Source organism: Podarcis bocagei, assembly GCF_964188305.1.
Source record: "Podarcis bocagei genome assembly, chromosome: 3".
Taxonomy (NCBI): domain Eukaryota; kingdom Metazoa; phylum Chordata; class Lepidosauria; order Squamata; family Lacertidae; genus Podarcis; species Podarcis bocagei.
In genome coordinates, this window is record NC_138127.1 from 51,088,253 (window position 1) to 52,134,478 (window position 1,046,226).

The window sequence follows — 1,046,226 nt, forward strand, 5'->3', positions numbered from 1 at the left end:
TCAGTGGGATGATTTTCGTTGCTGCCTCCTGTATAATGTTGTGAGCCTCCATCCATAGTTCTTCAGGCACTCTGTCCACCAAATCTAAATCCTTAAACCTGTTCCTCACTTCCACTGTGTATTCATAAGGGATTTGATTTAGATTGTATCTTACTGGCCCAGTGGTTTTTCCTACTTTCTTCAGTTTAAGCTTGAATTTTGCTATAAGAATCTGATGATCTGAGCCACAGTCAGCTCCAGGTCTTGTTTTTGCTGACTGTATAGAGATTCCCCATCTTTGGCTGCAGAGAATATAATCAATCTGATTTCGATGCTGCCCATCTGGTGATGTCCATGTGTAGAGTTGTCTCTTGTGTTGTTGGAAAAGAGTGTTTGTGATGACCAGCTTGTTCTCTTGACAGAACTCTATTAGCCTTTGCCCTGCTTTGTTTTGAACTCCAAGGCCAAATTTGCCAGTTGTTCCTTTTATCTCTTGACTCCCTACTTTAGCATTCCAATCCCCTATAATGGGAAGGACATCCTTCTTTGGTGTCATTTCTAGAAGGTGTTGTAAGTCTTCATAGAAGACCCCTGCTCTAAACTAACAGAGAACTCCTAATTCAAGGATATGACTGTGCAAGCAAAACACTTGACTTGGAAACAGATATTACACATGCATTCATGCTCATCTAACAATATATTATCTAAAAATAATAAGAGGTTAAACATCTGAGAAGGGTATTTGAATGTCAGAGTTTTCTTAACAACCATGGATTTCTTAATGGAATGCAGTCCCTGCTTCCCTTCACCAAACCACTCGGTGTCAGTTTCCAATGACTCCTCTGTGGCCCCATCCTCCTCTCTCTGTGTCAACATTTGTAGTGGCCACAACAGTTTCTGCAGAACTGTCGAAGGGTTGTGCAATGTGTGCACTGACCAGGTCTATGGGTTTCAGCTGCTGCAATATTTTTTCAAGGATACTTGTGAAAACTGAAACCTGCTGCCAGGACTAGGCCATAAAGCTGAACTGTAGGTTGTACAAATATGTTGTATGGTGGAAAATCGTGTCATGTGCACTAAAGACAGCCAAAGTCTGAAATCGTATCTGAGTTCTGAACAGACCAGGCCCACTATTAATCAGAAGTAAGTCCTGTCCCATTGAATTGGAGCTGCTGCTTGGTGAGTGTGCTTGAGATTGCAGCCTTTGCCTACAGAATATTATACACAAGATTCACAGAACTGTCAACACAGACAACCTTGCATTATTATTAATTCTGCCCCATCAGCTGATGTCATGAGTGATGGCAGCTGATATGTAGGTGGGTGTGGTTTGGGGGAAATAGTCTGGTGCGAGAAATTGGACTTCATCTGAGGCCCGTCTCCATGTGCTCCCTCCGAGGGAGGTGCAGAGGGAGATTACACAAGAACAGGCCTTCTCAGTGGTGGTTCCTCTTTTATGGAAAGCTCTCCCCAGGGAGGCACACCTAGCACCATTGCTATCTGGTTTTAGATGCCTGGCAAAAATGTTCTTTGGATCTTAATTTTGGATGCTTATCTTTTAGTAGTGTTGGATCTGTATATATATTACTTGTGTGTTTTAGGTTGTTTTATCCTTGAGGGAAGTTGATTCATATAATATAGGGAGGAATTCATTGTTGCACTATTACGAGCCGCCAAGACCACATAACACCAGTCTTGAAAGACCTACACTGGCTCCCAGTACGTTTCTGAGCACAATTCAAAGTATTGGTGCTGACCTTTAAAGCCCTAAACGGCCTCGGTCCAGTATACCTGAAGGAGCATCTCCACTCCCATCATTCTGCCCAGACACTGAGGTCCAGTGCCGAGGGCCTTCTGGCGGTTCCCTTGCTGCAAGAAGCCAAGTTACAGGGAACCAGGCAGAAGGCCTTCTCGGTAGTGGTGCCTGCCCTGTGGAATTCCCTCCCATCAGATGTCAAAGAGAAAAACAACTACCAGACTTTTAGAAGACATCTGAAGGCAGCCCTGTTTAGGGAAGCTTTTAATATTTAAAAGACTATTGTATTTTAATATTTTGTTGGAAGCCGCCCAGAGTGGCTGGGGAAATAATAATAATAATAATAATAATAATAATAATAATAATAATAATAATAATAATAATAATAATGTGAGTGCAGGCATTTCTGCTTGCCAGACGGAACAATCTTCCCTCTCCACGCCCCCCATGCACTGTTCTGAGAGTTCTCCTGAACCACCACCACCCCGTGTCAGTTTGTGTGTGTGTGTGTGTGTGCAGGGGCATATGGGGGATAAAACACTGCTGCCTAGCAGGACTTGTGCCAGCTCCTGCTAATAATAGGCAGCACATGAAGTGGTTCTTAGTTGATGCAAGTTCCTGTTCAGAGGAATGGGGTGTCACTTCTTTGCCAATATCTTTTGAAGTAGCTAATATAAATACATTCTACCTGAACAAACTGATCTGTAACAGCCCTCCAGCACAGTCTTCTATCAAAAATTAAAATGTAATATAAATGGGCACTGAAATGTGAGATGGCAAAAAGTCAAAACAGAAATAAAATTGCAGTTTTGCGTCCTGCTGTCCCTTTCCTTACTGGCAGAAAAAGAGGAACACCAGCAGTCTCTTTCCTTGCCCCCCTGCCTTTCCAACTAGTCCATAAGAATGGCCTTAGGATTTAGTGTTAAACTGAGCCCTTTTATTTTAAAATTATGTAGCAAATTCAGTTATGTTGGAAGAAGACTGTGGGGACTAAATAAATGGATTAAGTGATATCAGTAGCTGTTATAGATTGAGATCCCTGCACTGTCAGCGGTACAGGCTCATCACAACTGAGAGATGCCCACAGTGTGCAATGTTTCAAAGGCACCAGTTCTGCAATCCTAAGGCCTGAGTGTGGTAGTGGAACAGAATGTGGTTCTCCTGCCTTATTCAGTACTCTGCAGGGCTCCCACTGGCACCGCAGAAATTAGAGCAGAGCACAACTCTTGTGTTCGTCCATCCTTTAAAGAAAAAAAGTTTCAAAATAAACAGGATTGAATTACTCAGCTCCTAGGCTGGTATAATTTTCTCCATGGTTTTTTTTGGGGGGTGGGGGGAGGTCAGATGATTGGGGAAACTATCAATTATTCTTTTGATTTATGTCTTCCCTGAGCTCTGGCCTTACTAGCTAGGAGTGATGGGAATTGTAGTTCAACAACATCTGGGGACCCACAGGTTGAGAAAGGCTGCATCCTTCTCCGGCATACCCCCTCCAGTATTATCTTGTTATGTGGAAATGCCCTATGTACAAGAACATCCCTTGGACTTTACTACTATGGGAAAGTGGACAGTGTAAATCCATGCAGAACCAAGAAACCACCTTTTTCTGCACCTAGTACTCCTCTAAGCGGAACGCTTTTCAAAAGCCCCTTTGCCTTACATCTTTCGCTGTTGGGCTATAGGGAAGGGCCATAGCTCAGTTGGTAAAGCAAATGCTTTGCATGCAGAAGGTCATAGGTTCAATCCCTGGTGTCTCCTGCTGGGGCTAGAAAAAGCTCCTGCTTAAAACCCTGGACAGCTGCCAGTCAATGTGGGCAATCCTGAGCTAGCTGTACCAGTGATCTGACTTAGCATGAGGCAGTTTCTCATGCCTCTATGAAGCTTGTTTCTGCTGAGTTCTATTTAATAATGTTTGACAATATGGGCAGATGTAAGGGATGTTTCCTGTAAAAAAAAAAAAAAGAGGACCAAACCCACTTCCTTATACCATAACCACTTATGCGTCACTATAAAGGAAGAAGTGCATGGTCAAAAAAAAAGCTCAAAGGGGGGCAGATTTGCATAAAAAGGAATATGGATTGAAATTTAGCCATGGTAATGATACTTTAAGTATAGGAAGGTGTCAGCATCTGCTGTCCAGGTTCCGGCTATTAATTGGCAACTCTGCTGTTTCTCCTTCTTTTGGTTCTTTATCTTAAAACCAGATTGGACCTGGACAGGCCTTCAAATAGAGGACTGCTTCAAACAGAAGATTGTCCTCTGCCTCTGACAGCCTTTCAAATAAAGGACTGTCCTCTGTGAAGTAGGACACATGACCACCCTGCCTCTTGTAAAATCAGCCACAGAAAAACTTTACCCAACCTTATTTGGAAATAAGTTTGAATTAATCTATGCTCTCTCTTCCTCTCTGTGTGCTGTTCAGATCTGCAGCTTTGTTTTGAGCAATCTAATTGTATCTGGGCCTGACTGCTCCACAGATTGAACTGTATATACTCCAATTAGTTTGAGGCCTCATAGGAGGGGGAGGGGGAACGTGCAGCTTGACACTAAATGAGGACCATGGCTCCATATCAGGAAGTAGTGAGGGAAATAACACATGTCGCCACAGTACTTGTCAGCTCCATGGCCTGGTGATTGGAGGCAGTGTTCCTAAAATTGGGGCAAAGAGCCAGATGAGAGACAGCCTCCAAAATGAGTTATGAAAAGCCTGTTAATTTCAGACAGTTCTGGTTACTTTGAAAAAGGCACTGTCGCTGAAACAAAGGTATGGCTTCTATTTATAAACTGAACAATATTTTCCAATTCCACAAGCCTTCAAACCCCAATCACAATTGTATAGCAACTCCAAGCTTGTGTGATTAAAAGAAAACCCAATAAACAGAGTGACGCAGGGAAGCAATTGTGGCCTGCAGGGTCCTGGGTCGAGTCGTTCCTTCCTGATTCTTCATCTTATGCACAACATAATTGTTTGGATTTATTTCAGAGGGCGAGATATTTCTTCTGAACTATTCCTTGCCTCAGGAAAAGCATCTATTTGCTTCTCGTAGGCCAGGCTATCACTGGGGGCACAACCTGGATAGGGCCATAGCAACATCAAATCCTATAACCATTTATATTAATTCTGATAAGAATTATACCATATTTCTTAATGCTTCTATCCTCTCAATGGTGGCCATTCACTTATGAAGCGCCAAACCAGATCTGAAAGTCAAAGTCACATGTCCAATCCTAATTCCAACTGCGAAATAAAATGTCAGTTTGTATACAATACATCCATACAATTACTACGCTGCATGCGACTTTTCCAATCTGGTCATTTACAAGGGATGGAGCTGTTGGAACCTAGTATTTATAACTGGCAGCTGCCTCAAACTCTGAGCAGCAATTTCTCTGGCTGTTGTCAAGCATGTTTGATGACTTACCATACAGGAAGCCTGCAGGAGAAACAGGCACTTAACCCTCTGTCAGCCCTATGGGAACAAACGTATACAATGAAAGAAGAATCGATCTTGTTTTGTTAGTTTGCGACATCTTTTTCCGGTCATGAATTTGATAAGATTTTGTACTCTGAAATACCCCCCCCATCTCTGTTACACATATGCACATATAAGCCCAAACAGAAAAAGAGGGTAGCCTACTTTGATACTCTGTAATAGAGAAGCAAATTATTTACAATATTATTTGCATTTATCAGGCATGGTACGTAAGCTGAGAAAACTAAGCATGTGCCCTGTTTGTTATCTTTGTGTCCATCATAGCTGTCAACATCTCTCTTTTTTTAAGGGAAATTCCCTTATTCTGAATATGATTCCTCACAAGAAAAGGGAAAAGTTGACAGCTATGGTGCCCATGAGTCACTTCTGGCGAACCAGGTTTGCTTCCCTGCTCCTCCACATGCAGCTGCTGGGTGACCTTGGGCTAGTCACACTTCTCTGAAGTCTCTCAGCCCCACTCACCTCACAGAGTGTTTGTTGTGGGGGAGGAAGGGAAAGGAGAATGTTAGCCACTTTGAGACTCCTTAGGGTAGTGATAAAGAAGGATATCAAATCCAAACTCTTCTTCTTCTTCATAAAGTGAGTGTTCCAAAGAGTTCCAAGGATCTTTGGCACAATATTAGAGTTTGCAGGAGTGATGTTTTATTGGCAGTAGCATTCTAACAAGCTGCTCTATCCTGTGTAGAATGTTCACATGGAAGCAAGACCCACTGCATTTAGCTGGAGTTGTTCCTGAGTAAGTGTGCATAAGACTGCAGCCCTAAATGGGGGTGGTAGATGGGGCTTGTGTAACTGATTTGGGTCTGATACTAGGTAGTTAGCACATACTACTTTAAAAACAATTTGTTTTAGTAAATTGTAGGTTGCACTTTCTGTAACTCTGCAGCTTCTATATTTTTGCACATGAAGTAAAAGTTGCCAACACCATCCTACTGTGGATTGTAGGCTGTGTACATGTAAAACCATCCTACAGAACCCATAACAATGGAAATGGAAGTGGCAGAATGGTTGCCTCCTCTGGAATGTGCTGCCCAAAGTGGGTAATTTCACAGCATCGTGGTAAGTAAGCCAAGGAATGGCCGATAGTCTCATTTCTGGGTTGGAATGACTCAGAGGAATTTTGTCACTCCCAAGTACTGTACCATGACGTTAAATGTTATGCAGTCAACTCTCCCATGACCAATTAAAGCTGAAGCCCTAAACACATGTTTAACAAATTGGACTTATATAAACATTCTTAGACTTAGACTGCAAAAAAGCTAAGTCCTGAATTCATAGCTTGGATAAATGAAAGCTGAAAGAAGAGTGATGTTTAACAAAGGTTCTGTAATCACTTGTTGGTCATTAAAGCTCAAAGAAAGAAGAATTACTTTGTGCTATTCATTACTGATCTGGGTAATTTTGGCTAATTGGTGGAAATAAAGGCCTTTAGCTTCAGTGCTCTCCATTAGAGCAAGCTTATAACAGATGCTCACGTTTTGACTAGCTGAGCAAAATACTGGAGAACCAGAAACAAGGGCACCATTTTGGATTTTGATAGATGGAACAAAGAACCATGTCCCTGGTTCTGAGCCTTGAGCTGGTGGTCAGGAGGCTTCAGAATTTGAACCAGGACCGCTGTCATGACCTTCCCTTTGATTCACTTTAGTTTTGTACTCCCACACCTGCCCAGTGGCACAGGGAGCACCTGCCAGAAGCACTTGTCTTCAGGCCAGGAGGTTGGTTCTTAAGGATTCACATTTTCTATGCAGTGCTTAGGAAGGGTAGGCTAGATGGAGGCAAGGAATGAAGTGAAGTATATTAACAAACAAACCCACAAACCTGTTTTGTATTGGGTTGCACTCAGTTTGAAAAACCAGGTTCATCCTTTGTGGGTGTTATTGAATTCAGCCTTGCACTTGTATGCACCGGAGGCAGTGATGGCTTGGAACCAATTTGCCCAGCTTAAGGTGGTGCACTAACTACACCCATTACTGAGGAGATGAGATCTGGTTATCGAAGCACATGCATTCATTACAGTAAGACTGGGTTACTCCAGCACACTCTCTATGCGGACATCTTTGAAGAATCTTTGAAAACATCAGTTGGATGGGATCATATGCCCATGAGATCCTGCAACAGCTACCCAACAATTCAATTTTGTCTTACTGAGCAGCTGACATTTCATCTGGATAGATTGTTTTATCTATGCAACCTGCCTCTATCCTTTTTTGTGTGTGTTTAAATGTGTATTAAAACAAAAATGAAGTTTTGTTGTGGATATGTAATCCGCTTTGTTGCAAGCCGCCTTGAGTGACGTGTACTCATTAGATAGGTGGGGAAATTCTCATATAAATACAGTGGTACCCCGCAAGACGAACGCCTCGCAAGACGGAAAACCCGCTAGACGAAAGGGTTTTCCGTTTTGGAGGCGCTTCGCAAACGAATTTCCCTATGGGCTTCCTTCGCAAGACGAAAGCCCATAGGGAAATCTCCGGGACAGCGGGGAAGCGCAGCGCTTCTTCCTCACTGTCCTCGGACCTCCTCCGAAGGCTGGCGGTGGGGCGGAAAGCCCTTCTCCCCGCGCCAGCCTTCGGAAGGCTCCTCCGAAGGCTGGCAGTGGGGCAGAAAGCCCTTCTCCCCGCGCCAGCCTTCGGAAGGCTCCTCCGAAGGCTGGCGGTGGGGCGGAAAGCCCTTCTCCCCACGCCAGCCTTCGGAAGGCTGTCCTGAAGACTTGCGGTGGGAGGAGGGTTTTCCTTCCCACCGCCAACATTCAGAATGCTGTTCTGAATGTTGGCGGTGGGGAGGAAAAACCCTCCTCCCACCGCAAGCCCCGGGAACAGAGGAGAAGCGCTGCGCCCCTTCCCCTCTGTTCCCGTACCTGTCCTGAAGGCTTGCGGTGGGGAGAAAAGCCCTTCTCCGCACCGCCAGCCTGGCAAGCGGTTTCCATAGGAACACATTAATTGATTTTCAATGCATTCCTATGGGAAACCGTGCTTCGCAAGACGAAAAACTCGCAAGAAGAAAAAACTTGCGGAACGAATTAATTTCGTCTTGCGAGGCACCACTGTAAAATGTCTGTAAAGCTCAGTCCACCTCCAGCCTTTGCTGGAGTAAGTTGCTCGCTGGGAGCTTTCCATGGTGCTGGCATCACTGGCCTGCCTTGCTTCATGGGTGTCCAGTTGCAGGTGGGTCAGAACAGCCTAGTCTTCATACATGGCACTGCTGACTTGATAGAACATTTATATTGCCTCTGACATCCATTATGCTGTCCAGCTGTTTCCCAGAGGAGCTGATGGAATATCTGTGATTGGTACTCCTACAGCTAATTTAGTCTAAACAATAGAATACCAACAGTCTGGCACAGGCGTGGTGACACTGTGCATGAATGAATAAGCTGTTTCTATCCAAACTGATTAATTAAATTATTGGCAGAGTGGGAACATCAGCCGAATATGATGAATAGCTGTAATACATTTTGCATCGCCTTCTGTTGACGTTCCTATCGCCATTTGAAGAAGCCTGCTTTAAAAGAAACATGGATGTTCTGTAGCTTCTCTGCTTTTGCAGCAGTAAAATGTATTATATTGCGGGGGAAACAGACTGCTAGTTTTATTTAAGAAGTTATTTGCACGTAACAATATAGAATGGGTTTTTTAAAGTACTTTTCAAATGGCGTTGAAAATGTCACCAAATATAAATAATCTGCAACAAAGAAGAAGAATCTCACAATGTTATTACCATGCTGCATTACTAAAATGGGAGGCTTCATACGTTTCACACATTCTGTCAGTACAATTAAATTTAAGTGCCAATTAGGCCTGAAGCACTCAGTGGCCCCAGTCCCCAAAAGCACTGGTCCCAATGCACGGTGCTACTGTATGAGTAGCTGCATGTGGATAGGAATGGGGATGTGTATACAGACTAGAATGTGCATCTCAGTCAAAGTAATGCAGTGCAGTCTGCATCCTCATTTTGGATGTGCAGCTATTTTGTGTTCATAATTTCAAAATGCATGAATCATGTTAGCTGAATTAGGATGGGTCTTTCCACATAACAGGTGTGGCCAGCTTTCATATTGTTAGGGCTAATCTATCAGGGGTCAGCAAACTTTTTCAGCAGGGGGCCGGTCCACTGTCCCTCAGACTATAAGCCACCCCCCACTGTCTCTCCCCTCTTTTCTCCACAGCACCGGACAAGCCCTGGTGGCTGCTTACCTGTGTCTTGTGAGTGGCAGGAGCTGGCAGTGGTAGCGGCGGAGGGGCAATGAGTGGCTCACGAAAGGGCTCCAGAGAGGGGCTGCTTAAAATGACGGCCGTTTGAGTACTGCTGCTGCTGCTGCTGCTGCTGGCACCAAGAAAGCCCAGCCCCCTTCCTCCTCTAGGCAGGGCGGGGAGAAGCCAGGAGGAGGGAGGGAGGAGGCACCGCCACCGCTGTGTGAGGGAGAGGGAAAGAACACGTGCACTAGCAATCCACGTGGCGATTCCTGGACCGTCCGTGGGCCAGATCCAGAAGGCAATTGGGCCTGATCCAGCCCGCAGACCTTAGTTTGTCGACCCATGTACTAGCTTACTTGGATATGAGTGATTGTCAAAGAAGAAGAAGGAGGAGGAGGAGGAGGAGGAGGAGGAAGAAGAAGAAGAAGAAGACTTAGCTGAAGGCCAGAAGTAAATTTTCTTAGGTCTCCATGAGTGGTCAGTTAGGCTCCATAATAATAGAGGTGTGATAAACCAGTAAAGATTCTGTGGAAGATGTGTTCTTAGCAATAGTATTACAAATTTGCAAATTGGTACTAAATGTATCCCGCAAGAGCTAACATATTGAAGTTTGGAATATGCTCACTCAGTCTGGAGGCTGTGCATACCTAAAAAAACAACACCAGAGGCAGCTGGTGGGCATTGGTGGCAAACAAATCTAATATGGACATGCCAGGGTCCACTTTTGCACATTTAATTGATCCCAGGCCATCCCATTTTCCATTTCTAGACAAGGTGTCAATGGAGATGTTTAAACTGAAATGATTGTGCAGGGATCCAAAATGGAGGTGAAATTGTAAAGTTGACAATGAAGTTCAAGCAGATATGCTAATCAGGACTGGGGGACTGGCAACCATTTGGAGCAGCAGAGAAAAGGGCAGACACACTGGCATTGTGAAGAGGACTCATTTGGGGAAGTTGCAGTGATTCAGTTGGCTGTGGAGCTCCAAGGCACTTATGCAAGTCTAAGGATCATCTGCTGAGGAAAGGAAGAAAAACTATGTTGATCACGGTTCTTGATTACTGTTCCGTTCCTCAACTGAAAACAAAATGAAGATAATGTATTGCTCAAGAAGGTTATTATTATAAGTCATGTGTCAGATTCAGGATGTGGGCTCTGGGACTATCTTTTGTAGGGAGGCCTTAAGGAGACATTGCAAATTGTCTATGAAATCTGCTGAAGCTATTTTTAGAATTGTAGAATATCCTCCTACACTGCCAGGGAAGCCTGTCAAAAGCACTTCTTGATTTGTTCTGCTCTTCCAATTCATGCTTGTTTGAAGTAATGATATTTATTGACCAAAGGTGGGTGGTGGAGCTTCTTGGCATCAGTCTTGGCTGATGTGAACTTAAAAATGCAGCAGCTCTTTCTGAAAAGTAATCTGTGTGATGGAGGCCAATCAAGATGAAAGGAAGAAATGCAGATGACAGCCAAGGGTCAATAGAAAACAAAAAAAAAAGACTGTATAACAATAAAAACTCCAATCCAGCCTTAATTTAAGGTAGGATGCATATAGCCCCAGCCTATTGATTAGTGTTTTATTTTGTATATAAGGGTCTGGTGACTTCTGTTTCCGTGTATCTGAAGAAGGGTGCATGCACACAAAAGCTCATGCCAGTAACAAACTTAGTTGGTCTCTAAGGTGCTACTGGAAGGAATTTTTATATTTTATTTTATTTTGTATTGAAATTATAGTGTTTTGTTTTACAAAAAAACGGCAGCAGCTTGCAATGTCAAATGAAAGTGGCATAAAAAATTAAATTAATAACAAAAATACTAACATCATGATGCTAGGAGTAGATACAGTTGGGAATATTTAAGGATGACCATCTGACCCCCCCCCCCCCAATTTAAGGCCATTTTAGAGCTACAACAGCAAGCTTTTAAGATCGTTCGTGAGGCCAATTTATTAACATTTAAGTGTCCACAATTCCAATCATTTGTGGTGTCATGCTAAAATTCACTTTATTGACGCATGACTATATGACACATACCAGCCTCACGGCACTTCTGCTAGTAGCCACTGTGTGGCAAAGTCACTTGTATGCAATCTATATAAGACCCCATTCAGTTGTGCAGAAACTAACTGAAAGTGAATCTGTACGGTAGCTTCTTCATCCTTTCATGTGAACTGGTTGGCTTTCTGGGCATGTCATAGAGACCCAGCACCCAAGCCATGTGGCAAGTTATGCATTCAGCACTTTACCATGTGGTGGCCTCCAATGCCACTCTAGTGCTTATTATGTGGAGAGCATGAAAGCATTGTGCTGTGCTGGAGAGCATTGATTTACATGTCCTTTCAGTGCATTGTTGACCACCTACTTTCTAGCTGTGGCCTTTTCTGTCACCTTGAATTCTTGTATGCCCCTGGTGAAGCAGTCATCGGATCTCTCAATCCCCCCGATACAGCATGCTGCTGCTAAACAGATTTTATTGTTGTTTTTGTTTTCAGAATGATGATGAATAAGAATTTGTGCTTATGACAGTGTTTGGATGACCGCTTTAACAAGAGCATGCTGGAATCCAGGCTGATGAAAATGTCAGCCCCGAGGGGGGGAAAGTGGCTGGCTACATGCCCCAAAGGTTGTGTGAATTGGCCCTGAGAGCATTCCTAATTATCAAGCTATTGTCAGGTTGAATCAATCTCTCAAGATGGTGCTATATAAGCGGTGCAAGCTAGACCAATCTAAGCTTCCAGGAAGCTTATGTATGGTTCTGAGAGTTCAGTGATGTAGGAGTGTGATGCTTAGCAGACATTGCTAATACTATGCCTGGGTACAGCGCATTGGTGAAGAGGGTGTGACATGAGATGTGAAGTGCTGCCTTAGCCTCATTAGGAAGTCTTAAAGTATTTTTCAGCCCCAGCCTTTCTATCTGCAGTATGGGGATAAATACTGACATATCTTACAGGATTGTTGTTAAGGTCTAAAAGGTAAAAGGTAAAGGTAAAGGACCCCTTGATAGTTAAGTCCAGTCAAAAGCGACTATGGAGTACAGCACTCATCTCACTTTCAGGCCGAGCGAGCTGGCGTTTGTCCACAAACAGCTTTCCGGTTCATGTGGCCAGCACTTCTGGTGCAACGGAACACTGTGATGGAAGCCAGAGCGCACGGAAATGCCAATTACCTTTCTACCACAATGGTACCTATTTATCTACTTGCACTGGTATGTTTTCAAACTGCTAGGTTGGCAGGAGCTGAGACATAGCAATGGGAGCTCACTCCATCAAGGGGATTCGAACTGCTGACCTTCCAATCGGCAAGTCCAAGAGGCTCAGTGATTTAGACTACAGCACCACCCGCGTTAAGGACTACTGAGACACTGTAATGTGAAACACTTTTGAATATTAGAATAAAGTGCTATATATGTAAACAAATATTATTAAAAATTATATCCCTGTCTAAAGCAGTAAACAACCTCTTCATGCTTTATGCCCTGACCCCCATGGATGGTAAAAAAAACTGCTTCCATGTAGGGGCATTGCACATGTGGGATTGTGTTTGTAAGCTTCTCCAGTGTCACATGTGCCTAGTAGCCAGTGTAAGGATATTCCATATTTTTCAGTTTTATTTATTTAATACATTTATATTCCATCTTCCCTGCAAGAAGCTGAAGGTGAAATATGTGGTTCTCCCTCTCCCCCTTTTATCCTCACAACAACCCTGTAAGATAGGTTTGGCTGAGAGACCGTGACTGGCCCAAGATCACCCAATGAGCTGAATGGAGACTAGGATCCCGTGTTCCTTGGACTTAGTCCAACACTCTAACCACTACCCCACACATGTCAATATTACAGTCCCTACATAGAGCACCACACTGAAGTTTGGGACATCTTCGCCATGGGCACTACAACACACGATGTGCTCCAATAGGCCCTGCTAGCTTAACTGTGCATGATGTGAAAAACTACAAAGTCAGCAAAGCAAATCTGAAATGAAGGCCTGCCTCTCATTTCTGCTCAAGAATGAGAATGGAAACAGCAGGAAATGTATACAGTCAAGTGTAAAGATTCATCAATTTAATTCAAGCAACACTATTTTTATATTTTTCAACTTCAACACATACATCACAGCCTTATATACTTAATTAATGTGATAGTGCCCACATTACTTGGCAAAATGGCTGTTTTTCATCTGGTGATGGCAGTAAACAAAACAAACAATAATGCAATTAGATCTACTTTCCCGAAATAACATTAATGTCATATTTTATCTTGAAGATAACCAAAAGCATCAGAATATACATAATTGCAGCCAATTAAACTGTCTTGATTAGATGTTTTCATGGAAAACTTCATTGAACACACACTTTACAGCTGTACTTCGGAAGAAGCTTGCCTTAAATAGCAGCTTTATTATATAATACAGGATACTCACCACCTTTAAAGAAATATACACAGATTGATTTGCACTTCGGCTTCTACATTTTGTTATTGGCTGCATAAAAAAACACCTTCAGGTGTTGGCATAACGAATCTTAAATATTTTTAAAGCACTTAGCAAAGAAAACACAGTCGAATTCAATATTGTGCTAATAGGATAATTAAGAACGCAAGTAGAGTATTCTGGATTATAACTCTTATAGTCCAGCATCCTGTTTTCACTGTTCTCACAGTGGGTTGGACTAGATGATCTTCATGGTGTCTTCCAACTCTTTAATGCTATGATTCTATACTGGTTCCAACAATAACCAACTAGGTATTTCTAGAATGCCCACAACCAGAGAATGGTGGCAACATCCCTTCCCCATTGTCCCCCCTCCACCCCCGGTTGGCATTTGGAAGCAGTCAATTTAACTGTCCTGGTTAATCACCACTGATAGATGTATCCTCCATGAATTTAAAGCCATCTGAATAAGTGGCCATCATTACAACTTGTGGCAGAAACTTCCATAGATTAATTACAGGCTTTGTGAAGAAGTACTTTCTTTTGCCTGTCCCCTGAATCTACTGCCAATTTCACACTTGAGTTCCTTAAATACTCTCTGGTGCATGCTGTCCAAAGCCAGTGACTTGTTAATTTTTAATTCATCAATTAGTTCTTTAACTTCATTTCTTGTCATCTCGACTTGACTACCTTCTTCACCGGGTCTTCTCTGAAAAGTGTTTTGAGGAATGGGTATCTGTCCAACATCTTTGGCCATGAAGAATGGTAAGGTATTTATTTAGTGTCACAGAAAGCATCACAGTTTCTAAACAACTACTTTACTATAGCAGAGGAAGATATAGAAGAATGTCTACATGTTTAACATATATTGGGGCTTTCCCTTCGTTATCCCATAAACTCTTCCAGCAGGGTGTGATTAATAATGATTAGGCCATGGTCTCAGCCATAAATATATAGGTTTTGATGAGTGCCCCACTGGTATCAGTGATCCAGATTCCTCCATAATCCAAATAATTTAAGTGTGCCTAGGTTCTGGCTTGTAAAATTATCTCTAGACTAGTGATACAACATAAAATTGCCTTAATCTCTATCCTTCTAAATTCTGTCATTGGGAGAATTATCAGAAAACAATTAGAAGGAAGGATATATGCTGGATATATATGCCACTGACTTCAGAAGGACTTTTACCAAGTATGGTACTTAGCACAGTGGCCTTTTCCTGATTACAATCAAATCAGCAGAATCAAGTTGTAAAGCTCCCCCCGCCCTCCGGATTGCATCTCTTCAGGCTGTGATGAAGAACGAAACCTTTGAATGCTCCACCTAGGTGTGGGAAACTCCTTGTGGTAGAAGAAAAGGCTATGCTAAGCCTTCTTCCTGGCACAGTAGCTTTCTATATGCAGAGAGGGTTTTTATTAGAGTTTTTTAATGGAGCATTCAAGTTATATACCACCACCCAAAGCTACACAGGAAAAGCTTCTCCACTTGACTCTTTGGGTGTACGATCTGACCTTGACCTGGAAATAGGAATCAGTGTATTATTTTGTGTCCAGTGGTGGACAGCATGGTGGGTGTTATGTACTGAAGTTCTCACCCTGGGCCAGCAGGAGGATACTGTAGATAGTTTTCACTCAGGTTCACATATGCAAATAAGGGATTGAAAGTGACATTCAGTGATTGGATAGTTACAGAAAATGGTTACTGTTGCATTGTAGTGGAGCTCTATATAAGCAGGCTGGCTGAACCCTTCAGTTCAGTTCAGTTCTGGCCTGTGAATAAACAAGAGCTGTTTCAAGAATTGTGTCATCTGATATGTTCACCCACAACTTAACAGTGAGGGTAGCAGTGCTCACCTGAAAACTGAAATGCTGCTGCTTACCAAGAAGGAGAAGGGCAAGGTGGCAAGGGAGTTGGCATGGTGAAAGCACAGCAGGAGGCACACCAGATTGTCTCCAGTGTTGTATTTGCCCCACACTGATTCCTCCGTCCATTGCCTTTTCCTTCCAGTAAGCAACACTGACTCTGCTGTTGGGAGGTTGGATGAGCGCCACAACAGCATTCAATACCAGCTGTGTCAAACTATTTACTCTCAAGCAGTTCCAATGGAACCAGGGGCACAAAAATTACACACCCCAAAGAAATAAAAAGTAATTCAAATGTCAAATCATAGGAGGATCAAATTATTACAAAACCAAAAACAATCTGCAACAAAATTAGTTTAGGGAAGTTTAGGAAGTAAAGGTGAACATCCAAAATGTCATTTTGCAATAACTGTAAAGGATCACAAATTATACTGTACTTTTCTTTTTAAAGCAAGTAAAGTGAACAATTTAAGATGATTGTTTCATAATTCTAATCGTAACTTTTATATTGCCCACAATGATACTTTTATAATGAGTGATATTACGGCTTTCTCAAAGTGTATAAAACATGCCTAAAACTCTTTATCAAAATATCAGCAAAGAGAGAGATCATTTTGATGGTTTCAGATGAGCACTTTGAAGTTCCAGCTTATAATGCAAACACATAAACCTCTCCTTTCTTAAAATAGCTTCAGATGCCAACCACCTTGCAAATTATTACCTCACTAGAATATTCTCAGAATCTTTAAAAGGTGGCTAAGGTTCATATTCATGAGTGTTTGCATTCTGCTGCTGTCCTTGCTTTAATAACTGCATGGACCTGTTCCAAGTGGTGGCTTCAGAAAACAAAGAAGAAAAAGAAAAGGCATGAACTATCTATTCTTCTTTTCATATAATAAAGTTTAGCGTTATTATCATGATTTTATTTATTAATTAAATTTCTATACTGCCCTTCATCAGAGGACCACAGGGCAGTTTACAGCATAAAAACACAAAAATACATAACTTTGTAACAAACGAAAACAATAACCCCACCCTCCCACAGTTTAAAAGGCCATAGATTATTTAATTAGCTAAAGGTGACAGTTTTATGATGCCCATTACAGGGGGCCCATTTGCACCTATTCCTAGATGCATGGTTATATAAATGAAGTTGCCTTTTAATTAAAATATTATTTTTAAAAAGATAAATGAAGGTGCAATGTATATATATCTAACAATTACAACATGCATTGTTTGTGTGTAATGAATTTTGTGGGGGGGGGGTTAATCAGCAAAACAAATAGTAAACATATAAAATATATGTTTGGATCTTAGTTTTACTTCCATGATCAGAATTCATGGGATTACTGGGAACAAGGGTTTCCTACTGCTCTCTTCCCATTGTAGCTTTCTGCAGCCCCAGAAGAGCAACTTAGGATCCAAGCCATTGTACTCAGGCGGGGTGGAGGATGGGGAATATTTTCTCCCTTGTGCTCTCAAGAATTCTTACTGCTGAAATACTTGTGTCTCACAAATAATACTAATTTGAACTGTACTTTAAGCTAGACGTAGATCACTATCCTGGAAATATTGCACAGATAAAACAAATCTGTTGTTAATAATAGCTTTCCATGGGGGGGGGGGTCAAGGCAAACACACTGGAGAAATGTCAACTTTCTATTCTAGAGTTCTAGTACAAATAGTTATAAGATATTAAATGTCAGATGCTGTGTTTGTCAATATTCAAACTTGGCAATTTTGAAATTTATCCCCCACCCCCAGGACCCTACACAAAGAAAAGACTTTTACTGATTTGTATTAGTTGGAAAGATAAGTACCGTATTTTTCGCCCCATAAGACGCACTTTTTCCCCTCCAAAAATGAAGGGGAAATCGGGGTGCGTCTTATGGGGCGAATGCCTGCAATCCTCGCGCGCCCGGCAGGAGGTCCCACCGGGTGCGCAAGGCTTGGGGCGGCAGCCTGTCGCCCGAAGCACGGGGAGCCCTCCGGAGGGCTCTCCCTGCTTCGGGCGAATGCCTGCAAGCCTCGCGCACCCGGCAGGAGGTCCCGCCCGGTGCGCGAGGCTTGGGGCGGCAGCCCGTCGCCCGAAGCACGGGGAGCCCTCCGGAGGGCTCTCCCTGCTTCGGGCGAATGCCTGCAAGCCTCGCGCGCCCGGCAGGAGGTCCCGCCCGGTGCGCGAGGCTTGGGGCGGCAGCGGACTGCTTGCGCGCACCTAGAAGCTTGGGGCGCGCTGAGCTCAGCACGCCCCAAGCTCCTGGTGTAGCGCAGCGATCCGCTAGCCCTGGGAGAGCCCCGCGGCTATCCCAAGGATAGCGGACTGCTTGCGCGCACGCAGAAGCTTGGGGCGCGCTGACCTCAGCTCGTCCCAAGCTTCTGGATTAGCGCAGGGGTCCGCTAGCCCTGGGAGAGGCGCCCAGCTCTCCCACGCTAGCGGAGACCTTGCCTGCACGCAGAAGCTTGGGGCGCGCTGAGCTCCGCACGCCCCAAGCTCCTGGTGTAGCGCAGCGCACCTGGGGGGGGGGGAAATAAAAAATTTTTCCTTTATTTCCCCCCAAAAAAACTAGGTGCGTCTTATGGGCCGGTGCGTCTTATGGGGCGAAAAATACGGTACTCCTCTAGCCATTCAGATGGCTATATATCATTATCACAAAGGATTATCATCTTGGAAAGGCATATCATAGTCAGAAAAGATCATGGAGAATAGTGTGTGTGTGTGTTTGTGTGTGTGTGTGTGTGTGTGTGTGTGTGAGAGAGAGAGAGAGAGAGAGAGAGAGAGAGAGAGAGAGAGAGAGAGAGAGATGCATATACACTGACACTTTAAAGCACATTCAAAAGACATTTCCCCCCTCAAGGAATTCTGGGCACTGTAGTTTACCTCTCACAGAGTTAAAATGCCCAGCAACCCTTAACAAACTACAGTACCCATAATTCTTTGAGTGGGAATGTGCTTCCAACATGCTTTAAAAGTAAAAGAAAGACACAGAAGAGGATGGAATTCCCTCTGTCAGCCACGACTGAGAGAGATTATTTTCACAGCAAAGACTGGGTGAATCACACCAGGTTTTCTGAAATTAGTCACTGTGCTGTGATGCAGTTTAGTTCAGCAACATACCTAAAATAATTTACATTCAAATAATCCCAAATATGTACCATTGAAATATATGGGGCCTCTTTAAGACTTTCGTTACATTAGCCTATGCATGCTTACGCAGCACTAAGCCCCACTGATTTTATTAACAGGAGATACGCCCAGCAAATGCACATGGAGTTGCAGCCTTAGGGAGTAGTTGCATGGAACTGTAGCCATAGATGATGTTGGCATGTTTTGGTTTTTTTTTAAATCTAATGTATTATTAATCTTGTTTGTTAAACATACTGGAATTATTTTGTTTATGGTTCAATTAGCTGTTTGACATATCAGGAGTGCTTAGGGTTGATTTTCTATTTTTTCACACTGGAATATTTCACTCTTAAAAGTACTTTGTTTTTTGTTTCACAAACCATATGTTTAGTGTGTGTGTGTGTGTGTGTGTGTGTGTTAGAAAGTTGGTGTCCTGCTTACCATTTTTATTACATAGTTGCACAAAATATTCCTTGTGTCCAATGTGTGTTTTGAAAAGCATAAAAATGCTTTCACATATCATGAGTTGCTTCCATTATGCATGGAAAACAAATCAGAAAGTAATGTTTTGTTTTCCTTACTTTCCAATTTCAGCCATGAATGGCTGAAATGGATCTTGGTTTTTATTATGTGGGTGGACTGGTGGAATTCGTTTTTACATTATTTGAAGTTGGAATACAACCTGTCACCCTCTGGATGTTGCTTGACTCCAGTTCCCATCAGCCCCAGCCAGCATGGCCAATGGTCAAAAGATGATGGGAGCTGTAGTCCAGCAATAGCTGGAAGGACACAGGTTTCTCATCCCTGCTCTAAGGTTCTGTGTTTGTTTATCTAGAGTGGACCAAGGGTCCTCTGAGTTGCCCAGAGGAGAAGTGCAGTAGCCTGGGAGCAAATGGGTAGGCAGGCAAAGGTTCAGAGCACAATCTTCCTCCCAGTTGATACAATACTGAGACCAAGGTGGAGAAATCTAACAACCAGTGCTTTCCCTGGACTGGTTGTATGTAAGCATGCAGGTGGTGGCTGGTGGAGAGCAGAGTGAGATCATTTGCCTTACTGGACCAGTTTCCACTGTAGGTCCTCCAACACAAGCTTCTGTCACATATTGGGAGGTAATGTGTCCAAGGCCAAACCGCAAATCTGTGGCAGATAATCTTTCAACACAAGCAGCCTATGACAGTTAATTGCCATATAAATAATGGGAAGTAAGGCTGTGGGGAAAAGATTTGTCCACTTGTTTTATGTAATCTTTTTGTGAGTACCCAAAAGGACTCTAGGTGCTTTTTTTCAGCACTTCCACAGAAAGACTGCAAAAAGTGAGCTGTAAAATTGAGGTGAGCCAAGGTGTTTGCACATCACTAATACCTGAATGAATGTGTGAGAAAGGGAGTCTGTCTTCTCATAATACCAAAGAGGATCAACAGAAGTGCTAGAAGTCACAGCCTTACAGTTTTAATCAGAAGCAGGACGAAGCAAGGCATTTTTACTGAAGGATAGAATGTACTTTCTCAGTTAATCCACTAGAGCCTGCATTTATTGACCTTCAGGTCATGTTGCCGAACTAATATCTTACCCAGGCCTTCCTGTAGCCAAAAGGCTGCATTGAAAAATCAGTAGATTTCGAAGAGCATTGAGTTGTGAGGAAGATTCATATTTGGTCCTCATTGCATATTTGTTCCATGTCAATGCACCTACTTGAAGAGTACGTTAAAGCAATGCTGAGGGAAAAAATTACAAGACAAAGCAGGTTTGCATCCTTTTTGTGGGTTTCCATCCTGCTCACTGTCAGCAGAATACAAGATCAGGCCTCCTGGCATCAGTGCAAAAGATCACATAATCCCTTGGCTCAGGCAGCAAGAGAAAATTGTGTCCCCTACACCAGTCATGCCACTATAGGCTCTTCTTTTTGTTTTTAAGGGATGGAGGGAGCAATAGTATAATAATTATACATGATTTGAGGCTAGAAAGTTGCAAGGAGGCTTAGACATGGTTTCTTATTTGGCTTGGCTTTTAACCTGAGATGAAGAATTCAGAATTCCTGATATTTTACACAAGCATCCATAGGCACCAACTATAGGGGGCCCTGGGGGCTCAGGCACCCACAAATTTTTTTTGTGGGTGGTTGACACCCACTGTGTGGGCTCTGATGCAACTTCCTGTTTGTACTGATAGTCACGTTGGAAGCCCAATGCAACTTCCAAAGCAACGCTGGAGGTTCTGCCAGGCCTCCGACGCAACTTCTGGTACAAACAAGAAGTTGCATGGGAGGTCTAGTGAGGCCTTGGGCATGATCTCCAAGGTCCCACAAGGCCTCAGAGATCACGTTGGAGGCACTGCCAAACCTCAGAAGCGCTGCTGGGCAGGTTGATGTAACATGACCTCATGATGCCATGAGTCACATTACATCACGGGTGCCATTGGGTACCCATAACCTGGGGCTCAAGTTGGCACCCCTGCAAGCATCGTAACACCCTCCCCCCAAACAAATTGCATATCAGTCAAGGAAGTACAAGTTTCATCAGCTTCTCTGCACTTAGATGTAGAAAGTTCATTTGAAGCCGCTTTAATTCACATATTAAAACCCCATTATGTTCCCATCTTCCAAGCAGCTCAGGTAATACATGATTCCTTCCCCCCCCCCCTTCCTTTCATACATGAAACTATCAAGTGAGATAACTCAGGCTAACAGACTTTGTCTGAGATTTGGACTGACGTGCGAGTTTAGTCCAACACTGGACCACACTGGCGGGAATACAAAGTTAACAGTAGCAATGTCAGGATCAAAAGGTAGTAAGCTGTAAGTGCTTTGCACACTTTCCACACTCTGTCTGTTGACCAGCACAAAGATACCTATCCTTATCTTAGCTGCCTCAAATGACACAGGAAAGTATTTCTCCTAAGTTCTATGGCACCCATCCAAGCAAATAACTTTTAGAGATGGTTATCAAACCTTCTGGTCCTTCCTTCACATACACAAAAAATCTCAACATGAGGGAGGTCACATGCAGAGGACCTTCACCTAAATCCATCTTTTTACCAATACTATTCACTTGTATACAGCTGATCTTTGTAAAACACTAACAGCAAATGTTGTTGATAGTCATTACAAGAATATCATATGCAGAGAATATTCCCAGCAAAATACACACAATCCATTAACACTTCACATACTAAAGGTGAATTAGCAGATCTCTTGACAACACAGCTGCAGCCTGCCTGGAGTTTAATACTGCTTTATACGTTAAACTGAATTAGAAGAATGGTCTCTTTTAAAGATGAAATGAAGAACTATTTCTTTTGGCATTTTAGTCTTCTCACATAGTTCAGCTTCAATACTGCAATTTCCATATTTGTAGTTGGAGACCTTTTGCCGATTTCTTCACACTACTCCTGATCAAGGTCTGGTTGCTATGTAACTTGGAATATTTCACATCATTAATATCCTGTCCCTGTATCATCTTAACCTTCTGGTTTTGAGCTACTCACAATCAAAACTTAAAAGCTGCCGCATAATATTTTAGTGAATAATGTACTGGAATCCCATTGGTATTTATTTTATGGACAGGTATTACTAAAATATATCAACATATACTGAATTGACAGTGCCACAAGACTTTGACAATGAAATGTGTTGCAATTACAGTGAAAATAATATAATGCTAGATCTTCCTTTTCATGTAAGTAGTCATTTACAATGTATCACCAGTGAATTATTACCTAGAATTATACAGTTTCTGTAAAATATTAAAAAGTGATATGAACAATGCTTTCAAAATGCATCATAACAGTCACTTAGAATTATATAAATCAGGAAAATCTTCAATACTTTTGCTTACTCCACTATGAACTAATTTCTTTTTGGCAAATATATCACACAGGTTACAGCATTTTATTACACCCAATTAAGATGTATCATATATATTATCTGGGCTTGTCCACTGGAATTTACTGTGTTTTGTCAGCTGTTTGCATTCTCATTTAATTTGCGTGGGCCACATGACATTACCCTCAACCAACATCAACCTCAATGATTTCCTCCTGCAAATTTGGTTTTTTTTGGTTTGATATAATCCAAAAAAATGGGGGAAATTGGGCTCCATACAGGATTGCAGTCAATTTGTTTTGGTGTTTCTAGATAGGTGGATCAATTGTCATTTTTTTCTACTCCCCTTTCCATGCCCACTACTCCTTCAATGCTTTTATTTAATTCCCAGCAGTCCTTGTAACAATTTCTAGTGCACTCCTGAATGGAGGATTTTTATTTCTTTTGATAATGCAGCTTTGCACTAAACCAGAAAACTACACAAGCGGGCCACATTAAAAATTTCCGCACTGGATATATTAGGCAGTAATCTGAAAAGTGTTTGTTGAGAATTTACAATGGCTTTAATTTCTTTTCCAGAAAAGGGCACTTCAGATTATCCCTCAGATTTGCACAAAACAGAGAAAATTTAACAAGCAAATTTAGAATGGTATGACTGTGTGTTTTTGCACACATCTTGGATGGGGAATTTAAGAACAAGCAAGCAAACAAAAGAAGGTGCGCACAACTATTTTTGCACATGCCCTCTTGGTACTTAGTTGACATAATAGAATCAACAATTTAGAAGGCAAGGACAAATACAAAAAGGAGCACCTGCTTGTAGGAACACAAAAGACCAATGTTGCTCCTCATATACAAGTCCAAATACATGTGGGTGTGAACTACTCAAGTCTAATTCAAATGAGGGGAATAGCTAAATAATGCTTATATGTGGACAAGCCCTCTGTCTATAAAGCAACCTTCCCCACTCTCCAAACACTGTGTCACAAAAGAAATGGATCCAGAGCAGAGTTAAGCAGACCGGTACTAGCTTGGTGTGGTCTTTACTTTTCTCCACGCCCTGACATTGTAGAAGTCACGTGGGTCTAGCTACTCCAGCATTACTACTGGGACTGAAATCAACGTAAAACCACCACTTGTCACAACAGGCTGGCTTGACCAGAAAGACTGTTATATATTATGAAGAAGAGTTGTTGCTTTGGTTGAGAGATCTACCTGGGCTAGCAAGTGAAACAAAACTCCATCCAGTTACAGATAGGTAGCCGTGTTGGTCTGCCATAGTCAAAATAAAAAAATTCCTTCCAGTAGCACCTTAAAGACCAACTAAGTTAGTTCTTGGTATGAGCTTTCGTGTGCATGCACACTTCTTCAGAAGAAGTGTGCTGCACACAAAAGCTCATACCAAGAACTAACTTAGTTGGTCTTTAAGGTGCTACTGGAAGAAAACTCCATCCAATTAGTGTATGTATACTTAGAATCATGTGGAATGTGGAATCAGTTTAATTCTGCTTATAGCAGATTGTGGAAGTGTAAAGCTCCTGCAGTCATAAAATGGGCCCTAGGCTATAATGGACCTGACTCCCCAAACTGTGAACTGCATTCTCGCTGTCTCTCCCCATCTCCCACACCACTCTTCTCATCTGGAGGGATATCACCTCCTCCAAGAGAGATACCCACTCCAACTGACTATCATCCACATTAGCTCCTGTTAATGAAACATCAGCTGATCTACCTGGAAAATTAAATTTCAATTCACTAAATGAAGGAATGCTTAGTCCATAACAATGTTCACCTATTTTGACTTATCCTTGGTATTATGGGCAGGCTACAATAATAAAGCAATGAAATATCTAAAATACAAACAAGAAATATAAATAAAATATTCAGAAGTTCCAGTTCCTCCCTCTTCACATATGTTGATTATAATTTCTCCTCTTTTTTTTAATGTGTTTTTAAAAGTACATTTGGAGGGTCATACTCCCAGTTTTTTGAAAAATCCAAATTATTCAGCCAGATTTGCAGTCACTGAATTTATCTGATGCAAATTTTGATAATGTGATAAGGCAAGCATAGGCTTGTATACATACTCAAAAGTAAGCACTACTGAGTTCAGTGGAACTTAATCTTGGTTAAGTGTGTATAGATTTCAGCCTTAATTTGATGATTTGCTTGCAGAAACAGGTGTAACCAAGCAAAACAATTGCAATTTTCAAATCCAGCCTTATTGGACAAGTGGTGGCTACTTCTAAGATGTGCTGAATTATACATATAAGATGTGCACAACTGAACTGATAAAGGCATAATATATGTTAAACAAAAACTGAAGGTTATATCTAGACATTGCTGCAGTTACTCACAAAACTTCTATTATCTGCTTTTGGAGACAGGAAAGGAAGCAGATATTCCCTTGAAGAAGCTGTCCTTGTCAATTTCAAGCTGGCCCAAGCTGATATTTAGTGGAACACAGAACAGCAAGCAGAACTCAATGGACTATGTGAACAAAAGGAAAGGAAACAGAGTACTGTGCATTTTTAGACTGGAGGAAGGAAATTAATTAAGTCCTTGCACTGGCCTAAAGAAGATTTGGATAAGCAGAAAAATAAATTACTCCTTCAAACAGTGATAGAATTACAGGAATAGCCAGAGTCAAACCTCAGGGAATTCACTGCAAAGGCAATCAAGCTTAAATCCTGAGGAAAACACTGAAAATAAGGGATAAATTGAGAGGGCAAAACAAAACCCCGAATAGAAGCATACAGCCTGATGTTCCATGTATCCCCTGGCCTAGGCTAACACAAAACAATTTGTTTTTTCTGAGTGGGGGCGGAGGATACACATTGCTGCTGTTTTGGCCATTTTGATAGTTACCTACATGCAATACAAGTAGTCTAAAGCAAACATACATGTATTCACGACACTGTAGTCTAACTTAGCTGCCAACCAGGCTCGTCTGCTTGCTTAACCACCATGGCTTCACATTCATCTTCTCCAATTTCACCACCACCACCACCACTTGTCAACATCAATATGACTAGGGGACTCCAACAGTTATCTCACTGATCTGTATACATATGACAGGGATCAGTCACAGATACCATTTGGGCTACATGCAATATGCTAGCATCTCCACCTTTCACTGCTCTCTCCAAATGCACATGCTTCAAGATAAAAAAACAAACCTTTAACTTCATTGTAACCTTACAGCACCCTGATCCTCAAGAACAGTGAAGTTCTTCCTGCCCTCTTACCTTCAGCTGTAGCTGAAGATGCTTCCTTTGTTACTAGAATAAATGTGGCAATCTGAAGAAGCTCGAAGTCCATTCGATATCTGTATCTGCAATGGCAAACTGAACGGCTTCTGCTGTAACAATGGCAGCACTAGCCTCTGCTTGGTAAGTGGGCTGTCTGTTCAGTTCTGCTACCCATCAGTTGCAATGACACTGTAAAATGTTACTACTATACATTTTTAGTGTTGTAGTGTTGTGTCAATGTCATAGTTCCATCATGGTCAAAATGGCTTTATGCAATCGGAGAAAGGGGCATCATAGCCTTCTTCTGCCGCATTCAGCATTATGTCAGGAAATGCATGCTGTGACACTATTCTGGCACTGATCCTCCTGGCACAGGAATGCCGATCTACATTGCTGTGCCCACAGGGAACCCTCAACAGGCTGGCGACACCTGTGCAACCTGACAGGTTGTGATGCGTTGTGTAGCCAACACTGCTCTGTCCTAAACATTTTTATTTTTCTAGTGCAATAACTTGCAAGGCTAGATCAATTTCAAGTTTGAAGGTACATATGACTACACAATCTTGAATTTTAATGCCATACAGATATACAAATAATATAGCTAAGGGTAACAGCTTCCATTAAAATACACAGCATTGGTGTATGTTCAGTACAGGCACATTAGATTCATTCTCATTTTTTAAAATGGCAGGCATAATCAGAATTCCTATTGTGGCCAATAGCTTTGTGTTGTTTTTAGTGTAAATGGCCCAGAAGACCTTTATTACTGGGTGGTATATAAACGTAAGTAAATAATTACCAATTTCTACTCTAAAAGATGAGGTGGTGAATTTAAAAACAAAACAAAAATATATTATTCCAAGTTATTCATCAACTGAGAGCATAGGAAGAGCTATGGCTATTAGTCTTTTGACAAGTAACCAGGGGTACAAAATATTCTGGATTTAGCATACTGTGTTGTTATTGCTTTACATTAACCCTACTTCTCTGTTCCAGGGGTGCAGCACTTACTCAGGTTTGCTCCCCTTTGGAAAGAGGTTCCTAAATGCTTATTGGCATCTTGTAATATTTGCATTATATACAAATGTACAGGTTGTACCTAGATGGAGTCATATCTAGGTCACTGCTCCCACATCAGATCTCCAAGGAGAGAGTCAACACCCTAATATGCTTAGAGAGCTCAGCTCTCTGTCTCAAACTGCCATTTCTCTTAATTGTCATTTATTTTATTTTCCGTATTTATAGGCTATCCAGTAACCGATGTTCTCTGTGCAGTGTACACTAATTAAAACCGGTTGTATACAAAAGCAAAACCACAAAAATACAACAGAGCATAAAGCGAGCCACAGAAGCTAGCAACTACAAAATAAAACTGACAGCTGCTCCAAAGCTTCCAGGGAAAGGTTTTTTGCGTCACTAAGTTTCATCCTATACCTGTACTTATTTAGGAAGTGGGAATAGGAATGCAGCCTAAAATATATTAAAAGTCGAGGGGCTGAAATGCCTTGGAAACGTAAAAGGTCTTCACCCAGCACTAAAAAGAACACAACAAAGGCACCAAGCTAGCCTCTCTAAGGGGTTGTTCCATAACTGAAGCACCACTGCTGAAAAAGGCTTCCCTCTTTAAGTAGCCACACCTCATTTAGCAAGGGCACCTGGAGAAGAGCCTCAAAACGATCTCAGCACCCAGATAGGTATATATGGGAACAGCCAACCCTTAAAATAACTTGTCTCCAAACCTTTTAGAGATTTCAAGATTAATACAAGCACTTTGAGTTCAGTCTGTACGCAGAATAGAAGCCATTCCATTGCAGATGACAAACCACTAGCAGAATCATGGAGTCATCCACTTAGAGCACCTCAGTCCTGTCTGGATTGAGTCTCAGTTAATTGGCCCCTCCAATGTTGTGCTTAGGCAGTGATTCAGAACACCCACTGCTTGACCTGGATTTGATGAAAAGGATAGAGCTGGGTGTCATCATCTGCATATTGGTTACACCTTAGTCCACATCTCCAGATCACCTCTCCCATTTTCTTCATATGCAGGACTAGATGATGAAAGCCTTCTCTATTGTTGCACCCATGCTCTGGAATGCCAAGCCTATGAAGATTTGTTTTGCACCCTTCCATTCTGGCCTTCTGCCAAGTTTCTTCCTAGAGAAGCTAGACTGGCTTCCTCCTTGTACCCCTTCCCAACAGGCTTTGGGAAACTGGCTGTCTTTGTAAGGAAAGGGCTTTAAATAGCGCAGCACTGCTTTAAACATCTGTATTTTAAAAGATTTGGGTTTTTAAAAAAATTCTATTATAATTTGATTGCATTTTACCTTTCCGTATGTATAGTTTTAATTTGTGCAAACTGCCCTGAGTCTGGAGAAATGGCAGGATATAAATGAATGAATGAATGAATGAATGAATGAATGTAACAACACCTACTTAGGAAGGCATTTGGCATTTAGAGGCTGGGCTATTATTATTGCTGACTACCATAGTTATATGTAACTATTTTGCTTTTCTAGTCACTCCTCACCTTTTCTTTTATCTTGTTTCTTTCATGATCTTTACAGGGAACTTTTAAACTGTTTTACTGCTGGCTTTTATAGCTGCTTCTATTGTACAGTACTGTTTTTTATTGCATTATATTTTACTATTTTTGTAAGCCGCTTTGAACCATGGAAGGAAATACAGGATGTAAATGTTTTATCTAAAAGTAAAATAAGAACATAAGAAGAGCCTGCTTGATCAGGCCAATGGCCCATCTACTCCAACATCATGTTCTCAAGCACAACCCAAGAACAGGAACATTCTCCCCTCCTATAGAGGCAAGAGCATAGCCATCATGGCTAGTAGCCAGTGAATAAAATAAAATTATGCAGGGAACTTTCTTTCTTTGCCATGGCTAGAGTTAGCGGGGGGGGGGGGCAAGTCAGTCTAAGACTATTATTATTATTATTATTATTATTATTATTATTATTCATTCCTGCCCCTCACCAGCAGGATTTAAATTCAGAATTAAAAAGTTAAAACAAATCACAGTGATGAGAACAACACAGGTCCTGAAAGCACAGACCTCAGATGTCAAATGTCAGGGTAAAGAGGTGAATCTTCAGCATTCACCAAAAGCTAGAAAGCTAACAAATGCACCTCTCTAAGAAGGGACTAGAAATTGCAGTGGACTGCTTAGAAGCTCAGGTAGGCACATGCTACCCACAATACAGTTTACTAGGATGAAGAGCTAAGCATGCTTATATTAGTTTACATGCCTGTAATTCTGTCTTGGATTGTGGCCAAAATGTCCTGAGTCACCAGGGTACAAAAAAAGGTTTTAATGACAGAAGTGTAATCCTTAGCCACATCAACAGATTGAGGTCATTGTCACACATGAAGCTTTAACTAGCTTTGCTCCAAATTGGTGTATAACATGCCCTGTGCCAAAATGTAGTTTGGATGTTTCTTTCAAATTCCAAATTAACAGCACCTACACATGGCACAAAAATCTAGAGAGGTTCAAATGTGTTTCATGTAGTCCGACCCGATACGCGTTCACTCAGAAATAAGTCCCACCACGCTCAATCAGGCTCGCCCCCAGATGGTCACATAATGGCACATCTGAAAATGCCCTGAGATTCTGTGGGTGTTCGAGATGTTTTTGCCATTCAAAGAAAAGGTCTTGCAATAACCTTGAATCACCACCACTGAAATATCTAATGTAGTTCTTGTTTATAATAGCAACAAGCCTCAATACTCAGGCTTAGTCTTTACAGTTTAAAAATGAATTGCTACTTCATTTCATTATAAATCCGTACAGTTGTACCTCGGGTTAAGTACTTAATTCGTTCCGGAGGTCCATTCTTAACCTGAAACTGTTCTTAATCTGAAGCACCACTTTAGCTGCCGCCGTGCTGCCGGAGCACAATTTCTGTTCTCATCCTGAAGCAAAGTTCTTAACCTGAAGCACTATTTCTGGGTCAGCGGAGTCTGTAACCTGAAGTGTATGTAACCTGAAGCGTATGTAACCTGAGATACCACTGTATTTTAAATACCTTTTGGCCTTAAGATGTGGTGGGACACAAATTTATGGGAAGAAAACAATAACTAGCATCCATGCTTGGTCTGAAACAGAACCAAACAGTTATTCGGCATTGCCTGATGAAACACAGTAGGGTGACAATAACATTATCAGGATTTTCTGTAGCTCTTTTCAAAGCACCAAGTGTTACACACCTGCAGAGGTGTACCTAGGCTCCCTTATGCCCTTGGTGAGGAGCTGTATCAGTGCCCAGTCTTTTGTGCCCTTAATGAGGGGTGCCCTCCCATCCTTTGTGTACCTGCCAAAGGCGCCCCTCGGACTGCACCTATGGTGGGGGCCAACCTGGTGAATCCTAGGTGTGCCTCTGCAGAACTGTTCTCTCACATTACTTCAGACTTAGGTGTTTTGTCAAAGTTTAGAGGAAGGGTTCATTTAACCCCACTGTCTCGTTTCGCTTCTACAAAACAGTATCTCGCCACAATCAGAATCCTGAAGGACGCTCTTCTCTCATGTCAGATATACATTATCCCAATCATAAAAAACTAGAGAGCAAGCAAAAAACGCCACTGTATTCGCTCTTCTTTTGCTTTTCTCTCGGGAAACTTCTTCCAGTTCAGCTTGAGCCACCTCAAACCTGGAGAAGCGTGGAAAGCGGAGGAGGGGCGTGTGTGGAAAGCAACGGGGAGAGGGGATTACACTCTCTACTACTGCGCGGAGTTTAGAATACGGAACAGATCCCCGGGCTCTCCTGGGGACCAGCGGAGATCACCTCCAAGGGCCGTCGTACTACTCTGTAGCAGTGGCGGTGGGCGGACGTGGAAGAGAACGTGCTGAATCAGCAGACCCAGACTCTGGGGGCGGGGGATTTAGATGAATAGCTGCCCCAGCTGATCTGTTTCTGAGCTGGCCCTGCGCTGCTAATCCCTTATTTGAACAGTTAAGATACAGCCCGCTCCTATGCAGTTTCAGCTAGGAAACAAGTCCCGCTGCGTTCCATGGGGTTTACTCTTAGGTAACGTGCGTAGGACTGGAGCCGTAGCTATTTAAGCCACATCAGAAGGGAGAGTTAGCGCGAGAGAGTGGGGCCAAACCCACCACACGTGCAGCTGGATCTAATCATGCACGTTAGGGGGGCGGGTGTCTGTGTTACTCCCTGAGTAAGTGATTGCGGCCCTAAAGGCCTTCCTTGCACCGACCTCGACCAGGCACTAAGGAGCAATAAATAATTTGGGGAAAGGGGGGGGGGTAGATGCATAAGTAAATAAAGAGGGAAAGGTGGGGGAAAGCAGTGACATCCGGGTGCTGCTGGAGGCCTTTGAGCGCGCATGCTCCTCGTTACTCGCTCTGGCTTTGCCACCACCAGCAGTTTAAGGAGGCAACAGCGGCAGCTGCCACAGTGGTGGCGTGTGGAGAGCGGGTGGGGGAGGGAGGAGGAGAAGGAAGGCGGCGACAGCAGCAGCAGCAGCAGCAGCGTCGTTGCCGCCGCTGTTTTCTCACGGCGGGGGCTGAATTTCCGTGTTTGTCGAGCGAGGAGGGGAATCGAGGCTGGGAAAGGGTGGAGGAGGTAGCGGAAGCCCGGCGCAGCCTTTGCGAGAGGATGGTTGTGGGGGCGTGTGACAGCCGGCGGCACAGCCGCCGCTACCACCACTGCGAAGCGCCTCAGGTGACGCTCCCGGGGCAGGAGTCGCACTGAGGGGAGGCCGGCGTCCGGGGCGGGCGGAGTTGCAGCGGCGTCTGGGGCGCAGAGAGAGAGAAGGGGAGGAGGCGGCGGAGGAGCGGGGGGCACATGGCGGGATGACAGCGGCTGCTGTAGTTGCTCCCAGTATGCGCGACTGGCAGGAGGGGAAAGGGGTGGGAAGCTGAGGCTGCTGCTGCCGCCGCTGTCACTTCTTGGTGGCTCGCAGCCGCACGAGCGCGGGGGGAGAAGGCGGCAGAGAGAGAAGCAGCGAGGCAGACGCGCGCTCGGCTCGCTCGCTTGACAGGCGCGCAGTAGCGAGGGGGGTGTGCGTGTCGTGTCGTGTGTGCGTGGGGAAGGGACGGGCCTGAAGCCAGTGGCGGAGAGAGGGCCCAGGATTAGGGCTTGGGCGGCGAGGCGCAGCGAGGCAGGGAACGGCGAAGCCTGCAAGAGGCTGCCTGGGAGAGGCCTTCCAGGAGGAGCCTTGGAGGGAGAAGCGAGGCGGGAGGCGCTCCGACTATTCCCGGCAGAAGGAGGGTGGGGGAAGCCGCCGCTGTCTCCCGGCTTTCGCTTGCCTGAGAGTGTGTGTGTGTATGTGTGTCTTCCGTGCGCGTCTGGAGGAGGAAGCGCTGCTGCTGCTGCGTTAACCTCGCGCTATATTTATTTACTCCGTGCTCCTTCCTTCCTGTCGGGCTCTTCCTCTTCCTCGGCCAGGTCCACTCCCTTTCCCTACCTGGCGAGGGTGTCTGTGCTCTGCCCCCTCCGCCTCTGCGTCTGGTTCTCGGTCCCCTCCATGCACATCATGGTGGTGGGGATGGTTGGATGAAGGGGAAGGTGGGGAGAGAGAGAGCAGGGGAGAAAGAGGCGTTTGTTTCGGTGCCCCCCCCCCCCGCTTCGACCCCGTCGGGACCAGCCGTCCTGCCCTCCCGCCTGCCTGCCTGCTTCTTCCCTTCTTCGGCTCGCCTCTGCTGTGCTTTGCCTGAGGTGCGTGTGATAAGGCGGGAGCAGGAGCCACGGCAAGAGGCGGGTGGCGAGGGGGAGGAGGGAGAGGAGGAGGGAGAAGAATAGGGTGCGCCGCCGGAGAGACCATGAGGAAATTTAACATCAGGAAGGTGCTGGACGGCCTGACGGCGGGCTCGTCGTCCTCCTCCTCGGCTGCCGCCTCCTCGCAGCAGCCGCCGCCTGCAACCCGGGAGAACGACATCCAGGAGACCCTACAGTCCGAGCACTTCCAGCTCTGCAAGGTGAATGCTGCAGCCGTTAACAGCCGGTTGGGAAGGAAAAGGGGGGGGGGGTGGAGGACGATGATGTAGCCATGATGGGCTCTGCAGCCTCTGGACTTTGATGCTTCCAGTTCCAAAGCTGTCGATTTGCATCTATCTTCCTCTTCTTCTTCTTTTTTGATACAAAAATTATGGTGGTGGGGGAGGCGACGCCGATGACGCCAATGCTATGATGGACTCTAGGCTTTTATTTAGCAGCATCTTTTCCCCTCCAACCACAATTCACCCGCTTGCGTTTCAGGCTACAGTATTCCTAAAATGCACTCGCGGATCTTGAGATGCCTCTCTCTGGAGGAGAAACATCTAATGGGCTCATCAGTGCTGTGTTCATCAGTGTTATAAAAAAGGGGGTGGATAACGGGACCTGGCACCGAATTCTCCTCATCATTCCATGCACAGGCATTTTAACAAGCTTCAGCGCAATCAGTTCATTATAGAGGAATAGTCTTTTAAAATTTTTAGGATGGAGTGCTTGGTTGGATGAATTAGTAATATTTCTATCCAGACACAGCACAGTATATGCAGTTGAGGTCTAAATTCCAAAAGGATGATGCAGCAGTTTAATTCACCAGCTGTGCCAAATTGAAATAAGAAATGATGTGGATGTTATGCTCATCTCTACCTTTGCAACACCTGTGGCCGAAGCTGCTGTAGTTTGACTTGTTTGTGTATTGAACACTTTCTCTTAAAAAACAACAACAAGGGGGGGGGTTGATCCTAAAGATTAAAACACTTTTAGTGTTACCTGCGTTGTATTCCCCCCCCTTTCCCCTGCAACTTCCCACCAGCTAGCCCAATTTGATGATTCAGGTGTGACACATGTATTTCACTTAAGTATACTTTTATTTGCAGATTTCCCCCTACATTTTAGTGCCACAAAAAGCTGAACTGAGATGCACATTTATTTTTGTAATTATAAGGCATGTGGGACATGCACTTGAGACGGAATGTGATAGAAAGTATTTTTTCCATCTTAATTTATTTGGCTCAGATATTGCAAAGAAGGGGACTGCTATTGCAATTTCTAGTTGCGGGTGTCTGTGTGGGTAAGAGTTTTTTGAAAGCTACCCTGGGCTGGCAAGCTTATGTCATTCAGGGCCTGCTTCAGAGAAATAGTGATGGCTCTCTGAAGAGCCATTTTAATAATTAGTGGTCATTTAATTTACAGAACTGGCTGCATCATCACATTTCCCAGGGACTCTTGATTCTAATTCAGATGTCTTAACCACAGCTATTTATGGAAAGAATTGCAGATTAGGCTAGGAATACAATAAAGGTGAGAGGTGAATGGGTAGATTGTTTTGTTTAAATATACATGAGTAGGGATAGAATTAAGGTTTCATTTTAGCATATCCATGTTCAGTGAGGTTTGAATTAATTATTTACCCTTTTTTAGATAATTCTGCTCTTTCATATACTTGTGGTTCCTTTAATTAAGTGAAAGTAAAATGACATTGCTTCTTTCTCATTTGTTCTTTGTTTTATTTTTCTTCTACTGCCCGTTGCACCATTGCTTCACCACTCTGACATGACAGACTGTACGCCATGGTTTCCCCTATCAGCCTTCGGCCTTGGCTTTTGATCCTGTTCAGAAGATACTTGCCATCGGGACTCAGACTGGCGCTTTAAGGCTGTATCCTTTTATTGTATTTCTTAAAAGAAACTTACTAAGAAGATTGCCATTGCCTACTGTGCTGTGCTGGAGTTAGTGTCTCAATTCACTCTGCAAGTCAGGTATGCATTTGAGTGGGGGAGGGGAGAAGCTGCTGTTCCTTTGCATTTACTTCTGTTTATCTGATGTGCGTGTACTAGCAATGGAACCAGTACTTTTATTTTCCTGGGAAACCATCCTGATTATTTTTGCAGTATCCCAGCTAACAGCCTGTCTAGTTTATTTAGCAGTGCTTAATGCAGCTAAGTTAGTTTTTATCTTGTAAACCGGAAATATGACCCTTATGTCTATCACTCCCTTTTGTTGCTGTAAGCGTTCCTTGCTTTAAAGCAACAGATAATGTTTTCAGTGTAGAATATAAGGATTCTGTATAGCAATCATTATTTTACAAATTGTAACTGGAAATGAATTTGAAATGGGGGGGGGGATAACACTATGTATTTGGCTACACGGATAAATCACTTCAAGGTGTTCCTTTACAAGTAAGACACAATTTTACTGTAAATGAAAAAATTGTTTTGTGTTGATGTGTGTCCTTAAAATCAAAATGAACAAATATTAAGCCCAGATCTTTCATAGCTAAATTTGAGAAAATAGAAATGATTCAGAAAATCATTGAATAATTGCATATGCAATATGGCACAGGTAACCATTGTGATGATCTCCAGCTCCCTCATCCCTGGGCATTGGTCATGGTGACTGGGGATGATTGGAGCTGCATCCAACAACTTCTGGACAGCAGCACAGTGGCTCTCCTTGCATATGACAGGCATAGGCAAACGCCGGCCCTCCAGATGTTCGGGACTACAATTCCCATCATCCCTGACCACTGGCCCTGTTAGTTAGGGATGATGGGAATTGTAGTCCCAAACATCTGGAGGGCCGGAGTTTGCCTATGCCTGCACTATGACTTCGCTACTAGTTTTGATGAAATGCACATTTTTTAAGGGAAAGCTTTAATGAATAATAAGGGTAGTAACCCGTATTCAATGCATAGCAGCATAGCATACCCTCTTATGGAACAATTTTGAGTGGCAGGGATGCTAGCTGGATTATATATGAGTTTAGTAGAAAAGAGTTGTTAATATGGTGGTGGTTGATCAGTAGAACTTTTCACTATGGTATAAATAGGGGTTGGAGTAAATTTTTAAAAATAGTAAATAGTGAGTAACAATCTCTTCTGCTGCAACAGCATGTCCAGTGATAAAAGCTGCAATACTGTGCACCCTTAAATGAGAGTAAGTGGTATTAAGAAAAGAAATATTTTATTTTTAAAAAGCCAGCAAACATATGAAAGAATTCCATTAAGGTCACTCAGTGTATATTCAACATGCAGTATGCTTTGATGGTCAGAGGTAGATATAAAGGAATGGGGCACTATATTCCCCTTGGGTGTTGTTGGAGGTCTGGTGGCCTTACGTGACCTCACTTCAGCCACTATCCTGAGTTGTGCTTGGGCAGGAAGGCTTCTGGAGCCACAGGCTGAGGTTGAATAAATGAGATTTGTTGGTCTATTCCTGGCATATTGGCCATAGCAAAGGAATTTTCAGGTTGTGCACTCAAAAGTGATGATAGTTTCATGATTTGGTTGCTTGGAATGACTATAAAGGGTTGTAGTTTCTGAAGTAGGAATGGTTAGCTTGTGGCCTTCCAGATGTTATTGAACTACAGCTCCAATTGGTCCTAGCCAGTATAGCCACTTATTAAGAATTATGGAAGACATAGTTCAGCAACATATTGAGAGCTACAGGGTGGCCATTCCTGTCCTAAAGACACATGCAGTGCTAGGGCAGGCGTGTGCCACACGTCTTTTTCTTACAAAATTCTGCCGGAAAGACAAGCTTTTACTAGCCACAAAATTTACTTCTGAGTAAGCTTTGATAGAATCTGTCTGCCCATCTAATAGAAGGAATAGTTTTTAAAAAGTGGGTGTTTTTTGTCTTTGTTTGCGCTGCTTATTTTGTTTTTAGTTACAAGTTTAGATTCACAGTGTTGAATCTGCATATGGCTTTTTACATCTTAAAAAACATTTACATTTCACAATGTGAAGCAGTTTCTTTCTGAATTTTTAGCAGTAGCTTCTTTTCCTTAGCTGAAAGAGTAGTTGTTGCCAGAGTCAGCAAGGTGTGGCTGTTGTTTATTTTTTAATTGCTGATTTTCAAGGGTGAACACCAGGTTCCATGTATTGACCCACCCAGATTGAGAATGGATCAATGTGTGGAGGCTGATGCTCAGTATGGGGTGAGACAAACAGGAAGTAAGCTCTTTAAGGCATATCCTTCCTCTGGCACTGCTTCCTGTAGAAGGGATTCTTGTTACTTAATTTGGAATGTTACAAAAAAGTGAATGAAGACTCAAATCAGTTTGATAGTTGGGAGTGAGTTGCTACAGATCACTCCTTAGAGGAGAAAACAGGACAGAACAATAGACATAGTAAAAGCTCCACCACTGTGTCTTTTACCCAGACTTGGTCTTCAAATACTGCTCATGACAATACCTTGTAGCACTGGATGAAACCACAAAGACTCATGGTCGAACTGACTGTCAACAACAATGGACATAGGCCGCTTTTAGCAATTTGCACCTATGATCAGTCTGTCCATTGGGACTGTGCTGGTGAGCATTATATTTTATATATAACATATTATATGCTTTTGCCGTCACATTTGTTGAAAAAAGTTTTGGATTATGAAGAGAGTGCCCTAGCATACTTTTCAAATCACCCTAAACAACTGATGAAACATGTAAGCACAGCTTGATATTGTCATCTGGATTATTGCCCTCTTCATTGCCCTCTTATTTATTTGTTTACCTCCCCATCTTCGTAATGCAAAGGAACATGTGTGTACAGCAGGCCTTGAAAGTCTAGGACAGGGGTAGGCAACCTAAGGCCCGGGGGCTGGATGTGGCCCAATCACCTCATTCCGGCCCGCAGATTGTCCCAGAATCAAGGTGTTTTTACATGAGTAGAATGTGTTCTTTTATTTAAAGTGCATCTTGGGGTTATTTGTAGGGCCTGCATGTTTTTTTTAATATGAGTAGAATGTGTGCTTTTATTAAAAATGCATCTCTGGGTTATTTTTGGGGCATAGGAATTTGTTCATATGTATTTTTCAAAATATAGTCCGGTCCACCACATGGTCTGAGGGATGGTGGATTGGCCCATGGCTGAAAGAGGTTGCTGACCCCTGGTCCAGGGAAATGTCTTGGAGCTAGGGAAGAGAAATTGTATTCATCTTACATTAACCTAAAGGGGGGCTATCAGCACCTTCCCAGTCTTCAGATTCCTAGTGCAAATGTTTTCACAACCATCTATCCAGCCACTGTTGTAGTAAGTAGCCTGTAGTCCCAGAACTGTCACTTCACAAATAATGACTTTCTTGAAAGTGTCGCTTCATTTGCTAAAACAACTTCATTTGCGAACACTAACAGTTGCAAATAAAATGAAAATTTCTGTTTTAACAACTATGTTAAAGGAAGTAAACGCCCTGCCAACTTTTAACTTTAATATTTCCTTAGAGTTTGTAGCAAAAAACCTACTCCCCTCCCCTCCCCATATTAACCTCTTCCTCTTGACCTTCTGGCACAATGGACTCAACTGACTTTACCTCCTTTTAAAATTTCAATAGGTATAACAGATTAACAAACTTACAAGCTGCTTTTGTTTCTTTCGGATGCTTTGCTTGCATATATATGACAAAGTGGTATCAAATCTTAATTGCTTTTCTAAAAATGTCTTTGCATTATTGAGTACATAAACCATATTTAGCATCAAATGTAAGCATTTTGTACTTTGATCTAAAATCAATTTGAAAAAATTTGTCAGTTCACAGCACAAGTAAAATGTACAATTAGCCTTTCCCATTTATTGTTTTCCCTTATGAGAGTAAGTTTATTCCAGTCACTTCTAAGAGTAATGTGCCCCTTAGCTTGTCTTCTTTCGGTGTGGCAACCACCAATTTCCCACATTTATAGTGCTTGTATGTTTTACACTTCTGAGTCACCATCAGCCTTCATCACCTGACTTCCCTTTTATAATCCAGAAATTCTATTTTGTATGAGGATATTTATTATGTCTAGGTGGCAATATCCATTGATTTTGCTAATAGAAACTGAGATGAAACTTCATAATCTTTGTCATCCGTTCAGGCACTGATTAATTGCTAGAAATCTTTGCACCTATAAAGAAAGGTTATTTGAGATCTCCCTGTGAGATCTTCCTATCCAGTATCTTGCAGCACTGAAAACCTCATAAACAGTGGATCTCTGCAATTTGAAGATTATATATAAAGCAGTATGTCCAGAGTATCTCTTTTTAGCCATCTCTTTTACTTGCTTGGTGATTTTTCAACACCACAAGTGGTTTGTGTTACCATCTTCTTTGAATTTCAGTGTCTTCTGCAAATGAATAGTGTGAGGAGGGCTTTTTTTTCAGCTGGAACTCACTGGAACTCAGTTCCAGCACCTCTCAGGTGGGCGCACAAGTAGGTGTTAATGGTGATTTCTGGCACCTTTTTGAGCTGTTCTGCTCCTCCTTACTAGAAGGCAGGGGCAGCAAACCACAATCCTTGGTGTGGTGTTATATCCAAACTGGAAGTTGTGATTTCTTTTGCACCAAACATAGCATTATCTGTAGCTAAGGTTTGTTCTTCGCTTACTGATTCTGGTTTCTTTGGACTGAAACTACTCACAACCTCCAATTTTGAAATAACGCTAATCCATGAATCAGTCACAGGTTTTGTGTAAGTTATCTGCTAATAAATAGGTAATCTAGGTTGTCATTAGGGACACAAAATTTCTGAAAAATTTGAAACCATAGAAAAAACTACGCCCTCCAAATAAAACAACATTTTGAGGAAAAATGAGATGTAGGCAATACTTAAACAACAGCCATCAGATTATTCTACCGCTTTAAGAGCCTATAGCACATCAATTATAATTTAGTTAATAGATATAATTGTACTATTTGGTATATTTTTAAAATGTAAAAGTTCTGTGCATATTTCCTCATAAATAAACCCCTGGTTTAATAAACCTTATCCAATGTATGACTAGTACCTCAAAAGTAGAAATGTCTTAGTTTGTACTAACAAAATTGTGAATATACCCAATACTCAAGAGTAAGTGAGTGAGCTGAAAATAGTAGCATGCTATCCAAGTACATGTTTCCTAGTTTTGTCATTTGATAGATGGGGGAGAAAAACTAGGAATGCTAATTTTGTAGTAAACGAAAGACAAAGTTCCTTCTCATAAAGAGACCTTTTAGGTCAGAGGAAGCTAATGAGGTATTGCTGGACTACAATTCCCATCACCCCTGACCATTAGGTGCCTGTCCTTTGTACGGGTCTGGAAACAAAGCCTTATGAGGAAAAGTCGAAGGAATTGGATATGTTTAGTCTGGTAAAGAAGAGACTGAGAGAAAAATGCAACCCCATCCAGGGTTGTATCCTAGATTTGGGAACTACTCACCCACAAACCCTGTCCTCCCATGATTCAGTTTATTGGCCCTCATCCAGTCCACCACTGCATCCAGGCACCAGTCCAGGTCTTTCATACCCTCTCCTGATTTCAATGTAACTTGAGAAGCAAGATGGGTGTCATCAACATACTGATGACACCTTGCCCCCAAACTCCCAATAGATTTATATAGCTGCTGAATAGCACTGGGGAGAAAATAGTGCCTGTGGGACCCCATAACATAGTGGCTATGGGGCCAAAGAGCATGACTCTGCAATATCTATCCCATGGACTTGGTCCGCCATAGTCGGTGGTATCAAAAGCCACTGAGAGATAGAGTAGAAGAAGCAGGCTTGCACTCCCACTACCCTTATCCCAGTAACAATCATCCATGAGGATGACTGAGGCTGATTCAGTCCTGAATCTGGGTCTGAACATACTTTGAAATGGATGTAGGCATTTTTTTCTCTCTAGGAACACCTTTAGTTGCTCTACCATGACACTCTCCACCATCTAACCCAAAAATGGTGTAAACAACTCCAACAGTTGGATGCAAATGTTCTTTTGACCGTCCCTATTTAGTAGACAGCAAGCTATTTTTGTTCAGAATGCCCTTTAAATGTAAGCTTCAATAGTTTTCAGTATAACACCTGAAATGTGGGTACCGTATTCTGAAGACATCATCATCAGTTTTTTCACATGCAGGATTCTGCTTTGGTTCTTGAGAATAGGGTGATTTGTGACACTTAACAGACCGGTAGCAAATTATTCATTTTAGTTTGTAGAACGTAGCCATATGTTTTACATAAAAAGGTGTTTTATTTATAAATTGAAACATCTGTTTGGTTTGTTCTGGCATTTTCTTTTTGTTATTGCAAGGGTAAAGCAGACCCGTACTCTGTCTTGTGGTTAAAGTCATTGCAGAATGTGCAACCTCCTTCTGGCACCACTCTGCTCAGTTATACAGGAGTATCCCTACATTTCTTCTGCTTGGTGCTATTTTATGGTGCTATCACTATGCAATGTTCTAACTTCAGTCTCACTCGAATCTGAGCTTTGCTCTTCATGTTCAGTCTTCCTTTGGAGGAAGCTTGGAAGCTCTTATATTTTCCAGTCCTTGTTGTGGTTAAACTTGAGTATGATGCCATTATAGGTATAAATATACACATATGCAGGTCACCATGCAAGTAGTGCAATGCCAAGATGTTAGTGGACCATTTTCCATGGTTGAGGTTTAGCAGTTGCTTCAGAAGGATAATAGTGCTGGAGTGCTTTCAATTCCACCCAGGTAGTTGACAGAGTTTTTATTGGTTTGGTGATCTTATGTTTTAGAAGCTTCCTACTGGGACTGAAACCATATTTTAACCGTTAGTTTGGGGAGTTTGATTGTGGTATTTCTTTGATAATTAATATGTCCAGGAGATGTTTCTACACATCATGTGTAATTGCTCATGTTATTCTAGTTTCCATGTGATGCAGTATTGTAATTCTGTGCCGCGTCACTCTCAGTTAACTTAGCGTATTTATCAAGCTTATTTAAAATCTCTTTGTTGATAGTGTAAAAGAAACTATAAGCATTTCCTCAAGCAAGTTAGTTTTATTTAAATTGCAATCTGTTTTCTGGAAACGTTTGTTAATAGTCTGTTCACAGCAGGCTTGTATTTCTAGCTTTCTAATTTCAGCAGTTTTCTGACCTTAGTCTAGTTTCTCCCTTGTCAAGGTTTTGGCACCAGAAGTGTCATAGCAGCTTTAGGTCTTAGAACTTTGGCTTCATAAATGATGACTCTGTATGCTGAGCTTTTTAAGTGTAATGTGAGGGTTCCACATTTTTGCTTGGCGTGTTTAGTGTGCCACTGACCCCTGGCAAGACTGTCACACCCCTGTTGTCGTCCTCCCCCCCCCCCAAAAAAAATTAGGAATTGCATAGGTGGGTGTGTATTGTCTGGGCAACCACACCTGATCCCAGCCCAGCAAGCTTCCACCTTCCTTGTCCCTTATGTAGCCAATATGCCTGGAGTGCCTCAGCCACATAACAGTTAACAGCACAATCCTAACATTGCTTACTCAAAAGTAAGTCCTGTTGACTTCAGTGGGGCTTACTCCCCCCAGGTATGTGACACTAGGATTGCGGCCTAAATGGGAAAACCTTCAAAAGTGCTTTCTGAATTGAATCCAGTCTGGGGAAGGGAGCAGGAGTTATCCATTTCCTTGTGTGGATGTGCAGGGAAGGGTCCTGGTGATCACATTTTTTTTGGCATAGCTAATAAAGTGAGCCATTTTTTAAAAAAACCCTTGTACAAGTTGATTTAGTTACTAAAATTGGGTTTTACTAACCATACTAATGGAAACATTTTCCTTAGTTGTACAGTGGTACCTCGAGTTACAGACACTTCAGGTTACAGACTCCACTAACCCAGAAATAGTACTTCGGGTTAAGAACTTTGCTTCAGGATGAGAACAGAAATCATGCTCTGGCAGCGCAGTGGCAGCAGGAGGCCCCATTAGCTAAAGTGGTGCTTCAGGTTAAGAACAGTTTCAGGTTAAGAACAGACCTTCAGAACGAATTAACTTCTTAACCCGAGGTACACTATACTTGCAATACTTTTTGTGAGTTTAAATTCATCTTCAGGTAACATGTCAATTCATCCTTGTATTTAGCTGTTTGCCTAATTGCCGTAGGAGGAGCACATCGGTCTATCCTTTTTTTACACTTTTAGACTGCAATCCAATACACATTTACCACGAACTAAGTCCCATTAAACTCAGTGTGACTTACTTTTGAGTAGACAGGCATAGAATTCCGCTGTTAGAAACCTTCATTTAATGCTATAAAACAATGATTTGCTACCTTTGGGGCATCTGTTCCATAGGGTGGTATTTATATTTGAATCAATTAGGCAAATGATCTAGAAAGTAACCTAATTGTAATTATACCTGGCTTACTTCAACTTGGTGGTGCAGTTTTACAGAACAATCAGATGGATAATGTGCCTTAGTAATTTAGTATTTCTGCTTCTTTGCCATATGTAAATATAGCAAGGTTCTTATAACTACATTTATGTTTCATAGTTGAAATTGTATCTTTCATAGTTGAAATTGCCTTACCAATAAGTTCAAAAAAGTTGTTGATCAGACTTTTCCCTGTATGCCTGTGCTAATATTTTGGGGAAGGTTTAGTGGCATTTGTTACACTTAATGATGGACAAGGGCAATGGATTTACAAAAGCTTGTCAGCAAATTTACCTGGAAGTTAAAAGAGCGAGAGTTGTTGCAGACACTCTGGGCTTGTCATCAGCCAGGAGACCAGGGACTATTAGGAGGCAGCTTCCCCTGCCACCCAGGAGGGTGTCTCAAGGGAAGTACCAGCCTAGCTTACCCATTACCAGAGAAGGAGCAGCTGCAGGAAGCGTACTGTTCTCCCAAAGAGAGGACATTCAGTTCCAACTGCTACTTGCACTGGGATTCAGGAGCAAAAGGCAGGCACACACTGGCCTCTGTTATTAGCTGAGTTGAGTGAGTGTTTGGCTTACAACAAGTTTCAATATTCTGCCTTTATTATCATTTGATAGACAGGTGATTTTAAAAAATAAAACGATTCATTTTTAGCCTGGCTGATCAACAAACCTGAGCTATATTTTCAAGAAGCTGTGCACAGATTCTGGAAAAATCCCAGATCGCCCTGGGTTGGGTCCATCTGGGGCTGTCAAAAGGGAGGTGAGTGGACAAGCACATTTTTAATTAGAGTTTTAAACCCTAATTAAATCAACTGTGAGGGGTGGAGAAGGGGGAGAGACAGACAGAAGCTCACCTCCTCCCTCACTGCTATCCACGTTTAATTAGAATTTAAAACCCTAATAAATTAAATTAGGAATGTGCAAGGCCCCCAGTTCAGTTTAGGTCATCCTGAGGCTGATCCATGTTGCTGATGGGCTCCAGGTTGTGGTGGGGGGAATGCACAGACCTGCTGCTTATATTTTCTGTTTGAACATTGCTCAGACAAAAAAACAAAACATAACATAACTTGGTACTTGCCCCAAATGTAGAGGAAGAAAGAGAGTAATAGTAAAAATTAAGAGGATAATAGGAGTGGTGGCAGCAAGCTGCTTTGTCTTTACACTCCTTAATCTTTGAATCGTAAAACCGGTAATACGTGTATGTCTAGAATTGGAAAAATTGCAGAACACAGTGAGGAATAAGTCGTAAGAGGTTGTAGAGATTCCTTTAAGCTGACAACTGGATGTCAGCATTTACACAAAGATTCAGTTGTTTCTGAACCCTTATCCAGTTTATTTTGTAGTAGCCAGGATGTAAACAGATAATTTTAAACATCAGCAGATAACAATGAACACAAATTGACACAAGGTATTTGTCAGAGGATGTTCTAATCTCCAAACATGATATAAAACTGATATATTAACCTATCCTCGTTTCACAAATTGCAGGGTACACTATATGTTAGGCCTGTGCACTACTACTACTACTACTACTACTAAATACTGTATGGCTTTGCAGTTTGAATGTTGTGGGCAGGCAGCTCAGCTAAAATCAAGAAACCATAAAACATAGCCTATTATGAAGAGATGAAGCTACAAAATTTGAGACAGACAGCTACAAGGGTTTAGGGTTTTTTTAAGAGAAGCTTTTTAAAGCTTGCAGTTTTTAAACAGGACTCTCTCCCTCCCTTACTATATGGAATTTAGTGTGTTCCTCTAGGGTTTTAGTCTAATGGAAAGTCTTTTCCCTTCAGATTTTAAAGAAAGGTTTAAAAACCAGTTATCCTTGACTTTCCATTGAAATATTTTATTATGTAAGTGGTTATGGGGTATTCACTGGTACTGTATTTATTGAATTTTATTGTACTAGGCATATGTAAACAGGCTGTTCTACTGTGATTTGAATGGTATGATTTAATGTTTGCTTTTTAATGGACTTGTATATAATAATGTAGTGGGAAGCCTATTGTCTTGAAAACAGCTTAGAAATATCTGACATTTAAATTCTTTGTGTGGCTTTGTAACAGTGTTATAGTACTGTTTGGTGGACACTGTAAAGCCCTACCTGTATGTAAAAGCCCTCTGAGCAACTACTTTTTCAGGCAAAGAAAATGTTTGGGCCCTTTTTACTCTTTGTTTCAGAGCTCAGGAGCTCAGCTCACTACTGTGTCTTTATGTTAAGAGCACTAGGTTGTGATAATTTATTTCTATGTCCCATCCAAAATCACTGTGGTGAGAAGCTGAAGAGCAGCGTTGGCAAAGCTATTCCATTCAGGGAGGAACAGCAGGATATAAATGTAACAAATTCCTGGTTGGAAACCACTGCTGTCAGTCAGATCTACACCCCCTGTCCCAACTCCCACCTCCTCCACTGGTGTTGTCTGGAGATGTATTTTTTAACCTGCAGGTGGTCAAAGTCCCTTTAAAATGGATCTGTATCCTTGGGACTGGCACTTTGCTCTTAGAAAGACTGGGCTACAAACTGGGATGTGTCTCATTCAAATCTCTACCATCAACTTTTTGAATGGCCTTAAGCTCTTAACTTCCACCAGCCCCCCAATAATCTTTACAGGAATATTGTGAGGATTAAAATAACAATATGTGAACTGCACTGAAAGCTCAAGTACTGTACAAATGCATTAATATCTGTTGTTAAAAAATTAATAGACTGCTATACATCCTGTACATTTTTATTATTACACACTGTTCTGAGTGAAGTGCTGGAACTGAACAATTGACCAAACATTTGTATTATACTTGAGCTTTGTTAAAGCTCATCAGTGTTTTCATAAGTATTTTGAGATATAATAATCAGCAAGATGCAGATGAAATATACCAAGTGTGAAGAGTATAAAATTAATATGTGTAAATAAGCAAGATTGAGCACATACTTGGAGGACAAGGTAGGGTCTGTCTAGTTGTTTGGTCCTAACATTTAGTGTGAATACTATAGTATTAACTGATCATTGGTGCGACCAAAGGATGCAGTCCTAATCATATTTTATTGGAAGAAGGTCCTGTTAAACAAAATGGAACAAATCTGGGTTAATATACTTCGGAATATGCTGCAAACACATGAAAATGCTATTTTTTCTTGTGATTGGATCGTAGGAGATACTGGTTCCTAGTAACTGTGCATCTGCAGTTGTGCATTATAGTTTCAGTGACATGGTATCAGTTACTATTTTTATAAAAAGAACATACGTTGGCTGCAAGTTAATAGCAGTAGAAGTCGACAACTGGATTTTTACTGCATGATAAAGGCATGACTCTGCTAAATCATAAAGCTGCTTATGTAAAAGCAGTAATGATAATAGTGTGTTGCTCAGTGCTGAATGAATGCTTTCACACTGAATAATGTATTAATTTAACTTTTGCTTTCTGCTTGAGTTGTAATCAGTGAAATATTTCATCAAATATGAAATTCAGGCTTGGTTTTCATTTGAGGATATTTTGAGAGAGATTAGGAGAGACTGCAACAGTCCACCATAATATAGGGGAGTAAGTTCATTAAACTTGGAGCCATACAAGACATTATGTGATTCATAATCAGAATCTTCCAATGTGTCTTTTCTTAACTTGTTAGCAGACCTATGCTTTGAAACAGCATGAGTGTTTAAACTATCTGTACCTGACTCTCCCCCTCCCCCCCAGCTAATAATAGCCTTAGGAGACTATTTAGATCAAGGGTCAAGTTAAATATCTTCTCCCAGTGCTCATCTAACTTGATCTTAAAAGCAGTCATGGGAGCTTGCTATTGAAAACAAAAACCCTAAAGCAGGAAATGTCAACCATAAGTTGGATTGTAGGATATCTTTATAGATTTGTGTCTGGCTAAGCCCATAGTTGGTAAAACTACCATATAAAACATAAATCACATAATTTACAAGCATACAATATACCTAAGCCACTGTATGTGCTGGCATTGGAGAGTCAATTCACTGTAAAATAAGACTGGCTTTATCAAGGATGATAGATTCTCTGATATCTTCCTTACATCTTTTATCACTTGGCAAATTAGATCAATTAAATTGTTTCTTTTGAACATGATTTATGAAGCAGTGCGCAGTGAACCCAATGCTGGGTAGATTTTTGTTTGAAATGTTTAATTGGACTGTACTTTCTCTAACAGTATTTTTAAAACTTTAAAACACCATTAGTATGCTGCTGTCTCCTAATCTTGCCAGATATTACATTATTAACCTCAAAACTGATGAGAAAGCAAGTGATTGCCTTGATGCTCCTTCATTCACGCTTAACAAGCAGCATGTTGGCACATGTATTGAATCACTCCTATTTTGGTTGTCCCGCCAGTAGGAACAGGGTAAACAAACCAGGAAGCATTGGCTTTGTGTTCCAGGGAACATGGTTTGTTCCCACCCCCCACTCTTCACAAGTTATGATGATTACCTGAACTCTTGGTTTGTTGACTTGCTGATTGTGACTTTTTAAAGAGCAACCATATATGCTACTTGTTCTCAGTAAGCCAGGAAGTTTGCCTTACCATTGGATGCCAGTGCTGCCAATAGAATGCAGTAATCTGTCATTGAATAGACTGGCTGTAGTTTAGTTTTAATTTACAGATGCAGTTTGAAACTATTGTTGACGATTGCATCCAGTGATGTGGGTTTCCTGGAAAAGAGAATTTTTTTGGGGGGGGGGGGATTGATTGCCTAGAGTGATCTAGTTTAGGATGTTGACTAAAGACAAGTAAAACAAAACTAAGTGCTTTGAAACTGCCAAGCTTGCCTAATACTGTATTTGCAATCTATTATTTGTTACTAATGAACTTATGAAACAGAAAAAAGCATTGCAAACTTTTTGACCATTACTGATTTCATTTCTCACAGAATTCTGAAGTTTGAATTACGTTTATTAAAAACTGTAGAGACTTAAAGGACTTTAGCTACCAATTTTGGAAGTATGGGGCAAGGGCACATTAAATGACTCAGGGTCCATGGGGAATAAATTTAAAGACCAAGCTCCAAATGAGTACCAGACATGACAAGCACACTACTCCATTTTATTGACCTTTCATGGTAGGTACAGGATCAGGCCCCAAATTCCAACCTGCCTTTCCCAGACAGTACAGTCATAGCTTCTGAATAGCCTTTCCCCAAAAAATTCAGTGTTTGGAGTGTGTGGGTGTGGGTGAGAGATCCAAAGGCTCTGCTGCTAGCCTTTCCTTGGAATTACCTTTAGGATACTAGCATGTCCAGGACTTCCCAAACCTTATTTCAGTAGGACTGGGGAACTGAAGTCGTCTTCCCTCAGGGCTCCTTGTGCCTCAATGCAAATGGGAGAAGGAATTGTAGTGAAGCCAAGAGAAGGTGGTCTTTGCCTCACACCAGGAAATCACTACTATTGTATGTATGGATAAAATGCAGAATTGTTAATGCCAACATTTCAGAGTCGGTGATCTTGGTTTTCCAGATAATTTGGAAACAAATTTTTAAATGCCTTAAAATTGATTAGATCTGAATCAGCATACTTGATAGTAAACAAAATTAAAATGTGCGATGCTAATTTTACTAGTGCATGTAGGGTTTAATGTTCAGATAAATTCAGAACTTTACTTGGAAATCATCTTCATTGTATTACTTGTTAACTTACTAATTTTAGCATGCCTGAATTTCTCTGTGTGATAGTTCCTAGAGATAATCACCTGGAAAAAGGTTCCTTGGAACTATGAGTTTAAATTTCTTTTCCTGTTCTATTCGTTCCAGTTGCCCAGCTTCATTTGTACAGTGGTACCTCGGGTTACAGACGCTTCAGGTTACAGACTCTGCTAACCCAGAAATAGTGCCTTGGGTTAAGAACTTTGCTTCAGGATGAGAACAGAAATTGCATGGCAGCGGCACGGCAGCAGCGGGAGGCCCTATTAACTAAAGTGGTACCTCAGGTTAAGAACAGTTTCAGGTTAAGAACGGACCTCCAGAACGAAATAAGTTCTTAATCTGAAGTACCACTGTATTGTATTTCGTTATTATGTTGGTAACTTAATGAGGATGAAGTACACTGGCAGTCTGCTAGAGCAGAGCTGATGGAAGTCTCAATGTGAATTTGATCAAATGGATACAAGACTATAGTCACATCTACCTTGGGACAGTGGTGGCAACAAAGAGAACACACTTTTTACATCTTCAGTGAACTGCCCAGAAGAGCTGTTTAGAATGACAAATGGGCAGGTTTCAGACTTGTGCGGTATCATTAACAATGGACCACTCAGTAGCCAGCTGTGATATTTGTAAGGCACTTTGAGGGCAAAATTTCTTGGATTTGTGCCAAACTTGATGCCGCAATTAATGTAGTTTCATTTGGAGGTCCTTGGAGCATCATCTAGTTTACAGCCTGAGAGATCAGTTTCAGTTGTCATGGGATTGGGAGTTAGATGCGCTGTGTTACAGTGATTCTGCTCCTACCTGCAGAAAAGGAAAGTAGCACTAGGTGACTATTGCTCTGTCCCATTGCTTTGGGGCTGTGGGATTTCTAAGGGGTTGATTCTGTCTCCTATACTATTCCACATAAAACAGTTGGGAGCTATCACCTGGGGGTTTGAAGCGTGTGTCATCAGTGCAATGCTGTGTCCCTCTTAGCGCATGTTCACTATAAACTTTGTAGTTGGTGCCATGTTTTTACCCTGATGACTTTTTAAATAAATATTTTAATTAGGGCCTAAAATTTCTGGCTGCTTAAAAAATTACACTAAAAAATACGCTAAATATTTAAAATATTAAAGATGTGAGATACCCCTTAAAGAGTGCTTATCTTGCTATTTTTTAAAAAAAATAAAAACCTGTTTGGATACCACCATTCCACAAAATTGCTAAAATGATGTTGATTGAAAGCCTTTTTCATAGGCTTTCATAGAAGCAGCCAGCCCTTCATAGCATTGTAATATAATCAGCAGACAGAAAGCATTTGGATTTAGCAGAAGCTTCTGTCAGTAGGACACAGGAGATTCTGATTCCCACTCCTTTTACTGGTGGAAGGAGCATTTGGAACAGTGTGGGAAGTCACATTAATGTCTGCAGGCAGAGGCAAAGGGATGGAAATCATTTCCCTCATTGTTCTGCTGATGGAGGCACATATTAAACGTTCCCCTTGACCTAAAACAACACATTTTCAAAAACATGCAATACAAGGAGAGCAATCTTTCCAGAAGCAGCATACCATGAAAATCTATGGACGAAAAATGCAGAATCGTGGTCAGCATCCCAGTGTCTCGGCAAACTTTAACTTGATTAGAATAAGCCGTTCCTTATCCTTTCTACAACAAATTTGGCACATACCATCCTGAAAGATACCACTCTTATGCTGCTAAATTTTAAATTAGTCTGTTTAAACCATTTGCTAACTGTAAGACACAGAACAGGGGTTGCCGACATGGCACCCATGGGCAAACTTTCATTGGTTTGGTTTTTGTTATGTACTTTGCGTTTCTCATTTTGTATTTTTATGTTGTGAACTGTATGAACTGCCATGGGATCTTTGGATGAAGGGCAGTATATACGAATTAATTAATTAATTAATTAATTAATTAAAGTATCACACTCTTCTAGAAATAAAGTTATGGGGCAAAATGTACAGGTGCCTGCTAAATGATTTTTGTGACATAAGTGGTGTTGCTACCTTGTATAGCTATCCTAGTGCTGAGGAATACTTCTTGTTACTAGACAGTGACACCATTTGTGTGTGTCTGTAATTAGTATTATGTGATCTCCACAATCAGGACATAGGTGACTTCCAGTTGCATGCGTAACGTTGTCAGGGGTGTTTTTCTCTAACTTTGACTTATACCCCCCGGCCCAATGCCTGACATTTTGTTACTGGTTTCCCCAGCACTCTCCCAGAATTCAAAATGCACGTCCTGACAATAGAACTTAAACTTCCGCACCCCAGATTGATTGTTATTACGGCAGAATATGATTCAGCTGACTCATCCTTAACATTGCATCATTAAACTCTTTGCAGCATTCCATAGACTTGTTTTCTGTAATAGTGCTTTTAGCATTAGTTTTTGAAGCTTTGTTTAATTACCAGTTTTTGCTAGTGAGTGTTTTCCCTATCTACCCCCCACCCCCTGTTCTTGTGTTTGCTATTCTTCAGTTATTACTGTGGTCAAAAAGAAAGACATTAATGTACTTATGTCTACTTCTAGTTATTTTGGGGTCATGTGTTCTCGTATCGTTTGTGAGGAACACAGATTTTAACTGTAGTTAACATTGACATGGATTCGTTGAACAGATCAGTTGCATTCTAAATATACCTGTAGGTAAAATTTGATGAAGAACATTGTGGCTACATGACAGAAGGAAACACCAATTTCAGAGTGTTAATTTTGACCAGTCCTTGACTAAAACAACTGGAGGCCCTGGGCTGGGAGACCTTGGGAGGCCCAAACTTAATAGCATCTAATCATAAGAAACAAAACTTCATTTTCTTCTTTATCTGCTTAATGAAAGTAGAACGCTATTGATTTTTTTTTAGCATTGATTAAAAGATAGTTTATAAATTTATAACCTTTAATAAAGTTTACAAAAGTATCTAATTAAGACATTCACAAAGAACATTCATAGGGGAATCATAGCTATGTTCTGAGATTACACTATAACGTCAGATCAGTTTATTTTGAGCTCTTTTGGTTATCAAACTTACCAATTATATAAATCAGTAAGTCACAACTTATCATTTTCTATGTAGAGAATGTTTGGCTCAGACAACCGTTCCTGGGTTGACCATATGACTATATATCATTCTTTATTCTTTTTACTTTAAAAAAGATCTTTCACCAGTACAGTTTGTAACCCTTAAGCACAGGAACAATCTGAAAATTGTTTCCACATTTGGAAAAACTGTCTGAATTTTCTCCTGGAATATTATGATACATATATTGGTGGCTGAATACATATCTTTTTTAGGGTGAGGTTATTTTTACATACATGTGGAAGTACAAGAGTTCACTGACTAGGCTAAGGTCAACGTCTTTTGGATACTCTTGCATCAGCATTTCGACACCATTGTAAATCAGTTCTTTGGTTGCTTGCAGGTTCACCAAAAATGAAAAAAAGGTCAGCTACACTCCTGTACACTATTGCTCTTCTGTCTAGGTTGACTTCAAGAGGATCAATGACAAAAGGGATAAATGAACTTACTCAAAACTTGTCTCTTGGATAAAGTTCTTCTAAGGCTTAGGGCGCTGCCCCATCATTGTTTTGGTTTTTTAGTACTCTGCCTTCTTTTGGCAGTTTTGTACTTTACATCCATTAGAGTAAATTTAGCTTAAGTGGTGGATACAAACTGCAATCGCCAGCTGTAAATATTTGCATGTGCTCGATGAGATTTGCAGACTTTGGATTGCCTTGCTAACTTCATGAAACTGGTCTTGCAAATGTGTCCAAAAGTGAAGCATGAAAATGAATTCAAATTCTTCCATTTTCTGCAGAAGATTTTCAACCTGTCATGTAATATCTCCTTTTTCAGTTCCATCACAGTAAATAAGACTGAGGGTTTCAACAATGTAAATATGACTTTTGCTAATAGCTGTAGTAGCTTTGGTGTGAGCCTCCCATCTTGTGTCTGATAAATGTTTAGGAACTTCTGATGCAAGAGTCAATAATTTTTTAGCACTTCCCATCTTTTTGTAGAAGCAGAGAAAAAACAATAATGCTCATTTATTGTGGTAAAAAACTTCACTGCATCCAGGCACAAGTCAACTTCAGTTCATCCAGCTAGATTTAGGGAATGTGCAGCGCATGGAATAAAATTTGCAAACTTGTTCCTTTCCATAATTTTTTGGTGAATGACATTTTACTTTCCAGCCATATTGTCTGGATTGTCATATGATTGTCCTCCACATTTACTGAAATTTATTTCAAGAAATTCAGAATCAGCTCAGCCATACTTTCACCGGTGTGATTTTTCAGTTCAAAAAACCTCAGAAAACATTTGACTGGTAACCAATTACTAGGAGAAACATATCTAACAATGACAGTAAGTTGATCAACATGGGAAGCATCAGGGGATGAATCAACTGATAAACTAAAATAACCTGCCTGCCTGATGTTGTTCAGTATAACTCAAAATCTATTAGCCATCAACTCACATATGGTTTTGGATAGGTACAATGACTGACTAGAGTGTTTACCTCCATACTGATTTATGTGAGCACACAGGAAGGGATCAAATTTGGCAATTAATTCAAACAATTACAGAAAGTTATCATTGTTTGGTGAAGCAAATGTTTCATTATCTCTGCTAAATGCCAAGTCATTTTCTGCTGAGAGGGAAATCACTGCAACAACATGCTCTAACGTACGTGCCTCCGGTAATCCTACTCTGATCTGCACTTTGAGTTTTGATGTGAGTGTTTGACTATGCTTTCTTGTTAAGTATGTTAGCATGGAGTTTCTACAATTTTATAGTTTGCATGGATTTGAGCAAGATAAGTGTGATGCCAATCATCAAATTCAGTACAAGGTAAAGCTGTAGTTGAGGTAGTTTGGTTAGGGAAAAGTGTGCACACAAAACCGTAGATTTTCTGGGAGAATGCACTAGCCACTCTTGAGGATAGGTTTCTCCATTTACTTTGGTGGAATAGAATAAATTCTTAGAGCAGAACTGGGCTTGGTTCTTGTATGTTTGCTTCAAATTGGTAAAAGGGCTGCCTCAGTGTTGATATTACACTAGACCTTTATCAATCCAGAACAATACTTCCTTGTTATTCAATGTGGTCCATAAACCTACATCATTATTTCTGAAAATCACTAGTGGCATGAACAGTTGGTATTTTTATGTCTGCAATGTTAGTGTTTTCACTGAAATAATTTGCTTTGTTTCCAATTCTTTAAGATTCTTTAATGATCTTCAACTGCTTTTTCTTTTTTCTTTTTTGCATAATTATCTCATGGCTTGTTCCTTCAGCACCTTGTGTTAATTCTTTGGCTTTAGGTCCTGTCACTTCCTTGTCACTTTGTCCAGAAGTATCGGTATTTGTAATGGTAGTTACCGACAACAGTTCTCGAAGTTCTTGGAAGGTTGCGTTCTGTATATAAACTGGTTGTTCTTCAGACTGCTGTGTAGTCTACTTGATATTCTTCTCTTTGTAAACACAATTGTTCTGAATGTGAGGGATTATGTCGGGATGTTTCTGCCTGCTGTATAAAATCATATGACATGATTGGCTTTAAACATTTGAGTATTTCCTTCTTTTCGTCACTTTTCATTTACTACAACCACTTTCATATTGCTTACTCATTATCATTTTCACAAAAAGTCAAAATTATTGTGATCCACAATCATATAAAAGAATCCTCACTTGTTCTTAGAATGCATGCTATATCGATAGACAGTGATCTGAACACTTGTACAGTCATACCTCATTGTTACATCTGCTTCATGTTACGTTCTTTCAGGTTACATCCCGCGGTGACCTGGAAGTACCGGAAAGGGCTACTTCCGGGTTTCGCCGCTTGCGCATACACAGAAGCGGCAAATTGCAACCCGCACATGAGCAGACGCACCACTGCGGGTTGCATTCTTTTCATGTTGTGAATGGGCCTCTGGAATGAATCCCGTTCGCAACCAGAGATACCATTGTGTTGCTTCATTGCTGACTTTAACATTTGATTCTGAGTAGCTTTAAAGCCTCCATGAATTTTACTAAACAGTAAGTACTCACTTGTGTAACTGTTATACAGTTGCATAACTGTATATACAGACTCATACGGCACATGCTTAATGTTACTAAGCAACTGCACCTAGATAGTAAAAAATGCCTGTTTTATTAAAATAAAAAATGGCAAGAGGCCAAGGTCCTCCTAGATTATGAGTCCCTGGGCTGCAGCCTACTCAGCCCATTCGTAAATTCAGCACTGATTATAAAAGATTTGACTGATTTGTTTAAGGAAGTTTGTATTTATCCCTTCCACTGTGGTCACAGTGTTCAGGACTTGTTCCAATATAAAATTTCAAAACATGGAACCAGACAAAATATTCCTACACATACACACATGTGCATGACAGTAGCCCAATACACTTTCATTTTTATTTCTTTATTTCTGGCATTAAAAGCCACTTTGGGAGGATTAACTTTGAGACCGGACAATTATCCATGGCCTGTGTAACCTTCCAGCTCAATTACTGCAATGCATTATATGTGCCTTTGAAAATAGTCTGGAATTTTCAGCTGGCCCACAGTAGAGCAGCAGTATTATTATTGCTGGCTGATAGGTATCAGTACATCACTCTAGTCCTTTGTGATCTGTACTGGCTTCCAGTCCACTTCCAGGCCCATTTCAAAGTACTGGTATTAATATTTTATATTGTTATCAGGCATGTGCCGTCACTGTACTTCCATAAAACATTTTTGTTTAAACAAGCCTATGCAGGTTTCTAGAATACTCATATATTTCTAGTTTATTGCTGGTTTAAATTTTTTGAAAGTTTAAAATAGTAGTTTAAATCATTTCTGCCAATAACTTGATCATTTTATTCTTTTTATAAACCACTTCATAATCAAGCAGTATTTATTTATTTTTTGGAAATAAATAAAAATATACCTGTAAATAGCTTGGGGTCAGGATGCATGAAGGATTGCCTATTTGCTTACCAGGGCTGTAAGATGTGCATCAGAGACTCTCCAGCCTAATAAGGTGATGGGAGGCTGTTTGGTGAGAGGGCCTTTTGGGGTGGGGCACCCTAGGTATGGAATGCTTTCTCCAAACAAGTTTCCCTGGCATGTACAGTAGGAATTTTTTTAATGCTAGGTGAATACCTTGTTTTCATGAGTGTTTTTGGTTTGTAGAACTATCTCCAGTCTGTCATAGGGTTTCAACACTATAGGGTTGAGTGGATGATATCATGGGCAAGGGAAGATTAAGTATACCTTCCTGTTGTTAGAAAAAATGGCAACTGTGGCACTTGTATGTAACATGTACTTTACTGAAAATGTGCCTTTTGGACCTAAACGGAGAAGAAAGAAGGCATGTACTTTGAGCTCACTGTGAGTGTAGTTTTTCATGCATGTTTCTCATTTTTTTAATTATTCTGTCCTACTGAAAATGAGATACAGTGCCTTCTTGGTGATGGTACTGAGGTTTTTAAAAGGCTTACCTGAGTTCCTTGGCTTTTATACTGAAATTTTGGAAACATTTTATTCAAACACATCTTTATATTTAAGGAAGAATTAACATAGCAGTAAGGCACTCATTCCACCAGCACAAGCTTCTCAGCTTGATAGTCGAAACAACCCCCTCTCCTCTTCCTACATGCTGTTCTGGATCTTCCCCAGAGCCAATTTCAGGGGGAGAACCCCATTGCACTAGCAGAACTTGTCAGCTGAAAGTTCACCTCAGTTCTGCTGTTTGTAAATTTTGTATTAAAAATCTACAGATTTAAAGTGCTATGTTTTAGTGTGCTTTTCATAAACAACCAGAGAAATCACTGAGTAGAAGAGGACAAAAATAATGGTAACAATTAATAATGATAGTGAGCTATCCACTTACTACTTGGCTCCTGGGTGAAAGTTCACATGCTGGGCCTCCCTATACAGGGTGAAGGAATTGTGGGCGGATAAATGATTTGGCCGCAATAAAACAGGCTAACCCTTGGTTTTTCTAGCACATCTTTATGTACCCATGCAGGAGGAATAGGCACTCTTTACTTGCTTATTTATTGTTGAAAATATTTATATCCCAGCTCTCTAAAGACTGAGTTTGCTTACAGAAAACTAAAACAAATTGGTCACAATACAAACAATTTAAAACAAGAATAAATAATTTAATTTATTAAATCAACAGCCGGAAGCCTTTCATTTCAGAAATGGAAGGTGATGTTCTTCCATACTGAAAGGATAGCAGCGTGTTGATCTAGCAATTTTCAGCTAGCTTTTGATGTGTTAAGATCACCTTAACATTTCATTTTCCTGTGGTTTAAGTATTCCTGCAACAGTGGTCCTATGTGAGAAATTCTTCACAGCATCTAAGTAGTGATGACAATGAGGCTTAAATTGCCACCAGGCTCAGTATCAAATTTTCAAGTATGAACTAGAATTCCTGTCCAAAACAAATGTTGGGGAAATAAATTCTTTAGCGCTTGCTGATTTTCAGTGTGGCTTCTATAAAAGGTTGCACCGTGGTATAACTGACATATAGAAGCTGTTGCTTAGCATAATTGTAAATAGAAAGTTTGATGTGATTATTTGCTTCCCACACAAATTTATATTGGCTAATATTCCTTAATGAAATTAAGTTTTGGTCGGCCAGGCGTTGAATGCTACTGCCAACATGACAGTGGTGCTGCAGTAATCCAGCTTCAGTTTCTGATCAATGAGGTTGGTAAGCTTGTGATACAAACATTTTTTTAAGATATAATTTTATTTATAGCTTTCATTTATACACATTTCAGTAGCTTAACAATAGTTGTAACATTTCAAACCTCGACTTACTTCCTCCTCTTTCTGCTGTTCCTTAAATTAATTTTTATCATCTCCTGCATATTCTAAATTTACTTAACCTTTCTTTTATTTATCTATTTTGATTATATATTCTTTTGAAACTGCAGGTTATTACAATAATCCTGCAAATGTCTTTCTGTTTACAATTTGTTTGTAAATATTCAATAAAGCATTTCCATTCTTTTATAAAGAGTTTGTTATCTTGATTTCTTACTCTTCTGGTAAGTTTCGCCATTTCTGCATAGTCCATAAGTTTTTGTATCCATTCTCTCATCGGAGCCGCTTCTTCTTTCCATTTTTGGGCATGATACATACAATTTTGTGTGTATTAAAAGTAGAAGGCAATCTGTTCAGTGCAAATGGTTGCGACTAAATTGACTGGAATGATGAGTTGTCAGATTACCTGGACAATAAAAATTGAAAAATTAAAATTAAAAAACTTAATTAAGAAAATTAAGAACTTATTTATGCTAATTACTGCATTCAAATTTAATGACAAACCATGTTTTTGCTGTTATGTGTGCAAACAGCCTTGGGCTTGCATTCTTCTCCCGTTTTTTTGAGCACAAGTTGAAGATGATTGAAAGCTCCCATTCCCATTTTTGGGCAATTTACCATTTGCTGGTTTGTCCAGCACTGACTCTCGGTACTGATACAGTCAAATTGATATAATGGAGCAAAGACTAACAGATTTTTTTTTAACCTAGCTTTAATGACAATAATGTATAAATTGTCATTTTCTGCTGCAAAACTGAGCAATGATATGTGGAATATTTTAAATGTGTTTGAGTGTAACTTGACTGACTCTTGAGAAGCAGTTCTAATCCCTTTAAAAATATTGAAATCACCATAATTCCAAAATATTTACAGATTCCCTTGACAAAGCTTTCCATTTTCTTTTAAGGGAGCCCTTGTGAGTGCCTTGGCTGATGATACCTTACATTTATGGAATTTGCGTCAGAAGAGGCCTGCTATACTGCACTCCCTAAAATTTAACAGAGAAAGGTAAGAATTATTTGTTGTTGTAATATTTTACAATGTACGTCAACTTTAGCTCATTTTCACACAATAGGGTGGAGGCAGCAAATGCTTTCAGTCCTGCGTGCCCTAACCATACTCTAGCCTGCTACTTCTTCATGAGCAATTTACTTGCAAATCACTTCTTCTATTGTCTTGGAGGACGTGGGGACTCTGTAAGAAATAAGAAGATAAGTGATGGTGATGGTACATTTGCTTGCTTACTGTTACATAGCAAGCAGGTGCCAGCCCAGCTGGGAAGTGGGAGGGGGGAAAAGGAGTAACAACATGGGCATTGGACTTTTCTTTCTTTCTAGTTCTTTCTATATTTTTGTATTCTCTTGCTTCTCTGCCTCTTAGAATTCAACTTCAGTAGCAGAAACGAAGAAGCATTTTTAGGCCCCATTCTTGAAAATGTATCTCAAATACCTAGCAGTGGGTCAGCTTTTGCTATCTAGATCTATGTCTGACCAACATAAATACACAAACAGGAGAGTCCTTGTTCTCATCTGTGAAGTGTTGGCTGGGGTAGGGTTGGAGATACTGTTATCTCTACTGTCTCCAGTGCCTCCCACCTCATTATCATTCGTCCCACCAGAGGAGTGCTTCTACTCTTGAGGTTCTCCTGACACTGTTCATCTGTCTCCCATCTTTGCAGCCACACTTTTCCTACCCTTAATGTTGTTCACCTATTTAAATCTGACTAAAAGACAAGAGAAATAAGGCTTCGTAGGGCTGGGGCTGTCGATTACTCTCTTCGGTTTCTCCCTTCCCTGTTAGCAACTCAGCTACTGGCTTGCCTTTGGTTCAATACTTCTTCTTTTTTCATAAAAATGGACATCTCATATCATTCTTTATGTCCATATGAAAAGAGGATTCCATTCTAGGCAATCCTTGAAATACTGGTCAGTCCACTAAGAAACAGATAGGGTGTATCTGTGTGTATGCTCACAAATCAGCCTTTTGTAGAAATCAGAGGCAACATGCTGCCTCGAGTAGCAAAATGTCTTGGACCAGTTGGGCAAGCACAAATATATATAAAATAATATATATATATAATATGCTTTTGTGAAGGATGGAAGCTTCCTAGAACAGACCTACACAGCATATGCTCTCCTCTAAGTCAAATGGAGCCAACTAACCCAGCAGATACTAAAGAAATTTCCTGTGTTTGCTTGCCTGTTTAGAATTGTTTAAAAGCCTGGGGAGAGAGGGCTAGTCAAATGCCTGGTACATGACAGTTCAGTTGAAATTTGTGTAGTAGCTCACAAGATAAGCATGCCAGTTGTGCTAAATTTTTAATCCTTGTATCTATGAGGCAGTTAACATTTTTGTTGCTCAAGAAGTAGTATTCTAGTCCCACTACCACATTTTCCCAAGCTTGTGCAGAATCCATACACACCTCTATAAATACATAATGAAATAAATGTGGTCTTATCCTGTAGTGGATTTTTATGAATACACTTGGCTTATCTGTACATCTCCAAAATGTCAAGCTTACAATGGGAATTTCTTCATCCTCTTGCAAACTCATTCTCTAAGTGTGAATCTTTTGTCTCCCAAATAGCTCCACCCACATACAAAGGTATTGCCAGACTTGAGAACCTCAACATTTGCAGAAGTAAAAATTAATTATAATGAGGCTCAATTATATGCCAGCACTGTGGGCCTTGGGGAACGTAATTGGATTTCATGTGCCTTGTTGCTGGCCAAAATACTGGAAAAAACATATGTCTCCCCTGCCCATTGCTCAGTAGTCAGAAGATTTACCTACTCCAGGAACATATTAAAATGTTACCATCCATAGGTGGCATGAATACAATAAACACTCAGACATTTGGGATCCATATTTAGAATTGTTTGCATAAACAACATGCCCAGCTCTGCCGGAGCTTATACCCCCCACTTTTCTTCCACTCCCTTCTCCCTTTAAGTTTGGTCTGATTGTATTTACTTTAATTGTAAACAACAACAATAACCCTTAAAAACGCAGCTGTAACTGTTTTGCTGTCAGCAAATGTGACCGGCAGATGCAGTTCCTTTTATTTCCTTTTTTCAATACTAAAGTAGTAAGATTATTTGTCAGGTTCTGTTCACCTTTGGCAGGGACAACTGAAGGTTTTGCGTTGATTGCAGAAGATAGGATCTTGTACAGTTGGTGCACCCACAAGGGCATGAATAACCAACTTAATCTCTGTCCTCTCAGCCTGATTTCACATACATTAATTATAAAATTCACCAGAATGCTTTTTAGTCAGAGACTGTGGGCAGATTCAATCATCTAGAGGTAGAGAGGAACAGAGATGGTGTTTGTGGTTGTGTTCTGGTTCCACACAGTCCAAACTGGTTGTAATAATTTAGGAAAGATGGTGAGCTCTTTCAGTGCCTAGAGATCTTCTTGGTCAGGAACACAGTCCACCCAGATCTAGGGTGATTGTGACTCTTCTGGCAATAGAAAGAAGGGGCCTAGAATGTTAAGGCTACAACAATAGTGTTGTTGTTGTTTAGTCATCTTAGTTGTGATTGACTCTCCATAACCCCATGAATCAGAGCATTGGAAACTATCACTTTCTTCTCGAAGCTTCTCCTTTTTTATGTCCATGGAGTTTTCTTGGCAAAATACTGGAGTGGTTTGCCAGTTCCTTCTCGAGGTGGATCACATTTAGTCTAAACTCTCAGCTATGACCTGTCCATCTTGGGTGGCCCTGCACGGCATAGCTCATAGCTTCTTGGAGTTATTCAAGCCCCTTCACCATGACAAGGCAGTGATCCATGAAGGGGTAACAATAGTGTAGTGGTTACCTTTCTGGCGTATACTGTAGAACTTGAAAATATTGCATTCATTAGGTAACATGTAAGGGTTTGTGAAGGGATGCCTGTGTTTCTGCAGTCATACTTGGATCAGGGGTTGCCTCCAAACACCCTGAAGTGGATAGTCGTGGTATTATGCTCTGCTCTGTCTTGTGCTGCTGGAGCATCCCTGGATTGCCACTCCCACATTGAGTGCTTCTTACAGGGGAAGGCTTTGCTTAAGCCATCTCCAGTTCATTGCTATCCCACCTGGGGTCTTCATTAAGTTCCTGATGAAAGCACCCTTTGAACACATGTGCACAGTGCCTCTGAAGTGGTTGAGCTGAAAGGTGCTGTTTTCTGGTGTCAGTAACATCAGTCCTTGGGGGATCTGAGCTTGTGGGCACCCTCAGCACTTATGGAATTGTGTATCTTTCTTGAGGACTCAGTGGTGCTTTGCATGGCTCAGCATATATGTCCAAGGTAAATTCATTTATTTCCCATAGAGCTGGTGCTGTCTGGAGCTCACACTTCCCAAGGAACATAAGTGGCACTCCCTGGATATCGGCTGGGCCTTATACAAATAGCTTAAGCATACAAGAGACTTTAGTCAATAGATTACCCGCTTGTTTCTGTCCAGCCCAATACAATGGGAAATAAGGTTTTGTTGGCTATGTAGTTATCATGGATTAAGGTGTATCTCCAAGTGTTATGATGTTTCTGCTGCTGCTGTGCCTGGTGGGGTTGCTGCCAATTATACAAAAAAGTGCTTCTTCCTCTTCTGCCTTTGGGTCTAATGTTCGGTTGTGGGACATTCAGTTGTGGGACATTTGCAGAGCAGCCACAAGCTAAAAATGTGTATACATCTGCTGAAGCATCTTTTGACTGGTGTGTATTGTAACACATAGTTTGTAAGTAGTTTCCAGGCTACAGCATACCTACCTGAGATTGCTTTGGTATATTCCTCCTCCACTGCAAAAATATGGACTTACTGTGAGAAGTTCATTTTCAGCTGGGAATGGAAGGGATCTGAGCCACCCTGTGATTGGTGTCACTGCAGTGGGGAGAAGTGCTGTTGCCAGTACAATACAATGCAGTCACTTGCAAGACAGGGAGCTCCAAGGGCTATTCTTCACCCCTTATGGTTTTGTTTGTTTCTATTGCTACAGTGGTACCTCGGGATACAGACCCTTCAGGTTACAGGTGCTTCAGGTTACAGACTCCACTAACCCAGAAATAGTACCTCGGGTTAAGAACTTTGCTTCAGGATGAGAACAGAAATTGTGCGGCGCCACAGCGGCTCCATTAGCTAAAGCGGTATCTCAGGTTAAGAACAGTTTCAGGTTAAGAACAGACCTCCAGAACGAATTAAGTTGTTAACCCGAGGTAACACTGTACCTTGTTCTGTTTTTATTGTTGCCTTGTTATTCTTGGGGTGCTATTCTGTTAGCTTTGGCACTTACAAACCAAGCCCACCCAGACTAAATGCCGGCAGTTTTTATAATCTTGCCTGCCTAGTGTAGAAAGTGGGGGGGACAGCCCATCCAAGGGCCTCCTTTATCCCTTGCAGAAAATGAATTTGTCATGGTAAACCAATATTCTGCACTAGTAACATAGATAAAATGTAACACTTGATTACTAGCAATTTAGGAAGTGTGGAAAACCAATTTACAAGAAGAGCTAAAATTTTAGGGTGAAAAGTCTACCAAACAGACGCCTAAACATTTTTCCTTGAGAGAAGCCTTGTTTTTTCATGTCACTAAGAAAGGATAAGATTAGAGGCTTCTGTTGTCTCTTTGCTTTTTTCTCTGTCAAACAGAGCATGGAACTTATTGCCAAAATTAAACAGTGTGGCAACTTCATTCTCTTAACTCAGAGATTATATTTTCCTTCCTAACGAAGAATGTGAGAATATCCTTTAATTTAGTTTCTTCTGAACACTTTAATGTCCTGAAGAATTAGCTAAATAGTGCAACTTTTGTTATACTTTTAGTACTCTAAAGAAACGTTAGTGAACTGATATGAAGGAAGAATGCTGAAGAAAAAGGTGCAATTGTGACCTAGTTTACAGTATTTTCCATTAACTAACACTGTACATAGATTTTTAAAAAGATGCATCATAAATGCTTGACTATGCATTTTTAATAAATCAATTAAAATACTCTTTACTACGTACCAGGCACTTCCATAAGTTATTAACATAATGGCTTAATGTTAAATTTAAAACATTAAGTGCAAGCTCTTGTCTATATTAAAGTGCATTCAATAAAATAATGCTTCATGTTCCAAACTAGCCTTTTCCCTCTTAAATGTAACTCTTGGAGCCTGGTTAGTTTTCTGTTCTGTCCATTCAGAAATCTCACTAAACCATAGTTTTCACTATTTGTTTCCATGAGGCTGTGTCTCTGTTGAATTTCTAGATAAGGAGCTGAAAAGATGGTGCCATTTCAGTGCTGGGTGGATACAAATTGTCCATTTAGTCCAGTTTTAGGCCTGAAAAGGAAATCCATGCTTACTGTAGTGGGTAATCTAAACAGGGAACTATTGGGAGTAGACCTTGTTGAATCTTTTGGAGCTCTGTTACATTTTTATACCTTTGACAATGCAGTTCAATTTGTATTACAATAAGATATCAACATAACAAATAATAGAAGAAATAAAATAAAAAATCAATATGAATACTTTGTATGGATATACCAGACCATCTACCGGTAAATAAATGTTCTGCAGACCACATTTTGGGAACTTCTGGTCTAAGGCATAGCATCATAGATATATGCCAGATGTCCAGAGGGAGGAAATTCCACAAAATAGATGTAGCAATGCCCAAAAATAAGGCATAGCCTTGCACCCTTGTTCCATTGTCACCTTTCAAGAAATTCTCGAGCTTCCTAAAGATGTGATGCCGTGTCATTTCTTCCAAAAGAAGTCTTAATTTCTAAAGTACATTGTTTATTGAACAGGGTGACTCTTTTGTCTTTCACCATTCTACTTTATGCTTAAATTCTGTAAAACCCGTATCTCTTTGATGTTTTCACATATTCTTTCCTATCTGCCTGGCCAATAGTAGATAATTTGTCTAGGCATACCTAGACAAAAAGCGTAATGCGTTTCTGTTTTTTCTGTTGTCTTGAATCCCTGGGTGGCTAGTCTTCCAGATAGCATTGAATGTACTGGAACAAAATACATATTAAGAAATCATAGGATGGTTAATCTCCTAATTTCATCAGGCCCTTGCATAGTCACCCCAGCAGCATTTATTGTGGGGAGCACATAAATGGTGGTTGTAGAACATTTGGACTGTGCAAACCTTTAAGTGACACAACAAGGTGAATGCCTGCATTTTGGTTATAGAACTAAAGCAGATTTGTTTGTCAATACCTTTTACATTGTTGCTACCTAGAAGCTGGCAATATTGCTCTATGCAAAGCAGCTGTGTGGAAAAAGTAATGTTTTGCCTTGTACAGCTATGGACACAACTACACATTTCTGAGCCATTGCAGTTGCATGAATCACCAATGGGAAGGAGCAGTAGTAAATGTGGATGTGCTGAAGCAGACATTGCAATCTCCATAGAATTGCATCCACAGGATTACTTGGGATACTTGTATAGCAGGATTCTGACATCCCAGCTGTATAATTTGTCTGGGAAAAGGGAAAGAGATATCTGTTTTCTCAGGTTTTCTTTCCTGTTTATTTCTTGATGAATATGCTCCAGGAAGAGTCTGTGTCAAAATTAACAGATTTTAGCCATTTTATTTCAGCAGGCCTTGGGTAGCTTCGACCTTTATGGCCAGACTGTGTTGCCAAGTCCATCATGTGGCAGCTGTTTGGAAAAAGAGCTGCCATATGTGTGGATCTCCTTCATAATCTTCCTCCTTACCTTTTTATTTACCATATCTCCAGGCCACCTGTCAAATAGAAAATTGCCCAAGGTGGCATACATCATTAAATAACCAGTTAAATAGCAAATAAAAACAAAAACAGTATGGCTGAAATAAATAGCTTGACACAGATATAAATTAGTACAACTCTTTTGGCAAATTAAAAACCTTGGATTAAAATAATGAATTAGGAAAAGAGTGAATTGGCTTTTCACTTGAAGCATCAGTATTTGAGATTTTTACAATGAACTTCTTTTTGGGAACAGTGCAAGTTTGTTTAATTGTTACACACTACGCTAAGTTTTACAAATCATGATAAAGGTTTTGCTTAAGTAGCTTTGACAGTTTTATCAGAGGAGACATATGGCCTACAAAGGAAATCCTTTGCAAGTATCTGCAAATTGCCTCTCAAGTGACCTTCCTTAACTATTAAGACATTTATGTAAGTCATTATGCAAATTGTGCTTAGATTCAATAGGTGTTTAGCAATGTTTACTTGGATTATGGCTCTGCTGTAGCACTTCCACTTTAGGTGTACTCTATTTTGTTAGTCTGGGCCATGTCCCGAAATACCAAGACAAGATCAAGCTTTTCTTCTGAAGATGATAAATAAACAATAGTAAACAGTATGTGAGTTCTACTTACTATTAAGCAATTTAGGATATTCTCCTGTGCTCCTGGATATTGTCTTCCTCCTTTTCTGCAGATGGTCTACCAATGCAGGTCTCTTCAATGGGCCATGGGAACCTTCATGGCTATCACACCATCCATGCTATACTGGTAGGGAGCGAAAGGGTGTGTGTCGGTGGGGGGTTGAGAGAGATAATATCCTTCCCTGTATCCAAAGCCCTCCCCTCTCCCCACAACCTCTCCCCCCTAGAGGACCTCCAGCCCTAGAGCTTTCCCTAGTAAGGGTCTGGATTTGATGGTGGTTCTGCCATAGATTCTCACGTCCCTACAGCCAAAATAATGTCATTTTTTATGTACCCAGCTACAAAGTCTGTGATGCCCTTTATTGCAATTATAAATTACATTCTCTATAGAATGCTATTTGACAAAACTGCAGCTTTTAAGGAAGGAGAAAGTGAAGATCTTGGATAGTAGTTTGCTCTCAGTACTTGACAATAAATTAGATAGTTGTGAGAAATGTGGATCCGTGTGCCTTACAGATATCCTCTGACCTAAACCGAGAGTGGCTATGGATAAAATTACTGTTGCACAGCAGATCTTTGAAACAAATTCAGAATAGTGGGCACTTCAGATTTTTTTTAATGGAATGAGTCTATTCTACAAATATTCTCCATTGTTGAAGTAAAATAAAGAGACTCTCTCTCTCGGCTAAGTGGTTGTCTTTTGCTCTGATTTTTTTGTGAGAGCAGAAATGTCTTGTATACTCTTGCAGAATCATTCATCATGGATTTTCTAAGTTGTTTCATTTGTTATTTCTCATGTTTGTATAGGAACAGTTCTCCATTTCATCCCATTTTAAAGGCATAGAGACCTAGCATTCTATATGTGTTGCAGATGGGCAGCTAGTGTTCCCGTTGCATGTGTTAACAGAACGACACATTCATAAAACTGTTTTGGAGATACGGTTGAGAACTAATGATCTGTTATTGAAAAGCAGAGACCTAAGTTAGAGAAAATTTGATTTACCTGGGTGTGAATTAAACAAGCTTTTGTGAGCATAAACTCTAGACATGAAGTGCAATAGCGTGCCTTCCTTGATATTTATCGTCAATTTTAGGGTTTAGATAAGGTGCATTTTTTAATTCAATTTTTTATGTTTTGTCTTTCAGGATAACATTTTGCCATATGCCGTTCCAGAGTAAATGGCTGTATGTGGGCACTGAAAGAGGAAATATACACATTGTAAATGTGGAGTCCTTCTCTCTCTCAGGCTATGTCATCATGTGGAATAAAGCCATTGAACTGTGAGTATGGTGTACTTGAAAATAAATGTAATTTATTTGGGTATCATTCTTTTTGGCAACTATATTCTCAATTGACACAACACACAAAATGTAGATGTGTTTCTTTTTTTGGTTGTGAAGCCCTGGTTTCTGACCTGTTATGTGTACAGTGGTACCTCGCAAGACGAATGCTTCGCAAGACGAAAAACGCGCAAGACGAAAGAGTTTTCCGTTTTTTGAGTCATTCCGCAAGACGAATTTCCCTATGGGCTTGCTTAGCAAGACGAAACGTCTTGCGAGTTCTTGCGAGTTTGTTTCCTTTTTCTTAAAGCGCCTAAGCCGTTAATAGCCGCTAAGCCGTTAATAGCCGCTAAGCCGCTAATAGCCGTGCTTCGCAAGACGAAAAAACCACAAGACGAAGAGACTCGCGGAACGGATTAATTTCGTCTTGCGAGGCACCACTGTATATGTATGATACCCAGCATTAGTCATACTCAGTGCAAACAAACTGAAATAAAATGAATTTAAATAACGAAAAGCATTGGTGTCCATGGATCTACTCAGTGACTTAACTGGCTATCTCCCTATGTTGGCTAAAGTGGTAGAAATTTCCTTGGAAAATAATACTCCTACTGTTAGAATGTGTGGCACATTTCTATCCTATGGGTTTATTCAGAAATAGTATGTCTCTCTGCATTCATTGGATCATGCATGTGATCCATAGTGTAGCCAGCTGTAGGATTACAGCCTTAGTCATATGATGTAGAACACAGAGGAATTCGACGTAACACTATGGCAATCATTCCATCACCTTTTTAGCTTGCCAGATGGAAGGAGCCACTCTATCCTCCCTCCACCTGCTGTTCAGGGTGGAAGGAGGTCTCATGCCCCCCAAGCCAGTTTGGGGTGGTGCGGGAAAAGGAGAGGAGGAAGACCCATTGAACTGGTGGAAGTCCTTGTGCAAGCTTCTGCTAGCAGGACTTGTTAGTTGAACCCTGGCCAGGATCCTAGTTTCAGCATGCCAGCAAAGTAATATTTTAAACATTTGGTATGTTATTTAGATAAAAATATATTCAGTACATAATGGAATCCCTTGAAGTTTTGTTTTTTTTAAAAAAAGCACTGATAGTATTTGAAGCGCGCGCGCACACACACACACACACACACACACACACAGAGTATATATTTGTTGAGTGTCTCAGAAATTATGCAGATTGGTTTCCCTTGAATATATTAACTGGAAGGGATCTACCCATACCCCTCCAGCTCCATTATTCTCATTCTTTTGATATTTAGTGAAGTATGATTGTAATTTGGTATACTGGTTTGCTGTTCTTATTTTATACTGCAACTCTGTATTATTAGTTTTACTTTTTTCTGTTATTGTTTTTTTTGTGAGTGCATTCGTTTGTGTGCAACAGTAAAATTCAATCTAGTTTAAAGGAAGAGAGTATAGAACAGGCTGCATTTTATGATTAAGCATAGTTTCTCAAACTTCTCTTCCACTTTAGTTTCATATATGATAATAAATATCTCCTGAGTTTGACTCACATTTGTTTCATGTTTCCTTACTTATTTTTAATAAACTCCATATACCACTTGATTGCATACAACTGCTAAGTGCTTTACAAAAATATAAAATAAAAGGTTAAATTTATTGATAAAAACACTTTAGAACAAGTATTTAAAAATATTCAAAAGATAAAGTGAACAGTCACTAAAAAGAAATAAAACAAATGTAATTCTAAGCTTCATTTTGTTTATTTAACTAAACTCACTTATCATGTAATTTTTAAAACAAAAAGTTATTGAAGAGCAAGTGAGTTGAGACTGATTCATGTTGCTGCCTATCTTAGTAAGTGTATTTTTATCAGACTTGCTTGGGACATGTTTCTGTATGCCTTTGAAACTTACTGTTCAGAAAAAAATGGTATTCGTGAACACCAGTTGTGAAGAGAAAATATGACTGTAGGACTGGGTGAGGGAGGCTCTGCATTGTGTCCTGTGTCCCAGGCTCTCATCTGCAAGAGGATAGGCTGCTGTCAGTACATTGGAGTTGGCCCAGAAACTAGCATGTTTTCAGAGATGACACTTCAGGCTTTCTTAGTGGATCTCAAGGTTCTTGTAAAAAAAAAACTAACTAACTGTAGCCCAATACATACAAGATATTCAGTTAGAATTAAAGAATTCTGAGTTGAGGAATTGGTTTGATTATCAGACCTGAGCTGAATGCATTATTTGTGCCTTCTGGCTGCCTTCCCTATTTTTCATCATTTTTAGCAGTTCAACTTTTTCCCATTGTTTAACAACCAGGAAGCAAAAAATATTTCCAATTTGCTTTAAATCACCCAAAGAAGTGTTAGACTGCAGTTTAATTTTTGACACCCCTTCTGTTGGTAGTGGGGTGCCTTTAAAAGGTACTTGGGAAGGGAATAACAGATTGTATCAGAGCTTCAACAGAAAAGGCAGACCTTCCATGTGTCCGTATTTTCCAGGGACATCCCTGATTTAGAGAAGCCGTCCCGGTTTCTGATTTCATATAGGAATGTTCTGTTTTTCCTTAGGATGTCCCTATTTTCATTGGAGAAATGTTGGAGGGTGTGGAGTTATCCGACCCCCGAGCCAGCTGAAGGCATTCCTGTATAAGGAAGGCTTTTTTAATGTTTAATGTTTTATTATGTTTTTATATATGTTGGAAGCCACCCAGAGTGGCTAGGGTATAATAGTAAAATTATCATTATGGAATGGGATGTCCCTATTTTCATAGGAGAAATGTTGGAGGGTATAAAAAGGTTTACTAGGGGAGAGTAAAACCAAAGGCAATTTATAGGTTAACTTTTGCAGACTAGACCAGACAAGGAGGGAAATGAGAAGGGACAGTAGTAAGCCCAAGAAGAATTTAGTGTCAGAGGCAGGGACCCAAAACCAGGAGCTCCAGGGTTCAGTTAGACTGAGTTTATCCTAGTTTGGATTTGATATGCTACTTTATCACTACCTGAAGGAGTCTCAAAGAGGTTAACATTCTCCTTTCCCTTCCTCCCCCACAACAAACACTCTGTGAGGTGAGTGGGGCTGAGAGACTTCAGAGAAGTGTGACTAGCCCAAGGTCACCCAGCAGCTGCATGTGGAGGAGCGGAGACGTGAACCCGGTTCCCCAGATTACGAGTCTACCGCTCTTAACCACCACACCACACTGGCTGCTCTCTTGAAACCAAACTAAGCTATATTAGAAATGAACAATATGAAAGACTAAGGTAGTCATGGAAAGATGATTTATCAGTGAACCAAGAAGATTTTTGAATATCCTGTTAGTAGCCAGTTGATAGTGCTGTCTTGATTGAATTAGGAAGTGGAGGAAGATAAAAGTTTCCATTTGCTTTTGCTAAACCTGTGAGTTCCCAGGCCAGCATGCAGAGGGCTGGGGTATTCTTTTCCATTTGGTATAATGTGGGAACCGAAAAATATACTTCTAATTTGTTAGACCTTTCCAGACAAAATGGAGACTTTTGAGCCAAGTTGATATGTTGGGACTCAGAACGGTGAACTCTGTCAACAATATGTATTGTCTCGGTCACTGGACCGGGGCCATTATCTTGCCAGTTTTTAAAGACAACCCACACACCGTGCCACCCTTAAATTAGATTTTACAGCAATTTGTGAAAACACTGGAGGACTTTAAAAGTAGCTTATTCAGGTGTAATTTAACACCCTTTCATTGGTAGCATTGTCTTCCCAATAATTTTGTTCATAAGGTTTTGATGACTGTTCCTACTCCTCCATTCTCCACGGGAAGTCCTCCACTTAGGAAGCCTATTCCATAATTTCATATTGATGTGCATTATCACCTGAAGCCAGTGTCTTTTGTTCAGTTTCTTGAATCCTTGGATTCCTTTCTTGGTGTAATAAGTAAATTTGTCTGATTTTGCTACAGGTGGTTAAGGGAACAAGGAAAAAAATGGAGCTAAAGGGGGGAAAGTCCTAGATGTTAGCTTATGTATTAGGAGCCAGCAGTCTTATTGTGGAGGTTTTTATGTTGTGGTATCCAGTGCTGAACCACTGAGGTTCCACTCCCAAACTCTGCTCTGGTGTCGCCTTCAACCCTCTGGAGCTGATTGGGGGGAGGGCCTGAAGGGGAGAAAGTTTGATTAGTGATCTGATTAATGCAACAATACTGCATAGCCAATAGTTCATTTCCCCCGAAGTTTTAGGCTAAGTTGCCCTTTATTGTTCAAGTTTGATTATTCCAGTAGATATTGATTATAATCAATAATTATCTATGCCCTGACTGGGTAGAAGATAAAAGTGTGACTTAATTGCTTTAGTCTGTTTCATTCATGCATGCATTTGTCTGGAGGCAGGGGAAGATTTTCATAGTTGGTATCAGCCTGAATCGTCGTGAAAGCATAGCACATCAGCTGCTAGACCCTCATAGGCGATGTTGCTTTGCATGTTTCCTGAAGAAACTCCCCCAGAAAATATTGATTCTTACCTGGAAATGAGTTGCGTTGAGTTCGGTGAGGCTTGCTTCTGAGTAGACATGGCAAAATTGTACTGTGAGACTGGTTTCCTGGTGGCAATTTAATAGAGCACATATTTAGCATTTCTAATTGGGAGGGTCACCTGGTTATTGGTTTAATTTTAAGTTTGGAAAATACAGTCAAGATCTCACTCAAGTAGCAGAGCTCTGTCTGTTTTGTACTGCTGCATTTATGGAGCTGAATGTTTCAGCATGCAAGGCGTTTCCTTTACATAGACAACTGAGCTAGATGTTGGGCAAAATGCCAAGCTACAGCTCTTCTCACATGTCTGAGAGAAATTTTGTATGGAAGAGAATTCAGTCATGTGTGCTCTCACATCGTTACCACCTAACTTGAGTAGGTAGATCTAGATCTAGTAAGTGCTAGATCAGCACCTAATGTGTGACTTGTTGCAGCCATATGGATCTTTGAAGCCTCTCTGCTTAAGGGCTTTTTAAAGGAAGGCTTGAGAGTCCTGTCAAGCCTAAAATTGTGGCTGATTTAAATACAGTGATGCAGATCTTTTGAAAATTGTTATTCTACCCTAAATCAATGTTGATTTCTCTAGTTTAATCTATGGCGCTTTACATAGAACAATTTGACAGATCTGTAGCTGAGGAGCTCGTAACCTTGCACGTGTGTTTTGATTTACTTTTAGTAAAAACGACAACAAAATATTTCAGGCTAACTTTGTGCTGGATGAATATCTTAAAAGATTTCCAATAGGCCAGCGGTTCCCAGTTGGTGGTCCACAGACCCCAGGAGGTCCACGTAACCCACACAGGGAGTCCATGGAACCATTCACATAACAAAAACTACCATGGAGATGTCAAAATTTTCAAAAGTAGGGGTTCCATGGCTTGATTTTTCAAAAACAATACTTAGCTAATAGGGAACCATTGCAATAGCAAAAAGTATTTGAAGTGAAGTTTGTTGAGGGAGGGGGCATTCGGTAAAGTGGACAGAGACTTGATTGGCACATAACACTATGCCAAACCTTAGGGAAGTCAGAGCACATGGGCACCTACAGGAAAAAAATTGTGGCTGATTACTCCTTCCCTAGTCTGGTTTAGCATTTTGTGTGAACCTGGGTTTTTGGTTCTTGTAGTTTGGCAGCAGGAAAACTGAAAAGAAGCAGCCACTGTTTTTACTGTGAGTATCTACATGCTCATGTGTAGCCATGTTTTGGCGTAGCATTATATATGAACTTGGCCTTACTTGGTTCAAATATTAGTTTCAAAGAAAATGGAATCTTCCCTGGAAATTTCTTTATGTACTTCCTAGAGATAGTACCTGAAAGAAAGCTAATTACAAGTTAGATTTTAGATTTGACTACTACTTCAATTGCACAAGTCATCATGTTTGGTGTTTACCATCATATTACTATTTAATTTTAAGAAACACTACATTTCTAAACTCAGAGAAAAAATTCACTCAGTCACTGTTTTAAAACAGGTCTCTGGAAGTCACTAAACTGGCACTGTACATTAAAATATCATCATATCAGAGTGCTTTGCAAATTGATCTATTTCCTGAGAATGCTGAGAGTGCTCTTAGTTTCTAGCTTCTCTGTTGTCACTCCATTTCTATTACTGTTTATAGCTGCTTCTTTTTAAACACTGAGTAACTAGTCTCGTGAAATTGTTACAGCGAGTTTGTTTTCAGAATATAAATATTTTTATGGACCCTGAAGTTTTATTAGTTAAGTTGATAACTAATCTTTCACAGAGTGCCATGGAACTCTGGACTTGCATGTATACGTAATTTCATTTAATAGGCATTTTCTGTAATACTTCATTTGTTTATCAGTCTGGCATTGCCAAAATATGAAGCAGTTTTCCACTAACAAGTATTGATTAGTCTTAAATTCTGTCAGCCGTTGTGATTTTAAAGAGTTTAGTTGTTCATAAATGTGATTAGAAATGTACTTTGTTACATTTTTTAGTTTTGGGAATACTCAGACAATTTTGTACTTTTTTTAAATAAAGGTTTCTCTTTTAAAGACTTCTAATTCTGTGACACTGAGTTTACACACCGAGAATCAATATCATGGACAGCACCTAATGAGTCCCATCAGTGGGAGCTATTATTAATAATAATAGTTTGAGTTGTACCTACTACAATAACTGTTCAATTTGTAAAACCATTATTTTCTAAGTACCTCAGTCCTTTCTAACTGGACATGCTTAGTCTTTAATATTATGTGCTTCTACATAGAATGGGCTTTTTCATTGGCATTGGTGCCTGCTTCTTTGTGTCAATATTTGTGTATTTAGCGTGCCCCCATTCCTGTTCTTAATTTGTAAAAAATAGATATTGTTTATATTTTCAGGTCATCCAAGTCTCATCCAGGACCTGTTGTCCATATTAGTGACAATCCAATGGATGAAGGCAAGGTATGTTAAAACTTGGAAATGGGGAAAAAATTGTTTAAGAGTTGAATTGTTTCTTAACATTAACTTATTTCACTTAGCATCTCTGTTTTGGATGCTAATAGTTTGTAAAACAATGTGAGGTGTCAGGTGCATTAGTGGCAATTTCCGACTTCAAACAGTAATATTTTGTTGGGAAAGACTTTGGTGGCCCTAGGTGAGAGAGGTACGGAAAGTGTTGTTGTGTTGCTCTGGGTGAGAGATGGCTTTTTCGTTTCTATTCTTTTTCTTATTTTCTTATTCATTGGGCTTTCTAATGTTGAAGTGCTCTTATTCAACAGAGCTATCTTTTTGTGCATGCCTATTAGTTGTTGCTTGTTTTATTGAAGGGAGAACTAAGTGGATGGTGTGGTGCAAGGAGAGTGTGAATGCTTCCCGATTGGGGGTGACAGCATGGCTCCTGAATTCTTGTTTTTTATCATGTTAAGGGTTTTTTGTAATAGTTATGAGATTTTCTTGATATATGCTGCAGTTAGGTTTTATTTTGATGTTGTGTTTTGATGTATTTTGGTGTTTTGTATAGGCTTAAATTCTATGGTATATATTTTATTTATGTGCTTAGTTACATGGTTCTGAAATCAATTGTTACTTAAAATGTGGAATTTACATTTATTACTATCAGTAACGGTTTTGAATATGAAATTCCTGCATTTTTAGTTTTTATTTTTGTTGACATACATAAACTGTTTAGAGATTTATGTTGAAATATGCATGTTAAGTACATACATTTATTAATAATAGGAATAGAATTTGGAAGTTCTGGTGAGAACCATCTTTAGGTGTAAATACCTGTGTCAAGATGCCTTTATTAATAACTATTTGGATGAAGTGTTTTATATTCCTTTGCAAAAGTGGCCACACAAACACACACCTGGGGAAATGTGTAGACTGCATTGGGAGCCACACAGGGGTCACTGCTGTGGGCTAATTGAAGCAAAAAAAAAAAAATTTCCAGTGGGGAATGGGTTAAAAAATTATCCCCTTCATTACTTTTATACTATAAAGCCCTGTTTCCCCACTGAAGGACATGATAGGGCTTAGAAACCTATTCTTACTGAAAAGATAAGGTCCTTATTATGAATTAACATTAAAAAAGGTTTATGTCCATCCTTCACGTTTCATTCATGTATAATTTTGTGCTCTTCTAAGAACAACTGAAGTGCCTTGTCATATGTCCTAGAGACTGATCCCCCAGAAAAACGGTAGTTAGTGGCAATGAAATCATCTCCAGCATCTGGACTATTATGCAAGCATCGCTATTGGATGTTCATAAGTAGCGGCTTATGACACAATGCTGTTTCAAAATTATATGTATAAAGCATACATAGACATCTTGCCAATGTAAACTCATACTTATGACATTTTAGTGACATTTTTAGGCAGTATACATAATTTGTATACAAGAAAGAGATCTAATTTTCCACATTTACTGGATTAAATGGAATTTAGTACTCCAGAATGCTTTTTTTTAGTAGGATTATGATATAAATCTTAAATGTTAGAAAATCCTCTCGATATTCTGATACTAGGATTAAAAAGGGATCTTAAAGATATTTCTGTGCAAATGTGGGTGGGGGCCTTACATAATAACAGTTTTGACACGGGTGCATACCAGATTGGTGAAGATTATTTCCAAGCGGCAGGAGGCATTTTATGAAGTGTGCAGTAAAGTTACGACAGATTTTCCTCTTTAATACCTTTGCTGTGAAAAAACCATGACTTTAAAAAAAAAATTGGTTCTTTTAGAGTGACTTTTTAGGACTCTAGGTTTCCAGTTTTGAAATTTTTACGTAGTGGATTTTTAGAATGGCTTAAAACTTTTTTTCTCCCTAAATTATTCAGTCAAACATACATTCTGTGTTTGTATAGGGTATAGATGGAGGATTATCTGTGTCTTCAGTTACAGTTCTCATGCAGATGAACATACTATCATGTATTGCTTTTCTCCGTAATAGTAGAAGATGATAGTTGGAAACGTTTATTTTTTAGAGTACCACACCAGTCAACCAACTAGTTTGATCCTGATGCTGCCTTCTACTCTTATTTCTTGACCCTTGCCTAATAGCTGACTGTTGTATAGGGGAATCCCTGCTTACGCGAGGCTTCCGTTTGTGGCCACTGCACACATCAGTAGGATGTGCGCAAGTCCTTCCTGTTCTGCTCCCACCCCCATTCCACCCCCTTTTGGCACCAAAAATGGTGCGTGTGTCACACATGTGGTGGTTATGCACAAGTGGGGAGCTGCCTGTATTTCACTTCAAGAGCTGATTACTTTAGGTGGTCTGGTTTTACATTTCATCTGTGAAAGACTGCAAAAACTTCTAGTTCAATACCATGTTCAGTCTCCATGCTAAAAACTAATATTCAAGTCGATGTAATATGGTCCACCTTAAATGTACCCAAACTACAAAAACAGAATTATTATTTTTGAGTTCTCAATAAAGGAGCATTGTACAAAATTAAAACAAACCACTTCAGGCACAGGTGAGATATTTTATTTTAGTTTTTCTGTGTCTTAAAAGGGCAAAATGCATATTAGAACTGTGTCTTAAAAACACAAAAAACCACTTTTCCTGTTACATAGCTTTTATCATGCAATGTGGTGTGTTTTTTTAGATGGAGTTGCATTTGAATATTCCTGTATTTGTACAGTCTAGGGTGTATCTTTCTGCATATCTGAATTGATTCTTATTTATTTACATTAGGGTCAATCTTTTCCTTTGACCCTTTTGGTAGTGAGTCATTTAGAATATTCTACGTTTTAAGTCCAATTGCAATGTGATAAGTGGCAGGTGACCCTGCATACTTGAAGAAGAGGAGACGACAAACCATACTGGGGAATTTAGTAATTGTAGTAGCAGCAGAAAAACATCTACTTCTGCTTCATTGACTACTGTGTCGGCTACAGCAAACTATGGCAAGTTCTTAAAGAAATGAGAGTGCCTGATCACCTCATCTGCCTCCTGAGAAAACTCTATGTGGGACAAGAAGTTATAGTTAGAACTGGATATGGAATAACTGATTGGTTCAAAATTGGGAAAGGAGTACGACAAGGCTGTATATTGTCTCCCTGCTTATTTAACTTACATGCGGAATTCATCATGCGAAAGGCTGGGCTGGATGAGTCCCAAACTGGAATTAAGATTGCTGGAAGAAATATCAACAACCTCCGATATGCAGATGACACAACCTTGATGGCAGAAAGTGAGGAGAAATTAAAGAACCTTTTAATGAGGGTGAAAGAGGAGAGCACAAAATATGGTCTGAAGTTCAACATAAAAAAAACGAAGATCATGGCCACTGGTCCCATCACCTCCTGGCAAATAGAAGGCGAAGAAATGGAGGCAGTGAAAGGTTTCACTTTCTTGGGCTCCATGGTCACTGCAGATGTTGACAGCAGTCACAAAATTAAAAGATGCCTGCTTCTTGGGAGAAAAGCAATGACGAACCTAGACAGCATCTTAAAAAGCAGAGACATCACCTTGCCTACAAAGGTCTGTATAGTTAAAGCTATGGTTTTCCCAGAAGTGATGTATGGAAGTGAGAGCTGGACCATCAAGAAGGCTGATCGCCGAAGAATTGATGCTTTTGAATTATGTTGCTGGAGGAGACTCTTGAGAGTCCCATGGACTGCAAGAAGATCAAACCTATCCATTCTGAAGGAAATCAGCCCTGAGTGCTCACTGGAAGGACAGATCGTGAAGCTGAGGCTCCAATACTTTGGCCACCTCATGAGAAGAGAAGACTCCCTGGAAAAGACCCTGATGTTGGAAAAGATTGAGGGCACAAGAAGGGGCGGAAATGGTTGGACAGTGTTCTCGAAACTACCAACATGAGTTTGACCAAACTGCGGGAGGCAGTGGAAGACAGGAGGGGCTGGTGTGTTCTGGTTCATGGGGTCACAAAGAGTCGGACACGACTAAACGACTGTACAACAACAAGAAGTAGCAGCAGCAGCAGTATTTATACCTCACATTTTTCCCTGATAGGATTCAAGGTGCCTTACAGATTATAACAAGAATTGATAAAAACATAGAAAAAGAATAATTAAAAAACCAATTAAACATTAATAGAATTAGGACTATATACATATATAAAATCTGTTTAAGGCATACAAATAATTGCAGTAAAAGCATTGCAGAAAATCAAATAAGGACTCAGGTAATTTATTTTTCCTAATCAACCTTGTATCACGTTTTAAGATTAGTGTTCCTTCAGGATAATAATCAGACTGTGCATGCAAAATAATTCAGTTCACTACACTGCATCTGCTTCATATAAATGGTTTGCCACAAGCTGGGAGTTTCAGTCTGTGGTGGTCTTTATTTCCTAGATTTAATACCTCTGTGTGTTCATCCATGGGTGGATTCATTTAATTCGATTGAGACTGAAGCAACCATGAGACTATTTGTCTGTCTTTTTCTGACAATTCAAGTGTACTTTAAACAGTCTTTGAAATTGCATATCATAGTATCTGTATATTTCTTTTATGTTGGAATAGTCTGTCAGTAGGCATGTCCTAAACACTGGGTTTAGTATTTAAAATATATTTCATCTTTTGGTGTCTCTGATAGTATTGTTACAATTTTAGGATATTGTTACCTTTTAATATTATGCTTCTATAGTTGTCCTTAACATTTGCATTTTAATCCAGAAATTTTTAGAATTGAATCACATGTATTCAGGTACTAGAAATAACTCCTTTTCATCCCCAGAAAATTAATATTTTCTTTGGTTATTTATTACAGCTATTGATTGGTTTTGAATCAGGAACAGTAGCATTATGGGACCTCAAATGCAAGAAGGCAGATTACAGATACACACATGACGAGGTAACCGAAGTTATTAATCTGGCAGGTTTTTGTACTCATGATATTAGAATTAAAGCAGTTTTGTAGTTTAATATTAGAAACATACTTATTTGCTTGTGTTTGTCTGGAACGATCTCCCCCAACCTGTTGCATTTAACATGTTTTAGACCACAACTCTCATTATAGCTTACCATTAGCTGTGCTGACTGGGATTGACAGGCGTTTTCATCCATAACATCTGGAAGGCACTACAATTCTATGATTCTATTCTATATGTATATGAGTTACATTAACACGTTGAAGCATTACTGAAAAATACTTCATAAGATAGCAAATGTCTTGAAATTGCTAGATTGCATACAGATTTGGGAATAAAGCTCCTAAGGTTGCTAAACTTGCATGTGCTATATGGACTTCAGTGTAGTGTGTGTATTTAATAGTTCTTAACTACAGCATCTGAATGTTAATGTTGAAGACATGGGGGAATGGGGGTGGAGAGATTAGGAGAGAAATGCAGGAAAATGTCAGAGGTTTGGATAGACCAACCTCCCCCCTCCCACAAGAAAGTGGCTACAGTAAAGATTGCACATGTATGCTTCTCTCATGCTGCTGTATGGTGTTGTGTTCATCAGACAGCAATGCACAGGCTTCAGTCTAAGCAGTTTTTTTTTGCCCTGCAAAAAGGGATGAATAGGGAGATTGGCTTCTAAAGTGACTATGGAAGAGGGTTATATATTTTTCTGTAATTAAATGTGTATGAACGTCAGAAAATGAGGAAAGCTTTAGCAAACCATTATGTGTTTAGGTTCAGCAGTGACTAGTTTGGGCCAGCAACTGTACATTTGCATTTTAAATGAAGTGACATTTTTAGATCTGGTGGAAAAGGAACTGATTATCTTAAACACCATAATTGACTCATCCATTCTGCTCTCTGGATTAATGAAGTAGGGAATTTGAAAAATGCTTTTCTGTTAATTGTTGGCTATGTGCTTCTAGGCATGGTTTTGGGGAGCAATTGGCACAAGGAGAATGGGGATTAAACATGGCCATAATTTTACTGATCACAACATATTGGAGTTTGTCACAGCAACAGGCAAGAATCTGTATCGGGCAGATGGCCTCCTGGCATACACATCTCCCAGCCCACCTACTGGGCAACCATGGCTGCTACTGTGAGTCCTGCTATCAACCTGGGTGTGTGGCAGCCATTCACCCATCCTACCCCTCTGAGCCTGGAGCCATAGTCTTTAAAGTGCCCTCCTCAAGACCCCATTGGGGTCCCCTCATAAGCTTCAGATCCTGTCCAATGCACTGCCCCACTCAAAAAAACCTGATATGGCTGAAACATAAATACGGCTGCTTCCTCTCTTTGAGGTAGGCAAAAACCTAGTTAGGCCAATTAAGACAGTATAATGTCTTTCCAACAAACGTCCACAGCAAAATCACACCTAGCAAAAGGAACGTGGGTTGGAAAACTGACAATTCCAATACTAGTGCTATAAAAGGCAAAGGGACCCCTGACCATTAGGTCCATTCGTGACCGACTCTGGGGTTGCGGCGCTCATCTCACTTTACTGGCCGAGGGAGCCAGCGTACAGCTTCCAGGTCATGTGGCCAGCATGACTAAGCAGCTTCTGGCGAACCAGAGCAGTGCATGGAAACGCCGTTTACCTTCCAGCCGGAGCAGTACCTATTGATCTACTTGCGCTTTGATGTGCTTTCGAACTGCTAGGTTGGCAGGAGCAGGGACCGAGCAACGGGAGCTCACCCCGTCGCGAAGATTCAAACCGCCGACCTTTTGATCGGCAACCCCTAGGCTCTGGTTTAACTCACAGAGCCACCCACGTCTGAAGACATCTTCAATTTTGACTGATTCTAGTTCTCTCCAGGTATACTTCAGAATTCTAGCACCCTAATCCATGCAAACAGTAGTTCAGACCACAGCACCACCCACGTCCCTATAGCCTGGGCTTTATTTATACCATAGGAATGGACCAGCAGGAATAAATTATCACGTTGATCCATTTCACAAGCCTTCTCCCTGAGGTCAGGCAGGCTGTTGATTGGCCTCCAGAGTCAGGCCAGGTAGAATGCAGTGTGGCCAACCACCCAACCAGGGAGGGAGACCTCCCCGCAGCTTTTCCCCATGTCAGTGGCACAATGCTGCCTCACCACAAAATGGTGGAGAGATGGGGATTCTGTTTCTTTTTTTGTAGTACTTAGGTTATGTAATTGTATCGTATTCTTATTACCAACTGCCCTAGGATATATTCCTATAAAGGAATACCATAAATAAATACCTCTCAACAAGTTCTCTTCCGGTTCATGTGCATAAACTTTCAGTATTCTGATTACACTGCTGACTTGCAGCTATCATCATAATCCTCTCTTTTTTAGTCAGTTTACCTCATAGCTTGGGACACTGAGAACTACTTCACACAGTACTGCATATACCCTGTTTGATACTTACTGCTGTAAATGCGTAAAGGGAAAACATGTACAAGACTGAACTTTGTGAGCCAGTGTGGTGTAGTGGTTAAGAGCAGTGGACTCGTAATCTGGGGAACCGGGTTCGCGTCTCCGCTCCTCCACATGCAGCTGCTGGGTGACCTTGGGCCAGTCACACTTCTCTGAAGTCTCTCAGCCCCACTCACCTCACAGAGTGTTTGTTGTGGGGGAGGAAGGGAAAGGAGAATGTGAGCCGCTTTGAGACTCCTTAAAGGGAGTGAAAGGCGGGATATCAAATCCAAACTCTTGTATTGCAGTTGAACCATTTCTTTTTTCATTGGGAAAATGAATATATATTGTGATGCTGAATAATGTGTGCAATAAGTATTTTTCAATATTCTAGGAGTCCTCAATTCACCTGTTGTGTTTATAGTATCCTAAGATTAAAGTAATTATAGTTTAAAAGTCTGCAGTCTGTGCAGGAAGTTTAGATATGAAGAAGGGAAATAGGAGCACAGTAAAATGACAAATTGAGGCCCTATGATTACTTTTTTCTAATGGTTAAATAATAAATCTATATAAATAACATGTGAGCTAAAAGGGGAGATGTTTTTGGTTTTTTGCTGTGTATTTAAATTTAGCCAAAGACAGGAATTAGACTCATCCTTGATGTAGCCTATGAGGAACAAAGCCATGGGTCATATTCTCCATTTCCATTCACTGTTTCTTTTGTAACCACAAAGAGACGCTTTTGATTTTCAAGTAACCACAGTTCCCCTTGATGTCCAAACATGGAAAAACTTGTTTGTTTTCATGACTAGAGAAAACAAATTGGTTTAGACCCATGATTTAACATCCTGACTTGTTTTCAAACCATAGTTTAAACAAACCCCCATTTTCTAAGTTTGGATATTGTGAGAAATTTCAGCTAAAATAGAAAGCAGGAGCTTTGAATCTCCTTGCAGGCAGAAAAGAGGTAAAGTGAGGAGGTTCACCCTCATTTTTTTTATAGCAGGAAACTTTAAATTCTAACTTGTCCTGTCTTCTTAATCAACAGATAATTAAACTTTGTCTTTCTAAAATATAACTTTTTGGTTGCAGAATATTAGGCTTCTGATTACATATTGTCGTGCATGCCAGCTATGGAAGTTAGAGTTGCTGTAACAATGCAGTTACTTCTTTTTTTGACAGTCAAGAATTTCTTATGCTGTATTTACTCTACAAAAAATGTGACACATAACTATTTTACTACTTCATTTCACATTTCTTGTTCTATGTAATGTCACAATTCTGTGTGGGATTTCAGATGCAATTGGAAACTGCCTTAGTAATGAGTAATTTTAAACTTGCAAATGAACAGTAGAAGCAGCCTATTTGAAGGGTAACATTCATATTTCTGTTTGGATGCATGGTTTCTGGTAACATTATTTGTACTTAAAGTAAAAATAAGACAGCTATTGAATCATTGGCTGCTATGGATTCTCACTTCATGAACATTGGCTAAGGGCAGTTTCAATATTCTTCCAACATGCAGATTGCAAAAAAAAGAAAAAAAGCCATGCAGTATCTAAGAAAGTGTTCATGTGAAGGTGGTAGTAACATTTGTAAATTTTCCTTATTGTATGAGTGTTGCTGTGGACACTTGTGCCAACATAACCCTTGCGATGACCAAACTGTTGTGCATATATTTGGCTTGGATCCATAATGCCCCCTTCCAATCTGGGATATTTTATTCTGTATTGTGGTATTAAAATGTTCCTGTCTTAGAAGGGGAGAGGAATAGAGGAAGGAGCCCCAATATGTGCAGCTAGGAGGAATAACACCATTTTAGAAAACTGATCATTTTCTACCTGAAGTGCTTTATTATATTCAGAGTGGCATCACTACCAATTTATCACACAAGAGCAACGCTCCAGCAGCAATAAGAGCTCTAATCTGGAAGCAGTTTATGAATATTTGTGGTGCTATTTCTAATCTGCTTGTTATCCCCACAGTAAATTTTGGCAAGTTGGACTTATGAGTTATGCTGATAAGCAGGGACAAACCTTAGCAAATACCGCATGTTTATCCTTTGGATGAAGATGCTCTCAGGTGGGGTATGAGCTCCCTCTAGCACTTGAAGGGCAGGATTGCCGCTGAATTGGAGAGTTTTGCTCCCAACTGACCAGCCCCCAGCAGTTTTTTATTCCTGCCTTTGTGCTGAGATGTTGTGTCCCAAACTCTCCATTCAGCTTGGCTCAGACTTGGCTGTGTTTGTCTGTGTACCTGTGTTTCTGGAGTTTGTCTTTGTGCTGTTGGTATTGCTTGGTTTTTTCTAAAAGGGTTGTGTCTGTCATGTTATTTGTGTGAGGCAAAAGCTAGTGTGAGCTATCTCTCATTCTGAGTTTGGGGTGTCTTGCGTAGTTTAATGTTTGCATCTTGCAGGGGTATTGTGTTGATTGTGGGGAATTTGGTTGTTATTTCCCACTACGTTTTTCCTTCCTCTCTGGCAACTTGGTTGTTTCTTTTTGACTTTTTCCTTTTGGTCATATTGCTTCCTCTCCCCCTTTTCTTATATAGGCAGCATAGTGGTCTGTGGCTGTGTGAGGAATTTTTAACAGCTGCTCTGTTCTCCTTCCTGCCATTTTTGAAGCCCCACCAGAGCTCTGAACTATCAACCACAGCAGATCTGCACTTAGTTAGATCACCTATCCTGCAAAGCAATGGCTAGCAACTACTGTATTATGGTTCCCCCATTAGTTCCAGGCAATTTGCTGCTGCAACTTTGAGGAAATAGTGGGCCATGGACAAGAAAACACTGCTGAAGGCTAAAACCCTTATGGCAGTGTATAAGTCCCTACTTAATCACTGCATTTTTTAGTTGGCATCAACTTCTGGTGTGCAGGGTTATAGCTCTGAGTCCATTCTCACTGGGTGAGGCTACTACCCTTCATTGTGTCCCAGGTACTATAACTGCTATGTCTGTCGCTGAGAGAGCCTCTAAAGCTGCCATGTCAAAGGCAGCCCACCAATGGGAGTCTGGTTTAATTTCCCGCTCTTTTCTTCAGGCTTAGTTACACAAATATCAGTCCTGGTAATCAAAACTGTCAAGTATGCCTAGTGCTTCATCACTACTGCTATTTCCCCCTGACATACTATTGGCGTGGCTCTACCTCAGCTTTAGCTGAATACTGAAAAGCTTCAGCAAAGAGGCACTGTTGTCAGACTTATCTAAAGACTTACCTGGATCTGTCCAGCAGTCTAAACACCAATTTCCATCTCTTTGACATCCTGAAGTCCTGAATCAAATAAATGGAACTCTCCTTTCTGGTTTATCGCAAAAAAGCCCAAAAAACCTCAAAGGAGTTCCAACGTTGGGGTATAAAATATTCCTATTCTTTCAGCTGCTTTGGTTTACTTTCTGGTTGCCAGGGCTGTCATTCCCCGAGGAAGTTCCTCTCAGATGGCCATTGTCTGAGGAGGTTAGAAGTAAAGTTTCCAGGTTTTCTGGTCAGCCCTGAGTGGAATGAAGCTTTATAGTGTAGTCACTTATATGTAAGGCTCCTGCCTTAATGGGTGATGTACATTCCCTTTACCCAGAGTTCCTCAGCTGGATAAAAAGGATGCTACTCAGGAATTTGGGGAGATTGCATCAGTCACACAGGAGGTATTCATAAGACCCCCAAACAGGAGTTAAGGTATCATATTTCTTGTCCCCCCCCTAAAATTTCAGGGGCCAAGGAGTGAAGCTACTTGATTGTGTAGCATAAACACTGTCGCATCAGGGTAATCTGAACCGCCAGAGTGTTCCTACTGTGTTGAGTGGTTATAAAGTTATTTCCTCCAACCTTTTCACACTAGAGATTAAGTGTGCCCATTCCAGACAGGGATATGAACCCTTTGGTTAAAGACAGGGGATAGTCCTCAAGCTGAGGCGTTTTCCCACTCTTTCTCTGAAGGCACTAGAATATTAGGTTAAATGTTTCTCCTTACAGACCTGAATCTCCCCAACCTCTGAAGAGCCAGCAGGGTGTTGCCAAGGTAACCACAGACAAGTCTGTTGACTCCTCTGCAGGGCCAATTTCAAATCGGAATATGAATTGCTTCATGAGTTTGCATAAGGATGCAAAGGTTTTCTCTAAGAGATGGAGGCATTTCCAAGAGTTGCAGCACAGAGCCTCAATTTCCTCTTCTGACCAGCTGCAGTCCTAAATGAATGCATAGAATTATCTTATGTATCCATGAGGAGTTTGAAGGGGTCCCTTAGGGGTTGGCCATGTAGATACCCTGTTCGGTGAAATTAGAAATGAGTTTGTCTTTTTTTAAGTTTCATCAGGCTTCAGCCGTAGCCATCACTCGCTTTTTGCCAGGGTTCACTGGCAAACCAGTTCATTGGTTTAAGGAACGCCAGGGATATTCACCTTCAGTAGAGATTAATTCTCTCTACCAGTTGTAAAACTTAGCAAATGTTTACCGAGGATGACAGAAGTTTTTGCTACCTACATCTAGGCAGTTGAGTAATAAAAGAGGTACAAACTTTAAATGAAATAATAATAATAATAATAATAATAATAATAATAATAATAATATACCCCACCCATCTGGCTGGGTTTCCCCAGTCACTCTGGGCATCTCCCTTTATTCCTTTATATGTCAGGTAAGTCTTTTGGACAGTTTTGAAGAGGAGAAGGTCTCTAAGCCTTCTGTTAGTCCTTGGTGTCTATTTAAACTGCAATCTAAGGTTACGATCACTGTCATGGTGCTTGTTTTCATAGCAATGCAATACTCCGGCTGATTTCAAAGCCTTCAGGGCAGTTGTTATTGAAATTTTCTGATGTCCTGTAGTAATGCTCTTTCTCCTATGAACACAGGATAGTGAGCAAGTATCCCTATCCCCACATTCCAGTGGTTCAGATACTTAATCAAAAACATTATTGGGTATTTATTCCATTTTCTTTGTTGTTTACATATGTAAACTTATGGAGGCTGAGTTGTGTAGCTATAGTATCTTTTCCAGAGTTGCCCTTTCACCTAGCAAATTAACATTTTACAGAATAGTTTGTGAAATAAGCGCAGTAGAAGGAAACTAATACTGATTCTGTTATTGGTTGTGTGTGATGTTACATAACTTTTTTCTGTTGCTTTTTTGTATGCTTATTCTCTGCCAAATAGTCCTTTTTCTTTTGAAGTTCCATACAAACAGTCAGAAACCCACTTTTAGGCATATGGAAATCATCACGACTACTAAGATGCTAAATTGTTCTCAACTTGTTTAATCAGAATGACATTTAAAGACAAATACCAGTTTCTGGTATTTCATTCTAGATGCTGCCCTGGTAACCATGATTACTCCAAAACGAGGAGCATATTGGCTAATTTAAGGGAGCATTCTATAAAAGAGAGAAAATATTTTCCTTTTTTAGGACATCTTATGACGAGTCTTCAGTCCATTCAGGAGGCAGAAGCCTATTTTTGATGTGTGATGTCACTAATGTGGCCCCCTGCTGTAACCCCAAGACTGGAATTTGCCCTACACCCAAAGGTTAGTGAGTGTGATTAGGCTAGGAGTTAGTTGCATTATAGTTGATAGCCTCATGGGCAGTCAGTATAGTCTATAGGAGCAGACTTTGGATATGTTTTTCTCCCTAGAAACCCTACATTTTTTTTAATCGTTCTAAAAGGAAGGTGTGGGGGAACTTCTGAATTTAAATATCAATACATGTGGTGCAAGTTGGAAATTTCATTTTCTAAAGCTGATTTCCAACATGATTTGCATTAATGTAGTACCCATTTTAAAAAGACAGCAAAAAGCAAGGATGCTTCTGGAGTTCCTCTCACATAAATGCTGAGCACTCTAGGTGTGCAGATACTCAAGGATTCATTCTCACAATTCTATGAAAGTAGCACTTTGAAATTTATGGATTAGAGATTGATTTTTCTCAATTTAAAAATACTAGTCTTTAGTTGGAAACAGAGGCTTACCTAGGGTTCCTTGTGCCCTTGGCAACGAGCTGTATTGGCACACACACCCCAGAAGAAAAACACTTTACCACAACAGCCGAATTAAAAATTACTATGTTTTACACAACCCAAGTAGTCAAAGCATCTGGAGTGAGGGTGAGGTAAGGAGGAAGGGCAAAAAAGTCTGCACACCTTTCTACCATGGTGCGAGAAGGATGGGGAACTTCTCTTGCATTTGAGCTGGCCACGATCGCAGCAGCAGCGCGTCACTGCACACATATACGCCATACACTCCATAGTCTTGATAGGTGAATTTTGTGCCCCTGGGCAGGGGCCGGGTTCACCAACCCCTAGGTATGCCTCTGCTTGGAAATAGAGGGTAGAATATATATAACAAGCACATAAATCAATATTTTGAGTTGTATCATTTTTAGGGTTTTCTACATGTCTGCCATAATATCTGTGTCCAGGAGGGAAGCTGCTAGTTGAGTGGGATGTATCCTCATTACTGATTTCCATTGGCAGTGGATACTTTAGGAGACGTTTATGAATTCTTTGAGTCCCAAATATAATTCTTGTTTTGTGCCAGTGTGAACAATGGAAACATTTACATGGTATTACTGAATGGTTACTCTGGTGTCAGTTATTTAGCACTAATAATTCTACTTAAAATTTTAATATTGAGAAAAATTTGTAAAACATATCCAGGTAGTCATCTAAAAATATTGTGGCATAATAGCTAGTGAACTTGCTACCAACATCCCTACAACAATGGCAGGTCCGGGAGACTACCTCCCCAGCCCCCAGGATTTTCAGTCAGTGACACGCTAAATCATCAGCACTACCTTTCCCCCTCGTTAGTTCCTCTGAGTGGAAGCAGGTTATCTATTGTGAGTAGGGTAAAGGTTTTGCCCATATTACCACAGTATTCCCTAGGGACAAAACTCAACTGTTCTCCAAAGGAATGAGTAACAAATCAATCATAGAAAAAATGTGAGAGCAGTAAAATCTGATTAAGTTAACAGCTTTTATAAGAAATAGATAAAATTATCAATTGGAACTAGATACATGGCAGCTGTTAACAGCTTACATAAAAATAAAATTGAAAATATTGGTTGTGGAGTGCACATTTTTGTGAAGATATAATCTATAGAATGAGAAAAAACGGTAAGTGTAAATAAGTTGTTTCTATTTAGCTGTTTCAGTGTTAAAATTAAGGCATGTATGAACATTGCTATTTAGTTGGTAATGTTATAACCAAATCTATTTTGGTATGTTTTCATGTAATTTTTCAAATATAGTTAAAGCTGAAAAAGTAGCAAATGGAGCATTTTTCATGGGCTCAAGTAGTTCCTTTGTATATGGGCTCAAGGCATGTACTCAGCAACGTTGGGGAAGAGGCGAAATCTCCCACTCTCCCAACCTCTAATTCCCATGTTTCAGTGTGAATTTTTGCCTTCTGCAACAAGTCTGCCTGATGATAAAAAAGGGGAGGGGCAACACCAATCAAGAAACACCTTTTACACATTACATCTAATTATGTGCATCATCCACCATCTCAAATAGTGGTGATATTGGATGATAATTTCGTTTATTTTCATATTTGATATAGTACGCATATTCTTACATAAGGATGTTTTAATATTCAGCGTTCTTAATATAGTACTAGTTATCTGTTTTAGTTATCCTGAAGCAAGTATTCTTTGGAATATGTTGGGTCTATTAGATAGCTAAATAAATTCTTTGAACTTTACTTTCCCTTTTTTCATTTCCTCATTACTGCCCATTTGTGTTATGAACTGATGAAAATCTCTTTTTTACAAGTTGTAGTCCTGCAGAGGGAAAACCCAACGATTGACTATATTTTTATATTATACACAGAAGTCTTATGGGCTGTACCTCTGGCAGTGTCATCAGTGATGGATAGGAACCTAGCTCCTTCATGCAGATTTGCACTTGTTTCACACTTAGAATACTAATGTCACAAATGTAAAAAATAAATACTTGTTTCCCACTTTGCAAGGAGCTTGGTTCAAGTGGGATAAAATTCTTTACTTTTCACAATCCTAACTGAATCCAGCTCCTCAGTCTGGAGAATGACAAATAGGTTCAAAATGCACCACTTCTTTCACTTCCAAAACTAGGTCCCCAGTTTGGTGGGCATGTATCTTGGATGCAGTGTCTTCCCCGCTTCAAGTGGTTCCAAGTATTTCTATCTCTCTGCCTATTCGTAGAATCTTATAGTTGGAAGGGACGCAAGGGTCTTCTAGTCCAACCCCCTGCAATGCAGGAATCTCAGCTAAAGCATCCATGACATTTCCATGTGACAAAGAATGTTGGGAAATGCCTATTGGATATATTCCCAAAAAATGGGGTGTAGGTGAAAGAAGGGGCTACATATTGCAGGGACCCGAAGGGCTACAGTTTGTATCTTCTCAGCTTTCTGTGTCAGCCCTGCTAATGGAGTCCACCCCCACAGATGGATTGCACCAAGTGATGTGCTTTAAAATTTATATATCCAACTCATCATCACTGAAGAGGAAAGGAGCACTGTACACTTGTAGAAGTTGAGTAATTGCAAACCAGGGTCTTAATTTGCAGTTGGTATTATTAAAGCATATAGGCTGAAAAGCTCCCCAGATTCCTGCTTTTCCCCCACCCCTGTTGCATTCTAAATTACACTGTTCTTGCTCATGAATTTGGGAAAGGATCAGTTGTCAAGAAGCTGACAGATAACAAGCAATATTTTCATGATGGGAAGTGTGAGGTGGTGGGATTTGATTACAGGTAGGTAGCCGTGTTGGGCTGCTTCAGTCGAAACAAAAAAAATAAAAATAAAAATAAAAAAATCCTTCCAGTTGCACATTAGAGACCAACTAAGTTAGTTATTGGTATGAGCTTTCGTTTGCATGCACACTTCTTCAGATTTTTGATGTGTAGCGGAAGGCTTGGCTTGGCATCTCTTCTACCCAAAGCTCCAGGAAATGTATTCTTAAGGGTGCTTTCTGTTATCAAAGAATCATTTAGAACAAGTTCACAAAGGCAGAACAGGAAAATACCGCATTTTTCGCACCATAACACTCACTTTTTTCCTCCTAGAAAGTAAGGGGAAATGTCTGTGCGTATTATGGAGCGAATGCCTACGGATGGCGGGGGGATCTGCAGTTGTGAGCAAAGGATCCATGGTTCCCCTTCCTTCCTTCCTCCGTGGCTCGCTTTGAAACAGCAAAGCAAAGCGGGAGAAGAGCCGCTGAGTGAGGAGGAGAGAGAGACAGAGAGTGTAGTAATGTTGTAAAGCCTTCCCCCCAGCTGCCCCTCCCTCACCTGTCTTTGCTCTCCGGCCAGAACAGGTTTCTTGAGCAGGCTGGCTGGCGAAGGTTTACTTTTCAAAAACACAGGCCGAAATAACACCGGTAGGGCTGCCACCACTCCCTTTGTTCAGAGGAACCCAGAGCCACAACCCAGGGAGAAGGGTGTGTCCTATTAACCTGGCAATTCCCCCCCTCTACAAGCTGAATCCACAGACTTGCAGACAGAAATTCTACGGTAGAGCGTAACTAAGCGGAAGGCTAGGATTTAGCTATTCCCTCGGAAAAGGCACAAATACCAAACAGGTTCTTCTTTAAAAGTTTATTTTAAAAGAATAACAGAAAACATGTTGAAATCAACAGGCACTTCTTTTGAGTCTTACAAACAAGAAAATAAAAACGCTGTATAATCTAACTAGCTTACATACTCACAAAGACACTCAGTTAGGGTAGTCAAAGTCTTTTCAAGCATCTGCGTACTGAAGGTGTTTGAAGATTTCCATTTCAAAAGACGAAACGACGGCTATAGATGGATGTTACAGCCGGGCATCTTTGCAGTTGCAGAGCAATGGCAGAGAGCAATTCACAAACAATTCCTTGATCCTTTTATTTACAATTCTTACTTGGCGTCGTAACTTTCTAGCCAATCAAAAGTCCTAATTGACCAGTTTACTCTTTTGCAGCTGGGTCAATTTTAGGTTTGAACCCTAATCAAAGAATCTTCCTCCCATCTGTGGAAATTAACCAGATCCCCAATTCTCAGCAGTTTAAAGACAAATAACCTCCGGGAGGGGAGAAGAGGTTCACACTCCCAAACCCAGGTGTCAGGCCTTTCATTAAATCAAGGATTCTTTTCCTCCCATAAACCTCTCACACCAAGGAGCCGGAGAGTCTAGAGTTTAAAGATACACAGCTCCCTTTCCCAGGGTCCTTGCGGCTGATAAAATACCCGCAAGGCCACATTTCTTTTGCTTGACCAAGGAATGATTTTCTAACCGTTATAACTTTACTACAGAGAGCCTGCTTGCTTTAAAGGAGCAAAGCAGGAGAGGAGAGGAGAGGAGCCGCTTACATGAGTGTAAGTGGCTCCTGTCCGGTTGGCTCCTTTAAAGCAAGCAGGCTCTCTGTCTCTCTCTCCTCCCCACTCACTATAATAATAATATAATAATAATAATTTATTATTTATACCCCGCCCATCTGGCTGGGCCTCCCCAGCCACTCTGGGCGGCTTCCATAAAAACCAAAAATACAGTAAAATGTCACACGTTAAAAACTTCCCTGAACAGGGCTGCCTTAAGATGTCTCCTGAATGTCAGATAGTTGTTTATCGCTTTGACATCTGCTGGAAGGGTGTTCCACAGGGCGGGCGCCACTACCGAGAAGGCCCTCTGTCTGGTTCCCTGTAGCCTCACTTCTCGCAATGAGGGAACCGCCAGAAGGCCCTCGGCGCTGGACCTCAGCGTCCGGGCAGACTGATGGGGGTGGAGACGCTCCTTCAGGTATACTGGACCGAGGCCGTTTAGGGCTTTAAAGGTCAGCACCAACACTTTGAATTGTGCTCGGAAACGTACTGGGAGCCAATGCAGGTCTTTCAAGACCGGTGTTATATGGTCTCGGCGGCCGCTCCCAGTCACCAGTCTAGCTGCCGCATTCTGGATTAGTTGTAGTTTCCGCGTCACCTTCAAAGGTAGCCCCACGTAGAGCGCATTGCAGTAGTCCAAGCGGGAGATAACCAGAGCATGCACCACTCTGGCGAGACAGTCCGCAGGCAGATAGGGTCTCAGCCTACGTACCAGATGGAGCTGGTAAACAGCTGCCCTGGACACAGATTTGACCTGTGCCTCCATGGACAGCCGTGAGTCCAAAATGACTCCCAGGCTGCGCACCTGGTCCTTCAGGGGCACAGTTACCCCATTCAGGACCAGGGAATCCTCCACACCTGCCCGCCTCCTGTCCCCCAAAAACAGTACTTCTGTCTTGTCAGGATTCAACCTCAATCTGTTAGCCGCCATCCATCCTCCAACCGCCTCCAGACACTCACACAGGACCTTCACCGCCTTCACTGGTTCTGATTTAAAAGAGAGGTAGAGCTGGGTGTCATCCGCATACTGATGAACACCCAGCCCAAACCTCCTGATGATCTCTCCCAGCGGCTTCATATAGATGTTAAAAAGCATGGGGGAGAGGACAGAACCCTGAGGCACCCCACAAGTGAGGGCCCAAGGGTCTGAACACTCATCCCCCACCACCACTTTCTGAACACGGCCCAGGAGGAAGGAGCGGAACCACTGTATAACAGTGCCCCCAGCTCCCAGCCCCTCAAGACGGTCCAGAAGGATGCTATGGTCGATGGTATCAAACGCCGCTGAGAGATCCAGCAGAACTAGGAAACAGCTCTCACCTTTGTCCCTAGCCCGCCGGAGATCATCAACCAGTGCGACCAAGGCAGTTTCAGTCCCATGATGAGGCCTGAATCCCGACTGGAAGGGATCCAAATGGTCCGCTTCTTCCAGGCGTGCCTGGAGTTGTTCAGCAACCACTCGCTCAATCACCTTGCCCAGGAATGGAAGATTTGAGACTGGGCGATAGTTGGCCATCGTGGCCGCATCTAAAGATGGTTTTTTAAGAAGCGGTTTAATAACCGCCTCTTTCAGCGGGTCTGGGAAGGCTCCCTCACGGAGGGAAGCATTCACCACCCCACGAAGCCCATCGCCCAGTCCTTCCCGGCTAGCTTTTATAAGCCAGGATGGGCAAGGATCCAGGAGACAGGTGGTTGGTTTCACTCGTCCAAGCAGCCTGTCCACATCCTCGGAGGTAACAGATTGAAATTGATCCCACTCAACTTGACTAGACAGAACTCTAGCACTCTCCCGCCCCGGCCCTGCTCCCACGGTGGAGTCTACTTCTTCCCGAATCTGGGCGATTTTATCTGCAAAAAACTTTGCAAAATCATTGCAGGAGAACATGTGGCCCGTACTGGGCCCCGATGTTGCAGGTGGTTCCGCTAAATTGTGAACCACCTGAAAAAGTCTCCTGCTGCTGTTTTCTGCAGATGCAATAGAGGCGGTGAAGAAATTCTTCTTCGCCGTCGCTATCGCCACTTGGTAGGCTCGACGTTGAGCTCTAACCTGTGTCCGGTCAGATTCGGAATGAGTTATCCGCCACCGGCGCTCTAGCCGTCTCAACGATTGTTTCATTGCCCTCAGATCCGTGGAAAACCACGGGGCTGTCCGGGCTCCATGCAATCGGAGAGGGCGCTTCGGAGCCAAACAGTCAATAGCCCTGGTTAACTCCACATTCCAGCGGGCCACCAGGGAATCGGCTGAAAGGCCATCAACATGGGATAAAGCATCCCCTACCACTCTCTGGAAACCATTTGGATCCATTAAGTGGCGGGGGCGGACCATCCGAATTGGTCCCACCTCCCTGCAGAGGGGATGGGTCGCAGAGAAGTCCAGTTGCACCAGGAAGTGATCTGACCATGGCACTTCTTTCATTTCGCTTTTACTTAGTGTCAGATCACCAACATCCATAGAGGTAAACACCAGGTCCAAGGCATGTCCACGGCTATGGGTTGGGCCAGACTTATTCAGGGACAGCCCCATGGAGGCCATGCTTTCCACGAAGTCCCGAGCGGCCCCTTGTAAGGTCGTGTCGGCATGGATGTTAAAATCCCCTAGGACGACCAGGCTAGGTGTCTCCAGGAGAACATCCGCCACGACCTGGAGCAGCTCGGGCAGGGAATCCTTGGTGCAGCGGGGAGGTCGGTACACCAAAAGGAATCCTGTACTGCCCCTATTGCCCAACTTCCAGAACATGCACTCAGAAAACTGGGTCTTCCCAATAGGACGCCTGGTGCAAACTAATGACTTCCTAAAAATCACTGCAACCCCCCCTCCCCGCCCACGTGACCTGGGTTGCTGTGCGTAAGAGAAACCTGGTGGACAAGCAGCGGCAAGGACAGGCCCATCTGCTTCATCCAACCAAGTCTCTGTTACACATGCCAGGTCAAATCCTCCATCCATGATCAAGTCATGGATGGCAGTGGTCTTACGAATCATTGACCTGGCATTGCACAGCAGCACCTTCAGGTCACGTGGGTATCCCTTGCTGATTCTAGTATCCATCCGGACAGGACCAGACCCGGAGGCAGGGATAGTCCTCAGACAACGACTAAACCTGCCTCCTCTGTAATGACATGGTCTGGTCTAAATAACAGCAAAGATTTTTCAAGCAGGCTCTCTCTCCTCCCCACTCGCTAAATAACAGCAAAGATTTTTCAAGCAGGCTCTCTGTCTCTCTCTCCTCCCCACTCGCTAAATAGCAGCAAAGTTTTTTCAAGCAGGCTCTCTGTCTCTCTCTCCTCCCCACTCGCTAAATAGCAGCAACGTTTTTTCAAGCAGGCTCTCTGTCTCTCTCCCCTCCCCACTCGCTAAATAGCAGCAAAGTTTTTTGCAAGCAGGCTCTCTGTCTCTCTCTCCTTCCCACTCCTCTTCTAAGAGCCTTCTCCTCTTATACCCCTCTTCTGCATTATTAACAGCATCCTTCTCCACCCACCCCACGCGTGTCCCTTGTTCCTTGAGTGCTTTTCTTTCCCTCCCCACTTAAAACATGGTTACAAAGCACGGATCCACACGGATCCTCGGGATTTTTGCACTGGGTCACCCCAAATTCACCATCAGATCACATAGCATGTCCGTGGCTACAGCTTGCACCCAAAAAATCACGCACCCACTGTTGCCTGGGGCCGCAGTGGTGCAAAAACGTGGTTACAAAGCACGGATCCACATGGTTCCTCAGGATTTTTGCATTGGGCTACCCCAAACTCACCGTCAGATCACATGTCTGTGGCCACAGCATGAACCACAAAAATCATACATCCACTGTTTCGTTTAGAATATTTTTTTTCTTGCTTTCCTCCTCTAAAAACTATGTGTGTGTTATGGTTGGGAGCGTGTTATAGAGTGAAAAATACGGTACTTTAAATTTCCCCCTTAAACTTTATGGCTTAAAAGGACCGTTCAAGCCCCAACAGTCAAAGTGCTGTGCACCACGGCTTTGAGATGCAAATGATCAGTAGTGCCTACAAAACCCCCTTTGGACCAGTCATGTCTTTACTTGCCCTACCCCTGACATGATATAGGCCAGTGGGTGTGGCTTGGGCTTTAGGCCAAATGGGGAGGCCTGGCAGACCTAATTAGAGGCTGGAGGTTCCCTGCCCCTGCAATCAATACACAACATTTCCTAGCCTGATGATTCCTGTCATGATATACTTTCACATCACTAGTGTGCAATTAGACCCCTTCCAGAATGAAGAGGGAAATCTACTTTACAGTTCTACAGCAGAAAATTTCACCTTTCCTCATGCAGTTGCCTTTGTTCATTTTTGTTGTTCCTTTGAGACCGACATTTAGCACAGAGACAATAAATGTTTCCACCACTTTCCTGTGTTATTGTTGAGTCACTTCTGTTTCTCTTTCTTGACCCTGACTTTTTCTTGACCCTGACTTTTGCTGTGATACATAAAAACATGGTCATGTGGACTTTCTGATGCTATGAATGCACAGTTTATGAAGTCTTGTATCAAAGTTTTCTGATATTGCAGCAGAGTGATAGAATAATTTGGGGATCTGTACAGTGGTACCTTGGGTTAAGAACTTAATTCATTCTAGAGGCCCGTTCTTAACCTGAAACTGTTCTTAACCCGAGGTACCATTTTAGCTAATGGGGCCTGCCACACCGCTGCCACGTGATTTTTGTTCTCATCCTGAAGCAAAGTTCTTAACCCGAGGTACTATTTCTGGGTTAGTGAAGTCTGTAACCTGAAGCGTCTGTAACCCGAGGTACCACTGTATTGATAGAAGAAGTAAAAAAAATACAGAGAGGATACATTTGCTTCATTTTATACCATAGCTAGAAGTAGCTATATAATGTGGGGAAATAAAAATGACATCAAAGAAACCTAGAAAGGCATCTGGTTTCACAAGCTACGCTACAGGCATTTTAGGAAATGAGCAATTCCTTAACTTGAAAGAATGTTTTCTTCAAAAAATAAAAGTAGTACATTGTGGTTTGCTTTGTTTCATAATAGTTTAATGCAGGATTATTGCTGTATACTTGGCTGGAATATTCAAGTCACAGGACTCATTGTTAATCTGATTTTCACCTTGTGTTTTGATCTGATGGACTAATTTCAATTTACATTTTAATGCCTTTTCAAATGTGTTGTATGTAAAATGGCCTTGAGTTTTTATAGTTAAAAATTTCAAGTCTATGTGTAATTAATCCAATAGTCAATATAGCATATAGCACTTTTTACAAAGTATGTTCGGGGAATTCTGGAATTTCTTGACCAGTTTAGCAGTGAGAAGTTCTAATCTAGTGGAAAACTAAAAACCAAAGGTATAGTGTCTGAAGCTTTATCATTATATAGCATGGGTGACTAGTTTGTGGCCCTCCAAATGTTGTTGGATTACTACTCCCATAATCCCTAATAATGGACAATTGGTTGTTCTGCGTGGTGCTGATGGAAGTTGAAATTGGACGGCATCTGACTGGGCCACAGATTATTACTCTAGTGCAGGGATGGCTATATTTCTAAATAAGTTTAAATTTTAGAGCTGCTTTTCTAGTAATAGTACTTGTTTGTTATTTAGCATTGCTATGAATTGTCTAAGCACTCCCAAATTACAAAAAATTCAATAGTATTAGTTGTTACATTGCAATTATTTTGAAGAATTACTCTGAAGTATTTTGCTGTGTTAGCTGATGATTGCTGCATACAACAAAACTCTTATTACTTCCACTAGTCCTTCAATCCTAAAAAAACCTCAACAACTCTGGCCGTCTTTGAAAAAAGTTTGGACACCGCTGCAGGATGTTCTAGTCAAAGAAGACAATAATAAGATATATATTTTATACATGTGTTTTAATGTAGTAGTCTTAGTAAGTCTAAAAACTGGATTCATTTTTTGCTTATAGCAAAGCCTTTATGGAGTGCAGATCCCATTTATTACATGTCATATCTGATTCTCATTTTATTATAAATCAAGTTTATCATTGCCTTGTAAAATCAAATGTCACCTTTTCAGTTGTGCATAGTTGGTGAGATGTTGATGAATGCTGATTTACACCAGGAGAATTCTCGGTTCTTGACTAATAGTACATTTTTAATATAGCATGATGTGAAAGTTTTATGATTTTCATCAGATAGGAGGTTGACCGATTATCACATGATGCAGTTCCAGTTGACCAGTCAGACTTCCAAAATCAATTGTATAGGAAACATTTTGTAGGCTAGCTCACTTCCACATGCGTTGATTATGGCAATTGAATCTTGATACAAAATGCATGCTAGCTAAAAAGATAAAAGAGTACATTGCTGTAGGGAAGCACAGCATTGAAACAAAGTCATTATGAAAATTGTGTCTTTCACCAATACTGCAGACAAACATGACAGTACAAATGTTGCAATATTTTAATTGTACCCTTGTCAAAAGATACAGATGTTCTCTTCAGTTTAACAGACTATAGTACACCAAAAGCAATTGGAAATATATATCTATATATTTTTCTCATTTGCACCACTGTACTATACCATTGTATTAGGTTTTCAATAGCAGTTTTAAACCAAACAAAGTGAGATTAAATAGTTTAACTGCTTTTGCAACACACGCAAAATGATTTGTTAAAGAAAACTATCTTCAGAATCAGTGTTACAGTTTTGCATTAAAATAGTATTTTATCACATTATTTAATCACATAGATGGAGTGTTTAAGCAATATTTGAATGAAATTGTTAAGATTTCTGCTTATTGCTTTGAATAAGTTCTGATTTCCCCTCCTTTGATCAGGCAATCCATTCTGTAGCTTGGCACCACGAAGGAAAGCAATTTATCTGTAGCCATTCGGACGGCACCTTGACTATATGGAATGTAAGGAATCCTACCAAGCCATTTCAGACAATCACTCCACATGGTAAGTTCAAAATGGAAGTGTGTTCTAGTCAACATTGTGTATACATTATACTTTAGAGTGATTTGCAGGCTAAGTCATCTAAACTGCTTACTGGTGGCTGCTACTTCATGCCACTCTATTCTTGAGGACCATGTGCTGAAAGAAGGTATTAAACTGTACCATATATTTGCAACTCTGCTGCTGCTTATATCACCTGCATTGTCTCCTGTAGTCAGGATTTGGCTTTGACAGTCCATTGCTTTGGAGGCTAAGTGTGGAGTTGTTTATTAATCAAGGCAGTATTGCAAAAGAAAACTAGTTCAGGTGGCCCAAGGTAGAATAGGACCAGGCAGCTTTTTCTGGCTACATTTTTTATTAGAGTTGTGAACTAGCTCAGTAAGGGGCAACAATATTGTCTCCTCTGTTGGTTTCAACAAATGCTTGATGTGCAGAAGGCAGCAGGTGAAGGTTTTCATGCCGTGGAGCTAAACACTGATGCCTGCAGAGCTGCTTCAAAAGTTAGCTTTCCTGGCTATTATGGGCATGCCAACTACTAACCTATTGTGTGAGGGGGTGGAAGGAGTCAGCATATATCAAACTAGCACAACACTATTGTAATCCAAGATTACTTTCACCCTAAGTGCAGGCACAGTAGTACATTTATCATAAGATTGCCAGGGAAAATCCAAGGCTACACTGTTGTACACCTTTGTGTACACCTTTCACAACTTTAGGAATTTTGATGTGTCGTGTGATCATAATCTTACTATTGTATGTCCAAAAAGATGTCCAGTGGCACCTTATCAGACTTGTGCATTGGCGTAAAAATGTCTAGATTTTACCTGCTTTGCAGTGCTTTGCAGTTTTGTATAGCTTTCTTAGAAATTAGCAGAACATGTAATTAGCCTATTAGCCCTGAAAAGGTTCTCACTATTTATGTAAATTAGTAACTGTAAAACGTTCTAATCAGTTTATACTGTGTTTATATAGTGGAGATGATTTTTTGTGAAACTGGCAATTTGCTGGTCAAACCTGCTTTCTTTTAAAATACATCACGACCAAATGTTGAAATAAAGTAGTTTTTCTGACAGCAATACAATGAAGGGAAAAGAATTCTTTATTCTTCATAATTCTCCAACTCAGTCCTGTGCATGTTTATGTGGGAGTAAATCCCATTGACTTCAGTGGATTGAGACTTTCTCCCAGGTAAGAGAGCACATGGGGTGTTGGTTATTACTGCCAAATATCTACTGTTTATAAGAGAAGCAATTGAGTTATTTGCATTAAATCTGCAAGGATAGTATGATGTACACTTGGTAGTGTTTATATAACCTTTTAAATATTTGGGACTATTCTTAAGATTTTGGTGTGATTTCTGAGATTTATCAAATTATTTTTAAATGTAAATAAGAAAATATTTTGTTTTAGGAAAGCAGGTAAAAGATGGAAAGAAGCCAGAGCCTTGTAAACCTATTCTTAAAGTGGAATACAAAACTACCAGAGCTGGGTAAGAATTAGGAAACAGTTACTTAACTTTGTTTTGGATATTTGTAGAGAAAAAATAAGGACTTTGCAAAGCAAAATAATCTAAACAGCTATTGAAGTACTTCCATGATTTTAAAATGTGACAAACCCACCACCACTTTGTTTATTCATGAAACCTTCAGTTCTATTCATCGTTGTTGTTGTTGTTACTCCATAAAAGTAGACTGGAAGCAAAGATGATTGTGAAAGTAAATGGTTTCTCAAACTCCCATGCACTTTGTCTTCATACAACCTTCATGCAAAAAATATTTATTTGTTAAAATTAATTGAATGAGAAATCTCTTAAATTCTTGCAACAATTTAAATTACAGATTTGTTATATGTAGGTGTGGAATATGTATTAAAATCATTTGCTGCTGTAGTAAAGTGGATGTTACTTTGGGCAGGAAAAATGTCATTGTGCATATACAAGGGGAAAACTAGTTCCAGATACACAGAAAAACCTCAAGGGAAATTTTAACACTGAGCGGGGGCTAGTAGAAAGTAAAACAGGGAGCAAAATTAACATAAAACACCTTACATTTTACAGTAATCTGGAAATGGGAGAGGCTAAATGATTAACCAAAATTTCTTCTCAGTTTAGGGTTTGATGAGTTTTTGAGGGCTCTTTGATCCCTGTCATGGGTTGAATCACAAAGGAAGTGATTTTTATTTACTGGTAATCCTAACTTATTTCACACATGTGCAGGCTCTGCATTGCCCTTGCAAGTTTAAAGAATCCTAGAATAAGGAAAGGGAATGGAATTAGGGTGTGGCATGCATTTTTAACCTGTCAGACTTCCATACATCATGTGCAGGGGAAATGAATTATTCCCACACTACTGTTCTGATTCAGGATTATGATCAGATTTATCACAAATATATCACTTTGTGGGTCTCCATTTGTATGTAGTACATATCTAAAAGAGAAAATAGTGAGTCTTTATTGCAAGAGGTCCACAAGATATCGCTGGAGCCTACTGCTGCAGCCACTTGTTGCTTCTCTGGTGATGGCGGGTGGGGCGTCCTCCCTGCCATGGCAGGAGTGAGGAGAGGCAGTTTCAGCAGCCTCCAGGGAGATCTTGTCAGAACCTGTAAGCTGTCACTGCTTCTTCTCTCTTCTCTGGTGGCAAGGGGCTACAGCACCCATGGCAGCACCAGAGAAGTGGCGGCTTCCTGTGAGATCTGACAAAAGGTTTGCGAGGTCTTGCCAGAAGCTGCTGTTGCTTTTCCTGTAGAGGCAGGTGGTGCATTCATTGAGACACTGACCCTTGGATTCTGCTGCCTGAGGCAGCTGTCTGGGTCCACATGATGGATGGGCTGGTCCTGCCTAAAAGTGAATTTTGAGTTTCACACTTGTATGACACATCTAAGGAAGGAAAAATAAGTTTTAGTAAGATTAGTTGCATTTCTTGGCAGCATTTTGCATATGCATCTTTCTGAATAAGTGGGGAGGTGTACTGAATCCTTGACAATAGTTTGTCCAACTGCTTAAAATATGGTTTAAAAGACAAGCAAGTGCCTCTATTTACACAGATCAACACAATGGGAATGGATTTTTTCAGCTAGTTGTTCGGTCTGTTGGGCAGACTTGTGTTCTTGCACTACTCTTAAGCCAAGCACACCTAACACAAAAGGTTAGTGGTATATTGTGCCACATATACAGTGTAGAGTGCTATTGGTTACTCTCTTGATCTCGGATGATAAGTCTCCTAATGCTGTCTCTCATAATCTTTTCTGTTTTTTTCTTTCCAGAGAACCTTTCATCATCTTGTCAGGTGGCTTGTCATATGACACTGTAGGAAGAAGACCCTGTTTAACAGTTATGCACGGAAAGAGCACTGCTGTTTTAGAAATGGATTATTCAATAGTTGATTTTCTAACCCTCTGTGAAACTCCATACCCTAATGGTAGGTTCTGAAAAAAAAAATCTTCCCACTTGTTTGACTGCTTAATAGCAGTTTTTTGCTGCAGCAATTTCAGAATTTTATTTACTGTTCATATGATTTCATGGCAGGGTTGGGTGGGGCCATTCCAAAAGGTTCCTCAAAAATGTTGAAAGATCGTAGATAGTTTTTGAGTAATCTGAGGAGAACTTACACGTCTCTAGTACCATCCTATCTGGACAGCAAGATAGCATTTATGAGAAAGAGTAGACCTCATATTCTGGAATGTCTTCCATGGGCTGGTGGCTTTGCTGTCTAATGCATAACCTAATTTTTTGTGTGTGATCATTTTTCTTTTGACTAAAGATGCTCTCAGGTGGTATGTGAGCTCCCTCTAGTGCTTCCAGGCAGCATTGCAGCTAAATTAAAGTTGTGCCAACCCCCACCAGTTTAAACGCCTCCCTTCATGCAGAGAAGTCTCCTTCTCCCTTGGCTCAGGCTCCCTTTTTTGACTGTTCTTGTCAACTGGTCTTGGTTGTTTGTGGCTGTTCCTTGTGTTATTAAAGGGAGAGAATAAATGTAGCATCTTCCATGTGTGTGTGGAATTGTTTGTGTGTCTGCCTCAGGGTTGTTTTTTGTGGTAGTTTAATGTTTGTGTCCTGGAGGGCGGTGAGTTGATTGGTTGTGAGTTTGCTGTTTTGTTCACTTGGCTAGCCTTGTTTTTCCTCTTCACCTATTTAAAATAAATTCTTTTTCACTGACTATTACTTGTACTGATTTTGAGCTTTTCGCCCCTTTTGGGTTATTGGAGTGTATTTCCCTCAGCCAGGTTCTTTGGCAGTTTGTTGTTGTGCGCCTAGTTCTTTAGGCTGAACATGTTTGCCTTTGCTGAGGCACTCTTTTGACAGTGTGTGTTCCAGCCTACGCTTCCAGGGTTACCCACCCTATCTGTTGTCATCTTGGGCATGTCCCACCTGACAGGAAAAAGAACTGTAAAATATATTTTTCATTACTCTGGGCTACCTAGTTTTTTTTTATTTGGTCTAACTGACTGTACTTCTACACTGCTTCATACATCCAGAGAAGCCCTGAGCAGTGTATGTTCTTGTTGGTGTTACTTGTTGCTATTTTTATTCTTGTGTTGATTGCGGGTGGTGGCAGCTTGGACAGTTGTGTAAAACCCTGTAAGAGCTCGAAGGAGCTTAGATCCCAGCTGAGAGCATATTTTCACTCCAGCACACTTTTTATATATGTAAGCCCAGTGGCTCTTTTTAGTGTGATATGGGGGCTTTTGAGGTGCCTAGAATATTCTCAAGTAACCCCCCCCCCAATTTTTCCACTGTTCTATTTGTTCATGTACCCCCCCCCCCCCCGCCGCAGCAACTTCTTCTTCTTAACAAACTGGTTCTCAGCCAGTCACAGGTCATATTGTGAATATGAGGGTGCCACAATACCAAACAGCCAATCATATTTGTTGTTGTAGCTGCATCATGTATGTTTCTCAGAATTGGCAACAGCAATGCTTCCTGCGTTTCATTGCTGTCAATGGCTCTGGATGGCAGGCTTATTGTTTACTGGAGAAGAAATCATCCACCAAATAAGATGAATGAGACTTTGCAGGACTGACCCCCAAAGTCATCAGCAGTGGAGGTCCCTCTTTGCTTGCATATTCCGTGGATCTCTGGAGTGGGGAGCTCCTTCTATTTGCCACTCTCTTCGAAGTTGTTCTGCAGGCAGATGAAGACACTCCTGTTGTATTTTTTCAAAGTTGATTCCTGCTGATGTCCTTAGATATTTTATGGCCGTTTAGTCATTTTTTAATTGCTCAGTGGTATTGTACACTACGTTGGGACTACTGTTTAGGAAACAGTTACAAAGATTTGGTGAAAAGTGGTACACACACACACACACACACATATATATATAATATGTTTATGGCATTAATCTGTTTCCCTCCCATGTTGCATTAAGCATCAAAATATTAAATCAGCAGTGAATCAATGTTTGCTTTTATTAAATTATTAATTAGGCTTCCTCTTTGGTTTCATTGTTGTCTCTGTCTTAGATTTCCAAGAGCCATATGCTGTGGTCGTTCTTCTAGAAAAAGATTTAGTACTTATTGATCTTGCACAAAATGGGTAAGAATTCAGAATATAATGAGGTTATATAAAGGTGTGTTTCTCGTAGGTATCATGGATGGAGTTTACCAATCAAGGTTGTTGCATTTAACAAAACACTAAGTTTTCTATTGTGATTTGCTTGTAAATAGCCCCTGAGTGTGTGTGTATTCCTAATGGTGAATGAAGAAATGAAGATAACTCACGGTGAATTCTTCTTTACAGTAATCCAGTGTCCACATTTGTCTATCATGCTAAACTATAACATGATCTCCTCCTGCTGTGTGACCAGGACAATTCCAGCAGCTTTTGCTTCACCACAGTTTGATAAGCACGCTTTCAGGTCCAGATGTTATAGCAAGCTGCACTTAAAGGCAGAAGCTTCCAAACACATAATCCTGGCCATGCAGGAAGAGGATTGGGAAGTACCCAAGACCGAGGCTCACTGTAGTTTGTACCTCTTCATTTTTGTAATTCTATAAACCAGTGTTCAGCAAGATGTGTGAACTTGGCCAGTATGGCACACTGTGTGATATTCAAACACTCAATATACCTGATAGGGAGAACATAGCTATGGCTATGTGTTGTGTTATAGCTGCTAATTTTCATCTTAAAAATAATATTTAGTTATACATAAAATTAGGTTAGATCTTTTAATGACAGCAGGAGTTCATATTAGGGTTGGGATATTACAAGATAATTTCTGAAAATTCTTGATTTTTGAGATTAGCAGTTTACCAGCATTCTGTTGAAGTGATAATTTTCTGTAGAGTATATTTCACAAGCAGTTTACAATTAAATCTTTACTAATGTGTTTCGAGTATACTAGTATTCCAAAGTGATTTATATTTATTCACATAGATTATAAATATTTGAGCTCCTTTCCCCCTTTGCTGCTTTACTTTGTACTCGCTTGTATTCATTTACTATATTTTCTTTTTTTGCATTGGCATTTTTATCATTGTTTAATACCAAATTTTATTTATCAGCTAACTAACTGCTTTCATGTTTTCATCCCTTCATTAAAGGTATCCTATATTTGAGAATCCCTATCCCTTAAGTATACATGAATCTCCAGTTACCTGTTGTGAATATTTTGCCGATTGTCCTGTGGACCTTATTCCAGCACTTTATTCAGTTGGGGCTCGCCAGAAACGTCAAGGTTATAGTAAAAAGGTACCAAAGGGAGTTAATATCTTTATTACAACCATATTCCATGTGTTTGGATTTAATCAGCTTGTTTGTTTTAAATAGGAATGGCCTATCAATGGTGGAAACTGGGGTTTGGTCACACAGAGTTATCCAGAGATCATTATTACTGGGTAAGTAATAAGACTACATTAGATTGGCCAAGGCTGCCAAAGTAAATGTGGGGATAGGCATCATTTATGCATCATTATTCATAAACTGGTATATTGTAACCTACACATATTTTAGGGTAATTTAGATAATTGTCTGTCATGCTTAAAGTAACATTATGAACTAATTTGAGGTGGATGAAAGGCATTGCTCTGCCTTGCCCCTTTTTAGGGGAGGAGAGAAATGTATTGAGAGAAAAGAAAAGAAAAGGACTTACAGCCCCAAAACCACCTGCTGTGTGACATTTCACTGGCATTTACCATCAGCTTTTATTAGAAATATAAATGTAGAGTTAGGGCTAGTGTTGAAAATTATAATAGCGGAAAAGATTACTTTATGATCCTTGATCTGAGGCTAAAATTGCATTGTGGAGGACAGGTACTTGTGGTGCAGAGGGATATTATTTTTCTGATTTCTGTCATCCTAATGTATAACAGAAGAGTTAAAATGAGCAAGCTAGTAAAGGTTTCCCTGCTTACTTGAGAGCAATATCTGCAACAGTGGGGATACTTCTCCAGTGGCTTTCAGCCTCCACCTTTCTTTGCAATAGCTTACACATTTGTAGCCATGTTTGTATCAGGCATTTAAAACATTTAAGTAAGGTCAGCTGGTGGTTTGAGTTATTTTAAATGTTGTATAATTTATCTAATGAGGTTTTCTTGGACGTATGAGGTGCTAGCTAATTTGAGCAGAGAAAATCTGAAAAATCAGCATGTATATCTGTGAATTTAAAAATATGTTGCTTTCTGTTATCTATTGAATGTGAAACATTTCAGACACTCAGTGGGTTCTGTGGGTGGTTACTGTGAATAATATGTTGGCAATAATGCTGGCTTTTAAGTAGTGTTGGTGTTGATACCACTACTTCTTTTTGTTTTTCTTTTCAACATATCAGAAAAACAAAGAAAAACAAAAATTAGCTTTGATTATTTGTTACTTGTTTGATTATGGGAATGGTTTTCAACATTTACTGTACTCTCTCTGTCTAGATCCATAGTCCTCAGACAAAGAACAATTTTTTAAACAATTAATTATATAAAATATGGGTAGCCAATGTTGTTGAGTGACAGCTTGCATGTTAGCTGGGGCTGATGGGAGTTGTAGTTCAACAACATCTGGAGGGCAACACTTGGGCTATCATGTTCTAAAGCAAGATCTAAGACACAAGTGAATTTCAGAATTTTTAAACCATGCACATCGATATTAAAAGATGAATGGAACTAAACTGTTTTAAAATTAGAAAAGTCCGCATAAAACCAAATCCTATCATACTTCTCTTAGTGAGGTAGTGAGGAGAATTAGCAAGTGCCCTCACTTGATGACACCAGCTGTTGGTGTTGCAATGCATGTGGGATGGATTTGCAGCACAGTCCTATTCACATTTATGGAAAAGTAGGTCCTGCTGAGTTCATTGAAGCTACTCACTAGTAAATGTTCTTAGGATTACAGCCTTAGTTGCACTGGAAATCATTTGGTTCTATAGAGCAAAATAAAAAACCTACAATCTGTTGCCCCCTCTCACTTTGTTAAGAGAGGGCAAAATCCATTATTCATCCCAGATTATAAAGTCACCATGACAAGAGGTTGAGTTTAGCACCAGTCTTGGTGGTGTCTTCAAGTACAACTCTTTACCTCTTCCATATAAGTGAAAGTCTGTTATTTAGTTCTATTGGGAAATGTAAAACTCTACATTTAGCAACATGATTATAGAGTATCACGCCCATTATGCTTGATACTGTATGACTTAGGCAGCACCAATGGGATCTTCTTGGAAGTATTAAATGTCTCCTCATTCAGAGTACACATAGATGCATTGTATCTTCCTAGGACTTCCTTCAGCAAGCCTTCCCTCAACATGCAGCTCACCTATGATAGGCTAATACTAAGAAGAAAATAGGAGCATATGGGTTTGTTACATCAATTTAACATCACTAACTAAATCTCATCGGCCTTGCTATTCCTTTTCTAAAGAGATTTTGCTTTAAAAAATTCTTGTTTTGATAGGCATGCAGATGGATCGATCAAGTTTTGGGATGCCTCTGCAAGTGAGTGTTTTGCTTAGTTGTGGAAGAATTGTTTAAAAAGTGCTGCTGTGAAACTGTTGCCTTATAGATGACATCTTTTGGGGTTTACTCGCCTTGTTTGCTCAAATCTCCTGTACTTAATTCCCATTGGAATGAATGGTCCTAAATTAGTTGTGACCAGGAACAGCCAGCATCTGCAGAACTGCCTCTCCCATAAGAGGTGGCACTGCTTCTTGCCAGATTGCTGTAGGGGATGAGGCAGGGTGGCTGTGAGGTTCAGGCTGTAAAGGCACACCAGCAGGAGAACCGTATGGGCTCTGCTAGTGTGCCCTTAACTCCACAATCCCTCTGCCCTGCCTCTGTGACTAAATTGTCTGCTCAGCTTAAATAGGACTTGAGTGTAATTAACCTCTGAGCCAAAAGTTTGATATGAAAGACAGGAAGTGAGGAAGGTGATGGAGGAGATGAGGTTTCAAATCATACATGATAGTTAATTGATATCTCATAAGCAACCCATATCACATCCTTGAAACACAAATTGAAATCCTGGAGCATAGAAGGTGCTGTAACACTATTTTTGATTATATATTTTGTCTTAATGCCATTTCATAATTGAGGGCACAATCCTTCTCTGCATAAGGGAAGGCTGCCAAGCCTTTCTGCTTCTGTGCCCTTTGGATTCTGGCCATAATACACAATGCCCAGGATCCAAAGGGCTGCATGCAATGATTTGCATATAAATTATCAGCCCCCTCCTGGCCCTTGTCTTCCCACTGAAGTTCCTCAGCATCCTGAAAAGTGTTATATTTTGGAACCACATGTGTGTGGAATGCAAATTGATATCTATCTCAGTAGCAAACATGTACACATCACCCGCAGAGGAACTTTCAATCAGCGTGAATGGAAATGTGAGCACTGTATTACCATTGTTTCAGAATGGCCTTATTTGAACAATATTTTTGTTTATAGAATTACATTGGTTTGTACATTTAACTATCTTTATTTTTTATTTTATTCCTAGTCACATTGCAAGTGCTGTACAAACTAAAAACAGCTAAAGTCTTTGAAAAATCAAAAAATAAGGACGACAGACCTAGCACAGACATAGTAGATGAAGACCCATACGCCATTCAGATCATCTCATGGTGTGCAGAAAGCAGGATGTTGTGCATTGCAGGAGTTTCTGCACATGTCATTGTTTACAGATTCAGCAAACAAGAAATTACAACAGATGTGATTCCGGTAATTGACAGTTACCTATATTGGACATGCATTTATATATTTGTTAATCCCTATATTTAGCCAATATATAAACTAGTAATACTAACTTGAACATTTTTTTGACTAGTTTATTCCATGCTCAGTGGTTATGTCACTTTCTGTATACTGACAATATGTATTTTAGCACATTCTTGGGAATAGGATTTGCGGCTTACTCATTACAAATACAATTAAAATTTAGCTGAAAGTCATTTTATTTTGAAAATGATAAATTGAAATTAGATTGAACAATTTAATCTTGCATTAGATGCTTGCTTAAAGGTAAAATCTCATAGTAGCTCCTTGGTCACATGTGCTTTATACCTGGCCTTATGAAGAGAGTGCAGCTAATATTTTTATACAGGTTTGTTCAGTTTTTTCACCCATTAAATCATAGACAGTGGTTGGAGGGTTTCATAAGTTGTTCATAATCAAATCAAAAATTTGATGGATGAGGCAGACTGTTGACCCATATCAGTAAATATTTGGGAGGGTTTGAGAACACCGTAATGCTTTGGTTGTCTTCATCTAGATTTGAACAGGGAGGGTATAACTTGTTCATTATCTGTATTGCCAATATAGTACAGGCATAGGCAAACTCGGCCCTCCAGATGTTTTGAGACTACAATTCCCATCATCCCTGACCACTGGTCCTGTTAGCTAGGGATGATGGGAGTTGTAGTCCCAAAGCATCTGGAGGGCCGAGTTTGCCTATGCCTGATATAGTATCATGGTATTTGATCAAATTTTCTGGATCAGTTGAGATGGATGTCCACAGTGCTCTTCAGCTATGGAGGGAGAATGTTCAGCAGTTCTTCTCAATATACACATGTCGCCCAGCTTTGTTTCCATCAAACCAAGAAACAATTGTTTGTGCATTTAATTAATGCCTGAACATATGAAGTTATGGACTGGACGAGCACTAACAAATTGAAGCTTATTCCTGATAGGAATGATGACAGGACCATGATGACAGGACAATCTAGGTCTATAAAGATGCTGCTATTTCCTCTCCTAGATGGGGTTACATTGCCTTTAAATGAGAAGGTGCACCACTCTGAAGTATTTCTTGATCCTGTGTTACTCTCAGTTCTGAGGAGGTGGTCACAGCCCACAGAATCAGCTGCAAGTGTTTCTCTAAAACAGGAATGGCAAATCGGTGCCGTTCTAAATGTTATTTACCTGCAGCTCCCAGCATCTCTCAGGATAGTGTCAAACAAACCTCATAGTACTCTTGGTACCTTATTGTCTGGTATTTGATTGATACATTGCAGCTTGATACTGTGGTTGAGGCCATCCACTTGTCTTTAATAAGACGTTTTGTATTTAACTTTGTGGAGGTTGTTGAGACCAAAGTAGTGAATTGGCAACTGCAAAATTTGCAGTGCAAAGAACTCTCGGACTGTGTCATGTCTTCTCCATTGTCATTTGCAGATGCTTGAAGTACGGCTATTGTATGAAATAAATTACATAGAGTCTCCAGATTCTGAGCAAGTGCCACCACTGCCTACTCCAGGCACAGGTTCCAACCCTCAGTCCATTGCTCCCCAGTCTCATCCATCCACTAGCAGCAGCTCATCTGATGGGCTTCGGGATAATGTTCCATGTTTAAAGTAAGTGTAAGGCTAGTATTTCTAAATACTGTATCTCACCTTCATAGACTGCTTAATCTTATTGTAGAAAAAACTTTTGGCTTTTGACATGTGCTGCTTTGGGATATGGTTACTCATACCTCCTCCTAGCTTTACAAAGGTGCGCTAATAGAAGACACATGTATTGAGCTTGTATCAATGTACAAAGTAATTATATATTGCTTACAGGAGCCTATGAAACTACCTATGTGTTTCAATAGCTGTATTTGCCAAAGTTTGATATATAGCAAGTGCAGCTTTTCTTAAAAACAGCATGCCCGTTCTCAGTCCTCCAGAGAGAACCGGATGCCAAATGCCCCCAACTACACATGTAACTTAGAATCTCCTGCCTTATCTCACTTTCCTGTGTCCTTTCCTGTACTGTTTCCTATTCCTTCATATTTGAGATAAGAGATTAAGTTATGAGCCTTCAGATTCCTGGTTCAAATTTCAGTTGAGCCATGGACTCAATAGATTAATTTAGGTAAGTTACCAACTCTCAAGTCTAGCTCACTAGTCATGATAAGCCACCAAATTCTACTTTATTGAGACTTAGCAGAGAGCAGAACTAATTGCACTGTGAAATGCTCTTTCCTCTGCCATATGTGAAGCATCAGTTGCTTTAGACACTTTGTAAAGACATACCATTTTGTCCTGCCAGTCCCTGACTCATAAGATTGGTCTCTATTATTACTGAATTTCTGCTTTTATAAATGATTTATAAATGCTTTAAATTAAAGAAAAATAAATGTATAATAAGTATTGTGAGTCCTTATGGTATAATGCTTAATTTTCCAATCACTTTAGCAAATTATAGTTTGCCATTTCATCTTAACTAAGCAAGCTCTGCTGTGTGCAAACCATCATTTACATGCCAGGATGGGAAAATATGTTAAAATGTGACTGATTAAGCAATTTATGTACACCGGGACCGGGGTGCGGGGGTGGGCAAATGTGCTCTCCAGTGCTTGCATGTGATCCTTCTCAACATCTGAACATGGCCACTTACATTAAAAAGTCTCCTCCACATCATATCTGTTCCAGTTACAGATAGGTAGCCGTGTTGGTCTGCCATAGTCAAAATAAAAAAATTCCTTCTTGGTATAAGCTTTCGTGTGCATGGGTATCTGAAGAAGTGTGCATGCACACGAAAGCTTATACCAAGAACTAACTTAGTTGGTCTTTAAGGTGCTACAGGAAGGAATTTTTTTATTATATCTGTTCCAGAGTAAGCATTTGAAGCTGTACTAACTTGTAGTAAGAAATACAACCAGTCATGAAATATGCCCACTCTAATAAAATTTATTGGCAGACTTCCACAAGGATAAATGTTGTCTACCTTTCCTGTATATTGCAGAGTTAAAAACTCTTCCCTCAAGCAGTCTCCAGGCTACCAGGTTGAGCTGGTTATCCAGTTAGTATGGGTGAGTGGAGAACCACCTCAACAAATAACAAGCCTTGCAATCAACTCTGCCTATGGCTTGTAAGTATATTTGGTGCTGTGCTTTCTCTTCGTTAAATCCCATTGTCCTACTGCAGAAGGAATATGAAGTTACTGCTAAATTACTAGATTCATGTTGTTTTGATATGCTACTTGTTACCATGTTTTCAGTAAAAAGGTACTTAAAGGGCCTTCTCATTTATTGTGATATTCAGCCACAACACATTTCAGTCTTTGTCCAAGGTTCCCTTTCATTACAATAATGTTGTACCATCTTTGTATATTACATGGGGAAAAGAGCTTCTGCTGTTAGATGTGTACACAGCACTTTCAGAAAAGTCGACAAATGGTTCTCGGCACAGAACACAATCTTCTGCGCCATCTCTGATTTCTTGAATGTCTTGTATATATTTAGACTACCAGCCGTTTTGTGAAGAGGCTTTTTTTTGTTTAGTTTTTTGGTTGTATCTGGGCTAGGTGGACATTCAGAAAGAATATGGGAGAATGCAATAATGTGCTTCTGTGACAAGCAGATTAGTCAATTGTTGGAGATTAAAACAAGATGGTGAGAATGAAATAATTGAATGTTGGTTGTACAGTGGGGTATTCATTTGGGTAATTGTAGAGCAGAAGGTTAGATGATGTGGCTAAGACAATCAGACCAGCATCCGAAACCTCTGGGTGAGGCATGGAGGTGTAAGACGTTTTGTAAAAAGTAGAAGTACAGAGTCATCAGTGGTGATGAGGCAAATCTCAAGTGTAGCAGCCAGGAATGGGGAAGATTATATTTTTGTATTCTTCTGCAGCCAGATGGTGGATTGTCTCAGCTCCCATTATATAGATGTGAAAATGCTTCTTTGGTTAATCGCAACAGTTCAGAATCAAAAATCTCCTGTTGGTGTTTCCAGCTCATTCTGTTGTTTTTATCTTGCTTGTTGTTTAGAGTTGCATACTATTACAGTATGTATTGTTCTTACTGCCTATTTACTTAAACCTGTTTTATAAGAAATAAATCTTAATGTAAAACCATGCCAAGCACAAACGCATGTCAAGGACAAACTAACAAGGCAGCTATTAGCTTCTTCCCGCACTGCAACAAAACAGTTACCCTTGAGTAAGCAGTGGACAGTAATCATTTTATGTCAGGTGGAGGTTTGCTATTTAGCAAGGCAATAGTGTATTGGTTTTATTCTCAGCAACTACTACTAAAATAAATTGTTCTTTGAATAGTTTTTCGTGTAAACTTACATTTCTAAATGTTATATAAGAATAGATTTTAGATTTTGAAAAATAATCAGTTCAACTAGTTCCTAAAAATGGAAAGTAAAATGTTGTACTTAACATAAGCATATATTTGGATATCAATCATTCATTGCCATCATATTCTTTCTAATAAATTTTCTTTCAGAGTAGTTTTTGGCAATTGTAATGGTATCGCAATGGTTGATTACATCCAAAAGACCACACTTTTAAACCTTGGCACCGTTGAATTGTATGGTTCCAATGATCCTTATAGGAGGGAACCCCGATCTCCACGTAAAAGCAGACAACCATCTGGAGGTAAGGTCATACACTGGATACTTGCTGATAATTTTTTGTATTGGTCTTCTACTTACTGGACTGCAAGCTGATTAGGAGTGCATGCGACTAGCTTTTTCCTTGAAAGTACAGTGGTGCCTCGCAAGACGAAAAGAATCCGTTCTGTGATTCTCTTCGTCTAGCGGTTTTTTCGTCTTGCGAAGCAAGCCCATTGACGGAATAGCGCTATTAGCGGCTTTTAGCGGCTTATCGGCTTATCGGATCAGCTGATAAGCGGCTTAGCGGCTTAGAAAAAGGGGGGGAAGGAAAAAAACCCCGCAGGAACTCGCAAGACATTTTCGTCTTGCGAAGCAAGCCCATAAGAGATTCGTTTTGCGAAGCACCTCCAAAACGGAAAACTCTTTCGTCTAGCGAGTTTTCTGTCTTGCGAGGCATTCGTCTTGCGGGACACCACTGTAACTTGCGCAAACCAAAAGGTTGATATGTTGATAATATTCTGTAGGGGCTTCTTTTTAGAAAAAATCATCTGATTATGGTAGGCAAACAGTCTTCATTTTATGAGTATTCCAGACTGCCAAATTTAGCATATACAATAAGCACACATTATTATTATTATTATTATTATTATTATTATTATTATTATTATTATTTATTACCCCATTTCCCCCAGCCACTGTGGGCAGCTTACAGAACATATAAAAACATAATAAAATGTCAAGCATTTAACATTTCCCAATACAGGGCTGCCTTCAGATGTCTTCTAAAAGTTGTGTAGTTCTTTATTTCCTTGACATGGGGGGGGCACATTCCACAGTGAGGGTGCCACTGCCTAGAAGGCTCTCTGCCTAGTTCCCTGTAACTTTACTTCTCACAGTGAAGGAACTGCCAGAAGACCCTCTGAGGAGGACCTCTGTGACTGGGCTGAGTGATGGGGATGGAGATGCTCTTTCAGGTATACTGGGCTGAGGCTACTTAAGGCTTTAAAGGCCTTCAAATACTTTGAATTGTGCTTGGAAATGTACTGGGAGCCAGTGAAGATCCTTTAGGACCAGTGTTACATGGTCCCAGCGGCCACTCCCAGTCGCCAGTCTAGCTGCCACATTCTGTATTAGTTGTACTTTCTGAGTCACCTTCAAAGGTAGCCTCCCCAGTATAATATTCTACTTCATTACTTTCTATACAAAAAGTGTTATTCTTTACCAAGGTTTATGTGCTCACATCAACCATCTTCCATTGTCTTGCCTTTCCCTGTTTGAGATTTACTTTTCGTCTTCCTTTGTGCTATCACACCCTGTTATCATAAATGCCCTGTTAATTTATTCTGAACTAACTGCTTCACAGAACCACTCAGCACTTAACCCCTTCATTTTTGGACACAATTATTTCAGCATGCTGTATTTGATCTGTTAAGGTATGTATTGGCACATGGAAGCAAACACATAACTTCAGCAAACCACAAGCCTAAAATTCTCAGAGGAGGAAGCGCATATGAACAGAAAATTTTGGAGGTGCTTCATACCTGAAGATGTGGACAAGCTGCTTGAAGAAGTGCAGCCAATCAGCTGCCCTTTGATGCTTGCCCACCTTGGCTTCTGAGAGCTAGCCGTAGACGGTTGGCTGGGTTTGCAATGAGTGATTAATGCTTCACTTGAGGAGAGGGACTGACCACCTGCCTGGAAGGACGTGGTGGTGTGGCTCCTCCTTTGGAAGACATTTTTGGTCCCAGAAATATTAAATCACTATTGCCCAGTACCAAATAACTAATTTTTGGACAACGCTTGAGAGGGTTGTGGCAGTACAGCTTTAGACATGCCTGGAAAAAACTCTTTGCTTAGATCCATTTTAGTCTTGCTTCAGGCCCGTTATGGTACTGAAGCCACCTTGGACACCCTGGTTGATGACATTTGTCAGGAGAGAGGTGAGAAGAGTGCAAGCCAGCTCATTCTCCTTGACCTCCCACTGTCCTTCTGGATCATCTCAGGGAGGTGGGGGTTGGGGGCACTGTACTTCAGTAGTTCCAATCCTTCATCCAGGGCTGTTTCCAGAAAGTAGTTATGGGAGGCTACTGTTATGTGCCGTGGTGTCCTGCAGTATTCTATTTTGTCCCTGGAACATCTATATGAAGCCACTGGGAACTGCCATCAGGAAATTTGGTGTCACCAATATGCAGATGATACCCAGTTCTGTTTCTCTGTTGCATATGAATTGGGAGAGGTAGTCAGGATGTTAGACTGATGCTTATAGGTGGTGATGGACTGTGTGTGAGCCAATAAACTGAATCAGAATCCTGAAAAGAAAGCAGTATTACGTGTTCCAGGTTCTTGATTCTGGGATGTGGGGACCTGTCATGGTTGGGGTTGTACGTCCCTGGAAGTAGCATGCCCATAGCTTGGGAGTGCTACTGAATTCAGCCTTGTCATTGGAGGCTCAGTTGGCCTTGGTAACTAGGCATGCCTTTTTCCAGCTCTGGATGCTTCACCAGTTACAGTCTAATTTGCAGAGACAGCTTGGCCACAGTACTCTATGCTCTGGTAAGCCAGCAGCCAGACTCCTGACTAGGGCTCCCTTTAGAACTCACATAAGCCCTGTTCTAAAAGAGCTGCACTGGTTGTTGGTTTGTTTCTGGGCTTAGTTCATGGTGCTCACTTCGTCCCCAAATATCTGAAAGACCACCTCCTTTCTACAGACCTTCTTGGGTGTTAAAATCAGCGAGGTTGGTAGTTCCACTGTCCTTAGAGGTCTCGGAATGTGACCTGAGATAAGAGCATTCTCTGTGTGGAATACCCTCCCCACAGAATTATATCTGTCACCTTCATTATACAGCTTTTTGTCATATGCTTAAAGACACCTGTTGTGAGCATAGTTTGTTTTAATCTTTTTTGAATGCTTTATGTTCTATTACCCTGGGACCTTTTGGTGTAACCAGCCCCTGGGACCTTATAGTATGCAGTAACCACAGTACACCATTCTTCCACAGGAGGAAGAATGTGAAAGAAGTAAAAGTGTAGTGAGAACATGCTTCTTCCCCCAAGTGTTTGGGGATATATGTCTCTGCTTCAAATGCCACGTTTAATGTGGCACACTTCCTGTGAAGGTCATTGGTTGAGTATTGGCTCCACCTGGTGGTTGAAGGTGGGAACAGAACTTGTGGGAAGTAGGCAGCTCCTAGTTGACTCTTGCCTTCATCAAAGTAGTCACATTGCTTTTGAGCTCCTGTTCTTTCTCTCCTCAGGTTTTCTAAATTCTACTTTTTCTGCTTCGTTCCAGTGTTTGCCTTCCTCTTAACTGTTTCTAAGCCATCCCATTCTCCCTTCAGTATACCAGGGCAGTATGGTTGTCGCTCCTAACCTTCTCTCCTCCTCACAACTGCTCCAGCACTTTCTGTCTCTTGTCCCCATAGCCCTTCTTTCTTGGCTGTTTTCTACATTCTTTGCTGCCTGCATCTCTCCTATAAATAGAACCCCTTTGCCTTGCCTGCTTGCCTTTTCTCTCTCATCCTGATTTCACCAGTAACTGCTTCACTGGAGGATGGAGGCAGGTTTGTTGGTATTTGAACCTCGGCGATTCTTCTTAGCTGTTTTGGACCACTGCACCTTCTGGTTTGGTGTGTGCTATGTATCCATGCCTCAGCATTCTGGCTTTCTGAAGAGTAGGGATGGCAGTCAGTGTGCTCTCTGGTGGCAATAGCCATGCCTCCTGCCCAAACTCAGCCTTTGAATAAACTTAAAAGTGCCTGCTAAGGCAGCTTTTCCTTCTTCCTCTAAATGTAAGACCTTTGCTCAGCATTTGCCTCATAAACAAGCACTAAGCATCTCATAGGCAGCCCTTATCCATAGAAAGGGATGAATCCATTTATTATATCTGTGGACAGTCTGGACCTTTAACAACATTTGCCTTCACCATTGCCTGGGCCTGATGGGTTTTATCTCTCATGACTCCCACTATGTGCCTTTGCTCTGCAATGGCCTTAGACTTCATTGCCCTCCTGCAGAACTTACCTCAGCACCATTTAAGGGGGCATCTGTTCTTGTTGAACCAAAATCCTTTACAAAGTCCATACCATTTCCTTCTACTTTTAAAAAAGATCCTGAAGGCAGAGAGGGACTCTGCCTCCTTGTAGTATAAAAATATGTTTCATAGTTAATTAATACTATAGTTTAGAGCCTATTAGTAGAGGTTCAGTAAACTGCTGTCTCCTTGGGCCTGGGCTTATTGTACACCATTCCTTGATTTCTGATCTTACCTGAGTCCTTCATAAAATCAGGGAGGAAAAGCCACAGTGGTCCTTTTAGCTTCCTTCTGGCCACAACGTCTGTGGCTGTTGGAGATCCTGATCATGGCAGTATCTCCATGGCACCCTCTTTGCTGTCTGGATGTCAGAACTGCCTACTTCTCACAAGTTCTGTTCCTGCCTTTGACCATCAGATATGGAACCAATATTCAACCAATAACATTCATCAGGCACTGAAGATCTGATCTTCTGGTAGTAACCAATGGAACCTTTTGTGTACTCATATGCAATTATGAATTACTATAATAGCCACATGGAACACTGCAAATGTTTCAGATATAAACTGCAATATTCCATGAATTACCACTTCGTAATGGTTGTAAAACTATTTATGGCTATTGAATAAGCAGCAATTCTGGCTCTTGCTACCTACCTTTCCTGGTAGTTCCATATTGAAGATGGTTAAATAATTGTAGTTGTATTAAAAGAATAAGTACAAGTAAGTCTGGCTATTTTATATTAGTAATATATTCTATTAAATGAAACCGTTAAACAGCTGAGTAGGGATAGGTTTGTTTTGTCATTAAATTGTTAGTAGTATTAATGGGAAATTTTATAAATATTACGTAAGACAACAAGTAAATTATATTACACTGTGTGAATTCTGGCACATGCATGATTTGTTGTATTTCAGTTGCTGTCTAACAATTTCCCACAAATACATTGTTTGCTTGGATATTAAAGTTTTTCTACAGATTTTTTTTCTTTCTCCAAATATACTGTGTTGGTGTTTTTGTCTTTCCTTTCTCATTGCTTCAATAAGGCATGCTGGCTGTGGCTTCTTGCATGTGTGGCCTCTCTAACTTATATTCAGAGTCTGTGAAAAAACTTCGCACCTCTTATATAAGTAAGTCATCTCATAAGAATAAAGTGTTTTAGCATCCAGTTGATTAGGTTATATGCATTCATCACCCTGAATATTTTACCATAGCCTTTACTTTTCAGCTTCTTTCACTAACATATCAGCAGAGATTAATTCTATATTAATATAATTATAGACTGTTACCTGAGATACTATCAATATGGAATGTTGGGTACAATAAGATCCAGATTATATCCTTTATCTATTTTGCAAGCAACAGTAAAAAAGTGGCATTAGTAGATAATAGAATACAAGTCACAAATGTGCAGTGGTGCCCACAAATGTGCACAAATGCGTGCAGTGGTGTCCACAGAGACCTTCATTGGTGCCCTTGGACAAAGGACCAAGACTCTGAACTTTCCTTTTTATTTTTAATAAAAAAGTAAATCTCTAACCCTCCTGGAAAGAAAGTTATGAAGCAAAAATGTACAGGTACCCTTCTAAGCAATTTCTGTGAAATGAGCTAGCCTGGCTGCCTCTGTCAGTCTGCTCTGTCTGCTTTTTAGCCAGTGAGTGAAGTCAGAGCTGTGATTGCTGAGTGTGTTGTATGTACACCAGACAATATTAGTATTGGTATTACAGTTAATTTATTAATCACCTTCTAAACCACTGTCTCAAGGTGATTTATATATAAAATAATTTAAAGTGGGTAAAAACACAAAAACAAATCAATTTAAAACAAACCTAAAACTTGTTATAAAGACCCATTTATCCAGCTGGGAAAGCCTTCTGTTTCTCCTTTCCATTTAGTGCACTTTTCCTGCTTGTCTTATTTGCTAGTAGTCCCTGGAATCTCCGAAGTTTATCCTTCCTTTTTTCCTAGTGACCAGGATGCATCTTTCTTGTGGTGGGTTCTACTGAGATCAGATAGTGCCTAGAAGTTATTTTCTGCAAATACTTCTACACAATAAGTGTGGGTGAATTTTAAAGCATCCCCTCCCTAAATGGCAAAATTCAAAATGTGAACTTTGCAAAAGAGGTTTAGGTGTGTCTCCTGTTGTGCTGGACTTAAAGCCAGGCACTCATTAAGAATTCACTGTATAGTTACCGTATTTTTCGCACCATAAGACGCACCGGCCCATAAGACGCACCTAGATTTTTTGGGGGGAAATAAAGGGAAAAAATTTTATTTCCCCCCCAGGTGCGCTGCGCTACACCAGGAGCTTGGGGCGTGCGGAGCTCAGCGCGCCCCAAGCTTCTGCGTGCCGGCAAGGTCTCCGCTAGCGTGGGAGAGCCGGGCGCCTCTCCCAGGGCTAGCGGACCCCTGCGCTAATCCAGAAGCTTGGGGCAGGCTGAGGTCAGCGCGCCCCAAGCTTCTGCGTGCCGGCAAGCAGTCCGCTAGCCCTGGGAGAGCCGCGGGGCTCTCCCAGGGCTAGCGGATCGCTGCGCTATACCAGGAGCTTGGGGCGTGCTGAGCTCAGCGCGCCCCAAGCTTCTAGGTGCGCGCAAGCAGTCCGCTGCCGCCCCAAGCCTCGCGCACCCGGCAGGAGGTCCCACCGGGTGCGCGAGGCTTGGGGCGGCAGTGGACTGCTTGCCCGCACCTAGAAGCAGCGCGCCCCAAGCTTCTAGGTGCGCGCAAGCAGTCCACTGCCGCCCCAAGCCTCACGCACCCGGCAGGAGGTCCCACCGGGTGCATGAGGCTTGGGGCGGCAGCGGACTGCTTGCCCGCACCTAGAAGCTTGGGGCGTGCTGAGCTCAGCGCGCCCCAAGCTTCTAGGTGCGCGCAAGCAGTCCGCTAGCCTTGGGAGAGCCGCGGGGCTCTCCCAGGGCTAGCGGATCGCTGCGCTACACCAGGAGCTTGGGGCGCGCTGAGCTCAGCACGCCCCAAGCTTCTGCGTGCGCACAAGCAGTCCGCTAGTCTTGGGAGAGCCGCGGGGCTCTCCCAGGGCTAGCGGATCGCTGCGCTACACCAGGAGCTTGGGGCGTGCTGAGCTCAGCGCGCCCCAAGCTTCTAGGTGCGCGCAAGCAGTCCGCTGCCGCCCCAAGCCTCGCGCACCCGGTGGGACCTCCTGCCAGGTGCCCGAGGCTTGCAGACACTCGCCCGAAGCAGGGGGAGCCCTCCCGAGGGCTCCCCGTGCTTCGGGCGACAGGCTGCCGCCCCAAGCCTTGCGCACCCGGTGGGACCTCCTGCCGGGTGCGCGAGGCTTGCAGACACTCCCCGCACGCGCTCTTCCGGCTGGGGAGGTGACACGGGGCGGTAGAGGTTCCTGCCATAGCCGCGTGTCACCTCTCCAGTCGGGAGAGGGTCGCGGGGCTATGGCGTCTTCGCTCCATAGGACGCACACACATTTCCCCTTCATTTTTGAAGGGGGAAAAATGCGTCCTATAGAGCGAAAAATACGGTAAATGATGATACAATATTATACATGTCATACGTTTCATTCAAGTAAAAGTGACCTTAACTGTTCTTGGGGTGCAGGTGCAGACATGTCTAAACAACAAAGGTGTACCGTATTTTTCGCCCCATAAGACGCACCGGCCCATAAGACGCACCTAGATTTTAGGGGGGGAAATAAAGGAAAAAATTTTTATTTCCCCCCCAGGTGCGCTGCGCTACACCAGGAGCTTGGGGCGTGCGGAGCTCAGCGCGCCCCAAGCTTCTGCGTGCCGGCAAGGTCTCTGCTAGCGTGGGAGAGCCGGGCGCCTCTCCCAGGGCTAGCGGACCCCTGCGCTAATCCAATAGCTTGGGGCAAGCTGAGGTCAGCGCGCCCCAAGCTTCTGCATGCCGGCAAGCAGTCCACTGCCGCCCCAAGCCTCCCGCACCCGGCAGGAGGTCCCGCCGGGTACGCGAGGCTTGGGGCGGCAGCGGACTGCTTGCGCGCACCTAGAAGCTTGGGGCAGGCTGAGCTCAGCGCGCCCCAAGCTTCTGCATGCCGGCAAGCAGTCCGCTGCCGCCCCAAGCCTCGCGCACCTAGAAGCTTGGGGTGGGCTGAGCTCAGCGCGCCCCAAGCTTCTGCATGCCGGCAAGCAGTCCGCTGCCGCCCCAAGCCTCCCGCACCCGGCAGGAGGTCCCACCGGGTGCGCGAGGCTTGGGGCGGCAGCGGACTGCTTGCGCGCACCTAGAAGCTTGGGGCGGGCTGAGCTCAGCGCGCCCCAAGCTTCTGCATGCCGGCAAGCAGTCCGCTGCCGCCCCAAGCCTCCCGCACCCGGCAGGAGGTCCCGCCGGGTGCGGGAGGCTTGGGGCGGCAGCGGACTGCTTGCGCGCACCTAGAAGCTTGGGGCGGGCTGAGCTCAGCGCGCCCCAAGCTTCTGCATGCCGGCAAGCAGTCCGCTGCCGCCCCAAGCCTCCCGCACCCGGCAGGAGGTCCCACCGGGTGCGCGAGGCTTGGGGCGGCAGCGGACTGCTTGCGCGCACCTAGAAGCTTGGGGCGGGCTGAGCTCAGCGCGCCCCAAGCTTCTGCATGCCGGCAAGCAGTCCGCTGCCGCCCCAAGCCTCCCGCACCCGGCAGGAGGTCCCGCCGGGTGCGGGAGGCTTGGGGCAGCAGCGGACTGCTTGCGCGCACCTAGAAGCTTGGGGCGGGCTGAGCTCAGCGCGCCCCAAGCTTCTGCATGCCGGCAAGCAGTCCGCAGCCGCCCCAAGCCTCGCGCACCCGGCGGGACCTCCTGCCGGGTGCGCGAGGCTTGCAGACACTCGCCCGAAGCAGGGGGAGCCCTCCAGAGGGCTCCCCGTGCTTCGGGCGACAGGCTGCCGCCCCAAGCCTCGCGCACCCGGTGGGACCTCCTGCCGGGCGCGCGAGGCTTGCAGGCATTCGCCCCATAAGACGCACCCCGATTTCCCCTTCATTTTTGGAGGGGAAAAAGTGCGTCTTATGGTGCGAAAAATACGGTAATTGCAAATGGCAGGATAGAAGATGACCCAATAGGGTGTGTACTGGCCCCAGTATTGTACTGTGCATTTCTTAAAATTTCTGTCTCTCTGTGTTGGTCTGTGGTCTCTGGATTAATCTGTAATTCAGGTTTTGAGCAGATCTGTAAAATGAAGCTCTCTGTTCTCTCTTCGCTATGGAGGGTAATGGAGGGCAGTGCAATTCATTGGTTCTGTTCCTGCTCCTAGGGCTGTTTCCAGAGAATAGTTTGGGGAGGACCATTGTTTGGCACCATGGGAGTGGAGCTGTAGGTTTCATCTTTTCCTCCATGCTATGTAATATCTATCTGAAAATGCTGGGCTCTCATCAGGGGGTTTGATGTGAGGTGTCACCAATATGTGGGTGCTAGACCAATGCTTGGAGGCAATAATGGGTGGGATGTGGCCCAATAAGTTGAAGGTGAATCGTGAAAACACAGGTATTATGTGTTCTAAGTTGTTGAGTCCAGGACGTGGGGGCATGGTGTGTTCTGCACAGCTTGGGAGGGGAGGATAGTCCAGGATCCAGTATTGTCATTTGAGGCTCAGTTGGCCTTGATGCTTAGATATACCTCTTTCCAGCTTTTGACTGGTTTACAGCTCTAGCCTCTTATGAACTGAGATGGCATGATCATCATACTCCATCCACTGATAACTTCCAGGCTGGATTATTGCAATGCACTCTATGTGGAGCTGCCTTTGAAGATGACTTGGAAACTGCAACTGGTCCAAAATACAATAGCCAGGTTACTGGTTGGATTTCATTTAGAACACACCTCTTTACTCTGGCCTTTGATACCTGAAATACATATTGTCAGGGAACTGACATCGGAGCTAGAGGCGGAGGGAAGGCTCTCAAATGATGCTGGAGAAGGGCCCAGCAGGGGGAGAGGCAGCTCCGCAGATGGGGAAGCAAATCAACGCAACACCAGGGATATAGAGGGGCTGATGGGGGAATCGGCGAGAGGGCTCCAGGACTCTTCACCGGACACCAGCAGGGAGAGCACGGGTCCTCCGCTACCCACGCCCACCCTGCACAGAAGACTTCCGTACAGAGAGAGTAGGAGGAGACTGGGTGTCAAACAACTTTTATGTTGGAAAAGATTTAAGAAACGCCCACTGACGGATTCTGCTAGCGACTGAGGCAGCCACGAAGTGAAGGGCTGCCCAGACTGAAAGGTTTAGCAAGGCAACAAAGCCTGGAGAGGCGGCAACTTACGCACGAGCAACCCATACACATTACACGTATTTTAGATGTAATCTGTTTTAACTGTTTTTAACAAGGGCCATATGGTGAATGGTGTATAATAATAACTAATATTATAATAGAAAATCTAAAAATGGAAATAACCCTTTCCACTTTTGGCCAAAGTGGATATGATTTACAGGCACAGGAGCCCGTCTGGATTTAAGGCTGCCAAACTACAAATAAATGGTTGGTTTTTTTGTGGGGGAAATTAAAAGGTTTTACTTTTCTCTGTATGGGACGCGGGTGGCGCTGTGGGTTAAACCACAGAGCCTAGGGGTTGCCGATCAGAAGGTCTGCAGTTTGAATCCCCGCGACGGGGTGAGCTCCCGTTGCTTGGTCCCTGCTCCTGCCAACCTAGCAGTTCAAAAGCATCTCAAAGGGCAAGTAGATAAATAGGTACCGTATTTTTCGCCCTATAAGACGCACTTTTTCCCCTCCAAAAATGAAGGGGAAATGTGGGTGCGTCTTATGGGGCGAATGCAGGCTTTCGCTGAAGCCTGGAGAGCGAGAGCGGTAGGTGCGCACCGACCCCTCTCGCTCTCCAGGCTTCGCGGACCTCTCCTCAAGCAGCGGGAACGTTCCCACTGCTTGGGGAGAGTTGCCGGCATCCCGAAGCCTGCAAGCGCTGATCCCAGCACGTGCAGGCTTCGCGGATCTCTCCCCAAGCAGCGGGAACGTTCCCACTGCTTGGGGAGAGTTGCCGGCATCCCGAAGCCTGCAAGCGCTGATCCCAGCACGTGCAGGCTTCGCGGATCTCTCCCCAAGCAGCGGGAACGTTCCCACTGCTTGGGGAGAGTTGCCGGCATCCCGAAGCCTGCAAGCGCTGATCCCAGCACGTGCAGGCTTCGCGGATCTCTCCCCAAGCAGCGGGAACGTTCCCACTGCTTGGGGAGAGTTGCAGGCATCCCGAAGCCTGCAAGCGCTGATCCCAGCACGTGCAGGCTTCGCGGATCTCTCCCCAAGCAGCGGGAACGTTCCCACTGCTTGGGGAGAGTTGCAGGCATCCCGAAGCCTGCAAGCGCTGATCCCAGCACGTGCAGGCTTCGCGGATCTCTCCCCAAGCAGCGGGAACGTTCCCACTGCTTGGGGAGAGTTGCAGGCATCCCGAAGCCTGCAAGCGCTGATCCCAGCACGTGCAGGCTTCGCGGATCTCTCCTCAAGCAGCGGGAACCACCGCTGGGCTCCCACGGCTTGCAGAGAGCTGCCTGTTTGGGGGCTGGGGTCGGGGGAAGCTCGGGCTGCCCCAGCCCCGCGCCTGGGGGGGAAATAATTTTTTCCCTTTATTTCCCCCCCAAAAAACTAGGTGCGTCTTATGGGCCGGAGTGTCTTATGGGGCGCAAAATACGGTACCGCTCCAGCGGGAAGGTAAATGGTGTTTCTGTGCGCTGCTCTGGTTCACCAGAAGCGGCTTAGTCATGCTGGCCACATGACCCGGAAGCTGTACGCCAGCTCCCTTGGCCAATAAAGCGAGATGATCGCTGCAACCCCAGAGTCGGCCACGACTGGACCTAATGGTCAGGGGTCCTTTTATCTTTCCCTTACTTTTCTCTGTAATCCATATTAGGGTGGTACCTTTATTAGGCCATTTAAAACTCCCAGATCCATACATTTAACATTTTGGGGGGAATGGGAGCAATGGCCTGGCTCTTTGTCAGGAATACTTTTGCTTCTCTTTTTTTCGCCCCACCAACTTTTCCAATGCTTGTGTGTATCCTCTCATAGGTTTTACAGATCTCTGATAGGTCTTCCAGCATGAGGCTGCCTAGCTGCCTGTGGAGTTCTGAAGAGTTCTAGATATTAAAGTAGAATAATGTAGTTTTATTTATAACTAACACACACACACACAGTGTGTGTGTGTGTGTGTGTGTGTGTGTGTGTGTGTGTGTGTGTTAAGAAAGCCTTCACTCCTGTGATTTTACAAAGAAAACCAAGAGCTCTTCAGTGCCTAGCAAGCAACATTATGGACAGCTTTGTTTATTGCAAAGCCCATGGACCTAGAGAAACCTAGAACTATAAGATAACAAGCAACAGATTGACATGAGGCTTTGTGAGGCTTTGTACTTCTGCCTTTCAGTGTCACCTTTCATAACAGCATCTCCTTCCAAAGCAGCCCAAGTATTTCATCATCTGTAGTGATGCCTGTTGTTGCTACTTCGGTTTTGTACAGTGCTTTTTTTATCCTTATCAACGGTCTAGATGCCAAAATCACATGTTGACTGTCACTTTGATTGAGCAAGAGTTCCAAACAACCACCACAGTCCTGGATTTTTCACCACCATGGTGTTTTCTGAAATTAGTGGTTTCTTGGGCCTAGAAGGGCACAGGTTATCAAATAGAATAATATATTTGAAGTATGTATTTTTAGGCCTTTCATCAAAATTTGATCTGTTTTGACAACACTGTTAGGCAAATACTTAAACATGTTAAATATTACTAATTCTAGCTTGCTTTTTATAGTCTATGGTGGTTTTTAAATGTAATCTATTTGACCTTACATGTTCATTCTTATATTCAACTTGGTTACCTTTCTTTGTAATATACTTGTTTACAGTACAGGTAATTTTGCATTAATCACATATATTACACAGAAAAATCACATTGAAAAATGGCTTTCATGCACATCTATACCAACTCCCCTTTTCCCTGAATCTTCATAATCATCCTGTTCCCCAAAGAAGAAACACTGATACTTTGAACAGCAAAACACGTTTGTCAAAACTCTTAGTTAAAAATATAATTAAGTATCGGATTTGATTGTTTCCCCACTTGGCACAAAAATACCTTATGTGTAATGTTTGTGTCAAGAATTAAAAGTGGTCCACAGCTGTTGAAACCTGTTGTGTTCTTTGTATTTTACAGCAGGTCTTTGTGATATTAATGAAGGTACAGCTGTACAAGAGGATCGTTGCAAGTCACCCACCTCAGGTAATGAACTGTTCTTGGAAACGCTTTAGAACTAATAGTACTTCAAAACACCTTGTAGCAGGCTTCTCTTCTCTTTTGTTTTCATGCTCCAGAAGGATTTTTACTATGCCACTGAACTTTACAGTGGTTTTCTCAAATATACACAATTCAGACAAGTACATACAGCTGAATACTTGGTTTGCCTCAAAGCTATTCTTATATATTTGTCATTATTTGTTATTTACAGTGTTTAGAATGCATTACTATAGGAAATACTATATTATAAGGGGAATGTGTTTTATGTCTCTTGGGCTATCTGTTTCAAGAAGAGATTATTCACAGTAGAAATGTGTTCTAACTCCTACTCTCATCACGATCTTTTATTTGTAGGAGCTTTCATTGTTCTTTGGCAGAGGTAATTTAAGTGGGAAAAGGTCATCCCACTTTTGTCACTTCTGCTGCTGTTATAGTAAAATTAACCAACAGGGTGGAAAGTAGTATAAGAATAGGAAGCAAGGAGTGAGTAGCGATTTCATTAAACTTTAGAATCTTTATTTCAGCTATGCAACTTAGCAAGTTGTTATCTTTTTCTTAAATAGGAGTTGAGACTTTTTCAGTGGATTAGATTTTAATTGGACCTAGCAAAAAAACTCCTCCCTCTGCTTCCCTGACTGCTTTTTCAGCGGCAGCAAAATCATCATCATCACAGAATCCAAGGAGCAAGCGGGGGGGGGGGGGCTTACAGTGTCACCACAGGAGTGTGAACAGGGGCTTTTTGTGTACAGTAAGCCTGCAACTTACACACATTTAACTTGTGCAGATTCAGCTTTATGTGCATGGCAAATTTATTTATTGATTCTTAAAAAGCAGGCAGAGTTCTGGGGAAAATGACTCTGGCAATCCCACCCACCATTAGATTTTGATTAGACACAATTTTGCCTTTAAGTGTGATCCCTGGATTGAGCCATTTTTTAATCATGTGTATTAATTTGCTGAACCCAATCATGAATCTGACTTGGGTAGGGAGGAGAGTGCCTCCCATCACTAGAAGAGAATGAATGTAATATTCCCAAGGAATTCAGCAAGTATTCTTATTGAAAGTAGTAGTTCCTGATATCATTTGTATCATTAATTTTTTTTTCATCTGTACAATGTTGGTATGCATAGAGAAGGGAGGGAAGGTTTTTTATGTTCTTAGTTAAAATGTAATAAATATATGCATACTGAAAACTATTTGCAAAATTCATTTTTACAGGTAAACAAAGGATGTTATTTCCAATTAGTTTTTAAAGTAATTAATAGCAAAACAACCACACTTCAAATCTTTTCTCTTTTAGATTGAAATACAGAGAATTGGCAAAAGTAGCTATATTTTCATTTGTTATTACAGAGATAAGTGCACTGGAACACGCTTTAGACCTAAATGAAGCTATTTCTTCTGAATTATTTTGGCAATATTGATAATACAAAAATTGACATTTAAAATGTGAACTAGAATCCCTGCTATTATCATGTGAATATTTTTGTTAATCTGAACACAAGCAACCTTTCCAGACTGTTTTGTTTCCCAATTCCCATCAGAAAATACGTATCTTCTAGGCTTTCCTTTGGTTGTGTAGTCTCATCTGTACTAGAAAATTGTAGCACCAGCATAAGTTCAAAAAATTAAAGCTGTGTATGATGAAAGTAAAACATGGGAGATGCAAAAGTTATCTGTCTCAAATGTAGGTGTCTTTATGCAAATTCTAAGGGCATAAAGCCGGAGATATAGGTGAATACTCCCTCTTTTTTTCCAGGAAAAAAGCCTAGAATTATAAATCATCCATAATACCCAAAGAGGTGTTTATTTAGGGGTTTATTGTTGCATATGATATGGATTAGGATATATAGTCTTTCTCATTTTGTCATCTGTCATAATTTTTTTGTATGCATCCTTTTTTGTTAATATCCATTTCGTATGTCCCTTTCATTCTTATCTTCACTCATTTAGGTTCTGGTTCTCCCAACAATTCTGATGATGATCAAAAAATGAATAATTTTATAGAAAAGGGTATAGTATTTTTATTTTTAAGAGAATTATCATAAATTTTCATTAGCTCATATTTTTAGTAAATTGACATTTTGTATTGAAATATTATTTGCAGTGAAGACCAAAAGCAGAAAGTTTTCCAAGATGGTAGCCAATGATATAGGTAGGAACTAGAAAAATTCTCCTTTGCTCCTTACCTGGGACCTTATTCTATGCAGCGCTTAACTCTGCAGCAAAACAAAGCACGCTGCATTATATTTGTTAAATTAATATTCTCCTAACCATAAGTGGTGTTCCTTTGGGCTGCTTCTCTGCTAATATACTGTACTCAATTATTAACACAATTCAAGAGATTGGGCTCTTAATTTTCTCTAATTGTATATGCACATCCTTCTACAAAGGTTTTGGTTTCTATTCAGAAATACTGAAAGGGTTCAATCCTTTGAGCAGTGCCGTATAAAATGGTTTTAACATAGGCTCTCAAAGTGTTAACGCTAATTCTGAAATGCATGAACAATGGTTTTAGCTTCTTGGCAATAAAGTACGTAACATTTTAATTCATGTATTTCAACAATAAGTGTATTCTCTCTGAATCCTTGTTGCTAATTGATCTTTGATCACTGACAATTAAATTGCAAATTACTTATCAAGTTTGCAGTACATGCATAAGGTGGATTGAACCCTTCTGTTGTAAGAGCATAAGAAATAACCTTATTGCTTGGATATGGTTGTTCTGCTTTTTATTTTAGAGTATATCTGTTAAACCTATTGGTCATCTGTTTGAATGGAAATTAAATTACTTAGCAGACTTTCTCCCATTTATCATTATTTCTATCTAATTGTTTACTTGTAGTGAGATTTTACTAATTATGTGTAACAATATATATTTCAGAGTAACCACAGTAGCTTATCTCTCTTCTAAATTTGCATATTTACAGCATGTTGTCTAATGGTTATTTTCTTGATCATGTTTCTTCTTTAATATCTTCAGTTTATCACAACGTTCGGTGTCAAAGGGAATTTTATAGATTTAGTTTTAATGTGTTGAAACAACATATCTGTTAATCTGCAAGTTGTGTGCAAGTCACTACAAATTAAGTGCTTCTTTTCCACTGTTACTCTTCCTGTGTCAACAAGACTGGCTTCTAGGATGCTGTGATGCCCATTCTATGTGCTGCTTTCATTCAAATGTCAAGAGAGCAATGAGGTATCCAGCCACAAAGAAGTCACAGCCATACTGCTCTAGTATGGTTGGGAAATAAAACCAGAAGCTTCTCAAATTAAGGAAGTTTCTACTTGCTGTCTTTTGACTTGACTTATTAGCATAGTAAAAAGGAAATGACGGGGAGATTCGCTCTCACAAAAACTGTCACCCACAAGCAGTTCTATGATTAAAGGAAGCACTTGTATAATGGGTAACTAACCAGCTAGCCTGTGTGGCATTGTGCATAAGTGTCTGTAAAAAGAATCCTAGAAGATGCCACAAATTTATTGATGTGTGCTAGATATGCTAGTCCAAAGTATTAGGTTCATTTTCAGAGACAAACTCTGGATGGAGATGGATGTTGCCATCATGCCACTAGTTCTCCAGCTGTGTTACTTCATGATATGCATGACACACCTGTATGCAGCACCAGTTACCTCCAGGTAAAAATCTGCTGCTTTGCCATTTTGTGCAGTCAAAAGAGAAAAAGAAATAACAAAGGAGGGAGAGAAACTGAAGGTTTGCTTCACAACTCCACCAGCACCCAGGGACACATGAGTGGTATTGGTTGGTCTGCTGCATTAAATGGCAGTGATGGATGCTGACAAGAAAAGATTACTTCCCTCCTCTCTCCGCTTGAGATGCTAGCCTATCTCTTACCAGTCAAGGTGTATGTGCATACAATATCCATATGGCACATGTGCCTTACCAAACATCCTATCGCCGTGAGATAGTGGCAAAGCTAAATCCAAGGAAGAGCAAACTGTAGTTCAGACTCTGCTCTAATTGTGGCATGAAGGTTAGAACAATGTGAGCATTTTATCTGCAAAGTGACTAGTGAAAATGTCTGACTTGGTTACAGAAGATTCTACCTTCTGGATGAATGAGGGAACAGAACACCATTGACCTCTGGAATAAATCCACCATAAGGCTCTGCATGGATGCAATAGGGCAAAGAAAATCTTTGGCAAATTACCACTTTTGAAAGTGGCCTCTGCTATGTCCAGTTGCAGTCAGTAGTAGTATTCTGCTGTTTGCTGAAGCAGCCGAAAGACTTCAAAGAGTGTAATCTTAGTTACTCTGTATACAAAGAGGAGGCATATTATCAAGAGGGCTCCTGGAGGTTAAGTCTGGCTCATGAGAACTATTCATACTTTTTTCATCAGCTTTATCTTAAGATAAGACAGAATAGCAGTCTTGCAGACTTCTGTTGGACAGTCCAGGAAGTTTGCCATGCTCTTTCTACAGGTCTTCAGATTATCCAGGACTTGTGCAAGATTTACCCCTAGGCAGGTGATCTGTTCCTCCAGCCCCTGCACCTCCTGGGTAGGCAGTCTATTCCCCACCCCATGAACCTAGCAGATGGCTGCCAGCTGGAGGAAGGATGCTGCAGAGCCATCCATTTAAGTGAGAGGACCTTGGGGGGAAACCAATTGTTCTGGACCAGGTGAGCTTCTTCCTGGGCAGGCACAGTATTCTTGCTTTAACAGTCTAGGCACTGAAAGGAGATGTAGTGTGCCAGGTGACTCTGTGGTGGGCACAATATTTCCGAAATTTGATCTACTTTGACTTTAACGACCTCATCTTTCAGTTCCAGGCTGGGCAGCTCTGCAGTGGCTGGCATCCTTTTTTCTCTGGGCCTCACCCAACATAGCAAGGATATATTTGGAGGAAACTCAAAGGCACACAAAGATTCAGCTGTTTGGCTTGCAGAAATGAAAAAAAGCATACAAAGAACGTTAAAATTATTGTTATTTTAAGATGATATATCTCAATTTTGTGTTGAACAGAATTCATGCAACATAAAAAGAGATAAATAATAAAGTAAGCAGAAAATAAACCCACAGCAATAGAAGAGAGTTGCCAAGGGAAATAACTATTAGTTATCCCAAATACCCTCTGAAACTGTGTGTGTCATGAACATGGGGAGCCACAAGCAAGCCCTCCTCCTCAGTAGAAGGTATTTTTTGGTGGTGTGGACTGCAGATGCAGTTTTGCTAGAGGAGATGATTAACTATATGAACTGCTTTCAAAATGGTTCCTGTAATTAATCAGGCACCATTAAATGTATAGCTAGTTAATTTTGCCTACTGATTTAAACTGCTGTTAAGTTGGTATGGCACAAATTCTGCAGGCATGGCAAAGAAGTAAAGGAAAAGAGACAATTGGTTTACCCTCTGAGTTGTTGCTTATATGCTGTTCTCACTGTGTCAGTTTTATCTACACGCTAGGCTGATATGCCCAATAATTACAATTTATGAACTCCTTTCAAGAGGTACTGTGTGAATTATACTAATTTGTCCATAACAATTGCTGCTTCTATGGCAAATGTCAGTATTTTCAGTGAGCAGGATTAGATCACCTGCTTATGTTCTGTGGTCATGTCTCTTGGTACAATTTTAAATCTGTATTGGTCATAATTCAGTACCAGACTCTTTAGATGTTATGTTTGGCCTTCTCAGGTAGATTCTTCTGATAGTGGCTGCCTATTTTAAACAATGAGTGGTGACTTTGATTTAAAAGAATTTAATTTCTGATTTGCTTTTATCTACAGTTCATACATCTGTGTTTAGTGAGCCACTTTCATTGAAAACACCAGTAACATTCCTACTGTAGGCATGTGTGCATTGTCCCTATCTGATGAGATCTAAAGCTTTGGGGTTTGATGCGTCCTAGATGGGATTTGTCTGGGGCTCTTTGAGAGCTGTTTGTTGTGGTGCCTTTCACTGAATACTTCCTGTTGGCTGATGCGGAGTGCAATTTTGATGGGGAAATGGATTAAAATACTCCAGTAATAATGAGTGTCTTTATATATTCTTCTGACCAGGTCTTCAGTACTCACTGAAATTTGCTTGCATTTTTAATATGGCTACAAATTTCTTTGTGTGTGCATGTGTCGTTGTCTGTCTCTCCTATGGCTGTCAAGGTCTCCACTGTGACCTGGGTGAATAAATACATTTTTTACCAAGCAAATGCAAAACTAGCAAAATTTTAAAAATCAGACTTGTAAGTGGCCTTTAAAAATCAACTTGTTCAAAATGATATCTAAATGTAATATGTGACCATATTAAAGTCTACACTAAATCTCTCAGAACTGGTTTTTCAACTAGCAAGGTTAAAATCAATACCATACAAACAAAACATAAAGCATAACAATTTTACATCACATAAAACAAAATAAAATTTAAAACAGCATCTTACAACAACCGGTATAAAACAAACTAAAAAAAAAGCAGCAGCAACCCTTTCTCCTGTCTCCCCCATCATCCCACTTTAAGCACATCTAAACAAAATGATCTTAACCTATTGAAAGAAACAAGAGCCAAACAAACCTTCCTGAAGATGGAATTGCATACTTTTAGACACCATCAATGAAAAGACCCCAGGAAGGGCCTCAGCTTCAGAGTGGGGCATTTGAGCAAGTTTGTATGGAAAATGTAGTCTTAAAGGCTCACCAGTCCTAAAGTATACAGGCTTCTCCAGCTATATTTGGAGTTTAGGTATCAACTAGCACAGTATGTTCTTTGACTGTTCCATCACCTCCTCACTTTTCTGTCCAGTTGACTTGCAGCATAGTATTACCTTGCTTTATTTATTTAGAACATTTATATCCTGCTTTTCAGCAAAAAATTCTTAAAGTGGTTTGCATATGTCAAGACAGCTTACCAATATGTATGAATCTTGTTGTTTGCATTCTCAGCAGGGTTGGCTTCCACATGTAGATGTTGTATTCTAGAGCACAGGACCAGACTGCTTCAGGTTCTGTTTGTCTCTGCCTTGTCCCCGCCCAACTAGAGGAGCAATGGTACCCTAATTGGGTCAGGGATGCTTCTTCCACATGGTTCTTCCTTCCGTTGAACAGTGCTGTTTGACAGCAATTAGATTCCTTGCAGGTAGGGGCTTGATGGAGTTGCCCTCTGCCAATGGTGGTTCTGGCTAACTTGGCCTCATCAGTGGAGAAAAGAGTCCTTCCCCAGGAACATAGTTCATGAACTTATTTTCTATACAAATTTGTCTCCAGTATATTCCCAGTAGCCACATCCACTATTATGTGGTCTTTAACTTTACAGTGTATTTCTGTGAATTTTTCTAAAATATATCATTTTTTGTGGTTCAGCGGTTTTTTATTCTTTTTGTAGTGTTAGTATTCCATTGTTTGGGGGAGGTGGTTGGAAAGATGCTTAAGTAAACTTGACTCAATTTTTAAAACCATTTAGTGCCAGGGAAATCATACAAAATAATGACTTACAGTGCACTACAATAAAGACATCAGAGATTCTGAGAATTTTAACTACTAATGTTCTTAACTGTTCATACCTCCAAAGAAGGTACACGGTCATACTCTGACTGCACACTTGTCACTAAAACCTGGTACAAATATATGTGTAAATGCGCATACCTTCCTTGCTTACAACTGTTGTATATGATTTCTTATTTTGGAAACAAACAGCTTAAATTCTTAGTTTCATAAACTCTTTAAAATGTGATCATTCTAGCTTTATTATAAAACTATACATTATTTTTCAGCAAAGATGTCTAGAAAATTAAGCTTACCAACTGAACTGAAACCTGAGTTAGGTAAGTGTTTGTTCAAAGCCTGTATTAATGATGTTTACAATTTTTGAAAAGGCTGCGGAAAAAGAAACACATACAGTGACCTAACTACTAAGTAGGGGGGAGTCCATTTAATTTCCATTGTTGTATTCCAAAATTTGACAGTATTTAATGCATGTGAGCAAAATGCTTTTCCATCTACTTGGAGCCACTTTTATGTTCTTATCTTTTAAAACCATGGGAAATCTACTGAAATAAGACATAAAATTTTCTTCTTAGGTTCTTGTTTTTTAATCACCATGTTTCACATTATTATCAGTTTGGACACTGTATGGAAAACAAGAATAGTTTAAGGAAAGCCTATATACCTCTTTTCATAGCCAGTGTGGTGTAGTGGTTATAAGAGTGTTGAGTTAGGACTTGAAGATCCAGATTCAGATCTCTATTGAGTCATTCAGCTCACTGGCTTACTTGAGTCATTCACTTTCTCTCAACCTAACCTATTCCACATGACTGTTGTGTGAATAAAAGAGGCATCAGAGGAATAACGTGTGCTGCCTTGCGCTCCCTAGAGTAAAAGCAAGATATAAATGTAAAAAATAAATTGAATAAATAGGCTGCTGCTTCAGCTACATAATATTTCTTAAGATCTAATCAATCACCTGAGTCTTAAAACAAGTATTTAATCAACTGCTATGTGCATCACAGTGGGGTGTTGCAACTGTATACACAGTTTGAGAAACTTAGGCAAGAATACAAACAGCTGCCTTTAAAACCACCATTACTTTTAAATATAGTTTGCTATTCTGGAGTAGTGGGATACAATTAAAAAAACTTTTTAAGTACCCTTAGCAAATGGAACTTCATAGTTCTTCAGATCATGGCCTCAGTAGTGAGGCTTTAGGTTTTAAGATCCATGGGGATATAATTGTGTGTCGGTCTTTATTGATTTTGATTGGACCATTAGCATATAAAACTAAAATCATATATAGATATTAGTAGTACAGTAGGCATACGCTCATGTTTAAATCTGAATGCCTTTATGAAATCATCCTGTTTTCTTGAACTATGTCTTAGCAAATTTACGTGTCCATTAAAGCCCTTGCTGTTTTACTAAGGAAATAGTACTGTAGAGTTCTCTATCAAAAGAAAGGTACAAACTAAAATTCAAAGAGGCAGAAATCAATGTCAGGCACATCCCCTACTTTCAGTGAATTATAAGGTTTTTGGTTTATCTTATTTGTTACAGATGTGCATGTTAATCTTGAAATTTCAGTATTTCTTCACACTTTTCTGATCCTTCTGCTTTTTTGCAGTTCTTCTTTACAAACATGCTTACTAAATGCAGCAAATCACTATATAATATCAGGTTTAAAAGTCTGGTGTTCGTATGAAAATGAGATTTTAACATACTGTACTTTTGAAAGGGACAGTATGACCAGTATGGCAATTTAATAGGTCAGAAATCATTTTCATACTTTCAATGGATCTAAAATATGAACAATATATTTACATGGACTGAACTGTGTCATAAAATCTCAGTGTGTTCTTCCTCTCTCCTTCAAGATGCCTTCACTGCTCAAATATTGGCAAAGGATAGGAGGAACAATGCTATGTTCTTGCTACTTTAGCATAGAGAGTTGAGTGCATTCAACATGGTGGCTTAACTTTTCAAGGCACACTTCAGCTCCTCTTGGGACACACAATTTGGAAATCTCACTGTTTTACAAACTTGAGAAGTATTGAGTTTTTGTATAAAACTTTCTGTCATAAAAATAAAACCACAATTTTGAAAGTACAACTCAACTTTAAAACTAAGCAATAAGATTAAGCAATATAACAAAATAATAGAAGCATCATCAACATCATCATCAATAACAAAAGCCCTACTGGAAACAAATAGCTCCTGATAAGCTTAATAGCATCAAAAGAGATGGGCATGCATTGACCTTCTTATGCAGTGGCCTTCACAGTTAATGCTACTGCCATAGAAAGGTCCTGCCCTGTACCTTTATCAAATACCGTCATTGTGTTGCTAACCGTATACTACAGATACACTAAAGCAAACACCCATAATTAATCTTATCTAGACAACTGTATCGTACTCTACCACCATCCCCTTCCCTATCTCTCCACATTAAATACACATGTTCAATAGATCCTGTGGCTGGGTGGTCTATGAGAGTATATATTTTAAGTGTCTGGGCTCTAGTTTTTAGCTCAGAAATCTGACCTAACATTATATTGGTGTTTCGGGGGGGGGGAGTACATTTATGGGTTCATCTAATTTACATAAGCAAATAGATCCTCTGTCCTAAAGTTGCAATAACTAGCCTTAAAAAATAGTGAGAACTATTAATCTGAACTAAAAAAGAAATCAATAGCTCTCTGTGTGTAAGTGTGTATGTGTATGTGTTTGTGTGTGTGTTTGTAAAAGAACTTAATATATGTTTACAACATTTTCCTCCATAGTGCATAGCATCTCATAAAACTAGTCAGAAAGAAAATGACCAAGCTGGTCTGAGAAACGGCGCATCATGCAACATTATGATATATATCTTTTTTTAAAAAAATTACTTGATCACAGCTGTGTTGTCCTATCTAAAAGATAAATGTAATTATGATAAAGTATGGTATATTCTGCAAGCCACTTTTCATGTACAGATACATAGATTCACTTCTTTGTCGATACTAGTAGACCATGATGGGCATATATGTGTATGTTCAAACACATTTCTTTCACACTTGTTACTTAAGTGTTCACCTAAGACATGCAATGTGTGAAATTGACTTAACTGTAGTGAATTGAGTTTTTATAGACGCCTTATAGCTAAACTGTCCTTTAAAGTGAAGATGGACTATTTTTCATTGTGTTTAAATTAATATTAAATATTTCAGATGTTAGAGACAACTCCTTCAGCAGATCCAGGAGTTCTAGTGTCACCAGCATTGACAAGGAATCTCGAGAAGCAATTTCAGCTCTTCATTTCTGTGAGACTTTCACACGAAAAGCTGATACAGCACCTTCACCCTGCTTGTGGGTTGGTACTACGTTGGGTACAGTTTTAGTCATTGCATTGAATTTACCCCCAGGAGGAGAGCAAAGACTACTTCAGCCAGTAATTGTATCTCCCAGTGGTATGTATTTCACAAGGCAGAGTATAGAATGTGCAAAATACTATGTGCTTTTAATTCTTAATGTGGTGTTGTGATTATGACCGTCATCAGCACAAAAGCAAGAAGGCCGTTTGTTGGCTTCTTCTGGCGTATTTTGCCAGAAAAGTGAACTTTCTTGTGAGAATTGCATTTGTTGGCTTCTCTTATAGTGCTAAAGCTTATATATAATCAGGTATATATGAATTCAACACAATCCTTTTCATCTGTAAAATTTCATCTTCACATGTGTAAAAGGAAAATAATATCTTTCATAAACTGCAATATTTCTAACCATATGCCTCAAGTAGATTGTGCTTTGTATAAATGGACATGTCATCTTGATTTGGAAGCACAGGATTAGAAAATCTGTAGATTTGGCTATCCTGTACAACAGCATTTGAGGGCAATTGTGAGCAAGTCCTTTCCCCTGAATTTTATTATTCTTTATCTATAGATTTCTGTATTGTTTTCTCCTATAGATGGAAAGGACCTCTGAGGGATGCCAGAAATCCTGCTTTTTTAAAATTCTCCACACCCCCCCCAAAAAAAAGATAAGCAGGAACTGTAATTTGTGTGTGTGTGCTGCCATCATGTTGCCAGCATTATCTTATTTCAACACAGGGTTAAAGAAAGAGAAAAGATGTATAAACGAAGTGGTTTGATCCAGACATGTGATTCATAGAGTTACACTATATGGGGGGGGGGGAGACCATTTTAGCTACTTTCCTCTCTCCATCATCGCCCCTATGATCTCTGAAAATCTGTTATGGTGGTTTCAGCAACTGACATGAGTGCATAAGAATAAAAGAGCCCTACTGGATCAGATTAAAGGCCCAGCATCTTATGCTCACAGTGACCAGCCAGATGCCTATGGGAAGCTCATAAGCAGCAACATGGGGAGGCTAGAGGAAGAAGGAACGGGGGGGGGGGGGGATTCCTTCCTCCAGCATAGACCCTCTGCTGGATCTCAGTATCTTCTGCAAACAGGAACCCCCCCCTTTTTTTCAGAACAAATTCAAGGCAGTATTTCATTAAAAAATTAGCTTCCAAACATAAGTACATATAAATGTACTTTCCTATGGGTTCTTCAGTATGATCCTTCATTAAAAAACAAGTTATGTGCTTACATGTATTTCTTGAAGACTTCGTTCCAGAAAGGACTCTTGTTTAGGAGTGACCCCTAAGCACATTCTACATGTCATGGTATTATGGAGGCAATAGTTTAAGAGTGCTTTATAAATTAGGAATACATTTCAGTTTATTAGGCTGGACATGTTTTTATTAGTCAAAAATTGTACAGATATTTTAGCAAAGTTCTCTATTTCTGTATCTTAGGAACCATACTAAGGCTTAAAGGGGCAATACTGAGAATGGCTTTTCTGGACACTACAGGATCATTAGTTCCACCAGCATATGAACCCTGGAGAGAACCCAATGTTCCTGAAGACAAGGACGAAAAGGATAAGGTGAAGAAACGCCGGCCTGTCTCAGTGTCTCCATCCTCCTCTCAGGAAATCAGTGAAAACCAATATGCAGTGATATGTTCTGAAAAGCAAGCAAAAGTTATTTCACTGCCTTCACAGAACTGTACTTATAAGCAAAATATAACAGAGACTTCATTTGTCCTTCGTGGAGATATAGTGGCACTGAGTAACAGTATCTGCCTTGCTTGTTTCTGTGCCAATGGACATATAATGACTTTTAGGTAAGATATTCAATACTAAAAGGAGGCAATATAATCAGTATAGATATGTTCGCTGAAAATACATAAAATGTACAAAGACTTTAAGAAAACAAATGTTATATAGGTGAATAAGACTGCAACTACACAGGGAAAATGAAGGATTTGATGGGAAAATATTGTTGCAGCTGTAATATATTTACAGTATTAAAATAATATACTTCTTCTATTATTATTAATTTATTTTAAAATCCGTCAAACAGATGCTGCATATTTTATCTGCAACAGAGCCTAGAACAAAGGATTCTTCAGTTCACACTGAAGCTGTACAAGTGATGGGGAGAACATGCAGTCATAACATGCATACTTCATATGTAACCTGTATGCAGGACTGCTGATAAACTAGCCACTTGTTTACCTATTTATGTGATTTAATGCAGTTTTTGAATGACTTTGAAGCAAAAGATAACTTTTGCCATCCCTTTGCTACATGCATTTTTCTTCTTTTGGCTTGACTAATTAACATTAAGAATGCAGTTCACAGCTATTTAAAATCATTTTGTTTGGAATTATGACTTAATAGGGCTCTGCTTAAATATCATTAAAATCGTGGCTTGTGTTAACCATAGTTTAGAATCCAAACAATACTCTTGGTTCCAAAAATGCCATTACTGCTTGTTATTCTCTTGATGATCTGGTGCAGTGCCTCAGCTGCAAATTTTGCCAGTTGAATCATTGTACCAAGCCATCATAAGCAAAAAGGCTGCTCAGTGGAATGCTTACACAACTGATCTTTCCACTCCTCTGCAGCCCCCTGCACCCCTGAAAGGCTGCTCCAGACAGTAAAGGTGGAATCTCAACTGTAGGGTGTCTCATGGAAGGCTGCAGTGGGAATGCCACCCCAAATTAGGCAGAAGACTCTTGCTGCAACAGATTGAATGCTAGCTGTGGAGCTCCCCTAATGTATGTTTCCTCAACCTGATTTTGGGTGATTCCCCATTCTGTGACAGCCTCCCATGATTCGGCCCATACTGTTCTGGAGTGACTCCTGGAAAGAATGGGAAGGAGGGGAGAATGATCAATTCCACAAGTGGTCTTGGGCTTGCAGAACCTTTGGATCTGACCCCATGTTTTGTTACCTATTTCAAACAGTTGCTTATTCTTACTTGCCAGCCAGATGTAAACTAGTTTGTCAATTTAAACATCGTGTTAACTTTGGTTAAACCTTTTTGACCAAGATTTAGTATGATATCTGAAGAAAACCAGTATCAGACGAGCTTGCTGTGATTGAGAGATTGTTGTTTCATTTGTCAGCTGATAGGACCGGGAGAAAGGAAACAGTTGTCTGCATCATGAAAGGAACTGTGCCCACATATGCTGAGCATATCTTTGGGTGGCAGCTGCTATTGCCATTAAAAGTAGAGGCTAAATTTTACAGATCTGTCTCTCAAAAGTGTCTGCTTTCCAGCTAGACATGACTAAATTTGAATTTAAAACACACAGAGACAGTGTGAACAGAGGAAAAGTGCAATCTAATAGTAGGAGGGAAAGATTTCATATGGAGTTGGATTTCTAGGTCATCATCTTCCCTCTATGGATTTATGGGGCATGTAGTATTAGTTGTAAGAGTTTGGCTTCTTTGCAATGGTATTTTTGAATTACTTAAACTTACTCACCTGCATTAACTAACTAACCTGGGATCAGAAGCTTTGAGTGGACTGTGCTGGAACAGGGATGCAGGCAGGGTGCCTCTAGGGAGGAGGAAGATTCCCCAGTGCAGGAGATAAACCCCTGGAGGAATGTGGCACAAAAAAACAGGACTTTCAGGAGCCATGCTGTGTCTCTGGAACTACAAAATTGGTTCCATGCCCTCATCTCGAACACCAATTCTCAGCCAGAGGACCAGGTGCAGTGGCTGCAAACCTCAAACATACCAAGGTGGTAGTGGAAGGTACAGTGTACAGAACGATTCCTGTCACTCCCCAGAAAAGGAAGAGATTTGTAGTCGTGGCAGGTGACTTTCTATGGAAGACGACAGAGGCAGCAGTGTGCAGAAGAATAACCCATAGTTTCAGTTGCCTCTACACAGTTGACTCTCTATACTCTACATGCACAGAATATGGGAAACAAGCAATTAGAACTTGATCACTTAATGCAGGGTGGCAAATATGACCTAATAAGCATTACTGAAACCTGGTGGGATGAGACTCATGACTGGAATATAGAAATTTAGGACTACAACCTGCTCCAAACGAATAGATCAAACAAGAAGGGAAGAGGAGTAGCATTATATGTTAAGAAAATGTACACTTGTGAAGAGATCCATGACTTGGAACATAGAAGGCAGATTGAGAGAATATGGGTAAAAATTGTAGAAGTGACCTTACTAAACATTCAAAAAGGAAAGGTATAGTAGTCATGGGAGACTTCAACTACCCTGATATCTGTTGGAGCTCAAACTCTTCCAAGCATGCAATTCCTCAATTGCCTCACTATTTCATTTCCAATAGGGTGGAAGAAGCAACAAGGGTGTCATCTCTCTTGGACCTGGTCCTCACCAACACAGAGGAACTGATGGACAAAGTGAAAGCATAGGGAACCTTGGGAGGAATTAATCATGTTCTTTTGGGTTATATGATACCTAGCTACAGGAAAGCTGAGTGTAATGGGACATGCACTCTCGACTTTAAGAAGGCTGATTTCAAAAACCTTGAGGAACTACTGTGTGAGGTCTCATGGTCAGAAATACTCTTAAGAGAAGGGTGTCCAAGATGGATGGGAGTTCCTTAAATGAGAAATATTGAAGGCATAGACAGTTCCAACAAGAAAGAAAAGGGAGAGGCACCTAAATAAATGAATGTGGCTTCATAATGAACTTACAGATTAGCTGATATGTAAGAAGGGAATGTATAAGGGAATATATAATAAATGGAAGAAAGGAGAAATCACTAAGGAAGATTATACATGAGTTGCAGGGAGGTCAGGCAGGCCAAAGCTCAGAATGAGCTCAAGCTTGCAAGATAAATTAACAACAGTAAAACAGGTTTTCTTTGGCTATGTTCAAAACAAGAGAAAGAACAAGCAAGATCCTCTGATTGGAGAAGACAGAGAAATGCTATTGGGTGACAGAGAAGTGCTCAATGCCTGCTTTGTCTCTGCACCCAAAAGAAAAGCAGTGCCCAACCTGATGGTGACAGAATAAATGATGCAAGGAAGGAGCTGCAGCCAAAGATGGGAAGAGGTGGTAAGGGAACACCTAGCTACTTTAAATGAATTCAGATTTCCAGGGCCTGATGAACTATACTCAAGGGTACTAAAGGAAATTTCGGGAGTAAACTCAGAGCCTCTGCTTATAATCTTTGACAATTCTTAGACAACAAGTGAGGTCCCAAAAGACTAGAGGTGGGCAGTTGTCCCCATCTTCAAAACATGAAAAAAGTTCCAGATAACTACCAATAGGTCAGCTTGACATCAATACCAGGAAAGGTCCTAGAACAGATAATTAAACAGTCAGTTTGTGAGCATTTATAAAAGGACACTGTGATTACTACGACCCACCATGGGTTACTCAAAAACAAGTCATGTCTGATGAATCTCATTTCTTTCTTTTTGATAGTTACAAACTTTGTGAATCAGGAGAATGCTGTGGATGTAGTGTATCTTGATTTCAGTAAGGCTTTTGACAAAGTCCCTGTGATATTCTTGCTGAGAAACTGGTAAAATGCAGACTGGACTAGATGACTGTTAGGTGGATTTGTAACTGGTTCACTGACCAAACCCAAAGAGTGCTCACTAACGGTTTCTCATCATCCTAGAAAAAAGGAACATGTGGAGTTCTGCGGGGTTCTAAAATCTTTATAATGACCTGGATGAAGGTATTGAGGGGACAGACTCCCATGAGAGGTGGTGGACTCTCCTTCCTTGGAGGGTTTTAAGCAGAGGTTGGATGGCCATCTGTCATGTATGATCTAGTTGAGATTCTTGCACTGCAGGAAGTTGGACTAGATAAGCCTCAGGGTCCCTTTCAACTTTACAGTTCTATAATTCTATATTTTCCTAAACAATCTGCATTGGCATATGCCATAGAGCTATAGAGTTTGTTTATAGGATTCTGCAAGTAGGTCAAGACTGTTTGTTTGATTAAAATAGTATCATTTTGTTCAAATAAAGAAGTATACAGGAATTCTAGAATGTGCTGCCAGAAAAGACTCAGTACTGGTAACTTGCAACATATGCACATTTAACTTGTGTCCATCTGCTTTACACACTTGGCAAAAAAAATTACAAAGGGATGGGCATCCTAAGGGGGTGGCATTCCCATCCGCCACTAAACCCTATATGTTTTGACTATACACGATTTTGGCTTTATGCACTATCCCTGTAACGTAACCCCATCATAAGTTGAATGTCATCTCTATTGTGTTTTAATATTCTGATACAACTTGTACCAAGATGATAAATTTGTTAAGCTACTTTTTGATCAGCTTATACATCCAAAATATCAAAATTATTCAAACATAAATGGTACTCATGAATATCTTAGATCATATTTATTTGACAAATGTCTTTTCCAGCCACCTATGAAGTTGTCCTTAGTTTCTGCCAATCTTTTGTCCTCAGCGGTCCTGTTCAAAGAAGAGTTGGTGTTTGTGACCTATAAAATAGGTTCAAGCTCATACCCTGAAGATCACCAACTCCTCTGTTTCATGATCACGAAGAATGACTAACACAATATGCTTCACAATACCCTTTGTATACTATATCTGAAAAAGTGCAGTGAAGTTTAATAATTTAGAAGACATAATTTGGCCAGCTGCTATATTTTTTCAGTATTGTAGTTTACCTTTTAAAGTGTTTTTTATTTCCAGGCAGGACTTAGCAGTGGTTGTAGTCATTATCTATAAGAAGAGACTCTGTTCTTTTCCCCCCTGTGATACATCTTTTAAAAGCATCTGCTAAGTTTAGTGGGGTCTGTGGTTGGTGTTCCAACCTTGGAGTTACTGAAGGAAATGTGTCCTAAATTAGAAGCACTATTTGGATTTTTTGTACTGTCCAGGATCTGAGAAACTTTACAGCTAGTTCTGTGTGCCCAGTGGGGCTTTGCAATTGCATTGCTCTAAAAACATCCCCCATGCTACATAGCAAACTTCTTTTGAAACCGATGAGGCTCCAAAGTAACTTATGAGACCATGGTGTGAGGGTAGAGGGCTACTGTTCAAAAGAAAGTAGGGAATGTATCTAATGATTATGTGGCTGGAAGGCAGCTCATGATGCAACCAGATTCTCTCTTCCCCTCCTCATCCTATTCTCCCCCAAAGCCCCTTGAACAGTGGAAGCAGTGTTGTACATGGTTGCAGTATGAGAGGAAAATCGCGTAAGATCAGGAGGGGAAATTCCCGCTTCACACTGTAGCCCCATACAACAGTCTTGCATTGTTCAGGCAGTCCACAAACCTCTAGAGAGCATTTTCAGGAGGCTACACTGGGGATGGCGGGAGAGAGTTTGGTTGTATGAACTGTCTTCCAATCACACACTGCTTTCCCCTAGATGCAACTCAGAGTCATAGGAGCCAACTCCTAGGGGCCAAGGTCCTCAATAAAATATTTGAGGAGGCCAGACCCCAACAAAGTTGATGGGGTTTCATTGAAATGGTGTGTGTGCATTGCATCATGTGCGTGCATTGCATCATTGTGATCGATTATGTGGGGTGGGGCTTACTTGCCCCCCCAATATTTTATTCAAGTTGGTACCCCTGCCCAAAGTAAATATAGCAACTCTTTGCTAGCTTTAAGTGTACATTTAATAGTTAGATTCTTTGTCTGAATGTTTCTATTGTGTATAAGATATAATATCAACATCTTTTTCACAATGATTTTTCATGCCCTATTTAAAAACACAAAATAAAATCCCAAGAATCAAACTGGCTACCATTTTTGGAGACGTACAATGCACCAATTAGATGATATATATATCCTTATGAAAAATAGTTTGCATACATTTATATTTTTACTCTTTCAGTTGTGGAGGACTTAGGGTAGGTGGGCTAGGAATCTGCATAAGCCTACATAGTTCTGAAAAATGTAAGCTTTTAGGGGGGGGTTAAAGGCATTTTATGCACTCTACCAAGCTTTAGAAAAGTAGATAAAGTGTTCATATCCCACCTTTAACATTTTTTCCTTTCTGTTTTCTTAAGTTTGCCAAGTTTAAGGCCGCTGTTGGATGTATATTACTTACCGCTTACCAACATGCGGATAGCCAGAACATTTTGCTTCACCAACAATGGGCAAGCTTTGTACCTTGTCTCACCTACAGAAATCCAGAGAATCACCTATAGTCAAGAAACATGTGAAAATCTGCAGGTAAAGTATAAAAGATTCTTGCGTAATTATTTTTTAATGTAAAAGCATTATTTGAAGAATAGACTACTTTTGTCTTTTAATTTATAGCTGTTGTTTTTGAAGGAGAGATGAAACAAGTCCAGATGGGTTTCTCTAGCATGGAAAAGAGACCTGGGGGCAGGGAATTAGAATTGAATCAGATTATTTTTTTTCAGAAAAACTCTGTGTTCTCACAACCCATATACATTTAGTTGGGCTGTAGAGGTTGCACCTGATCAAATGCATACTGAAGAGATGTCTTCAGTATAGGTATCAAGTGCCCTCAAATGGTAGCAGGCAAAATCACAGCTCCAATGCCATTTTCAGGTCCCCACCCTTGTTTGCCGAACAGTTTCGTTTTGCATCTTGACTCCGTCTTCTCTGTTTCGTCCAGGCTTGTAGCTTTCTTACTTGTCTTTGTCAGTAGCTTTAATAGTTAGTTTGTATGTATTCCGTTAAAAAAAAAAAAAGAGGGACAGAGCCATTCCCTCTACGGTTTGAATTTCCCCATGCTTTTTCTAACCGCTAGAAACAGCATGGGAGGTGACTGTGGAGCCTAAAAGGGAGCCCCGCTGGATCTGTCTCACTTCCACAAATGGAAGGAGGAACAGCAGGTCAGGATACAACCCACTTTTAGTCAGTGCAGAAAATTGTCAGTATGTTTCTGTGTGTCTGTTGTCAGCTTAATCTTTAGTTTAATACATTCAGTAAGACCAAATGTAAGGTATTTATTTGAAGGCAGTGTATTGTAGTAAGTGAAGAACATTTAATGTTGAAGAAAGTGAGGCAAGTGCAGAGTTTAACCGCAACTCGAATTTCCATCTGAGTTAAAGGTGATGTAAAGCTATTGTTGCGACTTAACAACTTTTCAGTTAAGCTAATGCATGCTAAATTGTTTGAAGCAAAATGATAAAATCTACAGGGGGAACAGTATGGGCACTTTGAATTCTGAAGTCAAGTGAGAATACAATGAGAGTGCATTAATAGTACTTTTGTCCTTTGTTATGAAATCCAAATAAAATTTCAGATATGACTGAAAATGATTTTTCTTTGAAGGAAATGTTGGGTGAACTCTTCACACCAGTAGAAACACCAGAAGCACCAAACAAAGGGTTCTTCAAAGGCCTATTTGGAGGTGGTGCACAATCACTTGACAGAGAAGAACTCTGTAAGTTCATTACATTTTTTAAAATAAAAGAATAGAAAATGAGTAGAATATATTTATTGAGTGCAGTCCCAAGTTGTAAAATGAAACACAAAAATATTAACTAGAAACTAAGATTAGTGCAATCTATTTCCTCGTATTAACTACTTGTATATCATTGTACATACCTTCCCGTTAATATGCCCATTATCTGAGTACTATCAGTTTTCTGAATTAGAGTAGAATATTAAAGATAAAGCTTTTTTCTAGCCCTATGCAGAATTACTTATTAATTTATACTCAATGGTATATATTGTAGTCATAATACACAAGGCAGATTACAATATTAAAATGGCAGATAAAATAATAGGTTGGATACTGACTTGCGATTACTGGAGTTTTGCTGGCTCAGTAGAAAGATTACTCCTGGTGGTTACAATAAATCTAGGCTAGACTAAAATCAATAAAAACCAACAATAAATAAAATAACATAGTGTAAAAAAAATCAACTAAGTAGTGAAGTTACATAGTTATAAAATTACAAAATGCATAAATAGCTGGTCCCTTAGTCCTGGTCTAATATCTAATCCACAAGTACTTGGCAAGAACAAAAAGGCTGATATCAACAATGAAGCAGCAGCTCAAGATGAAAAGACATCATGCTGGTTGGAGCTGTTAGAAGCTGCAGTCCTCCAACATCTGGAGGTTCACAAGTTTTCCATCCTTGGTGCAAGAGAACTATCCTACCTTTGGAGTTAATTTTTAATGTAGTATCTCATGATGCAATGCTGAGAGACCCACCCACTTTATAGGCCATCAGAGAACAGCAGACGTGTCTGAAAAGAATACTTTATAATTTATCAATCTTTAATGGAACAGATTTTTTAAAAACAACTTAATACATCAACATAAAGAGATGTAAAATGACAAATGCAGTGAATCACAAGGCAAAATGATGCAATGACATCTCTACACATCAATTTCTGGCATTATAGTCATGAAACCAATAGTAAGCTAAGCTGGCACTCACCTACCCAGCTATTTATAGCCTAATTTCCATACAGATTCTCAGTACCTTCCTAGCTCATTGCAAACCAGAAAAGAAAAAATAATTGATTGTATCAGAATAGTTTGGTTTTTATGTTAAATATGTTGTGTAATCAATCATAAGATGCACAACACTTTATTTTCTTTTAGTTTTATCCAAAGTTTATGGCATTTCCACTTTTAGTATTGAGTTCAGCTAGCTAGTGACCGTTTTTTGTATGCAAGGATCCTGAATAGAATCTGGTTGATTTTCTTTTTTCATATTCAGTTGGAGAATCAGCTGCTGGAAAGGCATCAAGGAGCCTTGCCCAGCATATTCCAGGTCCTGGTGGTATTGAAGGGGTCAAAGGAGCAGCATCAGGAATAGTTTGTGAATTGGCACGAGCCAGAATAGCACTAGATGAAAGAGGACAGAAGTTGGGAGAACTGGAAGAACGAACAGCAGCCATGATGGCCAGTGCTGATTCTTTCTCAAAGCATGCGCATGACGTAAGTAAAGTGTCAACATGGTTCCCAACTATGGGCATGGGAAAGATTATGGAATAAAGAATGGAGATTTACAGCCTGTTATACACTAAAGGAAAATCTTTTGAAAATGTTTTACAGGTGGTACATAACTCCCAGAAAACTATCCAAAATGTATAAAACAAGATCTAATACATGCTGGAGGTGTAAACAGGCAGAAGAGACACTGTTTCATATGTGGTGGGGTTCCAAAAAAATTAAGATTTTGGGGAATATTATAAATGAGGAATTGAAAAAAAATGTTTAAGCAAACTTTCATAAAGAAACCAGAAGCCTTCCTCTTAGGCATTTTTGATTCAGATATTCCTAATGTAAAAAAGAGAATATTCTTATATGCTACAACAGCAGCAAGAATATTAATTGCCAGAAATTGGAAAGGAGAATTAGTACCAACAAAAGAGGAATGGCAGGATAAATTATTTGAATATCTCGAACTGGCAAAAATGACGGAGACAATTAGGAGACAGCTAAACCCAAAGTTCAAAAAGGAGTGGGAAATTTAGAAAGAATGTTTTTAAAAAACCAACAACAGTGCCCTCAAGTTAAAACCTGGACATGCTTTGATTAATTTTCACAAACCACAGTATGGATTATAAGTATAGTATTCAGATAACAGAAAAAATGGCCAAATGATTAAAGAAGCAGTTTATTAAACAAATAAGACAGACCTGAGGAAGAAGGAAGTCTATTGGGGAAGATAAGGAACTGTGAATTAAGAACATGGTGGCATAAGTTATTTTGTAAGAACATGTGGATTTATGGAAGGATGGAATTTTTTTGGTTATTTTATCATTTTTGTTAATTTGTGTGTGTGTATTAAGAAAACTAATAAAAAGCATATTTTTAAAAAAGAAAGACATTTAGCTCTTTCTCTCATACACTGGGTGAGTGACCCTTTCACTAGACAAAGTGAGGTGTGGCAGCCACAGGTGAGAGATGCTGACAGGCAGGAAGCAGCAACAAGGTGTTGAAGGACAGAGCTGTGTGTGCCACTTGGCCTGCCTTGTGTCCCATAAGCTAATCTCCTGCTCTCCAGGTGCAGTGGAAGACACTGGCAATGACCAGCTTTTAAGTAAGATTGAATTCTTAGGTTAAATTGCCAGGAATGGGGGAAGTTGGTGCCATCTTGTATCACTGGGCGATAGCTGGTTTTCAACAATATATCACTAGCTAAATGTCACAATATACCAATATATCACAATGTCTGAAAAAAGGATGGAGCTATGTAGAGGCCTTGGCTGGCTTCATGGTTTTTCCCATATTGTGATTTTTGCACAGCATCCACACACATACATCATGATTCACAATAAATTCCCAGGTCAAAAATTAGAAAACCGTTATCATGATAATGGACTTCAAACTGGTTTTGGATAGTATTATATATTACCCAGCCTTAATCTTGTGATTCACCTCAGGCAGCAAAATACTTTAGGGTCGTTCTGCTTTCACACCAGAATCCAGCAGTATGGGAAATAAACTTTATATTGTCACAGGCAGATGGCAAGAAGGCTTATTCATGCACAACTTTTATCCACTTGTTCATGTAATTCTGATCTCCTTAATCGTTTAGTTATTCATCTTCTTTACTTAATAGGCAGTTCTCTATTCTTAGAATTCCCTCCTTACACCAACTTCAAAAGTGAACTGTACAGTGTACCATACCTTATGCGTAACTATGTTGTGTTCCTCTCTTTCATTTTTAGATGATGTTGAAATGCAAAGATAAGAAATGGTACCAGTTCTGACAACGCATTTCCAAATGCATCTATATAACTTTACCTTGAAGAAAAATCTCCTTTTCATTAACTTCTGCAGGACCAGCGGAAGTGCAAGGGTGTCAGCCAATGGATACTGATCTTTCCTAGCACAAATCACACACTGTTTTACCTCAGTCATGCAGCTTTAACTGAGGGTCATTATATTTAAAACTGGCACCCACACAGTGTGTGTGTGTCTTTACCTGTGGGCTGACTAGGAGCTTGGGAACAGTCAACAAGAGAACACATGGACAAAAAGGAAACTTTGGTATCAGATGAGCAGGGGCAATGCAGGATCTCTCCTGTGTTAATATTTCATATGCCAAAAGTTTTTGTGCTATTGTTGTTGCTGCCAGTGTTTCATCCTCCTGTAGGAGGCTGCAATAAATCAGGGGTCCAAGAGCTAGAATAAAGTTGTTCATCTTAGGGGACTACTAGTAGCTGATCTATACCTTCCCTCCTTAGAGCACGCCATTATAGCTGTTACTAGAAATGACTTGATGCCACCAATTTTCTGATCTGACAAAAGAAGTATGCGAGCTCCATTCTGAATCTATACATAGTTAACATGCACATAGTATCTTCTTGGACCCCTGATCTAGTATTCTTGTATTTGCATCACCATACTGTGGCTGTGTTTGGATGTCATTATAAACCATAGCTTATTGTGACAGAAATGAAAAGCAGCAAGCATTTGGGCTCTTGCACTCTCTCTCTCTCTCTCTCTCTCTCTCTCTCTCTCACTCTCTCTCTCTCTCTCTTTCTTTGTTGTAGCTACAAGGAGGTCATTGGAAGCTTTTGATTAACCGTAGCTTGTCTATTTTATCTGAACCTGACATAATGTGGTTAATTTTCAGTATGGTTTATTTGAAACATACTTTCAAACCATAGATTATAAAGCTGGCCTGTTTTGATGAACCATTGTTACACTTAACCATGGTTTAAGGTTTGGACCTGACACGATATAGTTAATCCAAAACAAAGCAAAAGCTTTGGAACTTCTCGCAGCCACACCAGAAAGAAAAAAGGTGACACGTGAGGCTTGCTGCAGCTCATTCCCATCACAACAAACTGTGTCTTAGCGTGACATCTGAACACAGCCCATGTCAAGTGCAAAGCAAGAGAAGTTTTTTTGCATTGTAAAAAAAAGTGATTCAACTGCACATCATGCTGAAAGTTTTCATTTGTGTTATGGCTGTGTAGTGTAAAAAGTAAAAAAAAAAAAGTCTACCACAATGAGGAAAAAAAGGTCATCTTTCAGTCAACCCTACCTTTTTTATTTTCCTGAAAATACAGTTAGTCAATTTATAAAATATTTGTAATTGGTTTTGAGTTTAATTCATGCTGTACATCTTCTTTTGTGTGTTTAAGAGAATGTATTAGTGCAGGCACTTAAACAGGATCTATCAGCTAGCTTATATGCCCAATCAGACTTAACTACCAGGTGAAATAGTCCTTAGTTCAAGCAGTGTTGAACTCTGGGATACAACTTGATGGCTAATAGCAATCATTTTTATTACTTGCATTAGATTAAAACGGTTCTTGGGGGTTTTTCTCCCCCCCCCCCAATACAGTTCAAAGAACCTGCTTAGCAAGTTAAAAAAAAAAGCAGCAAAGAAGCTGTCTCCAGAATTTCAAGCACATTTACTTGGGAGCAAGTACTGTTGATTTGAATTGACTTTTCCTCCATGTAAGTGTTCTTAAGTTCACTGTATGAATTGCCGAGTGACATTAACGTCAGAATGGATTGTTTCCAAAACTTGGCATTTAATATATGAATATTTTACCACTTTAGCAACTGGTAGATTCCTACTTTGATTTGTATGAAAGGAGGGATTTAAGATGTGCCAAATTGAAGCAGTATATTTTAGCTAATGAAGGTTGCACCAAAGCCATAGTGTAATAAGAGTATATGAATTTATTTTAAAAATATATTTGTGAAAATGCATAAATAATAATCTTAGTCATGTTGGAAGCTGGAAATAGTATGAATTTGTGATAATTTGCAAGCAGCCTAAACTAGTTGAGACTCTTGTCTGTAAGAAAGTGCCAGAGGTTTTGGGTTTTATTTTCCTGAACTTGGTGGTGCTGTGCACATGTTGAATGGGTTGTCTTTAACTTCTAACATTGTGAACATAGACTGCAGTTTGAGCCAAAACAAAATTCCCTAGTGTGGGTTCAGCATTGGCATTTAAAAATTGTGTTCCCCGTTCGTTCCCTAAATGTAATGTGCACTCCAGGTTGAAAAAGTTACTGGCTGGTCCTGCATAGTGTGTTTTGCTATATATAGACTTGCCTCTAAGTAAATGTGATTAAGATAAGGTTATAACCCTTCAAATTTGATTCAACTAAATCGCTGCAGCATGTTGGTTGCAACCAAAGGTCACTTGGGGGTGGGAAACTCTACAATCTGCAAGAATGTTTGAATCTGTGTTTCAGACTGGGGCTGCTAGATGGTGTGTTTTAGTACTGTACTTATACCAGCTTTTTGTCTCCCTGCAGTGCAGCTTTGGGTAGAGTGCCATGATATTCAATTGTCCATATGAGAAGCAGATTCAGTTCTTTCCATAACCACACAGTGCTCTAAGCCTACAGAAGTGATTTTGGGCAGCAGCCAATCCTCTACAGCAAATATTTGAGTCAAAACTAAAACAACTTGTTTAGGGACTAGTTACTCACTTTTTCATTCTGCTGCCTGGAAACAGATTTTCTGTTTTAAACAAATTACTTTATTTGCATTTAGCTATATGTGAAAACACTGAGAAAAATCAATAAATCAAATAATAAAAAATTGTTAAGTGATGTGGACATTCAAACGCAAACAGTAGTAACTGTTCGTTATGATAACTTCTCTGTGCATTAGAAATTTCATTTTTTAAATGTTAAATTCTGTCTTGTGTATAAATGGCATGATCCAGCCTTAGATAAGCACTTTTAAACCCCACTGATTTCAAGTGGAGATACATACCTTACTGATTTCTCACGGCTAATCTTCATATGGATTGTGTCAAATATGTATTTTGTAATTGGAGTCAGAAGCACAAAACGTAATAATGAACCTAACATAATATTGGTTTATTTTTTTAAAAGGGGGAAGTCTGTGTTTCCATACAAATTAAAATTATAGTGAATAATTACTTTTGCCCACTATGGAAAATGCCCAGAGCAAGAGAACTCTATAGTAAATGAAGATTGCTGCTATCCACATTCTTTTGCAGAAAATCCCCAAAGTGGTACACTCCTTGTGAAGCTGAATTATTTGAGGCAAGATCTGTAGCTTTCTGAGCAGCAAATTTTTGACACCTAACAGGAAATGAAGAATAAGGAAGTTCATACTAGCACAAAGATTAGCATGGTATCTATTATAATGTGTATGTGTTCTCACATTTTATACCATAAATAAAATAATTTGCTTTTTTTTAAAAAATGCAGAAATTAAATAGTAGCAAATCGTTGGGCTGTTTGTCTAGTTTGGGCAATTCAGTAATGTCTGTCAATCTCACTGCAGCAAGATAAGTTGTACGAATAGGAAAATTTACTTTGTATAGAGTTTGTTTGGCATGCTGTTGGGGAAAATCCCATTATTCTCTTGGCTGGAATTTGAATTTGATTGTTTGATCAAACTATCAAATAAGGCTGTGTACAGATAACTTTTAGATACTGGGAGGCAGTAGTGTAGAGCTGCTGTTGGCCATGGTAAACACATGTTCATTATTTTATTTTATTTTTTAGGCCTCCCATAGTTTCTGGTTAAACTGCTACTGGAAGTTTTTTGTAGTGTTGTGCTGAATTTTCTCAGGGTTTGAATTTTGACTTGAAAAAGGGAATAGAGGTGGGGGATGAAGTTTGCTGAAAGGGTCTCCCATCTTTTTCATGCCAGTTTGATGCTGTTCAGTACACCAAAACATTACTACTGGAATATGATTTTTTAATTTAACCTGATTTCTTCTTAGAAATTAGTGATATCATGTTGCTATACAGATTTGGCTAGGAGAATTTTCCCCATAAGATTTGTTTCCTTCTGGTTACATAAGTTCCCAAAAGTTTGGTTTCCCTTTCTGTTCTACAGAAGTAATTTTTAATGGTGCTGAAGCAGCAGTTAATAGTGGCTGTTGCAAGAAACTTTTAAAAATGTACTGTGGAGGGGGAAACTGAAGAGGATTGTGCAGCTGCTGTACTTTCAGAGGCACAGGAAGACTTGCCACTTTCGAGCCTCTATCTAAAAATTGGCAAGATGTGGAAACATGTTTTGTGGCAAGATAAAAAAAAACCCTCATGAAATGTGCATATTTCAATTTAGCCCCCCCCCCCCCAATACACACTTCAAGTTATATCCTGGAAAAGCCAAGATAATCCTTCAGAAACATTACCAGCAATAGGTAATGAAGTGCATTTTGGCAAACTGTTGTAGATACCTATTGGCTATTGACCATAATTTCACAGACACACATGTACATTCTCTTGATTTCTAGATTGCTCTTGGACTTAGTAAAAGTTGATATTTTAGTATATCAAAGCATGGAGTCCACACCAAGCACTCATAGAACCTTTTAAAAAGGGGAGTACAGTTTTCCTTCAGAGTAAAAGACCTACTTGTGAATGTGACTAGAGGAAGCTGCTGCACTTAGGAACTACAAAAATAAAGAAGACTCTGCCCAAGCAAGGCTCCTTCTCCAATTACCATTTGTACAATTATCAAGCTGCTGATGCTGGGTCAGGGCTCATGCCACATTAGCTGGGTTAATTTGCTGCCAGTGCTACAGAGGAATGAGCATCTAAACTCAGCCTAAACTTTTTTTATATATTACTAAAATGCAAACAAACTGCTGCTACTTGTCTTTCATGTAATGTTACTGTGTTTAATTATAATTAAACTAAAGACATGTTTCTTTAGGAAGAAAACTGCCAAATTGTAACTTTTGAATGTTACTTCATGTAAATAATTGTGTGTATTCCAAGCAAGTCTGAAAGTGTGACACCATCAACATTCATTACATTACATTACAGTACAGTAGGTATAAAGTTAGTCAGCTGATTTCCATCTGCACTTGTATGGTTTTGTTACACATTTTTGCTCAAGGCGCCCCTCATCTGACAAATGCTACATTAGAAAGCTATAGCCAAAGGTGATTTTTGATGCAGTGATGTTTTCTTTTTGCTTTCTATAGCACTGATCTAATCTGAACCGTAAACTTGAATTTCTTTTCCCTGCACCTTAAGTAATGCAACCTTGAGTACTTAAATCCTTTCACATACATCAGAGTCTTGAATTAACTTATCTGTACATAAAATAGTTTGGAAAGTTCTTTCTGTACACAAACAGCTTTGCACCCTTTGCATGGACAAATTATTTTATGGGCAGGGACCTCCATGCCTATAAAGGAAGAGGATCTGTGAGAATAAAGACTGCATACAGGGACCTGCTTCCTCATTTGAAATAAACAGGCAAGTTGTCACAGGTGCTAGAGTTCCAGTGCTAGATTTGGAAGATTCATAAGAACGGTAGACAATTTCTCTGAATATTTTATTTATTTCTAAATTACTGAAACACTTTCAGATTTGTTTAATAATTACACAAAACTGCAATCTTGTTCACAAATAATATGTGCTTTGGTTCTATGGATATGAGTGAGAGTTAAGCACAGGTAACCATAGCTGGATTGCAGCCACAGCGATATTTATACATTATGCTATAAGAATATAGTTTGTTACCAAATTAAAATATATGCTCTGTCTTTTAATTTTAAAAAAACCTTATGTTAAGTTTGTCAAAGAACTTAATGTATATATATTATGCATACAATTAAGCTTATAATAAGAAATAAATTCATCTCATATCGAGATAACAGTAACAAATTAACCCATCTTGATTAATTAGAAATACCCTAGAGTTACTAGCTTAAAATAAACCTATAGTTTAATCTAAAAAGAACTGCTACAAGAAGAAAGTATACACACACACACACACACACACACACACACACACACACACCTCAGTTGTAAAACTGTTTGAAATAGCTGCAGCTTGTTGATGGACATTTATCATAACTCTTCTTTTTCATGAGTATATATAAAATTCTAGATTTTCAGGTATTTTCTTCAGCCTTTTAAAATTTCCAAAAATTAAAAGTGGATTCCATGTATTTTTGTCAATTAAAGCTTTCCTTTTGTATTTTGAAGTTCTGGTTTCTGCATATATTTTATACTCATTGATTGTTACTTGTCCTCAGAATGTTTTTTAAAGTGCATATTCCTGTGGTTGGTGAACCATCCTATTTGTTAGTGCTCTGATGCATACAGATAAGAATATGACTGCACTTGTAGTGTAGTTGTGGTGTGCCCAATGATTGAAAATGCTCATTGTTTGCCTTTGTTTACTGTACAAATTCTCAGCTGCACTTGCTCCCACAGTCTAGATATTTATCTGTGAAGTATTGTGAATTCTTTCCCCCTGTGAATGTTAGTGACATTACTGCCAAAAGAAATAAATAAAGATCCTGTTTGAATGAATTTTATAGTTGGGGGTGGTGGGCGGTAAACAAAGCTAAATGCCCAGTATATGTGAATTATCTGAATTTTTAACATTGTTTAACATGCATTGAGAATCAAACCAAGAAAAGTGCATGGCTACTACTATACATGTTTCCTATATAAATCATGTTTGTTTCAAGTTCACCAATGAGTGTAGTTTTAATTTTAAAACTAATTTGAGATATAGTTTTGATTATAGAAATCAAAGATGCAACTAAATAAGTATTAACATTTTTTGATAAAGCACTTAGGAAATTGATCTTTCTAAACTTCAAGCAACTGCAGTTTGTTTCTTCTTGACCACTACATTTTTTAAAAATATGAACAAGTTTTGATTTTTTGATGAAATCATGGCATCATCCATGGAGCTGCTATTTGATATTGGCTAATACAAAATGGGGAAACTGTTAAGTGTTAACAACCCTTTCAAAATTTGTAAATAAATTGTACTCATTTTACTTTAAACTCATACACCACTATTCATAATGGTTAGACCTAGGAGGAGCGGCTTCTGGTAATGCTACTGTTTCATTATGCAAGCATCATTGCAGGGGTGGGGTGGGAGTTCAGGGGGATGAACATCAATAAATGTTTCTCACATTACTCATTGGGTAAGCATGCTTGATATAGAACTTCTAGCTTATATGTATCTTAGTCTCTGTGCATTGTGTCTTTTTTGTTTTTAATTTATTCCTCACTTCCACTTGTTAATTTCAGTCTTGCGGAGCCCCACTACGTGTTCTGAAGATGAAAATGGGAAATGCATCTTAGGATAGGGTTGCAAATTCATCTGTCTACCAATATAGTTTTGTATGAACTCCAATCCATACCGTTACAAATGGAAATGTTAGACTTGCATAGTTATTTTACTTTATGTACTTGATCCTAAAGTATGTCATTACAAACATTAAAATTAAGTATGGGATATTTTTGTAAATAAAAAAAAACCTGTGCAGCTGGTATTTTAAAAGGAAAATGTACTATACATTAATGTTTCAGAAAATACTGTTCATATGTGTATATGAATGTGTCATTATGCTGAAGGGCTCTGAATGGGCAAAATAAACTATTCAAATCTCTCCTGAAACAAAACAAACCTAGTTTTTGTTTCATGTAATCATTTTCCCTCTTGATGCAGTCCATGCTTGAGGGTATTTCTTACTGTTAGAAGAAATGCAAATGTTCCTTCAGGGTTTTCCTATATTCATCATCTTAGATGTGTTTAATTTGTACTTTGAAAATCTATCTGATTTTCACTTTCATTGATTTTGCTGGTGATTATGTGCCAGATTATGGTGCCAGATCTCTGTAAGAACCTGTCGTGTCTTCTAGCAATAAAAAGAAACCTGATGGTCAGGGAAGTCTCTTTCCCACCATGCATGGTCCATGCTTTATACTATAATGTTGCACAAGCTTCAGGACTTCTTCTGTGTTATATGATTTGGAAGATAAAATTTATTATTCCATGAAGAACAGAATGATAATGTGCTTTGATGTATAAAAGTTAAAGGACTGCTGCCTCTGCCTGAGTAAATCCTATAATTTCCACCTTCTGTTTGTGCCCCCTTCTTAGTGATTATGGCCCAGATTGCATGTAATGCTAAGCCAAACCATGACTCAGCGCAAATGTGCAGGTTCACAGAGCAGACTCTGTCTAATGTGTTTCACCCCTGGCCCTGCTAATGACCCAGGCTCAGCCATGATTTGTCTTAGTTATGTGCAAACCCACACTTGTGATTTCCCCCCCGCCGCCGCCCAGACAAACCACAAGCACTAAACTTGGGGGGGGGGGGCTTTTTTGCAGCTTGTGGTTTGTTGAGTGTGACAGACCACAAGACTGGGTTTTATTGTAATTCTAAGCCAAATCGTGATTTACATCCTGGTAGCATGGCAGCAGCAAGGCCAGGGGAGAAATATAGCACATGTTCATTCTGGAAACCCACACATTAACATGTTCACACTAAGGGATGGTTTGGCTTCCTGTTACATGTGAATTGGGTCATTGCCTATGTAGGGGTATAGCTGACTCTCAATTCTTCAAATAATGGTTTATAGCAGTCATGTTGTTTGATTTATCACACAGGAAAGATGGTTGAGATGACCTCAGCATTTTCAGAAGATGACCACCTTCAGACACAACCTGCCTCTGATTTACCAGGTGCTTGAAACACACAGTGGATGGTCATTATTTTCATAACCTGCTTATCAGATTCTGGGTGCATTGGCTTGATTACTGTTAGAATTTTAGACTAAATTGAGATTTAATTTGGTAACTCTTGAATATTTTAATAGGATGGGTTATAAGCGTCTACAGTGTAATTAATGAAATAACAGTTTTATAACAGGAAAAGATTGTGGAAGAATTTAATCCATACATAGCTAGTAAAATGCTCAATTGCTGCATACATTAAAATCAATCCAATTAAATTTGGGCAATAACTTTGGTTTATCCATACATAGCTTTAGAAAGTACTATGCACACCTGCACTCAGGACCAATATGTTCTTGTAAATATTGCTAGGAGTGTACTAAAAATATCTAGAACAATTAATTTTCAACTATCTTGATAATTTTGGAGTCCAACCACTATCTTTACTTGGAAGTAAGCCCTATTGTTGAACAGGGTGTTTACACAAGTAAAGTTTCATAGTATTGCAGTCAGTGAGACTGCACTATATAGAGAGCCAGTGTGGTGTAGTGGTTAAGAGCGGTAGTGTCGTAATCTGGGGAACTGGGTTCGCGTCTCCTCCACATGCAGCTGCTGGGTGACCTTGGGCCAGTCACACTTCTCTGAAGTCTCTCAGCCCCACTCACCTCACAGAGTGTTTGTTGTGGGGGAGGAAGGGAAAGGAGAATGTTAGCCACTTTGAGACTCCTGAAGGGGAGTGAAAGGCGGGATATCAAATCCAAAACTACTACTACTACTACTCTTCTTCTTCTTCTTCTTCTTCTTCTTCTTCTTCTTCTTCTTCTTCTTCTTCCCAGTGTATGCATTTTCTGCCTTTGAGAATCAGGTTGGAGCCTGCCAAAGAATAGCACTAGGTCTTAGGCAGAGTATCCTCAGAGTTGTTACCTGATCAGATGGGACTTCAGAAACCCCATCTATTACAAGAAGGCATGGCTCTTTCCTAGTATCAGCATCACCTTACTGTTTAGATTCAATTGCAATCTGTTCTCCATGATATGTGACTAATCTCCAGCTGCTGGTGGTTCATGCCAGAGATTGCTGCTGCTGCTGCTGCTGCATGCTTAGTTAAACTTAAGGCTGGCATCCACCCCAAACCATAAATGAGCCCTGCAAACAGTGTCACATTGATGTAAGATTGCATTGATGATACGACAAGTATTGCAATGCTTAGTGTTAACTATCAATGATATAACAGCCTCCCTACTTCTCAGCCTTTAATTTCTAGTACTGTATACAAAAAACAGACCTAATCAAGAGGGCACACAAAAATTAACTGTATCAAAATATATTAACATGTCTCAGCCAATATGAATGTTCTGTTTTTTGCCACAGCAATTCAGTACAGTACTTGGAATAGGAGTATTCCTCTCTTTGAACCTCACTTTGGTTTCCAAAGGTGCATGGCAGCTGTCAATGGGAATAGAATGGCTGCACTCCCCAAAATAGGGGGTGGAGGTCTCCCTCCCCCAGCTATGGTACATGGTGGGCAATGGGCTCCCCCCCGGGCCGCCATCTTTGATGATGCCATGCAGCTCATGCAGTACTGTATATAGACGCAGCACTGTGGGAATAATAAATGCTGCCCACTCAAAGCAGATATTTCTGTAAATATAAGCTTGTGTAGACAATAAACCAAACATTACCAAAATGATATAATTGCCACTGAAAACTGCACCTGTATATTATAGGTTCTAAATGAGGGTGGCAATGGGGGGAGAAATTGATGGGAAAGGGGGTTACAGAAAAAGAGAAGTGGAGGCCCTGCCTCATAGGCAAGTTACCTGTTGCCTTCCAAATGCTGTTCTTCTACAACTCCCATCAGCCTTTGGAAGGCTCGCCAATGGTCAGAGATTTTAGGTCTTGTAGTTCAACATCTAGAGGGCCACAGGTTAGACACCCTTGTTCTGCCCACTTTTGTGTCCTGCATCCCCAGACTTTGCTCTTGTCTACTGCCAGGATGTGACCTCTAACAATTCTCCCCAAGTGAATGCACCCCTTGAAGGGAAAATAAATGCTTCTCACCACTGTTCTGTGTGTCTGTAGTAACATTGGCCCCAGATATTGTGGTGTGGGTATTTAGTGCACAGTATAGTTTGTAAACATTGAATTTTTCAGTTTTCTAATTTTCAGGCATTACTGCAGTGAGCTGGAGCTCAGGACAAATGAAAGCTATTTTTAGTGGCAACCACATTGCTATAAGACTGGTAATATTTATATTTGTCATTTAGAGTCAGTACATCAAAGAAACTGGTAAACAAAAGACAAAAGGCATTTCTGAAAGCTGGTAAGAGACAATTTAGAATCCCAGAACTAACTGGAATAATAAAGGAATCTAAAGGCAGGGCTGCTAACTGCGGGGTATAGGGATTGTAGAATTATAGAATTGTAGAGTTGGAAGGTACCCCGAGGGTCATCTAGTCCAACCCCCTGCAATGTAAGAATCTCAACTACATCATACAGATGACCATCCAACCTCTGCTGAAAAACCTCCAAGGAAGGAGAGGCCACCAGCTCTTACAGAAGTCTGTTCCACTGCTGAACAGTTCTTAGTATCAGAAAGGTCTCCCTGATACTTAGTTGGAATCTCCTTTATTGTAACCTGAAACCATTGGTTTGGGTCCTACCCTCCAGAGCAGGAGAAAACAAGCTGCTTCCATCTGACAGCCCCTTAGATATTGAAGATATGACAACTATCTCCTCTCAGTCTTCTCTTTGCCAGCCTAAACATACCCATTTCCCTCAACTGTTCCATTGGCTGCCCTCCTCGGCACACACTGCAGCTTGTCAGTATCTTCCTTAAATTGTGAACTGGACACAGTACTCAAGGTGTGGTCAAAGCAGAACAGAACGATTCAATTTGCTTGATCAGGGCACTATACTGATGCAGCCTAGAATAGTATTAGCCTTTTTTTGCTGCTGCATCGTACTGTTGACTCAAGTTACGCTTGTGGGTCGGCTAAGACCTCATATCCTTTTCACATGTTCTACTGGCAATCCAAGTGTCCCTCATATTTGTGCAGCTGGTTCTTATTGTCTTAAGTGTAGATTAAATAAACATGTAGCAGGCCCCAAGCTAGCAAGGGCGTACTATTTAAAAAAATGAAAGCTAAGTCAATCAGACATTTATAAATAAAACTAAAAGACAAATCATGGAAGCACCATTCTAAAGCTGCAGATACTGCTGTTGCTAAGCATGCATAATAACTTAATCAGAGGAAGGGATGCTAAGCAGCTTACCTGGGAATCTGGAGGGCAGCATCCCAAGGCAGCAGGGGAAAAACAGGAGAAGCTCATTGTTGCTGCTAGCCCATGGGTAGGCAAACTAAGGCCTGGGAGCTGGATCCGGTCCAATCACCTTCTAAATCTGGCCCGCGGACGGTCCACGAATCTGTGCTTTTACATGGGTAGAATGTGTCCTTTTATTTAAAATGCATCTCTGGGTTATTTGTGGGGGCATAGGAATTCATTCATTTTAATTTTTTTCAAAATATAGTCCGGTCCCCCAAAAGGTCTGAGAGACAGTGGACCTGCTGAAAAGGTTTGCTGACCCCTGTGCTAGCCTGATGCTGGATGCAGGAGTGGAGTTGGCTCTGTATATTGGAGTGGTTTTTTAAGTACTTTCCACCTTATTTTGTTCATCCCTCCCCAAGTATGCTACCTTGGCTAGCTTAGGTATGTTTTACTCAAAGATAACATACTTTAAACAAATGAGGCTTCCTTCCTACTGAAAAAAAAAGTATTGCACTCCCCTCTCCCCCTGATTTTCTATGTCCCTCCACACAACCACTACTGGTATTCATGTCTTTACTGGCTATATATATATATTTAATATACAGTAACCATAAAACAAAAATATAAAATGAATCCTAAAATACTAAAAGAATCCACAAATACAATAACCAAATGCCATGCAGCTACAGCAAGTTAAAATTCCTATAGATTGTACTTTTACACAAGGATATCTTGGGCATAGCTGTCAACTTTTCCCTTTTCTTGCGAGGAATCCTATTCGGAATAAGGGAATTTCCCTTTAAAAAAGGGAAACGTCGACAGCTATGACTTTGGGTATTGCTGACAGTTGTGAAACTGCACATAAATTTGAGTATATGTTGCTCCTTGTTGTATATTTGTAAGTAGCATTTCCTCCCAGGAGCTCACGGCTGTGTACATTGCCTTCCCTTCTCTGTTTTTATCTTCACAACAGCCCTGTGAGGTAGGCTAGGCAAAGGGTTTGTGAGTCAGACTCCAAAACTGTGAAACTGAGTATTTTTTCTTGTTTTAAGGGTTGCCAAACAGTTTTTGTTTAACTATTTAACTAGGTAAAGGTACCCCTGCCCGTACGGGCCAGTCTTGACAGACTCTAGGGTTGTGCGCCCATCTCACTTAAGAGGCCGGGGGCCAGCGCTGTCCGGAGACACTTCTGGGTCACATGGCCAGCGTGATGAAGCTGCTCTGGCGAGCCGGCACCAGCGCAGCACACGGAAACGCCGTTTACCTTCCCGCTATAAAGTGGTACCTATTTATCTACTTGCACTTAAGGGTGCTTTCGAACTGCTAGGTGGGCAGGAGCTGGGACCGAAAGACGGGAGCTCACCCCGCTGCGGGGATTCGAACTGCCGACCATACGATCGGCAAGTCCTAGGCACTGAGGTTTTACCCACAGCGCCACCCGCGTCCCTCAAACTATTTAACTATTTTGCTGTAAATAGCAGGACTATGAAATGTGGCAGTTAAAACAAGAGGGGCTGGCTTCTGGCTTTGTGCATGATTATTTTTTATTTACATAAGTGGTGATATCTACTTGTATTTTGCCTTTCCACCCAGGAGCTTAAGAATGTGTACATTATCTTCCCCTCCCTCCTTTTATCTTTGCAACAGCCCTGTGAGGTAGGTTAGGTTAAGTTAATATAGCTACATAAGCAACAGTTCTGACCAATAAATTAGTGAGGGAGATTGCGGGGTGGGCAATACACATACAGTATACTGGGCCCAGGAAATTCTGTTAGTATCCCTGAGTAAATGAACCTAAGAATACCTTTTTAGATTAGCTGTTTTGTCCATACTTGGATGTGAACTTCCCTTAATTGCTGTTTACCACGAGCTTAACAGCCCAGTTATCTCAGTATCTATTCATGTGATCTCAAGGCTTTCTCTTTTCATTTGTCTTTCCTTTCTATCTTGCCCAGCTTTCTATTTTATTATATCCAATCGTATCTGCTTATTATGAAATAGAGTTTCATATACAGTGGTACCTTGGGTTAAGAACTTAATTCATTCCAGAGGTCCGTTCTTAACCTGAAATGGTTCTTAACCTGAGGCGTGCTTTCACTAATGGGGCCTCCTGCTGCCGCTGCGCGTGATTTCCGTTCTTATTCTGGGGCAAAGTTCTTTACCTGGAGCAACCACTCCCTGGTTAGCAGAGTTTGTAACCCGAGGTACCACTGTAATTAATGTCAAACAAATCCTTCAATTCATATTTTTTGCCACAGGGTGGCAGCCCTACCTAACCATCATCATCAACAACATTGTTGCCTAAAAAGCACATTGTTCCTGGTGAGGAATTTACTTTCCTTATAGAGGACTTTACATGTCCTACTTGCTTACATCAAACAATTCAAAAGCACTACTCTAAAATTTAAATTATAATATACGACTTGGCTAGTGGAATGGTAATAGTGAGCTAGATAACATGAGAGTTACACACTGAGATGTTAAGTAAGCTGCAAGTACCTAATTGCATCCCAAACCTTTTACAGCTTTGTATGTTAATATCAGTACTTCAAATTGGTCTCAGAAGCAAACGGGAAGCCTTTGCAGATTGCAAAGAATAATGCCACTCAATAATTCAGAAGCAGCATTTTGCAATACTTGTCTTTTCCAAACAATCTTCAACAGCAGCCTTATGTACAGCACATTACAGTAGTTTAGGCTTAAGCTTCAGGTGTTTGTTTTTGAAAACGTACTTTGGAGACTAACCTCAGTGAAGACTGGGCTGTGCATTTAAGAACTGGAAACGGTCACATGAAAATTAGAAGTGGCTAGGAGGTGAATCTTAGTATCAGCAGCTCCATATTCCTATGTGGTCTATCAAATCAATACTATGTGCTGGAAAGAATTGTTCTGTTCTTATGCCTTAGACAGAATTATTCTGAATTATTAAGAATTATTAAGAATTATTCTGTTCTTATGCCTTGCAGCAGACTTATATGAAGAGTTGCTGCTGGGGCTGTTGAATGGCTAGTTTCTCACTCTCAGAGAGTGAGAAAAAATGTTTATACTGAAGGGATTATGATATATGGCTGGTAAATAGAATACCATAAACATATCTGTCCAACTTCTGCCGTAAACATTTTTGTTTCAGAGACAAATATAAAATAGGGCTTTCAATTTCATAGTAGAAGTTCTTGCTCTTTTTAGAGCAATTCATTGATTTAATAAACAACAAATCTTGTTGAAAGAAGTACTTTTTGAGAAATAGATTTGCAGGTACTGTTGGTTTTTTTGTGCCGCTTCATTGAGTTGAATTTTATCTTTTAAAAAAATACATGGGTGGTAATTATCTATATCATGATTTTCTAGAATGATGTGATAGATAATAGAGTGCATTATATGGTTTTTAATAGAAGGCGGAGGGGGAGAAATACATTATTTGGGGCTATAAAAGTTTTGTTTTGCAAAATTTTAACTGAATACCAAGTTTTCTGATAAATACAGTAACTAAGAAGTAACACCAATGGTAATTTATCTAAATTGCTATTATAGGTTGGTACCTCTTACAACCCAAACATCACTATCCCCCTAGCTCTCTAACAATAAAACTAGTTCGCCTGTCATCATACCTTATGTAGCTCATGAAAATTCTCCTGTGAATGTCACTCATTCTTTAACCCCTTTCACTTTTCACATGTCTTCAGAGTTCCATTATGCAACTGGTGTAAATTAGATAGCATTGTCAAATTGTGCCACACACTTTTCTGAAATTTAAAAGCATCTAATTCATTAGGATAGAGGCTATATGACATTTTCATTAATAGATGTAAACAGTGCTTGAATGTACAGCACTATGCCTATTAAAAATCTGCTGAAAATCTAGATTTCTATTTCATAGTTGCCCCACGGCCGTGTGGTACAACTGCAATATTTTCCTCTGTATTTTCAAAAGATCATCCTGAATGGCTTACAGAGTAAAGCTACTATATTTTCCCTTCTCACCTCTCAGTGTTTACAACCCCTGGCCTTTAAATTACCTTTTCTACTCACAAACAATACTGTGGAGTCATCTACAGCAGTGCAAATACTCGAGGGGGGAAACTTAAGCAACATAGAGAGCAGTTTAGTTTTGACAGGTCTTCAGTTTAAGTAGAATATAAAACAGCTTAGGGGGATTTCATAACTAACATTTGCTCAGGTGAACAATGCCTTTTACTCTACATTGCTTCATTGCTGTGTATTATGAGATAATATAAAGTTGCGAAGTCGATACAGCTAGGGTGTGGGTGTGGTACAGAGCCCATCTGGGCATAAGCATAGATTCTGCCACGGAGTTAACCGTGGTGAGGTTATCTCCAAAGGGGATGACACAAGGGGATTTTTTTTTCTTTGGGTTGTCACTTCAGGGAGGTACAGGGACAAGGGCTTCCCCCACCATTAGTCAAGATACAGAATTGTAAGCCAGGGACTGCAGGTGGCATGCTTGTGACCATTACCTAGGGCGAGAACCAGGCAGGAAAAGTATTATAGTGGCATTACTGTCTTCTGTCTGACAGCGTGTGATGAGCCTACTACTGTGCCTTAGTTTATTATCTGTGGCTGTAATCTCCCAGTTGCATATAGTGTTACCAGGAGAAGCTGCGGCATAGCAACCCTGCAGCAGACCTTTTTAAAGAGATCGCCCAAAGTTGTTGAGCTGTTTTTAGGAGACCGGCCAAAGTCGTTTCAGCTTTTTGGGGCAATATCTCCTTGAGGGATAGGCAGTGGCTCCGCTACCCTGCAACACCCATGTCGCCCAACAACTGCCATGCTGCCTGGTGCGCCCCACCCCTCTCTTTCTATGCTACCGAGGAGAAGGTATAGTCAGAATGGAGGAACTAAACAACATCTGTGGTGGTGTCATGTAATAGGGCATTCTCTGTGATGATACCTTGGCTGTGAAATACCATCCCTAGACAAACATCTGGTGCTAATGCTTGGTAAAAGGCAAATACCTGTTTGACTGGTCATTTATGGCATATTAGCCACTACTGCAACTGTTATTACTATGACTGAATTATGTTTAATTTTATTAATGCTTTTATCTGTTCTTAATTTGCTAGAATTGTTTATTTTTAACTATGAGGTAACCTGTCCTGGGATCAAAAATTCTTACATAAAACGAACAGCAATAATAAAATTTCTACTATATCTAAAATAGAGAAAAACTGAAAACACCAACTGCTGCTCATTCAGAGCTTGGCTATCCTGGGGCCTGAAGTTCAATAGAGACTGCAGCAGACAAGCAACTCTAAGGAGGACTCAAAGCAGTGGTACTGCTCTTATCACTTGTTAAGTGCAGCTGGAAAAGGGTTTTATTCTAATTTTAAAAATAAATAAAGAAATGGGGTCATAAAGTAACACCCACCACAATACAGTGAATACGTACTGAGCTTCAAATAGTCTCACTCACAGCAATCACATCATGCCCACTGATGTGGACAGAACATAGTGGGGTGGACAAATAGAAAAAGCATCATTCTCCTGATAGTGTTGAAAATAGAAGAAGCACCATTCTCTAGATAGTGTTGAAAATCAATTACAATTCCTTTTGCAGCTTACAGTGGAAAAGCAATGGCTAGGATGGCAACAGAAACCATCCATCTGGAAGCCACCTCTGATAAAAATGTTTGCTTTCCTTAACAAGTTTCCATACAATTTATTTTAAATAAGTAAGACATATTTTTAGTTTATTCAATAGATAAGCAGCACTCTGTAACAGTACTGACCATAAGGGAAGAAGAAGAGAAGGAGGAGGTGGAGGAGGAAGAATTTGGACTTGATATCCCACCTTTCACTCCCCTTACGGAGTCTCAAAGCGGCTCACAATCGCCTTTCCCTTCCTCCCCCACAACAAACACTCTGTGAGGTGAGTGAGGCTGAGAGACCAGAGAAGTGTGACTAGCCCAAGGTCACCCAGCAGCTGCAAGTGGAGGAGCGGGGAAGCGAACCCTGATCACCAGATTACGAGTCCACTGCTCTTAACCACTACACCACATTGGGAAGCAAACACAGATAACTCTGCACACAGCTTTGTAATCTAGAATATCTCATCTGAGTGAAGTTTATTTCTGAGTAGGCATGTGCACATGGGATTTGCTCCTGCTTTTCCCAGCTTGGACCAGATGTCTGCATTTGGGTCATCCATAATTTTTTTAATGCACACAAAAGAACCCCAAACCATTAGGATGCACTGAAGGATTACCACCGTTACTGAAATGGAATGCGTAGATAAAACAAAGGCCTTGGAGACTAGGCATACATTGTTAAAGATGCTGAAGTGGAAGTAGTGTCTAATGCACAGCATTTTTCTCTTCTATTTTTATCCTACCAGAGTCCCAATTACTCTTTTTAACTAGTTTGGGTCAACCAACAACACTAAAAAAAATAAAAAAATTGCAACTTCAGTAAAGTGCAGCTGCACCTAAAAGGAGTAAGAGCCTATGAAAGAAAGAACAAACAACAAGAAAGGAGGCAAACAAGTTTCTGTGAACTGTTTTAAATTATGTCAAGGTTTCCAAATTATTTCAAAATGTACTTCTAGTTCACCTTAAAAGTTCAAGATGGTCAGTAGAAAAAGTGCATACACAAGTTCGCAATAATACATATGCTTTTTAAAAAAATCATCAAAAAGGAAACAAGCAGCAGAATGCCAGCAAGCAGATAAAAAAAATTACAAACTGACATTAAAAAACAACCAAGCTGTAGGCCTCCCCAAAAAGGATAGTCTACACGTAGCACGGCAAAAGAGCATCATCACCCTAGGCAGCGGCTTCCAAAACTTGAGCCCAGTCTCACTCCAGTCAGGTGCAAAATTGGGACACACAAGAGAGCCTCTTGATGAACTCGTATGGAGGAAGGAGTTCACTGTACAGTATCATTTCCTGGAGCAGTAGGCTGCTATGTGTAGAAGCGGACCTTGAAGTTAAATGCTTTACCATACAGTTTGATGTAGGAAGTTGTGTATGCACTGCTGTGTGTGAAGAACGGGAAGTGTATCTGTTCCAAAGCCTACGCATGGAATGATTCACGTATGGCGGGCTTCCAGCAAAGAAGCATCCCTGCTATGGATGGGACGTACGTGTGGGTATGGGGAACGCATAATATGTTGTATTTCAATAAGAAGCCTTTAAGGAAGGTGAGAGGACACTGGTTTAAGGAGCCAGTGCTGCACTTTTCAGAAGAAACCGTCAGGGGGCACTGTGACTCCAGGGTTGGCAAAAGAAATGAGAGAAAGCGGCGCTGGGAGGGTGCTGGGCTGAGGGGAAAGGCGTTGGGGGGAAGCTGAGGATTGCAAAGGACGCCACTGCTTGCTGCTTCTTGCCCCTCTTCTTTCGACACAGGCGTTTCCTGACCCTTGCCATTCCCTTTCTTAAATCTAGGTATGCGCAGGCAAGACCCCGTCTCCGCCTCTCCCACGAGCATTTCCTTTACACGTCGAGAGAGAGGGAGAAAGATAAAAGCATCCACGTCCATAATCACCACAAGGAAGCGCCGCCGGGCTTACCCGACTCTCCTCCAGCCTTTCTGCGTGAGAGGGGATGGGGGGGAGCCAAACCCGAAGGGCCTCAACGGCCGCTACACCCAACCAAACGGGAGCGCGAGGGGAAACGCGGCTGTTCTGCGTCACGTGGAGCCAATATGTTTCTTTTAAGAAGGCAGAGGCAAGGGAAGAGGAAATAATTTCTCAGAGAGCGAAGGCAGCGGCACTTGGAAAAACTCCCGGGGGGGGGGACAACGGAGGACCCCCCCTTCCTCCCCGCGAAGTCTGGGCGCTCTTGGCCCCGCATAAATTCTGTCACGAAGTGGCCGTTGGTAAAAAGGTCAGTCGCGACCCCGTGTCGCCCCCTTAACCGCCGCTGGCTTTGCTACTCCGAGAAGGCCTGTTTGGGCAAAGGGAGAGTGAAGGAGCTGGTAGGCAGGGAGTGGGAGAGAATTACAGGAGAGGGAAAGGGCAGGTGAGTCAGGGTGAATAAAGGGTTGAGCATACCTGAAAGCTGGTAAAGAGAGAGGAAGTAACCCCTGCTTTTCTGTGCTGGATGTGCTCTTCCCTGAAACAGAAATAATGGGCATCAAATCCACTGCTAAGGGCGGGACAGTACAGTGGTACCTCGGGTTACATACGCTTCAGGTTACAGATTCTGCTAACCCAGAAATAGTACCTCGGGTTAAGAACTTTGCTTCAGGATGAGAACAGAAATCGTGCGGCAGCGGGAGGCCCCATTAGCTAAAGTGGTGCTTCAGGTTAAGAACAGTTTCAAGTTAAGAACAGACCTCCGGAATGAATTAAGTACTTAACCCGAGGTACCACTGTATTGCCATTCTAAAGTGGAACAGCCTGCTCCCTCCCCCCCCCCTGGTATATAGAAATAAGTCATGGGCCCACACTCTGATACTAAGACTGCAGCTTACACCATCCCAGACCCAGAGCTGGTCCACCCATGAGGCAAGGGGAGGCAACTGCTTCAGGCAGCAGAATCCACAGGGGCAGCAGATCCTCGTGTAGAACTTCATTCCCTACTCTTGTTCCTGGTGTAGATCTTCATTCACCCCTTCTTCCCTAGCGGGAAGGGGAAACACCTGAGGTTCGCCTCAGGTGCCAAAATGTCTTGGGCCACCCCTGTCTCCATCACTGCCGTCACCACCTGCAAGAGGACTCAACAGCACACGAGCTTGACTATGTGATCGGAAAAGCATGCTGAAGAGTGTCACCAGCAGCTGGTGAGAATGAGGTAAATAAATACCTCTACATTTCTTCCCTTGCCCTGTCATTGAGACTAGAAAAGAGCAGAACTCAGTTACTTCTGGAGGGAGCAGGAAAGAGCAAGTTCCTCTTATTTTCTTGCCTTATTTGGAGACTGCACATTGAGAACTGGCCCCATGGTACTATTTGGAGATAAAAGACAAGCAGCTACTCATTCTCTCTCTCACTCCCCTCTGTGGTACCAGACAGAGCGGCCTCACTCTCCTGCACTCTGCTGCTGGGTATGCTGTTATACGTCAGTGGCTCCCTCCCTAGACCAATGTTTCCTGCTGCACACCCCAAAGAAATGGGCCATGCAAGCAAAGAGAGGCAGCAGCAGCTGTCCCTGGCCCAATTTCTGCTGCCCAGGAAGGAAAGGCTGGATGTTCCTGCAGCAGCAGCTGTCTTGCTGTCCTTGCTCTGCCCTGAAGCTGGAAAGGAGGGTATGAGAGATTCTGCTAGGCTTTCTGGTTGGAATTCTGCCACTTCTGAGGAAGACAGGGAAGCTTGCAAACAGGGAATGACAGAGGTTGCTCCTGCTTCCTCTGTCTTGCTCACCTCTCTGGGTGCCACAGGCATGAGGATTGGACCTTTGATGCTGCCTGCGAGAAAGCAGAAGCAGTTGCTTTCTGTCTGGGTGGTACAGCATGGAGAGCAACATAGGAAACTGCCTTATACAGAACATTGGTCCATATAGCCCAGTGTATTGCCTACACTGGCAGCAGCTCTCCAGGTTTCAGGCAGGGGACCCTCCTAGCCCTACCTGAAGATGCCAGGGATTGAACCAGGCACCTGCATGGAAGGCAGATGTTGTGCCACTAAGCCAGTCTCCCACAGGTTTGGTCATGGAGAGAGCAAGCACATCATCCTTTCACCTGCTTTCTCCGTCTGGGTGGTGCAATTGGACTCTTGGGAGTCCAAGCTACTGTGCAAGGGTTGAGTGATCACTCAGCAATAATGGGCTGGGAAGGGTTCTAACTCAGTGGATAGAGCATACGTTTTACATTCAAAAGATCCCAGTTTCAATTCCTGGTGTCTCCAGGTAGCGGTGGGTGAGACTCCTTTCTGAAACCCTGGAGGACTGCACACCTTGCACCCAGCGGCAGCAGCTCTGCTGCCAGGTCACTTTTGACCCAGCAGCAGAGAGCATCCCACCTCAGCCACAGCGAGATGCACCCAGCCTCAGCAGCCCAACCTCCGCTGCTGGGTCAGGTCTGACCCAGCGGCAGAGAGCAGGAGGAGAGTGGGCAGCAGCTTCCCCGCCCCTCTCCTACCCTGAACTGTGGCACAGGGGAGGGCGTTCTCTGCGGCACACCCCTCTTGGGGGCCCATCCCACCCACCCAGGTAGCACAGGCATACGCTCCACCACTGAATATACATTTCAAGTGACAAAACCTAGGGTAAAAAGGTGTGCCTTCAGCATTTATCAAAAGCTGTGTAATAAAAGTGCCAGACTCACCTCTGTGCAGAGGTAATTCCGCAGCTTAGGGGCTACTGTAGAGAATGTGCTTTCCCATTCCCTGACCCCTGAGTCTTTAAAGGTAGGGATACTGTTTAGAGGGCTCCCTCTGTCTATCTCAGCACCCAAGAGGGTCTGTAGGGAATGGGGTAGTCTTTCAGATATTTGGGGCCTCTGTACATTTTGGGCTTTAAACGCTTAACATGAACACTTTGAATTGGGTCCAGAAATGAACTGTCAACCAGTGCAAGTGTTTTAAAATGGGTCATATGAGATGTAAATGAAATCCAAAACAATACTCTGGCTGCTGCATTTTGGACCAACTGAAGTTTCTGAGTAATCATCAAAGGCAGTCTGACATAGAGTGCATTGCAATAATCCAATCTGGAAGTTATCAGAGTATGGAGTGCAGTGGCCAAATCATCTCTGTCTGAAAGGGTTTCCCACTCTTGCACACCAGGGTAGCTACATTTAGTCCAAATCTCACCAGGTTATGTTCCATCCATTATATTAGTGTGAGCCTGCCAGTCAACACAGTATTATGAATCTGCTCTGACGTGAAGGCTAAGTTGAGAGTATGCCCAGCCAGCTACATGTGTAGGACCATTGATGTACTGAGGAAACCCCGTGGTTCTCATGGAGGCCATGAAGTCCTGAGCTGGCCCATTTGATGCAGCCTTGGCATGTGTGTGTATGTGTAATTGGGTTTTATAAACAAGAATAATGTTATACAGTACAAATAAGTATATCAAGTTTTCTCATGTCATTTGTATATCACAAAAATAGCATAATAAATGTAGAAAAATATCTACAACATATGTTTCATTATTAGTGGTCAATATATAATTTATTGGTTCATGAATTGGTTTAAACAATTTGGAAGAAGGGGAAGAGGAGGAGGGGGGATGGTGAGTGGGGTGGGGTGATTATGCTATTATTCTACTTAGTGGCATGTATATTGAAGTCCTGCAGCATTGGAGAACCATTTGAGGGTTCTCCAACATCTCTACCAGCTCTATCAAAGGATGGTTGCTGCTTGCTCTCCTCACTCACACATCCTTTCTCTTTGAATAGTACAGAAAGGTTTCACCCTGTGGAGTCATCTGGAGCCTAGCCAGCAAAAGGAGGAGGCTGCTACTTGGGCAGGGCAGGAGGCAGGCCATGATCTCTGCCTGTTCACTTCTTCTGTTCACTCTTTCACTGGGCGGTATGGTGGGGAGGATTGGGCACAGGCAGCCCCAATTCCCACAATGGTGCCTCTCAAAGGTGAGAGTGAGAAAGAAGCAGCTTGTCCTGCAGGGTTGGCCCTAGCACTATACAGAATGAGGTAGCTACCTCAGGTGACAGGTGCTCAGGAGTGCTGGTAGACTGTGTGTACTACATAGTTTGCCCTTGGCGGAAAATGCTGTCTCTGCCTTGAAGTAAAGATGCAGCAGCCACTCTTCTGGGGAGCTCCATTTTGCCCTTTGTCTCAGGCAGCTGACCACTGCTATCGCCTGTAGTGCGCCACCTGAAGAGAGTGGACAGAGGTTGCTGCTTCTGGTTACCCTCTGCAACCCTGTGGGGCCAATCCGCCATGAAAAGGTGAGCAGGTGAAAGGAATTAGGAGCAGGAGCAGCTGCCTGCTTTCCCAGTCTTGCCCCTCCCTCCGACCCCATGAGCAGCCAGAGCGCAGAACGAGAAGCCCCGCCGGGGAGGTCTGAGGGGTGCTTCCCGCCATTCTTTCCTAGCTGCTGCTACAAGGCAGGGAAAAGGGGAGAGAAACAGCTGTTTACGGGTCCTCTCCTCACGAGCAACAGCTGCTGATTGGCTGCTCTTCCTTCAAAATAAAAGTGGCAGTCTTAAGCACACTTTTTTCAAATACTTAAGAATGAGACTTGTCGCCGCTGAGGAAAACGCCTCCCTCCCTCTCCCAAGGCTTCAGGTGAGACATTATTAAACGCAGGAAAGGCGGGAGCCTGGGAAACTGTTGAATTTCTGGGCTTCACTCTGTGAGGTACCGCGAATGTCAGTTGCTCGCCGCCTTCTTTCCCTGAGGGAGAAGCAGGGCGGATGACTCGTCAGAGGCTTGGCGAAGTGTGGCGGGCTGGGTGGACCTGCGAGCCGGAGGACGAGGCGAGGGCTGAGGGCAGCGTGCTCTGTTTTCCCCCTCCGGCTGACGCGAAGGCACAGAAGGCGGCGAGGCTGCCGCACGCGCCGGGAGAGCGTGCTGGGGTCCTCCCTCCCCACCTTCACACGGGGCGAGATTAAAATCCAGGCGCGCACCCAACCTCGTCAGCCAGTCCACAGCGTCGTTCCGGGCAGAGGTGCAGAGGCAGGTGAGACTGACGAGGGGAAAGGAACTGCCAAAGCCATAAAAGCCACAGGAGGGGAAAACAAAAGCCAACCCAAGGGGAGGCAGCGACACGAGAGACGGGCAGAGAGGCAGTCACTGGCGCGCGCTCTGGAGATGGGACCGGGCAGAGAGCTCTGGGGGATGGGGGGCCGCTCAAGGGAGCCCTCCTGAGAGCCAGAGGTTTCCAGGTTTGGTGGCTTGGAGGAGAGCGACTGCAGCCAGAAGGTGGGCTTAGCAGGCGAGTCGCCTCAGGGCTGCTGCTGCTTTGGGATTTAACGTTTCGTCTCTCCCCGGGGATGGTGTTTTGCTGACCGAGGGCTTCGTTGTTTTCTCTCCACGGATGTCTGTTGCATCTGGATTTTTTTCCCTGGGGGTTTATTTTTCCGCCAAGGGAGCTGCTGGAGTCCTGCGAAGTTGCAGTTTGTTGCTGATTTCTCCTTCCAGCCTCCATCCATCATGTGCGCCAACATAGTCTACGAGTGGCTGAAGACCCTGAAGCTCTCTCAGTACGCGGAGTCCTTTGTGGATAACGGCTATGACGACCTGGAGGTGTGCAAGCAGATCGGGGACCCGGACCTGGACGCCATCGGGGTCTCGCTGCCACAGCACAGGCGCCGGCTCCACGAAGCCGTGCAGAGGCTGAAGGAGGAAGACGAGACCACCGCCGGGCTTTACTTCACCCTGGAGCCTCAGCCGCCCCAGCCCAGCTCGCCTTCGCCAGAGATCTATACCAGCCACCTGGTGGAACAGTACGAGGCCAAGGCTTGGAAGGAGCCACTTACTAAACCCCGCCATCCTCAGGGGAACAAGAAGGGGCTCCCTCGGAAAGTGGGGACCCGCAGCCTGGAGCTGATGACCTACCCCAAGCTCAAACTGAAAATCATGATCAGGGACAAACTCATCCGGGATGGGATCAACCTCAGCAAACCCCCCTACTCCAACAAGGTAAGCGCCTGCTGCAGTTGCACCCAGGGCCGGCCGGCTCTTTAGGCAAGAGAAGACGGCTGCCTCAGGCGGCAAGTTGGGGAACGCGGCTGTACTGCCGCTGCCACATACCCGCGACGCGCCTGCTGTTCACCGCTGGGCGCCCGCCGTAACAAGTGGCAATAGTAGCCAGCTGGACAGAGCCTCCAGTCCAGGCAGCGGCGAATAACGAGCCACCGGTGCCGCCTCGATGGTTTGAATCTGTTCAGCGGCGGCTGCCCGGCTGTCGTCCTTGTGGCGAGAGGAAGTGACTGCTTTCAAAGTGCCCCCCACCTCCTGCTGCCTCGCCAGGAGCAGCAGCAACACCACTGTCCAGCACCACCATGCTCACAGGAGCCCCCAGCGCCGCAGCCTTCTCCTGCTGTTCCACGACCCCTCTGGCTGCAGAAGCGCGCTCCTTGACTCGCCCTGGACCACCGTCTTCCTCCTCGCGCTCTTCGAGGCAGCCCGGGAGCGAGTGGAGCAGCGCGCCTCGGCAGCCGCCCGGGTGGAGCAGGAAGCGGCGGTTGATGCGCCGGCAAAAGTGGGTTGGCATGATGCGCTGGGAAAGCGGCCCTGATGCTGGTGGTGGTGCAAGTGTGCAGCTGAAGCAGCGGGAGTTGCCGCTGAACAAATTCAAGCAGCAAAGGAGGAGAGTTCAGCTCCATGTCTTTGGGCGGGGCGCTGGGGAGAGAAGCAACAGGCTATAGAGAGGAGGGCAACAAATGACGCTCCCTTTCTGGCAGCTAATGAGCAAGAAACGTGCGCCTTCTGGTCGTTTTCTTCCTTGTCACGCCCACGCCCCCCCCCCCCCCGGATATAATGGAGGTTGACTTAAAGTGGTAGATAGACGAGGGAGAAGAGCGCCTGCGCTTTAATGCTAAACATGCAAGTAAACTGATAACTTTGTTTGGGGAAGAGATTTCCTGGTTATTGTTCATGCTTCACCCCAGGCCATTGGGTGAAAGTGGCAGGCACGCTGTGGAAATAATACAACTGAAACATCTCGAACAGTGTAGTTGCGCCTGGACACCTAGAAAAGGAAATCTGTAGGCAGGAATTCATATAAACGATACCTTACTTTATATGGCAAATGTGGGTAGATGTAACATTTTAAAACTTTGTTCTACCATTCAAATGCACATACAGTCCATTGTCGTAATCTCCATGTTGAAGGGAGAGCATGGCTGAGAGACTTTCCTGTTAAGTGCCATATGTACTTTAAAGAGCAGTTCCTTATTTGAATTGTGTTAGGGAAGGGGACAGATCTCTTATTTCATAATGAGAAACCCAACCCATCCCATCCATGTTTATTTAGTAAATGACAACTCTGCTAATTGAGGTTTACTGCCATGTAAGTATGCATAGAGCTGTAGCTTGAGGCTACAATCCTATACTTAAGTTACTTATGAGTGAGTCTAATTAAATTCACTGCAGCTTACTTCTGAGTAGAGAGTCTTAGGAATGTACTCTTGACTTGATTACTGTTACAGACAGTAGTTGAGTACTATCTCAACTAATATAAAAATTGGTAAATCCATTAGTATCCAAAAGTTGCTTCATGGCAGTCTAGGATTCACAGCAGAAACTTTTGCATGCTTACTCAGAAATATGTTCAGCTGGGCTTACTCACAGGTAAGTATGTATAGGGTTGCTGTCACAGGGTCTCTGTAAAATTAATCTCATAATTGGATATTAGATGCATTTTATATGTGTGTGTACACACTGTATGCATACTGCAAGGCACCATGCAATGCAAAGGTGGTCATTTTGCATTCTAGGGCAGGAGGACTTGTTTTGAACTTTACTTCCCCTGCACACTTTTTCCTTACAACAATCCCGTAAGTTGGTTAGGGTGAGAAGTTGAAATTGACTCAAGGTGACCATCTGAGTTTTACAGGGAGCAGTGGCGTAGCGTGGGGGGTGCAGGGGGGGCCGGCCGCACCGGGCGCAACATCTGGGGGTTAGGGTTAGGGGGCGCAAATCCATGGGTTAGGGGGCGCAAATCCACGGGTTAGGGGGCGCAAATTACTTGCCTTGCCCCGGGCGCTGACAACCCACGCTATGCCACTGACAGGGAGGTGTGATTTGAACCTAATATCTGAGTGTGTTACTATGTGCATTGGGCAGGTGGGGTGGGGTGGGGCAACACAATGACCCTTGGTATCAGAATTGGAATGCAAAAAGCTTGTTAACATCTTGAAAGTTCGAGGGTTCATGGGGGGGGGCTCCAGAATGGTGTGTAGTGGAGTCATATTTAGAAGTTTGCCTTTGTATTTTTTTTCAGACAAAGCAAAAATTATTCCACAGCATCACCTCCATCTCACTAAAGAGACTGTGGAGGGTGCCATGGCGTGGTTCATCTCAAAATGTTTGGACCAGCTCTGGCTGTATGTCTTTTCATTTTATAGAAGTTCTCTTGCGTTTCTCACTCTAATATCACAGGTGGCACATTTTGCAAAGAGTTAACTAGAACTTTTTTTGCTTCGTCACTGACTTGATTTTGCATGTTGGAAGTTTGTCTGGAGTTTGAAAGTGGGATTTGTATTACCCTTGTACTCAAGCTGCTGGAAAATCTGTGGGCATGATGAATGGGGGTGGAGTTGTAGTGTTTTAAAGCAGGCTAAAAGTTTTCTACTGTGTGAAGTTTGGTGACAGAACTTGAGAGGAGCGTTGTTTAGTACTGTATGTATGTATGTATGTAGGTCTTATTATACTGCTTAGATGACTTTTTGCTTTAGTGCTTTTTGGAATACTTGTGAAACAAGGTAACAGTTACTGGTGATGCATTTCTTGTTTCTATTTAGTTCTTGGTGGTGGGAAATGTGTCTGGTAAAAGTCTGCAATATTATTTTTTTAAAATTCCATGCGATGGTAAGGGTGCAGGATCCAAACATTTATTGAAGTTTGAAACTAATTAATGAAATCAAGGAAAAATATATTGTAGGACAAACTTATCTGGCATTCTGAAGGACTCCTCTAAAACACAAAGTTGTACTATGGATTTTCAGCTGCTCCTGGAACTTGCAGTACATCCTATCCACGCTCGCTCAGAAGTGATGCTAAATCCAGTGACTCTTATTCCCAAGGAAGTGTACATAGCTAAAGTGTTATAATCCACCTTTTGTGAGGGAAGAGGTCAATGTTAAATGTCTGAGGAGACACTGAGACTAGTAATAGCTGATACATGCTTTAATGATTTTTAAGACAAATGCCAACACCTGCAAGTTTTCCACTGAGTTCAGTAATTGCCTTGAATTCTTTGCCTTTTTGAAAATCATGCTTTTGCAAGAGAAGTAGACAACAGCATAATAGGGTTTCCTGATTATCAGAACTGGGTTATGCAGAAACTTCAAACTAATTTATTTTCACTGCAAAATTGGTTTATATGGATGACAGGTGAAATTGGTATCTGTAATCTGGTCTCTGTAATGCAATAATAGTGTAAGCTTCTCTTAGCCTTTTAGCTCACAAAAATATTTTTCACAGTCATCATGGACAGTATAGTGGATGATGACTGGCCAACTTGCAGCAAAAACAGTTCTAAATGCAAATGGATAAATGAATGCATCTGGAAATATAAATTTTTAAGGGAGGGACAGTTCATAGTGTCAGCCTATAAAACAATGGTGCACCCAATGGAGATATGCTATTGGCAATGCTGGCCATTTCATATTATGAAAGCTGTTGATCAAATGAGGTGTCAAGTAGGAGCCATGCTGGTTGTCAAATGTGTGTCAGAATTGAATGCAAAATAATAGTTGCATGTGCACACACATGCAAAAACCTAACCACCTAATTTTTAAAAGTTGTCAGAGGAAAGACTTGAAAATTAGCCAGAGCAGTTATCAGCATAGTTTTATGACTATGCAAACTATATCACTCTAGTAGGAATAGGGTATTATGTATAATGGCATTTAAAAATACAGTGGCTATGGAACAGTCTTTTCTTGTGTTCCATGATATCGTTGCATAGATTGGTTTTGTCAGTAAGTAACTTCTGACAGCAGCAGCAGCAAACCACATTCAGTGGACTGGAAGTATAAATATAATTGGCAAAGACAGTGTGTGAATTTCTGTCCTCTGCAAATAAATGGCAAATAAATCTAGTGTAAGGCTGATTATATTTTATATTTTAAGTAAGTTTGTTTAAAACAAAGCCACAAGAAGCAAACTGTCCCTGAAAGTTTATTTAAAAACAGAAATGCAGTCCTTTTATTGAAACAAAATATGTTATTGTGGTCTCGGAAATTCTCCCTGTAGAGATAAATTGCCTCCTTCCTTGATGACATCTCTCTGTTATGGTTAGAGAATATAAAGTTCTTTGCAATTTCAGGTTTGTGATTTTCATATGAATGCTTTTTTCACTGATTTCCTTATATATGATAGTGATAAAGCAACTAGGCAGTATCCAGAAAATTAGAGAAATATTGTGACTTATGCAGTTTTAGTACTCTATAGCTTCATATAGGAGAAATGAACTCACACTATAAGACAACCCTTACTCCACTTGTGCAGCATTTACAGTTATGTGTGGTCTGCTGGATAAAACAAGGAGTATTTAGCTTAAACGTAGCACCCAGCATGGGAATATAACAGTTTCATAGATCAGCTTAAATGTATCAACATATACAGTATTCTTTGGCTCTATTATTTCTAATATTTGAAAATAATGTGTTGTGCTGATATCTCACATTTCATGTCTTCAAAGCACTTGAGCGCTTCATATACTTTCTCAGTATAACTTACAACATCCCTGTAAGGTAGCTGAGGCAGTATCATTATTCTTTCTACGTTGCAGATACGGGGCTGAGAGGCTTTGTACTCAGTCTGGTCAATGAAATAGATCCCGTAGTTACAATGTTCTTTAGAGCCCCAATAAATGGGATAATTTTTACCTGTGGCCAAACACCTCTGATTAGCTGCATGTAGAAGTTGCATGTTAAAGAGCCTCTGAAAAGTAACTCTAGTTTAGTGCTACAGCTGCAGTTGGGGAGGACTATTTCTTGTCTGCAGCGCATTTGCTTAGGAACGGCAGGTAGAGATGACAGGGGGCCTGAATTTGTAGGAGGCCAAAGTGAAGCTAGAGAAGCAGTAGTGGGTAGAGACAGGTGCCTGGGACCACCAAGTATAAATAGAAATGGGTTACTTGTAGCTGCATGCTGAAATCCATTATATCATTCAGGAATGGAGAATCTGTGGACCACATGGGTCCCGAATTGGCCTGTGAAGACTTTCTCTGAAAATCATGCCCACCTGCCTCACACCTAAGATCATGAAGGACATGGTTGCATCAGAGCAACCATCAGGAGCTTAAAGTGAATTTCCAATAATTCCTTTGTAAATGGGACTTGTTGACAGTGCTGTATCTCACTGGGATCAGCTGCACCTCACTGAGATCAGATGCATTAGATTTTATAGATATCTGTAGGGGCACAGATTACCCTCCCCTGATTTAGAGCACACAGTTGTTTGTTCTGTGCTAATGCATTGCACCATGCCTAGTACAACCTGCATTCACTTGATGTAAATGCAGGTCTTTAATGTAGGCCCTGTTTTTCATATTCCTTTTTTCAATAAAACACATGTTCACAAATCTCTGTGTGTAGTTTGTATGTATATACATTTACTGTGAGTTAAACCACAGAGCCTAGGACTTGCCGATCAGAAGGTTAGCAGTTCGAATCCCCACGACGGGGTGAGTTCCCGTTGCTCGGTCCCTACTCCTGCCAACCTAGCAGTTTGAAAGCACCTCAAAAGTACAAGTAGATAAATTGGTACCGCTCTGGTGGGAAGGTAAATGGTTCTGGCTCTGGTTCACCAGAAGCGGCTTAGTCATGCTGGCCACCTGACCTGGAAGCTGTACGCCGGCTCCCTCAGCAAGTAAAGTGAGATGAGCGCCGCAACGCCAGAGTCGGCCACGGCTGGACCTAATGCTCAGGGGTCCCTTTACCTTTACCTACATTTACTGTGACATTTGGGAATGCAGCTTTTAGACTCTTATGTAATGTATTAAGACTGCATCTAAATAGTAGCTGAACATGAGATTGGCTCTAGGCTACTCATGTGCCCCTAGACATGATCCAGCTGCCTTGCTGCATGTACATGATTTGTAATTTGATATATGGGTGCATTGGGTTGCACATTGTATGGACCTGTGACTTAAAATATGTTACTAATTGTAACTTACATGTCAGTATTCTCTCTGTGATAGATATGTTCTCATTTCTTGGTTGTATTTGCATATGCCTTAAGACATACTGTTAATAATACATCTTCTACAAGCAACATGGTAAGTAGCCTTAAGGCTTTGATACCTGGTTGGGTTTCTTTCTTTGCCCCAAAGTTTTTGAATATGCTAAAACAGTTTTTAACACACAGCCAAACTAGCTCCTTCCCATTTCTGCACTGGATTGTGATATTTTCTAGGTATGGTAACTCAGTGAAGAAGACTTGTGTATGCGCCAGTTAAAAAGCCAACAAAATGCTGCATTTTTATTGCCATACACATTTACCAGATTCTTGTATTGTAAATAAAAGGGGAATGTTGCTGAAGTTAGGAAGTAGCGGCTGAATGACAAAACAAACTTTTCATTTACATAGCACATAATCATTAACATTGTAGGATCTGAAACTTTACTAAACACACTTATATGGGTGGCATGAATATCCAATCAGTATTTATGCATATAAACTTTTCAGCATTTTTAGAGGATAGAAATATCTGTACTTCAAATTTAAAAGTGCCATTTGAAAATCAAACTACTTACCGGTAAGTATGCACAAAGGGAATCTCTGGAAGTTAGTTCCATGTACTTGTTTGGGATGCAAGCAGTTTACAGTTGGAGTGCATATGTGCTATTCTACATTTTCAAAACATGAGGTAATGCAATGTCATAACCAGAAGAATGAGCCTTGGAATTAAACTGGCATAACACTGTATATGGCAAAGAAAGAAAGAAACCAAAAGAAAATTATTTAAGAAGATTTTCTCTTTGGAGGAAAGGCAGGATATAAATGCAAGAAATAAGTACAATTAATGACCTAGTGTAGGATGTTCCTCGGGAAAATAATTGAATAATAATTCCTGATAACTGCTGTTTAGTTTCATTCAAATTATTCCATACCCCCAAATGCATCTAGCATACAAACAACAAAATAAAGCTACTGAAAAGATAAGAATTAGGGTTAACAATAAAATGAAAATCCTTTAAAAAATCTAAACCCTATATACCATTGTAAGCCAGCTGCTGGTGGGACAAAAAGGTATTTACGGTACTTGGAATAGGAAAAGAGCCTTTTTGACTTGGTTCAAGGTGCTGGTTTTGGTATATAAAGCCCTATGCAGCTTGGGACAAATATGTCTGAAAGATACTCCAATAATAGGAATTGGGTCTTCATTGTCATGACGCACCTACTTTTTGGAATTTCCTCCCTTTAACTATTAGGTATGTTCTCTGTTGTCTTTTTGGTGCCTACTGAGGACCTTCCTCTTTCAACAAGACTTTAACTTTCCCATTTTTCATCTGTATTGGAATTGTTCTTAAAATGTTTTTATTGTTTTATCACTTCTTATTTGCTGCGAGGGGTTCCATGGGAAGCTTTCCCCCCCATTCTATTGGGCTTCATATGGCATCAAGCTTGGGCTGTGGCAGGACTCTACTATAACAGAGTAACTAGGTGAGTTGCTACGGTCTAGCATTCCATGAACAGGTAGGACATAGGTACAGAATGGGCTCAAAATATGTATGTGTGGTAAATTTTACGGCTGTGACTTTTGCATAACACATGGAAAAGAAGATTGCCAGTGAAATAAGAATTACACTTCAGGGCTGTCCAGATGAACTGAAAACGGATATCTTTCTCTAGAAAATTTAGTACTAAGAATGCTATATATAAATTTTCATTTTGGAGACAAAAGATGGGGTTGGTAATGAACTTCACCAATCAACCGCCTAGGTATGGTGAGCTCAATTTCATTCTAGATCAAAGCATGCTATTCCATATTGTATCTGAAAAGTAGCAGTGATAGGAATCTGCACAGCTAATGAATTATTAATTATACAGCTAATAAAGGATTACTAAAATGTCTGAAAAATTATTCAAACTGAATAGAATTTGGGGGTTTTAATGGCCATATCTGAAAGTCAGGGTTGCATAACTGTGGGACATGTCAAGAGGAATTAAGCATTCTATTTATCTTATATAAGGACTAACTGATATCTAATAGTTTAGTGAAATTTCATTAGTGCTTCTAATTGAAATAAATGACCTGACCTGACCCTTTCTTGAGGAACTTTATTCAATTTTTGTTCCACGGAGAATTGTTCAGAGTACTGTATGGGCAAAATGAAGTAGCTAAATCAGAAGCACACATTTTAAAAACACCTAATCTTAATAATTATGATTTGTTTGGCCGCAGTAAACATAAATCAATGGACATATCACTGCCTACTGTGGAGAGATCTTATAAAACTAAAATTGAGGATTATGTAAAAATTCAGTTACATTCACAACATTGTTCAATAAATTCTGATGGTTAGGTAACTTTGAGAGCACACACTGAACTATATTTAGACCTTAAATGATAAAAATGAAAACACATGCAAATTAACACAAAAGCATGAAAACAAATCCAAACAACTGGCCCTTTTGGCACTTACTTGCATAAGTGGAGGCTAGTCCATTAGGCCAAATGGGACAAAGACTCGTTATCCTTAGTCTGTTTTCAGTTAGCCCTTATAACCAGTTCAGTAGGTGGCACGGCTACCAGCTTCCTCCTCCTCAAGTTTGTACAGTGTTGTAGGGCTGCAACTCAGTGGTAGAAGATCTGCTTTGCATGCAGAAGGTCCCTAGTTCAGTCCCCAGCATCTCCAGCTAGGGCTGGGTTTGTCCCCTGCCTGAAATCTTGGAGAACTCCTGTCAGTCAGTGTAGACTGAGCTGGATGGGGCAGCAGCCTGACTTAGTATAAGGTTTCATTTGGCTGGGGTTGATAGGTACCATTGTCCAATAACCACTGGTGGGCTATAGGTTCCCCACTCCTAGTTTATATAAAATACATTTTTTCAGAGATAAAATCTTAGATGTATTTGTAGCTGCTGTCAACAGTACATTAAAATGGTTGACTTAAAACTTGGACAAAAATATAAAACTTTCATTGTTTCCTATAAGTAAAAGAAAAATTCAAGTGCACTGCTATGCAGAATTTAGTGTTAACCTTTTCTGTGGCTGAATGTGAAATTTCTTTCAGAGTTGGCCCAGATACAAGTATTTCATGTTCTCAAATGTATCTTGGGAAGTCTTTCCATTGACAATAGCAGCTGTGCATAAATAGTAACAATACAATATTTTCTAGGAAAATGCTAGCAGTGTTTACAAAGCTAAAAATAGTCTCAGACATTCCCACTAGATACCTTTAAATAACCATATTCCTTTCTCTTTGTATATGTATTTTATTTAAATATAGCACTCTGCACATTCTGCACTGGATTTAATTCCTGTACCATATTTAAATCCAACTGTATATTGCATAAACAGAAAATCTGAAGAAAGCAAGCAACCAGTACTTGCATGCTATTTATTTATTTGAACTATTTTTTACAAGATTGATTGGCATAGCTAGGCTTTACAATAGCCTTTGAAAGCTGCTTAGTTACACTTCAAAATTATCGAGTCTGATGCTGGTTCAGTGATGAGGACCCTGAGAGGGTATGTCAGGGATCAGCAAACTTTTTCAGCAAGGGGCTGGTCCACTGTCCCTCAGACCATGTGGTGAGCTGGACTATATTTTGGAAAGGGAAAAAAAGAGAATGAATTCCTATGCCCCACAAATAACTCAGAGATGCATTTTAAATAAAAGGTCACATTCTACTCATGTAAAAACGCGCTGATTCCCGGACCATTCGCAGGCCAGATTTAGAAGGCGATTGGGCCAGATCCAGCCCCCTTGCCTTAGTTTGCCTACCCATGGGGTATGTCTACTGTAAAGAACCAAGAAAAGAGTTGCTAATTCTGTGGCATGCTACTTTGTTTCCATCAGTTTTGCAAAAATCTTTCCATGAATATATTTTAGGAATTGAGATACAGTGTATGACACAGAAGAACCTGAAAAACTTAATGGGAAGAAGCTATAATGTGTGTCTCTGTCTTGGTATCTAATTTTGGCTACTGTATTTCTTCTGTAAGTTATGCCGCTCTTTGCCATAAGCCGGCTCTCATATATCCATACAAATTTAAAAAACCTGTAGCAGCCCTCCTCAACCAAATGCTGCTGGGTTACAACTCCCATCATCCCTAACCATTGGTTATGCTGGGTGGGCTGGTGGGAGTTGCGGTTCACAACACCTGGAAGGCTTCAGGTTGTGAAAGGGTGCAACAGTTTAATAGGAGCTATTAAAATCTCTCCTATAATGTCTGGTTCTGTGACCAACATTTGGTGTCCACTGGGGGAGGGGCATCTAGGAGACACAGCTACACTATATTTAGGATAACTTCAGATATTTTTCAATATTTAGGCATTTCATTTACATTACAGAGTGGCTGGGGAAACTCAGCCAGATGGCCAGGGTATAAATAAATTGTTGTTGTTAATATTAATATTAATATTATTTAACCTATCACTTGTCATAAAAAACTTTGTTGGCTTGCACTGATCACAGATGCCATGCCAGATTCATTAGTATTAGGAATTCTATTTCCTACAACCAAACCAATCTGTAACAGAAAACCAAAATACTTCATATCTAGTATTCAGAGATGAGAGATGTGTAGGATTTTTGGGGCATCCCACAGTTCATGGTGCTTTGGTGTTCTTAACTTGCAATTGCTGAGAGTTGAAGTTAATTAATGAAATAGTTCATGTGTACTGACTCTCTAACAAGATATTGTCCTATTCACTATTCCACTGGAAATCTGCCACCACAAATACAGAGAGAACTTTGTGATATGTTTTTGAAAATAAAAGCTGAAGTGAAGGCACTTAGAAGTATTTTGCCCTTAATTGTGTTTCTAAAGAAATAAAAAATGGCGCACCCAATTCTCAATCTCAGGTTTTTGTATCATTTGCTTATTGGCTCTATTTGCTTTTGAACTGAATTTTCCTGTAGGCACCATGAAAGTTGGTCAGTGGCTAATAGACTCTTTTCAAAATATGCAAGGCATATGCTTTGTGGCGTTTTTCTAGAATCACAAACATTACAATCACTAGCAGGATTTGTTTTGTGCACCACTAGATAGTGTTGCCATGCTCCCTAGAGCACTTAGTGAGATTGAGATTGAGACTGAAGAATGAAGAATTAATTTCAAGTCTGAAATTCCCTTTGCTTGGTCAGTTTAAATTAGGTAGTTATTTTTAAAATAGCATAACTAGGTCAATCTTTTTCACTTGGATAATGCTACATCATACATTAATATACTCATCTTGACAAATTGTGGAGATTGTGTACTCTGTAGAGATTCCCATTTATTAAAACATCATGGCAGTACTATGTTTAGCAGAGGTGTTCTATTTTAAGACCTACTCTGCAGCAGAATGTGCTGGATGTGTAAAACACTCCCAGATCTGCCACTTTGCCTGTACACTAGAGCTTTAGTGACACTGTTGGCAAATAAGGTTTAAATGCTGTCATTACAATATATTATCTTGGCTCCGTGGACTATCTTTTATAGTAAAAACCCCATTCTTTACATTGTCCTCTGTATGTCTGGAAGACAGGAATAGTACTGTAGCAGCTATTCCCAGATGAGAGAAAGGACATAATGTGCTAAATTAATGAAGAACATATTACTTGCCTGGTCTATCTTTTGTAGCATGGCCCAAAGACACTAACCTATGTCTTTTTATCAAACCAGATGATAGGTTAAATGTATAAACATATTTGGCACACATTTTTTAACTTGAAAAATGAGCCTTGCGGGAAGAGGGGAAGATCAGGTCCCTTCCAATCTCCCTTGCTCAGCTCAGGATGCATTGCAGGATGCAACTGCAGCATCTGTGACGAATGACCATCCAGCCTCTGCTTAAAGACCTCTGATGAAGGAGAGCCCACCAGCTTCTGAGGCACTAGTAGTCCACCCCACTGTCTAACACAGGCTTCCTCAACCTCAGCCCTCCAAATGTTTTTGGCCTACAACTCCCATGATCCCTAGCTAGCAGGACCAGTGGACAGGGATGATGGAAACTGTAGTCTCAAAACATCTGGAGGGCTGAGGTTGAGGAAGCTTGGTCTAACAGCTTTTACTGTATGGAACTTTCTCCTAATACTTAGCCAAATCTGCATCACTACAATTTCTACCCACTGGTTCTAGTCCTGCCCTTTGGAGCAGTACACAATAAGTCTTCTGCACCCTTTGCATGACGATCCTTCAAAGCAATTCAAAGATTGGTATGCCACCCTTTTTCTCTTCTCCAGGCTAAATGTACCCAGCACTTTGAACTGTTCCTCAATTTCCAGGCCCCCAATTTCCTGTCATTACCTTTGGTTACCCTGCTCTGGGGCTGCTGCAGTTCTGAACAAAGATCCTTATGTACATCATAGTTCACTCTGAACTCATGATGATGATTTTATTCATACCCTGCCTATCTGACTGGATTGTCCCAGCCACTCTGGGCAGCTTCCAACATATATAAAAACATAGTAAAACATTAAAAACCTCCCTATACAGGGCTGCCTTCAGATGTCTTCTAAAGGTTGTATACTTATCTCCTCGACATCTGATAGTAGGGTGTTCCACAGGGTGGGCTCCACTGAATGATGGGGGTGGAGAGGCTCCTTCAGGTATACAGGGCCAAGGTACAGGTCCTTAGCTTGTTGTATGGATCCTACAACAATTAGAGGCAATGTGTATGACTCAAGCTACAATGAAGGAGCATCTCCACCCCCATCGTTCTACCCGGACACTGAGGTCCAGCACCGAGGGCCTACTGGCGGTTCCCTCACTGCGAGAAGCCAAGTTACAGGGAACCAGGCAGAGGGCCTTCTCGGTAGTGGCGCCTTCCCTGTGGAACACCCTCCCACCAGATGTCAAAGAGAACAACAACTACCAGACTTTTAGAATACATCTGAAGGCAGCCCTGTTTCGGGAAGCTTTTAATGTTTGATGTATTATAGTATTTTAATATTCTTTTGGAAGCCGCCCAGAGTGGCTGGGGAAGCCCAGCCAGATGGGCGGGATATAAATAATAAATTATTATTATTAAATTATTATAGTGATGTAGAGCTTTCATTTGCCATGTTATGTTAGTTTTTAAACAGAACACCAATTTAGTAATATAGGGTGGTACTGAACTAACTTTTTGCACTGGCAAAGGGGGATTCCCTCATCTTCTTCCTTTGTGCATGTCCAGCCAAAACTCCTCTGTCCTTCTTTCCTCCTTTCCCAATATGAGCAAATATAGCATTTTCTTAGTAGGACCAGGGAAGAACATTCAAGAAAAGATCATTTTAAATGGCTCTTTTTAAAATAGTTCTAAAACCAAAAGACCTAGTCCTTGGGGATTAAGGAAGAAGAGGCAGAAGTTGAAATAAACTATTTTCCTTGCAGTCTAAAAATTATACAGTAATCCAGCTTTGCCACAAGAAAGAGGCTGTAAAATTGAATTGGATCTCACCCATTAAAATGACTTCTACACAGACAAATTCTGAAGCCATAGAAAACCCTTAAAATATAAGGCTGATGGAGTGTCCCAGTTTCCAAGGTCAAATTCATGCTCACATATGTAGCAAAGGGGTATAATAAAATCCTCAGGGGATAGTTTTTCTTCCATGAGAGTAAATGATCAGAATGTGAAGCAGTAGTATGAAGAATAATTATACTTGTCAGTTATATATTTTATGCTATTTCGATTGCTTTCTTAAGAAGAGGGTTTTTTAAAAATATATATGAAAGAGCTCTTAATGTTTCCAAATGTACGTATGTATAAATGATAAAGTTACTGCTGACATGAGATGTTGCAATTCCTTATATTAACAACATTTCACCTTTAGACTAGGCTAGAAACATTAATGTCCTCTTATAAGATTATCTCTGAGAGGAGTTCCATTTCAAGTTTATTATTTAGTAATAAGTGGATTTATATGTCATCAGGTATCCTGCATGTGTATGTGGGGAATACATTTGGCATATGCTACTGAATACAGTATTCAGCTTTACATTTCATTTGAGATGAGCTTTGAAAGGACAAGTGTGTCCCCTGATTTTTTAGGTATACTTATATTATTTCTTTTAAATGAATGGTTATTGCTGCTTTATGGCTTATTTGTAAATTATGTGAGGACTTCAAAGCTAAAGTTTATCCTAGGTTTGCTTTGCTGAATCATTAATTCTTGTCCAAATGGGCAAGGAATCCCTAAGTTTAGGGTCTAATATTATTTGAGGAAAACACCACTGTTCACTGTCATTATGTTTTCTGGGACAGCATATCTATGCTTAATATGTCTAATGTTTTATGGCAGTTTAATGCTTATCTTTTATGGGACGTGGGTGGCGCTGTGGGTAAAACCTCAGCGCCTAGGACTTGCCGATCGCATGGTCGGCGGTTCGAATCCCCGCGGCGGGGTGCGCTCCTGTCGTTCGGTCCCAGCGCCTGCCAACCTAGCAGTTCAAAAGCACCCCCGGGTGCAAGTAGATAAATAGGGACCGCTTACCAGCGGGAAGGTAAACGGCGTTCCGTGTGCTGCGCTGGCTCGCCAGATGCAGCTTGTCACGCTGGCCACGTGACCCGGAAGTGTCTGCGGACAGCGCTGGCTCCCGGCCTATAGAGTGAGATGAGCGCACAACCCTAGAGTCTGTCAAGACTGGCCTGTACGGGCAGGGGTACCTTTACCTTTAATGCTTATCTTTAGAGAATGATGAAAACTGCAGAGTTTTGGGGACTGTGAGAATTTTCTGTTAGGGATTTCTGATCACTCACAAAACTACAGTTGTCATGATTCCAATTCACTGGAGAAAGAGAGTGACAAACAGCAGTAGGATGGGTATGAAAAGATACTGCTATAGATATAGAATATACCGGTATCTGCCATAGAATAGATCTTTACTTCATTTACTTCTAGATACCCTCAATAATGATCAAAGTATTGTCTACACTAGGGACAGGGTACCTGTGGGCATTCAGATGTTGCTAGACTACCAGTCCTGTCATCCCGGATCACTGGCCATGCAGGCTGGAGTTGGAGCCCAACAGTATCTGGAGAATGTTGAACCTCTACCCCTGGTCTACACTGTCTACACTGTCACTTCTCTGAAGTCAACTGATTCAGGCTCTGAACTAGACTGAGATATTTTTCTACCAAGTCACTTCTGACTCTGATCACCACCAAATTGAAGCAAAACCAGTTATCTCAGAGGAACTGGTTGCATAACTAGGCCCTAAAAGGAGATAGAGTTCTTACCATTTGGAATTGATTCACTTTATATCGCAAGAACCAGGAATGTTCTGCTGATACAGGAAACCTAATTTCATCTAACATTCTAAGTTCTCCCCATTTAATTCCAATTTAATTGCATGTGGAAAAAATCTCTAACATGGCATGTTTTCAATTTATGGCTTTGTATCCCACCCAGCATTTGTTTCTCTATTTCTCTTTTTGATGACAAAGAAAATGAAAATGTTAAAATAACCGAGGAAACGAGTAAGTTCTGAGAATGAACCTAGAAGAAAAATCTGAAAATAAAAGCCTGGTAGATAATATCCTTATTAGCAGTTGCTGCCACTGGGTAACTTTTTCCTCTAGATATTCTTCTTATCTTAAGCTGGGAAGGAATAATGTCATCCCTGCTTTAGCTTATTAGTTTTCTGCGCCTGAAGCAGGTGACATATTTCTTCATGTGAAATTTAAAGTATCAAAAGGCACAATAAATCTCCTCTAGTCTTCATAGACGCTTACTTTTTTCCACATCCCTGGTTAGGATTGTTGTAGAGTATGTGAAGTACAAAAAAGGAGGAAGGGTACAGAAAACAAAGAACAGAAATAGAAGAAACCTTTTTCTCAGAAGTATTAGGAATCCATTACAGCTCAATATGTTTTGAAACACAGGATCCTTCTTCAGGAGCAAGCAATCTATTAACAACTAAGACTATAAAATTCAACTATTGACATATGAGCAATGATGTGTAAAATACTATTTAGAGTACTTGAAATGACTGAAATATAGCTATTATAAAAGGGTGTGTATGTGTAGTAAATCAGATATTTGGCCCTTTTGACAAAATGATTCTCCATTTGGAGTCCTACATAAACTTGCAGCCAGCATTAGTTTGTCTAAGAGAAAATCTTCAACAGAAGTGGACAGAATTGGTTCCTGGATAAGGTGGCATCCCAGATCATGGAATCATGATTGCAAATCCACTTATTCACAACCAAGTTTATGGATGTAGATTGTACATTGTAGAGCATCTGCCTGGATGATGACCACAGTTCGCTTTGTCATTCAAACCTAATGGTGTGGTAGTAGCTGAGTGGATTAAGGCAGAACATAAGAACAGACTTATTTGAATGAGCATGTTTCATAAGGATGATGTCACGTTCCACTCCAGTTGGAACTTTCTGACTTTTAGAAGACATCTGAAGGCAGCCCTGTCTAGGGAGCTTTTTAACGTTCAATGTTTTATTGTGCTTTTAATTCTGTTGGGAGTGTGGGATGTAATCCACTGGGAGCAGTCAAATACAACATTCCTTATTTTCCTAGAGTGGACATGCAAGGGAATGTTTGGTCCAGCCAGTTGAAACTTCCTGTTCCTCCTGGCCTGGAGCATCCTTCCTTGCATGTGACTAGTAGGTGGGCATGACCTTTCCCAGACCTGGTAAAAGGCCAAGTCACGCAGCCACCTCCCTCTCTTCGATCTTCTTTTTCGTCCTGTGAACTTCCTGATTCACCTGGACTGATTCCCCAGGTTATCTCCCATATGGGGTAAACCTGTTTGTACATGTTTGTAACTTTAAGCCTAAAGCCTGCCTTCGGGGATCACACTGCTCTGTCTGATCATGAGTAAAACTACTTTTTGTTACTTAGGAATAAGACTGTTGTGTCTTTATTCTTTTAGGATAAAAGAATAATAGGGGTCTTACCAGGAATAATAGAACATATCTCAATCTGGTCAAGACAATTGTTTATTGTCTTAAGAGGCTCACACGAGTCTGCAACCAGTTTTCTGCTGCGTAAGAAGCTAAGTGAAGAAACTTTCTAGCCCAAGTTAGGAAGGATATTAATAATCAATATATCCTCTCCTGCCACCCTCGACATTCCCACAGGGAGCCACCCAGAGTGGCTGGGGAAACCCAGCCAGATGGTCAGGGTATAAATAATTGTTGTTGTTGTTGTTGTTATCTGGGCTGGAATTCAGAATTCTGACTGGAACAGAAGCATTTCTTGAGCAGATCCAGAAACTGCTATTTTCCAGCTGGATTCTTAGCTTGCTCAAGAAATAGAATGAAGTAGCCATTGCACAGTCAGTATGCATACCCAGGCTTTGCTATGCCTACCTTACATGCCAGGGTGCCCTGCGCGCCGGGCGGCAGGCTGCTATCCGCAGCCTAGGGAGCCCTGCGGGAACTCCCTCTTGCACCGACCCCTCTCACTCTCCAAGCTTCAGCGAAAGCCTGTATTTGCCCCATAGGACGCACACAGATTTCCCCTTCATTTTTGGAGGGGGAAAAGTGCATCCTATAAGGCGAAAAATACGGTAATTTGTTCTTTGCATTTTGCCAGCCAGCTAATACCTTCCTGCATTTTCTTCCTCTTCTTTCTAATTTTAACCTTCGAATAGACTGCCCTTCAAATGCTGCTTATCCATTCTTCACCAATAAGAAAATATACATTTAGAGATAAAATCATCACAATTATATTCTGTTTGGAACTTCTTTACCTGTGTTATAACAGCATAAATTCAACAAAAGAGGTGGTGCCCACAAAGCAAAATACCAGAATAATGCCGGTGTTGGAAAAGAGCAGCATGCCTCTGAGCACATGTAGAGTGCTTCCCCACCACCACCACCGCTTGCAGCTGAGCAGTCATGTCTCCTCCCTCAGGGCAGGAATCAGAGGAAAACACTTCCACAGATATGCAAGCTCCTGACACCTCCTATCTTTTTAGAAATCAACTACCTGCATACGTACTCAGGGCATTCCCCTTGTTCAAAAGTTTTAAATTTTTTGCTTGACCTGTCCATTGCAAGACACAAGTCTTGCTCTCAAGTAAGTGCTGGAGGTGCCAGAGAATTACAGTGGTACCTCAGGTTAAGTACTTAATTTGTTCCAGAGGTCCGTTCTTAACCTGAAACTGTTCTTAACTTGAGGTACCACTTTAGCTAATGGGGCCTCCCGCCGCCACGGCCGCATGATTTCTGTTCTCATCCTGAAGCAAAGTTCTTAACCCGAGGTACTATTTCTGGGTTAGCAGAGTCTGTAACCTGAAGCGTATGTAACCTGAGGTACCACTGTAGATAGTTGCTGTGAGGTGTATTGAGTGCCCCTTTGAGCCTGTCACTTCTCCACCTCTAAGAGACTTGCTTGGAACCAGTAGTGGTGCACAGGGGAACAACACACCCCTAAATCTCTTTAAATCATCATGAATTTAATACTATTATGTACAAAAGCTGCACCTACATACTTCACGTTGAATTTTGCATTCTCATAGTAATGTTTTGTGTCTAGTTAGAAAGTATGTCATTGGATATGAGTGCATAATCCAACTAAATTGGGAGAACCCCCCCAACCCCCCCAATAATATATTTTGTACAAGAGCCTGCAGTACCAGCACCATTTTCTAGAAAAAAGCACTGGGACTACTTCAATAAGAACAATATATATTTTGTAAACATCATCATCATCATCTTCTTCTTCATCATCGTCATCTGTGGAGCAAAGGAGGGGGATTTTAAGCAGAGTATTTACAACAGAGAGCAAATATTTCAAGAGCAAATTGGTATAGGAAAAACTAGACAAGCTAGCTTGTGAAACCTGACTCTCAGGTTTTTAGCTGTTTACCATTGACAAGTGAGTGTTTAACTATTAAATTATGTCTTGTACTGAATTATGTATTGAAGTTTTCATATTTTTGTTCAAAATTTAGACAAAACTTATCATTACTTTTTTTGAATTGCAGCATAGAAAAGACTTTGCAGCATGAATAGCACCCCCTCTTGCTTCCGCCAGTTGATATAATTTCTGCATTGCTGCTGCTTGAACAATCTCACTCATGTTAAACATAAGCTTTAGAGACAAATCACCAAGGTTATTTGTACACTTTTAGCTTATCAGAACACCAAAGTCCTGCTGCCACAACCACTTTGCAAGACAAAGTAAATGTTTTCAAAGTCATTTCTGCACGACAGCAATTCCTGGCATCAAAATAAGTTTGAATACTGGTTAGGAAATTTATGGATTTCAATTACAGCTTGTACTGCATCATAATTCCAGCTTTATACCCTGTGCAGTGCAGTGTTTTGGATTTTTAATGGGTCTTGAGCAGTAACCATAAAAGTGATTCAAATGCACCCAGTAATTATAGAGATTTGCTGTTGCTTTTGCATTAAAAGTGATGATGATTTACATTCCACAAAACTGCAGTCTAAGGTTGTAGTTACAGTACTCCTGACACTACACTGCTTATTAGTTATGGTCAAATGATTTAAAGCTTAAGAGGTACACATTAGAAAGCTGTAAAATTATTTATTTGTTAATAGATAATAATAAATTTGAAACAGATGTTATATTAATTACAACCTTGTACACTGAAGAACACATGTATCATTTTTGCATCTCCTTTTGTTATTTTAAATTAATTGAAAGTTAAAGTGAAATGAAGGGAACCAGTATGGTATAAATTACATTGTCTTGTGAATTATTTCCACTTTGCAAATGTTGAGATTGCCTGCATTAATCTGCACAAGAAGCACATTTTCATACTTTTATTGTTATGCTTGTTCCTGCCTCCTAAAAATACCCAAAGATTCTGGATTGTGTTAGGGTGTGGGTGGGTGGGTGGGTTGCATAAAATGCATTAATGAGGAATAGTATTTTTAAAAGGTCATATATATTATATGATGTATTTGGAACTGGAAATGTGAATGGGATTTTTGCAGTGCAATCCTGTCACTGAGTTTTGCCTCCTGGACAGAATGAGATTACTCCTGAACCCTCTTTTGCTCATGAAGCAATGCTACAGCACTACTGTAGTGATGTCCTTGTGCTATGTTGAGGTTGCCTTGCCACTTAGTGGAGGTTACCATGTCTCTTTCACACTTTCCTTCCAATTCTTTCATCTGGAAGTTTCTAGAGATTATGTGTTCGTTATTATTTGTCATCTGGATAACAAATTATGCCATCTCTATTCAGCTGGTAAAATGTAAGGTACTTAATTGGTTTTCTTAGCTGATTGGTTTAGTTTGATTGAATAGCACAAACTGTTTTCTAGATGTTTGCTTTTACTAGAATTTTCCTGTAATGTATTTTGTGCAATTTGAAGGGAAGCAGACATACCTGTAGTAAAATGTCTGTTGTTGCAGATGCAGCTGAAATAGGTTTTCTGTATCCTTTTACAGTAGTTCTTCAGAATTCATATTGCCTAGTCACCACACTTTTTGTGTTTACATTCATGGTTCTGTCAATTTGTCATGTCTAATGCATTTGTAAGGAGAAATGTCATAGAGATTTTCAGTGCCCACACAGAAATTGCAGCAGTGAACAGTTTTGTTTAGACTAATTCTTTAATTATTGCCTGTCATATCTAGTTAACACATTAGTCTGCAGAGTTTTTTCTTTTGTTTCTATGTCCTTATAAATAGCATACCAAGTGGATGACATATGTTTTAGAAACATAAATATATGCAAAAAACGTTAGCCACCTTCTGAGACCTGCAGGTATAGGGCAATATGTTGTTGTTGTTGTTGTTATATTTATGTATGTATGTATGTATGTATGTATGTATGTATGTATGTTGGATGAACAGTTTCGGTCTGTTGTTACTAGTATTAAAATATATATAATATTCCAGTATTTATTTTAAAATGTAACCAGAGTGGTTTATCACCCATAGTTAAAACAATAAAAACACAATCCCAGAATAATAAGCAGACTATGCTAAACTACCAACCACGTTCTCAGACTGATTTGCCTAAAACGTTGCGGGGTAGGTTTCTTTGGTTTGTGGAAGAGAGGGGAGTGCAGCCAATCACATTTGTTTTTTATTGGTAGTAACTACAAAATTTATCAGTGTCAAGCCTATCAGAATCAGCTGAAAAGTGCTTTATATAGAGAGGCATAGTACAAAATGTAAACCTAATGAGTTGTATCCAACACTGTCACTCAGCTGATGATGAAAATGCTTTTGCCAGTGGAATGGGGGGAAATATCTAATCTACTTCAATTTATTTGGATCATAGCAATCCTTCCTCACAGGTTTCTTCAGAAGGTTCTGTTCAGACATATAAATGGTCCTTTCTTGATCCCACAATTGTGTTAGTGAGAGTTGGGGGACATGAAAGCACATAAATGTGCGCTTCTGTGATCATGGGCTCAGTTGTAGTTTTTGTCATTTGCTTCCATCTGTTCATCTGACATCAGTACATGAAAAAAAAGTCACTTTACCCCAAGAACAATGTGACAAAAAATAAGCAAATTACTTTAAGTACTCACTTCTGAGTAGATATGCATAGGCTTGTATGTTTAGTCCTTTACTTCATACTGGGAAGAGTTAGGAGACAACAGAAGTACAGATTATTTTTTAAAAAGTAGTGCCCTAAGTCTTGTTCTGTTTCTTCATGTGAACAGGTTTGCTGCCAATAGTATAAACTTCAGCATTAATGCTTCAGTTCCATATCACTTAAAATGTTGAAATGCTCATTTTAGATGTGAACATACACTATACCAACCTGGGTTCCATGGGTGGAAATGAGTACCATTCAGCAGCCACATGGATGAAGGAGAGTTGCTGAAAGCCAGAATAATTTATTACAGTCAATCAGAGTTGTTCATTTTGGTTCCTGGAACAGGTGTAATAAATCACTAGTTGCCAAGGACATCTCATGTATGAGGACAATATAGTAAATGAAAAAAATGCATCCAAGCTTTAATATACACTCAGATATAAATACCCTGTAGTCTGTTGCTATATAATCCTGCATAAATTATTAACGTTCTTCATGAAATTTGGAGTTTATTCTCAAGAACCAAAAAATAAATAAATTATATGATAAATTAAATACTGTTGCATATCTGTGCACACCTAGAAAGACCATTGTCAGCTGTCAGTATTTCAAATATATATTCAGGGATCCCCTCACTTACGTGCATTCTACTTGTGCGCAACTGTGTATATGTGCCGTGCCAAGAAATAGAAAAACAAAATCAAACCACGAAATGGTGGGAGAGAGCTGGAGTCCTAATTGCTCGCAGGAAGACCTCCCTGGAGCCCAAAGAGGATATCCAGGTGAGGGCAGCAGAAGCCCTGAATACACCTGAAGTGCAACCGGGCTTTGTTTAGACTGCTCAGCCTCCCCGCCTAACGGTTGATGTTGTGCATAGCACAGAAGCAGCAGCTTTCCCTTGTGTCCTCTAGCTGCCTCTTGGCCCCAGAGGTTCAACTCTAGAAATTTGGTCTGGACTGGAGAGAGATTAGGGGAGAACACTGGAGAGTGAGAAAAAACAGAGGTTTTTTAGATGGTACTCTACAGTTGATGTGATTTCACTTATGTGCATGAGGCCCCAGAACGTTAACCCCCCAAGTAAATGGGGGGGATGGGATGCCTGTACTGTCCCAATGAATTTTTCTTTTGTTTCCTTGAACTTATATGGATCAAGTGCAAACAAGAATCTACTTTATACGTTATAGATGTGAAATGGACTCTACATGATTAAGGCACAGCAACACCGCCTCTGCCCTTGATTCTCATATCTACTCAGAAGTAAGTCCCAGTGAATTCAACGATACCCACAAAACAGTTCCCCACCCCAGTCTAGAGATAATTTGATAATTTCAAAGAACCATATGAAAATGCTTCTCATTCTTAGCAGTGGAAATGCCAGAGAATGCAGGACATGACCGAAGAAGTGGGAACTTGAATAATGTTTTCATTAAGAACAGGCCAACAAAATTTTTCCTGCATGGTCTGGATTCATTATAAATTATTGTAAAGAAGAAAACTACTTGGTAGACATGGTCCATGTTCTGTAGCAATGAAACTGTGTTCATTTGAAGGGTGGTATGTAAATGTAGTAGTAGTAATAATAATAATAAATAATTCAAAAATATGTAAGTAATCTGTAAAGGGTATGCTGAGGTAGTGTGTTTGTGAGTGAGTGAGTGAGTGAGTGAGTGAGTGAGTGAAAAAAAAAGGGAGAATAGCAGATAGTCAAAAGTGGTGTACTGGAAGTTTATAACATTTCATTTTTTAAAAATACCCAGGACTCCATAGGAAATAATAAATGGTTCTCGTATTTGGGCTTTGCTTCTCCGTAGAACAGTACCCAACATAGCAAAAGTTCTGTGGCCCTGCTTCTAAAACTTGGCAACCTCAGAGACTTTCATTTAGAATTAATTCCTTGTAGATTTCTATAGGTCTCACATCATTCATGTCCATGTTTCAACAGGCCTCATAGCATTGTACTGCCAATGTTGCACCTATAACAACTGCAGCTAGATATGTAAAGAAAAGAAAATGAAGATTTTCCCAACTCATAGGAAGACATAATACCTTGAATCCTTCAATGAAACTTCTCACAAAACACAGCATCCTAAAAAGAAACCTGTTGCAGCCCCCTAAGGATTGGGGGATTATCTGGAATGGTGTGGTATGAGGTGCAGAGGGCTGCAATGGCAGAGGAAATTAGAAATTGGGGTAAGCCTAGTTATGTTATTTATCTCTTCATCTGGCCTTTTTAGACAGAACATTCATCTGATCAGGTTGTATTCGTGTCTCTAATTTGTGCCCTTTTCATTTAATTTTGCCTTTATTTATTTTATTTATTATTTATGCTTTTACAGCAAATTGGTACATCCATTTCACAATTCTACATTATTCAGCTTCCCCATACCTCCCTCCATGGGTTCCTTTTTACTCTTAGTTGTGCCACATATCTTTCTACACAACCTAATCAGTTTAGCTGCTGTTCATATATCTAGTACTATACTTGGAGATTTATGTAACTGTTATAATTATTTTTAATTGTTCATCCTTCCTCAGACCATAAGTAGTATTTTCACATTTTTTTCCTGTCCTGCTTTTAGCCCCCCCACCCCTTAATCATGCTAGGTCTTTCTAGTCCAATTTATTTTTCTAGTGAATGGTGTATATAATTTGTTATATATGTAACCATTTTTAAAATCAGTTTCAAAGCAGTCAGGTTTCTGAACAATGTCGAAGGTGATTTTTATTTTAAATTGGTAGAATAAATATACCTAAACAGTTTTGTCAGAGGCAATATGACCCTGAATGCCAGTTGCTGGGAATTACAAGTGCTGCTGTGCTAGTCCAGCTTTTGAGCACACTGATAGACATCTGGTTGGCCACTGTGAGAACAGGATGTTAGGACTAGATGGGTTGTTGACCTGATCCAGCAGGGTTCTTCCTGTGACTTTAGTTTTTCAGCTTTTGCATTAATCAGTCACATTTTAAGATGGGATGCAGCCAATGATTTAGTGAGGTCAGCCGAGCAGAGATATAAAAGAACTGAAAATCCTACAGAAGACAGTGATAATCTGCTGCTCCTGTGTTCTTGGTTATCATGAATTATATATTCATTTTTTATAGTTACCACTGGTTTTTTAACTATTGTAGTACTCAGAGCCAATGAGTTCAAGTTAGTATTTAATGTTCCAGTGGTCAGGTTTTAGGGGATTTGAGAAAGTGGCTGTTAGGAGTTGATTAGTTTCTTGGCTTTTACATTTTTCCCAGACATGTTTTTGAAGCACAAAGATACACAAATTACCCCAATTACTTTTCAATTTTGTTAGATTAAAAACAACAGCTACTAATTCAGTTTTTTTCCAGGCAAGTTGCAAGTGAGTTAAGAAATAAATGGTGCTATTTACAATGAAATTGTACTTTCCTAAATCCAAGATTTTTAATATTGGAAGCTTGTTTAAAAATAATTATCTACAGATTTATTCTCCCAAAGGCTCATGGAGTGCTTTTTATTATTTTGTCTATCCAACTGCTGGGGTTGTTGAACCAATTAGGAAGAGATATTGGAATATTTTAATTATTTGCCACTAAAATATGAATGGAAATGTGCCAGATCTCTGATATTACTACAGTGGCTGCATCTAAAAATAACACTTTGTCTGCATTAGAAAAGTTAAAATCAAAGTATCTTATTAAAATTATCTCTTCTTCCTTCAAATTTTAAGTAATTATGATTAATGAGTTATATCCAAATGCAACCCAACACTCATGGAATGCTCTTTGCTCCAGTGGAGGATTTGATTAACGGAAGAGGGAGGTGACTTTTACAAATTTCACCTTTCTTCTGAAGCAACTTCTGATGATGTTATAGAGATAGTTACCCAATCCTCTGCAACAGACTTCTTTGGGGTTGGGGTTGGCAATGGGCCTCAGTATGCTATTGTGAACGTTGGTGAAACTTATCCAACATATCTTCCTAATTCAGCAGCTGCCTAGTTGTAGCTGGACAAAGGAGTGGTGAAGGCAGAAAGCATGCCCTCCAGCTGTTTTGGAATCAGCAATGGATGCAGTGCCAAAACTAAAGGCATTTAGCCAGGAATTTTGCCTGGGGTGAAGCCTCCAGAGGGCGCCATTGATGCTCTCAGTCTGCTAGCCAATCCACAATGTGCCTGGGCTGTCTGGCCACACACACCCATAGGTCCAAAGTGGTTTCACTTTTGTCTTTGTTGGCTCATCCCATCCTGCCCGCTGAGACAGACTTCCTTTCTTTCTCTCCCCACTCAGCTTGCCTATTGCAAAGGGAATTGTCCTCTCCGCGCCTGTGGGGTGCCCAGGACATCTGTGTCGGGCTGTAGTGCTAGCCCCTCCTTCCACACACCCATCCACCCTTTCCACACACAATTTCACCCAATTTTACTGTCTGGGTTTATTTCCCGCCCCTCCTCTCTTTCCCAGGCGCCCTCCCCTGCAGTCCTGGGACTCCCCTTCATCCCCAAAGCCAAAATGAGGAGCTTATCCAACCCCAGGAAGGAAACACCAGTGCAATCTTTTGGAAAGAGCAAGGCAACACACACACACCTAATGGAGAAGGCAGGTGTCATGGTGGGAAGCCGGCACATGGCTAACTGCTGAGAGAATCCACAGAGAGAGAGCTGCTTTTCAGTACGTTTATTGGAATCAAGCAGAAATACATGGAGATCATGAAATGTACTCCCTCAAGCTGGAGCTGTGGCCTAGAGTAATCGCTCCTCCCCCAGTCGCTGACTTCCTCTACATCTCAGACACTTCCTGCTGCCTATGGTGGCCAGCAAGGGAATCTTTCTGTCTGTATTTGGCTTTGTGCTCAGAGACATGAAGGGCATGCCTGGGTCTAGGAGAAGGAGGAGGCCCTACAAGGCTTTCAAGTGACATGGTCTCAACTGGCTTCTGTACAGTTTCTACCACATCTGACTCCTGTCTCTGTTCAGGACTAGGGCATCTGCTAGCTAGCTCCTCTTCCTCGCCCTCCATTATTTCCCAACTCTTTTCTTCCTCTTCTGTGGTGTATCCTGTCTTAATCCACCACGATCCTGGGTCCATACTCTCTCCCTCTTCCTCCTCTCTGGAAGGCTCTTGTGTGTGGGGGGGGGGTGTCTGCCACTCCTTCTCATATGCCCAGTCCCTGACAATGGGTTAGGAATTGGCTTGATACAGTATACATTATATCTCTGAATACTGTAAAAAATGAATACTTTTTATTTTATTTATAAAAACTTATAAGTTATGTTGGTTTTCTTGTGTAAATTATGCTGGAAATCAGTAAAAATATTAGTAAATATTATATTTAAAAACTTTGTGTTCAAATAATATTTTGCCTACTTTTATGCCCTCTTAAGAGCAAATGTGTTGAGGTGGGTGTGGGTGTACGCACGCATGCACGTACATGTGTATGCAAACACCAGAGTTTATGCCAAACTGAGTTTTTTATCCAGGTGAAATAAAGCCTGGTTTTGCCCCTGGATGGATGCCTGTGGTTCTTTATTTTGTACTATCATTAGGCGTGTGAGAGGGAGGGAGGGAGGGAATAAAAGACTCCTGAGAGATAGTTGCTGGCAGAACTGTGAGATTGGCATTAAGTCAACTTTCAAGATTTTGGAATTGGTGCTTCTGTATACTCAGCAGTGAGGACACAAGCTATGTTCCCTGTTCCCTGTGTATGTGCTGCTGACACCCCTCCTTCCCTGATTGAAGTGTGACTTGATATCTGATTCCTCCAGGCTTTAATCCGTCATTTCCCTGACTCTGAACCACAGCTCTTTATGGTTGTCAGTTTGTGTTCTTCTAAGGTATTTCCGCATGGAAGCATCCATTGCTCCCTGTTCAGTCCTTATAAGAGGCATATTGAAAAATAGTGAACCTGTCTTGTACACTATCATTCTGTTAGAGCTGAATAGCTTAATATAATCAATGATATTGCCCAATCTGACCCTGCAATGCCTTGAAGGCACATCAGCGTAACAAGATCATCCTGTTAATTGTACCCTAACAACACACTGGCATCAGCTAGCAATTATACAGCTAAGATTTCCTTCCTTTTTAATAGAATAATTCTGGTTTTATAAAATTTTAATGTTAGATTGAAAGAGCTAAAAAGAGAGATCATTGCTTTGAATATATCTTGGGCTAATTTTCTAAAAGAAACAACTACAGTCTTGTAAACAAACTGGGAAGTAAGGATTTGCAGTGTGTCATACGTTATTTGATACAGCACATGTAATTTATAATCCCACCATGGTATCTAATTAAAACACCAGACTTCCTCTGAAATGCTTTATCAAACTGTTCCTTGTAATTTTCCATAGATATTTCTTTCTACTATGCCCATGTAAACTCTCATTATCAGCAGCTTTAATGTTGCTGCTTTTCTCAAAAAACAATAAAAGCGGTAAAGGAGTGAAGCTAATTTTTTCTAATTAGTGTTTGCCTTTTATTTATATTTAATTTAAATAAAATTATTACCCACATTTAAAAATATACAAGGTGGCAGACAAGACACCTAGGGCAAATGAATAGAATCATACAATCATAGAATATATATCAATCATATATACTTTAAAACTTTAAAAAGCAACAACACTAAAAATAAATACAACAATACTGTATTGGGTGATTAAGTTTTACTCAGAGTAGACCCATTGAAATTAATGGACCTAACTTAGACATGTTGATTAATTACAGTGAGTCTACTCTAAGAAATACTTAGTTGAATACCACACATTAAAAAATCCAGTAAAAACACTAAAAGATCAAGCAGCCCCAGTACAACCTTAAAATCACAATACTATGGTAGTATTACAGATTTACAGATTTCAGCAGTCCAATTAAAATATCAGGAAAAAGTCACAATAGCCTTTCATGGCTCCCTTAAAGACTTGTTTCTGTGCCAAAAGTGGGTCTAAACCCCAGTTGAAATAGATCTAGAAAATAAATTTTCTCCAAGAGTGCCTGGATCTGGTCCATGTCCATCCGCTCAAGAACCTTGCCCAAGAAGGGGAAATTGGCAAGTGGCTGGTAATTATCTGGATTTTCCAAATCTAGGGAAGGTTTCTTGAGGAGTGGTTACCACAGCCTCCTTGAAGCAGGCTAGGACCTCCCCACCCCCCTTCATCTTTCAAAGAGGCATTAATGACCTCCCTGGTGCTTGGATCAGTCAGAGTGACCACTTATGATCTGGATCTGAGAAAGAAGAAAAAGTGGTTTTGCTTTAGTCATGTACACTACACGCTTCAGATGCTGGAAGTGTCATTTACCCTCCCCCAGTTTGAAAAATAGATAACAGAATATCTATCTTTAAAAAGCAACTGAATATTCCATGGACAATTACAGGCGTCTTACACTATTTCCCCTTGAGATCAAAATGAAATCAATGATGTCTAAAGTTTAACACAGCTTGTTTTACATATGAATTTTTTGATAATGCTGATAATGCATTTGGAACTCACACAGAATTAAGGAGTGATTGATTGTACCTACTTTGCATATTTCCACCCTTCTGTGCCCATCCTGAAGAACCATAAAGTTGAATAATAATAATAATAATTTTTTATTTATACCCCGCCCTCCCCAGCCAAGGCCGGGCTCAGAGCGGCTTACAAGCAATAATAAAAACAAGATGAGTGATTACAACTTAAAAAACAAAAATAAAATACAACATTAAAATAATGGAACATTAAAATATTAAAATGGAGCCTCATTGCAGGAGAAGGAAAAGAAAAAAGAAAAAGGGGGCGGAGGGAATCAAATTGGCTCCAATCCAAAGGCCAGGCGGAACAACTCTGTCTTACAGGCCCTGCGGAAAGAGATCAGATCCTGCAGGGCCCTGGTCTCATGAGACAGAGCGTTCCACCAAGTTGGGGCCAGTGCTGAAAAGGCCCTGGCTCTGGTTGAAGCCAATCTAACTTCCTTAGGGCCTGGGACCACTAGGGTGTTGTTATTTATGGACCTTGAGGCTCTCCGTGGGGCATACCAGGCGAGGCGGTCCCGTAGGTACGAGGGTCCTAGGCCGTGAAGGGCTTTAAAGGTCAAAAGCAGCACCTTAAATCTGACCCTGTACTCCACCGGGAGCCAGTGCAGCTTGAAAAGCACTGGATGAATATGCTCCCATGGCAGAGACCCTGTGAGGAGCCTCGCAGAATGGATACTATTATGTTAAATAACCTGTAGCAATCAAGTTTATGGCACTTTAGGCATATTTTGTTCATCCTCTGCTAGCTAGATGAAACCTGAGTTTTTGCATTAAATCAAACTCCTCTATTCCCTAATCAAAATAGTAGCTGCTATTTAGACTGTATTGTAATCAGCAGTAATGAGTTTATTGTGATTTCAGTTTAGTAGGAAAGTTCTTCTAAAATGCAGCTTTGGTTCTCTATCATTTGTTTTGTTTTAAGAGCAAATTACTTAATGTACCTTTTTGGATTTTGATGTGATGTGCCAGAGAAATTGTTTTGAAACTGATCTGAATATAGTAAAAATGGCTCGGATATTCTTCTTATACAGTGGTATTATTTTAAACTGAAGAACTGTGGTTTACTGGGAGTGTACAAATGTACAGATTTCTGGAGAGGAGCTCATACTGCTTTGCTCCTCCCTCTTTATTTATTCTTGTGCTGCACTGTGCTAAGGCTAAGGTTCAGTTTAAAGTATTTTCTGAAACTTAGCTTGTAGTTAAGCTCTGTGCTCCCTAAACATGAGCTGTAGCTCTTCATTTTGTTGTGTTCCACATTTTCCTCAGCAAAGCTATCAGAAGAAACTGTTTTTTCTCCTTGAGAAGGAAGCATAATTGCTTAATTACTATTTGTCTAATAAGAACATGCAATTAACCATGCTTACAAGAAAATAAGTTGTTCAGCTCAGTGGGACATTTGCAGGGTAGGCTTGTACATCTCTGTTTCTGTATCTAGGCGGATGAAGAATTTGGAATATGTCTTGCCCTGTGTACAGCAGGTTATTGTTTGGCATTATCCACAGGCATTATAATCAATGGGAGTATATAGCCATCATCAAGGCGAAGCCATGGAGAACTATCAGTCAGGAGCTGAATCAGGAGACAGAGCTGAGGGGTTGAGGGTGAGGGAAGTCAAGAGTCAGAGTCAATGAAAATAAACAAACAATTTAGAGCAGGAAGACCTTATTGCTTAGGCAAGATCCTAGCTCTTCCTGTACAGGATTGCCCAATAGCCAGTCTGAGTAAGCAGTCCAGAGCCTGAGAATATGTTACTGCCAGGAAGACGATCCAAGAGGAAGATATGATAGATTACCATACTAGGCAACAACTTACACAGAACTGAAATTTCAGAGTTCCAGCTCTGGTAGCTTCTGACAGCCATTGCTTTTTGAAGAATGTAGATTGCAGAGGTTTGAATTGTATGTATGCACAGCAAGTAATGGCTACAAAGAATTTTAGTCAGTGTAGCAATGGCTAAGTACAAGCATTTCTGCTTTTCCAACAGAATAATATCCTCCATCCTCCTGCACGCTGTTCTGGATCATAGACAGCATGTCTTTGAATAACAATTAATTGATGGGGCCAATAGTGGAAGTGGGACATCACCCTCCTTGTAGGTTTCTCAGAGGCATCTGTTTGGCCACTGCTGGAAATAGAATGATGTACTAGATAAGCCTTTGGTCTGAGAGTTCATCTTATGAAAAGGACTATCGATTTTCATCTATAATATAGTCTCAAGGGGTGTGTGCATGTACGGTGGGCTTACTCTACAGTTTTTGTGGAAATTTCAATAGTGCACAATTACTTGGCTTCATCATTTTAACAAGGGTCAAGACAGGTTTGATTTTATGACTTGTCATTTGATCTTTCCAATATAAGTTAGCAATATAAGTCTGTTTGTGATGATTTATTGACTGGTCTAGAGCTTTATTAATGTATAAGCTCAGGTCTGGCTGAACCTAACCCAGAAGGGTAAAATTGGGAATTTGTATGTCACAATAATGTGGATCCCCCACCCTTTCCACTCCCCTAATTTTGATTTTTCTTTACCTAATAATTTTTGCTTTCATCAGTGGAAAGTAGTTAGAACATTAAAGTAGCTTGCTGGACCAGGCAATGACCCATCTAGTCCAGCATCCTATTGCCACAGTGGACAACCAGCTTTGTGTGGTAAGCATGCAAGCAGGAACTGAGCACAACAACACGCTACTCACCTGCGATTCCCAGCGCCTGGTATTCAGAAGCATACTGCTGCTGACAGTGGAGGTGGAATATGGTCATCATTTAGAATTTTAGAAACTCTTGAGTAGTCATTTGGTATTTTGCCTACTGTGTAAGCTGTTCTGAATTCTTTGCAACTTCTTTTTCCACATTTGCAGGAAGAAGGTGTGTATGTGTGTGGAAAACTAACGAGCATGCTGTGTGAGACATAAGCAGCAAGCTTCCTGACCTTTTAAGGGTCTAGTCAGAATTAAGTCTCACTGACTCCTGCGGAAACTTGCTCCCAAGGAAGAGTTCATTGGAGTGTAGTCTCAAACTTATTGGCCCTAGCCCAGTTGTACTTAACTTCCCCTGGATCAGTGCAAATAGCACCATTATCTTTTGGGAAAGGTTGCTGCTTGTGGAAGGGGTGGGAAAGGGTGTGTTTTGGGGGGATGGGGAGTGACCTGCTTTCCTTGCAGTCTTGTACTTCACCTCCCACCATATTCCAGAGAGTCCTCCCAACATCTAGAACAGTGTTTCCCAAACGTTTTTGGGCAACGGCACACCTGTTTACTGAAAAAAAATCTCGCGGCACACCACCATTAAAGCCCCGCCCCGTGACGTCAGCGCGCAGCGTCACTCCGGGAGGAACGCACAAAAGTGAAAGTTTTTCCCCTCCCCCTTGCCGGGGAACCTCCAAGCTTTGGGCAGGCAGGCAGGCAGAGCTGGGAAGGGTGTTTCCAGGGGACACGGCAGCTCCTCGAAAGGCTTCTCTCAGCTGCGCTCAATCCTCCTCGGAGAGGATTTCCCCTCCGGTCCCATGCCTTCGTTTGGGGCATCGCTCCGGCTGCTCCCTCTCCCGCCGCGCAGGAGCGATGCCTCTCTCTGGCTCTCCCTCCGCGCAGGCTGAGGGAGGGAGGGAGGTGCGCGTGTGACCCGTCTCTGCTGGGAGACCAAACCCAGCGAGGCAGAGTCGCGCGGAGGCGCCCAGGCAGCGCTGCCGGCTGCGAGGAGGAGCGCCAGGCAGCAGCAGGAGGCACGGCCTCTCCTCGCCGCCGCCACACCGCCTCTCGCCGCCCGACTCGCCCGCCTCCCTCCAGGCATCTCGCGGCACACCAGCCGATGTCTCACGGCACACTCGTGTGCCGCGGAACACCGGTTGGGAAACACTGATCTAGAACAGTGTTTCTCAACCTTGGGTCCCCAGATGTTGTTGGACTACAACTCCCATCATCCCTGAACTCTGGCCTTGCTAGCTAGGGATGATGGGAGTTGTAGGCCAACAACATCTGGGGACCCAAGGTTGAAAAAGGCTGATCTAGAGGATGTGTAGAGGTTGAGGGGAAAGGGAAATTAGATAGAATTGTCCACTCCCTGCATCCCTTTCATAAGTGGGATGTTCTGCAGGTGAGACTCTGTTACAGAATATTATTAAGGGAGCATATGTGAATTTGACAACAACAAAATATCCTACTTTATGTTTCTATAAATAGGTTTATACCCTTTCTCCTTTGGACTTCAATCCATAATATAGTGGATCTCTCATAGTCCCTAGCAGAACAACTGGAATTCTTCCTGAGTAAAGTTACTTGGTGTCTTAATTTACCAATTCTCAAAACGTTCCTGGCAGATGGTTGGACGATATGACTTTCTGAGGTTCCTTCCAACTCTTTGAGCACAATGTAACCTGTGCTAGGTTAGTGTAGCTTCTTCTGAAACTGACTTTAAAACAATTCACTTGAGTTTATAATTAGTCTAATATTTTACTTCACATTACATTATAATTTACACTTTGTGCTATTAGAGAGATAATTTCAATTTTAAAAAGCACATATGATTTGGTTTGTTCCAGAGAAGATGATAAAGAATGTTAATTATGAATATGAAAATGGTGTTAACTCATTAGTATGGTAATCCCATGATTTGATTGCGGTCAGTAATCACAGGGGAATAACCCAGCTGCTAACTCTTGCCTGATGTGTTTAATAAGGGCAGACATGATAATGGTAAGTCTTAGTTCATATGGTTATGTGCACAAGATGAAATTAAAAAGACCAAAAAAACTTGCTAGATTTTAGAAGTTAATGCTAGGGATTTTTGAATGGAAAAAATGAATAGGTGTAAATAGGACAACTTTATTATTTGTTCTTTTCTACTTTGTTTATCCCAGCACCTGCTGCTTGAGATGCCTACGTTGCTCTACCCAAAGAAAGCCTAAACTTCTTTGTAATTGAATCATGGGAAGCAAGGAAAAGGAGGGTTTCTTCCTTGTCGGTGGCTAAAAATAATTCGCTAGAAATGAGACTAGGACAATCACTAGTGAAAGCTTTCATCCCAGGACTAAAGTAGTTTGTGTGGGGAAGTTGATTTGGAGGGGGAAACTACAGGAAGGGGTTGGTTAATGTCCTCCATTTGTACCATAGTAAGTTCTGCAGCACCTATTGAAAAATTATTGTGCATCTTAGTTGCTTACACACCATAAATTCATAATCTGTCTAGTCTTGCCTGAACTGTTTGCTTTAATATGGTAACTCAGAAACTTCACTTATGCTGGGATTGGTGGTGCTGGGAAGATAATAATGTGGAAGAAGCTTGTGCTGTCAACTTGCAAGTCATGAATAAATGATAGAAACTGGCAAATGCATGGAGTGGAGATGCTGTGCATTAAAATCAAAATGGACAATTATCTCTAGTTCTTTCTTTCTTTCCAATTGAATTGAAATATTTAATTAACACAACAGGCATCTATTTAGGCATTTGCTGTGGGCCTGGGACTAGGGTTGCCACCTTTGTTCTGGCAACATGTGGGGCGGGGTGGATGTTTTTTGTTTTTGTTTTATCTGGTGCTGAAGTGACTTCAGAGCAATCCATTACAATCTATTGCAGCCTAACAGGACTGGACTTTGTCAAACATGCACACACGTATACATGAATTTGTAAATGTGTCTGTGCTTGGCTACCTGGAGCTTAAATACATGACTTTTCACACACCCTTTCAAACTCATGTATTTGGACAGGATCCCTAACTTGGGAGAGAGGGAAAGGGAGAAGGAGAAGGAGAGAGCCAGTGGGTCCTGCCCACCTAGGATACTCTTGTGTAGGCTATGGAAGCCTTCACAAGAGCCCATGCAAGATTGTCCCAGAGCCTGGAAAGCAAGGCAGGGAGCTTTAAAGCTCTTTTCAGCTTTCTGACTTGCTTACTAGGCTCTGGAGGCCTTCACGAGATACTGTGCAATGTGCAAGTCTACTAATCACATTCACTTGCAAGCAGTGCTATTTTTCTAGAAAAAGAGGTGCCAGAATTCAGCATCAACACCTCCCTCGTTCTCTTAGAATGGCAATGGTGCCCACCTGAGGAGTGCCGGAACTGAGTCCCTGTGAGTTTCCCCTGAAAAAAGCACTGTTTGCAAGCAAGCAGAATCCTGCAGATGATTCAGGACTCTGATAAAGCAGGGACCCTGCACAGTGCGAGGTGTTCTACTTGCCTACATGAGAATGTGAGGACAAGCACCCTTCACACCTGATCACCTTGGGAAAGGTCAAGATACAGAGCAGGTGGTGTCATGTTTATGAGGATGGTGGGGGTCGGATCTTGTATGAACACCCATGCCTCTGTCCACAGATTCTGCTATGTCATAGCTGTCAACTTTTCCCTTTTCTTGCGAGGAATCCTATTCGGAATAAGAGAAGTTCATTTTAAAAAAGGGAAACGTTGACAGCTATGTGCTATGTGTCTTAAAGTGGACACCTGAATATATATACCTTTTATTACTGAAAAATGTATAGGAGAACTTTCAGATATGTCTTCCTTTAAAAACCTGACAGACAAATTTATTCCAAGTTTTAGAAGAAATTTATAAGGTAGTCCAGCTCATACTGAGCATATTATTGAAATGATATCTTTACCTTAGAACCAGTTTAAAACTTGCTTAAAGGGGGACAAATAGCCTGTTCCTCTTTAAATTAAATTAAAAGTCTATAAGAAACAGAATAACTGATCAAAAATACCCTATGAGGAATTGAACATCAAACTACATGCCTTTAATGAAAAATCTATGACTCCTTCTATCAAATGAAAAAATGCACAAGTGTATCAGGGGGAGGGGAATCTTGAAGTTCAGTTACCTTTTATGATGGTTAATCTGAGGAAATATTGCTTATGAGTTTTTTTGAAATGTTATCACTAGGACATAGTGATTATAGCAACACACATTTACAGGTGAATGCCTCTGATAATGTAGCAATTTTGCACAATTAGCAGTTTGGCCTTTAAAACGTATTTACTTGAAAGTAGGAATAGGGTTTCCGTGAGCTGCTCTGGTTCGCCAGAAGCGGCTTAGTCATGCTGGCCACATGACCCGGAAGCTGTACGCCGGCTCCCTTGGCCAATAAAGCAAGATGAGCGCCGCAACCCCAGAGTCGGCCACGACTGGACCTAATGGTCAGGGGTCTCTTTACCTTTACTAGGGATAGGGAGAAGTTAAATTCAGTTTGCGTTTAATGGTGAATCTACCTAATTTGTAGCTTCTGAAACAATATGCAAACCAAATACAGCCATCCTTTGAAATTCACACTTGGATGTTTTGCAGTGCAGTTCTCCAGCTAAGTAATGTGTACAAAGTATATACTAGGGCAAAGTTGGCATTAAAATGCATATATACTGTACATGAAAACTGCAAGCAAAAATGCATTATATTAGGTGAGATTGGTTTTGCAAACTTTATATATGAGGCAAAATTGCATACAAAGATGTATCTATTATGATAAATTCACACTAAAATGTCAATGAAGTTTCATGAGGGCTTTTTTTAAAAAAAATGCACACTGATGCAGAAATGTAGAAAATTGAAATTAAGAGCAGAGAAATGAGAGACTGAAAGCTGCCAAAATTGGCAGATTCACGCATCCCTGCCAGAAAGTGGGATACAGCAATGGGCAGTTTTATAAAGTAAACTAAAAGTTTCTAATAACTCCTTTTTAACTAACTCCCAAATCACCCTCAACAAGAAATAAAGTGGGGGAAAGGGCCAAAGTTAAGGCAAGCAATGGTATTCTATGAAAGAACCACTGAAATCCTTTGTTCCTAGAGCAGCAAGAGGCATACAGCTTTCCAATTAATTAAGGCAGCTCAGCTGTCAATCAGATGGTTATAAGCCAACTGTTTTAGAACGAGCACATGCTTTGGTTGTTTTACCACACTGATCATATGATTGTAGCCAGCATGCTTTCACAACCGCTGTTGGCAGCCCTTGACACATTGGCATGGTTCTTTGATTTTTGGGCATGCAGCCCATTTTCTTTCCCAAAGCAGAGTGGTAGGAGAGAGGGGAAAAACCTCTACTTTTGGATGCAAATTTCAACTAAAAAGCATATGATGCTATATTTAAAAACCTGTTAAAAATTATTGAAAGCATTGGTATATTTCTGGACATGTCACAAAATCTATACAAAATGCAAAAGAAGGCAAAATGTTTTTACATAAATTCTGAAGTTAATGGGAACATAGAAGCAAAACTATAGATAAATAAGCAATGTGTATATCATGGGTAGGCAAACTAAGGCCCAGGGGCCAGATCCGGTCCAATCCCGCGGACTGTCCAGGAATCAGCGTGTTTTACATGAATAGAATGTGTCCTTTTATTTAAAACGCATCTCTGGGTTATTTGTGGGGCATAGGAATTCATTCTTTGTTTTCTTTTCAAAATATAGTCCGGCTCCCCACAACGTCTGAGGAAGAACAGTGGAAAGGCCCCCCGCTGAAAAAGTTTGCTGACCCCTGGTGTATACCATATATATAAGAACTGTTCTTCTGGATGAGCCCAAAGAGCTATCTAGTCCAGCATCCTGTTCTCACACTGGCCAACCCAGAGGCCTATGAGAAGCCCATGATCTGGACCTGAGCAGCGTTCTTCATCATTTGTGATGCCCAGCAACTGATATACTGAGATTTACTGTCTGTTGATAATAGAGTAGAACATAGCCATTGTGGCTAGTAGCTACATGCAGCTTAATCTTTTCTAATTTCGTCCCATTCTCCTTTAAAGCTACCCTGGATGGTAGTTATAACTACATCTAGTGGGAGTGAATTCCATTGGTTGGTTATTGTGCAGCATGAAGACTTATTTCTTTTGTCTGTCCCGGATTGGTCAACATTCAGCATCAGTTGGCCCTAGATTCTAGTGTTACTAGCGAGGGAGAGCCTATGCATAATGTTATGCATCTCTGTTATATACCCCCTTATTTTCCTTTTTTATAAATTAAAAAGGCCCAGATGTTCTAACCTTTCCTCATGGGGGAATTGCTACAACCCCCAGTCAATTTGGTTGGCATTTTCTGAACCATTTCCAGCTCTCCAGTATGTTTTTTGAGCTGATAATTACTTTTTGTGATGATAACTATAGTGATGCCTGGGTTGCTCAGAGTAAGGCTGCAATCCTGTATTGATTTACATAGGAAAAAGGCCCTTTGAACTAAATGGGACTTGCTTCTGAGTTGACATGTATAGGATCACACTGTAAGAGTTCATATTTGGATGGTTTTAACCCAATCCTAATGAGGCAGGCAGGTTTTCAGCTTAATAGGTAATAATTTTTACTGCCTGTTGTGTTCAAACAGGATCTAGGTAGCTTTTCGGTCCTGTGTTACTTTTAAAATGTATTTTATCAGTCAGCTTTTTTTGGGGGGGGGGGCAGTTCTGCAGCTATTTAATTACTTGCAGAACCAAGAGATAAAAAAATGGTATTTGCATCCCAAAGGCTGTGACTGTGTGAAGGATTAGCTGGCTTCAAGAGGCTAGCAGTACATGTAGATATTCTGTTCGATTTTTGCTTTGTGGGATTTTAAAGTTGGCACTCCTGCAGAATTTTAAATGCAATTGATTAGAGATGTAGGACGAATGTGTGCTCATCTTAGACATATACCATTGAGAGGAAAAACAAATGTTTTAGAGTGAACATGAAGACCTGTATTCTACTCTTTAATATCTGTAGGCTCTGTAGAAAATGCCAGTGGCTATGAAGGCAGAATTCAGAATAACATTGCATTATTGAAAAACATTTCCCCTTTAGATCAATAGATTCTTTGATTTTCATTAGGACTGCAGCACACAGGGAAGGGATATTTAGCTCTAAACACACATGCCAGTGCAGTCCCACTGAACTTTGCCCCTGTGCCATTGTTAGCTCCAGAAGAGAGAGAAGGGTTAAACATCCCCTCTCTGCATGCTGTGTTCTGTATAAGAACCCCCCATTTCCAGCTATTCGTTTTTGTAAAACTGTCAGGTTTCCCAGTGATGCATCTTGTTTGGTGTACTTCTACAGTAATTAACATGGAAGGTTTCTGGGATATGTATGTCTTCAGCTCCTTCTCCCATAGTGGTAGATTGTGGGTTGTGCTTTCCTTGCAAATCAGGGTCTACATGGACAATTTGATCTGGTTTCAAATCATTATTTATAAGACAAGTGCAAACTATTGTTTCCTGGTTCAGATGAAGCAGCAAAATATGGTTTTGCCATACAGTATATGGAGTGAGGAGAAGGAGTCTTATGGAGGAGTATATGTGTACACATGGGTCATTTTAAAGCTTGTTCATGTGCTACCAACTTCTGGTTTGGCATTTTGTCTCTGAACCAACTGTTTGAATCAAATTGCTACTGCGAGCAGCTGGCAGGAAGCTTCAAGTAGGAGACCTACTTAATGGAATTGAGAGGAGAACTTCACTTCTCTTCAGAGTAGTTTGTATCCTACCTTTACTAATGGCGAGCAGAAGTTGGTTTTCCCTTACCATCACAATAAGAGGGAATTGGGACTAACCACTATCATAATATGAGGACAGATGACACAAACTCTGGGATTCAGGGAAACAAAATTAGGATAAATGGGGACAGAAAAAATATTTAAAGAATGCAGTTCATTAAAGTGAATAGTCACTTTAAGTCAGTTGTACTCCAAAATATATACACATTAACCATTCATTAGCTAATTTATTCAAGTTTTGAACCCACCCTATCCCATGGGCCCAAGCAAAAAATATTTCAAAGCTTTAAACATTATGTTACTACTGCAGACCATAATGCTGTGAAGATGGAGATGAAACTAACACCAACTGGCTCCTTCAGATGGAGGATGAATGACACTTTATTTAGAGATGAAGAAGTGACTAAGAAGGCCCAAAAAACCTTGAGAGACTATTTCGAGATAAATATGAACACTAATGTTGAAAAAAGAGTAATCTGGGACGCAAGCAAAGCTGTTATGAGAGGTAGTAGATAGGTAGCCGTGTTGGTCTGCCATAGTCAAAATAAAAAAATTCCTTCCAGTAGCACCTTAAAGACCAACTAAGTTAGTTCTTGGTATGAGCTTTCGTGTGCATGCACACTTCTTCAGTATCTGAAGAAGTGTGCATGCACACGAAAGCTCATACCAAGAACTAACTTAGTTGGTCTTTAAGGTGCTACTGGAAGGAATTTTTTTATTTTGTTATGAGAGGGTTCTTGATACAACAGATAGGCAATACCATAGGCAATGTTCAAGGATGATGGAAGTTGTAACCACCAACAGTCTGACCCAATATAATATATTCTGACTGGCAACAAATAGGTCTTCAGGATTTCAGACCAAGAGAGGCTTTTTTAAATCATTTGTTTTAATGAATGCCAAGGACTGAATCTGGTATCATTTGCATGCAAAGTATGTTCCAATGATTGAGAGGATTTATGCATTGCCCCCCCCCCCAAAAAAAAGAAAAAAGGAAATACATCAAAGTACTTTTGAAAATTCTGCCCAGGCACCATTTTCTACGGTCGAATCCTGGCTATGTCCAGGAAATTCCAGACATATGGCAGCCCTACTAAAATGAAAGTGTACCAATAAATCTCATTATTTGTCCAAATATGGCATACAATGATGATTATGATATAATAATAATAATAATAATAATAATAATAATAATAATAATAATAATAATTTATTTATACCCCGCCCTCCCCAGCCAAGACCGGAGGATTTAGTTTCAGTCGGCTCCCACAAAACCATCCAGCCACAGCTTCCAAGCATCTGGTCAGTGTGTTTGGGGCCGAGTCGGTGTGGCCATCCATCAGCAGATAGAGCTGAGTGTCATCAGCATATTGGTGACAGCGCAGCCCAAAGCTCCAGACAATCTTGGCAAGGGGGCGCATAAAGATGTTAAAAAGCATTGGGGAGAGGATTGTGCCCTGCGGCATTCAACACACCAAGGAGTGGCGTGACGACATCTCCCTCCCTAGTGCCACCCTCTGTCCCTGACTAGAGATAAGAGAGCACAGCCATTTTCGGGCTACGCCCTGTATCCCCACGTCGGCAAGGCGGTGGTCCAAAAGGATAAAGGCTATTCCTGAGGCTTACTCTCAGAAGATTAAGATGGGGTTTTTGTTTACTGAATCAGAAAATATTGTAATATTGTAGATAGAAACTATAAAAATGACTTCTGGATTCATAAAAAAATAGTTTAACTGTGGATATAACTGTTTCCTCAGAAGAGAAGGTCCACAATTGCTTGAAACATTTAGGCAGATTTGCAGCACTAAAGAGTTCTCACAAATATATTTCTCCCTAGGTCTTGCTATATTTCCTTTCCATTTATATTTTCCCATATATAACAAAATGCATTGCTTGTAAACTTCCTATGATTTGTAGAAAAACCAGATCAAGGCCTGTGGCAAGAAGATAAACATTGCCTGCTGAGCTGTCTGTCCTGGGCTCAGGCCAAACCAAATTTCCTGTGTTTAATAGTTATTCCATAATTTCACCACTGTTAAATAAAAATACAATTTCAGACCAATAATTTTTTATAGGGTTATATTACTAGCTTTCAAAATTATTAGGTATAAAGGCATAACAGCTCATCCCCTTTAATGAAGGAACAGGGTGTTATTGTCATGTTCTGGTCTGATACCAGATTCCAAGGAGAAGGCAGCAAGGTTGATCAGAGATTGCATGACCAGAGGGGTTGGTGCTAAATACGTAATTAGTTCCAAAAAAAGGTTGATAACAGACTGAGCCTTTTCACCTTTCCCAGGCTCTACTCCACTTTTGACTAACTTTAGATTCTTAAATGGCCAAACCTCTGGCATGAAGACAGACACTATTCTCTACCCTTCCTCCTGCTGTGTTCCCTGCACCACTGAACTGGTGAAGTGCTGTGTGAGGCATTTGGTTCCTCATGGAAGGTGTCCATGACATTTTGGGCTCTGAGTCTACACATATGGAAGGTTCTTCTAGGGGCTCATGGTCATCAACCACAGCCTTGGTGATCTCCTGATCTCCAGCAGAAGGTTCACAGTCCTGTACTTAGTCTGGCTCCTTAGCTGGAGATTCTGTAGCCTCCGACTCTTACATTATTCTAAATATGGAACCTTTTGACCTTTTGAGATTAATCCAAAGAAAATTATTATTATTGTTATTGTTATTTATTTATTTATTTATTACTTATGCTCCACCCATCTGGTTGGGTCTCCCCAGCCCCTCTGGGTGGCTTCCAACAGGAGATTAAAAATGCATTAAAACATCAGTCATTAAAAAACTTCCCTAAACAGGGCTGCCTTCAGATGTCTTCTAAATGTCAGATAGTTGTTTATTCCTTTGACATCTTATGGGAGGGTGTTCCACAGGTCAGGCACCACTACCGAGAAGGCCCTCTGCCTGGTTCCCTGTAACTTTGCTTCTTGCAGTGAGGGAACCGCCAGAAGGCCCTTGGCACTGGACCTCAGTGTCTGGGCCAAACAATGGGGGTGGAGATGCTCCTTCAGGTATACTGGGCCGAGGCCCTTTAGGGCTTTAAAGGTCAGCACCAACACTTTGAATTGTGCTCGGAAACGTACTGGGAGCCAATGAAGGTCTTTCAAGACTGGTGTTATGTGGTCTCGGCGGCCGCTCCCAGTCACCAGTCTAGCTGCTGCATTCTGGATTAATTGTAGTTTCTGGGTCACCTTCAAAGGTAGCCCCACGTAGAGCACATTGCAGTAGTCCAAGCGGGAGATAACGAGAGCATGCACCACTCTGGCGAGTCTCAGCCTGCGTACCAGATGGAGCTGGTAGACAGCTGCCCTGGACACAGAATTGACCGGCACCTCCATGGACAGCTGTGAGTCCAAAATGACTCCCAGGCTGTGCACCACCTTGCCCCATTCAGAACCAGGGAGTCCCCCACACCTGCCTGCCCTCTGTCCCCCAAAAGCAGTACTGCTGTCTTCTCAGGATTCAATCTCAATCTGTCCCACCATCCATCTTCCAACCGCCTCAAGGCACTCACACAGGACCTTCACCACCTGGAAATAATGTTTCCAGTTTCCTTATTTTGACAGGTGTATATTCATTTTATATTTGTAATTGAGAGCAAAGCAGATTTGTTCTTTAAACTAATCTTGCATACCTGTTTTCTAAAGCAGAATATTGTTTGTTTAAAAAGGTGGCTTTCTTAACCTTCTAAAATGGCAAAGGTTTTTGTTGCTTGTACACAATAGCTCAATCTCTTGAAGTTATTATAGCCAGCATAGAATTGCTAGATAGAAATTTTCAGCTCTCAGTTAATGTATTAGGAAGAGCAGCAGTACTTGCCTTATCCATCCTTATTATGGTAATTAACTTGCTTCATATACCATCAGAAGCCCATGGTGTTGCCTTGAGTTCTTGTTCAACAGGCCAGTTATCATCTCCTAATACTGACCAATTACTCAAGCTCTAATGAATTCAATTTTAGTGAGCATTTTTTCCTTGAGAGTATTATCATCCACTTAAAATGCCCTTTCTGTTGCATCTACTTGGCGCCATCACAGAAATCTCATTCAGTTTAAGGCTATGACCAACTTCATATTCACGCTCATGGCATCAATACTTACTCTATTGTATTGTTTAGACACACAGTAATTTTAAAAAGCTTAAAATTTGAAGAGAAATGGAAATGTGATCTCAAACTGATATGGGTCACTAGCAATTCATGCACTTTGTACTTCTGGAAACTATTATTAAACCCAATGCCTCTGCTATTTAGAATAACAGGACTATTCACTGACGTCTTGACCCTGATATCAAATTGTATTACAAATTGCATTTTCTGAGCACATCACATTTCCTGTTTTAATTTTTTTAATATATTTTTTAAAGACATTATTGTGCCCCTTTCCCAAATACTCAAGAAACGTCTAGATAAAACATGATCAAAATAATGCTTTCATATAAGCATTACAGAAATTAAAACAAATGTAACTGACAGTAGGAACAAAACACAGCAAGGTCATGGTAATCAAATTCATGTTGGAACATAAAGGCTTTGAAGCCCTTTAGGAAAGGTTTCTTCTGGCTTATTATTCCACAGTTTAGAAGACATAGACTAGGCTTCCATGATTGGAGCGGGGGCAGATCCCATCAGCAAAGAAGCAGTTGTGACCAATTCCCCCTACTACCTGCCAACTACTTTTCCTTCCTGAAAATCTGCTATGGGGGATCTTGTGGAGCAACATGAGACAGAGGAATCAGCAAAAATTGTCTTCCCCCTTCTGCTGGTGGGATAATCTACTATATCTTGGGGCCATCTATGTATGGGAGAAGCCCATTGATTATTGCTCGGAGAAAGGCTGATACAGGGAAAGAAGGCCCTCAAATACATAATGTCATAAATGACATTAAAGGGCAAAGCCAGAACCTTGATTTGATCCCAGAAGGGCATAGGCAGCCAGTGCAGTTGAGGTGGTATTGACTTATTATACTTACATATATGCCTTCAACTTACAACACCCATCAAAAAATGAACAGCAGCATTCTGCACCACTTTCAGCTTCCACTTCATTTTCAAGAGCAGCCCGACATAAAGTGCATTGCTGTAGTCAATCCTCTTACAAAAGAAAGGATCAGTATTGTAAGATTCAAGAACGGGGTGGAGCCCATGTAACAAATAAAAGGTGCAATGAGCCACAATACCTGCTTCTCAGAAAGCATGCCCAGGTTGAGGATAACTTGGTCAGATGGGGATATGGCTTTTCTAGTGATCAGCAAAAAAGTGATACTCTTCCGTACTTAAATAGGTTCCCAACAGCACTATCCCACCTTGTCTGAATTCATCCTTAATCTACACCAGACATTTCTTGAGAACAAAGACAGCAGCTTCTTTGTATTTTTACAGTGAAATTTGGAGCAGGGTGCCATCAGATCTTTATTGTACATAACCCAATCCCAGATAATGTCACTCAGTTGTTTCATATATTGATGACTGTACCAAAACCCATGCAACTGTACTCATCAGATCACAAGTAGTTGAGCTGGCATCCCCAGTGGCAAAACCACTGGAGAGCCAGCCCTGAAACCCTCACTATAAATATTGAATCTAAACAATTTGAAATAATAACACAGTTCACAACATTTAAATCCAGGAACTGAAGGAACAGTGAGGTTTCCACTATTGATCTCCAACCATATATACCAAAGATGTTTCTGTCTTGTAACCAGGTCAGAGGCCACTTTGGAAGGACTTGCAGAATGAGGTTCATCCTGGAATACCTGGAGCTGTTCTACTACCACATGCACCACAAACCGTTGCATAAAAGGAAATGTTTACATGAACCTATAGCTGGCTATTTATTTATTTATAAAGAGAGTGCAGATTACTGCCACCTTCAAGTACTTTTCTCCCAGTGCCCCATTGACATCCTTAGTGAGAATAGATCAAAACGATCCAAGCAACTATGACAAGCAAATGCTTTGGTCACCCTCTGGTGTAGAGCTAACCACTCACCTAAGTCAAACTGGATCTGAGTGACTTTATAAGCAAAGATTGTGCAAAACTGTTACAAGTAATTTGCCTTCTGATGGATTGATCCTGAGGCATAACAGCCTCTGAAATAACTCAGGTAGACACAATTCAGCTAACTGATGGTAGCAGAGAAGACAGACTTGCATAGGCCATCAAACTAGCTTTCTGCCATGTGCGGTTAAACTCCATGTGACTTTTCTATCAGCAGATCTTTCTGTTTTCAGATGCCCATCTGCTCAGTAGGTTGCTGGAGATCTTCAAAACTGGGAAGGAGAGGATTGTCAATGAATCTGGTCAACCTACTACAATTGCATATCTAGATTAGGGTAGTACCCTACATCAGTAGTGCCAGTTACATGCTGCTGTGACCAGAAGGCACCCCTGTGGAAAGCAAGATGATCAATAAACTTCTTGAGTGAACAGTACTTTGATTGTGGTCAAATATATAATAACTGATGGAAGAATATTGACCTGGCTTGTTTGAGAATTGGACCAGGCGTAGGCAAACTCGGCCCTCCAGATGTTTTGGGACTACAACTCCCATCCTCCATCCTCCCTAACAGGACCAGTGTTCAGGGATGATCGGAATTGTAGTCCCAAAACATCTGGAGGGCCGAGTTTGCCTATGCCTGGTTGGACAAGTCACTACCCAGCATCTATTGAGGGGGGAAGCTCCATCAATAATGGAGGTGGACATGCCTTGTAGTGCCTAATAGTCTTGCTGAAGTGTCCATTATTCTCAAGGGCTGCTTCAGGCCTTTCTGCATATCCAGTTCCCTGCTCTGAATTGAGCTTTTTTCAATACCGCTTCACTACTAAAAATATTCAAGAACCATACATGTTCATTCTCTATCTATAGATGCAAGATAATCTTACACACAAAAGAGCTGCCACAGGCAAAGTGGAATTCATGTGATGTGGCTAACACTTGGAAGTGTCTCTGCTGCCTGTATATCTAGCTCTTTCCTTGTATGTAATATGTGTGTGTTTGATTATAAATTATTTTGAGGAGGAACTATTTATTGCTTTGTTTATGTACAGGGCCTTGCACAATAAGCATCCAGTTTGGACCTGCAGCTCAGTTACAATAAACATGATTGATAATAACAGAAAGCCAAGCATTTGAAGTCAGGAGTTAAGGGAATCTATTTTTAAAAGAGCTATATCATTGATTTATTCTTCACCAGTTTACCCAGCTGGCCTATCTTTCTGAGTTTCATTCAGTGGTCAATCTAATGCAAGCAATAAATCATGCTATTTTCTCTTAATTCTTTTTATGCTTGTCAAACATATTTCTGCAGGGATATTTGTTACTGCGAGACTAGTGATGAAATACATTTATTGACTGCACTCACAAGACTCTAAATAGGTGCCTGTCTTTGCTTAACAGCACAATAATAAGACATAGGGAAAGATATCCTTGAAATAACCCTTGCATCAATGTTCCTCAACCAAATCTGAAATTTTCAATTTCAGAATATTGGGAAAGTCAGCAAAGATCATTCCTCATATGATGACATTTTCTATCTTGCATTTCATTTATTTTTGTTGGGAAGGGATAGTGTGAAAAAACATCTTTCTATAGTTTACTATTGTTATTAGTCCTGTGAGGAGAATACATGCCCTTTATTGTAGCTTTTGAATTATTACTATTTTGTTTCAAATCTTGAACTGTTGGTGTCATAACTTTTGATTACATTTTGCCCAAGTACTGAGAACAACATATTTTGTTGACTTCTACTGCTACAATCAGTGGCATAGGAAGGGGGGTTGCAGTGGGTGCGGCCTGCCCCGAATGTCATCACTGAGGGTGAAATGAGTGACAAAATGGCAAAAATAAGTTTTTTTAAAATAAGAAATTCCCATTACGAAAAAGGTTATAAGTGCTTATGCTCACAACGTTAAGTAAATAAATCAGAAAATAACACTTGCAACTTTAAGTATCTTATTTTTCCTTCTTTCAATAGTTTCAATGTTTGCGGGGGGGGGGGGGAGAGAGTTAACAAGAAATTTTCCACACCGGGTACCACCTGACCTTGCTACGCCACTGGCTACAATGTCCTCTGCTCAGTATTGTTTTGCTAGTCCTTTGATTATTCTGGGCTGCTTCCAAATGCTGCAGCTGCAAAGGTGAACCATGTGGTCATGGCACACCTCTACCACCTAGAGGCTAAAGTGCATATAGTTCAGGCATGAATTCGTCTTTCCAGTGAAGACTAGACCCTAGTCACAGACCCTAACTGCTCACTCTTTCAGAAGAAGGATATGCCTCTTTAGCAATCTTAATAGCTGCTTCCTCCATCATTGTCTTATCCTATTTCAGGCAATTTTTAACTTGTGGAAAATTAATATATCTTGCATTAGATGATTAGAAAAAAAGCAAAGAAAGAAAGAAAGAAGAAAAAAGAAAGGGAAAAGATAGTAATGGCATGAGTGGAACTGTTGAGAAACAAAATACTGTTTTAAACAGTAGAGATTGGAGGTGAATCTCTCCCATGTAACTTCCATTACAAAGAAAATAGGGATACTTATTGTTACTTTTCTGTATTAAACCTAATAAACTCGCTGTGTTTGTGTATTAAAAAACAAGCAAAAGCAAATCCATCTTTTGTAAACCTTTTGGTGGCAAGGGCCACCCTACCTTCTATCTTACGATGACATGTATGTATTAATATTACAGTGATAACATTAATTAAAAATAGAGCCTTATTTATTTATAAATTTATGAGTTACATTTTCCAGCTTTCCTCCCAAAAGGAGTGATATAGAAGTGATCCTTAGGGGAGGTAACATCTTGCTGCTCTATGTCCAAACGTATTCTTATTGTTTGTTTTAACTTCAGTTTCCATATTGCTGTAATTCTGTAAAATCTTTAAACATGGAGATAGAAGCATTGTGCAATCACAGTATATCTGTTCCTGCATGTTAAGAGACAAAGGTCATGACCCCTTCGACAAGGGTTCCGCAACAGTGTTGCTGTTTGACATATGGTGCTTTAAGTCAGCCTATCCTTATCTAGTATGTTTCCAAATAATGATGTTAATTACACAGATGGGCATTTAGGAAGTCAGCATTTTCTCAACTATAAGGTTGATAATTTTCTTTAGGATTAATTAGTAGGGTTATTAATCCAAACAATTAAATTCTCTTTTAACAGTACAGCTGTCTAATTAATGAATCTATTAATTAATCAGTGAGTTTTCCAGATGTCTACTTAGATAAAGTCCCTTGAGGAGCAACATTAGTTGTTGGTCTTTTATTTTAAAAAAAGAACTCTATGAATCAGTTATCGTTTTAGCTGAACAGTAAATCTGCTATTACCTGCTGCCTTGCGGGAAGAAAAGGGTAAGGAGTAAACCCTACACAAACTGGAGTGGAGTCCCTAAGGTGGTTGGATAGTGTCTTGTACACCAGCTTCCAGCAACTCCTGCAGCCAAGCTGGTGCCAAATGTATTGTTCTGCTTTCCTTTGGACAAGCATCAGTTAGGTGGAGAAGGGGATTGTGTTGTTTGGGCAACTCCGGACCTCCATACACACGAACCAGTTTGCGCCCCAGGGAGGTCACTGATGCTGCTAGTGCAGCAAAAGCAATGCAGGAGGCAGCAGTTACAAGCTACCTATCTCTACAGCCACAGCAGGCACTGTGATTCTCCAGCAGTTTGGCTTCACCCCCGGAGGCATGCTCTATTGTCTCTCAAGACAGATGATGCCAACAATATAATCTGCTATAACCTTTAATTTAGGACATAGAGTTGCTGGATTTTCTGTGAGCAAATTCTGTTTTAATTATTCTAGGTTTCTCTTTGCATTCACACTGGCGTTGTTGTGAGATAAAATGTCCTTGAACTGTGATAATACCTTGCTTGCCTGGATGTAGGGATGTGGGCATGGGTGTGTCTAGAATCATCTGACTTCTGTGTGGCTACAATGAAGCCTGCAATTCAAACTAATCAAATAAATTGCTCTTCCCACTTGTGCTCCTTGCTCTTATCAACCATTGGCATGCATCCCCTGAAAGGTTGCTTAGAAGGGAATTCATCCCTCAACTGAAAAGATTTCCCACACCTGCTTTTAAAAACTCACGAGTTGGACATGACTGATTAGTTAAAAATTGAAAGTGGAAACTGTCAATACAGAGGAAGAGCCACAGCTTGTTCTTACAGAAAAAAATTATGGGTTCCTGTTATGTGTGAACTGAGCCAATATCTCACCATGTTTGTATACTACCCTCATCTTAATCAACTCTGCAGAAATTGGAAGAATGGGTTCTGCCAAACTATTACTAACTTTACCACTGTGTTCTTGCACAGTTTGCGTTCAAATTCAGTGAGGCTTGCGCAAGAGAACTTCCCAGCAGAATATGTCCTTAGTTAATGAAAATGTAATAGTATTAGTGAATTAATTTGTCTTTTCCTCTGGGACCCGCATAATAGTCTCAGTGGGTTGTAAACACAGTTTATAACAGCACATACCATTTTAATGGTGTTAAAGAGCCTGTTTTTAATCTTATATGAAATTCTACAGCTATTAAACCCAGGACATCTGCTGTTTCCGGATAGCTGTACACAGTAAATAAAGATACTTCTTTTCATAAGATAATGTTTATTTATTTTCCATGATCAGTTATCACTTTCAGGATACAGTGGTCTGCAATTCTACACACTCGTACCTGGAATAATGTCCATTTACTCAGTAGGAGTCATTTTTTAGTAAATACGCATAGGATTGCATTATTGTTGCATTACTGAATATTTTCATCATAGTTAAATAGAAAATCTGTGTCAGGGGCTGTCTGTTTCTGAATACTGAACCAGAGGGCAGACATAACCAAAGTCTTCATGTCCTGGTTTTGAGCTTCCAGCGACTATGTTAGCAATTCTTGAGTTAGATGGACTTTTGCTTTAATACTGAAGGTGATTTTTTTAGTATCTGGAAAATCAGCAATTAGCTGTGTTACTTGCTGGGCGCTGACATGGGTTCTCTTGCCAAGAAAACACTGGTTACCATTCAGCTGCTATCAGTAACAATGACTGCACTTTGTGTAACAGAGCAAAAACTGAGAAAAGAAATACTGAGTGAATAAATCATTAAATAAATGAAAGTTAGAATATAGTAATCTTAGAACTGCATGCATGAGTCTGGTTGCAATGGGTGGACAGTTGCCATGTGGTGCCCACAAAAGTTTTTCTAGTTTGCAAATGTTTCCCTAAAAGTTTGGTAACCTATACTGTAAGGGACTCATGCTAGCCAATCCACTTCTTCCACTACCCCTCCTCACACTTTCCGTTTTTCTTTTACATCTGATACTTGCGGCTCCTGAAGGAATTGAGATTGGAGGGGAGGATTCCCCCTTTGGTTTTAATGCTGTCTATTTCTTCCACCTCAGGTTTCATGCTGAAACACCCTTTTTAATTTTCTCAGCACCCCTACTTTGATCCAGTCTGGTTGACACCCAAATACCTGAATTTACTGTTCGAGAGAATTTTACTGTTATAGTATTAAAACGTTCAGTGGGTAAACCTGCTTGGAAATAAGAGACAGATAAATATAAACTTATTTGTTTTGCCCTATTCAGCTTACCTGAAGGATGCACTCGTAGGACATTCCCAACTGTGATATTTAGAGCAGTTATATTATGTGAAATATGAGCTCATGACCCCTAGAGTGCCAGCTAATCACCTCTTGGGTCCCACTATTGTTCTCCTGCTGCTAAATTGTGCTAAAAATTGCTAGTACAGAGTCATTATCATCATCACTCTTTGATGGTAGGTAGCTACTTGTAGACGTCAAAAGAATTCTTAATGCAGGTTATAAAGCAGTCAATGGGGTGCAGTGACTAGACCTGTTGGAGTTAGATGTAAGAAGCAGTTCAAATCACTGTTTAGCAAAGAAAATCAGTCTTCAGCTTTGGGTAGATCACTGTCCTATGGTATACCCAAAGCACAGAGGTTTTTGGGTTGCTAAAACACTACTGTGAGGTTAGACTGGAGAGCAAATTTCGGGAATATCAGAAATGCCAGGTGAAGTTTTCAAGCAAAAAGGAATTGTAATGTTCCGCTCTATTACAAATTAAATTTCCCTAGAAGTTCTTTTCATAATTGGAAGTTAAAATGAACATAGGCACAGCATTATACTGAATCCAACCATTATACGATCAAACTCAGTATTGTCTGCACTGACCGGCAGCACCTCTCCAGGATTTCAGACAGGGAACACTCACAGCCCTACCTGGGGATGCTGGGGATTGAACATGGTACTGCCTGCATGCAAATCAGATGCTCTACCATTGAATTACATCCTTTCCCCACGAGATACTGAACATGCACGATCAGTGTTCAGGCTGATAAAATACCTGTGAAGATACATGTACAAAAGTTTTTTTAATATTAATCCCTGACTTTAATGAAACACTCATCGATTGATGAGAACTACATAGGCACACCACCAGATAAAGTAGCCTTTTGACAGGTTAAAAACAGAAAGCTGTAAGTGCCCATTTTCAGAAATTAATTATAGAAATTACCTATAAAAAATGGAAGGACAGGCAAACAGACCTGGCATAGTCAATCTTCTGATAATTTCTGGATTTGAAATGCATGAATTCCATCAGACCATAGTATTAATACCTTTGAAGAGCCACTCATACCACTTTGGACTTCCATTCTTATACTTGATTTCAGCCTTCCAATCACTTTTAGTATTTTATCATGTTTTAATCTATTGTGTGATTTTTTTATATTTGTAGTATGTATTATTTTTGTTGAGTCTTCTTATTTTGTTATATAGCAACTAACCAATCATAATAATTAATAATAACAGCAAATAAAAATGTTCTTCCCATTCTGTATGTAAAACAGGAACAGTGCAACAACTAATAACTTTCACTTATGATATATTTATTAGGAGTTTACAATGGTGAATCTTTGTTGAATGCTGATAATGCTTTCAAAGAATTGTGCATACCATCTAAACCTGTCAAGCTGCACATTCATATTTTTTTGCTGATTGAGTTTTCAAGCAACAGTCTTTTATATCTGAATGAGACTATAAACTGGGGGGTGAACCATTTTGGAAGGGAAATATCGCTGATTAACTTGGAATTTCAGTTAGGAAAAGCAGCGTCTCGCATCTGAAGAGTGGTCTCACTTGAAATGTGTCAGATTTTATTTTGTATTCCTAGGAAACTACCTCTGCACCCACATAGTTGAAATTCCTCCCTGGAAAGTTTTGTAATCAACTTCATATGGCTCTGTTGTATATCTATATATTTCCAAACCTTTGAAAATAAACTGCATTCTTATTTATTTGCATATGAAGTTAAATTTAGTGGCACTTTGACTAAAACCTAAGAATAAAATGTTGAACAGTGAACCAGTTGTTAAGAGATAAAGTGCTGTCTGTTAGAGTACTAACATGTTTTGACAGTTTTAACTATTTTTGTTTATGAGACAACGTATTTGACTTTTATCTTAGTGGGAAATGTTTGTTGCCGTTTAGAAAGAATGCCTTTATAGATGTGAGATAAAGTTCACAGGTAAGAAAGACGTCATAAGGCATGCCCTACAGGTCTGTAGCATGCAAATGGAGGTCTTCCATTTGAAAGAACATCAACACTGCCTTTTACATCCTATTGAGTTCTTATTGTTATTTCACTGATAAAGTGCACAAGAGTCAACACTGAGCCAGTGGATACATCAGAATTCGCCTGCAATCTGCTCCAAAGGGTCAATCAACAATCTGTAGCAGAATTGAGGGGGGGCACACAAAGGTGACTGCAGGGAGTGGGGTTGGAAGGATAAGTCATGTCACACAATTTATTCCAATGTAGTCGGTGCCTTGTTTCCTGTATTTAATTCCTCCATATGAGTTATTAGCAATCATATCGAAAAATGCCTAACACCTGGTAGTAATATTCAGCCACCTCTTAATCGGGGAATGTCTGAAATGATTTAAAAAATTCAATTCCTGACTCAACATGAGGAGGAAGCAAGTGCTGGGATCAGTATCTGTTACTGTCTCTTCTGACTATCCTGGGACGATAGATGTTTCTTTGTTCTTACCAGATCTACCAGACAGATGTCTGTAGGAAGCTCACAAGAAGGGCAAGATGAACTGTTCCCAATTTCCTGGTCCTAGCATTGGAAAATCAAACCTAGGTACATTGCCTCTTAACCTAACATATAGAGGTTTCATTTGGTGATTATGAACATTAAAAGTGAGGAGCCCTAATGGCTCAGAATCCTGTTTCTCACAGTGGCCAACTGGATGCCTGTGGAAAACACAACCAGGACATGAGCACAATAATAGTGTGCACTGTCGTTGCTCTGCAGCAAGTACCTTTTGACCACATGAACTTTCTCAAATGTTATCTGGGTCAGCTTGAAGTCAAGACTATTTCTATTTTAGACTGAATAAGTCAAATTATGCCAAAATCATCTTAACATTTCAAACCCAGTGGCATTTGAGAATCACTGCTCTCCTTGAAAAAGATTACTACCTATAGCATGTGGTTTTTTAAAGAAGCAAACTATGAAGAGGTGGAAAGCACTAAAGTGAATGCTGTTGATATTAGGGGAGAAGTTAAAGCTTGTCTATATATATGGGTCAGTCAGGCTGGGTGCCAGTGGTTGGCCAGCAGTCTATGGCCCCAATCCTGCTCAGAGGGGCCTCTAATCTGCTTGACCCACCAGTGCTGCCAAGCATTGCATTGCATTTTGTGTAAAGTAGAATGGTGAACAGCCCCCATGGATGGGAGCTGAGCCTGGCTCCTGTTAAACAGCAGAAGCACTGTGAGCACAATGATACACTTTGCCCAGAGGCCTGGTGAAGATGAAAGAGTGTTCCTACAGTGGTGGCAGGTTTTTGTTTTTTTAAAAAAATGTGTCTGCATTGGAATGGCGGAGTGTGTTGTGGCATGGAGGCCTCATTCACGGCACCATGCCAAGGAGCCCTTTAAGTCTAGTGATACCTCTGGGGTCAGTTCTAAGGATGCACAGCTTCCTTTTAAAAAGTAATTATAAAACGTTTTAAATAACTTAAATTGCTTTCAGTTTTTCTGGTTTGTTAGCTGCTAGTTTTTAGAAAGGCAGGGTAGACACGATGAAAATAAATATGAAGAGATTTAAAGAACAGTCAAGTCAATCCAGTACTTATAACTTGACATTGCAACAGCAAATTGGAAGCTTCTTGCTCATATGATATCTATTTAGTCACAAAATATGCTGCTAACTTTTAGTAAGGTTATTTGGAATTCTGCAAATATTAAGTACTACAGATATTACCAATGTAAGCTTCATTCAGGTGGTCTGCATCATGTCTATGGATTTGTAGTTGAAGAAAGGAGACAGTATATCTATCACGTTAAATATTCATATTGGTTTAATTATTATGTATGTTGTTGCATTAGAATGTAATTTATATGAAATTAAAATTATAGTACAATAAAATACAATACAAGAAGTATAAGATGTAATCAAAAGACAAATAAGCAATAAAAATGCACAGTGCATTATAATTGCTCCAACTAGCAGAAAAATCATTAAGTTGTCTGCAAAGACCCTCAGCAATTTTCAAGTGGTCCATGGGGGAATTGTTTGAGAACCACTGTTTTAATGTTACCTGTATATAACTTGCATGAATCACAAGAAGGTAGATGTGGCAGAGCAGCATTTGGACACCAGTCCTATGATATGGAATTATATATGCAGAAACAAGCTACCATGCCAGTAGTCTTATCAATTTCTACCCAAAAGTAAGTCCCATGGAACTCCCAGATAGTCTGCAATCCTATATATCTGTGTGGAGATCAATGGTATCATTAGTATCTGAAATTCTCCCTCACCACCTCCCAAGTCCCATGTTAACAAGCATTTTATCGTTTGTGAGACACTGCAAGCATGTATGAAACATTGTATTGTAGCTACAGCTTCTTGGATTATAGCCAAAGGTGACTGGTACAAATATAAATACATATTTGATTACAAATGTATTTAGTACTTGACATGGCTGACTTTATTTGTGACACTGTGTAGAATGTTATAGAATGTTTGCCAACTTAATACTGTATGCTGGTTAGCAGACATACATTTAAATAATTGTTTTGGTTGGCTTTTCTATAAGCTAAATGGAATGCTAAATAACATGGAATGCTAGCATGAACAATACGATGATGTTCTGTTAGTTTGATTTATGCCCTTCCCCAGTTAATCAAGTCTTACAAATTTTCTGCCCACCAAAACTTAAATGAAGCTTTTAAGACTTAATTCATGAAGAACATACATTGTTACCATGCAAAGCCCCATGTTACTAACTTGCAATATAGCAGTTTCCTGGGTTGACTCAGTGGAGGTCGTTGTGGGATCTTGCGTAAGTAATGCATCTTTAGAAAATAAAATTAGGTCACTGGCACAAATTTGAAACTGACTTGATTAAAGCTGAGAAACTGGAATGGCTTTTTTTTTTTTTTTTTACTTCCTCTAGGTTGGAAAAGTCTTTAAGACCCTAAGGACCCTTCCTGAATTTTCATTTTAGACTGTATGTCATAACTACTACTTTTTCAGCTTAAAGTGATTGGATGTAGCTTTCCACAGAGAAAGTGCATTTGCTTCCCTTTCCTAAGGGAGCATTTCTTTTTTCTCACTGTAAGTATTGCAGTGAATCTTTCCATGTACTCGATACTAACTTCTGTCTATAATAATAGTAGCAATAATTAATATCAACACTCTAATGAACACAATATTATTATTAATAATAGTAAATAATTTCAACACTTTAATGAATTCCTAACATAAAGTCTCTCATGACCACAGGCACAGTATGTATAGAGTATTTTTACAATTTGCAGTCCTGTGCATATTTACTCAGAAATAAGTCCCATTTTTCTAAGTGGAATTTACTCCCAAGCACTTGCCTTGCAGTAAGTCTCAGTGAACTTAATATTTACTTCATAGTAGGTATGTTCTCTATTTAAAAATATCATTCAAGTACTTACAGTTCAAACGATACAACTTAAAGCACTGCTTTTCAATAAGGCATTGCTGCACTTTCTGTTTACTATCAAGTAATGTAACAGTGATGATAAAATGTGTCCTTGCATCAGTGCAAGTATTTAGTTTCTACCTTGCACCACAATCGGCCCAACTAGTGAACTAGTAGTGCAAACTAAATTGTGCAAGATCTTACACAGAGTCCAAATGGATAGAAACAAGAAATGGCATAGGTATAGTAATGCTTTTTCACACCCTATATGCAATGACAGGATTAGGACTGATGTTGCATACAGTCATACCTCGGATCTCAAATGCCTTGGATCCTGAATAAATTGGCTCCCAAACGAATGAAACCCAGAAGTGAGTGTTCCGGTTTTCAAACAGTTTTCAGAAGCTGAACGTCCAGCGCGGCTTCCGTGGCTTCTAATTGGCTGCAGGATCATCCTGCAGCCAATCGGAAGCTGCACCTTGGTTTTTGAACGGTTATGGGAGTCGAACGGACTCCCGGAATGCATTCTATTCGAGAACCAAGGTACAACTGTACTTTCGAAACTTTAATCTTAACTCAAAAAGCACAAGAGTAATGAAGATAATCAGTGTATGTTCTCATTGCCACAAGCACACGTGGTTGAAATCAAAACCCACCAAGTACACAGTGCCCCCTGTTTGCATGACTATTTACAAAATAGAGTCACTCCACAATCTCTTCCTATTTCCTACAAACACATGGGGAAAGCCAAGACACTCAAGATACAAGGATGGGACAGTAGAAAAATTCAGTGAAGTAGCATAGAAGACACAAGCAGGCAAGCTATATATATACACACACAGTCCTAGTGCAGTGAAATTTATAATAGCAGTTATGCAGTGGCTGCAACCTCAGTTATTTATTTGTTTTTTAAAAATTAGGCCACCTTCAGGAAGTCAATGGGTGGCTTGCTAACAAAATCAGCACATTGTCATAAAATAAGGATCAAACAGAACATACTACACACAGTGGGGGCAATCAGGACAAAAATTCCATATAGTGTTGCTAACAAAGCTAATTCTATAGCAACAGAGCAGAATTGGCCTTGAATACTATTGTAATATATTATAACATGCTAATATGTAGATTCTGACAAGGAAATTGTTAAGTATAAAACTGCCTAATGCAACTTTGTTTCAAAAGGCTTTCACAGCCTATTTTATAAAATAAGTACATGAAATTGTGCCGTGTAATGTAACTGACATGATCTTTAATTATATTTTAAGGCATTGAAGTTTTGTCTATGCTCATGGTGTCATTGTCCCATTCAAGTGCTAGGTTGTGTTGTCTTTCCAGCCTGAAGTCTTGAGTAGGAGAAACCTCTGTTTGGTAGTAGTATAACACAAAATAATGGTTAATAAAATAATCAAGAAGACAAATACCTCAAAAATACAGTTCATTGGGGACTGATTATGCTCAATAGCCACTAAAGTTGGCTGTCAGAAAATGGGGAGTTAGGAGTTAGCTTTTCACTTTCTCCCTTGTTTTTCAGGTTCTATCTTTTAAGAAGAAAATGATCATTGGGAGAATATGGTATCTGATTTAAACAACAATGTCTTATTAAATTTCAATTTTACAGTTGTACCTTGGAAGTTGAACAGCTTAGTTCCCAATGTTTTTGTTCCCAAACGTCACAAATCTAGAAGTGACTGTTTCGGTTTGGGAACTGTTTTTGGAAGCCAAACTTCCAACAGGCTTCTGCGGCTTCCGACTGACTGTAGGAGATTTGGAAGTCGAACAGACTTATGGAACGGATTCTGTTTGACTTCCAAGGTACAACTGTATTTTGAACTGAGGAAGATGGATTTTCACATCTTTAGGAGTGATTAGGAATTTCCGCTCAGCCATGCTAAATCTTATGTAATTTTTATTAATTAAAAATTGGAATAAAATTAATCTTTCAGGTTTGCATATCTAAGTTTTACAGACAGAATATAAAGTGAACCACATTTCCACATCACAAAGTTCCCTATTTAAATTCAGTATTTTAGTGCAAATTTTTACTAAAATGCACTTTTTTGTATGCAATTTTGCTTAATATACATAATTTTGCAACACAAATATATAATATAATAGTTTTGTATGTAAGCTTCATAATATGTGCATTATTATGCATACTTTAACCTAGTACAGTGGTACCTTGGGTTACACACGCTTCAGGTTACAGACTCCACTAACCCAGAAATAGTACCTCGGGTTAAGAACTTTGCTTCAGGATGAGAACAGAAATCATGCTCTGGCAGCGCGGCAGCAGCCCCATTAGCTAAAGTGGTGCTTCAGGTTAAGAACAGTTTCAAGTTAAGAACAGACCTCCAGAACAAATTAAGTACTTAACCCAAGGTACCACTGTATATGCATTTTGGTGCACATTACTTAACTTACACTGGAGAATATTGCAAAATTTGAAAAGTGTATATTGAAGAATGGCTGTGTTACGGTTGCGTATTGTTTCAGGAAATCTGTATTAGGTAGATTCACATTTAAATGTTGTGAATGGAATCAAATTTCCCTCCCATCGCTAAGGAATGGAAAACCATCTGCAGCTCTTCTTCAGGAGTCCACATGTCTGCACAAGCATGGTATGCCATATTTTGGTTTAGCATGCTGTGCAAACCAGGTTTATGGATAAGAGCTATCCTGTTGTGCTCTGAATGTGAAGAATTTGCTTTGTAAACAAATGATCAGGGGTTGCTGCTGCTGCTGCTGCTGCTATCTATCTCGCCTTTTTTTGCTGGGATATTCAAGACAGCTTGCAGCAGAAGATTTTTTTAAAAAATACAGATACATAGTATAAAACTACAGTCCTGATATGACACCAATAGAAAAGCTAGAACAGAATAAAACAACAGGTTAGAACAGAAAATTAAAAAATAAGTATTAAAAAATGAAGTTCAAAAAAGCCTTCCCAAATAAGATTGTATTCACCACCCATTTAAAAACAGACAACGATGGAGTCAAGTGTACCTCACATGGGAGACTATTCCAAATCCTGGGTACCACAACTGAAAATGGTTAGCCACCATTGTACATTTGCTGTGAGCCTCAAAGGTGGAGTGGACTTCTTGGCAGACTCATAAGTCAAGTCTTAAGATTTTCTGATTCAAAAGCAACACTGGTGGCCATGTTACACTTACTCTACAAAACTGATACTAAAATTGTTCAGTCTGCACACCCAGGTCTCTGCAGCCTCTAAATACTTTCAAGTTGTTGTTTACTATTAATGCACCATTAATTTTCAGTCATGTAACAATAACATCAAATTGTCTCAATTTTTGCTTGCCAAGCAGTAACAACTGAAACAATATAAGAAAGCCCTTACAATTGCTCAGTAAGGTGCAAATTTCTTGGCTCTTTCTTGGCATTATAATCTTGTGGTTTCCTTCTCTCTCTCAAAAAGAAAATGATTTCCTCTCCAGTTCTAATACTAGCTGCTACATTAAAGTGTGTAAATCTCCTGCTGAGTAACTAATGAAACATATATGTACACACACACATACAATTTTCTAACAGTAATCTATATGAACAGCATAAAAGGACTACAGTATAAAAGCATAAAAAGACTACGGTATAAAATCATTCATCAAACATAATTACATTATGGTATTTTTCTCCTCTTCAGACTGTCAAATTAAGAGTAAATTGAGAATAAGCAGAAATAGTATTGACAGGTCATCTTGTAAATTCTTTCTAGCCTTTGTGAGGGGAAAAAACTAATCACATTTGACCTTTCACAGTTGGAATGGTTTCTGACACCTTCATATTTTTGTGAAGATGGATATTCATTCCTGGACTGTGTTTCTCCTCTGTGCCTTAAAGTCCGCCCGTCCGCCCCCAATTCCACATGAATCTATTACTGCTGAGTATTAAAGGCAATGCATATGATAATAATAAGAAAAATATTTGCATTACTATGCTTAATAAAGGTATATTACCTTTCCCCCCCCCCCGCTATTTTCACGTATTGTGTTTCAGTTCTAAAGCTAACTGCATGCAATTAAGTGTCATTGGCTTTGATGGAACTTAGATTCAGTTAAAATTGCCTAAAGATCACACGAGTAATTTTGAATCAAGCTGAGCTGTATGTTCATGAGTTCCAATTTTGTGCAGAAATGCAGAAGTCTGATGAAAGAAAATTATTTGTTCAGCAGCTAAGCAAATTGCATGAAAACTGTTTCTCTGTTTTTAATCCAAGTCCTGGATACTAATCACAATTGCAGTTGGGCAAAGCTGTCCAAACGATTCAAAAAGCTGTGTTTTTTAGGACTTCAGGAAATTATGCAGTCTCCTAGTATTACATGTCTTTAGGGCAGTTCTTCCCATAGTGTGGTATGCGTACCCCTAGGAGTATGCAAAAGAGTTTCAGAGGGTACACGGCAGAATTTATTTTACTTCCTCGTAGGTTTCTTTTAACTGCAGAAAACAATTCAAATATAAAATAGTATTATTAGTTACCTGGGCCCCAAATTATATTTGCCTGAGAAGGGGACTCTCAGAAGAGGTATATGATTATTCTAAGTTTGGGAAACACTGCTAGAGGATGTTCCTGCTAACCATTTGAAGGGGCATGGAGTGCTATTGTTACAGGCCACCCCAGTCTCTGCTGAGTGGTAACAGGATTCCAGGGGTCTTGGCACTTAACCAGGATTTGTGTCTCTTTTCAAATATCTTGGCCTTGTTTTCCAATCCACGGGGTCATGGGGAGCACACCAGAAATGTGCAAAAGAAAGAGCGTTCCAAAGCACCAAAACTCTGACATGCTTTTTCCACACAAAAGGTGGCAAACATATACCTTCAGTCCTCAAAGTGTTCCAAGCTAAACTCCTAGCACAGTTATTGTATGGGGCTCAGATGTGGACTGGCACTTACCTTGGTTCTTTGGAATCCTTCTATGGAATACCTTCTATAGAATAAAAGTTCTTTAAGGCACTTTTTTTCTGTACCACCCGGTGTCCAAAACGCATCATTTCGCCTAGAGACTAATCTATAGGTAGAATTACAGATCTGGCATAGGACACAACTTTTGGATTCGCCTAAACTCAAATCCCCCCGGTCTAACATCCCTAGTGCTGCAAGATTGTCACAAGAGTGCTGTGCAATGTGCACATATTTGGCATGCTAGGACGAAAAATAGCATGCCAAATATGTGCACATTGTGCTCTTTGAGGGGAGGAAGAAGAAACTGAGTCCATCATCAGAAGTGCCTGGTCTAAAATTGTCTATCAAAAACTTTACTCTTGTGGTTTATCACCACAACAGCTACTCACCTTGGGTTTTAGTAAAGCAAACAGTCTCATTTGTCAGTACCTAAATGATATTGAGCGTCAGAACAACTTGGCCACAGTAAGGAAATTTTGCCCATAGTATGATTATTTTCCACCTGTCTGCCATTCCAGACATTCCATTTCTGATGTTCCATTTCGACTGTCTGGCACCCTATCTGCATAACCCAGCAATTCCAAAATATAGACGTGCTTTTATCCTCGCAAGATTGAATGTATTGCCCTTGGCTGTACTTGAAGGATGATTCCAGCAGATTCCACATGGAAAACGCTTATGTCCCTGTGGAGATGGCAGTACTGAATCAGTGGTGCACACCCTTTTGGCTTGCACTCTTTATAAGGACTTGAGGAATGAGATCATCACCCCTCTTTTATTGTCCATTCTGTGTCACCCAACCACAGTGTCTTTTCTCTTGTCAGATCAAGATGAGCGGATGATAGCAAAGGTTGCAAGGTTGTTAGCTGGGGCAATCAGAATAAGGTCCACTATTTGACTGTTGATTCAGGACCCAAAGTGTGTTTTATATAATTGACTTTTTATTTCTGCTCTTTGTATATTGCATTGTTCTTTTGTTGCTATGGCCACTGGCTAACACAAATAAAGATTCATTCATTCAGATTCCAGGGGTCTTGGCACTTAACCAGGATTAGTGACTCTTTTGTGACTAGTGTCTTTGTGAATTATGGTTTATTCTCTGATGCTGAATGTCTCATCTTTTGCCAGGGATGATTGTGCTATCACCTGTTTTTGTTCTTGGATGGCACCTCTCTAAACCTTGTTCCTGAGGAATCTGGCTTGATTTCAAACCCCACATTTACAAATTTCAGGAATTATGGAGAGAACCTCCCATCCTGGAATTTTAGGGGATCCTTGCCACCTGCAAACCCATAGCACGATGATCACAGTGATCTTTGTCATATGGAGTGCTGTGCTTCATGGGCATGATCTCAATTGTTGTTTTCACAATTAATCTAATTTGTTAATTTCTGAAGCAGCAGGTATCTAGTTTTCTAATAAAATGAAATCAAGTGTCTTATCCTGGTGTCATATCCTGGAGGGTATGGTATAGGTCCAAAAATAATATGAAAGGGTTTGCTAGTGTAAAGGTAGGCTCTGTTTCTGATTTTTATTTGTAAAAGAAGTGAAAGGCAATAACTGCCCTCTTATAGTTTACTTCCCAGTATAATTACAGCAAGGAAAGACATACTGGGAATTGAGAAAAGAAACATTTTTTAGATGTTTGAATTTAGCATGGGTCCCTTTTGTGGTCAGGCTGCCTTTTTTTCTTGCTTCCACCCCCTCTTTCTTTCATTTTTTAATGTTAATTTTAACAAAATAAAATAATAATAATAATAATAATAATAATAATAAATAAATAAATAAATAAATAAATAAAATGTGCACTCCACCCTGAGACCATTCCATTGTAACTATCCAACCTCCCAAAATTTCAACACCTTTTGCAATAGTTTGACACCTTTCCGTTTTAACAGTACAAATTCTACAAATACCTTTCATATCTCCTCAAAATCATTTTTCCTGTATATTCCCCATCTTACTTTAATAGCACATGTTAATTTATCATTAATAGCTATATCCCACACCTCTTTATACCATTCTTCCATTTTATATTCACCTTTCCCCTTCCACTTCCTAGCTATAATAACTCAATATATTTGTGAGCAAGTCTTTCATAGCCTGCAAACCTTCCACCCCATCGTAAATTGATAACAGGGCTACCTCTGGACCTTCGGTCAGCTTTAACCCAGTTATCTGTTATATTTCTGTTATCTTCTTAAACACCCTTTGCCAAGAAAATTGTACATATTTACACACCCACCACATGTGAACATAAGTCCTGGCAGCCCCTCCAGCATAACACCAAATATTCCTTGTTTATTTGATTTTACTGGTGTTAAATACCATCTCCATACTAACTTATAGTAATTTGATTTTATAGGCAACGTTTTCAAAGTGTGTTTCTCCCATATTTCCCCCCAGCTTTGCCTATTTATCTGCTCTGGTCAGGCTGCTTTGTATGCTTGTGTAAATCCAGGCCATAATTCAGCATGTTCTGTTTATGTACCAGTAACAGTTGGTAATGATACATGTATTGGGAGATGACATTTGGTTTCAATCTCATAAGAATTATGTGGGGAAGTAGTGTACTGTGTTTATACTAGAGTGTATTTCACTATGTAATATCTGGGTGGTCCTTTAAAAGGGAAGGAAACTGAAAGGAATACAGGCAATATACTCAAAACAAACGGCCAAACTGGTGATAAATAACACTCTCACAGATACATTCCAAATTGAAAAAGGAACCAGGCAGGGCTGCCCCCTCTCCCCGCTTTTATTCATTATAGTATTAGAAGTCCTGGCAAATATAATAAGATCAACATCTGACATCCGAGGAATCAAAATAGGATCAAGGGAGTTTAAACTAAAAGCCTACGCAGATGACTTGATGTTATCTTTAGAGGAACCGGAAAGGAGCATCGAGAAGGCGTTAGAAATATTAGAAGAGTACGGCAGACTAGCAGGATTTAAATTGAACAGATCAAAGACCAAGATATTAACAAAGAACTTGAGAAATGAGATAAAAGAAAATCTAGAGAGACAACATGGAATTGAAATAACCAAGAAAATAAAATATTTAGGTATTTGGCTTACGCCCAAAAATATAAACTTAATTGAAGATAATTATACAACAACTTGGAATAAAGTTAAAAAAGATTTGGATGTTTGGAATAGAGTAAACCTCTCGTGGCTCGGCAGGATGGAGGCAATAAAAATGAATATCTTACCTAAGATGTTGTTCCTTTTCCAAAATATCCCGGTCATTAGAGGGACTAAAATATTCAAAGACTGGCAGAAAGTCCTCTCAAGGTTTATATGGCAGGGAAGGAGGCCAAGGATTAGATACAAACTACTCACGGACCGAAAAGAGAGAGGAGGACTGGCGATACCCAACCTAAGATTGTACTATGAAGCGGCCTGCTTATGCTGGGTGAAAGATTGGATAACTCTGGAAAACAAGGATCTACTGGAACTCGAAGGGGTGGAAAACAGGTTTGGCTGGCATGCCTACCTTTGGTCAAGTAAAGGGAAGGTACATAAGAGTTTTTCGAACCACATTATCAGAGGTCCGATATACGAAGTTTGGGAAAAAAATAGAAAACTGCTTGAACCCAAAACACCCTGGTGGCTGTCCCCAACAGATATTCTATCAATTAAGAAAACTAACTTGGACGAACAAAGTTTAACATATGAAGATTTACTGACAAGTTCCCAGGAAGGCTGGAAATTAAGACCATACGAGGAGTTAAAAGAAAAGTTGAAGGGCTGGCTACATTACCATCAAATTAATGCAAGATGGACGGAAGACAAGAAAGTAGGAATGAGCGAAAAGAAATCAAAATTCCAAATCGAAATAATTGAAAGTAAATCTAAGTTACTATCTAAATTGTATAATATTTTACTAGAACATGATACAAAAGATGTAGAAATTAAAGAAGTTACAGTAAAGTGGGCAAGAGACTTGGGGCACAATATAGAACATGAGAAATGGTTGAAATTATGGAACGAGGGTATAAAATTTACAGCAAGTGCGGCAATCAGAGAAAACTTAGAAAAAATGATATACAGATGGTATTTAACCCCAGAAAAACTAAATAGGATGTATAAGACCGGTAGCAAGGCCTGCTGGAAATGCAAAACAAATGAAGGGAACTTCATACATATGTGGTGGACGTGTGAGAGAATAAAAAAATTCTGGAATCAGATATATGATGAATTGAAGAAAATATTTAGATTCACATTTCCCAAAAAACCAGAGGCCTTTCTACTAGGGATGGTGGGAAAAGAAATACCAGAAAAAGATAAAACCCTCTTCCAATATGCAACGGCCGCGGCTAGAATGCTAATTGCCCAAAATTGGAAAAGTCCAACGTTACCAACGGTGAAAGACTGGCAACTGAAACTTTATGGTTTTATAGAAATGGCAAAAATGACACAAAGAATTAGAAATCAAAAAAATACAAAGTTAAAAGAAGACTGGAATAAATTTATGGTATATATTGAAGGTAACCTTACTAACTTACCAACTACAGTAGGTTTGACCTAAATCTTCCAATGTCATAAACTAAAAATCTACACCAGCTGTTTGAGGAAATCATTAAAGGTAGAAATCCGAAATCAGGAGGGAAGGAAGTCGTTTTTAGCAAATTGTTTGTATGTACACTTTTTCCTTTTTTTTTTCTTTTTTCTTACTTTTCTAACTCTTTATTCTTAATTAATCTCTTTTTAATGTGTACTGGCTGTGTTTATTCTTGGATGTGTGTGATGAAGAAAATTTAATAAAAAGCATTAAAAAAAAAAAAAAAAAAAAGGGAAGGAAACTGTAGCCTGTATTGTGCAGCTGTTTTTGAAGCACGGCAACCTTTTGTCTCCTGGGGAAAACAGAAAGTGAAATAATTCAATTTTGAAATAAATTCAAGGAATGGCTTAACAAGTACTCAGAGATGGGGGGATTTTCATGTTAATGTATATTCTGAAATAGTACAATATCAAGCCATATTACAGGCGTATGCAACCTGTTTGGTTATAAATAATGGCTTGCAATCTCAACTTTTTCTGGATTGGCTCATAGTACAGTGGTACCTCAGGTTATAAACACCTCAGGTTACAAAGACTTCAGGTTACAGATTCCACTAACCCGGAAGTAGTACTTCGGGTTAAGAACTTTACCTCAGGATGAGAACAGAAATCGTGTGGCGGCGGCAGCGGGAGGCCCCATTAGCTAAAGTGGTACTTCAGGTTAAGAACAGTGTCAGGTTAAGAACGGACCTCCGGAACGAATTAAGTTCGTAACCAGAAGTACCACTGTACCTTTATATTATTCCAAACCTCTACATTCATACTATCAAATGTTTTGTTTTTATATCCTCTTATATAAATCTTATCCTGGCAACATTTTCTATCAATTTATTTCAAGTGAAGATAATTTAAACAAGTGGACTTCTATATAATTTTATTTCCTCTGCCACATTTTAAGGTGAAAGCAAGCACAAGAAATTACAACCTAAGACCTAAATTTCTAGAATGTTAAAGCTGGGCTAAACTAGAGTTTTATCATGCAAATCCTTTCTCGACCGTAATGTTGCCTGCTGATACTATAATCCATAAACCCATGTGCTATTAGATGCAAACGAAGAGCTTGTCTTCTGTTTTGTTGTGCCAGTGCAATGCTGCAGTCACAATTTATTCATAACACAATTGTTTTAGCTGTTACCCTGCAGCTTGGACAAAGCATGACAGTTTAAAACAGCTGGAAGATCTTTACTATTTAGTGTCAATCAATGTATACAGATTTCTGAGCAGGTTCTGATGTCAAATAGAAGTCTAAGTAATTAATATTCACTTATCTGCTAATGTATTATTAGACAGTGGCAAAAAGTTTTTCTTACAGGAAGCCAGTTTATTTACTTATTTTTATGTGGAGGAGATGATGGCAGCAGTTATATCAGGGCTGAATGCAGTCCATTTGTATTTTTTTAAAAATAAAAAAATTCCTTCCAGTAGCACCTTAAAGACCAACTAAGTTATGTATTATAAGTATTTTTTTTAAGCCACAGATAGCAAAAGGAATAGGGTGGATACAAAATAGTTTATCTTTTGTTTTGTTCCTCCCTCCCTTTCTCCTTCTCTTTCTTTATTTCTTTGTGGTTCCCATGATTTATTTTCCTATTAGACTACTTTCATTGAAGGAAGTAATATAATTTAGGAGATCCCTGGCACCATTCTTTGAAAAACAGGATCCATTGTGGAACAAAAGGAAGAAAGGGAACTGGTTTACCCATTTATTTCTGACAACATTGTGCTCACTAACCATGTCTGATATTTGAAAACATAATGGGGCTACTATGATTGAAAAGGGCAGAGCAGACGGTGATGGGAATTGCTTTGGGAAAAGGGCAGCATTGACCAAATAACTAATAACATCTAATAGCCTGCTTTTTGTTTATGATTTAAAGAGTTCACAGAACTGTCTTCAAAGCAACTAACCAAGAGACAACCACTTCCCATCAGAGCCTCCTGAAGCGCTGTACATGGAAATGAGGAGCTTGAGGGGAAGAGAATGTCTAAATTTAGTCCCAACAATATATTTTAAGTTACATTCAATATATGGAAGGACATGAAAGCTATCTGAAAACTTGAAGAAGCATTTCGTTTTTAATTTTTGTTGGTAATCTAGGAAAATGTCATGAAAACTAGAAATTTTCACAGACTGCATTCAAATGTAGAACTAAGCTATGACTTCTTTAGATCAACTCCTATTAAAAGAGTGGCCACAGTGACTTCTGCAGTAGTGACTTGTCTATGGTTTTAGGTCAAACTTCCACATCCATTAAAATAGGAGAAATGCATAAGTCGCATTGACATTATTATTAAGTTTTATATTTATTCTTTGTTGCATTTTTAAATTATTTTTATATTAAGTAAAGTGGTTACCTCTGAAAGTAAACCTTTCTTGAGCATAAGAGTGAAGTATATTGGTAATATCCAATGATGTCTTGCTGGTTCGGATGCGGGTGGCGCTGTGGGTAAAACCTCAGCGCCTAGGACTTGCCGATCGTCAGGTCGACAGTTCGAATCCCCGCGGCGGGGTGCACTCCCGTTGCTCGGTCCCAGCGCCTGCCAACCTAGCACCCTCGGGTGCAAGTAGATAAATAGGGACCGCTTACTAGCAGGAAGGTTAATGGCGTTTCCGTGTGCTGCGCTGGCTCGTCAGATGCAGCTTGTCACGCTGGCCACGTGACCCGGAAGTGTCTTCGGACAGCGCTGGCCCCCGGCCTCTTAAGTGAGATGGGCGCGCAACCCCAGAGTCGGACACGACTGGCCCGTACGGGCAGGGGTACCTTTACCTTTACCTTCCTGGTTCAACACTGCTTGTGAAATGTAAATCCACTTGGTTCTCTTCTTCCAATGCCAGCTGCTTGTACTTCCAAAATCTGTTCTGGATCTTTCATTAACCCTCCAGAGCAGATGGGAGGTGGTATACAGGGAACTGCAGTCAGTTGGTTATTACCGTAATTTTGAGGTGAATTGGAAGCTACTTGTTTTTCCTTTCCCCCTTTATTGAAAAGAAACAAAGGAAAGAAGAAGAATGGTGAAAATGAGATATTGCATTAGTTTTGGGATGTTTTTTGGTTGAGGTAGCAATATAATTATAGCACCAGCAGCATATCTTAGATGTAAATGTTCTAGCAAGTCTCATCCAAGGGAGCAGCTGCATCAGAAGCTTCTCCCATTCCCTTTTATAAACTGGCAAATAAGCAGAAGTTCAATCAGCAGGCTGTTGAGAGGTGGGGGATAGTTTGATGTGATAACAGGGTATTCTCTGCCCACAGCACTTGCTAATTGAGTGCAAAGCCTTGTAAAGAACTGCACACAGCACAAACTATTTGCCACGTGGACAGGTGGGAAACAGAAATGGGTACAGCCAGATGCTACCTGGTTTCTGTGTCTTGCACTGTGTTGAATGATAACATCTGAGGCCTGAGAAAGGTTTGTGCAGAAGCATAATGACTTCAGTTTTCAGACATCGGTATCACATAGAATTTGGTATGCCGAATATATTCTCACATTTAGAATATATACATTCTACAAATCCTGTGAATAATTATTTTTATACTGCACTAACTTCTTTAGACCCAATATATACAGATCACATAGAAATCTATTCCAGGCAATATTCTCCCCTTTTCAGAACACATGACCACTACTGTATTCCTTCTACACAGTTACCGGTACATTTTTGCAATCACTCTGCAAATGAATTTCACAAAGTTTTATATTTTTAAGGGATCCAGAATGTCACTTGCTCTGTGAGTGCTATTCTTTTGGTTAGCCTGGCCATCAAAATTGTGCTACTGAATCACCTTCAGTTTTCATTTTGGCTTAATCCACAGCAACAGTCAAGTGAAAATTCATTGCACTTCCCATGTGTCCCATTATACTATGAAATCACTTAGTTTACATGGAGATGCACTGATTCTCATTTAGTCTCAATTGGACCTCTAGCTGGAACTGTATACTGTAATAAGTTCAAATCATAGTTTGAGTCAGCCTTGTGAATAATTTTTACAGAGAGTGAGATGGAGAGTGCAACCTTTCTCCTGTTTCTTGATCTCTTTGTGGCTCTTGATGCCATTGACCATGGTATCCTTCTGGACTGGCTCCATGGGAATTGGAATCCAGAGAATAGCATTGGGATAGTGCTTTTTGGCCCACTGGTAGTTATGGGTTATGTGTACCACAGGGCATAATTTTATCCCCAATGCTATTTAATATTTATATGAAGTTTCTGAGGTCATTAGGAGTTTGGGGCCTCTGTTTCTTGAGGTCCTAACTCTGCAGGTCCTAACTGGGTGCAGTGATGGGGTATATGAGGAAAAATAAGCTGAGCTTGAATCTTGGCAAGATGGAGGCACTGTGGGTGAGTGGTTCTTGGGTCCAAGAGATTGATTAATTGCATGCCATAGACAGGGTTAGATTACCTCCGAAGGAGCAAGTACAGACTCAGGGGTGTTTCTGTATCCAGCTCTATAAGTAGAGGCCCAGGTAGCCTCAGTGGCTTGAAATGCATTTTACAAACTGTACCTGGTACAATAGGTCTCACCATTCCTGGACGAGAAGAGCTTGACCACAGTAGTTCATGCATTGTTGACTTCAAGTTTGGATTATTGTAGCGCACTCTATATGGGGCTTCCCTTCCACTTGAACCAGAAACTGCAGTTAGTACAGACCTTGTCAGCATATAATATCTATGCTCAGAGATCTGCACTTGCTGTTACTCCATATGTGCTTACTCAACCGCTTTGATGTGTGGAACTGGTATTGTTACTGTTGCAACATAATACTCATTCTGTAGCTGTAAAAAATGGTGGCACCAACACTTTGCAATTCCCTGCCCATTGACATCAGGGAGGTGCCTTCACTGTGCTTTTTGGGGGGTATCTGTTTAAAACATCTTTCTTTTGGCATGCAAAGCCAGACATGTAGATATTGGTGTGTTTTAATCTTTTTTTTACTGTTAATTTTAATTATTTTTCAATGGTTTAAACTGGGTTTTTTAAAAATTCATAATTGTAATATTTATTGTAAACTGCTTAGAGGTTATTTTGTTAAATAAAAATAAATAAATAGAAGGGATCTGCTGTTCTTCCTATAGAAGCCCCCAGTCAGACATTTGAGTCCTAGGGAGAAACAAAGCTAAATGAAGCTGAAGGAAACTGTAGTCTTTGAACACTTTTGAAGAGCTGAAGTGGAGTCTTCCTATGGCACCAGAATCCACTGTTAGCATAGGAAAGGAAAAATTTGCAATGAGAAAGACGTAATATCCTTACTATTTACATCAAAAGCTGATGAAAATACGACTACTGGTGGTTATTTATTTATGGCTTCTGAATGAAGATTTTATTTTTGTGGCTGAAAATACTCTAGCGTCTATATTGGCCAGGGTTTTTTTTAGCCAGCAGGTGTGCTGCTTACTGATATGGGCATGGAATTTGATGATGAGTGTGCATTTGGGATTGCCACCGGTGAAAAGTCTTGGCTAATGAGGGCCTTTTTTCTACAAATCAATTAGCAGAGTACCATGCAGAAGACATATTCCCCCATCTGCTTATTACACTGCTAGACTGTGCTGTTTAGCACATTTGCTTTGGGGAGCCTTGGTTACATCTTAACAAGAGGATAATGAAAATTCTGTTCACAGGAAATTATGTTTTAGTGGGTCTGCACTGCTTCCACTTGCTGGCTTCTCTCCCCCCCCCCCACTAAACTGTCCAATGTTTTGAAGACGGATAAATGTTTTTTTAAAAAAATATTCAATTTCACTTGCTTATGGAGTTACCTTACCAACATAGTTAAGACATTTCTGCAATAGACAAATGGAATTTGGTACAGATAATTATAGGCACTGTAACTAATTAGAAAAGTTGGATAATTTTGTAATACTTACATGTTTCATTTTTTATTTACAGCAACTAGCCCAATATCTTTCTAAAATGTGTGTGTGTGTATCACACACACACAATAAAGCATAGTGAAATGCCTTCTAATTCTTTCAGTTAAAACTACTTTTATGGTTTTATCATTCTTTCATATTTAAATTAGCAAATCCATTTGGCTTCCTTATTCTCCCTTTTTAAGAGATATGGTTCTAATACTGTGAATTTCGAATACATTAAGACTATATAGCTCAATTCTGGTGCTTTGTATAAACTGTGTAGAATTCATTAATGTGCAGCTAATTTATCCACTGTTAACATTCAGTGATTTAGATTTTCCTTCCATTTTAGTTTTCCTGCATGTTGTTATGCATGTTGTTATGCCAAATACATTCTTCACAGTATCCTAATTAATAATAACCATTCAGTATTGATTTGAATGTATGGATTTTTGTTTCTGTTTACTTAATTCTAATAATTATTGTTCGGTTGAATTATATTCAAGATGCAAAATTAATCTTGAAGGCAATCTTTTCAGAAAACAATATATGATTACATATCCAATTATCGACTCTGTATTATTTAAAGTGGTTTGTTTATGTTTTTAATTCTCTACATACATAAAAGCTATACAGTGGTACCCCGCAAGACGAATGCCTCGCAAGACGGAAAACCCGCTAGACGAAAGGGTTTTCCGTTTTTGAGCTGCTTCGCAAGACGATTTTCCCTATGGGCTTGCTTTGCAAGACGAAAACGTCTTGCGAGTGTCCCGATTTTTTTCCGCTTCCCCCCTTTTTCTAAGCCGCTAATAGCCTTTTAGCCGCTAATCTGCTAAGCCTTTAATAGCCGCTAAACCGCTAATAGCGCTAATCCGCTAAGCCGCTAATAGGGTTGCTTCGCAAGATGAAAAAACCGCTAGACGAAGAGACTCGCGGAACGGATTAATTTCGTCTTGCGAGGCACCACAGTATATTGTTTGCTTCAGGGACGTGGGTGGCGCTGTGGGTTAAATCACAGAGCCTAGGATTTGCCGATCAGAAGGTCGGCAGTTTGAATCCCCGCGACGGGGTGAGCTCCCGTTGCTCGGTCCCTGCTCCTGCCAACCTAGCAGTTCGAAAGCACATTGAAGTACAAGTAGATAAATAGGTACCGCTCTGGCAGGAAGGTAAACGGCGTTTCCGTGCGCTGCTCTGGTTCGCCAGAAGCGGCTTAGTCATGCTGGCCACATGACCCGGAAGCTGTATGCCGGCTCCCTTGGCCTATAAAGCGAGATGAGCGCCGCAACCCCAGAGTCGGTCACAACTGGACCTAACGGTCAGAGGTCGCTTTACCTTTTATTGTTTGCTTTTAAAATGCTTAAAAGTGGCTCTGCAATTTCATTTTACTCACTGGATAGATTAATCAATTTAATTAGCTAAACAAATGTATCCACACAGGGTGTGTGTGTGTGTGTGTGTGTGTGTGTGTGTGTGTGTGTATTCAAATTCAAGTGCTTATATAAACTGAAACTAGCAAGTACCATTCACCATTTCCTTTCTCTCACTTAGAATGCAGGGGATGCATTTTCTAAAATGGTGTGATATGTGTGTTATCTTAAAAACTAAAGGTAGCATCCAGTTGTGGCAGTCATTCAACACCCATTTTTAGCATACCACAACAGCCAAATACAATAGTTGTTCTGAACACGTGAAGATCATTACACAACCCCTAGTGCAACCATTATTTTACTTCGTGACAGGTGAACTTTGTGTGCCGCCTGTAGTGCTGCAGCTCATACAACTTAAATGTTACTGTTTGTTGTAGATGCTGTGTATAAATCACATTTCTGGCTTGTTCTCATCAGTTCTAAGTAGTTCCAAATATACTTTCTATGATGAAAAATTAAAATGGCACCTATAGACATATGCCAGAAACTGGTGTTCATAGCAGTGAAAGTTATTCAGTCATTTTCCTTGACCATTTTCACGTATTCTTCACAGTTGCTCCATTTTTATATTTGTTTTCAGTGATTCGGGTAGGCTCATTTTCTGTCCTAGCACTGAAGGTCTGCAGGCTTTGCTTCACAGCCACTTAATTGCTTAGGTCTTTGTTCCTGCACCCAAGATTAGAGGTAACCATTGAATGTGAAGTCTTCAGTGCCCATTGATATACAGCATGCAGCCTTAGAAGTAGGATGAATTTGTCTGGCTTCATGGCTGCATGCTGTTCACTTCAATTTTCCATTAAATGGCAATTTAAAGACATGGCTCCAGGCCGATTCAGGAGAGAGTTATAAAAAGAGTTTCATTAACAGTTCAAAGTAACATAATTTGAAGCTGAGTAGGTTGTAGCCCACCCTATTTTTTGTCAGCATTTATCATTTCCATTGACTTGCAAATCAGAGCATATTTCATCTTGAGGAAAGGGATCCAGAGTTTAAGAATCTTGATTAAATTTATGTGCCTTGGGGCCAAGTCATTAAATAAAGGACAGGTGACAATTCAGGTATGCCTGTTTATATGTGTTTTTCTAAAAAATGAATACTGTATCAAGTTGGCATCACTCATGTCCAGCCAATACAGATTCCCTACCTGATCACGTAGCGGACTATTGTTTATTATTGTTGTATATTTTGTGTTTCTTCCCATGTGGCATCCCAAAGCAATTTACAATATAATAAAAACTCATATAAAACAGTTACAAACAAAAAAAAAACAGTTAAAACAATTGGGGGGGGATTCAGTGTCATACTCTTCCAGTCATTCCTCCTGTAAAACATTACCATCTTGCCCACATGCTGTTCTGGTCATTCTCCCAACACACACCATTTCAGGGGAGGAGGGGGAGAGGGGAAGCCCTGTTGCACAAGCAGAAGTCCTTGTGCAGGGCTTCCACTGACAGGGCTTATTAGGTGAATCTCGACCATTGCTATTTTAAAAGAAAGCAATTGTGTATAGAAAACAGTTTAAAACAGCAGCAGAAAATACATACTATCAATTCACATCCAGTATAGATATCAGCTGGGAAATCTCCAATTAGAAGGCTCATTGAAAAAGCGATGTATTTAGCAAGCACAGAAAACACAGCAGAGAAGGTACTGGGAGGGTGTTACCACACTAAAATCCTGATTCTCACATCATGTAGAAGAGGCCTGCAGATAAGACAGGTGCTTCCTCCTGCAGAGTGCAGTGATCAGTTGCGTATGTAAGCTATGAAGCAGTTCTTTTACATATCCTGGTTCCAAGCCATATAATGCTTTGTTCACCAACACCAACACCTTGAACTTTTCCCAGTAGCTGGTTGGTAGCCAGTGCAATTCTTTCAGTATTGACGCAACATGATGGCAATCAGGGGTGCCACCTTGAATAAAATATTGGGGGGCCTAGGTAAGCCCCACCCCACATAACTGATCACAGGATGTGGTGCATACACACCATTTGAATGGCAATGTTCATCAGCATTGCCCAGCCCCCTCAAATATTTTATTGGGAGGCGAAGACTCCTCAGCACTTAGGTGTTTGCTCCTATGATGACTGCATTCTGTCCCAGTGAGCAGTCCCAACTGCTGCATTTTGCAGTAGTTGCAGCTTCCAGGTCAGCCACGAGGTACCCGCACATGGAACATATGACAGTAAAGATGTAAGCAGGCATGAGGTGTGCACAAGATACACACTAGGTTTTCAAAGAAGAATAAAATGGTGGGTGCCCAATACATTTATTCATAATTTTCTTCTCTTTACTACTGCTTGTCACATTTTCAGTACAGTTGGAATGGAGTCGAGGATCCATATAGAAAGATCCTTGATGGGGCCTAGCATTTTGCTTTGGATCTGCCAGTTGTGTAAGAATAGCAGTTGATCCAAGCCCCATTTTCATTTTGCCCAGTGCACTAAATAGCAATGATATGCTGTAGCTAAACTTTCATGCATCTCTGGAGTACATTAGCTAATCTGACTAATGTTCTTCGGGGGGGGGGGAAGCATGTTCTTTTGGAGGAAAATTACAGGTTCCAGCAATTCCCTTGCCCTCCTTTTTACATCTGCCTGTTTGAAAGGGTAGCTTTCTTGATACAAAAAGCATCCCTAACAGTCTTCAGCTCAGAACGATTTTATGTCACAGTGTCTTGACCTTTCCCTGGGAAAAATATTACCTAAAAAGGAAAAGAAATGTGGTTTCCTTCAGGGTTTTAAAGATTCCAGTGATTATTGTCAGCTAACTATCCTTTCTGCTTAATGCGTTGTCAGGTTCCACTTACAAGAGCCATGTATTTGGTGCATACCATATCTTATGTTCCAACCTGCAAGGTAAATTCCCCCCCCCTTTAACCTTTGTTGATCTCTTTTGCCCATGCAAAGGGTTTTACCATGTATATATTCAGTACTTTTTTATACATAAAAATGTTTAGAGGTACTTTAATTTTCCTACTCATTGAAATCTGCCGCTCAATGAGGCCAAACTTAGATTCATAAAATGTTTAGGGGTATGCGTACCCCTGCATACCCCCAGAAAAAAGCACTGTATATTTTCTATTTTACCTAAAATGCTTCAGAGATTTACAGAAGTAATGGCTGAATTACCTTAGGCTTTGCCTTATAATTAATTTTTTAAAAAATTTCTTTGCAGTTAGCAGTATTGCAGGTTTTTTTATTTCTTTGCAGTTAGCAATATTGCAACACATTTGAAACAAGCAAAACAAACACAAAGTCATTCAACTTTCTACTAGCATATTTTACAGAAATATAGAGTAGATGTGTATGCAGAATCAATTTAGATCCACTTTTTAAAGATGCAGCTAAAAGCAAGCTACGCACACATAGGCATTTTTCAGCTGGGTAGGAAATAAATTCATGAAGCAGTTATTCATTTTTGTGATACTAAAACAGCATTAGTAGTAACTAATTATCACTATCACAACATTTATATAATTTGTTAATTGCTGTTCAGGTTCTCCCTTTCTCTCCAGTTGCCATGTCAGATAAACAAGAAGGTTGCAAACACCTACACATTTTGTATCAATTTAATTAATTTGCATTGCACTCTAGCAGCAGGAGTCTGCTCAATAAATGTTAGCAATGCTCTTTGAGAGATTGAGTAGGCTGATGTATCAAATAGGCTTTTTATTTCTTGTTTTAATGCTTGTAAGTCTACTGGACAGTAGACTTTACATAGAATAATCAGGTTCTGACATCAGGTTTGTGGCATCATGTTTACTTGGAGATAATTGGATAAGGATGAATTTTTTTTTTAAGGTTTATCTCTAAATATACTCTAGCTGGGTTCATTCAACATATTTGCCCAATGAATAATATGTTTGTTCCCTGATCTATATTCCATCTGGTATTACTGCAGGCTAAGCTGTTAAATTTCAGTTATCTGCTGAGGCTGTTTGTTAGAAGTGATTTTTGTTTTGTTTTACAGGATACAGAACTGCACACAACTAGCCACTGGTGTTTTGTTTTTAAAATATACCGCATATTTATGATGCACACCACACTGTTTAATCATCTGATATACTACTCTCAGTTTTAAGAAACAACCTGAACAGAATGTATTACCTTAGATTTTACCATATATTAATTTTGCATCCAGGACAACCCAAGAGAATGAACCATGCTCTGTTGTTAGTGCTGTCACCTGGCAGGAAACTCATTAACCCAATAATGTCCCCTGATGAATGGCATCGTCTAGCTGTCCCCAACCCAGGTCATTTCTTATGTTTTTAAAATTTCAACACAGCTCAGGTGGAGAGGTGGAGTGAGGAATTATATACACTCTACTTACTAAGCTCCAACCTATCCCTTTCTTCTTGCCACCATTTTGGGGATGTTCAGTAATGCATTGTATGTACACCATGCACCCTTGTCTGTCCAACCTTTCTTCCACACAGAAAAAGTACAAATCAGAACTACAGGAGTATCCATTTTCTCCTTTGTATGTCTAGATGTGTTCCTTCTTTTGTCTTTGAGGCAAGACCAGTGCTTCCATGAGTTGAGGTGGAGCAATTTCCCTCAGGCAGCAAACCCCATCCCCATCCCCTGTTGCACCACTGCCAGCCCCACCACCACCACCACTGCAGTGTTCTTGTCCCCACTGCTAATAATATGCCCTCAGCACTGTGTCATGAGGGTGCAGTTGTGGTAGTGAGGTTGATGGCAGAACAGACACAATGGTGGGGGCAGAGAGGGAGTGCTGTACACGGAAGCAGAGAGGGAGATCTGTGGGGGGTTGGTGTTGTGGGGCAGTGGGGCATTTTGTCTATAGCAGCAGAATGTCCTGGGCCGCCCCTTTTCTGAGGAGGCGGGATAAACTCAAAAGTGACAGGTAGGAAATGAAGACCAGATAACACCAAGAGTTTCTCTTCCGCCTAATCATTCTTGGTCTGTTTTTATTTCACCATTTTTCCTGTTGGTTCAACAGAAAGTTTGCCAGAAAAGTTGATTCAATGTACAGCTCTTCCAACAATATGCAAAATTATTTTGACTAGTAATAAACTTTAGTCATCATTGATTTTAGGAAAGCATCACTGTCTCCTGGGGAAAGATTTTTATATTAAGCCATTCTAACGTAAGTGGAGAACACCATTATATATTACCACCTCTATCTTTTGCATTTTCCTAGCAAGCACTCTATATAAATAGGTGTACATTCTGCTTCACGGGAGTTATTTAATGTATTTCACCAATGTAGTGTCTATGAGTCCTATCAATGGTACAAGCACCAATAGTATTTTTTCCTGGTGAAACTACTTTTAGTCTGTGTAGTAGTAAGTAATACTGATTTATTTATTTTTTGAAAAAGATCTTAATTGATGCAGTTACTCTTTTCCCATCAAATTTGGGGAATCTGAATGTGCAATTTGTTGCTTTTATGCCTGAACGGCAACTTTAATCTTAAACCTGCCCAGGCCACACCTCAGTACCACTTCCTGTTCTGAATCTGGTATTAAGTAATGGGTATAGCAAAATAGGATTATGAGTCACTTACACAACAGTCAGTCTTATGCATGGCTGGTAAAGATATCTTCAGGCAATCAGTAAGTTTTTATTTACAACAAATCTAATGTTAAAGTTTACAGTTCCATTTATTTCTCTGGGGTGTTTAGCCATTTGGTATGTGCGCAGAAACAGTTTGTATGAGTTCCTATCTGAGGGTATGTTAGATATCTCTGAGTGTGCTCTGTATGGCCACTTACGTTGAACAGAAGCTCAAAGTGAGTAGGACGAAAAGCAGGAAGTCAACAGCTTTCTTTTTCTTAAGAGGAATTGAGAAGTAATAACTGTTCTCTTGGATGTCTACCTTCAATTTCATTACATCTTGCAAAGGCACTTCCGAGAAAGAAAACCCCAGGGTGTTGTGCCCAGGTTTTTAAAGTGAAAAAACATGACGTTTGTTAACAGCATCATTTTTTCCTTTCATGTTAAAAGGTTTAAACAAAGTGTTGGTGAATGTTGGAGCGAAGTGAAATGTGAACTACTATACTGTAAGCTTTTATACTAGGTTATGTTTTCCCCTACAACCATTTATTTTTCCTTAGTGCTCTCCACTCTATTTGTTGCAGTCCTCTTCAGTTGCCTATGGGTATTGTGGATTGTTGTTTTAAGAATTAGAAAAGGCCACGTTGGCTTATAGAAATAACCCTTAAGGAAGGGTAATGGAAAAGACAGGGTTGGCCCTTTTCATTACAATAATGACACTTGATTTCAAGGTTGTCATGAACTGACATGTGGCTTTGCATTTCACATAGCACCTGCTCATTGTGACCAGAAGGCTTTAATTTAACATGACATTGTGCCCAATGTGGAGGCAGGGAGAGGAAAGAAAATACAGGGTAAATATGCGGCTGAGGAAGAACTCAAGATGCATGATGATCCAGAAGGTGGGGGAAACATAATCATGGTGGGACAACCACATTCTTTTACTTATAAATGTGTAAAAATTATGAAGATATAAATATATTTTCATCCTGTAGTAATAATGATATCATTATTTTAAAATAGTTTAAGTACAAAAATTATATCATATGTTGCATTTTATAGAACAAGAAGATATGTCATTTAATGCTGGAGGGCTGTGCGTCTGGGCCTGTCTCTGAGGTTATGCAGTTCCCAGCTCCATTCTCAACATTCTTGCTTTAGATGTGAATGTCTGAGCCAAAAAAAAAAAAAAGCCCATGCATGTAGGTTTCATTGAAAGCTGGGAACCTGATTTAGTGTTCTTCATATATTGGCCTCCGAGATTAGACATCCATGCTCAATGTGTGGATGCCAGGGATGGGCCCAGGGAGGCATGTGGTCCCATTCAGCACATGGACACCCCCTTGATGAAGTTAATGCATGAAGGGATCCACATTCTGGCTATAATTAATTAATTAATTGCGGTTGCCATACATCCATATTTTCCCAGACACGTTATCTTTTTTGGAGGTAAAATAGGGGTCTGGGAGGATTTTTTTAACTTGGCAAAATGTCTGGGTTTTTTTGTTTGGTAGCAGGCAAACGGTGGGAACATCAGGGCACCTTTGCGCAGCTCAGCTGGGGAGTGGGATGGTTCCCAATCCCCAGCTGAACCAGCTCCGGTGCTCCCCCAGCTCCCCCTAGTGCTCCCCCTGCTGTCCTCTCCCCCTCCCTTCCAAGTATGGCAACCCTAGTATAACACCCTTCATCATAGATCTCAGAGTGGCTCACAGCATAAGAATACAAGTTTTTTTGAGTTGAGAATAAAGACTAAAGTAGCACAGGGACGTCACAAAAAGAGATGGTAAGCCATAAATGTGACTGGTATTTCAAACAATTGTTTTTTGTACACAGTTGTAGCACAAAAGCATTATAATGTGATATGTCTCTTACATTAAAAAATGCAGCTGGAAAAACACTTTAGTGCTTTTTTTTAAAAAAAGGGGGGTATAAAATATTGCTCATCACAAAGGTTATATGACTGCGTCACTGCCAATGACACCCAATCTTTTTAAAAAAGATAGAAGAGTAGTGCTAAAGGCTTCTGTAGCTGTGGAGGTTCTACTACCCTTCCATTCTTCTAACAAAAATAGTTAGAAAGAACACAGGGAAAATACAGGATGAGAATGATGGCATGATAGCCTCACATGGGTGCTCAGTAAAAAGCGAGTGAATGAAAAATACCTAGTGTCGAGGCTCCCTTAATCAATTTGCTCAGGGTTATTTCTGAAACAAATTTTAGAGGGTCCGTCTATTCAAGTCCCTTGTCCATGTGTCTAAGAGATAACAAAATGCTGTGCTCTATATTATAAATGCAGAGGAAGACCACAGCAGCTACAGAAGTGTGTGCAATTTGTTCTGCATTTTTGATAGGCTTTTGTGGCATGTAGGGATGAATGATAATAAACTTGCCATTTTTTTATAAAAAAAAATCTAAATATGCTGAGGCACAGCCAAAGGAAAAGCATACAGATGTGTTGATAAAGCATATGGCCATCCATATGTAAAAAACAACAATCAAATTAATTCATGGTTAAATCCCTGAGGTGTAGCATATGCAAAAGGGTTCACTGAAATGTTCCCAACAAAGCTGGAAAAAGACATTCAAACGAAAGGAAGGAAATAAGTAAGAAAGATGCACTTTGAGTTTTTAAAATGAATATATTTATTTAATTATTGGAGTAAAGCAAGGGGTTTTTTTTAGAATTGCCCAGATCCACTGTTACACACATGCAGATAATTCAGTTAAAAGAAGGATTGATTGATTCAAACACAAATCTTTTCAGCACACCTATTTACACTAAATAGCTACTAGAGTTATTGTAGTAAAATCTTGTTGATTTTTAATGGAAACATTTTCTTGAAAGTATGGTTTTGCTAAATATTTTAACTGCAGTGCCTTTATTGGGGTGGAGCTGAGGGAGGGCTGTGCTTACTACTCACAGTTTCTAAATTCTCTGCACATTTTTTGGACTATAATGTGTGTGTGAGGGGGAGCTGTGGCAGCAACTCTGTATGTTTTATCAGACTTGCACACACTTTCTCCCTTCTCCTCCTTTGTGACCAGAAGAAGGATTTTTGAAGCTTTGTGTTTAGTTAACCATGGTTCATCATTTCAGCTCATCTGGGAATTGTGGGTTTAAACCAAATATGGTTAGCTTTCAAACAAATCAACTTCAAACCATAGTTTATTAACCTTGTTGTTCAAATTAACCATGGATAATGTCAACCCTAGGTGCTCATTCGGATGTATTATAATTAACCAAAATCAGAAGTGATAATTTCTAACTCCCCCTTTTGGCTCTGTAGGAGGAGAGAAGGGAGTATAGTATGCCTGTTCACACCAGTTAACATGAAACTTGGCCACAACTTCAGTTAAAACCTTCAGCACCTTCAAACCCAATAATCTACAAATGTAAGGAAGATTGGGGAAGGGCTATAGTTCAATGGCAATGTATCTGCCTACAGAAAGTCCTAGATTCAATCCTTTGAATAACCAGGTAGAGTTGGAAATTCCTTTGTCTGAAACCCTGAAGAGCCCCTCCCAGTCAGAGTAGACAACACTGATCTAGATCAGAGATGAGCAATCCCAGGCCCAGGGGCCAACTCTAGGTCTCTTTATCTGGACGCTTCCCAGGCTCACAACCTCTGCTTCCTACCCCTAGTCTTGTTGCCTGGCTGCAAAGTGTCACTGAACTCTGATCAATACTCTTGCTGGCCCAGAAGGAGGATAAAGAGGAATGTGTAAGTGTGTGCAGAAACTAACTTACTGTAGAAAGGCAAAATTTACATCCAGTGCTCATCCCATTTTTGCCTCTGTCTCTGCCCCCCGACTAGCATATGCCCCACCAGAAGGGAATGCGGTTCTTGGTCTGAAAATTGTTACCCATTCCTGAGCTTGATAGACCTGATTCAGTATAAGACAGTTTTCTATGTTCCTATTATATTTGGGCGGGGTGAGCTTTTGAATTTATTCATAGCATTCAGAAGAAATGAAACATGCATGCTTATTGTTAGATATACATAGTAATGTATAGATAATTTTTTTGGCATGCAATGAATGATTATTTATACCTTACGAAGGGAATGATCAGTCTTGCCCATTTCTGTGGCGCCTCCATTTTGCTCCAGAGAAGGTTCGTAAATTATGCTGTCAAACATGCTGTTTATTAGGGAGGCAGCTTACCATGCAAAAGTGTGTCCAACTGTTAGTTGAAACAAATAGGCAAATGACACTTTGCCCCAGCCCGTGACTGAAAAGAAATTGGGCTATGTAAAGTTCATGTCACAATTTGTTTTGCCATTTGTTGGGTGTAATTAATCTAATATAGAGAAATTGTGTTTTTCCCTCCTCCTTTTCTTCCTGAATTGGAAACAAAATATCAAATCCAAGGCCAGAGGTACAGTCCTAATTTTACACCTTATAATTATTTCAACTATTGGTTATAAACAAGTACAAATAATGTTCCTTTTTATATACTTTTAAGGGGGAAAATGTGTATGATCAGGTTGCAAATGTTACAAATAACTTTTGTTTCTATTGTAAGCTGATGGCCATTGTAATAACTTATCAGCTCTCTTTTGAATGCTAGTTTATAAAATATGAATTGTCCAGAATGAATGAATGCTTTCTCTGCATAGCATAGCAAAGTTTTTTGTAAGATTTTAAGAGAGGAGTTCATAAATACTTGCAGCTGTCTTTGGACAACAGAGAAAGTGAAAGTTAAATAAAAGGGCTAGGGAAGGATGACACCCAATTATCCAAACAGACATCCCCATTGCATTGCATTTGCAGTTAAGGGGGAAATCCAATATGGAACTAAGCTTTTGGTCTGCAAGATTGATTAATTTTCAAGTCAGCCAGCCAACTGTGTTTTTCTGGGGAAATTGGAGAATCCATCTTACAATGTAAGAATAGTACTGAACAACAAACATATGCATGTATTAGTATTAAGTGTTCATTCAATGTGCATGTATGTACACCAAGTACCCTTGAATTTACACTTATTAACTTGAATGAGTTAACAAAAATCACTGTGTATTCCATAAGAAAAAACAAGTGAAAGTCAGCAAAAAGGGAGAACTTGAATTGGTAAAATATATCATTAGTCTGAACATTTGGCATTCCAAGTAGAACATAATTTATTATGCCCCAGTATTACTTGTTCTAATAAATGATGTTGAAAGCCTCTGATAGCCTCTTTACACAAGCAGTGTCTTTGCTGCTACCTGAGATGACTTAGAAAATACTGTCCATCAATTCTCCTCATTTGTTATTGGCCTATAAGCATATTATAGCACTTGCCTCTAATTTTATAAAAAGGAAGTTAATCATGAATGCACCACATAAAATCAGTCCCATGACAAACATACTGAGAAATGTACAATACTTTGCAATGTGATTTCTTATCTCCATCCCTGTTTCATTATTGTGAAACATTATGAGAAATATTTATATACTCTGTGTGTATATAGTGGGTGTTCACCACAATTTATGGAAGAGGTATATGATAATATTGTAGAACTGTCCACTGAAGACTCCTTTGTGAGTATGACAGTGCTGTACTGACCATGGCCTTTATATCCTTTATGTCCTGCTCATTGCAGGATGTGATCTCTTCTAAACAGCTGCATTTTGGAACCACTTGATCCTAGTTACAGTTGCCACACGTCCAGAATTTCCCAGACATATCCAAAATACTGCAGCTGCAAGCAATGTCCAGGTGGAAATTGACAAAATGTCCAGGAAAATCCAGGTGTACAGCAGCCCATGTCGGTAGTGCCATGTTTTCCACTCTTCCTCCTCAGAAATCGCTCAAAAACATCCAATTTCTTTGTGATTTTGCAAAAATAGCTCAACAACCTTTCTGTCCAGGTTTTCATTTTTTGAAATATGGTAACCCTATCTTAGTTGTCTTCCTGTTTCCATTGCAGAAGAGTTCTGCTGCTTAACAAAATAAAAACCAATCTGGAGCCCTCACAATGTCTTCACATCAGGATAACTCAGCTTGAACCAGAACTTGTTCTTTCTTTCTCACCCCAGGCAGCTATCAAATTTATTGCCTCCAAGATCCATATTACTTCCAAAGCTTGTCTTCATTCCCTAGCCTTGGAACACTGTAATTATTTCTACCAAAGACAATTCCATAATCAAGATAACACTCCTGGTGTTCCTGTCCCTTTTCTTTGGCTTTGAGCTTCAGATGAATTGAATCCAAATATTTTTGTCCCCGCTCAGATGCTTCGTTCTATGAAATGGTGGGTGTTTCCCACATAGCTTTCCAAGGGAAATCTTATTGCAGATCAGTATGGGGTTGTGGCAACAAGGCTTTGCTCATAGGGTTCTAAACCATTTTCATTGAGTTACTGGTTTTATTTCCCTGTCCAGAGATGCACTGTTTCCCCGCCGCCGCCGCCGCCGCCGCCCTCCTCCTCTCGTGAAATTGGAATTATGTATTGTGTGAATTTTTGTTCTTGTTGATGGAAGGACAGCCAGACCCACCCTCTGTTAGATTGAATCTAGGGGGGGGGGGCCAGCCTTTTCATGTTCAAGGTTTTTCAGTATATCTAGGTGTCAATACAATTCCTTGCTAGCAGTGCTGATTTTCATAGTCAGATTCTTTTTATTTGCTGAAGAAATACTACATATAATCTAAGTACAATATTAAACTATAAAATCAAACAGGATTAAGGAGTCCATTTGAATCATGTCCTATAGGTTTAATAATGAAACTTAAAAAACAAACAAACCAGACATGTGTTTTAACATCCCTATATGCAAGACAGCATCAGACTGATGTAAATATAAGATGGAAATCACTAAAAGAAAACATTAAATTACTGCAGACATTTATGATAACCTTTTACAATGCAAGATGATATTGTTCACATTTATGCTTCAAGTCAGAAGTAGATAGTCAAGTGTGCACTAAAACTGAACATACCTTTCATATTTGCTTTAAACAGTACAAAATCCATTTAAAAAGAGGAAAGAACTTCGGCAATATTGTCACAAAAAGAATAAAGCACCCCACTGTTAGAACATTTTAACCATTTTTATTATAAAAAAGTTTACAACCATGTGATATGAATAGAAATTATTAGCTGCTTTAAAACATCAAATACTTCATAACAGCTGATAAAAGTGGTGCATTTTTATGGTTTGCAGATTAACTGTTTGTTTTAGTCCCTTGGTAAGACTTTTGCTACTATATAATCCAGAAATTCTGTGTTGTTTTTTTATTTTAGGATTAACATTGGTTCCTTCTTATCCCTTGTTTTCTTCCTAATAATGTTAATATAGCTTTGATTTATCATTCCGCTAGTCTGAAGAACAATTTCCAATAATCACATTAAGCATGTTGATATGCCCACAGTGATGAGGCTCCACTATCACAAGCTGAGACATGTTGTCCCATCAAGAAGTTCTTGCTAATGTTTAGTCTAAAACTATTTTCATGTACTTTGAAACCATTGGTTCCATTGCTACCTTCTAAAGCAAGAGAGAACCTATTTCGTCCATCAGTTTATTTGGCAGCCCTTCAAATATTGGAAGATGGTTATCATATCACTTCTTAATTGTCCAGGCTAAACATACACAAGTCCTTCAACTTGGCCTCCAGGCCTCTCACCATGTTTGTTGTCATCTTCTGTATATGTTCCGGGGAGGGGTTGAATCACTGGTTGCTAACCTGGACACAAGTGAAGAGTAAAGTTAAGTAAAATATTTTCATTCCTTTCTTCATTTACCATGACCTCTTCTTCTCCTTTCTTTGTCATGGGTTCCATGGTGCCAACCAGACTGGGATAGGGATGACAAAATCTGGCATAGGAGGAGGATCCAGAGTTGAGAAGTAGGGAAAAGCGAAGCAATGACTTGGGCGAAGTTCTTTATTGCTAGACATCACAGAAGGAGAGAGGGAGCTGTCTGAGCCAACCCCTACTCTATACCTTGAAAGTGAAGTTCTTACGGTAGCTGACCAGCCAGCAGGGTTAAGTCAGAGGTGGTTGAAGAGTCAGAGGAACTGACTTTGTCCCCAGTACCAAGGAACAGACATGGCCTACCTGCAAGAGCACACACTTTCAGTGTAGTCTTATCACTGGAGACCACATGAATGAATCGTCCCACCCTGTTCTTCAGAAGTTGCGTGGGACAGACTTCCGGGTTGGCGCCATCGCCGAATGGCGGACTCCCTCCGAGCTCCGGAGGGAGTCTGCTCGGCAGGGGCTGGGTCCTACCGCGCCAGCGACGCGGGGACCCTTAAAAACCACGGGCACGGAGCCCGTGGACATGGTGACTCGGCTGGCACCAATAGCGCCCTCCCGACTCGTGAAGGAGCCTTTTTAAAGGCTTCGGATCGGGTGCCGGGGAGCGGCGTGGTGCTGTGAGTCCTTCGCTTCCCCTGCCGAGTGCAGCCGCATGCCATTCGACGGAGAGTGCTGGCTTCTTCCATTGGAAATTCGGACTTTTAACAACAACCCGTGAGTAATTGGGAAACCGGGTATAAAAGGAGAAAAAAAGAAATTTTTTTCGGATTCGGCACGAGCGGGGGCGATCTAAAAAGGAAGTCAGTCCCCCCCTGATTGTAAACATGCTAAAACAAGGACTGGGCAACCAAGATCGATCCAGAAGTTTATTGCTGATAAAAATTATTAATTCCACGATGCGAAATTACAAGAATTGTGCTGGAGGAGAAAAGTGGAGGGTGAGAGGAAAAGGCAACCCCCCCTGGGAACCGGGGCGATTCGTAGAACCTGGCGAAGAGAGACTGAGAATTTGACAGCTGTCAAAGTAGCTGTCAAATCTTGAGAATATAAAGAGGACTTTGTTACAAGTATTTTGCTGGTTAATTCTGTTACAATTTGATATAATATGGATACAAACTGTTGGGGGGAAAAAGAAACAACAATTTGAATTTTGGATTAGAGGATACAAAGTTACTGCAATCCCCCTAGAGGGGTTTCGGGACATTACAAGCGGTCGTATGTGGGAAACTACTCTGGGATGTGCATAGGTCTTATCTTCTGGGAAAGCTGCAAAACTGAAATACTATTTTGTCTACAGAGGTGTTTATATTAAAAGGAGACAATAGAATTTTCTATTGAAGAAAGGAAGGGACTGGACGTAAGTTTTTGTTCCTGAATAACAAACCTCTGTAGAGATACTAGATTTTGGAATAAGAACGTTTTAGCAGCTGAACAAGACAAGAAACCTGAGAAAGTAAGGAATAAGAAGAACAAAGGACCAACCACGACACGGAAAGAACAATGGGAGGAGCAACAAAGACCAAGGAAACTAAAGGCCTCTATTAGACTGGATTTTTGAAGTTAAACATCAATAAAACAAATAAATTTAAAGAAAACCGGCAAGGTGGAATGAGAAAAATTTGGCTGTGGACTTGAGACCTCCAGGCCGATAACACACAGACTGATGGACATGGGGAATTCAAACCGGGGAAGGGAGGGGGAATCTTGGAATCCGAAGGCTATGTAACCAACTTTTTGAATCTTCTTATATCTTTTATCTTCTATTTCTTTATATAATTTTGGTATCTTGATTTAACATGTTTTCTTTAAAAAAGGGGGGAATTCGTGGAAGGAAATTGGGGCAGATCTTGGGGGGGAAATCTTTTTTCTATTTCTGTTAAAGATGAGGAGTGATGGTAAGATTGTATAAATTTAAATTGGCTAAAGGGTTAAACATATTAGGTTTTAATTGGGAATGAGAGCTTGTGGAACCAACCTAGGGAAAGGGGAATACGGTCGGGAGGGGAAGGAGGGAGTCCTGGAAAGAAGGTTATGAAAGCAAGAATGTAAATTTGTCTTTCTTTTTCTTTCTTTTCTTTATCTTCTCTATTTTTCTTATTCTGTTATTATTGGAAATGCTAATAAATATGATTATAAAAAAAAAGAAGTTGCGTGGGACAACATCTTTGAATTGGGACAATGGCTTGGCTATCTTCTAGCCATTAATTTTAGGACTCTGCTTACAGATTTATGAATCATATATCCTGTACTTTGAACTAATGCTGAGACTGTGCACTGATTTTGTGAACAAAGTTTTCATGTTTCCTTGAGCTCATAGTCCAAGTATGGTGTCTGAATGCGGAACGTTCTTTGTTTTGTGTAGGTATAAACTGAAGAGGACAGCTGTTTCTGCTTTAGGGGCAAAACTTTTTTTTTAATGTAGATTACTCTATTTTTGTTCTTAAATTATTCTTGTGGGCAATAGGGAATGTTTTGATTCATTTTTATAATAGTGAGGTTTATTTTTGCTGCTTTAAGTTTGTTTAGGAGTGCATCCATGCAGCCTAGATATGTTTATTTGGAAGTGGGCATGGATGTGTCAGTCTCTGTTCTCTCAGTTTCTTACTTATCTAATCTTAATTTCAGTTTTCCATATCTTCAGCAATTTGCAGTTTTTTAAATGATAAAAACATCTTCATGAAAATTTCCTCAGTATTTTAGTGTGAATTTATCCTAATAGACACATTTTTATATGCAACGTTGACTAATGTACACATCTTTGTAAGCAATTTTTCCTAATATAATGCATTTTGTAGGTTATTTTTTAACCAATATCATGATCTTTATACACATAATATATGCATTTTTGTAAACATTGGTTGGAGAACTGCATTGCAAAATTTTGAAAAGTGAGAATTTGTGTTTTAACCAGCATATTGCTTTAGAATGTGCAAATTTGATAGATTTGGCTTTAAATGTGTACTGAATTGAATTTTTCCTCCATCCCTACTTAGAAGTAAATTCAACCAAATACAATTGACCTTGCTCCCAAGTGTTCCTGAAAATGCAATCTGAATCAACTAAGAATACTTATACTCAGAAAAGTCCTTTTATTTTAAAAAGAACATATCTCCACAGCAACTTATTTTAAGTGGACTTCAACCTAACTGACTTCTCAAATGATCTCTTGAGTGCATGTGTGTGACTGCCTCTCTTATCTTCTACTTTTGTCCCTTGTCTTTCCTTCACTTCTCTGCATTGTAATGGAAATTCAATGAGGGATATGAGGGTGCTGGTGCACAATCTTTCACCTCTGACAACATGTACAGTAAGCTGCACACAGCTGTCATGATAATGACAAGTCTGGTGCACCAGGATAATTGGGTACTTGAAGAAGATTCATAAGGCAATATGCTGCACAGCAATGTGTTATGCCCTGGGGCAAGGTGGAAAAGAGAGAGGGTACCAGATAGGGTCGGAAATCTGCTCTTGATAAATAATAATCTAGTTACATGATGCAGTGATGTGATTTTGTTTGTCTGTAAAGTATCTTCCTGTACATTCTTTTTTTGACACAGAATTATTTTAAGGGTTCCAGAGCTGTCTTGTAGTACATATAATATCAAATTCCATTTTGCAAACAGTGGAATCAAAACATCCCAGTGGAATGACTCTCATATCTATTAGTTGCCTTCTGAGAAGAGGAAGTTTGACATCTAAGCAAACTGTGGCTACTCTGACAGCTTGTTATTAAGAAACAGCAAGCTCTGACTTTATTAGTATAGCGTTTCGTTGTCTCATCTGTAAATTAGTGTATTTTGTTCACTTGTTACAAGTTCTGCCTGATTTTGAGAAATTTGTCATTGCTAAAGAGATTCATATTTTGTGAGCATTATGTGCACTATATCAGAATGTGTTTCCTTTTCCTGTTAAGGATACCATTCAGCTTTACTGAATATATTTGTCACATACATAAACTCTAATTTCAGAGTCATGTATTTTGTTTGTTGATGGCTGCCAATCACTTACTAATAAATGTTAGTGCTGTGCTGAAATGTACCCTCAGTTTCTCTGAATTGGCATCACTTTTTCTGCATCATTTTTGGAGTGCTTTATCATTTATTATTGTTGTTGTTGTTGATAGTTTTATTGCTTTTATTTGAGATGTGTGATAGTGGAGTGCGTTTTGCTTTATATTCAACATTTCTCCAGTTTTCTGCAGTCTCCCTGGTTGCCCATGCTTCCTCATCTGAAGAAGCCCCACAGGAGGAGCTACCTCGTGATATATTACAGGGGTCAGCAAACATTTTCAGCAGGGGGCCAGTCCATTGTCCCTCAGACGTTGTGGGGGGCCGGACTATGTTATTTGGGGGGGGGATGAACAAATTCCTATGCCCCACAAATAACCCAAAGACACATTTTAAATAAAAGGACACATTCTACTCATGTAAAAACATGCTGATTCCCGGACCGTCCACAGGCCGGATTTAGAAGGCCATTGGGCCAGATCCAGTCCCCGGGCCTTAGTTTTCCTACCCATGATATATGATGAGCTTTAATTGGAGTCCTAGAAGCTGGACAGGTTGACTGCAATGTACCTGAGCTTAGTATGCAAACTGATTTTGTTTTTTAAAAGAAAGTTCTTCCTTTTACCTTATACAGTGATACCTTGGGTTAAGAACTTAATTCATTCTGGAGGTCCGTTCTTAACCTGGATTCCATCTGTTGTTGGATTCCAATTCCCAGCTCTCATGGCTGATGCTCAGGGCTGATGGGAGCTTTGGTCCAGCAACATATGAAGTACACTATGTTGGCTACCCTTCTTCCTTTTTTTAAAAAACAGTCATAATCACTGGTTCCTTTAAAAATGACCAGAATGCTCTTTTTAAAAGCCAACACTGGATAGCTATCTTGAGCATAATAGACAGCCTCTTCATCTCCTCAGGCTTGTAGTAAAGCCAAGTGAGGACATACTGGGGTCTTCAAGAAGCATGGGCATATGGGAAGTTGGCAGAATGCAGACCAGTGAAGTAATTGTTTGCAGAATGAAAGGGCTCTCAGCAAAGTCCTTGACCGCTTGAAGAAAAAAAATCTCAGTAGTAATATACAAACAACAAAAGCTCTGCAGCACACCGATGAGAATGTCATTGAATTTTTATCACCCCTTCTGTAATTTTCAAATGCATTTTCTTTTGTCATAAATTGAGGGGGAAAAGACTGAACAATTGTTCCATCAGTGAAAGTATTTCTGCTTGCCAAACTAAACAATCTCCCTTTTCCACCCATCCCCATTCACTGTTCTGGGGGTTCTCCTGACACACCAGAGCCAATTTCAGGGGGAAATCCCTGTTCCACTAGCAGCACTCATTGGTTGGCTGCCACTAGTGCAACTACTTAGTCAAATCTGGCCCCATGTTTTTACAGGGAAAATGAAGGGAATTGGAAAACCTGGGATGCACCTTATAGACTAGCGAGAAAAGTACACTTTGATTTGAAACACACTGAAATCAGCGGCATGCTGTTAACACCATGCACACACCAATTAATTCTTAAGTATTTACTTTTTTAAAAGATGAAACATGTAATTGAACTCACCACATCACTCATCATAAATAAATATTATATTTTTATATAGTGTCATATACAGCTCAAACATCTTCTAAATTGTGAATCTCCCAATTATAGCTTTTGCATACCAAAGCTGATACTATGTACCAGTGACAGTGCTCGAAAGCAATAAACCATTTACTGTTACCCAGGAAAAGGTTGTATGCTTGAGTGACTATTTTAGCATTACCAATTTGCGCTATTACTGAAAATGAAATTTGTATCAAGGCAGTCTGATTCCCTTGAGACTAATGAGCCTGATATGCTCCATAAAGTACAGGGAACACATTTTAAGAGCCTAAATGGTGAGGTGGACTGTGCTTGCTTTACCCTTCACAAAGGAACACAGATACAGCTTACTACGCAAAACTGAGCTATATTTGTGTCACCCAACTGCAACATTTGGTAAAGTGCTCTGTATCATTCAATCTGCACCCATATTATGCTTTTCAATCACAGATTTACAAATAACAGCATGGAGCAAACCTATTGTCACGTTGCCCCACTTTTGTCCTCATACTTCAATTTTGTCTGTCTCTCAGCAACAAATGATCAGACACCACTGCTTGTTGAAATGGAGAGGAGAATATCTTGGCACCTGAATGACCTTCGCCATAGAATACCTAGATGTGCTAAATATTTTATCCTGCAGCCTAATGCAATCAAAGCCACTCCCTGCCACTAATCAATTGGCAGTACTGAGAACATTTGCTGACCTTCTACCTAGCAATTACAACACTCATTAAGTATCTACTGCCTACTTTTCATCTCCACCATTTTCAGTAGACACCCTTTTCTCTCTTCACACCCACCAATACACACACACACACACACACACACACACACACACACCCTTCCATTCCTGGGCAAGGTGACTAAGCGGGTGGTTGCTGGAGGATGTGAACAATTTGGATTCCTTCCAGTCAGGATTCAGTCCCCATCATGTGACCGAAAGCACCTTGGTTGTGCTGGTTGATGATCCCCAGCAGGCTAGGGACAGAGGTGAAAGCTGTTTCCTGGTTCTACTGGATCTCTCAGCAGCTTTTGATACCATCAACCATGGAATCCTTTTGGACCGTCTTGGGCAGTTTGGAGCTGGGGACACTGCTATGCCGTGGTTCCACTCCTTCCTCCTGGGCTGTGTCCAGAGATTGGTGTTGTGGGATGAGTGTTTGGACTCCTGGGCACTCATTTGTGGGGTGTCTCAGGGCTCCATTCTATCCTTCCTCTGGGAGAGATCACTGGAGGTTGGGGTTGGGCTGGGTGTTCACCAATATATGGATGATACCCAGCTGTACCTCTCATTTAAATCAGGACCAGTGAGGGTGGTGAATGTTCTGTGTGAGTGTCTGGAGGCAGTCGGAGGATGAATGCTAATGGATTGAGGTTGAATCCAGACAAGACAGAAGTACTGTTTCTGTGGAACAGGGGGCGGGCAGGTGTGGGGGACTCCCTGGTCTGAATGGGGTAACTGTGCCCCTGAAGGACCAGGTGCACAGCCTGGGAGTCATTTTAGACTCACAGCTGTCCATGGAGGTGCAGGTCAATTCTGTGTCCAGGGCAGCTGTTTACCAGCTCCATCTGGTACGCAGGCTGAGACCATTGAGAAAGGACTTACCTAGCAGGATAATGTTATGAAAAGAGCCACATCCATGTGTACATCTATCCAGAGTGACTAGTGTAGTGACCAGTAGCCTCACTCTCCCAACAGCCTGACCCATACAGATCTCAGAGGGTGGTATCCAACTAAACAGTTCCACTAGTGTAAGCAGTTTGCTTGCATAATGGAACTTCCCTCCCTATCCTCTCCCCATGCACCCTCAGCCCCGCTCCTTAAACCTTTTTTTGGTTTCCCCGCAACCATCCAGAGCAGATTTAGGGGGTGTGTAAGAAGAAGCAGATGGGGAACTTTTGTTGTGCAGCCAAAAGTACTTGAAGGAAAACTGTTTAGTTGCATACTGGCTAGAATTTATTTCACTTTGTCCAGCCATCCTCATCTGATTTACCCTTCTACTTGTGTTGCTAGGAGTCAGTTTGTCTTCCCAGGAAGTTGGTCAACCTTTTCGTACATGCAAATTCCCAGCCCTGCCAGGATATCCTGCTGGCTCTTTCCAGTGTGTGTCTCATCATGATCTAAGGTGATCCACAAGTATGTTGGAGAATGAGAAGTGAAGCAGTCAAAGATTTTTTTCGAATGGTAATAGTGGAGCTAATATCTGTGCTCCTATCAAAAACTAGTGGGAGATAGAGAAGCAACAAGTACATGTTCCACTTTCACTGCATATGCATGCCAGATGCACCCGTGTCTGTCACATACTTTTAATAGCAACAGGAGGCCTGCAAGAACTAAAAGGCTGGCAACCATTTTCACAAATAATTTGTTATCCACTGGGGTGGATGTACTTGTGAATACTGCCATAGGCACCAGTTGTGATCTGTATCAGATTGGACAGAGTTTGTCCTTCTGCTAGCATTGGACAGCTGCCTGGTTTCTTGTATGAGTAAGAGAGACATGAGAATAATGATGAATAATGGGTAACAGCTGCAGCAGCCAATATAATTTTCCAGTGCTTGTTAAATATGATATTGAGCAAAAGGTGCTAACACCTCTATGCTTTGCCATTCTATATGCCACAGCCAAGCTTCCCAGTGTCCTACTGGGTGTTCATACATCTGGTGTCTTTTATTTTTCTTTAGGAATATATAATGCTGTCAGTAAGACAATGCTCACCCACATAGGGACATTGCGGTGGAACTCATTCTCTAGTTACATTGGTTCTTCATCACCTGTGCTGGTTCAAATCTTGCAAATAAGAATGGGTCATAAGTGTGTGGCTAGCAGTATCAATAGGTGGAGTAGCATATCTCCTTTTCACCAGTCTCTCTGATTAATCTCGTCATTGCTTGTCTATATGCAGTGGGTTGTTTTGGCAGCCCTAGTTCCTGCAGTGGAGCTAGTAATCCTTGGAAGGGTGTTTGTGTTTGGAATCCTATCATAAAGAATTTGTAAGGATTATGTGATTATTCATCTGATCTTCCTACTGTGGTGTAAGTCTTGGTTGTTTGCGGTTGTACAACGTAATCTTTCACCACATTGCCCCATCACCACTTGTGTGTTTGTAGCCCTATGGATATTGGATCTGAATGTTGTAGTCCTGTGACTCATGTCTTGATAGAGTTTCCAATCTAGGGTTTATATATTTCTCATCTTCTCCTATGATTTGTTGCATAATTAGTTGTGTTCATGCAAGGCAACAGGACTGAGAGGGTAGAGTTAGCTGTGTGGGTTTCTCCACTGAATTCATTGAGATTATTTTAACCCATCCCTCTCTGTTTGAACAAAAGAGGCTTGATTACAGGTCTGTGCAAAATAAGTTAATAGGTTAAAAGTCCTTTGTGAAGTCTCAGATAAGTTGGGAAGATATTTGAGACCTAGCCTATGCAGAGCACCAAAAAGGAGGCTTCTGGCTAAATTGATAACAGGAATGTCCTAATTTATATGGCTTGTGTGCACTAGGAAGGGAGTTCTGCTAATCATATCACCTTTATTTAGGTCCTTTCTAGACTCTTAACATGCCGTTTCTGTTCCTTAGTAATGCTGGATCCATTACATTTTCTGAGAAGGAATTGCTTATTTTGGAGTTCTCTCCATTTATTAAGAAAGTTGAGTTTTTCCATATCAGTACAACTTATAGTTAAAAATAAACAACACTATGTCCCAATATTCAAATTATAATATATTACTACTAGGAAAATGCAATTATTTCTAGAGACAAGTGTGTGTCTTCTAGAAACAGACTGGTGCATATCTCATGGGCATCTGTTTCATTGTGCTTGTGGCATGAGAAATAATATGCACCACAACTCTCATATCTGTAGAATATTATGACAGCACTAGCTGGGGATTTACACATGAAATTAAATATTCACATCCCCATGCATAGGCATAGGCTGAGTCTGATACAGGGAAAACTGAAGGCTGATTAAAATATTAGAGCCCCCATGTGATAAACACTTACCTGTCAATGCTCCACACAGCCAGAATAACATTTAAAAGGCACTAAGTCCATGCAGTGGTTATACACATGCTGCATTTGCATGCTAGCATTGTAGAAGAAGAAGAAGAGTTTGGATTTGATATCCCGCTTTATCACTACCCAAAGGAGTCTCAAAGCGGCTAATATTCTCCTTTCCCTTCCTCCCCCACAACAAACACTCTGAGGTGAGTAAGGCTGAGAGACTTTAAAGAAGTGTGACTAGCAAAAGGTCACCCAGCAGCTGCATATGGAGGAGCAGATACGCGAACCCAGTTCCCCAGATAACGAGTCTACCACTCTTAATCACTACACCACACTGGCATACTCCTGGCATATACTCCTGTATATATGTATACTCCTGGCAATGAAAACACTATAATGCAGAAGATGCAGGTGTAAATGCAACTGTATTATATAGTAATGGTCTTTTAAATATTACTCCTGTCATGTGACAGGGGTCAATCTTCATGTGTGAGCCATAATATATAACTCATACCTCATATAATTTGCCAAGACTTGTATTTTCAGTTTCTGTACAAATTTTCTCTTTATATTCTAAGAGTCTTCTATTTATCTAGCCTTTTAAAAAGCTGGAGTGAGAGGGAACCTTAATGACTACATGTGGCTACTTCCCCACACAGCAATGTATGAAATTGTTGTGGTGTGATGTTGAATTTCTTTCATTTTAGGACTTGTGGTTCTGTCTTGCAAGTGCTAATGTACAATACAAGCATGCGTTGAACTGACTTGTTTTGGATAAACCCTCCACTTGGGACAGATTGAACTATTCGTCTTCACTTTTTATCATTTCATCCTCAAAGATTGAGAATTATTAGCATAAAGTAACAGAAGACAGGTTGGGAAAAGAAGCAAAAGACAGAACTGTTTTATCATGTTGGCACAAGGTTGCCGTATTTCAAACAGTAAAAACCCAGACAGAAAAGCTGTTGAAATCCTGGATGTATGGCAACCCTGCACTAGGTAAAGGAGTATTTAAAAGTGAGATAAAATGATGCATTTTGTACTTGGAAGCAATACTATTGGAAATGATTGTGATAAATGTGGTTTCCTAGTGGTAAATTGAAATAACTGATTAAATTATGCTACATCTCTAGCTAATAGATTAACTGGGAAAGCAGTCCAGCAAGTTGTGAGCACAGCACAGCCCTCAGGCATAAATAAAAGTTATGTAATTGATGAGTGGGGTAAATCAGGATGGAAGCAAGTGGCTTGTTAATTTGTTTGTGTGTGAAATCATTTCCAGCTTGTTAGAAAAATACTTTACTTCTGCCTGGTTGTTGAGTGAAGCTACATTGATTGTGGCTGCTTTTACCACCCAAAGTGTATGGTCTGGATATTATTTTGGAGTATATAGATGTGGAAAAGAATTAGTATATTTGTGATATACAAAAGCTTAAACCAATCTTGCTTGTTTTATCTCTATCTTTAATCTAAAGATAGGTCTATAGAAACCTATGAAAAACCATGCAATATATGTTTGGGTGACAAGAGGAATATCTAACATCACTTGGCTATAGAAGCCCAATGCCATGGCCTAAACACTCAGAAGTAGAAGAGGACTGCTACAAGGTATCTGCAAAATTGCTTGGCAACATAAGTCGTTTTTTTAAAAAAATCTCTTTGTGTCTGTGTACCTCTACTTTACTGGTGCCCTAAGCATGTGTTTAGTCTGCCTATTCGGTAATCCGGGACTGGCTGGCAGACTTAACTAGAGCTGAAAAGTCAGCATGGCCAACTGAAAATGTCTCTTTCCTGTGAAGACATAACTTATTTCCTAGACCAAATGTACCACATACTTAGATGAATGCTTTTGCTACCTATTTATTCACCTTTACTGTTGCTATGGAAGAACCAGTAAACAGCTCCCTACTTTGTGATCATCTGTGTTTCCACCCTATCAACAGCCAGGGAACACTTCTTGCATTAACTTGTCTGCAAGGAACCTTTGTACATCTGTTGTGGATGGCCTGTGCTTTGCAGAGTACCTTGTGACATTATCTACTGTTCATATTAATTTCATATGAAGCAGTAGCTGTGTCTTCTGGGCTTCGTCATTGTACTTTGTGAGCTAAGAATATTCTCATAACACATCTCTGGGGCAAATTTCTTGTTATCCTTAATGCATAGTACAGTGGTACCTCAGGTTACATATGCTTCAGGTTACATACGCTTCAGGTTACAGACTCCGCTAACCCAGAAATATTACTCTGGTTAAGAACTTTGCTTCAGGATGATAACAGAAATCGTGCAGCGGCAGCACAGCGGCAACGGGAGGCCCCATTAGCTAAAGTGGTGCTTCAGGTTAAGAACAGTTTCAGGTTAAGAAAGGAGCTGCGGAACGAATTAAGTACTTAACCAGAGGTACCACTGTACACAGTTATCAGAGGCAGATTTAGGGAAGCGTGACCTACACTTTGTTACACTTGACACAGAACTTCAGGGGCACTGCAAGTATTATTTAGAATGGAACACAAAAGGCGAGAAGGGGGAGTCAAATTTTGGCATTGCTGAAATTTTAGACTGCCACTGCAGCCACATCTCTTGTTTTCCTTAAATTAATTACAGCTGTCAGTGGGTGGAAGAGCAATTGCAGTTGGGATCATAGCACATGGAGAGGGGAGATTTATCTCTTTCCAAAAATCATATCTCCAAAATGGCTATATTGGTTAGTTTAAAAGTTCCCATTCCATCAATATATTTACCAAACCTTGTAGCCACTCAGAGGGTCTTGATTCTCAAAGACATATTATTTTTACCTGTCACCAAAATAAATTAACAACATCAGAGATGTATAGTTAACACCACAACAAAATTAGCATGCTGTCAAACAAACTCATGACCTAGGAAACTATTTACTCCTGGTGTAAGTGATCAAGTACACAAAAACGCAGCATTTAAAAAGAGCAAAGTCGAGACTAAAAAAGGAGGCCTATTAAGAGTGACTAATTAACCTTCACAAATGAAAAAACACATACTTAAGAACTTCACAACTTAAAAGTCAACAAGCAGGTAAAGGAAGTGGGAATGACAAATGAGCTCTACCACTACAACATATAGGGCGAGTGATGATTCATTGTTTGTTTTTTAAATGCAATACAGGGAAAATCATGCTCCAGATTCCTTTCCAATTAGACCTCCCCCATTTGCCTGTGCTTTTGGTTATAAACAAGAAATTCTGGTGACAGTGTATCTGACCTGGCATCATTGGACTAGTTCTAATACCGTAAATGTGAGAGTAAATTTTGCACACTATATTTTCATTGCTTTTGAAAAACAGGGAACCATATGTACAATGGAAGATGTGAAACAATTGCCACATTAATGATATACGAATATGCAAGTTACATATTTTAGGATTATTGATCTGGTAACTATGATCAACTTAGAGAGACACTTCTTCACAGTGTTTGATCTCTGACATTTAGATACTTCTGTATTTAACCTCCATTACTCAACAATCATGAGCCAGCGCATAGACATTCTTCATGATCACAGCTTAAGTAAAATCTTGCTTAAGTTTCTATTAAGGAATACTAGTAAAATACTTCTTTTTGTGGAATGGTTTCTAGAATTGGTTTGAATTTCCATTAAGGGCAATTAAGGCTGGATTTTGACTGGACATGTCATGTGAAAGGAATAATCAAGAGCTATTTTAGATGTCTTAAATGGAAAACATAGTGGCCAAAATAATGGTTTTCAACATTTGTTTTGTGGCACTCCCTACAAATCTCCTACTTGATTACTTGACGTAAATTTTACGATGTTGTTATTTTGGATCAATCATTCAGGTGCATGTGACACTTGCTGCTTTGCTTTTTATTATTCGTGGTATTTCTGTAAATTAAACTTTGTGTATAAATATTCATGCTTGGAAGGCTGCTTCAGGCTTAGTTCAGGTTCAGCAATAATCCCCCAAGAGCTTGTGTGTTTATTGCACTTAAATCCAGACACAGACAACCACATGCCCCATGTAAATCAAAGTGAGAAAAAAGCTGTTTTCACAGGAACTGTTGTATTTGAAGAAAGACAGTACTGCAAGATAACACTGGCAGGCACTGAAAAAGTGCTGTCTTCAGATCTGGTGCTTTGGCTTTTCACACTCTAAGAGAGCTGGAAGGGTCGAACAAGGGGGGAGAGAAACATCCTTGTCCTGACAGACAGAAGTGGCAGAGGTTTCCAAGAAAGGAAGAAAAGCGGGCAAACAAGCTTTCTTCTCTCTCTTTCAATGCAAAAGCTTCAGAAAAATCCTGGGCTGCTTTTACTGAGACAGCTATGTCCTACCCTTGGGACTGACTGCCTGAAGTATCAAGATAACCTTATTGAATTGCTTCACCCGCCTTGTTGAACTTGGCACATCAGCTAAGCTGATTCTGCTCAGCACTTCTGGGATCCCTACCAAGTGTGTTTAGCTTTCAGCACTGACAGGTCTGTAATGGACATGGAATCTTTGGCCTCCCTTTGGCCTCTGGTGCATATGTGCTGTTTATCTGATTCCCTTCTGATTAACATCAGGTTTTTTTTCCAAGTAATTAAAACCCTGCTCCTTATTTTGGAAAAAAGAAATCTGAGCAATATTTATATCACTGTAATATTGAGGGAATGCCACATAATTGTTTTATATCCTTTGCATTACAAGTAGCAAATATGCCAAGATTAATTTGGTGTTAATCAGTCAAAATGCCAAAAAGAGGGAGGGAGTGGAGGAGGGAGACATATACATAGAAAGAATGAGTGTGAGGGAGAAAGAAGCTTAAACATGACACAAAAGAAAATATATTCCTATGGGTAGCCTGCGAGATTGCTTGGTGTTGCTGCTGTGTAATGCAGCTACCCAATTATTGATTGAAGTTTAATTATATGCTGTCAATTGTTTTAATTTGCACCTGCATATGAAGGATTTTAGAACTTAGTGAGGAAGATCAGGGTCACCATTCTGGACAAAACTGGGGTGAAAAGATAGTTATTATGCAGGTTATTATGCTATATAAATACGTTATTATGCTATATAAATATGTTATTATGCTATCGTTTGTTCATGCCATAGTAATATCTACATCCTGAAAGTGCTTCAAAAATACATACTGATTGCACTAGTACATCACTGTAAAAGATTGAGAACAGAACTTACGTTTTTAAAATTTCTATTTCATCTTCAGAGGTTTATATTTTGCTTTTTTAAAGTTTATGCCCTTATGATATGTAGTGTGCGTAATCTTATAAGGATATTCTGTGCTATATTTGATACTTTTAAAAATAGCCCTCATTACATTTTTGTCAGTTTAGGATCAATTCCAATAGTGCAAATATACATTTTAAAAACTTAACAATAAATACATAATTATAAATCACAAAATGAAGCCAATAAAACCGAGTCAGGTATTGTTACAGGAGATTTAAAGCTTTCCTAAGCAAAAATGCCTTTGCATGCTATTTTAAAGCAAGCAACAATGAGCCAACAAGGGAAGGGAATTCCAGAGAGGTGGAGTTATTTGCTGTAGGTGTGCTGCTTTTATATCTAAATAAGGGAAAATATAGATGGCAACTAGGACTTCAAGGTAACTGTCCTCCTGCACTGTAGCTTTCCAACAACTGTATTCTGCAGCACATTTCCTCAGAACACAGAAGTTCCTTACAGTAATTATGACTAGTAATAACCAGACCCATCAGGTTTGATCACTGAACTTACGGAATGAATTTACAGCCCTCTAGATGTTGTTGGATTACAACTCTCATCATTTCTGACTTTTAGCCATGTTGACTGGGGCTGATGGAAGCTGGAGTCAAGTGACTTCTGAAGGGGTATAAGATCCTCATCCCTGATCTAGCTAGACTAATTTACCCTTCTGAGGCAAGTTGCTTTTTTCCCTATATGGTGAACATACAGATACAGATAGTTTCACCCCATTTCCCCCTTTGAACATACTGAATGTCCAAACTTCCAGCTCTTCCCGTGCCAAACAGGGGGTAGGTAAGCTCTCTAAATTTTCCTTGGATTAATTCAGAAGTTACCTGAGATCTTCTGGAGGAAACTGAAAATCTCTGGGCACTCTTTCAAGGGGCCCAGAAAATTACCTGCTCAGCTTCATTGTCCCTTAAAGCAGTTCCAGCCACCCACCTCAGGCACATTTCCCACTTCCTTTTCCTTACCTTAAATCAGTGGCAGCAAGAGCATCATTGTTGTTACTTCATGCTGGTTAATAGTATACTGGGTGCGTAGAATGATGTGGTTTTCCTGTGGTACATGTGGAACACTGCTGGCTTCCACAATCAGCATGGTGCTTTTGCTCCTCCTCCTACCACTACTGATCTAAGGGGATTGAAAAGTATCATTTTGGATAGCGGTTAGTAGTGACTGGAGGGTAATAGAGCTGGGTGGTTCAGAGCTTAATTCAGGCTTGAGCAAAATTTTGGATCTTTTAAAGCCCATCTCTTGTTTTATGATGAGGTTTATGAGCTGTACACGTTCATTTTTGAACCTGGCATGGGTGAAAATCTCTACTTAATATTGTAACCACACTTCATAAAACCTAACCAGGTTCACTCACCTTTCCCACAAAGACTGCCTTAAAATCTAAAGCCTATGAATTTCTAAACATGAAAAATGTAGCTCAAAAGCATCACAGATTATGTAAATATGTGCAGTTTCAAAACATTTAGCATGGTGCTTTAAACTACTTAGGTGTTTCATTAAGATGTAACTGCATTTTAAGAAATATATTGCCACAATTATAGGCTATGTTTTTGTTGATTAGAAGAGAACACTGCTGTAAGTACTAAAAAATAATTTCACAGTGAAAAGCATTATAAAAATTCTAGAGCAAGTAAGTCGGGCAGAAAAAGTCATTTATGATAAATCTCTCCTGACACACTGAATGGTAAACAAGACATTTTGGTTCATCCATACCTGTACTCTTACCACATTTAGTTTCAGTTTTGTTTCTCCATTGTTATTCTAGTGCTAATCTTTGCATATTTTCTATAGATATGCACTCTCTCCACACATTGAACTGGGGAAGATTTCATTCCTCACCAAATAATGCTGAATTCTTGCAATGGCAATTATACATATCCAAATAAATTTCATGCAGTGTTCTGTACACATAGTGGGGCTGGAATTGTGTAAGTTATTAGTAGGCTGTATGGATACATGGAGTACAATGGTGCAAACCCAAAATCATTTTTGAACACAGGATGTTATCCAGTTTGCACTGCTACAAATTCCAGTGTGTCAGCGGTCCTCTGCAGCCCCCTGGATTAGGTGGAGAGTATTATTAATAGCAAAACATATAAACAGTATGCAGTCATAACTACCAACTAATGTTCTCTGGCAAGCTATGCCCAATCATTAGTCCTAATTATAATGAATTAAATTGTTTTTAGGAGGTCCTAACTCATATGCTAGATGAACATCAAATATCTGATAAGGGCAGATATTAATTGGTCTTGGTCAAAGGATAATGCCGTACACTTTTAACATGTTCCTCCACCTGCATAAGTTGTTCTGCTCAAACTTGTTCCAATGACATATGTTGGATAAACACTGGTACTTACAAAGCACTGGGTTCGCATTATATCCATGCAAAAGGCAGGCCTGATTTTCAGCCTACCAATCTTTATGAATTGTGTACAATTAATCTTACTCTTCACAGACTCCAGTCATTAGGGACCGGACTGGAGAAATTCATCGTGAATTCTGTCGTGCTAATATATTTGAAATACAAACAAGGCACTTATTTTGGCATTAACTGTCATAAACCTTTAGATTTTATTTCTTTTTTGCAATGACTCAAAGGAAAACAAATTAGGCAGGCATTTTATGGTTCTGGCAAAGAAATTTGGTGTGGCTACCCAGTAATGTAGCAGCAATGTTGCTGAATAGTTGGATTTTATTTTTTTAAACAAGTTACAGTATTTTCTTTTAGCATTCATCAGGGAACAATTTAGGATTGGGCATCAAAAATAATTATGTTTAACATAAAACAGACTCCACTAGTTGTTAATTTCTGTGCTGCCATTTAGAGCCTAAGAAGTATTTGCATCTGGTGATAGAGAAACTCTCCCTCCAAAAATCCCAAAACAGGGCTGGCACTACCATGAGGCAGAGTGAGGCAGCCACCTCAGGCAGCAGGTGCAGAGGGCACAGAGGCACAGTGAGGTGCTGAAGAACAGAGCTGTGTGTGCCATGTCCTGTTACCAGCGTTAAAGAAAAAACTGATGGCCACTCTGGTTTGTTGCGAGACGTAAAATAGTGGTGCAGAGGGTTGAGTGTGATCTTGTCCTTTGCTTCAGTCAGCAAAATATCTTCATGCAGTCCCCATACCCTTCATCATGTAATCACAGAGTTCGACAGGACAGTCAGTTATCTAGTTTGGTAAGTACTCTAAGTGAGATATGTCATATAGATAATCATATGGTTTTAGAAATTCCAATAGATGTAAAATGTGAGTTGTAGCAAAAAGTCTCAAGTTACTGTATTCCTAATGTTTTCTAAATTACTGTTGTGAACCTTCAAGGAAGGCTATTTCACCACTACCTCAGGCAAAATTATACCATTTTGGAATAGTTTTTCATAGTCTTTACAATTTGTTACAATCAGTAATATTAGGCAAGTTACTGTATACAGTGGTACCTCGGGTTACATACGCTTCAGGTTACATACGCTTCAGGTTACACACTCCGCTAACCCAGAAATAGTACCTCCAAGAACAAATAGACTAGCCTCCTGCACTCTTGTCATCTTAGAAAACAGTTTTTATAAATTTAATTTTAAGTGATGTCAGAGATGTCAAATTACTTTTTTCATGTACAGTGCTTTACAAAAACATATGGGGAAAGGGGAATAAATTTTGCAGGTAAAACCATAGTCACTGTTTCTATAAATTTAATTTTAAATTGAATGTGAACTTGGGGGGGGGGGGACGACGACATTTTATCAGTAGATAAGCAAAGAACTTTGCTTTTCTAAATGGTATCCACCCAGACACCCATAGGTTATCTGTCAATGTTGTTTACTGCATTGAATTGGCTGCTCACAACATCAGTGATATTGACAAAGTTTTAATTACTTCTCTACTGTAAGGAATGTGGTTCAAGAATTGTGTATTGCTTGGGTAGAACAACAACAGAACAGTGTTCATCTGTCAAATTAGAATCAAATGAAGAGTTAATAGGGCATAGGTGATATCTTGATTGCATATTGAGTTACTAGTACCAGTATGGATTAATGATAAATGCTTCTGCCTTCTTGATAATAAATTTCTAGCTGTAAAGCAGGCATTTTATATAATTTCTATAACAATGCAGTCAGGCCATTGCTATGATTTTGTTCAAGTAAATGTCTTTTGGCCATCTGCATTAGATTCTTGACCACTCAGATTTGGCTGCTGTTGGTAGGACCAGGAAAATACAGAGCATGATGATACCAGGGACAGAACATGAAGTAAGTTGAGCTCTATGTTATGGAGGACCAGGGAACAAACTTGCCATGGAATCAGCATTTTCAACATCTGTCCCATTCTTATTGTAACATGTAGTTATGCTCTCGGATATTTATTTTAGAACTCATTTACAACCATTCCATATACATAGTTGATATATTCTTCAAGACAAGAAGCTGTTGTAGTATAAATATGTAATTCATTAATTTCAAAACTTACTACCTGCCTTTTTATAGAATATTAGAGATAGCTTATTAAACAAGAAAAAATTCAGCCTCCAAACAGACAAATTACAAGTTCACTCAGGGGCGCCATCTTGCCCTCAGGATTGTGGGTGTCTGCTGCTGCATGTGGACGTGCGACGTCACACATTCACGCCTGCACATAGTGTGTGTGACATTACACAGCCAGTGAGGCACTCTTTTCCACAGGGAGGGAATTGGCCTTGGAGGCAAAGTGATTGCCCACCCCACCCCTGGAAAAAGAGGCCTTGCTCACTGGCTACGGAGGACGGAGCTGAATTGCTTCTCTCCCTGCTGGCTTTTTTCACTAATTTTACGGGTGCCCGCCCCCACAGTTGTATTATTGTAGGTGCCCAAGCACCAACAGCCCCCTAGAGTTGGATCCTATGACATCACTAAATTCTGACATACCAATAAAATAGCAGCTGATCAAATATTTTTTTTTGGGGGGGGGGAAACACTATATGTGATACATTCAAGAAGAGAGCTCAGGAAGATCCATGTAGCGCCTGTTAGCCTGTTAAATATAAGATCTTTTGCAATGATTGTGAGCCTTCAGATTTATAGATGTACAGACCTTAATTTGAGTTTTCTAGCTAAACACAGTTTTTACAGGTACATTTGAAGAGCATGTTATTTAAAAAATAATAATGAAGAATGCTGAAGAGAGATGAATGTGAAATTATGGCAATCGGATAGAAAGCAATTATTTGAACTCCAGTGGAATGTAATATTGCTGAAAGCAATATTAGATTTGAAGGGGGGGGTGGAAAAGGCTGGCAGCAGATGTAGCCTGTTTTGCTTTGTAATTGAAATTTCCTGAGCATCTGAACCAATTCTATGACCCTATTGAAGAGAATTAGTGATTGCAATCATATCCAGCTAATCAAGCCTTTTGCAATGAACCATATTTGAAAACCTTCTATGTATGCAGCATGTTTCAGTTGGCTTCTTAAAAAAAATCATACATTCCCACACAATGGCTTAGCATAACAGGTTTGCTAATATTCTCTAATCTCATTAAATGGAGCATGGCAATTTGTATGAGCGAGGCAGCTAGGAATGAAATAACGTTGGAGAGTTTGGAAAACAGCAATTCTGCCTAGGTGAATATCAGTTCACTATGTTGCTTGGATATAAGAAAAAAAAGTTGCCATTGTAGCTCTTTTGCAGATGCTCCCAAATAAATAATACACATTCATAATATAGAAAAAGATGTTATATGTTCATCAAACATGTGAGAAAAGTCTAATTTTGAAGAATTATTTTATCTCCATATTAATGGGAGATAAATGGTTGGCATCCATCTGTCTTGAGAGTCAGTGGAATGTGCCTCTGGGGGTGAAGTCAAACTACTGCATTAGCAATACTGAATGGAACTCCCCAGGGTGCAAGGTGGGGCAGTGTGTATGAAGGTCCTGGGCTGCTCAGATGACAAGACCGCCACTCTCTCAGCTTCACTGATGTGGTCCAAAGGAAAGTAGAGCAATACATTTGGTACTAGCTGGGCTGCAAGAGTTGCCAGAAGGAGGCATGCAAGGTCCTAGTCAACTGCCTTAAGGACTGCACTCTGAATTTGTTTCTTCCCTAGCCGTTTCTTCTCCCAAAGATATCCCACAAGGGGTGGGATTAGGTTCAGAGTTTTCTTTCATCTAGGTGGGCTACCTTCCCAGGTTAATGAGCCCCACTTCTGTCTACAGTATGTGCATAAACTGCCTCCTTGATTATTGGACCCACTATTGGTCTCATCTGCTCAATCTACTGGACCCTGTCTTTGCATGCATGCAGATGCTTTGCATCTATCTCACTGAGGGTTTGAGACCCATCAGCTACCCTCACCTGGTTTAGCCAGCCAGTCAAAACTGTTCCCAGGATGTGGCTGCTGTCACATGCTGACAGCTTCTAGGAGCCACAGGTGAGAACTGAGTGCAGGGTGGGGACCAGAGGTGGACCCCAAAAGGAGCACGACACCCCATACTCCCCATAAAAAGGATTAATATGTCCTTCCCATCTCCTAACACCCAACATACCCCATAACTAATATTAATATCATAGTATATATAATATTAAGGAAAAGCAAGTAACTAGGGTTGTCAGACCCCCAGGGATGACCTGCAGTGTCTAGGTTTGCTTGCCCACCCGCAAGTGCCAGGGAGTGGGCTTGAATCTCCAAGAGTGCCTTCCAGAAGGTGTTTTTTTCTTTAAATTAAGAGCACAGCATGGAGCTTGCAAGTTTCAGCCCAGCAGGAGTTGGGTGCAAATTATTACATAGGGTCTCTGAGGGAGTCTGCCATACTCTCCTCTCCTAACTAACTTCCATCTCAGCAAATTATTGTGCAAACTTTGGCAGGGTCTGTCATCCTATCCTTTCCCAGTTATCCTGCATCTCCTGGGCTCAGTGGCGGAAGGGAGGGCAAGGGGGGGGGGGAGTCAGCTGGGCTGAAGAAGGGGAGCGTATGTCAGTGTATGCATACTCGGAAAAGGTGTAGGGCTGCCCAAGTGAAAAGTAGCAGCAGGAGCCAACCCTGGCTGCTTCTATTGCCTGCAGAAACTCCTGAATGACATTTTGTTCTTACTGAGCAAATCAAAGGAGGTGAGGACATAAATTAAATGAGGGGAAATGGAGTGCTGAGAAACAGGAGTGTGAACTGAATTGTCTGTGGTATTTATTATTTACTGATGCATGGGACTGGATTGATCTTCCTTTTGCTATAATGGTCTTGTGAATCAGGGGAAGTGCTTTTTCATTACATTTATATCACACATTTTCTATTCTCCTCCTCCCCCTTCCATTTTTATCCTCAAAACAACCCTGTGAGGTAGGTTAAGCTGAAAGGCATTGACTGGCCCAATACCACCCAATGAGCTTCATGGCTTAATGGGGATTTGAACCCTGGTCTCCCAGTTCCTGGTCCAACACACACAACACATAGTTATATTAAGAAAGTCATTCCCACATGATGTGGTAAAAGCTACTAACTTAGCCTTAACTAACTAGCTTTAAAAGGGGAGTAGACAAATTGGTGTCTTCTGCACTGGACTTAACTGTCCATGGGTCCTTTACCTTTTACCTTACCTTACATCCAGTATCAGAGGTGGTTCACTTCTGAATAGCAGTTGCTGAGAAACACACGTGGGAGAGTACCATTGTGCTCAAGTTCTGTTTGCAGGCTGCCCATACACATCTGGTTGGTCAGTGCTAGAATAGGATGCTGAACTAGGTGGGCCTTTGGCCTTAACTAGCAGGGCTGTTGTTCTTCTGATCAGTCAGTTCTGACTAACTGGTCCACAGTATAAAGGGGGGAAATGGTTTGTTGAATTTTTTTTTGATGAGGATACACAATTTATAATAGGCAGGATTATTCAGCATTCCCAACTGGGTACAAAATCACAGGCATTCAGAAGGGCATTGTTGGTTCATTCAGGAGCTTGTAACACAAGTTTCAGCTCCCTGAACTCATTATGAGCTAAGCCCAAATTTCATACTGAGTTCATTGACACAATCAGGAGTCCCTGCCATCCAAGTCTTTCTTCCCCTCCCGGTAGTGAACTTGATGGAGCAAAAATTATTGTTATTATTAATTAAATTTGTATACCACCCTTCATCCAAAGATCCCAAGGCAGTTCACAACAGAAAAATTTAGTGATTAAGTGGTGGAAATAATTCATTTTAGCTGTGCAAATTCTGAGTCAGGCTGAAGGGAGTTCACACATCACTAGTTTTAGATACATAGCTAAAACTCTAGAGTGAGAATTTGACAAGCATTTGTATCTTTCAAGTACAGTAATCATTGAGCAGTTATGAATTGAGGCTCACAGTTGAGTATACATTCTGTGGCAAATCAAATTTGCTGTCATGTAATGTGTGAAATGCTATTCAATGCTGTAAACACATATTTCAACAAAACCATCAATGGTGAACTCTGGGTTGTCCTCATAATGGGTGTGTGTTTTTGAATGCAATCACATTGTGTCTCCAAATCTCACCATCCTCCAAATTACATTTTGCAAAGCTGAGGGTTATAACATAAGTATTATTTAGAACTAGGGCACTGGAATAATTGAAACCACCAGTCTAATTTCACTTCGATCTTTTTTTTGCACTTGACTGATCAAAACGTTTTTTAGCCATTTCACGCAGAACTGGAATCCCAGAGGTGAAATATCAGTGAGTAATCCACTTAGCCACCAGACTCTCCTGGTGGAATTTTGATAGCCGTTAACTATTACTGAACTCTCTATACTTTTATCACCGCATTAGTAAAATTGCATTATGCGAGTAGCTTCATTTCTTGTAGGTGATCAGAACTTGCTGTAAAAATTCCCAGATGCTGAAAACTGAAATAACAGTTTGAGAGCTGATTAATCCCCCTCCCTTTTTATTGCTGTAGAATGAATCTTTGGCTGCCAGTATCATTTCTTGTCTTAAAACAACCGTTGTCTAACTAGACAGGAAACCTTCAGCAAATATTACATTTCTTCTGAAAAAGGGGACTCAGCAGCTTTTGGCTATCCTATTTTTAAACAGGTGTTTTCACTAGGAAGAAGGCTCTGGGTTAAAAATGTTGGGAATATCAGCCAAATTGTAGTCTTAAAATGTTTGTGGAAAAGCAACAATAAATATTGAAAAACCCAAGACAAGATAGCAAGCCTTTGTATTTAATACGAAAGTGCAACCAAACAATTATTCACTGGCTAACCAGATACAGTGGTGCTCCACAAGACGAATGCCTCGCAAGACGAAAAACTCGCTAGACGAAAGGGTTTTTCGGTTTTGCGTTGCTTCGCTAGACGAATTTCCCTATGGGCTTGCTTCGCAAGATGAAAACGTCTTGCACTTTTTTTTTAAAGCCGCTTGAAGAGGCGCAGTTGCGACGGACCGTGCTTCGCAAGACGAAAAACATCGCAAGACGAAAAGACTCGCGGAACGAATTCTTTTTGTCTTGCGAGGCACCACTGTACAGAAAAAAAATGCATGGAAATTAGTACCAAGCTGGTTTAAGACAGACATAAGGAATTATTGCTCCATGCAACACATAATTTGTCTTTTAAATTTATTGCAGCAGAGTGTTGTGGTTTGCCACTGTAACTCTGAAAAGTAATTGCGTAATTATAAGACATACGAGTTTATTGGGGCTGGCAGTCATGATATCCAAAGGGCAACCTCTATGCTATCTCTCACTGACAGATGAGGGGGACTAAGTACAGAGGATGTATATATCACTTAGGGGATAGATAGAGCAGTATACTTTTGGTCCATGTCAGTGCTTCATATCATTATTCATAAGTCTGTTCCATTCTGTTTCCATGTGAACATTTGTATTTAAATACAAATATTTATATTTAAATAAGCATTTTATCACAAAGCATATTTTTAGATAAATAATGTATTTCTTTACATATTTTTGTTTTCTAAGCCAATAAATATATTCCAAAATTCAAAAAACTGTGACATTAAATGGATAAATATATTCTAAGCCATGTGTTAGGCCAAGAAGTACAAACTGGGTGGGTTCACTTAAAAAGGTGGACCAACAAAATTATCCTCCATTCCTATTCTAATCTTCAACATGGAATCTAGCTACTAATACAGTGGTACCTAGTGTTAAAAACGCTTCAGGTTACAGACTCCGCTAACCCAGAAATAGTACCTCGGGTTAAGACCTTTGCATCAGTATGAGAACAGAAATCTCGCAGCCGTGGCGGCGGGAGGCCCCATTAGCTAAAGTGGTACCTCAGGTTAAGAAAGTTTCAGGTTATGAAAGGACCTCTGGAACGAATTAAGTTCTTAACCAGAGGTACCACTGTAATTGAAGTGATCTAGCTAGACTATTATTCTGGAGTTCACATGGCAATTGTTGTTTTCTTTTAAATCTATTATTTGTTCCATGCCAATACAACCTGAGGCGTTTGATTAGCACACCTGAGCATCATCCTAATTAGATATTTATTTAATGGAAAGTGAACATTCATTTCAGGAAATTGTCATGCATTACTGAAAAAGAAGCCTTTCGTATTACCTTAAAATCATTAATGGTTTCTGGATGGTTTTAAAAGAGAGAAATTCGATTATTTTTAAGTTGACAAACTTTGATCAATATTCAATTATTGCTTTGTTAATTAGCGGATGATTGTCTCTATAATTAGCAAATGCTGGAAGCTGATGTACTTTCATGTTTTATTTTAGTTTGCCCATAGTGACTGCCAGCATAGCAGTATGTAGAATTAACTTTTTACTACGTACTCCTTTTTAAATATTTGAATAGCAAAAACCTCTTTTTTTCAATTTAAAAGAAGCATCTCTTCAATGGAATTTATATCTAATTCAATGTATGTCCAAGAAGATAGATACCACCAATGGTATTTTTACTCCCCTCTCCCCATGAATAACCCCATGACCATTTAAACTGGGTGCTAGTCCACTAGGTCTATTGTGGCATAGCCATTGTAAGTAGAATTGCAAGCAAAAAAAAATATCCCCCCCTCAAATAAAATAAAAATAATTAAAGCCACATTCTTTGCTGTCCTCTACACAAATATGCTTCCACCTGAAGTCATAGCTGTCAAGTGTCTCTTATTTGAAGGGACAGTCCCTTATTCCAGCGCCATGTCCCGCTGCTGTCCCTTGTCGATAAATGTCCCTTAAATGTCCCTTAAATGATGTCCCTTAAATTTCAAAGGAAGCAGCTCCTCTCCCTCCCTCCCTGCCGGCCAGGGAGGAGGGATGCTCCAACTGTGTTGCTTGGCTGTGTTGCTCACCCAATAAGAAGTCTAAGAACGACTGGGGGGTGGAGCTTGTATGCCTTGTGTGTGGCTAGTTAATGCAAGCTGAGGGGGTTTTTGAATGCTGGACGCCATTTTGTTGCACGTGCTGCTGCAAACTTTGCAGTGCAAAGCCAGGCCGGGGAGGCATCTTAAGTTGAGGCTGCATAGGCCTTGTGGTGCATGTGATTCAGATTCTATTCAGTTGAACCTCTGGTTACAAAGTTGTTTGGACAGTGTTCTCGAAGCTACCCAGCATGAGTTTGACCAGACTGCAGGAGGACAGGAAGACTGGAGTGCCTGGAACAGGTGAGGCTGCAGGTCCCTTATTTTGGCTGCTGGCCCCTTATTTTCAAGGCTGCTGGTACCTTATTTTCAAATCTGTAAGTTGACAGCTATGCCTGAAGTTGGATAGACTCCTGGAGACATTGCTGCAATCTTCCATTATCTAACCAATCAATTTTCTATGTTTTGAGTAGTGTTGATTATATTAATAATCAAGCAGGAAACAAAAAACTTTATTTAAACAAACATGCATTCAACTGCCGTATTTAGGTTTGCAAGATTATAACAGATCCACAGACTGAATTAAAATATTTCACTTAGGAAAACTATATACAAAACCAAAACATCAGCTCCCATCTGGTCTCACCAGAACTACTGATCTCCCCTATACAACCATTTCTAAATCACTTCAGTTCCTACTCGCATTAGAATAGCAACTGTCAAACATACACTTCTCTCTATATATATGACAGTAATTAGAGATACACTGGTTAAGCATCCATGGTACTTGTGCTCAGTGCTTTCTCTGCCTTGTTCCTTAGTGATTGATCTGTTTCTATCTAAGTCCATAGATAACAAACACTTTATTTTTAGAAAAGAATGTGGTGCTCTAGGCTTCCATCAACCTTAGAATCTCTCATTGTCAGAAATGTTGCCAGGATAAGTAACATTAATAAAACAAAACTACTAAAATCAGAACATGGTGTTAATCCATTATCTCTTCTTGAGAGCTTAATTATGTAGGACAAAGCAACATTAATGAAAAGTTTAATGGTTTGAGTCAAATATTATTGATAGATGCTGTACTTAATCCATTAATATTTAATTTTAAGTCTCCCAGATAATACAGTACATGATAACATGTTGTATCAGAGTACATTAAATCTGTTTGTGAAAAGTACTATTTTAAATACCTATGTAGTCATAAAGACTATATTGTAGGTAAACTGAGTATATTCTTCTTTGAGCCGTTCTGCACATAGGCAACCTGAATGAATAGCTTCAAAACAACAACAACAAACAAACAAACATTCAATAGGGTAATGGTATTAAGCTTGCATTGTTAAACATATAATAGCTACTCAGTTTAATAAAACACATCTCTGTAGCAGAGTTTGAATAATGGCTTTTCCTTTTACTCACCTGTACTTCCAGTATGACTCATCCCTATTATGGATCTATCTAGTTTGCTTGTCATCTTCTCTGCCCTCCATTCCTACCTTAATAAAAACCTACTTTGTCATTATTTTGTATTTTTTGACATACTGAGCATAAATTAGGCTGTTTCAACTGAGTCTTGCTCATTTTTCATCTTAGTTGTTAAGGGGTTTGTCTAGGGCTGCCATATGTCCGGATTTTCCCAGACATTACTGGGATTTCAAAAGCAGAATTGATGTCCAGGGGGGATTTCTGTTGCAAGCTCAACAACTTTCAGGGTGTCCTGGTTCTTATTTTTTGAAATATGGCAACCCTGGCATTTGTCCCTTTTTTCTGTTTTAAAAAATCTATGCACATACACACATGTTCGCATCTGGTTACAGGCTGCATGCTGAAAAGGCAAGGGCTGCAAGGTGAAGGTGACTGGGGAGATAAAGGGACTGTTTTTACTCATCAGAAAGCCACTGATGTGTGACCCACAGGAGCTGCAGCACATTTTCAGACAGCTTTTTAACATGAATACTCAATATCTCCACCTTTTACAGAACTAAACTCTTTTTTATTCTCAATCCCTACTTGGTGTGTAATTCCACCCCCCATATGATTTAGCTGGGCAACACTTAATTAAACTCCATTTCCTCTCTTTACGCTTCAGGTATTATTATGCAGTTCTCTTCAAGAGGTAATTTGTGTGCTGTTTATTGAAGCTGTGAATTTAATAATTTCAGCCCCATGCTATTGGATTCTACCTTTAAGGAGATGTATTGACATGTCCTACAAACAGATTTTCCCTACATCTTGTTTAGCTTGTGAATGGGCATAGGCAATGATATGACAGGCTTTTCTAATAAAAAATAGTTATTATAGCAAGATGACTCCAAAGATTCTACTCCTTTCCTAGTCAGTGACTGTAACTGCACAAAAAATAAAGCTACTATATTAAAAACCACTTTTTTACAATAGGTATGGAGAAAATGATTACATGTTCTGAGGCATATTATATTTTGATCCACACTGAAACACTTTGCAGGGTGTTAAGCTTCAAAAAATCTACCATTTGCCCGATAATAAATGTTGGAAATGTAATGAGACTGAAGGTACATTCTTTCACCTTTGGTGGACATGCCCAAGGATTAAGGCATTCTGGGAGATGATTTATAATGAAATGAAAAAGGTATTTAAATATACCTTCCTTAAGAAACCAGAGGCCTTTCTCCTGGGCATGGTCGGCCAATTGGTGTTAAAGAAGGATAGAACTTTCTTTATGTATGCAACAACAGCAGCAAGAATACTCATCGCGAAATATTGGAAGACACAAGATTTACCCACCAGGGAAGAATGGCAGATGAAGTTGATGGACTACATGGAATTGGCGGAAATGACTGGCAGAATCCGAGACCAGGGAGAAGAGTCGGTGGAAGAAGACTTGAAAAAGTTTAAAGACTATTTACAGAAATACTGTAAAATTAATGAATGTTAGAAAGATGTTGGAAGGAAGTTATATGACTTTAGTAGAAATGTTATAAGGAATTAAGTATAAATAGATTATTAGAGCATTAAAGGGAAAAATAAGGTTAGAATGTGTTAAGACAATTATAGGATAGAAAATAGAGGAAGATGGAAAGAAATTGCTGAAACAATTAATAGAAGTGGAATACAAAAAGGGAGGTGTGAGGAGGTCGTGGAAATTAGTGAAAGAAAGATAAGATATTGAAATTGGACTGTGTTTTAAATGTTTTTGTTTTGTTTTGTTAGTTGTATGTTAGTGTTTTGTAGTTCTTTTTTTGTATTGTATTGTATTATTGTATGTTTTTTCTTTTTTGGTTTTTTGTAGTGTTGTGTTCAATTTGTTGGAAAACTAATAAATATTATTATAAATAAAAAAATAAAAAATTGTGCCACTTACTGTAACAACTTCATGGTGAGTACCAGCACCATTTTATTTTTTTACTAGATCACAACACTAAGGATACAATACCAGGGTTTCCCAGGGACCATAGAATTTTGCAAATCTTTCTTTCCGTAGGTGGAGAGAAAGGTCTGTACTTTGAAAAGCTGCCCTTGGAGTCCTCCTGTAGGCCACCATGGAAACGGTTGCCACCACTGCTCCTCTGCTGCCAGTGCTCTGATTACAGAAAAGGGTTAAAAGGGAGGGCATGTTGTGCATGGATTGTGGGAGGTTTAGCGTTACAAATCCCTCCCATTCTCCTGACGCATTCCTGTTGAAATTTCAGTTTGAAGTTTTAAAGAAGCCTAGTGTCTGAAGCTAGTAGTCAAGCAAGTCTTGTCTTTACTAGGGTCTTAATGGGTTTGGGGATCTGAACTGTCGCTTTGAAAACAAACCAAATTTATAATTCCAAAATAATGTTGATTTGTGTGTTGCTGACGAGCTATCCATTCACCCAATCCACATGTCACATTAAACCATACTGTAATGTGGATGAACAGTCAAGAACATTAAGCCAAGAACAAACCATTGTTAGCAGCTAGAAGCTGGATGACATAAACAAGGCTCTGGCTTGTTTAATCGATGGTGCAGTAGCAGCAAGAATGAGGGAGTAGTTCTGTGGGAACATTTCAGAAGTGTGTGCCAGTATGCTGCTCTTTCACATTAAACTATATTTTAAACTATTTTATTATGTGATTAGTGAACCAGGTCATTGTCACATTTCACCTTTGTTATTTACTGCTTATTATGATGAGAACTATATTCTGTGAGTGAGAATGCTAATGTTATGCATGCAGGCATTGTAGGCGGAAGGCAGGCTGTATGCATTCATGCCTAGGCCTTCAGGCCTCCTGGAGCTCAGGAGCGTCATCTGCATAACAAAAGACAGAGAGGATTCTAAAACCCTCCAATTACATTGTTAGTAGTTGACAGGCTGCCAATCCTTGCTGAGATAGGGCCAGTGTTGTGATTCGTTAATTGCAGCATTAAGGCGACCTCTCACAGGCGGTGTGTGTGTTTTGCCTGGGCCGGCTTTGGGTATATATACTGGGCCAAGTGCCCCTGTTTGTCATTCGTGTTCTTCTTGTTCCTGATGTTCCAATAAATCCTTTTTGAGCTGAATCTCGGTCTTGGGTCATGCCTGATCCCACCTACACTTCAGTTAACATGCACTCGTCTTGAAGATCATGCACCATGAAAAATAAGATTTATCATAGAGTTGTTCTTGTGCACTGTATGACCAGTTTTATTTTGTTAACGTCCACATAATATAAAATCAGAATATAAATAGTTGTGGCTCCTTTAAGATGAGCTGTTTTTATTCTGATTGTACGTTAGCTGAAAATAACAGGGGAAGTGTAATATTCTGCATACCAGGAGCATTTGGATGGAACATCCTGGACAGGCAAAGAATTACCCTCCAGCCAAAGGGAAAGCATTGTGTTTGTTTTAGTAGTATAGCCCAGCTGTTATGTTGCTACCTTCTTCCATTTTAATTGACTAGCATGAATATAGCAGTCCTTCAGAGCAAAATCAGCAGAATTTGACCCTTCCCCTTCCCACTTCTGCCTTCCTGTTTAGTACTTGTTTAACAGCTTGATTTTACTGTTTGGGATGTATTTCTAGGATTAATACAGAAAAAGCTGCTCAGTTGAAGGCAAAAACAGGAGAGTCTCATTGCTTTTAAACTAACTAGATGAGAGGAAGCAAGCTGTAAGTTGTAAAGCCTACCAGATGTTTGGGGAAAGAACTAGTCAAGCAAAAAGAGAAGCCTGTCAGAGCTGTTGCCTCTAGGTACAGAAAAGGGAGATTTTGGCCCTATGGTTTTGTAAAGACACCACACACCGTGTACTGAATGTACAATTTTGATTGCAAAAGCACCACTGGTGTACATGTTATATAAACCTTGGCATTTTAGATTTTGTTTGGTTTGTGTCTTAGCTCCCAAAGTCTGATATGGGTGATATGGGAAGCAATTCATAAATGAAATAAATACTATATCCAGTTATGTCAGTACACAAGTGGAACAGACTTCTATGAATGCCACTGTTTTCCTCTTTCCCTGCAGCCTCCTGCCTGCCTGCCAGATCTGATTCAGAGGGTTGGGGGACCCTGTAAAGCAGTGTTCCCCAACCTTGTGCCTCCAGCTGTTTTTGGACTACAACTCCCATCATCCCTTGCTAGCAAGACCAGTGGTCAAGGATGATGGGAATTGTAGTCCAAAAACAGCTGGGGGCCTAAGGTTGGGGAACACTGCTGTGAAACATCTATGGGGTGCATCTAGGGGAGGGGCCTTCAGGCAAAAGGAGAGAAAGGGTATGTCCTGTCACACTAGAGGCATTTTGCTCATGCAGTGTTGGATATCACTGATAGACTACAAGAGTGCTTTAATATCTATGTATTTATTATTAAGACAGTGCTTTCAGTACAGCATAGGCTTCTAAAGCAATATACCGTTAAAATGCACACACAAGTACAAATCTAATAGGGATATGTGGGAGTATGTATGGCAGAAATCTCTGATGCCTAGCAGTGATGACCTCTTTTTAGATCCCAGGATCTTCTCCCATGATGGAAGAAGCAGAAGGAATTTGACACTATTCTAAAACCTTTCAGCAGAAGGGATTACCAACCCTTTTGGGTCAGTAGACACATTAGGAATTTTGAGAAAGTGCTATGGACACAAACTTGATGCTGTGGGAGTGTGGCACAACACAAAATGGCTGCCATATTTTAAAAAGTAGGGGTTTGGATTTGATATCCCACTTTATCACTACCCAAAGGAGTCTCAAAGCGGCTAACATTCTCCTTTCCCTTCCTCCCCCACAACAAACACTCTGTGGGGTGAGTGGGGCTGAGAGACTTCAGAGAAGTGTGACTAGCCCAAGGTCACCCAGCAGCTGCATGTGGAGGAGCGGAGACGCGAACCTGGTTCCCCAGATTACGAATCTACCGCTCTTAACCACTACACCACACTGGCTCACAAAAGAAGCAGGGCCACAAAATGGGGTCAATGAGTGTCCACCTCTATATTCCAATGAAATAAGGTTCTGTGTTGCAGAGGCTGATCCAATACAAACAGGAACTGAACAGAAACAGCAAACAGTCTCTCATGCATTGTAGATTGTGGAGGGGGTTGTTTACTGAGACCTTTCACAATAAGTGGTGGGCACATTGGTACCCATAGATGTTTAACTGGCAGCTCCCAAAATTTACAGCAAATTCAATAGATTCTTTTTCAGACCATGGTATACATCCCCTGCCTCAATGTATCATTAAACTTTTATTTCCTGAATTGGCAAGATAATTAACAGATACCAATTTATGGCCGCCATTTGCCATTTTTCTAGTGTCTAGCCCAGACAGCAATGTGGTCCAGTTCAGATTAGGATCTTTCAAGCCGCCCCATTTCAAAATGGGAGTTTCAATCTAGGAGTTGCTTTGAGGTTTCAGGAAAGGAGAATTTAATATTGAGAAAAATCCATAGGGAGCATTTCAGTTGTGACTGTTATGCTCTATTGCAGTAATGCCAATTGTGTAAGCATTATTTTTAATTGTATTTTTGTGTCTCTGCTGGCATTCAGCACAGAATAATTTGGTTTACTGTCCACTCCTCTGTGAGAAGATTTTAAACTGAGTAAGACTCATTGTAGTAGTGAAATATATAACTTCTTAGCTAATCTGCTCATTGTTTGTGTGGGGTAGGCAGAACCAGATCTAAAGCATAGAGAAATTAGCATAAGAAATAAAATGCAAGAAAGGAAGTAAGTTGTTTTTATTTTGGCCATCTGCTTGGTTTCCGCATTCCTAATTGCCTGCAGTATACCAGACAGTCTTTTATATTCAATGCATGCTTAACTGCCCCAAAATTAATTACCTAGCTCGGCAAACATTCACTTGTTTAAATATATAAAAAAGGCCTAATATTAATATAGAGCAAAAAGCTTTTTTGGTTATTTCATAAAATAATTATTCTGGCTTACTTGAAATTGAAGACTTTATCCTAGAATATTGTGGTTTCCTTTTCCTGATGTGAACCCCCAAAGATACAGAAAACAAATGTGCTCCTCATTGCATTAATATAATTTAATGGCAAGACAACCAGAGCAAAATTAAATCTGTTGATAGTCTGTTGTTAGCCCTCTGTTGTTAGATGTCTTTCCATCCACATTTTGATCTTGCCATGCTAAAATCTAGAAGACCATGGATTTTATTCTTCTGTTTATATAATCTACTTTGCTAAGTGTGATGTGGTTAAATGGCATACACTCTAGCAGTTCTATGGTTTTGACTTTAATGGATTGGAAACAAAATATGCAAAACAGTTGCAGCTGTCCATCCTTATGACACAAGGACACTTTGTCCAATTTAAAATTGCTCACCTTTCTGTAAACAATTATTAACTTGCACTTGATTACAACAGATAATTTTGCTCCATTGTCATCCCAAGAGACTCTTTTAATTTCTTTGTTAATTGTTTTTGGGATTAAGAAGGTAAGTCCAGGCTGTGCACGTGTGTGAAGTCTCCCTAGGGTCACACCCACACCATACATTTAAAGCACTCTTATACCACTTTAAATGTGCAGGTGTCGCCAGAGTCTAGTGGTGAAAGGAGCATAAACACCAGTGATGAGTTTAATTCCTTTGTGCACTGTGCTAAGCTCCCCAATATGTGGAACATACATACATACAAATTTGGTTTCAGTGGTCTGAATGCAAAGAACCTTGAATGGAATGAGAAAATGTATTATTGCTGTTTGCACAAGCAGGGATGGATGAATTATTCATTGTCATCCCCCCAGCCCATGTCACTTTTGCATGTGTTCACCCATAGATCTATTTTGCCCTGTTTCCATATTAGTATGTGATTTTCTTTTAATCTCCACACACAAAATCCCAATTAAATATGTATTTAAAACTTATTCTAAGACTCAGTATACACATCTCTAAGCACATTTGTTCTGAAAATGAGCATTTAAAAACATAATTACATTTTTTGTGGCAGGGGAGGGGGAAGCAGCTTTTGATACTATTTTGAGCCAAGAACTATATCAAAACATTTGGAAAATGCAAAAGCAGTGGATAGATAAGTTCCAATCTGCAGTTTGCATCTTATTCATCAAGCTAGTATAATGCTTTTCACAGTGGAACACCACATTGTACAGTGGTACCTCTGGTTACGAACTTAATTAGTTCCAGAGGTCCGTTCTTAACCTGAGGTACCACTTTAGCTAATGGGGCCTCCTGCTGCTGCCGCACCGCTAGCGCACGATTCCTGTTCTCATCCTGAAGTAAAGTTCTTAACCCGAGGTACTACTTCCGGATTAGCGTAGTCTGTAACCCAAAGTGTTTGTAACCCGAGGTGTTTGTAACCCGAGGTACCACTGTATTGCAATGAATTTGCAGGAAATGTTTTGGGATTAAAGTGGGGAGGGGTATACATTGTCCCTAAGGCCCTGCATGTCCTGCTGTGGCTTGGAGCTTACTGGGAAAGCTGAGCTTGAGAAATTGTCCCAGTGAATGACAAGATTCATCTAAAGGCTTAAAGAGGCTGCAAGGGCTTCATTTCCAGTGGCTCCCCACCCACCCACCTCCTGATTACTGTCTGCCATCCTTAAAGGACCTATATATATCTGATTCTGCAACCATATGATCCTGTACGGCTCTGGTGCAGGAGAAGTTACAAGGGAGTCATCCTCAAAGTCTGAGGATAATGGGAGCATTCAGAATATGATCTCAGAATGGAAGATAGCAGGATCCCCAAGGATGTGCTTTACAGGAGCTGACTTCAGGCACCAGGCCTGCTGGCAGACCAACTCTGTGTTATAACGATGTCTGCAAACGTGGCTGGCATCCAGTCACTCCCTGACAATTGGCCATGCTGGCTTGGGCAGATGGGAGTTGTATTCCAATACACCTGGACAGCATCAGCTTTGGGAAAGCTGGTTTAAACTACAGTTTGTTTGAACAATCTAATATCCAATCATGGCTTGTGATTATAGCTTGTTAATTAAGCCATTGTTTAAATTAACCAAAGTTCCCTTAGTTTGGCTGTAACAAGAAACTAGGGTAGTTCAAAAGTGGAAGTGGATATTTCCAGTCTATTGATCACACCAGAAGTGAAAAGGGCAGAGGGATGCATAGATTACTCCAACAATTACCATTCTATCTGAAGTGGGACATCGTATTTCCAGCTACTTCCTTCCTCACCATATAGTTTTGAGTCCATTTTTCAGGCAACACTGATAGATTGTTGTTCAACATGGAAAGTAATAACTATGGAATTGGACAAATACTATTGGGGAGGAGACTTGGAAACTATGGTTTTGGAATTGCTGCATAATAATAATCTTATTGTATTATTATTTACAAGAATTGGGTATTATTTAGGCACAAAACTACATTTTAACCACAGTATCCCTTTCGGGATGAGACAAAATTGACTCTGGCAAACGGTGGCGCCTGTGGTAAATCTCACTCTAAAGAAGGCTTAATTCAGCGGCAGCTCTGAGACTCTGCAACATTTAGTTAGAATTTAAATTTCTTGTTATAATAATAAACTGTACTCAAGGAGTTACCGATTACTGTTTTGTGCCTAGCAAAGTTCACCGGGTAGAATAACATTGGAATGTCTTTAAATTTAAGGACCAGGATTCTGAAAAACAATGTTACTGCTGCTAAAATAACTAGATTTGAGGAGTGTTTATTTGTTGCAGCCAATGCAATTAAAAAAAACAAACTCATGCCAGATGGATAACCTAACTGAATCTGCCATGTTATTGTAGCCTATAACTCCATGATGTTGCTCCTTATTTGTGCCCATAGGTTAGTGTCAGTCACCATATTAAGGTTTAAGGATTTAAAGACTGAAAGTACAGAAAAAGGGGACAAGAAACCACGAAGCTACACAAAACAGGGCATTAGCTGAACTACTATTGTAAAAGCATACATTTTGCTCAAAACAGTTTAGGTTAACCCTTTTATTTGACAATTTGGTGTAGTAGAAAGGATAGTGTTTTCATGGATAAAGGCTGCATTCACATGACAGTTTATTCCATTTTCCTAACTGTTAATTTCTGCATTATATTTGAGCTTTCACTGATGTAAAAGTCACTTCTGGAAATCTAGTGGAATATTGTGCAAGTTAAGAGCTCATTTCCATGTTAATCATATCCATAAAAATTCTGTTTGCGACCCCATTATTCCAGAAAATAATGAGAGTAAAGTGACAAAATATCAGGCTGTATACTGGCATACAGTTCTTCCCTGCCATTTTCATGGGTGACTTAGGGGGAAACAGAAGCACACATGCAGTTTTATAGTCTGAGGCAAAAAAAAAAAAAATTGCCTTTCACCATATTTATACCCCTCCTTTTCCCTCATGGGCAGCTTACAGATAAAAACATGGGGAAGGAAACAATGATTTAAAAACTATTAAACTGCTAAAATTAAAACCATATACATATATAAAATCTGATTAAAACATACAAAATAATTACAAAAAAACTATATTCAAAATTTCATTTAGTATCTCTGTAGATGACTTGTCACCAGCTATCTTTTCCAAACTGAGTTTTTAAAACTTGTTTCAGAGATCACAAGTGCATGTCCACCCACATGAGGACTTGTTTGCCTGGCTGGCACCAGCATTGCAGTAGAAGTGTTTTGTGCAATCTGGTTTGAGTTTTGCACAATATTGTCACCTGAGTTGTGCCATCTATGCTGTCACCTGATCGTTCCTGTGAGCTTTGTGAACTGTTAGAGCTCAACAGATGATTTGTGCAGTGGCTGGGTAGACATACTTAGGCAGCAGGTTTTCATTTTTAATACAAGTTGTTGTTGTTTAGTCATTTAGTCGTGTCCGACTCTTTGTGACCCCATGGACCAGAGCACGCCAAGCACTTCTGTCTTCCACTGCCTCCCACAGTTTAGTCAAATCATGCTGGTAGCTTCGAGAACAAGTACAGTACACTACTTATAAAAACTGTGTTTTGCAAGCACCTTCTTGGAGCCTTTCTATTCTGTGTATGAGTGAAGAGGATTGCTTCTTCTGAGATGATGCTGAATGCAACATCTAAAAACAAAGTATGCATTTTTATAAGTATATTTAATGCAATTTTTTGCAGATTTTAAAGATTACTTCAATAAGGGGAGACCTGCAGTGAAAATGCCCCTATGTTAGATCTTAAATATTGTTTAAAGATCTGTTAAGTAGCAGCATAATCCTACACCTATCTACTCAGATGTAAGCCTCCTTGAGTTCAGTGGGGCTTACTCCTAATTGTGCATAGGATTGCAGTCTAAATTACTCATAAGAGACAAAAACAAGTCTAATCTTATGGAAATTAGAACAGATGTAGCTTCTAAAAATCTAATTACCTGAGTAAAATGAAAACATATTATTTTATCCAGTATCTTAAACCATTTCTCATTTTACAGTGTTTTCCTAATAGTATAAATTTTATGCACCAATACACATCAGTTTGCATGCAAAAGTGTTCTCCTGGAATCTTGCTGTATGACAGCTTTATATGAGAGTCATAATTTATAGTCATTAATATGAAGATGTTATATCAGTTACCTAAGCAGAAATACCCTGCAGAATTTGTTTCCTTTAGTTATTAAAAAAGTGGTGACTGTCCTAAATTAGTTATTGGAAGTAAGGAATTCATCAATGGAAATTAATCACTGTCACATCCCAGTTGAGTGGCTGAAGGATGCTATATGATGAAATGCATTTATTCTAAAAAGGGAAAGTAGTGTTGTTGTTGCCTTAATAGGAAAAAATAATAGAAATCTTAATTTAAAAGAGATCTAGCAGTCATAAATCACATTGGCACTGTGCCGTGTAAAGCAAGCAAAGCTTCTTGATAAGTATATGGCATAGGAAGGATGTATCTTATAATGGTAAGGAATGAAGGTGCTAGCCAGTTTTATTTATTGACACCAATGGTGATGTAATGGATTTCCATAAAGAAAAAGATTTATAACATTCTTTATAATAAAATGACAATATAGTTGAACTATATTTCTGTTTTTACAGCCAGTTATCTCCCCGTTTATAAATAAATCCCATACTTTTTATCATTTACTTGGATTTGTAATTCATTCTCGTTTTATTTGGGAATCTTTGGGAATTTATGCTGCAAAAAACTTCCATTAATGGAAAAGCACACACAATGCTTTGGGTGGAGGGGGCAAGACCAACAGCCAGTGCTTGTCAATGCATAATTCCCTGCTTCCGAAGTGTGTGTGTGTGTGTGTGTGTGTGTGTGTGTAAAACTCTATAAATACAGTGATTCCCACCAAGGGAAGTGTAATTCAGTCATGTAGAGACCAACAGACTTTGTTTTGATGGAACAGATTGAGTGCACTTCTTCTGAACCATAGAGGATGGTCACACTATAGATGCATAATAAGGGCTTTTTTAAACTGGAATTTATTACTTTTGAAAGACATCTGTTACATATCTTGTATTCTTTTGAGGAAAATAAGGATTTTGGAACCCTCATTTATATGCTCTCTTCCTCTTAGATTGGCTACTTCAAGTTTTATATGGAGCTGCCCTAGGAAACAAGATGCAAAACATAGTTGTCCACCTCTTGGAGGAGGTGAAGACACAGAAGCATACACAAACAATATTGTATCAAGAGTAGTGGCTCAATTCAGTGTTGTCCCCCTCCCCCTTCAGAGCCTGGGACTTGCATGCCTACAGAATCATTTTTTAGTATAATCTGCATGGCTATTTGGCATGTATATTGCTCCATGCCTATCACTGTGTGGACCTCACAAAGAACCAGAACTTTCCCACTGGTTCCTCCAGACCTATGAAACAGTCCTCTGGAGGAGGTTGTCATCCAGCCCTGATGGCTTTCACAAGGGGTTCCAAGACCTTTATTTGGAAAATTACCGTATTTGGAAGTTGAAGTCAGTTGTATGGGCCATTTACCGTATTTTTCGCTCTATAACACGCACCTGACCATAACACGCACGTAGTTTTTAGAGGAGGAAAATACACAGGCATGCCACCCGTAGGCATTTCCTCCATAACACGCACAGACATTTCCCCCTACTTTCTAGGAGGAAAAAAGTGAGTGTTATGGTGCAAAAAATACGGTAATTGCTGCTGGTTTACATTTTATTGCTTTAATAGATATTCAATGGTTTGAATTGTAAATTACCTTGAGCATATTACTGGGCATTTAAATATAAAGCAGCATATATTATTAAACAAATAATATAGTGATCCATGTTTGTGCCACACAAATATATCAAATTGAATAGATTATAAGGAGTGAAAATTTTTCATTTGAATGATACTCTTGATGCTATACTTTGGACTAATAAAGGATGGCAGTGTGGCAGACTGTATTTTATGGGGAGAGACAGTCATTTTTCTGATTTAGGTTTGCCACTGACTGAAGCACCATAGGGTCTATTTTTGAAACACTGATATGCCCTAATCATTGAGTTGAGGGCAAAGTGCTAGTCATACAGGCTTCCAGAGTTCATGAGACGTGTGTAGAAAAATATATCTCAAATATGGTTTTTGTTGGTGGATTGAAGGGACCGGAGGAAAGATGGGGGTGAGGAGGAAAGTATAAACTTAGATTATATTGAGACTCACTGAGACACAATAACAGCTTAATGGCCCTCTAAACAGCGGCCCCCTGGACACTACTTTCTTAGACATAAGACAGGCAGGGGAGCTTACTATAGATTTTCTCTCTTTACTGCCATTCACATTTTTATTTACAACAGTGCTTAGTAAAACACAGCAGGCTAGATTCTTTACTTGGGTCATTATTTTATCCTTATGAAGTATCCAGCATAGCAGCAGCTAACAGTATAGTTTTCTTGTAAGAGTGTGTGTGTGTGTGTGTGTGTGTGTGTGTGTGTGTACATTTCAACTTAATGTATTGGCAAAATCTAGTCTTAGTAATGTGTGAGATAGCCTAGTCAGGGTGCAATGTCAGGAGGCAGTTTTTCTTTTTGCTTATTTTATTCCCTATCTGGAAACAGAGTCTTCAGATAATTTATTCATGTCTGGCTCCTTCACAGTACAACCGCCAAACAATTTCCGCAATTTTGAGTTTACTGGTAGGTTTGGAGCCAGACATAAAACTTAGTCTTACAAAATGGTTCTGCCTGTATGGATACACAGAAATAAACATCTGCAGAATATAATATGGGAAGAAGTAAATGTTGTCTGCTTTCCGTCAGGACTCTTGTGTCATTAAAAGCTACATAGATTTCTGGCACAGTGCATCTTTCCCCACTGGTCCAGTATTTCACATGCTAATTTTTGCCTTAGGCAGCTTTTAGACACACACATACACACCCACACCCATAAATATATAGTATCAGGACATCAACTAAAGTAGAGAATGACACATACTGTATAAGCAAACCTTCGTCAATTTGGTGCCTTCCAAATGCTTTGGATCACAACTTCTATCAGTCTCTACCAGTGTAGCCGTGCTCACTGGGAATGATGGGAGTTGTAATACAAAGCATCTGGAGTGAATCAGGTTGGTAAAGGGTGATGTAAGACATTTATAATATGTAGTAGTCTGTGAGTACTGACTGGAGAGAAGAATCTGTACTGTACTGACTGGAGTACTGACTGGAGAGAAGAATCTGTACTGTAAATAATCTTACAGCACAGGCATAAAGAAGTTTACTCTGTTGTAAGTCTCATTGGAGCTTACGCTGTAGTAAGTGTGGTGAAGATTGCAACAATAGACACTTTTTATTCAATTATATTTTAGGAAATTTATAGTTACGCAAGTGAATACTGTAGGTTGATCTTATTTGTGAGTGGCAGGTGTAGTATATCTCGGCAACCTTCTACTGCTCCCTCTCTTTACCTTTTTTAAAGAAGTGGGCAGTGCAAACGCACCTTGAATGAGTTTGATAAAGTGCAGTAGTACAATGGAAACTTGCCAAGCCTGTGGCACTAGTATGTTATAGCAGGTGATGTTCACTAGCAGAGTTATACCTACCAGTGGTGGCTACTGAATCCGTGATGGTGAGCACTGGTTAAAGTTGCAGCACTAGCATGAAAATACAAACTGGGATTCATATTGGATTCTGTGGGTGATTTTGTCACCATAGCAGTTCATAGGATTCAGCCATGTATGAACCTTCAACCTTGCCCCACAACCTTAAAAGACGGTGCAGAAGATGAATAAAATATAAACCATTTTTCTCACCTATCTATACCATATCTTATGACCCAGTTTGAGTTGTATTACAAAAATATGGGGAACTAGCACAATGCACAGCTAAAAAGAAACACTATCTGGCTCCAGCCCCTCTAAATGTCAAATAGATTGCTCTGAGACTAACTTTCTGGTTGGTTCAGTAAGAAATTGCATAGGATATATTTTAAATCCTAGATAGTGTCTTAATCTATCTAACTATTTGTACTCAGCATACTTTACTATAATAAAATTTGGGGCAGATAATAGCATTTGAAATTTACTGTGATGTTTTGATGTTATGTCAGGACACCAATGCATTTGAACTTACCACTGAATTATTATTACATGGATAAATCTTCAGTAATTTATATAGCATACTAAATCATTATGAGTTGGAAACAGACCAGGTAAATGATTGAAATGGCACGTTTCATTCTTGCCCCCTAGCTAATGGGTCATTTTTAACTGTATTCCAACTACTATGCAGTATGTTCCAAGTTGCCCTTCAGAGACTGCAGAATTGTGTTACATTAAGGCCACAGACATCTTTACTTTCTTCCGCTTCAACATGTTGTACAGAAAGCAATTCAATCATGTAAGGTCTGCCTTCCAATTATTTTACTGATTGCTTGTGATGTGGAGAATGGACTGTTATCTTCCACTTTTGAGATGCTAGGTGACTTGGCTTTATCATTCATTTTACAGTTTGTGTACTCTTTGCAGATGAATGCAGCTATAGTTCTGCAAACCATCCTTCCTTTGGGGTGCTTGCATGAGGGAAAACCATAACTGCCCTGTTGAAATTGACTTGTTCTGTGCGTGTCAGCATATGTGTAGTGTCTGTATGTGGTTTTATGGGGTCTTACAACAAAATCCTTCCCAAGAAAGGTACCTAATAATTGGAAGGAAAAACACTCTGTAATATACTTATAGATTAGTTATTTTTAACTTATGCTTAAATGTGTGTTATAGACTGTCTTCAGTGCCATGTTCTAAAATTAGGCTGCAAAACAATAAAATTAGATCTCCATACCAAGAATGTATCTGTGTGCTTTGCTAATGTTTACATAGATGATATATCTAACAAAGCAGTTTCTGTTGATTTTAGGGTGTGTAATTGCACCTACCGTATTTTTCGCTCTATAACACGCACCCGACCATAACACGCACGTAGTTTTTAGAGGAGGAAAATCCGTAGGCATGCCACCCGTAGGCATTCCCTCCATAACACGCACAGACATTTCCCCTTACTTTCTAGGAGGAAAAAAGTGAGTGTTATGGTGCAAAAAATACGGTATGTTGCAAAGCTAAAGCTATGCCTGCTTACATGAGAGCAAGCTCATTGAAATAAACAGGATTTGCTCCCATAGCTACCTGTTTATTTTGCTGCAGACACCCTCTTTGTAGTGGGAGTATCTTTAGGAGTGCTTTCTTTCTCTGTGCCTATGGCGTGACCTCCTTGCCCAGACGTATAGAGAGGGATAGCTGATGTTAGGGTTAGCTGATGGACCCCAAATTGAATGAAGCAGCCTCCAAATGGTTCCAACCTGAATACAGCTGTTTTATGATGTACAGAATTGGCATCTTAACCAAATCGTGTGATTGGTGCAGATCCCTAGAATATTCCTGCTTATTTTAATGCATAGTGATATATATAAAGTTGTAAATCTAATCTACATTATATATTGTGAGTGTCAAGAGGACTGAACCAGTTCTGGTTTAATATCCTGGAATATGGTTTGTGTGTGTGTGTGTGTGTGTGTGTGTGTGTGTGTGTGTGGTTTTGTAAATGTGGTACTACACTACTTTATCCATAAAAATATAGATACAAAATACAAATACATCTTTAAAGTCTTTAATGGAAAAATCAAAAACCATAAAAGAAACAATAAATTTCCCAGTCCAACACTTTATCCTCTCAGTACCACCTGAAAGAGTAAACACATAGCCAACATTTGTAACTTTATACAGTGGTACCTTGGGTTACAGATGCTTCAGGTTACAGACTCTGCTAACCCAGAAATAGTACCTTGGGTTAAGAACTTTGCTTCAGGATGAGAACAGAAATCACACGGCGGCGGCACGGTAGCAGCAGGAGGCCCTATTAGCTAAAGTGGTGCTTCAGGTTAAGAACAGTTTCAGGTTAAGAATGGACATCCAGAACGAATTAAGTTCTTAACCCGAGGTACCATTGTATCATGAATAAATTTAAACAGAACAAACAGGTTCCAATCTTACACAATAACTGAATTGCAATAATTCATCTAGAAGAGACATGTATAATTACAGTAATCTTGTTCATAATGAACCATGTTTTCTGGAGCTGTTTTTTCACAGATGGTATCCTAATAGACTTCCAGTGTATTCTACTCACTAATAACTTGTTGATCATCAATCTTTTGTTTTTACTGTTGTGGTCCCCCCTCAGAGCATTTGAAAGATCAGTTTTTGCAGAAAAAGCAACCCCCTCTCAATTCTTCTTGTAGCACTTTCTCCACTGTATTCCCAAAAAGTTCAGTCTTGTTAGAATTCCATATATGCACGAAATCAGTAGACCTAGCTTCACAATGCCAGCAGGGCAAGTTCTATAACCCATAAACTCTAATAATAATAATAATAATAATAATAATAATAATAATAATAATTTATTATTTGTACCCCACCCATCTGGCTGGGTTTCCCCAGCCACTCTGGGCGGCTTCCATAGAAACCAAAAATACACTAAAATATCACACATTAAAAACTTCCCTGAACAGGGCTGCCTTAAGATGTCTTCTGAATGTCAGGTAGTTGTTTATCGCTTTAACATCTGATGGGAGGGCGTTCCACAGGGCGCGTGCCACTACCGAGAAGGCCCTCTGCCTGGTTCCCTGTAGCTTTGCTTCTCATAGTGAGGGAACCACCAGAAGGCCCTCAGCGCTGGACCTCAGTGTCCGGGCAGAACAATGGGGGTGGAGACGCCCCTTCAGGTATACTGAGCCGAGGCTGTTTAGGGCTTTAAAGGTCAACACCAGCACTTTGATTTGTGCTCGGAAACATACTGGGAGCCAATGTAGGTCTTTCAAGACCGGTGTTATGTGGTCTCGGGGGCCGCCCCCAGTCACCAGTCTAGCTGCTGCATTCTGGGTTAGTTGTAGTTTCCGAGTTACCTTCAAAGGTAGCCCCACGTAGAGCGCATTGCAGTAGTCCAAGCGGGAGATAACTAGAGCATGCACCACTCTGGTGAGACAGTCCGCGGGCAGGTAGGGTCTCAGCCTGCGTACCAGGTGGAGTTGGTAGACAGCTGCCCTGGATACAGAATTGACCTGCGCCTCCATGGACAGCTGTGAGTCCAAAATGACACAGGGGCACAGTTACCCTATTCAGGACCAGGGAGTCCTCCACACCAGCCCGCCCCCTGTCCCCCAAAAACAGTACTTCTGTCTTGTCAGGATTCAACTTCAATCCATTAGCCGCCATCCATCCTCCAACCGCCTCCAGGCACTCACACAGGACCTTCACCGCCTTCACTGGTTCTGATTTGAAAGAGAGGTAGAGCTGGGTATCATCTGCATATTGATGGACACCCAGTCCAAACCCCCTGATTATCTCTCCCAGCGGCTGCATGTAGATGTTAAAAAGCATGGGGGAGAGGACGGAACCCTGAGGCACCCCACAAGTGAGAGCCCAGGGGTCTGAACACTCATCCCCCACCACCACTTTCTGAACACGGCCCAGGAGAAAGGAGCGAAACCACTGTGTAACAGTGCCCCCAGCATTAATATTAATGGAATCGTTATATTACTGATTCAGAATTGTATAAAATTGTTCTTAACAGCAATATTCATAATATGTTTGTACTGCTAGTCTTCGACATATATAGTAGAACCTTGGTTTTCAATCGTCTCTGTTGACGAACATTTCGGAACTTGAACGCTGTGAACCTGGAAGTAAATGCTTCCGTTTTCAAATGCACCTTGGAAGTCAAACTTCCGAGGCAGCTTCCTGTTGCAGTTTTCCGTATTAATTTTTCTGTTTTATTTTTTTAAATATGATATTTATTGAAAATTTTTTAAATTACAAAGAAAAAACAAAGCAAAAAAAGAAAATAGAAAAGACAAAAAAAACCCAAAAAACAGACCACATCATTTTTCTGTTTTAAGGCTTCCGTAATGAGTTTTAGGTTTTTGAACGTTTCGGAAGTCGAACGGTCTTCCGGAACGGATTATGTTCGAAAACCGAAGGTTCACTGTATCACCTTTTGTAAAGAGTACAACATTTTAATTCTCCACGTACCCCACAAAGCCTCTCCAAAATGTTGAGGGGCCCTTCTGGCTAGCATGTACTGTTTGGCAGGGGGCTTGAGTAGGAAGGAAGGATTTCCCAGAGTTTGGTAGAGGAACATTGTGTAATTTGGGGCAATGTTCCCATTCCCCTGCAACTCTCAGATGGTTTTCAAGGAGCCACATTGAGCCACAGAGGGGGGGACAAAAGGGGAAAGATTATTTTTGAGATATGGAATTTCTAAGGCATTGTACTTTATGTACCACTTAATTATAAGATATAAAAAAATGGTAAGGCAGGCATGAGTCACAATCTCTCACAGTAGACAAGAAAAGGAAGCCAGAGAATATACAGGCTGCAGACACACAACAATTTATTCTAGAATCAATGGAGACTGAGCACTTGTTTTTTAATGTCAGCCAGCCACAATCTAGATCAGGGGTCAGCAACCTTTTTCAGCTGGGGGCTGGTCCACCGTCCCTCAGACCATGTGGGGGGCCGGACTATATTTTTTGGGGGGAAATGAATGAATTCCTGTGCCCCACAAATAACCCAGAGATGTATTTTAAATAAAAGGACACATTCTACTCATGTAAAAACACGCTGATTCCCGGACCATCCATGGGCTGGATTGAGAAGGTGATTGGGCCCCCGGGCATTAGGTTGCCTATCCCTGATCTAGATCTATTGCATATTCTTTGCCCCTGAAAAGCAACTGGTTTATTTTTGACAAATGGGTTTATTCCGAAAGTAAAAGCTAATTGCAGATTGATTCTGCATTACCTGCCCGTGTGTTCATTTGAAAACATATGCAAGAAGTCCCAAAAGCTAAGCAAATCTTGCTCTGGGTGGAGATTTCCAAAGAACCCTATGTATGTCACTTTCAATTTCACTATGGAAGAAAGGTTGGGCTATAAATGCAACAAATTATCTGCAAAATGTGTTAATGAACACTTGTTATTTGAGTTAACCTGTGAGGGAGAGTTACTGCTATTTTCTATAGCACAATATAAGATATAAAGTGTTTGCAAATTTTACTTAATTTTGATCCCAGGTTAGAAGTTAGTAACTTTTACAATACATACCCTTTTCATTGCTTTTGCTAAGATCTTCCACTGTGGCTGCAAACAGAGAAGGAAAGAAGGCTTAGAAATGGTTTTTTAAAAAAATCTTTCAAAAGTGTATACGACTGCATTCCTTTCTTTTGATCACCCAACAAGCTGAAATGCATTCATGTGTATCTGCTTAAAAGTGCAGTTTGAAATGAAAGATGCCATAGTGGGAATGACATGTCTAGATTTAACTACAGTATGGATTATAGTACAATAAAACAGTAATCCATCTCCACTCTGATGGCTCTAATTTTTAATTCCAGCCATGGCATGCTTTATGATGCAGTTTATCTTGTGCTTTCATGTTGTCATGGATCTGATAGTTGTGAAATTGGCAGATGGCATCTGATGCTTTACCAGTAATCGTAGTATCAATCCTAGTGATTAAAGAGACTGCTGATTTGCTTATGTGAAAATATTAATAATAGGCATCAAAGGCTTTGTTTTTGAATATATACATATCCATGTCACATAATTCAGTAAGGAGACAAAAAGGTGGACTGGAACTAACGTAGTGTTAGGACTGCTGTAGAGAAAAATATTTCACTGTGTGTTCCTGATTCAGCAATTGCTCACTTCCTGATGGGAGTCTGAACTGGCAAATAAAATGCTGCACCACACACTATTTTAATCAGTGTTTTTTTTAAAAAAAATGATGATGATGATTATAATAGTAATATCAAAATAAATCAAAATGGACTCACATCTGTACAGTTTAATCCAAATGAAGTTAGTATGATTGAATACTTTTAAATCCTATTGTTTTAACCTAACTTTATTTATATGTTGGCTTGCTACCAGGACATTAATAGAATTTCAAACTGTGAAGATTATCTAGGATTTTGGAAAGCCAACATAGGGTTTTTTCACACAAAGAAGGCAGAACCATACAATTACGATACTTAAAGAGTGTACAGTGTTATTTTCTGGCTAATGTTTAAGATATACTTGTACAGATATGCTGTTTGTGTGATATATGATTCCATGTGGTATATACATTACAGCTGAAAATTCTGCAGCCATCACTATTCTGAAATGTTGGTGGCCATGTAGTGCGAAGGCATCTGCTCACACAAATTTTGCTTTCTGATGACTGATTCACATATGAAGTAGAACCCACATCATCATATCAGCATTATTCAAGGTTGAGCTGCATACATGCAGGTACCCCTTGTGTGATGTCAACTTCCCTAATTTCTATCACAGCTTCTTTGATACCTATAGAGTGGTGATTCAAAAAAGGTCATACCTGCTCATGCAGTCACACTGGAAATGCCTCTGGGAGTGAACATGTTACATGTGAACTACAATTCTTCCACAAACATAGCTACACAATTATAAGGTATTTCATTTTTAATATATAGTTGTTGAACAGAAAGAGATAAATGGAATGGTTTCAGAGCTGTAAACTCTCCAGTTTATAGCTATAAACAATGGTGACTGGAAATATTTACCCAGCTAACAAAACAAGCAAGTCCTACTTTCTGTCAGAATAGATAAGATTCAGGTTTCTGCAGGCAGTTGACATGAACAAACTAGTGACCTAAGTAACACCTGAGCAATGAATGCACTTGGTTGTCGTGTCCCGTCCCCCCCACGTATATATTGTTAGTAATTTATGGCATCATGAAAGCAATATCTTTTCCTTTTACTTAATACTTCCCTCTATAGCTGAGCTGCTTTTCCAGTAGTTACTCATTTGTTGCCCCAGGTATTTTCCTGTTGACACAAAGAGAGTGAGTGTTTAGGAGCAAGCATGCACTAAAGAAAACATTAGCATATGGAAGGGCAAGCAACTGAGACCCATAGGAAAAGCTCATTCTTCTATCCTTGCTTTCATTAAAGGCAGGGGAGGCACTGAAACAGCACATTCCTGGCATTTGCACTGTAACGGCTTGATGTAATGCAACATTTCATTAACCTTCTGTGGGAGACATCCATCTAGCACACGCAGCTTTTGCTATATAGTTATTTTCCAAGGCCAAGATATATAATTGGTTAGTTCTAGCATGATTTGTGTGTGTATTCGAGCACACGGTTCTCAATAAAATGAATTGTGCATATTAACAACAATGTAGGGCAGAGAGGTACCACGTTTATGTATGGTTTTGTTAAAGACTGCCTGGTCCATTTGTAAATATGCCTGTATCTTCAGTGAACTGAACTGGATCTGAAGAGCAGCTCTCTTCCCCCCCCCTTCCGCTACATCCCAGCCTTGAAGCCAACACATTTTTCTTTGTAGCTTTACTGGCAATCCACCAAAGACAAACACTTTGTAACCTCCATACAAGCCCCTTTGGATAAAGGTTATAAAGAGATTGTGCTTGGAAGATTACACCTATTGCTCTTTTGTCTTGAAAGTGGTAGATAACTCGGGCTCCTTTTATCTTGTTGCAAGTTATACATAAATGTGGTCAAACAGCAGTGATGTTTTTTTGATCATGACAGAAACTGATGAAGTCAAGCCAAAATATCAGTGTTGCTTTAGACTGATCCATGCACTTTCAATAACTAATGAAATACAGGTTTTTTAGAAATTGGTATATTGTATTGAAAAACTATGTGAACAAATTACTAACAGAAAAGTAAATTCTTCATGGAACACACTGCTTGGGGTTAGCCTTACGTTTTTTGGAAACCCATCTGCTGCTGCATAACTTTATGGCCTAAAAAAAAAACCACTATAGGATGCAATTGATAAATTTATTCCAGTTTTATTTTACAGCCTTTGTGCACTTACAATGCATAGTAACATAGTTGCTGTTTGATTTGACGTTTCTAAGAGTGAATTTGGAGCAGATTGTCTACAGCTTTGGTCACATGTCGCAATTTAGCACTTCTGTACATGCGCAACCGTTCCGGTACTTCCAGGTTTTGGCAGTCCGTAACCCCAAAAAACACAACCTGAAGCAGCTGTAACCCAAGGTATGACTGTATATAGAAAGTATTTGCTCAACATGTAACCATTGGGTTTTCTTCTGAGGTTTTCTGTTCTACACAGTATGTTCTCTCTTGGACTTTTATATGCTGCTTCTGTTTTAAGCCTGCGTGATCTGAAAGAATTTTGTCTGTGCTGAGTTCAGCTGCTCAGTTCCCAATCAGATGCTTGGTGCAAAAGTGAACTGGCTCTTCACCTTTGAGCTGACAGGGGTTTGTTGCCTTTCTTTATGCAGAACAATGTAGACATGCAAAAGAGTAGCTAACTACATAGATGCTATCTTTTCCAGGCCTTTCAAAAGAGATCTCCAAAGAGCCTTTTAATAATAAAAAATGAAACCATTTTAACATCTTTTGCTATCTTGCTCCCTCAAAACTGATGCTCAGCTCATGTGTTTATTTATTGACTATTGCATCATTATATTGAACTGTTTTAAGATGATATTGTGCATTGCCTACAGGCTGCAGCATTAGACAGCTAACAAATCTAAGGTAATATTGTACTGAATGATATCCACTCATATGTGCAATGGGTCTTCCAGATTTTCTTCTTCCCCCTCTAGCAACCAACCCTTGGAGCTCATTTCGGGTCACATAGGAGCCTGCAGTTAGGAGGAGATGAAGCTTTGTTGCATTGCCAAATACCTATTTGCTTTACTGTGGAGCTCAAACTTTAAGAAATTAATAGACAATACATTTCAAATAGTCTGACTATAGTTAAATACTGGCTTTATACATACAGTAGAAAAGGAAACATAATCTTCTATTGTCTATTTCAACATCTGTAAATCTCGCATTTCAAATGGCACAGATATCTAAGGACTGGAGACAAGGTGAAACACAAGTCTTTCCTCTGACTTTAATAGAAGTAGGATTGTTAAGTTAAAGTGGTTTTCTTTTCAGGTGAGGCTTTATAGTGTAGTAATGAAAAATATGTGATAATAAAAGTTACAGATTTATTTTCCTGTGAATAAAAGACTACTGCCTTTGATATCAGAGCTTCAGCTGTAAACAGACCTTTTAAAATAAAAATATAGCATAGGTAGATAAGATGGTTTATTTATGTCTGTCAAACATTCATGATAAAGAAAATGAACTAACATTATGCAGAACAGCGGGCCCTGAGGAACTGTAGTACAAGCAGGTGGATTAGTATATAGAGCACAACAAACACCACTCTGTTTCCTCAGCTTAAAAAAGGTAGCAGTCACAAAGATTCATAAAAATTATGGTGTAAAACCTAGATTGTGGCAATTTCAGACATTGGATTAAGTGAAGCTGATGCAGGCCAAGGACTAATGGACATGAATAGAAATTTAAGGAGATGTGGAGAAGATACAATTATATATAAAAGAAGCAAAGCACTTGGATCTCTCACTTAGACGAAGCCCTGAATTGTCATTGACAGTTTTCTCAATCTTGTCAGTAACGGTGGGCTCCCACGGTGCCAGCAAACTGTGAACAATTTTCTGTGGTAGCTGTTTCAACCAGATTGTATTAAGATGAACTATTGTCATGAGACATATGTACACAGAAGTTTTTCCTTGCTTTTGTGAGATGTAGGAAGTGTATTTTTTTTAGCTATTTGTCCACTTTATGTAACAGAGAGTCTATTCCTTGAAAGGAATAAATGTTGTGGCATTTCTGTTTTTCGCGTCTTTGAAACATATTGTTACAGAACAAACTAAATCTGTAAGTGTAAACTTAATTTATGAAGGGTTTGAGATCATGTGGACATGTAATATGATAACTACAATATAATTTGCCATCATTACTAGTTATATGACATAACTAATGTCATAAACATATTAGTTATATATCATAACTAATGATAATTACCTGGTTTCAAATCTGAAACCATGGGGAAGGTTGGGAAGGTGATAACAACAATGTCTGCACTTAGCACTTGCCCATCCTGGATCATAAAAAGGTCAGAGCTGACCTGGTTTACATGGGGTTTGAGTGTTGTGAAATCCTCCTTAAAGTTGTAGTTACATCTAGGCTTATGATAGCTGTGGTAAACCATTACAGGCATAATTTGTTTTATTGCGCTTAATTGCGTTGCTCAGGTATTGCTCCTTATGTGGAGTTGCAGGCAGCCAGACCACGCAGGGGAAGGAAGCTCCCTGCTGCCCCTCTTCTGGCCATGGGAGTGGAGCTGGCTTGAGCTAGAGCTCCACAGCGACGGGAACCTGGCTTAATAGTATATTGTAATCATATATATGTGTATACAGTGCATATGGAAGGCATAGAAACATTGGTCCCAGTGGGAGTGAGTTGCCTATATATCACTTCCATAAATCAGTACAGTGGTACCTCAGGTTACATACGCTTCAGGTTACAGACTCCACTAACCCAGAAATAGTACCTCGGGTTAAGAACTTTGCTTCAGTATGAGAACAGAAATTGTGTGGCAGCAGCGCAGCAGCAGTGGGAGGCCCCATTAGCAAAAGTGGTGCTTCAGGTTAAGAACAGTTTCAGGTTAAGAACGGACCTCCAGAACGAATTAAGTACTTAACCCGAGGTACCACTGGTATACTCAACATGTAAGCCTGGTAGGCTTTCATCTCAGCATAGACATGACATGAATACTTTATAGCAAAGAAACCCAACAGCAACAAAACCCCAGTACAGAACAGTTAGCCATTATAAAGCTCTGTTAATTCCAAAGGGATTGAAGCAGTGAACTATGCAGTGGCTTGTGGTCACCCAAAGCCACTCCTGTTATCATGTGTGCACAATTCCGCCTTGCACATATGGAGCACACACTGCTCGGTCAAGAAGACTGATAAGCTCTTGCACGCACAGAGTTCTATGCATGCATTGAAGCTGCTGGAGAACAGCCAAAATGCAGATTTATGTAAAGGACACATGGTTACAAAACAGATTATGCTGATTATGCAGAAATAAACTTGACTAAATAGATTCAAATTGCAGACCAGAGAGGACAAATAAAAGTACAAATTCATTTACAAAAAGATAATGAACTGAATGACAGATGCCTTTACTAGAAGCATGCAATTTATGTTGAAAACCACTGCAATATTTTGTCTTTTAAAACACCAGGACACTCAGATTTACAGCAGGCCTGCTTCTGTGTAGGAGTTTTAGCTATTTTGAATTATAATGAAATGCAGCCTTAATTATCATTAAATCTGAAGGCAAGAGGAAGCCTTCAAGGCCAATTAAGTTTAAAGTAAAGTACTCCACAAGGAAGTTGCTTAAGATCCCTGGTGCACCAGTTTATTTTTATATCATATTTGAAACAATCTTCTAAGCATAGAGAATTTAGATTTTGAAATTATTATTTTTTTGTTGAAGCACACAAAAATTGTTCTGTTTGGGACTTTAGCAGTTAACAAAATAGTAGCATAATTTTTATTTCTTTGCTGCCCTCTCAGCAGCTTTTCATTAGCACAGTTTACCTAACCAAATTGACTGAATACATCCTTTCATCTTTTTGGGGATTAGACTGAAGAAACTGCTCCATGATCTCCCTCTGAAATGTCTTATTGAAGATGTGAGAAAGATTTGGCTATGTGGCAATGTCATAAAACCAATTCAGAGTGAGGTCAGAAAGCCTTCATTGCACTTATTGAAAGAAGACGGAGGGGCACCAGCTGCCATTTCTAGTAAGATGGATAAGACACTTTGTTCCTGTTCACAGCCCCAAACAACAACAGTAACTGAATAATAACTTCTTAATAAATGAAATGGTGGTAGGTTTAAAACTCCCAAGTAGGTTTTTGAAGTCAGATATGTGGCTTCAGCACAGCCCTAGTATTAACCAAGGAGGTGTGACAGAATGGTTCAACTTTGCTGGGATTTTGATGCCAGGTTAAAAATATACTTGTTCTCCTGGACATTTGTTGGAATTTAACTGAAGTTGCTCAATGTTCTTAAGATATTGTTGGGTTTTGTATAATGCATTATTTTGTATTATTTGGAAACAGCTGTGATTCTTCTGTAATCTCTCCCCCTCCCCAAGAATAATTTGCACTGTCATCTATTGCATTATTTCCCTAGATAAGTCAGATTAGTGCAGAAATTCCCATAATAACCAGTGATGCTTATTGTGAAATTGCTATTGTGGGCACTTAAATGCTGCTACTGCCTTTAGTAGTAGCAAAGTAATACTACAATAATTCACTCACTGGAATGAGCCCAGAAGTTACTGATGGAAAAATAAGGTGAAAGCTCAGGTGTTACTTCCCATCAATGGGTGACTAGAATGTTGGCTCTTAAGGACAGGTAGATGTAAAAAATGATTGACTGCAAGATTAAGCCTCTCTGCAGGATGCTAAAAAGATATCCTGTCCAATTTTAAAAGATCAGCTGCCATAACCACACAAAGTCTTATCCCTTGATAAATTTGATGCTGTTGTTAGTGAAAGAAAGTGGAATTTTAAGCAAAGAGGTCAGCAAATGTTGTGAATACTGCCCTAATGCCATATAGTGCTTTTTATTGTTTAACATATTCTCCTTTACAAATTAAGTAACTGATTGAGTTGGGAAGGTAAAGGGATGATGTAGGAGATCTTCCATTTTGAAACATTTGCAGTAAATTCCAGACTAATCAGTTTCATTATACTTTTCTTATTGGCTTACTATGTTATAAAACTTTAATTAGAAAGTGCAAATCTACCTAATCATTCACCCATTTGCAGGCACTTCCAATTGATTCTGAATCCACAAGGGTTTGCCTGCAAAGTATTTTTTTTTTACTTAAACTTCACTGCTGTTTTGGAAACCACAGCTTTTCTGTGCCCCTAGCAGCTCTTTGACTTCTAAGACCATCCAAGGTTTCATTTGGCAGGCCATGGACATGAGCATGCTTTGTAGTGGGTGCTTGCCAGTGGATCTGTGCCAACAGCTGTTACTTTGTTCATTTCAGCTTGAAGAGGTATTACTGAGAAATAGCCAATATCCACACAGATAATGAGAGTCCCAAAATTTCTATCCAGGTTTCATCACATGGGGGAAATAAATTGTTTCTCCCAAATCTCTCTTAGCATCATAGAAAGATGGGTGGATTGGTGCTTATACATGTCCATTAGCGCACAGCTGAAAAACGTAACTGCTTGTCTCTGGCAGGGTCCTTTTACAATTTGGTTGGTGCATATTTAGGATTGGAAATGTCAGACTGTCTGCTGTTCTTGTTTTGTCCTTTATTTAAAGCCTGGTTTCTGACTGAAACGTTCAGAACAAGATAGTTATTACACTCTGTAAACTTAATTCAAGAAAGTATTGTGTTTTGTGAATAGTTTGAAAACATACACAAAAACATATGGCTAGAGAAGCATTTCTACTTTCACAATGCATGCTTGCAAAGAATTTGATGGATGGAAGTAGTGAACAAGGCAGATGGGAAACGTGGGTGGACAGAGATGGGAATGGAATTTTGAGCACCACCTTTTGGGAGGGTGTGCAAATCTAGGCTGTTAAAGTAGATTTATCACAGTTGTGCCTCAGAAATCATGGTGTGTGTGTTGTGGGTGTGTTGGTGTCTGTGTGTACCAATTGGAAGTTAGATATTGATGTGGTCTGTAAAGCTGCTCTGTAGCTTTTCTCCACATATATTATCATATAGTGGCTGAGCAATTTACAACATAAATTTTGTACATCACCCATTTAGCCTGTTGTGATTAATTTCCTGCAGGGCCATGTCTTTGAACCTCAGGCAATCAATGAAGTACAATAGTAGATGTTACCAGCAAAAAAAGGAGCATTTGAAAGAGATATTTACAGCCATGTGTTTTATAAGAACAAATACGATATTTTGAATCGCAGGTATGGAATCTAAAGCCTATGCCATTATGATGACAACAGATCTGTGTTTACACAAAGAAATCTGTGTTTACAACAATTATTTAGATTTGTTAGGTTATTCAGAAATGGCTTTATTCTATTATGTCAACACATTTTAATGCACTGAAACACTTGTCCTGGTTTTTCCTTGAATAAAAATACATTCATTTGGGGGCATTCCACTGCATCACTGGTCACAACTACTATATCTTTCCATAATTATTTGATTTGTATTTGTTATTCTGTATTTTGCTTTATACTAAAAAGTCTCAAAGCAATTTACAAGTTATACAATAAAACATACAAACACATTAGAACAATAAGCAAGAAACAATATAAATGCAGTAACAATTATAAAAGAAACACTAACCCTTCAGCTATAGCATCAATATAATTAAAGTCAGTTTAATATAGTAGTTAGAGTACTTGACTAATACCTGGATGAGGAGGGTGCAAATCCCCACTCAGCTCTGAATTTCACCAGGCGTGCTGAGTTGCACCGTGTTTGGACTTCCTGTGGCATTTAGATAAATTTATTGTCATTGTCAGTATATACACAGTATACACAACAACGAAAATCAAACACCCTTGGAATGAAACCTGATCTATCAAACAGATTTTGTACCTGAATTGATTCCCTGTTTTTGACCCTGGTGTGTTTGGACTGCACACCACTGGAGTATAGTTCCACTGGAGGACAAGTCAATGATACAATGGGGGGGGGGGCTTACACTGCCAGAGTAAGCTCAAGAATGAGCATGCACTTGCATTTGGTTTTATTTGTCTAGAGTCTTTTATTGCATTCTAGCTGTTTTCTAATCTGCTTCATCAGGCTCAGGCTCATCAGGCTTTATCACAGATCTTTCCAGGCTGGTGAAGTGGAAGAGGGCATGGCAGGATGCATGTGTGTCAACCACCCAAGTCATCTCTGATTTCCTCAGATTGACCTAGACTTTGACAGTATCACTAGACTTGTCAGCTGGGAAATCCCCCAGAGCCCTTTGGAAGGCGTCAGTCTCTGAGGGCAAGGTATTTTAATTGCTAGTTTGCAACTGGCAGGATGGAAAATGCTAATATGAAGGGTTTCTTCTTAGAAAGCAGATGGCTACCTCTCATGTATAAACAAAGATACTATTGGCATCTGTAGCAGACAGTATGGAGGGGGTGGCAGTATACACTGATTTCCCATTGGCTGAGTTGCTGCCCCCATACCAGGAAGAAGAGGATGAGGGGTGAGGTGGCAGGCAGGTCAGCACAGTGCAAATGCACTAGCAGGAGCATCAGTTTAGCACATTTGCACTGTGCTGACCTGTCCACTGCCTTGCCTCTTCCCCTCTCCTTTCTGGTAAGCAGCAGCAACTCAGCTGTCAGGAGATCAGGTGAGTGCTGCACACCACCACATTAACTGATGGGCATAGTTGAAAAGAGCCCTACTTTTCTAACATTCTCATAAGCCGAGTTTTACACTTGTACAATTCTGTGCAATATTTAGGTAGCACCTTAATTTACATGCAAGCCTCTTTCTTCTGATTTGGTTAGGCAATACGGTTCATTGTTCTTCCATGCCATCTTGGCTGCATTGTTGCTGAAATTCTGCCTTGGTGCAAAATTGTAAAACTGGGAGTAATGACCTAGAGGAGGTGTGTTAGCAAATGGGCAGAAATTGCAGGGAAGCAGATTTCAGCTAAAACATTGGAAGGATTTCAACGTCATGCTAAGATGATCATTCCATCAGGGCAAGCATTTTGGCTTGCCATATGGAGCATCCCCCTCTCCTCTGTCTGCACACTATTCTGTGGGTTCTACCAATCCATCCACCCCAAGCAAATTGTGGGGGGTGGGGCTTATAGTAAGGTTACCAGATTTTTTTCAATGAATCCGGGGACACTTTTCAACTTCAATGGATTTTATATGGGGACTGTCCCTGGGAAACGGGGACGTCTGGTAACCTTAGTTTATATGGGGAGGAGAGGGGGAAACCCCATTGCATGAGTTGAAGTCCTCGTGCGGGACTTTCATTGACAGAACTGATTAACTGGCTTCCACTCTGGGAGAAACCTCTTAATAGTACGAGCTGTTTGACAAAGCAGCATAGTGTCTTGGGAGGTAGTGAGCGATCCTCTGCTGAAGGTATTTAAGCAGAAGTTGCATGACCATCTGTCAGGGATGCTGCAGTTGCAGCCTGCATTGCAGATATTGGACTCAGCAGAGGAAACTAGGTGACTTCTAAGGTTCATTCTATTTCATACCTTGCTTTCTGACAACTGGGTTTCATAACAATGATCGTTGTCACCATTCCAAATTTCTCTTCCTCAGTTTCAACAGCACTTGGACATTAGGGGTGTCTTGTTGGATTGTAGGCTACACTTGTAGCACAGCACAACTAGTGGACTCTAGGTTAACCTGCCCCAAGCTGTAATTGACAACTCCAGAGGCAAGGGAGGGGTGTGAATGAGCAACTTCTGCGACAATGGGAATCACAGCAAGGCTGCTTGAGACTGTGATTATCTACTCCTCTCAACTTATTCCCTTGTCAGAAAATAGCTGGCAATGGTAGTATAATAACACTCACCCTTTCATTCTCTTTCTCTCTCTCTCTCTCTCTCTCTCACACACACACACACACACACACACACACACTTACTTTTGTCCCTTTGTTTCTTTTTAGACTAGCGGAAAAATCAACATTGAGCTATTTGTTAAGAAAATATGAAACTTTTTCTATGTGAAACCATGCAGAATATCATTTGTCAGACAAATATCCTCTCCAAATCCTGTTACAGAAACACAATGTATAGTTTAACATCTGCCTTAAAATGCATTAAAAGCCAACAACTCAATGTCATTTTCAACTGACTTTATAGTATTGCCTGCTTGATTATAGCTCTCGCCGGGAGAGTAGAGCGTTTTGATATCATCCAACCCCCCAGAGACCCATTCAGACCAGCTGGTTTACTATATATTACATAATTACCCAGCACCTGGAGCAATTTTGAATTCTTAAGAGGCACTGGGGGCCCACTTCTCAAAATATTTACAGCCTTTTATTCTTTTCAAAACAATCATTTACATATTAAAACATGCTATATGCAGATTTGCTTTATTTTTGTTTTCCTTTTAAAAAATTCCCAGATTGTTTTCAGTGGTTAACAGATTTTTTAAAAAAGGCAAAAGCAAAGAAATCTCTATATGCACCGAACAAAAAATTGTGTGCTTCAATAAAAAAGGAACTATTAGACTACTTTATGAAAATATACTGTATGTAGAATATTTCTACAGAGTCTGAAGCTACATCACAAGTCCTTCTTCCAATATCCAAAATATTTTCACATGAATTCAGATAGGGACCATATGCTGATGGAGTAAGGTCCTACAGCTGCGACTTCCGGGACAGCGCCATCGGCAATGGCGGAGTTCCTCTGACAGAGAGGAACCCGCTCCGTGAAAATCGGGTCTTGCCGCGGCGGCGAAGGCGGAGACCCTTTAAAAATCCCAGGCGGAGGAAGCCTGGGAACGTGGGATTCGGCTGACACCAGGAGCGCCTCCCCTACTCGCAGGGAAACCCTTTTTGGGGGGTCCGAAGCGACGTGGGGTGAGTGGTGCGGTGTTTTGAATCAACCGCTACTTTTACGGAGAGAAGCCGCACAGCCGTTGCTGGAGAGCGCTGACTTTTTCCTGTGGACAATTGGACTCTCAATAAGTACCCGTGAGTAGAACGGAAAATTGGATTAAATATTAAGAAATATTTCAATTTGGCATTGAAACGGGAAGGTTCTGAACAGGAAGTCCGCCTCCCGTTTTTTGTAAATAGATGGAAGCAAAAACTTTGTAAGCTAAAGTCTGGAAAGTTGTATATAAAGTTCTAAATTTCCTTCATTCATCACCACCAAAACCCCTCTTGGAAGCAGGAGAAAAGAGGGAGATTTTTGACTGTTTAAGCCTGCAGGAGAGAGAGTAAAGAAAGATAAATTTTCCACCGTCTCAAACCTGGGAACAGGGTGTCAGAGACCGAAATTTATGGGGAAAGTTCATCGACTGTGAACGGAACGTCTTTTGACAGATAGTAAAAAAAGAGAGAAATATATTGATTCCAATGTTGCTTCTTGCAATCAAAAGAAACAAAGTATTTGAAAAGTGAAAGTAATTTTTCTTTGTTGGCCTTGCTTTTAAAAGATGGATACAAATAGAAATTGTCTCCTCTAGAGGGAGCTTGTTAATTTGTTGCCGGAGCTGATCTGGGGACCTCACAGCTGTATGATTAGGATCGTGAGACCAGACTCTAACCTTGGGGGAAAAAATGTGTTTACAAGAAGTCTTGGTGCTTGCTTTTTGCAAGACAAGTGCCTTGCTGGAGCAGATGCATGAGAAGATGGATTTGATAACTGTTGCAGTTAAAAACTTTGGACAAACAGTGAATACCCATATAGAAACCATTCAGGAACCAGCTCAGGAATCTGCTTTGATAGGGCAAGCGCAAGGGCAGAAGAAAATGGAGGAGGTTGTTGTTGAACCTCAAATAACACAAATGGAGAGATCCGAGGCCTTGCAGGAGTATAAGCCGCTGTTCTTGAAGTTCAAATCTGGAGTGGACCAGGGGGGGTCTGGAGTTGTGAGGGCTCTTAATTTTGGAAAGACTTTGAAACATGCTCTTAAATATTTTTTGGATTACAGTGTTGACTGTGAGGAATGGGACTGTGGGAAATGGGCTGATCTGCTGAGGAGAGATGGAGATACTTTTGGATTGGAGTCCTCCCGAGACCTACCCCCCAATGAGAAAGGAAAGAAAACAAGAAAAAGATCAACAAAAGATGAAGTAAAGGGCAGGTATAAACAAGAAGAAGACCTGCGGAAGGGACATGGAAAAGATTTAAGAGCCTCGGACATAAGAGCACCAGGTTGATGGACTAGATAGACGAGAAAGGACTGACAAAACTCGAGACCAGGAAGAAGAGACGATGGATGAAGATTGGAAGAAAGTTTCAAAATTTATTTAGAAAAGTATTGTAAAATTAATGAGTATTAGAAAAATGTTTGAATGAAATTATTTGGCCTTAGCAGAAATGTCAAAAAGAATTATGAAAGAATATGTTATGGTTAAAAGAATTTGGTATATATAAGTTTTAAGTTTTAGAGTGTTTTTTAGGTAAGATAAGGTTAAAATAGATTAAGGTAATTTAAATGACAGAATATTGTGAAAGATGGAAAGGATTTGCTGAGATAATTAACAACTAGAATACAAAAAAGGGAGGTGTGAGAAGGTCGTTGAAATAAGTTAATGAAAGTTAAAGATTTGGGAATATTAGACTTGTCTTTTAATTGTTTGTTTATTTTTGTTTTTTGATTTAGATGTATTGTGTGTTTTGTTACTTTTTTTTACTTTGGTTTTTATTGATTTGTATTGTTTAATTGTTATGTTTATCTACTTCTTTATCTCTTCTTCTCCTTCTCTTGTCTTTTCTTTCTTCTTTCTTTGTAACTTTAAAATTCTCAATAAACATCATTTTAAAAAAAAAAAGGTCCTACAGCTGCAACTGCGTTCCCTGATCCATGGGAGGATGAATTTTGAGCATAAACTAAAAACAAAAGCACAAGGAAGAAAGGAAGGAAGAAAATATTCTGGCAATCAGCTGTTCAGGAGTGGGGAGCAAAGGACTTGATTCCCCTTCCCACACTAGACAGCTGCTTAATGAGAATTCTACCTTTTTCTTTTTATTTTTAAAAGGTACTTCTCATGGAGCCTTGGATACTCCACCCACACTATGATAAGTCTCAGAGTCAATATATATTTGTTTAAAACATGCTTAGGTGAAAAGCAAATGCAAATGTGAAATACTGGTCAGCAATCATTTTATTTTATTTCTCTTGGGGTGATAATTTTTGTTCTTAGACTGCAAATCTATCAAACGGGGATATGTCCTTAAAAGTGAAATTGTTGCCACTTGCCCTGAAGAACATCTACAAATATAGATCAATAATTGCACTCAAAATATATCCTTGTCAATGACTGACTAATCTGCCTGTCAGTTTACAATATGTGTGATACACATACACCCCTTCTCTAATATGTACCTTAGAGCATTGTATACTGTTGGGCACTTAATAAATGTTAAATAATGGTCACAGCAGCAGTATTATTGTATACATTACTGTATTATGATATATTAGGTTCTTTCTAACTAATGACAAAAATATGCTACTTTTAAGTGCAGCACCTATTGACTTTCAGAAATTGGGTGGGGGAGTGAAGCAAGTGAAGTGATTATTCTTATAATAACTATACAGAGCCAGAAGGAAAGTAGTGAAAAGAGCATTAAAAAGCTAACGTGAAGATTTGTAGAGAGAAATGAACCCACTCCGTAAAATAGATAATTGACAGCTGAAGATGGAGGACACTATGATTTTCCAGCACTAAAAATATTTTTCTATACCTTTCTGAGGGAACAGCTATTACTCTAGATTCAGTCAAAGTATGCTGCCAGTGCAGATATTCCACATGGTTTAGTCTCTTTCATCTTTCTTGGGGTATCACCTTAGATAAATGAATCATAATTGTTAATTTAAAAATATTAATTGCTCTTCATCTGAGTAACACTACAGTAGTTTGCAAAATACAATAAGGTAAATAAATATTAAAACTGCCATTTTGGTTGCCACCAACCTTCCTTTTAATTTTTTTTAAATTTTTGTCACAATTGGCCTACCTTATGGCAGCTCTTCCATGGTAATGTCTTTGCTCAGGCCTGATGATCTGATGAAGAAGACAAGGCATGAAATCTCTGAATATAGTTCTAGAGGTTTGCTTTAACAAACCCTAGAAGTCTTCTATTCTGGCATGTGGTTGAATGGAGGCAATAAGGGGGCAAGAAATATTTTCATTACATTTTGTTATTGTTACATCTGAACTGACCCAAAATGGCAAGTGAGCAGATTTATTAGCAACTCTCTCTATGCGTCAAAATCAAGATTGCAACCCTTTTCCTTATTATTATTATTATTATTATTATTATTATTATTATTATTATTATTAGGAAAATGGTTGCAATCTTGATTTCAACACATAGAGTTGGTAATCATAAAAATGATTATTATTTGTACTCGGTCAAATAATTATTATTTGTGCCCCAGCCACTCTGGAAGTCTTCCAGCATACAGTGGTACCTCGGGTTACAGACGCTTCAGGTTACAGACGCTTCAGGTTACTGACTCCGCTAACCCAGAAATAGTACTTCGGGTTAAGGATGAGAACAAAATTGCATGACGACGGTGCAGTGGCAGCGGGAGGCCCCATTAGCTAAAGTGGTACCTCAGGTTAAGAACAGTTTCAGGTTAAGAACGGACCTCCAGAACGAATTATGTTCTTAACCTGAGGTACCACTGTATATAAAAACATAGCAAAACATTAAACCTTAAAAAGCTTCCCTATACAGGGCTGCCTTCAGATGTTTCTTAAATGTTATATAATTACTTATCTCCTTAACAAGGGAGGGTATTCCTACATGCCACTACCAAGAAGGCCTTCTGCCCGATTCCTTGTAGCTTCACTTCTCGCAGTGTGGGAACTGTCAGCAGGCCCTCGGTGCTGGATCTCAGTGTCCGGGCTGAACGATGGGGATGGAGACGCTCCTTCAGGTATACAAGGCCGAGGCCGTTTCCTTTTCCTTACAAGATGGGAAAATATTCCTCCTTGGTTCACCTTATTAAGATATTATTTAATTATACATCTTTTGCATGTAAGAGATGTCAACCTCTTTTCTAATAGTTATCTTTACGTTTTAAAATGTATCCTCATTGTAGAGAACAAGCCTATATTGGTAAACAAACAGATCAACATGGTCTTGGGTGCAAATTATGGCTCAGCCATCCATTTAGACATGGTGTCATTAATGGAAAAGATTATTCCCCTAATATTCCTGCAATGCGCTTTTTTTACTCCTCGTCGGAAGAATCTATATATCTCTGGTTAATTAATTCATGGAGCGACCTTTTCTTAAAAAAATAAATAAATAAAGTGCATGGGCCAAGGCATGCATACCAAAGCACATATTCATTTCCTTCAAGAAAAGCGGGAAGAGTTGTCTTGTGTTTACAATATAGTGACATTAGGGTATCCCAACCATAGAGGCAAACTAGACAACCACCTAGGGTGCCAAAATTCTAGGGGTACCAGCCTTACCTATATAAATGTGTTGCTTTTGGAAGAGGGTCACAGAGGCAGCTTTGCAATTCACTAACTGGGTTGATGGTATCTTTTGCATTCCAGGGGATATGATCAGAACTATCTGATATCTACCTTCTGTGTCAGGAGTAATGAACCTGTAGGCTCAAATACAGCTGTAAAGGAAGTGTAAGAAAGCCAGATATTAAAAATGGGAAAACAAAACAAAACAGTGCCCTAGTGAAATGTCCATCTCTTCATGTTGACAATATCCAGGAGCTTTGAAACATGCTGTGACTCTTCCCATACAGACACAAAAGTTGAAATGGAAATGTGTCCATTTAAATCAGGGATGGGAAACCTCAGCCCTGGGAGTAAAATGCAACTCTCTTGGCCTCTCCCAGGACACAACCCAGGCAACACACCTCATTTGCCCTGCTTTGTGCCTTCTTTGAGTAGTTTTGCCTGGCAGAAATATGTCCTTGGACTCTGATAATACCTGGATGGCAGAAAGAGAGGGGTGGGAGAATGTAAACAAACTAGTTACTGTACACATTTATTGATCCTTTGGCCCTGCCCACCACTGACATGTGTATTCAGAAGGTTGCCCAGGAGGGAATGTGGCCTTCAGGCTGAAAAGGTTTCTCCACCCTATTTAAATCATAGAGTGTATATTTTAAGACTGATGTTTTGGAAGTTTTATAGAAGTATAATAACAATAATAGAAGCAGCTCACATACCAGAAGAAAAGTGGCTCATGTTTTTAATGGCAAATTAGACATTCATTCTTTTTATAAAAGCTCATGCAAAAGGCAGAGAAGGTTGGAAATTAACTTTCACTTTATCATTTGAGCCGCTGAAGATCACATTTAGTTCAACCCTGATAATAGCTTTTACTCTAAAACAAATGAAATGGTGACTCCCAAATTGAAATAGGCCATGCTTGCCTCCTCCAAGTCATCCATTTGATGTCAACTCCCATTTATAGCATTGCCTGCACAAGCAGCAGCATTCCTGACCTGTAATAAATAATTTTGGGCTATCATCATTGTTTTATTACAGTACTATCAGCCTTTATATTTATTCCCATCTATCAGCGAGTGTTCTGTTGTTGCTGCCAGGTATGTGGGCACATTATTACTTCCAGCCATTGGTAGCTGGCTTTGAACCAGCCACTGTTGTTGCTAGCAGTATGGAGACTCGCTGCATTATGGTTTATTATTAATGTCTTGTCAATCATTTTCAGCTTTGGAAAAGTACAAAAGAAGCCTATGCTGCTTATAAAGGAGCTTTAATCAGATCATTTTCCCTAGCCAACCAAAGGAATGTGAGGGAAAAGTTAAACAAGCTAGAAGAATTAGAGCGAGCAAATGCATTCTGAATACATTTAGATGAATTAGCAGAGAGCTGAAATTGAGATTGATTATTGTTACTGAACCAAATTATGTGGATCATGAGAATTTGGCACGATATGGTTTAAAATCACTGAATGAAATTTTGCTGGCCTTGTACACATGGAACAGCATTAGGGACTGACCCATATAAGTTTTCTCTCCTGCACCAGGAACTTCCATATTGGAAGCATCCTTTGCACCCAAAGTCAAAGCGTTCCCTGCAAGAATGCACTAGTTTATACTTTCCAAGAGCCTCAGCACATAGGCTACATCAGTGAAAGCAAGAATACATCTTTTTTGCATCACCCTAGATGTTCCAGGAGTGGGATGGAATGCTTCACCTTGTAACTTGGTTGTGATGCTGCATATCCAACAGCATGGTGGAAGCCTGAATTAGACCTGACCCTGCAGGTGGATAAGAGTAGGATAGCCATTTATGCATTGACAAAAGAGAGAGAGAGAGGATAATATGTTTGTCTAAAATTGAATATGCTGATTTACATGCGTAGATGCACACTTAGAAATAATTTTAGTTTAGGGCTTGAGAACCTGTGACCCTCCAAGATGACTGGGGTTGGGAATGATGGGAGCCGTAACCCAAAAACATGTGGAGGCTCATAGGTTCACCATCCCTGCCATAATGCATGAAACTGAGGGGGGAAATGCATGAAACTGTGACCAGGTACCACATGTCCCTGCTCAGTCTGCTGTCCAGGTGCTAACCATTAATCGGAAACTTCAGGGCCCCCACTCTACCTTGATCTTTAAACTGTACTTGGATTGAACAGCCCTTCAGATAAAGAACTCTAGGACTGTCCTATCTAAATCATGACAAGTGGCCATCCTAGACTGGAGAGTTATGCTAATTTAGATGAATGACTTGTGCACTGCCCTATATATATAGGGCCATCAGGATTGTTCCTGCTCCTCCTCCTCTGTGCTAGCCACCCACGGCAAAAATAGCTGGAGGAAGGCAAGGAAGCAACTTTCTTTCTTCTGCCTTCCTTCTGTCAGGTGATGGGGGCAAAATGTAGCCTCACATTGGGTGCCATATTATCAAAGTCCAACCCTGCTTCAGACCCCCTGCCTTGAACTCCACTCTCTCACCCCCACAAGACCTTCAGCTTCTTAACTTCTTCCTTCATGCCTGCCATTTCCCCATTTTGCTCTACTTAACAGCAGGCCTAGAGCCTTCCAACAGGTATCCCTCACTTTCTGCAAAGCATCACCAGGGCTCTTCTCATTTATGTCAGCCTTGATATGGAATAGTAGTGAAGAGTCCCTGCACCAGGTCTACATCTATCCATCGCTTGGGCCACAGGTTTACACATTTGACATGGAATTTTCTGTGATTTCCTACTGTGTATTAAAATGTTAAGAACACACAAATATGAATATTCAGTGAGCAAGGGACGCGGGTGGTGCTGTGGGTTAAACCACAGAGCCTAGGACTTGCTGATCAGAAGGTCGGCGGTTTGAATCCCCGCGACAGGGTGAGCTCCCGTTGCTTGGTCCCAGCTCCTGCCAACCTAGCAGTTTGAAAGCACATGAAAGTGCAAGTAGATAAATAGGTACCGCTCAAGCGGGAAGGTAAACGGCGTTTCTGTGCACTGCTCTGGTTCGCCAGAAGTGGCTTAGTCATGCTGGCCACATGACCCGGAAGCTGTACAGCGGCTCCCTCGGCCAATAAAGCGAGATGAGCGCCACAACCCCAGAGTTGGCCACGACTGGACCTAATGGTCAGGGGTCCCTTTACCTTTACCTTTATGTACAGAACTTGTGGCAAACAGTATGATGTATTTGAAATTCAGGTTTTAAATGTAGATTCTGTACCAGCTTATATTCACCATCACTTTGTAAACTGTTTGGAGATGATTTTTTTTTCTGTGTTCTATTCTCGTGAGAGTGGTTTCTTGCAAGAATCTAAAACCATGACAGTCGAAGAAATTATACTTTAGGACTTGAGAAAAATTGTGATCAGATAAGGAAAAAATCCAGGCACTAGTGGAAAACCCATGTCATTGTTATGATTGACTTTGCAGTCGTAGCACTGGTTGAATATGAGTTTGGTTTAGATACATATATTGTGTTCACCTTGCCAACTGCATTTTACATTTCCTTTGATTCTATTCTTAGCCAGCATCAAAGTGCTTCCCAACCTAGTCATCTGGGAGCTTGGCTACAGACATTTCTTCATTTACACGGAAAGGTGAATTTTGACTGACAGTGCATTGGTGCTGGGCTGCTATCTCCAGAGGTTTTATACATTCTCACAGAACAGGCTACCACAGGCACTGGCATGGAAAAGTTTCTCATACATTGCTCTCAGAATATCTTAAGTTTGTTTTTTCCCCCCAGAATGAGAAATGCTGCAGTATTCCCCATCCTGGGGGAAAAACAACCTTAAGATAAACTGAGCACTGTAATATTGCAAACGCCACATATTTATGAATTGTTAGCCAGATGCAACTATTAAATATATATATATTAGTTTTGGTATTTTGGATAATTGCACTCTAGTTCATTGGTGTTTTTAATAACTATTTGTTACAATATTTTATTCTGTCATTTTATAAATGCACATTTGTAACTGGCTGAATCTTTTGTCTTTTACAAAGGTCTCTAAACAATATTCAGCAGTGTGTGTTAGCCAGCATCTAACTAGATTGTATTAGGAGGTGGAAAAATCCATAATTCATTACCAGCCTAGTGATACTTCTTTAAATTATTTTTGCCTCACTATGGGCACAATCGAAAAAGTGATCTTCTCCTTCACATGCTCCGTTCCAATGAATGGTAGCTGCAGAGTTTTACACTTAGGCAACTGCTATCAATTTCAACAGAGCTTGACCTGGAGATGTACCTGGTGAATTATGCTCTGTAACTTAAACGTCTGGTTGGTAAAGTCACTGTTACCACAGTGTTTTAAAGGCAGAATGTAAGGAACCAACATGCAAGTCTTATGTCAGTATTTATGTTAGGTGTGGGGGACCATGTTAAACTCAAGTGCTACATTCAGTTCTGGACAACCTTCCAGGATCTGCATGTCAGTGGTATGTGGGACCAGAGACAAAGGTATACAGGGCAATGAATGTGAATGTTACCTTTGTACAGTAGATTTGTTTCCACACAAATTCCTACACCACTCTTTATCCTCCGTCCAGATAAGCAAGAGGTATTATCAGAGTTCAAGGACACATTCCAGCCAGGCAAAAACCTTTGGGTGGGGAGTGTGGCTGAAAAGAGGGTGTGACTTGAGAAGAGTCTTGAGAGCCTGGATAGAGACCCCTGGGGGGCCACATTTTATTTCCAGGCCCGAGGTTTCCCATCCTCAATTTATCCCTGTGAATGCATCATAGTTTTATCTGGAATGAAAAGAACCATGAAACTACTTCCCTGAACTGAAGAGGGCTTTGAGCTTATATTTCTCAAACAGCAATCCCCCTGACGAACTGAAACGGGGGGAAACCGAAAAACAGTTTGTCTGAAGCATTCAAAGAAATAAAGTTTAAAAATAATAACCACAAGGTCCAACTCATTGAGCATACTTAAAGTGGCATTTTCAAGTCTGGCCAACACATAAAATGTTCACCAGGGCTTTGTTTGAGCTAAGGCTCCCCAGGCTCAGTCTTGCCTGCAGCTATTTGTCAAGAGTCAATCATCATTTGACATCACAGATTCTCCCAATGCTGCATCATATTTACAAAGTATTGGGAATTCATTTTTGGGGCAGGCAGGTCCTTGGATTTTGACACAGCCTAACACTGCTTGGCAGAATTTCTGGGATCTTTCATGACCAGAACAGAAGGTCACAACAGCAGCATTTTCAGAACTTGTAGTTGAATCCATTTATGAAGGAAGAAGAACCCATATTGCCAGTACTAGAGCAGTAAGAATGGGACATAATTTTTAATGCCATGGTTTCAGCCTAGGAAAGAATGTTTCGACCCCCTCTGCCAAGTCATTGAGCCAGTCCCCATATAATGAGGTTATGGGGCAGGAGTTCTACACAGGTTGTGGCTTTCAAGCAGCCTTGAGTTCAGACACCACTCTCTCTCTTTAAAAGAAATTAACCATTCTTGCGTGTGTAACGTCAGAAGAATTTTCTGGCTACTTCTACAACCTCTTAAAAATAAACTCTAGAGGCAGGAAATATCATTCCTTTTATCTGAACAGCAAAGTAAATTAAAACAATTTATGAAAGATCCAAGTTTATTACTTTTGTGCTGTGCCAGGTTTGCTAAAATAAAAGCTGGCAGAAACATCTACTTAACACTGGAATAGCCGTCACTGGAAGCAGCAATAAAATGAAACAACTTATATAAATAGTGAGTTAGTATTGCCTTTCTCTTTTCATTTTCTTGCCTAAACCATAATACTGTATTGCTCTTAATTTTAATTGAATTTTTTAAATGTATTCAACCCCTTAGTGGTGCACTTATACGCTCTGTGTAAACCACACATTATTTTGGGATGTGCTGAATCTTTCAATATTGCCAGGATTATATCATTCTTTAATGGCTATTACATTCTGCTCACTTCCTCTGCTATCAGCCTGACCTTGGGCTAGTCACACTTCTCTGAAGTCTCTCAGCCCCACTCACCTCACAGAGTGTTTGTTGTGGGGGAGGAAGGGAAAGGAGAATGTTAGCCGCTTTGAGACTCCTAAGGGTAGTGATAAAGTGGGATATCAAATCCAAACTCCTCCTCCTCCTCTTCTACTTCATGGTTTTTAGTGCAAATTTCAGTCGTTTGTAGTAGAAGATTTTTAAATATTGGCTTACCCATGCATGCTTGCTCCCCAGGTATAATTATCATGTTTTAAGAAATAGTTTTTGAAATTTATTTTTTTAAGAGTGATAACTATATGAGAAGCATGCTAGCAAGAAAAAGAGATAATCAGTCAACATGAAATCTTAAGCCAATCTGTAATTTTGAGTAAGGATTTTGTAATCTCATATCCATGCCACTAGAAGGTTAATCTACACTAGCTGTGCTTGTGACTATTTTATATCTATCTATATTTCAATATCTATATTTGAAAGATCTCAGGTAAGTGAGGGGTTTCTCTTTGTATGTAAATTGTTCAGACTGTGCATAGGAGCTACATGAAAGTTCAAAGAAAGCTATTCATTTCCCTGTCTGTAGTGCAGAAGAGCAATGAGGAGCATGGCTAGGTCAATGCATGTTGTCAGAGCAGTCCTAGATTCCATTCACCAGTACAAGCTGTATCTTATTTTTCTTTTTGTGGAATGTGGGCCTGTACAGGTTATCAGAGTAGATGTTCTTAATAGGTTCACATGGGGTAACATGCAAACTGGCTCTGAGAAATAGGACCCAAAGTGAACAATGAATGTGGAGAAGGATTCTAGGCTTAACAGGTTTAGTTCCCACCCCAAAGCTATCCTTAATTATGTATCTTGACTTTTCCCCATATAACAGATCAGCTGTCATTCATGCCTATGAGAAAATATGAAGCATTGCACTTGTGGACATTGGCATAAAAGTAAAAATTATCCACTGTCTTACATTTGGAAGGCTAGTCTCAACTCCAGAGAGGGGGATTGCAATGTGTTTCTTTTCTAATAAGTCCTTGTCTTTCAGTAGCATCCTACATTAGTTCAATGAGTCTTATTCCAAGGTAAGTTTCTATAACATGGGTCACCAATGCAGCAGGCACAGATGAATCCACAGGGTATTGTTTTTCCTGTTCCCCTTGTAATTAAAATTAGGATTGAAAAAGGTCTTCTACCAAAGGCTACACATTTGGTTCATTAAATGGACATAAGATTGAATAGGTAAAGGCCTGTTATCCAGGAGATACTTGGAGATACTTTTTATAGTAAGAGGTTTTTATAGTAAGTGGTATATGTTTTATCATTTTACTGTTTTAGCCGCTCTGAGCCCGGCTTCGGCTGGGGAGGGCGGGATATAAATAAAATTTATTATTTATTATTATTATATAAATTGATTAAATAAATAAATAGCAGCTAAATCCTCCACCAATAAAGAGAAGCGGTACTCAAACTCCTACATCTAAGTATACTCATGTACCAAACCCCTTCCCATTTGAATCCCCACATGTGCTCATCTATATTCTTCATATTTTTAACACAGAAACTGATTCTATATCCTTATCCAGACAACTATGACTAAAACAAACAATCAGTATAAATATTAAAAAGCACAATTAAATAAATAACATTAAAAACAGCCCTGCAAACACAACCATTAAAAGCACACACACATGTGGATGTACAATATCCACCCACAACAGCCAATTTCTGGCCAAGGGTCTGTTTGAACAAACAAACAAAATTCTTTGACTGCTTGTGAAAGGAAAGCAGAGAGAGGGCTGCCCTAGCTTTTTATGGAAGGACGTTCCACAATCTGGGAGCAGTTCCTGAGAAGGCCCTCTCTCATGTTCTTGCCAAGTGTGCCTGTGAAGGTGGTGGTATACTAAGAGAAAGCCTTCACCAGAAGATGACTTAATTTTTCATAAATATTTATCTGTGCCTCTAAACTTAGTGAAAAGGAAATGTAATTGTGTATGTCCCAAGATGGCAATCAAATATTTAAAACATCCCAATTATCTGGAAGTAAAGCTCTAGCTGCAGTGAAACTAACAGTATATGTGTTTATATTTTTCAAAGTACCTATAGGAAAATACAAAGCCATACATGTTTTCATTCAGAAAATAAATTTCCCTTAATAGAGGAAATGGGGGGAGAAACCATTATTTTTACTAGACAACTAATCTTTATCCTGTTGCATAGGTAAACATACATTACTCTCAAATTAGCAGCATTCCATAATAAAAAAATCCAGTTTCAGCAAGTTTATTTTCTGCTGAGCATTATGAAATTTAATACAGAGGTAATGTTTTATTGACGCTTGTTTTTGGTGACCTTTTATGTCTTGCGTTTGTGACATATTGGTCCTCTGTCTCCAATACTATGGAATTCTAATGGCTAGAATGGAATGGGTCAGATAATGAAAGTCTCTGGTACATTAACTTTCAATTTCATGAATGTCTGAATACTGTATGGAAGATAAATAACAGGCATTTTCTTGCTTGTACATGTTAACATTTTATAAGCTGGTTATATTCTCTGCTGTATTACTTAACAGCAGGCTGTATGTTATGAGAGTAAAATGAGTATGTACATTTTTGACAAGGATAAGATTGCATAATAGCTTGTAACTTTTAGGAGAATCCAGTAGGAGAATATGCTGAGTAAGGTGTTCTAAATGTACATTTCATTTTGCTTAATGTAGGTGAATATTGTCCTTACCTATTGCTCTTTGCAGGAAAGTTTTGTTTGGCTTGAGAGACTGACTTGGTTTTGACACTTTTCATAGTGTATTTTGGGCTGGATGCTAAACCTTAAAGAATGCAAAAAATGTAACTCAGTTTCTCAATTAGAACAAGTCAAAGGGACAGTAAAATAATATATATTTTATGGACCAACTGAAATTCATAAAATGCTATGTGAGCCTTTGAGTTGCACAGATCACTTCCTTTGGCTGAATATAAAAGAACAGCAAAAATAGATATGGAAGTATTACTTCAAACTTGAAATGGTAGCAGAGAAAACCAAAATAACGCAGACCTGTGATTGGTATAATGAATAAATCTCATTGCACAGAAATATTCTGAAACAGGAAAGCAAAGGCAAAGGGGGGCTCTCACTTTAGACAAATCCATAGCTGCTGGGGCACCTGGCAGGAGGGAGTTCCCAATATCTCTTAGATGAATCCACTGAGCCAGGAAGCATCAGAAATTTTATTGCCGCAAACACCAATCATAGTCCTGAGCTGACAGGACTATCAGTGCCCATACCTTAAATATGAGGTCTTAGATACTGGTGGCCTCAGATTGTGAGGTCCTCTTCAGTAAGCCTCTCTGCTAGTTCAAGAAAAGGGAGGATTGGCAGGGAGTGCTGCAGTGCCATAGCGAGCAATTATGAATTAGTCCAAATTCAAAAGGTTTTGTGTTCAGTTATAATTTGCCCCTGTTCCACATTTTGTCACCATCGCCAGTCTTTTTTCAGATCAGTTTTTTTTTCTGGTCACCATGAATTCTCTAGCTTTATTCAGGAATTCAGCTTAACATGTGAGGGCACAAACTATGTAGGAAGCATGTGGGCACGTGTGCTAGTCCTGTTCAGCATCTCTTCACTCTTCATTTGACAAGCCTGTCCCCTTCACTCCTGACCTTTACACATTCAGTGCAAAGGTCTGATTAGAGCAGGGGTCGGAAAACCTTTTAAGCAGGGGGCTGGTCCACTGTCCCTCAGACCTTGGGGGGGGCAGACTATATGGGGGGGGTGAACGAATTCCTATGCCCCACAAATAACCCAGAGATGCATTTTAAATAAAAGCACACATTTTACTCAGGTAAAAACACCAGACAGGCCCCACAAATAACTCAGAGATGCATTTTAAATAAAAGGACACATTCTAAACATGTAAAAACACGCTGATTCCCGGACTGTCTACAGGCTGGATTTAGAAGGCAATTGGGCCAGATCTGGCCCCCAGGCCTTAGTTTGCCTACGCATGGATTAGAGGTTTGAAGGCGATCTTTGCATGTAATCAAATTTACTAAGCCAAACAACAGTTTAGCATGGATATATACTGGTTCCTGGAGAGAAGATTGCAGCTACTGAGCTCCCTCCTCACTACTACTGCTGCTACTGTGTTCCCCAGACAAACCATGAGTGGTAAACTAAGAACAAACCTTGGAGAGACAAACCTGGGGCCCAGGTTCAGACACAGGGCAAAGCCATGGCTAGCGTGCCCTGGGCTACATGGGAACAGGGGAAGAAGTGCAGTGACCATAATCTTCTCTCTGGAAAACTGCACATTTGCTTGTTCTTCCAAAATCATGGTTTGCCTTAGTGTTACATGCAAGTTGAGAACAAGTGTGTTCAGTTGAATACATGTAGAAGCCTCCTCATGAGTCACAATGGGGAACTTTGCTAGGGCCTCAGACATCTCACATTTCCTACACTGTTTAGCTGAATGTTTGACTAGAGCTTCTTTTACGTCCCAGGTACATGTCCTGAATTACAACTACCAGTAAAGCAAACGTTGTGCCTGCTATTCCTGTGTCAAATCCTGTCCAACTTTTGTCCTACATCTGATTTTACATTGGAACTGATCAAGCCAAGGGTTACTTTCCTTGAACCTAATGAACCTAATTCCACATGTGTCACATGCACTGATTGACATCTGACACAAGTTAATTGTTTTTGCACATGTGATGATACTACAAAAAGTGTGACAATCTGTTCTACCTTTAGATTTAAGGACACACTCTTATTTCTGATTCCTTAAAGCGCAGATAAGGGGAAAGACTCCCCAGCTCAGCTTCTTTCCCTTTTTTGGGGGGGGGGTAGGTTTCCAATCATGATAGATTTATACTGTTTGGATTACTGTTGGGTGCCAGTGTCTTCTTTCTTAAAATCCTGACTTTCCAGATTAGATGAAAAATGTAGTCAGATGTTAGAAACTTTTCAATAATGAACAAGGTCTCCTGTTGACCAGCAGAAGTTTGCAGTTGGACTGCAATAATTCTTTAAATGCATTTTTTTGGGGGGGGGTGTAAAGTACTTTATTTTTAACTATAAAGAAATACATACATATATACAAAAAAATTCTGTGTGTGTGTGTATATATATATATATATATATATATATATATATATATATATATATTTCCTTTACACTTTTGAATTCATTGGTATTGGACAGCGACTTCCTTAAATGTGCATTCCTACAAGATATATTCAGAGCAGTTCCACAATATATGCATGTTCTGTGCTGAGGCAAGGTTTTCTTCTGCATATTCAATAAATGCAGGTTGTACGTCATGCAATTTGAGTGGCTTATCTCCCAGTGACAGTATGAGCTTCATCATTACCAGTCTTTCCCATACTTAAGCAAAACAGAAATCTAGAGCTGTCCTCATTTTTTCCTTTTCCAGACAAATGCTGTTGAACATTTAGGTGTAGTATTTTAATTTAGAATCTTGTATTTGGGTTGGTTTGCTAGGTGGGTTTCCCTGGTGTCATTGGACCCTTTCTGTAAACTCCCACAAGCTCACATGTGTCAGCTATGCTGTACTGTAGCTTAATGGAGTGGTGTGCGATCACATGCGGAGATAAACAGGTTATCCCTTATTACAGGTCAATTATAGGTGAAGCAAGGAACTATTTTTAAAAGTGCCCAAGTGTCTTGGACACTCCTCAGGCAAAGGAATGTACATGGCCTGTAGTTAATCATTTATTGTCCGAAGCAGCACTACTTACAGTAGTGAGTACGCATGCACACAAGTTCTAGCATCTAGGCGGCTGTTCTCAGTCCGCATCCAAGGGAGCAGTTAAAGTTACAGGGTATCACAGACTGGCTGGATGCAGAGGAGTGTCCTTCTGGCCAAATTATTATCCAGGAACTACTGTGTATCCCTGGGAGTAGCTTGATTGCGCAGTTGTATGGCAGGTATGGTGGCAACTTGTCTGCCTCCTCGTAGAACACATCCCTGAAGAAGTGGTACTCAGGTGGAAGTTGACTCTCCTAGCCTGTGAGCAGCCTTGGTAGAGTGTTGGCCTCAGATCTTCAGAACTCTGTCTGCCCACTCATGCAGCCCATGACTCCTTGTGGCTCTTTGCAGCCCCCCATGACTCCTCACAGCTCCTCAGGGCTTCCTGTGGCTGCAGCAACTCCTTGTGGATGTTCACACCACTCTTCTGCATGGCAGTGGCTCTGGCAGCGCTCAGACCCAAAGACCAGTGCTAGCCCCAGGCGATGCAGGGATCATGTTGAGTGAGCCAGGTCATTCCCAGCACCAGTGGGCAGGTGACCAGCTTGGCCAAGGAAAACACAGCTTCCTCGCAATGTGCTGGCAACTTGAGAGTTAATGGAATGGTCAGATGCATGGCAGTCGTGGAGACCAAGTAATCCTCAGCAGTCAGGAGAATTCTACAAAACCTTTTGATGTTAGAAAACTTTGTGAAGCCACATTTGAAAGCAGAAGATGCTTTTATGTTCAAATGTTCTTCTTACTCAGCATTGAATAGATAGTTGCTTAATATCAAATAATACCGTCGCTGCAGAGTCATCAAAATATTCCCATTGAGAACCATGTTTTGCTAAGAAGAGAAGGCATAGTGGGTGGGGAAAATCTGATGCATTCATTATAGCCTCATTCAGTGCCCGCATCTTTAAAAAAAACACTGGATGCAAAGTGATTAGCGTCAGTACTAGTTTCATCCTTTGAGACTGATGGATCTGAATGAATAGGGTGGTTAACAAGCTGGGAATTTGGCCAACATGCAGTGTCTAAATAGAAATTGAAGTTGACTTCCTCATTACAGGGAGGTCTTTGGTTTCTATAGTACATTCTGAAACCAATCCAAGATGTGTGCGTCCCCTCAAGGGAGAAAAAAGGGGTTCTGAGTTTTAAAAAAAGTAACCTCGAAGGGTTTATATTAAATGAGATTCCATATAAGATTGTATGAAACATGATGCCAACAGCAGGGTCATTCACTTCGGGAATGTTTCATCATTTTATGGTGGCAGCAGCTGAGTCAGTTCACCATGCATCTCTGAGACAAATTATATGTCACATTTTTCAATTCACACTTTCCAGCATTATTTATGATGTTGTATGAGAATCCTAAACATTCTGAGACTGGGTGGACTTCAGCTCATAGTGGCAGCTAATTCTTTTTTTAAAAAGCTTTTTTAGTGTGGAAATGAATGCAGGACATTAGGTTTGATCATTGTCCGACTGATGTTGTTGCTTAGTGAATATAAAAATCTGAAGCAAAAAAATAAAAGCAAGATGTAGCAGTTGTGTAACATGTGCCTTTTAGGAAAAGTAAATGTGATCCATTACATAGCAAGCTGGAGCTCTAAGAGACCCTTGCCCTGGATGCATGTAGCCTGGGTCACAGTCTTTGGTCTGTGAAATGACAGTAATAGTAATGTGCTGCACTTGGGTGGTCCCAATATAGTTTGTATAACACAATGGCTGCATATGATGATGAATAATTGTAATTTATATAAAAATCAATATTAAAAAGGGAAGAAATTGTAAAATCTATTTTAGCAGAGATTTTAAATTTTAGTTGATATGTTTCTTTTAGGGCAAGCCTTCACAAGGCAGTTTAAAAAAAAATATTGTTGACTGGACTAGTCCACTTCATCCCCTGCCCCAGGCTGCAAATCAAAGTCCTGCCACAAGTATTTATCTGGGGATACTGTGTCTTTTTCAGGATCAGTTGGCCCAGTCTACCCAAATTGGTGGCCAGGAATTCCCCTCTCTGCTTACTCTCAATTTCTCTCAAACACCTCATGGGCCCAAGCAAAGAGAGGTAACCCTCCCAATGACTCCTGTCTGCCAAACTCATGGGACCCTGAGTATCACTTGTTGCTGGGACCTGCTTAAAGGCTTCACTCAGTATAGAGACTGGTCTCCACCTCACAAGGCTATACAGTGGTACCTCGGGTTACAGACGCTTCAGGTTACAGACTCCACTAACACAGAAATAGTACCTCAGGTTAAGAACTTTGCTTCAGGATGAGAACAGAAATCACGCAGTGGTGGTGCAGCGGCAGCGGGAGGCCCCATTAGCTAAAGTGGTGCCTCAGGTTAAGAACAGTTTCAGGTTAAAAACGGACCTCCAGAATGAATTAAGTTCTTAACCCAAGGTACTAACCCCCACAATAAAAACTTACAACACTCAGTTAAAAAACAAAACAACTGGAAACATAATAAAAACAGTACCAAAGAAAATAATATACAGATGGCCCCATTTTTTTTTTTAAAAAAATATCCTTTGTATATTCATAATCATCATCACTCCTTAGGGCATGGGTAGGCAAACTAAGGCCTGGGGACCGGATCCGGCCAAATCACTTTCTAAATCCAGTGTGTTTTTACATGAGTAGAACGTGTCCTTTTATTTAAAATGTATCTCTGGATTATTTGTGGTGCCTGCCTGGTGTTTTTACATGAGTAGACTGTGTGCTTTTATTTAAAATGCATCTCTGGGTTATTTGTGGGGCATAGAAATCCGTTCATTATTTTTTTTCAAAATATAGTCCCGCCCCCCACAAGGTCTGAGGGACAGTGGACCGGTCCCCTGCTGAAAAAGTTTGCTGGCCCCTGCCTTAGGGTCTGCTTTAAGAATACAAGAGAGGCAGCCATGCAGACATCGGGGAGAGGAAATTCTACAAGTGTGGAGCGACCACTGAAAAGGTCCCTGTTACCCACAAATCTGACTAAACTTAGTGATGGGCCCAATAATCTTTCACCATTTTTGCTATATTCATTTCCCCAAATGTTTGCTTGTCCTCCTTTGCTCAATATACCAAGGAGGTAAGAAGGCTCTATGGGTTTGGGTGAGAATATTTGGAAGCAATTACTTCAGTGCCCTGTGCCATCACCTCACTCCAAGGAGATGCTCAGTTCAGAGGAGGATCAAGCAGGAAGAAATAACCCTAGACGTTTATATGTGCAAGCAGGGAGAAAACATGCAACCCAACATAGATTTTGAATATTTTTACTGCAGCCAGTTTTAAATAGAAAAGGTGATTGGCTGCAGAAAAAAGAAAACCCCTCACTTTATGCATGCTTCTTCTCTGCCTGCTCAATAGCTCTGTAGGATTGTAGCCTAACTCTGAGTCATTAGAGGAAATTGCATACTTCAGCAACTAGGCCTACATACTAGAAGATCACTGCCCACTCTTCTTAACAAATTGAAAAGGATAGCTAATGCCATTATTTGTGACTGATGGCATTTCACACAGCCAGGAATTCAAACTCTAGCAACTGAAATGGGAATGAAGCATCACCTGCAGTAAATTTGATCTATTTGCATTTTAAGTGCTGAGTGTAGCAGATTACATTACTCAGCTTTGACCTACTGGTGGCATAGAACTATATTTAACTGCTACTGCTATGATTACTATTATCATTAATTGTTATTATTTTGCACCACAAAACATTCTAGCACATAATTAGTAAAGAACAACTTATTACTCAAAGCAGGTATGGGGTAACTGTGGCCCCCCAATTATTGCTGTGCCGCAACTTCCATGAGCCCCAGTCAACATGGCCAATGGTCGGGGGTGACAGAAAATCTAGAGGGCCACAAGTCAGAAACCCTATTAGATAGTATGCACTTAGATATACATTTTTTCTCTTTAACACTATTTCAAACCAAGAGAATAGACAGCAACATAACTGCAATGGGTTCTGCAATATCTGACATGCAGTATAAATATAGTGACAGCAATTTAGTTGCCTGTATCCCTCAATATATATCAAGAAGTTGAGATTTTTCCAAAGATGATTGGTCTTCCATGTCATAAACAGGCATAACATCTGGGCACCCAGTTTTGCCCTTTAATTAAGGTGTGCTTAATTGCGAGGATAACAACATTTTTCTCATTTTGTTTGAGGTTCTATTAGCATTAATGTGTTGGACTGTATTAATGTGTTGAACTAATTGAGATGATCTACTTAAATGAGGCTATCAACAAATAGCATTAAAATGAGACAGAACAGTTTGGGATATATTGCAATAAAATTAACAGTGGGGAGATAATCAATGTTTTCAGCGTTTATTGATTTATTTTAATAAATACTCATGAGTCCCCCTACATGGGACTGTCAAAATAAGCAGCTCTTTATGTATAAACTGCTAAACATACCTGGATATGGTTTATTTACCTCAATGAAATTCAGTGAGATAGTAATAACTCTGAGTATACATTGCTAGACGCCCTAGATAGCAGGCATCAATTTATTTACTATGTCCAAAAGTAAATTAGAAAAGGAAATAAGCAATTCCAAGACAGACAGGAACACACTTGGGTTGAGTTAACAAGGTGACACTTCTGAATTAGACTGTGGTTAATGCCTCTTGTTTTCAAGAAAGTCTAAGAGAGATCAAAGTCCAGTTTTCAAGAAAGGCTAGCAAGTGAGATACACAGGATATTCAACTAAGTTTTACTGAGAGTAGACTTACTAAAATTAACAGGTTTAATTTAGTCATATTAATTAATTTCAGCGGCTCTACTCTGAGTAAACCTTAGTTGTATGCCACCCATAAAAAGCTTGCCTAAACAGAGTCAAACCATTCGTCTGTCTAGCTCAGCACTGTCTGCACTTGCTGGCAGTGAATCTCTTAGGGTTTCAGGCAGGAGTCATTCCCAGTCCTAGCTGGAAATGCCAGAGGTGGAATCTGGGACCATATGTGAGCAAAGCAGATGCTCTACCACTAAACTATGGTACTGAGCTACTGGATGCTGTGTGTCTCAATTCCTTTAATAAGTATGGTCTTTGCAACACATGCTATCCAAGCAGGTTTTCATTTTGATGACCCAAAACATACTTGATTTTTAAATTTGTTGATGACTTTTTTGGGTGCATGGGGTGCTAGGGGATGGCATGGGACATGTCATGCTCCTTCTGTGGTAGTTTGTCCACATTGGTCCCCTCACTGCACTCAGCTCTCACCCGTGACTCCTAGAAGTCAGCATGCGACAGCAGCCACACCCCAGGAATGCCTTCAACTGGCCATCAAAACCAAGTGAGGGTAGCTGATGGGTCTCAAACCCTTGATGAGTTAGGGACTTCCCCTGCATGTTCTGGTGGAGTGAGCAAAAGAGACCAAGAGTGGGTCCACCAGCCACAAAGGTGGTTTCTGCACTTACTTTACAGGGAAGTGAGGGGTAGGTGGGGGTTGTCAACCTGGAAAGGTAGCCCATCTAGGAGATGAAAAACTCTGATCCTAAACTTACACTGCCTTCTGGGATATCTTAAGGAGTAGAAAAGGCCAAGACCTACACAAATCTGGAGTGGAATTCCTAAGATGGTTGGATGGCACCTAGAATGCCTCCTTCCAGCAACTCCTGCAGCTAAGCCAGACGTATTGCTCTGCTTTCCTTTGGACCACATCAGGGAGGCCAACAGGGAGGTCTTTTTGTCTGGGCAGCCCAGGTCATCAAATAATAATAATAATAATAATAATAATAATAATAATAATAATAATAATAATTGTACCCCGCCATCTGGCTGGGTTCCCCCAGCCACTCTGGGCAGCTTCCAACAGAACACTAAAATCAGAATAAAACTTCAAACATTAAAATTTTCCCTAAACAGGGCTGCCCAGGCTTGTGCCCCAGAGAGGTCACTTTGGTGCTGCTAATGCAGAGGTTTGACTTCACCCCTGGAGTTGCACTACATTGTCTCTCAAGGCAGGTTGATTCCAACCATGATGAGGGTATGGATATTTTCAGGCATATTCTAGTCATTCCTTTGTTGAATGTCAAATTTATTCTGTTTTAGGTTTGCTTTGTGATACCATCTTTGCCTGCAATTTCTGGGATTCATATCATGATGTGAAAAATGTGGGGTTTTGAAACTTCTCATCCTTCTAGAACAGTGTATAAGACAAACATGGAAAACAAGGATAATCTGACACATAAAATGCTGATGTAGCAGGATTTCACTCCTTCTCCAAACTCTGTTATAGAGTGCCATATAAAACATTTTTACTTTTCTGGGGATGAGTGCGCGAGTAATTCTTTAATAGATTTGTTGATGCTGGCTGTTGCTCATTCAATAGCATTGATCCAAAAATGCCAGAGCTTATGATTTTGCATATAGAAGGATTCCTGCCATTTAGTGAAGATAACACTGGACTCAACACACCAATAGTCTGGCATAGTATAAGGCAGCTTCCTTTGTGGTACTATGTGGTTCCTATGTAGTACCTAAGCTTGACCTAAGCCTTTTGACAGAAAATGTTTTTATTTATTTAAGACGATCTTCATCATCCCGGTGCCCTCCAGAGGTTTTGGATTGCAACTTGCACCAGCCCCAGTCAGAATGGCAAAGTCTGATTTAGGATATTTATAGATTGCCCTTCCTTGGAATGAATCTAATTCTAAGAGATAAATGAAGGAAGCTACTGTAATCTCCCTCTTTTCCTAACCAATGCACCATTCTGTTAGTGACAAATACATTTCTTGTGAAATGATAATGAGAGGAAAGGGCATTAATGTTGTTTCACTGATCAGTAGTGTCCCTCTTCTTATCTTGGAATACAATTCGGCTTTGTGAAGGATAGTCCCTCCTTTGAAGGAAAGCTTAATAAGATTTCAAGCTCCCATTTCCCAGCAAGATATGTGAATCTCCATTTGCTCATGAGAAACATTAAGGCAGCAGTTTCTTTCAGAGAAAAATCATATTTGTTTCATCTGCCATCTGGCATGTCCAAAATAAAATACCGATACATATAAAATCTGAGAAAATGGGAGGGGGAAACATGATCAGTGACTATAGGCAGCTGTCATAAAATTCCTTTGTCTTGACTATTCATTCTGTAGCTGGAGTTAAAGAACTATCTAAGGGACTTTAGTCTCCCATTAGCTCAGGCTAAACTTCATTGCAAAAGGAAACATTTAAAGCTTTCTTTCTTTTTTAAGCACACCCAAAACAGGAAATACTCTTCTGACTTGTGCCTGTATTTAGAAGAAAGGATGAGATATCAGTTTAATAAAGAAAAACAATCTGGTTGGAACTATTAATGTTTTCCTCATCTCATTTTAAGTTTGACCACCTCTGTTTCTCAGAATGTATAGTTTGGTTCCATTGGCAAGTAGCTTATTTTGTGTTGTTTTATAGTACTTTATGTTTTATTGTATTTGTATATACTGTTGTGCACAGCTTTGATATACTTTTATAAATAAAATTAAAATAACCTGGTTATCCAGTATCTTCAAAAAGAAGAAAACTAGGTAAGTTCTGTCTTCAGCATTATGAGACAGCAAACTATACCCACATTTAATTGGTTTAGAGATATCTCATCATAGAAGTCTGAGTAAATGACTTCTTAAGTGATCAGATCAATAAGTAATACACAAGCCAAAAGACAGATCTCATGGGCACTGAGAATGAAATGTTTTGAACATTCTACAGTGATGCGGCTCTTTGTGGGAGTTGCTGGAATTTCTGTCGTTCATCGGAATGAAAGCTGTTAAATAGCTGGAGGGCTAACTTCTACCTACTTTTATATAAATGATTCTTAGCATTGGAATATGCATACTTATGAGATTTAACTTGGTCTTTTGTGATGCTCCTACCAGGAAATTGGAAAATACCATTATAACTATAGAAAACTTCTGCCCTTTGTCTGACTGTCACACCTAAGTAGCAAAAGAGACAGGTGTCCCTCAAAGAAGAGGTAAATTATAGGACTGTGTGGTCTTGCAATAAATAAATGTGGAACAATGGGAAGATAAAGAACAAGATTGGGGTGCATTATTAGGAAGAGCTTTATAAATATTCATTATCTTTAATATTCACTAACTGATCTTAAGCCAGAATAGGTTAATTCTTAATAAGAAATACTAAAACCTGTATTTTTGTGCATTTTGCACATTAGTCATTCATTAAAAGTTCCATCCCATGTTGGACTGCTGGATGTTCCATGTTAATTAGTTTAGAATTTCAGAAATAATGCTGGGTATACTATTTGGGTAATTTTATACTGCAAGTTTTCTGAGCAGGAAATTCTGTGTTGATATCATGGTCCCAGAGCAGGAACCCTCAAATGCAGAGAACTTGTACTGTGGTTGCTCTAGGGAGAAACAGACAGTGGTGTAGCATTGGGGGGAGCACAGAGGGAGTGTTACGCACGCTGTGACACTGAGCTGCAGCAGTCCTGAAGGTACTGCAAGACTAGGAGGGAAGTGACTCCTTTGCCTGGACCGGCAACACATGGAGCATGCAACACAAGCATCTCTCAGGCATCCAGGTGGGCTCCAAGCAGGAAGGGGAAAGCTGGCCAGCCCCACTCTTGTCAGAATGGAGCACCCTCTGGCTGCCTGTCCCCTTCACCCTCAGCTCTGCGTCCTTTGCTCACAGGCACTGCAAGCCACATGCTTCTTGTGCCATGACTGGTGCTGGCACCAGTGGCGTAGCGTGGGTTGTCAGCACCCGGGGCAAGGCAAGTAATTTGCGCCCCCTAACCCGTGGATTTTAGCACTCGAGTGCGAGCGCGCCCCCCAGATGTTGCGCCTGGCCCCCCTGCACCCCCCACGCTATGCCACTGGGAGGGGGGTGAGCAAAGGAGCCAAGGACCCTCCCCAAAGGCTCAGCAGGAATTTATTAAATTTATTATTTGCGGAGCCCCCGCGGGCCGAGGCAGCCGAAGCCCCCTCCCCTCGGGCGCCTCTCCGCCCCCTCCTCTCCTTGGGCTGTAGGTGGAGCTCCAGATCCGGGCTTGGCGAGTGCCTCTCCTCCTCCCGGCTGGGTCCGGGGGCTTCCAGCCATGCTCTGTCCTCGCCCCCCCCCCCGCGGCTGAGACTTGCGCTGAGAGCCGGAGCCAGCGGCGCCCCCTTCTGCTGGGAGACCCTCGCCCGCCCGCCGGCTTCCTCTCGGAGAGTTTTGGGGAGCGCAGGGCGCGGCGAGGCCCCTCAGAGCTCTCCTCCCTCCCAGTCGGCAGAAGCAGCCGCCTGTGGCTGGGCCGAGGGGATGGCAGCAGCGTCAGGGTGCGGAGGCTGCCCGTGCCCGGCCAGGCGTCGGTGGCGGCGTCGGCGCTGCTGCAGCGGCTGCTCCTCCTGCGAGCAGTGAGTGGAGCGCAGCTGCAGCGGCGGCGGGGGGGCACGCACGCGCCAGGGTGCAAGGCTGGCGGTGGCGGCGGGGAGCCCAGCGGAGGAAGGAACTTGTCCCTTCCCTCTGGACTCGCGCCCCCCCCCCAGATGTTGCGCCCGGTGCGGCCGGCACCCCTGGCACCCCCCATGCTACGCCACTGGCTGGCACCAGGCGTGTCAGGTCACTGCTGTGCTGGGTGGCCCTCTTGGCTCTCTCCTGCCCCCACTTTGGGACAGAAGTGGTTGGGGCCCCTGTAGCACTGCAGAGCCCACAGCCCAGGCTCCTGTATGGTAGCAAGCAATCCCAGGCACAGTGGGGCACCACCAGAGTGCTTAGCAGGGGTGAAGAAGTGGGTACACGAGCCATGACTGGCAGCATACTGGTTCCTGGGTTGGACTGGTAGAGCTTCCTGTGGGTGCACTATGGAGAGCTGAAACAGCTGGAGGGGCTCCAGTTGGGTGGTTGGAGTCCACATCTGACACCTCCCAGCCAGCATCTCAGAGGTTGTGCTAAAAATGAGGGAGGAGGACCCATGGCAACATGCTAGCCCCCTTCCCCATGTTGATGCAAATCCCTTTTGCACCTTGCCCCAGGTATTGGCAACCCACACTACACCACTGGATCCACTTCCTCTTCTTTCCCATCTGGAACTACTGCATTTTATCCCACATTTTGTCCTTAAACTCTTAGCTGACACCCCCACTACTGGACTCTGAAGTCTGAGCCACAGACTCCCTGGAGGATTAGGCAAGACCTGAAAAGCTTAAATGAAAGATTAAAAAGGACGTTCTTCTTGCTTGAAACACCACTGCCTAGAAAAGGGTGATAGCTGAAGGAAAAGGCACTGACCATTTAACTAGCCATGTGCATTACTCATGGATGGGATTTTAATCCTGACTACCTAGCCCAGACTCTAAAGCTCCATGACACTGTTGAAACAACTTGCTCATTTAGAGTAGGAATGCTAACTGTGGTTTTGAACCAGCACCTTGGGCCTTGTCCAAGGTCCTGAGCTTCCCTTATTTAATGTTCCCAGCCTGTTCCAGAATCCTGGGCTCTGATCTCTATCTTGCTTGGGCCACCACCTTCCCTTGGTTCTTAAAGCAATCATTTTGAGGTAGACACTATTACCTCCATTTTGCAGATAAATATTTATTTAGCTCAAGCCAGTAAAGTTATAGTTAAGGTGAGATATGAACTGGAGACTTCCCAGACCATGTTCTCAGTAAATACACCAGCTCTAAGATAATTGTTGTTCATATTTCTTTTACAAAAATAATGGATAATAAGAAAGTGTCTTGTTCTGGTGTGAGTGAACTAATTGGCTTATGAAATGTGCCAGGTTTTTCAAGTGATAAATGATTTCTGTACTGATTTGTGGGTTTTGTTGCTGTTGTTAAAGATATATTGCCAAAGCAGTAAGATTTTTTATTTTATTTTAGAGTAAGCATTTAAAAGCCAATAGATTTCTTGAAATGGACCATCAGATGCTTTGATGTCCTGGGAATCAGCAATAAGATTGAAGATGTAAATTTGAATGGGAAAGATTTAATTAAGTGTGGACAAAGGATTTGGGTGTCTGTAGTTTCTTTGGACAAGGCTGTGATGAATCCTGAAGCATGGTGCAGAGTCTCATTAGCTGTGTGCCAATCACTTTCAATCATCAGAAAAGGAGTTTGATGTGATTGCCTCCAGCAGAGCACAGAAGGTCAGCTTGGGCCAATACCCTCAGCTAACAGAAATATAGCAAGTCTAGAGAGTAGCATGACAGCTAGCTCCAATAATCCTGACTCCTGTGTCCAGATGAGTTGCTTCTTTGGGAGAAGCCTATTGTCGGCTGCTGCCAAAGGCACTTGCCATTTAAACTCCTGCAGCGATTTGATTTGATTATCAGCTGACATTTCCATGATAGCCTACATGACTTAGCATTATTTAAGGGAAAGGTAAGGTTCAATTAGACGGTTTAAAGGCAAGGACATGGTCTGTGAAGTTGTGTGTATCTAGTTCTGTTTCTCTGAATGCATCGCTGCTCTCTAAGCTTTAATGCAATTTCATTTATTCCTGTATAGATGGGAGCAGAGTCCTACTTCGTGGTATACTAATGGGACTTGTCAGAACTGAGTGGTTTACTGTTTACTTCCTATGAGGTCAGCAATACTGACAGAGCAATCTTAAATAATTTATTTTACATTTATTTATGGGTTTTCTCAATGAAAAGCATCCCAGGGAAGTTTCTAAATAACTAATAAAACACAATTAACATTGGAAGGTGGCGTCTTTCTTGATCCAAAGCCTCAGATGTGTATAGGTTTCCCCTGGCTAGCTGTGGGAGAGAATCCTATCAGATGCCCAAGTTTAGTTTTAAACTGACAATCTGCAGGAAGGTATATGTGCTCTTTTACACATATACAGAACAAATTTAGCACTGCAGGGGTGGTGGTAAGCTGTGGCTCCAATGAAGCTTCCCTGCAATGGATTTCTTGTTCTTCTTCTTAGGTGAAATACAATAGTTTTCTCCTAAAGTAAAATTTCATGCACCTAATGTATAACAATGTTGCTAGCTCTTCTAGTAATGCTCCTCAACATGTGATCATATACGTTGATTCCCAAACTGGATGTTATTAAATAACTTTTTTCTGTTTAAATGCCACTGTAGAGGGATTGGAAAAGCTAACTGCAGTGTGGAAAATAGTTTTCTGAATCTACTACTGGTTACGTTTTTCAACAGTAATCACAGAATCTCCCTAACTCTTTATCAGTAAACCACTTAGTTAATTACTTTAGTATTATCTTGCATCTTTGGAGTATGTATCCTTGGGGCTTGCTTCTAAGAATTTCTGTTCTGTATTTGTTGATCTCTTTTTGGTTGCTATAGCCCATGATTTATGTCTGTTTAGTGAGCAGATTCTGTAGAATGTCAAAACTAATTGTGCTGTGGACGAGAAGCAGCATTAGAATTGAACAACAAAAAGTCACTGCCTGATATTAACAGATGTTAAAAGCAATAGGCAAGCAACGTTATTTGCATTTTCTAAGTCAGAATATTAATCCCTCCAGAAGTATCAAAGATTTATTTAAGATTATGGGAACATTTTGTTAGAAGAGTCCTTTAGGACTTCCTTCTGCTTCTGATCAGAGCATGTAGCTGTCATATTGATCAACGTTGCATTTCCATGAGAATGAACATTATTGAAAGAATAAAAGTTTGGATAAACTTTGCTTGAAGGACTTGACCTTGAGTTCCAAAACCAACTATATTATGCTTTTAAGTTTGTTTTTTTCTGGACACACTGATGGTTTACTTGAACTGATTTTTCATTTTAAAAATCTCCCCACTATTGTGACTAAAAGGGGAACAGTATCTGAGTATCCAGAGCACTCTTTTAAGAGCTGAACATTAGAATTGGTTCCGCCCACTCCTTGAAAATATTTCTGATGTGATATTGACAATGAAAGTTAGCTTTCAAATGCACAATTTTCATACGTACATGGATGGTTTGGCTCAACTATTTCTGAAAATGGGATTTTTAAAATATCATAACAACTGAAATTCAAGACCCTAAGTATCTCTCGTAACATCAGCTAGCACAGCACAGAGAAAGATAAACAGTACATGGACAGAATGCAGAACAGGGTTCTCCCATCATATGCCCAAACTAGCCTCAGATTGAGGAATGTGGCTTGTAGCAATATCTATAATACTAGCAATATCTACTAGTATCCTATTTTTGAGTCAATTCAAATCCACCCAGATGTTTGTGGATGTTGCACAATACCCCTTCTGTGAGTGGAGAGGCATGCTGCCACTTGGGGAGGCTTTAGCTTTTCCTAGTTGTGCTGAGTGGCCCCAGCTTTGCAGTAGTTGGTGGAAACCTACACCTAAAACTGCACCTAAAACAGGTGTAGACTGAAGAAGCCCAGTCCTGACTCAGTCCTGACTCTTCAGTGGCACTAATTTGTAGCTGGCATGCTGAAAAATCAAGAAGAGTAAGCAATTCCACCCTGAACTGCTGCTCTGATTTGTTGCTGTAAGTTTGTCAAATATTTTACACAAAGTACTTGCTTGTATCAATTATTCTTAATCCTAATTTTTAAAAAGTGAGCTAATTTCCCAGCTGATGGTCTGGACACTGTGACTTTTATCTATCTGCCGCTTAGGTGGGCATTGCTTTTTCTGAAGCATGACTTTGCTGTGCCCTGTTTGAGTCCCAACATATGTTATTTTTACAATATTTGCTCCTAGTTTGACATACTGTAGCCACAGCTCTTACATAGAGGTGACCCATAAGGTCAGGGCTTCCAGGTGTTTATGGACTCCAAATCTTTGCAGCCCCTGCCAGCTTGGCTAATAACCAGGTTGAATGAACCAGGTTGTGGTTCAACAACATCCGGACAGCCATAGGTTCTTCACCCTTGAGTTAAGCAGTATACAACTGAGGAGTGATTAGTGGGAAGGGGATCCACCACACACCTGGTTTCCCAGCAGTGGAGTTGCTGCTGCTCATCAGGAGGGAGAGGGGAACGGGCAACATGACAGTGAGGTAGGCACTATTTGGCACATCAGTGGGAGCACTGGTTTGGATCTGCTGAAGTGCCCATGCAGCATCAACCCCTACCACTACCTTGCCTTTCCCTCCCAAAAAAAGCTGGTGTGATTCCACTGCCAGGAGACCATCTGTACAGTGGCATCTCTCTTCACTAGTCCTGGTACAATTTATGTTAAAATGGCGTGGAAACATACAAATTACATACCTACATCTTTCTGAAGCCATTGGCATTGTTTGGGAAATTTCAAGTTTGAAATTAGTCCTTGGAATAAAAGTGGTTAAAACACATATAACATAACTAATAGGAGATGCATTTGCTGAATCTTTCCTTGATTAAGGAGCTAGATAGTCATAATAATAATAAATTGTACAATTTAACCTTTGTGTAAAGTGCTGATAAATGTATGTTGATTGGGTAATTTATATTTGCCACTAATATATGCTTACTTAAATTTTACACTGGTATGAATATTTAGTGAACAATATTCCAATGAAAGCAGTTTTGTATACTCCTATAAATTACTTTTTGGTTCCTGTAAATTTTGTCTGATGTCATTATATGGATAATTTGTTCCTTAGTAAAGTAGTTTGTCAGGTTACGAAACATTAATCCTCCAATAGGTTTTTAATTAGTACAGATGAACTAAATAATTCATAGCACGACTTGGCCTGAAAACATTTATAATACTCAATTATACAATTTTACATGCAATGACAAATTGTTTTTGTGTAGTGTGGAAACAGTGGGACTTAATTAATTACCTTCAAGGTTCTGGACATCTGCTGTGGACTCTTTAAATGCATTAGACTGGAAATTCAGAAGAGCTAAATATAGAGTTGAGACCCTCAGGACTGAGAGACGGGAAGAATGGTTCTAAGAATGAAATGTGTGTATGAAGGGGTGGAGAGTAACAAAACAGCTAAGGAAAATAATACGTGCCCTGCTTTTCTCATCTGTTGCAAAAAAACAGAGGGTAGGAAAGGTCTAGCAACACTTAATGTAATTAGGAAAATTATTGGTTTGAATGTTTTCAGCCAGCTGATACACATTCTGAGATCCATTAGTGTGCCTTGTTCACCAGGTCAATATGATTAACATACATGAATACTGAAAAAGAATGTCATGGAAGGAAAGAAAGAGGAAACTTAAAGAATAAGCAGGATTGCAATAGATACAAAGAAAGGGGAGGGGGGGCAAAATCGAGACTGTGGACCAACAGAAGGATCCAGCTACGGTAATTAGAGAGAAAACCTACACATAGCCTTGTGATTTGTGCTGCTGGGATGTGATAGGATAAGGGGGCAGCCCAAATATTAGCTCTTTCACCTGCACCAGTCTAGAACAGCTACAGTAAAAAGTAAAACAAAAGTTGTTCCCCATGTCTTCCACCCTGGCTAGCACAAGTGGCAGGACTTCAGAAGCAGTGGTGGATCTGCTGTTCCATCCCATCGTTCCTGGCAAGGGTTTAGGATTCCTCTGAAAATGTACCATTCTAAAATGTGAGAAAAATCCATGCCATGATATCTGGTGACTTCCAGTCTGGGGATGCCACAATTCTGAGCCACTTTGCTAAACCCCCCTCACCTCTCCTTTTCTTCCCCAGCCCCAATTAAACGGAGCCATGCCAGCTTTGCCTATGGTAGCTCTTTCTGTCAGCCATGATAACTAAATGGAACATTTGGTGCCTTAAAATAGAAAATGCAGGGGAACATTATGCATGTAAGATTTCCAAGGGCTTTCATGTTGTGAAAAATAATGCAGCTGCTTTAAAATGTGTAGTAGCCATCAGAAGAAAACATGAGCAGTATTTTTGTGGTGTGATTGCTTCAACTATTTCAAAAGTAATAAAGTCTCCCAGACAGTGTATGAGGTAGCAAAATTAGAGAAATATAAGGAAGATGATAAAAAGTGAAAGAAGATTCAGTCTACAGAAAAATGTGAAATGTAGCATTTCAGCAAAATTGAAAGAATCTGAACTACCACAAGTGTGCATAGAGCGTTGAATTATTGATTTTTTTTCAGCAGCTGCTGATAGGTGTCCTGTGTTGAGGTGTATATCACCTTTTCCATGAAGACGGAATCAGAATTGCTTCTGGTACCATGGTTTATGTTAACAACATGTCATTCTTCATAGCTGTTTTCACAATGAAAAAGTATTAGGGGATTTTATATACGGTAACCTGCCACCTGAATCCTTTTATCAGGCTGACTTTATTGACATAAACTTACTAGCAAAGGTCATTATTTTAACTATTATGTGCCTCATTCTTTGAAAATGAAAGAGCATCAGAACTGAAAACAATATTTTCATGGATTTGGATGAGATGGCAAAGTTGATGTGCTTAATTAGAGAAAAATCACTGTTGACATTTATTAATTATTGGAAACCCCTTATGAACTTTCTGCACAACAAGGAAAATGAACTTGTGATATCAGGGTTCAAAGACTGATAAAAACGGTTGGTTTATGGAAAGTAGAAGAGTTGGTTTTATTATGAAGTCAGAATTTTACATAAGTTTGTAAAGCTGATAGAAAATTGCAGGTTATTTCCTTTCCTTTCTTTTCTTTTTATGTTAAAAATGCTTGATCATTATTTATGTATACTGTCTTTGTTTTTTCAAGCTTTAATTTTAAAAAATGGGGGAAAGAAACTGTAAACAATATTTTTGAGAGTAATGGAATATTATTTTAAATTTTATTCATGCTGAGAAAATATTAAAAACATGGTTCCAGGTGCTCCATAAATTAGATTTCCATTCGCAATGGTTGCTTATTTGGAATCTACTCCTGTTTATTTGGAACTGGTTCAAAAACTGCTGTTAGTTCAGTTACTGGACTGCTGGTAATGGAAATATGTAATCTGGTACTATTTCAATAATAACTTTCAATAATAAATAAATACTAGAATCTTAAAACTACCATGAGATGCTTCAGCCCTCCTATCATGAGACTTGCACAGCTTCCAAAGAGTGCAGAATTACCCCAACTAACATTGTGGGTGTACATTTCTAGTTCAAAGAAATGCAGATTGCTTGTGTCCCATAGTATCCTTTCTTTCAAACTCTGTGTTCCTGAAATATATATTGTGTTCAAAATATATCAGCAGTTAATGGTAGCCAGGTGGCAAGCCTTGAGATAAATACAAGGGTAATACATACGGTACTGCCACTACTGGAGTTTGGAATGCGGGGATTTGCAATGGCAAAATGAAGGGTTCACCCTACAAACACACACACACAGTGCCAAGGTCACAAATTTACCAGAATCCAGTCCCAGTTCCAAAGGCTTTCTGCCAGTCATTTATCATCACTAACTTCCCCCAACTACTTTCCCATATCAAACCCTTCCAAGGGATAGGAGCCAACAACTCTTGCTTCTAAAAAGTATTAAGTCTTTTTTGGAAATGGGGATGATGAAGAGTTCCCATGGATGTACTCTCCTTCCCCTGCCCTATGATTCTTAGGTTTCTTGGAGAACTGTTGTAAAAAATAGTTTTGCTGAAAAACCTCCCAAGATAGTTTGGGGGGGGGGACTTTAAAAATCTGTTTCTCCCAGTTTTTGTGTGTGTGTGTTTGTGAGTAGCCATCAAGCCACCTATCACTGCTACCTAATGGCTAGTTTCACAGAGGAAATTTCTAGTTTATACTCCAACAGCTTTATCACATAGAAATATTATGTTGGCAATAAGTTTAATTTGTTTCACTAGATTTAGACATGAAGAAAACAAAGGCATTCAAAAAGCACATATATAATGAAAATATAAAGCAAAATATCTACTATGAATTATTACCATGGGAGAGAGATGAAGGAATTATGCCAGGGAAATATTACCAGAGTGAGTGCAGTTAAGGTTCATTAAAATCACCATCTCCGAAGATTAGCTATAGGTGTATTTCTCAGTCTTATCTATATCAGGAATAGCCAACAATCTCCTGGTGTTGTTGGACTACAACTCCATTTCAGCCCCAGCCAGCATGGCACATGGTCAGGGATGAAGAGCATTGTAGGTCAGCAAAATCTGTCGGGCACAGGGTTGGCTGATCTGTATACAAAACATTAGCCAATATCTCATTCCATTTTCCTTAACCGCCAGTGTGACTAAATGTGAAAATGCATTGGGTCAGCTTTATGTTCAATGGCTCAACCCAGCAGGGTGAGGAAGCAGACTTAACTCCAACACCAACTTTCAAAAACAACAACCGCTCTTTGTTTTATTTCATATATTGTTTTGTTCCATAGAGCTATTCAATCCTATGGAGTAAAGTGCATTAGGAGGGAAAACTTTAAATGAGGACAAAACTTGCCCTCCACCAATGACACTGATGGTCACTGGTAGGGATCCTGTAGGCCACCCAATATTTCTTACAGGATTGATTGATTGATTGATTGATTGATTGATTTATATTAAATTTATATAGATGCCCTTCTATCAAACATGTACCATGCATCATAATGAAGGGAATTTTGCAGGTGCTTTTATGAGAGACATTTTTGGCACAGTTTAGAACTGGAACCTAGATCAAGGTCCCACGCCTTTATCCATACCAGCACCACATATTTCTCTTGCTTCTAATCTTCTTTTTCCCTTCATCCATTTTTTCTGCTGGTTTCCATATATTTCTTTTACATTTACTCACAGTATTGAGATGTAGCATAGAAATAAAAACCAAGTGACTAAAATAGATAAGGCCAACTAAAAACCATTCAGCACAGAAACATTAAAATAGCTGATTATAACGTTCAAACTCTACTGTATTGAATCTGCCTTATGATGTTAGAGCTGTGAGAATTTGTTCAGCAATTGAAATCTTTGGGAGCAAGTCAGCTCTAAAGTGTCTGAGGTGAATAGACTTGAACTCCATTGAATGACCCCTAATGGGTTGAATTTCTCTCCTGATGATAATTACACTAGCTAACCTCTTCTGTGTGGATGACATTTTCCAGGGTAATTCTTTCCATTGGGAAAACACTTACTGTTCTACTATTTTATTTTGAGTATGATAAATTAGAAGCTGTCTTCAAAATGTTACTCTGTTTCTCTTGTTATATATCTTCATATTCTCCAGTGGTCACTGAATTGAAAAAAATAATAATAGCCACCCATTTCCAGCATGGTTTAATAACAACTACCTTTTATCTTATTTTCCAAATCACTGATTAGATAAATATAGCAATACAGCACAAGACAGACACTAAGTTTAAAGTAAAATGAGATATTATATTACTGAAACAAGCTGATCTTCTGTAATTCCAAAAGTCACCTGTGGAAATGCTTACTAAGCAATATACAGTAAGTTGCTACTGCTGATCTCAATGCAATTGATTGCTTTACTTTCAATCTTTCCTTTCCTTTAAGGTACAGATAAATGTCTATTGTGGTTAGAATTCTTCCTCAAAGATGAGCAAAGGACAGTCTCTCTGAATTTTTTCCATTTTCATGGAAGTTTTGTTATACTCTCCCAATAAGGATGCATCAGATGTGCCCTGTGGCATAAAACAATAGAGTAATGCACTTTGCTATCAGATAACTTATGTGTATATACAGGTGAAAGTGGCATACAATAACATTATTGCATTATTTGGCTCTTTTAGGCAACTTTGATGCCTGTCATTAGAATTGTATTTATAACAACTTCCAATTTCATTGCCTCAAATGTTTTGCAAATTTGCTTCTGTGTAGTAATGTGTGCTCTGGATTTTGTAGCTATGTATATGGCTAAAAAGCTGTGCCAAAAGGCACAAAAGTGTCTGTGGCATTTTGTTCAGCTGCAGAGGTTATTATGACAACAAGCTTTTCAATGAGCAAGATTAACTAGTTGATTGTGAATGAAGGGGGAGCAAAGAGAGCTGCACCCAAATGTGAAATGAACAAAGGCCTTTATTGCAAATGCACAAGCATCTGTATAGTTTGGCAGGGACGGCTTGTGATATAGTGCATTGTGGATTTTTGTTAGGACAAGGTTGTTCTCCTTGCACTCATTGGATTTATAGGACACTGCTGTCCCCTTATCCTTGACTTTATGTGGAACAGCAGTCTTTCTCTTTGAGAGTTTTGTCTAGAACTGTACAAGAATTGTATCACTCTGTACAATTGTAAAATAGTGGCTGCACCTGAAGGATCTGGGTCTAGAGTGCTTGAGATGGGTACTGGTTCTCTGATCAACCCCCTAGCTAGAGCAAAGCAGGTATGTCATCATCTCTCTTTTTTATGTATTTGTTTTATTTAAAGGTGTGATATAAATATTTTAATAAAAAAATCAAGGCAAGAAATAATCTCTTCATAAAATAATGTTTCAACACAATACAATAAAATAAGCACACTTTGAAGTTACAATATGTCCAAAACTGTTACAGATGCCCAACATTTTGTTGCTGCTAAATCCACTGCTCCTGCTGATCCTCTCTGCTGAGTCTTCTCTTTGCAACCTTTCACTGCTATTACCCAGATGCAGTTTTAGGATAGCACAACCAGTTCAGCCTCACTAGGTGCCGGCGCTACAGGGGGCACTGCAACAATGATGTCGAACGGAGCAAGAAAGGAGGAGGACACCTAATTTTAGTGTCACACATGAAATGTGAAAGTCCAACATCCACCCTGTACTACCTCCTCAGTAAAAGCTGGAAACTTAATGGCCAGGTTGTTGGCCATTCCTCTTATTTGGCTTGCTGTACAGAGCAGAGCAGTATAGTTTTCATTCATCTCCAACTACTTGATTCTTCTCACTCCGAACTAATACCTTGTGACCTTGACACCTTCTCCTGATTTCATGAAGAGACAACAAGAAAGTGGAAGCTTACCATCTCCTTCAATGAAGGAGGTGGTAGCACATGAGCCCTAGGCTCACATCAGTGTGTTCCCATGAACTGGACCACAATGATGGCACATTTAAAAGTATTGGCATTTTTTCCAAGCCATGACCTGGCATGTGCTGTGTTAGTCACTTGTACTTATAAAATGGTGGCAACAAGAAGTGGTAGCTTTAAATACTTACATTTTAGAAGCACACTCAGACCTCTTCATCCCAGTAATGGGGATTACAATTCAACACTTGTAGGGTTCCTTGTAGTTCCCACTACATAACAGGCACTCCATATAGTATAGTATTCATAGTATTGATTTGAAATATCTCCAGGGTATAGGGAAAACTTGTTTGTTGGTTGTATCAAATAACTTCCATAATCAGAACATTTTCTTCAATCTATAAATGACCTTTTCTTGTATTTATCATCAGGTTATGTTTCCAACAGAGATTTTGTTATGGAGTGAAAACCATGTATTACAAGTGAATTATCTTCAGTTTTGTGCTATAAAGCTCTTCTTACAGATGCTTTATCTACTTGGCCCAGCATTTCTACTTACATATTGTCTGACACAGTCATCTTAGACAAGGCTTCATCAACTCTCCAGGTGATATTGAACACCAACTCCCATCTGCATGGCCAATGGTCAGAGATGATGGGAGTTATCATCCCTGAAGGACATATCTGGAGAGTACCACATTGGGGAAGGTTGTCTTAGATCAGGCATGGCCAAACTTGGTCCTCCAGCTGTTTCTACAATTCCCATCATCCCTGACCACTGGTTCTGTTAGCTAGGGATGATGGAAGTTGTAGTCCCAAAACATCTGGAGGGCCAAGTTTGGCCACGCCTGCCTTAGATCTTCATTCTGTACAGCTTGCTTGTAGATTAATGTCAAACCTAAATTCTGAACATAAAAAATGGGCAAGTAATTGTGCTAATTAAATGTTCGTCCATGAAATTTAAGACTGTCAGACTGTCCATTCTATATATAATGTACAGATACCAGATTACACATGGAAACCAATATTTGTGCACACCAGAAGTTTTAAGGATCAATGCCACCCTGAAGTGGGGAGGTACTTGTATAAGGTGCAAATGGAGACTTGCTGTATTATTTAGAGCCCTGATTTTCCAGGATTTTGAAATGCTTAGGGAGCCTATGCAATTAGAATAGGCTCCCCACTTCAGACAGTCGCCCTCCACAAGTGGGAGGGTGATGTGACTGATGCTGTGGGTGGAGCTTGCACATTTATTCCTGCAGCCCCTCCGTATAGTGTTTACTTAACACTAAATATACACATCTGAAGAGGACTATTGTGAACCATCTTAGATAACAGAGGCAGTAAATGTACACCTCTGTGCAATGCAGTATGATTACACACTCTACTTTTGTAATATAGTGGTTAATTTTTTTTAATATAATATCTGCACAATAATCTCTCCAAACAGAATTGCTACAAAATCCTAACGAGTTCAATGGGAGCATTAAGCAAATGAATAACCATCTCCAGTTGAAATCAATTACACTTAAAAGTGCTTAACTTTTAAGTTAATTATAATTATAATTTTATGCTAAATATGTCTGACCTTAAAAAATATTTTGGTTTTCTCATTTGCCTTTTAGCAGACTTTTTTTACAAAATCCTGCCAGGACAAAACAATTTCCCTCAAGTAATTACATAACTGAACAGTCTCACGACCTTAGGTTAGTTTCCATGGATCATTCACAAACTAGGAATGGAATGATTGATGGATTGATGGAACGTCTGTCAGACAGGAAAAAATCCATACCCAATGATGCATTCTAAAATACATATTATAGCCTGGATTATCCTTATGTGGCAGACTTTTTTTTTTTTTTTTTTGGAGTAGCTAGCAAAGTGCTTTAGTAAGAGAGTGGATGCTTAATAAAAAGGGAGAAATACGTTTTATATTTCATCTTGGATCTTTAAATTAGTTCCATTTTGCTTATGGAGTTCGTTGGCCATTCATAGTCTAGCCATGTTTTTGTAACATGATAAAATATGAAAAAAATGATAAACACCCTTCAGAGATTACTCATTGTATTCCAATGTCTCCTGTCAATAGGGTGTTGTAGCACAAACTTAAACATAAGTGTATGTGCTTCTGTGAGTTTAAGATGTTGCACTGAAACCCACAAAAGAATAATACTGATATTTAATTATAGATACATACCCTTCTACCAATGTAAGTGGGACATAAAATATATTTACAGTACTAATAGACTGGATAGATAATAACTCTTCCTGCCATAGTTAAGTATGTCACATAAAACTCTGCCCCTTTACAAGATAAATACAAATAAATAATTTCCCATGATGAAAATATATGCTCCAGAATCTATGCCTTAAATGCATACTTATCTGTCAAGGTTTAGGTTGCATTGACTCTCAGGTTATTCCTGAGTCTCCATACTAGGGATGGAAAATAGCCAGTATGGTGTAGTGGTTGGAGTGTTGTACTAGGACCTGGGTGACCAGGGTTTGAATCCCCACTCAGCCATGAAGTTTATAAGATGTCCTGAGCGGGTATAGAGTAGTGTACAAATAATAATAATACTGTAATAATAATGTTCAAAAATGGAATTGCATGAACTACACTTCATGTACAATTCTATTTATCTACCTTTTAATTTTGCAGTGCTGTGTCTTTTGAAATAGTATTTTTTAAATAGTTTTGTTGTGTTTTGTAGTTTTATATGTTTAATTTTTTCTGTAGGTTTGTGAGGGCAAAGAGCCCTGAAAGGCTAGATAGAAATGTGTTAAATATAGTAAAATTGTGACTTCAATCCTCGTCTCAAAAACATGAGTCCCAGTATATTACTTTTCAACTCTATAACGGCCAGGATATGAACTGTGACTTTCATTAAAAACTTATATATTATGAAATACCATGATATAATTGCAGGTTCTGACAGAACTGAAAAAACAGAGGAAGATATGTTGCTGCATGTATTCTGATCTGTATTCAATTACACATTATGCTATGCCTTCATGCACACCAAAATATGCTAGAGTTTCGGCTGTGTGATTAGCATTACATTATTATTCATGGTGCATAGACTATTGGCTGCATACTGAAGGAACATGCATCTTTAATACACATGTATTTAAAAGACAAGAAATAGCCTCTCTACCAAAAAGGAATAATTGGTTCAATTTCCCAAATGCAAACAAATAAAAATGAAAACATGCATTTTAGTGTAGATATCCAGTACTGGTTAGCTCTTCTAATACCAATGAAACATCATTTCACTTTGTACACTTTCTTCCCTATAAATATTGTGACAAAAAATATATCTGTGTGGTAGGGATGTCTCTAAGGAAATATCACTGACCATGGTAATCATACTTAATTCCTCCTAGGAGTAAGGTTGCTTTTGAGAAACATCTTGAACGTAACAATTTCAGATCTGGGTTTTTTGCTTGTTTGTTTGCTTGCTTGCTTGCTTGCTTTATTCTACTTGTGCATGTTTTAGGACTACATTTCTTTCTTTAACAAATTTATCAAGTGTAAAAATAAAAATTACACTTCCTCAGTCATTCCCTTCCCCACCCCACAATTCTTATATGTGCCCTTGTGCAATTCTTCAGAGCAGTGGTTCAGTGACAATATTTTTATTCCAAAGTAGTGTGTGTGTTTTTAATCTCCCTTATGGCTTCAACCCCACAGAATAGAGTTCAGTGTTTAGTGGCATTCCGCATCAGTGCTTCCTTCATTTGGGGCACTGAAATTGATTTTCCCCATCTGGGAATGTGAAAACTTGGTATTCTTCCTGTACAAACACCTGCAAGTAGTAGCATACTAAACACAGCAGTAGGGGTAGCGAAGGCAGATGCTTTGGGACTTCAGGAGTAGTGCTGTCAGCATGAGCAGTATGTGCAGAATCATCTGATCCATATGTTGGCTTCAGGAGGCCAAGCATGTATTGTGTGCAGTGAGCTGTGAGACATCATGCACCTTTGGTGATGAATACTTTAAAGTAACAAATTCTGTATCCAGATTGGCACTGTGCCTTTAAGCCATAAAATGACAAAAAGACTTGTGGGACAGTATGTGAAAGAAACCCACGCTTAACTATTCAGGAATGTGAGATTATTTTTCCACTCCAAAAGCTAGGTACAAGACGTTTGTTGTTTTAACTACAGTGGTACCTCAGGTTAAGAACTTAATTCATTCCGGAGGTCTGTTCTTAACCTGAAACTGTTCTTAACCTGAAGCACCACTTTAGCTGCCGCTGCACCACTGGAGCACAATTTCTGTTCTCATCCTGAAGCAAAGTTCTTAACCCAAGGTACTATTTCTGGGTTAGCGGAGTCTGTAACCTGAAGCGTCTGTAACCTGAAGCGTATGTAACCCGAGGTACCACTGTAGTGCCACGTTCTGCATATATACTTTTTGCTTGTGAGTCCTTAAAAAAAAAACCAGTTGGCATTTAATGGTATAATGTTTCTGTGTGGTATATGGATATGTTTGGAGGGGGGGAAGAGTTCCATAGTTACTGGCTAGTGATAAGCAACATCACTCTTGATGAATGAATACTGTATCTGTTGGGGTGCCAAGCCTAGGCCATTGAAGACTTTATACGTAAAAAGTGGCTCAGGTAGCTTTAGAATGCAGCTACAAGCACCGTGATATTGTTATAATGTGCTTTCAGTGATTCATTCCTGGGAAGAAATGGACTGTCACATTTTGTAGCAGTAGTGGAAATACCAGGTTCTGCATGGTGCAATGGCATCATACCCTCCAACATGTTGCAGCCCAAAACTGGGCCACACATGTTCTGGGCTGTGCTCCCAGGTGAATCATATGACCCATACAGAGCCCAAAAACGTGTGTTGTTGGCTACCATGTTATCACGTGAGATCATGTTTTTGAGTGCTGTGCTCTTGTGTCCTGATAGTTGAGGGGTATGGAACATGTGAATTGGCTCCTAGGAAGGCATAAATGTCTGAATTAGAGAAAGAAGGTTATTGTTTTCTCAGCAAATAAATCTGACAAACATAAAATAGATAATACAAACTTATCACAAAAACAGAAAGTTTAGAACCTGCAATCAGATAAAGCGCAGACAGTGGAGGCATTTCCATGTGTTAACATATATGCTTCACCACATTTTTTAACGGTCTGTATGAATACCTCATAAAGCAGAATTACCCAGAATTCAGATCTAGGAAAATAGAGCTGAACTCTGTATTATCCCCACCTTCTCCAGTATTTCACCCAGACTAATCTGTTGGTTTCAGGCTTGCTAACAATACGAACAGGCATTTGTCAATGGCAATGTGTATGTTTCAAGAGTTTTATTATTTATAATTGCAGTAACTAATTAGGAGAGGAGGGCTGAAAAAAAACAGCAGCTTTGCATGTGCAGTTTCAGGGTATATTTTCTCTTATGTCATGCCCTTTGCACCTGCATCTCACAGAGGACCACATGTACAGAAAGGAAATTGACCTAGAATCCAAATTGGAGGAAGCCATCAAATCATATGAAAAACATTTTGGTTGGGGGCTAAGACTAGAAGATTTGAGATGACAGCATAAGAGTAGTTCTGCTTGAGGCAAATGAATTATTGGTGCAGAGAGAGAAACCCTTGTTTTGTATTATTTATTTTATTTTTGCTGGAGTTAATGGTTGTTCATTTAAGCTTTTTACAGTGCAAGCCTGTAAGTGCATACTCAGAAGTAAGCCCATGCTGAGTCAATTGGACTTACTCCTAGGTAAGCATGTACAGGGCTGCAGTCTTAATGGCTTTCAAATTTGATGCCCCGGCTTTCTTTTCCTTCCAGAAAATGTCCTTGCCAAAGTGCTGAAATAATGACTTAAGAACTATTTTGTTGCTGCTGTTGCTACAACCCCAGAGGACCTTTAACTAAAATATATTCAGGCTCTCCTGTTTCTTTGTCTCTCATAAATGTATTCTTGTCAGGGGTACCCACATAGTGACTCCATAGAATGAAAAATGAGGATGGAAATGAAAATAGATTCTGCTGCTGGTCCATGTTTGCTAAAAGCAATGAGAGAGACATTTCCAGCAATGAATAAGAAAGAAGAAAGGGCAGACCAAGATATGATATTGGATGTGGCCTCTTCTGCTCCTTACTTATACCTGTCGTTATCCTGGTGCTATAAAACTGTGCAAATGGAAGTAATAAAGGGAATGATTTTTATTTTTATTTTTAAATTCTCCTTAGGCTTCTCTGCCAATCACCTTTAGAAAATAAGACATTTTCTGGGTGGGGGACAACAATTGTATGATGACCTGAACACAGGAAGTTGGAAGGACTGGAGAAGAGGATGTGATTGATTTGACCTTGGACACATTACAATGTAAAGTTGAATATGAGGCTATTACACTACTGCAGTATATTCCAGCCAATATGTATAATAGCTGTGGCTACAATCCTAAACTTGTTTACCTGATAGTCAGTGCTTCTGAAATGCTCTCTTCTGGATAATGATTAAAAATGCAGGAGCCTTATCTCCTTTTGAATCTGGCCCCTCAAGCTCTCTGGCTTAATTTTCTCTTCCTTTTACCCTCCCCACAGATACACAGATCTTAAAGCATATTCCACATGTCAGACTATTTCTTGTCCTGATTTTTATGCTTATGAACATGGATACTTTGGATTGTTGCCAATTAAATTTTATTCAGAGTAGACCCACATGGAGCTTTCAGGGCAAGCAAAAAGCAACAGAAAAACAAAAATATGCATATTCAAATATCTTTATAAGTAGACGTCTAGGTCCAGAGCTGACATTTTTGTTTACATAAGGGACTGCAATTCAGTGGAGGCTCATGCTGGAGGAAGTGGGGAGACCACAATGTGCTTTTTCTGATTCTCCTTTCCCTGCAAGTCCCACCAACCACAACTATTCCATAAGACACACACACCCTAGTCCTCTGGAGCAGGTTACTAAGGGGGCACAGAGAGCTTTGAGTGGAAAGGGGGAATCAGTAAAGACAACCACCATCTTCCTCCAGTGAGAGTATCCCATGTGCAGAGTTCAAAGAATGCATAGAAATTTTAGCTGGTATCCAACTAAGTTCTACTAAGAGCAGGCACATGGAAATGAATGAACTTAAGTTAGTTGCATCCTTCAGTGGGTCTTTTCTGTGCATGACAAACTATGGATACAACCTTTTATTAACACTATCACAGTTGTTAAAAATAATTTGCTGTAGTTTAACATACATTTTAAAATACTGATATTTCCTTTACCATTTGGAACTTAATACCAATGGTTATGGCTGCTGCCCATAGCCTGAAAGAAGGATTGGGTTGCATTCAACTAGACCCACTGAAATAAATGGCCCTATGTTCCATATTTTCAGTTGGTCTACTCTGAGAAAGACTAACACTGAATGTAACCCATAGACATTAAGGTTAATATTTTATCCTAAGTACTGTAATCAATCAGTAAAACAATATGTTTTAATACAATTTTTCTATTGCAATTTGTTTATAATGTAGTGTATGCCCCAAGTTTTAATAAATTAAATAAATAAATGTAATAATATTTTTTAAATAAATTACAACTTTAGTATTCGATGTTTGTGTTATTCCCAAAATTTATTTCTCATATAGGAGAAAAAACAAGAGACAGACATTTCTCACGGAGAGGGGGAATTTTTCTATTTCGTGAGTGATTCAAGCAAAGCCTTCCATTATTGCGGAAATACTTATCCGCATTAATGTAATATCTAAAGTGGTCTTGTCACAGGCAGTCATAACAGAAATTATTTCATAAAGCAAATGAGAACCAATCAAAAACTACTCTAGAGATAGAGAATTGGCATCTTGAAGATAATTTGAGCTTCATTTTAGCCAAGCAGGAAATCAGAACATTTGATGACCGTAATAAGAGACTTTTCATCACCTTTGCTTACTTTCTGTCACAATTAATTAATCTTTGTACATATAAGACTACATCATCTCTATTCCTGATGACACTGTGGCACAATCTACTTGCATTATGAATGCAATGCTTGTGTGTAGAGGATCTTGACAGGGCTCAATATGGTCATGTCTTTCCCCTCATCTACCCACTCTGCATACATGAATGCATGGATTCATGGGTGAAGGCAAGGGCACCTATGATAGAAAGTTACAAACATATGATGTCTCCCTATTTCTTCCAGCCCTTCCTCTGTGTCTGGTGTAAGTTTATTCATTCATTCATTTTCTATAGTGCCCTTCATCCACGGATCACAGGGTGGTTTACAATACAAAACACAAAAAACACACAACATAGTAACAAACAGAAAGAATAACCCCTGTTGCCCCCCCCCCCGTTTAAAGCGCTATAGATAGCTTAGTTAGATTAGCCAAAGACCTTGGGAGAAGAGGGGTGTTTTCACCAAGCACCTAAAGACTTCTAATGAAGTCACCAGGCAAACTTTCCTGGGGAGAGCATTCCAGAAGCAGGGAGCCAGCACAGAAAAGACCCGCTCTTATGTTGCCATCTCTTGTGGAGGAGACTCACAAAGAAGGGCCTCAGATGATGATTGCAGGGTCCAGGTCAGTTCATAAATTGCATGTAGACTCGGTGCACCTGATGTGTGAGTACCCCATCTCAAATTGCTTAATAAATAAGCCAAGCTATAGCTGCAAAAGCTGGAAATTGCCTGTCTATCTATCCCAAAGCTGCTCCCCCTACTGACCCTTCTCCCCCTTCTTGATTGTTTTTGCCTAACTGGAATGTCTTTTAACTCTAATAATGCCTCTTGTGAAGGATAGGGTGTGTGAGTATGTGTAGAAATTAGGCTAGGGTACAAAGGTAAAGTTTACATTCTTTGCTCTGCCCACTTTTGCCTGACCCTGCTCACCCCTGGCATGTAGTTCCTGGAAGGGAATGTGGCCCTTGTTCTGAAAAAAGTTACAAACCAGTATTGAAGTTACAATGCCAGTATTGAAGTAAAATTCAGCTGCCTGTCCAGTCAGTATCTGTACATGGAATGTGGAGGGGAGCACCATCCTGCCATTCGTCCCAGGCAGCAAATTTTCATGGGACACCCTGATATTCAGCATATTTCAGAATATAGGTATGTTTTGCATTCCTGAATATTAGCTTCCAAGACAATATAACACTGGTCCTGAAAGACCTACATTGGCCCCCAGTACATTTCCGAGCACAATTCAAAGTGTTGGTGCTGACCTCTAAAATCCAATGGCCTTGGAGTGTCTGAAGGTGTGCCTCCACCCCCATTGTTCAGCCTGGACACTGAGGTCCTCCTCCGAGGGTCTTCTGACAGTTCCCTCACTACGAGAAGCGAAGTTACAGGGAACCAGGCAGAGGGCCTTCTTGGTAGTGGCGCCCACCCTGTGGAACGCCCTCCCATCAGATGTCAAGGAAATAAACAACTATCTGACTTTTAGAAGACATCTGAAGGGACCCCTGTTTAGGGAAGTTTTTAATGTTTGATGTTTTATTGTGTTTTTAATATTCTGTTGGGAGCTGCCCAGAGTGGCCGGGGAAAGCCAGCCAGATGGATTGGTTACAAATATCATCATCATCATTTCCTATCTTGCTGGCTCATTAATGATGATGATGATGATGATGATGATGATGATGATCAGACTGGGTTGCGCCAGCCACTCTGGACAGCTTCCAGCATAGTTTTCCTATACATATATGGATTGAGAAATTCAACTGAGAATGCTTCAGATGTCTCCTAAAGATTATATAATTACTCATAATATAATTACTCATCTCTTTGGTATCTGATGGGAGGGCATTCCACAGGGTGGGCGCCATGAACAAAAGAACTAAACCAGCCCCAACACAGCTACTTGTTTGAAATAAGTAAGCATTTGTTTACCCATCCTCCATCTTGACTGTGTTTCCTTCTTTCTGAGTTTGGGTTGTAGAAGGAAAGCACACATTTTATAGCAATTTGGAGGAGCAGGGGCTGACATATCCAGTAAACAGATGGAAATGAATGGGAGAATTCAGGATAAGTGAGATTTTTATTGCCCTCTGTTTTGTATGTTTATCCTTTGTTAAAAGGTCTAATAGTAATGGACTCTTAAAGACAAGTTAAGGATTGAACTACTATTTAGAGACTCTTTAGGCACATAGCAATTAGGAAATGGTTTTACTGCATCATTAGAGGTTTAATTCTTACAAATTTAATACCTTGTGGAAAACCACACAGAGTATTCTGTTTCCAATGTTTTCTCTTACAAACCAGACTTTTCACTTTTATATTGTCCATTGTTACTAACCATACATGGGGGGAGGATGAATCTAAGCCATAACCATTCTGAATACCTTAAAAATAAATTCATCAGGTATTTATGAATCTTGAAGAAGGGTTATTTTTAAAGCATGGGCCGAATTCTCATTTTTTCATGATAATAAGTAACTTGTCACGAATAATTCAAACTTCTATGAAGTGAATTGGGGGGCATTGGTTCTGCTTTACAAAGAATTGCTTTCAGCAATACATCCTTGTTTTGGCCATGGATATGTACGTGGTTACAAATGTCATTAATTTTAATTATACATAGCTTGTTATAATTTTCAGTTTCCTATTCATTTTGACTCTCACATGCCAAGCTTCTGGCTCTTTTGCTCATGTGTACAATTCTATTTTGAAAGCATTATTTGTTACCACATAATGAAACTTTGGAAAATTATCTTTAAATGATAGGGGACATATTATTTATTTATTTATTAAAAATGAGTGTAGGTTGAAATTTGCATGGAATTACCCTTTATCATTCACTGGCTTTAAATGCACAACATGATGAATGGGATTCAGCTAATGCATGCCATCAGTGGAAACCCGAAGCAAGTACTTCCACATGCACAATGGGGCTCCCCCCACCCTCCTTTCCTGGCCTCTGTCCCCTCAAATTTGCTCTAGGGCAGGGGTCCTCAAACTTTTTTAACAGGGGGCCAGTTCACTGTCCTTCAGACACTGTTGGGGGGCCGGACAGGAAGTTTTGGAAAGTGAACTGGCACGCTTGTGGGAGCTGGGAGCCTGCAGGAGCTGGCCGAGAGTGGCGCACACTGCCCAGTGCACCTCTTCAAGGAGCACGGAGATGGACAAGGACAAGCTGGTGCCTCACCTGCAGCTGCCACCCTGTGCGGGCATTTTCACCCCTTCATCCTTCTGCTCCCCAGAGGTGAAGGCCGCTCTCTGGGCCATTTCACCGCCGGCCTCATCGTCCTCCACCATCATGTCGGCTGGCAATGGGAGTGTGGCGGCGGTGGCCCCGCCGAGCCCTAGCCCGGGCCAGCTGTCCTCCAGGAACTCCAGAGCAGGGAAGTCAGGAGAACCTCTGGAACAGCATTTGATGGGGAAGAGAGCAGGACCACCCACCCATGAGGCCAAGTGAGGTTAGTGCCTCAGGTGGCAGGATCCACAGGGATAGTAGATCCTGATGTAGATCTTCACTTACACCTTCTTCCCTGTGGGGAGGGGAGCATTTTGCAGTTCACCTGAGGTGCCAAAATGTCTTGGGCCAGCCTTAGAAGAGAGTTGGGGATTGTTCCATCTCACAAGCTGAAATGCTTGTCCTGAAGGAATGACTGCCTTAGTGTGATGTTGAATTCCTCCCATTGGTTTTAAATATGTGAATAAACTATTAAATCTTACCATGAACCATCACAAGCATATGGAAGTGTTGGTAGGGAGCATGAGAAATAAAGTTTAGTTCTGTCTTGGCAGTCTATATGAAACATCCTGATCTACTAGGTGTGCTCTTTGTTGTGTTCCATGTGGAAAGCCCGCATCTTCAAACCCACAATGTCTTCTATTGGTATAAACATATCCTACCTGTACTATAGCTTCCTGAGGCTTTGTCATCTGTATTTTTGTTAAAACTGAAAAGATAAACTGTTTTGCAACAGTATCTGATATTCAACAATCCTGAACTAATGGGAATGACTTTAAATAGATAGCTCTCTCACATGTGTATCGTAAAAAGGAATTAAATTAAGAGGAAGATACACCAGCTGCACTTTAAATATGTATTCTTAAAGAGCAGACAAGGGAGCTTTCATCTCCTGCACAACATGCACCACCTGTGATGGGCAATAAGAGACCTCCAAGTACTATTCCTGTAAATGTGTAAATGGTTTATTACTATCTCCACACCAATGCTTTGTGAAAGGTGTTGGGGTTTTTTAACTCATCCTCCTTTGTCACTGAACAAGTAGAATAAGATAAAAGCAAAATAAGAGGATGTAATTTTAAAGAAATATACTATATCACATTTAGCTTCAAAAATATATGCAACAGAACATGAGAAATGTTGAAATTACAAGTATGTGCTGTACAACCATGTGACATTTTTCAACTAAAGATGGTTATTTACTACCCTCAGGGCCGGCCCATCCATGAGGCAAGGTGAGGCGACCACCTCTGGTAGCAGGATCGACAGGGACATCAGATCCTGATGTAGATCTTTATTTTCCCCCCCACACACACACACTTGTTGCTGATGTAGATATTCACTCATCCCTTCTTCCTTGATGAGGAGTGGGGCACCATTCTGTGTTTTGCCTCAGGTGCCAAACCGTCTTGGGCTAGCCCTGACTACCCTCCAGTAATGGAGGAAGTATGTCTCTAAATACCAGTTCCTGGGAAGCACAGGGAAAGGGAAAGGACCCCTGGATGGTTCAGTCCAATTTGACTATGGGGTGCACCGCTCATCTCCACTTTCAGGCCAAGGGAGCCGGTGTTTGTCCGCAGACAACTTTTCTGGGTTATGGGGCCAGCATGACTAACAGTGCATGGAAACGCCGTTTACCTTCCTGCCACAGCAGTACCTATTTATCTGTTCTTGCCCATATGCTTTCAAACTGCTAGATTGGCAGGAGCAACGGGAGCTCACCCTGTCACATGGATTCAAACTGCCGACCTTACAATTGGCAACCCAAGAGGTTAGGTGGCTTAGACCACAGTGCCACCCCCATCCCCTTGGGAATCACAAAATCCCTGCAAGCAGCATAACTGGAGTATGTTGGGTGAAATAGTCCTGGACTGGAAGACAGACTCCTCTCTCAGCAAATTCCAGCTCCCCTCCTCCCCCTCCCAAACCTGGTTCTTCCTTTATATAGTGGTGCTTTCATTTTTTCTGTCATCTTAAAAATGAGATGTATTGCTTAGCTTGCATGTTATTAAAACTCCAAATCTCTGCAAAGAGAGATTGCTTCAGGATGGAGGTCCATGCTAAGGTCCAAATTTGCCTGCATTGCTTTTGTAGTTGGGATTTGGGAGACACAGTTGCAGAGCCAAAGCAAATACTAGTACTGCAGGAAAACGTCACAAAAAATGGCCATAGCATCATAGAACTGTAGAGTTGAAAGGGACCCTAAGGATCATTTAGTCCAACCCCCTGTAATTCATGAATCATGGCTAGAGCATTCTTGATAGATGGATTAAAAAACCGCCAATGAAAGAAAGTCCACCACCTTCTGAGGGAGTCCATTCTACTGTCGAGCAGCTCCTACACTCAGCTGTGAAATAGTAAATGCTTTAAATATATTGCTTAGGAAAACAATTTGTAAATAAATTATAAGAAATAAATTAGAAGGTTTTCCTGCCCCTAGAACACCATTCTCTGTTAACATAAAATAACACAAATCTTTGAAGCATTTAACAGCAATGCAATTCCTATTCATTTTAATGGTTCTAAAAGCAAAGCAAAGTTCAGTTTAGGGGCAGATTTTAAAAGGCAAAATACTGGAAGTACAACTGCAAACTGTACAGAACAAGGGCTGAATGATTTGCATGAAACAATCATGGTAGCTTGTTAGCTAAAAAAAACAAAAAGGAAAGTCGCAGAAGCTTAATATAAGGTCAGGTTACTAAAGATACTGGTCCAGATATTTGTAAGCCCCTTGTGCTGTCAGGTTCGGCTGTAAAGAACTTTTTGTGAAAAGTATTCTTTTGAGGATCTGGCTAAATCAAATACCTTGAAAATAAGATTTCACTGTTCAACTTTATTTCTTTCATGCGCTAGGTTGATAATTCTTTGCCCTTCCAGTTCCTTAGAAACAACAAATAATAGACAGCAGCAGTTCCTGCTGCCCTAAATCCCTTTGGCTGTTGATAGCATGTCTGTCTCAGGGTTTGTGCAAAGCCCTATCACTGATTGCCTGAGCTATCAAGCAGCAGCTTTCATGAGCTTAGGTTATAAATCATTTCTCTTTAGCTCTCCTAGATCTCACTTGGTCATCGCTACTCTGTTCAGTTCAGTCTTTGTCTCCCATCCATCGTCTTTGTGTGTATTGTAAATTGTTTGGGCACATTTCTCTTATCTCTGCTTGGAAACTTGAACTTGTCCCAGCAGTCTCTTAAGTGGATACGCTAAAAAAGAATGTGTAGGTGTTACAAAAGTTGTGATGTTAACTCTTTGAAAATCTAGTTGTCAGACTAGACAACTTCAGTTCAAGTTACCTCAAGAACACAGGAATGTTGACTTTTACTCATAGTATGTTTTTATATACACAAACTTACAAGTGTGCGAAACCACGTGCATTTTGTGGTGTGAAGCTTATGGAGATGCTAAGTTCATAATGAAAGTGTGTCTCCTGGGAGAGGGAATACAAGTTGAGTCTTCTCTCACAACACTAGACATACACATCCTCATATACCAGCATGGATCTCAATACAGTGGTGCCCCGCAAGACGAATGCCTCGCAAGACGGAAAACCCGCTAGACGAAAGGGTTTTCCGTTTTTGAGCTGCTTCGCAAGACGAATTTCCCTATGGGCTTGCTTCACAAGACGAAAATGTCTTGCGAGTGTTCCGATTTTTTTCCGCTCCCCCCTTTTTCTAAGCCGCTAAGCCGCTAATAGCCTTTTAGCCGCTAAGCCTTTAATAGCTGCTAAGCCGCTAATAGGGTTGCTTCACAAGACCAAAAAACCGCTAGACGAAGAGACTTGCGGAACGGATTATTTTCGTCTTGCGAGGCACCACTGTATATAACAATGTGAGTAACATGAGAAGTGGCCCTAATCTAATGTGTCAGTGTTAGGAGCTGTCAGGGCTAAAATGAGGAACTCTTGGGTCTGTGTGCTGTTGTTTCATGTGGTGAGCCACTGGGATGAGTGCCCTGGGCAGTATACAAGGTTTGTGGGCTCTGAAATTATAGCACACAAGGGCTGACCGTTGGATTTCTCTTACCATAAAGGCTTCCACCTTGGGTTGAGTTGGAACTTGCTTGGGAAAACTGACTTGTAACCCCCATTCCACCCAGTCTGTTGTTCAGCTCTGACAGTGGATGTGTACATTTCTTAAAATTTGCTGAAGTTCAAAGACACCTTCCAAATGAACAACTTTTTGCATGTGAGTGCAGAATCATCCCACACTTCCCTCTGGATACTGGCCAGAGAGCTGATATAGATGTTACAGTTGGTATGGGAACTAACATTTGGTTGCTGCTTCACTCCCCTGCCTTCTTTGTTTGTACATTTGAAAAAACAAAACAGGCATTTATAAAAAACAACCTGAGATACACCAATGATAACGGACCTCAATGTTGACAAACTAGCTTGAATGTGTTGCTCCAGGAAGAGGAAGCAGGTAACAACTCTTTAGGAACACAGTCATATAATTTTCACAAGCAATGCTTGTATATACAACAGATGTGGAACTTCTGTGGATCTGATATATAGGATACTTCACCACAGAAGATTGTTGGCTTTTTATTTTATTATCTGTTTTCTTTAGTTGGAGAAGTAAATGTTAGCATTTAATGGCTGCAGTCCACAAACCATATGTTCTGCAGCAGTCTTGGAAACTTCAATGAGACTCTTGTGACCCTACCCAAGAGTAAGTCGTTTCTAGGTTGCAGTTTTTTTCATCTTTGTCAAGTTTGTCAATTTTGCTGCCTCAAGAGTTTTGACAGAATGGCTTTATTGCTCTTTATTAAATGTGTGGCTAAGAAATCCACCACAGAGCAACAGCTGCAGAAAGCAAAGTAATATATATTTGCAATTTCTGGATTTGGTATAGGCTTCCTTACCAATAATAAGTGGCCTTTACAAGCCCCCAAAGTTAATATCCAAGCACAAACTTGAGAAACTTCACCAACATCCAAAGCATGCATGCCTTGCATATATGAAATTCCATTCCAGGCATTAAAAGTACTCTTATAGTAAGACCATGGAAGATGCCTAAGATGGTCACCTGATCCCAGCAATTGGCAACACTTTGCATGGGTCACTTACCTGATTTGCTGTGTAGCAAATATTCTAGGGAAATATGATTGAGCATATGTACAGCATAAGGGGTGTGTGGTGTAGAGGGAGGGCTTGTACCTCTGCTGGAGGACACACCATGTTCCTTCTGGGGTAGTTTGTCCACCTTTGGTCCCCACCACACACTCAACTCCCACCCCTTTGGCTCCTAGAGGCTGTCAGCATGCACAGCGGCCACACTCCAAGAATGGCTTTGATTGGCTGGCTAAACCAGTAGCTCCTTGGTGAGTTAGGGACTTCCCCTGCATGTGAAGACAGGCTCTGGTAGATTTAGCAGACAAGACCAGTAGTGAGTATAATGGTCAAGAAGGCGGCGTCTGCACATACTATAGAGGGAAGTGAGGGGCAGATGGGGGTTTTTAACCTGGGAAGAAGGAAAACTCTGGTCCTAAAACTCCACTACCTTGTGGCATATCTTTGAGAGAAGAAAAGCCTAAGGAGTAAACCCTACACAGATCCGGAGTAGAGTTCCTAAGATGGTTGGATGCCACCTTGTATGCCTCCTTCCAGCAACTCCTGCAGCTAAGCTGGTGTCAAACATATTGCACTGCTTTTCTATGGACCACATCAGTGAGGCTGAGAGGTGGGGCTTGTCGTCTGGGCAGCCCAGGACCTCCATACACACTGCCCAGGCAGGTCACTTTAGTGCCACTAATGCAGTGGTTTGACTTCACCCCCCAAAGGTGCACTCCATTGTCTCTCGACACAGACAGATTCCAACCATATGTACAACATCAGAGATTCTGATCTATACAGATTAGAAATCTCACCTTTTAAGATACATTGCAGGTATAGGTAACAGATACCATTTCCCCACACTTTATTTTTACAATGATTTCAGAAATGCTTATATAACTGTGTCAAGAATATCAAAAAATTAATAAAATGAAATAAAGCAAATGTTAGAGAGAAACCAAAAAGTAGGAATATAGGCAATTGTAATTACCTCTCCCCCAACTGTAGTACTATTAATAGCAGGGGCTAAGTACAAGGATGAGGGAGAATACACAACTACACTAATTCTGCCTTTCACATACAGATAGGTAGCCGTGTTGGTCTGCCATAGTCAAAATAAAAAAATTCCTTCCAGTAGCACCTTAAAGACCAACTAAGTTAGTTCTTGGTATGAGCTTTCGTGTCTGAAGAAGTGTGCATGCACACGAAAGCTCATACCAAGAACTAACTTAGTTGGTCTTTAAGGTGCTACTGGAAGGAATTTTTTTATTTTGACTCTGCCTTTCACATATTCACAGATGACTGGGGATGCCTCCTGTACTCATGGAAGGTTCCACTCTCCCTCTTTCGTAACACTAGAATTTGTGGATATCCACTGAAGCTAAATGTTGGAGGGTTCAGGACAAACAAAATAAAGTAATTCTTTACAGAGTAGTTAAGCTATGGAATTCAGTCTTACAGAAAGCAGTGCTGGCCATCAACTTGAATGACTTTAAAAGAGGTTTAGACCAGGGATCGGCAACCTAAGGCCCATGGGCCACAAGCGGCCCATGGGGGTTGTTTAACCGGCCCCTGAAGGGCCCCCAAACCGAGATGCCCGCTTGGCGAGTCCCTGCACACAGTGCTAAACTGGTGCTGCGCAGAGCAGGGACTCGCTTCCGCGGCGCTGAAAATCGTGTCTGTGCATGCGCAGACGCAGACGCCCAAAATTGCATCTGTGCAGAAGCCGGAAATCGTGTCTGCACAGATGCCAGAAATCGCAGGTGCACGTGCTCACACACGCACACAATACGGCCCACAGAGGGATCTGCGCTGGAGTGAACCAGCCCAGGCGAGGTAAACCTTGCCGACCCCTGGTTTAGACAAATTCATGGAGGTAAAGGCTATCAATCACAGCTATGCTCTGCCTCCACAGTTGGTGGCACTATGCTTCTGAATATCAACTGCTGGAAACTGCAGGAGGGAAGATTGTTCTGGTCCTGAGGTCCTGCTTGTGAGTTTTTTGTAGGCATTGTGCTTGGCTACTCATGTTCTCATATAAGCTTCCATATGAGCATACAACCTATGGGCAAAAATAGCTCTGGATCTAAGAATGGATGTATAAGTGTCTTCATTATAGGAGCTATGTTTTGGTCATCCTGTAATAAGAGAGCACTTCGGGGAGGGGAGACTGTGAGCTGAGATACCTTAGTAACTATAGTAACTTAGTAACTATAACTTGCTGTTATAGTTCATCTGTTTACTGTTTTAATATACAATTGCTCTCTTATCCAACTCTATGCATGCTAATATGGAAGGATTATTCTTGAATAAGATTTCAGCTTTCTCATCTTGTACCTTGACCTGCTTTTATATTCTCTTTCAAGCATGTGATCCTTTTAAAGTTATGGTTCTATAAACAATCTTTAGCTGACCTCTTTTTTATACTTAAGACTATTGCAATACTAAGTGTATTTTGTTCTTCAAACAGCCATGGGAAATAGACTGAAGACATTATTTCTACTTTAAAAAATGTATAAATTTCCTATTATTAGAGGTGACGTGGTATAATAGCAAAGGGTGTGTGCCACAAATCAGGAACTTAGTTCAAATCTCACCCTTTGCCACTAATGGCATTTAGGCATTTCCTTGAACACATGAACTCTGTGCCCATGGATTGGGGTAGCAGCATGTACACAAGCCCCACCCTATTCTCCCCATGTACTGTCACCAATCTTTCCCATGTTGAGCAGGGAAGATCTGCAGAGGGCTAATACTATTATTCAAGCAAGGGTAGAATTGTCTGCGCAATCAGGGATCCTGATAAAGTGATTGCATGAGGTGTTCTACTTGTGTGAGGTGTTCTACTATTCAAGCAAATGCAAGTAAGAGCTCCCTGCCCACCTTCTCCACTCAAAATGGACACAACAGGTAGGGTTGGGAGATGCACATAGGGATATAGTGGGCAAGGCTTTCATGAGTGCTTCTCACACCCATGGACTCATCATTTGTGCATTCACATAAATGCATTTTCTCTTAGCCTAAACCTCACATCTGCAATATGGGATTAATGAAATAGCCTAATGTGGATATTATAAGAATTACAAGATACTGGGTTAGATTTAGAGTTTGCTGCCACAGGCAATAATATCCCCTAAGCAGAGCTCCACTCAGGAAGCTCCTGCTATAGAACAGAAGGTTCCAGGCATCACACCCAACATGCCTGGAAAAGGCTAATGGAAGTTCTATAAGCCCATCCATTCATTCATTTATGTGGCCTTTCTTGTCTCAGACTAATTTTCATTTGGGAACAAGAGAGAAAGCTTCCTCTACTGTTATTCCAGAGTGTTCTCTAACCTCCCAGAGCAGTTTGGGTAGATAAGGAATTGCAGTGGGAAGAGGAATCAGCAGAATCACTTCTTTCTCCATTCTACCAGGGGATCAAAAGACTTTCATGGATGGAAGGAGCCCTTCCATTTGCAGGAGATAAAGTCTGGATCCTGTACAATCTGTGTGAGGCTCTTTCGAAAGCTACAAGTTTTTGTCAACTACAATCTAATTCATCAGATGCATGAAGTGTTATCCTGAATTACATGGACATGCATACATGGAAAGATCGCAAAAAAGTGAGGTCAGGCTGAAATGAAAAGCAGAAAAGTACAAAGATGGTAATCACATACTGTATTTTGTCTTTGTTCCAACAAGCTTTTAATGAAATATATCATTGTTTCCAATGGTAATTTAGAAAACTGTTTTTGATGACATAGGCATCGTCACATTGGTAAAACAATTAACCCACATAATGTTTTAAAACATTATAACATTGTTGTAATTACTGTTACTTCAAAACCGCAGTAATTGCAGCTGCTACTCATTTTGAACACTATAAACCCTTTTATAAATGTGAGGTTCATTTGCTATTGATCAACAAGATGGAGGCTACAAGTGATGAGGAAAGTAGGCAGAGTACATTGCAGCCCAGAAACAAGACCATCAAATGCATTCACACTTCACAAATTTTCAGAGATTAGACACAGCAGTAGCTTTGACAGTGTTCCTTTGGGGCAAATATTCATCTGTATAAGGATACTGTTGTAGTCAGTGCTGCTGGTTAACTGGATACTCAATGTATGACTAATGTATGACTACAATGTATGACTACAATGTATGACTATTCTTTACATATTTTATTAATGAACTGACTTTGTATGAAAGGTATTAACTGGCTTGTACTGTACGTGCAGAATCCCTGCAAACTGTTTAACAGAATGAAAACTTTCCAAACTAAAGCCTGTTTTCCTGCAGAGAGAAAGCACAAGAGAGAATGCTATTGTCTGCTGCCCTGCTAAATGTGTCATCATCAGCTTTCCTAGCCAACAGTAATGAATATGGAACATCTTCCTTTGTTCAGCTATCTATCTGGTCTATGATCCATAGACATTCTGTGTGACCTCCTTTTCTGGCTTTGTGTGTCACATTTTGTGCTGTTTGGTTTACTGCCCTCTATTCTGCAAGGTCAGCACAGTCTGTCAAAACTGAGTATTCTCTTATCCCAAATCTAATACAACACACACAGCATTTCATCGAGTCACCAAACACCCTGTTGCCTGTTTTTGAGGAAACTATAAGCTTATGGTTTGTTTGTTTTTTAAAGCACATTTGTGCCAGGAAATATGTTAATCTTTCTGCATGTGCAAGACGGTACCCATAGAAGGCGAATGTAGTAGGTGTACCACCTGTTAGTCATGCCATGGTCTTCTGCCTGTGCTAGTCCGGTTGCCTGTGCTAGTCAGGCTCCCATCTTTGGACTGCCACGTGATCATGCACTTCTTCTCTAGCACTGGCTGTTTCCACGTTTTTGACCTGTGGTGGTATATTCTGGAATAGGTGCTGAATTTTGTGGATTTTTAATTCAGACAAATGTCATGTCACTGACTCTTTTGAGTCTTTAGCGGTTGGTTATGTTTGCTCTTTGCCTTTAGGCTCTGTGTTGTTAAAAGTGATAAAACACATTATTTTCAGTGCATGCAACTGCACTGATAAAAATGTGATTCCAATCCTAGAATTGTTAGAGTTCCAACAAAGTTTGCTGATCCTCCATCCATCCATTCCCAGTCTCTATTTGTTTCCTGCCAATAATTCATATACCTTGCATTGTGTAATTCAGGGGCTGTATAGCTGCAAAAGGAGTGGAGAAATTATCTATTTTATGTTGACCCCTATTTGTGATTTTGTCCTCCATAGGCAAGTTTTTGTGTCAAATAGGATCACAAAATCAAATAATGATTATAAATGAGTTGTTTTTTCTTGTTGGCTTCTTTGCAGAGTCACTGGAAAATTGAGGGTGCTTTTTTAAAAAACAACAATACATTTTATTAGCAATGAATCAGGTACAACACACTCATATTTACAAGCAAGTTCTACTTATTTAGACAAAATGCTTCCTTAAGTGGGGGATTATACAATCTTTATGCAAGAAATATGAAAATGCACTACCAGAAATATTTGCAGTCACTAAGTTATGCTCCCTCCATGTAATGGCATAAATGATAAAATTGGTTGTGAGATGAAAAACCTAGCAACAGAAATGAAAAGGCATGCTGTGTGTGCTAGCAGTGCCTCTATGGAACTCATTACAATCTCTCTGTAAACTGATGAAAGCACCAAGGAGATGAGTTGAACCAGAACTTATCTCCTAATCCATCCATCAAGTTCACCTTCATGCCAGTGTTGTCACTGGTATCCAAAGGTTATTGAAAATTCAGTATTGCACAGAACATCTATACATGTAAAGAAAGCCATTACTTTATGCAGACAAGATGCACAGGAAAATTGTGCAGCCTTTCAATATAGGCATGTGTATTCTTCCAGCCTTGGAAACAAAAGGCTCAGGAGTCTCAGTTTATCCTGGGAAGTCATGACTAACCCTGTCACTTAGGCATTAACTCCTCATTTGTGGAGTATAAACCATAACTTGTAGACATATTGTGGAAATTAATACATGTTTTTAGCTGTATTTATTATAACATTTAAATATACCTTTACTCTGAGGAACTCAAGGTAGTGTATGTAGCTTTCCTCCTCCCCATTTTATCCTCATTCATGCTATGACTATCCCAAAGTCACTCTAGCCCAACACTCTAAGCACTACCCCACACTGTCTCTATAAAGAACTATACATAACCTTTTACCGTAAAAACCTATAAATACATAAATTGATTAATAAAAACTAGAACACTGTTAGTACACTGTTACAATAGGTGCCAACATTTCTTAACAGCTGCTGGCCAATATGTTGTGTGTACCCAATTGGACTTTAAAATAAAAATAAAAATCAGGACTGTATGACCTAGGAAAGTGTGGACAATTGGTCCATCTACTTAGTACCGTAACCACACTGATAATGTCGAAGCTCTCCAGGGTTTCAGACAGGAGTTTTCTCCAGCCCTATATCGCACACTACCTTTCAAATTTCCCTGAGGGTGGTTTAGGGGGCTGCAAATTAGGAAACAGAATTTCATCACAGGGAATATGAAACTAGTTGATGTGCTGTTCTCTCCCTTCCCCTCCAAAACTGAAGCCTGACGGGAGGCAGACCAGGTGCAGTGGGTCACCAAGATCCTGACAGTTGTAAAAGGGAAACATACAGCACATTTTGTTAAGCAGAGGTACTCCATCTAAATTGGTTTACGGAACAGATGTGATGATTTGTACAACTTCCTATCTCAGCAGAGATGCAGGGTGCAATGCAGGGAATATAAAATATTTTCATAAACTAAAGTATAACGTAGTCAGGTTAAGTATTTCACAATTATTTTTAAAGCACAGCAGATTGTTAATATATGTAGTTGTCTTTTTCTTTTAACCTCCACTTCAAAATCCGACATGTCATACATTAAACTGTATGTTTATCCCTAGCATAGAGTTGAATCTGGAGGATCGTGGTGGGTGGCACAGTCAGAATTTTTCGCAGGGAGACAAAATCCACCAATCAGTTCTGCTGTAATTAATGTAGAATTTTTTGAAGCAGAGAAGCCAGACGGTCAATGATGTGTTCAATAACTCGTGCAGAGTTCTATTTCTCAGTAATGCTTATCTTTCTACGGAACATAGTTAATTTCTACAGTACTCTGTAAATTATTACAGAAATTACAAATCTGCCAGAAAATCAATGCAACTAATAGAAAATTAATAGATTTCTAAGTGTGAAGGAGTGTGTAATAATGCAGATGAGTTCTTCGAGGAATGTGCAGGTCTGGAAGTGGGAGCCTCCAGCTGCTTTATGTGACATCTTCAAGTGTAAACACATTTCTTTTTCTTCCCCCACTGATTTAGTCTGCCATGGCAGCAAACAACATTTCCATTAGCCTCCTACTGTTAAATCTCAAAGTAACTATAATCACAAAAACATCCAACATGCAAACAAACTAATAGAGCAGCAACTGAGGTCATCATCCATCTTCATCCTGCAGACATATTTTTAGGTTCACCCAGGGTTTGATTTCTAAAGTCTTAAATTGTATTTAATGAGGTTGAGGAAAAATACAATGATAGTAATATGAAGTGATTAACTGTTAGTGATTTAGATCATACAAAAATATTTGTTATCTTGGTCCATTAAAAAAAAAAAAAACAGCTCTGAGCATTTTTCTCCTTCCCAGAATGAAGCCGACGACAAATGGGAAGCTTTAGTTTTAAACAAATGGACTATAACCTTTAATTTTATTGTTCTTTTATTTCCACATCATTTGCAGGACATATGCTGCCTTGCCTGACAAGCAGCAGAACAGAAGCAAGTTTAGAGAAAAGCTTTATTTGGTCTTTATTTATAGCAACCATAATCTGAACTAAAATGCTTTCAGACTTAGGGTGAGATCACGTTACCTTTTTACATGATTATTGCAATGATCACTTGATAGCCAGAATGTGTGAAACTGCCATCATCAAAGTCAATTTGTACATTTATTTCTCAGGTGGTAAAAGACTGTGCACAATCTGCTTATCATATAATTTTCTGCATAAAGAGTCATTTGTCCAAAAATACCCTCAATATGAAAATCTCCAAAGAGATATGTCAGCAAAATGCTACTTTTTGAAGTCTTGCTTTGACTTCATCTGGTGGCCATTGCAGACAAAATATCTCCAAACATTAATGTTTGCATGTCTTCCTTATTTTATCACCCAAGAAATAAGCATGAAATTAGCCCATGAGTATACAACTCAGATGTTTACCAGGGTATGATTTGCTTTGCATGATTTCTTCCCAGTAAACCTCAATCAAAATTTCCCCTAGGTTTTGGAGTTCCAGTGTTTCTAAACTTTTTATCTTTTCATTTCATTTTTTTTCATCTTTTTATTTCCAAATTTTGTACAGAGCAGTATGCATGCATTGTTTGTAAGAGCTGTCAACTAATTTCTGCCTTTCCCCATTTGTGTTACTTGTGTAGCGTGTTCTCACTAAAGGAGAGCACGTGTTGCGGATGGGGCCGGTCAAAGCACCCTGTAGTAAATAGGCAGGTTGGAATTAAGCGGCCTGGCGTTGGTTGGTGGTTGGTGTTGCTGGGGCAAATTTGATGTTGCCAATTTAGGGGTGGGATCAGAGGATATTTAAGCAGGGTCCACAGCAAGCTACTTTCTCTTTCACTGTGGATATCGGATCACCCGCTCGCCCTCCCTTGTTTGGGCTTGCGCTTTGACCTTGCTATGCCTGGTTTGGGGTCGTCCGCATTGGTGCCGGGGCCTGGTAGGAATTTTTCCAATTGGCTGATTAGTGTGTGCCTTTTGGTTTTTGCCTACTGCATAGCAAATCGTCACAACTTGTAAGGTTGGCGGTTAGGCATTGGTTTAAATTGGTTGGTGGAGGGGTATGGATTGGCTGTGCCTGCCCCTCCAATGCTGCTGCTGCAAGGGAATTCCGTTAAAGGAATTCAGGGGCTTACCATCCTTTCGTCCAAACCCCTGGAATCGGGTTTGGGCCGTGTAAGCGCCTAGGAGCATGCGGGGAGAAGCTGAGGGTCTGTGCCGCAGCTCCAGTTATCCCTGATCTTGTTCCTCCACACTGGCTCTCGCTGGAATCCGGGAGCCAGTGCTGTCCCCAAGGCGGTGGGGGGACGGGGGGACGGACAGATAGTCATAACCAATGCCTAAGCAACCACTCACAATTTGTGTGTTAATAAAGTTGTGGCCAAAATTATGCCAAAAACCTTAAACAAAAATTCATGTGTGATGTGTGAGTTATTGGGGTAAGGGTGTTTTGGGGGACCTCAGCACGCAAGTGTTGATTAAGCACTGCAGCAAATCACCCTTGAAGTGATGAATGAATGAATGAATGAATGAATGAATGAATGAATTTATTAATACGGTCACAGACCAGCATCAACACACACAATATCACAGATCACAAGTAAGAAAAAAAAATCAGAAATACAGAGGACAATTTGAATATAACAATGATTTAAATATAAAATATTAAAATTAATTATTAGTGTGCCCCCCTGTAATTAACATTTAGGGGTTTGGTCATTATGGGATACCACTTGCTTCCTGCGATTAATTGCAGATGCACAGAATTTGGCTACATTTAATGTAGTCTTGGGATTCTTGTCCTCTAGCAGTAGCTTTAAACTATGGTGTTCCAATTCTTTCCTGGACTTTTGCAAAACAGGTGTAATAAAAGTCAAACGTATATCCTCATAAAGACGACAACGTAGTAGTACATGTGAAGCAGTTTCAACTTCCAACGAGCCACAAGGGCATACCTGTGCTGTGTATGGTTTACCCTCAAATCTGCCCTGAAGTAAGGCAGAAGGGAGAACGTTGAATCTGGCGAGGGTAAAAGACCTTCTGTATTTGGGTACCTGAAGACCTGACAGATAGTTAGCTGGAGAGAAACTTCTCCCATGGTCCCTTATTGCTGGATGTTTGATCATTTCGCTCATGTGGCATTGTAATTCTACATCCCAGATACGCTGGCGCCCTTGAAGTGATAGTACATATGGTTGAATCAAGATCTTTTTACCAGGTGTTTGACCAATGTACAGAAGTACCTTTATGCACCAGTAAAATGCTGCACAAAAATCTTCAGTGCATCAAGATTGCCCCCACACACACACCCACAAAGCAGAGGAAGCAATCAAAGGCACCAGAAATTGTGGTAAACTGCCCACTCTCTAGTTCCAGGCTGTACTCCAATAAATTTAGAAATTTCCTAATTTAACTGGAAACCAGGAGGAGTGGTACACAGGGCAGAGCAACTGCATAGAACAATTAAGGAATGGAAAAGTGGAAATTTGCTCTATTCTCACTGTTCACCACATACATAGAATGTGATATGAACACTTCCATGCTGAGGCTGCCCTATTTGTATAATCCCTCATCTCTTTTGAAGAGCAATAATGATTAGTAAAAAAAAAAAAATCAACTAGGACTCAGACATTATGGATCACTAATTCTTTCTTTCCAACTAAAAAAAAATACCCCAGAACGGTATGAAAAAAGATATGATTTTTTGACTTGTTCAGGCTTTTATTATGCTACAGGGGTGCTAGTTACTATGCATGACTGCTGGTAATAATCCTTTTGAGAAGACATCTTATCTAAATTTATGCAGTAATTATACATATTTCACAGAAAATTACTGCATGTTAAGAATAATATTGTTTCTGTAGCCCATATGAAATATATAAATATAAATTTGATCGCATGATTCAGCCAAGATTAAAGCTTTCAATTCTGATTCTAATCAGAGTTAGATTCATGGTTAATTGCACAATCCTTCGTGATTTTACTCAGAAGTAAGCAGTAGGATTTATTGCCTAGTAAAATGCTAGAGAGTAGAATTTAAGCCTGTTGCTTTGGCAAATCAAAGGGACTTAGAAATGGATAACTGGCTAGATTGTGTCTATTATTTTTAAACTTTGCTTAAGGCAGGCCTCCTGAAATGAGTGCTTTTTGTTGCTCTTTCTGGAGTTTCGCACAACCCACACTGATTTTTTCCTTAAAGGTGAACTTTTAATTCCTCTGTCTAGATTCATTTAAAGTCCAAGAAAAGTTGTCAGTGGACATAATTTAGTGACACTGTCTAATCCAGGGAATTTTTAAAGCTATATTTTTCAGGAAATCTAGAAATACAGAAAAACTGATGGCAGAATGATGTGATTGAGATGTGTGTGTCTTAAATCCCACTGACAAATATGGCTCTATCTGCTGTATCTGTTTTACACAATTAAGTGCTCCAAAATAAAGCATGGAAGCAAATTTAAAAGGCTGTCCTTTCTGTGAAGTGCTCACACTCTTGAAAAATCAATAAGAGATTGTAATCTCCCATTCCAGTTAAGGCAAATATGGTGTTCGGACCCTTGAGAACACTGAAGGGAGCTTTGATCAAGGACTTAGCAAGAAAAACATTGTCATGCTGTCCGTTATTTCCCACATTCTCTGCAAAAGTTTCAATTCATCCAGCCTTGGGTCAGAGAATTCTCTTGATCCAAAGGTACTCTTCAGCCTTTTTCTTCCAACTGTGCTGCAAGAGAATGGTGGGAAGGAAGGAGAAAACTGAAAAGGAAGCACAATGCTTGGCAATTTCCCTGCTTCTTCTCCTTGGTACAACTTTTACTAGATAATGGTATGGCTGAAAAAGCAAAGTTGGCATCAGTGATGAAAAGAGAGGGATAATATAATCATCTAGCTGTATGCCATGCAAGTACCAATTTTTATATCTAAAATATTCATTCTCTTGTATTCAGCACTTTGTATTCTCAGCTTTTCCTCTTGGAAATGTCTAGTCTTTATGGTTGTAAATAATAATAATGGAATATTTCTAGTGAAATATTTCTAAAGAAATATCACAAGTTAGACACTCATCTTCTATTTCATCTGTCCTCTTCAGCTACTTGTCTCCTTTTCCTTCCTTCTTTTTCTCCAGATACATGCTTGCCAGTTCTATCTTGGGTCACTCTAAGGCTGGAATGGGAAGACTTCAGGCGTTGATCTAACTAGGCCAGCTAAACTTCCTTTGAACCTTCAGGGCATTTTGGCAAGCCACCACCCTCCTGTCCCACATGTGGTGCAGATGAAGTTGTGGGTGGGCCAAAAAGGAATTTGCAGGCAGCACCAATCAGCATTTAACAGGACATTGATTCTGAGTTGCTCAGTGCTTTTAGATCACAACCACTTCCAGGACTACCTATTGGACAAATGGGTTGCTGACTGCTGGGGAGGTGCAAACAACTAACTTCTGGTGTTTGCTGCCACTGTTCCCACCAGAAAATCCTGAGAATAAAAATGCTGCTTATAGCCCTAGCTCTTTTCCCTGGGGGAAGGGAATAGATTACCTAGCTTCACTCTTTCTGGTTCCCTAGCTTCAATCTTTCTGGTTTCCCTTTCTTATTAGAGGCTGGTTTTTCTTTTCTTTTCAGTAAAGTGACAGTGCCCCTTCTTGTTTTGGAAGACAACCAAAATTTGTTCTTGCCATGACCACCATCTCCCTAAGAGGGTGGAACCAAATCTGCTAACAAGTCCCAACACACCAGGGAGAATCCCTGCCTTTCTCCAGTGGTTGCAGGAAAGAAGTACAGGAGAAAGACAAGTACCCATTATAATATCATAGTCTCCAACCTGGTAACATTCAGATATATTGGAGTTCAACTCTCATCAGCTCCAGGCATCACAGATGTGCTTGCTTGGACTGATGGGAGTTAGACTCCAAAAGATCTGGTTGAAAAAAGGCTGGCATATATGAATCCTTACCCCTCCCATTGGCAATCTTTTCACAGTCACTTCTTTGAAAAACACACAAGCATGCTATTCTGCCAGGGAACACAAGTTACAAGTGTGGCCGCTTCATAATGAACTTTATGAGGAATAATGTTTAATGAATAAGTGGAACTCTAAAGCCAATATGCAAATTGATCATGTGCCAATAAAGAAACTAACCCTGTGCAATCCTAGACATGTCTAAATGGAATCCCATTTTATTAAGTTACACTCCCTAGTAAATGTGCATAAGATTGCTGCCTAAAAGGATGTTAAAATGGAGATAGGCAGATATTTTACCTAATTGGCAGTGTAAGATCAAGCAACTTTGGGTCAGAATCTGCCTTTAAATATAAGTTCAGTAATGTCTTGCCAAAATAATAATAATATATTATGGGCAGGGTTCGTGGCAGAGCCGGTGATACTCAATACAGACTTAATTAGGCAATATTGTATTCTGCAATCTTGGGTTCTCATAGTACTCTATTGTAGTGTTTTGTTTAAAATTAACAGGGTAATTTATTAGTCAAGGATAGATTCCTCTAAATCCATTCCAGTGCAATGGGGCATGGAGTTTAACATAAAGACATCTTCTGCCACCCCACACAATAATTTAATTTACTATTAAGGGTAATTTAATGTAAAGGTCAGTGAGTGAGAGAAAGGGAAAGTGTATGGAGATTTATGTTCATATACATTTTCAGTAAATAAGAAAGCTCTTTATTTTAAAAATAGACCTTAATGGAAAGTTCTTTTATATATATATATATTATTAAGGATTTTCTTGTTTTACAGAAGTGTAATGCCTCGTGTATTTTTTTCCATGTAACATTTTTACAAATCCGTTTCATTTGTTGAGGCATTAGGGGGAGAAGAAAAAGAAAGAAAGAAAAAAGAAAGGGGGGTGGAGGGAGGGAAGATGGATGGGGTGGGGTCGGGTAGCGATGTTTCTATTATGCTTAATGTATGTAGAGTTTGGTGTCAGCGTTGCTTGTGTTGTTCACTTGTGTTCCTTTGGTGGTGAGAGAGGTTGGGATTGGCCTAGGGTGTGATTGTTTGTTTGTGACTGGCTGTGGTGATCTTTGTTTTCGTGTGTGAGTGAGGTGGGTGGGTGTTTTGGATCAGGTTAGCCATATTGATTTGTATGCTGTTGGTGGATTATTGTCATTGTCTTGTTGGGCTGTGTATGTGATAAAGGGGAACCATACCGGGGTGAAGGCGTCCCCGTGTCAGTTTCAGTTTATTAGTTAATTTTTCTAGTAGGGCTGTTTCCCATACTATTTGGTACCATTGGTCCATGCTTACTCCTGACAGGTCTCTCCAGTGTCTGGTTATGGTGTTTCTGGCTGCTGAGAGCAGGTGGGTTATGAGTTCCTTGTGGTGTAAATGAGCATTGTTGTCTTAGAAGATGTTTAGTAGGGCCAATTCTGGGGCGATATCTAATACTTGCTTAGTTATTTTACATATTTCTCGTATGGCTGTTGTCCAAAATAGTTGGATTTTGGGACACTCCCACCACATGTGGAGGTATGTGCCTATGGAGGTGCACCCTCTCCAGCATTTTGGTGAGGTTCCTGGGCGTATTAGCACTAGTTTCCTTGGTGTTAGGTACCACCTGTAGGTGAGTTTCAGTGTGAGTTCTTTTCTTTTCGTTGATATGGATTTAAAGGGGGGTTTAGACCACATTCTGGTCCATTGAGTGGGGTTAATCTCATAGTCTATGTCATTCTCCCATTGTTTTTTGATTGCGTCTAGGGGGTTTGTGGGATTTTGGAGTAGTATTTTGTATATTGCGGATACCGTCCCTTTACTGTTTCCCTTTGTTGTTAGGAGCAGGTTTTCGAAGGTTGTCAGGGGCCTAGTTACTGCTAATTTTACTGTTGGGTTGTTTAAGAGGGCGTGTAGTTGGTGTTGTGTTAACCAGGGCATTTGAACGCAAAGTTCTTTTGATAATATTTTTGTCTTGGTACCAGGATTAAAGACTGAATATTTGCCTCCTGCATTCACTGTTTTCTGCTGCCTGCTAATTAAAGGTAAAGGTAAAGGTACCACTGACCATTAGGTCCAGTCGCGGACGACTCTGGGGTTGCGGTGCTCATCTCGCTCTATAGGCCGAGGGAGCCAGCGTACAGCTTCCGGGTCATGTGGCCAGCATGACTAAGCCACTTCTGGCGAGCCAGAGCAGTGCACGGAAATGCCGTTTACCTTCCCGCCAGAGTGGTACCTATTTATGTACTTGCACTTGACGTGCTTTTGAACTGCTAGGTTGGCAGGAGCAGGGACCGAACAGTGGGAGCTCACCCCGTCACGGGGATTCGAACCGCCGACTTCTGATTGGCAAGCCCTAGGCTCTGTGGTTTAGACCACAGCGCCACCCATGTCCCTGCCTGCTAATTAATCCTGGCTAATTAATAAATACCTCCTGCTGCTTCCTGCTTCCACATTCCATCCTCACAAAGGGAAAAGTCAGGATCAGAAAGTGGTTCTTCCTACCTTTACTTTGGTGTATTCTGCATAAGATGCATTGCATAAATGGCAATGGGAAGCAGGGGAGGAAATATATGCAAGTACTGTGCAGCAAACACTGCCCCATGTGTGTGGTCTCCTTCACTGAAATGTTCCAACTTTGCAACCCATGAATATGGTGATGTTGTCACGTGTGTGGATTCATTTCATATTGGGAATATTTAAAAGAATGGACACCATAAAGTAGATAATTTTGTTACAATTGCCAAGTTTCAAAGGAAAACCTGAGTTTGTGGGCCAGCAGTTTAATTAATGTTAGTTGGCTTTACAGAACAGAGCATTTGATAGTGTGTGACATTTTATCTGCTATGTCCATAAAGCAAACTAATCCCTAGTGTGGATTTATTTAAGCCTTTTTATTAGGAGAGACTGTGTCCCCTTAACCTGCTGTACTAAGGTTCATAGTTTCAAAAGAGTTAATAGCAAGGCATGCACACCTATGTCAGACCTTCTGTTAGCCTTGCAGAAACTCTGTACCTCCGTTTCTTGTTATTTTAGCTGAGAGAAAAGCCCAAACAGCTTAGGAAGGCAGGAATATTTGACAGGCAGCCAGGCATTGTGTCAGTTTCAGGAGAGAAATAGATTTGGTAATCTTTGTAAAGAAATAGGATGTTTTAAAACTGCTTAGGGTGCAACCTGTTTTAAAAATGGTTAGGATGGGAATACGAAAAACTGAACTTGCCATATATTGAATGGTTTTAAGATTAAAAGAGAAAGCCCACAAATCTTTCCTCGGAATGCAAGTCTGAGTGATGAAAATATATAATCTTTGATACCCTTGAGCAAAAATGGATGGCTAAGGCTCTAGTCCTAACCTCACTTACTTGGGAGTAAGCCCCACTGAAGTAAAAGGACTTGCTTCTAAGTAGATGTAGTATTGTGTTGTAATTAAGAAACCAAAAAATTAATTCTTGCTTGTAGAATAGCTTCCTTGTATAGGAACATTCTGGTGTACTGCTGCTCATTGGGCTTCCCTCCCTTCATCAGCATTGTGCAGTAATTCAGGGATCTTCTCAGATGTTTCATAAACAAATGCTAATACTGCCTGGAGGGAATTGCTTCCTTCAGTGGTTTAGGACTCCCCCAGGAGAGACTCCCCCATGAACAGAAAGAGATTGTGTTCTTACAGCCTGCAACAGTTTTGCCTTTATTCCATTGTGCTTTTATGAGTTCGGTTCGCCTCTCCAGACTTTCACATCACCTTCTCCTGCAACCTGACCCTTTTAAAACTTAAGATACTAGGGACTGAACCTGGGACTTTCCATGCAACGCATGTGCTTTCAACTATCATCCCTTCCACACTAAGCAGCTGCAAGACTGCAGTAGTTTGCTAACAATCTGAGGGGTAAATCATAGCAGGGAAGTAGGAACAAGCTATCCTAGCTGCTGGAAATGGAGAACTCTCTGAAGCGTTTATAAGACAAAATACGGAATCAATATAGAAAAGAACACTCCGTGTTAAAATAATATCTCATAGCTTTTGTTGATTAGGGCCTAATTGTTTGTAGCCTTTATTTATGATGCTTTGAAAAGAAATCTGAAAGCATCATGGAAACAAATACATCTAAGTAAACCACCACCCATTATTTTACGTGATCAAAGTTAATGTAATGACTGGAAACAAAGTAATGTTTATAAAATGGCTGCTGAAGAATGCTGTTGGTCTTCAGAAATAGAGCTGGGTGGGAAAAGTCAAGTAGGAAACTAAGACAGATAGACCCACCAAACATACTTTGCAAGTTAAAAATATATTGTACTGTGTGCCTACATTGATCTGGTAATTTCATGCCTAAAAGCTCCCTGTGGAAGAGTGGTTAACTGCACCTGCTAGAAATGACTTAACCCTGGCCTGTTAAGGGCACTGTGGAGCCCCAGTGAAACTCTAATCATGGCAGAGCACGTGGTGACAGTTTGAATTCATCTTTCTCCCTCTTCTGTAATGAGGAAAAGAAACAGAATCGTATAACTGCCGCATGAGATGTATCATTCTGTCTTAAAACTGAAATTCTTTTATGATTCAAAATATTTGGGGTTTGTTTGGTTTTTTTTTTTTTTTTTTTGGTTACTAGACCAAAAAGAAGAAGAGAGATTTAAAGCACTTTAGAAAGTATATACTAAATAAGCACATCTATTTTATGTTAGAGTAAAAAGCTTTTTGACACAAAAACGTTTCTTCTAATAGGCTAAATAAGCTGTGGAGAATCCTTTGATTCCATTCAACTGGCAAAACAAAATTATTATCTAAATACAGAAACTTTATCTATTTAAAAGAGAAAATTCCATGATTCAAATATATTCTATTATGTAAGCTAGACATAAAACATTGTAAGTGATGAATGGTAACATCACTTGCTAATGATGGACAACTTTGGTCAAATTTTTAATGCCTTTTGCATTGTTTATTTCTTAAAGTTATCTGAGTTTATCATCAGACAGTGGCTTGCATTTGAGAACACAAAGGAAGGGACTTCTGAGCAACATTAAACTACATTTTACAGAAGCAAATAGATTTCCATTCCTTTTTTATTATTTCTAAGGAAGAGTCTTTGTAAAATTCTCATATAATGTATTCTTTTGTTTGGAAAGATAGTTGGCAAATAGAATATTTGAAGCCAAGGCACTTAACTGCATGCAGAAGAAACTCCTAGACCAGGGCTCACTTACATTAGTAAAACTTAACAAACTACAGGTGTATTTTGTTGTTGTTGTTCAAACTGTAGCTGATGTTGCTGAGAAAACAGAATTGGACCTTAGTATCCTTAGTATCTCCCTCCCTCTCTCCCTCTCTCTCTCTCTCTCTCTCTCTCTCTCTCTCTCTGTGTGTGTGTGTGTGTGTGTGTCCCATGTGCTCCTATAAAGAAAATAACATGGAATCACTCCCACATCTGTTTCCATGGGAACAATGAAATGTGTTAGATAATCATTCATGGCTGTTTCTGTGAGTGCTGTAAATTGTACCATGAAATTTGTCAAGGCTGATATCACATGCAGAGACAACTCACTCCAGTTGATGATTTGCTGCTGTTTTAATTGCTGTTTTATTTCTGTTTTGATTGCTCAGCTGCTTATTGTATTTTATTGTTGGAGTATGTTGTAAAAAGCCCTGGAATTATTGATGAAGGGCGGCATAAAAATCCTATAGGTAGCTAAATAACTCACTCACTCACTTCCTGTCTGTAAAGGTGTGCCCCTATAGAATGTGTAAACCAGATCTGAATCTTTGGTGTGGGTGTACAAAATAAATCCTAAGAACTATACATATTGGAAGCTGTGCACTTCTATTTGGACTTCTGACTCTTAGTTAAGCTCCATGTGCTTACCCAGCAAACATACTTCTATATTGATTATTTCATTACGTATGCGCAAGGCCGCTTGTGACTTCAGTCAATGGCTGTTAGTAATCTCTGGTCAGCAAGCTGTGGCAGGAAGGTTTTCTGTTAATCAAGTGATGATTAGAGAATCTTATTGTCTCCATTCAGTATTGTACCATACCCTCACAGGTGTCTCAGCTAAGCATTGATAAAAGATGGAATTCTGTTTAGAGTTACTGTTTAGAGTGGTTTATTACACCACTGTAATAGAATCCTCCAGAAAACTGGTTTTTTTTATATATCCATTTTCTGGAGGATTCCATTACACAGATGTAATTATTAAACATACATTATTTTATATCGATAGATATAGATATAAACAAAAATCCCAAGTGCATGCATGTGTGTGGTATGTTAAGGAGAATGCAACTTGTGTGGTTAATCTGTAGAACAACCAGCCATTGTGCACATTCACCAAGTCCCATGAAGAATGTGCACATAATCCATGAAGAAAGAATTGTGGACATTTCTCAGTATATGTACATAATCTGCAACAGGCCTTGGGGAATGTGTATGTTTCAATTTTCCCTCCCCTCCCACAATTCTGATAGAAATCACACACACACCCCATGCTGCCATTAAGCTTAGGAACAATGTGCAAAAAGCTTAGGGAGAATGTAGAAAAATTAGGCAATAAATGCACATTCCCCAAGACCTGTTGGGAGATTGTATATTTTGAGCAGAAAATGTGCACAATGCCCTCTTTATGTGTGCATTCTCTATGAGGCCTGGTGAATGCACACAATGACTGGTTGCTATACACATTAACTATTCAACTTACATTCCCCTTAACTAAGAGGGCGCATGCACATGCACTAGGTTGAATTTTTGTTTTCTATAATATTAGCTGGAATTTTGTTCATTATATTATTTTAGGGGGGAACAGTGGGCCTCACCACAGTAGCAGTGATACCACTTCGTTACTAACACAAATCAGCACTGATATATTTTTTTTAAAATAAACCCAAATATGAGGATTGTTCTTCCTTTGTAATGTTCATATGTAATCTACTCTGCAGGCATTGCAGGGTTAGGCATGGAATTTAGTTAGAACAGCTTTCCAGATTAGGATTTCAGAAGGATATAAAAAAAAGCCCAAACCCTTCATGTTCACAGAGGCGTAATTCACTATGGTGATGAAGTAATGAACAAGAGGGCAAGAGCTACAACAACTGTGTTATACTTAGCAGGCATCCACCTTTAGCATGAAGACATCCCTTCCCTTCTTATTCATATATTACAGATATAGCTATATGATGCTGTGTGTTTCTACCCGTTTTAGTCAGAAAGTCATACCCAGACTGTGAAGTACAGCTGCGCCACAATGCAGCGTGAGAATATAAGTAGTCAAGAAGATATCAATTATACTGCCTTATCTGTAATTTCACTTGGATGCCTCAGTTCTCCTGTGGACTTTAGTCCCAAGAATATTTTGAATAGAACAGAGAATGGTAATTATAATGCTAAATATCTCTCTTCCCTGGTCTTCCTCATTACAATATTTCCCCCTGTCATTTTATGTGCTCAAAAGATACACCTGTGTCACTTTATTAGATTTATACTTCAGGTTTCTCTTACCACAGATCATAAGCCAGGAGTCTGAAGTAGCAAAGTCTTGTGGCCCTGCCTGAAAGGGTTTCAGAACTGTGAACCTATTTCAACACTCCTAGTAATAAGGACTTTGTGGACAGCTCCCTCTGATACATTCAGTGCACCTACCCACAGATATTCAAGATTCCTATTGTGGCTAGAGAGAGTCATTTTTACGAGAGTTGAAAGTGTTTTGAGAGAGCTACAGTTTTCCATAATTGCACACTAACTTGTCCTGCTGTAGCCTGTTTGTCCTGCTGTGGCCTCTGTTCAAACAGGGTATGCAGAATTTTTAAACAACTGCAAAACCATCTGACCCAAGACAATGCTTGGATGTTGGTGTGCTCACCACAGACAATGCTGCTTCTACTGTACCACTTTCAACCCTCTGGAGGAAAATGCTGTTTCACCTTATGATGCCCTATTTTTTAAAGCAAAGCCTGGTGTTTCCTGTGCTAAAAGGGGGTTGAGCTTTTTGACTTGAACTAGTCATTATTGTTTGAGAAGTAGTCTCCTTAACTATCGGTTCCAACGTTCTGTTTCTTAACTCCTTCCTGTGTGTCAGTAGCCTTATTCAAGCATTCTCTACCTTGGTTAACCAAACATGTGAGAGGGGGAGAGTGGACATGAGTCTGATACTTCCACCTGCATCCACGACACTTGCTATGAATTCAAAAGTGAAAGTGTGCAGTGGAGAACCCTCCTGTACTCCTGAAGGGCCCCATGTGATATAGAACCCTCATCATCAACCTTTTATTCGACCGTCAGTCAGAAAAAAGTACATTTATCAATACACAGTTAAAACATCCAAGAAGATTTTAGAACTTAGCCAACACTAAAATGGGCTAAACAGATAGCCCCAAATCAATACAGTCAATTATAGTCTTGCGGCGCTTAAAAGCTAAAAAAAGAAATTTGGCCACCAAGGAAGGTATAGCTCTAGCGACATTATTCAGCAAGTGTAAAACCTGGTTTTCTCCGGGTAGGGAGCTAAATTGACATAGGAGTGGGTCTATAAAATTTTTCCTAAGCTCTGCATAAGAAGGGCAAGTCAAGAGAATGTGTTCGGTGGACTCAACCACACCCATGGCACAATGACAGGTTCTCTGGGCGTATGGTACTCCCCTGTACCTTCCCCACAATATCGCAGAGTCAAGGACATTTAGTCTAGCCGCTGTAAGAAGTCTGCGGTATTCCACATAGTGGATTTCTGCAAGGTAGGGGGCTGGTATGGTCCGATAGATCTGGTCCCCTAGGAACATCCCTGGTTTTACCTGGGCTATGTCCTCTTGTCTGGCAATGTCACTCAGTCTCCGGGAGATCACAGCTCTAGCTTGATTGTACGTCATAGACTCAAAGTAAAGATGAGACAATCCGCAGGATTGAACCTCGTTAGTAACCTCCCTTTCCCACGATGATTGGAAATCGTCCCTCAATATCAAGGGGGCAATACCCACTGGTTTAAAACAAAGCTTGAGCCATAGCCAGAGCTTCGTCTTCAAGGCCACATACCGTAGAGCTTGCCAGCCGACCTCTAATCTCATAACCGCACCCGCTACCGAGGGGGGAATCCTAAGGATGGCTCTAAGGAATCGCGTTTGGATAGAATCCAGCTTCAAAAAGTCCCTACGGGAGCCTAAAGAGATGCCCACCAAAAGAAGGGGGAGGACTTTCATTTGAAAGAGTCTCAAAGCTATCTTCACTGATTGAGCCTGATTCTTAGCATATAGAGATCTAATCTGGATGGCTGCTTTAGATGCATTAGTTATTATATAGTCTCTATGGGCCAGAAAAGACCTATTTGACCGTATTACTTGTCCCAGATATTTAAAGCAGTTAACCTGCTCTAGGGGGATCCCGTTCATCGACCATCGATGGAGTCTCGGTCGGGCAGAGAAGACCATGATCTTGGTCTTAGCATAATTGGGTTGGAGCTCATGCTGATCACAGTATTCATGTAGAGCTTGCAACATTCTCCTCAGTCCAATAGGGGATCTAGCAAGAAGTGCAGCGTCATCCGCATACAGAAGAACATTCAGAGATCGGCCTGCTAATTGGGGGGGGGATATAGAACCCTAATTTTCCAGCGTTCTGCATCATGCAGAAGCCACCACAAGTAGAGGAGACAGTCACCCTTGAAATTGTGCAAAGCAGCAGGGTAAGGGGCACAGCTAGCATCCTTATACCCACTCTCGCCTTGTGTGTTTATTTAATCCAGATAGTGAATGCATGAATAAGACTGTTGTTTCTACAAGGATAGTGGAATTGGGCATTGGTGTGTGTGTGTGTGTGTGTGTGTGTGTGTGTGTGTAGGACTTGATCATATGAGATTGCCTTACCCCACCTGTGCCCACTCAACTGCTTTGATCAGAGGAACTGGCACTACTACAGGTGCCACATAATACCCATTCCACATTTGTAAGAACTCAATCATTTAGTGTGGCAGTGCCTGCACTTTGGAACTCCCTGCCTATTGAGATCAAGCAGGTGCCTTCACCATACTCTTTTGAGTGCCTACTAAAAACATTCTTGTTTGGACAAGCCTACCCTGATGCTCAGAAAGTTGACAAAGTTTTATACTTAGCATCTTAACTTTTGTATGTTTTCAAATAAGGTTCTAATTTTTTCTTGATTTTACTGTTTTATCTTTCATAAACCACTTTGAAGTTGTTGTTTTTTACAAGTGGTGAATAATTTTAATGAAATATAAACAAACAAATAAATTAAAGCTGAAGAAATATTAAACCAGTTGTGGAGCAATTGTAGCAGTTCAGATAGCATTATGACTGACTGTGTTTTGTTTTACTTGTTGTATCATATGCACACCATTTTTAAACCTCTTTAGATGAAAAATAAATGTAGCTTAGAATGGTATCTCATGCTGCTGTTATGAAAATATCATGCAAAGCTAAAATAAGCTAAGTACCTTTTCCTCTTTTTGAAATAGTGCTTCTGAGGAGCTAGTTTAAAACAGGTTTTTCTTTTTCTTTTTCAGGTAAGTGGAAGTTTCTCATTCATTGCTGCTGTGAGAGTGTTTGATCACTGTGGTAAGTGCTCTTCATGGAGTGATTATACTGATCTGCTTCCCTCTATAAATTAGTGTTATCTAGGGAGCCTAGCTAGTTAATGCTTACTGAATCCTGTACTGCTATTTAGCTTTACAGATTTTATCTTTCTTGAGTTTGCCTTTTTAGTTCTTCAGATATCATTCAGATTTGGTCTTCTAAGACCTTCTGACCAGAAAGGATGTTGAATTCCATGAATCGTGTTAGTTATAGGAAAGAAAAGCTCTTAACATTTGGTTCTTTCATGCAGTTTATTTGTCACATCACAGCTGATGTTTAATTAAAACAATTGAGTATAGTAGCCTGGTGCTGGTCAGTGATAGGTTTCCTTGGATTTCATATGGCAGTCTGATTGCCTATATATTGCCAGTTTTTGAATGCCTGTTTGATTTTGCATTGTCTAGAAATACAGTACTACCTATTTAATTATAATATGAGTATATTATAAATGCCACACTGCAGGGTTCATTGAGTCCTAGCCATGTTGTTTTGTGTTGGCATATTATTTATTAATCATTCTGACATATATTGTTCAGTGTATTTATGCATTTAGCTTGTTATATGAATTACAACAAAGAATGCAGCAAAGGGGGAAAGATAAACAGCAGAACTCTGCTTAACTGAACTTAAATGCTGGTTGGAATTAATGTTACATGCCTACAAATAACATTTGTTTTTAAATAAGTGAGATATGACAAAATTTCCTTTCCTGAACCAATGTGAAATCGGTTATTATCAACAAGAGACTATGTTACACCATGTGTAGCTGATATTCCTAGACCTAAAGTAAAGCTAGCCATTAGCTGGATCTGGCCTGTCCACAGGACTCTCATGGGCCACTTACTAGGTACTTGTTGGCTACAAAAGGTTCTGTTCTGATCATAGGAGGTTTATCTGGCTCTGAATATGGGAAAGCGAGCTCTAGCCTTGGTGATGGAGATTCAGTGTTGGGTTCCCTCTTCCTACTGCCACAACAACTTCCATGACCCTTTGGTATGGCTGAAAGTGGGGCAGGTTTGGGATGTGCTTAGAGAGACCCAAATAAAATTTGACTGCAAATGAATGGATGCTTTTACAGTTGTCTGATACGCACACACATGCCAAACTGGATATTGAATTATGCCCATCCTGACACAGTTCAAGCCCATTTATTTCACTCTTATTTGAAACAATGGGAGGGAACTACTTCACATATGATGTGGGGGGAGGACTACCCTGTAAGATTGCAAGAGTGCTCCTGCCTTCTGCCCTGCTGACAACAGGGCTTGGATGCCAGCAGGGCATTTGCTATGGCAGATGAACCACCTTTGATTTGCCCTCCATCTTTAGTACACAGTGGTTCTACTTGTTCTCATTATTAGTTATTTCTCTCCATATAGTGAAACTATCATCATCATCACTATTACATATGTTCACAATTTTGTTGAATTCCACTTGACTTTGTTTATCCATTTTTACTTTTTATCCAGTTAGATTGCTCCTACAGTATTTTGTTCTCAGGCTAATATTAAATTACTGCTCTGATTTTTGCACACACATGTATTCTATAACCACATGTCTTTATTTACTGTAGTCCATGACCTCACCTTCACCCCATCACATTTTTTGTGGGATTAGCCTGAATCACATTCCATAAAGCAAAAAGCACATTAGTTGCATTCATTTGTGAAGTCACATCCAGAGGGATTGAGGTCAGAAAGCTTATCACTGTACTCTGTAGACCGGTAAATTTAATATAAAAGGATTTATAATGAGCTTTTAGCTTCAGTTTTTTGCCCTTACCAAGTAGGTCTTAATGTTTAGCAATGAAATGGACAGCATAATCCAAGGAAAGAATGTGCACAGCCCTCAGAACTTGTGCCTTCATGCTACACTGCATAGAACCAATAGGGACAGCAATGATATTGAGCTACTGAATGATACATTTTAGATTGCCTTGTTTTACTTGGCTTGCTTAATGTCCCATGGATACACTCAGTGTGTGGTAGGTTAGCAATGATACATTGACTTGCTAAGCAATAACACTTAAGAGTTGATTGGGTTTTCACTCAAGGCACCAGTATTTACCTGCACTAATTTATACCAATCAAACTCTTGTTGCAATACCCTGAAATTATGTTTTCATAATTTCAGATCACATTTATTGGCCTACCTGGAAAGCATTGTATTATGTGCAAACAAACAAAAAAATCATAAACCTATTATGTATAACTATCAGTTGTCTCAGAAACAATTGAAAGATATATTCTGTTGCTTTATGTAATGGAATAAACACTTTGGAACGACTATAAGAACACTGAGCACAGAAAAGAAATCTTAATCCTATACTTTTTAAACTGCGGCAGGAGATCAGATAGTCCTTGGCATACAATTTTCTGGGATAGACAGAGGACCTCTAGCTATGCATGTACACAAATGGCACAACTATGACACAGCTAGGGGGTGGGGATTGGCTGTGTGTCTATGCAGTTCCCACTGGTTGGATTCTGACCCTTTCAGTATGCACACCTTTTGCCACTTCCCTCTAATCCCTGCAGTCCTTAGCATCACTGTTGTGAAGTGTCCCCAAGCTTTTGGAACAGTGGGAGATGGTACTGGGGCTGCAGGGATGGGTAGAATCAGCAAAAGTATTGCTCTCTCTGCTGTCAGGACATTTCCCAAGTGGAACTCCACACAAGGACTGCTTCTACTACCAGGAACAAATCTAGATCCAACCCAAAGTGTGAGGCAACCCTTAGTTTTTTTAAAAAAACAGGCAACTTGGGAAATGGTGTTGCCACTGGTGGGCCTTGATTTCATTTTGCAGCATTTGCTTGTGTTTGCCATGGCTGTTTCACCTGTCAAATTTATTTGCTGAACTGAGAATTTACTATAGTTTTATTTATTTATTTTATTAAATTTATATAAGGCCCTATACCCGCAGATCTCAGGGAGGTTCACAAGATAAAAATTACAATATAACACAAAAGACATTGTTATTTTACATAAGAATATAATTACAGAAAATAGTTACTGTATGGGAGGCCATAAATGAAAACTAGGATGAGTTTTGATTGTCATACTCCATTGTTACTTAGTGGTTAATGGCCATTTGCAAATCAGCCAGATCAGTTTGACTTACTTAGACACTGACTTCTGAATGAACAATTTGAAAACTCAAGAGACATTTGTCAGTGCTGCTGCAGGTATATTTGTGTGGTGTTTGGGTTTATGATGCTAAATATATAGCTATTTTATTTTAAACATTATCGAGTAGTAGTTTATAGTGATACCTTAAATCCAGAATTTAGCCTATGGGAAGAATTGTAAAATTGTATAGCAATACTTATTCACTTCCCCATCAGCTCTTTTTATTGTATTAATTTCCTAAATGAAACATGTATTTGTGCTGTATGTTTCTTTTTTGTAAGTTACATCCAGGTGGGGGCGGGGGAAATCCCTAAATGGCCTTGTACTTCTTACTTATTTTCCTAAAGTTACATGGTTATTAGCTATTTCCTAGTGGGTTTCGAAGACTACAAATTCATAAAGGGAAACTGAATTGCTCTGTATTCAAAAATAAACATGATGCACTGAATCTAATTGGGGGCTGTGGTGTCTGTATGTGTATTAGGAATGCACAGAAAAATGATAATGGCCACTTACCCTGCTTGTGAATTGGTGGCATTTGCACCTCATTGTGGTCTCCCTCTCTATCCTGGGGGCGGGGTGAAAACTATATCTTCACTGCCCGCCTTTGGGTTCTCCCTCAGCTGGCAGCTTTGGACAACAGCATAGCCCACCAACTCTATATCTGAACTGCCCAATTGTGGGGAGGAGCCTGGGCCCAGGCCAGAGTCAAGAGGTCTTCACTCCAGTTCAGCACCTAGGAATAAAAGGTGACTGTGTCACTCAGCACAGTCGGCTGGAGAGCATCTCTGGGAAATTCATATGTTGTCTGAGAAAATGTTTCATTGCAAATTTAACCTCAGAACAAATGGGAATAATTGTATTTCCAGAGAGGTGCTAAGAGAGATGGCATGGTGGGGGAGGACCACAGATTACCCTCCCAATGGTGGTGTCACTGCCTATTACCTGGATTGCATGAGCCGGGTAGCAGTAAGGTGCCATCTTGCTGCTGCCCTGCCACACCCTTGCACTGTCCAGATAGGCATCAGTCACACCTAAAACTCTAGGTGTGATATCCAATATACTCAGATATCACAATAGGCCTACTGGAATCAATGGATTAAAGCACTAGGTGTGACATTCAACATTACTAATACTCAGAGTAGACCCACTGAAGTCCAGTGTGACTAACATTGGATATTACCGTAGTATTCGAAAGAAACAGGAGGTCACTTGAAACAACCTCTGGTAGCTGTGTAGAACTCAGGACGAAAGGGAGAAACGAGCTAAGAGGAAGGCATGTTTGGCAAATCCTCACCATGATCAATTCCTGCTCGGAAACCTATGTCCCCACTGTGGAAGGACGTGGATCCAGAATTAGCCTCCACAGTCACTTATGATCACACCATTGAGACCGTATTCATGAAGACAACCTTACTCAGTGAGTGATCGCCAAAGAAGGAGAGCTCTGTGTGCTCAAATGCCTTCACACATTAACTGAAAAACAGCTCCAGTTATCAAAAAGAGCAGAGCCCCACATAGAACATATTGCAGTAGTTCCTACTGCAGCTACCCTATTATTGCAGCAATCTGATTAAAGCCTGTCTCACCAAGACCAATCCAGCTGGTAATTGGAATGCTTCTCTTTTTTCTCTCAAGGCCTCTCGTTCCAGCCAATTGTAGTTGCAGTCACCACCAGCCCATCCTCAGGTGCCAAAATCAGATGGGCTCCCCTGGTTGCAGTGCCACTACTACTGGGGTTTAGGAGTTGAGTGTGCTCTTGCTCATACTCAAAACTACTTTATCCACATTTCCCCCAAAAATTTCAAGTCTTAATCTCCTCTCACATACACTTTTCTACCCAAAAGATTAAAATCCAACATCATACCCAACAGAACAATCTGGTGGTGTGGGCAAATTACTCTGTTGTAGATTTTCATTTGTTACTTATTATTCTACCCTACAGTGAATAGCTAACATGTTTTCTGTCCTGTTATCCATCGTTCCATTTCAGTTAACCTGCACTTCTTTTAGAGCCTGCTAGAAGCATACTTTCTCCTTCATGGATCACTGCCTTGCCGTGGCAAAGGGGCTTAAATAACTCAGAGAAGCTATGAGCTATGCCGTGTAGGGCCACCCAGGACGGACAGGTCATAGTGGAGAGTTTTGACCAAACGTGATCCACCTGGAGTAGGAACCGGCAAGCCACTCCCAGTATCCCTGCCAAGAAAACTCCATGGACAAAGACAACAGGCATATAAAAGTTATGACGCTGGAAGATGAGCCCCTTAGGTCGGAAGGCGTCCAACATACTACTGAGGAAGAGCGGAGGACAAGTACAAGCAGATTCAGAGCTGATGAAGTGGCTGGGCCAAAGCCAAAAGGTCGCTCAGTTGCAGATATGCCTGGAAGCGAAAGGAAAGTCCAATGCTGTAAAGAAAAATATTGCATAGGAACCTGGAATGTAAGAACCATGAACCTTGGTAAGCTGGATGTGGCAAAAAATGAGATGGAAAGAATAAATATTGACATCCTGGGCATCAATGAACTAAAATGGACGGGAATGGGCAAATTCAGTTCGGATGACCATCATATCTACTACTGCGGGCAAGAATCCCGTAAAAGAAATGGCCTTGGAGTTCAAAACAAAGCAGGGCAAAGGCTAATAGAGCTCTGTCAAGAAAACAAGCTGGTCATCACAAACACTCTTTTCCAACAGCACAAGAGGCGACTCTACACATGGACATCACTAAATGGGCAGCATCAAAATCAGATTGATTATATTCTCTGCAGCCAAAGATGGAGAAGCTCTATACACTCAGCAAAAACAAGACCTGGAGCTGACTGTGGCTCAGATCATCAGCTTCTTATAGCAAAATTCAAACTTAAGCTGAAGAAAGTAGGAAAAACCACTGGGCCGGTAAGATACAATCTAAATCAAATCCTTTATGAATACACAGTGGAAGTGAGGAACAGGTTTAAGGATTTAGATTTGCTGGACAGAGTGCCTGAAGAACCATGGATGGAGGCTCGTAACATTATACAGGAGGCAGCAACGAAAACCATCCCAATGAAAAGGAAATGCAAGAAAGCAAAGTGGCTGTCCAACGAAGGCCTTACAAATAGCGGGGGAGAAAAGGCAAGCAAAATGTGAGGGAGATAGTGAAAGATACAGGAAATTGAATGCAGATTTTTGAAAAATAGCAAGGAGAGACAAGAGGGCCTTCTTAAACGAGCAGTGCAAAGAAATAGAGGAAAACAATAGAATGGGGGGGGGGACAGAGATCTGTTCAAGAAAATTGGAGATATGAAAGGAACATTTCATACAATTACCATAATAAAGGACAAAAGTGGTAAGGACCTAACAGAAGCAGAAGACATCAAGGTTGCAAGAATACACAGAGGAATTATACCAGAAAGATATGGATGTCTCGTACACCCCAGGCAGTGTGGTTGCTGACCTCGAGCCAGACATCCTGGAGAGTGAAGTCAAATGGGCCTTAGAAAGCACTGCTAATAACAAGGCCAGTGGAAGTGATGACATTCCAGCTGAAGTATTCAAAATTTTAAGGTGCTACACTCAATATGCCAGCAAGTTTGGAAAACTCAGCAGTGGCCACAGGATTGGAGAAGATCAGTCTACATCCCAATCCCAAAGAAGGGCAGTGCCAAAGAATGCTCCAACTACTGCACAATTGCACTCATTTCACACACTAGCAAGGTTATGCTTAAAATTCTACAAGGCAGGCTTAAGCAGTATGTGGACTGAAAACTCCCAGAAGTGCAAGATGAATTTCAAAGGGGCAGAGGAACCAGAGACCAAATTGCAAACATGCGCTGGATTATGGAGAAAGCTAGAGTGTTCCAAAAAAAATCTACTTCTGCTTCATTGACTATGCAAAAGCCTTTGACTGTGTTGACCACAGCAAACTATGGCAAGTTCTTAAAGAATTTGGAGTGCCTGGTCACCTCATCTGTCCCCTGAGAAATCTCTATGTGGGACAAGAAGCTACAGTTAGAACTTGATATGGAACAACTGATTGGTTCAAAATTGGGAAAGGAGTACGACAAGGCTTGTCTCCCTGTTTATTTAACATATGCAGAATTCATCGTGCAAAAGGCTGGGCTGGATGAATCCCAAGCTGGAATTAAGATTGCCGGAAGAAATATCAACAACCTCAGCTATGCAGATGACACAATCTTGATGGCAGAAAGTGAGGAAGAATTAAAGAACCTTTTTTTAAAAAAAATCATATTTATTGAAGTTTCCAAAACTCAAAAAAGAAAAAAAAAGAAAAAGAAAAAATAAACCTTTACAATTGAAGCCTTACTTTCATTAACATCTTTCCAGGACTCCCCCATCCCCCTCCCTATTGTATTCCCCTTTCATTAATTTGGTTCCACAAGTTCTTACTCCCAATTTAAAACTTATTTTGTTTAACCCACTATTCAATTTAGTAAGATAACCACTTTCCCTTTACATTCCACCATCCCTCATCATTAAAAGAAAGTTTTTCCCCCAAGGTCCACCCCAATTTCCTTCCACGAATTCCCTTTTTTTGATAAACACGTCCAAACAAAGTAAAAAATATAAAAAGATTCAAAAAATAGTTGTACACCCTTTGGATTCCAGATCTCCCCCCACCCTTCCCCGGTTTCGATTCCCCATGTCCATCAATCTATCTACTGTCAGCCTGGAGATCTCACGTCCATAGCCGGGTTTTTTTTTCCAGTTCCACCTTGCCGGTTTTTTGTTTTTTTTTAATAATGTTTAACTTCAGACGCCCAGTCTTAAAGAGGCCCCTGACAGGCCTTTAGTTTTCCTTGGTCTTTCACAATAATATGGCTCCTCCCTTGTTCTTTCCAAGTCGTCATCAGTCCTTTGTTCTTTTTTCTCACTTTCTCAGGTTTCTTTTCCTGTTCCGCTGCAAAAACATTCTAATTCAAAAATTTGATACCTCTACAGGGGTTGTTGTTAGTTCAGGAACAAAAACTTGCGTCCAGTCCCTTCCATTCTTCAATAGATGCTTCTATTGTCTCCTTTAATATAAACACCTCTGTAGACAAAATACTGTTTCGTTTTTGCAGCTTTCCCAGAAGATAACAAGTCCTGTGCGATTCCAAGAGTATTTTTCCACTTACGGCCGTTCTTGTAATGTCCTAAAGCCCCTCTAGGGGGATTATAGTAACTTTGTTTCCTCAAATCCAAAAGTCAAATTGTTATTCCTTATTTTCGACAATTTATATCCAAATTGTAACAAAACTGACCAGCAAAGTCCTCATAGCAAAGTCCTCTTTATATTCTCCAACTTTGACAGCTACTTTGACAGCTGTCAAAGTCTCTGTCTCTCTTCGCCAGGCTCTCTCGTGGATCGCCCCGGTTCCCGGGGGGGTTGCACTTTCACTCTCACCATCCACTCTTCTCCTCCAGCACAGTTCTTATAATTTCCTATCGTGGAATTAATGATTTTTATCAATAAACAGAAGCAAGCTCCTTTCTCGACCTTAGTTGCCAAATCCTTGTTTTAAAATGTCTACAATCCGAATCCGAAAAAAAAAAATTCTCCTTTTAAGTCCGATTTCCAAATCACTCACGGGTTGTTGTTTATAGTCCAAATTTTCAATAGAAGTCAGCGCTCTCCGTCGAATGGCATGCGGCTTCGCTCAGCAGGGAAAGCAGAGGACTCATAGCACCACGCCACCCCCATCCCCCGCTCCGTAGCCTTTAAAAAGGCTCCTTCGCGGGTTGGGGGGCGCTAACGGTGCCCGCCGAGTCAACCATGTCCACGGGCTCCGTGCCCGTGGTTTTTGAGGGTCCCCGCGTCGCCGGCGCAGTAGGACCCAACTCCTGCCGAGCAGGCTCCCTCCGGAGCTCGGAGGGAGTCCGCCATTCGGCGATGGCGCCAACCCGGAAGTCCAGAATTAAAGAACCTTTTAATGAGGGTGATAGAGGAGAGTGCAAAATATGGTCTGAAGCTCAACATCAAAAAAAACTACGATCGTGGCCACTGGACCCATCACCTCCTGGCAAATAGAAGGGGAAGAAATGGAGGCAGTGAGAGATTTTACTTTCTTGGGCTCCATGATCCCTGCAGATGATGACAGCAGTCATGAAATTAAAAGACACATGCTTCTTGGGAGAAAAGCAATGACAAACCTAGACAGCATCTTAAAAAGCAGAGACATCACCTTGCTGACAAAGGTCTGTATAGTTAAAGTTATGGTTTTCCCAGTAGTGATGTATGGAAGTGAGAGCTGGACCATAAAGAAGGCTGATCACCAAAGAATTGATGCGTTTGAATTATGGTGCTGGAGGAGACTCTTGAGAATCCCGTGGACTGCAAGAAGATCAAACATATCCATTCTTAAGGAAATCAGCCCTGACTGCTCACTGGAAGGACAGATCCTGAAGCTGAGGCTCCAATACTGTACTGAAGGACAGATCCTGAAGCTGAGGCTCCAATACTTTGGCCACCTCATGAGAAGAGAAGACTCTCTGGAAAAGACCCTGATGTTGGGAAAGATTGAGGGCACAAGGAGAAGGGGATGAAGCTACAAACATGAGTTTGACCAAACTGCGGGAGGCAGTGGAAGACAGGAGTGCCTGGCGTGCTCTGGTCCATGGGGTCATGAAGAGTCGGACGCGACTCAACGACTAAACAACAACAGAAGCATACTTTGGAAAATCAAGACTTTCTGTGGTAGTAACATGAGCTGAAAATTAAATACTCTTGTCCTCACTTCAACATCTGATGATTTATCTTAGTTCAGAATCTGCACATTGTGTTTAATGCGTAGCACAAAGCTGCATCTCTTGCTTTTCTTAATTCCAGTTGGTGTGTGTATTGATATCAGGTCAAACCATGCAAGAATGGACATTTATCCCTTCCTTTTTCCAGCCACAAGGTCCACCACCCTGAAATTTGCCCTTCCCAGTGTAGCTAGGAAAGGTATAAGATAAACCTTGCCTCCCTGTGCACTTTTATCCAGATAACAATCTCCCATCCTACCCCAGCATTAAGAAAAACAAGACCCCCTGCTACACACAGTGCATTAAGCCTAATGCATAGTTTACTTTTGTTTTCATTTTCTTTGCTGTGGTTAGAAGATTAAGAACCATCCTTTTAATAAATGCACACAAAATAAACACACAATAATGTGTCTGTCATGCTGTGATCTACTATCACCCTTAATGTCTACCATTTGTGGCAGAACTAAATACCAACCTAATTTTGGCCCTAACGGAAGAATATATTACTGGCTTTAGACATGGCCTCCTGCTCTCTGCTTCCCCTTGATTGCTTCTTTGGCATGCTTCCTGACAGTAATTATATTCCCAAGTTATAAAGCTCTCAGCTGAGACTTAATGACAGCAAAAAATCTTATAAGGTTTACTGGGTAGTGATTTGACCTTTTCCTTGCTAATTTGTTTGTTTCTAATAATGCTGCACTTCCAGTTCAGTGGGCAACCTTTTTTTTTTTTTTTAAAGGCATGAGTTTTTGTTCAAGCACTCTTTGCAGCAGTAATTGGCAGTGAACACTGAATGGTTGAGCTGGTTTGGAGAAACCAGGCCAACCTCCCTTACAGGGTTGTTGCGAACACAAAATGGGATGCCACCCTAAGTTCCTTGGTAGGGGGGTACAAATGTAGTAGTAACAATGCTAGGCTTTCTTCCATCCTTAGAAGTGACTCAGCTGTGGGCAGCAAATATACAGGTGCCGCTCAAGGGCAGCTGGGCATGGGTCACTACCGATACATTCTGTGTAATCCTGTCCTACTTTTTTGACATTGTTCCATTTAGTTTCCATTTAGTTTAATTTGTTTCTCAGCAGAACATGGAAGTTTTTGTTGTTGTTTCAGTATTCCCCGCGTGCGCACACACACATACGCACACGCGCGCACACACACACACACACACACACACACATGCTGCTATTATTAAACAGTTTCTAAGCTCTCTTGGTGCTGTACTCTTTAAAGAACAAAGACACAAATTTGACTTTTCTCTTCAAAATACCCATGAGTGGTGACTGAGAAAGGACTGGGATCTTGCTCCCATATATTTTGGAGAGGGAAGCTGCAGTTCCTGCTCCCTTCATAGGGTAATGTGTTGATGCTGAAATCCCATCCACTGAAAAGCCATCATTTAGACCAGGGGTCAGCAAACTTTTCATCCACTGTCCCTCAGTCCTTGTGGGGGGCTGGGCTATATTTTAGAAAGAAAAAAAAAGAATGAATTCCTATGCCCCACAAATAACCCAGAGATGCATTTTAAATAAAAGCACACATTCTACTCATGTAAATCACGCTGATTCCCGGACTGTCCGTGGGCTGGATTGAGAAGGAGATTGGGCTGGATCCGGCCCCCGGGCCTTAGTTTGCCTACCCATGATTTAGACAGAAGGACCCCCTTCGTAATAAATGTAATATATGATGTTTAGTTACTTCTTCTTTAATTTTTACAGACACCTGTCCTTTTTTTAACCTGGTTAATTGCAATACATTTGCAATAGATTTGTCTGTATTGTTTTTAAATTTATATTTCTCTTACCACAAAAAGGGAAGACCTAAGCACAGTTGTTTTTCACTTGTATGACTGAGCTGCCATTAAACATGCATCAGTAACTTCCCTGCTGCTCTTTTCTGTTCTGACACCCACCTTGTGGACTGCCCTGCGGAGCAAAGGGAGTGTCATGCCCAATCATTAAATTGCTTCAGGCAGCTGGTGAAGACCTTTGGCTGAGTTATCTTCTTATAGCTTAGTGTGGTGTTTTGACAGCTATTCTGTAATCCTAAATTTTGTGAAAAACACTTTCATGTTCATTTTTTGTTATTTGAGTTTAATTGGGGAGTGGATTTTTTTAAATACTGTTATTATCTGATCTGTTAGCCACCTTTGATTCCTCTGGGAAATCAGAAAAAAGTTGACTTTGTTAAGTAAAGAAAATAAATTCTGTAACTGCACTCTGTGTAGGAGTGCCTCTGGTGAATTTTTGGAAGGTTCAGCTGATACAAAATGCAGAGACCCTGTTGTTAGCAAGTACTGGCTGTGGAGAGCCTATTTCACTGAATTTGAAGAAACTATCATTGGCCTCAGATTGTTTTCCAGGTTCCATTTAATGTGTTGGTGATGGCTTTCAAATCCTAGATTCAAGATACCCAAGGAAACCACCGACACCTAATCCTTTCCTCCCCTCCACGTTTTAACCTTTGTACCAGGCCATCAGTTAAGCTCTGGCCTACACATATGAGGTTGATGAGTAAAATAAGCAGAGCTTTTTCAGCACTGGTCCTAACAATTTACTATTTATGCTGCTGAGCAGAATTAAATTATATGACAGTATGCCATCTAAATTGCACTTTTCTGGAAAGGTTTATGGCCAGTTCCTATGTGACTTTTTCTTTTGTTTTTTACCTTATGTGTGAATGCTTAGGCATGAAAATATACACAGGCACCACATCCAGTGTGAATCACAGCCATGTATTTTATTCTCCATATTTGTCCTGAAAGCATTCATGAACAGCAATCAGACCCATGTGTATATGTTTTAGGACTAATCAGAATAATAATGCACACATGCATGTGTTATGTTTCATATGCTGCTCATGCTTTGGTATTGAAACCTAAGTAAAAAAAAAAAAGACTCAAAGGAACTGGCCTCTAGTTTTCAGAGTGAACAATGTAGACATTTACGGTATAAATTTATACAATATGTTCTTATATAACTGCTGTGCACTAGGACAGCTTCAATTGACTTTTGAGGGTTTGTTTGTTTTTTAGTCATCAGAATCCAGCTATTATGTATGAAACCATAAATCATTTAGCACAATGCCTAATGATCCATAAAGAATGTATTATTCAGACTGCAAAAATGAGCTGTTTCAGAAATGCTTAATGCCCTTGAATGACAACATCTCTTCAAAGCATGAACTTCGGTTACTATATTAGCATATAATTAATATTCTCCGGTTTCTACCTATAACACAGAAAATGTATCCATACTGTTACAGAGTACTTTCTGTGCATGTGAATATCTTTCAGCTAAAATTAATTATCATGAGCTTCCCATCTTCATAGAATCATAGAATCATAGAGTTGGAAGAGACCACAAGGGCCATCGAGTCCAACCCCCTGCCAAGCAGGAAACACCATCATTCTATCTTTAATAGAACCAAAACAGCACATCCATAGTAAAACGGTTAGCTCAAAACTGAAGTCAAATTTAGACTGAAAAGCTCAATAAAACAAATAAGCCAAGGGCTTTGCCACAAAAGACTTGTAAGGTATTTTGTAGCAATTGTTTGCATTGCTGAAATTCATGGTCTTGGTCCCCTATGACTGAGGGAGCACTTGCCCTTATATTAACTCCCATGTCAGCTTTGATCTTCTTCTCTGGTCCTGCTTCATGTGCAAAGTATGCAACCTTAGCTAGAAATGCAAACATAGAATCATAGCATACTTGCAAAGAAGTGATACCATCTAAACTGCCCGCATGAAATAGGAGCCCTCTGCTTATTTCCCCCATTTTCCGATTTCCTCTGTGACAAGGATGGGAAACAACTCCCATTATTCCTGACCATTGGCCACTGACTGGAGCAGATGGGAGCTGAAGTCTAATAACATCTGGATGACCACAGGTTCCCAATCCCTGTTCTGTGCCAATCTGTCACAAACAATAGCAACATTTTAAAACCTAATTATCATCTCATTCACTTGCCAGAGCAAGGAGGGTCTATCAATTATCCTGCCACTTGAGCAGATAATGTTATTGTTCCTGCTCTGGAACTGCTCTGTACTCTATCTCACCACTGCTTTGACAGTTTAGATGGTATCACTTCTTTGCAAATATGCTATGATTCTATGTCTGCATTTCTAGCTAAGGTTGCATTTCAGTTTGATGATCTTTTGCTAAAGCTCAGCATGTTTTTGAAGTTGAACATGGACATTAAAAGTAACCACCATTTATTTCAATGGCGCCTCCTCCCATGGTATTGCACTTAAATAGATCCTAATAACTTCGGTATTATGCTCTGTGGAGCATGTGTGTGTGCAACTAAAATAATATGATTGTAGACTCTCCTTGTGGTTCAGTTATGACGACTGTCACAATGAGCTCCTGTACTTCAAAATTTATTGCTACACTTCCCTTTGAGGTTCATAACTCACCCTCTCTATTTCAAAGGGATACCAAATGCATATTTTCCATTTGGTCTTTATCTCACTAGCTAGGTTGTTTGTGCAATGAAACTGATATTGTTCTTTTAGGAAACCATGTACTCATTAATAAATGTATTTAGTAATAAATGTACTGGAAACTCACATTATATTTTCTGGTTTGTAGAATTTGGGTTTTTTCCCAACTATCCCCCCCCAACTATATCACCACTAATAAATGCTGACATTGAAAACAGCAATTTTTTGTTCCATTAGTAATGTTTTGCTTACAATGGAGCACATTAGCAACTGGAGCAAGTCACATTCAACCTTCAAATTAGGGACATTGTAAGGTAACAAATCCATGGGCATACATTCTCAGAATGCATTTGGAAATGATTGAATGCTAATCAAGCATCTGCTGATCTATTAGTATTTCTTAAAATGCGAGGACAACATTGCAGTTTTGCAAGACCATGGCCTGAGTGTGTTGCAGGGCAGTAAATAACTCATCAATCATTGGCATGAATGACATGTGGTCTAAGAATGATGAATAAGTGTTACATAAATCAAATGACAGCAGTGATGCCGTCTGGAGGTCTCTTAAGTGAATACCCCTAAAAGGATTAAATCTGCTACAGGAAAATGTGCTATGCTTACCAAATGGAAAGTTGCATTAAGCTGTATTTTTCTCATTTGCTAAACGAAATCTACAGTTTCCTGCTGCATCTTGTTACCATTTCACACAGCATTAACCAAATAATTAAAGCTGCTGGGAGCAAGTAGAAGGATATGTATGTTGCAAGACAAAGTGCCTTAACCATATTTGTAAAGAAATCAGCTGAATATTGAAAGTAAAAAACTGTGAAAAAATATTTTTTTAAAAAATGAGAATGTGCTTGTAAAAATGCAAGAACTCTGGATTAGGGCTTCACACTTTTTTATATAAATGTGGCTACATTATGTTTCTCTAAGAATGCATGAGTTTAGCAATCAACTAAATTTGTTGGCATTGATTAGCAGTGTTTTGACACCCAAGGCTTACTATGGCAACCTGTAAAAATAAGGCACTAAAGTGCTATTTAATTAACAAGTATTAATTATCCATTTAGAACTTAGATTGTGACAGGATTTGACATGGCAGAATTTTATAGTTAATTTTCAGAAGATGATGGGTTTTGTGACTGTGAGAAAGGAAGGTACGGTAATTTTGGTATTCTAATGTAATAGTAATACTATCATCTTGTGGCTTTTTTTCTGTTATCCATAAATTATTTTAACTAAATGTAAAAATCTCAAGCGGAATTCTTCAGCCATTACATCCTGATGAAGTTGTTTCAAATTCTCTATAAAGGTTATATTTTTCGTATTTGTCTGCTTCTCCCATTGTTTTTTACATCGGAAATATTAAGTTGTATTTTTATGAAAGTGTGGCTTGTAAATATTTAAATAAATAAATAAAAGAAGTAACTTCAGACAAATGCATAGTAGTATTTTATACATGTTTGAAGATATTGCTTTCTATGATGAGTTTAGAAATTGGTTTTCATAGAAAATATCTTCTTCGGTGATCACTCGTAGCTGAGTAAGATTGTCTTCCATAAACACAGTTTTAACAGTGAGTCTGGAAGTGACTGTGGAGGCCAATTCTGGATCCACACATCCTTCCCACAGTGGGGACATTGGTTTCCAGTTGGGAGTTGATCACGGTGTGGATTTGCCAAGCGTGCCTTCCTCTTAGCACGTTTCTCCCTTGCATCCTGAGTTTGAGTGTCTTCAAAGCCCACAACACCTTTAGTAAAGGCTGTTCTCCAACTGGAGCACTCGCAGGCCAGTGTTTCCCAGTTGTCAGTGTGTATACTACATTTTTTTAGATTTGCCTTGAGATAGTCTTTAAACCTCTTTTGTTGACCACCAGCATTACACTTTCCATTTTTAAGTTAAGAATAGAGTAGTTGCTTTGGAAGACGATCATCAGGCATCCGCACAACATCACCAGTCCAGTGAAGTTGATGTTGAAGAATCATTGCTTCAACACTGGTGATCATACATCTATGCACTTAGAACAAGTTGTAAATTTGATTACAAGTGAGAAACAGTTGCCCTCCCCAGTCCAGTGGGCCACATCCAGTATAAATAAATGTTAAAATGCAAGTGGTGATTAGCCAGTTCAAATAAGACATTAAACTGGAGTAAGGGAATGGTGTGTGCAACATCTATGAACTAGTTTGGTTTATAGTGAACTGTTGGGGAAAGAGTTCATAGAGTGCAGCTGAATGGGACACAGCTGTGGGCAGCCTGGGGAAGTATACTTCACCTTGTGCCTGCCCATAAAAAGCAAGTCTAGAGTAAGAGACTGGGGTGATGTCTGCTGTTTCCAGGAACTCTTCTTGTTGTGAGACATTTGTGGGTGAGCTGAGAGGTTCTTTGGACCCTGGGTGAGAACCTAGAGGCTGAGAGTGTGTCAGAAGGAAAATGAATTGATTTAGATATTTTATTACCGTAGTATGAATGTAATATTTTTATTTGTAACTGTGTGTTTTTGAAATATTTTGTTTAAGTTGTCTGTTGTTGCTTCAATTTTTTGTATACCTCTTAGATACATTTTTTATATATTATGTGGTTTTTTTGCAACCACTTGGTGGTAAGCTGGCCATCTGTATTCACCCACACATAGGAAGAGCAAGGCTGAGCATCTTAAAGCCTGCTGTGTCCAAATTCCCTAAGTTTAAGAGCTGTGGGACGGCTCTACCACTAGGTACAGTGAGGAAAATACCTGGGGAGGCAATTGCTGGTGAGTAGTAGGAGCTTCTGGATGTTCTTCCCCAACCCTTCTCTATTGCTAGAGGGCCTCTCCTGGGCTCCCTAATCTGGGCTGCTGCCTGAGATGTGGTGCCAGACATTGACCTTGGGACAGTCACAGTCTCTCACCTTAACCTACCTCACAGGGTTACTATGAAGATAAAATGGAGATGAAGATAACCATGTATCCCACCTTTAGCTCCTTGAAGGATAGGTGAGAGATAGAAGCAATAGATCAGTGTTTCCCAAACGTTTTTGGGCAACGGCACACCTGCTTACCGGAAAAAAATCTCGCGGCACACCACCATTAAAGCCCCGCCCCGTGACGTCAGCGCGCAGCATCACGCCGGGAGGGACGCACAAAAGTGAACGTTTTTTCCCTCCCCCTTGCCGGGGTGGGAGGAGGCAGCAGAGCGAGGGCAGCTGAGGCGGCGGCGGCAGCTGAGGCGGCGGCGGCTGCGATAGCGGGCGGAGGAGGAGCCGTCGCCGGGAGTTGCTGCTGCTGCTGTTGCTGCTGCTGCCCGGACATGCCGGCCTCCTCCTCCTCTGCTGTCTCGCGCTCCTCCCTTTTGCGCGCGCTGCCCCGCCGCTCGGCACCACCACCGCGGAGCCGCCCCCGGCTCGACGCGGATCCTCGCCGCCGCCGCCTCTCGCCGCCGCCTCTCGCCCGCCTCCCTCCCACGGCACACCAGCCGGTGTCTCACGGCACACTAGTGTGCCGCGGAACACCGGTTGGGAAACACTGCAATAGATAAAGCAGTGTTTTGTCACTACCATTGTTGAAGTAAAATTCAACTGCCGGCGCACTTGGCTTCTGTATATGGAATGGAGAAGGAGCTGCATCTTGCCTTTCACATTAGGCAACACAATTTCTTAGCCTGGCCATGACAAAAACCCTACTGCTCACCACCACAGCTTCTCCCTGCTACTTATCCCACCATATAGCTACTATTTCACTCTACAGCAATCTCCAGCACTACTACTTGATATCCCAAATCACTGGAAAACCTGAGAAGCCTTTCCTTCCTCTCCTAAAGTCATAATTATTTCTCAATATCTCCCTACATTTGGTCTTAATAAAAACCATGTAGCTGCAAAAGAGCAGGGGAAGATAGCCAGTCTAATCCATATGTATGTATGCATTCATTAGATTATACCACTTCGAGCTGCACAAGGAGTTTTAGGAAGATTTTTCAGACAATTCTTTTATTCATATGGGGAGCATTCAAGCCAGTCATCATTTTCTGCCTGTATCTTGAAGTGGTACAAACCTGGGAAAGATCTAAACTTAACTGCTTCAATCTGCTGATTGTATAACCTGGTCCTGTGCTTGGGCACTGCCAAATGAGAGCTCCCCCAATAATTCCAAATGCATTGTAATTTTGTCTGCAGTGTAGGAGGCAAGCTTTTCACAGTGGGCAGAAGTCATCTGTTACTCTTTGCAGCAAGAACTCTTATTTAATAGGCTGTTCACCACCTGGTAAGTTCCACTGGCTGGCCCTTTGGAGATACAATAGCCATAGAATATAAAGCTTTAAAAAAAAATCTTTATTCAATAGCTTTCACAGTTTTATTTAATGGTCAGAATCTGTAAAAGATAGCAAATTCAAAAAAGGTTATATGAAAAGATCACAAAGATACAAAAAGAGGGTGTGTTTTTGTTAAATAAAATGCTTTCTGAAACAAATTGAATAGCCATTGTCAATTCACATGTCTTCAAATGTACACTGTGGGTGCTTTGATGAATAAATTGAAAGATTACCTGCCAAGTACCTTTGTTGCATACAAGTACTTCAGCATTCTTATTCGAAGACCTGTAAGTCCAATACTAAAATGCTGTTGTAAATCACAGTGGACTCCCCGCTGTTCTCTTTTTTAAAGCCTCCTACCATTTCAGTGTTCAGACAGGCAGTGGCAAGAAGTCATAGAAGCTGAGACACAACAGTTGATACTCCAAAATATAGTGCTATACTTTTCATATGTGTGGCAGCTCTCTTCAGTGCTTTGCAGGTTGCATTTAGGCAGCCTTGCTTCTTGCAAAGCCCATGTACCTAGAGTAGAGAAACGTTGGCTCCCTCGGCCAGGAAAGCGAGATGGGCGCCACAACCCCAGAGTCGTTCGTGACTGGACTTAACTGTCAGGGGTCCTTCACCTTTACCTTTTGTTTATGAACAACTTGGATTAAGAATGCTGCAAACCTGGAAGGAGGTGTTTCGGTTTGTGAACTTTGCCTTGGATGCAGAACATGTTCCGCTTCCTGTTGAGTGTGTTCCATTTGTAAATTGAGTCCCCCGCTGCTATTTTTAAGAACGCTTTGGTTTAAGAATGGACTTCCGGAATGGATTAAGTTTGTAAACCAAGGTACCACTGTACTCACTATCTTTCTATGTACTGTATTCCTATGTTTTTCAGTGTCTCTGTGTTTGTCCACAGACAGTTTTTCGGGGTCATGTGGCCAGCATGACTAAGCCCCTTTTGGCAAAACCAGAGCAGCACACAGAAACGTTGTTTACCTTCCTACCGAAGGGGTACCTATTTATCTTCTTGCACTTTGACGTGCTTTCGAACTGCTAGGTTGGCAGGAGCTAGGACCGAGCAATGGGAGCTCATCCCGTCACAGGGATTCGAACCACCGACCTTCTGATCGGCAAGCCCTAGGCTCAGTGGTTTAGACCACAGCGCCACCCACTAAGCTGTTCTTAAACCAAGGTACCACTGTACTGAAAAACAGAGCAACACAAGGCTTGGGGCTTAGAAGTTGGTTGACTGGGGCTCTGGGAGGTACCCTCATTTACTTCATTATTTGGCCCCCAGTAGTTTTTGCTTATACTGTCCGTGACTCTTTAGAGCTTGTCCAGAATTCCTTCCCAGCCTCTTAAGTTCCATTGTTCAGTGTCTATCTACCTTGTCCCGATTGTGGGGGAGGAGGGTTATTGATTTGTTTTTGTTTTGTTCTTCTTTTTATTATGTAGTTTGTGTTTTTATCTTGTATTTTTATGCTGTGAACCACCATGAGATCTTCAGGGTATACAAATTTAATATGATGATGATGATGATGATGATGATGATGATGATAGTAACATTTTAAGTTACCACTATGCTGGACATGATTCAACCCTAAACCTGACCCTGCTGATACTTATTTCCCTGCTATAGATCCTACAAATGCCAATCACATTCCACCCCATCTATAAGTAGTTTTCCAGATCCACTTGTTCTCCAACAGAATTGGCAAAATAATAATCCACTGAATTTAATGGAACAGGAGTGCAGCAAACAAGTGACAAGGACTGCGAAAGACTTGAAAAACCATTTCCAACCACATTATTAACATCTACATTGTAGCTCGGGGTGTTCAAGTGTATTTCAATATACTTTTTATTTCTTGTTCTGTGTGCATAAGGATGATCATGGCTAGTACTTCTAGGAACTGAAGAGAGATTATGAGTATCTGGAGTATGATGTGGTTAGCATGTCTGTCCTTCCTCCAGCTGAGAGGAGAAAAATCTCTTCCCATGTGGAGTAAACAGGCATTAGTGCTCTTGTATTGCTTGAGTATAAGTGCACTCTGAGGAGTGCTGTAGCTGTCAGCCATCTCTTTGAAAAGCAAATATGTCATTTAAGGCAACAAAGGATAGACATTAAGCCTCTCCACTCTGAGTCACTTGGGGAAATAACTGAGCAGATAGATTAAGAATTAAGATCTAAATGTCTCTGAAGTAGGGAGATAATTAATACATAAAAAATAGTAGGTATACCCTTCTAGAACTTGCAGTGTATGAATTATTGTGTCTGAGGACTTTTATAAGAAATGTTAAAGTAAACTTTTGTGCTAGAATTTAAATCTTAAGGTTGTTTAAAGTTGTATAGTGATTCAATATTATCCAGAATATTGAAACGAAGAGGTAAAGTGATGTCAGTATACTCAAAACCAATATCCACATCCCCCACCATATCAGATCCTTCACCATTAGGTTTGATAAATTGTGCCTGTTTTGAAAGTTGGCCTGAAGATCTCCCCATTCTTCTTTAGTGGCCATCTTTTCAGAATAAAAGGGTGATTTTGACTGCATATTAAATAGCCTAACATAATATTGCCTTATTCTGATGAATACACAGCCCTTATCCAGCTGTGTTCCTATGCAGCAGCTGAGGCTCTTTGTGAATAGGCCTTCCTAAAAATCAGCAATGATGCTAAATGACAATGAGCAGAAGGGGCAAAATCCAGTCCTTGCTGAACAACTGATTGGTGCTCTCAAGAGTTTTCTGAGGGGCTACAAACATCCACTTACAGTAGCTCACATGGGAAAGAAATAGCACATGAAACACCCTTTAAAATGTGTGTAGTTTCTCATCCACTGTGGATCAATGTGTGTGAAGTTGGGTGCTTTCATCCATGTGCGCCCCCTGTCCAGATCATAGAACAATAATATTGTTAGTTCATTGATTACTTTCAAACTGACATATCTCTTTAAATTACTCATATCCACGGGGGAGGGGGGAGGAATCCAAATCAAATCTGAGCTTAAAAATATCAATTGTTGTAAGTGATATTAAATCTGAAATGGTATTTCAGATCTGAACACTGGTCAGAATCATGTGCTGGGAATAATTTGGAATTTCTTTTAGTCTCTGTTAGTTGTCTCTATTCTCTGAATGAATTTTATGTACAGAATGCTGAAAAAACTAACCTCCCCTCTCCCTCTTGTTGCCATTATTAATATAAAACAGAGAACAAAACCATGAGAAGCATAACAGGCTTTTGGAGCCTTATACTTTCTGCTGCAGTTCATCTGGTATTTCTTTTAATTTTATCTGTCAGAGAAAGAAATCATAACAAGTATATTTGTTAGCTGCTTTTAGGGATCACGGAAGCAATATCTCTGTCCCTGCCCTAAACTTGTTGGGGCAGTGTGGGGGGGAATTGTACATCTTTCTTGCACTCTGTTTGTGAATGTTTGAATCTTCTCACACACCCTACTAATTAGAAGTACATATTGATTAGAAGGTCATTCCAATATTGTCATGATTCACCAGCGCAAAGGCAGGATCAGGTGAGCGGTTTGGTGTAGGCATACCAAAGAAGGTTGTCAAAAACATCAGAGTGATCATTCTAGAGGTTTATTATCAGAAAGAGTAAGCTAGTGGTAAATCAGCCTGCCAGGCCTCACTGCCATTACAGACGGACACTGCAACAGTGAGAGGTCGCCATGACATGTCCGCCCCCAAGCAAACATTTATACAGGTTATAAGCACAAAGCAGCATACGTCAATTTGTCCAGAACCTCCTATCATACCTGGCCAGTGAGGCCAGAGGTGGCAGCTATCCAAAGTTTCTTCCCTCTCTGGATCTAGAGCCCAGCATATCTAGGTCCACATATAAGCACAGCATCAAAGCAAGCCAATTAGCATATATCAAAGAAAGGAAGCATAAACATATATTAGCTCATTCTCACAACTACCAATTATTTTTTGGGGGTTATCTTGACTACCAAGATGGTGCTTGCTGGCCTTCTGGAACGTTTCACTTTGCTTCAACACAAATATAAACTGGCAAGCAAGCAAGAATATGAAAATATCTACCTGTATGAACTGCTTAAAGACCTAGAATCTCCACAAGGGGAGGGGGGAGTAATTGTAAAAAAAAAAAAGTCACCAGGGATGGACTTTCTCTTGCATATTTTTTTCCATTAAAAGGGGTCCCTTCTGACTCTACTGTTCTATGATTTTGTTACTGAATCTGTAGTGGACAGTGTGGTGGGGTAGCAGAGCTCACCTGACTTACGGCTGGTCACATCACTACTGCTTACTGTGGGAGGCTTGATGCAAACATATCAGAGGGAACATTGGATTGTCTCCACTAGTGTGTTTGCACTGCACCAACTTTCCAATACAGGGCTGCCTTCAGATGTCTTCTAAAAGTCAGATACAGTGGTACCTCATGTTAAAAACTTAATTCGTTCTGGAGGTCCTTTCTTAACCTGAAACTGTTCTTAACCTGAGGTACCACTTTAGCTAATGGGGCCTCCCACTGCCACTGCTTGTTTGCTGTTCTCATCCTGAAGCAAAGTTCTTAACCCGAAGTACTATTTCTGGGTTAGCAGAGTCTGTAACCTGAAGCGTTTGTAACCTGAAGCATCTGTAACCCGAGGTACCATTGTAGTTGTTTATTTCCTTGACATCTGAAGGGAGGGTGTTCCACAGGGAGGGCGCCACTACCGAGAAGGCCCTCTGCCTGGTTCCCTGTAATCTCACTTCTCACAGTGAGTGAACCAGCAGAAGACCCTCAAAGGAGGACCTCAGTATCCGGGCTGAACAATGGGGGAGGAGGCTCTCCTTCAGATGGGCTGAGGCTGTTTAGTGCTTTAAAGGCCAGCACCAACACCTTGAATTGTGCTCAGAAATGCACTGGGAGCCAATGAAGATCCTTTAGGACCGGAGTTATATGGTCCCGGTGGCCACTCCCTGTCTAGCTGCTGCATTCTGGATTAGTTGTAGTTTCCGGGTCACCTTCAAAGGTAGCCCCACATAGAGGGCATTGCAGTAGTCCAAGCAGGAGATAACCAGAGCATGCAGCACTCTTGGTGAGACAGTCTGTAGGCAAGTAGGGTCTTAGCTGGTGTACCAGGTGCAGCTGGTAGACAGCTGCCCTGGACACAGAATTGGCCTGCGCCTCCATGGACAGCTATGAGTCCAAAATGACTCCCAGGCTGTGCACCTGGTCCTTCAAGGGCACAGTTACCCCATTCAGGACAGGGGCAAACATGAGATGGAACTTGCTTGCATACAGCTAGCTGTCCCTTCAGAACTTCAGCTCATGTTCAGAGGCTGCAAGTGGAGTAAGGCACTCGGACATGACTCCACTAACCTTTAATTGCACCCAGCCCTTTCATGTGGATTGTGCATGAACTGGGTTAAGTGTCTGACAGTTCTAATATTGCCACAAACATGCATCTTCATCTTTCCCTCTTTTTCTGTTGCTCCTCTGCTTATGCTTTTGAAATGAAAAAAGGGAAACCTAATGTCTGAATAGGTCCTCAAGCCAATAGTGCAGCTAGACTCATGCATTTAGCTTTCAGGAATCTCAGACTTTCAGATTTTCTGAGTTCCTGTAACTGAAAATACTTGAAATGGAACCTGTGCCCTTGTGATTGTGAAACATTCTCACAGTTGCTGAACTACAACTCATCTCTCTGACTTTCCTGAATTTTGTTTTGCCTGGGGACAGCAGGAGCTTTACTAAAACAATCTGGGTGTCTGTAGTTATCTCTGCATCCCAGGAGCCAGGAAAAATTTTCTGCCTGCTGCCAATCTCCTGTCATGCTGAGTCCAGAAAAAGATGCACTAATTTTATTGAGGCTGGATATTTTTGTAGGAGACCTTATCCATCCAACTATCTAAATTTAAGAAGCCAGTTAAGAAAAACAATTTAAAAACATAGTCCCTGTATTAGAAAATACCTTAAAATGTACTGAGTTGGCTTTCTGGTCTCGTCATGTCATAAATGTCAGCTCATATGTTACATTCAGCAGCTACCTTGAAACAGTCTATCTTTTCAGTTATTTTTTGTGTGCTATTTCAGAAGCCTCTGCAGTTGCCTGCCAAAAGATTCATAGCCACAGGAGTGAGTGTAAACAACAGATAAATTCGTCTTTTATTACAGGAACCAAATGGAAACAGTATCAAGCTGCCATGTAGTATGGACCTTTCTTCCAATGTTCTTTCTCAGATTTGACAGTTCTCCTTCTGAAATATTTCCACTCCTGAATGTTGCCCCCCTCCGCTCTTCTACATTTTCTGACAGAATCCCAATTGAAGTATACACAATTCTAGATTTTGCTTCCATGATGCAAGGGTAGTATGGTTTTCATTGATCCATTTCCTTGAATATTTTCCATTAGGTTTGTTTATATTGTTGTTTTATTGTTTGATTATGTCTTACATTGTTTTAATTTATTTTATGACATTGCAAGCAACCTTAAGCTGTTATTTTGCCAAGAAAGGCAGTGTATAAATTCTTATATAAATAAATAGAATCCATACAACTTCCTGGTAAACAGCTTCTTCTGGTGAAATACACCTATTCTGTCCATGTTTCCAGAAGTCCTTCACACAAATGTATTTGATTAAGTAGTACACCTATTTCATGGTTATTAATTCACAGAAATTATCCTAGAAGCCAGTGCATGGTTAGGCCTTAAGTTATGGCTGAAGGATTACTACTACTTTAAATACCTGCTTGTGTTGCTTAGAATTTATTTTTATTTGACTAGAATTCTGCTTTCAAAGGGCTTTTTGTCATATATAGGAACACTGGCTGAAGGAGGATGAGAGAGAGCATATTGTTCAGGCTCACAACACCTTCTGATGTCTATCTGATGTTGGGATTGTGATGGAAGTGGCAAAAAGCAAAGATCTGGCTCCAGATGCATTTTAACTACTCTTGTAGTTAAAGGATAAATTAATAGTGAAAACCTTTCATTATCCTGTTGGTTAGAGAACCTTTCATTACCATGTTGGTTAAATGAAGCTATATATCAAAATTAGTCATAAAGTATCTTACGTTGAAGGTGAGCTAAAGGTTGTATTAACATCGGATTGTCAGCCTGTTTTTATCCTTTACACACAGATCGCAGTTGGAAGCATTTGCAGCCTTCATACCAAGGGAGCATTCTCAGCACAGGTCCTTGTTCTTGTTGTTACAGACAGATTGTAAGACCTATTATGTCTTTTACTTGCTTGAAAGGAAGTGGGGAACAGGTCAACAGGGGCATCACACTAAAAGCATCAAAGCCCAAGACCGCAGGACATTTTAACACAGAAAAATAGGTAGGATTAAAGTTGTAGGAAAAGCAAAGCAAGTCCAGAATTAAGGCTGACATTGTGCCCTTAATTCCTTGTATTCCTCCATGTGTTTGATAAGCATTAACCAAGAGAGAAAGTGAGAGACAGAAAATTCAGGTACAGATCCTGTTTCTGTGGTATGTGGGATAAAGAGTTACAGTATTAATGCTATTAATACATTGTTTTGAAATGCTAATCTCTCTCTCTTTTCATTTTCCCCATGCCTTCTTAAAAATTGAACACTGCAATGTATGACAGCTGACACTTGGCATGTAGTGATTTGAAAATCCGCTGTCTGCCCCTTGATGTCTTCATCTGACAACATCTATATGTTGCCTGGTTCCCATGGCAACTAAGCACTCTAGTAATTGCAACCCTGGAAAGATAATTATTTCACTCAAAACACAGTGTACGTTTAACCTGTCTGAAGTTTCAACAATCCATCTTTTAATGACAAGTGTTTTGAAAGGTCTAATTCAGGCTGCTTCTTTGGTGCCATATTTTTATGGTTATTAACATGTATGTTTAACTAATCATAAGGGTTGCCATTTTACTCAGATTTCTTAACCCATTGGTGTATCATGTATACATGTTATGCCACGACTGTTAATTTAAACCTGATAGGTTAAAGTGATGGTGTTAACCACCTAGTTATAAATATACCCCTTTTATGCTAGTAATGTAATCTATACAAATTAGGTCTCTATAGAATAGTTCCTGTTTTTTCTTAGTACAAGCAAACCTATGTTTTGATGAGTGGAATGTCATAATGTTTGTGTGGTTAAATACTGTTTGGCCAGGAGATATTATACCTTAAGCTCAGGATTAGGAAACCCATTAGTAACTAAATTCAGTCTTTATTTTCTCTGATGTAGATGTAATGTCAGGGCTATCTCAATATATTCTGTTGCCCAAAATTTATTTATTATATTATATTTATAGTCCATTGTTCTTCCATCATGGAATTCACTGAGGCTTACTTGTGGTTCCCGCTCCTGCCTGTCACCCATTTAGGCACTAACCAGATCCAGACCTGGAGGCATCAGCAAGGTGGTGGCCTTGTATGACTTTAGACCATACCCTGGGGCTAAGGAAGGCAGTGGCAATCTGGGAGGCGCTCCAAAAGAACCACACAGATAGAAAGTTGCAGATATGCCTGTCAAATTATACTGTACCACACTGGCAACCAGTAACTACTTGGACTGCTCTTGCCATTGAGAAACTGTAGTGCATGCCACATGTTGAACACAGCTCTCCTGTCTTAAGGTGCTTTGTGCATCGGTGTGAAAAGGCAACCGGATGAGAAATTGAATGTGGTGCTTTGTAACATACTCAGCAAGCATGAAATATAAGTCAAGAGTTTACTTTATATTTTGTCCTTCCTAAGCAATATGGGTGGCTAGTGTACACATAACCAGGGGGGAAAGATGATATTAACCAAAACATTAATTACTGGTAAGCCTCAAGGTCAGTGGGAGGAAACCAATCAATGCTGCTGCACATGGTTATCCACACTTAATTCTCATTGATTTTGATTAAACATATGCCTAAATAACTTTTTGCACAGATACCTGCTTAATTAGTTAGTGAATCATTCCATGAAAGCAGCTACTAATTAGCATAAACTCTTCTAGAAAACAGTATGGATTTGAAAGGGTTTCTGTGTAGTGATAGCTTTTGGTAATATTCTTGCCTACTTTAAAATGAAAAACCTCTTAAAATGATTTAAGCCAAAAGGGGGAAATAGGCACATTAATGATTAATAGCAATCAATTTTTTTGGCACATGGCCCTCTGGGTGTTCTCTTGTCCATCAGCAGTTCAGGAGGGATTTCGATGTTTTAATTGCACAGAGATCTACTGCAAAAAAAATATCAAAGAGGGGAAATGACTCAGGTAGACTTGTGCTTTCATTGCAAATATGCAAGAATTCATTGATGCATTCGGTTGCAGGCTCACAGTGTTTAGGATGCAATTGCATTTGTAAGTTTTAAGCTTTCAATAGCTGCAAGGGAAGCCTTGCAGTTTAGCTGTGCATTACATTATTTGCATCTTTCTGCTGGGGTTACTGAACTTTTTTTGCCCTTCATACATCAGAACATATAAAGCAAGTCTGATAGCTTTTTAGAAAACAGCAATATTGTAACACACCCACCCATAAAAGTATGCAGAAAAAATGGAAGTGGTGATATAAGATACTTAAATATATGTATTTATGGGGGGAATCTCTGTGTAATAAGGTGTTTGCAGATTGTTTTGGCAACTGCTTAGGGAAAGGATATCTGGCATCTTGCGTCTCATTTTGCACCAGCACTGGGAGGGGCAGGGCTAGATGTAAACCCACCCTGCCTTTCCCTCAGCCTTCTTTGAGTTCCTGGCATCCACCCTCCTGCCCTTTATTCAGTACAGGTTGACATTTTTTGGCCACACAGGATTTTTTTTTTTTTTTTGCCTGTCAGCTGATTGCTGGCTATTTTTTGTTTTTTGCTTTTTGCCTACTCTGTACTGGTTTTGCAGCTAATGTCCATAATGGTTGGTTGCTGCTAAATAGGTGAATTGGCCACATTGTAGGTAATGCCACCAAGGGCCTTCTCCCAGACTTTGGAAGTCCCTCCTTTGAGAAGCTAAACTGACTCCCTCTTTGCTGTCCTTCATCAGCAGGTAAAGACTTCCTTCTTCCAACAGGCTTTGGGGAATTGACTGCTTTTAATTAAAGGGCTAGTGCCATGCCATATATATTGTAATTATTGGTATATTTTAACAGAGTTTATATATGTATATAGTGTTAATTCCAAACATTGGCTAGCTGGCTAAATTGGGCCAGCGAGGAGACCAGGGGAGAATAAGCTGTGGGATCCCAGAAAGGTAAAAGGGGAGGGGGAGGGAAGGAAGGCGAATAAAAGATCAGGCTAAGTTAAAATTGAAAGCCAGGTGGAATAGTTCTGTCTTACAGGCCCTGCGGAAGGAAGTTAAATCCTGCAGGGCCCTGGTCTCATGGGACAGAGCATTCCACCAGGTTGAAGCCATCACTGAGAAGGCCCTGGCCCTGGTAGAGGATAATCTGACTTCCTTAGGGCCCGGGGCCCCTAAACTATGATTATTTATGGACCTTAAGGTCCTCTGCAGGGCATACCAGGAGAGGTGGTCCCGTAAATACGAGGGCCCTAAGCCACAATGGGCTTTAAAGGTCAAAACCAGCACCTTATGTTCCTTTCAAGGCTGTGGGGTCCCACGCTGGTAGGATATGGAGCACCTTTGAGGCCAACTTGAAACACTTGCCTGAAATGCTTCCCACTTGCTTGAAAGGGTGGGCTTAAGGGAAGGGTTAGTTAAAATGCTATCCCTCACCCTTGGTAGGACTGGCTCACCCAGTTTGCTTTGTGCAGTTAATATCCCACACCATGGTTCCCTACTACCAATGCATAGTGTTAAATTAATAAATGTGACTCAGTTCTCTCAACCTTTCTGTCTTACATCCTTAATTCCCCATGTGGTTGCAATCCAACAAACTCTCGATTTACATATGCAAGAGGCTCATTGCAGTATTCATATGATTTGTGGATTACCGTATTTTTCGCTCTATAACACGCACCCGACCACAACACGCACGTAGTTTTTAGAGGAGGAAAATCCGTAGGCATGTCACCCGTAGGCATTCCCTCCATAACACGCACAGACATTTCCCCTTACTTTTTAGGATGAAAAAAGTGAGTGTTATGGTGCAAAAAATACGGTACATGCTCAACCTACAGAAGCATCATCCTAATTTAAGTGCTTGTTATATGGACCTTGAAATCAGTTAAATTACTAAAACAATGAAATAGAATATTCAATAAGAAATTAGTAACTGCTTAAAATGTGTGCTGACAAATAAAGTGAGAGAGAGAGGAAAAGAGGGAGAGAAATGCCAATAAAACTTTGAAAATGCTCCCTCCTATCTTGTTTAATAAAAATATGGGTCCTCTGTGAAAAACATTATTACAGGAGCCCTTGAAGCAATTGCTGGAAAATAGCTTTTTCATTACTTCAAAGTTACTTTAAAGTAGCATGAAATCAGAGCTCCTGGTTTTATGGTGAAAGGTTTTATGTCAAGTCTGAAAACATGCTGCTCTCTATACCTTTTTTAACTGCTACAGTTTGAGAGGGGGGAACCTGATATAATTAAGTATGCATCATTGTAAGTTAACTAATATTCAAAATATTACGGATGCTCATCTATCATAATTTGGCAGAGCAGAAGTCACTTGGTAATTTAATTAAAGTCTCCGGCCACAATCCATTGCATAATTATGTGGACTTGAAGTCTCATCAAAATCAAATTCATATAACTCTGTGCTAGATTTTGTCCACAGAATTAATATTTGAAAAAAAATGTGACTGTGCACACAATCCTATGAATACTTACATGAGAGGGTATTCCATTGGACACAGGGGGACTTACTTCTGAGTAGACATGCAGTAGGATAGGCTGCATGCCTCAGAGACCCAGAAATGTTACTGGAGCAATGGAAATTTTCATTTTGTTGTTGACGCTGCTCTGGAAAGTCATGCAGAGCTGTGAAGTCGTACTCTACTATTAGTATGTCTTTCAAAGGCCATTTGCCATATTAAGGTACATAGGTTAGGTATACATTGCGCTCACCACAGTACCCATAACTGCAAATTTGATAGCAGATGATCTTTTGACAGCATCAGCTACAAACTTATAATATAAGGTAGATCAGCTTAGGATCATATCCTTGAAAGTAATTTTACAAGTTATCAAAAAGCAGAGGCAAGCAAAAGCACATACTTCCATTATTCAAAACTTTCCTTACTTTTATCTTAGGTGAAGCATAAAGTAAAAGTTGGATTGGGTTTTGATTGGAAGCTCTTTTTTTGGGCCACCAACACTTCTGTGTCCACAAAATAGCATTCATTCACACTCAGAATGTGGCTGCCAAGAGAGCATCTGCAATCTTTCTATGCTATAAATAGATAAATGTATTTTTTAAAGCTCATGTCATTTGAGGTGATTTCTGTAAGAAGTGAAGCACAAATGTGTAGATGAGCTAGCTAAGAAGAAAAACCAGCAATAGTTCTTAAATGAAGCTAAAGCTATGATAACCACAGAAATTCCTAAATAAAGCTAAACCTATAATAACCATAAGTCTACAAATAGGTATGTGCATTCATACAGCTGCTCACAACAGGCATACATTTTACTCTTTTGCTGAGCAGGGAAAATTTTATATACATTTAAAGATTAGGGAAATTCATTTTGGGTTCAGTAAATGTATTTAAACTGCAATGACATCCTGATGTGTCCTATTTATGTGATAAAAGGTGAAGCCCAGTGAGCAGTTTGATAGTAAACCTAGTTGACACTTGGCTCTTGTACCAACTAATAAAATTAGATTTGCATATTTTCACCAGACTTGTTTATATACATAATGTGATTGTACACCTTCCTAGTGATTGGTCCGTAACAATAATACAAAGTAAAGCTAGACAAAATCTGTCAATTTTGGTTTGGGCTTTTCCTGAAAATTTTCTGAAAGCTCCAACTCATTCAGGAGCTCCCCAGCAACAAAACAGGTTTCCCAGCATGCTCAAAACTTCTATTGGTGCTGGGAGTAGTCATTTTAATTCCATTTATCTAGGAAGATTTAAAACAGCAGATAAAAAGAGTCTAGGGCCAGGCACTTGAGACGAACCACACAATGGCACCTTCTCCCCCTGCCCGTGTAGTGAGATGGAGATGATGGTGTGGAATAAACTTTGCTTTATCTGGGAAAAGTACAAATCTAGACATCTAAACACAACTCCGAATACACACCACTGTAGTCCCCACATAATGAAGCACACAAAAATCAAGTTGCAGTGTTTTGTGACCTCTGGAACTTTCTAGAGGTTATACCCCAGAACCTTCCCCCCCCCCCCCCCGGGAGGTGGAAAGCTGCTTACTGGGGTTTGGGAAGGTCGTGGGAGGGCCTTGAGAGATTCCCAGGGCCATCATGCGACCTTCCCAGACCCCGGTAATTGAGGAAGTGCCTTCCCTTACCAGTCTCTAGGATGTTCCTAGCAGCAAAAGAGGGTGTAGCGGTGGGAGGAAAGGACGGCGCATTCTTGTTTCACCTCAGATTGTGAAATGGGATGGGCCGCCCCTGCCAGTATGTATGAATTTTATTAAATGAATAAATAAATAGTAGCCATTTATAGACTTATCCATGAATTTTTGCTCTTTTTTAAAGCCCACTACTTGGTGGCCATTACTGCCTCCTCTGAGAGTAAGCTCCGTAGCTTAACTATGCAGTGCATAAAGAAATTCTTTCTTCTATCTGTCCTGAATCTTTCAGTGTTCAGCTAGGTTTTTGTGGGGGGGTTTTATTGTTTTGGGGTTTTTTTGTGAGCTACTAGAAGGGCCATCTACATGGATATACTTCAAAAGTTGATTCAGTATAGCCCAAATAAACAAAAACACTAACAAAACCTCTTACTGGTAGTAATATCAATGTGAAGATCTTTCATGATTAATGTACATACATTTTAGCAGGTATTTCAGCACTGATTTAGGGTCATCTGAATCCATTTTCTTTGGTGGAAAACAACATTTCCTCCCCTTTACTTCTTTTCCAAGTACAGCTGGGCCTCAGGGCCATATTTCTCACAAGGAAACAATGGGGAAAGTTCAAAACTCGTTGACACATTTATAATACTTCTCCCAAGGCTATAAAAAGCTGCTTTATAGGATTCAGACCAATAGTCCATCTAGATCAGGACTATCAACAGCTGTCTGGGGAAGGGTCCCAGGCAAAGGTCCTTCTGAAGCCAGCTACCCAAAAGCCTTCAAGTGGAAATGGCAGTGACTTAACCTGAAACCTCGTAAATGCAAAAAATAAAAAGCTGGTAAAGCAGTCTGCATTACCATCTGCTCCTGTGTTGCAAGTGAAAAACATAGACAAGTATTTTATGAAAATTGGTTGTGAATGTTGCCACAACATCCGTCACTTTATATGCAAGTGAAATTCCTGTCTGAGCAGGTGACCTATGGAAATGGGGGCAAAAAGTATATAAAGAGAGCAATCAATAGCAATAGCACTTTTCTTGCCTTCGGAATGACTTTCTGAGAATAATTTATTTCAAACAAGCAGAATCACCTTGTTTTATGACAATGTAGTAATCTCAAGGTTCGTGTATTAAGACTTCTCCCCTCCTTATTAAAGAGAGATCCAGAAGTCATATAAAATATGTTAACCTGTTAAAAAAACCCAGTGACTAACGTCTATTTTCAAAAACTGTGCTGTAAATCATGATTTATGCTGTACAGAAAATTAATATTTTCTACTGATATATTCCTTTTATGGCCCCTCTTTTCATACATTAGGTTGTTTTACTGCTCATTTCTATAACTGGGTTAAGGCATTCTTTTACTTCTTTGCTTGCCTGTATTCACATAATCTGTTTTATAGCAGTAAAAGGTGAAAGGTATGAAGGGAATCAAAGAGGACTCCATTAATCTTATACCTTTTAGCAATAAACCATTTGCACGACAGGTTAGAACCACACAAATGGAGAGAGCTGTTCCTATAGACTGCCTCACAATTATGGAGTATTGCCATGTCCTCACAGGTCTGCCAGTATTTATTTATTCATAATTACATTTATACCCCACCTTTCCTCTTAGGATCTCCGGGGAGCATACTCCCTCTCTCCCTTCCCCATCTTATTCTCACAGCAGCCCTATGATGTACGTCGTGCTGGGAAATAGTTACTGGTCCAAGGAAGTGAGTTTCCTGGCTGAGCAAGAATGTTAACCTGGGTCTCCCCTGTCCTTGTATGCCATCAGTGTTATGCTACAGGCCTATACATTAGTGAGGCAAAGTGTAACTGAACCTAGGGACGTTCAGGGCCTATGTCTTTCAGTTGCCAGGTTCACCTGTGTCTAGTTTTCTGGTATATTGAGAATCAGTTCAGTGCCACATTGCAGTTCTCTGAGCCTAGGTTTTCTTTGGCCTGGAGACATGTGGCACTAAACTTTCCATGCATACTCAGTGTGAATTGCAGAATTCATTTTGAAATCCAATAATTCCATACTGGGTTGTGGGCTTATAAGAACAGAGCAACCCATGATTGGCTCTGCCAGACTTTCTGGAGAGGTTCTGCTGATTCCTAGATATGGGACTTAACAAGGTAGGGGTGTGTGTGTGTGTGAGAGAGAGAGAGAGAGAGAGCGAGAGAGAGAGAAAGAGAGAGAGCTTTATAAGGTAACCAAAAACCTTTGAACCTTCTGTGCAGGGCCAACCTATCCATGTGGCAGACTGAGGCAGCTGCCTCGGGTGGCGGAATTCATGAGGCAGTGTCCCATGCACTGCCACCACAGAAGAAGTGGCTGCAGTGGCAGCTTCCAGGTTCCAGCAAGATCTCTTGCAGTCCTGTCATAAGATCTCACCAGAAGCTGCTGCTGCTTCTTCTCTGCTGCCATGGGTGCTCTGCCCACCCCACCACCAACTGGAGAAGCAAGGAGCAGCAGCTGTGGCTTCCAGCAAGATCTCAACAGGCTCCTGCAAGATCTCAACGCTAGCAGCCGCAGCCGCTATAGCCATGGCACCCCACCTGCCACTGCTGCTGCTGAAGTAGCAACAAGAAATGAATGTGGTGGTGGCTTCCAGAATCCGGTGAGATCTCATGGACCTCTTATGAGATCTTCCTGGAACCCAGACACTGTCCCTGCACCACCTAGATAATTGAGGCTTTGGTGCGGTGTGTGTGCGTGGCATCTTCCTGTTTCACCTCAGGTGGCAAAGCAGGACAGGCTACCCCTACTCTTGTTCATAGTGGAGAATTATCTTGCAGTTGTGAGATGCCTGCCAAAGCACTGCCAAAGCCCAAGGAAAGACAGAGCATCAACACAGCAATCGGACAGATGCTAGAAATCTCATAGGTCCCAACTACTATTCAAGACCTCACTTGATAAATACAATAAAAATAAATAGGTTGAAGCCATTCTTTTTCTTTCCCCCCCCCCTTTTACTTTGGTTCAAATCATTCTCATTATGGCACTCTAAACTTGCCACACTGTGCCCTCTGACACTTTTAAGGAATTGATGGAAGAGTGTATTGAGGAGTACACCTGAGGTTTGACTGCTGGAGTTGGAGCCAGTTGTGGATTGAAAAGAATGAGAATGCCATGGACTCTTCATTAGCTACTGAGGCAAAGGGAGAGAGCAGGAAATAAGTCAGGTGGGGGCATTCACTGAGCCAGTCAGCCTCCAACCAATAGACAGATATGTGTGCATCCCTCTTGCTAGTGGATGGTTTTGAGTGAATAGTTTCATAAAGTTTGTTGTAGTTGTCACATGCCATAGCCATTATCTTGCAGTTGAAACATCCAACCAAAGTCTAAAAACATCTTTATTTGTCCAGGCCTTTGTATTGTAGCTGAAATTAATATTGACTGCCGTGGTACTGCACATGTTTGTTGCTGTTGATTTGATGAGTTTGAGTTTAATAGTGGTTTTATGATTGTATCTGTGTTGTTAGCCACTCTGTTCTTCTGACTGGAGAATAGGTTGGATAAAACATGACAAATTAATAGGGCATGTTTTCACAAATATTTTCAGAACTACGTTTTCTTCTTCTTCACATTGTTACTTGCACATTTCTGCCCTTAGAGAGTAAACACTGAGTGTGCTTACAGTACTTCTGTTGCATAACAGTAAGAGTACTTACGTGGTTTGAAAATTTTACTGCAAAATATACAACACAGCAATAAAGACTTCCTTTAGGAATTATGACTAACCATGGAAATAGAATGAAGTCAACTATATTTTATACTTGTGAGGCCCTATTAATAGGACTCTGTCCATCTGAGTGGTCATTGAATCTCTCTTATTTTAGAGCTCATATTTTCTGAATGTATTAATTACTCAAACTTCATGATACTTCAGAAGCAAAAAAATGCAATTCTTGACTAAATCCACATGAGGCTGCACTGAGAGTCAGCCAGCACAGTACGAGTAAATTATGCAAACAGCAAATCCCAACTGTGTGCCGTTTACCAGAACAACAAGCACAACTTTAATTAATCGAAGGCCTAAGACCTTTTGCCAAGTTTCTTTCAAGGCTGATTTCACCGTTCACAGAACAACATCCCTCTGCCTAACCTCTACACTAGAATCTCGTTAACACATCAAGAACCTTCCTATGGATTTTGGACATCACATCTTTGCAAAGGCGCTCCTCCCCATACCATCTGCACAAACTGAACATATTATTTTATTATAATATTTGAAAGAATTCTGGTTCTGAATTTGGGTGGGCAGGGTCCTTAATATTTTGCTTGCTATAGCCACAATGATTTATGCAGACCTATTGCTACAATGCCAGCACTAAGCCTGTGACATTATTGCCTGCCAACACCAGGCTAAAAAGATTATAGACGTTTTCTAAAATGCACACAAGAGACTTGAATGTGCAATAAGTTCCCATAACTCAAGAACACTAAACCTTTCATGTGAACTGTGCAGGTCTTTCTCACTGATTCTAAAAGTTGCTTGTTAGTCACAGGTTCTTCATTATAATGAGTGATAAAATATTACTCTGTTTTCTGTTAATCATCTTGAAATTCAGACACATTCACTCAGTCAACAACTATCCCAAACAATCTCACAGCTATATGCTGTGATGAAGTTTTGCTAATATCCCTAGGGAAATGTGGAGCATGTGAGGCACACAAGTAGAGAAGGGTCTTGTACTACCTGGCCAATCAAAGGCCATATAAAATTGCCATTCATCTTCACTGGCCCAGTTTGGAACAATATTGTGGCATCCCTTCCAACCTATAGCGCAAGATAAGCTGATAGCAGATTCAGTAGGAATTAATTGGCAATGGTTTCACAAACAGCATTTTAATTAAAAAGTTCTACTGTGTCCTGTTAAATGGATAGGCTAAATGATTTTGGTAAGTATGGGTTTCCCACTGCAGAGGTAAATCACAGCTGGAAGATCCGGTGCTGGTCTGCAGGGAAAAAGGGTAACTGGTGAGCATCTCAAGGCAATGGGGTGGGATAGGAAGATATATCCTTATCAACATGTTGTCTTACTGATTTGACCTGGGGGCTGCATTCACCCTTGACTAACCCTCCAGGGGCTGCATGCCACTGGTGAGTGTGGCTGAAAGGGGATGTGGCCAGTCTACATTTGCACCCACGTTCTCATATATCAACAGTCACGTGCACACACACACACAGAGAGAGAGAGACCACCTGCTGATGCCATGCTCTGCCCATCAGATAATGGATCTGATGACCAAGCAGGAGCAGTTTACATCTCCCTCAGAGTACTTGGCTATAGTGCCTAGGGAATCTACAGAGCAAAATTTAAATGGGGTCACAGTGCCTGCTTTAAAACCTGACAACATTTACCAAAAATGGGAAAGAAACCCTGAAGCCAAACTATTGGAAAAGGGCCAATACAGTACTAGTGATACTGGATTTCTGTCCAAAAACAGCATGTTGCACATGAAAGCTGTCTGCGATAATTTTATACTAGTCACCACATGATATATTAACTACAATGATTCAGCTAACTTTCTTATTACTGTTTGCACCATGTCAGTCCTGTATGATATGTTGATATCTTAAACAGGCATTACCTCATGCTAAAGAACAAGTAGATACTATATATATTATGAGTGGATATTTTGCTAAACCCATAAAAGCTGCTTCCTTAACAACTGGATAGTTTACTTGGTTTGCAACATCTGACAACAATGTGGTAATATAGGGGGGCCACTAGGGGGTGCATTGGAAGATGGCTGACAATAACATCTCTCCGACCCACACGAGGTAATTTGGAGGCTATGATGGGAGTAATTAGCCTCCCTACTCCCCCCAGGAGGGTGGGGGGACTGCCCTTGCCTGCTGTGCCCTATACCACCCCCGAATTTGTGGGGATGGGGGCACTAGGCACAAAGCCCTCCTGTGGGATTCCAGCACTCCTGGACGCCGTCCCTGATCCACGCCACTAGCTGCAAGAACTTCAAAAGAAACAATTTGGATGAAGGAATGCACATATTTCAAGGAAGGAGGGGGAGTAAAGACTGCTAATAGAAGAGATCTCTGATAAAACAAGACGAGTCGGAGGAACAAGCATAGATTATGAGAAGATATGCCAAGACTCGGTATGGCAAATGACTGATGGGGGAGGGGGAAAAAACTTTCCTTTCTTTCCTTATGTGATTAAACAAGAATCCCCTCCCCCCACAAGTCAGAAATGTCGTTTTAAGGACTTAAGCTGTGGATTTAAGGCTGTGTGGAGATAAACTTTCGAACCAAAGCATGTTTTAAGAAGAGCATGGAATGTATAAGGGCTCTGGAATGACGCAGTTAAAAATGCCGTCGCCATATTTGGAAGTTCTGTCGGAGGTCTTGAGTCTGGGAGGAGAAATAGAGAAATAGAGCTGTTTTTATATTGTGAGTGAAACTCCTCAGAGGGACTTAAGAGCGACAGTCCTGTAATTAATGATGGAAAGAGCGATGTTATCTATGACGGCGATGATATATGGAAACCATCTCGATTTGAGGATTGGAAGAACGGAAAAATTCACACAGGATTATTATTATTGGTGTTTATCGGCTTAAGGAGACCATCAGAAGAGATCATAAAGAAAAAAGAGAAAATATATGAACAAGATGTGATGTGGAAACAGCAAGATAAGACTGGATAGAATTATGAACTCTGTTTGGACTGATTTGGACATTAACGCAGTAGCAAGAAGATGATCAGAATCCCCCTTCGGATCTTGAAATATGGGTCCCCCCAACAAAATTTAAAATTCGGCTTTGTAATTCGGAATTTATGTGATGTGATTTAATTTGATTTGATTGGCCGGTTAATAAAAATTATTTTTTTAAAAAAACAATGTGGTAATATAAAATATATAGTCGTACCTTGGTTCTCAAACTTAACCCGTTCCGGAAATCTGTTCCAAAACCAAAGCATTCTAAAACCAAGGCGCGCTTTCCCATAGAAAGTAATGCAAAACGGATTGATCTGTTCCAGACTGTTTAAAAAAACCCTTAAAACAGCAATTTAACATGAATTTTACTATCTAATGAGACTATTGATCCATAAAATGAAAGCAATAATCAATGTACTGTACTATAAAATAAATAAGACAATATTGTAGATGATAAAAATTAAAAATATTATTTTTTCTCTCCTGCACTGATGATAGTCATTGTTTGAATGGGGGGGCTTTTATCCATTTCCACAGTCACACAATCAATCAATCAATCAATCAGTAGCTGAACTGGGTTCTACACAGTCACAAAAACAAATTAACTGAAAAAGCCTCAAAACAAAAATGCAAAATAATTAGCAAAAAGAAAAGCGCCAAACTTAATCCATTCTGGAAGTCCATTTGACTTCTGAAATGTTCGAAAACCAAGGCCCAGCTTCTGATTGGTGCAGGAGCCCCGGAAACAATAGCCAACAGCCACATTGGACGTTCGGCTTCCAAAAAATGTTTGGAAACCGGAACACTTACTTACGGGTATTTGGCATTTGAGAACCAAGGTACCACTGTATTGCTTATAGATATATCAGGTAACAGTTATGCGTCAGGAAAACTGTTAAATATTCTCTCAAATGTTTATTTTTATTCTCATCTTGCTACTCTCTGATTTATAGAAGAAATTAGTATGAACCTGAATTAAAACTGCTGTTGTTTCTTAAATCACTATATTCTTGCTTATAATGCCAGGGGGGAACAGCTGTTGTTTTTACACAAGGAAAAAAGTGGCAGCAAAGAAATATGCTCATCTAAAAACTACACCTGATTTGTTTTCAGTTGCTGGCAGTGAAAAACATCGACACAATTGGGTGTTTACTCAGGCCTTGTGTCTAAAACTTGCTTTACCATGTTTGGGTGCTCCTCAGCCATGGCAACACTGGTGAACCGGGTTCGCATCTCCGCTCCTCCACATGCAGCTGCTGGGTGACCTTGGGCCAGTCACACTTCTTTGAAGTCTCTCAGCCCCACTCACCTCACAGAGTGTTTGTTGTGGGGGAGGAAGGGAAAGGAGAATGTTAGCCGCTTTGAGACTCCTGAAGGGGAGTGAAAGGCGGGATATCAAATCCAAACTCCTCTTCTTCTTCTTCTTCTTCTTCTTCTTTACAGGCAGGGATCAGCAAAGCTCCAGGAGTCAGTCAGACTGACTTTAACCAAGCAAGACTGCTGGCTTGGAATCATAATGCTTGTGAGATCTCACAGAGTCTCTTAAACCTTTAATGAGGTTAAATGGTTAAGGCTAGTTATAATTTTAGAAAATCAAAATTAGTGAAAGAATAGCAGGGCAACTGGAAGGAAAATTGCCAGATGTGAAAAAGAGAAGGATGGCTGACTCTTCTTCTTGGCAAAGGTGGGGATCAGGCATGACTCAAGGTAAATCTATTGTGGTACAAAGGTAAAAAGGTAAAGGACCCCAGGATGGTTAAGTCCAATCAAAGGCGACTAAGAGGAGTGGTGCTCATCTCCGCTTCTGACACATGGAGGTCCATGACGAGTGCCAGAGTGCATGGAAAAGCTGTTTACCTTCCCACTGTAGTGGTACATATTTATTTACTTGCACTGGTGTGCTTTTGAACTGCTAGGTTGGCAGAAGCTGGGACAGAGCAACAGGAGCTCACCCCATCGCGTGGATTCGAACCGCCAACTTTCTGATTGACAAGCCCAAGAGACTCAGTAGTTTCAACCACAATGCCACCCACATCCCTTCATTATGGTACTAACCATGATTGTTTATTTATTAATCACCTGTTGCACGGCTATCTCAAGGTGATGTACTGTAAAATAACAAAAAGCAGTTAAAAGCATTTAAAATGAGATTTTTTAAAACAAAAAAAAGATGCCCCATGGCAGAAATCCATTCATCCAGCTGGGAAGGTCTGCTGGCAGTTTCCAGAAAGTGCAGATAGATAGTGGGCACCTGTCATGTCTCAACAGCAATGCTATTCAGCAGTGGCGTAGCGTGGGGGGTGCAGGGGGTGCCGGCCGCACCGGGCGCAACATCTGGGGGTTAGGGTTAGGGGGCGCAAATCCACGGGTTAGGGGGCGCAAATCCATGGGTTAGGGGGCGCAAATTACTTGCCTTGCCCCAGGTGCTGACAACCCACGCTACGCCACTGCTATTCAGCAGAACAGGGGCAGACACACTGAAAGCCCTGCTCTGAGTTATTGTGTAATGCCACACACTTCAGGGCTCTCAATAGTGATAAGTGTTGTCTTGATCAGATTAGGAAGGGAAAGGCAAAGTCTGCATGTTCCCATTTATAGAGGGCTGAAACACTACCTTTTCCATTTCAATAGGGTGTTAATACAAATGCACAATGTCCTAACAAGCTAGGCCTCACCAGCTAAATTTTTCGGACAAAATGGAAAAATTTTAATCATTGAGAATTATAACAAAGAATTGTCACAAATATTGACACTATTATCTCTAATGCACTCTAATACATACAATGCATGGTCTTTCACATGTATTATATTGATTAAATATCTGCAACTGAAATAATATTTGTACTTTTAAAAATATGTTTGGTGGACACTATTTCTGTAAACTCTAACCTTTAGTATAATATGGACTTTGCATTAGCATAAGTATTAGGCAGATGCAATTGCTGCTATATATAGGGTCTCCTTCAGCTAATCAGTTTTTCATGCATTTAAATAGTAATATTAGAATGATGATAATTACTCCAGTTTGCCCATTATAATATTAACTTCCACAGTATACTGTTGTACAGCACAATGGGGGAAGAATTAAATTATTATCAATACTCTGTGTAACTGAAGTGCTCTGTTGATATCATTCATTCTTGCCAATATATAAACAGATTTATTTAGTTAGTTATTTAGTTATTTTTTCATTGTAATTGTATGGAGTGTAGAAGAGCTTCTGTTCCAGATGAGGTTATATAACCTATGGGAAATTACATTGCAGTTGGATGCATTTAATTAAATAGAACACATTAATTCACAATTCTGAACAACAAAACTCACGGTAAAATCAAGAGCAGAGTGCAAGGAGGAACACGTTTAATTTTTCTTTTCAAAAATGGCATAAAGCATCCAAGACTGAGGTTGTCAATGGGTTTTGAGTTGCGTGGTCAGTTTGGCTGCTATCTTAGTGTCTTGAGACAGATGGACCTCTGTGTTGTGTTTCTGCGGACTGATTTTTATATCTGAAACCCAAGATGTGGCAGTGTTTGTAGTTCTGAAGTGCCAAAGTAGAGACATTAGTCAGAACACTACTTCTTTTGCCAAGGCATGGACAGCAGTCATACCGTTGGCAATAAGTTACAACTGAAATAGGAAGCGTATGTTAAAGTAAAATAAACTATTTTTAGTTACCTATATTTTTTTAATGTTCATTGTATGGTCTGGATCCAGAGTCCTTTCAGCAAAACACTGCTCATGGGACACTCCCACTGGATGAAGCAGACAGATTAGGTTCACTGATTCCTGCTTCTTCCAAAAGTTTCCTGTGTTCCCTGATAGCCTGTTCCAGAGGACTGAGGGACTCTCTGGAACGGTGTGTGACTTGCAGAGAAGAGAGAATCAGGTCACACCCACACCCACTTTTTCCAGCAGGAGTCTCCACTGTACTGCAGTAACTTTTGTATACAGAACATCAATAGTGGATCTAGCTCTATAAGTATAAATCTAAGTACCGTATTTAAATGTGTGCATCTTTCTGCTGTTCATTTTTTGGCCTGGAGGGCCAAATGTCCAAATGTTTTGTGACAGACAAAAACACACTTCTTGTTGTAATAGTGTAGTAATAGTAATAGTGTTGTAATAGTGTAGCCTTATGAGGCTTTGCCCTCGGGTGGGAAAAATATTGCGCCCGGGAAAGGGAAGTGGGAGTCAACAGACACTCAAGGAATAGTTTCGGAGAAAAGGCTTTTATTTCTACCATCCATGAACTGGTAGAAGAAGCAAGTGTGATAAGTCACAAAAAGCATGCACGGGTTCACAGTCATGTGCACAGAGTTTATATACCCATTCCAGTTCCCTCATCCTTTCTCCTCCCTCAGGAGTCCTGCCCCATGTTGAGGTTCTTCTGAGCATGAACAGAAAGCTGTCTTGGGACTATTGTGGACTCTTGGCAGGAAAGGGGGAATGAGAAGCCGAGGGGGTGGGTCGAGGAGCCCTGGTGGTTCAGCATGTCCAAGATGTTGCAACCGAATGAGATAAAAGTCAGTCTCAGGCCTGCTCTGACAGAGTCTATTCATTAGCCTTTAAAAGTAACATTTTGCCTTTTGCCACAGCATCTTGTGATAGAGCAGAGGAGAGCAGAGAAAAGCTGTTTTGGATTTTTAGAAGACAAAAGGAGTTTTGGACAGTTTTGAGGCCTGGGGTGATTTCACAGACAGGATTTGGGTATCCTGTCCCTTCAATAGGAGTAATAGCATTGCTGTTCTGTGAACTCAGAATGCTGCACACAGTCAGCAGGTTTCTGAAAAATAAATCAAACTGGATGTCGATATGAAACATCAGAGGAATTGCCATCACTGTTTTGCATGCTTCATACCATCATCATTTTATAGCACCACTTGGAAAAACCCTAAGAAGGTATTGACTCTTGTTGTCAATATTAAGATTTATTGGCACAAGTCATATTGACTGGGGACCATCTAAGATGTTATTAGATCTATATAGATTAACTACCATCCCACATAATCTTGTGGAATATTTTTGAGGGACATCAAAAGAGTAGAGTATGAAATCTAAAATATAGATTTCAGTTGACAAAAAATACCTGCAGTTGTTGTTGTACCGTTGCCTTAAAATTCTGCATAGGACAGTAGGCAAAATGAACAGATTATTGTATTATTGGGATCCCACAGTTTAGAGGGGTATTATTATTAATCCAATTTATTTCCCACCTTTCCTCCAGAAGGATCCCATGATGCTAAACATATCAGTGGTAAAACAGTTATTATTATTATTATTATTATTATTATTATTATTATTAAATTAAAAACAGTTTAAGACATTCTTTAGAAAGTGGTCACAGGGTTGCCAGGAACAGTGTCTTATAGCCATCAAATGTCTGGTTAAATGGGGATGTTTAAACATTCTCCTGAAAGTCAGTAATGTGAGAGGCAGACATACCTCACCAGGAAGGGCAATTCACAAATTTGGAGCAACTGCTGAAAAGTCCATGTCAGGGATCCACACAATAGTCATGTCTACTATATCCTTCCTAATATTCTTTTAGCAATATAAACTAATCTGAAGATGTTGTTACCTTGCGATATATAGGAATTTTCCAAGTACCACTTCTCAGTTGATAATTAAAGATCAGAGATTTTTCTCCTAAAGTAAAAATATGTTAAGTCAGAGCTTTTATCTCCTAGACGTTAATTTGATGTGTATGTCAAATCATAGTGTAGAGGAATGTAACATGATAATCACACACCATTAAAGGCAACTCTTCGAAGCATGTTGATAAACAAAAGACAAACAGAGGCCAAAAAATGGGAAAAGTCATTACAATAATTTTCTGAGAAATAAACAATATTTCGTTGGGTTTTTTCCTTCTCATTTAAAGTTAAAACTTGCAGGTGCCTTTGAGTTGCTAAAACACAACGCTCCAGCAATCAACACAGCAGAATAACAATGTGCTTTTATACATTTTAATGCTTTGTTGAAAACATAATGTGCTGTTGCACTTCTGAAGTTGATCACAATGTTCATTGGTAGTAAAAACAAAGCAAAACCTTGGTACCTATACATTTCCCTGCCATATTCATTTTAAATTATGTTAGTACCATGTTTCCAGGATAGAAAACAACATTCATCAGGGAAGTGCCCCCCCCAATGAAATATATGCACTGAGATCCACGCTTAATTGGAAAATATAAAAGAAACCTTCCATGACTGGCCTTCCATTGAGCAGTTTCTTGGCAGAAGTTATAAAATGCAAGTGCTCCATCTAGATTTTTTACAAGATGTTATAGACTATTACATCTTTCTTCAGTAAATGATATCTATGTATCACTTTCTGCTATCATTCGTATGTTAGATTTTGTTGACCATTTATTATCCTAGACATCTGTTAGGCTGCACTCTTCATCTTTTTTGTACACAAAGAAAATCATTGGCATGGATGGAGACATATGATTTGTGGGATGTGGGTGGCACTGTGGTCTAAACCACTGAGCCTCTTGGGCTTGCCAGTCATAAGGTCGGCAGTTCAAATCCATGAGATGGGATGAGCTCCTGTTGCTTTGTCCCAGTTCCTGCAACCTAGCAGTTCGAAAGCATACCAGCATGCGTAGATAAATAGGTACTGCCATGGCAGGAAGGTAAACAGCATTTCCGTGCACTCTGGCTCTTGTCACGGTGTTCTGTGTGTCAGAAGCAGTTTAGTCCTGCAAGCTACATGACCCAGAAAAGCTGTCTGTGGAAAAACACTGGCTCCCTTGGCCTGAAAGTGGAGATGAGCACTGCACCCCACAGTTGAATTCAACTGGACTTAACCATCCAGGGGTCCTATACCTTTACCCTTTTTTAGACATATGATTACCTTAAGTCACATTTAATTCAATGGGTCTCCTGCTCAAAGTATGACAGCCCAACAGAAATGAATAGGTGAGCATCAGTTATCCATTTAAAATAAGGGAGATGGTTTTAAGATGCCTAAAAAGATGTGAGCTGGCATTCCATTACCCTAGCTAGAGTACTTGGACTTGACATAGGCACATAGTCACATGAACACACTTACCGTAACTACCAACAATCTGTAGTGGCTGACATAAACTGAAAATGGATTGGTAACATATAAAGAATCCTGCAATATCCTCTTTTACTCTCATTTTCATCCCTTTTACTCTTACTTTCACCATTTCCCATCTCCAGCTAAGTCAAAATTTTGCCTAATATAATGTGCAATTTTGAATTTATAACCTTCTTTAATACCCATGTTTCCCCTAAACTTTTCATTGCTTAAGACTGTTCATTTTGGCAGCCAGAGCACCAGTATCATGGTGCTATAATACTGCAAAAGAGGACAAATGCTGAAAGAATTTGCAACTTTTATTTCTAATAATTGCTCACTCTTTTATATTGTTCACACTGTCCTATTTTTATATTTGCAGCATAATCAAATGATATATTTTTTTAAAAAAACTACTTCAGCACTTCAGTCTGTCGGGGGGAAAAACTCCCTGGAGAAAGATACCATGCTAGGCTGAAACTGTTGCCCCGATACAAAAAGTTTCTATATTAAAGGGAGTTCTTTGAGGGAGGATGGCCTGCAATGTGAAGTCTAAGAGCAGCTTTATTACTAAATGTACAATATAAACTGTATGTATAAATAGGGCCTTAGTTGGCTGGATCCCAACATGCTGGGCTGGATTCAACTAATGAGTTAGTCCCACTAGCAATGAATTCCACAAGTACAATGATATTCCTACCCCCCTTACACCTCCTCAAATCCTATCTAGAGGATTGAGAGAAACCCTAAAACAGTGCACATGGGGGAGAAGAGGGAAGATCATTCCATCTGGCAAGGATAAACGATTGTGCTAAACAGAAAAATCTCCTTACCCTGATGTTGAACAATTCCACCTACTATTTATTTTTCCTTTTGGAGACATGAAGTGCTATAACCATTAACCTTTCCAAAACAGTTTTAACACACCATGAGTCTAGGTGCCCTGTCTTTTCTTTTGCCATTAACGTTACTAAATGGGACAGTGAACGGCATTGTGCTTACCTCAGTCTAATAAACATTTCAATATTGTACCAGTTTATAACCCAGTTAGGTGTAGCCCCATAGTTTAAGATAAAAAGCCCCCACAAGTGTTTATCATTGGAATGATTCACTTGCCAGTCTTTGACTATATTACTGGAAAGCACCAATATGACCCCAATGGTAGACCTTAATTATTGGCTATAATAAGGCATTCTAACTGCAGCTTTCAAAACAAAAGCTATTCATCTGACATCAGAATCAGTGAAAGGTTCAGTTATTCTTGCTTTACTGAGCATGAAATGGAATTGAAAGGCAATATTAAATGGGTTATTAAACTTAAGACATGGTATTTTGTGATCCTTCTGTACATTTTCCTACCTGCATACATAATGTGGATTGAATATTCTCTGCGGAATCAGTCATTTTCAGTGGCCTTTAGGTTCCAATGCTTGTTTGCGTTTCAGTTATTTACAAGTCTTTATGTGATAAACTAAAAGTATGGTTCCTCAAGGATTCAGACTTCTATTATCTCTATTGCATATGCATGTCTACAAATACCACATTACACAAATCATTCTTGGAAAATGAATATTCATGTGTAGTAATAAAAACATCAAAGCTTTAAAGCAAGGTTTTCAGTTTTGCTAAGTAGGCTTTTTTTAATCAAACACAATTTCTATTCTATTTAATTCCTGAGTTTTTCTGGCCCATTTCACAAAATGTAGCTTTGCACTTTGCCGCTCTCTTACTAAGGCTGCTTTTGTATGATACATGCAGATTTCTAGCTGCTTGTTTGTATATTTAAAGAAAAGATTATGGGAAAATAGGACAGTTACCCTTTCTGTTAAAGTCAAAGGGTGAGTTTCTGTGGAATTGAGTTACCGTAAGTGTTGCAATAAACCCAAAGTGGGTTGAAGGAATGTGTGTTAATACTGCCAGAATCACTTTGCTTCTTTCATTCAGTCAGAACTACAGCCAGCTTGAAAGCCTAAGCACAAGCTACTGTTCTAAACAGCCTGCAGCCAAAAATGTGACAGATGGACAAATGGATTAGAGTGTAGATGCTTGAGGAATTCAGTATTTGCAAATTCTAGAACTAGTTCATGGTTTGAACTAATTGGTACCCTGCGGATGAAGGTGCAGAGAATAGCTCAGTAAATTGTCACCTTTTGCACCAAATATTCCAATGCAATGTTTGGGCCTGCCAAAAATTACAAGAGCGCGTTTAAAATCATTTGTTTTGAGAGGACATGTGTTTAGAATCACATGTTTGGAGATAAAATGCATTTTAAAAATATATAAAATGTGCATTGTCATGGAGGTTTCACGGAGAGCCAGCATCGTCAGATAGTCAGACTAGGAAAGTGGTCAGCAAACATTTTCAGCAGGGGGCCGGTCCACTGTCCCTCAGACCTTGTGGGGGACCAGACTATATTTTTTGAGGGGAATGAACGAATTCCTATGCCCCATAAATAACCCAGAGATGCATTTTAAATAAAAGGACACATTCTACTCATGTAAAAACATGCTGATTCCCAGACTGACTGCAGGCTGGATTTAGAAGGCAATTGGACCGGATCTGGCCCCCGGGCCTTAGTTTGCCTACCCATGGACTAGGACTTGGGAGACCTGGGTTCAGCTCCCCACTCAGCCATGAAGTTCAGTGGGTAATATTGAGCCAGTCTCTGCCACTCAGTCCACCTACCTCACAGGGTTGTTGTGTGGATTAAATGAGCAAGGGGAGAACCATGCCCACCACCTTGAAGTCTTTGGAGAAAAATGTGGGATATAAATGCAATCAATCGATCAATCAATCAATCAATCTGAATTCATAGATTAATGGGGAAACAGGGTAGAATGGATTTATGGGCAAACACATGCAAAATGGCAGGGATTGGAAACAGACAGATTAATCCATTCCTATATTAAAGTAAATCTATGTGCTGTAAGAAAGACTTATTGGGTATCTTAGAACCACTGCTCCTTTGGTAAAATTAGTAGAAATCTAGGTATACGTTATTGAACTCAACCATCAGGCTGGCCATGTTGTTGTTTAGTCGTTTAGTCGTGTCCGACTCTTCGTGACCCCATGGACCAGAGCACGCCAAGCACTCCTGTCTTCCACTGCCTCCCGCAGTTTGGTCAGACTCATGTTTGTGGCTTCGAGAACACTGTCCAACCATCTCGTCCTCTGTCGTCCCCTTCTCCTTGTGCCCTCAATCTTTCCCAACATCAGGGTCTTTTCCAGGGAGTCTTCTCTTCTCATGAGGTGGCCAAAGTATTGGAGCCTCAGCTTCATGATCTGTCCTTCCAGTGACCACTCAGGGCTGATTTCCTTAAGAATGGATGTGCTTGATCTTCTTGCAGTCCATGGGACTCTCAAGAGTCTCCTCCAGCACCATAATTCAAAAGCATCAATTCTTCGGCGATCAGCCTTCTTTATGGTCCAGCTCTCACTTCCATACATCACTACTGGGAAAACCATGGCTTTAACTATACGGACCTTTGTTGGCAAGGTGATGTCTCTGCTTTTTAAGATGCTGTCTAGGTTTGCCATCGCCTTTCTCCCAAGCAGCAGGCGTCTTTTAATTTCGTGACTGCTGTCACCATCTGCAGTGATCATGGAGCCCAAGAAAGTAAAATCTCTCACTGCCTCCATTTCTTCCCCTTCTATTTGCCAGGAGGTGATGGGCCCAGTGGCAATGAACTTCGTTTTTTTTGATGTTGAGCTTCAGACCATATTTTGCGCTCTCCTCTTTCACCCTCATTAAAAGGTTTTTTTAATTCCTCTTCACTTTCTGCCATCAGGGTTGTATAATCTGCATATCTGAGGTTGTTGATATTTCTTCCGGCGATCTTAATTCTGGCTTGGGATTCCTCCAGCCCAGCCTTTCGCATGATGAATTCTGTATATAAGTTAAATAAGCAGGGAGACAATATACAGGAGACAGATGAGGTGATCAGGCACTCCCATTTCTTTAAGAACTTGCCATAGTTTGCTGTGGTCGACACAGTCAAAGGCTTTTGCATAGTCAATGAAGCAGAAATAGATGTTTTCTGGAACTCTCTAGCTTTCTCCATAATCCAGCGCATGTTTGCAATTTAGTCTCTGGTTCCTCTGCCCCTTCGAAATCCTGCTTGCACTTCTGGGAGTTCTCGGTCCACATACTGCTTAAGCCTGCCTTGTAGAATTTTAAGCATAACCTTGCTAGCATGTGAAATGAGTGCAATTGTGCGATAGTTTGAGCATTCTTTGGCACTGCCCTTCTTTGGGATTGGGATGTAGACTGATCTTCTCCAATCCTCTGGCCACTGCTGAGTTTTCCAAATTTGCTGGCATATTGAGTGTAGCACCTTAACAGCATCATCTTTTAAAATTTTAAATAGTTCAGCTGGAATATCAGGCTGGCCATATTATGGTCATATTATTAGGCAGAGTGAGATGACTGTCTCAGGATGACTTTGGCAGGACAGAGATGTATATGCTGCATGGTCTGTATCATGCTCCTTAATCTATCATACTGCCTTGGGGTAGGCACCATCCCACTGTCAGTGTTGAAGTAAAATTCAGCTGCCAATCCCATCAGCTTCTATACACTGAATATTGTTGAGGGAGCTGCTATCTAGTCATAGAATAATAGAATTGTAGACTTGGAAGCAACCTCAAGTGTCATCTAGTCCAACCCCAAATGGAATTTAATTCCCCAAAATAATCTGAATCTAGTGACCTAAAAATGGGCTCTGAAGGCAGTAAACATCTGCATCCTTCTAACATTTTCCCCAGATTTGTTTGATCTTGTCATCTTTATTCAATGGATATAGAAACTTTTCCAATATAGAAAGTGTAAGGTTTACCTGTACCCTGCTTTCAAACTCCCACTGCCCATTTTAATATACATGACTTTCAGCTTGTTCCTTCCTTTGCCTAGACAAATTACTTCCTCGCTCACCTATCCTATTTCCATTCCAAATTCCCAAAATTTAATCATTTGCTTCTTTCAGATTCTTAACATGCCTTGCCAAGCACTCCTGGTTCCCATAGATATGAGCATTCATGAATGTGTGGCTATATAATAATGTAATTCTCTATAGGAATTTTGTAACATGAACCAGTCCTTAGAGCTCTGTGAAAGATATCACATTTCTCACTAGGATTAGGGAAGTGACTAATTTACATTGCTTGACTGGACCACCCGTTATGTGACAACATTTAAAATTCCTCAGCAGAAGAACTTGCTTACTGCTGATTAGCATGAGTGAATTGAGGAAGCTTTTTAGTCAGTACCACCTTTTTTCTCTTTTTTCTGGTAGGGGGTTGCATTTTTAATAATGTTTTCATCAAACTGCAAGCCTAACACGATTATATTTGTAATTATGCTTTTCAATTTCTTTCCTTTGCATTTTCTATATATTTTCATCATTGTCTCACACAGAAATGGCTTTTGTAAATAGAATAGGTTGTATACAACACTACACTAGCAGAAAAATAAGTGATGGCACTGTTTTCCAGCAATTAAGAAGATAAGAGGAGTCCTCCTGGACCAGGATTATCTACCCCAGCATTCTGTTTTCACATATGCCTATGGGAAGCCTACAAGCAGGGCAGGAACACAATACAGTGGTACCTCAGGTTACATACGCTTCAGGTTACAGACTCCGCTAACCCAGAAATAGTACCTCAGGTTAAGAACTTTGCTTCAGGATGAAAACAGAAATTGTGCTCTGGCGGCGTGGCGGCAACAGGAGGCACCATTAGCTAAAGTGGTGCTTCAGGTTAAGAAGAGTTTCAGGTTAAGAACAAACCTCCGGAATGAATTAAGTACTTAACCCGAGGTACCACTATAGCACTCTCCCACCCACTCATAGTCCCCAGCAGCTGGTATTCAGAAGCACGCTGCCTCTGATTCTGGTGGTAATATATAGCCATCATAACTATCCGGCAGTTAGTTGCTCAAGCACTGGTAAAACAATTGGTGAAAGGGCCCCTATCTTGACTCAGGCTTCAGCACTCTGTTAAGCAAGTGAGAAAACACACTGTGGTGTATATTTTGTGTGTGTGTGTTTGTTTGTTCATTCTACAATGTTCTAACCCATTCTTCATCCAATCAGATATCAGACCAGTGTACAACAAATAAAATGCAATGAAAGCCATCATGTAGCAATTAAAAATACAACAGCTAAATAAATAAATAAAGAAATAAAGACCCTTTAAAATGCCTGGCAAGCAGTAATCTAGACAGCACTTTCCCCTCCTTTTCCTTCCATTTCTTGTTTGCTTATTAAACATTGCTCACTATTGGCACCTAAAACTAACTGGAATAGGGCCTTCTTGGTGGCTGCTCCCAGACTTTGAAGCACCCTTCCTAGAGAGCCTAGACTGGCTCCCTCCCTGTTGTCCTTCTAGCAGGCTTTGGGGAAGTGACTCTTCTTAAGGAAAAGCCTTTGAATAGTGCTGTTGCTGTTTTTTTACTTTATTTGGGTACTAGGTTTTACAGATACATTTTTATATTATTTTAATTCTATTATAGTTTACTTTTTAAAAATTACTTTTTATTTGTTTTAAGCTTTCTATGTTTTATCCATGTTTGCTTTAATTTTTATGAGCTGCCTTGAGTCCTGGTTCGGGGGGGGAAGCATAATAATAATAATAGCATCATCATTGGCTCTCCAGTGCTGACAAGAATTTGCACATCTTACACATACAGAAATATAGCATTAAGTTTGACTCTGCTAAGGACAAATACAGGATCCACCACCCCCCCCAATGATCAAGACTTTTCACAAGAGGCAATGGTACTGTTGAATACAATCCAGGGATGTGTACCAGCCCTGATAAGTGCCTTGCATCTGTATTTAAATAATAATAATTCTGATCTGTACCTGAGTTCTGACGAGTTCTAGACAGTTGTTTGTTGAACCAGAGCAATGTAAGATTTGGCTTGGGGGGGCGGGAATCTATGAAAATTTTCACTTAAATATATATATATTCCATGGGCAACATTTGGACAGCGTCATTTGCTGCAAAGTTCATAGACCTAAGGAAAAATTGAGATACAGAAAAATCAGAGGTGTACCAAGGCTCCCATGTGCCCTTGGCAAGGAGCTGTATTGGTGCCCCCACCCCTTCCCTTGCACCCTTGGCAAGGTGTCCCAGAAGAGTTTGTGTGCCTTGCCTGCCACCTAGAGCAGCAGAGGAGCATCCCAGGGAGCTTGCAGATGGGTGGGTAGGTAGGCTCCTAGCCACTCTGAACCAGAGTGCAGAGGTGTGATTTTTGTGTGCGCCCCCCCCCCCTTGATAGGGGCCAACCTGGTCCAACCCTAGGTATGCCACTGGGAAAACATAGACCTGTAAGGATAAGAAAAGGTCAGAAACAGCAGAAGCGTTTTTAGGCTTTGTGGGCAACTTGGGATCCAACTTGGGGCACTTGCATTGTGCTTCAACTCTGAGAAGTTGGAAGGCACGCCAAGACACCCTGCTTTGCTTCTTTATTCAGTCCCACCACACATCCTTAACAAAAGGTGTGTCAAGCTTTGCTACTTTCCATGCTAATTGTAGATCTCATATAAACTTTTGTGAATAAAAATCTGGGGAAATCTGGAAGACTGCAACATAAAAAACAACTGGTGGAGATGGAATGTTCTGTTATAAATAGGCTTAAAGCACGAAAACATTTGAATGATAGCCTTCTATCAAGAGCATATTTGAATGATCTCAGCTGTGTGGATTTCAGCACCATATCATCACATCATGGGACTAGCTGGACATGGAGAGAGCTATCAAGCTCCTCAGCTTAATTCATAGACTCTCAAAATTCAGAGGTAAAACCCTGAAGCACTATAGTTACCATTAAATTTTACCTCTACTTAAAATAACTAAAATGTCAGCAGAAATAGACAGCTCAAAAGAAAGGAATGGAAACTGATACTAAGATGTTGCCTGAAAGATGGATGCATGAACCAGGATCCAAAGCTCTAGCTAACTTGTTGTTGGTCAAAGAAGAGTCCTCTAGGCTTGGGGTTCTTGGATGTAGCACTCACCATTCAGCACAGAGAGTTTCCTCATTCCAAATGAAGAGTGTAGCAAAAGCAGTTCGTGATGGGACATGGAAGCTCACTGTTCATATAAATAAGCTTTTTATAATAATAAAAAATCCGCTGAGTAATTTTAGACCTTTAGGATAGTACTCTTTGGATTTCAGCCAGATTCTGTAGTTCTGTAATCATATGTAGAGATTAGGGTTTTCTCATTTATTTATTTATATTGTTTATTTCAAATGGTGCAGCTTGTGTTCCTTGCGGCTTATGTATCTCACAACTAAGATGCAGTTTAAAATAATAAAGACATGAAAACAGCATCAAACAAATATTGCAATATATCAAATGCTAGAAGACAGAATATTATTTACATGTGAAATCCTTTTCACTGCAGGAACATTTTTACCCCTGCTGTGGATTGTTAACAATATATTAACACACAGAGCTGGATGCCAAATCATCCAGAGATAGCCTTAAGCATTTTTAGTAGGATTGTGGGTGACTAGAAGTCATTTTGGTAGAGTTTAGAGAGTCTAAAAGGACACTGGGTAGAGGCAGTTCCACAGGATGCAGGGCCCAAGCCATTAAAGGTTGGCTTACACAACTGATGACCACGAAAGCTAAATGCAGCCATATATTGCAGATCACTAGTGGATCAGTAAGCATACAGGAGGCCTATGGCTTCAAAAGAAAGAAGGATTCTTGAGCATCTGGCAAGTCATAACACATGGTTAGTGGTCTGTCTTTGGTTTGGTGTGCCTGCAAAAGTTTGTGGGATTTATAGGATTCTTAAAAAGAAACAAACCTTCACCCTGAATCTGGATACTTAATCTGGTGTTTACATGTTTGGTGCTATATCCCAAAGGGATAAACTGTTGGCATCACTCTCCACAATGGCCAGTGTTGCACAGCTGCTGCACTTATCTCTTCAAAGACTGAACCTCTAAAGTGAGCAGACTGGCTGGCACAATGAGATGGAGGGAATGTAGCTCAACATTAGTTATGCATAGTTTGTTGTCAGAGAAAGTTCAGCCTCAGCAGTGCTGGCCTTGCTGCTAGGGGAAAAAAGCTGTCTATTCATTTGGTGCTTTCTTTTGTAGGCCTACTTATGCAAAAAGGGGACTGGGGAAGAAATGTCATTGTTTCATTACATCAAAGTGCTTAGCTACATGCCCACAAAGATGTATGTCTCTGTCTGTTGCTGTTGCTGCGACACAGCGTGTTGCCTTGAACTACGAAGAAAGACAACGAATGATGAAGTGGGTTCTGCATGTGTGTGTGTGCGTGTGCTCGTGTTGTACCTGAGTTTAGTCTGGCTGGCTCCTAAATAGAATAATCAATGCTATTATCTCTTCCTCTCTTATCTAAATCACATCAGGATTCTACAGTAGATCAATAGGTACAACAAAGAAGGCTGGTGCTTTCATTCCCCTGGGACTCATTACTTTTCTGCCTAAGATCTAGATATAGATTCTCAGTAAGGTTATCTAGTGTTCTATAGTAGTTAACAACAACTGGCAGTTATTAATACTGCACTGCGACCCCAACTTTACAGTACTGGAGCCGATAGCAGAGCATGTCTAACAAAACGAAAAAGTCTTTGCTTTTTCCATGAGCCTTCTTTCTTTCTTTTTCTTTATTCACACCCCACCTCCAATTCTAATATATCTTCCTTCTATTCTCTAGTTCTATTCTAATATGGTTTCTAAAACAGAGGCTTCATTGAGATTCTTAGCAAGTGCACGTTTGTCTTTAAACAGACTAACATCTGCTCCACCATTATAAAGCCTAATTAAAATAAATTTAGATCTTAAATTAGCCTTTTCAGTAACAGTTATTACACAAAGCCACTGGGTGATAAAGTATATAGTATTGGTAGCATGGAAGAGAAAACATTATTTGTATTTTTTTTCCTGAGCTTCTCCTACGAAGCAAGGAAGAGAAAAGCTGACACTTGCAATTGCACAACTTTCATCTAAACTAGCCATAAATCACTTAGCTGTTTTCTCCATGTTAACTTCTTCCTTTAAAAAAGAAACTGTTTGCTGGGGGTGGGGGGAGAGAAGAGAAGGGACGTGTTTTTCTCATCATTGTGGACAGCCCTAATCTTTCTCATCAAAAGCAGACAGCCAATTTGCATGGGCTAGGTAAACACTGTGGCAGGCGATTTACATGTCATGTCATAAAATCTTCAGTTCATTTCACCTTCCATCAAGCTAAATTTTCGGTAGAAATGTATGCTCCTATTTCTTTGTGAATTTCTTTGAAAACAATGAAAAAACTATGACATAGTATAGCTCACTAAAGTTTTTAAGAGGTAAAAGAAATAAGAGAGAAACATAAGATGTAACAACATCACGCACAAAAACAAAAGTATATTGCAGGTCACAATGATATATAGAAGGGAAAGGTATGTCTGAGTTTCTGGATGTACCGGTACCTGTCAAATTCTGGCATAGATAGTCACCATGAGCACTTTCGTTGTCTCTTAGGGCTCATCCATACTTCTGCTTGTCCCATGCCTAGAAAGCACAGGTCTGAGCAGTTTTCTGCTTGCCCCATGCTTTTTCTCAGCCTGGGTCCAAGTGGTTTTGCCTCTGCTTTCCCCTGGAAAACCCACTCTTTAGAGCTAAGTTGGAACAAATGGCAAATCCACAGAAAACCCAATTGCCGCTTGTTCCCATTCAGCATTAAGCTGTGGGTTTTCCTAGGAAGAAGTGGTGGGGCAATCGGAAATGTGGATGAGCGCTTAGATTTTCACATTACGCAAATCTCTTAACAGTTGCCAACCCTAACTCCCACTTCCCATGTCAGGCCCCCCTGTCACATGGCAGGAAGCTTCCTTTGGGGGCGGGGAGAGAACAGTTCCAAGAATGATTCACAGTGTAGTGCAGAGTTGCTGTTTGGAGATAAATAAGGCAAAAGACTCAGGATCGAGAACTGGGGCCCTATACATAAACCACCACTTTGGGCCATTGCACCTGTTACAGAAAGGAACAGTTCCTGCATTTTCAGAGTATACCTATTACATGTGGTTTTTTGTGTGACATTTGAAATAGAGATACTTGCAGTGCTCTGGCCAAGGGCTCCAATAGGCGCTGGCCAAGGGGACCCAAGCCCTGGATCTCCTTCCCCTTTTCTGTTCTTTAACAAGGCAGCTGGGCATAGTCCTGATGAGACCTCAGCCACCTACCATCTTAATTTTCCCAGAGGCATCTGAACATATAAATTAGCATATGCCAATTGTATGCAAATTTGTTTGATGGGTCTATGCCCTGAGCCACTTTAGTACCAGTAATTCTCTGGCTCTCACTTCAGGGGCCTCTAGGGACCACTGTCCGCCGTTCTTTTGCGGCAGCCCAAACCCTGTACTATTGTTTCAGATGGCCACAGGAAGAATGTGATTTGGCTAAAACTGAAGGATGAGACTTGCAGAGTTTATTAAGCATGTCCTTGCCTGTCCCCCTAAATTCAAGCCTAGTGTACGTGTGTGCATATGCCCAGAAGCTTCATTCAACTGCCAGTCTAATGGTCCCCAGGGTTTCTGAACATAAAAATAAATAACATTAACCCTAATTGGTGAGTCAGTTCACATGTTGCTTCTGCTCGCTTTTTTCACCTTACTCACACAAGCAGTGGAATGTGGGAGCTAGAAACGCATATACCTCAGTCAAGTCAATGTTTGTAATCTGAAAGGTATACCTTAGTACTCTGGATATCACAAAATTGCTGCATGAACTCCCAGATTGTATACTGCCCATGTGAACAGATTATGCCAATGTATGAAGAAAACATCCCAGTTGCATTTGAAGGGACTATACAGAATTAAATCTGCGTAGACCAATATTTGAATTTCTGTGGATACTTAAATGATCTCCCCACTTGTGGCATTATGACTCTATAGCTTATTGTGCAAAAAGGCTGACAGAATTGGATTCTTTTCTCTCCTTTTTAAAGAAGAGAGTTAAAAAGGAATCTTGAGAAAGTCCAAAAGCAAAACATCCTTTCAAAATTCTAAATCACAATTTGAATATTGTAGTTTTAATCTGTTGTACTAAATATGTTGATCTTTATGTTTCCTAAATTTGTGCTAAAACAAAAGTTAAGTAAGTACTATATTTGGGTTAGCTAGCACAGGCTTCATATTAGCTTTCACCAAAATTACAATTTAATGGTACTAGAGTTTGTATATAATTCCTCAATTGTATAATAACGGGAAAGTTAATGACAACTTTAAAAATGCAAGTACGCTGGGGTTACAGTTAGGTGATCAGTATCTGCTTACAAAATTGGACTATTTAAACAATTGACTTCTAGAAAGTCTCCGTTCAAAGATAAAGCCATACCTCTTATCCTTTATTACTTTAACTCTGCTCTCCATAATTATGGTTGGAAGTTGAGTAGTGGACTCGTATCATGTAGCATTGGTCTGGTTCATACAAGCTACAGATGTTGCCTCCTCTTCCAGACCAATGTATACTACAAATGTTGCAAGGCAAAAGAGGAGTGAAGGAGTAACATTTCCATTAAAGGTTATTTTCTACTCATGCCCTGGAATGAAAGCCATTATAGAGCATGACAAGGAAGGGGGAAAATACCATAATGGGATGAAATTGGGCAAAGGGGGGAAAATAGGCCATTTCCTCATAGTGAGATCTATTAGAGGGTGAAATAGACAAGTCTCCCTGGGGAAGCCATAGATGACATCCAAGCATTTGAGTCATTTGGAAGCTTATACTAACTTAAGTTCTCAGATGTGTGCTGTAAGGAAATATGTAGTATGAACAGTGTGACATAAAATGCACTTCTGGAAATCTAGTAGAATCTAGTGGACGTTTGGTGCTTATTTACATGTTAATTGTTTCCAGAATCATAGAACTGTAGAGTTGGAAGGGACCACAAGGGTCATCTAGTCCAACCCCCTGCAGTGCAGAAATCTCAGCTAAAGCATGCATGACAGACAGCCATTGAAACTCTGCTTAAAAACTCCCACTGAAGGGGAGCCCACTGTTGAACAGATCTTGTTGTTAGAAAGTTCTTCCTGGTGTTTAATCAGAATCTTCTTTCTGTAAACTGCCTCTTGTCAGAAGCACACTGTTTCTTATAGAAATGAGATCCTCTCTAAGCTTGCAAGACTACTCTATTTGAACAAAGTCTTCCCACCTATTTGACTTATGCACCCATCCTTGTACATTTCACCCCATTGCCTCTTCTGTTTAGTCGTATGTCCAGTAGAGACCCCTGTAAATGTTTCTATATTTTAGTGGTATCAGTGTGAAATTTGAAAAATCCTGAGACTTAAATATGTATTTGCTCATAAGACAAAAAAAAGGACAGATTCATTTGTATGTACTCCTCCCATTTCCAAATTGAGAAGCAGTGCCATAATTATCTGTTCCAAACATGCAAGTACAATAATTATTACTTAAATGTTAATTGTGACTGGCACTATTAATGCAGTGGGTGCATGTGTGTCTGTGCATGTGTGTATTGGATATCCATACATTGGATGTGTCTATTGGATAGGCCATAACATTTTGTAACATTGTAAATACTGGATATACAATATACATTTTGTATATATTGTATAGGCCATAACATTTTGTAATATGAAAGCTCTTGAAAGTCAATGCCATCTCCTTTAAAATAATGAGCAAAAGTGTCTGATCTATTATCTTGTTATGCATATTAATGGAATCTCAACCCCTGCAAACCAAGGCAGCATACAATTTACATGGCAATTTACATATTTCATCCTAGTTGGATGAGATGATTCTTGAACTTTAGGCTCTCTTTGTATAAATTACTAAGTGCAGATGAAAATAGGACCTTGGCTAAGAGCTCTTGACTTTATAACTAACAGTGCAATCCTGTATGCGTTTACTCAGTCAGAAGTAAGTCCCATTGAGCTCAGTTGGGCTTACTCTCAAGTAAGTGTGTTTAGAATTGTAGCCTAACTCTTGGTACATGGAAAGGAGATGCAAAGTGTGCTGACCATGAACTGCACTGCTTAAGGTTTCAGGGTTTTTTAATTCAAAGAGTTTTATTCAATGAAAGTTAGATGAGATTATTTTTTAAAACATGAAATTTTATTAATATCTGATTAGATCCTTGGGTAAAACCCTTAACTGAACTGAACTTTCTTCAACAGCAGCATAATGCTTATGTTTCTATGAGTTCCTTGGAATTAATTACAGGCACATTTTACACATTCAAATTTAGTAAGAATTAGGAAAATTAAAATTAGAAACTTCAGAACAATTTTTCAAGAGTAAAGGAACAGGTGTGATCCAGTGAAATGAAACTCCTGAATTGCTTTGCTGTTTAAATAATATTTTAAAATATTCCTTATCCCTTAATGGCATTTGGAGTAAAATGTCTGGCAACAATCATTCTCCTTCCTGCCTATTATTTTTAATGCAGCAAGATTGCAGTATAATAAATTTTGACATTGTAACCTAAAATAGATAAGATTAGCTTGCTTGTTATGCAAGCAGTGCTGCCCCACAAATTATTGTTAGGAAATGTAATTTTGTCAAATGACAGACAAAATGCATGCCACTTTTGCTCTCAACAGCCTAGTCTAATCTGAAATAGCATCTATGAAGAAACATACGACAGTGAGATACAATACAAGAGGTGAAAGTGGCTGTAATTATATCTATTCCTCAGATTTGACAGGATGTATTCAAAATTTGAGGCTCTTGCCTTTCTGCGCAAAATCAGAAGCCAAATAGAGCATCTGTATTCTAAAGATAATGGCCGTTTACCTGAAGTAACTTTCCCCATCTACAATGAATATGGTAACAATTAAGACCTTTGCTTAGTTCCATGCAAATTTAGTGTTAGAGATTTTAGCATTGCACTTACAGAGCATATTTAAAATTTACAATCCGGTAGGAAATATCTTGCACTATGCCAACACACACACACACACACACACACACACACACACACACACTATCATTCCTAGATAACTTCTGTACCAAAAGAAAAAGAAAAAAGACTGCCAGCTCACAAAAAGCATGACTGCATGAGCACAGATGATTGCATTTCAAAGTCTTTCAATTTGAACATTATGCACCATTCCTGTCCATTATGCTCACATAGGGAGGCCTTTCTCCTTGCCTCGCTTGTTTCAAAGGTTAGGGTTCAAATGTAAGAAAACAAACCACATAATTACTGTAATCAAATGTGGGCTGTCTTGTGCCAGATGTGCCCAAACTGTTGTGGTTGCTCATTGATACTAGAGCAGAATGTTGTAATAAGGCTATAACCCAGGCATAGGCAAACTCGGCCCTCCAGATGTTTTGGGACTACAGCTCCCATGATCCCTAGCTAACAGGATCAGTGGTCAGGGATGATGGGAATTGTAGTCCCAAAACATCTGGAGGGCCTAGTTTGCCTATGCCTGCTATAACCCTATTATTATTATTATTATTATTATTATTATTATTATTATTATTAATCCAATTAATTGTATGAGTTTTTGTCAATTGATCAAGGGAGGGCACCATTTGCTTGTTGTTAGATGATACATGCATGTATCAAAGCAGGAACCATTTTAGAAGAGGCATTTCATCATGCCTGCTCGAGAAGGATGAATGTTTCTTCTAAGATATTGCCTGTCACTTACCATTTATGAAAGTAAGGAATGAAAACCTGTTGGTCTTTAGATGCTGCTAGATTAGAACTTCAACCATCTCAGACCATAGCCCAGGTGGGGCAGAGCTAGTCCAAGAGCTAGTCCAACAGCATCAGGAAGGCTACAGGAAGCCATCCCTGGGGAGTTATTGTATGAGTAACCACTTGGGGGTAGGTAGGTAGGCAGGCAAGCAGGCAGGCAGGCAGGCAGATAGATAGATAGATAGATAGATAGATAGATAGATAGATAGATGATAGATATCCTAATTAATTGGGAACATATTTGAGATGATTACAATAGTTTTCATAAATTAATCTAATCAAATCATTGTCTAACAGTTCTCATTCATAGCTGATTCAAGGACCACAGCTGAGTCAGGCAAGATATAGCTCTTAAATACACTGTAAATCTAGGGACATGGGTGATGCTGTGGTCTAAACCACAGAGCCTAGGGCTTGCCAATCAGAAGGTCGGCGGTTTGAATCCCCACAATGGGGCGAGCTCCTGTTTGGTCCCAGCTCCTGCCCACCTAGCAGTTCAAAAGCACGTCACATGCATGTAGATAAATAGGTACCGCTCTGGCGGGAAGGTAAATGGCGTTTCCGTGCACTGCTCTGGTTCACCAGAAGCAGCTTAGTCATGCTGGCCACATGACCCAGAAGCTGTCTGCGGACAAACGCCGGCTCCCTCGGCCTATAGAGCGAGATGAGCACCGCAACCCCAGAATCGTCCATGACTGGACCTAACGGTCAGGGGTACCTTTTCCTTTACCTTTAAATCTAGGGAATGATGAGTTTCTTCAGTTTTAACCATGAAGGGAGGTCTCCCATACCATGAAGCTCTTGTGTAAGTAGAAATTGCCAGCTGATTGCAGCACATGAATGCTGCAGAAAGGCCACTCAGTGGGGCTTCTTGCTGCACATCTACATGTAACACTAGTGCTAAAGGATCTGCACTGTCTGCCAGTTAGCTGCCATATAGTCTGTCCAGGTCATTGCAAAATATAAGTAGCGCTCTCCTCACTGTAATGCAACCTGCTGAAGTTACATTGCCTGGAGTTTGAAAGAGGGTGTTGTGGCAGCCATTTTAAGGAATGAACTCCATTTGGAGATCAGGTGAACAATGAAGTTTGGGCGCCTTTGCAGAAAACTAAAGACTTTTCTGTTTACCCTGGTATTTACTTACTGTTAATATTGAGTTGTGGCTGCTGTAGTTGTAGAAATCATATAACTATTTGGATGTTTTAAGTGTTGCTATTTATTAATTTTATGTATATTGTGAATGACTTTGAGCTTTATAAATTTATAAATGAACAGTTTATATGTGTTTTTAATAATAAATAAAATTAGAAACAATTCTGACTTTGTGTTGCCATTGAATATATGTCCTCAGAACTGAAGTCATTGGAGAAGCTCATTGTGTTAACTGGGGCATATAAAGAGCTTCGGATCAGAGCCACTGTACACATATAGTCTATATCAAATGATAGTGCAATCTAGTAAAAAATAAAATAAGATTTAGAGGTGAGAAAGTATCTTTTTTGTGGGAGAGAATTAGGCTAAAACAGCAAAACTAGGTCAGCAAGAGAGACATATAACCATAATTTAACAGTATACTTCTTTATATTAGTGCTTTAAAGCTGTTTCCCATAAGGAACAGATGAGAGGAAGTGACAGTTCTCATTATGGTAGTGATAATGGCATCCTATCTACAGAAAAACTCCTGCCTCCTAGTAACAATCTTTCAATGTAGGATTTGCTAGACAGCTGGAAACTGGCAACTTGTAACAACATAAAAAGCCTGAGAATATATTTTAGGATTCTAGTAATAATACAGCATGATTCATTTCAGTATATTCTGTGCCTAGCAAACTGTTACCATTAAGCATCATCTAGTAAAATTAATTGGCTATGCAGAGGTGTTGAGTGCCTCAGAAATGCTAGTTAAGTGACAAATTGAAATATTATTGTTAATCATTTGTACAATTATCTTTGTGAAAATATGGGTATATACATAAACCAGTATAGTGAACTTTCTGATCAGCTTTTGCTTGGGAGTAATTTCATGCCTTTCAATTATACTTATGGGTTTTCCCTCTTCTTGCAAGAAATCCTTTTCGGAATAAGGGAATTTCCCTTTAAAAAAGGGAAACGTTGACAGCTATGCCCTGGCCATATCATCTCTGCAGGAAATAGAAAGTGGTGGTGGTTCCACCATCAGTTCTCTCCATCATCACTAGCACTTCCATAGGATTGCTCTGTATCAGAAAATCAGAAAATGCAAAGATGTCTCCAGGAAATTGTGCAGTGCTCCTGCAGATAAATGGATCAGGATTTAGAAACAAATTTATTACACCATTTTCTGTCAAATAAAAAGAAAGAAATATTGTTGTCTGAAGAAATTTATTTTATTCTTTTTGCTGACTGCTTCCTTGTCACCACTCATCCAGTGGCCTTTGCCTAGTCTTCCTTTTTGCTCCTTGATCTCTAAAAGCTGACATGTTACATAGATAAAAAAGATAAATCAGATAGATGGATTGATACCTAAGAGAGCCACCTGGAGCTAGGTACTTATGTAGCAGAGTTCTAAACACCTGTCTTAACTAGATTCTTACACTGTGCTTGGTACAGATACATGGATTTAGTATTGTTATGTCTATTCAAGATAAATATGTGGAGTGGGCTAGATGTTATATGTAAGACAGATGTAAGAGCATGTTTAGGCCATGTTTGTTAAGGGTTGATGGGAATTGTAGCTCTTTGAGGGATAAACTACAGTGTTCAGAATTTTGTGTGGGAAATAACGTGTTTCAAATGTGCTTTAAAGGTATAATGTGTACACAGAGAAAGTGTCAAGTCTTTTAAAAAAACCAAAAACCTCTCCCAGTCCTCAGCACTTCACACTTTGTCCAGCCAGTAAACACATTTTGCTATAGTCACCTTAATGCCAGAAATTACATATCCTAGGAAAATGAAATGTTCAGTGGAGTAGCTGAGGAAAAAGAAACATGTTGTAGGGATTAAGTACAGCTTTGACATCTCAGTAACACTGGACAGTGGTTACCTCGGGTTACAAACGCTTCGGGTTACAAACTCCGCTAACCTGGAAGTAGTACCTCACGTTGCGAACTTTGCCCCAGGATGAGAATGGAAATCTTTCTTTTTTTAAAAAAATAATATTTATTACTTTTTCAACAATTTAAACACTACACAAAAAAGAACAATACAATACAATACACAAACACTACATAACACTATCACATTAAACTGACAAAACAAAACAAAAACAATTTAAAACACATCAAACAATTTCAATATCTTATCTTTCATTCACTTATTTCGACAACCTCCTCACACCTCCCTTTTTGTATTCCACTTCTGTTAATTGTTTCAGCAATTCCTTTCCATCTTCCTCTGTTTTCTATCCTATAATTATCTTAACACATTCTAACCTTATTTTTTCCTTTAATATTCTATTAATCTATTTATACTTAATTCCTTATAACATTTCTACTAAAGCCATATAACTTCATTCCAACATTCTTCTAACATTCATTAATTTTACAGTATTTCTATAAATAAACTTTTTCCAGTCTTCTTCCACCGACTCTTCTCCCTGGTCTCGGATTTCTGCCAGTCATTTCCGCCAGTTCCATATAGTCCATCAACTTCATCTGCCATTCTTCCCGGGTGGGTAAATCTTGTGTCTTCCAATACTTTGCGATGAGTATTCTTGCTGCTGTTGTTGCATACGTAAAAAAAGTTCTATCCTTCTTTAAAACCAATTAGCCGACCATTCTCAGGAGAAAGGCCTCTGGTTTCTTCAAAAGGGTATATTTAAATACCTTTTTTCATTTCATTATATATCATCTCCCAGAGTGTCTTAATCCTTGGGCATGTCCACCAAAGGTGAACTCTAATCCTCAGATTCATCTGTTTTTCTTTAAGTTCAATCATAGCAAGCGTCAACTTATGTTCATCAAATTGCCTCTGTAGGGCTGGGACTCTCTCTCCAGTTGTGTTACTTTACATTCAGCAGCAACGGCTTTCTCCCTGGCTTCCTCCGCAGTTTTCCGTATCAAAGTAGATTCCTGTATCAATTTCTGGGTGGTTTCTGTATTGGTATTATTTATACTTTCTGTATTTAAGTCAATTTTAGTAGTTGGAACATCCACTTTCACATTTATCGCGTCTATTTTCTTGTTAAGCTGTTCCAGTGAATCATTTATCTTATATAATGCAGCCACTAAGGCCTCTTCTGTCAACATTCCTCTTGGTTTTGAGTGTACTGGTGCAAAGGCAGCAGAAGAAGCAGCAGGGGGGCCTGATGCTGAACCTCTCCTGGGTTGTTGCCAAGTCCTCCCAGACCTTAATGTTTTGTCAGCAGTTGACTGATCTGTTTTTCCCTTTCCATTTGCCATAGCACTTAAAAGATTCAAGGTCAGTCCCAGAGTCTCACAGTTTTTTATCTTGCAGCTGGAAATTCCCCTAGCCCAGCTCTTGTAAAGCAACCAGCTTCAAAGGCTTCCACTAGGGGAAAACAGTTTCTATTTGTAATAGTAATAATGTCCTCTTTTAAACACAATTCAAACAATCCAAAGTTAGTTTCAATTTTCAGTTACTTTTACTCCTTTTTAAAAGCAGCCGGAGACAGTAGAAACAATGTATTTCTCTTGTTTAGCTAGCTGTCAATGATTGTTCTAAACGCTGTCAATGAACATTCCAAAAGACGTCAATCCTGCTAGCAGCCCGTTTCCAGGGTCAGAGCGGCAGTATTTTAGCTCTCTTTGCTCTCTCCCACAGGCATACTCAGTCCGCAACTCCCCCCCCCTTCTCCTGCCTCCAAGGGGGGGGTTAATGTACTTTGCTGATGGAAATTTAGTCTTTTACAAAAGGCTTTCCAAGACTCCAGCTTGCAGCCTCATTGCCTCAGTCTATTTACAAAAGGGGAAGGCGGACTTCCTGTATTGAACCTCCCCGTTACGATACCAAATTAAACGTTTAAGAATCCAATTCTCCCACTTCAGCTCTACTCACGGGTAATTACTTTAAAGTCAAATTGTCCACAGGAAAAGGTCCCCGCTCTCCGACAATAGCTATGCGGCTTCGCTCCGTGGGAGAAGCAGACGATTTGAAGCACCGCGCCGCTCACCCCACGTCGCTCCAGACCCATGAAACCGGGTTTCCCCGCAAGCAGGGGATGTGCAAAAGGTGCCCGCCGAATCCCACGCTCACAGGCTTCTCCCGCCTGTGATTTTTTGCGGGTCTCCACGGGGCAAATTCCTCCCGATCAGAGGAATTCCGCCATTGTCGGAGGCACCTTCCCCGGAAGTCTGAGAATGGAAATCACACAGTGGCAGCAGGAGACCCCATTAGCAAAAGCGTGCCGCAGGTTAAGAACGGTTTTGGGTTAAGAACGGACCTGCAGAATGAATTAAGTTCATAGCCTGAGATACCACTGTATTAGGGAACAGTTATCTTGAAATTAAGGGAAATGTACACATCTGCTTGAAATTCTTGAATAGAAACAGTTATTTTGTCCCAACTCACTTTCAATTAATTAGAAGCCAGAACTGAAAATATTTATTTTAATTCATATTTTTTCACACCTTTGAGTCTCTGAAAAATGGTACTGAATATACAAAAAGTAAACATTTCCATATTTTAAAAATAACCTTTTTTATATTGCATAAATAAAATTGTTTTATTTTCTTCTTTCTAGCTTTGTTAGTCAACACTTCTGCTTATTGAGTTATCCAGTTAACAAGGATGTTATGGAAACACATTAAGCAATTTTTAAAATGAATGCAACTGAGAACATTATACGTAACATTTTGAGTTATGCTTCCCATCCTGTGATCCACGATTCCTTGTCAATTTTCAGAAACAGCATGAGAAAATCCTCACTACCAAGATCTTTTGTATTATTTTCAATCATTGCTACTTTAGGAAATTAAAGGCTCGGAACTTTAGGAGAGATAATAGCAAATGAAATAAATCTTTTCCAATTAAAGGCTCAGAACTTTTTGTAAGAATAAACACGCAGCGCTAGAATGGCATAGAAAGGAGTTGGATAGAATGAGATTGGATGTTCAAAGATGAGAAAGTTGTTCATGTTGAATTGATAAAAAAGCTGATAGATGTCCTTTTTTATCACTCCAAATTCATAAACAAAGCAGAAGTTGAAGCTTTCCATTCTGAACATCAGAAGCTGTTATCAGTTCACTTCCTGCTGTGCAACGATATTTGCTACCGTCTTTTCTTTTTCATGCATAGCTTGCTTGCTGTAAAAATATAATAGCAAGAAAATGTGTGCATATAAATATAAATCCCCAGAGTGTTCCCCATGACAAGCTTTCATCAGGTGGAACAGCTGATCAATGTGTAGAAAGGCTCAGGGGGTGTGATCATGATCAAAAGACAAGGTTAGCTGCATCTGCCAAGTCCCCTGAAATAGATGGAGGACTTGCAATTTCACATCTTCAGCTGCATTCCGTCCTTGTTTGCCGCTTTCAAATATGAAATAGCAATAAAGCATCCATCTACCTGACGTTCTTTTATGTTCACTTTCAATCACCAACCACAAAATGTTTCTTTTCAGGTTTAGTCTGATTTGTCAGCTCAGTTATTGCCTATCACTTTAGAGTAGTTGAAAGGCTGAGGACAGATTTCATTTACTTTCAGGCTGGTTTTTGTTTGCTTGCTTTAAAAAAAAAAAGGTAACTTGATTTTCTCTTAGTTTGCATTTCATTCAAGTTGTTCTTCTCATAGAATATCTTCAATGAATTGATCACTTGGTTTAAAATATAACTGTGTATGCTTGTGTGAGAGTTGTGGCCAGACAGAACCCTATCAATAAAATTATCAACATTAAAGACTGGTTACTGGAATCTTGAATTCATGAAAGCATGAAGGGTATAATCCTAAACACTCTAACACAGAGTAACTCACACTGAACTCAAAGGATCTAGCATTTAAATTTCAGTTTCTATGCCAGTTAAAATATCTCTAATCAACAAATTTTCACAATGTCAGGATCTATGCCTTAAATGAAAATATTATTTCCACTATCACAGTCTGCACTAGGTTTGAATCATTATAACAGTAGAAGAATAAAACTTAATAAAGGGACTTCATTTTTCTCTTTCATAATAGTTTGCCATACTGCATTATATCAGGGCTATTTTAATGCTTACCATTGAATTGCTATCTGTTTTATTCAGATATAATTAGTGCTACTAAAATATTGGTACTATTAATGGTACTAGTAATTACGCTGTTGTAAATTTAGCCTACAGCACTGTTCACACTGCTGCCTTGGTGATCCAGTGCTCTTGTTAACATATACAACTAAGCTGACAAAAATAAGAGCTTATTTTGATATATTGCCCTGAGGGTGAGGAATTATCTTGTTTTCTCCCTCCACCCATTGTTTTACTTCTGCAGTGCTGTATCACTTTACTATTTTCACAATTTAAACCCAAATGCTTACAAATGAAGCGCAGAACATTCAAATGTAAAACTAAAGGAATTCCAGATGTTATGGAGCACAGGCAGACAGACTAGCAATAGCAGCCTTAATGGCAACCCTGATAGACTTTGTAGGTGGGAAATTGCTCAATTCACAAGGTTTTATAGCTTTATATAAGGATATAGAATGTGCTATTTTTTAACAAGGCAATTGCTTGAATTGTTTGATTTGATTTATAATATTTTAATAAAATAGTTTGTTTTAGACCAGGGATGGGGAATCTGTGGTCCTCCAGATGTTACTGGGTTACAAGATTCATTATTCCAAGCAACTGGCTGTGTTGGTTGGGGCTGATAGGAGTCAACAATATCTGTAGGATCACAGGTTTCCCATGCCTGCCTCAGACTGTAAAACACAAAGCTCAATTAGCTGACAAAGTCGCAATGGCATCTTATTAATTACCGATTTAAAATATATACTGAGTAAAGTGCCAGTGCACTTTAATTTTTGAAAGACATTAATCTCTTTCTCTGTGTTTTCCATCATGGGATAGAAACTTTACCAAGAGGCAAGCACATCTCCCTTATCTGTCCCCTTGACTTGTATATTTACATCCACACCAGAGCATTGCTTCCAGGTAGAAAATGCAATTCCATTACACTCAGAGATAGACAAAAAAAAGTGTGTTAATAAAACATCAAGGGAAGTCCTTGACTAAGGAAGTCTCACATCTACATAAAGTCAGCTGCTGGGTGCCACAGACACAGATAATAATCACTAAGCATTTTAAATCATCTTTTGAAAATGAAATCTTCCAGTAGCTCTAGATATTCCAGAAGGATTTTCTAAAAATCCTTTTTTAATTAATGACAGCCTTGAGGGCAACAAACAATGATTAATTAAAAAACAAGCCAAAAGGAAAATTGGGAATGGGCTGTGGGGGGCGGGGGGGGGGGAGAGAAGCAAGCAGGGTTCTTTCTTCCTCTGTAGATAAACAACATTTGTTCTTAGCAAATAAAGAAAACCAAATAGGATTGAAATGCTATGCTCCTGTCAGGACATGAGGAATCATCATCATCATCTTGTCATTCCTCTCATGAGAGCCCAGAGGAGCTAAGAATAAAAATGTAGCACATTAAAAGCATTAAAACAAAGTGTATGAATATGGACTTTCTTAAACTGCAATCCTGTTTGGTAAGGACAGCTGCAGAGCACCTGCTTTGCATGCAGAAGGTCTCATATTCAATCCCCAGTATTTTGAGAGGGACTACTACCTGAAACTGCAGAGCTGCTGCATTCATTGTAGACAATACCAACCTAGATGGGCCAGTGGTTTGACTCAGTACAGATCACAGAAAAGAAGCTAACAGCTCTCACTTGTGGATCAGAGAGCAGAACTGTAGATGCTGCTGTTAAGGCTTGGACAGGGACATATGAAGGCAAGCAGTCCTTCAGATAGTCTGGTCTCAATCCATTCAGAGCTTTAAATGCTAATACTGCAACCTTAAATTGGTAACTGGGTGTTCTCATCTCAGCACCTAAAACATTGCCGAGTGTCCTCATCTTCTGAGAGAAGTGTTCAGGGTTCTACCCATGCTTTCTTCAATTTCATTCCACCCATTTTGTCTTCCATTTTTCTTTTCCAAATGTCAACATTATGTGGCTCCAGATCATGTTCAACTCTCATTGGGCTGTTTTGAAGGCTTAATTCTTCATTCTATTTTGTTTTTAAAAGGTGTGTGGGTGTCGTGTTGTGGGTGTTGCCCTTCTGTAAACCTGAAGTTCCCACAAACAGGTTGCTTTCTCCCTCTTCTTTTTCAGTGGCCCCATTTTGGTTCTAATCTGCACTCATCACCCGAGTTCACTGGCATATAAGCCATAATAACACATAGTAAAGGTTTAAATATTATTTGTCTTTTTCGCCACTTGCCACAATGCTTCAGTCATAGGCCCTTCCACTTCTTTTGAAGTCCAGTAGTTCCCAATTAACTAATTCCTAAGGACCCCTTATTTTTTCAAAAGCCAAGCCACGGACCCCCCTACTTCTGAAAATTTTGATAACTCTAACACCTATGCAAAACAATTTTTTTGGAACAAAATGTGGGGTAGGCCTTAATAATCAAAGGAATTTAGGTATACTAAAAAACAGACTAGGGCTGAGTGATATCTGGTTTTCAACATCATGATATATCAGCAGCTGAACATTGAGATATTCCGATATATCACAATGTCTGACATTGGAGATCAGGCGTGGGGTTGAGGGAAGGAGCAGTTGCAGATATTGGATGGGGAGGGGAGGGGAGGAAGCTGAGTCACCTCCACCGTATGGTTGAATGGGAGGGGATGGGGTGGGGGATGCACCAAGTCACTGTCAGTGGGGCAGCCAGCAAAGATACATGTCCACTGTGTCTGCTGCTGCTGCTTTCCTGCTGGCAGAAAAGTTGCTCCACCTCAGTGCCAGAGGAATGTAGTGCCTTGAAGTGAAGGCGATCAGCTATCCTGTTCTCAGTGTGAGGAGAAGGCTGCCCTGGTCTCCCTCAGCATGAGGGAAGGCAGCTCAGATCAGCAGTGTTATTGGCTGAGATCATCGTGCGATATTGGTGGGGCCTTGAAATCGATTGACCTGTTCTCCCTCGCGCAGGGAGTGATACATTGCTGTGTAATGCTGGGTCGAAATCATTATCGCGGTGTGATTTCAAAACCAATTTTGGCCAATTTATTGAAAAACTGCAGTGTTAAACAGACCATAAAATTAATGATATTACCATGCAAAAATGACAAAAAATAGACCCCCCAGGGGTCCCCGGACTCCTAATTGGGAACCACTGATCTAGTCCAAGGAGAGCTTTAGGGTATCTGACAAGCTCTTTCTTGGGATCAGTTATCTAGAACACGTGTATGACCATAAATCATTTCATTTTAGTGGGGGGGGGGATCCAGGCATTAAAGATAAAAAATTAGCTAAATGATAACGGTAATGAATTTCTAAGTAGCTAATTTTCTGATAAGCAGTCATATGTATTTACAATAGTTAATTATTGGTGTACAATACATCAAGAATGATTAATCAAAAGGCTGTAAGTCACTACAGATATGAATTGCGTATTTTATAATGCTATCTTTTTATCTTTTGCTTTTTTTACTTTATGAGATTTTTAGTTTGTTAGTCATAGTGGATCAAGCGATGTAATGATATGCTACAGCAATAGTAATTTCTAGCTGGTTACCCATGGATACTGAAACGACATATATGAAACAGTTTCTACATCTTTAAAATATATGTGTTTGTTTTAAAATGTATTATGTCAGCTATATGAGATGTTTATGCTTAACAGATTTTGTTCCAGACACTGATTTCAGGTTCACTTTTGCTTTGAGGTGTTTAGATTTTTGCAATTTCAAATTACTATATTGCAATACAGTGGTACCTCAGGTTACAGACACTTCAGGTTACAGACTCCACTAACCCAGAAATAGTACCTCAGGTTACGAACTTTGCTTCAGGGTTAGAACAGAAATCGTGCGGCGGTAGCAGGAGGCCCCATTAGCTAAAGTGGTACCTCAGGTTAAGAACAGTTTCAGGTTAAGAACGGACCTCCAGAATGAATTAAGTTCTTAACCCGAGGTACCTCTGTATAAGGAAAACACTCATAGACTAATATTTATACATCACCTGAGAATCAAATTCCATGCTATTTTATGCTATCACAATACATAGCACAATTTAGCAACTTTCATAGCTATCACTTCAATCCTAAACCCCCTTAAAGGTAAAGGTAAAGGGACCCTGACCATTAGGTCCAGTTGTGACCGACTCTGGGGTTGCGGCGCTCATCTCGCTTTATTGGCCGAGGGAGCCGGCGTACAGCTTCCGGGTCATGTGGCCAGAATGGCGAACCAGAGCAGCGCACGGAAACGCCGTTTACCTTCCCGCTGGAGTGGTACCTATTTATCTACTTGCACTTTGACGTGCTTTCGAACTGCTAGGTTGGCAGGAGCTGGGACCGAGCAACAGGAGCTCACCCCGACGCAGGGATTCGAACCGCCAACCTTCTGATCGGCAAGTCCTTGGCTCTGTGGTTTAACCCACAGCGCCACCCACATCCCCCTAAACCCCCTTACCTAAGAGTAAATCCCTCTGAACTCAATGGGAATTCCTTCTAAGCAGACATTGAACTGTACAAATGGATCTGTTTCAACCTAATTTTATAGTCTCTATCTGAATTCAAGTATAGTTCACCAAGGTAGTTCACCACTAGGCCTAAGTTACGGTAATTGCTTTTCAATTACGGTAGTACAGTCACTCTGGGAACATAATACTCAGATTTAGCATCTCCAAGGTCCTAATGCAAAAAAAAAAAAAATGGATTGCATATCACTACGTTTGGGAGACGTCTCCAAATTTCTAGACTGAGGAGGAAGCGGGGCGGTGTGTTCTGTAGTACCACTTGAGGCAAAACAGAAAATTATTAAGTCTCTCTTTAAGGCCAAAGCGTTATGTACCAATATTTCTTGGAAGTCTGTTCTTCATGTCCACCTTTGGTGTCTCAGGGTAATTGCAGTTTGGTTTTCTGACATCCCATCCCAATTCTACTTTTCTGTTCCAGGATATCTACATTTGCTTTGATTTCTGATCCCACTTATATGAAAGTTGGAGCCAACTGCTGCATGTGAAGTAATTGTCAGATTTACAATATGCACAAAGAAATGAATTATGATTAATTCATTTCCCAAGATTACAGTGTTGTGCTAAAGGTTACCTTGAGGCTTTTTTTTGGTGTGAAATATTAAAAATTCAGCGTTTTTAACAGTTCACATTATTCATATTGCAAATCCCGTGAGTTTGAAAAAAATCTTACATACATTAACTAATCTCCAAAATTGGTTAAACATTGTATGCATTATATGGAAAACATAACTAAATGTAAATTTTAAAACTTATGTAAGTAGTAGAAATAGACATTGGGTGCTGAAGAAATTTAAGAATTTCATGATTGGGAAGTAAGTAAGGCCAGCCCTACAATGAGGCAGAGTGAGGCACCTGTCTCAGGTACGGAGAATGGACAGAGCTGTGCCATGTGGCCTGCCTGGCTGACACTCCTCAAGGTCAGTGGAAGGTACTGGCAGTTTTGTCACTTAATGGAAAAGGGGGGCGGGATGTAAATGAAAATCTTTTTAAGACTCATATACAGATCCCTTTTATAAACAGTTTTGCTGATAATTACTGAACAATTCTACAATGAAGGGTTTGTCATTGTGCTGAGCACATTATTAGAAAACTCATAGTTCTGTTGCACCTGAATGATTCCGCTCATCTCTGTTTATCTTCCATTTCCAGTTAAAGGCTCGCATATTTATGGGGGGAAATATTCATTCTGTAGCAAATCTCTATGACTTATTGGGAAGGAGTAAGAAATGTTTTCTTGCCCTAACAATGGTGCACTGTCTGAATGTTTGGAAACCTTTTATGTCTGCTTTTAGAGAAGCAAATAGGAAGTACGTATAGAGATGCTTCAGACATGCAATAACATGGCAGCAAGCCTTAGAGCTCTATTCCTTTGTCAGGTTCTGTCTATCAGCTCAGTCTATGCTCCTATTTTCTGTGAACTCAAAATTCAGAATCTCTCTAACACTGCTCTTCTCTATCACGAATACTCTCCTTTTATCTCAAACACCTGTAATAGATTAGATGAAAATATGTTGTTCACTGTGAGTCAGTGGAATGCTGTTGTTCCCTATTAATTTTCTTGAAAATTAGGTTTTTGCTTTCTGCAGTTGTTCCATACCATTAATTCCAGATCTTTTGTTTAAATATGAAATGTCTTCTCTTTAGCTCAGAATCAAATATGCTAGAAAGATAAAAGAGATTTAAGTATCTGCATTTCTGAGGAATAGGCACAGAAATGATGGAAAGCCTATCTATGCAAGTAAGAGAAAAGCAAGGAAAATATTTCCTTCTTCACCTATGACGTTGTTCCCACATTCTTGCTGCATACTGTGCTACACCCTATTCTGCCTGAGGTTATATTTCTGGTCAAAAACATAAACGCTTCATTCTACATGAAGTGTCAGCTTCCTTGTGCCTAGGAAGAACTTGCATTGGAAATGTTTTGTTAGCTTTATATTCTAGTTTGCTTATTTTATAGTCTTACAAAAGAGGTTGTTTTATCATCTTTGTCTATGTGGCTATGCAAAGAATTTGAGTTTATAGTTTAGTGCCACTGTAGTTTCAGCATCCATCTGCTTGCTTTAGAGACAGGATTAGAAATGAGACAAGATAAAACCTGAACTGCTTCCCCTGCTGCTAATCTCTGGTCCACTTCATACTTTTGCTGTTCTTATAGGCCCTGATAAGTGTAAACCTCCATTATTAATTTAGCTACAAGCCCAATAACATAATAACTTAATTATGCCTGCTCAGTTGTAGTAATGTGTACTGCTCTGAAAGTCTACTGAATGTGTTTTGACCCATCAACACATCAGTAATTTATAAAATGGATGGTATTAAAATATTAGTTTATTTCAGTTTAGTGAGATTTTTTTAAAATAATAATAATAATAAAATAATAATAGAAAATATATGGCAACAATTTCAGACAGTAAAGATGATAAAAGGTTGTATTACAGATAAAAAATGAAATATTTCTCCCAAATCAACAATAAACTTTCAGACTACCGTATTTTTCGCCCCATAGGGTGCACCACCCCATAGGATGCACCTAGTTTTTTGGGGGGGGGAATAAAGGGGGGAAATTTATTTTTTTTCCCCAGGCATGGGGCTGGCGCGGGGGAAGCCCGAGCTTCCCCCCACCCCAGCCCCCAGAACAGCCTGCTATCCGCAAGCCTAGGGAGCCGCGCCGATCTCCCCAGGCTTGCGGAGAGCTGCGCAAAGCCCGGGAATGCAGGCAGCTCTGCGCAACCCTTGGGAGACCGGCGTGAAGCTGCGCCGGTCTCCCAATGGTTGCGCAGAGCTTCCTGAAGCCTGCATTCACCCCATAGGACGCACACACATTTCCCCTTCATTTTTGGAGGGGAAAAAGTGCGTCGTATAGGGCAAAAAATACGGTAATAATGGCATGTGGATTGCCTTTGAAATAATCTGAGGCAACATCCAAAAGATCTAAGGACCAAACTACATGCTACATTTAATGTCTGGCCACCACTAACTTACATCTGCTTTCCACATCTCCTGATAATGTCACAGACATGTGACATGACATAATAATTGCACACCATTTCCCCTTTCTCTGCAACTCAAAGCAAATTAAGTGGAGCAGGGAACAGTTAAATAAGCAATGATGTCACATTAAGTGCTGACTTTACAGTAACTAAATGTTAGTGGGAGATATGATAAGATTCAATGTGGCTATGTGTTTAATGTAATGTGCAGACCCCCCTGAAAAGAAGGTTCAAAGGCTCTCAGAGTGAGCAAATAAGGGTGGATTCAGCTGACAACAATTTTGTAGGGTCACCACTTTTTCACATTGTAGTTGTTGTATCCATCTCTGTGACTTCTACCAGATGAAACCAACTAACCTTACTGCATTCTTAATGTCATACCTGCATATGCACAGTCAGCCCATCATAGTGCAATATTTCACCCATCATTGGCAAGACGGCTTTGCTATAGGAGCTCTATAGCTAATAACTTCCCAATATCTTTATCTTGCAGAGGTGCATTCTTTCATTGTCTCCCAAAACAGATGGATGCAAACAACCCCCAGCACTTCATTCATGCAAATAAGGTTGAACTGTGCTCTTTACTAGCAAGATCTATGCATAATTACTAATTATACAGAAAAATTGTCCTAATTAAACAAATGGATGGGTTGCATATTCTGTTCTACTTTTCATTAATTGTATTTTAGTATTAAAAGGTAAAGAGACCCCTGACCATTAGGTCCAGTCACAGACAACTCTGGGGTTGTGGCACTCATCTCGCTTTGCTGGCCGAGGGAGCCAATGTTTGTCCGCAGACAATTTTTCCAGGTCATGTGGCCAGCATGACTAAGCTGCTTCTGGCAAACTAGAGCAGCACACGGAAACGCCATTTACCTTCCCACCGGAGCAGTACTTATTTATCTACTTGCACGGGATGTGCTTTCGAACAGCCATGGGAGCTCACCCTGTCACGGGGATTCAAACTGCTGACCTTCTGATCGGCAAGCCCTAGGCTCTGTAGTTTAGAGCACAGAGCCTCCCGCGTCCCTATTTTAGTATTATACTACAATAATTTAATAAATATTCAAGCTGTTTCTATTTCACATACATACATTACAAGACATTTTCAACCTACATGGCTCAGCCTGAATTTCTGTTTCTAAGTCGAGTTGCCCCTCCCTCATCTCCCTACTCTTTTATCCCATCACATTCCTACCTGTGAGTTTTACTCTTCCTGCTCTGTTATCTGAAGCTCTTTTCATTCCTAAAACAATTCTGCCCTTTCTCCCTTATTACATATACTGCCTTTCTTCCATCACAGAATTCAGGGGCATCCCATTTCAGCACCAGAGGAGAAACGCCCTGCTGCTGCCCCTGCAATGGGGGTGCACACTCCTTAAGGAACCTCCCCTGCTGGGTAAGGAAGGGAGATCCTTTCCAGATCCCCACTCCTGCCCATCAAAGTGGTTTGCATTGGCTCCTTCCTTCAACAAAAGCTAGTGCAAAGCCCTGCCATACTGCCAGGTGGGGAGGAGATATCTGCCCCCCCCCCCTGGGCTCAGGAGCAAAACTTAGGAAGCAGAACATCTCCCCTTTTGCTGACTCAGCAGGAGGGGAGCCATTCAGCAGAGGTTTGCCACCAGTCCCTCTCTGCCCCAGGGAGACCAAGAGCAGAGCTGGGCAGTGAAATGGGTGTATTGCCTTTGGGGGGGGGTGCCTCACCCAGCCTTGTGGGTGAGCCTGCTCTGGAGTATCTGGGAATTCCCAGGTGATTTCCTACCCAGGCACTAGCACGAGCCAGATTTCTTAACTGCAGAAAGCTAGTTGCATCATGCACCCTCAGACCATGTCCTGGAACTTTCCTTGCTACCCTTTATTCCTGAAACTGTCTCCCAGAATGCCTTCATGTGATCACATTCCTTACTTTCTTCAAAGCCCTCCTTGAAATTGTGTGGAGCCTTTGGAACAACCTTGCCTAGCCCTAATACCGTAACTAAGCCAGCTGAAATAGAAGCACATTCTTATTGTGTTTAGCCTTGCCTCCATTTCCCCCCTTCTTCAACTGTTTCCTTTGTGTTTCCTTTTGGGGTAGGGAGCATTGAACTCGTTTGTTGTGAAAAGCACCAAATATGTTAATACCATTAATCAATCAATAAAATTCTAGATATGCCAACCCTGCATCATGATTTCATTTTCTGTTCCGCTGGTGTTCACTGATTCTAGCTGCATTCACACACCATGCCAAATTATGGAGTGGCCCTACGGAAACTAGCAGTGGAAAGCATCAAGATTGCTTGATCAAATCTGAATTTGCATTCTGGTTTGGCATTTCAGACTAGGTTGCTGCTAAATCAGTTTGAGAAGTCCGGAATGATTTTTTGAGGTTTACTCCCATGTTGCCAAATTATGATTTGGTGTTACATGTGAGCACAGCCAATATTTACAATGTAAAGAGAATAATAAATGGAAAACCTAGGCCTTTGCAGCAAACATTGCACCATGTTGTTGATATCATGAGACTCTAAGAACATGTATATTCTTGATGTGCTGTCAGATGGCTTTCAGCTTTCTTCAGTGTTTGTGGATCTTCTCCACCATCACCCCTCAGACTATGTAAAATAAAATAGTTCTTTTTAATAATAATAATAATCAGAGGCCACGAGCTGTCAGTTCCTTCAGGACCCCTTACAGCCATTTATATCATTGCTTCAATGCCTGTTTTCTGTTTCTTTGCTTTTATCTGAAGGATGCTTGAAATCACTCCTGTAGTGCCATTTGTGTGCAAAATACCTTCTAGGTTTGGAGCTGTTTCACACTGGAATGTGAGACTGATAGCTCAGTAGAGATGGCTTGCGCCGCAAGACAAATGAAGCATTATTTTGTTTTATTTAAATTCTTCTCCCTCATGAGACAGTGCCTATCTATATAATTCTCTTAAGTCTGTTAAGAGACTTTTCTTTATTTGAAGACAGGAAAGGAAAAATAGCTTTATTTTCTTGACTCTCACAGTTGCCTCATAGATAAGCCTACTATATGAAACTTTGCCATATACTCAGGAGCATACAAATGTTTTCTTTTTAGCTGTCTTTCTGAAGACTGAAATTGCTATTTCATATTTCAAAGACGACAAACAACAACCGTTACATAGTATTGCAACAAAAGCTCAGACTTTTGCTAAATATGGATCAGCACAATTTTATTGTGTAAAGCTATACTTCATCCACGTACATATAATTATTTCATTATACTTTCAAGGTTGTATTCAGTGGTGTGACCTTGTACTAGCAGAAAGTGCTTTTGCTTATATTCTTATGTATATCTCAGAGCCCAGCTAGATCAGATAAAAAGGCCTGCCTACTTCACCCCCATGTTTCCTACAGTGGCTAATCATGTGCCCATGAAGTGGGTAGCCACAAGCAGAAAATGAGAACAATAGCCGATTTCAAATTTCCCACTTACTGCACTCTCTGCACCATATTTTGTACTGTGCATGCTCATCTTCACCTGAGTATATATTGTGCTTACAAAACAGAGAGCTTAATATTTTGTATAGTTTTGTTTTGGAACACAAAGACCATTGACTGCAATGGAATCCTGCACACCTTAGTAGGATTTTTTTTTCCATCATTGGCTGTGGGATAGGTATCTATTACACACTCCTTACACCTGGAATTCCATTTTCCATCACTGGCAAGAACACTGTAGGCTTCACTTCTGTAAAGATCCCACACTTGGGTTTTTCTGATAGCCTGCCTCATCTCCAGTCCTCTGTGTTCCCCGAAACTGACTTATTAGGGTCAGAGGCTGTTGAATATATATATACATATGCAAGTATGAGGGGCCCATTGCCTTTTATTCTTGAAGTAGGGTTTGTGGATCTAATTCATAATTTAAGGGCTACATTGATTTGAATGTATACTGCCGACATCGTTAATATCTATTGACCCTAATTGTGGTTCTACCAGGTTAGGATAAAGAGAGACTAATAGTTGTCTGTATTCAAGTGGGTTTTCTATTGAATGCTGCATGCAATTAATGCTTTAGATTGTTTAAGGATGCAATCTGTACAAACTTAGTTGAGAAAAGATCATATTAAACTGAGTTGGATATATTTCTGAGCTGACATACATAAGATTCTACTGTTAGGTCCTAATACTATACTTCATTATAATAAAATGATATATTCAGTACAGTATTATGCAATTCTATATGCTTTGATCATAAAGATCAAGAAGTATTTGAATGTATGACAACCAAAGGTGGACTTCGTTTCTAGCTCACCTTTGGCCCCTCTGTGCAGATTGTATGAAATTTTAATTTAGTAAAATGTACCGACACCTACTTTTTCTACTTATTTAAATATACTTTATCTGAATGATAAATCATCTAACATATATATATTTCACAGTGGATGAGACTGATTAATATTAATCAGATCTGCTCTTTGTGTATCTTATGAATTTTTATATGTTACGTCTTCTAAAGGCTCAATCGTGCAATTTTCACATAATATTCTATGTGTAGGGATCCCATCTAAGACTTGAATTCATAGAAAAGTCTCCCACTGTGGGAAAGCAAACAAAACATCCAATTGGCAGAAAATAAAACTTTGTGTATTAAAATAGCCTCTGCCAAATGGGAGACAGGGTTTCTGCAATGCTTTAGTGAACTTGTAAATTGAATTCCCTCTGGAAACTAGAGCTGAGTAAGAAATTTGTAATGCAAAGAGATTTAGATTTGGGGCGGGCAGGGGGATGCCTGGTTTCTATTGTGATTGTTGAAATCTTATTTGAGGGCTTTGAAAACCTGACACTTGCTTTTAGATAACAGGTGCTATATGGATTTTTTTTAATTACTGCCAAGTGAACATCTAAAGCTGCTTCTGGTGTCAACCTGCTGCCTTCAAGATGATTTGGACTACAACTTTCATTAAGCTAGCATGACGTTTACTTACTGTTAGCAAGAAACAACATGAAAGTGGGGAGATGGGGTGAGGGCCTTTATTTTGCTGTGATTCTTATCTAGGACTGCATGTGTTTTGTTTTTTTAAAAATCAAGTTTTGTAGAAGGGATCAGCTTGATGCCTGGGCAAATTAAATGCTGCTCAGCATTTTTCATGGTTATTTTAAAAAAGCTTGCAAAGATCCACAGAAGCTAAATTTGCACCAGTGTTCTTACCATACTTATGGTGGCAGTCAAAATGGTGTTCAGTTCTTAACTCACTTCATCTCTGAGCACCTTAGGTTTATGTAACTGAATGGTAATTGAGAGAGAAATTGAACACAAACTTTAACAAAAAATAGAAAAAATAAATTTTAGGTAGAAAAAATGATCAAATACATATATAATGTTATATGTTGGACCGAGTACAGTATAAGATATAAATTATGGGTTGTATCCAATGTGGCCTGAGTGGAGTTCCCCTTCCTCTCCTTAACCTTTATGCCCCCCAAACTGCTCTGGAGGATCCTTTAATAATCTGAAGCAGATTTTGAGGGTGAGGGGGGTTGTAGGTGAGAGGAAGGGAAAGTTTTGTTATGCAAGCAGATGTCTGCTTTGCAAGCATGAGAGAGAGATCATGTGATAATGCAATAAACTTTCTGCTATGTAGATTAGTATATGTGTAGAAATTAATTCAACATCTGTCTTTTCCAGTATTTTATCAATATACATAATCCTAAAAAGGAGTAAAACAAATTTCATACTACAATCTGTGCTTGATCAGAAATCTTTAAGATTACCTGTTTCACGGAGACTTATTCATTAACATTTGCAGTTCAACAAAGGATCTGATTTCAGTTATGCAATGCCTATATGACACTGACTTCCTGTAATACTTTGAACTTAAGTAAAAGAGAGTTATCGCATAAAAATAGTTCATCTCTTAGACGTCTGCTACACAATGATGTTTCATCTCCCAGAGCTATTTATCTGCTGAATGGCTGTGCTTTTCCAGGAGTCTTTCAGACAATTATATCCACTGCCTTTGAAATCTCACAGTCCCAGTTTCTATGAGATGGTTTTCTACAAAAAAAAGTATGTGACATGTCTGTGTCTAAGCTTCCTCATTATCCCTATTCCTCTTTAAAAAAAAAAAAACACTTGCAAGCAGGGTTTTTATTATTACATGTGCATAATTTAAGATGGAATCACATAGATATGGTTCACATAATACCACCTTAAGTGTTCACATCAAGTACAAAAAGTTATCTTCATAACCAGGTCCACACACTGCCTGACTACTACTAACCCTCCAAGGTCCATAGCACTGCAGATCCCCTTTTCCATCTTTTTAGGGTCAGCTCCTGCAACCCACTTGAATGAGGAGAATTTTAGTTTCTCATTATGACTGCACCTATAGAAAGCCCTTTGCTAATCCACGTGTTGCAGGTAATCTTTTGATTGTTGCCACTGAATTTGACCAGACTAAGATGTGCAGCCTTTAGTGCATGCTGAACAGTGTAATCCTACACCTATCTATTCTGAAAGCCCCACTGAGAGCAACGTTGCTTACCCCCAGGTAAGTAGGTATAGGATTGCTGCTTGAGCTATAGTCAAATACTCTGCAATTCCCGCTGTCCTGTCCATTTGCCATGCTCGCGGGAGCTGGTGGGAGTTGCAGTCTAAAACATCTGGAAAGTGCCAGGTTGCAGAAGGCTGTTAGGCATTCACAAAACTGGTTTAAAATACATTGAAAATGTCAACTTGCTTCTGTTTGAATTAAGCATGGAGACTGATCCTCAGCTGGGGTAACTTGGCTATGTATTGTACCGGTGTTATTGTAGATTGTCACTGAATCCTCCCATAGGGTTGAATGTACATCTGAAAAACAGAACATAAAAGTGGCAGTGATATCTACTATTCCTTTTGTATAATTAACAGCTGTGCAGTGAAAAAGCTTCAGTGTGAACTGAAGCAGACAAAGTAATGTGAATTTGTGTAATCCTTCAACTTCAGAAAACATTACGATTCAGCCAAACAAGGAAAACCCATTCAGATTCATTGTACTCAATATCACTTCACTGCTTTGGTTCAAATACCTTGGGGAAAAATATACTTTGCAACTATTGTGCTCTTAGTCATTTCTTAATGGTAACATTGAATCCCATGGATCACTTATGAATAAAAATCTGGCAACAAGAGAGATATTTCAGTAATACATGGTAGATTATCAGTAAATGCTGTTGGAAACTTCTTCTACATAAGCATCAAAACATGTGCTGTTATACTTAGCTAGGGCTTCTTCTGCAGTCCCTATGCTCCTGGCATCTACAACTGGTTTGTGCAACTGGGGCCAGCGGGAAAAACAGATGTCCCATGGTGTGTCTGATTGCTAAATGATTAAGTAGTTAGGGAAAAGCCCTGTGGTGTTTGCTGTATAGGTTCAAGTTCTGGGAACCCCTTCCATTTTGCCCCTGGGTATTTTTCTTTTTCAGTGATGCAAAATGTTAGTGGGGCCATGTTCACTGCCTCTTCCTTCTGGGGCTCTTAGTCCTTTCTTGCCAGTCCAGGAGCTGTGAAGTGAGCACTAGACACTACTGTTGTCAGTATGTGCCCATAGCTCCCTTTGTTACATGTCCTGGACCCTCCCTTTGGCTGCTTGGCCAGAAATGTCTTTATTCCTTGAACCCTTGAAGTTATGAACCCTTGTTGCAGGAGAGCTGTGTATGCTCTCTGCAGGCCTCCTTCCAGGGCAGTTGTGTGGGTGCTACATTGCATAGGCTATCCTTCTTTTTTGTGTTTTGCTCCAAAAGAAACAACTGCTAGAAAGCAGCATAAGGGGACTTGAAACTCTGTCTATAAGGCTGGCAGTGGATTGGCAGTAATGTCATAGGAGCATTGACATCCTTTTGCCTGCTGTGTGCTTTTTATGTGCATTCCCATTGAATCATAGGTGCATGTTCTCCCTTTGTGTGTAGCATGTGAGCAGTGGCACAACCCCTGATAGATGGGTTTGATGGTGTTTCCAGGGGTTCTGGGGACATGCTTGCCATTTCCCCACCATTTGGAGGTTTTTTCCCAAGCTGCTCAGTTGGTTAGACCGTGGTGCTGATAACACCAAGGTTGCAGGTTCAATCCCTGTATGGACCAGCTGCATATTCCTGCATTGCAGGAGGTTGGACTAGATGACCCTCAGGGTCCCTTCCAACTCTACAGTTCTGTGATTCTGTGATTCTGTGATTCTCCTGGGCTGAGCACATATAGGATACAACAATCGTTCCACTGACATAACAGCAGCAGTATATCTCCACCGTCCCCCCACCACCACCACCTCAGAGCATAATTAAAGTTTAGGTTTTGCTTATTAGTGTTGCTTATAGTTGCAGTTTATTAAGTTATTGTTCTGTAGGCCCCACTGATCTCAATGGAACTTCAGCATAATAACCATGCTTAGAGGTGTAGCCTTGCTCTGCGTAAGGTCATGTGCAAAAGTTAATCATTGTGTATTAGCATCAGCAGGGTAGAGTGACATGCCAGTACAAAAAATGGCAGTAATAAAGGAAAGATTTGTGGGTGAATCTCCTTTCATTTTCCTTGCATGATGAGGATTGTATTTGAATTTATTCCAGTACAAAAATGGGAACAAAGGGAACTGGATTGATTGGCATAACCGGGTGACTAACAAAAGTCCAAATGTTCCACTGTGTCTTTTCCCCATTGTTTTAATGGGCCATTATATTTTAGCCAATGCAGAAAACATTGCAGCTGTGCAACAGATGGTGCTGCTTTGGCGAGTACATGGGACAATAGGAATAATCGAGCTGCCGCCAACAGATTCAAATGGACTGAATAAACTGCATGAAAAGAAAAGCAGAGTACATAGAAATGAATGAAAAGGTTAAAGTGGAAAAAGAGGCTTTTAGCACTGTTAGTCCCAAGTATTAGTTGAACTGCTGTTTGTGCTACTTTTGTGCTATTTTGGTGGAATCTGATGGCTGCATTTCCACAAGCATAATAAGAAGCAGGGGAGGCAGGAAAAAAGCAGAGGAATTGTGGTATATTTTAGACTGAGTGCAAGTCCTGCTTTCTTTTTCTTTGCATACAGAGGAGCAATATTACAAATGCTTTGTCTAGAAATTTAAATTGGACTCTGCAACAGCACTGTCCTCAACAGATCTTGTGCGGTACATAATATATACTTATTTAGAGGTCCTAAAATCCTAAGTGTATTAAAGTTGTTTATGTTCAAAAGAAACAAATGTTAAATCAATAGAGTGTGGGGCAATTTGAATTACTCCATTTGTGTGGTCAGAGAAAGCCACATAGATGATGTACTACACGTTTTAAGTGAAAGTGCTTTCTGTGCTACTCATTTTTCAAACAAAGCTGTTCCAAATCCTGCATAGTATATGAATGTATTAGCTGACTTTTTTAAAAAGTTCTCATTCATTCTTCACAATAATTTAAATAACTCAAGTAGACCCTATGAGAACTGAGAGACAAGGCAATAGAAAAACTTAAAGATGAGGAACTTACTCTGACTTCTGGGAGCCAATGAAGGGATTTAAAGAAGGTGTTGTTCCCTGAACCATGAGAGAAGTGAATTATTTTGGCAGTTCTAGAAAGAGCTGAGAGGGTTGATGTGTGATGATGAAAGTCCAGAGAGGAGGAGGCTGCAGGACTCAAATCAGCACAATAATTTCCTATATAATAATTGCAAAATTATAATTTTTGAAGAGTTATAATAAATTGGTTTGCTGAAATGATTATTTTCGTGATAATGTAATAATTTTTAAATAGTCATTGTGTTCTTAACTGGCCATTTATATATTCCAAAAGAAAGATGGAGTGATTTTTCCTTAAGGTGGAAGCAAAAAAGCACATTTCAGATGTCCTTGGCTTGGAAAAGTCTTTCTGTATTGTAAAGTATTTCTGGCAGCAAGCTGAAAATAAGGTGTGAGAATTTCATTCCATGTGTGACAATTAAAGTAACACTAGGAAGCTGCCCATCTGCTCAGTGGCTGATATCAACTACTGGAAAGGTGCAAATAGACTTCTGGGCCTCAAATCATTGAATAATACAATAGTATATTTTAGCTGGTGAAATATATTTTTGGAACCTCACATTTTTAATAAAGTTGTGTTTTGTCTGCTTAAACACCAGTCTTAGAAAAGCACCCTTACGTGGATTATTTTCTTCTGCGTTTTTCATCATGATATCAGCAAAACACTTATCAGCCCAGTCCAAAGCTCTGCAGGACTCCAGTCTGCACATAAAGGGCCATTTGCCCATAAGCAGGGTTGAGGGACATGGATCTTAGATCCCGTCCCCCAAAACAGACTTTGATTGAGCATATATGTGCAACTCCATTTAAATGGGATTTGCATAGGAAAGGTTCCCATCAATGTAAGTATTAAATATGGAAATATATATGTTATTTTAAATATTTTTACACCAGTAGGGCCGAGGGTTGTTTCTTCTTAACATAAATTACATATCTGAAAAGTTGGTATAGCTCCTTAGGTCATAGATTTAATGTGGTAGATGTGCAAGGAGTGGGGAGAAAAGTTCATAATTTACGCAACAGATAGAGAGTAACAGTCTGCATTCAAGTATAGAAATACATTTTTAACAACAACAACAACAATTACCCTCCCTTAAATTAACTATGTAATCCTACAGGAGCATAACAGACACAGTTCTCTAGCAAGGTGCTGTCTCAGGCAGTTGGGTTGCTGCTGCATCTCAAGCCTTACTTCTATCTATCTATCTATCTATCTATCTATCTATCTATCTATCTATATCTATCTATCTATCTATCTATCTATCTATCATCTATCTATCTATCATCTATCTATCTATCTATCTATCTATCTATCTATCTATCTATCTACGGTATCTATCATCTATCTATCTATCTGTGGGATGTGTTATATCAGTACAGTCAATTACAACATGCTTTACTTCCTAGAGTGGACAGAGACAGGGGGGGTGTAACTTCCTGTTCCTGCTGCTACTCAGCAGATGAGTGTGACTCTTTAAAAGCAGAGTCACGCAGCCATTCATTCTCTGTTCTGTTTGATTCAACTCTTAGTTAAGTCTCTTCCATTTTGTTGGCTGCTGGCTCTCATCCAGCAGCACTTAGGCTCATGCTCACAAAGGATGAAAGCCACATTACATGTTTGTAACCTGAAGCTTAAAGCCTGCCTTCTAGAGTGTGTACTGTGAACAACTTGTAAGTAAATGCATTGTTATACTTTTAAAGACAGACTCCTGACTCTTTATTGTATTTTAAGAGGGAGGAAAGGGGACGCCAGAGATAATCCATCTGGGCAAAACAGATTGGATTAGTCATTTTGCAGAGATTCAAATGAATCTAATCAACTTGCTTCCGTGAATATAGAGGGGATTGCCCTGCTACATTGTGAATGAAGGATAATAGTTAACAAATATTTCCTTGCCTATTTTCCTAAACATCCCCATACTATCTATCCCACGTTTTCCCAGACAGGGACCCAAGGTGGTTTACAGATAAAACATAGAAACAATTATCATACTAGCATTAAGAGGAGAAGAAGGGGCACATAAAAATCATTCTATAAATTTTAAAAGTAAATTAAGACCAAATCAAATCACTAAAATTTATTTCCCATTCTTATATATCCTTCACAATTTGGGATCCTTTCACTGAACTGAACTGTAAACTTCAACATCATATCTGTACCTTTATAGATATAACAACAAATGCTGGCTTGACAGTACTATAGATAGAAATAATTACCCACAGAGCCAATGTAGCACATGCAGAATAAGTGTCAATTATTCCCTCATTTTCCTACTACCTCTGACTTACTGGAGAGGAGCGTGCCCTCATCATGAACTTAAAGAAGGGGTCACAGCATGTCACATACCAGTCAATTATTTTTAGCTTGAAAACTTTTCTTTTTTTTCTTTTTGTGGAAGAATATTGGCATTAAGATTTTAGAAAAAAGAAGTTTGCAGCATTTGTCATTGCAAAAATACATTGAAGACATGACATTTGAATGTGGCTTAAATGTAAGAAACCAAAATAAAGATTAACTTTACTTTGTTGTGAGTTTGTGGGTGGGGGTATATTTGTATTAGGCCCTTCTAATTCCTGGACACAAAAAGGGTTAAAATCTAATGGATTTGAATTAGCCAGGCAAGGGCCATTGTGGCCCTTAAGTATGGGTCATTAGTATAAGAAAGGAAGTTTCTCAGCATAAGAAAGTACAGTGGTACCTTGGGTTACAGATGCTTCGGGTTACAGATGCTTTGGGTTACAAACTCCGCTAACCAGGAAGTGGTTGCTTCAGGTTAAGAACTTTGCCCCAGGATAAGAACGGAAATCACACGCCAGCGGCGCAGCAGCAGGAGGCCCCATTAGCGAAAGTGCACCTCAGGTTAAGAACCGTTTCAGGCTGAGAACGGACCTCTGGAACGAATTAAGTTCTTAACCTGAGGTACCACTGTAAGGGCAAATGTGTGTGGGGGGGGGAGGTCTCTCCTTGCTGGTGGTAAGAAAGACAATAACCAGATAGTAGTTGTTTGAGAGAGCTGGGCTAGAAGCAGGCTGCAAGCAGAAGCTTGAGAGTGAGAGCCATGCTTGATTTCTGCTTGAATCCAAGGTTGTGGCTATGGGAGAAGCAAGACCTTCTGGGCTGTTAAATCTGTGAGCCCCTCCATCATAGGCTCAGGTTGTATATGACTGTAAATAAACCATATATCATAAAGACACCACAGTCTCTGCTGCTCCTCATTCCAAGGAAACCAAGCCCTGGGTAAGCATCTAAAACCTCTGGAATCTCACACTGCTCAGAGATTGGGGTGGCATGCAACAATATATAGAACTGGCAGTACCAAGATTCCCTGTAATCCTATTTAGCTATGAGCCAACACTGTTAAAACTTTCTGTATGGTTACCAGACACAGTACCTAGATCTGCAGCTGCCCTCAGATTAATTGACAGAGGACACAATGTGTTGCCTTTGGAACAGACGAGTAATCCGATAATGTCTTAATTTGTTACAATTTGTTTGTAAATATTGAATAAACGATTTCCATTCCTTGATAAAAAGGCTGTTGTCGTGATTTCTTATTCTTCCGGTAAGTTTCGCCATTTCTGCATAGTCCATTAATTTCTGTAGCCATTCTTTTTTTCATCGGGACGACTTCTTTCCATTTTTGTGCAAATATCATTCTTGCGGCAGTGATTGCATACATAAATAAATTTCTATATTGTTTAGGTAACTCTGACCCCATAATTCCCAAGAAAAAGGCTTCTTCTTCTTCCTTTTTTTTTTTTTTTTACAAATGTTAACTTAAACATCTTTTTCAGTTCATTATATATCATTTCCCAGTAAGTTTTAACCTTATTATAAGACCACCACATGGAAAAAGGTACCTTCTCCCCTTTGCATTTCCAGGACATATTCAATTTGGATTTGTACATTTTTGCCAATCTACTTGATGTTAGATTCCATCTGTATAACATTTTCATATAGTTTTCTCTTAAACCATAACATGCTGTAAATTTTATGTCCATGTTGCACAGTCTGTCCCATGCCTCCATTTCTATGTTATGATCAATATGTATTGCCCAATGTATCATTGAAGATTTCACTTGTTCATCTTTTGTCTCTCATTCCAGTAATATTTTATACATTTTAGACATCACTTTAACATTACAGTCTAGCAGGTCTCTTTCTAGTTGAGATACTTGTTCCCCAAACCCCTGTTTCTTACCCATTTTGAATATTTTATTAAATGATAATGTGGTATCCACATTGTTATATTCATGATAAACCCTTAAACTTTTAATTTAAATTTTCCACCCTCTTTTAACAAATTTATATAAGTCACCCAATTTTCCATCATGTTATTCTTCTTCACTATAGCTTCTACTGATGAAAGCCATAGTGAAAACCTTAGCTGGGCCCTCTGTAACCTTCAGCTGCTTCTGGGTTGCTGCTGGATTCAAGGAGCACGACACCTTTGGAAGTTTCCATGCTTTCTTTATTTGCTACTTTGATGTTTCAATTTTCTGTTGGAATTTATTTCCATGCTCTGCTGATGTGTTTTCACACTATTCCTGGAGCTGCTTTTGTGATGATTGCTTGGTGTGTGTTTTTATTGTCACCTTCTGTAAAGATTATTTCTCTAGAAATGTGATTGACAAGTTCAAGAAAAAGAAGCATAAGTTAATTTCTGCCATTATTTCTAAGGATGCATGTGTGCTGTGATTCTGGGAAAGTACAAAGAGCTGTAGTGCAGGATGCAGTTGTTGGTGCAGAACTGACCTTCCTCAGAAGTTTTGCTTTCTTTTTGGGGCCCTTGTTGTTGTGAATTTTATTTTTGTTTTGTTTCGAAAATGCAACTTTCTATATTTTATACTTGGGGGAGGAATGTTTAGATATATGGAGGTAACACAGGCATAGGCAAACTCTGGCCCTCCCGATGTTTGGGACTACAATTCCCATCATCCCTAGCTAACAGGACCAGTGGTCAGGGATGTTGGGAATTGTAGTCCCAAACATCTGGAGGGTCGGCGTTTGCCTATGCCTGAGGTAACATATCAAAAGCCCAAAAGCTAAGTAAGATGCCAGTGATCAGGGATTGGCACTTCAGTCACTACCACTCCACCCGAGTAACAAACACCAAAACAATAACAATTGCAGAAGAATTTATACAAAGAAAAATCAGCAAATATGCATAATTTCTAAAGATAGTAAAATTTTGCTCTATTTTTTTGCCATTGCAGAATTCTAAATATAGGTGGCTATACATAGCCGTTACTCAACTATGCTAGTCTGTAGTTTTTCTCCCAAATAAATAGCCCTACCTTTGACATCAGATTTTCACTCTTGCTTCAGAGTAGGCTGTGATGCCAGTGTATTTGGACTGATTTAGAATCACTTCTTAGTTATTGTGTTTATTTTGTACCAGATGAGGCCAAACCAAATGGGGCAGATGCAGTGGCAGTGGTGGGGAACTTTTAGCTATCCTGCAGCTCCCTTTATCTCTGACCACTCTGGTCACTCTGGCTGAAACTGTTGGGAACTATAGTCAGGCAATATCTGGAGGGCCACAGGATCCCCACCAATGCATTATAGTATGTTCAATCAGCTATTTAAAAGAACCTACATTTGGTTCATAGATATATTCTGTTTTCTGCTTATGGCTGCCACAAAATATCTCAGTGTACAATCTCTTTATTCCAGTTGTAGGAAAATTATTAATAACCCACCCAAGAGGAATGTAACAAACATTGTGAATCAATGTGGACTTGTGCCTTATCTGAGCATGGCATGTTCCCCCTGCCGCCTCCGTGCCATTTCCATACTGTTCCACAGGGCTCAAAACCTTCTGAACCAGCTTTTCTGGGGTTGTAAAATAATAAAAAATCACTTCCCCACTCCTTTTCTCTGGCAGGATTGTCCCATGAGAAGAGAGTTATCATCTAAAATCCAGCCTCATGTTTCTCGGCAAGCAATGTGCTTGATACCTGAACTATAGAACTATAGGACTCGTGTGGTATAGTGGTTAGGAGTGGTAGACTCGTAATCTGGTGAACCAGGTTTGCTTCCCCGCTCCTCCACATGCAGCTGCTGGGTGACCTTGGGCGAGTCACACTTCTTTGAAGTCTCTCAGCCCCACTCACCTCACAGAGTGTTTGTTGTGGGGGAGGAAGGGAAAGGAGATTGTTAGCTGCTTTGAGACTCCTTCGGGTAGTGATAAAACAGGATATCAAATCCAAACTCTTCTTCTTCTTCTCTTTATACACTGAAGCACACTTTGGTGTTTTTATTTAGAAGGGTCTTTTATTAATAGTTATTATTCTAGGGTGGATATTAGAGAATGGTTTGCCTAGGGTTATCTCGTAGCCCCTTTTCATAGCTGAGATAAGATTTCAATGAAGTAAGGAAATCTCTGCACTACAGCACCCTATCCCAGAGGAAGAGAACCTTTCTCTCCCCAACTCTGGCAGGTCAAATGTGATGGGTGAGACCACCAACCTGTCAGTGACCTCATGCTGCTATGAGATCATGTTATGCTGCACTTTTAGGCCCCAAATGTTGGGCCTTCTAAGTGCAGCATGGGCTGTTTGAAAGCCCTTTTGCATACAGCCCTGCACTGCCCTTTACATCTCCCCAGACTGGAGGTTCAAAAAGCAGCATGAGGCCGTCTGCAGAAGGGCTTTCAAACAGCTTCCGACTGTGTTGGCTGCACATAGCCAATTCAGATTTGAACCCCACCCAGGAAGGACTGTCTGTTGTATTTTAATAGCCTCATGAGTCAAGTTGGACCCTTTGGCAGGCTGAAGGTTCTCCAGTCCTGCTCTAATATATTAAACTACAAAAATATTTGATAGTTCAAGAAGTGCAGTTGGCCAAGTCTATATCAAGTAGATCAGTTGTATGGCCCCATACCTGACACATATAAAGCCGCAATATTTCCTGTTAAAGTACATGACCAAGCCAGCATAGATGTCACTGCATGCAAACATGCTGGGAATGTGGGCTTGGAAGAGCACATCTTTGCCTGAGACTCTGTCCTGCCATGTGATGTTCCAAATCTCCCTGACACATAGAAGGCATTGAGGTGCTGCTTCTGGCAAGTTTACAGTAAGTTGCCCATGACTCATTTCCATAAAGCAGCATGCTCAACATGCAAGCCTGGTAGACCATCATCTTGGTATTGGGCCTCTTGCTCCTTGAATGAAAGTACACACCATATTCAGTTGAGCTGCAGATAAATGAGAGCACCAGGGTGAATATGCCAAAGAGAGTTGGGGCAAGAACATAGGATGAACCGAGGATGAGTGGTGCCATGCATGCTCTCCTGGAAAGACACAATCATCTTGAGGAGCTTAGGTGGGCAACCTATCTTGTTGAGCAGCATGAAGGGTCCTTTTTGGCTGATGAGGCCAAAGGCCTTTGTCAGGTCTATGAGGACAATGTACAAGGGACATCTCTGCTCTCAGCATTTCTCCTGCAGCTGACATAGTGAGAAAAGCATGTCAACTGTTGACCTCTGAGCTCTAAAGCTGTATTGTGACTCAGGATAGACCATGTTGGCAAGCAACTGTAATTGGTTGAAAACTACATGGGCAAAGGCTTTCCCCTCAGAACTCAGCAGGGAGATTCCACAATATTTGTTACAGTCATGGTGGTCCCCTTTGTTCTAGAGCAGCCTTTCTCAACCTGTGAGTCCCCAGATGTTGTTGGACTACAACTCCCATCACCCCTAGCTAGCAAGGCCAGAGCTCAGGGATGATGGGAGTTGTAGTCCAACAACATCTGGGGACCCACAGGTTGAGAGCCGCTGTTCTAGAGGGTCACAATGCTGGCATTGTGCTTGTCTTTTGGCACGGATTCTGTTTCCCAACTGCAAGAGAAGGCCCTGGAAGTGCATCATGAGGGTGGAGTTGAGGCTGGCTTTCAGCCCTTCTGCCAGGATTCCGTTCTGTCCTGTGGCTTCCCCACATGCCTGAGAGTTTATGGCATTCTTCAGCTCGTCAAGGGAGGGACATCCAGCTCTTCCAATACATGCAGAGTCTGGATGCTGTCAATTGCGGTGTCAAAGACTATGTTTCCCAGATATATTTACCACTTAGTAAGATTAAAAAGGCTTCTAGGCAATTTACATAAAATAGTCACAAGAAAATACCACTAAAATTAGCAGAATATAAAAAACAGACATAGTAAAATTATGAAAATATAGATAAAATCAACATTTTAAAAAACAAGTATACTTAATAAAATGAAATGTCTGGTTAGATAAAACTGGACTAGATTGTCCAAAGTGCTAACTCACTATAGTACAACTTTTATTTTCTGCAACCATGGTGCAAATTAATAATACGTGACATATTAGTCAAATAATGAGGCTGTACTGTTTCTTCTCACATAGGCTTCATAATGTGATTTGAATGAATGCAAGCAATAAAATACCTGAGCCATTTTCATTCTTCACCTTGTACAGAGATGGAAGAATCCTATATCCATGTCCTTTGAATTTTTCTAATATTAAGAGATATGAGCATAGCAAAAGGAAATTAATAGCAGAGCTGGGCAAGGGGTAATGTAATCAAGAGAAGCAGGCTGCTCCCAAGTTCTTCATCCCTCCCATCCTTATGCATGATGAGCTTGTGAGATAAGGAATTTGTCACACATACAAAATTATTATGTGCTTTCCTCCCATCAAGAGAAGATGATGCCCGTCTCCCCCCTCTCCCCCCCCCCATGATAACAATTTGAATTTATTTTCTATTCAGAAGTAGTCAATAAGGGAAGAGAGCGAAGAACGCTAATAAGATGCCCTATTTGACCTCCAAGAGAATGATAGTTTCACTGATTTCTTTCCCACCTACCCATCCCCTCACTTTCTTAGACAGGAATATATAGCAGCTTTCAATTTAAAAACAGGTGCATAACTGGGAGCTGTCTGCTACAGGCATATAATTGATTGAGGACAGCACAGCCCTTAATCCCAGAGCTCCTTTTGTTGCTTTTGTTTCCGTTTTGTGTGAGTGAATTGAAAAATAACTATTACCACCCATTCACTTTAAAAAACAACAAAAAGGAAATACTGCACATTATCCAGCAGCATATGCATGTGGAGATTGGCAGGGGAGGGGGACATTTCTGCCTTTCCCTCTGCCTTCCCCCTTTTTTACCTTGTCCAGTAATAAGGAAAAATGTATAGCTATAACTATTTTAGCTCTTTAATACACTTTCTAGCATTGTTTCTGCCGTCACAAATTAATTAATTGTAGCAAAATTACAGTACTTATTAATTTAGGTTCAACAGAGTACTCATTCTCAGGAATATTTGGATTAATAGAATCATAGAATCTTAGAGTTGGAAGGGACCCTGGGGGTCATCTAATCCAACCCCCCTGTGATGCAGGAATCTCAGCTAAAGCATCCATGACAGATTCCTAATTGAATCAAGCCTCGCTTGTCTAGAGTGAAAGAAAATTCGGTTTTCTGGAAACGAAGATGTAAGTCACGGGTGCAGGGATTAAACTTACTGTCACCCCTATGCAAATGACTGTCGCTCTACACAAGACTTTCAAATTAGCATTGAAATGCCAGTGGGCTAAGACAGTAATGCCTTTGGAATAATCAGTGTTGAATACAATTGACATATCACAACTGTTTTCTAAAATGAACACATCATTCTTACAAAACACAGACAGCCCTTTACATATCATTGTGGTGGAAATAGATCAGTTTTACTGCAGATGGGAATTTCCAGGGATTTCTGGATATAAACTACCAGTTCTTTCTCCTCTAGACAAGTTCCTCTAATTGTCTGCCAACTCTGCCATGCTTGTCATTATGGATTAGTGCTGAGTTCAGAAACAAAAAGTGCTACGCACACACACACATGGTTGTTGTTGGACTACAACCACCATGGCCAGTGGTCAGGGACAAAGTGACTTGTAGTTCAGCAACAGCTGGTGGGCAGCCCATTGGCTACCACTGCCCTAGCCTGCGCCCCATTCCCTTCCACCTATTTGCGCACAGAAGTTCCTGCAAAAGAGACTGGCCTTCCCTCAGAATCTTCCCCATATTCACTACCCTTCCCACAAGTTCTGTTCCTATTTATTTCGATAGGGCTTATCAGTGCAGGATAACATTCCAGTGGATTGTGCCCAACTATTGTTTTGTATCCTACATTCAACCTACCCTAATTGCCACTTCCCAGCATTGCCCCTTTGATGCTGCCTGTGCCTCCTTGAAACAGCTTTTATTTAAACTGAGTGGCTGTAGCCCCTTGGAGTGTGACAATACCAAGCATTAGCAGCAGAGGTAGGGTTATAGTGCTAATTTGGATCTTTCCTTTAGATTTGATTATGGTTTTATTGTAATATTGGTTTGACTTGTTGACTTTGTTCTATTTGAATTTCCATGGCATCTGTTGTAATCAGGGCTTTTTTTCAGCCGGAACTCCAGAACGGCACCTCTCAGCTAGCCCTGGAAGTGTGGGGCGTGACCTGACCAGCTTCAGCAAATCTCTGCTGCACCTCCAGCTCAAGAGGAGACACACAAACCCCAACTACAAAGGGAACGTCTTCTACAGACTCTGGAAAGGTTATTCTCTTGAGCTGGAGGCATGGCAGGGCTTTGTTGCCCAGCCAGGGTTTTTTTTTCAACCAGAACTATCTCTCATGGAGGTCTCTCCATGCCTCAGTGGAGAAAGCCCCAACACTGCTCCAGCTCACACGAACCAGAGATGTGTGTACATGTGTGTGTTGTTAAGTTGCTCAGTTGTGGAGCAGCCTCAACAAGCATCTGGCTGGTGAGGAGAGCCCCCACCCCATCCCAAAGAGATCCACTTTGGACTCTGGGGTTGGTGTTCTTAGGAACGTGCGTTTTGGCACCTTAATCTGAAAGGGGGGAAACTGGTTGTAATTAACTGTTTTTATGATCCAGTATTTTAATATTTATTGTAAGTTATTGTTGGCATTGTCCAAGGTGGAAAAGCACCATATAAATAAAATTAAATTTAAAACTGAACTTATGAAAGGTGTGATCCTGTGGGTTATTACTTAAACTGATGTAGGAAACAATTCATTTGTTTCTTATAATAACCCCTTCTATGATTTTGTTAAGAACATATTTTTAGACTTCAATTCCTCAAAGAATTATGTTGACATTCTAAATGCTTAAAATTAAATCTGTTAAAGTAGAACTAAGTTAAATTGCTTAGAGCGTTACATTTATTCAATCATAACTAATAAGTTCAAAACCAATATATGACCCAGTTATTGAGTTCTTCTACCAGTCATTGCGTAGTTTTAAATAAATAGACATAGCAAAATTTTAAAGGCAAGGGCAGTTTACATTTATAAGCCCATAAAGCACCATAACTTGTTTATGGCATCATTAAAATTACTTATTTCCACAATATTAGTGATGGCACAGCTGCAGAAAAGGCACTGCATTGCATGTCCCCTGGACCATGCCTAATGTGCAGCAATGACACAATGGCTTCATCATGGGTAATGTACAGCAGTATAATTCTTTGTAGTGAGGGATAAATTATATTGCAATCTATTCCCAACAATAGGTTCTTGCATAAGAATAATTTTCTCACTAGAACAGCCTTCAACAACCTAAGGAAGTTTTGCACTACACCTCCCAGCAGTCTCATGCCCATGATGGTAGGGGCTGGTGAGAATTGTGGTCCAAAACTTTATGAGGGCCCCAGGTTGGCAGACACTGTGTAAGAAGGTGTAGCTTACTTCATAAGGAAATTTGTTTCCATCTAGATCTTATTCTCCAACTCAGCTCAAATTTGATTTTACAGATTTGCAGAAAAGTTAGAACAGGACCAAACTGTCACCCCTGCTTAATATATACTGCCCGCCCGCCTGCCCCCAACTGTTCACGTCCAGCCAATGTTGAGTTCTCACACCATCTGGAATTGATGGCCATAATTATCAGAGGAGGAAAAGGCGAAAAAAGTGAGTAGTTGATTCCACTTGATTGGTGCAGATATGTGCAAAATAGTGCAGAAGCACTCAGTGATCCATTGGATATTGATTTGGCCATGCGCATAACCTTTGTTCTTGTTTTCAGCATAGGAAGTGAGACAATAAACAAAACAATTTCAATACCTCTTGGTGGAACCATACAGAATCAAACACCTGTCATTACTGTGGTTCTCATTATTTCTTTAACGCCTGTCACAGTCTCCTATTCTGTCCATGTAGCAATTTCTGTAGTGGCGATTTCTGTTTAGCAGCAGGAATTGAGGTTAAAGCAGGTCTAATTTAAAATTGCAGTTTAAATGACTGATGTATGTTGTATAAATAGATAGCTGACATTTATGCATTTGAATACCTATGAAGAATCAAGGCACTGTCAGACTGAGTCATAGATATACAATAAACCTTTTCAGTTGCATTCAGTTGATATTTCTAAGGCGTATATGGGGGGATGACAAAATAATGGTAGCATGGTAAGGAAACATCATTTTATAAATATTTGCAAAATGATAACAAAGCAGGAAAAGCAGTCTAGTCCAGTTTGTATCCTGTATAGAAAGGCCTGCGAATATTCTATCTCAGTGGCAAGGAAACAGCCTAATTCTAGCTGCATAAGAATTGGTTTTGTCTTTAGCTAACACTAGAAATTGAGAAGCTCTTCAGAGCTTTGGGAATTTAGTATTACAAAATCTAAATTGCCTTAAATATATATTCTTTGGGGTGTGAATTGGGGAAGACTTAGTAATATGATCTTGTCATATATTTCAGCGTGAATAAGGCCTCCCAGGTAATCTTTAATTTTATTGTTTTATTGGGGGAGAAATGTTGGAATGACTGTCATGGCAAATGTGAAGACTACTTTAGACCACAGCAAGCTGTTAATAACTGGACAAAGTGTGTGTGTTTTACCAAGTGTCAACTTTTCTCATGCGAGTGTGAAACTGTCAAGATGAAGAGGACTTCCCAAAAACTCATTTGTACTGATGTAAATTCCTGGTGTTATACATGTGCACCCCAACACAACTTGGAACACATCTGTATTGAAGCAGGCTTCCACACATCTATCACTACCTAGATGAGAGGACCTATGTACAAACAGGTACCGTGTGCAGGATTAATGGCTCAATTCTGCAAAAGGGACTGCACTCACACAACATTGGTAGAATGACAGGCAACAGTGCCAACCAGCTTATTGGGAACTATATCAGTCTGCTGTTCACCTTTGCAAACAATCAATTGGCTCTTTTATCCGACTAGGGCTATAGTCATAGCAACTTTGGACTTATATACTTAAATAGGGTTTTTGTACTCCTTTGCAAAATTAAGTCATGCTGCTTCAGTTTTTTAAAGTGTAGGCTACTTTCCTATTTATCATATAAATTATAGTGCCAATTTCCTTAAAGCTTAATCCTCTCATCTGAGCCTTATTTGTTGATGGTAGTTTCTTTTTTAAAAGGTTTCTACATGCTCAAAGAATCATTCTTTAGCCATAAATATCTGGAAAAGCAAGTGTTGCTTTCTTTAAAATCCACATGAGGCTGCAGAAGAATTCTAATTAATCTCTAGAGACACAGACTATCTGTTCATTGGTTATGTTTGGCTTTTTTTACAAATAGATATTTCTTGCAGACAAAATCAGGCCTTTCTAATCTTTTTACAAACAGTTTGATTCCCCCAGCACTAAACGCTGTGATAAATATCTCTTAAGTTTCTTCATTAAAATGAAGTTTTTAATTAAATCTTAAACACTTTAAAAGTAGTAATTACAGTGGTAAGGTAATCTAGTTAGAATATTAACACTTTAAAAAAAAAGCTAGTCCAGCTGCCCTTCCACACAGTAGCTTGGCTTAGATACAGAATGAGCAGAGTCTCTTCCCCAGGCTAGATGGTTAACAGCTGGCTCTCTCCAGAGGAGATGGACAGCAGCAAAATACACATATTGGAGTCGGGAATGGTGGTAGGTCCTCATTCCCAAGCCTTCCAAATGTTTTACCAGCAAATCATTTATTTTAAAGGTGCACTCAATAAAATCATGATCAGGCAGAACACATTTTGAGGGGTTTAGAGCTGGAAAACTTCATAAACAGTTCAATTCATTTCCTCTCCCCACACCAAACTAGCATGTTCTGTAATCTGGCTCTAGCACTAGACCTCAAACATTGGCAACCCTAGCTATATATAGGCTAGATTATGAAAAGAACAACTAAATCCAGCATTGTTGTATATAGTCAGCCTTCTCCAGCCTAGTGCCAGCACTATGCTGGATGGAGCTGATGGGCATTTTAGTCCAAAACATTGGGAGGGCACTAAGTTGGAGAAGGCTGATCTAGGGAGGACTTTCAGGTTAGCGCCTCCGGCAATGGCGGATTTCCTCTGACCGGGAGGAATCCACTTCGTGAAACTAGGGTCTAGAACGCCACGGCGAGGCGGAGACCCACTAAAAACCACAGGCGGGAGAAGCCTGTGGACGTGGGATTCGGCCGGCACCTTTTGCGCCTCCCCTACTCGCGGGGAAACCCAGTTTCGGGGATCCGGAGCGACATGGGGTGAGCGGCGCGGTGCTTCGAATCGACTGCTCTTTTCACAGAGTGAAGCCGCATTGCTGTTGCCGGAGAGCGCTGACTTTTTCCTGTGGACAATTGGACTTTAAACAACTACCCGTGAGTAGAACGGAAAATTGGACTATGAAACATCTTAATTTGGCACCGAAGCGGGAAGGTCTAAACAGGAAGTCCGCCTTCCGCTTTTGTAAATAGATTGAAGCAAAGACATTGCAAGCTAAAGTCTGGAAAGTCGTTTGTAAAGGTCTAAATTTCCATCTGTTAAAACTACCAAACCCCCCTTGGAAGCAGGAGAAGAGGGGGGGAAATCTTAGACTGTTTAAACCTGCAGGAGAGAGAGTAAAGAAAGATAAATTTCCACCGTCTTGAACCTGGGAACGGGGTGTCAGAGACAGACGCTTTGGGGAAGTTCATTGACTTGAATAAAACGTTTTTTGACAGATAGTTAAAAAAGAGAAACATATTGATTCCAATGTTTCCTTTTGAACTTAAAAGGAACAAAATATCTGAAAAGCGAAAGGAATTTTGTTGCTGGATCTGCTTTTAAAAAGATGGATACAAACAGAAATTGTTTCCTCTAGAGGGAGCTTGTGAAACTGTTGCTGGAGTCGATCTGGGGAATTCTACAGCTGTGGAGATTAAAGATCGTGAGAACCAGACATTGACCTTGAATAAGAATGTGCCCAGAAGAAGCTTTAGTGCTTGCTTTTTGCAAGACAAGCGCTTTACTGGAACAGCTACATGAGAAGATGGATTTGATGACTGTTGCAGTTAGCAATTTTGGACAAACAGTGAATACCTATATAGAAACCACTCAGGAACCAATCCAGGAATTTGCTTTGACAGGGCAAGTTGTGCAGGAGACAAAGGAGGAGGTTGTTGCTGAACCTCAAGTAATAGAAATGGAGCAAGTTGTGCAGAAGACAAAGGAGGAGGTTGATGCTGAACCTCAAGTAATAGAAAAATGGAGAGAGTCGCGGCCTTGCAGGAGCATAAGTTGTTGTTTCTGACGACTGAACCTGGAGAAAGTCAGATTTGGAGAGATGGAGTACTGTTTGGTTTGGAGATAGGAAGTTGGATAGATCCCCCTATGCAGGGATGTTTTGACTTTTGGGATCTGGTTTTGGGCCAGGGGGAGTTTGGAGTTGTGGGGACCCTTAACCTTGGAGGGACTTTGAAATATGCCTTCAAATATCTTTTGGATTTCAGTGCTGACTATGGAGAATGGGCTGACCTGTCGAGAAGGGATAAAGATACTGTCAAGTTGGAGTCTCCCCGAGATCTACCCCTCAGTGAGAAAGGAAGGTAATTAAGAATAAGATCAGCAGAAGACAAAGTAAAGTGCAGGTATAAACATGAAGAAGACCTGCAGAAGGGACATGGAAAAGACTTAAGAGCCTTGGATAGAAGGTCACCAGGTTGATGGACTAGATGGAAGGGATAGAAAGGACTGACAAAACCTGAGACCAGGAAGAAGAGACGATGGATGAAGATTAGAAGAAGGTTTAAAAATTCATTTAGAGAATTATTGTAAAATTAATGAGTGTTAGAAAAAATGTTGGAATGAAACTATTTGGCTTTAGTAGAAATGCTTTAAGGAATTATGTATAAATAAGTTTTAAGTTTTAAGCTTTAGGGCTTTTTATGGTAAGATATGGTTAAAATAAATTAAGGTAGTTTAATGACAGATGGAATAGTGAAAGATGGAAAGGATTTGCTGAGATAATTAATAACTAGAATACAAAAAAGGGAGGTGTGAGGAGGTCGATGAAACAAGTTAACAAAAGATAAAGATTTGGGAATATTGAATTTGTTTTTTAAATTTTTTGTCTGCTTTTGTTTTTGGTTTTGATGTATTGTGTGTTTTGTTTTTTTCCCTTTTTTCTTTTTATTGACTTGTATTGTTGAATTCCTTTTTTTGTCTATCTTTTTTCCTTTTTCTTTTTTTCCCCTCTGTAATTTTAAATTTTCAATAAATATCATTTAAAAAAAGAGAGAGAAGGCTGATCTAGGCATAAGTGTCATATTTATTTGTTTAGTATTGCAGCATATTAATACCAGGCACCGTGAGGGAGGGAGGCAGGCAGCTTGAGGCTTTTAAATAGGGCCCTGACTCTTTTTTCTTTCTTTCTTTTTGGTCACCTGCTTTGGGGCAAATGCGAAGCCAAACATTAAAGGTCAAAAATGCTGTCGCTTTCTGTGCTTTCATAGGTCATATTTATCCTGACAGTGTTGACAACTATAGTGTACAGCAGCACAATGTGCATATTGGATTCTTCACTGCTAGCAGTAGAGTTTAAAAGGCACGTGGGGGAAGAAATGGAAAAGAAGGCAGTAAGCACTGCAATGCCATTATAGAAATTGGAGCAGTAACACAAATACCGAAAAGAATATAGAACTGGGGAAAGTCTAGAAAATGGCTAGTTACAGTCGTTTTTCATGGAGCACTCAGCTAACACTGTGGATTTGGCTACTACAAGGTGTGATGGTGACCAGTTTGAACAGCTTTGAAAGAGGGTTAGGGAAACTCAGGGAGAATAAGATTATGAATGGCTACTAGCCATGATTGTTATACAGTACCTCCAGTATCAGAGGCAGTGTGTCTCTGTATACAAGTTGCTGGAGTTCAGGCATGGGAGAATACCACTGTGCTCATGACATACTTGTGGGCTTCCTTTAGGTGTCTGGCTGGCAACTCTGAGAACAGAATGCTGGGCTAGATGGACCTTTGCTGGGCTCTCCTGTTCCTTAAATAAAGATGCAATTGTTACATACTTTTAGGCATCAAGAGAAAACATTCCTCTTCAACCAGTCCTTTGGCTCATTATCATCTTATATCCCTTTTAAATGTGTCTGTGGGAAGGGGCTATTGGTTTATTGTTCCTGTTTTCATTATGTATTTTGTGTTTTTGTATTGTGTTTTTATGTCGTGAACTACCCTGATATCTATGGATGAAGGATAGTAAACAATGTTAATAAATAAAATAATATTTTTATTTTTAATGAGACAGTTAATTCATGTACTATCCAAGCCAGTCCTGGAAATTATGCAATCTTATATGGTATGTCCAATGGAATGATTTAACATTTCTCACAAAAGAGCCAAGCACGACATCTGACGGCAGCTTATTAAATAAAGGAGGGATAGTCAACACAGTGCCTTCCAGATGTTGTTGGACTCCAGTTCCCATCTGCCTTACCCAACATGGCCAATGGTCAAGGATTACTATGTAGTTTCAACAATATCTGGAGGACACTACATTGTCTGCCCCTTTAACAAGTTCTCCATTCTCTGTAAAATACATTTTCAGTGCTTGGTGGTTGTCAGAGAAGCAGTTTTATAGTACAGCTCAGAGATACCTTGTGAGTCATTTAATTATCTAAATAAACTGATGTGTACTTACACTATATGGAAGTAACAAATGAAAGTTAAAAAAATGGAAGTCAAATATAAATGTGTACTGTATAGTGCTTCATTTCCACATATTAGCATTATTTATTTACTTACTTTTATAAGCCTCTCTTCATTCAAATAGACACCCAAAACTGGTGGTGAAAAAATTAGCACCAGTGAACAAAGTTCTTTTCAACAGAAACTTTTATTTGAGATTCTTCCACCTACAAGGAGTGTGAAATTTAAATATTAGAGCTTTATTTACCGTCTTACTAAAATCAGAATGCAAGTTCCTTCTCCAGTGTTTGACAGCCTCTTAAGATGCCCCTTCAAAAGCACAAAAGGGAGCTAGCAACGCAACTTCCAGTGAAACACCATCTTTACGGTCTTGGAATATCTGCCAGCATCACATAGCACTGCACACAATGATACTAGAGGAATGCCATGCATTATTCATATGGTTTTAATATACATCTAAACTTGAAATATTTGTGAGCCTCTTTGTAGGCATCTTTGTGGGAGGCTTTCCTCTAAGGAGGAAGAGAGGAGGGTTATTTTTGCATACAATACAACCTCATTTACCTGGAAAACTGAGAAAACAACATAGTCAAGATATCTGAAAGCAACTGAATTATTTCCATCCTATTCTTCTTTGTGGCCATCCTACTCTTCTTTCCTCATCTTCTTGGATCAAGCCGTGATTGCGGTAAAGGAGTAGCATATAAATTGCATACTGCAAAGACAACAAAATGTTCCAATTGTAGATTTAGTTGAGGGGGGACAGAATCGGGTATTGGCTTCATCTGGCAGCTGCTGAGGCCCTGGTACTTGATGAGAGCCCACCCACTGAGAGGTGAAATGATAACCACCTTCAGATATCTGTCGCATGGAAGATGAAGCAAGCTTGTTTTCTGCTGCTCCAGAGGGTAGGATCAGAACCATTGTATTAAAATTACAAGGAAGGAGATTCCAACTAAACATTAGGAAGAATTTCCTGGTGGTAAGAGCTGTTTGACAGTGGAACAGACTACCTTGGAATGTTGTGGGCTCTCTTTCATTGGAGGTCTTTAAACAAAGGTTGGATGGCCATCTGTCAGTGATTCTTTAGCTGTGATTCCAGCGTTGCAGGGAGTTGGACTAGATGACTTTTCAGGACTTCACAATTCTGTTATTTTATGCTAAACCCTGACTAGTTGCCCCTGACAAACATCAGCTACTAAGCTCAGACCCACTGGGAGATCTGCAAGCCAATCTTCCTGTTGTCATCCACTGCAGCAAGGACTGGGAACCTGTGTCTCTCCAGATGTTGTTGGACTCCAACTCCCATCAGTCCCATCCAGTTATAGTCCAACAGCATCCCTGCTCTACAACTCAGTTGCTTCTAGGTCAACCAGAAGACAAAGCCTTTTAGAAGTTTCTAAAAGCTCCATTTGATATGGGAATTGGGAATTAGCCATGGTATCTGGTGCACATTGGGACTGGTGGGGCAGAAAGCAGGGAGGTTAACAGTAAATGGAAACAGAGCTAATGACAGGGGGAGTGAGCCAATTAAGTTGAGTTTTGTCCCCATCTTCTTCTCTGCTGAGTTCTACAAGGTTAACACTGAGACTAAGGAGGTGGGACCTGACAGGCAGTTCTATACCCTGGACTGGTTGGCAGACAGGCGGGGCTGGCTGAGGGCAGACTGAAGTTGATGAAACAGTTCAACTTAATGAACAAGCCACCACTGAGGGTTATTCTTGAAGCAAGCTTAACCATTACTATCATTGTTTGTTAGCAACAAGGTTTAGAGAAACGGGGGGGGGGGTGCAGATAATGTTGGTTTCATAACAAGACTTCCTGTGAAGCTGGGTTACTATCACATATATATTGGTTACTTTAATTGGGAAATAAATCTCAGAGTGCCAATCTGGCAGCCCAATGGATATGCAGTTTAAAGTGTGTGTACGCTGCTTACACACACTCCCTTTGATTTTCTTTGAAAGGTCTCTTTAAAAACATAATCAACGTGTGTTTCTCACAGTAAAGCTATAATGTGCAGTTGTTAAAAGCAGGTGTTTTATAGTAGCATTCAACCTTTACTTCCATTTTTATAAAAAATATCAAACCCAACCTATTTATGAACATGACTGTTGGATGTACAATGAAGGTAATCAAGCATTTTTCTATAGCCTCAATTTCAGTCATCAAAGAACAGCAAATGGGCATCCACTTGCAAGAGTTAAAACAGAAGGAATTTTATAATTCCTTGCACACTCATATTAACAAAGCGAAATAAATAGATAAATATATACTGCTGTAATTTATAAGGCAGAAGAATGGTTTATAAATTAGCTTTGTTTGAGAATATCTGTTGTACGTTTGTACTGACTTGCACAGTTCTCCTTGCTGAATAATAGAAATAAACTGGGATTTACAGTACAATGTGGCGTGGGGCTGTTCAGAATTCCAGCCTCTCAGGGCATGTATGCAGTGTGTGATACTGTGCATTCGGTGCTGGATGCAAGTGCCTTTTGGGGAGTGCTATACACCCTACGTCACCCTCACGTCATCCCTGCCCCACCCTATTTGTCTAGATTCTGTGCATTCTGCTGGAATGGATATAATCTGTTTTGTGCTGAGAACACACCTCTCAAATGCTTGCTGCATACATATGTACACAGAGAGCACGTTCTCAGGCCGCCTTCTATTAGAGCAGATCTAATGACATTGCAAGCTAGCTATGCCACTCCCTCTCACCATTTTTAACTTGCCTATGAATGAAATAGGGAAAATAGAAAGCAGTAAAGTCACCTCTGTATACTGATATGTATCCTCTGTATATCAGTATAGCAAGACATCAGTTTCTAGTCCCTTTTTCAAAAGGCTGCAATATATATTTGTTTGCTGCCCATCTGACTGGGTTGTCCCAGTCACTCTGGGCAGCTCCCAACAGAGTACTAAAACCGCAATAAAACATCAAACATTAAAACCTTCCCTAAACAGAGCTGCCTTCAGATGTCTTCTATAAGTCAAATAGTTGTTTATTTCCTTGACAGCTGATGGGAGGGTGTTCCACAGGGCTGGTGCGACTAGCGAGAAAGCCCCCTGCCTGGTTCCCTGTAACCTCATTTCTTCTGGCGGTACCTTCACTGCTCGATCTCAGTGTTGTGCACTTGTTTGAAAACTTTCCCACCTGTGTGCAAAGACAACACAGATATTAGCTACTGCTGTAGATGATATTGTGCAAAGTTGTGTACAACTGCAAGCTGCTGTGTACAAAGGCTTTATGTATACACAGCCTCAATTCCATTAATCCCCGCCCCTATATTTCCAGTTCTGCAGCACCATAGTCATTCAGCTCTCCATGTCTACTGAGTATACTCAGTCTTCATTGGGCAGATCTTTAAAAACTTCAGAGTTCTGCCATGTCTACTGACTGATACTTGTCTCTTGTTTGGCGTTGTTGCTGCTTTGGCTACAAAACAACCAGCATTCAGATAATTGATAAGCCTGTTGGTGTGTGTGTATGTGTGTCTGTAATGTATTGGGTTATATGTGTAACATTTATGGCATACCCTCCCACATTTCTCAGGTGAAAATAGTGATGTCCTATTCCATACCCTCTAACATTTCTCCGATGAAAATAGGGACATTCTAAGGAAAAGTGGGACATTGTGGAATCAAATCAGAAACTGGGATGGCTTCTGTAAATCCAGGACTGTCCCTGAAAAATAGGGACACTTGGAGGGTCTGTTATGGTCGGGTGTCAAAACTTCATTAGTGCATCCAGGAAGCACAAAAAACATTGTGAGGCTACAGATCAGGTCAGTTTGTATCAGAACTTGCAAATGTTGGATTTCTTAAGCATCCTTAGACACAGCCCATGTTGTTAGATGCCTAAACTTGCCCTCAGGGCCATATGTGGCTTGCAAGTAATTCCAACACAGATTACAGTTTTTCAGGATAGAGGCACATCAAGAAAGTGTTTCAGTGGCTCCTAATCAGCTTCTCCCTCTTCATTCATTGTGATTAGCTTGCATTGTGCATTGGCTGAGACATTTTCTCCTGCCAATCGGAGCAGACAATACTGGGCTAGGAAAACAATAATCTGATTCATTTTAAAGCAGTTTGGAGGTAAAATTATACCCCAGTGTAGTATTTGTTGCAAAATTGACAAAAGGTAGCCATACAATATAGGCCTCCTAGAACATTGTCACCTGCAAACAGTCCCCAAATTTCAGCCATTTAATTTTTTTTCAGTACACAAAGAAGCATCTAGGACCAAAACCAACAACCATATTTCAAGGAAACCAACTGAACATGACATGCAAGGTGATTTGCTTATTTCAGCTAATGATATGTGTTGGGGGTCAAAACTTTTCATCAAAAACCGACCCGGTGATACACATTTAAGTGCCCACCTAGGGTTATCTTTTTGAAAATGAAAAAGTGCCCCGCCCACAAATATTCCAATAAATCTATTGATGTTTACCACTGGATTGTGTTTTATCTTCTCCAGTGTTAATTTATTGAGGGAGGGGGATATATATCCCACAGCCTTTACAAACAAAAACTGGTCCAGGAAAGCAGACTTCTGAAACCACCCCCTTGGTTTGGATTGGAGATATTTTACTCTCCTTTGGATTCTTTGGAATTCAGCTTGGGGTAGAAACATTTCCCCCAAGAAACCATTTGTGGCAATGTTTTGCAGGATTACAGTACCTCACTCTGGGAGTAGCATGGTATGGTTGACAGTAGAATCATGTCTCAGACTTCAAATTAAGGAGGTAGGAACATGGCTGAGAGAGAGAGAGAGAGAATGTAGTAACAATAGGACAGAGGGGAGTGTTTTGTGGCTGTGGGGGGCGGGGGCAGAGGTTGTCAGAGAAGGAAGTGTATTTGTAGTGACTTAATAGGATTTTTGTCCATATTTCTATTTTGTATAAGCTTTGGAGCTAACCCCCTCTTGCCTCACCAAGTGATATCTGTTCGTGTGCATAAACGCAAGTAGAAATGGTCTTCCAAACTGAAAGTGCAATATTTACAACTTCATGGTAGCATACTATGTAAACATAATTTAATAATCCATTAACCTTTAAAGATTGTAAAGAACAAATTCCGTTTTGTGCATTTTTGTTTATGACCATTATTTTATCACTGAAACTGAACAAACGTTTACTGCCATCTAGTGGAAAGAGAGAAAGTGTATATTACCTCTGCAAAGTAGGTTGTTCTGCACCTGTTTGCCTTTAGCGGCCTTTTGAACATGCTGGTCATATTCTCTATAATTGGCTAAATGAAATTTTCATTACTGAGGCTATACACTAGCAAAACTAGTCAACCTACATCCACAGAGTTGCTTTAATTTTGCTTTTATCTTTACAAAATGTGAAAGGGCTTTAAAAGATTTGCATATAAATTGTTATTATTTTTGCCCTTTTAGTTTGGCTATGATGGGTAAGGCTGCAACTAGTGCAGAACACAGCAGCTTAATTACTAATGAGCTTGAATTGCTAAGAGCATATTATCTTGCTTCTTCAAAAGCAGCCCTGACTCCCAGTGGGGAGCTTTGGACTTCAGCTTTTTCTCTGAGCCCTCCGTTGCTTGGCCCTATCTTCCAGAAGAATCCCTAGGTTCAATTATTGCAAATTCCTGCCTACTCCATCTGAAATGAGATTAATCAGAACTCATCCAAAGAGACTCCTTATCGTTCCACTCATGTCCTTTCTGGTAATCCACTGAAGGTTGTAAGTGAAAAGGATAGTCTCATCATCCCAGGCCTCAGGATGGCTCTACTTCCAGGCAGCCCCTTGGTCTCCCTTGGCATGGCTCCAGCTTAGGTCTGGATCTTTGCCTGGACAACAAGGGAGTATTTGGGCATGACTTTGTGACTCTCCAGTATTACTGCCAGACTATCCGCTAGTCTCTCTACCTACGGACATTCCAGTCTGTCATCTGTGTGCCTGCATTGCACCATCTGTCCCTGCACCATTGACTTTCCATGTTAACCTTATACAGAACTGACTCTGAGGCTCCATCTTGCCCATCTTGTCTCTCCAACCTTCAGTTTGCACTTTTTGTCGTCCATCTGTTGCTGCTTGCCTTTGACCCGGCAGTGACAAAATCCATGCAAAGAGATGAGTAGAGACTTTATCCTCTGTGGCTGCTTCACAGTTATAGAATTCATTTGCCCGGGATACCGAGCAACTATGCCATGATTTCTGAAAAGCCATGGGTAAGATGGGCTCCGTTCTCCTTGCCACCATCACCACTGTTGGTTTTCTGCATCTGATCCCCATCACTTAGTTGTGTTCATTCATTTAAGTGGATCTACTCTGAGTAAAACATAGCTGAATCCCACCCTCTGCCACTGCCTGAACACTCAGAAAGGGCAGGTGAACCAGCACTGACAGCACAGAGGAGGACCAGCAGGCCCAGGAGTCTCCAGGGAACAGCAGTGGGACCCTGAAAGCTTGTGAGCCACATCTGGTGCCAGGGATACTAACCTCTGAAGGAAGCCCTGCTCTGTAATGATTAACATTCAATGGCATTAAGCTCCTCCACTGCATGAAGGTGTGCCTTTAATGTTTTAATGATCTAGTAGGTGTTCTAATTAGTTGCTTTATAGTTCAAGGTTGACTTTAGTCTTTTCATTTTTTTCCTGATGCACCCCCAGATTAATGTAATAATGACTGAGATTCCTTTATCAGTTAATTCCATGTTTTTATTGATGGTTACATGTGATTGGTACATGAAGCAGTTTATGCCAGTGTGGCTACAATGGCATTGTAAGGCCCTTCTGCAGTTCTGCTTGTCACTTAAAATCCATCACAATCAATTTGTTTCACATCCTTGTGTGCAGCTGGACAAAAGTACCTCGGTGATGTCTTTAAACACCACATATCTCTGCTGCTTAAATTAATCATCCTGAGTCTTGTTCCTTGACACTTAGAACCATATTTCCTGTGAAATAGAATACAGATAGTAAATTTTCAATGGTCCTTAATAAAGAATGTGCAGACACAGCGTTAGAAGTGCATTTTGGAAGTGGGAGCTGGCATCTCACAGTTAAGGGAATATTATTGATGCCACACATGTTTCTATGGTACACAAGATTTGAATCAACTGGTAGTGTTGGCATAATCTGAAAATCTTTCTCTTCTTTACATATTCATGCATAGGAACCAGCATTCGTATTTGCATTTGCATTTGTATTTTTGTATCATTTCAAAACGCAAATAGCAACCCTGTTCCCAATGCAATACATTCCCAGTTTTGCCATAAAACAGCTGTTCTCTAACCACGATAGCCAATCATATTAATTTCTTTTTGTTTCTTCACACCCAAATTGTACTTTCAGAACAAATATATACATGATGCTACCAGTATTTCAAATACTGGTGGGACTACTTTACTTTTCCCAATTCACGTGCTTCTGGCTCCACCTCCAACGCCCCCAAGAAATTAGTGCAAAGGTCCGAAGGGCTTTGTGTGTGTATTCAGTTGTGTGTGTATTTTTTTTCATGATCAGAACTCAACAAATTAGATGAGTTTTCAGGTTCTGAGCAGGGTAGTAGGGAATTTGAGACTTCACGGTGCAGGAGAGGCAAATTCAGCTTAAGTTTAGGAATAAGCTAAAGTGCTTGTCAGTATACTGAGGGAATAACTCAGATTATTTCTGAGCTAAAGGAAAGATGGTCCATGGGTGGCATGCCTAATGCTAATTGTGGGCTGGCACTATAATTCTTCATAATGGGAAGTGGCCAGTAAATCTATGAAACAAAAGTATTCTTCTCCTCCAGGTTGTGCTATGTGCGCCATAGAGCTAGGACTCTACTTTAGTTCCACGTGCTTCTTTTTTGGGGTGCTTCCTGGTGCAGGAAGTATATCGAATGAATGAATGAATGAATGAATAGTTTATTACGGTCATAGACCAGAAGAAAAGAAAAACATAAAAGGCAGCAATAGTTTACAAGGGAGTGATGGTGTCAATTAAAAGTTGTAAAATTATACATAAAAACAATACACATATACACACACACACACATATACATACTCATATATGCACTACAGTATATGTATGGGCTTAAAAAAAGGGGGGGCTTATCCAGGGGTCAGATCTTTTACTTTTTTACAGCTAATGCCCTCCGCTTGATCGCGGCCGCAGAAAACTTGGCCACTTTCAGTGTTACTTCTGGGTTTTTATCTCCTAGTAGGATTTTCAGCCGCTGAGATTCAGATCGACCTGGAAATTTCTCAACGATAGGGGAGATAAACAGTAACCTGATATCCCCGTAAAGGTCGCAGTGTAACAGCACATGTGAAGCCGTTTCCACCTCCTTCAGACCACATGGGCAAACTCGTTCAGCATAGGGTGTGCCCTCGTATCTGCCCTTTAGTAAGGCAGATGGCAATACATCAAATCTGGTAAGGGTAAACGCCCGCCTATATTTTGCGATTTGTAGGTCCAGCAAATATGGGGTTAGATTAAACCCTTTCCCATAATCTTGGATAGCTGGATATTTATCTATCTTGCTCATATGGTCCTGAAGCTCTACATCTCCTATTCGCTGGCTCACCATCATTTTAGCCTTTTCAAAACCTGAGGCTATGAGTTCTTGTGGGGAAAGCCCCAGGCCCCTCAATTTTTCATAAAGCGACAATCTCCATTTAGACTGGAATGGGTCTAGTAGAGTCAATGGAGCCACTCCCACTGGGAAAAATATGAGTTTTAGCCAGAAGTGAATCTTCAAGATCCATATCCTGGCATTAATAGGGAGTTGGCCAACCTCCAGCCTAATGGCAGTGTTAGAGACACAGGTAGGTAACCCTAGTAGGGAACGATAAAATTTAGTTTGTACAGATTCCAGGGACTTGAGTTTTTGACAATTAAATATCTGGGTGCCATACATCAATTGTGGAAGTATTTTTGCAACAAAGACCTGGGAGGCAGCAGGGACATATTGACCTCCTTTTCTGTAAAAGAATCTTATAATAGCTCTGGAAGATCTTTGCGCATTTACAATGGAATTCTTAATCTGATGGCACCAGGATCCCTTCTCATCAAAAATTATTCCAAGATATCTAAAAGATGTTACTTGCTCAATAGGTTGGTTATTAATTTTCCATTTATGTCGGAGTTTTCTCTTGGAGAACACCATAATTTTTGATTTAGTGTAATTTACTATTAGGTGTTCAGCTTCGCAATACTCTGTAAGAGCTCGTAAAAGCTTTCTTAGACCCACACAAGAGAAGGAAATAAGTGCCACATCATCCGCGTACAAAAGGATCGGGATTGGTGTATTATTTAGATTTGGGGAATGAGTGCTTGCTTCCTCCATCTTTCCGACTAAGGAGTTTATATAGAAGTTAAAAAGAATAGGAGCAAGAACACAGCCTTGCTTGACACCATGGGAACTTTGGATTTCCTTTGATAGGTTCCCATAACGGTCGCATCTAACACGGATCCGAGTGTTTTCATGTAGTCTACGGATAAGAAGCAAAAGACGTCTATCGATGTTTGTGACATTTAGTTTTTCCCAAAGTCTGTGCCGGGGTATCGAGTCGAAGGCTGATTTAAAATCTATAAAGGCTACATAGAGAGAGCCTCCTTTCTTTGAGGTGTATTTCTCCACTAGATGTTGCAATACCAATCCTTGGTCTAGAGTTGATCTATGTGCCCTGAAACCAGCCTGGGCTTCCTTTAGGATGTGCTCCTGTTCCAGCCAGTCCGCAAACTTTTCACGTAAGTGAGTTGCATAAAGTTTGCTGATGATGCTTAAGAGACTGATTGGTCTGTAATTGGCTGGATCAAGTTTACAGCCTTTCTTGAATATGGGAACGATGATTGCCAATCCCCAGTCCTCTGGTATTATTGCTGTTTGATCTATGCTGGTGAAAAGGGTGGCAAGGACTGGGGCCCACCAGTCAATATTGGCTTTGAGAAGTTCAGGAGAGATGTTATCTGCTCCCGGGGCTTTTCTGTGTTTGAGTGCCTGAATAAGCCTCCTAATCTCCGCGACCGACACCGGAGGCCACTCATCACCTGCCGCACACTGTATTAGTGGCTGAGTCAAAGGCAGAGCTGAATATGAAGATTGGAAAAATGCCTCCCAAGTCCCTGCAGGTATAGTATACTCCACTTCTGAGGAAGTGGGTCGCACTCCATTTGCTACCAGTCTCCAGAAGGTGGCCGAATCTCTCTCTCTGGATGCATCTATTAGGCATTTCCATTCTCTTTTCTGTGCCAGGAGTTTTTTGTTTTTGATCAAAATTTTATAATTCCGTTTATCTTCAAACCAGCCCGTGGGGAGTTGGGGTAAATTGGCAGATCTATAATTCTTGTATTTTTTCAATAAATTTAGCTTCATATCCTGACATTCTTGATCAAACCAGGGTTTGGAGTTTTTATATACTGAGGATTGCCTACTTGGCCTGTTCCTTTTTTCCTTCAGGGGATCTTGAAGGAGTAGAATTAACTCCTGAAATAAATTTATCTTTAATTCATGGCTTGAGGAAGTTATAAGGTTTTCTCTCTTAATGAGGAATTCCTTTGAGCATAGCCTACTTGAAATTTCCTTATGCAGTTCATCTGTCCATCTAATGCGCGAATATCTGAGCTCCAAAGCTGTAGGGCTCGAATGCTCGATTTTTTCAGCGCAGGATAAACAGGAAGTATATCCATCCTTCAAAATTTTCCACAGGTTAGAACATGATGGTTGTTATTTCATTAGGAGGGGAAAGGAGAGGCTGTGTTTCTGGTAGTAGAACAATTTACACTTGCCAGGTGTTTGGAACAGAATGGCTTTGTGTCTTTTGTATTCAGGAGTTTTCATGTGGGTGGCAGGAAAAGAGGGAGATTCTTAGTATGCTTATATGACTGCCATGCAAGAAGATAAATGTAGGTATATAAAACAATGGTTTGCTCATTCATCTTGCCTTGCCAAACTGCTTATACTTTAATTGCTTTAACTCCCTAAAACACATTTTTCTTCCCATTTTAAATGCACCACATGGGTATCCCTGAGTAGCTGTTCTGTCTCCTCACAACTCAGGGGAATTATTTGCTGATGGGGCAAAATCTAACAGAGCACTCTGACAGCTGATGGTTGGAGACCTGTTAACTCAAAATTGCAGGGATCTTATTAAATCTGGCCCATCTGGACCTGGTGTTGACCCTGCCCCTTCTGTGCCCTTAAAGGAATATTGGCAGTTATCAGCTCCTATGGTGAGGAGGACGGCATTAGGAGTGTTGTCTTACAAGCTAGAGGAGTTTGGCAAAGCAACATCTTCTTCCCTAGAAGGTCCAGGAAGACGGGATAGTGCTCTTCTGAGTTTGAGGGGAAATTGAGATCAGAAGGCAGGACAGCAGCCATTATTGCTGACGGGTTCTGCTTATTATGTGCAAAACACTGGCCTTCTGAATCTGTGCCAACATATACTAATGCATTGACATTTCTGAACATTTCAAACAGGTTAAGAAGTATCATAGAGTCTCTCCAAAGGGTGGCTAACCTGTGGACCTCCAGATGTTGTTCAAATCCAACTCCCATTAGCCCTACCTGGCATAGTCAATGATCTGAGATGATGGGAGTGGTAGTCAAACAGCATCTGAAAGGCCACAAGTTAGCTTATTTCCTGCCTTGTTTCTTTTAGAGCAAGGATGGGTATCATAAGGAAAGCTATCATGAACTCAAGAATTAGCCAAGATTTTTTGCTGCCATAAACCAATTGAGTTACATGATCTGAGTGATACACACCAGCATAATTTGTATCACTGCATGGGATCCTGAAGTACACTCCTTTGATTATATGCAGCTTTGTGTGCACCCCCGAAAAATATTGTTGCTCATAGCAGTGGCTTGGTTTGCTCATGAAATTGGCCCAGGACTGCAGTGACTCTCAGAGAACAGATTGTCGTACCACATTTGCATCTAATTTGTGGCAAAATCCTTCTTATAGCTTGACAGTGTTAACGAACAGAGTCTACAGTGCGCAAGGTGCACACACATAGGCTGCGTATGTGCAGTCTGTAGTGGCAGGGTTCAAGTTGCATATTCAGGGCCTACACTTATAAGTGTGTTAGCACTGTTCACTATTTTCTGCCAACAAGCTTAGATCTGGATGGCCTGCAGACACAAACCCGTTCCTCCTTTTCCAGAAATTGTATATAATTTGTTGCGTGAACAATCCTAATGATTTAGCTTTTCACATGTTTAACTTAGCCATGTTTTGACATATCAATCTCATTGTGGCAGTCCATCCTGCTTTACAGCATAAAAGTCTTCCCATAGTGCTTGATGGCTATGTTAATAGGATCACAGCAAGTTTCTGCAGTACTAGTCTGAGAAAACTGTGTATAAAAATATGATATGACAGGTTAAAAGAGACAGAGGGGAGAGACTGACTGACTCCTCTTATTCTGATTTATTTTTAAAGGGTTTGTTCCAAAGTCAAATAACTTGTTTATATTTCCCTCAGAAGCTCTCTTGTGTATAAATTGTGTTCACTTCTAGGATCAATCAAGGGCACAGCCTGGGCATCGTAATTATGATAATTGGTAGCAGTATGCAGTTAATGACTGTGAAAGGAATAAGTTGAGTGGGGAGCAGGCAGCTTGAGGAAAGCAGTTTGAGCAGAGATGTTGGAGCACATTTTGTTGGACAGCCATTATTGTACTTGGGTCTACTTGTATAAAAGCAAGGGGAAAAACAACAAAGGTATTTCACTTTGCCTTAGTTGTTTTCGTATAATAAAAATGATGTTATGTTTTTTAATGCCAGCAGGTCTACTACAACTCCTTCAAAAGACAGATTGTTTTCTTTCTCCACATTTTAGAATTCGGTGCTAAAAGGGCTCTGGAGATGCAAACAGAAAAGTCATTACGTAACTGTAATCAGGGGGGTTTTTTAATGACATTTGCAGACAGCTGTCCTTAATTTTTATACTGGGGGGCATCCCCTTCCCCCATAGTTTAGAATACTGTTTGAACTTAGATAGTGATTGGTCATTCTAAATAAAAGGAAACAGCCCTTCACATAACTAAGGGTCATGTGAACTGGCCCTGAAGCTGCATTATAAAGGGCCCATTCCCTCTTCTATTGGAATAAAACTATTAAAAATTCTACTTGTGGTATAAGCAACTGCATGCTATAGGTTTAAGAAATCTCTGAGTTGTGTATGATCAAAGGCATTGAGTTGGCTTTCAAAATGTTCAAACCTCTTTTTGTGAGTAGATCAATAAAAAAAAGAGTACTACAGAAATGGTGCATAAAGATGATTCATTTCTCACCCTTTGCTAGCTTTCTGCAAAAGGCTGCAATTGAACTTCAGACTTTTCACTGAATTACTTTGCCTCGTTCTCAGTAAGCATAAAAAGATGTTTGATGGATGGTCACTGTGATCTTGAGGAAATAGCCTGTTTCCTCATCAGAAAAGCTCAGGTTTTAAAAAGAAATCAGGAGATTTTGAAGTCTACAGTCAGTTCTTCTTTAATTCTATTTAGAATACCTTCCGTTCTTTACTTTCAACTGAAATTCTTCCCATTGTCTGGCAAGGACATCTACAAACCAAAACTGAACAAACAACACAATCTTATGGATTTTTACTTGGCAATAAATCCAACTATGTTCACTGAGGTTTACTGCCAGGTAAGTGGGGCTAGGATTGCAGTCTAAGTCAGTTTTGCTTTATTTTCATTGGCATTTTTCTACTGCTAAGTATAGCAGAAGCATACGCAAAACAAACAAAGAATAGCTATTTTGTATTCCTTATAATAAATACACTCCTGTTTAAAGTACAAATCTGCATCCTTACTTTTCTAAACATAATTACTGGTGCTATGCAGGAAGCTGATAATCCATTCAATTAAAGAACAGAAGGCAAGGTACAATACAAGAACTCTGTAGGGACGAGAATACAAATGATCGGACATTGGGCTAAAGAGCTGAGTTAAAGGAAATATTTGAAACTCTTTGGCCTATATTCACCCAGTTCTAAACAATAAATAAAGCACTGGAGACATCCTGACTGTAATTGGCAAGGCCAGAGGGTTCACAATTCCTTGCAAAGAGACAATGTTGTCTGTGTTTGACAAAATGTGAGGCCAAATAAGAGAGATTCAGTGGCTTGGCTGCAGATTTCAAAGGAGGGGAGGGGAGGGGGAAAGAATAAAAAATAAATAAAAATAAAAAGCTGCATTTCATAAGCTGAATTTTGGCATTTTTGAAAATGAAGAACTTTTGCTGTGCAGCAAACTACAAATATTGTGCTGAAACCTCCTCCCTTTTTAACAATTATCTGGCTGTTTTAGACTAATAATTAAGAGATTTACAGCCTGATCACATCATCTCATTTAGCTGCTTCAGAGCAAGCTGAAACATGCACCACTTCTAGCTTAATTGTGTCCAAAGCAAAGGGGCTCAAAGGTCTTCAGCCACGACCTACTTGGCTTATAAACTTCCACTAAAACCCCTTTGCAGCAGTATCTCAGTGTTGTGCCATTGGTTAGGGACCATTACCACTCTAATAGGCTACTCCAGGCTTCCCCAACATGGTGCCCTCTAGATGTGTTGGGTTGTAACTTCCACTATTCTTGATCCTTTGTGATACTGGCTGGGGCTGGGGCTGGTGTGAGTCATAGTTCAAAACATCTGGAGGGCACTATGTTGGGGAAGGCTACACTACTCTAATACCACTCTACTATTTCAATAATTTGTAAGTAGTGGAAGATGCCACCCTTTTCTGCTCAACTGGTTAGAATGAAGGATGCCTGATGGAATGGTCAAAGACTAGCAGACCAACAGGTATTTATTCTTGTGCCAGCAATGGGAGCTGAAATCCAGTCCTTCACTCCACTGACACTCTGCTGCAGAGCATAGGATTACGCTGTAGAACTATTTAAAATAAACACTGATATCAGTAAGCACTACTGCTCCCAACCAAGTACTATCTCTTGGTCCTGAGGCTGCAGGACGTTTCCCATACATATTAGCTCTAGCCAGCACACAAGAGGCAATAGTGAGAAAGAACACCGTCTATCTAGCAACACAATCCTATATGAGCACAATGCTCTTAAGAACATAAGAAGAGCCTGCTGGATCAGGTCAATAGCCCATCTGGTCCAGCATCCTGTTCTCACAGTGGCCAACCAGATGCCTGTGTGAAACCCACAAGCAGGACCCAAGCAAAAGAGTAATCTCCCTTCCTGTGGTTTCCAGAAACTGGTATTCAGAAGCATGCTGCCTTAATCTAGACCAGTGTTTCCCAACCTTTTTTGGACAAAGGCACACTTGTTTGATGAAAAAAATCTCGAGGCACACCACCATTACAGCCCCGTGACGTCAGCGCTCAGCGTCACGCCGGGAGGGACGCACGAAAGTGTAAGTTTCAATTTTTTCCCTCCCCCTTGCCGGGGAACCTCCAAGCTTTGGGGGTGGTGGGGGAGGAGGCAGCAAAGCGAGGCAGGAAGGAGAGCGCGGCTTGGCTGGGTGAGCTTTGGCAGGGGCAGGGAATGAGAGCCGCGAGGCGGGCGCTGCGGACGGAGGCGCTGCCCGCCGAGCTCGCAGGCAGCCAGGCAGGCAGACGGCGAGAGCCCCGCGCTGGGTGGCCTCTCCTCGCCGCTGCCGCCCCGCCTCTCGCCGCCCGACTCGCCCGCCTCCCTCCAGGCAACATCTCGCGGCACACCAGGCAACATCTCGCGGCACACTAGTGTGCCGCGGAACAGTGGTTGGGAAACACTGATCTAGACTAGCCTACAGCTACATATCCACCCAGATCACAGTCCTGAATCAGCTTGTCCCGCCCTCCCCTCCATGCCAGCTAATTGTTAAAGCCAAATCAATCTGGGACAGCAAACTACATAAGAAACTCTGACATAACTAAAGAAATTTTCTGGTGGTGATTAGAGGCCAACTAGATTAGCACCTCATATTTACCTTGGAAATAAAACTTCCAATGCAAATAGCAGTAACGGGGGTCTCAATCTAGATCAGGACTACTGCAGAGGACAAAGGCTTAAAGGTTCTCCATGACAAGCTCCTCATCCAAACTGATGACCCCATATCAACAATTTGCTTTTTAGAAGGTATTCCTTCAGTTGCTAATTTCAAGAATGATATTGCATCTAAAATGTAGAAATAATTGTTTCCAGCAAGTTAGGGCATGGCATTGGATTCAGCTGAGTGTTTTACTCCCATGCAAAAACACCAGGCATTTGCAGAAAGTTTAAAAGAAGTAACGCCTCTTATAACAGCTCCCTTAATTTTCCATGCAATATTCCTAAAGTGCACAAAAAGTTTGTATGTTATGTACTTTCATTCACATTGAACATGCAGTATCTAATTACAAACATCTGGTCTGATATTTGGTTTCCTTCCTCATAACACCCACCAAGAGGTTGGATTTTGCATATGAGAAACAGTATATGTAGGAGTGGCCAAGCTGAATGACACATGGTAACTTGAGCTGAACATTTTCAAATACGAATAATGCTGGGGGGATGTCTATTCTTTCCTTGTTTCCTTATTACATGTTTTGCAAGCATCCAGTCAAGTGAGACATACTTAACATTTGAATCACAAAATAAAATGCCACAACCCAGATCATTCTAAACTCATTTGGCACGGAGTCTCTTTGAGTCAGGAAGTGCTCAGTAAATTCTGTTCATAATTCTCTTCTGGCAGTGAAACGTTTCCTTTCTGAAAAGGAAAAGATAAATGGCATTCGCTTTTCATTATGGATACTTTTGCAAGCAAGTCTGTGTTTGAGAGGGAAGTGGTAAGTAAAATGGATGCTGAGTAAAAGTGTGTTTCTTACTTTGGAAATTTACAAGTTTAGGAATCTCATATGAAAGTGGTTGTGCTGTTTAAAGGATCCAGGCTAACTCAAAATGGAAAAAAGTCGTTATCAGTCTTTCAGTGTTTTTGTACTGAGGATTAACTATAATTTCCCATTGGTCTTGAAATGTAAAATAAAGCTTTCTTTTAACACAGTATTATAACCACTTTTAAGAATAGAATATAACAAATGAAACTGATTTTTTTACTGGAATTTAAAATATCTCTCTCTGTGTGTGCATCTGTTGAAATAACAGCTTTAATTTAGGTTTATATCTCCCTGAATGAAATGGTTGAAGAAAGTAGTTGATGAATTTGTTTTAGTGGAATACAGTAAAATTATTTGTGTGTGTTTGTTTGTGTGTATGTTTGTGTTTTAAATCAATTAAAAGCTGCTTTTCTAGCATTGGGAGTCACTGATACTAATAATACAACAGCCCTGACCAAAGCAAGACTGAAGGTAACAGGTAGCTATTTGATTTTTCTGCCCTTCAAAAGATTGAAGTGGGGGAGGGGAAACTACGGTATTCATGTAATATGGTGTGGATGACCTGCAATTAGCAGGACCTCCCAATATATCCTTTCTTATTAAAACCGGATTAACTATTTTGCTAAGCAAGTACCAGATGCGAATGTCTGTCCCAGGATACCTTGGTGTTTGTTTCCATATATTTTATGTGTTTGTTTATAACTGTCTATGTCAACAGATATATCTCTTGTGCATGTATAGCAGGTTTGGGCCATGTTTGAAATTAAGGAGGAGGGGAGAGAGAAAAAGGCCTTGGGATTGTGTCCTCATTGAGTTGTATCCACTTCCACCCATGCAACTTAGTCCATCCATTTTCACTGAGGCCCGCCCCCCATGCCTGTCTAAGCCCTCCACCTGAAAAGCTGGTTCTAGGGATTAGGGCAGTGTTTCCCAACCGGTGTTCCGCGGCACACGAGTGTGCCGTGAGACATCGGCTGGTGTGCCGCGAGATGCCTGGAGGGAGGCGGGCGAGTCGGGCGGCGAGAGGCGGGGCGGCGGCGGCGAGGAGAGGCCGCGCCTCCTGCTGCTGCCTGGCGCTCCTCCTCGCAGCCGGCAGCGCTGCCTGGGCGCCTCCGCGCGACTCTGCCTCGCTGGGTTTGGTCTCCCAGCAGAGACGGGTCACACGCGCACCTCCCTCCCTCCCTCAGCCTGCGCGGAGGGAGAGCCAGAGAGGCATCGCTCCTGCGCGGCGGGAGAGGGAGCAGCCGGAGCGATGCCCCAAACGAGCTGAATTCCGAGCGAGGGACTGAGGGGGGAGGGAAAAAACTTTCACTTTCGTGCGTCCCTCCCGGCGTGACGCTGCGCGCTGACGTCACGGGGCGGGGCTTTAATGGTGGTGTGCCGCGAGATTTTTTTTCAGTAAACAGGTGTGCCGTTGCCCAAAAAAGTTTGGGAAACACTGGATTAGGGAACCTCTGGCACATGGCATGGAGGGCTCAAGCAGATAGCAAGGATCTAAAAAACATAGGTGGTTCTACTTGTACAAGTAGATGTGCTTGTTGCTAAGGCAGAAGCAGAAGCAAGGCAGAGGACTGTTATTGCACTTCTACATCTTTTTCAGATTATCTTTTGTGGGGAATCCCACTGAAAACTGTGGGAGGAAAGTGAGCTATGGCAGCTTCTGGGTTGGTGTAGCTTTTTCCTGGTTTGGGGGCATGTCAGAGAACTACTAGGATGATATTGGATCCAGTGCCTTCCCCTGGTCCTTCTCTGGCATGTCCCCTTTTCAACCCTAGTGATATCAGAGTTTTGAGGTCAGGAAGAAAGGGCTACAGAAATTTCCATGGCAGAGGGAAGGGGGCATCCAACATTAGATCTCTCCTACCCTCCAAGGTCAAAACTCTCATGATTTTGGTGGCCCCTTGGGGCCTTCAGGTCCCAGAGACCATGGAACAGAAGGGTGAATATGTCTGTGATTGTTTCAGGTGGTGAAATAATTAAAACATCCCAAGAGAATTGTTGTTGTGCACTTACAGATAACAGAGCTTCAGAAAAGCAAAATGAATTGGGTAATCTGCACAGATGCATATCTATATTTATGAGATCACTGGGATTTGTCTCTCATTATTTAAATTTAAATATATTATTGAACCATTATTGAATGGCTTTTTTTCTTACCTAGGAAGGAAGGGCACAAACCAACTAAAGTGGAACATTTTAAATTTCTGTAGTTTTCAATAGGTGAAGATGAAACATCTGAGACAGGAAGAGGTCCGGTGGGCCTCAACAGTTGGAAAAGAAAGATGCTGGCAACATAGCAATGCTAGCAGCACATTTGACTTTTCAAACAGTCGGGGGAAGGAGGGTCCCAGTGAGCCTTTCCCGTCTGCAAGGGAGAACTCTTCACCTATCAGTTACCCTCTCCCTGGTCCCCTAGGTCAATTCTTTGCCCTATGAGGAATGGGAATAGGTTAGTGAGCAGTGGAAAACAGGATGCTCAAGTAAGCAGAATCAAGGCAAGTTTCGTCACCTACAATGAATCTGTACCTTTTGGGATTCCTAGCTTGCTGAATTCCATGCCCTCTTTGATGAACAAGGTGATACCACCTCCAGCATGTCCTTCACTGCCCTTCCTATATAGTTTTATATTCAGAGATAATTGTTTCCCACTGGTTCTCTCCATTCCTACAGGTTTTTGTAGTGCCCCACTATGTCACTATATCCTAAGCTTCTGGCTGTACTGAAATATTCATGCTGTGCTTTAAAAAAAAATCTTGTTACTTCTTATCCCACATTTGTTGCAGGATCTCTGTTTGCTAGTTTATAGAGGGAAAGATATCATACTTTGATACCAGATCTCCCCACAGTAGTAGTACTCAAATGCAGATCAGGAAAGCATGCAGTTAAGATCTGCAGGTAGGCTTTCAGCTAACAGTGCCAGACTTGCAGTTGTATGAGCAGTTCAAAGAGCTCAGCCCTCTTCCCCTTTAATTAGCTTCAGTGGTAAATTACAGGCAATCATTATATAGCCGTTAAGTGTTCTTTGCAGAATTAATTTTCCACCCAGAGGTCTCTTGGCATTTAGGAAGACGGTTTTGAAGCAAGAACTGTAAAGGGGAAATGGAGCAAATGTGGAACAATAATGCTATTGTTCACTCTAAGATTGACACTGTCAAGATTGCATGTGGTCAGTATTAGAGGTTTTCGTTTGTTTGTTTGTTTGTTTGTTTGTTTGTTTGTTTGTTTTTTAAAGTTTGAGTCCAATGTTTGATTCAAGTAATTGCAAGCTCCTACTGGAAATACCCTTCCATCCTTTGGTTCCGAGTTTTCCCTAGGCACAGTCACCACATTCCTAAGCTGCCAAATTCTGCCTCAAATATCAGGTAGTGCAGCAGTAAACTTGAAAACAAATGATACATGCACACAGACCAGGCCCTAAGGGAAATCTCTAGAGAGAGAAAAATGAAAAACTCTGTGCCTGTATTGTCAATAGATGACACTTTCAATCTTGCAGTAGGACAGGAGTCCCTTCTATGCCGTTTGAGAAGCTTATTCTTCTGCACTCAGTTACAACTGAATTCCCAACCAATGTTATTTGACTGACATGAACACTTAGGAGACATAGTATATTGTTCTCTAAGAACATATATGTATGTGCACCTTTCCATAGGAAGGGATCAAATCATAAATGCCCATATGCTGGTATTAATATCCTGCCTTAGCTCCGCTGTAATTGTGATACACACACTTCGGCCATTGTCCCGGGGAGTTCCACTGCAATCTCCTTCACATGCACACCAATCTTGCAGCCATATCAAGCGGTCATTGTCCCTCCTGATTCACCAGTTCCTATATCTGACACAGGTCCTGGACTGACAAATTTTCTGCACCTACATCTTCTTAAAAGACACTTAAATGTCTGTTCCCCTTTGCCAATATCTCTCCCTAAAGGCTGCTTGGGATTACTTTATGCTTGTTTTTTTTACTACAATAATGCTTAAATCTGATTACAATGTTAAAAGTATCCCTGAAATTCAGACCTTAAGTAACTTATTTTGGGTAACTAAATGCATTCCTTTTAGACAATTGGCTCACTGGGAAGCAGGCAATATTTTTAAAATTAGGTTGAAGGCTGTATGCTTCCCCAGAGAAAAGTCAATATAGTGATGTGTTTATCCTGTGCAATAATAATATTTGTCCATGTGAGAATATGTATGGGGATTTCTTGCATACCATATGGCTTATTACTATTCTCAATCCAAACAGTAACAGCTGCTGTAGTTATGTGAGATGAGTTTTCTCAAATTGGAGATATGCAAGACTAGTGGATGATGGAGCTGCTGCTGTCTATAGATTTATTCCAAATAGCATAATTGTCAGCTGGCATTCTGTCCACCATTTCTTCTTTCGAGCATTTTTTGTTTTTGTGTGTTGGGATACATTTTTTCTGGAATAAATAGCAAAAGGCTTGTAAAGAAAACAAGGCATTGACTGAATATTTCTGAAGAAAATAAGAAGTGGTGCCACAAACAGAAGACACATTACATTAAGTAACAAGTAGCATTGCAGCCTAATCCTATACATGTTTTCTTTTAAATAAGTCTGATTGTTTTCAGTGGGGCCTGCCCCCTGGTGCATGCAACTGCAGCCTTGATGTGCCATGTTTACTAGCATCATTTGACATTTAAAAGTGACAGCAGATCTACCCCTTCAGGAAAAATTCAGCTTGGGGGATGGGTAGCATGTAATGCAAATATAGGGTCCTAGATTCAATCCCTGGCATCAATAGATAATGTTGGGAAAGCTCCTAATCTGAAACTCTGGAGAGTCACAGCCAGTCAGTATAGACCAGAAGTGATCTACAGGGCTCCAGCTTCCATCAACCCCAGCCAACATGGCCAATGGTTAGGTATGATGGGACCTGCAGTCCAGCAACATTTGGACAGCATCACATTGGCTACTTCTAGTGTAGTCAGTACTAAACTAGATGAAGCAATGGTCTAGTTTGGTATAAGAATGACGGACAAAATAGCCCAGCCATTGCCAACTTGGATGTTTTGTAGTACAACTCCCATCAGTCCCAACTAGCATGGGCAGCTGAAAATGGGACTGGTGGGATTTTCAGTCCATGACACCAGTTTGGCAAAAACTGGTATAGTCACTATTAGCATACTCCTGTGGCTGTGTAGCTAGGAATATTATTTTGTGTAATCTCGTTGCTTCTCAGCTCTTTGCGTTTTCCATTTATGTTCAAATTATAGGTATCTCTTATTTCCCAATTTCTGTCGTCACTGATTTCCAACTTATACTCATTGGTGAGGCACTGTTTGTTGCTTCTTTCAGGCCTTAATTGGACATTTCCATAAATATTTGAATTCTGCTATCAAGCACTTGAATAGGGTGATTTATCAATGCCACTCAATTCTTTCAGCATCAAGAGAACATCCACATATTAAAGAACTGGTTTGCATACCTGGCCTTTAAATCCAAGCTTTTTTTTGGACGTGGCATTTAAACCTCTGTCATTTCAGTCCCAGTTCAGTCATCTGCACTTTCTCAATATACTAGGCAGATGAAACATTGTATTCATTAGGACTTATCTCACTAAAGCACATTCAGAAGAGGATGGAAGGCTTATAAGGAACACTCAGTAGAAGTGCCCATTAGCAAACAAAACAAAAACAAAAAACACCCACAAAAGTCAAATGCAGGTTTGCAGCTTGATATTTCACTGACAAGTGAAATACGATAGTTGTGGGGGTGGGTTTCTAATAGCACCATTGTGTTACGGTTCAAAGGGTCTGGCAGTGCAGCTCTTGGTACTGGTGTGAAAGTCTAAAGCTCTTCCTTTTAAGTCAACAGTATGATCCATTTGCTGTTCAGCAACTGACTTTAGGGCTTCTACATGCACAAATGTATACACATATCCACACCAAGACTTCCAAATCACAGAGCTTTCGTATCTCTTTTGGACGGGCTTTTTACTCTATGTCCGACATCCTAAAAACCATTTGCTACTCTAAAACTTGACGAATAGCTAGATGTGAGTCCACGTCAAACTGAAAAGGCATAATATTTAAATTAATGGGTGCATTTTGAGGTGACACAAATAGTGCTTGATATTTGATGGACTAATCACACATCTGGGACACTTCAGCTACTGTACAAAGTTCTCTGGAAAATATTCTCCAGAGGATGGGCCACCAGTACACAGTTCATCACTTTCCCACTGCCAAAGGAATATTTTATGGCAGTAAAGAAACAAGCTAAATAGTGCAGATAGAGCCTGCTCACCTTCCTCAGCACTGCTTGGCTTCTTCAGGCAGTAGAGAACTGGAAGAAGCAAGTCAGTGTGCAAACTGCATGAGCCAGTCAAAATCTGACTGGTCTTCTGGAATTAAAATAGCTAAGCTTCACTTGTCTTATATGGAATAGCTGCAAGAGAAATTAATCATGACAAGAACTGACAGTAACATAAATTGCAAGACAAAAACAGCTCCCAGTGCAACTAGTCAAGTGTGAGGAATATACTGAGCCTTTGTCCTTTTTATTTGTCTGCAGTACCAGACCCAGAATCCTCATAATTTCCATTCTAAGCATAATCCTTCAACATTATGGTGCTTTGAGCATCCCTTGCGGCACAGTATGATTACCCCAATCAGAATCACAGATAGAGCAATCCTATGCTCACATTGTGCTGGGACCAGAACTACACTGTCGGAGACATGCACAGAGATATGTGCTCAGTCCATAAAGGAAGGGGAGGGTTGAAACACACACAACCAGAAAATATAAAACAGTGGATAAACAGATGTGTTCCCTGAAAAATACACTAGTGGCCACCAATCAGGGCCTGATCTGCCACTGCTCTCCTCCCCTCTACCATGCAGAATGTGTTTACTGAAGAAAGTAAGCCTCATGCTGCAATGAAAGAATGGGGCGGGGAGAGTGCTGTTGCCCTCAGGTGCTGCTTTCAAGCTTCACATGGGCATCTGTTTGGCTGCTACAAGAACCGGATGATGGACTAGATGGGCCATTGGCCTGCCCCAGTGAGAGCCTCTTATGTTCTTATTCAAGTCATTTTTCTGCAAATACCCCAAAGGAAAGATATACGGTAATATATCACCCGGTCCACATGGTGAGCTCCTGTTGATGTACAGCTCTCTTTGTGGCAATAGTTACCACATAGAGCAATGAAGAAGTCCATTTGTGCAGCTGGGTTTTGCTACTCAGTTCAGCCCCCATGGCACTGAGAAGCAGTCCTGAGGGACTTCACCTGCTTTTGCTGGTATCCACTGCACCCAACCCCACAATATTCTGAATGGTCCCCTGACCCACAGTAATTACTTGGAGGGTGCATGATTATGTAAGCTGTCCACTCATGCGACTCTGGATCTAACTCTATGTATTTCCAATTTGTAAACTGGTACTAAACTGTAGGAATTCATTAGGGGCAAATTTTATTGTTGTTGTTCTTAAGGAAGATGTTTATTGCACCCTACTTTGAAGAAATAGCACCTACTCCAGCAGAAAACATAACCAAAATCTAATGCATGCACAAATTTGGCTTTGTTTGTGTGGCCTTGGACAAATTGTTAAATGTCAGCCTCAACTACTGCTTGATTTAGATCAGAAATGGCTAACCTATGGACATTGTAGATGTTGTTGGCTGTAACTCCAGTCATCCCGAGTCCAACATCATCTGGAGAGTCTCAAGCTAAGTTTGTAACCCAGATTTAGTCTTTGAAATAGGATTAGGATTTAGGAACAAACTAATAAGTAAATCAAGATAAAGGAACAAATATCCCCTTATGTATGAGTGTTTTCCCAAATTCATACCACACATATTGCAATTTACATGTGTTTAATTTAATATGAAATTTAATATGAAGAGAAAATGCAGCATATTATGTCCCTCTTTGAAAATCTCTGGGGGAACTTGCTTTCATGAGTTACCTTTTAAAGTCCTCATTTTGCAGCTCCATTGTGGTGGCAACCGTCCAGCAGTTGTAAAAGATTTGAAGCATATCCTTTCACTTTTAAAAATCTGTTTTGTTTCTCATTTAACAGTTTTCCCAGCTATTACATCAAAACAAAAGGTTTCATTTTTCTTTTCTTTTTCCCCCCCTTGAGTTCAGTGCATAGTGATAAATTGCTCTCAGGATAAAAAAAGAGTGATGATGAGGAATATGAAAAACATGTTCATTATTAATCCAGACAGAAAATAATTTGACTTTTAAAAATCAGGAAGTTGGTAACTGGTTTTGTAGAAATGATTACACATATGACATGATTATTTGTCTACTTAAAAGAAAGTAGATACCTTCCCCCCCCCCATAAGAGAATTGAGGTATAGTACAGAGTCATCTGCGACTGGACCTAATGGTCAGGAGTCCCTTTACCTTTCTATTTTAAAAAATCCAATCGAGTAACATTTTCATGTAATTATTCACTAATATTCTGCATGATTGAAGGAGAGTTAGATATTGGGAGCACAGCCAGCTGTGTGGCTGCTTCAGGTGGCACTATGAGGCTGGGGGGAGGCGAGGAGGAAGGCATGAACTGGTGTCTGAATGGTGCAGCAAGATTTTTAAAGTGTTTAAAATGTTCACTCTAGTCTAGTGGCAGCCAGCACTGCTTGGGAGATCAGTTTTTCTTGAGTAGTTCCCTACACCCCAACTCCCCCTATTGATTTGGCCAACATCCCCTGCCCTGCAAATCTGGCCTCAACTACTACTCCCACTGCAAAGAAAACCCTGGCTAGCTATTAGCATGCTCACTCTGTTTTCGTGACCATTTGTGGTATCTATCCTGTTGTGTGTGTTTTTATGAAATGCTGCACTTTGATGCATTTTCCCCTAGACCAGTGATCTGATTAGAGTAAAAGAATGGCCTGTCTGCATTTTAATCTGGTACTGTGCACATCTCCCCCTCTCTGTCTCCCCACCCTCCATATGAGTTATGCTACTTTCCACCTGCATTTGGTAATGCAATTAAATGACGTTGAGTAAAGTGCATTTCAGAATCATTTTCAGATGCTCAGATTCACACATTACATGAAGAGGCAGGAGTGGAGACGCACTCATTGGCCCCACCCTCTCCATCACGTCTCCATCGCTTTACATGTATTGTGGGTAGAAGTCTGAAACAAAAATCTTGCTCTATGTATGTAGGGTACCCACATGATTTAGAACACTCAGCATGGCTCCCTGCTCCAGACATTTCCCAACTCTAGTGCATGTAGGGAACATGACTCCTACTGTTCCCTTCTCACATTATGGGAAATGTGTGAGTTTGAACACTAGAAGAGGGCTACAGTCTTGCATTTAACTACCTGGTGCAACCATTCCTTCCACAAATGTAGCTCATGAGACCCCATTCATGCCAATGTAGGTGATAATAGGATTATAAAGGAGTATGTGTGTTCGATTTGGTAAACGTTTTGTACTTGCCATCAAAACTGACTTCAAAGCTGGCTTAACGACATTGTTTTATCCTATCAATGCTAAGTGTGGCCGAGTAGGAAAACGAATATCGCATCTGATCTTGTATTCCTGCACAAGAGAGTGGGTGCACTAACATTTTGTATTTCTGGTTTATCGCCTTCTCTGGGGTGGAATGTTTTAGCCACATTTAGCAGCCATGTCAGAATCACTTTGCCTCTTGCCTATGATGTTCAAAACCACAGAAGTAATCAATTCAGAGTATCTTGGATACACCTCCAGCTAACCAAACTATGTAAGCCCCTTTAACTAATATAGTTTCACCAGAGAAATCATAGGTCTGCATAAGAGACCTCAGAACCAGACTGGAAGAGCCTTGGTGTCTGACTGACTGCACCCATAGAGAAGCTTCTGAAGGGAACTGTTGGTCTGATCTCTGCTGGCAGCTCTGCACTGCTGATGACTTGGAGGGAGTACTGCACAAGCCCAACAGAATCAAGTCACCTTAGGCGTCAATGAGGTCCTGTCAAGCCACACAGGACTGCTTTCTCTAGTCCTCCTCTTATTGTCATGGCCAGAAGATCTGCCTGAGCAGCTGTCCTGCCTCTTTGTCTCTCTTTCAGCATCCAGCCTGTGAGGATAAGCAACCACCACAGAAAACTCTCAGCTTCCTCACAAATCACAGCTCTTACATTTGCATGAAGGAAGCTATTATAACATTAAACTGGTTGCAGTTGGCTTCATGTCTGTTGATATGGCTTCTGTCATTAGAGCTTTAGCTGAAGCTACGTAACTCAGCTTTGCTCAGATCTGGTGAGACTGTATGAGCCTTTGTTTAGTTCTCCCTGGCTGTCTTTATAATGCTTGGGTTTATCATTAGCTTAAAAAGAGCATGGTACTAGTGGACTTGAATTGACAGGGGCATTAAATAGTTCTATTATAAAACTGGTACTTGAGTAGAAAAAGAGACTGGCTTTTTAGCTCTTGATACAATTGTCACTACTGTGCATAAATTAGGGTAAATTGAGATCATACATCTCAGTGAGATCTCATGCTGTTCATTTTACCTAAAAGCTAGAACACTAAGACCCATGGCATTCCAAGTCGAAGCCCCAACACTTTATGGCATATTCTTAAGAGAGGCTGGCACAAATTACTGGTAGTTCACTTTACCTGCATGACAAAAAAGGCCATTCTAGTTTTCCAAAACATAGTTTGGGAACTATTCTAACAATCCTGAACAACTTTGAATACTTACAGTTTAAATATTCCCCTATCAAGCAACAGGAACATAGGGACTTGTTCCTTCTATTAAATCAGACTATTGATCCATCTAGTTCAGTATTGTCTATACTCTAAACTGGCTTGCAGTGGCTCTCCAGGGTTTCAGATGGGATATTCCCAGTTTTACCTGGATAAGATAAAGATTGAACCTGGGACTGCAGAGCAAACACTCAACTATGGTTGTTCCTTAATCAAATATTTAATAGGCCAATTGGGCTGTTTACAAGGTCCCCATTCAGGATGCAAATGTCCAGTTGTGAGAGGAAGCTGACACAAGTCCTGTCTCCCACTCCATGCCTTTTCCAATACAGCGGTACCTTGGGTTACATACGCTTCAGATTACAGACTCCGCTAACCCAGAAATAGTGCTTCAGGTTAAGAACTTTGCTTCAGGATGAGAACAGAAATCGTGCTCTGGCGGTGCAGCGGCAGCAGGAGGCCTCATTAGCTAAAGTGGTCTTCAGGTTAAGAACAGTTTCAGGTTAAGAACGGACCTCCGGAACAAATTAAGTACTTAACCTGAGGTACCACTGTAATGGAAAAGGGCAGAATCTTAAGAATCCCTGCATGTATCATCTTTCAGGCCTTTTAGGTTTATGGAAGGTTTATGCCAGTATCAACACAGAGAAAGTTGTCAGGAGGCAATGTCTCTGGCAGTAATAGAATGCAGTTAACATTAGGAACTGTTGCTGCTATTGGTCTGCTCTGCTTAAGCTGTTATTTTAAAGGAAATGCTTAGGATCGGTTGCCGGTCTAAAAGTTCATGGAGTACAAATGCTTCAGTTTAACATTATCCCCTTCAGTCTTCTTTTGCATGGAGGTATACTGATAGAATGCTTGTTCCTCTTAGCCATCACAAATTATATACCAGTAATTTAATCTAAATGCAGGCATAGTAACAGGTGTGGTCACTTGTACTGGTTCATTGAATTTGAAGTGCCCTGCCCTTGTGAGCAAGACTTCTTTTTTGGAAGTGTATGCACATGCCCAGGCTTGAAGTGTATAACAAGCAAAACAACTAACTTAATGAAAGCAAGCATAGCAACTAACTTAATGAAAGCTTCATAAGTTCGTGAGTCTTGAACCAGAATTTCCACTGAACTGAATTTCCATTAAAGACAACACCTATCCTTTGGTCTTTTCACTTAAGTGTTCTGACTCTCCCCTACCTCTCAAATCTAGATCAAAAATTATACTTAGGGCTTGAGCATATTTGATGTTTAACCACTCAGTTATTATAACCAGGTGTAACAGCTTCGTTTATCCAAAGAAACAACAAGCTTTCATTTAAGCAATGACCAAAGGTATATCACCAGTGGTAACATAGACAAGTTTCTTTTGCAGTGTGTCAGCATCAAAGGGCGACTCCACACATTATGGTTGCTGTACTGAATAACTGGTGTTACTGGTGTTTCTTGCAGAAAATATAAAGTATGGATATCATACACATAAATATGCACATGTTTCTTTAAACACCCATATACATAAGTCTAGAAAATATCATTATGCCAGGGTTCCTAAATGCATATACACAGTGTTTAAATATGTATATATACATTTGTACGAAGTCTGCATTTTATGTATTACACAGGCATTTCCTGTAGCACTCGCAGTGAAGGGCTCCTTTTGTTCATGAGAGGCATTTGATGATTCCACTGGCAGAAGTGGCGGAGAAAGGCAAAATTAGTCAATCCCCCACCTTCCCCTGCAGGTCCCTCCATGCTGTTCCCAAGGGTTCCCCAACTTTCTGTAGCAGATTTTCAGGGGTGCAAAAAGATGCAGGTGAAAAGGGCAAATTGGCAAAAGCTGCCTTTCCCTTTTGGCCACAGGAGTGTCCTGTGAGCAGAACCTCATTAGCAGAAGGGAACTCAAGATCCAAGGATATTCAAGAAATTAAATACACTTTCCCCTTTCCAGTTTTAATCAAATCTTAGCTGCCTTCCTGATGGGCCAGATGTAAACTGGAATTATCATTCTTGTGTCTTTGATATGTAGACATTAATACACAGGAATCAGGACTAGACTGAGATAGCTAACAGGAAAGGGGGGAAATAACAATACAGTACAGCTTATTTATATTTAGAGGGATTTGCCCAAGTACCTCTGTTGGACAGGACACATTTCTAGTTGTCTAGGGCCATGAATCATTTACATAATAACATACATGCTCTGGATAAGGATGGGTGGGGTCTCATAGAATTAGAGATACACTTGAAACTTCAAACAGCCAAATGATCAAAGTTGGGTATGAGAGAACTGCAAAAAGTGCTAAGGATGCACTTTTTGCAACATACCGTATTATTGCACGCCACCCCAATCTCTGAGTGGTGCAAGATTTCAGGCATTCCAGGTGCTTTCCCAGGGTTTGTATTTCCTTTGGAATGAGGGAGAGTGGAGAATGTGGTGTCTTTATGGTATATTGCAGGCATCCCCAAACTTGGCCCTCCAGACGTTTTGGGACTACAACTCCCACCAGTGGCGTAGCGTGGGTTCTCAGCACCCGGGGCAAGGCAAGTATTTTGCGCCCCCTAACCCATAGATTTTAGCACTCGAGTATCTTCCGCGCCCCCCCCAGATGTTGCGCCAGGTGCGGCAGGCCCCCCTGCACCCCCCACGCTACGCCACTGCTCCCACCACAGGTCTTCAGGACAGCCATCCTAAGGCTGGCGCGGGGAGAAGGTCTCTCCGCCCCACCGCCAGGCTTCGGAGCAGCCTTCCGAAGGCTGGCGGCGGGAGGAGGTCTCTCCGCCCCACCGCCAGGCTTCAGAGGAGCCTTCCGAAGGCTGGCGGTGGGGCGGAGAGCCCTCCTCCCGCCGCCAGCCTTCGGAGCATCCTTCCGAAGGCTGGCGGTGGGGCGGAGAGACCTCCTCCCGCCGCCAGGCTTCGGAGCAGCCTTCCGAAGGCTGGCGGTGGGGCGGAGAGCCCTCCTCCCGCCGCCAGGCTTCGGAGCATCCTTCCGAAGCCTGGCAGCGGGAGGAGGTCTCTCCGCCCCACAGCCAGGCTTCGGAGGAGGTCCGAGGACAGTGGGGTTCCTGCTTCCTCGAGGAGGGCCGGCCAAACGCGCCCCCCAAAATGTTGCGCCCGGTGCCGCCGGCACCCCTGGCACCCCCCACGCTACGCCACTGACTCCCACCATCCCTAGCTAACAGGATCAGTGGTCAGGGATGATGGGAATTGTAGTCCCAAAACATCTGGAGGGCCGAGTTTGGGGATGCCTGGAATATGGTTTATTTTCATATAACCTGAGCCTGCAGTGGAGGAAATTTGTGCTGGATCCAGGAATTAGAAGGGCCCCGAGCACAAAGCTATCCTGCCAAACTCATAGCAATATAAATTGCTGAAGTATTTTATCTAGCCCTAAGAGAAAGCTTTAGTTTTGAATAATTATACTACTACAAGCATCATTTCCCATAGAGTATAAGTCAGTGACCTGCGTATAAATTATAATACAGAAAACTAAGGAGTGTGACGTGTGTTTTTTTAAAAAAAAAAACCACAACTATCTTTTCTTGAAAGAAGGGACATTGTGCCTTCTGGAGAGATCTCTTGAGGAACAAATGGGCAATTGATCCTCAGGATCATCATCCACTTTCTTAAATTATAAAATAAAAATGATTGGAGAAAATGGATTTTTACTGCAGCCATTAAATGAAAAGATCTTATTCTAATTGTAATAGCATTTTTTTCATCTCTGCAGTCTAATCTTATTCTTACTTCAGACTAACAATGCCTTTTTCTCTGGATCTGAATTACTTTTTTCATTTGAATTAACTTTTAAAGCATATGCCAATAAGAAAATATTTAATTTACAATAACTTTTGATACAAGTGTTCATATGTCAGTTTAGTCACACATATGCCCCTTTCCCAACAGTGAATGAAAACCTAATTTCATTTTTAGATGGGTAGATAGAACAGAAGAAGGTTTGCATGAGGCTGGGGAGAGCTGAGGCTGTTAACATTGCCTGCAGGTGTTGAGAGAAGCATTGGCTGGCTTCACAGTTTCCCCCACATTCTGATTTTTGCCTAGCACACGCACATCATCATTTGTGATATATTGCCAGGTCAAAAATTATGAAACCAGTATCATGATATGGACTTCATACTGGTTTTGAATGATATATCGCCCAGCCTTATTCATGGTATAGCTTTCATCATAGGCAGAAGAATAATCTCCTTATCCTGACCTTTGAAACCTGAGATATGTATGTGTGTTCACAAAACATTTATTTAAAGATGGAAAATATTTAATGTGGGGAAACGAAAAGAAGTAATAAAGCTCAGCTGTGAAGAGATCCAAGATTTAGAACCTCAAAGCCAAAGTGAGAGCATTTGGGTCAAAATTAAGGGAGAAAAGAATAACAGACCTCATTGTGGGAGTTTACTATAGATCCCCAAGCCAAACGGAGGACATAGATGATGCCTTCCTGGAACAGATGGCCAAGCATGCAAAAGGAAGGGAGATAATAGTAATGGGGGACTTCAATTACCCGGATATTTGTTGGAAGTCAAACTCAGCCAAGAGCATAAGGTCAAACAGATTCCTCACTGGCCTTGCAGACAACTTCATTGTCCAGAAAGTGGGAGAAGCAACAAGAGGAACAGCCATTTTAGATCTGGTCCTAACCAATGTTGATGACCTGGTTAGTGGGGTAGAAGTGGAAGGATCATTAGGCGCGAGTGATCATGCTCTTCTGAAGTTTACTATACAGCGGAAAGGAGCAGCCAAGCATACTAGGACTCAATTTCTTGACTTTAAGAAAGCCAACTTCATAAAACTTAGGGAAGTGCTGGGTGAGATCCCATGGACAGTAATACTAAAAGGAAAGGGAGTTCATGATGGCTGGGAGTTTGTTAAGAGGGAGATAGTAAAAGCACAACGTCAGGCAATACCAATGAGACGGAAACATGGAAGGTGCTTAAAGAGGCCAGGGTGGTTATCTAAAGAATTTTTAACCGAGTTAAGATTAAAAAAGGATGTGTACAAAAAATGGAAAAGGGGGGAAACCACCAAAGAGGAATTCAAACAAATAGCCAGCATGTGTAGACACAAAGTCAGAAAAGCTAAAGCACAGAATGAACTCAGGCTGGCTAGAGAGGTTAAAAGCAACAAAAAAGGCTTTTATGGGTATGTTCGTAGCAAAAGGAAGAACAAAGAAACAGTGGGGTCACTCAGAGGAGAAGATGGTGAAATGCAAACAGGGGACACAGAAAGGGCTGAACTCCTCAATGCCTTCTTTGCCTCAGTCTTCTCTGATAAAGAAAGCAATGCCCGACCTGAAGAATTTGGAGCAAATGATTCAGCAGAGGAAACACAGCGCAGAATAACTAAGGAGATAGTACAAGAATACTTGGCTAGTTTAGATGTATTCAAGTCTCCAGGGCCAGATGAACTGCATCCAAGAGTATTAAAAGAACTGGCAGATGTGATCTCAGAACCACTGGCAGTCATCTTTGAGAATTCCTGGAGAACAGGTGAAGTCCCGGCAGACTGGAGGAGGGCAAATGTTGTCCCTATTTTCAAAAAGGGGAAAAGAGAGGACCCAAATAATTACCGCCCAGTCAGTCTGACATCAATACCAGGGAAGATTCTGGAGCAGATCATTAAGCAAACAGTCTGTGAGCACCTAGAAAGGAATGCTGTGATCACCAATAGTCAGCATGGATTTCTGAAAAATAAGTCATGTCAGACTAACCTGATCTCGTTTTTTGACAGAATTACAAGCCTGGTAGATGAAGGGAATGCAGTGGATGTAGCCTACCTTGATTTCAGCAAGGCATTTGACAAGGTGCCCCATGATATTCTTGTAAAGAAGCTGGTAAAATGCGGTCTTGACTATGCTACCACTCAGTGGATTTGTAACTGGCTGACTGACCGAACCCAAAGGGTGCTCATCAATGGTTCCTCTTCATCCTGGAGAAGAGTGACTAGTGGGGTGCCACAGGGTTCTGTCTTGGGCCCGGTCTTATTCAACATCTTTATCAACGACTTGGATGATGGACTCAAGGGCATCCTGATCAAATTTGCAGATGACACCAAACTGGGAGGGGTGGCTAACACCCCAGAGGACAGGATCACACTTCAAAACGACCTTGACAGATTAGAGAACTGGGCCAAAACAAACAAGATGAATTTTAACAGGGAGAAATGTAAAGTATTGCACTTGGGCAAAAAAAATGAGAGGCACAAATACAAGATGGGTGACACCTGGCTTGAGAGCAGTACATGTGAAAAGGATCTAGGAGTCTTGGTTGACCACAAACTTGACATGAGCCAACAGTGTGACGCGGCAGCTAAAAAAGCCAATGCAATTCTGGGCTGCATCAATAGGAGTATAGCATCTAGATCAAGGGAAGTAATAGTGCCACTGTATTCTGCTCTGGTCAGACCTCACCTGGAGTACTGTGTCCAGTTCTGGGCACCACAGTTCAAGAAGGACACTGACAAACTGGAACGTGTCCAGAGGAGGGCAACCAAAATGGTCAAAGGCCTGGAAACGATGCCTTATGAGGAACGGCTAAGGGAGCTGGGCATGTTTAGCCTGGAGAAGAGGAGGTTAAGGGGTGATATGATAGCCATGTTCAAATATATAAAAGGATGTCACATAGAGGAGGGAGAAAGGTTGTTTTCTGCTGCTCCAGAGAAGCGGACACGGAGCAATGGATCCAAACTACAAGAAAGAAGATTCCACCTAAACATTAGGAAGAACTTCCTGACAGTAAGAGCTGTTCGACAGTGGAATTTGCTGCCAAGGAGTGTGGTGGAGTCTCCTACTTTGGAGGTCTTTAAGCAGAGGCTTGACAACCATATGTCAGGAGTGCTCTGAGGGTGTTTCCTGCTTGGCAAGGGGTTGGACTCGATGGCCCTTGTGGTCTCTTCCAACTCTATGATTCTATGATACTATGATTCTATGATTCAGCTTTTAATCCACTTTTCATTCATATGACAGCCAAGCTAGATACTCCCAAACTGCCCAGACCAGTAAAAATAACCTTCATTTGTTCATATCCTGTTTTCTGTAGACATAGTTCACACATTCACTGCTAGTCATTGCGACTGAGGGATAATGTACCACCCATGCTTTTATGAAATAGGCCCTCTGGTGTCTAGCATCATGCAATGCACATACATCCCAAAGGACATTATCAGTTTTAAGATTTATAATGTCAGTAAAAACACCCTTAATAATGGAGCCTACACAATGCTAGTTTAATGAAATCCTGCGTAACTACCGCAAGAACTATGCTTTGACAACATAAGCAAATGGAGATAATCCACGCTCAAAATATCTTATTTTATATTTCACTATTTGAAAGCAGACATGGGGCTTGCTGATTTGTCACCCCACATCACAGTGTTGTTTTGTTTTTAATTCTAGTGGTGAAATGTATTAGATTTAACAGAGACAAAGTATCAGGATAATAGAATAAGTACCGGTAGTCAAAAACCAGAAAGTATGTGCTACATGCTAGCCTCTTATGAAAGTCTCCCATGATTTTGTTCCCAGAAACATTCAACCCACCATAGAATGGCTATTATTATTATTACTATTATTGCCCTCTGTGAGGTTATGTTCCAGCAAGTATCACATGTTAAATTGATTATGTAGTGTATAATTTGAAAAGAATGCATTCACCATTGGATTTACACAGTCAGTCTAAGAATGAACTCAGCAATTTCTGTCATATAAAACAGCTCCAAACCCCCCTCCCCCCCACCCAAGTGTTTCGTATTTTAATGAGTCAACTGCAGCTCCACACAACTACTAATTTCAACCCACTTGTCCAAAGGGACAGGCAAAAACATGCAATTTTACAGCAATTATAATCAGAGAAGAATGCTTAGCGGTAATGGTAGGCAGAAAAATTGACAGTCAAGAATTTAAAGCAGCATTTGCTACTTCTCCTGTTTCATATTCAATCATATAAGGCTTTGACAGTCTCCATTAAAATCTAGTTAATGGTAATTCCAGACAATAATGTCATACTGCATAGCAACACTCCAACATAGTGACAGATTTTATAGTCTGCAAGGCCCTGTGCACAGCCCTTTTGAGGGGCCCTATTCCTTCGCCTAAATAAACATGACTATGCAAAAAATATGGTTGTATGAAGAGTTGATAACAATAACGTTTCTGCCCTCGCACTGTGCTCCCCCATTCTCAGACAACTTGGGAACAATTCCTACTGCGGGCCAGGCAGGAAGAAAAGATGATGATGATAATAATGATGCCTCTGAAATGGGTTCCCCCTCCAAAAAAACAATGATGGAAAATGTGATGATGATCATAATTATGATAATAATAAAGATGATGATAATGCCTTTGTACTTCCTCAATCCAGGAAAAGGTGAAAATGATTATGCTGATGATGCCTCTGGGCTGGGCTCCCCGCCCCCCAAACACCCAGCAACTTGGGAAAAATCAAGGGGGGAAATGGTGGTGGTGGTGATATTGGTCGTTCAGCAATGGAACCTCTCCCCCCCCCAAAAAAAAAACAACCCTGGGAACCATCAGGGTAAATGTGGTGGTGGTGATGTCTCTGCAAACCCCCCCCCAAAAAAAAACACCTTTCATGGGCAGCAAAGCAAAGAGAAGACAAATGAGCAGAGCACTTCTTAGCTCCCCCCTTCTTAAAAAGTCATGCCATGTGCAGCCAAAGCTGAGAAAGTGGAACGGCCTGGGCACTTCCGCCACCCCCAATATTCTCCAAGAACCAAGGGGGTGGCAACTATCCTGCTTCTTCTCTTCTCCCCATCTTTGTCCTGCAACAAAGGAGGACAGGAGTTAACATCATAGCAAACTGGCCCTTCCACCTCTAGCAAGTGCTAGAAAAAGGATTATACTCTGCTTGGGTTGGGTTGGCAGCCCCCAGCTTGGAAGGTTGCCTGCACGTTATGCTTCATAACTTCCTTTCTAGAAGGGCAATAGGCTTAGGGGTTTTTTGAAATGAAAGTTTAGAATGGCATGGCCACTTCTGGCATGGCCCTTGCTGTAATTATTTAAATCCCACCATTATAAATCTGGCCTTGCCTTCCTTGGACCCCAGGGATACATTGCCTGGTGTCGAAACAACTCACTTTTCACTCACAGCTCTGACTTCACTCATTGACTAAAAACACTGACAGGTGGGGAAAGCCAGTCTGGCTTTTTAAAAAATAAAAATAAAAAAATGCTTAGAAGGGTACCTGCACATTGTGCTTCATGACTTTATTTCTAGAAGGGCTAGAGACTAATTTTTTGAAAAAACAAAACCTCAAAGTCTGATGCCCCTGTTCAGACACACCAAAGGCAGCCTTCATGGTCTCTGGGTTCACACACACACACACAGACCCATGGATTAGCCTCCACTAACTTTAATCAAGGAGTAGGAGAAATGAGGAGTGAAACAATGCAACTAACTAAAATAGTAGAATTCAGCAATGGCAACTCATTGTTTGCAGTCATGTTTCAAAGGTATTCTTTCAGTTAGTAATGTATACTAATAACTTGGCGAGCCCTCAGCTTCCAGAGACCCTGATTCTGTGCACAATGTGCATGCTTATAAATCTGTCACTGAACAAAATACACTATATACATGTAAGTGTGGGAATGTCTAGCTAAACATACTCAAACACATACAATCTCATAAACACAGCTGCCACTAGAAAGCTTTCTTCCTCCTATGCAAAGTTTTAAAAATTTTCCCTCTGAAACTCTGGCAGTCCTACACTTTATCACCTGGATTTTGCCCATTTGTGGACTTGCATTTCTGCTTGTGGCTTTAATTTTACCACATTCTGTTCAAAATATTTCAGTGTGGTAATCGCTATAGTTATATCTGAGATGCAAAAGTCCAGCTGCTATCATAATAAAACAGAACTCATTTCGCAGATTTTGGATAACTAAAGAGGGGCAGAGCCATGGTCCTCTCCCAAATCTTAAATACAGTTTCCCAACGTACATCCAAATTTTGTCTAAGAATTGCACCAGAAGTTTGTTTGTAAAGAGCTGAGAAAAGGACTGCCTTTTAACAGACCTTGAATTTAATGAGAATGGCATGTTAATGAAAAGAAGTCCATAATAGCAGTCTACAAAAGCGTTAACACTGCATTTTCAGACTCTGCTCACATTGTGCAAGCATTTTATTTGGGCTTTAGGGTTAAAGTCAAATTAAGTGCAAATCCATAAATACCATTTTCATGGCATAATTACTGATTAGCATAATTATGTTCTAATGTAATTTCCTTAATTTATGTCTTAGCAGATTGGCAGAAAGTTGCTTTCTTCTCGAGCTGCTTAGAATTTGGTTCTTAGATGAGGTCATTGATCTCCAATTAAGCCAACCCCCCACCCTTGTAGCACTAATATTAATGGAGCTCTTCATCATGGAAAGGCCATCTTAGCTTTCTGGTAAAAGGTGGGGAGGAGGTCCTGCAGGGGTTTTCTTCCCTTTCCATCATAAAAACTGTAACAAGTGATTGCTAGACATTAAATGACAGGATAAGACCACAGGGATTTTTTTAAAAGTCCATTAAATGAAAATCTTTCTGATACTGTCAGGTACGAACTTGAATAAAATATGGGGGGGAGTGTAAGCCCCACCCTGCATAATCGATCACATGATACAGTGCATGCACACCATTTGAATGGCAATGCCCATCAACTTTGGGGGGCAGCCCCCTTAAACATTTTATCGGGGGGGGAGCCTCCTAGGCTCCTAGAGGTTGGCTCCTCTGGATACTGTGATGCTACCACACCCATGGATTCAAATGTACATGACTGTTAGAATTTATCACAATGTTGGAACTAAGTCCTGAATATATTTACTTCACTTTCTGTGCTGCTCTTCCCTGCCTCCACACTGATTCTGCTGATGCTTCCATTGCCAGTGTCCCACCTGTCATCTCATCACAGTTTTCTCAAATGCTTTTCCTGGTGGTAGAGATAGAGTCAGATGTGAGCCCTCTATGCCAACATACTTTTAAACACCAAGCTATAAAGGCTCCATGGCTGACTTACATCCATATTTTTATCCTCAAAGATCATGCTATATAGAGCCTTCAAACACTTCATTCTTGTCTCTGTTCAGAAGCACTTTAAGGCTAAATGAAATGAGAACATAGGACTCCCTTGTGTAAAGGGAAAATGCTACGGCAGTGAGCATGTAGCTCTGCTGGACTGCCCCACTGATAATTTGGGTATAATTATGGCAGCAGTAAGTATGTGCCTGGTCAACTGGAGGCAGTTATTATTTCCTCCAGGAAACAGCCAAGTCTTACATTGCAAGTTATTATGACAGAGAAATACAAAATCACTCTGAAACATCAGGGCAGATTCCTCCTGTCCCTTTCCCATTTACAGTTGCAATCACTACTATCAACTTACACACAGCACTCCTTCTCACAAATGCTAAGCCAAACTATGGCTTGGAGTGGATGAGCAAATGTGTGGGCTCCTGGAGAAGAGATCACAGCCACTTTGCTGCTTCCTGGTGGTTTTGCTGCTGTGCTGCACTAAGCCATGGTTTGACTGCATCAATAGGAGTATAGCATCTAGATCAAGGGAAGTAATAGTGCCACTGTATTCTGCTCTGGTCATACCTCACCTGGAGTACTGTGTCCAGTTCTGGGCACCACAGTTCAAGAAGGACACTGACAAACTGGAACGTGTCCAGAGGAGGGCAACCAAAATGGTCAAAGGCCTGGAAATGATGCCTTATGAGGAACGGCTAAGGGAGCTGGGCATGTTTAGCCTGGAGAAGAGGAGGTTAAGGGGTGATATGATAGCCATGTTCAAATATATAAAAGGATGTCATATAGAGGAGGGAGAAAGGTTGTTTTCTGCTGCTCCAGAGAAGAGGACACGGAGCAATGGATCCAAACTACAAGAAAGAAGATTCCACCTAAACATTAGGAAGAACTTCCTGACAGTAAGAGCTGTTCGACAGTGGAATTTGCTGCCAAGGAGTGTGGTGGAGTCTCCTACTTTGGAGGTCTTTAAGCAGAGGCTTGACAACCATATGTCAGGAGTGCTCTGAGGGTGTTTCCTGCTTGGCAGGGGGTTGGACTCGATGGCCCTTGTGGTCTATTCCAACTCTATGATTCTATGACTTAGCATATTGCCCAAACATGGGCTTGCGATTAGCTGTCCCATACAAACCACAAACTGTAAGCCCATGGCAAAAGAAGAACAGCTTAGGGAGGAGCAAAGGAATCATGATATTCTCTCCATTCACCCACTTCCTCATTTGCACTAAACCATGGTTTGGTTTGGCTTAGTATTAGTGCAAACCAGGCCATTGTGTATACATCTGTACCTTCTGCACAAAAAGCAGTTGCCTGTCAAATATTAAAATCAGACACATGTCATATCATATTGTGCCCAAATATCAATCTTGTAGATTGATCAGAAAATACTAATGAATAATCTTGTGGAATTTGTTGAGGCTTCTAAAAATATATTTTAATGTAATATGTAATGTATATGAATGGGAACACCCTTCTGGGTTTAGTTCATCCAGCTCCCCAGCAATGCATAGATAGATAAGCATGTGACACAACTGTGCTAATGCCCAAACTACCCTTCTTCTACTTGCTTTCCTTGTACAAAGGGGATCCGATAAAAGTTGTGGGTTGACACTATGTTGCCTTTGATGGAAGGATTAGGAATAATCTCAGTGGATCGAGAAGGAGTGGAGGGAACAGGTTCAACAGTTCGCTGCTTCAGAGGGAACCTGAGGACACTTTCTGTCTGTGCAGGATATACACAAAAGTTACTTGACTACCACCCCTGGGATTTTGAATTCATTTGCACTTTATCAAAGTGGGCATTGAATCAAAGCCTTTTATCCCCCATATGCAAGAGACTACAGTTCCATACTAGTTATGCAGGGATGCAAGCCTGTGCATGTTGACTTGGAACTAGTCTTACAGTGCCTTTGCTATGAGTATATAAAGCCCCTAATAGCTTGTTGGGACCATTTATTTGTGGGATCACTCTGTGCCCACTTGACTGCATTGATTTGTGGAACTGGTACTGTCAATACACTTTGGAACTCCCTGCCCATTGAGATCAGGCAGGTGCCCTCACTGTGCTTTTTTCATGTCTGCCAAGCTGTTTTTTATTTATACTTTTTATATTTCTTGTAAACTGCTTAGAGGTGTTTCTACAATTACACAGTATATAAATTTACCTAGATTTTTAAAAATGGCATTTGTGTCTTGCAACACTTCATTTCTGAGCCTGTGAATGAGAGGTTGCTCAGCAATGTTTAAAATGTGAGGGGGGTGGGGAACCAAACCAAAACCCAAACAATTGCAAAAGTTATTGCCTTATGATGGGGAATTGGATCAGTTCCTACAACTTTTTGTCTGAGACCTAAGGACAGTTGTGGCTGCTTTGTGATAAGAAAGAATTATTCATGTATTCTGACTGGCAGGCGGATTGCATCCTTTTTATGTAAAACTGCTGAAAAAGATAAAAAGCAAGCAATGCAAATGTTTTAGGAGCTTTGAAGCAAACAATTGATGTTGGACCAACTGTTTTCCCACTGTAGGGCAGCCTTGTTTGTTTATTAAACTGTGTCTTCAGCAACAAGTGCTCTAAGGATGGGTTACAATTTAAAAAAACCACACCAAAACAATAAAACAGGAGCAGTCAACTGTTTTCAGGTGGAGGGCTGTATTTAGGGTGAAGTCTGCATGCTGGTGGAGGTGGGGCAGCGATTGGTAGATTTTGGTAACATGGAAGTCATTTGGTGATAACATTCAGTGATGATGGGAAATATTCAGCATCAGTGGCAAGGCAACTTGGGAGAAGAGTAGCTAAAGAGAAGACTCCAGTGGGTTACTTGTAGCCCATAGACCATGGGTGTCTCACATGTGGAGTGGGGAAATCCCATGAATAATATAATGCAATACTGAAGTGGTAAATATCTTAAGTTTTTAATCTGCTGTTTTTAGTGCACTGCAATCCTAGACACGCTTGCCTGGCAGCAAGTCCAATAAGAAGACATGTATAGGACTGCACTGTCAGTCACATTAGGAGCATTAAGTATAATTTCAAAAGAAATTATGTCCTAACATGTTATGAAGAGATGATTAAGAAGTCCTAGTCAGAGTATTGATGGTTTGGGATCAGAAAATATTGAGAGAATTTGTACTGGATCTGAATTCTTTTCCCTTGTTTTATTCATAGTTGAACCCTGTTAGTTGTCTCTTCATTACCATGCCCATAACATCCTGATTCTGATTAGATTTAATTTTCACCTTATACCAGAGTTCTTAGACTACTATGTAGCATGGGAAAACAAGGAGACCTCATTGGAAACTGACTGCTGTACAAAATATGAGTTGCTGAAGATATCACATATGACCAATAACTGAAAGTGGATTTTCTGGGTATATCCATGCATGAAGAAATCATTAGCTGAGCCTACAGCTGTGGTTAGTGCACTATAGCCAAAACCAATTTGCTGCCCACAATTCTTGTGAAAATTCTTCTTAATATTCTTCTTCTCCAAATGTTCAAATATTGTCCAGATACTGATACGTGACAGTTGGTATTTTCACTATAGTTGATCAATGACTTCCAGTGGTATTTAGTATTTAGTATCAGCACAGATAGTGTATCAAATCACAGTGGCTTTTAAATTTTCTGCCTACATCAACTCATGCCAATGAAACACTGTGTGTCTGCCAGGTTACATTGAAGTGGATCCTGGGCATGTCCTAGGCTGCACATTGTTTTCAGATGAATTAACTGTGTGTTTCCTGACTCAGAATTCACTTTGGGCTGTACATCAGATATCCATGATGGTGGACAAGCTGTTTCATGCACCAATAGGCCTCTAAAGAAACCAGGATTTTCCACAAAATAGTTTGAATGCCACTGTTACATTTATGGGAGAATGCCATCGAACATAACTATGTACAACTGCTAGTTAGTGAATTGAGGAGTTAAGGACCATAGAGTTGTATTTCAAGATAGACTCAGTTATGTCACACACCCTCTCCTCTGGAGAAAAAGCGAAACTTATTTCCTCTTCCTCTCTCTCTCTGCACCATGTAACCAACGAAGGAAGCTTGCTCCCGAACTTACAGCATGTGTTTAGAACGGTATTCTGTATTTTCTACCCAAGAGTATTTTGTCTATATTATACTTGCTGCTACATTGTAGATTGCATGATTGAGACACTGGATCTGTAAGTAAAACATTTTAAACTTACTTAACAGTGTGTGGTCTGCTCATTGCAAAAGGGTAGCTCTGTGCTAGCCCTGTGTTTTGAATCCAGACACCAGCTGATTCTTCTGTTGTTCACCTACACACGTGGGTCCGAGGGATTCATATATTTAAATTCCCAACAACAATATATTTGATGGTTGACAGTGTTGAATAGTTGACATTCAAAGTATTTGGTAGTTGACATGAAGTGGTATTAGGATTAACTAGCATTTGATTAATAAAATATAGTAATATTTAACAGTTGACAACCTATGAGATTTCTTATTTGAAGCTTGCCAAAACCAAAATAATCAACAGAAGTCAACAAGTCTACAGCACTGACATATTGAAACATTAACTGGTGAATTTATTTCATAGAAATACAATAATCAGCTGGAGAAACTGAAAGATTTGCAGAATTTAAAAGATTGGTGGATATTTGACTCAGTTCTTATTCTTAGGTGATGTGACTGGTATAAGTGTGGAGAAGATGGATGTGCACTAATGAGTGGGCATGAGACGACTGGGAGAATATCATTGAAAGAGAAGCTTACAAGATGAAGAATAATTATCATAGCCGATTTAAGGCAGCCAGATTTCTCTGCACATCCCAAAATGGAAGATAGTCCCCCGGCAAAAAAATAGGTTAATCAATTTTATATTTCAGAATAATGAAAAGGAGATCCAACATTACATATTTGGTTGTTGTTTTGTGTTGCATTGTGATGTGCTGGTAGTGTAACAGCCCCACCTTAAGTTCTTTTCCTTTCTCTCCTAGCTGACTGCCTATGTCAGGGGAAGCAGAAGGCTGTGCTTGAGTTCAGTGAGCTGGAACAGCATATTGATACACAGAGCAGGAATCTGCTCAAAGAGTGATGCACTTGGCAATAAGCAGCACCTTCAGTTCAGACAGAATGCACATCTGTGCCTCGTTGATAATGTAATAACCTTCATTACATCTTTGGCTGAGAGCACCTGTGCATACCCCTAAGAAGTCAGCCCAGGGCAGCCATTTTGATTGAGGTGATATTAACGGATCTCATTAAAACTGATGGCTATAGTGGTGCCCAGCAGCCCTGCTGCAGAAGGCATCTGCTGACATTTCTGTTATCGGCCTCAATTTCCAGGACTCCATCACTCAGCAATAAAAAGTTTGCTCAATTTTGAAGTAGAGCTGTGATACACTTAAAAAGAAAGAAACTAAGATTATTTGAAATAAATTACTTACTCCTCCTCAGCTTGTCATTCTGATGCTGTCATAAACTCACAACATCATAGGCTTTAGTTATGCAAAACTATGTGATATTTTATAACACACTTAATTTTCAGATGGTGTAAGAGAATGCAATCAGGCTTGCTCTCAGACTACAATCTGGGGCTGATAACTGGCATTTATCCCTCATCACTTGTAGAGGTGAGATGATTGCTCAATGCTCTGCTACAAAATCTAGGGATATATGTTCAGTATTCAAATACATGGGTTGGATAGAGGGGATGGAGAAATATCAGCAGAGGAGGCAAGGTCAGGTAAATCTAGACAAAAGAGATCAATAATTTGCTGAAAGCTGGACTGAGGCAGATCTGACCTAGGTAGAACTGCTCAAGGCTCTTAGCCAATAAGATGGCTGAGGATCAGAAAGAAGTTGCAGTGGGGCTCTGGGAAACCCTGATATCTAGGGGAATACTCTTCCAAACTTCATCAGTAAAGGAACTATAAATTATCAAGATTCATTATTAAAATTTATTGGTCATTTCCATAAACATAAATGTGAAAATGAAATGTAGGTCTTCCTAGTACTCAAAATAATGTATTAACCAATGTGAAAGAGATTCTTTCTATATTGGCTTAGAAATATACAGTATTTAGAACATCTTTTTATGTTTGTAGAAGTCATTATAGTGGTACTCCGGGTTAAGTACTTAATTCGTTCCGGAGGTCCGTTCTTAACCTGAAACTGTTCTTAACCTGAAGCACCACTTTAGCTAATGGTCTCCCTGCTGTTGCCGCGCCGCCGGAGCCCGATTTCTGTTCTCATCCTGAAGCAAAGTACTTAACCCAAGGTACTGTTTCTGGGTTAGCGGAGTCTGTAACCTGAAGCGGCTGTAACCCAAGGTACCACTGTATTCCAATTCTTGGACATCATAAGATCTGTCGGAAGTTGGAGGAGAATAATAGCTGGGAACACAGTTGTGCATCTACTTAGCCCAGAAATTTTGTTCTTTTATAGTTTTAATATATAGTTGAACTATATATATTTCCCTTCGTATATGTACTTTCCTTCACTGCTTTTAAGCACCTAAAAAAAAACAAACCACAAGCAAAGCTGCATCATGACTAGCTGCCCTCTAGGGGGCAGTATTAATCCTGGATTTCCTGAGTGGCGATGCATTACTAATGTCCAGAAAAACAGGCCAATACACATGCTTTAAAACTTTTATTTGCATGCAATGCTGTCTGGGCCTAAAGAGAACAAATTAAGGCAAAAAGGTGAAGCATCAAGTCAATAATAAAAAGCGTGCAATTATTTCAGATTTATATACCTATTGACAATGTGAGAATATATGCAGTGTCTGTTTTGTAAACAATGGTTTTGCAGTTCCGACATTACAGTTTTTGAGAAAAGACTAGGCTCTTTTGTGTTACTTATTATATTATTATCTAAGTGATGTATCTGGGGAGAAAGGAAAACCTGAGATGTGAAATATTAAAGTTGACTAGATTCGTGATCTGAAAAATACTGTGTTCGATGGACTTTGATGTTTTCACGTAAGCATGCTTTAAAAATACAATCTTACTGTTCTTGGGCTGTGACTGGCGGCCTAGAAAACGAGACAGAAACTGCTTCTAATAAACAATTCTGCATAAACATTGCCAGTGCAGTCACCTCATTGGATAAGGCCTTTGTCTATTGTGGTTGGTTGGTGGTTGGTTGGTTGATTGATTAATATGGACTCTGTGGGGTCAGAATCTAGAAGGTCTTGGGGTGATATTTTGCGTGTCCAATGAGCTCAATAGGAGTCATGTAAGAATGTCACCTTTCAGAAGTATTCACAAGGAAGTCAATGGGATTATTTGCCTGGTTATTCACAGCCTTATATTTGTGAATGGCTGACCCCTTATTGTGCCTCATCCTTTGCTTTTAAATTGTGCATTATTGTACTCACAAACAGTCATTGATTTATGCTAATAACATTAAAAAGCAGGACTTTTTTTAAAGTGTACATTCCTGTAGGAGTGTCTTTAGATTTTTAAGTTTGAATCACCACCTTCTTTTGTGCATAACTATTTGCAGCATGTTTTTGTTTCTGTTGATCTTATTGTATGGTCTGGCATTTATCCTCTACTTAGAGCAACAGAAACAAGATCTCAGTTTCAAAGCTATCCAAGAAAATGGAGAGCTGAGAAAATGGATATAACTAATAGATTTTTCACTTTGTTGAAAACCATCATGTTTCACAGATATGAACCACATGCAATACCTTATTTCTTTTACTCATTAGAGCATCCACTGCCCTGTACTGATATTTATTCATTTAAACTTTGTAGACAGTCCACTGCATCCTTCTTTACTTTGATAGAAGCAGAAACTAAAGAGTGAAGGGCATCCTCCAGAGGCACTTAAATCGTAAAGAGAAATAGGAGCATTTTTGCTCATGTTTTACATTTATGCTTTAAGTTTAGTGGTGCGCTGTGTGAATACTTTAGATATACTCACAAATCCTGTACCATTAAACCTACATTTCACTCGGGTTTGAAGGACAAAGCTCCCAACATATCTTAGTAGCTTTGGATTGCACATGGCCATTTCACTTCCATGTATGTATGTACTGCAGACGCACAGTGAGTTCGCTCTGATGTAAATACATAGGGATCCTATGATTGACAGTTGTGAGGATATTCGCTTTATGTGGGTTGTGCTTAAGTGAATCAGATGAGACTGAAGGGGCCTCTGGGTAGGTAGGAGAAGGCAATAAAGAAGCGATGACTTACCTTAACATAGACTCTTATGTTTATGGACAACCTGGATTCTGCAAGTTATTAATCTAAGAAAAACGCACCATTTAAGTTGGCTCTATCCTGTTGATATGCAGCTATGTATCAGGTAAGCCATTTTTAAATTGAGACCCTCCAAAGGTCCATATTTTCCAGGAACAGGCGCGGATTTACAAAAGCCATCCTGGTTTCTGATTTGATGCCAGAATGTCCTGCTTTTCCTTAGGACGTCCTATTTTCATTGGAGAAATGTTGGGGGGTATGTAAATTGGCTGTATTTTCTAACCACAGCCAATGTAGACTTGAGACACTCACATCCCAATACAAAAATGCCCACAGTTAACACTTTAAAAAACAGGGATTTTGATTGGTTGCCTTGACAATGCTTTGATTTCTCTCTTCTTTTTTAATAAAATGGCTCAGCAGCAAACCTTTGAGGGAGAGCAAAGGATAACCATAGGAAACTAGCATAACTCTTCATTTCCCTATGGAGTCTAGTCATAAAATTGTCTGAAAAGGGAATAACAGTGAAAACAAATGTAGATTAATAGTTTTCTGTATGCAAGATTTTATGAGCGCTCCATTTGCCAGGGCTCCTCAGCTCAGCTGTGCTGTGCATACTGGGAGAGGAGTAAGCAAACCAGCTTGCTTCATGCTCTGTTGATGAATACCAATGAGGCTGCTCATGACAGAAACAGGCATTACAATCTGTGTTTGTATTATGACAAAGTTAAAGTTGGTGATTTTTGTGTGTGTGCATCTACATATTCAAAACCAGTTCAAATTCAGTGCTGTTGGACAATCATTTCTGAAAAATAGGGACTGAGCAATTGCAAACAACTTTGTTTAGTAATAATAATAATGTTTTTTTCATGTTGGACAGAAGCAACAGAAAATATAAATAACTGAAATAACAACAGAAACAATAATAAATAAAATGTTTGTTTATAACTGAGGTAACTATGAGGCAAGGCTGTAGCTCCATAGCAGAGCAACTGCTTTGTGTGCAGAAACTCCCAGGTTCAAAAGCCAGCATCTCCAGGTGGTGTTTGGGAATCTGAAACCCTGGACAACTGCTGCCAGTTAGTGTAGACAATATTGAGCTAGATAGACCAAGGGTCTGACTTGGTATAAGGCTGCTTTCTATGTTCCTAATGGAAAGTTACACTGGAACTTTCAAAGCTGTCTTATTCTGATACAAACTATTGAGCTATCAATCCCAGTATTATCTACTATGACCAGTGGTGGACCTTGGGGGCTCAAATTTTGGCGGTGCCCTGTACAATGCCAAAAATTGCCCCTTGTCTCTTGCCTTCCATTCTGCGGCATAATTGTGGCACTGCTGAGGCTCCATGCCCAGTGTGGCCACACTGCTCATGCTCCCCTAAATTTGCCTCTACTAAGACTGACAGTGGATTTCCAAGCAGTCAGATCCCTACTACCACATTTGTCAAGCAAAGAAGCTGAGACCTACCTCGTGAGTTGTGGTTCCTCCTCACCAGGAAACTGCAGTGGGAAACAAACTTTAATTAACACTGCTACTATAAAAACACCCTACAAGAGCATGCCTCAGAATGGTCCTAATCTGTTCAGGGGTTTCTCCCAAGCGTCTGGAGCAGATCTGGAGGGGGCAGGGGACATGCAGGGAGAGAAGAGGGAGAGGGCACCTGTTGCACAGGTTGAAACCAACATCATCACCCTGTCTCTTTCTCTTCATGTGGATCATGCCCTCCACTAAGCACGCACTTTCACCCCAATCATTACCGAAATCCACATGAAGCTACTCTGACAGTTGGAAAAAAACAACAACAAAGGTTGGAAGCCCTCTGATCAATATACAGTATATTTTAAAATAACCATTTTTTCTTGTTTAGATACTCTCAGCTCCCCGTCTTGCCCTGAACTCCCATCTCAGGCCTCCAAAACCTGCCAAGAACTGAAAGTGAAACAAAAAATAATTTACTTCTGGAAAATTAATCCAAACTTGAATTGAGTGCAGTGCAAGCAGCTAAAAAAGAAAAAGAAAAAACACCCTCATCTAGTATTCAAAAAACCCTGCATGTATAGAACAAGTAACACCCTACTGTTCCCTAATGCAGATGACTCCCCATGAAGCAGAAAAAAAGGTCCAGGATTGAGAAGTGACCAGAATACTCTGTTCCGTCAATGGTCTTTTCATAGAATTCAGCTGCACCCTTATACCCACTTACTTAAGCGAAAGTCCCATTCAACACAATTGGCTTCACACAGAAATAGAAAACAGCAGCATATCCCCAAGGACTTCTGCAATTGGAGGAGGGGAAACAGTGTCATTTTTGTTCCTCCTCCATGCCTGCCCTCCTGTTCCTAACAGCAGCAGTCTGAAAGATGCTGTTGGCTGCAGATCCAAGCGCCTTGAGGATGGGGCTTAGGGGTCTTATTGCAAAGGTGACACTGTGATTGACGGCCTGGTGCCCACATAGCTCTCCAGAACTAGCAGCCAACAGCCTCGCCCAGACAAAGTTGCTGGATAGGTGGCAAGCTTCCTGTTGGAACCTGGAACAGTGGTACCTCGGTTTAAGAACTTAATTCGTTCTGGAGGTTTCGTTCTTAACCTGAAACTGTTCTTAACCTGAGGTGCCACTTTAGCTAATGGGGCCACCGTGCCACTTCCGTGCGATTTCTGTTCTCATCCCGAAGCAAAGTTCTTAACCCGAGGTACTATTTTTGGGTTAGCGGAGTCTGTAACCTGAAGCGTCTGTAACCCGAGGTACCACTGTATTCTCTTACGTACTAGGAAAAAGCCTCTAAATGCTCCAGTGTAGTTATGAGACTGGTCTGAGATTACCATACTTGCAGTGGATCAAGGCATGGATCTTTGCCCTGCAGCTGGAATACAACATGCCCATACTGAAGCATGATGCTGCAATCCAGCTAAGGAAATTACCCATGTAGCACTTGTTTGCACATGCTGTTTCAAATTCATCAGATATACTGGCCTGAGCTGCATGTTAGTGCTTTGTACCCCTTCCCAAAAAACATATTGGGCTGTGTGAGAGAGAAAGGAATGGTGTTAAGTTTTTGTCACATAGGAAGCAAGTGGTACAATGGGCTCAAGCCACGTGCTCTTTTATGTGTCACAAATGTTACAGGCTGGCTCTAATGGTTTGGCAAATACTTTGCAAAAAGAGCTGAAATCTAACTAGTTCATACCTCCTATGGCAGCTTCCAAATATGTCACCTGATTACAGTATGTGCTTAAAATTAAATTGGTATTTTCCCCATATAAGCATAAAATCTTCTTTTCTGAACGAAAATCTTAAAAGGAAGTTTTGAATGTATATTCAGCTTACTTGGCCCAAGATACAGTGAGCCACTGAGAAGTAGTGTTTACCACTGTGTACCCTGGCATCAGTCTTCTTCCTTTGCAGCTGCTATTTACCAGACAGTATTTGTACTGAATGTTGCTGGCAGGAAACGTGGTCTGCTAATACTGAGAAGGACTGAGAAATTTTCACACTGAGTGCTGCTGCTGACTGCTTAGAAGTATTCAGATCAGGGATAGTTCGACAATAGCTTTGTCCTACAGCAAGTTCAGAAGAAGGGAATAAAGTGGTACCTCGGGTTAAGAACTTAATTCATTCTGGAGGTCCGTTTTTAACCTGAAACTGTTCTTAACCTGAGGTACCACTTTAGCTAATGGGGCCGCTGCACCGCTGCCGTACAATTTCTGTTCTCATTCTGAAGCAAAGTTTTTAACCTGAGGTACTATTTCTGGGTTAGTGGAGTCTGTAACCTGAAGCATCTGTAACCTGAAGTGTCTGTAATCTGAGGTACCACTGTATACTCAGTGGCCTTTATTGTGCTCATCCTTTAAGTGGGGTGGGTAGGATTTGTCCCTTCTAAATACATCTTTGGATGACTATTTTAGATTTTCTATATTGCTGATTTTATATCTCATTTTACTTTTTTGTTATTTCTACTTGCTAGTCGCTTTGGGAACCTGAGTGCAAAACTGTGAATAACAATAACAACAACAAATATCATTTTTACTGTAAGATAAAAAAATGCAGAAGGTTATATATTTTACTGGATCACCTTCTTCTGGTGTAAAAATACAGTATGTGTGTTTCCAAATTATATGGAATATTTCTTCAGGACTGCAGCCTGGGCTCTCACTCCCAATTCAGACACAGAGGGTCTGAGCAGATCCACCAGACCAGTGGCACTGGAGGGAATGGTGCTGGAAACTGATGCAGGGCCCCCTGCATTATGACTCATCACTGGACCCCAGAATCAGGGACCTCTTGAGCTCGACCATACCTTTAGAGTCTGCACCCTCTGAGGAACTGGTCCCTCCATGCCAGGGACCTACATACCCCATCTCAGCCTGTCAGTGCAGGCAACGAGCCCAGAGAGAATACTCAGAGAGGAGGAGGCCTGTCCCTTTAAGGAGGGCTGTTTTGGACCTGGAGACATAAAAGGCTTCAGTTAAATCACTGACAGAGGAATTTAAAGCTTTTCTTGGTTCTGTAACCACTATCCTACTTTGCTGTCTTGTCCTATGATGTGGAATAGGCTTCTAGTCAAGCATAGGACAATTTCACAAAAAAGTTTTCACATTTTTACACCTATCCAATATTGGTCTCTTGTTTGCTTTGATCACTGCAATAGTTATCTATATTTATCACAGAAAGAGCCAAAGGCTATTGTTTTTGGCCATGAACGTAGCACAATGTTGACACTTACTGTTGGCCTCCTGGTGTGATGATATATACACAATGTACCAAACGCTATATTAAAAGCAAGCCAGTTGTCTAAGACTGGAATCCTGACCCTACTACTGGGAGTAAGGCCTAATGAATTCTCTAGGACTTTTGAGTAAAAATGGCTAGGATTGTGCTCTTTGTTAAGTGTGGGGGATATGTTTAAAGTTTTCTTGTGGGCCAAACTGAGGGATCCATTAGCAAAATATTATTTTGTTAAAGTGGCAGTTTCAAAATATCTAAACTGAAAAGCACTTTTAAAAGAAAAAGGGGCATGCTCATATTTATTATTTTAATTATTGATAGGGTTATCTCCCAGTCTCCCAAATGCATTTCTTCAGGATTTGCCCCCTTTCCTTTACCTTCCGAGTAATAATCAGAGCTCTTAGGTGAACCTGAGATGTGCACAATAGGCAAACCTTGGAATGTAGCTTCAGTCACAGGAAGTTAGTTTGTTCCTGCTAGTGATGAATCCCATCAGTAACTGAAGTGATGTATATATTTATTGAGGAGAATTCCTGAAGGGTTGCGTGCCATATAGGCTTACCACATCATCAATTTGATACTTTTTGCCACTAATGTGGGAAGTAGTATGAGGAGGTGGGTATATAAACACACTGTTTTACAGTGTTTTATGTAACATTGATATTGGTAGACACTATTGCCTGTGCCGATTCTATATTTAGTTGGTTTATCAATCCCCATATTTTTTGAAGAGTTACTCTACATGGTGAGCCCTGTGTGTCTTATTCTTAAAGGTAGGATCACAGTACTCAACTATTTCAACAAATGGGAGATTTGCCAAATGTACTATACTCTAACAAGTATTTGTTGCCAGAACACAAGGCAAAAGGGAGAGCTTCTTTGCAGAGCATCCAATAGTACTCTCAGAGTTACTGCTTTGTTTTTGGAGCTCGAAGAGCAGCATAGTCATGAAACAGCTGAAACAAATGAACAATAAAGGCATTTATTTATTTATTGCATAGAATAGATTCATTCTTCGTTCTGATAGCAGGATTCTAATCTTGGAGCCTGAGTACTTCTTAGCATTGTAGTTTATTTAAAAAGAAATACAGAAAGCAGAATATGGAATACTATAAATCTTTAAGTCTATGGTTGTTCACTATTGTGGAATGCTAATAAAAGTATTTTACACTGCCAATTTGAACTAGCACATAACAATAAAAGGTACTTTGTTTTAAGAACTGTAAGACAAAGAGACAAAAGTGAGGGAGGGAATTCACTTGGGAGTCATGAATGCTAAAAGGGTGTTTTCATTCTCACCTTGAATGTGTCTACATGGAAATAAATCCCACTGAGATTAATGGAACATAGTTTATAGCAAGCAGGCTTTGCACTGCAGCCTTTATAGAGAGATGGTAATCAAATATTACTTATTCAGAATTTGTCATCTTGGAGAAAAAGTATGGCAATATATTTAATTGCACATAGGATCTTTTATAACAATCCTAACATGAGCATGATCACCTTTAGTTCGTGTATCAGCCTCCCATATAGCCTTGGGTAGAAATATAAATTTGGAAGTGTTTTTTAGTATTAATTATTAAGTTGGCTTTTAATTAATGCTTGCCTTTTCTTTAACATTCATGGTCATTCAGTTTGTGGAAGGTATATAATTCTTATCATATGACAGGGCTATATTCCTGATTAGATACATCTGTAGAGTAACCCTGTTCCTTGTTAAACCCTGCTGTTGACAATAAATGAGAGCCTCTTCTAAATTGGATTTGGACATGCATATTCAAGCACAAAGTGTTTCAGGGAGAATTTTGCCACTCTGTAATATTTTATGCTTCTCTTAGGCTGAAATCCTAAACACATTTACACAGAGAGTAAACCCAATTGAAAAGAGTAGCACTTACTTCCAAGTAAGCATGCATCACATTTTGGTCCTAATTGCCATTATCTATATCACCATCACTGGTAATAATCCTGAATAATAGCTGGAATAAAAGGAATAAGGAAAGAAAAGTAGTAGTATGAAAAGGATTACAGAATCAGGTAGGCTGGCAAAAAACAGTCCCAGCAATGGTAAATTTAGAGCTAGAATGAGCAAAACTGTCTACATTGCTAGCCGTTTAGAGAATCACCAGGACATGGGGGAGGGGGAGAGATCATTGCCAGGAAGCCAGTTAATCATAGGAAGTCCTGCCATTCTCACCATCTGCATCTGTTTGTTTGTAAGCAAGCGGTATTGAAAATGACACTTAAGATTGCCCTGGGAGGGGGAGGGGGGGTGAAGAAAAGGCCAGAGGCTTCGCTGCTGCTGCTTTGAAGTGAGATCCAGCGAGGCCAGAAAGGCCTTAACTCTCCCTGGAATTGTACGAAGTGTCTGAACAGCATTTCTCTCACTTTGCGTGTATTGATTTATTTTTCCCTGATCGGGACGATGTATGTGGGTTCAACGGATGACATTTATCCTTAATGTGGAGTTTATAAAATAAAGTGCCAGTTGTATTGAGGATGGTCGTTTCTAACTGATGGGCAAATACGTTGTGAAGTACAGAATAGTGTCTGAAAGGCCGCCTTTTGAAGAGAGAGCTGTTTTTTGTATTGGCACGCCATGGTAAGTAATGATGGCTTTTAGATCATTTTGGGTTTGGGATATTTTGAACCTTCATGTAACACTGATCTCCTTGCACAGATGTGTTTTCATTTATGTACACAAAGTCAATTGCAGCCACATTTTATACTGATTATGTATTTGGGATATGCAACTTCTTGATTTTTTAATCTGATCTTTCCTGCAAAATTTAGAAAGAAAACCTATACTTAGTTTACTGCTCAGCAACTCCAATTGCACTTCAGTAAATTTTAAATTGTTAGTTACATTCACTAAATGATTCACTTAGTGAACTAGGTTCTCAAGCAAATGTGCTTAGGTTCAGGGTGTAAAATATCTATAATCATGGCATAGTTCTCATATAGTTACTGCAAAAAAAACCAAATAATTTTCAGGTAATGGTACCTAAATAGTGTTGAAAGAAACAAAAGTAAAGTGTTGAGAGAGAGAGAGAGTGCCGGTTTTTAACTTTGCATTAAACACTTCTCAATTAACAGGGTTGCATTATTAGGTCTTTAATACTTTTAGGTTGACATTTTAAGAACAATTAGTTGGACATAAGCTCTTTCTGAAATCAATTTTCTTCAAAGTAAATGTATTTAGGGTTCAGGTCCCAACCAACAAATGCTATTCTAACACTTAACTACTGTAATACTTTCACACACACACACACACACACACACACACACACACACACATTTTGTGTACTAACATACACACCAATATACATGCATTACATAATTCCCAATATACATTATGGTGGGGTGGGGGAATATTTAATTCAAAAGTTGTTTATTTAAAACATGGCCAAAGGAGGAAACTACCCATATTTAGCTTGTATTCCAAATGAAATGATGCAACCAAACATTTGTTTGGCAGGCTTTGATGCTACATTTTCCTAATTTGGTCTGAAAGAACTGCAGGCTGTATTAAATACAATTCCCTCCCCCGGAAACTATTTCCCCATTAATTTATTTACCTAGTTGCATACATCGACCCTGAGGCAAAAGCATATGTAACTCAAAATTTAAAATACCAAATTGTTACATTGATCCTAATAAAGATGTTTATTATACCTGTACTGTACTACAGGCAACCTCCCCATTTACGCAGGTTCAAGATGTGCACAACTGTGCATTGCTCCGAACCCAGAAGTGACCCAAAAACGTCACTAAAAGGGGTGGGATGGGGCAGGGGCAGAACGGGATGTTTGCGGGCATTTTCAATGGTGTTTCAAATACAGTATACACAGCGTAAATGGGGGAGGGTGTTGCCTATACAGTGGTACCTCAGGTTACATACGCTTCAGGTTACATATGCTTCAGGTTACAGACTCCGCTAACCCAGAAATAGTAACTCAGGTTAAGAACTTTGCTTCAGGATGAGAACAGAAATCATGCTCCGGCGGCAGCGGGAGGCCCCATTAGCTAAAGTGGTGCTTCAGGTTAAGAACGGACCTTCGGAAAGAATTAAGTACTTAACCTGAAGTACACCTGTACTTCCTTTTGGTGTGTGTTGTGTTACTTCTGGGTACTAAACAGTGTTGGTTCTAGGTTACTATTGCTATGTAAAATATTACATAAATATATGTTAGACAGATAAAACCATAAGGCTACAGGGCAGTCACATCTTTAAGAGAACCAACCACAACATCACAAAGTTATGAATAATTTAACAGCTTGCTCATAACTTTTTCTCATACTGGATGCCACAAGAGCACTGTGTGTTTTCTCCTTTTAATCCTGGGGACAGAACTGGAAATAACTCTTTCACGTTTTAAGGAAAAATGTGGAGAGAACAGCTATTGCTTCTTTGACTCTGTAGTCCTTGACGCAACCTGTAATCTGTTCATCACTCAAGAGACTAATATAATTGTCCACAGAATTCTTCCTGCACTCCATCTTAAGAATGTAACTTTTAAACTGCAGACATTAGAACTTCAACAACATGCCCTATTTCTTCTCCTCCTCCCTCTTGTTATGTTTCACTTCCAACCTGAAGCATACCTTTCTAAAGTTGTTTTTAATAAAGGTATCATTAGCATAAAGCAAGGGACGCGGGTGGCGCTGTGAGTTAAACCACAGAGCCTAGGACTTGCCAATCAGAAGATCGGCGGTTCAAATCCCCGCAACGGGGTGAGCTCCCGTTGCTCAGTCCCTGCTCCTGCCAACCTAGCAGTTCGAAAGCACGTCAAAGTGCAAGTAGATAAATAGGTACCACTCCGGTGGGAAGGTAAACGGCGTTTCCGTGTGCTGCTCTGGTTCACCAGAAGCAGCTTAGTCATGCTGGCCACATGACCCGGAAGCTGCGGACAAACGCTGGCTCCCTCGGCCTATAGAACGAGATAAGCGCACAACTCCAGAGTCGGTCACGAGTGGACCTAATGATCAGGGGTCCCATTACCTTTACTTGCATAAAGCAGCAGTGGGGAACCCTCCTGTTCACAGGCCTATTTATTTAGACCCATGAGACTGCTTTCAATGAGCCACACCGGCCCACCCAACATGTGACATCAGATTTACATGCCCTTCAACTAGCCCTGCGCCCTCATGTCTCCACATACAGCATTAATCTTTGACAGAAAGGAACCGTGATAGAACATGGGGGCAGCTCACTTGAATAGGGCATAAGCGTCCTCTCACATCTAATCTGAGGGATATGCCTTAGCTGTGATGCAGGCAACACAAGTCATTGCTTGCACTGTGCTGTAGCTAAACCCCATCCAGAGGCATGGATCATTTGACACATTTCCATGTGTTCACACTTGGGAATTTCCTTGACAATTTATGTACTTTCTTCTTGTATTTGTTTGTATAGTGAAGGCCAAAAGTCCGAATACGATTTTGCCAGGTGGGGAAAGAGTGCAGCGGATATGGAAAAGAGTGCTTATTTTTGTGACATTTTCCCCTTAACAGACCTTTAAAAAAGCACCTGGGAGCCAGCCAGCCTAAACGGTTGGCAGTGTTAGAATGTCTTTCATAGCCAGCTATGGAGTGACTTCGGGGGCAAAAATAAAGTTTATAAGCCATTATAAAAGATCCACTGTCCCCAGTTTATTCAGAGGAAATCTTTAAACTCTGCAATTTAAAAATAAAGACCTGCCTAAAATTGAACTTGAATAACAGTGAGTCTTGAGATGAATCAAATGCAGCATGATTTGTTCTACATAAGTTCATAAGTTCACTCTAACAGGCTGGAAAAGCCAACCGTGCTGATCAAACATGACTAATAATCACACAAGAGATTGATGGGCTTGTTTTTCTTATGGGGCATGTGAGGTAATTCCCTGACAATTAAGTTTCCATTGTACTGCCAAATAATACTAAAAGCTTTTTGCATCGTTGGCTTTCATGTAAAACTTCACAGCAAAGCAGCCAGCACTGATTCTGCAGTCCAATACTTTCTTAACTTACCTGTAGTTGCTGTCACAACCTCATTCCAAGAGGGGCATGGATGTCTCAGATGGTTGTAGGGTAGGCATTTTCTCTAGAGGTCAATCTAGGACATTGCTGCTGCCGCAGGAACCATTCTTTAAAATCAATAATTCTGGAAACAACAATTTGTTAACTTTGTGAAAATCCTGTTTCCATCAGGGACTTTCTTCAAACAGCTAGTCTTTATACAACAGCCTTTATAATACACATGAATTCACATGTTCCCTGACTAATGAACCACTTCAATATTTTAGTAAAACCACACACACACACACACACACACACACACACACAACATGTGTACATGTACAAATGAGAAACATTGTTAAAACAAAAGCATTTAAAATTAAAGCATTGCCCTATCCTGCAGTTTCTGTGAGAGAATAGAAAGGTCTGGATATTTACTCCATTTGACTTTCTGCTACATCTGTCTGCTCTTCCAGATCTGCAGCAATCAACTTGTGTGTTGCCCAAAGCCAAAGTGTGTCCCTGTGTTCATGGGCTTGATCCAAAAATAGCAATCACTCAGTTTGATCTGCAAAGATCTTGTTTTCTTTTATAATGAAAATTTCAACAAAAACAAGGCATAGTTTTCATGGAGACTGGAGAGTATACTCTGAGGAAATCCCACATACATGGCCACACCTACTTTAATCAGTCATCAAAATTATATTTGCATATACACAGAGAGATCTGCATATACTCGAATCCTACATAACAACCTTGATTAATGTGTACATTTTACTCATCCAGATACACAGGGTAACTTTTTTCTTTTTGCTTGAACCCAGGGTACATCTCATGATCCACTCTTTATTGTTATTACAAGGTTAAATAGGTTAGTCTCTGTGATAGTAGCCGGTCTATGTCACCTAGGGAGTTGTATGGGTGAGTGAGAATTTGAACCCGGGTCTCCCTAGTTCTCCTGAAACACTAGAATTACTATCTCACACTGGCTCATGCCCTATAATTTACAATATGCATAAATCCTATTCAATGTTTGTGGTGTAGTAAAGTAGCAAATGTTATTCTATGCAAGCATAAAGAGCTACTTATACATTGGGGTAAAAAAATCCTAACTTCCTGTATTCTGAATGAGGCTGAGCTTGAGCAACATATCACCATTTATTATTATTATTCTGTGATGAAGAGCAGCATATAAGTGAAATAAATAGATCACTACAAAAATTATGACTGAGAATAGAAAAATATTTAAATACATTAGAAATAGGAAACTGCAGTTGGGCCTTTAAGAAAACAAGGAAGTCAAAGGTGTTCTAAAGGAGTAGAAGGAGATTGCAGAAAAGCTGGATGAGTTCTTTATATCTTTGCACTGGAAGATGTAGAACAGATGCTTGTGGCTAAATTCACTTTCTCGGGAAGGGAGTGTAAGGAAATGTGGGACATAGCAGTGATAAGAGATGGAGTTCTAAGCCTAAGTAATGCACAACTTGAGAAAAGAGACAATGCACGTATTTTTGTAAACTAAGAAATATTTAATAAATATTTTTTAAAATTAATTAATTTAAAACTAACAAATCACTAGGTCCAGCTGGCATCCGCTCAAGAGTTCTTAAAGAACACAAATGTTGCTGATCTTCTAACAAAAATATGTAATTTGTCCTTATGATCAGTCATCATACTTGGAAAGTATGATCAATGTAACACCAGTTTTAAAAATATGATCCAGGAGATATCTGTGGAATTACTGGCTGATGCTTAATATGTGTTCCAGGAAAGCTGGGGAACACATAATTAAAGATGGAATTACCAAACATATAAAATAACAATCTTGCTGATTTATTTGAGAGTGTCAGTAAATGTAAGACATATTCATTAGTATTAGGAACTGTGCTTTTGGGGGGGAAGGTGGGAGAACTCATCACAAATTTTGTTTATTTATTTAGTTGTAAGTTTTGTGGCAACATGCCATATTTTATTAAACAATTATTGTACTGTACAGTTGGAATAATATGTAAATGCACTTTAGCTGCTCTTTTGGCTGCAGTTAGCAAGACAAAATTATAGTCTTCTGGTCACACCTTATTTTTAAAGATAATGCAGAAGAATTTGTCAATGACCTTGTTATGTGATAACCACTCATTTCTGTATATATGATTTTTAGAAACTTCCATCATATATGTATATAGTCTGGTGCATTCCCTCCTGATTTCCAGCATATATCACTATCACTTGGGTATATCTCTGCCAAATGATGCAGGGTCAATTACCAACCATATAACATTGTATAAAGAAAAATTATGTTCATGCAGAGCAATTAAACTTTATTAGCGATAAATATTTACTTCCAACTAATATTCAGAGTGGGGACGCGGGTGGCGCTGTGGGTAAAACCTCAGCGCCTAGGACTTGCTGATCGCATGGTCGGCGGTTCGAATCCCCGCGGCGGGGTGAGCTCCCGTCGTTCGGTCCCAGCTCCTGCCCACCTAGCAGTTCGAAAGCACCCTTAAGTGCAAGTAGATAAATAGGTACCGCTTTATAGCGGGAAGGTAAACGGCGTTTCCGTGTGCTGCTCTGGTGCCGGTTCGCCAGAGCAGCTTCGTCACGCTGGCCACGTAACCCGGAAGTGTCTGCGGACAGCGCTGGCTCCCGGCCTCTAGAGTGAGATGAGCGCACAACCCTAGAGTCTGTCAAGACTGGCCTGTACAGGTAGGGGTACCTTTAATATTCAGAGTACCTCTGCTTCCAACAGCAGACGTAGAATATATTGATGGTACATATTCACGATGGCTATATGTTAGCTCCTGGATCAGAGGTAACACGCTTCTGAATACCAATGAATTGTGGACAAACTGCTGAAAGAAAGCCCATTACGGCTTCTGACTCTATGCAGTGTGCAACCACTGCCTTCTGGTGTCCTCTGAGAGTTTCTCCAGCCTGACTAACCCCGAGAGGAAGGCTAATAAGTACTCCATCAGTAAGGAGCTTTGTGATCAGACAAATGGTAAAGGTAAAAGGACCCCTGACCATAAGGTCCTGTCGCTGATGACTCTGGGGTTGTGGCACTCATCTCGCTTTACTGGCTGCGGGAGCCGGCGTACAGCTTCCAGGTCATATGGCCAGCATGACGAAGCCACTTCTGGCGAACCAGAGCAGCGCACGGAAATGCCATTTACCTTCCTGCTGGAGCGGTACCTATTTATCTACTTGCGTTTTGATGTGCTTTTGAACTGCTAGGTGGGCAGGAGCTGGGACCAAGCAAAGGGAGCTCACCCCGTCGCAGGGATTCAAACCGCCAACCTTCTGATCGGCAAGCCCTAGGCTCTGTGGTTTAGACCACAGTGCCACCTCCTTTGAGAACCTCCTTTGAGAGTTTCTCCAGCCTGACTAACCCTGAGAGGAAGGCTAATAAGTACTCCATCAGTAAGGAGCTTTGTGACCTGACAAAATGGTACACCTGTTTAAATTGTTCCACTTACCATAGTAAAATGACCAAATCAGACATGCAAGCTACAAAGCCATTCAGCTCCATTCTGTTTATAGACAGGATCTTAATTACCGTACTGTTTTTTTTCTTTTTTCTTTTTAGTGGTTAACATTTTCAGATGAAGCTATTTTGCATCTTTACATCTCGGAGACAACAGTAACATTTGGAAAAGAGAAAATTGAATAAGCTTTAATATAATCAGGGACTTTACTGAGGTTTGTGTGGTCTGCCACAAGTCACTGGTTCTCAGGCAGCTCTGCATGAGCTGCATAATTTTTCACTTCAAGGCACATCTTTTGAATCCCAAACCATTTGCCGAGAAGACAGATCTTTCAGCCTATATGCATTTCAACAGATAAAGAGTAACCAAATGTTCACCAGGTAAATTGAAATAGAGAGAGGAGCTCATTTGACATGACCCATGTCCCCCCAGAAAACCAACCCAAAATGTTGATGAATTAAGCTTTTTCAGTTAAAGTTCATTATTTTTTAAAAACCCTCAGGGCCATATTACAGTAGCGCTACATTAGTAATCACAGGATGCTATTTAAAGTCTGTTTCACTCACAGGATTAAACTGTATGGTAGAAATATTCCAAAACTTTCCCAGGACGACTGCTGTGGTAAAAGCTAGCACAAGAGTTGCTTTGTATTATAGAAATACCAAGACCTGTAGCAGAGTGTTTGCTCTTTCTCCACCCTAAGCAGGTGCTTTGCGGATTTGGACATTTGCTGAGCAGATGGGGTGTCATCTTAATGGTGCATCCATTTGATGGGGTCTTAACATTAGATTCTCAGTGTCTGAAATTATATGGGCATTGGACTTAAAGTGACTTCTTTTTCCTTGAGATAAATACCGGTATCCTGTTAACTAGCTTGCCAGAGACAGAGAACTTCTAAAATAAGAACATACTTTGTTTTCATGGTTTTATTATTATTCTAGGCATCACACATAAAACATCTTTCACTTAAATGTATTTGTTTCTACAAGGAAGTTTTGTTTTATTTTTTTAAAAAGCATGGTGATTCTAGGAACTTCTTAACCCTTAAATCGGTAAGGCCCTGCAGCCTGGCGGCAGGCAATCTAAGCACACTCATGAGTACTGGTAACTTGCAAAATAATGTTCTTTATTATGATGTATAACTCTTATTCTGGATTTGAATCCAGGTCACATCTGTAGTTTCTTGACCACATAAAAATTATGTGTAGAAATAGTTGTGTAGGTTACAAAAAACGTTCGTAAATTTAAGTACTCATTACATGCAGAGTTACATAACTTTCTATATTTCCCACTCTGTGCTCCAGATCTCAGCATTGGGTCACATAGCATGTTTATGATTTGGGGTTGAATGTCTGAGCCATGTGCTGGCGTGCTGGGTCATGAACATGTGGATGTTGTATATGTTGTGCATGACAAAGGCAGAAGAAGGTAGGGTGGCCATACTTATATAAGCACCCACTGTCCACCCATCCTCCTTTGATCATTGGCACCCATGTACCCACCCCTTGGGACCAAGCAGGAATCTGTGTGTGGGTTTTTTAGCCATTCCACAGTGTGTCTTGCTGGACTGGTTGCAGTGTGAATGCTGTATTTAAACAGGTTAATTTGCCAGGAAACTGCAGGAAAGAAAGAGAGCCTGTTAGGTCAACTAGGTGAACCCCTTAGGCACCTTTGAGAGTGATAGGAAGCTCCCAAGGCCTGCAGCTCAGAGCTAGCGGACCCAGGACAGGATATGGACTGCATTTGGAACCATCTTCTCTCATCTGCCTGGAGCTATGGGCCCCCAGGGTGATTATGAAAATAGGTGTCCCTATTCACCTTAATGGTGCAGTTTGGGGAAGGGCACAGGCTGAATTACATGATCACAGTGGGACATAGTCATATAGCATGTGATCATGATTTTTAATGCCTTTGGTTTTTTTACTTTGTGGCTTGATATTCCTTTTATGGATGCAGAGCTTATGCATCTACACTTTTTGAAAATAAGTATTCACAGCTGGTTGCACAGAACTGAATGTCCTCCATTAGTGAGGCACTTGTAGAAACATCTTGCAAATACATGTAAGTACTGTATATACATAATACAAAAGTGGGGAAAGTCAGCATACTTGGTAGTGAGTTCCTTGGCATGTCTTTCAAAGCACGACTTCTGCATGACTCAAAAGCACATGAAAGCTACCTAAAAAGCAACAATTGAAATCACACAATCAGCAGACGTGTTAGAGCCTTATAACCCTGAGACATTTTAATTCAAAACTAGCAAAGCTGGGATCAAGTCAAGACACACAAAGGAATGGCAATATCCCAAGCATGAATACATTTTAATTGCAGAGTATATGCGAGCTAGTAACAAATCCTTGCCCCCTGGCAGCTGTAACTGAATGGATCCTGCCCTGCTGTAACATACTGTGTATGAGAATTTGTCTTCCTTTAGCTTCAGGCTGCCCCTCTGGCAACTGTCATCCACAATCATATCAATTACATAAAACCAGATTTGTCCAACCATCTTGTCTATACACTGACAGTCTAATAATGTGACCTGCTGTATTTCTCTAGCTCTATTTCTAAGGGAGCTTGAATCATCACAGCTTTGCACATACATTCATGTATACCCACAGACTCCCTCCGTGATGTCATGCTCTACTGAAAAGTGCAGTCAAAACTTGCTTCATGGCTTGCCATGTTCTGCAGTATTCATTACAGACACATTATAATGTGTAATGACTTGCACAGGTACAGCCTAAGGGAAAAACTAGTTTAACGCAAATGGTGGAACACTAGCACACAACACAAGATGCTGTGCTACTGAGTTTAATTAGTATATGTAAAATTCATAGAATTGTAGTTTGAAGTGATCCCGAGGGTCATCTAATCCAACCTCCTGCAATGTGGGGGTCTCAACTACATCATACATGACAGGTGGTCATCCAATCCCTGCTTTAAACCTCAAAGGTAGGAGAGTCTATCACCTCCTGATGGAGCCCATTCCACTGTTGAACAGCTCTTCCAGATATTTAGTTGGAATCTCCTTTCTTGTAACTTGAATCCATTGGTTCGGGTCTTAGCTTCTGGAGCAGGAGGAAACAAGCTTGCTCCATCTTCCATGTGACAGCCCAGATTGTTGAAAATGGCTATCATATCTCCTCTCCTCTTTTCCAGGCTAAACATACCCAACTCACTCAAACATTCACCCTCTTCTGCACGTGTTCCAACTTGTCAATATCCTTCTTAATCTTAGGTACCCAGAACTGGACACAGTACTCCAGATGTGGTCTGACAAAGACAGAGTAGAGTGGTACTATTACTTCTCTTGATCAGGACACTATACTTCTGTTGATGCAGCCTAGAATAGCATTCACTTTGTTTTGCTGCTGCATCACATTTTTTACTCATGTTAAGTTTGTGGTCTACTAAGACCCCTACAGTATATCATTTTCACATGTACTATTGGCAAGCCAGGTGTCCTCCACCTTATATTTGTGCAGGTGGCTCTTCCTGCTTAAGTGTAGAACCTTACACTTGTCTCTGTTGAAATTCATTTTGTTATTTTTGGCCCAGTTCTCCAGTCTGTTAAGGTCATCTTGAATCCTGATTCTGTCTTCTGCAGCATTGGCTGCCCCCTCTCACTTTGGTGTCATCTGCAAATTTGATGAGTGGTTCCAGTGACTTAGAAGAGCCCTATTGGATCAGACCAAAGATCTCTATTCTCACTGTGGCCAAGTAGATGCCTTTGGGAAGCCCCAGGATGTGAGTACAATAGCTCTGTCCTGTTTATGCTCCTCCAGCAACTGATATGCAGAGAGGTATACTTCCTCTGATACTGGACATAGTTCATAGCCCTCATGACTAGTAGTGATTTATAGCCTTATCCTCTGTGAATTTGAGTAATTTGGTGGTGCGACAGTAAATTCAGAGGTGCAGGCACTCTTCCTTCAATATCAGTCTTATAGCTGAGTGTTAACAGGATTCTAGCCAAAGCAGGACCGCTGAGAAACGAGGGAACACCCAGGGTTCCAGAAAAAACCAAAACCTTTAGTGAGAAGAAACCTAAGGCAGCAAAATAAACAAAACTTTAACCCAAACAACCTAGTGAGAAATGACCTTGCTCAGTGGCCACAGAATGCTGAGTATCTGTTGGAATAGGAAAAATGGGAAGAGTGGAAATGAGTATCTTGGAGAAGGGAATAGCCTTGAACCCTGGACAGGAGCACATCTCAGTGCCATACTTATTAATCATCATTTACAGTCATACCTCGGGATAAATACATTTCAGGATAAGTATTTTTGGGTTGCGCTCCACGGCGACCTGGAAGTAACGGAGCACGTTACTTCCAGGTTTCGCTGCTTGCACATGCGCAGACGGTCAAAATGACGTCACACGCATGCGCGGGAGCGGCAACACGCACAGACACGCTATCGTGTCTTACGTTCTGTTCAGGATGCGAATGGGGCTCCGGAACGGATCCCGTTCGCATCCCGAGGTACCACTGTATTAAATTTAAATCATGATCTGCCTCCCAAATGAAACCAGGGCAGCATTTTGTTGCAGATTCCACTTGAAATAGATATGCATAAGATATTAAGAACAATGTGTATCATAAAATCATTCCAGATTTTCTTATGTAAATGTTGCCTCTTTTCAACCAGCTTTGTGAGCTTTCCTGAGGGTCACACAGATTTGTGTACATCATGCATACAGATTTTTATCATCAGTTGGAGCTGCAGCAATAAAAAAAATCAGACCTTTTGATTCATTAATATGGCAGTCAGTTCTAAATGAGAGCAAATGAAATGACTGCATATTCTCCACATTGCCTGTGTTCTAAGAATATCAAATATTTACACACTATTTTGGGAACTGGTATATTTCAGATGCAAGCAATTCTCCTACATTGGTTAGGAAGCCTCTCAAACAGGAGAAGCCAATTCCAGGAAAAACATCCGCCTTGTAAACAGAAGTTTCTAGTTTTAAAAATATAGTTGCTATCCCCATTTTTGTCCTCATTTTTCACTGCACAGCACTGAGATACTGTAGCCCAGGGGTTTTCAACCTTTTGGGGTCCACGGCTCCCTTGACCAACTACATTCTTTCTGCGGCACCCCTGTGGGGCTCAGGAGCCCAGTTATGTCACCCCTTGCCTGCAGAGATGGCAGCCTCTCACGCTTTTTCAAACACCCTCCCTTGTGGAGTGTTCCTGTAGCTTCCTCTCCCCTCTCCTTGGGAGTCCTCTGGGCAGCCGCTGCTGCCGCCCTTGGTCTCTGAGCTGCACACCCCACCCCAAAAAGAAGTATCTCTTCACACTGCCACAGGGGCCTGGGACTTGACTGTCCATTCCCAACAGCAAGGGCTGGCAGACTGGCTGCCTGGACTCCCTCGCCTGCTTGCTTGCTTGCTTGCTTGCTCTGAGGCTGCCTTAGTTCCTGGTAACCAGCACCCCCTGACCAGTCCCAGAGGAATCATTCACCTGGGGAGCTTGTAGCCAGGGCTGCTGCAACAAACAGCTGTGCAAGCCTTTGGGAGGCAGAGATGCAATAGGGCATCAGAGGAAGGAGGGAGGGAGGGAAGGAAAGAGGGACAGAGGCCAGTGTTGCCTGCAGCACCCCTGACCATCATTCAAGGCTGAAAACCACTGCTGTAGCCTAATTCAGCTAATATGTCTACTCAAAAGTAAGCGTTATTGAAATCAGCGGGGTTTAGTCTTAGAGGCAATCTTAACCCTACTTACCTAAGTGCCATGACTTTTCCTGGGCTAAGCCATTGAAAGGGCAAGTCAGTTGGCAGTCTAATCCTATGCATGTTTGCTGGGAAATGAATCCTACTGAGTTTAATGAGACTTGCTTCCTATTCCCTAGTAAGTGTAATGGTTTATTGTTTTCAGTTTCCAAGGTATACTTGGGATCCAATCCAAAACACTTGCTAAGAAGTTAAACGGAAAAGAACTTACTTCTGAGAAGACTTCAATAGGACTGAACTGTTAATTCCTTTCTGATATATTTTGGACTGGGGAGAAATTTTAATAGTTTTAGTTTTCTGTATTATTCATGCAAAGAATAGCATAATATAAGCACAGTTAAAACGTAAATAGCCTCAGTTGTTGTTGCTGCTGCTGCTGTTGTGTGTTTGTGTTTTTACAAGAAACATGGCTAATTGCACTACAATGTGGGTGAAGGTGCCAATCTGACTACATTTGAATGTAATTAAGTATAGGCAGGCAACATTGGCATTTGGATGTCCATCAGATTTGCAACCACACAATGTATTAAGGTGGTAAGACACAAAGGTTGGGTGATCTGGGCTACACTGATTAATTTAACAACAGATCTGCCATAGGAAATCATGGGCTTGTGTTTTCCCTACCACTTTTCTTGAGCTTCACTCTTAAAGGTGCCTAAGAGTGCTCACCAAACCTTAACTACCGAATGACTTTCCCACACCTACATTCAAATATGTCGATTTAATCAATTTAATGACTGAAATCTGTTAAGTGCACCCACCACCCAATGAGTACATAGTAGGAAAGGGGAGGGACCAAGGCCAGTCAGCTGATGGGGGGAATGCCTACTCATTCCCAGACAGTGACCAGAAAATGCCTATATTGAATAAAGCAGGGGTTGGCAAGGCTACCTTACCTGGGCTGGTTCACTGCCACGGTACCCCCTCCATGGGCCAGATCCCGTGAGCATGCCCGCCTGCGATTTCCAGCGTCTGCGCAGACGCCATTTCCTGCGCCACGAAAGTGGGTCCCTGCACTGTGTTGCGCCGGTTTAGTGCAGTGCGTGGGGACTTGCCGAGCAGGCAGCTCGGTTCGGGGGTGGATCGTGGGCCGGTAAAATAACCCCTGTGGGCCGCTTGTGGCCCATGGGCCTTAGGTTGCCGACCCCTGGAATAAAGGGTGGGAGGAGTGGGTACAGATAAGCCAAAGACACTGAATGAGAGATGGCGTGGGCTTAAATAACCCAACATCTAACCCCACCACCCAGGCATCTGTGCAAGTATATAGGCACACTTGAAGCTGAATTTGTGACCTTCCTCACCTAAGCATCCAGAAGGGAACCTGTCACTGCAGCTTCTGTGGGGGCAGTGGGATGCCAGTCACAGTTCCTGATCCAGCAACTGATATGCATGTGGAAGCTTAACTGGATGTCAGGATTGACTGTACGTCATATAAAGCTTATATAACCAATTTAAAAAAAATTGGTGTGTGACTAAATACTGAAAGAATATGCCAATAACCTTTGAACAGCAACACATCAAATTAGTTTCCACCAAGCATATCATGACAAAAAGAATGTTCCATAAATTAGGTAAAAACTGCATTCTTTAATTAAATGTGATTATCGAGCCAGTCCTTGCAACAGATGCAAAGTTTTGTATGCTTTGGGGGATGGGAGTCCTTTAAAAAAAGATAGCAAGAGTCTACTCTTGAAGGTCAAACTTTTTCTTTTTTTAAAAAAACTTCCCTAGAAATGCATCTTAACAGAACTTGAAAAGCTTTTGTATTATCACTGATGCGTTTGACTGGTCGTGGAGAGAAAAATTCCTCCCGCTCATCCTTCCCCCATAATAATAATCCTTCTCTTCAGTAACTCCTCAAAATATTAATTGAGAGAATAGCTTGAAGATACGTTCTGAGGAGTGCTTAAGCCTGTATTCACTTGCCTTTCTGTCTCTTTTTTAAAAAACCGAGTAAGTTGATTGGTGAGTCCTGAAAATCCACAGTTAGTGATATAAGGCCTCTTCTCACTTTAATTACTGTTTGACAGGCACATTTACTTTCCAGCTGAGCTGTCCTAAATGGAAGCAGCTGCTTTTTAAAACTATACCCCATTCCAAATCCCTACCTTCAATATTTTAGGACATGAGACCTGCAATTCTTCTTTGATTTATGAAAGGGAAAAATCTCTCTTTTGGTGTCATGACATTGGTCTGCACACAAGGAAAGAAGTCTCCTTCTGCTTCCTAAAGTTTGAAGGAATTAGACTGGCTGTTCATGTGGGTTATAATACAATATCACAAACTTTCCGTGTTGCCATACAAAGGTGGACAGACAGATACACTCTATGGATTGTTCTTGATTTTTCATTGTTGGATAGAGCGATCACTGTTGCTAGGAGCAGCAGAGCAGTGGATCAGCTGCCAGATCCAAAGCTCTATGAGTGGTGGGTATCAAATTTGTTGCAGAAGTTCCAGGCTCATACAGCTGAGGGGCCCACATCATGGGATTTAGCAGAATCACAGCCCTGTAAAACATTATTTCAGGACCTTCTGCTGGCTACAGTTGGTGGTAACGTCTCTTGGTTTTAACATCAATCTACAATGTTTCCATCGCCACAGAGAAGACTTCTTCACTGGTGGAGGCCAGTGGACAAGAACACCCTACTATAGCCTAACCCTCTCCAGCAGCAAAAATAGGGGGTTAGGATTGCTGCTTTATGCACTTGATTGTGAACAATAGATGAAGACCTAGAAATTATTAAAGTCACTAGAAGAAGCTTGGATTAAACCAGTTTCAGGTACAATACATGTATCAAGAAACTGATAGTTTTCAAGTGTATTCTATTCACTGTACAATCAGTTGAAAAAGTTGCTCTTGGAAAGAATATGGCAGTAAAAACCTCACATAACTGCAGATAAATTCAAATAGTTCCTGCTGGTTTTTTCATTAAAAAAAACCCCAGGGCTTTTATTTTCTTAACAATTTTTTGCAACAGGAAAATACTAGTTTCCGTTTGGAATTTCTATACCAAGTTACTGTATTTTGTTATTGGCAAACAGTCCACATTTGTCCTCGGGAAGACGGTCATTTATTTCTTCTTCACGTTAAACAAGGCAAGAAGGGAAACAAAGGCCCAGATGATTAATCCTAATCCAGAAACAGATGTAACTGGCAGACAATTAGATTAGAAATATTGAACTACTGTCTAGTGCTGCATGTTGTGTTATTAATATGTTAAATGTGTTGGCAGTAACCAGTAAATCTTTGTGGCTTGGTGAAGTGGAATTTAAGACAAATAGATAAATTGAAGCAGAACAATAATTATAAATAATTTGTTTTGATTTTTTTCTTGTTCAGGCTGGTGCAGTTTCCTCTGTTTAGTCTGGCGTATGTAGGCTGCAATTCTATGCACGTCAATATGGGAATTTAACTGAGTCAACATGCATAGGATTGCACTATTAGATTAGTACATGAAGATTGTGACACTTTGGAGTTAACCTTGTCCTTGTTTTGTAGATCTTTACTATCTCCCCAGGAAAATGTATGAAAACTTGAGTGAAAGGGGGCACAGAAAATGGGAATAGAATTTTATCAACTATTGCATTTATTTCCTGATATGTCCTTGCTGCCATTTCTCCTCCCATCTGTCTCTGGCTTTTTTCATTATTTATTATTTAATTTGTATTTTGTCCACCACCACTTTTCTGCAAGCGAGAAGCCTTCCATATTCATTTTGTGCTGTTATGAGTTAGCTACTCATTTGTCATCAATGTGGTTACTCTTGAATATGCCATATGGTCTTCAGAAGTGTGTTTTTAAGATTATTCTTTTATTGCAAGCAGTACTTGTTGGGAACCTGTCATGAAGACTCAATGCAAGATACATGGGAGAGAGGTAGAAAATACAGCTTTATACTTAATAAATTATGAAATAGTCTTCAGTGTTGGGTTTTTTAATGAAATAACAAGGCTTGGAGGGTTATAAAAACCAGCTATAAAGAGGAAGGTGGTGGTGCTTGTAGCCCACCAAGACTTGGGAAAACAGAACTAGAGAAAACAGAAACTATGTTTATGACATTGGGATTAAAACTGAGGTTTGTTTTTGCTTAGAAAGTTGTTGTGTAGTAATGGGAGTGGCTTTTAAGTGCTCTTACTGCATAAGTCATGTATTATCAGAGGTCCACAGGACATGAGGCTATTGTTGTGAACATGTGTGCAGGACAAAAGGATATGATCCTTTCCTTTTTCCTTCTGACTCAGAAAGATTGATACAGTCCTAGGGGTCTATGTTTAGAGTTGGCTAAATATTGTGAGATGACGGCATTTTGTCTCTGGCACACCTTCTCTTTCTGATCTGTAGATTTAAAGTGAGCATAGGTTTGCAGTGCACTTTTGGTTAGCAGTTGACTTTTGTTGTTTGTGAAATGGAATGGTTTAAAATATGTATATGTATGCACACACAAAAAGTTCTTCTTGGGTAACTGGTTTCCACAGATGGAATACATGCTGCTCATTTTTGTGTTTGGGCTGAAGGCTTCTTAGCTCAGCCTCTGATATGTGTTACATGGTATAATATGGCATGTAGTATGTTTCTAAGTACTGTAATTCCAGCATCTCTAATAGAACTGATAAGTAATTTCTCTTCATTATATTTAATACTATCTGTGTTTAATGCTATTTTTTCATTGGCAACTTGTGCATTCATGGTTTTGTTTGTCATTATGGTTTGTATTTCTGTGTTTTTATATTCCAAACCGCCCTGTGCTCCTCAGATGAAATGGTATAGAAATTTAATAAACCACCACCATGCAAATCCTATAATAAATGCAAATACCAATGAGTATTCATGTAATCCATAGAATAGACTGTTGGACTACTTCCTGGTAGATCTAGTTTCAGTTCCTTCTTCTGCAGTAATTTTACTGCTTAGCTCGAACAAGTCACTTTCAACGTGTGAAAGAAGAGTGATAGTACCAAGCCTCCTCTGCAGAAATGAGCTTTGCATACATGCATTCAATGAGTCTTGTGAATTAGGATTTTTAGTGCTGGCAATAGTACTTTTTGACAGGCGTATCCAGTAACTTAATACACAGATATTAAAAACTGAGTGTCACCCGCCCCAGAAAATCAAGCTATACACATTTAACACTTCAATGTAGAATAGCTGGGCAGCAGTTAATATCCACAAGGGTAGCTTGTATGCATTTATTTGGTGTGAAGGAATTAGTTTGTGGTTCGGGTTATTTAGCTAACATGCACACCATACGCACAAGAAGGAGCTAGGCATAGGAGGAAATTAGGAGGGTGAGGTTGAGTTCAGCACAACTCTGGGAGGCAAACTAGCCTTCTCTTTCTCTGGGCTCACTTTGCAGAGTAGGCTTCAGACAATGAAAGCTGGGCAGGGAGTACCAGAGGCTGGTTTCTAAAACAGACGGATACAGGAAACAACAATCAAATCTCAAAGCACAGCCTCACTTAAAGGTAACAGATGTGGAGGCTGCCATGCGTAGGGAAAGTACCTCTGGAAGACAGGACAGGAACAAGATATACCTTTCCTGGACCTGTTAGCCAATCCTGAAGAATTGGAACTGGGGCATGTTGAAACTGGGTCAGGAAGGAAAAATAGAAATGCAGCAGGCAAGAGGAGGCCCAGAAATGTTTATTATTATTATTTATTTATTTATTTCACAAGATTTATACTCTACTTGAGATTGTATATTAAAAATAATAGAAGTGGTTTACAAAAAGATAAAACTATAAATAGCTGTATAGATTGATAGGATATATATTTGATTTTTAGTGCCACACATATAATACTAAAATACTCAGTTATATCAGTTTAAAATTCTATGGAATAAATGAATAAGTGTGTCCCTCATAGATATTACACTTCTTGAGTTCCAGAGGAACCCAAACATAATTCAGGAATGCCACATTGACCATATTTACAGACAGAAATATCTGGATTTTCTGCTTGATGAACTACTCCTTACAGTGAAACTTTTGTGAACTGTAAGCCTTTCTGGCTTGCAGAAATCAGCATTGTGTGAACATAGCATACTGTATATGCTTAAGTGGAAGGAGTTTAATGCAGATTCTTTGGACAGGTATAGGCAAGCGCAGCCCTCCAGAGGTTTGGGGACTACAACTTCCATCATCCCTAGCTAACAGTACCAGTGGTTAGGGATGATGGGAGTTGTAGTCCCAAAACATTTGGAGGGCCGAGTTTGCCTATGCCTGCTTTGGACTAATGCTTTACTTTGGTCTATTCTTTAAGGTAAACTCCATAAAGTGCCCAGCTCCAGTTAAGAGTGCATATCAATGACATCAAAACAACAATCACCACAGGAAAGCAAGATGCTTCTCTTCTCTTTTTGTTTTTAAGTGTAGTTCTCTTTTTGTTTTTTAGTGTAGCTCTCTTTTGCCCATAATAGCTATACACTCCTGTGTATAGCAAAACACTCATGATATAAGTGTTCAACTTTCTTTCTGATTGTCCTGTGTTTTGGCAAGTACACTACAGCCAGCCTGAAAGTTGCCAGAAGCAGAAAGGTTTTCCATGCTGAGCATGCTTCAGCAAGTCTGGGCTAGATACTGTCTGGCAAAGAATCTTGTATTATGATGACCCCCTTCCTGTTATTTGGGATCCAGCCTGTTTACCTGACTCATCTGCAGGGTGGAGTGGCCGCGTGCTGTCTCAAGGGGCTTCTAAGCACTCAGTGCAGTGTGTATGCTGATAGAGATTCCCTGGTGCTTGTCATGTAGTAAATTACTGAGTTTTGAATTGCAGTCATGTTTTCTAGGTGCAGTGTTGGAACTACCACAAAGAGGGGCCCTAGGCTTGGTAATATTGATAGAATGGTGACTAATATGTTTCTCCCACAGTACATGCTTCTGACCACTGCTTAGTCATGCAAAGCTTTGTGTTGTACATTTGCACAGTGGCAGTTTTGCTGCCTCAGTCTTGTGCAGAGCTACATAGCCACACCATTACAGGATGATGGCTAATAGGATCAGGATGGTGCTGGTGCAAGGTCACATAGATGCTCGCCATACATATATCCCCCAAAGAAGCATAGGACCGCACTTTAAGTGTCAGAGGGAAGAAATGCTTAAGTGGCGGGAAACAATAAATGGACAGGGTTGGAGAAATTGTGTTCTGTTTGGTACTGAATTAGAGAACAACATGTCACTCCACACCATGCACTTGCTTCCTCACTTGTGTGCACAATATCATTTATGAATGGCGTGTCCATGTACAATTTTTGGCTTTTGTCTGCATTATACATATGAGTGGCTGTTTTTAAAAGACTGCCCAGAGTATAAAACAGTTAAGAGTGTTAGCAGCAATGGAAGGACCAGATCAGCAAGGAAAGAACAGTGGGTATATTTTGCTCATGTAAAAGAACTCACAGTGCTATTTGTTGTAATTCTGTGAAGTTCACTGTATATCTGAAACATCAGCTTTAGAAAGTGCAAACTTCCTGATTAGATTAAGTGTTTGTTTAGTGTCAACGCCTACTGATGACCATTTAATTGAAATGCAAATGGTAGAACTATGTGTAAACATCCAGATATTTTGAGTCTCGGGTGGGAGTTGAGACAGGAAGTAGAGACTGACCATACCACAGTAGTTTAGCATAATGTGTCTGAATTCTGTCTAATTTCAAACCATAACCTAAAAAATCCCTCTCCCATGTAGCCTGGGAGATATTTTATTTATAAAGAACTGTTTGCTTCCATAAACAACTGTTTTTAAAAATTGCATAATAGATCATCACACTCCCCCTTCCTAAGGCATTTGTGTGGCTATAATTCACCAGAAAGGGATTTCAGTTTATGCATCTGACAGAGTGGGTGTGAATCCATGAAAGTTTATGCCTTGATAATGTTGTTAGTCTTAAAAGTGCCACAGGACTGTTGTTTTTTCCCCTGTAAGAGACTGACATGGCTGCCCCTCCAGAAAAAGGGAGAGAAAAAGAAGTGAATAAAATGTTGCTATCATTAGGCTGCTATCCTAAGCATAATTGCTTGGAAGCCAAATAAACATGGTTGGGAATTGGGGTGTTTGGCTTGTTTGCTTCACTTGTGTAATTTCTGAAGCCCTCTGTATTATAAAGTAGCTGTGTTTAACAATAGTTTCTTTTCTTACTCCCTCTGAACGTTGTCATTGGGGCTTTGTTTGCCAGCCTGGTCTGCACAAACAAGTAATTGTGGGGTTCTTCAACCACCACCACCTTTGTTGGTTCTGTTGGCTCATTCACAAAATCCACTATGAGTTTTCTTGAACATGTTGTTATTGTTGTTGGCATCTATCTGTCTTGGGAGACAATGGAAGAGTTCACCTTCAGGGGTAAAGTCAAACTGTTGGACAGTTACAACGCTATATTGTCCCAGGGTAAATGCTTAAGGAAATGTACATTAAGAGGAAAATTAATTAATGATGGGAGAGAAGACACATTCTTTGATGTAGTTCGGCCCCAGAAATATTTGTCTTTCAAATAGCTTCTGTGAACAGTCATGTTCATGAGTATAGCGTTTTGCTTGTGGCAAACGAGTACTGAGGGTTTTTTATATTTATTTATTACATTTATATACCACCTTTTCCTCAACTGAGCTCAAGGTGGTGTATATGGTTTTCTGTTCCTCATATCCTCACAACAACCCTGTGTTACTTGACTTCAGAACACAAGAACTGTAGCTGGGTGGACAATACCTTCCCAGTTGTTAACACTGGATCATGGTAATGTGGTGACTTTTCTGTTAGAGACATATACTGTCAATTCATATACTGTATGTACCTAAAACCTTATAGTTTGAGTCCTGGTTGAACAATTCAAGCTGGAAAAGTCACCTTCCCAAGGAATGAATAAAACTTCTGAAAGTATATGAACAGTAATTACTGCCTTGGACATATTATCTATATGCAGATCTGTGTCATCATGTTGAGAGTCCCCTATCCAGGCCACCATTCTGCATTCTCAGCTCCCATAGGAGAAACCGTATTAATGCATATGATGGGGGTGCTAGTCCATTATAGTGAGTAGTAGAAGCAGATGTCACAAATGAGATGGGGGATGACTTAGTCTTAACATAAAACATCTGTGTGCGTGCTCTACTTTGCGCCACTTCTCAGGCCTTATGCAGACATTCCTACATTAGGGGAATGTGCATATCATTATAATGTTGGCCGATTCTCTCCCCCCCCCCCGTTTACATCTGCATGGCACATGTGCATAGTGACACACACACCCCACAGCATGTTTAGGCTTCACTTATATGTGATTAGAACTTACGTGCATTGGCATCTACATACAAATACGTGCATTGGCATCTACATACAAATGTAGATACACATGCTTTTCAGTGCACAGAAGTCAGGTGTGCTGGTGGAGGCAGAGCCAGCTGGTATGAGCTTGATAAGCCCTACTATCAAAAACATATGCATAAGCTACTCATTGCATTTAGCCACACACCTAAAATGTTTCAAGTACAACTTTAGTGTGCATACAAGAGACACATGTTCACATGTATCACACATATGATGATTATGATGATACAGCCACAAACATCAGGAAGTTGTGATTCGCAGTACAGCTTTACCTCTGATCAAAGTATAAAATTACCTTTCTTGTGCAGCAGTAAAAAAAATTGCTCCAAAAACATGCACTATAATTTCTCAAGACTTGCTAGCTTGCTGGGATGCTGAAACGTGAGAGACCCTGCTACAGAATGTGCCTGTGTAAAGAAACCGAGCCAATATCATGGTGGGCACACAGAAAAAAAGTGCAAGGCTTTCAGCCTAAGTTTCAAGAGCTTGTTTTTCTGACAGAGGTGGGTGGAAATTTAGGCTACCAGACTCAAGTAGAAGGGTTCCTAAAAGGAGGAGGAAAGGAAACCTTAAAGAGGGCATTCCTGAAATCCTTGAGGGAAGCTGGGTTGGCTTAAACATTAACCCTGTTGAGTGGCGAGTGTGTTAAGTGCGTGTCTGCGTGGTGCGACTGGAGAACTTGGGCCAGTCGGCCAGAACCTTCAGCGAGGCTGCTCTTTCAACAGGCGATTTGTTCGCCTGTCTGGGGCTCATTGCCATGCGAAGGGGCTGACATCAGAGCACCTTTTGTTGCTAAAAGCTCTTTTCTCTGGAGAGAGACAGAGAGAGCAGTCATGTGGAGATGGGAGAGCCCATGTAGAGGGAAAGGGGGGGAGGCAGAGAATTAGAGTTACCTACGAGCTGAAAACTCAGCGCGGGCTCCTGATTTGAGGAGGGGGAACCTTACCGAAAGACTTCCTTTGGTGCCAGATGTATTTTGTGCCTGTGGGAAGCGATTCCCTCTCCCCAAAGAGGCGGCCGCGACTCTCTGGAGCACCCCTGCGCGAGGGAAAGGTGGTCACGGCCAGCTTTGCTTTGCCACCCTGTTGCTCACCGCTCCAAGCAGGCAAAGTTTGTTCGGGGCATGGCAGTTTGTAGACGTGCCAAGAGTTGAGCCCGGGAAGGAGCTGCAGGAGGGAAGCGTCGGTCGCCTCCTCTGCTCTCTTCTGGGGCTGGAGCCTGGCGGGAAGGCGAAGGCAGAGGCGGCATGATGGAGTAGCCGGGGGGCGGCGGCGGGTCTGGCTTGAGCGCAGGGCTTGAGCCGGCGGCGGGGCGTGAGGCGGGCAGCGTCGCCTTGGCTAGAGTCTCGGTCCGGTGGGGAGCGCGCGCCTTGAGCTTTGCTTTCCGAGGAGGCGACTATGGAGGAGGAACAAGCCGCCGGCGCCGAACCCCAGGAGGACAGCAGCATGCCCGAGAGTTTCTCCAGACTCTGGACGGATGTCATGGGGATACTGGTGAGTGACTGGTTTGGGTGGATTGAGAGAAGTGGAGAGGGGGCGCGAAAGCTACCCAGCCTTGGCTGTGAGGCTGGTGGCTTTGACATCTCCTGAAAGTCATTCTTGGGCCGACTCAGTACAAAAGTTCCTATTTGGAGGAGCAAAACCTAAGAATAAAGGAATCCACGGGTTGCTTCCGGAGAAGGATCCAATGGGGTTTCTTGAGCCTGTGCTAAGTCGTGAGCCCTTTACGACCCAAATTGTCTCCCCCCCCCCCCTTTGAATAGCACCTGTTGTAAAAAGTTAGTCAGATGCAATCAACATTACATTACAAGCACCTGCTTTGCTATTCTACTCCCCTTTGGCTTGCTTGTCCCGGCTATTCTTTAGGTTTAGGTCTCCATTTGTTGGAAGAATTGAATGTTGAGGTGGTGCTGTTTTTGGCTTTTTGGACGATCACTTTCGTCTCAGCCTAATCACGGTTTCTGAATATGATTATGAGCAATGTGCCTGCTTATAATCAGTCAGGTATCCTTGGGGATTAAATTTCAGTTGTAAAAGTGTAATTTCCACCAGTGAATTTTGCATACACTGTATTGCATGAATCAACCTCATTTTCCAAGCTGATGTGTAAATTCTGCTACTTTTTACTCTGCCTCTTAATGTATGATCTATTGAGGAGAGCCTGTGGTTTGTTAAACTTGTGCAGTTTCAACTTTGCCTGAACCAATTTTTTTAACTGTGACTTTGGATTTCACACACTTTTTTTAAGAGAGAGAGCTGTAGAGTGATTTGCCAGGTCTTCTATGGAGTATGCATGCAGAGAATTAAATATTTCTAATACTCCTTTCATGTTGCTGATTCTCTTCCTCCCTCCCCTGAGGTTCAATAATTCAATAGCTACGGAGGATCAAAAATGTTCAGCTACACCATACATGCCCTGAATTTAATTAGTTCAACCACTGTAACCACACCAGTTGCGGAATGGGGATAGACCTGACTAATGGAAAACTTAACTCTTTCGGTATTTTTAAAGTGTTTATTGGCAGACAAGCAAAAGGAGAGTAGAACTGCTGTGATCGAAACTGTTTACTGACAGTTAACTGTAAGAAAAATAAGAAGAAAAATAACAATAATTGGATCCCCCCCCTCGTGTTTCAAACTGTTAGAGTAGTATTTAGCCTTGTGACCTCAGGCTAATTTAATTATATGCATTCCTAGGTATTGTTATTATTTATTGCTTATAACCCCCTCGTCCTCAAAAGGAAGAGTGGTTAACAATAGACATAAAATAAAACAATAAAAATAGTGTAAACAACACATTAAAAATGAATTAAGCAGTATGAGATACAATTATCACAATCCAAAGCAGTCAACAGCACAATAAAATATATCAACAGAACCACCCTTCTCAAGCTCCGAAGGCTAATAAAAATAAGTTGATGCTCAAATGGGTATAGCAATCTGAATATGCACTAGAAGAGAGTTCCACAAGTGAGTTGCTGCTGCTGAGGGCTTACTGAACGAAGGCATTACTAGCGGAGCCTCTCCAGCGCATCTTAAAAGTCCATGTTGAGTGGTACTGAGTGAGACACTTCCTCAAGATCAGAGGCCCTGAATCATTTAGATTTATATCTAAGTACTCTACCAATACCTGGAATTGTGCCCAATAGCTTACAGAACAGCCAGAGCAGTGCAGTGCAGTGCAGTGCAGTGCAGCACCTGCAAAATTGGTGTTAGGGAATTCCACTTTGCTGCCTCAGATAGGAAATGGGCAGCAATATTATGTGCCATCCACATCTTCAGTACTATCTTCAAGGACAGCCCCGCTTACAGTAGAATAACAGGAATCCAATTTGGAGGTTATCAGAGCATGGACCAGTCACCACTGGTCCACTGGCTTTGGGCTCTCATATTTCAGTGGTGCGCTGTGCAACACTAAAATTCAGTGGTTCCCCCTCCTGCCTGCTCAGTTCTACAGCATTGTTTTGGCGCCCCCTGCAGGGTGGTGCACAGTGCGACCACATTGGACGCACTACCTTAAAACCGCCTCTGCCTAGACTTCTGTAACCAAGTTATCTAACAGTGTATCTTAGGCATCAGTTGAAGCTAGGTGTTAGTTAGCACTACTTGCCACTGTGGCCACCTGAGCATCCAGTGTTGTATCCAGGAGAACTCCCAAACTATCTCCACATAATTGTCTGAAGATTTGGGAAGAATGAATCTGTTCTGCTGAAAAGTTTCAGGTAGAATAAATAGCTCCAGAAAATGTCACAGGTTTTACAGAAGTGAGAGTTTCTGTTCTATGTATCTAAACTTGATTTGCCTTTATTTCAATTTACAGATATCATAGATTGTTATTAGTAGTTTTTGTAAAACAGTGTATGCTACATACAGTAATCTCAACAAGCAAGTAACTCAGAATTATCTCCTTAATGCTCAGTATCAACCTTTGTTACAAAGTTCATACCCACAATAGGCCTCCATTTCCATCTCTCTCCCCCACAAATGTATTAATATTACGTATTTATTATATTTATACCCCACCTTTCTTCATCAGTGGAACTGAAAGTGGTGTACATGGGATTCTCAGGTACTGATCAGAGTTGCTTAGTTTCAGTGTGGTGTTGGCCTCCATGTTTCTTCAGATCATGGTCTAGCACTCAAAAAAGGAGACCCAGATAATAGGGGAAAGGAGAGGGGGAGGAAGGAGGAAGGAAGGAAAGAAGGTTAAAAAAACAACAACTAAAAAAAAAAAAAGGCAAGCCAGGGATAAGGAGAGAGGCAAGGGACACTGATACCAGGCACTGTTGCTTGAGGCAGGTGGGGACAAGCAGCAATCAATGCATTTTTTAATTCCTTACATTCCACATTGTTAATACATGTATTCATTCATATGTTGAACTACGACAACAACAATGGGATTTATTTCCTCTGCTTTTTATTGTTTTTTTAAAAAAATGAAAATAGTTGACTATGGATGAGGTTACACGGAGTGCATTTTCTGGCAAATTTTGGTACTGTGGGAGATGTACAAGGTGAGACAAACAGAGTTAAACTGGGTGTCTGGAGAAAGTTAATGTAGCAGAGAAACCACCAACCTTAGTTTTGCCAGTTTCATAGTGCAGTTGCTGGGGCAAAATTAGTCATTATAGCTGGTAATTCAGTGTGAACATTCAGTGATGTAGAGTGTTTCAGCATTATAATGATGGAATAGCTAAACATCTCCTTTGCCTGCACTTTTTATCACTTTAGAAACAAATAAAGAGAGAAGTCTTTATGCTCATGTCTGTGGGAGCATCTGTAGGGGCATAAGGAGTGGTGGGAAAGTGCTCTTCTTATTCAGCAGGTATTATGGGTTAGGGGAGCTTTGACTTTGACAGACATTTACTATGAGAGGGTCAGCAGTAAAAGAGAACTTTGCAAAGATCTCATTTGGAAACCTACATTTTTTCAGGAAATTGTTGTGGATCAAATCTTCCCTTGGTTTTGGTCTATGCAAAAACTTTTACCAGGCATATTTTGAATATTACATTTTTTAAAAATCCTAGGATACAATAGATGATGATAATGGTATTATGTTAAATTGCAGTTATGAAAGCTGGCAGTGGAAATAGAGCCAATACAGTTCTTCACTGATTTCAGTCAGATTTCCCCCCCTGTAGTAATAATAATGGGAATAATAATGAGATTATTTTTTTTGCTCTGGGTGTCATAAAGGTTGTGCATTTATGACAGTTTAAAAACATTTGCTTACTACAGATGAAATGTATGCAGGAATGAGAGTCAGCATTTGGATTCGCTGAACTGGAAATGACTGTCCTGTTGCTTGTCCTAGCTAATTAACCTCATGAAATATTTCAGTACTAGTCATTGCATTAGAATGTAAAGCATGTAAGAGTAGTTTTCCTGGTTATTAATTGGGTCGATAGAGAATTGATTGTTTTTTAAAAAAACCATCCTGCTGTAGTGTTCTAATCTTCCATACATGCGTACTCTGTGTGTGTAGACTTTATAGCAGAGCTTTCCAAACTTTTCATGTTGGTGGCACACTTTTTAGACATGCATCATTTCGCGGCACAGTCAGTTTTGCATCATTTCGCGGCTCAGTAATTCAGTTTTACTAGCAAACCAGAGGCTAAACTAATCCCTTTCCAGCTCCGGGAGCAATGTGGGGAGCGTTCGCGCGACACACCTACACACTGCAGCTGACACACGAACGTGTTGCGACACACATTTTTGAAAGCTTTGCTTTATAGTATACGCTTATGCATTTTTTGCTCTCAGTGTTGTAACTCGTTTAGTGCAAGTTGTAGTTATGAAGTTTAATCTTTGTAGGGAATCTGAAATGTATCCTACTTTGCATTCTTGATCTTTTGATCAGAATAAATTATATATGTTCAAAGAAGCCAGTGGGGTTTCTGTTTCATAACAAAACTAAAATTAGAATTACATTTCTCTGGTGCAACTGTAATTTTACGAATTCCTATTACAGCAATAGGAATAACCCAGCTAACATTCTTTTCAGTGTGATATGTGCAGCAGAACTTTCTAGATGATTATTCCTGTTTTTTATAAGAAATACTGAAAAGTGTTGGACAAGAAATTCTGCTTATGATATAAAATGCTTTAGAAAAAATTTCTGTAAGAATTTCTTTCTGATGGTAGATATTTTTATTTGGATGGATTTGTGAATAATATACTGTTTAAGTTACGTATATATAATATTTATGAGCCTTAATTGGTAAATACAATTTTATTTTATTTCTTAAGAAGAACATTTTGGGATAGTCTGCTTTAGGCTTGCAAAACTATGCTAAGTGAATAAAAAGCATATATTCATTATGGTTTAGTTGGCTATTGCTAGCAGTGTGTAAACAGAACAGTTTCTCTGTATTGAGGTGAATAATGCCAGCTTACATCTGCATCAGGAATATTAACTATTGGCACACATAACTTTGTCATATGTTGTAGCATTCCTACCCACATTATTTTTAACAGTCAGCAGTGTTAGAAACTAGGATAGGAGCCATGTGGCTTCCAGGACCTAGGTTGTGGGCGCCAAAACAAAATGTCTAGGCACCATTTTTTTTGCAGCCCTGCAGGGGGGGAAAGAAAGCTGCCAGGAAAATCAGGGGTCTACAGGGTAGCATGGCAGCAAAGAGGTGTATTTTGCTACCACCCTACCCCATCAAACACATTCACCCAGCAGCAAAAAAAATAAATACACATCTTTTGCTTCTTTGCTGCTGGGCAAATCAGGTGTTTGGCGGGGTTAGCATGGCAGCAAATGATGCCCGTCTTTTGCTGCCTCTGTGCCCAGCAGACCAGCTGACTGTAGCTAGGCACCTATACTCTGGTTTCTCTTCAGATCGTATAAATCTTTCGCCTTTTACTAAAGATTTCCGTGGAGAGGAACATTTATGAGTTTTCAACTAATTTTTTGAGGCCTTGCTTCGGCAGGGCTGAAGAAGAAGAAGAAGAAAAGGAAATGCTAGGCACCAAGGGTGGTACCTGGACATCTCCAGGCAAAATGCGACTGGCGCCCAGCTAATTTCGAACGCTGGCAGTTAGATTGAGGTTTTGTCCCACATCACCCCAAAAGTTAGCTTTTTTTAAAGCTGGATGATTGCTGGAACACACCCTTGTATAGATCCTGGGAGATGAGTGTTGGTTTTTTCTTAAAGCAAATCCACAGCAAAGCAAAATCCTCAATAGAATTCACATTAGCTACACCCAAACCAAAATTAATTCAATCTTGATCCTGCTGCAGAACCCTTTCCTCACTGTCTTTAGTTTGGAGAAGCATTAAGCTCTCAGTCTATAACCACAGGTTATGGTTATAGAGGTGCTGGTAATTCTCCAGTAGTTTGACCTTACCTCCAAAGGTGCAGTGTCCCATTGTCTCCTAAGACAGTTCAAACATATGGATTTTAAACAATTGATTAACGCCCAGAGAGCTGTATGTGGCATTTGTATTCCACTGTTCTTGACAGACTTCCTTGTGTTTCCCAAAAGGCCAGTCATGAGGTTTAAGAGATCTCCAGAACTGCATGTGATGTGGGGAGGTGTACAGCTGAGGGTTGTGTGGAAATGAGCCTCTGTCAAAGTGCATGCCACACATGCACACGAGTCTTCAGATCACTACTGTTTACATAATTCCCAGCTTAATGCAGTTTATTCAAGTAAAGTACATAAAAAAACAATTGGGACTTTGGGAATTCTAAATTTAAAACAAGAATGTAAGTGAATTAAAAACTTATGTGCAGGCTAGATATTTATGGTTGGGGTTCAAGTTGTGCAGGTATGAATTTTTCCTTCCGTTGTTAAGCTACTACATTTTCCCTTGTTTTCTTAAATGTTGAATTCACTCACACTAACCTAGCTGTACAGTTAAGCATCTCATTCAGCTGTGGAGAATAAAATAAACATTGCAGCTGAAACCGCCCCCTGCCCCCGCTCCCGGTCCTGTGTGAGCGCTTCCTCTCTTTTGCCTTTTGTAGGAACATATGAATAACCTTGCTGGATCAAACCAAACACACATGGTTGTGCTCTCCAGTAACTGGTAAGAGACACTTTCTCAAATTGGCAGAAGCTGAAGGAGAAAGAATATGCAGGAGACAGTGTGAGCACCTCTTAACACTTATTTCCAAGACTGTCTTAATCTCTTTCTAGGGCCCAACAGCTGAATGAGATAACATTTGATATAAGCCTTTTCCTTCCATAATGCAAATGTTTCAACCAAACATCTTTCTTTCAACAGAGCTCCATCATTTAATATAAAAGTCTGATTTGCTTTTTGTGATGCCCCTTTTGAATGGCTTTGCATCAGAGAGCCAGGTATGTTCTGCTTTAAAAAACAAACAAACCAATCTCGTGAGTGCAGGTGTTTTTGTAGAGTCTTACTTGGCTGTAAAACAATCCGGCTGTTAAGAATGTATTAGTATCTATGGTTTAAATTGTTGTTTGTCATGTCAAAGAAAAGTAAATGACGTTTTTTGAATTATACAAAGCGAATTAGAAAAACAAAGATGTTACATTCCAGCAACTCATCAGATTTTGCTGTCACACAGTAGAAATTAAACAGATACCCAGTGGCAGTTAGTGCTCCAGAAAGTGGAAGCCCACCGAGTCCATCCTCGTCCAGCCGTTCCCTTACAGCCAACAAAACTCCACCTACCTGACCCTTCCATTTCCATCCATGATAACTAAATTGAACCTCCATGTTCGGAGTTCTATACCTTTCACTACTTTATCATGGGATGAATAGGATGATGTCTTTATGCCATTTGTAAGCTTTCTGTGGGACGTGGGTGGCACTGTGGGTTAAACCACAGAGCCTAGGACTTGCGGATCAGAAGGTCAGCGGTTCGAATCCCCACGATGGGGTGAGCTCCCACTGCTCGGTCCCTGCTCCTGCCAAGCTAGCAGTTCGAAAGCACGTCAAAGTGCAAGTAGATAAGTAGGTACCACTCTGGTGGGAAGGTGCATTTCCGTGCACTGCTCTGGTTCGCCAGAAGCGGCTTAGTCATGCTGGCCACATGACCCAGAAGCTGTACGCCGGCTCCCTCGGCCAATATAGCGAGATGAGCACCACAACCCCAGAGTCGGTCATGACTGGACATAATGGTCAGGGGTCCCTTTACCTTTACCTAAGCTTTCTGCAGATGATGATGTTGAAAACTGAGTAATGCAGTAGAAGGCAACAAGTTGTCTTACTTAAGACCAAGAAAACGAGTTGATGGCAGAGGTAGGATTTCAGCCCTAAAATGAAACACCCAAAATAAATAATTTGTTTCAAATGCTTTCAGGGTGCACTGGAACTCAAATCATGGTGTGCACACTGGTGCCCTTGGGTTGAATCATTCAAAACTGTAGGGTGGGGGAAGAGGAGGGGCAACATTGTTCTCCTAACCTACAACATTGCTTCCCCCCTCTCTCCTCCTCTTTCTAGCAGCTGATTTATTCTCTCTGACTTGGCCTGACTGCAAATGTTTCTAGGTAAAATATGGGCATATGCCTGGGAAACTACTGGATTCTGACTTTGAATGGCTCCAACAATCTTGGTTTGTCAACCTGTTTAGAGGTGCAAAATGCATGGAAACCTGAAAGCCATAGGGTAAAAATTTCACATTTCTCCACAGGAAAAAAAATACCCCCAGAAAGATTGGAATATATGCCATATTTGCAGTACTCATTGCACACTTAGATATGCTTACTCAGAAGTAAGGTCCACAGTGTTCACTAGTAAGTGTGCTTAGGATTGTATGCTTATTTACAAACCCAAACTTACTACAACAAGTACATGAAATGTTTCATAGTATTGTACTGTTAGGTATTTCATGAAATATAAAAGTATAAATGCTATAGTTTTATTCAAACGATGATAAACTCTTCCTAGCATTAGTGATAGACTACAAGCTTCTGTGCCCTATGGTCCCCAATTAGTTTTTGCCAATTGGTGCAGCTGGGAAAAAGAAAGAAAGCTGAATATCTAAACATACTAGTAAACAAAGGAAGGTTTTAGTATCTAGACTTAAAAACAATAGATAATTATCACTATCATATAAAAACAGAAGAAACTTGGGGTGGTTAAAAGTGAAGAGATTTATGAAAGCAACATTTATTGTAATAAAATTACAATAAATTCTGCAATAAAATAATGGTAATATTTATTAAAATTTAATTACTCCTTTCAGTTACGATCTTATCTGGTGAGTGCTGACTGGACTATAGCTAAAGTTGTCCAATGTTTCTGATTATTTTTTTCATGCCCCCTCCCTAAACTTTCACACTTGCTAGTTTCCCTGCTTGCTTGGTTCTTTGCTTGCATTTTTTAAAAAATCTTTTCATAAAGTTGGAGGCTGTCACAGAAAAGGCCTTGAGAGCCAGTGTGGTGTAGTGGTTAAGAGCGGTAGACTTGTAATCTGGGGAACCGGGTTCGCGTCTCCGCTCCTCCACATGCAGCTGCTGGGTGACCTTGGGCTAGTCACACTTCTCTGAAGTCTCTCAGCCCCACTCACCTCACAGAGTGTTTGTTGTGGGGGAGGAAGGGAAAGGAGAATGTGAGCCGCTTTGAGACTCCTTAGGGTAGTGATAAAGTGGGATATCAAATCCAAACTCCTCCTCTTCTTGTTATGGATCTCCACCAATCCTCCCTAACCAAACAAAGGATGCTAAGAAGCTGTCCAAATAGTATGTCACAATTCATATAACAAGTGGGAGGACAGCTGGCAAAGGTGCAACAAAGGTGGGATGCAGTTCTGGTTAAATGATGGCAAAGTATAACAGGGTGGGAGTGGGGTAAATTGGATTTAAAGTATATCATCCTTAAGCAAAATACCATTCACTATTTGTAAGGAGTAGGATGGCTAATGCACATGTAGGTGTTTCCTAATATAAGTACATCTCCCATTTAATGTCAGAGGAGCCAAAAATTGTTTCCATGCCTTAGAAGCAGCTGGGCCTTATGAAGATTTTAACACACCACCATGACAAAAGTGCCCTTGTTCATAGGGAAAGAACATATGTTTTTTAAAAAAAATAGCCTTTGAGGCCTTACCAGTAATGGAATAATTTTTAAAATGGTAGAAATGGAATGAAGCACATTTCATTTTGAACAAAGTATATTTAAATTGTTTTTATTTAATGTTAAATACCTCTACTAAAATCAAAAGCACAAGTTGTGCTTCCAGAATGTTTGATGCTTAGTCCAAATGTGTGTATGTGTCTTAATTTTCTTGGAGCAAGAGAAGCATTTTTCTTTTGCCCTGTTTAGAATTATTGATTCAACAACTCAAGGAGAGGTTCAAAATGTGATCTTATTTTCAGTCTTATTGGAAACTGATACTTTATTTAAGAAAGTATTTCTTGTAATTGTATTATTGTTGGATAAATTAATAGAAATCATGACAGACTTTATAGTACTATTTCACAGAGGAAACACCATAAATACATAAAAAATATTTTTTCCAAGTTGGGTGTGACAGGAAAATAGGATCCTTGTTTGATGTTCTGGGTGCCAAGTTAAAAACTTAAGATGTAGTAAAATTCTAAAAAATCATATTTATAAGAGTTTGTTTGAATTGCAGTTCAAATACTGGTTCTGAATGTTCTTGATAACCTGTATTGGCTACTGACAATTTCACTTGGTTCGCTTTTCTTTCATGTCTGATTACCACAAAATGTACCTGTATTTGAGATCCTTACACTTCTGATAATTTGTGATAATATCGCATATAAAACAGGTAACAGAAGCATAGTGTCCAGATCAAGGAAAACAATTATTCTGCTCTGTGCTATCAAGACCACATCTAGTGCTGGACATTTAAAGATGGATATTGTTAAACTGAAACATGTCCTGAGGAATATGATCAAAATGGTGAGGGGTATGGGTGGAAACCAAGGCCTATCCTATGAGGAGCTATTGAAAGAGTTGGTTTTACTGAGCCTTTATAAAAGAAGAGTAAGGGGAGACATGATAGTAATCTTCAAATATCCGAAGGGCTGTCATATAGAAGATAGACCAGATTTATTCTCTGTTGCTCTGGAAAAGCAGTGGGTGGAAATGGCAGCGAAGCAGGCTTCAGGTAAGTGTTTGGAGAAACTTGGGCAGGGGACAGCCTGCTTCAATAGGTGGTGGGCACTCCTTTGCTAGATGTATTTAAGTGGAAGCTAGATAACTATCTGTCAAGGCTGCTGTTGTTGCTTCCTGCACTGTAGATCTTGCACTACAGGAGATTGGACTAGATAACTTCCAATACCTCTTTAAACTTTGATTTTGTGGTTACCGGTAATTCATTATATAAAGGGCTAATGTTTAAAACACTAAAGGATAAAAATTGATGTAGTCATAATTCTAAAAATAAAAAACTCCACAGCAGATCCCTCAGCTGTGGTGTAAGTCTGCTTTCTTCCCGGCTTTGCAGTTTGACAAATGTACATGCATCCAGCACTGCTTCAGCTGTTACCCTTTTTTCTTCACCAATGCTTAAGGCAGGTTGCCTGTCCTTCACTGAACATTTGTAAAGTGTCATGTAAAATGCTTATACATATTTACATTCGTTTCTTAGCTTGGAAATAAAAAGAAGCTTTTTAAATTATGCAGTACTCCTCTGGAAATTGAGTGGTGAAGGCTTCTTGGTGACCTGTTGGAGGCCATCAATCAGTGCTTTCCATGACCAGCTTCTGCTGCAAACTTGCAGAATTTATTACTATTTTTTAAAACTTCCGGGAAGAGGAAGGGTAGTTTGCTTTGAATGCAGTAAAAATGCTTGCAGGTCAGCCCCAGTATGCTAATTGCATTTATTTATGTAAATTCTGTACTGCCCTTTGATGTCAGTTTTCAAGGCAGTTTACAGATAAAAATGTGAATGCAAAAAATAAATTAAAACATCAAAAACAGCAGTTAAAATTAGGAATAAGTACTTCGAAAAGCCTTTTTTTAAAGCATAGGAAGGGGGGAAATGACATGTTGCAGCTTATCACTGTTATCAGCACTGCCCCTCCTGGAACTAGAGCAGCACAGTTGTGGAAAGCAGCGACAGCATTGGCTCCTCCCAAGTGGCCCAGGTCATCTTCTATACATTTTTGCATAATAGGAATGAGCCAAATTATGAAGGCAGTGTGAAAAGGCGCCATTACATAGTATAAATGTGTGCGCACATGTGCACACACAGTCAGAAATGTTCAAGTGACATAGTAAGCTTCTCAAATGATCAAGATTTAAAGATTTTCACTAATCTCGACTCACAACAGAGAAATCTATTTATGGTTCAGTGCACATCTGTGACTATGAGTAGCTTAAGAGATATCAGGACTGAGATTCAAATATGTGTGCTTTCCAAAACATCTGCTGTCATGATGTGGATTAACGCATACTTTAAATGCTTATGTATGTGCTTGGTGAGTAGCCTCTATTCGGCCCTGTTTTTGTATTGACCCAGGATGCCTCCTCAGCCTTTGCTTATTCTCTTACCCAAACCGGTGTAGACGTGTCATGTTTTTGCACTTTCATAACTCAATCCATGGGAAAGTATCTACAATACATTCCCCCTTTGAAGCCTAATATTAGTCAGGACCTGGTAGTGCTACATGATATGGATGAAAGGTTGTGTTAAGAAAGATTGCAGTACAAGGCAGAGCAATCGAGGGAGGCGCTGTGGTCCATCACCCTAGTACCCAGTGTTATATTGATCTCATGGCCTATCTAGTTCTTGACTGCTGCTATAGATTTAAAGCCTCAGGCAAACCAGGGCCATGTGCAGTGCTGTGCTGATTACTTTTTTACATTTTTTAAAAAGTGCAGCATGTTTTCTGCTGGTGGGTAGAGTGAGATATTAAATTCTATTTACTTGAGAAAAAGCCGGCTGTTTAGCTTCATCAACAGGCACTTTGGCCATGATGAAGCAATATGGGCATATAAGATCATAAAGGAATAAAAATTCCGGATCCAAGAGTGGAAAGGCTTATAAACTGGCAAGACATAAAGCTTTTATTAGCCCGCTGATATCCCTAATTGATATAAACATGAAACTCAGCACAGGCCCCAGTACTTAGAAGATATGCATCTAAATAATATTTAAATGGATACTCACAGTTTAAAGCCCACAGGAGGGTGATTGTACTTGTTTTAATTAAATGAGCTGAACCCCCCTGGATAATGGTGCATTATTCCTCCCAAATAGAATAGTATTTGTGCATAAGATTTTTTCTGCTTGGCTGGGACAGTAAAAAGCCAAATGCTAGTACTGTGCTGAGATCCATGAGATTTGACCTTGTATCACTGGTATTTTTGTATATTGTTATCTCTGCTTATGTGACCTTCTGGCAGCTGATGCAAGGAACAGACACCTTACCCACTTGATGTGCAATTTTTGTTGGGGAAGTGCAGTGCTGCTGTCTGCTCAGCTGTAAGCCCAAACTATTGCAACCCCAGGCTGTTGATTGATCTGCAATCAGGTGGGAAACGAACAGTGTTATGGTCACCACACTGTCGCTGAGAGGGAGGCAGCTGGTACCAGGAAAGTGTATCTTCATGACAGACTGGTTTCATTGAAACCACAGCTGTCTGAGAAAGGGAAATAAAGAACTTCACGGGCAGGAAGTACTTACAGGACATGGAAGTCCAGAGGAAGATGGACCGGTGAAAACTGGACAACTTTTATCTGGTCCCTGGTAAGACCCTGGAAGGCTAGTAAGTGATACTGGAATAATTTTACAGAGAAGGTGTGAGGTTTCAGAAAGCCTCCCCCTGGGAGAGCAATAAGGGCAAGAGGTGTATGAGAGAGAATGGAGGGTAGAGTCAATAGGGAGTAGAGAAATGCGAGGTCAAGAGGAGAAGAGACCGAGAGACAAAGGCTATCCCATGGGTGTTCTACCCCATACTTGCTGACTTGGGGCAGGCCGAGGACACCAGCAGCCTAATTATTATTTATATCCTATTTTTTCCGCTGAATTCGGTCTAGACAGAAACGACATCTGGGTGGATAATCAGAGAAGCCTGTGAAGCTAGGATTGGAGACAGCTGTCATCACTGAGTACAAATTCAGTACCCCCACCTATCAGAAAGCAGGTTGAGCTTCTGCCTCTCTCAGAGCCAGAGAACCCACTTACCTGGGATCCTGAAGTTCCTCTACAACTCTCCCTTCCCTGAGAGTAATGCTGCTAATATGATAACTTACCAGATTCTGAAACCAGGGCTGGAACTTGAGGAAACAAACAAACAAACACACAGAGTAAAGCAGTGGTGCTGTGAATTCCTGCCCCCAGACCCTTTCACATATATTGTTTATTGGTTGGTTGACTATAATAAACATTTGATTGGTAAAGTGATTGAACAAGACTATTGTGTGATGTAATGAGGCCTAGTTGCTATTGGGCCATAAACCTCAATATATCTGCCTTCCTACCTCCTAAGGCACTCAGAGAACAACAGAAAAAAAATAAGTGATTTACCAGTCATAGTTATACTTTTGTGAATTATTCTAACAACTCCTTATACGTTATTAAAATGCAGCCTTTTTGTCTCTGTACTTCCAGAATTGTATAGCCCCTTTGACTTTGTAAGCTGAAAAACTAAACAGAATGTCATTGTTTATATCCTTTAGGCAGTAACACCCAATTTTGTAGCAGTTAAGGATTTCCACAGGAACTCTTTCTGGAAGTGGGTGGATTGCAGCTAGCAGAGCTGTAATGCACAATTCTTGTTTGTGTACCCTTTCTGTTCTGCTAATAAGAAATTTTATGTGATTTGGATAATAGGCGTTTTCGGAAGCTGCATTTCATGACGTTGGTAGTTAAGGGAACATATTTCTGCCATAATCAGTTTGACTGACTTTGGGCCAGAGCCTTACCTACAACATTGTTGTTAGATTGAAAAGAGTGGGATAAAAATATGATAAATCTGTTTTCTGATTAAAAACATGACTGTAAAAACCAGTCCATGTTTACTTCGCATGTATTTCTTACTGGAACCTGAGGTCTTTGAGGCTGGGTAGCAAGTAATCTTGCACCCTGCGTTGTGAATACAGTGGTGCCCCGCAAGACGAATGCCTCGCAAGACGGAAAACCCGCTAGACGAAAGGGTTTTCCGTTTTTGAGCTGCTTCGCAAGACTATTTCCCCTATGGGCTTGCTTTGCAAGACAAAAACGTCTTGCGAGTGTTCCGATTTTTTTTCACTTCCCCCCCTTTTTCTAAGCCGCTAAGCCGCTAATAGCCTTTTAGCCGCTAATCCGCTAAACCGCTAATAGCGCTAATCCGCTAATAGGGTTGCTTCGCAAGACGAAAAAACCGCTAGACGAAGAGACTCGCGGAACGGATTAATTTCGTCTTGCGAGGCACCACTGTAGCTGGCTTCATCTGCAAAGTCCATAACACCAGTGGACACAAACTACTGTAGCCTTAAAGCCAGTTAGGAGTGTACAGTACAGTTTGAGGGAATTATTTACATATGTCTGTTTTCTGTAGTTGCACACTAATCATAATATTTCCCAGTACATACAGTACACATTTTTTTGAAGCGGCACAATTCCAGAAACCAGTCTTAATCAGTTCAGCAGAGCTTGCACCCATGTAAGTGGGGTCAGGCATTTAACCTGTGTTCTCAGTATGCTTAGCATAGGTCTTGATAACCAGGACAACAAATTTGTGTAGTGGTGCACCAAAGGGGGAGAAAAATTAAATTGCCTCCTTTGATGGAGAAAACCATTAGATACAACCTGTAGATGGGAATTCTAAGAATGCCCAGAATTGGCAGAAATGTCATCAGTTCATTTATCTTAATGAACATCACTACACTTCCCTCCCCTCAAATAAAGAAACCCCTGTAGTAGTTTGGAGTGATATCAAGATTGCTGAACCTTCCACTGAACCATAATATAATTAAAACACTTGACGTTTTCATACGAATGTTCTTAAAAGTTTTTTTTGTTTTTTTTTTTTGTTCATGATTGGAGATAACTGTTTTAGTTTTATAGGCAGGTTGATTATGAGAGATTCTGTATAATGCCTCTGTTACACTGTAGAATGTATGAAACTATAATAGGGATTTGTCTAAGGAATGGATCCATGTGCTCCTCAGCAGTTTACATTTCCAATCAGGTGGGGAGTGGGGGGCCCATGATGGATTCATTGATCCCATTGTATACCTTTCCCTGTTGCACAGCTGTTTACACCTCCAGTTAGCTGGGCACCCCAGAGAAGGGAGGCAAATCAGCAGGTGTGGGAGGAAGGGGCTGATCTAATCACATTTAGCATATGTTTTTAATGCAAGCACATCTTAAATTCCCTGACTGCATCTATCCTGACATTTCTTGGGACACGCTTTCTGACAGTTTTGACTTGGGGTGGAGTACTTCATTGACCTGCTAACTATAACCTGTCATGCTTATAGATACAACAAAAATAGTGGGAGGTGTCCAGTGCTGCTGTTTTGCTTGTGCAAGAAAGTTCAATTTGCACAATGAAACTTTCCCTTACTTTGTTCTTCCTTACAGCCCCCTCCCCCCGCCCCGGCAGACCGTCAAAACCTGCTCCAGAAGATTGGAGGGGGGGACACACAGATACCCCGAGCAAATGTGTGGGAATGTGTGCAGATAGGGGAGGGAAGATGGAAGCCAGAATAAGCATAGTACAGCTCAAAGCAACAATCAGTATTGCAATAAAGACAATTTTTTTGTGTAGTTGAAGGCCGGATTATTAAACAACCAAACCCTGAAACTGATAAAATCTTAAAGTGCTTCAGAGTTATAAAGCAAGACACCTTGCCAGCCTGCACTATCTGTAATTGTAATTGATTTTTTTATTTTACAGTTTTTTTTTTGATCATACTAAAACTGAAGGCTCACTAAAGATGTATGCATAGAATAAGTATTAAATACAAATCTGGCTGTAATTCTGGCTTCTTAAGAAAACTGGCCCACTGGCAGCAATAGTCACATGATTCAGTCCTGAGACAAACCAAGCAAAAACATGTTGATCTGAGCTGAGACCTGTGTGCCAGTTCTGACTCCTTCTGGTCTGATTTTACCAGGCATGGGAAATATGCCCAGGCTACCTCCACGCTGGGCTACTGCAGTGCATTGTATAAGGGGCTGCCTTTGAAGACTCCCATTAGTACAATGTTATGGGGGACCCCCCCCAAAAAAAATAGCTGCTGTGGGGGCTCAGCTTGCCACAAGTAACTTGCCAGTGAATTCTGATCAGCCCCAGTCACCATAGCCAATGGTCAGGGATGATGGGAATTGTAGCCCAGCAACTTCTTGAGGGCCCCATCACTGTTTATGAAAAACGGGATATTGGTATGTGTTTTTCTGAAGTGGGGGTGTTTTTTTTTAAATGTCTGAACGTATTGATATGATATGTTCTAACCCAGCTGCTCCTAAACTTGTGAAGCACAGGAATTGGTGAGCAGATGGAACAGCTGATAGAAGCAAACAGGCATTCAGGCTATGCCTAAGTTTTCCAGATGTTTTTCTTTTTTTAAAAAAAGAATCTTCTAGAATTTTGCACTATCTCTTACTTCAGAAACCACACTTCCTATTTTCTTTTTTCTTATAATTTTGGTATAGTGATTCTAGGTTTGCCTCTTGGTAGAAAAGTTGCTCTGGGGCTTTCATATCCTTTTATTTTGCTGCTGTACGTAGCTCATTGGTACAGAAGACACACAGTTACCGAGGCTGAATATCTCTTGAAATGAACATGTGCAACCACTAAAATTAAACAACTCTGTTGCTTTTTGTAGCTGATCATGTTAAAGCATGGTTTTTCTAAATGCTTCATATGGTACTGGAATTGTGATTTGTTGTATTTGTGTTTCTGTAATTATTTATGCAGATGAGAAATTTAAGTGTTCATAGTATAATATGAAAGAACTAAAACAACTGTAGCTCAACATTTATGTAGGGCTGTTTTCTAAACTTCAGATTAAGCTGACTATCAATATTCCGATTCAAGGATATTCTGTAAAATTTAAACCTTTTAGTATTATGTATGGAGTCATAGAAATGGAGATGGAGGCTGGGAGTGTTCAGTGTAAAAAAGGAGCAAAATGAGTAACGTGTGTATTTTCATACTGTGCAGTTTAATCGCCAGGCAGTTTAAGTTACAGTGGTACCTCTAGTTATGAACTTAATTCATTCTGGAGGTCTGTTATTAACCTGAAACTGTTCTTAACTAGAAGCGTGCTTTTGCTAATGGGGCCTCTTGCTGCTGCTGTGCCACCGGCACACGATTTCCATTCTCATACTGGGGCAAAGTTCTCAACTCGAGGTAACACTTCCAGGTTATCAGAGTTTGTAACCTGAAGCGTTTGCAACCAGAGGCATTTGTAACTTGAGGTACCACTGTATAGCCTTTCAAGATCAACAAGCCAAATGCAACTACAGTGGTACCTCAGGTTAAGTACTTAATTCGTTCCGGAGGTCCGTTCTTAACCTGAAACTGTTCTTAACCTGAAGCACCACTTTAGCTAGCGGGGCCTCCTGCTGCCGCTGCACCACCGGAGCACAATTTCTGTTCTCATCCTGAAGCAAAGTTCTTAACCTGAAGCATTATTTCTGGGTTAGCGGAGTCTGTAACCTGAAGCATATGTAACCTGAAGCGTATGTAACCTGAGGTACCACTGTACTGCAAACTTTCACATAAGCACTGCTGACAATTAAGTGAGAACATAAAATGTAGCTTGTTTAGGCAGCACATTGGCATGTGGCAAACACTAACTGTTCCAGTAAGAGAACATAAAGAAGGCATAATCAAGGGAGAGTAGAAATGGCGGTGGAGCTTGCTGAGCTCAGACTTTGATATGAGCTTCAGAGGCACATAAGACTTGCCTTAAGGAAGAGGTGAGCTTTACAAGCCTCAATATTAAAATTTTTGCTTGAAGTATAATTGGAGCCAGAGATAAGGAATTCCAGCATCCTTTTGTGATCCCCAGAATACCCTACCTGCTTTCCTCAAAATAGTTACCGGTTAGCAGTGTTGGGTGGCACATGGTGATAGGGAAAGAGGAAGGTCTGTTCCTCTCTCCCCTTTCTTTCTAGTGACCTGGCATTATGCATAGCCATCACTCTTCTTGCTGCCACTGGCCAGGAAATATTTAATGGGTGCAGGGCATTTGGAGGAATCAAGAAGCTGATGGGCTAAGGGTGCTGCATGTATTTTAAAGAAAGCAATATACAGCAACTTATATACTTCTTTTTCATTATGTATACATAGACATAAACAAATCAAAGGAAAATGGAAAGGATAATGCTATTATTGGCAAAATTTATGTTATTATTAATATCCTGTTTCCTGATTGTCTTGGAAAATAAGACAAGTTATTGTTTGGCCAAGCCAGTGAGTTTGCCAGTGGGTGTGAGCTTGCCATCTCTAATGGAGAACGATGAGGACAAGTTAGAAGGTATGAATGCTAACCGAGACAAGTGTAGATATTTGTGTAGTTTAAATTTATTCTACAATTGCTTCTGTGTTGGGTATGTTAAACATGGTCTCTCCAAGTGTCCAAGTTCAGCTCTGCTAGAAAAAGTTTCTGACTTTGGAAAGGTCTGTGCAGATTATTGTTGGAGAGATGAAACTTTACTACAGTACCGTATATAAATTATATCCAGGTGTTTTCAGTGTAGCAATTAGAAAGAAATCTGTATCTTATTTACCAAGTCTTAGATCTTACCATTCCTGTTTGCATTACTTATGCTATCCAAACCAAACATATGTTAGTGCAATGTAAGATCATATTCCACATAATTTTTCATGACTGGCTAGAAAAACTGCTAATGTTTGCAATGGCTTTCCACACAGTGACTCTTGTGTCTTGAGTTAGCACAAATGGTGTCTTTCTATCTATCTATCTATCTATCTATCTATCTATCTATCTATCTATTTATTTATTTATCAGTGTATAGTCAGGGCTTAGCATGCAAAGCTTTTTACAGGAGGAACACACTTCTCTATTTTCTAGTTCCTCTATTATGAGAAAAGCATGTCTTTCCAGTCAAGTCCACTATTTCATTTTATTATCTGTATCTTGGGACAAATGCTAGCATCGACTCTTTAGCACAGGCTTCCTCAAACTTGGCCCGCCAGATGTTTTGAGACTACAATTCCCATCAACCCTGACCAGTCCTGCTAGCTAGGGATCATGGGAGTTGTAGGCCATAAACATCTGGAGGGCCGAGTTTGAGAAAGCCTGCTTTAGCAGAAGCAAAAACAGATGAAACACTCTTCATCCAAAAATGGATCCAGAGTGGTATAGAAAGGAATATGAAATATCCAAATACAATATAAAACATAACAAGAAATGCAGTACAATTAAGAGGAATAAAACCTTTCAATTAGGTAAAAATACCATGATCTAAAATGACTGGACAAACAAAGGTTTTTACCTGGTGCCTAAAAGCATACCTCCCTCAAGAGGGCATTCCGCAGTTGGGGCACCACCACAGAGAACACTCTTATTATTTTATACCTATGTAATGCAATTCTCCTAAAGATGGGCACACTGAGAATGGCCTCCTGACAATCTTAATACACAGGCAGGTTGATATAGGAGATATTTTGCTGACGGCCCACTGGCTAATCTGTATGCATTGAAGGCTAACATTTCCCTCTTCCTCACATTGGCCCAACAAAGCAGCAATAATGCACAAGTTCAAATGGCATGTAAGAATATCTCAGAACTGGTACTTGATGCACTCTAGCTTTAGATTTGCTAAAAATATAATAATCCCTCTCTTAGAAGCAGTCTTATGATGTATAGCAGCCCTCCTCAACATCTATCCTGACAAGAGGAGGTTGCCCTTATCATGCTAATTCTTTCTCCGCATCTAGAGATCAGATTAAAGCACTGAGGTGCCCCCACTATACATCAGAATCCCACCTTTGCCTATTTGTCAATATGTTCATGTAAACTCTAGTAGATTCTAAGGCTTGCTGATTATTGATGATTGTCCATAGCACAGGGCTCTTCCACAAATGTTCTTAAGTTAGGTTAGGCTTAAAAAACAAAAAATCTGAGCCGGCAAAAATCTTTCTTGGCAAAGCTTATTTCATTTACTTAATGCTAGATGCCTGACAAAACGCTACTTCCTATTATCTTTAACATCAAGTACAAATGATGTTGCCAGTACATTCATCAGGTTGGTGTGTGGTGACCAATAAATCTAGCTCAGTAAGTACCAGATCATTATAACTTGTCTTTGTTATTCACTTCATTAACATCAATCATGATGGTTGCTTCTGGTATTCACATGGTCCCAGACTAATTCTCTAGGAATTCAATAGCAATCCATCATTTATGCTGTATGGTATTATGTTGCAAAAAAATCTGAAGCATTTATAAGAAAGGAATATTCCAGTGCAAATGACAATCTCAAAAGGAAATGTTGAACACCTGCTGTTCTGAAGTGCTATAAGTTCTTTACTTTTACTAGGTGTTTGCTTCTTCTCTCTTAAAATAGGATTTTTTCTTTCACCTGGCTGTTTCCTCTATACTGAACCTTGTATTCTGTGAACATGCTGTGAAACAGTATGTAGTAGAAGACAGCACATTTATTAGTTTTTATTAAAGTTTTAACTTATTTGATTCAAGAGTTGGATCAATTATGCAATATGTCTTCTGGAATAAGCTTCTGCCAGTGAAGCAGCTCTCGTTTAGCTTTTGCCAACCTGATGCCCTCCAGACATTTTGGACTACAGCTCCCCATTAGCCTCAGCTACTATAGTCGTTGTAATCCAATACACCTGGAGGGCACCAGGTTGGCAAAGGTTGAACTATAGAATGAATTTCTAATGCAGCAGAGCTGATATTGGCAAAAAAGCTCATGTTAACAAGTGTACATATCTCCCAGGCCTGGAAGCTAGATATTGTTGGTGCTGTTATTTGTGTTTATATGTATACTGGAGGTAATTTTCTAGATAGCTTTTTAAAAAGATTTTAAAATGTATTAGTCACATTCTTTAAGCCTGCATTGGTTGTTTTCAATGTCAGTTTATACATAAATTTACAGTTAATTGTACATTGTTCTTCCAACAGATCAGTAGGTATTGCTTATGATTTCTGACATTGTTGTCTGATATATAGGGCCTTTTCAATAATCATTGGTGGCTATTTACTGATTTTTTAAATTTTTTAATATATTTTTATGGCTTTTAAATGCATTTCCATAGGCTTTGTTGCTAGGTTTTTAAAATAGGCCTTTAACTTAATTACAGATTTTCAAAATAAAGGTATTGATTAAACGTATGTGATAAACATGGCTGGGTCATCCCATTTAAATTATAAATAAAATCTGGTGTATCTACAAGCAGCATTAGCTATGACTCATAAACAATAGAGCAGACTGAAAATAAAAGTAAGTTAAGCTTCTTGTTGTTCATGTTGGCATTGTTATATTGTTTGAACTGTGGCAGTTCCAAGTGAACAAGTGATAAGGTTACTGTTGGGTAAACAGGTTAAAAAAAAAATCCTTGTTTGGAATTTAATCTGCCAGACCTACAGGCTCAGAAGTTTTTCTAATCAGCTTGCCAGGTGCTTTGCATGCAAGTGATTGATCTTTGGCTGAAGTACTGGATAAATCAGAGGTTCCAGTTACTTTCACGTTGTGGGTCTGGCAGCTCTTGGCTCATGCAAGGATTCACAAATACAGTTCTTTATGGCTGGTTTCGAACTCCTTGATCTAGTCAAGAATGTAATTCTCCAAAGGTGGTCTGTTATAGTTATAAAAATTGAAATTTCCTAGGAAATAGTGGTGAGTTGTGGATTGTGTTTGAGAGTGATGGAGGAGCTGCCTTTATTTTTCAGAGTTAATTCTGCAACCTATAGCTGTTTATTCAAGTGTACTTCTACTTATTATTCTTTGAATATGTCTAAGTAACTTGAATGGGGGTTGCAGCTAAATTTATGTACAGCTTGCCTTTTCATAATTTAAAAGCAACATGGTAAAATAACATCTAGAAATGGAAACTTTGGAAGGTTAAAATAAAACAGATTGGCCTGTAAAGAATGATAATGATTAGCTGTGGATAGGGAACTGGCTTTCTTGATCTTATAATAAACTCATGCAATTCAAGCTATGTAGAACAAAGTTGTGAATGATTTTGTTTACATTACAAGAGCTGTGGACCACATGCTATTTATGATACTATGAGGTGGGTAGCAGCTCATAGGAGCCAATTAAATAGCACTGTGTTGCTTCTATCTTATCTATCTCTTGCTACTTCTTCTGTAGTGCTGCCATTTCTGGAGGAATTTTGAAATAGGTTGAGTCCCCTGATTGAAGCTTTGAGAGGGGCAAGATTGTAGCACTTAAAGTCACAACAATAGGTCAACAGCAGAACTTGGCAGACCAGCAAGCAGGCAGCAGCAAAATGCACAGAAGGATAGTCCAGTGTCAGGATCTGGGGATAGTGCATAGTGATTTCCAATAGACTAAGGTACAAGCAACATTTTATGATAATCATGTGGTTTGCCCTTGAGTGCGATAATTTTCTTTATTTCTGTATTTATTTCTTAATTAAATTTCTACCTCTCCGTTCCTCCGGAAGGAGCCCAGGATGGCAAACACCAAAGTGGTAAAACAACATGAATGAAATTATCTGCAGGAAAGTGTATGTTTTAGGCTCACCTCTCCACAGCTTAGACTTCAGTTAATGGGGCATTGAATTTCTTCTACAGCAAGTAGTCAGGCAAAACTAGCGAGCACTCAGGCAAAACTGGTGTGTCCCTTGTTGCAACTGGGAGTGACATAGTGGCAAAAATAGATGCCCAAAACTAAGGAAAAGAGGTCAGTGGTATCCAAGTGTTAGCAAGGAAACACTTGAGGGACAGGAGTAGAGCAGTCTTGCTGCTAGGTAGTCCAGAAACAATATATCTCCAGTTATCAGGATCCTTGATGCCCCAGGCACTCCGTTAGCACACCGGAAGTTTCCAGAGTCCTGGACCATAACATTCAACTATTTTAAGCCTACATTTGGAATTGCTTAATGTAACTGTAAAAAGGTAAAGGTACCTCTGCCCGTACGGGCCAGTCTTGCCAGACTCTAGGGTTGTGCACTTATCTCACATTATAGGCCGGGAGCCAGCGCTGTCCGCAGACACTTCCGGGTCACGTGGCCAGCGTGACAAGCTGCATCTGGCGAGCCAGCGCAGCACACGGAACGCCGTTTACCTTCCCGCTGGTAAGCGGTCCCTTTTTATCTACTTGCACCCGGGGGTGCTTTCGAACTGCTAGGTTGGCAGGTGCTGGGACCGAACGACAGGAGCACACCCCACCGTGGGGATTCGAACCGCCGACCATGCAATCGGCAAAGTCCTAGGCACTGAGGTTTTACCCACAGCGCCACCCGCGTCCAATGTAACTGTAGAACATGGCAAGTAACTTTTCTGATAGCAGGTTCAAGTCTAGTCTTAAGTATGCCCTGAATATCTATAGCCATTAAAAAAGAAAACCCTCCTACCCAGTTAAACAGTCATACTTAGTGTTGCTTTAGTAATTCACTGGCATGCTTACGTTCTGTCTCATTTTATTTCAGTGCTTTCCAACAACATGATTTGAACACTGGTTTGACAGGAGATTCTTGTTGATAAAGTGATGGCATTGTGCAAATAAAAGTGGCTTTCTCAAATGCTTTAGAGTATATCCTCAACACATATCCTATGGATTCAATATTGACAGAGCAGTACAGCAGTAAATCTTTTGTGGATTAATTTGAAATTGGTATTTCGAGTTTCATTTATCTTTATAGTACAGGTAAAAATAAGTTCTGAAGGAAAATAAGCACTGGCTCAGTCAATTAACTTCCAGGTTCTAATACGTTTGCTAATCTTCTGGTATATTGACAGACTACCTTTGCGCTGTTTATAGGTATAACCTGTATGCTAATATAAACATAAAGATTTTATTATCTGTTCTTGCTTTTAAACACTGCTTATGAAGTTTCTGGATGGCTTTTAAGGTTTGACATCATTCACTAGCTCAAATGCAAACATGTTTGCCTGGGAAGACGCTTGAATATTGGGGAAATGTTCTTGTCCACAAAAACAGTTCTTTAAAATTAGTAGGCACTATAATTCTTCAAGAGCTTTTTACATCAAGATGACAAACTCTTCACATTGCATTTAAAATAGTTTATTCATGTCCACTGAAAATGGTTTAATAATAACCATTCCTTTCTTATTTTTTCTATAGGATGGATCATTGGGCAACATTGATGACCTGGCTGAGCAATATGCAGATTATTATAATACCTGCTTTACTGATGTATGTGAGAGGATGGAAGAGCTTCGCAAACGTAGGGTTTCCCAAGACCTTGATGTGGTAAGTGGATAAGTAATAGTGCCCACTGATACTTGCATTAATAGTGCAAGCTAATGCTCATTTTAAGAGCTCAGGAATGTTTAGCCTCGTGTCTAGGAAAGCGGTATTCAAGATCAGTTTTGCATTGTGTTGAATACTCAGATATAATCTTTGTTAAGTAGAAATCCATCCATTTAATAGTATTCTGGAAGGGCTGGGGAGGGGGACGTATTTTAAATTATACTTTAACCCAGTCTTCCCCCAACCTGGTGTCCACCTGGTGTCCCCTAGATGTTTTACACTGATCTCCTAAGCAATTTTTTCTTAGCCCCTACTCCTTTCAAGAGCTCACTGATTTTGATGGAGTCAACAAAAAGAAAAAAAAGAAACTAGATTGGGGTGGATGAAGAATTCTGAACCTTTATGTCTAGTCCAGCACCCTGATGGGGATGCATATTGATCTGATGATCAAGGAAGCACCAATCATCTAATGAGTGGAGTGGGTGATTTGCATCCCCATCAGCTGAGGTTCATCGCTTGATGATATCAGCTGAGGTTCATCGCTTGATGATGACCTTGGTGCACACTGAACTGGGTGGAAAGGATTAAATTTACCCAGCTAGCTCACTTCCCTGAGGGCAACTCACCAGTCATCACATTTTATTGCCCGGGGATGGAGGGAATAACACCCCTTTCCTCAGCTGATCTACATGGATCTACTGAGGAAGGGGATGATGTGTGTTATGTCCATGTGCATCTGTAGTGAGGTCACACCCACTGCCAGCATGAGGCTTCCAGTGGTTTGGCTGAGGGTGAATGGGCCCTTGGGGCAAGAAATTTTAGCTACACTGCTCTAAAGCATATTAGGTTAAGAAGCTGGTCAGTTCAAATCTGACGATGGTGTTAGCTAAACTCACAAGGATGTTCAACCAGTAGATCTTGATCTACCAGTAGATCCCCGGCTGACCCTGGTAGATCGCAGGATCCTTATTGTGTACAAAAAGTTATGGGGGGAAGCTAAAAAACTGTGCAATCCTCCCCTCAAAAAGCTCAACAACTCTGGGCAATCCACCCATCCCACGCACGTCACACTCCTCGTCCCTTCAATGACAATGGGTAGATCACTGCCACTTTTTTAATACTGGGAGTAGATCACAGTGTCTTGGGAGTTGGACATGCCTGAATTGCTAAAGAAAGAGCCATACCTCAGTGGTAGAGAATATGCTTGGGACACAGAAGGTCCCAGCTTCAATTCCAAGCATCTGAAAGTAGGACTTTGAGAGATCCTTGTCTCAAACTCTTAAGAGCTGCTTCCAGTCAGCTTATACTGAACTAGAAGAACCAGTCTGTGACTCTATATATGGCAGCTTCCTGTGTTACCTAGTTGTTGTGGTTGTTGGGCAGGAAGATTAGTGTTGAAGCCATGCTTATCAAAGTCACAGTGCTGGTTGATGTGTGTTTGTGATTTCAAAAGCCACATGGGGTTAAAGCACATAGCATGACTTAACTCTTCTAAATTGAATATCTTAATTATTTTTTGCGGCTGTGCAAGAGAGTACACCATTGTTGTGAGTCATGAGGCATATGACAGTCTTTTATTGTTCTTTGAGTCACTACATTATTTGTCATTATCTGGTTACACAAATTTACTTTCAGAGATTGACACAATAAAAAATGCAAGATGCGTGCAAGCCGGGCTGACCTTAGCTATTTTCTCCTCTTAGACAAACTAAATTCTTTGTTGCCTCTCACACAATAGTGAGGATTGTGCCAACTCTTTGGGAAAATGTACGACTAAGTCAGTCATGTCTTATACATGATGGAGGGAGACTGTGGCTCAGCAGGGCACATGTGACTCTCGACACATGTGTTCTAGGCTGCACAGTTCTGACCAGCTAAGCATCATAGGGTTGAAAAGTCTAGGAAGGACCCCTTTCTAAAACAAACACCTTTCCATGCTGCATAATACCACTTTTCCATTGATTTAGTCCTGGTATTCTGTAAATGTGGTACTGAGCTAGGGCTCAGTTTCACTGACCAAGCTATGATGATCAGCCTTGCTTTACAGTGGTGGTCTTGGGGGAGATCTCTTCTCTCTTTTTGGTGGCCTATTAGGATGAAAGGCTCAGTGGTCCTTGTGAGATGTGGGGTGAGCTGCATCTTCCACGGGCCACCAGGGCTTTCATCCTGATATGCAAAATACCAGGGAATCAGAAAGAGGAGCCATTCCTCCCCATCTCCTTCTCCTAATGTAGTGCTGCTGCTGCTGCTGCTGCTGCTGCTGCTGCTGCTGCTGCTGCTGCTGCTGCTGCTGCTGCTGCTGCTGCTCACTCCACCAGTGGCCGTTGTTGTTGTTTAGTCGTTTAGGCGTATCCGACTCTTCGTGACCCCATGGACCAGAGCACGCCAGGCACTCCTGTCTTCCACTGCCTCCCACAGTTTGGTCAAACTCATGCTGGTAGCTTCAAGAACACTGTCCAACCATCTCGTCCTCTGTCGTCCCCTTCTCCTTGTGCCCAGTTAATCTTTAAGGAGAGGATCTTTTGAGGAGAAAGGGCTTGGTGGCTGCTGCCGCTGCTTCTTTTGAAAGTCTGATTGGTTCAGAAAATAAGCCATTTCCCTGTGCCCCCAGAAATAACCCTGCTCATTTCCAAGCCAGTACAACACAAGACAAGTAGGAGGAAGCTTGCCTATCTACAATTGTTTGTATTGTTCTAGAGTTGTCTGGGGCATGCTGTCACTTGGGAAGTTTCATTTGAATTTCTGGTGCTCTGTTTTTGGCAAGGACTAACAGTGCTCCATTTGCAAGTTCACACAGGGAACCATGCTGTCCCGGCCCAAAGCATGTAAAATGAAAAATTGCTTTTGACTTGGCAGATGCTCCTTCCTGCACAAGGCGAGAGCGTGCCCTCAGAAACTTTTATGTGGTTACAGAGGCCTTACGTGGACATATTCTCGCTTCACAAAGGGCACTATCAAGACTGGAACTGACATAAAAAAACTTAACATGCTTTTATTTTCCTTTGGCTGTTGTCTCTTCCTTTATGAGTTTCCCCGCAATCTTGGATTTCTGCTCAGTCCCTGTGGTAATTATGGAAAACCCAGGGAATTTTTTAAAAAATGCATGTTTCCTCTTTTTTGCCACTTGCATGTGGCTCTTGGCACACGTGTTCCAGGCTGCACAAATCTGACCAGGGGCTTTTCAAGTATTTGATTTCATTTCTTCTATTACCGAGACATTGACAAAACAAGGAATGAATGGTTTGATCCTTGCTAGACAAGGAAGTAGGCAAGTGATAAGACCTGGTCTGAACACACACGATTCAACAACTTTGCTGAAGCCAAGTATGTTTGAATTTTGGACAATGTCTGGATGCTTTTCTGCCTGGGGACCTATGTAAGCTACCTTAAACTTCATGGAAGAAAGGCAAGATATAAATTGAATTAATAAGGAATGATAATAGTAGATCATATATTTTGTTAACTTGATATTGGTAGAACAAATCCCAAGTTTATAGTAGCCTGCTAGAGATACGGCTCTCTATATTCATTGCCATGGCTATGAGTCTTCACAGGGTTGCCTCCAACTAAATCCCTACTTCAAGAAGACCCATTGCAATTAATAAACATGAGTTGTTCATGCCCATTAATTTAAATTGGTCTACTCTAAGTAGGACTAATGTTGAATACATCTCATATGCTCAGTTTTCTTTAATCCATGATTTCTGTCTTCTGCATAGAATATCCAAAGTATTTCCAATTGTTACTGTGGCTAAACTGCTTTATAAAGCTATTTTATACTTTATTCAAAACATTGAGATCTTTTGTTAATTTTAGGTTTGTTAACATCCTTAATTTTCACATCAAGGCTGTCCAACAATTGCCCAAGGAAAGTGTTTTAAGCTCCAGTGTTAAATTATAGGTTAACACTGAAATATACCCCATACAGCATTTAAGAACTCATAATGTGCAGAGTTCAGAACCTCTTTCATGACAGGGTAGATTGAATGGAATAGTGGAGCAGTTCCACAGTACCATTTTATCCTCCAAACTGCAGGGCATTGACTAATCCAGATAACAACTGAGAGTAATGAAATCTTTTGCCAGCCACTCAGGAATTTTGGAAGGCAGCTTCTGGCAGTTTCTTTGCCAGTTAATGAAGCATAGTTTATAGGAGGAGAACTCCCTTCCATTTAAACAGATGGGCCTAATTTGGCGCTCATCATTACACAGCTGACAAAGGTTGTTTGGAAAAAGTCATGTGTGTTAGATTAGTTCACATCAAAGGTGTGGAACTATAAGGTGTGTTAAAAAGATACGAGTAAATGCAAGTCTGAACTGCAGGTGATTTACCTGGTTTTATGGTTTGTCTAACCTCAGTGGAGAAAACTTCTTCATTCCTACATCTCTTCCAACAATAATAAGGGCCAGCTTCCCTGCTCAGGGGCAAGTTGACATCTTCCTCAAAATACATCACTGAACTTTTCCTGGCAGGGCTCTTTTGCCTTTGAAACTTGCGTAACAGACAGCAAGTAGCTCTGTCGCCATACTGCAGGGATGGAAATCCTGTGGTACTCAAGATGTTACTGGAGTACAACTCCCATCAGTCTCAGACAGCATGACCAATGGTTATAATTGCACTTCTAATTTTACTTCAGTGAAATTGTAGATATTGATAATTTATAACAAAAGTCATTGATTTTAAAAGCTGGAATCTTGCTTGAATACTACGCTGGTCTGTGGAACAATTTAGAATTAATGAACACCCAGGAGTCCTCTACATGTTCAAAAGTTTGGTGTGTTCATGTGGTAGTTTTGCAATCACAAATATATAGTGAGCTGTTGAGCCTGTAAATGGGATGTCATTGATGGAATTTAGCCGGACATCTGCTTAAAATAATGTTTTGGCCAGCAAATTGACATTGTGAAGATGGCACCTTGTTAGTGATCCTATCTGTTTCCCTTCTAAATTTGGAACTGCATCCATGCACTTCACTGACAAAAAAGTTTGTACTGCTATCATCAGAGCATTGAGGAGGAAATATAGCTGTGAAAGAGCAAGTTGTGCTGTGCTGTCTCATCCATCACTGCCAGTGGCCAACTAGCATCTGATTCCACAATGTTTTATTGTGGTTACAGATAACACAAGGCAGAATCTCTACAGCATAGACGTTACCGTACAGTTTATGTTAATGGCAGTGACAGTTCAGCACAAATTATATGCTTTGTAGGAAATGAGATCTGGGTATAATTGTGGTTATCATAATTATGGCCCCAATCCTATGACTCAAGACTGTTAGCAAATAGTCATAATAGATGATATACCAGGACATAAGACATTGTGATATTAGGCTGCTGTTGTAAATATTATATGCTTGTTTGGTAGGAGGTATACCAGCACACATGGTTCATTAGTAGATGCTAGTCTTCTTCAGAATGTATCATCCATATACAGAAAAACCCCCACAAAGAAAAAAAGTATTTCAAAATGTGATATGTAGAATATATGCTGAAATACAAAAGCAAAAAACCATAGTTTAGTATGCTTCTGTCATGATATTCTGAGGCTGCTGCCAAATATATTTGCTCACAAATAGAGTAGAAACCTCACATGCCACTGTCTTTCAAGAAACTTTGTATTGAAACAAGGTAATGACTCCCTCTAAGATAGGTTTGTGCATTTGTTAACTAAGGCTGTAATCCTATACATGTTTGCCTGAGTGTCAGCCATACTTACTTATAGGCTTGCTTCTGAATAGACATGTTTTGCATTATTCTGTTAGTATTTTAATCCAACTTTTACCAACTTGGTGCCCTACAGATGTTTTGAAGTACAACTCTCACCAGCCCAAGACAGTCCTAGTTTTAGTCCAAAAGTTATGGAGGACACCAGGTTGGTGAAGGCTGGTTAAGTCACTGTATTGGCACCAGCAGTATCTTACAAATGTGTTTTATGCATTTAAAATGTCAGCCCAACACCTTGCTTACTATTGTGTGTTTTAGGCATTTGATGATATGCTAATCCATTTGAAGAATGCAGCTTGAAAGAAGTCCATGAGGATCATATGTAGTTCTAGTACAGTTACACTATTGGGGCCATGAAGAAAGCATATGGATAGTAATTAAGTGCAGGTTCCACAATGGATTTACAACCCACTATGAAATATTTCTGAACATCTGGATGGGTTTTCAGTTATGGTTTTTAAAAGCAAAAATGTGTTGTTCTCCAGCATGCATACACACACCAATCTGCAGAGGACAGTTGGTTTAAAATTGAACTCAAAGAGATTTTATCTGCTCCACATACCCTTTGTGGTTTAAGTTATGGTGCCATACCATTTACAGTGCTTTGATCTCTTCATGGTTTGTCATTTTTCAGTATTATTCAAGGTCTTAATTACTGCAAAATAGCTTGTAAACAAAGAATTCTGTGATCATTTGCTATATATATATATATATATATATATATATATATATATATATATATTTGCTTTCGTAGATTTTCACGGGTACAGGAATGCAGGTTTTGGTGTCTTCGGGTGTCTTCCCGTGTAAGAGTTGGGGTGTCTAGGCGACGTTTCGACGAGGTCTCACTCGTCATCTTCAGGCTGGTGCTTTCGGCTTCTTGTTACTAGAACAGAGCAGGGTCTCAGTGTTTGAGTTCCTATAAATACTGTTGAGGGGGTGTGGTGTATAGCCTCCAACGTTCTGGGCAGAGAGGAAGTTCCCAGGTTAATGTGCCTTTTCTTCTTTTGTTCATTAATTACTTGAGGGATATCTTGAGTGATTACTTGAGTGATATTCTGAGTACCACTTAGGAGGGTCATTAGGTGTGGATTAGTTGCTAAAGCTTTCGTGTCTTGACCTCTTGAGCTTGTGAAAAGTTTTTCTGAGAAGATAGCTGTACTGCACTTAGTTGTGCTCTGGCTTGGCTTCGTGTATAGGGGCGAGCTGTGGTTTTGTGCCCTGTGCCAGCCAGATCTGTGTAGGGATTGCAGGGGGGTGCAGCATCCGGAGGTGCCACTATGGTTTGGCTACTGGATGGTGTCTGTAATTTATCTGTGGAGAGGGTCTGGGTTTGGGTCTGGTGTGGTTGATTGGAGATGGCGTTCTGTGTGCCTCTGGTTCTGGTGTCGGTTTTTGTGGGGAGGGCTAATTTCCAGATGTCTGGCAGGCGGGACGTGTCGTCACGCTTGTTCATGTTGTGAGGGTGTTTCTCTATCTCGATGGCTTCCATGATTATTCTCTTGTGGTGATGTTCCATGTTAAAGAGCAATTTGGAATCTGCAAAATTAATTTCGTGTCCTGTTTCTTTCATGTGTTGGTAAAGAGAGGAAGTTTTTTCTTCTAGAGAAACACCCTCACAACATGAACAAGCGTGACGACACGTCCCGCCTGCCAGACATCTGGAAATTAGCCCTCCCCACAAAAACCGACACCAGAACCAGAGGCACACAGAACGCCATCTCCAATCAACCACACCAGACCCAAACCCCAGACCCTCTCCACAGATAAATTACAGACACCATCCAGTAGCCAAACCATAGTGGCACCTCCGGATGCTGCACCCCCCTGCAATCCCTACACAGATCTGGCTGGCACAGGGCACAAAACCACAGCTCGCCCCTATACACGAAGCCAAGCCAGAGCACAACTAAGTGCAGTACAGCTATCTTCTCAGAAAAACTTTTCACAAGCTCAAGAGGTCAAGACACGAAAGCTTTAGCAACTAATCCACACCTAATGACCCTCCTAAGTGGTACTCAGAATATCACTCAAGTAATCACTCAAGATATCCCTCAAGTAATTAATGAACAAAAGAAGAAAAGGCACATTAACCTGGGAACTTCCTCTCTGCCCAGAACGTTGGAGGCTATACACCACACCCCCTCAACAGTATTTATAGGAACTCAAACACTGAGACCCTGCTCTGTTCTAGTAACAAGAAGCCGAAAGCACCAGCCTGAAGATGACGAGTGAGACCTCGTCGAAACGTCGCCTAGACACCCCAACTCTTACACGGGAAGACACCCGAAGACACCAAAACCTGCATATATATATATATATATATATATATATATATATATATATATATATATTTGCGTGTGTGTTTGTGTGTTTAAAAGTCATCACTTGGGACAGAAATCAGAAATGACCAAAATGAGTTGTTGTTGTTTTAAAAAAGGCCCATAGAAAATGTGCTCCTCTAGGTCCTTCTTTACATACATATATAAAACAATTTCCTCCACTTTTTCCTTTTGGGTCCCTGGTAGCTCTGCCACTGGCCTAGTGGCCTGTTGCTTAACTCCAGATTGGTTCATAGTAAGGTACACTCATTCATAACTTGATCAAAGGTGGGTGTGGGGAGCTAACACAGAGGTGGATTTAGGGGAGCATGACTGGTTCGCCTGCATTGTGCACTGAGCTGAGAGGGCGCCACAGGGGATGCCACAACAATGATTTAGAACAGAAGGTGGAGGGAATTTTCATGTCACACAGGGCACCACTGAAATTTGGCTAACATGTATTATTTGAGTGGTCAAGTGAGCAGGGTTGACTTAACCCAGTTGTGCCCCCTCCGAGTTCTTGGTTGAGCATCAACACAAGCTAGAGGACAGGAAGGTATTCCACCCAACAGCCTCTTTGATTGAGTTGGAAGAGCTGGTCTCAGAGGTGGGATTGGTAAATCCTAAAATGTAGTGTCATGGGATTTCAGCAGTCACACTGAGGCTGTCTTGAATGAATCGGCTTCAAACTTCATGGTTTCCATGGGGCTGTCTCAGTGTGTCATTGTCCTCATACATTGGGCAAGGCATACCCTCATTCCAGTCTTTGCCTCAGCATAAGAAGGATGGTCTGCAAGTAGGGATAGTGCAATAACCCAGTTGTCATAATCAGAATGTTTCCTGCTGAGGTTAGGTGTGGCATGAACTGTTTCCACCTATATTGCCTGCCCCATGAGATTTATTGTACCTCAGAGATTCATGAATGCTGTGGGGGATTTTCCAATAGCTAGAGCAAGTGAACTTGCTGGGGAATGGGAACATGTGTCATGCTGTTGACACTGTTGCTTCTGAATTTCCTCTTCAGTGCTGGGGACGAGATCATTATTGGGAGAGGGACAGGTGGAGTGTAACCCTTCTATTTCTCCTTGATCTTTCAGTGGCTTTTGATACCATTTGTCATGGTATTCTACTGGACCTAGCTCTTATGTGTTGGGAGTACGAGACCCTGTGTTACATTTCCCCCAGTCCTACCTATGGGCCTAGTTTCCTAAAATGGCATTGGGTAACTGTAATTCGGTCCCGTGGGTGGTCCAGGGTTCTTTCTTTTCTGCAGGGTTCTTTAACATCTTTATGAGGCCATTGGGAATAGTTGGGGGGGGGGGAGGTGCCACCATTATATGGATAATCCAGACCTCTAATTTACATCATGAACCAGGTGTGGGATTGCAGGTCCTGGACCAGGAATAGGCAAACTCGGCCCACCAGATGTTTTGGGACTACAACTCCAATGATCCCCAGCTAACAGGACCGGTGGTCAGGGATGATGGGAATTGTAGTCCCAAAACATCTGGAGGGCCGAGTTTGCCTATGCCTGTCCTGGACAGTACTTGAATTTGGTGGTGAGCTGGATGACAGCCTAGATTTAGTAAGAGGATGGATAGCAGCCACCTTTTACAGCACAACACTGAATTAAAGGCAACAAAACTGTTCCTCAAGTCTTTCACAGCCCTGCACCATAGTGGTTAGTAGTTAACAAAGCTTATAAATATATTGACCTCAGATTGCCCATGCCAAAAGAGACAGGAGGGTATTTTAGTACGCAGCATAATGATGAGAATTTGTCTGTTACAGAGCTCTTTAAAGAAATAGGGAGAATTGGGTGATAGCAGCCCTGTTTATGCATGTATGCATTCATGCAAAAACAATGCAAAAATTAAATGGAATGCTACCCAGACATGTATTATCTTGTCTCATGGTTTTTTCCTGAAGAAATGGCACACTTTGAATTAAGGCATCAAAATCTTGAAGGTGGTGTCAGAACTGTCAGAATGTCTTTAGTAATACTGTTGTTGAAGTATACATTTCTTTGAACATTGCTATGGAAAAGGGAATGCAAAGAATAAATTTTTGGTTGCTCTATTTTTTTCATTCTTTTAAAAGAATGCTTTCTTTCAATAATTAATTTGAAATATTTTCTGAGCAGGGCACAAATGATATATATATATAAAATCATTATCACATTGAATTTGTTAATGCCATACTAACTGTTTTACGGTCCTCTTGTAAAATGTTTAATTGTTTAATGAATCCATATCAGCAATTTACTAAAACATTTATTACTGGATACAACTGCTTTTAAGCCATAAATCTAACTATTAGTCAAGCAGTATTGTCACAGTTTAAACACAAAACTACAAAATATTGCTGTGTAGTCTCTTCATGAATTAATTTTCTACGAGGAAGGCAGTTGTGCACTGGAGCCAGTGTTCGAAACTCCCATTGTTCTAGGCACATTTTGCGACAGGGAATATCATTAGTGTGAGCAGTTTCTGAGCTCTGGGCGCAGTATCACGCCTAAGATTTCAGATTAAAACTGCAGAGTGGAAGGAAAGGAGGACCTTTTTCTGCCTCCCCACTTCCAGCTGCTCTCTGAAGACTGGAGAAGAGACCCTCTTAAGAATATTAGGGGGATGAGCAAGGGAAGGACTAGACCATGTGTAAAATGAACATAATATTTTAGCTGCAGTTCATTCATTTTCAGCTTTGCATTCTTGTTATTAAAAAAGCACGCCTAGAGATTCCATTGTTGTGCCTATAACCTAGGTTTAAGGTGCTATTTAGCTGCTAGCTTTCATATCTCAGTTTCTAACACTGACTGGAGGGGAAATTAGTTAGCAGAATTTTGTGTTTAATCTTCTTCCTGGTCTCAGCAATTCCCTAATGCCATAGGGTTTCCAGCAAGCAAGGTCATTACACTGAAGATCCAATCAAGGTGCATGTGATCTCTGACCAAAAGACACTGAAAATTACCAGCAGAAAATGAAGATAAACTGTTTCTAGGAAGTTTCAGACTTTGCTTTGTTTGATGGTTTTTGATAAGTCCTGAGCAAGATTGTTTTGTCTCTGAGGTGCCAAGAAGCTGCCCATTTACATGTCCTTTTAGGGCTGTAGCACAAATGTTTCCAACACTGATGTTTAAAGTTACTTAGAATTGGTTCAGGAAAGTGTATGTCACATAGACAATGTGGCTAAATGAAAGAGTTGTTTTATTCATCGTATCATTTTTGCCATTTCTTTTTTGTTTTTGCAGAATGTACTAAATGAATATTTCGTTTTTCAAATGTTGACTAAAACACTCAACTGTTCTGTGAACTAAGAAGCAGATGATTCTGTGGTGTTTGCCTCCACCCACCTTTCCAGCTGCAAATATAATTTCCAGCAGCCACTGGACTTGCAATCCTGAGAGCCCATTTAAGGACATGCAAAGACTTGTGAACCTTCTGTGGGCATTTTAACTCATTGTTTTCTTTTTAACAGCAGCTCCCCAGGCTCCTATGAGTTCCAAAAGCATTTTGTCTAATAGTTTGAGTGCCTGCTGTTCAGTGGTAGGTGTGGGAATTCAGAGTCTCACTGTGTGTACCCTAAGTTTAGAAACCATTGTTTTTTAAATTTAGCTGAGAAATGAAAGACACTTCAGTTATTCCTTTAAAAAGAAAGAAAGATATATTCAAATCGTTTCCCATAGTTTCTTTTCTGGCTCGTGGCATTTACCTTTCAAAGTTTTTTCTGAGTTTTCCCAAATAGGTCTTTCAGTATTAAACACCTTTACTTGAAAGGCAGTGAGGGAACCGCCAGAAGACCCTTGGAGGTAACTAACCACAGATTGTCTAGGTTTGGAAATAATGACAAATTACAGTTACTTGAAAATGGAGGTATAATAATAATAATAATAATAATAATAATAATAATAATAATAATTTATTTCTTGTACTCTGCTCATTTGACTTAGTTGCCCCAGCCACTCTGCGCAGCTTCCAACAGAATGTAAAAGAACACAACAAAACATCAGGCATTAAAAGCTTCCTGATACAGGGCTGCCTTCAGACGTCTATGGAGAGTCGTATAATTGTTTATCTCTTTGACATCTAAAGGGAGGGTGTTCTACAGGATGGGTGCCCTTACCAGGAAGGCCCTCTGCCTGGTTCCCTATAACTTCACTTCTTGCAATGAGGAAACTGCCAGAAGGCCCTTGGAGCTGAATGGGCTGAACGATGAGGGTGGAGATGCACATTATGCTAAATTTCCAAGGACAGAGACACTGCAGCCCTCCAAATGTTGTTGGAGTACAGCTCCCATCAGCCTTGATCATTGCCAGGGGCTTCTTACCCATAGAGGCTAGAGGTGCGGGGCGCCAAGTTCTGGAGGGCGCCAGGGAAGAGGAGGAGGCTGGACGCTGCACCTCCCAGCATCAGCTCACCACCCCCTCCCACCTCTGCCATGTCGTGCTGAAGCAGCGCCATGCGCGGAGCCTCCGTCTGCCGTGGCCGCCGCGGCACAAAGCGGCCAGCTGAGCCGGGAGGCGTCGCGTCCGGCCTCCGCCTCTTCCCCGCCGGAGGAGCCACCCTCTAACCACTGCTCGCCGCCTCCTGCCCCGCCAGCAGCGCCATCCTCCCTAAAAAAAAGTGGGAAATGGGGGGGGCAGCGCTGGAGGGAGCGTTGCACCACGGCGCCAGACATGCTTAAAACGGCCCTGATCATTGGCCATGTTGATTGGAGCTGATGGGAGATGGAGTCCAACTAGTATCAAAATTCCCAATTTCTCTGCTAAATTATCATTTCCCATTCTATGGGGAAATAGTAAAGGGTCCTATAAGTAGGCCAATCTACAGCATGTTACTCAGAACTAAGTCCCATTGAATTCAGTGGGCTTAAGACAGTAAGCTTAAGACTGAACAGTAGTGTGTTTGTGGAAAAGGTAAAATTTGAACTCTCGGGTACCAACTTACACCAGCTTCCCAGATAAAGTAACAATGCTTAAATGTTCCACTCTAAAGTTTATAAATACTTTTTACCTGAAATTTTGCCGATGAGAAATAAAAATGAGGAAAACTTTTACTTCATTTTATTTGTGCTTTCTGTATGAACACAAATTATACAAGCATTTCTTGGGAGAAATTATGTGTTGGCAAAATGTGCTGCTTTTCGTGGGGTTTTTTCTCCTCCTTTTGTTACCTGCAAAACTGTTAATTTTCTTGGAAAATTAAAGACAAAGATGCAACAGAAACATAGCATTGACTCACCAATCTTCCTTACTCAGCAAGAGACAGCTAGATTGCATCTGTTTGGCCTTTGCTGACTACTGGTTTCAGAGAGCCCAGATCACATAAATCCGGTGTTTCTGTCTTCATCACCCTATTATATGGGTGATGGCCAGCATTAGTTGTCAGCAAATTTAAAGTAGGCCTGGATATACAAAACTGATTGTTAGCACCTCTGTTTTGAGTAAGCTTTTTTCAATTTTTAAAATTTTCATAGAAGCACAAGAAGGAATGAATGTTGTTTAAGTGATTTCAGTGTAAATAATTGTGGAGATTGCTGTTCACAGAGCCTGATGTGAAACTTCTTTGAAATGTGCTAATTCATCAGACCTTTCTCTCTTGTCAGTCTGCATTTTATCAGCATCGCTGCTTATATGTAGGGGGAGACAAAAAGAAAGGATTGCCACTGTGGCTTTTAAAACACATCAGCCAGGACAGATGAATACCTATTGTTAGGTGTTGTAGTGTCCATATTTCTTTTGGTTCAGTGCTGTTTCTCCTCGCAACAGGATGCAGAGGTCATATTGCAAGTTGAAAGGTCTAATTATGGCTGACCACAATTACGTCACCTTGGATATAATCTTAGTAGAAAAGGTAGCTGAAGCATGTTACAAATAAAGACATTGAATTAAGAAGGTATTGGATTAAATTTAGATTTAACATACGGTAGATGTATCTGTACAGTGCTAGATTACAATGTTTCAGAAAGATGGTTTAATTTGTTTGAGGAAATGTAGTGGCAACTCTGTTCTGGAGATTTTACTTCTGAGTGTGAAAATGCCTTTTGAGAAACTATAGTGAATCCTATCAGAGTATTGTGAGTACTTTGTTTTATTTGCAACCACCATGTCAAAAGCTAGGGTAGCATGTTTCTTTCTCAGTTTTGGGGTAATTGGGTTGGTTTAAGGACAGCCCTGCTCTTAAGAATTTAGTTATTGGCTTGATGCCTTGGTCCTAAAATGCATCCAAAAAAGCATTCTTTCCAACAGCAGGTGACCATTTTTTCTCCACCCACCCATTCCCTCCCAGAATCAGAAGATTTGGGTGGATGTTAAGTTTGGGGATTGACTTACATCCTGAACTAAGTCAATGGTTGATGCCTTTGGTTGTAAGATAATACGATTGCTCAAAGTAAATTAACCAGTGAACAGATGCCGGATTAATTTTTGTTACTACTTCTGATTCTGCTTTCTATTTCTTTTTGGGGTGTGCGTGTGTGTGAGCTTGGAAGGGGTGGCCTAGAGCAAAAAAAAGTATTAAATGGACTTTGGTTTGTATGTTTTGTTAGGTATGCCAAATGCTTGGCAAAGCATTGTATCAAACATTATTGCAGATTGGAAGACCTCAGGATACAGAGAAACAGTTATAAAACTGGATCCTCCTTCCTGGATAGAAATTGATAATTCTTAGAATACTGAATATGTGACATGCATTAATTTTGCCAGACAAAATTACTTTTTTAAAAAAGTTTTTCTAGGCCCACTCAGGAAATATATATGGTAGAGCATTCTACTACTTTACCCCTATTATAAACAGATACATCTGCTTATCTGTTTTTACTAGAGAGCCTGGCAGTGCAATCCCATACATGTCCACTTAGAAGTAAGCTCTATTGAGTTCAGTGGGGCTTCCTCCAAGGGATTACCGTATTTTTCGCCCCATAGGACGCACCGGCCCATAGGACGCATCAAGTTTTTTGGGGGGAAATAAAGAAAAAAAAATATTTCCCCCCCAGGCGCTTGTGGGGCAGGCAGCGGGGAGAAGCGCTCTTCTCCCCGCCGCCCGCCTTGCGATCAGGTCCGGGGACAGCAAGGAGACGCAGCGCATCTCCCTGCTGTCCCCAGAGTGGTGGGGCAGGCAGCGGGGAGAAGCGCTCTTCTCCCCCCGCCCGCCTTGCGATCAGGTCCGGGGACAGCAGGGAGACGCAGCGCATCTCCCTGCTGTCCCCGGAGTGGTGGGGCAGGCAGCGGGGAGAAGCGCTCTTCTCCCCCCGCCCGCCTTGCGATCAGGTCCGGGGACAGCAGGGAGACGCAGCGCATCTCCCTGCTGTCCCCGGAGTGGTGGGGCAGGCAGCGGGGAGAAGCGCTCTTCTCCCCCCCCGCCCGCCTTGCGATCAGGTCCGGGGACAGCAGGGAGACGCAGCGCGTCTCCCTGCTGTCCCCGGAGTGGTGGGGCAGGCAGCGGGGAGAAGCGCTCTTCTCCCCGCCTCCAGCCTCCAAACCACTTCGGGAGACAGCGGGATGGAGGTGTTCCGCCTCCCTCTGTCCCCCGACCTTGTGGGGCTGGCGCTGGGGCTCTCCTGAAGCCTGGAGAGCGAGAGGGGTCGGTGCGCACCAACCCCTCTCGCTCTCCAGGCTTCAGTGAAAGCCTGCATTCGCCCCATAAGACGCACCCACATTTCCCCTTCATTTTTGGAGGGGAAAAAGTGCGTCTTATAGGGCGAACAATACGGTACTGTACATAAGATAATTCCCCTTTTTAGGCTCAGTGGTATTTCCCCCCCCCCCCAAGTTATCTGCTATTAGATTGCATTTAAAGTATCAAGGATGTGTGTGTGCATTCTTATGCACTGGATAACCTCAACACACTTCAGTCATGATGTTCTCTACAAAGCCAATATTTTTTAGGTAGGAGGGGCAACAGCGATTGATAACTTGCTGTGTCATTTCTAGTAGATGACAGAGAAGCCATGCCAAACTGCCTGTTTTTTAAGAACCTGTGGTGCCTGTACCTATTCTTTGTCTAGGATATGGCCATTGTTTTTAGCTGTGGTTATATATGGAAAATTTAAAAATTGTTTGTATATGTTGAATTGTTTTATTGTTGATGTTTTTACTATAAAATTACTTCAGCATATTTTATGGGATAGTCATGACTGTAAATGAATGAATGGTGTCCATGGCAAGGGGATTCATGGAAGGCTTTTCTCTGTAGCAACTCCATGCCCATAGCATGACCTCCGCTCTAAGGTGTGTCTCTCTTCTACTGTTTTCTTTTTGTCCAGGCCTTCAGGGTGGGGTGTATTAAGTACCAAGAATGCCTTTGCTGTGGCTTCTTTGTTGTTTTACTGTGTTGTGATTTTACGACGAACTATACTGATGATGAAATACTTCGTTTTAGCTTTTTATTGTTACATTTGTTAGCAGCTGAGATATGAAAGCTGGGAGCTAAATGGCACCTTAAACCTAGGTTATAGGCACAACAACAGAATGTCTAGGCGTGCTTTTTTAATAACAAGAATGCAAAGCTGAAAATGAAGCTGCAGCTAAAATATTATATTATGTATTCTCCAACCTCCTGGGACATTCAGGTGAAGGGTGAATTAAAAATGACATAAACAAACGAACAAACATATTCTGGAATGCTTTGACTTTGGCAGACAACACAGTGTGAAACTGAATATATAAAAAATCTATGTCCCCTTTCACCCAGATGCTTTTATCTAACAGATAATACCAACTTAAGTCTTTGTTCTCCCACCCAATATTTGCTGCTGCTAACAGCTTCAGCAGACCAAAGAGCAAGGCTAGAAAGGAACGTGATGTGTCTGAATTTATATCAGGGGACATACCTCATGCTGAGAGAAAGAAACTTTGTCTTCTGCTGTTGCCTTTGAATCAGGTCAGTACTTGGGGATGGGAGGGAGTGGGGCTGGATGCCAGAGAAGAGGCAGTCTTTGTTTTTCTTCCTAGGTTGTATTTGTTGGAGGACTATAGTACTGTAGTTTCCAGGAAGCTAGCATTATATTGGCACTAGAGCTGTAAACTTCAGATACTAAGAGAAAACTAACACTATACATGTAGTAGGTCTGTGCATGTTTTCTTAAAGTAACCCCTGTTTTCACTGGTATTTACTGTCACTTAGTAGGTTTGCATAAGATGACAGCCTTAGCTTAATAGGTGATCCCCAGCTGCAGAAGGAATAGGCAAGGAAGGGGCAGGAAGGAAACAGGACAATGAGAGAAAGCAAAGTGAAGTTGAAAACAAAATTGATAGTCTGCCCCCAGGACTCTTGCTGCTGTGAGGTGGAAGCACAAGCACAGTGCTACTCAAATTTCCTAACACTATTAAAATAATGATAAAAGCAGAAGAAATTCATGAAGGGATGAGTTGCAAAACTAGAATAAAGAAAGTAGCATTCTAAATGTGAGTGCAGCACTTGGGTTTCAGTGAACACAAAATGGCATGCTGATTTCCATCTACAAGATTTGAGATGACAGAAAGGGTTAGCCAAAAAATGGAGCATTCAGCAGTGTTGTTGAAACAGAAGACGTGCAAGGAAAGCAGATCCATTTACCAACAAGCAAGCAAGGCCATGCAGTGTTTTAACATTTTTATAGCAGATATCTTGCAAAGCCACCAGAGAGTTTTAGAGTGGGAGTGATTAACTTGAGATAACTCCACATATTTTGGAATCCCGACTAGTCATAGTGTCTGAATTCTATGCAAAGAATTCAAGCCTTTGTCAGAGATGCAGGTAGCAAATGAATTACAAGACTTTGTCCTTGGAGTTATAAAACACACACTATCGTGTTTTGCTAAAGTGGTTTCACAAGCTAGCAGTATCTCATGGATGACAAAAGAATACGGTTGATAACAGGAAAACCCAAATAATGAGGCTTGGAATGTGAAATCAGTTTGATTATGTTAAATGAATTTTTATGACTGCAATTATAAATATGCCTACTCCATGAACATATTTCCTCCAAAATAATTTAATTCAGATTCTTGTGATGTAGGCATGATCTTTTGGGAGAGGTCTGGTTGGGTGAGTAAGAGGTGCTTAGATTGCCTGAATTGCTCTGGTGTCCTGCCTTTATGCAGATGAATGTCTGTTGAAATGGGGACCTTTTAAGCCTATGCAGATCTGTGTGGGGATCATACCATTTTTCTTTCTTTTTTGCTACTACTTTTGAAATTTCTAAGCTTAAAATATTTCCTTACACATTAAAGAATCATACTTTGACTATCTACAATTTCTGAAATAACGGGGATTAGAAAAATGGAAGATAGCCATTCTGAAACTGAGCGGATTTTCTAGTCTGTGTAGGTGAATGTCAGTAAATCTTTGTGAATGTCAGTGTGACAGAGACCTGAAGCTAGCATGCCTGTTACTTTTAAGACTCCCATAGCCTTGGCTAGAATAGCTAGAAGCCCTCTGTGCCAACTCCCTTTTAACATGTGGCCGACAGGGAATTTTCACCTTATTGATGGCTAAGTAGGAATTGTGTTTTTCTTCCTGTGGTTTGCACTTGTTTCCAGTCAGCTCACCACTTATGACCTTACTGATTCAGGTAGCATAAAACAAAACAAAAAAAATCTATGCTTTAATAAACTTAATTAACTTGAAATGTGAGAGTTGACTGGGTTCTATTCCATTCAGGGGATGTAGTTTCCTTCATGCTGCCCAAATAACTTGAGATACACTAATGTAAGTTAATGGGAAGTTTGAGATGAAGATGAGTTGATGCTTGACCTGTGCAGACTGCAAATGTAGCTGACAGTCCTCTATTCCTGGGTTAGTAAGATACTTATGAATAAAAGCTTCATGTTACCAAAGGTGCTTGGGTGTCATTGTCATACAGGTAGGATTCATGTCTGTTGTAACGTGCCAAATCAGAAAAAAGTTAAAACACATCTGCAGGCATTTACTATTGGGAAAGACCATGCAATTAATTATATAGGAGGAAGTTAGGATGTTTTGCATTCTAACACAAGTTATAGTCCTATGAGTTATAAAGCACCTTGTCTTGTCCAGCATGCCTCCACCCCTCAAAATGTAGGTAACTGTTCTGAAATCTATTGTTCCTCAAAACTGTTCCCAATAGTAGGTAACTACTATTGTCTTTTTCAATTCTGACATGTTCAGCCTCAAAAGATAACAAGATCAATGTGACTTCACTCTGGTAGGAGGGAGGGATGATACCCTACTGAGATCACAGAGGCTTTATCTATGTGTGGTGGCTATTGTAGGCCAGAAAGAATTCTTTATTTTTTGCTACAGCAAAACTCTGTGGGGAAAATACCTTTGAGAAGCTGTGAAGTAGTGATAAGCTATGTAGCAGAATACAGATTATCTCCAGTTATTCGATTACAGTAAGACCGCAATTTCTGTGCATTGAACTTGTGCGCATTCAGCTTTATGTGCTTGGCAACATTAAAAAAAAATCAGAAAGGGGGCAGTTGTCTGGGTAAAAAGATTTTGGCAATCCCACCCATCACTGAACCCAGTGTGTCTGGACTATACTCAATTTGGGCTTTAGGCACAATCCTCACTTTTTTCTGCTGTTGTTTTTATCGAAAAAGAAGCTGCGCTAGCACCGACTGCTAAGCCAAGGTGTGTGGCTTATTTAAACCAACATCCAGTCTTATGACACACACACACCCACACTACCAGAGCTACACACCTCAATAGAATGGACTACAACTCTGAGCAGGCCCAGCCAGCATGGCCAATGGTTGAGAATGATGGGGACTGTAGTCCAAAACATCTGGAAGGTTCCACGTTGGCTGCCCTGGTTTAAACAATCCGTACACAGTAATCACATTTAAACAAACTGCACACCTTGGCTATGGATGAATGTGGCCAGTAGTGGAGAGAGAAAATATAATGACAATCCCTCCCTGTAAGCTCATATTCTAATAGATGGAAAAATGAGGAAATAGGGAGACTTCATTTTTATATTTCACTGAAATATAAAATGACTTTATTACTGCCCAGTTCTTCCAGGACAAAAGCAGTTTCACAGCTCCTCTTAAACTCACATTTTAAAGACATTTGTTTCTTTCTGTCATTATGGTTGATCTTCAGGGGGGGGGAAATCACAGTCCCAACAGCTGGATGACAAGACTGTCTAGTTGTAAAAGTTGCTAATTGCACGTTTTGAAGCATTTGCTTTTTTAATTTATACCTGCAGACTTGCTTGTAGGCATGAGTTGTCATTTTGGTACAGCTACCGCTGCTAAATTTTGTAAACAAAGATTAACCATTTTGTGTGTTGTTGTTATTCTTCATACTTTGCTTCAAGCCATTATCAGTTCACCAACAGAAATGCATGTAGTTGGCTTATATATATCTCCCCCATGCAGCATTGCAGTGTTAAGTCTGATTTAGGTAACTCTGAAGATGCAGCTCTCAGAAATTCTAGACATTGCAGCGAACAGTAGATAGTGCTGTCAGCTCCAGGATTTAGAGCGATGACTTCTGTTCTCCTGCACCAATAAATATATTTTTGTTGTTGTTCCTATGGAAAATGTATGCTTCTTTTTAGAAAGGGTTCTCAAGAGCATCTAACAAATCATAAAATGAAATGAAAACACTATGATATATAAATATAATAGCAATCATGAAAGAAAGAAATGCAAATTTTGGGAAGTATCATTGTCAAAGTCAAAATAGATACATGCTAATGCTGTGGGAGAGAAATAGTGCTGATACTCCCGTGGGTGCAAAACTATGGGTACTGCTGAGAGTGAAAAGTAAAGTTATTTTGGTCTACAACTGCCATCCTCCTTGAGCATTGACTATGCTGCCAGGGGCAAATTGAACAACATATTGAGAGCCACCGTTTACCCATTTGTGGTCTGAAAGTTATTAAGAGATCTGCACTTGGCAACGCTGAGTACAGGGTCAAAATTAAGAGCATCTAACAACCTCCTCCTTTAAGCACCATCCAAAGTGGGTGCCAGATTTTTGTGTCCACACTAAGCTGGGCCTTTTTAGTGGTGGCCACAGAGCTCTGGCATGCCCCTCCTGTGGCTTTTTAATTTCAGTCCTGTGTTGATGTACTTTCACAGGGAGTGATTAATTTTCATGTTGTGTTCTACAGTACTGTGTTGGACACCACTTTGGGTGTGGGTGTATAGATAGAAAATAAATAATAAATACAGTGAATTGTTTCAATAAGTGTGGGTAGTAATCAGTGGTGTGCAGTGAAATTTTTCACAGGGGAACAGTTAGGACCAGAGGCGCTATCTTGTGAGAGGTGTGGGGGGTCAAAGGCGTGCCTGTGAAGTCCTGACATTGCACACATGAGCATTGTGCCTCCTTCCCTAAGCTGGGCAGAAGCTTCCTGGGCTTTGGGAAGGAAGGCACCAGGGAAACATTTAGGAGACTAGCCGAGTCCTCTTAGTCCAATAACCTCATGCCACTGGTAGTAATGCATTAGCATGTGAGTCAGCACTGTAATGTATTCTCATCTCTCCACATAGCTGCTTAAGTGTGTTCTCAGTTTTTGCTACTTAGTAATCCTTAGTAGAGGAAATAAGGAAAGCACACATGGTAGTAGTGCAGTGTAGGAAGAAACAGGAATAGTCCATTCCACTTGATGTTTAATCCTTATGGCAATTGGCAGTAATTTGTATTTCCTCCTCTTCTAGGAATAATTGCAGTGTAGAAAATTCCTATCGTTCTACATCAACTTCTTTTGGTCATGTTTCTTACCAAGAACTGTGATACGCTTTTCTCTCTTCTTTTGCTTTTTAGAAAAACCCACTTAGGGATTCTATACAAGATTGTACATGAATCTTTCAAGAGAAATTTTCCCCAAGGTTTCTTTCTCTCCAAAAAACAGTGTTTATATAGGCCACCCAATAACATCTCTGAGTGACTCACTAAAATGCAATATTAAAACACAACAACAACAACAACAACAACAACAACAACAACAACAACAACAACAACTGGTTAGAGAAAACTAGTTTCAAATCATGGCAGAAAATATTTAACATGTATGTAGCAAATTCCAATTCAGAACTTAAAAATCGTAGGTCTTAAAAAACTTCCCATGTAACTGAAGTAACCATAAAGAAGTTGCCAGGTGAGTTTGAGAAGGGTAATTTCACAACTGGGGTGCTATCACTTTGCCTGGTAGTCATCCTTTTCATTTCAATTGGCTCAAGTATGGCTTTTGAAGGGGATTTTGGAATAGAGAATTAGCACACAAAAGATGCTCATTAATGCTCTGTTCTCATACTCAAGTTTTTAAGTGGCAGGCAGCTTCCCTGAACACAAGAAATGTTTTTCTCTCTGGAGACACGCAAGTGTGATCAGCTGGAGTGCTTGTTTAAAATATATTCTGGATACCAGCATTCTAAACAATTTGTTGATTTTATCTGTCCACATTGTTAAACAATTAGAATTGTTTGTTGAGATGTGAGAGCAAAGCATTTTGTTCATTGTTTTCCCCTTGACCTTTTTGTTGTTTCTTTTGGTCAGGGATTATTATTTTTAATCTGTTTCCCCAAACACACCAAGTGGATTTAAATCAACCAGTGGTTGGTTGTCTATGGGGTGAAAAGGATGTGTCTGATTCAGTCCTATAGGTCTGAGTTAGGCTGTCTGAAATCTCCTCTTCTCTTCTTGGATGCCTTTGTAAATCAGTAAAAAGCCTTAGTAAGAACTTTTCATTCTAGAGAAATCTTGTTTTTGTCCTAGTGGTGACAACAAATGTTCCTCTTTGAAAAAATAAATAAAAACATAGGCACACAGTTTGGAGTCTTGTGGGGGGGGGGGCATAAAAAAACTTGGGGGCAGATCTAGGCAGTACTATTTTTCCCGGAAAAAGATATGCTGGAACTCACCACGAACAGATCCTTTGTTCTCTTATACAGTAATGGCAATGTTGCCCACCTGAGAGGTGCCGGAACTCAGTTCTGGTGAGTTCTGGCTGAAAAAAGCTCTGGATCTAGGTCACATGCTAGCCCCAGTTTATGGAAGCTATTGAGAACTAGCTGCATTTGTGTGTGTGGCGGGCAAACCTTCAATTAGGACAAAGCTCAAACTCCTTATTCCACAGTATTGCTTCTTTGCTGGAATCTCATACTGAGTTTATTGTTTGGCCTAAAATTTTTACATTTACCACAGAAGCTCAGATTCCTATTTATTTTATTTTACCAGATTGATTTATTTTTCATGAAATAATACAAACTATTCTATTCATCCTACCAGTCTCCCTAGAATTAGAATCATTCCACTGTCGAACAGCTCTTACTGTCAGGAAGTTCTTCCTAATGTTTAGGTGGAATCTTCTTTCTTGTAGTTTGGATCCATTGCTCCGTGTCCGCTTCTCTGGAGCAGCAGAAAACAACCTTTCTCCCTCCTCTATATGACATCCTTTTATATATTTGAACATGGCTATCATATCACCCCTTAACCTCCTCTTCTCCAGGCTAAACATGCCCAGCTCCCTTAGCCGTTCCTCATAAGGCATCGTTTCCAGGCCTTTGACCATTTTGGTTGCCCTCCTCTGGACACGTTCCAGTTTGTCAGTGTCCTTCTTGAATTGTGGTGCCCAGAACTGGACACAGTACTCCAGGTGAGGTCTGACCAGAGCAGGATACAGTGGCACTATTACTTCCCTTGATCTAGATGCTATACTCCTATTGATGAGGCCCAGAATTGCATTGGCTTTTTTAGCTGCCGCGTCACACTGTTGGCTCATGTCAAGTTTGTGGTCAACCAATTGATGCGCTACTTTACACTTTTAAATGCTAAGAAAGAATATCTTTATTCCTGGGCCACCCAGTGAGTCCTTAACTTTCCTGCCTTATTGGGCATAAGGTAAAGGTAAAGGTACCCCTGCCCGAATGGGCCAGTCTTGACAGACTCTGGGGTTTGTGCGCCCATCTCACATCTATAGGCCGGGGGCCAGCGCTGTCCGGAGACACTTCCGGGTCACGTGGCCAGCGTGACAAAGCTGCATCTGGCGAGCCAGCGCAGCACACGGAACGCCGTTTACCTTCCCGCTGGTAAGCGGTACCTATTTATCTACTTGCACCCGGGGGTGCTTTCGAACTGCTAGGTTGGCAGGCGCTGGGACCGAGCAGCGGGAGCGCACCCCGCCGCGGGGATTCGAACCGCCGACCTTTCGATCGGCAAGCCCTAGGCGCTGAGGCTTTTACCCACAGCGCCACCCGCGTCCCTTTATTGGGCATAGCACCCCATATATCAGGGGTGCCCAAACTTTTTTTCAAAGAGGGCCAGATTTGATGAAGTGAATTTTACCCCAGGACATATACTGCCACAGGGGTTGGATTAAGCCCCCAAAACGGACTTTGGACATGCCTGCCATATATAAATATGCCTGCTGTTTCTTCAATCCAGATAATAATAGTGAAGGGAATTTTTTACTGACTCAAGCAAAAATTTGGAAGGGCTACTGAAATGCTACTTGCATATATTGATCCTTAACATTTGTGTGCAAATCCCATTTCCCCTCATGTCGTACTCAGGTACCAATTCAGAAGCTATCACTGGTAGAGCAATGCCTCATGTTGCGTCCGCTTCAGGTTATGTCTTTTCACGTTTTGTCCCGCGGCAACCCGGAAGTACTGGAACGGTTACTTCCGGGTTTTGCTGCTCGCGCATGTGCAGAAGCGCTAAATCGCGCCGTGCGTGTGTGCAGACGCGGCGCTTCTGGATGCAGACATGCCTCTGGGACAGATTACTTCCACAACTTGAGGTTCCACTGTATCTTGTAATGTCTACAACACAGTACCTGTAATGCTTATGAGCCATTAAGAAAATATTTAGGCTAATGTTTCTTCAAAGGGAAATGTGAATCATTTATAATAAAACTTAGTTTTAACCATTCTTCTACAACCTTTTTTTCTTTTGTCCGCCTCAGAGCCCCCCGCCCCATTTCATGTTGTGTATAACAAAAATGTTTTCATTTAGAATACATCATACAAACTCTGGCAGTTACATGAAAGAGTAATGGAGCAGAAAATTTCCCATGTCCTGCTATAATGGCTGAAAAGGACAGCTTGGCGGATTGCAAATGGAAACTTAAAAATACTTTCCTTTCTAAACGGAAATATTGGAAAATCAGTGATCTGATTAATTTCCCCCAAATGCCTATATGTTCAATTTTGGTAACCACAGTATAATGCCTTGTTGTTGATGCATCTGTTTTTATTACTGAGACATGCCTAAGAACTAGTTCTGTGACACTGAACACCTGTAGAAAACCTATGGCTCACCTGCAGGGATTTCTGTGGTAGTCTTCATCCTTAGCGCAAACTAGGCTGTGAGCAGAGAAAGGATAGCCCGTGTCACACTCACACTAAATTATGCTTTTTAATAGATATTTGTTTGAGACCTCAGTCTATCTTCAGATATGGTTTTGCCACTCAGTTGCGCTAGAATTTGCAGAGACTCCTGTCACATGAGCTGAATTTAATTGACAAATCAAGACAGCACCATGTATTCGTCTGTTGTTACGATGCTTATTAACTAAGATTGGATACCGTTTCCAGTTCCTAGGGATCTAGGATTTCTCTAACTGTAGCCTATTTATTTCCATAGTGAAGCATCTCATAGCACCAGTTTCACTATCAGCATGCAATGGGAGCAAAGAACACCCAACAGTGTTGTGTTTGTAGGCAGGTAGTGGATGCGTGTTCACTCTGCCAGCAGCCTTTTGCACTTCCAGTGCTGCATCTGTGCATCTGAAACCTCTATTGATGGTGCAGTGTGTCCTGAATGACAGGGGGAAAGGCTCAATGCCCAGAACATATTCCCACAGGCACAGCTGTTTGAGTGACCTCTGTTCTATAGACATGGCATTCCTCTGCACATCAAACCAAGATGCTGCTGCTGGAATAAGATCTCAGTGGAGATGTCAGCTTCACCACTGACACAACACATAACAAATGTGCTGAGTATTTTCTCAGCCTGGTGTCGCTTCAGGCTTTCTGAGTAATGACTGTCACCTAAGTGCAGGTGATGGCTTCTCAGCATCCCCAGGCTTACACATGGTGGCAGCAGTGGCAGAGGGGATCTAAATGACCAACAAATCGGTATTAAATTTCAAGTAAAACTTCCTAGTATCTTTGGAAGCCTGGCAAAAGTGAAAGTGTATCCCCTTGAATTTGTTTAGCTGGTAGGTATTGAAAAGGAAAAGGCAGGCTTCCTCAGCCTTGGCCCTCCAGATGTTTTGAGACTACAGTTCCCATCATCCATGACCACTGGTCCTGCTAGCTAGGGATCATGGGAGTTGTAGGCCAAAAACATCTGGAGGGCCGAGGTTGAGGAAGCCTGGGAAAAGGAATATGCCAAAAGTGAGTTGAGGTGAGGGCTGTGTTCTCACCCCAATTATCTTTGGCATGTTCTTCTTCCTGTTGCTCTCATATGCCTTCAGCTTGACTGAAGACTGTGTGTACATCCATTCAAGGTGTGACAGGGGCCTGTTCAATCTAGCGCATTTCCGCACCAAGAAAAAAGTATGTTGGGTCCTGTCAGGGGTTCAGGAGCAGAGGCAAGAGCAAGGGAGGAAACAGAGAGCGAAGGGGAGGAGGCAGAAGAAAAGATGAGTGATGACGACGACCCGAGATCTCCGAGCCTTTCCAGTGAATCAGAAGATTCACAGAAAGGAGCACCAGTGGCCAGGGCAAGGGGGGAGTCTAGGGGGGCACCCCAGGAAGATAGAGCCAGAGGGGACTCAGAGGAGAGCAGTTGGAAATCGGGACCAGCGTCACCGCCAGAGAGCAGGGAAGAGGAAGGGAGCCAGGGAGCAAGAGCTGGCAGCTCACAACAGGGGGGAGGGCATGAGTCAGGAGTGGCCACACCTCCATCGGGGAGCGAAGAAACGGTCAGACGGAAAGTGGAAGGTTGGGCGCGCGCGCCAAGTTCAAATGCACAGGAAAGTGACGCAGTAGGCAGCCCTGAAAGAGAGCCAGGTCCTAAAGCCCGGCGCAAGGAGACAGGGGGGTCCGGGGGGTCGGCGTCAGAAGAATCCAGGAAGGAAGAGACCCCGGGGGGCAGAGGGACCCAGAGGAGAACAGTCAGGCGGAAAAGGTGGAGCAGGGCTAGGATATTAAGTTGGTGCACAAGGGGCGGAGACTCAGACGGAGCTTCGCCGATCTAGCCACTAGACGTAGAGTTGCACGCAGCAGCTTGAGAATGGAAACTGTAATTCAATAAAGACCTTTACTTAATGATCGCTGGCTAGCGTGATCCTCTGTGAGCTAGGATCTGGAAGCAGCTCTGACAGGTCCTTATCCAAAAGATGTTTGCAGATGTCACAGCCTCGACAGCGCACTCTGAGGGAGCTCTGCAGGGACTCATCAACCATTTTGCTCAAGCCTGCAAGGAAACCGGCCTTACCATAGCCTGATGAAGACCAACATCCTGGGTCAGGACATTGCCAGCACTCCACACATCAGCATTGGTGACCACACTTTTGAAGTGGTAGACAATTTTGTCTACCTGGGTTCCACTATAACCAGCAACCTCTCAATCAGCACTAAGCTAGACTAGCATATTAGCAAGACAGCTATTAAGAAGGCTCGCCTCTTCAAAAGTGTATGGGAGCATGTGATGTTCATGTCAATACCAAGATGACGGTCTACCAGAGCATGCTGCTTTATGGAAGTGAGTCACGGGCAACTTATATCTGCTTCAACGTCTTCCACATGTGCTGCATCAGGAAGATTTTGGGTATCATATGGCAGGACAGAGTTTCAAACAAGGATGTGCCGCCTATTTCAGCTTAGTCATGTCCACAGAATGGAAGATGGCAGATTCCCCAAGGAGGTGGCTTCAGGCACTAGGCCTATTGGCAAACCAACATTGCATTACAAAGATCTCTGCAAATGAGGCATGAAGGCTGGCAACATTAACTCCACCATGTGGGAATCCCTTTCAGACAACCGCAGGGCCTGGAGACAGCAATGACTAGAGGAGGAATGACCACTGGGAGGAGTACAGAGAGAAGAAACACCATGGCGTACCTGTAGCAGGACAGCAGGACACCTTCATCTGCCCCAGCTTCTACAAAATATGTTTCTCCTGTATTGGTATCTACAGTCACAGCAGGTGCTGTAACTCTCCAACAGTATGCCTTCACCCCCAAAGAGACACTCTTCCATTGTCTCCTGAGACAGACAGAGCCAAAAGGAGCTTTATAGTCTTGTGATAGTTTGAGATTATCTTTCTTTGAACTCAGGTTACTAGCACCAATGTGATTCTGGGCTTTGGAATCTGTGCTTTTGACCAGCAGCCCCTGTGGGATAGGGAAGCAACCAGTTTGAGGGCAGTAGGCAAAAATATAAAGGAATAAATATATTCATTTACTTATATGTCCACAAGCATTTCACAAGTTTATTTCACAATAAGCCCGTCTTCTGTGAGCTGTTCTATTTCAATCACATTTCAGTCTATAGCTCTATGAAGCTATAAATATTCTTTAAACTGAGATTTTCCTAGATTAATATCCCTAGGTTGCACACACAAAAATTGCTTCAAGGACTGCATTTTTCTGTATTAGATATAAATGGAGAACTCTTGATAGCATGTATGCGAGGTTAAGCACTGCTGAGGGCAAGATTGCTGTGTTTGGCTGCCTTCAAATCTCCATTTCACCATGAATCTTGCAAGTTAGCCTTGGGTAACTCACTGACCGTGCTCAGCTGTCATGCTAAAGTAAACCATAGCCTCAAATTGGCTTGTTTCAAACAAATCAAAGTTCAGCTGACAGGAGAAGCTGTGGTTTTCAGAACTAGAACCCAAAGCTTCTGAGTCCTCCTCATGGCCACTCTAGGGAAGATGGATTGTTTGTGCCAGAAGCTCACCTAGGCTTATTCATGTCATGCTTAAACTATTGCTTAGCCACAGGCATAGCTAACTTGGTGCCCTCCAGTTGTTGTTGAACTAAAACTCCCTCACCATTGGCCTTGTGAATTGTGATTTAACAACATCTGGAAGACAACATGTTGGCTACCACTAGTTTGATATTGGGTTTGTTGCAGGTTTTCTTTTTCTTTTTTTGTAATTTTGTTTTAGATCTTATGGCTTATGTGGAAATTGTTTAATTTGGTCGTGTTCCTTTTTTATGTTTTATTTATTGTTTATGACTACTTTTGTTATGTTTGTAGTTACGTATTTTTTTCATGTTGTAAGCCACCTTGAGCATGGCATTAATCATGGAAAGGCAGCATACAAATAAAAATATGTCTGTATGTATTATATGACTTGCAAACATTATCCCTTTATCTTGCCAACCTGACTGTCATTGCTTTGGGTGAAATCTTAAGTCCCACCTAGTCCCTATTCAGTTCAGTAGGACTTACTTCTGAGTAGACGTAGTTAGGATTGTGCTGTAAATTCATATGTTTGAGGCTGTAATTTTAAATGTACTTAATAAATGTGAGTGATCAGAGTTGTACCTGAACCTATGATGCAAATTGAAATCTTGAAGTGTGAGAAATCACCCCTTATTAAATATATTTACATGCTTCTTGTTAAGGCTTGCTAAAGTCGATCTGCTTGCTAGCTCACATGCTTTGTTGTCATACAATCCGTATACTGCATGATGCTCTCCAAAGTAACTTGAAACTTTGTTGATTCCTGCAGCAGAAGGAAAGGATATTGCTCAATAAAATAAGTAAACAGACATTACATGCAGTTCGACTTATTTGACATTTTTTTACAGCAGCCAGAATATTGTCTGCTTGTTTCTTCAGCTAATCAAATAAATGTTTACATCTCTTTTAGCAGGGAAGATTCAATGCTTCCTTTAGCTGTAATTTTTGCAATGAAGGAAATTAGGAAGTCCACGTTTTTTGCACTCTTGAGACGGAAAGTCTACTTCAAAGCTTTGCCAAATTTGTAAAATATTTGAGAGGTCTGATTATCTACACTTCAAATAGACAGCTCTCAGAAGCTTTGGGCAGAAGCTAGTCCTTTGTTTATACATTAATTTTATACCATCATGTGAAGTTTTATGTTCGTTCACAAAATGCATTCCTGGTGCTTACCTGCAGATCCGAAGCACCCTGGGTCAAAATATAAACAAAACTGGCCGTAATTAGAATCTGAGTCCTCCAGAATGTCTTTGAATATTTGCCAAAGAAATGCTAGTTGTGTGAAATTCTAACTGAAGATACTTCTTATGCTCCCTCAAAAGTTCCAAGGAACAGGGTGGCTTTTTAGATGCAGAGACGAGAGAGATTGCTCACAGCATAAACAAGAGTAAAGAGAGACAGAGTAGAATCTGGATTTTGTTAACACAGGATGCAGCTGGTACTTTTCCCTAGGATAATTTGAGGTGGGGGGAGGCCTCTCTCCACCTTCCTTTGACAATGGAATCTACTGTGCAGTGTAAATCTTACTCGTTTATAGTCAGCTTGGGTAACCAAAGTATCCCTTAAAAGAGATGAAAGGAAAACATGAATTTACAAAGATCATATCTAGGGTAAAGCACTTACAGCACAAACCTTTTCTTTTAAATTCCAAATAAACACGGCAAAGCCAAATATTTGCTTCTCACAAGCCAGAGAACAAATTTACTTCTTATATATAGCAGCTTCTGCTGCCTCTTTGCGTGCAGTTTGTGGGTGAGGTGGCGGATAAAATGTTCCCTCTCTCTTCATTTCTATGGCAGAACGTGGCCTGAATGAACCATTTTCTCCTTAGGTACGCTGTCGCTTCCTTCCGTTTCGGGCTTCTTGTCATGGGGAGAACCTTGCAGTGATCCGGTTGCCATTCCAGCTGGAAAGCTCATTTGGCTTTTGGTTTGGTCAAAGTAATGAAGGAAAAGGAGGCTGTGTGCATTTTATATGGAAAATAGCTCTGGAGAGAAGGGGACAGGGAGAGAACGAAGAAGCTCTAGCATTGTTTTTCCTAAGTGCTTTTACTTTTGTGTTATACTTCCGGTCTTTGCTAAGTTTTTACACGTGCCTCGTTTCAACCCAGAAAAAGAGACAGTGAAAGTTCCTTAGATGGTTTCATAGGCTGCTTTGCTTTCTTGCTTCAAAATAATTGAAACCAAGCTAACCAATATGCAAAATTGTGTGCCGTTTTATACACAGTGGAATGGTGTAGCAGCCTGAATAAACTACTTGCTACTACATGTGGTCTGAGGAATTTTGACACTTGTGATTTTCCAGATATCTAAGATGTGTTATGTCAAGGCATTTACAATTACACTCTGGCCCAGTGAAGTTCCTGATACCTTCCCCATGGTTCAGCAAAGGAGAGCGCCCCCCCCCCGGCCATGGGTTCATATGCTGCTTCTTCCTCCCTTCTCATTCATGATTCCCTCTTCTTTTCTAGAGCTTGCCATCATGCAGTGTTACGTCTGTAGCAATGTAAATGCTTAGCTGAAGCCTGCTTCTGACCATGGTTGCAAACTCTAGTCAGAATCTAAGCATGTCTAGCTTTACCATCAGTGTTGACGCAATGCTATATCATCTGAAAACAATGCCAGCTCTGAAATGGGAACGGAAAGAGTCATTCCCCCCCCCCTAAGAGCAGAGGAGGGAGCAGGAAGGAAAACTCAACCCCACAGGGCACTCCTGCACTCCTAATTATAGCTGGGAAATCCGAAATGTCCCATCTGCATCGTGTCTGAAAAATAACTTGACCATATTGTAATTCCTTTTCAATAGATGTACCATTGTCTTACTTGTGTGTCTTAATGAGACAGGAAAAAGACAACATTAAACTAATTCCCACTCTCTGCTTAGACCTAAGGCAAGATACAAAAATCTGAGCTGAGGACAGGATTGGTGTAATGGTTGCTGATGTCACAAAGTCGTCCCCCCACTAGCAACTGGCCCCAGATAGACATTTGATAATATTGTTACAGGAATTAGCTGCAGCTGCCTGGGAACTGAAAGGAAGTGGGAAAAGAAGCAAAGTTAATTAAGTGTTGAGGTTGTAGAAGAGGACAGAGGGAAAGGAATTATTATAGAAGTGCAGAAGCTGTTCAGATCTGGGTACGTAATTTATGGTGGTTACTAGTCTTGTGTTGCTTATCTGGGCCTTCATGTTGTAGAAGGAAGAGGAAGGTTGGCAGGAGAAAGACAGAAGGAACCAATTATGTGTCTTTTGGTAAATATATCTACCAATAGGGCTTGAATAGGACCGTGTCATAGTGAGCAGGTTGTCATACCAAGGAGATTAATATGGTCAAACCACCACATCACTTCATCTTTCATTGCAATTTACAGTGCTGTGTACAGAACACTGAGCCATCTAGTGACCACATAATATATTGCAAGGGAAACAAAAGATAATGGAAACACTGAAAAGAAAAAGAGTTTGGCAGTACTAATGAAATGATGATATGTGGTTTTAGTGATATTTCAACTAAGATTACATGTTTGCCTTGTATGTTTTTTTAAAAAAATAATAATAATCTGAGTTCATGTATTTGTACTGGACTAGTGATTTCCAGTCAGTTCCTGAACACATCAAGATTGAGACAATTTGCTTATCTCCTAACTTCCCCATCCTAGTTGCATTCACCGTTTCTTTATTTTGCTCCTTTTCTATGTGCTTCTGCTTTGCTTGTTAGTACTGCTACGCTTGTATATTACCCTAACCAGGCATCTCTTCTGTTTTAGGAGAAACCCGATGCCAGCTCTACATCCCTACAGCTGCGATCCCAGATTGAAGTAAGCACAATGGCTGCAATGATCTATTTTTGTTTCTGCCTTCAATTTGGTATTCTGCATCAGTCAGATAATAAAGCCTGCCATTGTTCAGCCTCAACTCAAAGCAATGAATCTTCTCTTACAGGAATCCCTTGGCTTCAGCAGTGTGGTATCAACACCAGAAACAGAAAGAAAGTAAGTTTTGCTCTTTCCTTGTTCATTAAATTTTACACGAACTACCAATTCGCATGAAAGTACTTTCTTTATATAACTCCACAAAATAAGTTACTAAAACAAAATTAGTACCAAACTTTTCTTTCTCTGTCTGCTAGTGTCCTTTTTTCTTTCCCTACCTTTCCCAATTTATATTATATTCTGCCACTTCGTTGTTGTTGTTTTAAACACGTTAAAATAACAATACTTGACAAGATTAAGATATGTTCCTTTTACGCTGTCCGAATGAGGGAGGGAAAAACAGAGAGCAAAGCGGATGCCTGCTTAGGCATTTTCATTCATGCTTTAGAGTTTTATATATAAGTCTCAGCTTCTGAGTTTCATACCTTAAATGTCAGAAGTTGTTGTGTCGGTAGACAGATGAATTTCCCCTGTAACCTTAGGAAGTGTCCTTAAGGCAGCTGCACGGTAGAATATTGTCTGAAGAGGGCAAGTCATTTTAAAATTACCAGAGGTTATGGGCATTTGATGCCATGTAGAAAACTTGAGTGGCCAAAAGAGACATGATTTAGGCCTGCACTCATCAAATGTGACAGTTTGAATGATTGGTGCTAGCCTCATTCCCCTAGATGAGCAGTATTGCCTCGTCAATCCAGGCAGTTACACGCTTGTAAAATCTGCTTGCAAAAGAATGTTCTTTTACTCTTCTAGCTATAGCCATTGAACTCATCTTGTCTTTTCCTTATACAAAGTAAATGAAAATGCTTGTGTAGTTTTCTGCTAAGGCCCTTCTACACATGAATAATGTGCTTTTGATACTATGTTTGATATAAGTTGTAGTAGAATAATCTAGATATTGATGGAAATCACGTGGATCCCAAAGAAAACTGGGTATGGGATGGTGTGATTTTTAGTCTGAAGTCCTCCTTGGGCCCATTTCTGGGCCAGGGAGGGAGGGAGGGTGTGTGTGTGTGTGTGTGTGTGTGTGTGTGTGTGTGTGTGTGTGTGACTTGCTGGTGGTTGAACAGTATGATGAGTCCATTTTGAAACCTTTTTTTGCAGAAGTAGTGTTCCCATTTTAAGTATCACAATGATGCCCTTCTTTCCTTTTAGCAACTCACCCTTTAGAGGAATTTGAATTTTAGTCCACAGGTTTAAAAAAGTTGATTGTGGAAGCAAAAATCAGATCACAGCTTATCTGTCCTGCTTTGCCTCAGTTGCCCCTTTGAGGTGATTGGCTAAGTAATTACTAGAACTTTTATCTCATTTTGTAAGAATCAAATCTCCCCTAAAAGGTCACTCTACTGAAATAGTTTTAAGGAGAAAGTTATTTTAAAAATCTGTAACTGTAAAAATCTGTAAACTTCAGCTATACACTCTTTGAATTGAGCAGGAAAAGGGTGTTGGGTCATAAAGGTCCACAGACTGCAGTGGGGATAAGAGGCAGATATTGGTTTAAGTTATGGAAAATGTGTGAGTTGCAATCTATGCTGAATCAGCGAATCATTTCATGCCATGTAAACTCAGGTATACACTAGAGCAAGTCTTTCCTTTCTTGTGAGAAGTCTTAGCACCAAAATTTAGAAATCTTTTGGTTTCTCCTGACAGAGGAGAAATTCTCTAGAAGCTACTGAGTCACAAGGCAAGCCAGTGCTCATGAGTGACTCCATATGATGTTGTCAGCATTTATATTACATTCCAAATGCCATCCCTAACATTCTTGTTTTGGATGCAGTGGTTCACAAAAGATGTGAGGCTGCCTTTGAAATTTCGAATACTATGGCATGATGATGCAGATGAGGTACCCCTGCCCTTCCCTAAGGGATTATATCATTTATTTAAAAACTATGACTTAGTATTAGTGAATAGCTAATTTGCTAGGATATACCATGAAGGCCTCATTGGATCTAAGGGCGATAGTTTAATGTGTTTAACCTGGAACAGTCTTAATCACCTAGAAAAATGTAATTGGGGGTCTCATTTTGAAATGTGGATGAAAGGTACTGAACTTTCCCATTCCTGCTTCCAAGCACTTTTTGCCCAGCCATTGTCACACAGAATACTGAGGATAAAAGTGCTTGGGGAAAGAAGTTTTCTTTGGAAGGTTTTGCACTATTGTTTCTCTTACCAGTATTATGCCCTTCTGCTGTTAACAATCCAACACTGCACACCTTTTCTATGCAGAGGGCTGGATTACATGACCCTTGGGGTCCTCTCCAACTCTCCAGTTTTATGATTTAAGGTAGATTCTGTGTTAAAGTGCACAGAAAAACAACCATTGTCTAGTTTGCTTGTACGTCCTGCTGTAGTTTAGTGTAACTTTCCAATGGGCCCAAGAAATTTGGGGACACATTTCTTTGACTTGAATGTGCACACTAGCCATAACTAGTGACCATAACTAGAAGCAGCAGCAGTCATAATACACCAGGTGTTTGGCTATGCAACTGCCATAATACAGCAGGGTTTGGCTATGCAACTGCCAGCTTCTAAAGCAAGGCAGTCTTATATAGTTGAAGGAAGCCAGCAATTTATCCCATTCTGATGTGTGGGATTTTGTTTAGAAATAAATACCCTTTTCTTGTCACGGTAATGAGTGATGTGAAATTTCCAGCATGGTGTTTTAGCAGAAGTGCAACTGCCAGGAGCCATCTGCATGATGTAAGATTCTTGCCAGCAATTTTTTTTAAAAAAAGTTCTTTTATATGTTTAAAAGCATGTCACTGCTGCAGAATATTTTACCAGCTGCTCCACTAGATTTGTCAAGGCTGAAGTAAAACTAGTGAGAAGAATGCAACTCATTTTCACACTTTTAAAGGTCTGAATCTTTCATAGTAAATTCTTTAAAGGGAGTTTCCTCAAAAGCGTAGCTAATCCTGGATCACCACTGCAATTTTTAGAATGTCTATAGATCCAAGGGTTCAGTATGTGCACAGTAGCTTTAAAGTAGCTTACTGTACTGGGAAATCAGCAATGAATGGTATTTAGAGACCCAGGTGTGTATTGCCAAGTTCATTTTGCAAACTTTAAAGATTTCAGCTGCCTTTTAAAGACTGGTTGGAATGTTGGTTCTTTGAACCTGCTTTGTGTTTGTGAGCATACATGTTTGTATGTAGTTATGTTGCCAAAGGATGGGGGGGGGGGGAGCTCTGGACAGTTTTGTGTATTGCGATTTAAAAACAGGTTCTCATTCTCTTTGTTTGGAGGTAGCATTTCTCCATGCCAGCCTTCAAGTAAATAGAAGATTCTCCCCAGTTCAGGGTTGTTACCATCTGTCCAAAGCCTGTGAGAACCGAGTTGGTGGTCTTGGTCCAATTTCTACTAGGCAAATACCACAAAAGCTACCATAACACTTGGCATTAGACTAAGGGAAAACTCAACTGCCTACTGTAAAATGTTACTAAATAGGCATACAGACTGATTCGAACGGTGGAACCTCCAGAAATAAAGAAAAGCGTGTAGCATGTATTGCAAGCTTCCATTGCTATAGTAACTGTCCCTTATAAAAAGGAACAGCATCTGTTTTCTGTGTATTTTCTGTGTAAGTATGGCTGTTAATGAATGTGAGATTCATAATAGGATGTACATTTTTCATTGTGAAAGAAAATTGGAGAACTTTCCCAGAACACTGATTAATTTTGCGTGCAACTACAAGTGTAACTTTGTTACAAAGGGATCCCCCTTGTGATATCTTGAAAGTGACAGCAGCTCTCCTGCAGTTGTTTACTCAAGGAAAGGAGAAGAGATCTGGTAATCACTGTGTATTTGGCAGGAAATCCAGGTCAAACGAAGTCAAACCTTCTGCATCCTGTCTTTCATCCTGTTTTTAGCAGGGGAAGAGGACAGTGTATTTCCCCCTACTTTTGGGAATACATTTTGGTTTGATTCGAAATAAACCGATCTAAGCAGGCTACCTCCTGCAGCCTCTAAAACTGAAGGTATTACAAGCAGAATAGGGAAGCCAAAGCAATTGTTTTCTTTTGATCTCCTTGGGGCATTCAGGAGACCCATTTAGTTAACTTAAAAGACAACTGTCACCAGAATGTGAATTTGCACAGCATACACTGGGTGTTTAATCACTCTCTGAACCCAACTCTTTGTCAGTGTAACAAAAACAGTTAAACCAGGGAAGTTTTGTGATATAATTGCAAACTGAACTTTGACACCCGTGTTTCCTTATCTATCAAGATACACCAAAGGCCTTTCTGCCGAATTTATTATAAATTTATTAGAGACACTTTACGCCATAGTCCAGGGATAATTTTGAGCGATTTGTCCCTTGTGGGATGTTGCAGAGTGGCATGGTTATGAATGGTCTCTGTGCACTCTGAACAGTGGGACATTTTTGAGCAGCTTTGCATTTCAGACCATGGGAGCTTCAGTGTCTTCATCAGCTGTGAGATGTGCTCACTGCTGCAGCTGTTTTGAAAGTGTAAAATCATCATGCTGTGCACTGGTCTTGTGTACATCTCATGATGAACTACTCAGCCTGAGTGCATGCCCTGTGATATGATCTCTAGCCAGAGGGAGGAGTTTGATGTTGTTATGATTTGAGTCTGCAACTAATTTGGTTCTTGTATTAGCTCCAATGTTGTTAACGAAGGAGTCAGTACAGCAGAGTTGGTATACTTGCTAATTTAAATGACTGTGAGTCTCAGCAAGCAGGCTATATGCTTCCCTTTGTAAAGGAATAATTCACATAGTTTTTAAAAGTTTATTGTCTTGGATGCAATTTTAACAAACCCCAAAGCAGTACTGCAACTTGAGATCTAATCCAATGGGGCAATGTGGGGTTGCTACATATGTACACCCAGTCATTTTTTGTTCCCCCACCCATGATACCACATCAGATCTTTTCACTTCAAAAACCTGCCCCTTTCATTACTCTCCAACATTCTATGCAGCAGGAGGAAGTTGGAAAGGAAAATTAGCAAGCCCTGTGTATATGTACAGAAGCATTTCCTATCCTCAGCCAAATTTCTATGGGTCCCAGTCAGTGTTCAAAACTCCCATTGTTCTAGGTGCATTTTGTGACAGGGAATTTCATTAATACAAGCAGTTTCTGAGCTCTGAGAGCAGTACTGCACCTAAGTTTTTAGATTAAAACTGCCACTGCAGGAACGAAAGGAGAACCTTTTTCTGCCTCCCCACTTCCAGCCACTCTCTGAGGACTGGAGAAGGGGCCCTCATAAGAATATTAAAGGGGATGGGCCAGGGAAGTATGGCTTTGATTTCTGCAGTCTTCAGATGAGGATTAGACCATGTGAAAAACGAATATAAGATTTTAGCTGCAGTTAATTCATTTTCAGCTTTATATTCTTGTTATTTAAAAAGTGGACCTAAACACTTCATTGCAGAACCCATAACCTAGGTTTAAAGTGCCATTTAGCTCCTAGCTTTCATATCTCAGTTTCTAACACTGGTCCCAGTATAGATCTCCAAATTATTCTTACATTTATATGCAGTTTCTCTATCAATACTCATGTGCACAGGTCACCTGATTTAAACAATGGACTTCCCAGAATTCTAAAGATAAGACTGTTGATCTTATTGTGGTTAATGTCCAGACTGCAGTCCTAATCTAGAAGGATGCTGAATCAGTACTCTGGGTGATATTATCAGTTGAGTGGTTTAAGTACTGTCATGTTTGATTCTAGCAGATTGTCACAGCAACCAAATTAACTATGACATTTTACTATGAGCTCATCTGTAATAAGCCAGAATAACGACAGTGATGAGAACTGCAAAGCAAAGAAAGGGCAAAGGCCAAAGCAAGGAAAAAGGAAAACTCTGGTATGAAACTTGGCTTTTAATCTAGAGAATGAATGCTTCCTCTTGGCTTTGTTAACCGCTATAAACTAGATTAAAGAGGGGAGGGGAGAGCAGTCTCCCTCAGACTTAGTTAAACTTGTTCCAAAGCAAAATGGTGTTTTGTGGGGGGGGGGGGGGAGCGAAGAAGAGATGGAGTGTTATGTTTGAGGCTAAATTTCATTGGTGGCCAAATTATTCATGCTGCTTGCAAATAATTTCCCTGAGAGAAGTAGGGCAGGAAACTCCCACAATAACATTCACAATGTGAGTGAGAAACCAGCCAAACAGTGCTTGTGACATGTGACAAGCCAGACCAATGTGCCTCTGAGCAGCTGAAGGAATGTTTCCTGGCAATTGTTCTCAGAGAAACGAAAGCCTCCTTTCAGAAGAATGTAGAGCTTGTTGCTGCGAGTTAATGCTGTTTGTCATGACCCAAACACATTTGTAGATGGTGATGGGCTGTGTACCTTGTGCCAAGCCGGTCTTTCTGCCTGTATATTTTCAGACACCAAATCTGCTTTTGTGTGTGCCTCCCTCAGCTTTAGAATCTACTGTTTACTGGCCTCCCTTTTTTACACGCTTCCTGGTGATCTTCATGTATTAACAGATAGTTCAGTGTTCCCCAACCTAGCCCTTTCTAGATGTTTGGAGCAAGAAGGCTGCTGAGGTTTTACCCCTTCCTTTTTCATCTCTGGCCTTCAGGCAACCTTTGCCAAAAAGAAGCTCACCTCCGTAATCTGGAGGCAGGTCTCAGCTGGCCAAGAAAATTCCAAAGTGGTGCTCTGCCCTTTGATTTCAAGCAGGGAGACTGGACAGGGTCAGGCAGTACTAGTTTTGTCACTAGAATGGGTCGACACAGTCCAGACTCTGCACTCATGCAAACCGCAATTAACCTTGCCAGTCATTGGATACATTGCCCATCATCACTGGAGGGACAGAGGGCAGAAGTGAGTAACCTCCCAGCCCCAGGCCTCAAGCCTCCATCAGCTCTTGAGCTCAGGTGGAGAGTGCATGACTCCACCTAGAGATCCTTGCCTGGGTCAGGCACCTGGCCCCTCAAGAACCAAAGGTTTTACAGAAAGAGGAAAAAATGCAGCAGTTCCAGGTGTGAGTAACTAGATCTAGATGTTACTGCACTCTTCACATTAGTGTAGTTCTCTCTCAGTGTCCCATGTAAGTGGCGGCACATAATTCTGCCAGAGGTGGAACAGAAGTATGGGCAAAAAGCACTTATTGTCTTCCTGTTCTCTGAGTCATACAGTACTTGCCCAGTCTGAGCATAGAGAATTGCCATGGATTGCCAGCAGCCCCCTCAGTGATGGGAGAATAGAAGGCCTTCAGGTGCAACTGTGGGTGATATTTCCCACTGCTCATCTTTCTATGGGTGCTTCAGATTTATCTTGTCAGAGTGGGCTGAGCTTTGCTACAAATACTTTCTGAGGTATGCAAGTTCCTTTGGGAGATTATCTCAGTTTTGGTTCTCATAAAGCAGTTCTTGGAGGTGAGATTGTAATGGAGGATGTTTGGAATTATGAAGTGGGTTGTAAACTGCTTCCTTTTATTCAACTTCAGCCCAATTTTCTCAACACAGTCTCTTGGGACAATTTCTTTTGTAAGGCCCAGAGCTTCCAGGATATCTTTCTGAACCTGAATGAGAGATGGAGATCTTTGTCGGCCTCCACTCAACTCAAGAATGATAGAACATATTGATCTTCCTCTATTGGTATGCCTGATATCTGCTTTGGACCTAGTTTTTCTTCAGTATTTGGTCAATTCCTATAAGGCCTCCCTAGTTGTTGCTTTTTAAAAATATTGGCTCTTCCAACTTTTCATACATGGCTTGAAGGAGACAAAGAAAAATCCTGTTCTTTTCCTGCCGATTGTCATGCCAGTGAAGGGGTTTTTCCCTATGTTTTCTGTTTTGGACTAGAGACTTATAGATGCAATATAGATACCATACTAGAAGCCAGGTTCTGTGATCTTACTCATGATCAAGGATGCTGTGAACTGATGGGACCTGCTTCCACTGTAAAGTAAGCACAATCAATATGGCTACCTCTCTGTTGCCTACATGGGGGGGGGGGGGGACGACAAAACAAAACAAAGGCAGTGCCATGTTTGTAACTGCTGAGAAAGTTTTGACCTGCTGAAAGAGCCATTGCTATGGAGACCTAATGACAAGATAATTGAATGGAACCTCTCTGCTTTCCATGTTTCTCACACTGATGCTAGCAGGGTCAGAGCCCCTCAGACTTGCATTTCCCTTCAGGTCCATGCAAATCTTTATTGGACTAAAGACCCATTTTCCTCACAGTGTCATCCCCCCTTAAATAAATTATCTTGAAGTCAGTCAGCTCCTCTCATAAAGGTGTCAGTTTTCACAGTAGTTTAGTCACTAGGCATTGTGTAAAGCAGGCAGATAAACAAACCACCTTCAAAGGAAGCAAGCAAAAGGCTTTTGTATTGGTGCATTTTGTGCTCCAAATATAAGCAATAACTTTATACCAGGCTATCTGTTCCATTTGGTTTGTAAATAGATGCTGGGAAGGGAGAAGAGAGTATAATTTTATGGGCGGTTTTTAGTAGCTGTCTAATTTTTAGGACCACATTATGCACCTGTGCTATTTGCATTCAATAAATGAGATCTGGGTATATTTTAGAGCACATCTGTATTTATGATTCTTAATAGCAAAATAAAAACCAATCAGTATGATCTTATTCTCAGTTTCTCTTTGTGTTGCTGGGGGGAAAAAACAATGACCTTTCCGATCTAAACAGCATGTTCATAAAAGCAGCACACATGGTGGTGTTTGTTTCCATTTACTGTTCTGCATATTGCAGAAGCACAAGGCTATTTTATATTTCAGGTCACAAATGGACTCCGTGCCTTATAAAGTCAGCCACTGTGTATGCAAAATAAACCCCACAGATGCCTGACACAAACTAGAACGAGGACAGGTCTGATGAAGTTAAAGCTTTACTAACTCACTGAAAGGAGAGCCAGAAAATAGTGTTTACACCGAAAATAGCTTTTCCTTTTATCTGTGTGCAATGCACTCAGTCTGTAGAGTGCACCCCACTGCCAGGATCACCAGACTTTTGAAAAGGAAGTTATGAAGATTGGAAATGGGTCACCATAGCAGTGAGGTGTGTGGCATCCACCACCGCAACCCAATGGAGGATCATTTTGGGCCTGCTATCAAAACAGTATTCTTTTTTCTTCTTATTTGCCAAAAAATAAGAAGAAAGCAACCCAAAAAGTCACTTAGGAGTATCCAGAAGAATAGGGATGGAAGGAAGGATGCATGGGTAGGTAGGTAGATGAAAATCATTTACCTGTAAAATTGTTCATACTGGAGTGTTCCACATTCTCGGCGCTTATGCACCAGAACTGTTGACTAACATCCATTCTATTTTCTCATTCAGTTTGACCATTTGTTGGACCATAACTAGACAAGACCAGCTTTGCTGGAATGTACTCTGTGGTCTAAAAGTGAAGCTTTGCAAAAAAAAATCTGGTTGTATCCCAGGTCATATGCTTGCCATTTCCAAGGAACCTGCTGCATCTTTCTTTCAACATCTCCTCTTTCACTTATCAAGTTTTGGGGCATGGATCTAGAAATAATGTTGACATTAAAGCATGAGATTAAAGTTATGAACATTTTTAATGGATTTAATTTCACACCAGAACTAGAATCTGGTAGTAAGCAGATCTCCTTATCGTGGTCTGTAATTGGCCATCTATTCTATGTCTTTCTTCCTTACATGAGTCAGTATCTGTAGAGCCCTTTTACTATGTGCGTCGGAGTGCATTTCATTGGGAAGTCTGCTAATGAAGCTGTACATCAGAGCATAGCAAAACCAAAGGGCCAAAGCCATGGAGTAATGGCATTTGGCTGCTTTTCAGACATGCAGTGCTGAAACTTCTGCCAAGTGTCACTGCATCATTAAGTTTCAGAGCGAGTTGTCAGTCCATGAATGGAAGAACACAAATTATGTCTGGTGTGTGTTCATAGAGAAGCTGCAGGTTCAACACAGTCAGAGCAGCATAATTGTCAAATCAAACAATAAGGCCATTTTCAAATGCCATAAATTCCTCATCCCACATATTTAAGGAAAGTAATAATTAATCATTCACACCTTGGGCAAGACTTGAAGGCAAAATACTTTATAGAATGCAAAGTCAAAGGTGCTTTCCCTCCCTCCAGCAAACATTGCTGTATACAAGTGTGAAAAGGAATGGGAGAAATATACAACTGGTACATGCCTTCTAGATAGGAAAAGTCATATTTTGCTTTCTAGCAGCTACCAGTGGGCTTTTTAGAAACAATGAAGGCAGCTGGTGTATTGTAGTAGCTAAGACATTGAGCTGTTAACCCAAAAGTCTCTGGTTCTGATCTTGCCTCTGTCACAAGTTGATTATGATCATTTCCCCCTATCCATAAGCACCAACTTGAGCAGAAGATTGGAAAGGCTGATGATGCACACGTGATGTCAAGAGGAGCCAGAGGCGGAGCTGAACATGGGGGTGGCACAGTTTCAGTGGTCCTTCTCCCAGTGCTTTGCCTCCTCCTCCGACACTGGCCCAGGGCTCCTTCCCCCTACCTTTCTCCTGTGTGGCAAGAAGCTGAGTGTGACAGAACATGTGGTCTGGGCTCTGCCCCCAGAAGAATTTTTTTGGGGGGATGCAATGGACCAGAGCCCCCTAGAGTTGGCACCTATGAAATCCGCCCCTGATTGTCCTTAACATGGTGTGTGGGGGGGTATTTTCTTGGAGGGACTGAAAGAACCTGGGTCCCTTAGAGCTGGTGCCTGTGCTCCCACCCAAATCTTCAATATGGACATTATAATAAAAACATACTTATAGGTTGTTATAAGTACATCTGATAATTATATATCTGGTATGGTGTATGAGAAATGTTCTCACTTTAAACAGTAACAAGTATTCAGAGATGTACTGAACGTGGAGGTTCCATTTATCTGCCATGGGTGTTAATAGGCTTATCTTCCATAGAATGGTTTTAAGCATTTTATTTTTTTTAAAGCCATCTAAGGTAGAGTATAAAATTTACATGCAGTTAAATTCTGCCTCTCATGAAACTCTTTAAATCAGCAGTGGTCAAGGATGATAGAAGCTGGAAACCAACAACACCTGAAGAGCTACAGATTCTCCATCCCTACTTTAAATGGTTAAAAGCCAATATATTTTCTAGCTGCTGAACAAACTTCTGTTCTGTCTGCTTTCTGTGTGCTTTCCCAGACTTCCACCCCCCATTGTATCAAAAGGGCAATGAATCCCCATATTAATATATAAGTTGTATATTCTAAATCATAGTACACTTTTAGTGACAGAAGTATCCTGTTTTCCATACTTTGCAGTATTATGGGATAAAAATTCAGTATAATTCCTGCAAAGTGTTCTAATACCTTTTTTTTAGGATAGTGGGGATTCTTTAGGGAAGTTTTTAATGTCTGATCCTGTACTGTTTTTAATATTCAGTTGGAAGCTGCCCAGAGTGGCTGGGGAAACCCAGCCAGATGGGCGGGGTATAAATAATAAATTATTATTATTATTATTCCTATAGCTGTTGTATAGTTGCTGTAGTGAAGTTCAAGTAGCATGATGCTTTGTGGCTGTCCCTTCCTTTCCTGTTTCTCCTGTCTGTGGCACCATTTTTATTGTTTTATGTGATTGTGAATGTACCTGCATAACCTGAAAAGCTGGAAGTTAAGGTTTTTATATTACTGATAGTGACCCTGAAGAGCGGGGTGGGGTGCCGGATGAGATGCATGCTCTAGGGTGATGTCTGTACATCTCTCATGATCAAAAGTACAAGAACCCCAGACAGGAGCAGTCTGGGATGTAGGGTGAAAGCACAAACTTGTTGAACAACATTTGCAGGACCAGATAGGAAATTAAAGTACATGAATGTTCACAAAACCCCCGAGTTTTATAAATATACCTCATTACACTCCTAAATAAATATATATTTTGTGCTCCAAGGGCCTATCTAAAGGCTGGTATATATTTTCTTCTGTGCCTGTTTGTTTGAGCTCCTTCCTAACAATCAAGCACTTGGCTGCTAGTGCTGTGAACCCACCCAAGCCATTAATTTTCCTTTTACAAGCTCTCCCGTGTGTAAACTGCATCAGTAAGGAAACTAGCAATGGCCCCCTTCCAGCATGCACCTGGTGCAGCCCAGATCTGGAATTTGGTTGCATCAGTTGGCTGGCTGGCTCGGATTAAATTTCTAATCAGACTGAAGAAGAAAGATGATTTGCCATATCCGAAACACTGCTGTTACTGCCTTTGCTTGGGTGAATTTACTGAATCAAAATTAAACTTCATGCTATCGTTTCCCCTTTCATGATGTCCCTGCAAATTGATGATTATGTTTTTCATGCTTATAAACTGTTGGCCTCTAATCACTTGGATCATTTACAGTGTGCACTGGTCTAAAACAAAATACAGTTTGGTTTCTTCTTGGAGCTTTTGTTGATCAAAAACACTGCAGTGCCCTCTACTGCTAATCCTAGAAAGTGCAGATCAGATGGGTTTGCAAAGTCAAACTCTGAGTGTGTAGTTAAGCTTTGAAGCACACTCAAAGTAAAATGTTCATTTTGTTTTCTGAAGATCTCTCTCTCTCTCTCTCTCTCTCTCTCTCTCTCTCTCTCTCTGGAATAGAGACTTCAATCCTTGTTTTTTCTCCAAGACAGAGCTGTTCCACCAGGCCTTTGGTCAGGGCGCAGCCTGACCCCCTCCTCTGGCAATCTGCACAGAATTTTGCTTAATGGTTGCCATCAATTTGATTTTAATTAATTTTTATAATGAAAGGTTTTTAGAATGTTGGATTATTTTGATTGTTGTTAGCCGCCCTGAGCCCAGCTTCTGCTGGGGAGGGTGGGGTATAAATAAAATTTATTATTATTATTAAGCTTGGTAGCAATAATAAACCACTTTGCAGCCAGGTATAAACTTAAATTGAAGAAAGTAATTATTATTAGTATCATTACCATTATTTCTATTTCTAATTTTAATGCTATTTATTTTCATATATTGTAAACTGCCAGCCCACAAAAAGTGATGATTTTTTGCATTAATGAATGCTACAGTTTGCCGCAGTAGTCAGAAGGCAGAGTTAGATGCACAGCATAGAATATATTACCACTTGGTAGAAGTGTTGTATTAATTTTCTATGTTGACAGCCTGGGGAGGGAGGGGGAGAGGAGAGGACATTCTTTGGCACATTTCCCCCTTTGGCCCTGTAACTTTAACTCTTTTGTTCTCCATACATATTTTTCTGCATCAGTCACAAGAAGCTTGTTTCAGAGCATTCAGGCTGGAGCTGAGCTAATGCCATTGTTTAAGTGTGGCTGGTGCTGAGATACAGTTTCTCTTGCTGGCTTCAGTGTGCATTCATAAGAAAAGGAGCAGGGAGGGGGCATTTGATGCTTCAGATCCTGATTTACTGTGAGCCAGATAACCAGGGCTGGTCCTACCATGAGGCAGAGTGAGGCGACTGCCCCAGACAGCAAATGCTGTGTGTCCTTGCCCTCCCCCAGCTGTCCCCCCTCCCCGTTTCCCTCTGTTGGAAGACAGAGCTCTGTGTGCTGTGCAGCCTGTCCTGTGCCCCCTAAGTTAGCCTGCTGCCCTCAAGGTACAGTGGTGGAGGACACTGGCCTGTTGCCAGTGTGGAAGTAAGATTCAACTGTCGGTCTGGTCAAGCTTCTGTACATGGAAGGGCGGGGGGAGATGGTGCATTTTGTCCTTCGCTTAGGGCAGCCAGCCCTGCAGACAACTCCCAAGACACGTCAGACGTTTGCCACAATCATTCTCTTTCTGTTTCGTGTTTTAGGTTCTCCCTTCATAAATCAAGCTCTGAAGAAAGTGCTGTCGGTCAGTATACTTCATCTTTATTTGGTCCTTTCTCCACCCCTTCCCAATGCCTTGCTTTTTGCATACCATCAGCAGTGTTGATCTACTTCGCTGTTTCAAGTCTCTTGCAGTAATGTCACATGTTTTGCTACCTGCTTGTGGGGGGAAAGGGGGAGGTTTTTCAACTTCCTTCTCATATTTGAGGATTATTCCTTTAGAATAGTACTTCCTTATGCATTTTATAAGTGTTATACAGGTAGACAGAGGCGTGGGATAGTTTTTGTTAATCACTGAAGTCATTTTGTCCAGGAGAGGGGCACAGCCACTCTTTTCCTCCTCCCTTAAAGAAAACAAATGTATTGGAAACTTCTGGTACAGTTTATTTAATTCACTTGCATCTCAATGTTTGCTTTAAATAGGGATAGCTGTTATTTATCATTTATTTATAGATCTCATTTTTGCACTCAAGTGCAAAATAAAATAACTAGGAAGCCTGCTTGAAGTAGAAATATGACTAATGGTCATGCAGCACTTTTAGATTACACAAACAAATTGAAATTGCATTTTCATATTAACTTTTAGGTAGCTTTTCACTTTGGATGTTTTTTAGGTGAACTAAAAATAAAAGTTCAGTATGATCTATATTGTTAGTTAAAGTGAACATTAAAAATGTGTGTTCATTTTTCATCTAGCATAGAATCTTTTGGTTGCTTATTGCAAATGGTCTACAGCCTTCCTTTTCCTAAAGAATGATTGCTTATGACAGCTATTTATGGCATTCTTTCCAAGTGTGAATTAAAATTAAAAAACACGCCCAAAAATAACTGAAACAGGATGAGGGAATGGGTTTCCTTTGAAAATGTATACATATTTAAACCTCTAATGTATATTGTGTTCCCCTTTAGGTAAAGCAGATTGGAAAAAGAAGAATAGGTATTTCTGGCAAAACTTCAGAAAGAATCAGAAGGGACTAATGAGGCAGTCTTCAAAAGGTACAGCTTTTTTAGCGTTGTTGTGTTTTAATATTTGTTACATTTAGTTCTGAGAGTAGTTTATATAGTGAATTGGGCCTTCTGCAGGATTTACATACTAAATTGCAATAATTTAACAAGGGTAGTCTTAATTATTTGACAGTACTCTTTTGTTCAATGAATTCCACTAGGTTAGAAAGGCAGGTTATATACTGCTGCCTGTCAGACCCTGTCCAATTTAACAGAAGCTGCTTTATCTCTGAGAACCATTCCATACCAAACTAAAGTTCAGCATTAGATGAAGCTGTTTCATAGTGTGGTGGTTCTGTTCTTAGAGCAAAACTTTATTCATTAAGGAATACAAAAGCAGCCTCTTCCTGATCACCAACTTCGTGTGTGTGTGTGTGTGTGTGTGTGTGAGAGAGAGAGAGAGAGTGAGCGCATGCATTTTTCATAAGTGCAATTTTAGTTATAACACTCTGAGATACAGTGGTGCCTCGCAAGACGAAATTAATTCGTTCCGCAAGTTTTTTCTTCTTGCAAGTTTTTCGTCTTGCGAAGCACGGTTTCCCATAGGAATGCATTGAAAATCAATTAATGCGTTCCTAGGGAAACCGCCTTCAGACCAGGTCCGGGGACAGTCTGTCCCCCGACCTCTTCTGAAGGCTGGGGGGGGGACAAGGGCTTCTGAAGGCTGGGGGGGCTGGGGGGGACAAGGGCTTCGCTGCCGACCCCCAGCATTTTAAAATCTCCCCGGGACACGGGGAGATTTTAAAATGCTGGGGGTCGGCAGCGAACGTTTCGCTGATCCCGGGACGGCAGGCAGATCTGCACCGCCATCCAGAGCGGGGCGGGACTTAGCCCCGCTCGGGATGGCAGTCCCGGGACGGCAGACAGCTCTGCGCCGGCATCCAGAGCGGGGCGGGACTTAGCGCCCCGCTCGGGATGGCGGCACAGATCTGCCTGCAGTCCCGGGACGGCAGACAGCTCTGCGCTGGCATCCAGAGCGGGGCGGGACTTAGCGCCCCGCTTGGGATGGCGGCACAGATGTGCCTGCAGTCCCGGGACGGCAGACAGCTCTGCGCCGGCATCCAGAGCGGGGCGGGACTTAGCGCCCCGCTCGGGATGGTGGCGCAGATGTGCCTGCAGTCCCGGCAGGGCAGACAGCTCTGCGCTGACATCCAGAGCGGGGCGGGACTTAGCGCCCCGCTTGGGATGGCGGCGCAGATGTGCCTGCAGTCCCGGGACGGCAGACAGCTCTGCGCCGGCATCCAGAGCGGGGCGGGACTTAGCGCCCCGCTCGGGATGGTGGCGCAGATGTGCCTGCAGTCCCGGCAGGGCAGACAGCTCTGCGCCGCCATCCCGAGCGGGGCGGGACTTAGCGCCCCGCTCGGGATGGTGGCGCAGATCTGCCTGCAGTCCCGGGACTGCAGGCAGCTTTGCGCGGCCATCTGGAGCGGGGCGGGCTTCGCCCCCGGCTCCTGATGGCCGCGCAGAGCTGCGCTGATCCCGGGACGGCAGACAGCTCTGCGCCGCCATTCCGAGCGGGGCGGGACTTCTCTGCTGTCCCGGGCAGATTTTAAAATGCTGGGGGTCGGCAGCGAACGCTTCGCTCCCGACCCCCAGCATTTTAAAATCTCCCCGGGACAGCAGAGACTTCTCTGCTGTCCCGGGGAGATTTTAAAATGCTGGGGGTCGGCAGCGAACGCTTCGCTCCCGCCCGCCAGCATTTTAAGATCGCCCGGGGCAGCGGAGAAGTCTCCGCTGTCCCGGGAAGGTAGGCGGGGGGGGAGCAAAGACTTTTGCCCCCCGCCGGCCTTCAGAAGAGGTCCAGGACCTCTTCTGAAGGCCGGCTGTGGGCGAAAGTCTTTGCTCCCGACCGCCAGCAATTTAAAACAGGTCCCCGGAGATTTCCCTATGGGCTTTCGTCTTGCGACGCAAGCCCATAGGGAAATTCGTTTTGCGAAGCGCCTCCGAAACAGAAAACCCTTTCGTCTTGCGGGTTTTCCGTCTTGCGAGGCATTCGTCTTGCGGGGTACCACTGTACAATGTACGTCTCTGAATCTGCAGTCCTTTGCCAACTTACCTAGGAGTTCAATGGGACTTACTTCTATGTGGGTATGTACAGGATAGAGTAAATCCTTTATCTATTGGATCTGGTCTCTGGTGACCTTCAATTTTAGATTTTAGCCTGATGCATCTTTGGTTAAAAGAACTAATATTAAAGGTGTGTTTTAATGTTTACACTTTTTTGCAATCCTACAATTCAGATATATTTGCCTTTCATTAAACCTAACTTTAATTGTTTCAGTGATGTAGGTGCATTCCCCAACATGCCTTGGAGAACACCAATTTTAGGCATTTTCCAAGTCTGCTTGAGTCACGGTCTACTGAGACCAGCATTAATAGTTTACCATGAATGTGTCTAATAGGGTTCTTTCACTCCTCTCCACTTGCACTAGGAGGAAGTACACAGTGAATTATGGCTTAGAGTTATGTCCCAACCAGGGGTTGTGGCTTGTTTTTGGCTTTTACTGATTGTAGTGTTTTGGGACTGAAACAAACTTCAAGCCCTGGTTCAAACATAATGCTAAGTTGGGGATTGCGGTTTCTTCCTTCTGTCTGCTATTGGGGGGGGGGCGAGACCAGCAACATGTGATCAATAAACTGAGGGTGGTTTGGTTTCTCTGTATATGTCTGCTTTTTGACAGATGAAACTTGGTGAATCTTGAGTTGTCGGAAGACATTACTAACATAAATTAGCAACTTGAATTGCTGTCGGTTAAAATTTGGTTCACTGATTCCGTTTATCCAAAGTTTTCTGTTTGTGCAAAAGACCTTTTTCCCTCTCCACTTTCTGCCCAACCCAGATATGCTCCAGAAGATTGGGAGAAAACCCAGAAACAGGTTTAGGAGGCACACAGGTGTACAGGCAGAGGAGATGTCCTGTTACTCAGCCAAGTTTTGAACTGACAGAATGAGTGTATTGAATAGCATCCTCTGTGCCCACTCTCCAATCTTCCTTAACATTGTAGTGTTGAATTGTAAGCATAGTCACTTAAAGCACTCAGTCCAACACATGCTAAAATTATAGAAGTCAAGACAGATGAGATGCCCGTTAGCAGTATATTGCAAATCTTACTGCACAGTATCCTTCTTTGTAGAAATTTTCTTTATTCAGGTTGGTCTGAATTATGTGTGCATTAGCAGGGTGCTATCAGAACAGCGAAAGGCATTTCTGAAGTTAAACAAGTCATATTCCTCACTGGCAATTTTCAAATTATCAGGTTCATGAGCAGATCACCTTTAGCCTGTCAGATATTCCACATCTCACAGCATACTCTTAATCCCGATTTGTGCTACTGGACTGGTTTGGTATAAGAGTTGTCCATCTGCCAAAGTCTGCCAGGCTCTTCTGAAGGTACAGGGGTTGAGAAGCTTCTCGGGTGGTGTTCCTGCCAGAAACAGCAACTATAGGACCCAAAATTGGGCAGGGCAAGGGTGGAGCAGAGCCAATCATGGACCTGATAGATCCAAAGCTGCTCAGTCACCCCTTTGTACACTTGTAGTCACAAAAATACATCATGCAATCATTAAAATATCACTTAAATATTTTAAAGTGTTCAGCAGATTATAAATGCTTTTAAATAAATGAATGAAACCACAGTTTAAAACAGCACCATCAAAGTCCAGTCATTCTGCACCCTAAGCATAAAATATAGGACAAATACCATCTTATTCCATCCGTATTTGTTATATTACCCCTTCAAAGACAAATGTTTCCTAAGATGATAAATGATAGGTTGAAAACATGGCAGATTTGTACAAAGGATGGTAGGAATCGGTTTGCAATGCAGAAAATCTCTTGACCCAACATACCAGCCTTTGGATTAGCATTTCCTTTGCTGCTCTGTCATTGTCTGTAATGATTTCCAAGTATAATAAATATATTCTAGGACATGCCTTCTTTCTAAGCTCTATTGATTTGAGGAAGCAAAATAGGTCACTAGAGAGGAATATTTTTGCATTGCTCCTGTCATCAAGCTGTGGGGTAAAACTGGCAACAGCTCTCCTGGCATGGCTGCTGTCCTTGGTCTCTGACAGTGTTAAGATCATCTTATTTCACAAACCCAAATAAAAATGTTGCCATGTATCTCAGAATTTTGAAGGAGGGAGTTAAGTAGCCCAAATAGCTTGACTAACATAGGAACCAGATTTCTGAGGTCAGTAGCCTAGGAAGATCATGATTTGGTACACTTTATATATCTCCCCCCCCCCAATTTTGCTTTTGCTTTGTTTCTAAAGATCTTTATTCTTCATTTGTGTCTTCAGGGGAGGATGTTGGTTATGTGGCAAGTGAGATCACAATGAGTGACGAGGAGCGGATCCAACTAATGATGATGGTTAAGGAGAAGATGATTACTATTGAGGAAGCGCTTGCAAGGGTATGTGATGAAATACATACTATCCAGCCTTATTATTCCGTGATATGTCAGTTATATCAGTGAAACACTAGAACCTTGTATATAGGTTGCCATAATTTCTGAGAACAATGCAGTCCAGGGGGCATTCTGGCTAGGTGACTTTGTGGATTGGGATAGAAGCAGGTTTGCTTATACATTAGCATCCTGTCTGACCAGGCCCAGAGATTCCCTATGAAAGCAGTTCTGTGAATAACAGCACAATCCTATACATTTTTACTCAGGTGGAAGCCCCATTAAGTTCACTGGGCTTACTCTGAAATAACTGATTATAGGATTGTAGCGTAAGTGGTTTTAAAAGGTTTGAGAATCACAGTTCCATTGTATGGTGCTAACCTGAACAATCATGTGGTAAGTGTATGCATATATGGATGGGTAAGTGAATTGCATTATAGCTTAACTAAGCATTAAAGCTCAGCCACACACTGATAAGATTGTCGACTCTGCAGTTGACTTAATGAGACCATGCTTTGAAGCTAACAATTCTGTTCACACATAACTTACTCTCTATTAACCTTCAGAGGGCTGATTTCTCGCTTTTGTCACTATAGTACTGTACTAAACAAGGGACGTGGGTGGCGCTGTGGGCTAAACCACAGAGCCTAGGACTTGCCGACCAGAAGGTCATGGTTCGAATCCCCGCGACGGAATGAGCTCCCATTGCTCGGTCCCAGCTCCTGCCAACCTAGCAGTTCAAAAGCACGTCAAAGTGCAAGTAGATAAATAGGTACCGCTCCGGTGGGAAGGTAAACGGTGTTTCCGTGTGCTGCTCTGGTTCGCCAGAAGCGGCTTAGTCATGCTGGCCACATGACCCGGAAGCTGTACGCCGGCTCCCTCGGCCAATAAAGCGAGATGAGCACCGCAACCCCAGAGTCGGCCACGACTGGACCTAATGGTCTGGGGTCCTTTTACCTTTACCTTACTGTACTAAACAACATATTTAAATATAACAGAGCTGAGTAGTATATGTTTGTATCTGGGTGTTTTTTTAAACTTTCCAGAGCTTTTTTATTTATATATTTATATATATTTATATATATATATATATATATATAGAGAGAGAGAGAGAGAGAGAGAGAGAGAGAGTATTATCACAACAATATGTGATAATATGAACAAACCAGAAAGCAGAATAATGGGGGGGAGGGGTTTGAGAAATGGAAAAGGTTAAACCACATGCTTTAGCAAGGTGGAAAACCTTTGGCCTTATTTTCATTTCAGCTTAAGGAATATGAGGCCCAACATCGGCAGTCAGGTAGCATGGACTCTGCTGAATGGCCTGATAGTCCTTACCCATCTTTTGACGGTTCCTCCAATTGTAATGTGAGTATCAGTCTCTACAATGCAGTTGCATATATTGTTTACATTGACATAAGGGTGTATTCATATGGCAGTTGAAAGGGAAGCAAGAAGTATGTAGAATGTTTGCCTCAGACATGATGGTCCCGTTCCTCATTGAAAAGGAAAGATCACTCTACTTTTTAAAAAGTTTCAACTCTCTTCAGTTGAATCTCATGGATGTTGGATATAGTGCTGGTATTCTTTTAGCCTTTGTTCAGCACAGTCTGTGTTCTGCCCGAGTTGCAGGTTCTCTTCACACAATACCCTTTTTAATCAGAAGTTTGCACATATTGCCTCTCAGCCTGTTGTGTGTAACTGCTCTTGTACATAGGGTTTGGTTTTGTGGGTGCAACTGCAAAAGTAAATTTCGAAACATTTGTGGTGTCATGCCAGAAACAATCTTGCTCATGACATGGCACAAGCTAATGTTTCCATGGATGCCAGGTATCCACTGTTCACATGAATGCAGCCCTAAATTAAGCTGCCATGTCACATTAAGCTTCCTCTAGAGCTCTACTAAGATGTAAGCATTTCTGTGTCAAAACTCAAGTGTGTTTCCATCTTCAGATTCCCCCAAAGCCTCACTTTTTCCACTTGAACATTTTGGCTGTTATCCTGTGGCTAGATAGATATGCCTGCTTGTTTGGACATTCACCCTGCTCTATTGCAAAGTATACATTAAAAGGATTATCTGAGAACATGTCATACTTGATGTACATTGTTGTTGAAAATATGGCAATTGACATTAATACCATATACTTTGTTTCTAATACTTTCCTGTAATAGTGCAGTTCTAAGCTTGTTCTACTCAGAAGTAAGTCCTAGTGTGTTCAGTTCACCTTCAACTCTCGCAAATGATTTTAGAACTGCAGCCTAAAATCTTTAAATGGTTTTGTAATCCCAATTTTAAGTGACACCTTCCCTAACCATGTAATTATTGAGGAAAGAAGTTCTAGTGAACAGCCTTCAAACTGTGAAATGTAGCTTTAAAAAACAAAATAAAAATAAACTGCAAGACAGATTTGCATTGTATGTGGCTGAGCATCACAAATTTTTTTTGCAAAAAGGGAAAAATGCCATTGACATGTGTCATGCTGAAAAGATTTAATTTCTATTGATCTTGCTTCTTCTACTCAACCTTCTGTCATTTACACGTTTTTTTATTGGCAAATTGGGGTGTTCAGTCCCTTGCCTGCCAGGCTAAAATACAAAAACAATTAGCAAAGGACAGGGTGCCACCTCCCCTGTGTCAGCAGAGAAGCTGCCCTCTGTTGTCACTATACTGTTAATTCTAAGCTCAGTTTGGAGGACTCCATTTATTCTATTTCTTTTGAATGTGCCAAGCCAACAGCTGTATTGGCTTTGTGCCAGATACATGCAGATTAACATTTAATCTTCTCATTGTGTGTCCAGTTCATACTTTAGGAAGTATGCATTATTAAAGACTTTACCATTCCAGTCATGTCTTTCCTTTTTGATGTGAAGTTAATGTTCCTGGATCAGGCTTGCATGTTTTCTTCTTTCATCCCCCCACTCCCATACCTTCCCCCCTAATTTAAAATGCATCCAAATTTTCTTTTGGAAACAAGGGCTGCTCTTGTTGGGACTTTTCAGAGTTTTTAGTTATGGCAAGCAGTTTATATCTTGCAGAGCTAAGTCCCTCTCCTAGAATTCTCCATGATACACTTACAGGTGTGTGTTGCCTTCCCAGAGAAGCTGGGATGACTGAGAACGTAATTACTTACTTCTTTAAAAAAAACCTTACATTCCCACTTGAAGTCTTCAATGGCAAACATCATGGAAACACAGAATAAGAGTCAATAGAAGGTAGCTGCTCAGAAGCAAGTCCCATTGAGTTCAGTGAGACTTATGCCTAGAGAGGTGCTGTACAGGATTAGTTTCTCTGTTCTTCCCCATCTCTCTGAAACAGCATAATAGCCAGGAAAAGGGTTATAGCTAAGTGGGAGAGTACATGTTTTTTGCATGCAGAAGGTTCCAGGCTCAATCCCCAGCATCTCTCTTTTTAAAAAATATGTTTATTGATTTATCATAAACATATGCACAAACACATAACCGTACAAACAATAACAGAAGCAATAAACAAAGCATATTCAGTATAAAAAGCAAATTACAGAGATGCAATATTTTAAGATGAGTCTATATATCCCAATCACAACAAGGAGCGAATCATGGGAGTAGTACTTATATGACTCCCTATTTCTATCACCAAAAAAATGGAGACCAGTCCATGTCAAAATTGTCTGCTTTGGCTTCACTTCAGATAAAGCATTAGTAAACTATGCCTCCCACATAGGAACGTAGAAATTCTGAGTATCTCTTGTTAAAAGATCTCTTGTGGTGGAGCTGAGAAAGTTTTCTCTCTGACCAAGACCTTAGAGAGCCCTTGGCCACTAGCAAATACTGAGCAAGATGGACAAATGTTTTGACTCCATATATGGCAGTGTCATGTGTATTATTCATACTCCTTTGGTCTGTAAGAACAGAGGAGCAGAGACTTACCCTTCACTGCCTGCCCGTGGGCTGCGGGGAAGTGTGCCTGCAGCAAAGAGGTTGCACATACCTCCGTATCTGTATGTGGAAGTTTATATATATAGCTTTGGAGTAACTGGGTGGGTCGTTCTCTGGCTAGTTTGACATTTGGCATTGTAGTTCAGAGAACTTTCCCAGCTGTGTGCCAAATTCAAGCCAGGTGTGGTCTGATGGCTAACCCTTTCTGCGCTAAGGGCATGCTTGATACTGTTCTACTAGCCTATCGGATAGCAATAGAAAAAGAGACACCAATAGGATACCTAATCCCTCATTTTATATTCAGTAGAAACTGGGGACTTAACAAGTTCCTTGTGTGCAATATGCTATTCTGACTGTGAATCAGCCAGCAGGGGATGCTGTAAAAGTAATGAATTCCCTGCAGTCTGCTGCATCTCACAGTCATATGTCTCTCCCAAATCAAAACCATCCTTATCTTCAAGCTTATGTTTTTAATTGCTGTGCTGGGTAAAAATGGGTCCTTCTTTATCCCAGACACAGCCAAAGGTTTTACAGGTGAAACCATTTCTTTGCCATCACAAGTAGGATTTTTCTTTCTGTTGCTTCTAGTGCTTGCTTCATTCATTTTTTTCTTGAAAAATATTTTTACCACAGAATCATACTAATTGTATTCACGAGGCCCTCACCCAATTAAAAAAAAAATTATTTGATTGAGCTAGTCCAAAATTTCTAAGATTAATCTGCATAACTGCATATTTTTTTGTTTATATATGTGTTGTAGCAGGACTTATCTTGGGAGCCAGCGTGGTGTAGTGGTTAAGAGTGGTGGACTCGTAATCTGGTGAACCGGGTTCGCTTCCCCACTCCGCCACATGCAGCTGCTGGGTGACCTAGGGCTAGTCACACTTTTCTGAAGTCTCTCAGCCTCACTCACCTCACAGAGTGTTTGTTGTGGGGGAGGAAGGGAAAGGCGATTGTGAGCCGCTTTGAGACTCCTTAAGGGGAGTGAAAGGTGGGATATCAAGTTCAAATTCTTCCTCCTCCTCCTCCTCCTCTCCTTCTTCTTCACCCGAATGAAATAAAACCAAGTTCCACCCCTGCCTTCCAGCCAATGAACTACTTGCCAAAAAAAAAAAAAAAGCCCCCATGAGCAAGCAATAGAATGAGCATCCCAAGGACAGGTAGCTAACCATCAAAGTTTTTCCTTCTAAACCTTGTTAACTCTTAAATTTAGGGGGTTCGTGGGGATGTCTATGAGACTCGAATGGGAGCTCCCATAAAGCCTTCCTTTCTGCAATGGGACCAGAGAGAGGCATCTGAGGAAAGGGAGTCCTCTTCTTTCTTCCTGGCTCTGTAGGAGGGGCCTTCCAAAAGGAAGATAGCTATAGGCTTCCAAAACTCACCTTCCACATCACAGCAAGCAGTTCTGGACAGGGTTATATGCTATTTTTGTCTTTCCTTTTACATGTGAATGTGGACTAGATAGACCTTTGGTCTCATGAAAGAGTTGCTCTTACGTTCTCATAAATTTTAAATTTTGATCAATGTATTTTTTTGAGTTCTTGCTTTTTATATTACAAAAAAGTAAAGAATTTATATAGGAGTAGCAAACCCTGTGTACATTTTAAGTGCCTAGAATTAAAAAAGAACTTGTTTCCCTGTAGTGAGATGCAGCATTTCCTTCCATCAGGTTACACCCGTTGTTTAGTGCTTTTTAAATAACTGAAGACCAGAGTGATTGTTTAACCATTTTGAAGCATGCCTCAGCAATTATTTCAATGTTGAGGCAGACCTAGTGGGAAGAAATGAGAATTTTAATTTTTTCCATCTTGAATGTATGACAGGAACTTTCTATTAATTTTCCCCAGGCAGTTCATCATTGGTTAATGTGCAGTGTGCTTCTCACTAAAGTGGCCTTGGAGCATTTTTGTGGTTTTTCCATAATTAATGCCATGCCTCATATGTCCACTTTTACTGCATTCATTAGTTGACTTCAGTGGATTGACACCCAGCATAGAATTATTGCAAAGAATTTGTTAATGCTAAGTGGATGTAATTTTCCATGCTGGATAAAGTTTATGTGTCAGTTGGGTTTGCTTTAAGGTAATTAACCCACCAATTTCAGTGGCTTTACTTGTGTGACATTGGATATAACCCCATTAGCAAATCATTGGTTTTAAGTCAGGGGTAGGGAATCTTTTTCAACCCAAGGGTCACATTCCCTTGTGAGCAACATTTTAGAGGCCTTGTGCAAAAGGTGGGCAGGGCAGAGACAAAAAAAGGGCAGAACCAATGAATATGAGCCTCACAGTTTGCTATATTCCAGCCTTGCAAAAAAGTCAGAAGTGCACACACAAGTACAGATACACACACAGTCTCCTCCATCAGGCAAGCAAGAGACATTAACACAAGTCAAGGACATCTTCAAGCCGTCAAAAGCACTTGAGGAAGGCACAGAATGCATTGAAAGATTTTAGCAGTATCACAATACAACTTTTGGAAACAAATCATTATAGCAGTAATAAAAATTAAGCAAACAGAAATAGCCATCCTGCCCTGCAAACCAGCTTGCTATCACACTTAAAAACTAGCACTAATTAAAAAAAAAATCCAGTCAAGAAAACCCCCAGAAGAACAAAATGGTCTTTGCTTATCTCCTAAAAATAGAATCATAGGTGCTAGGCATATCTCTCTGGGATAAAGTGTTCCAGAGACTTACCACTCATCTGATCTATGCAGATGAGACACCCAGGATATGTGATGATCTGAGACTTGGGTACTGAGTGAACAGACAGGTTAGTGCAAGAGAAAGCAGTTCTTCAAATACCTGATTCCTGGCCATAGTAGTCACTTAGGTTTGTTCACCCTAAACTGCTTAGGACTTTTCATAGCCTGTGTTTCAAGTTATATTCTGTGGTTTTTAAAATCAGCAGGAGAAGAAACTCATGTGTTACAAGGAAATAAAACTTTCATATTTAATTTAACATATTTTGGTTTTTTAATAAGTATGTGGGAGGTTTTTTTCCTTAGTGCTTCAGTTGTAGTGGTGGGAATAGTGTTTGATGGGTGGGTTACTCTGCCTTCTCCTTCTCCTTCCCCTCCCCCATTTTTCTTTTACTGAAATTCCATTGACAATAATTAAGAAACAGGGGCCAGCAAGAGGTCAATAAGTCTCTGCCAGTGAAACCAGGGATTGTTTCCCATGTACAACACTCTCTATTCCGCCTCCCCCACCCCCCACCCCCCAGCTTTGCCCTTGTGGCAAATATAACTCTGATGACTTCTGCCTTTCTTGTAAGTTGTGCAACTAGTGAGGAACCGAGGGTGGGGAGGGAGATGATTTATGTGAGCGAAAGACCAGCCAGTTGATTGTGTTTTGATTGTTCCCTGCTTCTCTTCACTTACCAAGTAGTGGTTAGGAAAGCCAATCTTACATCTGGTACTGTAACTCCCTACAACAGGCGTTTTGCGGCAAGGTTAGGATTCCTGCATAGTTCTTTTGAGGGAGAAATGCTTAAGCCTAAATTTTGGGGTTACGCAACTGAGAAAGGGCAGTACTCAAGGGAGGATTATTCAGAACACAGTGTTAGGTCTCCTAAATGCCAACCCTGTTAGGTCATCAAGCCTGTGGCTCAGTATTCATAGGATGTGCTTCCCATCCTGCAAAGTGATGGGGGGGATGGAAGAAAGGGCTCCTATAGCTATAATTAACTATGGGTGTTTCCAGATAGGGCTTAATATTGCAAACAGGATATTCAGATGCCGCAGACGTTGGCAATACGTTTTTCTGACATCGGATTTTCCATGAAAATGGTGGATGTGCATTAAATGAGAGAGAGATACAAGCTGGCATTTTGACACTGCTAACATGCTGCGGGTGCTGGGAAAACCTATAATAACACAACCATCTGGAAACACACAATAATCATATTAAAATTCCTGGTTTTATTTATTTATTGAAAACTTTTATACAGTAGGCCCGCAGCTAACGCGGGGTTATGTTCCGGGAATGACGCCTAAAGCCAAAATCGCATATAGTCAAAAGCCATTGGGTTCAATGGCAGGTAGGATTGCCAAAGTTGGTACCCCTGGTGGAGACAGACCACTACGCTAACACTCAAGAGCTTCAGCATGGGCCGGAAGAAGCTAGAAATAATACACAACGCGATACATGTGCAGCCTGCCTCACTTGATTTAAATCAGTGCCATAACTGAGGCACTTCATGATGCTTTAACCCTGCGCTCTAGGACTAAACTCCTGGAATATGAAATGTCTGAAAGTTTGGCACTTACCCCTATGTATATGTACAGATGAAGCAAAGTAAACAATAGTACTGTTTTGTTTTGAAACTTTGTCTAACAACTTATTTTATGTAAGAACAAATCTAATAGTTACAAATTTCATTGTGATGCAGATGGAAATCAAGCCTGACCTAGGAAAGCATCTCTCTGAAATTTTAGGGTTGCCATATGCCCTCTTTCCCCAGAACACATCCTCTTTTTCATGGGTAGAGTCATCATAGCGATCCATAGTTAGAAGTAGAAGTCGGCAAATGTGTCCTCCTTTTTGCTCTTCGAGATATAGCAACCCTAAACTTGGTGTGCACTTTTCTGGAATTAACTTTATTTACTTGATATATATGACAAAGTCAGCAAGCAAAATCATGATCACAGAAAATAATATCCATAAATGCAAACAAATCTTAGCTTTTGTGTTAGTAAAGTTATGCTTCTTTAGATTGCAGTCTAATTCTGAAAATTATTTGAAATGAGCTTTGGTTGAGACATTATAGGGATATTTAAATAAAGAGCAGAAAACTGAAGGATGCACAACTTCAGAAAGGACATATGGGGAATATGGGCAATTTCCTGAGTTACAGTCACACTTGTTTTTGTCAGAGGAACAGGGTAGCACTGCCAAAGCAGCAGTAACAGCTTGGCTTTATAGTTTCCTGACCATCTGACAAAAGGTTGTTTCAGTTTACTGTACACAGTTCTTGGGAACTGCAGATGCTGTTGATTTTGTTCCTGTTCCCCTGTGGTCCTCCGTGCAGTTCTGGAATAGAATGACCCAAGCTGGCCCACTTTCCCTCAGCATTAGAACATTGCTGATGTGTCAGAGATGCACTTGTTCCAAAAGAAGCTGAGAAAGAGACCCCGCCTTAGCACACACGCCAAAAAATTGGGTCCCGTTGGTCTTGCACCATTCTGTTGGCAGCTGGATGGTGTGCTATCTCTTTAAAGCAAGTATAATTTTCTGAACTGGCTTGGTCAATTTGTTATGGTTTAAAACTGTGGAGCCAGCTGTCTGCAATCTGATGTAATGTTGCCATAGAAACTAGAAATGAAACACTTAAGCATTCACTACAGAATTTCTGCATCCAACATTAGCCAAAATAATTACAACTTGAGCCATTAGGGGCTTTTGGATGAGAGCGGGGGGGGGGGGGGACTTGTGGCAGCCTGGATGAGAATCAAGCTGTTCCTGTTTACAGTGCTACAGATCCATGTGTTTTATTCCTTAGAATATCCAAAGAGATGAACTACTTTATACAGAAACAGCTATGCATATTATAAGGCTCTGCTTTTGGCACAGAGTTGTTAGCTGTGATGATGTGTTCTGGAACAGGATAGCTGTGAACTTTTAGAGGTACAATACTTGGACTTGTATTGTAAGGGCTCTGACTTCTGAGTGAGATGCCTGTAGTGCAACATTCTGCAAAATGCCCTTTTCCTGACTGAGGAAAGACCTTTCTCTGTAGGGAACCATTTAACATAAGGCAAATGTTCTACATTTCCTGTAATGCTTTCCTATTCCACGCGGGGAGTCTTCGAAAGAGAGTTAATCTCTCTCATGTTCATATACAGGGCGGGGTTGCACCTGTACTGTACTAGATCAGTGCTGCATGCCAGTCTATCCAGATCCATCTATGCCCTGTCCCCAGGCAGGATCACTCCTTGGCTAGGTCAGATATCACCTCTTTATCAGAGTAACTGCCATAGCCCAAGACCCTGTTGCCTTAGAGAGGAGGCAAAACACTGCTGAAAAAACTTTCCAGCCAAGTGGAACATCTTCACACAGGGCAGTAGCCAAGTGCTTTCACTAGCACAAGGACGCCTGCTTGCTCAACAGAACTTCCCCTCTCCCCCCCCCCCAGGCCACCTACGTCTGTTCTGGGGTTTTCTCCAACCTTCCAGAGCAGATTTGGGAAGGATGTAGGGGCACAAAGTGAGAAGAGAGAGGGGGGACGTTTTGTTGTGTAAGTGGAACTCCGTGCACTAATGGATACCACCTAAATTGCTTTGAAATTTACCTTATATTGGGAGTACAGTATAGAATCATAGAATTGTAGAGTTGGAAGAGACACCAAAGAACTCTGCCTCCAAGGTGAGCACATCCTTCAACCCTGCATGGAAATAACCAGGAGAGTGCTGTGGAGGAAAAGTCCCATCTTGGAGGACCATCAGGAATTGCACTCTGGATTGCTGGATTCTGATCCTACTTGGATGGGGTCAACATTTCTGCTATGGAATTAATGCTTTAATCTAGTGGCCTCTTTGCTTCATAAAGCTCCAGGCTGGGTACGTGAAAGCAATGTACGCATTTCAGAAAGTTCCCATCTGAAATTAAAGGATGCGTATGTGACAGGAAAATCAGTTCCAGCCCACAACGATGAGATCCTTGTGAAAGTTATTTTGTCACCGTGTGGAGATACATGGCTGCAATGGTTTTATTTATCAAGGGTAGCTTAATTATTGAAGCAGATCACTGCCAATCTGTTTTATGTGAGGGTTTTTGTGGTTTTTGTTTGTTTGTGGCAATAAGCACCAAAAATAATGTTCATGAGAACTTACTTCTCCCATTTCAGTACAGGAGTAAGTCACACTTTACCTCCTATCCATGGTGGAGGAGGTATTGAATATTCTTATCCATTCATTCCACCATCACATCCACCAAATGTATAAACTAAACATATTTGCCTAAGGGCTGATGAACATATGGAGGCCACTAGGTTGCTTCAGGTAACAGAATTGCTTCTGTGTAGGGTGCTGCTTTTTGTTGAATGGATTGTACAGTTTTCTCTCTTCACTACAGGTTTTTTATCATTAGTAATGTATAGAACAATATAATCTACTTTCTTAAGTATTGGACTAATAACTCTTGTTCAGCCTAAAAAACATCACTCAGTGCACCCAAAGGATTGAGGAAATATATTTGTCATTACTACTCAGAACTTCGGCATCCCTGCAAAATATTTTTGCAACAGTATAATTTATTTCAGAAGGTGTGTATGTTTTAGCCCCACCCCCAAAAAATTTACATTGTAAATACACCAGACAAATGATGCTATAAGTGCCAGTTGGTCTTGCCTTGGACCAAATGGCTAGCTTCACGCTTACATGTTTTGTAGGAGTCAGTTTTTAAATAAAGCTTATTTTGTCAGGCTTAAAACATCACCAGAAAATAATGGCGCATTCCAACATGGAAACACAAGTGACCTGAAGTTCACTGACAGGAAGTTGCTCTTGAGATTTCTAAGCTGGATGTTCAGAATGTGATGAATTGGTCAGAGCTCTGTACATGGAGGCAAAGTGAGGGATACAGTCTTCAGAGATTTCCAGCTGGAATATTCTCTCTTCCTTGGAATGCATTTTGTACAGTGGCAGTTCTGTACTGTAAAAGCAAAGAGGGCCCCACTCTTTCTTCCTCCCCCTTCCCTGCTTTCTACTCTCTCACACACAGATTCTAAACAGGGCACAACAGAGGAAGTAGCATATTGAGCACTGGATCTGGCTTGAAAATGGGAGCTCTGATTTGGTTCACAAGGAATGGATTGTTTCAGCTTGTGGTGTCACTGCTGCTGGAGAGGGTGGATTTTTTTGGTCTCTGTAATGTTTGATACTTGAGGGAAAACAGCTGGAACTGAGCATACTGCATCAGATGTGAGACAAAATGGGATGCTGGGGAATATGGACTATACTCAGTGCCTGTAAAGGTCAGAGTTTTCCTTTGGTCAGATCTGGAGGAATGCTGCATCCATATTAGCAGCCAGCCTTGAGAATCCTCAGAATGAGAAGCTCCGAGACAGCGAAGGAGAAGATCTTTCTGTGGCTAATAAAACAAGTCAGAGTGGATGAGATCTCCTATTTCCTTTCCCTTCCCTTCCTTTTACCCCCCTCCCATCATTTTTGCTGCTGCTGCTGTTTTTGATTTACTTGGAAGTCTGGAAAAAAGTAGTCAATGATAGAGTTTCAGTTCAGTTTGGAGAAGCTGTTTATAACCAGGTTTTTAAATGTCAAGAGCCGCCAGGCCAGACAAGACCAGTGCCTGACCCAAACCACAGGAGCCTAACTAGCATGGCTAAAAGAGTCCCAGGAAAGAGTTCTGCCTGAAATGCGCTCAGAGACAACGTGGAAGTAGCTATTATTGCACAATGGGTGGAGAGAAGGATGAGGGCTGCAATGCATTTAGGTGCCTGAGACCTTGCCGTGCGCTAATTTAGAAGTTAAAATGGTATGTGCTGTTCTTTTTAAAGCAGTTTGTGTGTGTGAGAGAGAAATTGCGGCGGGGGAGAGTAAGTGTGACCTGAGCTTGAAAATAACAGTTTTAAGTTACAGGATTTTCCTTGTCACAGAGCACAGTAAGCCTGAGGCTGCATCGACTTGACTTCAGAAAGTGATTGAGCTGCGGGATAATTCTTTTATTAACATTTCCTTTTGTTTCCTTGCCAGTCAAGAGAGCAGTCGGATGATGAATCTGAAGAATCGGTGAAGTTTAAGAGGTTGCATAAGCTGGTCAACTCAACTCGCAGAGTAAGAAAGAAATTAATTAGAGTGGAAGAAATTAAAAAGCCCAGCAGTGAAGGTAAAAACCCAACAGTGCTGAAATTAAAAAGTGTCTGTTGCTAATCATGAAGTTATTCTCTGTTGAAATATGCATGGACATTTTTCTTATGGGGGTAAGTGGGGGAAATCCTATGTAATGAGTTAAAAAGATGACTCTGTCTGGTTGCCATCATGTGACGTTCTTCCATGTGCTATGTTAAAGTTAATTGTCTGGATCGCCCTTTGTGTTAGACTCTCACAAAAGGAAGTTATCATTTTACTCTTCTGTTACTTTCTTATTGGTCTCTGTTTTATTGAGTGTCTGATTTCCATTGTCCTTTAAAGTGTTTTTTTATTTGCTGTTGTTTTGATTATGGTTCCTTACTGGTTTCAATGTGGATTTAGTATTGTGATTTTATTGTGGAAATGGATACATAGAAATACTTTGAATGAATGGATGGACGAATGAATGAAAAGGGAACTTACCAGTTTCCCCCCTCCTCCCAGCTGCAGTCACCATCACCATCATCCCCCTGTCACATTGCACACCATTCTAGAAGGTCATCTGTGCAAGAGGCTGCAACAAAAAGGGCGAAGAGAGCCCCACAGAATAAGCAGAACTCCACCCCCTAAGTCTTTGGATCAAAACCAATAATGTTTTGATATTTTACAAAAAGTGGAGGGGTCTGTTTGGTTAGAGAATGTCACTGCTGAAGTTGTTAGCACAGTTGGTCTTGTGTCAGGGAGCACATTTTGTCAGCCGAATAACAAAATGCATTGTAGTTTTCTGATGCTGCATGTAGTAAGGATATTTGGAAGAAGGTATCAGAAATGCATTCTCAATTGGATCTTTCAAAGGTGTCTGTGGAAATCCTATGTTTCAAAAGCTGCATAGATTTCTCCATGATCAAATGTTGTGCTGAGTTTATGCTTGAGGGACTTGTGGAGAGCAGAATACTGGCAGAAGCAGAAGATGGCATCATCCTTTCTGGTAAATGCTCTCTTTTTAATGTGAAACACAGAAAGTCCCTGCCACTTTGAGCATTTTACTCACACTTATTTTCTGCAAGTTCTGGAGCTATGAATGGTGACTCTTCAGTGAGCTGTGCTGCTTTGGGGGTGGGGAGGAATTAAGACAAAGTGCAAATGGGAGGTTACCCCATAGGTTAGAAGGCCAGTGGGTTTCTCATGGGATGCTGAAACATCTGCCTGAGTAGAGCCGCTCCCTTCAGTCTCTGCAAGTTATTCTTTCACCAAGGAATAGGAATGACGAGTCTGTCAGAAAATCTGTGTGGTTCACTTGGGTAGAAGTGGGAAACTGCCACAATTTTTTTCCATGGCAGAGAGTGACTTAACCCTTCAGAGCACGCATTCAGCTCTACTTGGCATGCTGTTTGTTCATTTGTTTACAGTTACAGATAAAAACAAATCTGTTGAGGGTTAAAGAAGCTGTTCGTATAACATTTTAATAATAATGCATACTAGGAAGGCCTAGTTCTCATGCGGGTGGAGTTTATTTCCCTTTTTGGCGAGTTGTGTGCTAAATGGTATTGCAGTGCACTTCTGTGGACCTTTGAGTGAAAATTTATGTACATGTAAAGAATCTTGCTGCACATAGATACAATACAGTACCTCATGGCTCTGTTCAGAGTTCAAGGAATGGGATCGTGGTGGGCCTCATCCACTCCTCCCCTCCCCTCCCTTCCATCACACACCACACATTATAGATTATTTATTTATTTGGTGTCTTTATAGAAGATCTCAGTGCAAGGGGGTGCACTACACAGTTTACAAACTGCATGTTACTTAAATAGACTGAGAACCATATAAGCTATACATCATTTTGTTAATAATAGCAACAAAGGTATGTTAAGACTACAAAACTAATAAACAGCAGAGCAGGCTGCTTACTCTGTCAGGAAAAACTTTTTAATTTCCTATAAATGCCAGAGAAAACAAAGCAGTTTTCACTTGGTAAAAAAAAAAAAAAGGTCCAATGCCAAGCCTTTGAGTGGGAGTAGGATACCACCACAGAGATGGCTGTTTCCATGCATCACTGCATAATGTACTTCCCCCAAGGGTGGAATGCAGAGTAGAGCCTCCTCTGAGGATCTTAGGACATGGACAGGCTGGTACAAGGAAAGGTGCCTTCAGGTAATTAACCTCCAGGTGTAGCTCAATATCAGCACTTTTTGTTTACTCCAGAAGTGCATAGGTAGCTAATGTAAATCCTTCAGATTCAGTAGTCTTGAATCCATTTGCCTGAACCAGCTAACGATCATCTGGCAGCTGATTAGAAGCTTCTGCCTCTACGTTTATGGCAAACACTAATTTGCTGTTTTGTATGATTGCGGCCAACTATGGTTTGTGACGATCAGTTTGCCCACAAACTAGGATTATAAACCACAACAAATTAGTTTTGATAAGCTATAGTTGGCTACATTTAAACAAAACAGCAAACTGGGCTTCGCCTTCAAATCTCTTGTTTAGACAGGTCTTTTATTTGATTTTGTTGCTACTGCTTTTTTATTTAGTTTTAATTAGTTGCTGTTTTTATCTGCTCTTTTTTATATTTTATTTTAATAATGTTGTTTATATTGTTGTCAACTTGGGCACCATGCAGAAGGGATGGCAAATAAATCTGAATTGAATGGATGGATACATAAATACATATGAACTTGATGGACCTTGATTCTGATTAAACATGTGTAGAATGAGACCGTAACAGTGATCTGGATACATAAAATATAGATATAGAAATACATATTTCTATATATTTTACTTGATGAGTTGTACATCTTCCACAGTTTAATATATTTGTTGGTGTTCCATGCCACTCTGTATTACAGCCTTTCTTAGTACTGCCTTGATGTTTTTGTACTTGATGACACAACAGTGCTTTCCATCTCTCTCTCTCTCTCTCTCTCTCTCTCTCTTCTCTCTCTCCTCCCCCCCCCCCCACCAAACTTGTTAAACGAGTGAGTGGTGGAGTTTCTGTATCCTGTTTTATTGAAAGGAAAATCAAATTACCTTACTTTACAACAGAACACTACTGAAGGTGTTCCTGAAAAACTCGATTTTAACCACGATATCTGGGGCATACAAAGTTAGATACATGTTTCATTCAGTTTTATTGCTATTTTTTGTTTTACTCTGTCAGAATGGATGAATGCTTTCTGATGTGGTGTGCATTTCTCTCTCTCTACCCATAACAGAAAAAAGAAAATGGAAAAAAAAGTTATCTTTCCAAATCTAGGCTTGCGTAGGGTGGATTTAAACCTCAGCAGTTCTATTCATACACAACTTTCCTTATATTCAGCCTGGCAGCTAGTATATAGAAAGAACAAGAATTTTGCTACCTATCATTTTCTTTAACTCTGACTTTTATAATCACAGACTTGCAAAAGACCCACTGGTTTCTGTAGTCATACCCTTTCCTACCTAGGACAGCATATCCTGTAAAGCAGGGGCAGATAAACATTATAAAGCAGCACTTCCATCTCTCCCCATCCCAGTGCTGGAGTGGGTGGGGGTGTGGCTAGAAATGCTCCCTTTCACTTTACACAGATCGTTCTGGGGAAGTAAAGGGCAGCATTTTCTCCCAACCTCACTCCTGCAAATGAGTGTAGGGTGTGGGTGGTAATGCTACCTTTTACAGTAGGCCCACAACTTAACATGGGGCACCATTCTAGGGATCATACCTAAAGCCAAAATCACATATAGTCAAAACCCATTTGGTACAATGGCAGGTGGGATCACTAAAATAATTTTTTCCCTGGAACCCCACCCCCTTTTCATTTTCTTTTATTTTTATTTGCCACATGCATAAAGCTGAATGTGCACAAGTTAAATGCATGCAAGTTGTGGGCCTATTGTACTCATAAATAGCAGTCAGAGGATCTTATCTTTGATCTTAGCGCTGTGGTTCATAGCACTAAAACTGGAGATAAAGGACCCCCCTGTCTACTATATAAAGAAGATAAAAAAAATCTCCAAATAGCAGGCAGAGCACTTTTTTCAATCTTACTGTGGGAGTTGGCATGTCAGTTCCCATCAACCCTGACTATAGGCCAGGCTTGCTGGAGCTGTTGGGAGTCAAACAATCTCTGGAGGAGCACAAGTTGCCCACCCTTGTAATAGTTCATTAACCATAACTGAAGTTTTATTAAATGCATATTAAATGGAATTATGATGTTTTGTTTCCTTTTTGCTCCTCTGCTCTTTTCTACTCTTTCTGTCCTAATAATGTTAAAGAAATACTTTGCTACAAAGAGCCTATTTCCCTTTTATAAAATTAAAGCTAGAAAAGATTTGTTCTGTTAAAAATGAATTAAGAATATTGAGATGTGTACACCAGTATCCCTGCCTTGTTTTCCAGACATTTGTATCACTGCTTGGTATCTCTCAGATGGTTCTGTTCTTCAGAAAAGGAGAATGGCCGCATACCTCTTCGGTTGGAGGGGGTGCACCTCTGTTGCTTTCTTTTCACACTCATAGTTAAGTATGTGAAAGCTAATGTGCTATTTCCCTCCTTGTAGGTGTGGATGAGCATTCCCTTGACAGCTCTCCAGTACCAGATGACAGATCAGCACTTTATTCTGGAGTTCACAAGAAGCAACTTTACTCCGATAGCTCTACTGAGAAACAGCCAGATGAGGACTCTGACTCACTCACCACATCTCCTTCATCGAGCAGCCTAGATACTTGGGGTACTAACAGGAAATTGCTCAAGACCTTCAGTAAATCTGAAAGCCGTGGCCTTATCAAACCCCCAAAGAAACTTGGAACATTTTTCTCCTACCCAGAAGAGGAGAAGACTCCAAAGGTTTGCCGCTCCTTGACTGATGGAGAGATGAAGAAGAACCTTGGTTCTCTGAGCCACGGGGTAAGTAAAGAAAGCGTTTGCTTTTATGACAACAGGCGCAAGCACCATGTCTTGGTATCCTTTGAGGAAATCCAGAGTGTCAGGAAGCAGATCCGACTGAAAAAGACAGATTCTAACTACTCGTGTTCTAGAGCTTTTCTTTGCCAGCGCCCTGCTAGGAAATACATATCACCCTCAATTTGTGACCTTCAGCTGCTTCGTCACAAAGCCAAGGGGGTAGGAGGAGGAGGAGGCTGTGGCTTCCCAAACAGAAGGCTTCGAGGGCGCAACTCTGTCAGCGAGTTCAATATCACGTATGTGGTAGAAAGAAGTCTCTACAGTCACCTGAACCTGTCACATCTGGTGCGGCCTGTTACTGACAGGACACTGAGCAAAGCTGAAGAGCAGGATTTGAGGCGATGTCTGCTGGAAGAAGAGGATGAGGCAAAGAGGAAGTGGGCTGCCACAATGGACCGCTGTACTAAAAGGGTTCTTTTGAGAATCCACCAAAAGTCTGTGAGTCCAAGAGTTATCACTGACGGAGGCCTTCTGGCTCCCATGAGGTTGCAGTCAGCATGGCGTGTTTTCCTCCACCATAACATCTGAAATGCATAGTTCATTGGCCTTCTCTTCTCTTCTCCTCCGCTCCTCAATTATTTGCCAACAGGATGTTCTAATAAGTGTTTGGACAGAGTGTCCTGGTCCCCAGTGTCCAAACTGGCAAAATATTAAGGGGAAACACATTGCCCTTATGATTCAGGATGACTAAAGGCAAGAAAAGCACTTTTTTGGTGCAGAAACACAGGTTTGCATTAAACAGTAATAATAATGAAGCTATAGCATTCTTTAGCAGAAATGATAAAACTGCAACTTCACTCAGCTATATTCCTCCTTATACGTATAACTTTTTACAAACACACTACCCCCACTTTTGAGTACAAGTTTTTTTGGTGTCCTTGGATAATGCAGGTTAGTTAGTTGTTTTCAGGATATTTATACCCCAACCTTCCACAATATAAGCATCAGAGCAGTTTGCAAAATTTAAAGAATAATAAAAGGACAGTAAAAGTATCAGGTGATCCTGTAGAACATTGATAGCAGTGGTGGGCTGCAGGTGTTATTTGACCTTTGGGTCCATTTTCCCCAAGCCACACCCATCTGCCTTACATCTGACGTCATATATGATATCAGGGAAAGATGTGACTTCCTGCCAAAAGCATGGTTTGCAGGTCTTGCTGATCAGCTGGTGGGCAGTGCTTGAGAGGTGATTGACAAGGAGGCAGCCCTGCCCCATGTCAAAATGGCCCACTGAGGTTGGGGGACTTTAGGATCTGTCCCACCAGCCAGATCAATTTCCCACACCTGATTTAAAAGAAGGAATAGACAATGGATCTCTACAATATGTGACCATATTGTTCCTTTTTAGCTGTCAAAGCACAGCACCTCCTCAGTGTTACTTCCAGAGGCTAGGGAGAGAAACATGTCTAAAAGTATTACCCATTGTGTGGCCCAATTTGTTACCCACTGTGTGGCCCAATGTGCCTCTTCAAAAAAGAAAAAATAGCCTTACCCTGTGGGAGGCAGAAGTGGGTATAGCGGCAGTAAAGGTGAGGAGGGAAAGTTCACACAGTGTGTATTCAGCAAGCCCATCCTTTCCCAAGACAGTCAAACTTTTTTTATGCCTGTTGTCAGAGAGGTCCATTGTGTGATGACTGTACAACCACCACGAACATGTGGGAGTGGCAGAGATAGGAAGGAAAGCACCTTCATGCATCCCTTCTCATGAAGGTGATTATCATTAGAACTGGTTCTACATGTCTGATGAAAACAGGATTGCATTAATCCTCCCTAACCAGGAGGGGAATGGAAGTTCTACATAGGTATGGTTAGGGCAAATGTGCCACATTGTCAACCTTCAAAAATATCCTATGCCAGTATGTTATTTCTTTTATTCCTACTGATCACTTACACTGTGCAAGTGCTGTACAGTTCCTTAACTCACTTACAGCATAGCCCTAAACAGTTTCCTTACAACATAGCCGCACTGTGTTCAATGGGGCTTACTGCTTTAGGATTACAGCCAAATTCCTACAACTGCCTGTAAGTGGGGCAGTTTTATTTCAGTTTCCTAGCTAGGAGACTGATGTTGAGAGCTAATATATTTCCAAATAACAATGAACAAGCCCATGGCCGAATGGCATTTTGAACCAGGATCTCCCAAGGCAAGGCAATCACATCAGCTGGTTTTCAGAAGCTCTCCTGTTTCTTGGATGCTGAGGAAAGAACAGATCATCTGTCCTAGTTTTCTACAGCTGTAAGATTGTTTTCTTTGTAGGAGGGAAGGGAGGCACATTTGTTAATAGATTCATTAGACCTAGAGGAGATTTCAGTGGAAACTATTACACAGCATAACACAATGAGAGGTTTAATTGACTTTTTGTTAGTTAATTTTTAAGGGTGTGACTTTGGCAGACAAAAGAAGAACATAATCTTTGCTGCTGTTTTTTAGCCAGCTTTGTGCCTGCATTTGGCTAGTGGCCATTTTGAGGATATGTTAATTTCTGGCTAGGACAGATCCTTTCTCCCAGTTGTGTCGTACATAAGTAGTTGATTCTGGCCTTCTTTGTAATGTACTTCACTAGAATTAGTACTCTCAAGTGATCTTACTTACGGGGAGCCAGAAGAAGGGGGAAAGCATTTCAGAAGGTGGCACACAAGATATTTTAGGTGGCACACAAGATATATAAATAGGCAGCATAGCTTTCATATTCCTTATAAAGAACCTGAAATGTCCCATAAATTATTTTGTTGTCAATGCAATGGCCATTTCATATAGCTTGTGGTTTTTGTAGCAAGGAGCCCAATATCCTTATGTGACCGTGATACAGTGGTGCCTCACAAGACAAAAATAATCCGTTCCGCGAGTCTCTTCGTCTAGCGGTTTTTTCGTCTTGCGAAGCAACCCTATTAGCGGATTAGCGCTATTAGCGGTTTAGCGGCTATTAAAGGCTTAGCGGCTAAAAGGCTATTAGCGGATTAGCGGCTTAGAAAAGGGGGGGAGCGGAGGAAAAACGGAACACTCGCAAGACGTTTTCGTCTTGCGAAGCAAGCCCATAGGGAAATTCGTCTTGCGAAGCAGCTCAAAAACGGAAAACCCTTTCGTCTAGCGGGTTTTCCGTCTTGCGAGGCATTCGTCTTGCGGGGCACCACTGTATGTTTATCCTGTTCTATAGGAGAGAAAGATATTTATTTCCTTTTATTTTATTCAGAATGACCCTTTAATTAACTACATCCTGTGGCTTTCTTCTTTTCAAAAGAAAGGCAAAAATTAAACTGCGTGTGAACTTTAAGCACCTCTTCTTCTAAGATCATAATTCATGCTTACTGCAGCCTCAGGGAATTATGGAAGCCTCTTGTTCAGTATGATGAGTTATTTGTCTTGTATTCACATTTATTTTTGGCATCTAAATTTGTTTTGGTGGCCCAGGCATGCATAGAACCTTTTGAACATGCACCAATCTGTTTTTGATCGCATGACCATTCCATTGACTAGCCTACAACCTTTTATCCACAGACTTTGTTTGGCATGTATCTCATAAAATTATTGGAAGTTATTAAATACATATATTTCAAGGCAAATTGTGTTATGACTATATAGCAGCACTGCTAGAATCCTGAAGAGAATACTGGCACTACTTTCAGTTACATGTTACATTCCAGCATTGTCAAAAATAATCCTTTGGCTATAATTTTCTCTGTATAATGCCAGATATCACATGTGCTAGAACTGTGGCTTCTGGGCTGATATGTGCACACCCGTTGCACATGCATACCAGTTTTGCCTAAAAACTGATCTCTGCATTTGATATTTAAGGATTTCAGAATTTCTGACCAGCTGTTTTTGTTTCTTGCTTTTTGAGAAAGTAAGTTTAGTTCTTGACTTTTGTTATTAAGTTGATGCTGGCTTTTGAATTTCCATAACAGGAATGCTTCAACGAGCTCACCAACAAAGCCTTGATTGAGAAAGAATAGAATATATGTCTCTTAGTACAGATTTGCAAATACAGCTTACTAGCCAACTTGCAAGTTGGTAACCACCTCAATAATTAATTTTAAAGGGAGAGATATTTCCTATAAAGCATTAGTTGTGTGACACATTAGTGCCATAAAGGATGATGGTTTATCTAGAAAGTTTTATAGTTTCCATAAGATCAGAGAGACATTGGATCAAGGCATAGGAATGAAAGACTGTTTTACTTCTAGAGAAGGTAAAAACTCTGCTTGCAGAACTGAAAGGGAGCTGTGCATCCCTAGGGAGTTTAAAGGAACCAGCATTTTTTAAGTACTGCATGAGATACAGATGAGGACCGTTAGGAAGAGCCACTTTGTTCCTACCTTGCTTTGAAAATGCGACTTTGCTTAGTGTGCTTTTTAGCATTTGGAAGAAAGGTGGTGTCATAATGCTGACGTGTTTAGGCCGTCAGAACCTTTATAACCGGCATCAGTGTTTTTGGCTTGGGCTGATGTTCTGAGAGTGACTCATTCCACTCGTCTCATTCCACTAAGTTGTGCCACTGTAAATATAACCTACTTTCTCTCGTAGCAGTAACAAAGCTCCTTTGTACCATGAAGGACTTGGTAACAAATGCAGAGCCAATGCTTTCCAAGAATGAAACTCCTATTAATATATATCCCTTGGAAGCTTAGACATTTGGTCATTTTAAGTAAAGTACTGTGGATCTATTTGAGAGTCCTCTTGGCCCAATTACATTTGAGTAGATTTTCAGGATTTTTAGTTGCTTGTCCGCTTCCAAAATTTATTAAATACTGAATAGGTTTGCGTCAAAAGGTTTTTTGTTATTACTTTGCACCGCACTGACAAAGTGGTTGTGAGATTTAAGTTGGTTATGTAACATGATTTCTTACTTCAAAGAAGATTTAAATACTGTTTTGTGGGGCAACCTGAGCTAGGGAGTATGAATAAACAACAATAAGCTGAAAACCCAGAGGCTATACAGTGGAAAGCAAAAGACCAGAGAGTTATCATGATGCATGAATGTAATGACAGAGTCTTTTTAATTTCTCATCATGTTTTGCTTGTTACCATTATTTGTACAATTGGATGGTTTCTCATGTGTCTTCTATACCCCACAAAATGTTTATTTCTTCGTACTGAATTTAATTGTAATGCATTAAGCCACAAATTTGTCTTGTGCCACAGAGAACCTGCAGCTTTGGTGGCTTTGACTTGACAAATCGCTCACTGCACATTGGAAACAATTTGGATCAGATGGTGAGTATGAGCTAGAGGTCCGCATCTGCCTGACGCGTTTTACTCTTTTTAATAATGAAGCACAATGGTGGGATTTATAATGGAGTTTAAAATGTGTGGCAACTGCCACAATCATAGCTCTAAAAACTATCAGTGCCACCAACAAATCTAGTTCCTCAGACTTGTTTTGATGCATACTGCCGTACAAGCCAAGTATTGAGAGCTGCTTTATACCATACAGAAAATGTTAAGCATTTGCTACATTATGATATCAGTTAAGAATGTTAGGTTCAGTAGTCGACTTAAATGGAAAAAAATGAATCGGCAAAAGTGTGTATAATAGAAGTGCACTCTGATTCCAAATGCTTACAGATTTATTATTACTGAGATGCAGTCGTGCCTGTCAAGGTAATTTACAGGCCAGAGCAATATTTTGGAATAGTTTTAAGTTACCCACTCTTCTTTTGAACATACCAAAGATAAAAAGGGTAACAAGATGCAATAGGGCTGTAGGAACATACTGTTATATAGTAGTAGCAGAACAATGTATGGGGACTACCTTATCCCCATGTCTTCATGTACTGTATCAGCTGCTACCATTGCCACATCTTCATCAACCATGGGGAAAAGACCCACTCATGAGTGGTGCTGGCAGGACCACCACCCCTAAAAAGTTCTTCAGATATTCTTCTTCTTCTTCCCCTTTCCCAGAGCTGACTTTGTTGTTGCACTAGGCATTTTTGAGAGTACAGAAAGCAGGAAAGAGAGGATTTAAATTAAATCTGTGATTTTGTTACTGAATCTCAGTCTCCCCATGTCTCCATGAATCCAAATCCTTTTGAGTTCTTAACCTGGCATGGTTGAGGGAAATGGCTCTGAAAACATCCCAGCTGTAACACTGGCCAGGTGGCTGGACTCTCAAAGTGGAGGGGGAGACTTGAAGTGCAGCTGTGAAAGGCCTGATCCATGGAACACACAAGAACAGAGTTTGTCTTATTAACTGGGCAGCTAGTCCATGCTGGAGTTTGGACACTCTGCCCCTTCCCCAAACCTGTATTTCCTTTCCTATCTTGTTATTAACCCTCTGGCTAGAATGGAATTTACTTTCTCCCATCCCAGTGACTCATCAGATTAAATGAAGTTGATCTGAAATAATTTCAGATCACCACAAAGGGAAACACTACTTCTGACAAATACTAACTTGAGGAATTCACTCACAACAAATGGCCACTGGCATGGATTTAAAAAAAATTTTTTTTAAAAATCTAGGACAAAATCATGGAAGGTACTGTTATTAGCAGCTGTTCATGAAAGTTAAAAAAAAAATCTAGATTTCAGGGTTGTAAACCTCTCAATAGGAGATGCTAAATGGAATAATAGCCTCCGTGTCCACCCATAAATTTCCAGAGACATCTGTGACAATGGAGTGCTGGACTCCATAGATCTTAGTCTGATCCAGGAAGGAAATTCTTGTGTCATTATGTTCCAGTGGTGGATGTGTCTTCTTGCATTTTGCCTTGCTTTCCCGCACCTTATTTGAACTTGCCCTTTCCTCCTCCTTGTTCCGTTGGTGCTGTTGAATTAATTCATCGCTCTGAGTTCTCTTTTTCATTTTTGTTACCAATGTATTTCCTTTGGGGAACATAAAGCAGCTGGGGGGGGAGGTTGCTTTTCAGTAACAAATATTTTGAGAGAAAAGAGCTAAGAACCTGATTCCAGTGCCAATCTCCCACTTTGCTTTGCAGCCTCTGCAGCTGCATTTTGTAAAACAACAAAAAATAGGGCAAATTGCACTTGACTGAATGTCATGCATAGTCTGGCTCTAGAGCAGATAGCAAGCTTAACGTTAACATGTAGCGGAAGTAAATACCCAGATGTAACATCTGCCATAGTCAGTTCAATCTACCTGGATTTTAGTCAAGCAGAAGATGGTTGTCCTTATAAACACTAGACTCCGCTGAAAGTACTTAGTACTTCCTGTTAGTACTTCCTGTTGCTAAAAAGTTCTCCAAAAATGAAACTTAACATAAACAATAGGAGTCCAGACTTTAGATGCACTTGAAATTGTTTTTCTTAGCTTCTAAAGTGTTCCAAATTAAGCCTAAACAAGTAAAAAGGAAGTAGAACAGAAATATATATTGAAGACAGTGTTGAGCTTGATGGGATTCGTGCAAGAAGTGTAATAGCTGTGCAAAATGTAACATTTACTTCCAGGGCAGTGTATTTGGCATGGTCCCCATTGAGAACTTTAGGTGGAAAAGGCTATGCCAGTACAGTGTTACCTCAAGTTACATACGCTTCAGGTTACAGACTCCGCTAACCCAGAAATAGTACCTCAGGTTAAGAACTTTGCTTCAGGATGAGAACAGAAATCGTGCTCCGGCGGCACGGCAGCAGCAGGAGGCCCCATTAGCTAAAGTGGTGCTTCAGGTTAAGAACAGTTTCAGGTTAAGAATGGAGCTCCGGAACGACTTAAGTACGTAACCCAAGGTACCACTGTGTTGGATTCTCCCATCAGTTAAAATGCATAGAGCCAGGAGCTTTAAGGTATTTAGCATTCTGGCTGATACTTCAACATAAAAGTTGCATTCAGGGGTTGTCTATATGTTTATAGACATATGTTCCTGACTTATTACCCTGTTTGTTAACTAACATATAAGCCAGAGTTTCCTGGTAACCATGCAAAGCAGGATGGATGTGCAAAATACACACATGAGGGGAGGAGAAAAGAAGGGCAGAAAATGAGTGCTTGTTCACAGCTTCATCAACCATTATAAAAATGCTCCAGCCCAAGTATATGATACCAGAAAAGCTCAGTCTTGTCAAGAGACCCAACCGAAATGCTTCTTGGGGACTGCACAAAAGCAGTTCAGCTGTCAATGTTTCCCTAAGACACTTTTCATCTGAGACCTGATCAGAGGAAAATGACAATGGCAAATGAAGAAGAAGAAGAATTAGTTAAATGGTGTTGTTTTCATCCTTCTTTCATTTTACAGGGCAAAGATGGTGATTTTCTTTATAAAGAAGTGATCAAATCCCCATCTACTTCCCGCATGTCCCTTGGTAAAAAGGTGAAATCTGTTAAAGAAACCATGAAGAAAAGGATGTCTAAGAAATATAGCAGCTCCTTATCAGAGCAGGTATGTGGTTTTGTTCATTTGCTTGTTTGTTTTAAATTAAACCACAGCTGGGGGCTTTATTTGTTTGAGTAAATACTTGAAGAGTTGTTGATGCCTACGTTTTGCAACCTTACTGGAAAGTACAACAGCGTCATTCGAAAAAACTCCCCGTGGGAATAATGTAGTAAAGCAATTCCAAGGCCTTTTCAAAACTATTTACTGTGAAAAGAGCTTCAATAAAATCATAAAAGGGAGTTAGGATTGAGTTAGGGCAATAAAGTATATGATTTCATTCCATATACGCTGGTTTTAAAAATGAATGGCTTTATATACTGTGCCCCTAGTCATCTAGCAATGTCAAACTGCCTCCAATACATTCTCTGAATTACACAGCAACATGCACTTTGCAACAAATGCTTACACCAATTTAGAAAAAAATGAAACACCTTTCAAATATAGAATGTATTTACTTTTCAAAATGTAATTTGTGCTCTGTTGTAATGACATAACTTACTTTTATTTTTAAAAAATATTTGTGGTTCCCTAGTACTTAGTTAAAAGCATCTTAAAACAAAAGAAACATCTAAGTAACTTCTTCCACCATTAAAATAAGTAATAAAATAGCAATTTCAATCCTACTGTTTAGCTAAAATTGTACTGAAATATAAACACTGTTTAAAAATGCAAACGAAAGACATAAAACTCATAAATTATACAGAAAACACGGGAAAATATTTATATTGGGTCAGGTACCTGATAATATAAGGAAGGTTTACATTCAGCATACACCTAATTTCATTTCATTATCGTTGTAAATCTTTGATGGTTTTCAATAAAATATTGTCCCATGGTATGAGATCCCTGTTATTATAAATATCCATTATAAATCTGTAAATTCCATTGAATAGTAACAGTGGCTTTTCCTGTTTCACTTAAAAATAAATAAATCAGTCCCTTTGCTGTTTGTCTCTGCTGTGTTGAGGGCCACTGTATCAAGAGGCTATTCCCATTGAGCTGGGAATTACTGGGCAGAAAAAGTAGTCTTATATAAAGCCCTAAAATCTGTGAAACTCCATTTTGCCCAGCAAGCGTTTCAAATGGGTATGGTGAGCCATCAGGAAAAAAAATATTTTTTTCTTTATAACATATTAAATCCCACATTGCAGAGATCTATATAGTTGATCCTTAAAGTTCATTCTGAAAATATATTATTTTAAAGTTCCTCCTTCAATTTCCTCTGGCCAAAATCAATCTGTTTTTCCAAGCATGTTGCATTTGGCAGACTTCATTGAATTTGGTTTGGTGGGTTGTCAGAATACCCAACACTTTATTATTATTATTTTTTCATCAGTCTTTCCACTTGAACTGTAAGCATAACAAGTAATTGCTGGCAAGCAACTACTGGCATTGGCATCAGCCTTGAAAAGAGTTTCCATTGATTTAATATCGCCCTCTAGAGGACTGTTGAATAATCAGGATGCAGCAGTATACTATTATGATGTGTTAAGGAGCTGAAGGCTGGTCTTTGATAAGCAGAACATCATAGCATGTTTATCTTTAGGCCCTTTGAGATATGTTGGAATAATATTACCAATATAAATTCAGGTCTCTCGTTCCTGTATTTTACTTTGTCTCATTCTTATCTCCAACGGCACGGGATTGATTTTCAGCCAGAAGGCCTCCAAAAATGGACTCTCACTTGACTAGTGTGTTTTGCTCAGTACCCTGTCAGAGTGGTTCTGAAGCCTTTAGTTGCAGCTTTTGCTGTAAATAAAGAATTTGTCTGAATCTTTGGAGAAATGAGGCAATCTTTTTTGTCTGTCCTGAAGCAAAGTTCATTGTAGTCTGCCAGACCATCCCAGTGTTAGACTCCTGGTATTAAAATAAGAGTCATTTGTTGTGTTGCTCAGTGACAGTAACACGTTAGCACATTTATCTCCCAAGGTCCATTTCCGATGCATCTGATTGGTACAAAGCTCCAGTATGATGCTGACTCCTGTAATGCAATCTCCATGGCCCCTGTCGTTTCTAAAATTGAATTCTGCCTTAACACAGCCAAATATTTTGAAGTCATCGTTGGATAATACAGATCCATCTTTTCTTGATCTGGATCATTGCGCATTGAAGCATTGCAGATGCAAGTCTACAAAAAGCAGAAGTAAAGAGCATGTCATTACTTATTTTAGGCTGCATTCCTAACCCCTGGCCCCACTTACATGAGAGTCAGCCCTATTGAATTTCATAGGACTGGGACTGACTCCCTTAGTGTGTTAAAAGCAAATTGACAGCTCTGCAGGTGATGAGTCAAGCAGTATAGCATTTCTGCTGCATCTGAACCAGGAAACAATAGTTACTGGTTTCCAAACAAGCCAGGATATTAAGCCAACTTTAAACCTGGCTTGTATTGAAGCTATGAACCATTGTTTCCTGGTTCAGATGTAATGGGAATCAGTGGTTGCCTGAGGCTTCCTAGCCTGTTTCCCCACTCACATGAAGTCAAAAGTAACATGGCTGCATGTGGATGCAGGAGAAACAGATCTCATAATTAAGAGGAGATCATAAAGAAGGCTGATTGCCGAAGAATTGAGGCTTTTGAATTATGGTGCTGGAGGAGACCCATGGACTGCAAGAAGTCCCATGGACTGCAAGAAGATCAAACCTATCCATTCTTAAGGAAATCAGCCCTGAGTGCTCACTGGAAGGACAGATCGTGAAGCTGAGGCTCCAATACTTTGGCCACCTCATGAGAAGAGAAGACTCCCTGGAAAAGACCCTGATGTTGGGAAAGATGGAGGGCACAAGGAGAAGGGGACAACAGAGGACGAGATGGTTGGACAGTGTTCTCAAAGCTATCAGCATGAGTTTGACCAAACTGTGGGAGGCAGTGGAAGACAGGAGTGCCTGGCGTGCTCTGGTCCATGGGGTCACGAAGAGTCGGACACGACTAAACAACTAAGCAACAACAACAACATGATCTTTCAAAGTCAGCCAAAGAGAATTTGTCGTACCTGCTGTATTGTACAATCAGGCATGTTGATAAATGAGATCCTGTCAGACCCCACTGTTCAGCCCAGAAATATGAGCATTTAAGATTATGAAGTGATAGTTGTTAGGTATACAAGATTTTCCAGTACAGGCAGCAAGCAAGACCTCATTTTTACAAAGTGAAACACACCCCAATCCTGCAAATACAGTATGGTCCATTAATAGGCAATTGGCAGTGACTGAGCTGACACAAGGCAAGGCATGCGACCACCTTGCACTGCCACCACAATATTTGCTTTCAATTCCTAGGTCCAGTGATAGGAACTGATGTGCCCATAATTTAGTAAGGTTCTGATTTCTAATTCTAATTTTCTGAGAACTGCATGCCCATTTCGGCAGTTCACAGCAGGAAAAGTATTCCAAGACTAGCATACATTAGAAAAAATGGGAGGCACTTTCTTATTAGCTGTCTGTGGCTTCAGTTCTTCAATTCTCTCTGGAGATTTGCTTGATTTGTGGAAAGTTTCCTGATGACTCTGCAGCATGCAAATAACAGGCTTCATTCAGATGGTTTGTGATTGCATGTCTGTGGAATAAGTCAGCAATTCTTGTATATCAGCAGGTTTCTTTTAATTTGTTGCTGCAGATAGTCTCTTGAACATTGTACCATGTTATTTTCTTACATTGTCATTTATCAAACAAAATGCCTTCTTGACACCAGCATGCGTGCACACACCCACATCCACTCACAAACATAAACGAACACTACTCTGACTGCAGTTAGCTCCCAGAAATGATTGTTTTAGCAAGTAAGTTGCCAAAATATCAGTATGGATGAGATCTTCTTGAATCTGTCTTGTTACTTGAATGATGAATGAAGAAAACATGTCCATTACATTTCAAGTTACAGGTTTTTGCTTTGTTTACAATTTTCATGCATAAGTTGCATCGTCAGGCTTAATTCATGTCATACAAACAAAAAGAATGTGTTAGTTATTCATTCCAAATGGTAACATTTCTATTGTTTCACCTGCCATTTAATTTCTACTATGTTCAGCAAACTTCACATGGAAATTTTGATTCTAAGGCTTAGGAAAACAACACAACTGCAGAATACCTAATGAAACAGCAAAATCACAAGTAAATATTGAAATGCAATGTTCTCGTCAAATTAGTATTTGCACTAACTGTGTCTAGGATACTATTTTAAATTGTAGTTTCCCCCCTTTTGCAAATGTGAGGGGGCTGTATTCATGTTTTTGTATGTTTGAGACAGCAATCCTATGCACTTGCTTGGGTGTAAGGCAACAAGCCCGACTGAACACAGTGTGATCTTACTTTCAAGTAAACATTTATAGGATTGGTTTGCACAACAAATACAGTTAAAAGAAGAGTAAATTACAAAACAAATCATTTTACTGATATTTCAACGAATAAGGAAGAGAAAATTTTACCAGTCATCTTCTTGTTTTTTATGGTAGCCTCCCCCCACCACCAAAGAAAAATCAACTATAAGATGGATCAATGAGATCAAACAATATATGTTTTTAAAACAATAAAAAAGCAAATCTCTACAACTTCTTTTTACAGAAAAAGCCTTGAACACACAATTTTACTTTGTGTTCGCAACCTAACATTTGCCAAAGGCAAGAGCAACAGAGAATGGTGGTTGGATAGCTTGGTTGCAGAGCATGTGGTTTCCAAGTTCAAGGTCCTGGGTTCAATAGTTTGCAGATGACATAAAGCCAGATGATATGCAACCTTTGTCTGGGACCCTGGTGAACCACCCCTCAGTTTCCATGTACCATATAGTCACAGAGCAGTGGTTTCTCAAGTGCAAATGAGGGCGTACTCAAGGAAAGGTTCTGTCTGAGTGAACATGATTAGAATTGGACTGTAAAGGGGATAAGTGGTTTTCTACAGTTTGGGATTGCAGGGGAGACTAAGCTTAGTTTTTAACCTTGACATTGTTTTCCTGCCTTGATCGGGTTCTTTTCTCATTTGCAAGATGCAGGTATTTTTCACATCTGCTGTAGCTTTTTAGGCTAGAATGTGTTGGGAAAGAAGAACTTTATCCTATTACACTTCCTAGGTTTGCTACCTCAGTTGGGGGCCTGCAGAAGGCTACTTTAATCTTCATGCATATTGTAATAGATTGTAACCCATATGGTACCAATTGATCAACTACACAAGCCAGCACAAGTTGTCAATAAGTTGTGTGGTGATTTTCTTTCAGGACTCCAGCCTGGATGTAATGCCAGAATCTCCTCAGTCACTACAGCCAGATGCTGATTCTCTGGATAAACCCAAACTGAAAGCTGGTGGTTCTGTAGAAAGTTTAAGGAGCTCTCTAAGTGGTCAGAGCTCAATGAGTAAGTAGTAAATAGAATGCTTGTTACAACCCAGCTTAGATTTAACATTCATGATTGAATGAATTATTGTTTATTAGATGAAAGGCTAGCATTATGCCTGCATACGCCATCCTCATACACACACACACCCCTTTGCATGTCCACACTCTTCCCTTCCTTCATGGTTTATTAAACAAGTTCCCCAAAATGGGAAGCTGTAAGAAACCCCAGAAGTGTTTTATGAAGATAAGATAAGGAAGCAAGAAGCCTAGTGCTAGCTATGTCTGAATCAATCCCACTGTATCTTTTTGGATGAAACTCAAGAGTTCTCTTTTTTACAGCAGCACATAGAGAAAACTAATTCTGAAGCGTAGTTGAAATCACAAATGCTGGCGGGCAAGGTAGTTGGTTCTTAGAACAGCAGTACTTCAGCTCTTATCTTGGGCAGACAGACAGCATGTGCACCAATATTCCTGGGGTATTTTCACCTACAGACTTGTCAGACTCAAAGAAATTGTTTTGCTTGAGGTGGTGAGAATTGAGCCTGTGATTATCCAGTGCATGGCTCAAATGAATGGTTAGTTTTCCCACCGAGCAGTGCTTGGTAGTACATAAAAATCAATGCTTTCCAACATTCTTTCATGAAAAGTGAGGTATTCTCACTTAATGAGGAGTAAAAAAAATACTAGACTTTGCAGCAAAAAGTTAATGTTTGGGCAAGTCTTTAGGAAAGACTTTCTTCCTTTCTTTATATATCTTTGTTTTGGGGGGGGGGGGAATCCTTTCAGTTGAAATCAGCCCAGCACTATTGAGCACTCAGCTGAAGCATGGGGTTCTAGATTAAACAGTGGACAGGGACTGTGTGGCCTCCAGTGTTTCAGCATGTGTTGTAGGATTCTGTGCCAAGCTATTCCAAGAAAGTGCTGTGGCAAGCAGCATCAGCAGATGGATCCCTAGGGAGCTGGTAAATGTTTTTAAAAGTGCCCTAAACATCCAAGAGAGGCTCAGAACCTGCTGTTTGCTGCCAGATGAGTTCTTTTATCATGTTTTTCAGTGTATTTTATAGTTGGGTTTTGGGGAGTAAACTCTTCTCTTTTTTTTAAATCACAAACAGGTGGACAAACCGTAAGCACAACGGACTCCTCAGCCAGCAACAGAGAGAGTGTCAAGTCTGAAGATGGTGATGATGAAGAACTACCATACAGAGGACCATTTTGTGGCCGGGCCAGGGTTCACACTGATTTTACCCCCAGTCCTTATGATACAGATTCCCTGAAACTCAAGGTACTCTTTCTGGAATAGATCTATATTTGAATCCAGGGAGTGTTCATAGGTGTCTTTTACAAGCTGGAATTATTAATACCTTGGGCTTGCCCTCTTGTCGGAATCACATACACCGCAGTAATATTGCTGTCACCAGATGGAGAGAACATATAGCCCTTGTATCCAAAGAACTGCACTGGTTTTCTGTGAGTTTCTGGGAACAGACTGAAGTGCCTGCATTGACTTCAGATCTGCTGTAGTACCCCAGCAAGTGGTCTTTTGTCCTCTCTATGGTAGTAGGTGACCCTCTGGGAATTTGTTGCAGGCGGCTAAGTTGTCAGTTCCATTTTTAGGAATATGGTGAATATCATCCTTTTCCTTTTCCCATAGACAACATAATAGCTGTGTTCTGCTGCTGTATAAATGGCTGTGGAGCCAAACTGCAACCTTTGTATTCATTTTATTTTATGTTTGTTCTTATAGGTGTTTTTTATTGTGTGTGGATAATTGTAAGCCATGTCTCTGCCTCAGAAATAGTAGAAATGTAAATAATAAATAAATATGCTGTGTATTTTTTTAAAAAAGAAAACTTACTAGAGAGGCCCACTAGAGAGGCAGAAAGATGAGCAGCGAGCTGAAAATAAGTTAATTATCACAGAACTGGAAATGTATGCTATGAATTCATTTCTGCTCTACTTGTGGATTTGACAAATTAGCCAAAAGATTTTCATATATTTATCCCTTGCATCAGGCAATTAGAAGAACATTGTAATCAAGAAAAGTTGTGCATGTAGTTTTCAAAAGCTTTTGCATAGGTGAACCCTTTTTAAAAGGATGGGACAAGAAAAAAGTTTTTGTTTTAAATACTTAGTTTAGAATACTGGTAACTCGCATCTTACATTTATTTAACTTACACAATCACAGCTTTGCACGGGTGGGGGAAAATAAAAGAGCAGAGGAAAACCCACTGTTTTTAACACTGATTGGGAGCCGCCCAGGGTATAAATAATAATAATAATAATAATAATAATAATAATAATAATAATAATTATTATTATTATTATTATTATTATTATTATTATTATTATTATTATTTTCCACCCACCTGCACCAAGCTGTGATTGTAGGCTTACCCAGCTTAGGGAAGGCAGTGCGAAGGCTCTGGCAGCATCCCAGAGCCCTTGTGCAAAGGTGCCAGGCTTTGAGAAGGAGGTGTGAGGGTTCTGGCAGGTTCCTAGACCACTTCCTGCTTCCTTCCCAGAGCCAGGCAAGTGCTTCTTGGGCTTTGGGAGGGACCCTGCCAGAGCCCTTCCACCTTTCCAAAGCTGGACAAATGCTTATTGGGCTTGAGCAAGGAGGTGGGAGGGCTCTGAGATGCTGCCAGATCCCTTGCACAGCCTTCCAAAAGTTTGGGTAAGCAGAATTCCACCTTGCAGGGGGCCCAGTTCTGGGAGTTCCTGGCTTTATGGGTTTTTGCATATATGCATGGACCCCCCAGAACCAAACCCTCACATATGAAGCAAGTTACCTGTATTACAGAGTTGGGAAATGAGTTCTGGATTGTCATTTTAAAAAAGAAACCTGGTAAGCTAGATGCTTCTGTTGATAAAGATTCTACCCCTTTTTCTGTTTAAGTCTGCAAGCAATAAAATATGCATTCCTTTATGATACAGTAAACATTGATTTAGTAATTTGCAAGTTGCTATGGAGCCTTCAGGTAGATGTATTCTGCTTCTCTCATATACAGAAGGGCGATATAATTGATATAATCAGCAAACCACCTATGGGAACCTGGATGGGCCTCTTGAACAACAAAGTGGGTACCTTCAAGTTCATCTATGTGGATGTGTTACATGAAGAGGAAGAGAAGCCTAAAAGGCCTACAAGAAGGCGACGGAAAGGCAGACCACCTCAGCCTAAATCTGTTGAGGATCTCCTAGATCGCATCAACTTAAAGGTGGGCTGTAATTGTCTTATACTTGCTTTACTCTTCTACAAGCACTTCGACTCCATATCTATACAATAAATTGGACTAAATTCGCAGCCTTAAAACCGTATGCACTTCTGTATCCCAGCATTTAAAATAGTGTGTAAGGAATCAAGATGTGATTTCATTTGCAAGATCTATGTGGCATTGTGGAATTCCCTTGTTTAAAGATTTGGTCGATTCTCAGATTATAAGGCATTCATAGTTGAAAGTGAGAGCAAGTTGAAACCCCAAGCTTCTTGAGATTTACTGCACTTGTATATTTATGGTTTGCATCTCCTTTGCATAAATTTGTAATTTTAGATGTAAACATATAGTGTGTTCTTTAGCCGATGAAGCTGGGCAGGCAGTGGGGAGTAAACTGATTGCGCCAGCGCAAGAGACATCATCAGTTTTGAAGGCTAAGTCCTCTTCCCATTTTTCTCTCTGGTTATTTCAGGTGAAGTACAATTAGCTCTCCAGAAGAGGAAGCAGCTGGCATATAGAGGAAAATTGTCTGCTGTATAACTGTTTTATTTAATTAATTTGTTCAGTAGTCCTACAAGGTGATGTTTAGCAAAAGCAGCATTACCAAACAGAAGCAGCTAATATAGTAGAGCACAGCTGTTGAGCTGCCTCCTGACAGCAAAACCACCCTACCACACCAGCCAAAAGCATTTGCATTTCATTTATTAAGTAGATTTTTATTTTGTACTGCTTGATGCTCAATCAGGCAGGCTGGAAATAAGACATTCTGCCTGCTGTTTATTCTTCCTACTCTGCTGTTAAAGGGAAGTGGCTTTTTTCTTTTCTTTTTTTAGCAAGCCGATTTAAGAAGATGGGATTCTGAATTCAACAGCAGGAACCTTGTTAGAGGGCTAATAGATTCTGTAGACATTCTCTGATCCCATAATTTCTTTTCTGTGTGAATATATCCTAAACTGTTGAGTTTTTATATCACGAGTAAAAATAATACTGTTTTGTTTTCATAGCTGCCATGTACAGGATCATGTTATGATACTGTGATGATGACTTTATCCCTTTATTGATACAAACTGTACCTGTTTAACTGGGCTGGTAAACCTTTCTCTTCATTATTTAAAGCCACTAAGGGTCCATAAAAACAACAGCAGCCAGTAAAAACTTGGCCTATCCAGCTAAAAAGGCTTTCTACTTAGGACTTGCTCTCAAATCAGGCAGGCTACACCGGAAGTCCAGCTTTGGACAAAACCAAGATTGGTCTGGTTATGACTGAAATTCTGGCCATAGATAAGGATAAAGCGTTGGGCAAAACAAAGATCGACCAAAGAGTTACAGTAGGGAGAGTTCAGAAGGTCTTGAAATCTTAACTGCTTTTTAAAGGCTCGAAAAAATCAAACATTCAAGGAGAGAATAGGTAGGAGGACTCCTCTAAGATGAATTCCAGGGTCTGGAATTGGGAGCCAAGGCAACAGCAACCCAACACTTGTTGGGAATGCAATCAATCATGATGGAACAAACGGTGAACTCATTTGAGGACCCTGTTACCTTACTCCCCAAAAGCCTTTTGCATACTGTGTGGCTAATCAAGCTATTTGAACGGAGCACCTCCTAACAGTTGAGCTCCTGTCGAGCACAATACTTATAATTAGAGCACCTGTCCTCAGCAATGAAGATTCTGTGCCTGAGCAATAAGCAATGGCCATATGAATATATGTACACTGAAATTTACCCTGTTACTCTGGAGCCACAACTGTGTCTTCTAACTGAAAACAACCTCAAGTTGAAAATGTTCAAGCTTGCCCTTCCCTACCCCTGCTTCCCACAACCATCCCCAGAAGGCGTCACTCCCTGAAATCCAAAGTGGGATGTGTAATCACTACTCTTGTTATACAACAGCATCTCCTCCATTTCTTGCTTGTTACATAATTTATTGAGTCACAAGCTAAAGCTTGAAGCAGGAAAGAAAGGATTGCAAAGGTTTTTTTCTTACTTTCTGAAAGTTTAACGTGGATTATATTTGAACATGACTGCATTTTTAATATAATGCTACCCTTTCTTGTCTTTTTTAAAAAACAAACCCTCAGACCCCTCTGAGGCATCTGCAAGCTTAAAATCATTACTTTTCTCAGCTAACATGCATATATGATGGCATGAGGGTGGGTGGAGAAATCTGCTTTCTTCCCAAGGTATTATATTTTGCAGTTAAATCTTATGATTCTTATTACTTTTAAATAGATTGAAAAGGCTTGTTCCTATATTTTAAAAATAGTTTCCTTTTCCTGTTTTGTTGAACTGATGCTGGGCTGGAAAGGGGAAATTATCCTGCAATTATCGTGATTTTTTTAATGTGGTGCTAGTAAATTTCCAAGATCCATTTGTTACTTAATTGTCTTTTTGGAGGATGAGTCTTTTTGGAGCATCATTGACAACCACAGCAGCTGTGATCACCTACTGTTTCAAAGCTAGCTTAAACTTAAAAAGGGACTGAATAAAAGAACAAATAGTTTTTGAACCATCCTTTCTGTACCACTACCTGCTTGGTGTTTGCAAGGCTCACTTACTCTCTTTACCACTATGTGTCTGTACATTAATAGTAGAAATGAGAAGGTTATATTAAATGACATAACAGACCAAAAGTTAAGAACTTTGAACTTGACCTGGTAATGTACAGTCATAGGTGCGTCCTATGGGACGGAGCATCCTATGGGACAAAAAATACAGTAATTCAGGGGTTGCCAGACTTTTGAGGCCCCTGAGCACATTTACAAACCAGAAAAACTGTTGTAGGCACATCCTCCCCAGCCGGAACACACCCACACCCAAAATCACCCCTGCTCAAGAAGACTTCTTTTCAAGTTTAATTTCAGCAGCAGGGACAGGACCCTGTGGCCACCAAGAAAGACCTCTGCAGACACATATGCAACAGCAGGCTCTACACTGGCTGCCCATAACATACAGAGCCAGTTGCCAGTAGAACTTTGTACTGTCTGAAGTCTACCTGTAATACTACAATCTTTATTTCATCTAGTGGGTATGGAGTTACTTGAGAGATTCTTTATGTCACCTGCAATCAGTATAAATAACCACCTGTAATCACTGATCAGAAAGGTAGAAAATGTATGGATGGCATGGAAAGTGGCATCTTGTTTTGAGTAGTTCTGCACTGCTGTTTCCTTCTTATGTGCCACAACTGTTCTCTTTCTTTGCCACAGGAGCACATGCCCACCTTTTTATTCAATGGCTATGAAGACCTGGACACTTTCAAGCTCCTAGAGGAAGAAGACTTGGATGAGCTCAACATACGGGACCCACAGCACAGAGCTGTTCTCCTGACAGCAGTTGAACTGCTACAGGAATATGATAGTGAGTTTGAATTTCTTCTCTAATGCACAGCTAAGGATTTGTAACCACTTGGGGGTTGGGAAACTGTAACTGTAGTAATTCCAGTGGATTGGATCCAAAGAAAAGTATACACAACATGGCTTGTAGAAGTTCATGTCCCACCTCCTCTTTCCCCATCAGCACCCACCCTTTGAAAAGGCTCTCCTTGCTTGAATGAGTTTGGCTGTAGCAGGGGAAAGGAAGGACCCTCCTTCTCAAGACAAGGAGAAGCAATTCTTCCTTCTGCCTCAGCCTTCCATGCCATAACCCAGCTGCCACCAGCCCAGTTACTACATGCTTTTTTCAGGATCCATCCCGTCTTCCAACTCTGAATTACAGGGCAAGACATCTATGATAGTGACTTCATTTGTATAGTAATTTCATATTAGTAATGACTCATTATTTCCCTTCAAACTTTGCTAGCTATAATTTACATAGTTTATAATGAAAATGTGCATTAAGTCATCTAGAAATCTGGATTTCAATGGAAATATCAGAAACTGCAAATTTCATTAGAAGGGTTTTGCAAATTACTGCTACTTTTTAACCTTTTCTAGCAGCAGCCAATGCACCACAGCAGGATTCTCCAACCTGGTATCTTCCAGAGGTGTTGGACTGGGTGGATGAGGGTGATGGAGATGGAGATGCAGTCTGAAACATCTGCAGGGCACCAAGTTGGAGAACACTACACAAGAGGAAGCCTGATACCAGTTCAAGACAAAATAAGAAATGAGCTTGGGAGATCATGTAAATAACAGCTTTTTGTAAGAAAAAGTCAAGGTTGTATGGAGGTACTTGACAATATGGAAGGACCATTATGTTTACTAGGGAATAAGTGCCATTGAGGTCAGATGAATTTCCATATAAACACAGGTGAAACTACTCATAACTAGATATGCTTACAAAGTTCTTCAAACTTAGGCTTGGGTATAAGCTGTGGGAGGCTTGTAAAGATCACCTATAGTGAAGCTCCGAAATTATCCTCCAACTCAAAAAGATATCTTGGCTCTTCCCAACAGTTTCCAAAGCATACTCCACCCACCCTTACCTCTACAACTTCAGCAGAAGCAGCACATTTCTCTCTCCCCCGCCCTTTGTTTTCTGGATATGCTGTGTCAGGGTGTAAAGCCCAAAAAACTATATGGAATACAGTTCAAGGGTTGCTTGTGAATCCTGGATATTATTTTGATTTAAATTTGAAAAAAGAATACTGAAAACATAATAAAACACACACAACTGTTTTATTTTATTTTTTAAAGTTATTTATTAAAAGTTTTTAAGATATAACAAAAAAAGAAAAATAAACATACAAAGTAAAAAACAGTTAAAAACACACATTAATTTTCAATAACATAACTTCCATACACTTATTTCCTCGGACCTCCTCATACCTCCCTTCTTTGTATTCCAGTTCGATTTGTTAGTTCAGCAAATCCTTACCATTAAACTTTTACCCATTTGTGAAACCCTTTTTTCCCTATCTCTTAAAGCATTACAGCTGGAAACCACTTAGTTTATATCCAACATCCTTCTAACATTCATTAATTTTACAATGTTTCTGTAAGTAGTCTTTGAATTTCTTCCAGTCTTCTTTCACCGACTCTTCTCCCTGGTCTTGGATTCTGCCAGTCATTTCTGCCAAACACGCACAACTGTTTTAGTCATATCTGCAGGTGCAGGTTAGGTCCATTACGGCCATGTGATCCGCTGCCTAGCACATCAAGTTGCTGCAACTTTCCCCAGTAATCGACTTTCACCCCTACTCCCTTCTTCCACTATGTCCTCTCAGGGCAGCAGTACTCCTGCATTATCTGCTGCTGAAAACAACTCATGGCTCTTACTAAAAGATGTCTTTTTAGTATGCTGCTGGGTATTTTGGTAAGACAGAAGTGAGGTTATTAGCACTGTTCTTTGTGTAAGTTATGCCTTCTTACTTCCTCTCTTTCCTTTCTCTACTCCAGGTAACAGTGACCAGTCAGGTTCTCAGGAGAAACTCCTCATGGATGGTCAGGGCTTAAGTGGATGTTCTCCCCGGGATTCAGGCTGCTATGAAAGCAGTGAAAACCTGGAGAATGGTAACAATTGATCTATATCCATATCAAAAAGCATGCCAAATTTGTTAGATTTTAAGGGGCCACAGGGCACTCTTGTGGCTGAGAAAAGCAATCATGCAAACTCTTTGTCTCTGCTTTTGCTCTCTATAATTTAACGGCGGACTTGTGTGTGGCCTAGTTTTCCCATCCCTACATACTTATTTAGTGAATCTTACATTGTTAGTCGAGGCACAGTTTCAAGGCAGTGAGCAATATGTGCTTCCCTCCCAGCAGTGTTTTTCAGCATTATCTTTCATATTACTGCTTTTTCATGTCAAGAGAGAGAATAAAGAGCACTGCCTCCAGATCAGTGTGATGCCACACTCATTTTATTTGCTGGAGGACATTTACTTCTGTGATACAAAAGAATAACAAGTGAGTGCTGTGAATGAGGAACTAGCTCACACACTTACAGGGACTGAAGAACGTTTATTATCAAAGATTCTATTTTTGTATTGATTGCCTGCCTTTGCTCATATACCTGTCTTAAGGCTAGATGTTAATTGCATTAACATTAAAGAGCGTTGGGGGGTCCTCAAACTGGGATTGGGGCCAGGCCTTTACTATTCTCCCTCAATGCCGCAGTTCAGATTAAATCCCCCTCTACTTGAAGCTGCCATGAGCTCTCAGAAGAAAGCTGACATTGGGACCCATATAAGCTTCTCTCCAGTGGAGAGTAGCAGCTAGAAGAGACACGTTACACAAAAATATTCCCAGCCTCTGTAATAAAGATTTATATAGAGTTACTTCTTTGCAGAAGGATAGCAGTCCTCCTTGCTCTCCTAGCATCCTGGTTCCCAAGTTGTTTATTTTTTCATTTCTTCCCAATCCATGTTACCAGATATTGACCAATTTTCACAATCTTTTCATGTCACTTCTGCTATAAGTTCAGGATGAAGAGTTTTCTGACTCCTGTGGATGTTATGTAAGGAGCGCAGGCATGGTGCACAGAAACAATGGTGATGGATATATTGGATCTTTGCAGCTGAATTGCTTGCCATGATAAGCACTGCTTCTGAAGCAGTGCGAAGTAATATGGGGGGGGGCTGCTGTGGAGTCTCTGACTCTTTTCTATGGACTGCTGTACTCCTCAAGCAATGAGCAGACATTGGTGAACTCACATGCCATGAATACTAGGGTTTGTTTTAAATCTGGAGGAACCCTAACAAAATCCTGGACATCTTTCTGATATTAAAAGTTGATTTTCCCTCAACTGTGACATGTCCTTTGCCATAGCCTTCTTGTAAAATCCATATTAGACACTTCCTTGTAAGCAGGTCTCACATGCAACAGCATACTTAAGTAAGCCCCCTTTCTGAGTGGTGCCTTACTCAAGAGGCCAACTTATGTGGGGTTCCATGAGGCTGCCACGCAATATTGCAGATATGGACATGTAACACCAGAAAGGAATAACCCAGTTGATTTTGCCCTCATACAAGTATGAATGCTTCTCCCATTCTCTGCTCTTTAATGCAAAAATTTTGTAATGAGCGCAGGCTTTTTCAATGAGAAAGGTGTTGGGAGCCTAGATTGAAAACTATTTTGGAAACCTTTGGAAACTTTGAAAACAGCCATTTATTGTTAGGAAATATCATCCACTTTCTTCATCACCACCACCAGCTTCTAAAGCTTTCTGATTATTCTGTATAGCAAGAAAAAAACAAGGGAGATGCAGTGTTCTATTTTAGATTAAAGTTTTTCTTTCTTTCTGCCTGTGCTTTGAGACTTCTGAAGAGACATTGTGTTCTGCACTGAATGTGAATTCTATGCAGATTCAAAGCAGTCAACTGTGTATTATTCAGTGCCAAAGTTTAGCATTTTGAAGATAAAGCTCTAAATTGTACATGCATTGAATGAAACATCCATTCCTTTAAAAGAAGAACTTCAACTTTGTAGGGTAGTGTATTCTTACCTCTAGGGTTCTTGGGCTCCACAAGGTTCCCGCATTATAGGATTCATGTAGACAGACTTCAGATGATCCAAAAAAACCTATTTTCTGAACTGAAGTCACATGAATAAATGAAGATGAAATGAAATAAATTATGACACAAGAAAATACTGTGCAAATAAAAAGCAGGTTTGTAGCCCATATTTTACTTTTGGGCTAAGAGACCTTATAATGAGGCTAACTCAGCACAGTAGAGTGGTTAGAGGTCAAGTTTGAGACAACATGGTTTATGTTTATTACTTATGTTATCAGTGCTGCTTCCTTGACCAGTGACACATGTTGGTGTTATAAATAAGTTATAATACAGTGTGACATTGCATTTAGTTTAAGCAAATGACAAGACAGCATACCACTATTGTTTGGTTTATAGAAAATCAATGACATACATATTTTAAACAGTCATCATAACAAGTTGTCTTAACAAAGGATTACAGGACAGTGTAAACATCCCATGCTAGTCTTGGTTTGGTTTAGTTTTTATATGTTTTTCTCATGAAGTTCTATTTTATTTGTACAGCAAAATCCAGTAGAAATGATATATTTAAACCTTTCTTTTGCACATTACTTCCACAAGTCATGAATATTTTTCCTCTTTTCGTTTCAGCTAAAACTCGAAAGCCTTGTCTCTTACCCTCAAAGTTGGCTTCTGAATACAGTTTTAAAGATTTCCACAGAAATCCACGGGCAAATTATCCAACCCTGCCCTTAACTAAATCAATAGATGTCCCCCAGCAAGGAGAGAAGACACAGTTCACTTGTACAAATCATGTTCTGAAAAGCTGCCTCAAGCCCCCAGCAGTCACCGTCCTCAAGAAGAACCGCAGAAGTTTACCAGTTGGTATCTGTCGGAGCTGTGAGACTCTAGAAGGCGCTCAGAAGGTTCACATGTGGCCAAGATCTCATTCTCTTGGTGACCTTCATGGAGAAGCTGGCCCCGACTCTGCAAAGAAGCTGGATGTTTTCCCTCAAGGCGCACTGGATTTAACAAACATGCCAACTAGCTCTGGAGGTATGCAAATGGCAGAACAGTTGATGGCTGAGCAGAGCAAAGCAGGTGTTGATTCTCTTAAGGGGAAAGCAAAGGAACTGCACTTCTCTGCAACCATTCCTTCCAGTGGAACATTCCCACTCTTTCTGCCTCAGAATTGTGGAGTTCATTCATCTTCACTTTCACGTGGTGTAACTTGGACTACTTTTGAAAACTTCAAAAAGACCACGCATGATCTTGGAAGGGCCAATCATTCTCCCTTCCCCAAGGAAGCTGATCAGAAGGGCACGGGTGAGACAAGAGCACAGCCAAAAACATCTTCACAGCCACCACCAGTCCCTGCCAAAAAAAGCAGAGAACGCCTTTCTAATGGACACTGTCACCTCCCCTCAGCCCTTTCTTGTCCAGATGTGCCATCCTTGCCAGCGAAAAAGAGCCTCCAGCCTGGCTCCTCCGATTCCAATGTACTGACTGTGTGTAGATCATCTCCTGGGCAGGAGCCCAGTAGTCCTTCAGGTGTACGACCTCCTTGGTTTTCAGATCTTCCAGAGACTGCTACTGTCCAGCAACATGTGCTAAAACTTGATCCTTTGTCAGTGAGAAAAATCTCTTCTAATAGAGGACTGGATCTGGAAATGTTGATAGAAAACAAGCTGCAATCTGAAGATATTGATCTTACAGAAGACCCATATTCTGACAAGGTACAGTGTGAGGAGGCTGAGAAATGTTTAATCTGTTCCTATTTGCGTTGTTTTCCTTCCCCACTTGAGTGTTGGAGCTGTTCCTTAAAAATGGCCTTAAACTGGCAATTAAAATGAAAGATAGTAAAGGTAAAGGGACCCCTGACCATTAGGTTCAGTCGTGACCGACTCCGGGGTTGCGGCGCTCATCTCGCTTTATTGGCCGAGGGAGCCGGTGTACAGCTTCCAGGTCATGTGGCCAGCATGACTAAGCCGCTTCTGGCGAACCAGAGCAACACATGGAAACGCTGTTTACCTTCCCGCTGGAGCGGTACCTGTTTATCTACTTGCACTTTGACGTGCTTTTGAACTGCTAGGTTGGCAGGAGCAGGGACTGAGCAATGGGAGCTCACCCCATTGCAGGGATTCAAACTGCCGTCCTTCTGACCGGCAGGTCCTAGGCTCTGTGGTTTAACCCACAGCGCCACCCGCATCCCAAAATGAAAGATATATTAGACTAAACATTCTTAAAACTTTTCATACATTTCAGACACAGTGTGAAGCAATCTTAAATGGCTCCATGTGTATACCATGCAGATTTGGCATTCAACGATTCGCTTTTCATTTTAGGTGCTTGTTTCATCCATGTGGTGAGCCACTGCATGTAAAACAATTCAGTATTTGAAGTAGTCTCCCCTATGGTGGTCATATGCACATTGGCTCTTAGAGCTCTGAGCTCTGTAACATTATATAATAAATTACTGAATAATGTCAGTATTAATGTTAGTAGAATATAAAAAGCAGCCTCTGCCATGTGGCAACAAGGCCTGAAATGTTCATTTGTCCATTATTTGACTTGGGCACAGCCAAGCAAAAGTTAAGGATATTTCAGTTGTATTAAACTTAGACCTAATAATGTAGAACTCAACAGGTCTTTTAAAGTGGTTGACTTCAGAGAGCACTTTTTCTGAGTTATCAGCCATAGTTCTCAAACAAAGTAGCATATCGAGTTATACTTTCCCAATAATTTTAATAAACCTTTATAAGGAATATATATTTGAGATTTAAGACTCACAACCTCCTCTCTACAAATTATTGAAGTAAATGAACAAATTTCGTAAAGGTAATTTTCTGTGAAACTGAAGAAAGAACACACTTAAACCTATTGTAGTTTCTTAATGCAAAGGGGCCAACCATTTTGTTATTATTATGTGAAGAGACACGTTGATTAACTTGAACCCCCCCTGCCTTTATCACTCATCTCTGGCTGCAGCATGGCCGCTGTGGGATTCCTGAACTTTTGGTACAAAGGTACTCTGAAGACTTGGAGCATGCTGTAAAGGATGTTGCTACAAACCTGGACCAGATTCGGGTGAAGCAGCTGAGGAAGCAACACCGCATGGCGGTAAGTCTACATTCAGTGATCAAGTTCCAAGGAATGGGAAATGAAAGCTAAACAACATGGAGTTCTGGGGCTTTAGCATGTCTGATTGCAAGTTGGGGAAACTATTTGTGAATGATCTACATTTTAAAAGAAAAACAAATAAGATTCTAGCCTTGGCTTCTTAATTTTTCATATGCAAAGAATTTTTGATGCTGTTTCTATTGCTGATGAGACATTGCATGAGTTAACACCACAAGTGACAGCCATGAAATATGGAAACCCAGAGGAACATTCAAGTTAAACAGTGTACGTTATAGTTGCTGCTGCTGCCAATGAAGCTGGATTTGTGAACTTGCATGATTTTGAGTGAGGAAATCAATACTGAGGTAGCAGCAGAAAAGAAATTGGGGGGTGGGGAGGAAAGGAAATGTGTGTTTTGATTAGGCCTGGGTGATGTATCAATACATCGCCCAGGACAGATACGATGGCCAGAGTGTAATGGCTACTTCACCTGGCGGTATATCGCAGATGAAATAGCAGCCGCTCTGGCCCTCATAGCTCTAGCAGGTGGTATATTTAGACCACTCTGCTGAGGGGACGCAGCCGTCCGTCCTCAGTGGAGCAGTTTAATGAAGCCCCCAGCCTGCAGGAGGAGGCTTGATCAATTGCTTCGCAGCTGCACACTCCTCAGCGGAGCAGTCTAAAGAAGCCACTCACCTCTGCCTCAGCCCCACATGGGTGGGCCACCTCTTCGGGAGAAAGAGGTAGCAGAGGCAGCCCTACAAACAGAGCCTGACAGGCTCCATGCACTTGGCTATCGCTGCCTTTGCTGGGGGAGGGCGGACAGGCTGCGTCTTTCCTCCTGGGTGGTCAGTCACCCTGGGAGTAAAGATGCAGCACGCCTGCTTGGGCGAAGGCAGCCATGTGCCTTTGAGGGAGCCCCCCCCCCCCCCGCTCACCTCAGTAGCTTGTTCCCTCCACACCCAGTGGGAGGAACAAACTGCATTAGCCCCATGAGGCACTGAGTGAAACCACCTCATCTCCCTTGGTTGCAATTTCAGCCCAACTCCAATGCAGCTTGTTCCTCCCTCCGTTTCACCATTGTGGTATATCATCAGATCGCAGTGTTTGGCTGGTGATACATCGCAATGTTGAAAAGCTGACATTGCACAGCCCCAATTTTGAGGTGACTAAGCAAAATAGTATCTAGTAAATGGTACTGCTAAGCTAAAGGACCAGATATCTGCTTCACAATATAGCATTACAGATACCTCTTGGAAGTAAGCCCCATGTTAACGTTTTTTTTAAAAAAAGAAAAAGTCAACCAGCTGGTTATATTGTGTTTTCTCTTGCTACAGATTCCAAGTGGAGGCCTCACTGAAATCTGTCGAAAACCTGTGTCCCCCGGCCATATCACTTCCATAGTCGACTGGCTGGTTTCTATTGGCCTTCCGATGTACTCAAGCTCCTTCATGGCTGCAGGAATTGATGACCTAAGCAAAGTGCCTTCTCTGTCAAAAACCTCACTTCATGAGGCTGGCATCACAGAGGAGAGGCACATAAGCAAGCTTTTGGCAGCAGCAAGACTACTCAGTACCCTCAACCCAGAGACAATATAACACACTCTGAAACATAGCATCTGCCAGTTGGAAAAGCCAGAGTTTCCTACCATGTCAATTTCATCTTTAATTTCTCCAGAAAGCTCTTTGGTATCAGGCAATGGAGGTCTTTGGGAAGACGTTGGAGAATATAAGAAGTTGTTTTGAGAGGGAAATGGTGCTTGCCGATTACCCCTTAAAGAAAAGGCACAGTTATGTTACTTTCTTAAAGACTGAGGCTGGCTTCGACCCATTTCAGAATATACATGTCCATTACAAAAAAGGGAACTTTACATCAACTTTTAAGCCCCAGGAACTCGGAGGAGTAGAGTTAGGTCTCTGTACTTTGGGGCTGCTCATTTGTTAAAGTGCAGCTCATTGATAAATCATGGGTCTACAGTCCTAAGGAAACATAAACACCACAGGGGGTGTTTTTACAAGTAAAAATCTTAAACATTACATCTCTTCATAGTAGCTTATGTTTATCCTTTTCATTCCACCAATTCGTTTTACATAAATAAATAAAACTCCTTCCTGTGTTTGGTGGGTTTTTTTCAGGTTTCTGAGCCTCTAGGTAGGCCAAAGATCCTCAATGGATTTAGTTTTATTGTGGCTCTCCTTTTATGCCAGTGCAATTTCCAAGACCAACTCAGAAAATTCCTTATTTGTATAGAATTAAAGTCATTTTTATAACTGCTTCTTTAGCACTCAGCTTTTTATTTGCCTTAAAATGCTTTTGAGCAGTTCACTTACAGCATTCGTTTTTCAGAGGCATTTCGTTGTTGTCACTATTATTTGGCACCTGACAGGTTTGTGTCTTATAGCTGTTATTCTAGATTGTAACATCTGTTTTGTAAAGTTTTCTTTTTGAAGTCAGATTTTGGTTCTCAGGCTAACAACTTGTTTATGGCAGTTCGTATGCTGGTATTACTAAAAGGCTAAAAGATATTTTGCCTTGTGTATGTACATATATAATTATAAAAAAAGGTTTTTCATGTTACTTGCAATTTGGTGTACTGTATTATATTGTCAGTTGAAATGCTGCAGCTTTGACTTGGTATCCTGACCATATCAATGGAAAACATTGGTCTCTGAAAAACAAAAGGTTATCCAGGGAAGTAAATTAACTGATAAGAAAATTGTGTGTCTGACACAGTACCAGAACAAGAATCACATTCCATTGTATTGATGGGGAAAACAAACTTTAAGCTGTCATTCTTGCAAAAAGTCAATATAATACCTCTTTTATTGGGTGTTAAAATGACAATTAGAGTAAAAGCCATCTGGTTGGCACTGTGAGATCAGGCTGCTAAACTAGATGAGCCTTTAGTCTGATCCAGCATGGCTCTACTTAGGTTCACCTGGGATGCTGAAACAGCTTGTTCTTTCTTCACCATGTTCTTGTTTTCTAAAACTATTAAACAATGCAGTGTAGAATCTCTTACTCCCTTCTGTGAATATAGATGAAGTTTATTTTTGTACATGGCCAGACATTTTGTATACCAAATAAGCTCAGCTTGAGTGCTAATGTATCTAGATTATTCTTTAGTGTCCATTAACAAGCTAAAATTGTAGAGGCTTTTCAGGATAAATAACAGCGAGTAAACTGGAAGATGTAATGAGCTCAGCATGGAATTGGAAACTCAGATCTGGTTCAAAGCTGCTTTGTAATTTTACACAAGTGTCGTCACCTCTCTAACTCACTTGCTTTGTCCTGCCTATGAAAAGAAAGTAGTTTATACAACTTCTTAAAGCACATTCAACCTTAAGAGGAAAGTTGGGTCACAAAGGCACACAGCCTTCCCCAAAAGTGTTTTTGACTTGATGTGCTTTTTAACCTTCTGCAGTATTTTTTTAAAGCTAAAAGCAAAACGTTATAAAGTAATTTAAACTGAGGTGTCCAAAGCTGCTCTGGATTTTCTTTCCTTTGATGAGACATAAGGAAGAGAGACGCTTTAACAGGATGGCTGTAGAGAATGTGAGACAGTTGAATGTGGGGCCGGGGCTGAGGGAGGTTAGTAAGTAAACCCTTTAACAAATTGACAAAAGCAGTTGTTAAGGCTTTAATCCTAAATAAACTTGTTTAAAAGTGCATCCATTAAAGCACATGGAACAAGCTTCCAAAAGTGTTGAAGTGCACAGAAAGTTTAATTTTCTGAAAAGGTTTTCACTTTGGGCCTAATCCCATGGGTCTGAAAGATACCAGCATAGGTTAGCTTCCACATGATGAGCACAAGCCAGTTGAAGTTAGCTCTTTGAAACTAGAGCATTCAAGCAATGAAAAGGGACTTCAGGGTGCTTCAATTTAACTGAATCATGTCCAGTATTTAAGCTTAGTATGCTGGGCTATGTAATATGGATACAGCTGTCCTCCCTGCAATCATGTTAATATGGATAATGTAGTTTAAAAGTACCATAAATACTTCCAGTATCCATACACAGACAATGACACATTGCTTTCAGGTCCACTTTCCATTTAAGTAGATTTACAGACTAAACCTGTGGATGTTAAAACAAACATAATACATTTTGAAGCAATAGGACTGCTTTTGCAATAGACTAATATGACCATTTCTACCAGCACAGATATAAATATGGGCAAAATAGATCACATGGTGCATGGGAAGTGAGGATTGCTTCATATAAAGAGGATTTAGCATAATTTGGGGAGACAGTAATAGTGAGGAGGAAGAATATGTTATCTCCAGAAAAGTGCCTTGCACCTGCAACTGTCTGTAGTGGCAAGTAATTGTGCACATTAAGCAGTCATTAAAATAAGTCATTTCTCACATTACATGTCAGTTGATTCATGTGGACAAAGTAGAAAGATTCCTTGGTGGCACCATGTATTGTCTGTCTCCAAGACTGTCATGTGCCATGCTAATTCCCAGACAACCATTTTTGGTAGGGGTGTGCTTTACAATAATATTTTCACACAGTAAAAAACATAACATAGCAAGTGGCCCCTTTGACTTCTGACTGTCAAGGACCTTAAAGGTAAGGGTACCCCTGACCATTAGGTCCAGTCGCGGACGACTCTGGGGTTGTGGCGCTCATCTCGCTCTATAGGCCGAGGGAGCCGGCGTTTGTCCACAGACAGCTTCCGGGTCATGTGGCCAGCATGACTAAGCTGCTTCTGGTGAACCGGAGCAGTGCACAGAAACGCCGTTTACCTTCCCGCCAGAGCGGTACCTATTTATCTACTTGCACTTGATGTGCCTTCAAACTGCTAGGTGGGCAGGAGCTGGGACTGAACAACGGGAGCTCACCCCATCGCAGGGATTCAAACCGCCGACCTTCTGATTGGCAAGCCCTAGGCTCTGTGGTTTAGACCACAGTGCCACCCGCATCAAGGACCTTGGGACCCCCAAAATGTACCGCTTCCACCAAATCTGTTCAATGTATTCTGATGTGCACACAGCTGCCACACTTGGAAACAGTGTTCCATTTATTAAATGGAGAAAGTAGATCATGGACATTCATTTACATTTACAAATGTGTTACTGGAATTGAAGTTAATGAAGCAATGCACAAAGTACATCAGAGCACATGTGCTACGCTGAATTTGGGTCATATGGTTACAAATACATGTGGTATGACCAACAGGATTTTCATTTAGGTGTTAGGTTGTGTTTTAAAACAAATATTTAAAGAATGAGTACCTTGCAATATTTATCCTTCTGAATTGGGGGCACGTATGTGAGATGTGGCCTGCATCAGGTTTCCATCTCCTCCGCAGTTCCTCTGCACCCTCAACAGCAAGCTGCTGGTGGAGACTTTCCCTGCTGGAGCCTGTGAAAGGAAAGCATAGCCCTGAGAATTGTGTGAACAGAGGTATTAGTTGCATGGGAAAATGTGGGTGGGTTAGTGTGAATGGGGTGTCACCCCTCCATAGGCCCGTATGCAACCCCTGACCTCTGTCCCCTGACAGAATGCTGCCCTCACCTCAACTTAAGTTTTTTCTCCTTTTCTAGATACACCCTCAAAAGGCAATTGCTTTTTAAAAGAACAAATTGAGCAAAGGAAAGAAGCCAACAACAATTGTTCTTTTAAACAACATAATTGTTCTTTTAAACAACAAAAGCAATCTAAATTTGTTAGGCTACAGAAGCTGCCTTACTGGTTCAAACTTGAATGAAAGGAAAGGGGAAAACCAGTGTTCACTCTTATCGAAAGCACTGTATACATTAATATCCCTAAGCTACGTTAGGAATGGAACAATGATGATTGCTTAAACTGAATGACAAAGGGGTAGAACTTCTATGCCTGTTTACAAATCCAGTGCAAATTTTCCTGATTTTTAAAATATATACATTGCTTTTAAATATTTTTTCAATTTGTTCATTCTTGAGTTAGACTTTTGCTTACAGATTATTTTAGTTTATTGTTGATTTAGCAGTTGACCATTTCAACAGTATATATATTGATCCTGGAAAAGCCTTAAAAAGTTAGGTACCGCTTAAACATTATGTACAGCAGTGAACTCACTGTAAACAATAGCATGTTACAGTATTTACCACCATCTCCTTAAATGCAGGGTTCCAAGTAAATGTTGGATTGGAGACTGTCAAAATACACAAAGCCAGAAGCATGTGCCAATTCAATTCATCTCTAGACATACAGGGCCACTTAAGTCTCCATGTCATACTGTTCTAGTTGGCATCAAATCATAACGTTAGCAAGGTAAGGCCTGATGGTCTAAAGACTTGTAATTGTAAACCTGGCTTTGGTGCAAGTGGAAACTCTGGAAATAAGATCTGGAGCACAAATCCTTATTAACCCTTTTCACACAGATCTAAGTGCAGGAATAAAGGTCAATTCACCAAGTCATGGCTGTACATCTGTATTGTATTATTTTTAGTCTAAACGCATTGACTCCAAGCTAACTTTTACTCATACTCAAGACCTCTTTTTGGAAAATGAAAACTTTAAACAAGTTATGTAACAACTAACAAATGTTGCACTTTCTGTATATGAATCAATATTTAAATAACTTATTTTTCTCCATTTGCTGTTCTTAAATAATGTAAGTAGCTGTAATATACCAGTACCAATAAGTCTTTGCAGTTTGCTTCAACCTGAAAAAGCGGTGTATAATAAAAAATGAGAGAAAATGAGGAGGGGGAAAAAAACATACGAATTTGTAAATATTACTGTGCTCTGTTACATTTAGCAAAAAAAGAGGAAACAAAAGGAATTTTCTGTGTATGAAAACTTCTCTATAATTATGACTTATTGTTCATAGGAAAATAAATAAATTCTCTCAAGCTCATGTATCTTCTTTGTTAGTGTTAGTAATTTTTATTAAAAAAGCTAAATTAGGATCGGTAAGGTGCAAAGTTGCTTGGGAAAGGGTAGGGAAGCTGTTTCAACCCAAGGATCACATGCCCTCCTAACAAACCATTGAGGGAACACGCTAGTGGTAGTTCCAGAAGGAAAAAGTGGGTGGAGCAACAAATGTTAATTTACTCACTCATTCCTCTCTGTCCACCGTCCAGACAACAAAGAGGAATAGGAGGGTGCAAAGCAGCTCCAAGCGAGAGGAGTGGCCTTGGGAGATTTCCATGGACAGGTAAAGAGGAATGGAGGGCTTCATTGAGTTTTGGGGGCCAGAGTTTTCCTATCCGCACAACAGGGTTTAGCGAAGAGCATTGCTGAATCTGCAGAGGCTGAACATGAGCAGGGAAGTCATGAATATCAGCTGTTGGTTCTTTCCTGATCTCCAATGTTCCTTCTGTGGCTTTGGAGATTACAGAAATGTCTCCTAAATGGCATTCATGGATTTACATGTTACTTGAGTTTCTTTTTTTCCGTTTAGGTTGTCCATTGACCACAGTCCTCTGGGCATTTATAAATATTTAAAAGCTACAAAAATTACTTTTGACCCAGCAAGCATGTTTGCCCATAATGCCAGAAATGTGAAAAAGAGTCTTGCAAAGAAAGAGAAGGGCTGGAGTAAATTGTTTAGAAATTACCGTAATTATTATTTGATGGTGGTGATGACAATCAAAGATGCAGATTGCATTGATAGTTCAGGCTTGGAATCATTGTAAGAGTTCACATTCACTTCAAACTGCTTTTCCCCATCCCTGCCAAATTAACAGTCAACTACCTCCACTAGGCTGCCTGGGCCCAGCCATCTGACTATATTATTGCAGTGACTCCCAAACTGAGGATTAAAACTCACTGGTGTGTGATAAATTATCTCTTATTAACTCAGGCTAAAAGCATACTAGGTCCAGCATCCTCTTTCCTACAGTGGACAAATGGATGTTTTTGGTAGCTGACCACTGGTTTAATCTTTTTGTCTGTTGACATACCTCTGGGTAACCAGTTCATAATAAAAAATACACTATTTATAGAAATGGAAGGTTTTTAAAAAGCAAATGGTAGAAATATTCCACAGAATAACAATTGCCCCAAGTATCCTGAACGCCGCAGAAAGCTCCTGCAGCCATTCGGAAGCTGTGCCTTGGTTTTTGAATGGAGTCCAACAGACTCCTGGAACAGATTAAGTTCAAGAACCAAAGTACCATTGTAGCTGGTAAGCAGCTGGTTCAAGACTACTGCTCTCATTTGTATGATGACCAGGCTGAATGTGCAAGTCCATCAACTACAGTTTAAAAAATTCTCTCTTGGAAATTATCCTGGGCAGTTGCATCATAAACTCTTATTCAAAGAATGAACATGCAGAAGTCTACATAAGGTGTTCATAGATACATAGTAAAATTAGATTTCGTTTTGCTGTCAACACTGCCTCTGTAGGTTGTTCCACAAGAGGGCACTCTTCTGCTAACTAGAAATAGGACACTGGGCTTTTCCTGCAAGAATTGTGATGAGTTATGATACAGCCACAGGCTGTTTCCAAGTTACTTTTGAGTAACAAAATAGAAATAAAAACAAAAGCAACATGGCAGCAACAGCAATTGCTTTTATACATTCCTTTAACTGGAAAGAATTATGCCTTCCAAATGGCTGCAGCCTGTGATATTTTGAGGTCAAGCACAAATCCTAGAAGTATTCTTATTTCCTCTATGTGTATGCACATGTGCACATACGAAGATCAGATCCAAGTTACTAGTGAAGAATGACATTCACATTCCAAAAATACAGAAACCACTTCCTGAACGCCATCTGCAAACCATTCAGTTCCAAAAGACAGATAACACAGCAAATCCTCAGTCAAAAATTGACAATGTTCTATTTCCAAAGGGTGGAAATTACCCTATTGCTTTAAATCTTTTTAATATATACCTGCCTTATGTCTATGAAAGTCATGCTTGGTTTCACTCAAAACAAGCCATGGATTCACATCATGCTTTGAGTGAAGCAAATAATGATCCCTGGTTCAGACATAACATTAAGCCAAGAGTCATGGTTTGTTGCTCTCACTAGGCAAGCAGCAAAGCACCAACAATGTTCATGTTCATGGTAAACTATGATATAACCATGACATGTGAACACAGCCAATATGTTCCTCATTCACATGAAATGGACAACAATATTAATTGGGCTGGGTTTCTTCCCTGCAACTTCTATATGGCTGGTTTTTGTTTTTAAGCTGCTAATGAAACATAATCTGCATACCTTGAAAACCTCAAATTGCTATGGAAAAACATCATTGGTTCAGAATCTGCAGATGCTCAGATTTACTGCAGCTATTAGCGTAAGCTTCTTTAAAAGCCTTTGCTCTGTGGTTTACTAGGGCTCCAGCCTGCCCAGTTTCCTCCAGTCTACTCCAACCGGCAGCTGCTTTACACCATGTATCAAGCGGACCATCACAAAACCAGTATTCAGAAAGTTCATGCAATTTCAAATTCTGTACTATATCACAAACTAAATGATGCTCGTACTTATGACTCCCCCCACCCCAATCTCCAAATTGTACATAGTGGTCTCAGATGCAACAAAGCTTTAAAGAAAACAATAATCTCTTGAGATAAATTCTTTGGGTTATATCTAATGAAGCTGTCCTGTTGGTGCAAAGACTTCTGCCTGTGCAATGAGTTGTCCCCTCCCTCAACTCTCCCTGCCCTGCCCAATCTGTTCTGGGGGTTTCTCCAGCCCTTTGGAGCAGACGGGGTATAGGGAGAATAAGTCCCATTGCACTGGCAGAAGTCTGCCCCCTAACAGTGGATGGCTTCATATTCATGCAACCCTATGAATTTATAGTTGGTAAAAAGTTAAATGTTTTCTTGGAAGCTCACAGCAGTTTACTTCTGACAGAATCCAAATGAATCTCAACCGTGTATTTTCTCTATACCTGCTCAAGCTCTGCTGGGACAGCAAGAAAGCAGCAAGAGGCCTTGCAAGAAACATTTAGCAATAGCTCCATAAATTCAGTCAATCTGCTCACCAGAAAAAGGGGTGAGTGGGGGTGATTTCCACTTAATTCAAGTCATCGTAAGCACATCTCCCTCCCCCACTGTAGCTTAAGAGGCTGAAGTACATTCAGATTTAATTATCTGAGACTGCAATGTTTACTACAAAGTAGGCCCCAATGCAGTAGAACTAAAGCAGCTTTCACAATTAAGCACAATAGTGTAAACAAACAGAATTAAAGATCTCCTTGAATTGACTCACAGCTTGATCCTCTGACATTGGTGAAGTTGTGTGGCCTAGAGCTCGGCCCAGGATCCTATAGTATGCATGAGGGATTAGCCTTCCTACATGAGAACTTGTACTATAAAAGGTCTGTAACAGGGATGGCAATCCCATGGCTCTCCTGACCTTATTCAGCTCCAATTATCCATTGCTGGCTGGGACTGATGGAAGCAGGACTCCATCCCTGGCCTATGATTACGTACATATATCATTTTTCCTCACTAGAGAATAAAATAGACTTATTGCCTTGTATCATAGATTAGGGAATAAGGGGTTACAAATCAAAGTATGCAACATCCAAGCAGGCATATGTCTCTTTGTTTACACACTGAACAACTGGTTTGATTACAACATTTGGCTATGTCCCAGAAAGGGATGACATCAGGATGGGGAGGCTACTGACTGACTGACTGACTGACTGACTGACCTATTTGTCAGGGATGGGGAACTTGTTGCTCTCCAGATGTTGTCAGCCTACAAACCCCATCATCCTTGACCACTGACCACGCTGGCTGGGAGTGATGGGAGTTGGAGTCCCACAACATCTAGAGGACCTCAGGTGACTCACCTCTGAACTAACACCTTTGTGTTAGTAGAGTTAGTAAGCATTAGAAAGTGCCACAGTGAATTTGGTGGACTGAGCTCTAGTTTACTTTGGCCTGTGTGAGGGAAGACTGGCATACAAAGTATGTTTGCAGTGTGGTCCACACTTGGTTGTATTTTTCCACCTCAGAATTGTGGCCTCTCAAATCCTCCTGTAGGGTTTATTTTTGGACTTGGGCAAGACCACTCATGAAAGCTAGTTTGAAGCTAGCTTTCAGAGAATTTAAATAAACTTCAATTTTCTTGGCTCCTTACTAAAGTCTTCTGTCCTGAGATGATGAGGGATGGAGTTTTCTAGATTAATTAAATGCATACCGACTTGAAATCAGGATGCTGACTTGGCTAATTTACTTATTAAATTCCAGAGTTTAATTTTATAGATGTCTTTGTAACACAGGAAAAAGTCTGGAGCAATTTGATGTTAATATTTAAGGAAGAGAAAAGCATTACATAAGGCAAATTACAAGAGCATTTGGCTCTGTCCTTTGTTTGGGGGCAAGTGATAAGTTGATAGTGCCTTTTGGCTCTCGAGACTTTAAGAGGAAATGGCAAGCTATCTGAAGTGAGAAAGGAAACATTCCCAAATTATTGCCTACTTTATATACATTGAAATATCCCACTTTAAATGCTAAATGGAAACAACTGCCAAGTTCCATCTGGTCCCAGTAAACTATTTTGGCTGTGATTCAAATGAGCCTGTAGCACACATACCAGAGATAGCATGTGTGTGTGTGTGTGTGCGCACGCGCACATGTGCGCGCGCATGGAAGTCCTGGGACTGTCTCTAGGCTCCAGAGCAGCCCTCCCTGTCTCAAAACCGGACCCCGGCCCCCAGCTCTCCAGAAAGGCACTGAAAGTGGTTTGGTGCAATGTCTGTGTCTCTTTGTCAAACATTTATTGCAACTTGTACAGGAGAATTTCCTACCTGATTACAGCCTTTGAATTTAATCTTTTTTATTTGCTTTTTCATAACAATCTCTTATATTTTTCAACTTCTCCAAATTGTTTTAAGGCTGGTGTTTAAAACTTAAACTGAAGGATCGACTGTTGCCATATGAGCTGCCTATTTATTAAGATCTCCACCTGACGCCCTATTATGAGTCCTCTCCCCTGCCAGAGGAGTTGTACTGAGGGACAGTGCCCATGAGCATCTTATTTGCTATGCTATTCTCCAGAGATCCTTTTTATTATTCATCGGTGACCCATTCTTTTTCTGTTCATTGTTTCAATATTAAATTGTGACAGCACCTTGAGCACATTTCATTGGAAGCTGAGATTAATTTTCATAAATTATTTAAATGCAAGTGTTTGACATGGAACACTCCAGCTATCTTCACTGTTTGTTTATGAATTTTGAGAAACTCAACTAATTAAACAGTTGCTGCTATAAAGCTTATTTGTTTATTTGTTTTAAGAATTTATAAACCACTTTAATATAAACTAAAGGTATTGGCCTCAAAACTAAAACCAAGAATTCAGCTGAGGAAGGCTTTAGTGGGGGGTGGGGGGAGGTCTTCATCCTATTTCTAAAACAGAGCAGTAACTATCTATTCACCAAGGCAACAGGGTTCAATAATGTTGGTGCCACCACAGCGAAGGCCTTGTTGCCACTAACCACACACTGAACGTGTGGGACTGCCAGAAAGACTTCAACAGCTGAGTGCCAAGACTAGGCCGTGATACAGGGGGCAAAAAGGTGTCTAAGATAAGCTGGTCCTCAATTGGTTTGGTCTTTATGAACTAAAAAGCAATATCTAGGCTTCCAGCATTAGTGACAGATCTAGGTGCACTGCCAGACTGCAAGCCTGCTCCTTTGCAGAGAATGCAACCCCACCTGGAACAGGCAATGGACCAGTCACTCAGACCAGGCCTAAAGGTATCCTGCACAAGGTATATATGTTGATCATATTTCTCATCCCAATATATATAGCCCTGAGTCTTGACTGTTTCTATAATCAGTTCTGAAAGTTTAAACAATGGGGGGGGGGCATAGCTGAGTAGCAAAGGGTGTGCATGCAAAAGGATCATAGGATCATGAGGATCATCTAGTCCAGCTCCCTGCAATGCAGGAATCTTTTGCCCAACATGGGGCTCAAACCATGAGATTAAGACTCTCATGATTAACTGAGTGAGCTCTGCCCAGATTTATTTCCCGGCATCTCTGAGTAAGGGTGGGAAAGACCCCCGCCTGCTCCATTCTCCACATTCCTCGTAATATAGAGTAGTTTGGTTTTATTCGGGCTATGTTACATTGGGTATTTTGTTTATCTAGCAATCATTTTAGTAATATTTTGTGTGTTTGAGGTTGTATGGTTTTATTGTGTGTGGTGTGATCAACTGTAAACTGATTTGCAAAACTTATGGGTTGCATCTACCCCTGTCCATGTGCAAGATGGGGCTGCAGAGGGGAGGGGAAGTAGGTGAAGACCTGCTAATCAGGAGTGTGCAGGGCAATTAAACCAACTACCTGGGGGGAAGGTCTTGAAGCAGAGGCTGGATGGCTATCTGCTGGGGATTCCGTATTGTGCATTCAGTAAGGGGTTGGACTAGATTGTCTAGAAGGCCACCACCACCCCAACTCTACAATTCACATACATAATCTCACTCCTTTTTCCAACAGCTCTGAAAGAGAGGTCAATATAGTGTGACATGAACAGAGCTTGCTAAGAGCCCCATTCTTCCTTTATGACCACAGTGATGTCAACAGATTGCTACAAGGCTGTCAATACTGCAGCATCAGAGTCTCTGAAGAGCTTATTATCATCAGCGTCCATTTCATCCAAGGAATGCCGGTGTGGGCACAGAACAACCATAGAGCCCTAGGTGACAGCAGCAGATGGAAAGTGTCCTGTTCCCCATTCTCTGAAAACTGTCTTATCACTCTGCTGCAGTATGGTAAGTGGTCAAAAATAAAACTTCCTGGCCCAAAGAAAGCAGGAGGATAGATTCATCTTTCCTATTGTGCTTTAAGGGTTCTCTATGCAGTCACAAGTGGCTTCTGCAAAGCCCCACAATAGTAAAACTGTAATTTCCCAGCCCCTTATTTCTGAATCCTTCATTAAACCACTTTTAACTTCAGAAATTCAATCGCTGTTATAATGTGAAACCTGAAAAGAGAGGCACTACAGAGCTGCAGAGTTAACATCTGTATAGCAGGAATCAGACCAAGTGCCAGAGATGCTCCAACATTATTATCAGAATGTGACATTAAACTCATTAGGGGGTTCTGAATATGCTGCCATGCATCATTAGCCAAACAATGAATGCTTAAGGGTTTCCTCAGACACACTGTATAATATGATAATACACTTAAACTAAAGTGATATTCAATGAGACCCCTGAGTCCTATTTTCAGTTTACTGCATGAAAGTAAAGAAAAGCAGCTGTGCCTTGTAAAGGCAACAAAGCAGTTTCTTACCCAAGTGCATACAGCCATCTGCTGGTGACCAGGGGAATCAAGAACTATAAACACACAAGTGAGAACTATTTATCCTGAATTTTAGGTAGCGTTGCTGGTGCATTACAATCCAAAAATGCCAACAGGGTTAAAGGAATGGGAGAGGTGCTGTGTAAAACCTAACTAGGGCAGGTCATGCTTGGTACCAACCTTGGCACCAGGTTGCACCAAATGCTGCAGGAGGAGAAAAGAGTGGGCTCATTCCCCATGGAAGGCAGCTGCTACTGGGTTCAGCACTGAGAAAGGACACAGGTCCCCTGCAAGGCAGAGAACAAAAGTAAAGGAAAACATGGTAGCCCTTACACTGGCAAAGCTGAAGATGGATTTTAGGCGATCACCCCACGTCAAGTCAACTTGTGTCATATTGCCAGCAGTTAAGAAACATCCTGCATGGAGGTTGTCAAATATCCTAACTTATAATTGTCAGGTCTACTCCCCCGAAACATTGTGAGGTTAAATGATTATTCCTTCTAAAGTTAGCCTCCCATTTCTGCATCTTGTTAACTCAATTCTGTTGCTGGCAACTCCAGAAGAATTATCTACATCAGCTTTTCAGTGACAACATTTGACACCTGGCTTGAGAGCAGTACATGTGAAAAGGATCTAGGAGTCTTGGTTGACCATAAACTTGACATGAGCCAACAGTGTGACGTGGCAGCTAAAAAAGCCAATGCAATTCTGGGCTGCATCAATAGGAGTATAGCATCTAGATCAAGGGAAGTAATAGTGCCACTGTATTCTGCTCTGGTCAGACCTCACCTGGAGTACTGTGTCCAGTTCTGGGCACCACAGTTCAAGAAGGACACTGACAAACTGGAACGTGTCCAGAGGAGGGCAACCAAAATGGTCAAAGGCCTGGAAACGATGCCATGTGAGGAACGGCTAAGGGAGCTGGGCATGTTTAGCCTGAAGAAGAGGAGGTTAAGGGGTGATATGATAGCCATGTTCAAATATATAAAAGGATGTCACATAGAGGAGGGAGAAAGGTTGTTTTCTGCTGCTCCAGAGAAGCGGACACGGAGCAATGGATCCAAACTACAAGAAAGAAGATTCCACCTAAACATTAGGAAGAACTTCCTGACAGTAAGAGCTGTTCGACAGTGGAATTTGCTGCCAAGGAGTGTGGTGGAGTCTCCTTCTTTGGAGGTCTTTAAGCAGAGGCTTGACAACCATATGTCAGGAGTGCTCTGATGGTGTTTCCTGCTTGGCAGGGGGTTGGACTCGATGGCCCTTGTGGTCTCTTCCAACTCTATGATTCTATGATTCTATATAAAGTAAAGGACCCCTGGATGGTTAAGTCCAGTCAAAAGCGACTATGGGATGTAGCGCTCATCTCGCTTTCAGATCGAGGGAGCCGCCGTTTGTCTACAGACAGCTTTCCGGGTCATGTGGCCAGCAGGACTAAACTGCTTCTGGTGCAATGAAACAGCGTGACGGAGTCCAGAGCACACAGAAATACTGTTTAGCTTCCCACCACAGCAGTACCTATTTATCTACTGGTATACATTCGAACTGCTAGGCTGGCAAAGCGAATTCGAACTGCTGACCTTCCAATCAGCAAGCCCAAGAGGTTCAGTGGTTTAGACCAGTGTTTTTCAACCACTGTTCCGCGGCACACTAGTGTGCCGCGAGATGTTGCCTGGTGTGCCATGGGGAAAATTGAAAAAAATCAAAAGATTAAAAAATATATATATGTCAAATTTTCGCCCACTAGGCAGGCGCCGGACTGTGTCCTGGGTATGGGGGGGGGGTTGACCCCACCCTCGGCCAGCAGGGACGCCGATTGGCGCTCCTCAGGGGGACACCCTCCACTTTTCTGATGTCCGGGCTGTGATTGGTCCAGACTCCAGCCTGGACCTATCACAGTAGGACATCATCTTCCTACTTCCTTCCCGTCCGAGCACAGTGTGCACAGCAGCGGAGAGAAGAAGATGTCGCGACTCGAATCACCAGGAGGACCGGAGCAGGAGGAGATGGACGGAGACCAGGACTCGGCGGGAGTCGGCACTGCAGAGAGACCGCATCCGGATCCAGACCAGGCCGCAGGTGCAGCGTGAGGTGAGGAGGTCATCTGGAACCAGTCGGTGACAGTCGGGTCTCGGAAGAGAGACGAGTGAGTCCAGCCCTGTGCAGCAGCAGCAGCCCAGTAAGTTTATATATAGTCAATATAGGCACAGAGTTAATTTTTTTAACATTTTCTAATGGTGGTGTGCCTCGTGATTTTTTTCATGAAACAAGTGTGCCTTTGCCCAAAAAAGGTTGAAAAACACTGGTTTAGACCACAGTGCCACCTGCATCCCTCATTTGTTATATATGCCACTCAATGCTCCTTTCCCTGTTGTTTGATCCTTCCCACACATCAATTAGTAACCAGTTTTAATTGTTTAAAATTATATTATGTCATCATGCTCCAAGCTATTTAGAATATACCTAGATTTAGAAGTTTAATAGTATAACCCTTGGTTGCTCTCTGCAGATTGGCTTTCCTCTGTTGTTTTCCTGACCTTCCTCATTAAAATATGTATCTGATCTTATTCCCCAACAAGGAGATTGCATCTTACGTCCATTTATGGGAAGATGGTGAGAATCTGTCTTTAGCATTGCAAAACATCCAGTGCAAAGTTAAAAGGCTCTAAAGCCCATTGATTTCATTGTTCAGGATTTGCACATGACAGAACAGTATGGCAGGCAACAGTAGAATATGTTTCCTGCAGAACAGTAGAATATGTTTCCTGCAGAACTGATATGTTTCCTGCAGAACTGAAAGTTGCAGCAAGTAAATTTTATTTTTCAACACACAGGAAGTGACTTATAAACCACAAAGATACACAATCTTCACTGTGAAAAAACCCTCTTACGTGTTTTGCATAATATGGAATGATTCCAGAAATCTGAGAGCTCTCACCAATCATATTCACCACCCAGACTCAGTACACTTATTTTGACTGCACTCCACTTTTGATGCTACTTTTAAGACTGGAATTTGCACTTCCCCATGCTAAGCTCCCCACCCCCCATCGTTTTATATGGTGGAACCATGTCCAGCACAAGCACAACTGGAGTTTGTCCTCCCTCCTCACATTCTCACCCTATGGGACAACCAATTGTTACAAGAAAACAACTGTGAATCTTTACACTTGAAGGACAGTCAAGCACACACAGAACAAAAAAACAGAATACTCTTCTCTGGTAAATCCCACTACAGCAACTCTACTTCTGAAAACACAAGGAGACAAGCACTTGGTTATCTTTGGGCAAGTCATTGTGAACTACAATGCTTTATTGATAGTTCATTTAAAAATCTATTACCACATATTTAATATGACAACAAAAGTCTGGAATACAATTTGTATAAATTATTTTGCTATTAACTACATCTTTCCTGGGTACTGGAACTCACCAATGGGCAAAGAAAATAGAAAAGGTAATGTTTATAGGATTTCCCCCCTGTAATTCCTATTCCAAAAGTAAAATTGAATGGGAAGCACAATTATTACCATACGTAAATGTTGTTCTGTTTGTCTAATAAGCATTTCAAGAGTAGACATTTAGATTTTACTCCAGGGATCAGTGGCAATTAGTGACCACTAAAGCTGGTGTAGCAGTCAAGGGGTCCTGAGGACACTTAAGCAACACAGCAGTATAATTACTTAGCATCTAAGTGAACTCAATGCTGTGAGGCAGGCTAGCCCGAGAAAGACTGTCTTGAGAACCCACCAGCTTTTTAATATTTTATTTGATAGCAGAAAATAGATAATAACTCTTTTCAACATTTGGGGGGGGGGCAGCTGAATTATCAGTTACAAAGAAAAACAACCTTTTCCCAGATTCCACAGGTTTTAGACATGTGGCTCCAACTTGGTAAAGAACAAGCGCTCATCCATCTGAGATGGGTGCCATTTGCGGACCGGCACGGGCACCCCCAATCTTCTTGGAAACACGCCGGGTTGCCCTGGCTGGTCCTCCTTCCCGGCACCGTGGAGCACTGGGGGTTCCCACCAAACCCATCATTTAAATGAACCAATCCACGGTGCCATTGGGGGTGGGGCCTCAGGAGTGGACCATGAATGTGCAGCCTTCACTCAGGTCCGCTCTGGCAGCTAAAAGGGGGGGCAGAGCCAGCACACATTGAGGAACTTGTGTTCACAAGTAAGAAAGAGAGGAATCGCCACACCATTTCCCTTCAGATTGAAGTGTAGAAACTTAGTAGCGCATTTGAGAGGATTCTTGCTTGTGCAAAACGTCTGCTTCTACCTGGGACCCTTTTTCAGTTCCAAGCCCTGGGTGGCCAAGAGGCCAGTCTAGGCATAATCTGAGCAAGGTCAAATCAGCTACCAGATCCAAGAGAAAAAAGTAAACTAGCATCAGCATGCAAGAAAGAAAGAAAGAAAGAAAGAAAGAAAGAAAGAAAGAAAGAAAGAAAGAAACCTTGCATTTTGAAGAGTAGCACTTGCTGTTTGCATAGGCCAACAGCGTAGTCTTATAGATCCAAAGTAAGTTTATGCTTTTCTCATTTGCTCTGTCTCCATCAGTGATCTAATCCTGTGTGTGCTATATGATTCAAAAATACTGACCCCAATCATAGGCCAGTGAATTCATGTCTTATGCCTTAGAGTATTCAGTGTTCCTTGCCATGTTTCTTCAGAAAAGCATACTAAAAAAACCCTTACTGCTACATTCCATGTGGCTGTCCTGCAAACAGTGCCTGCAATGATTGACTATGTGTGGGGATAAAAGCTCCTTCCAAGGGTTGAGCAATCCATCTGGCAGAAGGTTTCTAGCACTGCAAAATCTGTTGTTGTGGTGCAGAAGCACCAAGAGCTTTTTTAAAAAAAGAAAAAAAAGAAAATGCATTAGTCATCAAGCAGTTGTCCCACTAAACTTGGATCTCTTTGAGCAGCGTTGGCCCCATATGTTCCTGATCATTTTAGCTGGATTGCTGGAGCCATTTTATTCATGTTCCTCACATCCTCTACTATCATTTTTTCCCCCTGAAGCACAGAAGAAAACCTTAACTGGATTAATGTTTGATGTTTTTAGATGATATTTAGGGTTCATAGAAAAGCTCATAAAGAACCTTCAGGACAGCTGATCCAATTCCCTCCTCTGGATCAGGAGACCCTTTACTATATATAAATACATCCATAATGGATGCCTGACCAACCAGCTGCCTGAAAACTTTTGAGGAAGCAGGCCCAACAAACTCATTACCTGTGGTTGTCTAGAATGAGCCACAATGTACAAAAAAGTATATGGAATTGGTCTTAGATCTGCATTGATATGATGGTCAAGGGTCTGGACACTTGGCCTTATGAGAAACAGTTGAGGGAGTTGGGTATGTTTAGTCTGGAAAAGAGGAGACAGGGAAGAGATATGATAGCCATTATCAACTACCTGAAGGGCTGTCACATGTGGGATGGAGAAAGCTTGTTTTCTCCTGCTCCAGAAGGCAGGACCTGAACCAATGGATTCAAGTTACAAGAAAGGAGATTGCAGCCAAAAACTAGGAAGAAATTTCTGGTAATAAAAGCTGTTTAACAGTAGACCAGATTCCCTTGGAAGGTGGTGGACTCTCCTCCACTGGAGGTTTTTAAGCTGAGTTTCGATGACCATCTGTCATGGATGCTTTAGTTGAGATTCTGCAGGAGTTGGACTAGATGACTCATTGGGAATAGTGCTCCTCTCAGGTGCACAGGAAGAGTAGTCAGCTGTCTAGTGGGCTAAGGAGAATTTGGTAGTGGCACCTATGGTAGGAGCAGACAGCCCATGGCAGACTACAGGGAAGACCTATGAGGGCTGCCCTCCTTTTCCATGGGGCCTGCACTAAGCAGGTTCTAGCACTCAGATTCTCCATCCATTGGCCTTCAATTCCTCCACCCACTTGGCCTGCAAAGCCTTGTTTCCCTCAATCCCCAGAGAAGGGAGTGTATCAGACTCTCAGGGAGTCCTGTCTGTCTTCTCCATCCTAGCTAAGAGACACATGGATAGGATAATCAGGAAACCAGTTGTTCTGTCAGCAGCCTCTTTCCCCTTTCTCACAGGTCTTAGGGCTACTTCTGGTGCTAGTTTACCAGGTAATCAAAAGACTGACCAGACAGTCTCATATACAGTATGGTTGTAACATTAGACTTTTTTTGCCTCTTTTCATTTGACAAATGTTCTGCTACATTGGGGAGGTGGTAATTCTGCATTGATTTACTATGGATGTTTGTATGTGATGCCAATAAAAGGTTTGATGATGATGATGATATACAGTATAGCTCTGTTACAAGGTTTAGGTGATGTTTTGAGGGGTCATAGCCTGGCTTATTCAAGGTTTAAGAGATTTGAGAGTTTGCAGCCAGTGATCCTACCACGGAAACCCGTTATTTCCTGCTCACAAATCAAATAGTCCACTTCAAATATAACTGCAATGTAACTTGCTTAGTCAGGAGCATAGGAGTGTGTGCATGTGCCAGAGAGAACATAGCTTGCCTTTCAGCTCCAAGTTGCATATGCTGTCCTAGCATGTTAACAGAAAACTTGCTTTTGCTGTGGAAGTTGCTGGAACAGTCCAGAAACCTCAGAGTGGCAAAAAGTAACCTATAAAAGCTGAAATGAGGGTTCCTAAAAGGGAATTTCAGAACTGTGCCACAGGTATTTCTTGAGTTTCATTCACGCAGGAGGAGCCACATGAATGTAAACTGGAGGATGTGGATTTTTCCATAATTTCTATGGACAATTTTGTGCTTTCAGTTTTCTTTTTGGCTTTTGAACTTTGGACACTCTTTCCCACTGTATGATATGATTAAGATCACATTTCAAAAACTGTAACATATCACTCTAATGAAATCAGAGAAGTGACACCTTTCTAAATTCCATATCTAAAATGAACTGTGTAGGAAACACAGGCCTGAAGGCACTTTGAAGCAGTGCTACTACTGATGCTGTTCTGCCCCACAGCTACCATATTTTCAAGCTCCCAGAAAGAACAGGCACAAGGCACAAATGAAATGGTAACATTTCCAAAACTGGGAACTTAATATTTGATGGGACGACCTACCAGACAGCAGGCTATTATTCCATGTTCTTGCTGTGATGGAATGATTATGAATAAAATTCTATTAGCAGAGCCGTTGTGTGAAGTGCTCTGTACTGTATATACAGTGGTACCTCAGGTTACAGATGCTTCAGGTTACAGACTCCACTAACACAGAAATAGTACCTCGGGTTAAGAACTTTGCTTCAAGATGAGAACAGAAATCGCGCGGTGGCAGCAGGAGGCCACATTAGCTAAAGTGGTACCTCAGGTTAAGAACAGTTTCAGGTTAAGAACGGACCTCCAGAACCAATTAAGTTCTTAACCCGAGGTACCACTGTACTAGGGATACTGCTATCCTGCTGTATAAGAGGGATGGAATGATCAGGCAGTTCTCAGTCCCTGTCAATCAGGATCAGCTAGCAAGCAAGGGCAACAGAGTACACCTCACCTCCTGGCATCCCAGTCATTGAGGCTAATTGAGATTGAGAAAGGCAAGGCAACAGGGAGTTTAGCACTGACCTCCCAGCCATCTCATCCCTCCTGTTTATAGTCAGCAGAGGTGACACCAGTGCTAAGAGCACCCCTCTGCACCAGTTCCTAATGTTGTCAATTACACATGTGCTCATTTATAAGCCCACTCCAGTGCTGTTTCTGCAAATGTTGTTTTAATCTCCAAAAAAAGATATTTAAATATGTATATATTGAATAAAAATACATATTTAATTAAGATTTTGTCCCAATATACAAATTTCTAAATCTAATCTACACTAAAATTCACATTTTAAATATATTTTGGTACGTTTTGGTAGCCAAGAACTACACAGCAAAATTTAGATAGGTGGAAAATCTGAGAGATAATTATGTTCTGATCTGCACATTAATCTAGGAGGTATAGGTCTGTTAGCACTGGAATTCACAGAAATCAAATTTCTTGAGCATCCCTACCGTATACTTGACCTTCAGAAAACCTTTGACAAAGCCACAAATCAAAGAGTCTTAAGGGAACTTTGAAATCAAGTGTTACTAAAAGAGGCCCTTTTATAGAACAGCTGGTTAAAAAAACCAAGGATACACCGACAATTGGAATGGTGATGTTAATAGCAAGCTCCCCAAAGGATGTGTATTAGCACCAGTGCTACTTAACTCATAAATGATCATGAGTCAGGCGTGGCTAGTATAATGCAGCCTAAATTTGCAGATGACATCAAATTACACAGGAATATAAAATCCTAGGTAAACTGTGGAGATCTGCAAAACAGGCTGCAAAAAATGGCCTATTAAGAGTGCACGCACACTGGGTTTTGTTTCATTTTTAAATCATAAATCCACATGTACACTTCTGTCCTCAATCAGCTAGAAACTGATTTTGGGGTCATAATAGATAGCTACTGCACTGGAGCAGTAGTAAAGAAAAATTCAGTGTTAAGAATCATAAAGAAAGGGAAATAATCCGAAACAGTTTAACAGTGGATAAATTATGGTGCATATATGAAATATTTGTGAATTTCTGGCTAACTGATTCAAATGTGACACTGTAGAGCTGGAAAAGTTTCAGAAAAAGGCAACAGAAAAACAGGAATTTCTGCTGGTAGCAGAATGATGGGTAAAGGAACTTTAGGTCTTTGGCCCTTGCGTTTTTAGCCAGCCCCATCTCTCCTTCACAACTCCATTAACAACAACACCGACCCTGTCTTAGTTCTTGGCTCCCTCTACTGCCAAAATCAACTCTAAGCTAACTTACCTCAGTTCGGTTATAGTTTTCTCTATGGCTATCTTATAATTTAGGTCTAAAGACAAATAAAATTTATGTCCTGCCATCACTTAGTTCCAGTCAAGGCAAACATTTATCCACATGAGTAACCTCAAAGGAATAAAAAGGCTATTCATATTTATGGATGGAAGCACATTTTTCAGTACTTCATTGGAGGATTCCGGGGCATTCAGTATTAGGCAGAACCAAGATTCCAACATATTGTAGGGTTCCTAATAATAATAATAATGTTAATAATAAAGTTCTGATTCAACATGTGGCTTATAATAATAATTAAAAGTTCTTAACCAATCTGTGGCTTTGCTGTTGGAAGACAGTTTTTGATTATTTATTATTATATTTATATCCCCACATTTCTTCCTAGGAACTCAAGGTGGTATATATGTCTCTTCCCCTCCCCATTTTACCCTTACAGCAACACTGTGAGGTAGGTTAGGCTGAGAGATGGGGACTGGCCCAATGAGCTTCATGGCTGAGTGGGAATTGGAACCCTGGGTTTCTGAGGTCCCAGTTCAACATTCTGACCACTACACCTCACTAGCTTGGTAGTGGCTTCTACGTTAAGATTGAGTTTTAGGAGTCTACTTAAAATTCTTCAAATAAAATCAAGACTGGATACCTCAAGACACCACTGCAGCTCACCTTGAATGTGGGGTGGCCCCCACCTTGCTAATCAGCTTCAGCTGACTGTAATAGGAACTGTGTCTTTCCCGGGACAAGAGCTACCACTACCATCATTGGAGGCTGGAGAGGCTAGGCAAGATTCCGAACTGCAACCATCCCTCATCATTCCAGTTTCTCATGCTCAATGAGGGTGGTTGCCAAAAAAATTACCGTATTTTTCGTTCTATAGGACGCACCTTGTTTTAGAGGGGGAGAACAAGGGGGGGAATCTCCCCCAATCTGCGCAGCGCCCCTTCAGTGAAGCGTCAGAAGAAACGGAGCCCTTCCACTTCTCCTCCCGCTTAGCTAAAGGGGCACCTACCCTTCAGGGAAAGGAACCCGAAGCCTCCAGAGTGCAGCGGGGGCTCCCGCTGTGCTCCAGAGGTTTCAGGCAGCTATCTTTGAAGCCTGGAAAGCGAGAGGGGTCGGTGCGCACCAATCCCTCTCACTCTCCAGGCTTCAGTGGAAGGCAATGCGAAGCCTCCGGAGTGCGGCGGGAGCGCTCCCACTGTGCTTCGGACGCTTCGCGTTGCTATCGATGAAGCCAAGGAGCCTGTGTTCGCTCCATAAGACGCACACACATTTCCCCTTAATTTTTGGAGGGGAAAATGTGCATCTTATAGAGTGAAAATACGGTAAATGTAGCTGCTTAGGTCAGATCAGCTTTTTCCCCATGCCTCGTTGTCTACTTAAAAGCCTTGGGGCACAAACTGCATAAAATTTGCACATGCCAATTTATGTAAAAGGTAAAGGTAAAGAACCCCCTGACAGTTAAGTCCAGTTGCAGACAACTCTGGGGTTGCGGCGCTCATCTTGCTTTACAGGCTGAGGGAGCTGGCGTTTGTCCGCAGACAGTTTTTCCAGGTCATGTGGCCAGCATGACTAAGCTGCTTCTGGTACAACATAACACCGAAACCAGAGCAGCGCACGGAAACGCCATTTACCTTCCCGCCACAGCAGTACCTATTTATCGACTTGCACTTTTGGGCGTGCTTTCGAACTACTAGCTTGGGAGGAGCTGGGACCATATTTGGTCCCTGGGCCTGATGTATCCTATCTTAACTTGAACATATCTGCTACCAGAGGCAGAGAGAGAGAGAGCAGACCAGTAAGGAAAGTCTGGAGGGACAAACACCTGGCTACCAGGAGAGGCTAGCAACTCTCTCAGTTGGAGAGTGGCAGGTGGAACACTGGAGAACTAGGAGATAACTTTATATGCATACACCTTTACCCCACTCTGCTGCACTACTGATTTATTTTAAATCTTTTGCAAGCTGCCTGGAGAATTATCTTAATAGAAATAAATGCTCCAAAATAAATAATATCTAAACATATATTCAACACCTGTGGCTCCCCCCCCCCCTTCTAGTCCTGACAGAACTGCTTCTGTTACCACCAAATCCTTTAGCCCATTATAGTACATTTTACTGTTGTGCAATTTTGCTTCCTGGTTCAGTTTGTCTCTTGATAAATGCACCGTGTGCAAATGCTCTTCTGCATGCTTCGACTTCACAGTTCCTTCTCCCGTCCACTCTATCAACCTCCAGATGTTGTCAACAGGCTGAATCTTCAATTGTTAACAAAAGAATTTCTTTGCAATCAAAGAGTGCATAAGCTGGTGTGATTACTCATTTTTCCAGCTTGAGTAAATGTGTTACTTATTTCCAAGAGCAGAAAACCCTGGTATGCTGAGTAACTGCATTTCTGTTTTCAAAGAGTCAAACTTGAAAAAAGGAAAATCATGTGAATCCATGGGATCAAGTTCAAAAGCAATTATTCTTCTTGACATTTGTCAGGGCTGCGGGGGGGGGGGTGGTGTTTTAATTTTGGGGAATCATTGCTAACATGGCTATATTGAAATGGATGATCGTAGGTAATGGAAATATATTTTATGACTAACACTGGACATTAGTCAGCAGTTATAAATAGCTTTTAAGTGATGCATGCAAAGAAACTGTGCATGGCCAATACATACATTACTGTAGTATTTTATTTAAATGCAGAAAATCTACACTATTTTCCTGTTGTTGGTTCTCAAGGCTAGAATTATATCATTTATCAATTAATGCTGCTTCTGGGAATAGCAGTATACAATATATAAATAATATTTAAAGCAATTCTGACAGAGCAGTCACACTCCCAAACATTAGCACAAGCTTTCTGAGAAATGATACTTCACAATTTAATTGGGGGTTATTTGCTTTTATTAAAAAAAAAACCCTCAGTTGAGCTCCCGGTAGCAATAAACAATAAAAAATAGCATTAATTCATAAAGTATGAATACCATCTAGCCAATGAGGCACTGTGACAGAGATGCTGCAAGTAACCTCCCTTCCAGCGCAGGATCAGGAGCAGCCCCCATCTCTCCATACCAAGGTTTGGTGCCCAGGGTACCTGAGGCCCAGGGACTAGGTTCAGAATGACAGACATTAGTTATGGGGATGGTGGAGCACCCAGCTCATCCTATCACTTCTGAGCTAGAAAGATCAGTGGCCCGACTTGGTGTAAGGCAGTGGCTTTGTCTGGGGAGTGGGCTCAGCAAGATGCCATCTAACACTTTCCTCCCAAGGTTTGAGGCTACCACCATTGTTGTCGTTTCCTCCTCCCCATCTTCCTTGTGTGCCAGTTGCTGTCTCCAGCTACCAAGCACCTGGCTGCCCAAAATGCAGGCAAATGACAAGAGCTGCTAGGAGCAGCAGCGAACAAAGTGGGCAGGAAGGCAGGAAGGTAGCAGCAGCTAAGATCTGTAGCCACCAGATTCAACTACTCTCCCCCCTCTGGACGATGTTGGTGAGGCGGTGACTGAAACAGGTGGGTGGCCAACCTATGCCACAAGAGGAGCCACGTGACACACACAAAAACAGAGCCTGTGGCATTGCTGAGCAGGACAGTGCACAAGCCTGGCTATAAGTCAAGCCTTGGCTCTGCCTCTTCCATGCTCCAGTTTACTGTAAGCTGGCTCAACAGATCAGAAGCAAAACTGTTCCAATGAAATGTTGGCAGTGCAGGACATCGCAACAGTTACATTCTCCAAAATATGGGTTTGACTTTCTGGTCCACTACCCACTGACAAATGCCTATTCTAAACATATTTGAGACATGCAACCCCATGTACATTATGATAAACAAAAACCTGGAGTTCACCCCCTATGGAAAGCAGGTGTTTACCCGGCTCAATTATTTCTTTCTTTAAACCTGACAATGTGTGGATTACAAGCACTTTAATTGCCTGTTTTGGTTGAAATGGTTTTCTATCAGCACAACAGAGAAATATCTGATTTGTGGAGGGGTAAGAACATACAATCATAGAATCATAGAATCATAGAGTTGGAAGAGACCACAAGGGCCATCGAGTCCAACCCCCTGCCAAGCAGGAAACATCATCACACATTTCTTTTCTCCTGCAGGAGGGAGAAGATCCCTGCTGGAAAATATCACTTCATTATCATCAGTGAGAGCAATCACCCTTTTCCCTAATGCTTCTCAGTCATCCTATGCTGAAATGAAGATCGACCTTTCATTCAATCCTAACCATGAGGAAGGAGCATGGCATCTAGAAGATGGGGGGGGGGGGGATGTCATAGGAAAGTCAAAGGAATAAATTAAGCGCCACAAAAGCATCGTGTGAAGATTGCCAAGTATACATAAGTATACACACATGAAATTTCATTCAGTTGTGCTGTCCAAAGCAAACCAGCTGCAGAAAGAAACAACCCAAAATCAGCAGCCCAATGGTCTATTAGTCCATGGTCATGTGTTTGCACACAGGTTATATGGAATACATTTGACTTGTCTAGAATGGCTGTGCTTCTCTCTCAGTAGCATAGAAGCTGCAATCTGTATGTGGCCATACATTAAGTGATAGCGTGTTTTTAGTGACGGTGCCCAATAAAGTCTCAGACAATGACTGGCAGAGCTGCTCTAATGTCACAGAAGTTGCTTGTGGTCTTTTGCTGCCGCTGGCTGGAGAGGCAAGCCTGGAGGAAAACAAAGCACAAGCAGGGCCTGGGAAGCAAAGGCCTGGGAGGGTGGAGAAGGCCAAAGGGAAGAGTCTGAGAATGTAAGAAAACTAAGAGAGAGAACAAGCAGAGATGAGAGGCTAGGCAAGTGTGGCTATGGCTGGTGCTCCTCTGTTGATTTGAAATCACCAGCCAAAAGTTCTGCTGCAGGCCTCTAGCCATGTATCATTAATCACTACTAAACTAGTATGACAACCACTTGTTGTCTTTGTCAGCACTTAAGCCTTGCTCTAAAACGTCTATCTGCATAGTAATGTGAGAATTAATCAGAGACATAAACATTAACTAAAAAGAAAAGTTACCAACCCAATAGCTCTGACATCCTAGATTCCATTTCCTTACTCTTTGGCTGGGGTTTTATTTGAGGTTTTTTGTTGGGGGTGTTGCTGCTGTTGATTATTTGTATCTTTATTTTAGATTTTGTTGTGATTTATATGGAAACTGTTCTGTCTGATTCTGTATTTTAATGTTTTATTTATTGTTCATGACAGCTTTTATTATGTTGCAGTTACGTATTTTTCATGTTGCAAGCCATCTTAAGCATGGTTTGAAATGTGGAAAGGTGGCAAACAAATAAAATTATGTATGTATGTACTTTTTCTCCTTTCAGTCTTCCGCTTTCACTGGGTATTACCGGTATGCTTTCATTCAGTTTATTCCTGTTTTCCTCCCTTGAGCACTTTCCCTACTTTCCCTTACAATCTCCATTAATCACACTCTCCACTTAAATACTTTATAGTAACCTTAAGGCTTAAATGTGCTTATGTCATAAGGTTAGTGCAAGTAACACAATCTGTTTGGACAAGTCATTAAAGTGTGTTCAAGTGCTTAGCAACATGCTTGAAACAGCTTCCTAGCACTTAATACTGATAAGGCACAGATAAGTACACATTCTATCTGTAGGGACATCTTTTCTACAAATTTTTGGCAGGATAATTCATCTGGCTGTGTTTATCAAATTGCTTCATTTTTTTTCATTTGATTCTTTCAGTGTTGTATATTTGCAAGTAGAAACCTGCCAGGAAATCTCAGCACAATCCCATTTGGCGCGGGGATACCAGTTTTCATGCATGGCCTACTTTTGAGTTACCAAAACCCACTCCCAGCCTCCAAGGATGCTTGTCTGAATGTGCTGATAGCATTCATTCGTTAATTGTTTTTCTTGATACGGTCCTTTGATTGCCTATTCACAATAAGTCAAAACCTTCCATAAAATTGATCAAATTTACATTTGAAAGTTTTAAAATAAATTATTTATGTGTACCTTCAGGATTGGCTTGACACTTACCATCTCAGATGCCAAACTTCTCTGTTGCCAACCCACCAAATATTTTGGAATTATACACTAGTTTGACCTCAAAATAATGTTGGAATTTTGTTTTCCCACTTTATGGCTTTCTAGCATGTCTGTAGAGCAAAACTAAACATTACATGCAAACGCATAAAATAAAGCCCCAATAGTTCTAAAAATGAAAGGAGGCTTCAATTCTGAGTGGGTGTAGCTGGGGCAGAGGGAGATATTTAACACTTTGGCTCCCATTTATCTGCTCAAAATCTCCCAAAGCAGTTTCCCCAACATTACAAGTTTTTGTACTGTATTTACATTTGCAGATACAGTGGTAACTCGGGTTAAGTACTTAATTCGTTCCAGAGGTCCGTTCTTAACCTGAAACTGTTCTTAACCTGAAGCACCACTTTAGCTAATGGGGGTCTCCTGCTGCTGCTGCGCCGCCGAAGCACGATTTCTGTTCTCATCCTGAAGCAAAGTTCTTAACCTGAGGTAATATTTATGGGTTAGCAGAGTCTGTAACCTGAAGCGTATGTAACCTGAAGCATATGTAACCCGAGGTACCACTGTACTCCTACTACCCCTGCTACTTCTCAACTCTGCAACCTCCCAAAGCTTTTCCATTTTCTAAAAAAACACTGGGCCTTCATTAAACACATTTGTATGCTCCTGTGGTTAGTTTCACTGAAATAGCTGAAGCAATTTTGTTTCCAAATCTATTACAGGGAAGGACGGTGCCTCAGCTTTGCATGCAGAAGTCATTAACAGACCTAAAAACCTGGAGAGCCACTGCAAGACATTGTAGACAATAGTGAGATAAATGGGCCAATGGTGTGACTTGGTGTAAGGCAGCTTCCTAGGATGTGAAGTCTTCACATGTTTGCGCTTCCATAGCCAAAACCGTACCACCCATATGCAAGAGGGAGCAAAGACTCAGAATACCCCTGTGGTTTGTGAAAGTAAATCTTTTAAAAAAGAAATAACCTTAAGGGGATAAGAGTCTAAAAACAGCTGGATGAAGACTGAGCACCCTCAGTGCTCATAGAATGCTGTCTGACTATTGTAAGGGACACAGCTGAAAAGGAAGAGAAAAGGAAGAGAAAGGAAGAGAACGGCAAAGAAAACAAAACAAGAATGGAATCATCTGGTTGTCTTGATGGTGATCTACCTGGTTCACTCTGAGAAGCTATTTATTTTCAATATTCCCAGGGATGGTGCCCACAGAAGTAAAGGGAGAAATAAAAGTTTTTAGCAGGCATCAATGTGTCCACATTCTGTTCAAAAACAGCCCACTGAGGACTAAGCATGCTCAAAGGGCACACTAGGCTTACTGAACACTGGGGAAGATGTAGAGAAAGCCAGGAGAGAGGAGGAATTTCATGACATGCCACACATCTGTTGAAGCATTTCTTATAGTCATTAAGTTTCAACTGATCTTGATTTTACACCTGTTTGCGTTGGTGCCATCATGTACCGTATATTTTGCTCTATAAGACTCACTTTTTCCCTCCTAAAAAGTAAGGGGAAATGTGTGTGCGTCTTATGGGGCGAATGCAGGCTGCGCAGCTATCCCGGAAGCCAGAACAGCAAGAGGGATTGCTGCTTTCACTGCGCAGCAATCCCTCTTGTTGTTCTGGTTTCTGAGATTCAGAATATTTTTTTTCTTGTTTTCCTCCTCCAAAAACTAGGTGCGTCTTGTGGTCTGGTGCGTCTTATAGAGCGAAAAATACGGGTAACTTTAATTCATGCTCTGATCTGTATGTCTCTGCAATTCCATGAATGGAAGCCTCCTCCATCAAGATCAGGATATCTGGATTATTTACATTAGATCGGTAAGAATTCCTGACTCTCAATTATTTAACAAAGGTAGCCAAAAGACTCTTCCCCCACCCACAAATATAGTGAGGAAATAAAGAAAGCTTCAAAGAGGGCAGGAGGCAGGAACAAATTTTTGTGTAGAAGGACTGTCAGCTCCATTCAGTTTTAGTACTAAAAACAGATTCCTTGGCTCAGAATTATTTATGTGTCTACCTTTTGCACCAGGTTCCATCTGGTGTATCTCCAGGTTCTAGTCAAAAACAATGTAGATCCTGCAACCCTGAAGTCTATCGACCCCTGTGCTGGGGATACCAAACCACCACCACAAGTTATTCCATTCTCCTAATGAGGCAGAGGTAGCAATTAAGCCTGGCTTTAATTAAACCTATAATTTTTATGCATTTCTGCCCTATGTATGCATGTGCCAAAAATAAATTCCATTAGCACCAAAGGCAGCATGATCTCTTGTGAAGTAACTTCTAAACATATTTAACATTCCATTTTGTTCTGCATACGGTGTCCTCCAAGTAAGAATTTATTATGATGGCCTTGGCTGTTCTCTCAAGCTAATAGCAATTAATACGTAGCCTAAACCTCTTAGAAGAAACAGCATCCACAGCACAGTCTGTGTCTGTTACATTTTTCAGCTTCTTTAATGGCTGGAATTGTTTTCCTGGAGTCCAGCCACACCACCTTTTAGCTTACGCAAAGGAACAAGCTTTCCTCCTATTCCTTGGTTTAAAAACTGCCAACTTTTCAAGTTCATAAAGACAGAAAATATTTAAACAAGATTATCATGTCTTGAAGAACGCCTCTCAAGGCAACAGAACTTAACTTTCTGGACCCCAAATTTGAAGACTACAGTGCCAGACAGAGTTATCTGCATGTTTAGTTCCCTTAGACTGGATTCTTATTGAAGTCTGTCCCCAATTTCTTTATGAATTAAAGTTATAGGTGTTGCCAGGCAAGGCACTGGACATTCTCATTGCAATTTTGCAAGCTATCATTTTGTTTCACATACTTGAGCAGGTCAGCTGACTACAGGCCACTTTATATTGTTGCATGTCATCCCAATCTCCGAGCGGTGCAAGAATCCAGAGGCTTATCCAGGGTTTGGTTTCCTCAGAATGAGGGTCAACGGAGACTGTGGTGTGTTTACAGCATATGGTTTATTTACACATACATACAACCTGAGCCTACGATGGAAGGGTTCACAGCATTAACACCCCATGAGGGTCTTGCTTCTCTCATAGCCACAGCCTTGGATTCCAACAGAAATCAAGCATAACTCTGTCTCCCAGCCTTCAGCCTTATCAGCTTCCAGCTCACATAACTGAACTCTCAACTCTGGCCTTTGTCTTTCTAACTATTAGAGAGTTTGTTGTGTGGCACAGAGCCATTTCCTTTGTTACCTTAAAGGCCCATACTTAGAGGACCATTACCTCACCAGGAAACTAAGGTGGCTACTCCAGGAACTGAATCTGTGCTGGATCCAGGAATTAGAAGGGGGCTTAGCTCAGGCATACAGCTTACCCCCTTCCCAAACTCATAACACTATGTTACCTTTAGCAATTTTAACCTTTTGTACATGTCCTCAATTGGCTGTCAGTTCTGGAAGACGTGCTCCCTGCCTTGTAGGCCTTTCCCCACCTGGCTTGGGAGGGCCCTGACTGACTCCAGCTGCAAAAGCTAAGGCTGCTTTACAGACTCAAGCTGGGGTATTGTTTAAGGGGAAGCTTTGATATTGGACTGCACATATTTCTTGTCAGGTATATTTACATCCTGATGAGAGGATCTCGCTGCAGCATTTTAACTACTTTGTTCTCCACAGCAATCACCTTGGTCCCGGGCAGTATTTAATTGGCTTCACTTAATGGCTGAAAGTGACTGTCCATGACTTAATTATTGGCTCGAATCCCAAGCTAAAGCCCTCTCCCCTTTTGCAAGCAAAGGGAACAACTTACAATCCGTTCTCGGACTTCCTCAAATGGGTATGGACCTCCTGATTACTGAGAGCAATGTGGACAGTTCACCTGGAGCTGATTTCCTAATTATTTCATATTCATAAACAGCCTTGTTTAGGGAAGTTTTTAATGGCTGATGTTTTAATGTATTTTTAAGCTTTGTTGGAAGCCGCCCAGTGTGGCTGGGGAAACCCAGCCAGATGGGCGGGGTATAAATAATTTTAAAAAATTATTATTATTATTCATGACCCTTGTGACCACTTCCAACTCTACAATTCTATGATTCTATGTTGTATTTGTAATGCTCTATTATGTTTTATTACATTATTATTTATTGCTTGTAAGCGGCTCTGAGATTCATTTGAATAAAAAGCTGCACAGAAATACAATCAGATCAAATGTTCTGTGAACTGCCCTGAGACCTCCTTGTATAGGGCAGTATATAAATTCAATAATTATTATTAATAATAAATGGCTTTGTACTTGTGGGTGGGTTTGATACAGATAGAAACTTGATCCTTCCTTGGTTTCTGCTTGCGTGTATTTTGAAAGAAGAATCTGTAATTTCTATCCATGCCCACTATTCTTAAATGATGCTATGTGTATCTATTCCATATGCAGGTACTGAATCAGAAGTATAAGATATAACATGAAAATGTTGCTCAGCCAATCACGTTTCATACAGCTGGAAAATGAAGCCAAGCTCTTAATCCCATAGAAAATACTGCAATCCAAGTTCTCATCACTTCATAACTTTAGAAGACAATGCCACGTATAAAGATTTTTGTGAGACTGGAAAGAATGACAATTCCACACACACACACACACACACACACACACACAGAGAGAGAGAGAGAGAGAGAGAATGGGAAGTGAATGGGAAAGACTTTGCATGCACTGTTCTCTGCACCAAGGTCCCCATGCCAACAACAAACTACTTGTTAGACATGATTCTTTAATTATGCTCTGAAGTGACTTTTCCTGCTTCTGGTATATATATAGTGCTTTTGAAATACCACAATTTTGTCACATTCCAATAACATGCAGCTCAACTCTGTTCATATTAATCATGTCAATTATTTGTCCATATTTGAACTTCATTGTTAAGATCTGTTGAAAGCCTAGCCTAGTTTTCTCATTGCTCCATTCTGGATCATTCCATTAAATTACTGCTCTTCTTTCTATCATGTCCAATTTCTCTTTGTAAGAACTTAGCACAGTACTGGCAGTGGCTATTTTTCTTGTACTGGCCAAGGCTAACAGAGTGCAAACATGTGTTTCTTGTTTTCTCATTCTTCATAATTTATTTCATGCATTGGATTGTGGATATATTCAAATTGGAAACTTCCTGAAAAGAACTTGTTACATGCACGATTTGGGGGTTCTATTCAAACAGATTTCTTCACCGTCTCCTTTCTAGTCTGCTGATAATTGTTATTCTACTGTTCAGAGCTATTTTTATCATTGCTTGATTCCTTCCCTACTATCAGATCAACAGTTTTTAACCACCTGAAGCCCCATGTGACCATCACACAAAGGATCTTGAGATGCGTGAACTGATATTGGGTCTCTGGATATTCTGTTACACAAAACGTTAAAAAGAGATATGTCCAGTAGTTCCCAAAATCTGGTTCTTACAGTCTGGCAGACACTTTATTAACATTGGACTGAGTTAATAGGGCTAATCTCAGTATTTCAGTTTAAATGGTTGTAAAACAAGATATTCGTGGGACGTGGGTGGCGCTGTGGGTAAAAGCCTCAGCGCCTAGGGCTTGCCAATCGAAAGGTCGGCGGTTCGAATCCCCGTGGCGGGATGCGCTCCTGTTGTTCGGTCCCAGCGCCTGCCAACCTAGCAGTTCGAAAGCATGTCAAAGTGCAAGTAGATAAATAGGGACCGCTTACTAGCGGGAAGGTAAACAGCGTTTCCGTGTGCGGCTCTGGCTCGCCAGAGCAGCGATGTCACACTGGCCACGTGACCCGGAAGTGTCTGCGGACAGCGCTGGCACCCGGCCTCTTGAGTGAGATGGGCGCACAACCCTAGAGTCTGTCAAGACTGGCCCGTACGGGCAGGGGTACCTTTACCTTTACAAGATATTAGGTTTGGTGCCTCGTGTGAACTATGATTACATATTGTTGTTTTAGGCTGTAGTTTAATTAAAACCTGACAGAACAGTTCACGTGTCACATTAAACTACATTTTTAACTATGGTTTAGCATGAACAAGCTGATGGATGCTGCTCACTCATGCTTGCTTTGCTCCTCACCTGCTCCTGACTTTTTCCAGTCAGGAAGAAACAAATCACAGTGCTGATTTAGTGTTACATACAAACCAGCACCCCTGATTTCTTGGAGAGATACAAGCCATGAGCACTGGCTTGCATGAAATTCTAACTCAGCAATGTTTGTTTTCTCCCGGCTGGGGGAAAGGCTGGAGTAGGAGAGGATTGAAGCAAGTACAACTGAACAGCATGTACTACCACATTGCTTCTTCACATTAAACCAGAGCTTATTTTTTACTATGGCTCAATGTAGCATGTGAACCAGGCTATGGTGTGTGGGTGTATCTGCCTGTCTGTCCTGAGTGTATGGAACAGTGAGATAATATTTTTTTAAAATGCGGTCTTGAAAATATGGAATTAACATTATGAGCAATTGAATAATCTGGCTGTAACAAATTGGCCACTGTCACAGGCCTTCACACCCTCCCGAAAGCTCCTGCCATAAATGTAAGTCAGATGATAACAGATAAGAGTCCAAGGTCTTCCAATAAGGTTCTGCTCTGGATTTCATCTCCCATGGAATATAGGCAGGTTTTCCCTAAGCCTGGACTCAACAGATAACATTCAGACTTTACATTCATTCAACAAGTGTACAATCTGTGTACACAAATAGTTGAGCTGTGCACCCTCACACAGTTATTCACAGGCAATATTCAACAAACATACAATCAGTGTTTCTGTGTACAGAATACTTAAGCTATAGGAGTAAAAATGTGCACACTCTTTCACACTTTTTTGCACTTGTGCTCATTGTGTGAAGAAGCTAACATTCAGAAAGCAGGTTTGATTGTCAGATCACTATTTGGCAGCTTCTTAAAAACTTACTGTATGACAGCTTGGAATGGGTAAGGATATTTCTTTGTTCAGCCCTAGTCGAGTAGTAACCTATTTTTACCATGCTCCTTTGTCCAACCCTCTCATTTCCCCAGATTTTCATCAGGTGTGGCAGTGTTGTAGAAACCACTTGAACCTATGGCATTAGCTGTAGTGGGTTGCTTCTCTACATGGTTAAAGTCACCACATGATAAGGGACACCAGTGTTATTTTTTATTTTAAAAAAGTGCCGGAACTCACCATGAACGCCTCCCTTGTTCTCTTTAAGAGTGGCAATGGCGCCCACCTGAGAGGTGCCAGAACTGAGTTCCGGTAAGTTCTGGCTGAAAAATAAAAGCCCTAGGGGCCACTATGTGGTCAAAGGTTACCCAAATCTACACAAAGGTATCCAGAAAAAAAAGGAGTAAGGTTACAATGAAAGTAATGGAAACATAGCCATAATGGGGAGAATTGATAAGACAACCTTTGGTATATACTTCCTCAGGAAAATGGGAGCAAGCAGCCCAGACCCTCTCCAGGAATACAAGTAACAGTGGCCATAGAAGGCTAGCACAGATTTTCCGGAAAGTTCTAGCTCATTTATTCAAATAGTTTTTGTGCTACTTTTCAGGATCCTAGATCCTCCCAAAGAGCTTAGAGTAAGAAATCATACTGAAGCAATGACAACTTGTTATCCGCACTATTAAAATCAACACATAGTTTTAAAAGCCAAGCCCCCTGGTCAGCAGCAACAGGACCTGACAGAGAAGCACAGCCCATGCCATATTCACTGTTACACCAGCCAAAGAGGAAGGTTGGGTGGAGCGGGGGAAAGGGCCCGGTGTTGTGCCAACGAGAATTGGAGGCAAGTGCTGCAGACACTGCGGGATTAGCAACCTCCCTACTCACTCGGGGTTCCAGCGGCTATCAGGGATGCAAGGCAGGAACGGAGAGGCTCACTGGCACCGAAAGAGGGCCGAGTAGGACGGGTTCTAAAACGCAAGAAGCTAAACTTTTAACCTTCTGCCAGTCCGAAAGCAGGCCCAGACTGACTCGGGGCCCTTTTTCCAGGGCCTTCCCAATGCAGCCAGTTTGTGTACGAGCAACGCCACTCACCTTGGCTCCCCAGGTGCCCAGCAGCCGTTTCCATCCCAACTCCGGCGCTTCACCACCAGTCCTCACAGGCGGCCTCCAAGCTGCAGCTCTAGGTTCGTTGTACTTTTAAATATATATATACACAAAGTCTCTCTGCCTCCTTTCCCTTCCTCTCTCATGAAGGACTACCGGTACTTCAACTTTCTAGATCAAAGGCAGAAGGGCTCTCAGCGGCCCCGCAGCATTTTAGGCGTAATGGGAGGCACCTGAGAGCAGCATCCCATCATCTCCTAAGCCCGGGCGCGAGAAGAACGGAGAAGGGCAGTTCTCTGGGGTTGGGGCGGCTCTCTTGAGCTTCGATTAAAACCTGGACTGGAACTTCTCCAAGCTCTGCTGAACTGGAACACATAAATCCAGGAGCACATTCCCTAATATTAGGTGGACGATTAAGAAGAACTGTGGGCAAATCCTGACTCTTTGTTATAAATGAATGATAAAAACAAACGTACCTTGCGTTTTATTGGTAGCTTAGTCCTACCAACTTTGTAATGTGTACCTAATACATCCATCTGTCACGAGATAACAGTTTTCTGCAGGAGAGGTCATGGAGTGAACTACTTACCACTCCTTAAGAGTGAAATTAAAACTTATTTAAAGTTTTGAGCATTTTGATCCTATAGGATACAGGCAGAGCAATCCTAACAGGAGCTGGGGAGGAGCAGAGTGGGGGGTTCAGAGCTGTGCTCCAAACCCTCCTGTCTTTCACTGGCTGGAACAGAAGGTGAGGGAGCAGTTTGGCCACTTTGCTATGCCAGCTCTAGCCTGGCATAGCTGAGGGACCCGAGAATTGGATCCTTGGGAAACAGCATACCTTTGGGCCCAGTTAATCCAAAATCACCAGGGCCCCACCTGTTTCAGGGCTTTCTGCTTGCTGCTGCCAACAGAAAAACCACCAACTTCCTACTCCTCATTCCAAGGCACAGCTAGGCCCCCATCATGAAAGAACCCCAGCAGAGAAGAGACATCTACACACCATCCTAACTCTCCCCCATGGGGGGGGGGTAGGATTTTACTCTAACCTTTTTTCTAAGGCACATTTACCTGAGAGTAACCCCCATTGAACACACCAGGACTTGTTTTTGAGTAAACACACATAGGCCTCAATTTACTTAAATGCTGGAAACCATCTGTCTTGCAATAAATGGGATTTGGTTCGTTTGCAATGCTTTCCTCTTGCTGGATCACACTCATTGTCTCTCCACCCCCTACCATGTGCATGCTGCCATTATCAAGGCATTATCATTTACAATACTGGAAAAGGAGGCTCTGGATGGAAACTTGTAGGCCCAGATCAACTAGCTATTAATTTGGAACAATTTAAAAACAAAACAAGAGTTTTAGATGCTATTATGGTGTCACAGGAATTGAGAGGAATAGAAGATGAAATTACCAGCCATTTGTCAATCAAATTTTGTTGGCCAGAAGTATTCCTGCAAATGCACCAGAATGAAATTTGCATTTGTGAATAAACCACCTGAGCCAAATTCTAAGGCCTGAGGCAGTTTTATCTGTACAATAAAGATTTCATTGCCCCCCTCCTTTAATAGAAAATGTGGAGCAGAAAATGAATATAAAATGGTACGTTTATGACAGCCAAAATGATTGATTGGAAGAAAGTAATAGATGCTAGTTTCATTCTAATTTCCTCCTTCCACAGAAAAACCAATGACCCAGAAATGTGTAATAAATTAGCCAATTATCCCCAGATGTCAGGCTCTGCAAATGATGTAATCATGGATTTTACAAATCAGAACTGTCCAAAAGAGTAGTACGTCTTCCTGATTAAAATGTCAGCATAAAGTACAGTTTCTCACTTCAATTTCCTCTGCTAAAATCAGCCTCTGTAATGGTGCAATATAATAATTAAATGAGTAGCAAACCTCACACGATAGTCAACAGAAATTCAAAATTATTTTTTTCAGAGGTTTCAGGTGAAAATTAAATGTCCTAGTAAAGCTCAGCCAATGTGGTTGCAAAATGTGCTGCAAAGTGCCCCCTCAGCTGCTCAAATAGATAGAAACTGTCCTACACAGCATATTCCCATGCATGTCTACTCAGACACAAGTCCTGCAGAAGAAGGAACTACTCAGTAAGTGTGCATAGGCTGAAATTCTATACTCCCTTACCTGGGCTTACTTTTGAGTAGTCATGTTATGCTGTTAAAAGCCTACATATCATACAGAATTTGAGAGGACAAAGTTATGTCTCACTGTCAGGTAAAAGGCCCGTATTTGAAAAAGAATTGAGAATTATCGTAGAGATATGCAGTCATCTCCAATAATGAACATATCCCAGGGATTTGGAAGTTGTTGTTGTTTCTAATATGAAAGATAAACAGGTTTCCCAAAAGAACTGACACCTCAGTGTGGACCTGACTGATCCCAAGGGTATGCTAATTTACAATTTGGTATTACGTTATGAATGACTACTAGATAAACAGCTGTTAAGGCTCATTAACTGGAAAGCTATAAATTGGTCATATGGCTTTATTTTCAAATGATGGTGGATAGAGGGTATATAACTAGCCAACATTGGACCTTGATTTTGAGCCCTAGATAGCACGGTCAATGGTTAGGGATAACGAGAGCTGTAGTCTAGATGGGATCATGTAGACAGTGTGTTGATTAAGGCCTCACCAAGAGGTGGCTGGGCTGTACACAGATAAAAATGATGAGCAACATTCTCAAAAATAAAATCACTCCAATACATTTTTATACCCTGCTTTAGCTATTTTCATCTGCAGGCATTCAGAGGTGGAACAGTGTAGTGGTCATAGTTTATTGCCTATTTTCAGATGTATTTTCCTTCATAATATCTGTTTGTTCAAGTGGTTAAATTGGGCTTGTGACTCAGAGTGGTTCATTGCACTCCTGATGTGAAGACTGCCTGTGGCCTGCTGTGTTTTTATTCATTTACTTAATTAATTTATGAACCGCTTCTTATGAAGCAATTTCACAGTACAATAAAATGTATCTAAAACAATTACATATACCAAAACATTTAAAAACATTTATTTATAGTGGTGCAGCAATAAAACTGCTAGCACATTTGCAAAGCTAAGCAGGGTCTGGTATGGTTTCAGACTGGATGAAGGACCACATGCTCAGATTTATGCATTGCAGCGGGGTTGGACTAGATGACCCCCGGGATCCCTTCTAATTCTACAACTTTATGAGTCTATAAAAAATAATTTCTAACCCAATTGATACTGTCTGAGATAAATAACCTCCACTTACAAGGCTTGTTGAAAGGGGAAAGTTTTCAACAGATGCTAAATACACAATAGAAACAGTGCCTGCCTGGTATGTAATGGGAGGGAGTTCCAAAGGCTAGGTGCTAAAGGCTCAAGTCCAATATCATGCCGCCAGCACTCAATTTCCGTTCTCATCCTGGGGCAAAGTTTGCAACCCAAGGTAACTACTTGCGGGTTAGCAGAGTTTGTAACCCAAAGAGTTTGTAACCTGACGTGTTTGTAACCCGAGGTACCACTGTACCTTAATTAGAAACTTGTATCAGTATGATAGAGGTTTTCAGATATCTACCAAGGAAAATAAAAGCCACATTATGCTGCCCCTCCTTTATTAAAGGATGATTTGGACTTTAAGTTCTACAGTTAAAGTGTTCAAGTCAAGCATCTGCTAATGATTAAGGCAAGTAGTAATTTTTGCTCCAAATATTTGACTCTGGACAAAGGCTGTACAAAAATAAAACAGGCCAGAATGAGAGCTTGGATGTCGATTAAGAACAAAATTAACAGAACATTATAGGTAGGTAAACAAAACGAACGTGTTCTACCACTTCAAAGTGTTTGTCAGATATTTTACTATAAATAAGCTTTATTCTTTATGCCAATTGCATTTCATCTTTTGTTTCATTCTCTTTAAGTTCTTGTTTTGTTTTAGAGTTCCTGCATAATTTCAGTGTTGCTGCCAGAGTCTAATGGGCAATTTCCTATAAATTTTCTTCCAGATGTTTATCATCTTCTACTGGAAATGAGGATTTAAGTGTTTGCTTTGATATCTCAGGAATAGGAGTTAACAAAAATGATAACTACAGTTTCCCTTATTGTTTTAGTATTAAATGTCTGAAAAAATAGCTTGAAGCATGAGAGTGGTGGATATAAAATGAAAGGGAGCATTCAAAACATTAATCAAAAATAAAAACAAGCGGTGTTTTTTTAAAAAAAACCCTGCTCCTATATAAGTTCCACAGTTTTATACAAAATTGTTTTGAACAGAATTGTATTTGCAGCTTAAGAATATTCAGATTCACATCAGCATTTGTCAAGGCAATTACCTGCAGTCAAGGTTATATGTACAAGAATGAATGCAAATATAGCCTGCTATCCAGTGCTAATTAGAATAGACCCATTTAAATAACCAGACATGAGTAAGTTCATTAATTTCAGTGGGTTTACTATGAGTATGACTTAGTTTGATATCACCATAGTAACCAAATAGCAACTGTCCAGAAAAAGCTGCCGTGACCTGCTCCTATGGCATTAGCAGTGGCGATATTTGCAGAAAAAATAAGTACAGTAATGGTTTTCACCTTGGACTGAATACAGTGGTGGATTTGAGCTAGCAGAAAGCAGTGTCGTCTGCATTGTTATGGAAATCTTCCAGATATTCTGCAACCCTCCCTGAACAATATCCTGTGACTTTTTAAGGGGTAGAAGCAGGTAGGGACCGTGAGAGGTGGGTTAGGGTGAGAGTGAGCTTCCTAAGTGAATGGGGATTTGAACCCTGGGTCTCTGAGGCCCCAGTTCAACACTCTACTTACACATTGGCTCTATAGAGATATAACTCTCACATAAAGGCCATAAAATGGATTCTTTTGCAGTTCAGGACCCTGAAATCTGTACCATGGCACGTGGCACAAAGTAGCTGTATAAAAACTGAACATTTGCTTTTTTTATAGTTATGCAGATACTGTGATGATTGAAGTTCCTCCAACATATGCTGCCTGCCTGGCCTACATTGCTATAAACCTACACTATAAGGCACCCCCCACGGCACTCACACTATTAGTGTCATGTGTGAAAGTTTCCAATGTGAACTGCAGCAAAGTTTTCGCATGGATTAATAGCGTTTGGGTACAGTCCAGTTTCAAATCCTTGTTTCGCCTCTAGGGGCTTTGCAGGCAGTGCTAAGTTAAGGGCACTAGGGAGGAGAGCTACGAACGTGATATAGCGGCAAGTAGAGAGAGAAAGAACCGCGGGGGTCTGAGAGGCCCGCCTGTGGCGCCAAGCGGGGAGGTTCACTCGGGAAGAAGGAGTTCGAGCTCTGCACTCTGTACATGCGCTTGTTTCCGGGCCCCGCCGCGATGTCGGCGCCAGAAGGCCGCCTCTAGGGGTCGCTGGTGCGGCGAATAAAGGCCGCCTCTCGGGAACAAGAGCGCGAGAGAGGGAGGTGGGCGGGCTGAGGAGAAGGCGAGGAAGGTGGTGGCGGCGGGGCTGAGGCCGAGAGACGCAAACAACTTTTTCGCAGCGAGTTGCAGGCACCGGCCCGTCGTGCGTGAACTGTAACCTGACACTGGAGCGAAGAGAAAGGGAGCGAAGCAGCGGAGGAGGAGGAGAAGGAGAAGAAGAAGAAGCGGAGAAGAGGAAGCCCCGCCAAGGAGCCTCCGAGGGGGATGGTGGTTGCCGCCTCCGCCTCCTCCAGCCGCTCCTAGGGGCGTCCGGCACCCGGGCGAAGCCGGCAATGGGCAGGAGGGAAGCCGCCTGAGCCTCCGGCGAACTTTCCCCCACCTTCACGCCGGGCAGTCGGAGCGGAGCAGGCGGATGGAGGATGCGCTCTGCCCGGCGGGCTGTCTGAGCAGGAGGCGGCGGCGAAGGAAGCGACGGGGGCGCCGACGACGACGATGAAGAAGCTGCTGTTTGCGCCGCCGCTGCCTCTGTCGCCGCCGCCGCCGCGCTACAGCGCGGGTTTCCCGGAGCCCCGTCCTCATGTGGCCCCGCCGCCCGCCGCGGGGGCTCCCGGGCAGGGAGCGGGCTGGCGGCGGCGGAGGCCCCTCTCGCTGCTGCCCTTCCTCTCCCTGCGCGACTACGGCTTCTGCATGGCCGCCTTGCTGCTCTTCTGCCTGGGCTCCCTCTTCTACCAGCTCAACGGGGGCGCCCCTCGCTTTCTGCTGGACCTGAGGCACTATCTGGGTAAGGAGGGCGCAGGGAAGGAAGGGGGAGGGAGTGGGGCTGCTGCTGCTGCTGCCCGAGGAAGGAGGAGGACTCCGGGTAAAGGGGGGGGGTTGGGGGTGAAGTGCAAACTGGTAGCGCCTCGTGGGCTTGTGTGGCGAGTTGTGAAGCGAGCCGTCTTCGTTAAGGGGTCTGGCTTCTCCCTACCCTTGCTGGACGATGTGTGTGCTATAGTTCTCCAAAGTTGGTAGTGCTGCCCGCTGTCAGGAGACATCCAACCAACTTCTTAATTGGCGTCTTTACCATTCTGCCTAGTGAAAGGGTCTAAGTTCTACTGATAAGGGTTGGAGGGGCGTTTGTTCCCAGCACACAGACATGCAAGAGCAAGTGGCATGTTTTTCCTCACTAGGGAAGCGTTGTCGCCTTACCGAGTAGCTGTGCGCCTGCAGCGGTCGGTTGCGTTGGTAAATGGTCGCATTTGAATCGAAATGTTTGAAAACTTTTGCAGCTGGGAAGAGTGGCGTGGAGTATTTCGGTTGCATGCCCCTTCGTCCCTCTCGTATTCCATTAGACCGTATGAAGGAGGAAGTGGGGGTCCCTTTTATTATAGCTGCTGCTGCTAATAGTGCAGAAAATGATGCTTTTGATCAAGGCATTGAAAGGTCAGTTGCTTTGCAGTTATATACCGGTAGTCCCTCCAGCTGTCAGACTCCAACCCTCATCATAACATGGCCAGCAGTCAAACTAGGGGGTCGGGGGGGGGAGTAAGTGGTGCTTCAGGTTAAGAACAGTTTCAGGTTAAGAACGGTCCTCCAGAACGAATTAAGTGCTTAACCCGAGGTACTACTGTACTCCAGACATTCACTGCAGATGCCTGCCTAGGCTTTCAATTCAAGGCAGCAAGTTCCATTGTCTCCTTAGGCATGTTCCACTGATAAACTGCTCTTCTAGGACAAAATACTTCCTCCAGCATTCGGTATAAAAGTTCTCCCCATCTGCCCCCCTATAGTCCTTTAAATGCTTGAAAATTGTCAATGGTGATTTTCCCCCACTAGCCTAAAGAACCCATTTCTTTAGCAGGAGCAGCTGGCATGCTTGTTCATTTGCACTCTTCTTATCTTCCATGTGGGGACTTTCTATTTGAGTGTTGGAGGAGCTGCCTGGAGGAGAAAGGAGGAGGAGGAGGAGGGTGTCCTTAAGGCCACCCTTGCCCTGACCACAAAATAAATCATTGTGGTTCACAGCCAGTCCCAGTGGTAAAATAAATGTGAGCTGTGGACTGACAGTTAAAATTAAGAGACTGCTGGCAATTCAGATAACAGTATTGCTGGATTAAGTTGGCTACAATGAATATTAAAAAAAGAATTTTACAAGAGCACAGTGAGAGGTGGTGTGCACAACATATTACAATTGGGCTGAACTGGCTATAGCAGGACAGCAGCTACATTACTTCTCCAACATTAGCTTTCATATATTTATTAAGGAATATTTAGCACGTAGCAGCTTCCTGGGATTTTACTTATGTGTAAACAAGCCTTCTGTATGCTACTTAACTTATTACATTTGTTTCCCACATTTTCTTTAATGGGGCATACATGGTTTCCCCTATTCTCCATTTTATCGTCACAAAAACCCTGTGAGGTAGGCTACTTGTGAGAAATGGGCCCAAGCTCACCCACCTAGCTTCATGGCCAAGTGGGGATTTGATCTCTGGGCTTCCAAGTTCTAGTTCAACATTCTAACTGCTAACACCACACTGGTGCTTTTTAACTATATCACTGGCACGTGCATTGAGAAGATGCAGACACGTCACAGTTTATATGGTTCTTTCTTTCTGAAATTTATTTTAGAAAATCTCTGCATTTTCTTCAAAACCTTACATGCCCAGCTTTCAACTGCTCACTTCCTTTCTCTTTGCCATGCTTTCTCTTGCATTTTGTTGTTGGGCTTCCTTGCAAATCTTGTGTCTACCACCCTGCATTGTAATGGGTAGCACAATCCTAACCCTCAAACTGCTCTGCTGGAGGAAGTTGGAATGTGGTTGCAGTTTCTGAGGGTGGGGGGAAGGCGGTGTCTCCACTGAAATCATTGGTGGAACCTACCAGTGGTGGTATTGTCATTGGCAGTAGCCAATGTAAATCCTCAAAATGGGTTGTTTCAGGGAGCAGAAGGGGGGTGAGCTGGGCTGGCCAAGGGTCTGCTGGAACATAAGCCAATCCTGTTACTTGCAAGGGTGTGGAGCGTGATCCAGGCTTCTCTGCTGTGCCAGCCCAATGTTGGTACAGCAATTTTTGGAGGCAATTTTACTGCCTTCTCCCTACTTTCTGCCTTGACCCGCACAAGTGGCAGGGCTACAATTGCAACTGTGGCTCTCCTATTCTGTTCATTAACTATGGCTGGGAGGTAGGATTGCTCTGAGTTAATATAGACACCATTGTGTCTTCACAGTATATATAACACACCCCACTATCGTCTATCTTCAGTTCGAATTCCAGTAGCCTCTGTTTCACTTGCAGCACCATTTACTGATAGTTGTTTTGTATGTGCCCATGTTGCAGTACCTATTTCTGAATTACTTTATTCTCAATAGGGTTGTTTCGGATTTGGTGGATGCATTGTCAGGACCAGTTATCACATCTTTGTGCCTGTAATACAGTTTTTCTCCTAAGACATTTTTTCAAGAAGCTCTGCACCTCTCCTACTTCAGCAATGGAAATAACATGTATTTTAATTTATTGAAAGTATTTATGAATTGCCTTTCTGCTCCCAAGGTGATCTACAGTAATTAAAAATGACAATCTAGGTAAACACCAATTAAAATGATTAAAGCTTCTCTTTATTTGTTGCCCTGAATTGTGACTTTTGGTAGTTTCCAAATCACTGTGCCTCCTGAATGCATTCAACACTGAAGACTTTATTGAAGGAATGTGAATCTCTCTAAAGTATGTGGCTGGGAAAACTACAGGGGGTTGCAGGGACTGAACTTCTAGTTTGCTGAAGCAGAAATAAGTGATACCCAATCAAAACAGTGCAATCCAGACTTCTGGCTTGAAGACTGCAAGCAAAAGAGTTGGGAGCAGGGCAGGGGGGAAGAAGGGATTATGAAATACTTGTAAGTAAAAATGTGCTTTGGGTTTCCTTCTGGTTTTGTGCAATGAAACGGCAATATACTGTGCTAATTGGTAATAAGAAGCAAGAAAATAAAATGGTGATCCGTTAAAATCAGGAAATGAGAATTGGCATTGAAATAAGATTTATTGTGTAATGTCAGTCTGAAACATGTTGGTTCCAAAACTATTTTAAAAGTTGCATAGTAGAATTATAGCATTTTGTTGCACAGGTAAAAACAATATGTCAGTGATGCAACCTGTAGAAATTGAAATTTATAGAATTGTAGAGTTGGAAGGGATCCTGAGTGTCATCTAGTTAAGTATCTCTCCCCCCCTCCATTTTTAGCTGACATGCAGACAGTTGGAGCTTAGGATGCAAGTTATAAACACTAAAAAACTTAAATTTGAATTGAGCCTAGCTAAATTAGGCCATAAATTGGTTGCTGGATGTGGTCAGAAAATTAATTCTGGTAACCAGTGGGGAAACCTCACAGGAGTAATGAAAGGCAAACAGCAGAGCAGGCTGTGTCTTGTGTGAGGTGTGTGCATGTCCATGAATGCTGAAGGTTGGAAGAGAGAGGCTGCAACATATACATCTTATTCCCTGCAAAATCTTCACTTTGCTTCTGCAGAGAGAGTGCCTCATTGGCTGCCAGGCCCAAATTGTCCTTGGTATGAAAATTATTAAATCTCAGTCTAAAAGGGGCTGCTTGTTTCCAGCTTCCTACAAGTGACCTCTGTGGAGGGCCATGAGGCCATAACTATTTAAGGCCCAACAAGATGTGCATCATGTACATGCATCGGTTCATACATACCTGTATGTATTTGGTGCTTTACACTTTGCTCCTTGTACATGCATAAATCACATGGTTCCTGCATCTATGAAACCCTATGTGAAGTGTCTGTTTTTTGGGATGGTATGTACGTTTTTGTTCTCTCACTGCCTTCCTGAATTTGCAGAGATGTGTATTGTTCATCTGAGGTCATACTTGGAACGAACATCAGTCAAGTTGTAGGATGCATCAGTCCTCTATAGATTTCTCTGTACTATTATTTTGGTAAAGAAAAAAAACTTTGATTCAGTCTGTTACTATAGGTCCTTTCACCTGCCTTGAATAGAGCAGTAAGAGGTTGCTGAATAAAAAATATGCATATTCAAATCACAGATACAGGAGAGAAAGTGCATTCTTGCCCCAGTCACCTACAGGATTTCATATTCTTGCCTGAAGGTAAGGGTTTGTCCCTCACTTATGTGTTACTTAAAAGAGAGACATATTAAACATCCACAGTACTCTCGAAAGGCTTTAGCACATAGATGATCTGAAAACTACAAGGACTGATTTTCTGTTAGTTGCACAGTGTAAGAACAGTGTCTTCTGTTGTTTGTTTGTTTGTTTGTTTGTTTGTTTGTTTGTTTGTTTGTTTTTAACCACAGTGGTACCTCGGGTTACAGACGCTTCAGGTTACAGACTCCGCTAACCCAGAAATAGTACCTCGGGTTAAGAACTTTGCTTCAGGGTGAGAACAGGAATTGCGCGGTGGCAGCACAGCAGCATCTGGAGGCCCCATTAGCTAAAGTGGTACCTCAGGTTAAGAACAGTTTCAGGTTAAGAATGGACCTCCAGAAAGAATTAAGTTCTTGACCAGAGGTACCACTGCATCAGCTCTTTGGTTTTCTTGGCACTTCAATAAGTTCCTTATTGGACGACTTCTTCTTCTTCTTCTTTTTCTTCTTCTTCTTCATCATCATCATCGAAATTCATTGTGTGGAAACTGATGGTTAAAGTTAGTTATACCTGTAAGGAAATCTCTTCCCTTCACTTTTTGTAGATGCATTTTTATCCTGTACGGTTGCTAGAGAAGAAGTTTTAAGACAATGGGAAGCTAGAGGCTTTAAAACTCCAGCTTTAAATGTGAGTAATACATTACAATCAGTTGCTCCAATCAAGCAGTCATTGAGAAATAAGTTTGCAACCCCTTCAGAAAGATATCTAGGGTAAGAAGAGCTGCAGCAAATTTTCACTGCCCAAAGCATGTTGTCGTTTTCTGCTTTTCCTGTGCTGAACCTCTTTTCGGGTTGATTAATTTCTCTGTATATCTGGGGGAATTCTAGGGTTACATTTCAAAGCATTATTTATTGGAGGTGTCAGATATATATAAAAGTGACTAAAACCACTTGCGCTGTACAATTAAATTGAAACCAACTCTGCCTATAGGCTTCCAGTTCAGTCAGCCTTAAGAGTGCACCCCACTTAGTCCACATATATTTGCATGCCAAAAGATACTGTAAGTGAGTAGTTGTGCACACATAATCTGCAGGAAGTAATTACGCAATAGAAACATCTGTTCGGAAGCAGATAGTGACTGTAGATTTTAGACTAAAGAAGTGTTTGGGGAGGGAGGGAATGCCTAGCTCTTTATGTGCCTGACTTCTGTTTCACTGCTTGACATCCCCCCTCCCAAGTGTACAAACCACACATTTGAAATCACTTATGACTGCTGATGGAATTGGCCAGAAAAAGCATTGGGTCTGAAAAGAGTCATTTCTCTGATCTAAATTCTCCCTTCCCCAAATGGCTTTTCTTTTCTAATGTGTTGTGGTACTGTTATCATATAATGTGTAGGAAGCTCTTTGGTTTTCTTGGCACTTCAATTTCTCTAAGTACAGAGTAGTAAAGATGTGCATCCAACCTGCAGAGCACCAAAACTGCTTTCTCCGGTGTATGCCTTTTTATGCTCCTCCCGGTGACATTAGAATTTTTATATGTAAAGTTATCTTAGTTGTATTTTGCTCAGCTGTGCCTGTTTAAGCAAGAAGAGATGTAATTACCTTATAAACAGTGTGGCACTCCAAACACCTTTACATTTATATGGCATGATTTTCTCTGCCACCTTGGGCAGTGAGTTTCTGTGTTAGCTACATTCCTCTCCTTCTGTACCTTTTATCTCTCCTTTAACCTGTTTCACTATTTTCCCCATTTTACTCAGGTTTTTGCTTTCCTATCACTTCCTTTGGCTGCTTGCTCTTGTCACCTACTGCCCCCCCCCACCGTTATCTGTTTCATGGGCTAGAGTGCAGAAGAGGTGCTTTGGTGGGTTTTCAGGCTCACACAATTGTTTATATTTCTTTTTAAAACCTATGGAACGTAAGCGGGAATAGCTATAGAAGATTTAAAGCAGCCTGGGAAGTAGTGCCAAATGTTACTAGGCAACTTCATTGTATAAATAATACTTTGAACATAAGAGCCCTGCTGGATCAGACCAAAAAGCTCATCTTGTGTCGCATCCCGTTCCCACAGTGACCATCCAGATGCTTATGGGAATCCCACAAGCAGAATATAAATGCAACAGTCATTTCCCATTTGTGATTCCCAGCAAATGGTATACAGAGGCATGCTGCATCCAAAGAGGAGTAGATATTGATTGCCTTATGCTACATGGATTTGTCAAATCTTCTTTTAAAGTTATCCAAGTTGGTGGCCACCCCTCCATCCTATGGGAGCAGATGATGCCATAGTTTTAGCCATGTGTTACATGAATACGTGCTTTCTCTCGTCTGTCGTTCATTTTTGGGTCTGTATCGTCTGTATTGTATACAGTGGTACCTCGGGTTAAGAACTTGTCCGTTCTTAACCTGAAACTGTTCTTAACCTGAAGCACCACTTTAGCTAATGGGGCCTCCTGCTGCCACCACGCCGCCAGAGCACGATTTCTGTTCTCATCCTAAAGCAAAGTTCTTAATGCGAGGCACTATTACTGGGTTAGCGGAGTCTGTAACCTGAAGCGTCTGTAACCTGAAGCGTATGTAACCCGAGGTACCACTGTACTCCATTATTTGTCATTTTGCTAAACTAGAAAGCTCTAGCTTTTACCCATGGCAGTTTTCTTCAGCCTCTTGGTTGTTTTGGATGCTCTTTTTGGAACATAGTGTCCTTTTTGAGGCGAGGTGACTAGAACTGGACACAGTATTCTAAGCGTGGTCGCACCATATGACATTATACAAAATGGCATTATATTGGCAGCTTTCATTTAAATCCCTTTCTTAATGAGTGCTAACATGGAATTTCCCTTTTTCATAGTTGTTGCACAGTGGGTCATCACTGATATATTCATATCCACTATGACTCCAAGATCTCATTTCTGTACAGTCGCTGCCAGTTCAGACCTCATTAGTATATAAGTAGCATTAAGATTTTTGTCCCAATGTGCATCACTTTACACTTACTTACACTGAATTACCCTGGCCATTTTACTACCCATTCACCCAATTTAGAAATATCATTTTGGAACTTTTCAAAATCCATTTTTGTTTTAATCTCCCTGAACAATTTGGTGTAGACACCAAACTTGGCTTCCTCACTGCTCATGCCTAATTATTTTTATTCTGTGTGGTGCTGTTGGCCTGGTTCAGATATACTGGGAAATGATGGTTTCCAAGTATATAAATGAGCCTACATATATAAGCCTTTTGCTTGCATGCTTTTTCTCCACTCATCTCATCACAGGAGAGGAGGAGATAAGAAGCCAAGGTCTGTCACTGTTGTTTCCTTCTTTTTCCTCAAATCATAGTTCAAACAAATCAGTTTACAGAGTTTGGGTGTCAGAGGACTTACTGGTTTATGAATTAGTGGGAAACCATGGTTATTGAATGAGTCCTGAATTTTCAAAGTGCTTCACATTTTAAAATTTTATTTATTCAAAATACTTCAAAGCTGTTCTACAGGAAAATGTCCAGGGCAGCTTAGAACAGAGTAATACTACCACATGCACACTGCTAACTCCCATGTTTTGCTATGGTGGTGTTTACATATATAATGGATTGGGGGCAGCAGATAATGGGTTTAGTTTACCTTAATAATGCCGGAGTATGGCTCATCACTTTCCAGGTTTTCAATTCATCCAATGCATTTTGGAAAAGGTTCAGTTCTGTGCAAATGTAAATTTACCATTCAGTATTTTGCTCAGATGCTTTAGGGACAAGGGACATGATAAAGACCAGTTCAGTCTGTAAGTTTCACATTTTAATAGATATTGCCTTAGTTGTCAGTCATTCAGATTTTTTTTTGTGGTCAACCAGCCAAGAAAAACAGAATGCAGAGTGTAAAATACAAAATCATAGCCTCCGTAAAACTAATTATTAAAGATGATTAAGATCGAACCATCTCAGAAGGTATAAGACACAAAACCATTTAGATATTTTGATGCCTTCTCAGTAATAAATTTGTGGGTTCCCCTTGTAGTACTTTTAAAAATATAGTAGTTTAGTGATTTAAACAGCAAAAAAACCAAACATAAGCACTAGAAAAGATAGTTTATTTTAAAAATTATTTTCATATTGAAATCCCTGAGAGAATTGTAACCTTGATTAAAGTTTTGGCTGCCTGTAGTTTATACTATGAATTTGGGATGAATCTTGGCATGTTTCTATTTGCACAAGATAATCCAAAAATGTATCATCTATCTTAAAATTCCATGTAAAATGAAGAGTGTTAGGACTGATTGATTTGAGTATAGCCTGAATGGAAATGAAGTATGTTTAGATAAGTTATTAGGTGTTCCTGTCCTGGCACAGATCTCAAGTTGGCAGAACATGTGCCTTAGAATGCAAGGCTTGCAGTATTAATGTCCTGTTGAATTTACTTAATGGTAGAATAGCATGCTATGCCAAATATATGGGTGGGTTTCCCTGTGTTATTCCTGGCTGATTGATCAGAATGATTGGAATACATTTCTCTTCCCTCTTCGGTGTTGTACAGGGGTTATTGTTTTAACTGAAAATGAAAGGTACAGTCTTTCTGCCCTCCCAACATAAAGCCCTACCCCCTAACATAAATATTGTTTCTGGTTTTTAATTTTAATTATGGTCTGCTCTGTTTTTCCAGTTTTGCTTTCCTTCATTGACTTCAGATATTAAATGTTTTTTAAAGGTCACCAGCGGTTTTACTTCTGCAGAACTGATGCTCCTTACCCCATATGCCTTCTTTCTAATCTTTACCACAGCTACAACGTCAGATATTCTCCAGAAAGACAGTTTCTGACTCTGATTCAGCTTGTGAAGCTGACCCACATATTGGACCCTATTCTCTTCCATTATGCTGTATACTGTGATTCCGCAGAGTGCCAAAATGGTATTGTCAGAAGCGTACCTAGGGGTTGGTGAAACGGGCCCCTGCCAGAGGTACAGGCTTGGGGGCACATGTGCAAAAGTCACCCCAGAAATCTGTCTCCAGTTGTGAGTTTAGACAAGAACTGGGAGCTGAGCAGTAGGAGAAATGGTCAGGTGATATGAAGGTAGACCAATCAAAGAGCACAGCAAGGAGAATTCACCACCAAAATGGCACTCGTGGTATGGGAAGATGCAATGTCGGACAAGAAATAGAGCTGGCTAGGGGGTGGGCCTGTGGCTGTCAATCAGCCAGGCACAAAGCAGGCAACCATAGATCAGCATCCATCGTTTTCTCTCCTCTTCCTGCTCACCTATTACCGAGTTGAATCCCTCCCTCCGTTTCCACAAAGTCAGAAAAAGAATAAATGTGATATGTGCTTTTTCAGAGTTCAAAACTTGCAGACTTCTCACCAGTCAGTCGGTCAGTTAGATAAATTCATGGAGGCTATTCTCTGTTGTGGTTGTGCTCTGCTTCTACAGTTGGAGGCAGCAAGGCTTCTGAATACCAGTTGCAGGAAACCCCAGGAGAGAAGAGAGCTCCTGTGCCTGGGTCCCCTACAGGCATCTGGTTGGACACAGTGAGAACACGGTGGGCTATTGGCCTGATCCAGCATGCTCTTGTTATGTTCTTATAAACTCCAGCCATAGCAGTCTATATATAAATGAAATACATGTTGAGTATAATAATTAGGTTTCTTTATGTAGCATGATACCATAAAAATAGTGTCAACATTTGAATTGCTCTTTCCCTTTTTCTGTTATTGCAAATCAATCCAGGATTCCTCTGAGTGTGTGAAGTGATATGTAAATATAATAAATTAACTTGTCATACCTGCCATAGTATTTAATTAGTTAATTATTCTGTTAAAAATTAACTTGCTTAGAGCAAACGACACAGCTTCTCCATAAGATGATAGTGTAGGAGCTGTTTAGTGTCATAACATCTGGGTAGCAAGAACATGTAATATTTGGAATAGGCATGAGGATAATTGAAGTGAAAATGATTATGAAATGAGATGAAACACTGCTATGCAGTCTTCATGTCTTTACTTGACACCACACTGCAAAGTGAAAACCACGATGTCCAGTTATTGGAAGTCCAGTGTTTCCACTTTGTACACACCTTTCAGTCTTACCAGGCAGTCCAGAAATGTTTGTTTCTTGCTCTATCTCCTCTCTTTTTTGTAACATTCAAAGTGAAACTTTGCCATATCACCTTTCTGAAGTGTTCAAGGCTTGTGAGGGCAGGAATGATTTCTGCATCTTAGTTTGCTTCCAGATGACTTGTTTACCAAGCATTTTTGGCCAATTTGTTTGCACAAATTTGAGGGTAGGTTCGTTATCACTCATTCTGGCTTGTCTGCGGGGAGCTAGGGCAATGTTGCATTAAGCAGATGATGTTATGAACCTTAAACAGCTCAGGACTATAATACCTCAAGGACCACTTCTCCCCATATGAACTGACATGGAATCTTTGATCATTACTTGAGGCCCTTCCCCTCCATGTGAGGGCTGGAGGGTTGCAGCATGGGAACTGCGGTTATGTGATTCATTTGCACCCAAAACTAGCAATAGTCCAGAAGCTAACTGGTGTAGTGTGGTATGAAAATGCCTTTCAAAAGTTACACAGAAGTGCAGAGAACAATTGGTGAAAGTGACTCACCCTCTCTGCGTTATGCCAGCCAGTAGGAGAAGCAAGCACTCACAGATAGGGCAGTGTTCTTTGAACAGAGCTGTGTATCATCAGAGGCTTACATGCCTTATTAATGTGCACAAGAACTTCAGTAACTAACAGGCCATGAGCAGATGCATCACTGTTAAGAGCTCTCCTCATGTGCCATGATAGTCTTCTTTCCATTCTTCCAGTGCTTCTCTTTCTTTCTTCCCCAGAGAAGACTGGATTGAAGAAAGAAACCAAAGTGCAGGAGCTAGAAGAAGTAGTTTCCTCAGTCTAATACATCTGGCCCCAGCCTGGCTTTACATTTGCAACTAGGGATGGACAAATGTGAACTACTGGCAAAATATTTCATCCATGCTTGTTGCTAATCTTGGATTACAAACATAATACAATGGGCATTTTGGCAAAATATATTATTCAACTTCATAACTGGGAGTTTGTTTCCATGTAAGAAGTGTTAAAAGAACCCTAACTGAAGCCTAACAGTTTTGTTTTTGAAAGTAGTTACTAATTCCTCTGAAAATTATGGTTGGCATCACAAACCAAAATTTATGGTCTGTATTTTCAAAGAAAGTGCCAGTATGACAGTCTTAGTAGTTCCGTTTGGCTCTTGCTCAGGGAAGCGCTCCAAATTAGTTCTGCAAATAAAAAATAAAATGTATTCCTTCCCCTTTTCTCTTAACCTCTCTGCTTTAACTTCAGAAACGAAACAAAATCTAAGCCCTTGTGTGCTTGATCTCATAGGCATGTGACCTTTAACGCTGTTCCAGACAGACCTGTGGTTATAGCATAGTTCTTTTTATTCCATACAAATATTTCTGTTCTTTACCCGGGTGAAGGTGGAGAACTGCCACCATTTTTAACTTGGCAGGAGGATGCACTTAGTCTGCTAGTTACTAAAGGGGTTTCCCAGCTGCCCTTAATTCCCAGCAAACAGTAATGTTATAAAAAGTTATAAAAAGCTAAATTCTCCTGGTATTACTATCTCTTGATTGGAAGTGGACATCCAGAAAATCTCTGCTTCTGCTTAAAATGTTTGTCCTTTCCAGTTGCGATAATAAGTTTGGGAATTTGACCGGCATAAACTAATGGGGAAGGTCCATAACTCAATGCTATACCACACATTTAGCATGTGGATGGTCTCAGGTTCAACTCCTATTGAAAGGTTCAAGTGTCAGGTGATAGAGAAGACTTCTGCCTGAGAACCGTGGAGGCTGGCTGCCAATTAGAGTTGAAAACAATGGTTTAGGACAGTGAGTCTCAAACTTTTTTCTCTGGGCCACACTTTCATAATAAAAAATTGCTGAATATTTTTATTCATAAGAAATACATTGGAAAACAAACAGGAACAAATCCTAGCAGTGCTTGATTTATAACATAGAACACAACTACTTTATAATATGATAATGGGGCATGTGGGAGGTATGAAACAACGAAGTTACGTTGTTCGCAGATTGAGCGGACAAGACACATAATGGGTCCAGTGGTCAAGAAGGTGGCTACTGCACATCTTGTGGAGGGAAATGAGGGGCAGATGGGGCTTATCAACCAGGGAAGGTAGTCCATCTATGAGAATGAAACTCTTAGCCCAACCCTCCACTGCCTTACAGCTATACTCATTTGTGAGAGAGGTTTTGGGAGTAAACCCTGAGGAAAAATCTGTACCTGCTGCCTTGCGATACCTCTTCTGGAGAAGAAAAGGCTAGGGAGTAAACCCTACACAAATCCGGAGTGGAGTCCCGAAGATGGTTGGATGGCATCTTGTACTGCAGCCAAGCTGGTGCCAAACGTATTGCTCTGCTTTCCTTTAGGACCACATCAGCGAAGCCGAGGGGGGGGGTCTTGTCATCTGGGCAACCCAGGTCCTCCATACACACTGCCCAGGCTTGCAGCATCCTAGGAAGGTCACTTTGGTGCTAAATGCAGCAAAAAAATTGCAAAAGGCAGCAGGTCTGAGGTGTCTGCTACCACACTAGGCACTGTGGTTCTCCATCAGTCGGACTTCACCTCCTTGAGCTTCACTTCATTGTCTCTTGAGACAGATGGATGCCAACAACTATATTCATTCAGGGATTAACCACAAAGCATACTGTATAACAATGAGCAACCTCATAAAGTAGTTTTAAGGCTCCTGATTTTGTTCCAGGGTGTCTGAAAGGAAAATAATTCTCATCTCTAGTCTTAATTTAGTCCCAGTTAAATTTGATTTTGGCAAGGTGCTTGTTATAACTAATAATTTATTTTTCTTAATAAGATGTTTATGCAGCCTTCACTTTTCTAATTCTGATATGTTAGCTTCCTACTGAGACAGCAAGTAAGTCTTTTCTTTATTTTTCACCCGAATTAACCTGAAATATGTATTTGGCAGTTTCCCCCTAAAACTATTAGCTATACATTTCATTATTTTAATACTTATCCAGCTTTGTCTTGGGTTTATTTTCCCTGGAATTTAGGCTTGTTGTATTGTACAAGACCTTCTAAACTGCAGTCCCTGAGGATAGTTTGACCTTTATAGTTTGCCTACTCCTGTGAACTTGTGTTTAAGACACCAGTATTCTGTTTGAGTCTACAAAATGGAAATCTGAAAAATGGAATTAAATTTGTCAGAAGAAAGTCTTCCTCTAACTGTTCATTTTACTGCATTAACTTTAATTAAGGATGAGCAGGCTGGGAGAAAGTGGTAGAGTTTTAAATAGGAATAGCAGTAATTTTTAACTGGATTCACCCTTGACAGTTCTATGGTAGTTACCGGAGTCCTGTAGTGAAGGTACTGACAATTGAATTTGGCAGCTATTGAATAGCGCAGATTATGACAAACTATATAAAAGAGTCAGAAGCAGAAATGATGTCTTAGTGCAGATAGTATCTGCGTCAGTAAAACTGTGATTGGATTTGAGATATAGTATATTTTACCAGTTTTATTTTGATGTTTTCCCTTTCATATGTCATGTTGTAAGCTTGAGATTAGCTATATAGCAGAAGTCTTATGCTGGCTGTGCACACTTGTGCCTCAAAGGGAAAAGTGTGCTTAGCCAATGCAGCAGGGTTTAACCCTACACTTAATAGCTAAAGTTTAGGTGTTCTCATATTTTTATTTATTGATAGATGAAATGGGAAAATTATGAAAATCAATATTTCCATGTTTCACATTCAAGAATGTTCAAAAACAATTTTTAATTTGATCCTCCCCAAGGATATGTACTGGGCTCAGTGTTGATCAGATGATCTGGAGGCAGGAGTGAATGGCTTGTAGATGATATCAAGTAGACAATAGGCATGTTTAGACTTTCACCTGAACACGGAAACACTCAAAGTGTGGGTGGGGGCAGTGGTGCGCCTGCATGGCCCAAACCTCCTTGTATGTCTTAGTCATTGCCCCTCCCCAACTGACCTTTGCTGCATAGACTGCAGGGGTGTTTCTACTCACATTTGCTTGAACAGAAGTAGACTCTTCCCCATGACCAGGGACCCTGCTCTAACAAGGTTCTTGATTGCATGCTTTGAAGTGAACACAAATAGAAGTCACTCAAAGCAACATGGGGAAGGTTGAGGACTAAGAAGGATCATGATGAACACAAGGATGTTGGGGGAAGAGCTTATGTGTGCAACCTCTGCCTCTATCCTCACTTTGAGTGTTCTTACGTTTAGGCAAATGCCTTAACAAATTGCAGACTGAACAGCATGTGATTAAATTAGCAAAACTGTACATATTGTAGTAGAAAAACCCTAACTTTTCAGAGGTTGTAAGTTGGCTATTAATCATTGGGGATTGGGGGCCGACAGGAAAGTTTAGTAGAAATGTCAACTCATTGTGCTCTGGCAGTAACAGAAATGACAAATTCAGTGTTTTTAGTCAAGGGTAGATGTGGTGGCTGGCTGAAAACTGTTCAGTGGGCATCATAGTTAAACAGCTACTTGAATCCAGGCTTGCTAATACAGGAAAGTGTGAGGCCAGGGACTGTCAGAAAGGGTCACACGTATTCAAGATAGAGGGCTGTGTGCTCTTAACCATAAAGAGTTGAGAGAGGAGGCTAAGGGATTGAAAGGAAGGGCGGCCAAGGAACTGACATGCTTGTAACTTTTGAGTTGTAAACCTGAGACAGTACAAAATCAGAAAGCATTATTTCATCTGAGCCCTTTAAAAACTAGTGTAAGTATATTATGGGCATGGCTGATGGGAGCTTTGTGGTGACATTTTTGAAATTTACCAAAGGGAATTCTTTTAAAATTGATCATTGTTTTAATGAGCATTTAATTTACACCACTTCTGTAAAGTGAGCTTACTTTTCTGTTTCAGAATAGTTTGCAGGTATTATTATTTCTAAATAAGCCCAGTAGAACCCAAAGAGCTGCAAGGAAATATTTTGATATTGCTTAACTCCAATTCTTACAAAAATGTTTGAAAACACAATAAATCTGGTGCTCTTAATTTTTTTTTGCTGTCTGTGTGTTGTACCTTTAGGGTATATCCCATTAAGTTCCCAGGCTTATTTCTGCAGCTGCAATAGTTGGAGGATTTTAAACAAAAGCTGACTTTTTCAAGACCCTGCAGGATCCAATTAGAAAGGAATATGATTATGTCTAGATGGCATGACCTTGTATGATACTATCCTTGCCCTCTTTACTTTTCCAGGGATAGAATGCTACAGGCTTGGTTATCTTTTTTTTTCTCCCTCCAGTGTAGTTCTAACAGGCCAGGGATTCTCTAATTTGTTTTCATGGAAATGGTGATGTAGATTTATGTGGTGAAACAGATTGCTTTTGCAAGTTGGCTATAATTCAGGCCACTCTACCTGCAGTGGGCAATAAACGTGGAAGTTTGAGATTAAAACAACTGGAAACAAGACCAAAATAAGTCTTGCCTCCCCCCTTTTAATGATAGGTTAATTTAATATAACAATGGCAGTACAGGTAACTTGCATCTTACATTGGGGTTACGTTCCTGGCCATTGCACGTATAAGCAAAATTGTGTAACCACCCCTCCTCTTGAAAACAATTTTAAAAACATGTTAAAAATTGCTGCACTTACTGGTGAGGGACAAATGTAGCTCTCAGCCTTCTTCCTTCTGTTCTTCACTGCTGCAGATGATATGAGGACCAGGGGATTTGACCAGTAGTATCCAGAAGTGCTTGGCTGTGGTTCAGATTCAGACATGAGTTGCCTGGGCACATCTGCTGCTGGCTCTGCTGCAGGTTTCTGTGTGAGGAACATGGTAATTGGCAGCTGCTGTTATTTCATGAGTTCATTAAACATTTAATCTCAGAGTGTGGTCTCAGAGTGCCTGTAATCCCATGGATTATTCTGAGGCTGTGCAAAACTCTGCAGTCAGATCATTTGCATGTTTTATGACTTGGAAAGTTGGAAAATAATAATAATTCAGGTTCCAGCTTGCTGGCTCATGCTTGCCATCCTCATCCTCACATTTTGAATTTAATCTGATCAGTTCTTCCAGCTCTTCAACAGTCAATACCTGTTGGCCCTCAGTTAGCTCTTCCACTTCTTCCTGCACGAGGTCAACAAAGCCCTCCGAAAGCTACCACAGTTCCTCATGTTTTATTAGTAAGTCCCATTGTGTTCAGTGGGACTTATTTCCAGGAAGGTGTGCACAGGATTATATCATCAATCTTTTCTGTCTCGATACTACAGCATATATTCCAAATACCGGTATTTCTGTTTTTAAAATTGCTTTTATCCGCTATGTCTCCATTCAATTCGGAAAGATATTTAAAGAACATTTGGCTGCTTTGCAGTTTAGTAAGTGTTAACATTTAAAAAAAACACCACACACTTGTAAAACGGCAAATAGACTTTGATTCTTTTAAATCAGAAACTGTGTCCATTTTATTGCAGAAACATAACAGTTGCAAGTCTATACTGTATCTGATAATCAAGCTAGTCTGTTTCTCCACTGAGCCAATATTCCACAACATTTGTAGCAATTTTAGGGTCTTATTGAACTAGTTTGCGCACAGTGCAGTTTCATATACAATCATGCACACAACTCCCCCCCCCCATATTGTATACCTTCTCCCAGATTTTTGTTTGTTTCTATATGCAATATCGAAATTTTAGAGAAAAACCTTGTGTTACATCAGGGCCCTTAGCTGCTCAGTGCTGTTTAAATGTTCTTCAGACTTGAGCTGACTCATACAGTACCAAAAAAGTACAGTTTGATTATGGTGGCTTTTCTGGTAATTATGTGCAGGGGCATAAAGCAATTATACTATGGAAGCTATTTTAAAAAGACAAAAACCATAACATAACAAGTAAAGTTATTTGAAAACGAAAACAGGACACTGTGTTTTCCATCAACATACTTTCATACTCTAGCTGGTTCTCATCTCCATAAAATAACTCAGGTTATGGACTGAAATCAAATAATGCAGCAAGCTTATCTGATAAAACCATTCATGTTTCAAAACAAAAAGAGTTAATAGTAACCTCTCATTAGGTTCTGCCAGCAACTTCATTCACAGGGCTGTTTTTACACATTCAAATTTTAGAGAGAATATGTTACACATTGCATATTTACTGACATTGTAGCACACATTCATTTCAACTAATGTACCCTGCGAAAACAGGATGCAGAAAGCCATGATTAGTTCAGATCCACGGTGCATGTTTGTACTGTGCACCTGAAGCAGTGGGAAGCAAAATGTTATAGTTTTAGTAGGTACATGTCACTGGTCTGTAACATATACATGTTGAAATTGTAGCATATGAAATGGCTCTGATTATCATGCTAATGGAATAGGGTGGAAAGTTCTCTATCTTCTTGACAAGCTGCATATGGAGAAAACACAACGTAGTGTTTCGTGGTAAACCATCCCATGAAATCACAGTATTAAAATGTCAAGACGCCTAGGCTTTAGTATGTGGGGCTTCCTCCTTATTTTATGATACATTCTTGGCATACAGTAGTCATGATTCAAAGATAGGGATTGAAATATTCTGTGGTAAAATACATTTAAAAGGCACCATTGATGTTTGTGGCTGTTTCAGCAGCTGTTATATTCTATGAAACTATTGAATTTTTTTATGAGTGAAAACCACAACTATGTTTTTTTGCATGGATGTATAACTTTCCTTTTAATGTGTGATAGATATAAAACACAACCAATCTGGGGGCTGTATTGGCTGTCTGCTAAAAGGATTTTTTATTTTTAAAAAATAATGAGTTATTTTCCCCTGCAGTGACCTAATTGTCTTTTTATCATATTTTGATGTAATCCATTATGTATCTGATCTTAGTTTGTCACCTGTCAAAATAGAAAAGGCTTAAACTCTGTTTTCTGTGTACTATAGCAGCTATTAAAGTAGACCAATGTTTCTAACATGCATGAGAGGATTAGGAGCCTGTTTAATGAAAATAACTCACAGGTGGTCTCCTTCTTTCTGCAAAAATTCCTTGTGGTGCCAAAATACACACACATAGTGTTTGATTGAAAAAGGAAAATGTTTTTTGACTACACCTTCCTAAAGTGGCGTGAAGGCAAGGTGTAGACCTACATAATAAGGCAAAGATGCAATATTTTCACTGTGTGTTGACTTGGGAGGGGGAAAGGAATGGAAACCACTTCTATAAATAGTGTTTTAAATGTTTGCTTATTATGATTATTCATATGATGTTGCTTTGTAACAACATTTAAGTGTTTGTGTTCATACGACTGGTTGATCAGTTAAATATGCATTGAGATAGCTACTTCATAGTTTACTTTTGTAGTAATTTATATGCTACTTGATTGTAGAGAAACCACTAAGCAGTTTAACAAGAAATATTAAAATTATTCTTAAAAGCCATTAAAATTAATTGAAAATACTTAGAGATGATTAATGTTAACAGCAAAAAAAATACTAAAACACATCAGCATCTGCATGTCTGGATAGGCTTGTCTAAACAAAAGCAAGATGTTGAGAAGAGGACAGTGAAGGTACAGCCTGATGTAAATGGGCAGAGTTCCGAAGTATAGGTCCTGCCATGCTACAAGTTCAGTTTCTGACAACTGCATTCCACACTGCATTGTGTGGCATCTTTAATAGTGCCAGTTCTATAGATTGAAATGGTTGACTGGGAAAGGTGATCCCACAAGTAAACTGGTCCCAAGCTGTTCCTAGTTTGATGTAGTGCTTTGTCACAGCAAATTATTTTATTGGTAGTCTTTGATCATCAAATGATCAAGGTTTCAGGGAGGGGCATTTCTTGATATATCACTTTTAAAAATCTACACACACTACTCTCAGTTTCTGTGCATGTGCTAGTGCACACATAAGCATGCTTTCATCCACGCAAAGCATGTAGAAATATGTACTAATCTTGTCCCTTCTTTAATGGGAGAACAGGAACCATTCACTGTTTAGGAAGTAGTTCTGATGTGCTATTCATACTAAAAGATCACTCTTGCTGTCAAAAGAGCTACAGTAAATTAAGAAAGTGGTTGACTTCACTTGGTAACTCTTATCCAAACAATTGGGGCTTATTTGTACACCTTTTTAAAAAAAAAAAATAGCATGATGGTATTTGAAGTACAGGACCTTGGCAGAGTACCGGGTTTTCTTTTAATGATTTGTTTATTTTCCCCCATAAAACATAACCAGAACTACATCAACCTTTCAAACAAAGATAGCACTAGCACACTTGTTCATAACATATAGCTGTGAGGAATGATGAGGGAGAAATATGGTTTGGTTGAGATTTCAGTGTGAATCTACCTAATTTGCATTTCCCCAAACTATATGCAAATCTTAACTTTGTGATGCAGTTGTGATCCATCCACAGAATGTGTATATTTAGGAAGTGCACATAAAAACCCACATATTAGTGAATACAAAAACGCATTTATATAAGTGCAAATTGCTTGCAAAAATTGGTATATTAGAAGATATGTGCACTGAAATGCTGATACATTTTTGAGGACTTTTCACAGACTGAAATGTGGCAAACTGAAGACCGGGGAAAAGAGAATATGAGAGAAACTGAAATTTACAAATTCATTTATCCCTAGCTATTAATCAACATGTTTGCGAAAGTTCACTTCATGAAATTATTATCTGAATGGTTCAGCCATTTCTCAGATTTACTATTGGCCAATAATGATAAGCTGAACTATGAGCTGGTATAGTGAGGTGTTCCCTCTACTCAAAGTGCACCTTTGCTGTTATGACCTGGCCTTAGACAAATGGCTGTTCTGTCGGCCTCAGTGCCCTGGCTCTGAGGGGTCTAATAGATGGAAGGATTCCTGCTACTCCAGTCTTTCCCAACCCAGCAGAGCAGCTTAGCAATAGGTACAGGGCACTGCAGGGGAAGGAGTAATTGGTGACTATCATCTCCTACACTATTCAAACAGAAGCCAATTTCTGCATTCTTATGTGAAGGATAGGTATGACATGGTCTTGTTTTAACAGGAACTAAAACTGCCTTGTTAAAGTAAAAGCAAGGCAAAGCTGGGGCAGGGGTAACAACTTTTTTGCTGTAGAGAAAATATGTTCATATGGCAATTTATGAGAAGTTTGCGGAATAGTAAAGAGAAACAATGATAAACAAGTCTTCCATCAATATCTGGCAGCAGAGAATGTTGGAATACATTTGAGAAAACACCCTGCTATTCAGGAATGGAGGGAGAGAGCGGGGTTTGTGATTAGGTTTTTTTTTTTTTTTTTTTTTTTTTTTTTGCATGTACCGTACTTCATAAATGCAAAATATGCTCCTGCTATATTAGCTTCGGTAATAACCAATTCACTTTCCATATCATCTGTGTTCTGCATTTTCATCTGAATGTGATTACTGAGAGGAGTTTTTGTGTGTTTTCCCTTTAGTCATTCTGAATAATGGGAAGCAATTTCATTGTGTGCCCACCCCCTTGAAAAGTAAGAGGAGGCAGGTAATAGAAAAAAACAAAAAGAGATAATTGAGTAATTAATTAATGTTCTGGGTGACTTCCTTATTGTGAGACAGTCCAGCTTGTCATGTTTTGTTTTTTAACATTTATTTTAGGTTTTAATAGCTCATCCTCCACCAGTTCATTTTACCTAAAATTGCCATAAAATCTCACTAAAATAACAGTTAGCTTATAGTTGAAGGTTGGAAAAAACCTGTATTTCTAGAAATTGCATTAGAAACCCAAAGGCTCTACTATAAGGTTGGCTGAACCATTCTCAAGACACATGTAGAAGTTGATTCAAAAATTAAAAGAAAAATAGTGGAGACTAGGAAAAATGTTTCAGCAGATCAGTTAACAATTTTGTATTGGACTTCATTGGGAAGTGTTTCTATGATGGTAGAGCCAAACCAGAAATGACTGTTTCCCTAGTATAGGGATGGGAATCCTATGGCCATTCAAATGTTGTTGGATTCCAACTCCCTTCACTCCCAGCTAGCATAGCTCAATGGCCAGGGAGGATGGGAGTTGTAGTCCAAACCATCAGATTCTAGAGGGCACCAGGTTAGGGAGGGCTACTCAGAAGTCAGCTGCCTGCCTGTCTTTCTTGTTGTTTCCCACAGAGAAAGTGGTGTTAGATGGCCTTTTGGGTAAGGAAAGGAAGTCCAGCAAAAGCAGTTGCCCAGCTCACTCTCCACTATAACACACACACTTTAAATGTGTGCAAGATAAAATAGCCCTCCAGTTTGCGTAGTCTGTACCTGAAATGTCTTTATGTTGTAAAAAGATGTCATAGAAAATGCATTAATACAGAAGGATGAATATTCAGTGGGGTGTGTATATTAACTGGTGACACAAAACTGCTTTTATCTGCAGTTACTGTTGATTTACGTAAGGACTGTATTTTCCTTCTTAAGAAGTAGGCATGAGGATTAAGCAGACGTTCAACTCCATTTGATGACTAGTTGCTACTTTAAGTGTTGGCAGTGAGATTACTCTCCCTTGATTAAATGACCAAGGAATGTTTGCTAGTAGCTCTCTTCAGAAAGTCTTGGTGGGTGGCAAGCAAATTGGGTATTCAGACATAAAAGTTTTAGTGGTGGGTGGCTCAGGCCATGCTTTTCAGGAGAAGAGGTGGGACTTTGGGCAGGTAGCCAAACAGATAAATAAAGCAATATTGTAGTCTTGTTTCATACATTTTTTTGTTTTTGTTTTCTTAAAAAACCTAGCTGGAAAGAATTCTGTACCCCAAGTTGACTTGTCACAGTTCATCAACATGCATACATTGTACATACATATATCATTTTTTGTAAAGGCTTCGTTATGACGGATTATGATTTATATGCTTTATGCTCATTAAAGCTAGGAAGCACTTCTAAGGTTTCAGATTATCCTTTTTGTAGACACATGGATGATTTTTGTGTGTGGCTGAAGTACCAAAGATCAAAGCTTCTCATAGAAAGCATCCTCAGTGGAACATATTCCAAAGCAAATTGTGCCCTGCAGTTTCATGCAAATTCTGTTTGTCTGTTTACATACCTGCCAACCGTTTTTGGAGATTTTCCTCTTTGATCCTAAATACATAATAAATACATAATAAATTTTAGTGGAACTCATTAAAACCAGCAATAAAACTAGCAAGATGTGATTCCAAGTAGGGTGTTTAGGACTAGATTCTATTTCATTCTACTTAGCTCATTATGAAACCATTCAAAGTTTAATATTTTCAGTTATTTAAATCGTTCTTAAATTATGCTAAACGCAGAAACAAAGGAGCCTTACTTATGCTTCTTCTGTTAAAACTAACTTATATTATAATTTGTTTTTTAATGGCAAAAATTTGCTTAGTATACAGTAATAAATCAGGATGTTGTGATATTAAATGATATGATGTTCTCTGTGTGACATCTATATGTAAAGTAAGGTTGGCAAGTAGTACACAAGGCAGTTCGGTAGCCTCCAGTGGATTCTTACCTTGCACCATTGCTGGCTAGTAAATACTCCTTTTCCTTCAAAGACTTTCTAATTACATCTTCACTGCTTCTTTTGCTATAAAACATCTATGTGATTATGATGGTTATTGCATTTTTAGGTTTTATTCTTTTTTTAATATTGAGCAAATAGTGGAAGAGCAACTAATATACTTTTGCAAATAGGTTAATTATTTTTAACCTTGTGACTGTAAGACTAGAATGTGTTTAAAAAAACAACAACCACAACCTGTGAATTTATGGTTCATCCGTTGTGTTACAATCCCAGCACTAGAGCAAACAGATGAGGCATGCCTTCATGATCAGTCCCAGAAAGTGCGTTTAGCTTCTAATGTATCAGAGGGAAACAAATTATTCAAAAGATCTAGGGATCTTAGTAGATCACAAACTTAACATGAATCAACAGTGTGATACAGCAGCAGGGGGGAAAAGCTGTATTTCTGTTGATTCTAGACCACCATCAACAGAAATATAGTATCCCAGTTAAAGGGAAGTAATAGTACCATTCTATTCTTGCCTTAGTCAGACCACACTATGTCCAGTTCTGGGCAGCACAATTTAAGGACAATGACAATCTGGAACATGTGCAGAGGACCAAGATGAACAAGGGTCCGGAAACCAAGCCTTTTGAGGAACGGTTGAGGGAGTTGTGTACATTTAGTCTGGAAAACAGGAGACTGAGAGGAGATATATTCAGATATCCAAATAGCTGTCCCATGGAGGAACAGCTTGTTTTCTCCTGCTCTAGAGAGTAGGACCCAAACAAATGGATTCAAGTTACGAGAAATGAGATTCTGACTAAACATCAGGAAGAACTGACAGTGGAACAGACTCCCATGAGAGATGGTGGACCCTACTTCTTTGAGGTTTTAAAGCATAGGTTGGATGGCCATCTGTCATGGATATTTTAATGATATTCCTGCATTGCAGGGGGTTGGACTAGATGACCCTCGGGGTCCCCTCTAACTCTACAGTTCTATGACTCTGTACTAGGATACTATTATGCCGGAGGCCTTATTACAAACAAATTCCTGTGGCTGAGTTGTTTAGAAGATAATTCTTGGTAGCAAATCTGTATGCAATTCTTAATGTGATCTACTAAGAGATTGTAGTTTCATAGTTTATTAAGTTCCAGGAAAATTGAATAGTGTACAGTGGTACCTCCAGTTGCGGGCGGGATAAGTTCTGGAGCTCCGGTCGGATCCTGAGGTTTCCGCAACCGGAGGAACTGCTTCTGCTCATGTGTGCGCGGCAGCAGACCGCTTCTGCGCATGCACGCGCGGCGGAACACTTCCGGGTTTGCCGCTTTCACAACCTGAAGTTTAAACCGAGGTGCTACTGTACTGTTTGAATCACGACAAAATTAATAATATATAAAACGGGGAATTTATGCCACAGAAAATAGCCAACAGGTAGCAGAGCACTGAAAAGTGTATGTGAAGCTAATGAGAAAAGAAGGCATCATCTGGGAGAAATTTGGGAGTAGTAGGGATGAAAGAGAAGCAAAGTTGTAGAAATAAGCTAAGAGGTCAGAAATGTGTTAGCAGTATTTTCCCAGTGGAAAGAAAAGTACCAATTTTTGTTGTGCAAGGAAGACTCTTGAAAACAGAAATATATTACTTTACAGAAGTATACCAGTTCTGTACGAGTCATGGCAGAGAACTATTGGTTTGGATGTGACTGAGGACGTTCTCTGTGGCTGTGCCCAGGAACTGGAAGTCCCCACCTGGAGAGGTCCTCTTGGCCTTCTGCCAGCTTGTTAAGAGGTTTCATTTTTGGCAAGCATTCGGCCTTCCAGGCTGAGATTTATTGAATAGATGCCTTGTTTTCTAGATTGTGTTATCTGCTTTCAACAGTCTCTTGTTCAGTTCTATTTTATATGTGTCTTACAGACCCGGGGTCTCAGACCCTACAGACCCCACAGTGTTTAGGCAGCTGTCCTTGTTTATGACAAGCACATACTACCTTTCCTCCCATCTTCTCCTCAGAATAGGGAAGCCCTGCTCATGGGGGCGGGGAGAAAGTAAGCAAAGCCACGCAACACTCCACTTTATTTATAGTACTCTGCCTTCCTCAGGGGTTTCCTTTTCTCACCCGCTTCCTGGGATTCTTTTGAGACTTAAAACCAACATCAACCCCACCATGACAACTTATAGCCCCTACCAGCCTTACCCTTATTCAGGTGCAGCCTATCCTGTCTGATTGCTGGTTGGACTACTCATGAGGAGGCAGACAGTTTAACTGCTTCTTCCCCTCATGTGTATTTTCTGGTTTTTAATATGCTATAAACCATCCTGAATGGGGGAGGATGTAAATAAATAAAAGGTTTTCTCCTACCCTCAACTGCATGTACTGAAAACTTATACACTCTCTCTCTTATACATACCGGTACTCATTCTCTCTCACTTTCCTAGGGAAGGAGGACTGTTGGTTCCTTTCCCTACAGCTTCACATTTCCCTTTTATTTATCCTTTTGCACCTGCATAAGTAGTATTCCAAATCAGTTATTGTTTTGCAAGTGGTGGAAGTGAAGTTGGCGGGGAAGGGAACTAACACTCCGTAACCTCAGAGTTTTGGTTAAAACATCAGCCACTGTCTCAGCAGCCCATTTAAGTTCTCATGGGTTTAGGCCAGGTCGGTCCAACTTTTCATGCCAAGTGGGCCACAAGAGTACTTTAATATGGAATCTGCGGGCTGCACACTGCTTTTGTGGCAGAGCCCAAAATTTGACACACATTCCAGCCCTTGTGCTGTCTTCTCAAAGCTGGCTGACCCAGCTGCTGGACTTTGGGAAGGAGGCATGAAGCTCTGGCAGGGAAAGCACCAACTAGGTTTTGGGAAGGAGGAGGGAGGACTCTAGGACCCTGTTGGATCCCTCACTCCTCCTTCCCAAAGCCCAGCGCACCTCCTTTACCTGGCTTTGGGAGGGTGCCAGGTGTGTGTTTCGAATGTTGCTGAGGGCCACCCAAAAGGCTTTGAAGGCTGCATGTGGACCTTGGGTCACATGTTGGACTGGCCTGGTTTAGGGTAAGAGGTAGCCCTCTTCTTGTGCCAGTGGAGAGCTAGTAGCAACCAAAGCAGATAATCTGGCCCCAGACTTATTGTCCTGGGTGATGCTGCCCTGCAGAAGTTAAACAATGGGCAGCTGTAATGGACAGCTACAACTGGCCCAGACCTTGCCCCAGCATGCTTGTTCCTAGTTCATCTTCTTCAGCCACCTGCCACATCTTCTATTTGCTACAGACTCCCTGACAGATCCTCGTATATGAAACAACCATGTTTGTAGTGACTGAAGTGGTCCATACACTGGCTTGCTCATTGGCAGTTCAGTTGGGAAAGAGCTGTTTAGTGAATCCACTTTAAGAGCTGTTTAATATTTAAATTTTTCAGTTTCATATATTAATACTCAATTTTTGGGAAACATGGACAAACTTAGAAGTATTGAGTAATGTGTGACATGATGCCAGTGTGGTACTGCACATTCTAAGATACCCAGTATGTGCTTAGTAAATTCATGCAGAATACATTCGATTGGGCCATAATATGCAGACAACAGAGTGCTTTATAAGTTGGCAAAACGGATCTGAAAGGTACAAGCTGAATAAGATTGTGCAAGGTCAGACTGCTTGTTGTTTAATTTAAAACATACCATAGTTTCCACTGAATTCTAGGAAGAAAGGATTTCCTGGATTACAGAAGACCCAAGGGTTTGGGGAAGCACTTCTGTTAGCCAAAGGTAACCTGTGGACCTTATGGACTACCTCTATTTTGGGCTGCTTTTGTTGCTCTAGTTGACCTACGTTATTTCAGTAATTGGAATATAATCTAATTATAAGGCGTACATGCAACTGTTGAATGACAGGTGCTTCCCCCTCCCTGCACCAACATCGATTGCATAAAAAAAAATTGGCACTTACGCAGTTGTTGAAAGTTCTCATTATGGTAGATTATCTTGGTAGTCTGCATTTCTTCTACTACTGACTACCAAAATATTCTATATCAGCAGTTTCAGCAACTAAATTCCATAGATTAGAACAACAGCTACTACCAATAATTATAGTAATTAATAATTGTTATAATAAATGTGGACCCAACAGTGGATTTTCTTTTGAAAAGCCAAATAAACTCAGAAAAGTCTAATTTTAGCTGAAGACCACTGATGTTTTTGTCAATATGAGTCCAACAATTATGTGGAGTGGCAAGAAGATTATGAGAGTGGTTCTCTTCTTTCTTTAGATAATCCTTCTATAAATAATGGTCATCCAAAAAGAGTATGCCTGTGCCAAACAGGAAATTAAAAATATAAAATCCTGACTTTAGCAAGGAATGTCTTTTGTGTTTCAAGTACGGGGATTTCTTAAAAATATTTGTTTGGTTTTTCTTCATGTTTGCTCATGGTCTGCCTTCTTTGTTTTACTCTGGTATTACTCAGACAGACTTAAGGTGCTTTGCTGGGAAAGAGGAACTTTGTCCATATCAAAATACTAGATTAAAACCCCAAAAGTGGTTGTGCCTAAATAAGTAGTGTGTGGGTCATACAGACCTCTTAAACTCCCACCACTATTCCCCTCCCCTGTTGTTCCCACTCTAGTGGATATGTGCAAAGAGGAGCAACCAAGGAAACAAGGCAGGTAGGAATGAACAGGTGTATATGGAGCAGGTGATGCTATTGGTATAGCAGAATCACAGAATCTGTTTCTTATTTAGCAAGATGTTGAAAGAGAAGTGAGATGAAGCTCCTTGTATCACTTCATGTTTCAATCTTCATTTTAGCATTAAGATTTTTATTCAAGTTTTTTCATGATGCAATAACATATAGAAAACTAATGTAAATAAAAAACCAAACGCTACAGAAAGAGTCATTTCTTAAAGGTAGTTCTGAACTCTTACCACCCACCCATGGAAGGTAGGGTGGCCATATTTTGAATAGCAAAAAAGAGGACACATTTGCCAACTTCTACTTTTAACTATGAAAAAGAGGATGTGTCCTGGAAAAAGATGACTTATGGCAACCCCAGCTCTCACCTAGGATCTTTTCTCTTTGCCTTTCATTCTGGGAGACCAATATTTCCTGTTTCAATCTCTTCATTTGCTTTAGGGTTAGTCCACACTTACAAGAGGTTTTCTGCTTGTCCCCTACTGTCTGAGTAGTTTTTCATTATTTCCACCTCTTTCCGCAGGAAAACCCACTGTTTACTGCTGAATTGGAACAAATGTCAGTCTGCAGAAAAACTGAATCACATTTATTCTGATTCAGTGCTAAATGGTGGGTTTTCTTGGGGGAAAGTGGCGGGACAAGTAAAAGTGTGGAAGAGCACTTAGGTTGTAGTTAATTTCTGTGTATAGACAGCTCAGAAGTTAGAGTTGTTATTGCAGGCCACTGAGCCTTCTAAGTAAGTTAGCTAATGTCTTCACTGTAAGTGTGCACGATGGTCACAAGAAGCTGAGATTGCGCTCCGCTTGCTATGTGGAGATGGCCTACTTAATACTGATGTTTGCATACTTGAAGAGGTTTCTTACAAAGGGTATGATCAGTGGCAGAGTTTGAGTTCTGTCTCTGTGTTAAAGGTTTACTGAAGGATTCTGGCATAGCAATGACATACTTCTGTGGTTCTTCAAACTAAACAAAAACAGGAAAGAGAGGCAGAAAGAAATAGAGAGCCTGTCTAAGTAATTATTGTTTGCATTGTGAAATGTTAAGGCTGGCTTGAGCACTTCCAAATCCCCAAAATAAAGCAAGCAGCTAAACTTGACTGGATCCAAGTGCATCTGTCTGTCTAATCTCTTGATGAAATTTTACTCACCGATCTGTCAGCAACATAAAAGAAACAGGTTCCCAACTATCAAATTCTTCCAAGGCTTACACCATACTGCCATTTAAAGAGAACTTGAATGAAAATCATTTATAATTTGTTTACAACAATGGCAAAAGAAAGGCAGGATTTAAATGCAGTGAAATAAATACATTTTTTTCAGTAACATTTTTTTCTGCAGATCAAAGCAAATATCTGTCATCCTACATTAACCTTAATTACCCTTAAGTACCATTATCAAAACTAATGCAACTGGCAAGGATGTACAAACAAGCCCTGAATAAAGCAAGGGCTCCCGAAATCATCTGCTTCCAAATTTCCTGTTGGTAATGCAGATAATTCTCTTCATCCTAAGCATAACAAAAACATTTCAGTTTTAAATATTTAGAAATATATCTTCATAATAATACACATTATAAAACAAAACAAAAGTGTTCACTAGATTTCTCAATAAATACTTCAGTGAAGTTCTAGTCAGTAGCTGGGTTCCTACTGAGTAGTGCTCACTGTGGATTTTGGAACACATGTGTGCATGTTCCAGGATCTGCAGCTGCTTCTATTAATGTTTATCCCGATCCAGATGCCACTATGCAGCCTGCATACCCCACACCAACTGTGTGACAATTGTGCATGCATGGTATATTCAGAGTTGACTGATACATGGCAATTACATCATTTTACTCTAAATATTCTGGTCTTTGCAGAAGATTCAGTCTTGATAGTATGGGTTGTTTTTCTGGGCTGCCTGCAACACTCCCTCGCCCCGGGGTGAATTGTAGTCACAGCAGGTAAAAAGCCCTCCAGATTATTCTGTGAAGCAGCCTATATAAAGATTTTAAGACAGGGATGGCTAACCTTTTTTGGCTTCAGAACCACATTAAGGGTTGACTAATGCTCTTAGGGCCCCATGCAACACACACACACACACACACACACACACACACACACACACACAGAGAGAGAGAGAGAGAGAGAGAGAGAGCGCGCATACATAAACCCACGTATGTAGGTTACCCCACCAGCAGATTTTTCCATATCAACTTGTTGCTTCAATAAATATTCTGTTAGTTTGGGGAATCGGGCATTTTGGCCTGTTCTGGATGGGACACCATTCTCCCTGAAGTCTGAAGGTTCTTCTGGATCTATTTGTCACTAGAGGCCTATTTGTCACTAGAGGCCTAGGTGGCTTCAGTGGCAAGGAACATCTATTTCCAGATACATCTGGTTTGCTAGCCAAGACCATTCCTGGACAAAGATAACTGGGCTACATTATTCATACTTTAGTACCCTCTCATCCATATTACTGTAATAAATTCTATTTTGTGTTATCTATAAAGATGGTCTGGAAACGGCATCTAGTGTAGAATACTGCTGTTATAGTAATGGTTGGCATTTTCCTATGATATCACAAAACCTTTGTCCTGCAGGATCTGCACTGGCTGTCTGTAGATTACTGGACCCAATTCAAGGTGACGTTGCCAACATACAAATCTCCAAATGATTTGGGACCTAGTCCCATTTGTGGTGGTGTAAAGGGGAGTGAATGGTTTGTCTTTTATGAAAATGGAAAAATGTTGGGATTTCACCCTCTGTACTCCTTTCTCACATGAAATGGACAGAACAGGTTATGGACTAAGCACCTGTAGACTTATATTAAACACTATATCATTGAGTCATTTTGACCCCTGGCATCATAGGTGCATGTTTCTTCAGTTTATTCAATAGTTTCAGAAGGAGTAGAGGCAAGTCCAAAATGGGTAGGTGAAACAATATATGGTCATACCATTTTATAGCAGAGGTCCACCTGGAACAAAGATTTGTGGAAGACTGACACAAATAGTTTGATTTCTTCCTACAGTGGTGTTGCTGTGCATTTGATCCCAACTATTGACAGAGGGTTAAAAAGTTAGGGGACCTTTATCAGATGGTAGTGCTATGTAGACTACTCATTAGGGTGCCTTCTCTTAACTTAAAAGGCAGTTATCTAGGAGCTGTTTAAGGTGGACAAGAGAGCCACTGTGTGCTTAGCATATGTGGCAAGGGGATGGGGGCATAGCACAGTAGCACAGGCGAATAAAAGCAGCTTCTTTAGCAAAGCTCAGCATTGGTTCAGTACTGACTAGGGCTGCCATACGTCCCGGACATAGCCAGCATATGGCAGTTGGAAACAGTCTCTGGCGGAAATGTATGGGAAAGTCAAGTACGCATGGCAACCCAAGTAGCAGATAGCTTAAACACTTTATTTTTGGGGTGAGTTTTGTTGTTGTTTTTTTTTGTGGGGGGGAGCTCAACAACTTTGGCAAAACATTTGTGTCCGGATTTTCACATTTTGAAATATGGCAACCCTAATACTGACTTCATAGTAGCAGTACATTAGAGTGAAAACAAAACATGTGTTTGAGGATTACTTGCTTTCAACTTTCATTCACATATTTATCTTCTTCCCATGCATAGCTAAAAAGCATTCTGGTTTTAAATAGTCATAACAATGCTGGTAATTATTATAGATAAGACTAGCCCGGATATTTTTTGTAATTACCATGAAATGGAATGCATTTTTTCTCCACTGGATATATTTGTCTTGACTCACTAACTTGACTGACTATATCCAGATGATACTATCTGGCCTTCATTTGTCATCTTCATGATGCTGCTTTATTGCCAAATTAGAGAGACATGCAGTTTTTCTTATCTTCTCCCACTCTCTAGCTGTTTTATTAAAGCTCTTACTTTGGTGGTCTGGATAACATGCAGGAAAATAGAGGAAAGTTTTAACAGTGCGGTCCTATGCATATTTATTCAGAAGTAGGTCTTTGCTGTGTTCAGTGAGGTTTACTCCCTCATAAGTATTTGTTTGGAAGCAGCAACTAATTTTTAAACACAAGCCTTCCAAGATTATTTGTTAAATTTTGTATTTGCACACAGTTTTAAAATTGTGCATAGCACTGTCAAATTAAAATGCCAGGGTGCAGTCCCTAGAGCAGGTCCTCCAAATGTTATTGGACTAGAACTCACAAAACTTCCTGACCAAAAGGGGAGCTCATAGTAGTGTGTGACCATTTTAAAAAACAAAACGGCAAGTATTAAAAAGTAGCAAGCAAATGCAATCACAGAAAGCAGGAGAAGAATCAGCAACAGATTCAGTCAGTTGGTCTGTCTAGTTCTATACTAGCAAAACTTGCTTTTATGGTCACCTGTACTGTGCTAGCCTTTGTATTTGGTTGAAGGATAAGGAACAAGGACCAGTGAGGTAGATGAAGTTGTATGTTAGTGCAAGTACTCTGGGAAGTGCACTTGACACCTTGGAGGGTAGTATAGGATAAAGCAGTGCAGGTATTGATTACAAGGAGATTGACTGGGCTGTCCTTGCCAGGCAAGATCCTGTCAAGGAGGCTTAGAATATGTAATCAGAGGAGGTGGGAGATACATGACTTGGCCACTCATATGCTATGGAAGCTGAAGGAACTGTATACTTTTAAGGAGGTAATGGTTGGGTAGGGCCTTCCTTTGTGGGGAAAAAGTCGATACCTCATTTCATTTGGAGAGGGTAATGGATGAAACCGCAGCTTATCAGTGGACACATTTCAAAGGGAGAGGAAGGCTAGCAAGCTATTTTATACTCTGTTTTGGTTTGTTATGCCTACTTAAAACTTGGCAAGGTTAGTTTAAAAACATCTTTATATTTAAAGTACTTGAGCAGAGTGTCTGTTCTTCTCATCAAAATACATTACTTTATGGGAGGATACATCCAGATGACAAACTGTTAGAATAATTTGTTCTTTTTAAGAGCAATCTAAATTATTTAACTCTCTTCTACTCTTCATTTTTCCAATGGTTTTCTAGTCTTGACCATTTCAAAACAGACAGAAAAAGGAAACTCATGCAAGCATGAATAGCGTACGTATGTGCCTCTCACACAGAACTCAAACTGAACAGAGAACTTGTGATGCAAAAAAGTCTGTTCAGTGGATGATGAGTATAATCCTAATTGATGAAGATAAAGTTTTGATGCCTGTTAGCAAATTTCCCATAAGTACATTACAAAGCTAATTGACTTTGTAGCAGAACATACTGAAATTAAAATCCTGCCTCAGGAACATGGAAACTACCAAACCAGCAATAAAGAATGAAAAGTAATAGATATATAAGCAGCCCATAACAATTAAAAGCAATAGAGACTTTCCTTCTAGTAAGGATTAATTAACTCCTAGTTTAAAATCATATGGGACGCGGGTGGCGCTGTGGTCTAAACCACAGAACCTAGGGCTTGCTGATCAGAAGGTCGGTGGTTTGAATCCCTGCGACGGGGTGAGCTCCCGTTGCTCGGTCCCAGCTCCTGTCAACCTAGCAGTTTGAAATAACGTCAGAGTACAAGTAGATAAATAGGTACCGCTCTGGCGGGAAGGTAAACGGCACTTCTGTTCGCTGCTCTGGTTTCTCCAGAAGTGGCTTAGTCATACTGGTCACATGACCCGGAAAAACTTTCTGCGAGCAAACATCGGCTCCCTCAGCCAGTAAAGCGAGATGAGCGCCACAACCTCAGAGTCGTTCGTGACTGGACTTAACTGTCAGGGGTCCCTTTACCTTTTAAAATCATACATCAGTCTGCTTGATGTTTCTCAGTTAGGATGAGTGTAGAAGTAGAGACATTTTTCTGTTGGCAAAATGAATGTAGAGAGGTATAGGTTGAGTCTGGAGCTCTGCAATCGCTATGCAGCTGTCCTCTACACTTTTCACCTCTTTTAAAAAGGACTGGATTATGCAAACTGCAGTATGTGAGATGAGTGTAAAGCCTGCACACAAGGGTTGTGCCATACGGAATACAAGGCCAAGAGCTTTGCTACATTGCACCAAGGGTTCATCTAGACCTGCAGCAAGATGATTAACAAGATGGTTCTGAAAAGTCTATGAGAAAGGCATGATTGGAAAGGCATGAAGCCGTCCCCTATAGTGCTGTGAACACACCCACAATGCAGAAGCAAGTATCCAGAGCCATGCTGCCATTGAATATGGAGCATTGATTTAGCCATAATGACTAACAGGTTTATCAATAACCATCCTGCCTGTTTTTTTCTTTAGGACCTTGTGGCAGTGAACTATGGAAAATAATTGTACATTGTGTTAAGATGTGAGTGCTGTTCACTGTTTCACTTCCAGCACTAAGTCCAGCTAGATTCTCAGAACAGAATATGAAGACTGGCTTCTGGGATGCATTCTGTCCAGGAGCTTGCCACACAGGGGCTTTGGTGGCTGAGTGATGGCATTGGAAGGATTACAGCATAGCATAGGTTAGAATAGTGGCTGCTCCTCAGAGGTCATGCACACTACCTGGTTATATGCTTGTGATTGTTGAGCAGCTGTATTCCAAATAAGTGGAGTTTCCTGTTAACAGTTAAGTTATGAATATTGGGGGGAAACAATCTCCAGAACAGAAAAGTGATTTCTCAAGGGAAGATATCTGAATCCCAAGTAACAAATTATGGCTCACAACTGTGCTTTTGTTAACATTAGAAATTGGTTGCCTAGAAAGGCCTTGTCTTGTCTAAAATATCGGGTGTGTCGATTTTGGTAAAGCTGCTTCCTAGCCAGGTTTGTAAAGATGCTGAGCAGTCACATTTTTATTGAGTTAATCAAGCATTGGCATAGGCAGATGGATCTAGCATAATCCATCTGTGTGTAAGACTTTTTTTAAAAGTTTTGTCCTAAAAAGATTGTCAGCAGTAGGAAATCTAGAGCTGAATTCAAGTGTATTTCAAAGCACTTATTAAACAAAAAGTAGCTTTCGGGTGTCTTTTGAAAAAAAGTTTATTTAATCCCTCTGACCTTCCTGTGTGATTTCCAGGAGTCAAGACCAGAGGTCCAAAAAAAGAATTTTTTGACTCACTGCCGTGTGTGTGTGTGTGTGTGTGTGTGTGTGTGTAGGATCTATGTAGTGAATTGGGGAATGATACTGAGAAAAAACTATACTGTGTTGTCCACAATTACATGGGGGTTGGGTTTCTCTCTCTCCTTACCATGTAATGATGCTTACTGTGACCTTAACAAAATTTATATACCACTGCTTGATTGTAGCAGTTTATAATAAATATTAAAATTATCAACAAAAAGTTAAAAATAAGCATTTAAAATAAGCATTTAAAAACAATTGAAAGAAAAAGAAATTAAAGCATATCACTGCCTACGTGTCTGGATAGCCTTGCCTAAACAAAAATGTTTAAGCAGTTGTAGCCTTGAGATTATACACACACACACACACACACACACACGTATTTATGTACGTGTGTGTGTGTGTGTGTGTGTGTGTGTGAATGTGTGTGAATTAGGTGGTGGTGGTGGTGGTGGTGTTTTACCACATATTTTCTACATAGTGGTGGTTGCCAGCAACATATCCTGTGAGTGTCAATGTGCTGTGGCCCAGCAGATAATTTAGAATAGAAGCTATGCTTGCAGATTAACAGAATTAGGACCTAGCAGCAAATTGTACATAAGAGCTGTACTGTACATAGCGTCTCTGTGAGCAAATATTTTACCTTGTTTACATTCTTAAAAATGGATATTCTGAAAAATCCAAGGGAATAAAGGCAAGCAGCTTTCATTTCTCCTTACCCATTTCTGCCCACCGGAAAATGTGTGCACAAACTGAAATGCAAATCTGCTGTGGGAAGGCTGTATATAACTATAGTGAAGAAAAACTGAGGAAGGCAAGAAATACTTTTCTATAATAAGGGAGATGCTGAAGTTTAACATCTACTTAGAAGCTCTCCTCCCTATTGTTTAGTGTGGGATGCTTTTATTATCTCCACTGCATTTCTATAAGAGTACACTTTCAATTTTTAAAAAACAAATACATCAAGGCACCAAGTAGCAGAACTCTTAAAAAAAATTTTTTTAAATAATATCCTATAAACATACTAAAAGTACAGATCCAGTATCACTGGGTTTGATCTGGACCTGCTCTTCTGTGGACAGAAGGGCTCATTCCATTTGCAAAAGTGATTCCAATCCAACTGAGGCTCTCACTAGAAAGGGGGGTGGTCTGCTGATTCCCACCTTTCTCCTGCAGCCTCACCGCTTGTCCACCCCCAATGTCTGTGTGCCTCCCTGGCCTCTTATGTGAGGGGGAAGTGATTCAGACCTGCTTTCCATGAAATGTATGAAGGGAGATTATATGTACTCATACACTTGAATTATAGGTTTGCTGATTGATGGGCTAGGTAGCATCCCTGGAGGCTGGATTCAGTTCAGGGGCAAATATTTTAACTCAGTATATTACACTATTTTTCTGCACATAGTATGTCTGCTGTTTACCTCATATATTTAACCTATAAGCAGGAAACAGTCCTTCATATAATGAAAGCTAACACTAAACCTATATTATGACACTGTGCTGTTCTTCCTATGGCTACATGAAACACCACTGAAAGGCACAAATACTTATTTCATACGATTAAAAAAATCTCAGCATCCTAAGTTTGTGCCACATCTAAAAAACTATTTTCTTTATACGTGTAGACCAAAAGATCACTTGTTTTAACACAGAGTAAGGAATACTTGTCATGAAACTAAGAGAATGCTAGGATCATTCTTTTTATATCAATAGCTGTATTCTGCTGGCTGTCTTAATTACAGAGAGGGTTGCTTCTTCATACAGACTTCTCATTGTTAAGGAAAACTGGTATGTGCTAACAGCTGGATCATGGGGAAACTTAGGCTTTTGCTAATGTTGGAAAGAGGTGCTGTTAACATAAATTTAGCTCCACTGTCAGAACACTGGGCAGATAGAAGACACATAATATTCAGAGGCACACAATAAACCTATATTCCTTACTATGAACAATTTCTATATGTTACAAGTAAATGTAACTAATAATATAACAGAACTTATGAATTTATCTTCACCTCTGCCTGAAAGTGGATGAAGTAAGCAGTCTGATACTTGTCCCCGAAATGAATTGGGCCCATCAAATGTTCAGAAAAAATGCTTGAGTAGCCTGATTGACACAGGCCCTCTGCCACTTACTTGACTCTTCCTCAAGATGGGAAGACTCACAATGGGGGGGAGGGGGGCGGTAGCAGGCGGCTGAGAGCTCCTAAGAATTATGTTGGAGCATCTTTTGCTACCTGAAGATTGATTGTGGTTTTGAACTACAAAAACTGTGATCCCCTGTGGCAAAAGAGAAAGGGGGTGAAAAACAAAGTCTAAAAATAGCCTGAGGAGGAATTGAATGTTGCACTATGTAGAGATTGTTCTGCCAGAGTAAGCATTTCAGCTTGCCAGATGGAATGATCCTACCTCTCCCTTCTCCCCCCCCCCCACTTCCCAAAGATTTGTTTGTTTGTTTTTTGCAGGGAGTCCCATTGCACAAGCAGAAGTATTTGTGCTGGCTTCCACTGATGGGACTCATTAGTTGAATACCTTCCATAAAGATTTTTATTGTACAAATACAGCTCAGGAAGGTATGGTCTTCCTATTGTTAGAATTTTTTTTTTTAAGAGTTATTTAAATACATTAATTGGCTTATCACAGTGTAAAATGGCTCTGTTCCATTTTTTTCTTTTAAAATACTGTGATTTTGCCAGACTTCTAACATTAATATTTTAAAATGTCTGTACGCATCCAGAATATACAATAGCTGTTGTAAATGTCATGTGGTTTACCTATTTTTGCAAAGTTCATGTATGTATTGTATGTGTTTTACAGGAGTTCTTTGTTTACTTCAAATAGCATTACTCTGGATTCAGCCTTGAAACCTTGGATTACAAGGTTATTTTTTTGGACTAGAGAAAAAGAATTCACCAGCTTAAATAACAAATACAGAACAAATTAGTCACACAAGGACAAGTGCTTACTATAAAATTGGAATCGAATGAAAGATCTATTCCTTTCATGTCAATAATAATAGCTGATGCATTTTAAGCTTTGTAAAGAAGCCATGGTCTAGGGAAAAATTGTTCACACCAATTCAGTTTAAAGTTCATTTAGAAATTATCAAGGTAACGTAAAAGCCATTAAAATCTCATCTTGTATAAGATACATGGCATCTTTTATATGTGATTCCAGTGCATAGCATGCTTCTTGACCACAAAATACTTGCCACTGCTAATTTATTTTTCAAGTGTTATAAAAAGTTTGAAAACAAAATATGTGCTTCAGAAAGTTGAATACCAACAGCTCTTGACAGATCATTAATGGCTCCCAGGAGGTTCCATGCACGTGAGCATTCACTCTATATCAGTCTCTTACTGAGACAATCTATGTGTTGTTGTTTAGTCGTTTAGTCGTGTCTGACTCTTTGTGACCCCATGGACCAGAGCACGCCAGGCACTTCTGTCTTCCACTGCCTCCCGCAGTTTGGTCAAACTCATGCTGGTAGCTTCGAGAACACTATCCAACCATCTCGTCCTCTGTCGTCCCCTTCTCCTTGTGCCCTCCATCTTTCCCAACATCAGGGTCTTTTCCAGGGAGTTTTCTCTTCTCATGAGGTGGCCAAAGTATTGGAGCCTCAGCTCTGTCCTTCCAGTGAGCACTCAGGGCTGATTTCCTTAAGAATGGAGAGGTTTGATCTTCTTACAGTCCATGGGACTCTCAAGTCTCCTCCAGCACCATAACTCAAAAGCATCAATTCTTCGGCGATCAGCCTTCTTTATGGTCCAGCTTTCACTTCCATACATCACTACTGGGAAAACCATAGCTTTTACTATACGGACCTTTGTTGGCAAGGTGATGTCTCTACTTTTTAAGATGCTGTCTAGACCTAGACAATCTATGTACGGAACTATTAACTCTGTGTAAGGCTAAGATCTTTTTGTGTACTCAGGTAGCACTTCCAATGGTGGCCCTCATCATTTAGTGGTGTGGGTAGGGCTTGTCTGTAGCATATGTTAGTGGATTAGTTTTTCATGTGTTTCATTCATTGTTGTAAATTCCTGTTTTTAAATAGTTTTAATTTGCTGTATTTCACCTTGTTGAGTCAAGTTCAAGACTTTTTTCTTTTGTATAAAGCAGATGACAAATGAAATGATAATAGAAATTGCATTTGTCAGGTGTCTTATTTTTATTATCATTATTTGAGAAGTGCAGAGTTTCTTCAGACCTCTAACTTATCAGTTACAGAAATCCCTTTGCAAAGAAGGATTGTGTTTCTTTTAATTTTATATAAATCAGTGATTATCTGATGTACTTTACCTGCTTAATTTCTGACCCATTAAAATTTATTTTACATTTCACTTTTCTTTCTTTGTAGGAAATTCCACTTACTTGGATGACCATGGGCCACCCCCTCGTAAGGTGAGCTACTTCTTATTTTCAGTTCAGCCAAAATTCTGTTGTAAACTGCTGTATTTGCACCAGGTTGGTTGGGTGTGCATTGGGCAGAAGGACAACTCTATCCCAGCCCTGCCAGCCTCTATTCATGGAGTGACAAGGAGATCCCCATTGCAGCTGCCATTCATGCAAGCCGATGGATGTGCCACACATGGGAATCCAAGCAGCAGCAACATGCGGAAAGCCCCAAAACAAGGCATTCCAGGGAAGAGGCTTGGCTTACCAGAGATCTTCTGGATTCCAACTTAGTGATTTGCCTCTCCCACATTTCCCTGTCTTTTGTTTCAGCCAGCATGAGCAGCAGGGCTTGCATCTTTTGTGGTGGTCCTGCTGCTCCAGGAAGCCCACCACAGCCTGTCATGGGTTTAGATTACAGGGTTATTTACATATGAAATAAATATCTCTGTGGAAAGTATGGTGATGCAAGCTCTTCCCTTCTGAAAGGGAAGACACAAAAGGCAGTAGTAAAACTTGCTGATTTTCAGCTTCAATCTGGGATGGTTGTGAGCTTTTGAACAAGTTCCCTTAGTTCAGACTCCCCCTACCACCGACTCCTTCCAGTCCGATCTTGGCCCTATTATTCCCTTCACTTCTGCCATCACTTTCCAAACTTACCTTATTCATGATAAGAGACACTGTAGGAAAAGACCTCTAAGAAGTGGACAGATTGTGCCTAATGCTAGGGTGTTCTTCCTTTGCCCCGGGGAACTCAAATGATTGTGAGCAGGAATTCGAGGTGGATCTATTCCAGATTGAGCAGATTTGGCTTACATATCAATAGTTTAGCCTAAAACAGTAAGGTGAATTCTGTATCTTCAAAAGAATTACATTACTGTATCATTTACATTGTATATGCACAGACTCTTTCTTGAGGGCTGGGGGTATGTGGGGATTGTTTGAAACTGAAAAATAAAGAAGTTTAAAACGGGGGGGAAGGGGGGGCAAAAAGGAAAGGAAATAATTGCAAAGCTTTGTATTGTCTGAGTAATTTTCTCCTATTTAGACATACCGTATTTTTCGCCCCATAAGACGCACCGGCCCATAAGACGCACCTAGATTTTAGGGGGGGAAATAAAGGAAAAAAATTTATTTCCCCCCCAGGTGCGCTGCGCTAATCCAGAAGCTTGGGGCAAGCTGAGGTCAGCGCGCCCCAAGCTTCTGCGTGCCGGCAAGCAGTCCGCTGCCGCCCCAAGCCTCCCGCACCCGGCAGGAGGTCCCGCTGGGTGCGCAAGGCTTGGGGCGGCAGCGGACTGCTTGCGCGCACCTAGAAGCTTGGGGCGTGCTGAGCTCAGCACGCCCCAAGCTTCTGCATGCCGGCAAGCAGTCCGCTGCCGCCCCAAGCCTCCCGCACCCGGCAGGAGGTCCCGCCGGGTGCGCAAGGCTTGGGGCGGCAGCGGACTGCTTGCGCGCACCTAGAAGCTTGGGGCGTGCTGAGCTCAGCACGCCCCAAGCTTCTGCATGCCGGCAAGCAGTCCGCTGCCGCCCCAAGCCTCCCGCACCCGGCAGGAGGTCCCGCCGGGTGCGCAAGGCTTGGGGCGGCAGCGGACTGCTTGCGCGCACCTAGAAGCTTGGGGCCAGCTGAGCTCAGCCCGCCCCAAGCTTCTAGGTGCGGGCAAGCAGTCCGCTGCCGCCCCAAGCCTCGCGCACCCAGCGGGACCTCCTGCCGGGTGCGGGAGGCTTGGGGCGGCAGCGGACTGCTTGCGCGCACCGAGAAGCTTGGGGCGGGCTGAGCTCAGCTGGCCCCAAGCTTCTAGGTGCGCGCAAGCAGTCCGCTGCCGCCCCAAGCCTCGCGCACCCAGCGGGACCTCCTGCCGGGTGCGGGAGGCTTGGGGCGGCAGCGGACTGCTTGCGCGCACCGAGAAGCTTGGGGCGGGCTGAGCTCAGCTGGCCCCAAGCTTCTAGGTGCGCGCAAGCAGTCCGCTGCCGCCCGAAGCCTCGCGCACCCAGCGGGACCTCCTTTTTTTAAAAAAACACAACCAACTAATAGAATGTATATATCCAGGACTTTATCCCAGTATTATATGTCTCTGAACATTGTTACTTCTGATTAATTTATAAACATTAAAGGGTTGATGTGTAAGTTAAGTACAGTGGTACCTCGGTTTACGAACTTAATCCATTCCGGAAGTCCGTTCTTAAACCGAAACCGTTCTTAAACCAAGGCGCGCTTTCCCTAATGAGGCCTCCCACTGCTGGTGCCCTTCCACCATTCGGATTCCGTTCTTAGACTGAGGTAAAGTTCGCAAACCGGGACACTTCCGGTTTTGCGGAGTTCGTAAACCGAATCGTTCGTAAACAGGGCTGTTCTTAAACTGAGGTACCACTGTACTGCTTTACAAAAAAAATTTATATATGCCTGCTTATTCTGAAAGTAATTCCCTAGTTGAATAGAGGTCACAACCTCTATCTGCAACTGCTGTGGCATCAGTGAATAAAGAATTGCACATTTCTGGCCATAAATTTGATCTTCTGGCTAAATCAGTGGTTTTGTCTTGGATGCCACAATGTTTTCATGTCTGCTATAGCACTCAAGAGGGTTTTTTGCGTGTCACTGGGGAAAAGCACCATAAATCAGTGGTCAAATCTTTGGAATCTTGAGTGTTCTGAAAGGTAGCTCACATAAATGTTTGGTTTGATTTATTTTGCGTTTTGTATTGCCATCCCTGCCCCCTCCCAAACTAGAAGCTATCAATATAAGGAATGTTGTGTTTCAGTTTCAAATTTTCAATTCCCTTTTCTTTTACAACCTAATTTTTTGTCAACATTCTCCTACAACTTTAAGAGAGTCTTGATTTGTAAACAACAACAAAAATCCAGGTCAGAACAGTGGGCATTGTTGTACCAAATGTTTCTGCTATCCATTTTGGTCTTTTAAGACCAATTCCATCTAGCCTGCAAATTGGTGTGCTATAACTTTGATCTTCACAGTGTGAACCAGATGTTCTGAGATGCCAGAGTTGAAGAATCATGTTGAGCTGATGGCCCATGAAATGCAAAAAGAATTCTGCTCCTTGCCTCCCACTTAATCTGGCTGCTAATAGGCTACTGAACCATGCAAGAGGGTAGTGGGAAGTGCCAAGTGTCACTCTTAAGCTTTGAGACATTTCTCAAACGTTTGTGTAAAAAAAATTGTGAGAGCTGAAAAATGGGAGGAGATTATCCACATTAACTGCACAAGCAGAGGCACATGGTCCCTTTTATTTTTATTTCCTTATTTACTCACTAAGTCAATTGTCTTACCATCTGTTGCCTCTGTTTCAGTTATGGGGGGGGGATATATCAAGACCAAAATCCAGATAGGATTGCCCTAAAAGGTGTAAAAATAAATAACATCTAAAAATCTACCTGCAGATTGTCTTTTGTAATCTTGGTTTATAAATAACTGCTTGCCTATAACAAGTCAACTAGGCACCAACTTTTCTGTAAACTGGGAGAGAACTAGCTCTTCCTGCCCCACACAGCCCAATTCTATGCAGTACTAAGAAGTGATCCCAGTGATAATAGTTTTGAGGGTTTGATTGCAAGATTGATATAAGCCACATTATTTTAAGACACTCAGCTTGATTCTGCATATTTTTACCAAGATTTAACCTCTCACTAAGTTCAGTTTCCCTTGTTTTTAATAGGTTTACAAAGGATTACAGATGATCAGCACATATGATTGCTATGAAAGTGTAGTATTCAGTGTTCAATAAATGTTTTGATTGGGATCTACATCAATTAAAGAGTGGGGTGTTTATTTCTTTTTCAAATATTTCCATACTTAGAGATCCATAAATGTAGTCACCAAAACCAGCTACTACCTGATTCATCTTTATTTGATTACCACCTGTCCCCAGATGCCCAGCACAAAATGAGAGATACCTTACCTGTGATTGCTACATACGTTGCAGAGAATCTTGCTTCATGCAGAATGGGAGCAAGACTCCTACCTGTCTCCTGATTTCAGCAGTACACTCAAAGAACTTATTTTATTGTGGATCACTGTTTCATCTCATCAACATTTGGAAATATTTATTTGTTTAGGACCAAAATCCCAACATAGCATGAGATTCATCATCATCAAATTCATATGCCGCCCTTCTTTCAAAAATTAAAGGGCAGTTTACAACATAAAAACACAAAATAAAAAGGTAAAGGGACCCCTGACCATTAGGTCCAGTCATGGCCGACTCTGGGGTTGAGGCGCTCATCTTGCTTTATTGGCTGAGGGAGCCGGTGTACAGCTTCCGGGTCATGTGGCCAGCATGACTAAGCCACTTCTGGCGAACCAGAGCAGCGCACGGAAACGCCGTTTCTGCCGGAGCGGTACCTATTTATCTACTTGCACTTTAACGTGCTTTCGAATTGCTAGGTTGGCAGGAGAAGGACCGAGCAATGGGAGCTCACCTCGTTGCGGGGATTCGAACCAACGACCTTCTGATCAGCAAGCCCTAGTCTCTGTGGTTTAAACCACAGCATAGCATTAATAACAAAAAAGAAAAATCCTTTGATTCACTGTGTGGATTTTAGGAGATGTGTGGAAGACAGAATATTTGCTATTTTTTTCTATTTTCTTTACTATTTTATTTATATCGCCATGTTTCTGCCAAAGAACTCAGTGTGCCATGGATGGTTCTCCTCTACATTTTATTCTCATAACACCCCTGTGAGGTAGGTTGGACTAAGAGACTGTGACTGGCCCATGCCATGACATGAGCTTCATAGCTGAGTGGGGTTTTGAACCGTGGTCTAACACTTTAACTGCTACACCCACACTATCACTCTGAATACTGTGAAGCAGCAGGAATCTCTCTCACTTCTGATGGTCTTCTACGCCTATCATGGAGCTTAAGGCTGACCTAACTCCTCCTCTGAAACTTTCAAGTGCGTTGGCCGACTTGAAATACGAGTTGTGTCGGTATCAACCTCAAATAATGTGGACCTTTTTAACTGTTAGTATTTATGATTGTTAAAATGCAGATCGCTTTGGGATGCCTCGTGGGATTCATAAAGGAAATAAATAAATGATAACATCAAAACTGAACTAATTTTTATTATTTTTTGTAAAGATACATATTAGTTGAGTTGAGTAAACACTTTTCTCCTATCATCTCTGAATCCCTGGTGGTATTTGGTATTATGTTTTACCCCTCACTTTTTTGTTTTGTTTTGTTACGTAGCTTATCTGTAGTTAGTCTAATGGGCTCTGTTGTGGAAAGTCAGTTTTATAAAGGCATATGATATATCAGTGGAAATTACAGCATATTCTAAAAGAAAGGGAATCACTTCAAAAAGGATTGAGAGGGGTTAGAAGTAAATTTCTGTTAAAACTGATTATAACTTTATTGGAGAACTCTTTTGGAAATGGGTGGTGCTAGTAGGATTCTTGTAGCACACAGCGATCAGTGACTGGAATAAATTAAGCCAGTGAGTTTATACTAATGAATGGAGCTAGGCTACAAGTGCAATCAACTGTAAATGTTTCTATGCAAATTAGGCATACATTTGGTAAGTGTCCAATAATGGCAACAGTTGTATCCTTTTAAATGTTCATTTGCTGAAAACAAGAAGACATTGCTGCCTAAGACAATATAAGTTTTTCAATGTGTAAAGTGTTGGAGAAGCAGGACACAAGCTTTAGATGTGTGTGCTAGGTTCGAACCCTCAAATTTCCAGTTAAAGGATGTCAGAAAGCACAGCTATCAAAGATCCTTGTTTGAGACCGTAAAGGACCACTGCAGGTGGAAAGGTGATACTGAACTACTGAGATGGATCAGGGATCTGACTTGGTATAGGCCAGGACCATCCCATCTGTTCCTATGGTTCATAAACATGGATTTTCACAGAAAACTTACAAGGGGGATATTTGTAAGCTGATGAGAAATGATATTCACTCACTTGATAACCTCCTTTCTCTCCAGAGAGCAATTGCACTTTTTGGGAGGTTGGTTAAAGCCAAGGAAATGTACATACAGTACTTGAGATGCCAGATGATAAAAATTTAGCCCTTTAAGGAATAAATGTTTTTTAATAAAGAAAAAGGTTAAAGGTCAGCCAATGAGATTCTGCTTCTCATTATGCATGTCATTTAACTGAATTTTATTTAGAATAGACCTAATGAAATTAATGGACTTAAAGTCATGGTCATTCATTTTAGTAGGGCTTTTCTAAGTAAAACCTAGTTGAATACCACCCGCTATCCTTAAAGTGGTAGAAGTCTGGGGTGCACAAGGCAACCTTTTTTTGTAGTGGTCCCAATCTACTTAGGGAGATTTGTTGATGTTTGCCTTCCTTCTCAAGCTGAAACCTTTCTCTTTACACTGGTTTTCATGTGGCATTGCTGATGATGATATTTTTGGTTTTGGGTTCCGTAAGGATGATTTTGGTTTTCTATACTGTATGTCACATTGTAGAAATTGACTACTAATTGAGCCTAAATTAAATCATTTAAGCTTGCACAGTCCCAAATTGATCTGCATTACCTACTTTCCACCTTCTGTCTTAATATCCTCATTTCTGAAAATTAATTTGGGGGGGGGTGGAGAGGGCTTCCAATCCTACTCCTCAGTGTTCAGACCTTAGTCAGTTTAGGGTTTAGTGTTATGTTTGAGCTCTGCACTGTGACTAATCTTAACCACAGCCTGTTCAGTTAAACCTGGTTCATAAACTTGTCAGGGAACTGACATCGGAGGGAGAGGCGAAGGGGAGGCTCCCAGATGATGCTGGCGAAGGACCCAGCAGCAGGGGGAGAAACAGCTCAGTAGAGGGGGAAGCCAATCAGCGCAACACCAGGGATAAAGGGGGGCAGATGGGGGAATTGGAGAGAGGGCTCCAGGACTCTTCACTGGACATCAGTGAGGAGAGCCCAGGTCCTCCGCCACGCACGCCTTCCCTGCGCAGAAGACTCCTGCGCAGTGAGAGGAGGAGGAGACTGGGTGTCAAACAACTTTTATGTTGGAAGAGGTTCAAGAAACGCCCACTGACGGATTCTGCCAGTGACTGAGGCAGCCACCATGAGAAGGGGCTGTGCAGTCAGAAAGGTTTAACAAGGCAAAATTAACCGAGAAAGGCACCAGCTTATGCACGAGTACCGTATTTTTCGCCCTATAGGACGCACCGGCCCATAGGACGCACCTAGTTTTTTTGGGGGGGGAAATCAAGGGAAAAATTTTTATTTCCCCCCCAGGTTTGCGCAGCCATCCCCAAGCTAGAAGAGGGAGACGGAGTGCTCCGTCTCCCTCTTCTGCCTTCAGGGACAGCCTCCCTAGCCTCTGTGGAGCAGCGCACTGCGCTGCGCCGCAGAGGCTTTGCGCAACCATCCCCAAGCTAGAAGAGGGAGACGGAGCGCTCCGTCTCCCTCTTCTGCCTTCAGGGACAGCTTGCCCCGCTGTCCCCCGAGTTTGTGGGGCTGGCGGGGGGGGAGAAGCAAGCTTGCTTCTCCCCCCTCCAGCCTCCAGATCAGGTCGGGGAATAGCGGGGTGGCAGCGCTCCGCCATCCCCCTATCCCCTGAGCTTGTGGGGCTGGCGGGGGGGGGAGAAGCAAGCTTGCTTCTCCCCCCCGCCAGCCTCCACATCAGATCAGGGGATAGCGGGGTGGCAGCGCTCCGCCATCCCTCTATACCCCGAGCTTGTGGGGCTGGCGGGGGGGAGAAGCAAGCTTGCTTCTCCCCCCCCCCGCCAGCCTCCAGATCAGGTCGGGGAATAGCGGGGTGGCGGCGCTCCGCCATCCCCCTATCCCCCGAGCTTGTGGGGCTGGCGGGGGGTAGAAGCAAGCTTGCTTCTCCCCCCGCCAGCCTCCAGATCAGGTCGGGGAATAGCAGGGTGGCGGCGCTCCGCCATCCCCCTATCCCCCGAGCTTGTGGGGCTGCAGGCTGCTGCCCACAAGCTTTGCGAGCCCGCGGGACATCCCTCCGGGCTTGCAAGACTTGCAGATAGCTTCCTGAAGCCTGGAGAGCGAGAGGGGTCGGTGCGCACCGGCCCCTCTTGCTCTCCAGGCTTCAGCGAAAGCCTGCATTCGCCCCATAGGACGCACACACATTTCCCCTTCATTTTTGGAGGGGAAAAAGTGCGTCTTATAGGGCGAAAAATACGGTAACTCATACCTATTACATAACCTATAGTTTGAAATTGCCTTGTTTCAGTAACCATTGTTAAGATCAACTGCAGTTTGCCCCTGTTTGAACACAAAGACAGGCCAAGGCAAAACAAAAGCAGGAATGAAAGCTTTAGATCTCCTTGCAGTGGCAGTGGAGGAAGCAGTGGGAGTAACTATGTTACTATATCTGTTTGGATTTAAGTAAACATATAATATTTAGATTTATAGTTGAATCCTATACATATCTTGTGCGAATGTTTCGGAAATGATGAAAATAGTAAAAACATTTAAAGCAGCAGAGATGGCTCATGAGTAGGGAGATGAGAACTCTCCCACACCCTGGGGATGAAATAGGTCTGCAACATTCATTTTTCAGACAAGTCTAGTTGAGTTTCATACGACTGCAGCAGATTTAGGTGCTTAATGAAAGCTATTCTTCTTGCACAAATTGATATGCAAGTCTAGCCACATAACTGAAGGATCCAACTAAATAAATTGCACAAAACAATTCAATTTAACATCGACGTAATAGGAATTATCCAGTCAGAACTGGTGAGAGATTTGCAGCCTCTGAGGTCTTATTTCCGTATGTTGTATTTTTATAAAACTTTCACCTGTTGTACTTTTGACAGTTTCAGACAAATTAGAATATTAAGCAGTCAATATTTTTTAGGTACACAGTTAGTTTATTGGTAGTTATTTAAAGTTTGTGATAAATATTTGATATAAAGCACAGTGGTTGCATAGCACTATTAAAGCACTTTTAAAATATGCAAAATGTTACTCATGAATAAATAACATTTCCTGCGGCTAGTCATGAAGATGTAATTCAGATAACAGCCATATCACTTTGTGTCAGTCAACAGAAATGAAGTAGTAATAATTCAAAATATTAAAAATTAAATTGAAACTAAATGAAAGCTGTGATTTCCAAAGGCAAGCTTTGTGAATGAAAAATCTTATTAACTTCTCAGTCTGTCCTATAGAGGCTGCATTAATAAGATTTTAAATTGATATGCACTTGAAGTAAGGCTGGTTTAGTGAAGTAAGCAGTACAGCTGAAGACTGCATGCAGAAGTAAACATTTTCATTGACTAATAAGTGGCTTGAATGAATGAATGAATGAATGAACCGGTGCTACTCCCCAAAAAGAATGCTGTCCTGATATCTACACCGGCATTTATTCAGATGGGAATTAATTGGAATTAAAATTTCTTCATCAAAGATTATTCATTCTCATTGCTCAGTTCTTTCTAAGGGGGTGCAACTCTGAAGTCGGACATCAAACTTGCTAGAATTGAAACACGCTATGCATATTTTGAAACTCTACCTGAGTAACAACCAGACAGGGGAAGGAAGTGGCAAGGATGCAAATAGATCTCTCTTAATTGAAAAGTGCAGTCAGCTCATTGTTCTTCTCAGGTAATAGAAACAATAACTAATTGAATCTTATTGCTAGTACATTTGACAGAGAAATTAGGGGGAAAGGATTTGTGGCATTTTAAGGCTAACATTTATTGTGACATAAACTTTTTGTAGGCTAATACTTTAGTCCACAATAATTCTGTTAAATCTTAGATGTGATTTATTACAGTGGTGCCCCGCAAGACGAATGACTCGCAAGACGGAAAACTCGCTAGATGAAAGAGTTTTCCGTTTTGGAGGTGCTTCGCAAAACGAATTTCCTATGGGCTTGCTTCGCAAGACGACAATGTCTTGCGAGTTCCTGCTGGTTTTTTTTCCTCCCCCCCTTTTTCTAAGCCGCTAAGCCGCTTATCAGCTGATCCGATCAGCAGATAAGCCGCTAAAAGCCGCTAATAGCGCTAATCCGCTAATCCGTCAATGGGCTTTCTTCGCAAGACGAAAAAACCGCTAGACGAAGAGAATCACAGAACGGATTCTTTTCGTCTTGCGAGGCACCACTGTATATTGCTATAATAGCTTAACACTGTGAGAAGAAACACTTCATGGATTCTGAGCCAGTGCTTTCTTTCGATCTCTGAAATATGTGCATTTAATTTTGAAACACTCATCTCTTGAGTTACAACAAAATTATTCTGTGTATTTAAAGATTTCTATATGCTATAGGAATATAGCATCTAGATCTATAGGAGTATAGCATCTAGATCAAGGGAAGTATAGCATCTAGATCAAGGGAAGTAATAGTGCCACTGTATTCTGCTCTGGTCAGACCACACCTGGAGTACTGTGTCCAGTTCTGGGCACCACAATTCAAGAAGGACACTGACAAACTGGAACGTGTCCAGAGGAGGGCAACCAAAATGGTCAAAGGCCTGGAAACGATGCCTTATGAGGAACGGCTAAGGGAGCTGGGCATGTTTAGCCTGGAGAAGAGGAGGTTAAGGGGTGATATGATAGCCATGTTCAAATATATAAAAGGATGTCACATAGAGGAGGGAGAAAGGTTGTTTTCTGCTGCTCCAGAGAAGCGGACACGGAGCAATGGATCCAAACTACAAGAAAGAAGATTCCACCTAAACATTAGGAAGAACTTCCTGACAGTAAGAGCTGTTCGACAGTGGAATTTGCTGCCAAGGAGTGTGGTGGAGTCTCCTACTTTGGAGGTCTTTAAGCAGAGGCTTGACAACCATATGTCAGGAGTGCTCTGATGGTGTTTCCTGCTTGGCAGGGGGTTGGACTCGATGGCCCTTGTGGTCTCTTCCAACTCTATGATTCTATGATTCTATGATTCTATGATTCTAAATAGGAAGGCTAATGTGTATCTCTTTGTCTAGGTACTTCCATTCCCTAGCCAAGTGGTGTATAACAGGGTTGGAAAGTGTGGGAGTCGAACTGTGGTTTTGCTGTTGCGAATTCTGTCTGAGAGACACGGGTTCAACTTGGTTACATCAGATATTCATAATAAAACCAGGCTAACCAAGAATGAACAGGTAAGTTGTTTGTGTCTTTTTGTATGTTACGGTTTTCATTTTTAGAGTAATTTAATTCTGAGTATTTTTGATAGGGCATTGCAGTAAATTATTTTTCAGTAGAATTAGAAATACTTTTATATTAAAAATTATCACTTTTCCTAGCTAACAAGCTGTTAACTGCATATATTTTTTGATCATTCTGGCAAATGGTATCATAAGTAATTTATAGCTGAGCTGATAATTAAGTCTATTTTTGCTGCTGTTTTATCAGTATTTAAGGGTGCCCTGCTTTTGGCAATTTGTGGGGAATTAAACTGTAAGCGACGTGAAAATGTTCACTTATTCCGGAAATGTTGCATTGAATAGACTTCATTTGCTCCTAGATTTTGAATGGCCTAGGATCACTCATTTGAAACCAGGAATTATTGCTCTTAGTCAAAATCCTATTAAATTCAGCGAGACTTACTCCCAGGTAAATGGGGTCAGGATTGCAGTCTAAATCAGCTTCCTTAACCTTCAGTGGTGTTGGTGCATAGCCAAAGTTCATTGGCTATATAGCATTGTGAGGTCATTGAATTTTCTGGGATTGTCTGCGAATACTGTTTGAAAGAGAGAGAATTCCTAACCAAGGGAAGAAATGGGCACTGAAGCAGCAGCAGATTGGGGAAACAATGGCAGCAAATAGTATGGAGAAAGGCAAACATTTTCAGAGGTTGGTTGTTTTTCTTTCTGGGCCCTGTTCTAAAAGCTCTTCTTTTGCACTGAAAGCCAAAAAGGCTAATCAGTCATTGCAGCCTGAAAACAAGCCATGAAATTATCCAGTGTAAGATACTGATGCTTACTTTTAGGATCAAAGTTGCTGCTGCGGCATGCTATGAGGATCAATTAACCCTGTATATAGTAGTTGTCCAAAAATAATAATCAGAGACAGATCTTGCAGTAAGGACCGGGAGTTTAGAATTTTCCAAGCGGAAGCAGAACATCAAAAAGCTTTGAGGCAAGGAATGGGGTAAATGGGTTTTGCAGTGAAAGCTGCAGATAGGGGAGAGAATATTGGAGGCCAGTGGGACTGGCCCAATACATTTTGGCTCCCGGAGCAAACCACAAAATGGTCCTTCCCCCCCACAACCAGAGAAGAAGGGGTAAATGAATATCTGAATCAAGAACGGGGGGGGGGGGGCATAAAAATCAAACAGTGGTGGTTGAAGTGGGAATCAAAACCTGTCACAGATGCGAAGAGACCCACTCTGAATTATGCCATTCAGATGCAGAGCCCAGGAAACCACAAAGGGCAGCACCCACCAATTCCTCCCTAGGGGTGGGAGGAGACCAGCAGAGCCGCCTATTCACTGAGAGGCCGCTGTGACATTGGGGTGTGTGTGCTGCCGAGGAGGTGACAGATTTGGACTCCAAAGAGCATGCCATAGCTGTTGCTGCCGTGCGGCAGCCACCGCCAATGCATTCCTTGGAGGCCTGATCAGCTGCCTCTGTGGAGCCTGCTGCCTGAAGTGGTCGCTTCTCCTTGCCTCGTGGGTGGGCTGGCCCTGGAGGGACAGCAGCGGCAATCAAGGATGGGAAAAGAAGCAGGAATTCTGTTTCAAGTATTAGCAAGCTGACTAGATCCACATGCAGTGGATTCTTCATAAGCTTCTGTAATTTAAAGGGAAATGGACTTTCAAACTGTTACTGGCTAATCAGTTTCCTTTTGGTCCATAGACTCCTGCTATGTATACACTGCTTACTTTGTGGTTTGCTTAGTGCCTGTTGCTTTAAGACTCCATACTCTTGGGCTAGAATAACTAGATACTATTGTCATGCAACCCACTTTGCCACATAGTAAGTCTATTTTAATTCCACACTTTGCCACCTTCCCCAAGCAACAGACTTGCTGCTTCCCTGTTCTCTTTGTGTTGCTCCAAACCCAGGGGTCAGCAACCTTTTTCAGCCATGGGCCGGTCCACTGTCCCTCAGACCATGTGGTGCGCCGGACTATATTTTGAAAAAATAATGAACAAATTCCTATGCCCTACAAATAACTCAGAGATGCATTTTAAATAAAAGGACACATCCTACTCATGTAATTCCCAGTCTGATTCCCAGACTGTCCTGGGCTGGATTTAGAAGGCGATTGGGCCGCATCCGGCCCCAAACACAGCCAGGGAAGCCCTCTAGAATCTCTCGCAACCCTCAGTTTATTCTGGGTCCTCCTAACTCCATCCTTTGAAGCCGTTCTTAAAGGCTTGTGTAAATTGAGTCATTTAATGATGTTGTTAGCGCCACCCCATACACCCCATCATTTTATAAGAAAGTAGGATTGGCCATGATTAAGATTATAAACATCTGAACACTTAAGCTCCATTGAACTTGGTGGGGCTTACTTCATATTAGAGATGCACATTATCGTGATGTAAATGACCTGACTTTAAAAATAATTTTCTCACAGCAACATATGTATAATTTAAAGCCACTATTTATTTTTATTATTTCCCAAATCTTTGCAGATTTAAAACAAAAAATCATTGTAGAATATGAAAATGTGTTGCTTACTACAATATTGTTGTGCAGAATAAGTTAAAGTTCTCTGGATTTTATCTAAAGTGGATCAACATTTTTGTTTTCCTTTTAAAAAATGAAAAGGAATGATTTGAAGAACTTATATGTTTAGTGTTGCTACAGTAAAAGGTTATTTTAATTCCAGGTAACCAATTACATTTCCTTTGGATGAAACTGGATTTTGTTTGCATCCTTCATATGAGTGGTCTTTCTCTTAACCTGTCATGAATCAACCATTTCTCTACGCCACCAAGTGGAATGCTGCTGAAAACGCAGCCCAATGTTATACTAAACAATCTTGTACACCCTTATTGGGAGATCCAAGACAATATTAAGGAGCAAAATTTGTCTCGGGCTGCAGTACTAAAAATACTTATTAGACTATAAGACCCGTTGGACACAGTTTAACTTCCTCCTGAGTAAACATGTATAGATTGTGCTGTCAATACAGTATTAACCTTTGATCTGTGATTTCAAAAATTGAAAGGCAGAAATAAGCCCTACAGTTGGCTGTGCTAGGTTTAATAATTCCGTCACTTTCCTATAGTCTTATGGAGTTGCCATTTCTATAATGTACAGAAATGGAAGTAAGTCAAAATTGTGGTAGAATAAACAGGCTGCTATTATCAAGCCTCCTCAGTAGACACATGTTAGACATTGGCATTTGTGCATCTTGGCAGATTTACCCAGTAATTTATACTCACACAGGTCTTAAAGATGCAGATATCTATTGAGAATCAAAATATACACATTTAACATTTCAGTGGAGTATAGCTCCACAACAATTCATATCTATTAACATCAGTGGGCAGTAGCAATATGAATACATTTCTATGGTTTCAGGGGATTAGCTAACTACAGAACAACTAAATGCACACACACAAGAAGGAACAAGCACGCAAGGCATTGGAGGAGATGGGGGATGAGTTCAGCCTGCACTCTCTATCTGAGCTAATCTTGCAGACCAGGCCTCATTCATGCACAGCTGAGCAGGACGATTCTTCTGGGCAAAGGAGGCCCCTGAATACCAGCTTCTGGGAACTTCATGTGAGCAAAGTGCTGTTGCATCCAGGTCCTGCCACATGAGAAAAAGGAATATTGGGCTAGATGGTCCATTGGCCTGATTCAGCTGGCTTGTCTGTTCTTCTGACCAGATGGTGGTTTCTAAAACGCAGTCACACAAACTCAAAGATAGGAAGATGGAGCAGTTGTGAAGGCTCTGAGAGACAGTATGGGGAGAGACATGTGCCCTGCTAAGCAGTCCTAGATGCTGACTACATAACCTGTTTCCCCTGACTAGGTGAGGCAGGAAAAACATCAAAGGCAGCAAAAAGACCCTGAAAAAAGCTTCATGGATCTCAGATTCAGCTAGCAAAGATCCAGGGAAAGGGATGAAAAGTAGTGAAGCCTGGGAATGGGTTGTTGAAGCAGCCGCACCAAGCCGGGACATTTGCTTCAGCAAGCAGGGGGTCCAGAGACAATAAAGGAAAAAGCAGGAGAATCTGATCCCTGGTTCTCACTTCTAAGCGATTTCAGGCCCAGTGATATTCAGCAGAGTGGATCTGGGGAGCCAAAACCACATAGGTGATTGAGCAATTGATTTTCATAGTGGAACCAGGCAAAGCCAGAACAAAAAATGGCTCCAGCAGTCCAGTTTTTATACCTTTCTGGACAAAAGCATCAAAAGAAATGCAAACATTGGCTGGGTCAGGGAGGTGTCATTCCACATTTCCTATACCTAATATGAGTTGTTTGGTCAGTGTGGTGGGATTTTCTTTTGCAGAGACACATGGAAGTATTAATTCTTCAGCTAGTTTGACTAGATCTAGCTTTGGGCTTCCGCAGAAGGGAAGATTGCTGTTGAAGTCAGGCCCTGCTTGTGGGCACACCATAGACATCTCATGGGCCAGTGTGAGAACAGGATACTGAACTAGATGGGCTTTTGGTTTGATCCAGCAGGATTCTACTCATATTCTTTCTTCTGGCAGGATCTGCTCACTGTAGAACCTGAGACTATGCCTGCATTCTAGAGGATTCCAGGGTGCACAGACTGTATGTAGAGTGATTAGCATGAGAATGCCCTTTGATTTGTTCCTACCAAGGGACCTGCACAGTCTATCTATATGATGGAGCTAACCCTTCTCTTGTCTTTACTGCAATTCTTCTTCTTCTTCTTCTTCTTCTTCTTCTTCTTCTTCTTCTTCTTCTTGTCCTCATCCTCCTCCTCCCACTCCCATGAATCTTCTGTTGAGCTGGGGAGAAGGGAGCCTCAGACTAGACTTGGTAGGTATATGAAACAGGTGCACTGGAGAACAGCTTGGGTAGTCTGCCTTGCTTTTGGCTAGCTGAGAAGTTTCCAACAGTATGATGAAAAACAGTATATAGTGCTATTTATGCTATAACAAGTAAATACATCCAAACTAGAGCAGCATTTCCAGCAATTTAACTTAACATAGGATGCAATCCTATGCATATTTACTTGGGAGTAAGCCCCACTAAACTAGAGTGAGAAAACATGCATATTACCACCTTCTACAAACATATTTATTTCCAATTTGTGCATTGCTTTATATTGTCTAATTGGACAAATCTGTATGTAATCTTGCTCAGTTACTGTAGCCCTCAAGTTAAAGGAATGGTAACAGTCAAGTCCACCCCCCCACCCACCAAATACAACTAGAAGTTTTTCTAAAGCCAATTAGAATAATCTGCGCAGAGCAGAAGTCAGGAAATCAGAGCTGCAAGAATGTCTGGAATTCTTTTGCACACATCTCTTTTAACGCTTTCAGGAGCCTGACATATTACAGAACACTCTAAAAGCTGAAAGTAAGTGCTGAGAACTGTATTTCAGCCCCCTTTTTAACCAAATATATTCTGAAATTAAAAGTAAAATCTAGCTTTGCATTATTAAATCTTGGAACTGCATTCTAAAATGACTTAAACACAACCAGGCCAAAATAGTGAGGGGAGAGGAAAAACTATCCTGATAGTTGAGACCAGCTTTTGAAAAGCAATCTCCATGGAAACAATAGCATAGGCTTTCTTAAATAATGGAAAAGGTAGATTACGACTTAATGCCTGGCCAGTCAGTAGATACAAATGAAAGAATAAAGTCAGGGCCTACAGTAAATAAACACCTTTTATTTCTCTCACATGGTTATGAAAGAATTTTTTTAAGTTACCAAAAATTAGGTCTATGGTTGGTGGCAAATAGAATGTACAATAGTAACCAAACAATTTTACATGACATCACACCAGGGCTTTTTTTTCAGCCGGAACACTCTGGGCGCTCCCTTAAAAAGCCCTTCCTGAAAGAAACTCAACAACTTAGGTTTGTCTGTCGAAAAAAGGTGGGAGTTCCTGCACCTCTTTTTCTCGGGGGGGGGGGAGCACTGCATCACACCATTGCAATGCAAGTTCTATGTGGTAGAATTACATTATGTTTATTTAGACCTTGACTTACTCATTTGTGTTCTTTTAGGCACATCTGTCTCCTGGTATACACTGCAAAGCTGTGCATAATTTTGTTATGAGAAGCAATATATTTCTACATTGAATAAATATAGGAGGTGTAATATTTTTGAACAATATGTGTGAATTTCATGCACATATTCTGATGGGCAGGTGTTTGAATGTGATGGGTTTTTAACATTAGAGCAGATATTCCAATTAAGTGCAAAGTCTAGGACATCCCCTGCAGACTCTGAGAAATGTATGTGGCCATGATGTTACTGGTCCCAAGGAACCTTTCATTCAACATTAAAAAGGTTGACCTTAGAAATAATAATAAAAATAATAATAAATTTTATTTATATCCCGCCCTCCCCCAGCTGAAGCCGCCACTGCTCCTTGCACGTACTGCTTTATGAAGCTGTTACTTTCCAAAGCACCACAGTAAATAGAGCAAAAGTCAGGCACAGCAACTGCCAGTAGGAAGAGAAGAAAACTACCATCCTACTTATCCCACAAAATTGATATAACAAGCATGTGAATTGGTGAAGCAAAGTATATTGACATTTAGAACTTTTGCAGGCAAGGAGGTCACAGAAGTGGCCTTATTTTCTCCCATCTTAGTGTAGCGTAGACCATCTCTATTCCTTCCCATTACTCTTGATAGACAGTGCTGGGGTCAGGGGCACTGCCTTGACCCCAGATTATGGGTGCCCAGCAGCACATGCAATGTAGCGTGACATCATGACATCACGCCATACCATAATGACATCACGTTGCATCATGACATCACATTACATTGCACATGCTGCCTGGGAACCCTGGAATTTGCGTCAGAGGCTGCATAACGCATTGGACACCAACCCCAAGGCCCCCATGAGGCCTTGGATGTGACTTACAGTGCTTTGCAAGGCCCGAGAAGTCATGTCAGAGGCCCTGCAGTGTGGGTGCCGAGCACCCACAACAATTTTTTGTGGGTGCCCAGGCCCCCATATAGTTGGTGCCAGTGGCTGGGATCTAATGTATCAGTACTGTACCTCAAAAAAACAAATCTCTTCTGAAGGCTGCTGTTTGGGTGCCACATTTTGACAAGCTTGATTTTAAATTCAGTGTGTTCTTGTTTTTAGATGGAATTGATTAAAAATATAAGCACTGCCGAACAGCCCTATTTATTCACTAGACATGTTCACTTCCTCAATTTCTCAAGGTAAGATGGTTCCTCACTTACAATGTTTTATATGGTATGTTTAATTTAACAGACGATTTATTTAAAGCTTTCATTTTCAGTTTAGTGTACAGTCACTGCAATATGTGTGTATCTCCCAGAACCTTGTGGGCAGAGCAAAATGTGCAATATTTACCTAGCCAATGCTCCTACTCCTTTTCCTATCCTGACTGGGCAACAATAATCTAGGAAACACCCACATGTATGCTCTGGTATCTGTTTGTATATTCTGGTATGTATACACATATGCAGCAGCATAAGATTGCACCACGAGGAACCGGCTTCCATACTAGCATGAAAGATATGTGTGATGCAGAGATTCACCATCTTTTCCTCCCCCTCGTCACCTTATGGAAGATTCCTGCACCACTGGCTAAAGCAGTAAATGATATAATACAATATACATCCTTGTCTGTGTTTCCAATTGTCTGTGTACACTTCATGTTTTTTTATAGGTCACTTGAGTTTATAACCTTTTCAGCTGAAAAACTCTATGTTGCATTATGTCAAAAAGAATCTCCTGCCAGAATTCCATTTTATTTTTATTTCCCTCTGCCAGAGTAATTTTATATGCATTAGCTGTTCACTCTCTCCCCACCCCCCACACTTTAAAATATAAACTCTTGGGAGAGGAGGTTTCAAATTATGATCACATATGCTTGTGATGTTACATCAGATGCAACTTTAGAAAACACTATTGAGCTGAAGAATAGTGGATTACTAAATGCCAATATCCAGAGTGGTAGCCGTGTTAGTATCTTCCTGTGGTACCCAAGACTAAGCAGATAAACTTTCATTGACTACAGAATGCTTAATCAGATGCGTGTTGTCTTGAACTGCAGGTACATTTGTAGGGTTTTTTCACAGGAAGGGGGAGGAAGTGTATAAACAATCAGATCAGAAGGAAATGAAACTCATTAGTTTCATATGCATACAAAATCAGTAGTTGATAAAACAAACACCCTGACATGGGGACACCAGTGATCGCATATAGTATGGTAAAAATCAATTGTGTCAATTTACTCTGAAATATAGCCCTAAACTTTTTGGCGTATTGCAATTCAACTGTTTCACGCTTTAGTCTCCTTCTGAAGTTCCTTTGTTTAAGGGTAGTCACCCTAAGGTCTGTCTTGTATCTTGGAAGGCTGGTATGTCCCCTCACTGGCTTCATTGCCATTTCTGATGTCAAATTTTTGTCCATTTATTCTTAATTGCTTAGATACTGTTATGTTTGCCTTATGGAGAAAGACACTATTAGAATATGATGGCACATATTGCAGTGAAATATGAGCAAGTGATAGAACCCCTGATGTTGTGGATGATAATAGGACGTCCTGTAATAGTATTGCCAGAGAAGATAGGTGGACAGAAGTGGTATTTGGGTCAAACACAGGGTCTGGTTCCAGTGTCTATATCACTGTTGTGTGCCTTTTTGTGTAGCTGTTTTAGAGTGGCTGGGGTGAGCTGGGTGGAAGTATAGTCCTGCCACCCAAGCATGAGAAGAAAGTGTGTAAAAGTTATATTCCTAGCTTTAACAGAATATATTTTCTTAAATATTGGAAGTTAGAGAACGGAATAAATTAGGCAGCCTAAATATTTTTACAGTCTCAGTGTACTTGTTGATCATCTGAGGAGCACCCCTGAGCTTATACCTTTATGTGCAGTGTTTAGTTGATACGTAAGATTGTAGGTAGAACCTGACACCACAATGATACTACACTTATGCAGTGGATGCACAGAGGAATGGCAGTAATGCGGTCTGAGTTCTTCTTATGTGAGAGAGCTACATAGATGGAAAGTATAATCTTTAAAATTCCACATTTCAGTTTGCTGCAGTGGATCATTAGGTCATTATAATAATTTATAGCTCATATTCAATTACTTATTTGAAGCACACTCTCCCACCCTGATTATCCCCCCACCCCAATTAAGCAGCTATATAGCTCAGATTAATAAAAATTTCTGACCTTTTAATCAGCCCTGCATTCTATAAACTGACACTTTCCATTTTGCCTGAGGAAGAATTCTATGAAGCAATTGAGAGGCCACACATTTACTAGTTAGCCTAATAAAGATGGTTTTGCATTATTAAACAACAAGAACAAGAACAATAATTTTAAAAATGTTTGCCATTTTTAAACAGAAAGGAAAGTCAACCCTTCAACAAATAGGCACTAAGAGAGGCTTGTCCTCAAAGGAGCAAAATTCAAACTATGGAGTAGAGAAATTATGGGAGGGGAAAAGAAATTCATAAGTAAGGCATTTAACCTTCCCATGATTCATTTCCTTGGCAATGGGCCTGTACCTGACTAAACCATCAACTGAAATGCCAGGGTATGTGCAGTTGAGGTACAGCTTATGTGCCCTAAGCTTCAGAAAGAAAGATTCTAGCTCTCAACTTCCCCCAGCTGTTTAAATGGTCTTAAACGTTGTTTGGCCTTTGGGGGGAGGGGAATACAATAAATACTTTTTAGCTTAGGCAATTGCTTTAGTTACCATGTTATGTAAATGTAAATAGGAGAAGGGTGGAGGTGCCTACAATACAATCTGAATGTGTCATGATGAAATGATGTATGCTCTGGAAAGATGTTTAGAACTCCTGGGCTCATTGCTCACTGTCGATGAAATTCTAATCTCCTTTATGCCAATGGGAGGCTTGCCACTGACTCTACTGCAGCCAGTATTGCATTGTGCTGCAGTAGTTCTTTCCACCATCAGCTAAGTTTTGCATTTACCAAAGATTTGGGCAACCTTCCTCATCCCCTTACTTAGTTCAGCAGACACTAAGCTATGTAAAGGACTTTTAAGAACTTGCCTCAGTTTTGAACCTGGCATCATTTGAGCCACATTAGGTAACAACACAGCATATAGATGGGGTAGAAGGGCTACCATTTTGGCTTTTCATTTTTTTAACACTAGGCGTTTTGAATTTAAGAGGGGAATAAGCAGCATATACTAATATGGGAACCTCTGTTTCCCCTCTTCCAAATTTTGGAGCCATACTTTAAGCAGTGCTTTGGGGATAGAGACTTTGAACTAAATTATCTCAGTTTTTGTGGTGTGTAGAGATGATTGATGTAACTACATATGTGTATCCTAAATCAATTATGTTCTTCAAATTACTTCAGAGAGCCTAGAGGTTCTTGGATTGCAAGAAGTGAGAACTTTCAAACATAATAAATGCTTTAATTTTATAGAGCATTAATGCTTGGGTGAAAAAACACCCAGCATGTGTACATTGGAATGCATAATGATCACGCTGAAGCCTATTTTGCTGCAGGGTGACAACAATATTTATAGAGCCCGTGATAGGTAGAAGGAGCAACTGAAGAGAGTGTCTTAGGGATCATCTACTCTTCTACTTGTGCCATGCATAGAAAGCAAGGGTCCAAACGGTTTGTCACTTGACCCGCACTTTCTAGGCATAGATCTGAGCGGTTTTCCCCTTGACCCATTCCTTTCCAAGGGAAAACTTGCTCTTTAGAGAGAGAAAAGGAACAAATGACAATCCATTTGGGGAAAACCAGAATTGTCATTTGCTGTAATTGAATGCTAAAGAGCGGCTTTCCCTGGGATACTGCAGTGGGACAAAAGGAAGTGTGGCTAAGCCCTGACAGGACCAAAACAGGATAGAAGTGTTAACAATAAAAATTAACAATAATGCATAAGGATATGGAGAGAAGGGAGAAATGTTTAGGTGGAAATGGGGAATCTGAGCATATGAATGAATTGAAAAGAAGCCGGACTTTGAGCTTTTCAGGAACACAACTTTGGGTCAGGCCGTTCAAAGACGATCAGGTAACTAAAAATAGAGAAATGTAGCAGCGTTGTTAAATTAACATGAGAACTAACTGCAGAGGATCTCAAAGCAACGTAAAAACTTCAAGAGAAATGAATTCATATTTTAAAACTTGGTGCTAGGTCAGCCCCTCAGTTGAGTTGAGAGCATTCCACAAATGGAACTTCACCACTGAGAAGCCCTCTCACCTTTGTAGCCACTGCCCTCACTTTTGATAGTAGGGGAACCAAAACAATGCCCTCTACTGAAGACCTGCATGGGTAGCCACATCTGGAGTGAAGCGGTCCTCAAGTGAACCTTCAGGAAGGGCCTCAAACATGAAAAATGAGGAACGCTTCATGCTGAATTGGTCCATTTGTCCACCCAGTCCAGCACTGTCCATCCTCACTGCCAGCAGCTTTCCAAGGTTTTCAGCAGAGGTGTATCTGCGTCCTATTCCTGATATCAGTTTCATTGGAGATGTTGGGGTTTTTAACTCACTGAATGCCCCTTCTGCATTCAGAGCATAAGCTCTGCCATGGAACTCTGACCCTCACTGAGGGGAAGGCTCTACTCTGGAAATATGGATACTGCAGGAGTCAGTACCAAGGCTCTTAGTTTGATGTAAACAAAGTGGACATTTACTATGTTACTTCATGGTAGCTTAGTCCAACCAGTAAGTGCAATCATTGGGGTGTTATCAATACCATTAACAAGAAATAAAATAAAATTATATTAACCAAGCTACCCTACTTTAGTTCATGTCAAATGTCAGTCTTAAGATAAATATGCTGTGTTGTTCTGCTCAGAAGAATTACTTAATCTTCTGGAATGTAGAAATAGAATCCTCTGGGGTGTGTCCTTGGCATAATACTACAGGCGAATTCTTCTACCCCTTTGGTTCTGTTGGGTTGGGAGATGTGGTACTTTGCCAAAAATAGAGGTTTAGCACTATAAAGCACATCTTGTATATTGCTAGTGTTGTAAAATTGTAGGACTACCTTCATTAGATTTTTCTGCTAAGTTAATCAACTCAGTTTATTGCAGCAATTGACTTCAGCAAGGCAGGAAGAAGAGCACTTTCACATCAATTAGTTCAGTTACCTCTCATGGTTCAATTTAATTCAGTCTACAGGGCATTTTCTAGTAATCATGTTAACATTTTTAATTATTTGTAAAACAAAGCCAAAAAAACCCGTTCTGCTCATCCTTTTAACAAATCACTAAGTATCACTTAGTGGGCTGGGTTCAGGCACAGGGGAAAACCATTGTTTTTTGCTATGTGAACAGAGATTGAAAGCATTTTCTTTCCATTTTAAACTAACTGAAGTATCCTCAGATGATCAAACTCAAGAATTATACAGTGGTGCCCCGCAAGACGAATGCCTCGCAAGACGAAAAACTCGCTAGACGAAAGGTTTTTTCGTTTTTTGAGGTGCTTTGCAAGACGAATTTCCCTATGGGCTTGCTTCGCAAGATGAAAACGTCTTGCAAGTTTGTTTCCTTTTTCGTAAAACCGTTAATACCCAGGGTGCATTGCTTGAAGAGATGCAGTTGCGACTTCACTTCGAGGAGCAACTCATAGCACGCGGTGTGGTAGCCTTTTTTGAGGTTTTTGAAGACTTTGGTGATTTTTGAAGCTTTTCCAAAACTTCTTTTGCAGCCATTTGGTAAGTTAAACTTTTAAAACTTTTTTGGGGGTTTTTGGATTTTGGGTTGGGGTGTTTGGAATTCAAAGACTTGGTGTTGGGGAGAGGTTTGCAAGAATCTGGAAGCTTGTGTGTTTTTTTCCTGCATTTTTATGATTTTCTGTGACCATTGGGCCACTCTGCTTTTTTTAAAAAAAATAAAATCTGGGTTTGAATTTCTGTGTGGTGGGTGGCTGGGGGAACAGTTGAGGAGGGGTTTGCAAGAATCTGGAAGCTTGTGTGTTTTTTTCCTGCATTTTTATGATTTTTTGTGACCATTGGGCCACTCTGCTTTTTAAAAAAAAATAAAAAATCTGGGTTTGAATTTCTGTGTGGTGGGTGGCTGGGGGAACAGTTGAGGAGGGGTTTGCAAGAATCTGGAAGCTTGTGTGTTTTTTTTCTGCATTTTTATGATTTTCTCTGACCATAGGGCCACTCTGCTGTTTTTTTAAAAAAATCTGGGTTTGAATTTCTGTGTGGTGGGTGACTGGGGGAACAGTTGGGGAGGGGTTTGCAACAGTTGGGGAGGGGCTTGCAATTTCTGTGTGGTGGGTGGCTGGGTGCTTTTGAATTTTTTGGATGTGAAGCACTGGTTTTTTTATATTTTGGGGGGGTTTGCGAGGGTAGGAGCTGTGCTGCCATGGGACCCAAGAAGACTGCTGCTGCAGAGGCCGGCGAGGGGAAGAAGGAGAAGGTTACGCTGGAAATAAAGGAGGAGATCATCCGGAAGCACGACGGTGGAATGCGTGTGACAGACCTCGCCAGGGAGTACTGGAGGAATCCATCGACCATCGGGACCATCCTGAAGATGAGGGAGAAGATCCTTGCGACTGATGCAGCCAAGGGAGTCACCATGATCGTGAAGAACCGCCCAGCTGTTCTGGAGGAGGTGGAGAAGTTGCTGCTCATCTGGTTAGAAGAGAAGCAGCGTGCAGGGGACACAGTGACTGAAGCCGTCATTTGTGAGAAGGCCAAGGCCTTGCACGCAGACCTCGTCCGGGAACAGCCAGGAACCTCAGGCGAGCCAGAAGTCTTCAAGGCAAGCAGAGGCTGCTTTGACCGGTTCAAGACAAGATCTGGAATCCACAGCGTGGTCAGGCATGGAGAGGCTGCCAGTTCTGATGTTTCTGCAGCTGAAGACTTTGCAGCGGAGTTCCTGGAGGTTGTGAAGACGGAGGGCTACATTCCACAGCAGGTCTTCAACTGCGACGAGACCGGGCTGTTTTGGAAGAGGATGCCCAAAAGGACTTTCATCACATAGGAGGAGGCCAAGTTGCCTGGCCACAAGCCCATGAAGGACCGTCTGACCCTGCTCTTCTGTGCCAACGCAAGCGGCGACCTGAAGATCAAGCCCCTGCTGGTGTACCACTCGGAGAACCCACGGGCCTTCAAGAAACACAAGGTCGACAAGGAGCAGCTGAGTGTCATGCGGCGATCCAACAGTAAGGCTTGGGTCACACGTGTGCTGTTTGTGGACTGGGTCAATCTTGCTTTTGGCCCTGCTGTCAAACAGTACCTGCTGGACAACGACCTGCCGCTGAAGGCTTTGCTTCTGATGGACAATGCTCCTGCTCACCCTAAAGGCCTTGAGGAGGACTTGTTGGAGGAGTTCAGCTTCATCAGCATCATGTTCCTGCCGCCTAACACCACGCCACTGCTCCAGCCGATGGATCAGCAGGTCATCGCCAATTTCAAAAAACTCTACACCAAGGAGCTTTTCAGGCGATGCTTCGAGGTGACTGATTGCACCACACTCACCCTGCGGGAATTCTGGAAGGCCACTTCAACATCGTCACCTGCTTGAAGATGATCACCACGGCCTGGAACGGGATCAGCCAGAGAAATTTGAATTGCGCTTGGCGCAGCCTGTGGCCGGACTGTGTGGCACCAAGTGACTCTGATGCACCAGAGTCAACAGTGGTGCAGGACATTGTTGCCTTGGGGAGGACCATGGGCCTGGAGGTCACAGAGGAGGACATCAGCGAGCTGGTGGAGGAGCACGACCACGAGCTAACCACCCAGGAGCTGGTCGAACTGCAGGCAGAGGCTGCGCAGGAGCAGGCCTCACTGGAAGAGGAGGAAGCAACTGAGGAACGGCTGTCCTCCAAAGAACTGAGGGACATTTGCCTGAAGTGGAAGGATGTGCAGGCTTTTGCACAGCGGCACCACCCTGACAAGCACGTGGCACATGACCTTGCGAACACTTTTGATACGAGGGTCATGTCGCCTTTCAGGGAGGTGCTGAAAAGGCGGATGAAGCAGCAGACCATGGACAGGTTCTTCAGCAAGAAGCAAAGAGTGGAAGAGGAACCTTCTTCGAGTTGTCCCCCAGAGTCTTAGAAAATGTACTGTACACTTTGTTGATTTTTAAATGTTTTTCTGTCATGTTTAGAAACTTAATTTATTGTTCCTTCAATTTTTGAAATGCTCTTTACAGTATGTGTGACTTTAAAGAGCACTTAATAAACTCTTGTTGTACCAAATTTGGCTTTGTTTGGACTTTTTTTGACCATAGGAACGCATTAATTGAATTTCAGTGCATTCCTATGGGATTTCGTGCTTCACAAGACGAAAAATTCGCTAGACGAAAAAACTCGCGGAACGAATTAATTTCGTCTTGCGAGGCACCACTGTAGTTTGTTTAAACTACAGTTAGTAAGAACAACCATGATCTGAAGAAGCAGTTTGATCCTGATTTGTGATCACTAAGGATAATTTTAAAATACCATAGCACCTACAGTCCATATGTCATAGGAAACTGTAGCCTGCATATGAAAGTGGATGCTTTGAACCTCCTCTTGTAGTATACAAAAGGAGGACAGGGGAGCCAAACTAGTAAATTTGGCCACATATGGGTGTGTTTTTTTCAATTTTTGTGGTTTTGTACAGGTAAACATATAGTTTACATTAAAATCATTTAAAGCATAACCCAATAGTGCAAATTGTTTTATCTTAAGGATACAAAAACTAAGTTAAATTGTTTTTGCTTAACTTCAGTTCTTGGTCTTGCATACAAAATGTACATACATTGGCTTAGTTAGTTCCCACAAGTTTTTTTTTAATTTCACTACAAGAAAAAACACTTTACTTAGTGGGTAAAGGAGTTGCCCTTTGTGGAAAATACAAGCAAACCAGCACTGTGTTACTTTTCACTCATTTAATTGGTACTGTAATTTGGATATTGTGGCTAAATTTTAACAGTGCTTCCATTCAAATAAATAAGAACTCTTGGGTTGCACTGAAGACTTTCTTTCCAAGGATAACTTGTCACACCTGTGCAATGTTTAACTAATGCTCCAGCCTTCTTAAAATAGAGTTTCGCTGTTTGAAGAAAAGCAGATTAACTAGTGATCAGTACTCTTTTTTAAAAAAACCCCACACATATTGCTACCATTGCATTTAAGGGTATGCTACTACATGGTTCTAAGTTAGCTGCAAATGCAGCACATAAATCTGGAATAAGCTTTGTTGCAGACCACAGGCTGCTGCAGGTTTGTATGGAAATCTTCTACAGATAGGGATTGCTCTTCTTGGCTCTAGGTTTGAGGATTCCCATGGGAAAGTGCCCTCTGGTGAGCCCTTTCCTACATCAGTTAGTAAGCATGCCTAGTAGTAGTGGCTGTGAGATTTTGACCAACTTCGGCCCATCTGAAGCTGATACAGGCTCGTCTTATCTTGAGCCCAAGCAGAGTAGTCCACACAGCAGAAGGATAAGCAGTATGTGCCACATTCTTAACTTTATTTCCACTCTATGCTGAGAGAATACAAACATGCATCTTGCCTCTGTGAGAGCAGAGAAGCAACCGTCTCTCTAACAAAGAAACCGAGAGAACAATGATAAACAGGAAACCAGTGTACGTCACATCCAGTCTCCCATTCCCGTGGGAATCCAACAGTAACTTGGACTGTGGAATGCAAAACAATGTCTTGTGACTGCAGTTGCTGCTCAGTGAGGGAAATAGAAACCAACAGTGGCTGCAAGTAGCTACAAAGATGCCATCATAAGCTTCCCACAATATCACCAGCAGGGAGTTGCTCTGGAACATGGTGGAAAACTTAAAATAGTGGTTTGCACACGCAGAGCAGGCATCATTACTTGTAAAGCCCTCCAAGGTGCTGAATTATGTGGAGACAAGGTCTCTTTGCTACACAGACTGCTTTAGTGGAGAAGCAAGTATGTGACTCAGCTTGGAAGCGGTGAGCTTGGCTGAAAAAGAGCGAGAAGAGAAGAACTGGGCATAACAGCAGCAGGCCTAGGAAAACAAAATGAGGAATTGTAGAGCAAATCCATGTTCCTTCTTCCCATCTCTAGCTATGGAACGACCAAGCTATGGTCCAAACCTGGTTGGCTGGTTTAAATGCATGATAGCCATAGGCATAACATATATGATGCTTCCTGTACTGGGGAAGTCATGGCTCTCCAGCTAACTTTCCTCATGACATTGTTGTGATGGAATAACAGTATGGAGTTCTCCTGGTGGACAGAAAACAGATGTGAAAATTAAATTGGATGGTGTCCTATGCATCTGTGGGGTTCCCAGTGCTGGGTGCGGGGTGGGAAAGTCTTGTATATAACAGGGAAGTGTTTCTACTCCATAACTGGGAATGGAGAAACCAAGGTTGATCTTGTAATATGATAGCCCTAGATTGCAGCCTTATCCTTTTAGTACAGATGATAATAAGGTCAAAACCAGCACTTTGCATTGAGCTTGGGAACCAATTGGTAGCCAGTGCAGTTGTGCCAGAATTGGTGCTATATTTTCAGACTGTCGCTGTCCTGGGTTAAGTGTGATATTGAACTTGAGATTTTCAGCAGTTTGAGATTTTATTGTCATATTTTGCAGGATGTCTCAGGTCTTGGGATTTCAATATTGCTCTCATTCTTAGCCGTTTCCTTATATTTTATCTTGATGCATGTGGGCTGCTGTTTTTTGGGAGGAGGAATGCTGACAATTCTTTGTGCTAACAATTCAGTGGTTCCCTTCAACTTGAACTGGTTCATTGAAAAGTACATTTATTCTTCCAACACACAAAAGGATAAGGAAAATACTTTCTTTGAAAGCACAAGCATTAACATCCCCCCTTCCCATTTTTCAAAGGTTTACTGTTTGAAACACACTTGTGATTTTAACTGTTGTCACTACAAGCCTGGTGGATGGTCTAGGAATGCCAGAAACAGTATTGAAACTAAGTAGATGTGGATAGACCTGACTATCAAAACCACTGGGAGTCCTACATAAAAGCAGAATATAAATACAGTAAACACTTTCTTTGATGTACAGTTTTAAAAATAAAATAAATAGTGCCTTTGAATACTGCTATATAATATGAGGTACACAGAAACTTGATTAAAGTCAAACTGACAACCATGTGATTTATCATCAGTAAGATGAGATTCCCTAGTAAGCTTCAGTAAAATAAATTTTGTTGATTACAGTGTGCTTTTCTAATACTAAGATGCCAGATTACAGTGTGCTTTTTCTAATGTGTAGTATTTAACCCCTGCTTTAAGGGGCAGAAAAGCCTTATACTTGTGGCTTCAGAAATAATATTGTAGTTGTAATTTTAATTTTTTTAAAAAAATGCAAGAAACAACCTCCTCAGATACTGAAGTTTTACATTTTTTGACATGGCTGTCTGTGATTTGATTTTTCTTTGTTTCTGTTGTCCAGGTTTGGAGGAGACCAACCAGTATACATCAATATTATTAGAGATCCCATTAACCGTTTTTTATCCAACTACTTTTTCCGCCGCTTTGGAGATTGGAGAGGGGAGCAGAACCACATGATCCGCACCCCAAGCATGAGACAAGAAGAGAGATACTTAGTAAGTTCTGAATTCTTAAGTCTTTCATCATGTCAATCTATTGAACTTCATAGCTTTGCTTCTGCTAGATTTCAGACTCTCTGCAGATATATTGTACTTCCACATTCTCTTATCTGGAGCTGGATGTTACATTATATGTTTATGTTTTGATCACATTTTGTTGCTAAGTGGCTCTGCCCCACTACCTTCTCAGAGGCCCTTGGTGAAAGCTCTTGCCTGGCATCTACCAGAAAGGCCAGACTGCTGAACGAGATCCTTTGTGCCAGCAGACTTTGATAGGAGTTGTCTGGAACAGCAGGATGCAAAATGCTGCCTGAATAATCCTGTTTCTCTGTGAACGCCATATAATTTATGTTCCTGTACTAGATTTAGGTGTGATTTTTATTTTTATAATCTTTGGGAGCCACTCAGGCTATAAAGCTGGATATAACCATTCAAAATACAATGGTACCTTGGGTTAAGAACTTAATTCGTTCTGGAGGTCCATTGTTAACCTGAAAATGTTCTTAACCTGAAGCAAGACTTTAGCTAATGAGGCCTCCCACTGCTGCCGCTGCACAATTTCTGTTCTCATCCTGAAGCAAAGTTCGTAATCCGAGGTACTATTTTTGGGTTAGTGGAGTCTGTAACCTGAATCATCTGCAACCCGAGGTACCACTGTAAATACAAATACAGTGGTACCTCTGGTTACGAACTTAATTCGTTCTGGAGGTCCGTTCTTAACCCGAAACCGTTCTTAACCTGAGGCGCGCTTTCGCTAATGGAGTCTCCCGCTGCACGCACGCGTGCCCCAGCACAATATTTCTGTTCGCATCCTGGGACAAAATTTGCAACCAGGAGCAGCTACTTCTGGGTTAGCGGAGCTAGTAACCAGAAGCGTTCGTAACCAGAGGTACCATTGTAGATGTGTTAAGTCAGAAATGAATTAGTTAACTCTGGCATTTAAAGTGAGGCAAAGTTGTTCAGAAGCATTTGGATAGTTGTGGTTTAACTTTCTTGATTTCTCTGACTCATCCCAATCTCTGTTTTAGTAGATTTTGAATATGGAGTATCAATCAAGTGATTTCTAAAACAGTGTTTCCCAACCGGTGTTCCGCGGCACACTACTGTGCCGTGAGACATCGGCTGGTGTGCCGTGGGAGGGAGGCGGGCGAGAGGCGGCGGCGGCGAGGATCCGGCGGGGGTGGGGGGAGCGGGGGCCGTCGCGCGCAACCGAACTCACTTGGCGCGCTGCCGGCTTGTCCTCCTTCAACCCGGGTCGGGCCAGGCCTGCTCACGTCCCCGGATCCCCTAGCAGCAGCCGCACGCTCTCCAAAAGCGCAACGCTGCGCGCAACCGCTCGGCCAGCTGGTGCTCTGCGACTCCGCCCTTTCCCCTCCCAGCGCCGGAGGGTTCGCGCGACCGCAGCTGTTCCCTTTCGCAGCGCGCGGGAAACAATTCCAGGCCAATTGCCTTGTGCTGAAAAGCACCGCCTCTCCTTCCAGCTCAGGCCCGGGCCGCCGGCTCCCCGAATGACGTCACGGGGGCGGGGCTTTAATGGTGGTGTGCCGCGAGATTTTTTTCCGGTAAACAGGTGTGCCGTTGCCCAAAAACGTTTGGGAAACACTGTTCTAAAATAACACATAGTGGTACTTGGGCTGCATTACTATACCATAAATCAGCTAAGGACATATAGTAACTGGACATACAGTGGTACCTCAGGTTAAGAACTTAATTCGTTCTGGAGGTCCATTCTTAACCTGAAACTGTTCTTAACCTGAGGTACCACTTTAGCTAATGGAGCCTCCCACCGCCGTGCGATTTCTGTCCTCACCCTGAAGCAAAGTTCTTAACCCGAGGTACTATTTCTGGGTTAGCAGAGTCTGTAACCTGAAAGATCTGTAACCCGAGGTACCACTGTATAGTCAAACCATTCTTAGAATATGGGAGTTGAAGCAAGGAGACGCATGCTCCAATCCCTACTCAACCAGAGTCACCTTGGGCTGGCTACTATCTCTCTTCCCAACCTACTTCACAGGATTATGTGGTTACCATGGGGGACCATTTCTTGGAACCCCTTAGTGATATGTTGATGTTTAGGCTACTCTGCCCCTTAAACTATATGCTTACTTTGGCCCAGGAAATGCACATAATTTATTGGGGGGGGGGAAATTACCTCAATGCTGGCATGTTGCAAAATTTCTAAATATTTAGATAGAAATCTAATAACAGGCATAAAATGTTATAATGAGTTTTTTTAAAAATGAAATGCTTATGTGTAAAACATTCCAGTTCAGTTGCAATGGAGATAATAATAATTAATCAGTAGCTTTCCACATATATGTTTCAAGGTGATGCACGCAATATAATAAAAAGCAGGTTAGAAACGGCATAGAAAATAACAGCAAATGAACCGAAAAACAGTAAAAGGAGGCAACTGTGGCAGAGACCTGTGCTTCCAGCCAGGAAAGCTTGCAGAACAAAATGTCTTCAATTCTTTCTGGAAAGTGCAGGTAGTGGATGTCTATGTCATATGGCAGAAACACTTTTGTAGAGCAGGGGCAGCCACACTACAAGCTCTGCTCTGTATTACTGTGGAGTGAGTTTGTGATCAGTTTTGAACCTCAGAAGAAAATCTCTTGCAGACCACAGTGAACTACTAGTTATATAAAGGATAAGGTGGTCTCTCAAGTAACGTGGAAGCAGACCATTTGTTGCAATTATACCAGGCTTCCCTTGAGACTGTAAGACTTGCTGGTTTAAATGGCTTTTGGATGCTGATTTGATGAGGCTATGGAATTTTTTTGGTGGCTGAATGTTTTTAGTGGTTTGGCCTTTTCTAGTTGCTTTTGTTTTGTTTTTATCTTGTGGTGTTTTTGATATAAGCTGTCTTGAACATAAAAGGGAAGTAAATCAATATCTCATTTAAATAAAAATACAGTTTATAGTATGAGTTTATAAAAGTAAAAATTAATAGTCATTTGCCTGCAGTTCTGTAGTTTATTCCTTTCATTATTCAATACAGTATGTGCATTAGATAGATAGATGATAGATAGATAGATAGATAGATAGATAGATAGATAGATAGATAGAATGTTTTGACAGAAGAAATCTTAATTTGTGGCCACATACCACAAATTTACAATGCAATTCTAAACAGATTTACTCAGAAGTGAGTCGCATTATGTTTATGGTTGTTTATGATTACAAACTATAGCTTAATGAAGTTAGCAGGCTTCAGTGAACTGAATGTCTCATTGTCCACTAGAACTATTGGACATTCAGCATAAAGGTGAACTTTGGAAGATTCAGGACAGATGAAAGAAAGTACAGTGGTACCCCGGGTTACAGACACTTCAGGTTACAGACTCTGCTAACCCAGAAATAGTACCTTGCGTTAAGAACTTTGCTTCAGGATGAGAACAGAAATCGTGCGGTGGTGGTGCTGTGGCAGTGGGAGGCCCCATTAGCTAAAGTGGTACCTCAGGTTAAGAACAGTTTCAGGTTAAGAACGGATCCCCAAAATGAATTAAGTTCTTAACCTGAGGAACCACTGTACTTATTCACACAGCACATAGTTAAACTATGGAACTCACTCCCACAGGAAGCAGTAGTGGCCACAAACTTGCATAATTTCAAAATAGCATTGACAAATTTATGGAGGAGAGAGCTAGGATAGCTGTGGCCATGATAACTGTACTCTGCCTCCACAGTTAGTCATGCTTCTGAATGCCAGTTGCTGGAAGCCACTGGAGGGCAGAGTGCTGTTGTGTTCTAATGCTTCTTGTGAGTTTCCCACAGGCATCTGGATGGCCAATGTGAGAATAGGATGCTGGTCTTTGGCCTGATATAACATCTGTTTTCTTAGAGCGTTGCTGCCATTTCTGCTTTGTCCGATAGCAGTTGTTTCTCCATCTCACCTCCGCCTCTTTCAATTATAAACTAGAATCTTATGAACAATCATAGTTTATATTTGGTATAACACTTGTTTGACAGTAAATAAATGTAGATTAGTTGACTGGATATTCTGTTAGGCCTGTTACACCAATTCCTTTAAACTTGTGTTCCATCTACTTAATAATTACAAACTCATTGTAAATATTTCTGAATGTCACAGTATATATTATAGAGAGTCTGTTGGGACAGGGAATTTTAATGCGAGCTTTTTCTGAGAGCATATTAATAGCTTTCCATTATGTGTGTGGTTTGCATGTGTTTATGTTCTTTGATATGTGCAAGAGACAGAAGAGTATGGAAAAGCGTATTTATGCCAAAGTCTTTGGGAACATCACTGTAGAAAATGTGAAACGTTTCTAGTACACTTTGTACCTCAAGACTTTTGCTAAGTGTTACATGCGCTCTGCTTTCATGTGACGTAGGAGTCAAGTGCTGGCTGTCTCTCAAGTGTTCTCTTGAAAATGAAAAACTAGGTAGCATTTAGGCCTTCCAGGCTAGTTTTAAAGTCTTTGAGGTTACCTATTGTGCGTAACTTCAGAACTATGTTCAGCTACAACATAGTGGATTTAAATATCTTTTAAGATAGCCCTGTGGCCTAAAATATTGTTGGGTGAACTGAAAGCTTTCTCATTATAAACACTTACTGTTTCTTCTGTTTTGTATAGAAAGGCCTAATCGTTTTCTTGGATTATCATCCTTTTTGGCAGTCTTTGCTTGACAGTTGTCCTCCTCAAAGAACACTGTTATTTGTATTTGAGGAAAGTACTGGCTGGCTGCCAATAAAATGTGTTACAACAAGTCAGTTGTTCTCAATGGTAAAGATGTGTGCGCTTTTTTTTTGGTGTGGGTTTCCCCCCGCCCCAATGGTCGTGATTTCCAACCAAATGTTCTTTGCAGTGCAAAAGATATATTAAAGCGGATCCAGTTGTGAATTGGTTGTTTCAACCAACTATGAGGAAAACGAAGGCTGCCACTATGCTACATGTTTTGTGACACTCCCCTTGAAGATGGCTCAGGGTTGCAGCTGGTGCAGAACATGGCAACCTGCCCTTTTTGACAGGGGAAGTGAATAGGTTGTGCTGTATTAATGCTAGAGGCTGTGCTAGTTTCTGTTTGTATTCTGCTCCAAATATCTGGGACCCACTTGATTAGATGATCCAAGAGTCTAACTTGGCATGCCAGCTTCATACAGCTTTATGTAGGTTGAAGACGATCCCATATGGTAAACCCATGTGGTCTTTTGATTGTGTTCTCTGTGTTCTATATGTGAGCAATGTTACTGAAACGAACATACCTTGCTATTCTTAAGAACATTGGGGAGCCAAACACTCGATTCTTCAGTAGTGAGAAGCATAGTAACATATAACTGGACTTTCTAGTGGTAACAACACCCTTTGCTGTGTAATGTCTTCCACACAAATGTTTATAGCCACCCTATATTGACAGGTCTCTGGATAGCTTACAGGGTTTAAATAATAGAAAATTTACAACCAAACAAAATGCAACTAAATTATAAAATCATACCTTACTTTAAAACAGCAAGGAAAAGAAACTTTGTAGCCACTAGTTTAAAACTGAAGGCAAAACACAAAGTTTCAGACCTTCTCCTTGCTCAGGTTGGAGTACGTGCCCACCAATATACTAGCATGAAAATTTCATGGGAAACTGCTGGTAGATAATGAAACTATTTCAAACATTCACAGGAAGTAGTTTAGATCAGGTCTTTTTAGTTTCTGAAAATGACAGCTGTAAGCATGGCTGCTAGGAGGAAAGGTTTATTCTTGATTTTTTTAAAAAAATATAGAACTACAATTATTTATTGGGTTGTTGTAGATATTGTTTGGTTTGTTAGAGCCAAATGGACCTCTTGGCACCCATGTGAAGATGTAAATTTAATAAGTGAAATTATTGGGGGCTGTTAACTTCACCCTTGAGGTATAACTTAAACTTCAGAGCTGTGCTTTAGCTTTTTGACCTATTAAAATGTTCATTGTCTCCTTATGCTTGTCGCATGTGCTCTGTAAGAAACAAAGGATTAAACTTCTCACCAGTGACTATGTTACCAAATGTGATGTGCTACTACCTCAAAGTACCAAGGTTTTGGCCTTTGAAATATCGAAAATGTTTGTGGAAAATTCCACTGACCATTTGGAATCTTAGTGTAAATATAGCTTCATGCCTTGAGTCTGCTCCAAAGAAAACAGCAATTTGTACAAAATGTTGGATAAGCTGTTTTAAGTGTTTTGGTGAATGTCTGTGTTTATCAAGACTTTACTTAAAGCCAGCAAGTCTTTTATCCAAAGCCAGATACAGTATAAGCAGCTGCTGCATGGTGTGTGCACAACTTTGCTACTTGAATTGACTTTGGGGAAAGCTAAAGTGCTGTCTGCCTTTCTATCTCCCAGCTACTGATATTAAAACAGGTTGCTTTATAAGTCAATACCAGCCCTTTGCCCCTTGGTCATTTTTGTTGCCATTTTCTGCATGTTTTCCAGCTTTCTAGTATCCTTTTCAAGATGCAGGAACCGAAATTTATGTGCTTGCACTATAAATTTCTATCCCTTTCCTCATGTTCTCCATGGGATTCATCCTTCTCAGTTATTATACACTGGGTCAACACCATCAATCTGCTATCCATAAAAACACAAGAAGAGCTCTTAATGTCTCAGACCTTTTAATTCAGCAACCTGTTCTCACAGTAGCCAACCAGATGCCTACGCAAAGCTATCCATCTGGAATTCCCCAGGTCTTCATAAACATACTGGTTCTGACAGTGGAGGTAGTACACCACCATCATAGCTGATACCTTTATATATCATGATACCAAGATCTGTCTCCTGGCCAGTCACTGCCAACTCAGACCCCCACAGTGTATATGTGAAGTATATGTGATTTGGATTTCAGCAGACTTGGCTGCCTCACGGATCCATCTCTAACTCCAGATCATTTATGACCACTACAGGTCCTTGCAGGACCCCACTTCTTACAACTCTTCATTGTGATAACTGGCCATTCCTGCTCTCTGCTACTCCTTCTTTATCCAGATGCTGATCTACAAGAGGACCTGTCTCTTTCCCAACAACTACAAACTTTACTCGGGAACCTGCAGTGAGGGACTTTATGACAAACTTTTGCAAGTCCATGGAATTTGGTGTCTACCAGCTCATCCCTCTCTACTTGCTTATGAACACTCCCAGAGAACTCTGATATTGCTAGAAATATTAAAATAAATGAAACATATTGTAACTATTCATAGTAAAATATAAATGCCATGGAAGCTTTTGGCAAGATAAACTAATAAAACAACTTGTTGCTATTCCAGGATAATAGAGAGATGGAAAAAGACTTTCCTCGCTTTTATTTAACAAAAAAAAGTTACCTACAGTCAAGTGTTTGGAAAATATAAATTACAAGTACAAATAGAAATAGAAAAGTAAACCAGGTTCTCTCCCAGTGTGACTTGGCCGTCTGCATTGTACCATCGCATGGGCTGCTGTGGGTATGTGTAAATGCCATGCTCTTCCCCAATGAATCATGGCCAAGCTAAATACAGATTGCATGTAACACAATTTGCTGTTGCTTATTGTAAAATAAGGACAAGGACCTTTTAGCTCCACCCATTAAAATGTTCCAGGTGAGATGCTCTCATGGAAGCTGGTGAAGTTGTTGGTTAATTGACAAGTTACTGAAACACGCTGTTCTAGGGCCACTTTCCACTGCCCTTTTATTGTAGGTTAGCTCCAGAAAATGTGCCTAGCTTTGGAGAAAGGGTGGAGAATTCCCAGGCATGAGCACCTTTGTGTGAGCCCTGGATAGAATCTTTTATTTCAAACCTAGCTTCAAGGCAACAGAGTAAGAGATTTACTGTAAATTAGTCTTCATGCCATTTTATTTGGGCATTATAGGGAGAGCGTGCTGATCTCTCAATTTCCCATTGGAAGCATGAAAATTGGCAGCTTCAGCATGACTTTCAACTAGGTATTGGCAGGTTGTCAATAAGAACTCATGATAGAGCACCACTTTAGAGATCTCTGTTGAAAACATTGATCAGAGAAAATCAAAGGCAGAAGAACATTGCTTCTTCTGATGTGTTTGAAGAAGAGACTAATTTGCAAATTATTGATCATAGTCTTTGAACAACTGCCTGAAGGTACACAAGAAACTGCTTGCTACAGCAAATGCATTAAAAATGCAAAAATATAGTCCTTAAGTCTATGATAAATGCCAGAGACCTTTTATAATTATGAATTTAAATTTCTTAAATGCCTAAAGTTAAGGCAAACTAGTATAAACTGATCTAATAAGGAAAATATATGGATATCCAGCTGGAATAAAATGTTTTGCATCAATAGCTTGCAGCACACACAAAAAAACACACATTTAGAACTGAAAATGCATTGATGCAATTTTATGCATTTTAAAATGCAGTTTGCATTTTCTAAAGCAAATAAGTACAGTATAATGAAAACCAATCTGAATGCAGACTGTGAAGTCCTTCAAGGGAGGGCTCCATGCCTTCAAGATAAATGTTTATATAGTATTAAAAATCCATTGAAAACAGAGTGTGGTTCATAGCAGTAAATTGTCTCTCAAGCCTATGGATTAAAAGACTAAGCCAAGGAAGACATAATCAAGTCAGAATGCACTAGGTTGCATGAAGATTTTGCAATCAACTGTGCCTTCTGGAAACTGAAGGGACATGCACTCAATAAATCTGGGTGAGTTGTGGCACTTGTAACCGGTCACATCACAGACACGGTATCTGGTGTTTGCTTGAAATGCTTACATATACTGGTGCTAGCTGGTTTGGGGAAAATGTGCATTAGCAACTAAATAATGTGATTTCAGTAAAGTCATCCCAGCAGCAAAAACTGTACAGTAGCCAAAGATCTTTAGATGCAGCACTACAACTGCATGAAGAAGACAGATTATGTGAAAATATTTGTCAAAGGGGCAATATTTGTTCTTTGGGAACAGCTACAGTTTGCAGGCTTATTACTGAGGTCTGGCTGTGAGTTAGAAATATGCCTCATAATTCCTTGGTTCAGCATATGAACTTAGCAACTTGGTATGCTTCCCTTTTAAAAATGTGTTCTTCTCCTGTTAGAGAACGTCCGTCCGTTTTTCTGGCTGCTTCTCCTATGGCACTCTATGCTGTTAAAGCAGGCAGGGAGAGGGGGCTTATATTTCTATACTTCTACCCTGGGATGTTTACTGCCTTTTCAGTTATGATGTATCACTTAACTATGATTAAAGCTGGTATTTGCTCTGAGGAAGGAAGGGTTTACACACTGTGAGCACATGATCCCAAGGTGTGTCTGCAGTCTCTTTCCTGTAGTGAAGAGCTACCCAGTGTTAACCTCCACTTGAGTCCCTTTCAACAGTCTGCAACCATCGTGGAGAAATGAGCCCATCAGAGTGAGTCAACACTACAGCCCCCCTCTCACATTACTTATGGCATGGTGTAGAAATGGGCTGCATGACCACACCTCTGTCCTATGACTACACCTGATTTCCCAGCACACATACATTAGCATAGACCACTGAGCTAGGGAAGCCTGCATGGGTATACCTCTATGTGTGTAGACTTTCACTAGATCCTGGAACCCTGATTCCACAAAGTTCTGTGCACAATGGCTTTCCCACTTCAGTGTCCATGCTCAGAGCCAGCTATAGGGGATGGGGGCTAGACAGGTTTTTTGCCCCAGGTGAAGCCTCCAGAGGGATGCCATTGAGGCTCTCTGTGTGTGCAAATGCACGTGGGGGGTTGCCAAACTGGGTCTTTGACCTGGGTGAAAAAAAAGCCTAGCTTCACCCTTGTCCATGGTTAACTCATGGCGAGTGCGGACAAAGGCAAAGGTGCATCTCCTTACTATACTTTTCCCTCCTAATGTGTAAAAATAGCCTCCCTCTTTCCTGACAATCACAGATTTATCATGGCTTTGCTACTATCCAATTTTATGATGTACTTCATAGCTAGCACAACACACTTGCAACTATTTTTTTGTCCAGTCCTGACTCATGAGTCACATTGCTTCCTGTGACAGTAATCTTGTTCCTTGGAATCCTTCATCATGTTACCAATTTCTGGAAGATAAAGAGGAGAAAGAGGATTCTGGGGGTTTTTTGTGTGTGTTTTTTTTTTATTAAATCATTTTTCCTTTGGCGATAACTGTGGCCATGCATAGGGTTATGGACTGGAAACTGTAGCTTGTCACCCCAGCAGTCTTGTGTGGACATTGAAATAATGCTGTTGGCCTTATTGTAGTCTCTGGTGGACTCTTACCCTTTCTTGAAACACCCACACAATCTGGCACAGTGCATTATCACTGGCACATCTCCTTGCAACGGGCCCCATGGTGGAATAGTATTGGCTGCAAACCTTTGGCTCAAATAGCATTGGCAGCCTGTGCATGCAGTTTTGCACCACATCTGCTAAGCATATGGTTTCCTTTAGCCATCCCCCTGCATTCATAAGCAAGATCAAGTTCTACTAACATTAAAAAATGGAAATTTAAACAAGCTGATAATGTACTTCTCTGGAAAATGTTTTAATAATGCATTTTTATATATCATAGAATCAGAGGATTGTGGCGTTGGAAGGGACCCCAAGGGTCATCTAGTCCAACTCCCTGCAATGCAAGAATCCATGGCAGATGGGCATCCAACCTCTGCTTAAAAACCTCCAAGGAAGGAGAGTCCACCACCTTCCGAGGGAGTCTATTCCACTGTCAAACAGCTCTTACTGTCATAAAGTTCTTCCTGATTTTTAGTCAGAATCTCCTTTCTCATAACTCGATTTACTGGTTTGGGTCCTACCTTCTGGAGCAGGAGAAAACCAGCTTGCTTCATCTTCCATATGATAGCCCTTGAAATATTTGAAGATGGCTATCATATCTCCTCTCCCATCTCCTCTTATCCAGGCTAAACATGCCCAACTCCCCTAACTGTCCTTCATAAGACTTGGTTTCCAGACCCTTGATCATCTTGGTTGCCCTCCACTGCACATGTTCCAGCTTGTCAATGTCCTCCTTAAATTTTGGTGCCCAGAACTTAGGTTGGTCTGACCAAGGCAGAATACAGCAGTACTATTACTTCCTTTGATCTGGACCTTAAACTTCAGTTGATGCAGCCAAGACTAGCATTAGGTTTTTTCGCTGCTGCATCACACTATTGACTCATGTTAAGCTTGTGGTCTACTAAAACTGCTAGATCGTTTTTACGTGTACTGCTGGCAAGCTAGGTATCCCTCATCTTATATATGGTTGATGATGAAGGTAAGCTAATAGTATGTATGTTGATTTCATTTTTAACAGGTATGTTTGTAAATATTAAATGGAGGCATTCAACAGGAATCTTCACCCCAGCTGCCCTTCCTTTCCTCCAACTGTATTCCTAAATACCAGGATAGTACCAGCAACCCCTTCCCCTTATAAGCAGAACTGTTTTTGACTCATGCTCTGGGCTATTTGAGTAATTTCCACAGATAATTTTGCTACAGTCTTATAGTGCCTTCTTAGTCAAGAAACCTCCAGATGTGCCACTCTGCTCAAGCCATCATGACTCCTAAATAGCGTAGCTGGACAAGCAGGCTTCAGATCTGTTTATTCTTTTTGTACTTAATTTTGATAATGGTTCCCTATAGATAATGGGATTCAACACTCCTCTCTCCACTTTAGAATGAGCAGAAGAGAGAAACACCTAAGTGATTGAGAGCCCTAATGAGCAGAAATATGGTGTAAAATATAATAGTTTTTTCAGATATCTATGTAAACTTTAATGGGGTCTTAATTTTCCAAAGTCTGTTTGGGTCATGTGCTTTGCCTTTTAGCTTTGTTTGTTTTCCTATCAGCTCTTTGGTTTCTTTAAAAATCTAGAGGAAAATGGTTCAGAAGTGTAGACTGGAAATGAATGATAAATTTAGCCATAAATGCAGAGAAGGGAAGGTGGTCTGGGGTCATGCCAGACAGGATGGAAGAAGTCTAGTTTCCTGTATGACGACCAGCTTGCTCTGTTTGTAAAGAATAATGTAATGTAAATAAGCATTTTGGGGGTGGGGGAGTATTAGACGTTTGGCAAGTGGTTTTGAGGATTCTCACTAGAGCAAGGAAATTTTCTTTGGCTTTCAGTGATGAGCACTGTTGACACAAGCTGTGATGTTAGAAAGGGAAACCCTTTTAGAAGGAGAGTTCACCCCTCACTAGGCTCACACATTGATTTTTTTCATATTTTTAATCCATTTCCCTCTTTTTAGTTTTGTTTTCTAGTTGAAAACCATTCATATAGTTCACCACTTCCTCTGCAACTCTTGTGATATGCCTTCAGTTGACATCTCTCTTCATCTTCATTAGGGAATATATATGAAAGTAGAAAAACCAATTAAATCTAATGGAAAGCTAGGGCAAAATATTTGGTGAAAAAATGAGATGCCTTTGGTTATATTGTTTAATAATGATGAACTAGATTTGGCTAGTATCTGGAAGTGCATGATTAAGTGCTTAAAAGGCTAACAACAAGTAAGAGCTACTACAGCTCTCTTTTTTTAACCCTGCTTTTAATCTGTTGCTTTTTATTAGCCATTTCTGTATTGGGACTGTTTTTAACTTTGTGTGATTTTATTTCAAACCACACAGGTGCATTAAGGACAGTATACAAAAATGCTGTATATGAGCATTTTATATCAGTGTTAGAAACTGAGATATGAAAGCTAGGAACTAAATGGCATCTTAAACCGAGGTTATGGGTGCAACAACGGACTGTCTAGGTGTGCTGTTCTCTAACAAGAATACAAAGTGAAAATAAATGAACTGTAGCAAAACATTATGTTCATTTTTCATATGGTCTAGTCTTTCCCCTGTCCACCCCCCAAATATTCTTAAGAGGGTCTCTTCTCCAGTCTTCAGAGAGTAGCTGGAACAGGGGAGGCAGAAAAGGGTCCTCTTTACTTTCCACTCTGTAGTTTTAATCTGAAATCTGAGCTCAGAAACTGCTCGCACTAATGAAATTCCCTGTCGCAAAATGCGCCTAGAACAATGGGAGTTTTGAACACTGTTTTATATATCACATTTTGCATACTGTATATTATTTCAAATGTGTTTCTGTTGGGACGGACAGTTCTTAAATTTGTAGGTGCAAGTACTGTCTCAACATAAATGGCGTCAGGATTCAGAAGTTATTTTCGCATGTGCTCTCTCCATGATATTTCCTTATAACTGCACTAAAATTGGTGGTGTTAAACACACACTATTTATAGTGGGAAAGCTATGGTCCACAAATCAGAACCCTGGCTCTCTAAAAGAATCAGGCTACAATCCTATACTTGCTTACCTCTGATGTAGAGAGAGGATTGTCCTTGTTTATCTTCAGTTCTAACATCAAGCTATTTAGGGAATGGAATGGTATCTAATTTGAAATCTTATGATGTACCTAAAGCCTGGCTCTTCTGTTTTAACAAAATCCATTCTTCTAAAAGGGTGGTGCAGGTTTGTATGCTTACATCCATTGTACTATCTGTAGGCACTGGACCAGGAAATCATGCATATCAAGATCTTCTTATTTCCTGTATTATGATGTATAAGAACTTCTAGATGCTTCCTCTGACTTACAAATTTTATAGAAACTTTAATAGCTTATTTCATTTGAAAAAGCAGAAAAGATCCAGAAAAATGTCCATTTGTAGTTCTGTCTTCAGTTGCCATACTGATGGTGTACACATGCATTTATATTATTCATGTGATACTTCCAGTTTATTAGATGGCAACCTGAATATCATCAGTTAGCATGGGAAGTAATATGCCATTGCAAATGATTTTAGTCTACATTGTGATAGCTTATACTTGAAAATGCTCTTATATAAACCTTTCTGCTTTAAGGTTTATAATTTTTAGCTTGTTTTTTTAATCCTCTTAGTAGTTTTCAAAATATGTTATGCAAACACAGATTTTAACAGGTCTTCTTAAAGCTTAGTTTTCTTAACCAAAGGCAGAAGATAAAGTAGATTTTCATTAGCTGAGAGAAGCCCCTAGGCTTTAAAGGGTTGAGCAGACAAAATACTGGGACAAACATTTGAGGGGATAAGGTTTTGTAGTCAATAGCCTGCTAACATTCCTTCAACAACAACAACATATCAGAGCTGAAATCAAATTAAAATTCATGCTATTAAAAACAATATAATTATTTTAGTTCTATAGTAAGGATTACACAAATATGTACTGTTGAATAATATGCTTTTAAGTGTGCATTATTGGAGCCATTAGATTAGTGGTATTTAAAACTTTTTCCATTTAAGGTCTATCCTTTTTTTAAAAAAATTATTTTTATTCAATTTTCAATACAAGATTTAAACATACATTTTCAATATTATCACAAATACGTAATTTTGGCTTCCTTCAGCTCATCCGCGAATCTTCCGTTTTCTAATCTTCTATCCGCAATTCTAAATTTAACATTGCCTTTTATTTTAAATAAACCTATTCCCTTTTTTACAGTGTTTCTAATATTACTTCTTCACAAAGCTTCCTGTAAACCCACAAACGTTATTTGCGTATCACAAATGCTTTTCATATAGTCCACAAATCTGCTCCAGTCCTTGGTAAACTTGTGATCCCGTCAGTTTCAGATCCTTCCTGTTAATTTATCTAATTCTGCATAGAATTAACACATTTTACAAACACAGTACAGTGGTACCCCGGGTTAAGAACTTATGGTAATTCGTTCTGGAGGTCCGTTCATAACCTGTAACTGTTCTTAACCTGAGGTACCACTTTAGCTAATGAGGCCTCCCACTGCCGCCGCATGATTTCTGTTCTCATCCTGAAGCAAAGTTTTTAACCCAAGGTACTATTTCTGGGTTTGTGGAGTCTGTAACCTGAAGTGTCTGTAACCCGAGGTACCACTGTATTCTAATTTGCTAATACATAATTCCTCAAATATGGTTGTGAATATTTATGCTTCATTTTTGGAATACCTCCACAAATTTGTTCAGCACAGTGTGTGCTATTGGAATTCTTACATGAATGTGAAGACTGTGCCAGATTTATACATTTGATTTTGAAACAGTTAAAGATTTAAAAGGAAAAAAACAAACTTGGGAAGATTTGTTGCAGCAAACTGTGCCTCTGACATACATCTGTATAATTTCTGGTCTGAGACTAAATGCATTGTTACTCACTTTTGGAAATTTAATCAGGTTCTTGATAAATTACCACTAACCCACTATCCATATTCATTTTGTCCATTTTAAAGACTATGAATACATGAGCTGAAGGAACTGTTAACTTGCAAGCGTGAAAATTTCAAAAACAATAATGGCTTCCCCACTCCCCACAGGTTTACTCCCAGAAACTTCCTAGCCAATTTGAGGGTATGGTGGAAAGGTGTTCACTGGACAAGTTCCAGATTTCAGCCTCTCTAGCTGCATAAGTGTATACTATAAAACATTGCATTTTAAAGGGATGCATAACTTGACAAAACTTTCTGCAGTTAGATAACTTGTAGCTGAATATTTTGTAAAGGAACTGATATTTCCAATACTCGTGCTGATCTTAAAATTATGGGTGAGATTCAGTGCAGCATGAGCAGCTGTCTGCTTGCACAGCGGAGCTTTTCCTTCTCCATCTCCCTGCAGCTGCCCGTATATCCCAAATCTGCTTCAAAACTTTGGAGAGAGCCTCCATATCAGATTTTGGGATTGCAGGAAAGGGGAGAAAAGAAATAAGAAGTTCCAAACAGATTTCTGTTAGCAAGGAAGTGGATATAACTGGATCTTGTTTTGTTTTTAAAGGGCATCTACACACTCATAGAGGGACATGGATGGCACTGTGGGTTAAACCACAGAGCCTAGGACTTGCTGATCAGAAGGTCGGCGGTTCGAATCCCCGCAACGGGGTGAGCTCCCGTTGCTCGGTCCCTGCTCCTGCCAACCTGGCAGTTCGAAAGCATGTCAAAGTGCAAGTAGATAGATAGGTACCGCTCCGGCGGGAAGGTAAACAGCCTTTCTGTGTGCTGCTCTGGTTCGCCAGAATTGGCTTAGTCATGCTGGCCACATGACTGGCTGTACGCCGGCTCCCTCGGCCAATAAAGTGAGATGAGCGCCGCAACCCCAGAGTTGGCCATGACTGGACCTAATGGTCAGGGGTCACTTTACCTTTACTTTTACACACCCATACACCTGTAAGTTTCAAAAGGAATATAAATAAAACATGATTCCCTTCTGAATGTAGTAAATCATGTTGATGCAATGGTTTGTTCGACAGTTCGGGCCTTAGATCTGTGCTCCATCACTGGAAGACAACAGAGAACTTCATAGTTCATTTACAACATTTTCTTTTCTTCCCCCCTCCCCTTCTTTTAGGATATTAACGTATGCATTCTTGAGAACTACCCTGAATGTTCCAATCCCAGGTTATTTTATATTATTCCATATTTTTGTGGACAGCATCCAAGATGCAGGTAACTATGTTATCTCCCTTTTCAAAGTTATTTCTTACCACCTACTGGAGCTGGGGTGATTTCAGTTTTGGAATGTTCCACAGAAAACAGCAGAGAGCCCAAATTATATCATGCTGGTAATTAATCTGAAAGTCAAGGAGTTGTGCAGAATACCAGTTCACAGATTGCATTAGAAAGCAAGCTGTGCCAAATGCTAAAGGACTGGACAAAAAAAGAGAGGACAGATCAATCGACCTTCCCTTCCCTTTCTAAAATACTGAATAGAAGGAATGCAAAAATAAGATGGCTCTAATAAGCCTCTTCTTTTCACACCTCAAAAAGCATCAATTTGTCCAGAATTCAATATCCAGGTTTTGCCAGAATATAGCCACCTGCCCCATCTGTGACGTCAGATGTGGGGCAGGTGGAGATGCAACTGAACCTGATGACACAGCCAATTCCCTGCCAGAAGTAGACTTGAAGTCACTGTCTATCAGCTGATGTGTGGTGATTTCAGGCCTCCTGAATAAAGGCACTTTAAACTACCACTCAGGGCTCTTTGCAAACCTTTCATGCTGCCTTGAATTCCAGTGACCATCTCCTGGTGTCATAGTGACACCAAGTGATGTGATGGGTGAGTGCTGTCTAATTTGGGTAGGGGAGATAAGGATTTGGCCTGCTGACCATATAACATTCCCAACCACAAATAGGCCACGATTGACGCCTTAGATCCCTTCATTAGGCAGACCCTTTGTTGCTTTAAGTTGCTAAACCTAATGAGGTTTATGCTACCTTTTACTCACCTGGTGCGCTCCAGAAATTTTAGATTACAACTCAGGTGCTGTCTGAGGCTGATAAGAGTTATAGTCCAAACCTCTGGAGGGCACCAGGTTAGTGAAAGCTGGGCTATGCTGTGCAGGGCAAGCCATATGTCAGCTTCTTGGTATATTGATGGCTTATAAACAAGATTATTTGAAAGTCTTAAAATATGTCACAGAAACTTAGATAGCGAACATTAAAAATGATTGATATTCCGCAGTTGGCGAAATTTTCTAGCTGCCTAGCAGCCATAATACTGTGAATTGTTCTAAACTCAGTTTTTATTACAGAGTAAAACTTTTGTTTGCAAATTCAATTTAAAGATTCTTTTCTTTTATGTTCTTGAAGGGAGCCTGGGGAATGGGCCCTTGAAAGAGCAAAAGTGAATGTGAATGAAAATTTCCTACTTGTGGGGATTCTGGAGGAATTGGAGGATGTGCTGCTTTTACTAGAAAGATTTTTACCTCATTATTTCAAGGATGTACTCAGTATCTACAAAAACCCAGGTAAACGTCTTCTGATATATCCATGATTGGTTTTTCTTTTTAAATAAATAAATAAATGTAATATTCTTAAATGTCACATATTAAATGCTGAAGAAGCAATAAGACAGCTGTAACTCTGATGTTCACTCTTCTTTTTTAAAGTGCGTTCATTGGATTAAAATGCAAAAAAAAAAAAGTTTCCATATTCTTTGCATCTTCTGTTCAGCTATTGCTTTCAAGTAAGTAAGGCCCCCCCAGAAACACAGTATGGAAACTATGATTTAGAGATGTTTGGAGTATCCTGCTGTAGCTAACAGAGAAGTGGCAGGGAGAGCATATGTCTCAGAAGAGGCTTCCTCGTTGATCCAGTTACTAACAGAACCCACTTCTAAAACAGGGGAAAACAGATGTAACATAAAAAGATAACTCACAGCACATCCCTTAGCCACGGAATAAGCAAGGCTTCCTCGCAGCTCTGCAGCTGAAATGCCAGGTGCCCAGTGAGTGTCAGCTTGCCCCTCCCACTATATAGGTCTTTTTTCTTTTTAGAAGCACAACACCTAAGTCCATTTTTCTGTTGCATTTTTCTGTTGTTTCTTTGCTGTCATCATTTTTCAAGGAAATGCTCTTTTTATACATGAAACATTTTGCTTGGTATCTTTTGGGGGGGCAGTTCTTGGAGACATCAAAGGATCTTGTCAATTAGTGCTTCCACAGCTAGCTTCTGCTGCAAACTTGCAATGGGTTGTATAAGCAGTGTCACTCAGCTGATGGTAAGGCTTCTATCAGAAGAATGGGGAGGGAAGCTCATTTGTCTCCTCTCTAAATCCCCTTCCCCATTCTGTCAGATGAGTGACATGGCTGGATACACCTCTGAATTTGGATCATAGATTTTTTTATTTGTCTTAAGCCTCTTCTCCTGAAGAACAGTCTGCATGTGCAATAACAAGAAATGTTTTTTTCTTCTTCTTTGTACTGGTTTCAACTAAATCTAGCATAAATAGTGCTAAATCTTTTTGTGTAACAGTCAGTAGCAATAAGTGAGACAAATGCTATGTTAATTATTTTTATTTTAAGAGTAAGCTTATGCTTCTGGTAAATAAGCACATTTCTTTTCATATAATGCCAAAACTCATGAGAAAGGGAAATTTAAACTTTGAAGAGCCAAGCATATATTAAGTATGGAAGTTAATTAATATCTTTATTCCATGCTAACTTGATTTGGCCAGAAGATGGCATTGTCCCTCTTATTTTCTCATACAATTATAAAACATGAAACTTGAAAGAACAGTTACATACATTCTGTCTCTCAACTGCTCACATTTTATATTCTGATCAGTGAAGAGAGAATTAGTAGGCAAAACCATCTTGAGCCTGTAAGATTCAGATGTACTCTGAAAAATGCTTTGATTGGAACAGAACCATGTTTTATAAACCACTGCTTAAATAAGTGTGCCTAAAACCGATAGTTTTTGTTATGTGTTATATATGAAGTTTGCCTTCTAAAATAAATGTATAATTTGTGATGGTCATAGTAATCTTTGGAGAAGGTTTGCAATATGTAACCATTCACTTTTAACTTATACAAAAATATTTAGATTTATATAGGAGGAATTTGGCACTGTGCTAAGGTGAGTGTTCTGTCAGTGCAAACAGTTCGACTTCCCAGACAGGCCTATCCCCCTTCTCCTCCTGCTATGCATCATTCAGAGGGTTATTCCGAGTCAGTTTTAGGGGTAGAGGGAGGCAAGCCCCACTGAATGTCTCCTGTTGGTACTTGTTAGGCGAACCCCACCATATGTATTTTTATCATGGGAATGGACTTTCTGGTGGACTTTTGCATTTCAAGGATTATGAAGACGTTCAGATTGAAAATAATTTTATGTTCCCTAAAATGAGGGTTCTGTGAATCAAGGACAGAAGCAGAAAGATTTGTCCCATCACATCTCAACCTGAAGCATGAAAAAGGTCTCTTGAGCTAAGATCCAGTTCACAGATTAGTTGACAGGCATTTGTAGGATGATCACCTCTTCCCTGTGGTGGCTGCACACAGTCCAGGACTGTGCTGGCGTACAGCTCGCATGGGCCCAAGAGCAAGTCTATAGGCTATATTTTTGCAATCTGTGGACTGAAGCAGACAACCACTAACAGTGCAATGATTGCTTGAAAATCTGCCACACGTCAACTGGTAATCCATAGAAAGCAGCAATCATCTGTCTCCACTCTCACAATTATTTATTATTTATTTTGTTTATTATAGCCTGCCTTTCCTCAAAAAAGCTCAAGGCACCTAGCAGCAAAAATAAAACCACAAGTTAACAATTCAAAATGTCACTTTTGATTGAATACAAAAGCATGAAAACATTAAAATAGCAGCAGAAAACAGCAAGACAGCAAGTAAAAATAAAAATTACTCAAAAAGGCTCCCCACCCCGACAGTTAAAACCGATTACAAGCTAAACGCCTTTCTAAAAGGGAATTCCACAGCTTAGCAACTGCCACAAAGAATGCCCTCTCCTGGTCACACACACACACACACACACACATACACAAACACATGTTCAGGGGCAGCAGAATTACCAAGAGTTGGATAATCATGAGTGAACCAACTATTCAAATGCAAGTGGAAACACTGCAATGTAGTGCCAACTTGGACAGCCACTCCAGAAGGGATACCATGGCTGATGGTCTGGAAGGCAACTGAGAGACGAAGGAGAATCTGAGATCCCGACAACTAGACGTTTTGGAATCCATTTTACTGAAAGTTTAGGAGTCCTAAGAGACCAGTGTGTTCTTCGGAGCACTGGGAAAGACTAGGGGAGCATGGGCTGCCTCTACCCCCTGGGGAATGCAGTGTGCATGGGTTTCAGAGTTCCTGGCCTGGGTTTTAGAAAGCTGAGGGGGATCTACCAGGGAACCAAGCAAGCTGCTTTGATCTTGGGCAGAATAAGCCCCCTGATAGCTAGCCCTGCTTCCCCCAGCAAGTTGTGAGCAGGTTGTACCAAGGAGTGCAGGATGCACAAGCTCAAGGTGTTTTAATGCATCATCAGTCCCCTCCCATCTGGGCTGTGAGAGTGCGTGGAAGGGTGGTGGCAGCAACTACCAGGCAGTAAGACCTGACTGACAGCACTGTAGGGCTGTTGGACAAGAAAACGGGTGCGAGAGGCTCTCCTGAGCACACACACCCTTCTCCACATTGGTTGCTCAAAACTGTAGATATAAACAGAGCCCATTCCTTGTCTGGAAATATAAACAGTTGTGTAGCTAGAGGGAGCTTAGTTGAAATCAGAAAATCAGATTCGAACCGCTGACCTTCTGATCAGCAAGCCCAAGAGTCTCAATGGTTTAGACCACAGCTACTAGTAGAGTCAGAAGCTGAGTCTGCAATGCAGAGTGAGCTAGACCAGAGAGCCAATTTCTTGGTGTTACCAGTTTCTGCTCTTGAACTGGCTTTTCTTTGGCAAATAAATGCTGAGTTGTGTTTGGTTGAAATTCTATAAAGTACTAGCAGGTGGAGCACAAAACAAATAGTATAAGTTCCAAGCTGAGAGTGTGGGTTGTTTTTTCCCCCTCATAAAAGCATTGAATTATTGAAATCAAACATACTTTTCTCTGCCGTAGATATCATAAAATGATTGGGCCACACCACAATCTGAATATTTGGGAGACAGAATTAACCCATTATCTTTCCTAGTTGCACAGGCTCTTTCTCCAGTAACTTTGTAGGTGGATAGGTGGAAATATAGCTTTACAATACCCACAGCTGATCTCTGTTACTTGCAGCTGAGTTCAGTAGCTGTATGACTATCCTGAATCTGAGGATAAACCAGCTTTGAATAAACCCAAAAACTAAAGAGGCAAAAGACTCTGCAGTAAAACGCTCATTTCCCAAATACAAATATTGTAGAGATGCAAATTGCCTGTGAGATAGGGGAATGAACTTGCATTCACACAATGTTGCATCCAATGTGTTATGCATTATTAGAGATGTGCATTCCACATGGAATAGGATTTTAGCCTTCATTTCAGAAGTTAGATAGGCTTACTTTATTTCTCCTTGACTTTGCATTATGTTGTTGACATTTTATAGTCTTTTGAGGGCACCAAGCTGTGGAGCTGTTCTTTCAGTGATCACATCTGGTTTCTTGGCACAGCAGTTACTTTGTTACAGCGTTAGTTTAGGGAGCCTCTCTTGGGGTCAGCTTGCTGATGGGCTGCTTTGTTTCTCTTCCACCATATTCATTCCCTGGACTTGCTTTCAAACTCATTTTTCAGCTGCTTGCAGAGAAAAAGGTTGATCTCCCCTTAGAACAGAAAAAAGCAAGGAATGATCTGATGCATGAATTTGATTGGTAACTGCAGCCATATATGTGCTACTGCATCTCCATTATTGCCAGAAACAAGTTCACACACTTCCTTGCTGTACTCAAGCCTCAACTACTCCATAGTGAATTGGTAAATCTTCCTCAATCCACCTATTAGGTGTTTAAAACCATGCATAAAAATATAAGAAGTTGAAGTTTTTATTTTCCCTGTGTTATGACAATATGTAAAATATGTCTTGTGTTTGACTTCACTTTTTAAATTTTATGGTATGCACAGCTTGCTTTCCACAAAAATCGCTAAGAAATCTAAATAATAAAGTTACATAGATGAAATTTTATGCTCAAATGTAGTAAAAGAAATGTATGTGACTCCCTAGATTCACAAGGGATCAGCAAGCTAACATCTTACATCCAGTATCTCTCTCTCTCTCTCTCTCTATATATATATATATATATATTTATATATATTCATTCATGTGCCAGAAGATTATTCTTAAGAAGCTCAACTGTGCAGATGATGACAACAACTTTTTCCTAATAAGCACAAAGGCCTCTGAGCACAGGGGTTTTTGTTTGTTTGTTTTAATCTGAACATACTCCCAAATTGATTGTGGTCTCTGCGCTTGTAAACAGCTGTAGGGAGCCTGCCTAAGATGGAATCATCAGAAACAGTAGAGAACCTTGAGAACCTCTGGCTTGCTTTCCGCCAGAATTGGAGAGCTCCAATCTCCCTACTGACCAGCCAGCCGGAATGAGGTCACAGGAGAAAGAAGCTTCCTGGGATTAACACCTAAGCCACAGATGGCCATCAAAAGGGATCCCAAGCCTAAGCCATTTCCCTCCCAGTTTTTTGGTGGCCATCACCAACCTTGCTGTTTTCCATTCTACATATATGTTAAAGAAGTTCTGGAAGGAGATGGAGTTTCATTTTAGCTTTGGGAGGAAGCAGGAAAAACCACACACACACCCCTCCCTGACAGTTTCTTGATGTGCTGCTTAGGAGAGCAACAGGGGAGAGGTCTTACGTTGCACTGAGTAATGTTCCCAAGGTATCCACAGCTTGCAGAGCACTTGTGTCCTAGGTTTTTGTCACGGTCTCTTCCCTTGTGACAGGATAGAGACCTGCGTGCTTCTTCCTTTGGCCTCCCTCTGCCATCCTGAAAGGATGCTTGTAAGTGATATAATGGACTCATTCCTCTCTGAGGATGAACTCATGGCCAAACTGTATCCAGATTTAATGGTAATCAACACTGTTTTTCACCTGTATCAGGTATCTGTAACAGTGACAAATTCTCCATTCCTGTTTCTGTTTTTTAAAGTTTGAGAGAAAACAAATGGATGATTATTCATTCTTTTCTTGGTGTGAAGCTAAGACTTGAATCAGGACTTCATTCAACAGCTAGGCCAAAGCTTCTGATTGATTTCTGATGTGTATCAAAACATAACTCAGAAGCAAAGTGAATAAGATCAGGTGTCTATTTGCATATACTGTATTGTAAAGAAACAAGGGCACACAATTCATGTAATACGCTTCATAGCTGACGTGCAGCTCATGTATTTTGTACTCAGGTATCATAGCCAAGTACACACAAAAAAACCTGAGTGCAACCCTACAAGGGCTTTGCCAGGAATGGTAGGTCTGTTAATTGCTTCTGTTTCGAGAAGTAATGTCCCACTCAATTACCAAAGCCTAATAGTGCATGGCCTGTGGCAAAGAATTTGGTATTGATCGGTGCCAAATGTGGCTTTTCACTTTGCAAAAGTCTGAGAAGCAGGAATAGATTGTTGTTTTGAATTTCAAGTACTTAGCTGTCATTCATCAAAATAAGGGCAATCTCTTAGCAAACAAAAAGGCATTATCCAGCTATTGACACCATCTCTAGATAGAATGAACACATCAGCAGGATTTTAAAATATAAAAATAGATTTCAGAAGTCTGTTTCAAAAGTCTGTGTCTGCAGAATGACTGAAAACAATGTTAATTTTTCCATAAAATACTGAACCCCATTTATCAGGCGTACTTACCAGAGGAAAAATAAATTGTTAAGACCACTGGCCTCTTATTTTCTAGCAGCAGCTGTTTTGCTAGTGGTAGCAGCAGCAGCTCCTCATATAACATGTTTTATGATGAATGCAAGCAAAAGCCAACTTTGAAATTCCAGCACTGCCTTGTACGCATAAAACATAAAACCAATTTAAAATAACATAGCTGTTCAATGTGAGTCGTTCTCCCCCCGCCACCCCAGTTCTCTAAATACATTCCGTATGAGTACCAGGGCCTTGTCTGTTGATTTCTCCTTGACTTGCCCCCAAGATGTTTTCGATTCACCAGCTGAAACTAGTACAAAGTATGAAATTATAACTGCCTATAAAATGTAGGTGCAAGGTGAGCAAAAGTACATGTATGTGCATGCATTATTTTAAAGCCATGTAGATGCCTGTTGTAAAGACCTTTGTAGGTAATCTTGGTCTGTGTCTCTTGCAAGAAATATGATAAATTGCAAGCCTGTACACAAGATACATAAAGTATCAGTGTTTCATTCCAGCATGGCCCAATTATAGGGTGAGCAGCTATTTCAACAGATAAAAGTAGTAGTTGCCAGTCTGCTTGGTCAGTGCCAAAAGGTTTAGCCTATGGCAGGAGTGGGAAAACTTTTTGGCTCCATGGGCCATAATACCATTATCAGGATCGGCCTCATGAGGCCACCCACCTATCAAAATCTTTTGTGCTTCAAGTCTCCTTGTGCGCCTTTTTTAAGTCCCCCAATCTCAGAGGCTTCAAAAGGGGAAAATAGAGAAACTTGCAAAGGGTTCTCCAAGTCTTCCCACTTTAAGTTCCTGATCTTGGAGGAGTCACAAAGCCTGTACCAAGTCTCTCTTCCAATTTAAGCCTCCAAGGATGAAGGGGGAAACTTGCAAAAGGCTTTAAAAATGCCTCACACTTCTGTTTGAGCAGTTTTAAAGCCTCTCTGAAGAAGATTGCATGAGACACCTATTTTGAAATGAATTTTAGGGATTTAATTGTCACTCAGCTGATGAATATGGTGCAAATTGTGTTGCCTTGGCTGTGCAGTCTTGTTCCTGGGAACAAGATCATGTAGCCAGTGCAGAATTAAACCCTGTCCTCCCATCCTGTTGACATTAGTTGATGGGTCTGGGCATAGTTTTTTGGGGGAAAGCCCTGTGAACCAAACTGGATGCCTTGGCAGGCCAGGATTGGCCTATGGGCCAGAGGTTCTCTACCCCTGGCTTATGGTTTCATGTTTTTTTCAGGCATTAAGTATCATTCGTTGCTGAGAGCCAGTGTGGTGTAGTGGTTAAGAGCGGTAGTCTCTTAATCTGGGGAACCGGGTTCGCGTCTCCGCTCCTCCACATGCAGCTGCTGGGTGACCTTGGGCTAGTCACACTTCTCTGAAGTCTCTCAGCCCCACTCACCTCACAGAGTGTTTGTTGTGGGGGAGGAAGGGAAAGAAGAATGTTAGCCACTTTGAGACTCCTTCGGGTAGTGATAAAGCGGATATCAAATCCAAACTCTTCTTCTTCTTCTTTGATGAAACAACAAACTATGGTAAAGTGTCAATGGACACTAAAGCTTCTGAATTCTTCCCTCAGCCATATGCGCCCAAGGCTCACTTAGGCGTGTTTACAGTTTATTAAGATACCCAAACATGGCCTTGGGAGACTTGTTTTAAACTAGGATTTATTTGTTCAAAATTGTTGGTTGTGTTGATAAATTTGCTATGCTCATGTCTTAATTTGTTCCAGGGTCAGCATTGGGCATCTGCTTTCAGTACTAAAGCGTCATGTGCTCTTGAGGGGATGCAGAATTCATTTCCTTTAGTTGTGCATTATTACAGAGAGTTCACACACAACAACAACAAGGGAACAGACTTCCAGATCAGAGGGTGACTTCTGCAGCCCAACTCAACCCTGGTATCTTTCTTCCTAGAAATTGATTCCTAGCACTGATTATGCCACCAAACCTATCAATGGCTATGCAGTGTTTCACATACTGCCCTGATGACCTTGAGTGCATTAGTGAGCTTAAGTGTTTAGTGCGATGGATCACATGTTCTCGAGCGATGTTGAACAGAATGTGACTCGCAAAGAACTAATGGGTGCAAACAAGGAAACCAGTCAGTGAGAGAGTACTGGTCGAGATTTGCTATGCTGATCCATAAACTTGGGTGGGATCTGAGTTTGGAACCAGTACAAATGTTATTTGAGGAGGGCTTATCCTCTTGGGTGAGAGACGAACTTTCCCGCTCACCCCGCCTGGAATCGATGGACCAGCTGACCAAGTTGGCGCTCGCTGTAGGAGTCCGACAAGAGACGCGCGCTCTGGAAAGGCGGGAAGGGAGAGCAGAGCGTTGGCATGACAACCGCATTCCAGACGTGCCAGCGTCTACTGTGCCACCCGAGGAGCCAATGGAGATTGGAGGAGCGAGCGCACGGGGGTTTTCAAACTCCAGCGAGGTGCGTAAGAAGGAGGGGAAAACCAGTAAGAGGTGTTTCCTATGCCAGCAGCCGGGACATTTTGCCAGAGCATGCCCTCAGAAGAAGGCATGGCAAGGAATGGTGGGGGCAGTGGGGAGTGAGGAGGAAAAGAAGGAGGCGCCGGGAAACGGCAGTGCTTGGCTGCAGGAAGGCGGGCACAGCAGCCAGGCGAGCAACCAGTAGAAGTGCCCAAACCAGACCCCCCCCCGAGCAGCCATCGCCATAGAGGTGGTGCTAGAACTCCCAAACGGACACCCCATCAAAGTGAAGGCGCTGCTGGATTCAGGCAGCTCTTGTAACTTCTTTAGCAAGGATTTTGCGCTAGAACACCAGCTACAGGTGGTGCCTCTAGAACATCCCCTGCAAGTAACCACGATTGATGGGAGAGAACTTTTGGGAGGGGAAGTGACCCACCAGACCCCGCCCATGAAAATGACAGTTTCCAGACACACTGAGACAATTGCTTTTCACGTAGCCACCTTAGCAGGACCACCTATCATACTGGGAATGAGTTGGCTGGTACTGCCCGACCCAGTAGTAGGGTGGCACCAGCGGACAGTCACCTTTGGGTCAGCTCACTGCGTAGAGCACTGCCACGAAGGGGAAACCCCGAGGATGGCAGTAGCCAGGGTGGCAGGGATGGCGGTGGGAGAAAAGGTGAGAGTACCACCTCAGTATGCAGACCTGGAAGAAGTCTTCAGTGAGAAAGAGGCGGATAGACTACCCCCTCACTGGCCCTTTGACTGTCAGATCAACCTACTCCCAGGGGCTCAGTTACCAGTGTGTAAGCTGTACGCCATGTCAGACAGGGAGATGCAGGAGTTGCGGAAGTTCATTGACAAGAATCTGAAGAGGGGCTTTATACGTGAATCAAGGGCAGTGGGGGGCAGTCCAGTGTTCTTTGTGGACAAAAGAGACTCCAAAGAACCCCGCTTAGTCGTAGATTACAGGTCCGTCAACCGGGTGTCGGAACCAGTGACCTTCCCAATGCCCAGGATTGATGACATTTTGGCCAGGGTAAGGAAAGGGAAGGTTTTTACCAAGTTGGACCTTCGAGGGGCGTACAATTTGATAAGGATGAGGGAGGGGGATGAATGGAAAACCGCGATGTTCAACCCTCTGGGGGCCTTTGAGTATCTCGTTATGCCCTTCGGATTACAATCGGGATCCAGCACATTTCAAGCATTCATGCACCACGTGCTGGGGTCCCTGCTGTACAAGAATTGTGTGGCCTTCCTGGACGACGTGCTTATCTACTCAGAGAACGAGGAGCAGCATGTGAAAGATGTCAGGGAAGTGCTGAAAAGGCTGCAGGAGCATCAGCTGTGGGTCAAACTGGAGAAATGCCAATTCCATGCCCGAGAGGTGGAGTTCCTGGGCTACAGGTTGTCAGACAAAGGTCTGGCAATGGACCCAGGCAAGGTGCAGGCCGTGCTAGAATGGAAGCCTCCCAAGAACAGGAAGGACGTGCAGAGGTTCTTGGGGTTTGCAAATTTCTACAGGAAGTTCATCAAGAACTTCGCCCATCTAACGGCACCCATAACGGATTGTCTCAGCAGTAAGAAGTTCGAATGGACGGAAGAGGCCCAGCGTTCCTTTGAAAAGCTTAAGAGGGCTTTCGTGTCGGAAGAGCAGCTCCTACATGTGGATCTGCGGAAGCCAATGAGGCTAGAGACGGACGCGTCAGACAGAGCTGTAGGAGGCATATTGCTCCAGCAGGGAAATGGGGGACAGTGGAAGCCGTGTGCCTTCTTTTCCAGGAAGCTGAACAAGTCAGAGCAAAACTATTCAGTGTACGATCGGGAACTGCTGGCAATTCACGAGGCCTTTCGACGATGGAGACATTTTCTCATAGGCGCACAGCACTAAGTCCAGGTGTGTACTGACCACAAGAACCTGGAATATTGGAGAACGGCGAGAGTACTGAACCAACGACAGGTGCGGTGGGCTCAGGAGTTTTCCAAGTTTAATTTTGAGATTAGGTACGTGCCTGGGAAGGAAAATGTCAGAGCAGACGCCCTCTCCCGCAAGCCCGAATACGAGGAAGGGGAGGGAGGGCCAGAAGCACGTTATGTCATACCCGAGGACAGATGGGTGTGTGGGGGAGTGTTCGTAGGGAAGCAAGAGCTGGCCGGTTTGACGAGGGATGATCAGTATGCACAAACCAAGATCAGGGAAATTGGTATTACTGGGGAAACTCAGGGGGGGGGGGTTGAAGTAAAGGACGGGGCATTGTACTATAAGGGTGCATTGTACATACCGGAGGGGGATTTGAGGAGCAGAATACTCAAACAACTGCATGACAACCCCACGGCAGGACATTTTGGCCAACATAAGACAATGCTACTGGTCACCAGGCAGTTTTGGTGGCCACGGGTGAGGGAAGATGTGAAGGAATATGTACGCGGGTGCCAGTGCTGCCAGAGAGCGAAGGGGGAGAGGACAGCACCTGCGGGGTTACTGGAGCCCTTACCCACACCAGAGAGACCAAGGGAGGGGGAGCCAGAAGCGGAAAACGCATGGGTCCCAGCAGAAGAGATTAGGGATGCGTATCTACAGGAGGAGTTTCATAGCAGGTATCCGAGAAAGCCCAAACCACCAGAGAGGTTCTGGGGGGAGCAATTTGGCACCACCGATGAAGAGGAAGAGTTTGAGGGTTTTCCCACCTCCGAAGAGGAGGAAGGGGAATTGTCCGAAGAAGAATCCGACTGGGGAGATTGGGGAGAGAGAAGAGACAGCAGCAAATGGAGAGGGGTGTTTGAATCATCAGATGGAGGGGAGAGTTCCTTCCGGGGGTTTCCTGCATCACCGTCCGAGGAAAGGACGGGGGGGTTGGAGGGCCCTGGGAGGGAGGTGGATGTCAGGGAACTGACATCAGAGCAGAGGGGAGAGGCGAGGCTCCCAGATTCTGCAGGAGAGGGAACGAGTAAGGGAAGAGAGAGAACGTCATCTGGTGAAGGAAGTCCAGGTGACACCAGGAAGAAGGGAGAGGCAGAGAGCATCTCGGAGGTGAGGCTCCGAGACTCTTCCAGTGAAGTCAGTAAGAAGGGTGGAGGACCACCACTCGGCACGCCCACTCTGCGCAGAAGGCTTCCATGCAGAGAGGCGAGGCGAAGGTTGTCCGTTAAGGAATTCTTATGCTGGAGGAAATTTAGGAGATGCCCACTCACGGATTCTGCTAGCGACTGAGCAGCAGCGCCAAGGGCTGCTCAGTTAGGGAAAGACACAACCACCCCTAAGCAGTTTGGAACAGCTGGAGGTTTACACACAAGCAACCCCAATTCCTTTGACACATTAGTTTGGCCAGTTATGCTCTATTGACTGAAATTTTAATACTCTTTAGCAAGGTCTTTGTGCTTTTAATAAAAGAAATTCCAGCACAAATTTTGCCTGTTTTAGACATTGACTGATGGCATATAGCATGTTCGCTTAGTAATCTCTCAATGTTGTGAGTTTTATTGTTTTCTCTTTAACTTGTAGCACAACTTGTAAGTCCTCTACTCATTTTAATAATGGAGTTATTCTGCAGGAACAAAAAACCCTGGGTGATAACTAACACTTCCCTTCAACTGAACCTGTCAGTGAAATGGAAGAGGGAGACCATTTTTGGTAACCCCATCTCCCGCTACACCCTCACTTCCAAATCTACTCTGGAGGGGCCCCCAACTTGCCACATAGCAGCTTTTTAGGAGGTGCAGAAAGTGGAGGGGGATAGTATTGCCTTCCATTAGCAGAGGTGAAGCATTTGTTTGTTCTTTTCAAAGGAGCTTATAGAATGAAATTTTTGACAAGTTCTAATTTAGTATAAAATAAGTATATTTCAGAGATGTGTTGATCTCGCTGTATGCTATTGCATATTCCACTTGTTAAAGAAAAATAATTTTAATACATTAATCTGAAACGAGCACAAAGCAATTTTGTCTCCTGTGCAGAGAAGAACTTACATATGCTGTATATTACGTGCCTTTCAGTAATTCACAGACAGATGTCACACAGTACTTTGGTATATTTTGCTAGCATTTGATAATGGCAGATTAATGTTTTGGTTTGTAATTGGTGAAGGAAGAACCAATGAATACCTAGAAATGAATTCCTAAGAATAACCGCTGTATATGAATTTTAGCACAAGGGGTTGTGCTTTGAAGCAGAGTTCAAATATGCTCTTTAGAATGCTTCTTTATGCAAGCAGACTCAAAAAAGTTCTGGAATACTTGAATTCCATTGGGGGTTAAACCTCATTTAGGAGCAAAACAGGGCAAGCATGAAAAGACATTTGGGAACATATTAATCACTGCAATGTGTCTCCATGTATTCTAATATTTAAAGTAAACATACAGTAGAGTCTTTTTACTAACATTTTGGGAAAAGAAGTTAACCGGTAAAAGTTTGACACCCGAAAGTCCCATCCATCCCCCCATACTCTTGCCTATTTCCTCTGTTCATTAAGTAGCTTGTGCTAATATATCATAGATACCAGGGGAACGTTTCTTTTCTGAAAAAATACAATTAAAGGGTACACGTAACACAGTTCTTCCCTTAAACTATTGGATTTCTATATTAGGAATTCTAAGGTGGTTTGTGCAGCAGATAAAGGACAAAGTGAGGAAATTATTGTGAAGAAAATGATGTATGAACATAACTTATTCCAAAATGTGAGATGGAAATTAGTGAATAGGAGATGTAGGAGTTTAAGCTTCAGGCATCCTTTTCAGGGGGAAATGGTTTTAGCAGTTTTGAGAGTCAACAGTAGTTGCCAGAGTTCCTTAACAAATAAATGAACTATTTGTATAACAAGAGGAGGAATAGATACCAAGTACAGAATAGACATTGAAAACATAAGTTACATCCCCAGCTGTAGGCGCTTGAGGTTGCATCATATTCCTGTTGAAGACCAAAGGGGGTTCTTTGTGATCATTCTTTCAAAGTTGCCCCAAGACGTGCTTTAAAATATGGTTGGGTTGTTTTTTTTAAGTGTTGTATTTCAGGAGACTGCTGCTATCTTAGATTTACTCCCAGGTAATTGAGATTAGGATTACAGTTTAAGGCTCTAAATAACATGGGACCCAAATACTTAAAGGAACACCTCTGTATTGAGATCTGCAGGAGAGGTCCTTCTGTTGTCTAACCGCTGGGTAAAGCCTACAGTGACACAAGGTAGGGCCTTCTCTGTGGTGACACCTCATTTATAGAACTTCCCTCTCAAGATACAACTGGCACTTTTGCTAACTGGTTTTTGAAGTCCTCTTCACCCAACCCTTTGAAGGGGGTTAATCTAGATGAGATCAACTGTGAGCTGCAGTGTTAGTTCTGGTTGTTATTTTCATTTTATTGTTTTAAGGTATTTATGTTTTGGATTGTTGCCTGTAGCACTATTTGAGCCTCCAGGACCATGTGCCAGGCAGGAGAGCAGGCCTGCATATGTTTATCCATGTGTGCCCCTGCATCCCATTCCAGCTCCTCTCCAAGGCTCCCTGGGGTTGGAGGAATGTCTGCAGTAAGGAAGCCTGCCAAATGAGATCAGGGTCCCAGCTTACAGGGACAGTCTAGGCGTTTTTGGGTGGCTGTCCTATTGCAGGAGAGCCTTGGAAAGGGGCTGACGCAGACTGCATCAGTACAGACAGGATGTGTCTGTATGACCCCTCTCTTCCTCGTACATTAATAGTCATGTGGTATTGAAAACTCAGTTATTCATGCTTGTGTTATCACTTTATGCAATCAGAGATAAACTCGGGTTTATAAACATTAAACAACCTATTAAATAACCATTAAATCTGTACAAAGCTGTAATGGTTTAAAATATTTTCATAAGTCTGAGTCTCCGTTGTGATTCACCAAAAGCTTGCTGGTGTTTGCAAATCTGAGCTGAATTGCAAGCAAACTCCCTCTCCACATGTTAGTGTTTTGTTAGAAATCATACTCAGCAGATTTTTCATGGTTGTAACTTGAGACAGTTCAAACTTTGGTGGCTTCAGCTATTTTTTTCCATTGTGTGTTTTGTTCAAACTTCAATGCAGGTGACTTAAAGTTGCACTGATGATACAGTCTCTCTTTTGCAGCCAAGTAGTGAGTTAGCTGCAAGCTTGCTATATTTTAATGACTTGGGCAGTTGGGGCAGGATTTTATAAAAAAAACTTAGGACCTATTAAAGCATTTCATTTTTAGGAAGCAGGATGGTCTCCCTGCCCCTCTGTTACTAGCCCTTTGTCATTCTACAGTGATGAAGCAACTAAGGAGTACATTACTCCAACTTTTCATACCAAGTGGGCCACAAGAGTACTTTGACATGGAACCATGGGCTGCACACTTTGGGGGGGGGGGTTGAGGCCAAAATTTGACGCTCCCCCCAGCCCTATGGCAGGGTCCTAGAACCCTCTTACCTCCTTTCCAAACCCGAGAGAGCACTAGCTGGCGGGAGGACTCTAGGACCACGTCAGAGCCTTCATTGTCTCCTTCCCAAAGCCCAGTGCCTCCTTACCCAGCTTTGGGAAGGCAGCACATGGGCTTGCAGGGAGGGGAGGCTTCAGTGTTGTTGAGGGCTGCCAAAAATGGTGTTGAGGGCTACCTGTTGGGCCACCTTGATCTTGTGGTTGGCAGGCAACCATTTTAATTACCGTATTTTTCCATGTATAAGACTAGGTTTTTCTCCCTAAAAAATAATGTCCAAAATTTGGGGGCATCTTATACATGGATAGATCTCCCTCATTTCCCCCCTTATACATGGGGGCATCTTATAGATGGAAAAATACAGTACTCCCTCTGCCCACTCTGCACCAGATAAAATGTAAAGCAATTGGATCCCCCATAATGGAGGAGTCATAGGTAAATGTTTGAACCTTAGGTAACTGTTTGGAATGCTTGAGTACTAGTATCCTACAAACTGAGATTGACATGTTTACTTTTTTTAGATATTGCACAAACAGCAAAACTGAAGTTCACACTAGTAGATTATGCTGATCTTTACTGGATAAATACTGAGGCAGACCACTTTCTCAGTCTTGTCATTAGTTTGTTTGGTTAAAATTGTTCTGAGAAGTTCTATTTTAAAATATTAAAATGTGAACGTCTAGGATTACAGTTTGAAAAAAAATAAGACTTGAAAACAGATTTATAGTTTCAGAGTTGCTTTAAATTTCATTTGGCAAAAGCAAATACCTAGGCATTTTTCCTGTTCCAATAAGCTTACCAAGCTTAATAAATTCCAGAAGTTCAAATCTTTTTTTTTCCCTTGCAAGAACAGCTGGAGTGTCCTAAAAGTATTTGTGACTGCTTTTCTAATGTAACTCACTCCCCTTTGATTTTTGGTCCTTTGAATTCTTCAGCTTTTTTGTAGTTAACTTGAATGGGTGCATTTTCTTCTTATGATTATGCCTCATTTCTCCATGTTGCAGATGTCTCATTATTTTATAAAGCATCAAATTATGGTATTAAGTAATAAATCAAAGCACAAAGAAACATTGTAGAAATCAGATGTCACTTCTGGCTCTTAGAATTGCTGAAACAAACATCTAATTTTGTATTTTTTAAATGTGTCACCTCATTCACAATATTCAAGGCAGCTTCTAGAAACAAATTTAATAATAAATTATAAACATATAAATAATTTTGATAACTTGCCTGCGGAAGGTTATATTTCAGCTTCATTGACATAATAAATGTGGTACATGTCCTTGTCATCTTCTAAATACCAGTAGCTCTAATGTTTTAGTATCCACACCATACATCAGAGATGGCTAACCTCTCTTTTGGACCTGTGGCCAACTCTCTATAGAGGACACACATCAAAAGTGGGTATGGCTGAAGCGTAGAAGTATGGTGAGAACTGCAGTCTTCAAGAGTGCTTTCCAAAAGGGGACCTGTAGAAACAGTCAGTAAATATATGTACTGTGGTACCTTGGTTCTCGAACTTAATCCATTCCGGAAGTTCATTCGACTCCCAGAATGTTAAAAAACCAAGGCACGGCTTCCAATTGGCTGCAGGAGCTTCCTGCACTCAAGCAGAAACTGTTGGACGTTCGGCTTCCAAAAAACATTCAAAAACCAGAACACTAACACTTACTTCCAGGTTTTCAGTGTTGGGGGGCTGATTTGTTCATCAACTAAGCTGTTCAAGAACCAAGGTTCCACTATATTATTGTTTTTTTAAGTGACAAATTTATTTGGGGGGAGCCTTCTTGGCACTGAAGTATCACAGTGCAGGACCTACAAGACAGAACCTACAGGAGAAGTCAGTAATATTTTTAAAGTATTTTTTAAAATTAAATAACAAATTGGGGTGGGTAGTAGGGACACAGATAAAAAACCTATGGTGTGCCTGATGCAGGCCACAGGTTAGTCACCGCTGCCCCTACATACATGGCTGCATATACACACCTTTAAAGCACATTCTTTCCCTCAAAGAATTCTGAGCCCTGCAGTTTACTCTTCGCAGAGTGACAATTCTTCTCCAAAGGATGGGAAATACACTTCAAAAGTGCTTTAAAGGTGTAGTGTGTAGAGAGTATTTGTTTCAAGCTCCCTTTTGTTAAAAAGGGGAGAAGTGCAACCTCCACACGAGTAATGAATATTGCACAGCCAAAAGCACTCTGTTTCCCCCCCTGCTGTAATCTTAATGGGGCCTTCATTTAAATTTGACGTGAATGCGTTTTTCCGAGGCTACTGGGCTTGGAAATTTGCTCATGGGACAAATTAGTACGGCTAACATTTTTATTAAAAACCTGACCCTTCTCTATGCTTTTTAACAGCAGTTTGGCATGCAGAAATGAAGTAGGTGAAACTTCTCTTAATGTTAGGTGATGGGTTAATATTTAGCTTCCTGGGGACTTTGCAGATGTAATCCTGGGTCTCTCAAATGGTACTTTGTAAATTGGGAGCCAACCCATCTTGTGCAGATTTTCTCATTCCTTTGTTGGCTTTAATCATGGTTTAGTATTACATTGACATTGGTGCTAATAATGAGCAATCAGGCTTTAACAAATAAATATGTTTGCTGCAGCGGGTGTGGTCCTATTCTTTAGTAAGCATGATGAGCACCCAGCCCTTTCCCCCAATTTTGAAGCTGCTGAGGTGGAAGAGTATTGCCCAGTGATCCCTGCCACCTATTTGGCTTCAAAGTAGGGAGAAAGGTTGGGGATTGTTTGGCAGCTGCATAGCCAAGGTGCCCAAAGAAAGCACTTTGCCCAAGGAGAGTCAAACAAGTGGGGAATGCTGGTTGTCATGTTCTCGAGGCAGCAGCCCACAACACAGCACATGTTCCCTTGGGGAAAGCCAGGGAGGGAACATGGGCTGCCCTTGCCTATGTGACAAGCAGCATGTCTTCAGGCACCATAATCCCAGCCACATGGGAAATGCCCCAGGTGGGGCAGGCAGGCAACTACAAATTTTGGCTTGACAAGAAAGAGATACGATCAATCCATTTTGCAAATACATTTCTAATCCTGATATGTACTAGCCTACCTGGTTATGTAGTAAAGTCACTTTTCCATGCTTCCTAGCCTATGTTCCTGTTCTTTCTGTTTCCTCCTTCATAGTCGCTCTGGAGAGACTGTGGCTGTTGGCATTGGGTTTTCTGGATCTTGTACTTTATCTTTGCATTGGTTGGTGTATTTAGGTTGTCTTTATGGCTTCTAAATGTGCCCGTTCTCTACAAGACTTGTGGAGGGGCTTGCAGTTTATATCATTTAATGTGTTACTCAGCCAAAAAGGAAGCAGTTGGAACGAGTCAACTGGTAGGCAAGTTTTACAGTACAGTGGTACCTCAGGTTACATACGCTTCAGGTTACATACGCTCGAGGTTACAGACTCCGCTAACCAAGAAATAGTGCTTCAGGTTAAGAATTTGTTTCAGGATGAGAATAGAAATCGTGCTCCGGTGGCGCAGCGGCAGCAGGAGGCCCCTTTGGCTAAAGTGGTGCTTCAGGTTAAGAACAGTTTCAGGTTAAGTACGGACCTCCGGAACGAATTAAGTACTTAACCTGAGGTACCACTGTACTTGATTTCTAGCTAATATGTTATAATTGGGACTGGAGGTAGGATGAACTTTAAGAACAAATAAGCTTATGGACTACTATAGTTGACTGTTGGCTATTGTTTATTATATAATCAAGGTGATGTTTCAATGATATGAAAGTGATTGCAGAATATCATGCTTCAGACTCAGAATAGCTTCCTAGATTATTCATAGTCTAACCTCCTGCAGTGCAGGAATATGCAGCCGACCCATACAGGGACCAAACCTGCAACCTTGGCATCATCAGCATCACACTCTAACCATCCAGGCTTTTCAAAACACTTCATTGTGAGCTTACGTTAACTTTTTATCTGAATTTTCAGCAGGTGGCAAAAAGTCTGAGATGTAATATAGCACAAGCAGGCACCCAGCCACTCACACAACAGGGCTTGTCTTTCCTTCCCTACCCCTGCAGCCCACTATGTGTCCCAAGACATGCTTTGGAGGATTGGGGTACAGTGGGCTGAGGGAGGAGAAAATGGTTTTTTATATATATAAAATAAAAAATAGAAGTCCCATTGCACAACCAGATTTCTGCTGCGTGAGCCGATGGACATCATTGGATGTCACTTTAAATTAATTTTCTTCTGAGATAATCAGCTGCTTGGAAATCTACTCTTGTCAGAATAGTTGATCTCTACTACTGCGCCTCTTGTGCATAACTGGGATACATTTAAGCTGTTGGTACCCAGTGCCTTGTAATAACTCAAATAAGCTGATGCCTTGTATCAGGAAGAAGCTCTGATGCTTTCTAGTCTGACTTTTCCTTCTCATGTTAATAGTGCATGACTAAAGCAGAGCCGTGTGTTCAACCAGCAACTTGTTGGCTATTCTCCGCCCCCAAGTTTGGCTTGATGCCTTTGTTCATGCTACTAATCTTTTGTCTCACCTAGCTTTGACTGGGTCAGCAACACTGCAGACAAATGACAGCCACCTCATGAAGTTTAGTCTGAGAAACTTTATGGCCAATGGCCAGAGTCCTTTTATTTGGAAATAATAAAAGTTGTTTCTTAGTGTATGGCAGCCAACTAAGGGTAGATTCTCTTCATCTGGTTTTCAGTAGTACATAGCAATGCTATTGTGGAGGCAAGGGTAGAGGATATAAACAACTGAGTTCCAGTATTCCTGTGTGTAGTTGGGAGGGCTAGCTGTGCAAACCCAATGGGCAGGTTCAAATCCAGGTAGTCCTGCTGTGGGGTCAAGGCAGCACCAATTCATCTTCCTGAGTGCGATTAACTTGATGCATAGAAATGTAAAAGGTGGCTGGCACAGAATCTATGATGTTACACCCAGTTTCTGGAGCTGGATTCTTTGGAATTTTTGATTCAACTCTGTATGAGCAGTGTTCAAAACTCCCATTGTTCTAGACACATTTTGTGACAGGGAATTTTATTAGCACAAGCAGTTTCTGAGCTCTGGGCACAGTAATGCGCCTAAGATTTCAAATTAGAGTGGAAGAAAAGGAGAGTCTTTTTATGTCTCTACACTTCCAGCTACTCTCTGAAGACTGGAGAAGAGACCCTCTTAAGAATATTAGGGGGGTGGGCAGGGGAAGGACTAGACTATGAGAAAAATGAACATTATATTTTAGCTGCAGTTCATTCATTTTCAGCTTTGTGTTCTTGTTATAAAGCATTTAGCTCCTAGCTTTCACATCTCAGTTTCTAACACTGTGTATGAGTTACCAAAGAGGTTCTAGACATTCACAACATGATCGCTTCATCCAGCTTACACATAGCAATTTTTGCCAGAAACAACTGTGAGCCATATAAAAGCCAACTAAGGGCCAACAACATTTTGCATTTTAAAAATTAAATACAGCTGCAGTATTGAGCTGCTAATTTGATTTAGCTGTTGAGGCATTAGGGATCAATTGTCTCTCTCAAACTCCCATCATACACACTTTATGTACTAATCTAAATCACACACACCCTACATAGCCACACCCATTTGTAACAAGGGTGTAAAAAATACAGGCCCCTCTAGTCTCCCCTCCACCATACAGCAAATACCAGGGACAGGAGATGGTTGAAACAGTACAGATCAAAGGGTATATCACCCCAACCCTTAACAACTTCCTCACTCAAATGAAGGTTTCTCCCCACAGTAATGTTTTGTTAAACTCTTGTCCTAATGCCCACTGACATCACCATCCAAGCTGTTGATCAGAAACAAAGCATTGGCTGTATGATCCACACACACCCAGCTTTCTTGTCCACACTCAGATTGTCACTTCTGAACATTTTTGTATCGCTCTCAAGCCACACACTTCACATTGACGGAGGCGGCTTGCCTGGATGTGAAGATTCGCAATGGTGGTAGCCCACACAGTATGTAGCCCAAGCATAGGGTGTAGATTTGCTCACCAATAGTAATGTGTTTTCAGCAGCCCTCTAATGATTACTGTAAACATGATTTAGCTCTGCAATTAAAATGAGCAAAGGCAATGTTTGTGCTATGAAAGGAAATTTGTAATTTCACCATTGTGTCAAGAAGCAACATTTCCTAGGGTTGTTTTTTTAAAAAGAAACTTGCCTCCTACTGGCCAGATATAGGAGTGGCCTGTACGTTAACACTACTGGCTGGAAAGATCTGTGTAAAGGTAATTCATAAAACCCAATTTTCCTTCCTATTAGGAAAGTCACCAGTCTAGAGAGAGCATTGGAGATGTACAAAGACTATGAGAACTCTGCTGATCTCTCTCTCTCTCCCCCCTCTCTCTCACACACACCCCATCACCATCCTCTTTTCCCTATTTCATCTTAGTCTAGGTGAGGAATGGAGCCAAGGGTTCCCTTTCCAAAAGACATCGGAAGCCTGGGAAAAAGCTGCATTGATTTCACTTGGGAATTTTGAAACTTTGGGATCTCCCCGCCCCCCACCTCTTTTCATTTTGTTTGCTTACTTTACTTTTCTGAAGCATGCCTTAGTTTTTAGCAGTAGATACTCTTTCCCTGTAGGGTTGGGTTGAGGAAAGCCTTTATTCTAACTTACTGGCTGTTGGCCAGAACAGTCAGGCTCCGTGTCAAAAGCAGTGTACTTTAAAGAGACAGTGTTTCATTTCCCATTCTGATATTCTTTTGTCTGTCTGTCTCCTTTCCTTTTTTAAATGCCAGATGTCCCCAGCCTTTGACCACCCTCAGACTTAGTATATATAATAAGTGCTGTGAAATGTTCAAACTTGAGTGAAGGGGAAATGGGAGCTGTTTTCCTAATGTGTAACTGTCAGTAATGTTACTGTTAATCACTGAACTTACAAGAGAAAAACAAAATAAAAGCATGTGATTAATTTGGTGTCCTGCCTTACATTGCCATGGTATTGTGATGCTGAACAAAAAAACTGGCAGAAGGAGCCTTGCCCTGGTGACCTGGAAATTGCAAGCCCTTTATAAAGAGATTTGGGGATTCTGTAGTTTCTGTGTTGAAAATTAACTCCTGCTGCCATGATTGTCTCAAGAGGTTTTTTATGTGTGAAAGAACTGAACAACTGCTGACTTGTCGGGGGGTTTTCCTACTTATTTATTAATATTATAAACTACTATTTTATAGAAATATGCCATCTAAATTTTTTGGTTTGATACAGTTGTAATTTTGCTTTCTAAAACTTACTTCAAGCTGTAATCTTTCTGTTACAATGCTAATATAAGGTTTCTTTTCAGTTCACTTGCGTTTATCTTCAGGGCCAATATATTTTCCAGCAGCAAAACAAATCCATGTTACTTTAAATGATAGCTAATCTAATATTTATTTATTTATTTATTTATTTATTTATTTATTTATTTATTATACCCTGCCCATCTGGCTGAGCCTCCCCAATCACTGGGCTGCTTCCAACAAAATATTAAAATACAATAGTGCATCAAACATTAAATGTTTCCCTAAACATGGCTGCCTTCAGATGTCTTCTAAAAGTCTGGTAGTTGTTTTTCTCTTTGACATCTGGTGAGAGGGCATTACACAGGGTGGGTGCCACTACAGAGAAGGCCCTCTGCCTGGTTCCCTGTAATTTGGTTTCTCACAGCAAGGGAACCGCCAGAAGGTCCTTGGAGCTGGACCTCAGTGTCCAAGCGGAACGATGGGGGTGGAGACGCTCCTTCAGGTCAGCACCAACACTTTGAATTGTGCTCAGAAATGTATTGGGAGCCACTGTAGGTCTTTCAAGACCGGTGTTATGTGGTCTCGGCAGCTGATCCCAGTCACCAGTCTAGCTGCCGCATTCTGGATTAGTTGTAGTTTCCGGGTCACCTTCAAAGGTAGCCCCACATAGAGCGCATTGCAGTAGTCCAAGCGAGAGATAACTAGAGCATGCACTAAAGTGCTTTTTTTAAATGTGAACATGCAGCTTGCTGGTGCAGGCACCTGAAATCACAGCCACGTTGCTCCTACGCTCCTCTTCTTGCTTCTGAGATGTAAGCCATAGTCTGGCTTAGTGCTACATCCAAACCCAGGCTTGTGGGTTTCGTTTTGGCAACCTACTGAGGTTTGTTTTAGGTGGCAGGAGTGGAGGAAGGAGCAAAACACCCATGATTTCAGCAGCATGCACCAGGATGCTGCACATTTGCCTTCACATTCAAACAATAGTTTAGCCTAACTATCATTTACAATAGCATGCAAACCAGGCCACTGTATTTGCAGCTTAGGTACGTAGGAAGCGGCTTTGCAGCATTGGTCTTTGTAGCTCAATGTTGTCAACAGTTGTTGGCTGTGGCTCAAGGTGTCAGGCAGGTGTTTCTTCCAGCCCTACTGAGAGGTGCCAAAGATTGAACCGGGGACCTTCTGCATGCAAAGTACATGCTTTGCCATAAAGTGACAACCCTTACACATACTGCTTATGTTCAATGGTTTGCTGCTTTAAGCCAATTCCACCTGATAAATTGTCTTTATTTTACTGCTTGATATACTTGATATTACTGATTTGTTTCCTGTTTTTATTACATAACTGGAATGTTACTGTATAGATCAGACTTTCTCAACCTTGAGTCCCCAGTTAGATATTGTTGGGACTACAACTCACAGGAGTTGTAGTCCAACAATAAGGAGGTCCGTTCTGCACAATGTAGTGTTGTGGCACCTACCCTTTAGTGTAGTGTGTTCTTGCGTGTTAGACAGGTATCATTTCTTGTGTATTTTCGGCACCTGCTTGAAGACCTTCTTCTTTTATCAAGCCTTTTAAGTGGGGATCTTTACCAGTCTGTGTATGTATTTTAAAGATATTTTTATTGTTTAATCACTTGTTTGCTGTCCTGGATGTCTTTGGGAGGATGGCTGGGATATAAATTTAATAAATACTTGACTCGAATAATCTTGTCAGTTTACTCAGTATGGTTAGGTCCCAGAGTTTTCCAAAACACTCCCTTAATTTTGGGATTTGTTTCATCTTCAGGTATTTCACATAGACAATTCTAACTCACACAGTCATGTGAAAAAGGAACATTTCTTTAAATCTAAATGAATTGGTATATTACCTTCTTGGGAAATGCCTTAAAATGTTATCCAAACTATCAGGCATTGTTTGAAGATAAGACCGTATTTTAAACATCTATTTTATTCATTATTACACCACAGATTTGAATGGGTTACAGTGAGTTCAGTTTCACATTCAATTTATGGTCAAGGTTGTCAGAGAAGAAGATAAGCTCTAACTAGTGATGTAATTAGCTATTTAACGGTTGAATGCATAATTAACTTTAGAATTCCCACTTCCATTTGATTTCTGATAAAACAGGCCAGATATTCAGTTCTTCAAATCCAAAGTAAAACATCAGATTATGTTAGCCACAACAATGCAGAAGTCTTGGAGCTTTGAAGCAGCCTGAAGGAACACTAGTCACCTGCCCAGATCCAAAATGTCATTCAGTATTTTGTAGCAGAATACCAATTTTGATGTACCAGAAAGGTCAAAGCAGTTTCTTTATACAGAATAGATATATCCAGTATTCATTCTGAACAAGTTAGTTATTTATGCATTGTCAATGAAACTCTTCTTCCATAAAGTTCTTTTGGTGGCATGTGTCTGTTTCAAGAGACGATGGGGTGAAGCCAAACCGTTGTGTTAGCAGCACCAAAATGACCTCCCTGGGGCATAAGCCTGGGCAGTGTGTATGGAGATCCTGGGCTGTCCAGACAACAAGATCTTGGCCTCACTGATGTGATCCAAAGCAAAGCAGAACAATACGTTTGGCACCAGCATGGCTGCAGGAGTTGCCTGAAGAAGGCATGCGAGGCAACATCCAACTGTCTTAGGGACTCCATTCTGGACTTGTATAGGGTTTACTCCTTAGTATTTTCTTCTCCTGATGATATCTTGCAAGGCAGCTATACAAAAGTTTTTTGTATAATTCTGCTTTTCTGTGAGGCTCAGTGACTGCATTTTCTCTGCCCTCTCAAAACAGGTTTCTTGCAGGATTGCCCATCTTGAGAGTAGAGCATCTATAAACATTGGGAATCCTGTATAAATGTGAGGCTTCTGCAACTTCCCTTTATCTCATAAGTGCTGACTGCACCAATAAATGCATAAGATGAACTATCCTGATGGCAGCACACAATATTGCATGTCTTTGGTATTAAAGTAAATAAAATTGAAGCCCACCGACACTCCAATCTTAAAGCAAAGTCCCTCATGCTGCGGAAAGTTCTAAAAGTTCATTTAGTTAGCTGCATTTTTGACAAAATATATAGCATATAATACAGCATAACTTTCGGTTTTGCACTTTAGTAACATAGAAAAGGAAGGTTTGTGTTTGGCTTTGCATGACAAATGTTTGTCACCATCCTGCTTTATTTATTTTTTCCCACTCCCCTGTTTTTGGCTTGGTTTCCAACAAACAAACAAACAAACAAACAAACACACTGTGCTTCAGTTGGTTTTAAGGACCTCCTGATCACTGTACTACAGTATACTTTCCCCTAAGTAATCTCAAAGCCAAAGCAAACACTGTAAAACAAAATCTCCAAAAGTAAATAGTGCAGTTTGTTGCCCTCCATATGGCTCACTGGCTAGAAGGTCATAAAGTGTGGTTCTTCTCTCTTCTCCCACCCCCAGCCCAGCCTTTTTCTAGGGGAACAGCTGGGTTTACACAGCATTTTCCGAGTGTTTGGTCTGGCCCAGAGCCAGCCATGCATAATTTTTCCATTATGCGCGTTTGATAGATGAGGAGCAGGGGGTGGTAACTTGGAGGAGCAAATTTGTGAGTTACTTTGGATTTTTATTAAAAGAGTCTTTTAAGAGAATATAAAGTAATGTAAACAAAATAAAAAGGCCACTAGGTATGACTAGATCTCTAATGGCAAGTGAATGTTGCCCTCAGTTCAGGGAGTTTTTTCTTAAGGGGGGTGTAGTTTTGACTTTTTCTTAAAATAAATAAACTATATAGGTTTGCCTATATATTCTTTGTTCTCCTGATTCTTCAAGAGAGGGTTGGAATTTTTAAAAATTAGTATCAATATTGAGAATGAATTGGAGGAAAATGGGGAGGGAGCTAAAATGCCCCTTAATAATTAAAATGGAATGAAACTTCTCATTGGAAAGACTGCATGGAAATGGTCATATAGAGTTCATTTCTCAAATGGCTCCCATGGAGATCTTAGGTCCCAACTAGCTGATGACATTCACGTGTAGTGCATAATAAATAGGGAGGGGGGCAAACCAGATCCAGAATGTGGAAGGAGGAAGGACTTTAACCCTTTGCTCTTACCAATCAGAATTGGACCTCATGCCTGCCAATGGGAACTTTCCCCCCATTGCAGGGGAGCAAAGGAGTTTGGAATTCTGAACAGAATTGCAGTGGGGGCATCGTGTTTCCTCTCTCTTTCCATGCCACACAAGCTATTTCTTTAAAATCTTGCACACAGTGGCAAAAAACTAGGGCCAAACTAGATATGGCGCAGTGGATCCATGATCAGATCTCTCATTGCCAGTCTTTTTCTAAAAACCCAGTCTCTTTGGTGTGCAATTTGGATTGAGCTGCAGCTCTGGAGGAAGTAAAGTTTTGCCTTTCCCCCCAGATCACAAACGCCCCCACTCTATTGTAAATCCAGGGGTGGGGGCACAGTTTGACTTAAACTGAGGAAACAGTGTGGAGAAAAGCACAACCTTGATTCCCATGCCCTCCTTTCTCTGTGGTGTTACCTTTAAGGAAAGGAAATGTCATTGGCAAATCAGATAACATCTCTCAACTTTGCACCACAAAACATTCAGGTGTTGGACATAGAAATCTATGTGCTAAACACACATGGCGAAAAGCCCCGATGTGTATGCCAGCTTTGTCCAGTTTGCCACATCGAAAGGACTTCCCAATTCACTTCATACAGGCTTTTTTGCTAAAATTTGCCAGCCTTCAAAGAAAAAGAGTGCATGCTCAAACTATAGAGACTCCCAAGACAATGCCAACAAATCCAGGCCAGCATTTCCCCCATCTCCCCTCAACTCCCACTATTGGCTGGATCCAGATTAAGTAAGTTGCACTTAGTTCCTATTAATGTCAGTTAACTTATCATTATTAACTTTTCAGATTGATTTCAGTGGGACTCTTCTATCCAGTGACAATCCATGTCACAAAACTGCATACTGCTTTTCCTTAAGAAAGGGGAGTCACACCCGTAGTTCTGTTAAAATGAGCCATTTATTAGTTCAACAAAGCCTAGTGACAAACCCTGCACACCTGCTACAGTATTTCTGCTCTGCTGCTCTTGAGCCTTTCCCACTCCTATGATTCTTCAAGCCACCATCTTCAATTCATCCTCTTAGTGGGTTCAGTACAGTGGTACCTTGGGGTACATACGCTTCAGGTTACAGACCCCGCTAACCCAGAAATAGTACCTCGGGTTAAGAACTTTGCTTCAGGATGAGAACAGAAATCGTGCTCCGGCAGCGCAGCAGCAGCAGGAGGCCCCAATAGGTAAAGTGGTGCTTCAGGTTAAGAACAGTTTCAGGTTAAAAACGGACCTCCAGAACAAATTAAGTACTTAACCCAAGGTACCACTGCACTTGCTTTCTTATATCCAGAAGCCAAAGCCAATATTTCAGTTTCAAAGCATCCATAGTCTATTGAATACTTAGCTATTTGTTTTGAGAGCCTACATTTATGACCAGGAGAAGGCAACTGGTAGGAAGTTTTGGCAATTCAAAAAAAATAAAAATGAATAAAATAAAACGCTTTTACAACTTACTGTATATACTCGTGTATAAGCCGACTTTTTCAGCACATTTTTAATGCTGAAAAAGCCCCCCTCGGCTTATACTCGAGTGAGGGTCCCATCCAAGCGCGTTTCCAGCAGCAGAGGCTGTTGTCGGCGGAGGAGGAGGAACAAGCAACCCAAAAGCAGCCCTTTCGGGATGCCCCTTCCTCCTCCTCCACTGCCGCCACCAGCCTCTGCCTCTCGGCAGCACCCTAGGTAGGCAGGGGGACTGGAGGGGCTGGGGGGGAGAGAGAAGCCCCCTCTGCCATGTGCACATGCGCGCGCACACACTCCAACCCACCAGGAGGTTTGTGGTGTGGTGAACTGGCTTATCCTCGAGTCAATAAGTTTTCCCAGTTTTTTGTGGTAAAATTAGGTGCCTCGGCTTATATTCGGGTCGGCTTATACTTGAGTATATACGGGTATACATTTCAACAGACTATATTTGACCAAATTCTTCTTTATGTATCTCTCTTACAGAACATAGGAAACTCGGCAATCTAACTGTGACAGTGAAAAAGACAGTCCCTTCTCCAGAATCCCTTCAGATCCTGTACCAGCGCATGAGATATGAATATGAGTTTTACTACTACATCAAAGAGCAGTTTCATCTATTAAAGCGCAAGTTTGGACTACGATCTTCAAATAGTAACTCTTCTCCTAGACCAGAATTTGTCATTCCTTCTCCTTTGGAAACTGAAGAGCCAGTAACAGAAGATGAGGAACAAGATGATGAAAAGTGGTTGGAAGATATCTATAGAAGGTGATGCAAGCATCACCTTCTCTACAGGCTGAAGCATCCAGATTTTTCATAAACTATTAAGAAAAATCCTTAAGGAAGTGAGTTACTGCACAACAGCATTTAAAAGACATTTCCCCCAGGATGAACTGATTGTGAGACCTCTTTTTGAGAGGGTCTATTTCTTTAAATTTATATTTGTTTCCCTTGGCTCCATAGGATCATAGTAGCTAGGACATACTTTTAAATGTGCCATTTCATTACAAATCACGGTACATTGTCACTGTAAAATATTGCTGTATATGGTACCTATTTGGCAGAGTGATGTAGATCACAGCATAGGTCATCTGCAGTTTTCTCAAAACCTGTTTTTCTTTGTTAGTATTTATACCGAATATTTTACAGTCACATTTGATCACTTGGAATTAAGAGCAGGGTATTGGAGGGTTTGTATTATCATCTGAACAGTGAATACTGTTGTGCTAAAAGAAGAAAGAAATGCATTACTGCTACACTAACTCTGGATACTATTTAGGCTATGGTTTCCCCATGGAAATTAATAAGGGCATTGTTGACAAACCAAGTAGAATTGCAGGGGAAATCAAGCTTATCTTGTTAAATGCATGGGTACATCAAAGTTCAACACCTTTCGAAATTGATGAAAGTTAGGAGGGCAAATGTTTGCAGAATTTGGTGTTTGTTTCACAGAGGAAGCTAGGCTGCAGGGAAGGCACTTAACTTTACTTCAGATTTTAGGAGAAATCCTTCTTAGTGTATTATTCCCAGTCCTTTTATTACACAGAGACCCTAAAGGAGGGGAACACAAATAGTCAGGCATCTTTTCAAAAATGTGGGCTGTTCTAGTTCAAAGAACATTCGTGCTATGTCATAAATACATGATTCGGTTCCAGCTGAGAGAGATTCTTGCTGAAGTGAGAAGTCAATGTTCAATGTGCCTCACATCTTCTGGACGGTTGAAAATAAGATAGTACATAATACATTTGGGGTGTATTCCATGATGCATTTATTGAAGAGATACAGAAGAAAGTTTACTGCATTCCCTACAGAGTGTCTTCCACTCTAACCCCTGACCCCGTTTCACAGTAACAACTGTCTAGGCATGGGCAGGTTCTCCTTTAACTTTAAGCAGGCATGGCCAAACTTGGCCCTCCAGATGTTTTGGGACTACAGTTCCCATCATCCCTGACCACCGGTCCTGTTAGCTAGGGATGGTGGGAGTTGTAGTCCCAAAACATCTGGAGGGCCAAGTTTGGCCATGCCTGACTTAAAGCAAAGGAGCAAGGAATTGCTGTTGTCTTTGTCATACTCAAATGTGTACTGGCCAGAATAGTACAGTCAGCATCTCTGATAGGGAGCTGGGATGAAATAGGATGGAACTGGTTTGTTGGTTTACCAGGAGCTCTACTTCTTTTCTAGTGTTTTATCTCTCAAATTCCCTTCTCAGAGCTTGTGAGCATCAACTAATATTGTAAATCACCATTATCTATTGCATTCTGTTGTTTACTATACTACTTCTATCAGGATTTGAACAAACATAATTGTGTTAAGGCTCAATGACAACATGGATGAATTATCTTGTTGCTAGTTATGTCCTAATTTTGTGGTTCCAATGCACTACTCTGAAGGAACACAGTGGGAGCAAGAAATACAGTAAATAATAATTAACCAAGATGCTGCATTGTATATTTTAAGTGGTTTCTATGAAATTACATTTAAAGAGTAATGATTAGTTTACACACTGTGGATTTCTTTTCTTTTTTATAAAAGCAAATTAATATTCACATATTGGGTTTCTTTTTTATCTTTTTTTAAAAGAAAACATCAAATTTTATCCGTGTCTCTAGAGTCCTGGGTCACTTAACATGTTCACTTTCTCTGCAATTTCACTGCTGCTTAAATCTATTTTTATCGTTCTATTTAATATTTTTCTTCATGAATGCTTTGCAGTGTTAAAAAGAACAGGCTGTCGGGTAATTTACTTGCTAGGTTTCAGTGTTGTATATTTTTTGTACAAAGCAACTTGGCCTCTACTCCCAGAAAGGTACTTCATAAATTTATTTGGCACATAAGCTTTTAAGATTCCTAACACAACAGGTCATTTATCTGTCATGAAATAGATTTTATAATTTACTTTAAATGACTTAAAAGCACACTTTAAGTTTGTTAATCGTTTGACTTATTTATTGTGACTTTTCAGCACATTCCAAATTCTAAGTTGCTCAGGAAAGGAGTTCATTTAAATGATTTTATTTTGATGGTTCTTTCTTTTTCTTTTTAGAATGAAATCACTGTTATAAAGCCTTCAGCCCATGACACCCTTTTAGGAAGCACCATACTTGTTTGTTAATCTCTGTGAGAGAGAAAAGGTCGGTTCAGGGCACATGTGAAAAAAACAGAGCATATATGTACATTAGGTTAGTTGTAAATGAAAGCAACCAGTGTTTGAATTAAATATTCATTAACTTATTCACTGACGTTTTGATATTAAACCATAAGACATCCATCTAAACTTTTTTTTATTTTTAGTCCACTAATATTTCCATTTGGAACCTGTGCTGTTCTTCACAAAACCAGTAATCCTTCTGTGGGGTTTTTTTCTGGATGTAAAGGTTAAAGCATTTTCCATTTGAATTGCCCTAGAAAAGATTATTTTATAAAGCACTGTTTATTGGTGAAGGCCACACTTACTTTAAGCAAGCTATTTTGAGATTACTATGCTACACCTTGAATTACTTTGAGGCACACGGCCCAAAAGTTAACCTTTTCTAATTATATGAGAAATACAGTGAATATTTGGAACTGCACTGGCAATGTGCTTTATTGCTGTTGTGGAATAATTTTTAATGCATAGTGGTAACAGCTTTGACCCAAGCATTGCTTTTTACTAGTTAACATAGACATGGGTGTGGTGATATTTGATATCTAGGCTCAATGCTCCCCTTGTCCACAGTTCTCAGGCAACTTGCTAAACTTTAAAGAAGTGTGTGCGTCAAACCACAAACACACAAGAAATAACATGCTGTAATGGTGGTAAAATGGCTTTGAATTCCAAAATCACATTAATAAATGGTACATTTTGTGTAATTTATTTATGTTTATTTTGAAGAGATACAATAGCATTGCAGTTTTCCAAAATGCACTCACTTTGTGAACCCATGAATGTCCTTGTTTCTTTTAAAGGTACATCTGAAATACTTTAGTTTATATGAGTGTCTTGAGTGCCACATGGCTTTTGTGATGAATTACATTAATTTGTGGTAGAATTTAATAACTCAGGCCAGAAATCAAAACTGTACTCTTTAAAGATAAACAGGTTCCAACTGATAAAAGCAGTTAAGACAGGCTTCCAGCATTTTTTAAAGGAGTAATACATATTCCTTTTTTGCAACGAGAATCTACATTGAATTTAGGCTTGTACTGTTGCCTATTGCCTACAAAATTACATTTGAAAATAATTAAATGCCATGAAAACTAATAAAGGCCTGTAATATGCAATGGTGAATGGTGCATTCTCTCCTTCTGTTGTGTTTGTCTTTCTATAATAAGGGTTGTATGATCAGTTCTTCAGTCTTTAAATACCCTGGATGGTGATTTAATATGAAAACAGTGGGAGTACACATGACAAATGGAAGTGAGAGCTGGACCATAAAGAAGGCTGATCGCTGAAGAATTGATGCTTTTGAATTATGGTGCTGGAGGAGACTCTTGAGAGTCCCATGGACTGCAAGAAGATCAAACGTATCCATTCTTAAGGAAATCAGCCCTGAGTGCTCACTGGAAGGACAGATCGTGAAGCTGAGGCTCCAATACTTTGGCCACCTCATGAGAAGAGAAGACTCCCTGGAAAAGACCCTGATGTTGGGAAAGATTAAGGGCACAAGGAGAAGGGGACGACAGAGGACAAGATGGTTGGACACTGTTCTCGATGCTACAAACATGAGTTTGAGCAAACTGCGGGAGGCAGTGGAAGACAGGAGTGCCTGGCGTGCTCTGGTCCATGGGGTCGCGAAGAGTCGGACACGACTAAACGACTAAACAACAACAACACACATGACAAGTTTTCTTAGTTTGTGTCTTAATCTGAGTAGCTGATGAATAGTTTTAGAAATTTTATATAGTTAAATAATTCTTTTTAAGTTCAAGTGTTGCTAACATCTCTTAAGTTGGCCTTGTTCCTCACCTACATTCAAAATAACTTTTCAATATTGTACCAGCCTACATTCAATGAGGAAATGGTTTTGAAGGTTCACAGGTACAGGCAGATGTTTCTGGTACCTAAGGAATTTTTCTCTAGCGACCTCAGCTGGTACATGTGCTATTTCAGCTTTTAGTGATGCAAAATGCCCAGTTTCAGAGCAAGTGTAGATTAGTGGCCAAATGTTTATAGGCAACTCAATATTATCACTTTTTATCACTTAAAAAAAACCACACCATGTATGATCCATCATGTAAAACTATATTGGCAACACCATCAAAGGAGGTAATCCCAATCCCAAAACGCCTTAAATAGTAAAAATGGATCCATTCACTGGAGAATAATTATAGTAATCTGTTTGAAATAAGAATAATGCAAGAATTGCTGGGTATGGTTTTTTTTATGACTTCGTTTTAATTAAAAATCATTTTATCTTCTTTCAATTTATTTGTAATGAGCTTTAATTCTGTTCAACAGCTGAAGATATCAGATCAATTAATGTCAACATTTGGGCACTCTCAACTAAAAATGTTCCTCCTGAACACAATCTATAATATAAACATGTGCACCTCTATTCATATAAATTATCACAGCACACTCAAATTCATTCAAAAAACAGCTCCTCTGCTGCATGATATTAGAATTTGTGTATGAATTGTTGATTATAACACATAGCTTAAACCAGCTTACTTAAAAATATAATACAGACAACTGCATCTTTGTTGAATGTTATTGATTATTCAAATATGACACAGAGTCCTGCATCCAGAATGCAAATAAATAATGGGGTACGTCTGTGTTTGCTTTTTATCTGGTTTGAGAATTCTTACATTGCTAGATTGTAACTAGTTGTAGTATTCCCAATCTTAGTACAGTATAGGTTTCTGAAGTAGACAAGGTCCCTATAGTGTAAGGAGTGGGAGATGATATTAGTGGGTGAAGAGGATAGTAAAGGGAAGCTTCTTGGTGACCCATGGACATTTCTGCTAATCTTTCCATTGAACGGTTTTCCAAATACCTGAATGTCAGTACAAACAGTATAAAAACAAAAAGGAAATCCCCATGCATAAACCTAATCAAGAATATAGCCCTGTGGGACACAGAATAGAACAAACTTGGCAACAAATTCTATGCTCAGCCCAGAAGACAGCACTGCCATCTTGAAGAGCAATGGGGGAAGTAATAAAGTATGGGTGCCAATCTCCCTTTCGGGCATGGTCTTAAATTTATCTTTATATATTTGTCCTGAAAACTATGGTAGAGCTTTATGGTTCCAAAGTCGTGTCCCTTGTAGGGATGAAAATTGATTATATATAAAGGATTAACTTGTTAGAAACCTTTTATTTCATTTTTTTAAAAACCTGAAAAATATTCCGGATTTTTATTTTATTGGCAAATGAGTGTATATGTGTGGGTGTATGACTGGATTCATGAATCTGAGACAGAAGCTTGAACTGACTAAAGCCTCAGCAGCAGTAGGCTCTTTATGATAAACCACAGTGGAATTTGGAAACTTTTCGGCAACTTTGACCTTAACTTTGTCTTACAAATATCACAGTGTCAAACAGCATTGCATATGTCTCCTCATCATGGAGGCAGAAGGAATAATTGTCCAGCCAACTCTCTTTTTCCAAAACAATACTCTTCGAGTCAAAGGAAAATAGCTAAGGTCTTTAATTCCCCTAAATAATGTCCAATTTTCCTTCTGAAATGTTTTGTATTAACAATATACATTTTGCAACAAATACTTTATAGTAACATTATAATTACATGGAAGTAGGTTTCTGTTAAGTTTCGGCAAACTGTATGCAAACTAATAGTGCTCTCTATACCATGCTATAGTGCATGGCATTCACACATCATGGGAAACCATAGTTAATGGTTTACAGTGAATGTGCAAAGTTGGATAGACTTGCGTAACTAGGGATTATGGTTTGTTCGGCATGTGGGCTAGTGCACATCTGCACAGCCCAGCCCTGTGGTGTGAAGCCTGGATTGTGCCCATTATCTCAAATAAGTAGCCAAGTATTAAAGACAAAGGGGCTCTTGAGTCTTCGTAGCCACATGGCAGTTTGCAATTCTGTCTTGGATCACTGTGTTTACAGTGAGCAGTAAAATTCAGCCACTGCCATGACTTTAAATCATGGGGGGGGGGGGGAATCTGTAGTCATTATGTTATTTCTTTTTTTCTCCTAAAGATGGGCTCTTTTTTCTCCTGCCATGCACATTCCCACCTTTGCAATACAATCTCAGAATTAAGAGTCTGAATTTTCATTCCATGAAAATGCTGTACAAAAGTTCAAGAGAAGTGTATGTTTATATTACCCCTTGGTGTTCCAACATCCTGTACAGAGGGGAGGCAGGATCATCCCAAATATGGGTCACAGAGGCTTTGATTGTTAAGAGGGGAAGCAATTATTTTCAGCAAGATGGCTAAGGGAACAATTCATCCCTTCTCCATTTTTATTTTGCCTTTATGTATTCACATACTGTATTTATTTCCAAAAATGGAACTGTTGGAAAACAATGTACTGTCAGTGTCAATATAGTACCAAGTTATTTCACAGGCATATACCAAACATATCTTAGAGCTTTTTGTTTAATGTCAGCAGCAGATACTATGAATTCCAGTCTAAGTACATCATTTCAGATCCATGTTGCAGAGCTCTTATCTCTAGAGATTCTGATCAATCTAAACTTTTTTCCAGCCTGAAACACTTGCCCTCTAAAAGATTTCCACAGAGCCTTTCACTGGTAACCACAGAGTGGTCTCCTGTAACCCACCTGCATTTCCTGCTCTTGATCTCTCCAACCTTTAGTTGTGATCTATGTAGATTGTCTTTCTGGTCAAGAAAATATGACCCTCTGATCTGTACAATGCCTACTACACACAACAGTGTTTGTTCATGTAGTGGATACAGAGAGTGGGGGGGGGATGTGGATGGGAACAGTGCACATAAGGTACATTTGACTGTCAAAAATCAAACAGATGTTGATTTTATTATGAGAATTTCTTTTTTAAAAAATATTAAACTGGTTTTGTGCACACTAGAGGGAGCCCTGATCACAACAATAATTGAAAACATATTTCAGAAACTCTGCAAACAGCACTCTTTATGTCTTCATAAGCACTGATAAATTTTAATTGGGAAATTACTACATTTATTTAATGAGAAAATTGGCTTGCCCCATAGCCTGCTGCTTAATTGTGACGTTTGATTTCTTTTCATTTCTACCCCACCTTCCCTGAAGGCTCTAGGCTGGTACAACAAATTAAAACTCCACAGTTGCTTAGGAAAACACCCCAGCCACCAAGAGAGAGCTCCTGTCATATTGTCTTACAGTCCTCGTGCAGAGGATTAAACTTTGGCCATGAATGGGGCTCCTACAAGTCATTGCCTCTTGTGCTCTGTACTTTTATGAACACAGTGGCTGGGTGAGAAACCAAGGGCCAAACTAGGTTTTTGTTTAATATGGATGTAGCATGTATCTTGTTTTTCCTCAGCTAATTACAGGCATGGGAGAGCCCAATTCTGACTGCAAAGGCAGCACTGGGAGGGAAGGCTTTTCACTCACCCACCACCATCAGAACAAAGATTGGGGCCCCAAGCAGCTAATACCTAGACTAAGTTCCAACTGTGGCAGGCGAGTGAAGAGATAAGGCTCCTCTACCTGCATGCTGCCTTTGTGGCGAGAACTGGGCTCTCCTAGTTAGCTAAAGAAAAACAAGGGACATAGCTGCCTGCACATCTAATTTGGCCTGAAGGAAGCTTTATTGGCTGAACTTAGTTTGTGATGGGACATAGGAAACAAGGCAGTCTCTATCTCCATGTCTCCTGTGTGTATTGTAAGTTATAAAGCAAAACAAAAATTCTTATGTTGATCTTCCAGTAGGACCATCAGGGTTTCTGTACCAAATTTGGCCAGGAGTTCAGAAAGCTGATAATGTTCAAGGATGCTTGAAGTGGCTCAACAACTTTCTCCCCTTTCCAAGCCATAACTTGTTCTTTCTCCTTTTGTAAGGACAGAAGATAGCAGGAATCGTGGTTGCAAGTGATGACTGGTGTTGAGGTTAAATCTGATGAATTGAAGGGCACTGAAGAGAGTAGTTAAGTCAGGGGTCAGCAAACTTTTTCAGCAGGGGGTCGGTCCACTGTCCCTCAGACCTTGTGTGGGGCTGGACTATATCTTGGGGGGGGGATGAACAAATTCCTATGCCCCACAAATAACCTAGACATGCATTTTAAATAAAAGCACACATTCTACTCATGTAAAAACACGCTGATTCCCAGACCGCCCGCGGGCCGGATTTAGAAGGCGATTGGGCTGGATCCAGCCCCCAGGCCTTAGTTTGCCTACTCATGAGTTAGATAAATACAAATTTTCCCTTATGATAATGAAAGCCTCTTGGTCAAAGTTGTACCTTATGTAACAGTAGAGTAGCTTGTGCTGTGTACACACTATATCTTTAAAGCACATTGAAAACACATCATTTCCCTCAAAGAATTCTGGGCATTGTAGTTTACCCCTCACAGAGCGACAATTCCCAGCAACCTTTGAGAAATGACATTGTCCAGAATTATTTGAGGGAAGGAATGGGTTTGAAAGGTATGTGTGCACATAGTCTTGAGTGTGAAGGTGGAATTGCATGTTACATTATATGGCCACCACTGAAACCAGCAACCACGAGTTGCTTGTCCCCTAATGTCTAGGACAACTTACCTATATCCTGGCAGGACATTATACATAACTGGCTGTCATTAGTCCTATGGAGGTGTCTTGGAGGAGGTGATTGGATCCTGAGGAGGAATGGGATGAGCTTGGAGAGTGCCTGTTTCCTTGCCCAGTCCCAGGACTCTGGCTACATGCCATCCTTCGAAAGGAAGGTCCAGGGAGCATGGCACTTATTGGAGCAACATATTAGCCATGTGCCTCTTGTGCGTCTGCTGCTGCATTTTACAATCTGCCTTGCCTAAGAACCACTCTGATTTATGGATTAACCAAACTGGGAGTTCAGTTCATCCAGGATTAGGGGCCAGGACTCTGGCAGAGAGTGAGCAAAAGCACCCCACTTAAAAGGAAAGGAATATCTAGTTGTGTCCCACCATGATGTTGGGACACAACTAGATCTTCCTTTCCTTTTAAGTGGAGATATAGGGTGGTGTCGAAGTGAATAGCTGTGGTTAACAGAACAAGACTTCCCCTCCCTCTCTTTCCCCTGCATGTGCTGGCTCCAAATCTGCTCTGGAGTTTGGGGAAACCCCTAGAACAGATGTAGGGAGTTAAGAGGGGCAGGATTTCGGCTGATGGGAAATCCTTGTGTTTACACAATCAATGACTTAGTCCTACTTTGACTACTGCCCTTCTATTCAGTCTGTATCTGTATTGGACTTGACATTATTTTTATATCTGGTTTTACTGTTCATGGGTTTTATGATTGAAAAGCTTCAGCACGTTTAATGGAAAGCAATTACTAAATGAAATGAAATAAATAAACTAGGGCATTACAGGGAAGGAATGACAGATTTGTTTGTTTTTTGAAAGGAATTATGTATTTAATATGACAGGCAGCTCTAGGCAGAAAGAGAGTAGGAAATCTTCGGAATGTGAATTTAACTGAGATACCCAGTGGAGGCTGATTGCAATTCTAAGTTACAATGTGACTACAGGTGACCTTTTCAGGGTCACCTGAGATTGAGTCACAAAGAGCAAGGCAAACAGAGATTCACCCCCTCAGCAAAAAATAAGAACGAACAACCATGGAGTTCGTTTTGGTTTGTGGGGAAAAATAAGGTTATCAGATTTGAAGTCATATGGACGATTAGGGAAGAAGTTAATGGTACAATTATGGTCTGCGGTCTTGCCCACATCCAGTGAAAGAGGTAGAGACAGGTATGTGTGTGTGTTAAGGTAAGAGGATGAAGCTGAGGGATAATTCTGAGAAAGAAGAGTAGACAAAACAAAGCAGCAGCAATGGATCTGTTGCTGAAAAAATCACATAAACAATATATCTTGCTGGAAGGGACAAGAATGGAAAAAGTGTCTTGATGAGTATGCATGTAATGTTACACCACAGTTTATTTTTAAAGATACATAAAGTCAGGGAAACTAGAAAAGAATGTGTAAAATCCTTTCCATAACGGAGTTCAGACTGTTGGCTGACTCAATTAAAAATAAAATAAAAATAAAATGGCCCAGCTTCTTTACAATGACTTCGGAAATAGTAGCTACTACTCTGCTCACACTGCCGACACAGGCCTCAAGAGGGGGATTCACTGCCTATTTACAGTCAGTGATGAAGCCAGGGCTGGATCTTAGGCCAAAATCCAGGTCCTGCAGCCCAGGGGTTCCCCAGATTATCCCCAAGCCCAGCTGCAGATGATGGGGCCAGCAGCAAACAGGCTCACCACAAGCCCCTGGCCTGGCACGGGCATGCCAAGGCACACCGGGGCTGGCACTGGTTGCCACAGCATCCTTGCATTTTGCTTACTTTTAAACACATGTTATAGTAAGGGGAGGCGCAACCAAATTTGTTCCTGGTTACAGAGGCTAATTTTATTTTTCTTCTACATTAAAATAGTGTTTATTGATAAGCTTATGCAGTTAGCATCGGCGGCGGCAGCCCTGCTTTATTCCTATAGTGGTGGTGGTGCTATGATTTGAGTTCAGAAGCTGGACCTGCATGTGATTAGAGTGTTTCTTCTTTTTATTAGCGTTGGGAAATAAAAAGCAAGTTTCCTCACATACCAGGACTGCAAGGGCAATTGTTAAGCATGGAATGGTTGCAGGTGGGGGGGGGGGGGAGAGAAAACGAAGGTAGCATCTTTGGGAGCCATAACAACAGCCTCCCAGCAATGGTGTCGCTAATGCTTAGGGTGGGGGGAGAGGTGACAAGGCAGCCAGCGCTGCAGAGGAACACCCACAGGACCCCTGGGTTGTATTCTGCAATGTGCCTGCACGTCCGCAATCTCGTCCCCATTTCACCCATCCCAATAAGCGGCAGCAACACTGAAACCAGGAGGTTGTTTCTGTGGTTCTACCTTGCTGGGTGGTAAATCCAGGGTCTGACATTGCTAGCTGCACCACTGCGTAGTGTACGTTGTTTCACTGGGTACAGGTTATCAGTGAATCACCTGCCATCAGAGCGATTAGACTATGTTGTTTAGTGCAGGGGTGGGCTGCACAAATTTAGCTCATCAAGCTACCCTGTTTGGTGCCCAAGTTCATTTCCCCCAAACCACAGCCACCTGCCCCACACCTGATGTCATAAGGGAAGTAGGTACATGGCTGGACAGGAACCATCAGGAGCTCAAGGTGAATGCGGTCCACTCCAGCGTGCCTTACTTCTCCAGTAACACCAAGTGGTTTCCATTCCAAAGGGATTAGCACAATTTGTATGTTTCCGAGCAGAGTTCAAAGTGTTGGTGCTGACCTTTAAAGCTCTAAACGCCTCAGTCCAGTATACCCGAAGGAGCATCTCCACCCCCATCATTCTGCCCAGACACTGAGGTCCAGTGCCGAGGGCCTTCTGGCGGTTCCCTCACTGCGAGAAGCCAAGTTACAGGGAACCAGGCAGAGGGCCTTCTCAGTAGTGGCACCTGCCCTGTGGGATGCCCTCCCACCAGAGGTCAAAGAGAAGAACAACTACCAGACTTTTAGAAGACATCTGAAGGCAGCCCTGTTTAGGGACGCTTTTAATGTTTAACAGACCACTGTGTTTTAATACTTTGTTGGAAGCTGCCCAGAGTGGCTGGGGAAACTCAGCCAGATGGGCGGGGTATAAATAATTTATTATTATTATTATTATTATTATTATTATTATTATTATTATTATTATTATTATTATTATTATCATCATCAATGAAATCTGCTTGTTGTTATTGGAGCAGCAAAGCCCTTTGTGCTGCAGCGCCCAATTGCAGGACAACTCATATCAAGTGATGGACAAATAGCTCCACCCACCTGTCAAAGTTGGCCTGTGCTTCCCCACCCCTCTCCATCTGGATTGCAACTACGGTAATTTATGTTGAATGGCTCATGTACCCAGATCACTTTTGAATGCAACACATTTAGCATAAACTATCTACTTTGATCCTGTTTAGTTTGCCCAGCCACTGCGCATCCATTAATGCACACAGTGACCCAAAATTTCTGGTACATTTGACAGTGACCACAGGTTGACAGAACCTGGGAGGGAGGGGGGCGCTGAACCAAAATGGATGTGAAATGACTATTGGAAATTCGGAAGTGACGTTGAAATGCTGAAAGTGAATTTACTGCCACGTGACATCAGGTGGGAGAATGTTCACCTACAAGAGACTATGTATTTTTATTAAATCATTTACGATAGAATCCAGCAACACTACGGCTTTCTAAGCTCTTGTTTTGTGGCACAAATGAGAGTAAGTTGAATGAATGCATGCCACAGTACTACATTCTTCACAGATTACTAGGTAATCCTTTCCAGCTGCTTTCTACACCTGTGGCGATTTAAGTTTGTTGTGGCTGAGGGGAGAAAGTGATCACAAGAAAGGCATGATAGGGTGGCTGTACTTAAGTTTTAGCTAAACGGTTACTTCTAACTAGCAATGGGGAGAAATCCAGTTCACTGCATGAATGGAAATGCACATCTCCTTTGAGATATGAAATTCTCTAAATGGTGTGTACACATGCATTTTATTTATATACCACTTTTCCATAGTTCAAACCATGCTCAAGGAGGCTTACAACATTAAAAAACACACACTATGTCATTACAAAAAATAACAAAAGTAGTCATAAATAATAAATAAGAAAGACATCAAAAAGTACACAACCAAATTAAACGAATTCCACATTAATTAGCATAAGATCTAAAATAAAGATAAAAAAGTGTTATCAGTACTGTAACAGCAACAACCTCCCCCACAGCAAACAATACCCCAGCCCAAATCTGTATTAGGGGAAAGTGCACATAAAATGCTTATTTCAGAAAAGAACATATGTATATATTAGGCAAAGTTGCATACGTCCGTACAAATGTACACTAAAATGCTGACATATTTTCATGGGGACTTAAAACTAATAATCACAAACTACATTCTATTTTTCTATGAAACAGAAATCGGAGAACTGAGTTTAAGACTTGAACAATTAGGGACTGTGAGAAACTGAAACTGACAGATTCATCCATCCCTATTTCCAGCTGACACTCACTATTCTGCCTGAGGATATCCACATTTTCCTCTTGCAACTCTATTTTCCTAATGAGATGTTATGAACAGCCACCTGCACAGATGGGAATCACATGCAAGGTAGTTTATTACTATTTGGTTTCATAGGCAGGCTAACCCCTGGCATCAAAGAGCAATGGAAGTCCCTCATTATTCTAGGTGACACACATGGATGAATAATATCAACCCCAATAAGTGGGCATTTGTCTTAGATAAGGACCCCTCCAAATTCGTTTTGCTAACTAACTGTATGGAATGTACAGTATTTCCTGGAACTCAAAACGTGGGGTCTGCAGCACGTGAGCCTATGGAAAAGAAACCTGTACATTTTAAACTGATTTGGCAAGAACAATTTTGAACACTCTTTGCATTGCTGATTTGCTTTTGGGAAGTAACACTATATAATATGGAGTGTCCTAAAAGGTATAAAAAGATAAAATAGTTAGGTATAAACAAAGGGGTAACACAGCAGCCTTACAATCTAATTAGCTTTTCCTTCTAAACATGTAGTTGTGTAAATAACTGGATTTTTAGAAAGACACTATAAATCTCCATTACTATGTTTGCTGAAGAAAACCAGAACTGGAAAAGGCTAAGAAATGTTATCTTCCTTACAGTTTTATGATATGAGGGAAAGGAGCAAATGCACAGCACATCTTTGATTTTGTGTTTTGCTTTTAATTCTGTTTATTTACAAGGGAAAGAACATATACTCAGATACATGAACAAACATGGGATGGGAGGAATATAAGTAATATTGCAGCTTTACTTCAGAGTTTTCATGAATGTGCACTTTTAATCCATGGTCACGGAAACAGATGTAGAAAGTGGGGTGGAATAGAACTGAGGGAGGGACATTGTTGATGAGTGCCACAAGGTTCCTGCATACAAAAAGGAATGTTTATTGTGTTTCTTTTGCAATGGTGGTATTTACAGGAGAAGTGACAAATCGGGAAGTGTCTGAATCAAAACTGTGACTCCTGATCTGTTGCTGGATTGACAAGTACTTCCTGACTTTGAGATCCTTGAACAGCTTGCTTGCTCACTGGTTGCTGGTAGGGCTGAATAGCCACTCAGAATGAAAGGAGGCCCACAAAATGAATAGGCTCATTCTAAAGCCAGTGTAGCCAGATGCCCTTTTGGACCCTCAAATCTGAAATGTATGGAATGTGCTTAAATGTCTTTATGTACAAATGCAACTGGGACAACTTCTTGCGGTCCTACAATTCCCTACTGGAATGCTCCTTCACAAGAAATATATTGATGTGATTTTTAATTCTGCAGCCCGAGGGGAAGAGGGAAATCATAGCTCTTTTTATGTTTCTGGGTGAGTACTTTCAAGAGAATTTTTTAAATTATCAGTAGCTTTAAATGCCACATGACTGGTTCTTGCAATGGAATGTCTGATTCGGCAAAGAAAGTTTGCTTGCCCATTTCAGAAATCTGTTCTCAATTTGCATTGCTTCATTCAAGTTTAACATAGCTGTTACGTTTAATGCCGCTCGTGGCAATTTAATGCTCTACTATATGAACCATTGGAACATGCTAAAACAGAAAAATATGCTCAGGCTTAACCATATAAATAAGTTACATTCTTTATAAAACAATATAAAGAATGCAGCAGAAAGCAGAATATGAACACCCTTACAATTTATAAACACACAGATCTATAAGGCCATGAGTGGAAAGCAGGGGGCGGGGAGAAATCAAATGAGGAAGAGCTAAGAGAAGGAAGCTATTTTGGGTAAAAAAGACAATAAATAAAATAAGCTACAGGATATCTATTAGCTGAAAACTGAGATTGGCTACTGGTTTAAACTGAGAAGCCAGATAAAAAAATTGACTATTAAAACAACATAATTTTGGGAGTTCTTCCCCCTGAAACACACTGGCAGTTAAGAACGGGAATGTGATGAATGGAGAATCTGAGGAATATATTTCGGATGCTTTGTTTGATTTCTGTTGAACTAACTGTAGCCAATTGGAGCAGGAAGGAGTCTCTTCCCATATAAACTTTCATCATTCTCTGGAACATCAATGAGGATCGATAGCTGCATGTTCAACTAGAGAGGCTGCTCAAAGAACTGTGGATATTACTAATATTGTCTAGTATTATTGCTGGCATCTGTCTCGAGAAACAATGGAGTGTGCCTCTGGGGGTGAAGCCAAACTCTGTGTTACAGCATTGAAGTGACCTCCCGGGAACACAGGCCTAGGCAGTGTATAGGGAGGTCCTGGGCAGACCAGAAGCAAAGATTGTCTGCAAGAATATCAAGGGTGACTTTGTCAAAAGCCTTACTTTCAAAAGCCTTGTTTCAGAACAAAGGAGCCAGACTGCCAATGGGGATTATCAAGCTGCAAACCCAGCACAAATGTTGCCTGAAGATTACCAAAGCGATGTCTTTCCTTCTCCCAACGCCTTCCAAGGTTACCAATACATACAAGATTTGTTTTCTATCTTTTAAATTTAGTATATTTTAAAGTTTATCAACTAAGTTTGTTCTTTTAGTGGCTTTGTCTGGGATAATCATCTGGCTGGCTTTCCATTTACTGAAGCATTCACTTCCCTTTGTCCAAGCAAGCTAACAGCACTTGGATATTGAAATCAAAAATTAAAGCTAAATGATTAATTGGCCGCTTGTTCACTGCAGCCAGGTTGACATTGCCCAAACACTGGAGAGACTTATAATGTGTACCATTGGACTACAGGTGTGATATTTAGCCCTCATGGAAATAGTGACTCAAAATGATATTTCTTCATGGTATTTTTTAAAAAAATAATGTTGTCTTTGCACTCACTTATTTTTTATGTTAGCAATAAGGGTCACAGTAAAAACCCACCGTCCTATTATGCTAAAATGCATGGCACTGTATTTTTATTTACACAGAGAGAGAGAACTTTATTGTGGTCCATAAACCCAAAATACACACTACATTTTTTTTTACATTGACACTGTTGTTTTAATTGCATTTTTGTATTATTCCCTTGTATTCATGGATGCATATTTATACTTACCTTCACACTGATTGGAAGCCACTTTTTGTCCTTCCCAAAAGAGGCTCCTGGGAGGCTGGAGGGACATTGCTGGAACAATCTTGGGTTGGGGGAACTGGCTAAAATGTTTTAAAATGTTTTAAACAGTTCTAATTTGGTTCCTTTGTTTTGTTTTTGTCAGGTTGATGTTGGTTAAATGTTTAGTTGGGGTTGATGGTTATAACTGCAAACTATTTGTTGTTGTTGTTGTTGTTGCTATTATTGGTTTCTATTGATTTATTGGTTTATTTGTTGCTTGTACGGGATATTTTGATTTTAAATGTTTGATGCTTTGTTGTGTTTTTATATATGTTGTAAGCCGCCCAGAGTGGCTGGGGAAACCCAGCAAGATGGGTGGGATATAAAATTTAAAAATATTATTTATTATTACTGAAATCTAGATACACTATGTCCACAGCAGTCTTCACAATGCTTTGCCTTTGAACTTCACAAGGACCATTTGACAAGCCACTCCTGAAGAAAAGAGGAGTGAATAAAGTGCCTCTTTGGTTTGATTTGACAAAGCAATTCAGTTTGCCTGAAAAGAAACCTCAGTCTATTAGGAAATAGAGTATCAGCTGATGAGACTGCCTTTTACACATGGTTTGTGGATTGCAATTTGAAGCAAAGCGTTTTCCCATTGTATCCCTATGATTGTCAGCAATTTGAGAATTCACAGAAACCACTCCATCTAAAGCAGTTATGAAAACACGCATCCTGACAACCTTCACAATGGCTATACAGGTAAATAGCAGAGAGCCCTGCAGCTCTCTGGAGAAATTTCTGTATGGACATAAACAATATTATTTGTTCAGATAATTGAGGGACGTTTGAATGAAAGAGCGCTGCTTTTAGTGTCAAACAACTTTCTCCTTTGGAAAAGGGGCTTTACAATCTGGTGTATTTCAAAAGCCCATTTGGCCAAAGGTAAGCGTGGAACAAAAAAGACTGACATTTTTACTCCATGACACTTCTTTGTTTTTATAAAGTGTGCATCTGTATGTGTACATAAAGTACTGTATATTTAGAAAAGTAGGTAGATAGATATCTACAAGTATACTCATGATCTTAACAAAGTACTGAAGTAGAAGTCTGTACTAGAGAGGCTTGTTACTCCTCAAGTTCAAAGTAGTTTGCTTTATGATGCAGATGTTCTCAAAAGTTCATCCATATTTGCAAAGTGAAGCCAAACCCACACAGAGTGTCTCTCAGCAAGTTAACTGAAGTCTGCTGCTCAACAGCCAGTTTATATTTCTGTTTGTGTTTTAAGAAAACATCTTAAAATAACACAAAATTAGTTTTGAGCATTCCACTTATTCTTGGGACACTCAGGGTGACAGAACTGCCAGCCAGCCCCAGGATGAGGCTAGACCCACAATGTGTTTCTCTGAATGTTAAGTATGCTGTGTTCTGTGGGCCTACAAAAGCCAAAAGACACATGCTGTTCCTCTTCAAAGGCAAAGCAGGAAGGATCCCACTGTATTGTTCAAGGGCCCTGGGAACCATCTTCTCTGTTCGAGCAGGAAGACTTTATGAAATAAATGCATCTGGAATGATGATTCCACTTTGTCATTTTTCCAGTCTAAAAGAGTTTCTGGAGCGTACAGAAGAGGATAAGGGGTAAACAGCTTTTAAGATTCCTATACTACAAGGACTGCAAAAGTAACTTGAACAGTAAAACCAAAAGGAATTTGAATAAGGACAAACAGCAAGATCCAAATTTATAGGCATAACTTGTTTCTATTTTATTAGGAAAAGTGGTAAAACTAAGACTGAAGCGTTTTATTTTCTAAAAATAAGACATGCTAGAGTTTCTTAAATATGCAAATACATTAATTTCCTTCCCTATAATTCCACTGATCTGTTTAAAGTATGTGGGTTCATACATAGTGTTCCCCTGCATACAGAAGCTTATTGAAGGATAAGTCCCAGGCATGCAAAGAAATGGTGGTACAGAGCTATTTTTTCTTCCATTGTAGTGAATCGAGAAATCTGTGAGTGGTTGAGCATCAGTGTGTTGTAGTGCATGTGTTGCTCTGGATTGTCCTGATCATCAACTTCTACCATTTGTACGGTAATTTGTTTTTTCCTCTTCTGTCAGTGCACAGGTACCTATAAAAAGAATGCATGGGAAGAGACAATCCAGACATAGTCTGAGCTATCTGTGGAGTTTGGGACAGATAGAGACTCAAAGTTCTACCTTATTTTCAGTTTTTAGCAACCTCAATGAATTGGTGATATTTTAGGAGGTACGTGGATGAAATGAAACAGTATTTGCATATTAAAATAAAAGTAATCAGTGCCACCCTTACTTAATTAGAGTAACATAAGCAAGAATCTTAAAGGAGGATGTTCATTTGTTTTTTAAAAAACCTCAACACATTTAAGCTTTACAGATTTGAAGGTTTTCATTATCTCTTGAGGAATTGAAATGGTCTTTTGTCTCAGATTATCAATATTCCCACTGTGTCATAAATTCACTAACTTTACGCCAAAATATAGCAGATTTGAACAACTATGTTTTAGGAATAGATGGCTACAACAACCATAAAAGGGGCAATTTGGGGATTGGCTGGTTTTTACTCTAATGGGGTAGCAAAAGTATTCACTCTGCCATTTGTTACAATAAAAGTTCTAGCAATCAGGGGCAGGGGAAAAAACAATAATTTTATAGGCCTCATGCTTAATGATGCAGAGCATAAAACGAACCTGTTGGGCTTGACACCGCTCCTTTCATTTGACAGATTCCACTTGGATATGGGCAAAAGAAAACCTAGCAAAATACTCATTCCTAAATGGTATGGGCAGTTGCTTAATTTCCTGTCTGTCATACACAGGAAGAAAATTTATGTATTCTGTCTGGCCTGTCTTTCCCTCTTGGAAATCGCAAGTTGAATGTGAATAAATGTTGCTACCTGGCAGAGGTATGCTTACTCAGTTCTGGTATATGTTGATCAGCTTCCTGCTCTATTTGGCTCAGGACCTTTGACAGCATGGCTATGATCTTGTCTTTGAGATGGGGTACTTCTAGGAATTTCTGTCTTTCTGTACCTGCTGGCTTCATAAATTACCCTGCAATGCCTCATTCCAGCCAGAAGCAGCCTGTCCTGTTTTGCTGCCTGAAGCAAAAGGGGAAGACGCTGCCCTGTGTACACACACCCCTCTTGCTACCCAACATTGAGACTGGTGTACATTGTAGAGCAATGTCTCTTGCTTTTCTTGGCTTATGACAGTTGCACTGTGTTTGGCCCTGCAAATGGCTGGTCTGCCCTCAAGCCTCAGAGATCGCCATAACTAGACTGGCTGCTCTGGCAGATAGCTGCTAACTGATTGGAACCAACACTGAGCTTGCTTCCTCCTGCAATAAGTTTGAGACGTGCTGTGAGAGAACTTGGTTCTTGAGGTTGGCTACCACAGAGACAGTCTCCCAGAATGACCCACCCTGACCGCACCATCCCTGTCACCCCTATGTGACACAGTAAGAGCAATCTGGCACAGAACATCCTGGCTAGATCAAATGTCTTTGAGGCTAGCCGAGTGGGGCTGAAGCAAGATGTGCCTTTGTACTCGTGGATCCCATGTTAGTGACCTGAGCTTAACAGGCAGGAATTATTTGTAGCACATCTTCCTTTCGTCTCTGCCCCTAGCTCCTTGCCCAGTGCCATGGATGCCTGCTGCACTGGGAGAGCTTTCACTCGTCCTAGCCATCAGTCTCACCGGACATTATGACCCTACATTAACATGAAGAGTTATCTCCATCTCCACCACCTAGATGATGGCTGAGTGCCTGGTTGATCAAGGCTATATCGCATGTAGCCCAGCAACTGCTGAGAAATTGCTGGTGGTTGTCAGAGCAGTTGTGTGGAGGGCTCTTTTCTGTGCAGGTATTGGGCATTGATTCCCAGCCCTGCAGGCATTGGAACTGGCCTCAGCTCCTTTGCTCTCTGTCTGAGCCCACCATAAAGGATGCTGCTGCTGTCCCACACATAGGCAAGGAGAGAACAGCTACCTGTGCATATATGTGAGAGACCAGAGGTCTCCCACTTAGGACAAAAACCTGATGGTGGTAGTGCTGCTACTGTGTGCTAATATTCCGAGCTAAATATATACAGCTAAACTCTGGCAGTACTAAAGGCCATATAGTAGCAAAAGACCACAAACTGCTGTCAAAGAACATATTTGGGAAGTAGTGTGATGGAAAATATCTATCCTTTGCCACAAAGAGAAAAATTAGACCAAACATAGTTCTCTGGAGTAGTTCCTCCTGAATTAAGTCACTGTTTTATTCGTTAGATGTCTGAGAGATACCAGCTGGAATAGCAATTTAATCCATGTTATCCAGTTCTGTATTGTATTTTAATTAATGCTATCCAGTAGTCCATTCTAGTGAAACTAGATTGCAGTAGCTAAAATCTATTGACTAGTTAAGGAAAATTGCTTTATGCATAACTATCTTGCACACAAATTCCACTTCCTTTGGTTTTTCCTTTTTAAAAGAAAGAAAGACAAAGAACGAAAGAAAGAGAAAGAATAAGCAATTCACCATCAAGCTTTTTCCATATTTTCTGAGAAGTCACATTGGGAAGAAGTTTGATAGTGAAGGAAAATTGCAGAGTCTGGAGAGAGAGAAAGAGAGAGAGAGAGTGCAGCAGGGGGAGGAGGAGGTGGAGGCAGAAACAGAAGACATAAACCAGGACCCTGCCCTGAGACACACAAAAAAGGTGAAGAGGGCAAGAGATTCTAGGTGGAAAAAATCTTTAAATTTAAAAAGGATTCCCCTCTCTGAGGAGGCTGGTCTGAGTACACAATGAATCAATACTGTACAGTGGTACCTCGGGTTAATAACTTAATTCGTTCTGGAGGTCTGTTCTTAACCTGAAACTGTTCTTAACTGAAGCACCACTTTAGCTAATGGGGCGTCCTGCTGCTGCCGCACTGCCACCACACGATTTCTGTTCTCATCCTGAAGCAAAGTTCTTAACCCGAGGAAATATTTCTGGGTTAGTGGAGTCTGTAACCTGAAGCCTCTGTAACCTGAAGCGTCTGTAACCCGAGGTACCACTGTATGTGTTGTCTCAGAGCAAGGATGGGGAAGCTGTGATCAGATGTGACTGTATTGGTCATGCTGGCTGAGGCTGATGGGAGTTGAAGTCCAACAACACCTGGATGCCTGCAGATTCCCCATTCTGCTCCGCCTTAGAGCATCTATTAATTGATGCTTTAATGTACATGTTGTTACAACACACCACACATTTAAGGCACATGGCTTTCTCCTCAAAGAATCCTGAGAACAGTAGCTTAAGGGTGCTGGGAACTGTAGCGCTGAGGGGTAAACTACAGTTCCTCTCTACAATACCATCTCATTTTGTAATGTTATAATTGGGTCACTATGATGTCATGCCATGATGTCCATGAAGGCTCCCCACGGTGCGTAAACTCTGAGCTTTCATTTTTTTTAAAAAACCAAGGGTGCAGGTACTATCTAAGAAAGCTATTTCTGTGGATTGAGAATTGTGCATATTTTTCCTGGTACTGAATAATGCCCCCTGTTTGTTATGAGAAAGCAACAGCATCTGTGTGTGTGTGTGTGTGTGTGTGTGTGTGTGTGTTTGTGTGTGTGTGTGTGTGTGAGAGAGAGAGAGAGAGAGAGAGAGAGAGAGAGAGAGCGCCAGCAGGACATAACTGACTTCCCATGGTAAGCATAAAGGTGTTGTAGATGGTTGTCTCTAATTTTGTGTTATGCCAGGCTCCCCATGGCAGCCATTTTAAGACTGGTACCTCGCAGCACTCACTCAAAATTTGAAATGTGCTCACTAGTTCAAAAAGGTTGGGATCCCTAGCTATAGATACTGTAGTAAAGTTAGTGTTTGTTTAGAAGCTATTCCTTGGTCAAGCAACGAGAGTGAGGCCTTGTGGGTAGCCAACAAGCCACAAGGACCATGGGAAATAAGTTCTGTCCCTTTAACCCCAGACTAACAGGCACCTAGGGTGTGAAAGGTTTATTATGGGAAAGAAAACCCCTGATTTAATGGAAGGTTTGACACCTGGGTCCGAAGTTATGTGCATTCCCTCAGTGATGTTATCTGGCCTTGATTGCCTGGGAATGTGCATCTGCATAGGCTCCCCGGAAGGGAGGAAATCCCTTTGATTTAGGCCCTGGGTTCTTAACTGGCCCAGCTGCCAGAAGTTAGATTGATTAGCCCGCAAGCTGGTCATTGGAGAATTTAAAAATAATCAGGAGTTATGATTGGTTTTGGGGGTTCCGACGCCACGTGCAAATTGGGGATAAAAGATATTGGGAATGGCTGAGAAAGCGCGCTCTGCAATCCGCAAATCGCCTGGCTGCTGATGTTCCATCTAAGTAGCTGTCCTTACGTCCTTTGTGATGGAGAATTGCGAAAGCCTCTGAATGCGGAACTTTGAAAGGACTCTAACTATTCTCTCTTTGCTTTATTTGTGAGTATGTAAGTTAGTTAGATTTTACAATGTTCTTATTTTTTCTTGCCTGTAACTTACTAAAGAAGTGCCTGCTATTTTAACATGTTTTCTTATGTTCTTTTAAAATAAATTTTAAAGAAAGAAACTGTTTTGGTTTGTGTGCCTTTCCGGGGGAAAAGCTAATTCCTAGCTTTACGCTTGGTTACGCTCTACCGTAGAATTTCTGTCTGCAAGTCTGTGGATACAGCTTGTGGAGGGGGGATAACCAGCAATAACGGGGCACAGCCTTCTCCCTGGGTTGTGGCTCTGGGTTCCCCGGGACAAAGGGAGTGGTGGCAGCCTTACCGGTGTTATTTTGTCCTGTTCTGTAAAAAGTAAACACGCCTGCCAACCCTGCTCAATAAACCTGGTCTGGCCGGAGAGCAAAGACAGGTGAGGGAGGGGCAAGTGGCTGGGGGCGAAAGTTTACCACAGATACAACATGCCTGTATCGTACAAGAGGTTTAAAAACATCCAATCACTTTCTACACTCCATATATAATATGTAAGCCCCACCTGTAACCCCATCACCTTTTTTCCTAAACTAAAAATTCCTAACACTTTAGCATATTATTATACAGGAAGGGAATCCTGCTCTCTGGTCATTTTGCTTGCTCTTTCTGGCATCTTTTCTAGATAGACGATATTCTTTTGGAGATGGGGCCACCAAAGCAGTTTGCTTACAATGTAAGTATGGCCAGATCATAGACCTGTATAATGGCCATACTTATACTCTGGCAATTTTATTATGTTCCTTATAATTGCTAGCATGGAATTTACCTTCTGCATCTTTTTCACACTGAGTTCACCAGTTAACTGAGGCGTCCATGTGATTGCAAGGTATTTTACATGGCTAGTCACTACCATTTCTGATTATGTTGTAAATATTCTAATAAGGAAGAAAGAAGCATGGCACGATGTCCAGGACAAGGTTCAGCAACATCTCACTCATCTAGGCCAATGCAGGGGGAGTTTGTACACATAGGCACACAAACACACCCGGTTAAACAGGAGCACAGGATGTAGTTTAGCCTATCATACCCTCTGTGCATGGTTGGCAATAGCTGCTTGAACAAGAAACTGCCTAAATACCTTTCAAAAGCTTAGTAAGCTCTTAATTTCCAAGCTGTTTTTCCATTATGAGGATTAAGTAGTGATGAAGTCTCTGGCATGTGGCTGCTGAAAATTCTATGTACATCTGGAATTCCAAGTGTCAGTTAACCAAAATCCACTGGAAACCCAAATGAAAGTGACTGAAATTTCTGGTATTATGTCATTACAGCAGGGGACTCATAGGAGTAGTACACATGTATATGTATGTGTATATGTATATACAATTTTTAATTATGAATTTTGGGGGATCTTAGAAGCGTCACTAAAAAAAATATCGGGGGCTACATGTGACCCACAGGCCATGGATCAACTATCTCTAGTTTAGACTCTACAATGCAATATCCAGAATCGGAACTTTTAAGTATTCAAACTGAGTTCCAGGGGGCTTGGTAAGAATTAAACACATTTAAGTATTATGAGTTGCTACAATAATGATGACGATAATAACTGCTTTAGCCTTAAGAGTTGCTAATTTAAAACTGTGCATGCGTATGTGTTTCTAAAATGCTGATATCCTGCCTTGAACCTTTTGGAAGAGGAGGGATATAAAGACTTTCTTTTTTAAAAAAAATACATGATGGGGGGAAATAATTAAGTTGCACTTGTGAATAATACATTGGTTCAAACATATGCTCTGTTGTCTCCTCAGTGTAAGTAGAGCTGTCCTAAGGAAATGGAGCAAAGTGGAAGAGGGGTGCAGAAGGGAAAGGGGAAAGAAAATATTTCAAAAGCAAGGCTCAAAGCCTCTTTCCCAAGTTCCTGATGCTTGTGAGCTGTACCACCCATGAAGCTTATGCCCTGAGAAGAGGCGTGTCCTAGACTGTTTAGCTTGTAGGGTGCTTTCCCCAGGCACAGCACATTCCTTAGCTCAGCTCCCTCTTGCCTGTTTTGACTGAATGCCAGAGCTTTCTGATCTTATCTGCAGTTATCTGCTTTCCTCAAAACACGGCTCAGAACCCTGCCATTATTTTACATGAAAGGGACTGCATTAATCTGATTGGCATCTTAGACAGAGTTTACTATTTATTTCTTTATTTCACACTGAGCTCTGTTCCCCACCCCCTTGGTTTTAGGATGCCCAAAGGAAGTTCAAATCTCTTTAGATTTCCCTTTGACCTAAAAAGAAAAGAAGTTATTCTTAGCAAGTAAACTCTGTCACTCTTGTCAGGGTTGTGAAGTACCCATAAGCAACAGATTAGAAACACTTTAGGGTTATCAAGACAAGATTCCCCTCCGTTCTTTAGAGAACTCCAAACAAGGGGTGGTATTCAACTAAGTTTTACTCAGAGGAGACCCATCGAAATGAATGAGCATGGGTTAGATCTATTAATTCCATTGGGTTTACTCTGAGTATCTGAAAGCCACCCAAGCTATGTAGCCTATGTGGATGAATTCACACATGCAATCTGAGACTGATTTTTTGTGGTACTCCTCAAAATACAGGCAGGCCTGTACCTGGATACAGCGTTGCTTAAAACTGCATTGCTTAAAATTAACACATATAACTCATTCAGATGTGCATAGTGGGCAACAGCATGCAGAAGCCCACAAATGTGTGTGTAAACCCACCTATCTACTCACTTGGTATAACTACTTTAACATTTCACTGTGGAACGTACACTTGACCATAAGCTTGAATGTTTAGAAACACAATTGCAGTTTTGCGAGGGGAATAGGGGTCTCTGCACCATTAACAAAAGACAGTTCCCAGGATTCCTTGGGGGAAAGCCATGGCTGTTTAAAGTCTTCTAATAGTGCTTTGAATGTGTGTTGAAAATGAAATGTGGTGAAGAAGAAAGCTTGCAAAAGTGGTGAATGTGTGGTGAAGAAGAAAGCTTGCAAAAGTGGATTCCTTTATCATGTGCATAATTTGTGCTCATGTAGGCTCTGGGCCACTGTTATGCTGAATGCCCATAGGTCCAATTGGGAGCAGAGATGTGGTCGAAGGGGAAAGGATTAATAACCCTCAGCATAGCTACCTCTCCACACCCCCTCCCCCAGTTTACTTGTCAATTGCACCAGCCATGCCTGGGCCTGTTTCTGGCTATCCCTCCCTGCTGTCTGGCACTGTGCAAGAGCCAAGTGTCCTTCAGAGAGAGGCGTTCTGAGCAGGGTGGCCTATGAGACTGCCTGTGTTTAAATGTCTTGAATGGGTGCGTGGTTGTGTCGACCAGAGAGATAAGGGGCCTGGAGGTGCAAATTTGTCAGCTGCCTCATTTTGCTTCATGACAGAGCCAGCCCTGAGCCCTGCTACTCCATGTTGCTCTCTGCCCTAAATCTTCCCCTTGCCAAAGCAGCTTTTCCCCCCAAAAAGAGCTGTCAGATTTTGGTTACAAGCAAAAGGATGTAGCTTGCAGTTAAATGTTCACATGCTGAAGCACACGACACACAGCTATCATACAGCAACTGCATCCAGAAGCGGATCACAATTCAGAGTCAACAGAAATGGCTCTCCAGTTTTCCATGCCTGGCAGTACTGGCTTGCACGTGCAATGATATTTTTTAATAGGATTTCTATTCTGCCAACATTTCCTTTTCATCCATCTCCTACAAAATCTGATATGGAGACATTACGAGAAAATGGCTCTCCCTCGGTAAGAAAAGTCACTTGCGTGGATTTTCTCTTATGCAGGTTTAATCAGATTGGCTAACACAAACAGTGAGACTGTAATTCTTATCTATAATAATTCAATAATGCACAATTCTTTTTTAAGGGGGGGGGAGAGAAACAGAGCCAAGTATATACTTGAACTTTTGCTTTGTAGCGTACTGGTGACCTTGGTGTAAAATTGAATATTCTGGAACTCCGAATCACAGAGTGGAACACTTTATGTCGTCCTCACTCAGATTCACCTCCTCACTTTCTCTCTCTCTCTCTCTCTCTCTTTGTGGGTAAGAAGCGGATGCCAAGTAGAATTAATGCCACTCAAAGTACAGGGAAGTGGGGGCAGAAAATGTTTGAAGGGAAACAGATGTAAAGCTACTCTCTCCTATAGCCCAGCCATTCCCCCTTAACTTTGAGTGGCATCCTCTCTTTAAAATTAAGGAGATAGAGAGTGAGAACTACACACACTGTATCAGTTTCACAAGGGTCTGGCAAAGAATGCAAAGTTTCTAGACAAAAAAGGCCTGTAAACATTAAGGGGTGAGGAGGTACTATTTACAGGCTCAGCACATTGTCTTGCAACATGTTATTTTGCACGCAGTGCAAGAGCAAGCAGCATGAAAACGGTTTTTATGAATGGATCCCTTTGCATTCGACTCCTGCTGACTGGAGATACAAGCATGTTGCAGAACAGGATATGCAAGTCTTTTCCTAATGTCAACACTCAGGAGTTTTGATTGGCTAAACTGTCAGATTCCAATTCCTCCTTGGTTAAATCCTCACAGTTATTTTTGCTTTGGGGGTTTATCTAAATTCCAAATAACAGACTTTCTGCACTACAGCTACTGGCTATTTTGCTAAAGCTGAATATCTATTTATATTGCAGCGAAGGATTCCAGGGAATATTTCACATTCAAATATGACATGGGGGAGAAAAATTGAATGGTTAACTGCTAACTAGAGAAAGAAGACTTGATGAAAAGGTACATGCATTTTTACTGCTGCTGCCTTACTACTTCCTTGGTCTATAAAGCTCTTCACTTAAGGCAGGAGGTAACCTCCGGCCTGGAAGCCAAATGTGGCCCTCTATGCCTGTCATAGCTGCCAACTCCCTGGGGCCCTGGGTGCCTGAGGACCCACCAAATTCCCCATGAAGGGGCCAGGCACCCACAAATTTCGGTGCCAGGGCCATGCACGTTGCATGGCCCCCACGGCCTTGGGCACCCACAGTCGCAGGGCCAAGCTGGCACCCAACACCTGTCTATCTGGCCCCTGTAACTCTCCCCAGGCCAAACAACTCACTAGAGCTGTTTTTGACTCATATGTTTTTGCCTGGCTGGAACTTGTCCTTGAACTCTGATAATGCCTCTTGCTTGCCAGCATGGAGGATAGAGAGAGTGGAGTGCATGTATAAAAGGTAAAATTTACACGTGTTGCTCTACCCACTTTTGCCTCTAGCCCCACCCACTACTAGCAAAGTGCCCTTGGAGAGTTACCTGGAAAGCAATGTGTCCCTCAGGCTGAAAAAGGGTTTTCCCCAGCTTAAAAATATGCCCTCAGCCAGCAACTATTTCCCTGTTTTATTTACCCCTTGATGTCCTGGTGCTACTCATGGAAGGTGTGCTTCTTCTTTCCAGGCTATTATTTGAGTCAGCTTAATGATTTACTTTTTTTAAGCAAAACTGAATATTCACACAGTGCATTTCCCTCCCCTGGTTTTTAAAAAAGAAAGAAAATAAAAGAAAGTCCTCATACTACAGGACAGGGACCCATACAACAGAATTAATACTGAGAAGGTACTCTTGACACAAGAAATTAAGTTTATACATCTTCATAATACAGTCACACCCCATAGGTTGAATACTTCTTTTGATTTGGGCTGTTTCTTGTAGTACCTCTTTAAGAAACCCTGGGTGTTTCACAGTCTCTACTCATAAATGTCCCCTAGTGGGCTTCCTCTGTTTTCTGCTAGCCAGCACGCAGTAGTTGCCTCTGCTTGTACCCAATGTGGGACCTTGTTAACTTCACAGGGTGAGTCAGCCTGCACACGGTCTGGAAAAGTTTACACTATATTGCTTGGCTTGGTCTGCTACCATTTTCTTTTATATTGTCAGCTGAATAAGAAGTTTCTCTTGGAAACTGGGATCACCGGGCTCCAGCCCTGTTTGCTACAGCTGCTCTGCCATCTCCCTTGTGTCAAAGATAATGAAAATATATCATAAATTCTAATACTGTACTCATTTTGATGGTTCTGTAGTACCGCTTGCATGTACTGTATGCCTTGTAATAGCAGGTACATTGTGACAAATACATTCGTTGTACTTTGCTTGCCATATTTTGTGTCTTTGTATGCTGGCCTGAACCTGTTTTTTCTGTTTGTGTATGTTCCTATACAGTCGGTTCCTTATTTATGTGCTATAAGAGAACCTAGCAAAGAAGGGTCAGTCATTTTGATTACGTCACAGCTGAGGATATATTTTCATTTTATTCTTTTTTTTAGTTTGCGTATATAAGCAAACAAATATTTTGATTTTCTGATGATTTCCTATAAATACAACAGATGTAAACTAGAACACAGATAGAATCTGAATGATGACATTTAAGTTTTCACATCTTAGGCTTTGCATCTGAATGTCTATCAAGGTTCTTTTTCTAACACAGACGGTTCCCAATAGTATTTATTTTTAGTTCCTTTTATACATAGGTAACGCTGGCACTAAGGTCCATTTGCCTCTCTCAGAAAAATGAAATAAAATATACCCAATATAAAAACCCTATCTGTATCTGCCTCTTGGTCAAACACACCTTTCTTCTTACACTAGCAGACCTTTTCACTTGCTCTCAGTCACAAGTGTGTATAGAAAGGCTTTGTGGGATTCTGAACATCATTCTACGTGACAGAAAGTGGTAACCATCAAAATATTATAGCCAAGAGATGGAACAGTTGGCCAATTCAACTACAAAGTACAATCTTATACACAATTAGTGGAGAGTAACTCTCATTAAACCAAATGTCAGATACTGGAACAAAGTCCTTTTCTGTCTCTATATGTTGTATAATGGACTTTGTGTAGGCTTACCTTATGACCGCTCACCCTAAGTACCCAAATATGTCTCAGACATTTGGGATATAATACCCAAGGAGCATCAGCTGGGCTTTTTTAAAAATGACGCAGCAGGCACTAATCACTTGGTATGGAGGGAGATAATTAACCTTGCCTACAAATTGAATGTGTGCTTCTAGCCCACTCACAAGGCAGTTAATAGAAGTTCTGTTTATTTTCTTTGCTAAGCTCAAATACCTTACTGAACATCAAAATCCCTCTAAACTACTCATCAACACTTGTTGATGCTCTGTAATAATTGAAGGATTGTTTTGCATTTGCTACACTTGTGGTTTCATTTAAGAACCAGCAAAGGATTGGAGGGGGGGGTTTACATTTTATTCTATATTTTACTTCCAAGAGCAGAAAGATCTGAAATTTCTAATTCGGTTCATGGCTTATATTGCATGGTGTACATAAATGAACATTGGCAGCCTAAATCTGTAGTTAGAACTATTTGAAAAATTTGTATAGGCTGAAATAGGAACTTCAGAACATTCCGTCAGCATCTGGCATCTTCCTTGGGAGTGTCATGAAGTGTGATTGCCTTAAGGACTTGGCAAGCAATTCCACGGCCCCAGCATACCTTATGGCATGTGTAGGAGCCTGAGAACAAGTTAATTATTCAGCATCTGTATAGTGATCCCTAGCAAAAGTCTTTAAGGCATATTTTCTCCTGCTTTTCTCCATGTGTTGGTCAATCTTTCCACAAGCCTAAATAATCTTATGGTTTAAAACACGAACATTTCTCTCTCTGTGTGTGATATCATATCTAATTTACCTTCCAGGCTTATTTTTTTAATCTCTCCTGACTGAATCTAATTCTGAAATTCCCAGACTCAATCTATTTCTGTATTTTCTCGTGATTTCTGTGACTGCCATGGAATTACCCTCTGTCTAAAAGCGTTGCTTTTGGTTTTCACCTCCCCAATGGAAGATATCCTTGGGAAATTCCATTAGCTCTTGTTTCAGTTTGTACCAAATGTTTGACTTATCATGGAACATCCATCGCCTACCCAATAAATCTGGGCTGCCTCAGAGTATCATAAAGACCTGGATTTACTAACCCTCTTTTGTAATTTGGCAGTGCATCTACATTTTATTGTTGATGCTTTACTCTTCAGGCATTATCCTGCCCATTCAATAATGCTTATTATTTTTGCCAACTTCTTAATTCTCTGTAAGCAACTTTGCCTCTAAATATCATAGTTACATTTCTGAATGACCAGGTTTAGTTTCCAGCATCTCCAATTAAAAAGGTTTTACCTCGTCCATCCTTCCAAGTACTTTTGACTGAGTCATTCTCCCAGAGGCAGTTGGCAGAAGAGTTGCTAGAAAGTGAGAAGGATCAGTTAGTAAGTGCTGAGTCTTTTGCCTGACACTCAGAGATCCACTGCCAATCAGACATTTTGCTGGCCTAAGAAAGAGGTGACATGATGCCCAACCCCATTCCACGTACAGAAGACAACTAGATTGAAAGTGTAACCACATAATGGGGAACAGACAAGTTTAGGAGGCACAGAGTACACCACATGATGGCACTCACAGTTCTACCATCCAACACTTCCCCATTGTCCCCCTTTAGCATTTGCTACCTGAAGCTGCTGTCTCTGTCTGCCTAAGGTGCATACACACCATGCATTTAAAGAACATCCCCGCTACCATGCCCCAAAGACACTGGACACTGTACTGTAATATGGTAAGTGTTCTGGGAACTATAGCTCTGTGAGGGGTAAACTACAGCTAGTTACTATACGAATCTGCTTGTTTCCCTCCCCTTCCCTCTCCCCTCAATCCCTTTTGTGTTGCGACTTTTAGAAAGCAGCCTCCAGGCTGGGACTGTCTTGCTTTTAAAAAGATCTTATGTAACCTGCTCTGGGAGTCTTTTTGGCTGCAGTGGAGTAAAAAGAATAAGAATTAAACATGTTAAAATGTGAACAAACTCACCCTGTGCACAAAGCAACCTTGATAATGTATGCCAAGTAGAGCTAAGTGAGAGAGTAATTAATGCAAAATACCATATTTTTCCGTTTATAAGCCCCCCATTTGTATAAGATGCCTCCTATTTTGAGGGACTCCAAATTAAAAAAACATCCCTCAGCACTACCCGTGTATACAACAAGCCCCAGTTTTAAACCTAATTTTTTGGTAAAAAAACAACCCTAGTCTTATAGATGGAAAAATGCGGTATATTGTCTGCCCGCAAGGTCAACGTTATTAGGATTTTAATAATATAAAGAGAAAAACTTACACTTTTACATGTAATGATTTGTAGTTAAGATATATGTGGCCAAGGAGCTTTGCAGAATTTCAAAAGACCTAGTTTGGCCTGTTGACATTTCAGTACCGATAGCACAGCTGAGTACAGAACAGGGAGGTCCCTGTACAAATGGACTCTCTAGTGAAATGTTTATGAGTGACCTGCATAACATTGTGTGGTTAAATCCAGACATTGCATGCTGTGTGAGTTAAGGTTTGAAAAGGTGATCTTATCAGTGAGATAATTCTAATGTGACACAGATTATTTTGGATTTCCTCTAAAGCGTACATGTGCATTTCATTACCTGAAGATTTTCAACATTACAATTACCAGATTTCAACAGCAAAAATAATTTGTGATATTTTGGGTTCTGCTATTGTGTTACACATTTTTCTATACTATGTGGAAAGCAAAAACTGTTACTTAAATAGCTTGGGGTATCTAGATGAAAGACCCGGCAAGCTAGCTAGCCATGACTGAAAATGCATTTTTTAAAAACGCATTGAACCATTGTACAGAGGGAGTCCTACCTGTGTACATCCATACTCATCCCTTCAGACTAAAACGGAAAACACTGACAGTCTGGGATGGCGCAAATATTTTTCCCCCTTTTGCGCTAAAAATAATACACAATAACTTATGTTACATAAAATGTCTGTTTGAGAGTACCAGTGAAGGCCTTCACGGACACTGGTTTGGTGACCCCCACTTTTATGGAGCTCCATCCACTGAGTTGAAATAAGGAGCAGAAGAAATGAAGAGTGGAAACAAACTAAAATGCTGGAATTCAACAATGGCAATTCATTTTCTGTAGTCAAGTTTCAGAGGTATGCTCTCAGTTAACAGCATATACTAATAACCTGGGGCCTCCTCAACAGTATACTATACATACATACTTATAAATGCACTACTGGACAAGATAATGCCATACTTGTGAAGGAGAAGAAGTTAATGTTGTACATAAAGCTGCAAGTTGAATGGAAGAATACCATGTGGTGGGTGAAAGATTTAGCTTTTCTGCTAAATTCTTCAAAGCAGTTAATGGACATAGGTTGTTGGTTGATTAGCAATATACTGTATACCCAATGTCAGTGTTTCCTGGGATAGCTCAGTTGGTAGAGCAGGGGTTGGCAAACTAAGGCCCCCGGGCCAGATCAGGCCCACCTGGCTCATAAATCCGGTCTGCGCCGCGAAGCCAGAACCCACCGCGAAGCCGAGACTCCCAGCAAAGGCGACGGGAGGAAGAGGCCGAGTGGCGGAGGCTCTGCCAATCAAATGCCGTGCCTGGTTTACCTCAGCGCAGCACGGGAACGTCTCTGCCAATCAAATGCCGTGCCTGGTTTACCTCAGCGGCATTTGATTGACAGAGCCGCCACTGCTTGGCCTCTTCCTCCCGCTGCTGCCGCCCTGGTGCTCCTGTGGGCTAGAGAGTGGAGCAGACGAGCTCACTCTTCTTACCTGCTTCACAAGAAGAAGAAGCAGCGGTGGTGGTGGTGGCAGCCCCTGGGAAGGTAAGCGCAGCGCCTTCTTTCTCTAGGTGGGGAGGAAGCCTGTTTCGCACCACCACCGCCAACCCTTCGGCAAATAAGGCAGGCAGCAAACCGAGAAGGCGTATGTGTGATGTGTGTGTGTGTGTCTGAGGGACAGTGGACCGACCCACTGCGGGAAAGGTTTGCTGACCCCTGCAGTAGAGCATGAGACTCTTAATCTCAGGGTCATGTGTTCAAGCCCCATGTTGGGCAAAAGATTCCTGCATTGCAGGGGGTTGCACTAAATGACCCTTGCCGCCCTTTCCAACTGTACAACTCTATGATTCCATTATAATGCCATAAATTATGTCTCCCAGAATGCTATTGAACAACATCAAGCTCAGTTTGCATCCACATCTTGGATATGGAAGCAGAGGCAATCAAACTAAGCTGCTGTTTCTTACCAAGATGAGATATTATTGACATGGGAAATCCTGTTACAATCAAGGAAATAAATGCAAGGTAAATTTGGAGTATTATCCTAGAAACTGTTGCTTAATTTTTGTATGATTTATAGCTCCATTCAACCTCTGTGGAAGCACCATTGATTCAAGTTTCTAGATTATTCTCCCACCCATTGCATTTTTTAAAAAACAGGTAATTGACAAGCTATTAGAATTATGGAGGGTTCTGTTGCTTTATGGCATAAAGGGATTATACAAACAGATCATTAAACGCCAGGTCTGCAGATTGGAAACATTCTATAACATTTTGCAAGACTTTATGTTTCTGAGCAATTGCTTTCTAATTCACTTTTCAGATTTAACATGCAGCTTTAGAGAATCAGCTTTGCAGTATCACACTGTGCACATTTAGGGCTGTGGAAAGGTTTGTCTTCTGTCTGCATCTTGTGTTTGCTTGGCTGCACTGTAGTGTATGAATTGTTTATATTAATGTAAGATAATAACGCTGCTTTGTTATTTTTTAATCACTTTTTAACTAAATTGTTATACAGAATGTTTTTTTCTGATATTGACTACAGTATTTTTCCTTACGATGTTAGCTGCTATGGGTCTTCTTTTAATGTATGGTAATTTGCAGTGTTTACTCTCGGGTTACAATGCAAAGAAAAACAAAAAGATAAAGTAATCTGTACATACAACAAAATATAAACACACATCCCTCCTATGAAAAGTGGTGCCATAAAAATGTGGATCCAATTAAAAGTGACATTATAAAGTATTTGTATTTATATCTACCTATCCAGTGGTTCTCAACCTTGGGTCCCCAGATGTTTTTGGCCTACAACTCCCATGATCCCTAGCTCACAGGACCAGTGGTCAGGGATGGTGGGAGTTGTAGGCCAAAAACATCTGGGGACCCAAGGTTGAGAAAGGCTGAATGTGGTTTAAGCTGACACCAATGAGGGAATTTCCCTTCAAAACAATACTAGCTTCAGAAGAGATGTTTTCCTCAGGATTGCAGTAGAGGACAGGGAGGACTTTTTCCTTTCCACACCTACTCTGATCCTATTAATTATCAACCCACCCCAGCTGATGCTATTTGCATTTTTTAAAAACCTGCAACATTAGATTCAGAATTGCATTCAGTGTAATATATAGTTTAAACCACGGGTGTCAAACACAAGGCCCGCGGGCCGAATCCGGCCCGCCAGACCTTGTCATGTGGCCCGTGTAGCTGCCGCCGGCCGCCAGCCTTCACCTTTTATTCTCACGCGGCTGAAGGGGAAAGAAGGCGGCGGCTGAGGCGCTAGCGGGGATTGAGGGAGACTCTCGTCGACGTCGTCCTCCTCAGCTATGGCGGAGAGAGGGGCGCTCGGTGGCCAGCGGGGCTCGCTCACGCCTTTGCTGCACCAGCCGGCATCCAGCGCCTCAGCTTCTTCGGCGTCCCGGCTGCACAGAGCCTTTCAGGGCAGCCTCCGCCACCGCTGGCGGTGCTACAGCAGCAGCAGCAGCTGGCGCCTCCTCCTGCTCCTCCGGCGGCGGCGGCGCCTTCGTTATCTCAGCCGGCCGCTCTCAGCCCCGGAGGAGGCTCTCTGGCCCCGGGGGAGGCGGCTCGGGGGGTCCTGGGTCAGGCGACGGCAGGGGGGTGCCCGGTCCAGATGAACCTTTACGCCACCTGGGAGGTGGACCGGAGCTCGCCCAGCTGCGTGCCCAGGTGAGGAAGTGGGGGTGGGGAGGGAGGAGAGAGAGAGACTCTTTCCTTCCTTTTACATTCTTTGGTACCGCCACCGTACAGATTTTATGAATTCGGTGGCATAGAAATGTGCATTTAATCAACCGATTCCCTGAGGGGTAAGTAGTAGCTGTGTCGCAGCAGCAGCAACACACACACCAGAGGAGGAAGAGGAGTCGTCTTTGTGGGCAAGCTGGAGGCTTAGTACGTTTATCTGCTTTGGTTGGGCTGCAAGGTTTCTTTCCCTCCAATCCCATATCTTGTTCTCCACGCCCCCCCCCCCCTGCGTCTCACCCCGTTATCTCCCTCCGTTTACCTTCGCAGGTGTGGAAGTCAAGCCCAACCCCACCCACTCCCTAACACCTACTTGCTCTATCGCCTGCCAAAAAGGGAAAAGAAAAGAAAAGAAACACACAGAGAGAAAAGGCGCCTCCCTATTTTAAGTATTTACGTCCCTCCTCCTTGGGGAATAAAGGATGAAACCTAACCCTTAGACGTCATTTATCTGTTCCCCATATTTACAAAGTGTGTGTGTGGAAGGGAATGATAGCAAATTGCTTCTTTTAATCACACACACTTGAATGTTAAAGAGTGGTTTGCCTTTATGTGGGGCTGTGGGCTGATGTTTAAGTAGGAGTGGGAAATCGAGGGAGGTTGTACATTGTGAAAGGACGCTTGTTCCTCTCAATGGGGGGCAGCTGCACCTAAAAGTTTTCTTACATGAGTGTATGTTGGGGTCCTCGACCTTTGCGGAGAACTAATACCCCCTTCCTTCTATGCCTGCATGCCTTCAAAGAGAATGAGTTATATTTTAGCTACCATCTTACTCCTTGTGTATAAAGGGGGTGTCATCCGGCCCTTTGAGGGTGATCAAACTGCTGATGCGGCCCCCGATGAATTTTAGTTTGACACCCCTGGTTTAAACTATTCTGGATGCCTCCAGTGTTGTAGAAGCCGCTGCATTTTTAGGCGACCTGTTTCAATGTTCAGCATTACTTATATAGTAAAAAGTTTCTTCCTAACATCAAGACAAACTCATTTGAGTTGCCATTTGAACTTTTATCTCTTCTCTTGACTATGCTATGTAAGGAGAAGAAGAGATTCTTATCCTCCCCATGGCAACCCTTCATGATTTGTGAGTCTCCTTAGGCTTGTTTGGAGTACTTTTTAATGGGATTTGTAGATAATGAACAGGAGAGTTGTGTTACTATTCCTGCAGGATTTTTTAAAATAGTACCGTAATTGCTTATGCTTGCTTGGAAAAGTGCGATAAATCACAAGGCCCATATTAAAAAGACCACATTTTAAAATAAAACATGAAGCATATAGGACTCAAATATAAAAAATTGCGCACAATTTTATATGTGCATATAATGTGTGTGAATACTTTTCATCTTACAACAGTTTTTCATAAGAAGAGAAGCAGCTAATATGTGAATAAAGATATGCATATCCCCCCTCTGGCTATTAGCCTGAGAGGTTCTTATTCTGTCTAGATTTCTTGGACCTTTTTCCTCTCAGAAGCAACATAGGGATGTGTGGACCCCATTTCTTAGGTTGCTTCCAGCTGAACGCTTTAACAAAAAGGACCACATTGCATCAAAGCAAGTGCTATCCTACACTTTCCAGTGTGTTTTCTGGTCACTTTCCTCATCGCAAGAAGTCTGATCTTTGGGGGAAATAGGTTTGCTTTGCAAGAGTTCCAATTCAACTTTGATTGTGCAGCCTGAATTTGCCAGGATGTGACTGAATCTCATGCAAAAATAGTGAAGGCCTGGAAGCTGTATTAAGAGTGCAATGAGGTGAGCTATGGGACATCTGAGATCAGGATCTTATTATTATTTTTAAAAGTTAAAAGCAGCCACTGGTATGTATGTGTGTATGGGGGTAAGGGTCAGTTTGGGGCTGCACTGTTTTCCCAATATAAATTGCCCTCTCCCAAATCAGCTACAGTGGTACCTTCAGGTTACATACGCTTCAGGTTACAGACTCTGCTAACCCAGAAATATTACCTCGGGTTAAGAACTTTGCTTCAGGATGAGAACAGAAATTGTGCTCCAGCGGCACGGCGGCAGTGGGAGGCTCCATTAGCTAAAGTGGTGCTTCAGGTTAAGAAAAGTTTGAGGTTAAGAATGGACCTCCGGAACGAAGTAAGTACTTAACCCGAGGTACCAGTGTGTTTGTTTAGCCAGGGAAATCATAATGGTACCTATATCTTTCAGGTGGTCAATGATTTTGGCCTATAATTCTACGTAACCTATATAAGCCCTAGTAGATAAATATGCATAAAGGTACCCCTGCCCGTACGGGCCAGTCGTGTCCGACTCTAGGGTTGTGCGCCCATCTCACTTAAGAGGCCGGGGGCCAGCGCTGTCCAGAGACACTTCTGGGTCACATGGCCAGCGTGACGAAGCTGCTCTGGCGAGCCGGCACCAGCGCAGCACACGGAAACGCCGTTGATCTTCCCGCTATAAAGCGGTACCTATTTATCTACTTGCACTTAAGGGTGCTTTCGAACTGCTAGGTGGGCAGGAGCTGGGACCAAAAGACGGGAGCTCACCCCGCCGTGGGGATTCGAACCACCGACCATGCGATCGGCAAGCCCTAGGCGCTGAGGTTTTACCCACAGCGCCACCCGCGTCCCTGCATAAATATGCATAGGATTGTGCTAAAACCTCTGAAAACTCCTCCCTTGGCACCAGGGTTTTCCTTTCTGGCTCCTTTTAGCTTTTTAAATGTGGGAGATTCTTGATGCATGGATCTCGCACATCATGTCTAGATCGACTCTTATTAAAACTCCCCCAATCCTTGAACTATTATTATTTTTAAAATGTAGTACCCAAACAAGAACCTACAAAATTCCCTTTCTTGGTTTGGATAGAATTCAGTGACAACTCTCCCTCTGTATTCCCTGTTTCTGCGGCTGTTGATTTTGGCAACCCACTGATCAGTGAAGTTATTTGTTCTCTAATTTCCAAAAACCTGTGTGTTTTGCTCTTTACTTTGCCTACTGAAGAGCTTCTCAAACCGTGGGTAACAATGTGTTTCTGGGTGGGTTGCACAACACACACACACACACACACACACACACACACATTTTGAGGGACTTTTACGAGGCTCACAGCACACCATTCTTGTCAGTGTGATGTGATGTGTTAGTGTGATGACTTAAAGTCTCCCTCCCTCCCTCCCTCCCTAATTATGCTTTAATTCAACTCAAATACATGTTGCCTATATCTATATTTACACAGAAAAACAAAAGATTCATAGCTAACTACAGGTGTGATCTTCTTGTGCTTCCTGTTATAGAGAGAGGTATGGCTTGAAAGGTGGTGTCAGGCTGTGTACACACTCCCATTTAGTCTGCATACAGCGTGCTCCCCACAGCTGGTTTTGCATGGCATTAACCATAATCCATATCTATCCTGTATCTATTCTGTGATTTCTTATTCAACAGTGTTCTCCCCAAACCAGCTTTGATCCAAACTGAGACAAAGAAGAACTTAGCTGCATTTTAAGCCAGCAATGTGCAGAGCGTTAGATTAAAACTGGCCCAAAAAGGACTGAATAAGTTTACAGGTTGGCCCCACTCTTAAAAGTCTGAGATGCATTGGTCCACTGTAATTTTTCAAAAAAGAAAAGAAAAGAAAAAGAAACTATCAAACCATCTATTTTACCTTTCTGTATTTTCACTTTTACAAAGTTCAGGCTGAAGATTCCCCCTGCAAACAGTTTCAATAGATGTATAATGCTGACTTTGCAGTTGCAAAACACAGGGACTTTCTCTGTTTTTAAAATCTTCATTGTTTTATACTTGAGGTGTCTGAGTTTTTGATAGGAGTGGCTGGCTGTATTTTTATTAAATGTTTCTAATGTTGTTTCAGCTGCTTATGTGAAAACATTAAGCATTCTCATCATTAATGAACATGATTTAGTAGCTCTGTACATGGCAGAAATTCCATTCTGGTCTCTTTGAATGTATCAAATGCTTGGCTTAAGCATCAGTTACTGTGTTTTAAACTACTGTATTAGTTGGACACTGGGTGCAGAATTAGTCCTTTATTTTCACATGGAACCTAACATAGAGCATTAGGCGTGTGTGTGGCTTTTTAAAAAAGCCAGAGCCTGCATGGAAAGCGTCATAAATAATTTAGCAGAAGTGAATGCTGAAATTAGTTAAGGCTCCACATTGCTAGGCTCCAAATAGTCTAATTGTAGCAAGATATGTAGAAGTGCCCTTTGGAGGAAGCCCAGCTTTCACCACCATCACCACCCTCCCCCACACCCCAAAAGGACAACGATGTGCTCTTTTCACCGTGTATGTACAGTACACGATCCATGGGATTTAAATTTACTTAGTTCTTGTAACTGTAACAAGTAGAACAAGCAGACCGAGCCAAGGGCTCTGGGAGACAAGATAATGAATGAGATACGTTTTGTGCATTGCAGGGAAGAATTTTGGATGGCAAAAAGGAAGCTAGCTGTATTTCTATTATCTTGCAAAACTGTTGGCTCATCATTCAGTAAAGTGGTTGCTATATTTAGCAATGTTCCTATGGCCTGAACCTGTTGGAGATTCAGAATCAACTCCTACAATACACAAATGCAACTTACTTTCCATTTCCCTTGCTTCTGGAGTATGGATTGATTTCCCTCTGCACCCACACCCACCTCCTTTAAAAAACAAACATCACTACCATAAAGATAACGCTGATGGTGCTGAAGCCTTTCCTCACATTAAAACACTGGATTCTTCTAGCTCTTGGGGGCCTTATCTCTTCTCATACAGCAGTGGTCACTAAGCTTTCCATATGTTCAGATTTTTTATTTATTTTACTAATTCAGAAGATTCTGTATCTCCTCCACCCTTTTCACTGAATGATCCTCAGAGTAGCTTACAACAGATTATAATAAATACACACAGATCCATATGCACAACCCCTAAACACAAACAACCCAGTCACCTGGCTGATGGCTGAAGTCACAGGGTGCTTCTCTTCTGTTCTCACATCCCAGGGCAACCGGCAGCTGAAGTTGAGCGTTCTTTCTTCTCCTATGAACATTGGATGGGGTCAGGTTAGATTTCTGAAATAAAAGTTGTTTTTCCCCACCCTCAACAGTTCAGTAGCTGGTTCTCTCTCTCTCTCTCTCTCTCTCTCTCTCTCTCTCTCTCTCTCTGTGTGTGTGTGTGTGTGTGAGTGAGAGAGAGAGAGAGAGAGAATCCTCCTTCCTGCCTTTCTTTCTTTCTTTCTTTCTTTCTTTCTTTCTTTCTTTCTTTCTTTTCTTTCTTTCTTTCTTTCTTTCTTTCTTTCTTTCTTTCTTTCTGTCTCTCTCCCTGTAAAAAATATTTTAGGTGTTCAGGGCATCCATGAGCAGTAACAGAACTGTGAAGGGCAAGGTCCAAATAAGTAGTAGTGTCTGAGTTTGTGACACTGTTTTGAAACATGCCCAGGTAGCATGTGGACTTGACCTGAGTTGGAGTGGGAAGACTAGGATGTGGCTTGACCTTCAGAATGTGGGATAACAAGTCTCATATAACCAGCATGCTTAAGTCTAATGAATGCATGAAGGGGATAATACCACAGAATAAGCTGTCCTGAGAGGCTTAGCATAGGTCACTCTTGAATTCCTATACAGTGGTACCTCACAAGACGAATGCCTCGCAAGACAAAAAACTCGCTAGACGAAAGGTTTTTCCGTTTTCGATTTGCCTCGCAAGACGAATCTCCCTATGGGCTTGCTTCGCAAAACGAAAACGTCTCGCGACTTTGTTTCCTTTGTCTAAAAACCGTTAAAACCAAGGGTGCTTAGCTTGAACAGCTGCAGTTGCGACTTGACTTCGAGGAGCAACTGTTAGCACGTGGTTTGGTAGCCTTTTCTCAGACTTTGCTCACTTTTGAAGCTTTTCCAAAACTTTTCCAGAACTTCTCTTGCATCCATTTGGTAAGTTAAACTTTTAAAACTTTTTTGGGGGGTTTTGGATTTTGGGTTGGGGTGTTTGGGATTCAAGGACTTGGTGTTGTGGGGGGGGTTTTGCGATAATCTGGGAGCTTGTGGGCCTTTTTTGGGAATTTTTATGATTTTCTGTGACCATTGGGCAAGGTTGTTTTTTTCAAAAAAAATTTCTGAGTTTGAATTTCTGAGTGCTGGCTGGCTGGGGGAACAGTTGGGGAGGTTTCTGCAGGAATCTGGGGGCTAGTGGGCCTTTTTTGGGAATTTTTATGATTTTCTGTGACCATTGGGCAAGGTTGTTTTTTTTCAATTTTTTTTTCTGAGTTTGAATTTCTGAGTGCTGGCTGGCTGGGGGAACAGTTGGGGAGGTTTCTGCAGGAATCTGGGGGCTAGTGGGCCTTTTTTGGGAATTTTTATGATTTTCTGTGACCATTGGGCAAGGTTGGTTTTTTTCAAAAAAATTTTCTGAGTTTGAATTTCTGAGTGCTGGCTGGCTGGAGGAACAGTTGGGGACCATTGGGCCATGTTTTTATTTTTTGAATTTTTTTTTGTCTGGGTGGGGGAACAGTTGGGGAGGGGTTTGCAGCAGTTGGGGAGGGGCTGGGGGAGCAGTTGGGGAGGGGTTTGCAATTTCTGTGTTGTGGGTGGGTGGGTGTCTGTGGGAGAAGTTGAGGTTTTTGAAGACATTGGTGATTTTTGAAGCTTTTCCAAAACTTATTTTGCAGCCATTTGAGGTTTCTGAAGACTTCGGTGATTGATTGTTGAAGCTTTTCCAGAACTTCTCTTGCATCCATTTGGTAAGTTGAACTTTTAAAACTTTTTTGGGGGGTTTTGGATTTTGGGTTGGGGTGCTTGGGATTCAAGGCCTTGGTTCTGGGTTTTAATTTCTGTGTGGTGGGTGGCTGGGTGCTTTTGTATTTTTTGGATTTGAAGCACATCACTTATTTCTTTTTCTTTTTCTGAGTTTACGAAGGTAAGAGCTGTGCTGCCATGGGACCCAAGAAGACTGCTGCTGCGGTGGCCGGCGAGAGGAAGAAGGAGAAGGTGACGCTGGAAATGAAGAAGGAGATCATCCGGAAGCACGACGGCGGAATGCGTGTGACGGACATCGCCAGGGAGTATGGGAGGAATCCATCAACCATCGGGACCATCCTGAAGATGAGGGAGAAGATCCTGGCGACTGATGCAGCCAAGGGAGTCACCAGGATCGTGAAGAACCGCCCAGCTGTTCTGGAGGAGGTCGAGAAGTTGCTGCTCATCTGGATAGAAGAGAAGCAGCGTGCAGGGGACACAGTGTCTGAGGCCGTCATTTGTGAGAAGGCCAAGGCCTTGCACGCTGACCTCATCCGGGAACAGCCAGGAACCTCAGCCGAGCCAGAAGTCTTCAAGGCTAGCAGAGGTTGGTTTGAACGGTTCAAGACAAGATCTGGCATCCACAGCGTGGTCAGGCATGGAGAGGCTGCCAGTTCTGATGTTCCTGCGGCTGAAGACTTTGCAGCGGAGTTCCTGGAGGTTGTGAAGATGGAGGGCTACGTTCCACAGCAGGTCTTCAACTGCGACGAGACTGGGCTGTTTTGGAAGAGGATGCCCAAAAGGACTTTCATCACTCAGGAGGAGTCCAAGTTGCCTGGCCACAAGCCCATGAAGGACCGTCTGACCCTGCTCTTCTGTGCCAACGCAAGCGGCAAGCCCCTGCTGGTGTACCACTCGGAGAACCCACGGGCCTTCAAGAGACACAAGATCGACAAGGAGCGGCTGAGTGTCATGTGGCGATCCAACAGCAAGGCTTGGGTCACACGTGTGCTGTTTGTGGACTGGGTCAATCTTGCTTTTGGCCCTGCTGTCAAGCAGTACCTGCTGGACAACGACCTGCCGCTGAAGGCTTTGCTTCTGATGGACAATGCTCCTGCCCATCCTAAAGGCCTTGAGGTGGACTTGTTGGAGGAGTTCAGCTTCATCAACATCATGTTCCTGCCGCCTAACACCACGCCACTGCTCCAGCCGATGGATCAGCAGGTCATCGCCAATTTCAAAAAACTCTACACCAAGGAGCTTTTCAGGCGATGCTTCGAGGTGACTGACTGCACCACCATCACCCTGTGGGAATTCTGGAAGGACCACTTCAACATCGTCACCTGCTTGAAGATGATCACCACGGCCTGGAACGGGATCAGCCAGAGAAATTTGAATTGCGCTTGGCGCAGCCTGTGGCCGGACTGTGTGGCACCAAGTGACTCTGATGCACCAGAGTCAACAGTGGTGCAGGACATTGTTGCCTTGGGGAAGACCATGGGCCTGGAGGTCACGGAGGAGGACGTCTGCGAGCTGGTGGAGGAGCACGACGACGAGCTGACCACCGTGGAGCTGGTCGAACTGCAGGCAGAGGCTGCGCAGGAGCAGGCCTCACTGGAAGAGGAGGAAGCAACTGAGGAACGGCTGTCCTCCGAAAAGCTGAGGGACATTTGCCTGAAGTGGAAGGAGGTGCAGACTTTTGCAGAGCAACACCACCCTGAGAAGCACGTGGCACATGACGTTGGGAACTTTTATGATACGAGGGTCATGTCGCCTTTCAGGGAGCTGCTGAAAAGGCGGATGAAGCAGCAGACTATGGACAGGTTCTTGACCAAGAAGCAAAGAGTGGAAGAGGAGCCTTCTTCGAGTGGTCCCCCAGAGTCTTAGAAAATGTACTGTACACTTTGTTGATTTTTAAATGTTTTTCTGTCATGTTTATAAAGTTAATTTATTTTCCCTTCAATTTTTGAACTGCTCTTTACAGTATGTGTGACTTTAAAGAGCAGTTAATAAACTGTTGTTGTACCAAATTTGGCTTTGTTTGGACTTTTTTTGACCATAGGAACGCATTAATTGATTTTCAATGCATTCCTATGGGATTTCGTGATTCGCAAGACGAAAAATTCGCTAGACGACAAAACTTGCGGAACGAATTAATTTCGTCTTGCGGGGCACCACTGTACCAATAATTTAGGAACTTTCAACATTTTGTAATTAAGCTAAGTTTTACTGCCTGTGCAACTTTCTGAAGCGCATGAACCTGACCTTTGAAGAGTTTGTAAGTAAATTATTTTTTTATTTACCAAATGTGTGGTCTTTTTCTATGCTGGGTAAGAGAGAAACTTTGGAATTCACTGTAAAGGGCATATTTTAAAGGTCTAACAGACTGTATTTGCTGCCTATTTCGTGAGTTTAAATTTCTGCTAGGGTTCTCTCACCAAAGAATTTGTGCCCCAAACTTGCCTCTTAGCATCTGGGAATTCTCCTTTCAATATTTCTTCATTGAACCAACACAGAACTGGGCATCTCTCTTCCCAGCTAAATTGGCTTTCAAGCCTTTCCACTCCACACAGGGAAATGGCTCTGTACACATTACCATTTACTCTGGCCCCAATGCACTCCCACCTCTGGCTTTTTGAATCCATGTTCGCCCAACGTTGCCCACAATGCAGAACTATCCTGTAGTTTCTTGAGAAATATCGCTGCTTGAAACGTTTTCTCTCAAATCAACTTCAATCAGGATGTAAAACTTCAGCCACATTCATGATGCATTTTAGCTGAGGTGTGTATGTTTGAGACAGCCTTTGCACGTACTGTATATGGATGACAGTGCCAGGCACAGATAACAGCTTAATGATTAGGAGAGAGGTATAGGTGCATGAAAACCAAACAGTTAATGTGCATTGGGTGAAGGCATCCCCTACCCCTCTCTGGTGTGTGTGTAGAATAGTGTGCAAATGCCACATGAAACACAGTGGAGGGAAATGGCCTTGCTGCATTTTAAGCCACTAATATGTACCGTATTTTGCGCCCCATAAGACGCTCCGGCCCATAAGACGCACCTAGTTTTTTTGGGGGGGGAAATAAAGGGAAAAAATTATTTCCCCCCCAGGCGCGGGGCTGGGGCAGCCCGAGCTTCCCCCGACCCCAGCCCGCAAACAGGCAGCTCTCTGCAAGCCGTGGGAGCCCAGCGGTGGTTCCCGCTGCTTGCGGAGAGATCCGCGAAGCCTGCCCGCGCTGGGATCAGCGCGGGCAGGCTTCGGGATGCCTGCAACTCTCCCCAAGCAGCGGGAACGTTCCCGCTGCTTGCGGAGAGATCCGCGAAGCCTGCAGGCGCTGGGATCAGCGCGGGCAGGCTTCGGGATGCCGGCAACTCTCCCCAAGCAGCGGGAACGTTCCCGCTGCTTGCGGAGAGATCCGCGAAGCCTGCAGGCGCTGGGATCAGCGCGGGCAGGCTTCGGGATGCCTGCAACTCTCCCCAAGCAGCGGGAACGTTCCCGCTGCTTGCGGAGAGATCCGCGAAGCCTGCAGGCGCTGGGATCAACGCGGGCAGGCTTCGGGATGCCTGCAACTCTCCCCAAGCAGCGGGAACGTTCCCGCTGCTTGCGGAGAGATCCGCGAAGCCTGCAGGCGCTGGGATCAGCGGGCGCAGGCTTCGGGATGCCGGCAACTCTCCCCAAGCAGCGGGAACGTTCCCGCTGCTTGCGGAGAGATCCGCGAAGCCTGCACGCGCTGGGATCAGCGCGGGCAGGCTTCGGGATGCCTGCAACTCTCCCCAAGCAGCGGGAACGTTCCCGCTGCTTGCGGAGAGATCCGTGAAGCCTGCAGGCGCTGGGATCAGCGCGCGCAGGCTTCGGGATGCCGGCAACTCTCCCCAAGCAGCGGGAACGTTCCCGCTGCTTGCGGAGAGATCCGCGAAGCCTGCAGGCGCTGGGATCAGCGCGCGCAGGCTTCGGGATGCCGGCAACTCTCCCCAAGCAGCGGGAGCATTCCCGCTGCTTGGGGAGAGGTCCGCGAAGCCTGGAGAGCGAGAGGGGTCGGTGCGCACCTACCGCTCTCGCTCTCCAGGCTTCAGCGAAAGCCTGCATTCGCCCCATAAGACGCACCCACATTTCCCCTTCATTTTTGGAGGGGGAAAAGTGCGTCTTATAGGGCGAAAAATACGGTATGTAGACTATGCAGCAGAAGATTTGTTGCTGGGAGTCATTGACTTTCCCCGTTCCGTCTTCTTCCCTCACAGACATCCTAGTGATCCAGCCAGACCCACTGTTTTCCCCATCTTAATGGAATTACAAGTTTTCATGCTCAGTTAGGAACCCCTGGCAATTGACTCATTGAGTGGTTTTGAAAAATTGCACTTTCTCATCCTCAAAGATCCCACACTGGGCAATAGCATATGCTAGATTAACAGGGGTTGCTTCTCTTAGTTTTCTTAATTTGCATTTTAAATCGGGCTAGTTCTAGGATAGGCAGAAGGGAGTTTGGGATTTATTCATAGAACGTTCTCTTGCTGAGTATTTGAGTAGATAGCAGGAGCCTCCGGTACCAAAATGAAACAGATGTCATGCAGATGTCACACCGATAAAGTAACAAAACAACTCCTTGCTGAAAAGAGGTGGCATCATTCATAGCATGTGGGAAATGCGCTCATTAAATCTGCAATTGCTAGCTGCACATTACATTAATCATCTGATTTAAAAGCAGGTATGGATCTAATATTGGGATAAATAGGTAACGTGCAGGGAAAACATTCTTTTTGTCAATAAAGAATTCTTATATTGATTTTGGCATATCAAGAAGTTGGGAATATTTTTGAAGTATGTTCAGTTCTAGTTGAAAGGATCTTCAGCATTTATAACCCTTCATTCTCCTCATAAAAGTAGGCAGCAATACCGTCTCCATTACAATCTCTTCTCCCTGAAATTATACGCCAATCCTAGTTTATAGTGTCTGGTCCTGATGGCACTTTGCATGGTACATCCAAGTTTAGAGAATATATTTTACTGCATTTGGGTCAAAACCCACAGTATTAAAATCTAAAAATAATGTGTCACTTGAGAGTGTCCAAAATTGCTCTAAATTATCCCATTGCTCTTTCTAGACATAAAGCTGTAAACTTAGTTCTGTGCCAGTAAGTTTGTATTTTATTTGTGCTGTTCCGAATATTTGTTCAATATGTTTCCTAACCGTTGCCGAAACAGCACACTGCGGGGGGGGGGGGGGACGGACCCAAATACTAGTAGAATACTGCATAGTTGGAAAAGTACTTTGTGTCTGATCTGTTCTCTTTTCTCCCCACAGGTCTGCCTTACCCCAGTTCCACAGAACTTTCATCCTTTCCTATTTGCAGATGTACATGTTACTGGAAGATAAACTACCACACCTACAGGTTAACAACAGCCAGGCACACAAACAGTGCTATCTGATGGATGGGCCTTTATAAATTGTTTCAAAAGATTTGGCAGTTTTTGCAATGTCTCACAGATTTTAACTATCAAAAGATTTTGAACCTTTGCATAAAAAAGCAATTAAAAAATTTTGTTTGAACAATATATGCTCATGGTGACAGCAGCCACGAAATTAAAAGACGCCTGCTTTATGGGAGAAAACCAATGACAAACCTAGACAGCATCTTAAAAAGTTTGAGAGACATAACCTTGCCTACAAAGGTCCGTATAGTAAAAGCTATGATCTTCCCAGTAGTGATGTATGGAAATGAGAGCTGGACCATAAAGAAGGCTGGTCGCCGAAGAATTGATGCTTTTGAATTATGGTGCTGGAGGAGACTCTTGAGAGTCCCATGGACTGCAAGAAGATCAAACCTATCCATTCTTAAGGAAATCAGCCCTGAGTGCTCACTGGAAGGACAGATCGTGAAGCTGAGGCTCCAATACTTTGGCCACCTCATGAGAAGAGAAGACTCCCTGGAAAAGACCCTGATGTTGGGAAAGATGGAGGGCACAAGGAGAAGGGGACAACAGAGGACGAGATGGTTGGACAGTGTTCTCGAAGCTACCAGCATGAGTTTGACCAAACTGCGGGAGGCAGTGGAAGACAGGAGTGCCTGGCGTGCTCTGGTCCATGGGGTCACGAAGAGTCGGACACGACCGAATGACTAAACAACATGCTCATGCTGGTTGGGGTACAATAAATACATATGAGCTTAGCTTGTGTTTATATGATGTTTTGTAAACTGAAATCTCTAATAAGAAGGAAAGTGACTTAGGTTGCATACACACAGCATTTTATTCTATGCACAATCTAGTTCTACTGCATATTTTTTGCCACTGAAAAGTACTTGAGAAACCAGTTTCATTTAAAGAATAGAAATTTACTGCAGATTGATTCTGCATTACCCTGCAGTATGTCCATTTGAAAACAGGTTAAAACAGATGTAGGCAGCCGTGGCAATGGGGTTGGGGAGTGTCCACAGCTGCCCTATTACGTTCTGGGTGGGTATATACACTAACATTGCCATCACTACTTCTTTCTTTCCCAGTTTAGCGAAGTTTTTAATATTTAATGCTGTATTGTTTTTAACACTTGATTGGAAGCCACCCAGAGTGGCTGGGGAAACTCAGCCAGATGGGCGGGAGTATAAATAAATTATTATTATTATTATTATTATTATTATTTATTATTATTATTTCTTCATTCACCTGGGGCATGTGCCGGGGGGGGGGGAGGCATGGATAACCTACTCAAGGGAAAAGCTTTCAAGTAAGCATAGCCACCTGTGTGGATGGCAGGTGACTCTAGATTGAAGCACCATGTTCAGGACGATCATCAACAATTTGGGATTGAGGAAAACTTAATTTTTGTGCTGCAAATGGCTTTGTGTATATGCAGCCTTATACCGAGTACTTACATAACTAGAGTTCCACGCCATCCACAATCTCTGCTGAGTGATAGCATGATTCCAGGGATTCCAGGTGCTCACCCAGGGTGTCTGCAGTGTCTTCTAAATACTGCTTATTTATGCATATTTACACCTGAGTTCAGATGGAGAGGGCATTCACAGCAAGTGGGGCTTGTCCTTCCCAGCAGCACAGCACTGGACTCAGATGCATCCTAAGCAGCTTCCCCGTGCCTCTGTAACAGCCCGCTCCAGCCAGCCAATATGGCTGCCGCCCTTCAGTCCCTTCATGGAGACTTCCTCCTCCGTTTCCTGCTCCTTTTCCCCAGAACCCCTTGCCAAACACAACTCCTCCATCCATTACATCATTACAACCTCTGTTTCAAAAGCCTCTTGCAAAAAGACACTTTTTTCCTGTGGTGACACCACACCCCCAGTTACCCTTGCAACTTTCCCCTCTCAAATCTTCTATTGCCATCACCTTTGTTCTTTCATAGCACCTCTCTAAGGCAATCTCCTGAGGAAACTGCCTTTTTAAGGCCTTGCTAAATCCGCTGGTCAAACCCCACATTTACTAATTTCAGAAACTATGAGGAGAACTTGGCACCCAGGAATTTTAGGGATCCTTGCCCCCTGCAAACACATAACACTGGAAAGAACTTCCCATTCCACTAAATGGGATCTAATTCTGAGTAAACGTTTCTAGTATTACACTATTAATATGTGATTTAGGACCCTGAAATTGCAGCGTTGCTGACATTTCTACATCAATCAACTATAATCAAAGGTACAGAAGTCTAATCCTGCAAGTTAAACTTGGTGCAACAAGTATAACTTTCAAAGTCTCATAATGCAGGTTTTGCCCAGTAAAATCGCTTTCATAAAAAAATGTAATTGATGCTATATGATATGACAGTTAAATAAGCATATGTTTCCACTTGAAGGCCACTGTAGAATAATAACAAAACTTTAGAGGGGAAATGGCCTGGCTAGTTCTAAATCTGAAACCATTTTGAATGAAATACTGTATTAGCAAGTCTTACTTTGCCCTGCCTCCTATTTGGGCTCTGCTAAACAATAGCCACAAAACTTTTAACAAAAGACTTTGCTTCAAACGCAGTGGATATGGTAGATGAAATAATCATATTAGAAAAAGTAGAAAAAGTGTACTCCAGATATATATCTCACATTGTAATTCTGCACTTTTGCCCTGGTAATATGGGCCAGGATCCAAAGAGTTGGGTACAATTTTAGACTTCTTCTCTTTTCTGAACAGAAGCAGCCTGCTGTGCCACATCACAAACTGCACTTTGCAAGATCCCTCTCATATTGAAAATAAACTTGAGGGGCACAAGGCAAAAGTTGCCATGGGAGCACAGTATTTGGGTAGTACGTTGGACTCAGGTTGTGATAGTTTGTTTCTCAGCCGTTCCCACACATGACCCCTTGCTAGCCCTGCAATAACATTTTAGTCTTCAGGGCTGATTGCATTGCCATGTGCACCTGTTCTGCACAATATGTGCAGGTTATCCCATCATCCCTTCCACTTTTATAGCGGTGCTGCTGTGCAAATGCCATGACTTCCAACTTTGACAGTAACATTCCAAAAATTAATCTCCTTCCCCTGACACTGGGATCCAAATAGGTACATTTCCATTCAAAGTGCTCTCCTCAAAGTCTGAAATTGTTGTATCAGTAACCAATTCTTTATTTGGGAGATAGCTGATTCTTTCTTTGGAAGATGGCTCGAAGGAATCACAAACATGTAAACTAATTTAAGCAACTATGTTCAGCAAAAGTTGTGTACTTAGCAGATGTGGCTTATCAAGTCAATTCATCTGCTATCAGTAATAGTTGTATTTCCTGCTTAAAATCTTTCCTGTCACTAACAGTGTGCAACTCAAAGAGCTAGGAGCAAATATTTCATAGCAATAAAGTGACCATGGTTTCTCTGTTCCTTTAATGTCATAATCCAAGTCAGCATCAGAGTGAAATCAGAAGGGTGTGTGTTAGGAATTCAGTCTCTCTTTCCAGTCTCCCTGTCTAGACAAGTGCTGTACACGTCTAGGGTGTTTGCAAATTGTGTTGGCTAAGTGGGACAGATAAAGGATTCTGCTGGTGTACTGGCAATCCCCTGCTGCCCAGCAGTCTCCCTATCTGAGCTGATCAATATGGTCTTAGATATGGTGTTTAGGAGCCCCACATTCTTAGCAGTGGAATATGTCAATATCCATGCAAAGGACACCAGGTTGGGGGCAGCTCAGGACGTCATTATCAGCATCACCACCATGAGACTGTCCCAAAATGTCATTGGCCCAATACATGTGGCAGAGTGCACATTAGACTTAGTTTTATTGATTGGGTGGGAAGATGGTAGTCTGCAAATGAGGGATTTTACATCGATTGCCTTGCCAGTTCTCTGTTGAAGTTTAGGCTAACAGCAGGTGTATCCTCAAGGTTACCAGAAGGCTCTGGGTTTTCTTCCAACTGATTTCAGCTGTTACACACTACACCTTTAAAGCACATCCAAAGCACATTATTTTCCTCAAATAATTCTGGACATTGAAGTTTGTTAAGGGCTTATGAGAATTATAACTCCGAGGGGTAAACTACAGTGCCCAGAATTCTTGGAGGAAAATAATCAGCTTTGAATGTGCTTTACAGATATGGTGTGTGCACAACCAAGTTGGCAGTCAATCTGTGATACCCGGAGATGACTCAGAGTGGCTGAGTGCTATCTCTCTCTTAGCAGAGCGGTGGATTTCATATTTTTATCCTCACCTCCATAAGAATAATGTAAAATTTTACATGGTGCATTAAGATTGCAGAGAATGATTGTTATTGCTCGTAACTAGTATTTATTGTGCTTTTAAAAATTTGTTTATATGATTTGAGTATATCTTGATAGGTGTCACAGAGACTTATACTCAAAAGGCAGGTTAATTACTGGGAGACATATAAATGATGTATGATAATAATAATTTTTAAAACCAATGGTCCTTCTCTGCTCTTCATTTTAGTTTATGCCAATGGTGAGTTCTGAAATACTAAATATTTCAGAAATACTTGAAAATAAATTTTTATTTAAAGCTGTCAAAAGTTACTTGAAAGAACCTGGAAATGGCTTCCTCCTTATCTCAATGGGTTTGCTCTATCATACTTGTGAATTCCTTATTTACTTCAAACAAAGCAAGTGTGCCTGTGAGTACGCAAGTTGTTGGACACTTGGATGAATGTATTGAGGGGATGCTCATCAAATCTGCAGGTGACACCAAACTGGGAGGGGTAGCCAATACTGCAGAAGACAGGATCAGGATTGGAGAACTGAGTCAAAACTAACAAAATAAATTTCAATAGGGACAAATGTAAGGTTCTACACTTAGGCAGGAAGAACCAGATGTACAAATATAAGATGGAAGACACGTGGATTGTGAGTAGTAAATGTGAAAAGGATTGAGGGGTCTTAATAGACCACAAGCTTAACAGCAGCAAGAAAGCTAATGCTATCTGAGGCGGCATCAACAGAAATCTTGTGTCCCGGTCAAGGGAAGTAATAATCCTGCTCTATTCTGCCTTAGTCAGACCACACCTGGAGTACTGTGTCCAGTTCTAGGTGCCACAGTTTAAGAAGGATATTGACAAGCTGGAATAAGTGCAGAGGCGGATGACCAAGAAGATAAAGAGTCTGGAAGCTAAGCTTTATGAGGAACAGTTGATGAAACTGGGTATGTTTAGCCTGAGAAAGAAGAAACTGAGGGGAAACATAGCCATCTTCAAATATCTAAAGGACTCTCAAATGTGGGGGAGCAAGCTTGTTTTCCCCTGCTCTGGAGGCTAGGACCTGAACTAGTGAGTTCAAGTTACAAGAAAGGAGATGCCACTAAACATATCAAAGAACTTTTTGTTGGTAAGAGCTGTTTAGCAGTACAGTGGTCTCCAAAGGAAGGTGGATGGCCATCTGTCATGGATCCTTTAGTTCAAATTCCTGCACGGCAGGGGATTGGACTAGATGACCCCAGGGGTCCCTTCCAACTTTACAGATGTATGATTCTATTTTTGCTGATTTTGTTTTTATGAAGCACACTCTGCTGAAGTTATTCAAGCTCCACACCCTTCATCTTACACTCTAGATTTCAATTACTTGAAGAGCAAATGCGAATTTGGCCAGGAGGAGGAACTGGGGGAAAGCAGATAAATTAAAAGACAGAGAAATATTTCTGGTAAAGCCATGAGAGTTCACAGAACAGTGGAGGGGGGAAGAAAACACGTTTCTCCTCATTTCTCTTGAAAGAGGCGCTCAGCTCTGGCACTTTTGCGCTGCTCCTTGTGAGGAACAGAGTGGGCAGTTGAAGCCGATGGCTGCAAGAGGCCACACTTCTGTCAAACTGACCTCTGCTCTGCTCAGCATTACTAGCCGTCGCCTAGGCAACGAGAGGAGATTCCCCGCCCCCGGCTGCCCTTCCCTTCTTTTTTTCGCCTCGCATCTCGCTCCTCCTCCTCTCCCACTGCTATCCCGTTAGCACTCGGGGCAAGATCTCGCGATGCTTGCCAACTGGAGTGGCCGCCATATTGTGTGACACTATTTTGATTTGGACTCGGCTGGCTGAGACGCGCAGCGAGAGAAGAAGGAGGTGGACGAGGGGGGAGGGACGGGAGCGACTGGGAAGCCGGAACCGTTCCAAGCGAGGTCGGGAGCGGCGCCTGCAAGACACCCACCCGCCCAGCCGAGCCCTCCCTTCCTCTGCCCGCCGCCACAGCAGCACCAGTCACGGAACCCCCCTTCCTCCCTCCCCCGGTGGCGGCGGGAGGAGGAGGCGGCGGCGGCTCAGGAGGGGCTCGGAGGTGTCCGCCTCGCCGGTTGGAGGCGGTGGCGGCGCGGGCGGTAGTGGCGGCGGCTGTGGGAGGCGGAGGCGGAGCCGGTGTCGAAGAAGGGTAAGACTGGACTTCGCGGCCGGAGCGGGCCTGGCGTCGACTGGCTCCTTTTTCCTGCAAAACGCTCGGCCCTCAGAGGCCTGAGAGGGACTGGGCATCCCCCTCCCCTGCTCGGGCCCACTCCGGCCTTCTTCTTTCAGCCCCCCGCCCCCCCCCCCGGCGGAGGGAAGAGGCGGCCGGAGAATCCTGAGGTTACAGGCGGGAACAACCCCAGTCAGCCTCCTTCTCCGAGGGGTGACAGCCCTGCGGGGTCGCTTCTGCAGAGTGCCTTTGCTGGCAGTGCGGTGCTGAGCCAGGCAGAGGTGTGTGTTCAGCCCCAGGGTCAGGATCCCCCCCAGGCAAAGCTGTCACCACCACGCGAACTGCCCAGCTGAGCCCGGAGGCTGCGACTTTTTTATTCCCTTTTCTTACGCGAGAGGGTTTCCTTCCCCCTTTGGCCCAGCCCAGCCTGGCTGCTGCCGCCTCCTCCCCACCAACCCCCTGACGGGAACACGCTGCTGCTGGTCTTGGGAAGAGGCTATCCATCCGATCTCGGTGGTCTCCTTGGATCACGTGTGCCACTGTGTCACGGGGAGCGGGTTGTGGCGGGAGGCCTACAAGTCAGGGGGCATCTCTCCTCTCCATGGAAACGAGGGGATGGGGTCACTTTTGCTGCTGGTGGGGCGTAGGAACGCGGGGAGCGGATCCAGACGCCCTCTCAGATCTGCAGAGTAAGCCTCACAAGGTGAGGGTTTATTCACGAGTAAGGACTACAATTCCAGTACTGTACACACTTCACTTGGAATAGAAGGGCAGTGGTCGTGGTGGGATAATCCCTGTTGAACTTAATGTGCAAACGTGCCTTTAATAGAGGTGGAGTTGTGGTGTCTCTCTTGGGCCAGCCCCCTTGGGGTTTTTATACCTCTGCCCCTATTCCTCTGATTACTGGTGTGAATAGGACTTCTGTTACTGCAGCTGTACAGCCATATTCCAGGTTTACTGGAGGAGTAAGGATTCTTTGGGTTAGCCATATAGGACTTAGCTTTTTTCCTTTACTTTTTACTTAAAGTACAGTATGTGCATAGGTGTTGTGCCATTATTCAGTTATGAGACCAGGTAAATGTTCCTGGTGGGATTGTGGCAACTTTAATGCCTGAACCTTTGTAGTCTTCATTGGGAGTAAGTTTCATTCAGTTGAACCATAAATGTGGTTTTACTTGTAGGTAGATGTGTGCTTCGGATTGTTTTGAGTCTCAGAGGATTATTGCAGCTTTTCAGTGAAAACATTTTTTTCATTAAGAAGCAGGATTCCAGTCCTATTCCCATTTACCTGGGAGTAAGCCACATTGAACTCAGTAGGACTTCCTTCTGATCAGACATGGTTAGAGTTGTGCTATGATGCATGTTTACACACTGATCACCCATCAATCTTGTTTGCTCAGGCCTGAAACTCCATTGCTTAGAAGACGTAGTCAGAAGTAGGGTCCATTCATTTAAATGAAGCTTACTCAAAATTAAGTGGGCTTAGGACACCAGCAAACAATTGCTGCCCACATAAGGTTCTGGTGGTACTGAAACTTCAGATTTATTTTCTATACATTAGATTTCAGGCAAGTGGACACAAAGAGAGGGCAGAAAAACTGGTGTGAGATGGAAAGAAAAGCATCCATAGAAGATAACAGAAAAGGGGGAAAACTGCACAAAAGGAAGAGGAGATTTGGCTGCTCAGGGAGGGAGAACCTTAGTTAACCTTAATTAAATTAATAAGCAAATCCTATGCATTTCTATTTAGAAGAAAGACCCACTTATTTTAATGGGATTAACTCTCAAGTAAGTATACACAAGACTGGAACTTTTATGTTTCAGTGTTGATTTGGAATGAACATTAGTTTAAAAATAAATGTAAAATGACAAGACTTTGCAAATTAAAAAGAAAGCTCTTTGCTTTAGAACTACTGCTCTATGTTGCTTCAGTTGGGCAAATCTATGGAGCTTCTTCAAACTTCACCATCCAGCAACGGGGCAACAAAGAAGAAATGCTGCCTATATTAGGTTCTGAGGGTGCTGAACGTTTTCCCCAAATCCTCTTCATTTTGATTTCAGGCAAGTTGACATTAGGGAGGGGGAAGAGTTACAGAGAAGTGGATTGAAGTGACAGAGAAGGTGACGCAAGGTGGAAGAAAGTGAACAGCATAAAAAGGGAAGTGAGAGGGAGATAGAGGCAACACCAGCAGATGAAAGGAAACAGAAGAAGGTGAGCAGGGAAGGATAGAGATGTTTGAGAAGGTGAAGAGAATGTGGAAGAAGGCATGAGCAGAGAGAAAAAGGCAACAGGTAAATTAGCTGGCGATAGAAAAGATTGTGAAAGAGGATGAGATGAGAATAGGTAACAGAGAAAGGACTAAAAAAAGTGGATGGAGGAGACAATGATAAGGCATAATGTCAGTGGAGAGAAAAATAAAGGAATGACAGGTGGTGGTGGACAAAATGTGCAAGCAGGTAGGTAAAGAAAAAAAGTACCAGCCGGTGACAGAGAAGGAAAGGTGGTGGTGAAAGTTACAGAAATCAAGAAAGTGATAGAAAGACCTTTTTTTGTAAGAAAATGCAAACATAACGGTGATTTGTGATTTGCTCTCTTGCTCAATATTAACCACGGGCTTCGCTGAGGAGAAAACCCCCAGAAATCAAAGAGATGGTACAATTACTAAAAGGGTTCAAAAGTGTGACCAACAGTACATGAAATATTGGTTGACTTGTACTGAACAATATATGTCACTACCTCAGTGTGTGATATGTAGTGAGATGCGAGCACTATTAAGTATACATTAAAAGTGGAAATGTAAAAGTGTATCATATGTTCTTGGTTGGGAGTTAGAGATGGGTCTCTACCCTGGACTTGTTGGAGACTGCAAAACTAGGAGATAAGTTTGTGAGTCAGAGTGGTGATAGTTCCATTTTGTAAATGAAGAGGAGAGCCTTGAGCTTGGCCACCTAATCTGTTTGTGGATGAGCTAGGATTTGCACTTCAGTCTAGAATCCAGAACCCTTTCAGAGGATGTAATATTGGAGTTACTTGCCATGTATGAAGGCGTGTACTCGGACCAGCCACTGAGGAGGCCTTGGAGAGGTGATAGAAAACTTTCCCTTCATGAACTTGAAGGTCTTTTTTAGTTAATGCTTGATGTGTTTTCCCCTTTCTTTTGCAACAAACAGTTCCTTCCATTGACTTTCACTATCTGGATTTGATCTAGAAAGTTTGGGTTAGTTATTTATTAAAATATTTATATTCCACATTTCCCGTTCCTTTGAAAGAGCATTCAAATTGTGTAATAATATTTCAATTAAAACAATGATAGATTATTTAAAAAGCAAATACAGTACAAAAATTAAAAGATTCAAACAACTAATTTGGACAGTATTTAGTCATAGCCTAAAAGTTCTGCAAAACAGAATAGTATTTATTAAGCCCTGGAAAGTCATCAAGGATGGGGGCATACAAGCAGGGAATTCCAGTGTCTGAACACCACTGAACAGTGGAAAGGCTCGTTTCCAGGTTCCCACTAGATGTACTTCTGGTTTTAATTCACTGAACTTTAGAGGTAATGATCAGCATCTTAAATTGTCATGTTAAGTGAACCAGCCAAAACAGCTGAAGTTAATAGTGGTCACATAGTCTCTAGCACTTTCCATAGTAAAAATTCTTACTGTTGCATTCTGCACAAACTAAAGGTTGCAAGCACTGTTCAAGGGCTGCCCTGTGTAGAGTGTGTTTCAGTCATTCAACCTGGATGTCACTAAGACATGTGTGACCCTTGCCAGACCATCTTTTCCCAGGAACCTAACCTGAGCAAAAGCATTGTTGGCCATGATTGCTAGATTGGCATCCAGGAGCAAATAACTTTGGCAATGATTTTTTTTTAAGAGAAGCAAAGCCCTGTCCAGGTTATATTCACATTCTTGGATCAGCTCTCCCATTGACCAGTAGCAATCCCTCTTATTAGATCATATGCATTCATTTACTGCTAAACACCAGCTAAGAGCTTCCACGGGTTCCTTGGACTTAGGACAAAAAGGAGATATAGAATTGGGTGTCATCACAGCAACGGTGCCCCCAAATTCCTGAATAACTCTTCCTAGCAGTTTAATGTAGATGTTAAATACTATAAAGGGCAGAATGGAACTCGGCTGAATCTTACAGACTGGAAGTAATGGGGCTGAGCAATAGTTCCCCCAGCTTGTACCATCACCTGGAACCTACTGTCAATGAGGACTAGGACTACCAGAAAATTGTGTCCCAGGCCCAACTCCATCCTGACAGTAGAGAATGATACCATAGTCATGGTACTGAAAGCAATTGAGAGGTCCTGTGAAACCCAGAAGGTTGTGCTTCCTCTGTCCAATATATAGCAGATTTTTTCCTCCTTCAATGGGTTTTCATAAAGATAAAGTTGATTTAGTTCTATGTGTATGAGTCTACCCATTTTGCCAGGAGAAGGGCTTCAGTAATGTTCCCTTTCAAAGATGGGAGGAATGCCCTCCCATCAGATGCCAAGGAAATAAATATCTATCTGGCTTTTAGAAGACATCTGAAGGCAGCCTTATACAGGGAGGGTTTAAATGTTTGAAGTTTTTAATGTTTGAATATTTTGTTGGAAGCCGCCCAGAGTGATGGGAGGCATATAAAAAATATAATCATCATCAAGGCTGCTACCAGTTTCCAGATAAACCAACTTCAAGCCATGGTTCATGAAGCTGGCTTTTTAAATCAGTTTGTTTTAAGCCACAACCTCTCGCTTGTATATAATACCAAGCAAGGATTATTTGAAAGTGAAACTTCAAGGTTTCTTCTTGCCATGTGAGAGCAGGTGTGTACAGTGGTGCCTCGCAAGACGAAAAGAATCCATTCTGTGATTCTCTTCGTCTAGCGGTTTTTTCGTCTTGCGAAGCAAGCCATTGACGGATTAGCGCTATTAGCGGCTTTTAGCGGCTTATCTGCTGATCGGATCTGCTGATAAGCAGCTTAGCGGCTTAGAAAAAGGGGAGGAGGGGAAAAAACCAGCAGGAACTCGCAAGACATTGTCGTCTTGCGAAGCAAGCCCATAGGAAATTCGTCTTGCGAAGCACCTCCAAAACGGAAAACTCTTTCGTCTAGCGAGTTTTCCGTCTTGCGAGGCATTTGTCTTGCGGGGCACCACTGTATGTGTGTAAGCAAGCCTGAGGCTTTGCTGTGACTCACATTAGCTCTTGCACACAGTGCTAAACCATCCTTGTGTCACATGTGAAGTAGCCCATTAAATCTATGTACTAACTAGTTTTTTTTAAAGGTTTGCAGCCAGCAGCATTGGACAACTCTCCCTCACCTTGTTAAATCTCAGAACAACGAGAAAAGAGTTTATGGTATTGGAGGGGGGGAAGGTAGTAGGTCTAGGGTAGGAGATGCTCCATTGTATGAAATCCTTCATTGTGTATTTACCAAATTTGGCAGTGGTACTTAAGAGTAAAAATCTTTCCTGCAAATATATATTGGGTTTGTGCCTATATTTTTGGATGATAGTATTTTCTTTTGTTTGGGTTAATTTTAGTTAGCTAAAAGCAATTTCTGTTTGTTGGAACAGCTGGTTTGCTGCTTTTATCATGCTGCTAGATCAAGTGTATTTTTTGGAAGAGTTCAGCAGTTGTTAAAAGCCATATAAGTAAACTTCTCAACAGTTACTTTTGATGAACCATAGTTAAGATATCCCTTTTTGAGTTTGAGACAGGATGGGTAAAACTGGGACTGCCATTGATAAAGAGTGAACACTAGTTTTCTTTTTCTAAACCGTATGCAAGTATTTGGAAGTCACTTTACTAAGGGACAGAATTTTACGAAGGAAGCAGTAGTGAATGCTGTACTCTTCGAGTAGAATTCAGTGTTGTGCTTTTAAAATTGTTCTGTCTGCAAAAGCATTGCAGCTTGCTAGATGGAATGATCCACCCCCTCCCCCCCATGTGCTGCTCTGGGGTTTCTCCCAACCTCCAAGAGCCATTTCTTGGAGGAGGGAGGGAGCCTTGTTGGGTAAGCAGAAATTCTTGCACCGGGGTTCCCCTGATGGGGCTGATGTGGTGAATCCAGCCCTTTGAGGTTGTACACTCTGTAAAGCAATGTTTAGATCCTGGTCTAGTGCATATTGGCTATGGCATGCAAATACTGGTGTTAACTAAGAATATAATGTGTGTCATCTACATTTATAATATTTAAAAAGTTAGTGCCACTAGTGGAATGTTTGCTGAGTAGACATGCAATAACTGCTGGAGCTCTAGGCATTTGGTGGTAGAAATATGAAACACAAAAGCACTGGATAATACTTTAATATGCATACTGTATTGAGTAATAACAACAGGTGAGATCTGCTTGAAAATGTTGCAGTGTAGAGTGCTCCAGTTCAGAGAGTTAAGCCCTTTTTCCAGAGCTATCTTCCCTTCTCTGACTTTGCCATACCCCTTCACCTGATACTCAGCATTCTGTAGCCACAGAGCATGCTCATGTCTTACCTCTTAGCATTTTTTCCTAAATATTGTTTGTGTGTCTACAAACCTTGGGCTTCCCCCGAGCACTCTGATAGCTCCCACTTTTTCCAGTTGGTGCTGTTTTGGTTCTAATCCTGTCAGCACTTGACAGCTGGGATTACCGTTAAAGTAATAATTTTAATGCAGTTGTTAAGAGTTCAATAACAATATTTTGAATTTTCATAGAAACCTTAGCACCTTCCATTAGAGTCATTTGCTGAAAAGTCAGAAATCATTTCAATTAGTTGCTGTCAATTTTTATTTAAGTAATATTTATCAAAAAGTCAAAGCATCTTACCTTTTGAATTTTGAATGGAAATGTAGTACTGCTATCCTGAATCTATAAAAAATTAATTGTTGCCTCAGCTGCATTTCATATCTTTCGTCAATGATGATATGATGAAAAGTTTAAATTGACATTGCTTAATGTACGTGGTTCAGCCTAATTTGCTCAGTGTAAATTTTACTATTCTTTATTCACTAATATTACTGAATGAGTTAAGTATTGACACTGGAAGGGGCAAACGTTTCAGTTCTTAGCAGTCATAAGTTTTGAATAGGGCTAGCAAAGAAGTGTGCCCCTTACTGTACTCTGAGGGGGTACACCAGAAATCTGTCATAAGCTAATTTCAGGCCTTAGTTTGAGTGAGTATGTGGACCTGCAGAAGCCCTCCCAAGTTTTACCTATATACCTAGAACATGTGAAACAGTATAAACAATACATTTGAGGATGTACATAGCATATTTTTCTTGGTATTGAATTCTTGCAGCCAGTCTCTACATTTTAGGATGAGTTTTCAAGTCAGAATCTGTCGCTTTCTGGAGAATTTGATCTCTGTATATAATGTCATTGTATCACTTCCTGATCTTGGTTAATACTGCACTGTAGCTGAAATACATTTAGTTTTTGAAATATACTTTTAATTGTTTTTCAAAAATCTTACAGATACAGTGGTACCTCGCAAGACGAATGCCTCGCAAGACGGAAAACCCGCTAGACGAAAGGGTTTTCTTTGGAGGCACTTCGCAAGACGAATTTCCCTATGGGCTTGCTTCGCAAGACGACAGCCCATAGGGAAATATCCGGGACAGCGGGGAAGCGCAGCGCGTCTTCCCCACTGTCCTCGGACCTCCTCCGAAGCCGGGCGGTGGGGCGGGAACGCCTCCTCCCGCCGCCGCCGGGCTTCGGGACGGTGCTCCGAAGCCGGGCGGGGGGGAGGGAACACCTTCTGAAGGCGGGCGGGGGGGGGGGCGAAAGTCTTTGCTCCCCCCTGCCTGCCTGTCCCGGAGGGCTTTTGAAGGCAGGCGGGGGGAGCAAAGACTTTCGCCCCCCGCCCGCCTTCAGAAGAGGTCCAGGACCTCTTCTGAAGGCTGGCGGGGGGCAAAAGTCTTTGTCCCCCCCGCCTGCCTTCCCAGGGGCTTTTAAATCGCCCCGGACAGCGGAGAAGTCCTCCGCTGTCCCGGGGCGATTTTAAATGCCGCCCGCCAGCATTTTAAGATCGCCCGGACAGGGGAGAAGTCCTCCGCTGTCCCGGGGTTTTTTAAAATGCTGGGGGTGGGAAGAAAAGCCCTTGTCCCCCCCCCCCAGCCTTCAGAAGAGGTCCGGGGACAGACTGTCCCCGGACCTGGTCTGAAGGCGGTTTCCCTAGGAACGCATTAATTGATTTTCAATGCATTCCTATGGGAAACCGTGCATCGCAAGACGAAAAACTCGCAAGACGAAGAGACTTGCAGAACGAATTAATTTCGTCTTGCGAGGCACCACTGTATAATAGTTTAAAAAGTGATTTATTTTGTCCTTTTGTATACCTTCTTTTCCCCTTTTCTTTTAGCATCTTAGCTATCATGCTTTCAAATGTGTCTTTGTCATAATGAAAGCTAACAGCATGCACTTTTATAAAGAAGCTGTAGTTCTTGGGGGTGGGGGTAAATTACCATTTTTACTGGGGTGTTTTATGATGTTATTATAGATAGTTGTTATATCTCTTTATCTTTAATTAAAAAAAGAAAAAACAGCCCACAAGTGACATGGCACTATGTTGGTTCTTGGACATTCATTGTTTCTTTGTATATGTGCTTGCTTTACATGTGGTGTTTCCCCCACATGCTGTTGTTAATGTGCTATGCTGTTACTAACTTGAATGTATGTTGGGGGTTTAAGTATTTTGTTTGTTGTTATTTAGGGTCTCTTTGGAACTAGAGGAGTGATTTTTTTCATATAAATAAACTACACTTCTGACATAAACCGTATGCTGGAGAGGTACAAGTTCTTCATATGTGCCTTTTCTCTACATAGAGATGATCTAGCCGCTGTTTCATACATAGCATTTCCCTATATGGGAATGAACCCTACATACAAAAATGACACACATAAAGAAGTTGTACCTGTCCAGACCACATTTTGTTGGAAAAGTGTAGTGTAACCCATCCTGACTTTAATATTAGTTAGAGGAAAGATATCCAGTTATGCAGATATTTCAGAAGTAGAATGTAGTGTTTATTCTGTTACTCTTTTGTGTTGAGAATATTCTGTTCCCCCTTCATCTTAATCAGCAAGAGCCATTTTAAGTGGAGAGATTTCTATTTGTCATATCTAGTTCTAGCTGATCCATAAGATTAATTTATTGTTAGGGCTAATAGAGAGCACCTTGCAAGGAATTTCACTGCAATACTACTTTGGTGATAGGTGTGGATCAGAAAATTGTCCTAGAAATTGGGAGGTCTCTCATCTCCCATAAGTGGTTTTTGGCCTGGAAAATTATTGCTGGGATATTTAAGCCTACTTTATTAAATATTTGTCAGTGGAAAAGGGTGAATTGCATCTAACTGACAATGCAACAGTAACCATGTATACTCAAACATAACTCCTGTTGAATTCAGTGGGGCTGCCCCCAGGAAGAGGGTTGCAGCCCCAGTCATATTTATAAAAGACCCATTCGTATGAACGGATTAAGTTAGTTGTGAGATGCTTAAAGTTGATTGATTTCTATAGATCTACTCTGAGTATGACTTACATTTTTTAAAGTCCAGTTTCCATTTTGTGATAGTGAAGTGAAACTTTGGTAAAGAGAGAGTATTTTTAAGCCAGAAGTCTAAATAACTGAATACATAGGGTACCATCTGCCATCAAGCATTGTGGTTAAGAATAATGGAAAGAGTCTGCATGCCAGATAAAGTAGTTTCTGAACTCACTACAAATTCATGGCTGAGCAATCCAACTCCTTTGAATGTTTCAGCAGCATTTAACATTCAATCACTGTCATCGTTGTCTAGTAGTTCCTTTTTCTTTTTTACAAGAAAGAGAATTAAAATACATATTGATTCAAGTTTGTTATTTTCAGTTGTACTCAAAGTACAAATATTTAAATAGCCAAACTGAAATATGCTTCTTCCAGCAAAGCATAAACTTTCTTTGAAGCTTTTATTACATCATTGGCACTATCTGTGTTGTATATAATGATTACTTCAGTAAATTTGTTGTAAAAAAGCAAAATCAGCGAAGATCTTGAAAAATCAAGTTAATCCATACTTAATATATTTTATGGCAGAAAAATAAACCTAGGCAACTAAATATATTATTATTATTGAAAAATATGAAATGCAAGGTACAATTCCATTAAAATTCAGTTTTCAGTGGCTATGTGCCCAACAACTGATGCAATGATTTCTAGAGAATGTTTTGTTGCTGTACCTGTGTAAAGTTTCCCACCAGAAAATCTGAATGGGGTATGGGGGGGAATGTTTTTCTTGCAGGACACAGTGTTTTAACAGTTCTAGAAATAATTAAGTCAGATACAAGGAAAGCCACTTTGTGATAAACATGACCCTTCTATAAAATGGCTGTGCATGGTCATTTTTTATGGGAATATGGAAAATTGTACCCATACTATTCTGAGCATGCATGCAGATCAAATTTCACTTTCTTTAGTGATAAGCAATTTAAAACTTACTCAATCCTGTTAAGAGCATGTGTGGAATTCAGTCAGCTTTTACTGCAAGGAAATAAATGCTTCAGAACAGTACGTCTGTTGTTGTGCTTAGTAGTTGAGAGTAAAACTTCTGTTTTGGAGCTGCAGGGCATGGCATCCTTTTAAAAAAGTCAGCGATAAAAGACAACATTCAAGTTCTAACTTCTACATTAACTGCTAATATGTATTTAACATTTCCAGATTGAAATGTGTATTTAACATTTCCAGATTCATATATCTATAAAGGAACATGCCTTTTTCTTATGCAAATCAGTTAAAATAGAATCAGTGGTGCTTCCTTTGAATTTAGTTTGTTTAATCTGTGAAATTGCAATCTTGTCTGTAATGCACACAGGCAGATCTAGTGGGGTTAAGGGAGAGGTGAATGTATACAGTACTGTTTAGGGCTACTGCCTTAGTTTAATGATACTAAGGCTACATAAATTTATACCATTTTAGTAAATTCTAAACATTTTGTTGTGTTTCTAGTGCTCACCAAAGAAGAAGAAGTTCTTTCCCATATCTCTTTTGCTGTTATTCAGACAAAGCTTTGCTTTCTTTGGATATCCACAATATGCACATGTGCACTTGTAAGTTCAATTGGACTTCCTTCCATGTGAGTGGACTTCCACCCCCAACCTGCAGCCCTCCAGATGTTTTGGCCTACAACTCCCATGATCCCTAGCTAGCAGGACCAGTGGTCAGGGATGATGGGAATTATAGTCCAAAACATCTGGAGGGCCGAAGGTTGGGGGTGCCTGGCCTAGAACCATATTTGATGAGTGGGTTCTCATCTAGTCTAGCAGTGTGCTCTGTATTTTTTATTAACTTCCTGTTCTTCATTTTCATTCTAGAAATCTCAGGCCCACGCCTTCTTTTGCTCTATGGCAGACGTTGCCAGTTTCTTCTTCAGCTCTAGCCTGGCCACGGGTGGTTTTTTTATAAGTCAAAAACATATTGGAAACTAAAGGGTTGGGCTTTGATGTGGGATATCTAAGTAAAAATTCTCACTTGGTTGTGGGTGATCATGGCCTAAGACAGGATTCTTTTTCTTTAAAGCAGGGGTTGTTACAGTTGGCTTGTATATATGGTGCGCTAAAGTGCTCCTCCTTCAGCATTCTAAAGAATGGCGATCTTTGAGATCTGTTAGAGTATGGGAAAAAATTGTGGAGGGGTTCAGCTGTCTTAGTGCCCGCACTCCGCTCTGAGGAAAGACACTAGCATCTTTCATCAGAGTGCAACATTGGGATGACTGGCTGAGTTAGCCTTGGATAATTGTAAGGAAAAGCAACAACTTTTGGGCATTTTAGTTCAAAAGCTGGTTAAAGGGGAATGAGACATGGCAGAGGTTATAAAATTATGCATGATATGGATCAAATGATTAGGATAAGTCTGTCAATACTGACTAATCTATTGAACTTGAGCTGTAGAGGCAGTGTGTATCTTCGTACCACTTGCAAGGGGAGCAGTAGGGGGATATGGTTGCTGTTTTCAAATTCTTCTTGTGGGCTTTCTAGAGGCATGTGATTGGCCACTGTAGGCAAACAGGATGTTGGGGCTAAGTGGACCTTTTCTTTGATCCAGCACAGATACTCTTAAGAGTCTGTAGTTGTTCTCCTTTTTACTATAGAAAATTTTGTCTTGAAGCTATAGTTTTATTTTTGCCAGTTTCTGTGGAAAAGCCCACATCTGCATTTTTAAATTGGCCCTTTTAAAACCCACAATTTAGTATTTTTGCTGGGAAAGCATTAGGAAATTGGAATTGGTGAGATTTGGAATGTTAACCTTGTGTTTGAGATAGAATAATAGTTGAACATTCTTTACAGCTTATCTCCTCTAAAATTACTTAGGGCTCTTCGCAAAGGTGACTGTCAATTTTCTTTCTGACATGGTGGTGTATATAATATGTATGTTTCAGCCTATAGTTCTGAGCGTACTTGTGGCTGATTTTTCTCCAGTTCCTCCTTTGCAGTGTAGCTTTTGAGCCATATCCCAAGCTTCCTCTTTAAGCCCTCCAACCCTTAGGAGACCCATTAGCTACCCTCACCTGGTTCAGGCAGCTATTCAAGGCCATTTCCAGGCTGTGGCTGCTGTCATATGCTGACAGTTTTTAGGAGCCAGAGCTGAGAGCTGAGTGCAGGGTGGGGACCAAAGGTGGGCAAACTACCACAGAAGGAATATGACTTGTCTCCCGCCAGGGGTACTATCCCTCCCCTAACACCCCATACACCCCAAACTTCCAGCGTACACTCAGTATATCATCCATTTTTCAGACATTTGGCCTTTGTAACTTCAGATTTTCCCCTGGAAATGATGTATTTTAAAATGTTGACTGTAACTTTTCACAGGTGTTTAATCAGAAATGAACATGTATAACCATGTGCAAAATAGGCAGTTATAAATTGAAGAAATATATTTCAATAGCACTCCAACCCTGAGCTAGGGAAGTTTTTAATATTTGATGTTGTATTGTGTTTTAATTTGTTGGACGCCACCCAGAGTGGCTAGGGGAACCCAGTCAGATGGCTGGCTTATTATTATTATTATTCCCTAAATTTTTCTTGACTGTGGTTGTTTTCTGCATGTTACATGATTTAGAACTTTGGGGTCTCAACTGACCATTAGTCCAGGAGTTGCAGAATGTTCAAAATTGCTTTCTAAAGAAAGTATTGGCCCTCCCTGCTGGTATTCCTATTGCGTATATCCATGCAGAAGTGGGTTGGCCTTCTGATCAGGCAAAAAAGCCAGTTCACCTCTTAAATTTTCAGAAGAGAATGCTAACTATGCCATCTTCACACTTGGTTTCTATAGTTTATGGCTCACCCCCTTAAATTCTGCTTTACACCTACAATCCAGTGACATATATCAATCTCTGTTGAATTTCCTTGCGTATGAGAGAGCTTTGACTGATGTGTTAACTATCCATTCTTTGAGATTTTTTAGACTGTATCCATGTTTCAAGGTAGACCATGCAAAAGCTATCTATTTGGAGTTAATTACTCTGGCTCCCCATAAAATTGCTTTTATGGAATTAAGACTTGGTGTTTTACGCTCTGCCTTTTTGGATGGCAGCTATAAGAAATTCTCCTTGGAACAGCATTTATGTGCGAGGTGTAAAACAGCATTGAGGACGTTGTTCACCATATTACTCAGTGCCCTCTATATAAGATCCTGATGAAGAATACTTGCTGTGAGTTTACTCACAGAAATAATTTTGTTACACCAAGTGAGTTTGTGTGCTTTTTGCTGTTAGAGAAAGTTTAAATTGCGTTACTTTGTGTCTGTCTGTATTTGTGCTAGCTGCTAGGAAATTGAAGAGTCATATTTGTGGCTCATCTTTCAGTGTTTGTTATCCTTGCTGTGGTTTATAGCTAAACAAATAAAATCGCTACTACTTCTACTTTGATAGTTGAAGCTTGGGGTTCATGAAAGGATTGGAAAAACTTATATTAAACCAAGCCTTTAAATTGTTGAAAGTTTCTTAACTTGGGTGGTGTTCAACTAAATTTTACTCAGAGTAGACCCACTTGAAATTGGTAGCCCATTAGGTCTTCTCTGAGTAAAACATCGTTGAATACCACTCCCTGTCATTACTGTTATGTTATATACACACTTATGTTATATACACACATATATACACACATACGGTATATACTGTTACGTTATATACACACTTTCAGTTGCACACCAATTACTTTTTCATATGGGGGCAGATAGCTTCAGCAACTGGCAGCAGTTGCGGGTACAGGTAGGGTGCAGAAAACTGATAAGTAGTTTCCCTTGTCCTGATGCATTTTGCAAAGAAGCTTATTTCCCTGCATTTCTGTTGGTGTATCATCATTACCTCAGAATACCTTGTATATATTGGGTAGATATTCTGTTTCTGAATTCAAGCCGAAGGTACTGCTGAAAAGCTTGGGAGTAGTGCATGTTTACGTGGCTACATTATTAAGCATTTTAAACCACACCACAGGCTAAGCATTTATATAGACATAATGTTGTTGTGTCTCCAAGTCATAGTTTGAAGCATTAGGAGCTCAGTTCCATGGTTTGCCATTAAAGGTGATCTAGACAAACTTTGGTTTGCACAACTCATAGTTTGACGAGTTTGGTTCTAATAGCAAACAATGGCTTGCTGAGAGAGAAAAATGGAAGGGTAAGAAGGGTGGCTGGAATATACAAATTGCAAGGTTTGTTCATGTAATGTCCAATGAAGTCTCAATGTGGATGGAAAATAGAGCTAGAAGCCTGATGGTCACTTTTGCTGGCTTGTGTCATTTTCCATTTTGTGCAAGAAGACTTTCATATCGATTGTGATACTGTTCTTTCTCAAAGTTTAAGGAGCCAGCATTTCATTGTGATAGACTAGGAGTTGTGAGCAAGGTAATATTTTGTTCAGATTGCGAAGCATAATCATTGTCAGCAGAGAGCTTCCTTGCACACTTTCCTCACATTTAGTCGCCTGGCTTGCATATGACATCAATTAAACCATGGCTTAATGTTATGTGTGAATCCGGCCCAGGAGTTTAACTATGGTTAAAGGTTGCTCAGTAACCAAGGTTTGTAGTTGGTTTATATATCTTTGTTAATGTTGACCATATCTTAGTGTTACCTTTGAATCTAGACTATGGTTAAGAAGCCATCACCACCCAAAAATATAGAGGTGCAAATGAAGATCAGTAGAAAATTCAAACCACCCACAAAGTTCTGCTGCTTTTGCAGGTAGTTCTAACTATTCTATGATGTAATAAACAAAGGTTTAATTATCATCTGCCAGATGCCTCAGATTTAACTATGGCTTGTTAACCATGGTTAATGTTAACTACATTTATCATTAGCCATGGTTTAATGTTAATGTATAAACCAGGGGAAATGCAGAAGAGTTGTAGTGCATGGTATTAGTAGTGTTCATCACTTGGAAATACATATATCCTATTTTATATTTAGCAGTAATGTTTTAATTTTGCATTTAAATCAGAAACCTAATTTAGGAGTTGTTTCCCTCAGCAGATAGCAAAATAACCTCAGTTTTGTGCTGTAATTTATGACTAGACATGGAATAATACTTACTGTGTTGAAGTGACTGTGAAGCCTGGTGCAAAGTGAGTGAATGGCCCTGCCACTTTTTCTGAAGAGTGGGATTATTCTTTTAGATCACGTTGGGTTTTGAGGGTTGTTAGAAATGGTGAGAGATATTCTTACTGCTTCTGACCACACCAAAGCTGAGACAAAGTGCAGATAGAACCATAACCTCCCCTTGAATCTTTTAGAATGTGTCAAATGATTTGGGCCACTGTAAAGCAATGTGCTGTAAAGCACCTTGGAAGCACCTTGCTTCTACTTCCAAGTGTCTGTAAACCCAGACCTAACGTGAAAGTCTGAGCACCATCTCTTCTTCTGTGTGTGTCCAAGGACTGGAACTGGGAAGGGGGTTGAGAGCACCACAGTTACTGTTCTTCCTTTGGGGGGGGGCTTTGAAATTGTTACCCCAAAACATGTTGTTTTTTAATGTAATGGGCTTCTTCTTTAGCCTTGGATTCCTCTTGGAGTGCCATGAGTAGGCATTTGGACCATACACACAAGTTGTAGCAGCTTGGTGGCAACTGTCAAAAGTGCACCCACCAAATGGGGATTGGGAAAACTGGGCTCTATTACGGGGTCCTTGAGGACAGGAGACCTGTGCATACCATGGGCTAGATGAAGTCCATTTGGACTTAACTGGAGAGTTTCAGAAAACTAAATGTTTTTATCTGGTTTTGCAACCATGTTTTCCTTTTTGTGTGTGTGTGTGTGTCATGAATGCTTAAAACAAACCTTTATAAAAGCTTATCTGGGTCCCCACAAGCCTCTTGTCCAGACTCTGTTTTCTGTGCCTTTTAGCCCCTACTGCTTTTACATTGTTTTGTTTTCTTCAACAACCATGAACATTGGTGCCACAGAGTGATAAAAAAGTTAAGCTGTGTTTATCATGATTGTAAAAATAGTACATCTGCATCAAGAACTATGTTTTGTTTTTCATGCACTTAGTTTTGTTCCATTTGTTTTGTTTTCTACCTCATTTTCTACTTTTATAAATAAAGTTTTTGAAAATAAAAATGAACAATGTTTTGCTACAATGATGACTGTTGAAATTGTTTGGCAGACTGGTGTTCAGTAGCATGCACAGTTTCCTGATGACCTATGTAAGTTGCACATCTTGGCACTTCTTCTGGATTCGCAATTACCATTTGGAATATGTCTTTTCTTCTTGCCAGATACAATTCATGCCATTGCCAGAAGCGTTTACCAAATCATGCAAGAAAGATGTAGTTAACAGTTTAACAGACCTTTAGATGTAGAAAGATCTTGTGGACGGTTTGCAGATGTGTTCATTGTACACTTTGTCAGATTATTAGAATTCGGTTTATACAGTATCTGATTGTTTTGGGAGTAGGTTAATGTTGGAAGCTGGCTTTTAGATTTATATGTAGATACATAGTTATACAGAAGAAACAATGATACTTGATTTATTTCATCACATCACAATCAGGCATGACTCAAAATCAGAATCCAGTGCAGAATTTTGCAGGTAGAGGCTGACTCAAGTCTCAGGGTCATCTATTAAGTTCAGTGGGACAAAGTACACAAGTTTCAACATGAGCTGAGAGGCAGCAAACCCTGATATCATCAGGGCAGATGGGTAGATTAACCCATTTCCTAGTTGTGTCACTGAGTATTTGCCTAACATTACTATAACACAGAATTTGGTGCAGGGACCTCATCAGATGTTCTCTAATGCCGCCATGGGAGGGAGGGCCCTTAAGGTCGATATATATTCACATTGGTGAAACATGAAAACTGCCCACATTACAAGGTAGAGAATGATGGCTTTGCTTGCTGGGAAATGGGCGTATATTCTCTTTCCTGGTCTCCTCTCAAGGAACATATAGAAACATATGGTGCAACAGCCAAGTGCAGTCCTAATTCAAAACTTTGCCAGTGAAAATCAAAATGCACAAATCTGTGGTAGCTACGTTTTAGAGAGAGTAAATTATTGAAGCTCCATTATAGTTCTTTCTGCTTGTAAAATGGTACTCTGGAACTATGGTTATAGTGTTTTCAAGTGGAAAGTTACATTTGTACAGAAGGAATGATTGGATGAAATCATGTTAGTGCAAAGTTAGCATTTAACATTTTACATGCAAGTGAGCTTCCTGCTTGAAATCTTTAGTGCCTGTCAATTTGAAGTTAGAGGTGTTCTGTGTGCGGATCTTAAGCTTGTTCATTTGCTAGTTTTCTTCTAGATGAGCCAGTGTAGACTCTCGAAGCTTTGTCGGATAAAGAAAACCACAGTATTTCAAATGTTTGAAATAATTTCTTTCCACACCAGGAATTAACTATACCACCTCATTTAATGTAACCAACTGTTCATTTTCAACATGGTGGTGACTTATTTTATGGAAAGAATAGCAATTTTCATTCCTTATTGGAAAGAGATTTACTTTAAAAGGAAAAGAGGATAGGAAATGAAATTTTTAAGTCTACCTCAACATTGTGTAGCTTGGAATGTTGTTGCCAGAAACAGTGTGGATTACTTGCCCAATGTAGATTACTTTTATGGCTCTCTACAGAAATATTTATTTCCCCCTTCCCTTCCTAGTGGAAGCAGTGTTCTGTGGAATTCAAAAACTCACAAACTGCTTTGTGAATTTTGGTTGTTTCTAATAAAACTTCTGTTTTACTGTTACTGATTGAAATTTATTTTTCTATCCAATTACAACTGTTTCTGCATTTACTGCTATGGGTGTTTAATAACCAATGGGGTGTAATTCTGTTTCAAAATGTCGTTTTCATATTCATATCACACAAGCTTGTAAAAAATTCCTCAATATGGATTATGCAGAATTGCATATTAGATAATAGTGATTCCAGTCTGTTGCTGTTTTTGGATGGGATTTTGTCACATACTGGCAGATTCAGGTTGTGCAGTTAACTTGACTTGGAGCTCCTGCATCCACTTCCACAGAAGACTGGACTTTTTATAATAAGGAAAGAGATGTGGAACTTCATTGGAAAGTGTGTGATAAGACTTGCTTTGATGCAATGGAGTTTGTCCCTCAGACAGATTAGGATACGTACTCATTAAATAGCAAATATCATCTAACTTCTCTGCAAACAAATCAGGATGAATGCTTACTAAACAAGTTGTCTGGAAGCAACCTACCGTATTTTTCGTCCTATAAGGCGCACCGGCACATAGGACGCACCTCATTTTTTTGGGGGGGGAAATGAATTTAAAAAAATTATTCCCCCCCCCCAGCGCTGGCTGCCGCCTTAAGCCTTGCGCTCACCTGCCCGAAGCAGGGGAAGCCCTCCTGAGGGCTCCCCGTGCTTCGGGGCGACAGGCTGCCGCCCCAAGCCTCGCACACCCGGCGGGACCTCCTGCCGGGCGCGCGAGGCTTGCAGACACTTGCCCGAAGCAGGGGGAGCCCTCCTGAGGGCTCCCCGTGCTTCGGGCGACAGGCTGCCGCCCCAAGCCTCGCGCACCCGGTGGGACCTCCTGCCGGGCGCGCGAGGCTTGCAGACACTCGCCCGAAGCAGGGGGAGGGCTCCCCGTGCTTCGGGCGACAGGCTGCCGCCCCAAGCCTCGCGCACCCGGTGGGACCTCCTGCCGGGCGCGGGAGGCTTGCAGACACTCGCCCAAAGCAGGGGGAGCCCTCCGGAGGGCTCCCCGTGCTTCGGGCGACAGGCTGCCGCCCCAAGCCTCGCGCACCCGGTGGGACCTCCTGCCGGGCGCGGGAGGCTTGCAGACACTCGCCCTAAGCAGGGGGAGCCATCCGGAGGGCTCCCCGTGCTTCGGGCGACAGGCTGCCGCCCCAAGCCTCGCGCACCCGGTGGGACCTCCTGCCGGGCGCGCAAGGCTTGCAGACACTCGCCCGAAGCAGGGGGAGCCCTCCGGAGGGCTCCCCGTGCTTTGGGCGACAGGCTGCCGCCCCAAGCCTCGCGCACCCGGTGGGACCTCCTGCCGGGCGCGCAAGGCTTGCGGACACTCGCGGGGGCTGCAGGCTGCTGCCCGCAAGCCTTGTGAGCCCGCGGGTACTCCCACCGGGCTTGCAAGGCTTGCGGATAGCTTCCTGTAGCCTGGAGAGCGACAGGGGTCGGTGCGCACCGATGCCTCTCGCTCTCCAGGCTTCAGCGAAAGCCTGCATTCGCCCCATAGGATGCGCCCAGATTTCCCCTTCATTTTTGGAGGGGAAAAAGTGCGTCCTATGGGGCGAAAAATACGGTATGTCAAAGAACATGGTTGGACAGTTACAGGCTGAACACATTAGTGGATGTTATACAGAATAAAGTTTCTGATAGTTTCTCCCTGCCTATAATCTTCTTGGTATATCCTTCTACATTTTTAGATAGACTTCCTGCTGAGTGGATTAAAAGAGTACTTCATTTTAATGAATCTGGTAAAATAGGCACACATATTTTCATTTGGATATTACAAAAATTTCCTGATCTTGTTACAAGACTACAGTTTCCAATAGTCAGTAATTGCAACCTACTACAGTGGTACCTTGGGTTACATACGCTTCAGGTTACATACGCTTCAGGTTACAGACTCCGTTAACCCAGAAATAGTGCTTCAGGTTAAGAACTTTGCTTCAGGTTGAGAACAGAAATCGTGCTCCGGTGGCAGCGGGAGGCTCCATTAGCTAAAGTGGTGCTTCAGGTTAAGAACAGTTTCAGGTTAAGTACAGACCTCCGGAACGAGTTAAGTACTTAACCCGAGGTACCACTGTATCATTTAATTACAAGAGCTGTGATGTTTCACTATATTAAATTATTCCAAAACACTAATGCCAAATAGACCTCTCCTCATTACCTGAATAAACCTATGGAGCAGTGAATTGATCCTGGCTATTAGTGCACTTTCTCCCAGACAGTGGTATAGCAAGAGCAAGGATAAACAAGGGTGATGTGCTGCCACTTTTTTAAAGCAGTTAATGATATCATCTCCTGGGTGCTTTTTGCCATTTCTCAGCACGAGAAACCAACAACAAACCAGGCCGAGGCAGATTATATTAACTACTACTTTTGTTTTGAAAAGTCAAAAATCCTTTTATTATGACCAACCAAAATGCCACAAAATAAAAACTTTTGAATCCTCCAGGATGAATGTCAAACAAAGGGGGTAGGGAGAGAATGCACCTGACAAAAATTCCCTTTTGTTGTATAATTTTAGAAGTGGTCATGGCTATTGAAGGGTTGCGGTGCAGAGCACCAACACTTCAAACTCTAGCACTATAACAGTGGTCCCAGACACCCTCTTCAATCAAGGCCTCTTTGCTTTTTGGGAAAAGGCAGTGGCCAAATGCGTAAGGGGTGCTAATATAGAAAGTGCAATTTTGACCATTAAAATGACAACTGCTATATAATGGAACAACTACACTTAAAATTTAGTGTGGTAAGAAGTGTTTTTTTAAAACCAATGCAAGAAGAAAGCTTCTTTTGATCCTTCCTTTCAGGTTCAGAGCTGACAACCCTTTCTCATGCCCTTAGATAGTATCTCCCCTAGTGTGCTTTTTGGATGTCATAGCTGATACTGAATGCCGTGTTACTTCCTCTGTCAGAGGTGGGTTCTTAGAATCATGTTGACAAAAATGTTCTCCGGCCATTGGCTTTTCAGACTTAAAGTTACAACTCAGGGTGCTGATTTTGGTGTGCAAAGCATTAAGTAGCTTGGGCACTGTGTGCCTCTCTCTTCCTTATTTGCTGCTTTAATTTCCAAGATCAGCAGCATGTATGCTTTTGACCTATACCATCTCTGCCAAGTTCATAGGACAAAGAAGTGGAAAGACATTCTTGGTGGTTGCCCCAAAATGTAGGATATGTTCCCATTGGTGACATGCCTAAAACCAAAGCCAGGCATCTTCCCAAAGCAATTCAGGACCTTTGGATAAAATGCAAACAAACAACCTAGTGAGTTTTAAAGGGTATTTTTTAAAATTGTGAGTAAAGAGAGGATGTGATTTTTCTTTCAAACTATTTAAACCCTTGTGGCTTCTTATAATGGAACACGTGCATTCTGTATTTCTGCTTGTTGAGAAGCCAAAGAAGGTGTAACTTGATCTTTGAGCCACGTTTGGTAAATACTAGTTTTGTGAATACATTAAGTTCTACTGTTAACAGAAAAACACTATACCAGATATGTAGTTTATTTTCTCCTCTTCATTTCAAATTGTTAGGCAGGATTAATGACCCGTAAACTCGTTTTCACTGTGATCTGATAATGTTTGTTGATCTTAACTTGCTCTTCTTGTTGAAATGTTTCAATAAAATGGTTTCTCACAAAATCTTCTGTAGAATATAAGTATTCAAAATATTTCCTACTACTCACTGCTACTTAGCATGACTGTTACTGCCTAATCCATGGGTAGACAAACTAAGGCCCAGGGGCCGGATCCGGCCCAATCGCCTTCTAAATCTGGCCCACAGACCGTCCAGGAATCAGCATGTTTTTACATGAGTAGAAAGTGTCGTTTTATTTAAAATGCATCTCTGGGTTATTTGTGGGGACTGCCTGGCGTTTATACATGAGTAGAATGTGTGCTTTTATTTAAAATACATCTCTGGGTTATTTGTGGGGCATAGGAATTTGTTCATCCCCTCCCCAATATATAGTCCGGCCCCCCACACGGTCTGAGGGACAGTGGACTGGCCCCCTGCTGAAAAAGTTTGCTGACCCCTGGCCTAATATAAGGGAGCATTTCATTTGAATATAAAGCCCACCCAAATTCCCAAATGATCTTGAAAAATTGTCTTGTGAATTTCTTCTCACTGTACTAGCTTGGTGGATTTGGGAAAAAGTGACACCCCTGCCTTATCACATTTCCTCCATCAAAGGTTTTTTGATATATACTACCTCTTCTAAAAAGAATCAGGAGTTACAAGAGACTAGTGTACTAGAAGGCTAATGCATTCAGATAATTTTTTTTTCAACCTTTTAACAGTAGACACTGTGGGAAGTGAGTAAGTAGCAAAGGTACAATGAGGAGAGGTGTTAAATCTTTTTACCACCTCCACCTTGTGATTCCACTAAATACCCTGACACTGCTATTAGCCCTGGAAGGAAGTTTATTTCATACCAATGGAAGCATCTCTCCCAACCAAGACTAATATCCTTTAAAGGGGACACTTTAAATATCCTTTAAAGGGGACACTTGGAGGGACTATAATGGGACTATAATGTGGGGAAAAGGATTGCACATAGCTAATCTTCTCGCATCCCCTTGTGGCTACTGTTGCCAAAGGAGCAACATTTCCCTCACACATTTCAACATCACAACTGTTTTGGCTCTGCATGTTGGAAGAAACAGTGCAGATGATCTGTATTTGAAGATAGGACTGTTCTCTTGTTGTTCCCTCAAGTATGTTTGCTTGGGGTCTCATAAGTCTGAGTGATATTCCCATGGTTTTAGCATCTCCAATGTAGGAAGAGGGGGTATGCTTTCCTATCTGAGGGCCACATGGACAAATGTTTTAGATCTGTGAGTAAATACTGTGATATTGTTTCTTTCTGCAGCCTATGCAGACAATGGGTAGTCCTCCAGCATGCATCCAGGTTGGAAGAAACTGCAGCCCACTTGGCAGGGCTGTAGGCTGTTTCTGTGACTTGCTGTGTGAGAGAAGCATAAGCAGTTTCTGCTGTAAGTTTCTTGTTTTTCACCTGCAGCATTTCAGAGTAAGCAATATTTAAGTAACTTCACAAATATTGAAGTGTCCAGGCTTTTTAAAATGTATTTGTGAATACATGTGCAAATAGAGTAGCTCAAGAAAAAGCACACTGCAGCTGAAAGCAACATACAATGTGAAACAATAATGAAATTTGGAACACTGCTTTTTCTATAGTATAGAAAAAAGATACTGCTCCTGAAAAAGAGATGTGTTAAAAAGTGTTGGATTGTTGGACAGTAGGGATATGATTAGGTGTCCATGCTGTTGACATTGACCATGGAGCTGGTCCTTCCTGCCTCTTAAGTGTGTATGACTCTTTTCACTACTCTGCCGCCTCCTGGTTCAGAAGGAGTGGTGCAATTTGTCTGAGTTATGCTGTACAGTGGTACCTCGGTTTACGAACATTCTGGAAGTTCGTTCTTAAACCAAAACTGTTCTTAAAGCAAGGCACGCTTTTCCTAATGAGGTCTCCCACCGCTGGTGCCCTTCCACCGTTCGGATTCCGTTCTTAGACTGAGGTAAAATTCTCAAACTGGGACACTATTTCCGGTTTTGCAGAGTTTGTAAACCGAATTGTTCTTAACCGGACTGTTCTTAAACCGAGGTACCACTGTATTTGAGGTTGCTTGGAGCACCCTCTAAGAACAGCCCGGCTACAAGTTCCCCATTCATTCCAGATTTAGGTGAAAGGCTGGACTTAGTCTGTGTTGGGCTGTGTTTTGGAATCACACCAATAGACCTTGGAAGTACAGTACAGTACAACAAACATGTGCTCCAGTCCTCCTCCTGAAATTAGAGATGGGGAAAGGAATTGTTCCTAACCTTGTGTCATGCCTTGGAAGCACTCACCACCTCTGAAGCTCAGTGTGATGACATTCAATGGTTCCTGATAACCAAAGTTTGGCTTGTTACCAAGGCTAGCAAAATAAAAATCAGATCCTTGGCTACAATCAGTGTAGGATTTATCTTTCTTCTTTTATTTAGTATAATATAGTACTATACAGTACGATCACATATTGCATGCAGTTAACCTGCGCAATTTCAACCATGCACAGTTGAAAGCTGTCATTGCATGCAAGGCAGAGGACCAGGTTTTCCTTGCTTACCAGGCTCAGGGATGCTGTTGCAGGAACTCAGACAGCCCCACGAAATCTTGTTAGAGCAGGAGTCACCAACCTTCGGCCCAGGGGTCAGATAAGGCCCGAGGGACTCGTTTATCCAGCCCGTGGCGACTGCCGCCCGCTCTTACTGGTGCGGTGCGGTGCGGTGCAGCGCGGGGACCCATTTCCAGGTCGGAGGAGCACCGGAAATAGCTTGCGCATGCACACGGGCCTCCTCCAATCTGGATGTGTACCAGAAATAGCGTGTGTGTGCGCGCGTACGGGCGCGCGCTCCCTCGCCCTTCAGCCCGCCACGTAGTCGTTGCTGGAGACACCGGCCCGAGGCAAGGAAAGCTTGGAGACCCCTGTGTTAGAGCATTCCAGAGCCGAAGGTGAGGATGGTCATGTGGGGGCAGTTCCAAGGTACATTCATTGGGTACATACATTTTTGTTTATATGCACCATCCCTGGAACATAAGCCCAATGCAAGATGTGATCATACTGTACTTTTTAATTCTGGTTCTCATTTATGAAAAATTGCATAGGCGATGTTGAAAATAAAATTGAACACTGCATCTTTTAAGACGCTTGTACCTTTGTATAGGAGGGGAGTTGGGCAAACTATCACAATCTTAATAATCCTGAATGAATAGTAAAACACTAAAGATTATGATGTGAGTCGTATAGCCCCAAGTAGGACATGTGAAAAGAAACAGAAGTAGGCGTTGTGGGAATATCTTACTGGCCTAAACTTGCATACTGAATATTCTGAAATGGTGAAAATCTAATTTGCAGGAAGCTTGGGTAGGTCACAGTATTGTTTGAATAAATTCTGAAAGGACATGTAGAATAAGAACAAAAAACAAACACACAATTCATTCTCATATTTTCCACCAACTTCTGGAGGCTGCTTCAAGCAGCAGTGTTTGCAGTTTGAGGCCTAGAAATGGTTGAGCACTGTAAAAAGTTGTATAATATATACCAAGTGAACAATACAAATTGTTCATACAGTTTTATTTCTAATTTGTCATTTAATTAGTTGGCTGTATTTTCAAACTTCTTTCTCCAAAAGTGGCAGGTTAAGAAAGTTAATATAAGGATTCATACCAGCAAATGCAGAAAAAAGACATTAGTTCCTCTCTTCTTAACATGCAGTTTTTTCCTTCTTCCCCATCCCCTTCAATACTGTTTCCTAACTGAAAGATTATTCAGAAAACTAAAAAACAAAGCAGGGAATAAGGGGCACACACATTAGCTTACTCATCAGCAAGCAATTGTTATAAATTAGCCTAGCACGTTTTGCTACTGGCACAGGCCCAATTGTGACTATGTGAAGATTTCTGGGTGCCAAGTTGGCAACCACAATTTAAAAACCTCTGCCTTAGTCCGTAGTTAAACCAGTTCCATTCCCACTGTGTGTGTTTCTCCTTCTTGCATACTGGGACAAGTGAATTGTTGCAAGAGCAAGATACAGTCAAGCAATGTAGTTCATATCGTAGAATTGTAGCCTTGGAAGGTACCCTGAAGATCATGTAGTCCAACCCCTGACGAATAAACATTCCGTGTAGTGACCGTAACCTACATTTAAGGTACCTAATGGTACATACCCATTAGCTCTTTAGAAACCATGTTGTTGTTGTTGTACCCTACCTAAAGGTAGCTTACAGATAAAAATAAGGACTGTTAAAAAGACAGAGAGAAACAATTTAAGCCTTCTGGTTCTGAAAGTACTGATGCCAAGCTTACATTGCCCTCAGGTGTATCCTTCCTGTTACTGTTCCTTTGCCAATAAGAAATTATATCCCTTGATTGGATGGTGAGTGGAATTAACATTTCCCCCCACTTCAGATAAAAGTCATTAGTGCACACACATGTTGATAGGGACAGGCTAGTTTTGGAGTGAAGAAACTTTTTTTTTTGGTAGCTGGTAATGCCAGACTGAATGGTCACTTCTGGCTCAGGGCTTAATCTACACACATGGAACATGTTGCTGCATGTCCTTAAGAGGTGGAGGCAGGGCAAGGTATGTGGTCAGATTGTGCAGCTTTGCACAGGTTTGGCATGCTTAATTGAAATAGACCAGTATGACATGCGGAATCTTGAAGTGTGCTTTTCAGCTACCCAAATGCATCTTCAATCAAGGAATAGAATTGTGCAGCAAATGACAGTTGTAGACTGCCTGAGCTAAGCTGTGTTAGTTCTCCTGAACAGTTGGTGCAATTATGGGCACATTAGAATCTGGAATTAAATATGAATAAGAATATGGTAAAAAGATCAGCACACTTATTCATATTACTTATTGGTGGTTTGGGGAAGTTTAAATTATCCAAGAACAAACATTTCTCTTTACTGAATTTCAGAGATTGGTACAACTGAAGAACTATGTGTTCTGTTCTTCTTGTTGTTGTTTACGGTAAATTTACAATTGTCCCTATCTGTGACCTCACAAACAGGGCTTCTTGGAAATTAAAACATTTGCTACAACTCGGTTGTGCTATAATTTTTATATTCATAAGCAATTTTGCAAAAAGTTTACATTTTAAAAGTTGCTGAACAATTTGTATAACAATTTGTCATGAATGGTATTGTTGCCAAGAGTAGTTCTCCCCACCCATCCCTTTTTATAGTTTTTGTTGTTGCTGCTGTTATTGGCCAGTCTTTTCTGTGGGTGCTAAAGTCTAAAAAAATGAAATGTATAACTGAGCCATGGACTTAGAATATTCTATCTTATGTTTTATTACAAGGTTATATAAATAGTTGCATTTTATTTGTGTGAAGTCCATACATTTCTATCATATAGACACCTAGAAGTCTGAGGCCGGAAAAATCCAGCAAAGATGCATGTGCATGCAGGAAAAAACCTCTGCATACCTGGCCAGACCTTGTTTTACTGCAGCAGTTCTCGGTATTGAAAAGACAAATTGCTTCTTCAGCTAATCTCTTTTTGGCAGTGCTTCATACTGCAGCAAAAGGAGAAAGCAAAGTTATGCCTGCACGCATAGTTGTTGTTTGCCCCTGTGTCTTTTCTTCCTTTGGAGACATGTCACACTACAGTAGCTCTGTAGTGTCCAGTGCAAAATTTGTTACACATTTATTGATATATCTGCATCCTGTTTATACCTGCAGCAGCTTTCAGTAAATATATTGAAACAGTAAGCAGATTTAATAAATTAACAATATTGCAACAGCAGCACAAAAACCAAATGACAGCAAAGTGGACATTTATTTATTTGTGCAAATTTGTATACTGCTAATCATAAAGAATATCAAAGTGGTATAAAATATAAAACACCATGAATTAGAAATTTAGTAAGATGCCTTCAAAAAATTATTTATGTGCCTTTGTACCCAAACTCGGTATATCTTAATTTGTTACGAGAACCAATAAAGTTGGTCAAAAGCTGTCTTGACCAAAGCCATCACTTCAATGCTCCCAGATGATGTACCTGCTCCTCCCCCTCTAGAACAGGTTGTCATAGGGTCTGCTGTCCCCACTACTTTCATCTTGTTTGGATTAAGCTTCAGTTTGTTGGCCCATGTCCAGCCTTTCACTGATTTCAAATACAAGAGTTTCACAGGTTACTTGAAGTGAGATTTAAAAGCTGCTGGGGGCAGGGAGAATAGGCTGTGATGATCTCCCCTGCAGGACCTCAGAAGTCAACTCTCATGTGGACAAATGGAAATGTGTAATACTATCTTCAGAGACCTGTCCTCCAGGATAGATTAGAACCTTGAGATGCACTCCAGGTACTCATAATGAGAAAATTAATTGCTCAGTGGCACTGAAAGTAGATGCAATTAAGTGCTATGGAAATTTGTGGAAGTACTTATTTCCCCATTGGCAAGACAAGTTTCACTCAGTTTTACAGTTCTAGAAATTTACTCAGTGGGTTTCCATTGGCATCCCATCTCTGATTGGAGAAGGGGTCTGGCTACTACAACACAGATGCCTCCCAAGTTCAAGGACTTGGGGACATAAACGGTAGCTTCTTTGTTTTCACTGGCTTTTGCATAAGCAGTGTGGCACTACCTGTACTTTCTAGAAAAGCCTATCATGAAGACTGAGAAAACCCCTCTCTTCCTGAATTCTCAGCACCTGCAAAATTAAGGAAGGGGTGGTTTCTTTCTCTTCTCTTTGGCTGCAGGAGTCAGTGTGACTACAAATACTTGCTGGCTATTAATCCCTGCTCAGTCTTCATCTCTATGATTTGTCCAGTCACAGAATGTGACTGCTGCCTTTTCTTGGTTTGACCCATTTAACTAAGTTATATAAGTTCTCAAACATTTCTTATTTCTAAAAGACTTTTTTTGCTTAGATTTCAGTTTATTGTAATATTTTTGTTTCAGTTTGGTTGAGTTTCATTTTTGTCCAGCTACACTTCTTTTACAATTTAAGAATTAAAGCATAAAAGTTGCAAAGTGTAATTCCATGTTGCATGGCATTTGAATATCAGATAGTTCCTAACCTTCTTCAAGGAAATAGGGTAATTCTGGATTATATCATGAAATGGCTATAATATTAATGCTTTTGTCTTTTAAGATTGCAAAATAGTCTACATAGTTTTTTCTAATTCTTTTGCAGGGTGTGGGTGGGTTGGTGGGCGTAGAATAGGATAGTTTTGCCTAAGGCATTATTATATATTAAAGGGGGAATGCGTGCTTATATTCTTAGAGGTAAGAAGTCAGAACTGCTGATGAGGAAAACAGTGCTTTCTCAGTCCTTGCCTAGTCACTTAGTTGATATTTATTTTATGTTGTATATTGTAGGTCACAGGTCTAACATGCATTGTCATAACTATAAAAATGTAATTGTGTTTCAGTTGTTGCTAAAGTGGAAGGTGGAAGTTCTGTCTTCCTAAATGTGGAGATGTGTCCTGAATTTGTGCTGCTCAAGGCTATCCATTCCCCAGTAAGCCATTCAATTGGCCTTTGCTAAGATCATTGGAAAAGATATGCGGAGTAAATTTACGGACTATTTGAAAAGTAACTGTGAAGAACAGACAACGCTTGTAGGGTTGCAAGAAGTTTTGTGAGGAGTATTATTAGAAGTATTGTAAAAATGGACAAGGTTGAGGATGATTTGTTAAGAGATGTAAAGGCAATATAATGTTAAGATATGCATAAGAAGTGGTTAAAATGGTGGTTCATCAGAGGTGCTGATGGAAGTCTAAAAAGATTGTATAAGTGATAAGTTTTGTGGTACATTTTATAATTTATATGTTAAAATTAATTTAAAAAAATTATAAAAAAGGAAAAGATATGCAGAAACTACTTGGGATAATAAAATTTCTCCTAGGTAAAGAAAGAATACTATAAAATTCATTGTCAGTAGAAACCATATGTATAGGATGGAGTAGCTAGCTTGGAACAGTGATATGACAGCTGGAAGTAATTTTGTTGTCAATTAGAGGATAATATATGGTACAGAATGTGTGGTACACAGAGTTTTAGTGCTTTAGTTGTATGTCTGCCCCACACAGAGAAATGTGTAAAACAATATGCAGATATGCTTTCTTAATTTTATCCTGAAACTTCATTGTGGCGAGTTTTTGGTTCATAGCAGAGTTGTTCCACAATGTATTAATTGGCAGAAGTGTTGACTTGTTTCAAATTGAACTTAGATGCACATTGGTCTTATTCAATGGACTCTTTGAAGCACTTAAACAATTTCTTCTCAGATACTGCAATGCTGCTGGAATGCTCAGTAGGACATCCAAGGATATGAATCCATGTTGGGCCTATTATATGGCTACTGCAATTGCAATAATCATGACAGCTATCTTTAAAACTATCTCAATCTCGGAAATCATAACTAAATGTATAGGCTATACTGGCTTATAGAAGAACCATGTTGACCCATGGTCAACCCTCCAGGGGCCCTTTAGCAAGGTAGATTTAGCGGAAGTGTGAAGGTATGGCCATTTCCCCCCCCCCAAAAAAGGACTATTTATTTATTTATTTATTTATTTATTTATTTATTTATTTATGGGGGACACAAAACCTTTTGGTACCATAGTGGGGTATCTATAGGATCAGTCAGCTTTTTAATTTATTTAAAGAATTAATGGCAAATTTGGCAGGCACAGAAAACCTTGCATCGTTGCAGTACAGCATGGGACCCATAACAGTGGGCATTTAAACAAAAAACACACACATTAAAAAGTCATTTAAAAAATAAATTACAGAGTTTTTAGCTTCTTTTTTGGAGGGGGACAAAAATCTTCTTTAGGGGATGGATACAGATGACTACCCCTGCTTTATACTGTTGTCGTGAATATGCAATTCTTGGTAGTCTTTAAGCCTGTAAACAGTTCCTATTAAAATTTGTCCTAAAGCACACCCCCTGAAAATGGGCTTATACACTTTGTAGAGTGAAGAGAGATATCTTTAGAGGCTGTGATGAAGGGAGTATTAAGCAATATGTTTTAAAAGAAAATGTCACTAATCTTGTATTAAAAAAAACTGTATTCGAAAGCATGTGATGAATTTATTGTAGCTGACTTTTTAAATCTTGTCTTCCACAGGATGCTGAGGCAGAAGAGATGATTGTTCATTTGCACTAAGGCTTGGAACTGCCTATTGAACAAAAGTCCTGACCAGGCAACATACGAATGGCCCAAGGAAGCCAACAAATAAATTTTCAGGTTTTACATGACCTGCGCCAAAAATTTCCTGAGGTACCTGAAGTTGTTGTGTCCAGATGCATGTTACAGGTCAGTGCTATGTTGTTTCTGTTTACGTAGGCACTTTAGTGCTGATAATTAAAAGTACTTGCAAAGTCTTTCCCCACTAACCTACTTAAGTGTAGATTTCCTCTAGTTAGACCCTTCCCCCATCCCAGGTTTTTTGCTATTTTTTCTTTTCTTTTGATTTGCTTTTAGATATTGCAGTTTTTCCCTTTCCATGTTGCCTAACCTTTTGAATCTTAACTTGTCATATCCTCAGTTTAAGGTTTAAAGCATATTACTTGTATAAGGATTTCGTATAAAGCTGTTATCACTTCCATCACTTGATTGTATTGTACTTGCAGTGTCCTAATCTGCCAGGGAGATGGGGATTTTAAGAGGCATTTCAAATTAGCTCTCATTCCTTATAGCTGCCACTTGGTTGGATAATATATGGTGGTATTCAACTAAATTTTACTCGAGCTAGACATATCAAAATTAAAGAACAAGACTAAGTTAGGTCCATTAATTTCAATGGATCTACTTTGAGTAAAATACCACACATGAGGCTTTTGAAGTGGCTTAGTGAGGCTGCCTTTGGGTAAAGCAGTGGGATGCAGCAATAGTCATATTCCCACTGCCCACACCACAACAGGAACAATGGGCAGGTGCCTTAAACATTTGTGCACAAATTTCAAATTTTATTACATGGATTCATTTCTATATCATCTAGTCCTAGAGTCTTGAAAAGACTACAGCAGTGGGCAACCCTTATTACTTCCAGAACCAAATTGCCTTGGAGGTAATCTGTCCACAGTGGATGGTAAAAAATGGCAGTGGGTGGGACCATCACACTGTTTCTCTCCCAGCCTGATTTTCCCTGATTCCTCAGCTTGTTTTCCTTTCCCTTTCCACAACTCTAATAATGACTGATGCTGCCATTGAGCAACATGGAGGATAATGTCCATCAGGATTATGGAAGGAGGAGGGAATGAATAAATACTCCTCTCCCTTTGCTACCCCTGTGCTGCTCAGCAGGGGAAAATAATCTTTATCTGGAACCACCTTTTCCTCCTCTGCTTGGCTGATCAGTGGGAAGATGTTTTGTGGGCCATGTAAGATTAGGCAGGAGACCACAAATTGCATTATTCTGAACATTAAGTATACAGATGGAGAATGTACATACAGTGGTGCCTCGCAAGACGAAATTAATTCGTTCCGCAAGTCTCTTCATCTTGCGATTTTTTCGTCTTGCGATGCACGGTTTCCCATAGGAATGCATTGAAAATCAATTAATGCGTTCCTAGGGAAACCGCCTTCAGACCAGGTCCGGGGACAGTCTGTCACTGGACCTCTTCTGAAGGCTGGGGGGGGGGGATAAGGGCTTTTCTTCCCACCCCCAGCATTTTAAAAAACCCCGGGACAGCGGAGGACTTCTCCGCTGTCCGGGCAATCTTAAAATGCTGGCGGGCGGCATTTTAAAATCGCCCCGGGACAGCGGAGGACTTCTCCGCTGTCCGGGGCGATTTAAAAGCCCCTGGGAAGGCAGGCAGGGGGGACAAAGACTTTTGCCCCCCGCCAGCCTTCAGAAGGTGTTCCCGCCCCCCCGTCCCGCTTCGGAGCACCGTTCCGAAGCGGGGCGGTGGGGGAAGGTGTTCCCACCCACCCCCCGCCCCGCTTCGGAGCACCGTTCCGAAGCGGGGCGGTGGGGGAAGGTGTTCCCACCCCCCGCCCCGCTTCGGAGCACCGTTCCGAAGCCGGGCGGTGGGGGAAGGTGTTCCCACCCCCCCGTCCCGCTTCGGAGCACCGTTCCGAAGCCGGGCGGTGGGGGAAGGTGTTCCCACCCCCCCGCCCCGCTTCGGAGCACCGGGAGAAGCGATCTCCCCGCAGCCCCTTGCTTCAAAAGAGGTCCGGGGGCAGCGGGAAGCGCTTCCCGCTGTCCCCGGACCTGGGGCTGCGGGGAGAAGATCGCTTCTCCCCGCCGCCCCTTGCTTCAAAAGAGAAGACCCGCTGTCCCCGGGGCAAGCTTCGTTTTGCGAAGCAAGCCCATAGGGAAATTCGTCTTGCGAGGCAACTCGAAAACGAAAAAAACCTTTCGTTTTGCGAGTTTTTCGTCTCGCGAGGCGTTCGTCTTGCGGGGTACCACTGTATTGCCCATAGAGTGTACAAAATGCAGGAGGTATGCACATTTCCCAAGCCTGTTGGGAAGTATGCATATTGATGGAGAAGTATGCACAGTGGCTGGTTATCATGCACATTAACTACATAACTTCCAGTACTTCCAGTACATAAACAAATATAGATTGGATGGGTAGGATGGAAGGATAGATATAGGATGGAATGGGTGGTTAGAATAGGATAGACTGGATGGAAACTAGTTATTCGTGTTGGTTATTATACTAACTTGTTTTTGGAATAAAGTGTATTGGTTTGCAATACAGTGGTGCCTCGCAAGACGAAAAGAATCCGTTCTGTGATTCTCTTCGTCTAGCGGTTTTTTCGTCTTGCAAAGCAAGCCCATTGACGGATTAGCGGATTAGCGCTTTTAGTGGCTTTTAGCGGCTTATCGGTTTATCGGATCAGCTGATAAGCGGCTTAGCGGCTTAGAAAAAGGGGGGAGAGAGGAAAAAACCCGCAGGAACTCGCAAGACATTTTCGTCTTGCGAAGCAAGCCCATAGGAAATTCGTTTTGCGAAGCACCTCCAAAACGGAAAAGTCTTTCGTCTAGCGAGTTTTCCGTCTTGCGAGGCATTCGTCTTGCAGGGCACCACTGTATATCTTTTGGTCTTCTAGTACTTCAGAGTTGTCAGTATGGTACAAGATACAAAGTTTCGCTTGTTCTTTTTGTATGCATACAAGGATAATAAACTGAATTGCTTAATTCAATTCTAAAGCTGCAATCCTATGCACTCAAGCAGGAGAGAAGTATTAGATCAATAGGGTGCTCAGTGCTTCCTGACTCTGAGTCGGTCAGCATTTTGTCTGCTCTGGGTCCCATGAGTAAACTCAAAAGCTAAGTTTCAGAAACCTCTTGGCTGCTTCTAACCTAACTGGCATTCATTAGCTGGCCAGAGTCAGGTGTGTTCAAAACCCTTCCTTCCTTCCAGTAACATGCAGTTGCTAAACAATCTTTTCTATACTATTACATAGTGCAAAGGTTTAATGATGCCATTCTGCTTCCTCTGTTAACCTAACATCCTCACAGAAAATGGATATTTTGCTTTCATTGATCACCTTCAAAATATGCCTAAGTATACAAAACCAAAAAGAAACAGTTACATAATGGAGAAGGTAATTGGGCTCAGTGGATAAGCTCTTTGTAGTTCCTTTGCTGCTGAAAAAATGTGGGAAGGGAGATTGACCTCTGAGGATAACACATATTCCAAACCCAGATCTCATCCTACTAGGTTTTTTTGAACATCGAAGTATTCTTTCCTGTCACTACTGAAAGGTGACCCAAGTTATACCCTGTTGCATGTATTCTCTGAGTCCATTTTTCTATCCTCCCAAGGAACTGTCCTTTCATTCTTGAAAGGAATTGGAGGAAGAGTTACTGGGTTTTGAAGATACATGCCCTGGAGCACTTTTCTTATTTGATAACCAACAATATATTTGTCTTCCTGATTCATGCCAGGTCCACCCTATCCCTATGATATTCCCTCTTCCTTTCCTCAGCAAAGACAGTTGGCTGCAAAGCCTTATCAAATGATACCTCTCAAATACAAACAATTGTTTGGGATTTAATTGCTGATTAATCATTTCGGTAATATTGATATTGGGCATTAAAACAAAATTTTAAGAAACACCCTACATGATACATTTCATAGTCTTAAGTATTTTTAGGTTCAGAATTCTCTTTTAATGCTAACCTGCAAAGTAGAACCTACTTTTAATTTTTTATTGCATTTTATCTGTTTTTTTATTCCTTTTTCACACAGCACAATATTTGTGTAAGCCAGTGTTTAATTAAGTTGTTAAATTAAATGTGATGAAACCATATTATTTTTATTGATACCCATTTTTGTAATTTCTTATAGAATAATAATAACCTGGATGCCTGTTGCGCAGTTCTCTCTAAAGAGAGCACAAAATATCTCTACGGTGAAGGAGACATTGGTTTTTCAGATGATTCTGGGATTCCCGGTCTGCGAAATCACATGACATCCCTTAATTTGGATTTGCAGTCTCAGAATGTGATTCTCCATGGAAGAGAAGGAAGTAGAATGAATGGAAGTAGGACTTTAGCTCATAGCATTAGTGATGGGCACCTTCAAACCAGCCAGTCCAACAGTGAACTGTTTCATCAGGAACCACAGACAGCTCCAGTCCAGGTTCCACAGGGATTCTTTGGCATATCTAATACTGTTAGTACTTCTAATCCAGGGCAGCATTTTGGATTTCACTTGGGCAGCAAAGGAACACCTGGCTTGGCTCAGCAAACACCTAGATTCAACCCCATTATGGTAACTTTAGCCCCAAATATTCAGCCCGGACGGAATACCCCTACATCTTTGCACATACATGGTGTACCTCCAATAAATAGTCCACAAGGCAATTCTATCTATATTAGGCCTTATATCACAAATCCAAGTGGTACAGCTCGCCAAACTCAGCAAAATCCAGGCTGGACGTCTCAGTATAATCCTATGCATTCTCAACAAAACTACCAGCCTTCACATACAAATCCCTGGACAACCCTTCCCACAACCAGTTCCTCGTCGCATACCTCATCACAACAATCAACACAGCCAAACCAGCAAGGCCATCAGACCTCCCATGTCTATATGCCCATAAGTTCTCCTACTACTCCACAAGCACCTACAATTCATTCATCTGGTAGCTCGCAATCTTCTTCCACCCAGAGCCAATACAATATTCAAAATATCTCTACAGGACCTCGTAAAAACCAAATTGAAATCAAACTTGAACCACCACAAAGAAACAGTTCGTCGAAACTGCGTTCAACTGGCCCCCGCTCATCCTCTAACTCCTCTTCCCTCAACAGTCAGACTCTAAGTAGAAGTCAGCCCACTGTTTACATAGCTGCCAGTCCACCAAATACTGATGAAATGACCACACGAAGTCAGCCTAAGGTCTACATTTCAGCCAATGCTTCTACAGGAGATGAACAACTTCTTCGGAATCAACCCACACTCTTCATATCAACAAATCCAGGAGTTACTGCCACGTCTAGGAATATGTCTGGTCAAGTAAGCATGGGACCTGCGTTTATTCACCACCACCCTCCCAAGAGCAGAGCATTGGGCAACAATGCCGCTGCCACTTCTCCCCGAGTGGTTGTTACACAGCCTAACACAAAATACACTTTTAAAATTACTGTTTCTCCAAATAAACCCCCTGCGGTTTCACCTGGTGTGGTGTCCCCAACCTTTGAACCTACAAATCTTCTAAACCTTCCAGATCACTTTGCAGAGACGGAAGGTATCCAACACCTTACTGACCCTGTTCAGTACCCACATGTCGATAGGATTAGTGAGGCGCGAAAGCTGAGTATGGGATCTGATGATGCTGCCTATACACAAGGTAATGTTTTTATGTAAGTTGTAGAGATTTCTGCCTTGTTTTGGTCCATGAATTAACGAACACAATACTGAAATAGTGGTGGCTTCTACACCTTTATTTATTTTAAGTATGTCAGAATGGGCAGTAAACAAATAATGGACAGGTACATCTTAGTAATACTCTGTTGCCATTTGATGAAGAAGACTTGCTTTGGAAATTTATCCTTTTAAGTCACAGTGCCTTATGCATGTCTTCGAGTAAATGATTTTTAAAAAAATGTATGTTCCTTTTGTAAACACATAATAGGGTATTTATGCCAAAGAGGTTAGCACAATTTTTAAAAAGTCACTTGATTCACGTGGATTGATGAGGATTTAATTTGCTAGGACAATAGGTTAAATATAAAAGACTTGAAACATGTGGAACTAACAAATGATTATTTCCTTTTTAGCACTCTGGAAATGGTTTTGTAGGAGAGGAGAATGGTAGCAAGTGTAAATCTAGTGCAAAGATCTCTTAAAGAATCCAGGGACTGAAAGGATTGCAGAACTGATGCAGTAGGAAAGCACATTGTTCAACTCTTATGGACAGGGGGAAACACACTACTTTGATTTCAAGCACTCTACATTTTTTCCATCACATTTCTTACCGATCAAGGTAGTCATTCTGTAACCGGGTTGTGTAGTTGACATATCTGCCCCATTGTGCACCAAAATGTTGAATAGTTTTAAAATAGTGCTTCCTTTTAGTTTCTCAGCTGCCCCTACATCCTGTTGCTCTAGACATCTCTTTTCAGCAGCCTTCTCCTGCGTATCCTAAGGGTGCCAAGGAGTTCAGCCTAAGACTTAAAAACTGAAATAACCACAAGATATTAGCTGTGAGATAGTTATGGAACTTCCATTCTATCGGTTTATCATCCTAAATATTTAAACTTTCACTTTCCTTCTATGCCTCTAGCAAACTTTATTAGTGTGAACGTAGATTAAAGCCCTATACGCCCTAGGACCCTCGTACCTACGGGACCGCCTCTCCTGGTATGTCCTACAGAGGAACTTACGGTCTTCAAATAAAAACATCTTGAAGGTCCCAGGCCACAGAGAGGTTAGGCTGGCCTCAGCTAGAGCCAGGGCTTTTTCAGCTGTGGCTCCAATCTGGTGGAACGCTCTGTCACAAGAGACTAGGGCCCTGCGGGACTTGACATCTTTCTGCAGGGCCTGCAAGATGGAGCTGTTCTGCCAGGCCGTTCAGTCTGACTCCCTCTCCCCTTTCATAAGAACTTGCATGAAAGTGGCCTCCCAATTTTTCTCACAGGCCCATATAAGTTCAGCACAAACAGTTGGGCCTGGTGAGCATTTAAGGTCCCCAACCCTAATCTGCAGGTTGCCATCTGATTGGATTTTATTCTGACCCTGCTCTGATTTGAGGATGTATTTTAATTGATTGTCTGATTTTATGTTAATGTATTATACATTTGATGTTAGCCGCTCTGAGCTCGGCTGTGGCTGGGGAGGGCGGGATATAAAAAATTATTATTATTAATAATAATAATAATAATAATAATAATAATAATAATAATAATAATAATAATAATATGTTACTAAAGTAATTCTGTTAAGTTAACCTCTTTTCTAATAGGTATCTAAATTCCTGGTTGGGTTTTGGAAGTTGTTTTTCAATATAAAATATTAAAAGAGTAGTCATTTGCAGTTTCTAATGTACTCACTACCATGGTTTTCAGAACAATTCATAATTTAGTCAGTCAGATTATGCATTCAGTATTCCCATCCTTGAAAATTCACAGCCTTCAATTTAAGGTTTAAAAGGCATGGATGTCCAGTTTTAGTCATACTCACAGTAGAGCCATTACAATGGTCTGCTTGTCCATTTATTTTAACAGGTCTCCTCTGAGTATGACTTAGTTAGCTATCCCATGAGAGCTGAATTGATGTATAGCAATAAAACATAAGATGGTCGAGTACTATCAAAAGTCTATTAGAGCTGCCAGAAGATAGTTTGACAACTATATATATTAAGGAAATTCCCATCTCTAGTAGTATATTTATACTGAACAATAAACTGAAAACTATAAGAGTTAATGTGCCTATTTAAAATACAGAATAGCCATAAGAAATTCAAAACCGAACTGTATTAAGTATAAATCCTGAAATGTCATTTGGTTTTACATTATGCCAATGAATTGTTGCTCTTGGGATAATATATGCATCCTAGCCATTTTATGGCCATCCAAAGGCTAGGATAGGGAAGCAGAGTTGAGGAAATTGCTGGCTGTGGAGCTCAGCTAAAAAAGTTAAAATTGCTTTGTCTGGCATTTACTCTGGTAATTTTGGTGCATGTTTACCTTGCCCTATTATCTCAAATAATACATTGGTATATCCTCATGCGTGTTTGATTATATTTATGTATACCCTCTGCCCTTGGATATCAAGATATGACAAGCCATTTCTTTATTGCACACCCTTGTAATTGAGTGATTGAGGTAACTATTGTCATTTCACATTAGGATATGGCATTGGAAATAATTCTTTGCCCAAGACTACCACTCAGTATCACAAATAAACTAAGCTTTAATCTGAGGTTCATTCTAAACCTTTGTACCATACCATCCCTTGTGCTAGCAAGATGTTAGGTGTACTTTTCAAGCAGCCGTGTAGAAGCCTGCTTAAAAGACACTCTTTGCTTAGAATGTTAACCAGTTGTTGCTGGGTTTTTTGTTTTGTTTCTTTTACACTCACCTAATTTAAATTCACAAGGGGGGGGGTTCTCAGCACCGTGTAAAGATTTCACTTGATAATGTTGTTATTGGAGAGCCCTGATAATGAAAATGTTAGAGATGAGAATTGCCTAACAAAGCTGATAGCAGACAGCAGCTCATGTATGGAAGATGTGTAGAACTGTGTTGTTTGAACCTTACACAAATGTACTGAATGCCTTCATATAGTCTCTTCAGTGCAACCATCAGGACTCAAAATGATTTAAAAGGGATTTAATCTGTAGCACAGATTGCAACTTCTGCACTGTGTGGCATGTGCTGAATACAGGCAGGTGTGACAGCTGGCAAATATCCTCACATTTCTTGAGGCTTAGAAGACATCTTCAGATTTACCGATGACAGTTGATATACTCTGTCAGCTTCAGATTACTTGTTAATAAGAAACAGATGCTCCAAGTACTAGAAAAGTACAATGTGAGGGATATGAGTTTCCATCAAAACCAACAAAGGGTTATATTTGAAACTGGATTTTCTGTAAAATTCTTTTCAAGTCTGTTGCTGGATAAAGAACAGTGAATAGATTGTTTTCTTTTGAGTACATTAAGGAAGCTAGGATAGATGAACAGCACATGGCTATTCTCTCTCATTGATAGCAAAGCCTTAAGTAATTTGGCTGTTGAATGTGAACCCTCCATTTTGTTCAGCGCCATATTGATTGGAGGTTGTCTTGCAAATTAGGTTAACCATAAATACGTTGCTGCGTCAGCAATGTGATAATACCTTTTTCCCCTTGAACTGCTTTATTCACTTATTAGCTTATTAAAATAAATGTAATTAAATCAGCAGATGAGTTCTGATCTGATCAAAGTTGCACAAGTTTTGGCAGGCCAACTTGTAGCTGCCAAACTCATCATCATTTATGTGTCAAATGGGTGGAGTCTTCTCTGGTATTGTGCAGTGCTTCAGAAGCAATTTCTCATTAGTGCCTTTGAAACCCAGGGCAATAATTCTGGATTCAACTTACTGGGCTCACCACAGTACATATACTGGGCTCACACATATACATATACATAGACATAGACACATGCTACTGGTAACCTGATGAGTGCATTTATGGGCCTCATACTTTGATGTGGATGATAATCAAAATATGTTTCAGAAGAGAGTGTAGTTGAGTTGCCATTTTCTTTCTGAATGCTGTTTTTGAAATATATTTTAATTACAAGTTTTCATATATTTACATATCTACACATATAGTAACACTAAGAATGATTATCACAATATAGCTAATAATAGAAATTTAAAAGTAACAAAAAGGCGACTTACAAATGAGTGATCGCACAAAACTGAGGGCTGAAGAATGACCAAAGCGTTGTGTTTGAATAAACTGAAATGTTGATCAATTAGCATATTTTTAAAAAGATATTTCTCTTTGACACCAAGGGAAGGGTAAGATACAAAATAATAGCCATGACAAAAAAGAATAATTGAATTAACCAAATCCATTCAAAAGCAGGAAGTGGGAATCTATGTTCTTTCTGAATGCTGTTGCTAATAGTTCATTTTCAGAGTTGTCTTTCCTGGTTACCTTAAGTAGGAGGCAAATGTCAGGGTGCAAAATGCTACTTAGACTCACGCTGCTGGCTGTGTGGAATTTTTTGACACCCCCCCCCCGAACACTATATGTGCTTTTGAAAATTTCCCTCTTCCTTTAGGAAAGATTCTTGTGCACATGACTGCTGCTTCTAGCAAGGAATCTAGCCCTTTGAGAATAACTGCTTTTATTAGAAGGGTGGGGGAAGCACAAGTTGCTACCCCTTGTAGTTGTGGAAGAAGCTTTGGGAAGTCATGGTCATTTTGTGATGAAATTCTAAAAATAGATCTGGAACTTGGTCCCATATTTCAGAATTTCAGTGGTCAATAGTTGAGTACATGTCTGGGTAGGTTTATCTAAATAAAAACGGTTCTTAGCAGTTGCTGAAAACAATACAACAAATAGGCAGAGAGTTCCATAGAGAAAATACTGCCACACTGCAGGATAGATTCCTGGAAAGTACAAAATAAATGTCATGTGGCACCTTGTAAAGGGCCAGTTCTACAAGTTGAAAACATCATATGTACCGTATTTTTCGCCCCATAAGACGCACTTTTCCCCCTCCAAAAATGAAGGGGAAATGTGCCTGCGTCTTATGGGGCGAATGCAGGCTTTCGCTGAAGCCTGGAGAGCGAGGGGGGTCGGTGCGCACCGACCCCTCTCGCTCTCCAGGCTTCAGGAAGCTCTGCGCAACCCTCGGGAGACCGGCTCCGAGGTTTGCGCAGAGCTGCCTGCCATCCCGGGATCAGCACAGCTCTGCCCATCGCCAGCCCCACAAGCTCGGGGGACAGCGGGGAGGCAGAGCGTGCCTTCCCACTGTTCCCCGACCTGGTTCTTCCAGCCCCGCACCTGGGGGGGGGGAAATAAATTTTTTTTCTTTATTTCCCCCCCAAAAAACTAGGTGCGTCCTATGGGCCGGAGCGTCCTATGGGGCGCAAAATACGGTATATAATTATTAATATAATTAGTCTCATTACATAATTCTCACTTGGATATAATAAATAATTCTAAACAGTGATTTTCAAGCTTTCTGTTTTCAATGAGAAGTTTCCACTTGACTTGACTGCCAGAAATATCAAGCATCACACAAAGGATTCCGCAGCATGCTCATGGGATGCACTGATTGTTCAGATGTGCTGAATTTCACTGTTGCCTCATATGAACTGAGTGACATACTAAAACTGTGCACACTGCAGAGCAAGATTGGTGGTGCTGGGCAAGTTTTCTTTTCAAGGCAACTTGGCTGTCATTGCTGAATTTTTCTTATTTGGGTATCCTTAATAATTTCTGAAGAAATCTCAGTTGAACTACTCTGCTCCGAAGGCCATGATGCACTTCTTGGGTGTAACTTCTGCGGGGGTTTTTGTGGGAGATGAAAAATGGATAGGGTGTTTTTGGAGTGGTCACTATTGCAACAGTTGAGCTATGAAAATGTGCACTTGCTCAATAATGTTCACAGTGCCAAAGTATATGAAACAATCTGTTATGGTGAGCCAGTTGTTCTAGATAGTACAGGTGCCCCCCACCCCACTTGCGCAGGGGTTACGTTCCAGGCATCTACGAGCAGAAGTGAAATCGTGTAACATTGGGAGCATGCCACTATAATAGAACATCTGGTGAGGGAGGGAGGGAGACTCATGTGCACCAGGGCTGCTTTCTGCCACACCTTCCCTCCAATGCCTCTTGAGCAGCGGCCCCAAACAACTTCCGGGCAGCAGTAGTTCACTTTCTTTGATTTCCTCCTTCCCTCCCCTTCACATTTTCACCCATCTGCTCTTGTTGCCCTCAGCCTACCTGATTGACTATTTGCACTCTCCCTCTCCCCCCCCTTTCTCTTTTGCGCTCTGGCCCCACCTTACTTGGAGATGGATTTGCACCTCTCCCACTGGCCCTGGGCAGCACAGCTAGTAAGGCACTGGGTTGCTCATCCTCTAGTGTGCCCTTGAGAGCTGCTTTAGGACCCAGCAGCACAGCAGGCAGGTACTGATCCCATATGCTCCGGTCCCTTCTGCCTGCCTATCTCTTATCTGAAGCTGAGCAACCCAGCAGTGGTGGTAGCCCGGGCAGGGATGGATGGCTTGTGCAGCGCATGGGTGAGTGCACACAGGGGATGGTGATGCTGACTGCCTGCCTGCAGCTGGGACCAGACTGGCATATGGTGGGAAAGACATGCAGCCCACAATGCTGTCAGTTGGGATCTGATCCGCAGGTAGAAGCGGCCAATTGATTGATTTCCTGGTGCTATATGTATATGTGGTTGTGCATAAGTTTGGACTTGGGGTGAGGGGGGGCAATGCCTGTGTTGAAAGAAAATGCCTGCTTGACACTCCATTTGCAGGTAGTTTGGAAAGCCATTTTGGTGATTTTTCAGAGGCAAATTTTTCTTCTTCAAAGGATTCATTAGCCGACAACGGGGTGGTGGCCACCCATGCACAGTGGTGGCCTTTCATTCTTTTAAAATACTTCTATTAGGATGGTGTTTCTCTCAGTGGCCACCATTTCTCTAGAATGCCCCAAGCATTGTTCAGGTTTTCCATAATGCTCCCAGCACAGAACAGTACTGCATCCGAGGTGTCCTAGTGAAGGAGACAGGCACCTGCTGAAAGGAGGTCTGTCAGATTTTAATTAAAAAAAGAGAGTAATAGGGCCTTGTCCTGCCTTGAAGCCAGCAATAAGCCTTCCATGAATCTTCTTTTTTTAAAAGAAATGCATCTTCCCCTTACATAAAAAATGCTCCCAGTTTTTTTTTTAATCCTATCTTTTCTCTCCCATCCCAATTTACCGTAATTCCAGATATTGATTCTGGCATTGATGCCAACCCAATTCCCAGTGGTTGAGACCTAACCCCAAATTCTATAGCATCCTATCAAAAATCATGAGAAAGCTTTGAAATCTATCAAACTAGACATATTTGAGTCTTAAGAACTTTCCCATCTTATTTTCAAGCTCTGTATGCTTCTATGTATCTGTAAGAGCAAGAATGTTTATTTATTCAAATAAAAGTTGAGAAGGACAGACATTTTAATGAGCTTTTTATCTGCATTGAAGTGCCTTTGGCAATATTTCTGGTACAGAAAGGCTTGAGCAATGTGTTTCCTGTTTAACTGAGGTATTTAGATTAGCTTTAAAATAAGTTGTGGACCTAGGAGCAATAAAATATATTCCTTAAGTATGTTGTTACTTATGTCACTTAAAGAGAATGTATGTCTCAAATAGACTTGATTGCTAATGTGGTCTTAAATTATGCAGAAAGCTGTATAAAACATTTTCAAAGCTTTATTTAGTAATCCGGTATGTGTGTTTAGTACAGGTTTGACTTTCATTATATCTCTTGGAACTTCTTCCCCTACTACACTGCATCTTGATTTGTATGGCCATGATTCTGAACCATGGCATACAAAGCAATCAGAATGTGCTGTGTCTACCATAAATGTCTTTATAAGATTCTGGCCAGATTCCATCTAGTTGCAATTTGGGCTTCAGTTTTTCATCATTGAGTCATAATTGCTGAATAACCAAGTTTTATATCTATAATTATGATGTTATCTATTCTAAACTTGGTTTGTGTATACAGTTATTTTTACAATATATTCTGAAATGACATTTGAAGTCAAAAGCAACAACCATTCAGTAGAATAAAAAATTATCAGGTTTCATCTTAACCTTTTTTTTAATGAAACCCATGGAGCTAATGAGTTGACATACCAATTCGTTTTGGATTATTTCAGACTTTAATAAAATTGAATTTTAAATTGTCTAGATCTGTGATTGAAAGCTTTTGATAGGTCTAATTCTGAAGCCTTAACTAGGATATGATTCTCGAAGCTGTATGTTGTTCACCCCAGGCTTGGACTGCTGCTTTAAACCAGAAACAGTTTAAAACTGAATGCCAGTATTTCTTTGAAACTAATTTAACATGGTTTTGAATAAATTGTTTTCCTTTAAATCTCTCTGTTCCACCAAATGAATGAATTTGCTGAACATCTTACCATATATAATGTAAGAACAGCACAAGAAAATAGTGTCTACATGTAATAAGTTTAAGAACCACCTGTCACCTGCAATGCCACCTTTGGTTGTAACTAAATCTGTGATGGCTTACGGGAAAGAGTGTAAGATTATTGAAAATCAGTTTTATTTCTGTATGCAGAATTCATAGGCCATTTTGACTGAGAGAGCTTTGCATAAGACATAGCAGCAAAAACAGTTCTGCGCTGTGGATAGGATTGGGATTGGGCAGGTGGAGGGGGGGAGAGAAATTGTAGGCTTAGAAAGATAGTGGGAACACCATTAGATGGTATAGTTAATGGACATTGGGTCCATGAAGAGTGAATAGACTCAGAAACTGAATAAGGAAGCAAGGGTGGAAGATGCAGAAAACTGAAAGGAATGTCGAGTTTAAGAAAATAAGAGGAGGGGTGTAGGGAAAGAGGACTTACACAGGCTGATTACAGTGTTTGAAACTCCCATTCTAGGCACGTTTTGCGACAGGGAATTTCATTAGTGTGAGCAGTTTCTGAGCTCTGGGTGCAGTACTGTGCCTAATATTTCCAATTAAAACTCAGAGTGAAAGGAAAGGAGCATCTTCTTTTGCCTCCCCACTTCCAGCTACTCTCTGAAGACTGGAGAAGAGACCCTCTTAAGAATATTAGGGGTGTGAGCAGGGGAAGGACTAGATCATGTGTAAAATGAACATAATATTTTAGCTGCAGTTCATTCATTTTCAACTTTATATTCTTGTTATAAAAAAGTGCGGTTAGACATTCCGTTGTGCACGCATAACCTAGGTTCGAGGTGCCATTTAGCTTCTAGCTTTCATCTTTCAGTTTCTAACACTGGCTGATTATCAGAAGATAAGGCAATTGTAGCCTGTGTGGTTCCTTAAAGATGTTGTGGGCTGCAGTTCCCATCAGCCTCAGCCAGTATGGCCAATGGTCAGGGATGATGGGCAGTCCTTGACCTAGGGAGTGGGGAGGTATGGTAACTCTGAGCCAGGAAGTGAACTAAGGAGGCCACATGGGAGGCGTCTAAACTTCACATGTCAATTTTAAGACCTTTAGCTGCACATCTGTAATTATCATACAGGTATGACTATTATAGGCAATCATCTGAATTATTATTCATGTTTCAAAGCAACTATATGGTACACACAATCTTTATATAATTCATTTTTGGTAAAGTGGGAATTCTCATGAAATTGTTTGACCTAGGGGTGCCCTGCATTATATCAAATGATGCTGTGAAGAGAACAATATACTGATTAAAGAGATACCTTTATGTCCTTCAGCTTTGCTAGTACATCAGAAGGCTAGAATGGAACGGCTTCAACGAGAACTTGAGATTCAGAAGAAAAAGCTAGATAAACTAAAAACAGAAGTCAATGAAATGGAGAATAATCTAACACGAAGGCGCCTGAAAAGATCAAATTCTGCTTCCCAAATTCCTTCAGTAAGTCATAATTTCTGGAGGTTTTAAACATGTATAAGTCTGAAATAGAATTTCAGTTTAAAAATGGTAATGATACGTAAAATACACTTTGCTTACCTGCCACCTGGTTCATACATCATGGTAAGGCAAACTATGGCTCACTGGAAACGTGCAGGCTCATGGAGGTGAGCTTACAGCCACTTTGCTCCTCCCTGTACTGAGCTAAGATAAAGCTCGTTTTTGTGTTTCCAAACCTCAGTTTGTGGTTACAGTATCTCCTCTCTAAACAAGCTGTAACCAGGACTTAACCATGAGCCCAGGTTTGGATAAAACTTTGACTTATCTCAGTGTGGCACAGAAGTTAAAACAAAAAGCCAGAGAGGAACAATGTGAACCTGTTTAGCTTACCATGATGCATGAACCAGGAGATGGAGAAGACAACTTTAAAAACACAGTCACATTTTCAGTCATGTGTTCTGAATGGTCTAAAGGAGAAGTACTGACTCTGGCAAGCCAGTTATTTGATTGACTGTGCTTATGTGATACACTTAGAATTATTTTGTGATGTGAAAGAAAAAATACTTCCAAAAGTATTTCCAAAATGATTTTTTTAGGACTGTCAACAAGGAAAAGTTATCACTGATTTCTGTGTATCAGCTGGTGCTTTTGTAATTTCAGTAATAATCTGAATTCAAAATTCAGTGACTAGACACCTCATGGGAATAAATACCCTCCTCTCAAGATCTGATGGGATTGTTCTTTAACAGTTTTGGGTTGAAGATGGCATGATTACGCTTAAATCACAGTCATCACTAAGTTTTGTTGTCCCACGTATAAAGTTAGTAATCTAATAGACAGCATTGTTCTGTGTTTTTCAGCTTGAAGAAATGCAACAGTTAAGAAGTTGTAACAGACAACTTCAGATAGACATAGATTGCCTAACCAAAGAGATTGATCTTTTTCAAGCAAGAGGTACTGTACTATCAGTATAAATAATAATTTTGCCCATTTAGCTAAACATTGAAGGTTTGAGGTTTATAGAACATGTAAATAATTGATTGATGCATTGTGTAATTCAGTTGTTGCTAACATTTTATTGAGCATTTTCATAACAAACAAAATGCCCAACCTTGTCACTGTTTATCTGGGATTCTTTGTTTGTAAAAGATCAAGTCTACATATTTCAGATATTGATGAAAATAAAACAAGGATTTAGATAAGCTTACATACAAAATATAATTTCTAAAGTTACTCTCTCACCCTACAAATAAAAGCCTTGTAAGTTTAGCATAGAATAGAAAGCAGGAAGACAATGCAAAATCAGCCCTTTCCCCCCATTCCTGATTCAGAATGGCTGGGGTGGTGGTGGCTGTTATTCCATTTCCTCTTCTTCAAAGCCTAAAAGCTATGTTTAGTTCTTCAGAAGAATAGGGCAGGGCTAGGTTTGAAAAAAAAGACATGTTAACAGACTTGTTCTTATCATTTTAGCAACCGGAGCACAAATAGACAAACATTAGCTTGGTGTTTTTCATATTTGTAGTTCAAAATAATACAAAAAAATACATGGTTCAGGGATTACAAACAGTTCTGAATATCCAGCTGAGCTCTCACCAGGTAAGCATTATTTGAAAGAAATAAAAAATTCTTAAAACCAGTAGACCAAATTAAACCTGAATAAGACAAACAAGACAGCTGTTGGGCACTTAGGGTAAGACTTCCTATTGCTATATCTATTTTCTGGATTACTTAGAGAGCTCCAAGCTTGTTTTAATCTAGTTATACAATTCTATGGTTCTATGATAAAATCCACAATATTCTACATGAACACAAACATATTTTAGTTTAGTTTGTCTTATCCTATTGGTGAACTTCAATGTTAGTTATGTCTCAGTAGGCCCACTAAAACCAATGAACTTAAGTCCATTGATTTCAGTGGGTGTACTTTGGGTGATATCCAAAACATGTTTATTGTCTTGATTTAGAAAAGCAAAACCTAATATTATTGACGCTTCACCTGAGGTATAATGTAAAACCTGAAGGTTGCTGCAGCCTGGCTTGCTCATCTTTCCATTGGACTGTTTTGACTGTCTTCAGCTTTCCCTGCCCCCACTCCATACTTTCAATTAGAAAATGCCACCTTTGAATGCTTTTTAGTGAGCCATATATGGAGCACAAAATTGGTAGATTGCATTAGGTGACCTCAGAATTTTTCCTTCAACATCAGTGAAGATCTTGTCTTACACATTCTGTAATGCTTCTGCTTTAGCTGCCTTCTTGTACTAACTCTTTCTTTCATTGTGTTGTGTTTTTTCTGTTTTTCAGGACCACATTTTAATCCCAGTGCCATTCATAATTTTTATGATAATATTGGATTTCTAGGTCCTGTGGCACCAAAGCCTAAAGGTACTACTGCTAAATTTTCTAATCTAAGTTAGCATCCCTGAAATCGAAACATTGAGCCCATTTATTGTAATATATACTGTCAGTTCTTCATCATAAAGTTATTTGATGTCTGCAGCATACATGTAACCACTGTTCTCTGTTGCATGCACACATGCAGACAGCTGGATCAGTTCTGCTCTGTCCATGTGCTGAAATTGCTTAATTTTTGTTCATTTTTAGAGACTGAGAGGATTGTCTAGCCTTAAGCATATGGAAGAGGAAGCCTTTTTTGCAATTGAGTAGTGGACTGAACTTTTAATAACACAGCAGTAGAAATAATCAACTTATTCTACTGTGTAATACCGAATACTGCAGGGGGTAGGTGGGGAAAGCTTCACAGAATTTAATCTCTCCTGTTTATATTTAAAAATTGTTCTCTTTCTCTTCAGCAGATCAGAGGTCCATTGTCAAAACACCAAAGACTGTACCTGATACAGAGGAATACGAGGGAAATCATTGGAGTTGTACTGCTTGTACTTTTTTAAATCACCCAGCCTTAAACCGTTGTGAACAGTGTGAAATGCCCAGGCATTTCTGAGCCAGGGAGGCTCACTTATCTTCTGTAAATCCAACCTTTTGACTATTGTGTCATTTCCTTGGGATAAATAATCATTTATGCATAGGATTTTGTAAAATTGAACGTGTGACAAGGTTTATTACTAATGTTAAATGTCATGCTACAGAGATAATACCTCAGTGTCGTGCTGCAGGCAGCTGAAATTCATCAGCTGGAAGGTAATCTCCTGAAAGACTTGGTTGCCAGCTGCCTGAATCATGTACAGTATTACCAGAACCCCAGTAAGAGTAACTCTCATCATGTTCAGTGCTTGGGTGTTCCCCAACCGCCTTCCTCCACAGATGTCACTACTGAATTTTGACAGGGGAAGGGATTAGATTGCTGGCTTTTGGGTTGTTTGTAAAGCTTTCAGTGAAACACTACATTCACCGAGGAAATGGAAAGGAACAAGCTGAAAGTGTGTTAAACTGTTTGCTGCCGCATAGGGATCGTGAATTGTAGAACTTCACAAATCAGTGGTACTCTTCGCCTTGTCTTCCCAGCAAAAACACAGCTCTGCTCTGTGAAGACGCAAATCAGTACAATCATGTCTGAAGATGAAAAAGAAACTGCATGCTTTGTCTGTACAATACTCACAGTGAATACCCCCAAAGCTTTTCCTACTGTACATAGCTCTAGAGCTGCTTTAAGTGCCTTTCTTTTCTTCACCTTTTATTATTTCTTGTACTTCTTAATGTATAGTGTAATAGTTTTTGTTAACTTTCTTTTTCCCTTTAAGTGATTATGCACGATCATGACCCTTTTTTAAAAAGCTTTTGATCTGAGAGAAGCAGTGCCTTAAAATAAGAGCAATAATAAACAATGCACAAATAGCTCTCCACTGCCTGTTCTGTACGTTGCTCTTGTAAATGCTGATGATCTGTGAAGATCTGCAGATGCAGCATGGTGAAAATGCAGGAAAAGTTGGAGTATATGCATATAGTTCACTCTGTACACTGATTTTTACGGTGGGTGACACAATGTAATATTTTTGTCTGGCACAAGGAAACAGAAGTTTAAAGTATGTTCAACCCACCAATGGATCAGCATCTTAATATGCTTGCTTCATCTGCTGGATATCTTGCAAATTCTTTAAGGGATTATTACTGGGGAAGTACATACAGTACACAAAACAGTAGCAGTAGCATAAAACATCAATGCTATCAATATCTTGGCAGCCAGTTTCTAAACCCGATTTGGTAGAGAATAGCAGTAGTGTGAAATACAGGCTAGAAAAGAGAAATCAAGCAGACTTGAACACTGAAGCAATACTAAGCATCTCTCTTATTTTCATAGTCCTTGTTCTTTGATCTAAAGGAAAGGATTCAGGTGACAAGGAGCACATAACTGAAACCACAAATGGTTTTTTAATGCTCTCTTGCATACTACAAAAATGATGTAGCATCTCTTAGGATAAGACAGGAGAGAGTGCTTAAATGTAGCAAGAGACAAAGTAGACTGTCACCCACTGTAAATAATTTCCAGTGGACATTTTTAACAGGAATTTTACAAGTGATCTATGAATACAAAGGCCTTTGTTTTAAAGGCTTTGAATTTTTTAAAATATGGGAATAAAATGACTATCCCAAGTAATTAGTCAGTAGAACCAAAGTACTTGCATTGAATGCATTTTGTTTATTAAAAAAAGCCTTGTTTTTCAGCTTCATCTGCAGTTCTATGTGAAGATTGACAAATCAATTTTTACCTGTTTTATTAATAAAACCTAATTTGGATATCTTGAGTTGATGGTTTTGTGATTTAGCTGGGTAAACTGTCTTTGTAACAGATAAGTTATTTATAAAAATTAAAAAAAATATATTGTAACCTATGGTTTTGTGTCTTTTTAACCTAGTAGTCCAGCTATAAATTCAGCCAAATAATAATTGAAGAGTGTAAACATCTTGTGAAGATAGGAACCTCTGAGATACACTTAACATTTCTGCTTCTGAGAAGAGGAATGCATAGATGATGATGAGACAGCTGTTGCTTTTATTCAAAGAATTTATAGACTATTTATGACCAATGCATGATTTTCAGTTTTGCTACTGCAATCCCTTAAGCTTTCCTCTGGATATTAGGTAGTATTGCCCTTTAATGCTAGAATCTGGAATGACACTTTTAACTTGCAGTTTCAAATCAGTTCTTCTAGAGGACCCATAGTGAGGTTTGTCCAAACCACTTGCAGGAGTTTTAGCACTTTTTAAATGAAGCACAAATATCCATGTTGCTTTTTTAAAAAAACGTGGTACACTAAACAACTGAATCTGGTGCAAAATGAACTGCTGCTTTATGTAACTGAGGGTAGCAAACTGATGCAAATGGACATCCTGAACAAACCCTAAGATAATCCTTTGGCTCACCATTGATCCTTCAATCTGGACTCTGTTTATCTTTGGAGTTGCCAACTTTTACAGCACAAACATATATTAATGGGTATCCAAGACCCTTTCTGTACAAAATAGTGGTCTTTCATGTGGGCAAGGATTTTCCTCAGACAGTGTCAGGCCCAGGCCAGCGGTAAGTGCTAGCAGAGTTCTAATTAGCGTGATTTTCAGGTGCTGAGAAGAAGCTCAAGAGAATTGCAAACGTAGCTTATATGGACAAGATAACTCCCTAAACTAAAAGCATTTGGGAGTATTGTGAATTAAATGCTGTAATGGCACTGCTAATGCACTGTAAGTTTACATCTTGTGTCAAATGATGTTTCTGTGAATTCTACCTACTGTGAGTGGATTTTCCCTTCTGTAGGGAGGGAAATACAATCTTGTGTGGGTTGTCCCTGCCCATCTCACCATTGGCAGAAAATAACTTTTTTGAGAGAGAGTGTGTACCTGGGGCAGGGACAACCCCTTTATCTCCAGTTCCAGCTTCCTGACTGGTGTGATGTCTTGCCGGCTTCTCTAGGCACAGCAAAAGAGAAGAGGCAGGAACGCCATATTGGAAGGGGTTTTTCTTTTGTTTACTCCTTGATCCTACTTCCGCTTCTTTCTGCTACTCCTACAGGGTTTTTGTTTTCTCCAGGCTCTATAGATCTCCTCCTGCATGGCATCCATTGCCTGGGCCTTTTGTTTTGGGCCTACAGCCTGGGAGGCTTTCTGGATGTTCTTGGCGGGATGGGGGTGGGGAGCATTGGAAAGAGCTTAAACGGACGAAAAGGACTTCTCTCAGGAGGAGAGTTGTTTTTGGAGATGGAGTCACTGGGTGCCTGAGTAAGAGCTCCTGCGATCACCCTGACTCCAGTAACAGCGGGTTCCTCAGTCATGCAGGTATGAGGGATTCTGGTAAGCTGGGAAAAGGGGGAAGGGGACCACTCATGCCTACCCACCCCTTGCAGGATGCCCCCCTTTTGCTCTTGAAGGGCTGACCTGTCTGGGGCAGGCTCTGGGCTTACCTGCAGCCCCACAGCCTTCCTCCGCCTGCCACAAGCCCATCACGGCCCCTTCCGTAGGGGCAGCAGCAGGGGAAGGGCCTCAGGAAATCAGCCATGGAGGAAGCCATCCAATCCATCAACTAGTTGGAGCTCAGAGTGATCAGACAGGTCTTCCATCACTTCAGGAGGCTGATGGGGCAGGCATGTACCTATCCGCCCTGACAACCGAGGCGTATAGATGCAAGGAGGGTGGGCAAGGAGGGTGGCAGCAAGGCTCAGACCCTCATGTAGGAGGCCACCATTCTTCTGCTTTGGGTGGGTAAACACCCAGAATCCCTGTCAGCAGAGCACAGCAGAGCCTCCAACACTTGAGCAGTTGGGCTCAGCCGTCGGCAGCTCTGTCAGGTGGAATGGAGTTCCACAGGCACTCAAGCAAATGGTAGATCGCTTCGACTCTCCAAGGTCCTGTTGGCAAGTCCAGAGAACCAAAAGGTGGAGCAATGGGCTAGGGTTCCCTGACTCCTACCTGGTCAGTGTGTGTTGGGGGGGGGGGGACTATAAGCCTTTACTTCCACAGTACCTATTCAGAGATTTCTCAAGTGGGTCAGATTGACCCCAGGCCAGATAATTGTAGGGGGTCCCTTCTGGTTAAGGACGACATGGTTTGCAGAACTCATGGCTCTTATCAGTGGCGGAGCCTTGGCCTAAACCTTACAGGAGCTACCTGTGGTGGCAGGGCGACGATTTGACCTTCGCCTTCCACCTTCATGAGTCATTACAAGCTAGATACTTATGCCTCAGTGGAGGTATCCTTGGGAGACAAGTGGTTCAACAGGTGTTTAACACCAAAAAGGTAGGGCCCACAGCGACTCTCACTCGATTTGAGAACTGCTGAGATACATCCCACACAGGATCATATTTCCCTCCCTACAGACATGTACGTTGGTACTTACCATGATAGTTCCTTCTCTGTAGGGAGCTTCCCAGGTACTGTTGTGTGCATGGGAGAGGTCATCAGACACAGAGCATGGGGAGGTTGCCCAGGGGGGCAGACATGCCTTCCCCCAATGTTCAGGGGCTTCCTATCTCCCTGCCCCTCTTGCTCTTTAGCACATAACGGGGGGGGTCCCCCTTCTCCCCTTCACCTGTACTATCTAAAGAGGGAGGCCATTAGGGCAAGCTTGGGACAGGGGTCCAGGGAACAGAGAGGCATGCCCCACTGGGACCGCTGAATTTCCTGCTCCTAACTCTTTGGTTTCCTTCTGTTCATTCCTGACTGTACAGTTACTTGTTTAAGCACACATTGAACTGGAGATAAATGGGTTGTCCCAGCCCCAGGTATATGCTTTTTTTAAAAAAAAGTTACTTCCTGTCAGTGGTGAGATGGGCAGTAACCCACACAGGATTGTATTTCTCCCTACAGAGAAGGAACTTATCACAGTACGTACCAACATACGCTTTTATCCCCTGCAACCTCCCTCACCCCTATACCTCCCAGATCTTTTCCCCAACTCTCTAAGGGGGTGCAAAGGGGAGGAGAAGGGGAAGTCCCATGAGGCAAGCAGAAGTCCCAAATGGGTATCACTTCCTGAATTTAGTTTATTAAAGTTTAGTTTAAACTTTATTTAGTTTGCTATTCATACTAGTGTTTGAAACGCACAATTTATTTGTAGAATGGCTTGTTTGTTTATTTTTTAAAATTAACTTACACATTGAAGTTTGTCAAATTGTTGCACTTGGCAAATAGTTAATTTGCTCTTCTTAGGCTTCTCATAGCCTCGTCCTTTGTTTCTTTACTCTGAAAGATAAGCCCTGCTGAACCCCTGCTTCCGTTTAAGTAGGCACATGACTGTAGTCCCTGTCTTCAAAGGGTATATACCGTACATTGTTTTATATAGCATTTGAAATGTGTTTTCAAAGATTTTCAGGCTTTGGGGATGCCTGTGCAAGAAGAGGGAGGGAGGTGTTTCTTCCAGGTGCCAGGCTGATATTTCTGGCTGTGGAGTGTCAACACCAACTCTGGCCTCCCCTCCATGTTGGCACCATCTGTTTCTGACTAAGGTAGAACCGCCAAAGAAAACCTGGCCTTGCATTCCCTTGCTGCCAGATCAGCCAGCTGAGAGGCTGGGAAAGGAGAGGTGGGGGAGGGGGACATTCAAATTCCTGGCTCTCGGAACCTGGGAACGCCTTGGCTCCATGCTACTTCCCACTCCACCCCATGAAAACCTCAACCTGCAGTCACAGTTCAAAGACCGGTGTGGCTTAAGATCAGGATCACCAATTCCATACAACAGTAAACCAGGAGATGGATCTAGCTTGAGGTGGCTCGCTGTGCTTTTTGCCCATTTATTTCCATAAGCTATCTGCCAATCTCCCATTCCCACCACCCTTCTGAGTAATACCCCTCCCCACCTTCTCACTATATAGAAGGATCTGGCAACTTCTGTTTCAGTGTATCTGAAGAAGTGTGCGTGCACACGAAAGCTCATACCAAGAACTAACTTAGTTGGTCTTTAAGGTGCTACTGGAAGGAATTTTTTTATTTTGTATTTTAAGTATTGTTTTTAAGCAGCTTTTATTATTTTGTATTTTATGTTTTTAAATGTTGTAAACTGTCTTAAATACCACCTTGAGAGAAAGGCAGGCTTTAAGTGTGACTACTGCTAAAATATATTTATTCATGTTGAATTGCTACAGCCTCAACAGCTTTTAGCAATAGTTGGGTTTTTTTCTATCAAATGTATTAAGTTTGATGCCTTCACCCCCACAAAAACAAAAAGTTAAAATACACGCAGGCCAAATATTAGATCCTGCCTTTGGCACTACTAGATACGTCCTGCCTTGCAGATTCTGGCTTCTATATTGTAAACTAGGGTGACACCACGTGGTTTTATGTGTGTACTCCACTTTAAATTTTATACTAACTAAATCACATATTGCTGTATGCTACTCGCACAAAGTAGGCTTCCAACATACTTTTGGTCCTATGTGCACAAAGTAGGAAGCGAATAAACACAGAGACTCTGTAAGCCAACTCTTCTAGTACTTCTTATCTACAAACCCGTGATCTTGTCCTACAATTGTGAACTGGATGTGACCTTCATCTCAATACCCTTGTCACCTGTGACACATCATTTGATGGCAGAAAGAGGCTGTTGGTTTCTTTTCATCATCAGTGCATTCTAAAAATGGTTTGCATCTCATCAGTTATTGGATGTTCAGACCTGTAGAAAAGCAAAGTCCTGGGCCTTGAGCAGGTGTACATTTTTATAGCAACCTGGATGGAGGTCTAGGGAGGTTGGGGCAAATAGACAAGAAGCAGGCAAGTCACAAACACTGTATTGTAGTCTGCAGTGGATTCTACAGTCATCAAGTCCCCTGGTCACTTATGTATTAGACCAGCCTTCTCCAACCTGATGCTGTCCAGATGTTTTGTACTACCACCTAACTGGGGATGATGGGGGTTGTAACCAAAACATCTAGAGGGTACCAGGATGGCAGAGGCTGTACTAGACAGGGTCAGATTTGCCAGCTATAAATCATCTGTTCTCTGCAGCTGATTTTCATTCCTTCTTCTTGTACAGCTTTTAAATTTGTAACTTTAACATGGAATTCATCCCGTTGGTTAGAAAAGGAGTTCTGCATGTCACATAATGTACAATTATAATTGCATAGTGAATTAGGGGTTTTGTGGTTCCAAGTTCTTATCTAGACTATGTTTGCTTTACTGGAATAATATTTTTACTCGTTTCTGTAGCTTCTAAAATTGTATTATCTCATCCTTAGATGACCTCCTGTGGGAAGCACACACTTCTCATCTGATGTTGTTTCTGGTGCCAATAGTTCTGTGTATTTTGGCAATGTTGAACCATATCTTCCAAGTTCTCTTCCCCACTGTAATTTCTCCACCACTGCTTGTGTGGTAGTAAATTATGGATCACAGTCTTCCATTTGTATTGAGTTTCCATACAGTAGCAGAGCCATCATCACTCTTTCTGAAGCACTGAATGATCTCAGTCCTCAGTTTGAGGGGGAAATCGCCTTCAATTGTTTTTCCTTTAGTCTGGTTTCTCTACATAAGACAAATGCTCCACCTTTTTTCAATTACTCTGAAAATTTTGAAATGTCAAATGTTGCAGTGCCGTGATTCCTCTCTCACTGCACTTCAAAAAAAGTATTAACACCTGGCTAGTTGTATGAGAATATGGATGGGAAGCCGGATTCAAATGCAACATGCCTACAAGTACTGTTCAAATAAAGTTTAAATACTTCGAAACTGAAAACTGTTTGGGTTTTTTTGTTCATACTTTTATATCACCTATTCAATTGTCTGTTCTCTAGGGGGTTCACAATATGTTAAACTTAACCAGCAAAGCATTAGGAGTGTTATGTTTGAATTCCAGATATTGGTTTTGTGGTAATTTTTGACTGCCTCTTTTGAGTTCTGTTTTCTAAGCACTTCATAACACAATGCCAATGCTTATTTATTTGTTTTTAAGTCAAGGAAAGTCCCATCAATGAAGAGATTTCATTTCCAGAACCATGACTCCACGGGGGGGGGGGGGAGAGTGAAGAACCATAAGAGATTAATAATTTATGTTTAAATTTATTTTCCTATTAATTTTATTTTAGTTATTGTAAATCACCCTGGCATCATTTTGATAAAGATGTGACACATAACTCTCTAAAATAAATGAAATAAAATTGGCCAGAACCCTTTTTGAACAGTTTAATTGACCATCTTTGGTCAAACTAGTTCCCAGATGTTAGCAAATACGTGAAAAGCTAGTGACACCTTTGCAGTAACATTCTTACTAATATATGCAAAGGGTTGCTTATTTAGTAGAAGATTTTTTAAATGGCCAGTTATCCTGTCCTGTTAAAATCAATGAGAACTATATACTTGGAATTCTGCCCATGAAATGTTACTGGATTGTGGTTTATGGATATCAACAGTCTAACGCTAAATCAAATGCAAACAACAATGAACTAGAAATGCTACCCTATACAGAGGGTCATATATTAGAATCCTATGAGAAATGGGAATCAAAAATTCTATAGTTCAGTAGTCCCCAACATTAAAGGACGCAGCATTTTACATTGAAATATGGGATGATCCTTTATTATATAGGACAGGTGGCAACCCTAGTTGGGAAGAGCGAGACAAACTTAACAGCTTGACTGCAATAAGCGAAGAGCAATTAGTTGAGCTGGAAATCAACTGAATAAGGACTGGCAGAGGGAAAGAAGCAATTACGGATGTAGTCAAGATTAATTTAGTAACTGAGCGCCAAAATGGGAGCCGCTAAGGTAAAACGGCCCGCAAGAGAGCGGCAGGAAAGCTCGCAATGGGCTGGAGCCCCGAGAACTTCCAGACCCGCGCGCAGGCGCAGAAATGCAGCACGCCTCTGTGAGTAGACCGAACACAAGGGGAAAGGGCGGGGAGGCGGGAAAGACAGGCTGCTGCTGCTGCTGAAAGGCTTTTAGCAAAGCTGTGGAAATGAGCAGAAAATGGGGGGGGGGCGCAGAGGAGTCTTTGCATGCTTGTTTCTGAAGCACAAAAGTGCAGGCCTGGCCTTGCCTGCCCTCCCTGTCAGGGCGCCTCCTTTGCTCGCTCCCGGACAAGAGAAAAACCGAAACCCTTAAGCCTAAGAGGAGCAGCGAAGAATAACAAGCGTCCTTCTCCAATCGCCGCCCTTCTCCTTTCGAAGCACCCCCGCCCCGCCGCCCTTTACCTACTATATTAATGCGAATATTTTGTGGAAGTGGCGCCTATAGTCAGGTCAATATAGTACATACCTGTCTGAAACACACTAGATGAGAACAAGAGGCATCTGTAGCCCCTGCCGAGAGGGGCGAGGGCTCGCCGCTGCTTTCCGGCAGGTGGCAGGAACCTGGGCTTGCAGGGATGTAGACCCGCCGCTCCTTCCCTTCCCAAACTTCCCTTTTTAAAGCAAGCGTCTGACAGGCAGTAGCAGTGTTGTACCAGTGCCTGTGACCCAGGGCCAGATTTAGGTTTGATGAGGCCCTAAGCTACTGAAGGTAATGGGGCCCTTTAAATGTCCAGCTGTCCTTTGTCAACAACAAATTGTCGCTGTTTTTTGTGTTGAATATATTGCTATATGGTAGATAGATAATTTATTACGGTCAAAGACCAGCTCACATAACATAACACAATAAAAACAGCGTTCATAAAGATAAAATATACAATTGGAGCAGATTGCAGCAATAGCTCATGAGTTGAAATTGAAATATATACATATACCCGTCCCACTGAGATTTGGGCTACTATAAAAAAATGGACCCTGAGGCGCCCCAAAGGGCAACTTCAGCATTTCCCTTAAGCTAAATGCTATGTGGTAATTTAGGGGCCTAATAGGTATCTAAAGCCATTTGCACATGACAAAATATGTATTTTATCAAAGTAATTGTTGAACTGAAATACAATTAAAAAGTATATTAATACTGAAATACAATTAAGAAGTATATTAATAGTGAAAGAATTATTAAGCTCTAACTTAAAATGCTTGGGGACTCATTGCTTACATCATAGGAGCCTACACAACACAAAACACTGTGGCTGTATGTAGGTTTTATTTTATTTGTTTTTTATCTTATATTTTGGAAATGTACATCCAGTTTAGTTTTTCTTTAATTTTTTTTTGGGGGGGCCCAAGAGCATGGGGCCCTAAGCTATAGCTTGTTTAGCTCATACAGTACGTAAATCCAGCCCTGCTGTGACCCACTTTTGGATCCCAGTCTACAAGTTGGAAAGATGCTCCTCTAGCTGACCTTACCGTATCCTGCTTTTCATGCAACTGTAAACTAAGGTTAAAACAAGCCTTCAGTAATCAACTTGGGTATTATGTGTGAGCCAAGCCTCAGTGCCTTTACTGTGGTTTGTTAACTAAAAGAAATCGTGATATGCTGTGGGCTTGCTGGCATTAAGTTTGGCTTAGCATCCCAACAGTTCTTTAAACGGTTTAAGTGTGGCTCCCCCCCCCCCCGCCACCCAACAGGCTCCAAGCTACTGTATAGAGATGCTAACCTAGAACGGTTGAAAAATGAAACCGCTTCCCATGTTTGGCAGTTCCCACTAGCTGTGTTAACAGCAGTGTCATCTTTATCATGAAAGTGTTAACCTGAGCTCAGGTTGCCAGTGGGTGTGGCTTAGCAGGCTCTCAGCAGCCTCTGACCCCGCCCCCTTTCTCTTCTCTTCCTAGAAGAAGCAAAGAGACCTCTGTATTCAACAGCAGGTGGGAAATACAAAATAGCTGGAAGGAAATCAAGTCAAAGTTTATTTGATTATATGAGCATAGATTTGTGGTTTGCTTAATAAACTATGGTTTAGTTTTGGCCTATCATGATGTGTGAACCAGGTCTGTATATATTGCTATACTGATCATTCTGGTTATGTCCCCCCACAAATTAGAAATTAACCTCTGACTGGACTTTTAGCACAAAAATACACGTAAGTGTTGAGAAGTGTGATAGCATCTCTATCTCTCTCCAAAGATTTTGTAATATTAGTCATGGGGGGAGGGGCAGGACTGAGACCTGTGACTGTGTCCCTTGTGCTGGCTTCTGTTAAAACGTTGGGTTAGCTGAATCCAAGCTATTATGTTTTTAGTAAGGGCACACTGTGAGGGGGAAAAGTTAATCTCCCCTCCTCTCCTCTGTGGTCCAGTCTCATTCTGGATCACTTTCCTCCCTACAGCCCCAGCTATTTCAAAAGCTTTTTAAAAGATGGGGATACTTTGACATATATCTATCGCCATATATCTCAGAGTATCAGAGTCAAATGAAATACACAAGGTGTGTGTTGCTGGTTTGTTTATTTAATTAAAAAGATTTCTAGCCCACCCCTCTACCAATTGGTCTTCAAGGCAGTATATACATAAACTGCTAAAACAATGCAAGAAGAATATATAAAAACATTTTTTAATGGAGCAAAAGAGCTGCTACTATATTTCGGACCAGCTGCAGTTTCAAAAAACCATTTCAGAGGCAGTCTGATATATACTACATTATAATAATCTAACCTGGACATTACAAACTGTGTCAAAATGCCACAACTGGAGCACCAGTCAAAGTTGGCAAAAGACGCTTCTGGTCACAGATGCCACTCGAGCATCCACACAGGACCTTGTTTGCCCAGTTGAGCATGTGTATTCTATACAAAGCATACTGAAGTGCATTTCTAAGCATTACTTGGACATGCCAGAGAGGGCCCCCACCTGCAGGCCCATGCAGAGCTTGTCTGAGGCCTAGGACAGGAGTCTTGTTAGAATAAAGTTACACACTCAAACAAAGCAACCAGTCCCTGGCAGGGTCCCCCGAGGCCTGGGGCAAGTGTACCCTGCTGCCTACCCCTGCTCTGCATGGGCCTGCACCCCATCAGCATTGCCCAACAACGCATCCTCAAATATTTAGCTGTATATATTTTTCATCCACATCTTTATCACACTAATGTAACACCAGTATAACCTTGGTAAGGATAAGCTCTAAACGGACCTGTCAGGGAACTGCCATCGGAAGGACAGGAGGTGGAAGGGCTCACAGAGGTTGGGAGAGACTCAGCAGCTGAAGAGGGAACCAGCAGGGGGAGAGGAGGAGCTCCGAGGGAAAGTGAGCAGGAGGGATGGCTCAGAGACACTTCCAGCGAAAACAGTGGGGAGGTTTCAGGACCTCCTATAGGGACACCCACTCCTCGCCGGAAACTGTCATGCCGAGAGTCCAGAAGACGCGTTTCCGTTAAGGAGCTTTTATGTTGGAAGAGATTCCGAAAGCAACCACTGTCGGAATCTGCCAGCGACTGACGGAGCCATGCTTAAGGGGCTCCGTTACAGACAGAGGTTTGCGGACTTAACCAAACTCTGAGGGACTAGGATTTTACGCACAAGCAGCTCATCATCCCATCACAGGACCTTGGACACAGATAAGAAAAAGCTGAAAGATGGATTTGATAAAGATGGATTTGTTTGTGGAGAAGGGGTTAACTGAAATTTAAACAGATTGTAACAGAGGAGGTTGTGGTGGTGATCTAGAACAGTGTTCTTTAACCTTAAGTCTCTGGCTGTTGTTGGTTTACAACTCAAAACATCCCCAGCCAGTTTTGCCAGTTGTCAAGGATGTTGGGAGTTGTAGTCTAGGGATCCATGGTTGAAGAACACTGATCTAGGAAAAGCTTTTTGGGAAGTGTGGCATGTGAGTAGTCTCTGGAAAGCAGAACACAAACTGGCTAGAGGGAGTGAAGGTCAGGATGTTGCTTGCAATGATGGCAGAAGATAAATCATGCGGAATGTAGGGGATGTAGAATACAAACAAATCTCAAGGCCAGCATATAAATACTACTTTCCACTGAGAGACTTGTTCAGGTTCAGCATGAAGGTGAATACTGGAGTCTTTGAATAGGGCATTACCACCAACTCTCTTTCTCCTTACCATGGTTTTCTGTTAGGAGATCTGCTATGTAGGGTCCCATGCCATTGAACGAATGGCATTAAGTGTGTCGGGTCTACAGTATCAGTGTAGGAGGAGGACACAGTTTGCTCTGCCTCATTATATGGGAAGCCAAAGTACTGTGCTTGCTGGACATTTGCTTGCTCTCTAGGAAGTGACTGCAGAGTCAAAATCTGCTGGGCCTCAGTACCAGAAGGATGTGTGTAATGGTCTAGTGCATTGAATGAGCTGGAATCCATAAAAAATAATGGGTTGTAAGATTTGGTCTGCAGATGTCCAGGATATTTCATATCTCCATCCTTGCAGCCTGAAAACGACTCAGCCAAAGAAACCATAGAGCTATGTTGTCCTTCATGTTGGTCCTTCAAGCCATCCCTTAGCAAACTAGAAGGTGTTTGTGAGGTCGGGACTGACACTGCTGCTGTTTGCATTCTGTAACATCCTTGAAAATTACATATTTGTAAGCAAGGGCAATCCCAGCACAGACTGTGAGGAGACAGAGATGAAGTCTGGTTGTATTTGAGATAATGATCCCTACGTGGGTCACCCACAATGTCTTCATATTTACCAGGTCCAGCAAGAGTATTTCCAGAGTATTTGCTGGCACTGAGAGACAATGCAGTCAGTTGCTTTGACACGGCCCCTGCCTGATCTTGTTGTGATTCAGTTGATTCAGGCTGCCAGTTGTCTTGATGTATGTTTGTCCAGTCACTTGTTGCATCCCTGTTGTCTTCTCCTTCCCACTGTTGGGGATTACTGTGAAATGTTGCCAAGCTGTGTGCTGAGCTCCTGCCAATAACACTACCACCGTTAGAACCAGGTAAATGTGATGTATTCCCATCTCTGTTCTTTACTGGATTTGCTCTTGTCTTCTCTTCTTCTGTCCTCTGAGCAAGTGAGTTGATCTTTGTCTTAGCTCGGAGCTCATCAGCTACAGAGCGATGGTCCCAAGTCAGTCTTTCTGGGTGGTAATATTTGCACTTGATGCCATATGTGCATTTTTTGCCTGTGGGGGGAAAACGGAGCAGATAATTTGCTAAATACATGTTCAGTGGGATACAACACAGGGTCGTGGAAGCATGCCTGCACTGCAGATAAAAGCCTGTTGGATGCTTTTGAGCTTATCAGTTTATAGAACAATTAATATTAAGAGCGAATGGTATGTTTTTCAGAAACTCATGTCATTCGCTGCCCTGGGTATGCCTAGAGTATTCTGATACTTCATCTTTGTATCAGAAGGGCCATTCAGCCCCTTTGTGGCCATTGTCAGAACAGCACGCTTCTCCTAACTTGAGGATAGCTTTGCATGTGCAGTGAGAATGTGGCATGTATATTTCTCACGTTGCTGTACAACATGTGAAGTGTGGGTATCTTACCCCAGGCTATTGTTTCACTTGGAAGACATGCAGAAGCGTATCATAATGCTTTGCTCAATAATAAACCCCCGTGTTCAATCTGTATGGTGAGAGTCACTAGAAGGTCACCAGCAGGAGAGAAAATAGCAGTTAGCACCCCTGCAGCTGAGAGCCTTCCCTTCAGTTACCAGCAACAATCACAGGAGCCACTGGAGGGAGAGGAAGCCGCAGAACCTCCCACTGTGCTTAGATCCAGCTCCATGACCTGCTGAAATCTAGAACTAAGAGCTAGTGTCTGAATTTGTTATTTTCCTCTACCCTTTTGCTCTCTCTGCTTCTTATTTTCTTTCTCTTTTGCCAATTATTTTTTTATTTTTAACAAATTAACACAAAAGTAATTCAAATTTAATACAAATTTCTTTTTATGCCCTGCCTTTTATGTAATTGTTACTGTCAGGCTTGCAGTCTTAGTATTGACCTCTGTAACCCACTTTAGGAGTCTTTTTTTGGCTGAAGAGAAGGGTGAAAATACTCTAAATAAATAGACAAACAAATATAGAGTGGGGGAAAGTAGCTATTACGTCACATACTACCTGCTATCTTTTGCAATGAAATGGGGGAGTACTTGCAATTGTTTTTATGGTGGCAAAAAGTTATGGTGTGCACGCCTGCTTTATGTGCTTCTGTTGTCACCTCTGTTGAAATATTTGTGAGCTCCAGAAGTTGAGGGAGCCTGAGCATTTCTGCATGAGGTTGATGCACATGTTCCCCATTTGGATTTTACACTGAAAACATGAAAAGCAGGTGCATGAATCACCCACCAGAGGAATTAGAACTGCATGAGGGAGAGCTGGGATGAGCACACTAGGTGCACTTCCTCACTGCTTTTTTCATCATTCTCCACAAATTGGAGGCAAATGTCTGCAATGGAGGCAAAAATAATGTGTGGCGTCTACATGCGTAGGGAAGTTTCCCCACTTCGGAATTTCTCTCCAACTTGAGTGGAGCAAGCATGTATACATCTGCTCTCCTTGGTTGTATGAGAGATTGGAATGTCTGAATAACACTCGTGTCTTGGTTCTTTCTCTAGAGCCTCAAGTTAATCTCCCTGGGGATCCCACCAGGGAGGTAGATAAAGCTGTGAATGGTATTAAACAAAACCTACCATAAGGACAGAGCTGCCATTTTGGCTCGGGAATCTGTGGCATCTTGCTGAGAAAACTGTCAAGAGAGGGTCCGTGCCGGCCTAAGGGATCATCAGGAGGCATAAATCTAAAAAGGAAATGATTACAGTTTATTGGACAAACATCACCATATTTTCTGAAGTGTATTTGAAGTTTACTGAAGGGATTCTTAGCAAAAAAGATTTGCAACATGTACACAGTTCCTCCACTGATGGGAAGATAGGTAGCATCTTATATCTAGCTGTATTAACTAGATAAAAAATGGGCAGAATTAACAATCTGTGGCAACATAGGTACATACAATTAAGTTACTTTTTTGGTTATGGCTAAGGTTACAAATAATATGTGTACTAACAGATGCCAAGAAAATGTCTTAAAGGATGCCTTTTCAAAAAGCTAATTACTTTCCCCCCTTAATGTAATGAGAACTGCAGCTGACCATACTAAGGTTCAGTTTCACTCAGATACGTGACCCAAGGTGAAATAATATTTGCAAATAGGCCAGTCTCTTACTTGTCATTGACAAAGGAGTACATCAGTAGTCGCTGTTCAATGAACCATTTCCACTCAGGATTTTCGTTCTGCAGGTCCCGAAAGTTATCGTTGGAAACAATGATCCCATCTTGCTCATACGCCAGTTTAACTATGTACCGATCATCATAGCATACCAGCCTTTTGCCTTTCATTCTGCGGGATGGTGTGTACACAAGAATTGCTTCCTTTGCAAGTTTTTCAAGAACATGCTGATCTATGTAAAAATAAGAGAAGAGAATTAAACAAAAAAGAAGAAGATCCCAAGCAGAATAAGAACACCACCACAAATCATGCAGGGAATCCTCAAAAATGTGCTTAAAGGTTACTCCATTCAAGTCACTATATTAGTAACTAACAGCATAATCAGCTGCTCAAATTAAATTTAATTATTTGGATTCAATCCATTTTAATTCCATTGATTTCAGTGTAACTGGAATGTGAACTGATCTGTAAATTACTTGATTAAATTTAAAGAGGGCCAGAACTCCACAATGTGGATTTTGCATGCTCAGCACTTAATAAACTGGACCAATCAAGAGCTCAAGTTGGCTTGTGCTAAGAGTGATGTCATCAGAGTAAAATGGTGGATTAATATCTGAGCTCTGCTCTAATCTGCACTATCAGTGATCTGATCTACCAGTTAATAAGCACAATTCAGGTCTACATGATCACCTTTCAATAGAGTGAGTTGGCTTGCAGTCCCAAGACAATAAAGCAGGTCATCAATTTATGGAACAGACGGGAAGAGAACTAGGTGAATTACAGTGATGCAGTTGAGGATGGTGCATATAAATCTAAAAAATGTGTTTCTAACACATTCTAACACTGTTCACATAGTAGAGTAGACGTTAACTTTGGGAAGCATAACATTCCACTATGAGTTGGAATTCATTTCTACAGGGATAAGCATAGACAAATAGGTTGAAACAAATGCCACTGACATGGGTGAGGAACTTCAGCTCATGAATCAAATACAACCCTCCTGGCTTCTCTTTCTGGCTCTTGAAATTCACCTCCAGCCATAACCTTCTCTTTCCTTAAGTGTTTCTGTGTATGTTTGTAGAAACATATTGCTTTGGGCTGTGCAAGAGTCACATCGGTTGCTCTGAGACTTTTTCTTCTGGACTAACCCACTACTGGCATGTGGCCCCCGGAAGGTTGTGCATGAGGAAATGTGGCCCTTGGTTCCCTTGCCACTCTGTAGTCTAAAAATCACTTCCTCCATAACTATCCTTTAATGTTTTCATGTTATTAGTTAATGTGTTAGCTATTGAGTACCTGCAACATCCTTGTGAATTATGGAAATACATAATGTGATATTCTTTCTTTTTTCTTTTTACCAGTGCCAGAGGGAAGAAGGGATGTTTTTATTCATGAGCTGCTAGCCCTAGCCATTGACCTGGAGTCTCGGACATCTCAATATTAGTGTTAGAAACACATGGCAGAAAAAGATGCCAGGCTATTTGTAAGAGACATGTTAGTTGGGGAGACAGAATGAAAGTGATTGGCTCTCTTGCACTCTTTAAGCAATACAGCAAAGGTTTGAAAGAAAAATATTTAAATACATAAAAGTCTCTGTTTATAACAGGAAATAATTCAGTTGTATCTACTCTATTTTGCCCATCTTATTCTCCTAGACCAGCCTTGGAAGAGTTTTCCAAAGCACACCTGTTTGCACCAACTCCTGTGGGATGTGTCTGAACTAGGAGCCAAAATGGTGACCTCATATTTTGCAAGCTTTTATATCTAAAATATGTATGGGAGGCATGCCTACCTGTAATGGGGTTATCAAATCGGCTTGGTTCCTTTCTCCATGATGGGACAAAGACTTTGATATATTGATGACCTCTCTGTTTGAACCAGTCCACCACCAGCTGAATTCCCAAGCATGAAAACACTTCCTTATTTCCATGACTGGAAAAAAAAGAAAAGACAGAGAAAGGAAGTATGTTTTAGGGTCAGAAAGTCTTGCTGCTTTTTGACAGTTTCTGCCTATGATATCTGCTCAGTTTACATGTGTTCTAGTATTTTGTATCATTGATATTCTGTAGGTATGTCTCATGAAAATGTGAGGGCAGAGGCAGCTATTATTGCTGACTGTTTCCTTCCCTTCTGTGCCCCTGCTGTTCAGAAGTCACCTTGGGGAATGATGAATCAGAGCTAGATTCTTTATCATGGCAAATCAGCTCAGAAATATATGTAGATGGAGGAAATTAAATGGGCAAGGATATTAAATAGGCAAGGCATGGAACCAAGTACAGTACAAGAATGAATGAAATTTCTAAAGTAATTTTACTTCAGCCTCTACCATCATCATCATTTAATTTGTATGATGCCTTTCCATAGTTAAAATGATGCTCAAGGTGGCTGACAACATGACAAGATTTACCTAATTAGAAACATAACAAAAAGTTACAAACAACACATCAAAAAGTGTACAACCAAATTCAACAATTTCCCACATAAATCATAATGAGATCTAAAAACAAAAAAACAAAAATTAATATCAAGAACAACAACAGCAAAAATCCCAACACAACACCCTAAACAATGCCACAGCCCAAGAGTCTATTCAGTTGCTTTTTTGACTGGATTCAGTCAGGGCCTTGCTCTCCCAGGCCAGGTGCACTGGACTTTATGATCACCAAACTTAAATGCTAATCTAAGCCAGCATCCTTATTACCTCTCTATCAAAGAGATTCTGCATGATCATAGAGTTCCCCTCCCCAGGATTGTTGTCCTAGGTTGTTTCCCTTGCCTGCCTATATGAACAGTTCTAAAATCATTGACTCTCATACGCAGGTCTGTGAGTTTATCTGAAACTGAACTCCACCCACAAGAGAAAGGAACCTTGCAGTTGTTTACCAGGATAAAAAGAGGTGAGTCATTGATTTTATTGGCATTTGCTTAATCTTTCAGCAGCCTGTTGAGTATGAAAACAAAGAGGTTTAATTTAGTTTAGGGCAACAGTATCCAACCTAGTCCAAAATATTTGGAGGGCACCAACTGCTTTAGGGCTTCCTGTCCCTGGATATTTGATATAAAAAAAGGACAAGGCAAAATGGAAAGTGTTAATAGTGGGAAGCCAGTAGTGGAGTTTGTGGCTCTAACTGCGATAATACAGGGGCAGGTTGTTGGTAGCTGAAACAGAAGCCACAGTGGCCCAGTTCATGTGCTATAGTATCACAAATGCAGCAATACAGGAAGGAGCAAAATGGCTCATGAACAGTAAACCATGGTTTGTGGTCTACTATGATCTGCAGACACAGCCAAAATCTGCATAATTAAGGAGCAAATGAATACTTAGCCATAAAAAAATAAAATTAATATCCATTATATGCCAATTGTGCTGCCAAGCTTTCTCAAAAGAATCATGGAGATTGTAGTTTAGAGCAAGTGTTGAGGTTTCTTTGTTAGGAATCCCCAGTCCACTTTACAGAACTGCAATTCCTAGGAATCCTTGGGAAATTGACATCATTGTTGAACTAAGGTTGCAAGCCTAACCCTGCTAGTCTGCACTGAATTCAGAAGGATTGACTTCTGAGTAGACATGGTTAGGATTATGCTGTAATTTAAGTCTGTAGAAGAGATATACCTCTTAGGGAGTTCCTGTTTGGGAAGCAGAATTCTAGCATGCTAAAGAGATTGGTTGCATGTGTGCTTAATAGGCAGACACAGCCAAGCCAATCTGTTTGTCCCTCTCTTCACATTTCCCCTTAAATGCAAGCTCCTGCAGCTATTCTCTGTCACCATCAACCAATCTCTGGCTTTATCATCAGGAAGTCGGCCGTTTGTATAGAGGCCTGTTACCATAACAAATAACTCTTATCTCCTTCTGGGGAACATAATTTTGCATCAAAGCAGTCAGCGGCACAGCAACTTCCTCATGTGCAAACTTCTGCATGGCTTACTTTAAAGGGATGAGAGAGATGAGATGCATGCCAGTTTGGGAAAATGAGGCAAATGGGATAGTTCGCACATGCATGCTTATCTCTTGCTTGATGGCACATGCTTGTATGAATGTGCCATCATCAGTCAACCACCCCAAGAGAAGAGCTTTCATATCACCACACTCCAAACATGATGCAAATCAGTTATTCGGTTCACTTGGAAATGGGGGTGATGCTCTTCTGAATCCCATAGTGCATTTCCCATACCTCAGGTGTCCCATCTTATATCTACGGACAAGCTTTGGCTTGCACAACAGGGCAAGCTTAAGAAACAGAGAAGTCGCCGAGATAACAAAATGAAAAAGATGCTTGCCTCATAGCAACATTGCTGCCATCAATCACAATAGCTCTCAAGACACTGGAGGGATCATTTCCTTCCTCGGTAGACTGTCTGGAAATTGGCAAAGGCCTGCATGATCCATGGGCAGCAGGGGTGGAGTGAAAACCTGGCGTCCAGTTCTCAGGCTCCTGAGGCCTGCTGCCCACCTGAACCAACTCTTGTAGCAAATCGTTTTCTGAGGCATCTTGACCTAGTTTCTCCAGCACTTGGCGGACTTGCTCCTTTCCATAGCCCAACTTGTGGAAAAATTCCAGCTTGCTCTGTTGCGCTTCCATTTCTTCTCCAAAGATAGGAAACTCACAGGGGCACTTTAAAAATGGAGACCCTCCTGTGGTTTCGTGTGTGCTTGTTTGATGGAAGACTTCCAGTCAATGGTATTGATCCAATGCAGCCAGTTCAGCTTTAGAGAGGAAACAAAAGGAAAACACTCATTTAGTGATTTGCTGTTTAGTAAATACTAAAGATAGCAACCTTCCTAGTCTTCAAAGTATGAACCATGTATCATTTAATGGATAATAAGCAGCTGTCATGGGCTTGGAGAACGCTTGTCTGATTCCCTCCATTTATTTATAATAAAAAAATTCCTTCCAGTAGCACCTTAAAGACCAACTAAGTTAGTTCTTGGTATGAGCTTTCGTGTGCATGCACACTTCTTCAGATACCATGCACACGAAAGCTCATACCAAGAACTAACTTAGTTGGTCTTTAAGGTGCTACTGGAAGGAATTTTTTTATTTTGACTATGGCAGACCAACACGGCTACCTATCTACTACTGGATCCATTTATTTATGTATGCTTTCTTAAAAAGACAGTGTTTTTATAAATTATAATAAACAAGTAGTTACATCAGCATGTTGGCAGGATTTTGCAAGTAACATTAATATATCAATTAAACTTTTAAAAATAAAATATTCTATTTTATGTGTCCCTCCTGTTTCTAGCTTGCTGTTGAGCTAACAGATATTCCTGACTGGTGCAATTATGCACATTTTATGTGGATTAAATGATACCGTTCCAAAATATTTTTGTTCTTAGAGACTTCAGCCCCCTTTTTCCTAATACTAGGGAGGAGTAATTTGCACCTTGAGAAGAATGAACAAAAGGGAGGCCATAAGGTTTAGTTTTCTGTTAAGAAAAGCTCATGAGGACATTTCAGAACCCTTGCTGCACAGAGCTCAGTTCATATCAGCTGCCTTTGACTTACCTAAAGACTCCAGCCTTTCTTCTGATATTCTGAGCACAAATGATCTCCTCTTATTAAATATACCCTCTGGACAACCAATATTCGTCAGAACAGCAGGTATGTTCCTAAATAGGTGTGCAAGAGTGACGTATGCACAAGCCTATACATATGTGCATACGCACAAGCAGCTCAGGCTTATCTCTGATTATAACATCCCAAAACAACGTAACTGAGGGATTGCACTTCTGCAGTGTGGTTAGTAAAATACAGATATCATCTCTCTTAGTTTGTGAAGTGGCTTCAAATGCCGCAAGTGCTTAGCAATTAACAAATCTTTTAAGCATTGAAAAACAAAAACAAATTCTACCCAGCTTGTTGTGGTTATTCAGTTTCTTTGAGGATGGCTGGTCTGTGCTGGGTTTCTTTCTTATTTGTATGTCTACCACTGTTCATAATTGGAAGGGATGAGGTTATGAAACAGGATACTTTACTTGTGGCATTTTTTTGGGGGGGGGCAGCGGATTTACCTCCAAATGATGCCACCATGCACCCCTAATCTCATCAACTGCAATGCTTTGTGAGTGAGGGGGAGACACCTGTATGATGGGGTCCAGCATTATCATGGAATTCAGGCTGCTACAGTGGCGCCATTGTGCCCTAGTCACTCTGGGGAAGCCACTGCAATTTTGTCTGTTCAGCATCATCTTGGAGATTTGTCTCACCACTACCAGCAACAGAAAGATTTAATAGACAATGAAAAGAAAACTGGGGCTCGTCATATACATGGGTAGTGCTGAGGGGTGTTTTCTTAATTTGAAGTCCCTAAAAATAGGGGGCGTCTTATACATGGGGGTGTCTTATACATGGAAAAATATGGTATGTAATACCTACCAACCTCTAGGTATTGTATAACTCAGTGTTTCCCAAACTTTGGTCTCTCTCCAGCTTTTTTTTTGAACTACAGTTCCCATCAACGCTGACCACTGGTCCTGCTAGCTAGGGATGGTGGGAGAAGATCAAAAACAGACCCAAGTTTGAGAAACGCTGGCATAACTAAACACTAATAGCGATTGCAGCTACTTATTCAAAGGCTTTATCAAATGGCAGCCTCACAGGGTGAGAGCCAAACTCCATGTCAAATGCGTATTTTGACCTTGCAAGTCTGATTATTCTTTTTAAAATAGCAACCTTGAGTAGGGGAGGCATTAGGGTTTGGTGGGGGGGGGGTCTAAAAAAACCCCAGCCAGCAGGTGGGTTGTACCAGCAGCAATGGCAGCTGCCCAGTGCATATAAATCCCCTGAAGCTGCTATTTACATTGGGCAGTTGCCGTTGCTGCTAATGTCTGCACTGACATACAATCGCTTTCAGAGCACCATTCACAGGGTCATTGCCCTGCTTGTATCTTCACCAAACATGCTCTCAAATGTTACAGGGTTGTTGTTGTTGTTTTGACAATTCTGACAAAGGATGACGTCTGATTTAGACCAGCAGCTGCAACAGTACATCAGATGTTGCCAAAGCAACTTCAAAATGACACAGAAAGGGTGAGCTCCTTATCTTCTCTGCAAAGAGGCTTGCACACGCGAGCTGTGCGCTGTGGTTTCCTTCTGGCCTGTAGTGTTTCCAGCACAAAACCGGAGCCTAGCAGGAGGAAGAGCTACCAGACTGCTCAGCTTAATACTGGCTTCTAACACGTGCCTAATAGCAATGGGTGTGTGCACCTCTACACATTACTAACTGCAGAGGAGCTGAACCCATCCAGCTCTGCTCCAGCCCATGGAGAAAAAGCTGCCTCATTTAAAGAATGAACCAAAACGGATAAAAATGCTTCCACTGGGCGTGCAACTGGCCTTGGGGGCATAATAGGCATTGTTCACTCAACATTTTACACTCCCTTTCCCATTATCTAGAGGCTTAGGAAGGGGGCTGCAGTGAGTGCGGCCTGCCTCTGGTGTCATGACTGAGAGGCGTGACAAAATGGCAGGTGAGTGGGCAGCACATCTTGCGCCCAGCGGCATCAGCTCTTCTGACCCAGCGGCAGAGAGCAGCCCTCTTCAGCCGTGGCGAGGCGCACCCAGCTGCAGCAGCTCCGTTGCCGGGTCATGTCTGACCCAGCTGCAGAGAGGAGGAGAGTGAGCAACAGCTTCCCTGCCACTCTCCTACCCTGAACTGTGGCGTGTGGGAGGGCACCCTTCGCGCCCCGCCCCCCTTGGGAGCACGTCCTGCCCTGGGCAGCGTGAGCATATGTTCTGCCTCTGCCTCTATCTAATTGATTCACCTGTGTGCCAGGATAAGCTGGTCAACCTCTTTCCCCCCCACCTGGAGCCTTGGGATGTGGGAGAGGGAGAGCTGTGGGAAACCTAATGCCATGCTTAGGTTTGTGTGTGCTGTGATTAAGACAGCACTCAGTCCAATCACTCAAGAGAGGAACTTCAAAAATTAACTGCTTAAAAATTACTTTGAATCAGGAAGATCAATCTGTGCAAGAATAAATGTTTAATACTGAGAACGTATCAGTCAAGCTGGTGGTGAAGTGAGGGGGTGGACAGATTAACTGAAACAATTACTAATTACTGTTGATTATGAAGAAGTCAAGTTTTACACTTTTGCCCATCAAGGGTTATGCCATAATAATAAAAGTGTTAACTTTTATGGTGCTACACCCTTGATTATTTTTTTTTTTGATCCGCAACAGCCTAACATGGCTATCCACTTAGAAATGGTTACTTTCTATGGCCATTTCCTATCCTTGGCGCTCCCATCAGTGTTTTCTTCCTTACTGTTGAAAAGGAGGTAAGTTCCTGGTTAAAGGGCATGGTGTGTGTGTGTATGCATGCATTCAAGTTACTGTAGATAGTGCTGCATAATACAATAGCAACATAACACCTTGAGCTGAAACTCTCCCCCTTTTATTAATCTAGCGCCTAGTTTTAATGAACAGTAGCTGCCTATGGCACAATGCTACAGGTTACAGGCAGGGAAAGTAAATATGAGTATCTCTCACTTTCTGTTTTCCCTTGCAGTTGAAAGTGTGCAAAGCCACAATTTGGTTTTGCCTCCTATATGTTTCAGCAAGATCTTTCTGATCAGAAGTAGTTATCCAAAGGACATGGCACACGAGAATGCAGTTTTGAATCCTTCAAGACGGAACAGTGCCTTGAAGATGGACCTTTTGACCTACAGAACCTCATCCCCAATTCCCTACGACTCAGTAGTAAAAAGCACTCTGCCTATGCTTGCAAGGATTACCGTATTTTTCGCTCTATAGGACACACTTTTCCCCCTTCAAAAATGAAGGGGAAATGTGTGTGCGTCCTATGGAGCGAAGACGCCATAGCCCCGCGACCCTCTCCCGGCTGGAGCCTCTATGGCAGGAGCCTCTATAGTCACCTCTCCAGCCGGGAGAGCGCGCGCGGGGCTAAAGAAGCCACCCGTGACCCTCTCCCGGCTGGAGAGGTGACGCGCGGCTATGGCAGGAGCCTCTATAGCCGCGCATCACCTCTCCAGCCGGGACATGTGTGGGGCTAAATAAGCCCCCCGTGACCCTCTCCCAGCTGGAGCGGTGACGCGCGACTATGGCAGCAGCCTCTCCGCTGCGCCTTTCCACTGCTCCCAGAGCTGCTCTTTGGGGCTGGTGGTGGGCTTCCCCCCGCCAGCCCCAAAGAGCAGGACGAAAGGAACCTGAAGCCTGGAGAGCGAGAGGGGTCGGTGCGCACCGACCCCTTTCGCTCTCCAGGCTTCCAAGGTAGCCGCCTGAATGCACCTTAAACGGCACCTTGTTTTAGAGCGGGAAAACAAGAGGGGGAAAATTCTCCCCCTCTCTGCGCAGCGCCTCCTGCCGCTTCGCTGAAGGGGCGCTGGGCAGAGAGGGGGAGAAATTTTTTTCTTGTTCTCCCCCCTCTAAAATAAGGTGCGCCCTATTGTCTGGTGCGTCCTATGGTGTGAAAAATACGGTATATTGGAAAGGCAGGAGACATATGTGGCAAACATTACAAGTGGGGCAAAGTCTAAACCCTGGTTCACACTAAGCTCTGCTTTGCTTCGCTAACCCATCCAAGTGCATTTGCTAAACACGTTGAAAAAAATAGTTGGTACTTACAATGAAGTGCAATGTCTTCCCTCAGTGACCAGAGAAATGTGAGGCTGGATGGGCCATCGCTGTTATCCAGCAGCTCATTCAGCAGGCTACAGTGCATTTGCAATTCTATGCACTCAAGGAAATGCTGCCTGTTTTTCAAGGCACATTGTTATTGGTGCCAACTGAAAGTACAATGTGCAAACTGCAACTCATTTCATGGGAACATTTTCACTTCCTTAATTGGACATCTCATAAAATTTAACTCATTAGACTTTGCTTTTGCAAAATGAGGCAAGGAGAGGGGTGTGTCAGGACAAAGGCCATAGCCATTTGGTGATAATGTGCTTTTATAAACCATATCTGTACTTATCTTTGATTGGAACAACCTTTCTTAGCGTAAGCATATACAGAATTTTGTGTCATTGATTGTGTTCGAGCATTCAATTAAAAATGGTAAACATGGGGTCCCCCCACTTTCAGCTACTTTCTGAAGATTCAAGACCCTCTTAAGAATATAAGGGGGTAGGCAGGAGGACTCGACTATGTGAAAAATGAACATAATATTTTAGCTGCAGTTCACTCATTTTCAGCTTTGTATTCTTGTTATAAAAAAGCGCACCTAGACATTCTGTTGTTGTGCCAATAACCTAGATTTAAGGTGCCATTTAGCTCCCAGCTTTCCTATCTCTGTTTCTAACACTGTTTTTTTCTATTACTATTGAGGGTTCTCCACTACAGATTTAGCCATGCTCCTTAGAGTATGCACCTCTTTAAAAAACAAAAACTGGTCACAGACCACTTTCTATACTCTCCAAGAGGAAAAGCAGAAGTCCACAGCTAGCAATATCAGAAGCTGTGTAAGCTCACTGCATAGTCCTGTGGATCCCAGATGTTGGAAGCAAGCAAGTGGTGGAAGAACCCAGGCTTCAGTGTGTTGCAAAATGAGATATTTTGAGATGGAATTGTGAATATTTCAGTACTTTAGAAGCAAAATTAACTCACGCACACCTAGCCCCTACAAATGTCATGGCCTAGCATTAAGCTGGTTTGGTTTCTCATGAGAAGCACATTAAGCCCCTTTTGGAACTCCCGCTGAAGGAAAACCCACCAGCTCCCTTTGCTGCTGCTAGTTAAGGACATGGCAGGAAATCAGTCTGCTTAGGAAGGCAGTTGGCAGGTGAAGGCTTTTAGTTGCCAGACTGCCCTGATGAATCTGTTTCAGTTTTAAGTGTTTTAACATTACAGTGGTACCTCGGGTTACAGACTCTTCAGGTTAGACTCCCAGAAATAGTACCTCGGGTTAAGAACTTTGCTTCAGGATGAGAACAAAAATTGTGCAGCAGTGGTGCGGTGGCAGCGGGAGGCCCCATTAGCTAAAGTGGTGCTTCACGTTAAGAACAGTTTCAGGTTAAGAACGGACCTCCAGAACGAATTAAGTTCTTAACCCGAGGTACCACTGTATTGTGTTATCTGAGTGTAAGCTGGTGTGCGAGTCTTCCCCTGCAGTTCAAAAAAAGAGATCTTAAGGAGAAAGGGATTGAGAGGGAAGAGTGCATGGATTTCTGAAAATGTACGTTTGTGTCTTGGTACCACCCAAATGTTATGGATTCCCAGCTCCCACCAGTCTTATGCAGCAAGGCGAAAGGTCAGAGGTTATGAAGAGGAGGAGGAGTTTGGATTTGATATCCCACCTTTCACTCCCCTTAAGGAGTCTCAAAGCGGCTAACAATCTCCTTTCCCTTCCTCCCCCACAACAAACACTCTGTGAGGTGAGTGAGGCTGAGAGACTTCAGAGAAGTGTGACTAGCCCAAGGTCACCCAGCAGCTGCATGTGGAGGAGCGGGGAAGCGAACCCGGTTTACCAGATTACGAGTCCACCGCTCTTAATCACTATACCACACTGGTCTTGGTGTTGTAGTCCAAAAACATCTAGAAGACAATAGGTTGGGGAAGTCTGGTCTAGAATGCTAAAAACTATTCTCTATCTTTAATAGGTAGGAACTGTCTGCCATGCATGGGAAGCTCATATTGGAGGAATAGCTTTCACCTGGAAAGCTTCACTTCTGTAAAGATTTTTTCTACAAAAACACTGGCAGCACATCTTTACAAAATATAGTATTTCAGGCACAGGGAGCTTGTGCTGGAAAGTTAAAAAGAATGTGGGAGTTTATGAAAGCTACAGCACAACCCCATGCCAGTTTACAAAGCAGCAAATCCCACAGTATTCAATGGGTCTTCCACTCAAATCAGTAGAATTACAGCCTCTCTTGTCCAGGGGGGGAAAACCCCCATATATTCTTTAGCAAGAATGCATTACCGAGATAACGTTTAAAAAACAGCTTAGTTACATCCCAACTTTTGAGAGATCTGCATATACATTACTGGCTTGTTCTTTTAATACATAACAGAGGAATACAGAGCATCTAAAAAAGAAAAAAATAAACACATGGCAAAACCAACATCAGTCCTCCCTACAAGTATTTTATACCTTGGGTTGTGGTTTAATAAGCATTTCCTTTTTATGCTGGCTTGGTTTTGCATGCAGCAACAAGTTCTGCTGGCTGCTTCAACTGAGACATTCCTTGTTTGTACACTATGTTAGCTTTCTGCAGTAAAGGGGGGTTAATTACAATATTGAAGGAAGTAGAGAGAAACTAAATAGCCCTACTCTGATTCCTATTTGTAAATTGTACCTGGTGGTGGTGGTTGTTTTTAACTTTAATAATTTATAGCATGGTGAAACACAACTGTTTGTGAAATGTTGTTCTAAGCTGAAATTTTCTTGGACTAAGCCAGTCACTAGCAGGGCATGACTTGGTCTTCTCCAATTCTGTTGTTGGCTTCTGAAGAAAGGATTCTTTTCTCATACCCTCTAAAGTGACATACAGAAACTTCAATGCTAGTGTGGAGTTTGCTTGTTGTTGCCTTGCAATAACTACAAAGTGGATAGACTTCTTCCTGCAATGAATCTAGATCTCTGCATATAGAAAACAGCTTCAGGGAAAAGTGTGTAGGTATTAAAAAACAAACAAACAAACATGCTTCTGAATTATGAAATGTGTATTGTAAAAGATGGCCTTTTAGTGAAGGCCTCACACAACCAAAGGAATTTAGAGCTACTTTGCACGTGACAAAGTCTCTACTTGGATATCAGTTCTGTCTAGGAACTGGATGTACCAACTGTGTATACAGCATGTGTAATTAAGACGCAGAACACTACTTCAATACATGTAGCAGGAAGCCCCAACTGGAAGCAGGTTTCCATGGCAAAATAAAGCCATGTCACACATAAAGACACACCCTTCAGTTGCATGCAGTTTCCTATACAGAAAAGATAAAGTAGGAAATTAATTATGAATCAAGTAACTCTTAAGAGCTGACAAAAAAAATGTTTTACGTATGCCCTCTACCATTAACAGCTGACATTACTAAGGTTCCTTTTTGGTGGGTTGTGTCTGTAATAAATCAAATAATGTGGTGGTCTTGTCACCATTCCACCATAAACTGAGAACAAAATGCTTCAACTCCCCCCCCCCATACAGTCAAAATTCTACTAAATTCCACATTATAGGATGTCATCCTATAGAGCCCCAGGATCAAAAGTCAAAAAGGAAGACTGAAGGGTCTTTGGGGAGTGGTTGTAGCTCTCAAAGGCAGAAAAGCACCGGGGGAAGAGTTTGTTTTTCTTAATCCTCATTCATCTGTACTTTGACTTCTCCTTCTCTCTGGGTTTCTTAGGGCTTCTGGCTTTCCTCTTTTCCTCGTGGTATTTGTCCTTTGACTTTCGGTATCGGTCATCTCTGTCCCAAGACTGGCTACGGCTACGGCTGCGCCGCCTCTCTCGCTTTTCGCTTTTTCTTTTCTCTTCTTTCTGCCTTCGGTCAAGGTCCTGCTTTAAGAAATGTACAGAGAGTTGTAAGGATTAGAAAGGGGTAGGAATGACACAAATTAATTTGAAAAGAATACACAAGCTTGCAATGACATAATTCAGAATCAGATGTAAATGCATTCAGAGCTTACAGCATTCTTTTTGGGGCTGTGGCAAAAGATCAGTTGCATGAACAGCCTTCCTCTCAAACCATCTTTGGATACAACCTAGTATCAGCAATGTGTGGCTGAATTAAAATGGTTGCTTCATTCACCTGGTTTTTGAACCGTGTAAAGTTAGGTTTCTGCAGCAAGGACCACTTGCTTTAGCAAAAGAATACAGAAACAAAATTTATCATGGGCAATTTTAAAAACTTTAAAACTCTCCCTTCCTTATACAAGAATGTAGTTTCCTAGTAATCATTTCACCATATCTGTTATCTCTACCCCACCCCCAAGTATTGTCATTAGTAAAATAGATTCAACCAACATAACTTGTATAAATAATGGATGAGGAAAGTATGCATGTTTCACAGGCTTTCTATGCTTACATAAAAGCCCTTCCCTTTCCTTTGCTTCAGTCCAACAAAAGTGAAAAATCTAAGCCTGATTCCAAAAATCAAGCATGTTTTACAGGATCAAGAAATGTAATATATATCTGTTATATTTTGTGACATGTGTGCTCTGAACTTTTGATGCTGTTGTGCAACACTGTATTATTCAATGCCTTTCCTTTTAAAAACAAATGAAGTCTACTACTATTTAATTTTATTTGCTTGGTTTTGAAAAAGGACATGAAGAAAGAGATGGTATCAATAAATCATACAGGAAACATCCAGTATAAGAAAGCAAGTGTGGAATTGTTTGAGGCAGGAGACCTTCAGACACCTGAGAATGGTGCAGCTGTAGGAGCCAAGGTCATGGAAAGAATATATTGGGATATGAGAGCAGAAAGTAAAGTGCTGGAATGGGAAAAGCGGATAAAGCTTAAACTCATGAACCAGAAAGCAAAAGGAGAAGAGAAACAGCAGCAAAGAGAAATGTGGCAGCAAAGAACATGCCAGCCCAGAAGAAAAGCTGCTGTATTAACTTGCTCCTTAAAAGAGAAGTGCAATCAGATCCAGAGCACTTATTTCTGCAAGTATGCTACCTGCACCAGCATCAGCTTCCTTTCAGCTGGACCAGAGTTTGCAGCAGCTGCACCATCACTAACTGTGAAAACTACCATCTGAATCCATTTCTGATGCCACAGGACCAGAGGAGGTAGATCCTGAGTGATGAGCCTGTGGCCCTGCAGAAACTGGTTGGCAACAACTATTATCCCTGACCATTGGCTATGTTGACTAGGACTAATGGGAGCTGGGAGTCGAGCAACATCTGGAGGGCCACAAATCCCCTATTCTTGAGCTACATGACAAATTGTATCTATGCTGGAAAAAATGTAAACGATGCTCCTAAGAGACAGGGGAAAGCTGATCCTGAACTGAGAAAATATATGTTTAGGCTGTATGGCAGGCTTCACCAACCTGCTAAACCTAGATTTTTTTGGGACACTCAATGCCCATCTGTCCTAACTAGCATAGTCAAGAGTTAGGAATAATGAGATTTGTAGTCCAGAATAATCTGGAGGGTCACAGGTTTACTACCCATGATCTGGCTCTTCTGGCTAATAACCCGATATAGATGGATATTGCCACTCTGGAGATGGGGAATGCATTGTGGAGACATGGGCTTCGGTCCTAACACTGTTAAACAATTCACATTCTTTGACATGCAAATGCCCACTTGCTTACTTTCTCTAAAAAGAGAAGAAACGAGGACTGGAATCCTACAGGAATCTTCTAAAAGGGTGGCTTATGAAGAAAATCTCAACAATCTAATTGTGCAACCAATGTGCTAAATTATACTGTGAACGGTATGTGGCAGCAACAGCAGCACCCTGACCCAAATATGTTCCAGTTTGGCATGCAAGGAAGGCTGGCATCTAAGTGGCTGAAGCTTTCAAATAGAAATGATTGCAGAGAGTTCTTGAAAGGAAGAAGGTAGAGACCAAGAGCATCTCTGTAGGACAGCCAAAGTAGTGGGAGAAACCAATAAGAGTTCTGTAGAAGTGGCAAGGCTGCATGTGGGGCCAACAAGGAGGAAGTATAAATGGTCAGTGAGATGTGGGGAAAAGGTTAACATATATATGAAAGTAGCAAAATCAAGAGCTGACTTTCGGCTGAGATTATGCAGACAAGAACTGGACAATGTTAGAACATTTCACAATACAGTGGTACCTCAGGTTAAGTACTTAATTCGTTCTGGAGGTCCGTTCTTAACATGAAACTGTTCTTAACCTGAAGCACCACTTTAGCTAATGGGGCCTCCCGCTGCTGCCAAGCTGCTGGAGCACGATTTCTGTTCTCATCCTGAAGAAAAGTTTTTAACCTGAGGTACTATTTCTGGGTTAGCAGAGTCTGTAACCTGAAGCGTATGTAACCCGAGGTACCACTGTATATCTACTGGGTGTTGACTGAAGTGTGATGAAAACATTCCATGCATCTGACCCAATGTTTCCCTGATGCAGCAACACATCATTAAACTGAAAGGACAAGAGCCCAGCACCTTAGACTTTTTGGACCTCTTCTCATCCTCATCGGTATCATCTGAATGGTGGCGTTTCTTCTTCTTTTTATCAGAGTGCCTGTGACTTGTTTTGCCGTCATCCTCTTCCTCCTCCAATACAAGGTCATATCTTGAGCTAGAGCAGCCTGTTAAGGAAAGCTTGGGAGACCAATATTAGGGATAGCCAACAAGTTGGCCAACAGAGTAACACCTTGCAGCACTATCAGGCAAAAACGTGAGTGAACTGGATCCAGGAGAATAAAATGACAAAGTAAAATGGTCCACTTCAGTGCACCTCTGGATTCATTTCTGGAAGGTCAAAGCCAGTGAATGCACATTATCATTTTAACTGCATAACAAAAACAAATGCCCCCCCCCCCATTTCACAGCTATTCTAAGGCACAATTCAAAGGGCACAAGTAGGGAACAAAAGCTGTCAAAAGATATTTCTGCATAGAGATGATGGTTAGACTCCATGTCACAGCATCTGTAATGGGTTTACTATGTGGTTCAGCCAGATTGTACAGTAAGACGACCCAGGCAAGCATCATCAAGTCTGAGGGAGGCAGCATTGGCAGGGCAAGTAGAACACACAGAGCTCCTATATGAAAACATGCATTTTTAAAAGTTAACTACTCTGATTCGAACCACAGCCTGAGGATGGAGCTGCTCTGTTTTGAAGCCCACAAAACTGGAATATGGCCCAATACAGACATTTAGCTGGGGCTATTTTGTTTTGGTCAAGGAGTTGGAAACGCCAATTGAAAAGTGATTTCCACATTTCTAAATTCAACTAAGATTTTAACTAAATAAGTGAATTAAAATTTTACATGCACAGAATTACATCGCAAAGGAATCATAGAATCATAGAGTTGGAAGAGACCACAAGGGCCATTGAGTCCAACCCCCTGCCAAGCAGGAAACACCATCAGAGCACTCCTGACATATGGTTGTCAAGCCTCTGCTTAAAGACCTCCAAAGAAGGAGACTCCACCATACAAACATACAAAAACTACTAGTCTGAGAAACAGTTATTAGAAGTTAAGGTAATAAAAATCTATCTACCAAATTCTAGGTAAAATGCTTTTTGCAATCCTACTGCAAGATTCCAATAAACTAGAAACATATACCATATGTATCCAGGTTGTAGGCTTTTTACTCAAAAATAGTAAAATAGGAGTTTTTAAAAATAACGTATAATTATTTAGTTGCAAAGGATACTCTTGTTTTGGCTTCACCTTCTCCTTCAGACTTAATTTAGGAGCTTTGTCACGGTCCTTTTCATATTCTTTGAAATCATCCTTAGTATACTTCCCACCTGTTTATAGGGAGAGAGAGAAGCTGCCATTGATCTTGAATGCAAGTAAGAAACTCATTAGAGAGATAATCCAGGATCAGTTTTGTAACCAGGACAAAAATCATGAGTCACCTACACACCCAACATTTGGAATTGTCAAAATAATAAATATAAAACTTTTTAAAATGTGGGAGAGAGGGAAAATTCACTGCTTAAATGAGTATCTTTAGCTATGTGCTGCCATCTTATGGTTCAAGGTCACAAAATGCAAATACCTAAATATTCTGCAGAGTTGAGGTTCCAAGCTAGCAAGAAGGGACTATTCAGCAAAGAGAGAGAATTGAGAGAAAGGACACCTAAAATAGTCATTAATGTCTCCCTTTCTTGGTCTACAGATTCTCATGCACAGCAGAGCATATGTGCAGCTGCGCACCAAAACTCCTCCACCTTCTCATCTGCCTAACAGAAGCTCTGAATTTTTGGGTATGTCTGTGATTCTCAGTACGAAGAATAAACAGATTTTTAGAAAGGTAGTCAATTCAAAAAGTTTGAGAAACATTCACTTTCAATGTTCATTGCCTCCCGGTTCCCCCAGCTTCTAATGGCTGCTACCATTAGGGATCCTACAAGTGGCTCTCCTTGATTGTCTGCATATTTGGTGGCTAGCTGTCTTGGCTAACAGAACTAGGGAGGGACACCTCTGTTCGTTCTAACACCTTCCCACCAGCCTGGTGTAAGGGAGAGGGTTGGATTGCTTTGCCCTTATTCTCCATCAGCACAAAATACTATACACTACCCAATTTGAAAAGTAGGGTATTTATAGGATGCTAACTGGGAAGAGATCACATTTTATGGTTGTTTGGCAATTTCATAACTAGCAAACCTGAACGTGACTGCTTCAAAAGCTAATGTTTGTCTGCTCTCCTAAAGGAGAACTGATGGTTATAATAAAAAAGAGTTATAGATATAATGCGTAAAATAAATTACCTTTTCCTTTCCATTTAATCTTTGCAACAGACTGGCTAAAATCCACGTGTATCCGCCTGTCATCTATTAAAACATTATCCATCTTAAAGTAAGCTTTCTCACAATCTTCTTCCTGGTACACGTTTTGGAGAAATGTAAAGTTAAAATTAGAAGATGACATTTTAAAAAACCCCAGCAACGGCAGTATATGAATGGAAAAAGGAAATTCCAGTAGCTTAAAAGTCCTCATGCTTCGGATGAGGAACACCAACTGTTGTGTTGGCACTGTGATATTGTGTCATCCATTATTGTAGAGATTTGTTTCAACTTAAAATGTTTGGTATCAAGTTTGTGTAATGAAACCCCAAATGTTTCTACACGGTGGTTATCCAAAAATGCATTAATCTATCTATCTGTATGGTCAAGGAATCCAAAACCATTTCTGCCACAGCCCTGTGCAACCTACACACCACAACTGTTCTATGTATTCATTTATGAGAATTTAAGAGAAGCAAATCAAGAACCTAAGTCTTCCCATGCATTAAAAACTGTCAAGCCATTTTCAATTTCTTAAATGCATAAACTAAACCAGAAATTGAAAGGAGCACAAGCAACATTCTCCCAGGATAACCAACTGTGGAAACAGGCACCCAAACAGGATCTGACTTTCTGAAAGTTTAGGGAATATAACATTTACAACCATTAATTCTCTCACGATCCCAGTGAAACTGGTCACTGTAAGCTATATTTTATGAATGGGGATCTAAAGCTGAGAGGCAGTGACTTCCCAGAAGTCACAGAAATGAACCTACAGCAGAGCTCATTTGGATCTTCCCAGATGATCATTATGCACTATCCAGGACACCAGAATTGTTCCAACAGAAAATACTTTCCTAAAACTCGCAACAGAAGATTTGTCATTAAAGATTTTGGGTGTGGGTGAGTTGTACTGGTGCTTTGAATGTCATAAGCTGCTCCACCTTTGTAATTTTAATAGCAGCATTATAAAACCATTTCATAAGAAACAAGTAGAACACACCTTTAGGTTTTACCCTCCTATAAAGATGCTACATAAAATGAACTGTGAGTACAATTTTGCGAGGCCACATACCTTTTCAAACTCGATGAAAGCATAGCAGAGGGATTCACCTGTCTTCCAATCTCGAATCACTTCACAACTGAAAAATGAGTAAAGCATTTTGTTCTGGAAATCGCAGGACAACGACAACAGTGGTATGATATCAATGGGCTGAAACCTTCCTCAACAAGTCCCCAAGAAAAACAGCTCTGTATCTGCTAACATGGATCACATTTTCTATACAGTGGTACCTCGGGTTAACTTAATTCGTTCCGGAGGTCCGTACTTAACCTGAAACTGTTCTTAACCTGAAGCACCACTTTAGCTAATGGGGCCTCCTGCTGCTGCCACGCCACTGGAGCACGATTTCTGTTCTCATCCTGAAGCAAAGTTCTTAACCCGAGGTACTATTTCTGGGTTAGCAGTGTCTGTAACCTGAAGCGTATGTAACCCGAGGTACCACTGTATATCTACTGGGTGTTGACTGAAGTGTGATGAGAACATTCCATGCATCTGACCCAATGTTTCCCTGATGCAGCAACACATCATTAAACTGAAAGGACAAGAGCCCAGCACCTTAGACTTTTTGGACCTGAAGCGTATGTAACCCAAGGTACCACTGCACTAGCCATTGCTGTTAGGTCTAAAACCAGGAACAGAGGGCTGCCTCCTACATCACAAATTCTGGGTATAGAGTGGCTTCATAAGCAATCGTTGCATCAGAAGACGCAAAATGCATAAGGATATGTGTTAAAAATGCAGGTCTTGAGAAACCCAACATTATGATTTGGATCCAGACATCTTCGTCTGTGAATGAAAGCGCACCTTCCATTTGCAGGTAGAACTCTGCTCCAGAAGAACCTCCTGCTTTTCTATCTGGGTGCTCCAACTGGTGGAAGCAGTGAGGAGAGGAGATCTTTCCCAATCTTCCCTTCCCGCTACAGCCCTCTCCCAAGAGGGTCCCTCATGCAGGAGGCATATGGGGAAGGGAGAATGAGCAAGAATTTCTTGCTCATTCCTTTTGCTTGTGGGATAATCAAGTTAGCAGAGCTCCACTCTGTCCTAACGAGGCATGCATAGGTAAAGCCCCTTCTCTGTGCGCATACCTCCCTCCCCACTCTGTCCCATAGCCCCTGGGGCACTCTTCTAGGGATCAGACAGCAGCATGCTTGAAAGAGGTAGAATTCAAAAGTGAATTGACAAGAAAAGGCAGGGACAAAAGAGGAAGAAAAAGTGCATCTAAGGGGAAAAGGACTCTCGGAAGGAGAGGGAAAGACACTGCACAACTTCTTGTGACACCATGTTTCCCCTAACTTTGTTTCTACACATGCTGAAGGGGAGGGCAACCATCAAACACCTTCTTCTAGCCATAGTAAAATTCCCGACTCCCACCTACCAGCACCCGCCTCTGCTGTTCAAGTCTTAAAAATTTATAAAATAGCCCAAGGTTGAAATATAAGATTTATGACTGAAACAAACCGAAAGCAGAGCAATCAATCCCAGAAAGGAAGAGTTTTAAAATTACTTGCAAACTTCTTGCTTCTTGTGCAGATTTTCAATAATTACCTTTTTATTGGTCCGAATCGGGAAAATATGATTTCAAGGTCTTCATCTGTTGTCACAGGATTAAGTTTGCAAACGAACAAGACATTTTCAGGAGGCTTGATATCTGCATCAGGCAAGTCTCCAACCTGGAATACAAGTGTGATATGAGAGGAGATTTTAGTCCCACTTTATAGAGAATCTCAGGCAAGTCACATTTAGACATGTTTTGACATGTAATTATTTAACATATACAACCTTTTAGGCATGCATAAAATCCTTCTGATTTATCTTTATGTCCCATTGCAAGATCAATTATTAGATTTTTTTTAAAAAATTGAACCTACATCTAGATTCAACAGACAGTCCTAGTAGTCATCATATCTGATGCTGTGATAGCTTTATTTATATTCACAAAAAGCACATGCATATCTGCAAGGCTGACTTTGAGTTAAATAATCGAACATATTTACCATTTCCAAAAGAATAGCCTTAGTTTTTGCTTCTTTCTCTGCCAGAATTTCTTCCACTTCATCAACAGACCTTCCTTTGAAGTCATCAATCTCCTCATCAGCTCCTATTCTTCCACTCTGTCTTATATTTAAAACAAATAAAAGAAAGACAGCTATTTAATAATATTTAGCCAGTGAGTATATATTGTTAATTTTTTTCAATTCATTTGTGACTCAATGCATAGCTGAATTGAAACTAACTTTACTGCCTGAACACAAATTGTAAACATACACAGGAAGACATACAGAAGCACTTTACAATCATTATATAGATGTGAGTTCAAGCTTAAGAGATTGATTACAGTCCTGTCCACAGTACAGTCATACCTTGGCTCTCGAACGCCTTGGCTCCTAAACAAATCGGTTCCCGAATGATCAAAACCCGGAAGTGAGCGTTCCGGTTTTTGAACGATTTTCGGAAGCCGAACATCCGGCACGGCTTCCGATTGGCTGCAGGACACTACTGCAGCCAGTTGGAAGCTGCGCTTTGGTTTCCGAATGTTTTGTAAGTCGGACAGACCTCCAGAACATATTCCGTTCGACTTCCAAGTTACGACTGTACTATGTACAGTGTTTTTTGAAATTATACACTCAACAAAATGTAAGAAGTGTAGCAGAGATTGATGAATGCCTTTCAGGATAGGCTTTTTTTTATCACATTGCTTATTGAATTGGGAGGAAAGCAGCAGGTGGAGGGAGACTATCTCTCTGGGAACCATTCCTCATGCAAGTCACTCTGCTGAAACCGAAAAACACACATTACTATTGTCCTTGAAGAGGACTCACTGTCAAGACACAGCTTGATTTTTGTTTCAGTAGTAAACTTTCCATCTCCACCAGTTCAGGTTCACTTTTTTCTTTTTGTTTTACTCTTTTCATTTTGCATCTGTTGAATGGGCACCATGATTAAGGACTGAGGATTTGTGTGATGGTGGTAAATATTCCTTGTTTATCTATTTTCTGATCTCCCTCTCCAGTATCAAAAGAAATTAAATAGCAACACTCACATCCAACTGTTCCTTGGTAGGCTCTGGTGAACGATCTGGTATTGCCAAACCAGGAGGGTCATCAAATGGATCATCCAAGATCACTGTATGGTTTATCCTAGACAACAATTGCAGTAAAAGCAAAGGATAATTTCATGCATATGTGTGCATTGTGGCAACAAATGCATCAGTAAAATACACTCACACTCTAACCTCTCAGATGGATAATCAGAATCTGTAAGAAAGTAGTTAGGTCAAGTATGGCACACAGCCAGACAGGCAATGAACAGAGCATCACTGTATAGTGCAGGGCTCTTGCAGTTTCCCAAAAGCATGTGAGCTGGCTTTTGTTGGAGGAAGGTTCAGATCCTACTGCAGCATATGACTGCAGAGATATTCTCTTGGCTAAAAGAGAAGGCAAATCATATTTGGCCAGTTCATAAGACTGTCGCACTAAAAGCACGTCCAAAATAGCCAAGAGCTGATGGTCATACAACTGACTGGCAACGATTTCAGAACAGACCCCCCAAAAGTTAAGAAAAATACCATCATGTAAAGCACAACTGAGGTCACCTGGCAATGAAAAGCTGCATATAAGCACATTAAATAAATAATAAAAACATTATTTTGTGGAATTCACTGCATATGGTCATTGTAACTAGTTCAATTGACTTTGAAAGACGAGTTCATTGAGGATAGGTCTAGCAAAAACGTTTGGCATGATAGGCCAAATGGACCCTCTAGTATCAGAGGTGGTATACCACTGATCAGAAGGTATTGGGATGAGGCAGTTGGGAACAGGTATTGACTGCTATGTCATCCATGTGGCCCTCTCAAAAGAACCTGGCTGACCCCTGAGGGGGATGCTGGACTAGAAAGACCTTTGGGTCTGATCAAGCAGGGATTTTCTGATATATGTAGTCTATAAAAGCAAAAGAGAGTCAAACCTGATGTCTTGATATGGAACAAAATCCTTGTCAACGAAGGCTTCATTAATTTTCATCAACACATCCATGCCTTCTGTTACTTCACCGAAGACTGTATGTACACCATTCAGGTAATCTAAGTTGTCTCCTGTAGTAATAAGAAACTAAAAAAGCAAACAAAACTATTTTGAGTTAACTGCATGGTGGAAATCTCCAGGTATTTTAAGATGTTTCCTTTGAGACTGTTTGCTATCAACAACAGCTTCCAATACCATCAATCATGGTATATTCTGAATGGGATTAGGAACTACAGGCAATATATTGTTTTTTTTCTGGAGGGCAGGTTCCAGAAGAGAGGCTATTGTAATATGTTATGTGTTACATGTGGGGCTGCATTTTAAGATGGTTTGGAAACTTCAGCTAGGACAAAATACAGAAGCCTGCCTGTTAATAAGTGCAGACTGATATTCACATGCATGTTTTGAAACATCTGCACTGGTTGCCATCCAGTACCATTTGGAAATATTGGTTCTCAGTTTTAGGTCCTGACTCTCTCAGGAATCATCAGCTTTGAGATTTCCCTCTCCTCCCAAAGATTACACATTTACATTTTTATGCCTTTCCAAACCTAAGAGTGCTAAAGTCATGTAAAAATCTAAAACATTTTAAAATTTACATACTTGCCACAATATTAAGAACTATCTCATCTTGCTTGACACTGTGAACAAGGAAAAGGAAGACAATACTGTATAGGAATTTTGTGCATGTGCTTTATTGTGGTTTTTAGAGTCAATGCTCTTCTATTTATCCACAATGTCAATCTATTTAAGTATTAGTTTGGGTTTTTAATCTTGTGGCAAGTCTTGTTAGTAGCTGTTCTTTAAGAACATATCTGTATCATGTGCATGGATTATGCCCAGTCAAATTGTTATTTTAATTCTTTGTGGCATCACTCCTTTCACTTATCCCACGTTTCTTGTAAGACTCTTCCAGTGCTGTGGACTGACCTGAGATCCATGCTGATCACTGCCATTGTTCACCATTGACACTGTACCCCTTTTCTTGTGTTTAATTCTTGGCACTTTTTCTGTTTCAAAAAATCTAGCTTGGTCCCCATACAATTTGCTGAAACACACAAAGGTAATATTCAGACAAAAAAACTAAACAAATGTTATAGTCTACTTACATTTTTTCTCCACAAGAATAGAAAATGATCAGTTATTGGCGGTGCTTGTAATACTGGTAATTAGTGTTTTAAACTTCATTATAAGTGCCTCAGTCCAACAATCAGTTTAAAATGCTCCAATATGCATGCAAAGCTCTTCTATTAAGATCATCACTATTTGTTTCAATAGGAGACCAAGATGCAAACATATTCCTTTCAAATGAATAGGGTACATCAAATAATGTAGGAGCTCTCTGTGTGCCTAAGAAACTCTTAATAGGGTAACTACACCCATGTTCACAAGCTTTTAGGACTGCTTTTAGAAAAACAATACATTTGCCTTGATCCGTCAAGCATGCATCTAGTTCCATGTGTTCAAAGGAGTGGTGTGAATCTTGTTGGATTGGCTACGGAGATGAGAAAAATATTCATTTCCATTTTTAAAAGAGTAATGTTCCATACAAGGGAATCTCCCTTCTTTAGACAGCTGAACACAAAATTTGTCAGCATTACTGGAGGGGGAAAGAACACCTAAGATAGTCCAGATAAGGTCTATTGGTCTTTCTGCTGGGTTTAATTACCCAATGAATTGCCCATTCCAATGCATGTTTACTTGGGCAAAGGTCCCACAGTGTCAAAAGAGACTCACTTCCTGGTAAGCATACATAGATTCAAGATCTAAATGAAACTCACCAAAAAATTGATTCACCTCCACGGCCAGTCCCCTGTGGGTCTCCAGTTTGTATGATAAAATCTCTCTGAATGAATGCAAAGCACATAATGTTACCTATCACCATAGTTTATTATTATTATTTATTAAATTTATATACCACCCCTTATCCAAAGATCACAGGGCAGTTTACGAGTTTTAGAAAAATAGGTTTATTAAAATTTACTGCTTGCACTGACATTTGTATGATGCAGACTGTAAAGCTATTATTTCCAATATACAGTACAGGGGACATAAGCTAAGATCGTCTAGATCTAGGTTCAACTCTCTTTATCAACTTTATAGCATAAAATATTTAAAGTGTTTAGTGATTTAAATGTTCAGTTAAAAAAATAAAATAAAAACCATGACAAATACTAATCAATCATAACAAATACTTACTTGTATATTATGTATAAGGCAGTAATTGTAGTACTTGATTTTGCAGAGCTTCAGAAAATTCAGGCAAGCTGCAAGAAATTTAAAGCAAATGAACCAGTCTGCATGTTTTGCTTAATAAAAGAAACTTTCACTGTTCATCCATTATATGTAAGAACAACAAAATCCACAACACATCAAGGCCTGCAGTAAGAGGCTAGTGGAAACAAACCCTGTGCCAAGGTTGTCACTCTAGTCAACCCTTAACTGAAATTTCAGAATAAAGAAGTCATCCTGAGTAACATAACAGTGAAAAGATGATGTTCAGATGTTAAATGGGGTTGCACTCCCTTTAAAGGAGCAGATGTGCAGTTTAGGAATGCTTCTGGAACCACGGCTGTCATTGGAGGCACAAGTAGCCTAGATGGTACAGCGTCTTCCACCAGCTTTGCCTAGATCAGGGGTCGGTTTACCTCACTTGGGCTGGTTCCATGGGCCAGATCACATGCGCGGCCACGATTTCCGGCGTCTGCACAGACATGATTTCCGGTGTCTACGTAGATGCAATTTTCGGCACCTGAGCATGCACAGACATGATTTCTGGCACCGCAGAAGCGAGTCCCCGCTCTGCGCTGGTTTAGTGCAGCGCACGGGGACTTGCCGAGTGGGCGGCTCAGTGGCGGCTTGTGGGCCAGTTAAACGACCACAAGTGGCCCATGGGCCTTAGGTTGTCTACCCCTGGCCTAGATGCTACTTTATCTGGACAGAGATAACCTAGCTTCTATTACTTATATGCTGGTAACCTCTATGGTAAACTACTACAATGCTTTATACATGGGTCTGCCTCTGAAAACAGTTCAGAAGTTACACTGTTGCACAATTTAGTGGCCAGATTACTGAGACCAGAGGTAAAGGGACCCCTGACCATTAGGTCCAGTTGCGGACGACTCCGGGTTTGTGGCACGCATCTCGCTTTACTGGCCGAGGGAGCCAGAGTACAGCTTCCGGGTCATGTGGCCAGCATGACTAAGCCACTTCTGGCGAACCAGAGCAGCGCACAGAAACGCCGTTTACTTTCCCGCTGGAGCAGTACCTATTTATCCACTTGCACTGTGTGCTTTCGAACTGCTAGGTTGGCAGGAGCAGGGACCGAGCAACAGGAGCTCACCCCGTTGTGGGGATTTGAACAGCCAACCTTCTGATCGGCAAGCCCTAGGCTCTGTGGTTTAACCCACAGCGCCACCCGCATCCCTTACAGAACGTCTGAGTACAGTACACCAATTATGTCTAGATTGCAATAGCTACTGATTAGTTTCTGTAATCAATTCAAAGTGCTTGTTTTGACCTATCAAGCCCTATAGTTCAGGACCTCAAGGACCACCTCTTCCCACATGAACAAATCCAGACCTTGCAGGATTTATCCTACTCACATAGATAAACAATTAGAAAAACTTCAGTTCCTTAATCTTTGGGTGTCAAGCTACTGCCAAAGGCATGAGGCAAAACCAATAAACAAAGCAAAAGAAAGATTGCATTTTAAAAGTAATCCTGGTAGGACTCCTGAAGAATCAACGAAAGTTGTCTCCTGGAAGAAACTTTACTTGTAGAAATATATATCGCAAGAGAGACTGTGCTAGAGGATCCAGTTACAGATAGGTAGCCGTGTTGGTCTGCCATAGTCAAAATAAAAAAATTCCTTCCAGTAGTATCTGAATAAGTGTGCATGCACACGAAAGCTCATACCAAGAACTAACTTAGTTGGTCTTTAAGGTGCTACTGGAAGGAATTTTTTTATTTTGTGCTAGAGGATCTACGCTTTGCTCTCTTTATCTACAACATTGCAAAGGATGTTGTTTTGCTTCCAGACTGCACAGTCTAGCCCAGCCTTTCCCGACTTGGTGCCCTCTAAATTTGGGGGCCACAACTCCCTTCAGCCCCAGCCAACATGGACTACGGGAGCTCTAGTACAAAACACCTGGATGACACCCTTCCACCCCCAAAGGTGGGAGAAGGCAGGTCGAGCCACTTGGAGGCACACCACCTAGGACCGGTCCTGCGGGGCGGTGTGCAGAAACCCAACTGGTGCAGCGCAGAAATGCAACGAGGGAAGAAAAACTCCATGGCGGCTCCTGAAGGCCGCGCCGGAGAGGGACACTCGGGAAAGGCATCTGCAGCCTGTTCGGCCTTCTGCTGGCGGACGCCGGAGCTTCCTCTCACCTCTCGGCCTCTCCTCCGTGTACAAGTCGATCACCAGGTCTCCTAGCGTGGTTTCCAGGAGCACCGCCATGCCGCCTCGCTCCGCTTCCCGACGGCCTCTCTCGCCCCGGAAGGAGCCGCCTCAGCGCCGCTCCGCCTTTTCCTCCCCTGCTTGGCAACAGACTCACGCGCTCAGAAGCCGCCTACTCCGTTGACTTTAGGCACCATTTTGTGGCGGTGGTAAAAAACCGCCCGGAGAAAACACTGGGTTTTCCATAGGTGTGACTGGCCGGAGCGAGACCGGGACCAGCCTGTTCCCCATAAAACAGGTCGCAGCAGAGGCAAAAGCGTCTGCTCTTTCCGGCGAGGCAGGTCGTGCTTCGCGTGGTGAAGGCGCAGCGCACCTGCCTGGAAGTGACAGCAGCGCAAAACTTCTGCCTGCAGTTCTGACCGGGGATCCGCTCGAGCATGGGATGCTTGAACTACCTGCGCGGACCTTGGCTGCAAGTGCAGCCCGAGAACTGCTTCTAACCTGCGATAGAGTGGTGATTTTCATTGAGCTCCTGGAAGTCGCTTTCCACCACAGACTACAGACCCCATTGCATTGGCATTGGTGGGGCAAAGTTTCAAATGCTTTAAACTCACAAAAACACATTTTAAAAAACCACTATGACATAAATCCTTCCTTTCGCCCACTCACAACTGTTCGGAATTTCTCCAATGCAGTCCATTGGCAGCTCTAACTTCTTTCTCCTGGAATTAAACAGCTTCAGAAGCAGCCTGGATGTTATGTCTCACTGCTCTATAACTCTAACTAAACTCCCTATCTCTATGGTTACAGCAGCTGGAAGCAGTGCCTTCAGCGCCGCGGCCAAACAAACCTCTCTGAACGCGCATAAATTGGGGAGGGGGCGCTGCCTGTACCTAACAGTAAATTGTGCTTTGTGGAGGGCTTACACATATTTCACAAGAATACCACTGAACCTGCAATTTGCTGTTTCCCTTTCAATTGCTCCTTCCCTCTGAGCCACCAGGCATAGAAAAATTCAGGAGTTAAATCATAGGCGTAGCCAGGATTTTTGTTAGGGGGGGGGTGGACTTTTCGGGTTGGGGGAAGAACCGACGTAATTGTTCAGTTTGTTAAGTATTTCTATTGTTTTACTGTGCTTGATGTAGGGGGTTGCAGCTGCCCCCTGCCCCCCCCCACTGGCTATGATCATGAGTTAAACTGAGCAATGAAGGAGTAATGGCTAAGTAATTATTCATATGTCCCCATCAACATTCAACATAGCAACAGTAAATCATTCACTAAACAAATGGAAAGAGATCCCAGTAGGAATTGATTTGACAGAACGAAGTGGTTTAGGAGGAGTTATTGCCATCAATCCCATCCACAAATGAATCAACCGCATTACATTCACAAATTCTCAAAATACGTTTTTATTCTTGACAAGTTTAGATTCTCAGGTATGAACACTTTTTTGTCGGGGTGGGGTGGGGATAAAGTAACTTCTTTCCAGGCACACCTGTTTTTTAATTACTACAGTACTTTCGTCCCATTAATAGACTGGCTTTATGCAGCACATTGATTTCAATGGGATTAGGCAATTTGGATCATGCAGCAAGCTGATTCATGTCCTGATAGTTAGTCCATGTGAAATGGACTAACATGCATTTTGCTTCATAGTAAATATTTTTGAAAACAAAAAACCTGATTTTTAGTGTGCTTTTTTAGACCCTCATGAAATGGCAAAACAGCCAAGTGTTGCACTCTTTTTAGAGAGGCAACCATACCCACCTTTAGAATAACAACTAACTCATTAACCCATTGCATTGGTAAGTGTGTTCATTGGGGTTCACTCTCAGGATTGCAGCGTCAAAGCCTCTTAAGAACATAAGAGCCATCCACTGGATCAGGCCAAGCCTCCTGTTCTGACAGTGGCCAACCAGATGCCTGCAGGAAATCCCCAAGAAGGACTAGAGCAAGAGCACTCTCCCCTCCTGCAGTGTCCAGCAGCTGGCATTCAGAAGCATGTTGCCTCTCACCTTAGACAGGGAGCAATAGCCATCATGGCTAGTCGCCACTGCATTGTTTACTCTTCCAGGTTCCTCTGCAATTACAACAGAGATGGCCTTTTTCCCATGGTGACAGTTCAACTTTGCAATTCTCTGCCCAGAGAAGCTTGCCTGGTGCCCACACTAATGTATTTCTGGTGCCAAGGAAAAACGTTTTTTGAATTCCCAGGCTTTTAAACTTTATCTGTTTTATTTGGTTTTGTTTTGTTTTCCAAATAAAAATGCTGCCTTTTGCTTTGTTTCAACTTTCTGTTTTGTTTTTAGCATTATTCATTTCTGCTGTTTTTAACCCCACCTAAATAATATTCGAAGGCGGAGGAAAACTCTGTATGGCAATACACAAAAAGATAATGCTCTGGTGGGCATTATCAGGGGATGGATGCTGAGGAGCCTTCAGTGCACACTGAATAAAGCGGGATTTATTGCTGACTAAACCTGCATGCCTATTCTCATCTCTGCTAATTTGAGGTAGGGGGACTAATTTATCTGAGACAGGTTGCTCTTTCCCCCGCGCAAATCTCCTCTGGGTTGTTTGGCTCCAACTCCTAAGCCTTTCCCAAGGGAAACCTTTTTGACACGGCCTTTCTCCTGCCCTCAGCAGCACCTCTCCTAATCCTGCATCTTTCCCGGTTGTGTTGTTGTTGCTGCTGCTGCTACCGTCTCCTCCTCCTCCTCTCCTCTCCCCTCCCCTCCCCTGCCGGACTCCTCCCCGCCTCTGCTTCGCCTGCCGCCTCCTCTGGCTTTGTTGATGTTTCACTTTGTTTTAATTCCCGGCTCCCAAGATGGAGGCGGCGCTGGGGCCACGCGAGTTCCTGCGGCTGCTCCCGGGGCTCCTTCTGCTGCTGCCCTCCTGCCTGGCCGCCCCGGAGCCGACCGCCGCTTTCTCCCAGCTCGATAGCCAGGTAAGGGAGAGGAAGGGTCTCCGGGCAGCCTCATCTTTATTCTGACGGCACCAGGACGGAGAGTACACGGAGGGAGTGGGGAAGAGGGGCGAGCAAAGTGGACCCCTTGGAGGAGTCCGATAAAACCAAGAAACAAGAAATGCAGTGGGTTGGCCCCTAATCTTCCGTGCTCATCTGCCCCTTAATTCGGAGTAAGGAAGCGACATGCTGCTGTAGATAGGCGCGGCGGCGTTGCATTGTTTGTCTTGTCTAAGGTGCCGTGGGAGTGTGCAAGACTGAGTGTGACGTGCAGGAGCTTCGTGTGGACATCCCGAAATGGTGCCCTAGTGCCCACCTGTGTGAAATGCTCAGGCTTGTACACTTTGAAGGTGTTTTGGGGGGGTTCTTCCTCCCCCACCCCAGCCCCGGGAAGGAGCGATTTGTATATTAATATGTATGCAGAATTGCATAAGATGTGGCATCAGGCCTTGTGTGGCTTGGATTTTGGTATGAAGTAGGTCAGCTGCGTGCTTGCTATATATGCACACAGGCATATGCAAGGGACCGAATGGATATGCGGTGAGAATACATGATGTCCATTGAGCTAGGTAACACCAAGATTAGATTTTATTTGTCTGATTTGAACTTTGGGATTGAGTGCTTTCTTTAATGCATGTGGTCTGCGTTGAGAGAAGAGCATGATATTCTCAACTGTTTCTGTGCGGAAGCCTTTAATGATAAGCTATCCAACAAAAACAAATTGCTTTTGAGTGGAAAATAAAGAGGAATGTTTAAGTGATTTGTAGGTGTTACAAATCCTGTGATTTGTGGGTGTTACTAGTAGTTTCTTTAAGTTAATCACATGTTATAGCTGTGTTAGCTTGAAGCACAGGAGTGGTTTTGGTACAGTGTCCTTTTCAAGCATTTAAGATGCTACTTCATTCAACTTCTGATAGCTAGCTAATTGCTAAGAGAGCTAACCCAAAATCTCCATCACAAACATTTGAACAAGCAATGATTAGATTTGGATTAACTTTATCCCTGGTTTTCAGTGTGATGGAGTAGTATATGGAAAGATCCACTTTATGAAGAACTAGCAAAGTAAATACATCAAGTGAGCATTTATAAGACACACATTCACTCTATGTTTTTTATATCGTTTATGAATGAACTGAAGTTTCACATGAATATGCTGTACTAGAAAAGTCAATAACTTTGCTTTTTGAAAGCATTTTTTATTTTAGAAAAGGAAGGTGCAAGAGTCTGGGGACTCTTCTTTATAAGAGTGGTGCATATTTACTCTTCCGGTAGTGATTCTCTTCACTACTAAGGTGATGGCTACTTGCAAGAAATAGTAGAAATGGGAGAATCACCCTCTGTGTCTTTGTGGTACGTAATGAACAAAGAGCAAAGGAATAGTTGACACATCATAAAACTTTGATATAAGGAATGCACTTATTTCTTAATAACCCCTAAGAAGTAGATGCTGCTTGCATAAACATAAGGGTAAAAAGATTTTGATCAGTACAGGTGTTCATGACTTGCTAAGGGTCTGGACTGCCCAAAAGAAGTATTTTTGAGGTTCTTTTGTGATTTGTTTTCCTCTATAGCTATCTCAGTGATTCCTAGGAACTATAAAATCAACAGGAGAATATCTAAGCGGAAAGTGCTCAGAAGTTCTGTCCTTCAGGCAAAACACTGCTAGTGTTCATTCCATGAATCTGGAATGATCTTCCTTCAGTTGTTTTACTACTTCCCTACCTCCCTCTTCCCCAAAGAATTCTCATTTTCACCCTCAACATGTAATCTTTACATCTTATATTTTAAAGCCTCCAGAAAGGCTTATTGCACCACTAGAACCAACCTGCTGGTAGAAGTTTACCCTCAGAATACAATTATTTTAGAAATATATCTTCTTGAAAAATTGTTAGAGGAAAGGACTAAGAAAGAAAGATATTGAAAGGCAAAATAATAAAATGTCTGTTCAGTCATTTGCTTATGGTGCAATCCTCCTACATGACCACTATTGCACAATTTCTTGAAATTTTTCTAAACTACGTAGAATATGCTCCACAGTTGACTCCCCCCCCCCTTTGTTCTGTCGAAATTAGTCATTCTTTGCATTCATCACAAAGGGAACATTGTGAACTCTGGCCTTTTTGTCATAATTTTGCGGAATAGAGAGTTTTGAACTGAAGGGTCATTAAGTGCACCCAAGAAATACTCTACCCAGTCATGCAGTGTGTGTATTTGGCAGGGCAAAAAATGCTGGGACACCCAAGAGATGTGTAGTGTGTGTGAAAATAATATAATGTGAAAAGTACTGTTTTTTATTGATTTGTACTTTTTATTATTTAAAGTTTTATCACAACATTCACAATATGTGCCAGCATAAAAGGAGGGGAGGGGAAAGAGTGCTGGGCGGGGTGACAGTTAAAGGAAATATAAACCAGGTTATACATACAAAGCCAGCATACCATCAGCTGAAGCACATATGCAGGCTAGTATACATTTGGTAAAATTCAGACCTAAGATGTTCATTGAAACTGCTGTACCTCAGTGAATTATTGTAAGGATAAATGAGCTTGGTGGTAGGGCTGGGTGATATCTGGTTTTCAACATCACAATATACCAATATATCACAATGTCTGAAATAAGGATGGAGCTATGTAGAGGCATTGGCTGGCTTCACGGTTTCCCCCACATTGTGTTTTTTGCATAGGGCACGCATGCACCCCCCCCCCCATGATTTGTGATAAATTGCCAGGTCAAAAATTAAGAAACCAGTATCACGGTATGGACTCCGCCCAGCTCTTCTTGGTGGTTAGGAAATCATGCACATTCTCCTAAGCGTCTTGGAGGAAAGATAGGACATAAATGCAAATAAACAAATAAACAATAAATAAATGAAGGAGTACCAGAGAGGTTATGCAAACTTAGGTTTGCTAGCTGCAAACCACCCCAAGAGCTTTTTATTTTGTTTTCCTGAAAATATAAATGCCAGCAGTAATCTGGATTCCATCTCTGGTGCTAATTGAATTGTAAGGCAGAGAGCAGAAGTAAAGTATTGGTTAAACTTTTGATAAGTTAGACATTTGTCACAGTGTGGCACGTGCTCTCTATTCATGGCACTCTCATGCACTGTGTTCTCATATATATAGCTTATAAGCAGTTGGTTGCCTTAATTTTTTTAATTAAAATATAAAGCAGGTGTGGGGAACCTTTGGCTTGTTAAACCCCAGCAATCATGGCCAATGGCTAGGGATGGTGGGAGATGTAGCACTGCAACATCTGGAGAGCCAAAAGTTCCTCACACATGAGCTAAAGGATAATGTGAACACACAACAAATAAGGATATAGTTAATATACCATCATTTTGACAGTTGTTTTAATATAGGAAAACCTAGATATGGAATACAACTGGTGTAATACCTATTCCAGTGCTGTGGGTTAAACCACAGAGCCTAGGACTTGCCAAACAGAAGGTCGGCGGTTCGAATCCCCACAATGGGGTGAGCTCCTGTTGCTCGGTCCCTGCTCCTGCCCACCTAGCAGTTCGAAAGCACATCAAAGTGCAAGTAGATAAACAGGTACCGCTCCGGCGGGAAGGTAAACGGCGTTTCAGTGCGCTGCTCTGGTTCGCCAGAAGCGGCTTAGTCATGCTGGCCACATGACCCGGAAGCTGTACGCCGGCTCCCTCGGCTACTAAAGCGAGATGAGTGCCGCGACCCCAGAGTCGGTCATGACTGGACCTAATGGTCAGGGGTCCCTTTAAAAAACAAAAACCTATTCCAGCAACTCAGATGAGAACCTGTTGTGCATTGTAGAATGCAATGTTTATTATTACTCAATATCTGGGGCACAGATCAGGATAAACTGCAGAAAGTGGAAGTAACTTGGTGCCTGTTCATCAGATTATACGTTTTTTTTACCAACCACACCATGATCAACTGACTGCTAGATCTCACAGCTTTTGAAAACTTGGTTGTATTCAGTTCTTCATAATCTAAAGGTCCGTTATCTAGTTTTTATAAAATTATACTCTACTTTTTGAATATATAAGAAACACTGATAGATTAAAACTGGTATTGGAAAGGGTTTTGGAACTGGAAATGGAACCAGCTACCTAGTTCAGTGTTTCCCAACCACTGTTCCGTGGCACACTAGTGTGCCGCGAGATGTTGCCTGGTGTGCCGCGAGATGTTGCCTGGAGGGAGGCGGGCGAGTCGGGCGGTGAGAGGCGGGGCGGCGGCGGCGAGGAGAGGCCGCCCAGCGCGGGGCTCTCGCCGTCTGCCTGCCTGGCTGCCTGCGAGCTCGGCGGGCAGCGCCTCCGTCCGCAGCGCCCGCCTCGCGGCTCTCATTCCCTGCCCCTGCCAAAGCTCACCCAGCTAAGCCGCGCTCTCCTTCCTGCCTCGCTTTGCTGCCTCCTCCCCCCCCACCCCCAAAGCTTGGAGGTTCCCCAGCAAGGGGGAGGGGGAAAAATTGAAACTTACACTTTCGTGCGTCCCTCCCGGCGTGACGCTGCGCGCTGACGTCACGGGGCTGTAATGGTGGTGTGCCTCGAGATTTTTTTTCATCAAACAAGTGTGCCTTTGCCCAAAAAAGGTTGGGAAACACTGACCTAGTTGATGCCATATTGAGGAATCTGTAACATGTTTCTTTCTTTGAAACCTCTTCCTCCTTCTCTCACACTTGCAGGAAAGCATCAAGATTAAAGTTACAATGCTGGAAAACAACAGGGATGGGCAGGTATGTCAGACTTCCTGTACTTGCTTTAGCTTAGCCTTTTATCTTGTGATTGTGATCAGTCAGTGGAAATCAAGCATGTATTTAGGGTCTAACTAATCTGTGATAGATACAGAGTAGAAGGTACCGTTGATGGTAGCAAGTGATGGCACCATGTGACTTCTTGTTTTGCTCCCCTAAAAGATTATTGTGATCAGTGGGAATTGCGTATGCCTACTGAATGGCTGGTGTAGCTATGCAAAGCATTTTGGGGTGTCTCCAGGGAATATGGAGGTGAGAGGATGCAGAATCCTGTGGATCCTCAGCCTCGCTCACTCCATTTTGACCCCTACCACCAGCAAAACATCTACACCTGCAGAGCTTTCCAAACATGTACTGGGGGACCTCTGGTGCCAGCTGCATCCCATAACCAGTTGAATGTCAGTTCCATGATTGCAGCCTTAACTTCTTAATGTCTGAATTCTGGTAATTGCTAAAATGATTATTTAGATCAAATAATCTTAACAATTGTGCTTGACCTTGTATTACAAAATGTGGACATTTAACATGTTTGATTCTGTTATTTTCTTTAGGTCATCCTTAATATTACCTATGTAAATGGTCAGGTGTATGTAAATGACTTTCCGCTGAAGAGTGGAGTTGCTCGGATTAAATGTCAGACTTTAATATGTAAGTATTGTTTAATTCCTTACCTGTGCTGTGTGCTTCCATGCAGTTCACCACTCATGAATAATGGTATAATAAATAAGTAACACTATACTATATACACATCTGTACTGTTAAAAATAAATCTCCACTGTTAAGGTATATTTAAAATAGAAAAAATATGAAATGGAGTGCCCTCTCTATTTCTCATCCACAGTGCTCATATATTCTGCCCATAAAAAATAATGAGTTCAAACCTTCCCTTTCTGGAACAGTTAGCGAAGTTCCTGTTCAGTTAATTTATTTGTTAAAGGCAAAGAATTTGTGCCGTAGACTAGGCAGTATAAATGCAAGGATGTGACTCCACCCTGATAAGTCCTGTCTGTCTCCTTTCTTAAACTGGCATATATCCAGATACAGTTGTGTAAAAGAAAGAATAATAATAGAATGTTGGGAGAGTCTTTCCGATAATCTTTGCAAAACACTTTCTTCTCCTGTAGACTTTCTTAGTTTAAGTTCAATCTCTGCTAGAACTAGAGATTTGATAGAAAAGATTTCCTAGTAATTTTTATAATGTAGTTATTGAAAATGGAAATACTGTTTCCCCACCCCCTCCCAATCTGCTTTGTCCTGGACAGAAACATCCTGATTTGGGTGTACAGGCAACATTTTACATAATGAATGAAGCTAAAGCAATTACTTTCCATGGAAGAACATTTTATGCACAGAGTAGTCTCTTGATGCACTGGTTATGGGTGGTCTCAAGGTTAAGTTCTGAGATCATCTACCCTTTATGATCAGCTCTTGCACTAAGGGCATGCTAATGTGTTTTAAGCATTGGCTTTTGAAAGCCGAAAACATTATGCATTAATAACTAAACATGGTTTACTTTAAGGAGACCAGGCAGTGGCTCATCATGGTTTGGATGCAGCAAAAGTGCTCCTATGCTTAAAAAAATTAGTATAGATCTTCTAAAGGAAGTAGGTTCTCTTGAACTGAGCAGGGCATATGTCTCAATAAACATATTTAGAAATGCGCTCTCACTGTTCTTTACTCAGATGCAGTCAACTCTCAAACCATCACAATACAAATTTGTATTGATTTAATATAAAATGTAATTGCTGTTGGTTCTGTAAGCCTTACCTTTGAGTTTCTGTTAAATTTCCAAGATAATAATATAAAATGGTTCTGGGGTTGTATAATAAGAGTGCATGTTATTACTTCCCACAATGCATTCAGACATCCACTTTGCCTTACTGGAGGGATGGAGGGAGGTCAGGGTAGGAGGGGGTCTCAACTGACACTAAATACCCCAATCCTTGCAGAAGAAAATAGTGGTAGTTGGAACAAGCCCTTATTTTTTTTGTTTTAAACTCCAAAGACTGATTTGACTTGTGTATTGTGGATAGAAGCTGCCTACATATTACCAACAGGGTTGGACGCATGCATGTGCAAAGCCAGCAAGATAGCCGCTCCTTCCCTAACAGAAATGTCCATAGGAGCAAGGATATAGTACTTGTCCCTGGGGCAGGGAGTTTGGATGATTGAATGGAAGCAAGTGTCCTATCGTTTGCTTTCCTTCATTTTTGTGCCAAAAAGTCATGGGGAGATTGGTCTTGGTAGACATGGTACACGCGGGTGGCGCTGTGGTCTAAACCACTGAGACTCTCGGGCTTGCCGATCAGAAGGTCAGTAGTTTGAATCCCCATGATGGGGTGAGCTCCTGTTGCTCTGCCCCAGCTCCTGCCAACCTAGCAGTTCGAAAGCACACCAGTGCAAGCAGATAAATAGTTATCGCTGTGGTGGGAAGGTAAACGGCGTTTCCATGCGCTCTGGTTTCCATCACAGTGTCATGTTGCACCAGAAGCGGTTTAGTCCTGCTGGCCACATGACCAGGAAAGCTGTCCATGGACAAATGCCAGCTCCCTTGGCCTGAAAGCGAGATGAGCGCTGCAACCCCATAGTCGCCTTGGACTGGACTTAACCGTCCAGGGGTACTTTACCTTTACCTAGACACTTGCTGTGTGCACTTATCTGAACACTATACCTGCTCCCCTTTCTCTGCTACCAATTTTCACAAGTCCAAGCTTTAGTGGGAATGCAGTGCTGAACTCAGTTCTTGGGAACCCTATGGAATGAAGGAGGCTGCTTGTGTTTCCACTTGATCTTTAGGAAAACAAATACGCAGATGATAAAAAGTATTCTTGTTTGCATTCAGGAAAACCTTTGTACTCTCTTGGCCCATGACCACTTCTTTTGAAAGCTGCCTTGAATCCAGCAACAAGCAGTTTTGTTCCAGTGCAGTGAGGAGCCAAATCTAATCTGAAATGCACGGATCACCCATTTATGTGTACCTTGTTTTTAGAGATCATATCTCTCTATATAACCACTATATGACACACAGTTCTTCATTGATAGTGGAGAGTAGTAACTCTGAAACACTACAGGAAGAGGAGCGATTAGGAATTGTCAGCGTTCGCATTATGGTCCACGAATGGCCGATGGCATCCAGATCCAACTTGCGATTGATTGTTGTTCAAGAGGAAGTGACAGAAATTGATGAAAAACGGGTAAGTCATACCACTTTAAATTATTATATTTGTTGTCCAGTTTTTAAATTCATTGGAGCACTTTGTTCCACCGTGAATGGGTAGTTTAGCTGTATGATATGATACGGTGTCCGATGTTTAACCTCTTTGGGCAGTGGACCCCAAGTACATTATTTATTTACTTTAAGTATATTCTGCTCCGTATTTAAACAAAAACATTGAAGCTGTTTACTAAAGGAATCAATCTAAAAAAAATGCAATACAAATTCCACATTTAAAACTAAACAGCAGCAGCAGTCACCCCACATTTTGAGTAACATAAGCAACAATAAATATCTTTTAAAATATACATAAGTAAAAGAACTAAAAACCACAAAACAAATAGGATTTAAAAAGAAACCATAACACCACAACAATATATACTGTATATCATCACCAAACAGGGCTTTCCAGGGACAGGGAGAAGACAGGGCTCATCTAGACTGGGACCCATTGGAAAGCCAGCCCTGCTGCTGTCACCTAATGATATTGACCTAATACCTGTTAACAGAATTTCTAGTACACAGCTCTTTTCAATTGTAGTCTGATCTTATTGTAAAATCCACTCCTGTACTGCAGAAATTAATGATTCTAATCAAGAAACTGTCAAAAGAGACACTCTCTTTCTTCTTGTTGCCACACACATTTAGTAACAGTGCTTTCAAAGAAAAAGGGTTCTGAGTTCTATAAAAGTGACAAAACTCTTCCTCTCAAATAGTTCTGGTATCCTGGTGATTTACTTAAAATGTATGGTGTGTTTAAATTTTCAGCATGAGATAACTTGCCACACCCAGTTGAGTATTGTGTACCACTGTGTACAGTACAGTACTGTTTACAGTAATTCTGTGTTGTATTGTGTTTAGTGCTCTAATTGTTTTATACAATATGCTCAGAAATGTGAAATGAACTAAGTGTGAAGTGAACTACTAGGTATTTGTTTGCTTCAACTCTACTGTTCAATGCTCAAGTCTAAGTTTCAACAGAAGTTTCACTGTGGATAGGTAATTCTTGATCATGTCAGCATTCCAGCTTGGGCACCTGAAAGCCTGGCAGAGGGCTGAATGATAAAACTTACATCAACAAACGGCATCCTGCTACATTCCTCTTCATTGACATGTCTCTAAATTGTTAGGGTTTAGCACTTTACAGTCAGATTGGATTCCACCCCCCCTTCACAACTCATCATGTCAGTGTTGGCATCAGGTAGTATGATCTGAATTACTAGTGACAAAAGGGCAGGAAAATAAACCAGTTCTGTAATTAATATATGACGGTGCTCTAATTTTGGTGCCAAGACTTATTCAGTGAGCACTCATGGCATCCCATCTCCTCCTAAAGAGTTAATAGATTGGTGATTTGTTTAGAAAGTTTTGTTTTCTGAATTCCAGCATTAGAGAACTTTCCCCATCCAGTTGCATTCTATGCATAATGGGGAATTGTTGCCCAGTAAGTCTGTGTTGTGTTATTTTTAGCACTCCCATTGTTTTATACACTACACTCAGTCTTCTGCTTATTTCTGAGTGTGATAAATGCAGCCATTAGTTTGTTTAAATACATTTTTTCAGCTGAAGAGTAGGGTAAAAATACTTCAAAATACATATGCCTGCTCTTTCTCTTCCCTTTTAAGGGAGAACCAGTCAGGATATTAAGTACAATTACTGAAGCTGAAATAACAGCAACAGACACTTTGGAAACAAATTCTACTGATTCAGATTACTTCCTATTAATCACACTTGGTAGAGTTTACACATCATTTATTAAAGATTTCTCATTACCATACTATTCCAGGTGACGTGATTCACAAGAGGCCTGTCTCATTTTTATCCCCATGGACTTTTGTAAATTGCACCACACTGTTGCAAGCAACAAACGGCATAAAGACTTCACAGCAGAATGACAAATTCTATTCTGCATTGAGTTCAGAATGTGGCATGTTACAACAAAAATCCTACACCTTTATAGTGACAACTTGGGGGTGGGGGTGGGAAACACCTTGAGGCCTTGGTAAAAAGCCCCTGTGAAAATCAGCCCAACACTTGGTGGCAACTGAAAGGGCAACTTCATTGTTATGAGTGATCAGAAAAGGGAACTTTGTGGGGCTGTATGTTAACATAACCATAGAAAAGCTCAGGACGTTACTGGTTCAAATCCACACAGAGGCAGAAACATTTTAGGGAGATGGGTGCAGTCCAGGTAGGCTGGAGAATCACTGGTGTCAGCAGCTCTGAAGAGCTGCTTCCAGTCAGTATTGACCGAGCAGTTAACATGCTACTCTCCATATGCCATGGACTATAACTTCCAACTTTCCTGACCATTGGCCATGCTGGAGCCCAACAACATCTGACGCATAGCTGTCAACATTTCCCTTTTTTAAAAGGAAATTCCCTTATTCCGAATAGGATTCCTTGCAAGAAAAGGGAAAAGTTGACAGCTATGATCTGACAGGCACTATGATAGCTGTAAACAATACTGAGCTGGATGGACAAATAATCTGACTCGGTATAAGGCAACTTATACTATATATTTTTCCAGTTTCACAGAACTGAAAATAAAAGGGTGCCATTATTTAAGTCTCTGGGATATTCCTTCCTTATCTGAGTGCAGTCGTGGTGGTAGAGGGTCCTGTGTTTGGATTAGAATGAAGGGGCAGATTCCTTCCATCCCATGATTTTGGAACTCAGGAGGCAGAACTTTCCAGGAATTGATGTGTTCATGGTCAGTCATGTCCACATATGGGAGCATCGTTTGGAAGGGAGGGGGAAGGAGCAAGCCATTCATTCATTCCCTCCCATCCAGTCAAACAGAGGCAGCTCCTTTCTTCATCAGTTAGGCCACAGCTAACATATGTTGTTCTGTGGATAGTTCTATTAGCCAGATGCACGAAATACTAGCATTTAGATCATCAGATGAAACTGACAGCTCATACAGGAATTAATATTTGGCACAGAATTATTCGCGATTCTCTACTTCAATTACTTTAAAACAAAACAGCATTCCCATACCACATGACACTGCTGCTTTTTCATACTTCCCCACATTGGCCCTCATTCTAGAGAGATGATGTTCAGTATGTTTATGTTGTAGTGGGTAGGCCCCATTTCCTGGTAATGTTTTAATGAAAGATTAGGATCATGGGTTTGTTGGCTATTTGCAGATTAGTTGCACTGTAGAAAGCTTGTTGGGGAGACCACACATTACAAGGAACACAAAATAACTTCAGCTAAATAACAAAAACAAAAACTCCTTTTACATTAAATATATCAATAAGCATGACCCAACCACCAGGGTACTGAGAGAGCTAGGTGCTGCTCTTTATATACTATACCCAATTGCTGACACAGCTTAATTAACAGAACTTAACAGCACCTGCTATACTGCTTCACAGCTGTAAAACTAGGTCACGTTATTTGCTCTGGCCCTTAAAGAAATACACATCTTGTGGAACAATAATGAACCTTCAAATTTAAAGAGACAATTCAACAGGGTTGCTCTTTAGAAGAGAGTCGATATCACATCCTGCACTTCACCTTAATATCTCTTTAGTGAGACTCCAAAAAGGGCTACAGTGAGTGGAATCTTTATTTAACGAGGAAGAACCATGGTTCACTGGTAGAGCATCTGCATTACTTGAAAAGGTATGAGGTTCAGTCCCCAGCATCTCCAGTTTGGGCTGGGAATGGCTCCTGCCTGAAGAGTGGCTACTGGTCAGTGTTGACAGTACTGCGCTAGATGGACCATTGGTCTGTCTCAGTATAAGGCAGCTTCCTACGTTCCTAAATCAAACAGACTTTTCATCTTGGCATTCTGTTTATCTTTTATACATCTGCCTTTTTATTTTCACCATTTCAAAAAAGCACCTACCGCTCTGGTTTCAAGAGGATTGCTCATAAATAGTTATACTTCTCTTTTGCAGGTTCAGCAAGATGAAGTGACTGAAATAGACATCTTGGTAAAGGACTTAAGAGTCCTTAGGCACTCAAATTACACTGTTCCTTTGAAGGAGAGCATGCTGTATTCCATCCCCAGAGACAACGATATCTTGTTCACACTTCCAAACATTGCAGGAAAAGGTATGCAGTGCTGCTGATCTCTGACAAACCGGTTTGACTTCCTCATTACAGAAAGTGTTGCCATAATTTTTTGCCTTTTCATTTAAGTTTTCCTGTATTACTTTTCAGTATCCATACACCGAAAGGGAGAACATCCAATCTATTTTAAGTTGATTGATTTTAAAATGTCTATAGGCTGCTTTTCCGATGTTCTAAGTGGTGTGCATCATTTAAGAACAACTTGGTAAGATGAAAGCAGCAAATAATGATAAAACAATCCCCAAACTAGTGAATCAGCCAAAATGCCAGCTAAGAAGTCTTTCAAGTCTTATGGGAAATGGCCAGAAATTGACTCCTCAATTTTAAAGGCAGGTCAAATTTGTTTGTTTGTCATTCTTTTTAGTATGTTGTATTGTGAAACAAAATGCACAAGTATATTTGGATATTCTCAGAATGTAGCATTACTTTGTTATTTTGCTTGCTTGCTTTCCCCTGGAATTATCTATGGAGGTGGGGAGGCATCTACTTGTTAAGCTAACCTCTTTCTTTTCTTTTTAAAAAATAGATATTGAAAGCCCACTACAAACAACCAGTCACTACCTTCTAAGACAAGTAGAAACTACAGTGGACGAAGAGACAATGCCTGGCAAGTTGCCAGAGACTCCTCTCAGAACAGAGCCTCCATCCTCTTATAAGGTCTTTTCTGTTGCTGTTACACCACTATTGTAGGGTGGGACATTCCCATGAGACATTCCAGGAGCCTAAATTATGTGGGGGACAACAAAACAGCAGGGCAGAGTACTGCTGGGACAGAGGAAACTGCTCCCTACCCTTTCCGAAAAATATCATAGAGTTATTCTGATTGCAGAAGGGATTTCAACCCAAAACCCCAATGGTAGGGAAGGCCAAGAGCTGGGCGTACATGCACGTTTCAGAGATGAGAATTCACAATGCCCAAGGCCAAGCTTGTGTGTTCTCAGCTCCTTTCCTCCTGGGATATGAGAGCACAGGTGTCTTTTTTTACACATTCAGCTGAACTCTTACTGGTTGGGAGCATGGCCTGTGGGCATGGTCTTCCTCCTGCTCTACAAGATGATTGAACATATGTGATGTTCATCAAGGAGCTGAATGTTTCTTGCCCTGTAACTGAACACAAAAGAGAAAAGTTAATTTAAACATGAAAAAGAAAACATGAAACCAAACTAATAACCAAATGTATTATAGTCAAAATCGTGTGCAAAAAAAGACATCTATACCTTGAGCTAAAATGTATTGGTATTTGTATACTAATTCTAGAAGTTTCAGATCCAAGATAAGCAAATTAAAAGTTCCTGGAATTAAAGAAAAGTAAAGTATATATTTAAAACATAGTTAAGATATCAGAAACCTAATGGTGATATTCTATTTCCTACTCTTGGGTATAAAAATCCACAGGTCCCACTTGGAGTAGTGTTAGTCTGCATCAAAGAGGACATTACATACAATAAAATAAAAATCATAAAAGAAGAAATCCAGTCACAGAAATACCAGGCCTCCAAAATAATATATTATGAACATGTTATTATGCTCCTGACCAAAACTCTGGTGATGATTTTCAGACAGACAAGCCGGGTAGGCAGCCAAAGGAGAAACTCTTGTGATAATGGACAACTTAAATTATCCTCACTTTGGGTAAATAGCAGGTCATAATAAAAAGACAAATTTCTAGATACAATAAATACTTGTGTCTCAAATTCAGCATTTCATAATCAGTGTAAGCTTGCCCAGAAAGCGCAGTAGCGTGGCATTCAATTTCAGAAGAGGAAGTGTCTAAAAATGAGAGGTTAGTTACAAAGGAAGTTAAAAAAATTCTGCTTACTGCTGCAGTCCCCAGAGCCATTTCCCACACTGTCACCAATGGTCCTCCAAGTCTCTGGAACAGATTTTTGAGGGACATGGTGGGGTTATAGAGAGAAGTAGTAAATTGGCACCAATTACTTCTCCTTCTCTTATATAAACAGACCCCTCTGCTAGATCAAGAGCTGTTCCAGTATCACCCAATAATTATAACAGAGTCAGATAAAAATGTACAGGTGCAAACGACTCCAAGAGAACGCCAGTGTGGTTAAATAGCAATGTCAAGGAAGCAGTCAAAGGCGAGTTAGTACCCTTTTTGAACAAAGGAGGGAAACAAAACAAAATCAGCCAAAACAAGTGTAAGTTTATGAGGCAAGCACAGAAGGAATTTGAGAAGCTTCAGGCAACTGGGGGGGGGGGGAGAGGGGAAGGGAAACTTTCCTTCCATGATCTTCTTTTTGTTCACTTATCTTAAGATCTAAGTATCTGTGTGGATTCAGCATATATATCATGTGCTGAAGGCATAGAAGAGGAAAAAGCTGCTGCCGTCAGGCGGTGTTTGCAAACTTCACCTCTAAACTGGCCACTGTTGGATAGAGTGCAGGGCTAGAGCCACCAGTCTGATCCGCCCCCGCTAGTCTTAATTTCTCAATGGGATGTGAAAGATGCTTTATTAAGAGTGACTCATGCCCACCTTTTACTGTCAGCCCACTGTTTATTTATCAGTAAATAAATAGTGGTTGAGAGCTAAAAAGATCATTTAAATTGGAGCAGTTGGGCTTCCGAAGAGGATCTGTGGTCTGAGATTTGAAACAGATATACCACCTTCTGTGTTGAGTGGATCAGGGCATCAGTGATGGGTATTTAACTAGCAGTATTGTTGCATTTGCAGGTGATGTGCCAGTGGGTGGAATACTTGAGAAAAGAGCTCTGCAGGTTCTGGCTGCAGTCCTTTCCAGTGTTCTTTGATCTAATGTTGGTCATTGTTGTTGGAGTTGTTGGAGCAGCTTTAATCATCAAAGTCTTAAAAGTGTTTTGCCCCTCATGTGAACCCAGGTAAATGCCTTTCTACATTTCATTCTGTAGAAGCAAACTGTTACTTCAGAAAAAAAGCAGCTTATTTCTGACTACTGTTTTCTTTCCTTGCTTAAATTTTTGTGAGCATAGTCCAGTTCCACAAATGTAGTTCTCCTAAAATATTATAGAAGAATGGTTTTAAAAGGGTCAATATATTATATTTCAGGTGCAGCTGTTTTGAACAGTTGCTCTTCCTAATAGGCACTATAAACGCAGAAGACAAACTTTTTTTTAACAGTCTTAGCTTACCATGCTTACATATCTGTTGAAGTAAATTTGTTTTTGTTGTACAGTTTTCAGTTCTGAAGCTGAAACAACACTGTTAACCTGGGCATGACAACTGGTAAGAAAAACCTTGAATTTCTGAAGTCTAGATTTTAATGACTACCTGCTTCTTTTTCAGGGGAGTCCTTCAGGTTGATCTCAGTGTCGTCCCTGTGGTCGGGATCAGCTTACTTCCAGATATTCCAGAGAAGACAGATAATATAGAGGAAAAATGTATTTAAACACATTCACCTTAATTGTATGAATTTGTTGACACGGTATTTGACACTTGATTCTTAATATATTGTGTACCCTTTCCTATACAGACTATGAACTATCAATGTTTTAAAATGTTTTAAGAGGCCCCAAAGACTACATCTCCACTTCAACCACCTTAATAAGTTATTGACAGAAGGGGGGGGGGGAAATAGCAGTTTCCTTCCATAAGGACTTCAGCAAGTTCTAACTTCTATGAAGTAATTTCCCATCTCCTCATAAAATCATCCCGACTACACTGGTTGCATGAACCTGCCACACTAATCTAAATAACCTGCTGCCTTGAAACATCCTGAAATTTCAGTAATGATACGTGAACATAATTAAGACTGCAGCCTTAAGCTCCACAGAGCAATGAAAATAATAAGTGATTAGACCCCAGCAACATGGAACAGCATGGACAGGATTGTACACACCTGTGAGAAAAGGAAAGCTAATTTAGGCCTGCTGTCCTTAAGCGTGCCTTATGGGAGAGGTCGAGAGATAGCTTTCATCCTGCTCTTACAACAAATTCAGTATTGGTGCGGTGCTTTTTGGTGCATAAAAGGCAATCTAACATTACAAGCACTTTATTCAGTCATTTTTTAAAAAAGGCCTCTTCCCACTAAAAGTTGTGTTTGTAAAACTGTACTTCTTGAAGTTGCAGTACAGTATAAATGCCTCTTACCCAAGAGAAAATGTCTTCAAGATCCCGATTTACTAAGAATTGTTTTACATATGGATTTGTACGATCACAGCTTTACAATAAATCCTTATCTGTTGAGAGAAACTGGAGGCCTTGTATCATTCATGTCTATCAAGGACAGCAAGGCCCGACCCTTGCAAAACTGGTTTGCTTCGTATATTTTACAGGGGGTGGTTTATTTCACAGAGTTGCTACACTACCCTTCAGCATTACTGCTCCGAACATGCCTAACAAAAACACACCAGATGTATTTAACTGCTTAGAGGCAAAGAAAGCAGCAATGTAAAATAAATTCTCAGCAGCAGATAAAAAACCCAATCACAGATTTAAAAAGCTTTAGGACTGTGTTGAAGGGACGCGGGTGGCGCTGTGGTCTAAACCACTGAGCCTTGGGCTTGCAGATCAGAATGTCGGCGGTTTGAATCCCCGCGACGGGGTGAGCTCCCGTTGTTCGGTCCCAGCTCCTGTCAATCTAGCAGTTCGAAAGCACTAAGTGCAAGTAGATAAATAGGTACCGCTCTGGTGGGAAGGTAAATGGCGTTTCCGTGCGCTGCTCTGGTTTGCCAGAAGCGGCTTAGTCATGCTGGCCACATGATCTGGAAGCTGTCTGTGAACAAATGCTGGCTCCCTCAGCCTATAGAGTCGCAACCCCAGAGTCGTCCGCGACTGGACCTACCAGTCAGGGGTACCTTTACCTTTAGGATTGTGTTGAGGAGTGTTGCTCAGTGGACCGTAAGGAGTCTGTCAGCAGAATAGGGAGGGAAGCAGCATCTCCTCCCCTGCACATCCCTCCTAAGTTAGTATGGAGGGCTGGGGACTTTCCAGAGCAGATTTGGAGGGAGGAAGGGAAATTGCTTTGCTCCTTATTCTGCTGCTGGAAGCCTTACCTTCAGCCAAGCACCACCACTGAATGATCAAATGCTACTTTGGGGGCTCTTTCTACAGCTGAAAGATGGCACATAAATGCCTTTATAACATGAAAGCTAAAAGGCCTGGGGAAATAAAAAAATATATTTGCTTGGTGCCAGAAAGATAACGGAGGATGCAACAACTGAAATAACCCATATCCTAGCTGCTACCTGCATTACCTTTGGAGATGGGAGAACACAGGGTGATCTCAGCATGAGGGCAGGTTCATGTAGCTATCAAGCCTATGACTTCACATGAAAAGAATGCCTTCATATATTTTACATTGAAAAGCATTCCATTTTTGAAATAACTGCCATGCTAGAACACAAAGCACTACATATTCATAATACTGAAATGCTACTGCTGCTTGGTGAATAAGGTCTCCAGAGCAAAGTGTGAGACAAGGCAAAATATTTATTTTCTTACCAGCACCATGTTACCTTTTATATATTGCCATTAGTTTTCTCCTGTGAATTCTCCTTGTGCCATTTGTGTTTCCCAGCACCACCTAGCATTGATTCCCATTGAATGTTTATGTAATTCGCTAAAGTTACAGAATTAGGGCACTGTTAGTGAGTGGTTCCTTAGGCTGTATGGATGGGAGATTGCCTGTTCCTGATGGGATTATATACTCTGAAGGAGCAGGTATGTAGCTTGGGGGTTATTTTGGATCCTTTGCTGTCACCTGAGGCTCAGGTGGTTCACTTTACTTATCATTAAAAGTGTAGGCAAACAACAGAGCAAGCTTACTCTATTTGAATATAAAAAATTGAAAATGTGGATCTATGTCAAAAAGTTTTCACCCTAAAGACCAACTAAGTTAGTTCTTGGTATGAGCTTTCGTGTGCATGCACACTTCCTTCAGATACTGGAAGGAATTCTTTTATTTTGACTATGGCAGACCAACACGGCTACCTATCTGTAACAGTTTTCACCCTGTTATCTGTAAATAGGTACCTATAACACTTCCCAACTAATACTATTGCATTAGTTGGGTGCATAGATTGAAGTAAGGCTAGTTTACATGCAAATACCTTGTGCAGAGAACAGAAGGGACAACTGGTGCAAGAGGTAAAAAATGAGCTGCAATTTAAAAAACTAACTTTATTAAGGATATTGCTGTTAACTGTAATTACAAAAGTTAAAAAATAGTACCCAGTGCCCTGTTGCACTACTTTTTAATTACTTCTGGAATTGTTTGAAGACTTAAGGCAGATATCTCAAGGTAGGAAGGCTTAGCATGATCCAAATTCGAATATCCATTTCTCATATTTTTCAATGTCCACAGCAGAGACTGACTTCGAAACTTTCTTTAAAGCCATTTCAAAATCTTCCATTGTGGTTGGCATGTGCATTTCATCTCTGGAAAGATTTCGGATTTCTTCTGGTGTCAAGCCTTCAATACGCCTTCTCATAGCCATTAGTGAAGCATCCCTGTTGGTATGCAAGATTGGACTTAATGAGAGTACACAATGCCACTGGTCCTAAGTAAATGGCTAACAGTAGCTGTAGATGAACACTGACATGCTTAAAATATCAAACAGACTGCGTGGAAAGTTTGACCTTCAGCACAAAAACGGAAACACATCTGGGGACTTCGTACTGTATTCAGTACTGCATGGATAGGGAACCTGTGGCTCTCCAGATGTCGGAGTCAGTCCAGCAACATCTGGAGGCGTGCAGGCTCCGACTTCTACAACTGTGGATTAATAACAGTTCAGTAGATCACATAAATCTATTGCAGTAATTTGGAATCTGAGACCCAGCTTGAAACCCCAGCTTACAGAGACACCTTTTTATCATTCTTTTCTCTCTCTCTGATCACGCATGTCTTATCCTTTGTACAGTGGTACCTCGGGTTACATACACTTCAGGTTAGACTCTGCTAACCCAGAAATAGTACCTCGGGTTAAGAATTTTGCTTCAGGATGAGAACAGAAATCGTGCAGCGGCGGCGGCGCAGCAGCAGCAGGAGGCCCATTAGCTAAAGTGGTGCTCCAGGTTAAGAACGGGCCTCCGGAACGAATTAAGTACTTAACCCGAGGTACCACTGTATATTCACAGAAACCGCTACACATTTTTGGTATCTCCCTTTAGCAAAATGTCACAAGAATCCAGGAAGTTGCTTTATACAGAGTCAGAGCATTGGTCCATCCAGCTCAGTATTGTCTACACTGACTGGCAATGGCTCACTAGGATTTCAGGTATGGGATATTCCCAACCTAGGAATTTATGCATTCAGAGCAGATGCTTTACAGCTACAGCTCTGTGAAATATCAAAACTGCCTTCAATGGGAAGATAGGAATTTCGGTATTTCAAACAGTGACACTGGCTAGGCTAATAGATGACAGAAGGCAAGGGGTGTGGAGTCGTTTTGGAGGGGCTGATATGGGGATTACCCTCTTCATTTTGCAATGGCTGAATGGATTCACCTGAGAAATGGCACAAGTAGTGCAGTTGAGACAGGTATGGGGTTAGAGAAAGATTTGAGACAGGAAAAAAATAACAGAGAGGGAGTAGAGGGGAGTGGAAGAAGCGAAGGTAACTGATGTGGATGAGGAAAAAGTGAATATGGCCAGAGAAAAAGGATAAAACAAAATGTAGAGCGGAGAGGAACAATACACGAGAGAAGTGTGCACCAAGAAGGAAAAAACCCATTGTGGCAGAGAATGGGGACTACGGGGAAAAGGTATACAAACCTGCCATTCCCCAAGTTCAAGGAAAGCAGACAAATAGGTTGAATCTGTCTGCTTTCCTTGAACTTGAGGAGAATGAAGAGGGAGAAGAATAAAGACTGCCTGGCTGGGAAGTAGTTTCAGTATATTTATATTTTTTATCAAAGCAACACTAAGCCAGTGGACAAACAGCAACATTAATGTATTTTCATAAACAAATTTTGGATTCCAAGAAAAGCCCCAATTAAATGATTATTCATTCAAATTTCTGAGTAGGTATGCTTAAAACAGGCTTTAATTATTTTAGAAGTGTTACAGTTTTAACGTACCTGCACACATTAGTAATGTCAGCCCCAGAATAACCTTCCATATTTTGTGCTATATTGGCAAGGTCAACATCATCAGCAAGTTCCAACTCTCGCAGGCTTATTCTTAGAAGTTCTTCTCTACCTTTGGCTAAAACGGAACATTTTTTTAAAAAGTAACAATATAAATAGTTTGAACCACATAGCATAGTTACTAACTTTCACAAAATGCTGAGGCTTTCAAAAATGGGTTCCTAAACCTGCACTTAGTTCTGCTTTTTGCCACCCGAGAAGCTTGTGTGCCAAAGTTTACAAGCAACACTCTACCAAGGAAGGGAAGTGATTTTCACTGCAACCCAAACTGCCACCCTATTCACAGCTCTGGAGGTTCAGGAGACGTCCCAGGGGAGAAGGGAACACTGGGAGGGAAGACTGGGAGCTGCGGAGCCTCTATTGGATTTCTGTCCCTTCCATAGAAGGCAGCACAAATCTGGGATTCTACTTCTTGGGGGAGTATTTTCCCCGGAGGCCACTTGGAAGCACCACCCCTATTTCCCAATACAGTCCTACACCAAATTCAGGTTCAGAATTCAAAATTCAGGATAAATAAAAAGGTTGGTTTCCCCCAAAATGGAAGTTGTTCTACCTGATGGTAAAGGAATATAAATTCTCTTCTCCAGCCGTCGTCGTAAGGCCTCATCAATATCCCATGGAAAATTAGTAGCAGCTAGTACCATAACCATTTTGGAAGGGTCATCATTTTCAGAAGCCCCTCCAACACCTAAATCAGAAGGAAAGAGGAAGTTATAAGGGGAGGCCACAAAATTCTGGAAGCTATCCAAAGTTAAAGCCAATGTGAATTTTAATCACCTGCATAAAATGGCAACAGATTTGCACTGAATAATTTGAATAAAGTGTCTCTTGGCTATTGAAGTGGCTCCCCCTGCTGCTGCATTTAATTACTAAAAAAGAAAAACAGGAGCAGAACGACTAAGACAGCTTTGTAAAGAGGGAAAACTCTTTTCAGAAGTCTATCCACTGGTCTGCAAAATTAAGTCTGTTCAATGATTCCACAACCATAGTAATTCAGACAGTGGCTACATCCATACGATACATGTATTGCACAAAGCTACTACTTTAAACAGTCATACATAATTTCTGATCCAAAGCAGAAATATTAGTACAGTGTTGCTACTATAATGTCACATCAAAGTTCCTACTTCGAGCTTCACATCTCTTTAACACAATGTGAACTGAGCTTATTTACCATCCATCTGAACGAGTAATTCTGCCTTCACCCTTCGGCTGGCCTCATGCTCCTCAGAAGTTCCTCTGCGACTACAGATAGAATCGATTTCATCTATAAATATTGTTGCTGGTGCATAGAATCGAGCCTGGAGAGACAAGATGAAGGAACATCAATTGAACTTAAATCACCAGAAGTACCGTTGGGCTATGTTTAACAACTTACTGCACAAAAAACATGGCATATAACCTTGAAAGTCCATACAATTACAGTTTTTCTCTCTCAAGTCAGCAACCAGCACCGGATTTAGGGTGATCTGGGTGGTTCCCCCGCACAGGGTGCTGAGCTGAGGAGGTGCATCATCATCATCATCATCATCACCACTATATTTATATGGGTACCTACTCAAAGTTTTTTGGGAGGGAGGGGGAGGGGGAGAATGCCAAATTTTGCCTTTGCTCAGGGCACCATATTACCAAAATCCACCCCTGAAGCAACAGTCTTAGGTTCCCAGATGTTGGACTTCAACTGCCATCATTCCTAGCCATTAATGCTATGCATTGATCCAACATCCCGAGACCCAACAAACTTTCCAATAAAATTCTGGGCAGTGTGCAAGCGGGCTTCGGAGTGCTTCATTTAAAAATAAATAAATTGTCCAGTAGCACCTTAGAGACCAACTAAGTTTATTCTGGGTATAAGCTTTCGTGTGCATGCACACTTCTTCAGATACTGAAGATACGTATCTGAAGAAGTGTACATGCACATGAAAGCTTATGACCAGAACAAACCTACTTGGTCTCTAAGGTGCTACTGGACAATTTATTTATTTTTTCCGACTGCGTCAGACCAACACGGCTACCTACCTGAATCTAGATTCATTTAAAAAGTAATAGAAGTTATACATTAACTTGAATAGTATGAAACCAAGGGAGGTGCTACTATGCAATTCACTGCTAAGTGGCAAAGCAACCTGTAAGACTTTAATGGAGAGGGGTGGTGTGAGAATGAGGCTGGCTACACACACACACACACACACACACACACACACACACACCCCTCTATATTTTGTGATACAACTGCATCATGCTTGTCTGGTAAAGGAGAATAGCCCACTGCAGTCAGATAGGACTGGTACTGTGTTAAGACAAAATTATGACAGTACAAGGAGTCTTGTCCATGATAGCCCAACGCTGGTCAGGCCTGCTCAATGTAACACAACAACCATTACATACAAACATGCATACCCTTTAGCTGCTGTACAACTAGAAGTCTGAAAAAAGCTTAAATATAAATTTCAGACGAGTAGCCAGGTTTTTGCAACACCTGTATATTCTAGAAACTATTATTCATCCAAAATATATATCAAAGAACCAACAGTGAACTCTAAAATCACCATTTCAAATAGAAGTCGAACAAGTTTTTCAGATTCTCCTCTGTATTTTGAAGTAAGTGTTGACGATGATATGTTGAAAAAGGTTGTCTTGCATTCAGTAGCTACAGCTTTTGCAAGCAGCGTTTTTCCAGTGCCAGGAGGACCAACCATCAAAACACCCTATGTAAAAGAAAGGAAGTCCAAAAAAAGGTTCAGAAAGTTTCTCATTTGAGATATCTAGAACACATTTTCCACTGGAAATTGCTTTAGAACTTCCTTTTCTCCAAATGTGCTTTAATATCATGTCTAAGAAAATGGTATCCTAGCTTTGAGGATCAGAACAGCAGGCATTCTTACTTAACTTGTTTACATATCCAGATCACTACACATTGCATTCAGTGGAATTGTGATATATTTTGCTCTATTGCTAAAATGTGAGAAATTCTAGCCATACAATAATTGCATTCAGATTTTAGGTTAATACTAACTCATCATTTTCTCTTAATAAAATTGTGCCCAATCAGGACATAAGAAAACATTATTAATTCAAAACTAAATTGCATGATTTTACCTTCCAGGGCCTTCTAATCCCCTTAAAGAATTCTGGCATCCACATGGGTAAAACCACTGCTTCCTTGAGCAACTTTTTAGCTTCCACTAAGTCAGCTATATCATCCCTGTTTAAGAAAAGAAATTAACAGATTACAACACGCTAGAAGCAACTAATTACTGTTCCATTCAAGAGTTCCTATCACAGTTGGACAGTAACCTTGGGTTAGCTTCTAAAAGATGCATTCCTACCTGCAGCTGAAACCTTCTATGACTCTCTACAGAAGAATATCAAATAAATAGTTTCCCATTTGAATTCTATCTGCTCCCAGGTGTCAGCATTCTGTTCCAAGTAAATTTGCATACTCTGTAATTCTGTTCCAGGAGAAAACTATCAATACATCAACACACTTGTTGTTTGTACAAAATGTTCTTTCACATGGAAGTCTATCATAAAGTTGTTTTTAATATAAAAAGTTCAGGTGTTTTTTTCATTTAAGCATTTCAGTAATATTTATCATCCCTTAAAGTAACCTGGCTTAAAATGCTCTCTGAATGCAGACACCACATTCAGTTAAATTTTGACTTTTTAACACACCAAGTTAAACTATGATTTTATATATAAACCAAGGGCAAAAGTGATTAGAGGTGAAGCTTTATAAATACGTGCATTTGTTATACAAATTATAAATATTCAAGAAGTCAAAAACCACAGAAAGGTATTCAGTGGGTGTCCCACTGCTGACAGGAAAAATATATTAGCAGACTGAGCAGGCTGGCTGTTTCCAGCAATTCCTCCTCCCCCTGCAGCCCCTCAAACCACCTCCTCCTCTGGAGAGTTTCAAAATATAAATTAAGTAACAAACAAACAAACAATCACAACCACAACCGTTACATTCTAGGTTATGGAGAAACATTATTTTGTACGGTATGTGCCAGCCCTTACTTTGGGCACAAGTAGCCTAATATTATTCATGTTTACTCAGCAGGGCACATTCCTCGGGATTTAGTAAGAATGAAGTGTTTCAGTATGAAGGAATTTGCTTTTAAAGTACAGGTTCATAATAGAAACAGAAACCAATCCATTGGTTGTATATGGCAAGTAAAGACCAAGGAAAGCAGGCAATTTGCTTCTCTAAGTCAGAAGCGTGTTCTCCCCCCCCCCCTTTTCAGGCATTGAACAGGCCCAAATACAGACTACACAAGCTCTAATTTTAAGATGCACAAACTCATTCTCCCACCCTCAATGAAAACTGGCTCATGTAATATTCTAAGAAAAATTCTGTTGAGGCAAATTGATCATCTTTTCCAGGGATTCTTGGTACAAGTGTATATGTTAAGCTCATTTTATAACATTCTTGCCTTATGTATACACAAAGGAGAAAAATGTTAATTCAGATAATTAGCAACTCTTAACAACTGTTGACTAGCCCACATTGGGACAGTAGTCATTTATACTTCAACCACTAAAACTACATCCTGTTCATAGCAAAGACAGGGTGCCAACCAATGAGTGAATGGCCACTCAGCTGGCTACGTGGTAACAGGATTGCTTCTAAGCAAGGAAGTCTGTATAGCAGCATTAGTTAAGAGTATGCTTATTATTCTTTCAGACCACTGATGTTGTGGTATAGCATCTAGTTGTGTACCATTATTTTGCTGTTCCTGGCTGCACAGTAGGTATGATGTGGTGATATCCCCTCTATAGAAGCCTTGTGTTAGCTTCAGCTGAACGATGCAAATAAGTTGGCAGGTCACAGTGGACAATATTTTGCACTGAGCTAGGCCTGATACACTTAATTCCTTGAATGTAATATCTTGCCGTAAACTGAATGAAAAATATTATTAATGGAAGACCTACAATCTGTTGTCAGGTTAAATTTAATTTTTAACCAAGCATTGGCATTACCCTCTTTAAAGGATTGATCTTACACACATACTTCCCAAGTAAAAAAAATTACAGAGATGGGTTACACTTACCATCGAACATTGGGATTTTGGGAAATGATGTCTCTTTCCAAAGCTTCTACTAAGTCTTTGTCGTATCCAGTGCTATCAAATTTCTTTGGCTCAGATTCTGAAATGTCAGACGAGGGCTTATTCTGCATTACAAACACAGTTTGCATATCAAACCTACGTTTGTTATCTTAAAATTGTCCACACAATGAATCACTATACCTGGCTTAATGCCCGCTTAATTATAATAGAAGCAAGGGCCCTGTAGGCAAAAGTGGGCATAGTCTACACAGCTTACAGCCATTCCAGAATAATGCAAATTCAAGATGGAAATATGGCACTGGGTGGAACTATTAAAATCATCCCCAAGTGCAGGCTAGCTAATTCAGAAGTCAGCTGAGCCATGAACTGACCTGGCACCTTGTTATAAGAAATAATTCCGCTACTGAATTGTGGCATTAGGTATATTTATATAGCATTTTACCATGGAAATGTTTTGTAAAAGCACCCACGGCTCCACCCAAGATTATCAAAGGCTGGAAGGACATAGTGGAGGTCTCTGCTAGTGGAAGAGGGGAAACCATTTTTACCAACCCCATTGATCCCTTCCCCAAAGATACATTCTGGAGCGTTGAGCAGTGCTGGAGTGCCATGGTGGGGGGTTGGTGAAAATGGTCCCCTTCCATTAACTGAAGCCTCTACTATATCAAGTTATTCTGTGAATGGAATGACTCCATCCATTTGCGGAAACCACAGGAGAGGGGAATGCTGGTGTGCTCGAATCCTGCTTACTGGTTTCCCACAGGCAGCTGTTCAGCCACTGTGAGACCAGGATACTGGACTAGATGGGCCCTTGGCCGGATCCAGCAGGCTCTACTTAGGCTCTTATGAAATACACTCTAGCCTCCAGACTCTCTGAAAGGAAATTCTAATAATATTCATCTTTGTACCATTTGACAAAAACGCCACGTTTAGTTTCATTACGGCTGCAATTCTATACACATTTACCTGGAAATATGCACTACTGAATGTAATGGGGCTTCAAAATTGGCATGTTTCAAACCTTACACCTCCTGCCCCAAACCTTACACCTTCCCTAAAACCTTACACCTCCTGCCTCTTGAGAATGTTGACAGTGTATATGAGAGAGATCCAAATGGGAGAGGGGCACTTCTAAGAACTTGAAAAGCTAGCTTCACATTTTAGACACTCACTTTTTCTTCTTTCATTTTATTCTGCGGATCCTTCTTTTCCCGGCCACGGATTATTTTGCCTTTATCGTTAGAGCTTCGGGAGGAGGGACGGCTGGAGACTTTAGGCGCTGCACTCGCTCGATTATTTTGGCTCCTGCAATCACTGCAATGAGCAGACTGACGTTTCCTGGCTCCTGGTGAACTTCTAGTTAGTTAGAAAATGGAAAAGAGAAAACTGTAATAAAGCTAAACTAAAGCAGCTTTCAACATAGGGACAAGTGCATAAGCATTTTGTTTGGACCTATGAGGATCTGAATTGTTTACATTATGGGGAAATAGATCTTAGGAATACCCCCTCCCGGGCAAGGTCTGTGCTGAGGCTCCATGTGGACTGCCAAGGTATATATACTGGGGACAGGGCAGCATGCTTTTCCCCCGACTTAGGAACTGGAACCAGTGTGTGGGCCTCACAGACATTTTAAATGTAATGTTTTGGGCTTCCCTGATCCACTTTACACTCTCGGCGTCTCTTACCTACGTTCAGCAGGTACAGGCAGGGACCAAACTTCTCCATCATGAGCCGGTAATTCTTGCTGCGCAGCTTTCAAAGGCGTGCTGTCTAATTTAAAGCTTTCTAGTGTTTTCATGATATCCTTCACGTGCTTCGCTTCTACACTTATCTCCTGCCTAACCTGATTGAAAACATGAAAAGTATAGCTTTAACAGGTAGAAACGTGTTCCTAGCTGAGCATACGTAGCTTTAGAAAATAAATAGGGCTCCATTAGAAGTTGCTAGAGATGTTTAACTTCAATTGTTTGCTTTTCTTTTCTTCAATTGTTTGTTTTGATAGTGTATCAGTCTTTTATTTTTATCTTTATTTTGGATGAAGGGGCCATTTGGAAGTTTTCAAGATAAATATGTTACTTTATAGGAAGTTGACCTGGTCTACCAAAGATTCCCAAATCCTGCACCAAAAAGGGGAACAAATGCACCACTATATGCTAGACTTTTCTTTCAATGGATCTTACATTCAAACTTTTTTACACTTAAAGTTCATTCCAGAGAATAAAACTTTGTACTGTTTGCAAACTTATGCTAATTAACTTGGAAGTTCATTTGCATATACCATTCCATGTTAAAGGTACAGTATTATTTCTCTGTAATAGCTACTCTTAAGATCGCCCATTTTCTAGGTGCCCTTTGAGGGAGTTATTCCAGAACAGACCTCTGTAATCTAAAGTTCATAGCAAGCACGGTAATGCACCTCAGAAGCCCTAACACTGGTATTTACTGCAGGCCTTTCAAGGTTACTTGGGCTATTACAAGATATTCCAGTACTAAATAAGCACGTCATAATGATGCACTATTATTCTATTTATATCCCACTTTAAATATTTATATTCCAGAGGCATATGTAGGATTTCCATGTGGCCTCCCATCCAGGCATTGATCATACCTTTAGTACTGAGAAAGAATACAACTCCCAGTGTGGCAGGAGCAAATTCTCTGACAGGAAATTTCAGATGATCATTCACACTGAGGTCCAGCACCGAGAGCCTTCTGGCGGTTCTCTAGCTGTGAGAAGCCAAGTTACAGGGAACGAGGCAGAGCGCCTTCTCGGTAGTGGCACCCGCCCTATGGAATGCCCTCCCACCAGATGTCAAAGAGTAGAACAACTACCAGACTTTTAGAAGACACCTGAAGGCAGCCCTCTTTAGGGAAGCTTTTAATGTTTAACAGACTACTGTATTTTAATACTTTGTTGGAAGCCGCCCAGAGTGGCTGGGGAAACCCAGCCAGATGGGTGGGGTATAAATAATAAATGATTATTATTATTATACATGAAAGAACCACAATATGCCAGAAAAATCACATTTTTCTGTGCATAAGGTTGTGTTTTTGAAAAACATTAAGGGCGAGCATTCATAAATGCAACTCCTCACCAGTAGTCTGAAGTGATACATTCCAGGAAGGGCTCAGATGTTCACATGATAGTGATTAATTAAGACAATTCATCAGAGCAGTAAGTTTTAGATTAATCAACTAAGGCTGCAAATCCAAACTCCACATACCTAGGAGAAAACCCCATTGAATTCAATATAGGACTTGCTTCTGAGTGGACAAGGTTTGGCTTGAACTCTAATTAAGCACTGACACCAGATTTTAATCAGTGCTGAGTTTATTTTTGAGGCTTTTTAATTATTAAAATAATAGGTAACTTAAAAATTAAAGGTGCCCTTTTCTCTAACAATTAGTAGCAGCTTTTCTTTAGTAAATGTAAGTCAGGAATTCACCAAGAGGAGGTTTTAGAAATGTGCGTGTTTATAAAATTTAATCGATCTGTTGTAAGCAAATTATTATCAAGCAATTTTTTTTAAGCTAAGGACCTTATGAATTAAGTGTAAGTAAGAACCCAATCAATGGAAAAAGGATGACCCACCTGTTGCCATTTCTGCTGGAGGTATGTGTCTTTGACAGAAGAGAGGTATTTATTCATTTGGTCAAGTACTCCCTGGTAATAGACCATTGCAGAGTCATAATTTCCCAGCAAGGCGTACTCACGGGCCAGCTTCACATTCTCACTTATCATGACAAGACTCATGGTCAACATAAGCTGGGGAGGAAAAAAATGCTGCAATTGGAATACACAACAGCTGTGATATAAAGAAAACCTGCCAAATGTGTAACATGGAAATGTGGAAGAATGGAAAGGTTCTCATGCTGTATTTCAATTTTTCATACATTATGTGAAAAATAGTACTACAGAACAGTTACATTTTGTCACAAAGCCATCTCTCTCAAAGACCTTTCAATCAATTGTGAACATGGCTGTTGTCAAATAGTCATGACACAAGCATTACTCAATACATAGTTCTAGCATGTTTTGTCTCCAAAGAACTATACTTTAAATAATGATAGAAGTTGTACATAGTCTGTAGATTTGTCATAATTTACGTTAGACTGTTAATTGTGAATAACTATAACATAAACTGAAGAATTAAATTCTATGATATATAGCAACCAGACACATGGCTTCCCCTCCAGTCCCAGTTTCATTGCTTTGTATTATTCAAATTCAGAATTTGAACTATTTCCCCTACCAGTCTTAAAGCACCTGACTTGCATACAGAAGGTCCTAAATTTAATCCCTGGCATTTCCCGGTATGGCTGAGAGACACAGGTGCAATCAACACACACACAAAAAATGTTCTGAAAATGCTTTTTTAAAAGCATTTTTAAAAATACATTGAATTTTCCATAAGGTTCACCATTGCCATATACAGTGGTGCCTCGCAAGACGAAATTAATTCATTCTGCGAGTTTTTTTGTCTTGCGATTTTTTTGTCTTGCGAAGCACGGTTTCCCTGGGTATTAACGGTTTTAAGAAAAAGGAAACAAACTTGCAAGACGTTTTCGTCTTGCGAAGCAAGCCCATAGGGAAATTCGTCTTGCGAAGCAACTCAAAAAACGAAAAACTCTTTCGTCTTGCGAGTTTTTCGTCTTGCGGGGTACCACTGTAGTGTCACATCATATATTGCACTTAAAAAGTTTTATTTGCAGCTGTATAGCTGAGTCCACAGAGTGGCCAAGGGCTTTTAAAAGCATAGAAGTACATGAGATGGGCTATGATGGGCAGAAGATGTTCAATTAAAGCCAAAGAAGAAAAACCCCATACTTTTTCTCTCAGAATACATTAAATATCCTGGGCTGCCCATATGTATTACAGAAATGCTATCAACAGGAGGGAGGCTGGTGGAAGGAGAAGACACACTGTAGTTGCCCAACCGCATTGTGACTTCTTAATTATTATTAAAAGTTCTCTCTTTATATCACTTCAGAAGTGATGTGCCTGACAGTGCAATTCTATGCAAGCCTATTCAGCAGCAAGTGCCATTGAGTTAGCTGGAATCTACTCCCAGCATTCCAAGAGTTCACCCTTAGAAAACCTAATGTATCTTAATAGCTCATTCATAAAAGATCATTGTTCTGGTGAGACTTAAATAAGCAGCCACAAATGTTACATTAAATGTTCTGCACTATGTTCTAAGTAAATTAATCTGGTTATCCATGGAAGAGAGATTTAGGATAGAATTACACTTAAAAACAAATGCAGGATCATTTCTGCAGCGTTTTGTGTTTAGTGGATATTTTACTCTTTTGATTTCTGCTTGTTTGTAGGTAACACGAGATTAAAACTCAGGGGATGACTCTCACTGAAGTTGGTAAAAGCTCTCTGCTTTATCCCTTTAAAACACATTTCACTGCGTCAAGTGTTGCTATGAGATTTAGTATGCAATCCATTCAGAGTTACATGTTGAAACTAGTTATAGATAGCATTTCTGGCTACAGAACTTATATTAATAGAAACTCAAAACACGCTGACATAACTGGCAGTAAGTAGTGCAGGGTGCGGCAGCAAGTTTGCAGCTTCCCCTGCCGATAACACAGAGGCCCAAACTACATTGACCTGATAAACAGCTATTAGCTGTACATTCTACTGATCACCATGTAGTTTTTAGAATTTTATTTTAGGATATTGGTATATAATTTTGATTTTTATATGTTTTGATCGTTTTGTACACTGCTTTTAGATTTTTTTTAAAAAAATTTAAGCTGTTTTTAAGTGTCTTAAGTTTTAAAAAAAGTTTAACAAAACAATTTCATTGAAGATACCAACCACACTTAAATTAATGCTAAAATACATTGCTTTGTTTAGTATGTGGCTCTTTAATGGGATTTATTTTGTATACAGTGCTCTCTCATTTCAAACACTCTTCCTCTGGTTTTCTCCTTGCTTACCATTACTACCGTTTCATTCAGTATTATCTACTTCCTTTCTTTTTTGCCTGCCTATGACTTTTCAGAGCACTCTTATCTCTCGTGCTTTACTGCAAAAACCGAACTGTAATATGCTTTTAAACTCTGGAATCCAAAAAACCCAAATCTCCTTTATGACTTGCCATTACTTGCTTAATTGTTTTCATCATCTTGCTAAACTTGTAATTTCAAACTAGTTTAGACATCAGCTCATACTAGCAAACAGGTGTATCAGGTATGAGAACCAATCTTACCCATCCTAAACATCTATGAGAAAGCTTGCTGAAATCCTGGAAGCATGTTTTCTCACACAAGTTGTACACTAAAAACTTCACAGCAGTTTCCAAGACTTGTAACTTTTAACAACAGCACTAACAGAAGCTCAGCTTCCAAAGAGAAATTATGAAGCTTATAAAATGCATTTTCAGTCATGACATCATACTTTAGCATTGTTTTTTATTCAAACCATCTATTTAAATATTTTTTAAAAAGTATGTGTGTGTGTGTGTGTGTGTGTGTGTGTGCGCGCGCTCTGCTGCTAAATGAATCTCTCCCAAAACAATACTTGGGCTGGATCAAATGTGGGGACAAAGCGGGCAAGTGCCCCTGGGTGGCACATTTGGGGGGGGGCTGCAAAATTACTGGGTTCAACACACACACACACACACACACACACACACACACACACACACACTTCAATGCTGAAAGGAGCGAAAGGGCCGGGAGGAGGCTCTCATTTCACTCTGGCGGAGATCCCAACATTGGGTCTGGCCTGTTGGGCTGGCAGCAGAAGGCAAACAGCAGCCAGACAGTGCAAGAGTGGCGGCAACAGAAGTAGTAGAGCCCAGAACCTCCCCGGCCATTTCTGCCTTGTCTAGGCTCACTGTTGCCTGGCAGCCCTTGTTCCAAGACGCAGCAGGTCCCAAGGCAGACAGATGGGCAGCCCTCCTTGTTTTCCTCTTCCTTCCACTTCACCACTACAGATGCAGCTGCACCCCCTCTGCCTTCTTGCTGGAAATGCCCAGGGCAGCACCCACAGATATGCTGTCATCAAATGCCTCCTTTTTTCTCCCACCCGATCCTCAGCTTTCAGGGTACACACCCCGCCACAGGAGATGAGTCCAGATAAGTGCCTCTGCCTCCTTTCCCTTCCAGTCACCTCCTGCTTCCTAGTATCCACTGCACCAAGCAGGGCAAGCACATGACCCCTGGGCAGAGCAAACCAGGAGGGTGGCCCCCTTGCAGGCACTCCCCTATATACTTGCCTCCCATTATGCTTTACAGTTAGTAACCTGTGTGTGGGCTAACTGGGAACACTGACAGCTTCATACATCCAAGAAGACAGAAGTGTATGTAACTTGATTTCCTGTATTGGATGGTCCTGGCTACTAAACTATTATTATTATTTAATTTTGCTTTTAATTGAATTTTAAATCTGACAGCGCAGTATAAAGGAAACTAGCAACTCATTTTCAAAGCTCCCTTTCCTTAACCCACCAACCTATATGAGGCCTTTTTAAAGCATATGTCTTTAGGGAGAATGGGTGGCACCCTAGGACAAAAAACAAGACTTTTGCACCCTATGACAAAACTTGTAGATCCAGCACTGAACAATACTACATAAGGAGAGTGTTGCTTCTGAAATGACAATTCAGAATTCTGCCATCTGCTAGAGTTTCACAGTTAATTTTGAAAAGTTATTTGTAAATGGATAACAGGGATAGACAAAAGCATTGCTCCCTTCATCCCCTCTGATATGCATGTTACTTTGTTCATTCTTTTACTCTAAAACAGGGGTAAGTCAACCTTTTTATACCTACTGCCCACTAATGCATTTTTCTTGATGGTAAAATTTCCTTACCGCCCACCAGTGCTTGTGCCGTAGAACCCCCTACCACCCACCTAGAATCCTGAAACGCCCACTAGTGGGTGGTAGGGACCAGGTTGACAACCCCTGCTCTAGAAAACCAGAGCATTATGGGCACAATGTACCCAAAGTCAAAGTCCCACCAATATCAATTTTGAGAAAATTAAAACACTGAAATCAAGAGAAAATGCTTGTTGTTGTATTACAGCTTGCTACACTATGCTTCCAGTTCTGACCTGTTTGAAGATTGTTTATTAGGCTCCTGTACACTTATTAGAACCAGAACACTTTGTTGCCATTATTAGTTGTTGATTACAATGTTTCCAGTTTTTAGAGTCTGAGTGCCTTCACTGAGAAATGTATATCCCTCTTTGCATCTTTAAAAAAAGACATTAGTCCAGTAGTAGTTGGTGGAGCAGGGCCAACCTTCCCACTGCCTCTGCTGACCCTCTCAGTAATGAGCAGTGACCCAAGTGTTGAAAGGAAAGATAAAAAGTGAAGCTTTACCCTGTTCTGCTGAGCACTACTGCCTTAGCCACAAAAGTTATACCCAGATCCCTTGGAAAAGTGAAGAGTGTGGGTGTTCTCGCTTGGGTCTAAAAAACAAGGTGTCTAAAAACCAAGGTGACCGCTGCTTTAGGGGGACTTACACAAACCACAGCAAGCCTCAAGCTCATATTCCTCCTTTCCTCTTCCTGTGTAACCGGGAAGATGACCTTCTGCTGAACCAGGGATAACCAAAGAGGTGTCCCCCAGATATTGTTAGACTACACCCCCGCCCCGATAACCAAATGTCAGGAGTGATGCAGCTGTAGCCCAACATCTGGAGGGCAAAAGATTGACTACCCACAAAATTTCAACAGATGCAATAATTTTATCAAGACCAAATGCCCATTCTTGCAAACTTCAGGAGCAGACCCTGAGTAATCATTTTACATTAGCTCGCTTGCAACAACAACAGCAATAATGCACAATCCTGATACTGAATTCTCCACTCCCAGGGTTTATTATCTACAGGACAAGAAAACAATGAAATATTTAGTCCTATAAACACCAGCATTGTTTCTAATATTTATATACCATCCTTATTATCAAATTTCAGGGCAGCTTATTCTGAACGTATTTAAGAAATAACACAAAGCATTAACGCAACAATAACAGTGGAAAAATAAAAAAAAATTCACTGAAAGCTAGGTGTTTAAAATACAGGAAATGCTTGATAAAAGTGGCCAAAACACAAGGTTGGTACCTGCCATACTTAAGGGAAGAGGGAATTCCAAGAGCTGGAAAGATCTCCCCCTGAGTGCTTCAGGATGCATGTGTGCAGGTGATGGAATGACTAGGAGGGCCTGATATAGAGAACTCAATTAACGGACAGGATGATATGAGAGAAGGTGCTCCCTCATGTAACCAGGCCCCAAGTTGTTCAGGGTCTTATATGTCAATAAGCACCTTGAACCTGCCCCAGTGTAACATGCTCAATGGTAGGCAGCACCATTCAGCAACCAAACCACTGAGTTAGCCGCAGGTTCTAAAGTTGCAACAAGCACAACACAAAGCACATTGCAGTAAACCAACCTGGAAGTTAATGGTGTATAGATTAGCCCTGTCCAAGAATGGCTATGGCTGGTGCACCATTCAAGGCTAGGAAAAGGCACTCCTAGCCTCTGGGGCAACCCATGCCTCCAGTAGCAATGATGGTTCAAGGTGTAACCCACACTACACACCTGAAATTTCAGGAGGTCTGCAATGCAGTCATGCAGCAACTGTGAAAATAGGCAACTTCCATGCTAAAGATCATTAGCAAAGGAATGGAAAATAAAGATCTCAATATCATAATGCCATTATACAAATCTAAAGAAGAAATTATAAAGATGCATAAAATTATGTATTGTTACAAAAGCTGGGTGCCTCCCACTCTCTGCTGAGCAGTGGCAAGAGCTCATGCTCATGGGGTTCCAGGCACTGTGGTCCTTTGAAGAACTGAGACATGGTGGAAACTGTCGTGGCTTCAGTCTGCATGGGAGGAGTCCAAATCTTACAGCATGGTCATTTCAAGAGGGCTTGTCCCTGCAGCAGTGAAGCCCTGGAGTCAAGGCATCTCCCTCAGCCAGCCTGCCCAAAGATGGATCCCAGTCTCTCTTCCTCCTCCTCCTTCCCAGACTCCTTTTTCCTGTCACCTCAAACACACAGTCACCCTGCCAACCTTCCAAACCCCAGTCTCTGTTCACACCTTAGGGCAGGGGGGAAGGACAGTTCTCTTGCATTGCCAAGTTATTTTAATTAGTGGGCCACTGTTAAAATATTGGTCAGATATCACTGGAACTCTATTGTTCCTTAATGGCCCTGTTTTGAATAGACTAGCCCAGGAATTCCTCTGCAGTTTGTACTTCTTCTTTCACACCCTAAATCATCAAAATACTACCATTTATTAATTTCTAGGATTTGCGGGGCGGGGAGCACTCCAAAATCTCTAACAATATAGTATGGAGAACTAGCAGAAAGAGAAAATTTTTTCTTCCTCTCTCATAACTTGGGAACATCCAATGAAGTTGAATACAGGAAGATTCCGGACAGGTAAAAAAAAGGGCTTCTTCACACACAGCACATAGTTTAACTATGGAGTTCACTCTCACAAGAGGTAGCATCACCAACCTGGATAACTTTAAAAGAGGATTAGACAAATTCATGGTGAATAAAGCTTTCCATGGCTACTCGCTACAATGGCCAGGGGTTCTACTTCCACTTTCAAAGGCAGTATGTCTCTGAGCAGCAATTGCTGGGAATCACACTCTTATGGCACAGGGAAGAAAGAAGTCCCCCCCCCCCCACTCCTCCAATACTCACGATGATGTCCCCACTCCGCCCCCAACCATACAAAAAGAGAGACTGACTTACTCCAAAAGCAGGTGTTGTTTACTCCGGAAAGCAGTCCAAGGAATGGCAGGACGAGTAGCCCGACAGTGACGTCTCCCGCATCACCTGAAATCCTAAGAGAACACGTAACTGGGCAAAGGGCTCTCCAGTCACCCGCGGGATGCCTCGCACGGGCAGGTGCTGGGGGGGGGCGGGATAGGAAGGGAAGGGAATGCAAATAAGGTCTCGAGCAGGAGGAGGAGACGAAACAGGGTCTGGAGCCGCAGGAAACCGGGAGCTGGGGACGCGGGCGCCTCACCTCGCGCTCCCCTCCAGCCTCTTTTCGGGCCTCCTGGACGAGGAGAGGCTGACCAGCAAAGCCCATTCAAAGCCCTCCCGCCAACGCCGCTCGGGGGGCGACATCCCACTCCGGATGCTATGGGGGGGGGGCAGAAGCCGCCCAGAGAAGCCGCCGAAGGAGGCGGGCGGCGAGGGAGGGGGCGCTCCGGGCTCAACGGACGGGGAAAGCGAGGCTGGCGGAAGGGGGAAGCGGACGCTCACTCACCTCTTCGGCGCGCTCAGCTCCGTAACGGCGGCGACCGTGGCGGTGGCGCTAGGGCCCGACTCATCTCAGCGCCGCCTCCCGCCCACTCCGCGCGGAGGCACTGTCGCTAGCGCGCAGGCGCCAGCTCTTGTCCCGCCCCACGGCGTCCTAACGCCCCACCGGGCGGTTCTTTTTTTTCTCGGGACTCTGAATGGCGTGGGATTCTTTCCCCCCCCCCTTCGTTCATTTATATTCTCTCCTCCAATCAGAACTCGCGGCGTCACTGCTGGGCGGGCTCTTCTGCCCGCTTTTTCTTTTTTACTTTCTTTCCCCGCCTCTACCTGCCGCATTGTTTGGTTTCTCGAAGTAGAAGGATCCGGCCGGCCTTTCGCTTCTCGCTCTCTTTGGGAAGGGGTCTGGTGGTCCCTGACCTCTTCATGTCAGGGACGGGGATCGCTACGCCGAGGTGCCTTCTCGGAAATCTTTCCCAGCCACAACCTCATCCTGCCGCTTCACCCCCCGCTTGGCGCTCGCGCCTTCTTGCCTGCTTGGAACGTGCTCTTTATCTCTGACAAGGCTTCTTGCACGTCTGAATGCAGGATACAGAGCGGGCTGAGTGTGTACAAACTAGCCTACTGGACCTGCCTGTCTGCCTTCAGGCACTGCAGTCACCTGCAAGGGACTCCCACAGGGCAGGGGTGATGTTGCCATGTCATGGTTGCAGAAGTCTTTGTAAGGCAGAGTTGGTCTACCAACAGGTTGGTTGGTGCCTGTAACTATGACCCTGAGGGGATCCTGCCATCTTCCATTTCGTGAATATGACCAAGTCAGCACAGATGTCACCGAAACAGGAGTGCAAACATGCAGGGAATGTGGGCTTGGGAGAGTGCATCTTTGAGGCTGTCCTGCAACCTGCTGCCCAAAATATTTCTGACTCAGCACATGTGGAAGGCGTTGAGGCATCAGGTTTGGTGTTGCCCTCTGTTTTCCTGAAATTAAAGGCTATATGATTTTGAGAAGGGGTCCTCCAGATGTTTTGGTTGGTATCTTCCATTATCCTTGATCATTGGCTCTGCTGCCTGATGGGAGGTGACGTGTGGAGGGTAGATTCCTTCTTTTGCTTAGTGGCATAGCAAAGCCAAGGGAATACCTTTTTACCTTACCTTACTGGCAGCAGTAGGATCATGCTACACTCATAGCATTTCAC

At 40.9% G+C, this 1,046,226-nt stretch overlaps 12 protein-coding genes and 3 long non-coding RNA genes across 50 annotated transcripts; 8 read left to right on the top strand and 7 right to left on the bottom strand.

The window, feature by feature from the left end:
- The first annotated feature begins 31,274 nt into the window (after positions 1 to 31,274).
- Positions 31,275 to 157,517, top strand: STXBP5 (syntaxin binding protein 5). Of its 6 annotated transcripts, XM_081186298.1 has the most exons (28): positions 31,275 to 32,853; positions 34,428 to 34,525; positions 57,265 to 57,346; positions 58,374 to 58,474; positions 66,960 to 67,094; positions 73,923 to 73,986; positions 78,771 to 78,854; positions 98,383 to 98,506; positions 99,914 to 99,992; positions 101,765 to 101,919; positions 103,961 to 104,033; positions 105,041 to 105,188; positions 105,267 to 105,334; positions 107,376 to 107,416; positions 108,417 to 108,637; positions 110,090 to 110,268; positions 111,644 to 111,769; positions 113,136 to 113,287; positions 126,372 to 126,437; positions 128,407 to 128,466; positions 128,561 to 128,608; positions 134,177 to 134,227; positions 137,102 to 137,341; positions 138,695 to 139,064; positions 145,234 to 145,399; positions 146,474 to 146,585; positions 147,877 to 148,097; positions 149,837 to 157,517. In XM_081186298.1, the coding sequence occupies exons 1-28, from the start codon at positions 32,698 to 32,700 to the stop codon at positions 149,876 to 149,878; spliced, it is 3,462 nt and encodes a 1,153-aa protein (XP_081042424.1). In that variant the 5' UTR covers positions 31,275 to 32,697; the 3' UTR covers positions 149,879 to 157,517. The 6 variants fall into 6 exon arrangements, with proteins under 6 accessions (XP_081042424.1, XP_081042426.1, XP_081042425.1 ...); XM_081186300.1 differs by lacking the exon at positions 134,177 to 134,227; XM_081186299.1 differs by lacking the exon at positions 128,561 to 128,608.
- Positions 70,204 to 84,762, bottom strand: LOC308582845. Its single transcript, XR_014005916.1, has 3 exons — positions 84,504 to 84,762; positions 71,563 to 71,640; positions 70,204 to 71,198 (listed from the first exon to the last, which is right to left on the bottom strand). It is a non-coding gene; the product is annotated as an uncharacterized lncRNA (long non-coding RNA).
- Positions 138,774 to 169,457, bottom strand: LOC308582831. 3 transcript variants are annotated; one of them, XR_014005899.1, is made up of 6 exons: positions 169,366 to 169,457; positions 165,449 to 165,583; positions 146,945 to 147,015; positions 145,467 to 145,549; positions 140,735 to 140,831; positions 138,774 to 138,904 (listed from the first exon to the last, which is right to left on the bottom strand). It is a non-coding gene; the product is annotated as an uncharacterized lncRNA (long non-coding RNA). The 3 variants fall into 3 exon arrangements; XR_014005898.1 differs by lacking the exon at positions 145,467 to 145,549; XR_014005897.1 differs by lacking the exons at positions 145,467 to 145,549; positions 146,945 to 147,015.
- LOC308582826 (uncharacterized protein) lies at positions 151,480 to 172,868 on the top strand. The gene is made up of 6 exons (XM_081186329.1): positions 151,480 to 151,580; positions 158,505 to 158,579; positions 160,838 to 160,893; positions 163,434 to 163,496; positions 169,241 to 169,681; positions 170,397 to 172,868. The coding sequence occupies exons 2-5, from the start codon at positions 158,541 to 158,543 to the stop codon at positions 169,539 to 169,541; spliced, it is 459 nt and encodes a 152-aa protein (XP_081042455.1). The 5' UTR covers positions 151,480 to 151,580; positions 158,505 to 158,540; the 3' UTR covers positions 169,542 to 169,681; positions 170,397 to 172,868.
- A 1,208-nt stretch (positions 172,869 to 174,076) lies between these two features.
- Positions 174,077 to 707,276, top strand: SASH1 (SAM and SH3 domain containing 1). Of its 7 annotated transcripts, none has more exons than XM_081186274.1 (20): positions 174,077 to 175,341; positions 603,340 to 603,468; positions 636,121 to 636,171; positions 636,296 to 636,345; positions 649,989 to 650,029; positions 650,914 to 651,000; positions 655,312 to 655,424; positions 656,682 to 656,783; positions 668,043 to 668,175; positions 672,674 to 673,515; positions 678,221 to 678,292; positions 681,268 to 681,411; positions 686,612 to 686,747; positions 687,841 to 688,010; positions 689,737 to 689,946; positions 693,150 to 693,300; positions 695,280 to 695,393; positions 697,964 to 699,048; positions 700,301 to 700,432; positions 701,770 to 707,276. In XM_081186274.1, the coding sequence occupies exons 1-20, from the start codon at positions 174,853 to 174,855 to the stop codon at positions 702,028 to 702,030; spliced, it is 4,512 nt and encodes a 1,503-aa protein (XP_081042400.1). In that variant the 5' UTR covers positions 174,077 to 174,852; the 3' UTR covers positions 702,031 to 707,276. The 7 variants fall into 7 exon arrangements, with proteins under 7 accessions (XP_081042400.1, XP_081042402.1, XP_081042403.1 ...); XM_081186276.1 differs by having other exon boundaries at positions 174,841 to 175,341; positions 672,674 to 673,020; XM_081186277.1 differs by lacking the exon at positions 174,077 to 175,341 and adding an exon at positions 517,814 to 517,968.
- On the bottom strand, positions 702,239 to 738,660 carry LOC308582830. Its single transcript, XR_014005896.1, has 2 exons — positions 737,426 to 738,660; positions 702,239 to 705,801 (listed from the first exon to the last, which is right to left on the bottom strand). It is a non-coding gene; the product is annotated as an uncharacterized lncRNA (long non-coding RNA).
- A 3,481-nt stretch (positions 738,661 to 742,141) lies between these two features.
- On the top strand, positions 742,142 to 861,980 carry UST (uronyl 2-sulfotransferase). The gene is made up of 8 exons (XM_081186314.1): positions 742,142 to 743,615; positions 782,474 to 782,517; positions 793,387 to 793,542; positions 800,655 to 800,734; positions 811,891 to 812,044; positions 828,333 to 828,430; positions 829,577 to 829,734; positions 858,199 to 861,980. The coding sequence occupies exons 1-8, from the start codon at positions 743,327 to 743,329 to the stop codon at positions 858,483 to 858,485; spliced, it is 1,266 nt and encodes a 421-aa protein (XP_081042440.1). The 5' UTR covers positions 742,142 to 743,326; the 3' UTR covers positions 858,486 to 861,980.
- On the bottom strand, positions 755,945 to 912,126 carry LOC308582823 (uncharacterized protein). Of its 13 annotated transcripts, none has more exons than XM_081186323.1 (5): positions 911,885 to 912,126; positions 899,108 to 899,196; positions 889,485 to 889,549; positions 759,579 to 759,746; positions 755,945 to 756,464 (listed from the first exon to the last, which is right to left on the bottom strand). In XM_081186323.1, the coding sequence occupies exons 1-5, from the start codon at positions 911,971 to 911,973 to the stop codon at positions 756,165 to 756,167; spliced, it is 711 nt and encodes a 236-aa protein (XP_081042449.1). In that variant the 5' UTR covers positions 911,974 to 912,126; the 3' UTR covers positions 755,945 to 756,164. The 13 variants fall into 13 exon arrangements, 4 of the variants coding, with proteins under 4 accessions (XP_081042449.1, XP_081042451.1, XP_081042450.1 ...); XM_081186325.1 differs by lacking the exon at positions 911,885 to 912,126 and adding an exon at positions 907,880 to 908,044; XM_081186324.1 differs by lacking the exon at positions 911,885 to 912,126 and adding an exon at positions 907,756 to 908,044.
- LOC308582815 (tigger transposable element-derived protein 1-like) lies at positions 899,780 to 902,917 on the top strand. The gene is made up of 3 exons (XM_081186312.1): positions 899,780 to 900,086; positions 900,821 to 900,892; positions 901,060 to 902,917. The coding sequence occupies exon 3, from the start codon at positions 901,086 to 901,088 to the stop codon at positions 902,772 to 902,774; it is 1,689 nt and encodes a 562-aa protein (XP_081042438.1). The 5' UTR covers positions 899,780 to 900,086; positions 900,821 to 900,892; positions 901,060 to 901,085; the 3' UTR covers positions 902,775 to 902,917.
- A 220-nt stretch (positions 912,127 to 912,346) lies between the features above and the next one.
- On the top strand, positions 912,347 to 963,738 carry TAB2 (TGF-beta activated kinase 1 (MAP3K7) binding protein 2). 4 transcript variants are annotated; one of them, XM_081187211.1, is made up of 7 exons: positions 912,347 to 912,675; positions 943,501 to 943,689; positions 947,679 to 949,185; positions 958,777 to 958,937; positions 959,795 to 959,888; positions 961,239 to 961,319; positions 961,751 to 963,738. In XM_081187211.1, exons 2-7 carry the CDS (start codon positions 943,588 to 943,590, stop codon positions 961,894 to 961,896), a joined length of 2,091 nt encoding a protein of 696 aa, XP_081043337.1. In that variant the 5' UTR covers positions 912,347 to 912,675; positions 943,501 to 943,587; the 3' UTR covers positions 961,897 to 963,738. The 4 variants fall into 4 exon arrangements, with proteins under 4 accessions (XP_081043337.1, XP_081043334.1, XP_081043336.1 ...); XM_081187208.1 differs by having other exon boundaries at positions 912,349 to 912,675; positions 961,748 to 963,738; XM_081187210.1 differs by lacking the exon at positions 912,347 to 912,675 and adding an exon at positions 914,779 to 914,908 and having other exon boundaries at positions 961,748 to 963,738.
- A 6,205-nt stretch (positions 963,739 to 969,943) lies between these two features.
- LOC308583362 (uncharacterized protein) lies at positions 969,944 to 989,470 on the top strand. Of its 6 annotated transcripts, none has more exons than XM_081187250.1 (5): positions 969,944 to 970,694; positions 979,163 to 979,295; positions 980,622 to 980,698; positions 986,318 to 986,508; positions 989,367 to 989,470. In XM_081187250.1, exons 2-5 carry the CDS (start codon positions 979,258 to 979,260, stop codon positions 989,439 to 989,441), a joined length of 381 nt encoding a protein of 126 aa, XP_081043376.1. In that variant the 5' UTR covers positions 969,944 to 970,694; positions 979,163 to 979,257; the 3' UTR covers positions 989,442 to 989,470. The 6 variants fall into 6 exon arrangements, 4 of the variants coding, with proteins under 4 accessions (XP_081043376.1, XP_081043374.1, XP_081043375.1 ...); XM_081187249.1 differs by lacking the exon at positions 969,944 to 970,694 and adding an exon at positions 970,717 to 971,326; XM_081187251.1 differs by lacking the exon at positions 969,944 to 970,694 and adding an exon at positions 970,717 to 971,326 and having other exon boundaries at positions 979,163 to 979,284.
- Positions 973,103 to 989,373, bottom strand: ZC3H12D (zinc finger CCCH-type containing 12D). 2 transcript variants are annotated; one of them, XM_081187212.1, is made up of 7 exons: positions 987,394 to 989,373; positions 982,083 to 982,509; positions 979,594 to 979,733; positions 977,799 to 978,033; positions 977,267 to 977,373; positions 974,212 to 975,752; positions 973,103 to 973,798 (listed from the first exon to the last, which is right to left on the bottom strand). In XM_081187212.1, the coding sequence occupies exons 2-6, from the start codon at positions 982,382 to 982,384 to the stop codon at positions 974,725 to 974,727; spliced, it is 1,812 nt and encodes a 603-aa protein (XP_081043338.1). In that variant the 5' UTR covers positions 982,385 to 982,509; positions 987,394 to 989,373; the 3' UTR covers positions 973,103 to 973,798; positions 974,212 to 974,724. The 2 variants fall into 2 exon arrangements, with proteins under 2 accessions (XP_081043338.1, XP_081043339.1); XM_081187213.1 differs by lacking the exon at positions 987,394 to 989,373 and adding an exon at positions 983,315 to 983,539.
- Positions 989,471 to 990,414: 944 nt separating the features above from the next.
- PPIL4 (peptidylprolyl isomerase like 4) lies at positions 990,415 to 1,006,350 on the bottom strand. Of its 2 annotated transcripts, none has more exons than XM_081187218.1 (13): positions 1,005,623 to 1,006,350; positions 1,003,430 to 1,003,497; positions 1,003,012 to 1,003,076; positions 1,002,161 to 1,002,278; positions 1,001,175 to 1,001,317; positions 1,000,249 to 1,000,345; positions 999,203 to 999,319; positions 998,754 to 998,878; positions 997,221 to 997,287; positions 996,131 to 996,242; positions 995,068 to 995,164; positions 993,847 to 993,982; positions 990,415 to 991,264 (listed from the first exon to the last, which is right to left on the bottom strand). In XM_081187218.1, the coding sequence occupies exons 1-13, from the start codon at positions 1,005,690 to 1,005,692 to the stop codon at positions 991,070 to 991,072; spliced, it is 1,410 nt and encodes a 469-aa protein (XP_081043344.1). In that variant the 5' UTR covers positions 1,005,693 to 1,006,350; the 3' UTR covers positions 990,415 to 991,069. The 2 variants fall into 2 exon arrangements, with proteins under 2 accessions (XP_081043344.1, XP_081043345.1); XM_081187219.1 differs by having other exon boundaries at positions 990,415 to 991,261; positions 1,005,623 to 1,006,342.
- A 2,069-nt stretch (positions 1,006,351 to 1,008,419) lies between these two features.
- On the top strand, positions 1,008,420 to 1,024,808 carry GINM1 (glycosylated integral membrane protein 1). The gene is made up of 8 exons (XM_081187236.1): positions 1,008,420 to 1,008,579; positions 1,013,257 to 1,013,307; positions 1,013,877 to 1,013,973; positions 1,016,368 to 1,016,519; positions 1,020,451 to 1,020,607; positions 1,021,152 to 1,021,282; positions 1,023,315 to 1,023,478; positions 1,023,903 to 1,024,808. Exons 1-8 carry the CDS (start codon positions 1,008,460 to 1,008,462, stop codon positions 1,024,003 to 1,024,005), a joined length of 975 nt encoding a protein of 324 aa, XP_081043362.1. The 5' UTR covers positions 1,008,420 to 1,008,459; the 3' UTR covers positions 1,024,006 to 1,024,808.
- A 1,909-nt stretch (positions 1,024,809 to 1,026,717) lies between these two features.
- On the bottom strand, positions 1,026,718 to 1,045,189 carry KATNA1 (katanin catalytic subunit A1). The gene is made up of 12 exons (XM_081187217.1): positions 1,045,041 to 1,045,189; positions 1,044,518 to 1,044,609; positions 1,037,375 to 1,037,548; positions 1,035,468 to 1,035,625; positions 1,034,955 to 1,035,138; positions 1,033,765 to 1,033,886; positions 1,031,807 to 1,031,912; positions 1,031,257 to 1,031,415; positions 1,029,882 to 1,030,008; positions 1,029,261 to 1,029,395; positions 1,028,639 to 1,028,765; positions 1,026,718 to 1,027,067 (listed from the first exon to the last, which is right to left on the bottom strand). The coding sequence occupies exons 3-12, from the start codon at positions 1,037,543 to 1,037,545 to the stop codon at positions 1,026,869 to 1,026,871; spliced, it is 1,488 nt and encodes a 495-aa protein (XP_081043343.1). The 5' UTR covers positions 1,037,546 to 1,037,548; positions 1,044,518 to 1,044,609; positions 1,045,041 to 1,045,189; the 3' UTR covers positions 1,026,718 to 1,026,868.
- Between the last annotated feature and the right edge of the window lie 1,037 nt (positions 1,045,190 to 1,046,226).

Bases quoted from the DNA above. Each gene is read 5' to 3' on its own strand.
- TAB2 (XM_081187208.1), top strand. From the start codon at position 943,588: ATGGCCCAAGGAAGCCAACAAATAAATTTTCAGGTTTTACATGACCTG. The intron at 958,938-959,794 runs GTAAGTCATAAT...TGTGTTTTTCAG, and splicing joins CTGCTTCCCAAATTCCTTCA to CTTGAAGAAATGCAACAGTT. The intron at 959,889-961,238 runs GTACTGTACTAT...TCTGTTTTTCAG, and splicing joins TGATCTTTTTCAAGCAAGAG to GACCACATTTTAATCCCAGT.
- LOC308583362 (XM_081187248.1), top strand. From the start codon at position 970,633: ATGGGCTGGAGCCCCGAGAACTTCCAGACCCGCGCGCAGGCGCAGAAA. The intron at 980,699-986,317 runs GTGAGTCATTGA...TTTCCCTTGCAG, and splicing joins GTTTACCAGGATAAAAAGAG to TTGAAAGTGTGCAAAGCCAC. The intron at 986,509-989,366 runs GTAAAAAGCACT...TATCTTTAATAG, and splicing joins CAATTCCCTACGACTCAGTA to GTAGGAACTGTCTGCCATGC.
- UST (XM_081186314.1), top strand. From the start codon at position 743,327: ATGAAGAAGCTGCTGTTTGCGCCGCCGCTGCCTCTGTCGCCGCCGCCG. The intron at 743,616-782,473 runs GTAAGGAGGGCG...CTTTCTTTGTAG, and splicing joins GGACCTGAGGCACTATCTGG to GAAATTCCACTTACTTGGAT. The intron at 829,735-858,198 runs GTAAACGTCTTC...TCTCTCTTACAG, and splicing joins CAGTATCTACAAAAACCCAG to AACATAGGAAACTCGGCAAT.
- LOC308582815 (XM_081186312.1), top strand. From the start codon at position 901,086: ATGGGACCCAAGAAGACTGCTGCTGCGGTGGCCGGCGAGAGGAAGAAG.
- SASH1 (XM_081186274.1), top strand. From the start codon at position 174,853: ATGTGCGCCAACATAGTCTACGAGTGGCTGAAGACCCTGAAGCTCTCT. The intron at 650,030-650,913 runs GTCAGTATACTT...GTTCCCCTTTAG, and splicing joins CTCTGAAGAAAGTGCTGTCG to GTAAAGCAGATTGGAAAAAG. The intron at 656,784-668,042 runs GTGAGTATCAGT...TTTCCTTGCCAG, and splicing joins ACGGTTCCTCCAATTGTAAT to TCAAGAGAGCAGTCGGATGA.
- STXBP5 (XM_081186298.1), top strand. From the start codon at position 32,698: ATGAGGAAATTTAACATCAGGAAGGTGCTGGACGGCCTGACGGCGGGC. The intron at 104,034-105,040 runs GTAAGAATTCAG...CCTTCATTAAAG, and splicing joins ATTGATCTTGCACAAAATGG to GTATCCTATATTTGAGAATC. The intron at 126,438-128,406 runs GTAATGAACTGT...TCACTCATTTAG, and splicing joins TTGCAAGTCACCCACCTCAG to GTTCTGGTTCTCCCAACAAT.
- ZC3H12D (XM_081187212.1), bottom strand. From the start codon at position 982,384: ATGGAAGCGCAACAGAGCAAGCTGGAATTTTTCCACAAGTTGGGCTAT. The intron at 978,034-979,593 runs GTAGGCATGCCT...ATTTTTACATAG, and splicing joins ATTTGATAACCCCATTACAG to ATCAGCATGTTCTTGAAAAA. The intron at 977,374-977,798 runs GTAAGAGACTGG...TTTCCTTTTTAG, and splicing joins TACTCCTTTGTCAATGACAA to ATTTATGCCTCCTGATGATC.
- GINM1 (XM_081187236.1), top strand. From the start codon at position 1,008,460: ATGGAGGCGGCGCTGGGGCCACGCGAGTTCCTGCGGCTGCTCCCGGGG. The intron at 1,008,580-1,013,256 runs GTAAGGGAGAGG...TCACACTTGCAG, and splicing joins TCTCCCAGCTCGATAGCCAG to GAAAGCATCAAGATTAAAGT. The intron at 1,023,479-1,023,902 runs GTAAATGCCTTT...CTTCTTTTTCAG, and splicing joins TGCCCCTCATGTGAACCCAG to GGGAGTCCTTCAGGTTGATC.
- LOC308582826 (XM_081186329.1), top strand. From the start codon at position 158,541: ATGACCACCTTCAGACACAACCTGCCTCTGATTTACCAG. The intron at 158,580-160,837 runs GTGCTTGAAACA...TTTGTCATTTAG, and splicing joins ACCTGCCTCTGATTTACCAG to AGTCAGTACATCAAAGAAAC. The intron at 160,894-163,433 runs GTAAGAGACAAT...CTTTCCACCCAG, and splicing joins AAAGGCATTTCTGAAAGCTG to GAGCTTAAGAATGTGTACAT.
- PPIL4 (XM_081187218.1), bottom strand. From the start codon at position 1,005,692: ATGGCGGTGCTCCTGGAAACCACGCTAGGAGACCTGGTGATCGACTTG. The intron at 999,320-1,000,248 runs GTGAGTGTTGCT...AATATAAGACAG, and splicing joins CTACCAAGGAACAGTTGGAT to AGTGGAAGAATAGGAGCTGA. The intron at 996,243-997,220 runs GTATGTGGCCTC...AACGTGTACCAG, and splicing joins CTTTCATCGAGTTTGAAAAG to GAAGAAGATTGTGAGAAAGC.
- LOC308582823 (XM_081186323.1), bottom strand. From the start codon at position 911,973: ATGGCTTTACCAGAAATATTTCTCTGTCTTTTAATTTATCTGCTTTCC. The intron at 889,550-899,107 runs GTGACTGGGTTG...CTCACTTTCTAG, and splicing joins TGACTTCAGCCATCAGCCAG to CAACTCTTCTGCCAACTGCC. The intron at 759,747-889,484 runs GTAAAACCTTTT...TTCCTCACACAG, and splicing joins TACTTGGAAGGATGGACGAG to AAACCTGCAGCAGAGCCAGC.
- KATNA1 (XM_081187217.1), bottom strand. From the start codon at position 1,037,545: ATGTTGACCATGAGTCTTGTCATGATAAGTGAGAATGTGAAGCTGGCC. The intron at 1,033,887-1,034,954 runs GTGAGTGTCTAA...TTTGTAATGCAG, and splicing joins ATAAAATGAAAGAAGAAAAA to AATAAGCCCTCGTCTGACAT. The intron at 1,027,068-1,028,638 runs GTACGTTAAAAC...GCATACCAACAG, and splicing joins GACATTACTAATGTGTGCAG to GGATGCTTCACTAATGGCTA.